The 1,102,815-nt window shown below is 42.6% G+C and overlaps 9 protein-coding genes and 1 long non-coding RNA gene across 15 annotated transcripts; 7 read left to right on the top strand and 3 right to left on the bottom strand.

Moving 5' to 3' along the window:
* Positions 1 to 64,175: 64,175 nt before the first annotated feature.
* MAPKAPK3 (MAPK activated protein kinase 3) lies at positions 64,176 to 134,410 on the bottom strand. Its single transcript, XM_053377464.1, has 11 exons — positions 134,175 to 134,410; positions 130,815 to 131,196; positions 83,907 to 84,046; positions 80,768 to 80,832; positions 79,535 to 79,614; positions 78,992 to 79,118; positions 78,256 to 78,331; positions 77,822 to 77,946; positions 74,947 to 75,032; positions 69,816 to 69,896; positions 64,176 to 66,590 (listed from the first exon to the last, which is right to left on the bottom strand). Exons 2-11 carry the CDS (start codon positions 131,037 to 131,039, stop codon positions 66,432 to 66,434), a joined length of 1,164 nt encoding a protein of 387 aa, XP_053233439.1. The 5' UTR covers positions 131,040 to 131,196; positions 134,175 to 134,410; the 3' UTR covers positions 64,176 to 66,431.
* On the top strand, positions 71,062 to 78,795 carry LOC128408170 (uncharacterized). Of its 2 annotated transcripts, XR_008328989.1 has the most exons (3): positions 71,062 to 71,425; positions 78,258 to 78,370; positions 78,568 to 78,795. It is a non-coding gene; the product is annotated as an uncharacterized LOC128408170 (long non-coding RNA). The 2 variants fall into 2 exon arrangements; XR_008328988.1 differs by lacking the exon at positions 78,568 to 78,795 and having other exon boundaries at positions 78,258 to 78,449.
* Positions 134,411 to 152,554: 18,144 nt separating the features above from the next.
* On the top strand, positions 152,555 to 161,718 carry CISH (cytokine inducible SH2 containing protein). The gene is made up of 3 exons (XM_053377454.1): positions 152,555 to 153,448; positions 159,804 to 160,030; positions 160,813 to 161,718. Exons 1-3 carry the CDS (start codon positions 153,402 to 153,404, stop codon positions 161,307 to 161,309), a joined length of 771 nt encoding a protein of 256 aa, XP_053233429.1. The 5' UTR covers positions 152,555 to 153,401; the 3' UTR covers positions 161,310 to 161,718.
* Positions 161,719 to 219,943: 58,225 nt separating this feature from the next.
* Positions 219,944 to 275,098, bottom strand: HEMK1 (HemK methyltransferase family member 1). 2 transcript variants are annotated; one of them, XR_008328987.1, is made up of 12 exons: positions 274,978 to 275,098; positions 272,680 to 273,156; positions 269,653 to 269,744; positions 261,737 to 261,830; positions 245,254 to 245,415; positions 244,669 to 244,733; positions 239,020 to 239,069; positions 236,697 to 236,802; positions 236,128 to 236,223; positions 229,979 to 230,092; positions 228,977 to 229,210; positions 219,944 to 223,879 (listed from the first exon to the last, which is right to left on the bottom strand). XR_008328987.1 is itself a non-coding variant. In XM_053377452.1 (11 exons), exons 2-11 carry the CDS (start codon positions 272,929 to 272,931, stop codon positions 229,156 to 229,158), a joined length of 1,086 nt encoding a protein of 361 aa, XP_053233427.1. In that variant the 5' UTR covers positions 272,932 to 273,156; positions 274,978 to 275,098; the 3' UTR covers positions 228,917 to 229,155. The 2 variants fall into 2 exon arrangements, 1 of the variants encoding a protein (XP_053233427.1); XM_053377452.1 differs by lacking the exon at positions 219,944 to 223,879 and having other exon boundaries at positions 228,917 to 229,210.
* Positions 275,099 to 277,408: 2,310 nt separating this feature from the next.
* Positions 277,409 to 285,317, top strand: C2H3orf18 (chromosome 2 C3orf18 homolog). Its single transcript, XM_053377453.1, has 5 exons — positions 277,409 to 277,540; positions 280,186 to 280,591; positions 281,395 to 281,420; positions 281,780 to 281,909; positions 284,092 to 285,317. Exons 2-5 carry the CDS (start codon positions 280,358 to 280,360, stop codon positions 284,161 to 284,163), a joined length of 462 nt encoding a protein of 153 aa, XP_053233428.1. The 5' UTR covers positions 277,409 to 277,540; positions 280,186 to 280,357; the 3' UTR covers positions 284,164 to 285,317.
* Positions 285,318 to 518,518: 233,201 nt separating this feature from the next.
* Positions 518,519 to 1,037,292, top strand: CACNA2D2 (calcium voltage-gated channel auxiliary subunit alpha2delta 2). 2 transcript variants are annotated; one of them, XM_053377414.1, is made up of 39 exons: positions 518,519 to 519,156; positions 557,693 to 557,774; positions 635,215 to 635,331; positions 805,321 to 805,380; positions 861,386 to 861,430; positions 893,271 to 893,409; positions 922,932 to 923,063; positions 924,058 to 924,115; positions 937,561 to 937,611; positions 937,890 to 937,989; positions 948,291 to 948,449; positions 950,246 to 950,353; positions 957,655 to 957,733; positions 969,825 to 969,874; positions 984,672 to 984,761; positions 985,248 to 985,319; positions 988,010 to 988,084; positions 988,486 to 988,560; positions 992,145 to 992,219; positions 992,879 to 992,950; positions 994,873 to 994,934; positions 998,417 to 998,493; positions 1,001,868 to 1,001,885; positions 1,010,077 to 1,010,137; positions 1,018,409 to 1,018,506; positions 1,020,547 to 1,020,637; positions 1,021,599 to 1,021,661; positions 1,023,493 to 1,023,596; positions 1,024,258 to 1,024,356; positions 1,024,885 to 1,024,979; positions 1,026,328 to 1,026,375; positions 1,026,894 to 1,026,965; positions 1,028,080 to 1,028,232; positions 1,028,865 to 1,028,917; positions 1,030,054 to 1,030,109; positions 1,030,777 to 1,030,900; positions 1,031,976 to 1,032,085; positions 1,035,013 to 1,035,101; positions 1,036,265 to 1,037,292. In XM_053377414.1, exons 1-39 carry the CDS (start codon positions 519,032 to 519,034, stop codon positions 1,036,391 to 1,036,393), a joined length of 3,366 nt encoding a protein of 1,121 aa, XP_053233389.1. In that variant the 5' UTR covers positions 518,519 to 519,031; the 3' UTR covers positions 1,036,394 to 1,037,292. The 2 variants fall into 2 exon arrangements, with proteins under 2 accessions (XP_053233389.1, XP_053233390.1); XM_053377415.1 differs by lacking the exon at positions 1,001,868 to 1,001,885.
* Positions 1,037,293 to 1,052,681: 15,389 nt separating this feature from the next.
* On the top strand, positions 1,052,682 to 1,059,163 carry TMEM115 (transmembrane protein 115). Its single transcript, XM_053377442.1, has 2 exons — positions 1,052,682 to 1,054,228; positions 1,058,814 to 1,059,163. Exons 1-2 carry the CDS (start codon positions 1,053,375 to 1,053,377, stop codon positions 1,059,019 to 1,059,021), a joined length of 1,062 nt encoding a protein of 353 aa, XP_053233417.1. The 5' UTR covers positions 1,052,682 to 1,053,374; the 3' UTR covers positions 1,059,022 to 1,059,163.
* A 7,062-nt stretch (positions 1,059,164 to 1,066,225) lies between these two features.
* LOC128408159 (transmembrane reductase CYB561D2) lies at positions 1,066,226 to 1,072,602 on the bottom strand. 3 transcript variants are annotated; one of them, XM_053377448.1, is made up of 5 exons: positions 1,072,241 to 1,072,602; positions 1,071,537 to 1,071,698; positions 1,069,567 to 1,069,779; positions 1,067,505 to 1,067,542; positions 1,066,226 to 1,066,907 (listed from the first exon to the last, which is right to left on the bottom strand). In XM_053377448.1, exons 3-5 carry the CDS (start codon positions 1,069,691 to 1,069,693, stop codon positions 1,066,404 to 1,066,406), a joined length of 669 nt encoding a protein of 222 aa, XP_053233423.1. In that variant the 5' UTR covers positions 1,069,694 to 1,069,779; positions 1,071,537 to 1,071,698; positions 1,072,241 to 1,072,602; the 3' UTR covers positions 1,066,226 to 1,066,403. The 3 variants fall into 3 exon arrangements, with proteins under 3 accessions (XP_053233423.1, XP_053233421.1, XP_053233422.1); XM_053377446.1 differs by lacking the exon at positions 1,071,537 to 1,071,698 and having other exon boundaries at positions 1,069,567 to 1,069,861; XM_053377447.1 differs by lacking the exon at positions 1,071,537 to 1,071,698.
* Positions 1,072,603 to 1,072,612: 10 nt separating this feature from the next.
* NPRL2 (NPR2 like, GATOR1 complex subunit) lies at positions 1,072,613 to 1,082,637 on the top strand. The gene is made up of 12 exons (XM_053377438.1): positions 1,072,613 to 1,072,732; positions 1,073,504 to 1,073,589; positions 1,073,867 to 1,073,958; positions 1,074,087 to 1,074,255; positions 1,075,086 to 1,075,194; positions 1,076,158 to 1,076,294; positions 1,077,813 to 1,077,910; positions 1,079,150 to 1,079,186; positions 1,079,492 to 1,079,585; positions 1,080,066 to 1,080,183; positions 1,080,932 to 1,081,074; positions 1,082,057 to 1,082,637. Exons 2-12 carry the CDS (start codon positions 1,073,512 to 1,073,514, stop codon positions 1,082,122 to 1,082,124), a joined length of 1,143 nt encoding a protein of 380 aa, XP_053233413.1. The 5' UTR covers positions 1,072,613 to 1,072,732; positions 1,073,504 to 1,073,511; the 3' UTR covers positions 1,082,125 to 1,082,637.
* A 1,023-nt stretch (positions 1,082,638 to 1,083,660) lies between these two features.
* Positions 1,083,661 to 1,100,959, top strand: ZMYND10 (zinc finger MYND-type containing 10). The gene is made up of 12 exons (XM_053377432.1): positions 1,083,661 to 1,084,038; positions 1,085,307 to 1,085,415; positions 1,086,978 to 1,087,094; positions 1,087,713 to 1,087,766; positions 1,088,599 to 1,088,751; positions 1,090,345 to 1,090,433; positions 1,091,103 to 1,091,203; positions 1,092,376 to 1,092,548; positions 1,094,080 to 1,094,205; positions 1,096,655 to 1,096,776; positions 1,098,232 to 1,098,357; positions 1,100,184 to 1,100,959. Exons 1-12 carry the CDS (start codon positions 1,083,941 to 1,083,943, stop codon positions 1,100,293 to 1,100,295), a joined length of 1,380 nt encoding a protein of 459 aa, XP_053233407.1. The 5' UTR covers positions 1,083,661 to 1,083,940; the 3' UTR covers positions 1,100,296 to 1,100,959.
* Positions 1,100,960 to 1,102,815: the final 1,856 nt, after the last annotated feature.

Here is a 1,102,815-nt window from a genome sequence, read left to right as displayed (position 1 = left end):
CTGGCCCTAAGAGGAATAAAAGGAAAAGGGTCTCTTCGACAGGGCGGGAAGGGGTGACACTACTTGCCTGAGGTGCTGTGGCAGCACAGGTGCCACTGGCATAGCCCGTGAAAACACCCTCTGTGTGTGATAGAGCAAAACTAACTCACCAACCAATGTCTAGAGAGAAACTGGGCGCTCACAGTGGACTGCCACTGAACAGAGTGCCATCGCAGCGCTTAGTGTCTGGCATAAGAGCATAGCTGCTGGCATAGCAATGAACAGAGTATGGTTTGGAATAGCAGCATCTGGAATATATGGACAGAACAACAGCAGGCGCAACAAGAAGAGTTCATAATACAGTGTGTGGAATGGGGCTTGGATGAAATGACAAGGTCAGATGTGAAAGAATGGCTAATCTAGAATAAAATTGTGGGAACTGATGAAGAATGCATGAGTACTATTAAGTGTAATGAAAGCATCTGGAGTGGAACTTCAGTGTGGTTGAGGGAATATGAGGAGCAATGATGGTTTGTAGAGTGACTCATAGGATTTTCTTTTTTTTTTTTTTTTAAATTTTTTTATTGCTTTTTTCCAGAATCTAAATCCATCATCAATAACACAACAAAAGCGGTTTTACAGAAAGAAAAAGAAATTAAACAAGAAAAAATTCATTTTTCGAAGTCTTTTTTTTTTTTTTCATCATCCACTGGACTTCCCCATCTCCTCCATCCCTGCATTCTTTATAATAAATATAAACAGCAAATTAATACCTTGTTTCCTGTGTTTTTGTATTTTCATCTAATTATTCACTCTGAAATTAAAACTTTTCTCAATCATTAACTTTGTTTCTATCAACTCCGAATTTCAATACTGAAGCATATTTACCTCAAACCTTAGCAAATTTTTAACATTCATATATCTTATAATGTTTTTGTAAATAGTCCTTAAATTTTTTCCAATCCTCTTCCGCAGCCTCTTCTCCCAGGTCTCGGATTCTGCCAGTCATTTCGGCTAGTTGCATATAGTCCATCAGTTGTGTGTGCCATTCTTCCAGTGTGGGTAGCTCCTGTGCCTTCCAGTATTTAGCTATGAGAATTCTTGCTGCAGTCGTTGCATATAGAAAGAAGGTTCTGTCTTTCTTAGGTATCCTCTGGCCCACAATGCCCAAGAGGAAGGCCTCTGGTTTCTTCTGAAAGGTATACTTAAATACCTTTTTCAACTCGTTATAAATCATTTCCCAGAAGGCCTTCACCCTCGGGCATGTCCACCAGAGGTGGTAAAAAGTTCCTTCAGCCTCCTTACATTTCCAACATTTATTATCAGACAAATGGTATATCTTTGCAAGTTTGACTGGGGTCATGTACCACCTGTACATCATTTTCATAATATTTTCCTTTAAGGCACTACATGCCGTAAATTTCATACCGGTGGTCCATAACCTTTCCCAGTCCTCAAACATAATGTTGTATCCAATATCTTGTGCCCATTTTATCATGGCTGATTTGACTGTCTCATCTTGAGTATTCCATTTAAGCAGCAAGTTGTACATTCTTGAAAGCACTTTCGTCTTAGGTTCAAGTAATTCTAGTTCTAATTTTGATTTTTCCACCTGGAAACCAATTTTTTTATCTTTTTTAAAGATCTCTAAAATTTGGGCATAGTGAAACCAGTCTCGCACCTTCCCTTTCAATTTTTCAAAGCTCTGCAACCTCCAAGTGTCACCCACTCTTTCTATTATTTCACAGTATTTTGCCCAGCCACCCCCCATATTAAGTATTTTTGTGGCTTTAGCCTCCATCGGTGATAACCACCTCGGAGTCTTGTTTTCAAATAAGTCCTTGTATTTAGTCCAGACAGAAAACAGAGATTTCCTTACAATATGGTTTTTAAACAACTTATGAGACTTTACCTTGTCGTACCACAAATATGCATGCCACCCAAAAGCATTGTTGAACCCTTCCAGATCTAGGACATCAGTGTTTTCTAGCAAAAACCAATCTTTCAGCCAGCAGAGGGATGCAGCTTCATAATACAACCTTAAGTCCGGCAGGGCAAAACCCCCTCTTTCCTTTGCATCTGTTAATATTTTAAATTTTATTCGGGGCTTTTTGCCCTGCCAGACAAACTTCATAATGTCCCTCTGCCACTTTCCAAAACATTCCACTCTGTCCACGATCTGTAGGGTCTGGAACAGAAACAGCATTTTTGGCAATACATTCATCTTTACTGCTACAATTCTTCCCAACAAGGAAAGTTTCAATCTTGACCAGATTTCTAGATCCTTTTTAATTTCAGACCAACATTTTTCATAATTATCTTTAAACAGATTCAAATTTTTCCCAGTCAAGTTGACCCCCAGGTATTTCACTTTATTAACAACGTTTAGTTCTGTTTCCTTCTGAAACCCATCTATTTCTAAAGGTGTCAAGTTTTTTGCCAAAACCTTAGTTTTTTGTTTGTTTAACTTGAATCCCGCCACCCGACCAAACTCAGAAATTAATTCCAATACTCTTTTTGTGCTGGACACCGGCTCCTGTAATGTCAAAACCAAGTCATCTGCAAAGGCCTTCAGTTTATATTGTTTTCCTCCGACCTGTATTCCTTCCACCTGCTGATCCTTCCTGATCAAATTTAGCAAAACCTCAAGGACAGAAATAAATAGCAAGGGTGATAGGGGGCACCCCTGTCGTGTTCCTTTTTCAATTTTAAACTCTTCTGTCACCACATTGTTTACTATCAATTTAGCCTTTTGTTCTGAATATATTGCATCTATGCCATTTTGGAACGCCCTTCCCACTCCCATCCCTTCCAAATTCTTCTTCATAAATTTCCAAGATATATTGTCAAAGGCCTTCTCCGCGTCTATAAATATCAAAACTGCTTTTGTATTCAAATTTGTCTGTAGAAGTTCCAGAACGTCAACAATGTTCCTAGTATTATCTGACAAATGCCTGCCAGGGAGAAAGCCTGCTTGGTCTTTATGAATAACTCCATTTAAGACTTTTTTCAATCTATTTGCCAAAATGTCAGCAAAAATCTTGTAATCCACGTTTAGGAGTGAGATGGGACGGTAGTTCTTAAGTTGAGTCTTTTCAGATTCCAATTTTGGTATCAAAGTGATGAATGCCTCTTTCCACGATTCTGGTGCCCCCTTCCCTTCCATAATTTGATTACATACCTCCATCAATGGCTGAGTCAGGTATTCCTTCAATATCTTATAGTATTTGGAGGTAAGTCCATCTGGGCCCGGGGATTTGCCTAGTTGCATGTTCTGAATGGCATTTTCGATTTCCTGTTGGGTTATTTTATAATTCAGGTCAGTTTGTTTGTCTTGTGTTAGTTTTTGTAGGCCATAGCTTTTTAAAAATTTATTTATTTCAGTCTCCACTTGGGGTCCTTGGGAAAACAATTTTTTAAAATATCTCTGGAAACACTTTCTAATTTCCTCTGGTTTCTGAATACATTCTCCTTCAACCTCTAGATTGGTAACAAAGTTCAGTTTTTGTCTCTTTTTCAGCTGCCATGATAGCAGCTTCCCACATTTATTTGCCGATTCAAATGATCTTTGTTTCATCTGTTTGATTTTCCATTCAACTTCTTGATTTATCAGTTTTGCATATTGTGCTTGATGGAATTTTATTTCTCTCAAAACTTCTTTTGATTTTGGATTTAGTCTCAACTTTTTCTCTCCGTCTTTTATCCTTTCCAAGATCTTGTCCTTTTTACCGTTCCAGAGTTTTTTCTTAATAGAATTCTGCTGTATCAGAAACCCTCTCATAACAGCTTTGCTTGCGTCCCAGATTGTTTTTTTTTCCACCGAAGTGTTCAAATTTAGTTCAAAGTAGTCTTTCATCGTCTTTTGGGCCTTCTTCACTATCTCCTGGTCTCTAAACAATGCATCATTCATTCTCCATCTGAAGGATCCAGCTGGTGTAAGTCTCAAGTCCATTTTCAAGGGGTTATGGTCGGAGCAAGTTTTAGGGCAGATCTCTACTTTTTTGGTCTTGGGTGCCAGTCCTCTAGATATCCAGATTTGGTCGATTCTTGTCCAGGATAGGTGGGCCTCAGAAAAGAATGTTCCCTCTCTACCTAGGGGGTTCTTTGTCCTCCAGATATCAATCAAGTCCATATTGTCTGTGAGTTCAAAAAAAGTCTTTGGTAGTCTGCCATCTTTAGTCACATTTTGATTTTGTGACTTATCCATGTGTGTGGAGACAACCCCATTCATATCTCCCATCAGAATGATGTTATTATAGTCCATATGGTCCAGCATTGTCTCATGCAGCTTCCCATAAAATTCAGATTTCCCCTCATTTGGTGCATAAATTCCAATTATCAAAAATTTTTCTCCTTGTGATTGTATTTCGATCGCCAAAATTCTTCCTTGTTCATCTTTGAACACAAATTTTGGTGCTAGGCTCTCCTTTGCATATATCACGACTCCCCTTTTCTTTTCTTTAGCTGATGAAATAAATTCTTGGCCTAGTCGCTTGTTTATTAGCACTCTTCTGTGGAGCCTAGTCACATGGGTTTCCTGGAGACAAATGACGTCTAGTTGTTCTTTCCTCAAAATGTGAAAAATCCTTTTCCTTTTTTCAGGGGAATTTGCCCCATGGATATTCCAACTAAAAAGCTGCAGAGACATCCTGGATCAGCTTGTTAGCCGATGGGGTTGTCTCCCTTCTCGTCTATGTCTGGAGGTGGATCTTTTGTACCAGGCATGGGGGGTGGCCAGGTACCTGCTGTCCCTTTTCGAAGGTCCTCCCCGTGATCGTTTAGGAATTTTTCTTGCTCTTCTGCTGTTCTGATTCTCACCTTCTTCCCTTTCAAATTAAAAGATAATCCTTGGGGGAATTCCCACCTGTAAGGGATTGTGTTGTTTCTTAATAATCTTGCCAGATCCTTGTATGTAGTTCTTAAGTCCAACAATTGTTTTGGTATGTCTCTGAAGATTTCTGCTGTCTTTCCCTGTATCACCAATGGGTTTTTAAAATGTAGGCCAAGTATGTTGTCTTTTTCTTGCTTGTATCTCAATATGATCAAGCAATCCCTTGGTTTATCTTTCTTGGCCACTCTTCCCAATCTAAAGCGGTGACGATTTTGAAGTCTTTCTCTTCTGCCAAACCCCAGAACTTGGATATTTCTGCAGTCAAAAAGCCAGCCAAATCTTCCTTTTCTAGTTCTGGAATATTTCTAATCCTAAGATTACTTTCCCGGTTTTTCAGCTCCGCCATAGACAGATAGGCCTGTTGTTCAGTGACCTGTCTACTCAGTGGTCTTACTTCCCCTCTTAATTCCTCAATCCTTTTTTTGTTTTGGTCTGCTTTCGTGTTTGCGTCCTCAGCTAATTTTCGGTTCTCTGATATAGTCTTTTCAAAATTTCCTATCGCCTGTGTGTTTTGAGCAACTTGGTCTGTCAACTTATTAATCGTTGCTGTAACCTGGTCAAATTTAGCCGCTTGTTCATCAGCTTTCTTATTTAATGCTGCCAGTTGATCCAATATTTCTTTAGAAATAGGGTCTAATCCTCCTGCAGCCATATCCTCCAAAACTGGCTGTTTAAATTGTCCTTCTTGCAGACCTGTCACAATTGGAACAGATGATCTACGTGGCTGCACAGGCAAAGTTGATTGCAATAGTTCAGTTTGTTTTGCTTTCTTGGCAGCCCTTGTTTTTCCTGCCACGCTCATTCCACAACTGTCTAGGTTTCAAGGTCAAATTGTAAATCCCATGGGAAAAGCAATCATCCAGGCAAAAAGATTTCCAAAACAACCAGCAGTTCTCAGAGGTTTATATTTCCACAATCCAGCAGGGGGAGCTCCCCAAAAGTTTCCACCATTTAATTCCCAAATATGGTAAAATCCAAAATAAGGGGGGGAAACCCTCTAAATTCACTTTAAACTGCAGATGATAAAGGTTCTTTGCGAAGGTGTGAACAACAGTTCCTTTTTTTGTAACTGCAAAGTAGCCCAATGTAACTTTATGTCTCTATACACAGTTGCCACAGTCTGATGTTACTTTGTATCCAGGCAGCCCGTGAGCTGGGGCTTATAACTTTATAATCCACAAAATATAGAGAGGTATAGCACAGTCTCACAATCAAATCCAAACTTGCAGGGTAAGTTCCAACTTCTTTTAAACTCCTTTCAACGCTTCCGCTTTAAAAAAACTTTGCTCAGTACTTTAAACAGGGACGGAAGACTGACTTCCTTTTTAGCGTCTCCCGCTTTCAGCCGAAATTCACCAATTTGATGTCCAAATAAAGCCTCAAATTTCTTACTCACGAGTTTGTTGTTTCCAATCAAATGTTCAAAGAAGAAAGGTCAGCGCTCATCAGCAGCAGCCGCGCGGCTTCGCTTCCGCGGAAAGAGCGATGGATTCACAGCACCGCTACCCCCTCCACGTTCCGGAGCCCCTTACGGGGTCCCTTCTGCGTATCCGAGGTCGCTCCTGGTGCCCGCCGAATCCCACGGCCACGGGCTCACTCTACCCGTGGTTTTCCTAAACGGGTCGTCGCTGTGCCGCAGCGCACGACCCTTTTCCGCGGAGCCCCTCTTCAACAACTGAAGAGGACCGCCATTGCTGTTTCGCGCCGCCTCCGGAAGTGACTCATAGGATTTTCAATGGTGCTGCCATGGTAAAGCTTATCTAGAAAACAATTATATTGGAGTTCTGAAATGGAATCCGAACAAAATAGCAGGGTATATATGGTGGACTAACATTTGAATGGTAATTTCCAGTGTGATATGATTGTTGAATGTCAGCGTTTGTAGAGTGGTGATGCCTATGAAATAATGGACATCTTTTTTGGAAGAATGACATCTGGGCTTATAAAAACATAATGAAATGTCAGGATCCAGAAGAGGGTGACAATAGAGTGGTAGGCTGTAGATTGGAAGAGCAGGGATATGACTGGATGTAGAATAAGGCAAATGATGACAGGATCTACAGTGGATTAATAAATTATAGTGTAGAAACAGTGTCATCAAGGGTGAAATTCTATGGCACCAAGTGGAATAATAATAGCATCTGTAATTGAAATTACAGGCATTCTGTAGTATCCTACCACACAAGAAGAATTGGGGTTCAGGATTCCTTAATCTGGGTTTTTAGATTATGGATTGTGTTTTTCTAATAATAAATGTGTGTTTTTTAAAAAAAAGTAGTGGCAACATGCTGATATATAATGACATGCCCTCATCTCCAGCTTTCTGATTCCAAAAACTTGCCAAATTGGTCTGCTGGAATATCTACACTGCCTGCCATCCAATCTACACACAGTTATTATGACTGTACATAAAGCTTGACTTTATGAGGAAAATATGCAGTTCTGTAAATCAATAGCCATAGTCATAAATAAAATAAAATATACAGTATTTAAACATCAAATAAACGGGGTCAGGAAGCCTTAATGCCTTGTCACCAAAATGTCTTTGTTCCTGTTACCGCTTCCTACCTTGCCAATACAGCTCTCTCATATAACACACATTATTTTTCAATCTCCATACATTGTGCACCATCTAACTAGAAATAAAACAAAAACAGGTGCAGTGGAAGAAGGAACACCTAGAATTTTCCATTGACACTCATAATATATTTTATAAATGCCTGGCACTGAACTGGCCCAGGCCCAGTCAGTAGTCTGTTCCACTAACAGTGGACCTTTAATAGAATAAAACAGCAATAGTATACTCCTACCCTTTTTTTCAGAGTACTCTAAATGTTGAAGGATGACATCCATTAAGCCTGAGCCTATGAATGCTTTCTTTATCAAAAGTAAGGCCTACTGAGTTCAGTGGAATTTACTCCCTTATAACAGTTCTTCAGATTGCAGCCTTAATCTTTTGGAAGCTGTGTCAAGCTCTAACAGTGATTTCTGAGTGCAGTGCCACCAGCACCAGAGTTATTTTCTCTGCAGATGTGTATGTTTCAGAAACATAAGGAGTGGCCTAGCAAAGGAGCTAGAGGACCTTTAACTGTGGTCATCAGTCAGACAAGATAAGGCTTGTTGTTTGCATTAATAACTGCACAAATGTGATTAAGGTGGCCAAGTCTGCTGATGATACTAAATTGTTTAGGCTCATTAAAACAAAGAGAGATTGTGAAGAGCTCCAAAAGCACATCTAAAAAATGAGTGAATAGGCAGTAGATAGAATGGCAAATTCAATTCATTGTTAACAAGTGTAAACAATGCATGTCAGGGCAAAAAAATCTGTTTCGCATATACACACATGGGATCTCAAAGGATGGTGATTGACCAGGTATGAGACCTTGGGATCATAATGGATAGCTTGATGACGATGTTGATCTAGTGTGTGGCAGCTGTGAAAAAAAAGTAAATTCCATGCTAAGGATCATTAGGAAAGGGACTGAAATAAAACTGTTGATATCATAATGCCATTATACACATCTATGGTGAGAGCATATTTGTAATACTGTGTACAATTCTGGTAATCTCACCTCAAAAAGAATATTGTAGAGTTGGAAAAGGTTCAGAAAAGAAGAACCAAAATGATCAAGGAGATAGAGCAACTCCCCTATGAGGAAAAGTTGCAGCATTTGGAACTTTGTAGAAAGAGGTGACGAGATAGAAGTTTATTTCATTATGTGTGCCATGGAGAAGATAGATAGAGAAAAGTTTATCTCCTTCTCATAACACTAGAACTTGTTGAAATGCTGCATGTTGAAAGATTCAGGGCAGGTAAAAGAAAGTACTTTTTTGCACAGCATAGAGTTAAACTATGGAACTCACTCCCACAGGAGGTAGTGGTGGCCACCAAACTGAATGACTTTAAAAGAAGAATAGACAAATGAATTGACGTTAAATCTATCACTGGCTGCTAGCCATGATGACTATGCTCTGCCTTCACAGTCAGAAGTGGTATGCTTCTGAACTAGTTGCTAGAAACAGCAGGAGGTGAGAGTGCTCTTGTGCTCAGCTCTTGCTTGTGGGTTTCCCACAGGTATCTGGTTGACCACTGTGAGAATAGGATGCTGGGTTCATTGGGGCAGGTGCCTGATCCAGCAAGGTTCTTCTTACGTTAGCTTTTGTGTGTGTTATCTATAATTTTTTAGAGCTTTCACATTATTACACTTGTTATGTGGTGTGGTGCCAGTGTGGTGTAGTGGTTAAGAGCGGTAGTCTCGTAATCTGGGGAACCGGGTTCGCGTCTCCGCTCCTCCACATGCAGCTGCTGGGTGACCTTGGGCTAGTCACACTTCTCTAAAGTCTCTCAGCCCCACTCACCTCACAGAGTGTTTTTTGTGGGGGAGGAAGGGAAAGGAGAATGTTAGCCGCTTTGAGACTCCTTCAGGTAGTGATAAAGCGGGATATCAAATCCAAACTCCTCCTCCTCTTCTTCTTCTTCTTCTTCTTCTTGCCTGCTCCTAAGCTCTAGTAAATGCAGTTCTTAAATTATGAGAGAAAGTGTATGGGACTCTTTAGTGAAATCCAAAAGGCCAGACCCCACTCCAACCCTGGCACCCCTGTATTTCAGCCACTGATTAGAGTCAAAGCTTTTGATGAATAATTGGTTTGGGTCTGATCCAAAGATCTTCTATCATTGATCAGTTGTTGAGAGGGGTTGTGTGGATCCATTCTTCTGTCCCTGATTATCAACACTTCCAGAGCTGAAAGTGCTGATAGTCAGTTCAGAGCAGCTCTCAAAGTTTGGCATAAAATCACCATCACCATTATCATCTAGTTGCTCTCATCATGGGTCAGATTTGCTGAGAATTTTTACTAGGTCAGCAGCAATATTTTTGGCCTCCTAGTGTGCCATCTTTTAACAGCAACAAAAAAAAAATAAAGTCTTGTATACCGAATGAGAATTATAAAGGATGCCAATATCAGAAAAATTGATGGAGATGGAAAAACATAACATGCTAGTGAAGCAAGGGGAAAGCATTGTTCCTGAGAATGGCTTTCATCCCACACAAAGGTAGGTGTGAAGATGGGCCTCCCATCTGTCCCTGACACAACATAAAGAGGAGTATGAAGTGGATCTCAAAGTTCAGGTAATGTTTATGTAGTTATTGAAATAACATTAAACTGCATAATCCAGATGTTGTGTTGGCCTGCTCAGAGGTTAAGTGTGGGCAGCAGGTCAGACAGTAAGACAAATCCTTGAAGCTCCCTGCTAGTTCTTCATGTGCAGACCAATACAGTCAAATAATAACAAACCCACAGCCATTCAGTACTGCTGATGGAAACAAGAAAATCAGAAAAACATGATTTTAGCCAATGCCTGCTGGTTTCAGACTAGCAACCAGCAGGGTTGTTTGTTTGTTTTGCACTGTAGCTTCTGAGCTAACTCATTGTGAATAAAAAAGATGCATGCAAAGTTTATTTAAGCAATGGGAATTTCAGCAGCAGAGTCCATATAGCTTTATTATATTTATAATTATGTAAATGTGCTTAGGATAGACTAAGGCACATAACTCTTTTTACTCACTCCAGATTTTACTCACTCTCACACCTTTGGGTGCAATCCAGGGTCTGAGGAAAGTTGGGCAAAGAAATAGGAGTCTGTCCTAAGTATAGAAATAACTAATAGTGGCTAGACACCATTATTCCCTGTGCTTTTTTACTGCTGCTGCTGTTCTCCTAGGTGACTTCAGCATCAACTGAATCACACTGGATGCTTGATAGATCAAAGTGACCTCCAACAAGGACTTGACATCTTCCTTCTCTTTATCCCTGCCAGGGTTGCTATTTGCAACCATGGTGTTAAATCTACATTTGTCAAGATACTCCAACTTGTTGAATAGAACTCCAATAACACCCAGAATAGTTATTGATCCTTGAGCTTACTCAAGAATACAAGGCTATTCATACATAGAGCATTACTCACGAACAGTGTTTTTGTCAATCTTGCTTACGATTTTCTTCCATTTGCAACTAATACCAAATATGAAATAAGCATGTTTGAATTCTATTACAAAACTTCTATTAAACAGTGTTATTTCTCAACTATGTCTGTACTTTCTGAAATATAAAAGCTTTTTTGCAGTATTACATTGGATACAGAGGGCAGAAATAGAATCATCTGGAGGCTGTTTTGCCCATCCCACCCATTAGGCACTCATTTGAGAGCTATTTTGTCCAGAGGCTGATGTGGGGAGGACAGAATCACCTGGAAAATACATTATTTCAAACATGTAAAATGCAAATAAGAATTGCAATGAGACTTTTTGCTACATTGATCATTAAGCAATATGAACCAGATGTGGGAAAATTTCTTTTTTAAAAAAAAATAATATTTATTAAGGTTTTACAAAAAACAAAGGTTTACAGAATAAAAAGAAAACATAAAAAAGAAAAAAATAGAAAAAATATCAAAAATACAAAAATACATAGAAAAGAAAAAAGAAAAAAGTACAAAATACAAAAAACAAATAGATAAGAAAAAATTAAAAACAAATCCATTTTTTGATATCTTTAGGCTCATTTGCTTGTTTCCTTGACCTCCTCACACCTCCCCTTTTTGTATTCCCATTTACATAATCAATTCAGCAAATCCTTACCCTCTTTCCTTTATCTTAACTCTATATCTTAACATATTATAGCTATATTTTTTCATCCATTATCAATCCATTTTTGCATATTCTTATTAACCTTGTTGCTAATGCCACTTAATTTCAATCCAGCTTCATTTTAACATTCATTAATTTTACAATATTTCTGCAAATAGTCTTTAAATTTCTTCCAATCTTCTTCCACCAACTCTTCTCCCTGGTCTCGGATTCTGCCAGTCATTTCCGCCAATTCCATATAGTCCATCACCTTCATCTGCCACTCTTCCAGGGTGGGTAAATCTTGTGTCTTCCAATACTTTGCAATAAGTATTCTTGCTGCTGTTGTTGCATACATAAAGAAAGTTCTATCCTTCTTTGTCACCAATTGGCCGACTATGCCCAGGAGAAAGGCCTCTGGTTTCTTCAGGAAGGTATATTTAAATACCTTTTTCATTTCATTATAGATCATCTCCCAGAAAGCCTTAATCTTTGGGCACGTCCACCAAAGGTGAAAGAATGTACATTCATTTTCTTTACATTTCCAACATTTATTATTGGGCAAATGATAAATTTTTGCAAGCTTGACTGGTGTCATGTACCACCTGTATATCATTTTCATAATATTCTCTCTTAAGGCATTACATGCCGTAAATTTCATACCAGTGGTCCACAACTGTTCCCAGTCAGCAAACATAATGTTATGTCCAACATCTTGTGCCCATTTAATCATAGCAGATTTAACCGTTTCATCCTGCGTGTTCCATTTTAACAGCAAGTTATACATTCTTGAAAGTATCTTAGTTTTGGGATCTAACAGTTCTATTTCCAATTTTGATTTTTCCACCTGGAAGCCAAATTTTTTGTCCAAATTATAGGCCTCTCTTATTTGATAATAATGAAGCCAGTCTCACACTTTATCTTTTAATTTCTCAAAACTCTGCAATTTCAATTTGTCTCCTTCTTGCTCCAAAATTTCCCAATATTTCGGCCACTTGGCCTCCATATTGAGCTTTTTCTGAGCCTTTGCTTCCATCGGTGATAGCCACCTTGGGGTTTTATTTTCAAGTAAGTCTTTATATCTTATCCAGACATTAAACAATGCTTTCCTGACAATATGGTTTTTAAATGCTTTATGTGCTTTAACCTTGTCGTACCACAAATATGCATGCCACAGATGTGGAAAAATTTCAATCCCCTAACTTTGGTATTCTGATACCAGTCGTTAACACCAATCATGAAAATGCTTAACCATGCACTTATTGATTTAACTGGGCTTGTGCATAAAAAGATGGGGTGTGTGTTATAATGTTGGCTTTTAAATTCTCCTTATTACAGAAAAGACCAATTATGCATCCTCTAATAAGTGTTTTATTTTAATGCTAATTCTAGTTTCATCTTTGACCCCTTTATACCAGATAACATATTAATAGATATAGATTAGATACTTTGTTATTTAGATTTAATTAAGTTGCATTTAATACTGTACCACAACAGTATATTCTCTAATTTATTGTATAAGGATTATACTCATTATATATCTACTTTTACTAAATTCTGTAACATTTTTTTTCCATTTTGAATACTGTAAAATTTGCTCAGTAGTTATTTTAGAAACCCAATTTAGATACATATACTATATCCCCCCCAGCATATATGTTCTGCATTTATATAATGAACAGAATGAAGGGTACAGAGCTCAATGAGGTTGCTGTGGAAACCTATTCTGAATCTTTGTGCTGTGCTATGTCCTATATCATTTGGATTTGAAATGCAGTCCAGTTTTGTAGATCTGCTGAAAAGTGCAAGATCCCATATTTGTGCAGAATTGACTTTAATTAATATGGTTCTACTGTAATCAACCAAAGTTTCTAGGACTCTGAATTTTTAAAAATATTTTGTTGCTATTACCAATTTTGAGCAAAGTAGTACTTATTTCTTAATTAAAGAAAGATTTGGATATTAATAACTTTCCGCCATTCTGTAAAGATACTTCACGCTCTGGCAAGCCTCTGGTATTTTGCTCATTCCTTCATTTCAGCTAACAAGGTTCAGAATTGACAAAGGAATATTTGTTTTGGTTTTCTCACTGCCCACTATTTGTTCTCATCAGCTGTTTTGTCCAAGCCTTCATGGAGTTCAGTCTTACCGTCAGCCTGATGAAGACACTCCATGTAGCACCATTGGTGCCCACATGCTTGAGGTGATAGGCAATTTTGTTTACCTGGACTCCTCCATAACCAGCAACCTCCCCACAACTCTGAGATGGACAAGCATATTGGCAAGGGAGCTATGGCTTGCCTCTCTGAAAGGGTATGGGATAATGTTATGCTAATGACGAATACCAAGATGAAGGTCAGGCTTGCGGCTGAGATGTGAGCAAGTTACACCTGCCAGGAGCAACACCTCAATGCCTTCCACATGCACAGCGTCAGGAAGATTTTGGGCATCACGTGGCAGGACAATGTCTCAAAGATGTGCTCTCCCAAGCCCACATCCCCAGCATGTTCACACTTTCTTAGTGATGTCTAAGCTTCCTTGGTCATGTCCACATAATGAAAGATGGCAGGATCCCAAAGATGTGCTCCATGAGGAGCTGGCTTCAGGCACCAGGCCTATTGGTGGACTGACTCTGCATTACAAAGATGTCTGCAAACATGACATGAAGCTTGGCAACATTAACCTCACTGTGTGGGAATCTCTTGCAGATGACCACAGTGCCTGGAGACTGTCAGTCAAGTTGTGTATCCACAGCAGTGACCAGAGGAGGAATGATTGCTGGGAGGATCGCAGAGAGAAGAAACACCCATGGTCCACCTGCGTCAGCACAACCAGACACCTTCATCTGCCCCAGCTGCAATGAAGCATGACTCTTCCGTATTGGTGTCTACAGCCACAGTAGGCACTGTAACTCTCCAACAGTTTTACCCAAAGGCACACACTTCCTGAGACAGACATATGCCAGTCAACTCTTTGTTCTTCTGAAAGGCTGCACTTCCTTAATATTTATTTAATTTAAAACAAGAATTTTGGGATTGATTTCAGATTTCTGAGAATACAAACAAACTTGAGTTCCAGAATGTCCTTTGCTTATAGTTCCAATACTACCTTCTACAACTTAAAATAGTGTGTATTGTAAAGATGCCACCACCAATGCAATTTCCATGTCTCAGAGGGCTGGGTCACATCAGTATCGGTGCCACTGAATTTATTCCACATTGATTTAGTAGTGTGCCACACATGTGAATCATAGCAGGGAATACAGAAAATAAATTTTATTTTCAGCACAAAATCAAGCAATCTCCAGGCACTGGTAGTGTGTAGTATGGGATTTTGTTATTTAGAGACATGGTGTTGAACTGTACTGTAAAGATGCAGCAGGTGTATTGAATTTTGCAGTGGATGCAAAGGTCACATAAAAATATTTTCTCATTTTTGTGCTGTCACTTGTGCCTCTCTCTTTCACATGTTAGTCACAGCAGTCTTGCTCCTAAATTAAATATTCCATGGTAGTTATTTTTAGATAAATTCTTCATTATCCTGGCTAGTGCCCTGAATGTAGAAGCAAAACCATTCTCTAAGACCCTAGACTACCAAAATAAAACTGTTAGCTGTATAAATAATTTGTGTACCAATTTCACCAGCTCTCACAGAAATTATAGAAAAGAAAAGCAGCATAGAGCTCTTTGCAATAATTATTTTCAGGGTAAAAAGATAAGCCACAAGGAGCTGTCCCTGGTGCTGGTGTGCACTAAGTTACTAGTGACTTCACCGAATATGTAACAAACCAATGCTGTGTATGTTAATTCTGCTACTTTGATGGAAATGGAACAAACAAACAAATAAGAGCAATGCATAACCTAATTGGGCAGAACCTTTAGGAAATTCTTATGTATTCCTGGGATCAGATATAGGCCTTCTGTGTTGCTACATACAAAATATTAATAAATGAGCAAAAACATATTTTCCTGCAATAGTGAAAAAACCATGTTATTGTTATTTGAAAAAGGCGTGTCTTTATATTATGTGAAATGTGGCTGATTTTTTTAAAAGAAGCTTACCATTATCTTGATACAATAATTGGCTCCTTCAAAATTTATTGATTGGCTTGATTGATCGAGAGCACTGATTTAAGCAGCATGTGGCCACCATTGGATCCAGTCTTCCTTTTTGAATCCTGCACATAGTGACTAATAGGAATTAAAATATATTTAAAGCATCCAAGGCCAAGATAAAGCCCATTCTGATTTCATGGAATATAATTAATGGCATCCAATTAACCCATCATACTTAGTCATGACTGACTTAAGTATTGATTTCTACTTTGATTAGGCCAGATGTGGAGGTTAAATGATTATGTCCATTTTAAAAATTTGTTAATATTGTATTTAGTGGATGATGAAGAAGATGAGGTGGGGTTGTTGTTGTTTTTACATATTTTCTAAAATTCAAAATTAAGGGTTGTCCTGTTCCTGCCAGAAGGTTTGCTTGCACAACAGAACTTCCACTGCCTCTCTCCTCTTTCCCCATTCATCCCTTGAGCCCCTTCCCTAAACATGCTTCAGAAGGTTGGAGAAACCCCCAGAACAGATTTGGGATGTGCCTGGGGGAGGAAAGGGAAGTTCCATTTCATCAGAGCAAATTCTTGTGTGAAAAACAAAACCCAAAACTTCCACTGCTGCAGTAGTTTGTATTTGAGTGAAATCTTTATTATCAAAGATATCTACAATTTGATTCAGATGCACCTATAGTAAATAACTACTCTATCAACAGAAGGAGATAGTATGTCACAACAGTGCAGCCTCAGCAGTAATTAGGCATCAAAACATTTAGATGACCCCTGAACTAAAAACTGGAAATTTGGTATAGACCTATAATCAGCTAATCTGTAGTCTTGAAATAAGAAAGTTCTGTAAGAATTAAAGACATTTCTGCTGTGGAACAGCAAGAATTCCCAAATATTCTGAATCACTTGATGATTCTATTGAGGGAAAACAACCCGGATTGAAAATGACTACTACAGAATAATACCGTAATTCTGCACTTTGAAGTTGAAACAGATGTTGTGAATGAATGTAACAATACCTCCTGCAGGGCCATTTTACACTTAGATCCCACTATCCGAACGCAATATGATCTCAGCAAATCATTAGGTGAGCATTTGCATTACAAGTCAACAATTTCCATTGAATCCTACAGGGAAATTTCTAATGCGTTCCTGACCACAGAGTTTTGACCACAAAATGATGAAAAAAACCAGGAAATCCTCAAACCTTGCAAAAGGCAAGCAAAGAAGGAAAGAATGCTCTCTTATTTGTCCAATCTCTCCCCCTTCCCCCTCCTCCTGCAATGGTTTCTGGCGAAACGGTTGCCACGGACCAGCAAAATGCAAAAAGGTAAGGCTTGTTTAAAGTTGCTTGTTTACAGTGCTACACACAGGTCCAGCTGTTTGGATATTTCGATCTGCAGAGTGTATGGATTGCTTGTGTTTAGATGGGTGAATTGTCCTATAATTTGGATAGTGGGACCCACGTATATGAATTTGTCTTACTCAGGGATGGCCCACTGAAGGACATTTTCAGTAGAGGTAATACTGGGTGAGAGTTCCTTTGGGATAGGCAAATAATTGGGATAATTGGGAGGATTGTAGAATAGATAGGAAAGAAGAAATGGGCACTAGAGCTTCTGGAGAGACCTAGAAACTAGTGATGAAAGAGACTGTCTAGATTGTGAATATTAGCTACAGTGCTGTAGGGTAATACTTCAGTCTTTCACTGGTCATTCAGTCCAGGTTCTCTGTCACAGGCTCTAGGAGTGTTTCAGGTTTTGCTGTACTGTTAAATCAATAAGAGTTTGGAGAATGAAAATGTAGCGGTTGTTACCCTAATTATGGTGGGATATATTTTAGTAATCCATCAATATAGTGGTGTGTAGAGAGGTCATAAAACAAAACTTGAAGTGGATTTTGGAGTTCTGCTCATGTGGAAATACCTGAGGGATCTAAAGTGAATCCAACGGTGTTTTGATAACACTGGAGGAACTTCACTAGTCTATGAGAAGCATACATCTCTTCCCTCCATTTGTTGGAGAGTCAGCTTTTGAAGATAACCTCTTACAGAGATAGCTTTCCCTGGTGCAAATGCAGGGTGCTGAGTCTTTCCCCCCACCCTGACACTGTTTTTCCCCCAGTTGGCCTCTGAGACTTGAAGTAATTTCTGGAAGGGGGGGAAATGGCTGGGAGAAACATGGGCAGGGGTTCAGCTCAGCACCTTCTGCCTCCCCATGCTGCCCCTCAACACATGCTCCCATTCACTGTATGTATAAGAATCTTGTACAGACTGTGGTCTGTTGTAGAGACTGTACCATAATGACTACCTCACCTCTCAGAACAGTTCCAGAAAGTATTTGAACATACCCATCACCCAGAACTTGCACACAGCCTTTGCTGATCCCTGTGCTGATGTCTACTTCCCCAGATGGCACATTTGGATAAGGGTCACCAGTGCGTCCACAGAAGCCTGTCCTCTTACTCACAGGGTCCCCCCACTACCTTTACTGAAATTAGGCTTGAAAGAAGCATTCTATTGTAGTAAGTAGAATGGGTTGTGTTTGGTTGTAGGATGTGTGTGGTGCCCACAACAGTTTATCGTGGTTGCAGATGTGCCTATGGGTCCAAAAAGATTTCCAACCCCAGGTCTAGGATGTTGAAAGAAATTCAAATAAGGAAAGAATGCATTCAATTTTTTGCATAGTAATTCAAGAGAGGGGAATTAGTTTGATAATTTTTGTGCACCTTTGTTTTACCTCTAGTGTTAAAACTTGACAGAAAGCTATAACACTGGAAGCTGACTTACAGAAGGTCAGACTATTTGGCCATCTAGCCCAGTACTGTCTACTCTAACTAGCAGTAGCTAGTTTATAGATTGGGTGAGGGTGGGGAACCATAGGTATGAAATAATTGAATTTAAGAACTTATTAATATATCATATGTAGTTATATCATGCCCTTCTGCCAGTTAGTGCAAGATAGTATACATAGTTCCACACATGAAATTTTGACCTTATAACAAGCTGTAAGGTAGGTTAGGCTGAAAGATAGTGACAGGCCCAAAGTAACCCAGAGTGCTTTTTGGCCAAATGGGGATTTTGGAGAAAGGAATAACTGGAGGGCACCAAACACAAAGGAAGAAAGGAGCAGACCTCCAGTTATACCCAAGTGAGTTTGACTGAGCCCAGATCATTTCAAATAGAACTCTTTGAAGGCCTTCTTAGACCCAGTTAGTTGTATTCTCCAAATTTTGTTGCACAAGAAACAGATGACAAGGCTAGATTTAAATCTAAATTCAAAGCTATATACACCATGTAGCCCCAGACTAATGGTAATTTCCAAAGCAATTGGTGATATTTTAAGTGGAATGTAACAAATTTCCACTGAGCTGTGCAAGCTTCCCAAGTGAGCCTAAGTAGTTCTTTGGATTCTGGCCAAAATTTCTAGTAATAATTCCCTGCACATTTATTAAAAACCTTTAAGTACAAATTAATTCCAGTGTCCAACACTTCTTGGGACACAAGAACAATGTTAAAGTCTTATGCAGAGTAGCTCTCTCCATATGCTTTCCTTGATTATTCACAACTGTCATTGATAGCTCTTTTAGCTATCGATTATTCCCAGTATGTGAAATGGAAGTCACACCTATCTAGCAGGATGGAATCCGAAACCAATATTCTGTCTCAGAGTGCAAGGTAACTTGAACTGAGCCATGGTGGTGGAAGTGGACAGTTCTATGTTTCTGAAACTGGTGGTAGAGCCAGGTTCAGGGAAACTCCTGTTGGCTTGGGCTGGTGGTACTACTTTGCCTACACTGCCTGCCTGTGTGCTTTCTTGCTTTCTTCTTGCTTAACCAGTGTCATATACAGTATATAAACATGTGGGGTCAGGGGGTAAATTTAAACAGTTGTAACAAAAGTGACAAACGTTTTGCATACTCTCTGCTCCAAATGAATCCAAATGAAAATGACCCTTAAATGCATATGCAGAAGTCCAGCTGCTTTCATCTGTGAATTATTTTTGCATAACTGTACATTAGATTGCAGCCTAGAAATACTATATAAATTGTTGATTACAACAAAAGGAACAAGAACAAAACCGAAAATAAACAGTTTTACACTTTTGACCCTTTCAATTTGTATTATATCTGAGAAACATCATGAAGAATTTAGAGAAACATGACATACCAGCACATATTTATTGCTTTGAAAGATTTTTTTGTTAATGTATGGGTTTTATTTCTGTCTAAAGTTGGTTTTCCCTGGAGCAAGGTCAATATGTCAATTTGCTGTGAGATTGCTTGACCTTATTAGCCTGAGTTCACTCATAACAGCTGTTCCTTGTTACCTTCTAGAGAATACCATCTACAATTACAGCCTTAAAGGAAAATGTAAGGATTGAAACTCATGTAGGGGCTGATTGGGAGCAGTTGCAAAGAGTATTTTAGTTAATAGGTCATCTTTTACTATCCTTAACCATATTTCAACCTGTCAAACTCTTAATTTCCTTCAGGAGAATCTGGTTGCCCTTAGGGAATAGTTTAGCATATGTGCCACTTGTCATATTTGCAGGTAATAGTGGCTGTGCACTTTTTCTGCAGTGAAGAAACAGGGTGCAGTTAATGGTTCCTTTGAAGATGGAGTGATTGGCCTTTGCAAAACTGAGACAGATAAACCTAAAGTAATGCCATTATTTGATTAAATCTGATCATTACTTATGGACTTAAATGACTTCTTTATATGGGAAGTTATCCTAAGGTAGCAGTTCCTTAATTTCTTTAGGTATAAAGGCCATTATAGCTAGTGGCTAGAGAATTCAACCTGAGGAACCCGAGTTCAAGTTCTGCCTCTGCTGTTGAAATTGGTGAAGATGAGCTGTAGCTCCGTGATAGAACATCTGCCTTGCCTGCAGAAGGTCCCAGCTTCAACACCAGACATCTCCAAGCAGGGCTAAGAGACACCCCCCTCTGAAACCCTGATGATCAGTGTAGACAGTTTCAAGCTAGATAGGCCAATGGTCTGACTTGGTATAAGGCAGCTTCTTATGGTCCAGTGTATGGTTTCGGGTCTATCACTATCTCACTGCCTCATTAGTTCTCCATCTATAAAATGGGAATAAAAGCCACCTACCTGAGAGTGAAATGTATTCAATTTTTTCATGGGAGAATAAAGTGAATTACAGGATAAAGCTAGCTGGAAGTAAGAACCTGGGCCCTTTATACATTAGGCAAAATGTCACCAAATGACATACATGGCAGAAATGGAAGCTGATGGCATTTTAAGACCATAGTGGCCTTCTGAGTACTAGAGTTCTGGCTTGACTGCTAAAATAGAGAAATGGTTGGTTTATTTTCTGGATGAAATGGGGACTTCCAAGTTAGCGCCATTGGCGAAATGGCGGAGTTCCTCCGATCGGAGGAACTGGCTCCGTGGAAACTGGGTCTACCCGCCACGGCGAAGGTGAGGACCCGCTAGAAATCCCAGGTGGAAGAAGCCTGGGAACGTGGGGTTCAGCAGAGCACCAGGAGCACCTCCCCTACTCGCGTGGGACCCCATTTTGGGGCTCCGGAGTGAATTAGGGTGATCGGCGCGGTGCTGCGAACTGACTGCTATTTTCACGGAGGGAAGCCGCATTGCCATTGCCGGAGAGCGCTGACTATTTCCTGTCGACAATTGGACTCTAAACAAGTACCCGTGAGTAGAAACGGAAAATTGGATCAAGAAATATCTTAATTTGACACCGAAGCAGGAAGGTTCAAAACAGGAAGTCCACCTTCTGCTTTCTGTAAATAGACTGAAGCAAAAATCTTGTAACCTAATAGCCTGGAAAGTCGCTTTACAAAGGTCGAAATTTCCTTCATTTACAACCATTAAAACCCCCTTGGAAGCAGGAGAAAAGGGGGGGGGGAATTAAACTGTTCAAGCCTGCCGGAGAGGGAGTAAAGGAAAATAAGTTTCCACCGTCTCAAACCTGGGAACAGGGTGTCAGAGACAGAAATTATCGGAGACGTCCATTGACTGTGAATGGAACATTTTGACAGATAGCAAGAAAAAAGAGAAACAAATTGATTCTAATGTTGCCTGTTGCATTCTAAAGAAACAAAAATTTGAAAATTGAAAGTAACTTTCTTTTGTTGGACATGATTTAAAAAGATGGACACAAATAGAAATTGTATCCTCTAGAGGGAGCTTGTCAAATTGTTGCTGCAGTTCACTTGGGGATTTCACAGCTGCGAGATTAACATCGTGGGACCAGACTGTGACCTTGAATAAAAATGTGCTTGGAAGAAGTCCTGGTGCTTGCTTTTTGCAAGACAAGTGCTTTGTTGGAGCAGTTGCATGAGAAGGTGGATTTGATTACTGTTGTAATCAGTGAATGTGAACAAATAGGGAATACTGACATAGAAATTATACAGGGACCAATCCAGGAAACTGGTTCGACCGGGCAAATGCAAGGGCAGATAATAATGGAGGAAGCTATGGTGCTACCTCAAGCAACACAAATGGAGAGACCCAAGGCCCTGCAGGAGCATAAGTCGCTGTTTTGGAAGAATGAACTTGAATTAGGCCAGAGGGAGTTTGGAGCTGAGGAGGCTCTCAACTTTGGAGAGATTTTGAAATATGCTGTTAAAGATCTTTTGGATTATATTGATGACTGTGGGGAGTGGGACTGTGGGGAATGGGCTGGTCTGATGTGGGGAGATGGACATGAGTATAGGTGGAAATTCCCCGGAGACCTACTCCTTAAGGAGAAAGGAAAGAAACTAAGAAAGAGACCAACAAAAGATAAGGAAAAGTGCAAGAATAAACAAGAAGAAAAAGATCTGCAGAAGGGGCATGGAAGAGACTTAAGAGCCTCGGATATCAGACTACCAGGCTGATGGACTAGATGGAATGGATAGTAAGGACTGACATAACCCGAGACCAGGAAGAAGGGACGTTGGATGAAAATTGGAAGAGTCTATAAAGAAAAATTTTTATTTTGGGAATTAGTGTAAAATTAATGAATATTAGGGAGAATGTTGGAATGAAATTGTCTGATTTTAGCAGAAATGATATAAGGATAAATAAGTATTAAGTTTTTAAGTCTTAAGGTATTTTATGGTATTTTATGGTAAGATAAGGTTAATGTATTTTATGGTAAGATAAGGTCAAATAAAGTAAGGTAAATAGAATAACAGAATATGGTGAAAGATGGATAGGATGTATAGAGTTAATTAATTGGTTATAAGCTAAAGTATAGAAAGGATTTGCTGAAACAATGACTGAATCAGGATACAAGAAGAGGGAGGTGTGAGGAAGTCAGGGAAATAGGCAGATGAAAGATAGGATATGGAATGACTGATTTGTTTTTAACTATTTTTATTTTTCTGTATTTTGTATCTTTTTGTCTTCTTTTTGTCTTCTTTTTTCTTTTTTCTTTTTCATATTTTTGTATTTCCTCTGAAATTTTAATAAATATTATTACAAAAACAAAATATATATTTTCTGAATGAAATGTCATCTATTCCTTTCCACTCACACAGCACTATGAGTTGTATTCATGGAAGGGCACTCCATATGAAATGCACTGAGCTCTTTCCCTTAACCCTCAGGTGGGTACATGGTTGTCAGGTTAAATGTAATCCACTTTGCCATCACCATGAAGGGATGTGTCCTAGAGGCCTGGAAAGAAGTGGAACCCCTGAATACGTCTATGTGAGGCCTGGAAAGGGCTTGCATTAGTGATAGTCATATTAATGGTAGCACCTAGCCACATTGCATACACCACAATATGTGTACAGTGGGGGGAAGTGGAAAGGAAAGTAAAGAATTGTACGCAAAGTTTGAAGCTGAATGAACAGAGATTTTAAAATGATTTTTGTGTGAGTGTAGATATATAAAATATGTATAATTAAGAGGCTGACAGCATTAGAGTGACATACTTTACTACTAAATTATGACTTTCATTTATGTTTGGGAAGGCATACATTGGATTGGTCTCTTAGAGATTTGTGTTTTATTTCTAAGGGAAACTTTCTGTGGCACAACTCTCCAGTCAAATATGCGGTGGGGAATTACTTAGTTAAACTCTTTCACTGTTGCTCACTTGCCAATATGTGTGTAGTGTGTGGTGTGTATGTGTGTGTGTGTGTGTGTGTGTGTGTGTGTGTGTGTGTTTCACCACTTTTTTGCCTCATAGGTCCCCAAAGCAGTAAGTGACAGATTATCGCATTTAGTGATGTTAAATTCTTGAGAATAATCTTTTGGAGAATATTCTTGAGAATATTCTCGATTAATGAGAATATTACAGAATTTTCATCTAAAATAGGAGAATATTCATTTTAATGCATTGAAAATGATATAATTAGTTAATATACATGTTTATTCATGGGTAAACTTGTTCAGATGGCAACCAAAAACTGCACAGATACTTTTATTCAATGGGACAATGCAGTGAATTCACATTCTTTGATTTTTTGCACCAAACTTGAAATTGAAAATTCAACGTGAATGATTCATGTTAATCTGTAAGCCTGCCACTAACCGTATATTTACCATCAACTTTGAATTCTAATTATGTTGTATATGCATGAAATGTAGCTTTTAAAGTAAAAGGAATATAAAAAAACCCTCAGGTCCGCTACATGAGTACGTTCTTTAATAAGCATATCTACATGGTACAGTATTTTCAGTGCAACACTAATAAAATCAATATAAAGTTTAAAATAAATGCTATTATTTCCAGAAAACACAAATAATCAGTAATGGCAAGTAACATAATATCAGAAATGCAAATTACTATCTGCTTAGACAAGTAAGGCAACACACAACATATTTATCGTTATCACTGATAAATTGTCACATGAAATAAATTTATTTTAAAAATAGGCGTTAAGGCCACTTCACATGCGGTTGGTTACACATAATTGTATAAAGCGTTAAAGCTACTTTCTGTAAAAAAATCACACTGTATGGCCAAGGGTATAGAATTGCTAAGAATAAGGTCACACCAAAATAGAAAAAAGACTATTAGATATAGCTGAAATACATATGAATTCAAATGTTCATCAAATTAAATGAATAGCATTTTTTAAACTAAAAAAAAAAGTTTTCTGTAGCTCACATTTCAGAACCGCCAATGGTGAATGACACAATGCCCAGTAATGTAACTGGATAAAAAAAATCATTATTCATTACTTACACTGGTTGACTTATTATTTACTAGATTTTTTTAAAATGTGGGTTGTAAAACTTGTTCTTACATTAGAATTTACAGTTTGTGGAGAATATTCTCCAGAGAATTTTCTAGCAGAGAATATTCTCACCTCACCTCACTTCACTAATTGCATTAAAGATATATGATAAAATACAGTAAGCCTGCAATTTACACAGGGGTTACATTCTGGGGATCATACTTAAAGACAAAATTGTGTATAGTCAACACACACACTGGGTGCAATAGCAGGTGGGTTTGCCAAAGTCTTTTTCCCCAAGATACCTCCTTTCCGCCCCCATTTTATTTTTATTTTATTTTATTTTATTGCGAAGCCTGTGAAGCTGAATGTGTACATTAAATGTATGTAATTTCGGGCTTACTGTACAATCAAGCAATCTTCAAACAAAAAGAAAACAAGCTACTCAATAGTGGCATACCTATACAGTGAACTGTCAAAAATTTGATGGTCATTGAAAAAATTAGCCCTACTTTTCAACCCAATCACCATATTTCACCTGAACCTACAACTCTGTAGTTTCTAGTCCCCTCTCTCATTGCATTAGGGAAACCAGCAGACTCACTCATGATTCAAGCCCGTATCTGACTGGGGTTCTTGTCCTAACCCAAATAAGCCATCACATAAAGACTGCTACTCCTAGAAGTTTCTGTGTTACAGGGCAGGGCTTAATGTTCCTGAGACCTCTAATATTTCTCAGAAACTCTCATATGCCTCTGGGCACAGCAAGCCTTTGCCCTGATCCATTTTATTTTATTTTATTGCACATATTTAACTTGAAAGCCAAAATAAATAAATAAATCAAGAATGTGAATGTGAAATTATTTATCTGCATTAGGTTGTGGCATAATACTATTTGACTGGTGTATTTAGCACACAACACAAAACAGGTAAAATACTGATTTGTAATTAGATAAAAATCAGGTTAGAGATAAAAATATCATGCTAATTGGTTTGCTGAATGGCGCATAGCAGGAGAGCCCTGTAGGATACCTAGAGCACTGTCTTCCTGTGGATTTGCTGCTTGACAGTGAGCAAGTCATTTATATGAAATATAGCACTTGGGATTCTGATACAAAATAGGGAGTAGAGATATAGAAAGCAATCAAGAATAGAAAGCAATCTGATCTTTACAGCAAATGTCAATATAAGAATTACTCTCCTTTTTGATTTTTTTTAAAAAAAGAATCCTCCACAAATAATAAACAATACTTTTTAAACTAAGAAACAATTGAACAATGCAGACACATGTTTTCAGTTATATATAGGCTGAAATCAAAAGACTAATAATTAAGTGCTCACTTGCCTCTAGCTACTTATTATTCTTTTTTTAAAAAAATAATAAAATAGATTTTTAATTTCAAGTAACGAAATACTTATGCAAGGAAAACAGAGCTTAGTGGTTGTATAGAAAAGAAAGAAAAATAGCGGCTGATAGTTGTAGTTTTAGACATTCCAAGATAGGCATTCAATTGAAAGTGCCTCTTCATAAGGTGCGATGAATTGGTGGAGGGTGAAAGCCATGTTCCAATTGTCTTAACAAAGTCATTAAAAGGATACCATGTTGTAGATGTGAGTTTACCACTGCAAATCAATATTCCTTTTGTGTAATGGTTAATTTTTCCATAAGCACAATGTCCCATACTTGTGAAATCTAGGCTTCAAAAAGATTTGCATTTAAAATTTCCGATTTTTTGGCAATCACTAATCTAATTGCAGTTAATAAATGAGGATGAGGTCTTTATTGGTTATGTCCTATCTGAAGAGTAAAATAAGATAGTATGGCTAATTTGGGGTCTGGTTGTGGTGAGTGTTCCATCATTTGATTAAGTGTTTGAAAACTTTTTCTGAAAAGGGTATAATTTGGGGGCAAAACTAGCAAATGTGTACTAGAGAGCCTGGTAAACTGCATTCCCACCAGCAAAGGTTGGATGTGTTATGATTAATTCTATGTAGTCTGGCTGGGCACTTGTACTAGCAAAATGCTATCTTTAAAGTATTCAGCACAAAATAAAGATTCTCTGAATTCTGAAAGGGGTTAACTTCAACATTCAAACTCCCAGCTCCCTTATCCCTCCCCCCCAACCGTCCCAATGGAATAGCCCACACCTGTGGTTGAGAACAGAATAGTCTGTATTTTTCTTCATGAGCCAAATGCTCATGAGCTAAGGTTAAATTGGGGAACATAAACATTAACCCCCACCCCCCAGAAGCAGAAAATGTTCTACATGATTATATTGCAAACAAAAATAATAGAATAACAGCCCGATTCCTGTCTGTTTTGGTTATAGAGCTCATTGTTCTTGGTTAAACTTAGTGTTGGTAATTTCAGCGGGACCTCAGGCAGAGAAGAAGCTATCTGTGTGTTGTTTTTGCTGTTGTTGGGGTTTTTTGCAGGTGTATTTTTCGCCTTATTTTTCTTCCCTTTTCTTTTGTTTGCTGCCAGTTTCCTTCTTCAAGTTCTGTCTCTTCCTCTCTCCCTTGCCTACTTATTTCAGATGTTTGCCTTCATTTGGTTTGCATCCCAGTTGATTTAATAATTTTTTAGCATTCAATTTTGTGGAGGCAGCTTTAGTTACTCCTTCATAAGTTATTAGGATTTTGAATGGGTAACCCCATTGGAAACGTATGCCTGCTTCACAGACTGCTGCTGTGTAATTTTAAGTTCACATCTGCGTTGCAGCTTTCCTATGCAGAGATCCTGGTAGATTGTATTTTCCATTATTATTTTTTCCAGTGGTCTGAACTTTTTAAATAAGTCATGTTTAATTATGAAGGAGCTAAAACTCACAGTTTATTTGCTTTGGTCAGAGTGCGTCCTGTTGATACGGCCTTCTTGTATAATGGCATCAGGAAGTATTTCCTTTATCCAGGACACAAAAGCTTCAGATAGGTTGGTGTCTCCAAAGCTCTCTGCAGCCTCTCAAGAGCATAGATTTTGGCAGCAGTCCCAACCTTGCACATCCTTGATCTGCAATCTGATGTCAGATTGAGCTTTGTAACAATTAGTCTTATGAGCAGTGGTTTTCATTTCTATATACCAGGTTCAAGGAACACACACAAAAGTATTGGGAAGAAGTTCCTACAAAATAAATCATTTCTGTAGACCTTAGCCTTGTGCTAAGTTAAGATATAAAAGATTAAAGAAAAGCAAGGGCACTAGAATTTTCTTCACATCTAGAGATGGATGCGCATGGCTGAGTATTTGAATGTTTTGACATCTAACCTCAACTGCATTAAAATGTCAAAATTGCTTTCTTTTTCATATGTTAAAACTATTTAAAATCGCACTGTTTTGCTGCTTTTGAATTTTAAATTGTGGTTGTGAACACATTGCAGGCAGATATTTCAGCATCGTAAGTACTGTATTAGCAGCTTTGACTTGCTGTGTCAGTTCTCTCCTAATGATGTGTATGTGGTGTAGTGATTAAAGAGTTGGAATAGGGCCTGGGAGACCAGGGTTCAAATCCCCACTCAGCCACAAAGCTCTCTGTGTGATGTTGGACCAGGGTGATGTTGCACCTAGGGGTAATAAAGCCTTATGAACTATATTTCAATCTGCCGCAGTTGGGGCAGATTTGTTTTTTTTTTTTTTTTTAAGAATGAGCCATAGTAAATAACAACTGTCCAATACTCAGTTTTGCAGTGCTAGGAGTCTGAATGCTTTGAAATATTGGGCAATCACCCAAACATTATTAATGTGCATCCTTGATTCATCCTCAGTGGGCTTGTGCATGAGCAGCACTTGATGGATTGCACCTATAATATACTGAACTCATGGAATAGTTGTATGGAACTGTTAAAATGGAAATGATATTTAACCAACTTGGTGAGGGTAAAAGAAGGAAGACAGCAATTCGATACGTCTGTCAGCTCTTAGTCTCTTTTCATTAGAAACTGAGAAAATATAGTATTTGACACTAATTAATTTATGTTTATATTTGTAAGGCTTATATACTTGTGAATTGTTGATAAAAATTTTTTGCTAGAAAAATAAAATATAATAGAAATATTAACTATGGAAAATATGTGCCAGATGAAGGAATAATTTTCCAGTTTAAAAATACCTTATAGATAAATGCAGGGATGGGAAACCTGTAGCCTTCTGGGTCTTGTTGAATTACAAACTCCCATCATCCTTTACTTGCCCGTTGAACTTAATTGGACCTCTGTATAGACACACACAGAATTGCTCTTTTGGAGGAGACAGAAGATTATCAAATCTGCCAGTTGCAGAGAAAGTGGATAAAAAGAAATCGTTATTTAGGGTTCAAAAAGTAATTCACACAATGCATAACTACTATATGGGATTCAGTTCAACAGACAAATAGAACAAGTTTTGATATTGCATACCATAGGAAAAAGTGCTTGTGTTAAACATGTATATTGTTGCCTGTACCATGCCTGGCACTATTCCGGGGTGCCAGCTGCCTATTTCAGTTCACACTAAAACAAAACCTAGCCCTGTGGCCTATTGAGCTCCTTCCTACAATATTACAGGAAACCTTCTGATGGAGACTTAAAATGTTTTGTAATATTTGAATTTATTTGCAAGTACACCAGTAGAACACAGGTGTAAACAAGCAGAATAACACTTCTACAACCGGCAGATCCACAGACCCTAATCAGATGACCAGAATGTGATATCTGCACTCCCAAAGGTGCCTTCCAGAGCTCAAAATGCACCCACCCACCCACTGTCTCATACCGCAGTTCCTTTTTGTGTCTCTGCTAAAAACCTCCCCATTGTTCACTTTATACAAAGATCTATCTTGCATCATCACTAGCTGGGAGAGGGGGAAGTATGAGTCACTTTCTCCAAAAGTATCTCACATTCCAGGGGAATCTCCATTTATTTTCTAGCCTATCTCCCCAGTAAAAAATATGGCTGAAACAATTTGGCCACAGACTACTGTATTAAGGAATACCTTGCCAAACAGTTTGCCTGACCAAAGGTATGGTCAGGCCAACATCCATAACAGTATGGCAGACCTGGAAATGCTGCAGACAAGATGATAAGGTGTCAGAACACCTTTTTTTTAACAAGAAAAGGAAAGGTTTTGGAAACTTTTAGTTTAAAAAAGTCTAAAGTTGCACACTTTATTCATTTACTTGGGACATAGCATAGAATTGTAGAGTTGGAAGGAATCCTAAGGATCATCTAGACCTAACCCCTGGGTGGACTTGAACCAAAGTTAACAGCCAAACACAGCAACCCATTATGCTGCCTGAAGTGCTTTCTAGCCCACTTTTCCTTAAAAATAATTCCAGAGTGGATTCATGGTATCTTTGACATTCCTTCACATGCAGAATATTCTGGCATTAAAAAACTGCACACAATAAAAACGTATAGGTCGCAGTTTGTCAGTGCAACCTGGTAGTAATAAAACAGACTTCTATTACTAGATATGATTATGCAGCAGGATCCTGTGTTATAGCCTCCTTCCTTTCTCTTTCCTTAATAGCTCTGGACAGAAGCCTCACTATAGTAGACACAACTAAACCTTGACAAATTACTCCCTTGAACTGCCAGCTACTCTGGATTCATCTTCACAGGCTGCAAGTGCACAGAGATTACTGAGCTGCTGCAGTACAAAAATGTGTTCCATTGGCCTTTTAGTGATCTAATTTAATCTGTCTGAAGCTTCAATAGAAATAAGGATAATCTTTGCAAATAGCCCAGAGACCCCAGAATACCCTACAGTGTTTGAAAACAAACCGTCTGTCATCTTCCCCTTGAAACTATAACTTTAGTGTTCCAGATTAGCACTCCTTTTAAAGCCTCACATGGCAATACTCTTTTTGCAGCACAGGTTTATTTCAGTTGCTGACACCTTATAAAAATGACTAAATGCACAGCAGAAGGACAATGTTTCATTCTGTTTCCACTTCCCTGTGAAAGCCAGAGGAATATTTTCTATCCCTTCTGTACGCTGTCCCTGTATACCATAGAGATGTCATACAGTCCACTCAAGGGCTTCTCAAATTGCATGTTCCTGTGTCAGAACAATGCTTGGTTTAGGTTCAAAAGCAGAAGCAGGAGGATTATTTCCTCCTCATAGCTGATAAAGCAGGGACAGAATATTTCAGTTGCTGCTAGAGTCTGGAATAGTGCAATCAGTTACTAGTCACAGCAAATTAAATCCAATATTTATTTATTTATACTTGAGTAATTTATTAGTTGCTGTTCAGTAGGGTTCTCAAAGCAGCATATAAAATGAAATAATAAGACAATTAAATAGAACACAATAAAATCGAAGTAACAAGCAGAATAAAATGCATGCATAAAACAACAAATACATTAAAAATAACAACTAAAAGGCTGGGCAAATAAATAGGTTTTCAAGAAAATGGAAACAAAAATAGTACCAGACAAGCACCCTGGGAAGTGAATTCCAGAGGTCACAACTGTGAAGACTTGTCTTCGGCCACTATCTACCTTACTTCAGAAAGCTGAAGCAGGGCTGCAAAAACTTATGCCAATATCTGAGCAGTTTCAGTGTGGGGAAAGGTGGCTCTTCAGATTCACTGGTCCCAAGCTATTTAGGGTTTTATAAACCATTTCTGCATTTTGAATTGTGCTTAGGAATGGACCAGAAGCCAGTGTAGCAATGTATTCTCCATAGATTATTTACCTTTTAATTAGTGTACTGCTATATTTTGCAATATTTTGCATTTCTGAACAGTCCTCTAGAAGAATCAAATGTGCTGCCCTTCAGATCTCCAGAGATAGATACCTGTACCCACAGAGAGGCTTCAGGGTCTCAAAACTCTCTCATCTCAAACTCCCAATTTCTTTTTTTCTCTCTGCTAAAAAATTAAAAATAAATCCAGAACAGGTTGGTCACCACCACCCCTGGTCCAGACAAACCACCAGCCTACAGCGCCTCCATCTTAACTGGACTAAGCTTCTATTTGCTGGCTGCTATCCAGTCCATTACTGATTGCAGACAATGATTCAGCACCTCCACAGATTCACCTCAATTTAATGAAAAAGAGAAACGAAGCTGTGCAATGACACCTCACTCCAGTTGACATAATTCATTGAATTCATGTAGATGTTAAATGCAAGGGGCACAAAATAGTCATGGCAGAAGGTTAAAGCATAATTGCTATGAAGCAGAGTAATAGTCTTACAGCACCACTCTCTGAAACAGATATCTAGGTAGGACAGCTCCAGATAGTCCAGAAGGATACCATGTTCGATAGTATCAAAGACCACTGAAAGAGTTAGGTGACTCAACAGCATTGCATTCCTTCAGCATAGATCAGCTGTTTCCATGCCAAGCCCCAGTCTGAAAGTGGATAGAAGTAGATGTCAGAGTAAACCAGTGTCATCCAAGGGGCTCTGAAGTTGTCCAGCCATGACCTTGCCCCCAAAGTGCATCTGGATGACTGGTAAGTAAGTTGCAAATCCAGAGTGTTCAATGTGGATTTCTTCAGAGTGGCTTGACAACTACCAATCTAAGTTGAGTCAGGATCACTACTACCCCATGTCACTTACACTTTGGAACTCCCTGCCTATTGATATCAAGCAGGTGCCTTCACTTTACTATTTTCGGCACCTGCTAAAAACATTCTAGTTTGGAAAAGCCTATGCAGATGTTTAGATAGGTGAGGCAATTTTAATCTGTTTTAGTATTTTAGCTTTTGTATATTTTAAAATCTTGTAATTTTTTTTAAATTGATTTTATTGTTTTATCTTTTGTAAACGCTTTTATATATTTTTTACAATCAAGCAGTGTATAAATTTTATGGAGTACATAATAAATAAATGTTAGGAGGCAACTGGTCAATTCATACAAGCCAAGACGGTCAAGGGTTGAGCATCAAAGAGGAAGGCTGTATTCCTCATACTTTATCAATGTCCACATGTTTCAATAGATGAAATTTACCTAGCAGTACTAGACCAGACAGTGCTCAGAACACATCAAGATAATCTGCAAAAGTGGTAGAGTCCATGATGCCTCAGCTACAGTAAATTTTATCCTCAATGTACTTGGCAATTGACTCATAATGGGATTCTGAGGGTTATGAATATCTTCCTGACAGCTGATAAAATTCTCAATTAATGCCCCCCCCATAAAAACAACCTTTTGGATGGCACTGGGTGAGAAGGGCCATAGCTCAGTGGGACAGCATTTGTTTTGCATGCAGAAGGTTCCAAAATCAATTCCTAGCAACTCCAAGTAAGACTGGGAATTGCCCTTGTCTGAAATCCTGGTGAGCCACTTCCTTTCAGTGTAGAAAATAGCTGAGCTAGATGGAGCTATGGTCTGGCTTGATATAAGGCAGCTTCCTATGATGTGATAGTAGTAGGGTAAAGATTGCTTCATCACTACCATTTTTGTCATGGAGTAGGTCCGAAGATGAACTCACATCTTTGTCCAGTTGTACTTACTTCAAGTTTTCCTCCTCTTACCAGTTTCCCAAGTTTCATTGCCTCATGCTCCCGAGTATACGAGGCAGCCAACTGGGTTTAGCCCAATGGGAGAATGAACTCTTAGGAGCAATAACATTCAGCAGAAAAGCCATCTCCATATGCCACAGAGCAGCAAAGTTTTCAACAGTAAACTTCCCAAGAGCTTTCACAAAACCTTCTTTTTTAAAACACTTAAAGAGAACCCTGATCCCTCCTTTCCTTTATGTCTGTTTTGATCTGTAGTGATCCATTCCTAATCTGCACATTTTCAACTAGTTTGCGCTCGGGTTGATATTGTCATTCTAAGTATGTTGTAGGATGCCTCGACTTTTATTTTAAAATGGAAGTGTGCAATATAAGTATTTTAACAGAAGATAATTATTGGCCCTCTATCCCTGAATACAGCAACTACAGCAAATTGAAACCTTACTGGAAAGTGCTCTGACTACTACAAAGGAGTAAAGAAAAACTCCCCCACCTCTGAATCACCATCCTTCTGCCCAACTGTAAATACTAAGTTAAGAGTGTGGCCTGCCACTTGACTTTGAGAAACCCCCATGTTTGACGTGGTGGTCATGAGGTCCCAAACCCTGATGAGGCAACCTGGCCAAGCATGTTGACGTTTCCCAGGATTACTTCAGTTTGTTTTGGAGGAAGCTAAAGAGGTATTGCACAAACGAAAACCTGCGTAAAGATCGTTGGACCTTTTATGTAAGTTCATTAAGCACAGTGGGTTTTCTGGTGATCATTTATTCTCACTGGTAAATCAAATATGACAACTGAGTATGGAGAAAAAGAATACATTTAAGAAATAAATCTTGGCAAAAATTTTACCCTGTATTCATTCTCTTCCATCTGTCAAAACTGTTTTAGTGCCTTTTCTCATTTCTTTGCTTTGATGATCTCTGCAAAACCTACAGTTCCATCAAGATCTACCTTTAATTCTTCTTCATGAATGCTGTTTGCCCTGCTTCCAAGGGATCTGTGGCTGCTACATCAAAGTATTATCCAACATGCTGTATTAGCAATCACATTCAAGTGGGTGAGCTGATGAATAATATAATAATAATGCATAGTGACATCATTGCTTAATGATGGCACAGCATCTCTTTGGAAAACAGTAAAATAACCATCAAATAGGATGATAAATGGAATATGAAACAAACAAAAAACAATTATGGTTTTGGTATGGTGGCAAACCTAAAGCAAAGTGTTGGGGACAATTTCTAAGATGGGATCTGATTAAATCCACGGGCATTGAGCAAGCTCTACCCAATCTCTTTTGTATTACTAACTGAACCAGGATGCCCAACAGAATTACGCATTTAATCCAACAGAAATACACAAAACATGCCTAAATTATAGAAATCCACTGAAGTGTCACCCTTAATTAAAGAAAGCTAATGTGAACAGAAGCATGAACCAACCTGTTTTGAAGAAAAAGGTAAAGGTAAAGGACCCCTGACAGTTAAGTCCAGTCGCGAGCAACTCTGGGGTTGCGGCGCTCATCTCGCTTTATTGGCCAAGGGAGCCGACGTTTGTCCACAAACAAGTACTCCCCTTTAAATTTTGTTCTGCACTTGCTAGTTGAATGCAAGATAGAACCAACCAAAAAGTGAAGAATACTAAACAAAATATAGACCAAAACCAGCCCCAGTGATCACTATATGGAAATCCTCAATTGAAAAGTTAATCAGTGTAACTTTTCCATTAGATATTGAAATTTGGTATTGATGTACATCAGAGATGGGCTTTCTTGGAAGGTTAGCACTGGGATGTTTTTGGAATCACACTGTTTATTCAAAAGTGTTTCTGTAATTATATTTGTTCCGTTACTACAGTCTGCAAACCTGAGATTTCACAGTGATTGAAATTTATCCATATTTGACCATTATGGGGATGCCATATAATAAATGCACAACTGACAGGAAGAGGGTAGGAAAGCACTTTAAAGCCCAGAACAGTGAGATCAATGTTCCTTAAGAGCAGGATTAGGTATTTAATGCAGCAGCATAAAAAGGCAAAATGGCATATTACTGAATCTGATTCTGAATATTTAATGGCAATTATTTCAGCTAATTCTTTTTATAGACCTGCATCTTTTTATGGTCCTGACTAATGAATAACATTTAGTTATTACTTACATTTGTTATCACCATTTAAAAAAACCAGTTATTGAGTTTTATAAGATACCCTCAGTGTTTGTTAAAATATTTATAGTTTTGTAATTTTAAACAGATTCCCAATATAGTTATTGAAAAACTGTATCTGATGCTCATTTATGAAAAATCAGAGAAATTGTTCATTAAATTACATTAATGGAAGAAAGTTTTTTTTAATGAACAAGAAACTAAAGCACACATACATATTAAATGACACTAGTATAATTAAGGCAATAAGTTTCTTTTTATTATAAAAGCTCATTGCAACCGTATAGAGAAAACCATAAATACATAGTGGGAGTTGGTATATACACAGGCAGTTTATCTATCACATTTAACTTCTGTGTTCCCTGCAAATGTGTAGCAGAATTGCAGGAATGCCAGTTTACGGGGTGGGGAATGTTTAAATTGGGATGCATGCACATCTGAAAAATGAAGAGGCCAGAAAGGAAGCAAACAAATCTCACATTGAATGTTGTTGTTGTTCATTGCACTTCTATACCGCATTATATTTTTAAGAAAAATTGTTTGGCACATGTTTAGATGGGTGCAAGCCTCAGTTGGTGGAATAGAATTTAATTAGGTCTCAGCTGTTGCAACTTAATCCTAAAAATGTAAGCTTGCTTTAAATTCTATTTCAAAGTGATGGAGTTGAGCCCTCCTCTTTGTGCTCAATTCCCTCCATGCTTAAACACTACCCTGCTGAACTGCACCCTTAGATTGCTTATAAAGTTGATAAACATCAGCACCAAGCTGCTGGGTTTTACTGATTCTTCGATGGGGGGCTGAAACACTTATTACGGAAAACATGCATTGTTTAATGTCTCACTGTGACAACTTTTTATTGTTACAGTTTATAATTTGAGAATGCAATTAGCAAGTGATAAACTGTCACTTTTACACTATGATCATAACTATTTAGGCTGGTGTACCTCCTTGTCACATCATCACAACGTTTGCTATGCTAACATAGAGCAATGACAGGTGGCACTGCACTCAAGGGCCACTTTATCCTCTTTGTTTATTTGCTGGCATAAAGACTCTCCTCCCTGCAAGAGAGGGGAGTGGTTGTGGCCGGGAGCCGGACTCCGCCTCAAGCAGGGGGCATTTGCCCCCTGCCTCCCACTCACCTGGCTGGCGCCCACGCCCTCGGCCAGGCACCCAACCAGGTGCCTTCAAGGGGCTGTGTACAGCAGCCTAAATTGCTGCGACGCCAGCCTCCAGCCCTCACTTTTGTCGTCCCGTCGCGAGTCATAACTATTTAGGCTGGTGTACGTCCTTGTCACATCATCACAACGTTTGCTATGCTAACATAGAGCAATGACAGGTGGCACTGCACTCAAGGGCCACTTTATCCTCTTTGTTTATTTGCTGGCATAACAAGTATTAATACTACACTGCTAGTCTCTCCCCCCAACCCCTCCACATACAGTACTAGATATGGCATCCCAACATTTTCCACAAAGAAAACAGACACATAGAATTCGTTCTGCTTCACATGGGTCTCCTTATCCCAATGACTCAACTGTCTCCATAGCTCGTTTACTTACTCTGTTGCATTTAAATAATGGTTTTATTGTTTGTCTTAATGTTTTAAGCAACATGCTCCTCATTTTTGCATCCCTAATTGTTCTCTTGTATTTTTCTTGTGTGTTCACTTTTGTTCTCATATGAGCAAGAGTTCTACTTTCTGAAGGAATCCTACTTCCCTCTGACAGTTTCCTTGATTCTTCTAATTATCCATGTTCAAATCCTATTGGACAAGATGGCACATTTCCTATTCAGTATACATTCTAGCTGAATTTTCATTACTGTGGCTTTGAATAACTCCCAAATGTTCAACAGAAATGTGACGCTCTTAATTTTTCCTTTCCTTTTTACCACTTATTATGTAGAACATGGGTAGGCAAACTACGGTCTGCGGGCCAGATCTGGCCGCATCGCCTTCTAAATCCGGCCTGTGGGCGGTCTGGGAATCAACATGTTTTTACATGAGTAGAATGTGCCCTTTTATTTAAAATGCATCTCTGGGTTATTTGTGGGGCCTGCCTGGTGTTTTTACATGAGTAGAATATGTGCTTTTATTTAAAATGCATCTCTGGGTTATTTGTGGGGCATAGGAATTCATTCATATATTTTTTCCCCAAAATATAGTCCGGCCCACCACATGGTCTGAGGGACAGTGGACCCAGCCTCCTGCTGAAAAGTTTGCTGACCCCTGGTGTAGAAGATGTGGTGTAACAAAATGACCACTAGAGTATTTGCATATACATATGGTAGTACCATTCACATGTGCAACAGCATAAGGAAAGATGGAAAGTCTAGACTCAACACATTATGCGGCAGGTCCCTGGCATAGTGGGTGGGAGCAGACTGGCTGCCTCATTTGTCACTGCTGCACAGCATCCCATGAGCACATCATTGGGCTTGGTTGGCTCCCTGGGGGATACACCTGCAGCACAGACAAGACGATAAACTCGCTCCTGTGGTCCACACCCGGGTTATACATTCAAGCCAGTCCATGGCTTTGACATTCAATTTATAAAAACCATTAAGTATTGGAAATGGGTAGAGGAATTAAGCAGCCTATGGGGAGTGTCCTGGCTCACTGTGCCTCTCTCATTTTATTATTACATTTACATCCCACCTTTCCTCCAAGGAGCTGAAGTTCTCTTCTCTCCATTTTATCCTCACAACAACTCTGTGAATTAGGTCAGCTAAGAGACTGTGACTGATCCCAGTGAACTTGATGCCTGAATGGGGAAAACGTAGTCTAATGCACTATACTGGTTCTCTTTCAGATCTTCATTTGGACCTGCTGCCATTTAGAATAATTAGTGCAGCTGAGTCAGCCCTTAAGAAGCCCACTGCCATGCTAAGGAATTTTTGGGAGAGTAGGAGTCAGGCCTCATATATTCTCCAAGATGTGCCCCCCATCTAATTGGCAGCGAAAAGTCCAAGCTGTGTGTGTACTTCAGCTCACACTGAGATTGGGCTAGCCAACAATATTGGACATGTAGCATATGAGCAAGGTTCTTTTTTGTTTTGCTTTGCCAAAAGATTTTCTTGTAAAATGCAGGTGTTTGTAATAAAACAAAGAGAGATAGGAAAATTAATTTAAAATGTGCATTTCTTCTTTTTTTTTCAGTTCACCCCTCTATGGATATGTCTTTTGAGTTTGTTTTTCCTTTACATAACTATTCCAAAAGGCTGGTTAAAGGACCATGAATCTTTCATTCCCCTTTTGGCTGCTGCTACTACACCTTTATCCTGTTGGTTTTCTAGATTCACAATGCAGCTTCATTTTTCAGAGGAATCTTAAACCCTTTTATCTCTGCTGGATAAGAGCTAATGATACCTAACTATTTTGGTTTCAACAGTGACTTAAACAGATTCAGATTATATTTGTACCTCTGCTTTTACTTTGATTAGGATTTTCCTAAAGAATGAAAACCATTCAGAGAAAAGAGGGAGATATTTAAGTCAATATATACGATGGGAACTATCATTTTTATTTGATCAATTTCTGTAGATAAGAGTTAAGAAGATTTTACACCTCAAATGTCTTTAAGGAAAATGAGAAACTAAAATAGTTCCTCATTTCACATATAGAGCAAGATTGGTTAACTGTGCTTGTTATACAATATTTATAACCTGTCCTTGCCCTGAAGAGGTCATAAAATTCTTAATATGATTTCCAGGTGGTCTCCCACCTCTCTCTTACTGCTTCTGGCTATTTAGGCATTGCAAATACCATCAGTATGCTGGGTATTTATTTAAAGGCATTTGTATATCACCCTATAACCAAGGTCTCATGGTTTTCTTAAAACAATATAAATGGCATCAGCTAAATTGTATCCTAAGGGACAGTCATTGACATTGCACACTTATTTCAGGTTAATTAACCTAGAATATTCACACAAGTCTTTTCCTCTCTCACACTAACTTAAATTTATCTCACTATTCCACAAACAAATATGCACTTAAAATGAGAAACATCTATCCTTCTGTCATACTGGTTATGCAGTATTAAGTATTTTAACTCCAGCAGAGTTATACATTTTAGTCCCAAGTAAGTATTTTCAAGAATCTGACAGATGAAATAGTCATATTGCCAGACTCACTTGCTAGTGAGAGATTATTCTCATCAACAATGATTCCTGCTTGCAGTTTAATTCAAAGTACTTTAGATATTGTTATGAGGGTCATTATATGGCAGTTATAGAATACTAATCTATCTTTCAATATTCTTTCCCAGCATTTGTATACTTAGGGGGCTGTTCTGAATGTGCTATATGGTTTTACCACTGATAGCCCTATTAATATGAGAAAACATGGTTAATAGACAAAAGCTACCAATCTGCATTTCACTATTTCCCAAGAGAACACAGACCTAAGAAGTACTTAATAGCATTATTAATGCTGCAGTGCTATGCACACTTACCTGGAAGTAAGTCCTGTTGAACTTGCTGAAATTTACTTCCAGTTAGACAGGTTTGCTCTGCACCTCTTTGGGCATATCCAGACAGCACTTAAGGAATACATCCCCCTGGACTTATTTCCTGACAACCCGTATAAGGCAAGCAAATGCACATGATTTGGTAGTGAACACAAACTGGATAGATTAGCAATAGGGAAAGGAAGAGAGAGGACATACAGCCTGATTCTGTGCATCTCAGGCATTTAACACCCACCCACTCCAAGAATCCTGGAAACTAATTTACCCCTTGCAGTGCTACAATCTCCAATCCAGCAAACTTAACAAACTACAGTTCCCAGGATTTTTTGGGAGAGGGAGCATAGGCATGCAATTGGGGCATGGCAGGTGTGCCCAGGCACAGCTTAGGGTTTTGTTGTTGTTTGATGTTGAAAAACAGGGATCATAGAGAGAAGGTGAGAGTGTGGAGTAGCAACCTGGTTCCTTCAGCTGTCACAACATGTGGAGAAGTGGTGGTGGGGGAGAGGCAAAGGTGGAAAGGAGGAGGATGGAAGCAGACAGAGAGAGATGCAGGCTGGAATGGATTTGCTCTGCAGCCTCTGCCTGTGTCTGTCTCTGGAAGCGATGTTTGCGTGATGGAGTCCCATGGAGGCAGTAAGGGTTCCCTGGGACATTCCCTGGGAAGAGGGATTGAGTGTTAAGCCACTCTGAGAATTTTATTTCCGTGAGGGGAATAAGGGTCTCCCAACAACTATCTGTACCCTTAATAAAATACAGTTCATAGGATTTCCAGTTTTGTGGCTTTCTTCAAAGAAAGGCTGGAGGTTGGTACGCCGAGGGAGCAGCAAGTCAGAAGTACTAGGTTTGAGCAATGGAGGCAATGCTAGGTTTAGGGACCTTATCCTGACAAGGGGATTCTGCCAGTTTGAGGTTTCCTCTTCTTTTCAAAAATATAAGCTTTAAACATGTTTAACGTACTTGGTAAATTGATTTATGCCTATAATGCATTTAATACAATTAGGCTAGAAAATTACATTTAGAAAAGAGAACATTAGAGTTATACATTACAAAAATGAAGACACAGTAAACACAATTAAAACCTCTTTAAAACATTACTCATCATTCTACAAAAAGCCTTAAAACAAACATGGAAGGCATTTGTGGATTCTGCTGGTAGCTCTGGTAGCATGGTGACCTGGCGGTTCTATAGGGGCCAAGAAACTGCATGGTGGAACTCAATTTGATTTACTGGTTTGAATTAAACAATTAATTTACTGGTTGTAGGCTTGTACTTCAGCAACAAAGAAAGATGAAGGGGGAGAGATCCTAAGAAAGATTATATGGATGATATTTTATCATTATTAATGAGAATGGGAGATGGTGGAAGAAGAGTGGGAAGCAAAAGAGTGAAGATCAGATATATTTGATTTCAGTTCTAATCCGTGGCTCTCACATCAGTTTTTCTGCTGAGGCAAACACTTTGATTTCCTCTTACGTATTATTTTCTATGGGCCTGTTAAACACTGAGCTTTTGTGAAGAACTTTGAAAGGAAGATGTTTTTCTAAAGTGCTCTATCAATATAAATGGGAGAATAATGCTCTACCTTCGCGGTCAGAGGCAGCAATGCTTCTGAATACCAGTTGCTCAAAACTACTGGAGGGGAGTGTGTTCTTGTACTCAGATCCTGCTTGCAGATTTCCCACAGGCATATATGGTTGGCCACTTTAAGAACAGGATGCTGGTTGAATGAGCCTGCTGCATCAGGCCAATGACCCATCTTAAATTCTCACGTACTTAAGAAAAGGAAAAGACTTAGTAACTGAACAGATTTGTGAGTTATGAAGCAATAAGAATAATAAACTGCCAGGGAGTTGTAATCCACATCTGGAGGGCACCATGTTGGCAACCCCTGCTCTAGTTGTTGGTGCAGCTATCACCAGAAGTGTGATTGATGCAGCATGGGCTCTAACTTTGCTGAGATGAGTTCACATAGTATTGATTTGTCTTATACAAAATCCTTCCACAGTTTTTAGTGGGTACAGTATACTTGCTGAACAAATTCCAGAATTTGATTAAGCCCTCTAAAAGCTCAATAAATAGTTCTGTTTAAAAAGTATTTTAAAAATTGCAGTCTTATGTTGTCTCAGGAAACAGTGCCTTGTGGGTGGTGGGGAGTCAAAGCGTTGGAGAGCGCTTGCTGTGGCTGTAGAGACTGACATGGGAGAGACATGTTTTGTTGCAGCAGGGGCAGGTGAAGGGGTCCAGTGTGCTGATGCAGGTGTACCATGACATTTCTTCATTCTGTGCTCCTCCCAGAAGTCATTCCCCCTATGGTTACTGCTGTGGATACATGACCTGACTGATTGTCTCCAAGCACTGCAGTCGTCTGCAAGGGATTCCCACACAGCGGGGTTAATGTTACCAGCCCTCATGTCATGTTTGCAGACGTCTTTGTAACATAGAGTTGGTCTACCAGCAGGCCTGGTGTCTGAAGTCAGCTCCCGGTGGAGCACATCCTTGAGATTCTGCCATTTCCATTCTGTGGGCACGACCAGGCTGGTGTAGACATCACTGAGGGAGGACTGCAAACATGCTGGGGCTGTGGGCATGGAAGAGCACATCTTTGTTTGAGACTCTGTCCTGCCATGTGATGCCCAAAATCTTCCTGATGCAGCACCTGTGGAAGGTGTTGAGGCATCACCCCTGGCAGGTGTAAGTTGCCCACAACTCACTTCCATACAAGCCTGGTGGACCTTCATCTTGGTATTCATCAAAAGTATTTTTAAAATTGCACTTCAGTATCCTAGAATTTCATTGATGTTACTACCAAACAAATTTTTATGTATAAAGATAGTGGCTTTGTTTCAGAGAAAAGAAAAGCAAGTATCAGTGTTTAGAATGTATCTAAACATTGTATCTAAACACTATAGTATCAGTGTTTATAAACCCTCAAGGGGGTTTATAATCATTATCTATAAACCATTAATTTTGGTTGAAAGCTCTCTGGATATGGTTGATGCTCAATAGGGCAGAACTGTACTATTTCTAATGAAGCACGTACAAACAAGTTTCAAGACACAGGAGGGAAAAGTTATTAGGTGTACATGAGCAAAACAGCACTTCCTTTCTTGAGTGAATTCATATTGAAGATTAATTATTGTGATTGTTTCAGAGATCCATGTTAACACACACGTAATGGTTTTTGACTACTTCAAATCTTTTGCATCATTAACTAAACATACCATTAGCAGAGGATTTACAGCTTGCCTTACAGAAAAAAGGAGTGTCAGCTTATTCATAAAAATTTATTGTGTGTTTTATTAGTATCACCTCTAAAAACAAATCTGTAACAAGTGCCTGACTTTAGTAACCTGAGAGGCTGCAGAGCCACTACATACTGTGAGCAGTTTGTTTCTGAACTGACCCAACTGTGATAAATGCTAACTTGACAGTAATTGGTGTTCTTTCCCCTTGTGCAATTGGATTGCAGTGTTGATACCAGAACAGATTCTTAAGTATGTTTATGCTGGATACTGACTTCATGTGCTTTTTAGGACCATGGTTCACAAAGAAACATTTAATCTTACTTTCATATCAACCTCAGAAGCAATGCTTTTCAAAGAAGTAAATTCATATTTTCAGGTTCAAATCATCTTGTGTCGATAATGGATGACATGGAACTTCTGTGCCCCCGGTTTAGATATAAACATTAGGGATTTGAGACACCTATCTCAAAATGGGAGGCAAATCTTCTAACCTTGCATTTCCTTTTCATATTTGAATTAAAATAGTAGCACTTTGAAAGTAAATTCTGCACACCTGCCTATTTGTGCCACGCTTCTGCCCCTGCACCCCAAAATCAGCTGCACTATTTCAGTTCCCTAAACCATTCCCCCTCTCTTTCCCTTGTTTCTGTAGGGGCACAGGAGCAACAGAGTTGGTGTTGGAAGATTCTAGTTACAGGTAGGTCTGCTGTAATCGAAACAGAATAAAAAAATTCCTTCCAGTAGCACCTTAGAGACCAACTAAGTTTGTTATTGGTATGAGTTTTCATGTGCATGCACACTTCGTCAGATTGTATCTGAAGAAGTGTGCATGCACACGAAAGCTCATTCCAGTAACAAACTTAGTTGGTCTCTAAGGTGCTACTGGAAGGAATTTTTTTATTTTGTTTCTGTGTTGGAAGAGGGAGGAAGGGGTTTTTATCCCCTCCTACAACTCTTTCCCCCTACAATCCATCATCCTAAGTGAAAGAACATGCTAAAAGTGTGTTTCAAATATGTGAAATTTTTCAGATTCATTTTTAGCGCATCAGGGTCTCACTCTCTGTGTGTGTATAAATATACAAAAAGACAGAAAGAGAGAGAGAGAACAGGTGGGCACTGACCATAGTATATTCTTCAGATCTATATCTGCCTGTTCAAGAAGCAGTTCAATCTGTTCTGAGTTGCTCTGTCTGATTCAACTAGTCTTTTGGTTCTGAGGCACCTTTGTTAAAAACAAAGCTCTGTTTCATATCATTCACTATTATGGGGAATCGAAAAGATGTGTTTTCTTTTTTGATCAATGTGGATGAAATTTGCAGGCATAAAGTGGATTAAGCTTGCCAACTCACAGAAAATACATCAAGGGATTTGGGAGCTCAATATGTTGACTTTTTTGGGGGGGGTCATCTCTAACTTTTTAAATCTTTATTTTGGGGAAGAAATGGAACTGAAATCCACAGCCATAGGCTCCTCTTCTGAGGGCAAGAACGCTACCAAGTTTCAGAAAGATAGCTGCAGTGACTTCCTGCCTCAAAGGCAGCCGTTACAGTTGTAGGCATGTAAAAAATGAATAATTTAACCTCATTATGTTTTGTGGGCTATTGGTCTGAAAATTGCTGATATGAGAGAGTTACTACTGGATAACTTGTTGGCATCCATCTGTCTCGAGAGACAATGGAATGCGCCTCAGGGTGTGTCAAACCACTGCATTAGGAGCACTAAAATGAGCTGCCTGGGGCATAAGACCCCACTCTTGGCAGCTGGAGACAGAGGAACACATCTGCTTTGTGCTGGACTCAAGGCTGTGAGCTTGGGGCTTCCCTGGAAACCTATGGAGAAGCAAAATTTGATGGTGTGTTAATGCTGTGAGTTCCCCCATCCTATGCTTAAGCTGTATATATGTGTAAACAAACCCATATATCCTAAAGACACCGCAGTATCCATTGACCTTCATTCCAAGGAAGCTGAACCCTGAGTAAGTGCAGGAACCCCTGGACTTCACCACTCAGAGGCTGGGGTTCTGCACAACAACATAGTTATTCATACACGTAGAGGTTCTTCATTGTTTGCTATCATAGCCACCGGGTTCTGCCCAACTTTTGGAGTTCCTGGTGTGTGTGTGTGTGATGTCACATGCTCGATACACATGTGATGTCACATGGCGGGAGGAGGCCATGAAGCCCACCGCAGCTGCAGGGAGGCCTAACGGGGCACATCACAGCTGCAGGGAGGCCCAGTTGAGCCCTCTGCAGTTGCAGAGAGGCCCAAGGGGTCCACTACAGCTGCAGAGAGGCCCAGCACAGGCACAATAATATTGAGGGGGGGCCAGCCCCCTCCTTAAAATTTTTGGGGAAGCCCTCAGCCCCTCACCCCGCCCCCCCGATGGTGCATCTGTTTACTATGTAAACTCATGGTACCACAATTACTCTGATGTTGGGCCTGTGTCTTCTGCTGTAAATATGTGAAGTATGAAGGGGCACCATGCATTTTCAAACACTCATAGACACAATAGACATGTTCCAGAGGTGTTTTGATATGCTTCTCTTTCATACATGTCAAACACTGGTGTGCCTGCTATGTCACACAAACTTGTCCTTAGTTTTATTTAGGGTTTCATCTTTTTCTCAGTTTTTCTCTGCTATCCAGCAGAAATGCACCTTGTACTTAAGTATTAGGAAGATGTAAGGAAATTACCTTTTGTTTACTGCTGTCTAGTGGGAAATGGAAGTGGAGATTTTCAGGAAGAGGAAACAAGCACCCATCCTTAACAGGAAAAAGATGGTCTTGTATTATTCATATACAAAGTCATAAACATGATGTACAGGGGTATGTAATATTTTTTTTCTTCTGTAGGGTTTGCTATTTGTTTTGTTTGAGCTTATTGGTGCTATCACAGTGTAATTACTAAGATCAGAGGTAGGCAACCTAAGGCTCGGGGGCAGGATGTGGCCCAATCGCCTTCTCAATCTGGCCCACAGACAGTCTGGGAATCAGTGTGTTTTTACATGAGTAGAATGTGTGCTTTTATTTAAAACGCATCTCTGGGTTATTTGTGGAGCATAGGAATTCGTTCATATTTCCCCCCCAAATATAGTCTGGCCCACCACATGGTCTGAGGGATGGTGGACCGGCCCACGGCTAAAAAAGGTTGCTGACCCCTGACTTAGATGGTTCCCAGACCGAACCAGAAGACATCATCAAAGAAAAGGCTGCTGAATTCCATAATAATCACCTCGAGGAAAATAAATATCTTTAGTTGCCATGGGCTGATTTCCTGCATACAGTTAGGCTGTTTCAGTCTCATTTAAGACAACTAAGGGAGCCCAACTAAATGTGACATTTGTCATGTAGTTTTCGCTTTCATGTTGGATTTTTCTTTAATAAGTAGCTGACACAGGAAAGCCCAAGCTGGACTGGACCTATGGCATGGTGGTAGGGGTTTAACCCTTTGTCCCCAGTTTAGTCCCAGTTGGAATTTGCCCCCCCCCCACATCTTCTGTTCACAATGAGATGAATGCTCCCAAGGGAAACGTCTCACTGGAACCAATGGGGTTTTTCCTCTCATAGCTATTAGCAGGTACTGGGGGTGATTCCAATTGGAACTGCAGTGGGGGCAGAGGATTAAAGCCCCCCCCCCAACTACACTTCAGTGTTGATTCAGCTCCCTGCACAAATTTTTTATATTATTTTAAAAATCAAATATGTGAGAGCAAATTGACAAATGGCATATTTACTTTACTCTTGAGCCCACATATTAACTGTGTGCAGGTTTGCCCCTTTAATGCTCGTTGGACTCTGCTGTCTGTTTAAGATGGATATTTGTGTCCTACACTCATTATTTCATTCATTATGTCAATTATCTGTTTAGTTTGAGGTTTTAATAACCTGATCTCTTTTACTTAGGCTTATTTTTCTGTTCCTAGAAATGCATTTAGATTAAAAAAATATTGCATTCACAAAAGCTCAGGGTTGGTAATGACCTTATAAAACAAGAACCAATTGACATTCACAAATATTGATTGTAAAACAAAGAGATTTGGAAGACTAAATATGTAAGTAAAGCCTATTACTTTTCTCAATAAAATAATCACCTGGTTATCTCTGGCAATTTAATGTTTGCCGAAATAAAAATAAAATAAAATTCTACATCTCCTCTGCAAGTTGATTTTTGGAACTGTCCTGAAAATATTACCTACCTAGTGAATTAAAATTCAATAAGTCTCTGTCAGGAGAATGAAAAGTAATTTAAAACCTGCTGGATTTGCATTTAGACTGACAGTTCAAATACACTTCTGGTAGAAATTGGTCATTATGTGATATTGTCTGATAACAGTGATGCATGTGGGAAATAGTTTGTCTTTGTTCACTACTCAGCGTCAGCCATCAACCCCATTAACACCTTTTTGGAAAGATGGTAAAAGATTTAATGGAGTACTGAGATTGTACTTTCTTCTTGGTTTTCCCCCTTCGTTATTTTGATGATTAACAATGCAATCCTGTGTCTGCCTGCTCAAGAGTAGACTCCACTGACTTAGATGGGACTTCCAGGAAAGTATATATAGGAATGCAGCCTAATTTATCAACATAGTCATCCTGAGCTAGTGCTTATTTGCTTGTGTGGCAGGAGCCAAAACCGATCTTCCGCACATTCAAACAATGTAGTGTTGAATAAAGATGAGTGGAGGAGGGAATTATTCTCCTTTTATGCAGATAATGTTGTGGTTACTCTGGTGGGTCCTTTATATTCTATGAGAAGGTTGTTTCAATTAATTGATGAAGTAGTGGTGCATCATATTGTTGGCACACAATCAGCACACATGGCCCTGTATGCATTTTGCATATACAGCCAGGACTCCTGGGGCCACAGACGACTGGTGGTGTTAATAAAGGCCTGTGCAAAAAGTAGGCATAGCAGAATGAAACACATATTTATGTAATTGCTTTGCCAGAGTCTGTGGTCAGTGTCTCTTGTAAATTGGGCTTTAGGTGTTACATTGTAGGTTTTGTGAGTGACAACAAAACATCTAGTTCTAAACATCTTATTTTCTAACTATATCAATTTTTGGACTGTACCCCTTGACCTCTTCTGTTATTGCTTTTACCAAACAGGAAATGACTGACTAGGGTGGAACCAACACACATATAAAAACGTTCTGGAAATGCTTTTTTAAAAAGCATTTTAAATTAATTTTCCATAAGGCTCACCATCACCATCTAGTGTCACATTGTATATTGTACTTAAAACACACTTAAAACATTTTATTTGCAGCTGTATAGCTGAGTCCCAGGTGCTATACAATACCAATTTTGTTATTGCCAGTTATTGCAACCATGACACTCTTTAAAAAACAACAAAAAACCAGCAGCTTCCTGTCTTTTCCACTACAGTGTTTGTAGGGCAGTACTAACAAATGCTCTGCTCCGTAAGCTTCTGGGATCCTGGATTATTATTTTTGCAGCATTTTATTTCAGATCTGACTTTGTGATTAGGATACATCCGTGGCTAATTTTAGAATCTGTCATTTGGTCTATTGATTTGAAAAGATATCATTGCATTATTCAGGCCCATACCTCTATAATGTCAAATTTTGATATGTCTGTTTATACTTCTGAATAACTTATGAATCAGCCCCAATGTTTTTCTGGCAGCATTTTGGATCACCGTTGTTTCCTGTAATTTTCCTGTTTGTTTACCATTTCTGCATTAATTTAATTCCTCCTTCTCTTTCTCTGGGCACTTCTGTTCTCCAAATACCCTCAAAATTGATGTGTATCCACAAGTCATTAATTTTGTTTTGTTTTGTCCAGTCAAAATAGCAAACACACTTGGGGGGGGGCACATGCTCAAATCTTAGAGGGTTTCATGCAAAATCACTGCAGAGGTAGAATGGCTTCTATGGATGCAACAGATAACCTCCTGCCTGTTCTCTCCTTTTGTGCCTCCCCTCAGGAAGGAGGAGAGGGAGGGGAACTTTAGTTGTGATTCCTGCACTGCTGGGAATTGGACTAGATGATCCTTGAGGTCCCTTCCAGCTCTACAATTCTATTATTCTTTTGTGCTCGCAGAAGTCATTCCACATGCACAATTTAGTTGGATACAACTGGTGGGTTTTTGTGATAATGCATGCCAGTATGGAGTACCATCACCTCTTTTGTTGTTGCCGACATCAGCCATTTTGCATTGTTCATTAAAAACCTCCCTATAATTGCATAGGCCACATACTGATCCCTTATTTTTGGCCACAGTCCTACAGAACAGGAAAGTATGCCTCCCCTCCGCCAAATAAATCTGTGTGTATCTGAATACACCACTGATTACACTGAGCTCCCAAGAACAGCTCTTACAGAAATCCTCCAGGTTGAATAGAGCCCTGATTTTGAAGTAAAAAAGCACAGAAACAAGAACACTCTGGTATCCAGGAATAGTCTACTCCTATGCCACGGGTCAGAGAGAATGAGAAAACATCACTTGTTGTCACTTACAGCTCCCAACTAAAACCAGTAAAATGTATCATCATTGAGCCTGGACAGTTACTCTTCCCTCTCACAGTATCATACAACTATAAAGAAATTTTTAATGAACACTACATTGCTTCCAGTATTCTAAATCACACAGGGAACTTCCACGAGTATGGGAGACTCCCTGTTTCAGGAGATTCCCCCCCAGCTCATGTTCTTGCTTACAAATAGCCGCAAACTAAAGCAACTACTCACCGGGTAGGGTTGCCATACTTTGAAGAGCAAAAAGGAGAACACATTTGCCGACTTCTACTCTTAACTATGGATCACTATGACAACTCTACCCATGATAAAGAGGACGTGCCCTGGAAAAAGAGGACATATGGGAACCCTACCATAGCAAGCCACATAACAGAGATTACATGGGGACCAGAACAGAGGCAGATTTAGGGCAACACAACCAGGGTGCAGGGGCCAAGGGGACACTTCCCACCACCTTCCCAAAGCCTAATTTCTGCTTGCCCAGCTTTGAGAAGGAGGTAGGAGGGCTCTAGGACCTTGCCAAACCTCACAGGTCCTTCCCAATGCCCTGCACTTCCCTTACCCGGCTTTGGGAAGGCAGCTTTGGGCTGGGGGGGCGTCCACCACCAGATGCCAACTTTGTCATCTTATCTACTTGGGCAAGAAGGACCCATCAGAGGACCCAGTGATGTCATCCATATTATGGGTTTATTCACCTGCTCACATATATGCCATTGTATGCCAGCAAAGCCCTTCTGAATTCTACATAGATTAAATAATTCAGTATCTGGGGGGGGGGGGGATAAATGAGCAGAAATCTAATATTAGAAATTAGACTATCCAGAAACCAGCAGGGGAACTTTTCAGCCTACCAGGCCTTGGCGAAACTGATCTTAAGGTTGCCATTCTTGAACAAAGGAACTTCAGAGGGAGACTGCAGTGGGAAACCGCTGAAGTGCATTTTTCTCAAGAAATTCAAATCTATGATCTGTGACTTGAATCCAGATTGCATATTTTTTTTATCATGCTCCATATGTTAGTATTGCCAGGATGTTTGTGTTGTCACCAGCTAGCTGCCACCGTAGTTCACTTTTACATAATTATCACTTCTGATCTTTTTGCATTTTGTTTTCCTCTGACCTCACTCTCCATCCATCTCCCCCTCAGCCATGTGTGTATGTAATGCCTGCCAATTTGGGATTATACTTCATGGATCTGATGAAGTGGCCTGTAGCCCACAAAAGCTTATACCATAATAAACTCTGTTGTTTTTACTGCAATAGACCAACAAAGCTAGCACTCTGGAAATCTAACCTCCTGCATTTACTGTTACGAGTAACAGTCACATGATGTGTGGATGTGATTGGAAGCAGAGAGGGGGGTTATTTTGGCAAAAACAATGCCTTCAATATGCCACCTCCAGCTTTTTGCATCTCATAATTATGCAGATGAGTCATTTCATTAATCCAGAAAGGAGAAAAAAGAAGTTAATAAAATCCCTATTTCACAGCATTCTGTCTTCAGTAAAGTTGTCTCCACTGCTAGTTCCCCTGCTATTTTTTAAAAAAATAAATCAACCATATGGAATTTGTCAACCACCACTACCTCAAATGAACTTCAATAACTGACTCAGAGGTCATAAGGTTCAACCTGTTGCCATTGCAGGAAGCCCACTACTACAGAACCCCTGAAAGGTGTCCAGCCTCTCCTTAAAAGCAGGGCTAGAGAGCCAGATGTTGTTGGACTCCAATTTCTGTCAGCCTTAGCCAGCATGACCAGTGGGCAGTGATGATGGGAGTTGTCATTCAACAGCATCTGGAGGGTCTCAGATCCCCTAGGCCTGCTTAAAAACTTCTAGCAAAGTCCACTAGGCAAAAGGTAACGTAAAGGACCCCTGGACGGTTAAGTCCAGTCAAAAAGACTGATCCATTGTCAAGCACCTTGCACCTCCCTAACATTTAGCCCAATACATTTTTCTTGTAATTAAAATCCATTGACTTGGCTTCTACTCTCTGGAGCAAAAGAAAATAAATTTGGGCCACCAGGTGACAGCACTTCAAATGTTTGAAGATGATCATCAAATTGCCAATATTCACTATTGCCAGTAATACACTAAGAAGGCAATGCAGATGAATTACACAAGGAGAAAGTACTAGGAGAGAAATCATCCTAATCAGGAGCACAATGCAACTATGGAACATCTTCCTACAGTAATAACTGCAGGACTGGAAATGATTGCAAAAGTCACCCTAGTTCTTTGCCCAGAAAGCTGATAACATTTAAAAATGGGACACTCACATGGGTCAATTCCTGGGTCTGAAATTATCTTCTCAGAATTGTTAAGTAAATTACCGTAATCGGCTTAGCAAACAGGAATGCATATGGGTTTACAAACTGAATAGTGACATAGATATGATTCCTAGGTTGTTTTTAGCACCTTTAGATGATGACTACTGTCATAATAAACATTTGTACAGTATAGCGCTTTCAATTATTCAAAGTTATTCACATGTAATCCTTGTAATCTTTACCAGAACCCTCATAATGCAGAATTAAGTCTGAAGCTCAGAGAGAGAGGGCAGCTTGTCTAAGGCCAACCAGTAAGTTCATGGCAGAGGTGAAATTTGAACTTCCTGATCCCAGCTCAGTCTCTTAGACTTCACCTTCCCATCCAGATGAAGTATATTGTACACATCTATCATTTCATATAAGAAAAAGACACAATCCCTCTGTGAGCCTGGTGCTGAAATGTGGTAATCAAACTACACAGTAAGTGGAACTGATGGAAAAGCATGGAAAATATTGCAGTAGTCTAAAACCAGCTGTAAGAGATTATAAGTAACGCAATGATATGTAAGGGAGCATTTCAGCTTTGGAATCTATTGATGTCCTTTTAAAAAAAGTAATGAGTTTCTTTGCTAAAAGTGTCTGAAAGAAAAATAAAAGATTAAGCACTAAAATATGTAAGAAGGGCTCACATTTTAAATGCTTTTAGCTTATAACTTAATTAAAAGATTTACTTGAAATTTCATTCTGCACTCAGAGAAAATGCTTTAAGCCTGGATGGCAGACAGACACTATACATAACAAGTGGTTTAATCCCTGCTTAAAGTGCAAATCTTGCCATTAGCTATCGAGCTGCTATAGCACTTCTAGAATGCATGCAGAGAGTTGACTAAAGCTACCATACTTCTCCAATTTTTAAATTTAAATTTTTATTTATACCCCGCCCTTCCTGGTTCAGAAAACTGAGTTCAGGGCAGCTAACAACAAATTTAAAACACTTAATTATAATACAGCATAGAAGCAGCATAAAATACAGTATAAAAGCATGACTAACAATAAAATTCAGAGTTCAAAAATCAATTTGGAGGAAATCCATCCAATAAACATTAGATAATCACCAGGGCTAGCTGGCTGAATTAGTCCTACTTAGGCCAGCAAGGAGGCCAAGGGAGAATTAGCTGTGGGGTCTCAGAGCGGGTAATCTTCATAAAAGGGGAGGGGGAGGGAAGAGAAGGGAAATAAAAGATCAGGCTGGATTCAGATTAAAGGCCAGGCGGAATAGCTATGTCTTACAGGCCCGGCAGAAGGAGGTTAAATCCTGAAGGGCCCTAGTTTCATGGGACAGAGCATTCCACCAGGTTGGAGCCATCACTGAACAGGCCCTGGCCCTGGCGGAGGATAGTCTGACTTCCTTAGGGCCTGGGACCTCTAAACTATGGTTATTCATGGACCTTAAGGTCCTCTGTGAGGCATACCAGGAGAGGCAGTCCCGTAAATACGAGGGCCCTAACCCTCAATGAAGTTGGGTTCAGTACAGCTTTAGCAGCAATGCAGTACCTGAACCCTGGTTATCAGGGCAGTTCTTGTAGAAGCCATCCTGTCCAACGTTTGAGAGTTTTGTATTGGCTCAATATCCCACCTTTCTATTAAAACTCTGATTACCATGGGTGACAAGGACCTCATTGGTTAATATTTATATGATAATATCAGGAGTACAAGAGTTCATGGTTAGTTCCAGCATCTCTTTTTCTAGAAAAATAGCACTGGATAAAATGATAAAACATACTTCAGACACCAAGGGATGAACATGCACATGTGACATACTCCACAGCCTTGGTTACTTCTAGCCAATTCTTTTTGCATTCTGTATCTGTCAATTACATTTGCCTAGTAACCAATCACAATGTACTGCTAGGAAAATCAACTCCTTTCCAAAATAAATTAAGCAACAAATGATTAAAAGCATGTGAAGACAAATATCATTTAGTCTACTGCAGCCTTTGTTCAATAGCAAATAGATGAATGAATCCATTTGTCATTCAGAGTGCTTCACATCCAGTGAAAATGATGATAATGGTGATGATTATACACTAATATTTTAAAGTGCTGAACAGATATTAAAGGATAAGGCCCACAGGCTCACAATCTACTAGACACAATATGAAAGGGAAAAAAGAAGGGGGAAGGAAGAGAAAAGTAAGCATTGGAGCAGCTGTTCGTTATCTAGCCAATGGATGGAGTCAGACTGGTCTTTACCATGCCATTACATTCTTTCTGAGTCTGTTTATACTTGTTTCATTTGTGTGCACAACAAGGTGAAAGGTATATAATTTATAAATATTTGTATAAATATTTCTGCGAGGTGTGGCTGCCCAGTGGTCTTGATCCCCTGACCAATGGATGGGTCTGTGGTGTACCTTACCATGTGGTTGGCTGTACTGCAAAGCACAGTGCTATCTTAATTTGCCCAGAGGCAAATTTGTGTCATGGGTTTGAGCCCCAGTACTCTTAAGAATGACCTCTCAGAAGGGAGAAGCAACTACGTGTCAGCTTTTGCTTTTGTGTGTGTCATTATTAGATTCTCTCTCGCTCTTTTCAATCACTTCTGAAAATATTCTGAAATCAGAATTTTTACATATTACAGGACACAGAAATTAAAATTAGAACAGACTGTAATAATAGCCTGTGCCCAGTTCCTGTTATATGTAATAAGGGTGAAACCTGAATGATGGAAATCAGGACACATTTATGGGAACCTTTTAAAACTAACTACAATTTTATCTCATAAGTGTGCATATCTACACTTGCTGAGGAATTCATTCGAAGTCACATTTTAACCTTGATAGGGTAAAAAAATAAAAATCAGCCCAGTGGCTTCTGTTATCCTGGCTTCATTCTGTCAGAGCCACCGTGCAGGCCAGAAGCACATTAGAAATCTGCCTCAGCACTGAGCAGCACATGTTTGCACAAGAGGCTGTTTAGCATGCCAAACAAAGCCTGTAATTCAGCTGCCTGGATGGAGTAACAGATTTTGCCACATTTCTTTTCCAACATGTTTAATCAAGTGTTGTGTGCAAATCAAATTTCTACGTAACCACAAGGCGGGGATTTTTTTTATCATATGGCTGTTTCAAATGCTTTCAGCAAGAGAGCTGCACAAGCAGGGGAAGTGGGGGTGGGTGGGTTAGTTGTGTTGTTACAGAGGATTTGCTTCATAATAGTCAATAGCAACTTGGTCCTCCAGGAATTTATTTGAATGTGGGAAGAAGAGTCCGAATCAATGAAATGTCATGCCGTGCCGTACTGCAACAGCTTCCTATGATTACCCTGACACTCCTGTCAGTTTAACACATATTTGTTCCACAATGTGAGAGGAGGCAGGTCTCCAGATGCCTCGTGACATGAAGGCATTTGCCTAGAGTGCACCAGCTCTGTGAGGTAGTTGTGTCCTCTTGAGAGGGAGCTTTAGGAATTGAGAGTGAGCAAGAATGACGAATTAATGACAGTGGGTCTCTGAAGAAGAGCCAGCTAAGGGTGCATGGAGGGGGGCAGGGAGCCAATGTATTATATAACAAGGGTATAGGTGCAGCTGTGACTATTTCAATCCAGAAATCAAAGTCCCTGACTCCTGTTTCCAATGTACATAAATATTTTAGGTCAGCCTTTCTCTCTCTCTTTCTGTCTTCTTAGAAACCTTCCTCTTTTTTTCTTTAAAAAAAACATGAGCCCTGAAAGAGAAAACAAGTGTAATTATTTCTGACGTACAGATCTTTATTTAGTAAAGTAATGCTTAGGGGCTTCATTCAAACTGGGATACATTTTAAATACACACACACACACACATCTCTCTGCCTGTATGCTGGTCTAAAAATTGGTGGTTTAATGTCTGATGCTTCCTCAGATGCAATGCAGCAAATGTGAAGATCTAATTAGGTAAAAGCATAGCAGGGTTAGATGAAATGGACCCAAGAGGATGATGAGAAACTAAGAGGAAAAATGAAAAATCCTAGTGAGAAAAATAAATTCATTTCCTTTTTATTGCACCAACCATTCCCCTATTATGGAATGGGGTCAAGATGCAGATTCATCATACACCTTCTTGCTCTGCTTTCAGTTGCCTCTTCTTCTACAGGAAAACTGTGGCGGTGAAAGAAATGGGTACTGTGCATGTCATAGGACATAAAATTTAGAGTGTTAACAGTGCTGATTTTCAATTCACCTTTTATTTTATTTTATTTTTTAGGTAAGTCATCATCTAACAGTCATAATCAAACAAGGCAACAAATGACCACCTAAAGATTGTTGCCAAATAAAAGGTTGTTTTTATCAAAATTAGAGTTACTATCAGATTTCACCTGAAGCAATACGGTTGAAGTGAATTTGGTCACACAAGGTATTCATCGGAATTTTCAGCAACACATTTTTTTTAATGAGATTAGTAATATTTCTCACATGTGTGTTCACGTACCTCACCTTAGAATTCCTGTTTGTTTTGAACTAGAATGATGAAGTCTTGCAGTGTATTTTCCCCTTCACAAATGTCCCCTTAGGACCAGTACATTAACATCTTAGCTTGAAAAAGTGAGCTTTCTTCAGCTTTATTTTCCCACCAACACATTCTGGTCTAATTTTAGCCTCAGAAGAAGCTTCTCTCCCAGGTCTACCCACCCCTTTTCACATTTAAATTATGTTCCAGGTTTTAAGAATGCAGGCATTTTGGTCGCTAAGCAATAAAGAGCAACACCCCCTCCAAGAACAGTCTCCCAAGCCTCCCAGAGGCATAAGAAAGGGAATTTCAGGAGAGCTGTTGTGAACTAAATACTCATTGCATTTAATTGCATGGACCTGAATAAAACTGATCAGCCAGAGAAACAACTGGGGAGCACTGATGACCTGTATTAAGATATATAAAGAGATGGCTTCCACATAGTTTGTGATGGTAATTATTTTAACAGAAATAACTTTTTAAAAATCTCATTAGTCTCAACATAGTGAAATTCAGCAGAAATCCATTTCACAGCCACTCAGGTTACAAGATAGCTTTTTGAGCTGCTATTGATTTTTATTTTTTTTCAACCTCTGATCCCCCTCTAATTTTCAGTCCTTGGACAAGTTCCAGAAGAGAAGAGTGAAAAGGAGATGCGTTGACTCCACCAAATACATTACTAAACATTAGGCATAGTTCAGCTGGACTTGGCTGCCAGCCTAGGAAGAGAAAGGCCCTGCTTGTTTTGCTATAATTTAATTTTTCATCCCACATGGGATCAATTAGGTGCAATTCTTGGCCCTTGGAGTGTTTTGCAGCCATTCACAATTGTACCTAAAGCTAGGGGATCCCTGAAAGAGAAAGTGAAGGTGTCCTTCTCCGACATCGCCAGTAATGTTTCAATGTGAGGTACCTCAGAAGGCAAATACGGCCAATGCAGCCTCCTTGTCATGCAGGGATTCCACATTTTGAGGGCGAAAGGCCTAGCCAGCTGCTTAAACTGGGTTTATGGCATCTTTGTACCAGGTGAGCAGTCAGATCAGATTAATATGCAAGACTGCAGCCTGGATGTTTTCTTCTGTTTGCCCCCTTTGCTATGCCTAGCCCAAATATTTTGTCACGAAAAGCTGCTTCTCTCGGTGGTTTTGGGCAACTGCTAGTCAATATTGCCATGGAATTCAAAGTGCTTGATAATCCCTTCTTCTTTTGCAACTACTTTACTTAAGGGCTGGAGACAGATCTAGGTAATAGCATCTGCTCCTTTTTATATTTAAAGTTACACAGGATAGAATTTCTGAAGGGGCAGAAAAGCGCTCTCTCTCTCTCTCTCTCTCACACACACACACACACACACACACACAGAAAAGCTTCCCCTTTTCAAAAGGTAACATATAGAGTTCAAATTTCCTTAAATGGGACTCTTAACCAATAAGGTGTAGGAACCGGAATTTAGTGTCAGTTGCAAAATTGGAACCAACCAAACTGGCCTTCCAGTGTGTCATCAGTGATTAAAAGGCTAATGATGCAGAACAGGATTGTCTATGTAGGTGATTTGCAGCAGAGCTACAAGGGTTTCCAACTCCCCATTGTTTAATAATAGCCATTTTAGGGTCTAAATCAGACAGTTAGAATCTCTGATCTGTAGTAACTCAGATGCAGATTTGTATTTGTGTCTGCAGGTCATCCCAGTGTAATGCTCATGGAGAAATGTAGGTAATTGGTTCCATTCCCTGCACGGCCATTTTGCAGCCAGCTTCAGCTGGCAGATCTCAGGCTTCTACTTGAATACAAAGTAAATATTGCATGCCTAAAGTTTGCCCACACCTCCCTCAAGATTACCATTAAGCCAAGGGTCAGCAAATGTTTTCAGCAGGGGGCCGGTCCACTGTCCCTCAGACCTTGTGGGGGGCCAGACAATAAGCCACCCCCCCACGACTCTCCTCTCCCTTCTCCACAGCACCGGATGAGCCCTGGTGGCTGCTTACCTGTGTCTTGCGAGTGGCAGGGGCTGGCGGCAGCAGGATGATGAACGGCACATGAAAGGCCTCCGGAGAGGGGCTGCTTAAAATGGCGGCCGCTCAAGCGCTGCTGCTGCTGGCACCAACAAAGTCAAGCCCCCTTCCTCCTCTAGGCAGGGCAGGGAGAAGCCAGGAGGAGGGAGGGAGGAGGAGGAGGCGGCGCCGTGTGAGGCAGAGGGAGAGGGAAATAATGTGCACGCTGGTGCTCCACGCAGCGATTCCCGGATTGTCTGCAGGCCGGATCCAGAAGGCAGTTGGACCTGATCCGGCCCGCGGACCTTAGTTTGCCGACCCATGCATTAAGGTATAACTTATATTTCCAGAAATAAGCATATTGTGATTTAAGGCACAGTGGATGTGAGATAGCTCTCAGGCAAGTCAGGCCACTGGTGTTTCCTATAAGGTGACTCATCTGCCTAGTCTCATGGAAATGTCAGGTCTATTTTGTTTTTTATTTAAAGATATCCAAGGTCTCACAGTGTAACCACAAGGGGGGTCTTTTCATCACAGCATATGGAACTTTGATAAAAGACTGTGCTCAGCTTACAAATGACAAGTTTCTTCCCAGATATATGAAAGTAGGTCTCACAAAGGCTAACATTATTATTGGTAAATCACTAATGGGCAAATTCTAAATAGGCTACCTACCCAGCCTCCATGAACTTGACACATTCCATAGATATGTTTCAATCAAAGGTCAGTTGTATCTCTAGATTTAAAAAGAAATGGAAAATTGTTCTGAAATGAGGACAGGATGTTAACCTAACAGAGAACAGGCAGGATGATCATCCTATTATTTCAGTCTCTGGGCAAATCAGGAGCTGCTCTTTAATTGGACAGCCGACCCTGGGGCAATAAGGAGTTAAGAGAAATCCAGTCCCAGGACTGCATGCTGTGCTTCCTCAATTAGGAAATGAAGCAGCAAGACAGCGGTTTATAATTAAAAGTAGGTTTGAAGTGTAGCATGTCAAGAGAAAGGTTTGTCACACTGTATTTTTCACAGAAGTGAGGTATGGAAAGAAAATTGGGGAAGTAAGGAACTGTGACCATGCTAGAGGCCTCACATAAGAGAGATTGGGGGGGGTTTGCAGAGCATCTTAGGAGGGGCATAAGCTGCCTCTAAGCAACAATTAAATAAGACAGTAGAAAGAGAGGCATGTAAGCAGTTGTACTTTTCTGCTGCTAAGAAAAATAAGGAATCCCAATGGAATGCCTTCATATTTTGATACTGAGTCATTGACCACAAAATTGCTCTTCAAATGTGGGAAATTTGAACCCGAAACAGATGACAAGGTAGACATACCTGGCGTTAACGTGCTAAGGGCCATGTACAAGGTGACACGATTCAGGGCATTTGGTGTAACTAAACTGGCAGTCTGAAGCAAGGGTGGCCAACGTGGGGTGCTCCAGCTGTTGCTGGACCACAACTCCTATCAACTTTCATCATTGTAGGCAAATGCTTTCCATTTAAAAGGTAGTGCCTTTCGTACCTTGGATAGAAGAATGTTCAAGGAAAGGGTAGACAAGACATGGCAGTTCCCAGTGTTCAGACACTAGAAATAATCCCACGTAGCCTATCTTTACAGAATCAAGATGAAAGGAACAAACCTCATTCAGTTAATTATGGTGTATGTTGCTGCTTACTCATTCCGAGATCCTTTACCACTTTCTTTAGTTGATATCCCCTGTGATCACCCAAGATGCATGCGCACACCCAGCAGTCTTAGCTTTCCCAAGCATTCTGTGCTTTGCACATCCAGTCCTTTCTAGGGTGGTTACATGCTGCTCTACTGTGTTAACAGTTAACTTTTGTCATAATATCTTCAAACCACGGTAGATTTAAATAGCAGTGAGATCTCTTGCTTTTGCTGCTGTTATTTTCAATTTACAATCTTTATTGTATTCAGTGAAGATTTCCCAATTCAAAGCAGGGGAACAGAGATCAGGGACTGCAGTCTTCTAGAGTGTCTTGAGTCCTGGGACTAGGATGAGCAGTTGGAGGAGTTGCCAGCTGACAACCCCAGGGAGGAGCCCAGTAGATGGGACAGGAGGTGTCCAGGCTTCAAGAGGATTCACTGTGGATTCACAGATGAGGAGTCAGGTAACGGGAAGGGTTCTAATAGTGTTTCACCCCAGCATTCTACCTCATCCCCTCTCACTTCAGCCAAGCACTCTGTGTCCCCAGTGCCCTCAGTTCTCTTGCCAGCCTCACCTCCAATCCTGGTGCCACCTCCAGCACTAACTGAGATTGTCCTAAGCCATTCTCTCATGAGTCTACTGCTCAGCCTGGTTCAAAGCTGATGCTGATGTCTCTTCCATTGCCTAGGTCACAGAGGCACCAGTGTAGCTGAGAGCATATAACAAATAACATATAATGGGACACAAGGTAGTGTGTTGCTTGTTGGATCAACTTCTTTTTATATATATATAATTTTTATTAAAGTTTTTCCATTATACAAATTCCAATATCAAACAGTTTTCACAAATTTCAACTTTTTGGACTTCCATCGGCTTCTCTGCCAATCATCCATATGTTCCCGTTTTTACACATTTTCTAATTTTGATATTGCATTTTAATATTACCTTTACTGTCCTCTTTCTGTTTAACAATACTCCTTTACCTTTCACAAAGCCTCTTTAAATCCCACTAGCGTTGTTTGTTCGTCACATATACTTTTCAGATATTCTACAAATTTCCCCCAGTCCTCGATGAACTTGTGGTCCCGTTGGTACCTAATCTTCCCAGTTAGTTTGTCCAATTCTGCATAGTCGATAAGTTTCATTCTCCATTCTTCAAGAGTCGGTAGTTCCTCCTGTTTCCATTTTGGGCCATTAATATTCTTGCTGCTGTTACTGCGTATTGAAAAAGTTTATTATCCCTTCTATTTATTTCTCTTCCTATTATTCCTAACAGAAAGGCTTCTGGTTTCTTTACAAATGTATATTTCAACATCTTCTTCAATTCATTATATATCATTTCCCAGAAACTCTTCACTTTCTTACACTCCCACCACATATGATAAAATGATCCTTCTTTTTCTTTACATTTCCAACACTTATTGCATGTTTTATACATTTTTGCTAGCTTAACTGGTGTAATATACCATCTATATACCATTTTCATAATGTTCTCCTTTAACGCAGTACATGCTGTAAATTTTATATTTTCATTCCATACTTTTTCCCAATCATCCAATTGTATATTGTACAATTGTATATTGTATATTGTATCCAATTGTATATTGTCTCTAATGGAGACAACCAGTGTGGAACTTTAGGTTCTAATATGTTTTTATACCTATCCCATATTTCTATTAACGATCTCCGGAAGATATGATTCTCAAAACCCTTATGACTTTTCTTCTTCTCCAACCATAAGTACGCGTGCCATCCAAATCTGTTATCAAATCTTCTAAATCTAACAATTTGTTGTTTTTTAATTTTATCCATGCCTTTAACCAACAGAGACAGGACGCTTCGTAATATAATTTCAAGTCTGGCAGGGCAAAGCCTCCTCTTTCCTTCGCATCTGTTAATAACTTGAATTGTATTCTTGGCTTTTTACCCTGCCAAATGTATCTTGAAATTACTCTTTGCCACTCTTTAAAAATCATAGTCCCTTTGATTATAGGAATCATTTGAAATAAGAATAACATCTTTGGAAGTACACTCATTTTAATTGTTGAGATTCTACCCCAAAAAGAGAGTTTCATCCTTCCCCATACCTCCAAATCTTTTTTGATTCCATTGTTGGATCAACTTCTTAGCTTACTCAGCCATGCATAGCACTTGTACCTTTGAACTCTACTTTGCCTATGCACTGAGCATTAAAGATTTTGGCAGAAATCAAACTTCATTCTCTAGTGAGACCTAGTACACAGAGGCCACATAATGATCTGATAGCAGAAACTAGGTCTTCCAAGAGCAAATCTTTGTCCACTATACAGAGAATTTCCCTTTTGTAATTAATTCCTCTAACACAGCTAATTTTAGCTTGAAGAAATATATGTCTCCTTCTTTCTCAAAGGAGGTAGTTGTACAATTTCTCTCAACTGTTTAATTTCTTCCTGTCCTTTAATAAAATTGTTGGGTGCTTCCTTAGATGTTCCCAGATGTCTCTGTATAGTGTATGACAGTTTCAACATGATTTGCATAGCATCAGTTCTGTAGTCTAATATCTACAGATGCAGCTTCTAACAAAAAAGATTAATGTCCTTCAGACTAAATTGCTCAGGCTTTTAGTTTTAATGCAGAGGGTGGCAGAATCTGATCCAGAAGAGTTCTAGTGTTTCTGTTGCATAAGGCATAGGCAGACTATTGCAATGACATCATGCAAATTATGGCACATATTGCTCAACCAGTGAATTCCAGAGATTTTCAGTAGAAAAGGATATTCATTTATCCTTATCATTTATTCATTTATTTGCAGAATTGCCTGAATGGCAACAACCATCAAAATCTCAGAATAAACGTGGAATTTGGGCGGCAGAGTGGCACAAACATGTATCTTTGCATGGGGAAAAAACACAGCTTAAAAGTAGGGAACAGGAGAAAGCAAGAAAAGAAGGAGTGAGTGACAGGCTTTGTATGGCCAGAGCTACTGTGGTGTAATGTAGTGCAGTGTTACATTAGGCTTTAGGGACCTGGTTTCAAATCCCTGCTCAGTCATCAACATCACCGGCTGACCATGGCATTACCTACCTGCAGGATTTGGTGAGGATAAAATGGGCTAACCACACATGGATTGCCCTGAGCTCCTTGGAACTGGGATGGCATACCAATGGGATAAATAAACAAGTCCCCTTACTACCCTGGTTTTACATTCTCTCTCTGATCCTTATGGCAATGTGTGAAGAGAGAGAGAAAAACAGAAATATAGGTAAATTAGACATTTCCCTTTCCAATCTGTCCTCACACCCCAGGCTTAAGGAAAACTGAATCAAAGCCCAAAACAATGCTGTAATTGTTTTGCTGCATCTGGATGCTTTGAGACGGACACGTTGGGCACTGCGGTAAAAACTGAACAGGACTTGTTCTCCCTCCTTCCCTAGGATGTCCAGCGTTTGTGCTGCTCAAGGGTAAAATCCTTTTTACTTTGTGGCAGGATTTATCCATTGGCGACTATGTCCCAGAGGACTGAAAAATTCTACCAGTAATCAGGATTGACCCAATAAACCCCCAACCCCATTGGGAACCTCTGAATACCAAATAAGAGGCATAAGTGATTCTGAATACAATTGCCTGGAAGCACAAGTAGGGAGACTGTTGTATTTGGGTCCTTTCAGGCTTCCCATGGCATCTGGTTGGCCACTGTGAGAATAGAATGTTGAACTAGATGGGCTTTTGGCCTGGTGTTTTCAGATCTTTTTTCTGTGTAGCTTAATAGTGTTTATACTGGCAGTGACTCTCCTGGGGTTTTCATATCTTACCTGGAGATATGGATTTGTTCCTTGAACATTCTGCATGCAAAATACCGGTACATCTTCTACCACTAAGCTATTGCCCTTCCACAAATCTTGGGAAATTTGTACCTTCACATTTATGGAGTCTGTCTGACATACAAACCAGTTAGAAAGTCATTCCTTTATGCCTTTTGGTTTGGGCTCATTCTTGTTCAGTTACTACTACTAACATGCTGCTTCTAAAGTTTAGTTAATTAGTAGATGGAAATAGCATTCTTATCTATATAGAAGTCCTACTGGGCAGAAACAATTCCTTCAGAATTCAAATTACATTTCTGTTCTCTTCTTAAATGCAGCTTCTTTTATGGCGTGGCAGAGATGAACGTTTACTTCCTATAGCTGAAGCTGGTGCAGGGCCCCAATAGAAATATAGATTAATCACAGTGAGGAAGCAGGGTCCACTTAAAAAAATGGTAAAGCACCATTTATTAACATATGCAAAATGTTAATATTTCACAAAGAGTCAAGAGTTCATAGGTTTATCCAGTGTGTCTTAACAGTTTAATGTCTACCTGTACATCAAAGAGAGGCACTGAGTGAGGAATAGAGAGGTTGTGCACTGCCAATTCACAAAGCCAGTAATCCTTGTAATTCTGGAATGAAATTATTACGCGGAGATCTACAAATATTGGCTTGCCTTGCCTTAGTAGCCACAAATCCCCTCCTCTGAAGTCTTCTAGCATGTGGAGAGGGCTTAGGGGAGATGATGGGTTTTATCTCATTTGTGCTGCAGTTTGCAGAAGGAACAGTAGGAGTCACCTGCCACTGTTTTTACCTTTCCCAAATTGCACTAGAAGCAGAAGAAAGCTTCTTCCTTGCGCCCATTGACAGAAGTAGAGGCCTTGAGGCAGAACGGGGATCTCCCTCCCCTGTGCGAAGGTTTGGAAAAGTTAACAGCAACATGTGGAAATCCTTGATATTTCTTACCCTCTCCAAACCACATAGCACATCTGAGAGCTCAAGCAAAGGGCTGGAAGTGGAGATAGATGGGCTTGCATTTGTAGGCATCTGCACCCTGTTTTTGGAAATAGCTGATGAATGATGGAATGGTTGAATAAGGATAGATGGCACGTGACCAGCATGTCATATGACCAGTCTATCATGAGATATTGTATGAGAAGATGAAGAATCTTCCTTGGTTTGAGACACTGAGGAGTGTTTGGTACAACTGCTGTTCCAGATGGATTTTGCTACCATCTTGTAATAAGTGTTTATTCGAATAACTTGAGTGCCCTTTTTTTTTTTACATTTCACCATGTCCACTCTAACCCAAAACATACTGAAAAAGAAAGTGGTTGATCATAAATTCATCAGTCAAGTAAACCTCATATATATGTTGAAAATTTGTGATAATGTGCATCTTGATGCAGTGATTATGAGTAGTTATTTGAATTTTGGAGCATTCTCACCAACTTTGTTAACTTTTACACTGCTTACAGGATGCTCGCAAGGTCTAACATGTGATTGCTATTAATTCAGTGCGTAGAATGGTAGAAGTTAGAAACCAGCACTCTACATTAAGTTCAAGCCCCACCTGTAACAATGGAACTGGAAGGCTTCGTTCTGGACTACATAGGATCCTCTTTGAACTGAAATCTTGTATGTTATTCATGCCAGTGTGTTCACTTTGGATTTCAACACTGCAGAAGTTTCAATAATGACTGCTGCAGTCTAATATTTGATCCTTAATTTTTTAAAAAATATCAGTCTTATTAAACACTGATTGAGAGAATTATGTACCCAGAACAATTGTAGCATACACACAAAATAAGAAAAGGGAACAGCTGAGTCATACAGATGTACAGTCCCCGAAGGAAGCCATGAACAGTTGCAGCTTCCCAGTGTACATGGCTCTAGCGAAATAGAAATGGATGTTTACCAACACCTATAAAACCCCCATGTTTCAGTGAAAGTGGAAACACAACTTAAGAAATTATTAATATGTAAACATTTTTCTCTTAAAGTCAAGAGCAATGCTTCCTTGCTCAGGTGGGCATTGTGCGAGTTGACAGCATGAACCCTAGAAGTAAAATAAAATACAGCAAAAGTGCCAAGACCAAGCAGGAATACACACATGGAAAGCTTACATGCCTAATTCCTTTCTGTGTGCTTCCTTACCAGACTCTTGAACTTTCTGTCCATGAGGCTTATGCCACAGGAGATGGCACAAATTTGTTTCTCTTAGAAATGCTAGACATAAATCCAGCCAAATTTAAGCAGGTTTATGTCCTATTGAATCCAACAGGAGAAAATTGAGCACAGGCTTAAATATATTTTTGGCTGAAATCAAGGGGACTTAAACATCCTTAATCTTGGCTGGATTGTGCTCATTGTGAATAAGTATGGAACCTGCACAGCCTCTAGTCGGTAGACTACACATCTTAAGCTTCCACTGGAATTCTAGGGTTTTCTGGAACTCTAGGGGGAAAACAAAACAATGCTAAAAACAAAACAAAAAAATCCCTTAGAAAAACCCACAGTGCTCGCATAAAAAGTTCCAGAACATTGCATTTTGGATGCCACAGTGCAGTTTCTCTGTAGGTCAACTCACTTAAAGCTTCAGTGATGTACACCCTTTGTTCTTGGTGTAAAAGCTGAGCTGAACCCATTTGAATTAATAGTTCTTTTTGATATTTATCTTCCGCTCTTCTCTTTATTGGTTGTTACATCCTGGAGATGCTGAAGAGGTGCCTCCTTGCTTTTGTTTCTTGCGCCTTTTGTTGAGGAGACGGTTGTTGGATGTTTTCAAATCTTTAATCTTTACCTGGTCGTAGTCCACCCTCATGGTTGCTAAAGCACTAGTCATCTCCTCCTAAAACACACATGAGGCAATAGTTAGGTCTTAAGAAGTGGAGGCCACTTTCCTACCATGTTCAGGTGAAAACAGAACCCTCTGGTCACAGATCTCCATTGACCTCCCCCAGCCAAGACTAAGAGTTGTGCCCTTTCCCATAAGAGAGCTCATTTTCTACCCAAGTGGACTGTGCAGCTAAATGACAAGGAACACATATGCAGAATTATACTGAACATTTCTGACAAAGAGATTAGAAGGACCAAGGTGAAATAAGTAACACAACACTACAGGAATCCTTATTGAAAGCACTATATTTTAACGCTAACAATATTTTAATACTTTAGAACAGTGTTTTCCAACTGGGGGCCATATGGCCCCCTGGGGGGCAGGATATGAAAAATGCATAAATGGGGGGGCCACAGCATGAGGCTAGGGGGCATAGAAGGGAGAAGTGAAGGGAAAAAATCATTTTTAAAAATCCTGATTGGCCAATCACAAGCAGGTAAGGGGGTGGCCCACCAGGGCCTAGTACTCCTTTTTCCACGTGCATTTTCTTGGAGCAGTCTTAGTTTGTTTCCGGCAGGAGGGGGCAATCGCTGAGGCTCCTGTTTTGACCAATAGAGCCCGCAATCCAGAACCCCTCAGGTCAGGTAAGCGTAGTGGTGGGATGGCAATGGATAGGGCTGGATGAGCAGGAGCTGCTTTGTTGCTACCACCAGTGCTGGGCCCGGTGGCAGCCTGGGCCTGACTCTGCAAGGTGCAGGGTGCAATCCACCCCAGCACCTAGTGGATCAGGGCCTTTGGATGTTGCCGAGGGGCACAAGGCCAGTTGGCAGCGTTGGCCCAGTTCTGCAAGGTGTGGGGTGAAATCCACCCCAATGCCTAGCCGAGTAGGGGCTTCTGGTGCTGCTGACTTGCATCTAGTAAATGACTAAGTGTCTACTCAGAAGAAAGGCAGACTGAGTTCAGGGCCTGTGTGGGGCCATATAGTGCTTTATTCAGGCAGGCAGGGCTCCTCCTGATGATGATCTTTTTGCACTGCATCAGTGAGGACCACTTGCTTTTTAAAATTCTCCCTGTGCGCCTTTGGCACTATATCTGAAGGTTTCCCACTCTCTGTCAAATAACTTGGGTCAAATAAATGTTGTTTACTTTTTATAATACATGGAAGATGGCTCTCCCTCAGGAGGTTCTGGACTCTCCTTCCTTGGAGGTTTCTAAGCAGAGGTTGGGTGGCCATCTGTCATGGATGCTTTAGCTGAGTTTGCTACGTTGCAGGGGGTTGCACTAGAAAGATAACCCTCAGGGTCCCTTCCAGCTCCATGATTCTATGTTTTCCTGCTTTAACAATATTTCATTATGCTCCTATCATTTTGTGTAATTGTATTTTGGATAAATTATTTAAAAATATATATGAATAAAACATGTTCTATTTGCAAACAAAACATTTAAATAGCTACCTTTCTACTGATTGGAGGGGGGAGCATGGGCATAGCCAGAATTTTTGTTGGGGGTGTTGTGGAAAATGCACAAGAAAAATAGAGGAGGTGTAAGTTTGGCCTTTCGAACTGCTAAGTTGACAGGAACAGGGACCGAACAACGGGAGCTCACCCCGTCGTGGGGATTCGAACCGCCAACCTTCTGATTGGCAAGTCCTAGGCTCTGTGGTTTAACCCACAGCGCCACCCGCGTCCCAAAGTGCAAGTAGATAAATAGGTACCGGTATGGCGGGAACGTAAACAGCGTTTCCGTGCGCTGCTCTGGTTCGCCAGAAGCAGCTTAGTCATGCTGGCCACATGCCCCGGAAGCTGTACGCCGGCTCCCTCGGCCAATAAAACGAGATGAGCGCGCAACCCCCGAGTCGGTCATTACTGGACGTAATGGTTAGGGGTCCCTTTACTTTAAGTTTGGCCTTACACAGCCAAACCTTCCTGTGAGTCCTTGCAGAACCACTCCTGCCCTTGAGGGTGGCCCAACTGGGGTTTGATTGCCCTGATTAGGAGCCCTCATTGCTATGAGTGGCGACCGTGGAGATAGCTAGCCCCACCTGGTTGAGACAGGTACAAATAGTGCAGGGCAATGTGGTCAGGAGGAGGAGGAGGATGGACCAAACACTGCTGGGGCTTCCCACAGTTTGATCTGGTGTTGTATGTGGGTGAAGGTCTGGTGAGGAAAATTGTTGCTTTGAAATTGTTCCTTTGGGGTTATTTCTTGATGGTAGAGGGTTTTATGTTGCTGTATAAGAAGGTTTAAGGAGGTTTATTACTGTGTAAGAAGGTTTAAGGAAGCTTACTGTTTGAGGTTTTGTTTTTGTTATTGTTTCTGGAGTTTGACCTATTCTGTTGAAATAAAAATATCTTTTCCCTCATATATTGAGTACCAAAGATCCTTTAAAAAAACCTGCAAAGTCAATTGGCAAAACAGGGGGGCAGGTTTTTGTTACTAGGGGCAGAATCTCAAATTTGTATTGATTTTTACTTATAGGGGCAGCTGCTCTCCTGGCCCCCCCCCCGCCCCCTGGCTACGCCCATGGGGGGCCACTGGAAGGAAGCAATGTCAGAAGGGTGGCTATGGTCGGAAAAGGGTTGGGAAACACTGTTTTAGAACATACTGTTTTGCTATGTGTAGGGCTGGAAAGTGTTTTGCCTCTGAGGGTCACATGCGGAAGTGGGTAGTCACTCAGAGGCTGAATGCCAATAAGCATGGTTAGGGCAAAAAGTGGCATGGCCTGGGTATGCATGTGCACACACTCAATGCCTCTCCCTATGGATCAGAAAAGAACAGACTTCTGTCCACCCCACAAGGGAGAGATGACGCTCTTGCTTGCCTGCCAAAGAGTTGTTTGGTAAGTTGGAGAACCACTGTGCTCCCCAAGACCAGCAAACAGCTATTGGCATGTTGGAAGGAGTGTGGTTTGCATGGAAGTTGCACAGAGAATTACTCTTTCTGTGCACCTTCCTCCCAATTACTGTGCAAAATCCAGTATCAAGAAGGTAGACTGGGCACCCATGTGGGGGAGATGGGTAGCATGAAACCCGCAGCTCATGGTTTACTGACATGTGTGCTAGAGTCTGCCCTTGATTGAATATAGACAACATCTTAATCAGTTATTTCTGTATAGTTGGGCAATCGTTATGAAAATGCTGGTAATGAGCTGGTAAAAGATGTTCAGAAAGAAAAGCAATCAAACTATCTCTGACTGGATTTGCGAATGCCCAGCCTACTAATATATGTGATCATTACCTTCACTTCATCCCAGTGATCTTTATCCTCTTGCAGAACCCGGGCAGTATGAAGAGGGGTAGGTGGCACCACCATGGATTGCTAAGGAAACCAAAGAAGCAGCTATTCAGAAGCGGTAATTCTGACAACAACACACTCACACATTACCACTCATCGTCCTTGCTGATGAAGTAATTACAAGTCTTGAGAAAATTGTATAAATATGTCTCCTAAGCAACAGGAGGGAGAGAGAAAAACGTACTTAGCTGCATTGCTAAGCACAGTTGCGTTTCCAATATGACTGAAATACAGTGGTGCCTCGGGTTACATACGCTTCAGGTTACAGACTCCACTAACCCAGAAATATTACCTCAGGTTAAGAACTTTGCTTCAGGATGAGAACAGAAATCATGTTCTGGTGGTGCTGCGGCAGCAGCAGGAGGCCCCATTAGCTAAAGTGGTGCTTCAGGTTAAGAACGGACCTCTGGAACGAATTAAGTACTTAACCCGAGGTACCACTGTATGTGTCATTTCCATAGGATTGCAGCTATGGAATAAGACTGAGAGGCAAACATACATTTGAAACCCCAGAGTGAAAAGCTGCCAGGGAAGAGTAAATCCGGAGCTGGAAAATAGCAAGAGGGTAAAGCGTGATATGCTCCCTCCATTCCTGTGATTCTAAAATTGCACTCCTCTCCAACTCAGTAATAGGGTTCTAATAAATGTATTTCTACATAATGTGAAAATGTGCTTCAGCACATAAGCATGGAGGTCATGACTTCCAGGCCCTCTTGCTTTCATATCAGCTTCTGCCAGTGATGGTCAATATTGCTGGACTACAACTCCCATCATTCTTGACACTTGGGTCATGCTGCCTGGGGCTGCCCCCTGGGCTTATGCAATATGGGCTAATTGCATGAAAGCAATTGTGCAGCAGGAAGGTCCTTACAGAGGAGAGCAGCTCCAGACAGCATAACCCAGCCAAGCCATGCACCATAGGAAAAGGTCCAGTATAAAAGAATGGCAAATTTAGGTATTTAGGTCAAAATGAAATAGAAACAGTCTAATAGTGAAAAGGAGTGCAGGTTGCCACACTTCAGGCACAAAGGAGATTTTCTTTTTCCTACACGTAACGTGCAACTCACACTTATTTAACATACACGCTCACAACTTTAAGCACATTGCTGAATAATATTTTTTAAAGAATGATGCAAAAATGGCATGCACGGTTGGGGGGGGGATAAGAAAATAGCAGGGGAGGGGAGAGCAGGAAAACCTCTTAAAAGCACACAAATGATCTGATTGGAGAGTTTGACCCCACCATGGAACACAGCCTCAAGATCATCCGTGGGATTACAGACACTCTGAGACTTTACAAGGAAATGTTTGATGAGCTCAAGAAACAGCTGCAGCTGCCAATCACAATTTTTCTGACAAAGAAACCATCACCATCAGCGGATGTGCACAGGCAACCTTCCTCTGGATCTTAACCACAGCCAAGAACGTCTTCTGGCTACCTGTCAATCCCCACCTCCCACCCCGGTCCTCATATCATTTTCAGCAAGTATCCAGTGAGGGAGAGAAGGAGGAAAACTAAGAGGAAGACTGAGGGCTGCATTTGCCCCGCACTGGTAAGTGCAGCTGTTTTTTAAAAATGGTATTTTCCTGCTTTTCTAGGGGGTGTTCTGGCTTTACGTGATTTTGCTTATACACACGATGGCCAGGAACCTATATTGTGAGTTATCTGTACTGCCTCTTTGTTTATTAGTATCACTGCCACAAAGTGCTTTCAAATCAGATTCTGCTGCCATGGATCCTACTCTGCAGCCAGAACACTGGGAACTGCAGCTTAATGTGGCTTCTGAGAACAGTATGTTCAGCAATCCCTAGCTCCTTTGCAGTTCCCAGGTTCCCTTAAGGGAAGGACTAGCTTTGACAGGTAAACCACTGGACATACTTCTGCAGTAAGTTGTACCCTTGGCATCCTGCTTATGGATTCTTCCAGGAAATCCACAAAGATGGCCCATTTTGACTCCATGTTTCTTCATGGAGGTACCTCATGAGAATCCTTCCACAAGCATAGACCCGGAGGGAAATGTTACATCCAGTGGCCCCTATACTGGAGATGTACCAACAAAGAGAACTGGCAATATATAAAGGTAATTAGTTAGGTAACACAAATGTGTCTAAATGAATGTGGTTGGGAATTATCAGCAAGAAACATGAGACAATCCCTTTTGTGTTTTATCCTGAGCCTTGCCAACTGTATGGAATGTTGGTCAAATCAGTATTCTACTTTCTTCCTAGGTTATTTAAATATAGAAAAAGAAACAAATGTTTCAGGGAGGACTGCAAAGATAAATTAGTGTTTATAAAGTGCTTGGAGAAAATAATGACAGATGGAGCGTATGCATGTACATTTATCGCCCCTGCAACTCCATTCGTTCTTTCCATTGCAAGATGGCTCCTAACAGCAGTGCCTGCTTAACTACTGTTGATTTGTTATCTGCCAAGGGAAAAGGGAAAGGAGAGAGACTAAAACTGCATTGGTGGGATGTTAAGAGTCCCTGCCAGGCTCTGTACCGCTGAGTGTTCCCTTTGCTTTTGCCGTTCCTTTCTATGTAAACTTTAACAAAAGGGCATGCTCTGCCACTTCTTTGATATTAAGTTCTGGAGGCAATCTAGCTCATCTGAGATTTGGAAGCACCAGGTCTCTGAGCTGAACAATATTTAGGGCTGAATTTTTTATTTTATTAGGTTGTGTGTAGGGAGAAGCTGACTTCCCCCAACAGCTTACCAGAATCTGTTAACCTCACTTGCAATGTGTTCAGCCTTGTGTTTTGCAGCCATAACACATGATTGTCATGCACAGAAGGTGGTGAATAATACACTTCAATATTGTTGCATTATATTTAACAGCCTCACCTGTGTTCTATATTGTGATGGCTTATAGTTATAAGCAATAAATCTGAATTGATTGAAGACCAACGGACGGATAATATTTTGGTTTAAGCGGAGCCCATCCCTTTATATGGATCTGGCTTTGTTCCCCAGAATGCTCCCTAACAAATCTACGTCCTCTTCCTGATAGCACCATTTCATCTATGCATGGAAACCCTTCAGCTCTGCCTATTGAGGTGGCCCTGAACATGGGATGAATAGCATTTCAGGTGAAGCTACCTTGGATGACCAGGATTTCAACTTCTTATTGTGCTCATTCACAACTTCACTTACTTATATACTCCTGGCTAATTTCCTCCAACTTCTACTTCAACCAATTAGTTTAGAAGAACATTTTTGCATGTACACTTAACTTGTCCACCTGCTTAACTATTTACCTTGACACATTGTCACTGAGGCTGAGATGATGCATCAACTGGGACTTTGCTTGTTCTCATAGAGATGGCATCTAGATGTCTATTTAACCACTCTCTCTATGTAGCACACAATCCCAGGAGCTTTCAAGGTATTTCTCTTTTCAACCACATTTTTGTTTAGATGTCAGCACATGGTAGAGTTGCTTCTCACTTACTTTAAACACCTCCTTTTCACTTTAGATTTGCATCAAGTATAGCATCCAATCTGTGACCCAATCAAGCTATTTACATTTATTACTGCTTCATTTTCCAGACCAGTTACAAATGACTTTTAGTAAGGCCAAAATCATTTGCATTTAATAAATTTTGGGATCTATGAATGAAGGCAAGTGCAGTGTAGGTTAATTAACTTTTCTGACTTTAGTATGGTCCTGCATGAAGTAAAAGCAGTCCGTAGAACAGCAGCACCGTGTTTGCCTTGAATTTGGGGCTGGGGGCAGGGTCATGAGAGGAATTACTTTAGTGTGGAGGTTTGCCTGGTCCACTAAGTGGCCAAATGACCAACAGCTGTTAGGAGGTTGCATGCTATTGCTTAGAGCAGCAGTTGCCAGTGTGGCACTGCGGGTGAAGTAGTGCCGTTGAGGTCTTCCCCTGGCACCCTCAAAACTCTTTTGGCACACCCAGTCACTGCGCCTTGGTCACGAGGATGGCTACTTTTTGTCCCCTGAAAAGCACATCAAATTTGAAGGAGGGAGAGTAATACTCTTCCCCACTTCCTCTTGTTTTCACTGCACAGATTAATAAGCTTTTCCCCAGAACCCTGAGAAAAGTGAAGTGTGTGTGCCTGCATGTGTGCTTCCTCTCTTTCTGCCCGTCTGTGGTGGAGATGGCTGATCTGGGGAATGAGAAGGATCAGAGCGGGTGGTGCCCACATCACTTACTCAAAAATCCAGATCTCCCCACAGGTCTAAAAATGTTAGCCACCCCCGACAACTGCATGCCAGCTGCTCTCTGGGGCAATACATGTATTATTTAGGGACATTTAATTTCTTTGTGTTCTTTCCCTTCCTTTTTATTTGTTTTTTATTTTTATATAGACACATATATAGAGGGATATAACCTTAATGGCAGAAGGGAATAGAAATCTAATAAAGAAAAAATAAATGCACAAAACTCCAGTGAGTCCTGCATAGCAATAGACAGAAAAGCTGCTCTGAAACTGCTCAGATTTGTAGCCTTAGCAGCGGCTTGTTTCTTGCTGGAGGCAAAGAATTCTATGACATGAGAGGCTGCCATGGCCTTTTAGTTAGCATCACCCATTAAAAGCAGCTTCTGGTGTTGTTTTCTTAGAGTGCTGCACATAAACCTCCACTATCGCCCCACTCAATAACCCCAACTTTTCCAGATCTGTGCCAAAGACCAAGAACGCCCTTAAAGCAGGAGGCTCTCTATTCATATCAATAGAGAGCAGTTCAGCACGACGGTGCCTTGAATGTCTAATAATAGTCCTCCATAAATCCTACACTGATGAGGTAACATGGCTTTTTTTATAAGTGAGGGAAGGAGGGCGTGTGCATGGTGCACTGAACAGAAAATGCTAGCCGGGAGCAGTTGGGATGGGGGTGTAGTGTCCTTGACTGCCACTGACAGGGAAATTTTACCCCACCCCCAAGAGTTCTCTCACACTGCAGAGTGGAAATTATATCCCTTTTATACAGGGCAGACTCCTGGTTAAATGAGTTATATTCCCTCTTACCACAGCAGGCAGCCTCGTGTCCAAATTAAAACAACAACACCAACACACACACACACACGAGTGTTCTTGCAGGACTTACATTAATCCAGGGGTGATTCATAAACTGAGAAATTGTCATCCTCTCTGTTGGGTCTGTCTTCAGCAGCAGACGAATTAGCTGCTTAACTGAAAAGCAAAAAGACAAACATCAATGACAAGATCCTACAAAATTCAAACTATTAAGAACCCTTGAACTCTTGTCACTTTTCCTCTGCTATCAAGTCAGAAGAAAGTCTGACACTTACAAATGACTGTATAAAACATGGGAAACTGCCTTATACCAAGTCCATCCATTTAGATTCTCCCATCCAGCTCCATATTGTCTACAATGACTGGCAGCAGCTCTCTGGAGCTTGAGACAGAGGGCATTCCCAGCCCTACCTGGAATCATCAGGGATCAAACCTGGGGCCTTCTGTATGCAAAGTGCATGCTCTACCACATATATACTATTTATTTAATGATAGGCCAGGTGAAGAAGTTACCCCTGCCTGCTCCAGCTGCCCACCATAAGGCCAACTACCAGTTACTCCATGGGAAGGATTCACAGAGAGTGTGATTGCCTGATCCTGTGCTGAGAGGAGCCTGGACTGGCTCCTCTGCAAAAAGCCATCTGTCACCAGCTGCCAGTGAGAAGGATCCTTATGACGTGCTAAATGTTGTAATTCCTTACAGTGTGTTTTTAAATTGCATTGATGTTACTTGGAAGGATTTGCATCCTGAAACATGGGATAGAAATAATTGCAATAAATATATAGCTGCAAAGAGAGAGCAAAAGAGATGAAAGGTGTGAAGCAGGAGAAAGAACAAAATTACAGAGTTAAACAGTTTCATAAGCTGAGCTGTAAAAAATACTCTTTGCTGCAAGTGTTTAGATCCACATTTGACTGCCCAAACCTAATCAGATTTATACAGAAGTTTCACCAAGTTAAAAAGAACTTGCTTCTATATAGGCATGGTTAGGAGTGCAGGAAAACATCTGTACCCTCTTATACAAAGTTTCTACAGTTTGTTTAGTCCCATGATATGTAGGCATTGGTCACATGTTCATCCTTGTGGAAATAAACGTGAAGAAGAAGCAGGCCCCGCCCCCTACACTTTCATCCAAACCTGTGAACACAGCCTGCCTGCACAACTGTTGTAAACACATAGGCTCCATTCACAGGTTCAGCTGGAGGTGCATGTGTGTGTACCCACAGATTCACTTTTCACATGGGGCCATGATCTTATGCTATGTCCAGAAAAAGGTTAGAATCCATGACATTTTTCGAGCCTGGAGAGCATGGAAGTCCGATTTTGACATAACAGATCAGCAGAATTTCAAATGCAAGAACGGCTTATGCTTCTAAATTTCTGCTAAACAAATAACGTGTGGAGTACCTGGGGCTTTTGAAATAATCCATGCTTTTGAAATAAACCCTTGGAGCATGTGGGTCTGACTTTGGATACCTCACATCTGCACCCCGACTAATGCGTACCTGAATCAGCCCTTCAATTCTGACTTAGGAACACTGGTAAAGTGAGATTCATTCCTAACAATGAATGTAGTGACCAACAACTTAGGTTTGAGGTTCTGATTGATCATGGGTGTCTCAGGGTGGCAGAAGGGGGAGGCATTTCCCACACATTTCCCCCCTCCCTCAACTCACTCTCTCATGTCCAAGATTACACAGGAGTCCTGTAAACCTCCTTCTGCTGGCCAAGCAGGACACAACATTTCCCTAGGACAGCTCAGAAAGGAGCTGGAGTTTCTAACAGGAAACAGGATTTGGGGTGTGTGCAGGATTTCTTGTGTTAGATGGATGACAGGGCTTTCTATTACTGCTAAACATAGTTGTGACAGTACAGTGTGACCTGCATCAAGGTAATTGCTGCAGCTTCTCTGTGAACTAAGGATAGCTCACCCGTTATGTACATCAGCTGCAACTATCAGATGCCTATGATTGTACCAACAAAGCCGGCCCGGAGGTGGCAAAATGACTCTACTGTGGTGCATCAGTAGGCTACTCACGATGCCATACACATGCTGCCTCATCCCTCTGCTACAAAATCTGCTTAGGGAGCATCATGCCTGCAAGCAGTAGGTGTTACTCAAGTTGTAGCACATGTCAAAAAGGCACTAGGGCAGCCAGTTCAATAGACAAGGAAAATACCACAGAAGTCACGATGATGCCCTGGAATAACACTTGTTACTGGGATCTCATTCCTGCCCACTTTTTTTTTGCTGGTGCAGCACTTTTTTTATCCCCACTCTAATGTAAGTGTTGGGTTTGAAGGAACGGTATTTGAGAAGCAGAGTTAATTTAATGGTATTTTGCGTTTCTGAAACTTCTTTACATCGTGTGTAAGAGGCAGGTGTTTACTTTTCTTAAACTCTGGGAGGTTTAACAAAACCTTTTAGGAAGCTACCATCTACAAGTTAGTTCATTGACACATCTAGTTCAGTACTATCTACAACAGGATTTCCCAAAGTGTGGCTCATGGACCCTTGGTGGTTCATAAGCATCATTTCGGTGGTCCGCAATAGCAACATTAGCATCTAGCACACAAATTACAATTGCTAGACAACAGGCAGAAGTGGTCCACCAAGATCCTCAGCAATCTTCAAGTGGTTCAGGGGTAAAAAAAAAGTTTGGGAACCACTGGTCTATAGTATGATCCACTGGCAGCAGCAGCTCCACAAAATTTCAGACTGGGGTCTCTCCCAGCCCTATGTGGAGTTGCCAGGGATTGAATCTGGGCCTTCTGCATGCATGCACGCAAGGTGGATGCTCTACCACTGAGCTACATTCCTTTTATTTTAGAGATCTCCAAGTAGCATATATGCTGGGCCAGTCTCACCACAGAATATTTAAAACGTTAAACACACACACCATTGATGCACAATACCAGAAAGTACACAGGGGAATCCATTTACCTTCATCGGATACTTCTGACCATTCAGGATTTGGAAATCCATACTGCCCCATCCGAATTCTTCTCTTCATTCCAGGAGAAATGGCCTGGCCAGTGTTGGAGTAGAAAGGAGGGAATCCACACAAGCTACAAAAGAGTGGGATGTAGAGAAGAAATTGTACTGTCTGGGAAATGACCACATCTCTGTCTCCTCCCTGACCTTCCCCACAACTTCAGCAGCCCAATGCACAGTCCCAGATGTCTGTCGATTCTTCTGATGGAATGAGTAATAGCCCAGTGACTAATTATCTGAGTGTGGCATAAAAGGAAACATCATTTTAAAACACCAATGATTGGGGATGGATGTAGTTTGGGATAGAAGGGAAGTGTTTATTCATACATGACATGTTAAGGGCTCAACTTCGTTAATCTATTTCTCCCCCACTTCACACTTACAGTATGTACATGATGACACCAAGAGACCACATATCGCAGGATTTGTCATACTTCTCAGGACCAAGGACTTCTGGGGCTGATTGGGATGGGGAAGAGAACCAAAAGAACTGTGAATGTCAGTTTCTCTTATTTTGATCACAAACTACAAATATTTGCATTTTTTTAATTAAAAAAGCTGTTACTGGTTGAAATAATACTTTTAAGTATTTGTACCTGAACCCCATGGGTGCTGGTGAAGCTTGACAAATATTTCATGGTATTTTACATCTTGTGCAAGTGTGTGTGTTCTGAACTGGTGTTCCCTGTGCTCAGGCTTTGGTCCCTGACTTCCTGAGCCATCAGTGCTCTCATCCTGTGCTGGAAAGAGTGAGCACTGTGCTTTGATGGTGCCATCTAAGATGCCCATCTGAGTCATCAGACACCTGGGTCAATTTCTGCTCACTAGGCCCTGCAAAGCCCTAGCCTCAGAGTATGTTCCTCAGCCTGATCAACTTGTTTCTTGGGTAAGGACACTGGCTGCCTAAGCTCCAGCCCGCTATCCTACCTTGCACCAGATCTGGCCCACTTGAACTGGCAAGCAAGATCCTAACCCTGGTTCTGGTACCTGACGGCCTGGAGCCTGACGGTTGCAGAGATCTGAGGTGGGGAGGGTTTTTTCCTAAAGCACAATCATGTTCTCCCCCTGGACTTAACAACTAAAGAGAAAAGTGGGGGGGAGGGGAACATGCAGACTCACCTACGTAATAGGGAGTATAACAGGGGGTCTGCAGCGCATTCTGCATCGTCGTCTCTTTGGCAAATCCAAAGTCTGTAAGCTTCAGTACTGCATCCTTTGCTTTAGATGTATAAAGCAGGTTTTCTGGCTGTGATGGTGTCAAGAGAGAAACATAAAATGAGGCTGAACAGGAGAGGTTTCTGGGGCGAAGTTCTATTCAACTGTAGGCTTTGTTCTGTTCCTCTAGGCTGATAGGTGGTGTAGTGCCCAGCATCAAGTTTGTATTTTATTATCAGTAGATTGCAATGTGGTGATGCAGATTTTAAATAAACACCAGGCCTTCTTCAATAAGTCTTTTAAAAATGCACTGAGCTTCTGGACAACTGTATACTTAGAAGATACCTGGGATCCTGACCAAGATGGTTCTTCTTCGCACAATTAAAAACTGGGACACACTAGTTCCTCTCAATGTAGTAACATGGCCTGTGTCAAGTCACCACTGTCCATTTTCTTGTTATGGTCTAGGCATTTCTCTTCTCTGCCAAGGCACTTTTCAAGCCTCACCTTGACATCTCTGTGGGCGATGTTCATCCCATGTAGATACTGAATGGCTGTTCCAATGTCTCTCATTATTTCAGAGGCCTCTAGAAATAAAAATTCATGAGAAAGGTCACATTAACATTCCCTCCATACTTCAGAGATATGCAGCTAGGCAATGCTTCTGACTAGCAACTAGCTTGTTTGTTTGCAGGGCTAGTGTCAAGACAGGGGAAAAACTAAAATTAGCCCCAACAGCTGTGTTTTGGGTTTTGCAAATGACTATGCCTCCACACATCTTAAACTCTCCTGCTCTGCAGCACCTTTCCTAGAAGGCAACATAAAAATGACCAGAAAGTCATGTATGGTGCATACATATAGTATACACTACTTGTTCCTATGGTATGACTAACCAATTCACACCTAAACTGATAGTAAGGTTCTGAATGCCCTTTGAGCCCTCAGACTTGAGCAGAGAGACGTAAAATGAAAAGCAGAAAGGATAAACACCTACCATCTACTACTCAGTGATCTAAATATCTCATTGCACTTTCTATGTTTGAACGTATAGTTTATAATCGTCAGTCTGCTTTGGATACCTGTTTGGACATATGGGGCATGATTCACCTAAAGCCTGTTGGCAGAAGCCGTGCAGGAGGACTTCTGCTTGTGCAATGGGGCTTCCTCTCTCAGAATTGGCTCTGGGAGATCAAATTGGCAGGTCCCCAACAATGCATAGGAGAGGGGGTGGGGAATCATTGTTCTATATGGGTAGCTGACATGCATATGAAGACAGAACGTTCAACACAGTGTGATGCTGAATTCTACCCATGGACTGCCTATATTAAATTATGTGTTTAAGTCAGGATCAGTGGAATATTCTCATTGTTACGGTTGACTGACAACATTTCCCCCCTGTTACCTGTTATATTTCCAATGATACTTTTAAAAAATTGTAAAAAAAGCTTTGGTGACATTTTAAGCCCCTTCACCTGTTTCCTCAAAGTTCCTGGGGAAGAAGAAGCTGCTGAGAGTTCCTGGGCAAAGCACAGTAGGGCCTCCCTTTCATGTGGCTGGCCTGGCTCCACACTATCATAGCCATTGCAGCTTGACAGAGGAGGGAGTTGTACACCTCCCCTCCAAATTATATGATCCAGACTAATTTGGGTTTTCTTTCTGACAAAAAGCCACTAGCCCCCCCCCCCCGATCTACAAGCTCTTTATACACACACATAGAGAAAAAACAATTTAATGCTGTACCTTTTTCTGTGAAAGCTTGGTCGCCTCGTTCCTGGATCCTGCTGAACAGCTCCCCTCCCTCCATGCTGTGAACAAAGTGCAAACACACAGAGGATTCATAATGCAAGCACAAAGGGGGTCCCATCTCAGTAGCTTGGTTTTTTTATAAATGAATACTGCTGTTTCCACTTCCTATCTGCTGTGTGCATTTCTAATATTAGCTTTATTATCCTTAAAAGGCGTCCAAGACATTGTTACTATGGCCTTATGGCATAGATGAAGGCCTCAGTAACTATTTTGTCTCACAGTTGCTCAAATGCCTAAAACAGCTCTGATATAAAGAAACTATGATTCTTGTTCTGTAGCTGTTGCTGATTGGATTCAAAGTGTCCTGCTTGCAGAGTTTTAGAGCTTTGGGGTGCTTTCTAGGACCATTCAGATACAGTGGTACCTCGGGTTAAGTACTTAATTCGTTCCGGAGGTCCGTTCTTAACCTGAAACTGTTCTTAACCTGAAGCACCACTTTAGCTAAATGGGCCTCCTACTGCTGCCACGCCGTTGCTGCACGATTTCTGTTCTCATCCTGAAGCAAAGTTCTTAACCTGAAGCACTATTTCTGGGTTAGCAGAGTCTGTAACAGAGTTACAGCGGAGTCTGTAACCTGAAGCGTATGTAACCTGAAGCATATGTAACCCGAGGTACCACTGTACTTGGAAAGCAAGGCTGCAAAAGTACATGGGAGGAAAGGCAGCAATCTTCCCTTTGCCTACTCCTCAGATACAGGCATAGCAATATCTCTGTAAACTTCAGTTCAGCCACTTGTTACATTATATTTCATATATACAGTGTTGTTGTTTTAAAAAAAATGTTTAGGGGTACTCTCATTTTCCTACTCATATTGAAATACTGCCCCTCAATGAGGCCAAACTTAGATTCACAAAATGTTTAGGCGTATGCATCCCCCCAGAAAAAAAGCACTGCATATATATTTCCTACCACATTGCTTCTTGACCAGGTTGCAATCTTGCACACAGGCTACTTTAATCACACTAACTTCAATAGGATTTAATCTACTTTAAAGCACACAGGATCACAGCTTAAATCCTATTGAAATTAATGGGCTTTAAGGTAGCCCGTGTGCAGAATGGAACCTACATATGAATGAGCAGGAAGAAAACAAACAAAAAAAGCACAAAAAAGCTTTAAAGCCTGTGGTTTTAATATAGAGGCAGGCTCTTCAGAGAAAGCTGAATCACTGCTCTTTGTTGACCCTACTGGAAATGAGCACATCAAACAGTACTGCAGGAAGGCAAAGAGTAATCCCTGTTGTTCTGATGCCATCAAAATTCTGAAAAGTATGAGAAAAACAACAGAGGCAGCAAAAGGAGGGGAAGATAACACACAAATGAAAGATAGAGTCAAAGCCAGCCCTATCAAAACTCTGCATAAGAAACCACTTAATGATAAAGAGGAAAAATGTGATCTGAGCAAACATTTTTTGGGCCAAGATATGAAATGGAACCCTTAGAACAAAGATATGGGAAGCTAGGCTTGCCTATATCTCCACTGATTTTGATGCAAGTCAGACAGTTTCCTATGTACCTACTCAGTGTTCAGCTTACAAATTTGGCTCTGAACAATATATTGCAGGGAGGGAGGGGGGTTTCAACACACCAGCACTGGCTCCACCCTCTGCATCTCCTCCAGGTTTTTGAGAGCTTGCCAAAACAGCAGTTCAACTACATTCATTTATTCACCATCTCAGATCATGTCTGCACAGGATCATCATGTCTTTACAGGAGCTTTCACAAACATAAAACCCCGAAAAGCCTGTCCTGGCAACACAAGGGGAATATCAACATTATTTATTCAGGAAGTTGGTTGGTGTGCTTCAAAACAGAGTTCTTTGTTAACAGCAGAATTTTTAGCCTCCTAGTATGTCTGGAGAAAGTTGGTCCAAACAAACAAGAGCCAGAGTGTGGCCTAGTGGTTGGGGTGTTGGTTTGATCCCCGTACACCAAGGTTCAATCTCCATATGGGACAGCTGCATATTCCTGCATTGTAAGGGGTTGGACTATATGATCCTCAGAGTCTCTTCCAATTCTATGATTCTAAGCTATCCTGTTTCCAGCACAGCTAAGACCTCAGCTTCTATTTTCTCTGACAATTTGTTGCCTCTCTCTGACCTATGGCAACAGGGCATTAGTGCCTCCTTCAAGCTTAACTCCTCTCCTCTCTCCTCTTGCAAGCCTGATTAACCACCCTGGAAATGTATGAACTGAATATGCAGTTCAACCAGATCAGACATCAACCACAGAGCAGAGAGAGCTATGCCCTTCAAATTCTGCCTTGTTGGGTTTTCTGGTTGGCCACTGTAGGAAACCAGATGCTGAACTAGACAGGCCTTTGGTCTGATCCTACAGGGATGTTCTTATATCTGCTTCCTACTACGTTAGGCAAGGTTGAGCTCAATGCAAACTTCTGAAAGGGAGTGGATTGCCACAAGGTGCTGCTATTGTTTCTTCAGGGCCAGAATGGACTCTGCTCTCACGCGAACATGTGCCGCACGGATCAAAGTCAATGCAGTGAATGGTTTGGACTGGACTAGCATTCTGTGTGTGGAACAATAGTCACTCACAGAGAATAATGAAAGAAAAGACAAACGAAGAATAGTGCACATTCTTGCCTTCCCCAAGGTTCTGTGTTGTTGTTTTTTAAAAAGATTTTGGGCCCCCCACCCCCCATAATTCCAGAAAACTCTGTAAAGCCACATTCCACTGGAGAACCATTTATGTCCATGTGGAGATGGCAGTATTGAATCAGTAGCTTATGTACTGCTAGTTTTGAGGAGTGAGGTTATTACCCCTCTACTACTATCCATACCAGGTCGCTCAACCATTGCTACCCTGTCTTTTCTTCTGGCAGATCAAGATAACTAGGTGACAGCAAAAACTGCAAAAATTTTAGCAGGGGCAATTAGAATAAGATCTATTATTTGATTAATTTTCTAGCATTCCTCAGCTTTAAAAAAAACCCCAAAAGAAAGCCTATTGGCTCACATGTTTATCAGTGGCTAAATTTTGTCAATTTTGTCATTTGTATTGATGTAAATCTCCAGAATGTATTTTGTATAGCTAACTATTTAGCTCTATCTTCATACCATTCCATGATGATCAGGATGCACCTCTTCCCATGATGTATGTTCTCATAAACATCCAGGATGTGGACGATGTGTGGACAGCCCGAAGCCCGCCAATGATGATCCACTTCCTGTCGTGCTTTTGGGCTATCATACAAGAGCTGTAAAGGGAAAAGAAACAGGAATAATGGTCACATTTGTCTTCCTGGACCACCATACTTAGAAGTCTGATGGACATGGAACTGAGCAAATATCTCACTGAGCTGGACAACTGCTAGAGGGGCAGCCACATATTTGTTCCCAGAACAAACACAGGGACCTGACTGTGAAGTTGCTCTGTGCCTGGGAAAAAGCAATTTCACAAAATAGCACCTACCCTGTTGGACTAGAGAAACCTTAAAGCTACTAGCTCTACGATATCAATCCTGACCCAAATATCAATTAGTTTCTAGGCCCAATTCAAAGTGCTGCTTTTGACCTATAAAGCCTTAAACAGCTCAGGACCACAATACCTCAAGGACTGCCTCTCCCCATATGAACCAACCTGTACCCTGCAATCATCATCTGAGACCCGTTTTTTTGTGCCTTCTCCATGAGAGATCTGGAGGGTGGCAACACGAGAACAGGCCTTTTCTGCGGTGGCTCCCTGCTTGCAGAATGCTCTCCCTAGGGAGGCTTGCCTGGTGTCTTGGTTGCAGATCTTTAGGCACCAGGCAAAAATTAGCCTAGGGCTTGGGCAAATTTAATCAATTAATTAAAAAGGAATTAGCCTAGGCCTTTGGCTAATTAAACAATCTATGGCCTTTTTAACTGTGTATGGGGGTATTATTTTTTGTTTTCTGTTTTTATATTGGGAACCACCCTGTGATCTTCGGATGGGCAGGCATAGAAATTTTAAGAACAACAATAAATGTTAACCAGAGAGACCACCTTGAGGACTCTCAGCCACCCTAACTCATCCCGGAAGGGCTGAATTTTGCTGACACCTCTCTGTAGTCAGGTGCCTATTGCATAGAGGCCAACAAGCTTGCCTGCAAAAGTAGATTAGTGCGGAGATGTGGAGCAGAGCTTTAACAATGGGCAGGAAAAGCAAAGGTTTTAATCTCTTCTTCCCCACTCAGGTAGGCACAAAATAACCCTTTCTCAGTATTGCACTCAGACTCTGAAATGTAAGCACTAGCAAGGAAGAATGGGGACAGAGGGAGGACTTCTTCCTGACAGCAGCAACACCTAGTTTGAATGGAGTTAGATGTTTCAGCTCTCCAGACAAAGTAAGGATGGTTTGCTTCTCTTTCTCTCCACTCCAGCCAGCACAGAAATGGGCTATTGCAAAAAGCACTTGGGGGCCTTCCAGCAACCAAGGATTGTTAAATACACAGTGACTGTATGAATATGCTTCCTGAATGTTAAACCAACCTCATGCATTCCAAGGGTCACTGACTGTGTTCTTATGCTTCAGTCCCTGCTATAAGCTGAAACAACTTTATTTTGAAGCATCCACTAACACTCCCCATTAGGGCAGAGATTTGCTTCAACCCTCACAATAGATTTATATCTAAGTATCTATCCCCAAAGATCACACTGGAAAATACTCCAAGCAGCACCGGCTTTTTTCCCCTAATGTGACTGTTTGGCTTTTCATGCCTCAAGATCTGGCCAGAGAAATCCAAACTCTGTGCAGAGAAAAGCAGGGTTCTGCAACATGTATGCAAATTAGACCAACATCTGGAAATGTTTATAACTGGTCATGGGGTGGAGCAAAGATATAAAGCACATGAAATTTGACCCCTTTGAAATACAAGATGTCTTATTCAGCCATCCCTCTGTGTTCTGAAATTTCACGATGCATTATCTCACACACTCTGCAGTCGCTGAGATGTTGCATTTTTTTAAAAAATGAAAGTTAAAGTTCTCATGACACAGACTCCTACATCCAATACTCCTGTTCATGTTTATTCTCCACTTGGGAGGTTTACTCAAGAGTAGGCCTATTGAAATTAATGGACTCTGAATAAAACTGAGTTCAATACCACTCCTGGAATTCTTATACCCCTAAAGTTTAGACACAACTGCTGAAGCAGAATCCTAGGGAGACATCATAACAGCTTATTTTCCTATACAGAGCTAATGCCCAGGTAAGGAAAGGGACACACATACACAGTCACCTATTCAGTTCTTGGCTTGCGCTTATTTTGCTATAAATACCTCTTATTGATTGTTGACATAAATAAGGCACATTCCTCTATTTAAGTAATATATTTATTTAACCTACTGTAAAACATACTGTTTTTGTTATCTGAGAGTAATGCAGTGTGTGGTGTGGCCATCTTACATGTTTTTCCTAGTACTGGGTAATGCTCCCTGTTGTTATTAGACAGCAACAGCATCCTATCATGGCTGGGTGGGTGTTTGTGTGCATAATCTTCACAATCAGAACCAGCTGGATGCACCTGACTTCCCATGGTAGCCATGAGGTGGTGTAGGGTGTGGAGGGAGGAAAGCAGCAATGACCATACTCTCTATCTTTTATGTGATTCTTCCCATGGCAGCCATTTTTTTGATCGGCACCCACAGCACTTTCTTTTTTTAAGATTTGTTTTTAATTTTATTGATTTGTTAGCAACAAGTACAAACACAACAACAACAAAAAGAATTTAAAAAGGAATGCAGCTATTAGACTTACATAATTTCCCAATCCTGACATAGAGCATACAAACCACACATGTACATAGCACCCACACAAGAAGTGCACACACCACAATAGAGGATGTGATAGGCACAGGGCATGCCCTGCTCTCTGCAAGTCTTCTTGTCTGTGATCTTCCTGGGGAGGTTTGCTTGGTTCCCATACTCTCCTCAGGCTTTTAAACCTTTAACTGCACCTGTTTTATTTGCTTTCCCTTGGAGGTTTCCATTTTTCATGTTTTTACCTGCAGTTCCCTTCTCGTAATTGTATTGTTTTTATTTTGTATTGGTTTTTTATTCTTTTTCTTAGCCCCACCAGGGAGCACTTGTATGCTGGGGGTGCAGGGTAAAAATACGGTTAAATAAAACAAATGAATGCCTGAAAAGAAAACAGGAACCTGCATAATTCCTTGGTCAGACTCGTGCAGTGCCAGGAGGCCTTGGTCCCTCACAAAGGGAGGTGACAACATCATCTGTTTGCTGCCTTTGTATCACGGTAAAGTGGACAGAGAGAAGGTAATAGCCACACAAACCAGGAGCTCTGCATGCTTAGTTATTGTGTTGCAAGCCTAGAAGGACTAGCACCAAGACTGATGACAACTGGGAGATGTTCCTCAGCTGCACTCCTCCAACCAAAAGCAGAGAGCAGCAGGTTGCCAGTGTTCTCTGTGGTACTAAGTAAGAAGGTCTTCTCTTTGTTACCTTGATGAACCTGCTTTTCCCAGAATTGTTCTGTGACCTACTCAGACCTCCACTTCTGCAATTCAGCCCTTTGTGTAGATTCCTGCCAAACTGCGACACTCAATTTCTCCAGTTGCCTTCTCACAATCTTGTCACCTATCTTGTGTCACTTCACCATCCCACTGTCATTGCCCTGAGTTCAGCAGGGACAAGGACACAGAGCTGGAAGCTACACTGACATGGACTTAGGAGCCATGTAATTGGGGGAGTGAGGTACTGAACTTGAAGCTGGCAAGCAGGAACTCACCAAACCAAACACAAGAGCATCCGGGCCTGTAGAATTGGAGCCATGGTCCTCACAGGCACATTCTCTGCAGCCTAAGGAACCAAGTGCCTCCTATAGTCTGTTGCTAGTCCAACAGCACAGGGAGGCACCAGGCAGCACACCGCAGAATGCAAGAGAAGTACCTGTATTCAGGGGAGAGAGCTGGTTGTTCTCTAATTCTCCCAAAGCAGGTATAGCCTGGTAGAGGGTAGAGAGTTCCAGACCTTCTCAGAGCAGGTTGCTCACTGCAGGCTCCTTCTTCAGATCAAAACAAGACACCTACCCATCATACTCTACCAACCAGATGTCAACAACTTTGCTGTGCATAGCTTTCCCCCATTCCCACTGAAAATAGGCTGAAATTATGGCTTCTCAGCAGTTATTAAAGGTAAAGGGACCCCTGACCATTAGGTCCAGTCGTGACCGACTCTGGGGTTGTGGTGCTCATCTCACTTTATTGGCCAAGGGAGCCGGCGTACAGCTTCCGGGTCATGTGGCCAGCATGACTAAGCCGCTTCTGGCGAACCAGAGCAGCGCACGGAAATGCCGCTTACCTTCCCGCTGGAGCGGTACCTATTTATCTACTTGCTCTTTGACGTGCTTTCGAACTGCTAGGTTGGCAGGAGTTATTACCTTGTAATAATATATGAAATGGATTTTTAAATTTTATGTCAATTTTAAAATATTTTAAGTTATTCAATTCATTAAGATTTATTTCTGTTTGATTAAATAGTTAAAGGATCCAATGGAGGGGGGTCATTCTGATGTAAACTTGTCAAATAAATGGCTTTTGCTCAACTGAGATCTTTCCTTCTGCTCCTCAGAAAGCTCTAGGATAACTCTGGGTAAAAGCTTAAGAAATCTAATTCCTGTGAGGAAAAGTGTTATTGACCTACTTCCTCCACAGGTTCCTCCTGACAATTCTTTCTCCTCTATATAAATAAGAACAATGACACTTTGATGATAACAATGATTACTGGCACAAGATTCTCAATGTCTCTTACATTTGTGAAAATGGTATCCAGCTTGTTGTTTACATTGCTACAAAACAATTGTTTTCTCCTTTAAGAACATAAGAAGAGCCTGCTGGATCAGGCCAGTGGCCCATCTAGTCCAGCATCCTGTTCTCACAGTGGCTGAACAGTTGCCTGTGGGAAACCAGCAAGCAGGATTTGAGCACAAGAGCAGTCTCGCCTCCTGTAGTTCCCAGCAACTGGCATTCAGAGGTACTTTCTTTTCCATCCTGAATCTTCTAATACTCATCTTTATTAAAAGTAAAGGTACCCCTGCCCGTACGGGCCAGTCTTGACAGACTCTAGGGTTGTGCACTCATCTCACTCTAGAGGCCGGGAGCCAGCGCCGTCCGCAGACACTTCCGGGTCATGTGGCCAGCGTGGCGATGCTGCTCCGGCGAACTGGCACCAGAGCAGCACACGGAAACGCCGTTTACCTTCCCGCTATAAAGCGGTACCTATTTATCTACTTGCACTTAAGGGTGCTTTCGAACTGCTAGGTGGGCAGGAGCTGGGACCGAATGACGGGAGCTCACCCCGCCGCGGGGATTCGAACCGCCGACCATGCGATCGGCAAGTCCTAGGCACTGAGGTTTTACCCACAGCGCCACCCGCGTCCCTTTCATCTTTATTGGATGTCCACAAATTCTAGTGTTATGAGGAAGGGATATACATAATCTTTCACTATCCACTTTCTCCACGCATCATTTTAGAAACCTCTATCATGTCACCTCTTACCCACCTTTTCTCTAAACTAAAAGGTCTCAAACGTGGCAACCTTTCTTCAGAGGGAAGCTGCTCCACAGAGAGCATTACCAAAATACGGGGCTTTGTCATTTTGAAACATTGACTCCTTTGCACTATTGCCTCTCTCATCTTCTGGCCACAAGCCCAGATTATTATTTTTTTTCAAGTGACAAGCATTGCCTGTTGCCAAGTGGCAGTGGCAGCTGCCTAAAGGAAAGAAGCCAAGCACACAGAAAACTCTTGAGATTCACCAGGAAATGCTTGATTTAATTTAAATCACCTTGTTATACTGAATTCATTACCAATAATACGCTGCATTTTTTTTTGTAAAATTGAAAAGCAGAAAATGCACCTCAGAACAGTACGTGAGACTCATCAGTTTGCCATGGGTAAAAATAAATAAATCCAAAACTACGCACAATGTACAGAGCCTAACAACAACTTTTTTTTTTGCATGATATGGGCCTCCATTTAAGGTTTGCTTATATAATCTGTGTTGCAACCCATTTAGATTTATACAATGAAGAAGGATGTACAATTACCAGGCATCTAATAGAATTAAGATGTATGAAGGAAAACCTCAGAATGACCAATACAAACTGTATTGCCACCATAATCCTGCAGATAGATGCCACTGCTTCAGCCTAAGACACTGAATGGGAACCCAGTGTGAAGAGACAAGGAAAACAGCCAATACTTTCAGAACTAATCAGTGCAAGCAAAACCACAGATCAGTCACATTAAGAAGGTAACCACTGTGAGCTACCTATCTTGGTATTGCTGGATCATGTAAACAAGCTCTTGAAATAAAATTCATCTCCTTTGATACATAAGAAGAAGAAGAAGAAGAAGAAGAAGAAGAAGAAGAAGAAGAAGAAGAAGAAGAAGAAGAGTTTTGATTTGAAATCCCGCTTTATCAGTACCCGAAGGAGTCTCAAAGCGGCTAACATTCTCCTTTCCCTTCCTCCCCCACAACAAACACTCTGTGAGGTGAGTGAGGCTGAGAGACTTCAAGAAGTGTGACTAGCCCAAGGTCACCCAGCAGCAGCATGTGGAGGAGCGGAAATGCAAACCCGGTTCACCAGATTACAAGTCTACTGCTCTTAACCGCTACACCACACTGGCTCTCTAGGACCTACCTATTTATTTTTTTTCATATTTGTGGCTAATTTCTATGGACTGAAACATTAATGGTAGCTGTCAATGCTTGGAGCGTTAGAAATAGGGTTTCCTGACCAATGAGTATGCAGATAAATAGAACCTGCAGATTCAGCTTTGTTCAAAAGCTTCCTCTGAGCATCTAACTTTTTGTCTAGCTATCCCCTTTCCTCTCACTGTCACATTCCAATGTGACCAAGAACAAGAGTTATGCAGGAATAGAACTACTTCTCAGTGGCCGGAGTCACCAGAGAGAGGAAACGGGATTCACCTCCCCTATAATGGTGTCCCTGAGAATACTGCTTTACTATGTCCTATACTTGAATGGGGGGAAAGAACATTCAGCACTGAGGGATTAACACTGTTGTAGGGAGAAAACCTGCTTGCAACAGGGGCACAACAGAGAACAGCAATCCTCTTCCCCTTTCTGAAGGAATGTCCAGGATTGCAGGGAAGGTGGCAAGAGGCCTGTTCAGGCATTTTTCTGAAAGCGCAGAGAGCAGAGTGGGATTGTGCCCATTAATGCTGCTGGCCCCTCTCCTGCCCCCTACCAGATTCCGGCGTCCCCATGAGAATTTGGGGGGTGGGGAGTCTGAACAGGTGGTCTATTACCTTTCCAAAGCCTCTTGCACCTCTAAAATGCAGCAGATTATTTCTGGGGGGTGTATTTTGTGAGAAGTTGCCCTAGGATTGCCCTCTTGTGAGGAGAAAGTCACATTTGAAACACACACAAACACACCCTTTATAACAATGCTATGATATCTGTACCAATGTACAAAATATTTCCTAAGATATCTACCCTGTCAAAGTGCAGCTGGGAGGAAATTGCTGTTTCTGTCATCACAGGATTTGGCTGTTTCTGCAGTATCTAGCGACAACAACAGAAGTTATTGGATTTAATGGCCACCTCCAACGAGAGAGCTTCGGGCGGTCTTGTTTGGCTTCACATTACTTAAGAACAGCAGCAGCATGTAAGTGGCTTGTATTCTCTGCACTCTTCGCCACAAGGCCTCTGCAAGCGCTGCGGCTTCGGGCTGAAGTAGGACAGTATGCCTTAATCTAAATTCTCCAGGTATACCAAATCTGAACTAGAGCAGATTAATGATGGATTTCAGTAATGCAGTTTGAGCTGCCCAGCAGTATCTGCCTGCCTTCCAGCAGGGGAGACACAGAAACACACCCACCCACCCGTACCTATATTTATACATTATATTACAGCAGCTTCACTGGTTCCTTATGTCTACCAAATGCAATTCAGTTTGTTAATGAACTGGAATCCAAATATTGTGTCTAGCAAATGCAATTCAGATTGTAAATGAACTGGGATCCAAATATTTGAAAGAGCCCTCCTCTATATCAGCCAACCTATACACAAATATCGACAGCGAAGGCTCTGCTTACTTTCCTGCCCAGTGAGCAATAGCGACACAAGACAGGGACTTCTCTGTGGTGGTACTCAATCTATAGAACTCCCGCTCCTCAGATATGTGGCTGGTGTCAACATTAACTTTTCAATGCAAACCAAAAATGTACCTCTTTACCAAGGCATTTGGTGATGACTGATGCATTAAGGTTAGCAATATTGTGGATTGTTTGCCTGCCAGTAGCCCAGTTTGCATGTAATGCTAAGTTAAACCATGGCTTAGCATGAATGTGCGGCTTCCCAAGAGAGGATTGTGGCTGCTTTGTTCTTCCTACACTGCAGCACTGCTGTGATCTAAGCCAAGGTTTGGTTTAGCATGTAGTCTGAACTAAGCTGCATTGTGTTTTGTATGATATTTTTTAATACTATTAAAAATCTGCAGTGTGAATCTTGTTTTAATATAGAGATTTCAGTTTCTAAGCTGTCTTGGGATCATTAGATAAAGGCTGGTTTAGAAACTAATTAATGTAATAACATATGTTAGGGGTGATGTAAATTGAGCAGTTAATGTGCATAACAACCGGCCATTGTGCACATTCATCAGGCTCATACAGAATGTGCACGTAATTTGCCCACAAAGTGAGAAAAAGTTGATTTTTATATGGAGCCCCACCACTTCTTCATGCTGCTCAGATGCTCAGCCCAGGGGTATGTTGGAAACTACGTAAGATAAAGCGGTAGCCAGAAGCAACCCAGAGGGTGCAGATTTCACATTTTTGAACCAGAGCTAAAAAAACAAGAACATGCTTCTTGCAGACTATGCATACTGACAAACAAAATGCAGTTGAGATATGCACATTCTCCAAAGCTTACTGGGGGTTATGCACACTGGCCAGAGAGTTTACAATACGCAGTTGAGATATATACATTCCCTAAGTCCTGCTGGAGGTTATGCGCAGTGATTGGAGAATGTTCAAAATCCAATTGATATATGACTATTCCCCCAACGCCTGTTGAATATTATGTATATTAGCCAGGAAATATGTGAAATTCCCTCTTCACTGATATACATGCACATTCTTCATGTGGCCTGGTGAATGTGCACAGTGGCTGGTTAATGCACATTAACAACTCAGTTAACATTACCTCTACCTCACACATATATAAAAATCCCACTCCTCCCTCTTGCTTACCTCCCTTTGCCAGAAGGGAAATTTTGAGGGCATTTCCTTCAATGGCAAAGTATCGAAGTAGCATGCTAAGCATCCATGTAACAACTCACCCACTCCAAAACAGCCAAGAATGAAACCAGGGGTTGCCTAGAAACCACAATGTACTACCTACAAGGAGCAGCTAGCATTGACTCCAAACCAGCCAGGAGTGTGCTGCTGCAGTCTTTGCACACACGCATTTGATCTAATAAGGAGATCAAGAGACACTCCTTCATCCTGCTATCTGTTCTGCACTGTCACAAGTAGCTAGTGTGGGTCTACAAGATTAATGAAGTTTGGGTCTTGATCTTTCATCTTCCCACTGTTCCCACAAACAAAGCTTTAAATACCACCTATTTTGATACGCATGCTGATTTTTCTGTTGTGCCCTTTAAACTCCAAGCTACCTCTGCAAAGCTGCAATTCCTTTGATGGCACAACCAATACACACTTGATGACAAAAACAAACTGTGTGCCACTGAAGAACAAAGAATACTTGGGATAAGCTGAACCAGTGGAGGAACTATAGCACCACCAACATGTTCCCATCAATAACTAAGCTGCATTATATTTTGCTTACTCTAGAAGGGCTTGATTGTGAACTGAGATTTGGTGACTTCAGCTGACCAAAAATTTAAGGAAAGAAGAAGAGCCTGTCGATTTATTCTCAAAGTGCTGCTATTCCCAACAGGGGATCCTGTTTAGTATTTCTGCTTGCTTTGAACATTATAAATCTTTTGACCTTGAAAATAGGATCATCTGCTGAGAAGCTCGGGTATCAGATATATGATATTTCAATCATTCTGTTCTCAGGACTATTCTCAAATGGACAACATGCAGTTACTGTATGTGAAAGATCTCATTTGCCTTGTACCTTCTCCCTGCAGATGTGGGAACATTCTGGGGCAGGATAGAGATTTAGGGAAACACATCAACATGGATTGGGAAGATATCTACAGATGTCAGATACTTTGTGCACATTTTCCCCTTCTAAAAAAACTTCTGATGATGGTTAATACACTCCTACGGAGATGAGTAATCAATTATAACATTTCAATAGAAACTGCAAGTAATCGTCCAGATCTAAACATATTTACCTGCAAGCGAATCTCACTGAGTTCAGATGGACTTCCTGTGCTTAGGGCCACAACCTTAAAAAATAATCATTAGCAATGCTGATGCATAAGGGAGGGGGGAATAATTCTAGTAGTGAAATTCATTAACTAATCACATGACATAAAGCAGATCAGGACAGACATGCAAGCTTTCAGGATTAAAGGATCACATCTTCAGGCAGGAAGTCAACTACAAGGTAATAAAAAAAAAGAAGAGAGTTCACATTATTCAAGTTCCCACCCAAACCAGGATGCTTAAAAGTCAACAATTATGAATAAAGTAGGCCTGGATGAAAGTTAAAATGCTTTTGCTCCCAGGTTCCCAAATGATTTTTAATGAGGGGATATTTGGACCTCATAATTTTTGCTGTGTGCTAATGGTAAAGGAGCTCACGCTCTGTTCCTGTTGTGGAGACATACTTTGTAGTAAAGCAATCATCTTAATCTGCAAAGAAATCAAAAGGGCTAAGAAGGGATTTAGCAAGGTTAGTAATGAAGCATTCCAACTACCCTTGCCCCTAAACCGCATGCCCTGTACTTTTGGGAAAGAGGGCTCTGCCTCCCAGGACAATGGTGACAACAACACCTTTAATAAACACTGTCTTTAGTTCACAGGAAGAGGGAGATTAAAACTAAATTCAAGGTGTTTCCTGACAGGCAACAGCAACATTAAGATGTATGCTCTCATAACATCCTAAAGCTGTTTATCACCTCTGTGCATAAATTGGAAAGCCTTCCCACTTACTATATTGTGTGGACACTTCCTTCGACCTCTAATAGGGTTAATCTCCTTAAAATATAAAAAGCAATTTTGCTATCTCAAGCCAGCAACAGGGCTCCCAGAGTAGACCCATTGAAATTAACTGGCCTAACTTATAATCATAGAATTGTAGAGTTGGAAGAGACCCCAAGGGTCATCTAGTCCAGGGGTCAGCAAACTTTTTCAGCAGGGGGCCGGTCCACTGTCCCTCAGAACTTGTGGGGGGCCGGACTATAAATTTTTTTTGGGGGGGAATGAATGAATTCCTATGCCCCACAAATAACCCAGAGATGCATTTTAAATAAAAGGACACATTCTACTCATGTAAAAATGCTCTGATTCCAAGACCATCCGCGGGCTGGATTTAGAAGGCGATTGGGCCGAATCCGGCCCCCGGGCCTTAGTTTGCCTACCCATGATCTAGTCCAACCCCCCACAATACAGGAATCTTAGCTAAAGCATCTATGTCAGATGGCCATCCTACCTCTGCTTAAAAACCTCAAAGGAAGCAGAGTTCACAACCTCCCAAGGGAGCCCATTCCACTGTTGAACAGCTCTTAATGTCAGAACGGTATTCCTGATAGTTAGTCAGAATCTCCTTTCTTGTAACTTGAAGCCATTTGTTCAAGTCCTACCCTTCAGAGCAGCAGAAAACCAGCTTGTTCTCTCTTCCATGTGACAGCCCTTGAGATATTGGAAGATGACTATCATATATCCTCTCAGTCTCCCCTTTTCCAGGCTAAACATACCCAACTACCTCAACCATTCCAGACCCTTGATCATCTTGGGTGCCCTCCTCTACACACGTTCCAGCTTGTCAACCTTCTTCTTAAATTGTGGTGTCCAGAATTAGACACAGTATTCCAGGTGTAGTCTGACCCAGACAGAATAGAGCAATATTATTACTTCCCTTGATCTGGGCACTTCTGTTGAGGCAGCCTAGAATAGCATTAGCTTTTTTTGCTGCTGCATCACTTTGTGTTAAGCTTGTGGCTCACTGTCATGTTAAGCTTGTGGTTCGCTAACACCCATAGATCCTTTTCACATGTAATGCTAGTAAGCCACTTAGTTGTACCCATTAATTTCAATGAGTTTACTTTGAGTAGATTCAATATTGGATGCAACCCCATTTTAACAGCTGAAACTGTTAACAAAATGATTGAATGCAATAATAAATTGCAACCGGACCAGCACCTTACTTACATAAATGCAAGCATCAAGGTAAAGCAACTTACATACTCTGAGTGGTAGGGACATATAAAACTGACCAAGCAGTTCCTGCCTTCAGTTGCCAGTATGAGAACCTTAATTGTCACTGTGACATGGAAGATTGAAAATCAGGCCTCTATAAATATTATTGCCAGAGACAGATGCCCTGACGCTCTGGTAAGGAGCTCACAGACACCTTCCCTCAACTCAGAAGAAGTCTCTTACACTGCACTTGATTTCTGCAGGCTGCAGAGCTCAGCATAAGAGGTTGAGCTCTGCATGTGCCAAAGGACTTGAGAAAAAATGTCAGGGGACGGGATGTGTGCATTGTACTGCACTGAGCTTCGGCAGGAGGAAGCCCAGTATGATGAGAGTATGGAGAGGGAACCAACCATTTGGCTGACTGGTATGTGTGAGGGTGGGTGGGGGAGACTTGCTATGGAGCCCTCTAGTGGGAGGGAGGGAAGGTTCAGCACAGTTGTTACTGAGCACCAGGGCAGAAAGCATCATGCTTGCAACAACAAGCAAAGCTGCAGGCTCCAGTGATATCTGATGATGGTTGCAAAAGGCTTTGGCATGTGGAGAGCAAATAAGCTGGCGAGGGATGCCCTCTCATGTTCCTGAGAGACCAGGAGGTCTTGAAAGACGAGGGAATAAGCAGGTGCAGCTTGGAGGTTGCTTTGAAAAGCTCTGTCCAGTTAACTGTTCCACTGCAGCTGAGGTTTGATTCTGGGGCTGCTTCCCACTGTGCAGCAGTGAACTAAATTCAGCATTAAAGAATGGAAAACTCATTCTTCGGTCTCAGTTCCTGTGGCACACACAGAGGGCTTTGTAGGAAGAAGGGCTGACCACTGAGTTGAACCAAGATTTGTGATTCCTGATCAAGTAACAGAGGGCTCCGCTCAATGGAGAAGGTCCCTTTGTTGTGGCCCAGAGTTTTTGACATGAGCTTTGTGGCACAGGAGCCACCACAAAGCATCCCCCTCCCATGAAAGTGAGATGGGGTCCTTGAAAGGAAAATAGGAAGTTATGTAACAAATGGCCGGGGGGGGGGCAGGGAGACTAATCTACTTCCAAGCTGAAGGAGCAGCATGGAAATGGACACATCAACCCAATGAGCGGCAGCTGTGAAAATAGAGAATTCCATGCTGGAAAACATTAGGACAGGGTCTGAAAATAAAACTGCCGATATCGTCATGCTTTTATACAAAGCTCTATGGTGCTATCACACTTGGAATACCGTTCATCACTCAGTCACTACATCTTATAAAGGAAATCATGGAACTGGAAAAGGTGCAGGAAATGGAAACCAAAATTATCAGGAAGCTGGAACAACTCTGCTGTGAGGAAAGGTCACAGTGTTTGGGGGCTTCTTAATTTAGGAAGGGGATGAGGGTTGCGCTTTGGTATAAACCACTGAGCCTAGGGCTTGCCAATTGGAAGGTTGGTGGTTTGAATCCCCACGATGGGGTGAGCTCCCATTGCTCAGTCCCAGCTCCTGCCAACCTAGCAGTCCGAAAGCATGTCAAAGTGCAAGTAGATAAATAGGTACCGCTCCGGTGGGACAGTAAATGGCATTTCCGTGCACTGCTCTGGTTTTGCCAGAAGCGGCTTAGTCATGCTGGCCACATGACCTGGAAAAACTGTCTGGGGACAAATGTCGGTTCCCTCGGCCAGTAAAGCAAGATGAGCGCCGCAACCCCAGAGTCGTTCACGACTGGACTTAACTGTCTGGGGTCCTTTACCTTTACCTTTTTTAATTTAGGAAAGATGCAAGTAAGCAGGGACATGATCCAGTGTCATAAAATGACACATGGTGTGAATAACATGTACGTTTTTCTCCCTCTCTCATAATATTAGTACCTGGGGTTACCCAGTGAATCTGAATGGTGGGAGCTTCGGAACAGACGAAATCAAGTACTTCTTCACACATTGCGTGGTTAAAGTTATGGAATTCATATCCATAAAATGCAGCAATGGTCAACAGCTCAAGACAGCTTCAAAAGGGGGCTGGACAAATTCATGGAGAAAAAGACAAACAATAGCTACTAGTCAAGATGGCTATGTGCTACCTCAGCCTTCTGCAACCTAGTGCCCTCCAAATGTTTTGGACTACAATTTCCCCTAGTTCCATCTAGTATGGTCAATGCTCGGGGATGATGGGAGTTGTAGTCTAAAACATCTGGAGGGCACCTAGTTGGGGGATGTTTCTGAATACCAGTTGCTGAGAGGAAAGCAGCAGGGGATGACTATTGCTCTTAAGTGCTGTTTGCTGGCTTCCTCCCAGATCATACTAGGAGAAGCAACATGGCAAACCAATTAAGTTTTTCAGTCTAATCTAGCAGGGCTCTTAATGTGCTAACGACAGAGAGCCATTTCAGAGGCTGGAGATGGGTGAGACAATACTGACTAAAGTAGAAATACAAGTTCAGCAGGGGAGTTTCCAACAAACTGCAAAGGGAAAACACAGGAGTAAGGAAAAGCCATCAATGAGAAGAATTCAGTAGGTTAGAAAAATACACGGGCACTGTGCTGACACAGTAGTTAAGAAAGCTGTGCAAAACATATTAGATATATATAAAGCACCATTTTGAAAACCCATTTATTTCCCTCTAAACTCTAGGCAAGATGTAAACGTTCTTGGACCCCATCTTAGATTCATAATTTTGTTTTCCAGGGAGACAGAATGAGTCGAAATTCTTCGGCTTTCGTAACAGAGGAGTTATGATACATTTTTGTAAATAATATTTTGCATGCCTTTGGGGCTAGCTGCAAAATCTATTTCCTTCTCAACTATTTGGGTATGAGACCAGATATTAATGAAAAAACTATTGGCAATATATTCCTGCTACTGCATTTTGTGTAACTTCAGAATGGGGGTGGGGTTGGTCTGCTTTTTCCAATTCTTCTGCATATGATCTACCCTCTCCTGTATCAAAGCTTCATTAGGTTTCTGGTCTAAGTGTGTGGGCAGGATTTGTTTATCATGCTTCTGAACAGACTTATTAAAATGAAATAAGAGATGCTTTATGAGACACTCACACAACACCGGAAATGCACAATCAAGCAATAAACAAGCAAGATGAAAACAAAAGCCATGAACTAGGCACGGGAGAGCATAAGGACATGATAGGATCTGCCTACGCATATGAAAGGCAATGATGGTGGATATTATGCATTATTACTATGTATTATTTTGGAGTATTCTATTCTAGGCACGTCACACACTTTATTTCATCAGCCTAGTTCAGCCTGTTCCTCTGTTTCCATCAGTATTTTAACATGTTAGGACAGAACTATTAGTATCAAGAGAACATATCGCAAATGGATCACACATTATTAATTTTTTTTGTCAGTAATGAGCCACCATCAAAATCAGGCTGAAACAGGAGAGTTTTTTAAATTCACCATTACTGGGGAAAGAGAAAGGTTAACACACCAAAAGTTCACCTTAAAGGCTGAGGAAATGAACACATGTAGATAACATGCAAAATTAGCACCAACTCAATTAAAGACCAAACTGAAATCAGCTGCAGTTTCCACACAGGTTGGAGCACACCCTTGAAGATGTCCATATGCCCTGTAATACTGCACCTGCTATAGGTAGTCTGTCATCTGTTTCCTAGGTGGTATTATCTGACAGTCTTTCTTCCCCATGGCCACATGCCATTTGGAGTAGACAGTTCAAAACATAAAATTGCTGGTATCACTACTAAAATTGGTGCCTCTCTCAGCTGCTAAAAATACCAAGACTGGGCCAAACTACAATGTACTACAATAACTTCTTATTCATATTCCATAGCTGTTGATGGACCAAATACTGTCGAGATTTCAAAATGAACTATTCTATCACCTCTGACATGTCCTTGGCTGGCTTCCCTCACATTCTTAGCTAACAGAAAGAAACTGAGAAATGATCTGAGTTCTACTAACTGCAAATGACATTTAGCGTTTACTGTAACTGATAGCACCTGAGAGCAAATAGCAGGAATCATTTAGGACAGGGGTCTGCAACCTTTAAGACAAAAAGAGCCACTTGGACCCGTTTCCGAAGGAAAAAAAACTGGGAGCCGCAAAACTCGTCATTATAAAAATAACTTTTTTGTCACTTTTTTATTATTTCTTTGTTTGACCCCTCAGAATTACTCCTCCTCATAGAAATAAACATTAAATTAACAAGTTACCTTTTTGTGTGTGTGTGTTCTTCACTCCCCTTCAAAACAGTGACCAGCGTACACGCCCCCTTTCAATGCAGTGACCAGCGTACATGCCCCGTACAATGTAGCGGGCGGGCGGGAAGGTGATGTCGGGACGGTGCGTGACTAACGCACGCACTGCCCCCATGCGACGTCACAGCCAGTACAGCGCCCGCCACAGTGGGGAGTGTCGGGGCGCACAATGCACCTCCTCCCCTCGCTAGTATCCGCCCCGGAGCCGCGGCAAACGTGTAAAAGAGCCACATGCGGCTCCGGAGCCGCGGGTTGCTGACCCCTGATTTAGGACAAGGTGGCTTTCTTTGGACTTCGCGGTTTTCCTTCATTAATTAGACTATAAAACTAAGGGTTTCTAGGTCCCATCGACATTAATGTGACTTAGTAGTGCACAACTTGTGTTAGATTATGACCAGTTAAACAGCATCCTAAAGAGAGTAGAGAAAATATAGATCCGCAACACACTGCATTGATCTCTTCAGCTGTTCAGGGATATATAAACACACACGCACACTCTCTTCTACAATCACTGCATGGACCACTTGGAATGTGAACATTTACAAAGAGTGCTGGCATCCCAAACAGGAAAGTGGCATAGTGATGCTTCAAAGCTGCTCAGATTTACTGAGATTAGAAATCCCAAGTAAAATATTTCAGAAGCTTTTCCTCTTTTCTCCAGAATGTGGCAACGACAAGCAGGGAAATATGGAAGATTGAAACTAGTCCATGAAAACACATTCTCTAAGAATGAAGAGTAGAAGTTAAAACAGAAGTAGCTGCCATTAAGAAAGTTGTTTCAAAGCAAGTAGTACAGAGTATCAGAAGCAGATTGTGTGATTACACAAGGAAAAGAGGATAGAAGAATTCAGGGAGAAGAAACCTATCAATGGCTACTAGCCATGATGGCTATGCTCTGTCTCCAAAGTTGGAGGCAGCAGTGCTTCCGAATACCAGTTAATGGAAACCACGGGAGGGGGAAATGCTCTTATGCTCTGGTTCTGCTCCCTGGTTTCCCACAAGCATCTGTATGGCCACTGTGAGAACAGGGTGCTGGATGCCATTGGCCTGATGATATAGCATGCTATTCTTATGTCTCCCTAGAACAAGGCATAAATACCTGAGCCTCCTTAAGTGTAACAGCAACAAAACGGGGGCTGAGCAGGTAGAGCTCTCCCTTCTGCCAAGGTTTGGAGTAGACAGACAGGAGAGAAAAATGAACAATCCAAGACATGTGGCCTCCTAAGAGGTACAATACAGAAGCCAAAGGTACTGCAAGCCAAAATAGAGGGTTGCCTTACGATTAACCTGAAAGATTAATAGAGGAGGTGGAAGCCTTTGATCCCTAGTTCCAGGAAGATCCCCTAAAGGAGTCCAGACCCACATCTGAAAGCGGGCTGGTGCACAGCAATGATCAAGAACAACATTCTCCTTAAAGGCTTTGTGCCTTTGGGGCCCGCTATACTTCAAAACTGTACACAGAAAAGAAAACAGCAGAACAGCTTTTCACATAATTCAATTAAAAAATACTGAATGGAGAATTATGTAACCCAAGATTCTTTTAATTTTCTTTTAAATTTTCTTCCAGTTACTTTTGACACATCCTATTCCCATCACATATAGGGGGGATCACCTCTCCCTTTTCGGCATTTCCAGCGTGTGATTGAATAATTTTAATTAATCTTCTGTATCTGGTCGGGAGTGATATATCTTGGAACATTTCCCCCTTATTCTCATATTTAAGGAGAACTTGTGTGGCTCTTGCAAAAACTTTCCCCAGATATCTAATTGTATGTCTTCTCTAATACTTTGAACTCGTTTTATCATGTAACCTTTCATTTGTTCTGGCTCTGTATCATACCTATTAAGCAGATGATATATTTCTGTCATCATGTGTTTCATAGTTCTCATATTAAGCTGTTCAAGATCTGCCATATCTCCTACTTGCTGATTTAATCTTAAATATCACTGTACACAAGCTTTAATCTGGAAATATGCAAACCAAGGGGGATTTCTTCCCAGTAATCAATTCTGTATTGCAGTGCAAGAAATCATGGCACTATGTCAGATCTTCAATCTTGAAAAGATGATTATTACTCTACAGCTGAAGAACAGGAGTTATGTCTCCTTTTATCTTATCCTGTATAGACTCCAAGGGAGAACAATCTGGGCTGTTGGTTTATAAAGCCCTGAACAGCTTGGGACCAGCCAACTTAAAGGACTGCCTTTCTCTATACATTCCTATCCATTCTTGGAGATCTGATGGAGATGCATTGCTAACTTCCTCTTATGACATCTGTCCAATGGCCACAAAGAATCAGATGTTTAGCACAACAGCACGTATATCATGGAATTTATTGCCTTTGTATATTAGGTAAGCATCCTCCGTGCTTAGTTTTATACACCAGCTGAAAACATTTTCATTTCCACAAGCTTATCTTGCCACGCAACCCAGTTTTATGTTCTTCTCATCTTTGCCTTTTTATATTTTCACTTTTGATTTTATAGAGCTGTTTATGTATAGCGTTTTGAGGAGATTTATTTTCTTGATTTAGCTGTATAGAAATTTATGTCTGTATGTATAAATATTGGTCCTATATTCCAGTATATCACAGTATATTCCAGGTGGGGTGACGACCATGTTACTCTTTGCTGCAAAAGCACCTTAAGAGCCTTGTAGAATCTTAAAACTAAAGACATCTCAAAGAATTACTAATTTATTATGGCACAAGCTTTTGTGGACTATAGGAATAAAAGTACAGTGGTACCTCGGTTTAAGAACAGTCAGGTTTAAGAACGATTTGGTTTACAAACTCTGCAAAACTGGAAATAGTGTCTTGGTTTAAGAACTTTACCTTGGTCTAAGAATGGAATCCGAACGGCGGAAGGGCACCGGCGGTGGCAGGCCTCATTAGGGAAAGTGTGCCTCAGTTTAAGAACAGGTTTGGTTTAAGAACAGACTTCTAGAACAGATTAAGTTTGTAAACCAAGGTGCCACTGTATGTTCTACAGGAAACAGGGATTAGGAAACTGGCCTGTATCACTCTACTTCAAGGGCAGTCAATGTGGTCCCCTCTAGATGTTGCTGAATTGCCACAGGGATGGCTAACCTCTGGAGGGCCACAAGTCAGCTGCCCCTAGATTACAACTCACATAATCCCTGACAACTGGATATGGTCAGCAACATCTGAAGAGCAACACATTGGTTACCTCTGCTTTTGAGATTAGACTCATCAACTGTCTATCCACCTATCCACCATTCTAAATACAGTAAGCCCACAGTTTTACTTACAAGACCACAACCTTTCATGAGTGGGGGTGGGGGGGCAATAAATAAATGGAGAGCCAGGGAAGCCCACCACTCTCTGCTCTCCATTTATTTATTCCCCCACCCCACCCATGTACCCAGCAGGCTTTTCTCACTTACCAGGCTTTAAGAAGGTAGTGGGAGGGTTCTGACAGCATCCCAGAGCCCTCGCATGGCCTTCCCAAAGCCCAGGAAGCATGGCACCTTCCTTGCCAGCCTCTGGGAAAGAGGTGTGAGGGCTCCTGGAGCGTCCCAAGGGCTGGTAAGGAAGGAGTCTCCTTGCCTATCTGGGCCTTGGAAGGTCACAGGAAGGCACTGGGAATCTCTAACACAGCCATTCCTCTGGAAAATATTTAAGGAACACTCTCATGGATCATTTTAGAGATTGTGATGGCCTATAGAACCAAGGTATTTCAAGGGAGGATATAAATGTGTTAAATGTCTCAACTTCTCGGACTTCCGGGTTAGCGCCATCGGCGAATGACGGAGTTCCTCCAACCGAAGGAACTGGCTCCGTGGAAACTGGGTCTTCCCGCCGCGGCGAAGGTGGGGACCCGCTAGAAATCCCAGGTGGAGGAAGCCTGGGAACGTGGGGTTCAGCAGGGCACCAGGAGCGCCTCCCCTACTCGCGGGGAACCCCATTTTGGGGCTCCGGAGCGAAGTGGGGTGAGCGGCGCGGTGCTGCAAACTGATTGCTACTTTCACGGAGGGAAGCTGCATAGCCATTGCCGGAGAGCACTGACTTTTTCCTGTGGACAATTGGACTCTAAACAAGTACCCGTGAGTAGAAACAGAAAATTGGATCAAGAAACACCCTAATTTGGCACCGAAGTGGGAAGGTTTAAAACAGGAAGTCTGCCTTCCGCTTTTTGTAAATAGACTGAAGCAAAAACCTTGTAAGCTAATAGCCTGGAAAGTCGTTTGTAAAGGTCGAAATTTCCTTCATTTATAACCACTAAAAACCCCTTGGAAGCAGGAGAAAAGGGGGGGGGGGATTTTGACTGTTCAAGCCTGCAGGAGAGGGAGTAAAAGAAAAATAAGTTTCCACCGTCTCAAACCTGGGAACAGGGTGTCAGAGACAGAAATTGTCGGAGACGTTCATTGACTGTGAATGGAACATTTTGACAGATAGCTAAAAAAGAGAAACAAACTGATTCCAATGTTGCCTTTTGCATCCTAAAGAAACAAAATATTTGAAAAATGAAAGTAACTTTCCTTTGTTGGATATGCTTTAAAAAGATGGACACAAATAGAAATTGTCTCCTCTAGAGGGAGCTTGTTAAATTGTTGCTGCAGTCTACTAGGGGACTTTACAGCTGCAAGATTAAGATCGTGGGACCAGTCTTCTGACCCTGAATAAAAATGTGTTGGGAGGAAGTCTTGGTGCTTGCTTTTTGTAAGACAAATGCTTTGCTGGAGCAGTTGCATGAGAAGATGGATGGGATGAATGAGAAGTTGGATTTGATGACTGTTGTAGTCAGTAAATGCGGACAAACAGGGAATACTGACACAGAAATCATACAGGGACCAACTCAGGAAACTGGTTCGACTGGGCAAGTGCAAGGGCAGATGAAAATGGAGGAGGTGGCGGTTGCACCTCAAGTAATACAAATGGAGAGATCCGAGGCCCTGCAGGAGCATAAGCCGCTGTTTTTGAAGATTGAATTTGGAGTGGGTCGGGGGAGCCTGGAGCTGAGGAGGCTCTTAACTTTGGAGGGACTTTGAAATATGCTGTTAATTATTTCTTGGATTACATTGATGACTGCGGGGAGTGGGACTGTGGGGAATGGGCTGGTCTGATGAGGGGAGATGGAGATAACTATCGGCTGGAATCCCCCAGAGACCTACTCCTCAATGAGAAAGGAAAGAAATTAAGAAAGAGACCAGCAAAAGACAAGGAAAAGTGCAAGTATAAACAAGAAGAAGATCTGCAGAAGGGGCATGGAAGAGATTTAAGAGCCTCAGACATAAGATTACCAGGTTGATGGACTAGATGGAATGGACAGTAAGGACTGACATAACCTGAGACCAGGAAGAAGGGACGTTGGATGAAAATTGGAAGAATGTCTATAAAGAAAAATTCTTATTTTGGGAATTAGTGTAAAATTAATGAATATTAGGGAAAATGTTGGAATGAAACTATCTGGCTTTAGTAGAAATGATATAAGGAGTTATGTATAAATAAGTATTAAGTTTTAAGTTTTAAGGTATTTTATGGTAAGATAAGGTTAAACAAATTAAGGCAAATTGAATAACAGAATATGGTGAAAGATGGAAAGGATTTGCTGAGTTAATTAATAGGTTAGACTGTTAAGATAAATTATTCAATAAAAATTGAGGAAGACGGAAAGAATTTGCTGAAACAACTAATTAAGCTAGAACACAAAAAGGGAGGTGTGAGGAGGTCAAGGAAATAAGCAAATGAAAGATAAAGATATGTAATATGGGATTTGTATTTTTCTTTTTTTGTTGTTGTGTTGTTGTATTGGTTTTTATGTATTTTTTCTTCTTTTTTTCCCTTCTCTTTTTTGTACTCTTGAAACTCTTAATAAATATCATTTAAAAAAATAAATAAATGTCTCAACTTCTCAGCCTGCTGAGCATTGCCCATAAAACAGCAAAGTCAGCAGCAAGGATTCAGGAATCCTCATTATCTATTTTCTCTGAGCACCCACCCACCCTGTCAAGAATTTTAAACCTACCATCTTTGTGACCTTGCTAAGATGTCTGTTTTCCTCCCCCATTCCATTCAAGGTTTTTCCATCTATGTGGAGGAGGGAAAAGACAAAAGCCATTTCCGCTTCTTCCAGGAGTCACAATTGATCCAATTTTCCAAGCATTAGTGGCAAGGCAATCTGCTTCCTTCCTCACTTCTATTGGATTACAGGGGTACTGAAGGACATGCACAACATGTGGGAGGAAAGCATCAAAGCTTTTGTACAGGTGGAACAGTCCTTGTTCTGCATGAGAGAAATCATACTATAACCAAGCATTTCCTTAACAGGTAAGATACTGGAGAAAATCTAGTTATGTGAGGGATATGCGTGCACAGGAGAAGCAGATGCTTGCTTAAATATTGACTGAGAAACATCTGATTGAAAGCCGTCACTAAAGTCAATGTTTGAGATCAGTGGATTTTTATTAGAATTCAGATATCTTCAGCCTTCATTTTAAAATAAACCCTGAACAATTCTAACCTTAACGGCTAAAGAGAAAAACTACATTTCTTATATTCCTACTATTCCTAACGAGAATACACACTTTTCACTGTAGTTGTTATTATGTAAAATATACATACAGTTATGAGTTTGAGGGTCTCAGACATACAACCCCACCCTCTAAACAGTACTTTTGCAGAAGATATCCCTAAACTTTAGGCTTCCAAATGCGCCGTTAGCACCCTTATGCTGTTCTCCATTTCAGCTAAAGTCCCAAAACATGGACATGAGCTTATCAGGAAAAAGATAATAGGCTAGCCAACTCCTGATGTGATTCAGCAAATGTATTCTTCCAAGTCTTGGAAAGCAAAGAGAACATAACATATTTGCTTTCATCATTTCTAAGCATTTCCTGCCACCGAAAGGCTGACTCATCAGTTTTTCCAGCATTAGGGGCCATCAGTAAAAGAGCTTTCAGTTACGCCAGGAGACTGGAATGCTCAACTGATGGAAGACTTATATTTCAGAAAAATGCTAGCACTTTCCATGCTAAAAATGAAATGCCACAGAAGCCAGAGAATCATATAGCCTTTAAGGAGAAAAAGCAACCCGGACGCTAATCATCCCCCGACATCCCACTGAGAATCGAATTGTGCCAATTTGATTCAAATGGTGTTAATTAAATAAAAATGAGAAGTAGCTGCAGGTCTCAGGCTCATGAGCTCAAAACCCATGTGAAATTTAGCACATCACAAAACTGATGCAACAATGCAAGGGTAGCCAACAGACGGCCATCCAGATGTTGTTGGATTACAAAGGTAAAGGTAAAGGGACCCCTGACCATTAGGTCCAGTCGTGGCCGACTCTGGGGTTGCGGTGCTCATCTCGCTTTATTGGCCGAGGGAGCCGGCGTACAGCTTCCGGGTCATGTGGCCAGCATGATTAAGCCACTTCTGGCAAACCAGAGCAGCACATGGAAACGCCGTTTACCTTCCCGCCGGAGTGGTACCTATTTATCTACTTGCACTTTGACGTGCTTTCAAACTGCTAGGTTGCCAGTTGTTGGATTACAACTGGCTGTTAATTATCTACCTGGCTAGGTTCAAGGTGCTGGTTTTGGTGGATAAAGCCCTATACAGCTTGGGACTAGAATACCTGAAACATCACCCCTCATATACCCAATCAATCACTGTGCTCTGCAGGTGAGGGCCTCCTGCAGTTACCATCTTATCAGGAAGTCCGTACCCTTTGAAATTCTCTCACTTTGAATATTAGACAGAGGCCATCTCTGTTATCTTTTGGGTGCTTACTGATGATGACCTTCCTCTTTCAACAAATCCTTTAAGTAGATATCTTCCCCAGTCACAAGTGTCCATAGTAATCAATAAATTGTGAAGTTTCCCACTGGTCGAATCCTGAAAGAGAATTACAGCTGCATGGCTCCTTTTGGGTAAATATGAGTTAACATGGCAATGTTTCATAACATGCTATCTGTATTCTCAGGTCACGGCAACCGCTTTAACAATATGTTTTTGAATCTGCAAACTTCCACAGCTACAGAGTGACATACCATGCCACCTTTCATCACTGTTCAGAACATGATGTGCTACAGAACTGGTAAACACATTTCCATGTTAACTTGTGCTTATACAAAGGAAGCTTGACCAAGGCATGCAGCTGCATTCTCTAGAGGGGTTCAGCTGCAATTTCAAGTGACAATAGCGATGGAGAAACGAAGTCCATGACATTATATTCTGTAACTGTGTAGAGAAGCGGTAGCCCATATGGTGCCCTCAAATTGTTGAGGACATCAACTATTACTTACTACTTAGCGACCCACATCCTACCGAAGTCACTGCTGGATTATGCTCATGCTACTTACCAAAGCTTACCAAAGAGTATGATAGTGTGAAATCAGTACTTGCCAGCACACTGCATAATAGAGACTAATTCTGAATAGCAGAAGCAAGATATGGCTACGCAGCCTGGGTTCCAGCATTCTACTGTTATCTGTGTGAAAATTTTTTTTTTATTCAAGTAAATATCAACAGCTGAATCTAAAAGGGACCAACTATAACCTTAGATGGAGGCAGTTTCTCTTCCAGCTCTGTGGAGGGTACAAGGTTGATATGCCTTCTCTCCAGCCTCTGCCTTTTATTGCCTTTTAAATTAAATTTATACTCCCTGTAGTGACTCTGCCCACCTACAGACTTCCATAGATATTAAGAACACACAGTGCCAATGTTAACAGTGCCATCATTATTACCTTTCTACCATCTCATCACTGCCAAACACACCTGGATTCAGGGTGTCTCTGAAACAAGCTTTGCTTTTTTGGAGTGGGGGAGGTACACATGCTATTATAGTTCTTTTGTATTTTTAATTAGATTTTGAACTCCAGTTTACCCACTGCCAGGAAACATCTCTAGTAACTCAGGAGTTGAAAGGCCAAAGCTATTTTAATTCCAAAATAAGAAAGAAACATAATCAACTCCTCAAAAATATCTTGAAAGAAGTCTGTCACAGAATAAAATGCATACTTTAAACCCCAGCTTTTTGTTAAATATTCCTCTGAAGTGGTAGAACTACAGAATTATTTTTCACTCTGCTCATTTTGTGGATTTGTATGGATTTATAGCAATTATTTTACAAACACACACACACTTTCCTTTATGTCTCTTGGTTTTGTTTAAAAACAACAACAAAACTCTGGTCATGCTTTCTGTTCAAAAGGCCACCCCATATCTTTGTTGTCTTACTGTTCTTTATACAAAATGGTTCCCATAATTGATGCTAAAATGTAAGTATAAGCATCCTTGGGCTGATTAGCTGCAATGAAAAATTGCATACAAACTCAACTAAGGCAGCAGTAGCATATGAAGCTAATTAAGTTAAGTTTTTTACCCTGACTTGTCTAACTATACAGTGATTCCTACCACTGAATACATCATTAAAAAAACAAAAAGCAACAACCTTGTTCTAAATTTTATAACAAATGCAAAATGTGGTTTCACCAATGGCTTCACCACAATCCTGTACGTGTTTATTCAGAAGTATGTCTCATTGAATTGAATGGGACTTCCTCCCTGTTAAACGTGTATCACAGCCCAAGTCTATGTATGTTAAAGATGTAAGAACATATGAACAGCCCAGTCACCATCTACTAGTCCAGCATCTTCTTCCTGGTGTGGCCAACCAAATGGAGTTAGGAGGGATGGTGGGAGTTGTAGTCCAACAACTCCTAGAAGGCTACAGGTTCCTCATCCCAAATGGTGGAGGTTCTAGGTAGAATTAAAGTTTTTTTAAAAATCAAATATAATTTAAAAATGCTGCTAGTTTTGCTAGTTTTGCCTGCCATAATTAATATTTGCAAGACTTATTTTATCTCATGCTGCAATATTGCTACTTATAGTCTTTATTTTCCAAACAGGTTTAAAGTTTAAGTTTATAATAAACTTAAGAGATATGATGAACTAGATTTCTGTGGCACAATTTTATAAGCATTAATAGATAAGTATTTTTTATGTTTATGATTATCTGTTTATGTCAGCGTTTCTTTAGGAAACTTGAAGTATATGCCCATAGTAGTATATGTATTGTGATCCAAATAACATAAGAAAACCAGCAAGGGAAAAAAGCTTGCTTCTCATCAAGATCAATTAGACACAAACTGAAAATAATCTGTTTTGATGACACTGATGTTTTCAGAAAATCCTGCCCAGAATTGCTAACTCTGAATACTAACTGCTGGAAACTGCAGGAAGGAAGAATGCTTGTGTGCTCAGGTCTTGCTTGACGATTTCCCACAGACATTTAGTTGGCCACTGTGACAATAGGAATGCTGGACTAGATGGGGCCATTGGCCCAATCCAGCAGGCTTATGGTATGCATACTTAGGGATAGACATTGAACTGGAAGTTGTGGCAACCTCTGAAAATGGTGGCCATATGTCTAGTTTCTCCTCCACCATCATGCCAAGCACAAGTAACCTCATGCGTGCATGCCCCCCCATCAATTAAAATGTGTAGTGCAGGTGGAAAAAGGGTACACAGTGATGCCACTACATGAGGTCAGTTGTGCTAAGTTATGCATTTAGTGTATGTTTGGCCCTTATTTCAGAATATGTTCCACTCCAAGTAGGGCTTCCTGCAAAATAAACACACATGGAGTTAAGCTGTTAACTTGCTTCCACTTCAATAAAGGAAGGTTCAGGATCTAAAATTAGGGCTTTTGTTTTCTTCCTCTATCTAGTATTTGACATGAAAGAAATCTGAACTCTCCAAAAGGTTGAAGAAAAATAGATTTTGGGAAAACAAGCAAATCAAGACAAGTACAAAAGGATGGTTCAGATGACTTGAAGCTGCTTCTTCCAAGCAATGATGTGTGGTGCTTACATGCAGTTATAAACATGGGGTGAAATACAATGTGAACTCTAATAACCTATGTTTAAAATACTGGAATGCTGTAGTACATTTGCTGTAACTATTATGTCAGTTTACATCAGCAGCACCATGTCTTGAGTTGTATTCACTTTCAAAGAATTATACTTTCTAGAACATCATTTTTTATTTTAAAAAGTCCAGTTATCCTACTCCTGTAGGATTGCTGATTCAAGACTTTTTCTACTTTATTAATCATGCATTTAATAAATTAAACAAATTTCTGTATAACCAAAAGCACATGTGCCTTTTTGAAAATGGTGGAATAAAGTCTATGTTAACATACAGCATTTTCTTTTTCAGTTTCCTATCACAGTTTGATGTTAGAGCCAAACAAAATATGCTTCTTTTCAATCTCCTCCCCATCCCCAGATTTACATTTGTCTGAACTGATTAATCAACCCAAGCATTGGTTGATTAATCTACTGATCCACTGAAGAGTTCATCCTTAAATCATTACTAAATATGGTTGTTCCACCAAATGTGCTTCAGCTTCTCATAATGTGGAAACAGAGATGGCCGAGGTGCTCTGACTTCCAGATATACTCCTCTACAACTGTTCCCCCCACGACAAAGGAACAGTCTGACATACAGGGCTGGCAATTCACAAAGACCGGGCACAGCATTGCACCGGAGCAAGCTTCAGGCTTATCTACCCTTTGTGGCCATACCTTAATTCTGGAATGAGAACCAGAGCCTAGGCAGATTTCAATTGGTCCTACTCACATTATATGTGTACACACACAGAGGACTAAATATAATCCTTTTCTTGGCCATAATAACCACTTCGATATTGATTTCAAAATGTTCATTTTCATTTTGGTCTGAATCTGTAGCAATACCCTCAGAGCATAATTTCCATTATTTTGCATTTGCCCCAAACAATTTTATTTCTCAGCACTAAAAATATCCCCCTCATTGAATGCATCCCTCATATTTCTATTCTCTCCCCCCCCCGCCCCACCCCACACGCTTTCAGCATTCTGTACAACAACTGCAGTGAACGCTTATAGATACCAGTCGGTTATCTGTATTGGAACTTGAAATTGTTTCCATGTGTGTGTATTTTTTAAAACTGTTGCTATATATGTAACTGTTCAAATTGCTTTTATATATGCAATGGTGTTACATAAATTTTGAGATTTTTGCAAAGATGCTTCCTAGGAAGTGTTTCATAAATAAAGAAACCTTTTAAAGAATGTATACTTTTCTCAAATGAATACATGTTGACAACATGTAATTCTAAGGCATAAAGTTGAGTATGAGCAAAAAAAAAGAGTATTGCTACTAAAATATATAAAAAATAGAATTAAGCTTTTAATCTTGTCACATATATAACCATACATACAGCATATAAATGATATTTCTAAAATGTCTTCATTGTGAACAGAACAATGCAAGGTACTGCCTAAACATCAAGCCCATGTGACCAACAATTAGAAAATGGATGCTGAAGACCAGACGCATTTCAACCCACCCATGGTCTTCCTGGGAGGTCAATAAATCATGAAACTGTCACCAGAAGTAAACAGTATGGCCGCTTAATATAGATAGGGTAAGCTAACCAAATCATATCCATAGCATTACTGTGCACATATGGTAAGCCTGGATATGTATAGGTTAATACAGAAAGTGGTATTTTTCTAAGGTATTCTCCAGGTTTCTGGTTCCCCAAAATCAACCATCCCCCTGGAGATGCCATAAGTTTTGAATACGGGTGGTGACCATTTTGCATGCATCAAATTGACACACGACCACCAACATGCAGGTCATTTTGGATCCAGAAGAGGGTGAAACAGGGGAAGAATGGGATGGGACAGGCTTATGTGCACTCCACTGACATGCATGAATGCCCAGAACGCAACCCTCGTACAGAGAGTTGTCTGTACTTGAAATGTCCTAATTAAAACACGCCACACTGAGTTTCTTAGGGGATGTGAAGAACAAGAGTTGCACATTTGCTTATAAGCCTTTAATCAATAAAATCAGTTTATAATACTGAACTTTTTTTCCATTGGTGACAAGTCAGTTATGCTTCTCAGATATTCAACACAAAATGTTTTTAATAGTAATAGGCATGTAGCTTCAGGAGCATCTGTCAAATTCTGAAGCATAGCTGTCTTTCAAGCTACTCCAAATCTTTTCCTTGCTCATCCCACTCCTTTCACACTCAGTAAGCCACTGAGCACCTTAGCAACAAGAAGAAGATAATACAGCATTGAGACTGGAGGAAATTTCCACTCCATATCAATCCATCATAATTGCAGCAGTTTCTAAATGAATTGACCTTCTCATCAATCCTTTTCTATCTGTCTTTTCTCAGGCTGCTTTTGGAAATCCTGTGGGATGACATTTTGTCACTTTCCAAATTTAGCAAGCCTCCACTGAAACCCAACCCAGTTAATCCTTCAGCAAGCTTACCTGGTACAATAAATTTCAGAAGTACAGGCAGCTAACAGTTTTGTCCCTTTGTGCTTCACTAATTATTTGTGTACTGTAAATAATTGGAGGGCTCTGACAGAATGTAAGGCGCCTGTCTGAAGTGATTAACCAATACGCAGATAAATCCAACTTCAGAAGCGGCTGCCTTTCCAGAATCTGAAGCTCTTACAGCTGTTTATATTACTATGAAAAACTAAAGGGGATTAATTTAATTGTGTGTACATCTGACAATGTTTTATGCGTCCGAAACAAATGATATAAAAAAGAGCAAACTGTTTCTCACAAGTTTAGAACTAGGATTGTTGAGTTGGGGGGGGAAACATAGCAGGAACTGTATGCAAGTAGCTTCTTCTGAAAGCTCAGATCAATTGCACAAAGTGCTCCAATATCAAGATTTTCAATTAACAAGAGCAATTAGTACTCTGCTGTGCCTGTCTTCAGAACAGATACTGGAACAGAAATGCACCAATACAGTCATACCTCAGGTTGAAGTAGCTTCAAGTTAAGTATTTTCGGGTTGCGCTCCACGGCGACCCGGAAGTAACAGAGCACCTTACTTCCGGGTTTCGTTGCTCGTGCATGCGCAGACGCTGAATATGACGTCACACGCATGTGCAAAACAGCGAAACGCGACCTGCGCACTCGTGTGTTATGTTTACTTCAGGATGCGAACGGGGCAGTTTGCATTCTGGCTTGCCTAATGCAAATTAATGCAAATTAAAAGCTTCATATTAAAATACAAACCAAATTTCTGCCACGTGCATAAATTCTATACACAGTGACCTGTGAGTAAGTACAACTGAACTCAATGGAACTTATGTCTCAGTATATATTTATATAGGGCTACACTATTAGACAGTTGTGATCTCTTGTGACAGATGCACAATCGCAGCCGGTCTTCCTGGTTATGAAAAGTAGGAACTCCGATATGGAAAGAGAAATAAAAATTCATTCCTGAGTAAGTCTCAATACCAGCATTATTACTGCACGCTTTGGCAAAAGCACAACATAACTCTTAATAGTTTCAAAATATCAAACCTGCAGAATTTAATATGCTTCCAGAGGTGCATATTTATTACCTCTCATAAAATAATCCTTGCTGTGTAAAAATTCATTGTATTTTCTCAACTTCCTGCAGGAGTGAACACTACAGGTTTCCTATAAATTAGGTTTGTAGCTTGACATGTATTTTAAGACTGAAATCTTTAAAAAGTCTCTTTAAGGGATTTGTCTGCACAGCAGTTTGTCCTGTATAACTGGGAGAGGTCAGGAAAAGATCACTTTGTTTTACCCTGCTGTGATACCCCTGTGACTTAATCAGAAATGAAGACAAAGTTCCTCATATGAATGACAATGAGGCCCTGCAAAGAGGGACAGAAATTACCGCATTTTTCGCTCTATAAGACGCACCAGACCACAAGACAAACCTAGTTTTTGGAGGAGGAAAACAAGAAAAAAAATATTCTGAATCTCAGAAGCCAGAACAGCAAGAGGGATTGCTGCGGTGAAAGCAGCAATCCCTCTTGCTGTTCTGGCTTCTGGGATAGCTGTGCAGCCTGCATTCGCTCCATAAGACGCACACACATTTCCCCTTACTTTTTAGGAAGGAAAAAGTGAGTCTTATAGAGCAAAAAATACGGTACTATACAGTATATGTGATGAAAGCCATTTAGTCTCTTTAAGAATATTTTAAATTATATTTGTTATATATTAAAATATTTTATGCTAAAAATTGTATCTGCACTGTTATTAACACATTAATTTCTTTAATTAAAAAAAAACCTCCTCAAGTTTTATTTCACAGGTTTATAACATTGGGTATGAAATTTGAACTTCCTTTCTTTTCAACAATACTCTTCATTCCTAGTACTCTTTATTCCGAATGTTTCCCCATTTTAGTAAGTTTCTTGAAACCTTATATTAACTTTACAAAAAATAAGAATCCAATTTTCAAAAATATTACTCAAAGTGGTTTATTGGGCCTTCTTCCTGACAATATGCATGGAACTGTAATGTAAATAGATGTAAAATAATACACTATATATCCACAACCAACGCACTATTGTTTCATTAGTGATCTTCAGAATACACCCACAAAAAGCACCAGTATAGATGGGCCCTTCTTCTGCCCCATTTTCTTCCAGATGTATGTGCTCAACAGGACAATCTTAACAATGTTCCCTCAAAAGTAAGTCCTATTGAATTCAGTGGGGATTACTCTCAGGTAAGTAGGGTTACAAATACAGCCTGTGCCCTTCCATATGTTGTTAGACTCCAACTCCCATGAGCCCTGCCCCCATGGCCAATGCTGGGGGTGATGAGATTTGCAGTACAAGAACATCAGGAGGACCTCAGTTCAGCTATATCTTCCCTTGCTCCCACAATAAACCATTTGCTAACAGACTCTGAACAGGACTGGATTGCTCAACAATACAGCTGCAATCAGAAACATAGCTTCTTGAAAACTGTCCCAGAAGAATACTTGTCATTTACTGCAGTTTAACCATTGTTAGGATTGTGCTTTGACTGAAGTCCTATACAATACATGTGAGAGTAAGTGCCCAATAAACCCACAGAATTGCAGAGTTGGAAGGTACCCCCAAAGGCCATCTAGTCCAACCCTTGAAACAAGAATCTCAACTAGTGTATCCATGGCAGGCCATCCAGCCTCTACTGAAAAACTTCCAAGGAAGTAGAGTCGACAACCTCTGGTCCACTGTTCAAATATCTGTTCTAGGACATTTCCTGGTATTTATGACAAGCTCACCATGAGTAGTTAGTTGCCCATGGGACTTAAATATTCACAGGACTGGGCTGAAATTTTAAATAATAAATTTATAATTCCCCCAATAATTCCTAAATATCACTGATACATCTATATTTAATATCCCAATTACAAATACAACAACTTTCCTAAAAGGCTATATGCTTTGATTTTGGGGAGTTTTCAAATATTACTTCAAGCTCTTTAACACCATTTATATTATCTCTGAGCCCTTCCTCCCGATGAATACCATCATAGTATTCTCTTTTGGACTGTAATTAATTGCTGTAGACTTAAATTGAACATGCTGTAAGCCTTCCCCATGGTTTACTGCCATCATTTATCTTGTGCACATATCTTCAGCGTTCCAAATACCGTCAACTTTATTTATCCCTCTATGCAAATTAAGAAATGTGGACATGTGAGCACGTGAGTCCTTCCACCCCTCTCTCCTTTTTAAAAACCAACAAAGGATTTAGAAAATGTTGATCAATTATAATCCATATAAGCTCGGGCTGCAATTCCTGGGGATGCTTTTCCTCTTATCCTGCATCTGCGCTCCTTGTGCCTGGGCACTGCCTTCAACTGCTGCTGCTTATTGTTCAGAATTCCCAAAGTGCAGCTAAACTTTCTTCTGTTGGAGGGGGCACAGGTGGTTGGGAGAAACAGCTTCCCCACGCCCCGCAAATCAAGAGGGGTTGCTCAATGTTCTTCTGATTGTCCCATCACCACAAGCATTTTGGCTTCTCAGGCAGAACGATCCCCCTTCCCTTTCCCTAGTGTGCTGTTCTGAGGGCTCTCTTGGTCCCTCCAGAGCCAACTTGGTGGGTAGCAGGGCAAGCACAAATCCTTCTGCTCATAGGTGAATTCTGCCCAAGGTTTTCCTGCATATTCTTCCCCTATAGCATACTTACTGGTAGTTAACTATCAGAAGGAGGTGTGCATTTGACATCATACCTATTTTGGCCCTCGGTGCCAAAGCACATGCTTCACATGCAGAAGGTCCCAGGTTCAATCCCTGGCAGCATCTCCAGCTAAAAGGAACAGGTAGCAGGTGATGGGAAGGACCTCCACTTGAGACTACGAATAACTGCTGCCAAGCACAGCAGACAATAGTGGGCTAGATGGACAGGTAGTCTGGCCTTGTATGTTCCTAAATCAGAAACTTATTCAGCTGACGTTATGAACAAGTTCATCTAGGTAATAAGGATGGTTTGCCAGGGCCCTTGGCAGTCCCCCATTGGCATTGACAGGTGGTGGTGGCAGCAACAGGAACTTGCCCAAGTGGCAGTGCTAGAAGTAGAGGAACGAGCACAGTTGCCCCAAGGCAGCAGCTCTCATCCAGCTCCCCTTACCTTGAGGCAGGTGGCACCAGCCCAACAGCAGTTCTTAAAAGGGTGGCAATCTTTTAAGGTGCCACAAAATGCTCTGTTGTTTGGATTATTGCCCGGTGAATTCATGGGTCAGGTAAACTTTGAACCAGGGACTCTCAGATTCACAGATCATTTTCCTGGTCACTACTCTAGTGTAAAGCAGCAAGGGGGGGGGGCGTGACCATAGCTGTTAACTTTCCCCTTTTCTTGCAAGGAATCCTATTCGGAATAAGGGAATTTCCCTTTAAAAAAGGGAAAAGTTGACAGCTATGCCAATCACTTTTGCGGTTATACTCTACACACTACAAAGAGTGCCAAGACAAACCCACTGGCTGCAGGTCAAGGCCTTTGAGCGTGCTCTGCTTTACACACAAACTCCCCATTTGGTCAGAAAGCAGGCCTGGCGAAGAGAATAGAGAGCTTCACCAGATCAAGCACCTCCCCAAGTGTCAAAGTGTGACTGTAACTAGATCTAAAAGGGAAAGGGGAGGAGGAACATTATAAAAAGGCTTTTGCTCATCAGACACAATAGGGCCCTTGTACTCTAATGTGGCTGCAATAGGGGTTTCTGCTGTAGAGACACAGCTGAGCCAGAGAAACCCATCCCCCCTTCTCCCTACCTTCAAGCAATGACATCTTTAGTGTTAACAGCTCTGTTGCTGTGGCAACCAGACTGCTTTTGACAAAGCCACATTGACTGAAAGCAACATGTGGGAAACTGGAATCGCTAAAGCCCTGTGAGAAATGGATTCTAAAAGAAAAATTAGAATTGAAATTTTGGGGGTGGTTAAAACACAAACACACAACAGCTCAGTCGGTAGAGCATGAGGCTCTTAATCTCAGAGCCATAGGTTCAAGCCCCAACATTGGGCAAAAGACTTCTGCACTGCAGGGGGTTGGACTAGATGGCCCTTGTGGTCCCTTCCAACTCTATGGTTCTTTGCAGCATGCATGAGAGGGGACCATCTGTGCACCATCCAGAAGATAGAATTAATCCTAGTAATATTTTGAACAAGTTCAGAACAGGCCCCACAGTGCCAGCACTAAGATGATCTCTTGCATCTTCTGGGTCTGTGTAGGTAGAATAGCACAAGTGTCTATCACTAGCTGTTTACTCCAAAATATCTTCTTGTGTCAGCTATGCCTGGGAAAAAAACAAAACCATCACCTGGGAACTGGTGAGCTGGAATCATAATTCCTCTTGCCAGTAATAGCCAACCCACTGTTTTCCAGTGTTTGAATGTGTCATTTGTTTCATTCATGCCATTCATAATTTCACCATAATATGGGTTAAGACTCATTGGGATGATACAAAAACATTATCTGGTCAGCTGGATTTTAATTCCAAAAGATTACTGGATGACCAATATTTAATATTCTTATTCCAAATATAAGAAATTACCTACAAGAATATGGTTAGCCACAGAGTGATTTGTTTTGAGCCACTTTCCTTTTCATATTATTTTGGTAAAGAGCAATGAATTCAGAGGTGCACAGCATCATAGCTGCAAAGAAAAGGCTTGACTCACAATTCACCAGCGAGCAAAAAAATAAATCAGGAGCCTTTTTTAGCTCCTCCAAGAGTAGTGTCCGTTCTTTTTTCGTATTTTAAACAGTACACACTAATGATCATCTTTATCCCTGGATAAATGTAAACCAAAGATTAAAAATGACTCAAATGTCAAGCCCTGCATTCTCTCTCATGAATATCTTGAAATATGGACTCAGAAGAAATCATATTTCTCGGGGGAAGCTTGAAACTATCAGGCAGAGTTTAAAGGTGATGACTATGAACTTGCTCCAGCTATCCTGGATTTGAATCAGCTCTCTGGAAGTTAGGAACCCCCACCCCTTCTATTTCTGAACTATAGATATATTCTGTGGATTAGTCAGACAATGAACAAGAGAGGCCCTCTTTAATTAGATATTCTTGCCTTGCTTCCATTCCAAGGTAACTAATTGTCTAAATTATAGCAGAGGTTTCATCTTGAATATGTAAGGTAGAAACTCATTGCAAGCCAACATCTTGGAAGTGACTGAGGTAGCAAGCATGTGCTATTTAAAATGCTCAAGTAATGCATATCCATTTAAACAAGGGCTGTTAATTCTGTATAATCAACAACTGCAGAGGGGAAATGTATCAGGTACGCCATATTTATGGAAAGGGATTCAGAGGAGATATGGCTAGCTCGCATAATACTATTCATTGTTGCTTTAAATGTAACACTTTCAAATTGGTTTGTGGGCATTCTGCCACAGCAGTTTTTAAAAACAAATATTACATATATATTTGCCACTTCTTGTTACCTTTCCCTAAGAATAATTTGTTTAACATCCCTGCGTGAGCTGCCACATTGTAAAGAGTCATATTATAGGAAGTGCAGAGCTAATTTGCATGCTGAACTACACTTCTTTCCCTCTGCATTTACAATATATTAAAATGCAAGAGAGTTATAGCTTAATCTCATTGAGAAAGCTTTGAATCATCTTAAACACTTAGGGTGTCTTGTATAAAATACCACCAGCCAGATAATTTGTGTGCTTCCATAGAGAAAGGCAGCACCCCAGGTTTCTACTGATTACAAAAAGGAAGGAGTTCTCATTATTTTCCAACTCATTAAAGAGGCCATCTACTCTATTCCATCTTCATTAGATGGAACACAGCTTGCAGTGGATCTAGAACCAGGAAATGTAGCCAGTAAGGGCTGGTTGAAACATCCCATCCCAACACATCACTGCCAGTGTTCCATGCATAATGCTTAAAATGATATTATCCGATATCCTATGTGTGAGGAGTGTCTGACCACAGGCATTTTACATCCCTGGCGGTGGTTACTTTGGTGTTCAAACAAAGCACATATACAGGCTCTTTCAATGGTGGAGAGCATTCTACCACACTGAGATAGTTCAGTTGGTAGACTCGTAATCTCAGAGTTGTGGGTTTGAGCCCCATGCTGCGCAAAAGATTCCTGCATTGCAGGGGATTGGACTAGATGGCCCTCATGGTTCCTTCAAACTCTATGATTCATAAAACTATAACCTGTGGCCATCCAATGACACTGAATGGTACAAAATTCAGGGCAGACAAAGGGAAGTAGCTTTTCAAACAGGACCTAATTGCTATGGAATTTGCTCCCATGGGAGGTAGTGACAACTACCAGTTTGGATGCCTTTTTATTTTTAAGCGGATTAGACAAATTCATGGAATATAAAGCCATCAATGGCTACTAGGCATGCTGCCACAGGCTTTCCACATGCATCTGGTTGGCCACTATGAAAACAGGATGCTGGACTAGATGTTCTTATGGTAGAGCTCTAACTGTAGTCACCCTCCTCATAGAAGTTTGGCTGGTGTCAGCATAAAATTTGCTTATTTTCCCAAGCATTGAAGCATTGGCAGTTTATGGAAGTATCCACAGCATTGCTGGTTCCCCAACCTTATTTGCGTATTTGTTTTAATTTCACTTCCCATGTATTACTATGATTTAATGCATAGAACATGGTGTTTTAATACGTTTGTAAACCACCCCGGGGCCAAGAAAGACGATGGACGGAATAAAATGCTCCTTTCAAAATGCCCCATTTGGCTTCTTTTCTACTGTTAAGTATAATCATAAACAATTACAGCAAAACAAACATCATCTAGGCAGACAAGGAATCTTCTGTTGCTTATTGCAACAGATACGCCAACATGAACTCCGTTTTCTGAGTGCAGGTTCTTATGTAGCTAAAAGGGCACCATCTACAAACAAGAGGGAGGAATGAGCACGTTCGGGGTATCCCCAAGGTTTGCAGAAGAACAGAAAGTCTTTATGGAAAACACACTAAAGGGGTGGGTTGAGGGAGAAGCAAAATGATCATGTTCTGTGGACATGAAATGCTGGGAATGGAATGGAAAACTCTGAACAAGGACATTCCACATTGCAACACTTTGTTGCAAGTTCCACTTGTAACTTGCCCAAAAGTTGGTTGCCAACACCCAGTTATCAGTGATGATAATTTCAGGATTCCAGCTTGTGCAAGTTACAGAGGAAGTATGATTCATTCAGGTTTCCTTTGCTGCTACTTGTCTATAATGTGTGGTGCTGCCTAAAGTCACCTTCTAAAAGTCATGTGGCCTGCTAGTTTGATAAGGGAAGTGGCAAAAGGGTGGAGGGTGTTCACTGGTGACTGGTTGCCACTGGGACTTATAGGCAAGCTGTTGCTACAGCTAGTGGAGCTATGGTCAATGATAGGCAGAGCCGACCAATCCTAGTTTTCTCCCCATCCTCTCCCCGCTGCATTCTAGAAAGGCAACACTGAGACTAAGAAGGAGGAAGCTAACAATTACTACCTCCCTTGGGTTTCTTGTAAGTAAGAAGGCAGGTAGGTGAGGCTGGACTTCCAGAAGACCAAAGTTAATGGGGCACTGACCAAATGGACCAACCTCCATAGGCCTGGTCTTTAACTTTCCCCACATACCATACCAAGAAAAACCACAAACATAAGGTGGTGGGGAGAATTAAAACACACCAGCTCCTGCAATTCTTCCCTGAATGAATTACCTTAGGTCTAACACATGAATGAATGATACACACCCAACACACACATAGTGTGGTGCGATAGTTCAACATCCTGTGACAGATCTTCAAATATGCTGAAGCTGTAGAAAGGTACCTTGATCTTCCTAAGGCTCCAGCTAAGCTGTAAATCTGGGTAAACTTGTTTCAGTTTGTTGGCAGATTGGAAAATAACATAATAAAGGGAACAGCCGCATGGCCTGTTTTACAAAGACACATTATGGTTTATACAGACTCTCCACCTCTCCCAATTCCTGCATTTCCACTTTGATGAGTTAGAATCAACTTGCTTGAACTCTCTTAAGCAATTCTTCTTTTCTTTTCTTTTTTACAAGGCAGCCAACATCATAACTTTAAACATTTAACAATGCAAAACAGTTAATCAGTTAACTTGGGGTTATACTGAATGCTAGTCCTGCTCACAGTCAACCCACTGAAATTAATGACCATGACCAACTTAAGTCCATTATTTTCAGTGTGTTTACTCTGAGTAGGACTAGCACCAGGCACAATCCTTCGACTCCAAACTATCTGGTTACTAATAGGATCAGATAGCTCCATTGGTTAGAGCGCGTTTCTGATACCAGCAAAGTTGCAGTTTCGATCTCCATATGGGACAGCTCCATATTCCTGTATTGCAGTGGGCTGCTCTAGATCAGCCTTTCTCAACCTGTGGGTCCCCAGATGTTGTTGAACTACAACTCCCATCACCCCTAGCTAGCAAGGCCAGAGCTCAGGGATGATGGGAGTTGTAGTCCAACAACATCTGGGAACCCACAGATTGAGAACCGCTGCTCTAGATGATCCTCAGGGTTCCTTCCAACTCTACAATTCTATGATTCTAAGGTAATTTAACCCTCACACCACCATCTGCAAGCACCCACAGCATCACCAGAATGTAGCATAATTAATAACATATCAAAGCAACAGGTTTAGGTGCTGCACCAAAATCATAATGAACTGACATAAGAAATAAACTTTAACAGAAATGTATGTTGTCAGCCTTTGTAAGATACATTTTTAAAATACACCTAGGCAACTCCCCTGGAAGCCTTGTAAAGACTGGGATTTACTACATTAATATCTTTATGGGAATTATCACCTAGCTGTAAGATACATGTTTAGCATAATGAGAAATGAGGAGTGTTTTGCAAATCATACATTATAGGAAACAAGCATTTCTTACACATATATTATTTCCTTGCAGCCAAACTCTAATGTGCATTTGTAGCCTTTAGTAGATTGCCTGAGATCTTGGACAGGGCATAGAAGAGTTCAGTCAATCAGGGTTAGTCACACTACACTTCCTCCGCCATTTAAACTGGATTTCACCATGTTCATACCCATATGAAAGCTGTGGGAAGTTTTGTACTGTTAAGCATTTGAAATGTTTCACTCTAGATTTGACTGTTATTCCTCTGGCAGGAGAGCCATGCGGATCAGTATCAGACCAGCTATAACAAAATTTCTTGTTCTACAACAAGTCATTAGCTCATGATATATTAGCTCCCTGAAAGTAAGAGTTTTGATCTCTCATAATCAAAGGAGACTTCAAATATTCCATGAAACTACTGTTGAATTCATTATCAAGGGGCTGACTTCACCTGTACTAATCATTATTAGTGCCAAAATATGACCTTTTTTAAAGAAATGCTTATCCATATTTTATTTCTTAGGTGTCTAACCATCAATTACATATTGAGCAAAGCTAAATAAAAACATATGAATATATTCTTCAAAGGAGCTATTTCAAGATCCGCAATATAGCTTCCTGCAATACATATTGCTGAGTCTCTAACCTCTGCAATATGCTACTTTCATGTGTCCTGGAGTAATAGTTTGGATTTCATTGATAATTAAAAAGAAGATTGCCTATTATGTGTATGATTCAGTTTAATGATTTGTTTTCTTTCCTGCAAATCAAATCCTTTAATGTTGCTTTAGGGAACCACTGACAGGGCTAAAAATGCAACTGTTTGCTTGGTCCCAACAAATAATGGCATTTGGAGCAATAGAAAGACCCACTGCCCCAGCTTGCTAAATCTGGTTAATATGTCCCTTTGATTATTTATATTATTTTATCAGAACCAATAAGGGGGACCCCCTGCACACCATGCAATGAAACACACCTTACTCTAATGCACCTCTGCCTTAATCATTAAATACTGTGAATTATAATTCAGTGTATTCCATATCTGATAGACATTGTATTTTCCAAATAAGGAGAGAGTGGGAAAAGAAGGAGATTTTATATGCACATGAAAGTGCTAACCACACAAAAGCAGCCTGCTCTGAGCTGTCACTGAGTCATGTTAAAGCAATTAACAGGAAGAGGCCACATAAGAAGCAGTATGAGCCCTTGGCCATCATGTTGGCCTGGATGGCATGAACTAGCCATGCTTATCCTTCTGTCCTTTTAATTCCATGCATTCCTTCCACTTGGAAATGCTGCCCTTAAGTAGTTTGGCTTTCGAGCAAGAAAACCAGTTTGGGTTTTCTAGACTAAGCCAGCAGTGTGTGTGGCATTTCATTCGAAGGGAAACAAAGTTGACAGCACTTCTAAGAAGTGCATAGATAATTGCTATGCCAAGCGGGGCAAATCAAACCACTTAACACTTTAGGAAAATAACCAAAGCCACGGTTAAAGCTCCTGCAATGTCTTTGGGGAAGCCACATTTTATATTCCCAGACTCAAATTATTAGTGAGCATTTTGAAGTGGTTCCTCTAACAGGAACTATACGAAACAACATGGACCTCTCAATCACAATGTCCAGTGGTTGAGTGACATGTGGCTCTGTGGTTGTGTGTTTCAGTCCATTAAAAACCTTTTGCATCAAGTACTTAAGTAAAAAAAAAATCTTTCTATTGAGTAGTCTGTCCAGATACAGACTGTTCTGATTTGGTTCCCACAGTGAAAGAAAGCTTTTTGGCAAAGAGAAGCCATCTGCCAAGTCCAGAAAAGCCTTGATGGGGAGAGTTTGGTGATGTCGGAAGCCTACTGTGAAACAGCATTCCCAGCAACAGAAACCACCTTGGATCTCAGAGCATCGGTTGTGTGTGCCCATGTATCTCTGCAAATAATGGATTTTCCCCACTCCTACTTTCTGAATACAAAGATGAAAACACAAAATGAAAGCATTTGTATTTTATTGTGTATTGGGTGTTCCTTCCTACTTATAATTATCTGGGATTGTTAAGATGAGCTCAAATGATAGCGCTGGGACTATTTTAAAGTTGTGATTTTTTAAAAAAGAAAATAATTGCATATATAATCCTTTCAAGAGAGTGTGAATAAGACATTGAGAAAGGCTACTTGCTCTCCCAGCAATGCCATTCTTCTTGGCTTCTCTTTTTAGTCATTAAACATTGAAATTTAGTAGGTCTAGACAAGTCTTTTTGTGACCCTGGCCAGAACCCAAGGTCAGCAAGGTCCCACATCTGCTAAGGTGTCACATCCCATCAGGGAGACCACCGACAACAGCCTGCTGCCCCTGTTTGTCCATCCACCTTTCACTCTGCCCCAGACAATAGTGGTGGTGAGAAAGTAGAACAGTAGATACCACACTGCCTGCTTGCTGGTCTCTGCCTGGCAGGCAAGCAAGCAGACAGAAGTTATGGTGAGAAAGAGGACCAGCAGCTGGTGCTAAGGGCAGTGAGGAGGCAGATTCACCAAGGAAGTGGGGGATGGGGTGTGTCTTATTTAGTTTAAAATATCTATCAAACACTCACATTATAAAGTATCAGACTAGTGCACAGAAAACCAAAGATAAGTGTAAAATATACACAAAAAGTTATAGTACAACACCAGAAGGTGGTCACTGGGCAATAATCTAATATTTCATTCAGAAAAGCTTTAGGTAAATAAAAAGGCCTGGAGCATGCATCTGAAAGAGTAGATGGTTAGAATGTGCCTCATCTTGGATGGTAATGAATTCCACATTTAAGGGGCTACAATACTCAAAGCTCTACCAGTGGTGGACTGCAAAATGAACAGTAGGAACTCTTGGTGCCACCAGAAAGTCCTCTACCATGGAACATAGTGGCTAGGGAGGGATGTAAGGGGAGAGGTGGCTTCTTAAGTAGCCTGGACCCAAGTTGTTCAGGGAGTTGAAAATAAGTAACAGCACCTTGAACCTGGCCTGGTAACCTATAGGCAGCCAGTGCAGCTGGTTTGATAAAGGTGTGATAGCATCCTTAAAACAACGTTTTGCACTAACTGCAGCTTCCAGACCAACTTCAAGGGCAGTCACACAGAAATTGCATTGGAGTCAAGCCTTGAGTAGACAAATGCATGGCCACTGTGGCCAGGTTATCACTGTCAAAGAACGGCTACAGCTGGGGTTCCAGCTGGAACCAATGGAGCCTTTAGCGACAGAGATGAAACCGATGAGTACCCCCACACTATGAACCTGTGTCTTCAAAGGGAGTGCAATACTGTCCAGACAAGGTGAGTGCCAAATTTCCCAGACCCAGGAACCACCCAGTAAGGTCTGCATCTTGCCAGGATTCTGCCTCAGTTTATTGGCCCTTATCCAGCCTGCCACCACATCCAGGCACCAGTTCAGGACTTATTCCCAATTCAATTGTTACAGAGAAATAGTGGTAAGTGTCAGCAGCATACTGAAGACATCATGCTCCAAATCTCCCAATGGCTTCATAGATGTTCAATAGCACTGGGAACAAAATAGTGCCCTGTGACATCTCACAACTTAACAGTCAGGGTGCTGACACACAGTCACTCACACTACTCTCTGCAACCAGCCCTACAGGTGAGAGAAGAACCACTGAAAAATGGTGCCTCCAACCCCCAACTCACAGAACTGATCCAGGAGAATACCATGGTCAACAGCATCTGAAGGGCCTTACAAAACCTGGAGTGAACCCTGAATTTCAGCATTCTGTATGCCAGAGGAAACAACTGCAATAAGGATATGGATTAACAGGATTGTCGTTTGCTCTCCCAACCCTGCTGCTAACTGTAGATATCAACATTGAGTTGGAGTTAGTGCCATGAAAGCACATTTCTCTTCCAATATTATTGTTGATACACAATTAGAATCAACATCAATATGTATAGACAAGGCTCCCAGGTGAGACAGAAATTGATCAGAAACAAGACCTTTGCTATGCCAAGGCACAGTTTTCAGAAATCACGAGCATCTTAAGTTTTGAATATGCAAACTGAATGACACTGACTAGAATACACATTTTGAAACAAATCTTATTTTAACATAACCACTGTTAAACACACCCAATTGACTTATTCCATGCTAAAGATGCTCTTAATGTCACTTGTGAAAAAATGTCCCCAAAATTCTAGTTTGTTTAATACAGAGAGGGATCTATAACAACCAGTTAGGAGAATGAATGAATATGTGAATGTTTATGGTTAACGGCAAATAAACTGAGGCCAAATAAGAGTATGGGCAATCAGCTTCTTGCTGTAATAAACATAAAGAAAGTAATTGATCAGCATTTCTCTGTGAAAAATAATGATACTATCACATTTTATATAATACAAAATATGGGAAGGAAGGAGAGGGAGAGAGGATTGCACTACAAATCACTGAAGGGTGCGTGGCAGAAGGAATGTGCTTTGCTTAATACTTAACACACTGAGTGCAGGGAATTGCTTTGTGTGTAGCATCCCATTGTGTAAAACTCTCCCCTCCAGTTGACAGTATGAAGTGGTACAGTTCAGGTACAGAGTTACCTCATCTGCTGTCTGAGAACCAGGCTTCTACCTCTCTGTAGAGATCCAGCTCAACAGTCTCTCAACACTGCAATCTTACTCTCAAGGTCCACTGAGCAACAGTATTTATTCCAAATAAGTTTATATGCTACATGGGATCGCAGCCTAGATGTTACAGTTGCATGCAGAGCCTTGCAAACAGAGCAGCATTTCTAATTATGAAATTGTGACTGAATGAGCTTGCAAAGAGCCCAAAAATAAATATAGGGCAGGGGTAATCAAGAACATCTTGATGCCCTCACACTGGCATATTCATTCAGGTGAAAATAATACTTGTGTCACCCATGCTTGTGTGTTCTTATGCATGTGCTTTCAGAAGAAAGCCCAACTGAGTTCAGCTTGACATGCTTCCTGGTGAAGGTGTCTAAATGGCAATGTTAGTGAACAGACTCACCTTATACATGTTTCCTCAAAAGCAAGACCCACTGTGTTCAAAAGGTCTTACTCCCAAGTATAAGATCGAATCCTTAAATTTGCTTCTTTGGGTACAAAAGGGCAGATTATGTACTACAGATGTCTATACCAATCTGCAGTAGTATTTGTCTGAAGAATGAGGAGCTTTAAAAACATCAAGAAAACACATATGAAAAGGTGCCTCAGCACGCATGGAGACTTGGTTAACATCTTTCTTTGCACATCAAGTCCAGCCTACAGCATAATCAGGTAACACAATATTGATGTGACATTCAATTGCATCAACATGCACACACAATGGGCTAAGCGCATATATAAAAAAAGCACATCCACACTACTACACTTGAGACAGATCTTAAGAGACTTACCCTACAAACCTATACATGTCTACCGAGAAAAATGTTTCATTTTTTCAGTGGTGCTTCCTTCCAGATAGGTGTGCAAAAAACCCAGCAGTTTCAGGCTGCAACCATATTCAAACCTACTAGGGAGTAAGCTGCATTAATCTCAAAGGTAATTCTGGGTAAGGATTGCACTGTGAATATATCCGCTACTTACTCTTGATTTAGCATAGACAAGGCAGTGCCAAGTATGATGGTGTCCTGGGCAAGATGCCCTCCAATGGCCCTTTGGTGGCCACCTGACCCAGGCTTACCAGAGGATGGATGGGGAGAAATGACAGAAGAGATGGCAGCCAGCAACAATGAGAGTAGCATAGATCCTACCACCTGACAATCCCTTAACCCAGTGCTGTAAAGAGAAGCACTAGGCAAGGCAACTCCAGATGGTACTGCCACTGGCACCATCTTCCTAACAGCCGACAGGCTTCTTTCCCACCACCTCATATCCTCCAAAACATTGCTCATGAAATATTGGGGACACCTGCAGAGGAGTGTGCAATTTCATGCCTCCTCTCCAGGCCTAGAAGAGTCTTATTTGATCAGGCCGATGTCCTACCTAGTCCAGCATTCAGTTCTCACAGCAGCCAACAAGATGGCAAGTGGAAGTCTACAAGCAAGACACGAGCACAACAGTACTCTGCCACTCATGAGCACTCTTCCACTCATGATCTGGTATTTAGAGGCATATTGCCTTGGATAAGGGAGAAAACATACAGCTATCATTACTAGGAGCCATCTAGGCAAACCAGTATATTCCACGGCAGTTATACTTCTTGTTTGCTTTCTTACATATATATGGCAACTTAGCCATATAATTTATTCAAGGTTATATTAGGCTAGAGTATATGCTACCCTCTGATTTCATTCTCAGCATCCTTAACTGCCCGGAAGGTTCTGGCCTAGCCTGTTAGTCATGACCTTGTTTTGTCACCAGTGTCAGTTCCATAAGTATAATAAGTGCACCATATAATTGGATGTTTACTCTTTCAATAATTAATGCAACTTAATTATTCTAATCATCTGTTGAAAACATTATTGGCAAATTAAAAAAACAAAAACAAAACTCTGTTAAACATTCCAACATTGCTCCCCCAAAAGTGCTTTAAAGTATAGCAGTGGATTAACACTCATCCCTGCAGTGGAAATTACCACAATATTAACTATGTATGAAATATATATAGTTATATATCTTGAAGCAGCATTTGTTACACTGCACCAATGAAAATGACTAAGTTCTAACAGAATAAAAACGTAACATGCCGTTAAATGAAACAGGGTGCTAATAGACAGGGGTCGTTGAGTCTCAGTACTATTGGTCTTGTTGTCAAATCCACATTAAAGTGTTGTTGGAAATGCATTTTTTGAGTTTCCATCTCAGATCTCTTGCACTGCTAAACTCAGTAACTCAGGCAATATTTTCCTGGTTCACCACAGTGTAGCATCATCAGCATTCAAATCACTATCTGACTCACTGGCCGGGGGGAGGGGGGAATAGAGAGAGAAGAGAAGGAAGCATATTTCAGCCCACGCAAAGGAGCAAAAGAATTTTACAATTAGTAATTTAAAAGACTAATTCAGGGACTACTTCAAAAGCCTTAAAGGTTTGGAACAACTAGGCCCTCAATAACATAAGGTTTCTATGCGATTTAGAGAATTTCTAATTCAAATTCTTCAGGAGCATCTAGACCGCCGCAGCAGAGAGCACAACACTTGTCTTTAGCCTCCAAATAAGGAGAAACAACAGCTTGTTGTCGTTGTTTAGTCATTTAGTCATGTCCGACTTTTCATGACCCCATGGACCAGAGCACGCCAGGCACTCTTGTCTGGAAACAACAGCTACTTACCTTTAAAGCACATTTCCTCCCTGTCGCCTTGTGAAAGCACTCCATTACTTTGCCATTAATGCCAAGGCCCAGCACCCGCTTAGAGATTTTGTAGTCATCTGTGACTGCATGTTTCTTTATTTCCCCCTTAACAGGGACAGCTCCAGCAGGCAAAGGTCTTGTGTTGCTTTTGCTGTCCTCCTGGCCCTCGGGTGGGGGTCCCTGCTGACTCTCGCCTTGTTCCATGGTAGGCAGAAGTAACAAATTCAGAAAAATAAGTGGCCAGCCCAGCCCAGTTCCGCCTCACATTCACCGTCTTCTGCAAGGTACCTCCATCAAGTAGGTCAAGACAAACATTTCAAGGAGCCTGGATCCATTTCCTAGGATTCCACTAAGGGATCACCTTAAAAAAAAAAAGTGAACAGGCATTTTTGTTGATTATAAAAAGCATGAGAACATTAGCCCTGCTATGTTAGATCAAAGTCCCACTTAGTCCAGCATCCTGTTTCTCAGAGCGGCCAGCCAGATGTTTATGGGAAGCCCTCAGGGAGGACATGAGTACAGCAATACTCTCTCACTGTTATTCTCCACCAGCTGGTATCCAGAAACAAGTTGCTTCCAATCAAGAGTGGCCAGGAGTAGAAAAGGATAGGGCTCTTGCACCTTTAATCATGGCTGTCAACTTTTCCCTTTTCTTGTGAGGAATCCTATTTGGAATAAGGGAATTTCCCTTTAAAAAAAAGGGAAAAACTGACAGCTATGCCTTTTATGGTTGTATAAAAGAGTGAATTTTAGTATGTGTGGCTTACTAGACATAGCTTCTGCTAAGCAAATAAACTGCACTAACTGTAACCCTGGTGTGGCTTACTAGGCGTACCTTCAACTTACCAAATAAACTGCAGTAACCCTGCCCTCTTTTTCACCTTATCACCCTACACTGATGTTGGCGGTTGTTTGTATCAGGACTAGTAACCATCAATAGGAGAACAATGGACAGTTTTCCACACCAGTTCCTCTCCAGGTTCTGTTAGTAGGCCATGTGGCTTATAGAAAGCAAGCAAAACAATTCACATAGTAACTTCATGGCATAACATGACTGCAGCAATCAGTTTGACCTGGAGCTCCAACGTTTTACAACGTTACAACATTTTGGCTACAACTATTCTGAAGGGATGCGGGTGGTGCTGCTGTGGGGTTGCGGCGCTCATCTCACTTTATTGGCCGAGGGAGCCAGCGTATAGCTTCCAGGTCATGTGGCCAGCATGACTAAGCCACTTCTGGCGAACCAGAGCAGCGCACGGAAACGCTGTTTACCTTCCCACCAGAGCAGTACCTATTTATCTACTTGCACTTTGATGTGCTTTCGAACTGCTAGGTTGGCAGGAGCAGGGACCGAGCAACAGGAGCTCACTCCATCGCGGGGATTTGAACCACCAATCTTCTGATCGGCAAGCCCTAGGCTCTGTGGTTTAACCCACAGCGCCACCCGCATCCTGGGCTAGACAACCCCAAAGCCACCCACTCTTTGACAACAAACGAGGCAGAAGGTTACCTTGTTTGTCTAAGTAAGCAAATGTGTAGGAGGCTTCAATAAGTTGCCAGGTTTAAAGCTGGGAAACTCTCCTCATCTCTTTTCAGAGGTGTGTACTGGAGAGTTTTCCCAAGTGCTGCTTTCCATTATCTCAGATCACACTGTTGGAAAAAGCTTCACTTGATTAATTTTTTTGTTTCTAGGCAGCTCCCATTTAAAGAAATGGAAACCCCTTCAAGGTCTAAACTGACAACACTCAACTTCACAGCTATACAGTAGGTGAATAATTCCAGTACAGGAACGGTAGGATGCCAAGCAGCTCACCTGTGCGTGAAGGAAGGTCAGGGAACAGTGCTGGCTCAACAAGGAGATGAGGGGAACCATCTGGATTAGTTAACACATTGAAAGAGTGGTGGGACAGGCAATAGCTTTCCTCGCCTATCCTCCTTTGAAGACAGAGCCAGAAAAGCTGTGCTAGGGAGGTAGCACGGATGACAGTAGCAGCACAGCATACACACATACGTGTCACATATCCAGAGGAGGGCAACATGTTTGGGATCTGACTGTTCATTCATCCGCATGTCTTGGCTGGGTAAGTTACTGGCAGCTGTTGAGACATCTATCTGCCTGCCCACCCCAGTATGCCAGCCACCTAGAGTGCCCACCCACCAGGAGGCAGCAGCAGAATAATGTGACGCCTTATCTGAATTGTTCCCCACATCGGATGTTCAGGCCAGCATTGCTCTTTGACCTGTCTCTACCCACAGATGAGCTACCTGGTATGGTACACCCCCTTTCCAGGGAGGCAGCGTTGAGGACTGCAACCCCAGTGGGTCACCTTGGGCCAGTCACAAGGGGGTTAAATGGGAAGAGGGAAAGCCATGTATGCTGCCATATGCTTCTTGAAGGAAAGGTGGGATACAAACGTCATAATTACACCTCAGTGGCCTTATCTACTGAGTTCATTCTGTACCTTGAAGCTACCTGAAGGAAGGCAGAAAGAAAAGTGGGGAGGGGGGAAGAGATTAAGGCTGCAAGCCTGACTCCACCTACCTGGGAGCAAGCACTTCTGATTAGTCATTGCTAGGACTGCAGCCTTAAATAGTAAAGTTTCCAGGACTAGATGATTAAAGTATATGAGGAGGAGTTATTTTAAAATTTTAGTATGAGTTTAGTATGGAATTGAGACTGTGTTCAAGATTCTGCTCCTTCCTTGGGGTTTCTAAGTCAAATCTCCAGTGTGCGTGTATGTAAATGGGGGCAAACAGTTTAGGCACCATGCAATGAACAGGTGGCCATTTTACATCCTTACTTTGAGCTGCTTATAAACATAATACCATTTACTATGTTGTTTATTTGTTCCTAGGGCGTTACATTTATTCGACACGAAACCCAAGGCAGTACACACGTGGTTCCCACACAGTCTTCCACCCGGGAAACGACCAGACCCAGCAAAGTTGTGTACTCCTCATGTGCCCGCAGACCATACAGGAGAAAAAACGCGGTGGTGGACAAGATTTCCCCAATTTTATTTCTCACAATATCCACACGAGGTTAGGTTAGGCTGAGAGGAGGCGGCCCGGTGGAGAAAGCGGGAGGGGACCATCTACTGGGAAGCCGCAGGTACAAATATGCCCTGGCCTGCCTGGCACTGCCAGGGAGAAAAGTAGTTCTCGAGGCAAAGAGTCCTCCAACTCACCGAAGTCGCAAAGCCCAAGGAAAGGAGGTTTCCTCAGGTGAGCGGCCAAGGTGGGGGCGGAGGAAGAGAGAACAAAAGCGTGGGAGCGGAGCCGTTGGAGAAGCGCAAGGCGAGAGATGCCGGTGGCGGGAGGGTGGGGGTGTTGTATTACCTGCGTTAAGCGCATGCTCCTCACAGGTGGTCGCTCTGTTGCTGCTCCATCAAACGAGCGGAACGGAAGGAGGGGCGGGGATGGGGGCCAGCAGCAGCGCAGCGCCTCGCCACCTCCGCGGCCCAGCCGAGGCTTTTCCTCGAGCCGCGTAGGGCAGACTTGGGCGGCCGCTCATGTGACTCCCCGGCCCAACCCGGTCCCGGCAGAGGCACCCGCCGGGGAGGAGGAAGGGAGGGGCATGCGGGAGTGGTGCGGAGCAGGGGGGGGGAGGAGAGCACGTGCTCCGGGACACCTGGCGGGGGCGGGCGGAGGGGACTCCTCTGGTGGTGGTGGCGGCGGCAGGTGGGCGGGAGGACGGAGCCCGGGCAGCGCGAGCCGAGGCAAGACCAATGTGGAAGGCAAGGAGCGGAGGAGAGCAACCTTCGCTCACTGCAAAAAGGGGCAGCCGAGGAAACGGCGGCTCGGCCGGGGCTCGCCAGCTTCGTGGAAGCGACTCCCTGAAGCAAAGAGCCAGGAGTTCCCCGTTGACCCAAATGGACGGTTCGGCGGGGGCGGGGGGCGCTGCGTTCAAAAGAAGGCGCGCGAAATGGGGCCGGTGCTGTTCCCACCCCTTCTTTTTCTTCCTTTAAGCACGTGTCTGAAAAGGGCTTGGCCTGGGAGAAAGCTCCCCTTTGCTCTTCACGCTGTCGTGGTGAATCGCGCTACTGTCTCCGGCGGCTTTGTTTCGCGGTGACGCTTCTTTTCCGTGGCGGAGTTTGCACTGAGAACAAAGAGCCTGGCGGGAGGGAGAGGGAGCAGCGGCACCCTCGAGAGCAAAGTCTGCAACTGCATCGCCACGCTCCGAGGGCTTATCTTTTTATTTGTTTTAAAGGGGACAACTGGAAAGCGGGGGGGGGGGGGGGGGGAGAGAAGGCAACCGCGAAGCGATTTCATGGGCCATGAGACTGCTCAGCGAAGAAGAAGCAGGGGGCGGGCTATTTACAACAACCCTCTTATTATTCTGTAGCTTTGGGTTCACGCAAACAACACGAATTGTCTACAGCGCGCTGCGCCGATGGTAGCAGAGCAGCACCTGCTGGCCGGAAGTGGGCACGGCCAGGAAGATGCCGGAAGGCAAGCAAGCAAGATGGTGACACTTGCACATTTCAAAGCTGTGTCGACTGTGTGTCTTTCTCTTCCGTTATTTTGGAAAGCGAAAAAAAGAGCGGTGTGCTCTGGACACAATAGTTGACATCCTACGGACGTCCAAGGTTGGCTTTCCTTAGCGCCCCCAGGGCTGGGGGTGGGCTGGGCTGGATGGTCATTTGGCCCCTGCTGCTTCAAACTCAAGGTAAAAAGGTAAAGGGACCCCTGACCATTAGGTCCAGTCGTGACCGACTCTGGGGTCATCTCGCTTTATTGGCCGAGGGAGCCGGTGTACAGCTTCCAGTTCATGTGGCCAGCATGACTAAGCCGCTTCTCGTGAACCAGAGCAGCGCACAGAAACGCCGTTTACTTTCCCGCCAGAGCGGTACCTATTTATCTACTTGCACTTTGACATGCTTTCGAATTGCTAGGTTGGAGGAGCAGGGACCGAGCAACGGGAGCTCACCCCGTGGCAGGGATTCGAACCACCGACCTTCTGATCGGCAAGTCTGTGGTTTAACCCACAGCGCCACCCGGGAGCCTCAAATCCAGACACTTGTTAATGTTTTGGCGTTTGACAAGTTTCTCAACTAGTTTTGATGTGCATGGAACTGAATTGTGAAAGACTCAGACAGGGGTGGCCTGGGCTAGTGCACTGCCTGTGGTGAAATGGGAAAGTGATACCTCACCCTGCAGCTGCCATCTCCCAACACCCCACCATAGAAGGAAGGAGAAGCAGAGGCAGTGTCTACTTCCAGGTTCCAGCAAGATCAAACTGGAAGCTGCTTCTCCCATGGAGGGGTGGCACTGCCACTTCTCACATCTCTGGGAGCAGGCGGGCGGTGAGGTGCCTGTGGTGGTGCCAGAGAGCATCTACAGCAGCACTGTGGGTGCCCCTCTGCCAGAGAAATGAGAAGAGATGGCAGCACTGACTTTTGGGTTCTGAGATGTTGCTGGAAGCTCCTTCTCTGGTGGTGGCCTTGATGGCATTGCTTCTCCAGCAATGCGGGGCGGGGGGGGCATCCACAGTGGTGCCAGAGAAGTGGTGGCAGCAGTGAGAGCTCCCCAAGACTCCCTGCCACTGCTGCTTCTCTGGTCACAGTGCCGATGAGTGAAGCATCCATGGGGAGCTGCCCCAGTGGGCTTTCGCTGCCTGAGGCAGCTGCCTCAGTGCACCTCATGGATTTGCTGGCCCTGCACTCAGAGTGGCAAAGTTAACAATATATATATTGTTGTTATTAACTAATAAAGGCTTTGTCTTAATATCAGCTGTGACATTCTCCCTCAATAATTCGTGCATTTGATAACTAAATTAATAACCACATTATGTCTCATCTTTTCAGCAGGCAAATATAGACATGATTCACCTTCATGTAAAGTCCAAACGTTGTAATTCTGAATGACCTGGTTATGTCCTATATTTTTTCACGATTTCAAACCTGCTCCCCTACCTCAGTTTCAAAATTTGGGATAAGCAGGTTTAGTGACTGGCCCAAGGCCACACAGAATGCATAATGGCAGATTAGGGCTAATAATCCTCAATCTCCCAGCTCCTGGTATATTTTCATTTTATCCACATTCTGGAAAGAAGGCATGGAAATGAATAAACTGGGAAGGAAATAAATCTTTTCACATAGGTCTGGAAGTGTAGGGAGCGTTTGTTAACAGTCCTGTGTGACAAGACTAACCAATTCAGGCTACAATTCCATACATCAGGGAACAATCCTTGTGGAATTCAGAGGGACTTGCTTCTGAGTTATTTATGGTTATTGTGGCATGAGCCCATGCTAGAAACTGTGACAGCAAGGACCCCTTAAGTATTAATGAAACTGCAATGTTAAAAGTTCCCACTACAGTCGTACCTCCGCTTACATATCCCTCTGGATACGTAAACTTCGGGGTGCGAACACAGCAAACCCGAAGTATTTTTCTGGGTTTCGCCGTGTGCACATGCGCAGAAGTGGTCCTCCAGTTGCAAATTCCTTGGGATGAGGTCAGACCTCTGGAATGGATCCCGTTCGCAACCAGAGGTACCACTGTATTTCTTTGTAAAGAAGAGGATGGGGAGAAAACCAGAACAGGTGGAGACCACACAATTTTTCTCCCAGCAGAAAAGCAGCTTTGACAGCAGGGACCACTTTTGAACCAAAGTGACACTTTTCAAATGCAAAACAACTTGTTCAAGCTCCTGTGACCTCATTGGCTACATCCCTGTGAACTAGCAGCCATACTGGGTCACCACAGGCTAGGGGCCTTAAAAGCTGCAAGTGGCCTGGGCCTCTGAGAAGGCCTGAGCACAACAGTTGGGTTGGGATCACTTGTCAAATTATGAGGTATGTTATTAACTCTCTGCTATGCTCAGTTGCTCTTTGCATTTGCAATACAGGATACAAATCTTGCTAAGCCCCAGCTTCTTTTGTATTGTGTTAGGGTAAAAAATGTTTGTATCCTTATACTGTTATTTAAAAGCAACACTTCATCCGTTTAACTGACTTTTGGACCGGCTTGGCATGCTACTTGGTTAATGGAAAGGGACGGACAGATTTGAGATATTTAACTGTGCTCTGTGAACCAGTTGATCGAACCAGTAACTGATCCTAAAAGCCACTGTTGCAGAATATCAATACATCCCCAGAGAGCCTTTCTGTGCCTCCCCCACCCCAGAAGAATCCTCTGCTTGTCTAGACCTGCTGGTAACCTCTGCCCTGGAACCAAGTTCCTCCCTAGATGCAGAAAAGGCCACTGGAGATTAATTGGAGTGTTGTTTTTCCTCTCTAACGAAGCCATTAACCAGTTAGTTATACTGATTAATCAAGACATGCTTTCAGTTTGAGGCAAAAATAATGTGCAGAAATTTGTTGGGGGGGGGGTTAAATGCTCAGTGGAGACATAAAAGTTACCGTTTCCACAGCAACTGTCCATCAGCGCTGATAAGATTTTTACATCGTAGTAAAATTTTCAGCTTCTAATGTTCAGCATGTTAACTTCACAAGGGAACAAATGATGCTACATTTTTATCAGAACAAGGAGGGCCAGCGAAGATGTTGTATGTAGTCTCATGCACATGACTGTGTGTTTATATTAGGGCATTTCCCCAGTACTCATAATTCCACTTCAATGGGGAGGAGATGAGAGGAAAAGCAAACTGTGTGTGACAGATGTTAATGTTGCTTAATGCATTAATGGGAGAGGCACTAAGACACTGATAATGAGAGCAGCATAAAACCCCATCGGGAATTCAATTAAATGCCTTGGGGATCAAACCGGATTTTGCATTCTGCACATCAGCAGCTATATGGGTTAGGACAGAAGTTACAAGTACTAATGAATCCTCTTTCCTTAAAATACAAGATGAGCACTCGCTTAGGTTACTAGAATCATTCTGTTAAAACTGAAAAAAAATTAAAACCCTGTACAGATGAAGGAAAGGTTGGTATGTCCAGGCTGTGAGAGGATCCCTATTATATCTGTAATCTTTGCACAAAAGGAAGAAAGTGAGATGTGGCTTTTTCTGTTGGAATACTCCAGCAGTAGGAGAAACTGAATGGTGGACTTATCTATTTCGAGGCAACTCTCGATACTAGAGCCTTCTCACATCATGAATATGAGGTGTTAATACTTAGGTCAGTGATTTACTTTGATCAATAATTCAAAATTATTATTAATAGCTTCATTTTTATACCGCTTTATATTTTTAAGAAAAAAATCTCATTGGTTTACAACACATTAAAACATCAAATAAAAAGATCCAGAATAAAACATTACTAAAGAAAATCAAATATAAAGTATACGTTGAAAGCAACATAATTAACAGAAAACTAACATATGATCTTAAAGATTTCAAAACATTACAAAGGATATAAACGACAGGATGCACATTTATCGCATGATGATGAGGAACCATTAGTGAGCACGGTTTGGGTTTGATTAACCAGCTACAAATCCACCTAACTAACCTCATCCAGCCCACATTTTACCAGTTTCTCCACATAAATATGGGGAACTTTGTAAAGAAAAGGAAAAAAACTGATTGAAATCAAGATACACTACTCCCACAGCATTCCCCTGATCTACCAAGCTTATTTGAATCAAAAAAAGAAACGAGATTCATCTGGCATGACTTGCTTTTGAGAAACCCATTCTGGGCCTTAGTAATCAGAGCATCCTTTTCTAAGTGCTCACACATCAACTTTAATTATCTATTCCATGACCTTTATTGGTATTGACATCAAGTTGACTGGTTAGTAGTTATCTGGGTCTTCTTTCCCCCCTTTTTGAAGATGGAGACAACATTTGCCAAGCTCCAGTCTGCAGGGACCTCACCTGTTCTTCAAGAATTCTCAAGGATTATAGACAGAGGCTCTGAGATTGCATCTGCAAACTTATTTAGTACCCTTGAGTGCAGCTCATCAGACCCTGGAGATTTGAATTCATTTAAAGTAGCTAGGTGTTCCCTTACCACCTCTTTTCCTATCTTTGGCTGCTGCTCCCTCCTTCCATCATATATTCTGTGATCACCAGGTTGGGCACTCCTTTCCTTTTGGGTGAAGACAGGCAAAGAAAGTGTTAAGCAGTTCTGCCTTCTGTCTGTCGCCCAATAGCATTTTTCTGCCTTCTCCATGCAGAGGACTTACTACTTGCTTGTTCTTCCTCTTGCTTCAAACATAGCCAAATAAACCTTATTATTATTTTTAACCTCTCTTGCAAGCCTGAGCTCATTCTGAGCTTTAGTCTGCCTGACCTGCAACTATTAGCTAATGACTAGTGTATTTAGGATATAAGGTTTTTATTTACACACATGTATATAAAGAGGGATGCGGGTGGCGCTGTGGGTAAAACCTCAGTGCCTAGGACTTGCCGATCGCATGGTTGGCGGTTCGAATCCCCGCGGCGGGGTGAGCTCCCGTCTTTCGGTCCCAGCTCCTGCTCACCTAGCAGTTCGAAAGCACCCCTAAGTACAAGTAGATAAATAGGTACCGCTTTATAGCGGGAAGGTAAACGGCGTTTCTATGTGCTGCGCTGGTGCTGGCTCGCCAGAGCAGCTTCGTCACGCTGGCCACGTGACCCGGAAGTGTCTCCGGACAGCGCTGGCCCCCGGCCTCTTAAGTGAGATGGGCGCACAACCCTAGAGTCGGACACGACTGGCCCGAACGGGCAGGGGTACCTTTACCTTTACCTATGTATATAAAACTCGATCATAGGATGCATGGGCTTACGGCATCAACATCTTTGAAGCTCAATCAGAGCAAATGGCAATCTGAAGAAAAACCAAATTGTCATTTGCTCCAATTGAGCTTTAAAGGGTGGGTTTTTGTGGGGAAAACTCAGACATGGAGCTTGGAAGCATGGACCTGTAACTGGAAAGAGCAGGCAAAAGGCAAGTACAGATAACCCCTAGTTAAACTATGGAATTCACTTCCACCAGATGTGATGGCAGCTAGCTTAGACAGCTTTAAAAGAGGATTAGACAAATTCATGGAGAACAAGGTTCTCAATTCCTAGTCAAGATAGCTGTATATTCCACAATCAGAAGAACCATGTCTCTGAATACCAGTTGCTGGAGAGCAATAGGAGTAAAGAGCAATTGAACTGGTGTCCTGCTTGTGGTCTTCCCGAAGGCACCTGGTTAGCCACTGTGAGGAACAAGATGTTGGACTAAATAAGTCTTTGTTCTGATCCAGCAGCACTCTTTTTATGTTAATATATTCATTTTAACATGGGATGAAGCCCAGATATTCCTGCTGTTGCTCTTGTACCAGAGAACTCACAGAAAAACCTTTGAGATAAATGTGAGATTGAAGTCAATTCTTCTCAGTAAAATATATTCCTCAGGTGAGCACAAAGTCCTTACAGCATATTGCAAGGGTAGTACATTTTTCTTATCTCTGTTAAGGTCAAAGATCCAGTTTCTAATACTTCACCTATTGCTACTGGCTTTTTATACTGGTGAATAATATTGTACATTTAGTATATAATATATAGGTGGTATACAAATGTAAATGAGTATTACCAGTTGCTTGTATAATTTTGGTCTGCTCATATGAAGTCCTGCCCCTTAAAACTGATGCTGTTAATTTTCTTTCTACTGCCATATTGAATTCAAACTTGCTTCTTATATGTCCCTTGCTGACTTCTTGCGGGGGGCAGTGGGGGGGGGAGTTCAATCTGCACATCAGGTTTTGACTGCAAGAGCATATAACAGGATCAGCTAACATGTGACTTACTAGATGTTGTTGGATTCTAGCCCCAATGATCAGGCAAGATGGGGCTGTAGTCCATTTAGTCCATTCCAGGATACATGGATGTTCTCAGTAGCCGAGTTGCAGACCTGCTTATTAAGCCCCCCCCCCAGCTCTGCAGGGGGGAACTGCTGCAAAATCTTACCAGAAAACGGATAAACAGTGCTAACTTTGGATTTCAACCAGGGGAAGTTTCTTTGGTGGTGTGGCCAACCTTCAGCCCTTCCCCTGCATCATAGGAGCCAATTCCTAGGGACCAAAGTCCCTTCACCTCCCCTCTAAAATATTTGAGGGGCAAAGTTGATAGGCATTGCCATTCAAATGGTGTGTATGTGCTACGTATTGTGATCGATTATGGGGGGTGGGGCTTACCTGGTTTCCCCAATATTTTATTCAAGTTGGCACCTCCATCCCCAATCCATCTATCCATTGTTTTCTTTTGTGCAGATGCTCTATTCTCTGAGCCAGTTAACATTTTACCATTTTCCTGCCCAGCTTGTTCTTGCAGCAACAAAAGTGCTAGGTCATAAATTCCTTTGAGTTAGCAATGAACCATTGCCACTTGGGAACAGAGAGAAGACTAGCCTGGTTCCTTCGGCTGTATTTGTTTGCACCTCATAGGAGTATTCCCCAAATAGTGCTGTGACCTCAAATCCAGATCTCAGATCTTCCTTTAGATATATATTTATTGTGATAAAAATCAAACCCTTTGTAATTTCCTTTGTGCTCATAGTGATTCAAAGAGCTAAGGATTCCTGGGAGACAGGGATGAAGGATATGTTGATGGGCCCGTAGGAGATGTGAGTGCCATAGGATCTTTTCACTCATTTGAATTATAGTTATTGATGTTCGCTTTTTATTTTTTTGAAGATTTGGAAAGTAGAAGTGCCCAGAAGGCGAAAGTTCCCTTTCTTCTTTAATCTTTCATGAGTCTGGAAATTAAATATTAATTTAAAGTTTATTTTGCTAAAGGCCCTTATTTGACAACTTCCAAACTTTAAATCAGTTCCTCTCAACTGTGTTAGTAGCTTATCACATTCTAGCTTTTGTAGCATAGTTCTTTGAGTCTTGATTTACAGGTAACCATGATATGTAATCTGTTTGTTTGAATGTCTGGCCCTAGCCCAGTAGCCCATGGGTTGTTCTCTGGCAGCAAACCACGTTTTGAAGTCTTGGTTTGCTGTTGGCTAATGATCAAAGGCTTGTGTGAACTTTTGTCTGAACCCAACAGCCTTGCGTATCATTGGTTTGTTTGGCCAGCCCACTCCAGACGCTTGCCAAGCTTCAAAGCCAGCTAGAAATTAAACCAAGCTTTGGTGGAACAAGCAGAAGACAGAATCAGGATTCAAAATGACCTTAACAGATCGGAGAACTGGTCCCATACTAACAAAATGAATTTCAGTAGGGACAATGTAAGGTTCTACACTTAGGCAGGAAGAACTAGCTGTACAAATATAAGATGGGGGAGGACACCTGGCTTGCTAGTAGTACATGTGAAAACGATCTAGGGGTCTTAGTGGACCACAAGCTTAACATGAGTCAACAGTGCAATGCAGCAACAGAAAAGCTAATGCTATTATAGGCTGCATCAACAGAGGTATATTACTTCAAGAGAAGTAATAGTACCACTGTATTCTGCCTTGCTTGGACCATACCTATAGTACTGTGTCCACTTCTGGGCACAACAATTTTAAAAGGATATTGCCAAGCTGGTATATGTGCAGAGGAGGGTAAACAAGATGATAAAGGGTCTAGAAACTAAGACTTATGAGGAATGGTTGAGGGATCTGGGTATGTTTAGCCAGGATAAGAGGAGACTGAGAGGCGATATGATAGCCACCTTCAAATATCTAAAGGGCCCTCATATGGAAGATGGAGCAAGCTTGCTTTCTCCTATTCTGGAGAAAACAGTTGTTTAGAATGCTGGACTCATTTGAACAGAAGCACACCTTCATGGGTGCCTGGCCTGTTGCAAAGTCTCTGCAGTTTCCACTTCCTCGTTTGTAAGGTGTGCAGCTTAAGGGGTGGAATGCCACTTCCTCACTTCATGTATGTGGCCTGGGGGTGGGCTGACTTGTATGCTGCTGCAGCAGTTGCCTTGCTTCTGTTGAGGCACGGAGTAGTGGATGGTTCATCACTTTGCTTCCTTGTTCAGGGAGTGCAGGGTGATGGATGGCTGTCAAGGGCTGGGCAGAGGAGGAGGAATGGTGGAGACCGCCTCCCCATCCTGACCCTTCCAGGGAGGAGGAAAGGGAAGACAGTATAGATTTACAACAGGGATTTGCGGGAGGTCACAGCTCAGAGGCAGATGAGGGTGAAAGTTGGGAAATAATGGGAGATGAGAAGCAGGCAGAGCCGGAGCAGCTGGTTGACACATTACCACTAGAAAGCATTCCAGATCCACCATCCCCCAGAACCCGGTGAGCCTTAAAAGTAGGAGAGCGAAGAGCTCAAAGACAGGGGGCACTTAGCGGCACCCATAGAGGAGGTGATGATGTTGACAAATGAGGAAGTGGAACAGCAAGGGGTGGATATTCATTCAGGAGAATGCCATTACCCAAGAGGCTGGGTTCTATAGCCACTCTCTGTAAAGTCTGAAATAAAGGAGGACTGTAATAAATTTTTGTCTTTATACTTTCCTGGGAGCCAGTGACAGCATCCTGACAATGACATGCACAATGCAGCAGCAGTCACCGACATACCTGAAGCCCTGTAACTATTGGAGAACCTCGGACTTAACCCTCCATCAGAATGGCAACCATCAGACCCACCGAACAACAACCAAGATGAAAATACAGCGAACGATTGAACAACAGTCAACAAGGGAAAGAAGAAACAACAGAAACAACATGACAATGCAAACCAAGACAGTCAAGTACCGCTCACAGAACAGTCCTCCCAAACACACAACACAAGATTATGAAACAACCTCACCTAAAGCCACACACCACAGATTGACATCCCTGCATCATCAACTACTGCCAAACAAAGCACCCAGAAACTACCTCAAAGCAATGGACTGGTGAACTCCCCTTTTTTATTTCCTCTCCTCCCCCTTGCTATCCACAGAGACCCCTCCCACACCAACACCAACCCAGATGACACTCACCATTGCCACCCCTCCCACCCCATGCCTCCATAGGCCAACCCAGATGACACTCCTCCATTCTCTCCAACTCCACCCACCCCAACAACCCATCCCCCCCAACCACACGCACCCCTCGCTCCAATAACTATACACAAAAAATAAACACACAAATAAAAATAGAGCCCACCACCGCCCCCAACCTCTCCGTCCTCTTCCTCACACATGAAAACAAAATACGCAGGTAAAAGAAGGAAAACAGAAAAAGATGAACTCATACTAACTAAAACAACACCTCAACCCCAATTAAACAACCAGCAAACAGGCTAAAATCTGACAAATAACTAATATAATGGTGGCCCCATAGCGTGCCCACACTCACATCCCTAACCTAATACCCCAGCAAATCAATAATGTTGTTAACAATACTGACATTGTTTATAAACTTTATACCCAACACAAGTGCCCTAAAGGCGCTTGGCACTGCCTCACTGATCCACCCCTATCACAAGCGAAAGGGAGGATAGCCTGTTCTCAAACAAGGCCATCCATGTCAGCTGAGACAGAGGACCAACCGGCTGGGAGCCAAATGGTCCAAGCTACCCCAAACAAACACCAATATAACTACCTATAGGCTACTCTCTATAACCTACCCCAATCTTCAGCCCATCCCTAACTTTAACCCCCCTACCCCCACCCACCACACTATATATCAGCACAACACACTAGGTTTGATAGACAATATAAGGTGAGAAACACAGGACAACCCAGACGGGTTGGCAGGGAATCACCCTGTCAAATAGACATACAAAATGGCTAGCTTAAAAGCAATTACACTAAATGTGAGGGGATTGATAAACCAAGACAACAAGATATTCACATCAATCCTTGCTAACTGCCTAAAAATCTTCCTATACAAACTAATCACCCCAGACCAGACAGGCTTTGTCCCTGGTCACAACATAACAGACCCCATTAGGAAACTACTGAATCTGAGAGAACACAGCAAAACAACCAAACTCCCTCTGATGATCATGTCCCTAGACATCCTTAAAGCCTTTGATTGCTTAGGATGGAAAGGAGTATTACCTAACATGAAATTTGGCCCCAACTTCCTACAAATCCTCAAAGAAATTTACTCCCAATCCTTGACAAAATGCAGAATTAACAATATGGACTCCAGTACCATAGCAACCCAAAGAGGCACAAAATAAGGATGCCCGCTGTCTCCCTTCCTATTAATCTTGGCCCTGGAACCCCCAGCAGTCCGACTCCAAGCAGCCCCAGATATCAAGGGTGTGGAAATAAAAGGTAAAACCTACAAACGAGGGCTCTTTACAGATGACCTGATGGTCACAACACCAGACCCCATAAGCACAGCAACCACCCTAACTAAAGAACTCAACACATTTGCAATGGCGTCAGGCCTACAAGTAAACTTTGCAAAAATCTGATGCTATGTGCTTCAACATCCCCCACCTCCCGCATACCCAAAAGGAATTCACCAACACCACAAAGATAAAACTGCTGCACCAAATTCAGGTACCTAGCGGTTCAAATAACCAGAAACCTCAACAAACTATACTTCCACAATTACAAGCCCCTGTGACGACAAATCAACAGAGGCTTGAGGAAACGGAACAACACTAACTTCACCCTTTCAGACAAAATAGCCATGATCAAAATGATCATCCTCCCAAAACTAACCTATTTATTCTAAACCCTCCCAATCAGGATTCCCTCAACCCAACTCCAGAAGTGGCAGATGGTATCAAATTGTATGGGAAACGCCCTTATTAGAAAAGCTAAGCAATATTAGTATATGTGCTGCCGAAATAAAAGAGGGCACCTTCAACCCAGTATGTCTCCCCTTTATCACATACCTGAAGGAGCATCTCCACCCCCATCATTCAGCCTGGACACTGAGATCCAGCACTAAGGCCTTCTGGCGGCTCCCTCACTGCGAGAAGTGAGGTTACAGGGAACCAGACAGAGGGCCTTCTCGGTAGTGGTGCCTGCCCTGTGGAAAGCCCTCCCTTCAGATGTAAAGGAAATAAGCAGCTATCTTATCTTTAAAAGACATCTGAAGGCAGCCCTGTTTAGGGAAGTTTTTAATATTTAATGCTGTATTGTTCTTAACACTCGACTGGAAGCCGCCCAGAATGGCTGGGGAAACTCAGCCAGATGGGTGGGCTATAAATAAATAAATTATTATTATTATTATTATTATTATTATTATTATTATTATTACATAGTTCAACAAGACAACAACAAGAACCCACTGACAGCATACAAACCAATATGGCTTACCTGATCCAACAAACCCTCCCCCCTCACAAATGCAAACAAACCCCACTGCAGTCAACCACAGACAACCAACCACACCCTCCTCCCAATACCAAGGAAATGTAACAGAAAGAGAACATACCCAGTTGACGCTGACACAAAACCACACACGTACTCTATACAAAAGAATATAAACTCACCACCTCACCTCTCGTCGCCCCCCTCTTCTTCCCCAACCTTATCCTATACTCAACACTAATGCCTCACAACAAATGTCACTGATTTGTAAGAAAGACTGTACAACCTGAAAAAAGAGACAAGGCACGTGCTTTTGTAAACCAATAAAATCTTTAATAAAAATAGTTTTTTAAAAAAATAGTTATTGTGGAGCTGGAAAATGTCATCCAAGAAGAGTCAACCAAAATGATCAAGGGGCTGGAACAACTCCCTTATGAGAACAGGTTATATAGCATATGGTGCTTTAGAGAAAAGGCAAGTAAGGGGTGAGGGGACACAATAAGAGATGTATAAAATCTGGTGCGTAGAAAGTGGGTAGATGATCATTATTCTCCCTCTCTCGTAATACTACAACCTGTGGTCATCCCATGAAGCTGAATGTTGAGAGATTCAGGGCAGACGAAAGAAAATACTTCACACAGTGCATAGTAAAACTATGGCATTTGCTCCCACAGAATGTAGTAATGGCCACCAACTTTGATAGCTTTACAAGGTAATTAGAAAAATTCATGGAGGGTATCAATGGCTACTAGTATTGACCCCTGCTGGGGATCACAAAAGGGGAAAGTGCTGTTGCACATGCATCTGACTGGCCACTATGAAAATAGAATACTGGATTAGATGAGACTTTGGTCTTAGCCAGTAGGGCTGTTCTTATAGTTATTTCTGGCTGGATGCCTGACATTCCTAGACATTCCATGCGCTTTGGTGCCTCAGAACAAAACAATCTTTAAATGTTGTACTTAACCTAGGGTTGAAGCGTGTTCATCGATCAAAGCCTGCTCCATCAGAATTAGTTGGATGTTCCCTATTGACATCAATAGATGCCCACTAAATATCCTGCACTACACACATAAGTACTGCAAATATAAATGAAAGTTGACCATGCCATATATATTATCCATATGCACTCACGTCCCAACTGATGTTCTAGTTCCCTATTACATATGTACTATTTGTTTTCACATTGAGATACTTTTACCAGCAGATGGTAGTATTGTAGTGTTGAAACCTAGAATGCAATGTGCAGGAATTATTTTTAGCTCTCTCTTTTTGGAACTTTCCAGTAATGTTGCTCCAAGATTTTCTCAGAATGTTTGTAATAGAGTTCTTTCTAAGTGTGTTTATCTGGTGAATCAACACGTCTTTCATTCACGACCTTGTATGCAATTGGATTGTTCACCGATCATCTATGATGTCAGCAGCAATATACCAGCAGACATTTAACCTGGAGGTAATTTGCAGAAATTAGAAGCCTGATGCATTAAACATACATGTGGTACAAACAATATGACTGCAAGTAATTCCTAGAAAATAGTTTTTGAGGTATGAACATAATAGATACTGGACTAAAAACTAGAATCATGAAAATATGACCAGACAATCCTTTTATTATGTCCGACAAATGCAAAAGCTTTCATACTTTCCTCCCACCAACAGGCAGAGAAATAACATGTATTTCTGAACCAATTAGAGAACTAGTCTGTAAAAGCTACCCAACTTGAGTATACACACATACTGCTGTCACAATTCACTCCCTTAAAAGGTTAATCAAAGCTACTGAGCTATTAACTATATTTTTAAAGAGAATGAGCATGAAACCTCACCATGTAGAGCTGGAAGTCATTTGTCAGATTCTGACTACTAGATTGCGCTTTGCTAACAAGTCTAGGAAGTTTGCAGACACCAACAGAAAGTGCCTCTCCTATACTTTTAGGTTCAAAATCAGCTGGAGTGATCATAGCATTTATGTGTCTATAATTTCAAAGAACTCCACTTTGAAATGGGAACAGTATGACTTTATGAAAGGTTAATTGGGGCTGCGGGAAACAACAGCCTTCACACAGCTTATTTCAAAATGTGATCTGGCTAACTGGCTGCTTTTCTTTCACTGAAACGAGACCTATTTGTGCGTGTGAAAGAACAGGCTAGCTACAAACTGGCTCCCACAGCAGCAAGACTCTGCTGCCTTACCTCCTGTGCTAAAGGTAAAGCCTGAAACCCTAAACCCTGAAACCTGATTACTTTGGGCCTGAGACCTCTTGAATCAGGAGCGTACTAGCACATACACACCCACCCTCTGTAAGGGTTTCTGCACACAGGTTATTATGCTGGTGCTGTTACATTATTGATATGTCTTGGAGTCAAGAAACTTGATCTCCCAAAGGCCTTTGGTGGTATCTTTCATGACCAACTTAGTGGGATGGGTAATGGAGGCACTGTATTATGGTGGTTCCACTCATAACTTCAGGGTTGTGTCCAGACAGTAGCACTGGATGAGTGTTCCTTGGCCCCCTGGCACTTCTGCTATGGGGTTCCACAGAGTGCTATTCTCCCTCAGTGCTATTTAATATTTTCAAAGCCATTGGGCGGGGTCATTAGGAGTTTTGGAGCAAGGTGTCATCAGTACACTGATGATACACAGCTCTACTTCTCCATAACATCGGAATCAGAGGCATTTCAGTTCTTTTGCTACCAATTCTAAAAGATCCAGGTAGCTATCAGCCTGGATATATAGCAGATAATTCCTTCCTATAGCAAAATCAGACTGAGGGCCAACAGGAATGTAAGTGGAAAGCACAGAGGAAATATATATATATATAATTTAATTTTCATAAGGTCAAGTGTATTGTCACTCTGTAGCAAGATTGTGCCTTGCTATACACACACACACACACACATTGTTGTTGTTGTTTAGTCATTTAGTCATGTCCGACTCTTCGTGACCCCGTGGACCAGAGCACGCCAGGCACTCCTGTCTTCCACTGCCTCCCGCAGTTTAGTCAGACTCATGTTTGTAGCTTCGAGAACACTGTCCGACCACACACACACACAGCCCATATTCAGGTGAACCTCATAGTATACAGAAATACAAAACCTTTTCTTTTCTTTCAAATAAAAGGCACTGTAGAATGAAGTCCATTGTGGAACAGACAAACAAACATGTTCAGTGGATTCCAGGAGCTATGGAGCATTGAGTGACAGAAAATAAAACCGACAGCAAGGGAATGAATTTGTCTGTTTGTAAGGCACAATCTTGCTACAGAGTGATGATACATTTGACCTTATGAAAATTAAATATGAAAGAGATGTTTTAAAAATATTCTTCTCTCAAGGAGGAAATTCCTCTCAGAATGGATTTCCAGATTTCTCAGAATGTGCAGGATCAATTCACATGGAAAAAGCAGCAATGTATTCCTGGGAACCTTGAAATGCAATCTGGCAGTGGTTGTTCCACATGTTGTCTGCAGCAGCATGCTGACCAACTCTGGTTATTTTCACTACTCCACTGCAAGCCACACACCAATGAAAACATGGACTTCAAGATGGGAGGGATTCAACTAGCAAGCCTTGCCAGCAGAAGCCAGCACAATGGCTTTTGCTAGTGCAGTGAGGCCTATCTCGCCTCAAGGCTCCAAACAGTTAACTCATCAGGCTAGCAGAAATGCCTGTGCTGATGGAGTGATCTGCCTAGTGCTATACAGTGGTACCTCGGGTTAAGAACTTAATTTGTTCTGGAAGTCCATTCTTAACCTGAAACTGTTCTTAACCTGAGGTACTACTTTAGCTAATGGGGCCTCCCACTGCTGCCGCACCGCTGCCTCGCAATTTCTGTTCTCATCCTGAAGTAAAATTCTAAACCTGAGGTACTATTTCTGGGTTAGCGGCGTCTGTAACCTGAAGCATCTGTAACCCAAGGTACCACTGTACTGAATTTCTTCCCCTACATCTGAAACTTGTGCTTTGACACTGGACTATGACCCTGCCCTTTAATAAAATGAGAAATCGTTGCTATATATGCACTCTTGAAAATACACCATTGTAGCCCAGTGTTGCCTGTTCTGAGTTGTAATGACTCCAGTCTATGGTCTCAGGAATGGGTGTTCTCCTGCTTTGCCACTGAGATCTTTTAAGTGGAAAGTCTAGGAATTCAATTTAAGGAAAGTCTAAGCTCCCTCTCAGCCAGGAGGGTTTGAAACCACAACCCCATAGACAACAAGCAAACAAGCGTGGCACAATTAGTCCAGTGAGTCATAGGTGGAATAGCCTCCACATTGTGGCATTTCATGCAGCCAGCACATGGCTGCTTATTCTTTGAATTGGGCCCGGGATGACATTCTCATTCAACTCTAATGAAAGCATGTGAAGAATCATGGCCTTTGGCCTTGACTCTCAAAGCAGCATCATGGTGCAAGTCTCATGGGCTGCCAGCAGAGTGCTTGTGGGGAAATAATAGACCTTGTGCTGCCTGGAACTAGGCAAGACAGTTTATTATTTTATGGGTGACTATACTATATACCCATCTAGATCTAAGACACGTGACTCACTCTCATTCAGAAGTGACAGGGTGGGATGCTCCCTGCTGAGTAGTTTGCTGTCAAGGGCACCTCAAGGTGTGATCTTCGGGGCTTATTACCACCTAGTTCTACGTGGAGCACCATACTGGATATTTAGGATGTCTTGAAAATAAGGATTTCAGGCTGTTAAATAAAATAAAATAAAATTTTAAAAAATCAGGTTATGGTTCGGAATGGATTAATAATAAAATTGTGAGTCGTCCCCCCCTTAAAAAAGGGTAAAGGACCCCTGACAGTTAGGTCCAGTCGCAAACGACTCTGGGGTTGTGGCGCTCATCTCGCTTTACCCCCCCTTAGGCATCTCAAACACACCCCACAATTATTGTTCTTTTTTGGGTGGCTTGTAACTATTTCAGGTATGACATTTGTTGTGGCCATGTTCGATTCACTCCCAAGCTTTATGAAATTGTACTTGAAAGGGGTGAAATCACATGAGAGTATTTTTTTTAGTGGGGTGAGAGTATTTTTTTTAGTGGGGTGTGTGATTCTGATCTACTCTTGAATTAAAAGAAGAGCGAAATTCCAGGAAGAGGACGTGCCTTATCTTTCAGCAGCAATGACTCCACTTTCTGCAGAGCGTTATAAAATTGCTGTCGTCCAACTATTATTTATTTCCCAATGCAGCGCCAGGAACAAACGTGGGGTGTAAAGCATAGGCTTTTTCAAAACTTCGGCGGAAGGAAACCTAATAAAAGAGGCAGCCGGCAGCTGCCCCACTACTCAAGGCAGGGAAACGTGCTGCTGCTCCTCCGCCCTGTCTGGGAGCCTCAAGAAAGAAGCGGCGGGCGCTTGGCCCCTCTTGCCAAATGGCTACTAGCAACGCCCGCCAGGCTTCCCGCTGCTGCTCCCCGCCTCTACCGCCCTTCCTTTTCTGCCTCCGCGTTGGCGTGCGGGTTTCTCCGCGTGTCTACTGGGATAGGATCATTACAGCATCCGACGTCATCCGCCCCTGATTGGCAGGGCTCCGAGGCCCGGCCCTGCCCTCCTTCGCTCTGATTGGCAGAAGGACGCGGTCCGGCCCCGCTTTCCTGGAAAGTTCTTGGAAATCTATCAAAGGTATTTCCTTGAACGCAGAGAGCGGCGGCAGGCAATGCTGGATAAGCCTGAAAACAACCAGCAACTTTTTCAGCCGGATCCCTTGAAAACCCCTCTCCCTTTCCAGCTGGGGGATATTTTGGTGATCTGTTGGGGGGATTATTTTAACTCCAGGAGAGCAAGCCTGACAGCAAGGTCTCTGCCACGGACGCATCTATTTATATATTTTTCTCCTTTTTTCTTGTTAACGTCGGCACAGTGATGTGAATACAATACAATTCCAGGAATCCACCACTTCCTGGAACAGATTAAAAGGGAGCAAACAAAAGATTACTTAGTAGTGGCTTCCCCCCTCCCAGAGCTTCAAGATTACTTCAAGAGGCAGCGTCCAGGCGAGCTGCAACTCTCTCTGCTCACTTCTTCCACGCGTTTAAGACAAGAGAGAGATTTATTTATTTATTGAGACGTATTTATTGATTTTTCTTTCCATTTGTTGCTGGTGATTTTATACGCCACCGGGAAGGAGATTTCTTTCCTTCTCTCATATTTTTTTCTTTTCCCCGTGTAATTTTTTTTAAAAACAATTCACCTCTGCAAGAGTTCAGTGGAAGACTGCTAAGGTTACGGACCTTTTCTTACTCGTAACTTGCTGAGCAAAGACTTTCTGGATACCTCAAACTGTCTGCTTTTCAGCGAGTGATCTCCAAGGTGCTTTTGAGAAGGCTTCTGGGTCTTCATCCATCCTTCTTTTTCCGAGTCACTTACTGGCCGATTGTGGTACCTCCTGTTTGGGAACAAAGACCGACCATAAAGAAGAAACCGAAAAGAGGGAGATCTTTCCCCCCAGTTCCCCGAAGACTTGATGCTCTTTCCTTGGTCCTGGAGTGACATGATCCTCTGTGTTCAAGGGTAAGATCCCTCAAAGACTTTGCAATTTTCTTATCCCACTTTAAAAAGTACTGAAAAGGTATTGTGGAACAAGTCCTCAAACCCCCTTTTCTTTAAATAAGGGATTTCAATTCAAATCAGTGTGTGTGTTTAAGTTACTTTATTTCAGTTGATTTATTTCAGTTGAAGGTCACCCTTTGTGCAGGTTCCCATTTTTAAAAAGGTAAACATGCAGCACATCAAGTTAACAAAATTCAATATGCTTTTAAAACAAGTGGAAAGAAGAGAGTTGCTGTTTCTATTGTGCGTGTTTGATTAAAGATGAACAGTGCAATCTTGTACATGTCCACTCAGAAAAAAAGTCCCACTGAGTTCAGTAGGCCTGACTTCTAGATAAGTGGGCATGCAATTGCAGCAAAGAGGCTTTATAATCTTACTTAAACTGAGGAGCGGTGTGTGGGGATCAACTGGAAGAGAATTCCAAACATACAGAAAATACTCTTGAACAGTTTGTTGTGAGTAGTGAAGGGCTACTGTTTTAACCATCTTCAGATAATTAAAAAAAACCCAACACCACTGCAAAAATATACATAGATTGCTGTAACTGATAATAGCTTATCTACCCAAGACTCTGTGTGTGTGATGTATACATGGCACGCTGGTCACGCAACTATCTACATGTTACTGCATTTGTGAAACTTAAGGACAGCACAATTTTTCAGTTTGACTAGATGTATCCCACTGTTCTTACTATCACACCAGAGAGTCCCAACTAGAACTCATACTCGTGCCGCCAGACTAACATTTACAGTTACTTCAGATATCAAGGGGTGGTACCTGTACACTAAGACTGCATGTTGTCTGACATTCCACACTCAAGCAATGTAAAATACTTACCTAGTTATATAGTCATTAAGAGCTATGCCATTTAAAACTATTCCAAAAGAGAATCTAGAAGTTTTTGCCCCTTTCCACTCTGGCAGAGGTGGGGGTTTCCACCTCCTCTATGTATTGCTGGCTAGACACCACAACGATTTTCCAGTTTCTTTGTTTTCATTGCTAATACTTTCTGTTCGTGTGATGAGTCTCAAAACACATCTGCTCTAATTTAGTCTTTGTCCTCATTCACACCATACATTTAAAGCACTACAAGACCACTTCAGTCATGGTTTCCCCCAAATAGTTCTGGGAGTTGTAGTTTGTTAAGGGTGCTTCTCCCCCCCCCCAAAAAAAACAATTCCCTGAGTGATTTTACAATCAATCCCTCTTCACAGGGAACTCTGGGATGGGATGGGAATAGGGGTCTCCTAACAACTCCCAGAATTCTTTGGAGAAAGCCATGACTGTTTAAAGCGGTATCATATTGCTTTAAGTGTAAAGCATTTAAAATGTAACACATTTTAAAATTGCTATAATGGTGTGAATCGTTCCTCTTCCTCTGTTGCTTTACAGTTCATTTGCTTCCTGTGCTGGCTTTTAACCTGGGGCTCTCTAGAATTTTGTGCAGGTTAGAAGCCACTTGTCTCCTGCTCACTTAAGCAGAATTCCGAAGGGAGAATAGAAAAGCACTCAATAAAGCACAGGGCTGGAGAATTTCCTGAATCTTCCTATCTTGCCATTTAACTTTGGTTTGCTGGGGAAGTAAGCAACTCCAGAACTTTCAGCTTTAGTTTTGGGGCTGCTAATTCATTTTTTATTCCCCAGAACTAATAATTCTTTGGAGAAGGTTTGCAACCTTTCTTTAAAACTGCCTTTCACATTTTCCTAAGTAGCTCAGCTTGAGAAGTATACTGGTTGTTGTGTTAATTTCTGATTAAACCGTTGTTGCTATTTTGATAGGTTCACCATTCCTTAATTTAGTACTAGCTAATAGACCACATGGCTCATATCTCTTTAATCCTAGAAAGACTGACATTCCTCCAAAGGGCCCAGGTGATAGACATGAGGTTTGTCCTCAGAACAAACCTGCAAAGTACATAGATCCATTGGGCTTCATGGATATAAGTAGAGATGTGAACCAGTCCAGAATGATCAACTACAGCACACTGGTTCTCAGTCTGTGTCCTTCCTCTGAGCAATCACACTTTGGTGATGTAGATGCTTTTCTGATACTCCCTAAAAGAGATACCTCTTTTTGCAGGGAGGGTACAATTTCATTTTTATTATTGTCCTGTCTGCCCTATGTTTATGCCCAGTCTGCTTCAGTTTATGTTCCTCTCAGATCATATTTAGAAAGCTACTACCTCATTTGGCATGAACATTTTTATCTTCTTATCTTCTTGCACACCTACTCAGAGATATTCCCCGGCTTACTACTCACACCAGCCTTTCTCGTATTCCCAGTTGCACTGGCAGAGGAAGGCGGGTGCGGTGCGCACCAGGTGTCAGCTGTGAGGGTGGGTGACATCGCTGTACCACACCCCCCCATGCTCATTGTGCGGGCGGCATGCTTCATGGGATGATGCTGCGGTGGCAGCTCTCACACGTCTTCATCATTCCTTCTTTGCTGCAAATGCCTTTCTGTCACACCCTAGAGCCCTTCACTTGGTTGAAGCACAAAATTTCACTCTTGTCTCCCTTTCCTACCCTAGTTAAGCAGCCAGGATGCATGGACTGCAAGGACTGTTTCTCTAAGGACACCAAATGCAGGGAAAGACCTAGCAAAAAATGGTATTAACATCACAGAGCACAGCATCACTCCCCCTGCTGCAAAAACAAAACAAAACAAGGGGCAGACTAGAATACTTTTAAAATGTTATTTTAAAGAAGGGATGTGTGTTGCAAACTCCACGAATAAGATTTAAAGGACTGGGATAAGGTTATTTATTTCTACAAACAATAGAGGTTTGGGTTCAGTTACAGAGGAGACCGTTTCCACCATGCCAGGCCCTTTGCCCTCTCTGCCTAGTATTTGTAATCCCAGCAAGCAGACCTATGGTTCAAAGAAGCCCATGCCAAGTATCCAGTTCAGAAAATAAGATGGGTTACAGGGCCTCATGCCCTCTTCTCCTTTTGGCCAAGAAACTCTGAGGCCTTTAGAGCCTGCCAGCTGGAGTGGCTGTTTTGTTAGCTACTATTTGGGGTTGGTGCGTAAGGCTAGCTCATTGTCCGTTTGCTTATATGAGTGGTAAACATCCATCTCTAGGAGGGTGAGAGGAAAGGACGACGACGTTACTTCTTGTGCAAGAAAGATGAAACCACGCAACAAAAGCAGAAGCTGATATTAGGATTTTCCTCTACCCTTACTATCAGAAGCATATATACGTCAGCTTATTAGGAACTGATTTGGCCATTCTGTTCCTATAATATATGGGACAGGGTTTCCTAAGAATCTCTGGATTTTGTTTTGTTTTTTAATCTTTTAAATTATTTATTATTTACATGTGAGCCATTAAAATATATGTAGCTCTACTGAGTTTCATAAGCAATGCAGAGCAATGCAGAAACAAAACCCAGACTGAGAGCTTACAGTCTAAAGTAGGCAAGGAAGAAGACAGAGGAATGGGTGGCAGAGACAAGGACTGCAAGGTATTTATGGGCAGAGATGCTTAAACTTGATTCCAGTTGGGAATGAGAATTAAAGGTTATGCCGAAGATTTAAATATTTAGATTCCTACGCATGCATCAGAATTCCCAGGGCTGCTCAACATTTTCCTCATGAACCAGATATTTCTGAAAACAGAAGGGCACTTTCATTTGTGAGCATGAACCCTCCCACCTCATTATCTCTAATTCTGTGGGACTCCACATCTCCCCTCCCACAGAAAAGTATTAAGAACAAAGCAGATTCAGGTAATTGTGACATTCAATGACATTTCTCTCTTCCCCGTATGGGTGGAAGCAAAAATGAGGGCATCACAACAGAGAAAAGATCAGTCCAAAGTGTACAGTATTCCCTATTACAGGTACCGTAATCTTTATGGACTGCCCATTATAGTAACATTCAGGTCCAGTGATGGACCTGAATCAACTGAATTTGGAACTGAGAACTCCTGTAATGAAGCCTTGCTGGTAATTACAGCTACTTCCTGCCTTTTCACTTTGTTAGTCATTTACTACCATGAAAATTACTGATACGTTCAGATTTGCCGGTTGCTATCACACCCACTTTGGAGAGTAAAGTGGTTACACAAGGTACAAAGAAACTAAGAGCCCGGGCCAACATCCGTAGGTGCTTTTGAAAGGCGGCATTAGAAAAGCTATGGAGTGGAACAGAATTGAGAAACTGAGTTGGCAAATGGTTCTTGGCCATGGTTTGCCTGAGAAGGACTTTGTCTCATTGTTATGGAGGAAAGGTGTGGCCCACTTCAAAACTTTAGCACTGTGAATTTCTAGCAATGTCTAAATTTAGCACACAAATCATATTTGTTACTGTACTGCCTGCCGCCTTGCAGTGGGTGTGTTCCAGATAAGGTTTTTGTGTTTTCGTGCATTTCCCCTTTTGGGGAGGTGCAAAAGCTTGCAGCTCAGAAAACAATTGCTTAGAAGAAGAAGAAGAAGAAGAAGATCTCGGCATTCACATCCCTTGTGGGTGATACATGCACTTTTCTCTGTGCTTTTTTTGTTGACTCATCTTTAGACTTCCATATTCAACTGGGTCAATTGAAGGGAGCCAAGCAGCAAGACCACCAGGCTATATGGAGGGGGAAAATACCGGTAACAACCAGCAGAATACAGTGGTACCTCGGGTTACATACGCTTCAGGTTACAGACTCCGCTAAGGCAGAAATAGTACCTCGGGTTAAGAACTTTGCTTCAGGATGAGAACAGAAATTGTGTGGCGGCAGCAGGAAGCCCCATTAGCTAAAGTGGTGCTTCAGGTTAAGAACAGTTTCAGGTTAAGAACAGACCTCTGGAACGAATTAAGTACTTAACCCGAGCTACCACTGTACCGATGGGATAGGATGGATATGTAACCTTATCCCTTGTTTTCATCAAGGTGTCGTTGACACTGCATGCAATGTCTGCCATGCGTCGGGGTGGGTTTTTTTAACCAAATAAGTGGCAGGCTGTACAACCAAAGCAGAAAGGCCTTTTGCAAATGGGACTCAAACACTTTGACTTTGCTGCCTGTGTGCCTCACCAGCACAGCTGGATTTAGGGCAATGCAGGCCATTGCCCTGCACAAGAATGCCAGGCAAAATCATTCTTCTTTAACCAGGCCTTTGGCCAATGCCCCTTTAAAATGTGTTGTGGAAGCGGCAGGGTGTGTGTGTGTTATTGGGTTGTCTTTGTTTTTGTTTTTATTACCCATTTCCTGGTTTTAATATTGTAAATTTATGCCCTGAGATCTATGGGTATAGGGCAGTATACTACTACTACTACTAATAATAATAATAATAATAATAATACACAGAGTGAGAGAGGGGAGGGCGCCCAATTTTGTCCTCACTCAGGGTGCCATATTACCAGAGTCCACCCCTGTTGCCAGTTCCACAGGTTTTCAGACAAGTTCACTTGGGGCTAATGAATGAGCATCCAGTTTGTATTTCGTGATGGGTGCAGTCTTGGTGGGTAGCTGGAAAAGAGTGGTGGGACATGGAACTGGCAGAGGAGGAGGAGAGGGGCCAGACAATAAGTGTAGCAAGAACAGATCCGACTGTAGGCTGCCTGTAAGCGTATATGCTATTCTTTGACTCTTTAGCTCTTAGAGACGTTGCGTAAGACGCGTGTACACCCAAAATCGCTTCAACACTTTCCCCTGCGTATGTGTTGGTAATTATTATTCAGGCACAGTAATGTTTGAGATGCAGTAGAAAATAGAGCACTATATTTGAAAAGCATAAGAGTGAATTTTAAAACTTATTCCAAATTTCTCTTTTAGTGCATTTGATTTTTAATGGGATATAGTCAGGGAATCAAGTGAAGTTCTGTATGCATCTACTCAGAAGTAAGTGGATTCAGTGAGACTTGTTCCCAGCTAAATGTTTATGGGTTGCAATCAAAGAGAAAGAAAAAGACTGGGTCTGTAGGACCGAAAAGCCACAGGCATGGAAAGAGTATTTGAGGCTGCAATCCTATATACAGTAATCTGGGAGCAGTTCCACCAAACTCAATAGGACTCTTTCTGAATAGACATGCATAGGATTGTGCTGTCAGTTATCTTCTGTCTGGGGACAAGGCTGCACGACCCCATTTATGTTTACTGAAAAGCATATCCCACTCACTTCAGTGGGTCTTAGTCCTTTGTGTGCTTATTATCACAGTTAAGTGGTGTGCATTTCTTCCCTTTCTTCTTCCTCTGTTTATCTGCTTGTGCAGTGTAAGAGGCTGTCACATAGTGGGTTAGTACAGTAGGAAGCAATGCATTGATGCAACCTGGTTGCCAGGCAAGGTTAAAAAACCCCAAAACTAATTCTAATGCCCTTCCTTTCAGATCCCATCCTTTGCTGGCAGAGGAGAAGATCAGAAGCCTATCGCTTGGGGGCCTTGCAGCGAATCTGTCAGAGCAAGTCATGCAGCCTCTGTCAGTCACACCTTTCCAAGAAGAGCCTGCCCCACCCTTTGTGGCGCCCACACCGGACAACAGCCCGCCTCAAGCACGAGACCCAGAAGAGGATCTGCTATGCATTGCCAAAACATTTTCATATCTGCAGGAATCTGGTAAGAGCCCTCGGAGACTTGGTAGTGGAGCGTGCCATGTGTGCTAGAGGTGCAAATAACAAGGAAGTGGAAGCATTCATGCGGTTGATGGGCAACAATGACTGTTGAAAGCTGCTTGCAGTGGAGATATGGATGACACACCATTGGGTGGCAATGGTGACAGTTCAGAAGGGCATTATGGGCCTTGAGAACTGGTTGGCTTTTCATTAGATCTCAGTGCAGCCAGGCAAATGGTGCCATGTTCTTCTGAAAAGCTGGCTTGGGGAGACTGGACCTGCAGCACTACACCATGAATCCCTGCTTAGCTCATTGGGACTTACCATGTGGGCTAGTGGGTAGAGGGTCCAGCTTGGGAAAATGGGATCTGGATTCAAATCCATATTCAGCCACAAGGCTGCCTTAGACTGTCAGCCTGGATAAGTGGGGAAATCCCATAGAAGCCACCGTGAATGTACTGCAGTGTGCAGTAGTAAACAAATACATCTCCTTTCCCTGTATTACTTTCCATTATGATTGTAGATCAGGTTTTCTAAACTTGGGTCTCCAGCTGGTTTTGGACTACAATTCCCATCATCCCTGACCACTGGTCCTGCTACCTAGGGATGATGGGAGTTGTTGTCCAAAAGCAGCTGAAAACCCAAGTTTGGGAAACCCTGTTGTAGATCCTGCACTGAGCAGGGGGTTGGAATAGAGGACCTCCAGGTCCCTTCCAACCCTATTATTCTTTGACTAGTTTGTACTTTTTCTTCTATGTGTTTCTTATCTCTCTGCCTCTCTTCTAGGCTGGTACTGGGGCTCTATCACAGCCAGCGAAGCCAAGCAGCAGCTCCAGAAGATGCCCGAGGGGACTTTCCTGGTACGGGACAGCACTCACCCCAGCTACTTGTTCACCCTCTCAGTCAAGACCAACCGAGGCCCCACCAACGTGCGCATCGAATATGCCGACAGCAAGTTCCGGCTAGACTCAAACTGCCTCTCCAAGCCTCGCATTCTGACCTTCCCGGATGTGGTCAGCCTGATCCAGCATTACGTTCTTTCCTGCACCGTGGAGAGCAAAACGGACGCACCTTACCCGCCTCCCATGCCTTTGCCTCCTATGCAGAAGGAGGTCTCGGCCGTGCACCTGAAACTCATCCAGCCTCTCAAGCGCAGGGACAGCCCTCCTAGCCTCCAGCACTTCTGCAGGCTACGGATCAACCGGTCGACTGCCGAGACAGACCAGTTGCCTCTACCAAAGAGAATGAATGACTATTTGAAACAGTACCCTTTCCAGCTTTGAGGGCGCTGCTGGTTTGCCTCAAGACAAACTATAGAAGCAATTTTTTAAAAAAAACAAAAAACTATATACATAAAATAAAAATTAAAAACCTGATGGGACAGTGATGGGGCTTTTTCCCACCGACATGGTGTGGTATTATTTTAAGTGGGCACAGTAAGTTAACGGCCAGCAGAAGAGATGGCGTCCATTATACCCTCCCCGTATTTTCTCCCCAGCTATCCTAATTCCATTCCTGTGCCAAGGAGGAGGTGCTGGAATTGTGGCCATTCCAGTGCCCAAACCTCAGAGCTTCTCTTTATTTTCTGACTTTGTCTTTGAGGAAAACACACTTGGCATGTGCACACTACTTGAATTTCAGAGTCACCATCACACCAGGAATGTCGAAACATTGTTACTGTCGTTATTTATATCCATGGTAGCTTTTATTCTTTTTCACTACTACTAAGTATAATATAGATTACTACTACTACTATTATTATTACTACGTTTGCTTCTTTTTCAAACAAACCTGTAGCTATCCATAGTAACCCTTGGGGGACTTTGAATATCGACCAGTTAAGTTGTCTTGCTGTAGCCTTCTCCTTAATCTATGATAGTGCATTCGTACCCAGATGCCATTGGAAGCCCATGAAAGGTTGACCCTAGTCAGCTGTCAACATCTAGACTTCAGGTCCCATCATCGTAGCACACAGAATCCTTCCTTCCCTCCCAAACAAGCCTATTGGGCTCAGACAATTGAGCGTATTTTTGACTCTATCTTCCCCTCTTGAAGAGGACACACCCATTCTGAAGTAGCCAATTATATACTAATGATTTGCTTTTTAAAAAAATAACACAGTGAAGGCTCCTGAGTACCCAATGCATGGAGCTGAAGCATTTGTCTTGGTGGGATGATCCCATCTTCAGTACTCAGACATAGCAAACTTCTATACATATATTTATATATTTATTCCCTCCTTCCTCCGGGGGAAGGAGCCCAGCAGAAAACAGGGTACCTTTCTTCCACCATCCCAATAACACCGCCAACCAGTTGGTTCTTAAGTTTTTATGTCACTGCTTTGTTTAGCACCACGTGGCTTCAGAAAGAGCTGGATTCTGTTGTTATTCACTACCTCATTGGCTAGGGGTAGCTTGACTTGTAGGTTGAAGCGGATAGTTGCTTTTTGAATAACATAATGAAATCAAAAAATTTAAAACTTTAATGTACCTTATTTTTTTGCTTCCCTAAAGTTTGCCTGTGGACACTAAATCCACTTTTATTTTGATCCTTGTATATGGGGAAGGGAGAGGGAGAAAGAAGCAATCAAGTGTTACCCCAGCTTCCATCTGGGGTACCATATCCAGGCAACTCTAGCACACTTTGTATTTCTTAAGGAGCTGGTGGTGCCCAAGACCCCAGAATTTGCTGTGCCTGGGCCAAGATAACAAGCTTGGCATTCATTCTGCCTTCCTCAGCCTTGTGACCTGATCACTGAGGGCAGAGGATTTGTACATTCAAACTAGAATGGTTGGTCTCCCATTATATATCTAAATCCTCAGGACAATGATGAATACACTTTCCCCATAAGCCTAGAGCTGAGCTGGAGACGAGAGATTTCTCCTATGTCAAGAGACTGAGATTCAGGTAGGGCTAAGGCCCCTTTGCATCAGAGATGGGGAACCTGGAGCCTTCCATGTATTGTTGAACCACAGTTCCCATAATCCTTGACTGTCGGGCCATTTCTGATGGGGCTGGTATCCAACAACACATTGGAGAGCCACAATTTCCCTATCCCCACCTTAAAACAGGCTTGACCAACCAAAAGCTTTCCAAAGGATTTTGGACTACATCCACCGTCAGTGAACAGCCATGCTGGCTGGGGCTGATGTATGCTGTGGTCCAAAATGGCTGAAGGGCACCATGTGGACAAGTTCTACAGAGTAATTTGAAAGATATATCAAACCTTCTGCTCCCATTGCCAATCCAACATGACCTGGGATATTTAGCTAATGTCTGTTTCTTTTTGTGTCCCTCTAACCCCTCTGCCTGGATTTCTTTTGTATTTCTGGTTTTATTTTGGATACTTTGATGACTGACAGAGAATGTGTGCCTGTGTGATGTCTGGTTTGTTGCTCACTGAGCTCTCCCCTGTTCACTGTGACAGAGTGAGCAAGGGCAAATGAATGAGAACAGAGAATATATTTAAAAACAACAACAAAATACAATAAATGATATTTTTAAATATAAACAAAACACTGCAATGTTTTCTTTCTTCAGTGTAGCCTGTTGCAGAAGCCTTTTAAGCATATTTCACTTTGCTCTACTAAAAGTATTGTAGTTACTTCAGGAAACTCACCTGCTAATAATGCAGTCCTAAATCCTGGCACCAGTGTGTCAGTTTTGGCAGTGCCCTCATATTGCTACAGTACAGGGATGGGGAACCAGTGACTGTCTAGGCTTGGCTGGACTGCAACTCCCATAATCCCTGACCATTGGCCATGCAGGCTGAGGCTGATGGGAGCTGGAGGGCCACAGGTTCCTCATCTCTGCTGTGTAATTGCCTATTGTGACATTGCAAGGTATTAGTCAAGGTGCCATAATGATTATAGTATAAACCTAAGGTCACTTTTCATTGAAGAAGGTTTTGCATCTGTCGTGTACAGGTTGGAAGCAGAGGAATGGTGGAACCAGCTGGGGAACCATCAAGGGAAGAAGGCTCAGAACCCAGGGAGTGGTGGCGGGATGACAGGGGTCAGAGGGAGAAGATGGAGAAGGCTGGGAAGAGGAGCTGAAGAAGTAACAGGGCTTGGTGAGGTGGGAGAGGCTGTGGCATAGAGAAGTCAAGAATCAAAGGCAGAAGCTGAAGCAGGTGTGTGGGAGGAGGGAGGCCAAGAGGCAGAAATGAATCAAGCTGGTGAAGAGTCACGAGTCTTGCCCCCTCCTGCTGCAACAAGCTCCCCTCCCACATTGTCTCCCAGAACGAGAAGAGGCATGAAAAGGAGAGAGGAGAAGTTAGCTATGTGAAGGCACAGTCTCTGATTGCTTGGGGAAAGCACTAAGGAGGCAGGGACTTTCAGTCTCGGCAACTGATTTTCATGCAGGAAGACCACCAGAAACGAACTGCTCTGCTCATTAGGCCTGACAATCAAGTCTGTAGAGATCATGTTTTTGCTAATAAAAAGTTAACTCCATCTTTGAATACTGTGAATACTGGCCTCCTGTGACAGCATCCCTACATCTACATAATTAGACCCTCTGCATGTTTAGAAGCTGAGGACAATTGACAACAGTCTCAGGCTCTTTGATGCAAAGAGATCTTATTTCTTTGGTGTTCCAATGGCACAGGGAGATCCAGTGCCTTAGTTAAATGGTGTAGAATTTACACATTTTCAGGGGCACTCTTGAGTCATATCAAAGGAAGTCATCTTGTTAGCACAAAGTCTTCTGCCTGTACAATGTGACTTCCTCTCCCTGTTCTTTTGCCTGAGAGACATTGCTGTAGCATCCAGGGGCTGCTGGAATCCTCATAGGGTGGGATTAGATGACAGACCCTCTGTCTCAGCACTGGTGGACTGGAGACCATGCATTGCCTGATGGTGGATCCTGCACAAGTAGATCCTGCTAACATGAAAAGCCACATCATCATAATAGCACAATTTCTTACAACAATACAACAGGACAACCCCCAAGAGTTTTATTACATCTTTACATTATTATAGTAGATCTTCAGAGCTAAAGCAGCCTGTCTGGTCCTGCCTCCCTAGCTGATCTCCTATAGGAATATACCCCACATACCTTTGTGGGCAAACATCCAGGGGCCACTTGATGGGTGTGGGTGGAGCCACAGGCAAAATAGATGGAGCAATAGATGTGATTCTTGCATTTGTGCAGTAGGCTATGCAGCAAACAGCCATGCAAAACCCAGACACACACCCACACCCAACTTCCAATCAGACAAGCAAGAGGGATAATCATAGTTCAAGGGTACATTTCAATCAGACAAAAGCATTCAATGAGGGCATAGAGAAGGCTAGTGTGACAGCGGAATGATCCCAGGAGTGTCCCAGAAGCTAACTAAAGATGACTGGAGAGTCACATTTTACATCTAGGCCAGGTGCAGGTGGTTCTTCCTGCTTAAGTATAGAACCTTACATATGTCCCTAGTGAAATTCATTCTGTTAGTTTTGCCCTAGTTTTCCATTCTGTTAGGGTCATCTTGGACCCCAATTCTACCTTCTGCAGCACTAGCTACCCCTCCCAATTTGGTGTTATCTGCAAATTTGATTAACATCCCCTCAATTCCTTAATCCAAGTTATTTATAAAGACATTGAACAACAATGGGCACAGGACAGTATCCCGCAGCAGTGGCGGAGGAATGGGGGGCAGTGGGGGCAGTCCGCCCCGGATGTCCTCCCTGAGGGGGGGTGACATCGCCATGCCTCCCCCCTGGGACGCTTGCCTCGGGCTGAACCTCCCTGTGACGCTTGCCATGGGTGGCACCCCCATGGGTGGCTAGCCCTGCCCCTGGGTGCACAGCATGTGCGCCGCTCCAGGTGTCGGAGTAGCTAGCTCCACCTCTGTCCTGCAGCACCCTACTTGTCACTTTCCCCCAGGATGACGAGGAACCATTAATGTCAGTCAACAAGCTGACCTAACTAACCCACATTTTACCAGCTTCTTTGCAAGAATATCATAGGGGACTTTGTCAAAAGCTTTTCTGAAATCAAGATACACTATGTCCACAGCATCCCCACGATCCACCAAGCTTGTAACTCTATCAAAAAAGGAAATGAATTTTGTCTGGCAGGACTTGCTTTTGAGAATCCCATCCTGGGTCTTAGTAATCACAGCATCCTTTTCTAGGTGCTCACAGATTGTTTAATTATTTGTCCTAGGACCTTTCCTGGCATTGATGTCAAGCTCCCCAGTCGGTAGTAAACTGGGTCTTCTTCCCCACCCTATTTAAAAATAGGGACATTTGCCTGTCTTCAGTCTGCAGGGACCTCACCTGTTTTCCAAGAATTTTCAACGACTGTAGACAGAGGCTCTGAGATTTCTTTAGTACCCTTGGGTGAAGCTCATAAATGCGGGTATCAGGACCACACCTTGCTGCATGCACAGTTTTTACTCCCTGCCTTTTAGCCTTGGCCATGTTCCATTGCTCTCCTTTGAAGGCAAAGGAGTGGGGAGAGACTGAAGTGTGCCAGTTGGCTACTAGTAAAGGAAGAAACTCCCTCAACAGCAATTTCTGGCTTAGAAGGCAGTGTGCTCATCATACTTTTTCATATGGTGAATAGAAATGCTGGCTTAAAGCCACAAGAGCCCTAGAAGGTTTGGCCAATATTATACTCCACACCAGAGGGGCCATGTTTGTGAGGGTGCTGAAGCGTTGATGGTAAGGTGAGTCAGGGAAAAGCACACTGGGTCCAGGAGACCTGGCTTTGAATTCTAGCTAAGACAAAGACCTGAAGCCTACATGTGACCTTGGACCAGCCTCGGTCTTGCAAACTAACTTATTTCATGGGGTTGTAGTAAGGATAAAATGGGATAATCCAAGCAGGCCACTGCCCTGAGCTCCTTGGAGGAAGAGAGGAATCCATGTAATAAACAGATGCCATACTCTCCTGGCTTCCAACATTTCACCAGGAAAAGCAAAGGCATTCTTGTGTGCACATAATACAAAGTCTCAGAATTGATGCTTTTGAATTATGGTGCTGGAGGAGACTCTTGAGAGTCCCATGGACTGCAAGAAGATCAAACCTCTCCATTCTGAAGGAAATCAGCCCTGAGTGCTCACTGGAAGGACAGATTGTGAAGCTGAGGCTCCAATACTTTGGCCACCTCATGAGAAGAGAGGACTCCCTGGAAAAGACCCTGATGTTGGGAAAGATGGAGGGCACAAGGAGAAGGGGACGACAGAAGATGAGATGGTTGGATAGTGTTTTCGAGGTTACCAGCATGAGTTTGACCAAACTGCTGGAGGCAGTGGAGGACAGAGGAGCCTGGCGTTCTCTGGTCCATGGGGTCACGAAGAGTTGGACACGACTAAACGACTAAACAACAACAACAAATCCCATTAGACTCAGTTGTGCTGTAAACATCCACACCAAAATAAGAATGATTCCAACTGACAATAGAACTTGACATTGCATCATTTCCCTCCAGCCTTTTCAATAAACATTAATAACAAACAGGGTGGTGCAGATTCTTACTCTTCAGCTGAAGGGCCTCATTAATTTTAATTTTCAAAGAAGTGCTATTAGGATCACAGCTTTAGCCACAATATGAATGTGGCCCCAGGGAAAACTGTATTGTGTTACATTGGTATAAATTTGGAGTAATTCAGAACAAAATTTGGGATCAAAACATGTAACCCACTCAGCTGCCCCACTTCTAAACATGTTACTGCAATGTAGCAGAAACTGCAAAAAAGAAGCTTTGTTCTAATTACAGTATAGGCCCCTATTTTTCTAGATGCCAAGGGCTTCACATGAACACATTGCCTTGCTTGCTGTCACAATAAGTTGTAGAGGTCAGGGATGTATCTCTCTCGCTGACTCCAACTTATTTTATCTTTAATGACCATTTCCCATTCCTGCATTTGGGAAGTTTTTCCAAAGCAGGCATGCTCTGGATCAAAGAACACCAATTTTCAGTAGAGACTGAATTCATTTGTACAGCTAAGTTATAAATCCCTGCAAACAGAGGTGTGAATGGCTATGCAAGCAGGCCTTTAATTATACCAGCATGAGATTCCCTGCTACAATATGCCTTTCACTGCGATAAGCCATTCATGTGATGTTTGCACAATGAAGCACACAAATTAGATTAGAGCAGCAGATTTTGCACAAGCAGTATATTGAATAAAGATTATAGGCATGTGGGGAGTGCATACAAAGCACAACTCAGGTTAGTTCATTGGGGGAGGAAGTAGGGGTAGAGGGGAGGCAGAGGTCATTGGGGGTGGTAGATGCAGCCCGACTGTCACTGTGCAATGTGTCTGAGTGGAGTCAGTTGATTTTCCTGCCAAATGGTAAAGGAGACTCACACCACTTTTCTTCACCTGATCAGAAACCTCTTGTACATGAACTCTAGAGTCTCATAGCTTGAGGTGACTGCTAAATATAACACAGAAATAAATAGTAAAAGAAATTGGCAGGCCCAATACAGATAACCAATCTACTGCAAAGCAATTACTTGCACTCTGCAGCATACCACTACTAGGGAATTGCCTCTTTTATCAGGCCTGAGCCACATCTGTCCATGTGCTCATCCACCACTACCACCAAATTCTAAAGTGTCTAAAACTATTAGGGCTCGCCCACACTTCTTCTTTTCCCTAGAAAGCACAGGTCTGAGTGGTTTTGCGTTTGCCTTGCCGCTTCCCCTTGGGAAATCCACTCTTTAGTGCTAAATCGGAGCAAACATCAATCCAGAGAAAACCCTACTGACGTTTGCTCCAATTCAGCGGTAAAGAGCAGGTTTTCCCAGAGGAAAGTGGCAGGGCAGGCGGAGCGCTTTAAAAAGTAATGATTCCCTGCCCTTAGGTTTACACTCTAAAATCAGCAAAAACCAGTGCCAGCAGAATGAGGCCATCTCAGCATCAGCATCAGCTGCATGTGGCCTGCCCTGCAGCCTAGTCAGCTGCCTTCAGGTGCACAAGAGAATGCTGCTGTCCTGTCTCCAGTACTGAAGAAAGACCAGTTGGCTCCTGAACATAGAACTGGGGGTGGGACACATGCCATCTTATCCTTTGCCTCAGGCAGCAAAGTGTATTGAGCCATTCCTGAACAATGCAATAAACTAAGAGGATTAAGAGACTAGGCGGGAGGGATGAGGAAACATGAGCTTATAGAAGACAATGCAGTGCAGAATACACAGGTGTTTTGTTTTTTGTTGAAATGTTGAAAAGAAGAAAGAGAGGAGGAAAGATGATAGATACCCTACTAAGTTCATATGCGCAGTGTCAAGGCTGGAGTCAGATGCAGGTCAGAAATCCTTACTGTGCAGTTCAGCCACCAACACACCAAGAAATCAAAGGGTTAACTTATCCTTATTTTGGTCTCATCTAGATTACATGCAACTCACATCCTTACTTCCCTCTGGGACATTCAGCACTCAGCTGACTAGTTACCACTTGCCATCAAAAGAAAGGATTGGCTTTTTTTATAAGTGGCTTAGAGGTTTCATTACAATAGATTCATCACACCCACTTGCACAGTTCGGGATTAATTTCTGGGTTCATCTGACCTGCTGGGTAAGGAATGCCATGTGGTGTTTATGTTACTGGTGGAAAACTTGCTGGAGAGTATCATGTGTCGGTTGACACTGACAGGGTAACCCTATGCATATTCTCTCAGAAGCAAGTCCCAACTAGTTTGAGAGGGTGAAGTGGACATTGAATTGGGCTGTGAAAGCCATTTCCCAATCCCCCACAGTTCTTGAGCCTTGTGGAGGAGGAGCTCATAACTACATAGGAAGAGGCTGTTGGATCAGGCCAACAGCCCATTTAGTCCAGCATCTTGTTCTCACAGTGGCCAACCTGTGTGAAGACAGATGTGTTATTTTTTAAATGGTGATTATAAAACTGAAAAAAATAGATCAAAGGATTATTCAACACAACTTTTTAAAATGTACACTGCTGGCTACAAATAACTCGGAGAAAATACGAAGTGTTAAGCCAAATCAAAGTCAATGGTGACTTGACTGACAGGAGTGCTCTGGACTTGCTCTTCCTCCTTCACTATTTTGGTCTTATTGTTCCTCGATCACTTGCTCTGGCCCAGATGGGCAAGCAAACAATGACTGTGGTGAGGTAGAGGAAGGGAAACAGCTGCAACTGCTGGCTTGCTTATTGGTTCTGGCAAGCGAGAAGGTGGCACAGCAGTGATGAGGCCAAGGAGCAGGAACATCTGCCAGCAATGGCAGTGGGAAGGTAGGCTCCCTGCAGGAGGAAAGGCCTATGGAGAATGTCTTGCCCAAGGGCCCCTCAAGACCTGGAGCTGGCACTGGCTTTTTTCCAACAGCAATTAAATTCCTCGCAGAGCTCCTTATTGATGCATTCAGTTTAACCCGTTTTTCCAGACCACCTTGCAATTCTTGCTGCTTGCCTTAATTAAACCGAGATCCCCGCGGCAAAGACTCTAATAGCAACAGAAAGTACTATTAAGTCATTCCTTGACTTAAGGAGATTATGCGGTTTCACCCAGGAGGCTTTCGTATTTGGTCCATTAATTTGTCACAGCTTCAGGCTTAGACTGAAGGTAATGTCTGCAGACGGTACGTTCCCCAACACCCGTCTCCATCTGACACGGAGGTCCTCCTGACTCTGAAGCTTCTGGGCCATCGCAAGAAGTTCAAACTCACCCCCATTCCCACCTGCTGTGGCAGATGTCGAAATATATCGACAATTATTTCAGCTGAGCACTGTTGCCAGAAAGCAAGCTATCCATTTTTTGCTCCGAAATACAAAATGTCTGTTAGCTTTCAGTACAAAATGGAAGGAAAGCGGTCTTTAAGGAAGAGACCTGTTGTGGCTGGGTAGCCTGCATCTGGTGTGGTGGGTGGGTGGGCCTCAGTCATAGTCCCACAAATTTACAGCGAAGATGGGAACAAGTTCAGCTGTGACCTGAAGCTTTAGTTAGTTCATTGTTCCAGAACCAGTGGCAATACCATGGTGGGGCAGCTGCGGACAGCCCACTGACACTTGAACGAGGCCTATTGCCTGGTCCCGAATTTACCAAATGGCTGCAGTGGTTTGGTAATTCACTTTAAAACAACCTTTTGATATCACCACAATGTCCCAGAATGATGCTGCACCAGGGTGTTAGGGGAGGGGTTGTGAAAAGAGTGGGTTGCTTGCAGGCACCTACTGCAGATCATAGTGATGCAGTGCTTCTGCAGACACTTACTGCAGATGTCGGTGTTTCAGGAGTTGGGACCTGCAGGATTTCACTTGGGGGTTGAAACTGCACCTGGAGCTGGCTTTGAATTGGACTATCAATTAAAACTTGAAGTTCTCCCTTCAGCTTTAAATGCACTGCACCCACAGTTATTTTGCACAATTAAAGAAGAACCAAACTACATGGCTGCTCTGTCAAATGTGATCTATGACAGCAGCTCCTCAGTCATCAAATGACTTTACTATACGAATGATAACCAATGAAAAATAAGCAAGTAAGGGGGAGAGAGGGAGAGAAATGCTCAGTTTCCCGCATTTGGTTCTTGTGTCAGAATTTTTCACCTCATTGTGATTTTATTTGGTAATAATTTCTAAAGCATTTACACTGAGGTGGGTTGGGGGGGAAATAGGTGTGGCTGGCATGGTGGTACAGAGCTGCCCTACAAACCACTTACCTGAAGGGTGAAGAGGGGCAGCGGGCAGGTGGAAAGATCAAGGCTGGGCATGGACACCTTTTTCAGCCTGAAGGCAACATTTAACACTATCAGCAATATTTATAAAGATCTTCTTATGGCTTTTCATTCTTATCTAACAACAGCCCAGTTCTCAAGGAGCCCTGTGGGTACAAGCCTGATTGCACTGAATTTCGTGCTCCTCCAGGTGGCCTTTTTCATCCCAATTTGCTTGCTCAAAACAGGGAGTTTATATGACAACAAGCATTCATCCTAATTTGCTTGCAGGATATTCCCAGTGCTGTTTTTCCAGAGAAAGAGGTGCTGGATCTTACCATGAATGTCTCCCTCGTTCTCTAATGATGGCAATGGCACCCACTTGAGAGGTGCAGGTTCCAGCTGAAAAAAAGGCCCTGCATCTTCCCATTAATTGTTTGTTCGCTGCATTTTCAATGACTTTCCCCATCACTTTCCTAACTGCAAAATTTGTGTTTCTTTTTCCAAAAGCAGATTTCCTGTGCTAGGGCAACAAAGCACTTTAATCCATTTTGAATGCACCAACTTCAGTTTCATAATATGTGCTTGAATCCCTTCTGCCAAATATGGACAGTCTGGAGGCATCCTCAGTCATCTGAGGATAGTTTGCACAACAATCCTCTAGCAATCATGAGAGAACCTGCTGCTATTGAACTCCTTTGTTAATCTTCGAAACTTTTGCAATCTAGATAAACTTCAAGACACCTCAAATCAGCATAAGTCTATAATCTGTCTATCTATATTTTGTTTCATTGTTGCATGGTTGCTTGTTGTCCTGATTGGTAGGTCATGATTGTGACACACTGTTTACAAAGTTTCAGCCTTCTTTAGCCCCTTTCTGCAGGCACATCTGGAGAACACAATGTGAAATGCCATGTCACACATTAAATTTTCTTTTTTTAAAAAAATAATTTTTATTAAATTTTCCATTTAACAATCCAATCATATCACATTAGTTATTCCAAATTATACCAATACATATCATTAAGTCCAAAATATTTTGCCAAATTTTAATTTTTTGTTGGGGGTTCCCATGCTTCGAGTTCAGTAAGGGTCCAATCATCTCACATTTCTGCTGCTTTTGGTGTTCACAAGTCCCATCTTCTGATCTTCTTGTTGTTATCGTTTTTCTTTTTAATAACCTCTGAGTTATTTCCACAGGCGAGTTAAAGCAAGCATTATTATGTTTCTGTGTGAACTTTATGAGGCTCTCTCTTTCTTTTCTTTTCAAAGCTGGTAAGTCTTTTGTTTGCAGTAAATCATCACACGCTGATCCAAAAGTCCTGCTCGGGCGGCAGGTGCCATTTTTGTCAGTTCCGATGAAATAAATTCTAAGCGTCTGCTCATTAATTTTCCCAGACCAGTTGCACCATAAATCAGTCTTTCCAGGGGAGATTTTGCCAAATCAAACTTACAATCCAAACATCAAAGCAGTGGCTCACCTCCCCCTTTGACTGTTAATCTCACAATATAGTCTGTCTCATAATGGCGGATCCCGATTAAGATCTGCGTCACAGGAGAGCCTTTCATTTTTCTTTCCAGATCTTCTGAAAAACAAAGCCTTTAGTTATTATTTTTATTTCCACACAGTTTATTTTCTAATCTCACTTGCTATCAGTCATGTGATGGTTCTTCTAGGGGAGGGGTTGTTAGGTAATATCGTAAAGAGAAGAAGAAGCTCCCCCCCCTTTCCGTTCCGTTTCAACATACCAACATAGTTGTTATTCTTTGATGTTATCTTCTGTGCAGTCCATTCCATCACTCTTAACTTCTCAGTGGCAGGCTTAATTAGCAGCTGATAAACCCTTTTCTTCGCTCAAAGCATGTGCAATTACTTTTATAGCGAATATTTTATCTTAAGTAATGCAACTAGAATCGCTCTCAGAAGCAGCGTCCAGGAGATCCAAAGCTCACTCAAGGCTTTTCCGTCCAGTGCCCTCACCCCCTCCTTCTTTCGAACTCAGGGGTGATTTATGGGCAACTACGGACGAGGCTGCATCTTCCCTTCCCCGGGAAGAATTTTGGGAGGCTGATTTACTCCCATATCAGCCTCTTAATTACCTCGTGTGAGCTGGAGAGATGGTATTGTCAGCCATCTTCCAAGGCGCCCCTAGCGGGCCCGTCACACATTAAATTTTCAGCGCGCGCGCGCGCACACACACACACACACAAAGTAAAATGGGAGTGCTGAAAACACATGGATCATATGGGATCTCTTATTACTGCTGTGATAGCTCAGCAGTCGATAGGGCACGAGACTCTTAATCTCAGGGTTGTGAGTTCGAGCCCCACATTGGGCAAAATATTCCTGCATTGTAGGAGGCTGGATTAGATGATCCTCATGGTCCCTTCCAACTCTACAGTGTTGGACTGGCTGCAGGTTCCTGGGTTTGCTCCCATGCAAGGTGTGAAGGGGATTTGAATTCATTTCTCAAAAGAAAGAGGGCAAGCAAGCAAGCAGGAAAGAAAGAAAGAAAGAAAGAAAGAAAGAAAGAAAGAAAGAAAGGCTAAGAAGTGAGTGGTAGCACAAGCACATTCATAAACAACTTCCGTGATTATTTTTTAGACCTTGATTTAAGCACCAGCCATGAAATCTGTTGTCACTTGGGAGCTTAGCTGTGCCAGGTCAGTAATGCCAACACTATTTTGTACTACCTGTTCCCACTGCAATTTGTCCATTAGTGCACAAGCCGTTCTCTCCTTTTTTTAACTGTGTGAGTAACTTCTTGTTAAATAAGCCACCTGCCCCCCCCTCCTACGCTATCTGCTGCAGTCATTCATAGGCACTATGTACTCAATAACTCGCAGAAGTTGTAGCCATTCCAGCTTGCTGGTATCTTCAATGGTGCTCTAGCTATTCATTAGTGTAGCTCGGAAGAAAACAGGGCCAGAGACTGTAGGCCTAAGACAGCCTTACGCAACAGCCTTTGACTTCCTGAGAAAAGGATGAGGTCTGCTTGCCAACCAGAAAGTTCATGTAAAACATGAGGAGGAGGAGGAGGAGGAGACAATGTGACTATTAAGTATTTTACAGGCTGTTGCAATCAGACCTGGAATCTTATTCAGAAAAGAGCAATCAAAATGATCAAGGGGATGGAGCATCTCCCCTGTGAGGAAAGTTATGACATTTGGGGCTTGTTAGTTTAAGAATTGGTGAGTGAAATTATGCATGACATGAAGGAAGTGGAGAGAGAGAGGGGGGGGGAATTACTGGATATCCAATGAAGCTGAATATTGGAAAATTTAAAAGAAAAGCACTTCTTCACACAGTGTGTAGCTAAACCAAGCATCCCCAACCTGTGGCCCTCCAGATGTTTTGGCCTACAACTCCCATGATCCCTAGCTAACAGGACCAGTGGTCAGGGATGATGGGAATTGTAGTCCAAAACATCTGGAGGGCCGAAGGTTGGGGGTGCCTGAGCTAAACTGAGGCATCTGATCAAGATTTGTATTTTAAAATGAGCTTAAAAATATATATATATTTGTAAATGTTTGTATCTCTCATGCCAGGCAGAAACCATACTCTGGCAGCTGTTTATCTTCTTGATCAAGGGCCCCCCTGATCTATAGCAGTGGCTCAGGGTTGTAAAAGGAAATTACAGGCTGGGAGCAAAAGGTCACACTGACCATACAAATTATAGAATAATCAAGTTGCAAAACACAATTAAGAGTTGGTAAATAGTAAGAATTATTGTGCCTCCCATTAGAGACGAGCCACATTTTCATAAGGTTAAAAGGGCAAATAAACAGCAACTGGACTAGGCAAAGCAACTCTCTGAAACTGCTTTGAATCTTTAGAATTTAGAATTTAGCTTAGCTTTTACTAAGTTCCCTTTCTTCTAAAAAAACTATATATGTTATGAAATATATTGGCTTAAATGTAATTATGCAAAGGATTTCGAAAGTTAGAAATGTTAGATTCTTATTTCATAGAATCATAAAGTTGGAAGAGACCACAAGGGCCATCGAGTCCAAACCCCTGCCGAGCAGGAAACACCATCAGAGCACTCCTGACATATGGTTGTCGAGCCTTTGCTTAAAGACCTCCAAAGAAGGAGATCTTTCATAGATGGTGTGTGAGGAGGTGAACCCAAAATATCTGTTTAAGATAAAAATTAGAACCATTAGCCATCTGTTTTGCAGGGAATAGGGCAAGAGGGGCCAAAGGTTATCTGGTAATTAAGGTGCCTGGTCGAGGTAAATGTAAGATATATGACTACTTATTTGCCAATTATAAATAGAAGAAAATATAGCTCTCTGTCTCCCATAAAAGGTAATAGGAAATAGGTGTATCTTTTATGATTGGTTCTAGCAAACAGCCAATAGGAATTTCAACCAGGCTGATTGGACAGAGGCAGCCAAAGGGAGGAGAAAGGGGGCTGGATTGAGGAAATATAAGTGCTGGCCATAATGGCAGGAGGGCAGGCCAGAGCTTGGTAACCATATACCACTGTGCCTCTTATTTATTTGTCTGACAAATAAATTATTATTTTAATTTCTCTATTGCTGCGTTGAATATTTCATTCCAGCTAAGCGTTAACCACAAGCAGGGTGCTACAAAACCATAGAATTTGTTCCCACAGGATGCAGTGGTGGCCACCAAAAGAGGATTACATACTGTTACACAGGTGGTGCGCCAGCCCCTCAACTTCTGCTGAGTGGTAGCAGAGTCCTTGGGGTTCCAGGTCCTCACCCTTGGGTCGTGTTGAGAATCAAGACACAGTGGAGGCTGTCGTAGCTTTAAGAAACAGAATCACAGAATGGTAGAATGGCAGAGACCAATCCCCTGCAATGCAGCCATTTCAATATGCAGTCTCCCATTCAATTTGAAACCATACTGGAACCTGCTTAGCTCTTCAGATGTGCTCACAGTTTTATTGCTGCACCGCTATTTGACATATTTAGACGGCTGGAGTTCAGCTCTTACAGAATGGTTATCTCAAGAGGGCCTTGTTCATGGGCGTAGCCAGGATTTTTGTTAGGGGCAGCAGGCCTTTTGTTGGGGGGGGGGACAGAAGCTCAGTTTGCCATGTATTTTTATTGATTTTTTATTGATTTTTTTGGGGGGGCAGCTGCCCCTCCCTACCCACCTGGCTACACCCATGGGCTTATTCCCCACAGCAGTGCAGTCAAAGGCATTTCTCCAAGCCAGCCTTCTGCCAGCCTGCCACAATCATTCTGGCCTTTGTTCCCCTTCTTCTTCCCAAGCAACTCCTCCTCATCCATCAATTATCCCAAGCCTTTTTTTAAAGAGGCGCATTTTCCCTCTGAGCACAGCCTGCCCCCTCCCCCTTGACAACCCCTGTCTGCCCAGGCCCAAGGATTCCTCTCTGATGTGGATCATCAACACCGTTTGTCATGTTAAGGCTTGGAAAGGAAGCTTAGCTTGTACTTTTCCACTGGCCTGGAATCTCCCCTTCAATTCTCCAAATATTAACTAGATTCTGACATTCATTAAATTCTTGGGTTTAGGGGGTCTTCCCTGCAAACCTACAACAATATATTCGTGAAAGGTAATGCTAACTATGGCTACTAGCCACGATGTCTATGCTCTGCCTCTTGTGTTCGGGTCCTGCTTATCATAGAACTGTAGAATTGGAGGGGACCTTAAGGGTCATCTAGTCCAACCCCCTGCAATGCAGGAATCTCAGCTAAAGCTTGCTGGTTTCCCATGGGCATCTGGTTAGCAACTGTGTGAACACAATGCAGGACTAGATAGATCCGGCAGTGCTATTTTTTTCGAGAAAAAGAGGTGCCAGAACTCACCATGAACGCCTCTCCTGTTCTCTTATAATGGCAATGGCACCCACCTGAGAGCGTCAGTGAGTTCTGGCTGAAGAAAAAAAAGCTCTGGCTGTTTCTATCTTCTTATGATTCTAATCTCCTCTGGCACATAAATAAATAAATGAACAGAGTGATATTTAACAACACCGAGAGATGAAACAAATCCGTGGTGTTATATAAAGGCAGCAGGAAGATCGACGTTATGCTGTTGTGTAACTAGCTTTTCCAAGAATACTATCTTAGTCAGACGTCAGTTAAGTGGAGGCAGGGTGGAATAGGACTTGCCTTTGTAATATTATGAAAAGGGAGTGGCTCATTAATAACAGAGCTGGCTTTCCATGAGAAGCCCATTAGCTACCAAAAGCAATCCATCTGTGCAAGCATTTTGAGCACTGCAAAATAGTGACAGCTATGGCTGGAGGAATTCCCACAACACTTCTCCACATTCGGTTATGGATTTCCAAACTGCTGTCTCTTGCAGTTTCCCCTTTGAGTGATGTGGGGCTGGCTTTACAAGCCCAAGCAAGGGGGGGGGGACCCTATTAGATTTTAGAACTACAGCAGCTCAGTTGCCACTGGAAGGAAAGGAATAGACTTCCTAACAGGATGAATAAATAGGGGGTGGGCTGGCTCAGAAACAGATTTGTCTAGAGCTTGAGGACATGCTTGTTGATTTTTGTTAAGCAATTTCTAACAGGAAACTCACCAAGCAAAGGCAGGAAATTGTTTTGTTCCATTGTAGTGGGGATTCCCCAATGGAACTTTTTTTTTTAAAAAAATGTTTTTATTATGTTTTCTGCAAAATTTTACAGACAAACCACACAAGAGAAACACTAACAACTTTATGAAAAAATAAAGGCAGAACAAAAAGCGAGTGCCTGCTATTTATATCCTGCTCTACAGGGGAAAGTTAGTTTGGAAAGCATGGACAAAATACATAATAAAATTAACAACAACAACAATAAAAGTTCAAGCTGGAAACCAACACATGAACGATCAGTTGGTACCCTGTACTGCCAAGGGTTCGTTTTTATTTTACTCATCTCAATAGTTCGTTACGTTATGTTAATTTATCTGCCATGGTCAAAAAACATACTTTCCTCAAATGGAACGTAAGAGATTATATGACGGGTGTTTGGAGAGTTTCCAGAAAATTGGGATGATGCCAGAGTCCTGAAACCCCACTGTGTTGTTTTCCTGGGAACAGAAAGTTGGATAGGACCATGGATGTTATCTTTTCTAACCTACTGCTCAGTGCAGGAGATCCAGAGCTAGAATATACCAAAAAATGAATAGTTACTCAGTCGCTACCTGAAGACCTCCAATGGCAGAGACAGCTTCCCCCTGAATTGCTGGTATGTTGAGCTGGACTCCTTGCATACCTTACACAGCAGTCTTCTGAATGTTCAGTCATGTAGCTACCACACCATCTGTGCTCTCCTACTGGATAACTACGGTAGTAGCTTTGCTGGGAGTCACTTGATGAGGAAAATGGAGATCAGAGCAGGGTTTAAGCCCTCCTCTAACACCCACTTAGCACAGTGCACCCCAATCATATTTAAGCCCACCATTTATGATTTCTTCATGGATCTTCCAGTGTCTCTTTTCGTGGCTTCCACAGTGCGAAGACCTGTGGAATTCCTGCCCCCCCCTTATATTGGTGTCACAGGCTCTGTGAAATAGCCGAAGACCCACAGGACAACAGCCCTTTGCCTCTTGCTCTTCAGTTTGTGCCGCAAATAAAAATAAAGCAAATCATTTGCTTGTGAGCTCTTAAATCTCTTTTAATAGTAGCCTTTCTGATTATCTGCCTTGCACAGATCACTGGCCATGTACTCTACTCTCATAAGCAGAGTAAAGTTGCAGTGGAAACCCCACATGAGCCTCTTCCATGAAGGGGTGGAGACCTCAACATGTAATATCTATCCATCAAAGTGATATTGTGATCTTACCTCAGTTCCGTCATCCTCATGTGAATATAACACTTGCATTGGCTGTAATTTGCTTTTGCAAGACAGCAGCTGATGATCATAGGAACAGATCCTTCCATTATATTTTTGTTTCCCAACCTTATCCCATACCTGAGGTAATACGCATCTGGGATAGCTGTGGAAGATGTGTACCATCTTTTATCCATCCCACCCAAGTAATTTCTAATCCAGCAGGCTGTATTCTACTAGGAAGGACAAGGAGCGCAGACCATTAGCTCCTGAAGCTGGCCTGAGAAGATGTTTATAGCATTTGTAGTCCATGTATTCAATAAATAAATAAATTTGGCTTCAACAGCATTACCCCAGGTCATTGTGAATTCAGTTACTCCTAATTTTCAGAGCTCCCACTGCCTTGGCATATGAATGGTTTCCACTCCATCTAATACTATTTTCTTATGGTTATAGCATCCCTCTGATACTTTCTGCCATTTTATGTGGCTTGTATTTCTCTTCAGTGTATTTTTACATTTGTTCAGAGTATAAGATCAGGGCCTTTTGTTATGGTATGGAATTCCCTCCCCACAGAGTTCCAGCTGTCCTTTACATGAATTGCTTCTGAGTTCTAATGTAGCACCCTGCTTGTGGTTAACGCTTAGCTGGAATGAAATATTCAATGCAGCAATAGAGAAATTAAAATAATAATTTATTTGTCAGACAAATAAATGAGAGACACAGTGGTATATGGTTACCAAAGCTCTGCCCTTTCAGCCCTGATGGCCAGCACTTATATTCCCTCAGCCCAGCCCCCTTGCTCCTCCTTTGGCTGCCTCTGTCCAATCAGCCTGGTTGAAATTCCTATTGGCTGTTTGCTAGAACCAATCATAAAAGATACACCCATTTCCTATTACCTTTTATGGGAGACAGAGAGCTATATTTTCTTCTATTTATAAATGGCAAATAAGTAGTCATATATCTTACATTTACCTCGACCAGGCACCTTAATTACCAGATAACCTTTGGCCCCTCTTGCCCTATTCCCTGCAAAACAGATGGCTAATGGTTCTAATTTTATCTTAAACAGAGATCTTGGGTTTACCTTCTCACACACCATCTATGAAAGATCTCCTTCTTTGGAGGTCTTTAAGCAAAGGCTTGACAACCATATGTCAGGAGTGCTCTGATGGTGTTTCCTGCTTGGCAGGGGTTTGGACTCGATGGCCCTTGTGGTCTCTTCCAACTTTATGATTCTATGATTCTATGAAATAAGAATCTAACATAAGAATCTAACATTTCTTACTTTCTAAATCCTTTGCATAATTACATTTAAGCCAATATATTTCATAACATATATAGCTTTTTAGAAGAAAGGGAACTTAGTAAAAGCTAAGCTAAATTCTAAGTTCTCTAAAGCTTCAAAGCAGTTTCAGAGAGCTGCTTTGCCTAGTCCAGCTGCTGTTTCTATTTGCCCTTTTAACCTTATGAAAATGTGGCTCAAGTTTCTAATGGGAGGCACAATAATTCTTACTATTTACCAACTCTTAATTGTGTTTTGCAACTTGATTATTCTGTATTTTGTATGGTCAGTGCGACCTTTTGCTCCTAGCCTGTAATTTCCTTTTACAACCCTGAGGCACTGCTATAGATCAGGGGGGCCCTTGATCAAGAAGATAAACAGCTGCCAGAGTATGGTTTCTGCCTGGCATGAGAGATACAAACATTTACAAATATATTTTTTTTAAGCTCATTTTAAAATACAAATCTTGATCAGATGCCTCACTAGCTCAAGACATAGCTGGTCTCTTGGGCCTATGGAATTGGTTGAAAGGTTTGTTTGTTTTTGACTGGCTGGAGGACTGCTTTAAATGTCTTGTTTTTGTTTTAATATTTGGCTTACGTTGCTGCTTTATGGCATTTCTACATTTTATATATTCTGTCCTGTACTACCCTAAGAACCTTTGAACGGAAGGGTGGAATATGAATTTACTAAATGATCATCATCATACAAAGTAGAGTGATTATATTCTCCATTGCTGGACCTGTGCCAGTACTCATGTCCATAGAATGGCTCCTTTCTGCTACACAAATCGGTGTGTTTGAAAAAATATGCCAAATGAAAAGCAAAGCTCTATTGGGATTCTGCTAATGCCATCTCTTCAGTGAAGTACAGGAGTGTTAGAAAGGTAATTCGCTGTGACATAGCTAGCAAACACTCAGTTGACAAAAGGAAAAACAGAATGAGTTTTCGTTTCCTGCATAGACTTATACCTTTCACAAGAACCAGGACTCTAATTCCCAGAGTCAATTATACTTTCATCATTCATGCTTTTCCAGGAATTCTAACCAGATTACCGAAGGAACCTAATTAAGCATGTTTTATTGCAACAATGCCTTTGTTACTTCTTGGGAGTTTGTTTTGTGAGCCAATACCCTGTAGCAGCACAGCTACAAAAGAGAAGGGGCTCTCCTGTTCTTGGCTTAGGTGCAGATGGGAAAGTCAAGCATAGTCGATAAAACATTGGTGCCCAATGGTGTAAATGTGCACACACCTGTATAACCTCCCACAGCAGAATGCAGCAACTATTCATCAAGTCACAGTATCTTTAGGAGAGCCAAAGAAGAAATTAATAGCAGAATAATAATATAGAATGCAATCCCTTGAAGGCACACCCATTCAATAAGCAAAAGCAAAAAAGCATGACTATACCTATTTCCCCTAAGGGAGTTAATTAAAAATATCCTAAAGCTTAGGTTATTAACACTTCATCTGAATGACATTTTTAATTACACCTGCAGTTACACGACAATGACCTGCCAGTAAGGACTCTGCTTCTTACTGAATAATAATTAGCCATTTCTAGAAAGTCTCTTATTTACATTACTCATAACCCTGCCTAATCTTGCCTAGTTGGATTGTGAGAAGGTTCACACCATGACCTTTCATGGCTGCAGGATGCACTGACTTGATTTTGGTCTTTTTTTCTAATATTCTGGGTTTGTCCAGACAAGCGACCTTGTCCCATGAGTGTGTATGTTGTGAATTTTGTAATCCAACCTTTGTATGTTTATTATCACATTTCTTATTTCGAGAATGGCATGCCTGAGGTTGTTACCCCACCACCATTCCTAATCAATGCTTGTTTTGCTGCATTTCCCAGAAATAAAGACAGATGACATATTGGCTAGGAAAAAGAGAAGCACGAGACATCTGTGCACTTGGTGACAAAGTAGTGATGCTGGCGAGACCCTGACATACTTCCCCCTCAAAATGGCAGCCAAAGTACACTTTCCTTCTGGAGTTAGAGTGGAAACACACTTCACTTTATCTCCTGAACGAGTTTACTTTCAAATTGTCAGAGAGCAAGGATCACTGAGAGGAACCCATTCCCATGTCACTGAGTCACTGATGTCGGTGTGCTTCCTCTAGTAACAACATCAAAAAGCAACAACACTAAAAGCAGTGGGGGAAAAACAACAAGAAAAGAGGTAGTGTAAAAATATTGGTAGTCTCATCCACAGTATACACAAGAATTCTGTTGCCACCTGCAAATCTGCCAGGCTTCAGGAAATCTGATCCCACCCACCCACGGCAGGCTGCCAGTAACAAATAGACAAGAAGATCTTACCAATGTATTTTTTTCAATATTCACAGAGAGAGGCTTAGAAATGCTGCCTCTTGGAGTAATGGTGTTGATCCGAGTAAGCTCTGCCCCCTTGCCTTCTCAATTGTCAGCAGCACCACCACCCTTACAGTAGCTGCTTAAGGCCATTTGCCTCTTAGCTCTCTGCTCTCCTACTTTCACTGCTCGCCAGGTTCTGGGAGAAGGGGGGTCTGGAATGGTTTCTAGTGATAACGTGTCAGCCAGCTGCTCTGGCTCTGCTTCTCCCCCCTCCTCTTCTCCCATTATCTCCCAGCTTTGCCCCTCTGAGCCGTGACCTTCTGCAAACCACTGTTGTAACTCTATACTGTCTTCCTCTTCTCCAGAAGGTTGAGGAGGAGTGGGAGGCGGTCTCCACCATTCCTCCTCAGTCTAGTCCCTGACAAAATCACAACACCACTCACTAAATGACACCCTGCATTATCCCTGCATAGAAATCACCAGTCAGCAGGAGGCAGTGACATGAATGCCAATATGACCATGCATTTCACACCCTCCCTCACACATTGTCCCGCCAGGAAGAAACCATGCCTCCCTAAATATACCATAACTAACACCCTAATCCCGTGGAAAGCCATATAATTAGATTTTAATTTGATCCTGACTTGCTTTTAGGAGGTAATTTAATTATTGTTTGATTTTATATCAGTGTTATATATTTGATGTTAGCTGCCCTGAGCCCGGTTTTGGCCGGGGAGGGCGGGATACAAATAAAAGTTGTTGTTGTTATTGTTATTGTTATCATTATCATCCAGGGATTAGGTGAGAAGCAACCTACACCTTCAGTGGCAAGTCCCCACCCTCTGACAGGAGTGCCAATCTTCTAGTAGCCTAACCTCCACCTTTGCCAGTGACTAGAAAGAGATAGACTCTGATCATCACAGTCAGCAAACAAGAGAGCCCAGTATCATAGAATCAGAGAATTGAAGAGTTGCCAGTGTAAGGGGTTTAATAGCTATCCTACTGTCAGCCAGCAAGTGTCACTTGAAGGTAGGACTGCACCATTCAAAACCATTGAAAGAAAGCTGTGACACAGAACCATTTCCTGTGAGAACTGTGCATAAGAATTGATAGTGTAAAAACCATGTTACCGCTGCAAATTGCAGCTTGTCCTAATGAACTTCCTGCCATGTCACCCGCAGTGATTCAGTGTAATGGCAATCAATTGCACTGTCTTTCCTGTGTAGAAATCCACCACAGATTATATGCTTAGTGTTTGAGCCTTCACTGTTGTTTTAACATGAAGTACCTTTGGTGTAAAATGTGCAGCATGTTATGTAGTAGCCCGCTTACTTTTGGATGAGTTGTTTATTGTATTGATTTTCCCTCATTACTCTGTTGCAGATTTCAGATTGTTCCAAGGAAGATAACAGGGTATCTATCTCAGCTCATAGGAAATGTCCTAGCATTCTGAGAAATACGTTCCTTTCTCCATAAACCAGGGAGGGGGACTCTGTACTGCTCTCTGAACTGCTGGAGAGCAAATGACAACTGAAAGCGCCTTAGTGGATATATTACCTTAATTGCTTTTCAGTTTTTATGCCATTTCCTGCTCTGAAGAAAAAGAGCATGTGACAGTTGCCTGAATGTGGGGAAATGGTTGTAAAATTAACAGAGGGAGACAATATCAAAAAACAACACTTGCTTGAAGAACCTTCATCATGAAACACCCAGGTTCTCTTCACGTATTACATTTGTTGAGCTGCCTTCCTAAGCTGCTTCAGTGTACAGCTGTGAGAGGAGTGCATGAAATGGCTCTCAGATCACTTTTTGCAGATGAGACTTAAATACATCTTGTTGAAAATCTGCCTCTAATTTAAAAGCAAAACAGTGGCCAAGATGTACATTCCCATTTCCTCTTCAAATTTCTTTCTTGCACCAACAGCACCACAAACACCACAACTGGAGGTTCAAAAGTGCTTCTCATTGTCATGCACGAAATTATTTTGATTATATATATATATATATATATATATATATATATATATATATATATATATACACACACACACACACACACACACACACAGTAGCTTTTATGTTGATCTTGTTCTGTGAACCGCCCTGAGACCTCTGGGTATAGGGTGGTATAGTTAGTTAGTTAGTTAGTTAGTTGGTTAGTTAGTTAGTTAGTAAATAAATAAATAAATAAATAAGGTTACACACACACCTATGATCCTGGGATAAAGACACATCAGTCCAACAACTCGAATGAAACACACAGGATGGATCAGCAGAGAACAAAAGCAAGGAGAACTTCAACTGTCTTTGATTTAGCAAAGCCAGACATTAATTTTGGTGGTGTACAAGGTAAAAAAAAGTCAACTAGAGTTTAATTGTACAGTATTACTTAGTGGTTGGAAGGGAAATAGCCCTTCCAATGCAAATTCCATATTCAAGGAGAGAAAAAGCATCTTCCTTTGGCTGTAGTTTCGGCCCTGAACAAGCTAGATTCAGAATTTATTTTGATGCCGTTTCTGAAATGTGTGAGTAGCATGCGGACATGTTCCCTTCCGCTTCAAAACCCACCTCACTCCTGAATTTATTAGGTGGATTTAAATATCTCTCAGGCCTACCCCACATGCCTTGTCCTCATTTGCAATGCAGTAATACTGATCAGTTTTGCCGTATTGATGTGAGGATCACTGAGATAATAATGTAAGGGGAACACAATGTAACTGTGGCTATTATTATTTCTTTTTGCAACAATTGTGGCCACTACTTGATTTTTTGAAGGGGAAAGTGTGTATCTGCATGTTCCAGCATGCTCAGAGCACTGTTGACTGCTTAGAGTCTGCCACCCTGGCTAACCTCTCAGGAAGCTATGATCAATAGCTGAAAACCTTTACCCATTAACCTGATATCCTCTTTCCAAAGTCCTGCACCCCTCGGGGGTTAAATCTTCCTTCTCCGTTTCCACAGTCTCTCAGAGTTTCAGAGCTAAATGAAGTAAGAACATACCCACACATACATCACCCCCGCCACTGCTTGGCCCTGGTTTTATAATTAAGCCAGCCAGACAACCAAAACAAAATAAACCATTCTGCCTCTTTTATCCCTCCCCTCCACTATAGGCTCTTAAAACTGCTTAAGGTCACTGTGACAGCTCTTTTGCATCTGCGTTCCATGGAATGGCAGAGAGGATTCCAGGAAGTTTCTCTTCAAGACCAGCAGCCACGATTCCTAGAACTGGAATTCACAGCTGCTGACTCCACAAAGCTCTTCCTAGAAAAACTGGCCTTTTAATTGCCTTAGGGAGGAGGCGGAGGGTGGGGTGGGGGAGCGGAGGAGAAAATAGACACGTCATGAGGGAATGGGAGGTCATTGGCTCCCAAATTGGAGGGGCCCCCTCCTTTTCCATCAAAACACAGTGGACATTCCTATATTATTTCCTTCTGTGTTTACTCCAGTCTCAGTAGAAATGTTTTTCATTGTATTCCCTAAAGCCTGAAGTCTCTCAAGGCATGTCTTGGCCCTCAACTCTCCACTGGAACTTTAACACAGCATTATGGCATGCTTTTCGACAGGGTTCCTGTGTCTTCAATAGCTGCAAAACAGGCAGACATTCAGGAGGTGAAGCTTTTCCCCCTGAATTACATTGATTGGACTTGAGACTTCCAAATGTTCTGGGCCCTTGAATTTTCTGAAACAGAAAATGAAACAGTAGTGACAGTGTGTGGTTTCTAAGCCTGTTTTTGAATTATGAGGCCCAGAATGGTCTGATATAAATCGTTCACTTATCAGTCACGCAGCGCCACAAGTGCTGTGTTTAATGCTCTGCTTAAATGTTTCCTGTGGAGGACAACAAATGGCTGATTCTGTGCGGCATAATCATAAGTTTGGCCTCAAATATAAAGGTTGCAAAAAGCTAATACTCCAATTCTAAACATATTTTCATTGATATGTGCAGTGGATTTTAGTGGAATTTACTTCCACGCAACTGACTTCAGGATCATGGTCTGAAACTGCTTTCACATATGGCACCGAAATGACATACCCTCCAATATTTCTGATGGAAATAGGGACGTCCCATTCCATAATGATAATTTAACCCTTCATACGTCACACATCTTACTGTGTTGCCCCAGCCACTCTGGGCCACTTCCAACATATATAAAAACATTATGAAGCATTAAACATTTTAAAAAAACTTTCCTGTACAGTGGCACCTTGGTTTACAAACTTAATCCGTTCCAGAAGTCCGTTCTTAAACCAAAACCGTTCTTAAACTGAGGTACGCTTTCCCTAATGAGGCCTCACGCTGCCAGTGCCCTTCCAATATTTGGATTCTGTTCTTAGATCGAGGTAAAGTTTGCAAACCGGGACACTACTTCTGGTTTTGCGGAGTTCATAAACTGAATAGTTCTTAAACAGGGCTGTTCTTAAACTGAGGTACCACTGTACAGGATTGCCTTCAGACAGCTCAGGGTCGCATAACTCCATACCCTCCAACATTTCTCCAATGAAAATAGGGACATCCTAAGGAAAAGTGGGACATTCCAGGATCAAATCAGAAACCGGGACAGTTTCTCTAAATCAGGATGTCCCTGGAAAATAGGGACACTTGTAGGGTCTGAAATTATGCTTGCTTACCTTGCGGGAGGCAGTGGAGGACAGAGGTGCCTGGCGTTCTCTGGTCCATGGGGTCACGAAGAGTCGGACACGACTAAACGACTAAACAACAACAAAACCTTGCACCTGCAGTTTGCATGTAAATTTCACACAGACTAGAATGTAGATTTTATTTTTTAAAAATTTCTCTTCAGTCTTATTCACTGTCATGTACATGTACAAATAATATAATGAAGTCTGAAAGGCATATTTAGCATTGTGTGTGAAAATCAGGGCTGTGGAAGCTCCACCCAACATTTGGAGATTTGGATTGGAACCTGACTATCTCAATTCAGACCCCAAATCTGAATCAATTTTGGAACCCAAAACAGCCACATTTTTTTTTGGATTTTAACAGAGGTGCATGGGATTCAGAGATGTGGCAGCCCCCTTAAGAGGGGATTAATCCTGACAAATTTCATGCAGGTGAATCCAGGGAGCTTTCTGTAAGTAATCTTTAAGCCACCCCCAAGCAACCTGTTTATTGAGAACTTCCGATTTTTTAGCACAAAATCATGCAACCTTGGCTGCTCATTGAGCACCCCCCTTTTTTTGCAGAGAGTGCATATTCCTGCCACTTTCCTTACTGCAAAAAAATCTGGGGATTTTTGCAGGGAAGTGTGTTTGTTGCACAAGAGCTCCAAATCCACTTTAATTGCGCAGCCTGAATTCACCGATATGCCACAGAATCCTAGAGATTAATCTGGAAGCTCCCAAGGTGAGGCAGTAGCAAAAGGTCTGGGAATCATTTAACAGAAGAGGGGAAAACAAATAATGATGATAAAACTCTTCAGCTCTCTTTATACAGAGGTTGGAATTTCATCAGTTGCCTGTGATATAGTGCCTTGTAAAAACTAGTATTCACTGAGAGGAAGTGCCTTGATCAGCGGACAGTAAACTCAGATAGCAGGCCTTGTCTAACCCTTTCATCTACCCATGCCAGTTTACACACATTCTTTTGCTTGCACACTTGGAGCAGCTGCGAGGATTAGCAACCTGAGAGTGTTCTGTCCTCAATCACTTTAGGGGAGGAGGGATTACAAACCGTCCTGGGAGGTACTGTGTCTTAAACTATGCACATGGAGCAAGTCTTCCACCCCAACCCCTCCCACCCACAAATGGAATCTAGATGAAAAAACGACACCATTCCAATCTCCAATGAGTGAAATCTTTGTTCTTTACAGTGAGTAAAGAGAAGGGTATCAGGGGCAGCTGAAACAAGAGTGGAGAAAGGGAGGGCATCACTGATGAGCCATAGCGACATTCTGTTTTTTGAAAAATTGGTGCATGGGTTTTATTCAGAGCTGAAGCTAACATTTACAGATTTTCAAAATTTGTCATTTTTTTTTTAAAAATTAAAAGTTAAATACTGTATGCAATTTTGGGACCTGGACTTTTTACAGTGCAGTCCTATCTATTTTTACTCAGAAGTGAGTCTCACTGGGTTCAGTAGGGATTACTCCTCCAAGTGGGTTTTCTTAGGATTTTTTTAGCCATAATATAAACATTTGCTTCCACAGCAGAATTTATAGTATTTTAAATCATGTGGAATCTCTTGGATTGGATTGTAAACGATATCAAACACTTGGTGAACATTCAACATAAACAATTACTGAGGAGACTGTCAGGGAGCAAATATACCGCATTTTTCGCTCTATAAGACGCACCAGACCACCAGACGCACCTAGTTTTGGAGGAGGAAAACAAGAAAAAAAATATTCTGAATCTCAAAAGCCAGAATAGCAAGAGGGATCGCTGTGCAGTGAAAGCAGCAATCCCTCTTGCTGTTCTGGCTTCTGGGATAGCTGTGCAGCCTGCATTCGCTCCATAAGACGCACACACATTTCCCCTTACTTTTTAGGAGGGAAAAAGTGAGTCTTATAGAGCAAAAAATACGGTACTTGACCTCTGGTTTTGCTCATGCATAAGGGCCTTTTGCCAAACTGATGCTACTGATGTGACAAGTCAGACCTGCTACAAAATGTCGCAGTGTAGAGGATTACAGGCATTCCTTGGGGAGGGGGTTGTCCCTCCTTTTTGCATACTTCTGCAAACTCAAGATTCCCCCAAGGCTGCTGAAACATCCCTCTTGTGTGAGGGTAGTGCCAGTTTGGATTTATAGGTATCAGCACTCAATTACTGAGAATATGAAATAGATGAAACTACTATAGGCTTGCCATATGTCAGGAAAATTCCTGCCATGTCCTGGTTTTCGGGTGTAAAAATGGTGTGTGGGGGGGAGCTCAACAATTTGGGTTCGTTCCCTTAAAAAGGTCAAGAATCTTGGTGGTTTCCTTAGAAAAGCTCAACAATTTTGGGGTCTTCCTAAAAAAAGGCTTTGCGGGTGTCAGGAACTTTACTTTTTGAAATATGGCAGCCCTGAGATAACCATGCACACATGCCATGCACATGTCTGTAGCACTATGTGATCTGGAATGAATCATTTGTGGCAATTATTGGGAGTGTTCCTTCCTTCTGGCGAGGGGTTGGACTCAATACTTTTTTTTGCTCCTTTCACACAATATGATTTATGAGCAGGCACCAGAATTTGATCTCTCATCTCTGGTTAGGTTTCGCTCTGCAGCCTCATTTTACACAGATGCCAGAGTCTGTAGGCAGTAAAGGATGCATAAAGCGCTACCCCATTTCCCCCGGTCAAGTTCGCAGTACAAAGTACAAGTATCAAGAAGAGTTGTCTTAACAACAGTTACCTCCCATGGCCATAAACACAGAGGGGCAGGTTGATGAAATTCCTAACTTTAGATCTAGGAGTTAAGGTTGCCTCATCCTACCACCACACCAGTCATTTTGGGAAGCTATAATCACTAGAAACTCAGTGAATCAACTTGGAAAAAATGCTGCTGGCTGCCAGAAGAGGAGAAAGCGAGGGATCTCATCCATGGCAGGCAAGGGAAAGGGATGTCCCACTACTTCAGAAAACCAGAAAAAGGGATGGGTCCCATGACTGGGCCTGTTTTGCAAAAGAAAAAAAGTCCCCCACTAACAAATGCTCTCACAAAACAAACACCCATTGTGGTGTACATTTCATTATCCAGATTACCTCAGTATTTACGAGATCTTCTGTGGCTGACATTCCGTTTCATCAGAAGGCGGAGCTTTTATTAAAGGAGATCTGGATATCTCCTAGTGTGAGTCAGTGCTGGATATAAGTGGGAGGCAAAAGGGGGCATAAGCACTGGGCTGTAGGTTGGGGGGGGCACAGCAAAATTACTGCAATGTGCTTTACGTGGGGCTACCTTTGAAGGTGACCTGGAAACTACAATTAATCCAGAATGCGGCAGCTAGACTGGTGACTGGGAGTGGCTGCTGAGACTATATAACACCGGTCCTGAAAGACCTACCGTACATTGGCTCCCGGTACATTTCCAAGCACAATTCAAAGTGTTAGTGCTGACCTTTAAAGCCTCAAACGGCCTTGGCCCAGTATGCCTGAAGGAGTGTCTCCACCCCCATCGTTCAGCCCGGACACTGAGGTCCAGTGCCAAGGGCCTTCTGGTGGTTCCCTCCCTGCAAGAAGTGAGGTTACAGGGAGCCTCCCTGTGGAATGCCCTCCCATCAGATGTCAAGGAAATAAACAACTATCTAACTTTTAGAAGACAGCCCTGTTTAGGGAAGTTTTAATGTTTGATGTTTTTAATATTCTGTTGGGAGCTGCCCAGAGTGGCTGGGAAAACCACTGGGGTATAAATATATTATTATTACTATTATTATTAGCCTGCTAAAAATTGCAATTATCACTTTATTTATTGGGCATCGCACAGGAGGAGGGGAGGTGAAAGAGAAAGGAGATGGATGTGTGGGAGCACTCAGATAAATTATCAGGAGCAGGACGGAAAGCAATAGAACGTGGCAATATTGAGGCAGGTGTTTGGAAGTGGCATGGTGGGAAAAGCAGTAGGCACAAACAAACTCCAGGTCTCATTGACTGGCTCCCTCTCTGTCTGTCTAAAGAATATGTCATAGGCCTGTTTCATGTTGTGGTTTTGCTGCCCTATTACCTTCTGAGAAAAACACTCGTTTACAACTTAAGGAAGTTCCAGTAAAGCAAACCATATTCTGGCCACCAAACATACCGGATGAAGACAATTTAAAGCAATAATGAATGTTTGAGTAAGAATAATAATTTTAAAAACATATTTCCTTTGGCACAAGTGTTGGCATTTCGAGGCCAGCAGTAAGAAGCTCAAAAATGCAGAACAATTTCTTTTTCATACGATTCAGGCCACAGGAGGAAAATCAAATTCCAATCATACATGCTATAAGGCATGTATGGAAATGGAACACGTGGCCTGGTACTATTGCTCATGTTTGCCCTGTAAGTACAGGTTGTTTTTTTTTAAATGGCAACTCTCTAGAATCATTTTTAAAAACTCTGTCAGTATTCTTTTTACACACTTGATTATGGGTATTTGCTTATCCAGAGGCTGAAAAGGAAAACAGCACTTACTGTGTCAAAAAACAGCTGGGGAGCAAATTCTGCTCTATTCTAACTGCTGAACTTGGCCAAGGAGCAAAGTTTGCCTGATTATGATTACTTACCCTTTTTGCCATTTGTGTACTGCCAAAGAGCCCACTCTTAGCATTATTGGGATAGGCAGAAATAAATAGCCTGAGATAGAAAGAGCTGGCCATAACAGGTTTTTAGAAAATCCTGTAATGCTATTAGCAAAAAGTTCCATTTAGGAGAGCTAAGTCTTGGAGCAACATTCCACAAGCCTGCCAAATTCAGCTTGAATGCTGGTAGGAACTTTTGGACCTATTTTAAGGTCAAAGTGACCCAGCACACATTACACAACTGGCATCTTTCAAGAAAATTTCTAGACACTTCCAAAGCATGTAAGACACAGAAAATCAAAACCATGGCATTACGCACTAGCTTAAGTAGGCCCTGGGGAACTGCTGCAATATGCCAATCCTCAGCTGAAACCGGTCATTACCTCCAACAGGCGTCAGGTGTTTTCTCTTGCTTTCATTTTACTCTCCCATGGGTCGTCAATTTTTGCTTAAAATGTATTGGCTCTTCTATTTTATACTCCTATTTAGCTCCCCTCCTCATGTGACAGAATCCTGTTAGTATCATAGAATTGTAGAGTTGGAAGGGACCCCAGGGGTCCTCTAGTCCAGCTCCTGCAATGTAGGAATCTCCACTAAAGCATCCATGACAGATGGCCATACAAGCTCTCCTAAAAAAAGCCCCACCCATTGAAGGTGAGTCCACCACCTTCCGAGGGAGTCTGTTCCACCGTCAAATAGCTCTGTTTAGTCAGAATTTTCTTTCTTGTAATTCGAATCCATTGGTTCGGGCCCTACCCTCCAGAATAGCTTGCTCCATCTTCCATAATGAGGGGCCTTTAGATATTTAAAGATAGCTATCTTATCTCCTCCCAGTCTTCGCCTCTTTTCCAGGCTAAATATACCCAACTCCCTCAATCATTCCTTAGAAGGCTTGGTTTCCAGACCTTTGATCATCTTGGTTGCCTTTTTCTGTGCATGTTTTGTCATGTCAATATCCTTCTTAAATTGTGGCGCCCAGAACTGGACACAGTACTCCAAGTGTGTTCTGAGCAAGGCAGAATAGAGTGGTACTATTACTTCTCTTGACTGGGGTACTATACTTCTGTTGATGCAGCCTAGAATAGCATTAGCTGTTTTGCTACTGTATCATGCTATGAACTCATGTTAAGCCTATGGTCTACTAAGACCCTTAGATCCTTTTCACATGTACTGCTGGCAAGCCAGATGTCCTCCCCCATATTATATTTGTACAACTGGTTCTTCCTGCCTACGTGTAGAACGTTACATTTGTCCCTAGTGAAATTCATCTTGTTAGCTTGCACCCAGTTCTCCAATCTGTGAAGGTCATCTTGAACCCTAATTCTGTCTTCTGCAGCATTAGTTATCCCTCCCAGTTTGGTGTCATCTACAAATTTGATGAGCATCCTCTCAATTCCTTCATCCAAGTCAACAACAACAAGTTGAACAACAAAGGGCCCAGGACATCCCACTAGTCACTTTTTCCCAGGATGACAAAGAACCATTAATGAGTACTGTTTGGGTTCAATCAGTCAACCAGCGACAAATCTACATAATAGCTCCTCATCCAGCCCACATTTTACCAGCTTCTCCACAAGAATATCATGGGGGACTTTGTCAAAGCCTTTTAGAAATCAAGATACATTATGTCCACAGCATCCCCCTGATCCATCAAGCTTGTAAAGCTATCAAAAGAAAGAAAGAAATGTGTTTCATCTTGCATGACTTGTTTTTCAGAAACCCATACCAGGTCTTAGTAATCACAGCATCCTTTTCTAAGGGTACATAGATCAACTGTTTAATTATCTGTTCTAGGATTGTTCCTAGTATCAATGTCAAGGTTGGTAGTTACTTGGGTCTTCTCTCCCCTCTTTTTGAAGTTGGGGACAATATTTGCCTGGCTCCAGTCTGCAGGAACCTCACCTGTTCGCCAAGAATTCTCAAAGATTATAGACAGAGGCTCTGAGATTACATCTGCATGATCTTTATTTAGTACCCTTGGTTGCTCGTCAGGTCCTGGAGATTTGAATTCATTTAAAGTACATAGGTGTTCCTTTACCACCTGTTTTCCTATTTTGGGCTGCAGCTCCCTCCTTGCATCATTTATTATGTTGGGCACTGCTTTCCTTTTGGGTGAAAACAGAGGCAAAGTAGGTGTTGAGCAGTTCTGCCTTCTGTCTGTCACGCAATAGCATTTCTCCCTCTTCTCCATGCAAAGGACCTACTACTTGCTTGTTTTTCCTCTTGCTTCAAACATAGCTGAAGAAACCTTTTAGTATTATTATTTTTAACCTCTCTTGCAGTCTGAGTTCAAGGCTGCCTGACTTTCTCCTTGCAACTGTTGGCTACTCATGCATACTCTTCTTTCTTGATTTTCCTTTTCTTCTCTGTCTTATATATTCCCTTTGTGAATCTCGGCTTATCTGTAAGCTAAGCATAAGGATGCAGGCACACTGGTTTCATTAGATGCCTTCCACTTTTCTTGTTAGAATTGTTTGCATTTGTGCCTTCAATATTTCACCTTTAAGAAACTCCCATCCACCTTGGACTCCCTTCTCTCTGGCCAAGGGATCTCACCCAGTAGTTCCTTAAGCTTTTTGAAATTAGCCTTCTTAAAGTCCAGAGTGCATGTTTGACTACACTCAGCTTTCCCTTGCCTCTGTATAATGAAACCCAAGAGCACTCAATCACTTCCTCCCAAGGTTCTCAGCACTTCCACTTCACTGATCAGAATTTAGGAATTTGTTGAACTTACATTTTTTGACAGTGTTTGAGTTCCAACAGATATGAAAAGCTTCATCAAGAGGAGATCAGGGACGTAGCATGCATGTACTCCTCAACAGTAACAAATATCACCTTTTGCCAACAACCACATTCCCATAATGCTGATCATTGCTGCTCCTTATTCTGAGATTGAAGTCATGAAATATCCATCACTTAATGAGCAGGTTAGATCAGCATTTGGTTGAATTTGTCAAGGTGGGCTTATAAAGTTCCTGGTCATCGTCATGTTAAGCTCAAGGCTGTTATTCATTAGATATGAGGTTCAAAAAGCTCCTGGTTATGGAAGAAGGTTAGCCTTCACTTGAACAACCCATGAAATCCCTTCCAAATCTGTTTTTAAGATTCTGGAAAAAATGCACCAGGCTGACTGCCAGGTACATACAAAGACATCCCACATGTCTGAGGTTCATTTGTATATTTATTTCTTTGGGGTACTTCTATACTGCTGTTCATCAACAAATGATAACAGAGCATTATGTTAGGCCTGCATAAAACCACAATTGCAGGCCCCAGCTTAGGTTGAAAAACTCATGCTATAAATGGCATAAACTGCAGTGCCATTATGCCATGTTGCCACTGACATAACAGAATAACTTTTTATTTTAATGGATCTGGATTGCTCTGTATGTGAGACATGCAATATTTATTAGGGCTTGCATTTCTCCTATATTGAGGAGATTAGCATTGAGATTAGCATGCATATATATATATATTGAGATTAGCATGCATATATATATATATATATATATATATATATATATATATACTAGAAAGCTTGGAACTGTTTAGCTGGTGCCCATTTAGAAATCCTATGGAGACCCTTTATATTGCAGGGATGAGTCTCCTGACAGCAGCTGTTTGCAAAGGCTGTACAGGAATGCCGCGCTCCAAGAAGTTTCTCAGCCAAAGCCCTTCTGCCATCAGCTTCCCTCAGAACAGTCCGTCCTTCTCCTTTTCGCTTGTGGCTCAAATCTTCCAGGAAACCTGGCAAGGCAAGAGCCAAACCACTCCTTGGACAGCTGTCCAATCAGACAGGACGGAGCAAGATTCTAAGAGGAACCTAAATCTCTGCAAAGAAATTGCCACTTGCTGCTTCTCAGGATTCAGCTTCGGTGTAGTGATAGCATTAACCTGCAGGATTGCAAGTAAAGTAAGGCCTGAGATAAGGAGGGGGGCACCTGTCAAATTTGGTTTCTCTGATTCTCATTTTTCCACTCTTATGTCCAGTTCTGTACATTTCCACATCAGGTTGTTTTTTTAAATACAGTGGTACCTCAGGTTAAGTACTTAATTCATTCCGGAGGTCTGTACTTAACCTGAAACTGTTCTTAACCTGAAGCACCACTTTAGCTAATGGGGCCTCCTGCTGCTGCGCCGCCAGAGCACGATTTCTGTTCTCAACCTGAAGCAAAGTTCTTAACCTGAAGAACTATTTCTGGGTTAGTGGAGTATGTAACCTGAGGTACCACTGTACTGTTACTACTATTACTACTATTTTATTTAATAGTCCTCATAAAATTCTTCAGCGTTTTAGTGTGCATCTCTCCTAATATATACATTTTTGAAGTGCTTTTTTTCTGAGGGTACTCAAGGGTACGCAGTACTGGCACCTGCCCCCCCCCCATTTTAAAAGTGTGACACTTACTGTAATAACTTCATGGTGAGTACCGGCACATTTTTTTCTTTAAAAAGCACTACATTTTTGTATGCAATTCTGCCTAATAGACACTTTTGCAAAGCAATTTTCCCTAATAAAATACATTTGTGTATGCTATTTTCATCAAAATGCATTTTTATGCACACTTTAATATATACATTTCTGTACACAGTAGTTTGCTGGGGAACTTCACCGAAAAGGTCAGAGAAGTGTGAATTTTAAAGGATGGCTGTGAATCAGGGGGAGAAGGAAATGTTTCAAACAGTGCTGTTGAGAAGCGCTTTAAGGTGGCTCCTGCCCTCGCCATCCCTATTTTGGCTGTGTGGAACTGCCTTAAATTTCTTCACAAAAGATCTGTTTGAAGCAGCTCTCATGTTTCTCCTACCCTCTTACAGGAGAAGTTTGACTCTAAGGCTGGGAGTTCCACGTCTCTGCTGTAAACATTTCCTCACAGAACAATTGCTCCAGCCCCTTGATCATTTTGGTTGTCCTTTTTCTGAAACTTTTCCAGCCCCATAAGATCTCTTTTGAGGTGAGGTGATCTGAATGATACGTAGTATTCCAGGTGTAGTTGCACCATAGATTTTCTAAGCAGCATTACTTATTTATTTCACAAAATTTTTTATACCGTTTGATTGTTAAAAAATACGTATCTCAAAGCAGGTTACAAAAAGGATAAAATGATGCAATGATCAGTAAAAACAGAAAACTTTCAAAAAATAATAAGTAAAACAATAATGATACGGACAGTTTTATTTCCAATCCATTTCCTAATGATCCCTAATATGGAATTCACAAACTGGGTGACATTTTCATTGGGCAGTCTCCTGGGACCAAGGTCAGACACCTCCAGTTCAGACTTCATGACCTTCTAGATGTTGCTGGACCACAACTCCATTGGCCATGTTGACTGGGGTTAATGGGAGTTGAAGGGCTACAATTTCCCCACCACTGCATTGTAAACCTTCCTCCTCCTCCCTGCTGTAATGTATTAAAACAGAAGCACTAGAAGATGCAGACATGCTCTAAGCATTGCTGCAAGTGTTTTGGGTAGAATGTATTATCAACTCCATGCTATTTTGGGACGTGAGGCAGATAATTTGTGAAGCAAATTCACAAAGCCTGCAGACACATCAGTGGATGCTTATGATGGGGATGTGAGAAACCTGGCAAGTTATTTAAACATATCTCTTGAGAACCTTGCGCCACACTATGTAAAGTGTGGGAGGCGGTGGGAAATCTAGGTGGTAGTCCAAACAGAAGTTTTTGAGTGACTTTCTAATGTCCTGAGCATCCAGATTATCACCCCAGTGGCCCTAATGCTCAACTGAGCTCCCAGGCTGGGGAAGAACACCTGCATCTCAAGATAGCTGTTATGACAGATATTGCTCAAAACGGTAGAAATCCCAGGGAGTGGAATGAGGGAGAAGAGAATAAACGCTCCGTTAATCATTTTATCAAAAACCAGCTGCTTCAATGCATCTTAGACTGGATGGTGAAGTTCCACAAAGGTATTTGGCTAGAATATTTTGCAAAATTGCTTCATTCTGTTGGGTTACTCTTACGCTGGTATAGTGTGCTAACAACAGCTTTAGCTGAGTGTGTTAGGGTTCATTCAAAATAGTAGGGAAGAGGGAGCATTTAGCCATGATAAGAACTAAGTGTGGGATCACTGTCGTGAAGGAATTTGACTACACCATTTTACACAGCTCCTTGTGGATTCAGACGAAAATGTCCTCCTCTTGGTTATATCAGAGAAATAGTTAGAACCCACAAAGAGCTATTATTTCTACTCCAAGGTAGGAGTAGAAATTGCTAAGAAGGGCATATGCTGAATACAAACTTTATTACTACTACTCTCTGTGTTTGTGGTCTCACTCAAGACAAACTGCAGGCCAAGTCATGTTACTTGATTTAAACCAGTCTAGAACCTTTAAGTCAAAAAGAGTATTCTTTTTGACAAAACATACAGAGAAAAAGACACGAATAAGTACATCACAGTTCTAAATTCTGTACTTGAGCTTCAAGACACAGAAAATTACTTTCTATGGGATTAGAGCTATAGGTTGGGGCAACCCAGCCACATGAATGGGGAATGAATGCATGAATAAATGGAAATAATAATCAGCACTGCCCCTAGTGATTTTCTACACCCCCCATACACTCCCAAAGAGAACCCTCTCGCTTGCCCAACTCAAAGAATACTTTGTGAGGTAGAACTTTAATTTGGGAATGTTAGCCAATGAAATATTGGAAGCCAGGCTTAGTGTCACATGCTATTTTAGGCCCAGGTAATGTGGTCTTTGTAGCTCTAGGAATTAATTAAATCACAGGAAAAGGAACAATTGCTTAATGGATAGCAATGATTGGTAAAGATGGCCATTTCTTAATTTATTTTATTTTATTTTTTAAAATATGCCTCTTGATTGCAATAAAACCTCAAAGTGGCTTACAAAAAGAATAAAACAGACTGTTTCTGGGAGTGTGAGTGATGGAGCCTTGCTCCCCTGAGGGAGCAGATACATCGTCTGGGGGATCCACAACTGCCATTGGAGGCCCAGGGAGTGCCTGTTGCCAGGTATGGTTGGTTTGCCAGCTATGGACATTCCTGGTCTGGAACAGCCTGGTAACAGCATTGCTCACTCTGGTAACCTCTCATCTTGATTACTATAATGTGTTCTATGTAGAGCTTACCTTGGAAGACAGTGCAGAAACTGCAACTCATGAAGAATGCCACTGCTAAAGTACGGACGGGTGTCTCTAGATATGGTCACAGAATCATAGAATTGTAAAACTGGAAGGGACCACGAGGGTCATCTATGTAGTACCTGTCTTCTGAGATCTGGACAGGCTGCTTATAGGCTCAATTTAAGATCATAGAATCATAGAATCATAGAGTTGGAAGAGACCACAAGGGCCATCGAGTCCAACCCCCTGCCAAGCAGGAAACACCATCAGAGCACTCCTGACATATGGTTGTCAAGCCTCTGCTTAAAGACCTCCAAAGAAGGAGACTCCACCACACTCCTTGGCAGCAAATTCCACTGTCGAACAGCTCTTACTGTCAGGAAGTTCTTCCTAATGTTTAGGTGGAATCTTCTTTCTTGTAGTTTGGATCCATTGCTCCGTGTCCGCTTCTCTGGAGCAGCAGAAAACAACCTTTCTCCCTCCTCTATGTGACATCCTTTTATATATTTGAACATGGCTATCATATCACCCCTTAACCTCCTTTTCTCCAGGCTAAACATGCCCAGCTCCCTTAGCCGTTCCTCATAAGGCATCGTTTCCAGGCCTTTGACCATTTTGGTTGCCCTCCTCTGGACACGTTCCAGTTTGTCAGTGTCCTTCTTGAACTGTGGCGCCCAGAACTGGACACAGTACTTCAGGTGAGGTCTGACCAGAGCAGAATACAGTGGCACTATTACTTCCCTTGATCTAGATGCTATACTCCTATTGATGCAGCCCAGAATTGCATTGGCTTTTTTAGCTGCTGTGTCACACTGTTGGCTCATGTCAAGTTTGTGGTCAACCAAGACTCCTAGATCCTTTTCACATGTACTGCTCTCAAGCCAGGTGTCACCCATCTTGTATTTGTGCCTCTCATTTTTTTTGCCCAAGTGCAATACTTTACATTTTCCCCTGTTAAAATTCATCTTGTTTGTTTTGGCCCAGTTCTCCAATCTGTCAAGGATGTAGATGTTATTACACAAAGCCTTGAATGACCTGGGATCTCTGCGTGACATGCTGTGTTATTTTACGGGTTGTGTTGGAAACTGCATTGTCACAGTGGTGAAAAGTGTCTACAGATTCTGGAAATAAGCAAAGAACTCAATGCTACTTACTTTTGCATACTGTTATAAGATTGTAAGTGGCACAAATGTGCAAAGCATTATTTAGATGCTTCAATAAACCAGCTCAGAATTGTGGTTTAGATCTTGCCAAGGTTCCAGTGACTGAGGGAGAGGCGGGCAAGTTGAAACCTGACCTTGGTAACACAAGCCAGAGAGAATAAAATAGAAATAAACACTATTATTCCTGGAAAGAAGCTCTCCTGCCCCCTTGCTAAAGCACACTGCCATCCAGATCAGATTAGTCTCAGATTCCTTTCTCTGCTCCACCTCTCATTGTCAGGGCACTGTTCCCAGACCTGGACAACAAAACTGCCATTTTATTCAGACTTCTTTTCTACAGATTTGTCAAGTGAGAGAAACATCTGCACATAGGGCACTCTCTTTTGCTGAGCCAAGTGTTTGGGACACAAGCCTGCTGATCTTCTTATTTAAAAGGATAAAACAATATTTGACCCTACTAAATCATCAGGCCATGTCACTTGCCTTGCCATGGGTTTCCACACTGTTTTACTCTGGTAGTATTTTAGCACATTAAGAGCAGCACACATACCACACTGTGCTTTTCAGCAGCTGTGCTTAACAAGCTTGGAGGTAACTGTAACGTAAACTTAGCTTTTGTTTTTGTTTCAAATCCTGATCCCAAAGTCTCAATAACCCTCTCAGAACACGCCACTTGTTTATGAACCTACGGTTGCCGTATAAATTCTCTTACATTTCCCTACTTACACAGAAATTCTGTGCCATTTCCCTACTTACTGCAAGAAAGCATGGGCATGTACACATGTAACCCCCTATCCCCATCAACACTTTCTGTCCTGTCCCAGGAGGATATTAAAATGTTCTGACAGCATAATTCAACGCAGAAGTAAGTTCCACAGACTTCAGTGGGTCTTACACCCAAGTAAGTAGGTCCAGGATTGCAACTTGAATCCTTTAACTCAATACATTATCCCAGGGGTCACCAACTTTTTTAGACCAGCAGGCACGCCTTGAATTTTGACAAAGTGCTGTGGGCACCACTCACAAAATGGCTGCCTTGGCTGCATGGCGTAACACAAAATGGCTACCATGGGGCATGGCATAACACAAAATGAGAGTGCGGTCCTTGTTGCTTCCTCCCCTCTACAGTGGTGCCTGCACTGTGGAACAGACCCAGCAGGCAGCTTCAGTAATGTGCTTCTTCCAGCAATTAAAAACACTTCTGTTTATCCCAGCATATGTGAATTGCTGATCACTGGATCATTTACTGTTTAATTGTGTTTACTGTACAGTTTCTTTTTGTGAGTGTACATTTTTATTTGCTTTAATGAAATTCATAATATTGTTTTAATTATGCTTTGTTACCCAGTGTAAAAGAAAGGAAAAAACCCAATAAATAAAACATTCAGTCAGCAGCCTGCTAATGAGATCCTTTTCAGTGGCCATGTGCTATCTGTCATCTCTCAAAACAATAGTTGACCCAAAACTTCTGGGTGGGCGGATGTGGGCTGATTCTTTCATTATAAGTCAAATGAGGTGACACAAAAAGGATTGTTTTGAAGGTGATTAGCTTTTCCTTTCAGGTTTAGAGGACAAGGCTGCCTGTTACCCCCCCCACCCCCCCGGTCTGTACTGAGCTTTGTGACAATATCCTTTTATTCTGCTGAGCCATAATGAAACAAGCATAGCAAGAAGGAAGTGAGTCAGGAACCCCGGTCTGCTTCAAGGGAAAGTGTGATTCAATGCTTGCGACATCGGCCTTGTTCCCCAACAGGATGCTGCAAAATGAAATGAAATTGTGTAATCCACAGAGACAACTCACTGTACACCCTAAATCTTCTGATCTTCCCATAGGAGGGGTGCTTCTGCTGAGTACTGTATGTTAGCTGATTTCTTAGAATGAAAACACCAAAAAACTCTGTGAGCGAACTGAGCCGAAGGCGCTGGTGCTGGGCTGCCTGCCCACACTGACAGCTGAGCTAGGAACCACAGGCGTATCAAATTTAAGAAGAGCTCAGCAATGATTTGGCAGAGAACTCCTGAGTCCTGTTTAGTCTATGCTTTCCTCCTCTGCAATGTGCCAGGGCTAAAGGTATCAGTAAAGGAGATGGACTGACTGGTGGTACTTATAGGCCACTTTTCCACAACAAGCTGGGCTCAGTGTGGCTTGCAGCAAACAAACAAAACCTTCAAAATAGGGAAAACTGGAAATACAGAATACAGTGGTATCTTGGTTTTCGAACATTTCCATTGACGAACGTTTTGGTTTTCAAACGCTGTAAACCATGAAGGAAATGCTTCGGTTTTCGAACACACCTCGGAAATCGAACATGAAACATGACTTCCGCTGAGCGCAAGATCCTGAGACCTAGCTGTTGGCTATTGAGTTTTCAGTTTTTGAACGTTTCATTGCTTGAACCATCTTCTGGAACAGATTACATTAGAAAACCGAGGTACCACTGTATACAAAATACATAATAGTAAATTTAAAATAGCAGGAACCAACAATTTAGCAAGAACAGAATAAATTCAATATGACAAAGAAAAAAACAATCTAGGTATTATAAATACACACAGAGAAAAAAGTTAAGCAACAAAACAGTTGGTACAGCTCTTTCTGTACTCCAAGGAGCCTGGCTTAAATGCTGCTGAGAGGCAAGGGGTAGAAGACATACAGCTGGCAGGATGACAGGGGAGGAGAAAGTGAGGCTGAAAGGTGGATAAGGCAGCTCCAGAAGACATGTAGTGAAAGCAAGGCAGCTCTATAATACAATGCAGGGGGAATGGTAGTATCTCAGCGGCCGAGTTTCTGCTTTGCATGCAGAAGGTCCCAGGTTTAATCCCCGGCATCTTCAGGTAGGGCTGGGAGAGACCCCAGTCTGAAACCTTGGAGAGCTGCTACCAGTCAGTGCATGCAATATTAAGCTAAATGGACCAGCAGTCTAATTCAGTATAAAGCAGCTTTCTATAATCTTATATTTCATTGGAATTTGTCAATCCATCATCTGACCTGGGTGTAACACTTTTCTTAGTGTTGTTTATTTAATGCCTTCCTCTGCATTGTTTCTGATATATACCAGCTACTTAGTAAAATAACTACCATTTTGGAATTACTGAGATGGAGCAAAAGGAAAACAAGGAGTCAGGTAGCACCTTAAAGAAAAAAATGAATTTGTGATTGCATCTGATGGAAGCAGAGTCTAGTCCACAAAAGCTTACGCCATTAAAAATGGTTATTGTTTAAGGTTCCACAAGGCTGTAGCTTTTGCTGCAACAGGGAGAAAAAACAGACATGGACACACCTCTTGAAATTGAGATGGAGAATGTTGCCGAAAGGGTAGGGAAGGAAAGAAAGATCAAGAGGAAGAATCATGGGACCTGAAAGAAGAAGGAAAATAGAGATGTGAAAGTGCATTAAAGGGTCAAAGGGTAAATGCAGCAGAGGCACTGTGGGTGCTTCAACCAGACTTTTAGCAGGCAAAGGAGGGGCAAGCGCTATCTTGAGGTTGCCCTTTCAAGCCATTGCCATTTTCTTTTCTTTTTTTAAAATATATTTATTGACTTTTCAAAAATTGTACAAAAAGAAAAAGTAAAAAATAACAAAAATACAAAAAATACAAAACTAAAACAATTTAAAAACACATAAAATTCCATCCACTTATTTTCTTTTAACTTACTTCCCAGACCTCCTCATACCTCCCCTTTTTTTATCCCAATTTAAATTATTAATTCAGCAAATCCTCACCATTAGTTTTCACTTAAGTTTCAACCGTTCTTTCTCCCCCCCCCTATTTATCTTATTCATTACAGCTGAAAACCACTTAATTTCTGACCAACATCATTCTAGCATTCACTAATTTTGTAATATTTCCCAAGATAATCCTTAAATTTCTTCCAGTCTTCTTCTGCCGTCTCTCTTCCCTGGTCTCAGATTCTGCCAGTCATTTCTGCCAATCCCATGTAGTCTATCACCTTCATCTGCCATTCTTCCAGAGTGGGTAGATCTTGTGTCTTCCAATACTTTGCGATGAGTATTCTTGCTGCTGTTGTTGCGTATATAAAAAATGTTCTATCCTTCTTTGGCACCAATTGGCCGACCATGCCCAGGAGAAAGGCCTCTGGTTTCTTCAGAAAGGTATACTTAAATACCTTTTTCAATTCATTATAGATCATTTCCCAGAAAGCCTTAATCCTTGGGCACGTCCACCAAAGGTGAAAGAATGTACCTTCATTTTCTTTACATTTCCAACATTTATTGTCAGGCATATGATAAATTTTTGCAAGCTTGACTGGGGTCATGTACCACCTGTATATCATTTTCATAATATTCTCTCTCAGGGCATTACATGCCGTAAATTTCATACCGGTGGTCCACAACTGTTCCCAGTCAGCAAACATAATGTTATGACCAATATCTTGTGCCCACTTAATCATAACTGATTTAACCGTTTCATCTTGCGTATTCCATTTCAACAGCAAGTTATACATCTTTGACAAAATCTTAGTTTTGGGTTCTAGCAATTCTGTTTCCAATTTTGATTTTTCCACCTGGAAGCCAATTTTTTTGTCCAAATTGTAAGCCTCTCTTATTTGATAATAATGAAGCCAGTCTTGCACTTTATCTTTTAATTTCTCAAAACTCTGCAATTTCAGTTTATCTCCTTCTTGTTCCAATATTTTCCAATATTTCGGCCATTTGGCCTCCATATTGAGCTTTTTCTGAGCCTTCACTTCCATTGGTGACAACCACCTTGGAGTTTTATTTTCCAATAGATCCCTGTATCTTATCCAGACATTAAACAAAGCTTTCCTGACAATATGGTTTTTAAATGCTTTATGTGCTTTAACCTTGTCGTACCACAAATATGCGTGCCACCCAAAAACATTGTTAAAACCTTCTAAATCCAAAATGTCTGTGTTCTCAAGAAGCAGCCAGTCCTTCAACCAGCAGAATGCTGCTGATTCATAGTAAAGTTTGAGGTCTGGCAGGGCAAATCCCCCCCTTTCCTTTGCATCAGTTAATATCTTAAATTTTATTCTGGGCTTCTTGCCCTGCCAGACAAATCTAGATATATCTTTCTGCCACTTCTTGAAACAGTCCATCTTGTCCACAACAAGCCATTGCCATTTTCTGTCCTGATATTTGTGTGCATGTATAATTCACCTTGACAAATACCAGATCAAGAAGACTTTATGAGGGTGCACTGCAATGGCATGCTTATTCCTAAGTAGACCCACCCAGTACAAAAGGTAGGGGAGTTTGGTTTTTCCTTAAAGCTGCTCTCCTTCTCCTCACCACCCCTACTGGGGATCTTTAGAGGGTAGCATTATTACTAAGCGTACAAATATCATTGAAAAGTATTGTCTTGGGCACAGAATTACTGAGAACCAGCAGCACCTTCAGCCAAACTTTGGATTCAGGCCCCTGTGATCAGCCATGAATTTTTGAGTTGCTTTGGGCTAATCACTCTCCTACCTTTTGAGCTTCAGGGTACCATGTGAAGAATTATAATGTGGTAAGTTTGGGTGGTTGGACGGGAGAGGATGAGTGGAGACTGTAAGGAATGCTGGGAAGTCCCTTAATGGTCTTGGCAAAGCTGCCAAGTACCTCTTTTGCTAGGGAGACTACAGGTAATATGTTTCTGTAGAAACTAGTTGTTAGAAAACCTTCCTGAAGTCTTCTAAAAGAGCAGAAGCAGAACTTTGCTTCTCCACCTCCATCTAGATGTAAAGGTAGACAGGGTTGCTGTGCCTTTAGTAGTTGTGTAGAAGGGGGTGGGATTTCATCAGTTGAAGCTCGTCCTGTGCCCTCTTTCACACCTGACCTGATTCCCTCCATCCTCAACTAAGGATGATGCAATCTATGTGTCTCTGTGTGAAGAGACACAATAGAATACTGAGGTTTTGGATAGACTGAGACACAAGAACCATCTTCAGGTGTTCAAAGCGAATGTATGAAGGGGCAAGGAGGAATCTGCAGGATGAGCCCCACCACCTTGATGATGCTATGCGTGCCAGACACATGTGATCATTGTTGGTCTGAAGGGAACCGTTTTCATCAGGTCAGCTAGGGTTCCTGTCCCCTTTTTGGAAACCCTGTATTTGAGTAAGGCAGCCCCCTTCAGCCTAACACCAATCCTGCATGAGCTGGGAAGCAGGTCTGGCATTTGAAACATTATGGGAGCAGGGCTTGCATCTTCATGTGTTCAAATGAAATTCCCGAAGAGAGCCAGAGACAGCCAAGCATTTGTAGGTACTGGCTTTCTGTATCTGGAGATCTGATGTGGAAGCAGTCGTCTCTGGCTGTCTGGTAGAGTGCTTAAGCTGTCTTTCCACCATATTTAACTTCTATATTTTTAAATAAATGCAAACATTGCAAAACTCCAATAAAACTCCACAGGCTTTCCAAACGAAGTGCTGCACCCCTGGAACTTCTCATCTTTTGGAGAAGCAGGGTGAAGCCATAATGGCTTGTTTTGCAGTGTTGTTGTTATGGCGAGCGACACTAAAACAATTTGTACAGAACAGTGCTGCTCCTGCATGGTAGATCCCCAAAGAGCAGGCAGGGCCTGCACTCTGCCCATTTTTCTGAAGAGCCACGGCTGCAACCCAACACAAGATTTGCATGTGTTTCTCTCGATGTCGAAAAATAAAGGGTGGGTGAACAGAAAAAGCAGATTGAAGCCAAACCCCAGTTTGGAATATAGCCACCCGCAAACATCCTAAGGAGTAAAGAGTGGGCTCACAGTGGAAAGAACTAATCACTCACTTTGAATACAATAGTATCACTCAACTGTCAAGAATGCAAATGTATTTTAATATGGTACTTTCCAGCTGCTTCTTCACACCTCCCACACAAAAGGAAACCCTTAGTTATGCATCACCCAAAGTGGTTCTGAGTGTCTGCCTAGGAAGTAATACTTTGTATAGGCCACACTGTAACTGCCACGTAACACAAGCAAACAGAATGGACTTTCCCTTCCCAGCAGTGCTGCTGGTTTGTGTGTTTGTGCTGCTGAAGGAAGGAGGGCTCTGCCCAATGTGTGGCAGTAGGGTTGATGGCAGAGGGAGAAAAAGAAGAGGCCTGCCAAGGAAACTTTGCAGTAGCAGGAGTGGATAACCCACGCCACCCTGGGGTCGGGACCCACTGAAAGCTAAGGAAGGAAATGGTAGAAGAGGTCATGAAAGACTTAGTTAAACTGTCTGCCCAAAGGAAATCCCACTACGCAGCAGGCCTGCACTGAACCGCCAACACAATCCTGACCACAGAGTATCATCAGCAGAAATAAAGTACACTACGGGGGAGGAGGAGGGAAATGAGATCACTGAAGAACAAAGAGTTTGTCGTTGACTCAAATACAAAAAGGCAAGTCATGTGTTGCAGCAGAAAGCCACCATCCATCTAGTAAGGTAGCAATGCCCCTTGCAGATTCTTAAATTTGATTCAGAGGAAAATATCTTTTGACCAGAGATATTGGACAGACTGAGCATAGCCGTTGATCAAAGATCACCAGTGTTGAAGCAATGATTCTTCAACATCAACTTTATTGGACTGGTCATGTTGTGTGGATGCCTGATGATCGTCTTCCAAAGCAACTACTCTATTCCAAACTTAAAAATGGAAAGCGTAATGCTGGTGGTCAACAAAAGAGGTTTAAAGCCTGTCTGAAGGCAAATCTAAAAAAATGTAGTATGAACACTGACAACTGGGGAACACTGGCCTGCGAGCGCTCCAGTTGGAGAGCAGCCTTTACCAAAGGTGTCATGGGCTTTGAAGACACTCAAAGGGACGCAAGGGAGAAACATGCTAAGAGGAAGGCATGCTTGGCAAATCCACACCATGATCAACTCCTGCCTGGAAACGAATGTCCCCACTGTGGAAGGATGTGTAGATCCAGAATTGGCCTCCACAGTCACTTAAGGACTCTTTGTTAAAACTGTGTTAATGGAAGACAATCTTACTCGGCTACGAGTGATCACCAAAGAAGAAGAGCCGTTGATCAAGGCCATCAGAATCAGCATCACAGACAGTATCATATCAGACTGCAGGCGAGGATTTGTTTGACTGAATGCTCTCCCGTGCAAAAATAATTCCCTGCACATAGAAAACTAGATGTGAAGAGGGAAAGAGTTTTAGCCCACCCTACTCTTGGACCTGCTGGTTTTAACAAACATTGTACCTTGACGTTTCATGACTGGCATGGTTACCTCACACAATTCTCCTTAGGGTGGATACGTTTGCACTGGCAAAAAAGAGAAAATGCATCACCAAAAAGGAAAGTAGAGGTTTGCACAAAACTGCACACATGCTATTTTGTATGTATAGATGCAAATTTAGAAATCATTACTTTAATATAAATAAATAAAGACATCTCACATTATATTGGGAGGAGCCTATTGGGACCAAGTGACCAATGTGTGGTAGGGATAGATGCGTCCATTTCAGTTCTCCCAATTTTTCATTTTCCCAATGTTAAATTCAGTTATCCACATTTCTTCGGCAATTTTTTTTAAAAAAAAATCCTTCTGAAAAATTGTCAGCAATTTGGTGCAAAATTCCCCCAATAATGCACATTTTTGTATGCAGCTTTCTCTAATGTACACATTTTTGCAAAGCAATTCATGCATTTTTAATGTACACTTTATTATATGCCCTTTTGCACACATTGCTTGCTGGAGAACTGCATTGCAAAATTCAGGGACATGTGAATTTCGAAGGATGGCTGCATTTCAGTTGGCGCATTGTTTCAGAAAGTGCAGATTTGGTAGGTTCACCTTTAAATGTGAACTTAACATCAAATTGCTTCCCCATCCCCAGGGCTTTTTTTCAGCTAGAACTCACCGGAACTCAATTCTGGCACTCCTAATTAAAATATTAGGAACCATGTTATACGTTAGGGTAAAGAGATTCTGACCCTCCCTCTAGTTATAAACCTACATTTAAAAAAAGACAAAGTAAGTATTTTATCCAATCATGCACACTGCAGGTAGGTTCTGAAGGGGTTATTCATATGAAGCTTTCAAGCTTAAGGAGTCGTTAGTACACTTTACACTAATTATAGAGAAAAATAAACACCATCTCATAAAGAGAAAGAAAGGATATAAGGTTTCTGAGAGGCCTGAAAATAGGCTGCGGAAAAATAGGCTTATTTGGTTTCTTTCTTTCTTTCGAACCAAAACACCCGAACTTTCTCAGTTCAGACTGACATAACCCAGAAAAACTGGGGAAAGGACAGTGGGAAGGGAGATGTCAGAGCCACTCATTTTTTCCTGCCCAACAACCCCTGGCTACAGAGAATGCCTGTTTCTCACTTTAAGTCCCACGGACTTCCAGGAAGGAGTTGTGAGCTAAGCTGAACTGCTATTCCCAGGAAGAACTGAGGGGGTGGCAGGGATAGAACATGACTATGTTCTTGGAAACCCCGGGGGGGGGGAACCTATCACAGAGCTGTACAAATTCCCTTTCCCCTCCCTAAACTAACTGGACTGAAACATCAAGCCTGCTCAATTTGACCAAATAAACACACACACATTTTGGAGCGGATAGTGGAGATAAGCCGATGAAATAAACAATGCTCTGGAAGCTTTATCCAGAGCCATGTCAGACCTACAGATCCATTGAGAAATACATTAAATGTATATAAATATATGTATTTTTTAGGAAACAGCTTGTGGTGGCTTTTTATTGGGCTCATCTGTTAAGTAAACCATGACTTAGGCTGCAATCCTAACCCCACTTCTGAGTAGACATGGTTAGGATTGCACTGTTGGTAATTAACTCTTGATTTTTTATATATATGTATGTATATATATATATATATATATATATATATATATATATATATATATGATTTTTTTTGGTGTCCAGCAACTTTTTGTCATTAAAAATATAAATTATTTTTTAAAAGTCTTTTTTTTTACCTTTAAATCAGAAACAAAAAGTCAGGAAGCCATGGATCATGATGTTTATTAACACACTTAACTACAAAAATATATAATCATAGGTCACTTTTCCAGTCTTAAATTCAGTTCTGCACATTTCCACATCAGTATGGTTTTAAAAAGGCCCCCCTGAAAATCTGCCAGTATTTTAAGGCAAATTTATCCCAATACACACATTTTATATGCATTTTTTTCTAATATAAACATTTTTCCTAAGCATATTTTACCTAATATAATGCATTTTATGTTCCGCCCCCAATACATTATATACACTCTTTTTTTTTTTTGCACACTTTAACTTAGTATATGCATTTTGTACAGATTACTTGGCTGGAGAAGTGTATTGCAAAATTCCAGGGAATGCAAATTTTGAAATGTGAACTGAACTGAATTTCTCCCCTTCCACATATATTTCGGAAAGTACAAAATAGTTTGTACTATTGTAGTTTGCTTGCCATGCATCTGGGCACCTCTTTAGTTATCATAACCAAATGATGGTTCCTGAAAGCAAGCAGCAGGTTTTTGTCTTTGCTTGGATACAAATCAGTAGCATTTTGAATCAAGATGGCGGACGAAACCTTTTAAATCTGTACAGTACTGTACAGGGGTACCTTTACCTTTACTGTTTTTTCATTTGTTTCTTAGAATTCCCAAAGCAATACTGGAGTCATTCTTTCAATGCTAGCTATTTTCCATTGTTCCAGTATTAAGTACATACTGATCTAGCACTGCTAGCACAGTGTTCTTCTGAGTGCACTATCTGATTTACTGTGAATGGGCCTAGCACAGAAAGCAATGCCAGATCAGAGACTGGGATCTTGCATGAGAAGATTTCTTTCTTTCTTCCTTCCTTCCTTTTTAAAAAGAAAAAAAAATGTTTTAAGTCCTTGTAGATTTACAGAGAAGTACAGGGAATAATAAAATAGCAAGTAAGCTCACGAATTCTTCTTGTTACATATTGAACCTACATGCATTTCAAAAGGGCCAAACAATGACCCAGCAAGAAAGATGAGCAAATGAGATTTTTTTTTACACACTAGGAACTCAAAATAAAAAAGGAATAATGAAAAACAAGGAACTACAAAAAGGAAAGGAAACCTGCTGCCATAAATTATCATGTAAGGGCTACTCTTTCTCCCTCTTCACTTTGCCCCAATTGATTTAGGTGTCCCAGGACATGAGAACAGAAATTCGGTAGAACGCACATAATTTAAAAAAGAATCATCAAATTTCAGTTTAGGGGATCCCTTGATTTGTGAGGAAATCTTATTTTGTATTAACACTTACCAGTCTTTATCCTCTGGTGTGGCCCCACCAGCAATGCAACAGGGGACAGTTCTATGCTGGAGGCCTTCAGCAATGTGTAATATTGGGGTGGGGTGGTAGGATAGACAGGCAGTGATCTTTAGCGTAAGTCTAAAGGTGAAATATACTCGGAGTCGAGAGTGGATTTCATGCTCTTTATTCAGCTCATAGTGGTGAGGAGGAATGGAAGTTCCCCCAGAATGTCTGCTTTATATACCGGTACATTATTTACACAATGGATCCCAAGTGATTGGCTAATTCTGGGATTCACCTGTAGGCCAATCCAGTTGCGGATTCCCTTCCACCTGGAGCTGGATTGGGTGGCTCCTGTGGACCAATCTGACTGCTGAATTCTGGATCCTATTGTTCTAGGACCAATCAGACTGCTGCATTCTGAATCCTATTGTTCTAGGGCCAATCAGACTGCTGCATTTTGGATCCTATTCGACTAAGTACATAACACAAGGCCCCATGGGTGCCCCTAAAATCAGCCGTGACCTGTTGGATGGCAAAGAGAAGTCTTGGGGTTTGGGAGGTGTAGTGGAGAGAGGGCCCAGTTCCCCCAGGACAGTCTGATCTGCAGAAGGGCTGAGAAGCAGATGGTGCCAGGGATGGTTAAAGGTTCTCACCTCATCTCTCTGCAGAGGCTGATGACAGCAGAACCAGCAGCTAATCTTCTGCAGATCACCGAAATGTCCTGAAATAGCTCAACCCCAAAAGTGACAACAACCAAGGCTATCAACCTCTGATTGGCCAGACCTTTTGGCTGGTGTAAATTGTCATTACTTCACTGACAGGACAAAGTGATAATAAATTTAACCAGCACAGATATCTGAGCCATTAACTTTAATTAGAACAGGCTGGCTAGGACTCAAGCCTGCATAAATATTCTTGCCATTCAAAAGCATAGGTTTGCATTGACACAGGTCTCTATATTTAATGTACAGTACTCTAAGTGAAGCAATCAAAATAGATCCCCAAATAGACATGCAACTCTGCAGTTAACGAAGGATATAGATGACTTTCTTAGAATTGCAGACAGAAAGATTTATGGGAAGAAGCCACAGAAGGGAAGGAAGCAAGTCACTGTGCTTACTTTTTTCAAGCCACACACATGAACCATGTCCCAAAAGTTTGGATGAAATACTGGAGAGCAATCAAAACAGAAAGCTTCAGAGATTATGGGTAATGCTGGAGGAATTAGTGACCACATAGATATTCGGGGAAACAACTGTACTTGGCAGAATTACCGTCAGTATGGAGGACGCTTATCTGTATCCAGAAGCCTGGGTCAGTAGCTCCCCCAATAGGTTTGCAAGATAATTGCAAAAGCTGGAAGTTCTCTAAATTTCCAAGATCTACCCTCACAGTTTTGTGACACTCTGGATGGCCTGATAAAGGCATTACGCTAATATGGATTTTGGAGATTTTCTTATGGGCCAACTGAGTTACATTTATATTTACATTCACAGTTCCATCCCAGTGTGTTGAACCAAAGGTGAACTCCTTGCTGCAGTGTCCATCCCGCACATGTAAAAGGCTAGGAGACCTGGCAGGCTGGTAAGTCTACACCTTTCTTAATAAAGCACTAGAATTGATCACTCTGTTGTCTTTGGCACCCCACTCTTTTTTTGGCATATCTGCACCCAGCCACTCCCATGAACCTTCCTCTTGGTCTATGGTTTAGAACACCCAGACAGTAGAATACAGAGTCTCTCTTAGCCTTCTTTGTAAAATTGCCATGTAGGTCACATCAAAGCTTAGATCCTCTAGAGCAGGGATGGGGGACATGTGGCCTTCCAGATGTTGCTGAGACTCCATCAGCCCCAGCCAGCATGGATAATGGTCAGGGATGATGTGAATTACAGTCTAACATCTGGAGCGCCACAGGTTCTCCATTCCTGCTCAGGACAAAGGCTAAAGTAAGGGTAGCCAAAGCGGTGTCTTTTACTTTTACTTACTAGATGTGCGTAGTACAGCCCCATCAACCCCAGCAAGCAAGGCCAATGCTCAGGGATAATACTAGTTGTAGTCCACAATATCAGGAGGAAACGACATGCTGTGAAGTCACTTGTTGTTGCACATCACCATCTGGTTGTGCCAGAAGAGGAACAGACAAGATAAGAGTTGCAGCTGCTGGCCAAACATGTATGAAACCGAACAATCACAATTAAGGGGCTGCAACCCTAACTCCTTGTTTTTGCTAACTGTATAGAGCTTCTCCATCTTTGGCTGCAGAGAATATAATCAATCTGATTTCGATGCTGCCCATCTGGTGATGTCCATGTGTAGAGTCGTCTCTTGTGTTGTTGGAAAAGCGTGTTTGTGATGACCAGCTTGTTCTCTTGACAGAACTCTATTAGCCTTTGCCCTGCTTCGTTTTGATCTCCAAGGCCAAACTTGCCAGTTGTTCCTTTTATCTCTTGACTCCCTACTTTAGCATTCCAATCCCCTATAATGAGAAGAACATCCTTCTTTGGTGTCACTTCTATAAGGTGTTGTAAGTCTTCATAGAATTGGTCTATTTCAGTTTCTTCAGCACCAGTAGTTGGTGCATAAACTTGGATTTCTGTGATGTTAAAAGGTCTGCCTTGGATTCGTATCGAGATCATTCTATCATTTTTGAGATTGCATCCCAGTACAGCTTTCGCCACTCTTTTGTTGACAATGAGGGCCACTCCATTTCTTTTACGGGTTTCTTGCCCACAGTAGTAGATATGGTGGTCATCTGAACTGAATTCACCCATTCCCGTCCATTTTAGTTCACTGATGCCCAGGATGTCAATATTTATTCTTGCCATCTCATTTTTGACCACCTCCAACTTACCCAGGTTCATCGTTCTTACATTTCAGGTTCCTATGCAATATTTTTCTTTACAGCATTGGACTTTCCTTTCGCTTCCAGGCATATCCGCAACTGAGCGTCCTTTCGGCTTTGGCCCAGCCGCTTCATCAGCTCTGTATCTACTTGTACTTGCCCTCCGCTCTTCCCCAGTAGCATGTTGGACGCCTTCCGACCTGAGGGGCTCATCTTCCAGCGTCATAACTTTTATATGCCTGTTGTCTTTGTCCATGGAGTTTTCTTGGCAGGGATACTGGAGTGGCTTGCCGGTTCCTCCTCCAGGTGGATCACGTTTGGTCAAAACTCTCCACTATGACCTGTTCATCTTGGGTGCCCTGCTCAGCATAGTTCATAGCTTCTCTGAGTTCTTCAAGCCCCTTCGCCACGGCAAGGCAGTGATCCATGAAGGGGTGGCAAAATTCAAGCTTAAACTGAAGAAAGTAGGAAAAACCACTGGGCCGGTAAGATACAATCTAAGTCAAATCCCTTATGAATACACAGTGGAAGTGAGGAACAGGTTTAAGGATTTAGATTTGGTGGACAGAGTGCCTGAAGAACTATGGATGGAGGCTCGTAACATTATACAGGAGGCAGCAACGAAAACCATCCCAATGAAAAGGAAATGCAAGAAAGCAAAGTGGCTGTCCAATGAGGCCTTACAAATAGCGGGGGAGAGAAGGCAAGCAAAATGCGAGGGAGATAGTGATAGATACAGGAAATTGAATGCAGATTTCCAAAGAATAGCAAGGAGAGACAAGAAGACCTTCTTAAACGAGCAATGCAAAGAAATAGAGGAAAGCAATAGAATGGGAAGAACCAGAGATCTGTTCAAGAAAATTGGAGATATGAAAGGAACATTTCGTACAAAGATTTCCATAATAAAGGACAAAAGTGGAAAGGACCTAACAGAAGCAGAAGACATCAAGAAGAGGTGGCAAGAATACACAGAGGAATTATACCAGAAAGAAATGGATGTCTCGTATACCCCAGGTAGTGTAGTTGCTGACCTTGAGCCAGACATCCTGGAGAGTGAAGTCAAATGGGCCTTAGAAAGCACTGCAAATAACAAGGCCAGTGGAAGTGATGGTATTCCAGCTGAACTATTTAAAATTTTAAAAGATGATGCTGTTAAGGTGCTACACTCAATATGCCAGCAAGTTTGGAAAACTCAGCAGTGGCCAGAAGATTGGAGAAGATCAGTCTACATCCCAGTCCCAAAGAAGGGCAGTGCCAAAGAGTGCTCCAACTACCGCACAATTGCACTCATTTCACACGCTAGCAAGGTTATGCTTAAAATTCTACAAGGAAGGCTCAAGCAGTATGTGGACCAAGAACTCCCAGAAGTGCAAGCTGGATTTAGAAGAGGCAGAGGAACCAGAGACCAAATTGCAAACATGCGCTGGATTATGGAGAAAGCTAGAGAGTTCCAGAAAGACATCTACTTCTGCTTCATTGACTATGCAAAAGCCTTTGACTGTGTCGACGACGGCAAACTATGGCAAGTTCTTAAAGAAATGGGAGTGCCTGATTACCTCATCTGTCTCCTAAGAAATCTCTATGTGGGGCAAGAAGCTACAGTTAGAACTGGTTATGGAACAACTGATTGGTTCAAAATTGGAAAAGGAGTACGACAAGGCTGTATATTGTCTCCCTGCTTATTTAACTTATATGCAGAATTCATCATGCGAAAGGCTGGGCTGGATGAATCCCTAGCCGGAATTAAGATTGCCGGAAGAAATATCAACAACCTCAGATATGCAGATGACACAACCTTGATGGCAGAAAGTGAGGAGGAATTAAAGAACCTTTTAATGAGGGTAAAAGAGGAGAGCGCAAAATATGGTCTGAAGCTCAACATCAAAAAAACGAAGATCATGGCCACTGGTCCCATCACCTTCTGGCAAATAGAAGGGGAAGAAATGGAGGCAGTGAGAGATTTTACTTTCTTGGGCTCCATGATCACTGCAGATGGTGACAGCAGTCACGAAATTAAAAGATGCCCGCTTCTTGGGAGAAGGGCAATGACAGGCCTAGACAGCATCTTGAGAAGTAAAGACATCACCTTGCCAACAAAGGTTCGTATAGTTAAAGCTATGGTTTTCCCAGTAGTGATGTATGGAAGTGAGAGCTGGACCATAAAGAAGGCTGATCGCCGAAGAATTGATGCTTTTGAATTCTGGTGCTGGAGGAGACTCTTGAGAGTCCCATGGACTGCAAGAAGATCAAACCTCTCCATTCTGAAGGAAATCAGCCCTGAGTGCTCACTGGAAGGACAGATTGTGAAGCTGAGGCTCCAGTACTTTGGCCACCTCATGAGAAGAGAAGACTCCCTGGAGAAGACCCTGATGTTGGGAAAGATGGAGGGCACAAGGAGAAGGGGACGACAGAGGATGAGATGGTTGGATAGTGTTTTCGAGGTTACCAGCATGAGTTTGACCAAACTGCGGGAGGTAGTGGAGGACAGAGGTGCCTGGCGTTCTCTGGTCCATGGGGTCACGAAGAGTTGGACACGACTAAACGACTAAACAACAACAACAACCCTAACTCCTAGCAGCACAAATGCTTTAATATTTCTGAGTCCTTAAATTAATCTGTTATTTCATGTGGATAGTGATGCATAGTTGCCTACCCTGGGGGCAAGACCAGAACCTGCCTGCAGCTGCTGCCTGGCGGATCTCCCATCTCCCTATACCTGCTGGACCTATGGCCTCTTTGGGGACTTCCAGACCAGGACCTGCCTGAAGTTGTGCAAGTAGGCCAGGGAGCAGACCCCTGGGTGGGCAGGCAGTATTGGAAACACCTGCTGCCCTAGCTAGGCATGCACTAGTTGCTGGGGCAGCTCTATAAAGCCTACCTGCCCTTTATTGTCCCTTTGGGGGCAGTACTTTGGAGTGTGTTAAGCACTGAGAAGAGATTAGTACTATACAACAAATCTTGGAAAGTGGTCCTACATGTTGTACCACTATCTTCTCTCTCTCTTTATTGTATGGAAATTTATGCATTTTACTAAAACAGCATGGCCAAATGTTCCTTTAAATTAAGGTGTGTAGGTACCTTAGCTTTCCATGAAGGATGAATCACATCATTTCCAGGGATTACTTCATTGCACATCCACCCTACTTAATGCCCTTGTGGGAGGTGTCTGGAATCTGACTGATATATCGCTTTTATTTCCTTTGATGCAAGGAAATGCTGGGGGAATGTTACCATGCAAAATGGCTTTTATTTAGTTCATTTCATATTTATATGGTCAGTTCCCAATGCTTCCTATGTTTCCCATCTTTGGGGGATACCTGAACGTAGCAGCTGTGAGAGATTGCACGTGTCCTGCATGTAGAAACCAGATCACCGAGAACTGATCCATACAGCTTGAGAGGAATTGTGGAATTAATAAAAAAAGTGAGAAGTACTGGTAAATGGAGGTCAAAACCAAGACCTCTTCAACCATAAGTTGAAAATGGCTGCAGGGCCATATCTTTTAGCTTGTCCCTTGACACATGGTTTTTGCTGGGATAGGGAACTTTAGGTTTGAGGGCCAAACAAGATACAGTACCAGCCTCTGTTTACCAAACTACCAGTCATGACACAATGCCAGTCACTTTCACTAACCAGAAGCTACCCAAAGCCTGTATACACGAAAACTTTCACTGCTCTCTTAAAACCATACAGCAGTGATGGGGGGAACTGTGGCCCTCCAGATGTTTCCAAACTACAGCTCCCATCATCCCTGATCACAGGCCCTGCTGACTGAGGATAATGGGAGTTGGAGTGCCACAGGTTCTCCATCTCTACCAAGAGGAAGTGCATCCAGCAGATTGATTTGGGGAGTACTTCTCAATATTCAGATCCAAGTAAATATTTGTGAGAGGATGATGACCAGCAGTTAATTCACTAAGGCTGTATTCATCTCATTGTAACTGCTTACAGCACAACCGCACATTAGCCATTTTCTCACAGCACATGGATTGAAAATGATTGTGTTAAGGTTTCATGCTACCCAGAGACATGCTGGGGCAAAGAAACATTCAAACTATTGCTGTTGCTAACTCTGAAGGTATGTTGCCTACACAGCAGGTTTCTAAGAAAAGGGTGGATGCTAACGCATCATTTGCAAAGTGCTATTTTACCCCGTGTTCCTACATGCTCTAGAAACCCATTTCTCCAGTTAAAGGAAGCCTTTACTCCTGGAAGTATAACGACACAGAAATGATTGCTGTGGGTTCCATCATATAGAGTAATTCCTTTAAAACTATGCTAGGAATAGAAGTTCCAAATAGGAACCCAAAGTTCACAGCAGTTAGGCTTGGGACTGGGAGCTTTTCGGAAATTTTCCCTCTTGCTGCTGCTTTCTCACTGATGCAGAGACAATAAAAGGAGTATTTATAATCCCTTCAGGCTGGCTTGTCTTTCACATGAAGCCCCTGTGACTTGTCCTTCCATGTTTTACAAAGGAGAAGAGAAACCAAAGAGAGGGAGGCACTGACTGCAATTTCAAGCTTTTCTATTAGGGATCAAGTTTAACTGGATCGCTGCCCATAACCTGTTCTCTAAAATGGTAAAGCAATTGCTTTAGCACACAGAAATACCTTGCATTCCCAACCTCCGCCCAGAAACATCTAGCCTGCTGGAGTAGTTTCTAGCAAGTATGAAGGTTATCAGAAAATAGGTATGTTAGGATAGAGCTGTTCCTTCTATTATTATCTTGGTCAAGGAACGGAGCAGGCATTTTAGCAGGTCATTTTCTCTGAGCATGGCTGAGGTTGGAAAGCCCACAACCAAACCCAGGGGGTGTTGTGGAGAACAGCAGCAACCATCTTGCTCCATTATGCAGATGGAGATGGGAAGAAGGCAGGCAGAGATGTACTGAAAGGGAGCCAGTCTCCCCTAAGACTGGTGGCAGCGGCAGGAGAGATAATAATAAAAAAGTAGCAGCTGTCATAGTCAAAGCTAACTGACAAAAGGATCCAGCTACCAACTGCACTGTCTTGCTGGATGTGTCTTGGGAGCAGAGCTTTGCTATGGCGGAAGGAACTGAGCGGAGAGCTTCTGTCTGAAGGAGGGACATCTGGCCCTCCAGATGTTGCCAACAATCATGGCCAATGGATAGGGGTGATGGGAGTTGTAGTTCAACATCTGGAGGGCCAAAGGTTCATCACACCAGCTCTAGATCTTCTACCATTTTATAGTATTTATGAATGGTGCTCTTCACAGTGCAGGTGGCATTCCTTCCGGATCTTACAATATTAATTACATATTGGACTGTTTTGACATCCCGCCATGTTCTGCGCCTTGAAAAATATTTCTGGAGCCCTTGAGAACAGATACGGCTGTACCTTTTCCATAAACAATTCAAGAAAAAAACCCAAGATTATTTGTTTAAAATATTTATATCCCATTGAAGCAAGTAACACCACTTCGTAAAACAGTACCTCAGTGAAATAAGAACGATGCTTAAAAATTGCAACATAGACGGCATCCGGCAGCAGCACCTCAGAGGCAAATCATCAAAAGTGTGCCATTATCCAGATGTCCGTGATATAATCTAGACCAGCCAGGTTAATTACATACCAGCCCCTGCACATCGTAGATGACATAAATGGTGGTGTGTGGCTTAGAGGCCTCTGCAGATGCTGTGCCTTTCCTGGGATGTGTCAACTTCTTCCCACCCCAGATCACTAGGTAGGGGAGGGAGTAGTCCAGAGGAAACGATCTGCACGCAAAAGGACACACAAGGTGATGGCAGATGTGGCAACTTCCAGCCACCTTAAAATGCCCATTGCACCTGGTCACGGTATGTGTGACTTGTGCCTAGGCTGTTGCCTATTTGTGGCTATAATTATGGAAAAAACAAACAAAATAAAACCCCCACCTACTGGTCCCACACACCCTCATTTCAAACATCAACTATCATACCTCCTCATTACAAAGAATAAGACAACAAACAAGGGTTAAAGGCTAAGCCAGCTCTCACCAAAACATTATTCATGGCTAGGGCTGCTGAAAAGTCGGTACCAGTGGAATTGATGTGCCAGCCCCACAGCCCAGGTACATGTATTGTCTGGTACTGACATGTACTGTATGTGCCATACAGCTCATCACTGGCTTCACCCAGCGAATCTGCTTCCTAATATTCCTATGCATTGATTCAAACTTTCCATACAGAGGATTTCCCTTTAATGAGAGCTGCCCCACATAGCACCCCTTCCACAAAAAAAGCAGATTATCCTGGGTGCTGGAACCTGGACCATTGTTTTTTTCTTTAGAATATGCTGTCCTTTTCTGCAGGGCCACAATCTTCCCCCAAACACCGACTGGCATAGATCCCCTGCTTCTTTCAGCCTTTGCGGGCTGAATTATATTTCCAAGCAGATTTGTTTCTATTCTCAGAAACGTTGGCTGTTGTGTAAACAGGGGTTGCTTAAGGTTGTAGAGAGAAAAAGGTTCTGTTGCTCAAGAGCTCTCACTCTTGCATCTGCATGGGAGATGGAAGCTTTGGCTGATTGATATTATACAGCCTTTTAAATGTGTTTGTGGAAGGGGGGCTATTGTTTTGTTGTTTTTAACTGTTTATTTGTCTGTTTTCTCTTGTATTTTTTTATCTTGTGAGATCTTTTGATGAAGGGCAGTGTATAAATTTATTAAAATAGATAAATAAATAAATAAAAATTTCCGTTATCTTGCATTCAACTGAAAGCCAGCGAGGAAGGGCTCCCAAAAGTCAAGATGAAAGCAACAGACATATTGCTACTGCTGGGGCAAACAGTTCTAGTTCCACAATTACGCATGTCTAAGAAACAAATAGAGAGGAGTCTGAGAAAGGCTGCATGCCTGTTCTGTACTTCTTGCAAGAATCCGCTCTCTCCAAAGCCCAGTGCTACTGGAGCCTAGCACAGTGGAGTATACTGCATACTGAATAACTGTTTAAGTTGCACATAGCAACTGCAACATTTGCAGAACACTCAGTCAGGCACTGGTGTGAACCAATCAGTCAACATGCTAACAGGCAGATCACTCTTTTCTGCCAATTACAAATATATCAGGCTATTTGGACGTATAGAACAATGGATGCCAACCTTTTTGGGCCCAGGGGCACATTTGGATTTTTGAGAGAATGTCACAAAATGGCTGCCATTAACTGGACATAAAACTGGGATTTCTGGTAGGCCTATATAACAAAGCATCAACTGATTGGTTGACCTGAGAGAGGAGGGTTCAGATCCACACTTAATCATGATGTTCATTGGGTGTTTTGGTGCCAGTCATCACCTCTCAGCCTAATGTACCCCACAGGATTGAATGTGAGGGTGTAATGGGGAGGGGCATAACCATTATGCCACCTTGAGCTGCTTGGAGGGCTATTATTATTATAAATACAAAGCAATACAATACTCAGCATCTCAGATTACGCAACATTTTCTAAGTTTAAATATCATGAGTTCTTCCTAGACTCCCACTTCTTTCTCTCACACACTGCTGGGCTGGGGCTTTCTCGGTTCCTCATTTATGCTTGGCTGCTGACCTTTTGCTCTCTTCAGTGATAGCTGCTGCCTTTCCTGATGCATCATCCAGTCCGTTTCACAGACATATGCTGCCACACGGCTGTGCACAGCTATGGGGAGGACGGAACGGGGAGAACATGGCACTCCTTTCCACAAATATTTTCTGTTTTTAATTATTCTGCTGCCAAAACACTTTCTGTTTAATTATTGATTTGCTAAACTAGCTTTTATTTAATGATGCTCTGTGGTGATGTGCTGTATCAGAGGAAATAACAAACAGAATATCTCATACCATAAAATGGTTTCGCCACAAGGTCAACACTGGCTTCGGGTAGAATGTGTGAGCGTGTGAGAGAACTGGGGTGAATATTGGGTGAACAAGTGGATCAGACGATAAAATAGGCTCTGAAAGCTTGACCAACATCCACCATCTACCCAATGTTGGTTGTAGTTGTTTGGGCTCTATTGACAAGAGACCATTGTAACTTAGTGATAAACACACACTTTGCATTCGTAAGGTCTTGGCTTCAGTTGGTCACTGGGCTACACCATCATAGTCTGCACCACATCACTGCCAGGATTCCCCTTTTGGAAACCTTTTCAACCTGAGGACCACATGTCTTTGTAGACAACCTTCCACAAACCATAGGGCAGTGGTAGGTGGGGCCAATGCCAAAGGGAAGTAAGGCCAAAGCCACATACAGACCCTATTCACACACCCTAATCTCTCTCTCCCCACTCTCTCTGTGACAGCTTGTAATGTGACGGCTGAAGCAAGGATTCCCCAAAACTAAAATTAATGTGTAGCAACATCTCTAGACAACAGGCTAGTATCAGACAATACCAGTCTATGTAACAGTTTTGAATAGTAAAGACTGATGCAATGCCTTAGAGACAGACATTGCAAGTAGACTACCACCAGCAGCTTCTGCCAACCTAGCAGTTTGAAAGCATACCAGTGCAAGTAGAAAAACAGGTACCGCTGTGGTGGGAAGGTAAATGGCGTTTCTGTGCACTCTGGCACTTGTCACAGTCCTCCATGCACCAGTAGTGGTTTAGTCATGCTGGCCACATGACCCGGAAAACTGTCTGTGGACAAACGCTGGCTCCCTCGGCTTGAAAGCAAGATGAGCGCCGTATATGGTAGCTGGCAGGACAGACATGGATTCAAATCCTTAGTTGACCATAAAGCCCACTGGATATTATCTGGTCACTTCCCAACTCTTAACCTAACTTACTTCACAGGATTGCTGCAAGAATGAAATTAGACACTTTTCCCTAAGGAAGGGGAAGAGAGCGATTTAAGGTAGAAATATAATTTTTGTAGACGTATTTTATCGTATGCAGCATAAAAAAAGCTAAAAGGCCCCTAAAGCCTGTGACATGACTGACAAGGTTTGTTGGTGCTTGTATTCCAACTGCAATGCATGCCTTGTTTGTGTTTGTTTATATGATTCATATAAGCAGGAGGTACCTCTGTTTTCGAGCGTCTCGGAAGCCAAACGTTTCAGTTTTCGAACACCGAAAACCTGGAAGTAATTGCTTCCATTTTCGAACGTGCCTCAGAAATCGAATGGCTTCTGCTGCATGTTTTTCAGTTTTTCCAGTTGAACTTGCAACCAGCCCTTTGTGCTTCTGTTTTCGAACAATTCAGAAGCCAAACGGTCTTCTGGAATGGATTACGTTCGAGAACCGAGGTACCACTATATCGGAAAAGGATGTAGACATTCTCAGTATTGTGTGTAGACATTCTCAGTATTGTGAGATGCAGTGACTTGCATTTTCCTGCTGTGGTCTTCTCACTGCTGTCAAGAGAGAGAGAAAATGCTTTAAAAAGTTGTGGCAAGAGGGCCACTCTAAATTCCCCTTTTGGTTTTATCTTAATGTCAAAAACAACACTGGAAGCCAACACAGGCTAAGAATATTTTGCTAAAGGTTGTGTTTTTAGCACTGGCAGGAACAAAATCTGAACAGCTGACAATGATTCATGCAGTAATTGTTAAAACTACATGTGGTTGTGTGGAGGGTTTCAGAATAAGTTTGAATCACAATTGCTCTTAGGGCAGTGGAAAAGTATTTGGTCCAAATAACAGGAGAAATCAGTCTGTCCTGGACAACTTTTTGTTATGGAGCAGCAAACAATAATTGTTGTTAAAAACAGTTACCTACAGTTTACCTGTCATATTGCATCAGGCCTACTTACCCATCACATGTAGCCTAAGGTAGGTAGTGAGAGTCATAACCCAACTCCCTGCTCTAAAAAAGGATAATCTAATACAAGTCAGTCAACAGTTTAGTGCACCATGATACTTGACAAAGAGCAAAACTATCAACCTCAATTAAAAAAACCCAAACTGAAGTCAAGGTATTTGCTGAAGCACATCCATTCACTTCTTTGGAGGAAGTGTCAATTTCACTTCTGGGAAAGAAACTTGCCTCACATAGAATGCAGAAGGATCAGAGAAATATTTCTTGGAAAATAAAACACAGATGTCTAGTTTGCTCCCCCCCCCTTGGAAAAACAAACAAATAGCAGACGATCTTATGATTCACTACTTATGGCCCATTATCGCAATCACCTCAGCACTGTATGGGAAGAAAGTCTGCCCAGGACTGCAGCAATTCACAGCCTATGGAAGATAGCTAAGCCCACCTGCAGGTCTGCTCACACTTAACCAGCTTTCATACATTGAATCGAGTCGAACACGTTGCCTCTCGACTACTTTAGCATATGGCAGCTAGATGAAAAAGCTTGCCCATGTTGGCTGCCAATCCATGCCAAGTAGATGATGCATACAGGCTTCAGATTTGGCATTCATCTTTGGAGTGGCAGGGGAAAAAAAAGCTTAATCCTGTGCATGGTGATATGTGCCCACAACTGGGTCTCTCCCATGATCACCAACTATGTGGTGAGGTGGCAAGGAGAAGAGGCCCTTATTCAACATGTGCAGTTCATGTTGGCTACTATTACTGATCTCGTTTGTTACACTGGCCATCTTCCAAGGAGCTCAAGGGAAAAGGCCCAGTATTATTCCCCTTTCACTCTCAGCAATTATGCGAGGTAGGTCAAGGTGACAAGAGGTGGACTTATTGGCTGAAGGAGGATTTGACTCTCCGGTCCAACCAAATGCTCTATCCACTCCACCAAATTGGTTGGCTATGCCTATCTGTGCCTGAAAGCTGTGCTCCCAAGACGACTTCACATATACAGAAATTTAAGACCTTTCTCTTACTCAGCCTGCAAACAGAGTTTGGTGATCCGTGTTGTGAGTCTCCACCATTTTTGGGGGAGATGGAAGGTAATGGCAAAGGCAATCACAAACATTGCACGGGCTTCAATCAGGTTGTGGTTTCAGTGTGGTGTAGTGGTTAAGAGTCTCGTAATCTGGTGAACCGGGTTCGATTCCCTGCTCCTCCACATGCAGCTGCTGGGTGACCTTGGGCTAGTCACACTTCTTTGAAGTCTCTCAGCCCCCCTCACCTCACAGAGTGTTTGTTGTGGGGGAGGAAGGGAAAGGAGAATGTTAACCGCTTTGAGACTCCTTAAAGGGAGTGAAAGGCGGGATATCAAATCCAAACTCTTCTTCTATTTCTAGTTTCATTTCATTTCAGAATGGATGGCTCTGTAACAGATCAGAGCAGCCCCGTCTCCACATCAGGGTCTTCCTGGAGAGGATCACCATGGGCCTGTAGTTGGAATTGCTGCGCCACCTCCTGGTACTCTGGCAAAGCCCATGTTATTTCCAGACACTTTTCCAGGAAAGCTGAAATTGTCAGATGCAGTGCGTTGTCCCCAAAGAAACCTAACCACCAGCAGCCTCAGGGGGAAAAACAAAACCCAGCCCTCTGCAAATTTCATTTAAGGAAAACACTCCCACCCCCTCCTTGCTGAGGCTCCAAGGAATTGAAAACATGTGCCAACTGACTAGGAATGAGTTCTATTAAATTATGATACAATTATGTAAAATGAGGAAAGCAGTAATATTACCTGCCCGCAGCTTTATGAAGCAATTAGAAACTCTCTAGTGAACTGGTTGTCAAATTGCAGACTTTCCATGGTGGAACCTCCCCTCTTGGGAGAAGTCTTTGGCCTGGGGTGTCACCGGCCCCTTGGAGCCTGCCACGTTAATATGTTCTCAGAGGCTTCCGAGATGAAGTGTTTTGCTAAACGTGTATTAGATGCTGTGGCACACACTGTGTCGAAGAAGGCATGCTTCCTCTACCAGGACACTTTGGCAAAGAAACTCATGCAAAAGAAAATGGCAATTTTCTCCCTTCGTGTCCTAAAGAAGAGGTCAGCACATGCCATGTGATCTTAAAGATCATTGGCTCAAAAACTGTAACACAAACTTTTATAAAAGGAGACAAAATGGGAAGGTAAGCATAGGCATATAGCAGCATGGACCAGTTGGACTTGGGTTCAATTTCCCTCTTAGCCTTAGGCCAGTTTCTTCTGCATTGTGCCCAACTGTAAATTAGGACTAAATGGTCATCGACCTCTGAAGACTGTTGCCAGGAAAGAATGAGATTAATAATCGCAATTCAGGTTGCTTTCTCAAAATGCTTAAGAAGTTAGGAACGCTGATATAATGCTGGGATAGCTCAGCCAGTACAGCAGGAGACTCTTAAATCACAGTGTTGTGGATTCAAGCCTTGCATTGGTCAAATAATTCCTGCATTGCAGGGGGTGGAGTAGATGACCCTCATGGTCCCTTCCAACTGTACAATCCTGTGCTGAGTCAGTCCAGCTGAGTACCATTTTGCACAACGTAGCCTAAAAGGCACACTGAAAAATACAGCAGTAACATGTTTAATGACTACATCAGAGTGTGAAATTATAAAGCTGATGGACAGAATAGTTAGCGTACCTCTCAACAATCCTACAGGAGCATGTCATGTTTAGTGTGTGCTCCCTAGTTGTGTAGCCTGAAAATCCTCTCTAAGAAACCTGAACAAGTGTGTGTGTGTGTGTGTGTGTGTGTGTGTGTGTATACCGTATTTTTTGCTCTATAAGACTCACTTTTTCCCTCCTAAATAGTAAGGGGAAATGTGTGCGCGTCTTATGGAGCGAATGCAGGCTGTGCAGCTATCACAGAAGCCAGAACAGCAAGAGGGATTGCTGCTTTCACTGCGCAGCAATCCCTCTTGCTGTTCTGGCTTCTGAGATTCAGAATATTTTTTTCCTTGTTTTCCTAGGGTTACAGCTAATAAGAGCCTGTCCTCAAGAATATTCACTGGAATGTTGCCTCTTAGTCCACTTCAGCCATTCTAATTGTGTGAATAAGATAGGTAAGGCGGCAGTATCTACCTGCTCTTTCAAAGAGCTTGTAAGATGACTGGAAAGGAATTTCTGTCTGTGCTCCAAGGCTGCAAAAAGACTCCAACTTACCCCATACAAAAGATGTAGGGAAACAGTAGAATTCCTGCTTGTATACACATGGAATCAACAGGTATCCTCTCCCTTACCAAACTTTAGCCCACAGTAGGGTGGTATAGCATAAGAGGCACTTAACCAGTCACATGACCATTAAATTGCACACTGGAGGGCAGTTTTTATGGATGCAAGGATGTAACCAGCATTTACTAAATCCAGAATAACCAGGATGATCTTATGACTGCCCTCCTTTAAGTTTCTGTCCAGATGTTTAGTCAAACCAGAGTAAACTGCAAAACCTAACTTTTGAGTAGAAGCCACAGGACATTTCTTTTTGTCCCATTTGTGCCTTCTGTTCGTATTCGGTCCGAAATCTTCTAGCTGGTTCCATTTAGGGAAGAAGCTTGACTATTGATACATGCACTTTTGTTCTTTCCTTCAGCAAATCCATCTCCTGTTTCTCCAGACATTCCTCCTGGATGAGTAATTTTCCCCTACCAAAAACCCTGGATAAACAAGTCTGGACTTGGATCTGAACTAGAGGCAGAGGTCTAAATTTGGTTCAAATTCACTGAGGTCAAAATCTCGTAAGTTAACATGCCAGCTCATTCTGGGCTGGGTCAGACATTTTCCTGCAAACCCAAATGTTCTGCCCTGGCATCTGCTGCCACATTCCAGTGGAACCTGGGGGCAAGCACACTTCTTGCATCACACACAGCATAATGTTTGCCTGCCAAGTAACTGCTTTGGTTGTCTTGCCCCGCATGGTTGGGCTTGCCCTGTACTTATATATTTCTGGTAGACTCCAGATTAAAAGATCAAGAGGAACAGGAGCAAGTTTTCACCCAGTCTTCATAAGCAACCTGTGTGCTTCACGCCCCAAAGATGCAGTGATGGGCCACCAACCTGGATGTCTTAAAATGAGATTTCCACAAATTCATGGAGGATAAGGAGGTTAGAAGGGTATGTTCTGCATCTGCTGTTGCAGGTAGTATGCCTCTGCACACTAGTTGCTGGGAATTCCAAGTGGGGAGCGTCTTGTTTCACTCACGTCCTGCTTGCAAGTTTCCCATAGGCATCAAGCTGGCCACCGTGAGAACAGGGGACTGGACTAGATGGGCCTTTGACTTGGTCCAGCAAGGCTCTTCTTACATTCATTGGAAGGTTCAATCAATTTAAGGTCTTCACATATGAAAACGTTCCCCCTTGACTTTTGTTAATGCAAAGTTGAACTCTATCATATTTTACCAATATAAACTTCTATTCGTTTTTGTGAGGCTTATGCTAGCACAGTGTGGGCTTTACTTTCAATGATCTGCTTAACCGTATTTGAATAGTGGCACTATTCCACCTGATGAAAACCACTTGCTGGCAAAAATCATGGCAGAAAGAAAGAGAGAGAAAATGCATCTAGGTTGGATGCAGAGCACACACCTGTCATGTGAGAACAGCAACAACCGTTTGAAAGTTTGACAGTTTAAAACTTTATTTACATAACATCTATCACACAACGGGGCCTGCTGATCACCTGAATGAAGTGTCCACCAGCATGGAGTGTTCTTACTGGCTGTTTGAGAATATACCGTCAGAGTTCACTGGTACAGGTTCCAAACTCCCATCCCTATTGCAGCACTGAGGTCTAACAGAAGGATTCTTTTCTGTGTTGACTAACACTAAAGGCAGCTGTGCTGGGATGACAGAACTCATTCAGTATCTTCTGTTGTTTTCTCCCCCATTTTTCTGGATATGCAGGAACCTTGGCCTATATAGGAAGACAACAAAACACAGCATTGACCCCCAAAGAGAGACCACAAGGGCTACAATGAAGAAGAAAATATCTCATGGGAAAACCTCTTTTCCCATGAATCCACTTCATCAGATACAGGAAGTGTTTAAAGCACATTCATGATATGCCTGAGTTATTTTGGCGGAGAGCTGGAGGTGACAAGTGGTGTTCACCTTCAGTTACTTAGGCATGATGCCCAAAATGCATTAGGACAGAAAGAGAATAGAGGTTTTTTTCATGTGATTAATGGAATTCCAAACTGTTATTTCTTTTTCGAAGGCCGTCCTGCCATGGCATGCATGCCATGGAAGGAGAAAAACATGTGGCTCAAACTTTTGTAGCAAAATACGCATCAGCTGGAGCAGGGCTCAGCAACCTTTTTCAGCTGTGGGCCGGTCCACTGTCCCTGAGACCATGTGGTGGGCCGGACTATATTTGGGGGGGGGGGTATAAACAAATTCCTATGCCCCACAAATAACCCAGAGATGCATTTTAAATAAAAGGACACATTCTACTCATGTAAAAACACACTGATTCCCGGACTGTCCACAGGCCGGACTGAGAAGGCGATTGGGCCGCATCCGACCCCTGGGCCTTAGATTGCCTACGCCTGAGCTGGAGCATCTTTCCACTGAGACTCACAGCATTCCAAGCAGGGGGCAACACTTGCCAGTGCTCATTACGCTTCTGTGAAACTACTCTAGTAGACAGTAGAACAAGAATGAATGTAAAACAGGCTCTTACTTTCCACAAAAGTCATTATGGGTGGCAGACACAAAGAGGAGCAAGTCGGGGTGACTGCACAGCCAGTTCTCCACCATCTCTGGGTGCCTGGGGTCAACTTCTAGAAACACACTCCTGAAAGCAGAGAAGCAAGAGAATGAGCCAACTTGATCAAAACTTCCTAATAGACAGGGCACTTCACATGATCAAATTGGCATGTTGAGAATGTGGGTTTAGTGGATCTGCACAGCGTTTTAAGCACACACTGAAGTGATTTGTGCAATTGCTCAAATACACTGAGCTTCCAAATGTTTTTGGCAGCTTTGAGGCTGCAAGTTGAGCATGGATTAAATTAAGCGCTGGGTGAATTGTGATGCAATCACATGCCCAGTTCAATTAGGTCATGATAGTTGGGAGCCTCAAGCTACCATACGGTGGTTCATGATGCAGGCTCTTCATCTGAATACTCACTTCTTATTTCTGCACTTCAGTTCCTAACCTGACAGAATATAATTCAATAGTGATTGAGAGAGAACGCTATGACTCCTTTAAACTGAAGCAATCAATGTGTTGAAGGAATGGTGGCGCAAGCAGTAGCAGATGGATTCTTTTGGTGGAGCAGGGGGTAAAAACCTGTTACTTGGGACCAGAAAATAGAATTCTATGAACCTAAGAACTGCTGATGCTGAATCTGACCAATGGTATATTAAATTCAACACACCATCTCCAAACAGGGGCCAAGAGCAAGCAAAGCAAGATTGAGAAAGACACTGTCTGCTTTTGCCCTAAGCACTCAAAACTATATTCAGCAGCTATGGCTGATATTCAGTACTTTTGGGTGGGTGTGTAACACTCCGTGCTAGCCTGAAGCACATTCTTTTTTCCACACAAAAAAGCACTGCCAATAGCCATTGGTGGACTTGCCTGACCTCCCCCAAGTTGGAGGCTATCAGAATCTCTGGTTGCAATTAATCCTCTACGGCAGGCACGTCCAACCTCAAGTTGCCTGTAATGTACCAACAAGTATCAAAAACTGGCAGTGATCTACCATCCTCCATAGTCATTTAAGTTTATTAAAGAAAGAAAAAAAGAAAGGATCTTTATTTCACAGATATAGTAGTTATGTTTGGATATCATTATGACAGATCCAAATAGTTACTCCCTGTCAACGGGATTCTCACACCTGATGGGGATCCCGATAGTGCCTCATGCCTCCCTCTGCCTCCACTCGCCCTCGTGCTGCTCAGGGTTGCATCGCTGTGGAGACTGGCTGCGGCAGCAGATCCTGCTGCATCTGAGGTTGCAGAGAAAGGCCCCACGATTGACCAGAGACAACCCGGCAGTCGACCCCAGGCTCACGATCGACGTGTTGTACATGGCTGCTCTACGGTATGCATATTGTGAAAAAGTATTTTCTTTCATCAGCCCTGAACCTACTGCCACTCATTGTCATGGAATCATCTGGGTTCTAGTATTATGAAAGAATCCTGGGGGCATCATTCATACATGCCTAACAATCATAATCCCCTCCTTATCTGCCAAATCAGTTATTTGTTCATGCTGAGCATTAAGCATTAATCTGTCCTTGAGTGCAACAAGGGCTAGAACACACAGTATTTTATCTGTGTTATATTGCATTTAATGCGTCCTTCTGCTGTTGTTAATTAGCAGTTGTGGTTGGGAAGGCATTCAGGATTGGGACCGCAGTGGAATGGAAGAGGGTTTTTTGTTTTTAAGAAACAAACAAACCAGGAGAGAATTTCTCCAAGAAAAAGCAAGCGCTTCGGGGAAATAATAGGATTTTCCTCAGGACAGTGAAAGGACAAAGCACTACAAACCTTTCCTCTTGCGCCAAGGGTCCAGATTCGCATTCCACCTCTGCTGTGGTTGCTGTTTAACAAGAACTAACCCAGATACATGAAATGCAGGGCTGAAGTTAACATATCATGTAGTTTGGTTCCCAGAGGACATTTTCTATTCAGAGATTCAGGATTCCACACCTGTCACCAGAACTAATTATTTTCTGCTACTGAACTAGGAATCTTACAATCTAAGTTTCTAGTGCACCCTGATAGACATCTTAATGACTATACCCAAACCCATCCCTAATGATTCTCAGCTTGAACACAGCCAATGGCAGTTTGGCAGGCTAAATAATAAACTGATGGAGAATGAGCCAAGCCTAGGCAGTGAGTTCTTTCAGAGCTTTCCCACACGGAACATTCCCTCTGAATCAACCAGGCCCAGTTACACACACAAAATGGGCATGTGTGACCTTCAAAATGTTTTTCCTTCAATTCCTCCTCCACCTTTTTTGAGGGGGGAGTTAATAAATAACTAAAATAAAGCAAAAACTCCACAGATTCTAGGAAACACTGGTTATGCTTTGAGGTTAACAATGAAAAATGATATTATAAACCCTGGAGTATGAGATGGCAAGATTTGCGCTCCAACTTTGCAGGAGGGATTTCAAGTTGCTTTTCTTTGGCTGTTAAATCATCAGTGCCTTTTTAAAACCCACAAGAATGTAGCAGTATTCGTGCTACCAGTTTTCACTTTCTCATGCTCCGGGAAAAACACTGCCATCCCAGCTCTCTGACTCCCCATCCCAAGAAACTGCTTGAAAATATTTAGCCACCTTCCAATTATTCATCTAAGCTTAACAAACTTTATTATTAAACAAAATAAAAATACTAAGTTCTAAAAGACTTTAAACACTTTTCTCTCTTTTTGGTTAGTGCTTTATTGAAGTCTGCTGGTTGAAGAATTCTCTATGCCCAAAGATGATCAACTTCTTCAATACAGTCACTGCCACCATTACATCACTGCTAACCCTCCCTTCGGTTAGAGTAAAAGGTAAAGGGACCCCCGACCATTAGGTCCAGTCGTGACCGACTCTGGGGTTGCGGCGCTCATCTCGCTTTACTGGCCGAGGGAGCCGGCGTACAGCTTCCGGGTCATGTGGCCAGCATGACTAAGCTGCTTCTGGCAAACCAGAGCAGCGCACAGAAATGCCATTTACCTTCCTGCCGGAGCGGTACCTATTTATCTACTTTCATTTTGACGTGCTTTTGAATTGCTAGGTTGGCAGGAGCAGGGACCAAGCAATGGGAGCTCACCCTGTCGCGGGGATTTGAACCGCTGACCTTCTGATAGGCAAGTTAACCCACAGCGCCACCCACATCCCTTCGGTTAGAGTACTCTGAGCTAATAAAGCAGCCTTTCCCTTAAGCTCGGACAGGGACAGCAGGGAAGGAGGTGCCAGAACAAAGTTGACTTTGATCAGGACAATGTAGTACCCAGTTTCCCCAAAGTACAGTATATTCATCAGGAACAGCAAACACATATTGGACACAGCATGCAAAAATTAAATTAATTTAAAATGCATAAAATAAAATGAAAACCCTTCCTAACACAACAATAAAGTGTTACATGACAATCCAATGAGACCTAGTTACTGTAATAGTGATGAGAAGGACGGTAGCTCAGAGCAACTGCTTTGAATTCAGATGACCCCAGCTTCAATCCCCAGAATTGACAATTTCAGCTGAAACCCCAGATAACTTTTGCCAGTCAGTGTAGAAAACACTGAGCTAGACGGATCAGCTGTCTGACTCAGCATAAGGCAGCTTTCTATGTATGTTCCTATTGTGTAAAATTGGTATTTAAATAGTTCCCAACTTCTTGTTTCAGTGCTATGTGGTCAAGGATTATTTCACCCTTTTTTGCTTTTGTACTGAGTTTTCCTCTCTCGGCACCATTCTTCATCTAGTGCTGGGACTGGAAGGCCAAGGCATGGCCCAGCTCAGAAGGGACATGACTCTCAGGAACCCTGCACTGAGAAGCACAGCCTAGGTGCTGTGCACCTGGGAGCTGCATGAGATTTCTAAGCTACCCCTCCACTTTCCAGCACTAAAGGGCAAGATAGCACAGGGAAGTGATGCAGAGGCCTCTGGGGTATTACTTCCTATAGTGCTGCGAAAGCAAAGGGCTGCCTGGCTGAGAAATGCTTCCTCACCCACCACTGCTGGTCCACGTGGCACTGCCTGACGACACTTTTGACCTGTAAGGTGCCAGGAGTTAAGTAAAGGAAGATTGGACCCTGCCACTAAGGGCTTTAGGCTAGTTAAGGGGGCACACACAGTTTCCGTCTCCCAGTAGGAAAACAGCCAGGGGAGCTGCCACTGCTGCCCACCTCCCAGCATTTGTCTGAGCCAAGTGCGTCACACTTACATAATGGTAGGGACAGCCCTGGCATTGCTGCTGTTTACCGCAGATCAGATCTCTACATGTATCGTTCAATTCGCTTCCACTGGTGGCTGTTCCACTAACCATCCTTTGTACAGTAGTACCTCAGGTTAAGAACTTAACTCGTTTCTGGAGGTCTGTTCTTAACCTGAAACTGTTCTTAACCTGAGGTACCACTTTAGCTAATGGGGCCTCCTGCTGCTGCCGCACGATTTCTGTTCTCATCCTGAAGCAAAGTTCTTAACCCGAGGTACTATTTCTGGGTTAGCGGAGTCTGTTGCCTGAAGCGTCTGCAACCTGAAGCATCTGTAACCCAAGGTACCACTGTAGTAGCTGTGCTCCACTGAAAGAGCACAGAGCTGACTGCCATACCCCAATTCTCCCTGATCTGGTACACTAAAAGTAACTGGAGGCACTGAGAGAACTCTCAGCCTCCAGAGAGGTGTCCAAGTTTTCCACAACCACTACCCAGAAATATTATCTGACATTTTCAATTATTTGTGATTTGTGGGGTTTTCTTCAAGTGTTTTGAAATCCACTGAAACATCGTAGTTGCGAAAGGAAGCTGTGGGTTGTTTCCTAGGATTGAGTTCAAACTGGACTTGTAATAATCTGGCTAATGAAGCAAACATTAAAGAGATCTTTCTCACACTTGTTTATTACACGTACTGTGGTTTCTCTCCTCCCAATCTATCTTAATGGAGATCTTTGCCAGCAAAGCTACGTTTTCTGGTGGATGGGTGTGTTCTTAAAACTACAGAGCCACAAACTGGAACATCTCAGCCACAGCAGGGTATTTTGAGATGCAGCTGGCTGCTGGCCTTTAAGTTCCCAAATGAACTTCCCCAAATCATCGCAATATAATATCTTAGGATCACTTCCCAAGTGCCACCTAATATAACTTCCTCAGCTCCAGTGATTCCTTCAACTATTTTTTCAATTATATTTTTGTAACTCCATCTCTCTCTCTCTCTCTCTCTCTCTCTTTCTCTCCATACCAGCTCAGGCGCCAAATAATAGATATAAGGTGCCGATATCTTTATGGTTTGTTGAAAATAACCAACGAATTAATGACACAGGTAGGATGGTTGAATGGTTAGGCAGGGGGCTGTAGACCCCCACATGGGGGTTTAATTCCTCCTTCTATTAGTAAAAGGGAGTCCCGTGGTGTTTCCACACCAAAATGCAAATTTGGAGGTGTACTTTACAGGTGCTGGGCTAGGGCTTGCATTGAGTGGGGGTGCCCCTGTTTCACCCCTGCTGGCCTCTACCACCCACTGTCTGTGGAGTGAATGCTGGGCCTAGCTCCCCCTCCCACCCGCCAAACATGTGAGCATGCCAAAGCCCTCCTGACAAGATCTGCACTGGTGGCAACAGAAGAAACCCCCTAAATGGCACTTTCTAGGTGCAGGGATGAGCCAGCCTAGCTGCTGTCATGGGATGACACCAGGCCTGATCTGGACCTGACTGCTGCTCCCGCTCCAGGCTGACATAGCAGTCTGTTTGCCTCCCCTCTCTTCTGCTCTGGTCACTGTGTGCAACAGGGCAGTGGATGTTGTACTTGTGCCATGCCATAAATGTTGTTGTTTTTTTTTAAATTGCTCTCTAACTTGGTGACTTTCAGACATACTAATGGTGGCTATATTGATTTTTAAGCAAAGGGAATAGGTAACAAGGGAGGATTTCTCACCTCAGTTGTGGAGTTTTTTCTCAATCCCCAATCTCTGAACCTGAGACAGAAAAGGAAGAGAACTGGGAATGACAGAAACTGCTCTCATTTCCACACTCCTGTCATTCTCTTCCTCCAAATTATTTTAGCAGTGGTGGCAGATGGTGTCCCTCAGGAAGTCTTTTTCCCGGTTCCCTGCAACAAAGCTCCCTTATTGTCGGAAAAGAAGCAGCCAGCATTAGCCAGAACTTACCTGCCATCCTTGAGGACGTATGAAGCCAATTTCAGAATCTGTTTTATTACACTCATCCCATCCTTTCCTCCATCCAGTGCACCAAGATCCTCATATCTAGAAACCAAAGACAAGGTCTAAAAATCAAAGCATTACCTAGCTTTACACACAGCAGCAAAACAAACAAGGCCGCCTGAAATATATGTTTGCTACTGACAGGCAGTGGCAGCTCTCCAAGGTTTCATTCAGGCAATATTTTTTCTGGCCCTACCTGGAGTTGTCAGGGATTGATTCTGGAACCTCCTGCATGCAAATTACATGTTCTATCACTCAGCTATGGCCCATTCTTTCAAGGGAAATGGAAAAGGTCATGACACCTCAGAACCATGTCAGGGAGATGGGGAAGGGGTCCAGCAGCTGCTACTATCTCTTCAAAATATGGCGAGAGCCCCTTTGAACTCAAAGATCTCCCCACATCATACCTAGACTGGCCTTTAGAATGCTAGCAGTCCTCACCAAAGAGCAAAAGAGACGGCGGGGGGGGGGGGGAAATGTAGTGAGGAACAAAGAGGGAAGAGGTTTCTGGCTACCTGAGGATTTCTGCCGCCAACTGAGTCATGTCTTCATGGAAAATGTATGGTGGATTACTGATTATAGTATCTATCAAACCCCAGGGCAGTAGGCATTCCCAAGAACCTACATTGAAGAATAAAAACAAATGTTAGGTTGACAGAAATGATAAATATCACCAAAATTAATGCTACTGAATATTTTTGATGCAACCAATGTATACATATTGTCAAAAGAACTGATATTATATACAATCTTAGCAACACAAATTGCAACTCAGTGGAAAACAGCCCAAAAACTTGCACTGGACGCTTGGTACTGCTCACTCTGGAAAATAGCTATAATGGAGAAAATCACATATAATTTGAGATTTCAGCAAGGACTAGAACTCCCAGACACTTTTTATATGGTTTGGCATTCCTTTATGACATATATAGCAGCACCATCATTTTCAAGACAAGCCTGGCAAATCTGGAACTAGAGTTGACAGTCCTAACTTGGGCTCTGTTGTTTTTAAATCCTGTGCAACTACTCATTCTATGTGCCTATTTTATAATTTTGTTTTTCACCATTTAATTTTTGCTTGCTCTTATAATTGTACATTATAGAACGAAATAAAAATCATAAAAAGCTTTACCAAAAAACAAAAGCAAAGCAAAACAAACTTTAGGTATAATAACAGGCTCAAAGGTAACTTGCGAAATTGTGTTTGTTTATCCCTCCCGACCTGCCAGAATAACTAGCAGGTTGGTCTGGATCACATGCATAATCCAGCCTTCATAAACCATGGTTCATAAATCAAGGGTGTCAAGCACTCCTTCCTCACTCCTCCCCTCCTCTGACAAAGAGAAGATGAAGGAGAAGTACTTGGTCCAGAGACTAAACAGAAGAAGAAGAAGAAGAGTTTGGATTTGATATCCCGCCTTTCACTCCCCTTCAGGAGTCTCAAAGCGGCTAACATTCTCCTTTCCCTTCCTCCCCCACAACAAACACTCTGTGAGGTGAGTGGGGCTGAGAGACTTCAGAGAAGTGTGACTAGCCCAAGGTCACCCAGCAGCTGCATGTGGAGGAGCGGAGACGCGAACCCGGTTCCCCAGATTACGAGACTACCGCTCTTAACCACTACACCACACTGGCTCTCAGCTTATAAGGCCTACACTGATCATCTAAATGACACCACGGTCCCCCCGCCCAATAAAAAAATAAATTAGAAAACCCTTCCAAACTTATAAACTGCAAAACAATGCTTAAGGGAACTGTATACTGTTAAAACAGTGGTGTGAAAAGCAGCAGTAGCGCTCTCCCAATAAGTGTGTCCTGCTTGTCAGGACTGGGCAAGATGGTGGCAAGTTTGGGGGAAGCTACAGGTTGGTGGAAGCCCTGCAGAGGCCTCTACCACCAACTTGGAACTCCCTGGCCTCACTGCCTTGCCCCTCTATTCCTGTCCACTGGGAGGGCACTGCTGCCTCTCTGCTCCCCGCATGGGCTGCTGCTGTACCTGGCCAGATTATAAAGAACAACATATGAAGCTGTGGCAATTTTGGAATAAAGAATACTTTATGGGAGCTATAGCAGCACAGGTTTCATAGCACTATATTGGGTGCTGAAACATGCCAATGGTTATATAATGGCAGCCTTATAACACAAAGTGTTTCCCAGCATCATGAATGCCAATGCCCTATAGTTCTCAAAAGCCAAATTCTGGTTATTTTTATGTCTATTCACATCCTGCCTTTTTCCCTGACAGGGACTCGTACCTGTTAAGTTTTAAAAATCTGGCAAAATGGCCGCTTCAGAATTTTGTGAAGACATTTAAAGTGACATATTTGAAAAAGGGACTTTTTCTTCAGGGGAGGAAAAAGGTTACTGAAGTGCAGCCAGGTTTGCTTACCTCAGCATTCAAATTGTTTACAAAAATCAGCAAGCCACTGCTTTGCAAGTACTGTGCTGCTATATAAGGCCTCAGCTCAACACATTTAACTCATTCTTCAACTGAAAATAATAATATACAGTACAGGGCTATTATTATTTTTTTACAAAAGCTCATGACACATTAAAAAAAAGCAATAAATCAATAAAATAACTGAAAACAGAGAGCACTAAAAGGAATGATAAGCAGAATACAAAATATGACGGAGGTAACTGGGCAAATTATTGATGCATTTTGGGTACCACATACTGATACAGTGTTGAATGTACAGAAATGGCGAAGGGCAACTGTGTTCTGCAGGTCACTTCTGACATGTGAGAATTAGCACTCCTGCATTTTAATACACAATGGCTCTTGTCTTTGACCTTCCCCTGGTACCAATTAACATGAGCAACTGCATATATGAAACTTACTTGAAGACACATCATGGTGAAGGATCTTTACCCTGTCCTGCAGATGTAACCTTTTAGAGAAGAGATCATACATGAGATACAGATCATCTTTTAATGTAACAATTGAAAATAGCATTAAAACCCATCACATCCAATCTAATGAAGAAAACCATTGCAACAATCAACAGCACAGTTTTTCAGTCTGAAAACTGTGAAGTAATTATTATGGTTCTGTTTGGCACAAGCTCAAAAGAAAAAGAGAGAGATGTTATTAGTGTAACCATCAATTATGCAAAACTTTGATTAAGCAAGGAATTTTGCACTCCTCACTGCAGTCCTCCTCTGTAGGAAGTCATTAGAAAACTAAAGACTATCAGTCTCCGTGGCTGGCAATTACCATATTTTTCACCCTGTATGACGCACTTTTTCCCCTCCAAAAATGAAGGGGGAATGTGTGTGCGTCCTATGGGGCGAATGCTGGCTTTCGCTGAAGCCTGGAGAGCGAGCCCCACAAGCTCGGGGGACAGCGGGGAGGTGGAACACCGCCATTCCGCTGTCCCCCGACCTGGTTTGGAGGCTGGCGGCGGGGAGAAGCCCGCTTCTCCCTGCCGCCAGCCCCGCAAGCTCGGGGAACAGCGGGGAGGCGCAGCGCGCCATCCCGCTGTCTCCCGACGTAGTTTGGAGGCTGGTGGCGGGCTTCCCCCGCCCCCAGCCCCGCAAGCTCCCAGAGCGACCGCGAAGCTGCGCGCAGCTTCGGGATCGCTCTGGGACCCGTTCTGGGGGCGGGGGAAGCTTGGGCTTCCCCTGCCCCCAGCCCCGCAAGCTCCCAGAGCGATCGCAAAGCTGTGCGCAGCTTCGGGATCACTCTGGGACCCGTTCTGGGGGAGGGGGAAGCTCGGGCTTTCCCCGCCCCCAGCCCCGTATGCTCCCAGAGCAGGCTTCGTGCAGCTCTCCGCAAGCTGTGGGAACCCGGAGCGACTTCGCGCTGGCCTCCAACGGCTTGCGGAGAGCTGCCTGTTCTGGGGGCTGGGGTTGGGGAAGCTCAGACTTCCCCCTCCCCAGCCCCGTGCCTGGGGGGGGGATAATTTTTTCCCTTTTATTTCCCCCCCCCAAAAAAATCTAGGTGCGTCCTATGGGCCGGTGCGTCCTATAGGGCGAAAAATACGGTACCTTCTTCCTCCCCATCTCCTTTCCAACATCATAATATACCGCTAAATCACCAAGTTTGGCTGGCAGTATATTATGATGTTAGAAAGCAGAAATCGCCACACCCTGGCTGCTGCTGTGATATGTTCAACACCACCGTGTGTCTGCAACATTGCTATAGTGGGGTTTGTATATTTTGTATATATTGTTTATAGTGGGGCATAGCAGCGGTTGTGGAGAAGGTGACCATGGGTTGAGTAAATGGCCTCACAGACCAAATTAGGACCCCTGCCAGGGAAATTTAGCCACAGAAATGTTTGCTATTGAAGATGGGCAAAACAGAAATGTGATTAAACAAAACGAAATTTTGCAGCTGTATGACATTCTGCAGAATAGTTATTACGTAAGTGGAAGCTGAGAGAACAGTTGCTTGACAAGTCCTTATGTGGGTAAGCAACAACAGTTGGTGGTGGAATTTTGGAACTGAAAGAAAGGGATGCCAAGTCCCATGGCTCTGGCCAAGTTTCTCAGCACAGGGATCATAAGCACATGGCAAATCCTGACTAGGAATAAAGGGGCCCCTAAAAAGAAAAGAAAACCCACCAGTCTGCAATCACATGCCTTTGGGAGATATGGGCGTGGGACTCATTAGCAGAGAATGGGTCTTACCCAAGATTTGCCCACAGGGGAGCACTAACATTATAACATGCCGCTTAAAAGGTGTAGCAAGCCCACAACTGGCTTAGATGGGAAGATAACGTGGCTTAATACGGTGGCCTTGTGGAAAACCGCTGCAGGGGGATAGGCCTTGACAGCCTCTCAAGATTAAAATGTAAAAATGAAAAGGTGAATTTGCAAAGCTCCATGTTTGCCTCCTACTCGCATCTCCTTATCAGATTCTCCAGCACTAGCAGATTGGGAGATAGTTCACCTGACATAACATCTAGAAGTCTGAAAATCCTGTGGCTGGTGCCTCTTTCACCAGCAGCCTGTAAGAAAAAAGCCACATGTGGGAAACAGGTGGCTTTGCTCTGCTACAGGCAGCTCATATCTACTCTGTGGGCTAATTTAGACCCACAAGATTCAGTGGTGGTGTTCATTTTCTCAGGGTTATTATCCCGAGACAACAAAATGTGTGTACAAACTAAGGACACGTGCTTTAGCTGCCTCAACTTATACTGCAGATCACCATTCCTCCCCAAAGGGAAAGCAGAGTAAACAGAGAACCAGGATGGGTGACTCTTTTTCAACTCATTTCTGGGTTGGCCTGATTTACCAGTTCAATGAACAAAAATGACTCAGAATCTGAAAACACCATTCCAAGACTATGCAAACAAATCTGTAGTCCTTTGGGACTCATTTACTCCACCAAATATTACTAATAGTCTTGATTAGCAAAACTATTTGCAGAGGGCATATCTTTTCTAGAAATAGAGGGATAATCTACAGTAGGATAAGGGAGTCCCTTCTGATAATTAACTCATCAACAGGCTGCAGTCATCTCTATTACTGCAAGTGCTCCTGGATGACACTGATTATTTGGATCCACTTCAGTCTTGGTTTAGGCCTGATTTCGGGACTGAATCAGTCTTAGTCACCCTGATGGATGACCTGTATCGGGAAGTGCAACCCTGTTACTCTTACTTGATCACTCAGCAGCTTTTGATATCATTGAATATGGTCTCTTCCTAGATCAACTGTCTGGGATGCAGTTTGGAGGCACTGGACTACAGCGGTTCTGTTCCTACCTGCCCGGTCACCTGTCTAATTGTCCTCTTCAAGCATGCAAGTAGGGAAGCGATGGAGCAGAACCCTCTACTTGCCCCGTCTGGGGCAGATGAGAGCCCAAAAACATCTGGAATGCCACTGGCTCCCTAGCACTGCTCTAGGAAATTGTGCAGACTGGGTCAGAGATAGAGGGCAAGTGAATAGATGGTGGTGAGGAGCTGACAGGCCCCCAAGACTTACAACTTGCACCAATAGCTGTGACATGCCTAGCTGGGCATATTCAATCTCAAGGATGAGAGAGAAAGCTGTCTCCATTACTGAAGCAGAGGGGCTGTGCTCTTCTCCAACCACTCACCCCTGATCTGATCCCTTGAATTTTCTTTTGTGAAGACTTGTAAATAATAGCCGAAGTGGGAAGGGGACCTTTTTAGAGGGCAAAAATGCTTGTGACTAGCTCAGCAATAATTGGAGCAGAATGCGGTGGCCTAAAAGAGGCCCAGCAGTCTAACTCAGAATATCGGAGATTCCACCTTCAAGCTGCACTTTTCATGATCTTAAACTAAACTAATGCAACTGTCTCCTGTTAGTTGGTTCAACTTTCCCCCAACTCTGCTGCCATTCTGAATGGATTCCTCTCCCCCCACCCCCACCAGCACAGCGGAAAAGTAGTCATGCTTGTTAATCAGAAATTCACAGGTATCAAAATACTCCTCCTGTGAGATAGCTCTACTGTGTTGCACCCATTGTTATCTACTGATATTACAACACCATCTCTGAATTACTGTGTAAACATCCCAAATGGGTCTGGGTGCTACAGGAAGGGGAATAAAGTAAAGTCTCTAGCTGTCAGAAGAGAACAAAGCCATAATTAAGAAAGGGTAACGCTTATGAAATGAAAGGAAGGCATATGTTTATTGTTCCTTTCTTCACTCTTCACTCTGCAGTAATTAATGTAACTTGATCATGATGATAGAGCGAGCCCATGTCTTATACTGTAAAGCTTGTTTATATTTAAAAACCTGGGTAAAATTAAACAATGTATTAATAAGAATAAGAATAAGAATTTGTATACTGCTCTTCATCTGAAGATCACATGGTGGTTCACAACATAAAAATACAAAATGAGAACACAAAATACATAATAAAACAAAAACAAACCAATAACCCACCTCCCACAATCAGATTTCTAGAATGTTAATCAGCCAAAGGCCTGGTTATAGAGAAATGTTTTTGCCTGGTGCCTAAAGATATGTAATGAAGGTACCAGGTGAGCCTCCCTGGGGAGAGCATTCAACAGAAGGGGAGCCACTGCAGAAAAGGCCTGGACCTCTCATGGAGAAGACACACAAAGAAGGACCTTAAGGACGCCTCTCCCTGTATAAACCATGACAGATTCTGCGTCCATCATCTGAGGCCCTTTTTCATGCGCTAATTTTCCCCTCTGCGGAGGGGGAAAGGTGCTGAAAGCCTAAATTTCAACAGAAAGTAATCTGACCGTGACAAGGGGCTGATGTCAATATCATTCACTTTCAGATCACCCTTTTTCTGCTCAGTTGAGAGAATAAGGTCCAGAGTGTGGCTTGCCTTATGTGTTGGTCTAATGACATGTCGGGACAGCTCCATGATAATCATGGCAGCAATGATGTCCTGAGCCAGTTGCCTTGGCACGAATGTTGAAGTCTTCCAAAACCAGCGGTCTTGGGAGTCCCCAACACCGCTTCCAAGACCAGTTCTGTCAGCTCAGGCAAGGAAACTCCTGGGCAAGGGTGGTAAACTAGCAAAATTTCTAATCTGTCCTGACTGCCCAATGCCAGGAACTCAATTCTAGTCCCCCCCAAACTGGACAGAGAGCCTGGAGAGAGAGACAGAGAGAGGGGGGATTTCTATAGATGACAGCAACTTGCCCTCCCTGTCCCTCAAGTCTGCCCTGATGCTTGAGTACCCAGGTGGGCACAGCTGGGTGGGACGAACTCCATCCTGCTCACCCACCCAGGTCTCAGTGATACAGACCAGATCAGCCTCCTCATCCATGATCAGACCATGGATGAGAGGGGTCTTACTCAGAGCACCCCGGACATTCATCAACAGGAGCCACAGAGCCAAGGGCTGACTGATAGGATAACCACAACCTGCCAGGTTGGAGGAGGGGCTGGCACATGGTACAGCCACTAACTGCCTGTGGCATTTGCCGTTTACCTGGCCTGCCCTCCTACCCTGAATCACTGTGATTGGGGTCGCCCCTGTTATTCCCAGCTCTTCTCTTCCTAGACATGTCTTACTCCCTTATTTTAAAAGCAACGAAACCACAAATTTAAAAGTCAAAAAGCAGTTAAAAACAATTTAAAACACTGTAAACAATTGGGGCAACACCAACAGCAACAAAATCCACTAAGCTATACCCCGACCCAAGAGTCTGTTCAGCTGCCTCTGCTTTTGTAGCTGGAGTCAGTCAGGGAGCAGGTTCTCACAGCCAAGATCTTAATCTTGTCTTATTTTTTAAAAAAATCTGATCGAGTTTCTCCAGCAATTATAGGTTGGTTGTATGATAGTTGTTTTAGTAATGCTTTCTAATATACAAGTGCAATAGCACTTGGAGAGTTACGGCAGAGTTGTTTACGCTGCATCCCACGATTTTAAATCCTGACCATTAAAAATGTTTGTTTATACAACCCAGATGCTTTGTTTAAACTGCCTGAAATTAGGAACAGAGCACCAGTAAACTGACCAAATGTCAGACACATTGGTAAAGAAATAGAAAATGTTGGCTATTAGTATATATAGGGAGCGTGCTCTTACCTTGCTGCATTTTCCCTGGCGAGATTCACAGCAGCTTGTGATTTATCTGTGGCAATGACTCTGCTCTAAGAAAGAAAGGGAACAAGCACAACAGAAGCAAACATGAAATAATTTCTTGGGCACAGCTGGTAAAAAAAAAGCCATTTGGAGCAACTGAGATGAGCAAGGCCAGTGTAATGCTTTGGAACCGAGCTCTTTCTAAGCCCCCTTCTGCACTATACATTCAAAGCAGTTTCATACTACTTTTATATGGCTTCTCCCAAAGAATCCTGGGAAGTGTAGTTTATTGGGCATGCTGAGAGCTGGTAGGAGATCCCCTGTTCCCCTCACAGAGCTACAATTCCAAGAGTTGCCTGCGAAGAGGGAATGATTGTTAAACCACCCTGGGAATTCCTGAGCCATGCCAGGTACGAGGCTACTGGTGCAAAAAATAAATAAATGAATATGATGTTTGTTCTTGACTTTTAGACCTCAGGTGGCAAACTTTTGGAAGCAGTGGCTCGTCTTTCCATCCCTTCTTTCCTAGTGAAGCAGGGCAGAGGCAGGTCTCTCAACATTATTGTCATAAATGAAAATTTCACTCACATGAGGCAGCTTCTTCAGGAGACTCAGAGCAATCGCCCCTGAGCCACAGCCAACCTCCAGGATCACAAGCCCACTGTTCTCTGGAGACAGCTGGGGATGCTTGCAGTTTGCTGAGGTCGATCGCTTCCTGCATTCTTCATCCACAATAAGGGAGACCAGTTCCTACCAGGTAAGAAGCAGGTTCTGTGATGAGTCCACAGAAGTCTGACCCTAATTTCTCAGTTTACTGTCTGAATGCAGAGCTTTCTGTATGATACTGTAGAATTAGCTGGTGTGTTGAGGCATGTGCTGAACACAATATATTATATATTATAAAGCTAAGTGCTGTAAAAAGGGTCCTCGTTTATTTCTTAAAAAAGGATGCCTAGGAACCCTTAATAACATTAGCACAATAGTTTTGTATGCAGTGAAAACCTGTACAAAACCCCTGCACCATGCAGAAACAAAGCCTGTAAGGACAACACAAATGCTCCGAAGTACAAAGGCAAAAAAATGATAGGGCTTGAATAATGTTGAGTTATTGTTAGTATTTTTGTTGTGTTCATTAATGCCTGTGTTAGCGTGGAATGGAGACTTTTCAGAAGGGCTGCTTACTTCACCTGAGTGGCTTTAGACCAAAAAGTTTTCCCCAGGAGAGACGCCTGTTTGCCTGTTACACCCGTGTATTTGCATACCTCCTCCTCTGGAAATTGAGCAACCAGAAAGTGGGTCATAATAGTACATCTGAGGCTACAGAAGCCTAGAAGGAATCCCATCTGTCTCTTCCAGTTTTCTCCCACGTGTTTGCAGCATGGCTGGTTGCTGTGGGAACTATTAGGATGTTGAAAACTGGTAATGAAATGTAGAAATTGGGGCAGAGGAGTCCTTCAGGGTTTGCTGCAAAACATTTACCCGTGGGGAGTGGGTGACTAGAGATATTCACACTGACATGGGGAAAAGGGAGGGATGATGCTCAGCATAGGACTCTTAGCCTGCAGGTTGCTCAATTCTATGAATGCTCTAGGACTACAGCTCCCATCAGCCCCATCTTGTCAAAAACATCTGGAGGGCACCAGGTTGGTGAAGGCCGTTCTAAGAGGCCCTCAATGCCTGAGGCCATGTTCATATGCATTCCAGAATTAAATTAATTTTCCTAATCTAAAAATGAGAATAATGGATTACAAAGCAAGGGGAGAGGTGGACAGATGACAGTATGCAACAAGAAACTCATCCTGGGCTACATTCTCACAAATGCAAAGCTGTAGTGATGAAAAGAAAAGGATTAGTATTTTTGGTGTAGGAGAGTTTCCACCTTTTTCCCCCTTCACAAGCAGCCTATGCTCACGCACAGAATATTCTTAGAGCTCCCACAAGAAGGCTGGAGATTACAGAGAAACTCAGGAAACACAGGTCTCTAGTACTCTCTACTTTCATTTGTTTTGCTCTCTCTTTTTCAACTAAGAGATGGGAATTGTGCTGCCGGCAGCGGTCATAAAAGGGGCACTTCCACGAATTTGCAGGTGAAGTTTGTACCCATACTTAGAAAGCTTTGTCAGCAAACGCACCCTTGAACGTGCTGGCTTTCTGGTACTTTGCAGCAATGTGTGTTGTACATACAAAGGCCTCAGCACTTCAGGAAAAATTTCAAGCACCAGGATGGAATGCTGAGACGTATAACATGAGCATACAATACAGGAGCTTATATTCATGGTGGTGTTTATATAACAGTTGCATAAGGAAGGGCCCTGCTTCCGCCCTTTTCCTTGTTAGCTTACCGCCTTAAGGATCAAAATTCCATATAAACAGAGGCAAATCCATGCAAACCTGGATCTGTGCCCAGTAAAAAAGGGGTGGGAGAAAAAGGAGCACAGGGGGAAAGAAGACTGCTAGATCTTCCACACTAGCCCTACCCATGTCTTAAACCTCCCATAGTTGGTCCTCCCAGAGGCTTTCCTCATCAGTTGGCTCTTTGGTTGGCTTATATGTGCTCAACATAGAGCCAGGCCTGCCATCACCAGGCCTAGTTTCATCCTTAACCAATGGACCAGTGAATGCCATTAATTCATGGGTATATAAGAGAGTGGGTTTAACTGGATTACCCTTTCAGTGTGTAGGGTATTTTGATTCACATTGCGCTGAATTTAGTGGGACTTCCAACTAGGTAAATGCAGACAGGACTCTAGAACTTGTGGACATCCAATGAAGCTGAACGTCGGAGGAATTCAGGACGTATCAAAGAAACTACTTCTTCGCATGGCACATTGTTAAACTATGGAACTCTCTCCCATAGGAGGCAGTGATGGCTTTGAAATTCAAATTAAGAATTTGTCAAGAATGTATAACTTGCTGTTGAAATGGAACACTCAGGATGAAACGGTGAAATCTGCTATGATTAAACGGGCACAAGATGTTGGACACAACATTATGATGGCTGACTGGGAACAGTTATGGACCACAGGTATGAAGTTTACGGCATGTAATTGAAAATGACTTACAGGTGGTATATGACACCAGTCAAGCTCGCAAAAATTTACCATTTGCCCGATAATAAATGTTGGAAATGTAATGAGACGGAGGGTACATTCTTTCACCTTTGGTGGACATGCCCAAGGATTAAGACATTCTGGGAGATGATTTATAATGAAATGAAAAAGGTATTTAAATACACCTTCCTGAAGAAACCAGAGGCCTTTCTCCTGGGCATGGTCGGCCAATTGGTGCCAAAGAAGGATAGAACTTTCTTTATGTATGCTACAACAGCAGCAAGCATACTTATCGCAAAGCATTGGAAGACACAAGATTTACCCACCCGGGAAGAATGGCAGATGAAGTTGATGGACTACATGGAACTGGCGGAAATGACTGGCAGAATCCGAGACCAGGGAGAAGAGTCGGTGGAAGAAGATTGGAAAAAATTTAAAGACTATTTACAGAAACACTGTAAAATTAACGAATGTTAGAAGGATGCTGGAATGAAGTTATATGGCTTTAGCAGAAATGTTATAAAGAATTAAGTAAAAATAGATTGTTAATGGGCCAAAGGGGAAAAAATAAGGTTAGATTGTGTTAAGATAAATTATAGGACAAAAACTGAGAAAGATGGAAAGGATTTGCTGAAATAGCTAACTGAACTAGAATACAAAAAAGGGAGGTGTGAGGAGGTTGTTGAAACGAGTAAATGAAAGATAAGATATGGGAATATTGGATGTGTTTTTAATTGTTTTTGTTTTTGTTCTGTTAAGATAAGTAGTGTTTTTCGTTTTTCATGTATTGTATTGTATTGCTTTGTTTAACTCTTTTTCTTCTTTTTGTAATCTTTAAACTCTTAATAAATATTATTTTTTTAAAAAAAGAAATTCATGGGGCACAAGGCTATCAATAGCTACCAGCCACAATGACTATGTCCTACCTTTGCTCTTAGAGCCAATGGGCCTCTGAATATCAGTTGCTGGTACACACACACCATCTTGAATTTGAACCACTACATCTATGCACCCTGGCATATTAGTAATTCTGAATTATAATTTCTTCTAGGAAAAGCTAAATCTTGCTGCATCATTATCTCAGAAACTGGTTACTCTCACTATCTCCATTAAAGGCTCCCCTCCCACATTTTTTTTTTTAAAAAGCAGACTGCATCGTATTTCTACTAGGGTGCAAATGGATCAATGTCAGAGATGCAGCATTTATCAAGAAATACTACTACTACAACAAATAAAACTATGCTGGTAATCCTAGGAGAACAAGGAGCTAGCGTAGGGCAAAATGTTCCAAGATTAGAAAAATTATGAGGTTAGAGGAATCAGTAGCACATTGGTCACAGTTTCTTCCATGTTGTCTGCAGCCTTTTCCACATGGCATGCTAAAACACTGAAGAGGCATCTGACCTAGTTTCATGTATATCCCACAGCAACTGGATAGATGAGTCATCAGCGTGGTGGTAACAGACTCGACCTATGGGAATATCACAATGCACGTAACTGCTTAAGAGCACTACCTACTAGTCATTCACTATGAGCACATCCCACATGCTAGACACCCTGCCAGTCTGAGTCACTGGCACAGGTTACGAAAAGCAGTTTGAGGATTTTAGTACCTCTTTCCTAGAACTGGAGGCTGAGCAAAAGCATTTCAAAATGAAACCTCCCTCCCTCCCTTCTGGCCTTGAAAACAGCAGCACCAGCTTTTTCAACAGCTTTGCTCTGGTATATATTGAACTATCATTGGGAAAGACATTGAGGGAAGGGCAGGGGAGAGAGAGAAACCAAAAAAAGAGGACTACTTGGTTTTCATTTGCTTTAAACGATGATCAAGAAAAACAACAGCATAAAATGCTGTAAGAGGAATGGGGCAGGATGCTGCTATAATAAAACAACAACAACAACAACTTCTTCTTCTTCTTCTTACAGTGGTACCTCAGGTTAAGTACATCAACAAATTTATCAACAAATTTAAAGTGCTGGTTTGGGCCTTCAAAGCCTTTAAGACTTAAAATTGCTTGTGACCAGCAGGGCCCTGTCTTCTTTCAGATAAACCTCCTTGGTTAAAACTATTCAGTATGTGGAACAATATGTAAGAAAAGCCCAGTGATCAATTTCCTTCCTCTAAAGAAGCCTTGGAAAGGACACCCTGAAGTGGAAAAGGCAGTTACTGTGAAAGAGAAAGGGGGTTGCTTAACACTTTTCCAACTGAAATCTAGATTCGCATAATCAGGAAACAATTTTTGTGATGTGCAAGGCAGGCCATCTGAATCAGAACAACTAGAATATGACAGCCCTATTTAAGGTGTGAATTTCTCTCCTTTTAAACTTCTCCCTGGCCTATTTGACTTGTGTGTGTGTGTGTGTGTGTGTGTGTGTGTGTGTGTGTGTAAAATCAATCATCATCTCCTCATTTCCATTTACTTCCCTGGCTGATTCAATTTGATTTCTTTAGTCTTTCCTACTCTTAGGTTAGACGGTTAACTCTTTCCCCTTATTTTACTGTCTCTTCCATCTAGTGCAAGGTTTCCACTTTTCTTCCCTTCTTTAGCCACAGATCTGTGTTTGTCTATTATTGTATTGTTAAGGGTTTAGTAGGCCATTACAATAGCAGGTGATGATTATGTTTTACTAGATATTTTGTTGATTATTGTGCTGATGCACAAAATATTTTACTGCCTTATACAAACATGTCTACAGTTTTAGTATTAAATTTTTAGTTGTGGTAAACATGTATGTGTGTGCACCACTGTGTAACCTGCTTTTAGTGGAACACTGGCATATGAATATTCAAAGTAGAATATAGGAACAATGCTGAAGGCAAGAGGGCTGGAGCAGACTCTCTTAGTTCCATGAACTTTGTGGGTGCCTTCACCAGAAGATACATTCCTGGAAGTACAAGTTTCTAATCTGGAAAACATTTCCCCAGAAAGTTAATTCTGGGAGTTTTGTAAGGGAAGATTACCTCACCTGAACATACAATCTTTGTGTCTCCAGATGTCGTGCCAACAACTTGCAAAGGCTTGACTGGGCCAGAAATTATTTAGAAACAACCCAGTAAAGCATTCTGAAATTTTTGCAAGTAGTATGTTGGCACTGTATGACAACATACAGTGGTAACTCGGGTTACATACGCTTCAGGTTACATACACTTCAGGTTACAGACTCTGCTAACCCAGAAATAGTACCTTGGGTTAAGAACTTTGCTTCAGGATGAGAACAGAAATCGTGCTCCGGCGGCGCGGCGGCAGTGGGAGCCCCCATTAGCTAAAGTGGTGCTTCAGGTTAAGAACAGTTTCAGGTTAAGAACGGACGTCCGGAACGAATTAAGTACTAAACCTGAGGTACCACTGTACACGAAAACATTATTTTCCCTGACTAAATTATTGACAAAGTGCAGTTCAATGAGATAATGCAAACTTATTTCATCATGCACCTTAACTCTGCTGCTCAGGGGGTCAATATAGCATGAGCTATATATGAGCTATATAGTATGGTTTCATTTCATTCCTCTGAAGGAATACTAAACAGTTTCTCCATATTCCAATTTGCTTCCCAGAAATACCAAGGCATTCCTCCTGTCCAGTTATTGGGGGGGGGGAGGGGAGGCAGCGGTCACACACAAAATCAATATCTCCTAGCTGTCTTATAGCTGGGTAAAAGGTACAGTGGTACCCTGCAAGACGAACGCCTCGGAAGACGAAAAACTCGCTAGACGAAGGAGTTTTTCGTTTTCTTAGCCGCTTCGCAAGACGCATTTCCCTATGGGCTTGCTTCGCAAAACGAAGCTTGCCCCGCAAGCTCCGGGGATAGCTGGGAAGCGCAGCGCGTCTTCCCCGCTGTCCCTGGACCTCTTTTGAAGCAAGGGGCGGTGGGGAGAAGATCGCTTCTCCCCGTTGCCAGCCCCGCAATTTCCGGGGACCCCTTTTCCCCGCAATTTCCCCGGACCCCTTTTGAACCAAGGGGCGGCAACGGGGAGAAGCGATCTTCTCCCCTCCGCCCCTTGCTTCAAAAGAGGGGACAGAGGGGAAGGCGCGCACGCCTTCCCCTCTGTCCCCGGAGATTGCGGGGCAGGCAACGGGGAGAAGCAATCTTCTCCCCGCTGCCCCTTGCTTTAAAACAGGTCCGGGGACAGAGGGGAAGGTGCGCGGCGCTTCCCCTCTGTCCCCGGACGGTCTCCATAGGAACGCATTGATTGATTTTCAATGTATTCCTATGGGAAACCATGCTTCGCAAGAAGAAAAACTCGCAAGAAGAAAAAACTTGCGGAACGAATTAATTTCGTCTTGCGAGGCACCACTGTAAGATGAAAAAAGGAAGTCTCTCGGTTCTCTAGGATGTAAAGGATGTTATGATGCAAAGCTAACATCCTAAACTCTTAAGACACCATTGTAAGAAACAAGAAGTGACAGAATAGCCATGCAATCTTTACTAAGAAAGAATAGTTGCATTAGGAAGGACCTTCACTGCTGTAAGAATTCCCCCATGAGAAAAGGCCACAACGTTTGGGACTTTTTAGCTCAGAAAGGTAGTTAAGGAGGAACATGAGAGATGCATAAAATCATGCATAGTGTGGTGAAAGGCATGTTACCTCCCTGCAAACTCCAGAAGTAAAATAGTTTGGCCAGAAAGCAATGTAATGTATTAGTTCCATAGTATGTAATGGTGCAGAACGGGACTGACACAGAAAAAGGACAGGTCCAAAACAGGACTACAGGAATGAAAACCGCTAACAGTTCCCAAGTCATAGCTATACACAAGTAGGAATGGTTGATGGGGAAGAGCCATGGAGCTGGCACCACTGCTTACTGGGATGGCAAGCGGCAGCAGCAAGGTTGGGGCAGTGTGGGCACATTGCCCAGTGGTGGCTAGTGCCCATTGGGAATGCCAGGGCAGAAATCAGGGAGGTTAAGGGTAGGTGGAGCCAGAACCAATGGAACAGAGAGGCAGAGCCTACGACAGACCATGCCAACTAATACTAGTTTGGATCTCTGATGAGTTATACAAAGGCAACCCTAGGACTAAATAGGAGGAAGCTGAGAGCCAGTGCCACCCCCTGGACTGGCTGTAAGAAAGCAGGTAGGTGGGGGCAATTGAGGTTGGCGGATCAGTTCCCTGTTTGCCCTAATGGACAAGCCTCCACGGCCACTGACAGAGCCAATTCAGTGCTACTGCTGGTGCCTGCTATTAATGGCGGAATACTGATCTCTGGAAGTGGATAGATTCAAGCCTTTTAAATTCATGGAGAAGTTATTCAGGGGGGAAAACCTATGATTTTCTTTCATGTGAGGAGAAGGCATTTGGGTTGTATCCAGCTAAAGTCGTACTCAGAGAAGACCCACTGAAATCAACAGACTTAAGGTACCCATATCTATTGAGTTTTAATGGGTTTCCTCTGAGTATTGCTTAGTGGGAGACCGCGTGCCGGGGCCCTTTTAAGTGCAACAGTGCTGCGCAAAGAAGTCCTTCATTTCATCTGCTCTAAATTTTCCAACATTCAGCTACATTAGATGATCCCAGGGTTCTAGTAGAGATATAAGAAAAGCCCTACTGGATCAGGCCAAAGGCCCTCAGCATCCTGTTCCCACAGCAGCCAGATGCTCCATGAGAGCTTGCAAGCCACACCCAAGTGTAACAGCATTCCCCACACTTGTGAATCTCTAGCCACTGGTACTGAGAGGTGTGGCCTGTGTCTGACCCTGAAGGCAGTGCCCCCATTAATTGATCATTTTGGTTGCCTTTTTCAAGTGAAAAAGCAGGGCAGTCTATCCCATATTAAGAACATAAGAAGAGTCCATCTGGACCAGGCTAATGGCCCATCTACTCCAGCACCTTGTTCTCACCAGCTGTCTATGTGACGCACACAAGTACAACCTGAGTGCAACCACGCTCTTCCCATTCTCAGCAACTGGCATTCAGAGGCGTATTGCCTGCAACAGCAGAGGTAGCACGTAACAGTTGTGGACAGCAGCCATGGATAGTTTTTGGCAGTGTGAACTAACACGCTGCTTCTTCAGATTAAACCGGGGTGGGTTTAAAACTATGGTTTAAACATGTGATGTGTGAACTAAGTCACTGTATGCCATCATAGTGCTCTGGTTCCAATGTCATCTCCAGCATAAACACTTGCTGACAGAAGAAGGCATTGCACCTCTTATCCTGGCAATCCCTACAGAAAATGTCCTTCAGTTTGCACACAAGATACAGGGCAAGGAAGAGCAGTTGTTGTTTTCTCCTGCTTCGGAAGGTAGGAACTGGACCAATGGATTCAAGTTACAAGAAAGGAGATTTGTGAAGGTAAGAGCTGTTTGACAGCTTAAAACATGACTGCCCTCTGGTGGCTTAACAAAAACCCGTAAACAGAAGACAGTTGGATAGCGTGTGCTGCAGAAAAGCCTAGAAATATAAACAGCAAAGCTTAATTTAGCTCATAGATTCAAATTGTATACACAAATCCTTTGAGGCAGCTGAGGAGTGACACCCTCTCCCCCAGCTTGGAAACTGTTTTGGATTGTTCCGGGGGTCTTGACCTTGCCCTGATGCCCAAGAAAAAGCAGCTGCTGTGGCAGAAAGTGCTTACCGTGCCAAGCCGCTTGACCAGATCCAAATCTAAACAACTAAGTCTGACTGACTTCTCCGACTGGATAACTCCTGAAACAGCACAAGAGGCTACTGAAGGACTAGGATCAAGGTCGGAAGAGCAAACGGAGGAGGGGGATAATCTCCATAGCGTGACAAACAGTCCCTAGATTGTTCAAATTCTCAGCAGTTAGACAGGGTCTGGGAAGATCCCCCCAAGCAGCCAAAAGGCCCTAGATCAAAAGGTTTAAAGAAAACAGACCTACAGGAAAGCTCTCAAAGTTCAAAGCAACCCAAGCAGCCCACACCTCCGCCCAAAAAACATCTCAAAAGCTACCTAAACTGCCTGAAGCAACAGAGGAGTTATTTACTGAAGAATTGCTAAGCTTGGTTGGAGAGCAAAGCCTACTCACTGGAAGGTCTCCGGCATTGATCTTCTGGAAGTTGGAGAGCATTGAGGATCGTGTGGCGAGGGGTCAGAAGGAGGAGAGCCTGGTGCGGTCCCCTGAGCCCCAGGGGAAGAATGCTGAGAATGCTCAACCAAGCAGGCTGGAGCCCTTCAATCCTTCAAGGAAGAGCACCCAAGAAGCTCAGATTAAATTCTGTCACCGGAATAAGACCAATGGCCCACATCACACTAGAATGTGTTTGCAGTTGGATCAGATAGTTTTGATCATCCGAAATAATGGGGAGAACAAAGGACGCTGGATTACCAGACCAAGAGTTTGCTCCTCCTTATCTGAACTACTGCGATTAAACATAGGTTCTTTGGACCTAAAAACAACAGAAAAATTGCCGAGCCATCCAAATGTAGTAAGACGGCTTCTCAAATTTCATAGCTATGCCATTCCCCTGCCGCTTCCTAAAATGTGTGACTTTTTAAGTAGATTTCACATTTCAATCAGAAGGGTGTTTGCAGACTTGGATGCTGTGCCTTTATTATCAGGCAGTCAAAAGCCTGCTAGTCGACTAACTCCTGAGCTAAGAATAACATCACTCTCAAGGTTAAACCTTCCCAGAAATCAGCCAGCCCCTCTGGCTGATTCTGCTATAGCTCCAGTTAATCCGGAGAGGCCTCAATTAGTGCCTCTGAAGAAATTGCTGCTCCAAAGGAATACTGAGGAAACAACAGTGATAATTAAAACACCAACTAACACTATTCCAGCAGAATTAGAGGATTTAACAAACCGTATCCAAGTCTTGCTGCGTGATTTCAACAAGACCAAGGCAAAACCCCTAGATCTGGCCAATGTGGGCTGCACGAATATGAACACAAAAAGGTCTGTTAGAGAGGATATAGATATGGATGACAAGCAAACTAGATTAGAAGTTACTCAGAAGCAAGGGGGATATTCTAAAAACAAACAAGAGATATCTCTCGGGATACTGGACGTCCTGGGCTCTGAGCCTCGACCGAACTCAGCTGAAGCCCAACTAGAAATTCCCCGGGAAGGAATCACAATGCCAAACTTGCTGAATTCAGTACATATCACTAATCAACTCACTCTCCCCCCAGTGTTCCAGGACTGCCCCAAAGTTCATCTACAGGAAATTGACATTTTAATACATCAATCCATGCCCCGCCCCATAAATGCTGGCTTGGTCACCAGAGGTCATTTTAACAGAGGAAATCCCTCCAGGAGAAACTACAAGGGAGTACAATTCTGACATTGCTCCAAGCTCTAGTGAACTTACCCCCCAAATTGACAACTCGAGTACGATCAGTTGCTAGTTCAAGAAGTGATGACACCAGGGTTCACGGACTAATAACCGCGGCCCCAGAGGTAGTGGAGGAAATACATCAGGAACCGTCTGGGGCTCCAAGCGATAGCCAACCTTTCGACATGCACCTAGATTGACTTTATGCCATGGCCGGGAACCCGGTGCAATATTCCTCTCTGAAGTTGTTATCGTGGAATGTGGCAGGATGCTTCTCTAAGCTGTGTCTCCCTGACTTTACAAAGTTAATAAGAGCACATGATATTTAGGGGAAAATATTATGATAAGCCAATGGGAACTCCTCCTATACGCAGATGATATGATTTTGCTCTCATGGACCAGAATTGGCTTAAAACGATTGCTAAACTCCTGTATTGACTATCTGTCCAGAATGAAATTGTGTATGAACTTTGATAAAAGCAAAATAATGGTTTTTGGGAATTCACGCAAGAGCTATAGTTGGGCATTTGGTGGGAAATCCATTCAGCAGGCATTCAAATTTAACTATCTGGGAATTACATTCTACCATAGGCTTCTATGGTCCTCATACCGTGTAACGGCGGTGAATGCCAGTAAGATGTCTATGCAGGCCATAATATGCTTCTTCAAAACAAGAGGTAATCCGCACATCCCCTCTGCCTTCAAGGTCTTCAACGCCAAAATTATAGCTCAACTGCTCTATGGAATTCCAGTCTGGCTGCCAGGGTTTACCCAGCTGGTAGAACGAGTGCAGGCAGCTTTCCTTTTTAAGATTTTTGCTGTCCCACATTGTGTATCCCATGCAGCCTTGTGTCTAGAGGGAGGTCAACACAAGGTAGAGACCATTGCCTAGGCGAGATTTCGTCTATGCTGGTTAAACATCTGCCTCACAACAGATAAAGATCCTCTCCTCAGTGAAGTTTTTTTAGACCCCTTTCCTTCCCCAGGGCTACAACGGTTTAACATAAAGGTACAGCAATTTGGGTTGTCAGTGGAACTTTTGTGAGCAATGTCCCCACCATCTGCCAAGGCTATAATAAAAACAAGGTTGTGGGACATTGAACGTCAGGAACTAACAGCAGCAGCAGAAAAAATATATTCCCCTCTTCACTTTCAACTTTCTTGGGCACATGAAATTAACCATAATTATCTTGAATTTTTGCTTAATCCTCAAGAAAGAAGGGCATTTTCGCTGGCCAGGTTTAATTCAAATCCATCAAACCCCCTTTGGGGAAGGTTCTCTGGAATGGTGGAAGGAGACAGAATTTGCCCATGTGAAGACCAGCAGGTGGAAACTCTTACACACATGGTCCTTAAATGTAAATTATATGCTGATCTCCGCCAGCAGTTCCTAGATCAACTCTGCATCCCCATATGGAAACCAGAGTTGGAGGTCATACATTTACTATTACTGGGGAGTGATCAGGAGCTCACCAAGTTAGTGGCTAAATATCTTTATCTGGTTTTTTATCATTGAAACACATTGCTGACGTCTGATCTCCCTGGAGACCTAGAGATGTAATGTTAGACTGCTTTGCCTCTTTTGACATTTGACAAATGTTTTGTGTCACTGGGGAGGTGATAATTCTGTGCTGATTTGCTATGGATGTTTGTATGTGATGCCAATAAAAGGTTTGATGATGGTATACATGTCTTCTCCCACAGAAAATTATTTCTGTGGTTTTTTTTTATTTACCCGGACCATGTGTTAAAAAATATTTGTAAAAAGAAAAGGATTCAACAATATAAGATTAGGCAAGCGAGACCTGCAACAAAATGTTGGAGTGTATTCTCCACCTAAAATCTAATCAGATGAAGGCTGTAATCCTGGGCACAGTCACTACAAAGCAAGTCCCTCTGAAATCAGTAGGACTGACTTCCTAGTAGCCATGTATAAAACTGCATGCTTATTTCCAAACTTCTTCAGATACCCAAAGCAAAACATAAGAAGAGCCCTGCTGGTTTACGTCAAAGGTCCATCTGGCCCAACATTCTGTACAGTCAACCAGACACCTATGGGAAGCCTACAATATTCTAATTCTCTCCCCCGCTCAAGTAAAACATTATTTACACACATGCACCTACCCACACATACAGAGGTAGATCTGTATTGTGGCAGGCACTGAACAAATGGGTTCGCCCCCTCCCCTTATATCAATTTATCAACAAAGATCATCGTAGGAAAGTTTGTGGCAAATGGCCAAGTATCACTCAAGTATTAATAAGAAAGTTTTCTAAGTATTTCATAGATGAAAACTCAGCTACCCAGGTAACAAAAATATGCTATACAGTGGTACCTCGGGTTACGGACGCTTCAGGTTACAGACTCCGCTAATCCAGAAATAGTACCTCGGGTTAAGAACCTTGCTTCAGGATGAGAACAGAAATCGTGCAACGGCAGCGGAAGGCCCCATTAGCTAAAGTGGTGCTTCAGGTTAAGAACAGTTTCAGGTTAAGAACGGACCTCCAGAACAAATTAAGTTCTTAACCCGAGGTACCACTGTATGATCCTTCTGGTAATCTGGACACTAGAAATGCAATTCTTTCATCAGCCAGAGTTCAAATGAAATTCCAGGGTAAGTACCTGCAAGAGAAATCCTGTTGTTTTCAAATGCTACATAATGACCTTGCAGCCCACGATCTTTGCTTAAAGAAATTGGTCAAGTACACAGCCTGAGCAACAGGTTTATATGTATAAATGAAATGCTGGCAATTACAGGAAGTCACACATACATATGGCATTATCTCACTGCTTGAACACTCACTCTCCCTCCACTCATATTCAAGTATCCATCTCCTAATTTGACCTTAAATCCATGTGGTTATTGTGCGAAAGATGTGGACATTCTTTCCACCAGACCTGTGCATCTAAAGCACCAACAAATGCATGAGAGCAAGCATTCGTAATAACAACAACAAAACAACAACATTTATTTTTAAATTTAAAGTGTTCAAAGTGTTTCTGATAAAGCCTCACAACGTTCCTGGAAGGTAGACTAAATTAGATATTGCTAGAGGGATGGAGGGCTGAGGCTACATGCAACTACAGCTGAGGCAAGATTTCAATTGAAGACTTCCCTGTTGATAGCTTGCACTATGTCTAGAAACAGCAGAATAGAAAACGATCCAAAAGCAGATGGAAGTGGATTTGCTCTGCCTTCCGAATTTAGATCTGTGTTATTGCTTTGGTGCTTGGCAACCTGCAAATATAGCAAAGTCCAAGAGTTCAAAAACTGATGGTTTGGTCAGCAACTAAGCATGCCGTGATCTCTTCCCTGGGTGATGAGAGGACAACACGGAAAATAAAGAGGTGACGAAACAACCAATTGTGCTGAGAGTAGAAGCAGCTCTACGATGGTTACACTGCTCTTTTTAAATTCTGAATCTCGCATGTAGTTATTTTGGAGGAAACACTTCCCTATTTATTTATTCTCTCCTCCACCACGATCATTTACGCAGCTGCTGTTTTTTGTTAGCAAGTTACACTCCCTCCCCAAGTCTCTCTAAAATTGGTAGCCCCAATTTCTGGCAAATTCCAGGTGTTCTTGTTAATCAGTGAAATATTCCTGGAAGGTCAACTGGCATCAGTCCCATACTGCTAGGTGGAAAGGAAGACCTTCAGCCATTCTACACAATCTGGTTCTAAAATGATGCCTTCAAACTGCAGTTCCTAAGTCCCAAGGGGCTTAATGTGAATTACTGGCAAGCAGATCAGATATATCCCCTTACAAACTGTGCAGCCAGTTGAGAAACACTGAAAACTCCACAGGTTCAGATCAGGCCAAACCAGTGTTTACGTGCTTTAGCAAAGAGAAGGATCAGGGAAGAAGTTCAAGGGCTTTGGGGCTTGAAAAGGAGGTCACATTACAAATACGTTGTTTTTGCTTTTTTTAAAAAGTACAGAGGTTAGCACTTAGTCAATGGTTCACATCAAACACAGCACTGAATTGCAAACTAGGCTGGCACGAGCAAACATCGATCATGCAAACATATGGGCAGAATAAGCAACACACTCTTGTGTTTACTATCAACACTTGCATCACACACAGCAGGCATTTGTTTAATGATTGCGGGGAACGATATTGCGTGAAGATAGTGACAACACAGCATGGAAAACAGCGATATCACCAGACAGACTTGTGTTGGGCCATCCACTATCTTGTAAGTTCCATTCGGCACAGAAGGATTTGGCACCCAAAATATTAACAGATACTTTGAAGCTGGGATTTCTTTGTTAGAATAGTAGATATCTATGCAAAGGATCCCAAAGTTAAAAGCAGTTCCTGCTTTTGTATGGGACATAGGCATTCATTTTGTCTAATTAATAAACTTCAACTTCCAGTCCTGAGGACACAGAACCTTGGAAACTTCAGTGAACTTTCCATAGGTTGAACTTCAGGTTTCTAGGTCTTGTGATTTTAAGCAACAGCAAAATGCAAAAGGAACAATCAGAAGAGAAAAAAGCACATTAGAAACCACTTGGATAGAGCAGAGGAGAATACAGAAGATAACTAAAGAGGAGCCAGAAAATTATGAGATGAAACCCCACCTTCTTGAATGGCTCACACCATATTTTGTGATCTCTGGGACCTTTGCTTCTGGAATATACTTTGCCTCATGGTTAGGCAAAACTGAGAAATAATTTGGACTTTAGAGGCATATGGTGCCTCTTTCATATACCCAAGTTTTTGTTCTTTAGTCTAACCTCTCTGTTTAAGCTCTACCCAACAATGTTGTTTTGTTTTTATATTGTTTCAGAGGTAGCTTATACCTCAAAAGAGCTATATACATTTTTGAAACAAAAAGCAGAATTTCACAATTGAACACTATTAGAAGAGCACCATCTTTACATATGTAAAGACCACCACATATGTAAAGATCATTGGAGTCCTGAAGGGTTGGAGGTTAACAGGGAAGGGACTCTGACTTTGCAATTCTTAATTAGGCTGTGCCAAGTTACTGCTGAAATTGTCCTGCCCTACTTTCTATTCTGCTCTTGGAGCAGAGGAATGTCAGTTTGGAAAAGGAGCGTGAAAATCAGGCCAAAATCACATGTGACGCTCAGTCACATACATTTCCAACCTTCCACCCCCTTCTAATTCTTTTTTTAAAAAATAATAATAAGCACAACCCAAAAATAACCGGAGTGGCTGCAATCTTGAGTGGAAGACCAGTGGGAGGGGAGGGGCTGCTTGTTTCACTCCAGTTAACACACAAGCTGCAGCCAAGGTCTGTTCTTGGTTTACAGCTCATGGTTTGTCTGGAGCAAGACAAACTATGAACCAGGGTTTGGACAATACTTTAAGCCAAACCATGTCTTAGCTCACAGCAGCCAAAGCAAAACTGGAGAAGCAAAGTGGTCATGATCTTGTCTCCAGCAGCCTGGACATTCATGGTCTGGCTTAACATTACACGTGAGCTGGGTCATTGCATACATACTTTGCCATTTTGTGTGTGTGTGTGTGTGTGTGTGTGTGTGTGTAAGTAAATCAACTACATATATTCTAAAGATTTTCTATCTGAGATTTGCTGCAACCGACCAAGGTAAAAATATGTACCTCATCAAAGACTGTGCTTATGATGGTGCTCACCTCTCCCACTGGCCAGGTAGCAAAGACCACCCATGAGAAAGGAGGGAGGGGAAGGACTGCTTAATATTGTGCTTCCTTCAAGTGGAGGTGGCCGTATGTGTGTAGCAATGCAGCACTCTGGAGAAGAGCTGAGGTTTGTCCCTTATGATGACTTGCCTCTGTCTCTGGTCGAGGAATGAAGACCGGAGGTTTCATCTTGAATGTCAGATCCTGGAAATCCCACTCACCCAGAACATATTGCACTGGCATCCTGGAACAGAGGACGTGAATTACACTGTGCACTTGGCCAAGAATCCAGTAGCTTACAGTAACTCATCATAATGCTCAAATATACCACCCTCTTCCAAAGCACAAACAACTGGACAGGCAGTACCTTCCCTAATGGGTGGAGTGGGAAGGAAAAAGAACATTCAGTCCTATGACAGAGAGATTTCAAATGTTCCCTAATGCGAAGTTTGAAGCACTGTACTACTGAAGCTAAAACTGATACCACTGGTTTTCCATGACAGACTATCTGCAACTCTGCAAGCTACTGACCAGGAGCCAGATGAGAATGTAAGAGCCCTCCCGGATTAGAGCAAACACCTATCTTTATCCAGCATTCTGTTTCCTACAGTGGTCAACTAGATGCCTGTGGAAAGCCTGCAAGCAGGACACAAGTGTGACAGCAGTGACCTCTTTGTGCTCCCCACATCTGGAATTCAGAAGTCTCATGCACTGGAAGTAACACAGCCATCATGACTATTAGCCACGAATAGCCTTGTTGTTGTTGTTGTTTAGTCGTGTCCGACTCTTCGTGACCCCATGGACCAGAGCACGCCAGGCACTTCTGTCTTCCACTGCCTCCCGCAGTTTGGTCAAACTCATGCTGGTAGCTTCGAAGACACTATCCAACCATCTCATCCTCTGTCGTCCCCTTCTCCTTGTGCCCTCCATCTTTCCCAACATCAGGGTCTTTTCCAGGGAGTCTTCTCTTCTCATGAGGTGGCCAAAGTATTGGAGCCTCAGCTTCACGATCTGTCCTTCCAGTGAGCACTCAGGGCTGATTTCCTTAAGAATGGATAGGTTTGATCTTCTTGCAGTCCATGGGACTCTCAAGAGTCTCCTCCAGCACCATAATTCAAAAGCATCAATTTTTCGGCGATCAGCCTTCTTTATGGTCCAGCTTTCGCTTCCATACATCACTACTGGGAAAACCATAGCTTTTACTATACGGACCTTTGTTGGCAAGGTTATCTCCCCTGAATTTGTCTAATCTCCTCTTGAAGCCATTCAAAGTTGGTGGCCAACACCACACCCGGTGGAAGCTAATTCCACAGTATTGTGCTGCATGAAGAAGCGTTTCCCTTTGTCTTTCCTGAATATCCCAACATTCGGCTTCACTGGATTATCTCGGGTTCTAGTATTGAGAGATGGCCTGTTTTTTCACACTGTGCATAATTTGGCACTTCTATCATGTCCCTTCTTGATATGTTCCCCACTGATCATGTCCCCACACAAAGCCCAAACTTTGCAGCCTTTCCTTACAGGGGAGTTGGTTCCATGCCTTTGAGCACTTTGGTTGCCCTTTCCTGCAGCTCAGGTTCAGTTCTCTCCTCTGACCATTCACTGAGCAATGAAAACATTCATAATTCTGGATAGAAAGTCCCTTAATAACCACTTCGAGCAAACTGACCCAACGAAGCATTCCTCTTTGCTACACTACCTTTTGTGGGTGCTGAATCCCCAGTTCCAAGCATCAGAAAAAGTCACCATCGGCATTTCACATGGTAGATTCCATCCGGCAAGAAGGAACTTATTCTAGATTCCTGTCTCTAAAGTCTGTCATTCCTGACAGTGCTCAGTACAGTGGTACCTCGGGTTAAGTACTTAATTCATTCCAGAGGTCTGTTCTTAACCTGAAACTGTTCTTAACCTGAAACACCACTTTAGCTAATGGGGCCTCCTGCTGCCACTGCGCCACCACCGCACGATTTCTGTTCTCATCCTGAAGCAAAGTTCTTAATCCGAGGTAATATTTCTAGCAGAGTCTGTAACCTGAAACACATGTAACCTGAAGCGTATGTAACCCGAGGTACCACTGTATAAAGCTAAAATATGGCAATCAGGCTCGTAAGACTACGGTAGGGATGGGAAATCTGTCTCCCACCATGCCCTCCTGGCCCCGTCACAACTCCCCACCATATCCCTCCTGCTAAGCTGCCCCTCCTATGCTAGTGACCAGCTGTGTGTTACTGCCCCTCCTTGTCGGCCACTCCTGGAAGCTGGAGTGCAACATCTAGAAGGGCAGTCTCCTTATCCCTGTACTATAGGAAGGCCAGGCAGCTGTCATGTTACCATAAGCTTCTTGGTCAGGTATTCTTGCCATCTCCTCGCAAAAAGCAAGCCATACATTCTACCCTGAGGAATCATAAACTAGCCAAGCTACTATTCTCACTCCCCACCCCTTTTATCTCTCAATATACACTCTTACTAGCGTCAAGATAAGGATCCAGCATGTTTAAGTTAGAATCCAATAAGGTTATATATTTTAGCTTCCAGGTATGTACAGATCCAAGAAATGTAGATAAGAAATATACTGGCATCTTTATTAAATAGGCAACACACTCTCTGGCAGTTAAATCATTCTTCATGGGCAAAAGGCATTGCGAATGCCCACTTATCTTAAAGGCATCCGCATTGCTTAACAGATCTGATGTGTACCTAAACTCAATCATGTGCATTTTTTTATTCTGTAATCTTTTCTTATAGGGAAAAAAGAAAAAGAAAAGCTTAGAAGGCTGCATTGTCTTTCAGCTTCTGAAGCTGAACCACTGAAAGAAATATCCATGCTACCCACTTCTCTCTCTCTCTCTCTCTCTCTCTCTCTCTCTCTCTCTCTCATTCTCTTGTAACATTAGATGGTCCAAGAACAACCAGGAACTGAAGCTTGGTGAGTTGGTTGCTTAGCTTGGCCTGCAACTACAGCTGCAACAATTATTGTTGGGGTTTGCATAGTTTATACTTTGAATACCTGAGTCTCCTTCATGATTTCTGAGCAACTAGAGAACAAAGACAGAGACAGGAACTGATGACTTATATGCATTTCCGCCTACAGCAACATAACCTTGAACTGTTTTTGGTTCCAAAGGCTCACAGCATCTTTGTATCTCAACATCTACTTTTTTAACTGCTTACTGAACTGGGAGCAAAGCTTGTGTTAACTTAACAATGGACTTTCCCATGTTGTCATTGTTGTCTTCTTTCCCAACTTTGCTGACAGGGTTGTTCTTTCTTTTGTAAGCCTCCACATATACAATTCACTTACATATTAAATGTGCTGTAAATGCAATCTTAACAACACTAAGTTTCATTAAACTCACTAATTAAGCATAAATAGAATTGGGCTGCATGTACTACTTTTGTGGGACTCTTAACTTTACATGCACTAATGATTGGGGCACAAGTGAGCACCTGAAATGCACCAAGAATAGCACTAGGAGCCAGAACTTCTGGGAGGCTGGAGAAAAAGATGTAACCTCACTGTCTTCTCCTGCACATCCATTTTGCAGCTGCAAGTCTCCTCTGCAGGAGTCAGCTGTGAACCATTTAGCTTTGTGAGAAGGCAGTGCCCTCTCTGACCTGTTGGTCAGGCTGCTCTCTGCAGCAACACCAGCAAAGTGCATTAACTTTATTTGTATATATTTACTTTTTGGTCACTTAATTTTGGTTCAGCTCTTGTTATATATTAAGTCTAGATTATTTCATTGTAGTAATGAATTAATCTTGTGCTTATTGCATTGCTGATTGTCTTATTTCAATTTTTTATGTCCTACAATACATTTTTCCAAATGTTATGTATCTTGATAATAAGTAAATATTTATTGTGAGCCCGTTTGGGAATAGTTGACTAAGGAAAAGCAGAATGCAAACAAACTAAAACCTAAGTACAGTATCTGGCTTTCATATCTTAATTTTGCCTTCATGGGAAGCAATCTGCTTACTATAATTAATAGCTGTGGCAACATGTACCTGGGCTAATAAATATTGATAGAGAGATCAAGGGTAAAGCTCTCCTCCATTTGTATATTTCCTTGGTAAGCAAATGCTTAATTCCCCTGAATGGGCAGAAAGACCAGGCTGTCTCTTCTCACTTTGACCCAAATCTAAATGGAAGGTATAAATACTCAAAAACTGTGATCTGCACATATCAGGAAGTATCCAGTGGCTATGCAAGAGGAAGATCCCAGATGCCTAAAGAGGCAGGTGATACTCAATTCAGATAACCATGCCACATCTGGTGGTAGCAAATGCCAGCAAAAATATGTGTTTGTGTTACAGCGGTTCAGAGTGTTTAACTGCAATTGAGGAGACACAGGTCAAATCCCCACCCAGCCATGAAGCTCAATGGGTGAGGTTGGGCCAGCAACTATCTCTGCCTAACCTACCACACAGGATTGTTCTGCCGATAAAATAGCAGGGAGAGCTATGTAAATGACCTGGAGCTCACTGAAGAAAATGTATGATACAAATGTAGTCAATAAATTACAATATCACTAGCTGCTTTGCATACATGGTTGGAAAAAACATTAATAGCTAGATGGCTAAAACACTCTAGCATGGAAAGGAATGCCTGAAGGGAAGCACAGGTTCAGAGTACGCTGTACCTGCTGTATCTCTCCCATGTTTCCAGAAGTGCCTTGCTATGGAACAGAAGCATAACTCATGGGTGGGGAACCTTTTCTGGGCAGAGGGCCACACTACTGCAGTGGAAAGCTGTCAGGGGCCACATTCCAGAAGTGGGAATAGTGAGCACAGTGGGCTAAATCCAATCACACATGATTAACACATGCACACAGTCCTATTTCCCATGAAGACAAGAGCGCTGAATTCTTAGTAACCCCACACAAGTTTCACCTTCCATTTTCTCCATAGGTTTCCTCCACCCCACTCCTCTGCAAAGATAATTGTAGGTTGTTGTGTTTTTTTAAGGAAGCTGAAGCTTTCCTCTGTCCTGAGTATTCAAAAAAGAACTCATTAATTCATACACAATGCAAATAATACCCAATGCACAGCTGAACAGCAAGTCTTGCCTTTCAGCTATAAAAAGCACCAAACTTAAAATATCTATTTCAAAAGAAAGCACCAAACTTCAGAATGCAATTGCACTCCAAAACTTGCACATCAGGTGGAAAATGCATCTGGTCTGGTACCCTGTCACTGTTTCTACCAGAAAGTAGACAAGAATAGCAGAGGAAAACAGCAAAGGAAATTACACAGACAGATTTCCTAAGCCCAACATGAAACAAACCATAATGGAGTAGACCCTGCTGGACTCAATGGGGCTTATATCTGAATAAGCAAACACACAGGTTTGCATTGAAAAGTTTCATGAACTGTGCAAATACAGCCTCTAGTGGTGGCCGGGTCAAAGCGCATATATTTCCATAACCAAAGATGAAGTGCAGCAGCTGAAAAATCAACTTCCAAACTGAGGCACACAATGTAAAAAGACACAGAGAGAAATGGAGAAGTTTGAGATCAAAAAGCTCTTCTTTTACCAATCTTCTACTGCACCTGAGGGAGGCTAGTTAAGGTCCCAGGGTAGGCTGTGTGGCATACATAGCTCACAACAAAGACAAAGGGCCTGGGAGGGTGGAGAAGACCTCAGGAGCAACAGCCAGGCAACCGCCCCCGATTACTGAAGTGGTTGCTTCTCTCTAACGGTGGTGAGTAACCTCCAAGCCACAAAGCCATTTCCCCCAAACCATTCCCACGCATCAACTGATGTCATTGGTGACATGAGCTGGTGGGCAAGAGGACAGAGCTAAATCCTGCACTGACTGTGCACACCTGCTTCCAGCAGGGAATAGATTTTCACAGCCAAAGCAGCAGGATTTAAACCCTACTCAAGAACTGATGAGCGGGGGTTAACTCCTGCTCAGTTTAAGCAGCCCAGCATTCCTGTTTGCACCTCTGATTTTCTGAGGCTCATAGTGTGTGAGCGCTCTGCAAAAGCGCTGCTCTTGCCTGGGGTGGGGGAAGGAGCCTTGTGTGATTTCATAGGTGGGTGGCTTTGCTCACCTGTCAAATGAGGCCCGCAAGTCTGATCCTGATAAGGATCTGACCTGCAGAGCCAAGAAGGTTCTCTACATGCTGTTCTAGACCTCATATAGGACATCAGGTGGTGGTGGTGGGGACAGGTAAAAATGTGACTGACCCAAAAGGGGTTTTCCAACCACTGCCAATCAACTGATTGGTGACACCTGCAAAGTGCTTTGTGAAGCACTATGTTCAAGTGTCAGAAATCAGCTGATCGTCAGGGCTCTGTACACAGCGCTGTGCAAAAAGAGGTCACTTGACATCACTGTGACATTGGATGATTGACATGTGGGCAAACCTGTCCAACATGGCCCACCAGGGTGGGTGGGGAGAGATAAAGATTCAGCCCACTTTAGAAGTCTATTGATTTCTAAGCTTTCAGCAGCTATTACTATAGCTGGCTCACCCATGAAACAAGGTGAAGCAACTGGCTCATGTGGCAGGTTTCACAGGGGCAGCAGATCACACTGTCAATCCTACTTCCTCACCTTTTGGACCTTCCCTCACCCCTTCTTCTCCGGCAGGGAGGGAGGCACCATTCTGGGGTCCACCTCAGGTGTCAAAACTTCTTGGGCCAGCCCTGGCTATTGCCCTTCATCTTCAAAACTTTTACTCAGTACCTTCAAGAGCTAGATGCTATTATTGTCTTAGTGGGGTTACAGTACAATAAGGGATGCAGGTGGCGCTGTGGTCTAAACCACTGAGCCTCTTGGGCTTGCCCATCAGAAGGTTGGCGGTTTGAATACCAGCGATGGGGTGAGCTCCCGTTGCTCATTCCCAGCTCCTGCCAACCTAGCAGTTCAAAAGCATGCCAGTGCAAGTAGACAAAAAGATACCGCTGCAGCAGGAAGGTAAACGGTGTTTCCGTGGGCTCTTGTTTCCGTCACAGTATCCTGTTGTGCCAGAAGCGGTTTAGTCATGCTGGCCACAGGACCTGGAAAGCTGTCTGCAGACAAACACCGGCTCCCTTGGCCTGAAAAGCGAGATGAGTGCCACAACCCCATAGTCGCCTTTGACTGGACTTAAACATCCAGGGGTCCTTTACATTTAGAGTACAATAAAACAGACCCCAGATTAAAAGAAGTCCAGTTTTCTGTCTGATTCTATATTGTGAAAAATATGGAATATTAACAGTGGGGCTACTTGTATTTCTCCTAGGTTTTAAAGCATAAACATATTAACACAGCAATAACAGCTTATTTGTTTCAACAGGAGGATTAATTAGTATGCAGATTGCTATAAAATCAGAACCAAAGAGACAGTGGGCAATTCGTTTCACTATCCAAGATAATGAGTTCCAATACTGTACTGTCATTTTCTTAACCTTAATTGTTCTAAACTCACAAATAATTTAAGAAATTGTGGCTTTAAAATGCATGCAAAATTGTCATTATGAGTGCTAAGAAATCTACAGAACTGATTCAGCCACCATAGATGAACACATTTCAGCGATCCAAGCCTTAAATATTCTCCATCTACCCTGGACAACTCTTTGCTGGAAATGCCTCATTTATTTAAATTATTTAAAGCCACTTAATTGTTGAATGGCATTATGTAAGCCTAGCAGCCCAGCTTGTTACTTGCACCTCTCTGCTGGCTCAGTTCTTGCAAAGGCCCTATGGATTTAAAAAGGGATTTGCTCATGATTTATTAAAGTGCTAAATGGGCAACTAAATGTTTGCTACTATACTGCAGAGTGGTAGCGATAGCTCAGCAGCTACTTCTAGCACTAGTACCTACTGGTTTGTCTTGCATTTTAATTTTATTACTAAGTTATATGTAAGGGTGCATATTTCTAAGCTAAACTGAGGTCAATTCCCAGTAAAAGAAATGAATTTAAACATATTCCTCCAACCTTGAAGACAGGACTTGACCCCTGTCTTCATTTTAAAACTACTTTAGCTGCCTGACATTCCATAGGCATCCTAATAGAACAGTGTTTTTTCTGCAAAGTCCTTGAGAAAGTGAAACAAATCAGCGTAAGTACCCACCTTTGTAGCCGTTTTGCACATAGCTGCTGGATCTGTTCTTGTTGCTTTGCGGAGAGGGGAGTAGAGATGCTGCTGGCATTCAAGCTCTGGAACTGAAAAGTTATTTACAGGCATTTAGACTAAATTCTGGTAGCCCACAAAACTGAACTCAGCACCCAGGAAGGTTAAATGCTTCTCTTGATGGTCAGCCCACCTACCCTCTCCATTGTACTGTGATAAGAGCTCTGCTGGGTGAGACCAAAGGTCTACCTAATACAGCATTCTGTTTCCCAATAAACAATTAGATCTGGAGTGGAGAACTTGTGGCTCTCCGGACGTTAAAGGTAAAGGGACCCCTGACCATTAGGTCCAGTAGCGAAAAACTCTGGGGTTGCGGCGCTCATCTCACTTTACTGGCTGAGGGAGCCAGCATGACTAAGCTGCTTCTGGTGAACCAGAGCAGCACATGGAAATGCTGTTTACCTTCCCGCCAGAGCGGTACCTACCGTATTTTTCCCTCTATTACACGCAGATTTTTTCTCCTAAAAAGTAAGGGGAAATGTCTGTGCGTGTTATCGAGCGAATGTGTGGTCCCTGGAGCTGACAAGCGCGAGTGAAGGCAAAAATCAGGCAAATATCAAATAGTCCAGAGAAGGGAGGAAAGGAGGAAGTTGCTGCTTTCCTGCATTCTGCCTCAGGGTCTTACTGCCCACCCGCTTCTGTTTCCTTACTGTGTTTGCTCAAACGGAACAAAGAGCAGAGAAAACCCCTCCCCTCCAGGCAAGCAGAGTGGAAAGCTCCTCTCCGTGCGTCTGGGACTCGAAGGCAACATGCAGGTTGGGGGGGGGGGGGAGAGAGAGAGAGCTGGCTGGCTTGTGGGGGGGGGGACTTTTGCCTTCCTTTCCTCCCTCCGGTAAAACCCCTCTCCTGCATTCTTAGCCAGCTGCTTCTCTGCACACCCCTCTCCTTGTCGCTTCTATGTTTTTCCTTCCCTCGCTACTTAAAACGTGGTTCCAATCACGGATCCACAAGGATCCTCAGGATCTTTGCATTGAGTCACCCCAAATTCACCATCAGATCACATAGCAATGATCTGATGCAAAAACAGGGCTGCAATGGTGCAAAAACATGGTTACAAAGCACGGATCCACATGGATCCTCAGGATCTTTGCATTGGGTCACCCCAAATTCACCATCAGATCACATAGCATGTCCATGGCTACAGCCTGCACCAAAAAAATCACGCACCCACTGTTGCCTGGGGCTGCAATGGTGCAAAAACGTGGTTACAAAGCACGGATCCACATGGATCCTCAGGATCTTTGCATTGGGTCACCCCAAATTCACCATCAGATCACACAGCATGTCCATGGCTACAGCCTGCACCAAAAAAATCATGCACCCACTGTTGCCTGGGGCTGCAATGGTGCAAAAACGTGGTTACAAAGCATGGATCCACATGGATCCTCAGGATCTTTGCATTGGGCTACCCCAAACTCACCGTCAAATCACATGTCTGTGGCCGCAGCATGAAGCACAAAAATGATACATCCACTGTTTCATTCAGAATTTTTTTTTCTTGTTTTCCTCCTCTAAAAACTATGTGCGTGTTATGGTCAGGTGCGTGTTATCGAGCGAAAAATACGGTATTTATCTACTTGCACTTTGAGGTGCTTTCGAACTGCTAGATTGGCAGGAGCAGGGACCAAGCAACGGGAGCTCACCCCGTTGCGAGGATTCCCTTCTGATTGGCAAGCCCTAGGCTCTGTGGTTTAGACCACAGCGCCACCCACATTGCTAGACTACAACTCCCACCTTCCCTGACCATTGGCCATGCTGGCTGGGCCTAAAGAGAGCTGAAATCCATCAACCTCTGGAAGGCCATAGAACCCACTAAACTTGATTAATCTGGAAAAACCAACAAGCAGGGAATGAAGGAAAAAGTCCCACAACCATTCACTGGCATACTGCCTCATGAACAAAGGTTCCTAATAGCTATTATGACCAAAAGCTGTTAATAGGCCCATTCTACATGATTTTGTCCCTTTTAAAGTAGCCTCGCATTTAACAACTGTAGCTATGCAGAGGAGCAATTGGGCTGTTTGTTCACAGATGGATTGTTTGTTCACAGAAGTGAACAAGGATGGTGGCTGAGGGGTGGAGTGTTGTGATTTCCCTCCACCATTCTGCCTTGCCATGCAGAAAGACCCTTCCACCAAGACTAGCACGGAAACCAAGCGGGCTGGCACAGAATGAACTAAATGCTCCATCCCTACTTTTTTAGTTCACTTAATGGAAGGCATGTTTATACACTAGACTGCTAAGAGGCTACTAGCGTGCATTTCCATGCTGACCACAGAAGATTTCCACCAATGAAATGCAGGCTACTAATCTCCTATTAAGCTAGAAAGGTTAGCTATTGTTTATTGGTTGCTTAATAGATTGATTAATTATTCATTCATTCCTTTCTCTCTCTTTTTTGCTGGCTAGTAACTGTGTGGGCTCATTTACCAGTCTTGTAAAAAGTCTTCTGAGCAGTCTCTCCCTTTCTGATGGCATAGCAGTAAAAAATCTAAGTCCCCTGCAGTACTTCAAACCAAAAATTATGGGCTTATGAAAATTGGGGCAAACTTAAATGTCAGACATTTTGACCAAATAACATGCTGCCAAACATCCACAGTGGTACAACTTATTTCCAGTTGTGGAACTGTTTAAGCAGTTATTTAGCCATTACAATCTATGGCAAACAGATATAAATAGCAATCCAGAAAAAGCATCAATGATGTAAACAGGATAAACTGTACTTGGATGCTACTGCAAACAGCCGATGTGCTTGGTGAACCTTGATCAGAGCAGAGCAAAGTTATTTAAAAGGAGGTCAAGGCTTAGCCTCTCTGTCTACAAGAAGCACTATTTACTTCATTGGAGAAGCTTGTGATATATTAGAGCGCAGAATTGCTGGCTAGTGAATCAGACATGAGGCAGATCTTCCAACATTCATTTTGGTGCTCTGCACAGACAACCACTATTTTACCCACATCACTTAACTGTTTTTGCTCCCAGGACATGAGAAACTATATATTCGGAAGATGCCTGTGCTTCGGGGATCTCATTCACTTCAAACACGCCTTGCCAGTAGTTGACCAAGTCAGCAGCTGTAACCACACCTGCCTTATAACAGAAATACTTTCTTAGCAGTCTGTGACAGGGATTTAGATTGGAGCCTTTGGCAGGACTCTTCCCAAGATGAGGGAACAAACTCAAAAGCTTCCTGTACAAAGAGCTAGTAAGAACTTTCATGGCTCCAGAAGGTTATGGTTTCCAAGAATGAGAACAGGCGCAACTTTTTATAGGCCACCAAAGTACACCACGAGTCTCTAACACCAGCAGTCTGGTTTCAGAAAATATATCAACACAGGACACTCCAGTCTCATCAGTGCTTATACAGCAGAATGTCAACAGGAGATTCCATGTGTCCTCTTGTCCTTGCAGAGCACACAGGTGACTCATTCATCCAGTAGTAACCTAGAGAAAAAGAGACAACCAAAGGAAATCATCTCAAATTCAGGATAAGCTCACTTACCATTTAGGCTGAAGTAATTTTTAAAGAGGTCATTACAGACACAGCATAAATGATGAACTCATATGACACATGAAAATGAAGAAGGCATAATGCATTTCACTTTCCATAATTGTGATTCTAACCACATTTGAATAAAATTAAGCAGTACTGAAACTGCCCAGATTTGCTTTTCACTAACACTCAAGCTACAGGCTAGTTCACATTCAGGAGGGTGCTAGTATGCTCATGTCCTGTTTGTGGGTTTCCAAAGCGCATCTTATTGACCACTGGGGGAACTGAATGCAAACTACAAGGGCTCTTGTTCAGGTGTTACATAATTCCTACACACCTTGTTTGTCACACATATACTATACACCAAGGGTACACAGACTATAAGCTTGTGGGATCTGGTTTTTTACTTGAACTCTGAGATATACCAACCGGAGCTTAGCACAAAAGACTCAGAATGAAAGAACTCTGAGCCCAGGAATTTGTTTTGAGTAGCAGAATGGAATGGAACTCACAATATACAACTATGTCCTCTGTGGCTTCTCAAATAATTCAGAGAGCTACCAGTAGGTCTGGATCTTTCTTCTGCTAATCCCAGCTATATACATGATGCAATAGTGATATTGTCAATTATGGCTTCCCAACACAGTTATGCAGAGTATGTTTCTTGTGTGTGATTGACTTGACTACATGTGGATTTCCTTTTAACAGTGCCTTCTGTGATCTGTGGCCTGGGGCATTCATCCTAAATGTTTACATAGGAGATTAGGCCCAATAAAATGAATCTAAGTGAGGTGTGGGTTCCACCATCCGCAGTGGTAGGACTGATATTTGGCCAGCTTTAGACTGATTAGACTATAAAATATATAAAAAAACACCTTTTTTAATTCATGCTTGACCAGTTCACAAATTGCCCACATAGGGAAAAAATTATAATGGACAGCTGATGCAGGCAACAAAGCATAGGAATATAGAATGGGAGGTGCGGACAAAAAGAGCCAAGGCTCCTCTATAATAAAGCATATAAAAGGTATCTGTGCTATTTTGCATTTTTAAAAATGTCTTCCTGTCATGATCCAAGCAGATCAGAATGTTATCCCTTTTCTCCAAATAATCAGGAAGTAGCCACAGACAATGGGAGTTGACAAAATAGTCTGAAATAGTTGAAAGTAGTATGATACAGCTGTTTCCTATAACACACACACACGACAGGAACTTGTACACATAGATGATAGTGGAATAAGCACAAATGCCTCTGGCAACAATCCCTGCCTCCATCATCCCATCACCTTCTTCTGTGAAGATACTATCCTCTGTGAGCAGTGTCACATACAGTCAACAGGAGAAATAGGAACTTCCTTTCCCATAGTATTCCAAGCCCAGTAGGGCGCTCCTACGCATGCCTGCATGAGTTTAACGGGATTTACTTCTAGGTTAGTGTGCAAACCTTATGCTGCAAACGACTGCAGTTTAAAATACATTATTCGTTGGGTGGAAGAAGGCGAAACCATTTTGAGCTAAACCTTCACACAGCCGTTTCCGCCGCCCGATCAATGCAGCTGAACAGCAGATAGATGAAGTCAGAGAGAAATTCTGAATAAAGCGCGGGAACGAAGCTTGGCTTAAGAACGGTTTCCTATTTAAAGACGGGGAGAAGGAGGGAGACCAATTCGCAGATCCTTCCTTCCAAGTGAGAAGCCTTTCGGAAGGCTTTTATGGACACGTACATTATAACAAAATGTGGCGACAATGAGATATTTTGTTCCTTTATTTACCTGCAAATTGACAAAGCACCAATGCAACTACCGCGCTTCTTTCCCAAGAGCAGGAGGCGAGACTCTTACGCAAATTACGAGACTGGCAAGCGACGCGCTTCCGGTTGGGGCCGCAAGCAACACGGCCTTACTCGCTAACAGCGACGGCGGCGCACAGTTCCGCCTGAAAGGGAAAGCCTCAAAGCGTCAATTTTCCGTAAAAGGCAGAGCGAACGAGGCAAGGGGGACCCCGCATGGAAGCCTTAGCCCATTGCAGCAGTTCCACAGAAGTGGCTGCGGCAGAAAACTGTGCACTAAAGAGAGAAATAGAATCTTCCTTGCAAGTTCACTTGGAAGGAAGTCCTGCAGTGTTCAGTGTTTCTTAGGATTTAAGCCTTAAATTTAGCACGGGGGCGGGTTGGGGTGGTGGGAGAGAAAGCCTGATTGTGTTCATGGGGCTTCTTTCCAAACAACTGCGTATAAGATAGCCCACAGGTGCTGTTCTGCTGTTGTCTCAGCATCTGTCTCTTTCTGGAGACAATGGAGGAGTGTGTCAGGGACTGGCTGGAGGAAGAGGAGTATGGGGAGGCATCCGCCAGGGAACCCCCAAGGGGAGCCCAGGAGGCGGAAGGCTCAGAGCCAGGAGATCAGTGGTGGGACACTGAGGAGAGGACAAAGGGAGAAGATTGGGAAGAAGTGCCGAATGCCAAAGGGGAAACAGGGTTTAGTGAGCAGGGAGAGCCTGTGCCAGAGAGTAGTTCACATTCAGCAGCTGAAGCAGAGGAGGGGAGTGAGGAGGCTGCTGAAGAATCCCAGGAATCTGTCCTGCTTCAACAAGCTCCCCTCCCCCATCTCCCAGAACAAGCAGAATAATGAGGAGGGAAGGACAGAGACCAGAGGTATGCACACGCAATTTGAGATTGCTGGGGAAGAGCCTTAGAGAGGCATGGAAGACAGGGACCTTCAGTCCTGGCAACTGCTCCATAGGGGCATAGTTTGCTGAGATCACTAGGTCGAGTTGTGTGTTTGTTTCCTTGAATAAAGAGATAATGGAGATCTGCTTCCTTTATTACTGACCTGTGTCTGACTCCAACCCTGATAGAGTGTGCCTTTGTGAGTGAAGTCAAACTGTTGTAAGGTTACAGCGCCTGCTGTGGCAGTAGAGACCAATACAGGAGATAGTTATATATATTGTAGCTGGGGCAGATGAAGGTGTCAGATTGTGCTGCTACAGATGCATCATGGTGTTTCTTCTCTCTGCGCTCCTCCCAGTGGTCATTCCCCTTTGGCCACTGCTGTGGATTCACAACCTGACTGTTTCCAGGTACTGCAGGGATTCCCAAATGGCAGGGTTGATGTTGCTAGCCTTCATGTCACATTTACATACATCTTTGTAATCCAGAGTTGGTCTGCCAGCAGGCCTGATGCCTGAAGCCAGCCCCCTGTAGGGGAACCTTTGGGATCCTGTCATCTTCCATTCTGTGGACATGACCAGCGTAGATATCTGCAAACACGCTGGGAATGTGGGATTGAGAGAGCACTTTTTCTTTGATATTCTGTCCTAAGTATATTTAATTTGGGAACTGTTAACTATTTCATAATACTACTAATAATAATCACATACTGGTTTTCATAAAAATATCTAGAAAAACAAATGCAGGTTAGTAGCATCACTTTGCTAACTGAACTGGGCCTCAAGCCACTTTCTTGTCACCCTCGTTGGGGTCTCAAAGGTAGAGGTTTGTCAATAAATAAATAACTGAAGTGGTTTTGATAATGGACTGCATGCATGCTGAGTGGAAGCGCAGATCCAGCAGGGGGGTTCAGACAACAATGAGTGCTGCGTTTTGGGTGGGGAGGAAGCCTCCCACTCCCAACATTTGATGTCTTGCAAGAGAAAACTGTAAGAATCATGAGATGGAGCCTCTGAGCATGGGCAGAGCACTCACCTCTCAAAGGCAGTTAAAACAACAGCAAATGTATTGTTGCACACATTAAAGAACCCGCCCGCCACGCCCCCCCCCCCAATTCCACACATAGGCGTTTTCTTCATTGCTTTATTGTTAGGGAATTCGAGGATGGGTTGGAAGGCGCGCAGGCGGTAAAATACAGTCCTGCTGAGTAGGCAGTCTGACTAGTCGAGGACCACTTTGCACCAGACGATGGATTTGCCCCGACCAAGGGCACAGCGATAAGGGGCAGCTGCCGAGAAGAAAAACCCTAGTAGAGTTTTCACCGGCTCAAGCGACTGCTCCCTCGCCCTGCCGGGCACGCGAGCTTCCTTCAGCCGACCGCGAGACGCGCCCGGATCCAGGCTTCTCGCCGTTCATCTCCAGGGCTCGCATTGCAGCCCATCTCTTCGCGGTGGCATCTCCTCGCTGTGAGTGACATTCCGGCCGGCCAATCCCGAGCCACAGCGCTGTCCTCTACTGGCCAATCCCAGGGAGAAGGGGAGATCAAAGCGGAGCATCAAGAGGGCCGGTGACAGGAGGGAGGGAGGAAGGGCTTCACCCAGCATCTCGGGAAAAACAATGGCAAGTAAGACCATGGCAGCAGCAGCAGCAGCTCCTGCTTTCCTGTGCAGGTAATCCGAATAGCAGCAAAGCCCCCGGAGCCACCCAGTCTCCCAGCAACCAGAGCGATGTGCTGAGGTCCCCAGCCTAGGCGGCCATTGCATGGGAAGCGGAGAGGGGGGCAAGAGTCTTCCACGTCCAGCACAAGCGCCCCTGGCTGGTCCTCATCTCTTTGCCCTCCTCGCCAGGGCCACTCTCACAAGTTGCAGACGGGGCTCCGCCAGAGTGTCAAAAGAAGGGGGCGGGGGGGCTAACGTCTCCCTCCCTCTTTGGCCTCCGCGATCCTGGGCTGGGCGGGGGGCTGCATTCCCAACCCAGGCAGGTCAGCGTCTCCGGGACTTGCAAGGGACCTGGGTCCTCCTTGCCCGGCGATCGCCTCCGTAAGTGCTGGTGTCATCACCATGGTTTTGTTTAGGCTGCTGCTAACGGGGCCCGGCACGGCCACGCGCGCCCGGCAGGGAGCGAGGAGGTCGGCGCTGATCTCTTAAGCAGGCCACGGAGATGGGTGGAGGCGGTCGGGAGGAGCGCCAGGCCAGCCAGCCACCCCAGGAAAAAAACCCCAAAATCATTCTCGGTTCCCTGACATCCATTATGTGTTGTACCTTTTCCTCGAAGGCTTCCTTTCGCTGTCCTGGTCTGTCACGTTGGGAATTGGGGAAGTGGGACGGGGAGCTGGATTTAGTTCAGAAGTGGCTGGGAACCGACTCATCCCTTGCAATAAGCAGAGCTCTGCCCGGACAAAGTTTCTCTTTGACTCTCTTTCTCTCTCTCTCAGTGCTTAAGCGCACTTCCATGCAAGGCCCCAGCCAAGCAGGCAATTCTTCTTGAGGTTCAACAGGGCCTTTGGGAATAGGGGTAAATAGCTCCCCACCCACCTCCACCCAAAAAAACCAGGCTGGTCTTGTATAACAATGATAACCAATCTTGGGAAATGAAAATCCATTTGCATGTTTGAGCCACACAGTTCTCACTGCAGAGCAATTAAATAAGTGAATGAAAAGTCGGGGTGGAGTTTGCTTTAGAAAATAGACTTCTATATAAAAAAGTGTCCCAATGTTCTTTCCTGGTTTCCTTCATTCTCATGAGCATGCTCCTCTCCTGGGAAAAGAAGGACACCTGAAGTGATGGGGAAAGAGTCCTAACCACATACGAACTATGATGGGTGAGGTTCAAAGTGGTTAGGGCTGCTTAGGGATGGGATGTTGTGGTCACTGTTGAAAGTTCTTTGAAAATGTCAGCTCTGATGACAACTCAGCTGTAGCAATATTAAGGCAAAAATAGTGTCTGGTTAAAAACAACAACCCTCAAGGGCAGTGGCGTAGTGTGGGTTGTCAGCACCCGGGGCAAGGCAAGTAATTTGCGCCCCTAACCCGTGGATTTGCGCCCCCTAACCCTAACCCCCAGATGTTGCGCCCGGTGCGGCCGGCCCCCCCTGCACCCCCCACGCTACACCACTGCTCAAGGGTTAAAATAAAACTGAGTCTGCTGCAATGCGCTGCACATTTACGAGAGAGTAAGTCCAACTGAACACAGTGGGACTGCTGAATAAACATGCATAGCACCTGAATGCTGGCATATATGTGCAGGGTGAGTTTCTAGTTTTCTCATTTAAAAGAAAAGCATGGTGTGGCAGGAGGAGGAAATGTAAAAAAGGGGGCAAGTGCATTCTAGGAGTTGGAAGAGAAGAAAGGTTTAATCATTAGGAACTTTTAGCAAAGGGAAAAAAGGCATTTCAATGGCATTTTTTTTAAAAAAATGTAGTAATAAATACTATGGAGTGCCCAGGGATAAAATATAACTGCAGTCTTATGCCCACTACCTCCTGTTGGGAGAAGATGCCATTGAACTCAGTGAGACTTGCATATGAGTAAAGATGCCTAGGGTTGTACAGTCATTCTCTTAAAATTCAAGAATTCATGCTCTTTCATTAAAACTAACTTAGCAACAAAAGGAAGTGCTTCACACAATGCATGCATGTAGTTTGTTTTTCGAACTTAACATCACAGGATATTGTTATAGTGAGAATATGTTTAAATGACTTGATTCAATTCAGGAGAACCGATCTGTTGTTAACTAAGTTTCATTGCCAAAAGTGCAGTAGTAAGGATTAATAACAGGCATGGGATATTGCTATTGAGTCTTGCCTTGAAGGCACCTCAAGTACTGTGCCCTTGTTGCTTGTCCACACTCAAGTCCACTCACATGATACTTCTGTAGGTCACCTGACTAGGCCATGTGAGATTCCAGAAGGTCAGCTGGCCACCTGGGGAGTTACTTGATACTCAGCTAAACTTATTTCTACTTTATTGACTCACATCTATGTTTATAGCACATGCCACCATCCAGAAGGCTTGAGCTGAGTAACTATAGTATAGCCTTCCTAACAAAACAGAATGTGCAAATTAAAAGAGGAATTCATTGAGACTAGCTTCTGGGGAGATGTGCCTAGGATTGCAGTGTTAGTGTTTTAAGGTGGTTAAGAGTTTGGTTCAGATTTCAGCTCAACCATGAATGAACTGGGCTGGTCTTAGGCAGCTCTCCCTCCTCAGCTCTTCATCTATAATATGGTCCTAAGAATACCAGTCTAATTTATAGGGTTGCTGTAAGGATCCCTTGGAAGGTAACGACTGATTTATCCTTTCCCCTTTATTGCTAGAGATTAGCCAATAGGACTTCAGAAGAGCAAGGGAAGAAAATGCAAGGAAAGAGCTTTCCCATCAGGCTTCTTGACTGAAGAGGCAAGGAAATGCACTTTGCAGCAGAAAAGTAAGAACTTGGTTGTTCAAGACGTCAACCAAGGAGAAGACAACCAAAAGCTCTGGCCCAAAATGAATTATAGCACATCCACTGCGAACACTTTGTACCACAGTGGCACTCGCACTTCCGAGCCAGACCATGGGATGACTGTGGACGGGGCTGGATCAGAAACTGCTACGCTGACCCCTGAAACCAGCAGCTTTAACAGCACCAAAATTCCAGATGTGGCTGGCAATGGTTCTGGCATGGGGACCATGCTGCTGTCCTTCGGCATCATCACTGTGATTGGGTTGGCTGTTGCTATGGTAAGACGGTGTCTACCATGTGGTTCCTACGGGAGGGCTGCAGATTGCTTAGTTCAGGAGCTCCACTATAATATTTCAAGTAGGGTACAAATATGCCTAAGACTGGGCCAGTCCTTGGGTGCCAGTCTACCTTGATCATATATCAGCTTAAATGGCATGGCTTTTCACCGAAGGACCCTGGGAATTATTTTCTCATTTGGGTGTTTAAAATCCTCTGTTGGAGATCCCAAGACGCCCCCTCTCTCCAAAAGCACAGAACTGCCATTTCCTAGGAAAAGGGAATAATTATTAAGTCTAGCTATAGGGTTGGCTTCAGAGAGGAAGTGCAAGCCAGTGCATGTCTACTCAGAAGTAAGTCATGTTGCGCTCAATGGGGCTTGCTCCAAGGTAAGCATGTGTATAGGGTTGCAGGCTAAGGTTGCAACCCCATTCATATTTTCCTGAGAATAAGGCCCGTTGAACACAGTGTGACTTAATTTTCAGTGCAACCCTTGGAAGTAAGCTGCAATCCAATATGGGCTTATTTGGGAGTGAGGTTTCCTTCTGATTATGCATGTCTAGGATTGCTCTCTTAGTTACTGAGTTACCTCTTACTGAGGTAAAGTAAACTGGGTTTCCAACTAGTTCTTCCTAGTATGCATGAGTGTACATGAATGCCCCAATCCTACACCTGCTTTCCTAGGAGTAAGCCCCATTGCACTCAATGTAATTTTGCACTCCAAAGAGTATACAGTACTTGTTTTTCCTAGGAATTGGTGTGAAAAGGTTTCTCCAGTACTTACAACAACTTTCTGCTTTTCTAGGTTTTATATATCAGGAAGAGAAAACGGTAAGTGCTCCTTGCTGTTGGTAAAGCAATGTTTAGAGACTGATTCTTTCTGTATTTGAAAATCTCCTGTAATTACCTCTGCACTTAGGCAGCAGATACTGAACCAAGCCAAAGATTGTACCATTAAAGCAATCTTATACATGCCTCCTCAGAAATAAGTCCCATTGAGTTCAATGAGATTATTCTCCCAAGTACATACGTATAGGATTTCAGCCTAAATGCAACTTTGGTGATGTGGTCCCTGCTCAGAGTACTTAAATTCTAAACGGTTGCTGAGCAAAAACTGGAACGTTGATGTTCCTGCGCAGTCCAATAACTTCACAGTGGTGGAATTTTCACTGTCTGTTTCCCCTCTGTAGACTAGAGAAGTTGCGACATCAGCTCATGCCCATGTACAACTTTGATCCTGCTGAAGAACAGGATGAGCTGGAACAAGAGCTGTTGGAGCATGGCAGAGATGCTGCTTCTTTGCAGGCTTCACAGAATAAGGTAACCCCCCCCCCGACCAAGGCATTGATAGTTTGGTATCTTAAAGGGATATTGTGATCATCTCTGCTTGCATGGCTCCAGGCTAGACCCACATCAGGTTAGAAGAAGATTTTCTGTGCTGCTTTTCCTTCTGAAGCCATGACTCTTTCCCCCCTTTTCAAAGTACATATATGGGATTGGAATTTGTGATCAATTTTAGTGCCAAAATTAAAAGGTTTCTGTAAGTGATTATGAAGGATTAGCTGAAGTTATTGCAACAATATGTGTGTGTGCGTGCGCACATACACACAACTTTCTGATTTCAATGGGAGCTGCTTTGAGTAAGTGCACAAAGGATCGCAACCTCTAATGCTAATAAAATGAACTGAGTGGAACCTGAACGCAGGAGACACCTGGAAGATTCATTTGTTCAGCTGAACTGTTTAGATGGTAGTTGTAATGGCCCTATAATCCTTGTCCTAAATGTGTGAAACTGCTTTTATACTGCAGACCAGTGGTTCACATAACCCAGTATTGCCTGCTCTTGACTGGCAGTGGCTCTCCAAGGCTTAAGATACAATTCTTCAGACATAAATTCTTTAAGTTTCTGGGATTGAACCTGGCATCTCATGCATGTAAAGCAGGGGTGACCAGGCCTGCAGGATCTCCTTTGGGGTGTGTGTGTGTGGTTTTGTTGTTTTTTTAAATTACTAGCACTGTGAGGTTCCCCAATGACAGTTGGGTGTAAAATAGTAACTCAGGCCGGCTGGAAGCTCAGCCCAGGAATTTGCGATCAGCACCAGAACCAAACTTGCAAGTTCTTTCACTCAAAAATACATGCCTGGTTCCCCTCCCGCCCCCCTGATAAAAAAAATACTTTGCAGCAACAAAATTTGTGGGAGTAAAGAGTTTTTGTTGTCGTTGTTGCTGATTCACCCTTGAGAATACTAAAACCTTGCTAATCTACTGCAAATAGCCAGCAATCATCCATTAGATCCTGACCTACCTTCTGTCTTCATTTAATGTAAAGCAAGTATTGAAGTCAATATGATACAGAGTGGAACCTATATTGGCTGCAACTCTCAGAGTTCTATAAAAATCATGTGTTAAAAAGTGATGAGGGAGAAACGCTTCACAAATGCTCAGAAGAAATCTTTACTATTGCTCTGCATGCTTCAAATTAAGCTTTTGCATAGAAACAAGTTCCAGAACTGAGCCATGGCTTCCGTAAAGAAGGAGAGGAAAGGAGAAGTGTTAGCTGATCTCACAATGTGTGTTTGTTTTCTCTTCACATTTTCTCTAAAAGCTTAGCCAGCGGGAACAGGAAGATCCGGTATGTTTCTGTGCAGGTGGCGGGAATGGAATAGAGTAGACCCTTCTCTTGTACCTGAACCTATCCTGTAATAGATCAGTAGAGAAATCCTGGTAGCTTTGAGAAAATTGGCTCGTGATCAGAGCGACAAGCTCATGCCAGCAAAAAACCTGTTCACATTCACATTGATAACTAAGGAGATTACGAGCTACTGGTTCAGTGTGATGAAATCAGTTCTGCAATATTATAATTAAAACAAACAAACAAACAAACAAACAAACAAACAAACAGCTTTTGAGGCAGTTTAGCGGGATTTTAAGCCAAAGTGGAACATCCTTAGAAATAGCAAATGGCTCTGGTAGGCTTGGAGCTGCCCCTGGCTATAGGGTGGTAGTGATTGGGTGCCACCAAGTTGGGGTTCTGAAAAGTCAGAGGAGGGTAAGGCTACCTCCTTACCCACCTGGCAGTGCCATCTCCTTGGGTCCCCTTCCTGACAACACTCCAGCGAGGCGGGTACTGCAGGGGCCTCTCCTAGTGTGATTTCCTCCCTATTCCAAGTCCAGGGCCATGACAGTAGCAGTTGCAACACCTGCATTCAATTTTTGCTTCATTTCTCCCTCCCTGCCCACCTGGTGTTTTTCTTCCCCTAACAATATTTGTTTTTGTGGACAACCACTTCCTGCCACCCAGGCCACCAGAGAGCAAGAGATTAGGTGTGTGTTCATTTTTACGATACATGGAATCTGGCTCACTATTACTTCTGTCATAGGATTGCCTATGAGGGCAACATTTTACAGGTCCCAGAGAAGCAAATGAGGGTAAAGTACACACAAACTCCTTCTTAAATCTGTTTCCATCACTGTCTCTTTCTGATTTCTTTTTTTGTTACAGACAAATCAAGGGGTGCTCCAGAGACCTAGTCGCCTTGTGTTCACAGATGTTGCAAACGCCATCAATGCATGAGCAGTGCTTCCTCAGTCCAAGAGGCAGGAGGGTGACACCAGCCAGCTAGCAACTTGCCACGGACAGGGACCATTGATTCCAGCTGGGGTAGAAGGTGCCAGGAACCAATGTGAAGCCTGTCGGGAATCTGTTGCCATCAAGAAGCTACTTCACTCAGAGCTTGATTGGTAATGTCAATACCGAGCTGTGTGTGCTGCAAAGTGCAAGGTTATTTGAGATAAATTGATAAGAACATGCATTGTGACAGGCTAGAGTTAGGAACGAGAGCATCAGTTTCTAAGGCCTTCCTCCATTGGGTTGTTGTCAGCGTATCCTAACATCAGAATCTTGCAGGTTAACCCAATCCACTCCATGCAATAGACTCCCATTCTCAGATATGTGGGTGCATCTTTCTGGCACTGGAAGCCTGGGCAGTTGTCTCTGTTATCTGGACTCAAGCCTATATTATGATGTGCACCTGGTTGTCCCATCTCATGTTTCATGCGCATAAGAGGCTGACCTTAAGCATGAGCACAAGGTCCAGAATTTTCCTTGCGACCTTCTATTAGATTTCTCCAGCCCAGGTACTCTAGCTAGCTCACCTTGAGGACCATTTGCAAGCTGATGCTGTAGGGTGTGGCTTCTAGAAGCTGGGGACTCTCCCATATCAGAAGGGCTACCTCTCATGAGCACTTAACTAAAGGGAGAGTCTTAGAAGTAGGAGCAGCAATATGTAACTCATGGATTTTGAGATGATTTATCCCATCCTACTTCAGCCAAAGACAGTAAGCCTTAGCTGAAGACCTTTGTGTGCACATGCATATTCTTGCATATACTTAATCAGATATGGGTTCATGTCCACACAGAACTGTTAAAAGCCTGATCTGTGTCTGCCACAGGATCTGCATTCAAGGTTCTTTTTGCATTCTTTTGAAAATATTCAAGAACATTACAAGAAAAGCAAAAGGCGCAGGACAGTTTTGTACATTAGGTTCTTGTTCTGACCTGGCTCTGTGTTCCATGCTGAAGATATTCCAAATTTTCTGATAGTTACTAAATCGAATAAATCCTACAATGCAGGCAAACCTCAGTACATGTAAGTTAACACAGTTTTATTTTACACTCCTGGTAGAGTGGGGAGGAGAATGTTGTTATTTATTTATATATATTAAGATAATTTCATAGAATCATAGAATCATAGAATCATAGAGTTGGAAGAGACCACAAGGGCCATCGAGTCCAACCCCCTGCCAAGCAGGAAACACCATCAGAGCACTCCTGACATATGGTTGTCAAGCCTCTGCTTAAAGACCTCCAAAGAAGGAGACTCCACCACACTCCTTGGCAGCAAATTCCACTGTCGAACAGCTCTTACTGTCAGGAAGTTCTTCCTAATGTTTAGGTGGAATCTTCTTTCTTGTAGTTTGGATCCATTGCTCCGTGTCCGCTTCTCTGGAGCAGCAGAAAACAACCTTTCTCCCTCCTCTATGTGACATCCTTTTATATATTTGAACATGGCTATCATATCACCCCTTAACCTCCTCTTCTCCAGGCTAAACATGCCCAGCTCCCTTAGCCGTTCCTCATAAGGCATCGTTTCCAGGCCTTTGACCATTTTGGTTGCCCTCCTCTGGACACGTTCCAGTTTGTCAATGTCCTTCTTGAACTGTGGTGCCCAGAACTGGACACAGTACTCCAGGTGAGGTCTGACCAGAGCAGAATACAGTGGCACTATTACTTCCCTTGATCTAGATGCGATACTCCTATTGATGCAGCCCAGAATTGCATTGGCTTTTTTAGCTGCCGCGTCACACTGTTGGCTCATGTCAAGTTTGTGGTCAACCAAGACTCCTAGATCCTTTTCACATGTAGTGCTCTCAAGCCAGGTGTCACCCATCTTGTATTTGTGCCTCTCATTTTTTTTGCCCAAGTGCAATACTTTACATTTCTCCCTGTTAAAATTCATCTTGTTTGTTTTGGCCCAGTTCTCTAATCTGTCAAGGTCGTTTTGAAGTGTGTTCCTGTCCTCTGGGGTGTTAGCCACCCCTCCCAGTTTGGTGTCATCTGCAAATTTGATCAGGATGCCCTTGAGTCCATCATCCAAGTCGTTGATAAAGATGTTGAATAAGACCGGGCCCAAGACAGAACCCTGTGGCACCCCACTAGTCACTCTTCTCCAGGATGAAGAGGAACCATTGATGAGCACCCTTTGGGTTCGGTCAGTCAGCCAGTTACAATCCACTGAGTGGTAGCATAGTCAAGACCGCATTTTACCAGCTTCTTTACAAGAATATCATGGGGCACCTTGTCAAATGCCTTGCTGAAATCAAGGTAGGCTACATCCACTGCGTTCCCTTCATCTACCAGGCTTGTAATTCTGTCAAAAAACGAGATCAGGTTAGTCCGACATGACTTATTTTTCAGAAATCCATGCTGACTATTGGTGATCACAGCATTCCTTTCCAGGTGCTCACAGACTGTTTGCTTAATGATCTGCTCCAGAATCTTCCCTGGTATTGATGTCAGACTGACTGGGCGGTAATTATTTGGGTCCTCTCTTTTCCCCTTTTTGAAAATAGGGACAACATTTGCCCTCCTCCAGTCTGCCGGGACTTCGCCTGTTCTCCAGGAATTCTCAAAGATGACTGCCAGTGGTTCTGAAATCACATCTGCCAGTTCTTTTAATACTCTTGGATGCAGTTCATCTGGCCCTGGAGACTTGAATACATCTAAACTAGCCAAGTATTCTTGTACTATCTCCTTAGTTATTCTGGGCTGTGTTTCCTCTGCTGAATCATTTGCTCCAAATTCTTCAGGTCGGGCATTGTTTTCTTTATCGGAGAAGACTGAGGCAAAGAAGGCATTGAGGAGTTCAGCCCTTTCTGTGTCCCCTGTTTGCATTTCACCATCTTCTCCTCTGAGTGACCCCACTGTTTCTTTGTTCTTCCTTTTGCTACGAACATACCCATAAAAGCCTTTTTTGTTGCTTTTAACCTCTCTAGCAAGCCTGAGTTCATTCTGTGCTTTAGCTTTTCTGACTTTGTGTCTACACGTGCTGGCTATTTGTTTGAATTCCTCTTTGGTGGTTTCCCCCCTTTTCCATTTTTTGTACACATCCTTTTTTAATCTTAACTCAGTTAAAAGTTCTTTAGATAGCCACCCTGGCTTCTTTAGGCACCTTCCATGTTTCCGTCTCATTGGTATTGCCTGAAGTTGTGCTTTTACTATCTCCCTCTTAACAAACTCCCAGCCATCATGAACTCCCTTTCCTTTTAGTATTACTGTCCATGGGATCTCACCCAGCACTTCCCTAAGTTTTATGAAGTCGGCTTTCTTAAAGTCGAGAAATTGAGTCCTAGTATGCTTGGCTGCTCCTTTCCGCTGTATAGTAAACTTCAGAAGAGCATGATCACTCGCGCCTAATGATCCTTCCACTTCTACCCCACTAACCAGGTCATCAACATTGGTTAGGACCAGATCTAAAATGGCTGTTCCTCTTGTAGCTTCTCCCACTTTCTGGACAATGAAGTTGTCTGCAAGGCCAGTGAGGAATCTGTTTGACCTTATGCTCTTGGCTGAGTTTGACATCCAACAAATATCCGGGTAATTGAAGTCCCCCATTACTACTATCTCCCTTCCTTTTGCATGCTTGGCCATCTGTTCCAGGAAGGCATCATCTATGTCCTCCGTTTGGCTTGGGGATCTATAGTAAACTCCCACAATGAGGTCACTGTTATTCTTCTCTCCCTTAATTTTGACCCAAATGCTCTCACTTTGGCTTTGAGGTTCTAAATCTTGGATCTCTTCACAGGTATACACATCCCTGACATATAACGCCACTCCTCCTCCTTTCTTGTCTGGTCTGTTTCTCTGAAATAGATTGTATCCCTCCATTCTTACATTCCAATCGTGGGACTTATCCCACCAGGTTTCAGTGATGCCTATTATGTCATATTTAGTTTGCTGTACCAAGAGCTCAAGCTCATCTTGTTTATTTCCCATACTTTGCGCATTAGTGTACAGACATTGAAGTCCATTAATCATTCCCCCGTGTCTCTTATTTAAGGATTTTTTCCTCCCACCACTAGGTCTGCGTGCTGTTTGCTCCATTCGGTCTATGACATTTGGATGATCATCTTCATCAATTGATAGACTCCTACCTTCAGGAGCACTGTCTCCCTCCCCCACATTAGTCAGTTTAAAGCCCTCCTGATGAGGTTTCTGAGATTTTTTGCAAAAACATTCCTACCAACCGTTGTGAGGTGCAGCCCATCGCTTGCCAGAAGTCCATCTTCAAGAAACTGCATTCCGTGATCTAAGAATCCAAACCGTTCCTGTTTACACCATTTGCGAAGCCAGTTGTTCACTTCCACTATTTTTCCCTCTCTCCCTGGGCCACGTCGTTCAACTGGGAGGACAGATGAGATGACAATTTGTGCATTCAATTGCTTCAATTTCCTGCCCAGAGCCTCGTAATCTCTTTTGATCTTCTGGAGGCTATTGCTTGCAGTGTCATTGGTTCCCACATGAACCAAGAGGAAGGGGTATTTGTCAGTGGGTTATATGATTCCTTGCAGGAATTTATATCCCAGCTTTCGACTAAAAATAGAATGCTCGAAGGGCTCAGGGTGCAGAATGCAGATTTTGTTTTGCCCCCCCCCCCCCTATTTTCAGCATAGGACCAAGGAAGAGAGGGGATTACCATTCCTCTGGAACAGCCTTTTCCAATCAGATGCCCTCCATATGTCTTGGACTACACCTCCCATCAGCCCCAGTCAGCCTGAGGGCTGATGGGAGTTGTAGTGTGAAACATCTGCAAAGCACCAGGCTGGCAAATGCTGATGTAGAACACAAGGGAACAATAGTGATGCTGATGTAAAGGGTCGTGTGCTGAGCAAAGAAGCCCCACACTGTCTCTGCTGGGAGCTCAGGTTCCTTATGAGTTAACAGGGATATTTTGGGACACTGAAATTTTCTTTTAGAATTGTGAATATGATAGTTTTGTTCTCCTCCCCAGTGGTGGCTTACATACTCAGGAATTTGCAGTAGCAGCCAGGTGCTGCGTTAGGTCAGTCTTTGTGGTCTGATGATGTCTATGCCTGTTTCTGAAATCCTCTTGATATTTACGTATTTATTAGATTCCTATCCTGTCTTTCCACCTCCACGTTCGAGGAGACAAACCAAACAGCCATTACACGAAACTGCTGTAACAAATCAGTCAAGAAGCATCGAAGTAAAGTACAATCAAAGGGACAGTGTTTCTTGATGGAAAATGGGAGAGCCTGGTTTGGACCCTCCTGCTGCTGGCAGCTGGTTGTGCCCTACAATGTCATTGGTGTACAAAGAGAAAAGCCGAAGCGTGGGCAGGTAAAAAGCCCTTCTGCTATCCACAATCACTGTGCAGTTCAGCATCATAGCTCCTTGTACTCCTCCAGATGTTTTTTACCACAACTCCATCAGCCCCAACCAGGATGACTAATGGTCAGGGAGGATGGGAGATGGAGTGAAGCATAGAAGGGCCACTGTGCAAGTATTGACATTTGTGGGCATCTGTGCACTTTAGCGCAGGTTCCGAAGCTAACCACAAACTACTTATTTATGTGTGTGCTGCTTATCAGGGCAAAGGAAAGTGTAGTGCAGTATAAGTAGGATTTCATATTGAAGTGTTTGTGGGGGATGAGAGTATCCTGGCTGTTATCTTCTGTGCTCCCAAGGGAGCTACAGCATCCGAAACGCACTTCTGTCACCTTCTTCGGTTTCCATTGGGAACAAAATGGGAAGCTGGGGGGGAAACGTTAGAGAAACCCTCATTCCAATCCTTTAACCTTCTAACCCCAGTTTCTCTTTCCTCCCTTGATAGAATTTTTTTGCTTGGCACACTTGTTTCATGCAAGAGGCAGGTTGTGATCATGTAAAGCTGGATCCATATGATAGATTTGAGATGCTCTGCTGTCATGCAGATGAGTAAGTGGCCTGACATATGCAGAGCGGTACTGTTGATGTGTTGTCACTGAATGTGCCCCCCACCCCTGGCCTGTGCATGCAAGTTTGCCACTCAGGTCTTTTCTAGACCTGTAAAACGTGTGTGTAGAGGTGTATAATGCATATGACTGGTGACGTGAGTATATAGTGTCAAACTCCATGAATTAGAACTTTGCAATCAGTGTTAAGTCTCCCTACTCCCTATGTATCTTCTTCACTTTTGGGGTGTATAATCACATTGGATCATGAAAACTTTCTCATTCAATGATCATTTCCCGAGGGCATTCACACAAACACCAGTAACATAATTCCCTCCGCCAGTCCTACTTGACACTCCTTTTGAAAGAAAGAAAGAAAGACTCTCAAAAGATTCCAAGGGCTCAGCTGAATCTACAGTTCACAGATAGCTTTCACTGTGACTTCAATTTCCATTGCAACCCAGATCTATAAGACAGCAACCCTGGCTGGCATTGATGGCATTCAATAAGGCTGTAGCTTATAAAGTGAAGTATCTTAAGGCATTGGAGGTTGGCAGTAAGGCCTCCAACACTGAATTATCAGGTGGTTCATTAGCAGGCAGCAGCTGCTACTCAGAAGTTGTGCACCACCCTTTGCCAACCATAAGTTTTGGACTACAATGCTCACCTACCCAGGACAGTATATCCCCAAAACATTTGGAGGGCACCTGGTTGGCAAAGGCTGCTCTATTCTTTGCAGTGCTGGGTTTCTTTTTCTCACTGACAGCATTGGCTCTTTAGCATTCTCATCACTGAAGCAAAAAAATAAAATAAAAAATGACTGGAAAATGAAATTTGTTTCCAAAGGCAACAATATGCTCCATGAAGTGCCATTAACTGAAATCCTTGCAATTCTCAGGCACTTGAAAACATAGAGGCTGAGTGATTAACTTACTGCATATTTGGTAGAAACGTGCACTTTGATCATAGGCTGTTTCTGAAGGGCATGCTATATATAGTATGAATGGTTCTGGAAAGGAAATGGGATATTATTACCAGTTCCTTTCTGCCCTGCATCTGGAAGGCTTTCAGTAATGTAGTGCTGATGGCTTCACTGAAAGGGCAGTGCAGGTATTTGTTAGGCTTGTGTACCATCGTATTCTTCGAATGCAATAGCCCTTTCTTACATGGTACTTGGAAGTCTCTGCGTAATGTAGGATAACCATTGCAATATGTTCCTGTATTTGAAACCTTATTAAAATATTTATGTGAAACCAAGCGTGTGTTTTACTTGCTCTGCTTGCTGATCCTGAAGAGTATTACTTGGTAAATGGCTGTCAATGTTTTGTCTGGTATGTGACTGCTTTCGGTAGTAAACTCATAGGGTGAAAAACAGTTGGTGTCCTTGCGCTTATGGGAGGACTTTTGATTCAGCAGAGATGTATGCTAATAGGAGGGGAGATAATTCTTGCTCTATTTGGGACCCACCAGGATGGGGTGGAAGGTGGCCCCCCAACCATCTGGAGGAAATTTTGAGGTGCACTAGTAGCAAGCATGTTTTTAGTCAAATTCAAAGTGCTGGCTATAAGGTCTACACCAGCAGATCTCCTAACCTGCCCCACTACTTAGATCAGCAAGGTTTGGGGAAACACAAGAGAGAGAGTCTTTTCTGTGGTGGCTCCATGGCTCTGGAACACCTGACCAGCTGCTCTCCAGAAGGCTACCTTACTTCAGACATTTTGAAAGGCCTTGGAGTCCTGCCTGTTTTATATGGCCTATTCATAATCAATGAATTTTGGGGGCTGGTATTTTTTATTTGAACTCCCAGACTTACAGAAAATATGTTTTGGATTTCGGCCTTTTATTGCTTTGGGAGAGAGTCTGTAGAAATGTTTATTCTGAGTTCTTAAGAATACAAGCTTGAAGAAGGCAGTCTATATACATAATTTAAAACAAACAACACCCAACAGGAAGCCTCAGCCAATCCCAGAGCCCTGCCATGTGTCCCTCTTTGATACTGTTTGCTACAGTCATGTTTTTACATTTTAAGGTGTACATCTAAAATTGTAAGGCTGCAAGTCACCTCTACATATTTCACAGGAACCATTGACTCTGTGCTGCCATAGTCATTCCTGTCTTTTGCATCCCATCTTCATCATACGTTGCCAATTCAAATAGTCAAAGCTCAGCTACTTTATGATGTGCAAATGTCCCACACTCCCACTGTGCTTATCACATCTTGTACGAAAGCACAAAGTCCAAGAGAATTAGGAACCAAAAGGTGGTGTTGGAGATACAGGCTTATTAACGGAGAAATCAAAGACCCCCGCCCCACTTCCCACCTCTAAAGGCATAATCTTCCCCCTCTTTTTTGCTCTATCAGTAGATCAGTATCAGCTGTCAAAAGCTCCCCAAAATTTTTTAGACCTCAGATGAAACAGATCCTAGCTTTTCTTCTGCATCATCTCAAGCAGTGATCTTCTGAATAAACATAAACTCAATTTTCTCAGCTGCTTCTGGCCTGCTGCATTTCAAAGACCTTATCTTCATAAGAAAGTCCAGGGATCTTTGAGGTCTATGCCCATCTGAAAATGCGGCACATCAATGAGGATAAGGCATTCAGGATTTTACAAACAGCAGTGTGTTAGGGCCATGCTGGCTGGGGATGATGTGAGTCCACAACATCTGAAGAGCAACAGCTTCTCCCACCCTGCTATAAAACTGTACAATAAACAAAAGCCTATGTATTTGGATTTCTGTTTCTTTAACCAAAGGGTGGGGAAATCTGTTGCCCACTGCATATTGTTGGACTACATTTCCACCATCCCTGATAATTGTCCTTGCTGACTGGGGCTGATGGGAGTTGGAGTCCAACATCTGGAGAGCTATAAGTTAGTGACCCAGATCACCTAGCTGGTTCAGTTGGGCTGAAGAATTGCAGTGCCCCTCTCTAGATGGCGCTGCAGCACAGAAAACAATACATTAGCTGTCTCCTGAGAGTTGCGCTGGTGCTGTAGGACCTAGGCAACCCAAGTCACTTTTTCGGATCCCCTTACAGTGTGATAAATATGTAAAAATGACCTGTTCTTACAGATCAAGGACTAATCCATTTCTTGAGGAGGAGTCTTCTTACAGCATGATGCACTATCCCAAAGCTACATTTGCTCACAGAAAGGTACACTAGCAGGTGCACTAGACTTGCATGGCAATCTTTGCAGTCCAAGCCATTTATGCTGAAAAGGTGAACAACAGCCCTTTATTGGACCAAAGGGATGAGAAGAACCCAAACCCAAGGGCAACTCCTGGGTTACTTTATTCCAGATCTTCTTTGAAAAGGGGCATGTTTACCTCTTGCTTCCCTCCACATGCAGACATAAACTATGTAAGGCCTTGCATTGACAATCATTTCTCTGGAATAACAGAAACAACTTTTTCCTTGTGGCTACTGTGATATTAACCTTGCTCCAACACCAGTAGCTTAATAACTGTTGGAAGTAAATGGAGATGGGTGAAATCTGTCTGAACTAGACTCAGAGAAGCTTGGATTAAAATCCTGGCTTCCCTCCCACTCCCCTGCCAATCATCCCAGCCTCCAAATCATCCTTCCCATCACTCACCAGTTCTCCATAACACTTACCTCCTCCTTTATTTACTGTACCTGGCCAGTGCGAGTGGTGGGAGGAGCAATGGTGGTATCTAAGAAGGACATAGGTCTGTCCCCACTGCCCCTTGCTGTATTACTAAGTTGAGTACGAGTAGGAAAGCTGTGGTGGTCCTTGGGATTTGTAGTTTTCCCAAGGCTACTTCCAGGTGGTGGCGGGTGGCCTCCCTCTTCTTCTTTCTCTGAACATCTCTACTAGCTAGGCAAGAAGAGGAAAGCTGAGGCTGATGGAGCAGGTGTTTGGTAGATGGGGAAAGGTGGCAAGTCAGCATTTCCCATGGGCAAAACCCAAAATTCTATAATAAAGCATCAAGCCTCTAAGAAGTGATTCTCTACTCAACTCAGGCCTACAGATTTAAGTTTATGTTCCTAGGACACAAACCCCAATGGACTTTTGAGTGATTGCACATAAGAACCTGCTGTTATTTGCCATTCAATTTTTTCTCATTTATTAAACTTATTAAATTTATTAAACACTTTGGGAGTGTGAGCATTCATCCTGACACAGTACAAAAAGGTTTTTAAAGAGCATAATGTTACTTTCATTCCAGGCAAACCCTGATGAGCTCTAATCAACCTCCTTCAGCCCAAATGTACCATTTTAAAAGTGAATATCTGAATCTTGTGAGAGATGGCCATTGGACTGGGCAAAAATTGATATCAACAGCATGGGGGAAGAACAAGCACTGGGATTTGCTTGACACAGTTGGCCCAGAGAAGGAATTTAATATATTAGAACAAAGAGTTGGAAGGTCAAGAGTTGGATGGCAAGAGCAGTTGGACAATATAAACCAATTCCCTGGAGGGGTGATGGGCTCTTCATCACTGGAGGTCTTCAAACAGAGGCCATCTGTTGGGGATGGTCTAGCTCTGGATTTCCCACATCAAACAATGAGTCCCCTTCCAACTCTATGATGGTAATATATTTTACTTTAGAGACACATCAACAAGCCGTCTGCTGCTGAACCACAGCTGGAGAGGTGTCCAACGATCTACTGGGTTCTGTACTTCTGTTGATCCTGTGACATCCTTTTCCAGATGTGCCTAAATAAAGCATGAGACAAAGAGTACATTAAAACCATAGCTTTCCCCATAAAACTTTCCTCCTTCAGGCAACCCTTTCAACATTGAAATGTCTGCTAAGGAGGGACTCCTGTGAATGACAGAAGATTCTGGAGCAGCAGTGCATGTTATTAGGAGCACAGCCAGCTCTGATGGAATATTGCCAATAGGGCTGTGGGGCATTGCCACACTTGAACCAAATGTGTATCCCAGCACAATGTAGTAGAGAGAAATCGGCAAAGGGACTAAAGGTCACCTTCCAGGGAAACTTTCCCACTCTTTCTGACCTCACTGCATAGGCTGCAACACCTGCACAGTTTGGCTGGCTAATCTCCGTTTATTTCAGTGGGGAAGTGAGCAGGGGATTACAGCTACAGCCCAAGGCAACACTCAGCATTGTCAGGCAACTGCTTTGGACCAAATGTCCTGAAGCTATTTGGCTGGTACTTGGCCCTCTGACCCATCCATGTTCAATGACAGGAAGGTATTGGTTGCCAGCCAGGAGCTGCAGTGCCTGCAATGGGGGGGGGGGGAGGGATGTGAGTGTTGAAAGGGCCCCTCGAGTTGGCCTTGACCACCTGGTTAAAAACAGATCTGTGCTGGATCGGTTGGGTTATATTGGGTGCTGGATCGGTTGGGTTATATATCTCACTTACAGACTATCAGCCTTTTGGCATACATCTCTCACCCATCTGGGTAGATGCTGGAGATATGTCCATTATAAAGTGCACCTTCCTAACCCCCCAAGAAAGCAGGTGCATTGCGAGCAAGCAACAGCACTGAGGTGCTCTTGCACAACAAACCTGTTTTCAACCCTCTACCCCCAACAGGATTTGTCTGTGGTAAGAAAAGTACTAATAGGAAAAGCACTGGCAGCTGCCACTTGATGGTGACACTGTATAAACCCTGTGCAAAACAATCAGGGCAAATGCTCAATAAATGGGCCCATCTGGCACGGGTCATCTTTTCCCAATGCACACTCTGTTGCTTCACCCTTTTGCATCTATGTTTTATCAAATGGCTCAGGACAGGAGGTGCCGCATGAATGCGGCTATCCTAAGCAGAAGGGGAAAGCGCAACCCGCTGCAGCCGTGGTTTGAAGTGGCACGAAGGAGCTGCCTACCATGCAAACCTGACGCAGAACTGGGCAGGAAGTGAGGCCATCACAAAGGAGTCTGTGGCTCTAGCTGACATCACCGTGCGCCTTAGAGGCGGGAAATGATACGACAGCAGAAGTCGGAGAGGAAATGGACTCAAACAAGTGAGGTTAAACACCCTGGCATTTATCAGGTGGCATCTACATCAACTTTCTTAGAAATCAAGGCAGTGCTTGTCAGTCACCAGCTTACTTCATATGTCACACGATTAAACAAACTTAACAGGCAGCAGGGTGACACCTCTTCTGTCTCTTCCTTTTAACTTCAAGCCTTAACAACTACAACAAAAATTGGTGAGTGGCTTCCTGCAATGCACTATGGTGCCTCCACCCCCGTTTATGCGAGGGCTGATTCTCATGTTATCTGCAGAAGCCCCACTTGAATGCCACAAACCTTCTGTGGCAGGGCACGATGTATTAGAACTTGGGTTGCTCCTCCCTTGAATGCTAGCTTTCTGAAATTCTTCCTCCTGGACAACAAGCTGCAAGAGAAATGTAAGCATCCGACATGAATGATAAAGCTATTGGCAGTTACTAGTCATGATGGCTCTTTCTGCCCCCATTATGCCGCTTAGTAACAGTTGCTGAGAATGACACATGGAGAGAGGGCTGTTGCACCCAGGTTCTGCTTCTGGCTTCCCATAGCAGCCCCAAGAGGCTGGACGAGGTCTGATCCGCTAGGGGCTCTTCTGATGGCCCTGTGACACTGATAGGGCTGTGACCCTGCTTGCTTTGCTTGCCAACCATCTCTACACATTGCCAAACCCTCACTCCTCCCCACTAAGCTCTTTGCTCACCAAACCCACCTACCCCCCTCGCCAAAACACCACTTTCCACACCATAGGTGCCAACTCCCTGAGACCCTGAGCATCTACAAAATTCCCCATGAATGGGCTGGGCAGCCACAAATTTTGGTACCAGGGTCATGCATGCTGCATGGCACCCATGGCCCCGGGCACCCACACTTTGGGGCCAAGTTGGCACTCCTGTTCTGCACCTCTTTGCTTACCTGTCCTGCCAACCCCTCCTATGTTGTGCTTTAAATGCACGGTGTGGACATGACCTAGGCTTAGGTATTACGGTAACAAACCTCTCCTTCTGCTTCAGATTCCACATTGTCTCCAGCAGTGTATCAGATATACAGTTGCAAAGCTATGTTGTGTGAGTCATGACGGAGCCTTTCCCCCTCTCTGTGTTGCTGGCAGTTTAACCACAGGCCAGCCTATGTCAGCAGGTGTCTTACTGCTAGTCACTGTGACGGTTCTGAATACTTAGCAAACAGCCTCCTCCTGTTTGTATTTTTAGTATGGGGTATTGTTTATGATTTTTAAAACTGCAAGTTGCCTTGACCATTCTGGAACGTGGGTAATAAGAGAGCTCTATGCACAGTTGATAGGAGCTAACTAATTTATTAAAATACTAGAAATGCGGGGGGGGGGGAGGGGAAAGGTGATACAATTTTAAACAGATTATTAGGTTCTGTTGTTGAGAAACATCTTCTATCTCTATAGATCAATTGTCACAAAGCCCGAAGTAAAAGGACTAACGCAATTAGGGCACCAACTGATGAAGAATCTTAGGGCAAGCCTGTTCATATTTACTTGGAAGCAAGTCCTACTATGTTCAGTGGAGCCTACTCCCAAATAAGTGTCTTTCGGACTGCAGCTGTCCTCTTGGTTGCTAAGGGGTGATGGTAAAAAATGGAATTTAAACCACATGTAGATCAACACTGGAGAACCTGTGCCTTTCCAGATGTACTGGACTCTCCTTCCTTGGAGGTTTTTAAGCAGAGGTTGGATGGCCATCTGTCATGGATGCTTTAGTTGAGATTCTTGCTTTGCAGGGGATTGGACTAGATGACCCCTGGGGTCCCTTCCAACTCTACAATTCTATGATTCTATGAACATCTGGAGGACAACATTTTCCATTAGGCTATTGGAATAGACTGGCTGTTGGTCCATCCATCAGTAGCACAGTGGCTTGCCTCAAGATTTCAGGCTCATTCTTTTCGCTGGTTGATACTAAAGTTTGTTCTCAATCTCTTGCATGCAAGCTGATCTCGCACATTTCATGGCATTATTGATGAGGAGCAATTTCAAATGTCCCAAATATGCTGTGTGAATGGATGTGCAAGCTTGTCCTCTCCCCAGAATTTGGTCACTCCCCAGATGTAACTTGATCCCAGGCTTATGTGATCAGTCTTTAGGAACATCAGGTGCCTCTTTTTTTTTTTTTAAAGGCACTTTTGATTCCATTTAACTTACCCATTTCCGTGGTCGACCCCTGGGCCTTTTTTCAACCGAGGTGTGTACCTGCAATAATGGAGAAACAAAAAGAACCTTCTGATTAGTCAACAGGTGGTCACAGAAGCAATGGAATGAGAAACTCTATATTTTTTCCTCAAAGTGCAGTGCCTAAACGACTCTCTCTCTCTCTCTCTCTCTCTCTCTCTCTCTCTCTCTCTCTCTGTGTGTGTGTGTGTGTGTGAGAGAGATTTCTTTGGAAAGGGGCCACAGTGAAAGATAAACAGTGATACATGATAGCATGAGCATTAAGAAGATGACTGGGAAACCACTGACAGAACAAAGAAATTGAGGAAGCTGCCATATATAGAGGCCTGCCACTGGTCTATCTAGTTCAGTATTATTGTCTATGCTGACTGGCAGCAGCTCTTGAGATTTTCCAATCAGAGGCTCCCTAGGCTCCCTTACATCCTTGGCAAGGAGCTGTATCACTGCCCCCTGCCCTTTGTGGCCTTGGCAAGCAATGTTGGCTGCCCTAAGCAGCAGAGGAGCAGCTCAGGGAGCGCACAGGCAGGCGTTCCAGCTCCTAGTCACTCCAAGCCAGAGTGGAGAGGTATGGTTTTTGTGTCCCTCTGTGCTTGCGCCCTTGGTGGGGCCAACCTGGCTAGCTCCTAGGTACACACCTGTTTCAGGGTCTTTGCCAGCCTTCCCTGGAAATTGAATCTATAACCCTCTATGTGCAAAGCAGATGCTCTACCCATGAGCTATGGGTCCTTCTCTAAGTAAGCTATTGGCAACAGAGAGGAAGGTGCTGAAGATGCTTAGGTCGATGCAGGTGGTGCAGTGCATTTTGCCTCAAGCACCAAAACGAGACATGTCGTCCCTAGCAGAGGCTAGCCTATGTTGGGTCTTTACTGAGCATTCATTCTGAATTCATCTTGGTTTGCTTGCACAGTGATTATGTGGCTTCCCCTTCATCATTCATTCATCCCACACTTTTCTGTGCATTTCCCTGTCACTTTCCTAACTGCAAACCCACACCTCTTTTAAAAAGTGGATTTGTTACACAATGGCAACTGAGCTCTTTAATGCAATTTAATCCACTAGGGGGCAGCTCATAAGAACCTGGCAGTGATTTATATTACAGTAGTGGAGAATTATGAAAAACAACTGGACAACAGCAGCTGCCCAAGGGAGACGATGTTGAGTTTGCAGCTGGTGAAATATATTTATGCAGAGGTGGTAGATAATTAAAGGAGGCTTCTAGGCTGCATGGAATTTGCATGTGAATTTAATCATTTCTAAAGCTATAGGAATGAGAGGATGCCAAATACTTAAAGATGGGCACATATTATATCACAATTAATGCAGCATTGCTGGTGAGGTTATTCTTCAATCTTTGGCAGGAATGCCCTTGGGTTTCATTATTCTGGTCCCAAGCATACCAAAAAATAACTAAAATAATTAAATCACCTGTTCAGGCTTCCTAGTAACTGTTATTATTGAATATGTAGATGGACAACATGAGAGCTTGTTGCTCTAAAGAGCTCCTGACTTGGATGTTAGCTGCAGCTGGGATTTCAATAGCTTAGCAATGGAAAACCTTGAAAAATCTGCACTTGGCTGTGTGGTATAAGAACCTATAGAATTTGGCTATTGGGGGGGGGGGAATCACACACAAATTGTGAGTTTCCAGGAGGTTGGAGGATCCAGAACATTTCTGTGCCATCTGGTGGAATTTTATTTCTTATGCTCGATAGTCGCCATCTACGTCCGCTCGGGAATTATCTATTTCTTGATTTATAATGGTGTGTTACCATTTCCTTTTCTTACAATTTATTGCTTATCAGCTTTTTATATGGTATGATGCAATGCCCAGCTAATAATGAGGTGCTAATAATGTCAATAAAATTTTGAAAATAATAATAATAATAATAATAAAGAAGGACACCTTCCTTCTCTCCCTTCTCGGGGGATATGGGTTGAGTGCCAATCAGCATGAAAGCTCTTTCTGTCACTGGTTCTTACCATCTGTCCACTCCCAGCACTCAGCTTTTTGCTTCCTTTTGGCCTTCCACGAGGTTTCTTTGGTGGCAATGGCCCAACAGGCTCCTGTTCGGATAGGGAAAGGGCATTTACTTGTACAGTGCAGAGCAAAGATCGTGTATTTCACACACATTAAAAGGGCAGCAGCAGCAGCAGCAGCACAAAACAAAAGCAACCAAAAATCGAACAGGAATTTTATTAACCCAGGCGCTTTTGAGCAACGAGCTCTTTATCAGGACAAACAGTAAGGAGCAGCTCATATCCACTGCAGTTTCTTAGATGGATAGCTGCAAAAGGAAGGACAGTCCTAACCTACAGTAAGTCTCATTGACTTCAGTGGGGCTTACTCCCCAGTTAAGTAGGGTTATGGTTGCAGCCTAAGTCACACTCAGAGTAGAAATCATTTAAGTTAGCTGAGTTAATTGATTGCAATAGGCCTACCCCAAGTACAAGGGTGCCAACTTGAGTAAAATATTGGGGGGGGGGTAGGTAAGCCCTGCCCCACACAATTGATCAAATATTTTATTGGGCCCCCTGAAGGGACATTGGCCCCTAGGAGTAGGCTTCTATGCTCAAGTATGACTTGGATGCAGCCCTTGCATTTCGTTTGTCAGAATTCAAATCGGGCCATGCCTTAATCCAAGACAAAATGTTAAGAGTTTTTATCATATAAGCTTAAATAAAATAAAATAGGTATGCAATTATGCAAGTGTTTTCATTCTGTGGGAAAATGATGAACGCCCTCCAATGAGAAGAGAGATCTTAACATTATTATTTTTTTTAAAAAAGGAAGTAGTGGATAAATAAAGCTAGTACAAACATCATTAAAGGAGAGGGAGAAAAGAATAGCTGTAAATGAACATGGAGTAAAGGTGAAACGAATATTTACAAAGATTAGAAATTTGGCAATTGTTCCACTTAAATCATGTATAATTTTGAATAAAGATATTTCAAAGTAAAATATTTTGCATATGCCTTTAAATATGTGACATTTGTAACTCATCATGCAAAACCCAAATGATTAAGAACTCTGGAGTGTTTCAGTTTTGGCAATCCAAAATCTCATAAGCAACCAACTGTCAGCTATTCATTACCATTTCATGTAATCCATACAATTCTATGAGATAAAAAGTGACATGCACAGTGACTATAAAACACAAGTACTCATTCTTCGCCAACCATTAAATACTGTCAACCTAAGCAGTCAATTGCAAGCCAAGTTCTTGCAGTTGTGAGGTGCTTTGGAAGCCTATTAAGAATTTGCCGGTGTGGACTGAGGGCAAATGATGTAGCCATGATACTGATGCTAAGCATCTTTGGATCTGGTTAGTGCCTGGATGGGAGATTTCAAGGGAAACTGCTGTATACTGCCTTAAGTTTCATGGATATAAAGCATGGTATAAATGTTCTAGATAAAGATCTTCCAATGAGAAAAACAACACCTCATCTATCACCAGTGCCGGATTTACGTATAAGCTAAACAAACTATAGCTTAGGGCCCCACTCTCTTGGGGGCCCCCAAAAAAATTAAAGTAAAAAAACACACACCTGGATGTACATTTCCAAAATATAAGATAAAAAACAAATAAAATAAAACCTACATACAGCAAATGGCTTTAAATACCTATTAGGTCCATAAATTGCCATATAGCATATATTCAACACAAAAAAAACAGTGACAATTTGTAGTTGACAAAGGACAGCTGGACATAGCTTAGGGCCTCATCAAACCTAAATCCAGCCCTATTTTGATATTCTATTGTGCTGTACAGCAATAGGGGGACACTGTGTATATCAGGGTCAGCAAGGTTTATCTTGCCTGGGCCAGATTGGTCCTGCGGAGATCCCTCCAAGGGCTGGATCACGTGCACTCCTGTGATTTTTGGCATCTACGTACGCAATTTTTGATGCCCTGGAAGCGAGTCCCTGTACCACGCTGTGGTGGCTTAGTGCAGCGCACAAGCAGGCGGCTCAGTTCAGGGGCGGCTCGTGGGCTGGTCAAACGACCTCCACGGGCCGCTTCTGGCCCATGGGCCTTAGGTTGCTGACCCCTGCTGTATATTCTAGGATGTTCTAAAAGTGCATGAGAGTTAGGTGAATTCTGCTCCATTTAGAGTATGAACTCTAGAGAATGCCCCAGAATCCTTTGCAACATGGAGCAGTTCCTTGGCAGGTATAGAAAGTGTTCCCTGGGGGGGGGGGGGAATGAAAACCACTACTATATACTAAGCGTAGCATTGCAGCAATGCTGTCAGATATTTAAAGACTACTATCCAAATGCTGCAGTCTATCAGCTCACAAATATCGAGAGAACATTTGAGTGACCAGGAAACTTCAAGAGAGTATTTGACATCAATATTTGCAAAAGAGAATTCTGAGGAGAATGTTGTGAGAACAACTTCATTTTCTTTCCAAGATGGGGCAAGAGCAGTGCAAATGTTATTGAGCATCACTGGTCAATTTCAGTTCCCTTTAAAAACAGGTGTATGGTGAGAAAAGAGATTTTCCAGGTCATACACGTCAGCAGATATGTCACCCTCCACCTAGAACTGAGTCATTCCATGTTGCACATCAAAATGTTTAGGGTCATTTTGGCAGTCCAGTATTATTCAGAAGTCAATCCCTAATTTTGTCTCACAGTGTTAACCCTCACAGTCTCCTCCCTCCTCAAAGTGTATCAGCAAGAAACCCAGGGATACCAGGGAGCTGGGATATAGTCCCACTCTTGCTGGTGGCACTGACAGGGTCTTGCAGACCTGGAGTTCCTGACTGGGAGTTGCTCTGACCAGCGACAAACAGCACCAAAAGTTGGTGGCACTACAGCTGCCATCCATATGTTAAACTGTACAAGTTTGCTCACAAAGCAATTGCCCTGCCAACTGAGATGCATTTAAGTGCATTTCAATCTGACTGCAAGTCAGGTTAAGATGCCACCCAGACTTCCCCAACCTGGTGCCCTCTAGATGCTTTCTACTACAACTTGCACCAACCCCAGTCAGCACAAAGTCCAATTCCTGGTTTCAAGAAGGAATGGGGGTTGGAGACATCTCCAGACCTTTTGGACTTCCCTTTCTAATCTTCAGCCAATCTCTCAAGGTAAGGAGACCTCCCTGGCTACATAAGATGTGCCCCTTCACATGCCTGTGAAGGTGGCCCCAGCTGTCTCAACCATACTCAGTATTAGCAGCTGATACTGAAGAAATGAATCACGCTCCTCTTTGAAGCTGTAAGATATTCTGCTAGATATGCCTTTCCCAGTTTAGCGAAGGTGAACAATCAGCCAGTCACTCACTTAACAGTAGACAGGTTAATTTCTTGCCTAGTAGAATGTCTTGCCTAGTAGAAAAAAGAGCCCTTGAACCCAAACATTAGAGCTTTCTGGACATGCTGAACTGTTTTGAGGTGGGTCACACCTAAGTTTAGTCATTCTAATAATACCACTTTCTTTATGTCTAAAAAACTGTCATCAGCTTCCTTCTTATAAATCTTAGCATGGTGAGAAGGCAAAGCGCCGGGGCTGAACACTTACTTGCGGCTGCTTCCTCGGCCGTCCCCTCTTTCGTTTGGGCAGCTCGGTCGGAACAGTGGACCCTGGTCCTGCCTGCTTCCCAGTGTTGCTCATAGCGGCACTTCAGCAGTCTCTGGAGATGATCAGCCAATGGTTTTTCCCACGCTGCAGCCTTTTAAAGGAACAGGAGTGAACAATCCCACTTCTACCCTGCTTGTTCTCAGCTGTACGCTGCAGAAGGAGGAATGCAGGCACATCTGACAGAGCACTCCCCTCGAGGCTTTTAATACCCCACCGGAAGAATCTTAGGACAAAGTATCATCATGTTCTCCCACCTTTTCCTTCCATCCTCAGCGAGTCCCAAAGTCTTTATGGAGGCCCTCAACAGCTCCTATCTGTGGGTTGTGTTAGCTCCAAAGGGCTCAGGATGTTCTCCTGCACGGCTCCCACAGAAGGCTCCACATAGCAACTTACCATAAATGATGGAGGAACCAACTGGAGGTAGCCAATTCAGTGGGGTTTATGCAGAAGAACTTTTCAGCTCTGTGCAACTCAGGCTAGTGGCCAAATATTCAACAAAAATAAGCTTCCTCCCCAAGGAAGATAGAGAAAAGCATCTGAAAGAGGAGGGTATACTAGGCAGGATCACCTGCAGCATTTTAACACTATTTCTTGTCCCTCCCTCTGTACCAAAGATTCATTAAGAGAATCATCTGAGCAGCATCAGGGCAAAGGTGACTTCCCAGTTTCTTTTAACAGGCAATCCACATGTGCATTTTAGATACAGACCCAGAAAGGTGATGAAGAAAGAGGAAGCTTACCTGTCAAGAACTTAGATAGCACAACTTGCTCTGGCCCCAGTACACTCAGACACCTAAGGAAGGGAGCGGGGAGTAGAGAAAGAGTGGTTCAGTGAGTCACCCTTTTCCTGCTCGGGGTGGGGAGGGGTGGGGAGGTGGATCGCTAGTTTTGAGAGCTACGTATGTTCATTTCAGGAGCCTCACTCTTCACAATGCCTGTCTGCAGTTCACTCCTGGTTAGTGATATGGAAAGCAGGTTGAGTGCTGCTGCCTATGTTCTAGTGATGGCAGTCTTGAGCTGTGGCAGCAAGTGAAACTTGAAAACGTTCACTTTTTAACTCAGCTAGACTCAGACAGGGAGGGAAACCCCACCAACCCAACCAGAAAGCACTGGTTCTCTCAGCTTCCCCATTTACTACAAATAAAACCAATTTCCTAAAGAGCGAGCAAGAGGGATCTGAACAGAGAGGACATAACGTTTTTACACAGCAGCAGCGAAAAGAGGGTGATTCCAAGCATTGTGACCTTGTTTCTCTAAAACTTCTTTCTCATATGAAGAAATGAAATGTACACTGGGTTTGAGATGAGGCAGAGTGGTTCTAGGTCTGCATGCAAAACTCTTTGGGGCTTTTGTCATACGTCAGCCTTCACAGTGACACACAGGCCTGGAAACTTACCCAGATTAGAATTAAGTAGGCACAGCTAGGGATTTAAACTAAGGTCAGGCCTGCAACATAGATGCCTGAGTTTCTAGTCGGCCACTGATGTGAGCAAGTAGAAGCACAAGAAATAGAGCACTTGCCTCTCCCCAAAGAGCACGTGAAGCTGTCTTATACTGAGTAAGACTAGTTAAACCTGCAGTCCTGTTTTCCTATCTCTCCAGGGACTCAATCAGAGGTCATTTGCTACAGGAGGCTTTCCACTGTAGAAGCCAGGAATTGAACCTGGGAACTTCTAATACAAAGCTTGTGCTCTTCCACTGAGCCATGAAAGGTCATTCCCTAAGAGAAAAGTCCTGCCTTTTAGTTTTTTGGATGGACCTGCTTACAAAGTGCAAGGACAACATCTGTTATCCTAGGTAAAGGTAGTCTTACTCAGTATAAGACAGCTTCACATGCTCTTTGGGGAGAAGCGAGTGCTCTCTTTCTTGTAAAGGGATCCCTGACCATTAGGTCCAGTTGTGACCGACTCTGGGGTTGCGGCGCTCATCTCGCTTTATTGGCCGAGGGAGCCGGCATACAGCTTCTGGGTCATGTGACCAGCATGACTAAGCCAATTCTGGCGAACCAGAGCAGCGCATGGAAATGCCGTTTACCTTCCCTCCGGAGTGGTACCTATTTATCTACTTGCTCTTTGACGTGCTTTCGAACTGCTAGGTTGGCAGGAGCAGGGGCCGAGCAACGGGAGCTCACCCTGTCGCGGGGATTCGAACTGCTGACATTCTGATCAGCAAGCCCAAGGCTCAGTGGTTTAACCCACAGCACCACCCACGTTATCCCAGCATGTACCAAATAGCTACACATCACTGCTAATATTTCACCCCTAAGTCTATTGATGATGTTTTACTCTGTTAAAGAGTGAGGCCGTAAGTAGACTTGCTTCCCCCTGAGAGAGGAAATAGATGCCCTGCTTAGGATCCGCTGGATCCAGATGCAGACAAAAAGAAAGAGTCAGTAAGTGTGTGTGAAACATATGAATTCTTCACCCCAAAGCAGAAAGATCTACCTTATAGATCTGGGGTTCTCGGCAACAGCTGGGGAGTGAGTCTGGTTTAAGCGTTAACAGCATATAAAAACCTACAGTGTTGAAAAAATAGTCTCACCCAGCAGGAGCTGAGGAGGGTGGGAAAGCCGCTCAAAGTCACACAGGCGGGAAGTCATCTATCTTTGTGAAATACAACAGTTAAGACACTTAGATGGGTCCTTCCAAACTCAGTGTGGTCTTTATTTCATTCCACATCCTCAGCAAAAACCAACAACCCTGTGGCCTGTGGTAGTAGGATTTCCAGTCTTTGCAGACTGTACTGGAAACAATGACGGCTTCCTGATTTCACTCACACCAAGTGATTTATGGCTGCACACCACATTTTGCAGAAGAGAATGTTTTCAAGTTATTACTCTCTGAACCTGTACAGATAAGGAATGCAAAGAGGACCTCTCCAGAACACAGAAAGCCAGGTGCAGAGGCTAGATTAGCTAGGCTAGATGAATATATGTATCTGGAGATGCTGGTAGACAGGGTGAACATGGAGCCAGAGGCAGCGCTACTCATGTACCCAGTTACCCCAGGTTCTCATGGGGTTAATATTCTCTCTCTCTTTCCACTCATATCGAGACTTATTTGGTCACTCAAATGAAATTAATCTTGTGATGTGAATCAGAATCCCTGTATCAGCACTCATCATATCACAAACATCTTTTCAAAATACAGTACACTAAGATTATTCTGGGAGATCCCAGATCAAGAACAGGGAACACACACACTATAATATGAATCCTTGCCTTGCTGAGGTCCCACGGCAAAGCTCACAAAACTCTTTGCAAAGAATGTATCATTGAGGGGCTCTAAGGGTATGGGAGCCCCCTTCTTTATTAAATAGACCTTCTGTTACATCCACATGACCAAATTAAACACCCTCTCACTTTCTGCAGACAGCTTTGGGGGACTGATTATGACTTGCAACAGCTCTGTTTCATGGAACACAGATTTCTTTTGAGCTTTAGACATTTTCTAGATTGCACGTTTGCCAGATTCAACTAACCAGTCCTGCTGGTGGAAGCCAACTGGCACAATGGGGAGTCTGCCCCTCTTCCCTAATTGCTCCCTCACCAATTGGCTCAGGGGGTCAGGAGAATCCCCAGAGCAGTATGCAAAGAGAGGAGAAGGGAGATTGTTCCATCGGGCTGTTCTCAAATGGCTGAATAGGTATAATACAGAATAGGGTTCCTGTCTCTGTTGACAGCTGTGTAGATAGAAAAAGGTTAGATATGTCAGGAGTGCTGAATTTCCCCTTTCTACATAACTTTTAAAGGGGCAGCAATCCTGACCTCCTTTGCATCCTATTCTTTCTTCTTCTGGGATGTGATGGGACATACCCCACAACTCCCTTGTCTTAAATGAGCTGGCAAAGGCACCATTTCCCTCTTGGGAAGCACCTGGTTGGGCATGCTGCCCTTTACGTCCCCCCAAATCCCTGCCTCTCATATGCTATACAGTGATACCTCAGGTTAAGTACTTAATTCGTTCTGGAGGTTCATTCTTAACCTGAAGCACCACTTTAGCTAATGGGGCCTCCTGCTGCTGCCGTGCCGCCGGAGCATGATTTCTGTTCTCATCCTGAAGCAAAGTTCTTAACCTGAGGTACTATTTCTGGGTTAGCGGAGTCTGTAACCTGAAGCGTATGTAACCTGAAGCGTATGTAACCCGAGGTACCACTGTAATGTTTTTGCTTATCTGTTCAGAATGTTTTGGGACAAACTGATCAGAGCAAAAAGTTGACAAGATATTTCTTTGCTATCTGCATTGCGTGGCAAGACCCCTCCCCTATGTGAAATAAAGATGTCAGACACAGAATTTTAGGTTAATGGGCATAAAAAGGCCACAACTTTATTGATTACAGAATTGGAAGGTATTGGCCTTAGGCATTGGCTCCTATCGACTACCCGGCATGGGGACCGGGAAGGGTTGTCCACAAACCGTGGGAGTCCTGTTGAAGTACGCCAACTAGGATCCCACGGGTGTCACCGCTCTGGGGCGTGCCGGGGGCCCTTACCTCCCTAGGTTTCGGACAAGGCCACGCCCCTCGGAGTCCTCTACCGGACTACCCATACTTTTGGGGAAGGTGATGGCGCTTCCTTCCCCCCTTCATTTGCATAACAATTGACCCCTGCCAATGCCTAACCGCCAATACCAAAATAAGTTGTGACGTTTGCTACGAGGTAGGCGAAAAAACCAAAAGGCCTGAAGTGAGCCAACTTGGAAAAATTCCTACCAGGCCCCTTGCGGCGACCAACCGAAGTCCATAGCAAGGTCAAAGCTAGCTAAACCTAAAGGGAGGGTGGGATGGGAAAACCGCTCGCTGAGCTGTAAAGGGGGCAAAGAGGGCGGTCCCCGGTCGCGCCAGGCCTTAAATAGGCTAGGCCACGCCTCCGCGGCCCGCCGATTGGTGGGCCGGGTTGCTGACGCGCCCGGGGATTCCCTAACCACACGGGGGCAAGGGCCAGCCCCCGCGCGAGATGTGGGAGGGACTTCTGCCTGCAACCCCCTCTCCTCCCGAGTCGGAAATGGCTTTTGCAACTATGAGAATGGGCACACCAAAAATTAAATGGTTACGTTCTAAGGTGCAGGAGTGGGGAAACTCTGGTGTTGGGACTCCAGTTCCCATCAGCCCTAGCCAGCACTGCCAATGATCATGTATGATGGGAGCCAGAGTCCAGCAACAGATGGAGGGTTAAAGGTCTCCCATCCTTCCTCTGTGGGTTTAAACTGTTTTGTGGCATCTGACTGAGAGCCCAGATGAATTTTCCAATTAAGTATTGAATGAGGTTTGCAGGAAAAGTTAATTCTATTGTAGAAAATGGAAATAAGGAATAAATTCCTGATAGCTGAAGAGATTCCAGATAGCTTGTGGCAGCAATTATGGTAGGCATATATGAAATCATCCTTGTGTATCAATTTGTTGGGGAATTACTATACATTGTTAACATGCTGGTTTGTAAGACGAAGGAGATGAAAGTAGAGCTGCCTTGGTGCTGGCTCTTCTTGTGGGTGACATAATCAAGAAAGTGGGAATCAGGTTTTCTAGATGAGAATTATTGCAAAACATTCCAAGACAGCAAGGATCTTTGCTCCATTACACCCTCAAAATATAATTTTTGGATGTTTTAATCAGTTAGGTATGAAACAGGAAACAGTTTCACTTAGTAACAGCAGCAATATGTTTAATTGCTCATTACTGGGGAAGAAAGAGGTGCCATCTATTCATGTGTGTGGAAATAAGTGGCGGCGCATGATTAGTTGTTTCAAGTTAACTCATTATGTTTGGTATAGAGAAAAATAAAGAAGATTAGAAATTGGCATTTGCTTAACAAGTTTTTTCTGTATTGGAGTAAAAATAGTGGTAATGTGGATAATGAAGATGAACTAAATGTACTGAATTGAATTATATTGAGGAAATAAGAGTTGAATATTTGCCAAACTGATATATTTATTACTGACACTGTATATTCATTATTTTGCATGCAATATACCATTTTCCCCAGTACATTTATTAAAGAAAAATGAAGGTTTGGGGATGGAAGATCTGATCCCTATCTTTAGGGTAAGATGGAATAGTTCACCTCCAAATGATGTGATTTTCAAATGGGAATTTGTTCTGTTGAGGTATGAGGAAAGGGAAAATTGGGGTATTGTTGTTTATTTTAAGCATTTTTCAACCCTAATTGTCAGTCAACCAACTTTACAGATGAAATCCACCAAATTAGAATAAATAATGAAATTCCAAGGAACTAAAATAACATGATGCTGGATTCTGTGGACATGACTAAGTCAGCACAGATGTTGCTGACACAAATAGGAGCCAACTCCTAGAGTCCAAGGCCCCTTCGGCCCTCGCAATAAAATATTTTGAAAGGGTACCCCCTCCCCAGTTAATAGGCATTGCCGTTCAAATGGTGTGCGTGTGCCACATCTTGTGTGGAAGAACACATCCATGAGTGAGACTCTATCCTGCTGTTTAATACCCAAATTCTTCCCCATGCAGCACATTGCGGCGTCACTCCTGATGGTTGTTAAGTTGCCCACAACTCACTTCCACAAAGCAGTGTGCTCAACACACAAGCCTGGTAGACTTTTATCATGAAACGTAGTGTAAAATTGACTTACAAAAATCTTAAATGCAAGAGTGACTCATGGAAGAAGAAAACAAAAGTAAAAGGCAAACAAAAATACTGATTTCTGATTTTTTTTTAATTTGGGATGAGGGGTGGATGGAATAGCCAACAAACATTATAGCAGTGAATGAAATACTCCAATTGTCCATGGGGTGGTGCCCTTCCATCACATATATTAGAGGGGTTTTCTGTCTCTGCACTTTCCACTCAATAGTGACAAATATAAACACAACCACGTCATCTTTACATTCCCCTGGTGAAAGCGGCTGCATTTTGCAATGGGGTTAATTTATTCCTAGGGTTCCTGTCTGGTTGAGTTTTAAAATGGCATAGCTTTTATTATTATTTTAATTATGTACAATCCACATCTGGGTGATGGTGGTCATTTGGTATATATTTAGTGAACGAGCACATACAAATGGGTAATAGTCTTCTTTTTTTATATGATGACCCTAGCTGAAATATTCACAGAATATCCTGAGCACAGATAATTGGCTGCTGGGGGATGGTTAGTATTCACAGGTATTTCTCATATCTTGACCACAGCATCCATTGACAAGATACATAGAACATGTGCTCTCTATAATATTGGACGTGCATCCTGAATGTTCCCCCTATCACAGGAGGGGGGAAGGCAGCAGGAGCAGAAGAAAGCTGATTCACAAAACCGCTCCCACACCTGTGTTCACCTGACTGTGTGTGAAGTGCAGGGGCTGCGGTGCGGAATCACACTGCAATTCAAAGGAAGGGTACATACCTTTTTGTAAGGGGATGCAATGTATGATGCAGAGCCAAACACCTCCTATGGTAACTCCTAGGACTACTGTCAGATCTAGTCCCTAGCCCTCAGAAACTGTCCAAATACTCAGTACCTTCAGACTGTTACCCATCATGCTTGGGCACTGCCAATGGTTAGAAGCAAATGCAGCATGTTCATCAGCCTTTTGATAGCAGTAGCCTAGGGGATTTCATTTCCAGCATCTTCCCTGGTTCTTCATCCTCCTGGGCAAATTGTTTGCACAGTAAAGGTTTGGCCTGAAGATGCAGTCTGACCCCACCTTCCTTGCTGGTCTACTCCTCAGTACTACCTTGATGGCCATGTGTGGGCCAATTTCACATGCACCCATTTGAAGGATGAGATAGGAGGAGACATTTGTGCATACCAGCCAATCAGGGACAGCGGTGCTTATTGAAGGTAGATAATCCCACTCCTAAGACTCAGCTACAGGGCCAGATTTAGGTTTGATGAGGCCCTAAGCTACTGAAGGTAATGGGGCCCTTTCTATGTCCAGCTGTCCTTTGTCAACAACAATTTGTCGCTGTGTTGAATATATGCTACATGGTAGTTTATGGCCCTAATAGGTATCTAAAGCCATTTGCACATAACAAAATATGTATTTTATCAAAGTAATTGTTGAACTGAAATGCAATTAAGAAGAAGTATATTAATAGTGAAATACAATTAAGAAGAAGTATATTTTTGGGGGGCCTCCAAGAGAGTGGCGCCCTAAGCTATAGCTTGTTTAGCTTGTACGTAAATCCAGCACTGCTCAGCTCTCAGTGCAGTGACAGCCCACCTGCCCACCTGACCTATTTCATGTCCTCTGTTCTGTCACGTAGCATGAGTTCGCTAATGGGTTCTATTTGGCCTTGCCATTAAATAAATTACAAGTGGCAGGTTCAGTGCAGGTCGGGGGAAAATACAGAAGCATCAGAGTGGTGAAAGGATATTTACACACTGTTTACTGACTTGGGGGGATTTGGGGGCAGGGAGCTAGTCCTCAAAGCTTATTGGCATGGGACTGATGACTGAGATGCAGGTGGCGCTGTGGTCTAAACCACAGAGCCTAGGGCTTGCCAATCAGAAGGTGGGTGGTTCAAATCCCCGCGATGGGGTGAGCTCCCGTTGCTCGGTCCCTGCTCCTGCCAACCTAGCAGTTTGAAAGCACGTCAAAGTGCCCGTAGATAAATAGATACCACCTGGGCGGGAAGGTAAACGGTGTTTCCGTGTGCTGCTCTGGTTCACCAGAAACGACTTATTCATGCTGGCCACGTGAACCGGAAGCTGTACGCCGGCTCCCTCGGCCAGTAAAGCAAGATGAGCGTCACAACCCCAGAGTTGTCTGCGACTGGACCTAATGGTCAGGGGTCCCTTTACCTTTACTGGCTTGGGGGGGATTTGAGGGCAGGGAGCTAGTCCTCAAAGCTTATTGGCATGGGACTGATGACAGTGGTGGACTTCGGGCTTCAGTAGTGCCCTGAGCAACACGAAAATTCTGTCACTCAGCTTCTGTTGTTCATCATTTTTGTGGCATCCCCTGTAATATCCTCTTGGCTTGGTGCCCAGTGCAGGTGAACCAGTCATGCTCCCCTAAATCTGCATCTGCTGCTGATGCTGGTGGGACACCCTCCCACCCCTTTAGGTGCTGTGATCCAGTGCTTGAAGCCAGGGTGGATTTGAGAAACAAGGAGAGATGGCCTAGCTCTCACCTTCATGATAAGTTGTCTGCTTTGACTAGTAGTTAAGCTGCAAATCAGACAAGCAATACAATGAAGTTGTGAATCCAATTCCACCTTCATTCCAAGGACAAGCCTTTCCTCACCTTTTGAATAGTCCACTGGTGTACAACCTGCTCCCTGTCTTCTGGATTAAGCCTTGGTCACACCTTCAGCCTCTTAGAGTTGACACCTTGCCCTGGAAAAGAAAATATATATACTCATTTACACAGGCTTGCGATGCCCCTGAGATGAGGAGACTTACTTGGCATGCTAGTATGGGATTTGCTGCAGCTGCAGGTGTTGATCTGGCTTGGCCCCAAGGTGCTTGGCACCAGCATCCTGTTCACGCAGGGTTTGTGGAGGAGGTTTTGCAGCCAATGGTGTGTGCTTAATCCCCAATGAAGGCTTCCAGCTGGGGCCCAGTGGAATGACAGTTCTAAGCAGTGCTGGGATATAATCCTTCTCCATGTCACTCCTTCTGCATACTAGTTTGCACAGAGTCCAGCAACAGAATGAAGATTTTATGCTTGCTGCATAAAAGCTGTGCGAACAAGTCTAGCACCTGCACAGATGGTGGATCTTGTAAATATAGCTTATTTGAAAACAGCTGCATTGGCCATCCATGTACAATTCAAGATGCTGGCTTTCACTTATAAAACCTTGCAGAGACTGGGGCCTGAATTCTATTTTTAAAATGTTGATCATGGGTTGTTGTTTTTTTTTGTGGGGACGGGTAACTTTCAATAACTCCTGAACCACCATAACAAACACTTTATTTTGAGCTGTACGTTTTAAAGAATAAAATAAAACTAGGGAAATCAGAGCCACAAACTGTCTTTGTGTATTCATAATACAGTGGTACCTTGGTTCTCAAGCGCCTTGGTACTCAAATGCCTTGGTTCCCAAACGCTGAAAACCCGGAAGTTAGTCTTCCGGTTTTCAAATGTTTTTCGGAAGCTGAACATCCGATGCTGTTGTGAGCTATTGTTTCTGGGGTGCCTGCACCAATCAGAGGTTGTGCCTTGGTTTTTGAACATTTCAGAAGTCAAACAGACTACTGGAACAGATTAAGTTTGGCGCTTTTGTTTTTGCTATTTATTTTGCATTTGTGTTTTTGAGGCTTAATTTGTTTTTGTGACTGTGTGGAACCCAGTTCAGCTACTGATTGATTGATTGTGTGACTGTGGAAATGGATAAAAGCCTCTCATCCAAACAATGACTACCATCAGTGCAGGTAAGAAAAAAATAATAATTTATTTTTTATCATCTACGATATTGTCTTATTTATTTTATAGTACAGTACATTGATTAATGCTTTCATTTTATGGATCAATGGTCTCGTTAGATAGTAAAATTCATGTTAAATTGCTGTTTTAGGGTTTTTTTAAAAAAAGTATGGAACGGATTAATCCATTTTGCATTACTTTCTATGGGAAAACACACCTTCGTTTTAGAATGCTTTGGTTTTGGAACAGACTTCTGGAATGGATTAAGTTTGAAAACCAAGGTACCACTGTACCTTGGCAAGTAGGATACTTTAGGCTGAAGCTTCCTTCAGGTGGGGTGAGGTTGACTGTGAAAAGGAGAGGAATATTTTTCCTTTTTTTAAAGTCGTGCAGTTAGCAGCAAGTTGACATGCAGACATTTACAAGGTGAAACTGCTCCTGGCACGGCAAATCAGCACTGGATTAAAGCTTTGCCTAGTAGATGTCCATCAAGTCACTGTTTAAGAAACAGGAGCAGGGCCATTAAAAATGTAAGGCGACCTTCTTCTATGCACCTTGGGATGCCAGAGATGCTGCAGAGCTGTTCTGAAGAGTATTTTGCCTCAGCATGTTCCAAGAGGACCCCTGGAGACAGAGCAGATCCCTCTGGAGATTGGCAGAACAACCCCATATTCGCTTTGCATGTGACTGGGAGTGGGGTGGAGAAGTGCCATCCAGGGCCAGATTAAGACATTTAGAGGCCCTCAGCTCTGGAAATAGGATGGTACCAGCCATACATAATGCAAAATAAAGATGACACTAAACCATAAAATAAAAAAAATATATTTTTTGAACTGACACCAAGCTTACATGTATGCTGAAAATACAAAAGCTTCTTTTGAAATTTTCTGATCGCAAAATTCTGGATAAGTTCATCAAACCGACTTGATGAAGCATTTCCGCTTCCATGAACAGGAGGGAAAGTGAATCAAGTCTGTCCTGACACATTGTTGTTCTCCGAGGATTATTACTTCTACTTCTACTTCTACTTCTACTTCTACTTCTACTTCTACTTCTACTTCTTCTTTTCAGCTCAGAAAAAAGAGGGCTGTGTGGAATATTTAGTAAGCATCAATGCTAGGAAAGTATGTAGTGTGGTCTCTGCATATGGACATACACATTTTATTCTGTCTTTCACAATTGTGTCATATAGCTCAATGTGACTGCATTTTTCTCTATTTCATTAGATTTTGGGCACATGTAACAGCAGAACTGCTATACTGCTCTACAGAGATTCCTGTTCAAGACAAGAGCGTATGAGTCAGCTAGCTTTTGAGGACCTTGTGCATATTGTTCATCAGATAAGTCTATATTGTTTAGAAAAGAATCTACTTGATACTTCTTCGTATGCTTCACCATATTATCCATACTTTAGCTTCAGGTGTGTCAAATATGGTGTAGTCAGTATACACATAATTTATCTCTGAGATTCAATGCTGTTTCTGGTGCGCTGCCATCATTTGCATTTTTTTCCTGATTCGCTTGTAGGACTGGGCTTCTTTGTAGTCAATATCAGGAAGATTGCTTTTTGATATGTCTTCAAATCTTTTGAGATCGTTCCTCAAAGTGTGCAAGTGCTCTGCTAATGACTGGCAGAGGTCTGCACATGTTTGCAAGTCCAATTCTTCTTCTCGGAGAGCTTGTCTTGTGCAATAAAAGCACTGCAGAATTTCAGTCCATGGGGTCAACATGAACACAAACTAGCTCTTGCATCTTGTTTGCAGTGCTTTCCACCTCTCATACAGTTTCTCCCTCTTGTAATTGATCTTCAGCTATACTATCTAATGCACCCGCAATCTTTGAGTAGGACTGCACTTGTTGCCATGTGCCTCCCAGAGAGAGATTTCAACCCTGAAGTAGAGTGTAAGGAAATTTAACAAACTCTTTATTTCCCCCATGGTGGCTTCTTCAGTGCTTTTCAAATGAAATCCTTTCACATCACATCTCTTTCTTCCATTGAAGTCAATAGGGAGGGTCTGGGTCTGGGGACAGCTGTGCTATCCACACTTCCTGTGTTGCCCATGCCCTGTGCATGACTCTGCCCCATTCCAGCCATTCTGTCATGTTGCTTGGCCAGTGGAACATCTACACTGGCATCAGCATGTTCTGACAGCATAGCTGTTTTGGTGGCAGAGTACCTGGTGTTGCACTCATGTGGCAGTGGTTTCACTGAATGCTATGGCACCTCAGCTAGGTCATCTAGAATACAGGACTGTGCCTTATGCCTTCTAGTTGCTGAAGGACAAAATACACTAGGGACTTACACTCTATAATTCATCAGATTATGCTAATACCTTGGAGGCCAAAGTCCGTGAATTGATGTTGTTGTTCATGCCTGCTAATAGTTTAGGGAGCTGCTGCATCTCTGCCAAAGAGAAGGGATCTGTGACTCTTCTTGGTTCTTGTTTGCTAGTGAAGCCAGTGGATGCATCTGGAATTCTGAATTGCCACAGTTAGCGCATTGACCTTGCCTGACAAGGTTCTACTATAATCTCCTGTCTGATGGGCATCAGCTGTACTGGATTGAATGGCTTTAGAGTAGGGGTCCTAAAACTTTTTAAACAGGGGGCCAGTTCACTGTCCCTCAGACACTGTTGGGGGCCAGACTATAGTTTGAAAAAATATATGAGTGAATTCCTATGCACACTGCACGTATTTTATTTGTGGTGCACAAAAAACAGGAAAAACAGTACAATATTTAAAATGAAGAACGATTTTGCCCCAAGCAAGCTTGCTTGCAAGGGGTGTGTTTGTGTTGCCCTCTGTCCTCTTCTTTATAATGTAATAAATGATTTAGTTGCCCCTTTCCAGTATATATTGAGGAATCCACTCTCAGGGAAATCTTTTCCTATACCCCAGGTATTCCCCCAGGTTGGATTTCTCCAACAACCCCACATAATCCCAAGGATCCCTCTGCATTTCTGGACTAGTGAGCTCTCCTTAAAAATAGAACATCGGCCAGGAGCATCGTGGCAAAGGAATGAATTTCACCAGAATGAGATCTGAGGGTCTCTTTTGACAAGCATTCCCTGCAGGGAGCCGGCACTCCTCGCATGACAGCGCGCACCACAGCTGCCCCATTTACCAAAGTGGCTGGGGAGGGGGCAGGCGCGACATCTGGCCTGCGCTTTAAGGAGAAAGGGATGAGGATGCACGATTGCTTAGGGCCAAACACTCAATCAACCCCTTACCTGCTCCTGTGAGATCAACGAGGCCTGCAAGAGGGGTGGGGAACTGTCTCTGCCCGGTTTCCCACCTTGGGATCATAGCATGGAAGGGGCGCCATGGAGGGATGAGCCTCTGGTCCTTCGCCTCCCCTGCTGGCAAAGTAGTGAGTGGGTGGGGGGTAGGATGTCTTCTCCCACCACCCTCCCACCACACCAGGCAAGGAGGAGCTCTCCTCTCCCCTCACCCCAACGCCTGTCTGCCCAGGAGATGGAGATCGGCATGGGAGGCACCAGGCAGGTTTGCTTCAGCGATGAATGGCTAGGTCACTGTTGGGATCCCTCCGCTTGGAGCTGCTCATTGGCGCAGTTAATGGGTCTTGGCATAGCTCGGTTGCAGCAGGCACGATGGATGGGCGCTGCTGCTCCCTCTTTTCCCTATGGGTGAAGCCATAAACGCTGTACTTCCTTTCGCCATAGACCTGTTAGACAGCGGCGGGTTCTGCAATTGCCGGGCGGGCCGGGTTCAGGACCCTGGTGGGCTGGATGTGGACTGTGGTCCATAGTTTGAGGACCCCTGCTTTAGAATAATGGACGAGAGAGGCACTAGGCAGATTCCCCCCTTTTCCTTGCAGTGGGCTGAGGAGGGGGAGGGAAAGAAAGGAAAAGATTGTGTTATGGAAGGATGAGCAGGAATCATGTTCTAAGGTCTGTGTCCTACAATGGGCTGGAAGGAGAATAACAGCACGCTGGTAAAAGAATGCATGGGTGAACTTTAGCAGTGCTGTGAAGGCTTTGTTTGCTCTGGGCTGACAATGGCTGCCACCGATGCTATCATAACAAGCAAGCCAAGGTTACTGTCTTAAAATAAATTGCCAAAGTTATTACTGCAACAACCGCAGTTAAATATAGAAGAGCCATAAAAAGTTGCAATTAAATAAAATTACCTTTAAACAGCTATTTCAGAGCTAGTCACATGAAGGCAGGATGAGAGACAGGCGTGCTGTTGTCTTCAACATAGATCTTCTCAGTGGGGAATTTCCACCAGATCCGTTGACAGCACTAGGCAACAAACATATTATTGTTTTTAAAATGCCATCCAGTTCTTGAGAACAAACACTCTTAGGGTGGCTAAGAATAGTACAAAAAACAAAAAACAAACCTGGTTCAAATGATAAGACGACCAAGGTTAAATTAAAACAGCAGAAGTTGTAAAACACAACTATGTTATCACCAAATTCAGTGAATATTTGAAAATGCCTTGCGGGTGGGAACTATTCACCAAGCACTAGAAAGACGTAAGTAGAAGCATCAGACCCTCCCTGGAGAAAGCATCCAATAAAGAGGGCACCTCTCACCAGTCACTAAATTTAAGAAGAGATGAAGCTCCTTGGCAGATTACTTGCTCTGCAGGTAGAAGGTCCTATTTTCAGCTCCTAGTATCTCCAGGTATGGCAAGGAAGACTTCTATCTGAAACCCTAGAGAACCACTACCAGTGAATTATAGACAACAATGAGCTAGATAGATCTGTATAAAACAGACCCCAATGATCCTAAGGAATGAAGTTTTCCATCTTCTGAAATCCACCAGAGTTCTAAGCTGCCAATGGAGCCTCTGCAAGGACTGCAGTCTCCCTGCTGCAGACGTTCTTCCTTCAGTGCACATAGAGAGGTGGGGTTGGGCACAGAGATGCAACAGAGAGGGCAGAGCCAGCCAGTGTAACCCCTCTCTTACCCCACACAATTTTGACGAGTGCCCAAACCAAACATTGCCAGCATACCCATAAGAAGACTTGTGGCAACATGCGCTGAATATAAGGTTCTTTTTATTAAATGCAACAGTCTGCAAGGTCTGCAACCATTCAAACCGATTAATCAAATCACAGCAGCCCAGGGAAGAGAGGTTAAGTGGTGAAGGATTAAGTGTCTCCCCTCTGCTGGGCCTCAGTCTGTGGCCATTCACCAAATGGTTGGAAGTAAATTCTCGCTCCTTGCTATGTGAACCTTGGGTATGTGAACCTGACATGCACACTGTGGCCTTGTTGTCTGAGGTCCACCAAGGTGCTCATGCAAAGCCTAAAGGGCACCCCCAAGCACCACCCAAGCCAAAGGCTGTGGGAGGGGATGGAGAAGGGTTCTTAACTCAACAGTGCCTTCTCGGTAGTGGCACCCACCCTGTGGAATGCCCTCCCATCAGATGTCAAGGAAATAAACAACTATCTGACTTTTAGAAGACACCTGAAGGCAGCCCTGTTTAGGGAAGTTTTTAATGTTTGATCTTTTACCGTGTTTTTAATATTCTGTTTTTAATATTCTGTTGTACAGAGAGGCTGGGGAAACCCAGCCAGATGGGCGGGGTATGTATGTATGTATGTATGTATGTATGTATGTATGTATGTATATATGTATGTATATATAAATATAACAGTGCCTCAGGTTTAACCAACTGGTTTGTCCAAATTACCTCACTTGCCTAGACTAAACCAGTTCAACACTAGGTATGTTATTCCAAAGCCAATTAGACAATGTGAAGTAGGAGAGAAAGAGGAGTCCTTTAAAAACCCCTGTAAAAGACAACTAGCAAAGCCCACATTATACAGGGAAGGAGGGCACTTCAAATGAAGAAAGAGGAAGAAGTTGAGACGGAACCAACTTAAGAAGCCAATCTACTGCCCAGTCGCCATTGGGAGCATGAGCCCCTGCACCTCCCAGTAACTCCTTCCCTGGGCAAAACCACACAAGGCTTCCCAATGGGTGCTGGGTGAGTGTGCTTGTGGCAAATTGTAAAGGCAATCGGGCACTGTGAGGTAGGCTTGCCACTCATTTTTAGGACAAGAATGCAGTCTTGTGAATGCGCCTCCCTGTGTTGCTAAAACACACAAAACAGTATGAAGGTACTTTTCACAAGACCTCTTTATCCTGCAAACACATAAGGGGGAAATTCACCTCTAGGTGGCTTTCTGACTAGGAACATGGTTGTGTGAATCAGTACATACTGACTTTTTTTTTTAAAGAAAAGAAAGCTCAGACATTTCTTCCCTCCTTGTGAGGGAGGCTCAGAGAGGAAAAATGTATAAAACTGCCCATTTTAGCACATTTCATAGCAGTGCTAATTACACAGTTTGAAAGCCTTTGCTCTGGCGCATTCCAAAGCCTAATTACAGCATGTGTGGAAAAGCACTTTTCATCAGAGTTGATTTTTGCCACCTTTAAATCTGGGACAAAACTCAACCTCTTGCCCACAGATTCCCGCGACTTCAGACAATCCCCCCTCGTATGCCCTTCATTCCATAATGACAGCTGTGTTAAACTTGCTGATATCGCCATTGTTAATGCTCCGTATATACGGATCTGACATCTCCTGCAGGGCCCAAGTCCTGCTGCTGGTTACCCCTCATTACAAAGCTGAATTCCCCTTTACCCTGTGCAGCCTGTTTTGTTATGAGATGTTCCGTGCCTGGGAAAGGGAGCTCAATCTTGAGGGGGTTTCATTTTTTATTCCCCCCCCATTGTCTCTTTATTAGACTGACCCCTTGTGAACTCAGCTGCTCTTGCTCTCCTGTGGTGCCAAGTGTAAAATTAATATTGACTTGAAAATCTGGGCACCACTTTCTGGATTTAGAGCTGCTGTTTGGAGTTAATAGGAATGCAACAGTGTTTCACACCCTCCGCCAGCTATTCAGTGACTTTAAATGCTTGCAGATCATTTATAACTGCAGTGATTAACTCTTAATAGGCTCCAGGGTTTTAGGATGCACAGGGGCTTCCCCCAGAGAGCTCTTTTCAGAGACTCTCAGGTTCAAGGTCAGGATCCTGTTGACGTTCCTTAAAGAGGTTCTGGCAGTTACTCTTGCCATCATTCCTTGGCAAGGCTCTGTGGAGATGCCTTTTGTGAAGCCTGCCAGGGGGGAAAAGAGAGGTATCAGGCAATCTTTGGGGATACTAGGGTCTGAGAAGCCCTAGTCACATCGAGCTACAATTTGGCTTTGCCACCTCCTTTGGGCCAGATTGTAAGAGGCCTTGCACTACCCAGAAAAGCTCTGCTGGATGGCATAGAAAGGATGCAATGGAGGCAGCAAAGTATGCCTCCTTTGATGCCCTCACTGCCACTAGGTAGGATCGACGATGAGCCCTCACCAGTGTTCAATTGCATTTGTCTGACATTTTCCTCCACTCATGTTTGAGCCATCTATTTCCTCACCCTAAACTCTGGAGTACACCAGGGAGCTAAGCAGGCCCCACGAAGCAGGCAAGGATGCTCAGGGAAGATCGTGTCAGTGGCCCAAGCCATTCAGATGTTCCAGAGATCAGCCAGGGCTTTGACAGGGCACCAGTCATATCAGCCAGAAAACGCCCCAGAGACTTCTGGAAATGCATTGGATAAAACAGCCTGTGAGGGTCCAACAAAAACCCTGAATTTAAAAACACACAAGTTAAAAACAATTTAAACCATTTTAATCAATTGGGGCAATAATAACAAAACCCGCTAACCAATACCCCAACCCAAGAGTCTGTTCGGCAGCTTCCGCTTTTGTAGCTGAGGTCAGTCAGGGCCCCACCCTCCCAGGCCAGGTGGAAAAGGCCTGCAAGGCAGGGAGCAGGTCCCCCGGACTCACAGCCAAGATGGACTTACGCCATAAGCTCTCATGGACTACGGTCCACCTTACCAGATGCATGAAGCGTTATCTTGACTTGCAGGTATGGATATACATAGCTGGGTGAGGGGGACTGCACAGTTTGAGGCCAGAGGGTTATCCTGACAGTTATTCTGATGCTGGTTCTTCGTAAATATTCATCAGTATTGCAAGCTGCACTCTTCAGCCTTTCAATGTGACATTCAAAGAGTACAAGGCAAGGGGACTGTTTTGTGAATAGTCAGCTTTAATCCCAACATGTGACCTGTCCCACACCCTAGGTCTTATTCTCATTTAGTAACCAACTTTTAATTAAATGACTATGTATCCTATATACTCAACATTACCCATCTTAAGTTCAAAACCATTAAATATATTTTAAATCCTTGTGAGACATTGCTGCTGGGATGACACGTGAGATTGGGTCAAGGGGTGTTGACTACCACATTAAGTGGTCATATCTTTTCTGGTTGGTATCTGATGAATACAATCAGCCTTAATTCATATTTCATGTAGATTTTTTTCTTCTTCTGTTAATTTAGATACAGCACGTCTGTATTTGCTGATAGTTTTCTAATTGTGGGGCTTAGAATCTTAATGAAGAATGGTCACTGATTGCTTCCATTTATCATGTTTTCCATCTAATCAGAAGTGTAAGGAGAGCATATTATTCAGGAGACTCTCTGTGGCAGAAACCAAGGTGGAACCCAATGTGAGATACTTAAAAGAATTTTATTGTATGTGAGAAGATGGGATTGATTCCTTAAAAGACCACTGAGGTGATTGGGGCTATTTCTTTCTCTTCATGATGCCTCTCCAGGTAAAATGCCTGAATATCACTTAAGCAGAACCTTAGCTTTGAAATTATTCTTCAGTTCCTAATGTGATCATTGAGAGACATTTCACAACTCTTCTTTTGTCATTGAAACCATCATTTATAAAGTGCCTACAATCTCCTAAGTGTTGTACTAAGGGATAACAACATAGGCTCAGCTAACAGGCTTATGGCGCAAAAGGAATAGAGGAAGAGGAAAAACAAGCAAGTACTGGTACTCATTGTTAAAATTGCATAAAGTCACAATTGTTGTTGCAAGCGGGACCCACAGCAACATGTTGCAGGGTGGTTGGATCCTGTTCAGGATGCCAGCCAGCCAACCATGCCTTCTTTCAGGCTACTCCATTCCATTCCACAGTCAAGTTAGCATCCCCTGGCCACTAAGCGCACAGTCTTCACCGGGTGTTTTGTGGTTATTTCCCCTAAAGCTTTTTTTTTTGCACTCCTTGTTTCTTGGTAGCCCCATTTTGGCTACACAGCCACCAGCTATTCTATGCTACCAGCTCTCTATTGATGCATTGCCTGTGCTCTCCATCTCACTCTGGAGCACCACGTTTGTGTTTACTGCTTGCTGATGGTGTGCAGCGTTCTAAAAAATTCAGTTTGTTTAATGGTAGCAGATTCACCAACAACTTGTAAGTGCAAGGTATCCAAAAAGCCTTAGCTATTTCAACTGAGCAAACAGCTGTGCCACATAAAGGGAATGGCTTCAAAGAGACAAAGGTACGATTTCCTGCCCCATTAGTCAATTTAACATTAATGATGTTGCAGAAATGACTATTTTAGTAAAGAGCATTGTCCAAGGGAAAGGTAGGAGTCTCGGTCTAACCTGCGAGCTTTCCTCGCTTTTGCACCCATGGAAGAATTCAGGCCTTTTTCGCAGCACTTTCACAAATGCAACAGGAAAATGGAGACAGCTGCATCAATAGGAGACTTCCAGGAACCAAACCTCAAACCACAAAAGCATATTAAAGAAATGAAGGAGGGATCAGGTAACCTGCTTTGTCAGAAGTCTTGATTTGAATTTGATGGGGTTGGCAGAGCTATTGGTGAAATTAGAACAAAGAGCCATGAGGTGGTTGAACATTTTCTATTTCCTTCCCTAGCTTTTCCTTCCTTGTGCATGTTATGTTGGCAATCTATTAACAGTCCAATGGTCACAGTTATATTCTGTGCATATCGCTCCCATGATGAGCAGAAAGCCAGCAGATCCTTTATGTCTCAAAGGCACATAAATCGGAAATCATTTCACTAGGGTTTAAATCTTCTGATTTATTTATTGCTTTCCCTCCTTGTCAATGAGTGATCACAAATTTAAATGTTGGAAATGAATTAATGGGTGCAAGTGTGCCATAAATATCTCACCTCCCTCAACCAGAGATGTGGCAACTTTATCTGTGGAACTGTCATACCAAGAGAGCCTAGATATATGAGTGTTTTATCTCCCAATAAAGGCCGTGCAAATGGTAGCCTCCTGTTATCTCTAAGCAGCCTGTTGACTCACTATTATTTATTTATAAAACATTTCCGATTGCCTTGCTACCCAATAGGAAATCAAGGTCACAATTCTTAATAAGAACACAATTAAGAAATGAATGAATAAATAAATAGATAATAAAAAATAAAAAATACAAAGCCAGTGGATTTTAGCAATAGCTACTGTGTTAACATATGAATCCTGGTTGTGATAAAAAAATCAGTCCTTTAAAAACATTAGGATATCTGTCTCCCTAGCCTCTCTAGACTCCATCTCTGGTTCCCCCCACCTTCATGTTTGTTCTGTTACTCAGATAATCCCTTATCTCAGGTGAGGGGAACCTTTTGCTCTCCAGATGTTGCTTAAATTCCTACCATCCCTGGTCATTGGCCATGCTTGCTAGGATTGATGGGAGTTCTAGTTCAGCAACATTTAGACAACCAAAAGTTCCCTGACCCCTGCCTTATCTCTACTGAATTCTGTGACAAATGCACATAAGGTTTTTACTCTCCAATGAATTCGCACCAGAGGTGGACCAGTTGTCAGTAGACCACATAGCATGGCTAGCTGGCTTCAGGAGGGGGCGGGGAATGCGTAGCAACTCCACCATGTGCCTCTGAATCCATAGAGAAGATCAGCAATGCGGGAGGACTGATGCAGACAAGCTCCAGTTCTGACTTTTATCTTTCGTCAGCTTGGGTGGACTTTATGATGTTCAACGATATGGGAAAAGGTCATGCAAACAATGCAGTTCTTGCAAGGGGACACCAACTGACAAGATGGAAGCACGACCTTCAGGCGTAATGTTGTCCAAGGAACTCATTTACACATGCAGCAAACAGTTGGTGGTTAACGTAGCCAGGTTCCCTTGTAGCCAGGGGTTGATGCAAACACATTTCAAGCCCTGGTTTCTACACTTGATTGCGACAGCAGTCCTGGATATGTTAACCATGCTTGCAGCACTGTGTATGTCAGGGGTTGGGGACCTTTTTCAGGCCAAGGACCGCCTTCCCTTGTGGGTCATCTTCTGGAGGTTGCATGTCAGTGTTGGGTTGGTGCCAGAGGCCAAAGTGGGTGGAGCAGCAAAGGCAACTATTGCTTTGTACAGTAGAGATCGATCCAGCTACACAAAAGTCAGCTTCAATATACTCCTCCCACCCACAGCACTTCATCGTCCATCTGCATAAGCAAGAGGCATTATAACACTGCAAGGACACATTTAAGCCAGGCAACAGCACTCAAGGAGAGATCAGAGCAGGGCTAGGGAAGGATGTAGAGTTGGGGAAGGAGCTGGGGCCTGAGAAGAGTCTCAAGGGCTGGATAGGGAGCTTGTGGGGGACACATTTTGCCTGCAGGTCTGAGGTTCCTTGTATCTGGCATGTTGTTGTTTTGTCGTTTAGTTGTGTCCGACTCTTCGTGACCCCATGGACCAGAGAACACCAGGCACTTCTGTCCTCCACTGCCTCCCGCAGTTTGGTCAGACTCATGCTGGAAGCTTCAAGAACACCATCCAACCATCTCATCCTCTGTCGTCCCCTTCTCCTTGTGCCCTCCATCTTTCCCAACATCAGGGTCTTTTCCAGGGAGTCTTCTCTTCTCATGAGGTGGCCAAAGTATTGGAGCCTCAGCTTCATGATCTGTCCTTCCAGTGAGCACTCAGGGGTGATTTCCTTCTGAATGGAGAGGTTTGATGTTCTTGCAGTCCATGGGACTCTCAAGAGTCTCCTCCAGCACCATAATTCAAAAGCATCAATTCTTCGGCGATCAGCCTTCTTTATGGTCCTTTATGTATCTGGCATACATAATGCTTAATCCCGGCTAAGATGAACAAGGGAATTTATACTGTGATGTGAGGGAGCATGCATTCCAGGGCTATTGCTCCTATGGTAAAAGAATATCAAACAGTACTGTTGGGTAACGGAGGATTAATATTTGGAGCCATCAGCATCCTAGTTCACCTGCTAGTTTGCAAACCATGGTTTGCAAGGAACAACAGCAATGCCTGCACTGGACTTTTAGTTTCTTTTCCATAACTCAAACCATGCTGGTAGCAAGTCTGAATCTCAGCAGCAATGTGGGGCTAACCTTGTTTCACTTTAGTTCTTCCCCATATTCATATTCTGCTTTCCATCGATAGTTAATGAATGTTTTTCTTTATTCCAGTGTATGCCAATTTAAAACTGCCTATTTGTGCAGCTAAGCTATACACACAAACAAATACAATCTGACTGGGAGGCAGGAAGCCTGGGTTTCAAACTAACCAAGCAGCACCCTAGATGACACCGGCTTTCAAGTAATTTGAGCTAAATTCTGAGCCTGTAGCTTTAAGACACTGTTGCACAATACTAATTTTCAATTTGTCGTAAATAAATTGAGCAACAATTTCCTCTCCAGCTCTCAGGCTGCATCGTGCTGTAACCAGGATTTGACAGGTTTCACGGAGTCACATAGCCCTCGGAATTTGCATCTTATTCCCTGAAAGATTCAAGCCTAACAAAAATAAATGCTAATGCAGGAGCCCATGTTTGGATTGGTGAAGCAGATAATCTAAGATTAATTTCATCTGACAATTAGAAAAAGCAACCGTACAATTCCAGTGTCAAACTCTGGTGCAGGGCTAGTAGCTCTGAGCTAAACCAGAGATGCAACTTAATGTCTGTGCCTCTATGAACATACGTGTTCCTTGGCACCTCCAAGCATCTGCCCAGGGGAGACCAGTTCCAGACAGAGGAGCAGGACCATGGACAGCTCAGGGTGATGAGCAGGAATTCCATGCTACAGTGCAGAGCAGTCAAGATAGGAAATTGCTCTGGATTTAACTGCAGTCTTAACTCAGCCTTCCCTGACCTGGCGTCCTCCAAATTAAAATCAGATTTGGCCAATTGCGGCAATAGTGGAGGTGGTAGGAGGAATCTGGGCTTCAACCAGGTCAGGCTGGGCCTCCTGGAGCCATCCCTAAGGGATTGTGAATAGGGGTGAATGCCTCAAGTTTCATGCTATGCACCTGCCACCATGACATATGGCCAGCAGTCTCTCTGCTTGGCTGGCCCTGCCACCTTCTGCTAACCAGTGAGGCTGTCCACCTCCACCCTCCAGTAAGGAAAACAGGGAGAGAGAAGGCAGAGGACCAGCAGCAAAAGCAAAATGAAAGCGGGGAGGAGAGAGGTCACATTCTGCTAAAGCACAGCAAAATTACAAGAGGGGAGGGGCTACCATCACAATCCTGTAGAACAGGGACAGTGGCAGAGGCAAGGAGGATTTTACATGTGTGCATTTAAAGCACACTTCCCTCCCAAAGAATCCTGGGAACTGTAGTTCACCCCTCACAGAGCTTTGATTCTGAGCAACCTGAACAAAATATAGTTCCCAGAATTCTTTTGGGCAGGGGAAATGTGCTTTAAATGTGTGGCATGTATGGAGTCACAAAGGTAAGGGGATGGTGGGGGGGCACACAGAGTGGTTTGCCCCAGGCCCCTTACTACTCTGATTGTGGATCAGGCACAGTTGAAGATCATGGCTTGGAAATATTGGAGGAAAGGATCTACATTTGTTCCTTCTCCCCCTGCAAAAAACAAACACCCCCCCCAAAAAAACCTGCTTTTAGAAGTGACCCACAAATGAAAAATTGATGTTGGAGCCTGATAGAGATACTTGTCCTTCCCATGTTTAACTTCAGTGTCACATTAGCTCAGCTCGCTGTCAAAACAAGTTCCGTTTTGCTGCTGTCAGCACAGTGGGTTTAACGTAGCTTAAGAAAAACATCTCACAGTATTCTTTATACTTCATACATCATCTCCAACAAGCCTGATAGCAGAAAACAAGCTGCTACTGTGCAGATCATTACTGGTGATCATGTACACAGGCAGGCCTGATGATGGAAGAATAATGCCTGATTTCTTAAGGTCCATTTTTACCTGCACAAATAAGCAATGAAAAACTGTTATTGGGTTGGGTGTAAGCAGCATATGTGAAATGTACAGAACTCACGTCTGTGGGGGGGGAATGAGCCCAGAATTTCAGTGTTGAGAAGAAAATTGCACCAGAAAAGCAGCTTTTGAACGTTGCCACTTCTCTGCTCAGCAGAATGGATTTCAGGCCATACACGTCAGCTTCCTATTGGACAGATTAGTGATGCACACAGTATCTTTCTCTGTAAGATTTTTATTTTGTAAAAAACAACAACACGCACACACTGTTTACATCAGTTCTGGAACTGAGATGTCACAAACAGTATGCTGAGAACTCCTGTAGAAGCAATCCCATTTTATGCTCAGATCCGGAGACTTAAGGGAGAGTGAGTGCAAGAGAGAGGGAGAGAGAATCAACATGGGTTCTGAATCATTTTTATAATGTAGGGACATCTCTATTGAAATAACAAAGAAAAATAAAACTTACTTTCATGCAAAGAATATTAATTGCATAACAGGACGTGGGTGGCGCTGTGGTTTAAACCACTGTGCTGCTTGGGCTTGCTGATTGGAAGGTCGGCGGTTCGAATCCCTGCGACGGGGTGAGCTCCTGTTGTTCAGTCCCAGCTCCTGCCATCCTAGCAGTTCAAAGCACGTAGTGCAAGTAGATAATTAGGTACTGCTCCGATGGGAAGGTAAATGGCATTTCCGTTTGCTGCTCTGGCTTTGCCAGAAGTGGCTTAGTCATGCTGGCCACATGACCCGGAAAAACTGTCTGTGGAGTGGACAAACGCCAGCTCCCTCTGCCTGTAAAGCGAGATGAGCCCCGCAACCCCAGAGTCGTTCGCAACTGGACTTAAATGTCAGGGGTCCCTTTACCTTTAATATACTGGCACTGCTGCAGGTGCCACGCAATACTCATTCCACATTTGTAAGAAATCAAACTTTCACTGTGGCAGCTCCCATGCTTTGGAACTCCCTGCTTATTGACACCAGCCAAATAAGTGCCTTCCCTGTAGTCCTAGGCTTTATTCCACCTGGTTCAAAGACCCAGTTTGGCACCCTCCCCATGTGCATTTGCATACACACGCAGCCTGGGAGCCTCAATGGCACCCCTCTGGAGGCTTCACCCAGGACATCCCAGCTAGCCAACCTCCCCACCCCCATAGCTGCAGCTCTGCTTTGACACACCTAAAGCAAGCTAGAGTGCAAAATCCAAGGACAGAATTCCATTTTGACGCTCAAGCGATGGGTGCCTATGAAAAAATCCAGCCCCTCTCCCTTTTAATACACAGCCATAGATCCTTCTGTTAGGCATGAGGGTATAAACTATAGTTCTGACATTACACTTTCATGAGCCAACGATGCTAAATGAATACTAAGTATTAGCTGTATGTGCAGTTCTAGAGTGTGTAAGCCATAGATTTTGAAAGTAATATAAGGAGCAGTCCCTGGATGGAACAAAAAGAGAAAGCCGTAGACTTAACACTGCACAGGTTATTATAAAGTAGAGGATTGCTAATAAACATGAATGATTTATCATATCAGCTCATCTCAATCAATTTGTATTTCCCTCTGAAACTTGGTGGTTAAATAGAGGCAATAAATCATTCCATTTGACTCTATTCTTCTGCTCTGATCAAGCCCCATTTCTATAAACTTTATTTCTTTCTGCAATCATTTGTGCCAGCGGAGTGCTTTGAGGACCTAGCAGTTAAGTTCATTTCAAAGGAATGGCCTTGTCCTAAATGATAGCTTGGATGAAAGGCCCTTGATTGCCCATTCCCCAGAACACCTTTGTTGGCTTCAGCTTTGACCATTAGATATAACGGCTGCAGACAATAGAATCTCAACTCAGGAGAATTGTCCAAGACCATGGTTCCACAATGCAGGAGAAAGGTCCGGGACCATAAAGAACTGTCCAAGACTGTAGGCAGGACAGCTATTTCCAGTAACCCATGCCTCCATCTTCTTATATCCATTTTCCAATCTTAATGGCACAGTGCAAAACAATTAGAAGATCTGGGTGGGAGAAATAACAAAACAACTTCTGGCAAGCTATCTAGGAAAGACATTTCAGCCGGGCCTTCTCAGAATTCTACCTTTTTGTTCTCCCCTGCCATTGGTTATTTCCAAACCTATCTCATAACTTCACCCGCATGGAAAACTGTATCTAGCCATTTGTTAGTGTTGAACAATTGATTGTACGGTTCTTGTCACTCTCAACCCCTCCTTATGCGTTATCTCCCGGAAAAAAGCTGCCACTGAAACTTAGGTGGCATTTTACACATTGTCAACCTGACAAGGGTGCGCACTAATCTATACAACCAGCCTCTAAAGAAATGCTAATTTATCCAGCGGAACAGACAAGGGCAACTCCATTCAGTTCTCACCTCTTAGCAGCACATACAACTATTTCTTAATGGATTTCCTGTGCTCACCTCTTGCCAAACATGCTCCTGTTCCGTCTAAGCAAAACACACGCAGCGGCTGCGGTGTTTTCCTCAGATACTCATCAGCAGGCATTTTCCCACCTTTATTTTAAACTGTTAAATCTATGCCTTGGTCTGTTTTGATCACTTCAGGAAGCATTTAAAAAGAGTTAGAAGGATGCTGAAGATGCTGCAGAGTGCAATTTACACCCACATATGTGGCCGCTCTCTGCAACACTCAGGTTTCATGGAGGGGTTTTAATGAAGGGCTAATTAAACACACACACACACACACACACACACACACACACACACACACACTGCTAGAACTAAAACATGTTCTGTAGCCCACAACTCTCTGTCTCTTCATGCACCCTCCTTAGTACGATATGCAGTTATCCATGTTCCTTCCCACTCCATTAGTAAGTCCCGCAGCCATCCCACTCCATTAGATCTTCACAAAGCACATAGTTAATCTGCAGAATCCACAGCTGATGTGATGATGGCCTCTAGCTTAGATGTGTTTACAATTCATGGAGGATGGGTGTGTCTATGGCTACCATTCATGATGGCTTCACTATATGCAATCTCCAGGTTCCATTCATCTCTGTACCAGTTGCTGGGGAGGGGCACCAAACTGGGGAGGGCTGTTGCTTTCACACCCTGGGTGGTGGAACGCCTCCCCTCTCAGCAACTTGGCAGCAGGGCAGGCATTCTGCAGAGCTTTGCCGCAGTGGAGCAGGGCAGTGGAACACGGGTGCCACCCCTTGCAGGGTGCCAGCTGAGGCAGTCAACTCACCCCACCTCATGGGCGTGCCAGCTCTGCTCCTGCTCCTTTATGCCTGCAGGCATTTCAGCTCTTCTGAAAAGCGCCTTTGCATGAAGAAGGTTGAATTTCTATCAAGCTTAGGTTGCCAGCCCACAAGTGGAAGTGGAGCCTCCATTTTTCTCTGCAGGAAGGCACTGTATGCGGCTGTATGCCTCTGAACCCATTCTGAACCTTAGTGGCCACAGTAAGTGAGGGAGGAAGACTGAAATGACACAGAGGTCCAGGACATGAGGTACAGCAGCAGCAGCCTTACTTGTTTTCTTGGTTTAAAGAATAGTATGATGAACTTCATCTCTGGGCAAAGACCTGACAACCCTACTTAAAGATGAAAAGGGTAGACTGAATATAATTTTTCCTGAAGCCAGCTTTTCTGCAGCTCATTTCCCAAGCACCTCAGATCAGATTTGTTTCACTGTTTGGATTTCTGAGGTTGTGTGTGTGTGAGAGAGAGACAATCTCTGGAGGCATCAGAGATGGCAAATGTTCTGCATTACTAAAACTAACAGTGTGATTAGATGTATTAACACAAGTTAAAAACCACCATACTTAACCAACCGTTTGGACGTTTCTCTAAATTTTGCTAAGAATCTCCCCTTTGCTGATACTGTAAAAGCTTGCCGTCTTCTCCCTCAAGCCTTTCCGCTATCCATTGTAGAATCGCTCCCATGCCTTCTTTGAATGAATGTCCTGATCAACACTGGCTGTGCTTCAGAATCTGTTGATCTTCTCACAAAACAAAAGTTCTAGAGCACCATGGCTTTCCTCTACTAACAAACTTCTCAATACAGTGGTACCTCGGGTTAAGAACTTAATTCGTTCTGGAGGTCCATTCTTAACCTGAAACCGTTCTTAACCTGAGGTACCACTTTAGCGAATGGGGCCTCCCGCTGCTGCCGTGCCGCCACCGCACGATTTCTGTTCTCATCCTGAAGCAAAGTTCTTAACCCGAGGTATTATTTCTGGGTTAGCGGAGTCTGTAACATGAAGCATATGTAACCTGAAGCGTCTGTAACCCGAGGTACCACTGTATTAGGATCAGGATTAGTTTCATCACCATATCAGTATGGTAGAGATTGCTTAAGTAGTTTGATAATGATGACCCTCAGCTCATTCTACATGAGGTAAAATCTTTTTTTTTATAATAATTTTTATTAAGGATTTTACATTACAAAAAACAAAAAGAAAAAACAACAAAAAAGAAAAAATATCCAACAAAAATTGTTAAAAACAATCAATCTTTCCATCTTCTTATTTTTCATTTACTTGTTTCTAGGACCTCCTCATACCACCCTTTTTTTGTATTCCAAGTTATTAATTCAACAATTTCTTTCCCTCTTTTTGCTACCCAGATCTCATTCTTAAATTATTACGCTCTTAGATTTTTACTTATATAAACCCATTTTTTCATATTCTTTTAGCCCATCACAGCTAGAAACCACTTAGTTCCAATCCAACATTATTCTAAAATTCCTTAATTTTACAATATCTCTGTAAATAATCTTTAAATTTTTTCCAATTTTCCTCCACTGACTCTTCTCCCTGGTCTCGAATCCTGCCGGTCATTTCCGCCAATTCCATATAGTCCATCACCTTAATCTGCCATTCTTCTAAAGTGGGTAAATCTTGTGTCTTCCAATATTTTGCCATAAGTATTCTTGCTGCTGTTGTGGCGTACATAAAAAGAGTTCTATCCTTCTTTAACACCGATTGGTCAACTATGCCCAGGAGAAAGGCCTCTGGTTTCTTCAGTAGGGTATATTTAAATACCTTTTTCAATTCATTATATATCATCTCCCAGAAAGCCTTAATCCTTGGGCACGTCCACCAAAGGTGAAAAAATGTGCCTTCATTTTCCTTACATTTCCAACATTTATTATCGGGCAAGTGATAGATTTTTGCAAGCTTGACTGGGGTCATGTACCACCTGTAAATCATTTTCATAATATTCTCTCTTAGGGCATTACATGCCGTGAAATTCATACCCGTTTTCCACAACTTTTCCCAGTCTGCAAACATGATATTATGTCCAACATCTTGTGCCCATTTTATCATAGCAGATTTAACCGTTTCATCCTGAGTATTCCATTTCAACAGCAAGTTATACATTCTTGACAAATTCTTTGTTTTAGGTTCTAACAATTCTGTTTCTAATTTTGATTTTTCTACCTGGAAGCCAATTTTCTTATCCAAATTGTATGCCTCCATTATCTGATAGTAATGGAGCCAATCTCGCACTTTATTCTTTAATTTCTCAAAACTCTGCAGTTTAAGTCTATCTCCATCTTGTTCTAAAATTTCCCAATATTTCGGCCATTTAGCCTCCATATTGAGCTTTTTCTGAGCTTTCGCTTCCATCTGTGACAGCCACCTTGGGGTTTTATTTTCCAATAAATCCTTGTATCTTATCCAAACATTAAACAATGCTTTCCTAACAATATGGTTTTTAAATGCTTTATGCGCTTTAATCTTATCATACCACAAGTATGCATGCCATCCAAATACATTGTTAAAACCTTCCAAATCCAAAATGTCTGTGTTTTCAAGAAGTAGCCAGTCCTTAAGCCAGCAGAAAGCTGCTGATTCATAATAAAGTTTAAAGTCTGGCAAGGCAAACCCACCTCTTTCCTTTGCATCTGTTAATATTTTAAATTTTATTCTAGGCTTCTTGCCCTGCCAGACAAATCTTGAAATATCTCTCTGCCACTTCTTGAAACAATCCATCTTGTCCACAATTTGCAATGTCTACATGAGGTAAAATCAGAAATGTGTCTTGGATTTTCTAAAAAAGAAAGAAAGAAAGAAAAGAAAACAGCAAGCTGATCTCATCCACTTGGTACTTCGATATGAGAAATAATGTCTTACAGCACAATTCTAGCTATGCATACAGTTCTACTTACTTCAGTGGGGCTTGCTCCCAGGTAAGTAGGTTTGGGATTGCAGCCTTGCTGTGGGAGCATACAATGGCTATCACTGTACATAAAGTCCCCTGACAAAGAAGGGAGATTTGTGCATGGAAATCAGCATGGGGTCAGTTTACTGGCTATGCACTAATTTACCCACTTCTCTATTTTTCAGCTACTTGAGACAGAACCTCTTTAAAAAAATAGCCCAATTACATAGCCATGTTCTGGATGCATAGGAACAAAATGTGAAAGTAGGGAGGACATGCCTCTTTTGTTTAATAACGTCCAGCTAAGGTGTGGGGAAGTGGGGAAGGGGTGGCCTTTAAAAAATACCCAAGAACCCTTCACCCTGGCCTCGTTCTACTTCCTTATCTCCTCCTCTTCCTCAGGAACATGGACTCTGAGCAGGCAACCTGGCAGGAGCCGCAGAAGGAAAGGGAGGTCCCTTGCCTCCACTATCAGTCTCTCTCTGTGACCCTGGAGGAACCGATTGCTGCAGTGGAGAGGCTGGAGGCAGCCGATAAGCCTTGGCAGGGCGATAGGCATCGGCTGCCTGGTTATCAAGGGAGAACAAATACCAAATAGATTTTGATTTGCTCGTTACAGCTTTTTCATTTATCCAAGGAAAAAGAAAAGATGGAAAGGGAGGTGGTGCGGGAGAGTTTTATCCTACACACACACACACACACACACACACACACACACAGGTTTGTGACGTCAGATCTCTTTGGTGATAGGCTCTTAGGGCGAGTGGTTATCCCACATGAAGGCTTTCAAGGAGGCTGCCGCCGCTGCCACCACCAATAAAGGTGTTTGTGGCAGGCAGCAGCTGCCCAGAGCTTTCATTCTAAAGCCAAAGCTGCTTGTGAGGAGGCTGTCAGTCCTCATGCCGAGGAGTGTGGCAGTGGGAAGGCAAGAGGCACGTTTGCCACCCAACACACCCTGTATGCTGCATCCAAGTTACATAGCAGGGTCGGTTAATGTGTGCCCCTCCCCCCGATTTGCTGAACTCCAGTTTCCCTGAAAGTTGGCTATGCTGACTGGAGACGAAGGGAGCTGGAGTACAACTGGAAGGCGCTAGGTCTCCCACTCCTGTTAGACATGGTGGAGTAGTGGGCAACTTGGTGGACTTTAGCTATGCCCGAAAACCAGATTCAAAGGCTGCTGAGCCATGAAGCTCATTGAGTGACTGTGAGTTAATCTCCATCTCATATCCTGGCCTACCTCCCAAGGTTGTTGCGAATATACTGTTGTTGTTGTTGTTGTTGTTGTTGTTTGGGATCTATCTGCCTTGCCCTAAGCTCCTTACGGGCCCTGAGCTCATTGCAGGAATGGTGGGGTAAAATGGAACTATGCATTAATGTAAGCAAATCAGAGCAAATAGATAGGATTCTAAGAATTGATTTGCTTTAGCTGAGATTTCTACATTGCAGGGGGTTGGACTAGATGACCCTTCCAACTCCACGATTCTATGATTATAACAGGAGGAACTTTGCCAACTTCCATTGAAAATACTGAAGCAGGCAGACAGTGGCTTCAAACTGCTATGGAAATCAGAACAATTCAGGGGGAGAAATACTATTAAGACAAAGCTATCTGTCACTGATTGCCTTTGGATACTAAATTCCGGAGGCCGCCGTCCCAGAAGACTGAGCTGTCCTTATCTGACACTTTTCTTAAAAGACTTGAACTCGCTTATTAATTTAGTGAAAGCGCTTTCATTTTGATGCATTGTCTGAGTTAATTGATTTGCTATCAATAACTTGCATTGATTAGGCCTCCAGATCTGGCAGCTGCTAAAGACCAAATGATGTGCATGCACACTCATGCTTGCTTTCAGAGCAGGAGTTCAAAAGACCAAAATAATTTAAAAACCAGAGGGCAACTTCAAAATGACTGCAAAAAGGTAGATGTCAATCTGTTCCCAGGTGAGGAGGATAAAAGAGCTATGCATAATTATCTCCGAATACAAATAGGTTGACCCAGCATTGTTAGATAAATTGAAAATTTATTTTGTTATTCCAACGTCACTTCACTTCTTTTACAAAACAAATCCTTCTGTTCCTAGGGTTACATACCAGAAATTTACATTCACACAATTTTTGGATTAAAGCACTCTGTCACCCTAGCTCAACAAATCCACTTAAAAAAATGACTCTTTGTAGTTAGGAAAATGATAGGCTGATGCATTGAGAAGCGTGGGATAAATGGGTGATTAATAGGAAGATACACATCCCATAAACAAATCAGAATGAATAGTCAGTGCCATGTAACCGCCCTACAATGAAATCAGAACAAATACTTTATAAAGTCCAGGCATTAGGCTGCATACACAACTTACATTTAAAGCACATGACTTCCTCCAAATGACAATGGGAACTGTAGTTTACCCCTCATAGAGCTGCAGTTCCCAGCAGCCTTAACAAACTACAGTTCCCAGGATTCTTTGGAGGGGCGCCATGTGCTTTCAATGCACCATGTCAGTGAGTAAGCAACATGTGCACTTTGCAGAAGCAAATCAGAACTAACGCTGAATAAATTGGTCATCTGGGAGAACCCTGCATCTTTAATAGCAGTCTGACAAGAAGATTTAGTGGGCACAGTTCAGTAAAAAAAAAAAGTGGTGGCAAAAGCTTCACCGGCTAAAATCCTACATCAGATTGCTGTTAAATGCACTGGAACAGAGCCACCATGGTAAGTGACACACACAGCTTTATCAAGCACTGATGATGTGAAGTGTTAACTGCGGTCGGTGGAAGGGCACAGCTCAGAAGTAGAGCACATGCTTTGCAGGCAAAAAGACCCAGGTTTAATCCCCAGCCCCAAACCCCTGAAAGCTGCTACAAGGGCTCATCCACACTTCCGCTTGTCCCACCGCTTTCCCCCAAGCAAACCCGCTCTTTACCACCAAATTGGAGCAAATGTCAATTTGGTTTCCTGCAGGGGGGTCAAACAGAAAACCACTCAGACCCATGTCTTCTAGGCAAAGTATGGACAAGTCCCAAGTCAACAGTAATGCTTAGCTAGATGAAGCAATGGCCTAAGGCAGTCTTGTATGTTTAAAAGGAGGGGGCTAAGGGCAGTTTCAAACATAGCTAGTGAAAAACCCTGCTGTGCAGTTGCGCTTCACTTATCATTGTGCATCCATGTCAACCTCAAGAACCAATGTCAACCAGTGCATCCATGTCAACCTCAAGACTCAAGATTGCCAGGTTTTCAACCAGAGATAGCACATGTCCCTTTAAACTAGGGGTGGAGAACCCTGTAGCTCTCCATGTATTTCTGAAGTACAACATCAGCTGTTCTTCACCACTGGCCATGCTGGCTGGAACTGATGGAATTTGCAGTTCCACAATATCTGGAAGGCCACAGGTTTAAAACTTTGTGGTCACAAGGAAGCAGCAGAATAGAGGTACCTCAACTTCATTTATTCTTTTGCATCTTTTTTACCTGTTGTTAGTCGCTCTGAGCCCGGCTTTGGCCAGGGAGGGCGGGATACAAATAGATTATTATTATTAGTTGGATAATAACAAGGAATAATACTGTCCCCCTGTCCTCTGCTGGGCTGCAACCTTCTCAGAGCAGTTTATAGCAACAAAAGATGTGTACAATAAAATGTAGGGAGGTTACCTTTCCTGACAGGGCTCCTGACAGCTCCATGACAAGAAGTAACTGACTGAGGGGATGGAGAGCAGGGCTCCACTAGCTCAGCTGCGAGACCAGTGCTATTTGGTTTCTCCTTTCCTTGGACCATTTCCATTCAGACAGGTCATTGTAAGAACTTTGCAACATTAGAATCTTCCCTCCTCATTCATTTTTCCTTTTATTTCCTTATTTCATTTCTTTAAGATCATAAGCTTGTGGGTGGGGACTGTCTAGCTGGTTACTGATGTTATGCAAGACCCCTTTGGCCTGAAATGTGGCGTAATAATGCATAACATAAATAATGAACTCAAATAGGTGCAACATTGAAATGCTGAGAACAGACTTCACACACCCCTACAGTGGTACCTCGGGATAAGAACTTAATTCATTCTGGAGGTCTGTTCTTAACCTGAAACTGTTCTTAACCTGCGATGCCACTTTAGCTAATGGGGCCTCCCGCTGCTGCTGCGCCTCCAGAGCACGATTTCTGTTCTCATCCTGAAGCAAAGTTCATAACCCGAGGTACTATTTCTGGGTTAGCGGAGTCTGTAACCTGAAGCGTCTGTAACCCGAGGTACCACTGTATTAGACACCTGGGGAAAAGGAAGGATATGCAATAGACAGGACTTATCTTAGATCTTGAAAATTGTGGATATGAAATGGTATTTTCTGTGTTCCACACCTTGCATAAGCCCTGCTGGCACAGACATTTAGCTGACCTTTGCAGGAGCATGTTCCTAGAGAGAGGACAAGCTAAGTGCGTGTTAAGTTCTTATTTAATATAAGACAAGCTGACTCATTTTGTATGCCCAGAACAACAGGCTGTTTATTGATGAACAGGCCAAACACACAACTATATAGGAAAATGAAAGTAGTCAGGCTGCAGCCATCATGGGCACTGTTTTATTTTTTATAAATAGTCCTCTCTTGTGAGGGTGAAAGGATTGCCATACAGATACTGGTGAAACTCCTTTAGGTTGAATAGTTAGGCTTTTCCTTTCCAGCTGACAATAGGCCCATTCTGCTTTATTTAGAGCTCATCCATACTTACCTTTCCTCCACTCTTTTCAGGCACAGTCTGCTCCATTTAAAGCTCCATGTCTAAAGTGCCCCTGTTTTGCTCCAGAGCTTTCTCCATGAAAACCTGCTCTTTAAAGCTCAATCGGAGCTAAGATCAATCTATGGAAAACCTGAATTAATGTTTGCTCCAATTCAGCTTTAAAAAGCAGGTTTTTGAGGGGAAAGCTTGGGCCACCCCCACAAAAGACTAAAACCCTGCTCAGACATGGAGCGTTTCAGCACGGACCTCTGTGGGGCAAAAGGTAAGTGTGGATAACCTCTTAGTGTCCTGGAGGCAGAACCAATAGACTCTTCTTTGGCTGGATATATTTTACAGGACAGAACAGGCCCCAGTCCACAGGATGAAGCGTCACAAAGGTCAAAGTGGACCAACAATTCTGTGGATCTGAGTTGCTTCTTAGATTCTTGGAAAGTCTCTCCAGGATTTCCTATAAGATGTTTTCTGTGTCCCTTTGGAATCTGCCTGGTGCCACCAAACTCCATGGGACAACCTGTTACACTGGCACAGCCCTTTGTGTGTATCAATTGCAGTGAATTTCTTGTAGTCCTCCTCAAGTTCCATCTTCTAGTAAGCCTGGGACATGTCCAGCTTGCAAAAATGTCCGCCTCCTCCAAGCACTGCTCAGTTTGTGGAATGGGCTAGTTGTCTTGTTCAGAAACTTGCTTGCTTGTGACTTTGTAGTCCTCACAGATGCAGACACTCTCATCAGGCTTAGCCACAGACACTAGGGGTGCTGAGCTGCCCATTCTGAAAACAGCACAGGGGAAATGATGCCTTCTCATTCCAATCTATCCAGTTTGATTCATTTCTCTCTCAGAACATAGGGCACCATTCTGGCTTTTCAGTATTTTGGCTGGCTGCCCTCCTAGATATAAATCCTGACCCTTATTCCTTTTGCTGTACCTAACCCTTCTTGAAATATTTTAGGTCCTTGTAGGTCTGACATTTTACATACCTCTACTTTCCAGATTTGGTCCCAGTCTAGTTTTTAGTTCCTTCGGCCATTTTTAGCCAAACAACTTTCTCCCTTTATGACTAACACCTACAAGATTTTATGCTGTCCTTTTTGTGTGACTGAAATAATCATTGATCCTTGGACTGGGGTACTTTCCTCAGTTTAAATCTTTAATTTCATTCTTGTCAGCCAATGGATTCAAGCCTCCTTTATATTGTTGGTAAGTCTCTTCATTGTCTACTTTAACAACAGCTCCTGTATCTATTTCCAGGCCTACTGGATGATTATTGGACTGTAGTTATTGTAGAAGGTTCTACTTTCCCCCTTGTTACACAGTAAACAGAGCTTACTGATCTACCTTCTTCCCACTCTCCTCAAGTAAATGGCAAGCATTTTGTTTTCTTGACTCCCTTGGCCCGACTCAGTTGTGCAGCCCTTTGCAATTTATTGCTACGTGCCCAGTTTTCCTGCATATATAGCACTGGGGACATTCTGAGTCTTTAAGCAGACAGTGACTGCATTCTTCCACAAATGACAACACCTCTCCAGACCTCTAAGTCTCTGTTGTGGGCTGTGCACTCGGTTTATAGACACATTTTGAATGTCTTTATTATCAAGATGCAAATCCTGCAGATTTCTCACTGCTTCTTCCACGGCTGTTGCAGCCTTTGCAGATTTGTTGCAGGTCAGCTCCCCATCAGCCAGTAATTGCTTTGGGATTTTAATATCACCAGCTCCACACACAAATCTAACTCTTCACATCTTCTCCAGAACATTTCCAAAAGAAAAGGGTCCAGTCAGCTTCTTGAGATCAGCTCTACTCTGTGCTATAGATTAGCCTTCTTTCCTTCTCCTACTATGGAATTCAAAATATTCTACAATTACCCTTGGCCTTGGAATATAGTGGTCAGACAAGATCTTTTGCAATTCTGCCAAACTTTTGTCCCTTGGCTGTTGTGGTTGCACCAAACTCCTTTAAAGGAAGTAAGTTCTACCGCCACAAGCACTGAGAAACATTGCCTTTTGCCACCCTCTGTGATTTCATTGGCAGGGAAATAGTGGTCTAGTCTTTCCGCTTATCGCTGCCATTTTTTAACAAGTTGTTCTCTCCTGTTAGTACTCTGAGAATACTCTCCTGTCACTATTTTTAGTTGCAGCACGGCAGGCAGAAATCCAATTAGTGTGGCCTCTCCCAGCAATGAAGTACAATCCAGGGGAAAGCTACTGTTGTTGAATTCTTCCTGTCACGCATCTGTTAAAAATGCAGGTCCATCAATCAGAAGAAGAAAAATCCTGCTAATCACCAAGTAGGGTTCCCGCTTTCTGAATTGCTCCTCTTCCTGTGCATTCTAACCGTAATGCTATAGGCAGAAATTTAGTTTCCAAACCTTGTCTTGGCAATGGAGAAAAGTCATTGGAAAACCTTTGCCTGCCAAATTTCTTCATGTCCAGCTGCTCTTAGAAGACCAGGTTCAAAGCCAGTAGAGAAGGTGTCAAATCTAAGGTTTGTATTGGGCTACTGATACACAGCAGGCAACAATTGATCAGTTGGCCTCCAGGCTGCCATCTTGCTGCTACAGATTGAATGACTGCTGTCCTGAAACTGTCCCACACCAGGAAAAAGCTGAAAACGAGCAAATGGGACTTTTTGAAATAGATCAAAGGAGACTGGAATACACTTTGACAATTGCATTTAGTATTGGCCACTATCAGAGGAAATGATCCAAATGTTTGTGTCACGTATTGGAGGGCTCCTAAGAACTTCCCCTTTCATCAGTGAATCCATCCATGAACTAAGGGGAAGTGTGTGTGTGTGTTTTAGGAAACTGTAAACTTGGGGCCGGATTCAACTAATGAGTCCTGCTAGCAGATGCCAGGACTTCTGCCACCTGCAGCAGGGCTTCCCCTCTCTCTTCCCGCCATGTACCCCAAATTTGCTCAGGGTGTGTGTGAAGCAGGGGAACTCCCAGGACAGTATGGGGGGGAGGGAGGAGCTTGCACTGGCAGAACGATATCCTTAGCACTATGTTGAATTCCTCCCACAGTGTAGGAGTAGCTGGAAGAAAGCTGCATGGGAAAATGTCTGGGGTGTTTGCCTCTCAACACAGTTATGGCCAGGAACAGGAGACCGGGCCAAAAAGGACTACTGATCTGACTCAGGAAGGTTGTTCCAATGTTAAGAGTCAAGCTGTCCCAGCTATTGTACATAATAACAAAAAGATACAAGTAAGATCCTATATCTATTCAGGGGATTTACTTCCAGCTGCAATAAGAAATTCAATAATGCTTCAAGGTCTCCAATGTCATAATGCGAAGAGAACATGAAACAACTGAAGACAGTGTCATATCATAAGCACTGCACAGATGCTTCATTTCCAAGCAATTATATACAGACATATATATTATTCTGCAGAATATATTCATTAACTCTAAGTTCGATTAGCTCAGATGTTCTTCCCATTAACAAAACTGCTAACAGTGAAAGACCTGTGAGTTAATACTAGCATAAGCCAACAACTTTTGTAGATTTAGCATCCTGCCAACATTCTAGATGCTAACTCCAATGCTTCCATTTCATTTCCACCATAGTCATTCACATGACAGTTTTATAAAATTATGTTCAAACCCCAAACCATGCTGTTTGGCAAGATTTAAGATATAACATGACACTGGCCGTATGTGGGCACAGCCATCCATGTTTTTGTTGTTGTTTAGTCATTTAGTCGTGTCCGACTCTTCGTGACCCCATGGACCAGAGCACGCCAGGCACTCCTGTCTTCCACTGCCTCCCGCAGTTTGGTCAAACTCATGCTGGTAGCTTCAAGAACAGCCATCCATATGCATGTCCAATTCTTGCTGTCATATTGCACACCTTATCCTTTAAGGTGGATCAAATCATAGGGATTTAGTGTACCTTCATATGCCCTGAATCTCAAATTATATCATATATCTACGTGGCAGGCATGTGCACACTTACCTGGAAGTAGGCTTCATCAGATGCACTGAGACTTACCTCTGAGTAAACAGGCACAGGATTGTGCTGTCGGTGGGATTCTGCATGCCTGCCCACCACCTAATCAGGCACTGACTGAGAGCAATTTTCTGCTGCAGGAGGTTTGCAGAATATAGATGCAATAAATAAATAGAATCAGACATACATAGCCTTGTCATTGTGACCCATGCATTGGCAACTTCAGGACTGAACTATTGTAGTGTGTTCTATGTGAGGCTGCCCTTAAGGCTGCCCTAGAATCCACAGCTAGTGCAGAATGCTATGTTGCTGAGTGGGCACATGCTGCACCATTCTTAGAAGTGGTTCAGCAGCTACCTGCATGCTACTGGGCCAGGCTTATGGCTTTAGTTCTGACTTACCTGAACATCTTGGGGCGAGGATTCCTGAGAGAGCACCTTTTCCCGTCTCAACCTGCCTGGTCATGTAAGATTATCTGATGAATTGGTATAAGATGGGATGTTATGTTTGGAAAACGTGCAAAAACAATGCCATAGATAGATAGATAGATAGATAGATAGATAGATAGCGGTACCTCAGGTTAAGAACTTAATTCGTTCTGGAGGTCCATTCTTAACCTGAAACTGTTCTTAACCTGAAGTACCACTTTAGCTAATGGGGCCTCCTACTGCTGCTGCGCCGCCGGAGCACAATTTCTGTTTTCATCCTGAAGCCAAGTTCTTAACCCGAGGTACTATTTCTGGGTTTAGCGGAGTCTGTAACCTGAACCATATGTAACCTGAAGCGTATGTAACCTGAGGTACCACTGGGTATACAGAGAGAGAGAGAGAGAGAGAGAGAGATTATTTGATGAATTACCTCTGGCCACTCTGCAACCTGTAGAAATTAATCTTGCAGCAACCAAGGGAAGGACCTTTTCAGCTGTGGCACCCTTTTTGGCACTTGATGAAAACTCATTTGTTTTTCTCAGGCCTTTCTAGGCCATGAATACCTGTCAGTTGTATTGATTCATTTTACGTCTGCTCTGGCCTGTTGGGTGCTGTTTTATTTTATTTTGCATTGTATTAAAAAAACAACAACGGTACACTGCCTTGTAATTCCAAATGAAAAGTGGTAGAGAAACATTTTAAATAAATCAATAAAAACATTTGCAGTTTTATACACTTTACCGTTGCCAGCCTTAAGCCATTGTTATCACCCTATGCTTCCTTGGCTACAGGCTTAAAAACAAAAATGAAAAACAATAGTGACATTTCCTTCTCTGAAAAGCAATTTGCTACAAAGAAGACCTGTAAAAAGGCCTGTGTTTCTGACAATGGAACATCTTGAGATTCTAGAATGTGTAAGGCTCCATCAACCTTATTAATAAGAGAGACATGTTTTCCTAAGACATGTTTCCCTCTCACACCAAAGGTCCAGGCAAATCATGAAGCATTGGGTTTTCTAACCCTAAAATGATGACGATGATGTTCCTGCTCTGCTCTGTATTTTCACTTTCCATACTTCCTGCTGCAGAGACATTGTTAAGAGCCTCCTGTGGCTCTGTGTGCACTGAAGCGCTTCAATGCGCTCGGCAGGGTGCTGTTGCATTGCTGTTGCAGCTGCGGTCCAAGAGGCTCAGAGAGCATAGGCAGACAGAGAGTGCCTTGGTGCAAATCAGTGATCAAGCTCCATTTGGAGAAAAGGGAAATAAAGTGCACATTGCATGCTACCTTACATTTCAATTACTGCTTTATCTCCTGATCGTTGTGCAATTAACTTGTGTCACCAAGCACTGCGGGTGTCAGGCATGCCCAGAATGAGAATTGGAGGTTATCTTTGCATGAGTGTCGCAGGAGGTCACCTCTCTTGTGCCGTGCTCTTCATATTTAATAAATATGACTCTGCTGGGATAATTCTTTCCTGCGTTCCCTTTTATTGACTGCGAGGGAGAAGTGTCTCTTTCTCTTGAAAAAGAAGAAGACCACCTGTCCTTGTTTTCACACTTTCCCCACACAGTGGAACATGGAAAGGTATGTCCGCATGAGGCATTTGCAGTGTAAGCCAATGTGTGCTTACTCAGAAGTAAGCCCAAGTAAATGTGCATCAGATTTCCCTGCAAAGTATGTAAGGACTGTAACATACATACAGTTGGCTGACTATGTGTCATATTTGGGACTTGACCTGATTGCCAGAAAGGGTAGACACCATTGATATATGTATTTTTAAATATTCATATTCAGTATGAAACGTCTTTCTTCCTCTTCAAGGGAAGGACTGTAACTTGCATTTAGAAAGTCCCAGCTTCAATATCTGGCAACTCCACATAGGGCTGTGAGAAAATCCTGTCTGATACCCTGGAGAGCCAATGTCAGTCATTGTGGACATCACCCAGCTAGATGAACCAATGGTCTGACGTAGTATAATGCACTTCCAATATTGAAAGGTACTCAGCTGGGAATTGATAGTGATGCTTGCTTCTCTTTGGTGACTCCTAGCCAACCATCTACTTCTTCGCAAAACTGTCTCGTGACTTATAGTGGAAAGTGGCCTATCAATATCTTAATAAATTAATCCATAAATGCCAACAAGTTGAAGCCATGTTACTTCATGGCAGCTCTGTGGCATTGTATCATTTGCCCCCATGCTAGTGGAATTATGATCCAGAGCCCTGCTGGATCAGGCTGACGGTCCAGCATTCTCTTCTGACAGTGACCAGCCAGATGGCACCAGAAGATTGCTAAAGAAATGTCAGGGCTGGTTCAGCTGCAGGTCAGCATGGAGACTCAGAGATGAGCAGTGAAGTTAATTCTTTATTCAAGGAAACAGAATGCAAACAGAGAAACCTATGGGCAAGACTTGTTCCCAGTTAAGCAGTTGTCAGAACTGATGATCTGTGCCCCCCATTTCCCTCTACGTCTCCTCCTTGGCCAGATGTTTTCCATCAGTCTTAAACTCCATCAGGGAGCCCCCTGTGCTCTTGGTTCTGCTTCATGCAAGGCCCTCCATGCCCTTGGAGACAAGGGACAAGAGGAGCTTAATACAGTGGGACCGGCCTGCTCCCATGAAGCGGCTGCAGCCTCTTCACCATCCTCCTCCTCAGCTGCCTGTCCTTCATCTGCAGTGCTTTCTGCCTTTGGTTCCTCTTTCTCACTCAAGCTTGTTGCTTGTTCAGCTTCCAACCATTCTGCCGTCCCTTATCCTCTGACCTGTCTTCCATGCCCCACCATGACTCCCTGGCTCAGATCCTTCTTCCTTTTATGCTGCCCATACAGGTTCTCCAGCTGGAGCCTCCCACCAACCCTCATCATCTAGCCAGTCCCTGACAAGGAACCCTTGAAAGAATGTTGAACCCGGAGCAGTTGCAGCAGATTCCACCCACCCTTCTGTGGTGTCACACTCTAGAACTCGCTTTCTACGTATTATCTAAATATTGGCAGTGCTGAAAGGAGGATTAGAGTCAAATACCATTCCCTGATATGTTGAAAAGGGAACTGACAATGCGATAAACCTAAAGTGACAGGCTGAGAACGTTCGTTCTTTTCTCTCCACAAGGGATACTAATTTTCTTCACAAATGGAAAGTGTCTGACTTTTGAAGGCTCCTGTAGTGTTGGAAATGCATTTGTTCTAAATTTTGTGCAGTTTAATTTGCTTTGCTGAGCTATCTGTGCATTAGCGCACAAGGCCAACAAACTGACCCTTTACCTCATAATTGCAGCGGCTCCAGATGCCGCCCAGGATAAATGCACAAACGTCTCTTGGCAACTCTGGCTTCACATGGCCCAGTCATGTGAAGAAGATGTCTAAAGCACAGTCCCCATCTTAAGGGAGCTACCGCTTGCATGTGTTAAAAGCTACCACAGAGAAAGTAAACATTCTGACAGCAGGCTTCAAAAGAAGTGCTATTACAGGATGTGCATACACAAACAGACACACACACACGTGTGAAGCTGCCTGTAGAGAAAAGCAGGCATTGTCTTTAAAACATCAATTTCAGTGACCTCCAATTGGTGGGACTCAATACTTTTCAGGTATTGCTGGGCTGCAGATGGGGAACACTGGGAGACAAGAGACTAAGAGGGGGCTGGAGTGTGTGCAACTCAAATGGAGTCCTAAACTAAGACTATGTTATCCAGTGATAACAGGATAGAGTTTGTGTTGCTCTCATAGCTGTATAGATGTGAACCTTTGGTTGGATGGGACTTGTTGATTCTTTCAGTACTATGGCATCATCAGCTTCACTTGCTGAAGTTTTTAGCTTCTGTACCGCATGTATAGAACTACAGGAATATTTCCCTCTGTTAACTCTGGGTGGCCATGCGTAAAAGAAGAAACGACTCCTGCACCTTTAATGGTTGTGTAGAAGAGAATATTTTGCCATGCATACCTTGTCAGAAGCCCTATCCCCTTTCACATCTGGTCACCCTATTTTGACTAGACATGTATGAACCCCGTGGGCTGCTAGGTTTAGAATAGCAGTTTAACATCCATCACCTCTGTCAACAGGAATCCCGGTGTCCAGATGTGGATCTAAAGGGTTTGGATACATAAGTGATCCTGTGGTACCCGAAATGCTAACTACCTTGGTTGTTATGAGGCAGAAGCTCGTATTGTCAGATGGAAGCAGAAGTTTCCCTCTTCTTATGGGCAGAAATTGGGAGCCTAGAACAGCCAGAAATCAGCCAGTGAAGTTTCCCCCATCATCCAGGTGCACCTTGGTACCTGGAAAAATCTTCACCTGCTAACTTCTTCCTGCTGTGTAGCTCCTAAGGGCACAGGGCATCTTCTCACAAAAAGAGGACAACCTTAGATAAAGGCTCTTGCTGATGGGAGGAGAGGGGGCTGTTTGTTTGTTAGTTTGTTTATTATTTTTCCTGGCCCGCAAATGTTCGGGAATCGAGTGCTTTGGTTGGATACCACATGCACCCACCTCACATTTAGTAAGCCAAAGTATATAATAAGAGCCGTGTAAAAGAATGTTTTGCTCTGTGTTTCTGAAACAAATACGGCACCACACTCCCCCTTGAAAGAGAAATCAGCAGATCAATGAAGTTCTCATTTGGCTGTCATGTGCAGCGGGTATGAAAGGGATTGGTCCTTACCATAACAGAGACAGGATGCTGAGATTGTGCTATCAGCTGCAGAATGGAGCATCTGACTGGCGTACTGTTTTATCCCTTCCAGAGAGATGACTGCAACAAATGAAGTGCTTTTGTTATATTTTTGTTCACAGGCAAGAAAACTGATGAGCCACCTGAAGCCAGACAGGAGGGGTTGGAATAGTTGGCAGGCAGCACATAGAGAGCAAAAGAGAGAGATTACCTACCCAACCCCTTGCTAGCATAAATGAACAGGAAACCCAGCATGAGATTCTTCCAGCATCTTATCTGGAATGGGTATTTAGTGACTTGCACGTGTGTGTGTGGAGGAATGTGTACACTTTTCCCCAGGTGCTGTGGCTGCTACTAGAGAAAGAAACAAAATCCTCAGTCTCAGACAATATCCTCCCAAGGCTTCTCAGTCAGGGGATTCAGAACTTGTCCCCCTGACTGATATGGCCATCTGCTCGTCTTCAGAAATCACACACATCAGATTTCATTATCAGGGAAGCTGGCTGGAGGTTTTAAAGAGACGGGGCTGGACTTTTTCCAACCAGGGAAAACATCCACATCTTTTGTGGAGGAATTTACCTAGAATATATCTGAATCCTTTCCACCAGAGGGTTGGGAGGGATTGGGTACAGTCAACCAAACATTTACGATGCTGTCTTCCTGTGTACAGTCATACCTCGGGTTACAGACGCTTCAGGTTGCACGTTTTCAGGTTATGGATGCACCGAAACCCGGAAGTACCGAACGGGTTACTTCTGGGTTTCCGTGCTCGCACATATGCAGAAGCACTAAATCACGCTTTGCACATGTACAGAAGAGCCAAATCGCAACCTGTGCGTGCGCAGACAGGGCGCTGCAGGTTGCGGACGCTGCAGGTTGCGGACGTGCCTCCCGCATGGATCACATTCGCAACCCGAGCATCCACTGTACTTAATAAGCTGAGACAGGCATAAACCTGACTGTCATTATCTCTCCATGAAAAGAAGACTCATCTCATCCCAAACTCCTTTCAATTCAAACACGTAACCCAGCAACCCAACCCAGTAGAAGTTACCTTGGCAAAAATTTTGGTGTAAGTCACATCTGCTTTGGCAAGCACTGCTCTGAACTGGGGAACTGTTTTATTATTTTAACTGATTTAAATGTCGTGCTTTTACATTATTTGTTTAATTGTATATTTTAATAAATGATGCTTTAAAGTTATTGTGTGTTTTAATTGTATCTTGACTTAATAGTTGTTAAATGCTTAGAAGCCATTTTGACATCTAACCAGTATGGAAAATTAATATGATGATGATGATGATGATGAAAGCAGCCTTACCTCTGTGTCCTAGTATATTTGATTTTGACCAATTACATTATTAACCCAAGCAGTTGTACACATTTAATATACGATATGGCTTAAACTTAATTTTGAAAGCAGCATGCATGGACCTGATGCATTTGCATATAAGTTCAGCCAGTTGTGAACACTGAAATTTCAGACTGAAATAATGATTGCATTTCTTTCTAAAAGGCTCCTAGTCCAGCATTTGGGACTAAGAATTTGGGAGTTACAGTCAGATTTTATAGGTTATAATCTAAAAGTAATGTATATGCCGAGGTTCATACATGAATAATAAGAGCTGAATGTGTGTCCCCAAAAAGGAAAGACCAGTTTCCTTTGTTAGCTTTGCAGGCCTCAAGGAGTCTGATTGAATGTCATTTCAGGACAGTAGCGCCTATTTCCCTGCCTGTACTTCAAGGAGAACCATCTGACATTTTCTTCTTCTATTACTGACTTACGGCATGATGCACGCTTCCTTAGCTGCTCAGGTAGCATGGGGATTTAGTGTGTGGTGCTGTTTCTCCTTTCTAATTACATTTTTCTAAGAGCTGTGACTGTGGTGAAGAACTTAGGAAATACACTCATCTTTCCATAATTGGAAGAATCATTACCAAGACACACACCGAGAACCTCCTGGTTCGTGAAAATTTGGGGAAACAGAGTGTTGTTCTTTGAGGGAAAAAGAAATAGCTTTGTTGTCCTGAAATAACCTGTAATAATTCTCCTCTGAGACAAAAGAAAAATAGAATAAATTACACAAGTAGACTTGAAGGAATTAGGGGTGCTCATGAAATTCTCCCCAACCAAATTTCTCCCTGGATTTTGGAGCTATAAATTGCCCGATCTTAGCAACATGCCATTTTTTATTTTCAGACTTCATTCAGATGGATGAACAGAGAAGCAGTGTGGAGCTCACATATTCCACCCCTCCTTACTATACAGGTAACCAACACGCACAAACCTACTGTACATTGATTAAAACACTGCAAAAAAGGAAGCTTTATACATTGGACAATAGCATCAAAAGTCTTTGTTCCATTGTGATTTAATAAATGCAGAGATGTGCACGTGTGCATCAGGAGCCTGTAAGGGGGCCGGTAGTGATAAGACTTGAAAAGTGTGGCAAGATGAGTATTGTTCCAATGCTGAAGTTAATTTTAGAAAATCTCCAAATTAAATCAGAGAGCAGGTAGAGCAGAACATGGAGAGCAATCCAACCACAGAACAATAACAAAACTGAACAGTAAGCATCCGCTCATCCCTAGAAGGAATCTATAAACTGAAGAGGCCAAGTAGAAACTGCAAGAAAATGTTGCTCTGTGAAGCTTGCCTTCACCCAATCTTTCCCACCCCCTACTCCACAACAGTCAGCCAGCATTCTGCAGGCATTGGACATACTCAATCCATAGTGGGCTGTCCCGCTACCACACACACTTGGGATGAATTCCTCTTAATTATTTTGTGCAAACCTTAAGAATTCCCCCCATGCCTTTTGATACCTCCCACTTGGTAATGATTGGTGAGGTATGGTTACATAAGCAACAGAGTTATGCTTGAACTTGGAAATAGAAGAAATGGTGGCTAGAAACCTCTGTACACAAAAGTATTGCATACACAAGCACAAGCACAAAAAGGAGCTTGTATTCATTGAATGAATGCATGGAATCTGCTTTTGGTGATTCCGTCATAAACTGCTCAAGAATTTGTTAGTGAATATCACAACTAGGTACATAGGGCTGATTGTGCGACTCTTTCTCACATGACCCATTTCCCCCTTGGGATCACACTATTCCTTAAAAAAAAATCCTATGATTAGCAAACGAGTACAGTATTGCACCCCCACCGCCAAACTGTAAAATAAATTAAAGGATCTCCCCTACTAGAAGACAAATCACCCACAAGGATTTTTGACACAGAAAATGAGCACAGAGAGGGATGGGGGAAAAAAGATTGTGTGATCAAGTTGCTTGTTTTTCCCACATGAAGAGGGCTCCATCTAAAAATGCCCCTTAAATTGTTCAGTAATTAGTTGGCCATTGTTTTCAATGAACTGATATCTCCAGATTACCCAGACTTCCATCAATTTCAGCAAAGAAAACTTAGACAAGCATTCTGCAAAGGGAAAAAATATATATAAATAGCTATGCCTTCTCTATTAGCAGAAAAATGTAAGTACAGTCTTGGATTTGCATTTTTAATATTATTTATGCTTTATACATAATATAATATACAGCCTATATTGTGTGTTAGGGGAGGGTAGAGCCTTAATATAATATACAGCCTATATTGTGTGCTAGAGGAGGGTAGAACCTTAATATAATATACAGCCTATATTGTGTGTTAGGGGAGGGTAGAACCTTAATATAATATACAGCCTATATTGTGTGTTAGGGGAGGGTAGTACCTTAGGTAGTTTGTCCACTTTTGGTCCCCACCCTGCACTCAGCACTCACCTGTGGCTCCTAGAAGCTATCAGCATGCAACAGTGGCCACACCCTGGGAAACAGTTGGACTGGCTAGCTAAACCAGGTGAGGGTAGCCAATGGGTCTCACACCCTCAGTGAGTTAGGGACTTCCCCAGCATGCAAAGACAGGCTCCAGTGGATTGAGTGGACAAGACCAATAGCGGACCCAATGGTCAAGAAGGTGATTATCGCACGTGCTGTAGAGGGAAATGAGGGGCAGATGGGGCATCTCAACTTGGGAAGTTGGCCATCTAGGAGACGGAAAACTCTAAACCTTCACTGCCTTGCAACTATCCTCGTTCATGAGAAAGGTTTGGGGAGTAAACGCTGGGGAAAATCTTTACCTGCTTCCTTGTGGGAGAAGAAAAGGCTAAGGAGTTAACCCTACATAACTCTGGACTGGAGTCCCTAAGACAGTTGGATGGTGTCTTGTACGTTGCCTCCCAGCAACTCCTGTAGCCAAGCTGATGTCAAATGCATTGCTTTCCTTTCCTTTGGACAACACCAGCAAGGCTGAGATGAGGGTCTTGTTATCTTACACCTCAGAGAGGAGGCACACTCTATTGTCTCTGAAGACTGATGGACAGCAACAATTGCACTATTCCTATGCAATCACTAATGATGTGAAACCGCAGCTAAGGCTCAGTTGCTCCACACCAGGCTTCCTCAACCTCAGCTCTCCAGATGTTTCTGGTCTACAACTCCCATGATTCCTAGCTAGCAGGACCAGTGGTCAGGGATGATGGAAGTTTTAGTCTCAAAACATCTGGAGGGCCGAGGTTGAGGAAGCCTGCTCTACACTGTTGTATGTGCATGAAGGGACTCTGGATCTGTGCTAAATTGGTGCAACTGCCCCAGCTATTAGTAAACTGTGTCAGTTCAGACTTATTATAGGGGAGGAAAGATGGACTGCGCAAGTTAATTGCGGTATTTCCATGTACAAATCATGTCAACGCTTGCTGGTGCAGATATACACAAAGAGCATTATTCACATATGCAGCAAGGAACCGGGCATGTTTTGAAAGGCACATAATTTCATTCTTCATCTTTGCCCGTGTCTCATAGTCTAGTTGGAGAGTGTTATGGAGGTGTGTTAAGGCAGGTGAGCAAGTTAATCACTTCAACCCTGCAGAAATGTAACTACCTAAATCAGTCTAATGGACAAGCTGCTCCCTGCAATCAATTTCCTAGGCTTCTCTTTGTACTGAACTAGACATACTAAGAAACCTTCTCTTTGATACATCTGTAATTTGACTTAATTGGAAGTTGACCATCGTGGAAGAACATGCCTCTGTAAAAAATATATCTCCGTTGTAGGCAAGACAAATCCATCAGCGAAGGATTCATTTAAGGTTAAATATAATCAGGAAAATCCACCTGTTTTTGAAGGCTTAACCAGAGTTTTACTTCTCCCCCTAAGGTCTGAGAGATCACACACAGACACAGACGTGAGCACACACATCAGCAAAACCAGCAATGCTGCAGGCAGTTCATTCTAAAAGTCATAGCATGGGCTCATCTTTACACTAACAAATCCCAGGCAGCAAGTCTGATATAATGACAGGATAGGATGACAACTTAAGAGGAACATGTGCGTGGGCAGGAATTAAACTTATTCCCAGACATACAGACTTGGCACTTAAGTCATATGAGAAGAAGTTGGTGAAACAGTATAAAATTATCTAATTGTATTAGGAAAAGAGAACAAGTTATCTAATTCTTGTGTTGTGCTGCCAGAGATCCAGATCAGAGCTTACGGTGTCAGAATTTGTCAGATGCTGAACAAGGTGGAAGAGAAACACAATTAGCTTGTGCCAAAAATAACAAAGTGAGGCAGATTTCTTCTTCTTCCTTTAATTCTTCTAATAAACAAGATTTCAACTTTTTCCAATCTGGGCATACATTGGTAGAAATATTCTAAAGAGAAATGGAAGCAGTCAGGGTCATTCAACACCTGCAAAAAGAAGAAAATGCAACTGAAATGGCCCTACCTTTTCCATTTATAGGAGCAATGATGGCTGTTACAGCCTACCTGGGATCCCAGGCTTTGCCTTTGACCACATACTTTCCCTTTGACAAGTTCAGTGTCTGCTGGTTCATTAAGGGAACTTACCAGGTTCTGTATTGATGATCTGGGAGGTTATCCCCCAGAGGATATAATAGATGACTCCACTTATTAGCCTGCAGTCACAAACCAGCCACCTACCTCTTTACTGCTGCTTTATTCCCTCTTCTGCACAATCCTAGTACCAAAGGATATGCACCCACGTACATCTATTGTCTAATTGCCTTGCCCTCTTCAGTGCCTTTGCAAGAAAGGCAGGCAGGGAGGCACTATGGGAGCTTGGATCAGTCCCTCTTTTCCACCCAGAACCTGAAGACACACTCTTTGGCATTCTAACAGAAAGCTTTTCCCAAGGAGTGAGGAGAACTACTGTGACCAATGATTGTACATTTTCCTTGTAGGATATACACTCAACACTTAATTTCTAAAATGAGGGATGCAGGGACACACAGCGACACCTTCTGCCTTGGAAACCCTTCCTCCTAGTCCCAGGTGTGTGGGGCCATTAGTAAAGATCATACTCTAGCATCTTCCTATATGGAGATATAGGCTGTGGGCCATTCTTCTGCCAGGGTGGATATTGATCATATGTTCTCCAACAGCACTTGGCGAGTTGGGTGAGAAAACTTTTCATCATCAGACGTGTCACTTTTGAATGTTGCTAATGTAATATAGCCAGCAAAAGGAAACCATTTCTAAATAATCCTGGCCTGTGTGTCTCCTTCATCCAACACATAAATGTGGGGAATTTGCATACCAACTATAGTCTGCAATCCCATACCTATTTATTTCTTTGAAGTATTTTTATACCACCCTTCCATTGTGCTCCCAGGATTCAGTGGGACTTACTTCTATGAAAACACATGCGCATTGCAATGTGCTGTTAGTGTCCTTTGTGAAAGCTATGCATCTCCCCTTGGATCCTACAACTGCTGAATATGGGCTGCATATTGTGCTGCAGCAACACCTGGTAAGGCAACTAGTAAGTAACCGGTTTCTGTACACTACAAAGATGAAAGCTATTTACTTCTAAGGAAATGCGTAAGTAGCAAATGCTTTGCTTTACAGACCATTCTCACTTAAACAAAATAAAATTCCTTTCCAGAAGTGTTTCTGGCAGGAGAAAATCTTTAAGGTGACAGGGCTGCATTATTATGTGTTAAACTTTTCATGAGAGTTTTATACCATTCAATGCTCTATGCAGTGTAATAATCTATGCCAAGATGTATTGGCTCTGGTATAAGTTATTTATGTTATCTCTATATGAAGTTGAGTGTGTATACATTTTTATGTTATCTTTTTCTTTGAACATGATTGATTGTTTACCCCCCTCTTCTCCCCTCTGTTTGTAGAATTAATGTAATTCAGTTTATGTTCATACATTGATAAAATTTGTTGCTAAGAGAGCACATTCCCTTGCTATATTGAGTGGTTTCCCTCCCAGAACCTAGACTAAAAAAAAATAAATCATTATTATTTAGTTTAGTCTGGATACGAGGAAATGGAGAGGAGATATGATAGCCCCCTTCAAATATCTAAAGGGTTGCCACATGGGTAGGACTCAAACCAATGACTTCAAGTTACAAGAAAGGAGATTCCAACTAAACATCAGGAAGACCTTTCTGATGGTAAGAGCTGTTTGACCGTGAAACAGACTCCCTTCTTCCTTGGAGGTTTATAAGCAGAGGTTGGATGGCCATCTGACATGGATACTTTAGCTGAGATTCTTGCATTGCAGGGGGTTGGACTAGATGACCCTCAGGGTTCCTTCCAACTCTATAATTCTCTATTATTTTTAAACTGTTGCCTCCAATGTCCCTTAGCACACAGACTGTTATTTTTATTTATTAAATTGATTAGTTGCTTTTTCTTGCAAAAGGCAACTCAAAGCGATTTACAAACAACCAAACAGCCTCAAAAAGAACTCCACATAGATACATTAAAATCAGTGCCTTGAGGCCTTACAAGAGACTAACATGCTCAAATGGTGATGACGATTTAAAGCAATATGTCCTAAGCAAGCATGGTAGCAAATTATACAAAAAAAAAAGAAAAAGGCAATGCTCTATTATTTTGGAAGTAATCACAGATAGTAATCGCAGATATTTGGCACAAGTTGCCAAAGTGCAATCACTTTTAGGTCTCCCTGGTTTAAATGAGAAAATGAACTCTCCTGCCTACATCAGTTGGAACTTACAATTGTTCTGTTTTAGAAGAACCCTGCCCACTCTTAGTTCTGGTCCATCCAGGTTCTGATGGTAGTAAGTCTAATAAGAAAGCAATGCACACAGCCAATAAAAGAAAACTAACCCTGCTTGCCAAGGGACATGTCTATACCCAGATTAATTTACCCGGTGTGAATACAAATGATAGAAAAATGCTACTGGGAAATAAATGCAGTTTTATCATTGCTCCTGGGCCAACAAGCTCTTTTTGTGTGTAATTGCTTTATGATGGCACTTGCAATCTAAAAAAAAAGCAACCCTAGAAGGCAATGGTCATTAGTGGAATACTACTGAAGGTCCAGACCAATAGGTCATGGGTAAATTGACAGTCATTCAAATTAGGAACCAAATAGCTCCACAAATGCTAGTATGTAAGGAAGGAAACACAAACCAAGAAGTAGAAAGAAGTCTAGAGAAGCCTTTTAATATATTGTTGCAAGAAGCACACAGGGCTAAGTAAAACCCCATGTTACATACTCCAGTTTCCCAGTAAATATGATTATTTTCTCTTCTGAACGTCACATAAAGAACTTTTGCCTCATTCCATGTTGATGGCCCTTGGAAAGTTTTTCTTACTAGGCTAGGCTAGCAGTAGCCTCGTGGTGATTTTAGTTTCACTCTTCCACCTGAAACATAAAGCACACACTTCTCTGAGCCATTCCTCACTGAACATGAACCTTATTCCTTTCAGTGTACAGCAGGCAAACACAGCAAAAAGAGTCTCGCTGTCTCTGGAGACATGAACTGGTAATGGAAGGTGAGAAGCTGACAATAGCACACTTGTTTCAGTGGTTCTCCAGGGAACCTACAGAGAAAGCAGCTGCCAGAGGGCACCATCACTATATGTTGGCAACAGAGGGAATGTCACCAACTTACTGAAAGGTCCCCTAACTTACAAGGATTCGGGTTAGCAGCAGGTCAGCTGTCCTGTTGAAGGGAGCTGTGACTGCAGAGGAGTTATGCAAGTTCCCACTTTGGATGTCACAGAAACCCAAGTCACTTGCCATTTCTGTCTCCCCTTGTTCGCTTCTGTGGCTCCCTTGGGATATGAACTTCCCTTGAACTGAGAACCACAAGCTTGTTCATTTGTTGTTGTTTGTTGCAGCAGCAGGCAAACAGGGCTACCTCCCTGGAAACATGTGTCAAGTGATGCACACATTGGGGCAAAACCTCTGAGCTTCATATATACACCAGTTGTCAGGCTTGAGGAATCCTCTCCCTCCCCCTCATGGCACCAAGAGGCAGGGAGGAACAAGAAAGTTCTTACGTGTGATTTATTCAGCCATCATGGTATGAGACAAAGAATTCTGGTCATTCCTCCATAATGGAGTTGCTCGCACTGAACTCCTCCCCCTTCCCCCTTTAGCAGCAACACTTGCTTCTACGGCATCTGTCCGTGGACCATTGTCTTTGTGCTCTTTCTTCTTGCACCCTTAACGAATGCCGCGTTTTGGGAGAAGGGTGTGTGTGTGTTGGTTATGTTGTCCAATGACGTGTCAGCTAGCTGCTCTGCCTCCCCTCCTCCTTCTCCTAACACTGCATAACTGTGCTGTTCTCCTGTCTCAGAGTTGCTATCTTCCTCAAAGCCCTGCTGTAATTCGATGCTACCTTTCTCCTCTCTGGAAGCTACAGGAGAAGGGGGGAGAGACCTCCACCATTCCTCCTCCTCTCCAGTCCAATCCTTGACACCATTGAGGACTGAGATGCTGGTGAGAGAGCTTGGGGGTCAATGGTGATTTGGTGCAGATATGGAACAAAGCCTTATCTCAGGTGCTTGACTGGAGAGAAGTGTGTGCGCAATTGTCTTCATATCCTTGAGGTTTCAGTGGCCAACCAGTGTGGATTTCGGATAGGTGTTTCTTTTCTTCAAAATCAGGAGGCTGATATTGTTCTACAAGAATTGGACCTTCACTCAAACAACTCAGCAGCAATTGTTGTTCCCACATGTCTCTGTAACATGGCATACCTGCCAAGTGTCCCGTTTGAAGCGGGACAGCCCTGCTTTCTTTCAAGGTGCCCTGGACTCTGCCTTCATTCCAGGGTGCCCGGATTTTGTGGGGTGGGCAAGGGCAAGAGCAAGAAGTGGTGGGACCGGTGGGTGGTTGAGGGTGTGAGGGAAGCAGCAGGGCAGGTGGGTGGGCAACGAGGATGACGGGATGGTGGGGAGTTGGTGGTCTCCTGCTTTGCCCTCCTGAAATGTTGGTAGATATGAGATGGATATTTGAGAATAATCTGTGTGGGTTTTACACGGTGACTTGCTTCTTGATGCCTAAGGGCCTAGGGCAGTTTTCAACCATTAAAACACAATATTAAGAAGCTTTAAACAACTTATAATCACAAAAATAAGGTGGCACCCCCCCAAAATATACATCTCAGCACTGTATATGGGTATGTCTATTCAAGCTGTCTGAACACTGATATGCCTTCACCAACCCTGAACATGATCTCTAACACATCTAGTTCAAAAGGTGGATAGCCAGTTCATCTCTGGGCTCAGCCTAATCCTGAGCTACTGGAGAAATGGTGATGTCTGGTTCAATTACAAGCAGGCCCTTTGCTGGGGTGGAGAGCAAATAGCTCTGCTATTTGCCTATGAAGCTCCCATTATAGTTGGTGCCAAAAGCTGACTAAAGTCAATGTACAGAAGGCTCTCTCGATGGAACAAGATGAGAACTTATTAAACTCCCTGTTTGCGGCTGTCAAATGTATTGTAATTAGGTGCAGGGAATCAGATAAATACATCATCCCAGACAAGCAGTTAAGATAGCACAATGAGGCAGAATGCTTTAATCTGCAACAGGAAAGGGTTACAGAGTGTTCCCTCAATAGGCTACAAGGTGTGAAATATGTGAGAGAAGAGGATTTCTGACAAATGGCAGCATGATGGCCTAACCTGGTTCAGGAAGGCTTGTTTAAACCTGTGATACAAATGATACAATTTGTTTAAACAAACCCAATATACATTTCATGAGATGATAGTGCTTAACACGTATTAGATGCCTTCTACAAAACTGTCTCAAGGTGACAGTGCTAAAACATGGAAAGAATTAAAAACACAACCAATAGACAATAGTTCCAGAAACCTAACAGTGTTTAAACCACACCACCATCCCCCATTATCTGGCCCTCAAAACGTTTCCCAGGCCACACTCTTCCCTGCGGTCCTACCCACCACTGCCATGTGACTTTCTAAACTTTGCCCATAAGTGAATGTGACCCTCAGTCTGAAAAAGATTCTCCCATCCCTGCATTCGAGTGTTGGACTAGGACTATGGAAATTGGTGTCAAAATCCCCACCCAGCTAAGAAGTTTACCGGGAGACACTGGACCAGCCACTGTCTCTCAACCTAAATCTACTTCAAAGGGTTGTTGTGGGGATAAAATAGGGAGGGGAAAACCATATATGCCAGCTTGCTCTCCTTGGAAGAATGGTGTGGTATAAATGTAAATAACAAATAAATACATTGCCCAGTGGTTCAAATCATATTCGCATACCCTTTAACTGCCTCAATTAAATCAGGACATCCTTGTTTTGGGGCTCCGTACTCTCTTATGGATGGGACGCGGGTGGCGCTGTGGGTAAAAGCCTCAGCGCCTAGGGCTTGCCGATCGAAAGGTCGGCGGTTCGAATCCCCGCGGCGGGGTGCGCTCCCGTTGCTCGGTCCCAGCGCCTGCCAACCTAGCAGTTCGAAAGCACCCCCAGGTGCAAGTAGATAAATAGGGACCGCTTACTGGCGGGAAGGTAAACGGTGTTTCCGTGTGCTGCGCTGGCTCGCCAGATGCAGCTTTGTCACGCTGGCCACGTGACTCGGAAGTGTCTCCGGACAGCGCTGGCCCCTGGCCTCTTAAGTGAGATGGGCGCACAACCCCAGAGTCTGTCAAGACTGGCCCGTACGGGCAGGGGTACCTTTACCTTTTTACTCTCTTATGGGTCACGTAAGTGTGGTCCAAAAGACACGCATCCCGGTTTAATAGTTCAAAAGCACATCAAAGTGCAAGTAGATAAATAGGTACCGCTCTGGCGGGAAGGTAAACAGCGTTTCCGTGCGCTGCTCTGGTTCGCCAGAAGCGGCTTAGTCATGCTGGCCATGTGACCCGGAAGCTGTCTGTGGACAAACGCTGGCTCCCTTGGACTATAGAACGAGATGAGTGAGCAACCCCAGAGTCGTCTGCGACTGGACCTAATGGTCAGGGTATCTTTACCTTTACCTTCTTATGGGTCACGTGACTCACCTGGAAGTGTGGTCCAAAAGTCATGCATCCTGGACATGTTGGAGAGTTTGTATTAATGGCTTGGTCCGCAATGTTCAAGGCTAAGTTGGAAGCTACATGCCAGCAGCTATATAAATTTTACATAAATGAACCCTGATTGTTTGTTTTTAAATCATGTGTCTAAGAGGAATATGCATCCTTCATAAAAGCTAGCCTTAAATACCCAATGATGAGAATGACAGGGTGGTAGAAGAATGCAGGTGTTTGCATGGCAGGGTGTTGGACTAGATGACACTTTGGATCCCTCCCAACTGTACAATACTTTGATTCTAGGAAGAGTCAAGGCGTCCAAATATATAATAAGGAAAGAAGCAAAGGAATTAGAGACAACATGAGAAGAGGAGGAGGAGGAGAGCGAGAGACATAGCTTACTGGGTGAGTTATTTCTCCCTTCATCAGAGAAATATCTGAAAAATTAAGAAGTATTTTTAGTGTGCTGTAAAATTACTCTGGCTTTGCTGGAAATAATGAAAACAAAATCCAGTGAAAAGATTTGTGTATCTGAATAAGCAGATCAATTTTATTTTATTTTTTTAAAAAACATTGTTGATACACTCTAGAATTAGCCACAAACCAAACCCGCAGAGCTCCTTTTCATGATCTATGGCATATACTCAAAAGCCAATGGAGCAAGAAATCCAGCAATGGGAAAAAGGCACTTTCTCTCCCCCTCTGCCCACCCTCTCTCTCACTCTCACACATGCATCAGGAATGCCTAAATCCATATTCATTTAGCATGGTAGCAAATCCCATCAGCAGGACACTGCAGTGGAGAAATGAGATGGTTGCATAGAAGCAATCAGGGCACAACTGAACAGCTCCCATGTGGCCCAAAGCAGGCAGGAAAACCTTCCCTGTGCTTGCCTTGAGGTCCCAGGAATCAGCATGGCTGTGACTGTACAACGGAATGAGGTGGCATCTATAATGTGGCTACTTGAGCAAGATCTTGAAGAAACCGGATGTTCCTTGTTCTTCCTTGCTCCTTTTAAATCTAGGTCGCACAGTTGCAAATGTAAACCAATCCTCAGGGAAGAAACGGCTATTGGTTGGCAGCAAGCCATGATGGACGGTGTACGTCCCACAATATTGTAAGTGGCATGCCTGTGAATATCATTTGCTGTGGAATATGAGTTTTGTATCTAAAAGAGGGGAGTTTGTAGCAGAAACAACTGCTGAACTGGTCAAGCCAGTTTCTTCGCTGAGCTAATGGCATAGCTGGGGTTGTAAGCATGCTCATCTGCTTTGCCATAGAGACAACTGGGTGATGATGCTTTCCAGAAGTGGGTAGGCTTCCAGCAATAACCCACCTGGCTTGAGGCAACATCATCTTGTAGGTAGGAGGACCATAGGCCACATTTGTGTGTGTATGTGTGGCTGGCTGTGGAAGCTGGGTACAGAGAGACTTTACTGTGCTGGAACCAAAGCTATGGTTTGCCCCCTCCTTCCAGAAACCTAAGGGGGAGGCAAGATTGGGTGGAGTGTTTCTGCTGTGAGACCTTCCATCTTGTGCTCAGGTTGCATATATATGTGTACAACGCTGCTGCTCCTGCTCACGTTGCTTGCCAATCCTCCCCAATCCTCCCCTTACAGCTCACCCAATCTGCACAGCTACTTTACTCCCCCCCATCCATCTCAGAAACCCCATTCCTTCACAGCTCCGTTAACCACCATTTCCCTCTCAGTTCCTTTACTCAAACTTCTGCTGTTGTTTTAAACCACGACTTTTGCCCTCTCACTTTTCCCCACTCTGACTTCATGCAAATCCAGAATTGTGATGAAAAACTACAGATCCATCAATGGAGGCTGTGTGATTGTCCTGCTCCACAGGCCCCAAGGCGGGCCTGTGCAAGTGGTTTGGTGCAGGAGATCCAAAGAAGGCTGTCCAAAATGCCAGAATGATCAATTCTAGTGCTTTAGTATAAGGAAGGTGGAAACTTACAAGACAATACTAGAGACCTTGCAATTACAGCTCAGGGCTGGATCTAGAAAAATCAAAGAAGATGTTTCAGTTAAAAGCGTTGTAAACTTTATATGAGAAATCAGGTTGGCAAAAACATATACAGCACTTTTTCTTTCCCAATGTAGCTGAGTCCCAGGATGGACAACTGAAACAGCAAGCATTTGTCATGAATGTCAACACCTGGGAAGGATTTTATATGTTACTTATACAAAAAACATCATACATCAGCTGGCCAATTAAGCCCACCTGACTATGAATACATGGGTGGAAGGCCTCCAAAGTACACTGATAACTCCTCTCCCATGGCCAATAGCCAAGTGTCCCAAGCCAACAGAAAAGCATAATATCAAAGCAAACCAATAAGCATATATCAAAGCAAGTGAATAAACATAAGTGAGCTCATTCTTGCAGCACATAATAATATCTTGACTACCAAGATGGTGTTTTCAGGCCTTCTGGGGCATTTTCAGTTTGGTTTTACACAATTAAATATATGTTTGACTGTCTGTCTGTCTGTCTATATCATCTATCATCTATCTATCTATCATCTATCTATCTATCTATCATCTATCTATCTATCTATCTATCTATCTATCTATCTATCATCTATCATCTATCTATCTATCATCTATCTATCTATCTATCTATCTATCTATCTATCTATCTATCTATCATCTATCTATCTATCTATCTATCATCTATCTATCTATCTATCTATCATCTATCTATCTATCATCTATCTATCTATCTATCTATCTATCTATCTATCTATCTATCATCTATCTATCTATCTATCATCTATCTATCATCTATCTATCTATCATCATCTATCTATCTATCTATCTATATCTATCTATCATCACCATATATCTTAAAGTCAGTCTCTATTGACTATTGCAAGGAAACTAAACCCTGGGTAAGTACTGGCACCTGTGAGTCTCCTGTTGCTTGGAGAATCGGTGGTGGTGGTGAGGGTGCACACAACAATATTTTTTTAACTGGAATGGGAAGTGGGTCTTGGCAGTGTCTGGTGTCCTCAGGTGCCATGTTGAAGACCCCTGGCCTAGACTCAGCGCTCTCTCTCTCTCTCTCTCTCTCTCTCTCTCTCTCTCTGGCAGTACTTTTTTTTCTTCTTAAAAAATGTTTAGGGGTACTCTCATTTTCCTACTCACATTGAAATACTGCCCCTCAATGAGGCCAAACTTATATTCACAATATGTTTAGGGTTATGTGTACCCCTGGGTCCCCCTAGAAAAAAGCACTGGGAGTCTCTCTTCAGATACATATTCTTAGATCACAACATCCTTAACTGGAGCTGGGTGGGGGTGAGAGGTTTGTCTTTTGCCCCTTTCAGGTATTTCCTAGTCATTCAGAAAACTAAAGGAAACTCTTTAACAATTAGTTCCCATGGAAACACATCACCCAGCTATTAACACTCATTTGTCAGGTCAGAGGTTCTGACCAGATATTGCCTCAGAGCAACACCAAATGGAGTCCTACTCACACAAGCCTGACAGGAATCCCGTATCAAGGCTTGGGAAATGGCTGCACAACTACAGGGCTGTGTAAGGTTAGCCACCAGGCTCTCCATACCTACAGAGCAGTTACCATTTCTAAAAAAATCAGTCCTTTGAGGGCCAACATACTTAGCACAGTCTGAGGTAATTATTCCACAGGAAAATATTAAACTCCTCAGTAAATGCATAAATATTAAAAGGGGACACTATTTTGTGTGCGTGAATGATGGTGTCATGCTTACAGATCTGGTTGTTCAAGTAGGCAAAGAGCAGCTGGGGGGACGGGATTAGCTTTAGAGAATTGCCATGAGGGGAGGGTTAATGTCGCCATCCGCATCCACTGTGCCTCTGCCCCTGTATAAATTGGGAGCCCTTTTACGGCTGCTTTTTGAGAGGAAAAAGGGAGCGCCTACAAAATGTCTAGTTTGCTCTTCCCCACACCATAGTTCTAAATCCCTCGCTGTAAATAATTTACTACAAGATCATTGCTCTGTGAAAGGGTTCTCTTGGGATATTAAAGCTTTTCGACAAAGGAATCTAAAGCAAGGTAAAGCAAGATAGACCGGCCACCCCCCTTATTTTGTCACCATTTCCTGATGAGACCCATAATGTGGACTTCTGAGGCAGAAGCAATTTGGAATGAACTGGAAGGGGGCCATGTGTCTTGTTAGAGCCTTCATGCATTCCAGCCAGCCGGTTTGTTTTGCTGCCATGGAAAATAGACACATCCATTTCCCCCCGAATGCTGGGAGCTGACCAAGGGAGACAGCGCACATTGCCGAGCACAGGTGTTGCTGGCAGGTGTCCTGCTTCTGCGGAAGCTGCAGTCTGGCTACGCTGCTGCTGCTGCTGCTACCTCCTTGCTGCACCTCCCATTCTCTCCTGCCCAGAAAGAAATACAAGCAGGGCTATTTACAAACAGCAAGCAGAGCAATGAACACATCAGGTAATTAAATGGCAGATCAACTCGACTCGACTCCTCCTGGGAAAGCAGCCCTTGGGAGAAGGAAGAATGAAGTAACAGGAGACAAAAACTAATGCAGCAGGAGCACAGCAGTGACAAAAACCCACAAAGCGAAGAGGAATAAGCTTTCGGCAAAAGCAGTGCCAACAGTTGCAGCCCACAGGAGGTGTGCCGTGTGCTCTGAGCTGCCAGTGCTGCAGGGCTGGCATAAGGAGGTTATGGAGGGAGGCCGCTGTATACTCCATGTAAGTGCAAGCACACACATTGCTGAATGTGAAGAGGGAACGGCAGGTGTTTGCATCACCGAAGATCAGCGGCACGTGCAGGAAGTCGCTGTTTATCTATCTATTTTTATTTATTAAATTTCCCTACTGCACTTCACCCAAGAACCACAGAGCAGTTTACAATATAAAAACACAAAGATACATAATGTAGTAACAAGCGAAAACAATACCCCACCCCCAATACTTCCCCAATAAATAAATAAAGCAAGTGTTAGAGCTTTCTTGGTCAATAGTGGTGACCTGTGGCACTAAACCCACAGACATACACTGCAACTGGATGCCTGCATGAGCAAAATGAAAATAGGCAAAGGGAAGGTGTCAGAGCCCTCTACCTTGAGGCCTAGTCAAGGCACCTCAAGAGCCCTTGCATGGAAGAAGCTAGCAAGACTTCTGCTACTTCTAGCATCTGCATCCTGCCTTCCAACTAATCAAAGGTAAAAACTTGGACAACATCTTTTGGGATGCCATCTTCCCATTTTTCCCCATGAGAGAGCAGTGGCCATTTAGGGTGCTGTGGTCTTGCGTGATTTCACGCTGATTTTCCTCTGGAAAGAGCACTGTTTTGGGGCACTAAGCAAAAGTGTGGCCCCTAAAAAGTGCTTTGTTCAGAGGGAAATCATGGTGCGAAATTGCGTTGGATAATGGCACCCAAAATGGCCACCGCCCTCTCATCAGAAAAAAATGAGATGTCCCAGTTTTTCCAGGACACTTGCATATCCCCCAACATTTCTCCAGTGAAAATAGGGACATCCTAAGGAAAAGCAGGGCATTCCGGGATCAAATCAGAAACTGGGACGGCTTCTCTAAATCAGGATGTCCCTGGAAAATAGGGACACTTGGAGGGTCTGCACTTGTGGGTGGGTTTCAGTCCTGCTTCCTGCAGCCACATCTCTGCCTAATCTACACGCAACATCACATATGACATCAGGTGTGGGGCAGTTGGGAATGGTTTCAGCAAAATGGCTTGGCAGGCCAAATGGGGAGGTTCTTTTTCACTGTAACCCTAGATTTTGAGCACAGCATGTCTCTAAAACCTGAGTATAAAGAATGCACCATTTAGTTGCACATAGGCCAGGCATCCCCAAACTAGGCCCTCCAGCTGTTTTGGGACTACAACTCCCATCATCCCTAGCTAACAGGACCAGTGGTTGGGATTGATGGGAATTGTAGTCCCAAAACAGCTGGAGGGCCAAGTTTGGGGGTGCCTGACATAGCTCTGAAGCACATTCAAAACACATTCTATCCCCTCAAAGGATTAAGGGCACTGTAGTTCACTCCTCCTAGAGTTAGAATTTCCAGCAACCCTTAACAAACTATAATGCCCAGACTTCTTTCAGGGGGGAAACGTGCTTTAAAGATATGGCATGCATGTGGTGTTTGACTCCTGTTGAAATTGAAGTCCTGGACTTGAACTTTGGAACTCCTGCGCTGCAGCTGCTTGCTCCTGCCCTCCCGAATGTGCTTTATGACTGATGCCTTGTAGTGGTACAGGCCATTGTCATTCTTCAGGCAGCTACTTGCAGCTGGCATCCTGAGCTCAAGAAATAACTTCTTGAAGGGAAAAGCATGAGCGACGCAGCTAAAGATAAAAATAGTGATCATTTCCCGAGATGAAACTTCATGTTAAACACTTAAAAAGCAATCAGAAGTCAGATTTCCCCCTTTCAATTATTGTGTTTATTCCATTCTAAAAAGTTCCAGCCTTGTGAAATGCATTTGTTGTCCCCGTCCCCCCACTGCAACAGCTCCCATCAATAACGGCTCACCTCCCTTCCCCATTCTCATACCCCCACCTTATTCCTGCTGGCTCATCCTCTGGGCTGGCCAGGGTGTAACTATTCTTCTGGTAGCAGGCAAGGAAAGAAGATGTTGTGATATGTCTCTAGAAGGGAACCCAAGAAGAGTTAATGAGGGAGCCCTGTGCTACCTGACTTGGCACAGAAGCACCTTTTCAGAGGAAGAAAGATAAAAGACGAACAAAGGCAGGAATTAATATTCTAGTACAAAATATGGCAGGTTCACAAGAGCAGCATTTAACACTTAATCAAAATGGCCCGACAATGCAAAAATTAGGTTTTCGAATGTCATTAGTGTTTTATAATAGGTTCAATTAATATCATTCCCATCCCTGTTTCATTCTTTGCTAATTGTTTTCACTCGGTTCCTTTCATTTTTTATGCTGTTGTCTTGTTGGTTTTAATATTTAATTATAATAGCCAAGGTCTCCCCCTCCCAACACATTGTAATTGGTCTAGGTTTTCAAAACTAGTCTTGTCATTCTTGTTTTCTTTCTTTCCATTGCAGAAAGTTACAGAGCAAAGCTTGGCTCCCATTTTGAGTGAAATCCAAGTCACTTCCAGGCTTCTAGGTTGTTTCCCCCAGTTATTTTTATTTATTTACTTATTATTTATTGAATTTATATACCGCCCTATACCCAGAGGTCTCAGGGCGGTTCACAGAACAAAATCCAAATATAAAATATATAATCAAAATAAAAACAACAACCCAATAACCCCACTCAGAGTAGACACATTGAAATTAATGGGCCTTAGTCTTGCCAGCTTTTGTATTTTTGTGGAAGGGGTTTAAGTTCATTCTGGAAATTTAGGGTGGTATTCAACTAAGTGTTAACTCAGAGAAGACCCATTGAAATTCAGGGACCTGACTTAGTTGTGTTCATTAATTTCAGTGGGTCTAAGTAGAATTTAGTTGAACAGCACCCAATGTGTGTGTAATTAAAGAGAACTCATGGAATAAAGCACTCTCTTGCCTTAGTACAACAAACCCTTTAAAAAAATCCCAGATATCTTGTGGTTAGAAAAATGATGAAGGAAATGCACTAAAAAGTGTGAAATGAATAATGGGAAGATGGATAACCACTGCTCAAGTGAATCAGGATAAATGCAGCACAAATACTCACTGTCATATAACCTTTCTGCAAACAGATCAGAATGAACACAGTAAAAACTGGACATAGTCCAACTTTCATGTGAGCTTTGTGCAAGCAAATGGTCAATAAATAGGCCATTTGGAGCAACCCTCAGTGCATGGGAGCCACACTGTCCATGTCCTTCCAGAAGCCAGCACTGTTGCCACATGGTGAAAGAGTTATGTTCATGGCACTGTCACCTGCACAACAGTGTGAAATGACAAGCTCTCCAACATCTCTTCTTGTGATAGAAAAAGGCCACTTTGTGCAACCTGAGCTTGTGTATTTGCATGCAACAAAGCCCATTCAACCCCCAGCAGAGCAATTCAGCATGGCTTGATTCAAAGCTACAGTGGCTGTGGTGTTGTTCAGGGCTGGGAGCATGGAGTCTCACTTTTGCTTCAGCAAGATGAACAGTTCAATTTCTGGGTTAACATGGAAAAGATTTGTGCAGGCAGAATGCATAGGGGAGATCTCCCCTCGCTTGTGGATATTTTTATTCCTCCACTCTGGGTTCTTGCTCTGTTGAAATGCCACATAATCCCTGAGCTGAAACACAGAAGGTAGACTTCAGACACATATTCTAAATTAGAAATATCCGGGACAAATCAGTTAACAGAGAGCTCGTCGAAGAATTGAGCACTAGAAGCTACTTTGGAGAGTTGTTGTGCTGCGGTTGCTCTGTATACACACTTTTTAAAAAAAGTGTTCCAGGCATAGGTCTGTGACTAACCCTCCTGTGGAAAATTTATTGCTCAAATCAAATTTTGGCCTGTGCTAGATGGACTTCCATTATCTGCTTTCTCCATGGGTTCACTCTAATCAAAGTTTCCAGGAACTTTTTTTGTATGGATGTTTTGCCTACAGTTTCAATGCATTATGGGCTTGCATTATGCAAACACCCATTTCCACATATGTATATTTCAATTGAAGTTGTTACAGACTATAACTGTTATAGTCTTAAATGAATTCAAAACACTAATGGAATAAAAACATACACAAAGTTAAATGGGCTTAGTCAAACATGCATCATCATGAGACAAGACAGAACCATAGGAGGTGTTTTGGCCATAGCTGTCAACTTTTCCCTTTTTAAAAGGGAAATTCCCTTATTCCAAATAGGATTCCTCACAAGAAAAGGGAAAAGTTGACAACTATGGTTTTGGCATCCTTTTTAAAATATCACAAAGAACAGTGCAACTCTTAAAAGTTCTTTCATTTTGCTCCATGAGAATTACAAACCTTGGTTAGCTTGCAGTCCCTATTGTTCTCCTTTATCAGACTACTTGCTACTGATGTGGTGTTATTAAGGCATCCCTTCACCAGGGGAGAAGAGGGGAGTGAGGACCTACATCAAGAACAAGGGGAGGAATAAATAGCAACATGGGGAATAGTGGGTGGAAGACAATCAGCAGTGCCTCCTATTCACCAAGAGGCTGCAGCAGAGGCAGCATGGAGGTGAGGTGGGCAGGGGCTACAGAGAGGTGACAGATCCAGCCTTCGGGGGCATGCTGCAATGCATTCCTTGGAGGCCAGATCTGCTGTCCCTGCAGATCCTGTCACCTGAGGTAGTTGCATCACCTGGGTGTTACAGCTGAGGTGACAGATCACCATCTCTTTCTTCCTTTCATTTCAGACCATGGCGATGCTTTTACTCACATCTTCTTTATAGCAGAACGTTGTGACCTATTTATTTGCACACACTGCCCATGGTTCATCACCATTCATAGATCTAAACTAGCGTGCCCAAGCAAAGGAACAGTCATAATTGTGATTCTGACAGCTTTGGGGTTTATTGGTATTCATCAGCATGTGGGTACAATTGGTAGAAGAGGCGGATTTAGGGGAGTGCACTGTGTGTGGGGTCTGGGGGCGCCACAACTATGATGTAGAATGGAAGGTGAGAGGCAGGGGGGTGCTGAATTTTGGCATCGCACAAAATAGCCCTAACAAAAACACCCTAGCCCTAAAAATTAGTCTGTCTGGTTCGTTTCTGAACCAACTACCAAGCATAGATGCTTTCAAACAGCTCCACTAGCAAATTGCTGCTGGTGAAATCTGTATGCTGCTTCTCTATAGAGAAGCTTTGGGTGTGTGTCCACCCCTTTCCTACCCTGGAGTCTCCCTGCCTTTACTCTCCCCCACCTACATCTCTCCTTATAGGCATTATTCACAAAGACCCAAGATAGCTCAGTAAATAACACAGAACAGCTCCCAAATCACACCTTCAGAGGCTAGGAACATGTTGATGTGCAGAACTCTACCTTGACAAATTGCCAGAGAGTGTGCTGCTTTGGCCCTGGGAGACTTCTCATTCAGGTTAATCTATTGCTGGCTCTGTTCTAGGAAAAACTTGCTTGGCTTTGTCAAAAGTTCATTAGAGCCTTAAATCAGGAGCAAAATGCTACTTTTTAATGATGGCTTGGCAAGACTCTGCTATACTGCTAGCAGGAAGGCCTTTGCCTGATGTTTTGTTATATTGACTGGAATGGATAGAGGTGTTTATGGAATTTAGCAAATGCCATGTTACTGTGGTCCATATTCCTATCACTGCCACCAACAGACAGGGAAGATTTTGTAGTAGAATGATCAGAATGGGGATTGTGCTGTAGAAATGTTCTATAAAGTCAACAGCCATTATGGGCAAAAGCGCATTGCTCCTTGCTCCATAAGCCACACAAATATAAACATAAGCTAAAACATCCCAGGAATCACAAGCTCTCCTCCTGGAGGCCTTCAAACGAAAAGCAAAATATTGTTGCAGTGCTGGCCTTTGATTCCCCACCCACCGAAAGCACAAGATCAGTGGATGCTTCCCACCTATACAAAGCACACCACCCATCAGAATTAGAGCCAATTTGAAAATCAGGACTCAGAGATGGAGACAGGGAAAATAAGGCTGCCTTTGGAATCCGCTGCCCACAGCCGACTGTTTATGTCACTTCGTGCTAAGACTGGCTCTGAGTTTTATTAAGGGATATCAGCTCACATGCCCATTTGGAGAAAAAAAATTGGCAAGTCAACCCCATGAATAGCTACAATGCACTGGAGGAGCTGCTGCCTCCTGATAAATAGTGATTGAAAGCTAAGGCAGGAAGCCACAGCCAGACCACCCAGGGTTGTGAACTTGTCAGATCCTATAAGTTAATTAGCATCAGATTCATGCTTTACATAGATGGGAAATTACAGTAGAAGACAGGTGCTGCAGGAAATAGGCACTTTCCCATTTTCAAGTGAGTAGTGACTGGATTCTTTCAAATGGCGTTTAAGCGAGATCCGATTCCAGGCGCTGTTTTATGCTAATGGGGCAGCGGCAGGGCTGGCCCACCCATGAGGCAAGGTGAGGTGACTGCTTCGGGCAGCAAGATATGCAGGGACATGAGACCCAGCATCCAAGGAATGCATTGCCTGCTGTTGCTGTGATGGCAGTGACAGTTGCAGCATGCCCCTTGCAGGCTGGGTCTGCCACCTCCTGAGCAGCTCCCCCATGCCACCTCCAGTCAGTGTGGCCTCTTGGCAAATAGAAGGCACTGCTGGTCTCCTCCCACCCCTAGGGAAAAAATGGTGGGGGCTGCCCTCTGGGGTCTCTTGGGGTCTGTACCCACCCAGCATGATTCAGAGAAGGGGAAAACTCCATTTTGTGGTTCACCTGATGAGTAGTATTTGGATTCTCATGCGTGGGGACTGGGAGAAGTGGGGTTGGAGATAGTCTTGGAAGAAAGGTACAGTGATCTGGGGAAAACTGTGTGTTATGTACTGAGCTTGGATCCTAGAACATTAGGCAGGTAAGATCCTAGAAGGCAGCAACCTGATTGGTCTGCAGGAGCCACCCAATCCGGCTCCAGGAGAAGTGAATCAGCAACCTGATTGGCCTGCAGGAACAGTCCAATCAGGCTCCAGGAGGGGGAGATGAATCAGCCAATCACATGACACCTATTGTGCTAATAGTGTATATATAGCCAGAGGTTTTTGGGGAAATCGCTCACTAACTGTTTACCATGAGCTGAAGTAAGGAGCATGAAATCAACACTCAACTCTGAGTATATTTCACTGTAACAGCCAGGAGATGAGCAACAGGTGGTGGAGGAGGAATGGATAGGTCAGGCTGGTGTGCAGTCAAGGGCTTCCATACCACACCACACCTCCTCCTCCTGCTTCCCCCACTTCTGCTGCTCCATTATCTCCCAGGACCAGAAGAGGACTCAAGAGGGAGGAGCAGAAGCAGGTTACACACAGGCGGAGTCTGCATTTGTTTGTGCACAGCTCAGGCGGGGGAGATACATAAGTCGAGGTTGAGGGCGGGTCCTCTCTGTTGCTGCAACTGCCTCATCAGGTGCGCAGCTAGGAGTAGCTGAGAGACCTAGTTCCAATGGACATGCCTTTCCCTAACTTGTAACTTGACAATAAAGAACTACTTCCTCACCTTGGACATTCCTTGCCTGACAGTGTCTTAAAATGCATGTTGTGCTTCCAGGCCATCATGGAGTGCTGTTTACTGGCTGCTATTGCGAAATGCATCTTAAAAAGCAGAGACATCACCTTGCCAACAAAGGTCCGTATAGTTAAAGCCATGGTGTTCCCAGTAGTGATGTATGGAAGTGAGAGCTGGACCATAAAGAAGGCTGATCGCCGAAGAATTGATGCTTTTGAATTATGGTGCTGGAGGAGACTCTTGAGAGTCCCATGGACTGCAAGAAGATCAAACGTATCAAGATGCAAGATTTACCCACTCTGGAAGAATGGCAGATGAAGATGATTGACTGCATGGGATTGGCAGAAATGACTGGCAGAATCCGTGACCAGGGAGAAGAGTCGGCGGAAGAAGATTGGAAGAAATTCAAGAACTATTTACAGAAATATTGTAAAATTAATGAATGTTGAATGATGTCGGATAGAAATTAAGGGGTTTTTTTAGCTGTAATGCTTTGAGATAAGGATTTGCTGAATAAATAATTTGAATTGGACTACAAGAAGGGGAGGTATGAGGAGGTCAGGGAAATATGTCATTGAAAACTAAGTATTGTGAACTATATGTGTTTTTAAACTTTTTTGCTTTTTGTTTGTATAAAAATTGGAAATTTTAATAAATATCTTTTAAAAAAAAGAAAGATCAAACATATCAATTCTTAAGGAAATCAGCCCTGAGTGCTCACTGGAAGGACAGATCCTGAAGCTGAGGCTCCAATACTTTGGCAACCTCATGAGAAGAGAAGACTCCCTGGAAAAGACCCTGATGTTGGGAAAGATGGAGGGCACAAGGAGAAGGGGACGACAGAGGATGAGATGGCTGGACAGTGTTCTTGAAGCTACAAACATGAGTCTGACCAAACTGCGGGAGGCAGTGGAAGACAGGAGTGCCTGGCGTGCCCTGGTCCATGGGGTCACGAAGAGTCGGACACGACTAAATGACTAAACAACAACAATTGTGAAATGGAGGTCAAGTTGTGGGGCAGGGTTTCATTCACAAAGTTTAAGTAGTGGAGTGCTGAACATGTAAAGAGCTGGTATCATTGGTGCATGCTACCAGAGGACTCTACACGGGTAAGAGATGCCTATTATATGCAGACTATGCTGTTCCAACCTCCTTGACCATAGTGCAGCAGTGGTAGCCTGGAAGATCAGCATACACCCCTACATGGGCTGTTGTTGGCTCTAGGCTGCATTCTAATTTAGCCATTGTGCAAAGCCTTCCTTCAAATTTCCACCCTGCTGTGTCAATTGGACACAATGTCTTGCCTTGACTACCTGCCTTAACCTATTAATGGCATCACCAGGAGTTTTTAAAACCTGCCTAGTTCAATTTAACCCAGGGACTCCTGAGGTTTTGTGATCCTATTCTAGCCTGGAAGAATTCCTTCTCTCTTTGGAGTGAAATGACCAAACATAATGTAAGAAACGAACACATTTTCCTCTTGCTATCTTGTGCTAGGGTGATGTAGGCTTGATGCAATTCAAGCTACCTAGTCAAACTAAGGCTAGAGGAGATAATAGTATAAAAGCAGAGCCAGATAAGGTAAATACAAATCACAGGCAAACAGAAGTGTCTTCTAAAATAATAATGCATTGCACTCTGGATAGGATTCTCAGAAGCACACAGTGATGCACTGATTGTATCCATTGAAGTCAATGGAAGACTTATTGATTAAATTTCAGTCAGAGGCTAAGTTGCCAGAGTGCTTCTGAAAAATCTTCATCTGTATACAAATAGCAGGGACAACTTAAAGGTTCAGTGTAGCGTTTCCAGTTTAATTCAATTTTTCTTCACAACCTTTCAAAATTTACCTTCTCCCTCCCTCCCTCCTCCCCCTCCTTCTTCCTGCCTCAACATGGCTGGCTTAAAGAGCCAGGGAGCAGGCCAGAGAGAAGGCTTCGTCTCTCTGGTCCACTCCAAAGCTACTTGCACAAGAGCGCTTCCCAGCTTCCAGTGTGGTTTCTCCCACCTCACTGCAGCTGGAAGGTGGAAGAGTCCCATCCACCCATGGCCACGCTAAGACACAATCTCTGCTTTCCATGATTCTGGAGGTAACAGCCATTACTATCTCTGTTATTAGAATTTATTAGTTGTTTGGCACATAAGAAGTCTCCAACAAGTGACTTACAAAATTTTAAAAGCATAGAGCAGGGGTGCCCAAACTTTTTTCAAAGAGGGCCAGATTTGATGAAGTGAACATGCGTGAGGGCCGACCAAAGTCCTTTTTTTAGGATTGATGTTGTTGAGCTTTTTTTATGATTTTACCCCAAAGTTGGTGAGCTTTTTTTGGGATTTTACCCCAGGAAATAAACTGCCACAGGGGCCGGATTAGGCCCCTGAAACGGACTTTGGACATGCCTGGCATAGAGCGTAACTGGGGAGCTGCTCAGAGTGGCTGGGGCAATGCAGCCAGATGGGCGGGGTATGAATAAAATAATAACAACAACAAATCAGAAAAAAGAACATTAAGGGTGGGGGAAATCATGGGTAGTTTTACAATCTCCCAGTTGATGCTTGGATGTTGCTGGTACAACATCTCCTTCTAACCAATCTTTCACACAATTAATGTTGCCTCTTGCTCACGTCCTCCCATGCAATAAATGGCACAGAATTTTACATTAAATTGTCGAGATTCCTCTGACTGTGGCAGAAAGAAAGCACAGCTGTTACAATTTGCTGAGAATTGCACGAGAAGCATGCACGAGAAGCATGCACTTCTGATTCACACAATATTTCCAATCCCGTCTCTATCCACAGCGAGCAGATCTGTGGCCTGGCCTTTAGCATCTGTCAAACACTTTCCCCTTTACATGAATGCAGTCATATAGGAGCCTGAGGACATGCGCACGCCAGAAATTCAGCATAGTTGTCACAAATGATTGTGAACTAACCGTTTCAAATGCAATGAAGAGATATCTGCAGTAGCGTGGAATTAAAATAGGCCATAACTTTTATTTAAAAAGCCATAGCTATATAAGGCTTATGACTTTAAAAACACTTGCAAATGCTGCAGTAGTTAAATTTGGCCAGTGATGGAGCATGGCCCAAATTCTCCCTGTGCCTCTGGGGCAAGGCTGGCACTTCCAGTGAAGCAATTTCCCTCAGGAAGCAGAACAGATTGTCTCCCTGTTCCTCTTGCCCCACTGCCAGCCCCCGTGTAGCTGTACTGCTGCCACAGCACTCTTGCCCTCACCACTAACACTACACCTTTGCTTCTGCATCGTTGTAGCAACGTGAGTGCAGCTGTGGGCGGGGGTGCAGTTGTGGTGCTGAAGCTGGCAGCAGTGCTGACATGACAGCAGAGGCAGCGAGGGGGTCCAGATCTGTGGGGGTGGTTGGGAGGCAGCGGTGAGGTGCGTGTGGCGACAGGGCATATTGCTTACAATGGCAAAACATCCAGGGCCACCCCTCCTCTGAGGCCTGGGCTTTCTGTTCCTCCAGCAACAATTCTCTGAGATGTCCCTGACTTTTTTTGCTTGAGGCAGGAGAACCAGCCACCCTACCATCTTTGCTCCCCACCTTGCAACCTCTGTAATCCATGGTTGTTCATCTAGAAGTGCTAAACGTTCCTAACTGCTCTCACAAGCTCTGGCTAGGAATGAATCGATCTGGGCTGAGTCAATTTCACATGTATGTATTCAGGTCCATGTCAATTTTATATGTGCTCATTTATAGGTCCACCCCATTTCCACATTATTCTGATGACTTAATTTTTTTTATATAAAAGCCCATACTTAAACCCATATTCTATCACAATATACTCTATAAATATATATATTATCCTTTACAATGCACACTTCTTTTTTTAAAAAATCATTTTGATATGTGAACTATGTTGCAAAATTTGGAAAATTCCGACGAATAACGTGGACCGAACAAAATTCTCCTTCATCCCTCTTTTTGAATGGCTTTTCTTTCACTCAGTGGAACTACCAAGTTGGGACAAGGGGAAAAAAATCAAGTGGGAATTCAAACAACTTGCCAGACCCCTGCCCTGGAGAAGGCCAAAAGCAGGTCTCACCCAGGGAAACAGCAAAACATGGAAAAAGTTATTCCTGGTTTTTCTGATGACCCAAGATGTTGGGGGCAAGAGATGCAAACCCAGTAGGAATGGTGTATGTGTGCAACACAGGACCCCAGCTGCAGATCCACTAGAACAGATTCAAGAATACAGTGGTACCTTGGGTTAAGTACTTAATTCATTCTGGAGGTCCATTCTTAACCTGAAACTGTTCTTAACCTGAAGCACCACTTTAGCTAAAGGGGCCTCCCACTGTCACTGCGCCGCCACCGCACAATTTCTGTTTTCATCCTGAAGCAAAGTTCTTAACCTGAGGTACTATTTCTGGGTTAGCGGAGTCTGTAACCTGAAGCGTATGTAACCCGAGGTACCACTGCATTTCCCTCCAAAAAAGGAGCAGCCATGTCTGATCTAACTGTGAGCGCTGCCTCCTCACACATCACAAATAATACCCACCCTGTCAGCTATGCAGCTCAGGTGAAAGGCCCTGTGTTTGGTCCTTTTTGACAGCAGAATATTTTCTGTGAACTGTATACTAAATAAAGGATATGTTGACCTAGTGAAGCATGGGACCTCGGGGAAAGAAGATTGAAAAATCAAACTAACAGAGATCCTTAATGAAGAGGGTTTGGTGACCTTGAAGGGATATTATCTTTTAATAGAGTAGAGCAGAAAGATATTTTTAGAGCTTTTTCAGCTTGAAAGAGAGGTCTCAAGTACGTGCGTCAGGTAATGAAACCACTACCTGCTCAACTTTTTGCCATTGCCACCACCTGTTTAATGGTCCTGTCTTGCGGTTGTGACTATGCTTCCAACTTCCGCTAGCCAAATCATTGGGAGAAGAAGGTGTTACCCTTACTCAGGTTTAGCTCCAGGCAGCATCATGTGACATAAGCATGAAGTCACATTAGAGCGAAGGTAATGGGTGAAAAATAGAGGAGATAATTTCAGTGCGTCCCCCGCCCCCCAAAAAATGTCTAGGGGTACTCTCATTTTGACTTAAGAAAACCACCATTTTATAGTTCAAATCGGGGGAAATAAATACTGTAAATGGACAAAATTACTTCCACATTGGCATGAGGTTGTGTGCACTAACATCTTCCTGATTCCACACATCCACATTCCACACTGCTTCACACATTAAACGCTCACTTCCGTCTGAGACTCAGGAAACACCGGGAAAGGAAATGAGGCCACCATCGGGGGTAGTAATGGAACTGACGATTCACCATGCTAGAAAACAAACTATTTTTTTTTTTTAGTTTCTTCTTCCGTTAGATTTACAAAATGTTTAGGGGTATGCGTACCCCTGTGTTCCCCCATTAAAAAACCACACACTGGATAAATATATACCTCGAAGCAGTCAGGATCACAATTAAACACCACTAGTAAATTTACACTTTACTGCTCACTGGAAGGACAGATCCTGAAGCTGAGGCTCCAATACTTTGGCCACTGCATGAGAAGAGAAGACTCCCTGGAAAAGACCCAGATGTTGGGAAAGATTGAGGGCATGAGGAGAAGGGGACGACAGAGGACAAGATGGTTGGACAGTGTTCTCGAAGCTACTAACATGAGTTGGACCAAGCTGGGGGAGGCAGTGGAAGACAGGAGTGCCTGGCGTGCTCTGGTCCATGGGATCACGATGAGTCAGACACAACTAAATGACTAAACAACAACAACAATAAGTGCATTTGTTCATGCCCCAACCCAATTATTAAAATACTCCTGAACTTTGCCACCTGTGAACAGTGTGTGCGTGAAGTTAAGCTGTGGGGATTTCAGGTCAGACCTATGTTGTATAACCTATTAAACTGTGCCCATCTTTAACAGACATCTAGTGGTTAACCTTTATCTACTTATCAGCCAGAGCTGCCATCATCAGCACTCACCACAGCCCTGGACTCACTGTGTAGCCACACAGCCAAACCATCATCTCTCAGCCTGCATCCTCCACCTGCAAAATGTAGATAATAATGGCATACAACACAAAGTTGCAAGATAAAATACTGCTACACATTTTATGCATTGTGGTGGTATAGAAATTTTAAAAAGCCGTCGTACGATTTACTGCCCATTATTCCCACATGGGCACTTAGAATCATGTGTTCCCAAGCAATTGTCAGACTATGTTATTATGATTTCCACCCCTCTCAGGCAAGCAGGGTGCTTTTTCTTTTTCTTTTAAACAAACCCTAAAAACACAGGCAGCTGCAGAAGAGAAAGGGTTAAGTTAGTCATTTTTGCTGCAGTCCCTGCCGGGCGGAGAAAAATGAATCACATTTCATTCTGCTCTCCGTCAGCCAAGATTGCTCTATAATTTTGTTTTTAGTCATTCGTGACTGAGACCTTCTCTGGGAAATTTAGTCACCCAGCATTTTTGCAGTTTGGCCCCAGTTGGTTTAAGTCTTGGGAGAAATGGCTTCATATTGCAGCAGCTGAGAGAGGAGCAGAAGGGAGAGCTGATGGATGTTGATGGCTCAATCTGCTGACATTTGCTATTGTTTCTCTATCCCACCTGGCCACCCAGGGTCATCCAATGCACTCCTTTATGACCTTCTGCAAAAGATTCCTGTCTTTAATGTCATAATAGCTTATGGCCTCAGACAGTCAAGTAGTTTAGGACCTCAGCTTGACCTGTTTTAGAAGCCATTATAAACTAATGTGAATAAAAACAACGCGTTTCCCCCAGTGCCCTCTTAACGCTTTGTAAAAATATTTATGAACACCCAGCAAAGAAAATAAAATCCCGACCACTTTTCTTGTCTATCATCACCACATCCAATGATCTGAAATCCTTTAATGTATGTATGTGCATGTGCGTCAGCCCTGGGGTGCGGGGACAGTCTCACATATCATATATTATTGTGGCCAATTAATTAGGCAAGAATTGGTCATTGCTGCCCAGATAGGCTATATTATTTACGTGTGTAAATGGTTTACAACTTTTTAAACAATTTAGTTTTTTGGAAGTGAAGTGTGTATGTGTGAATGCAAAGACAAGTGTTTGAGGATGTGCTACTGGCCCTGATCCTGTGCCTTACAGTGAACACCTTGTGGAGACAGGGAGGCTTCTCTCACCACTTGTCTCAATGACAGGCTGCTGGTTAAAGGCACAGGAACAAAGTCAGGGAAAAGCTAGCAATCAAGACCTGGAACCAGGGCCGGATTTAGGTGTGATGAGGCCCTAAGCTACTGAAGGTAATGGGGCCCTTTATATGTCCAGCTGCCCTTTGTCAACAAAAAATTGTCGCTGTTTTTTGTGTTGGATATATGCTATATAGTGGTACCTTGGGTTAAATACTTAATTCGTTCTGGAGGTCCATTCTTAACCTGAAACTGTTCTTAACCTGAAGCACCACTTTAGCTAATGGGGCCTCCTGCTGCTGCCGCACCGCTGGAGCACAATTTCTGTTCTCATCCTGAAGCAAAGTTCTTAACCTGAAGCACTATTTCTGGGTTAGCGGAGTCTGTAACCTGAAGTGTATGTAACCTGAAGCGTATGTAACCCAAGGTACCACTGTATGGCAATTTATGGACCTAATAGGTATCTAAAACCATTTGCACATGCATAATGTAGGCACCCTATATATAGAAATGAGCAAACCAGTGATATTTTAGGGAGCAGGCTAGCAGGCAGGGCCCATTACTTACATTATAGGAGCCTACACAACACAAAACACTGTTGCTGTATGTAGGTTTTATTTTATTTGTTTTTAATCTTATATTTTGGAAATGTACATCCAGTTTTTCCCCTTTAATTTTTTTGGGGGCCCCCAAGAGAGTGGGGTCCTAAGCTATGGCTTGTTTAGCTTATACGTAAATCCGGCACTGCCTGGAACGACTGGGCAAGGGAACAAAGGCAAGAGGACAGAGAGTGGCCATTTCCTTATTGGCTCCACTTGTTCCTGGCATGGAGAAATGAAGCAGGTAACACTCCCCACCCCAATTTAACTCTATACTTAAACCCCTGCTTAATTTCTGGATGTCAGGCTGTTATAAGGAGCACGGCAGGCTTCCCAAAATGTGGAAACAAGGACACTTCCTTCATTTTAAAATACATTTTATTAAAAAAATACATTCATATCTTACAGACAACTGCGACAAAAAAAGACTCATATAGCCACAGACCAGCAGAGGGGAAAAAAAGTCTGTTTACATGTCAGCAGAGATGATTCAGATGTCATATCAGCCAGGGGCCCCCAGGAAGGCAAAATAAAAAATTGCAAGGTAAGTAAGTACATCCACCTGTCCAAAATAATTTGTGGGCAATTCTTGTGTACCATTCCTAGTCTCCCAGCAGCACCCTTCCCTCTCCCTCCACTATTACGCCCAGCTAATAGGTCTCTTCCATCTGCTGTACACTGAACCAGGCAGGGGTCAGCTGTTGGGGAGGTTCCCCTCCTCAAGCAAACAGCAGATAGGTGGGATTTATTCTCTTTAAAAGACTATGTGCACAATGCTGTTGGATCAGAACCATTTTCTCTACAGCTGCCAACCGCCTCCTAAAGCAGGTGTCTTAGTAACCTAATCATAAGTTTCGTTTTATACAAACAACCACGAAGCATCATATTTACTAAAGAATAGCTGGAACTCAAACATATCCAGCAACATTTAGTATCTTGAAAGGCAATTATGCGGGGGATAGCAGAGATACGGCACACTGTCATTTTGTGTTTAGACAAGCAAGCAAGAATTAACGTAGTCACCGTCTGGGTCTGCCCACATGATTTAAAAGCAAAAAAGTGTACAGTACTATATAGCAGGAGGGGCAGGTGGGATAAATCGCAGCGCAGCATATTGCCATGTCTAATAGTTTAAACAAAAGGCAAACCAGACAAGCTGCTAAACACATCATTGGCAACCACGTTAATTGGAAAGGGTAAGTCCGTGGGCCCCTGATTTTGGGTGGGGCCACAGAGCAAGGAGAAGAGCTTTCCCTTTTCCTCCCCTGCTGCAGGCCTGACCAACACCATCCCCACATCTCCTACTAGGCCCATGCGGGTGCCACTGTGGTCTAAACTACTGAGCCTCTTGGGCTTGTCGATCAGAAGGTTGGTGGTTCGAATCCCCACAATGGGGTGAGCTCCCGTTGCTCAGTCCCAGCTCCTGCCAACCTAGCAGTTTGAAAGCATGCCAAAAAGTACAAGTAGATAAATAGGTACTGCTCTGGCAGGAAGGTAAACGTCATTTCTGTGTGCTCTGGTTTCTGTCACTGTGTCCCGTTGTGCCAGAAGAGGTTTGGTCATGCTGACCACATGACCCGGAAAGCTGTCTGTGGAAAAATGCTGGCTCCTTTGGCCTGAAAGGAGATGAACGCTGCGACATCATAGTTGCCTTTGATTGGCCTTAACCGTATGGGGGTCCTTTACTAGGCCCACACGGGAATCCTACATTAACTTTCCCTACATTAGCTTTCCCACACACCACAGTCCCAACAGAAATCTCCCCGGCCACCGCACATCGGCTGTGTGCAACTAATGCATGTGGGTGTGGCTTTTAAAAGGCACCCCAGTCCCTCCTTGGAAAGCAAAAAGAGCAGCAGTGGCTCCTGCAGGCTTCCTCTAGAATACACAGCCCTCATATGGAGGGATGCCATAGGATATGAACTCTTCTCAGGTGTTACTCAGGGGACGGGGGAAAGCAAGATGAAAAGGACCATGAGGCTGCTGGGGGCAGCATACATTCCAAAGCAGGAGTCTGCTCTAGGCGTAGAGGTTCCCAGCATGATTTAGAACGAAAACAGTGCAGGGGGTCTCCATGTTGTGGGATAGCTCAGTTGGTAGAGCACGAGACTCTTAATTTCAGGGTCGTGGGTTCGAGCTCCATGTTGGGCAAAAAGATCCCTGCATCACCGGGGGTTGGACTAGATGATTCCATGTGTTCTCTTCCAACTCTACAGTTCTATGACTATGTGGAGAGCAGCAGATGGGACAGCCCCTTGCACAGCATGTGAAGGCAGAAGGTCACCTTAGGTTCTCCAACATTTTTACGATGCTCTTCATCCCCTGGCATTTCCTGCCTGAGGCAGCCTCCTCACTTTGCCCAATGGTAGGGCCCGGTCACCATGCTTGCCCCTTTCGCATAACTAATCAGTGAAGAGGGCCGTGGCCAATGAGAATGCTGATGATGGCAATGTTGACTATGACGGCATTGATAAGGTTTGACAACCTTTCTTTACTGGGCCCTGCTCCTGTGCATTTCAAAGCCACACAAGGTGCTTTTTCGGGGCATGAAGTTCAGGGATGGGAGAACATAAGACATTTCAGACAGGGGTGTCTCCCAGTGCTGCCTGCAGATGCTGGGAACCAAACCTGAGATCTTCTGCATGCACAGCCAGATGCTCTGTCACTGGGCTGCAGTCCTTTTAAAGCTCCAGCTGTTTCTTTTCTGTGCCTCGGGCTGGTGATCAAGGCAGGGGGCCAGGCCAGTAAAAAAGTGGGGCTATCTTAGCTCATCATTGGAATTCTCCGATGTGTTTGTACGGACCCCCTCCGCCCCCACCCCTGCTTCCCAGTGGTTGCTCATATAATGATGCTCTCGGTGAGAGCAGCAAGCTCCAGTGATTTCGGTGGAGACGGCATGCTTCCTAGATTGGGCTGTTAAGTCAGCATTTCCAGGCAGTTAGTGACTGACTGACAGAGGCAAGAACCTGAGGCCATGATTGCCATTATAAACCTCAGAAATATATAAAAATTCAGAGGGGGGGGGAGGATAAAGGAAATTGCCTTTTTATGTGCTGGAGAATTTAAAGTTGAACGGCATGTTGCCATGGCTACAGTATTTGGTTTGCTGTGTTATTGCTTAAGACTGGGGTGGCGGGGGGGTGGGCACGGATCCTCCTCCCTCCAAAACTTTCTGAGTTTCGTGGAGCCTGTTTCAAGCTCTGTGAAGTTTGTAATGGGTGGTTCTTAGCATCCAGCTCAGTTTGCTGTGTAGACCAAGGAATCGCCCACATGGTGTAGGGCACCACACTGCCCCTGCCTCAAATCACTTTTTAAGATTGGGCCATTGTCCTGTTTGGCACCATGAGGCCATTGGGTGGGGAGACTGCCGAATTGTTCCATGCATTTCAGAGAGGGTGCCTTTTTCCTTAACCCCCTGCCTGATTCTTTTACATTTTCCTTCCTTACCCCCTGCAAAAAAAGGACTGATGTGTCTCATTGAGGAATCTGCTTCATCCCTGCTGTGGTCTCTGGCCTTTCTTTCACAGCCAGGGGTGGGAGGGGAGCTTGCCAAATCAGTGCTGGCCAGAGAACTTCTGCTACCTTGAAGTGAGACTAGATAAGCAGGCCCCCATATGGAGACCGAGCTGGGAGGGTGTTTTATCAGGGAGGAACACAAGCTCAACGGAGGCCTTGCAGTTTTACTTCAAAGGGGGTCAGGACAATAGACACCCCTGCGCTCCTGGAGACAGGGTGGGCAGGCAGGTTATTAACATCCCAAATAAAGAACAAGGAGCCTTTCTAACTTATGTCACTTGGCCAGTTGTGGAGACTGCATGACAGAGTGGAGAGGACAAGGGAGGATATCTGTGAAAACAACTAACTTGTCTCCCGCAACCACTCTGGAAACACAGAAACACAGCACACCTCCAACATTTTCTTTCAATAGGCAAATAATCACAAGTGTGCATCTACTAACTGTTTGCATCTGAATGGGAAAGGCCCTTAGGTAGATATGTGACCCTGCAAAGGACTCCCTTTGTGCCCACAGAGCACCCCCCCCCGAAATCAGTCTTGAAAAAAGCATTCATAACTTATTGAATATGTTCCACAGTGTGTGCTTGGTTGCCACGCAGGTGAGGTGCCCACAACAGTGTCTCCAGCTTGCAAATGTACCCACAGGCCCCAGAAGAACTGTTTTCAGCCCTTGGGTCACATTCCCTTGTGGAGGGGAGGGGATATGCAAGTGGCAGGCGGGGGCACAGCCAAAAGTAGGTGGAGACATGGCAAAAGTGGACAGGGCTGTGACAAACACACACACACACACACACACACATACACACACACACACACAGAGAGAGAGAGAGACCCACAAATAAACTCTTTTTCTCTCTCACACACCATTTTTCTCTCACACACACCATTCCTACCACATAGAACGATCGGGAGAGGGGTGGGCAGGACACTAGCCAACTTCCTTAGGAAATGTATGTAACCAAGTTACAACGTATGCTGTATTTTGAAAATCCGAAGGCAATATTTATTTTATTTATTTTTATACTACCCTTCAATCGTATTCCCATGGCAGTTTACCAAACAAACAAACAATTAAAATCCAAATTCAAACAAACGAGACGAAAAGGCCACAAAATCAGACGGACAGCATAAAACAGCCAGCAAGATTAAAACTGATTTTGAAAAGCTTGGAGAAACCACATTGTCATTTTCCCCCTGATGAGAGGCGAGAACTCTGCTTGTCTTGAGGAGACTCGGAACAGGTAAGAAGGGCAGAGAGATTGCTGGATGAGGCCTTCAGGAACATTATGGCTGTGCCCTGCTCCAAGGATGACAGCTCCCTGGCAGTCTGGGAGGATGAGTGTCTCAGGAAGGGAAGCATCACTTTGAGGCAGAGGGAAACATTCCCTTAGGAAAAGTCCTTTCTTTGTGGGGCAAACCGCTATCCTCTCATGCCGAGGACAACTTCTTTGAGGGGTGGAATGATCATGGCAGTGGGCGAGTCAGTCATTAAGAACACAGATTGTTGGGTGTATAGATAGAGAGTTGCCCATTGCTTAGATACTTTAGCCTGGTAGATGGTATTGGAGAGGAGTCATGGCACATGTTGGCACTGATGACATAGGGAAATGTTGTCAATTTGTCAGTTTTTATTTTGTCCATTAGGCCTAGAACTTAATCTGTTGCTACTACGGCCTGCCTTAGCTCCTCTGTATTTTTTATTCTAGTATTATTCTCATGCTTTTGTCGTTTTAATGATGTCTTATCGTTGTTTTACTCATTCTTTGTTGTTAGCAGTTCTGTGCTCCAGACTCCAGGAAGTACCCAATAAATAAATAAATGCACAAAATAAATGTCTCCCCCTAGCATTGTGTATGTATTCTTATCATTACATCACAGAGAGGGTCGTTGCTGCTTGTAATATGATGAAAACTCACTTTACTGGAATGAATGTATGTGGGGATCCTCAATGTGCTCCTGTGACCCAGAGTAAGAGCTCAGAGAGATTTTTCTTATCTATCCATCATCCTCTTTTATTCTTCAAGGAATATTTCCAGGTTCCCAGCCCTTATGCTAACATTTCTTTGAACAAAAATAAGGGATCTGCTTTAACAAATAAGAGATGCTTGGGAGTCTAGAAAGAATGATTTTCCCCATTCATCAAATCAAAACAGCCTGTATCGGGAAATATTGAATTTTTACTTAAGATGGATAGTGCAATTGAATTTCTTTTTATAAATGAGTTATATTTTGCTTACTCCTTCTGCATTTGTGTGAGAACATTGGAGCTTATGAACTGACACAGGGCTGTTCAAAGTCTTTAAATCTATCTGGGTTCAGCACTGAGACCACAAAGGATAGGTTCCACAACTTAATTTGCTAGAGGTACTCTAAAGTAATACACAGGGCTTATTTTCAGTTTAGATTCACCAAGACTCACTCCTGGAACCCATTTAAATACCCTGATCCCTATCATACATGAGCTGGGACTTTTGTGTTTTGCAAAGTGGACCTGAGCATGTACAGAATGCCTTACCCTCATCACTGGGTATCTACAGCCAGGGGTGGAGCAAGGTGGGGGCGGGCTGACCCGGGTGTCATTGCAAGGGGGGTGGTGACATTTGGCGTGTTGCCTGCACGTGACTCCCGGCTACCCCGATCCATCTGGGGAACGGCGGGAGCTGCACTGTTCCCCCCTTCTGCCTTTGTTTTTACAGCCCTGTGCTCGTGGTCTGGTGGAGGAGGCATGCAGGGAGAGGACGCGAAGGAGGTAGGCGAACGGAGGGTGGAGGGAACTCTGGACCCAAACCGTGGAAACTCTGGACTCCCAAAAAAAGCTCAACAAAAAGATTTCAATGTGTGTGTGGGGGGGTGACAAGAAATTTTCTGCACCGGGTACCACCTGACCTTGCTATGCCTCTGTCTACAGCTAATCTCTGGCATCTGGAATTAGTGTGTCAACATTAGTGTGTCACTTGGCTATCTAGACTCTGCTTAAATGCCTCGAGTGAAGGAATTTGTTTCCAAGGGCTTCAAATTCCAGTCATGATGGTGACTAGGGCTGGATCTACAATGACCTGCTTAATGTTATTAGACTGATATTAGATATATCATTCTAAAATGTCACAGGGCATACTTGTAAAATACAGTGGTACCTTGGTTTTAAGAACAGCTTAGTTTATGAATAACTTGGATTAAGAATGCTGCAAACCCAGAAGTAGGTGTTTTGGTTTGTGAACTTTGCCTTGGAATAAGAACATGTTCCACTTCCTGTTGAGTGTGTTCCATTTGTAAACTGAGTCCCCCGCTGCTATGGGAAAGCACGCCTTGATTTAAGAACGGACTTCCGGAACGGATTAAGTTTGTAAACCAAGGTAACACTGTAAAATGTTTCTTACCTTTGTTCTTTCTGTCAAAACAGCTATCTCCCTACTGCTGGTCGCCGGTTGCTCTGCGGCACCCTCTGGTGTCACATTTTTATAACACATTATGAACGTTTAAAGTAGAACATCATGTGTCTATAAGGTCTTCAAAACCATCCCTTATCCCTTACTTAACGTTTAAAACCATGACTGTAGATTTGCCCTAGGTCAGTTTGAGGTTCCCTATAGTCCTTTTATTTTAGCTTTAGCCCTGCCCACCCCTCAGAGGTACACGGCTCCTCTGCCTCCTTCACACATTCACGGTGAATGTCTGCAACAGGGAGTGCAGTGTGGAAGCTCCCCGAAAATGGGAGGTACCATCTTCAGTTTGCATGGGGAACCTCTATGAATACACAAAGCTCCCTCCATGTTGCCAAAATTCTCTGTGAGGGCAAAGGGGCTTGTGGACTACTTCTCTTCCCAGGGATGAACACAGCCCAGCTCTACCTGGGTTCCTCCTTCAGGTGATAATGCCTGAAGAGGTCTTGCATAGGACTGGGTTTTCAAGACATCTCACTTCCAGTGGTTCCATGTGATCATGGTGCAGTTTAACAAAACATGCAAATTCTATGTCAGCATTAGGTACAATTGGATTTCTATTTTACGTGAAACACCCACCAGTTCCTGTTTTGTCTCCTCTCCCTTCAAAGAGCTGAGAATGCTGAGTAAACAGGAGCTGAGCCTTTTCTTCTGAAAATGTGAGCTTTGGCTTAGTGCTAACATCTTTCCCCAAATGATCACCCTTAAATGAATCCTTTGACAGCGAGCTCCAATGCTTTGCAGAGATACATGCATATACATTTAGATGGTTAGGCACAAGCTCCTGAAAGTCAAATGAACAGCATTGCAAGCAGCATGTTGGTAAGTGCCTGGACTCAACCATGAAACCAAGTGAGTTTCAGCTCAAAAAAGCATTTCCTGTTTGCCAGGAGACTAAGCTAGAACCTATTTGCTCTGTCCAAGCAGCAGGTAAACCCAGCCTTTGGCCGCTAATCAAAAGCAAGCGCATTACTAGCTTCTAATCTAATCTATCCTACACAAGCCACGAATAATAGAATCACAGTGATGGGATGGGCCAATCTGTCAAGTTGGGTTTCTCTGAGTTTCTTATTATTCCAGTCTTAAGTTCAGTCTCTACGTTTCCTCAATTGGCAATTAAAAACAAAAAAATCCTCATGAAAATTCTTCAGAACTATAGTGCAAATTTGTCCTTTTAGTTTGCAATTTTGCCTACTATGCACATTTTTGCAAAGCAGGCTTCCCCTGATATAATGCTGTTTTGAATGTTTTTTCACTAATATATGCCTTTTATGCACACTTTACCCTAGAATGTGCATTTTTGTACTCATTACTTGGCTGAAGAATTGCATTTCAGAATACAAAGAAATGTAAATGTTAAGGAATGACTGTTTTGGTTTGGGTATTCTTTCAGAATGTGTGGATTAGGCAGGTTCACCTTCAAATATGAACTGAATCAAATTCTTCCCCCATCGCTAAAAGGGAATCTGTTCCAACCTCTGTCAATTTGGGAAATCTGCTCTTTCAATAACCCTTATAGCTGAGCTTTCCAAACTGTGCGTTGCAACACATTAGTGTGTCGGCTGCACTGTGTAGGTGTGTCACACAAACTCTCCCCACGTTCCTCCCGGGGCTGGAAAGGTTTCGTTTAACCTCTGGTTTGCTAGTAAAACTGAATTACTGTGTCACAAAATGATGCGTGTCCAAAAAGTGTGTCACCAACTTGAAAAGTTTGGAAATCTCTGCCTTATAATATCCAAAGTAAGTTGTTTTGGTTTGGGTATTCTTTCAGAATGTGTGGATTAGGCAGGTTCACCTTCAAATATGAACTGAATCAAATTCTTCCCCCATCGCTAAAAAGGAATCTGTTCCAACCTCTGTCAATTTGGGAAATCTGCTCTTTCAATAACCCTTATAGCTGAGCTTTCCAAACTGTGCGTTGCAACACATTAGTGTGTCGGCTGCACTGTGTAGGTGTGTCACACAAACTCTCCCCACGTTCCTCCCGGGGCTGGAAAGGTTTCGTTTAACCTCTGGTTTGCTAGTAAAACTTAATTACTGTGTCACAAAATGATGCGTGTCCAAAAAGTGTGTCACCAACTTGAAAAGTTTGGAAATCTCTGCCTTATAATATCCAAAGTAAGTGCAAGAAAAAGACTGGACAAGGAAAATCTAAATTATTCTTCCATGTTAGCAGAGTGTTACAATAATGGATGGACTGGGGAAGAAACAAACACACCAGTGCCCTAGTTATACTTTCTTAGGCAACCTCACCTGTGGTCACTCACTGTTTGATTGGCCCCCATGCAGCACATCCTCTCCAAAGAGCAAAAGTGGAACACAGCCCACTGCAAGGGCCCTTTTACACCAGCATGAATTTCCATCTTCATTAATTTTAATTTGCAGCTCACCTACAAAGTAAACATTTCTACTAGGGCTCCTACCTGGAGACCCAGGGAAGCTCCTCCTCCCAACTGTGTATAATGGGAGCAATTAATCACAGTGCAAGAATGGCCATGCATTCCCCAACAACGGCTGTGAGAGGAGATATGCAGCACCCACTCAAAACGGTCAAGATGCAGAGTCCAGAGAGGGACTAACACTCTGGAACATGTACACTTCTATTTTCTCACTTGGCAAAAATGTTTCCATCTAAAAATGCATTATCTATAGAGAAGGCAACCACTCGCCGCTGACTGCTGCTCATTCAAACTAATAATAATAATAATAATAATAATAATAATAATAATAATAATTTATTATTTATACCCTGCCCACCTGACTGGGTTTCCCCAACCATTCTGAGCAGCTCCCAACAGAAAAGGAAAAACACAATAAAACATTAAACATTAAAAAAACTTCCCTGAACAGGCCCTCTGCCTGGTTCCCTGTAACCTCACTTCTCACAGTGAGGGAACCGCCAGAAGGCCCTTGGAGCTGGAGCTCACAAACACACACATTCTTCAGTAAACAAATAGCCTTAAATTAAGTTATGACTTCATTATCTTTCAGCTAATATAGTCTTCAAAATAACTTTATGCCGTTATTGTGAGCTAATATTATATATCAGGAATGGGGGAAGCTATGGTCATCCAGTTGTTGTTGGACTCAAATTCCCATCAGCTCCAGCCAGAATGGCAATGGCCGTGGATGATGGGAGTTGTACTCTAGAAGACCACTACTTAGCCACCCTCATGTTGGGCCATGAAAAATGTTGGGTCCTGAAAAATGTTAAAGTACAACAGGTGTCTAGATGAGAAGGAAAGCTTATGAACCAATTAGTGTACTCCAGAATCACACAGGTGTTGGGTGAGCTAAGGTCATATCTATCTAGTCATCTAGATATACTATCTAGTCATATCCATAACTAAACATGGGCAGGATGTTAGCTTTAAACTGGATGAGCTTCCAAGTAGGGCGAGCCAATCCGGGTCTGGGTCACTCAGTTGCTACTCCTTCCCCAGGGGCAAACACCTTTCATGGAGTTGAGGAAGGCCTGGACCACTCCTTCTCTTCAGGGAGGTGACCCTAGTTGGCTGCTAAGGGCATCCATACTCCATAGCCTAAGGGGCACCCTCCTTCACCTCAGACACGCTTCTTAGTGCTCATCAAATGACATTTATTATTATTATATATTCTACTCCCACCAGAATAGTAAAAACATGATAGAACATCAAACATTTAAAAACTTCCCTAAACAGGGCTGCCTTCAGATGTATTCCTAAAGTCAGATACTTGTTTATTTCCTTGACATCTGAAGGGTGGGTGTTCCACAGGGAGGGAGCCACTACCGAGAAGGCCTTCTGCCTGGTTTTGATGTTTTCCTCAACATAACCTTGCCAGTTGTGACCAACCTAAATCTGTTTAAGGTGGCCACCTGGGCACTAATGGCTAGAGAGGGTGAATGAGGTTGGTTCGCCTTTAAATGCAAACTGAACTGAATTTCTACCTCAGCCCTCCCTTCAACTCAATATCTTGAGTTGAAAGGGAGGGTTGGAAATTTTCCCAGTCATAACAGCATTAGTCCCTCTGATATTTCAAAGAGTGGGGATGGGTTGTGGGGCTGTTCTAGGGTGGTTGTTGTTGTTTTGAAAGCAGGAAGCAAAACAACTGTGGGTAAGAGCATGATTTATCCAAGTGGAAGTCTTAGCAGCAAGCCTTCTCTTTTCCCACTCTGTCTTTTACTCACAGGACTTTCCTGTAGCATTTCCACTTTCCCCACTATTGCTCAGAAAGGTCAAAGTAAATTAGCAGAAGTGGGAGGTTAGGGATAGCAGAAGGAGGTCTCAGCTGGGTGCCAATTAGCAAGAAGTGCAATTGACTGTGTTCAGAATGTAGGAAAGAGTTTTGGCTTCATTTCCTAATCCTTAGGGTGAGAGAAAGCAGCAAGTGATTGGGTTCCTACCATTGTTCCGATTGAGGATCCATGCCTATCAGTAGCGTGGCAGGCAGAAGAGCAGGGAGCACTGCTCTCTCCCTAATGGGGAATTTTCGTGCATCAGTTTGTGTATCATATGGGCCACCTACAAAGAAGGAAATATAGATAGTGGTGATAATTTATATCCCTCCTTTCCTCCTAAAGGAGCCCAGAGTTGCATCTACAACATTTTTTTTAAAAAGCCTTCTAGAAAGTTACAATTTAGAACAGCTACAGTTAAAACATTCTAAAAACAGTCGAAAATGTTCTCTCATCCATCTCAAAGATACGTGGAGGATGTTTCTCCTCCGCACACCTGGCTGCTCAGTTGTTGGATCTGGTGCTGCTGCTATTGAACTCCAGATGGATTCATAATAAGATCCCATTCATACTTGACTTAAGCAGAAGTTGGCTGGCCATCCATCATGGATGCTTTAGCTGAGATTCCTGCATCACTGGGAGTTGGGCTAGATGACCCTTGGGATCCCTTCCAACTCTACAATTCTATGATTGTAGGTACGCTGTACAGATCTAACCTAAGCTAGAGGGCTGGGAAATCAGCCTTGGCTGCTCTGCTTTGATAGATGAAATTGCAATGGTTATCTGGAGAGGGACTATCAGCTGCTGAGAGAGTAGAGAGCACATTTGGAAAGAAGTGTGTGTTTGCTGTTTTCTTACCTGTAGTGTTTTGGTATCAATTCTAGTGCTTCTAAACCTGTACTCGCTGGAGCCCTCGCCTCATTCAGTTCACGGACAATGCAAGACAATTTAGCTATTGCAGCTTTGACAAAGCGATGCAGCCGATAAGAGAACTTCAAGGTTAAATCCACAATTTTCTAGATGAAGGAGAGCTGGAAGGCTTCTCTAGACAGCAAAGTGGGCAGAGTTCAGGTAAGGCATAGATGAAGGACTAAGCAGGTAAGGGGACTAAAGAGGACTTGTATATCCTCCTCACGAGGTGTTTTATTTATGGTCATTTTAGCACATTTTTCTTCTTCCAGGCCTGTTAAGATACCTGTGTTTTTAGTATTCTGAATTATTATTTACCTGCTTTTATTCTTTAGTATGCAGGAAGTCTCCCCCCACCCCTTTTGCTGGAAGTTTTCCTTTCAAGTGTATTTTATTCTGTGAACTGCCCAAAGAAAAATGCCATTGGTCACCCTCACATAAGTATAATAAGTAAGTATAACAACAATAACAACAGCAACAACAAATTGCACAGGAAGTTTGGTAACAGAGGCTTTATAAAATTCCTGCAGCGTTATGATATGATTGGTAGCACCTAATGAAATTCCTTCTTTAACCCAACTATTAAATACATGCTTGCCCTGCCCTCTATGGCATCAAGTCACTCTCTACAGACAGCTTTATCTTTCTCAGTGGGCCAAAGAGTGTTTTAAAATATGAAAGTTCTATGAATGTCCAAATGCCAATCATGAGATTCAACTTTGAAAATATATGGGCAACTTCCTTTGTTCCTGAGCAGTTAGCAACCCTGAGGTGCAGGCTAGCCTGCCTTTTCTAGAATCGAAATACATTTGGCAATGCATATGAAGAAGTAGCCTTGAAACAGGCACTTTGTACGGGCCACATGATTTCCTGCAATGATTTTGCAAAGTTTTTTGCAGATAAAGTCGCTCAGATTCGGGAAGAGGTAGACGCCACCGTGGGAGCAGGGCCGGGGCGGGAGAGTGCTAGAGTCCTGTCTAGTCAAATTGCGTGGGATCAATTCCAATCTGTTACCTCCGAGGATGTGGACAGGTTGCTTGGACGAGTGAAACCAACCACCTGCCTCCTTGATCCTTGCCCATCCTGGCTTATAAAAGCTAGCCGGGAAGGGCTGGGCGATGGGCTTCGTGGGGTGGTGAATGCTTCCCTCCGTGAGGGAGCCTTCCCAGACCCGCTGAAAGAGGCAGTTATTAAACCGCTTCTTAAAAAACCATCTTTAGATGCGGCCACGATGGCCAACTATCGCCCAGTCTCAAATCTTCCATTATTGGGCAAGGTGATTGAGCGAGTGGTTGCTGAACAACTCCAGGCACGCCTGGAAGAAGCGGACCATTTGGATCCCTTCCAGTCGGGATTCAGGCCTCATCACGGGAGTGAAACTGCCTTGGTCGCACTGGTTGTTGATCTCCGGCGGGCTAGGGACAAAGGTGAGAGCTGTTTACTAGTTCTGCTGGATCTCTCAGCGGCGTTTGATACCATTGACCATAACATCCTTCTGGACCGTCTTGAGGGGCTGGGAGCTGGGGGCACTGTCATACAGTGGTTCCGCTCCTTCCTCCTGGGCCGTGTTCAGAAAGTGGTGGTGGGGGATGAGTGTTCAGACCCCTGGGCTCTCACTTGTGGGGTGCCTCAGGGTTCTGTCCTCTCCCCCATGCTTTTCAACATCTACATGCAGCCGCTGGGAGAGATCATCAGGGGGTTTGGGCTGGGTGTTCATCAGTATGCGGATGATACCCAGCTCTACCTCTCTTTCAAATCAGAACCAGTGAAGGCGGTGACGGTCCTGTGTGAGTGTCTGGAGGCGGTTGGAGGATGGATGGTGGCTAACAGATTGAGATTGAATCCTGACAAGACAGAAGTACTGTTTCTGGGGGACAGGAGGCGGGCAGGTGTGGAGGATTCCCTGGTCCTGAATGGGGTAACTGTGCCCCTGAAGGACCAGGTGCGCAGCCTGGGAGTCATTTTGGACTCACAGCTGTCCATGGAGGCACAGGTTAAATCCGTGTCCAGGGCAGCTGTGTACCAGCTCCATCTGGTACGCAGGCTGAGACCCTATCTGCCTGCGGACTGCCTCGCCAGAGTGGTGCATGCTCTGGTTATCTCCCGCTTGGACTACTGCAATGCGCTCTACGTGGGGCTACCTTTGAAGGTGACCCGGAAACTACAACTAATCCAGAACGCAGCAGCCAGACTGGTGACTGGGAGCGGCCGCCGAGACCATATAACTTGAAAGACCTACATTGGCTCCCAGTACGTTTCCGAGCACAATTCAAAGTGTTGGTGCTGACCTTTAAAGCCCTAAACGGCCTCGGTCCAGTATACCTGTCAGGGGCTCAGGAGCAGAGGCACAGGGGAGAGAGGAAATGGAGAGCGAAGGGGAAGAATCCGAGGGCAGCGTAGGGGAGTATGACAGTGACCCGAGAGATTCCATGAGCTTCTCCAGCGAATCAGAAGATTCCCAGAAGGGGGCGCCGATGGTCAGGGCAAGGGGGGTCCCAGGGGGGACACACCAGAAACAAGGGGCCAGCGGGGACTCCCAAAGCAGCAGCGGGGGATCAGGACCAGCTTCCCCACCAGAGCGTAGTGGGGGGGAAGAGTCACATGTGTCAGGACCAGCGTCTCCTCCAGCAGGGAGAGAAGATGAGTCAGGGCTGACCACGCCTCCATCGGAGAGTGGGGGAACGGAGGGGAGGTCAGTTACAGCTAGCCTCCCCGAAGGGGGAAGCAGTGACAGCAGCAGTGAAACGGTCAGGAGGAAGGTTGCCGGCTGGGCGCGCGCGCCAAGTTCAAATATACAGGCGCGCGGGACAGCAGGAGACCCGGATTGGGAACCAGGTCCTAAAGCCCGCCGGAGGGAGGGGGAAGACTCAGGGGACTCAGCGTCAGAAGAGTCTAGGAAGGGCGAGACCCCGACGGACAGGCGGAACCAGAGGAGGAAAGAGCAAAGGAAGAGGTGGAGCAAGGCTAGAGTCTTAAACTGGTGTCTGGGGGGAGGAGATTCAGACGGAGCTTCAGCGGTCTAGAGTTTGAGACGTAGAGCTGCACGCTGCGGCTGTGAAAGTGAAACTGAACTTCAATAAAGACTTTCATACTTAACAACGAAACGCCGTTGGTCCTTTGTGAGCTGGGACCTCGGGCAGCTCTGACAATACCTGAAGGAGCGTCTCCGCCCCCATTGTTCTGCCCGGACACTGAGGTCCAGCACCGAGGGCCTTCTGGCGGTTCCCTCACTGCGAGAAGCCAAGCTACAGGGAACCAGGCAGAGTGGCACCCTCCCTGTGGAACGCCCTCCCACCAGATGTCAAAGAGAACAACAACTACCAGACTTTTAGAAGACATCTGAAGGCAGCCCTGTTTAGGGAAGCTTTTAATGTTTGATGTATCACAGTATTTTAATATTCTTTTGGAAGCCGCCCAGAGTGGCTGGGGAAGCCCAGCCAGATGGGCGGGATATAAATAATAAATTATTATTATTATTATTATTATTATTATTATTATTATTAGGGGAGGCGGGGTTTCCAAGCTGAATGCACACGCTGAGATGAATTAGTTTTTGTTGCTTTATTTGTGTCAAGATAAAATAAAACAAAATTCTGAGCAATCAGCTTGGGATATGCCTGCTTGCCTGACTCCAGGGTAAGTGTGTATGGCACTTAGATCATAGAGTTGGAAGGTACCCCAAGGGTTATCTAGTCCTACCCCCTGCAATGCAGGAATATGCAGCTGTCCCATACAGGGATTGGACCTGTAACCTTGGCATTATCAGCACCATGCTCTAATCGATTGAGCTTCAAAATTACTTTATCATCCAAATGCCACTGTGACCAAGAGTGTTTTCAGTTAGATAGCCTGGGCCAGTGACATGTAAATACAAACACAAATTAATGTGGGTGCACCCAGGATACACAATACCTCCCCAGAGGTATGACAAGAACAGATGCCTTTCAGTAGATTATAATTTACAAGTGCAGGAGATGAGTTTTATCATCCAGGCTTTTTTGGACATCATAAAGGAAGTCATAAACTTACCTTGTTCTTTCTTCCCTCACCCCCTTCTACTTTCTGGGCCAGGGCTGCTGCTTGGCAGCCCAGGAGAGCTGTAATGCTGTCACCCCTCAGTGACTGCGGCATGAGTAATTGTGTTCTCTGTTTGCCTAGTATTCTTCCACTGAGGAAGAGGCATGCAAACTCAAACAGAAGAAGAGAGATTGAGAGAAAGCAAAACAGATCCATCTCCGTGGCCTTTTTCAAAATCTTTCTGAGGAGAGAAGACCCACCTGGGTCATTTGGAAAGGGTTCCAGCTCAGACCCACAGATGCTCCAAGTGTCCCTGTTTTCCAGGGACAGTCCCAGATTTAGAGAGGCTGTCCCAGATTCTGATTTGTAGCTTTAAGATGAATAGAATCTAAAGAGCAAGTCCATCAGTTACCGTAGCTTCTTCAGATAAAGAAGGTTCAGTTCAATTGATGGGTGCTGTACATATATAGATGTTAGCTTGTCATAACGTATTTTTAATCTTTTGTTGGAAGCCGCCCAGAGTGGCTGGGGAAACCCAGCCAGATGGGTGGGGTATAAATAATAAATTATTATTTTTAAAATTATTATCTGCTTGAAATGACTACATTGAACCTGGAACTTCAGGTTGAGGACAACACATGGTACCAGGAGTAAAACACATTTGTGGGAAAGTACTACGGGATGTTAAAGGTGTTAATTAAAGTTGAAATGGGTGGAAGGGTTGATGGAAGAAGTATTTGGGACTTTCTCTTAATGGCGTGGTGTTGTGGTTAGAGTGTTGGACTAGGACCTGGGAGACCAGGGTTCAAAACCCCACTCAGTTGGGCAGTCACTCACTCTCAGCCTAATCTGCCACACAGGGTTGTCTTGCTGGGATTAAATCAAGCCCCACCCCCAAACAGCACCTTGAGCTCCTTAGAGAAAAGGTGGGATATAAATGCAGTAGAATAAATAAACAAATGTTTCTATGATTCACAAATGACACAAAAAGGCAGCTCTTTTATGCCACAGATGCTTGCCTCCTGTTTCCATGTCACCACTGCTGCCATCCCCATAGAGCAAAAATTAGTAGGACATGGTAGCTAAGGGAAGATGCCACTTTCTTGCCCATTCCCACCCCCCATTGCTTGTTTTTGTGTTGATATACATGTCCTAACAATAGAATTAGGAGACAGAAAGAAGCATGGTGTCTCCCTATGCCACCTTTGGTCCTCAGGATCCTCCCCAGGTCACACCCCCCAGCCATGCCTTCCCTGAAGGTTTTTACATAGCTAGAATGTGCCCTTGATCTCTTGTTTTCCTGGAAGAAAGATACTGTCACTTGTGCATGATTGGAATGCAAACAACTGTACCAAAGTGTCAGCATCGCCCTTGAGCCAGTGTCACCAACTGGACTCATCCACTCAGCCCCGACTGGGCTAGGCGAGCTGGGCAGCACTTCCAGAGACCACCTTCTTCACAGGAACAGGTCAAAGTGCTGTGGACTCACAGCTTAGAGTCTGAGACACATAGGTTGCCCTGCCCACTTTTTCATCTGGTCATGCCCACCTCTGGTATATGGTCCCTAGGGGGTTGCCCAAAAGGCAATGTATCCAGTGAGCTGGATAAGGTTCCTCACCCCTCCTCCACACAAATGCTTGCTAAATATGAGCTTGGTGGTCAGAGGAGAGTATGTTGGTTGTCACCTTGTTTTTGAGAAAATCACCTGTCATTTCCTTCTCCCTAACACATTGCTCATTTTAATGGGATCCCTTTGCTTACCTTCAGTGTGCCTGGTAATGTTGGCATAAGTCACTTTGAGCAGGCCAATTGTGCAAATAGAACACATGCCTATCAGTGCTTGAGCATGCAATAATACCCATATTCTCACTGCAGTCGAACCATAATTTTTCGGCCTTCTGCTGTTTCCGGTCTCCCTGCTGCCCTACTTCTTAATGTTGACAGATCTCAGCTGCCTACTCAGTAATGATTCCTAGCACAGCAGGGGCAGTTCTGTGAATGGACGAGGTCTCAAGTGGAATTCAAATTGAAATTTCACAAAACTAGAATTCCCAGAATTAGGGCTTCAATCTTAACTATGTCTATTCAGAAGTAAGATCCATTGTATTCAAATGGGTAAGTGGGATAGGATTGCAGCATTCATTAGATGAAGTAATTTTCAATTTGTAGGTTAGGCAGATGCATTGTGTAAACATTTCCTTCATTAGTGATAGGTTTTTTATTTTTAAAAAAGTTTCATTAGAAGACCAGTACTGTAGGCTGGTAGGTACCACACAAACCCCATAAATTAAATTATTATGCAGTGAAAGATTACTCACAAGGTATACTTTTGTTGGGATGCAAGGTGGGGTTAAACTATGCCTTCCTTAGCTGCTGTGGTCCCCGTGAAACTGCTCTTCCCCAGCCTAGTCAAAAATGAAAATACCCACTGGCATAGTTAACATAAGAACGTCAGAGTAGCCCTGCTAGACCAGAGCAAAGGCCCACCCAGGTTAGTCTCCAGTTCCCCACAGTGGCCCACCATATGCCTTTGAGAAGCCAACAAGTAAGGCATGAGCTTGATAACTGGCACCCCAAGGAATTCTGGAGACAGTAAACAATGATTCTGACTGCCAGTCATTGAGAGCCTTGTCCTCCGTGTATTTGGCTAATTCCCTTTTCAATAAGTTGGGGGCTGTTGCTACATCTAGTGGTGCTTCCTTTAGTCTGTCCAGTTATTTAAAATAAGTGCACAATTAGTCTTTTGAAACACTAGCTTGGAGGTAGAGTTTGTGTGCACTTGTTTGTACCCAACTGCCCACACTGATCTTTGCACATTTGCAGAGGACAGTATTAGTAGTTCCATGGAAGCTTTGAGAGTTTTAGCACTTTTCAATCGTTCATACTTTTCACCCCTTCTTCAAGTTGCCGACAGCTAAGGGGAACAGATTAACTTTAAGGACCTGTGAAAAGATACATAAATCACATAGGGAAACCTCTGGGCCCTATGACTAACTAGACATCAAAAATAAATCTTAGGAAAAGCTTCATGATGTTTTGTTGGTTTTATTTTTAATAGAAGCGAGAGAGGGGAAAATCCATTATCCATCAAACTTGGTGGCAAGAATCATGGCATGCAATCCTGCACACTGTTTGACTGGCGAAATCCCACTGCAGTCAATGTCAGTTAAGCAGTCGCACTGTTCATAGGACCTCAGACTTGCGCCAGTCAAACCCAAAGCATGCTTTGGGTATTGAAAACCCCCCACACTGTGTTAATGACATAAACTCATGACTGCTTGTTATGGACCTTTATGATATGCATAGTGCATTTTCTAGAGATTAAAAAGTACAGCTTGCTAGTGTTGCCCTTATGTGAAGAAAGTGAATGGCCTGTTGTTTAAAACAGGACTGGGCCAGCTTCAGATTTGACCGATCCATTTTGCTTTTTTACTAAAACCCCAAGATATACTAACCAGAGCCTGCTGCAAAATCTATATTGTTGTTGCCATTGCTGTTGCTGTTATTATAATAATATTTATATTTATACCCCACCTTTTGCCCTGATGGGACTCAAGGCAGAAAACAGAATAAAAGAACAGGGGGCCTCTGGTTGCATTCAGACCATGTATACAATTCCATTTACTCTGCTTCCATTACTCTTACTGCTGGTTTGAGAAGCAGTGTGCACATGTAGTTAGCCACAATGCAGATCTACTCTGTACCTATCCTGTTGTTTCTTATGGAATACTGCATTTTGATGCCTCCCCTCCCCCCAAAAAAACCCCCAGCTTTGATCTGAAGTGAGAAAAAGAATGACTTGTGTTTTAAGCTGGTGGAGTGTACACAGCCCAAGCCTCAGAATCAGAACTGAATGGCTCTCGCAGCCCTTTCACCCCAAGTCCACTAAGCTTTCTTCATTTTGGCAGCCTGATTTAGGTAGAAAGAATCATTTTGTTGCTCTTGTTAATCAGCTTGGTGATCTACTACAAATCACCCAGAGATCTGCCAGCAGACCCTGATCTACCTTCTGACCACCTCCGAGTTAAAATATATTTCTGATGCATTGTGAATAGGGCATCAGTATCCTTTTGCTATCAGTAGAGTACTTGAGCTTAAGTTTGACAAAGGCAATAGACCTGGGTCTCGGTTATACCACATGCACATTGCAGGTGGCAGCTCACATGATTACATGTTAACTCTTATATGCTCACCTCCCTCCTGAAGTAGTATAATCCAGTGACAACTAGACTATGGAAACCATCATGGGTCCTTTTGCCCCAGAACGCTGAAGATGCACTAGGGACTTTTTATTACACAGGGAGCATCTGCCAGTGGGAGATGGAAATATTCCAGAGAGCTTTGTGCCAAAAATGTCAGCACAGTTAACAGTGCCAGAGATGAGGGGTGCTGGATGAACCAGATGATCCCTACAGGGACCAAAGGTAAGAGTTGCCCTCCTGCAGCTAATGAGCTTTCCAAGGCTTTGTGCTTCCACTTCACTGCCCACTCGACATAGATAAAGAAGGAAGGTTAACGAAATTTACCTGCTGCCTTTGCCAAAGGAACAAGCAAACAAGGAGCCTAGCCCCGGAGTGAGAATGGAGTGAGGGAATTGGATGTCTGTGTCTAATTAATAAATTCCCCTCTGGTAGTTTTTAGATCACCTGAAGCTGATCAATACCTACTGGGGAGACTTCCAGCAAGACCCACTTTTAATTTATCACCCAATTTCATCTAACCAGCAGATCTAATTACATTGTTGGTTTATTGGTTTTGCCTTTTGTGTTTTCTCCCTGTCTTCCAGGTATGGGAATGGTATTGCAGTATCTAGCGGAGAAGCAAAGTTATCACAATGCCAAAAGGAAGTGCTTAGCCCAGGTGCTTTGGACGACTCATGTAGAATAACACACTGTTAGCCACAGTGCCTCTGAATCCTATAATTACTTGGTCCAGAATAATACACAGTTGATTTACTAATCAGGCACCATTTCCACCCAAAGCCCTCCAGCAGCCTGGAATGGTTGGCGGGCTGCTGCGTGCCCACAGTCTATCAGTGTTCACCAAATCACTGGTGCCCCAAAGCCAGCTGCTCTGGTCAGCATATGCTGGTTGCCCTGGAGCTCCCAGGAACTGATGAAATGGGCATTGATGCTGCAATCCTACACACACCTGTGAATAAGCCCTACTGAGCTCAGTGATGCCGACTTCTGAGCAGACCTGCAAAGGATTGCATTGTTCATAGGAAAAGCAATGTAAACGCCTGATTGAATGGCATCACCTTTGCATGTTAAAAAAAATTTCATGTTCAAAATAATGTTCCGGCAGTTCTCTCTCATGGAATTGCATTGCTCTGACTGGAACAGTATATAGTTGGCCAAGAAATGTCCACTCTTTTTGAACATGCTTGTTGTAAATTTTTACAATCCCACTCTCTGCCTGATGGCTGTCATAAGGACGTTTCCCCTTAGAAACAGTGGCAAAAACACTGCCTCATTTACAGGAGGCAAGCAGAATGAATAGCAGTGCGGCATCTATAGTACTCACTGTGTGACTATTAATTGTTACTGCCTGGTTGCTGCATTGATTGGGACTTTAGGAACACAGATAGAGAGATATTTGTAACAGAAGCTTTTAAGTGGCTAAGTGATGGACACTGCAATTTACAGCACGGCTCAATGTTGCCTTTCTTGTGCCGTAAAACAGCATCCCTTATCAGAAGGCCAGTATTGCCCCAAATGGTTATTACTTGAATGTTATGTGCTGTGCTTCCTTTCCTGGGGAAGTGGCAGTCAGTAAAATAAATAAGAAGTCACTGATATATAGGAAAGACCTCCAAATAATCCCTGACCCATCTCAGAATGGTGAGGAATATCTGAGATGCAGCTGGATGGATTCTGTCATGCCTTACTTGTTGGCTTCTCAAAGGCATATGGTGGGCCACTGTGGGGAACTGGAGACTAAACTGGGTGGGCCTTTGCTCTGGTCTAGCAGGGCTACTCTGACGTTCTTATGTTAACTATGCCAGTGGGTATCTGCCAAGGAGTGTTTACTGAAGAAATCCACCAGGGTTTTGGGCTCTTGAAAACTTATTGCAGACCCACATCCATATGGTTTGGGACTAGCTGAAAATGTCAGACTTTAGATGCCAACATCTACCTCAGCTTTCCTTCCTTCCCCCCCACCCAAAAACCCCACTGAAGACTGTTCTATTTCTTGGAACTCTGAGACAAGGCTTCTCGTACAGACTCCCTATTTCTCTGTGGATTCCAAGTATAAGAACTCTGTGTAGGGGCTGCCTTGTAAAAGATAAATTCACCAGAAGCACCCACTTTTGCTGCTCAGCTTGAAATATCCTAGAAACACTGGGTAGTAGGTCAACCGAGACCTCTCCAAAGTGACAGTGCACATCCACTCAGCCAGGACCTTCCAGATAAGAAGTGTATTCAATTGGTAAAAAGTATGGAGTGTGTTTCGTGTTTCTGAAATTCTAGTAGAAGCTGTAAGAACATAAGGATTGCCCTGCTGGGTGAGACGAAAGGCCCCTCTAGTCCAGCATTCTGTTCTCCTGGTCATTAACTTGGTGCCTCTGGGAAGCTCATGAGCAGATTATGAGCACAAGTGCACCCTCCTGCTTGTATTTCCCAGCAACTGATATTCAAAACTATGCTGCCTCAGATACTGGAGGTAGTATGTATTGCCATTAAGGCTAGTAGGTATTGCTACCAATAGCTCCAGCAGAAAACTCCATGCATTAATGCACCTTGGCATAGGATGTTGGTTATTTGTTTCCCACCCAGTGAATGACCCAGTAAACGTTGACCAACATACACAGCGAACAGCTGAGTTAGGTCTGTAGGATTTAGCCAAGCATTTGAATGAGCCCTCTATTTCCAGTTTGTCTGTTCTTTCTCCTTCCTGGTCATATGAAAACTTCCCTAATTCAAGTACTTACTCTATTTCTGCATGGACTATTTCTTTAGCCTTTGCCCCTACACTGGGCACCCTGTAAACAGCAGATGTGAGTCCATTCAGGCTAACAGGGCACTGCCCTACCAATCTCACTTTGCCCCAGCGAGTCCCCACCTCTTGCCTTCCTAGTTACCAGCCAAAGAGGTGGCAGTGCCCGTTGGCTTTCTCCTCCCTGGTTTCAGTTTTGCCCTGGGGGAACTTAGCTGGGAGGAGGATGGTGGCAAAACCAGAATTAGCTGGCTCTGGCTCCCCTTGCTGTAGGCCTCCCTGCCTTCCACCCTTCCGGCCCCAATGGACACCAGCCACCACAGCCTGCAAATAAATGTGTCTTCTTAAAACAACAGGCAAGAAAATAGCTGAGGATTCCCAGTTACCTGGACTGCGAAATGTTCCTTCAACGGGCTCCAGCCATTTTTGACCTACATCTTTAGCCACCCTCCTCTGTTCATGTCCTGATTACAGAGCCTCCCCCCCACTCCCCACCCCATAGTGTTGCTGTCGAGGTAAACGTTTGGAGGTACCAAAGGGCAGATCATAATACACCCAGGGAAAGAGAAGCATTGCAGAGGGGAAAAAAATAAGTGACCGTGAAAGAGGGACATGGTGCCAAATCACCAAGTGGGCTTGTGCACATCATCAACTGAAGAAGAAGCTTCTGTCATTAAATGTTCAAGCTGTGAATACAACCCAAAGGTGTTTAATAAAGCCATGTGGCTTACTGCCTGTATAATGACAGTGCTTGGCAATAATGCATGAAGGAAGGGGACAGAGTGCTGCTGCCCACTCGGAGGGAGAGAACAGGGACTTGACCTACATTGAATCCAGAAGGCTCCGTGTATTGAATTCCAGGTTCTGTTCAACCTGAATATTCAGTTAAATAGGAGAAGTCTAAATAGTGGGTGTGGGGGCGTTATGAACGGTATCCCCCCCACCAACTGCTTTCAAAACTGATTTCTGCCAGTTGCATGCTGTAATTTTATAGCATCTTCCTGCTGAAAATTCCCCAGTACAATTCAGGTGCATTTGATTAACTTCCCCCATTTCTCTCCATGTTTGGCACACATCCCTCTGTGCCTGTTTCGCAGATGGAAACTGGCACAACACAACGCAGGGGGTTGCAACTTGGGGGAGTGGGGAGAGAAATAATATTTTCATTCCACCTCACTAATATGAACGAACTCTTAGGCAGTGGGACACATCTGGATATTCTACTTAGTTGCACAATGAAGCCAAACAAAAGAGTTGTGTTCAATGTGCATACTGGTTACACATACAGATGATGATGATGATGATGATGATGATGATAGACTCAAGTCAAAAATATCTCATTTTTTATTTTGTATGCATGTATATTGCAGCCAGATTTAATTTTAATGGGGGGGGGGAATCAGCCAGGGGAATTGAGATTTACGAATAGTAAAGAGCTTCTTAAAGGTCATGTGGAAATCTAAGACAAAGCACACACACACAATGTTTATGTAAATATCTTACTTTGATCCATGATTCAAAGTTTGGAGAGGGGGATCACTGATGTGTAAATGGGGTTCTATGAGATAAGAGGTATCTTCATTTTCCTCAGTGGATGCCACCCCATTCTGCACACAAAGCAGTTCTCACTGATGAGAACAGGGAAGCTTCCACTCAAGCTGTGCTGGGGAGATTGTCAGGAGTGATAAAGGAAGAGTCAGAAAAAAATACATGGCAGTATTATAATGCATCTTTATAAACCGAGTATGTACATCTCAAATATTGGCTAGTGTTTTGATCAATGCATGCAAAAAATTGCACAGATGAATGAAAAAAAGGTCAAAGAGGAATATCAAGTGAATCAGAGATTGACTGAAAATATGAAGAAGAAGAAGAAGAAGACAGAGAGATCAGTATGGGGCTGGAGAAAATAAAATGCAGAAGGAAAACATTGTTTACCTTGCTTTATATCTTCTAGTAAGGGGCACCCAATGAGACCAGCAAACATCAGCCTCAGAAGAAAAATGCATTTTAATATAAGGCAGCTAGTATGGTTTCTCTCACTGGAAGAGAAAGTGGTTAGTTTCATGAAAGTTTCTTTTCTTTTCTGCCTTTAAAAAAGGATGGTAACATTAATAGAAGATAAGAATATTTGTAATTAGGGACACCTGAAATTTAGAACAGGGGTTGCTAACCCCTGCTCTAAATTTCAGCTCCATTTGCAAGCCGGAGAAACTGTTGTGGGAACCATGCTTGTGCCACAAACTGCATACGTGTGCCTTGCCAGCCACACATGCACATTCACCCCCACTCCAACATTTAGGCTTGAAAAGGGTGGGGACGGGACTCTCTAGGCACCAGGGTAGCCCTCTGTGGATGCATGTGTGCCGGGAGGCACTACACTGGCAGGCTATGGTTTCTAGCACCTGCTGCTAAAAAGAGCAGGATTACGGTCCTCTCTCACAACCCTGTGCTACATCACCATGGGTTGGAGGCTCCTAAGCCACTGTGGGCAGGGAATGGCTTCCACAAAGACAACAAAACTTCCCCTCCCTCTCCACTGCACCACAGGTCTCCTAGATATGCTCTTCGGAGTTCCCCAACCCTCCAGAGCAGATTTGAGGGTGGTGCAGAGGAGGGAAATTTCTGTCATACTTCTGATTATTTCATGCATGCGATAATTTAGTTGGATATAAATCTATTTCTAAAACACCTTGATCTAACCCAGGGCTCAGCAACCTTTTCCAGCCGTGGGCTGGTCCACTGTCCCTCAGACCATGTGGGGGGCCGGACTATATTTTGAAAAAAATATATGAATGAATTCCTATGCCCCACAAATACCCCAGAGATGCATTTTAAATAAAAGCACACATTCTACTCACGTAAAAACACCAGGCAGGTCCCACAAATACCCCAGAGATGCATTTTAAATAAAAGGACACATTCTATTCAAGTAAAAACATGCTGATTCCTAGACCGTCCGTGGGCCGGATTGAGAAGGCGATTGGGCCGCATCCAGCCCCCGGGCCTTAGGTTGCCTACCCCTGATCTAACCGTTGTCTAAGATCAGGGTACTAATGGACTGCTTTGACCAGATCTTGTAGGACTATTCTTTTAATACTCATGCAGCCTGGTCCTTTACTCAGAAACAAGCCCCTTGGTGTGGATAGGATTTTAGCCTTATTATTCATGGACAGTCCGACCCCACCTCATTGAAGTGTTTTTTGAACAGTGATGTCACCGGTGGCATAGATTCCCCCGAGGGTGGGAAATCTCTCTGATATGATTCCATACCATTCAGTTAGGAAAGAAAAAGAAAAACCAAGCAACAGTGGAATGAATATAGGGAGTGAGATGAACAGGGAATGAAATGGACTTAGATTCAGACCATATCCTTCAATGGGTCCCAAAGGCTGGGTATGCAAGTGTTTGTGCTTTTTTTCCAAGAGGGAATGAATAAGAGAGAACTCTCAAGTGGAAATGCAGTCAGTCAGCAATGAGCAATTTTCAGTTTGTCATGAAGGTATTCTGCTATGGATAGGCTGAGAAATCAGAATACTGCTACACACCACCTCAAGCTCTGAGCGGTGTGAGATTCCAGGGGGTCCAGTTTCCTTGGGATGGGGGACAGCAGAAACTGTGGTGTCTTTTTGATTTATGGTTTATTTACACATGTATACTACCAGAGCAACAACTTTGGTTATACTAACGACGGTACTGAGATGGTACTTAGGTGGCAACTAAGGCCATCATCTCACAAGCTTGCCTGGCTATTACAGCAATGGAGCCCTCCATTAGATTTTAACCCTTTCTGGATCCAGGACCCCAGGAATTAGAAGGAGCTTGGGCATCATGCAGACTAACACACCCACCCCAATTTGTTGGCTGCTTTCATGAGATGCAGCTGCCCTACACCTAGGTGGTTGGGTGAGGAGGTGGGTCCCTATCCATCTCTTCCTGTCCCTTGAAGCCCCAGAGGCTCCCTTCAACCCATTTCTCCATTTCTGCTCTCTAATATGCCGATGGTGTAGATTTTTTTTCCTAGCTGGAAGAGCAGCAGAAGGAGTGTCACCTGTGCCAATATGTTAACTATAGGCACAAATATTGTAAATGCCGTATCCTCCCTGCCCCCCACATGTGCTCCTCCTTTTTGTCCTGTATAATTGCATGCTATTCATGAAATGTTGGGGCGCACTCGATATGAGCTCAGCTTCTCACATATACATCCCAGATGAAGTGTGAAGGAAACAGCAAAAGGAAAGAGTATAACATTTGGTTGCTCTCATCTAATTGTCAGGTCTATTGATCCATTTGCTCTGCACTCAGGTAGCAGCTGCTCTATGTGGGCTTGAAATGACTCCTAAAACAGCTTGAGTCCTTCTACAGCTTGTGCAGAGTATCAGGCTCATACACATCTCCTTTGGGTCCAGCATTGGATAAGGCAGCTTATAAAAGAAAAAGGAATTTGAGGCTACAGTAGTGTGTTGGCCTGCAGAGACAATAAGAGAAGTACTGAGCCAAATCTTCTGCTACCTAGCTCCAAACCCTTCCTGCTCTCACCATTGCTGTGCCAGACGCCTCTCCTCACTCCTTTTACCTGTGGCAGAAGTAGTTCTGAGGAGTACTGGCTGCCTTCTGGGGAAAGAGAAGTACGGCACTGTGGTAGCTGTCCACCATCAGAGAACCATTAAAGGACAGCAGACCCCAGTTTTGAAGGCCTTGTAATCACTGCCTCCATTCATCATGCTTTAACCTTGTTTTGTTTTAGGTTGGGAATTCCAGAATGAAGACAGCATTTGGCCGAAGATTACGAGTGGATGCTGTAGTCACTGTGGCTCTCCCTCCACTTCTGGAAAGGTGGGTATTCGGGATAATCTAATAAACTCCCTTCTAGATAAATAGCTGTTTGGCTTGTATTAATGGTTAGTGTCTGCAAAATCACCAGTTGTGCACAGTGCCAGTGGGAGTAAGGTGGGGCGATGAATCCAAGAACCTAGTCATCAGAACTCTGATGATGGAGTCACCAAATAAAGTCCCCCCAGTTAGAGATATGCTATTAGAAAGTGGAGCTGTCACCTCGAGGGCAGAGCTGTATGTTACATAGACACACAAATATATATTTTTTCTAGGGAAAAGAACCTTTTGGAGGGGGGCGTTTCTACTGCGGTGGGTGGGAAGCAAGTGTTTAACTCATTCACAGAGAAGCAAAGGGAAGGCAGAGTCTCACAGCGGGCACTAAGCAATATTTATTCAGGGGGCAGTTCTGGGGAATGCATTTGATAAAGTTGATAACCAATTTAGGGTTCTGCCTTTTTCTTTCTTTCTTTTTCTTGCCCCCCTTTTCTTCACTTCTGTTGGTTTATCATGCCACCCCTCACATTTACCTCCAAGCCATTATTGGCTCACTACTTATTCACTCTAGTTTCCCCCGCACCAAATGCTGGTTTTCTATAGGAAAAGCATCCATTGGGCTTTGTGATGCACAAGCTAATGTGGCATTAAAAGGTAAAGGGACCCCTGACCGTTAGGTCCAGTCGTGGCCAACTCTGGGGTTGTGGTGCTCATCTCGCTTTACTGGTCGAGGGAGCCGGCGTACAGCTTCTGAGTCATGTGGCCAGCATGGCGAACCAGAGCAGCGCACGGAAATGCCGTTCCCCTTCCCACCGGAGTGGTACCTATTTATCTACTTGCACCTCGTGCTTTTGAACTGCTAGGTTGTTAGGAGCAGGGACCGAGCAATGGGAGCTCACCCCGTCGCGGGGATTCGAACCACCGACCTTCTGATTGGCAAGCCCTAGGCTCTGTGGTTTAACCTACAGCACCACCCGCATCCCTAATCCCGCATTAGTTAGGTCCTAAGAGCTGGAAGTTGCCATCTTGACTGGTAGAGAGGAAACAGGCTGTTGCAGGTGAGGGCCATTCAATCAAGTTTAGCTGCATGTTACATCATCTTGTGCTCGTATCTGAAAATAGCTAATGGTGTCTTGGTGCTTATTCATAAGTGATGGCATAGTAATTTACAGAATGAAGCCAGTATTCTACAATACTCAGATGTATTATCCCCCGGTTGGGAAAACTATAATCAGCAATTGAAAAACTTCAAAAGAAAAGCAGAATTCATAGCAGAATTTTATTTCTTAATAATAATAATAATAGTAATAGTAATAACATTGTAGGTATTACCTTTATATAAAATATCAGGATATTGTCCTTGAGGCCATATGATATTCACACTTAAAGCTGAAAAGTTACTAATAATTTCAAATAGTAGTGCATTTCACAGGAAGCTTGAACACTGTTATTCTTGCCTATTGGCGGGGGCGGGGCAGCTTGCTTCTATTCTTGTAATAGAAAAGTGTATGATAAAAAGGGAGTAAGTGGGGACTGGATAGGACAGAAATATTGTTAAGCACCTGAGTCCAATATGCCATATTCATGGAGCAAGGGGCAATCTTCCCAAGCCTGTCAATGAAGGCATTATCCTCTTCCTTGCAAAGCCAACTAGCCAATTGGAGCACATTTTCTTCTATCTTTGTCCTTCTAAAAATAAGAACATTAGAAATTTCCATTTCCCAATACAGATAATGTATAATTCTGCATAATTCACCACACGGACATATCAGAGTATGTACCCCATAACCACCTTTAGCTTAGCTCAGTTGGTTACAGCGTGGTGCCAAAGTTGCAGGTTCAATCCCCATAACAACCTGCATGTTCCTGCATTGCAGGACTAGATAACCCTCATGGTCCCTTCCAACACTTCCATTTTTTGATTCTATGAACCACATATTACTTTACCAGCACTACTTTTTTTTTATAATAATATTTATTAAAATTTCAGAGGAAATACAAAAATATGAAAAAGAAAAAAAGAAGAAAAATGAAGAAAAAGAAGACAAAAAGATACAAAATACAGAAAAATAAAAATCGTTAAAAACAAATCAGTCATTCCATATCCTATCTTTCATCTGCCTATTTCCCCGACTTCCTCACACCTCCCTCTTCTTGTATCCTGATTCAGTCATTGTTTCAGCAAATCCTTTCTATACTTTAGCTTATAACCAATTAATTAACTCTATATATCCTATCCATCTTTCACCATATTCTGTTATTCAATTTACCTTACTTTATTTAACCTTATCTTACAATAAAATACCTTGACCTTATCTTACCATAAAATACCATAAAATACCTTAAAACTTAAAAAACTTAATACTTATTTATCCTTATATCATTTCTGCTAAAGCCAGACAATTTCATTCCAACATTCTCCCTAATATTCATTAATTTTACACTAATTCCCAAAATAAAAAATTTTCTTTATAGACTCTTCCAATTTTCATCCAATTTTTCTTTCTGGTCTCGGGTTATGTCAGTCCTTACTATCCATTCCATCTAGTCCATCAACCTGGTAGTCTGATATCCGAGGCTCTTAAGTCTCTTCCATGCCCCTTCTGCAGATCTTTTTCTTCTTGTTTATTTTTGCGCTTTTCCTTGTCTATTGTTGGTCTCTTTCTTAGTTTCTTTCCTTTCTCCTTAGGGAGTAGGTCTCCGGGGAATTTCCACCCATACTCATGTCCATCTCCCCGCATCAGACCAGCCCATTCCCCACAGTCCCACTCCCCACAGTCATCAATATAATCCAAAAGATCTTTAACAGCATATTTCAAAATCTCTCCAAAGTTGAGAGCCTCCTCAGCTCCCAACTCCCTCTGGCCTAGTTCAAGTTCATTCTTCCAAAACAGCGACTTATGCTCCTGCAGGGCCTCGTGTCTCTCCATTTGTGTTGCTTGAGATAGCACCATAGCTTCTTTCATTATTGTCTGCCCTTGCATTTGCCCAGTCGAACCAGTTTCCTGAATTGGTCCCTGTATGATTTCTATGTCAATATTCCCTACTTGTCCACATTCACTGTTTACAACAGTCATCAAATCCAACTTCTCGTTCATCAAATCCACCTTCTCATGCAACTGCTCCAACAAAGCACTTGTCTTGCAAAAAGCAAGCACCAGGACTTCTTCCAAACACATTTTTATTCAAGGTCACAGTCTGGTCCCACGATGTTAATCTCGCAGCTGTGAAATCTCCAAGTGAACTGCAGCAACAATTTGACAAGCTCCCTCTAGAGGATACAATTTCTATTTGTGTCCATCTTTTTAAAATCATGTCCAACAAAAGAAAGTTACTTTCAATTTTCAAATATTTTGTTTCTTTAAAAAGCAACAGGCAACATTAGAATCAATTTGTTTCTCTTTTTTCTTACTATCTGTCAAAATATTCCATTCACAGTCAATGGACGTCTCCGATAATTTCTGTCTCTGACACCCCATTCACAGGTTTGAGACGGTGGAAACTTATTCTCCTTTACTCCCTCTCCAGCAGGCTTAAACAATTTAGTCCCCCCCCCCTTTTCTCCTGCTTCCAAGGGGGTTTTAATGGTTATAAATGAAGGAAATTTCGACCTTTGTAAAGCGACTTTCCAGGCTATTAGCTTACAAGATTTTTGCTTCAATCTATTTACAGAAAGTGGAAGGCGGACTTCCTGTTTTGAACCTTCCCGCTTCGGTGCCAGATTAAGATATTTCTTGATCCAATTTTCCGTTTCTACTCACGGGTACTTGTTTAGAGTCCAATTGTCGACAGGAAAAAGTCAGCGCTCTCCAGCAATGGCAATGTGGCTTCCCTCTGTGAAAATAGCAGTCCGTTCGCAGCACCGTGCCGATCACCCCACTTCACTCCAGAGTCCCAAAAAGGGGTCCCCCGCGAGTAGGGGAGGCGCTCCTGGTGCTCTGCCGAACCCCACGTTCCCAGGCTTCTTCCACCTGGGATTTCTAGCGGGTCCCCACCTTCGCCGTGGCGGGTAGACCCAGTTTCCACGGAGCCAGTTCCTCCGACCGGAGGAACTCCGCCATTTCGCCGATGGCGCCAACCCGGAAGTCACTTTACCAGCACTACTATGCAGTTTGCCCCCAACCCCTTGCCACCTTCCCAGTAAACCTTAGAGGCATGCTTTGCAGCTCATATAGCGCAAAGGCCAGATGGAGTCCATTAAAGTCATTACATGAAAAGTGAAATAATGCCCAGCTTTTGCTATATTCATTCATGTTGATTAAACATTATATTCTGTGAATTGTACTCCCACAAAAGTCACTGGGATTTTTCACAGAAGAAGCTAATTCCCATCACCGGTAAACTTCGCACAATGAACATATTGCGTATTATGGACATGGAATGATTATCTTATCATTCATACTGGGTAAAACAGTTGCTTGGTGGAATCATATTAATGTCAGACTTTTAAGAATGGGCTTGCACAATACTTTTCTTCCCGTCCCTAGGGACTATTTCTCCAATTTCTCGGTTGTAGTAGACCTAGTGAGAAACAGTGATTCAGAAGGGGGGGAAAGCAGGGAGAACACTGTGAAATTGACATGACATTTTGAGAAGAAACAGTTTAATGAAATTGACCCACTTTGTTTTACCAAATCGTATTACCAATTTGTCAATTTGGGGATAAATCCCTGTGAGCTCAATGGAGCTTCCTTCTGATTAGACATGCATTGGTAATTGATCCTCGCCCTCCTACCATTTTTTTAAATAAAAAAAATACAGCATGGGACACTTTGAAAACCTTTGGGTCTGTTTTCAAATAAGGTATACAGTAGTACCTCTGGATGCGAACGGGATCCGTTCCGGAGCCCCGTTCGCATCCTGAAGTGAACGCAACCCGCATCTGCGGGTCACAATTTGCTGCTTCCGCGCATGTGCGTGATGCCATTTTGAGCGCATGCGTGAGTGGCAAGACCCGGAAGTAACGTGCTCTGTTTTTGTAAGACAATATTTTGTAAGACAATATTTATAAAAGTAAGACATCCCAAAGTAAAAACAAAGTTTTTCTTAGTATTTCCGGTTTAAAAGTATGGTTGCATGGAATGACACACTGTGACTTCATATTTTTAACAAGCCTCCTTCAATCACTGCCCTTTCTTTGGAGGGGAATTTAACACAGCGCCTCTCATAGAAGATGAAATTCTGGGGGAAGAATCAACTGACTGAATAAAAGTGTGTGCTTTTTTTGTATATAGCCAACTGCTGTCTGCTATAATGGCAAGCCCAGTGGGTGACAAATGAGTCAACATTATTTTTTTAGTGGTGGCAGAAATTTTTAATTCCTCCAAATTCAAAAAGCACCTCAGAATGGAGCTCTCTCAGAAAAAACAACAAAATAGTGGCTGCTCCAATTCTCTTCCCTGCAATTTTTCCCCACTTCCTCCCCCTACGTATTCAAAGAGCCAAATTTGAGGTGGATGAAACAACAGAAAAATATTATTCATTTCATTTCTATAACACTTTATATTTTTAAGAAATAAAAACTCAAAATGGTTTGCAACACATTAAAAAAAAATACAGGGGTACCTTGGGTTAAGAACTTAATTCATTCTGGAGGTTCATTCTTAAACTGAAACTGTTCTTAACCTGGGGACTTCCGGTTAGTGCCAGCGCTTAATGGCGGATTTCTCCCGGAGCTCCGGGAGAGATCTGCTTCGTGGGTTCGGGTCCTGCAGCCACGGCGGAGCGAGGACCCTTAAAAATCACAGGCGCGTAGCCTGTGAACTGGAGACTCGGCGGGCACCTTTGCGCCCCCCCGACGTTGTGAAATAGCCTTTTTAAAGGCTACGGAACAGCGGAGGGTGTGTGGAGCGGTGCTGAGAGTCGCTTTCACCCAGCCTGCGAAGCGAAGCCGCGTCGCCATTAGCGGAGAGCGCTGATTTCTTCCGGTGAATTTGGATTAAAAAGAACAATTTTCCGTGAGTAGGATTGAACTTTAAAATATAATTGGACGTTAAAATTAAAGAAATTGGGCACCGAGACGGACAAGCACTAAAAAGGAAGTCTGCTTTCCGTTCTGTAGCAAGATCAAAGCGAAAGGCATTCAAGCTGTAACTTTTTGACAGGAGAGTTGTGCGAACTAAGAAATCCACCACCAAGCAAAGAACTCCCTCCCCCGAAGGCAGGAGGGGGGGGGAAGAAGACTTTAAAGTGCTTTCCTGCCTGCTTAAAAGAAATTGAACTGTTTACCGCTGCTCCTTTACCTGGGGGTCGGACTGCCGGAGAAAAGGAACCGGCTGAGGACTGTCGCTACAAGAAGGTTAAAAAGTAACTGTAATATTGACTTTGGCTACTCTCAACTTGAAATATTTTATTTTGTTGCACAGTAAAGTTATTTGCAGGACACTATTGATCTGGATCTTTTAAAAAGAAAAAAGAATAACTGAAAGGGACTAGGAGGGCTTTTGTTTGTTTTTTGGAAGGTGTGGGACCAACTTGAAGGCAAAGAATTGACTTTACGCCCTCTAGAGGACTTGTGAATAGTTTCAGCAACAAGTGGAGCTTAAAACTTGAGAATTTTTTTTTTCTGACAGCTTAAGAGTGTGGGAATGACCTTGAGTGAAAGACTTTGTTATGGCAGATGGTAAAGAGAAAGAGGACTCACAAGAAACAACCTTGAGATCTGGTAGACAATACAAAGTCGATCTTTCTATGCAAAGAAGGGCCTCTGTATCAGGAGCCTCTGGAACTGCAGCTGTCTCAAAGGCAAAAGTGAAAATAATGTCTTCAGAAGAAGCATTTGCTAAGGCATTGGGGAAAATAAATGACTCTTTGGAGGAACTAAAAAAGCAAGGCGCTGAAACAAATAAGAAAATTGAAGAAATCTCTGGGAAAATTGATTTAAATACAAAAAGTATAACTGACCTTGGGAACAAAGTGAACTCTAATGCAGAAGCAATTGGGAAACTACTGGAAGATTCATCTACAACACGAAAGATAGCTGAGGAAGCTAAAGAAATTGCAACTGCTGCCGAGGAAAAGTTTCCACCGGTGTACAGGAAACTAGATGAGTACGAGCTGGCACTCTCTATGCAGGATATGCAACGCAAGGAGAGGAACCTAAGGATCAGACTTGTGCCGGAAAAGGAAGGAGACAACTTGGTGGATTACTTGACAAAAGAATTCTCTGACTTTTGGAAGCAGGAGCTGGATAAGGAAGAATTTAAGATAGAGAGTGCATTTAGACTGGGAACAAGACAGAGGAAGAACAGACCCAGAGATTGCTTAATAACTTTAAGATCAAAGGAGGAGAGAGACAAAATACTGAACCTGCACTATCAAACAACCCTTCAAATTGAAGATTTTCACATTGAGATTTTTAAAGATATTCCCAAAAGTATTTTGGATGCAAGAGGTTTTTACAAGGACTTGGTGACACTGCTGAAAAGGAACTACATACCATTCAGGTGGGAGTTTCCCCAAGGCTTGTCTTTTAAATACAAGGGGAAGAAAAGAAGAATAAAGACAGTGAGTGATAAAGACAAGTTCTTAGGAGAACACGAAGAAGACCTACAGAAAGAGACGTTTCCAGGACAAGGGCATCCTTCAAGCAAGGGATCACTAGATACGGATACGGAACCACCGACAAAAGAGGAACAACAATTGGGAGCTGTAGGAGGAAAGAGTAAATAACCCCATCATGGCTCTGCAACTTTTAACCTGGAATTGTAACGGTTTAAATATTCCCAGAAAAAGAAAAAATATATTTCATGCTTTAAAGAAAGACCAATTGGACTTGATTTGTTTACAAGAGACTCATGTGACAAGAGCACATAGAAAATTATTAATAAATAAAAGATTGGGACAAGAATTTATATCTTCAGACAGAGTAAAAAAGAGAGGAGTGGTGATTTATGCAAAGGAAAATTTGCAACCGAAACAAATTTTTAAAGATGACCAAGGAAGATATTTGGCAATTGAAATTCAATCTCAAGGAGAAAAGTTTTTGATAGTGGGAATTTATGCACCAAATGAAGGGAAAGCTGAATTCTTTAAGAAGTTGCATGAGACTTTGATGGACTACATGGATTACAATTTAATTATGATGGGTGACATGAATGGAGTAGTTTCAACAAATATGGACAAAGCACAAAGACAGGTAGTTACAAAAGACGGAAGACTACCAAAAACATTCTTTGAAATGACTGACAATATGGACTTGATTGACATTTGGAGAACAAAACACCCATTAGAAAGAGAGGGAACCTTCTTTTCTGAAGCCAAAATGACATGGACACGGATTGACCAAATTTGGGTGACTAGCAGTATGGCGTCGAACATAAAGAAAGTGGAAATCTGCCCAAAAACCTTCTCCGACCATAACGCAGTAAAGATGGTGATGAAGCAAACAACAACTGGCTCCTTCAGATGGAGAATGAATGACACCTTATTTAGAGACGAGGAGATTTGTAAGAAGGCCCAAAAAACTTTGAAAGATTATTTTGAAATTAACTTAAGGACTAAAGTAGAAAAAAGAATAGTTTGGGACGCAAGTAAAGCCGTGATGAGAGGGTTTTTGATACAACAAAATACATTAAAGAAAAGAAAGCAAAATGAGAGGAAAGAGAAAATCTTGGAAAAGATAAAAGAAGGGGAAAGGAAACTAAGATTGAAGCCAAAATCGCAAGAGATTTTAAGAGAAATTAAATTATATCAAACACAATACATGGAACTGATGAATCAAGAAATAGAATGGAAAATTAAACAAATGAGACAAAAGACTTTTGAATCTGCAGATAAATGTGGCAAGTTATTGGCTTGGCAAATAAAGAAGAGACAAAAACTCAACACGGTAACAAACATAGAAGTGGAAGGAAAGAACATATGTAACCCAGCGGAAATTAGGAACTGTTTTCAGAGCTACTTTAGACAACTGTACACACAAGGGCCGCAGAAAGAAATGGATATACAACAATTCCTCGAGAAAAATGGGCTGAAAAAGATTTCGCAGGAAAGTAAGACAATTTTGAACCAGGAGATATCAGCACAAGAAATAGAAGATGCCATTCAAAGCATGACGTTGGGCAAATCTCCTGGACCGGATGGACTGACTTCCAAATATTACAAAGTTTTGAAGGAAGGGTTGATACAACCTTTGAAGGAAGTCTGCAACGAGATCATGGAGGGGAGGAGGGCACCCGATACGTGGAGGGAGGCCTACATCACACTTATACCAAAGACAGAGACTGAAAAGACTCAACTTAAGAACTACCGACCCATCTCGTTACTAAATGTGGATTACAAAATCTTTGCTGATATTTTAGCAAAGAGATTGAAAAGAGTTTTGATGGAGGAGATTCATGGGGACCAAGCGGGCTTTCTCCTGAAAAGGCATCTGTCAGATAACGTAAGGAATATAATTGACATTTTGGAGAAGTTGGAAGTGAACATAAACACTAAGGCTGTTTTGATATTTGTGGATGCCGAGAAAGCCTTTGACAATATATCTTGGAGTTTTATGTTGAAGAACCTCCGGGGGATGGGGGTAGGCCAAGGGTTTGAAAACGGTATAGGTGCAATATACTCTGAACAGAAAGCAAAATTAATTGTAAATAATGTGGTTACAGAAGAGTTCAAGATTGAAAAAGGGACACGTCAGGGGTGTCCTATCTCCCCACTACTTTTTATATCGGTCCTGGAGGTTTTGCTTAATATGATTAGGAGGGACCAGCTGGTTAAAGGGATTCAGGTCGGAGCTAAACAATATAAACTGAGAGCATTTGCAGATGACCTAGTACTTACATTACAAGAGCCAGAAGCTAGCACGAAAAGAGTTTTGGAAATAATTCAAGAGTTTGGTCAAATGGCAGGATTTAAATTGAATAAGTTAAAGACTAAGGTATTGGAGAAAAATTTAACACAGGTTGAAAAAGAAAGGTTTCAGAATGAGACGGGGTTGACTGTGGTTAAAAAAGTGAAATATTTGGGTATAAATATGACAGCTAAGAATGTGAACCTATTTAAAGATAATTATGAAAAAACTTGGACAGAAGTGAAAAAAGATTTGGAGATTTGGTCAAACTTGAAGCTTTCCTTGTTAGGTCGAATTGCAGTTATAAAAATGAATGTATTGCCAAGAATGTTGTTTTTGTTCCAAGCATTACAAATAATGGATAAAATGGACTGTTTCAAGAAGTGGCAAAAAGATATATCTAAATTTGTCTGGCAGGGCAAGAAGCCCAGAATTAAATTTAAGATATTAACGGATTCAAAGGAAAGAGGGGGGTTTGCCCTGCCAGACTTTAAATTGTACTATGAAGCGGCAGCTTTCTGCTGGCTAAAAGATTGGCTGCTTCTTGAAAATACAGACATTTTGGATTTGGAAGGTTTCAACAATATTTTTGGGTGGCATGCATATTTGTGGTATGACAAGGTTAAAGCACATAAAAGTTTTAAAAACCATATTGTCAGAAAAGCACTATTAAATGTCTGGGTCAGATATAAAGATTTGCTGGAAAACAAAACTCCAAGGTGGCTGTCGCCAATGGAAGCTAAGGCAGTTAAAAAGTTAAATATGGAGTCGAAGTGGCCAAGATATTGGGAAATTCTGGAAAAGGAAGGGGACAAACTGAGATTGCAGAGTTTTGAGAAATTAAAAGGGAAGGTGAGAGATTGGTTGCACTATCACCAAATAAATGAAGTGTTTAAATTGGACAGTAAAATTGGCTTCCAGGTGGAAAAATCAAAATTGGAGACTGAATTGTTAGAATCCAGTACTAAGAATTTGTCAAAAATGTACAATTTGCTGCTGAAATGGAATACACAAGATGAAATGGTTAAATCAACTATGATTAAATGGGCTCAGGACATTGGTCATAATATTTTGTTTGCTGATTGGGAAAAGTTGTGGACCACCGGGATGAAATTCACGGCATGTAATGCCTTAAGAGAAAACATTATGAAAATGATCTATAGGTGGTACATAACCCCAGTCAAGCTTGCAAAAATTTACCATTTGCCTGATAATAAATGTTGGAAATGTAAAGAAAAGGAAGGCACATTTTTTCACCTTTGGTGGACGTGCCCGAAGATTAAGGCATTCTGGGAAATGATCTATAATGAACTTAAAAAGGTATTTAAATATACCTTCCCTAAGAAACCAGAGGCCTTTCTCTTGGGTATTGTCGGCCAAGGGGTGTTAAAGACGGATATAACTTTCTTTATGTATGCTACAACAGCAGCTAGAATACTCATTGCAAAGTACTGGAAGACACAGGATTTACCCACACTGGAAGAATGGCAGATGAAGGTGATTGACTACATGGGCTTGGCAGAAATGACGAGCAGAATCCGAAACCAGGGAAGAGAAGCAGCGGAAGAAGAATGGAAAAAGTTCAAGGACTATCTAAAGAAATATTACAAAATTAATGAAAGTTAGAATGATGTTGGACTGGAAAGTAAATGGTTACTATTAGCAATGGTTAAAACAAGGAGAATAAGGAAGATTAGCTTAAATTTAAAGTAAAATAAGGGAAGATTTGCTGAGTAATTGATTAGAATCTGGAATACAGAAAAGGGAGGCATGAGGAAGTCGGGGAAGAAAGGTATAAGAAATTAAGATATGAAATGGTACTTGTTTTTTGTTTTGTTTCTGTTTTTGTTTGTTTATGTATTTGTTGTTTTTATGTTATGTTTGTGTGGTTATAAAAACTGTTTAATAAAAAATATTTATAAAAAAAAATAATGAAACTGTTCTTAACCTGAGGTACCACTTTAGCTAATGGGGCCTCCTGCTGCCATCATGCCGCCACCACAGGTACTATTTCTGGTACTATTTAACCTGAAGCGTCTGTAACCTGAAGCATATGTAACCCGAGGTACCACTGTATTAAAATTTAAGCAGGCAGCAATGCCTACAACCCACCCACCCACCCTTTGATCTGAAGAGTGAAAGTTTCCCAAAGTATTTTTTTAAAGCCCACAGAAATGTGGGCATGACAATTTTGCCATAAACCCACACTAGAGGTGGGGGGAGGGGTGCAGAAAGTATACCTGTCCTTAAAGTGAAACAGAAGTATGCAGAGTCCGGGGGAGTGCTAGCTAAGTTCTGACCAGTTAGAGCTAGAAAAGCTACTGACTACAGGAAAATCCTTTGTTTTACAGTGCTACCTCGGGTTACATACGCTTCAGGTTACAGACTCCGCTAACCCAGAAATAGTACTGGAGACGAGGCTTGTACCAAAGTCAAGAAGGAGAATCTCATGTCATGTTTAAGCTGTGTCAATCTTACACTTTTGCCACGATTTACAGAGACAAAGCCATGGTTTTCCCAGCAGTGATATATGGAAGTGAGAGCTGGACCATAAAGAAGGCTGATCGCCGAAGAATTGATCCTTTTGAATTATGGTGCTGGAGGAGACTCTTGAGAGTTCCATGGACTGCAAGAAGATCAAACCTATCCATTCTGAAGGAAATCAGCCCTGAGTGCTCACTGGAAGGACAGATCCTGAAGCTGAGGCTCCAATACTTTGGCCACCTCATGAGAAGAGAAGACTCCCTGGAAAAGACCCTGATGTTGGGAAAGATGGAGGGCACAAGAAGAAGGGGATGACAGAGGACAAGATGGTTGGATAGTGTTCTCGAAGCTACAAACATGAGTCTGACCAAACTGCGGGAGGCAGCGGAAGACAGGAGTGCCTGGCGTGCTCTGGTCCATGGGGTCACGAAGAGTCGGACACGACTAAACGACTAAACAACACAGAGACAAACCATATCATAAGTTCAGATTCACACACTTGTTCACAAAGTGTTTGCGAATCCCACTCCCAATAGCAGAACAGCATGAATCTGTTGAGCTGCAGGGATAGATGAGTGACTCTCTGCTCACCCCGCTATGCACATCATCTAATTCTGCAGCACAATTGCTGTAGAGCACTGATGGCCAAGGTTTGGGGCTATATGTAAGCTGCCCTGCTTCGCTGCCTTACTGATAGGCACTGGATCACCAAGTTGGCTATTTGTATAGAGATGATGATGATGATATATAATGTAATGTTCATTGCCAAAATTCTAACAGTGTCATGCTAGATCTAATGCTCAGCTTCTTGGCTGGAGTTTGACTGGTGTTATGATGAAGGATGATCTGACCCCTCTTGTACATGCACTGCTAACTTTGCATTTGGATTACTGCAGTGCACTTTAGAAAGGGTTGTCCATAAAGACCATCTGGAAGCTGCGGCTAAAGTGTGACATCCCAGTTGGCTGCGGGGAACTCATTACACCATTATGGATTATCGTCATCTGGGCATTATTTCAAGGTGAGCTTCCAGGCTGGTTCTTGTCCCCCCAGTCCTGCTAAATTACCCACTACAAAGAGACACCAGGATCTCTCCTTTTGCATATGAACCCTTTCCTCCCACCATCAACACACCAGTCTGTTAAGATCAATTTGTGAGACGCTCTTCCTTGTCCAGCCTATGGAAGATAGGCTATTGGCTAAAAGGAGTGGAGCTTTCTGAGTACTGGCACCCATCTTTGGCTGCTCCCTCCCTAAGAAGGCATGTGGGGCCTATTTTGCTGCTACTTTTTGATGTATGGGGAAGACCCGGGCATTTTTTTCAGCTGGAGCACACTGGAGTTCAGCTCCTGCACTTCTCAAGTGGGTGCTAAGAGAACAAGGGTGAGCTCTGGCATCTCTTTTTCTAGAAAAATAGCACTGACTAGAGGTGCTGCTATTGCACGACTGCCATAGATGTTGTCAGGGAACTGCCATCGGAACTAGAGGCGGAGGCAAGGCTCCACAGCGATGCTGGAGAAGGGCCCAGCAGGGAGAGAGGCAGCTCTTCGGCTGGGGAAGGAAATCAGCGTAACACCAGGGATAAAGGGGGGCCGATGGGGGAAGCGGAGAGGGGGCTCCAGGACTCCTCGCAGGAGACCAGCGAGGAGAGCACGGGTCCTCCGCTGCCCACACCCACCCTGCGCAGAAGACTTCCGCGCAGGGAGAGTAGGCGGCGACTTGGCGTCAAAGAACTTCTTTGCTGGAAGAGGTTCAAGAAACGCCCACTGACGGATTCTGCTAGTGACTGAAACAGCCACGAAGTGAAGGGCTGTCCAGACAGAAAAGGTTTAACCAGGCAACCTAGCCAGGAGTGGTGGCAACTTACGCACGAGCAACCCCTATAACCATTACAGATGTGTAGATGGCTTTTGTGACTGTCAAAGGCACCAATATTAAACAGTGCTCATGATGTGTGTGACACTCTCCTCTCCTATTTTCTCGCTCAGAACAATTCTGGAACTTCTTATGGGCACGTTTTGTAAATGTTTCCCAATCTCATGCTGTATTTTGATATTTATTTCATGATCATTTTGAGTTGTTTGGCATGGCCTTCCTTGAAAAAGTAGTGTATGTGTAAGCTATAGGGGTTCTCCTTTTTTTTTTAAAAGTGAAACCATGGGCTCCTGTCCACATGCCTGCAGGAATTCATGGTTTTATCACCATTTTCTACAAGGTTCTGACATTCAAGGGCAGGATTTATTATTGCTGTTCCTTATGACTGAAATTGACTAGCACAGAAGCTGCTTACTCTCCCATCTACTTAGTTTAATGACTCCCTTGGTTTATATAGATTCTAGGGAAAGTAGCTGCAATAAGGAATTAGGAAAGCAGAGTAGATAGGATTTCCTCTAGCAATGCCTGGCTCCCCTCACTATTAAGCTACTAGTCTACATAAAAGAGTATATGAAATGGAAATGCACTTCCCACTTTATGGTTTGTATGTAGCCTGAGTAAAGGCCACTGGAGCAGAGTCAGTAGCACAGCCTGTTCCTGCATACACACAATGGATAGCTCAGTGGGTAGAGCATGAGACTCTTAAATCTCATGGTCATGAGTTTGAACCCCACATTGGGCGGAAGATTCCTGCATTGCAGGGAGTTGGACTAGATGACCCTTGTTGTCCCTTCTATGATATGCATGGCGGCCATAACAGAGCGTAGGGTGCCACTTTAGCTGTGGTGGCACAAACCGCTGTTTGGTGCCACCACACCAGCAGATAAAGAGGGTGTTTAGGGCTAGGCTGTAAGCTGCATATGTAATGGGCAGAGTGGAGAACAACAACCCACACTTTTCTGGGTGCTTCTGAATACCCTCAAACCAGTTTAACAGAATGCAATATTGCATATCAGTGACCGGTTGCTTCTATTGCAGGATACCTCTAGGAGCACTATGAAAATCAACAAAACCAGAGAACATGGCTGGGTAGGAACCTTGAAAAATTCAATGCCATTCCTTTGAAAAGCTATTGCTAACGTCATTATACATAGCTATAGACTGCTGCTGCCTAAGGGGGGCATTGAATAACCATTGTGGACTGCTGCTGAGCTGAAGCTATGGTTGAGTCTCTGCAGTCTTGGAAGTAAAGTTAAGACAATCTTAGCCAAAACTGAAATTGTGCAGGAGTTTTCCCTGCTTCATTTGCATTTCCTGCATTTTGATTTTCTCTCTCACTTCCTCTCTCTCTTCCTGCCCCCAAAAGCAAAGTGGAGGGAAGCCTTAAACCTGGAACTTGTAGATTAAAAAGCAAAAAGGAAAAAAAGGGGGGGAGCCAAACTGAAGGCAAACCACCAATTCCTCATTTACTGCTGATGGTGAGTCAATCAAATCCTGCTTTCCCACTGTTTCCTGGCTTTCCCATCTGTGTGAATTCATGACCCGGTTTTTGATATGTTCCACGCTGTTACATTTTCCCCTCAGAGTTTAATTGTTTCTGTTTCACATTTGGGTGCTGAAAACTTGACAGAAGCTGCACAATTCCCTCCAGCTACAGCTCCTATTTATATTGCTGTAAACTATGTTTGCAGTGATATGATTAGTAATAAAGGGGAGAAAATTAAACAGGAATTAGCAGCTCTTTATATAGAATCTGGTTGCCTCCCAAGTTTTTCTTCCAGTATCATGGGAGACAAAAATGTTGGAGAAACCCCATTACACTATCCATCTCTTTCTCTTGTAAGGGCAGAGTCTAGTTGGCTTACAGAGGAGATATTAGGTTTTCATCCAGTAGCATGCCTGACATTGGCCAAAGGACTTTGCCAAGTCTTTACTCAGGCCAAAAACGTCAGGATGGAGCATTCTTCCTGTGCCACCACCATCCTAGTAAAAGTTGGGAAAACAGAAGGACATACTGTTTGCACCTTTACTCCATGAAATGTCCCTGCCTGTACGCATAAAATGAATCCACCTAGCCTTGTAAAATCTCTCCCCCACCCAGCTGCAGCTGTTCTCAAGGACACATTGAGGACCTTCGCAGAAAGATGCCCAGGGTCCTTTTCAGTGCATCTAGTAGTAAAAGGGAGCACAGAAACTGCTTGCCATGTTGAATTTGCCCTGCTGAATGTGGTAATTCATGTGCTTTAAGTGGGATACTACCAAATATATCTGACATCTAGGGCTATGTCCAGTGTTCCTTGCTGTATTGGGTTCATACGTGCATGGTTAATGCTTTGATAATATCCAATACATCCTTGGGAAACAAGGGGGAGATAGATGCAGGCCCCTCATTCTCCCCTCCACACCTCCAAGAAATCATTTATAGGTGCTTTCATACTCAATATTATGGGGGGAACATGTGGCCCTTTGGGTCTCTATTTGGCCCTCAGGAGTCTTCCCAGGCCACACCCTTCCTGAGTGACTGGAATGTGTCCTTGGACTGTGATATTATTGTAGAGTTGGAAGGGATCCCGAGAACCATCTAGTCCAACCCCCTGCAATGCAGGAATCTCAACTAGATCATCCATGACAGATTGTCATCCACCCTCTGCTTAAAAACCTACAAGGAAGGCGAGTCCACAACTTCTTGAGGGAGACCGTTCCACTGACAGTTCTTACTGTCAGAAAGGTTTTCTTGATGTTTAGTTGGAATCCCCTTTCTTTGAACTTGAAACCATAGTTTCGGGTCCTAGCCTCCAGAGCAGGAGAAAACAAGCTTGCCCCATCCTTCATGTGGCAGTACAAACCTCTGACTTTTGCATGGCTACAGTCTTCTGTAGAAAAGTAAGAGTCGCATCCATTGCTCCTCCCACTTTCACAGAATGGCCTCCAGAAGCAGCCCTCAGGCTGAAAAGGGGTTCCCTATTCCTGCCACAGAACCTCTGTTTAATAGTTGTGCATTAAGTTCACTGTACTGCATGGCAACATTGTAGAAACCATGACAGATATCCGATAGATGTGGTTGAGAAGGGTTCATCAATATGAGCTAGACAGAGCTAAATAGTGCAGGGGACTTGGCTCACACAGTCCCAAATGGGAATCCCATGAAGGCACACTGTTTCCCTACCTCATATGGTATGGCATTTGTCTTCAGTGGTGCTTAATTCCTGTGATTCTTCCACTCCTTTTTTTTAAAGACAGAAGGATAAAACATCTGATACAAATTCAAGAACTGATATAACCGAATCACGTGTCTAGTAGGGATGTTTGTGTTTTAGCTTGTTTGTGTTTCTGGTTCTCATCATCCTGGCCCTGCTCATACCAATACTTAGCCCACGTTTGCAGTATGGGTTCAGCCCCGTGAACTCAGCTCTGCTGTTGAGTTGAAAATGTTGAGTTCAAGCTCTCTAAAAGGTGACTGATGTTGACTTCCATGCAAATAGTTTGCCACCTGGACACACAAGTAAGCCACAGAAAAGAACGGCATGTGTTTTAACTTTATATATTGGATATTCTATAATATGTCCCCACCACAAAATAAATAGTCCTGCTTTGCCATTCCTCCCTCCCTTGATGTTATGCATTATTGTTTACATTTCCCCTCCAGTTCCTTTTGCCTCAACCAGCCACCACACCATTGGATCCTTTCTTTGCTTGCAAGGCACACACATATAAACAAACAACAGTACAGTGGTACCTCGGGTTACAAACACCTCGGGTTACAAACACTTCGGGTTACAGACTCTGCTAACCTGGAAGTAGTACCTCAGGTTAAGAACTTTACCTCAGGATGAAAACAGAAATTCCATGGCAACAGTGGAGGCCCCGTTAGCTAAAGTGGTACCTCAGGTTAAGAACAGTTTCAGGTTAAGAACGGACCTCCAGAACAAATTAAGTTCTTAACCCGAGGTACCACTGTACAGTTCTTCAACTTAGCCTTTTCTTTTTTGTGAGGAACACCAAAGGAACAACCCCACACACTGCTCCTGCAGTGCTCAGAGAGACAGACACTTAATCTTTTAACTGCTAAACAGGAATCTAAACAAAGGTCAATGACCTTTGTCAGCCAAATCTAATGTTAGTCACTCTAACATCAGGTCCAAAGTCCGTTTTGGGGGACCAATCCAGCCCGCTGGTAAAATCCTAAGAAAACCTCAACAACTTCAATCCTAAAAAAAGCTCAACAACTTTGGGGAAAAATATAATAAGAGCTCAACAGCTTCAACTTTGGTTGGCCCTTTGGTCGGCCCTCACAGCCCTTCACTTCATCAAATCTGGCCCTCTTTGAAAAAAGTTTGGACACCACTGCTCTAATTGTTAGTTTACCATGCTGCACTCAAAAAGAAAATAATAGTACAATAACAAACATTTGGCCACCTTCACATTTTATTTACAAATACAAAATATTTAATATTAGTAATAAAATGTTAAAAGTATGTAAGCATTTAATTATCCTTGACTTTTATTGAACAAACACCTGCTTCCTAAAAACAAAGTATATTCAATAAGTAAATGAATATTTTCTGAATATGATTTTGAACATTTAAACTAATACAAAACATTTCTTCTTCAGAAGATTAAAGAAGAAAAATAATGTGCATGGTTCTAAATGAAATAAATATATGATACCATGATCTTCAGCAGTAAAATATTGCTTATTTTTTCTCTCTTTCTGCTTTGGGCAATACATGCTGCTGATTGCTGACACATAAGGAGTGAAGAGAATGTGCATTTAAAAGGGGGAGTTTCTGTAACTTAAATTTGTTGTGTAATGCCAACGCAGACCACAGAGCACACAGACAGTTCAGATATACATTTAACCACATTGGACCAGACAGGGACCACAAACACCATGGCAATGGGTCAAGCAAAATTATGAGCTTAAGCCTGGAGATCAAGAACAGTGATAAGAATTTTAGGGTGAAATTTTATCAGAAGATTGGGATCAGAAACTGATAATGAGCTCTCACATGTAAAGATTGATTTCTGGCCATCAAAGCTCACCCTTCCACTCAGTTTTAATAAACTTCACCGTGATACCTGTAACCCCCAGTTTGATATCAATTATTCAGTTGGGGGGCACGCTGCGAAGTATGGGGTTTTCACTGCAAAATGCTGCAAAATGCTAGCAAATCTTTGGCACCAGTTTGGAGTGAATTGAATAATGTTGGGTTTCTGGGTGCTAACTACACTCCCTGGTTTGATGTATCAGTTACTCAGTTTGGGGGTTGCTATAAAACACTGCAAAATGAATGCAAAACTTTGGCACCAGTTGGAGGGGATCCCATATTTTGTGATTCGTAGTTAATGAAGTTTCAAAAGCTTCATTTTGAGTTAGGCAATACCTTAAAATTGACTTCACACACTTCTTATAGAAAGCACCTTGCAGTCAAGCTAGGAGATTTCAAAGGCATGTGTGGCTTTGAGGGAGATATATTTGAAACAGGCTCCACGACAGTATATTGACTATAAATGCAGAAGATTAAAGGGACTATGTCACAGGTCCCTCAAGACCCAGGGGGGAAAGGATGGCTCCTTAAGACTTTGAGGATGCAACAAAAAGATTCTGGTTGGTGTATTCCTGCTGGGACGTATCTCCTGTCTCAACCCTCACTCCCACCTTTAAACTCTTCAATGGCAAGAAATGTTTCTGTTTGTTTTCCTGGGTGAGCTGTGGAGAGGACACCTCATTCATGCCTCTCTCATTTCAGATGGTGGGATTGATGATCACACTCTAAAAGCAAGAGGTGAAAATAAGTTATTAGCAATATTATCCTGCTCCTTCTCCCCACTGGTGGAAGTTGCAAGGAGAAGATGCTGTGTCCAGACCCAGATGAGGGGTTCAATATCACATCTTATAAAAGTCCACCATCACAAAAGAAACTGAACCTACAGCTCCTGCCAGGGATTAATGTTCACCCGGGATCAATTAGCATGCAATGCCCTGTTGTTCCTTATCCCCAGCCAATAAGATATGCCAAATTGTTTTCCCATCTATGGATTGGAAAGTATTCAGCTGCCATTCTGCTTCTAATGCTGGGGTGGGAGTTTTTATCACTCTAATCAGTTTATTAAACATCATTGTCCACAATCCCTCTGCTAATAATTTGCACTGCAATGCTAATATGCTGCCAAGAGTTTTTCAGACTGGCTTCTGTTCCCAGAGGGAACAAAGTAAAGAAAACGAGTCCCCACATTCACTGCTCATCCCAGCAGGAAATCAACATTTTGTTATCACTCAGCCACTATCTTTTGTTCAATGCTCTTTGTGGGGGATACATTTTGCAGTCCCTGTGTGCATGCACACATATCCATGCTTGCATAGCTACCCATCACATGTGAACTGTGTTCAGCCCAACACTTTAGTTATTTAAAATCATTTACCAGAACCAATATTTCTATATGTCCAAAACACAGGCCATGTGGGTCACGCACAGGGCCCTCTTTCCCTGGGGGTACAAGGGGTTTGGGGCATCCGGGCGCTGAATTCTGGGGGACGCCAGGCACCCACCGCTGAAACCGCCTAAGCACTTAACTATCTACCTGTTATGAAATAATAAATAATTTTCATCAAGCTAGAAAAACAAAATTCATATATACATAGGTATTAATGAAATGTATATCTACTGTTTCACTAAAGGACTTTCAACTTTGTGCACTCTACAAAAGATGCACCACGCAAGCGGCGGTGCTTGTCATTCACAACGGCAGTGCTTGTCAGACTCAATGGTGCCATGCATGCAAAATTAACTCTTACAAAATATTATGTTATGTTATGTATTGTATTGAGCTGCTATGTGGCAGTGGGGTCAGCGGCACCTCTGACACAACTGATGTTTCTCCTAAGTAGGTTCCTAAACCATACAGTGGTGCCCCGCAAGATGAATGCCTCGCAAAACGAAAAACCGCAAGACGAAAGGGTTTTTCGGTTTTTGCGTCGCTTCGCAAGACGATTTTCCCTATGGGCTTGCTTCACAAGACGAAAACGTCTTGCGAGTTTGTTCGCTTTTTTCCTAAAGTCGCTTGAAGAGGTGCAGTTGCGACAGACCGTGCTTCGCAAGACGAAAAACATCGCAAGACAAAAAGACTCGCGGGACGAATTAATTTCGTCTTGCGAGGCACCACTGTACTTATAAGTTTAAGTGTGGTGGTGTTGTATACTTAAGTATAAGTGCATTGTAAATAAATGAGCAAATAAAACAGTTTGTTTCTTTTTCCTCCCTTCTTTTGTAAACAAGAGATAAGGCGTAAGCGTGGTGTCTGACATAAGCATAATAAAAGTTAATTTGGGGGCTAAACTAAATTTGGGGGCACTGGGCAGATCTTTGCACCCCAGTGGCGCATATGCTAATGACAGCCCTGGTCACACATATTTCATTTTTCCATGTAGTTCTTTCAATTGAGCTCTGCCTCAGTGTTTCTCATCCACATTAGTGGGTGGTGCTTGATAAGAGGCATTTGCACTGTGTGTTGTTGTCCTCCTGTCCCTGCTAGTATTTGCCCCCACCTTCCTGAACTCCAGAAGCCTGAGGTCAATTGTGGACATGTGCACTAGCACAAAACAAAGAGGTGAGCATTGTGCCTGGTTCTACTAGCATCTCACTGCCTCACCAACAGAAGCAGGGGGCATGGTGATAAATAGCACCCAGCAAAGCATCGCCACACGTGTTTAAAAAAACCACCCATCCACACAATGTGCTTCAGTATTTTCACAGTTGGGTATTATGCAATTTTATGTTGGATTTCCCTCCATTATCACATTATCCATGAATTGGGAAAATCTGGATTAAATCAGTGGAATTCTGGGCTGCCACTTGAATGAGGACCACATTTTGTGGGTGAAGTGAAAAACACGCACACCTGAGATGCATCAAGTCCACTCTGAACTGTCGTGTGTGTGCACGAGCATCATAGCTTTTTAAAAAAATTGATTTAAGAGCATTTAAATGCCACTTAATATTTCAAAAATCTGTAAGTGGTGTGCAGTCTAAAAAACCCAACATATTATTACACGATTAAAGCAGCAATAGACACATAACCTAAAGCCAGTAAAACAGCATCATAAAAACACATAAAAGTGCAATTCAGATGATTTTGTGCTTTTATACTGTATCTTTTTGTTGTGAACCATCCCGAGATCTGTGGATTAAGGGTGGTATACAAATTTAATAAATTAACAATTAAAATTAAAATATATAAAATTACACATTCTTTGCTGTATCAGTACATTTGGCAGCCATTTGTTTATTTATTATTAAGTGACTTAACACAAACTACCTCTAAGCAGCATAGAAATACATGATAATGTATATCAAATACAACAGGATTACACAGCCAGATGGGCAGGGTATAAATTGTTGTTGTTGTTAAAACATATTTTAAAAACCAAACAATCCACTGTGACCACAGCAAAAACCTTAGTAAGCTCAAAAACAACAACAATAAAATCCTCTAACCCAGTGACGTGCTTCATTATATTGTATTGAGCTACTAAACTAAACAATTATTTAAGAAACAGCAAAAGAAATTTCACCAGTAAAATGCCTGGGAGTAAAAACAAAACCCCAGCGACAACACCTTTTTGTCTGGTGACAGAAAGGTGTCAGTGTTGGCATTAGGTGAGCCTTCCTGGGGAAAGCACCCCACAAATGCAAGGTGTGGGGCATCACTGATAAGGCCATTTCTCTTGTTGTCATCTTCAGGACTACTGCCAGATAGGGCACTCAGAAGAGTTTCACCAGTGGTGACTGGTGTATGGTCTACATAGGCTCCTATGGGAAAATGTATTCCTCAAGGTATTTAGGTTCTAAGTTGTGTAAAGTTTATAGGTTTAGATCAGTATTGTAAATTGGACCACGATGTATATTCAAAGCCAGTGCAGCCAGGATGGAATTGGTGTAATATATTCGAGTCATGTGGTCCCGGTTAACTCTTGGCCCACTAAGTTCTACACCAGTTGCAATTTCCAGACCATCTTCGAATGCCCGTCATAGCATGATTTATTGTGATCTTGTATCTCTATCCTGTCTAAACATAGATTTTGGGGTGTTGTTATAGTCATATTGCTTAGCAGATAATGGAATACTTTATATTTGACCATATAGAAATGCACATGCCATAAAAGTGATACCGTTGCCAAGTGGCTTTGGAAGGTGTCGAGAGACAACAAAGTCCATATTTTTGAATAAACTTGGTCAAATAAAAACATCACCTCACAGCTTACATAACATCTTTTGTCAATTTGCTGTGTCAATCCTTCTTAACGTGCTGTTTCAGATTGATGCACATAATAACTTCAGTGAATAAAATGTCATATTTGATGATATTAACTAATTTGATGGATATCTGCTTTAAATAACACTTTTTACTGGAAGGATTATCTGATTCCCCCTGCCCCCCCCTTGGGCAACAGCCCAAGAGTGGACTTAGCTGTCGTGTCTTTTATGAATGGTTGGCAAAAATCCATTCCCAGTTTGCTCCTGTGATGTTTTAACTGGTTGATATTATCCTTTAAAAAATAAAAAAGGGGGGAACCTCATACTTAACAAATCTATGGGTAATATACATTGGGAGGGATTGGAAAATGTCTTAAGGGGATATGCTAAAAGTTCTAAGTGATGTAAAGGTCCTTTTCTTTAGTAAACAAAACAAAGACAAACGTTAAAACCTAATGTTCAAGTATGAAGTAGGACTGTTTAACTATACATCCAACAGTGGGTAATGTGTAGCAGCACTTAACAACTGATGTGACATTATCACATCTGACATTTTCTCACCCTCATGGGCAGCAGCCAGAAATATAGAGCAGGGCATGGAAATGCATGATGTGGTGATATTAGCGAATGCTAACCCACTAAATAAGGGATTGGGAAAGAGCACAACAATTGAAGCAGTAATCTCATGTCTATAGCAGTACCACCCTCACTATTCCAGCCCAGCCAAAGAACCTGCTAGGTGTATTACGTTCAACTCTGAGGGAAATAATGGCTAAAAATAGAAGCTCTCAAGCTGAGGGGGCTGGTGATGAGCTATCCATGGTCCTGAAACTGAGATCTGTGTAAAATCAAGAGAGTCTTGTGGCACTTTAAAGACTTTTGATATTATTATTATTATGGCACAAAAATGGCTGCTGATTTTATTATTATACCACTTGAAGCCAAATTAGACTTCTAGTCAATGGACTGGAATCCACAACAGCCGATGCCTCTAGTCCAGGTCATACTAAAACTACCTTCTGTTGGTTGTGCTGCAATTCTGCAATATGGGTGAGGCGTTAAACACTCCCAAATTGTTTCCTGCCAAAAGCTGCTTTAGATTTTGTTTTTAAACAGCTACTGTGGTAATGGATAGAACATCTAATCTGGTGATGACAATTGTCAGTTTGTGGTTTCTAAAGTGAAGATTGGTAGCAGTTACCTTATGAGATCAATGTGCTTTTATTAAAGAGGGTGCATCCTCATTGAAACACTGTTATGCCCGGGGTGTCTTTAACATGGAAGACCCCTCTGGAGCAGTTGCTGGAACTATGACAGGTTCCTACAACAGGAAAGCAGCTGCTCGTGGAGCACTTTTCGACCTCAGAATGGATGCGGCCATATGTCTTGACTGCCAGAATTCTAAAACAGGTGCTCTAAAAAGTGAGGCATCACTGTAATCAATCCTTGGTTGCAGCTCTATGATTGACAGTTTCACACCATCATTGTAATTGCACCACTGAGCCCATAACAAGGAGTTTATAACTTAATTCCCATCAATACATTCTAATCTGCCTGTATAGACCTTTGTAAAATGGAAGGAGGGATATTTTTAAACACCATCTTACCTGAGAAATCAATATTAGAGGTTTCTGTGGCTGATGAAAGGCCTTGACACCTACTCTGTGCTTGACCTTGGGTAACGTACTAATCTGCTTGGTGTTCTAGTGCCCTGTGTAACACCACAGAATGACACAAGCCTTAATTAATATTTATTTTTAAAGTGATCAAGCTCCTTACATGAAAGGCACCCCAAGAGTGTGAGTAATTATTAAAATAAATCAACCAGTCTGTTGCCAAGAAATTATTAAACTCTGAAGGCTGACGCATGAACAGGCTATGTCACCGACCCCTATTTCTGCGTTTATGTGCCAAACACCTGAGCACATCAGCTGCAGAAGTAAACATAATCAAAGGTTATTAGCGAGTAAGGACTAATCTCCTAAAAACACGCTCTCTGAAACATGTTCTCAGAAATGTCGGCTTCCTCATTATTATGCATAATGTCTGCAGCTCTTTTCAATGTGCAAAGTGCTTTACTGCTATTCTTTATTTTGTGAGTCATTACAGCCCAACTCAGTGCATATTTACTCAGATATAAGTTCCTCTGAGTTCAATGGGGCTCCTCCTAAGTAAACATATGTGCAATATAGCCTAGAATAAATAAACATTGCCGCTGTTATGAATGTCTTGCAAATCTTGGAGCACCACATGAAATACACCAAATACATGGATGAATATGATCACACCATTGATGGAGATAATTATGATGGTTTTTTAAAGGGGTGGTGGCCCTAACCATGTCTACTTGAAAGTAATTCCCATTGTTTTGAATGGACTCATTTCCAAGTTAAGACTTTGAGGTTTGCAGCCCAAATCAATATTCCTCGCTCTCAAAAGCAGAGAACTGCATACAGCTCTTACATGGCTTCATGTCACAAAATCAACAGCTTTAATACCTGTCTAATGCATTTACCATTCCTCCCCAGAACAGAAAAGTGTGGGGAAGCTGTGTGCACAATTCCAATTCTCCCCTTCTGGCCCAACAAGCTAGAAATAAATCTAATAGACTGTCTGGTTAACTGCCTTGCCTTGTTAACTGACATTATCTATTACATGAAAGTGTCTACCTGGAAAAAAACCATAAACTGGATTGGGAGTTGAGCACTCCATGGTCACATCATACCCTTGAGATGCTAACAGTAGGCTAGGTCCCCCAAGGTCACTTAGCCAGGGATGCCAAATCAGACAGGACAGAAGATGCACCAAGATCCAACCATGAGAAACGAGTCAAGACAGGGATTAGGAAAGCAAAGCTAAGTGAGGCCATGATAATGTGAGGCAAAGCAGAGGCGGGACAAGCCGTGTTCTCTTCCTTTAATGAAACATACAGCATCGTAGATATCTACTGTAGCTTCTATTCCCCTGGATTCGCTTCTGTGTTTCCCAGGCATGCTGCCGTGATCTATATCCTGGAGATAAAAATCCCCTCTCTTCTGGAAAAGCATTTAGACCTGTGTATGAGAAGTATTATTAACTTATTTATCATCAGGTTTAAACTGCCGCTCCTCACCTTCCAGCTCTACATAAACTCTCAGCTTCTTTAGGAAGAGCAATTTCATTTTTATTATAGCTTTCACATAAAAATGGCTTTAAAATGATATTTCCTGGGAAATTCTTCTGTACAACTCTGGTTGCTAGGTAAGCTGTGGGAATGAAGGTGCCTGGCTTTATTTCAAGCTTACTGGTTCATTGTTCGCTGCTCCTAATTCCTCAGTAGAGAACCAAGAGCTGCCCCCCTTTTTTCTGCATGATCCGGGGGCTTCTGTTTGTGTGAGTATTAACAAACATTTGTTTAGGTTATGTGATTTTGGATCGCCTGCTCATTGAAACCCTCTAGGCAGCTAGCTAACTTTAGAACCTGGATAATGGCTTTATGGGAGGGTGAGGGGGTGCTTGAAATGCCCACCTGCATGACTTAGTTGGGAAACATATATTGGCATTTCTCATTTCTCCCTTCCCACCCTGCCCACACTATTCCATGCTCTGCAACAGCTTCTACATTCCTGATCTCTCACAGATGGGGTGAAGAGGCTTTCTCAGCCCAAGCCTCACATGCCCTCATGGAGAGGTTCTCATCCAGAGGCCACACCCTTCAGTAAAGGGTGGAGCCAGAGGGGGAAGTGGAGGAGCAATGGATGTAAATATTACCTTTGTACAGCAGGCTACTTTATACACATTCTGTCACATCCCTCTGTATCCACAACCACCCAAAAGCTTGAGGGTACACCCACACCTTTTTTCCCCATTCTCCATCTAGGCATGCAAGAGGCATTGTCACAGGGGAAGGGCACATTCCAGTCAGCTGAAAGGGTGTGGTTTAGGGTTGGTGAGAGTACTGAGGGCTGGATAGAGGGACCTGGAGGGGTGCATTTGACCCTTGGGCCTAAGGTTCCCCATCACTCTCTCAGAGCACCAAGCAAACAGTTTGCCAGACCTTATAAAACGAAAGAGAGAGAAATGCTCTGAGCACATGCAGGTTCATGTTTTAAGCTCACTTAAATCATACAGCTACCGGGATACAGGAGGGTTTGTTTCTGCCACCCTGGTGCTCAGCATCAGGGGGCACCAGCCTTTTAGAATTTTGAGAATGTGCCATGGTCACTAGTCACAAAAATGGGTATGTAGCAAAGCACAAGGTGACATCTGAAAGAACAGAAAAAGAGACAGGATATCAAAATGGTATGGTCACGACCCTCCCCACAAGCCCCCCTTCAACGAGAAAGGGGACATTGTCAGCAACCCCTGCATTCACTCACAGAGAGAGGCTCCAGGCACCTCTCCTCTGTTCAGAACAGATGGGAAGATGGGTGTCCTATCCTGGCATCCAATGAAATTTGGGCATGTTTGAGGGCATGGGGGCTGTGAGAGGATGTTTACTGAGCCATTTTGTGGGCACTATAGGAGGTAGTGGCAGGCACACTGGTGCCTGTGGGCGCTATGTTGGTGACCCCGGCAAAATACATTTACTTGGGAAAATGCACCATTTTCTTGTGGAAGAGGGATATTTTAAAGTAAAAAAACAATAATAAATCAACCATCTGTAACCATGTGCTGGCCCAGGTGGCTGCTCCTGACTATAACAAGAAGAGGAAGAGGAAGAGGAAGAAGAAGAAGAAGAAGAAGGAGAAGAAGAAGAGGAGGAGGAGGAGGAAGCAGCAGCAGCAGCAGCAGCAGCAGCTGATCTGGGGCATGTTTATTTGGACTTTCATAATCTGCTGCTCCCTGAGTAGTCATTTTCAGGAGACATGTGGGAGGGGAATTTGCAAAACTCCCCTCGCTGCCCCCTTTCTTGCTGCTCGAGTGCAACTCTGGAGCCAGCCCTCTTCATGCCTGCAGCAGAAGACTCTCAGAGCTGTGCTTTGGGTTTCTGATCACAGCTCTGCCTTCTTGCACTGGGTAAATAGAAGATGATTAGTCATGTAGCGCCTATTGATTTAGTAGTCTTCATTTTAAAAATTATGTTTCCCAGTATTGTTCTTTTTTTTATACTATTACTCAAGCAAATTGTATCACAGTCAGCTAGAAATTGGTTAACTCCTTCTTGCCGTTGCTGCGCCGTGTATGCCGTGCTTATAGCTCAGTCTCGCCCTGATGGAATAGCAGCCATAAAGTGAAAACTGTTTTCTTTTTAATGTATGAAATAAAAAAAGAGCTGGAGGTAAAATTCTTATAGGACATATATTAGTTTAAGAAACCTGTGGCTCAGAGGCTTCAAAGCCTATACGTGCCGCTGGAACCCAAGGGAAGGCAGCAGGCCATAGTGCTCAGCCTTAGTGAGCTCCCCTGGAGTCAAAGAAAGCCCTTCTGTGGGAGAGTCTCCAGGAGTCACCTGGGTCTCTGAGCAATGAACTGTTGCCAACAGAGCTAAAGAAAATATCGCCCTTACATTTAAAATAATAATAATCCTATGAAAAATATGTCAGGGTTTTGTTTTGTTTTTAATGTAGGGTTGGAGCCAGACCATAGAAGCCAACTACTGGGACCGAGGCCCCTTTGCCCCCACCCCTGCCATAAAATATTTGAGGAAGCCAACCCCCTCCCCCCAAAAAGTTATTGAACATTGCCATTCAAATGGTGTGTGGGTGTGTGGTTGATTATTTGGGGCAGGGCTTACCTGCCCCCCATTCTCTTCAAGCTGGCACCCCTGAGCCAGACTTAGTCCTACATGGAACTTCAGTCTCATTTATTTCAATGGTTTTATTCTGAATAAAACCAATACGTGAGCTCTCTTTCAGCAACTGTGCTGCTCCTAGAAAACGTAAGGAGATGCACAGAACAGCAAAGGGTTTATCCAGACTTACCTTTTGCCCCACTCTTTCCAGGCACAGGTTCACATATTAAAGCTCTGTGTCCAAGCATGTTTCCCCTTAAAAAACCTACTCCTTAAAGCTGAATCAGAGCAAATGTCAGTTCTGGTTTTCTGCTCCGATTCAGCTTTAAAGAGTGGATTTTTTGTGGGGAAAGGTCTTGGTGTGGGGGGGGGAGGGGAAGGTGCTCGGATGTGGAGCTTTAAAGCAGGTCCAGCCTACTCACAGGGGTGTTTGTTTGCTTGCTCAGTCCTGAAGCACAGGACAACAACCAGGCAACTGACTGTGCCCACCTTGCTCTTCAGGAGGGGAGATCATGGGGCATGTCAAGTGTTGGGGTAACAGATGAGCTTATGCCAGGAATGCTAGAGCGCTGCTCTGAACATGTGAATTGTGTAAGCTGTAGCCTGATGTATCTTTGAGCCTTGTAGTGAATTTTGGAATAAAGCCTTCAACAACAATCACACTTTGAGCCTGATAGCTGCATCTTCAAGTGGGAGCCAGGACACTGTCAAGTTGTGAGTTAGCGAGAAACTTGATGGGAAGTAACTCTGAAAAGGGGTGGGCTATTTCCCTTTTCCCATCCACAAACCGCACTACCTCCTGAGCAACCTTCTAGCAGGGAGCACAGTTGAGGTTCTCCACCCATGCAATCAGCCCCACACGCATGGTGCTGAGACTTTAAGCATTGCTACAGTGGCTAATGACCCAACCGTTGGATGAAGCCAGCAAGAAATGGATCTTGCAACACTTTCCTAATGTCAGGAGGGATCCCCAGGAGAGGTGAAATCTATATACATGCTCTGCCAATAATTATTGGCAACAGTGCAGGACTGAGTAGATAAAAATCTGTGACTGATGCCTTAGAACATCTGACTCGGTGATCATAACAGTACTTCCTGATCTTTCAGTCTATAAAATATAAATCCACTAAATCAAGCAGATCCCCCCTTTCTCCCCAGAACTCAAGACAGGAAGCCAATCTCTAGTTCATTTGGCACAATTATTTGCTTGTTAGAAAAATTATCCTCAAAACACAAAGAATAATCAGGACACTGAAGTAACAAAATAAAAACACAGCAAATAAAATAATCGGTGGTTAAAAAAACGAATAGATCCTTTTGTTTCCCAGCAGCAGCACAGTAGCATCAGTTGTGCGCAGACACAAAAGCAGTCCTGTGTGAAGAGTTCATTTGAAGGCATATGCTGATGGTGCTACACCACTCGTACTAGGGAAGACATTCCAAAGTGCTGGTGCCAACACTGAAAAGGTCCTGCTCCTTGTCTCCACATGACACATTTCATTTAATAGGGGAACCCAAAGCAGGAGCTCAGCCATTGAAGGAAAGGATGGGAGAAAAAGGTAGTGGAAGTGAATAGGCATGTGGTGGGAAACTTTTGCCCCAGTGGGCCACATCCTAATCATCCCAACCCCAATGGGCTAACTTTGACACCTGATCACACCTGTGACACAAGGTGCAGGGCAGGTGGGTGGGGCTTCCCTGAAATCACCTTGCAGGCCAAATACAGAAGCCTGCTAGGCTTTATTTGGCCTGCAGGCCAGAGGTTCCCCACCCCCAGCCCTAGACAACAATCTGGCAGCAGCTTTAGGAGCCATGCCTTGCTGCTGAGCCTGGGAGCCTGGGTGCTACATTAGTTCCATCCTGTCTAAGATTCTGTAGCCCCCGATCATTTATTATTGGCTCTTTAGCCTCCAAATGCATTTGATGGCCTGCATCATTCCTGCATTTGGGGGAAATGGTAGTTTGCAAGCTGAGATCTAAGCCTGGTTGAAGGATATGTTCTCCCTTGTGGGAGAACTTGGTAGATTTAATCATTCTGGACAATGCACACTGAGGACTCAGTTCTTGAGGTCAAACCGACACCACAAAAATGACCCCATTCTGGTAGATCAGATCTCATAGTAGCATCCTTGAGTTGTTGCTTGTTTCTTCCTGTAAATACAGATGGTGCTTTATGGCCAAATCCTCTGAGCTTCTGTGCTGACAAATAAGAAGGCAGTCTTGGGCACCAGGACTGCTGTGCTGACAAAGTGCCACAGCTTGCAGCATTGCACTGCCATTGCAGGCCCTCTCAGTGTCCCTTGCTGGCACAAACGTTGAGGCTTGTGTTACCCCTCTGGCAGCAGCAAACCTTGCCAGGTGTGGCACAGTGACTGCCTGTAGTGCTGATACCAGGCACAGATGTGCGGGGGGGGGGGAATGGCAAAGTGAGCTGGGGATGAAGCACTTATGCTGAATCTTAAAACACCTCTCAGCAGTCACAGAGCTTGTATTACTGTATATCTTGCACAGAAGTGATGCAATTGAGTTAATTTGATTTAATGGGATTGCAACTTAAAAGGCAGCACAGTAGACTGAACTTGGGTTCAGTCTTGGGTGAAGCTGCTATCCAAACACATGCAAGTCTCTCTCCTTTTGCTCCATCACAGCTAAGGGCCTATGCAGGTTTTGGGTTGATGCCTGCCAATGGATCATCTTTGAGTGTCATGGCCAACACCATTTGCACAGCCCACCTCCTCGACATTATTTCCATTATTTGCTCAAGAAAAAGAGGATAGAAATCTTTTTCCTTGCCCCTCCCTCTTACCTTTACCAAAAGGGTTGCTCTGTTTGTTTTTTTAAAGCTTCTAACTTAACCAAGCGATTGTTTCCTCTATCTTCAGCATCAATTTTTTTCTCTTTCTTTTGACATTTTATTTTATTTTACATGCGGCCTCCAAAAGGGTATAATTTCACACAGTTAATACTATGCAATCAGAGACAATGGCAGGATTCCTGTGAGTTGAGCAATCCCTTCTCTTAATCATGATTCTCCTGTGCTGTGAAAGAATCAGTCCAAAGCTAAAACAGGAGAAGTCTACAAGGAAAAAGCATCTACTGTGTGGAAACTAAAGTGCCATTTGTAAAAGCCTGTGACAAATGGAGTCCTCTGTCTCACGAAAAGCATTGCACCCCCCACTCATTCTAGAAAGCTCACCTTGCATGCAAAGCACACAAAGTGTTTTCAGGTAGAAAAGATGGCTTTGAAATGTATGAGCTGAGGAGATACTTGCCACCATAGTGGCAGAGGGAAATGTCTGTGGTCCAATTGCTCAAGTCCAAGTCAAGCTCAGATCCCTCATTCACACAGTCACTTGTCACATAGCTCATTGCTTCACAAATCCTCATTCTGTGAGCAGTTACATTGGGGAGATTTCTGGGAATCATTTTAGAAAAATATGAATCACTGCCTCTTTTAAGAGGATGCACTCCAAAGTCAAATTACTCCAACCTCTTTCCACAGTATTCAAAGGGCAGACAGGGGAATGTTTGTAGCAGAGATCATAGTCATTGTGCGACATATCTTCTGTGGAATCTCACCAAGTGATTTCAAGGAAAAAACCTAGGAGGTATTGTTTTGTTCATAGCAGAAAGTGAGCAGGAGACACTGTATGGACACACACCTTCACATGTGACATTCAACAGGCCACATTTTAAACAATATGGATCACATTATTTCCCCTTACAAAAAAAGGCAGGGATTAGCTCAGTGTAGGAAAAATATAATGTATAAAGCACTCTGAAGATATAAGAAAGATTTTCAGGAATGCTCCCTTGTCATAAAAGCATAATGTGGGAAGTGTTCAGAGTCAGAACCCATACAGAACGCTGCTAGAAAATATTACACAAAGCCCTTTTCTATAGTGTTTAGATGTGTGAGTTTATATTATTCACCAACAGGTAACAATCAACAGGACTGGGAGATTCATTTATTCTGTTCTGTCTAGATTGTTTCTAGCGATGGGTTGGGCTTTCTTTAAAATAAAATAAAAACTTCAATATATAGCATTGTTATTCTGTGGCAGTGATTTAAATGTGACGGTCGTGCCAGTGACAGCTTAAATGGCTCCAGCCCCCAGCCTCCCCTTCCCATTCTCTCAGCCTGCAGTTAATCTCTGTAACGGATGGGAAGCTGACAAATTCTATTCGGAAACAATGGGAAGTCACAGAGTAGCTGGGGAGCCTTGTAATTTGGAGGAGTGGGAGGCTGGTAGATGTAGCTGGTTTAAGAAACAGAACCATTTCTCTTTCGCTGGGGCCAGGGTCAGCTTTCAGGAGAGGCAAAAGGGCAAAACATCAGAATTTCCTGCACTGTTCAGAAGCTGTCCGTTTCCGATGCCTTGAAGAAATAAGGAACTTGATCTGAATTCCCAAGGAGGTTGATTGCATGGCTGGTTGCCCAGTTGCACCTGTTTTTCAGATTAGAGGGAGACCTGAAGGCTGCTTTTCATCTCTTCCTTCTTGCTCTGCAGCAACAACCTTCAGAGAGCAGAGAGACATCCATTGCTGTCTGATCTCTTGCTCCCCATTCCCTAGCTTCCTACGGCAAAACATCTCCTATTGGTAAAACTGTACTTCAGACTTTAGCTCAGAACCCCCTCCTTTTTTATTTTATTTTTTACTGAAGGTTAGTCAGATATGTAGCTCTGTCTGTAGACCTGCAACAAGCCTTTCAGGACAGGGGCTTCTGGAGCAGAGAGGTAGCAAATGATGGGTGGCTAGTGGCACAAAGGACCAGGTTAAACACTGCAGAGCAATTCCATGCTGGATTGATGAAAAATTTACTATCAATCCTGCTATAAGACAGGCTGAGCAAAAACTGTCAATCAAACATCAGAGAAGCAGAATAAAGGCAAGGTGGGTTGGGGAAAAAATCAGGTGCATTATTGAAAAGATACAGAAGTGTACTGAAAGCTGGAAAAATGCAGGGCCCATCAGAAAATAAAGCTGCAAAGCATAGACCTCTTCCCCACCCTGCAGTGGAAAGGTCTAAATCACAAAGGAAGACAGAAAGAGCTGAAATATAATTCTGATTTATGATCTACAGAGATACCTTCCAATGCATGCCACTCACTTCAGAAAAACAGGACCATGCCTAATTGTGAGTGTGTGTGAGAGGAAGAGAAACAGAAAATATTATATCATCCTGCAGTTGGTTAATTGTATTGATCACAGAATTTTAGAGATGGAAGAGACCCAAACGGTCATTTTGTCCAATCCCATGCAATGCAGGAATCACTGCTAAAGTGATTCCTTACAGTGATTCCTTTACAGCTAAATGATGCCTTGATTGCTTCTGTCAGGAATAGATGAAGTAGTGGAAGTGACATAAGGCAATGTGGGCGGGTGTGGCACAATGGCAAAACACTGACTGACTGAATTCAGGAATTGCATGCTGGTTACCTAACCCAGAGAGCCATAGCATGTTGATGTATCCAATTCCCTTTGAGTTTTTCCTAAGCCCCTGAGATGCAGCCTGGGTCTATGACCAGCCACAGCAAGGGGTATAAGGTAATTTCATGGGCTATGACTGGCATAGGTTCAACAGCACATTGGGACACCTGTAGTATCCTCCTGCTCACACATGAAAGATTGCTGTCAGGCATAGGTCAGCAATAAAAAAAACCACAGTGTCAATGATGTTAGCTCTTTATTCAAAGAAATCAAAACAGTGCAGGCCTAGTAATCTCAGCAACTCTTCGCTGTCAGTCTTGCCCCAATGAGGCAGTTGCGAGGACTGAAGGTCCTCATCTTCCCACTGCTCTCTAAGGCTCCTCCTCTCCAGGGTCTTTCCCAAGCAGTCGCAAACTGCGTATGCACACAACCAATCTCTGATCTGGCCTTTTCATTTGTCTGTGTGTTCTGAGAGACTGGGGGAAGAGAGCTGGGTCGTGGCTGGTGGGGGAGACTACCTAGATTCTTCAGCAGCCTGTCTCAACTCTGCCTCTTGGCCAGCCTCTTTTCCAGCTTCCACTTCAGCCTTGGAGTCTGAACTGCTCTCTGCCACAGCTTCTTCCTGCTCACTAAACCCTCTTCTGCTTTTGACACTTCTTCCTCCCAGTCTGCTCCTTCTTCTCCCTCTGACAACTCATTGTCGTCACACCACCAATTCCCTGGCTCTGAACCTTCTTCCCCTGGGGGTTCCCTAACTGGTGCCTCCCACTGTTCCTCTGCATACAGCCAATCCAGGACGGTTGTGTTGTGTCCCTCATTTGTTATTTATCTAAGACCATAACATATACGAAAATGTTCTAAGAGGAATATATTCAACTGTTATGGAAAAGGTAATGTCCTAGGTTAGCATAATCAGTGGTTGTTCAGTGGTTGAAGAATGCCTTGGACAATGGTCAACAGTTGGTGCTTATTGTGGTAGGTGCCATCATAGGACCTTATCATCTTAGGACCTGAGTTTAGATCCTGACCATATTAGGTGTCCTTTCGTGAATTATCAATGATTGGCTTTTCCAGCAACAAACAAGGAAGTGTGGGCATCATTTCTTACTGTTGTAATCTTTAATTTTATTACATATTATGCAGCTACTGGAAGAAATACATTCTGTACTCAAACAGAGGTCTTACTATTAATTTAAAAAATACTAAATAAACATGGGCCTGATCTTTTTCCCATCTCCACTTCTATGTTAATTGTATGTGTATGTGCTTTTACAATTGCTGCTGTGGGTTTATTCTGCCCTTTAAACCTGGTTTCTTTAAGAGTGTGCGTGCACACACCCACACACACCATGAATCAGCTTTAGGAAGTTGACCAGTGTTCCAAGTCATTGGTTTGGCAGTTGGAAGGCAACATGTGACCATTGCTGCTTCCAGGTTGCAGAAAGAACTCTGCAAAGGGAATTCTGCCAAAGCACTTTCAGGGAGAGGCAAAACGAGTGAGTGATACTCCTGGCTGCTTATGTTTCAGATCACAATGTGCTTTATTAGGGAAGAGGAAGAAGTGTGATGTAAGCCGTGTGCTGGCTTTTGTGCACGCCACTGTGCATATGATCTCAACACCAGCTGCCAGCTCTCCGGATAAGAGAAAATAATGCAGTCCTGGAGAATCCAATGTGCACGAGAGCAGGCAGAGCACTTAATGCAGGGAAAGCAGCTGGCAAAGAGCCTTCGCTGTCAGCATGCAAGCACCATGGGAAGGCACCCAAAAAACTTCATCAGTGCACTCAAAATGTTACTCTGCCCCCGCTCTCTCTCTGTGTGTATGTGTCTGTGTGTGTATAAAATTTGGATGCACTAGACACAGGCATATCTAATTACAGTCACTTCAATAGTTTTCAACCATTTGTCCCATTTCCCCCCAGGGAAAACTGTAAAGAAAGCGAGGACTGTTTTTGTCCTGATTGTTTGGCTATGTTAGAAACTGCCAAGTCCTTCAAAACAGGAGAAGCATTTCAAAGGACTGATGAAAGAACAGGAAAATCCAAAACATCACATAGGAACACAGGAAGCTGCCTTCTACTGAGCTTGATCCATTGGCCCATCTAGACCAGCACTGTTCACAGTGTCTGGCAGTGGATCCCTGGGGATCCAGGCAGAGGAAATTCTCAGTCCTACTTGGAGATGCCGGGGATTGAACCTGGGATATTCTGCATGCAATGCAGATACTCAGCAATAGAGCTACAGCCCTTTCCTTCACTTAGCTCCCTCTCTAACAAAAACCACTTAGCTCTAATTGCAGCAGCAACAGCAGCAGCAGCAGCATCTCACGCTATTATGAGGCACAGAATACTTCCAAAAGATTCCAATGAATGGGGCACTAGTCTGTAACTTGGAAAATCTGGGCTCTTTCTCCCCTCCTGCCACTGATTTGCAGTGCCACCCAAGGTCATCTCAGTTTGCCTGACATGACAGGGATTAATCCTCTTGTTCCATTTGCTACTGGAAGGTGAGAAAGACCCTCCGGATAAGAGTGAAGATTATGGAAACTGATCCTACACAATATCAGGCATATCCTTACATCTGTGAAACTATTTGCTTCTTGATCCATCTTCTCATTTGGAGGCTAAGTTGGCTCAGCTACCAGCAGAATCAGGACTTGTTCTGACAAGCAAATCTCCTCACCGGAGCGTAGGAGTAGGCAAGATTTATTTATTAATTTTGCTGTTTCATGACTCCATTCATTTTCATTTTAAAGACTTCTTTGAGTTACTTATTGATTTGTTAAAATCACATTTGTTTTACTCTTGATTTGGTATAATCCCATTCATTTTGTTACATACATTTTGTTGGCACCCCCCCCCACTTTGTCTATTTATGGTAAAACTGTCTGCGGACAAACGTCGGCTCCCTCGGCCAGTAAAGCGAGATGAGCACCACAACCCCAGAGTCATCTGCGACTGGACTTAACTGTCAGGGGTCCTTTACCTTTACCTTTTTATGCCAGTGGCAGCAGAGTTGATCTGAGCAGCAGCCATGCTTGATGGCCACCATGTTCTTTTCTCACAATGCCTGGTAGACTGCACTACTCTGGGCGATTTGTGAGGGAACAGAGGCTTCCCACTGACACATCCACCATTTTTCTCTGAAATGACCCAATGACTAGACCATTCTAGAAAAATAAGATGCCAGAAAAATAAGAGCCACCAGCAGCCTGCTCTGAAATCAGCTTTGCTGCTGCCTTTGCTACACAAACAAGACAATGCATGATAAATGGATTGCCAAAACCAGTAACTACTCATAACCATTTGTTACCTATTGCATTTATTTTAAAAAAATGAAAAGTTGATCAAGTCAGATTGCTAGGAAGAACAAAAGAATACAGGAAACTGCTGTCAGACCATTGATCCATCTAGCTCAATACAGTCTACACAGATGGCAACAGCTCTCCAGGGTTTCAGATGGGAAGTTTCTTCCAGCCTTACCTGGAGATGCTGCAGATGGACCTGGGACCTTTTGCATGCAAGACAGATGCTGTGCTGCTGAGCTATGGCCGTTCCCCATTGAACATTGGTTCAATTTTCATTAGTCTCTAAACAAATGAACACCCTTACTAGGGAGGCTCAGTTAGTCCTATCATTTTTCTTATTTTGGAAACATTATTTTTCAGAGTTTCTTTTTCACGATTTTTATTACGAGGATTAAAGTTTAAAATGATTTGGCGTTTCTTTCTGTCCCCCAAACTTGTGTTTTAGAATATTTTTATTTTTTGCCTTATGCATTTGTATTGTACTGTAAACTGCTTTGGGCATCCATCAGGAGGAAATGACACCATCTACATTTTTAAGTGGCAAACTTAACTGAAAGCCTATACATGCTTACCTGTGAGTAAGCCCTGATTTACACAGTGGGACTAACTTCTGAGTAAATATGCATAGGATTATGTTGCACTTAATATACCAAGCAAGCCAGAAAATAAATAATAAACAAATAAAATATTTTAAAAGTAAGGTGTAAGGGGGAAAAAAGTTTTCCTTTTATTGAAATGAATGACACCAAAAGTACAAGCATAGCTCCAGAAAATGTCAGTGAAAGCTCAGGGATAATTAAACAACTGATATGATTTCAGAAAGGGAACTATGGGCATGCAGAAGGTTATCTATGTCATTTAATTAACCGGTGTACTGAAGAGGGATTCTTTGCCCTTATCTGTTGATCCCAGTTATATGATGTCTCTGTGTTGTCTTTTAAAGCTAGGTCTCCCGTCCCTCCCTCCGCCGAAACTGGATAAAGCTAAAAGAATGTTGACAAATCTGATCAGACTTTAAAAAGAAAACCATCCTTTAGGAATGGAAAAAAGTGGTGTAAGTCACTTTCCCGATCATTCCCCACGTCAGAGACAATGGAAGAAAAAGGCGGGCAGAAACGCAAGGAGTTCTTTAATGCACCTTCTGGGGCACCAATCAAACTCGACTTTTCTGCAAGCTTGTTTCCTTCCTCCCAGTTGTGTTATACACAACAGTGCCCATTTCAAAGTTACATTTTTTCCATGCAGTTTGACTCAGCCATTTGCACACAGTCAGATGCTGATGCAGAAGAGGGGAGAACACCATAAAAGGGCCGCTGAACAGATCCAGATAGTGATCTGGGAAACATGGCATTAGCGAAACCACATAGCCCTGATGAACTTGCAAGCCTGGTCCAGAGAAAAGCAGACAAAGGAGGGTATTTTCTTTACCCACACAGGAAATGTAACTCCTTGGATCGCCCTTTAAAAAGTTGCATCCTCCAGGTTAGAGCTTTAGGTATCTTCTGAATCTAAAATGGACTACCAGAGCATGTTCTCAGGAAGATTACCAGGGAAATATACGTATGAAGTTGCCTTGTAATTGATCACTGGTTCATCTGGTCCAGTATTACATATCCTTCAAAATTATAGCGACAGGGTAACAGGATTTGTAATAATACAGTCAAGAATGTATCCCTGTTTAATGGATCTGTGCCAGTATAATAAATGGTTGATTGTTTGATCCATGCAAGTGATATCAAACAAAAGGTGTTATGCTCCCAATTCTGACCAAACTAGTTCTGCAGACTGACAAAATTCCAACAGGGCTAGTGCTTGACTTCAGGGGGCACATTGTTGCCAATAGGCTTTCCTCTCCCAGCATACACACATCACTCCTCTATTGTGGCCAAGATTTCATAGATCTATTGACTGGGGGGTTGGGGGTAATTAAGGTGGTGGGTAGCCACTGTGGGTGGAGGCTGAGGTTGGCCCCCATTCCAAAATAGCACCACCCACCTGCCCACACAGCTATCTGAGAACTCAATGGGGAAGGTGATGAATAGTGACACAACCAGGTTGGGCCAGTGAAAGACCATTCTGATCCCCTGGGATTGTCAGCAGTGCCTGACCCAGCCAACCCCTGGTGATAGACCAGAATTCAGAGGTTGTACCTTTCTCCTGGGTCTAATTTTTCCAGTTATAAATGAAATAAGGCAGGAATCTACGGTGATGAAGATCAGGTGCCAGTCTCACCCACTATTTCATCCATCCAGGTATTTTAAAAATCACTCCAAGCCGTGCATATCCTGATTTTTATTTAAATAGAGGCTGCAAAATGACAATATAAATCATGAGAGCAATGAGTCTATATATAGCAGGCAAGGAAGTGCTAGGATAGAGAGGAAGAAAAGGAAGGAGATCGACAGATAGATGCAGAGGCACGGAAATGGTTCTTAGAACCATTTGACAGTGCTCCTCTGTCTTTGTCAAGAAAAATGGGAGAATGTCTGAATGCTTTGGCATAAAAAGGCGACTGCTTTAGCAAAAAGTGCTATCTATGTGTTCTCTCTTTAGTGCTCAGAATGCAACTTGGATCATTTAGCGCTTTCATGTACTGAACAGGAAGATTGCAGAAATCTGCACTGGCACTGAGAGCACAAGTTGGCTCTAGTTAAATTGAAGTAAGCCAGGAGAATGCAGGGAGAAGAAGTTTGAAGGTGACAGGTTAATTGGATGCAAACGTAGGGAGCTGGGCTGGATTCCTTCCCTTAACAGAAACAAAGAAGGAAAGGTTATTCAGCCAAAGGAAGTTTGTTAGTACAAGCTTTCTTCTCCAGTGCATCCTTAAAGGTGTCACAATCTAATGAGTATTAAAGAGATGGCCAAAGGGGGCCATGATGCCAATTTCATTTCCATATATTAGCTTAAGGAAGTTGCCCAGCCTCAGATCTGATGATCTATGGGGAATTTCTTGTAGATTACTGTGGCAGTTGCAGCATGGAGGTAAAAATAGAATGTTGAGCTATGTCTGAAAATGAGAATTCAGGGCCAGAACAGTTCAGCATAATTCAGGGCCAGAACATGGGGTAACTGGCCTATCTGTTAAATATAGAGTGGTCTCAGGCATAGGACTTTGTGGATTGTTAGTGCTCTGAACCAGCTGAGAGACTGAGCACAGTTCGTACAATTTATAGCAAGGATTCCCGAAATGATCTATGATAGTTCACATGGGCTAGCAGTTCTGTACAGGGCAGCACAGCTACCCCCAAGCAACAATGGCAACTCCCAAATTCCAAGTGCAGCAGGAAGTACTTCTTGTTGAATAGGAATTGCTCCTAAATCTTAGAATTCAGTCCCACAGTTACATCCCATTGGCCAAGGATAACAGGGCAGTTTATGGTATAAAATACACAGTACAATAATAAACATTGGCTACCACTGAGACAGACAACAGACGGAGGAACGAGAACACAAATGTACCTCCACAGGCACACATTTATTTTGGACTTCTCACAGTACATCCTATGAACCAGGCCTCAATCCTCCTCTGGGAAGGAGAAGACCCAAGCTAGTATTCCTCCTCCTCCTCCTCCTCCTCCTCCAGAGGCATATATCTGCAGTTTGACTGTTTGGTGTTGTCTACAATCTGACTGCTGGCAGAAACTGCTGGCAAAAATCATGCTAAAATTATGACAAGTAAGAGAAGTGGAAATGCAAATGGCTGTTCATCTGTATTCTGCAGTTTCTATGTGATGCTTCTCTTCTCTTCTCTTCTCTCTTCTCTTCTCTTCTCTTCTCTTCTCTTCTCTTCTCTTCTCTTCTCTTCTCTTCTCTCTTTCTTTCTCTTTTTTTACATAGTGAACTGGTCCTCTGCAATGACTGTGCTAAGTCTGTTGTGATGGAAAGACCCCAAAAAGCAATAAGTGATATGTAGTACCACCGTGAATGAAGACATCAAAAAGTGCTCCTTATAAAGTGCTCATAAATGTGTCAAGAGACACTAAACATGGATAAAGGCTGTAAGAAGAATGGGGAAATCAGTGACAAATCATAGCAGCTTTAGCAAAGATGTTTTCTCTCTTGCCTATGATACATGAAGCATGCCTGTTTTCAGCCAATGGGGGACATTTTCCATCCCTCTGCAGGACTATAGTTTTCAGGTGCAATGGGGCAGGAGGTGGGGCAGGCTTCAGGACCAGAGGCTGCTGTGAAATCTTGTGGAATACTTTGTACATGTCTGGCTGTGCATGAGTTATGTTCCAGGCTCACTGTGGCTGTCCATCTCTCCCATCACAACGTGTCCATGAAATATGGGTTGAAATGAATGGCAAGCAAAACATCTCTCAAACAGAGCATCAGGAGAAAGCAGACGCAGGAAGAGTGTGTGACAGGTTAATAAAAGTTAATTTGCTGCAGGAAGATATTTTCAGAAATAGAATGACTACAAGGCCCTGGCTCTGGTTGTATCCCCCACAATGCTTTGCCCCTGACAGAAGTGACAAAGTGTCAGATTCCATATTTTACATCAAAGTGACACCTTCCATGCAAAACACAGATGAGAATTAAAATGGAACTGACAATAGATCTGCATTTTGCTGTCATTAATCTTGGGGTGCCAAGTCTCATGTTGATGGGGTCTTTAGGAAACAGGCAAGCAAATGAGCTAGCTTTTGACCCTCTTTTCAAAAAAGAAAAAAAATCTAAAATAACTGTTGTTTCTATGCAGCAAAAATGTGTTAAATTCTATGTAACTGTGGCAAAGTGTACACCTCCATGCTATCAGATGGTATGAATTAAAACCATTAATTTCTATATAAATAAGTGTGTCTTTACCAAAAGTGTCTTCTTGTTTGGGTTTTAGTCCTGTTCTAAACATATTTGTTGTTCTTGTGTTTCTAACTGTTTTAATGTGTGAACTACCCTGAGAAAGTGTTTTAGAAGAAGATGATAAAATAATAATAATAATAATAATAATAATAATAATAATAATAATACTATAATTCATTGTATATGCAGGGTGGGGGAAATGAAACAGATGGGAAAAGGTAGCCTGAGTGACAGAGTAACGAAAGGATAGGACATAGGGATGGACAGAAATGCCTATTCTGTCATTTGTTCATTGCAAAGCAAGCTGGTTTCATTTTTGTGCCATTTCATTTCTGTCTAATAGTTTGGTAGCCGTCCCGCTGTTTGTTATGGTGGAACAATACATATTTATTGCCATCATTGTGTTGTGATCAATGTGTATTTTTAACAGGCAGTGGAATTATACATATTTATTTGCATGGTTTATTTCATTGAAGTCCCCCCCCTCCCTATGTCTATCACATTAGCTTCTCCATATTTTTCCTTGTGTGTTCTCTTTCAAAGTAATGAAGCAGCTAATGACCCACCAAGCAGCCATCTCCCTGTGGTGCATTAGTGGTTTCCCATGTATAAAAACCTTTAAAACGATCATGGTTTGTAATGCCTCCTTCCATCCCTGGCATGTGATCTTCACACAACAGTCCTGCAAGTTAGATCACAGGCATATGCCAAGTCCAGGAGAAGGGGCAAATCTTCTCAACCTTTGCAAGGCAATCCTGGGCAAACTTACTAGGAAGTAAGTCCAATTGAATTCAATGATGCCTACTCCCAAGAAAGTGTGCATATACCATCACACTGTTAGTTCAGCGATCATCTGCATATGCTTAAAACAAAGAGCCTATTTTTCAGATGAGAAACTGGAATGACATTTGCCAGGGTCTGACTCAGATAATGGGAACTGTGAAAGGTAAACTCCCAGAAACCATTTGAAAGCCAAACCGAAGCCTAGATAAAATGTATCCCTCCAGCACAAATATGGTTAATACACCATGAAGAGGAGAATTTATTCCACCAGAAATAAGCTAAACCCACTCTCAAGGTAAGAGAGGAGAATTTATTTTTATGTGAAAGGCTAAATCCCGCATCCCAGTCTTAAAGAGTGCTGCAGGGAAGCACAAACCAGTTTGCAAGTGCTGGGCAGAAAGATGACTAAGAGGCTCAGAAAAGTATTACAAAGGCTGACCAGCTACTAACTCCCTAACAACTAACTAGGTCCCACAACAAGCAGGAATCTGGTTAGTCTTCTTTCTCCCTGCTAATAAAGTCCAGGTTCAGTGGGACTTAAGCACATTTCTAACTTTGTTTGTACCATTTCACGACTGAGATATTCTTTGAGAGATGTTTTGCTTTCAAGATTTTGCAGGGCCCTTGTTATTACTCATTTCATACAGACAACAGAGACAAGCATTCAAACTCAGATCTGTCCGTGGTATGTAAAGTAAAAAAGTAAATGACCCCTGGATGGTTAAGTCCAGTCAGAGGCGACTATGGGGTGCAGCGCTCATCTTGCTTCAGACCTAGGAGCCCAGAGCCGGCATTTGTCCACAGACAGCTTTCCGGGTCATGTGGCCAGCATGACTAAACTGGCCATCATGACTAAACAGAAGTCAAAGTGCACAGAAATGCCGTTTACCTTCCCACCACAGCAGTACCTATTTATCTACTTGCACTGGTGTGCTTTCAAACTGCTAGGTTGGCAGAAGCTGGGACAAAGCAATGGGAGCTTACCACCACCACACTCCCTGTAATAAGCAGCCTCCATACCACTTAGTAGGATCATGCGAATGATCAGATCACCCCAGGATCATTTGCTTTGTGGCAATCTGGTAATGCTTATAAGTTCATAACATCCACCACATGATAAAAAATGTCCATATAGGATGTTAGAGCTTAGAGTGATTCTGGAAGGAGATTTAACAACTAGTACTACAGCAGAGCTGGAGAACATTACCTCCAAGTCCCAGGAGCTGTCTTCTCTTGGAGGTAAGTGGTCAGAGGGGTCATACTGCTGATGGTTCACAACCCATAACCACACACACATACATAGGGGGAATGGGGTGTCTCGGCAGCCACTCCCAGTCACCAGTCTATTTGCTGTGTATGTGATTTTGACTGAGAAAGTAGCCCATGGCTACTTTCAGTTAAAACCTTACATCTAACCTTAGCTGTTCACCTGTGAAGCAGCCCCGCCTATGGATCTTCTCACAGAGAACTTTCCCACGTTAGCAGCATATACATGGCAGGCAAATGTTATTCTCTCTGCAAGTGTCTTGGCACATCAAGACTTTGGGAGAAGGAAGGAAGGAGAATGCTTCTGCTGCCTGTACCGCTGGAGATAACATTTAGGTAGTGCTATATAGAAGAGGCCCATTAAGCTTTTATGACCTTGAGCAGGAACTGCAGCTTGGGTCCATCTCCTAAAGACTTTAATAAAGTGAAAAATTGTTTCAATACAAAATGTGATATTGGGACATTGTTCGTGAATATATTGAGCTTAAGTCAAATACTCTGCGTCCTCAAATCCAACTGATTAATAATTAGGAGCAGAAATTCTGTCTTTACTCTAATGTGTTTAGGAAAACTGATGGATTTAATTTTTTTATCAGCCTAAAGTAAGAAAATGTAATCTTTCTTAAAGTATCTAATACAACAATGCAGAATAATTAGTTTCTCTGGAAACAGGCATAATGGTACAGAATAATAAATCATGTTCCATTTTGTGTCGGTTCATCTGATGGAGAGGGCACAGGGCCTAATGCTGGTGAGAACAAGGGGCTGGAAATAAATTAAATTGGTGAAGGCTGTGCCCAGCTATACATTTTAAAGGGATTGTTCATTTTGATAGACGTGCATACCCTCCAACATTTCTCCAATGAAAATAGGGAAGTCCCATTCCATAATGATAATTTTAATATTTATACCCCACACATCTTACTGGGTTGCCCCAGCCACTCTGGAGAGCTTTTGAAATATATAAAAACACAATAAAACATTAAACATTTTTTAAAAAACTTCCCTATACAGGATTACCTTCAGAAGGCTCAGGGGTCGGATAATTCTATACCCTCCAACATTTCTCCAATGAAAATAGGGACAGCCTACCATACCCTCTGGGATGCGGGTAGTGCTGTGGGTTAAACCACAGAGCCTAGGACTTGCTGATCAGAAGGTCGGTGGTTCGAATCCCCGCGACGGGGTGAGCTCCCGTTGCTTAGGCCCTGCTCCTGCCAACCTAGCAGTTCGAAAGGATGTAAAAGTGCAAGTTGATAAATAGGTACCACTCTGGCGGGAAGGTAAATGGCGTTTCCGTGCGCTGCTCTGGTTCGCCAGAAGCGGCTTAGTCATGCTGGCCACATGACCCGGAAGCTGTCTGCGGACCAACGCCGGCTCCGTCGGCCTATAGAGCAAGATGAACGCGCAACCACAGAATCTGTCATGTCTGGACCTAATGGTCAGGGGTCCCTTTACCTTTACCTTTACCATACCCTCCAACATTTCTGCAATGAAAATAGGGACGTTCTAAGGAAAAGCAGAACATTCTGGGATCAAAGCAGAAACCAGGATGGCTTCTCTAAATCAAGGATGTCCCTGGAAAACAGGGACACTTGGAGGGTCTGGATACATGTGTTTCTGATCACCACATATTCCCAGTGGAGAATATACATGTGTGCATTCTTAACACAAGAATCCTGCTGGGTCAGATCAAAGGCCCATCTAGTCCCGCATTTGGTTTCTCACAACAGAGAAACCAATGCCTCTGGGAAGCCCATGAGCACGAGTATAAAAGCACTGCTGGTGTGCAGCGGGTTCTTAAAAACTGGTTTATGATTGGTATTGCAGATAGGTCCTGAGAGTGTGATTTTGCCCCGCTCCTATCAGTTCTTTAATTTCATCCTGTCACTTATTTCAGTACAAATCTGTAATCCCGTCGGGGAGGGAAGCAGCTGTGGGAGCAGACTTTGAGCAGCAAAATGGCTGGAAGGGAAAGGATTAAGTGATGCCTGCCTGCCTCTGCTCTTCCTCTGAAGATCACAGCCTCCTGTGGCTGCTTTTCATTACCAAAAAACCCCCCCTTCTGAATCTGGAATTTCATTATACAGATTTGCATGTAATGTGCAATATGGCATATACTCTTCAGTTGTTCATATACATTCAATACATGAAAATACCCCATCCCACCCCCACAAAAAAAAAACCCTGGACTGAAAGCCTAACTGCTGGGGGGGGGTAGAAGGGTATAATATTCATGGAGAATGCAGCTGGGGTAGAAGGGTGAATTTCCCCCTAGAAGCTGTAACCTCCAGGAATATCACCCACCTCACAATTAGGCTTCCAAAAAGCTAACCTTCAGTTTCTAACCCTCATTACTCAGTGGGTGGATGTGGAAGTGCGGGCGGTGTATTAATGGGTGTGAACTGTGTGTGTATGTATGCATATGCTCACGTGTATGTATGTATGTATCCCATGGACTGCAAGAAGATCAAACCTATCCATTCTGAAGGAAATCAGCCCTGAGTGCTCACTGGAAGGACAGATCCTGAAGCTGAGGCTCCAATTCTTTGGCCACCTCATGAGAAGAGAAGACTCCCTGGAAAAGACCCTGATGTTGGGAAAGATGGAGGGCACAAGGAGAAGGGGATGACAGAGGACGAGATGGTTGGATAGTGTTCTTGAAGCTACTAACGTGAGTTTGACCAAACTGCAGGAGGCAGTGGAAGACAGGAGTGCCTGGCACGCTCTGGTCCCTGGGGTCATGAAGAGTCAGATACGACTAAACAACCAAACAATGCATGTAAGCACATGTGTGGCCATATCCCCACTGCTGGCACGTGGCCCTCAGAGGACTGGCCAAGGGGGGATGGAAAAAATCCCCCAACCCAGATCTATACAGTGGCCTGCACTGCATCTATGAATGCACCTAGATGCTACAGTGAAGATACAGTATTGGGTGTTGTTGTAGTGGCAGTAAGGCATTGACTTGCAGTGATGTGAAAGCACCTCAGGAGGAATTGAGGGATTCAGTGAAGGTTACCACTTCATTTAAAAAGGTCTATCTAGAATATATCCTATGCTTATATTTTCCCTTACTTTCCATTCTGACCATTCCAAACACACTGAGGCAGACTCTTCAAAAGGGGGAAAGGAGAAGACAAAAGTTCAAATGATCTTTCAGTCTCTGCAAATAGGAGAGTGAAGGGAACATCTATTACAATAGGGCAAAGCAGTTACTTCACTGCTCCCCCGGTGCTGTTTACTGCATAAAGTGCCCTGCAGTGGTGAAGCAAGCAAGAGGGAAGTGCGGTCGCTCGGTTTTGAAGGGCATGGTTTGTGTGCAAAAGTTCCCAAGTTCCTGGAAATACTATGTGCAGCACAGGGACTGGGAACTTACAGGTCTTGCGATTTAGGCAGAGTTGCAGAAATATTTTTAAAAACTTCCTACACAATAGGAGTGTTAGAAGTCTGCTTTATTTTTTATTTTTTAAAAAAGGTTGAGGTTGTCACACACATTCATAACATCCCATAGTGTTATGCTTTAAGAAACCATCCGGCACCACGAAAGCTGCGTTAAAACTGCAAGAGTCAGCAGCTCTGCGGAATATTTAGTTTTTACATATTTCTGGTGGAACAGCAGGCGGGCTCTGGGTGGGGGTTTGCTCAGTGTTATCAGGTAACAGCACAGCTCCTTAGAGGGTAGTTACCATCTGCTCACACTTTGGTCTTTGACATCAAGACAATGATAGAGTTGGATCAGCAGGCCAGAGCTTAGAGAGGAGGGGAAAATGCCTTTCCTATGGTCCTTGTCAGAGGCGTATTACACAGCGCTGGTGACCTAAAATAAGGTCACATGGTGGCAGCTGAGCTGCTAGACTCAAACTCCCCCCCCCCCAGTTGATTTGACTCAATTCATATGGAAAGTCCTCAGGTCCACATAATTCTTGCTGACTTCTCTGGAGAATGAGTCAAGGTATGTTTATTTTTTGCAGGGTGATCGTAAATGGTAAGCATTTCTGTCTCTCTTTTTCCTCTCCCTCACCCCTCTCTCTTTCTATGGCAGGACAGCTTTAAGCACTCTCGTTCTCCCCAAATCATCAGGCCACTTCTGTGGAGCAACATTTTTACCTTTAAAAAAACCAACCAACCTAGGTTGCGCAAGTTCAAAAACATCAGGGCAGAGAAGTTTTACAGAGTACTGTACTCTTGCAATCATGCATGCATGCACCCCAGGACTGTAACATTTGCAGCAAGAATTATGTGCAAGGATAACAGCTAATCTGGCCTGCCATCACAGTAGTAGTGAGGAAATATCTTGGACATATGATGCAACGGGAGCAGGAAACCTGATTTTAAGAAATTGTATTAAATTAAAGTAATTTGGTTTGATTTGTAATAATTTGGAAAACAATATAAAAAACTTTTTAATCCTGTTGCATGGCAACAGCATTAAAATGTGCATCCAACTGCAGGTGGTGGTGTGTTCTGCTGCAACTTCTCTCCTGCCTCCCCAATTCATTTTCTGAACAGTAGCATCTTAGGAGAACTATACCATGCTTGTAATCTGAAATCATATCAGCTCAAACTCAGCTCCACTAAAGCTAAAGTATTAAAAGTATGAAAGTGCCCTCAGGTTAAAATAATTAGTGTGACATATAATGTTCCTTACTATGTTGTCCCATCAGGGTGCAGTCCCAAGATAATTCTAGCACTGGGCTTGTTTTCCATTTTAGTGGCTACCATCTCTTTGTGCATGCTCTTAGTTTGTCGAAATCAGTGTCACTGGAAAATAATCTCATGGCATATGTGAAAAGTCGCGCCTACGCAACGTTAAAGGCAAAATTATGCAGCAATGTGTCAAGCAGATCAAATCCATCGCTCTCACCCAATAGGTGTAGTTCATTAAAAAAAGAGGGGAAAAACTTGACATCTCTGTAGCAGCCAAGCAAAAATATAAATTACACTGGAAATTGTCAGGTTGATTTTACCAGCTATGCCAGGGCACGTCAATAAGACCAACAGAAGAAAAGATATGAGTAAAAGCCTTAATAAGAAGGCTAGAAGGAAGCTTTAACCAGATTAGTGAAAAATGACCATTGCTTTAATATTTGGACTGCATCCATATTTGTAACGTTAGCTGGACCAAAAGGCCATTCGGTTCAACTCCAGCCATTAAGCAGGACTGTGCATTTATTGGGTTCTTCCAGATCGGGCTACACAATTTAGATCACATCATGCAACAAAGCCAGTGCAGGGGTGTACCCCCCAAACCCCTGATAGCATTTCTTTTCTCAAATCAGTAATGTATATGAATACATAACACCAAAGAGAAATGTTGCTGTGAATACCATCATTGTTGGTTCTGCTTCCTGCATCTAATGCTTTCATTCCCAACAGTGTCGGTGTTCTGGGCACTTCTTGAGTACACTGCCAGTGTGTAACATGGTCTACTTTCAATATGGCCTTGTGTCTTAAAGATGGAAGCTGTTTAAAAATGGCCAATGTCAAGAGCCTTCATCACGTCACAAAGGTCAGGTGCAAGCAGGGCCGTCTTTACCCAGGGGTGCAAGGGGTGCAGGGCATCTGGGCGCTGAATTCTATGGGGCACCAGGCGCCCACCACTGAAGCTACCTAAGCTCTTAACTACCTGTTATGAAATAGTAAATAATTGTGATCAAGCTAGAAAAACAAAATACATATATACCTGGGTATTACCGAAATGTATACCTACTGTTTCACTAAAGGACTTTCGACTTTGTGCGCTCATTTACCAAAGACATGCCGTGCCAGCAGCAGTCCTTGTCATTCACAATGGCAGTGCTTGACTCAATAACGGCGCTTGTCATTCTCAACGGCATCCTGCATGCGAAATTAACTCTTACATCATAATAAAAGCTAGTTTGGGGGCTAAACTAATTTTGGGGGCTCTGGTCGGATCTTTGCACCCCAGAGGCACATATGCTAAAGACTGCACTGTGTGCGAGTCAAAAGTCTGGGACCTGTGACAGGTGAAGCAGCTCTCTCTGTCCTCAGTGCACCTGCCTTTTTCAATGCGATTGAGGTTCTTAACTTTCGTTACCCTTATTTCCTACATGCAGAATTTATCATGCGAAAGGCTGGGCTGGATGAATCCCAAGCTGGAATTAAGATCGCCGGAAGAAATATCAACAACCTCAGATATGCAGATGACACAACCTTGATGGCAGAAAGTGAGGAGGAATTAAAGAACCTTTTAATGAGGGTGAAAGAGGAGAGCGCAAAATATGGTCTGAAGCTCAACATCAAAAAAACAAAGATCATGGCCACTGGGCCCATCACCTCCTGGAAAATAGAAGGGGAAGAAAAGGAGGCAGTGAGAGATTTTACTTTCTTGGGCTCCATGACCACTGCAGATGGTGACAGCAGCCACGAAATTAAAAGACGCCTGCTTCTTGGGAGAAAAGCAATGACAAACCTAGAAAGCATATTAAAAAGCAGAGCCATCACCTTGTCAACAAAAGTCCATATAGTAAAAGCTATGGTTTTCCCAGTAGTGATGTATGGAAGTGAGAGCTGGACCATAAAGAAGGCTGATCGCCGAAGAATTGATGCTTTTGAATTATGGTGCTGGAGGAGACTCTTGAGGGTCCCATGGACTGCAAGAAGATCAAACCTATCCATTCTTAAGGAAATCAGCCCTGAGTGCTCACTGGAAGGACAGATCGTGAAGCTGAGGCTCCAATACTTTGGCCACCTCATGAGAAGAGAAGACTCCCTGGAAAAGACCCTGATGTTGGGAAAGATGGAGGGCCCAAGGAGAAGGGAACGACAGAGAACGAGATGGTTGGACAGTGTTCTGAAAGCTACCAGCATGAGTTTGACCAAACTGCGGGAGGCAGTGGAAGACAGGAGTGCCTGGCGTGCTCTGGTCCATGGGGTCACGAAGAGTCGGACACGACTAAATGACTAAAAAACAACAACACACTACTCATATCCTTTGAAGGCATGTTCTGAGGTTAAAGAACTTTGGGTTCGTTAGATTCTCACCCCACCTACATTTGGGCCAAAATAAACCAAAGATGTGTTTTAATTCACAGGATCCTTTATCTCTAAGGGCTCGTTCAGAGTGCCTTTTATGCCATATTTCTAGGCATAAGTCTGGGCTTTAAGCTCCGTGTCCAAGTGTCTTTGTGTGGGTTTTTTTATCCCAGCACTTTCCCCAGCAAACACCACATTTTACTGCTGAATCAGAGCAAACGGCAACCAGGTTTCCATTTGTGGAAGCCAGATGCAGCTCTTCTTTGGTACCTAAGCAAGTGCTAGATGGCCTTGTGTCAGAGATGTTGCAGCTGCAGCTTGCATTGCAGATCCTGCATTGAGCAGCCTCCTGGACTGGTTGACTTCAAGTGTCCTTTCTACACCAGATACAGTACTGCCTTTGTCATGGTATTAGAGGGAAAGTTTGAGTTTACCTCATTCTTTTTGTTGCTTCCTTCATCCCAGAAGTCTTTCCCCCTCACTCCAGCAAAACTCCCTCCGAAGCAATCTCAAAATCTTTTGATTTTGGGATTTCCTTCCTTCCTTCCTTCCTTCCTTCCTTCCTTCCTTCCTTCCTTCCTTCCTTCCTCTCTTAGAATTAAAATGCTTCAGTAACAATGGATCCAGTGGTTGACCTGGTTAGCTAGTAAAGTTGGCATTGCATTCATTTTTTCTTATGATGCTGAAATGAATGAAGATCAGAGGAAATATTATTCCTTGGACTTTTGAAAATTTAAACAGCCACATTGTTTAAGTGCTAGGCAGAGATTCTTTTTGAAGTTGGTGATTCCTTGCAAGATCACAACAATTCAGTTATAAACATGAAACTTTAATGCCCATTGAGCAGGACACTATCAGCTACTTCTCCACCTGGACTTCTCCTTTGGGACATCTAGAAAGATTTTTTATTTAAAGGCATGCACCTTAGCAATCCTTAGAAAGCTTTTGAGATGTTTTTCCTTGTTAGCACCACTAGTATTGTATTGTTGTCTATGTTATGCTCTCACATCATATCCTCCATTGTGTAAATATTCTGTTTGATTTTTTGAGAAGCAACGTTTGTGCTCATAAAAACTTGCTTTCAGGCTGCTTTTCAACATTTTTGTCAGTACCAAGACCCATTGTATCCACACAGAAAAGACAGTAAGGTGGTACTCCCTTCAAGAGAGATTTCATTTTGGCCTAGTTGGCTGAGTAACTTAGTTTTCTAGAAATACTGGTGGTAGGAATGTTTCCCCCCGAAAGGGGGGAAACATGATATATTGTTTTGGCCAGAATTATCAGTTAGCTTTCTTGTAACGCTGCTCCTCTTCTGTCATAGTCTTCACCTTGCTTCAATTGCTTCTTATCTTGTCTTTCTGATACACATTTTGTAATATATAACACATCTATAATAATAGAAGACACAGCAATTGTGGTTGTCACAGAGGTGGTAGTCATAGCAGAGTAATAATAGTAGTAGCTCCTTGCAGTAACAGTAAAAACTTTAAGCATCCATTTGCAAATTGCTCTTTGCAAGTTATATGCCAACTTTACAAACATTTATGGCAAAGGTGCTAATAATGTGACATTGTTATCTTTCCTTGGTAGTGGCACTTACTGCATGTAATAAACCAGTAAAACTCGTAGCATTTACAGCGCTCCAGATGTTTATGTGTATAATTTCAAACACTATTTCAAAAATAAGACCCTCATGCCTAAGTGAAAAAGTTCAGTGCCATTTTGCCTCTGCCTGGATGACATTAACTTTTTCTGTGCTGGTCTTAAATTGCTGTGCTGACAGATTTGTGCTGAACCCAGAGGAAAGTACCATTATGCACTTTCCCTACTGCTAAGAAGGAAGATGTATTTTGCCATAGCACCCAAGGGACAGGTTTTGTGCACATACGAATAAAGACAATACCCATAGAGGGATGTCATTCTGGGAAATGGGACAATGATTATGATGATGATGGACCTAGTTAAGGCAGTTTTCAGGCCTAACTAAGGCAGTTTTCAGGCAGTGATCGTTCAGTGGTATATAAAAAAAAGCTACCACCAGGCCCACAACCTGTTCAGGGTCACACTTAAGAACCTAAGACGAGACCTGCATGATATGCACAAAGGCCTATCCCATCCAGCATTCTTTCCCCACAGTGGCCAACCAGACGCTTATGGGAAGCCAACAAGCAGGACAAGGGGGGTAGTAGCCCTCTTCAGCTGTTTTCTGCCAGTAGTTGGCATTCAGAGGCATTCTGCTGTTATGGTATGTATCCAGAATACCTGAGAGGATTCTGAGAGTGAGTCCTTTGTAAGGCTTGCACTTAATTCAGAGAGAGCAGGGTGGAGCACCCAATCCTGTCGGATGGTTTGCAGCAATGCATCCTATGCTTTGCAGTGGTGCTGAAAGGAAAGCAGGTGTTTTCATCCCAATGTTTGCACGCGTGCCAAGCATCCTTGATGCCATCATGGCCCTGAGCCTGCTGCTTCAGCTGAAACTACGGGGGATTTTTGCCATCCCCTTAAATAAAAGGAGGGATGAATCAGGGCTGGCAAGAGACAACCTCCTTGGCATCAGCATTTCTCTCTTTCTGAAGCTGATAACAAGGAAACCCCAGGATGAGTCTTTGCGGCTAATGAGAACAGATGCTGGGCTTAACTCTCAATTAGAACTCTCACATCTTCTCCAAAGGCATGATCTCCTGCAGCTGGGAGGGGGAATCCTGACTTTTAGAAACATTTTCCACTGGCCTTTTCCACTTTGCAAACACTCTCCCTTGGATTGCTCAGATCCGTAAGAGCTGGGGCTTATTTCCAGCTCACCTATCAGCCACTGTAATGTATAATAATGGGGAAGCCATGTTCTGCATTTAACTTTCTGCCTTTGACTCTCTCCTGGATTGTAAATTCTCAGGGGCTTATCAGCATATCCCCAGGGTGTGCTCTACTTCTGTAGGCATAATGCAAGAGGAAGTGGAAGCATCATGCAAACGGAGGTATTGTCATCTAGAAAACTTTATTTCATTATATGCGCACAACTATTGGAGGTAAGCCAAAGGTGTGTAGTTTCACCTGCCACATTATTCTTTGGTGCCCTTAACATCCTCATTTATGTGTCTCTTTGGCAGGGGAGAATAAGATGAAGAATTAAGCTTGTGCTTCCTAGGGAATAAATCCCACTGAACTCAGTGGGTTCTATATATTTATTGGCAGATTTTATGAGCTACCCTCCAGCATAAACTCCTATGCACTGCACGGTGTACAGTTAAAAGTGTACACTGTACAGTTAAAACAATATGCTTGGTTATATTTCTTTTTTTAAAAAAGATATTTATTAAGATTTTACAAAATGAAAAAAGAAAAAAGAAAAATACAAAATAAAAATAGTTAAAAAACAATTCCATCTTTCCATCACTTATCTTTCATTTGCTTGTTTCCCGGACCTCCTTACACCTCCCTTTTTTGTATTCCAATTCAATTTAGTAGTTCAGCAAATCCTTTCCCTCTTTGTTTATCCTAGTCTTCAATCTTAACATATTGTAACTTTAAATTTTTACCTGTTAATAATCCATTTTTTCATATTCCTTATATCGTTATAGCTAAAAACCACAACTTTTTATCCAACATCATTCTAACATTCATTAATTTTACAATATTTCTGTAGATAGTCCTTAAATTTCTTCCAATCTTCTTCCACCAACTCTTCTCCCTGGTCTCAGATTCTGCCGGTCATTTCTGCCAGTTCCATATAGTCCATCACCTTCATCTGCCATTCTTCCAGGGTGGGTAGATCTTGTGTCTTCCAATACTTTGCAATAAGTATTCTTGCTGCTATTTCTATACCGCATTTAATTCAGATGAATCCCAAAGCAGCTTACAAACAATAAATAATATGATAGAACAAAACAGAACATCACAAATACAGCATAAATCAAATAAAATAATTAACAAATCATCAGTGAAATAATTCTATAATTGTTCACTTAACAATAAGCTAAACATCACAATTAAATGAAAAAATCATATTATATGATATGATATAAACACAGAAATAGCATCCATTCAATAAATCAGGCTTAGCCATAAAACAGCAAACAAAACTAAGATGCTGAAGTGCCTGGGCAAATTAGGAAGCCTGTTTGGCATCAAGAGACATCAGAATAGGCACCAAGCAACCCTGAGCACAGCAAGTGCAACATGTAACACCTGAGAAGACTCCTCCCTCTTGTCACCACCTGTACAACCACAGTTGGCAGTGGGACTCAGAGGAGGACCTCTGAGGATGCTTGTAAGGTTCAGGCAGGGTCATGTGATAGAAGGTGGTCCTTCAAGGAACTAAGCCATTAAGGGATTTACACTTTGAAGTATGACCAGAAACCAGAAGTCAGTGCAGTCATTTAAGAAGTGGTGAGATATACTATCTTCCAAATTAGGATACATTTTGGAAGATTTAAAAACAACAATTTTCATGGGTGATCTATTCTGGAGGATGCTCTTTCATGGAAATATCCACAAGAATCAGTCCAAAAGCTTAATTTCCCCCTTGTGGTTATCAACATTCCACTAAGTGTGTCCTGTTATTTCTGGGAAAATTGGGGTGATTCTTAATCCAGCTCTTGAGTGCACAAAATGAGGGAGCAGGAATTTGACTCACTGCCATTCAATAAATAGTAGTGTGGGGATGGGGGTGGGGATTTGATTCATTGCCATGACAACAGCAGTTGTATTGGTGGGGCATTATTGCTCCTTGTCATTGAATTACATAAAACTGAATGCTTCAGGGTTTCCTCAGGAAATTGCCTGGAGGAAGCTTTTTGAGGGAGATACCACTCTGTAAGCTCATCAGAGCAAGCCTTCCATTTATTATGCCCGGTATAATAAGGGCTTGATCTCGTTTGGAGTCCCTGAGCCCCCTGCTACAATAATAAATGAGTGACATAACTTTGGCTTGATGTCATTGCACAAGCTTTCCTCCCATCAACCCACCCACCCCCTCACCAATACCAGCATTTTACAAGTCCTAATTCCTTTCTCTTTATGATTGTTATTATTTATATTTCCCTGCTGGAGCTCCAAGCCATTGCAATGGAGCATTGGGTAATGACAGGATAATTGTTTGTTTTATTGATCATCACAAACCCGTCTGCATCTCCGTATGATTTATCATTTTCCCAACCTCTTACTCCTCCTCCTCTTACTTCCTTAGCTATGGGAGCAGCAGAGCAGAGCTAATCCCTACTGGCTACAAACGAGCCAATTAATGACATGGAGGGAGAGAAGTTTCAGAAAGAATGAGTCCTTGTGCTACTTCCTAATGATTCCTCATTGATTCTGCTGAGCCACAGCAACTGAGTACAAGTCACCAGGCAGAAATGGGAAGCTGTGAAGGAATTTGTGATTACTTTAAGTGAGCAAAAGCTCAATCTTAAAACACAATAGGATAGAGAAACCAAACACTACAAGTTTTTGGAGAGTGATCAAAGTACTCCTGTAACATAGTGGTAAAGAGAACAACCTGAGAGCCCCCCATAAGCCTTAGAACAATCCTATAATTTAGGCCATTATTATGAGATGCCAGCGAAGTTCTCCTGAGCCAGGCCTGGAAAAGAATTTAGGAGACTTTGCAGAAACCACTGTGCGATACAGCATCCCACATAAAGAGATAAGGGAAAGGGAGTGACCTTTCTATTTCCTCTCCTTTCCTGGTGCTCCAACATTACTGCTGGCCAGAGAGATGAAAGGAAGTGAGGTGTTTGGGGTGGCAGAGTGGGTTGGTCATAGGAATTTTTCCAGGTGTTGGACTGGCTTGGAAAATGTGTTGACGTCCAAATCTGCTCCCCTGCACTGCCCCAAAGAAGACATTCATGAGTTATAGAGACATACTCCCGCCCCAGACACACATTATGGAAGAAACTTTCATCCCCTGCTCTTACGCCATCCCAGCCTGTAAATGTGGCCTTTCCACCTTCCTTGAAGTCAAAGAACGAGTCTCCCACACTGTCTCATAGATACCAGTAGCTGCCAGACCAGACAAGGGCCCTTTAAAAAGTACAGCCAGCTCCTCCAAAGGGGTGGAGTCAGCTGCAAAACAGGCCTTGCCAGTCTTCAGATAACTTCCCTCTCCATTGTCTCAGCAGAGACTACAGCTAGCCCGGCTCTCTGGAGAGCTTTCCATGGTCCTGATTTCCATGGGTTCCCCAGGTAGGGAGAAATCTCCCATCTACCATTATCATAATTCCTGTTACAGTTTGCAGCGGGGAGGAGCCAAGTTTTAGAAGATGGTGCCTTAAGGCACCTTCTAGATTCATTGAGGTGAGATTCAGTGTGGGGCGTCTTGGCCACCATCAGGACCATAAATAAAAGAAGCTGTCTTATACTAAGTCAGACCATTAGTCAATGTAGCTCAGTGTTGTCTACCCTGGCTAGCATTTCAAACAGAGTTCTCTCCCAGCTCTATTGGAAGATGCTGAGGATTGAACCTGGGACTTTGGTATGCAAAATGTATACTGTCCTTTTACTACTGTCAGCTGTTAAGTTTCACAAATTGTTTCCATGTATTACAACTGCCTGATATGTTATCAAACTCCGCTGTGGAAGTCATTGCCATCAGTTGGTCCCAATCATGTGAGACACTATGTGTACTCCATGTTGTACACATACAGGTGTGTAATTAACACAGCTGGAATACTGGAGTTCCAAGAAGGACCTCGTGTAGAAATGTGTGAATAAATCTCTGAAAGAGTAAACTTTTAGAAAGGTGATCTATTCTATTCTATTCTAAATTTCAATATCACTCTTCATCTGAAGATCACAGGGTGCTTTACAATATGAATTGTAATATATGAATTTTGGTATATGAACCTACTTATCTGGGGATTCCACTTAACACAGTGGGGCTTACTTCTAAGGACATCACAGTTGGCCCTCTAGGAATAATTGCAGGGAGCAAAATGCTTCAGTCTCCTCCATATGCCTACTAATTCAGCAACTTCTAACTGGGGGACAGTATGATGTATTGAACCCTAAGATCTTCATCCCGCATAATGGGATTTTTCTATAATTTGATCCATAACAATGTTCCAGTTGTCTAACACTATAATAACAGTATTATTGTCTTAACACTTCTGGGATGTTCGCTGTACTAGAAAATATGATTAGCAATTTCCAAAATAAAGAGTGTGTTCCCACCACCTGCATTCTAACCATACCTAGAAGGCATCTTTTTCTATTGAAAATAACTTCCTGTCATCTAGTATATATCTGCACTCTGAATCACAATAAGATTGTAATCACTGAAATAGAAGGTTCTTATTATTAATACTGATGCTGTGTGTTTCTGGATTTGAAAGTAAACTTTGTTATCGACTCCAAGTTTCTTAATCTTATTTTTGTGATGCCATGTTTTGCTGTAGCAAATCCATCTGAGCATTCTTCAGCTTTAATTGACTAACCTTTTTATTTTGACTATGGCTTTCTTTGTCACACTCCCTTGTTTGTCCGCCTGCCTCTTTCCCTTCTTATATATTGAATCTACAGAGTCTCCATCCAAATCACAATCATTCTCCTTATACCTTCTAGTGTCTGTTGATGCTCAAATCTCTGCTCCCCGCCTTTTACCATTTTAACCCATTGCCAACGTGGTGCCCGCCAGATGATTTGGAATATATATATATATATTGTAACCGACCATAAGATCTTATAGTTAAGGGTGGCTTAGAAATCTATTATATTAATAATAATAATAATAATAATAATAATAATAATAATACAGTTCCTATCAGCCGCAGCCAGTACAACAGTGGAACTGACTGATGGGAACTGTATCCAGAAGGCACCAAGTTGGTAAAGACTGCTTTAAATAATAACATTTTGCAGAAGATCATATACTGCACAATTGTATAACAGAAATGAAACTATTACAGTAAGTCATTATAGCATCAAGGCATCCTATTGAGAAATGTTTTCGTACACACAAAACAAGTGAAGTGAAGAGAAAACTAGAATAAAATATATTGTTTGTATTATAGCAGCCTGTTACAAATGAAGTGGAAGTCAGCACGGTATGTTATTTTAGCCCAGTCTTAACTTGTCTTTCTGGGTGACTCATAGCAGTATGTAGGTGCTTTTCAGGTGCTGGCAGAACATTTGAAAAGTAAAGTATGCCGACATAAAGGCTAGACTAGTCGTGCCATGTATCACCATTTATCACTAACCATTTATTATCATTTATCACTCTCAGGTTTTAGCTGCTTGGAATAGGAACCACTTATTATTTGGCCAGTAAACTGACAAAACCACTAAAGCAATCATCTTTACCATTCTGTTTTCCGGGTGACCCTATGGAAGGGAAAGAGGATTTTCCTAGAACAACCTTCCTCATCTTGAAACCCTCCCAAACACTCCAGAGTTTTTGAGTGATGACCACTTCCATCAACTCTGACCATTGGGCTAGCTGAGTCTGATGGGGAAGACCATTTGAAGAGGCAGAGATTGTGTGGGTCAGGGTGAAAGCTTATGGAACCAGAGGCCTGGCAAAAACAAGTGTGTTCCGAGTTTGTAAGATTATGGATCTGCACGGTTTCTGAACTAGGACTAGCATGACTTGATCCTCTTATTTCTTTCCAACCTGGGCTTGTCAGTGGCCAGATAAAACACAGGTCTCTCCTCCAGGAGAAACTCATTCTTCCAAGACTTCCCTGTACTTCACACTACTAAAGGTTCCCAATAAATGCAAACAAGTATGTTATGAACAAACACTATGTTCATCTCTTGAGGATCATTCTAGAGAATATTGTACCATTGGTGTCACAATCTAGTCAATACAATTGAAACATCCTTTCAGTATGGAACTGAATGGGATATGTTAGATAGCTTAGCATTGGGTAGTTGTTTTAAAATACATGATTTCCCTAGAGGTAAATCCAAAATCCTTTCTGTACAGATTTCTGAGATCACAAGATGAATTTTGAATCCTAGATTTGCCTCTTGAAAACTATGCATGCTACTCTTGAGCTCCCAGCTTCTTTTCCAGCAATTTTATTCCATTTTCTCTTTAAAATTTGGACAAATTATCTTCTTTGGTTTGTTGGCAGTGAGTGCTTTGACAAATTAAATCCAGTGGGAAGATGGAAAAATGCCATGTTTGAATAGGGTTCCAAGAAGCTAGGGCCTCAAGATACAAAACCACAAGAAGTTTAGCAATTACATTTTGCAGCAATTACCTTGATTGTCTCTTGGAATCTTAGCCATAAATGTGCCATGAAAAAGTATAGCTTTTAAAATAATGATTCCCCCCCCTTTCTCTTCATCACTTTCATCATACCAGGGGATAGTATTTAACAGAATTTATATACCGCTTGATTATAAAAAGCTCTAAACAACAACAAAAAAAAAACTAAGATAAAATTATCAATTAACAACAATTAAAAACAGATAATTAAAAATATTTAAAAAGATAGTTAAAATCTGCAGTAAGCTAAACAGACATAAAAACACATGCCAACATCTTACATGACTGTATAGGCTACCTAAATGAAAATGTTTTTAGGTGCCAAAAAGTGTACAGCAAAGGCACCTGCCTGATAATCGATAGGCAGGAAGTTCCAAAATACTGGTTCTATGCTAAAAAAATCGTCTTCTTACAAGCATGGAATGAATATTATGTGCCACCTGTAACAGTGCCCGTGCCACAGATCAAAGGGTTGTGTTGGCATCCGTCTGTCTCAAGAGACAATGGAGGAGTGTGCCTTTTGGGTGAAGTCAATCCATTGGAGAATTACAGCACCTGCTGTTGCTGTAGAGACCAATGTGGGAGAGACATGTTTTATTGCAGCTGGGGCAGATGAAGGTGTCTGGTTGTGCTGGTGAAGAAGCACCATGGTGTTTCTTCTCTCTGTGCTCCTCCCAGCAGTAATTTCTCCTCTGGTCACTGCTGTGGATACATGGCCTGACTGTCTGTCTCCAGGCATTGCAGTCATCTGCAAGGGATTCCCTCGTGGCATTGATGTTGTCAGTCCTCATTGATGTTGCCAGCCTTCATGTCACATTTGCAGACATCTTTGTAACACAGAGTTGGTCTGCCACCGGACCTGGTGCCTGAAGCCATCTCCCTGTAAAGCACTTCCTTGGGGATCTTTCCATCTTCTATTTTCTAAATTTCTCTGTGTTTAATTTGTGGGTACAAGTTTTCTTATCTGAAAAAGTATTCAGCACTGTAAACATCTTAGTTTTTTTAAAAAGGCAGCATCCATATTTTCTAGTCCTCATGATTATGATAATTTTAAAAAAGCAAAACAGAAATGACTTCCCTTATTCCATAGCCCTTTCTCACCAACATCCTTGTTCCAAAGTCTAATTAAATCACAACAAATTAAGTAATGTTAAATATTGTTGTTGTTTAGTCGTTTAGTCGTGTCCGACTCTTCGTGACCCCATGGACCAGAGAACGCCAGGCACCTCTGTCCTCCACTGCCTCCCACAGTTTGGTCAAACTCATGTTGGTAACCTCGAAAACACTATCCAACCATCTCGTCCTCTGTCACCCCCTTCTCCTTGTGCCCTCCATCTTTCCCAACATCAGGGTCTTCTCCAGGGAGTCTTCTCTTCTCATGAGGTGGCCAAAGTACTGGAGCCTCAGCTTCACAATCTGTCCTTCCAGTGAGCACTCAGTTAAATATATACAGCTATAACTAATTTTCATATGCCTGTTGTCTTTGTCCATGGAGTTTTCTTGGCAGGGATACTGGAGTGGCTTACCGATTCCTGCTCCAGGTGGATCACGCTGAGTCAAAACTCTCTACTATGACCTATTCATCTTGGGTGGCCCTGCACGGCATAGCTCATAGCTTCTCTGAGTTATTCAAGCCCCTTAGCCATGACAAGGCAGCAATCCATAAAGACAGGCGTGCCTGGTGTGCTCTGGTCCATGGGGTCATGAAGAGTCAGACACGACTAAACAACAGCAACATAACTAATTTAAATAATTTTCTCACCACAAATTTTGTAGCGGTTTTGCTTAAGGCTCTCCAAACCATAACACTTTTAAACTGGGTAAACCAAAGCACGCTACTGCATCCTAGGGAAGACCTGCACTCTGTTCCAATGATCTACATATGCTGATTATTTTTTACAAGTGTTGAACACTTTGCAAGTCTCTACCAGGCAAAAGGACAAATTATCTCTTCTGCTAGCCCACTCATTGTTATGGCCCCTCACAGCTCCCATGTGGCAAATATTTCTCATCTAGAATCTGTTTCCTTCTCTGTGGCCAGGAGCAAAAAGAAAGACAGCAAATGCTTTGGACATCTTACAGCACTGACATATTTTGCTAAATCTGTCTGTTGACTCGACACACTGCTTCCCAGCAAATGAGCTGGTGCCATCAACCTGGAAGAGGCATTTGAACAAATGCTCTGGCTTTACAGAAAGCCCTTCCGCTCCATTCAGCCAGGCCACTTAGCACAGTGCTCAGGTCAGGGACAAGGATCTCGGAACTGTGTGAATTAAGCTCTGATGGTTTGTATGTAGCAGAATGGAAATTTCGGTTTCTTGAAGAGTTTTCATAATGCATCAGGGCACATCGGAGGCAAAGGAAACAGTCTGGCAGAATTGCATTAATTTTCATGAATCCGACGGCTTTGGAAAATCATGAAAACTGCAACATAATGAAAGCCTGGAAGGGAAAAACCTGCCCTCTTTCTCACTGCTGGAGAATCTGCATGTGGATTTCATCAAAGGAGAGCGCTGATGAGATTCAGCGCAGGGGGGGTGGGAATTAACCCATTGGAGCACAAGTCCGGGTGTAGAATTGACAGGGCACCAGCAGCTCCCATCCTCCTGTAGGGACAAAGAAATGCCTCAGAGAAGGTCTGGGCACCATCGCTGCAAACTCATTGTGTGACATGGCACAATGCTACCAGCAGAAATTAAGAGATGTGTTTCTTTCTTTCTGCTCTCCGAGGTGTTTGCCCAGGGCTATGCTTGGCCCTTAGCTCTAATGCCATGCATGGTGAAGGCAGTGCAATGGGGTGGGTTATAGTGGTTGCTGGAAAATCCTGTATACCCTTTTGTTTTAGCAAGGTTTTAGTTTGCTTCTCTGTTGCTAACATGTGAAATTGAAAAAAACCTCATTCAAATATCTCGCCATTCCTGGAATAGGGACATTATTTAGATTTGTGTATTTAACTCTCTCTGCATTGGAATATCAAGACAGCAAAGAACAGGATTAAAAGCCAAGTCAAAGCCACTCAAGTTCCTGAAAATATTTGCCTCTCAGTGTTAATTTTTTGGAGGTTCATGCCCAGCCTCAGTAACCAAGTTTCTTTCTGCGAGTTGGGGCCAGCTTATAAATAGGGGGTGGAGCCGACAATAGCCAGGCGGTCGGATCTGGAGATTCAACATCCCTACCCTCCCTTTGCTTAATGTTTCTTGTTTGCAGGTTAACTTTTTCTTCCTGTTTAGAGGGTGCTGCTATGGTCTTTGACCAGTTGCTGTTGAAGGACCGGGAAGAAATTTTCCGGCATTGGCAGGTTTTGTCACGACTTTGGCGGTTATGACCTTGGGTGGAATCCTTTAGTCTCTTCTTCCCTATATGGTGTGTGTGTGTGTGTGTGTGTGTGTGTGTGTGAAGTGGTGACTCACCCCCCTGTGGCGGTGATTCCATGGTCCTCCTCTTAAAGGGGTTATATATATGGGTGTCACTGGCCATACACTGAAAGGTCGTCAGTGAACTACCCTGCATGCGGGGATATGGGCTTGGCTGCCTGCCTGCTACACTTACATCTTGCAGAGCACCCCCATATCCCATTTACCCTGATAAGCCCCAGTCCTCCCCAGCTGGGGGGCTGGGAGGGATACACACCCAAGGCCTAAGGCAAGCTCTTCCTACACTCAGAAGTTTAATAAAGTTGTGGCCTAATTTTAATTCCATATAACATTGTCAGAGCCTTTATTCCTTCATTATGATCCCTGGGGGCTGTGGCTGTTGCTGCCTGGTCATGCAACAGAAACCCTGCATCACCTCTCTTATTTCTTCATTACATGGGGCTTTCTGAAGTATGCACAGCCTCTAGGCAATGTAGGGGACCCTACATTGAACCAAGGGACAGATACCCTAACATTGACATCAAGAATAGGTGAGGTGATGTAAGGTTTCTAAACACTTTACTGCAGTGATGGCCTTCTGGCATGGCATAGCGTGAACTAATTCATACCCCTTGTTTCACTCATTGTGATCTGCGGAAGTTACAGGCACTTCCCAAGGACATGATATTTCTATTTTTTAAAAGGCATGAGACGAATTGGTAAGCCCCAGATTAAACAGACGCGCCTTCTCTTGGTCAACAAATTTCAGATCAGATACAAAAGTCTTATAACATCTAGCTTGCAGAAGCATGCTGGGTGGATCTGCGTTTTTTGTGGAGGTGTCATGCTTTCTCTCACTGTACTTCTAGGGTTCATGCAAATGGGGAGGGTATGTTTCTTCCCCTGCCTAAAAATGTACATTCTCCTGGACAAAATTCAACATTTCTCCAAGCAGATATACTAATTTTCCCACAGCCTTTTGCATGAGCCTCAGAAGCGAGGAAGTCTGAGTCACATAGAGGTGCGAAGTCACACAACAGCCACAGGGCAGGGCAGGGCCTCTGTGCACCCAACACACTCTGCTACCACTTGTTCAGTCTGACCATAGGATCCTATAATAAGGCAGATTTTCCCCCCTTAAATAAACCCAAGCCTGAAACCTTTTTGAGGGTATTTTTATAGGGTGTACAAATGAGCATTGTTTTGTTACTGCTCTTGCTGACTGTGAAGCAGCCAGCAATTAACAGCCACTCTTCCGGGAGCTTTGCTGACATCATCACTGATGCCGAGAACAAACAAAGCTGGGAGTTGAGGATTTTATTGTTTTTTGTTTTGTTTCTTTGCAGGATAAAAGCACCATATACATGGAGTTTGTTGTTGTTAAATAAAAATAACCAAGCTAATTTCAGCTTCATTTAAAAGACATGGGGAATAATGATTGCTTACTGAAAAGAAAAGAACAAAATCAGTAAGTGGGGGAATCATTTTTCAGGCTTCTGGAATACTTTTTACGAACAATGGCACAATAAACTATATTTAAAAGTGCTACTCAGTTCCCTTTCAATTCATACTTTCATGTAATTGAAAAAAGCAACTTTTGGGTCAAAATCTTCTTCTCCCTCTGCCCTTTATTTATGAGGTGGTTGGTTGCATTGCTTTATCAGGCTATTTGGGTTTTTTAAGGCTAGTAATAAGAAGTAAGTTTCACTTAACTATTAAAAATGTTAAGGATGGAGATTTAAGTGCTCTCCCCAACTCCTTAAGGTGCCTATTTCATCAGTCAGAGCCATCACTTTCGACAAATTGAGACATTACAGAAGACATGGGTCTACATAGAAAACAGCATTCTCAGGCAGGCCTAGGTCTCCCCTCCCCCCCCCCCCGCCTTGATGGGACATCATAATGCTGTCAGTTTCACAGCAAGAAACAGAATCTTGGGCTACTTGGTCTGATCCAACAAGGCTCTTCCCTATTGTTCTCTTGGAAGGGCAGCAGCTGCTCATCAAAAATTTCAAACTGTGTGCATCACACATCCCATCCACAAACGTCTTTGTTGCTTTTTCCATAGGTGACAAAGCACCAACAAGGTCTCCTGCAGAAGTCCAATGAATTGTAATTTGCCCTGTGATCTTCAAATGAAGGGCAGTACAGAAATTAATCATTAATTAATTAATTAATTTCTATACGGCCCTTAATTAATTAATTAATTAATTAATTGGAATGAATGGGAGCTGAACACAAGCACTGTTCTGCATGATAGTTTCCCAGCAGATTCTGCCCACTGCTCATTGCATTCCTGGCAAAGTCATTAGAGAAGCTATCAAATGACCATCTCAGACAAAGTTGCTGTGGTTCCCGGAAAGAAAGTAGGTGATTTCAAAAAGATGTCCAACTAATATTCTGCTGTAGTTTTCCACAGAGTGACAGATTTTACAAGCATTTGGCCCAGTATGCACGATGCAATTTGGGTATTTTGCCTACCTAGTGAAACCTTCCCAGTTGGTTTACTGAGCGATTAAGCCTATTCCTCTGTGTTACCCAGAACCATTATGCAATGTTAAACAACTGTCACCACCTCGGAAACAGTTGCACGCTCCTAGATAGGACAGAAGAGTCTCATTATGGAAGCAAGATTAATCCTGCGAGCTAGGGGGCGTGTGGGGAACAGACATTCTCTGTCTCTTCTATGGAAGTAAAGAGAACAGGAATGCCACATAGCTGACGACACACTGCATTTGCATTTTGTTCAGTGCAGAGCCACGAAGGTTTCGATGCTAGCACAATCCAAAAATTCAGGTCCCTTTGTGGAAATGCATGTTGCTACTGTAACTTTGACACAAAGGACAGTACGTGTATATATGAATGTTGGAAAGACAAATTAGATTGCTTGGTTTTGCAAGTAAAGTTCCATGATGGGAAGCAGCAAGGGAGAACTGGGCTAAGAATTTGAGCCACTCATAGTTCTCCTGACCTTAGGCTTGGGACAAATGGTGACATTTTGGTAGAACAGAGTGGGTAGTGTCATATATAAACAAAATATATTTTGGGCTGTATGTGATCAGGCTTCAAGAGTGCCTATAAGATTGTTCTCACCTGATCTCCGCATGCAGACCAAGTACAATGCTGTAAATCACTATTAGCCAGGATGGCAATATATTGCCTCTTTTATAAGGAGCATTGAAAATCAGGTATGAGTCGGAGAGTGCTATTGAACTCAAATTCTGCTTGTTATGTTACCAAAGACATGTGATTAGTTGCTGTGAGGAGAGGATTCTGGAAGAGATGGAGTTTTGCTTGATCCAACAGACCTCTTCTTATATCTTTATGTATTTTTGTAGGCTCTCTATGCAACTTAGAACAGTTGTATATGCACACCTTGCAACAATCCCCAGTCCCACGCTTCAGATTATTCCTCCACTGCCCCTATATATTTGATCAATTTAGTATTCCTGGAACTGGTATTGAGGCTTCCTGCCTCCAATCGGAATGAATGCTCAATAAACATAATTGAATCTCTCCTGAAAACAAATCAGGATCAATGCTCAATAAACAGGTCATCTGGAAGCGCCCAAGTCTCCAAATGGCCACTTAATCCAGTCCTTCACCCAAGTCTCCCACCCTTTGGTTGTTTATGTATTTCTTGGCTCCATCACAAGGAGGCTACTTCATTTGTTTAACCATCTCACCTCAATGAACTTATCCCTCAAACTGCTACTCTGCTGTATCAAGCTCTTACAGACGTGCAGAACCTTGCAGAAAACTCCGCAAATCACACTAATGTTCTCTTAGCAGTATAGCTGCTGCTGCAGCTCCTCTGGATGGAACAGAGAATGTCTAAAACCAGCTACTCTTGGCTTTATCTCACATTTAATGAGAATCTAAATTGTAACTATTCCAAATTCTGAAGGTTCCCTGCTGATAGCAAAGGAGGGGTCTGTGATATCATCTCACCAGGGAAGATTAGCTGAGTGAGACAACCAGAAACTTTAATAGAAACTAAAAAACCTGCTGACCAGCAACACCTCCTTACCCCCTAAATATGACTGCAAGGCCAGCCTCTCTGGCTTTCCCCAACTTTTGTAAAGGAGGTGAAGTAGAAAGAACTTTCAGAAATCTGAACATACAGCAACACTGCGGTGGCTGTAATGTGTAGTCAAGATCTACTACTCCATCAAACCCTCTATTACAGTAAAGAAATGCTTCATATTTTAATTTTTGACCTGATTTTACACAAGCATGTCTTATTTTAGATGATTTCACAGAACACAATTAATGTCCTATTTTCAGAAACACGCCTCTTCCCAGGCACATTGCTCAACAGTGTCCTCCATTTTGGAAATGCTGATTTGATGGTCTTTTCCGCATAACTCTGACAACTACCACATGGGAACTGGACAGTAAATTTTCAGTTACCACCCAGAATCCAGACAATGGGATTTGCAAAGTCCACAGATGACACTATATTTGGAAATAGCACAGGACCCAAAGGTAGCTATTTGTCTAGGCAGCAAATCCCATGTGGAGAAGAAAGCAAATTGAACTGGAAAACCTTATTAAGCATTTTACCTGATTTTGATCTCATTTGCATCAAATAAATCCAGAAGCAACTGATACGAGCAAAGGAAAATCAAGCCCACTGGTGATATAGTACAGCATTAATGTAATTCCAGCAAGATTTACTCTTAAGCTGCGCCCTAATTATTAATAGCTTTAGGACACCTTAAAATTCTCCAAGATATGATTGACATATCCTATACTTGATGTGGCATCTTATATGTTCCTGTGAAATTCACTTGATCACACATTCATTTCTTGATCAGAAATGTCAAATGCTATGCCTTATATCTTGAGTGTATGCTGTCCTACTCCACTAAACTCCATTGCTGTTGAAATGGTGGTTAACTTTATGCCCCATCTGTTGCTCACCATGGCATAGCCTGGTGAATTTTTTTATGATCTCACAGTACTTCTTAAACAATACACGACAGAATCCCCAAGGTCTGCCCCTGACCCATATAATACATTTTTTTCTATGCATAATTGTTACAGTACTAGGAAAATATTTAGTCTCTTGGAAATCAGTACCAACCAACTCGTATTTAGTCAAGGATTACACTGTAGTTTAACAATGCTACATTTTTGTCTGGTATTAAAGCAACAAATCTTGATACTATTAATTACCATATTCATTTTTTCAGGATATTTAAGGAACAGGGATTAAAAACGCCAATGGATATGATGAACACAACCCATTATGTTCTGCATTTTCTTCCTGCACTGCCCCAACATTGCAATCAAATGCCCTATCCTGTTTTACAGTACCATAACCTGTACTAACTGCCAATTTCCATAAATCACACACATTATGAGAAAAGAACCAGCCCCTCAGACATATGGGGGGGGGGAATCTAATTTGGCTCACCATTTGATCAACCTATGTCAGTACTGTGTACCTGAGGTGAGAGAGTAGGTGATGAGAAAACTACAATTGGCTGATGGGAAACACTGGCATGACTGGTGGATACAGCCTTAAATAAGTCATCTGAATCCCTACCTCAACATCAACTGTGCATGTATATAGCATGGAGTTTAGTTTGACCCAACCATAAAGTCATTATGGGGCTTGAGGGGAAGGGCTGGGGCAACTGGCATTAAAATAGTCGTGGCTAGTTCCTCTTCCTTTCATCCCTTCCTCCCTTCCATGGATGAACGTAACAATATTTTATTATGTTTTCCTGCCCAATTTCTGGGGAAACATTATTTCTGTCACTGTGTTTCAGCAGGTGGTAACTTCTTGTTTCTGCTGGTCCCTTCTGGAATATGTTCAAGGAGCTACAGCTGCAGGATTTTCCAGAGTTCTTTTATTGAAACATTTAGAAAACCCTTTGGGAAGTGTGTATCTCTTGTACTTGCAGCAGGGGAAAAACCAGTCACTGATAGGTTCTGGAACAGAAATACCAGGGGCATTACATCAGATTTCAGTGGTAGGGTAGAAAGAGGGGGTTGGGAATCAATAGGGGAAAACAAGATTCACAACAATGCTCAGAAGCCTTCTCTTGGATATATTCAATACTAAGTTGCAAAAACAAAACCTCAGTATGTTTGGAGGGCATGCATTCTGCTTTCTTTTGTGTTTCATTATAAGTATAGATTCACATAAGGGACATAATTTCAGATAACAATGTATGTTCATTTTTCTTTTTAAAAAAATTGCAAAAAGAAAGAAAAGACAATAAAATAAAAAGAATAACAGCAGATATATACATAGACCCCTTTGTCCTAAAAGTAACTATTTATCTGATTCTTAAATCACGGCCAAGTAGACTCTCTTCTGTTTCCCCACTAATCAGACTGCCTCCTTTACCCTCCGTGTATTTTAATTAATAGAAGTTGCTGCCTGGGAGAAAGCTGTGTGGGGAAGGCCAAAGCTCAGTGGTAGAGCATCTACTCTGCGTGCAGAAGGTCCCAGATTCAGTCTCCAGGTAGCCTGGGAATGGCCCCTGCTTGAAACCCCGGAGATCTGCTGTGTATATGATACTGAGTTAAATGGTATGGCGTGACTTGGTATAGGGCAACTTCCCATGTTCCTTCTGTGTTCCTTAGCTCCCTCTCACCAAATAAATGACAGTTATCAATTACAAGTTGTTAAAAAAAACCATACTCATGACCTGCACTATCAGGTCAGTCTTGAGGGTTCTCTCCAGTATTTTGTCTGCAGTCATGGTCGGCAAGACCAGCATGATAGAATACATTCATGTGGAGTTATGAGTAACAGTCAGAACAGATCACCAGAATTCTGCCGTGTTCTTTATTCTGGCATTTGCTTCATAAGCATGAAAAAAATGACTTTTCTTTTCAATGCCCTGCTCTTGTCTCTTAAAGTAGGGACATTATTACTTATTTGCCTACCTACCAGCAAGGGTATGAGTTTTAATTTATCCCTGTTTGTAAAGTGCATACAGATCCTCAGGTGATGAAAATGATTGACATGTATATGACTCACGAATAATATTTATCCCAGCAGAACAGCTGTCAGGAAAAAGGTGAGGCTTGCTTTTTGCACTTTAGGAAAGTCAGTGTAATTACCAAACCTTGATCTATATTTTGAAGCCATGCATATCAAGCACACTCAAGCATTATTATATTTTTAGCTTTTCTTACATCAGTATCTTTTTTTAACTAATCGGCTTTGAATGAGTTAAATACAATAACCTGAAGTGATGGGTGGGGTTATGATGATGATGATGATGATGATGATGATGATGATGATGTAACATATAAGAGAGGGAGAAGGTGCTTGAACCGAGAGCAAGAATTTGCAGTCTGCATTATTCCAAAGAACTGTCAGGATTTTATGAGAAGAGCAATTTTGGAGCCTTGAGACTTTCACATAGATTTCCTTGTATGTATTCTGCTAGTGACAACTCCTAGTAACAACTGTGTCCAAGATAGGGCAGATTTCACTGACCGAAGCAGCCTGGATGGGCCAAAATGAAGCAGAAAACAGAATGTCTCTTCACCTGAGGAATATGGTTTCAAAAACATTTCAATATATACTAGTGATTCTGATATTGTTATCCCACAAAGTGGCCAGCTATTTTCTTATGTCAAATAGTCATCTACATACGTAACTTGTGGTCAATGTTTTGAATTGGTTTTTAAAAAAACTGTGTGTGTGTGAGAGAGGGGGGCATCCACATGGTTTCTGCTTAGAATGAATTCTGTAGTCCTAGACTCTTACAGGGGTAAGATTTATTTCTGGGATATTTTGGAGCGAACCAGCGATACAAAAAATGCTTAACAACAACAACAATCATACTTAAATATTTAATAACTGCAACTTAATAATGACAGAATAATATGTTGGGATACTGCCAGGGAGGCAAAGTCCATCATAGCCCCCAAGCCGGCTGCCGGCTGCCGGACGATCCATCGACCTCCCGTAGACAGGCAGTATCAGCAATTAGCGACACGAAGCCTCAGAAATAGATTGCCACATTCTTAGGCTGGTGCACACTCTATCAGCAAAATTCACACAGCGAAAGATGCACAGCAGGAGAGCATATTTACAAGTTTATTCAGCGTTGGTCAGAACAAAGAAAAAACATGACTGCCTGCTTTGGTATGCTCAGGCAACAAAAAAAACGAAAGCTAAGACACAACAGAAACATCCTGTGAAACAGGAAATACGCAGGCTCTGTGACTCACAGCCTGCTCCCTTTTAAGGTGGAACGGAAATATCCTAACATAATATGCTATAAGTAAAATTATATAACTCCGTAGTCACTCTTTCGTAAATCCCTTCTAAGTTCTCAAATGTTCATAACTCCAGCACTTCAGCTGTAATTTCTCTCCCTCCTTAACGTACTCTCCCGTTTGCCTGCTAATCAGTCACACTCAGCCACTCACTCATTGCCCAACTGGTCATGCCCTATATAAGGTTCACTACACATGTAGATCCCCTTCATGGATCACTGACTTGTCATGGCAAAGGGGCTTGAGTAACTCAGAGAAGCTATGAGCTATGCCATGCAGGGCCACCCAAGACGGACAGGTCATAGCTGAGAGTTTAGACTAAATGTGATCCACCTGGAGAAGGAACTGGCAAACCACTCCAGTATTTTGCCAAGAAAACTCCATGGACATAAAAAAAGGAGAAGCTTTGAGAAGAAAGTGAGAGTTTCCAAGGCATCCTCTGGTTCACGGGGTCACAGAGAGTCGAACACAACTAAGATGACTAAACAACAACAACATATGTAGATGTCATATGAAAGGTCAAGTATGAGGCTTTTGGAAAGATGCTGTGCTTCCCCAGGTTGTGAGAGCATTCTAACCTTCAATGAAAAATTGCAATGAAAGACATGGATGGGCATCGATTAGGCTGCAACAGCCTTCAGTTCATTTTCATGCCCATGAAGTTCAATTTACAGTGACACCTTGTTCACTCTTGAGTGATCTGCCATCTATCAGGATATTATCACAAGTGAACTTGGCAATGCAGATAGGGCAAAATTGAAACTATTTTACAAATATATGCATAAAATAATTGTCTCCAGAGGCAGAAGGGTAACATTGAAAGGAACACACAATGCCTTTTGCCAGGGCCATAGCTGGGGACAAGCAGGTGAATGTAGTCGGTGTGAACCCTTCTCCCCATGAACTTCAATGGTAGTTGAAATGGTAGCTATTTCAACTGAAGCGGCCACAACTTCTAAAATATATAGGATGCATGCTACAAGCTGCTGAAATGTGACTGCAAAAAGTCTAAGACTGCAAGCAATCTCAAGAACACCCTTTTTACCATGATGTGTGCAAATTTCAAAAGCAACTGTCAGTTTTGATGTGTGCATATATTCCTCATATGAAAGCACAAAGTTTCAGAAAATTCTATTGGGTACTAAGTATTAAACTAAGTTTTACTTGGCATAGACCAGGCATAGGCAAACTCTGTCCCTCAAGATATTTGGGACTACAATTCCCATCATCCCTGACCCCTGGTCCTCTTAGCTAGGGATGATGGAAATTGTAGTCCCAAACATCTGGAGGGCCGGAGTTTGCCTATGCCTGGCATAGACCTACTGAAATTAATAAACATGACTAAGTTAGGCCATTAATTTCAATAGGTCTACTCTGAGTAAAACACAGTTGGATACCACCCATTGATTTGAAGTTATATCTGCATGTTATATCCTAATGTAGTAAATGACATTTTTACATGTATTCTTCATGCATTTTCATAATTCTAGATAACATATATTATGTAAAAGAAGTGAAATAAGGAAAACAATACAGTTAAAAAGATAAGGAAGAAGTAAGAAGGAGCAATAAGGTGGTGGGAAGTCACTTGTGAAGAAGTATTGATTTATTTTGGTTTACATTCATGTATAAGTTAACATATTTTGAAGAAAGAATGGAAAATGTATATAATTAATCAATGTAAAACTCAATAAAAAATATTTTAAAAAGCTAGTTCAACTTTAACAAGTGCAACAGGTTTGACTTTTCCCATTACTTTTTTTGAGTTGAAACAAACAGTATCTTATTATGATTGTTTGACTGTTTTATTTTAAATGTACATGATTAAATATTTATTTCTGTTATTTAAAATATTTCTGTACCAGCTTTCTAGAAAACATATTCAACATACCAAAAACAGCATATATGATATAGATTGGTATGCAATCATAAATAAACCCTCATCTGTTTTTACTTTAAACTTATCTCTGTCCCCCCTGTCAATGCACTTCTTTGTTTTATTTTCTATTGGGTTTTATAAACAAGAATAATGTTACACAAACAAGTATACCAAGTTTTCTGATGTCATCTGTATATCACAAAAAATTAAACAACAACGACAACGGCGACAACAGAGAAACAGCATTGTGTGCTTTCATTGTGTGCTCAGGAATGAACCCATTATGTAGGCAGGTGAGATGTTCAGCACCATGGAGAGCTCAAAGTGACCCATTTGCTTCAGCAAGGGCTGGAGATGAACCATGTGTTTGTGAGTCTCTGCCTTCAGTCCACCTCTCTTCTACTCTGCCTCCTTTGTTGGACAATGGTTCTGCCTTGGAGATGCGTGACTCTCCTTCACTTCATGGCCTCCCATAGAATCTACGGCCTAGAATAGAATCTGGATAGAATAGAATCTGGATAGAATAGAATCTGGATAGATAGAATAGGATAGAATCTGGTGTGCTGCCTGCACCATTGTACTGGCAAGGTAGTGGAACCCTTTGCCACTTAATGATATCAACAAAATTAAGTGCCTGCTGTCTAGCACGGCTATTTCTGTTATGATCAACACAGCTAAGTTTTCTCTTAACGCTTCCCAGCACAGGAAAGCATGAGAGATTAACCATGTGACCTGGAATATGGGCATGTATGTTTTATGTATTATGTGTGTTTTATTATGCTGTTTTTATTATCATCACTTGGTTGCATACACCAAACAGACAAATAATATATACCTATGCATTATGAGTCAAACCAGGCTTCTCAGGGCAGGGCTTGTCTCAGGATCCTAGTGAGGAAGGGGCATTAGCCGGGGGAAATCAGTGTATAGAAAGGTGTGTTTTGCTATTCTCTCAGCTACCAATTCTGCCCTGCAAATGCCACCCTCCCCATCTGTTTTTAAAAGTTTCAAAGACAAGAAATAGCCAGCCATGGCAAAAACTGCCAAGAGGGCATTTTCAGGAGTGGATCAGTAGATGTGGGAAGAGTTAAGTGCACGCACACACATCCCGCAGTGTGTGTTCGCTGAGGGGAAGAAATACAAGAGAGAGGACAGTTTTCAGCTGATGCCCTCAGCCTTCATTGTCATCACAAACTGTCACAGCTTTGCCACCCTCTCCCTCAAGTCCTGACATCCTTGATGAATGACATGTCCAGTATGTGTCAGCCCTTCAGCTACTCTCTCTGCACTCGTTTCAAAGCCATTTAACACCACTTTAACTCATCATGTACATTAGGGACAAGCAAACAAGTGTACTGATACTGGCCCATTTCGTGTAACGATTCTTTGTCATGTGGATATGTTACTTTGATTTACAAAACAGTGAGGAACACTTGGGGAGAAAGAGCTACAGTGAGAGGACAGATCTGAAAAGAGTTTGTGAAACAGGTGGGGGGAATGTTTGGAAGGGGGTTCTGATAATTAAAATTATATGCAAATTATTTTTATGCTTTATGGTTAATCCTGTCCTAGTTACTTAGGGATAAAACCTGCACTTAATTCTTGAAGGAAGTCTTATTATGCGTTCATTTGTCTCTATTCACTATTAATTCCTCCATTTATTATTAATACACTATGCGTAAGTCATTTAAAAAAACTCAGTAAGGACTTTGGATTCCTCTTGATTTGCATGCAGCATAATTTGCATGCAGAATAATTTTTGTTAACATTTGAAATCTCAGGGGTTTCTCTAAAAAATTATTTTTCTCCTGATTTCAAACATACCTCTCAAAGGAAATCTGAATATAAAAAGATGGGGATTTGTATTCACAAGAGTTCTGACTCCCATGATTTTATCACACACTAAAACCCTGAAAATTATGAGACTCACTGGAATCATGAGAAATGTGCCCGGCAGCACTTCTTGTAATCACTATGACTGTGTAGGATAACAAGGAGAAATATGTTTCTTTACTACTTCTTTATATGGATCGACATGGGATATGATGAGCCACAAATATATTAGAAAAAGGTAATCATAATTTATTTATACAGTTCATAAATTTACTAAGCACAGTAAATATTGAGCATAGGAGCTTAGCCATTTTTTAGAAGGCAATGTCTTCCTTACAAGTTCACATTGGTCAACCATTTTTTCTGATAGAATGTCAGTGGTAAGTGATCTGCACAAATTTAGCAGATGAAACTTTCATCATTCCTTCCATCTCCATGCTAGGGAAAACATTCACCTGCTAACTTTCTCTGTGATACTAATGTCACAGGAATCCTGCTGGGCAAACCTACTGGCAAAGCATCTTGCTCTTGTATCGGTGCAAGTCCAATTTCTAGGAGTGCTGAGGAAGAGACATGACTAAGGCTTGATCTACAGATGCAGCAGAATGAGATGCTAGAAGAGCACTATTTCACATTGCAGTACAATGTGTGCTGTAACATTTCTGAATGCTCCTCCTTGTCAAAACTCCCTGCATTTAGAAAACAAGCATACCAGGCAGAGAGATTATGGCGTCATGGATTGGTTGGACACAGAAGAATGGTGGGAGGAACGAGCTGTGGAAGCACCAATGGAAGAAGGCGCAGAGTCATTGTGGGATAGCAATGAGTAGTCACAGGGAGAAGAGGGAGAGGACTGGGAAGAGGAGGTGTCGGAGGCTGAAGGGTAACAGGGCTCAGTGAGTAGGGAGCTTCTGTGGCAGAGAGAAGTCAAGAATCAGAGGCAAAAGCTGAAGTAGGTGAGTGAAGAGGTTAAGAAGCAGAGATGAGTCAGGCTGGTGAAGACCCACAGGTGTCTCCCCCCCCACCTGCTGTGCAAGCACTACCCCCGACTCCTAGAACCAGGAGAGGTATGAATCAGGCTGCACACATGTGCGGTCTCTGATTGCATGCAAGAAACCCTGGAGAGATATAGATGGCTGTAGGGAGGTGGGGACTTTTGGCAACTGATTTCCTGGAGCCTATTCCAGGAAGAACTTACAGGGCATAAGCTACTGTGCTCATTAGGCCTGACACTCAGCCAAATCTGGGAAGATTTAAATCCGCTAATAAAGAGTTAACTCCGTTTTTAAATTGTGTGATTTACTGACTGGCTTGCTCTTTGGCAGCTGGCCCAGAAAGGTTCTCTGTCAAGCTAGCTTTCTATTTCCGGGGACTATTTCAGGTATTTTGGAAAGTGTGGGACTGTACTTTATGTCACTTTTATGCTGTTTATTTATGTTTTATTATTTGCACACAGCCTTGGGATTTTTAAATGTTAAGATGACTTCAAAACCCAAACACTCTCACCAGCTGGGATTTGCAGAACAGTGAAACCGCTGCCACATCTGCAGCCTGTCACTCCTGGGGCTCACAGCAGAAGGTGGGCAGAAGGGCAGGGAACAGGACAATTGGGCCCAGTCCCTGAGCCAGCTCCAAGCTGGCACAGTGATTCAATCTGGCCTTGATGCTGTAAAGCAACAGCAGTGAGAGAGCCACTAAGGATCTAGCAATTGGGGGTTTTCTGCTAGACTCTGCCAGTAGAGAACACACCAGCAAGAAGAATCCATCAATACTAATTTAAACATACTGTACATATTAATATAGATAGTCCATATGTCCAAATGGATATCCAGATGAGATTGATGATCATAAGATATATGCTCAGATGTGGAAAGGACAGTAAGATCTTCAGACTATTGAGCAATGGATTGTGGGCATTTATCCTTGAGGCATAAGTCTCTTTGCAAACATAAGGGCTTATAGGATCCACTTTCATTGTCCATCTGTTAGTCCCCACATCACAGGAATATAATTTAAAGCACGAGAACATCCACAAATATAAAATCATGGGAAAAGCCATATAAAACTATGAAAGAAAGAAGGACAACAGCAGGAAGATTTAAAGAAGAAACTATTGGAAACTCAAGGCAGTAGAACCATAAGATGATTGGACCCCACTGAACTTGAAGCATGGGAAGCCCCAACAAAAATTTATAATTTGGCAAAATATTTGGACTTTATGATATGTATTTGTATAATTTGGAATATTTAATGTGATTTGATTGGATTGTTAAAATGGAAAACTGAATAAAAATTATTCTAAAAAAAGAAAAAAAGAAAAGCCATATAAAACGGTACAGTGGAAATATTTTTAATATTTGTAATAAATAAAATAAATGTAGAGGGACATTCAAAAAATGCGACTCCCTGCCTGCAGTGTAGCAGCAGGTGAAACAGACACCTCCTGTTTGTCACCCCATTCACAGGTGACAAGCGGTGCCCTCATTGTTCTGCCACCTCCTTAAGTTAGGTATTTAGATTCCCACCCAAGGCTCAGTCTACACATGCAGAAGAATGAAGTGACAGAAGCACAAAGTGGTGGATTGGACCACTTCAGACTGCAGGAGAGAGATAACATTTGATTCCACATGTAAAAAGATTCCTGCAAGTAAAAAGAATACATGGCACATTAAAGAGAAATGCTCTAACCTGTTGTGCTAGATTTCTGTTTTCGTGAAGTTTTTCATATAGGGAAGCAATCCAAAAAGTGGCATCCCACCTGCAATCTAAAGTAGTACAAACCATCCTATCGCCTCAGTGTTCTACCACCTCATTCGTGAGGTGTGACAAGGCCCAAATCGGCAAGCTTTTCAGAAAGTGTCTCCTATGGGCAAAATCAGCAGTTGTAAGAGCTGTGGTTCTGTGAACAGAAGCTGTTCAGCATGCAGCCTCAGCTGTAATAGCTGATTAATAGCAAGTCAAGTGATAGGATTTGGGAAGTCGCTGGAGTAATTAATAAGATAAGTGCAGGTTGCTTTGTGCCTCGCATTCATTGATAACAAAAGCTTTCTCCCTGCAGGCTCCCTGTGATAAATAAGGGAAATAATAATAATAATAGAGCAGGTTATAATGGCAGGTATGCAATGTTCATTTAATGGAAAGAGAGATCAGAAAGGTTGATTTGAGTGCGCTGTGCTGATGGCATCTGACTTTCTTGCCATATAAAACAAAGTGAAAAAACGGAGTCAGAGAGAGAAAATGGGAGAAGGGAAGGTTAGAAGATGAGGGAAAGGTTTTTATTGCCAGATATTATTTCTTAAGGCTTCTTCCAAGATTTTGTGTTAATGGATTTACTTTATAAAGGAGAGTTATGTGTGGGAAGGTGCTGTTGGAATTGGTTACCCATATAATTTTAAAATAATCAATTGATGAACATGATACAGCAGCAATCTAGGTTGTGGTTCGAGGACCCGACCCCCGCGAAGTGAAATGAAGACACAAGGACAAGTGATATAAGGTTGATGGGCTAGAAAAGGCCACAACTTTATTGATTACAGCAATGAAAAGGTATTGGCTTAGGCATTGGATCGAAACAAGTGGGTTTATTCACCAGTAGGTGGAGCCTGTTGATGCTAATCCAACTATAGGCTCACCCCTGCTGTCACCGAGGGTCGTGCCATGGCCTCCCGCCAAGCAGGCATCGGACAGAATACACGACCGCCAGATTCCTTTAACGGAATACCCCTAAAAATTGAAGGCATAGGCGATGGCCACACCTAGCACTTCGACACACAACACATTATTCCAATGCCTAACCGCCACCCGAGCCAAAGGCTCGCCGCCAATACCCAGATACTTTTGATGACACTAGCTAACTAAATGTCGTTCCCCAAATCCGATAGGTGGACACCGTCATTCCGGTATAAAGCTTGGTCGCCGATCCGGATACGGTCATGATAAATGACTTGGCCATACATAAAGCGCACTCAACGGGCTACCGCCCGGTTTACGAGTTTCCTGGTTCTTTCAATGGCCATACAGCTTTGCGCACCGCGCCAAACAGTTCTTTTCAGGAAGGAGGACCAGAACACTGTCGTTCTGGGACACAAGGCTGCAAATGCATTCAAGTCTCTTTTTATGCTCCACAACAAGTCCACACTCCTTCTGTTAGCAAGGTCATACTCCCCCAAATGAATCACAAGGATGTCGGGAGGGCCGAACTTGGCTACTTTCTCCCACAGCAATGGCATCAGCTCCTCCCAACGCATGCCTCTTCTCGAAAACCAGGAAACTCAAACACCATGTGGAAGGCCAAGATTGGATGCAAGACCGCAGCTCACCGCTTGTACGCGGGCCCAATGAACTATACTGTGGCCGCAAATCCACACGCTTCTTCTGAGCATAACTGGGGGTAAAAGACAGAAAGAAAAGGCGGGTAAGTAGGGTAAAGCGGCAGGTCGCATACTAGCGAATATAAGACTTATAAGCATTGGATTTCCACCGGCCCATCTCTTTGATCCTGTCCGCCGGTAACCCCAGGTGCGCAGCCGTGGTTGCGGCGCCAATTCTAAAGGAGTGCGCAGCGTACTCCTGGGAGGATAGACCACAAGCCTCAATAGCCTTGCGAAGCACTCTGGTGAATTGGTGCCTCAACAAGGGTGACCCATCTTCGTGGACCAGAAACGGACCCGGGCCGGGCGGTCTGAGGTAGAGGTACCTCCTAGTGTCCTTTACCGGGCATGGGCCCTGCTGTGCCGACGCCGTGAGCTTAACTAGGACACCCTTACCCGCCTGATCAGTCTTGGACTGACGTAGACGCACTGTCACGGTAGTTTCGGACAACTGCACGTCCTCGCACAGGAGGCCGCGTGCTGAACCTCGTGCACCAACTTCAAACACCACCTCACCAACTCTGAGCGCGCCAAAAAAAGGCGATAGCGTATGCTGCGGAAAAGAGACGTGCCTCGAACCTAGACCAGCAAATTGACCTGAGTTTTATGCGTATCTGAGATAACAACCCGTAAGAAATCGGCTTACGGCTCTCGGCCCTGGGAGGTTGCAACCTGCCCCAACCCTCAATGGCTCTACGGATCAAGAAGTCACTACACGGGTCATGAGCAAATGTAGCTTTTGAAAAGAAGCTGATGGCGGCTACGTGAATCTTTAAGGTTTAGGAGCACGTCCCAGATCATCGAGATGGGAAGGTACTGCAAGACATCGTCAGTGGTAGGAGGTACGTTATGTGAGAGCCCAGATAACCCAGACCTGAAACCAAGGAAATCACACCAGGCCTTCTTGTAGGACCTGAGAGTGGAAGGTGCCACGGACGCTAATACTCCCTGTATCACTTTGCGTCTCCAACGTTCCACAGGTACTCCGGAAAGGGTTCGGGCAACAGTTGTGCTCCAGGTGCAAGCGACCGGAAGCGAGGTATCTGAAATCAAGACAAGGCATCGGCTATGTCATTATTGGCTCCGGGTAAGAATTTGGCTGAAAATATTATGTTGTACTCAAGGCACCGGAGGACGAACGCCCGCAGAAGGGAGGAGACCCACTCAGACCGAGATGACTGCCTGGCTAGAATGTTCACCACCGCCAGGTTGTCGGTCCTGAAGCACACGCGGTGATCTCGAAACTCTTCCGTCCAGATGTGAACGGCCACCACTATTGGAAAGAACTCAAGAAAGGTGAGATCCCGCGTAACCTGCCCCAGCCCTCGATAGCTCTGCGGATCAGGAAGTCACTGCATGGATCGGAGGAGAACGTGGCCCTAGCGAAGAAGCTAATGGCAGCTAATGGCATGTATTTTAAGGTTTTAGGCGCACGTCCTGTCATTGAGGTGTGAAAGGTATTGCAGAATGTAGTCAGTGGTGGGCGGCACGTTAGGCGAAAGCCCAGATGTCCCAGACCTGAAGCCCAAGAAATCGCACCAGGCCCTCTTGTAAGACCTGAGAGTGGAGGGTGCGACAGACGCTAATACTCCCTTAATGACTTTGCGTCTCCAACGTTCCACAGGTGCTCCGGAAAGGGTTTGGGCAACAGCTGTGCTCCAGGTGCCAGCGACCGGAAGCGAGACATCGCAGAAGGGAGGAGACCCTTGCAGATCGGGATGACTGTCTCGCCAGTATGTTCACCACTGCCAGGTTGTCGGTTCTGAAGCACACCCGGCGATTTCGAAACTCCTCCGACCAGATATGCACGGCCACTACTATTGGAAAAAACTCGAGAAAAGTGAGATCCCGCGTGATGCCCTTGCCCTGCCACCCCGTTGGCCAACGTTGCGCGCCCCATCGGTCCCTGAAATACAAGCCAAAGCCCAGGGACCCTGCCGCATCTGAATGGACCTGAAAATCTGAGGACAAGTTAAGAACATCCTGCCATAGGGATACTCCATTGTAGTGTTCCAAAAATGTCACCCAAACCTCTAGGTCGGCCTTAACTGTCTTTGGAAGACGGAACCTGTGGTGTGGGTGCTTGAGACCCACTGAAAGCCTGGCTAGGCGGGGAAAACCACTCTACCAGCAAAATTGAAATGACCTAACAGGGATTGTATCTGTCTGAGGGTGATTTTTGTTAGTGCAAGGGTAGTATGAATTATTTCCTTAAGGGTGTCAATCTTCTCCTTAGGTAAGCGGGATGATTGGGCAACTGTGTCCAGCTCTATGCCCAAGTACGTGAGGCACACAGACTAACTGAATGTGGATGTTCATTATGCACTGTATCATAGTATAGTACAGTGATTATAAGAATATCTGCTTGAGTATACGTTTTCATCATGTGTAAAAATCATAAGGAATAAACAAATAGTTCTATATTGTGATCAAGTAACTCCTAGAACAAAATTGTACGTTTTAGCTTCAGAAAACCAGTTGCTTCTAGCCAACATCCTGTTGCCAATGTAGCTAAAATTTTAGCATTTTTGATTGTTAGTTGATAACAAGATTGTTAGAATGACAAGAGATTGGTGGGATACTCTCCTACAGATTTCCAAAACTGTTGTACAACAGACACAGCCAGGACATTCCAGAACAATTCTATCTGATACTGTAAATGTCAGGTTTCAGTTTCACTGTAGCTAGACAGAACTGCTACATATGCAACATGTTCTAGAAGATTCCCAAAGGTGAGCTCTTGGCCAAAGCATTATCCACTTCAGTGAAGTGTTATTTCTCACAAAACTAGCAATTTGTTTACTAACTATACATGTTCCCTAATATGGTTAAAGCATTGAAATTATGCGATTCCGACTGTTGGGCTTAAAGGCTTACTAGATTCTAGGACTAAGGACTAAATCAGTATTGTACTTCTTTGCAATTTTGTCCACAGCTGCCCTGCTCATTGGGAGAACAGGAAATGGATCTGGAACACTTCAAAGCAGTACCATTGCTCCCATGTGCACTGCAGCAAAAGGCTGCTGAACACGCCCCCTCCACGGCACCTGGTTGGGTGGCCATCGGGGGGGCGTGAGTGCCAGCCAGGAGAGCTGGAGGCAGGGGGCAACGCCCCCTGCTGGGCGGTGCTCGGGCTCCCGCCCACAACCACTCCCCTCTCTTTCAGGGAGGAGAGTCTATACTGGCCAGAGAGGTTTCTGAAAATATGTATCCAGCAAAGTAGTTAGAGGGGAAGGGCTATAGCTCAGGGGAGGAGCACTTGGCATGTAGAAGGTTTCAGGTTTGATCCCTGGCATTTCCAGGTAGGAGTGGGAGAGACTCTCCATCTGAAACCTTGGAGAGCCCCTTCCACTCAATGTAGACAATATGGAGCTAGATGGACCAATGGTCCAACTCAATAAAATGCAGCTTCCTATGTTCCTAGTTCTGTTCATTGAAAATATTCTTTTTGGCTGTGCAATGGAACATTCCCCCCCTTTCCTCTCTCTGAGTGCTCCTGTGTTTGCTCCAGAGAGTTGGGGGGGGGACCCAGAGAGATTTAGGGGACACACAGGGAGAGAAGGGAGAGGAGCTTCCATTGTGCAGGCAGAAGTCTTTGCACTAACACCCTATAATTCCAAATTAATATTGACTGGGTCCAGACATCATAATCTCATAAATCATGTCTTATTGGACTGGGAATGAACTTTCTAACAAGGTGGCTCACTCTTCTGTGTACACTGCCAGTATTAATGTCAATCTCCTGACTTGTTGCACCACAATTTCCAGGGACTTTTGAACTGAGGAAATGTGGTTTGAATGCTGCTTACAAGCCAGAATATCACAACAGATGTGATGGCCTAGTTTGGAGGAAACCCTTAAACCACAGCTTGCTAAGTTGGGTGTTTCCTGTGACATGGTTTTACCGGAAACTGTGGTTCCACAAGTCAGGATATTAATGCTGAAACTAAACATGTGCAGCGAGAAGGGAAAGGAAGAAGCAAGGCTGAGAGAGGAGAACACAGGCATAGGGCTCATTCCAAGTCTGATGAAAGAACTCAAATGGTCACCTCAGACTCAAATTTTGGGTATGCAAAAATAATTTAAAAATTGTGGAGTCTTCCCTTACATTTGAAGTGGGCTTTTAAGTAGTCCAACCCTACAAGGTTTGAAAATGTGTCAATTTGCAGGAACTGAAAGATAACAAATTTGGTGCTATATATATTCCTTTTTTGTTTTGATTACTTAGAGGCCTGTGATTAATTACCTTTGGTTATTCATATTGGCAACTGCATCTATTCCAGCTGCTGGCTCTCTAACAAGCCTTGAGATTTCATAGCTTGATGGTTAGAGAACCCCTGATCACAGAGAGCTTGGCACCATAATTGACAATTGTGACAGCACATCTAAAGCACTTGCAGCATCAATTCAGCAGTTTTGTCTTCTGGGTGGCTGTGTCGACATAAATGCTTTTAGAACACCTTCCTGAGAGGCCAAGCTGTGTGTACAATAGGCGGGAAGCTCTTGAGTCCCCCTGAATGGTTTGTAAAACAGTGAACAAATCTTGTCACTTAACAAAAAGTCTTTAAAAGAATGCAAGGCTTCAACCGAAGGACATCTGGAGTGTGGTGGCTCTACTGGTTGCAACAGGATGCAGTGCAGTCTACATTCTAACACAGTTAATGGCAAATCTGCTCTGGCTGATTCAGATTTTCTAAAAAGGCTTTTTGCTTCCTCCTGTGCAGAATCCCCACTTCATAATGCACTTCTGGCTGATATTGCCAGAGAGAAAGAGAGAAGCTCTTCCATTTGTTGGTGTTTGGTGTATATATATTGCAGTGAAGTGCAGTAATAAATAGTCTGGTCAGACTTCTGTTTAAAAGAATACAGTAAATACCGGTAAGCCCAAGGTTTATTACTCCTCCTGGTAAACAAAGCTGATCTGAGTATAAGTTTACATGCGGTCATCATGAGATTGAAAATTAGCACTGACCGACTTGGAGAAGGAGCAGGACAGACGAAAAAACCCCAAAAACAACGAGCTACAGGTAGTTACTGAAGGAGGAGTAACTTTCTGTCTATCACTCCTGACTGGTTCAGATAATCTTAACTACAGTGGTACCTCGGGTTAAGAACTTAATTCGTTCCGGAGGTCCATTCTTAACCTGAAACTGTTCTTAACTTGAGATACCACTTTAGCTAATGGGGACTCCCGCTGCCGCTGCACCACCACCACGCGATTTCTGTTCTTATCCTGAAGCAAAGTTCTTAACCCGAGGTACTATTTCTGGGTTAGCGGAGTCTGTAGTCTGGTACCACTGTAATCTTTCTTCATCTGTCTACTCAGGAGGGTCCTCCAGATCAGGCAGGAGGGTAACCACCAACCATAACCATTCCATCTCTCTCACCAGGAAATCAGTCCATCTGGGAGTCAGAGGCAAGTGGTGTTGGGCCAGAGAAGCAGAAGAGGGGTCTTGTTGGTGTGCCACCCATGTCATTGTCCAACAACCTATCTGAAAGATATAGCAGAGGCAGTCTCAAACATGACTTTGCAGAACCTGAACTTTGCAGTATACCCGCACAGTATACCAGAACTTTGCAGTATACTTGAAGCAACGTCTCCACCCCCATTGTTCAGCCCAGACACTGAAGTCCAGCTCCGAGGGCCTTCTGGCAGTTCCCTCATGGCAAGAAGTGAGGTTACAGGGAACCAGGCAGAGGGCCTTCTTGGTAGTGGCGCCAACCCTGTGGAATGCCCTCCCATCAGATGTCAAGGAAATAAACAACTACCTGACTTTTAGAAGACATCTGTAGGCAACCTTATTTAGGGAGGTTTTTGATGTTTTCTCATGTTTTTAATATTCTGTTGGGACCCTGCCAGAGTTGCCGAGGAGGTCCAGCCAGATGGGCGGGGTATAAATAATAAAATTATTATTATTATTAACCCCCAGGTGTTAGTTTTAGGACTGTGGGAGCAGCTCAAGGGCCACAGAACTTTGAAGCTCTTAAGCCTAGAGAAGCTCTATAGAAACAGTCTTAATGTGATTGGAGCTCCTTCTGTGTAGACATGTAATTTTAATTTCTTCAGAAGTGATAAGGCTATCGATGGCTGTTAGCCGTGAGGGTTATGCTCCACTTCCATGGTCAGAGGCAGCAATGCTTCTGAATACCAGTTCCTGGAAGCCACAGGAAGGAAGAGTGCTCTTGTGCTCCCACCTGCTTGCAGAATTCTCACTGGCATCTGGTTGACCTCTGAGGACATGATGCTGGACAAGATGAACCATAGGCTCTTCTTACGTTTTTAAAAATAAGTAAATAAATATTTGAAATATTAATTTCTATTTATTTTTTTACATTTATATCCCACCTTTCTTCTGTCATTGAACCCAATGAGTTATGCATGTGGTTTCTAGGCTCTCCATTCAGGGACTGACTGAGACAAGACCTGCTTAGCTTCAGCAAAGTGTGCCTCTACAACATACAGGGACGACTTTACTCAACAATTAACCAGGCAAATATTTCCCTGTGTGAATGAGGAATGATGATTGAGTTGTGACTCTGGATTTTGGCACACACAGAATAAGTGACCAAGTACAAAATGGAATTTTTAAAAGGGAGAGGGAGTAATATGATACAAATGGTGCTGTTTGACAGCTGCTCATTTACTGAGAATGTTTGATAACATTACAAGTGCTTTTAAAATAATCTCATTTATATGGAATATTTCTTACTAATTGAACCTGTCTCCTTTTTTATTAAATAGAAAGGGTCTCTCTCCCCCCGCCCCCCGAATTACATTTGACAGTTCAGGAGTTATTCCTCTTAGGAGCTATTTAACTGTTAGGCACAGGGCTTTTCATAAGGCAAATTCCTATTATCGTGCAGAAATATGGTACTGGGAAACTCAAAAAATTATTTGTCATGGTACTAGGCATTGCTTTGGACTGTTGCTTCTCCTTTTGAAATGGTCCCTCTTCAAAACTCCAAGGTTTGTTTAGCCTGCAGTGTTTTCATTTATTTCCCCAGCTTTCTCTGGAAGCAGAAAGTTGGAAAAATGAAAGTCTTTCAAGAACAATTGTTCTCTAAGCACTTAATGCTACTGTGACAGCACTCTATGTCACTGAAGATTTAACTTTGGAAATCTACATAAGTTAGGGGAATAAACCTTATTTCCAATTAGGAAGGGCTGGAGACAGATTAAATGGAGAATTTGGGAGCGAGGCCCGACAATGCACTTTTTTCCTTACTTATTTAAAGCATTTATTTACTTGAGGCATAATTAAGGCTCCCCAAACATAACAAGTGCTTAGACGGATGTCACTTCTCTGCTTATACGTGCCATCTTATGTAGAAAAATTCACATACATCTGTTTGCCCATATGAACAACCAACATAGATGCACTGCCAAATAGGGATTCCAGTGAGATGTATTCACAGCTTAATAGACATTGTGTGTACTCATAATTTGTGACACTGTATATACAGCACATAAATAATTTTCTGTAAGGAAGTGACACCTGTACAATAAATCATTCATGTGTAAATATCAGTATTAGAGGTGCCTACACTTACTACCATACAAAATAAGTAGATAGAATCAGGTGGCACTTGAATGTGCCAGCATATTTGCAACGTATCTGAGATATTCCACTCACTCAGTTCAGCAGTTGAAGACACTGAGAACCCTCCCCTCTCATCCTCTGCAGATTGACAACTTAAGTATATCAAGAGATGTATCCAAAGATGGCGAAGGTGGTTTCTTCGTGGTTTTTTGAACAGATTTTTTTATTTAAAAAAGAAAAGAAAAAAGGTTTGCATGGTAAGATTCCACACATAATTCTTATTTATAATAAGAATGATAATAACGGAATAAAAATCCTTATTTATCAGTTTACCTAACTGCCAGTCAAACAGTATAGATTGCTATTCTCTTAGGATACATTGATGAGTTGTCCAACATCTGGGTGATCCTGGATCACCTCACCTTTCCTGGCTCAGATTCACAGTCGACACATCTCAGGGATGTGTAGAGTGAAGCCTGGCCACACCATGGATCCTTGGGTAGATGATCTGGTCACTTTTGTGTCACCCATGTTTCCAGAAAGCTATGAGTTGTCAGGAGAAGACCTCTTCATTTTTTACATGCTTCTTAATCCTTCTATCCCATATCCTACCATGCCTCTGCCTGTTGTAGTCTATTCAAGTTGACCACAGACATGAAACCCAACACCCTAGGTATTTTCCTATACATTACACTGCAGGAGGTGGGGGACTACTACTTTCTGATTCAGGACAATATTTTAAACACATTTGACAAATCTAAATAGGGATGGAAAGGAGATATTTCTGCTCCCTGCCCCCGGTGTGGGTGTGGGTGTGTATGTGTGTGTGACTAACTAACTAACTAACTAACTAACCAGTCTTTCCCTGCAATGTCAATGGAGATGGCAAATGGGTGCCCCACTGAGTAGCAAGAGCTTAGAAAGGCCTCAGATTGGCTTGTCCACATAAGGCAAAGGCTGCCATCCATGCCCTGCCCTCAGTTACTTGCATCTCCACCCTCTTCAAAGCTCACCACCATCACTTGCAACATGGTGGAAGGAGAAGGGAACGATAGTCTTTCTCCAAAAATTAGGTCCCATTTTGTTCAGACTGTTTTGAAAGAAATTTTCATATATCAAAAGCAATCTCAAAACAGCAATCTAATTTGGTTTACATGGTGGTTATTTTGTACATTTAGCACTTTCTTATATTACTTTCTCGGATTTTATCTTTTGCATTCTGAGCCCCTGATCCTTTCAACTTTTTTGTATGTGGAATTCTTTTATGTATTCTGAAGATTAACTAGAGCATTTAATTTGCTGGAGCAATATCAAATGGGTTTTAAATAGGGGGAAGAGGCAAGTTGATCCCAACTTTGAGGAGGAAATGTTGGGCTCCTAAAATGGGATTCCAAGCAAAAAGGAAGAACAAGAAATGGAATGCTCCAATGGCATTCCATAAAGCAAAAAAAGTAGTGAGCATAGTTTTTGTAGCCTCTACATTTGTCCCAAATGCAGAGAGCCTTGCCACCATGTATGCAGGAACCTGGGTGCTATTGCACAGCATACTTATAAATGCATGAATCATAGAATGAGGTTTCGCAATGGGATTTCCCCCTCTCCTTCCCCCATCCTGTCCCCAAATCTGCTCTAGAGGGTAAGGGGAAACCCCGGAACATATTTGGAGAGGGCACAGGGAGAGGAGATGGGGAGCATGTTCTGTTGCACAATTGTAAATCCTTGCACCGATGAAACATTCTCCTTAGTACTAAGTTGAATACATCCCAATGGTATTTTTACTGCTTTCTCTGAAGAGCAGAAGGGAAAGTCCATTATAGTCATTTTTAGTAATTTGTTTTAACTGATTTTAATATTACCGTATATTGTTATATTGTAACCCACCCGGGGACCTTATTGTTAATGGTGTGTAAGACAACCAATTAGCAACAATAATAGTAAGTGTAATGCCCTCAACACAGCCCCTACCATTTCAACTCATCCTAGGTGACTGCACCCCAGCACTGCAAAGAGGAAAATAAAGATATTGCTAAAAATTGCAGGATGCAATCCCCAGCAATATTTGCTTAGGGCATTAGCATGAAAAGACTGTGGGTAGGAGGAGGAGGCAGGGAAACACCAGTTCCTTAACCCATAATAGATTTCTGATTGAGAAATCATTAAGTACGTTTGAGTAATGGGCTGAAAAATTGGAGGCCCTTTGGGTAAACAAAACTCTGTGGCACTTTTTTTATATTGAGTGTTAAATATAAGGAAAAATGCTTTGGCTTCGTTTAATTACAACTAGCAAATTTTTACCCTATGTAGAACTTTCTCCAGTTCAGTTTCTCTGTGCATTTCAGTAAATTTGTAATAATGCTTAGAGCAAAAGAATGCAACTCCAAGCATTCAAAGAAGAATCCCATATAGTCTGGTTTTAAATGGACATAAGTCATAAGATCTTTGCTAAACTACAGATGAAGCAGTTGAAATCCTCACCCTGCAGTGGTTTTAAAGCGGGGGTCTCCAATCTTCTTACGCATGGGGGGGCCATATTGGAGTGCTCCAAGCCTAAGGAGGGCTGCACCTTGAATAAAAAGGTGACTTAATGTTAATTTACACTTCCTACCCTGTGCACATGGCCAGATTTTGTTCCTGGGTGGCTACCTATGGTTTGCCTCTTAATTTAGGACCTGATATGTCAGGCCCTGCAACTGGAAACAGTGGCATGCTGGGGTTAACTCTTCCATTTCCTAATGCATTCCCAATGAACCATCACCCATTTGAAATTAGCAATCTTCTCCCCCTACCCCCAATATTTAGTAAAATTTGCTCCTCATCTGAGTAGTTATGCTGACTTTTTCTGGCCATGCTTAACGTTTTTGCTGAGGGAGCTGTGCTTGCCATTCTCCACACCCCAAAGCTCTGTAAATGCGATGACTGCAAATCACAAAGGGGTTTCATTCACCACTTCCTAAATTCCCAAGATGTGTGTTGCAGGTCTATAGGATGCCCCTTCACTTCTTTTGTGCCTCAAGGTGCTCATCCATTATGGTTCACTCTCTTCTTCTTCTTCTTCTTCTTCTTCTTCTTCTTCTTCTTCTTCTATCTCTCAACCCCTGCAGTTCCCAGCCTAACCTATCCAACAGGCACCACCCCTACTTTTGTTAACTGCCTTGCCTGCAACTGGAGGCTACAGAGTAGGGGGGGGGGACAACAACAAACAAACAAACAAACAACAAACGCAGATTAATGGGAGAAATTGCAACTTGGCCCAAGGCTAACGTTGCACTGCATCCAGGGTTGGTGGAGAAGTGCAAAATGAAATGTAAACTGTGCCAACAGGGAACAGGTGGGCATGAGGCTTATATAGCTCCATTTATCTCTCTCACATCTGTGTCTGGCTGTTGGTCCTGTGCATGGACCTTAGCCTCTGCACAATGCTGGATGCAATGTCACCACCTCCACCTGCTTCAAAGATGCATGGGAATAACGGAGCAATAATCTGTGAGCACAATGCAAAGGGATGACAATGTACATTGGTATACAATAAACAAATGGTATTTTGTTGAAGACACAGGCGTAGTTCCTCAGCTGCAGGCATACATATACTCTTGTTGATCCTTAACTGGTTGTTTGTCTCCAGAGAAGAGGGATTATAGCAGGCATAGGCAAACTCGGCCCTCCAGATGTTTTGGAACTACAACTCCCATCATCCCTAGCTAACAGGACCAGTAGTCAGGGATGATGGGAGTTGTAGTCCCAAAACATCTGGAGGGCTGAGTTTGCCTATGCCTGGATTATAGTTTTCGGGTGATATCCAGCTAAGATACTCAGAGGAGACCCACTAAAGTCCACTAATTTAATTAGATCTACTCTTAGTTGGGTAACAACTAAGGGCTTCCACTAGCTCAGCAGGGCTTCCCTTCCTCTCCTCCCTTGTGTGTCCCCTGAGCCCCCCCAATCTCCTCTAGAAGATCAGGAGAAGCCCCAGAACACCACTTGGGGGGAGAAAAGTAGAGATTGTACTGCCTGGCAAGCAGAAATGCTTGCACTGAAAGAACAATCAGAAGAATGCAGTGTTTAATTCCTCCCAACAATTTTAAAGATCCAGCTGGTGGCTACATGGAAGTAACTATCAAGTCTTCTTACCAAAACTGATTGCAGATGGCTCAGTTAAGCACAAGATCCCTTGTTTGATACTTTTGCACTTAAACCTCTGGCCATCCAACAACTAGTTACTTGCTAGAGCAACACTGGTTTTGGGAATTCATTCCTAGTTTTCAGTCCAGTATATTAAAAAAATATGCCGTCTTAGTTACTGAGCAGGCTTTGAAACAGCCAGTTCACTGCATTGCTATCATTTCTACACACACTCCTTGTTCATTTATGCAAGGGGTTTATACAGTTTGCTGTTAAAAAAAAAGTTGTTTCTCTTGTATGATGTCTCTGTTTTCTCATTCTCTTAATGGGCTCCTTGTGAAACTGATGTTTCAGCAACATTTCTGTTATTAGTTATGATGCTGGTAAGCGGAAGTCTCAGCAGTGGATGAAATTTAAATTGGGTTTGAAGAGTGCTCAGATAATTCAACATCTTATTTTTTACCCTGCAGTTTGGTTTGTGCAGCCTATGATCCAGTTATTCACTTTTAAACTATTAGGCTGATTTTGTTTAACACAGATCTTGTTTTGCCTGAATCGTGACTAAGGAGTAACATAAGGTCATTTATAGTCGCTAGTATGAAATTAGTTGTGCTTTATGAACTCCACTGAGGGTTATAAAGTCAGTTACACTGGGCCATGCTGCAGCAACACCCATTTTTAAAAAAATTATTCAGCAAAAGCAACCTCCTTTTTATGCATAAATATGTTTTGCTCTGCAGGAATTTGAAAAGAGAAGGAATCAGCTTCTCAAAAGATCCCTTAACCAAATGTTAAAGTCTTCAGGCATAACTTTAATTAGTAGGAGGATTTTCTGAAGTCCAGTATTCACTATATACCTAGACAAAGTAACATTTTCACTGGGCCTCAAATTATTAAAACCTTAAATACATGCTGTGCAATCCTATACTCAAAGGTAAGCCCCACTGTGTTGAGTGAGACTACTCCACTTGTTTATAGGACTGCAGTCTTAGGCCTGGATTAAACTAAGCAGCTGCACTAGTAGGAGCCCATGCAATGGGTCTTACTAGTACAACAGGGCCTCCCTGCCTCTCCTCAGCTGTGCCCCTCAGTCAGTGCTTGCAGGTGTGTGTGTGAAGAGAACCCCCAGAACAGCACATAGGGAAGATAGGGGAGGTTGTTCCATCTGGCAACCTGAAATGTTTGCGCTGATGGAACATTCATAACAATGCAATGTTGAATTCCTCCCTTAGTGTGAAATGTAGTTAATGCACGGTGGTATTCAACTACATTTTACTCAGTGTATATCCACTGAAATTAATGGACCTTAGTCGTGTTCATTAATTTCAGTGGGTCTACTCTGAGTAAAATGTAGTTGAATACCACCCACAGTGTTGGACTTCGGGCTTATCCACATTTCCTCTTCTTCCGCTGCTCCCACCCCCCAGAAAACTGCTCTTTAGTGCTCAGTTAGAGCAAACAGAAGTTTGGGGTTTCTCTGTATTGAAGTTTGTTCTGATTTAGCACTGAAGAGTGGGTTATCCCAGAGCAGGTCAAGTGGGAAACAGTCTGCACCCATGCTTTCTAGGCACGAGACATGCAACAGTGTGGATGAGCCCTTAGACTGGGAAATCTTCAGTTTGAGATTGGGGAGAACGTAAGTCTCTGCTGAACCATGAAACTCAAGGTAGGACATTGGGGGCAGTTGCTTTGCTTCAACCTAATCTACCACCTAGAGATTCTTTTTGGGTCTAGCCGACCAGACCTTTTTAGCCTTTATCCCGCAGGCTAATAATGACATCAGGTGGCTGATAATTGGGTAATCTTGCCAGCTAGTTAAAATTGGCTCACAAGGTGTGTGTAGAGGGGTCACCATCATGTTCCCTGCAGGGATCTAAGCAGGATTTAACGCCCAGTTCATTGACTGATGAGTGGGGGGTTAAATCTTACTGCTTTGGTTGTGCATGCCAGTTCCCTTTGGGGAACTGCAGGCTGCAACCATTGGAGAATTGATACCTGCTCTCTGTACCCATTATCTGAGGAAAACACCCACTCACAGGTGGGTGTGGTTTGGGTGAAAATGTCTTGCAGGCCAAATCAGATACCCCGGTGGGCCAAGATTTGGCATGCAGACTGGAGGTTCCCCACCCCAACTTTAGAATTATTGTAAAAATAAAATGGGATAGCACACCTGAATGCTGCCCTAAGTTTCTTAGAGAAAAGATGGAGTAATTAACATTATCATAAAAAGTCATAATGTTATTAATACCTTTCAAGTGTTCCCATTGTGATGGGATATTTATCCTGCAGCCACAGAAAAAGGCAGCAAGGTTTCCTTTGTTCCTCAGCTTTTCATAGAGCCTTTAAACTCCAGACCTGAAATGCTAATGTTCTTATCTCACTCTATCTAACAGGCAGAATGGCTGTCATTCAGATGGCCAAACAAGAGCATGGCAACAGCTTAAAACAAAATACAGTTGCTGGGTACTTAATATAAATTGTGTCCTACAAGCTGTACATCTCATGATGATGATGATGATGATGATGATGATAATAATAATAATAATAATAATAATAATAATAATAATAATAATAATTTTGTATCCCGCCCATCTGGCTGGGTTTCCCCAGCCACTCTGGGCGACTTCCAACAAAGATTTAAAATACATTATAATGTCACACATTAAAAACTTCCCTAAATAGGGCTGCCTTCAGATGTCTTCTAAATGTCGGGTAGTTGTTTATCTTTTTGACATCTGATGGGAGGGCGTTCCACAGGGCAGGTGCCACTACCGAGTTCTATATTGATGCTTTGGCTAATACAAGTTTTGCAGGCAACTTAGAATACCACCTGAGGCAGTGAGCTTCTCTGGAGTGGAAGAGGATGAGCAAAGCATGAACAGAGTGTGCTCCACTCTTAAGTACACTAAAGCCTCTAGCCTGGAGGCAGACTTCATCTATTTATGTATATAAAGACACCACATGCATTTCCTAAGTGAATATCTGCTCTGAAACCATCCAGTGAAGGAACTGATAAAACCAAATCTTGTACGGGTAATGAGGAAACGAGAGGTCCGTTTTCTACACTACAGTTTAATCTTAGTGCTCCTGCAAGTTACTTCGGTGAAAAATAAAATAAAATGGTTTATATCAGTGCCTATTCATACCAGACACAGATAGACTAAGGCATTTCCTGATTCTCAGTGTGGCCATGCATGTCTTGTAAGTAGATGGAGATATAAATGACTCCCCACTTGACAGTTTTCATCACGGGAATAACTTGCCAAAGTACAGTCCTGTGGATGAAAATTGCAATATGGTGGCATTCTCCATAGCTTTCTCTGCCCTGCCGAGAACTTGAATGCTGGTGGCAGGAGCCTCTGCTAACCTGTACTCATGGGAAGCAGGAGAAAGTAATGGGAGTTACTAGGGTCAAACCACTGAGAATGAGGCTAAAATTGGGTCCCTGATGGACTTGCATGAGACAAATGATTTAGCCTTTATACTCACAAAAGATATTCCAACCTATTAATAAGATGCATTTCATTTTAACTGGAAATTTTGTCCAATGGCCTAATTATGAGCTAATTTATACTTGAGAGAAAAGGGGGAGTTTTGATTTATACAGTTTTCATATGTGATTAAATCACCAGAGGAGGAAAGGACAATTTTCAGACCTTTCTTTCCTTTGTATTTTTTTGAAGCCAGTATTTTTTTCCTCCTAAGAAATTCTTCCCACCTTCACTCACTGCATTTTTTTCTAGTTAAAATGGACTGCTGTGTTTTTATTTATCTGCTTAAAATGCTGATATTTTTTGCTTGCAGGGTGGTGTCAAAATCCAGTATGAACTTTCTGAAGCACCTAATGATCCATTCTGTTATCCCCCAGGACAAATCTAGTTTCAGTGATTTCATGGGGAACTGATTCAGAAAATACCCTTTTTCTCTCTGGCAGTCTCCTAGGCCTTTGAATCATTTTGCTGCTTAGAGACTTCTTTTCTTCATAACAGTATGGTGGAGTAAATAGCTGGAGAATGTCAGAAAGACCTGAGGTGAGGGGGAAGAAAAAAACATATTCACTGTATGTAACCTATCAAATGGATGCAGTTTTTTTATTGCATTTCAATAAAAACACTCTATTTAGATGCTATCTTATTGTCAGACAGTTTTTAAAATTAGATTTTTTTTAGTTTACAGGCTTTATATCTTTCTGGCAATTTAATATTTTATTAATTTTCCTTGTACAGTGTATATTTACAGGCAAATCATGTAATCGTATGATCCAGCTGCCAATAAAGGTTGGGGCAACCCAGTCAGATGTGCTAGGTACAAGAAATTACCTATTATTATTATTATTATTATTATTATTATTATTATTATTATTAAACTATAGAGCCTTAGGAGCCTAGTAGCAAAATCCTAACCACATCTATGCAGAAGTAAGTCCTATCAGATTCAGTAGGATTTAATCCTAGGTAACGAGGGTTAAGAATGCAGTGTTATTCACTGCACTGGAGATGGTACATTGGCGTCAGGGTTTTACTAGTGTGAATAGTGACATATTCACATCTTGCCTTATCATATGTAATTTCAGGGTGGATGCTTTTATTCTCAGAACCTTTTCAGGTACTCTTCCTCAGATGTCCAGACTCAGGATATTGCAGAAACACCCACTTCTCTCCAGCAGCTTAAACTGCTTAAACATGGATGGCACTGTGGTCTAAACCGCTGAGCCTCTTGGACTTGCTGATCAGAAGGTTGGCAGTTCAAATTCCCATGACAGTGGTGAGCTCCCGTTGCTCTGTCTCAGCTCCTGCCAACCTAGCAGTTCAAAAGCACACCAGTGCAAGTAGATAGGTACCACTGTGGCGGGAAGGTAAACAGCATTTCTGTGCGCTCTGGTTTCCATCACGGTGTTCCCTTGTGCCAGAAGTGGTTTAGTCCTGCTGGCCACATGACCCTGAAAGCTGTCTGTGGACAAACACTGGCTCCCTCAGCCTGAAAGCGAGATGAGTGCCACAACCCCACAGTCGCCTTTGACTGGCCTTAACCATCCAAGGGTCCTTAATCTTTACCTTTTTACCTAAACTGCATTGACATCTGTATTACTGGCCCCACTCTCTTCACCAACAGGTAGATCCCCCGATGTGAACAGCAGAAGTTCCACCAATGGTGGAAGGAAGCTGAGGCAACAGCACCTAGGCATGGACACCACTTTCACTCCCTTGCTTGCTCTGTTGCAACTCCTGACAATGACTTATTACTGTCCCTGTGCATCTTCCATGACTCTTTCCAGGCAGCCCTCCAAGAGTTGCAAAAGCAAGATAATTTCTCATACCCAGCAAAATGCAGACCACAAATGAGACCTACAGCAGGGATATCAGCAGTGACTAGCATGCATCTAGCTATTATTGCTCTTGTTTTAGTGGAACCTTTGTAACTTGCTCAGTGGACAGTTATGCATTTATGAAGCCAACATCGCAACAGTGAGAATGCAGCAGTGGGGAACTGCCAATTTGTTGTTCATCTGTTCTGCTTTCCAAACCACCTCTATCACCAATGCTGTTCAGTAAAAGCTTTGGCATTGGCATCTGAGTCATTGCTTGACAATATGGGGAATATGGGGTAGGTAGCTGATGAGGACCCACCTTCTCTTCCATGCTAACTCCTCAGTTGTCTTCAGGCTTGATTCACCATTATCACCACAATGACAACAACCCAAGGCCTGCTTCTTCCCCACATGCTTCTTTTGTCCACCTGAGCAAGGGCTGAAAGTCAGTGCCTATCACTGGATAAGCTCTGGACAAGCACTAGGTATTGACAATCAAACAAATAACCAAGGGGAACTATGGTCACTAATCTTGTGGTAGCAAAATCCATAGGTTAACTATGGAGTATGCATAGAATCATAGAATCATAGAGTTGGAAGAGACCACAAGGGCTATCGAGTCCAACCCCCTGCCAAGCAGGAAACACCATCAGAGCACTCCTGACATATGGTTGTCAAGCCTCTGCTTAAAGACCTCCAAAGAAGGAGACTCCACCACACTCCTTGGCAGCAAATTCAAGTGTGGAACAGCTCTTACTGTCAGGAAGTTCTTCCTAATGTTTAGGTGGAATCTTCTTTCTTGTAGTTTGGATCCATTGCTCCGTGTCCGCTTCTCTGGAGCAGCAGAAAACAACCTTTCTCCCTCCTCTATGTGACATCCTTTTATATATTTGAACATGGCTATCATATCACTCCTTAACCTCCTCTTCTCCAGGCTAAACATGCCCAGCTCCCTTAGCCGTTCCTCATAAGGCATCGTTTCCAGGCCTTTGACCATTTTGGTTGATGGTGATGTATGCATATGAGCATACATCACCAGCTGAGCCTTTCAAGCTGAAGAATACTTGGATAAAGACGAGGAAGCTTCCAAAGTCACATTATGCATTAGCCATTATCATCTGTTTTCTCTTAATTACCTCCTGTTCTTATTTGTCTCACTTTAGTGGTATGTCAGCCACCATTTCCCATACTCTCACTCAGTAGCTGAACTTGCATAAGAGATTGCAGTAGGTATACTTGCAAGCGCTGGAAGCTATACAAAACCTTATTTTGAGGGCATTTCATCTTATGGCTGCAATTGGGTAGAACTGGGTTTTTTTAGTAGCTGATTTTTTATTTATTTTTTAAAGTACATATTATTATACATGCAAGTATTTTAGCTGCTTGTTTCTAATTGGTATCGCTCACCCTGAGCCTTTGGAAATAGGACAGGTTAAAAATCCAAATAAACACATAATTAAATCTTAGCCACAGGGGCAAATCCTGTTCTAAATCTAGGACACCTCAATAAAGTTACTCTATTGTTACATATAACAACTTAAAGCTCAGTCCTTGAGAGGCTGTTTTGGAAATAAGTCCCACTGAGTCTGCCAATGGGTGTACCAGGATAGGCATGCAGGTTCTGCACATGAGTGGGTGGCACACTTGGTACAATGCATGCGGTGTTATCACTTCCATGAACAGATCTGCCACAATGCAATGTTTAATCAATGAATTGATTAGATGAATTAATAAACATTGTTTAAATTTGCTAAAAAGGTGAGCTGATTAGAAATTCTTATTTTTAAAAATAAAAGTACTAATATTAATATTTATAAATACCGCAAGTGGTGTGCCTCTTCTTCAGAGTGACATTACAAAGGATGGGGTTATTATTATTGTATTACTTATTTATAGCCCACCTTTTTCCCTGACAGGGACTCAAAGCAGCTTACAGGTAAGAAGGGCTACCTCTTCTGAGATGATGCCTACCCTAAAGCATGCATGAATAATTTTAAAACATTAACAAAGGTCTCTTGCTTCAGAACCATACGCATATTTATGCATATTTAATTGCTAGATTAAAAAGGTAAGCTTACATTATTTATGAGCTAAGGGGTTGCCAGCCTTGGGCACCTGGACATAGTGGCAATTTGGAGAAAGTTTCATGGGCACCACACACACTCCACACACTGCAACCTGCGCTATGGGCGTCAACCGGCTGCTCCTTTCCAGCCTAATTTCAGGATAGGGAGAAGGGGATGGAGCAGACCCTGTCCCGTCCCCAGCTACTAGAGACGGCCTCCTTGGATTCATGTGTACCTGCAGGTCTCACACCAGAGACCTCTGGCTCAAGTTTTCTTTTGTTGTGTGACAACCTAATCCCATGCAGGAGTTTCTCCAAGCAACCAAGGGTAAAAAGGAACATTTGAATCGGCCCTTGATTTCTGATACGCTCTTAGCTCAGTAGTGCAACATGTGCTGGAGCCACCCTGCAGACCCTGGGGCCACACTGTCACTTGCCTGGACAGAGCTGGGGCAGGCTGGAATTGACACTGGGGCTGTATGGTTGCTGCACAGGCCCCACCATCACCACCACATGGCCATGACCTTGCCACTGCCCCATCCCTGTTCAGGTAAGCAGCAGCGATGCAAGTGTCAGAAGAGGGGCTCTGCAGCTCCACCTCACTGCAGGGGCCACTTCTGCCTTAGTTCTGCTCTTAGATAAGCCCAGATACACATGGATGGAGATACCTTTGTGACAATTACCAGTGCTCTGGTAACCTCTTGGTTAGATTGTTGTAATATAGATCAACCTTTAAAAATGGTCCAGAAACTGCAATTGTTCCAGCAAACTGCCTAATTTCTCTCTCAGGCAGTTCTGCCTTCCTTGGTGTTATGTACTGAGTTGAATAGGATCCAAATGCAGCAGTCTGATTGGTCCTAGAACAATAGGATTCAGAATGCAGCAGTCTGATTTGTCCTAGAACAATGCAGCAGTATGATTGTTCCGCAGGAGCCACCCAATCCAGCTCCAGGTGGAAGTGAATCCGCAACCTGATTGGCCTACAGGAGAATCCAGGAATTAGCCAATCACATGCGGCCCATTATGTAAATAATGTATATAAAGCATATATTTTGGGGAAACTTCCATTCCTCACCACCATGAGCTGAATAAAGAGCATGAAATCCACACTTGACTCCGAGTATATTTCACTTCGTTCCCTATCCTTCTCTAGAATGTTATGCCCCCCTTTCACTTATCCTGCACCACCCAAGAAGGATTCGCCAAACAGGCATTAACCAACCTCCGTAGAAGTGTTTTCAGTCTTCCACTCCACATACTCAATGGAAACCATGAAAGATGGATCTTCTGGAGAAACAGAAATAAATGCCAGTACTTCCTTAGCCCTGTGTAAGAAGAGCCTCAAGGTGTTTGTGTGTGTGTGTGTGTCAGTAACATGCCTCTATCCAATATAGTTTTTATGCTGGTAACGGATGTTTGCACTGATTGGCCATAAATTTACAAAGTTTGCATGTATAGCTGTCTGGGTAAAGATGATAGTATATGAAACCCTCTGATGCATTAATTCACATTTGCAGCCTGGGCAATGGATTCTGGCTGCGTGCAATGTCAGGGCTAATCTAGAAACAAGCAGGTGTAAACCAGCATGTTCCCTGTCATATATTCTAACTAATCCCTTCAGTCCTCCCTCCAACATATTTTTGATTACTTTCAAACAGTTCCTTTTCTGCAGATTGTCTGCTCCTAGACTGCCAAGTTCAAAATAAACAAAGTGTAACCCAGTTAGCAACATTGACAACCACAAGTGCAAAAGGCTGAATGATTAACTGGGGGGTGGGGCAGGGCAGGAGAGGAGGGTGACTGACGTAAGAAAATACTGAAATAAATATACAAGTGAAGTATGCAGCAAGATTTCTAAGAGAAACCTCCCAAATCTGGTGTAGTCTCAGCAAGCAGCAACAATAAATGTAGAAAGATTCTAATGCAGGCAAAAGTGCCTCTTAAACAATTTGTCCCTTGAGTTGGTGAGGCTCGTTTGACAGCAATAAACCAAGCCTTTGATGTCATTGACCCAGTCCTGTGGAACACCCCTCCAACAGAAATTCAGCGGGCACCTTCTGTGCCAACTTTTAAATGCCTGCTGAAAACTTTTCTATTCCGCCAGGTAGAAGGCAAGTAATGAAGAGCACATCCCCTACAGTGACCTGCTGATGTTTGTTTTTAATTATTTTGCTTTTAACATGTTTTAGATTTTATGGTTTTCCTTTATGGTTTTGATATTGGTAAGCTGCTATGATACACAGTATCATATAAACATTTTTATGAACAAACAAGCAAACAAACAACTAAGCCCCAGAGCTGGCTTCTCTGCTCTGTCTTACCTACACATTACCTCTGTATTACTCTGATGCAGAGCAATTGTTAGTAGTACACCCCATGGGCAAACTTTGTGCTGCTATTCTAGTGTTGTTTCGTGGCAAAATGTTCGACATGGTTTCATAAATAGTAATTTGGTTGCAATGTTTCACCAAGGACTGTTCTGCCTTTCCTTCATGTACAGTCGTACCTTGGTTGTCGAACGCCTTGGTACTCGTATGTTTTGGCTCCTGAATACCACAAACCCAGAAGCGATCGTTCTGGTTTGCAAACGTTCTTTGGAAGCCGAGTGTCCGATGGGGCTTCTGTGGTTTCTGATTGGCTGCAGAAGTTTCCTGCAGCCAATTGGAAGCTGTACCTTGGTTTCCGAATGTTTTGGAAGTCGAATGGACTTCTGGAACGGATTTCGTTCGACTTCCGAGGTACCACTGTATTTCTGAAAGTTACTTCAAAATGCAAGACATTGGCCTAGTTTTTTTAAATTAAATAAATAAGTAAAAGTATCTGGTAACAGTGGCATATGGTGAATCTGACCCATGGGAATGCCAGAGCAGACTTTGAACACTTTTGCATTCTGTCATCACTGTATTTTTATTCCCGAGGACAAGAAGCAGAGATTAATTGCCAAATCTTGTCCTTATTTACCTGGTAATATGTCACATTGTATTCAGTGGGTCAAAGTCACAGGTAAGAATGCAAATTTGGAAGTAAGCCCCATTGAATTCAATGGGATGCACACCAAATAAGTACTGTTTCTAACAATAAATAACTATGAAATGGTGCTCAATTTTATTCACACATAGATTAAGATGGTGAGGCCAACTGCTGGAATGGACAAATGTCCTTTAAAAAAGAACACTTGTGAGTCCATAGGACAACCTTTCTGCATATCAATGATTATGCTACTTTCCCCTCTGGTCATGGTTCAGTCTAAGTTAAGTGCTTAACTCTCATTTAAATTAATGGGTCTTTTTCAGATTGATCCCATGCATGTTTACTTGGCTGTTAAGTTCCACTGAGTTTAAAGGGATTTACTCTCAAGAAAGTGAACACTGGTTGCTAGCAAAAAACAACAACAAAAAATAAATAAATTTAAGAGCAAAATTCTATGTGCTGAAGCATGACTTGATCATGACCTTTGTGTTTGGAAGTCCTGTTTAGAATTCTCAGTTCGTCCTAATCATGGATAGGTTAGATGTGAAGTAATTAGAAACAGACTGCTGAAGAACAGTAGGAGAAGAGGCAATGAAATAGCAAATGAAATGCAAGGTTGATAAATTAAGGTGATGCATAACCAGAAAATAACACTAGTTGAGCCTATAAAGTGAATTAAAAACATTTCTGCTCAAGAAAATAGATATTGGAATCTTTTAAATAGCTCATTGGGGGAAGGGGAACAGCTCAGTATGTTGCAGCCTTCAAATGGATAAATACAATTGTAGGATTTATTAGGCAACAGGTAGAAAATAATGCAGACAATAGCATTTGTCCACAGTATTAGATCTTTGAGCAATTCTGCTCAGGCCATCCCAAATAAGATTACTAAATGTCCAGAGAAGAGCAGTAAAACGGAGCAGGACTATGGAATGTATTTCATGTACAGAACAAAAGGTTTATAAGGACAGTTTAGCTTAAGAAAAAGTCAGTCAAGAAAGGCTATGTCTATAGGATATAAAATCATGTCTGCATGATTATTTATCTGCCTTTCAGACTACAGTGGTACCTCGGGTTACATATGTTTCAGGTTACATACGCTTCAGGTTACAGACTCCGCTAACCCAGAAATAGTACCTTGGGTTAAGAACTTTGATTCAGGATGAGAACAGAAATCATGCTCCGGCGGCATGGTAGCAGCAGGAGGCCCCATTAGCTAAAGTGGTGCTTCAGGTTAAGAACAGTTTCAGGTTAAGAACAGACCTCCAGAATGAATTAAGTTCTTAACCCGAGGTACCACTGTACAGGAACGCAGGAAGCTTGTCCTACTCAGAGCACATCCTTTGAAATTCATGGACTAAAGTTAGCCATGATCATTAATTTAATGCATGGGTAGGCAAACTAAGGCCTAGGGGCCAGATCCAGCCCAATCACCTTCTAAATCCAGCCTGTGGACGGTCTGGGAATCAGCATATTTTTACATGAGTAGAATGTGTGCTTTTATTTAAAATGCATCTCTGGATTATTTGTGGGGCATAGGAATTTGTTCATTCCCCCCAAAAAAAAATATAGTCTGGCCCCCCACAAGATCTGAGGGACAGTGGACCGGCCCCCTGCTGAAAAAGTTTGCTGACCCCTGATTTAAGTGGTCCACTCCGACTAGGATTTACCATAGATTGGATTTAGTCCTTTGTCCACCTGGCCCAGTACTGTTCATTCTGACAGAAATTCTTGAGGGTCTTAGAGCTAGGACTTTTTGCATATAAAACATGATGCTTGTCAACATTTATTAAGCAGCCCAGGCTAAGGATTACAGAGCCATTGAAGGGATCAGCAGCCGCCTGAGAGAACTGTTGGGCAGCCCCACTGTCATCTTCCCTGAGGCTACTTTAGACCTGTGTGCCCTGAAGAAAGGCCGAAGCCAGGCCAGGGAACAATTACCATCAGCCCCTGAAGCAATTCTTGGTGGGCTGAGGCAACTGTTGAGGCAGCCCTACCCTCCAATTTCCCCAGGGCTGCTTGAGACCTGTATACCTTAGTCAGAAGACAAGGAGCTACCACCAGCTGCTCCTAAAATTGTCCAAATAATATTTTGTATGATTTGTGTTAATATTTCAAGTTGCAAATGGTCTTGGGTTCTTTGGCAGATGGTATATAAAAGCAATAAATAAATAGGCCCACAAGGCATCTAAACAGCTCTTATAAACATTTTTCCTTACATGAAATCCTTCTTCTGAATGAAGCCCACTGTGAGGCATAGAGAAGGGACTCAGCAGATCTTAGGCAACAGGCAGAGTGGTAAGGGAGGAGGTCATCACTAACACTTTGATATCTATTCCAGGGTTCATCTCTCTCCTGATCAGGGCCACCTCAGTTTTTTCTGGATTAAGTCTCAATTTATTAGCACACATCCAACCCTTTACAGCCTCCAAAGGCTGTAAGGCAGGCAAGGGCCCACAGCCCAGCTCCCGAGGTGGCCAGGTGGGGTTTGCTAGGTCTTTGAGGAGGTATGTGATTCCTCAGCTGGAGTAGGCTCAGAACAGGTGAGGGTCACATGCCTCATCAAGCTCAGATGCTACAGTCAGCATGGGTGGTATAAAAGGGAAGCATAGCTGTGTCTGATTAATTGCCCACATTGATGGACCTTGGTTTGAATGTTCTAGGACCTCTGCAGGGCAGTTCCTTGGGTTTGACTCTGGAGTGTGTTTCCTAACCTTTGGAATTTGGGCTTCAAATACATGCATTGACCCTGGACCGTGTTTCCTGGCTGTAGAACTTGGGACTTGACATACTGACTTGCAAGGAAGTAGGCAAAGGAGTTCAGGACAATATAATACTCAGGTACTCTAGACTACACAGGTTACAAAGAGAAAAGTCTTCCAAATAACTTTAAAGTACTTAAAAATACACATGAACACATACTGATATTAAAATTATTTGAAGCATTATAATGGCCCCCATATGCCGCACTATATTATGGAATGTGTTTCCAGTTTTAGTATATGAAGTGGTTGTTATCCCAGTGGTCTATGAAAATAAGACTGGCAAAGAAGGTAATGTGTTAGTTTAATTTGTTTGATTTCTAGCCTTGCTCCCACCTCAATGGCTTGGGTCAGGTAACAATTTAAAAGCAATGCATATAAAAGTATCTAATCATATAAATAACAAGCAACAAAGCCTGATTTAAAGTCCTAATGTATTCCAGGACACTCTTGAATCATGGCAACTATAGTTTTCATGCGCAGAGTGACTAGTATAAGATGTACATGCACAGAAGCATTAGGAGCTGCTGTGGAGCCTGCGTAGAGCAGTGGTAGTCAATGTACTGCTCTCCAGGGTATTTTGGACCACAGCTTCCTTCAGCTTCAGCAAGTGGTCAGCTTCTGTAGTGGTCAGAACAGGTGATTGTAGACTCCAGTAATAGAAGAACCCATGAGGAGAATTTGGGGTAGCTTACTTTGTTAGATACTTGGAACAAAGGGTTCTCCTGTTGTAGGGAGTACAAAAGTTTCAAAAAACTTCTACAAATGTTTGACATGATGACATCACATGGAGCCCAAATGATGAGTAGAAACAATACCTTTCACATTGTCTTCATACAAGCTACCTTCCACTGTGGAAGAAGCCTATGGTGTTTATATACTCAGTATACAATGCAGTGTGACAAGTGAAGCTCAGGATACTGCAAGATTTAACACTCTAAACAAAAGTTATGTTTAAGGCAGCCCAGCACAAAAGTATTTTGAAAATGCCACCCAATGCGATTTTTTTTGTCACTCATTTTGTTGACTCACACAAACAGCATTACCGTATTTTTCGCTCGATAACACGCACCTGACCATAACACGCACATAGTTTTTAGAGGAGGAAAACAAGAAAAAAAAATTCTGAATGAAACAGTGGATGTATCATTTTTGTGCTTCATGCTGCGGCCACAGACATGTGATTTGACGGTGAGTTTGGGGTAGCCCAATGCAAAGATCCTGAGGATCCATGTGGATCCATGCTTTGTAACCACGTTTTTGTACCATTGCAGCCCCAGGCAACAGTGGGTGCGTGATTTTTTTGGTGCAGGCTGTAGCCATGGACATGCTATGTGATCTGATGGTGAATTTGGGGTGACCCAATGCAAAGATCCTGAGGATCCATGTGGATCCGTGCTTTGTAACCACGTTTTTGCACCATTGCAGCCCCAGGCAACAGTGGGTGCGTGATTTTTTTGGTACAGGCTGTAGCCATGGACATGCTATGTGATCTGATGGTGAATTTGGGGTGACCCAATGCAAAGATCCTGAGGATCCATGTGGATCCGTGCTTTGTAACCATGTTTTTGCACCATTGCAGCCCTGTTTTTGCATCAGATCATTGCTATGTGATCTGATGGTGAATTTGGGGTGACTCAATGCAAAGATCCTGAGGATCCATGTGGATCCATGATTGGAACCACGTTTTAAGTAGGGAGGGAAGGAAAAACATAGAAGCGACAAGGAGAGGGGTGTGCAGAGAAGCAGCTGGCTAAGAATGCAGGAGAGGGGTTTTACCGGAGGGAGGAAAGGAAGGCAAAAGTCCCCCCCCCCACAAGCCAACCAGCTCTCTCTCCCCCCCCCCCCAACCTGCATGTTGCCTTCGAGTCCCAGACGCACGGAGAGGAATTAGAAGGAGGGACGCTCTGCTTTCCACTCTGCTTGCCTGGAGGGGAGGGGTTTTCTCTGCTCTTTGTTCCGTTTGAGCAAACACAGTAAGGAAACAGAAGTAGGTGGGCAGTAAGACCCTGAGGCAGAATGCAGGAAAGCAGCAGCTTCCTCCTTTCCTCCCTTCTCCGGACGATTTGATATTTGCCTGATTTTTGCCTTCACTCGTGCTTGTCAGCTCCAGGGACCACACATTCGCTCAATAACACGCACAGACATTTCCCCTTACTTTTTAGGAGAAAAAATCTGCGTGTAATAGAGGGAAAAATACGGTAATTTGTAGATAGAGCATTGTCATCCTTCTACTCTTTCAGCTGAGCTCCCGCAAAAAAAAAAGGAAAAGAAAATTAAGAAATTACACATATATTTCCAGAAGCAACACTTGACTCTGGCAATATGTAGGGCAGACTCTTGAGGCCGCACCATTTAAGGGGAGTCCCTTAGAGTACTGGGTTTGTTTGGTAGGCCACAGTGAAATGACTCTTATATCCTCCAACTATACCTATTAAATAGGTACATTGCTATTTTCCCCTCTCTCTATGGGATTAATTTGCACTGAGTCTTCTAAGTTACTTTTCGTGCTGGAAACACTAATGGTCCTGAAGAGTTTGTATTTGTCCAGTTTTAAATGTGTGCTAAATGGCTGTATATTCAGCTTGGGTAACCCCTTTTCTTGTTCCCTCCCATCTCTACCACAGAGTCCTAAAATTATGAATCCAGCAGAGAAAATCTCATCAAAGTAGCCAGTCTGTCGTGTTAATAAATGCAGCATTTCAGGACTAGAAAATCAGCAAGATATGTAGGATATATGTGCTTCTTACTGTGAAGCTATGTGTCTTTGCCCATTTACATTGTTTATTGGCTAAAATAACAAGGCTTTTAGATCAGTTGCAGCATTACACATGTGTAATTGGTGAAAATAACAAAGCTTTTAAATCAACGTTAGAGCCTGATCCTATGTATATCTATTTGGAAGTGAGGGAACTTCCATTTTGGGGTGGGATTCAATCACATACTGGCAAATTGACATCACACAATTATAGCTGGTTGGGTAGTCTTTCACAACAAACTCCCTTTGCCAAAAGATTGAACTTTTTGGGATGATGGGAAAATGCAGTGGAAAGTGGGGGATAATTCTTGCTTTGATGCAATGTCACCTAGTCTCGTAAAGATGAATGCACTATAAGCAGGTCTAGAAGCACCTTCAGTCACACATACTTCAATGTAAACTACTCTCAGGTAAGTATTCATAGGACTGCAGCTGAACAGCACAACTTGAAGCAGTCTTATTTGGAAGTAAATTCTACTGTGTTCAGTGGAACTTACTCTCCACAGTGTGTTTAGGATTGCAGTGACCTACAGTAGGGAATAAGCCCTATTGGGAGCTATTTAAGCAGAATCATGCATAGAACTGTTGTCCTACGTTGGGTACATTGAAAATCATGTACCACTAAATCAGCGGGATTATGCACTCTTTGTGCATAGTTGCTAGACTGTATGGAATAGAACGTTCACTGTGTTCCTTCTACCTGTTTGCCCACTAAAATCAACTCCTACCTTTCACAACATTCCCCCCATATTCCATTTTAAAATTCGGGGGGGGGGGGGGTCGCATTTGAGAATGGTATTTTTAACAAGGTACATCGGAAAATAGGCAAATTTGCAGTATATTTCAAAATACAAATTTGAGATGGTAGAAGAATACACTTCTCAAAGTTAAGATGTACATGCAACCTTTGGAGCATTATGTTGCCAGTTGCTGTGGAAGCAGGTAACCTGGTATTTTCTCACTAATGCATTATGAGGGGAGCTGCCAAAAGTACACCCAGGAACATATTTGAGATTGGTCACCATGAGGTCTGGAGGATTCTGTCTGTCCATGTTTGGTTAAAATTCAATTCGTAACCAGTTTCAAAAATTAAAACTAGCCAAACCAAACTCTAGGCTTCAGGAATCTCGTCGAATTCTAAATTTGGTGAGGGTTTTCCAAACTCAGTTTAATAGAAGGCACTCCTAAAATGGTATAGCTCCGACGAATTGCCGAGGTGTACCTTCTCAGGGATCGGCCTCAAATTATGTACAGTGGTACCTCGGGTTAAGAACTTAATTCGTTCTGGAGGTCTGTTCTTAATGTGAAACTTTTCTTAACCTGAAGCACCACTTTAGCTAGTGGGGCCTCCCGCTGCTGCCGCACCACTGCATCGCAATTTCTGTTCTCATCCTGAAGCAAAGTTCTTAACTTGAGGTACTATTTCTGGGTTAGTGGTGTCTGTAACCCGAGGTACCACTGTACAGAATTTCTCCTGCCCCCCCCAATTTAATTTCCTATAATAGCAGCCTAGAGGAACTCGCAGCTGATGAGTCTGTTTGATTGGCAGGTGTTAACTTTCATGGTCCAAAACAGTGGATGTACTCCTGGGGTAATAATAATAATAATAATAATAATAATAATAATAATAATAATAATAATAATTTATTTATACCGCGCCCTCCCCAGCCAAGACCGGGCTCAGGGCGGCTAACAACCAATAATTGTTGCGCTACCTGCGTTAGAGAGGTGGGGGAGAAGAGCTGGGCGCAGATTCAAGCGGAGTGACCTGCATTAAACTGCCTACACACCGAGAGAGTTTGCCAGGCTAGGGTAAATGGTACGCACCAGTTGTAGAAGAGGGAAGCGGTGGGGGCGGGGGACAGAAATCCGCTTCGCTAGCACTTGCGGGGTCAAGAGGAGCGCAAGTTTAACAGGACCCGGCCAATGTGGCTGCACCGACTGCCTCGCACGTGCCCTGGCGGCAAAGGCACGCGAGCGCGCCAGCCCCCCTGCTGCCACGAGCAGGCGAGGGCGAGTGCGTGACGCTTGGCGGGGGGCGCGCGCAGCAGCTCGGGCCGCCTGGGCCCAGCGAAAGGTCCAGAGGCTGAGAGGACGCTGGTTCGCCAGGCGCCGGCTGTCTCGGGAGCATGCGCCGTGGTGGCTGCCGAGGATGGAGAGCGTTCCGAAGCGAGGGGAGGGCGGCGGGAAGAGAGGGATGCGGAGAGGAGGGGGAGGAGGAGGAGGGATGCGAGGGGAGGAGGCTGGGCAGGTTGGCCGCCTATTTGAGGGAAAGTAGCAGTTTGTATTCGCTCAGTGTTTGCCACAACGGAGCCGAGCCCGCCGCGTGAGGGCCGGAGCGAGCAGCAGCAGCAGCAGCCACCGCCGCCGCCACCCGCCTGGCTGGCTGTGTAGGGAGCCCCAGCCGCGTTATCCCGACCCCCTCCTCTCTCGCCTCAGCCTCCCGAGAGCTGCCCCGCTCGTGGCATTTGAGTGTGGGGACGGAGGGCGGGAAGGAGGCTGCGGCCGCCACCACTTGCTTATAGCTGACTGACTGGACTCTTGCGCCTCTCTGGAGTAGCCGGAGGAGATCCAGCGGCGCCGGTCCCTCAGAGAAGCCCCTCGCAGGTTCCCAGCCCGAGCGGGGAGGGTGTCTTTGGCAGCCCAGCGCCACCGCCGCCGGGGAGAGGGTGAAGAGTTGGTGCCGCCGCTGAATTTTTAATGGAAAAATGGCGTTCTCCGCTCAGACCTGCGGCGCATCTTGCATCGTCCCGGCTCTGTGCAGCCAAATAATCCTGTGCCTCGTCCTCTCGGCTCCCGCCGCGGATGGCTACAGCTTTCCCCAGCAGTACACGTAAGTGAGAGCCCCTCGCCCATGTAGGCTGCCAGGGCAGGCAGGCAGGCAGGCACCTGGCAGTCGTAGCAGCAGCAGCAGCAGCCTCCGCCGCGGGCGAGTGCAGCCTCTGGCTGGCTGGCTGACGGGCGCTCGCCTCGCAACTTGATTCGGATTGCCTGCCGGGGGGGCGACTGCTTTGGCACTTGTCCCACTCCAAGTACCTGCAGCGATACTACTTCAGTTGTTCTTAGGGTTTTTTGTTTATTTATTTATTTATTAAAGAAATAGTGCAGCCGATCTGCATTGCCCAGGGCTACTCAGATGTCGAGGGGACGTTTGGGGGGGAGGGGGGGTCCCATTTTAGTTGGGGCGGATGGGAGAAGTTGGCCAGCGCGCAGGTTCTCTCTTCCCCCGACTCCCGCTCGCCCAGAGGCTTAGGCACATATCAAGCGCTGTTCCGGATCCTAGCCAACTACACCTTCCGAAGTGGTGGGGTGAAGTTGTGTGTGTACCATATCTCTATGTGTTCCAAAATGCCTGACCGAGATAACTCCTTTATCATTTTTTAAACAATACCTAAGAAACCCTTTCCTTAAGTGCTGAAGAAGCACTTAAGCAACTGTAAACAAGCAAAAGACCAACAGGACAATATATTAGCGTTAACACTTCGCTGGAGAACTGTTAATATGTGCAAAGTTTCGAAATATCACACGAAGTAGTGAGGAACATATTTAGTTGTGCTCCATTGTTTACACCTATATCTGTGTTTGAAATAGCTACGACTTCAGTACGAATGTTGGCAGCAGCAAATTTCTATTTTTAAACTCCTCTTTGCTGTGGCTTCATCAGTTTCTGCATTCTCTCCCCCCACCCTCCAACACTTCTTTATATAAAACTGTTGGCGTGAGGGTCCTAACATAATCTTCTTAGGAGTGGAATGAAGGTTGCTGAAGTTCTTAAGGTTTTTGGTTTCTAAGTGGGATTTTTTTTTTTTAAAAAAGAAAAATACATATTGAAATTTTAATTTGAGTCATGGAAGAAACAGATGTCTTTTATGGCTTACAGGTGCACCCACACAAACTCTCCAGCCCAGGTATATATAGCGGAGTTTTAAATGACTAATGTATTGATAGTTGCATTGCATGCAGCATCTATGGCTCTATTGTTGTTGTTGTTATGCCTGAACTGAGACAAATTGATTCCAGTCTGCTGAGACCAAAGATTGGAAAGCATCCTACTATGAGATTGGGAGGTGAGAGGCAACATATCAAATGTCTTTCAGTAGCAAATGGTTTGCCGCTGAGGAGATTGCCACATTCATTGAGAGCCTATTCTCCTAGACATTTCTGATCATGGTAGCTGCAGGAAATGCAGCATTTTGAGGCACAAAACATCACTGTTCTTGGGGCTTGGAAGTTGTCATTGTGTCCATTTGTCACCTGCTTCTTTCAGCGAAGAAATGTTTTCATGACACAAATCAATAATAATGGTCACATTGACCTTAACATCCCATTGGTATTTCGGGTACAATAGTTTAGATTGAATCCTTCAGAGGGCTTCAATTATAATAAATTGGTACAACTATGATAACATATTTTAGCAATATTACTTGGAAATATATTTTTAATGTGTGTGACCTGCTGAAGGACATACTTGGCATTGAATGCTTGCTTAAAGACCCATGTAAAGATGCAATGTGGGTTCTTTCCTTAGTGAAACACTTTTCAGTCCTTATTTTCAATCATTATGGCTTGCTACAATGGTTTGCAGCCCCTAATGGTGCCCTCCTCCCCTTTTAAGTTTCCTGTATTATTTCTTTGCCCACCACAACTCTCTCTCTCCCCCCCCTTCCTTCTCCTCTGGAGGTTCCATGTTACATTCCTTCTTTCCTTTGGAGCTGAGCCTCCACACACTACTGACCCCTGAGACTTAGCGGCAGGGCTCCCTTTCTGTCACTTTCCCTGCCAAACATGCATACAAATTCCACTGGGATATAAAGTTCAGAGAGGTTTCTGCCTGGAGTGAGGGAGACAAAACACTTGTTCATTGCTAAATGTTTAGGGTTTGAACTTGCAGCCTTCCTGTTTGAATGAGTAGTCCTTACTCATGCAAGGAGTCTCTTTAGAAATAACCAGTTTCCCTCTTTGTGTGAACGATCACTAAAACAGCCCAACCTCTCAATCATTCTGTGTCAGTGTTTTCCTAGAAAATGAATTCGGAACATAACACGGTTAATTAAAAATGAATTACTTTGTTGTACTTATACAAGTTGTAGTTCCTATTCAGATTTCTTTAACTTAATATAGTTTATAAATAACTTTCTCATACACAAGAAGTTAGAATTATTGCAAGATCTGTTCTCAACCTTTAGCATGAATTAATTATTGGGGAAATGGGCATTGTGGTTCCAGTACGCACGTACTTCACCTGGGAGTAAAACCAATTGAGCTCATCAGGACTCATTTCTGAATAGACATAAATAGAACTGAATGGCACAAGATGTGTTTCCTTATCTGCTCTCCTGTCAGTTGTAGAAGTCACTGACTGTCAGGTGTGCTATACAGTAATTCATTTTTGCCAAGTAAGAATACTCAAGTAATTTATAACTATTTTAGACAGGGGGGAGAGGGATTTATCCAGACTGTGCAGTATAACATGAGGCCACATACGTTTTGGGGGAGCTGTGTTAGCTGATATTACAAATCAATACAAATAAGCAGGTTTTAATTTGCCCATTTGGTGCTTGGATGTTCCTTAAAAACCTCTCTTCTTGTATCTACAAACCTCATTGTAATGACCCTTGAATTTTTTGTAAAAAAAAACTGTATTGATAAAACAGGTCAAATTTTGCAGAGATTCTTGGTCTTCTGAGTATAAGGTAATTTTTTGTTATTTTGTACATTGCTCTCTCTATGTTGGAGTTGACAATGAAGATTATGGGGTTAAGCCAAAGGCCTTGTGGAAAAGGTGGGTTTTGAAGAGAGGTTTGAAGGAATATTTGAGGGGATATTGTATCACAGCTGAGAATGATACTGAGCTTTTAAAATTAGAAACACTCTTAACTTTTAGAGATTGTTCCTGCTGAATTACTACCTCTCTCTCTTTCTCTCTCCACACGGATGTAATACATATATATATAAAATTATCAAGTATAAGGGCTTAGCCTTCATAACTATTTCTAGAGCTGCCTCCCATTACAGCAGGCTGTCTTGCCTGCAGCATGCAGAATGATTAGAGTATTTGCACTTGGATTGCTGCGACTCAGATATGATTTAAACATTCACAGTGGTTTTGCATATCAGTTCCTAGTTCTGTCCCCTAGTAAACCTCTGGTGTTTCATATTATCTCTCTCTTCCTGGGTAGCATGGTTTTAATCATCTTATGCTGAGCTAAGGAAGGCTTGGCTCAGCCTGTTGTCTAACGTAGAATTTCTCATCGAGATTTAAAAAGCAAAATCCGAGATTGGAACAGGCCCATTCACTTGGGCATGTTGGGTGGTATGCACTTGATTGACAAGTTGCTTTTGGTGACTGGGTATGCCTGTGTACACAGATGGGATTAAGGGCTTTGCTCTTTGATGCTGATTCTTCTTTTAAATACTTTTCAGCATTGGCTAACTGGTACTAAATAGAAGCAGGATCTTGTGGAGGCTGATGTGGAGTGAAAGAGGATCCTGTATAACAATTGATCACTTAAGAAGCTATTCTCATGTTTGAGTCCACATTTAACTTATACAAGACATTACTAGGAATTAAACTATGCGGGAGCAGAGCGGAGTAATCCAAATCCAAATTCCAAAGCTGCAGTTATGTTGGTCTGTTTCAATCAAAACAATATAGATTCCTGTTGCACCTTAAAGGCTGACAAATATATTCAGACATAAGCTTTCATGGGTTAGAGTCCACTTCACCAGAGACAGAAAATATAAATTGTTATCAGCATTGTAACCTTTAAACAAGTTGGTTATCTTTTGTATTTGAAATAAATTTTCCAAAGGCTGGAGAGCTATTTCTGATTAAGGAAATGAATATGCTTTGTACCTACCGCTTTCCATAAATGTGAGATCTTTATTAGTTTATCCTATTGTCTGGCAGTATGGCTTATTTGTTGCTTTGCTTGAATTCCCACCCGAGATATAGTTATTTATTCCTATGGGATGCATATTATTCATTTTTTTAAAAAATGGCAGTTAGAAACGTTGTGTGATGTTTTGTCTGATATTAGGCACCACACATTTGAAAACGGGTGATATAATATAAACATGTAAAACAAAGATCACTGTGAGATCAGGATGCTGGACTAGGGCTCTTCTCATGTTCATTGACTACCTTTAAGACCCACTGAGAAATGTCCAGTCTTGCTGCTTTCAGCAAACCAGATGGTTAAGGGTCAAGCATATATTGTATGTACTTGGTCTAACTTCTCCATGCACTCTGTCTACATCTTCAGGACCAGCAACCTGAAAGGGATCCATGAAAGCTTGGTGAGACAGCACAATAGCACCATCTGTCTCCAATCTTGCTTCAAAAGTAGAATCAAAGTCTGAACTGATGCAAGCGATTTTACCTGTGAAAACTTTCAAAACAGTCACAGTGGTTCATGAGTTGTTCCTTCACTTCCCTGACTTTACCAAGTTGTAGAAAGCCTTTTACCACTGGAGAGGCTCCACTAGATGACACTGAGCAGATGTAATGGTGTCAGAGAAGTGAGATTTGGTAGCTGTCACCACTGCCAAAGAATAGATGATGATGATGATGATGATGATGATGATGATTTATTTATATGCTGTCCATCTGACTGGGTCCATCTTGCCCCAGCCACTTTGGGCAGATCCCAACAAAATATTAAAAACACAATGAAACATCAAACATTAAAAACTTCAGTATACAGCACTGCCTTCAGATGTCTTCCAAAAGTTGTGTAGTTCTTTATCAATTTGACACCTGATGGGCAGGTGTTCGACAGGGCAGGTGCCACTACTGAGAAGACCCTCTGCCTGGTTTCTTGTAACTTCACTTCTCAAAGTGAGGGAACCATAAGAAGGCCCTTAGAGCTGGATCACGGTGTCTGCGAGACACTCCTTCAGGTATCCAGGGTTGAGGCAGTTTAGGGTTTTAAAGGTCAGCACAACACTTTGAATTGTGCTCAGAAATGTACTGGGAGTCAATGTAGATCCTTTAGGATTGGTGTTATATGGTCCCGGCGGCCACTCACAGCCACCAGTCTAACTGCCACATTCTGGATTAGTTGTAGTTTCCGAATCACCTTCAAAGGTAGCCCCATGTAGAACGCCTTGCAGTAGTCCAAGCAGGAGATAACTACAGCATGTAACACTCTGGTGAGACAGTGCACAGGCAGGTAGGGTCTCAGCCATCATTCCAGGTGGAGCTGGTAGACAGCCGTCCTGGACACAGAATTAACCTGTGCCTCCATGGACAGCTGTGCCCCCAAATGACCCCAAGGATGCACACGTGGTCCTTTGGTGGCACAGTTACCCCATTCAGGACCAGGGAGTCCCCCACACCTGCCTGCCCTCTGTCCCCTAGAATAGTACTTCTGTCTTGTTGGGATTCAACCTTAATCTGTTAACTACAATCCATCCTCCAACCTCCTCCAGACACTCACACAGGACATTCACCAGCCTCACTGGTTCCAAGTTAAACAATAGATAGAACTGGGTATCATCTGCATATTGATGAACACCCAGCTGAAACCCCCTGATGATTTCTCTCAGTGGCTTCATATAGATATTGAAAAGCATAGGGGATAGGATAGAGCCGTGAGGCATCCCACAAGTGAGCTCCCAGGGGTCCGAACACTCATCCCCCAACACCACTTTCTGGACACCCCCAGAAGGAGCGGAAGCACTGCATAACAGTGCCTCTAGGTCCCAACCCCCCAAATGGTCCTGAAGGATAAGATGGCAGATATTTATACTGCTCCTGGAACCTTGATGAGCACAGCTAGGATGGGTTAAATCCATCCTCTACCTAGGTTGGAATTCTCACCCAGGATTAAATCCTGGACTGTGGTGATGATACCATTCAACCATCTAGCATCAAGGAGCAGCACATTAAGGCTTAACAAATTACTTAGAAGTCTTCCAGGAACTGTAGATCTAGAGTAAGGATTGGACCTCAATAGTAGGCCTCTGTCTAAACCACATTCTATGTTTATGCAGATTTTCTTCCACAACAGAGTGTATGGAAAATGCAGCACCATGGTTAGCACCCCCTTTGTGAATGGTCTGCAGAGATCTATCTCAGAATTTGTGGAACACAGTATGTTCCTAGTCTATACTGAACACAGTTTGGGAGGACATTGTATTTAATAAAGGCATGTCCTCCCTGAAGCACTCTGAGACTCCTATGAGTATTATCTGTGAGAATCTTGGCTCTGCCTGAAGGAGCATTTTGTGGAAACCTGAAAGGTTGTAAACTCTTATCAACTGAAGTTGAAGATGGTCCACTAAAAGCTATTATCCTATCTGCTTGCTGAAAGGCTTGGCAGTCAGTTATGCAGCACAAACAGAAAGAAGATAGACAGGAAAAATGGTTGGCAATATTTTACCTTGTCATTAAATCTCCTTTCTTTTAACTTCCATCCAAGCTTGTTTTAGATGTGACTCGTTCGGAAAATTAAATCAATACAGAAATAACTGATGAATCAAATTACTGCCAAAATCTTAAATAGTTCTAATGATACTTTAGTTTCCCCTCATTTTAAATTATCCGCACAGTTCTTTGCTTAAAATGCTTCCTTCTCTGGCAGGTGAGAAGAGGAATGCAATTTTATTCATGGAGTTCAGAATGTATCAAAATGGCCGGCACCTGGAGCAAATAACCAAGAAAAGTTGGTTGGTTATCTATGGTGTGTTCTGCAGGAACACATTGAACCATGCATCCGCTCACCATCAATTAGCTCCTGCAGCCTGGCATCTTGGAAAATCAGCATAGGTTCTTCAATGAACACCAATCAATCAATCAATCAATCAATCAATCAATCAATCTTTGTCTCTTAGTTTAGGCTGTTAGGCTCATAAATATATTTGAAGGTGAACTTTGAAAGCAAAAAAGAAATAATTGAGTCTAATGGTGGTTTATATTTATGGATCTATTAGATTAATTAATAAATTAGATAAATAAATTAATTAGATAAATTGATATTTTTCAGTGTTCAATATTTTTGCACACAACTTGCATGAGTTGACAGCTAATGAAGCAATAAGATTTCCTCCCCTCCTGCAGCTCTCTGCAGCCCCCCCCCCCCAAATCAGCTCCAGGTATCTGGGAGATCCTTCAGAGCAGATTTTGGTAGGATGAGGGGAATGCAAGGCAGGAGGAGAGGAGAAGCATGTCCATTTCACTCACTTGGATAGCACTGGATGCAATCCCTGTTCAATACCAGTGTGTATTTTTTGTAATCTTTTTTGTAAACTTCTTGAAGGTTTTATGACAAACAAGCAATATAGAAATTGTTGTGAAATAAATAAATAATAAAATAGGATTGAAGAGGTATGCCAGGGTAGGCAGTGTAGGGTTGTGATAATAATTTTGAGAACTGGGATATAGTAGGGACTAAAAACATGAGTTGTGAGCCAAAAAGCTCCTGCTTTAGGTCCCACCTCAACCACAAATCTCTCACAGCTTCATCTTCAACTACTGTTCGCAGATAGAATAGTGGCCTGTCTTACAGGGCTGCTGGAGAGAACAAAAAAGCTTCATTTGCTGCTCATGCAGCCATGTATTCTGACTGTAAAGGTAAAGGGACCACTGACTGTTAGGTCCACTTTCGGATGACTCTGGGGTTGCAGCAGGGACTGAGCAACGGGAGCTCACCCCATCACAGGGATTCGAACTGCTGACCTTCTGATCGGCAAGCCCTAGGCTCTGTGGTTTAACCCACAGCGCCACCCACGTCCTATTCGGACTGTAGTGAGCCACAATAAAACAGACTGAAACATACAGTGGAAAGTAGTATGTAAATACATCCTCACATATTTAAAGCCAAATCACTCCACTACCTCAGAGGCTTTTCTCCTAAGATCTATGCCGAGCTGGAAATGATTAATGGAATATTCATTCTGATTTGATTTTTTTTCTGTTTCTTTTCAAATCTGGGAACTAGTCATGCAGTACACTACAAAGTTTTGCTTACTTGGTGTTCAGTATGTGCCTTCCATTGTTGATCATACTGCTCCATGTACTGGAAAATGTTCACCACAGTACCTTTAATAAAAACTCCTGGTGAACTGAGTCTTCTCATTCCCTTTCTGTGCTACAAGCACTTTGATAAGAAATGGCGGGTGAAGAAGAATGAACCTTGGTTCACAATGTTTTGTAATGAAATAAGGTCCAAAGAAACATTATGTTGAACGTCAAACCTTTGCAAAGGTGTGGGTGTGCGTGCACACACACACACAAGTTGTGATGATTTAAAAGCAGACCTTCACAATTTGTGGCCAGCCGAGCTGGACAACCCAATCTATTTTGGCCTGTCATTTGCTTGATAATCCTTCCCTGCCCCCAGGCACATACAGCTGAGCTGAGCTGAGCTTTGGATACCTTGATGGCAAGCTAGCCCTTCAATACAGCTCCTTGAGTGACCTTAAGAGTTTAAATGAAACTCAATGGAATCCCACATCAGGTGAGTAAAGAATCAGTTCTGTTGTGCCAAGTGGACACACAGTATTTCAGTGTCTTGAAGCCTTTGGAACTGGCTGTGGATTCACCCACATGAGTAGAAAGGAAAATGCTAAGTGGCACACATTGTATCTTAAGACTCTTCAGTGAAGAGAATTCAGACTTCAGATAAAGCAGAATGCCTGCCATCAAATCTTTGGATCTCCCATATATAGTAACAAATAAATACAGTTCACAACCCCCAAAATGAGTTGTCTGATACTTTTTAAGGCATTTCTGGATTTCAGACACAGCCATTATTAGTCTTTACATGCATTTTAAAATTTTTGGCATTGATACTGCTTTCACGAATGACTCCAGAACTCCCCCCCCATTTTCTTAGCAATATATATTATATCTCAAGAAAACACAGATACAACAATCAATGCTATAAGAAAGAGAGGAAGTTCAGGTATCCCGAGTGCTACCCCACCAACCCCATAGAAAGGAGAGCAATAGAATACTTCCTGCTGTTTTGAGAGTATGGGTCTTTTGTTTTCTAGAAGTTGAGTTCTTCTGCTTACCCATCTCCATATATTATGTATGGGGCACTGGCTAGTTATTCTGGGATGCTTGGATGAGAACCAAAGAAATGGACCTCAGGGCTGGGAACAACCAGGAACACAGTTTGCATATCTAGGCTCTCAAGTTGCTTTCCCAATGTGATACACTGTTGTAGATTCACAGGTGTTCATGTTATAGGGAAAATGAAAAATCCAAGTGTCTCCAGTCAGTCTAAATTGGGAGAAAACTATTCCATGACCTCAATATGTCTTTCACTGTGGAAAACATTTGTTGAACAATACTGCTTATCAAGAATGTTCTTTAATACCCACTCCATTCAATTCCAGTACCCCCAATGTGGTGTCTCAGTAGGGAAGTGAGGAAGTTTTGGGTAAAAGATTTATTTCCAGATACATACAGGCTGCTAGTGTGACCATCTGTCACTTGTACTATTTATCCAGTTTTAAAAGTATTTCACTTACTAATTAAGAGATCTGAAGGTGGCTCATGACCAATATCCTCTGCTGTGACTGAGGCATATTTAGAGTGGAGTAATGATGTGTGGACATGGGTGGCGCTGTGGGTTAAACCACAGAGCCTAGGACTTGCCGATCAGAAGGTTGGTGGTTCAAATCCCTGCGATGGGGTGAGCTCCCGTTGCTCGGTCCCTACTCCTGCCAACCTAGCAGTTCAAAAGCACGGCAAAGTGCAAGTAGATAAATAAGTACTGCTCTGGCGGGAAGGTAAACGGTGTTTCCATGCGCTGCTCTGGTTCGCCAGAAGCGGCTTAGTCATGCTGGTCACATGACCCGGAAGCTGTACGCCGGCTCCCTCGGCCAATAAAGCGAGATGTGCGACGCAACCCCAGAGTTGGTCACAACTGGACCTAATGGTCAGGGGTCCCTTTACCTTTACCTTTTTAATGATGTCATAATCAGCCTTTCCCAGCTGAGAACTACAAATTTGTTGTGCAGCAGGACAGGACAGGTTTGACTGATACCAAAATTTCATACACAGAGGCTTCTTTAGATCTGTGGCCTTCTCAAGCAAAGATAAATCCCTTCTCTAAGAAATCAGGAGAGTTTAAGTTTTTGTTTTTTGTTTTTAGTGTGTTCAAATATCACATGAGAAAAGGGTTCTTGCTCAGTGGTAGAGCATCTGATTTGCATGCAGAAGTTCACAGGTATGGTTTCTGACACAGCCAGGTACAGCTCAGAGAAAACCCTGTCTGAAATACTGGAGAGTTGCTGCTAGTCAGTCTAGACATTACTAAGCTAGGTGGACCAATGACCTGACTTAGTATAAGGCAGCTTCCTATGTTCCTATAAAATTACTCTTTAACTATGGACTTTAATTTTTCTTGGCCCAAGAACATCTCTAAGAAATGAAGTTAATAGGGCAACAGACTTTTTGTTCAGGGGTGGGCTTCTTTCCCTTCAGAATTGATTTTGGATGTGCAGTCTCTACCCCACCCCCTGCAAATCAAAGGAGAGGAAGTTTCTGAAACAAACTAAAGTTTGAAGCATGAAATAACTAAACCTGAATTAAATACAATTTGGATTAAATAAATTTAATCCAAAAAATGAAATAAAGAAAAAATTCTTCCCCAATGTTCATCATTAGTTGTTGTTGTTGTTGTTGTTGTTGTTGTTGTTGTTGTTGTTGTTGTACTATTGCATTGTTGCTCTGGAATGAACTCTGTAGTGTAGATGAATACAGCCCAAATACCATACTGACACATTGGAGCAAAATATCCTGAGTACATGCAGTCAACACTGCATTTATTATGCCGGAAGAAAAGATAAAATCATATGTGTTTGAACTGGGGGAGGGTGGCTGGTTCCATTCTCTGGAGAAGGGCTTCATCTCACTGCAAAGGTAAACCTAATGCAGCTGCTCACCATGTACAACAGCATAGGAAACCACATTTAATTATTGAAGGTATGGAAGCCAGTGAGTGTTGCAGGATTCTGAACCTGAAGCCAGTTAGATCTGGACTGTAGCTTCACTGAGTGCACCACCCCCACCCTCAACTGCAGGGCCAGATAAGACACAGTGCTGTACTCTTTGGAAAATACTTAACCAAATTCTGTTTTTAAGAATTTTGTGAGCTTGATTGCATTTTATAATGACAGTAAAATATATAGTGATGTTACAGGTTTAGAGGGTCAGTCAGGTGGTGCCCTGAGTCCCTTCCTGTTCTTGGGGCCCACTACCCAGTAAGGGTTAAAAGCTGAGTGGAGGATTCCATTGCTAACTAGGCCTTAGCTTGCCACTTAAGCACCATCCTTAGTACAACCAAAGAAGTTGCTCTCTGTGTAGGGTAAATGGGTGGGGCTTTCTCCTTCCCACCTGGCTGGTAGTTAGAAGAATAATAGTAGTAGTTGTATGTGAGCTAAGCAGAGAGGCAGACGAGAAGTTGGTGAGATAGTTTTGATTTGTGTGGAATCCAAGCTGTGACTAATGGAGAAGCAAGACCTGTTACTACTGTGAGCCCTTCCATCTTAGGCTCAGTGTAAATAAATCACACTCTGTGCTGACCCTCATTCCAAGGAACCTGAACCCTCGGTAAGTGCCTGGAACCCCTGGAATCTCTCACCGCTCAAAGATTGGGCTGGTGTGTAGCAGTATTATCTTTCTTACCAATGAATGTGAATGTGAAGCCTCAGGAGAGTCAACATGAACTCAACAGAAAGAAGTGTGTATCTGCCTACACATGAATGAGTGTGCAGTCTGTGAGGTATTGCTGTAGAAAATAATTTTTCTCCAGTCTCTCATGTTCTTAAATGAAAAAGTTCAGTGTTTGGTAAGTAATCATCAGGATGTTTTAGAAAGCTGATGTTGAATGTGACTCTTGTTTGTCTTGATCAATTTGTACTTAAGATGAGTAAAGCATTGTCTCTCTTTATAGCCAAAGACCACAGAAATCCCAGGGTCTTTTGCAAGGCACACCTTTAGTCTGTACCTATGACTTACACTTACAATCCTCATAAATCAACCCACAGACACATTATTTAAGCTTCAACAGCCATCACACATCTCCATCTATGAATGCTCTGTGACTGTCTTAAATTTCACAGTGTTCCCAGGAGGATTTTCGTGTTGGGCTTGTGTTAATTTCCTTCTATAAGGGGAAATATAATCCACTTTCTGTATGGAGGTCTTAACTTTGGTGTGTATGTGCATGGGATAGTAGATGGGTGAGTGGGTAGCCTTTATCTTGGAGGGATGACATCTCACAGGTATTCAAATATACTCCTCTATATACTGAGTACTTCTGAAGTTTCACTACTCCAATGCAGATTTAGGATTTATAGTTGTAAGAAAAGTGGGATTGCTGAATGTGAGCAGTGCCAAATCAGGGAGAGGATAGATCAGAATATGCAGAGATTGGGCTTCAGTGCTCTCAATAGTTTTTTGTGCCTCTTTCATTGAGTAAAAGAACTATAATTATGAAAAAGCGGTAAATGTAGTCATATTTCGCTTATTTGCATGACATATTCATATGGCTGTGTTCTATGCTTTTTGGAACAGAAGTTGAATCTTCTTTTGTGAGGGTGCATATAACCCACATGGAGTTCATCTGTGGTCCTCCTGCTTGCTTTTCTCATGTTGCATTGTTGAGGTAAAGTAGAACTGTAAATCATTTATAAAAGGGACAGAACGAAGTGTCTAGATTTCACCACTACTCTTTTACTTGGCTAAAAGGATTTATTCTTCTCTTTGCTCTGTGATATCTTGTATACAGTGCCATCTTTATGTGTTTCATTTCCTGTGGAAGGTGAGATACTATCTACTTTGAATTAGAATGCACCTGTGGGTGAGGGGTATGCTCTAAGGGTGTGTATCAGCTTCGTGTGGGAGCCAATAGCAAGGCCACCCAGAGCCATTTGGGGGTGTTCTCCCCTGTTGCATTAAATGTCAATGTCAAAAACACCCTCTGAGTCAGTTTAGCCCCAAAGCCACAGATAACTCGGGTCACTGATGCTCTGTTTTTAATTACAGAATTGCTGTGTTTTCTTCTATTCCTATGTTTCTTGAAATACATAGGTTCTGGAAGAAGTGAGACTGTTCAGAACGTTGCCTGCAAAGCAGTGAAGAGCTCTAGATATTAAGCACAGTAGTATATGATATGTAAAAAGTTAAAAGCTTCATTAAAAATATATATCCTATATTGCTCTTCTTTAATAAAGTTATAAAGAAAAGTTCATTCTCTTTACTCCTCCACCAAAAGGTCCTGGACCTATTTATCTGCAATTTCACATGCTTAATCAACTCCAGAGTAGTTTCCATGTCTCTAAATTCCATCCACTTTGGCCCAAAGTGGGAAATGCGGTAACACTTTTTATATTTTCCGCTATAGTGACAGGGTGGGTTAGGAGCCAAATTATAGACTGAAGCACAGGACAACTTAGAAACATCAGAAGTTTTAAAAGCACACAGATGCAAGATGAATTTGGGGGATGGTGTGGGGCATGCACACCCTAAGTATGTGTATAGCATCCATACGTACATGTTTTGGAGCGGAATCTTTGACTTAATACTCTCTACCAGTTTCTGGCAGTGCATGAACCTGATTATTTGCATTGAATTCATCTTTAAAAAATAAAATAAAAAGCCAGTTAACAAATCTGCTCTTTAGCAGCTTTTGGGAAAGTAAGCATATGGCCTTCTCACTGGAAAGTGGGTCTGCCATGTCATATGGGAATCACAGATGAGTGGAGGATGTGCCTGCAGCCAAGATGAGCATGTGAACAATTTAATCTACTTACTTCCATCTATAATTATATCCATCTTTTCACCAGCAGCCCTACCTTATGTTGTAGCATTGACTTTTTTTGTCTTATCTCCAGGTTTTGAGGGGCTCTTGGGCAGGGGTATCTCAGTAGGGTTGTCTCATGGAGTGGGCAATCTCCTTGGCACTGTCAGCTCTACATTGCCTTCTCCCTGCAGACCTGTACACTTAGAAGGCAGGTGAAAAAGCAGCAAAAGTTAGGAGGCGGGTCAGGGGGTTTAAGCAGTGGGGAACCTGTTGAAACGTGGGCCTTGGAAGGTGCTGTATGATGTCAACCCCGGACATTGTTCTTTTTTAGATGGAGTATAAACCCTGATCTTGACTGCTTAGTTTTAGAGCTTCTGTCCATGCCTTATTTTTCCCTTATGTTATAAAGGATTTTTGTCAGTACTTTGGTTTAGAGGTATATTGTTGCTTGGTGTCATGACCCATGAAAGCTACCTGCATTGTGTTAGTGATTTTATATAGTTGTCAACTGATTAAATACTTTTTCAGGAAAAATGCCTATGCAGGAATGGAATATTCCTGATTATAGTCAGAACACCAGAGCCAAGATACCCATCAATATTACGGAAGGCCCAGGCTTAAAACACGCATTGTTGATATTGACTTGAACTGAACTGAACTTTGGCACCTTTGTGGTGTAAACTCCTATGCATGTTTACTCAGGGTTGAATGTCCCACTGAGTTCATCACTCAAAGTGATAGTGATCCTATGCTTCCAAGTAAGGGTGCCCAGGATAATGATGGCTTTTGATGATGGAGGAAAAGCCGTGAATTTCACACTGCACTGTAACTACTAAATTTGACTAAGGGGAGTAGGAAAAGATCACCAAAAGTGGATGTTTGGAAATTCAGAAGTCCTGAAGAATTTTTGCTTGTGAGCAAAACAACTGACTGAACAGTTTATATATTTTAGCCTGTACAGCTCTAATTTTTAAGGTGCTTTGGTTGCCGCACTCTGAAGGTTGCAAGAGTTAGTAATCCAAATATAGAAAGTGCACAATTTACATGTTTAGTATTTGGAATAAAGCCAATATACCTTGCATATAGTTTCTTTATTTGTAGTTCCTTCCACTGCAATTCTTAACTGCTTGAAAAATTGCACTTAAAACAACAAATTTCCATAATGACAACCATTTCAGCATCTGCTGTTACCTTGAACCTGTACATATTCTAAAAGTGAGATTGTATGTAGTGTTTTAATCTGAACATGAAATGCAAAGCTTTAGTTTATGTTGCCGTTGTTACCATAATTATAATCCAGTGTTAGAAACTCAGATATGAAAGCTAGGATCTAAGTGGCACCTTAAACCTAGGTTATGGGTGCAGCAATGGAATGTCTAGGCACACTTTTTTATAAGAAGGATACAATGCTGAAAATGAATAAACTGCAGCTACAATATTATGTTCATTTTTCATATGGTCTAATGCTTCCCCTGCCCACCCCCCTAATATTCTTAAGAGGGTCTCTTCTCCAGTCTTCAGAGAATAGCTGGAAGTGGGGAGGCAGAAAAAGGTCCTCCTTTCCTTCCACTCTGCAGTTATAATCTGAAATCTTAGGCGCAGTACTGCGCCCAGAGCTCAAAAACTCCTCACACTAATGAAATTCCTTTTCATAAAATGTGCCTAGAACAATGGGAGTTCGAACACTGTCACAATCTAGTTAATGGAATTCTAAACTGAGAAAGTTTAGACATTTTCTGGATTGACTCCATATCATTCCAATTTGATTTCTTATTTGGGTCAAAACCCAGTCTGCTAAATATGAACCTCTGTTTCATCTTCATTGACTATCACCGGGAATCTAAAACCAACCTTTTCTTCTCTTTTCATGTAAGTGGATGAAATTTGCAGACAATTGAACCCCCTCCCCCCAGTGGATTAAGCCTACCAAATTTCAGGCAGATCCATCTGGAGTATACATGCAGTTTATTTATTTTTTAGAGAGAAAAAAATCTACCTTAAAGAAAATTCTGCCCAAATTAGATGCAACTTGCAGGCATGGCTGCCCCCTTTAAATGGATGAAGGCTGCCAAATTTCAGTGAGCTGATTTTTAACTGTTGGGGGGGAAACAATTGGAGAAGAAAAAGGCCACCCCAGTAGTCTAAGTCAGCCACCTGCACCCTGCTCTCACAGTCAAATGTGGGGAAGAATTATGACCTATGTGAAGAAGAAAAAATAATTCTTTTTTTTTTTTACTTGAGTATCTCTCCCCCAAATCGCCATGAGTGGAGTGACTTCAGAAAATGATTCACTGTGATTAAAAACTGGACATAGCCATCAAAATCCCCCCTCCCCTCAACACTCAACCTATGGGCCTTTTCCCAGTCAGTTTGGTTTTGTTTCTTAGAAAAGAAAGGAGCCAACTTTTTGGAAAAACTGAGATCACAGAGCAATGTGAAAGCTTGGGAGGTTCCCAGTGTGCCTCAAGATGCCTTGTTAGGTGCAATCAACTCTGGAACATGAGATCATGATTCAAATCACCCCAATTCACCATATTATTGGGGTACACACAGAGAGTCTCTACTAATCACCAAATTAAAATGGCCCATGGAGTTCAGCACAATCTCTTTCATTATGTAGCTAAGAAGATCGAGGCTACATATTGTGTTATTTAACATTCTGTAATATTAGGATCATGTAAATTAAATGAATTGTGCAACATAAGCTATTTACATTTGGCTGTTTGTACATTGTGTAAAATATGGCTAGCCCTACACACCCCTCAGGAAGTGTTTTTAAAGAAACACAGTTTATGCCAATGATGGTTGCATGGCAAGTCCCCTCCCCCCATGAGAAATGAAGACACTGGACACATTATTTAAGGTTAATGGGCATAAAAAGGCCACAACTTTATTGATTACAGAATGGAAATGTATTGGCCTTAGGCATTGGCTCCTATCGTCTATCCGGCATGGAGACCGGGAAGGGTTGTCCACAAGCCGTGGGAGTCCTGTTGAAGTACGCCAACTAGGATCCCACGGGTGTCACCGCTCGGGGGCGTGCCGGGGGCCCTTACCTCCCTAGATTTCGGACAAGGCAACGCCCCCCGGAGTCCTCTACCGGACTACCCTTTCCATTGGGGAAGGTGATGGCGCTTCCTTCCCCCCATTCATTTGCATAACAATTAACCCCTGCCAATGCCTAACCGCCAATACTGTGGAAGTTGTGACGTTTGCTACGAGGTAGGCGAAAAAACCAAAAGGCTTGAAGTGTGCCAACTTGGAAAAATTCCTACCAGGCCCCTTGCGGCGACCAACCGAAGTCCATAGCAAGGTCATAGCTAGCTAATCCTAAAGGGTGGGTGGGATGGGAGAACCGTTCGGCTGGGAAAGGGAAAAGAGGGCGGTCCCCGGGCGTGCCTGGCCTTAAATGGGCTAGGCCCCGCCTCCCCGGCCCGCTGATTGGCGGACGGGGTGAAAGGCACGCCCGGGGATTCCCTGTCCACGTGGGGGCAAGATCCCGCCCCCGCGTGTGTGGGTGGAGGGTTTAGCCCGCAACCCCCTCTCCTCCCAGGAGGAAATGGCTTTCTATTTCCTATCTGGTTATCCTTCTCTTTTTAAGAGGCTAGATGTGTTTATCTTAGCCTCGAAGGGAGCCAGAGTTTTCCTGGGGAAACTTGAGTCTCACAACTGTTATCCCCCATCAAATACTCACCTGGTTCTTAGCATGGATCCTATGATATTTTCTGAACATATCTGATTTGTGTGAGAATGTGTGACTGAGAGAGGAAGAGAGAGAGGCAGAAATTCCAGAGGCCATTAAGCTGGGTAATTTACATGCTTCTTGAGCCTGTGCCTAGGGAAATATATTTCACAGGTAATTTCAAATCTCTTGGCATGTGGAAGAAGTCATTATTCTAAATAGAAAGGGTTGATGATGTCATACGAACCATCATGAAAGGACCATAATCTGTTTTGTCTTCTCGAAAACAAAGAGAAACCTCAGAATATTATCTGAACAAGGTGTTTGGGCTCTCTAAAAAGAAAGGTTTGTTTGGTTTTATTAGTTTAAGAAAGTGTTAGCGCTAAAAATAGAAACAAATTATCCTTGTTTTGTCTGTGTATGCGTGTTTAATCTACTAGGATAGCAGATAGCAAAGAGCTATATTTTAAGAATCTGTCTTCAAAGAAAATCAGTTTGCTCCTAATAGATACATTGAACTTAGAGTCTTTAATAAATTTGCAGAACATATGGGGGTTCTGAGTTTTTTTTCTCAGATTATCACACGAATTAGCTGATACCTTTCCCTCACAGTTTTCCAAATTATGTAGCTTTAACTCTGCATTACCTGGCTCACAGTGTGATTGTATCATCAACTGAGACCCACTAGGAAAGGTTATCCCCACTCCCTCAACCAGCAGAGGCCAAAATATACCACCCACCCTCCAGTCCCAAATTCAAAGCTTCCCATAGCACAAATGACACAAGCTACATGAGTGTGGCTAATGGTTATTGTTCATCACAGTGCAGCATTGCCACCTCTCTCCTCGGCTGGGCAGCGCCACCCAAAGCTTCTGCTGAGGCAGCATTCTCATGGCCACCCCCTGCCCTAGAGTGCGTGACCCCGACACAAACCTTTGTGGGTGCCCAGCCCTGTCATGGGGAATGTTGTGGGGGGTGGAACAGCCATGGCCCCCTGTGCATGGGCCCCTCTGCAGAATTTCTTGCCTTTTCTCAACTCTCTGTCTGGATTCCACTGCCTGAATCATGGTTCTGGTTTTGGATCATCTCACTTTGCTCCTGATCCTGTAGTCTTTCACATTTAACATCCAGTTACTTTCATAATCATATATACATCTGATAGGTACAACATAGTCACTTTTCCCTTTCTCCTCTCCCTTTTCTGGTCCTTGATTGCAGCCAATTACTCACCCTAGCTGATGGAAGGAGGAGTCTGAATCACTGGCCTGGAGGGGGAGGAGTCTGAGTCACTGTTGGCTGCAAGGGAGGAGAGCAGGGGGAGCAGAACACGCTCTCTCCTTCCTCCAAAACCCCATTCTCATTTTACTTAAATGGCAGCATTGATCATTCAGCTTCTGGCACAATCAATTCCAGAACAGATAGTGCCAATATAAGCTAATGTTTTCAGACTGAAATGGTCTTTATAAAAGTGGGTTCGTGTTAACTTCCCAGTTTTAAGAAGTCATGATATTATTCAGAATCTGGTAAAGCTTTTATTTTATTTTTAGAAAAATGTGATGATCTGAAAGGGAGTGAAGTTCCGTAATTTAAGTCAAATCACGTATGCTTACGGTTCTAAATTCTGTGGCATTAAGAGCTTTCCCCCCCATGGGAGTGATTTATGAGTCAAGAAAACAGCAGTTCTGTACACGTAGCACATTGACCAGACTTCTTTTCTTTTCTTTATAATGCTCTTATGTGACTGTACAAACCAGGCCTTTTTTCTGTCTGCAGCCATTTCCCCATTGACTTCCCTGTGCTTGTAGCATTAATAAATGTACTGGGGAAGTACAACTAGAAAAGAGCTATAAGAGAGAGAAAGGGAGAAGCAAAGCAGTGGTGTGATGAAGAACAACAAAAAGCTCTTGGATCTTTTGGAAAACATGAATGTGGTATGAGGACTACCAGCTTCTCCAGAGGATTGAAGGGGCCCAATGTGACGTTGCATGCACAACTGTGCAAGGAGCCAGGGGGCAGAGCTGAACATCCTCTGAAAATTGAAGGGGCCTGGGCCCCTCCAAAAATACATTGGGGGGGAACTGCCTCAGCCCCTAGGAGTTATGCCTATGAGGACTACTATGATTAAAAACTAGTAGCTGTCAATTTTGAAAGACACCAGCAGTCATGTGGAGACTAGGTAGAAGGGGCAGTTGTTCAGTGAAGCAAATTTATGCATTCTGCATAATAGAAGAGAGACTGCAGATCTTCCTTTCCTTTCCTTTCTTGACATCTCACTACTTCTTGAGCTGCAGAGTAAGTTGGCAATGGGGAGGGGATGTGACACTGGCAGCAGCTAGTACTGCTGAATGACATATCCTCAGTACCTCAAGAGGAATCCATGGGTCTTCTGTTCAGCCTCTCATTCCTTTCCATGGGAACCTAGTGCCCTGTTTGTGGCCATCACTACCTCATGTGCAAATGAATTCCATATACTTTCCCAGATATCTGTCCCAAAACAGCTGGTAACATCCAAATAAGTATACATGTATCGCTTACTGAATCAGGAAATACTTGTGTACATCAGATGTGCATCCACACATGCATGTTGGGGTATTGATATTGTATATCCACATTGCATTGCTTGAATCCACTTTCTGGCACAATAAGTCACTTATAAATAGTTTTTCAAAAAGTGTGACTAGAGCAGATTGAAGCAGTCAGGTTTTTGAAAACAAATAGCTATGGCCATTATCCAAATTCTACTATCTCCACCACTCACAAAGAGGGGGAGGATGCAGCAGACAGGAAGCTAGGAGTGGAAATGTGGCTGGAGTTGGAGCAAAACTCTGGGAAAAGGAAGGATTTTCCTGCACTTGCCAATCCCCTTTTCTCCTAGATTGAGTTCATGCCTGTGGAGCATTTGGTGTGTGTGTGTGTGTGTGTGTGTGTGTGTGTGCGCGCGCATATGCATATATGCATGGGGGGGGGAGGCGGGTCTGTATGAGGGTGAGTGATAGTGGGGTGGACCAGTGGCCAATAAAAGGAAGAAATTTCCTTTTCTAGAAGTTCTTTTCCTTTCCAGTTTTCTTTCCCCAGCTGGTAGGGCTGCTTGGAGACTCCACAGCTTCATAAGTCCGAGGGATGGTTAGATTGTGGTAAGCATTTGTCACTGTGGCCATTTAGTACCTTCATCTTAAGCAATACTGAGATTGTGTGTGTGTGTGTGTGTGTGTGTGTGTGTGTGTGAGAGAGAGAGAGAGAGAGAGAGAGAGAGAGAGAGAGAGAGAGAATTTTGAAATAATTATATCAAACAGTACAGATTTGCAAATCGTACTCTACTTTTTTGGTCATGCTGGCTGGGGCTGATGGGTGTTACCCAACATCTGGAGGGGCACCACTTTTCAATAGATTATTCTCCCCCCCTCTATTTGCACAACAGAAGTGCGTGTCTCGCTTACATGTAGTGTTGAGTTAACAACTTATATCTAACTTATGCAGAAAGTCTGCTTTTTGTCTTCTGAAGTGTCTGTTGGCATTGATTGGATCCAAGGAAGACATGTCATGATTGCAAGGTAGTGATCAGCAGGGTTTTCTTTTTGTTTTTTTCATTATGAAAAAGAGCAAGGTCCCCTTTCCTTCCAAGAAGTGGGGATTCTCAAAGATAAAAATATATATGAAAGGGTGCACATTCTCAGATCATTTGGACCTACAAAAACCAAAACCATACAAGCATTGTTGGAGGTACAACAGGAAGCAACTTGGTTCATCTGTAAGTTTTCCTTAAGCATGTTTTGTAACCTCACATCATTTATGCAACTGTCTGTTGGTCTCATTTTTAGAGACTGTTTTAATGTAAGCAATTTTGCTAGAAGACCAACAAGAGATGCAGCTGGAATGATCCTTTAGCCTGTTCTTGCCAGCTTCAAATCAATTTACCCATGTTGGCCTGATGTCAAGAATGAGTAGTGAGCAGGTGCATCCTGGCAATCCACACAACATTTGGCTTAAGCTGTCTTTAGAGGTACTGTTTCTCATAGAGTTTGAATCAGTCTTATAGGTGGCTTTTACTACAAAGTATGTTTCCCCTCACATCTATGGCAACTGTGCAATATTCATGGTTTTGCGCCTGAGAAACTTTATAGTTTCATATTTAGAGCACTGGCTTCTCTTTTATGCATTCTCGTTCTATCTTATTCCCATTTTGATGGCTTTCCTTCATGTTATTCTGTACATATACCGTTGGCCCGAATATAAGCCACACCCAAATATAAGCCGCACCTTTAAAATTCAAAGGGGGAAAAGGGAAAAAAGACAATGCCCCAATATAAGCCACTCCCTTAAAATTCCACAGGCACTATTTTGAATAAACACTCACAAACTTTTTATTGATAACAACCAGTTAGACAAGTTAAGGATTCATACAACTTTGTAACATGCAGAGAATAGCTTTTATAGAGAAACCAGAGATTGGAACTGAGGGAAGTCAGGGGTGGGGTGGGGAGGGTGGGTTGTTGTATGGGAGGGAGGGGACGGGGGAAATTGGGGGGGAATTAAGGATGATATGTGTTTAAGATAATATGTTTTGTTTAAATTCCTAATAAAAATTTAATAAAATAAAATAAAATTCCACAGGCACTCACACCCATTCCGTTTTATTGTATGTCTGTTTCAGCAGCGATATCGTAAAAGTCAGTTTTTGTAAGGTTGCGAATTTAAGCCACACTTAAAGTTTTCACAGTCAGAATTTGGAAAAATAGTGAGACCTATATTCAGGTCAGTACGGTGCACACCTACCACAAACTCAACCTGATTAATGTATCTGATGCAATACACCTCAGTTCTTTATGCCACTGTAACAGTGCAATCCTAAGCAAAAGTTAGTCCCACTGGGTTCAATGGGAATTTCTCCTCAAATTAGCTTAAATCAGATAGTTTCCAAGGTGCCATAGCACTCTTTATTTTAGTGTTTGGTCTTCCCAAAAATGGGAGTGACCATTCTAACGTTGAGATTGTTGATCACCACACATAGCAAGCACTTATATTTCCATAGTGAATGGATTCTGGAAAAGAGCCATCTGTATCCACGAGATCCTCATCCTGTTATCTATGTACAACATCAGCATTCCTCTGTCACAAAAGGAGAAGAATCATGTCTCTCCATTGTTGGCTATTGTGGGAAGCAAGAAAATGGTTTAGATGGAAGAGTGTGCTATTCTTGTTTGGCATGCTCCATTTGGAAATAGGCACCAAATTATGTGGGCCCGCTTTGGCTAAAATCCACCCATATGGAGGACAGGCTGTTCTCTAAGCTGCCTGATCCTTGTAAGCCCTTTAAAAATCAGCATTCTGGGCTTCTGTGTATTTGGTTTTGTCCAGTTATTTGCCAGGTATGATGGGCTAAGCTTGGTTTCTGTTGTGCTCACAGTCCTACTTGGGGACAGGCCATTTTTGTTTGTTTGTTTGCATTTACTTTGAAGGTGAGAAACTTGCACAAGTTGAGGGCAAAGTAAACTGAAAATTTTAACAACCCACCCCCACCACCTTTTACCATGCTGGAGGATGATGAGGTGATAAACACTCATTTCTCTAAATGCTATCTTACATAATGCAGACATTCCATAGTCTTGACATAAATGGCAATGATCTAATAGCAAAATATTCAGCAAGTTGTTTTTCTCCCCCCCATTCTCTCTCTCCACAGTCACTTTCTGGAAAGTAGCAATCCTACAGTCTTCTCCTTGGAACAAAGTACCCTGTATGTAAAATGACAGGGTTCTGCATGCTTGGCTATCGAGAGAACTGAGTGAACATTGCTAAGTGCTTTATAATAACTATGATTATACCACCCTCTCTTAATGATGCTGTTCTTAGGAGCCAGAAACTTTTTTCAGGGAAGCAGTAGTGGGGAGAGCAGTTGGTAGATTAACAAAGGACACATCAAGCAGGTTGGCACTCAGTATCCCAGCAATATATGATATGTAAGCGGGGAAGGGGGAGAAGCAAACTAGCACAACACAGCCAGTGGATTAATGTAACTGGAAGCTTATACAACCCAGTCACTTAAAATGGCCAGAAGACTGCTAAAACCATATACTGAACCCATGCAAGAAGCCACTGCTTTGAAATTTGTACTTAAATGTCTTCTTTAGTTCTCTCTCGCTGCTAGCCTTTTTACGCACAGAATATCTTTCAGCCTTTGGAGGAGATTTGCATTTTGAAGTCTAAGTAACTACTTGAGATACTCCATGCCAAGTTAGCTGAAGTATGTCTACCTCCATGTGTCCTTGCACATGGCCAATTTTGTGCCTAAAAAGCGGAAGTTGGCAGGAGATATATTTCCCCCTCCGTATAAAAAGTGTTTGAAAGACTGCCACCATAGAGTGATGCTAGCCTGAAAACCACTTGGGTCCTGGCAAGATGGAGGCACTGTGGGTGAGTCGTTCCCATGTCGAGTAAACTGCTCAGCTGCCAACCCTAGGTGGAATTGTACTTTCCCTGAAGGAGCAGGCTCACAGTTTGGGTGTGCTTCTGGATCCAGCTTTGTCGCTGGAGGCTCAGGTAGTCTCACTGGCTGGAAGTGCTACTGAGTTGTTTCTTATGTGTTTGTGTGTGAAGCTTGTTTCTTGTGTAGTCACCAAGTTTAGAATTCTGTAGTAGAATTCCCTAGTTCTGCAATCAGCATCAGTTATGCTAATTTTTCAAAAGCTGCATAATATCATATCAATGAAATATCCTTCTTACTCTTTTGCCCATGTTATTCCAGATCCTTGAAATATTTTCCTAACTTTACAAAAGCTGGATCTGCAGTAATAAAGGCAAAGGAGGAAGAGATGTTTTTAGAGCACCAGTGCCTGGGACTGGCAGGGCTCTGACAGGTGTGTGACAGAGGCAGGGGAGCTGGAGGCTGACACAGGAAAGAGGGCCAGGTACTTATGTGGGTTTGGTGCTACCCACAAGGCAGGAGCCAGGGTGGAGGGAGCAGGAAAGATCCGAGCAGTCAGAGATGAAGGTGGGGAGCAGTCAGACAGGATGTGTCTGAAGTGGAGGAAGAGGCTGTTCGGGTGAGGAGCAGGTCAGTCAAATCCCCACTGTATCCTACTCAGCTGTCTCCTAGAACCAGCAGGGGCTTGAAGAGGGAAGCACAGGGTAGGTACAGGAGAAGTGTCAGGTTGCATGCATGTACTCCATCAGACAGGGGTACAAAAGCCCTGGGGGTGGGCATGGTCCTGCTGCTGCATCAACTCTGCCATGCACAAACCAGAAAAAGTTAAAGCCAGCTATGTAGATGCTGGAAGTGTGCTTGTGTGTTTGTATCTGGTATACTTTAGGAGTTGCTGTAAGGGTGTGCTTTTTTCAATAAATAATTAATTTTCAGTCATTTGCCTTCCTTGGCTGGGTGTGTTCAGAACAGCAAGGGACTGCTGGACAGGGGCTATCAGTATTGCAGAAGTCCCATTCTGTACACCAGAAACTCCTTCTGTGCCCAAGATCTATTTTGTATCTTTATCAAACTGACACCTAAACATTTGTATAGGTTTCACTGCACTTTAAAATGTAAGAATTAATTAATTAATTAAACATTAAACTTGACTCTGTTTGTTTGTTTGTTTGTTTGTTTGTTTGTTTGTTTGTTTTAATGAAAACCATCTCATGCTTTGGTAAGTTCTGTGCTGTGATATTCCATTTCCATCTTGCAACTATCCTTTCCCTCTTTTGCTCCTCAAGAAGAAACATAGACTCTCTTCTTCTTCTTCTTCTTCTTCTTCTTCTTCTTCTTCTTGGTATCACCTCCAGTTTATGTGCTGCATTCCCAGTTTTTCTCTCTGTTGACTGCATCATGCAAGCAGCCAGGTTGTCTTTTATAACAATTGCATCACCATGTAACTTTTTGTTGCCACAGTTACAGACATCATTATAGATGTGCAAAAGAGCTGACCAGCAGAATGATTAAGAAAGTAGTATCATCTGCCAGGCATTGCCATGACTTCTGAGCTTTTGCCAGCTCTTTCAGTGCCAGCTCTGTCTCTTGGCTAGCTCTGCAAGAAGCGGCTTCTGTGTTCCTATCTTGTCTGAGACAATAAATTCCCAGGCCCTATCTTAGTAGTAACTGGGCTGTTCTTCCGGATTACTTAGCTTTCTCATGCTGTTCCTTTCTGTGATGACCCTTCTGTTCCTCTTCCACCTCCCGAGAGAATTACAGATTATACACAGAACAAACAAACAGTCTAGTGCCTTAATAATTCAAACATCTTGCTGAGCTTCCATTAGATGTGCTATCCTAGAGCCCCCAGTCTTTCTTATCCTGAGAGTTCAGAGGAGATGGCATCTTTTCAACCACTCTGTCCTCATAAGAATACAAAATAATGCATAGGTGGAAGCTTTGAAATAAACTTCTGCCACTGACTCACATTGAGGCATGCAAAGGTTCTGAGTGAGTTGCCACTGAAATGGATAGAGAATTCTGTTCAGATAGTAAGTACTATACAGTTGTGCCCTCCTCACTTATTAGTTCAGATGGGCAGACTCACCTGGTCCTACTTATTTGTGGTCTATGCTTACTGAGTTCATTTCCCAGGAAACTTGGGAAAGCTTCATGGTTCATTATGTTGGTACATACACACTGATAGTGCTTCACCCATGCTCACAATCTCATTGCTTTTGTGGATTTATAGAACTGATGCATTGAATTTATAGCGTGGTATACAATGATAGACTTGCCTCACACTACACCTTGTGACTGGTTCCGGGTCTGTGTTATATGGGACAAAATTTAAGCAATTAAAAAAGGCCAAACCAACTTCAGCTTTGACCTTGTTGCCTAAACAGCATGATGATGCTGGGAAGGAACATTGAAGTGGATATCCCATTTGCTGAATTATAATGCAATAGTAGTGAATTGTGTGAATATTGAAAAAAGTTTTCCTTCATAGAAATGGGTTAAATAAAAAGCAAGGCTGCAACACTATGCAAACCTGCTGGGGAATAAGCCCCATTGAACACAGTGGGACTTTCCCTATAGGATTGGCCAACACATATCAGCTTAGTGAATTACTGTCTGCATGCATCTTTGCCCCAATCATACACAGCATGAGTCAGGGAGGAGGCACTGGAAACAGAAATGAATTAGAATGCCTTTTGCATCTTATTCTGCAACACTGAGTAAAATGGAATGTCATGGCAAATCTCCCATGGTGCATGTAGGGATGCTTGAAGAATTCAGTCTTTGAAAAAACTGATATGAACTGACCTTATTCTCACCTCACAGACTAATATGCAGATCAGAATGTAGTTACCTGCCAGCTTATACACTTCTGGAATGTTCTGAAGCAGTTCCTGACAGAAAAGCTGAGATAAAATATGTTTAAAAATGAATATTTTGAGAAAACACATGCCTATAAATCTTTTTTCCCCATATTTAAACAAGTATTTTCATGAATTAACGTGGAAATGGGACAGAACAAAGTTATCAATGCACACCTTAGAAAGTAGCATGGACACCAATTCACCCCCCCCTCCTAGTTGCATCCCATTATTGCTTTGCATCTTTGCAACCGGTTTAATTGCACATGTTCACTGTGATTACACTGTGAATTTGTTACTCCTTTGAGGGTGTGAGTGTACACTTTGCATTAGGATGGCAATAGTTGTGATCTAATAAAAAACCACAAACTCAGATGTGTGATATGATGCGCCTGCATGTGCTCAGCATACACATGAACAGTTAATGTGAAGTACAGTATGCTAGCGTGCAGAAGGTTGTTTAGCTTGGTTTTGGCCATTGAATGAAATAGAATCCTATGTCACAGCCAATGCTATTGGTCATTCAGTGCAGGTGTGATTGTTAGCTTGTTGTCTTTCAAGGTACCTGGGAGCCCTGGCTATTGGGTTTCTCTTTCTTTGCCTGGATATGTCACTATTAACAGAAGAAGCTGAGGATGGCAGACTTCTAAATATGTCTGACCCCAATTTCCTTGTTTTCATCCAGCTATAATTCCATAGATGATTCAAGCGATTAATGAGATGCCCTCCTTGGCACACACACACACACACACACACACACACACACACACACCACTTCTCTCTCTCCCTGTTCCCACTATTATGATTGGGTGGAAGAAGTGCACCTTCTTCAGTTCTCCCCCTTTTTGCTTAGATTCCAGGAACCACAGAAGCTGCTGAGCAAAAAGAGAGAGGCAATAATGAAGAATACCACGTGGAACTTCTTCAAATGCTGAATAAGCTGTTGCTGGCTTGCACATTAGGAATAAGAGTGTTCCCCGACATTAAGCCTGCATCGGAATACACTTTCTTTTGGCTGCATTTTACAAAACAGTACAGTATGTGCATAATAGAAGAAGTTGAGTTGCATGTGACGTGGGGAAGGGTTAACCCAGATTTTGGGCAGGACTGTTTGTTTAAAATATTGTTATACTGCCTTTAAAGACAAAAGTCCTCTCAATTTGACTTATGAATGACATATGTAGAGCAATGGTTGGCATCCATCTGTCTCAGCAGACAATGGAAGAAACACAGAACAAGAAGAGCATAATATACATTTAACTTAAGGTGGCAGCATAAATATCACAGACACAAATGTCTCTCCTAACCTGAGAATAGTAGTGTACATCCGTTCTTTATGCCCCCTTCACTTCGTTTCTCAGGTTAACTGCAGCATCAAGAAGTTCTCTTCCCTGCTGTAAACTACCTGCCAACTTCTGAGATGTTTGCCACTGCCTCATGGAGTCAGATTAGTGTCATCAGCTGGGTGACCCAACCTTTTATTTGCCTCACTGTGTACCATGAATCACTCAACCTTCTGAAGTGCCAGCCACAGCTCTCTAGACCAGGAGCAAAGTCTGGTTCAATTTTGGACTGTTTTCTGCTTGCTTTCATCTACTAACCATTATTCCCACTCCTTTTGAATTCATGGAGCATCATTTTAATGTTCTCTGAGAGTACTGCACCACCACACAGTTGCCCCTATTTCCCTTGATCTTGGAACTACCCGGGAGGGCCCAGAGCACAGCAGCAAACCACTAGAAAGCATTGCATAAGGTTTTCAGACTATTATGTGCTCTCTCTGCCATTTCACTTTTTTAAAAAAAATATTCCACATTCCTCTGCTTTTACATCTGTGTTTCACAGTTCCAGCAGCATTCTGAGTCTTCAAAATTGGACCTTTCAAACAGTAATTCTTTATCCTTTGCCAGATTGCAAACGGCATTTCTAAATTTTTAATAGAATTTGTAATCGTTGTTCCAGAAATGCTGTCTCTTCTTTCCCTTCAAAGTCCGCCAGTCATGTGGACTTCCTGCCAAGAGAGAGAGAGAGAGAGAAATTGGTAGTGAAAAAGAGTCATCAAGTGATGACTAGGGATGGGTGAATCTATCAGTTTCATTTTCTCTCGTTTTCTCACTTTCCCCAATCTTAACTTTTGTTCTCCATCTTTTCACATCAGTTTGTAATTTATTTATTTTTTGACACAAAGAAACCCCTAATGAAAAATTCATCAGCATTTTAGTGAGGCCAGCACCAGCAGCTGGAACTTCCTGGACACTGGAGAAGAGGATTCATTCTCACAACACTTTCCTTTTCTTGATGTCTGCCTTCTCTGGGGTAGAGGTGAGGAAGCCAGTTGAAAATCATCTAGCCTGCTGAGAAGACCTCTCTCCCTCCAGTTTTATTCATTTATGGCCTGCAAATTTTCATTCTGTCCAATGCTTGTGTATTTGTAATGTTGAATTTATTATTAAGCTCATTCTGAAAAGGTGGCATATACATTAACTTGACTAACTAAAAAAATGGAAAATCCAAACTGGAATATGGATACCTATATTCTTCCTCTGGACTGGGAGGCAGTGTGCCTCTACCATTGTGGAGTAACAACTGTGGGAGAGTGCTGTTGCCCTCATGTCCTGCCTGCGGGCTTTCTAGAGGCATCTGGTTGACCATAGTTGGAAATGGGATGCTGGACTAGACAAGACTTTGGCTTGGTCCAGGGGGCTATTCTTGTATTCTTAAATATCCACTGTATGGTAATACTGGACATTTTTTAAAAAAATATTTTTTATTAAGTTTCCATTTACCAAATTAAGCATATCATACTAATTAGTCCAAATTGTATCAATACACATAATAAAGTCAAAATAATAATAATACTGGACATTTTTTTTAATATGTACCTATTATATGGTATTTTTGGTCCTTCTTAGCAAAATCATCAGTTTTCCGGCTTGAAATTTGTTTTCCATGAACCCTCTCGCTTGCTTCCCTAAAATTGGCTCTCTATCAGAGTGCATTGCATATTCATGGTAAACAAATGTAAATGAAATCGTACATGGCTAAAGTTAGCTACAGAATGTGAAAGTGTATTCACCCAGCTTTGGGAGGCTGGACTTAATGTTGTTTTGCCTACCGTCATCTCATTGTTCTTAGAGAGACAACAGAAGTTCACAGCCAGTACCAGTGCTATTTTGCTTCCCCATTGAGAGGGGAAGCTTTCCCATTGAGAGGTCCATTGAGATGCTTTCCCATTGAGAGGTCCAGGTGAAATTGTGATTATGAGTGGGGCAGGGAGAAGGATGGGGAGGGTGCAAGCATGGGGCTGCATACTGGCATCACTGCTTGGGGACATCCTCTTTAGTCTCCAGTTGTCACCCAACCTGCCCTCCTTTTGATATAAGTACAGGATTTGCTGGTTGCCTTTACACGGATAAGTAGTAATTTTTGACTGAAATTTGCTGGATACCATAGAGTGAAGAACAGGGAGGTTATAGGCAGTAGGTGTTGGTGTTTAAAACAGCTGGTTGGTTATTTGGTCACTTGGCAGGAATCTGTGGGGAAAGGGAATGGGAATAGGAAAGAGGAATACGTGAGCATCCTGTGGCACTTTTCCAGGTGAATGGTGATTATCAAGACTTGCACAGGAGCCTTGGTGACTCATGGACAGGGTACGGACCACTGTTGTGGCTTTTAACACTCGCTCAGTGTGATGGGTCACCAAGGATATAATAATTAAGAAGTTTTCCTCACCTGAAGAGGTGTGGCATGGGAAAGGTGAGACATCTTCAGCAAGCAGAATGGCTCGCCTATAATATTGGGCTTTGTATTCTATTCCTGCACATGTTCAGTTCAAGCAGAGCCATTAGATTATTAAAATTTATCCCAACTAGTGGCTCTTTATTTCCCTCCTTCACTTTCAGACTGCATGGTAATTTAGGCTGCAGTCTTCATTCCACTTACCTATGAGTAAGCCATTTGAGTATTAGTTTAGGAAATCAAGGAGTATCAAAATCAAATCAAATGGCATAAGACTGTATTAAAATAGAAATGCCACTGGACAGATTAAAAAGAAGAAGAAGCCCTAGAAGATACTTGTTCACATTCTTCCTTTCTGTGGGAATGGGAAGGAGTATTAAGAGGAAAATGCATTAATGGAAATCTTCAACTGAAAGAAGGTAAAGATTCATGGAGGTAAATGTTCACCCCAGAGACGAATGGAGTCTGATGGATTCCAGAGAGCTTTGATGTTGTTTTGGGGGGGGGGTTTACCAACCGGCATGGCTGGTGCTCCTACCAAAGTCCTGGTCAATTGGTAGAATATGGAGATGGCCCTGGTGGTTGGCATGGTTACTCTTGAGCATTAGCTTCTGTTTAGTAGAGCTTTAGCATTTCCATGGGGTACATCTGAGCTGAGGATGAGGCAAGTTGAAAGATGATAGGGAATGAAGCCGACAAATCCAGCTCAACACAAGTAAGAGTTCATTACTGAGCTGACTCTGTGGTGGTGAAGGTGAAGAAGTACCAAACGGTGGTGGAGGAGGGCCATAGTTTCATACCATTGTTGTGTGTTTCCTAGAAGCATTTGATTGATAATTGTGGGAAGCAGGATGCTGGGCTAGATGGACATTATGGTAATGTACAGGGTTATGAGTCCTACGTGGGCCTCACATTATATTTGACTTTACAAGCTTGTTCGGTGGGCTTTCAAGACAAATTTGGTGGTAAATTTCCCCCAAAAGGTTGCAGATCTATTTAAATTTGGGGAAATGCTTCTATAATCTAGACACAGCTGAAGCTTTCTAACTGGTCTTTATGGTATTTGTCTAAAAGTTGCCAGCAAACCTTGGCACTAAATACACTATCAAAGGTTGTACCCATTGCTGCTGTTCCACGAGCTCAGATGACTTCCACTTGCACAACATAACTATCCCTCCCCCTCCCCCCTCCCCCATATACCTTCAGAATCTGCTCCAGAGAGCGGGAGGACCATCTGCATGGTTGGAACTCTGCATGCACAGCATTGCATGGAATCCCAAGAAAATTTTTAAAAAACCTTAAAACCACAAGACCTGCATCTGTGTCAATGGCCTGCTGTGGAAAGTGCCCCACTCTGGATAATTTTCTTCATATATTTGATACTTTGCAAAAATGGTAAGAAATTTCAAGGAATGGTGGTTTCTTCAGCCCTGTAAAACCACCTGAGGCATACTCCTAAAATGCCGTGATTGCCATGTATTATATTCTCTGTACAGATTTGTCATAGAGTGAAAACCACACGTACATAATGACATATCTGCTGCTTCTGTCCTTTTCCTCTTGACTATTCACTTTCCATAAAATGTAAAGTACATTAAATAGGTATAGAGTTAGGTGACAGGTCAGATAAGACTGAACAGAAATAATAACTAAAATAATAGTAATCTTGTCAGTGTGTTGCTACTGCTATGTAAAGTGATAATATCTGAATACGGGTCATGAGATTCACTGTTCTCTACATCATATGTCATTCAATATTTGCAGAAATGCCTCATGGTGCAGTAGTTAATAAACTACTCAAATTGATTACAGATTCCCCCCTCCCATCCACATATTCAAAACATGTTCCCATTTCACTTTTTTATAAGCCTTTCTTTTCTCATTTGCGTGTTCAGACCCAGAGACCTCCCCCCTAAATAAATTCACACTTGACTCAAATTTTAGTTTGGTTTTTGGCAGAATTTAGGCCACAGCTTTATTGATTACAGAAGGTGCTCTGGTTCGACTAGCTCCCTGAACCATTGCAGGGAGCGCTGACCCAGGACACCAGCATAGGTCAACCTAGGGTGAACAGAAAGTTCTATCCTTTTTTGACACCAACTGGCCGACCATGCCCAAGAGAAAGGCCTCTGGTTTCTTCAAGAAGGTATATTTAAATACCTTTTTCAATTCGTTATAGATCATTTCCCAGAAAGCCTTAATCTTAGGGCACGTCCACCAAAGGTGAAAGAATGTACCTTCATTTTCTTTGTGATGGTATTTAGTTTTTGCCTTTTTTTCAATTGCCAAGCCAGTAGTTTCCCACATTTATTCGCTGATTCAAATGTCTTCTGTCTCATTTGTTTAATATCAGTCTTGTATTGTCTACCGGACCTGGTAGTTTTTTCCTGTGCCAGCTCTATCTTCCCTTTCTCATTTGCCATAACACTCTCATGCAAAACCCAAGGTCAGTCTCACGCCTGGTAGATTTGTTTTGAAGAGGAATTTTCCAAGCTTGGTTACTTAGTGGCTTAGTTGTTGTTGCAACATAGTCTCCTCTAGGGGGACACACTTCCAACTTCACTTTGCAACTTTTAAAACAAATATGGTCCTTATAGGTCCCCGGTATCCCTTAAAAGCCACAATTTCAGTGTCCTTAAAAGTTACTTTATAGTCAAAAACAGTTCTAAAAACAGTGTATCTTTCACAGAGTTATATCAGGATTCTTTACCCGTAACGTGCTGACAGTTCTTCCCACTGATTGGCTTTCCCTGTCATAGGCAGTCCGTTCCCAGATTTTAGAGGCAGCAGATATATCTTTACTTCCCTCTTTTCTTGCAGGTAAATAATGCTCAAATTTCTCCACTCCACTCCTGCAAACAGGAGGGGAATCGCTTTTTTGGTGTTGGATTTTAAGCCTTTAGAAAACGTCTTTCAAAGTTACAGCTTTAAAGTCTCTTTGCTTTGATCTATTTACAAGCCGGAAAGGCAGACTTCCTGTTTGTACCTTTCCCGTTTCGGTGCCAAAATTACTGAAATTTTTCTCCAATTAATTTGCTTGATCCTACTCACGGGTAGTTGCTTTAGATTCCAATTGTCCAGAAAGAAATCAGCGCTCTCCGACCATGGCTATGCTGCTTCACTCCGCGAAGAAGGTAGACGACTCTCAACCCCGCGCCGCTCACCCCCGTTCCATTCCGTAGCCTTTAAAAAGGCTCCTTCGCAGCAGGGGGGGCGCAAATGGAGCCCGCCGAGTCTCCAAGTTCACAGGCTTCACCGCCTGTGATTTCTTTGGGTCCCCGCTTCGCCGCAGCGGCCAGACCCAGTCCCCGCGGAGCAGATTCCCTCCGGAGCGCAGAGGGAATCCGCCATTAGTCGCTGGCGCTGACCGGAAGTCAGTCTCCCCAGGGGCCTTCTTGGGCACCACACCCAAAGGGGAAAGGTGCAAATCCGGGTAAGGAGGGCACTCAAATTGTCCAGCCATCCTTCCCAACACTAATTCCTTCCTGATCTTTTTCCTGGCATATTATTATTATTATTAACAACAACAACAACAACAACAACAACAACAACAACAACAATAATAATAATAAATTTATTTATATCCTGCCCTCCCCAGCCAAGACCGGGCTCAGGGCGGCTAAACACCAGGTATAAAAACAATTGATTAAAATACAACTTAAAAACAAGGTTAAAATACAACATTAAAATGCAGCCTCATTTCAGTAGAAACTCAAATCAAAAACTTTTTGGGGATGAAAACATCATGTCTTCACCAAGGCCAACTATCCAGACTGGTCCTACATGGGCCAGAAAAAAGCCAGGGAAGTCCCCAAGTAGGAGTTCCATCACAGAAGGAGAAAGGAAAAAGGAAAGAGGGGAAGGGGATCAAGTTGATTCCAAGCCAAGGCCAGGCAGAACAGCTCTGTCTTACAGACCCTGGGGAAAGAAATCAGATCCTGCAGGGCATCTGAGGGACCATGAGGCTCATAAACAGTGGAAGACATGGAGGGGCCAGGCTGAGAATCAGGCTGCCTCCCAAATTGCTGGGCCAGCGACTCAAGTTCTGAATTGAACCTAGCCATGGCAGCAGGGTCTGGACCATAATTGCACTCAAGCGATACAGCGTAAGCTGAGGGACCGCAGGGGCCGGAGCTGAATGCAGTGACTGAGATGGACCTCTAATCACCCTCTTAGAAAGGAGAGCATGACTGGGATTCCTTTTAATAGGCATCTCAATCCCTTCCTTACTGGATGGGGGGCACAAAATCAACGTTCTCACAAAACCAATGGGACCCAGGCTGACTAAGATGGCGCTCCCACCAAAACTAGGCAGGGTTGAACTTCTCCTTGCAAAAGGAACCCAAATTGGCGGCCAGAATGAAAAGTAGGGGGTTTTCTGCCCTTAGGCAATACTCAATCAGCCTTTCCTCAAAAGGGGCATACAGAAATGAATTTTGCAATGGAGAGGGAACTCTCAATACAGCGAAACTACTCAAAGCACTGAACGAAAGTGCCCAGAGAGTGACAATTGCAAATTGCCCAAGTTGCGTTAGCTAAGAAACCCCAAATCTGCAAACGCCGCCAAATTACAGGGACACCAGCTGCTGCAAGGGGAGCCGAGTGGGCAGAGATCAACAGGAAGCAACAAGCTCCGCAACCGGGAGCGCTCAGGGGCTGAAGCCCCAGTGGGGCAAAGCCCCGCTAGAAAAGGGAAGGAGAAGGAAGGGGGGGAGAAGACAACTGAAAAGGGGGAAATTAACGAAAGGATTAACAAAAGGGAAAGAATAACGGAAAGAAATTACCAAGACAATCCGTCGAAGGTAAGTCTCACGGCTGCACAGAGGACACGCTGTTAGCTTGTTCTGAATGCACGAGCCGAAAGAGGAAGCTCTGGGTATATATAGGTCTCTCAATCCGTTTAGACTGAGCCCCATTGGTCAGATTGAACCCAACATCAAGGGACCTACCAATTGGGTGTTCTGGCTAACCAATCCAACCCACCCACAACACAGGAGGTCGGTCTCCAGGTCTCACCGCAACACATGCCCTCTTTTTGGGAGGACATGATTTCTCTTTGAAATATAATTTTGATGGGCATTTGTCTTGTTCCATGAAGCTGTCACAGAACACATCAGGATGGATTTTTAGGGACCCACCTATTGCTTAAGTTATGGCGAAGAAACTGCTAGATCTGCTGCTTACTCATGAATAGCCCAACCAATGATCAGCCAGGATGGGCTACATGTGAGTAAGGGTGAGGTTTATAAGAGGCTGCAAGCCTCAAGACTCCTCTTGATGGATTACAAGCCTCAGCGTGAGTAATAGAAAAGAGGGAGAAGGCTGTGGCTGCATCTACATCTTGCTGGAGGAGAAAGCAGGTGAGGAGTGATAATCCTGCCTAACTAATTCCACCCCACCATCATTAGGAATACCTCTCAGGTGTGTTCTGGAAACAGAGAAGTGAGTATAGTTTCCCCCCCTAAATAAAGCAAGGACTGGCTGTCCTAAACTCTGTGGGGCCTGGAATTTAAAATTAGCAAGGAGTGGACCTAGTAATATAGGTATCATTAAAAAAAACAAACCAAAAAAACTGAGTCAGCCTAATCCTCTGAAAAAGCTGCCTCTTTTGTGGTCTTCCATATAATTAGATACAATAAACTATCATGCATTGGGTAGTCTAGAAGTCATTTTCAAGGACAAAGGGATACTAGGAAAGGTGAACCAACGACCTGATCGGACATCACAATCTGTGTTCTTAGAAAGGCAAGAGGTAGACATATGTTGATATGTACATAGATTCTACAGGTAGATAAATCTCAGTGGAAATACCAGATGTTCAATCCTGCTACAGGCAGCCCAAAATCTGTTGCTGTCTACTGCAGTGCAATGGATTGTGAAGCCTTGTTTTCCTGCATCTCAAGGAAACTGTACACGGGTGCATTTTAACGCCCCCAAATCAGCATATTAAAAACAACATGCTTCTACTCTGTATATTTTAATTGTATGCCACACACAAACATAAACACCAGATCAGCTTTTTAAAATAGCCACCCCTCCCAACATTGTTACAAATGATTAAAGAAAACAAAAATCACTCTCAAGAAACATGGTCGCTGTCACCCTTGACAAATCTAAGATAAATTGCAACCTTTTATGGGAAGTCCCAGTGGACTAAACCTAAGTCTGAATTAATTATGTGCAACTATATATGGCATGTTGTGGTATCCACATTCACTAAGAACAGTACTCTTCTTAACGGCTCAGACTTCTCTAGAGGGATGTAGAAGAGATATCAAACACTTCTCCTTGCCCTTCAAGACTTTCTTCCTGTGTGGTATAGTTCTAGATCACTGCTAGCCAAACTGGACCATTTTTATAGCAATAAAAGGACTGAACACAGAATACTCAGGTCTGCAGAATGGGAAAGGGGAAGACATTTAATAAAGATTCTTTTATAAAAGGTGAAAGGTAAAGGTAAAGGACCCCTGGATGGTTGCGTCCAGTGAAAGGTAACAATGGGGTGTGGCGCTCATCTCACTTCAGGCCGAGGGAGCCGGTGTTTGTCCACAGACAGCTTTCCGGGTCATGTGGCCAGCATGACTAAACTGCTTCTGGCACAACGGAACATCGTTACAGAAGCCAGAGCGCACGGAAACACTGTTTACAGTCCTGCCACAGTGGTACTATTTATCTACATGCACTGGTGTGCTTTCAAATTGCTAGATTGGGAGAAGCTGGGACAGAGCAATGGGTGCTCACTCCGTTGTGGGGATTCAAACCTCCAACCTTCCCATCAGCAAGCCCAAGAGGCTCAGTGGTTCAGACCCAAAGATTCTTTAATAGGTCAAGGCCAACCAGCAACTTTTCTATTCCTGCCCTCTGTTTTCCTTCTCCCCTGCCCCACCACTGACACACAAACATTTAGTGATTAGGCTGCTCTCAATCATAGACTTGATAGACTCGCACAGTTGGCCTAACTTTTGGGTTCTTATGTCCAACCTCCCTCCCCCTGCCAATGGCTCAGCCGCCATCATCACTCTGCAAGCTCACAAGTTCCTGTCAGACAGTTTGAGGGTTTAAAATTTCTTTCTTATAATTCAGAAGCATATCATACCCTCCAACATTTCTCTGATGAAAATAGGGACGTCCTATTCCATAATGATAATTTTACTATTTATACCCCACACATCTTATTGGGTTGCCCCAGCACTCTGGGTAGCTTCCAACATATATAAAAAATATCATTAAACATTAAATATATATATAAAAAACTTCTCTATATAGGATTGCCTTTAGACAGCTCGGGGATTGCGTAACTCCATACTCTACAACCTTTCTCTAATGAAAATAGGGACATCCTAATGAAAAGCAGGACATTCCGGGATGAAATCAGAAACTGGGATGGCTTCTCTAAACCAGGGACATCCCTGGAAAATAGGGACACTTGGAGGGTCTGGCATATGTATTGTTGCACACATGGGCATCTTAATTTTTTTTGTGGCTCTGCTTGCTTCCGAACTGATAGGCCATCAGCCAACTTAGTTTGCTATTTGAAGGAAGGATATTGGGAGTGTTGGGCATAGAAGACAAGGTATTATTGTGAGGAGCTGGACCAGCTTCCCCCTCCTAATCTATGTTAAGTTTTTGTTACCAGAGAAGAAAGGCAGCTTGCAGCTTTTATGTTGACTTTATTTTTTGTTCTGTGTGTGTACATTTACAATTTTGGAAGCTGGTCATCTGATAAGCTTTATCATTCTAAGCTTATCATCCTTATCTTGGAGGTCAGGCATGCTTGGTATTCTGCCCACAGCTGGAATGTCAGGAGGCGAGTGTACAAGCTAAGCCCTGGGCACTGATTTGTAACCATCTCCCTTTTTGTACCTCTTTAAATGACTCAGTGTGCCCTCTTTCCCCCTGTCTTGTAGAATGCAGTATTGGGCCAGAAGACTGGAGCAAGAGATTGATGGCGTGATGAGGATATTTGGTGGTGTTGACCAGCTGAAACGGGTAAGTTTTGCCTCGTTCCTGCCTACTCTTTCCTTTCTTTGTGACAATATTTCTGGATAAAGCTGGTTACATCCAGAGAAATAATGGACATTCATTGTGTCTGGGTTCTCATGTTCATATAGCACCACAGTCTTGGGGTGATGCTGTGTTTGACTCACTCTTGCAACCAGGGCACACCTCACAGTGCTTGCTTTCAATCTGTAAGCTATTAAGAGACTTCAATCACATATGCCTGACACCATCATCACTGTTCTAATATATATAGTCACTGACAGCAGCCTCTTGCCCACTCCAACCTCACCCAGTGATTCACTTCAGATGTAATGGGGGAACATGGTATCCTGTTACATTATTGAACCTTTGGCTCCTTCTCCTCTCCTCTTTTACACTTGCAAGGAGAGTGAAAGTAAAAGCTTATGAATTTGTTATTATTATTTCTAATTTATTTTTATTTATCACCTGAGGATCACAGGAAGGGTTACAATATAAAAACACAAAGTACCTGTCAGGGGAGTGCCATTGAAAGGGGGGAGGGAGGCAGAAACGCATGAACTTTGGACTTCTGCACTGTATACATAGTTTGCACCCAATAAAACCAGTAAAAAGGCAGGTCGGAGTCCTGGCTGTTTACTTGTGAGCAACCATACGAATGCCTGACAGTACCTAACATATATAAACACAAAGGACATAACATAGTCATAAACTAAAACAATAATCTCTCTCTCCCCCACCCCCCATTTAAAAGGCCTGGTAGAAGAAGAATGTTTTTGCCTGCCACCTAAAGGTATGTAACGAAGGTGTCAGGTGAGCCTCCCTGGGGAGAGCATTCCACAAATGAGGAGCCACTGCAAAAAAGAAGTCTATTCTCCTGTTATCACCCTCTGAACCTCTCATGATCATAGGGTCTGGGTCATTCATAGGCAGAGGCAGCTCTTGGGGTAATTGCAGTATTTTAAACTTAACTGCCATCCCTCATGATGTCTGAACTTGGAGAATTATACTATGGTTTGTGAAAACAAGCCAGAATCTGAAACCATGATTGCCTCAGCTAAATGTTGAACTTGATATACTGACATTCAGCCAAGATGAGGGCCGCGTTTAGCAAATCTGACAGGGTGAGCGGCAGTGTTGTTTTCCTGTTCTTGGTCCTGATGCTCCGCTTAGAGAATTGCTAATACAAATAGAAGTTGAGACAAACAGAAATCTGAATACTAATAATAGCTCCTAAGCAAAGCCCTAATAGGAATCTCTTTCCTTGTGCATCTGAATGACGCTTAGCACAGTCAGAGCCATGATACCTGCTTGGGTTCTCTGGGGCTCTGTCCTTCCTTAATTTTGTGACTCAGTCTTCTGTGTCTTGGTGATTAAAAATAGAACTAAGCATGTCAGAGGAGATAAAAGTCTCAGACCTACAGATCTGTCACACACCATCATCTGCAAGTTCTAAATTCAGTTTTTGTTTCTCATAGCTTTTGTATGTGACACACACACACACACACACACACACACACACACGAGAGAGAGAGAGAGAGAGAGAGGGAGGGAGGGAGGGAGGGAGGGAGGGAGATGTACAGTCTGAGAGGCAGAGCTGCTTCTTTTCCCTTTTAATTCAGATCTAACTATAAGCAGTGACATGTTAGTAAATAAAAATTATAATACCTCCTTCATTATTATTTTTTAGATTTTGTTTCTTAATTTCTCCCTCTTTTCTGGGTGAGGATATGGACCTGCGCATTGGTTATTGACTGAAATCTCATAAATGCTTTGCCACACGAGCCATGAAATTTATTGTCAAGAATATAGTGTCAGAAAATGTAATGGTGCTGATATTTTCTCTGACAGCTGGCATATTAAAAACATTATTTTTAACACTTTCTTTGTTTCCAGAAACATGGGCTGTTGCTTACTACAACAGAGCTATTCCTGTTTTCAGGAATCATAAAAAGGCATTTTTTCTGTCAGTCTTATTGACCATCTATTTATTTTCACTTTCAACAAAGCAAGTGAGATTCTGATTATGTCAAGAAATATGGACCAGATGTAACTGGTTCTGAGAAAGGTATATCCAATTTCATAGGGAACATATCTGTTAAAGGCCTGTGAAGTATCTATACTGTGAAGGCTGCAATTCACTGACAAATGCCAGTGATCCTTGACCAATAGATTTTGAAATATCAAGATAAATGAAGCAAAACTCAACAGATATTGGCAAACTAGAGCATCAGTGAAGATGTACATAGGATTCTTACTAATAAGATTATGATAATTCTAACATTCCTTCTTTGTGTAATAAGGTGAGGTAGTTTGGATATGCATACACTATATTCAGTAACAAAGGATGCTTCAAATCATGTCTGCTTGGGAGACAGCCAGTGTTAGTTTTACACAGAGGTGATCCATTAAAATCAATTTCAATAGGTCTACTGTGAGTGTGACTTAGATGGGTATCAACCCACCCCTCCCCTCCCCTCATGTAGTAGCAGCATACACTTCCATGGGGAAGAGTTGCTCTCAGACTTTCAGTTTCACACAAAACTGTCAAATGGCAGAACAACCTCATACTCTAAGGGTATTGCTACTGTTTGCCTTGTTAAAATGGCTTAAAGGAAACCACCAGATCCCATGAACTCCAACGTAACGAAGAAGGGACCAAGCTGAATTGACATGAGGGATTGTTTACTCATCAAATTGTCCATATAACTTAGGGGTGTGCACAGAAAAAGAAATGGCTTTGGAGCCTGTTTCATGTAGGGGGCCATTTCACTTTGGATTAATTCAGACAACACCTCGTTTGCTTTGGTTTTGCTTCAGATTTCTGAAGGACTCCCCATTGATTATACTGGGGAAATAAATAATGGGTATAACTTTTCTATTTGTTGGCAGAATTAGCTAAAATTTGCAGGCATAAAAGCCTATTGTCAGAGGATGGAACAGTTGAATTCCAGACAAATAAAATACAGAGGAATTTGTGCAAGGAGCCTTTAAAGCTAAAGGCTTTTTTTAAAAAAATAATAAACCATGACAGGTATCCAAAATCTTTCGGGGCCCATGGACAAAATTTGGAATTTGTCAACGTGTTGTTGGTGCTACCACTGAATAGCAGTTGTAGTAGAATAGCCACTCAGATTGAGTAAATAAATAAATGAATCTGGATGTGGCTCTCTATTCTGTTCCCACTAATGCCATAGTCCAATAGGAAGTCTGCTCCTGCATGCTTCTGACCAACCAGAATGAAAAGGAGGTAGGACATGTGTTGGACATTGAAGAAGAAGAAGAGAAGAGTTTGGATTTGATATCCCGCCTTTCACTCCCCTTCAGGAGTCTCAAAGCGGCTAACATTCTCCTTTCCCTTACTCCCCCACAACAAACACTCTGTGAGGTGAGTGGGGCTGAGAGACTTCAAAGAAGTGTGACTGGCCCAAGGTCACCCAGCAGCTGCATGTGGAGGAGCGGAGACGCGAACCCGGTTCCCCAGATAACAAGACTACTGCTCTTAACCACTACACCACACTGGCTCTACTACACCACACTGGTGGGGATATTTACAGAATCAGCTGACCAACTAAAAAAACAATGAGGAATCGGAGATGTGAAGGAAGATCTTGTTGAAGTAGTGAAGGCACACTGCCTGGAGCGAAAGGAAAGTGAGTTAGTGATAAAGAGAGAGATAAGAAGGGTTCCATGTATTTGTGAGCTCAATTCAGTTTTTTTGTGAACCTGAATTTTTGGAGGGGCCTTAACACTTCAAAGTTATGCATGCTTATTCAGGAACAAGTCTCCTGAGTTCAATGTGGGAGAGAGCTGCTGCACTCAAGTCTTGTTTGCAGGTTTCTCAAAGGCATCTGGTTGGCTACTGTGAGAATAGGATGCTGGGCTTATCCAGCAGGTTTCTTCTTGTGCTCTTAAACCATTCCTGATTACTATAAGCCATTTTCTGGATTGAATGAGCATTTTGGTTTACTACCATTGAAAGATGTTCTGATATTGTCCTATGGTATCTTTGTTAGTCAGTTCTATATAGCTAGTTATTGAAACAATTTCAAGAAACATGTTCCTCATGAAAGTTGTAGAACACCTGGAGGCATTTGAGAAGATTCCAGATTTGTATAATGAGTTAAGAATCTAGAGGCTGACTTAGATGAAGAATCTTTTTGCAAAGTACTTCTGATAATATATCATAAATATTTGTAATATGGCACGACAATAAGGTTCAATATAGTGTTTTGCTGGTGGGTGTGTGCATGTATATCTAAATTTTATATGCAAATTTTAACAAAAGAAAGGGGGGAATTTATCAAATTAAAAATAGGACTAATACTAATAGCAACAAAAAAGCACCATCAATTCACATTACGGATATATTGCTAGTATTTCCTAAGCTCCTACATCTTGATGCAACTAAATCTTATAATACTGCCTCTTGAACTTGATAACACAAGAGGCACATTATATCATGTCATGTTAACCCTCTCCAATTGTGGCAACAATAATCAGTAGTTGTTGCAACCAACCATCTGCTGTTGTGGACTTCAGCATGCCTCTGATGCTAACAAATGTGTTGATGGAAAACTAAACATGTCTTACTAGTTACAAACAAAAATTATATGTTATGTATAAACCTTACCCCGTTTGGACCTTTTTTTATATAAAAAAGAAGATTCTGTGTGTCTTTAATTAGTACTGTAGAACAGCTCACAGTCATTAATTCCAATTATGTACAAACAGAGAATTGAGGCATAAAAGGACTGATCAAGTAGGGAGCTGATCAGTGAAGGAACAAGAAATTTAACCCATCCTACTAAACTCAAATTCCTATACGGCAGCCCCAGGGGCCATTCTTTACCTGCCTTTTCAAATCAATTGGAGTGTTTCTTAGCAGCCATTGAAACAGTAATTGAAAATGGAGTAATCAAAATGGGATGGAAAATGGCTCTTTTATTCTTTATTGCATCTTACCTTGCTTTTCACAGTCAGCCAAAGGATATGCTCAAGGGTTTAATATCAGACTAGGGATGGGATTGAATCCTTAAAAAGAGGTTTGGGAATACTAGATTTCTGATGTTTGCCTTCCTGCTCCTGGAGACAACTGGGATTGGATCTAGATTCCTCTGAAGTCCTATGATCCAACTGGATTATTGTCGTATTACACACACACACACACACACACACACACACCAGCCACACCACAAGTATGTGCCTTTAATGCCACCCATTTTACCCTAGTTTCCTCAGCTGGAAGTAGGGAGGGATGCCAAACACTGTAGGTCCAATCAACTCTGGACCCAATTAGATAGACAGATTTATTTTTCCAAGTGAGCTCTAGAGATTTGGAAAAATTATCCAGCTTTTCCTAATTATCTCCATAGTGGGCTTGGTTGTGTGTATCCACTGATCACTATGTAAGATCTCTATGTAATAATGACCATTCTATGTAAGTAAGAGTCTGCCAGAAGGTGGTTTACAGGGAGACATTAAGAAAAAAAGGAGTAGCAACTGCAAAGAGTTTCCTCTTTGTCCATGCCAACTGTTCAGTGTAATGTGTGTATCTGACAGTCCTCTGCTGAATTTAACTGACCTGATCTCTTGTCTTTATTTCCTCCACCCCCCTCCCTGTCATTTTCAATACTAGGGGCATAAACAATGCTGCTATTTGGCTTGGCCCCATGTCCTTATCATCCAATGATGGTATGCTGAGTAATGGACAGTATTGGCACATTCTCATACATTTTCAAGAGGAAAACACCCAGTCCATTAAAAGGTCCAGATGGCCTGAAAGCTTGTGCCATTGGTTGGGAGTGGTGCACAGCTTGTTGGCAGTGCTCAACAGCCGACTAGCCTGCAGCTGAGCAGCATTTGATCCTCCTCAACAGGTGTCACTGCGACTCAAAGAAAATTGCATGGAGAGGGCAGGAAAAAGCAGTCGCTAGCCAGGACTGCTCAAGCTCTTCCAAAGAGAGGCTCCCTTCTCTTCTTTTAAAAACAAGGTTTTTATGCTGTAGAGCCATGCACTTCTACCCTTTTCCAGGAGGCTTCTGTGGCAAACGCAAGAGATTGGACAGAGCTGGTTTGGAGTGCCTCTCTAACTGACTTGACATTTCATTTTTCTTAAGTGGCTTTTCACAAGCATTCACTGCATCAGTACTTTTATTCTCTATTGTGGTTTCTGTTCCTTGGCTAATTACCTCATGCTGACAGTCTGGCATGTCTACTTGCCATGTAGTTCTGCTCTTTATTAATTTTGTTGCCTATGAAAGTGAAGAAGGACTAAAAGCATTGGCCAGGGGTTCAGCAATCATGTGTATGCTTCCCTGCCACTGTCTTGACCTACAGCTCCATCTGCTGTTTTAATCTCAGATATCTTGCCAATGTGCTACAGTCTTGCCTACTTTCCCTTTGTTTAAGGGCACATCTGCACAATGCACATTTGGATGGATGAACAGGATGTGGTCAGAAACCACATTGGATTCCTGCAGGGTACATGGATCTGAACTTGGCCAGTGATCAACCACACCGCCTGTTTGGAAGATGGAAGAGAATTACAAGCCGGGCTGGCCAAAGTGATATTTTCTGCACAAGCCACTTAGCAATGTCAGCCCTGTGTTCTATGGAGTCATACAGAACCTGAAGTTTAGGGTGATTCTTGGCTTTTCAGTTTGGGGCTACAGTACTGACCTGATTCTGTCAGAATCTGTTCCTGTCAGAAGGGAGTGGGGGAAGGTAACCATAGACAGAAGCTAGCTAGAAGCAGAATCCCCTTGCTGGTTTTATAGGGGTCAGGCAATATTCTCTGATCTGATCTGGCCTATTGCGGTTGAGCAGCTTCTTTCCTGGTGTGATCATCCCAGCAGTTTCCTCCCTTTGCCAGAGCTGCATGCGGTACACATGCTGAATCTCCCTTGCCCACATACTTGGTGTTCTAAGTACACAGACTAATGTGGGCTCAAGCCCTGGCAAAACACGGTAATCTGCCATTTAAATCCACCTCGGTTTGTCTAACCACCCTCCCCTACATTCTTTGCATTCTCATCTTTCTGAACATTTCTCGAAGTGTAACTTTAAATTAGGGAGGTGAAACCTGTGGTAAAATGGGTGATGGATTCTGGACAGTTTACATTTTGTCACTGCATGAAGATTAAAACTTGGCTCGGCAGAGCTGAAAGTCAAGTGCATCAGCCCAATGTCACTAGAGCTCCTGTAAGGATATTGATAAAAAAAGAAGGAACATATTTTTTCACATGATAAAGCTGCTTTTGAAGCTGAAGACAGACACCCAGTTTTTCAGGGATGATAATTCAGGGTAATAACTGTGAGATTTGTGTAGCAGGAGACTTTATCTGGAGCCAGGCATTGCTTTACTTGTGACCCTGAATCTTGGAGCAAGAGATTCTAAGGGGTATTAAGAGCTGGTGAAAATTTTGCTCTTGCTATGTATACAGTGGAGCTTTGAATACGCTAGTGGAGGGGGTGCTGGGCGTTTGATTTATGCAGATTGAGTGACAGTCTTTGCCCTCGTCCTTTCTCTTGTGTGCTCTTATACAATCAGTGCTGCACCAAACACTGATCACACTCACTCCCAGCCACCTGACTGACTGAGCTACCTGCAAAAATAGCTCCCAAGTCTTCATAGATTTGAAAGAAACACTGCAATGTTGTCATGTGAACTCTTCCTGAGTCACCTCTGTTGACCAATTAATATAGGCGACAGAATTGCAGAGCAACTATTGTCCACAAGTGTACAGCGGGGTTGGGTGGGTTTGCTTGAATTTGACCTCATGGAAAACTGAACATGGAAAACTAACATGTCGGGGGGCACTAGGTCAGACCCACTTCCATAATATATTAGTTTTCTGTGTGCAGATTTGCCCCCCCCCCTGTAGAAACATTCAGACCTACAGTCAAGTTCCTACCTGTAGCAGAAAGTGGTATAGTATAGGAAAATAGGCTTTTCCATATGTTTTCATTGATTCTTTTATAGTGTTGATCTGAGTCTTCTGTTCAGAATTTTCCTGGTCCATTTTAATGGCACAGTTACAACATGTCACACACCTGCTTTAACTTAAGTGTTACCACGCGATACAAGAAGAAGATATAGGTTGATGTCACCTCAACATAAAGGTGACATGGTCCCAAAAAGGTGAACAGCAAATCCAGATCACTGTCGTGAAACTCTCCCTTCCCCATCCCAGCCCTGGAGTTGGAACTTAATCTTAGATTTTCTTCTCCTATATCAGGCAAGTCCTCCTAACCAACGGTGGGTAATCTGTTGTTGCTTCTGTAGGCTTGACATAATCTGTTTTGATAGGAGGGTGGTTTTGATGCCCGTATATGTGATCCAGCCCATTTCCCCCCCTGAATTTTTGTGTCCAGTCTGTTTCTGAGTGGAAGATCCTAATTGTTCCCTTTCTTTCAGTGGCTTGATTAGAAACATGGGGGGCTCTTGTTGTCCCACTCTACAAAAGAAGCTGTGGAGTACTCTCACCTTTTCCTCTTTGTCCTTTCCTTCCACTTGCCATCCATCCTAGGAAATGTCAGGAGAGCATATGCTCCAGAGTTTAGGTCGTTTGCATAATGAGGCTAATGTGTATGCATAATATATAAAGAATATCTGCATGGAGAGGTTTGCTGTGTGGTGTTTGTGTCCCTTATTAAATTCTTTCCAGTCAGGAATGCACATCCTGAGATATTGCATATGATATTTGCCAACAGAAAGGAACAACAGCGGTTTAGCAGCAAACATATCTGGATATGGTATAGCATTGGTTATTGTTAGTAGCACTAGCAGTATTAACAGATACATCTGTATCCAGACATTCTTCCAATGTGCTCAGTATGACATATGTGGGTTATCACATTTTTAAAAAAAATATCTTTACACTCTAGGATCTTGGCTAGGCTTTTAGAGATCAGTAACTAACTCATTATGACGCACTGAACTTCATGGCTGAGTGGGGTTTTTAACCCAGCTCCCATAGTCAACATCCTGCCCCTGGGACTTAGGGGTAAGGGCAGGTGGTAATGGTGGTGACAATAAACAGCAATAATAAAAAGCATTATTTTTTAAAAAATCCAGTTCAAGATAAATTTGTGACCTTGCCTCATTCATTTCCAATCCAGCTTTTCACCAGAAGCAAAAGGTTTATCCCACTTGCACTCTCACGTACACCTCCCCCACACTTTGCTATTTACTGAAGCTCATTTTAAACCAGCCAGAAATGAAAAGTGGTACTTCTGAAGCAGCTAGTCCACATCACTTCATGGTGAAGGCAACTCCGCAAACATGATGGCTCTTCTTGTGGCAAGATTCATATTGAGAGATGCATTTTTCCTGAATTTTGTTTTAACTCTTAAAAACAAAGCATAACTCCCACTTGTACTCCAATTCCATGAAGACCCAATGGATGCATACTGTATCATTAGCAAAGCTTGCCTCCTTAAAAACACAGATATATTATTATTTAATGGATATTTAATTGTCTTATTATTCTCTCCATATGGTTCTTTTCCTTTGAGCACAGCATGGGAGCTGATGTAGCTTGGGATGCAAATTCCTATGAGCAATATTGATAACTAAAAATGTAGCTTTATCACTGGCAAGAATCAGAATGAATAAGAATTTTAAAATTCTAGCACGGCTACAGTATCTGTATTTTCCTCCCCAATGCCAAAATTATACTTGGTAGGAAATTTGTCTTTATTCCCCTTGGTAGGTTTCCTCTTTTCCAGGTGTAAGGAACCTGTTCTCAAAATGGGAGATACTTACTCTTCTGTTCTCTCAGAAAATATAGGCTAGCTGCAGAGCTTTTTCCCCCCAGCAGAAACTTGCCAGAGCCCAGTTCTGACACCTCTCAGGTGGATGCCATTGCCATTATTAGAGAACAAGGGAGGCGTTCATTGTAAGTTCCGGCACCTACTTTTCTACAAAAATAAAACTGGCTAGCTGTTAGTTGACTTGAGCTGAAATATGTAGCAATTGATTTCTAATGGTATAGAGAGGAAATGCTGCCACTTTGACAGAAAGTGCAAAGGTTTATTAGGGCAACTGGCCATTCTCCACCTGCACTGATCACTAACTGTCTTAAGACTGCAGTCTTGCACTTGCTTAACATTGAGTACGGGCTTACCCACAATTACCTTTTGCTCCTCTCTTTCCAGACGAAGCTCCACACTTTAAAGCTCCATGTCTGAGCACTCTTTTTTTTTTTGCCCTGGAGCTTTCTCCTTTAAAACCCACTTTTTCAAGCTGAAACACAACAAAGGGCAATTTGGGCTTTCTACAGATTGCCTTTTGTTCCAATTGAGCTTTAAAGAGTGGGCTTTGCGGGCATAGCTCTGGAGCAAAAAAAGAAAAGGACACTTAGACACAGAGTTATATTTATTATATGCTTATTTGTTTATTTATTAGTATACCGCTCATCATCTGTAGATCTCAGGTCACTTCACAATATAAAAATACAGGACTAAAAGCACAAAATACATAATAAAAACAAGAACAAAAACAAACCAATAACCCCCCATTCCACAAATACATTTAAAGTGCAAACTGTGCCTGGAAAGCGCAGAGGGAAGGTAAGTGTGGAAAAGCCCTAACTCCAATTGGGCTGAATGGAGATTACTTCTGAGTAGCCATGGACATTGACTTTTTAGACAGTGATTTTTTAAGAGGACCTCCTTTTCATTTGAAAAGTAAATTAGGTGGCCATGGCAGATTAAGAAATAATGGGCCCAGGGAACAAAGTCCTCTGCTCTGCCAGACAGCAGCTACAGTGCTAGGGATAACATGGAGGCATCGACTGGAGGAGAAAGAGGAGCTTGATCTCTTGTCATCATCAGTTCTTACAGACTTTCTGCTAGGTAGGTCTAGTAAGGTCATTATAGATACTAGGGCAGCCTATGCCAAAGAAAACAGGAATCCTGCACTTTTAATTGTTGTGTAAAAGAGACAGTCTTGCAAATGTGCAAGATCTCATTTACATTTGGCCACTCAAATTTTAGCCAGGTCAGAGTGTGGGTCCATATATAGAGAAAAGACTCTGTGGATGTGTGGCAGAAGGCAAAAGGGTCCTCTAGCTTCCTGATTTTCTTAATGTCATACTAACATTTTTTTGGTAAGCGCACTTATCAGAGCTCAAGCTGTGTTTCAATTTCATATCCATTTTGAAATGTGGCTTCAAACAAGGCAGCAAATAACCTTATTACCATTATAAATCATTTGTACAGCGTTTGTAATTTGCAGTGTGCTTCACAGTTTCGTACCTTGTTCTTCTCCCCAAATTCCAGTAAGATAGAACTGTATCCTTCTGATTTGGGAGGGAGGGGGAGACATGGGAAGGCAACTTCCAAGTGGGGATTCCCTTATTGGATCCAAAATCACATGTGCAGAATGGATACAATTGTACACCCAGATAACCATTTTTGTTGTGCTGTACATTCATATACGAGGCATCTAATGTTGGGATAACGTGGTGTGGCTGAATGTGCTCCTCTCCATCCATGGTGCAATACAAATGAGTGTATACATCCCCAGTCACAGTCTTGGGTGGCACATGTTGCATAGCACTCAACTACGGTATATCTTGATTGGGGACTGTTGTGGTAGAAACATAAGAGGCATAACAGCCAAGAACATTCAGCTATCTATCGGTTCCCAAGACTCATTTGCCAATATTAATTTATGCAATCCAGTAGGAGCGGTGCATCCCGTTCCACTGCTTGATGCAAAGTCAGAAGTGCCACCTTGCTCTGCCATGCAACCCACCCTGTCACTCCCGCCTCCACTGGCACTGCTGTGTGCTGATTAACCTCATGAGATTTTGACAAGATCTCATGAGATCTTGCTAGAAATTGGCACTGAAGGCAGCAGGGCGCCCACAGGGAAACGACCTCATTGACTGCCTGAGGTAGCTGCTTTACATGAACCTCATGAGTGGACAGGCCTGCAGTGCAATCCAGACTACATAGTGCTACAAGGAGGGAGAGCAGTACCACCAAAGGGCCCGTTAGATTTCTAGATAAGCTGTGAATCTTGTTGAGACTAAGATATGGTAACATGCCCAACTCTGTCGAGTGTGTGTCCATTGCTGTGCTGGGATTTAAGCAAAGGCTTCTATGTCCACACTTATGCACATTGTATCATGTTGTTTGTTATCAGTTCCTTGGCAAATCTGGAAGCCATTGAAGTGCTAAATTTGAGTTGCTTGTGCTGTATTTGGTACAGTTGCAAGTTGAAAGAAAGTTATTTCCCCCCTCTTTATAGGTGGAGTGAAGCCTAGACATTAGGCAAGCATGTCTTTTAGGCAGCTACTTAACCACAAGCAAGTTAATGTGAACTTGTGAAAGCATACCTCTTGGTAACTAACAGCCAAAAAGAAATACCATTACAAAATATGACATTTGAATGTGAAAGAGTTGCATTGTGATTTTTATTTTATTTTTATGATTTCTGCAAGGCCACACAGAGGGAAGAAAATGTGGCTTCTGCTTGCTATGCAACAGCCCAGCACTCTTCTAAAGGCAGTCTTCTAAAAATGTGTATATAACCTACATGGCAATTTGAATCAATGCACGAGGCTATTGATATATTCTCTGCGTGTGGAGACATGTAACCTCTACCTCTAATACCATCATCACTAAAGTTAGTTTAATTTTGTTCCCTTCCATACCAGGTTAAAAGCTTCATCCTGATTATGTTTACTCAGAAGTTCATTCTATTGATTTCAATAGGATTTACTTCCTAAAGAAGTGTTTGTAGGATTGCAACCTTAATTATTTTGTGATCTCTTATCAGCTTAATGCAGGCTATTTTTTTAAAAAAATCAGAACACAGTTACAAGGCAAATAGAATATAAACCTATATGTAGGCAATCTTTGATAGCAGGGGTGGGGGTGAGGTGTGTTACTGAATTCTTGAAAAGATGGTTTGCAAACTGTAATTAGGGAAACTGTAATTAGGGAAACTCAGAAAACTATGAATGTCAAAGTGGAGACACATAATGGACTTTGAGGAAGCAAATTCTCCCCTCCATTCCTCACATGTTGCATGCTTTTCATTTGGAAGCAGATGAATGTTATTGCTAATCTTGATATGGGGAAAATGGTCGATGAATGTTATTTGTCTTGGTTTTGATGGTATTAGCCATGCAAATTAGTTCTTAACAGCAACATCTGTGAATGTGTGTGTGTGGAGGGAAATACTTTGAAAGATTCTGGCCTTGTTAGGTTATTCAGGTAGAGCAAGGAACGTTAGAGGCACTAAGTGAAGGGGAGCAATAGATGCTGATAGCTCTGTGTCACAGATATTGGGGGGGGATTACTTAAGTAATTAATTAGAGGCGCTATGAAGTCTTGATCTCTGTGGCAACAGTCACTGCAAATGACCCCCACCCCGGTTGGAGCATGTCCTTTGATGCATCCAACTGGGCAGTCTAGACAACTGTAAGGCAGACATGCCCTCAGTAAAGTGTGTTTGCACATCATTTAAAGGCACAAACAAGAGTCTTAGGTCTCCTTCCAAACTTGACATGATGGATATTGGGATCGCCCCAGTAGGCTCATTGACAGCAGGTATATCCTCTCCCCAAGTCTGAGCAGGATGTTCTACGGAAAGTAGATGTAGCTGATGATTTCAATGTCAGTGAACTGCTTTGGGTGCAAGATTCCCAACCTCTACACTCATGTTTCTTATAGGTTGTGGCAGTACTTTAATACATTTCTAGAAAATCTGAAAACGATACAAGGCCTGACTGGCTCAAGGCAACCAAGGAACAGATGGCAGGATATTAGGTTGTAGGAGTTTCAAGCTTGGGGTTGGAGTAAGAGGACTTCGAAGGTTCAGTCTAAAATGTAAATGTAAATAAATATGGGGAAAGTTATGCATATCTGGGGCTTTCCCCTTCAGTTTACCAATCTTCTAAATGGGAGAGAAGGGGTTTTCATGGCAGCAAGAAATGGTCTATGCTTGCAGAATGCAAGCTGATTATAAGGCTTATGAGCACCTGGAGTTGCATTTAGAGCCCAGTCAGTTAGATGGGCAGTGTGGGCGGAATTATGTCTCGTAATGTAGCAAAGGCATAACTCTAGGCACTGCAGAAGCATCTCATGTATTTAAAAGAGCTTTCATTCTGCAGCATCACAGTTGGTAAGCTAGATGAAAGATCAGGTAGTTTGTGCATGGTGTCCTCAGTTTGACATCATTTAATACAGATGGAATAACGGTGCCAACATTTACATGTAAATATTAGGATGTGTTGTACTGTATTGGCCTGAATATAAGCCTCACTTTCCCCCCAAATTCCGACCATGAAAAGTTAATGTGCGGCTTATATTCGCCACCTTACGGTATGCAGCCAGGAGCGCAGGGTAAACAGCACCAGGAGCGTGGCAAAGTGGCGCCCGCCCTGCTTGTAGTCCCCTATCCTCTCCCCCAAGGCCAAAGTGAGAGATTGAGGAAAGGGAAAGGCTGCTGGCAAACACAGTTCCCCCTCCCTCAGTATGCAGCCAGGAGCAGTGAGGAATGGAGTGGCTTATATTCGGGTATTTTTCTCTCTTTTTTTCTTTCCCCCCTCCAATTTTAAAGGTGTGGCTTTGGATGATAGCTGTAGCCAAGAACTAATGCATTCTTATTCTCCAGTGATAGTATAGTTATGGCAATTCAGCTAAAAAGCAGGTGGGGGAGGTGGAAGATGTACATGTTCTAAACCACTGGGGAGTGGTGATCTCTCTCCTCCAAAGAAATATTCTTAAGTTTCTGTGTCCTGCAGCAAACCACCTTTTTGGCTCAGTGAAAGATATAAAACTCTAGCTAAAAGGAGCAACTTGAAGTATAGATTAGAAGCTGTCTCCTTCTTTCTGTTTCTTGGGCTGCTACTATGTATTGTAACTCTTGCCACTAGGTCTTGCTAGGAGCAGAGCCCTTCCTATAGCCCTATGTGCCAGCATTGTTGAGGTTCCTGCTATTTTGCATTAGAGCACCGTGTCAAGAAAACCCAACTCCTGAGTTCAAGTGCTACCTATTTGTTCTTTTTTTATCAGATATTTACTTAGGAGGATTTCATTATGCTGAATCTACAAGCTGTGAATAAATTGGCATGCGGTAAATTTATTCCTTTTGAAAGAGAGACTTCCACCCTGGGTAGAACTATTTAATAAAAAAGGAACGTTTATACAAAAAGCAATTACTTTGTCAGTAATTTTTTATATATATTCTCATACCTGCTACTGTAGATACATTCTGTTTGTATTTCAATATGAGCTTTATCCAACTTGCTGCTGCACTGCTTACAAGCTGCAAGTTTGAATTTGTGATGTCAACCATGCAACTAACTTTTTAAAATGGATCGTGAAGTACATTCAGGTAGATTGGCTGACTCTAATCCTTTTGATGTGGACATTTATTGGCTACAGTGGACTGTTCTCTGGTAGATCCCAATGCTACCCTCAACACTCTCTCAGTTTAAAATTGGATTAGATTGGTGGTTCTCCAAGGGTGTGGTGTGCCACATTGGTGTGGCAGGAGAGGATGGCACCTGGGGTGGGAAGATTCAAGGACAAAGTATCAAAATAATTATATATACAACCAGAAACAGTATCCACACTTCCCTTCTTCTATAGTTCTCCACAACATATTGTTGTGAACAGGGATTTTCAACCCTGACAAATATAAAAGCTCAGAGAAGAGAAAGGCTTCTTTCTGTTGATGAGATGAGTGTATCAAATCAGACCTCTAATATAAATGGGATTACCCAGCAAAAGCGAGCACACACCTCTCATTGAGTTTTTATACGTACTTAAGGTACATACGTAAGAGGCTCATTTATAATTATATTTGGGGAATGATTCATGTTCTTATGTAGCTGCATTGTTTTATACTTTCTGACTGTCCTGTGATCTTATTATAAAGTAGTTGTGGTCGATGTTAGAAATCAAGAACTGCTAGTTTTTGTTTGTTTGTTTTCCAATGTATTTCTTATCAATAATATAATAAATTGGCGTGGTGCAAGCAAATTTTTATTGTGAAAGAGTGGCCCAGAGAAAAAAGTTTGAGAACCACTGGATTAGAGGATTGGCGGTTCAAAAAAGGGAGAGAAGTATGATAAACTGTGATGTGTGCATGCTATGGCTTGTTTGCAGGCTCAACATCTCCAGATAGAGGCACTATCAACTATACTCAGTTGTTAATATGATTCCTTGTATATCATGTAAAAACAAAAAACTGACCTGAATGCTGAGAAGCTCATATTCTTTCTCACATACATACACTCCTACCCATCCACTTACCTATCTGCAAACCCACTCACCCCAATTCGATTGGGAGGACACAGTTGCCTCATGAGGTAAAATAATGGTGACAGTGCATGAGTACTTTGTGAAGGTGAAAAGTGTTGGCACAATGTGAGTTCAAAAATGTGGAAAGAGCAAAAGTAGTTGTTGCAATACTGAGTCAGAAAGACTCTTCTGCCCACCATTTACTATATACAGTACTGGAATGCACATGCATACACAGTAGGGGGATTTGATTTTCACTGCCTGTGTGCTACTTTATTATTGAACAGCTGGCAACACAGAAGCCAATGCAACAACAGAAAGCTATCCATTATGAGAGGTTTTTGGTTTTTGTTTTTTTAAAAAAAATGTGGATGAGGACACGTTGTGTTTTTATTTATTTATTGATATTCATATCCTATCCTTTCTTCCAAAGGAGCCCAGAGCTGCAAAAACACGAGCGTTAAAACATCTAAAAACAACCCCAATACAGATGCAGACTTAATTACACAACATTGTAGTTATACAACAGTGTAGACTTAATTACATGACATTTCAGAAGAAGTCACAGTTGGATCTGTTTGTCTTATTTTTGTCATCTTGGCAAAGCTCTCCTGGAGTTTTAGGCGACCTCTCTGGGGTCCTGTAACAGATGCCATCCTTTTATTGCTAACTTGCTTACACTTCGCTTCTATTGTGTCTCCTACAGTTACTGTGCCTGCACTCCTTGTTATCAAGTGCATTTCTGTTTATCTCAGAGTAATTTATGGCACAGTATTTCTTCTCCTGCTCATTCTTTCCGCTGCAGAACTTCTGTATAATTGGTGTTCTTAATATAACAGAATTGGAAAGGATCCCAAGGGTAATCTAGCCCAGCCCCCTTCAAGGCAGGAATCACAGCTAAAGAGTCATCCAACTCTTGTTTAAAAACTGCCAGTGAAGGAGATTCCATCACCTTCCAATGTAATCCATTCAAGGGTGTACCTAGGGCTTGGCCAGGTTGGCCCCCTCCAAGGGTGCAGGCCCGGGAGGGGGGCACAAAATTGTGCCTCGCCACTCTGGTTCAGAGTGGCTAGGACCCTGCCTGCCCATGCACTCTCCTTGCCAAGGGCACAAGGGATGTGGAGGTGCTGGTACAGCTTCTTGCCAAGGGCTCAAGGGAGCCTAGGTACAGCTCTGACTCCATTCCACTGTTAAACAGCACACTGTCAGAAAGTTCTTCCTAATGTTTAGTCAGAGTCTTGTTTCTTGTTCCTTCTTCCATGTGGTAGGCTTTTAGATATTTGAACACAGCTAGCATATCACCTCTCAGTTTTCTCTTCTTCAGGATAAACATACCCAAGTCCCTCAACCATTCCTCAACAGTGTGATGCAGCAGCAGAAAAAAACTAATGCTATTCTAGGCTGCATCAACCTAGTCCTAGAGTGTCCAGATCAAGGGAAGTAACAGTATTGCTCTATTCTGCCTTGGTCAGACTACACCTGGAATACTGTGCCCATTTCTGGGCACCACTCAGTCATGTATCAAATGCAAACTCACATGAAAGATTCAGCCCCCCAAGGCATATTTTCACAAGTCCCCTGGACTCCACCATTTTTTTGCGGTGGCAGCAAAACAAAAATTAAACTAGACACAGTGTTAGGAGGTTTGAAACCCAGCACCTTCATGGAAATGCAAATTGTCTCCCTCCCCAATCACTGGGCTAGTCGTCTGATGACCAGAGAGGGGGCAAAAATCCCCTTCTCAGTTGATCTGCATATATTGACCGAGGAAGGGGCCAGGTCCTTGTGTGTGTGTGTGTGTGTGTGTGTGTGTGTGTGCATGTGAGATTGGGGTAGCCACACTCACTGTTGGAATGTGACCCCTGAAGGCTTGGCCTAGAGTGAACATGGCCCTAGAATCAAACAAAGGCTAGTCACCGCTGATATCAGACATATCGGTACCAGTGTAGAGCTTTCCTCTGGGTTGGCATTGCTGACATCAGAACCCCCCTTGTGCTTTGGGTATCTTATATGTTAATAGAATAGTGTGATTATAAGGAAGTGGCTGCCATGCAGAGGTTCACAAATGTGCTCATGCGAAGCCTTGGAGAGACTAAAAAAGGAATAGGACATGTCACTGCTTTTCGAACCTCTCTGAGGCATAGCATGACAGGGACAACTGCCCCCTCTACCATACTCTGGCTTCTGTAACAGTGTTCCATTGCACCAGAGGTGATTTAGTCATGCTGGCCACATGACCCAGAAAGCTGTCTGTGGACAAACACTGGCTCCCAGCTCCTCGACCTGAAACGAGATCAGCGCCACACCCCATAGTTGCCTTTGACTGGACTTAACCATCTAGGAGTACCTTACAGTCACTCAATCAGCATGATACATTAGTTAAGACCCCCAAACACCCCTGCTCACCGGAATGTAAACATTTTGGCTGGTTACCAAGCCGAATCAAAATTTGTAGACCTCTATAGCCATATATTTGAAGCCACCCATGAACCTTATTAAACGCTGCCAGGTTGTGTGCATGAGTGAGTGAGAGAGACTGCCAGCAGATGTGTGTGCTGAGAGTGTGTGACTGTTTTGTTGATTGCTCCTTTTGCTCTCAAGGAGATTAAGCTATTTTTAGACCCAACTATTGGTGTGAAGCCAGCAGAAACGTTACATCTTTTAGATTTATGAAAGTTGCTGGGCAGATCTCTAACACTTTCATGGAGCTGCATTTATTTGTGTTTCCCCAATCTTTCTTTAATTTATTTTTATCTGAGCACCAATTTGCATAGGAACCCCTCAGCACTGATAGAAACCCTGGTAGGGATGGGAGTTTGTCAGTAATCTAATTCATTTGACGTTTGGTGGTAATGCTGTGCTTTTTTCCCCTTAAAAAAGTAATTTATTTTCTAATTATTCCTTGTCTAGTACACCCGTGCATTGCTGAAGTGTCGCTATTTAAAATATTTATCTCTCTGCGCTGTGTGATCTGCTTGAAGGCCATAGCAGAGCAATGAAATAAAAGCACTCATTCCCAATGCAGGCACATTACTTTGACTTGTCTTGGGCTGTTTTGACGTCTCCCTGTAAATACATTTATTTTTCGTTAGGATGTTTTGGGGTTTGTGGGAAAGCCAGAACCATTATGCTATTTATACATTACACACAGAATGAAGGAAGATAAACAAGTGTAATGAACTCTTGCAGAAGCCATTCCTCTGCTTTTCCTACTTATCAAATGTAAGTGTTTCTCTGTGTGCTCCACCTCTCTCTTCTGTGCAGTTTCATTCTGTTTGGACTGCCATCAGCACATGTGTTATTTGTGATTCCAGTTCAGCTCTCTTCTGCTGGAAGATCTTGATGCCCTTTACAAACATTAATGAAGTTAACCTCGCAGCACTCACCCTCTGTGTTATCCTCAGTTACATAGCCTGGGAGAGTGGCTTGTTAAAGACAGCATGGTGACCTTGAATTGGAAACTAGTTTTCCTTCTTATCATGCTCTCAACACTTCCCTTGTTTTCCAGTTGCAGAAGGGCTGCCCTTTCCATAAAACAAGGTGACGTGGTCATGGGAAGCAGCCTAGAGGGACGGTACTGTTTCCCTCTGTCTGTCCTCCAAGAAATGTCATTCTGAAAAATAAAGAAGAGGGGTGTCATTTTGACTTCAGGTTTCAGAAGATCTAAGGCCAGCTTTGACAAGTCAGGCATTGGGTAGATTGGCATTACCGGAAGAACGTTCTGCAATATGAAGAGGCTGCAGGAAAGCTGCTATATGGTCTTCCATGTCCTTCTGCATGAATATCTCTTTAAGGACCTTGATGTGCTGAATCAGTATAAAATTATCATGTTTGGCACAACATTGTTTAGACCAAGGACAATTGGAGATGTTCCAATTTGGGAACTTCGCAGATGTTTGGAAGATAACAATTCCACTCTAGAGGAATATGAAAAGGAGGATAAAAATGTTTAATAAGTGTTTTCAATTTTTCTAAACTGGCAGATTCAATGATCTTTCTCTTTCCACCCATACTTTCTCCTTTTATTTGGGCCCTTACAAACTGATGCCTTCTCAATCTTTCTTTTTAAGCTCATTGAGTCTGAGAGTTTTAAAATAACTTCTCTTTTCTTCATCTTTGAACTGCTAATCTCCTGAGCTGAAGGATGCTGGGACAAAGAGGAGTCCTCAGAGTGGAACGTCATAAAATTAGCTTTTGCTGTATTAGTGTTTGCTCACTTATAGATTGATGACTAGCATTTTACTGCATTGACTGGCAGTACACCTTTCTTTTGGGCAGGAGATGCATGTGGTGGGCACCTCCCTGCCTGCTGCAGCCAGCTTGGCTACACTAGAAGGATGCAGACAGAAATGTTTGTTATCATTTGCAAGTGAAGTGATTTCATCAGTGCTTCTGATGTAGTGCAGTTTTATCAGAATTGCTAACATTCTCCATATTGCATTTGGATGCCAGCTATTTAAGTGCTTTCACTTGTGTAGAAAATTCATATTTGTGAATCATCTTATGTATTGAGTTCTTTCATGTAAGCCACAATGAGTGTATAAGTGCAAAGGGACTCTGCAGTTTGCAGCAAGTGCTGCAAACTGGGACTCAGATAAATGTTTGTGCTTGGAATTTTTTTTGCAATTATTAGTATTATTTTATTATATTTATATCCCATCTTTCCTCTAAGGAGATCAAGGCGGTTTACATAGTTCTCCTCCTCACCTTTTATCCTCACAGCAACCCTGTGAGATAGGTTAGGCAGAGAGTGAATGACTGGCCCAAGGTCACTCAAGGAGCTTCATGGGTAACTGGGGATTTGAACCCTACTCAGATAAATACTGTAACCCTTTTCTCTTGCCCTTACTTAGGTTCACTGATGTATTTGCAGATCAAAAGAGATCTAAGTTGTAAATAAGCACAATCTCGGTCATCAATGAACACAAATATACAATAAAGATTATTTTATTTATTTTGTCCTGTCTATGGCTATCTGCCCTCCCCAGTAGTCAAAGAGTTGTAGACAAGGAGTTTCCTCTTCTTTGTATAAGATAAGACAGTAAGTTTAACAAGTCACCTGCCAAAGAATGAAGCATAAGCTCTGCAATTTCTTCCAGATTTTGTCTTCTTTTGGAGTTGCTAGTAAGGGGACTTGGATGGCTATAATTATTTATTCATTATATTTGTATACCTCCCTTATAAATAGCTTCTCTCAGTGCTTCACAGAGAAATTAAAAGCTACGAAGATTTGCATAATAGAAACACTAATACCAGTTATAGAAGCCACAGAAACAAAATCCACCTAAAATAAGCATTGTAAACAGCAGCTGGAAACAATTTGAAACCAGTATAAAACCTGCAAGGAGATAGCTTGGTGCAAGAATCTAATGCACCAGACTGATGTATGCATTTCAATTAAAAGACCATAGTGTGAGCTTCAATATGCTCTGGGAAGCATATTCCATAAACGGGATGCCACAACTGAAACAGTGCCCACTTCATTAGGTGGGGCACCATGGTAAGGTGGGGGAACATGGTGAGGAACCTCAAGATGATGATCCAAGGCAAAACATAAATGTATGTATGGGAGAAAGTGATCCTTCCAGTATCTTGGTCACAATAATTTAGAGTTTTAAAGGTTAAAACCAACATTTTGAATTGGGCCAGGAATGGACTGGAAGCTAGCTCACCATAATATGATCATGTTTACCAGTCCCCAGCCTGGCCAGCTGACATTTCTGGACCATTGACAAAGGCAGCCTGACAAAGGTAGCTCAGTTGGTAGAAAGTGAGACTCTTAATCTCAGGGTTGTGGATTCGAGCTCCATGTTGGGCAACCCCCTGCATTGTAGTCCCCACCCTGTACTCCCATTTAACTGAGACAACCCAGCAGGGAACCATATTGTGAGCATCAGCCTGGACAAAGGTTTCACCAGGTGGTAGCCTCTCCCAGACATCTTGCACCCTTTGCCTGGGAATGTGAAGGGGGTGAAGCCTGCCACCACCTCACTGATGCTTTGCTTTGTCCCAGAGTGGAACAGCAGGTCTTTAATGAAGCTGGAGAACAGGATGCTAAGCTGCTTGCACTCCTCAGCCACTTCCTTGAATTCCCTCCCTGATTTCTTCTCATTCTACTTGCTGCTGTATTGACCCTGTTCCTTTCCTCTTTTCTCAAACAAATACCCCCTGCTAACTTTCTCTGTTTCACATCTTTAATCTATTTGTATCATCTGATTTTATTCTCCCCTGTTTTAATTTTGGTCTTGTCTTGCCAATTCTTTAAAAACAAAACAAAAAAACCATTCCCACAGCCCTCTTTTTCTCTTGTTAACCATCATCCCATCTCTTTGGTTCTTTTTCCTCTAAGATTCATTATCAAGCTCTAAAATATGTTCTCTGATAATTTTCTCCTTGATCCCTATCAGTCTGTTTTTTGTATCCCTATCTGGTTTTTTATCTGCTCATACGACTGAAACTTCTCTAATCCAGATCTCAAAAGATCTTCTCTGTGCTAAATCTCATTTGTTTCTTTTCTCCTATCTGTCTTTTGCTTCAGACACCATAGTGTCATGGATATTAATTGAAAATATAGGTTTAATTCACCTTTTCACTCTTGCCTGATACACCTTTCTACTAGTTAACTATGGCCACATACACCCTTGCTCTCCTAGCAACCTATTGCCCTAGCAACCTGCTTACCTATTTCACACTGTTGACATACAGTGGGATCAAAAGGAAGGAAAGAGTTTTAGATGAGATGGAATTCAGTAGAGGATGCTAGTTAAGAAGAAAAATTCATTTCAAGATGGGGAAAAAATAGTCATAAATCTGTTTTATAAATACCACACATCAAAGTGGAGGGTGCAAATTAGGGGTGTGCATTGGGTTTGGACAAATCCTAAGCTAAGGTAGAGTGTCTTGGATGGATACTTTGTTTGCTTGAGCTAAAGTGGAATCTGTGCGAAGCATCCCAAGTTAAAGAGGGATTTCTTTGTTGTTCCTCATTGACTCAAATGCAACAAAACAAAACAACACACTGAGGACACGTTTGTGAAAAGCAAAACTAATCTCTCCAAGCTTAGTACCATATAAAGAAAATGCCAGAATGGGAAGAGGGTCTGACTATTTTGACTGGCAGGTGTAGCTTGTCATAAGAGGGATTGATTTCACCAGGGCTATCCAATCTCAGTGCTTTGAGGGAGGAATGCTTATGACAATAAAAAGTCTTGTAATAAATGTGTCCCTTGCTGTTTTGCAAGGCTGACATGTGTTAAGAGTTCTGAACTGGTGCACTTGGAGGCATCCGTCCAATACATCCTTTCCGATTGTGTTACCAACTTCTTTTCATACCATTTTCTCCCCATTTATTTTATTTTGAGTCATTCGTTATCATTAGCAGTCACTGACACTGTTTCAGTCTGAGTTTGTTTTAGCAGTATACAGCATTATCCCCCTTTCTCTAGTTCTAAGTCTGGGACTTCTGTTTGTGAATGCTTACAAATTTTGTCAACTTCTTTCAAAAGGAAACAAAGTTAAAGCTGTTTTTGATTCCCCACAATGGATGAAAATCTAAGCCGAATCAGGCAGCCTCTGAAGTGCTTCAGATAAAATAGGGCTATCTTCTGAAGTTCTTTTTAAAGTACCAGTTCAGGTTCTGAACCAAATGTTATAGTCTGTGCACATCCGAAACTCAAACATTACCCCTAAGTTATGACTTGTTTTATTTTCAGCAACAAGTAATGTTGCTGAAAATTCTATGTAGGATTCTCTTTAGTTTTATCATTTCTACTTAAGTTTAATATAAATAATTTGTGAGTCCAGTAAGGGATCGGATGCTTTCAGTACCTCACCTGCAGTTTCTAGAAACTGTCATAATATTCTGAAATTAAGACTAGCTCCTTAAATGCATCTTTTTCTTTGCTAAACTCCTTGAAATTACTTCCTTGGGTAGTGTGTAATGCTTCTCATATTATGTATTATTCTGTTTGATTTTATGAAAGTGAAATAGTTGTCTCCTGAGTTCTTGATAGAAATTAGATGTCAAATAAAACCTTCTGCAAAAACTACAGGGAGTGATGTCTTTTCCTCATTTTCCAGCACCAGGGAAAATAAAAACACTCATACCTGCCACTTGGACTCTTTACACCCTTCCATTGGTGCATTTTTATGCCTGATAAATACTTGCTGCTTCATACTGTCTTGTTCTTACCTTACACTTCTTACCTTTGCCCCGCATTCTCGTCCTCTTTCTTGTCTTGTTTTATTTCGCTTGTAAGCCTGAGGTCGTAACCTGTGCCTTATTTTTCTTTTATGTAAAGTACCTAGCCTTTGTAAACAAGTTAAAAATAATTTTAATAGTATTAATACACTTATTAATACATTGTGGAACAAGATTCGTTCCATGAGTGAGTGGATCACCACTGTCAATACATGCAGTGGTATCCTAATTGTGGCAAGAAACACACATCTAACTACTGTACTGTGTTCATCACCATATGTGCTTCTTTTGCTATATGAAGATTATCTTAATAACATAAGAAGAACCATCCTGGATCAGTCCAAAGGTCCATCTAATTCAGCATCCTGATCTCATAATGTCCAACCCAAAATCAGATCCTGAGCAGAACAGCACTCTCCCCATCTGTGATACCCAGCAACTGGTATTGCCTCCGACTGGAAGTAGAGTACTATCCTATAAGAAAAAATGAATGAAGGTCTCTGCCATCAATACTAGCAATGTTCAGTTCTTTTCTGAATCTTCCACAATTATCTGAGGGAGATTTATCGACAGGAGTCTCAAGATGCTGGTGCTTCAGGTTTCTAGGCCGGGTCAGAAAAAGCTTACGCAAGTTTCGATATTTTGTTCTAAATTTGTTACACTGATTACTTATGGGATGGGGACTGAAAATTATTTGATTGGAGATGGCATTGTAATATAGGTGACATGGAGAGAGCTAGGATAGAACCATCCCAGCACCTAGACCTGGTATTTTCTGTGTCATGTGTTCAATTTTTCATTGTTAATGGTTTGTTTTCGTTTTTTGTTTTTGCAAATGAGACATGCAGTTTCAGTTTGACTTTGCCCTCTGTGGCATTTACAGCTTCTCTTTGTTCTGAGCTGCCTTCTACAGCTGCTCTTTCAATAGAATTACTCTTTGGCAAAAGAAGCGTGGCCTTCAAGAGGCCCTGTAATACCTGATCCAAATTGAAATGTTGAGTCTCGAAGAAATTGACCATACTCATACTGCTTTTGTGACAACATCATACCCAAGAGATGGGTTTAAACTTTGGTCTGCCAGGCACTGATTGCTAGTTGAAATAGACTCAACAAAAGATATGAATATTGATCCTCAGAAATTTCACCTTCTCCTGTTTTGCATCATTGTGGCACATGGACGGTTAGGGAGTTTTGCCATTGACTTCTGCCAAGTCTGGCAGAAAGAAGCCAGCATTTGTTCAACCTAGTGGGTACCCAACATAAGTCACTTGGCCTTTTCTGTGCTCTGGTCAGTTCTTTCTGTTGATGGTGCTGCTTTTTTCTTGTCTCTGGTGCTGCCACCTCCAGCTCAGTGCTGTTATTGCCTATGGCAATAAATGTGCTGATTTAAAACTGCATTTCTCCTTTAACTGGGCTTCTTCTTGCCTGTGTGCTCTGCCATTGCAAACCACAAACCGGCTTTTTAGTCCCAGATCACTCTTGGCTTTGACTTCGACTACCAATGTCTTGTCCATGAATTGTCTTCCGCAAAAGTCTCCAAGCTGTGTTGGAGATGCGTGACATTAAGACAACTAATTTCAGGAGGCACTTCCTACTAGGGATGCAATGTTTATCTAAATAGATTGATTAAAAACCATTTGATTGACTGAAAACTTCTTCCTGATTAATTAGGTGACAGACTTTTGTTTTGTTTTTAAAAGGAAAGTATTTTAGTATGACTGCACAGAGAATGCTATGATGTGGGTGTGCAGGAAATGCAGATATAATTAATTAATTAGTCTGTTGATTGAAACGTGTGATGAAGTAAGCTTTCTTTTAAACAGGTGACAGCTCTACTTCTTACAAACAGAATAAAAATGAGGCACCAGATAGCAAATACGTTATTCTCAGCTCCAGTTCATTTATGCTGTAGTTAATTGTGAGATGGTCGTAACTGACTAACAGGTGCTTGGTAACCCATGCAAGATTAGTACCTCTTTCTGCCTAGCTCTTCTTTTTCCATTCCACAGCATGGTGGCAATCATACCAATACCAAAGCAGACTGAAAATGAATTCTTTTCTCCTTCATAGCTGAACTATTGCACAGAGAAGAAGCTTGATAGACAAGGTTTATGCAGAGAGAAACAAGTTACTAAAGATTATTTGGAACACATTATCCATTTTTAGTTAGCTCAGCTGTGCCCCTCGGCAACCTTATTGTGGAATTTCCAGGATCTGCAAGCTTGTCCATTCCCCCCCTCAATAAAATAGTTTATCCTCTTATGATTCGTGATAGTTTGGGTTGTAAATCTGAAGAATGTTTAGGCTGAGAGTCTGGTCTGCCCAGACCAATATGGTGTACTATATCTTGAAATGTTTCCTCTTTGTAACCCACATAGCGAAATATTGAGAGACTTATTCCTATATAAAGTGAAAGGCTTATTCCTATAGAAAGTGTTTTTATTTTGAGTTAAAAACTCCTGTTGTTTTTTTAATTCCAGTTTGTTTTATCTTCCCTTTAAATTATTAAGTTTTTAACAACTTTTAACATGGAAACACAAATAAGGTGTCACTTTTTAAAAAGCACTTTGTTGTTGAGCAAATCTTCAGATACTGAGATTTTGACTAATGTGTAATGTGAAAAAATAGGTTACAGTGAAATACAGAACTATCACTTGTTGTTTGTCCTCTTTTAAGTTAATATCCTAATTGAAAAATGTATTTGTCCAACACAGTTCCACCAAATGCCCCTGGAATTTCAGATGCGCTAGCTGGGAACTAAACAACATTGAAACTCCAGTTTTGATAGAAATCTATTTTAGTGCTTTATACATTTGTTGTGTGTCAGTTGATTTTGTAAAGCTGTTTTGAATACTCAGAAGTAGAGTGGAAGTTAATAAAAACAAACAGGCTGTAGGAAATACCAGGAAATACTGGATTTGTATGTCATAGCCAAGTGTGCAGAATTGCAGAGCTGCAGGTGGCAGCCTTCTCTGTAAAGAACCATCATGCACTAGACTCTTTCCACCCAAGCTGGCCATTGGTTTTCCTTGAAAGGAAAGAATGCAAAACAAACTTCCTGTTGCAGTCAAGGGTGTGAAGGAGTAAAGAGGGAAGAGTTGCCTTCAACTCATCCAAGTCCTCCTGCATGCAGGTCCGCAGGCTCAAGCTGGGAGCTTCCGGCAAATCATTCTCACCCAGCTGCACCACCATCACCGCAGGCGTGCCTTCCGCAGACACCTTTGCCTGCACTGTTGGGAGAAGCTCCTCCCAACGCATTCCTCATCTAGATATCCAAGATACGCACATGTGGTTGGGGAGTCTGAGCCTGCATCTGAATCCAGACTTTGCCACCCTCATACTGGCCCAGTGGACAGCCTCATCAAGGGGCCTCTGCCCAACTGGTCCATTTTGGAATTTCAGGCAGCGGCAAGCTCCGCAACAGGGAGCGCTCTGGGGCAAAAGCCCCGTGGGCAAAGGCCCTTTAAATGAGCAGCGGGGAGCAGGAGCACTCAGGGACCGAAGGCCCCATGGGGTGAAAGCCCCCTTAAAGGAAAGGGAAGAGAAAGGAAGGGAAAGGACTAAAAATCAACAAAGGAGGGGAAAGGAAATTAATTTTAAAAATGGATTTGGGAAAGGAAGGAATAATGGAAATAAATCACCAGGATGATCCATCGAAGGTAAATCGCTCTCTCTCGGCTGCACAGAGGACACGCTGTTCCTGTTTCGAATGCATGCTCCAAAAGAGAAAGCACTGGGTCATGTGTATGAGTATATATAGGTCCCTCGATCTGTTTGGACTGCGCCCCATTGGTCAGATTGAACCAAACATCGAGGGACCTACCAATCGGGTGTTGTGGCTGACCAATCTTACCCACCCACAACACAGGGGATCAGTCTCCAGGTCTCACCGCAACACGTGCCCTCTTTTAGGGAGGACACAATTTGTCAACCTTAGCTGAGGCTTTCAGCGCATGGTACCCTCAAAAGGAGATGAAAGGCTGTTGAAGATGGGGCAAGGGGGAGGGTGTAAAGAGAAGTTGGTGGAGGAAACTATGAGCTGAAGGGGTCCCAGAAGGTTGGTAACAACCACTTCATTTGCAATTTTGACAAGGATGGGGGCCCCCAGCTACTATATGAACAAATTGCAGAGGTGAAACTAGTAAACCTTTACTAAAAGAGAAATACAACTACTTAATGGAAGTGGAAAGGCTCAAAAGCAGTGATTAAGAACTGGGGGAACTGGCTATTGTTGCATTGAGGGATAGATTATTTATTTTTTTGTTTTATTAAAGCTGCTAGTTGCAAGCCATTGCATCTACCATTTTGTTGAAATTGTTTTTTCGACCTGGCTGGAGAGAGGTTTAATCTTCTCTGTTGGCTGTAGGTATAGCAGACTGGCAGAGATCTCTCCCTGATCCAAGTCTCATGCCCAGTACCTCATTAAACCCAAATTGATGATGGCTTCCCTCCCCTCATCCCCCTTTTCTCTTTAAGTATTTATGAACCACCTTGGAGATGAAACCTGCTATTTAATGTGCCAATCTTTTCTAAAAAAGAAAATTGGTATAGAAACACATCATTTGACCACAGTAGCAGTCTTAATATACTGTAATATCAAGCTGTGCCTACCCTGCCCCCTGCGTACACTATTGCCCTTCCGCATTGCTTTTTTCCCATTGTAGTCTGGATGCAAAAGCTAACTGTGAGAAACAAATTTAATGAGAAACACATAAAAGGCCTGTGCAGGCATTTTATAAGATATGTCCCCCCCTCCTTCTTTAAACATAATTCACATCACTAGAATTCGCAGAGACTGAAGACCCCATTGTTCCAGGGAACAATAAATGAAAAGGAAATAATAATGAAGCATGCAAACAGATAAACCTAGCAGAGGATGGGAGTAGATGCAGAGAAAGAGAAAGACAGGGCCGTGGTCACACAATAGGTCATTAAAGTGACATGGAAATGTCACTTAGCTGTCCTGAGAACTGAGGGTAGTCCCCTCCTAACATATCCCGACAGCACAATAATTTCTCCTTGCGCAAGAGGACTTCCCTCTCCTTCCCCCTGCATGTTCCTCATGATCTACCACAATCTGCTCTGGCAGGTTGTGGGAAACCCCAAAACAGATTTAAGAAGTTGCTCTGGGCAAGGAGAGGAGGAGTACTGTTGTGCAAGTGGAAATCCTAGCACTGACAAGAGGCTTAGCACTGCATTGGATGCACCAATACAAAAGTCTCTTGAAATGTTTCAAGAAATACGATGGAGGCAACATGAGCTCCGGGAGCAGGCTGAGTTTTCTTGAAAATGTTTAGCCTCCCATGGGATGCCAAGGAAGATATAGGGGCTGCTAAAGACAGCATTGGTAGTGGAATAGTTATTTCTAAAATCATACACTTTGGGTTAAAAGTACAGTATGAAACTTGGCACAAATACACTACACTAAACTATTTTTTGGTAAGAATCCCAGTAAACAGCCTCTTGGATGGAGGGGCAGCAGCAGGAGAGTGACAAATATGTATTTCCATCTTTAAGTTTTATACCTGGAATCAGCAGTGACTCTCCTTTCAATTGTTGAGGAGTCATGCTCATTTTATGTGCATTCGAAGGCCTCCATGCTCACAGAAAGCCATATGGGAGCAGCTGCAGTATGTGTGTGTGAGAGAGAGAGAATAGCTTGACCACATACACAGAACTGACTGCATGGATCTTTCCAATCTAGTCATCATGCATCTTCCCAGTGGTTCATCTAAGCAGCCCTGGCCATGCGCCTGTGATATTATCTCTCTCTGCCTCTCTTTCTCACATACAGCTGCATGAGATAGCTGTTTGCCTGTGTGTGTGTGTGTGTGTGTGTGTGTGTGTGTGTGAGAGAGAGAGAGAGAGAGAGAGAGAGAGAGGCTCTTGGTTTAAGTTTGGTGATTTTTCAGAACAAGTGGGGAAGCATTATTGTATGGGGGCTAAGTTTTAAGTGAGCACAGTTAAGTGGGAATATATAAAGTATTTATTGCTTACAGAAGATAAGATGGGCATCTAAATGGACAATTTCCATGCTCTGGTCATGAGTGAATTTGTAAGCTCATTAACTCTTCTCTTAAACTGAAGGCTTTCGATTCTAGAATATAGATAGAATATGTCAAACATTACACGCCAGCTCCCGGGGAAACATCACCAATTGTTTCTGCATGCACATAAAGTATAGGGAAGGGATAAATAGATGGAAAATGCTATTTACTGTGCTTGTCTCTCATTTCCCAGTTAAATTTCCATGAAACAGCTTACTTATCCATTCACTTTTATGGAGCTCAGAAAACAATATGCCACAATCAGCAGCAAGGCAGTTGCTTGTATGCTCTATTTTGTTTTAAAATCACGAACTCTAAAGGGGTGTGTGTGTGCTCAGCATACTGCATATCAGACCTCTTACAGCAGGCTTAATTTGAAAAGCTAATTTGAAAATGCAAGGGATGCACATATAAATATAGAAACCAGCAAGGAGAATTTTCATTGCAGCCTCTAGTTTCACACTGCAGCAATAGGGGGGTATAGTGCCCTGAGTAGAGACATGTTTTAGAGAGCAGGCCTGGCACTTTATGAGCAAAGTTCTCACATGGCAGGTGAGGACTAGATGGAAAAGGAACTGGGAGTTGCAAGGTAGCACACATGACTGTGCAGTATATACGATGAAGTTATGTTGGAGCTTGAAGGGATTAAAGGTGTTTTGATGGTTATTCACATGAGTAAAGAGGAGAAAAAAAGATAGGGAATACTGCTGAAAGTAATATTTCTCACATCAGCTGTATAAAAGAAAGCAGTCAGAAATCAAGCCCTAGTTACAGGCTCTTGGGACTGTATAGCTTAATGGGTAGTATTTTCATTAAGTATTTTTACAGAGGAACACAGGAGCATCCAGAATTTAACCTTGTTTCCAGGCAGCCTTGATATGGTGATGTAGGAAGAGAGTAAGGCAGTTGGTGGTCTAGTGCATTTTTTAAAAAGAGCATTTCTTTTCTTGCTAGTGGACACGGTTCTATAGAACAGGGGCCTCTAATCAAGTGGGAAACTCAAGGGGTGTGTGGGAAGAAAGCAGGGAACATGAAAACCTCCTTACCTGACAAGAGGTCTGTAAGCCGTAAAGGCTTGGACTTTTTTTCCATTGTGGATCAATGAAAGGGAAGAGTAAGGATGTAGCTCGCTGTCTGTTGGCAATTGAAGTGTTGTAGGAGACCGGGATGTGTTGAACCTAGGGGAAGTTGTGGTGAGGGCTGGCTGGGTTCTTGGCAGAGGAGTGAAATGGCACTGAGGGGGTGTTCAAACTGGGCCAGAGAGGTTTCTAGAATGCATCTGCCTGTGACCAGTTTTCAGAGCCTGCTTCTTATTTTGGTGACTAAATGGAATCTGTCTCTCCGCCCCCTACCCCAGCTGAAATTGTTTTAGGCAATGGCATTCAGCTTTGTGAGCACATTCTAAACCATTTCTGAACAATAAGGTAAGTAGCGCTGGTGCCACTGGGTTAGGAGTGGGAGCAGTTTCAGAAATGCAAAGATGTAAACATGTAAACACCTCTGCCATAATACAATAGCATGAATGTAAGTTGTGGAGGGATTTTGGTTGCCTTTATTGGTTACTTTTCCAAAGCTTTTGGCTTGTACCTGCCTCTACTGCCAGAATACCTTTAAAACAACAACCCCACTCTTTGTTAACCCCTTCAGCTCCCAGTCAATGCCCAAGAACCACTATATGGCTCTATTAAGGCAGCTGCTAATCATTATAATTTTCTAGATGTGAGAGAGACTCCAGTAATAGGAGGAATGGCAAGATTTGAACTGTAGCATTTGTATTCTCTCTAGTTGCATCAGTACTATAAATGCAGGGGTGAGTAGAGTACAGTGGAGTCTGCTAATAGATCTCTAGGTGATTGCAGCAGGTTTCAACTCTGAATTGTCTAAGAACAGCAACAACAAAATGACACTATTCATCTAAGCTGCTGAACTGAAGAAAGCCAACTACTAATGGACTTTTGGGTGAAAGGACTGTGACTCCTGGTACTAAAAACAAATTCCTGAAGTCTTATTTGTCTTCTCATTGGCAGACCTGGGTACTATGGCACCCTGTGCGAAGCCAAAATTTGGAGCCCCCACTGCCAGGTCCTCACAGGCAGGTAAGGAGGTGCTCGTCTTTGTTAAGGAGGAGCAAGGGCTCTGGCAGGGTCCTAGAGCCCTCCCACCTCCTCCCCCAAAGTGGGAAAGTGCAAACCTGGCTTTGAGACGGAGGATTCTAGGACCCTCAGAGCCTCATGCCTCCTTCCAAGCACCTTGCTTACCAGATCTGCCTCTGCTCTTCTTTAGAATGCAATATTAGATGCCAGAGGTGCCAACATGATTAAACTATTGGGGGGGGCAGGTAAGCCCTGCCCCACATAATTGATCACATGATGTGGTGCATGCACACCACTTGAATGACAGTGCCTAACAACTTGGGAGGAGTTCAAAGACCCCTCAGCCCCTAGGAGTTGGCTCCATGTTAAATGCTGAGAGCATCAGATTGGGGAAGGCTGGTTTACATACTCAAGTTGATGACCTTCCATTAATTTTTGTTTGCCAGCCTTTCTTTCTTTCTTTCTTTCTTTCTTTCTTTCTTTCTTTCTTTCTTTCTTTCTTCTCCTCCCCTTCCTCTACCTTCATTCTGCTTACTGTTACTTTATTTCTGTCCCTTTCTTTGCTATAACTTTTTTTGTTAGCTATTGGGGAAAGTTGGGGGGGCGGGTTCGGATAGGTAAGATTGATGGTTGTTCTTGTTGTTGTTTTATTAGGCACATTTGGAATAAATTAAAAGTAATCACATTTGCCGATAAGGGACATATTGTTGACTTGGCTTTCCTTCTGCATGTGCCCTTGCCTCCTTTCTGTTCCACGCTTCACTGGCATTTATTTAGCTGTGCCCTCTCTTTTGCTACACTCTGGCACTGTGTTGTTTGCAAGGAACGGAGAAGGGTAGAGAGAATCAAGAGGGGGATGTTCTGTTGGACTTCATGCTGCAGAGCTGCCAGCTCCAATTTTGTCATCCCTGCTGTTTTCTGCGCCCCTAAGCCAGAGTTCAGCAAAGGGTATATTCAGAGACATTTACTGTAGATGCTGTCATGGAATGCAAAGGTAACAGTGGGCAAAGGGAAGCCTGGAAGGAGAGAGAAGGGTAAAATGCTCCTGGCTGAGGAGCACCCAGTGTGTAGGTCAGAGCTGGGGGCTGTGAATACTGTCATCACTTGTTTAAGTTTGCTTTTTAAAAAAATTCTATTAGTGTGTTTCTGTATGTATGTAGGTGCTCAACACAAGGGCTATCATAGCGTCCAACATAAGTTAAAAACTATTAGAAACAAAACAAAAAATATAACTACCATGCAAAAAATTAAAAACTGACAGATTAAAAACAATAATAGCACAAGTAGTCATATCCTACAGCAAACCAAATGCTTTCCTGATAATAGAAAGCCTTACAAAATACATGAGAGACCCTGAAGATATACCTCCACAGGAAGGGCGTTCCACAGGTAAGGAGAATTTATTGAGCTCTGGCTACTCTTGCACATACTTAAGAGGACTTTAAGTAGGTACTTTGAAGATGAGCTCAGAGGCCCAGAGGGAACATCAGTAATATAGGTTGGAATCATTCGGTGTTACCTATAATGCTGGAATTATTCATATGTGCAGTGCTTTTTTCTGGGGGTATTCAAGGTATGCATTACCAGCACCTTTTGTCCAGAAGGTGCTTAGATTACTGAGCCTAAGAAGACAATACTTGCTAATGAACTATGTTGACTAAGTATTCTGAAACCAATCCCACTTTTGGTAAAGAATGCAGAAGCATCTTTTACGAAGTGCTGAAATATTCAGTTCTACCAGATTCTTTCTTTCTTTCTCTTTCTTTCTTTCACACACACACACACTGGCAAAATGGAGCACAAATCTTAGAAACATCTAGTTACATTTAATAAAACATTTTGTCTCTGCTGTTTGTAGAATGGTTGGGCATCTAATATTTACTTTTTTTAGTGACAATTGAAGGAGCATTCCCTGCATTTTGAAAGTGAGTTTGTATACTGGGTTGTTCCTGGTAAGTAAAGTGGTGACCTCTCCATGTGTTTCAGAGGCTGTGCCAGAAGTCTTCCTTCTTTGTGATTTTCAGAATGCTCACAACACACACCTCCCAAAACGTGTAAGCTGAGAAGAGCTGCTGAATGAAAAGTTTACACACATTATACATGAGGAAATGGGATTGAGAAATTAAGAAGCATGAAATTAATAGCTCCTACACTCTACTGCAAAGTAAATGGTGTTGCAAAAACCTGCCTGGTTATTTAATTTAGTTGCATTTCCCTTTGCACATGTTAGTGCAATTATCAGATGAAAATTAACTAGCATGGGTGAGGACAATGGACAAGACTCTCACAACTTGCTGAATCACAATGTTTACTCTGGTCTAAAACTTTAAATTCTAAAATTCAAATGCGAGAAGTCTGGAAATCTGGACTACTGTGTTTAAACTAACACACAACACCTGAATTTCAGTTCCAAACTCCAGTAATAAAACCTCTAAGAGTGGTCTTTCATGGCTCCAGCCTTTTCCCCACAATCATTTATTTATCCCTCCCCTCCTTTGAATTTGGCATCATTGTTATTGTCCAATTCTCCAGAAACACTGATAAAGAGGATTGTGATTCAGCATCCATAGGCGTAACTGGGGTGGGGAGCAGGGAGGGGCAGCTGCACCCCCCTAAATCAAGTAAATCAATACAAAATTCTTAACTAACTCAGATTCTCTCCCCCCCCCCAGCATAAAGCCTGTCCCCTAACATAAATCCTGCTATGCCCATGCCAGCATCCAATCTTCTTTCCCTAGATTCAGCTGCTTAGGTTAAAAAGTAGGGAGACAAAGTGACACAATCAAGGTACATGGAAAATATTCTTAATTTTTATATAGGATGTGGTTTTGGCACCTTTGTTAAGGATAATTCATGATGGCTAAGCTCTCCTAGGCTCAAAATGAAAAGCACATTTCCCAGAGGCATTTTGTTCCTGGCGTGTGAGGCATCCAATGGGGAAGAGGCTTTATTCACTATCCTTTTGCTTGCCCCCCTCTGAGTAAATAGGTGGAGGACAGAGTTTGGAGGATTGTTGGTGGCTGAGGAGACAAAAAGTGGAAATGCATGTTGGGAGCGGGTATCAGGAGCAGGGTATCAGCAGTAAATGGTGTCAGTGAATTTAACTCTTTATTCAAGGAAGCAAGGTCTGCTCAGGAGGCCAGGCCTGGTGAGCATAGCAATTCGTTCTGATCTATCTTGCCTCTATGAGGCAGTTGTGGGGACTGAAGTTCCCTGCTTTCTCACCATAAAGTCTCCTCTTCATCCAGGTCCTTCCCAAGCAATCTGAGATCCCATCACAGTGTCTGTCTCTGGTTTTTGGTGTAGTGGTTAAGAGCAGTGGACTCGTAATCTGGTGAACCGGGTTCGCATCTCCGCTCCTCCACATGCAGCTGCTGGGTGACCTTGGGCTAGTCACACTTCTTTGAAGTCTCTCAGCCCCACTCACCTCACAGAGTGTTTGTTGTGGGGGAGGAAGGGAAAGGAGAATGTTAGCTGCTTTGAGATTCCTTAGGGTAGTCATAAAGCGGGATATCAAATCCAAACTCCTCCTCTTCTTCTTCTTCTTCTGGTTCTGGGAGACCAGTGGGGATGGGATCTGGTCTCAGCAGGAGGGGGAGACACCCTGGCTTCTTCACCAGCCTCTTGACCTCCCTCCTCTCCAGCCTTTGACTCTGGACTGCTCTCTGCTGCAAACTCTTTGTGTTCAGTAAATCCTGTTACCTCATCAGCTTCCAATACCTCCTCCTCCTCCTCCTCCTCCTCCCAGTCTTCTCCCTCTTACCACCCATCACCATCTCACCACCCCTCTCCTGGCTCTGAGCCTTCTTCCCTTGAAGAAGATTCCCCAGCTGGTTCCTCCAACCACTCTTCTGCAACCAGCCAGTCCATGACAGTGCATCACCAAAAAAAGATGGTACTTACTAGCACAGCATTTGCATATGCTAATTTCCATCTATTTATACAAATATAAAAATAATCACCAGAATTTAAAAAGACACACAATTCACCTCCCCATAGTGGGAAAGAATGTAGATTACCCCTAACAGTGGTACCGTTTCCAGCAACACTTAACCCTACTGTGCCCAGAATTTTGATGGTGTGTGTGTGTGTGTGTGGTCTGAATTTTCCTTAAAGTTATAGTGTGAATACAGCCTCTATAATACTAGGGCATTTACTGCATGTATTTTTTTAATTAAAAGAGAATCCACAATCACAGTATCAAGATGTTCCCTTAGGCAGCAAAGGCAAAGCACACAGCACTTTAGCTTCTCATCCGTGCTCAGCCTTTCAGTCACACACAAATAACTCCAGCAGTTATAATAAACTTATACAGCTGCAAATAAACTGCTTTAAATGTGTTTTAAGTGCAGTATACAATGTTGGCAATGGCAAGCCTTATGGAAAATTCAATGTATTTTTAAAAACACTTTTTAAAAAAAGCATTTTCAGAACGTTTTTTTATATGTGTGTAGATTCCATCTTGATTCTTTCGGCTGTAACTCAGGTTGCTTTCTGTTTTTTGCAGTTATCGCTGTAGTTCCCCATTCACTTTTGGAATGATTTGAAACCTCTTGCTTTAATGTTTCCTGGGTTTTCCCAGCTGCCAGGAGAGGAGTAAGCCAAACAGCCACTGCTGGTAATACTTGAGTAACTCAATTGCCAAGTGGTTATTTTTTTCAGTTGGGAGAGGAATGAAAATGTTAATTGAAATCAATTGCCAGCAATAGAGTAAAACAGAACAAAAACAGGATTACGGTAGCTCAAGGCTCAGCTGCCTAAAAAGCACTACAGAGAACGGAAAGTAGCACAAAGCTGGACTCATGGTGTGTTGGGGTTTTTTGCACAAAAATCTGCACCGTGAGTCCAACTTTGTGGTGATTTCTCTGTCTACTTGATATGAATCTCTCTCTCTCTCTCTCTCTCACACACACACACATACACACACACACTTCTCTCTTCAGTTGATTAGGAAAAAGAATGGTGGTAAGGGAAGTCATTCGTTTTAATGTTGAGGTCTTTGCTTGGATAGAACTATATCCAATATTGTTGTGAGTGTGTCTGTGTGCACATGCACACATGTTAAGGCTCTTATAAAGTTAGTCTGTTCCATCTCTTGGGGAAGATTATTGAAAAACCACTAACTTAGTTAATTTGAACTAGAAAAGACTGACAGAGGTGTAGTCATTTTGACTTGTCTTTTGCACTTGGAACCATTAGCCCACTCTTTTAAAATTACAAGAGGGAGAAAGAGAGGCGAATTGCAGTTTTGTATTCTGCAGGTTGGTAATTAATCAGCCATTTAGAAACAAAAGGACGTGCTGGCTTATAAACCAATTAGAGGGGAGCTGGTTTCTGGTGTAACTAATTTAGTGGGGTTGCTAGGAAGTTAAAGATCCGTTACAGAGGGAGCAGCTAGTCGCCGCAGGAATATGTCTATATTACAAGGATTTAAAAGAATGTATTGGACCTACTGGAGCATGAGGAACATCATTAGCAAGAAGTCCTACTTTGTAGATGAATGTTCTATAGTGAGATTTGCACATAATGCTAAGCCAGACCATTGCAAAGGGAGTGTCTGGGTACCCACTCACAAAGAAGAAACCTTGGCTATAGCTTGTGGATTGTTCTGGAGACAAATTATGACCCTATGTTCAGGCATTGTGTAGTAACAGCAGCAGGACCTGAGGAGACTGTGATTTGACACCCCCCCCCCCGTCAGTATGCACTCACTAGTTCACCAGAAGTCCACATTTTAGCTGGCTTGCCTTGACATTGTTGGATGTCAGATCTGGAGACATAATCCAGTTCTATGTCAGACTGATGGACACCTCGATCCTAAACACATTGGGAGTTGAAATCAATAGAACTTAATGTGTTTAGGGTCAGGGGGAAATACGAGATAAGGCTTCCACAATGTTTTTCAATTTTTTTCTTCCGTAGATGGTGTTTGGGAGCAAGAAGATAATCTGTGTCTGTTCAGGTGCAGCAGATGTCAATGTGCCAGGTGCTTTCTGAAGGAGTTGAATCAAGTTTATCTTGTGATCCTTGAGTCAGTGTATGTGAACATGAGGAGTTGGATACATTGGACTCCAAGTGGTTCCCCCCCCCCCGAAGCCTTTAAATCTTACCTGATGATAAACATGTTCCACTGAAGTTGGGTGAAACTTTTTTCTGAATAATGTGTTGATGGCTGACATACTAATAACATTTATAGCAAAACCTGATATGTGTCTACTCAGAAATAAGTATCATCTGGTGGTATTCAACTAAGCTTAACTTGGAGTAGACCCACTGAAATTAATGAACAAAACTAAGATGGGTCCAATAATTTAAATGGGTGCACTCGGAGTTATAATTAGTTGAATGCCACCCATTGATTTCAGTGGGTATAGCACTGCAGGCTTATTGTGTAAACGTAACATTGTGTGCTATGCGGAGGGCACTTTAAAGTGCTTAAGCTGAAATGTTAATCTGAGGTGAGTGTGTGTGTGTGTGTGTTGATGAAACATGTTGTCTCCTAAGAAAAGCCCCCTCAATCCTAGCAGTTCTCTCATTGTACCTATCCGCCAACCCGTCAAGTGGCAGTCACATCCATTTACCATGAAAGGCCTGCCCCTTTACCGTTCAGCTAAGACCAAATAATAAAAAGGCCTTTGCTTTCCAGTACAGCTGTACCCCATGTACAGTTCTACCTGGAGCTCAGCTGAAACAAGGATGTATGGGGGAGGGATACCTATCAATTCCTATCAGTAGAGAAGCAGTGTATAGGAAACAGTCAAAGCTTTATTGATCAGCATCCAGAATGGGCCCAAATTCCTGTTAGGAATACCATTACCATTATATAGTCCTTTGTCATTGAGGATTCATGTCTAGTCAAGTTGGGAGACAGAGGCAAAGTAATGAGTTCCATGTAGTTAGTTAGTTATCTGTTAGATTTTCACCCCTGCTCTCCTCAAGGAGCTCTCCATTTTATCCTTACAACAACCAGGTGAGGTAAGTTAGACTGAGAGTGAGTGAATGGCCCAGGGTCAGCCAGTGAGCTTCATGGCTGAGTGGGGATTTGAACCCATGTCTCCCAGGTCATAGTCTTAACACTCTAACCACACTGCCAATAGAATAGGAGTGTTGGTTTTGCTCTGCTACCAGGATTTTTTGTCCCAATGTGCATGACTGCACTGAATCACATTTACTATTTCAAAGCTTATTCATCCAATCCAGAGATATCATTTTGGAGCTCCTAGCACCTCCAGTTGGAGTGGAGTGCTGAGTGTTGGTGCTGGAGGCAGGGATACTTGTTAGTATTCTGGGCATAGAAATGTTAACAATGTGCACAAAGTTACATTTTTCATAGTATCCTATCAGCAAGATCACCCTTTGGAATACTTGAGACCAGATAGAAATAGTTCAACTCATCTGAGGGCTTATGCACACTTCTTTTTGTTCCACAGCTTTCCCCCAGGGAAAACCACTCTTTAGTGCTCAGTCAGAGCAAATGGCAATTTGGGTTTTCTCCAGTTTAGCACTAAAGAGCAGGTTTTCCCTGGGAAAGAAGCAGGCCTTGGGGGAAATCTATCAGACCCTTGTTTTCTAGGTACAGTACAAACAGCAGTGTGGACGAGCTCTGAGTTGGGGTGTTTTGTGATTAGGTGCTGAGTTTACTATGTTGATGGCATGTTGGTTGACCTAGGAGTGGCTTTTAAAAAAAATTCATGCGGTAGGCCTGAGGCTGGTGCAAAGATTCACTGTTGAAACCACAGGTATGGCCATGGATGGAAAAGGGTATAGTGTATGACACAAGTGTGCTGCTCTGTGGAATGTGTAGGACTCTGCCCTCTTTCAGCTGCTTGGTCAATGGATCTTCACCAGTGAAATGGCTTCAGTGTTGGGCTTTCTGCCAGGAGATCTGAGGAATCCCACTAGCATATCTGTTGTGCTAGTTGCGTATCTCATGTTCTGCCAGCACAGCAGGGCTTCCACCAAACCATAAAGCTACTCAGAAATATGAAGTATGAGCCTTTCTCCCTCACATGGAATTGATACAAGAGTGTGTTGTGTTTCATACAAAGTTCAAATATTTCCTGTTTTCCATCTTCACCAATTTTCACTACTGATTTATTTAATAGTCTTCTCATCTAGTTTGTAGGTGTTTAATTTAGCAAAGCATCAGAGTAAATTGCCAAACTAATTCAAGCACAGGTTGGGGTCACATGATAGTGAGCGGATTTTAAGCACATTCAAGCATTTTGCTGAATCCAATAACAGTTACTGTAGCAGGCAAATAGTGTAGGTTTTGTGGTGTGGCTAAAGACAGAGCTTGTTGAACTCTCCTCATTTGTACCTTGTATGCCAGACCTTCAGAGACAAAAGGCCAGTGAATTAACCTGCTGAGTGAAACATTCAAATTGAGTTTGAAGTTGTTAAGTGGAAAAGAAAATTTCCATGACAAGTGATTTCCCTGATCAGATGACAAGCTATAATGAAGCAGGGCAGTTTGGCTAAGAAGGTTTATGATGGCAGCTGTGTGCAAGGCAGTCTCGGTCTCCTTCAAGAAGGGGGGGGGGAATCAATAGAAATCTTTAGCTACTCAGACTGTATTAGATCTTGTTATACCTTTTAGCCGTCATAATATTTTCCACAAGTATTGCTATAGGTTCTTTATAGCCCATTATGGATTTGCAGTCTAATAAAAGCCATTGTCTTATTTCCTAGTAGGTTCCCCCCCCCCATAAAAGCAGTGCTAGTTGCAATTACTGGTGTAGGATTTTCTCACTAGACTGGGGCTTTGGCACCGATGTGCATATATTAATCAAGACTGCTTTATTTGAGGTATCATTTGTCCATCAGCCACACATGGCTACTCTGGTGTGCAATATGCATGTATGTATGATTTGTATGAGGGAGTTTCTGAGCCTCGCTGCTGAATTCTGCTCTGGTTTCAACTTCTGAACCATCTTACAGGGCAGGCCTACATATACAGCAGATTGCAAACAGTCCAATTTAGGAATTGTGTTTTTTAAATGTATAAAGGAGCCCTACCACTGCTCACCTCTGTCCATCAGTAGCTGTGAGTGTAAGATGTGGCCGTCCTTGAAAAGTTAAACAGGGACACAAACCTTTTCCCCAGTAACTTCCCCCCTGAGCACTCATGTTGTGGCCTCTGGCTTTGTCTGTTTATTTGTGCTTTCTGCTCCTCACAGAGAAGAATCTTCGTGCTCCCCCCCCTTCAGCATGCAGATCACTGAGTAGCTGCTTTCCACACTCATCTTCATGCCACAACAAGCAAAATCCAACACAGATGTAAACACTAATATGTTTAAAAGTGGACAATTATAATTAAAAACACAAAATGAATTTAATCAATTACAGCAAATTAAATTTGTAATTAACTACAAATAAAGTTTAAAATCAATTTTGAGGTACAGGTTAACTGAAGCATATGTATATAGTAATTGTGGGCCTCTATGGAGAAAGAATTTGAGAGAGCTGAGCTTTCAGAGAAATACTGTAGTTAGCGGAAGACTTGATTCCACATATCCCTTCATTAATAGGACAACATACTAAACCACTGTTAATGGATACCATTGAACCAGAGGAGTTTGCAGCTCTCCTGTCTATTTTTCTACTCTTTTTCTGCTCCATATTTTAAATGTACAAAGAAAGCCAGAGTCAACTCTCATTTTTCTTCCCCGTGCACCAAGCTCTGTCAGATTTCTTTTTGTGATGCTTTGAACTACAGACCATGTAACATTGTTCCTAATACACTGTGATCTTATCTTACTACCTGCTTAATGTGATTCCTTCTGCAGAAGGTGACAATGAATCATCTTGTCTGGACACTGTTCTGTCTGGGACAACCAGCAACTGACCTTCAGGGTGGCCAGATTTATCTCTTTCCCCAAGCAAGCATAGGGAGGTACTGACTAGCAGCTGCTTCAGCTTACTTCCCCACTTTCCAAATTTAAACAGTATTAGATTTATTCACTGCCCCTTAGTTTCAAAATGTACTTGGCTCTGCTGTGCTATGCATAGGTTTTCTCATAGGGAATAACCCAACCTAAGGAATATATTCCCTGACCAAGTAGTAGATGCCGAAAAATAAGGTCAGGGTGCTAAATGAACATTGTATATTACAACAAAATGTCAATGAAACATACGATTATTAACAAAAACCCTGTTCAGCCTCACAGTAATAAGATGCTAAAACTGTGTGTAATTACACAAAAATATATTCTAAATTACCTGACTATGCTGACTAAATATGTAATTCAAATAAATAACTACACTACAGCAATGAAATATAATGGTAGAGGGAGGAATTCAACATAGTGCTAAGGAGGTCACCCCATCCATACAAGCATATTTGCTTACCTGGTGGAACAATATCCCCTCTCCTTCCCTTGTGTGCTGTTCCAGGAGTTCTTAAAACAACAACCCAGACCCAATTTGGGGGCACAGGGCAAGGAGAGGGGAAGAGCCCTGTTGTGCTAGCAGAAGTCCTTGCACAGGCTTCCACTAGAAGGACTCGTTAGTTGAATGTAGCCAATGGTTGCCCAAAAGAATGTTATCCTACCTGCTATGTTGGTACTGCTCATTGCAGTATCAACCCTTGAATTTCTGCTTCCATTAATGGGATTCAAGGAAGACTAGGGAGCTATATCTTTCTCAAGGTTGGAGCCATCCTACTCCAGCAGACTCTCAAGCATCTAGTGGCGTCACATGCTCCCTCCCCTTTTCTCTGGTTTTTGGTTTTTTATTTTTCATGTTTAAGAAGGCGGCTGGTGTCCACAGGCAAGGGGCCTGCACATTCAGTTAGAACGCATGCCACACAGACTTTCTTCTTTTTACATAGAGAGGCTGACTAAATCATGTGACGGCAACAATGGCTGATGAGAGCAATGGCACATGGGAGCTGCTAGGTGTATGGGCAGTTTGGCTCTTTCCTTCTTGTCCTTTCTACATAGTTCACTCATCATTAAGAGAGGGCTTTGGAAGGGTCTAAACACAATTCCCCAGAGTAGATGTTAGGAGGAAGAGTCTGTATGGCACACATCCAATAAGGGGATTCTTTCGAGTGATGCTGTTTCATTATTGTGCGTGGATGCAATGGGGCAACATGTATATGTTATCTGAAGAGGAGTTTTTTAATTAAAAAAAAACATTCCTTTTGCAGGATATTTACAAAATCTATGCTGGTATAATTCTGCTTTTGCACATAAGCAACACTCACTTATACATTTTTCAGAGCAGACTAAAGTTGTTCTAATTAAGGAAAGAGCTGAATGTTACACACTGAAATGGATAAAAGACTTAGAGCCTAGTAAATTACAAAGTGAAAATAAATAAATCACCCAGTGTTCTCCTCCCTGCCATTCAACATACAGAAGTGATCTTGCACATTGGGTAGGTGAGGGGGGGGATACCAATTACTATGTATACATGTATCCAAGGGCAATGCATCTGCATTTACTAGGCATATTTCCATAGAAAATAGAGTGGCTGTGTTGTCAGTCAATGGTAACTTTTCTGAAAGGTGGTTTATTAATTCATTTGGAGTAGTCAATATTGTCTGATGAGAGAAAATAGGGTTCAAGTCACGCTCAGCTATAAAGCTCACTCATTCAATGACTGTGAGCAAATCTCTCTCTCATCTATTTGACCTGATGGTGGTAGTGTGAAGATGAGTTGGGATAACTGCATGTAACCTTCCTGAATTGCTTAGATGATGTAAATGTAATAAATAAATTTCAGGTGCTAAATGCTCATTCATCTTCAGTTGCTTTGGAACCAGAGATTTGTTTTCATACTGGCAGTTCTAAGAAAAAGCATCTGTCTAACTTAAAACCCCTCTTCTCCTTCTCCAGACATGGAGGCTATTAATACAGCTGCTGTGTTGCTGCCTCCTACCACCCCTTCAACACGACAGGAAAGGACAAGGGAGGAAGCAATATGAGGTCACTTTTGCCTCACAAATCAGAGACCATGTGGTGACGCTGTGCAGATTTAATGACAGTGATTAAAGTAGGCTGCAGTTGGGATCCTTTTGAGGCACAATGATGTGCAGCTGACGTTCACTGCTGAGGACGTGTTGGGTGTGCATTTGCTAAACTGGCCAGTGGTTTTTTAGCAAAGGCAAAAAAATTGTGTGAATGTGTATGTCACCTTCATGTAAGTCAAATGGTGTAAGGCAGAGAAACATTATCTCTGTTTTTACAATTCATACCAATACTACTAACATATTATGAAGCCCACCTATTCTAACAATCTGGTTTCTGGAATTCTGAGAGACAGCATCATAAGATATCAAAGGTTTTTGTGACTCTAGCTTTCATGTTCTTGCCTGGGAGTCAGAACATAAATACATTGGTCTGTAGTGTTTTCTTTAAGTAGATATATTTTTATTTAAGAACTTCAGTTCAAAAAGCCTAACTCAAAATTTTTCAGAGAATTCAATTGGCCTGTAATTTTGTGTTTGGTTTATGCGACGTTATTAGTAAAATTTTCCATAACAATTTAATCAATTAGAACAATACATTTCAATCTTAGGTTAGCCCCCTGTGTGTAGCAGCTTCTTGTCAAAACAGGTAGGATGTTATTGACTGATTTAATAAGTCTTGAATTAACACCTCATTTCAATGTCCTTAGAAGCGTGGCTTTTTCCGAGTTTTTCACCAATATGATTGCTTCTTGTCATCCATCTTGAAGATTATTTTACCTGCAAACCTTAATACTTTGAAATGGTTCCCTTTAGATGTCTTTGCTGCTGGAGGTTGTAAGGTTTGTTTTCTACTGCTGTTTCTGTTCACTTGATATGTACCACACAATTTAAGTTCACATGTATAATGCCTGCCAAACCATGAAGGATTAGGAGAACTGATTTGAATAAACTGCAATCTAACATCAAAGCTCTTTGTCTTGTATATGTGAGGTGTACTTTCCATATTATATTAGGTGAGGGGCTGTAGCTGAAGGGAAAAGGGTCTAGTTCAATGGTATTATACTCAAAATACATTATACTCAGAAATCCCCAGGTTCAATCTCCAGGTGGGGCTTACAATGAGCCCTGCCTGAAACACTGAAGAGCTACTGTCAGTCAGGCTCTGGCCTGGTTTGGGGCCCTGTGGCTGGGTCTAATACCTATGTGGATTCCATCAGAGGTGGATTTTGGGGAGCAGGACTTCTTTGGTCACACTGGGCATGGAGCCTTGGGAGCTTCACAACTATAATCTACAATGGAATGCAAGGGGTGGGGAGGGTGCTGAATTTTGGTGTTGCACAGGGTGCATTAAGCCACCTGTGTGAAGGACTTCTCCATTTCAGCATCTGTTGCCTCCAAGTCTACCATTTCACCCTCTCGTTCTCTGACGTCTCTGCTTCCTCTTTAATTCAACTTTCTATTTCATCTGTCTCTGGTCTGCCCTCATTCATCATTTCATCAATATCCGCTCTAATCACTTTTAATTGTTCATTGAAAAATTGCTGAAGGATGGCAACAGTCAATGGAATGTCCAACGATGTATTTTCCATATTGAATGCTCTTGATCTTTTAAACAATTCAGTATCCACCTTAAGATCTTCAATCTCCCGTCTCCACTTTAAGATCTTTACAGTGTTATGTCTTATCAGAACACATTTCTTTCCCACAAAGGCAATATGAAGTAGCAAAATTACTTTCAATTTTCAAGGCAGCATTTTGCTAGGAAAACAAAGAATAAAAAAGAAAGGAAATAAAAACACATAGCATTCAGAACTCCCTTAACCATTTAAATCTTTCTGGGTTCAAAAAGTTCACTCTTACCTCCAGAGTGAATATGATAGCCAAGATTCATGTTCCTCCCCTGAGTAGTCTGAGTAGATCTTACATTTCTGACCAGGCTCACAGTCAATACCCTAAGAACAGTGAATGCAGAGGTGAAATTAACCCTACCAGTCACAAAAAAAAATTCTTTTCTTTTTTGTAATATCTAATATTATAGGGTGTATAAAATCCTATGGTTTTATAGAAGGGTTCTGACTAACTGGCAATATCATGGAAATAAGAATCATGATAACTTTGACATCTTATGATGATGTCTCTCAGATTTCCAGAATCCAGATTTATTAGAAAAGGTTGCATTGTTTTTATAAAAGAATGTGGAAACCTGGAAAAAGAAAGTGAGGCCCATTTTTCATATGATCCAGATGTGGGCCTAATTTCACGTAAGCCTGCATTACAATGTGTAACTTTATTTCTGTTTATGCTTTTACTGCAAGAAGACTTCAAGGGAATGCAGCCTTAAAAGCAAAAAACAAAAATAAAAAAGGAGTGTAGTGGACCATTTCCACAAGCATTATAAGCAAAGCCTTCAATGTAGTATGACATTTTGAGTAGGAAACTGGCATGTTTTTCTAATCATATGAATGAGCAAAGTGGATGTAAGTCTACCTCATAAGATTCAGGTCACAAACCAGTGAAGTGCTCAGCTTTTCTCTTCCTCTTAGCTGCCACATGTTTGTTACTAGATAGAGAGTGCTGGCAAAGAGATTAAGGTGAAAAAGTTGTTGCTACTGCTAGTTGGGAAATGGGCTTTCTCTGTTCTGTTGAAATGTTTTTCCATGCTGTGTTGGAATACCTTTTTTTACAGAGTCACAATTTGTATGAACACTTTATGAATCTATGCTGTTGCTCACATGAGCTAGTATTTTTAATGTTTATTTACATGGCGTTTTTTCATGATACATGCTGCTAAAGATATTTTGAAAGCAAAGACTCTAGGATGAAAAATACCAGTGTGGGGATATATGCCCATGCTTTATGAATCCACATAAATTTGTACAGTAAACCTGCAATTTACTTGGGGGTTATGTTTTGGGGGTTATTCCTAAAGTTAATGAAAGGCAGGTCCCGTCAGTTCAACATCTCTCAGCTACTCCTAGGTGTGCACCTAGTTGCCACAACAGAGAGGCCCCACCCCCAACCTCAGCTTATGTTATCTCTCCTATCCAAGCTACGTGCAAGCAGGTGAGGACTCTGCCTATGTGTAACCTTCTACTCCTCCTACTTCAATCCTCTTCTGGTCCTGGGAGACAGCTGAGCAGGAAAGGTGTGGAAGCCCTTGACTCTATACCAGCCTGACCTATCTCTCTGTCCTCCCGCAGCTTCTCCTTCCCCTGCCTCTCACCTTCTGGCTATTACAGTTTCTCCCAGTTCACTGATCCTTTCTTCCAAGTTAGCCTCCGGCTTCCTTTCTCTCAGTGCCCACTCATAAGAATCCAGCCACCAATCTTCAGTGTCCAGCAAAACCCTGATGGTGAACAGTACTGAAGTACATATTCTGTCTATCAGGAATGGGGAAGAAGCTTCCTGGTGTAGCAAACAATTTTTATATAGCAAATTATGTTTCCTCTAAAGCAGAAGCAGGGAATATACAGCTTACACGTACAAGCTTGTGCATTTGAGTGAAGATTTGTTCAGTTGACTGATCAGATATTGTCAAATGGGAAAGTATTTTTAAAGCACTGCATTAGAACAACATTTAAAATATTATGGTTATCAACTGGGTTGATAATTACAAAAACAAATTAGTTAACTGTTACTGAAAATAAATAAATCAGCTTTAAAAAGATGAAATGAATTTATTATAGATTTTAGCAATGTTAGGTGGTCTGTTCAATGAAAATCTCTTCTCTTAGGCTGAACCTGGTGTTCCTGGATGAAAGCCAAACAGTTAACATTTTTATAAATTAAGTGTAGCTTTTAAAATTAATTAAAATATAATTACAGAAATAACAAAATATTTTATTTATTTAGAAAAATCTGTAAACCACTTAATATAAAAATTAGTCAGTATACATTAAACAACATAACACAATTTTAAAACACTAGTTCATTCAGCACAATTGTGCTGAATAGGAAGGAGGCCAATGCATCACCAGCATAATGACAATATTTGACTGTGGTCAAATAGCAGGAGGTCTAATCTAGCACTGGTTGGTCCATGGGCTATAATACCAAACCTAGATGAGCCACATTTAGAAGGATCTTCCTGTGGCCGGTACAGTCCATGCTACTGCTTTCAGGTGGGGAAATATTATTTCTAAATTGATCCTGTTTACTTAGTGATTGTGAACATAAGTAAAGTGTTTATTTCAAACCAACCTGGCATTTAACAACAGTGCTACCAGGCAGGCCATGGAAACTAATGGAAAGGCAATGAGGTGCTGCCACATGGTGAGAAAAACCAGAGAGGGGAATGGTGAGCAAACACCTGTGTGTACCACATCTCACAGTATGTTTTTCTGCCTGTATCTACTGTGATGGTGATAGCATCATTGGAACATGTTCCTATCAACTCAAACGTATCATTCGCTCACCTAACAACTTCACTGCTCAACATTACAATTCACCCAACAAATCAACAACTAGGACATACAAGCCTGCTTAGCACCCGCTCAGATCTCTGACCCAGCAATATCAAGACTTTTAAGATAAGTAGATATTTTTAAACGGAAATATAATCAGCCACAATCCACAGGATCTGCCTGCCAATAAAAGTTAAGTGAATATATTTATTGCAAACAAATCTGTTTCAAATCTTGTATGCACAACAAAATCCTCTTAGGTGAACATCTTTCTGATAAAAGATTAAAGCTGTTAAATGATTAAAATTGTTCTCTGCCAACTGGCAGAATGTGCAAATTTATGCCATGCTTTCTTACTTTGCTTTCCAGTTTGCCTTTTCACTCTTCTTCCCCAGTCATGAAGCCTTTCTTATGCATGATGGACAGAAATCATGGGTGTATTCTTGGTACAATGAACTCCTGACCCTCAGGGAATGGGTTAGTTCCCTTTAGGCCAAGATGGCTGACCAGGAAAAGTTGAGAGAGGCAGAGAGGTTGGTGGAAGAGGATGTTGGGGGCAAGATATTTGTATCCCTTTTCCAGGGTTTGGAGAATGAGTTATCCAGGAATGAGACTTTGATGTTCTAGTGGGTGGCCTGATGATGATATTGCCCCGGTACCTGTGAAAAAGGCAAATTCCATGTTAGGGATTGTTAGGAAATGTTAAGTTGTGGGTGAACATATAAAACGACACAGCGATTCTTCAAACAGCTCTTGTTTATTCAGAGGCCAGAACAGAACTGAACTGAAGGGCCCAGTCAGCCTGCTTATATAGAGCTCCAGTACAACATTACTGTAGCAACTTTCTAAAACTATCCAATCACTGAACATCACTTTAGAACCTTCATTTGCATAGCTATCTACAGTATCCCCCTGCTGGCCCAGGGTGAGAACTTCAGTACATAACAGGAAAAGTGATTCAAAATAAACCTGCCAATATCACGATCCTGTTATACATATCTGTGGTGAGACCATATTTGGAATACTATGTTTAGTTCTGGTCCCTATAGGTTTTTGGAAAAACACACACACACACACAACCAGAATTATCAAGGTTATGGGGCAACACTCCTTTGAGGAAAGATTACAACATTGGAGGCTTTCAGTTTAGAAAAAAAGCAAGCAAGGAGGGACATTGTAGAAGTGTATAAAAGTATGACACTCTATGGATAAAGTTTTTCTCCCTTATAATACAAGAACTTAGAGCTATCCAATGAATCTGAATTGAGGACAGACAAAAGGAGTACCTCACACAATGAGTCATTAAACGATGGAATTCGCAGTTTCAGGATGTAGTTATGTTTACCAACCTGGACATCTTCAAAAGGAGATTAGACACATTCTTGGACAATAAGGCTATATTGATAGTTACTAGTCACAAAGGCTGTATTACCTCCAGTACTGAGGGCAGTATGCTGAGAAAATGAGCGCAGGAGAGTGTGTGTGTGCTAATTTCCATTTTGTGAGTTATCTTGTTGGGATTAGATGAGTCAAAAATGGACCAAAAAAATGTTTTGACTTCTGAAAGTAATGTCTGTGTTAAGGTGTGTTTTTCTTTCTTTAATTGCATTCTTCACAGCTGTTAAATAATCAGAAAGCACTCGAAACACTTGCAAGTGACGAACTTGGAACTTTAGGAATGAAAACAGTATTTCCCCCCTCAATGAAATCTTTCAACATCTTGAAATCTGCATACTTCACAGTTTTCAAATACTGATCGTTTTTCAGCTGTTGAATGTTTGAAAATTGTTCATAAGTGAGAAAATATTGTGGGTACAAATATTTCATTCTTTGTTATATTCCTATTGGATAACTTTAAGGATAGAAAGTATATTTTTCCACATTCAACTGCTCCTCATTTTTGCTTCTTCCATGTTTATTAACCCACACACATCTATGATTGTTTTCTCTCCCCCCCCTTAACACGACTTTCTTTGTTGCAATGTGGGGAAAGCTACAGTTTTTGTTTGCGTGCCTGTAGTGTAGTGTCATCAATTCCCCTCTTGAAGAAGAGACCCAGGGTCAAATCGGACTTGATAGCTTCTTGTTTAGCATAACCCTGATTAGACAGTCAGAGGTTATAACTGACTCTGAGTCATTAGTAGCTGTCAGCATTGAAGCATTCAAGTGGAAGGACTACAAGTGGAAGGAGAAAAGGAGATGCAGTAAGAGCTAAAGGCTGCTACAGCAGGAGCAGCTTACTATTTATGAGGGAAGTAAGACTGACTGTGGCCCGTAAGATCCTGTCCCTCCACCTCCCGGCCTAGTTGATTAGATGTTATTGTCTCAGGGGTCCAATGGTGCATCATTTATGGCAGCTAGCTTTCTTCAGGATGTTTGAAAGTCCAGGTCAATACCGTCATCGTGCTAATGATAGGAGGCATACATCCTGTGCTGTGGGCGCAGGTAGCATGAATGGAGTGGTCCATTTATATACATTGTTTAATGGCTCCATTCAGATTTTCAACTGCCCCTCCCCAAACTCTCTAAATACATTTCCCTCCATCATTTAAAATACTTGTTCCTGCAAGGTAACATTCTCTCAAACCCAAGCTGTGGTAGATAGAGAATTCAGCATGTAAACAGGGGTTTCTTCAGCCAAAACTCAGTTCACAAGATAACATTTCTAGTCGATTACTTCTCGTTTCAGGGATTTTCACGGTATTTCATTTGTTTTGTGCAGAAACTCAGTTCTGGCAGCTCTCAGGTGGGCACCATTGCCATTCTAAGAGAATGAGGGAGGTGTTCATGGTGACTTCCAGCACCTCTTTTTCTATAAAAAATAGCACTGGGTATAAACTATAACAGCTCCAGGAGGGAGAGTCTAAATGTAAGGATTCTATCACTGGAAATTGTTGTGGGTTATATTTAGAATAAGAAATTGCACAAAAACCATCAATCTATCACTGGTGCCCATATAATACTGTTGATTTTAACATGCTCTCAAGGTGCTATGTGGCTATAATGTCATTTGTTGGACCAGAATTAACTGCCCTGAGTTAATTCTGCTCATTTTGGGCTGCTCAGGGCAAGGGCAAGAAACATGCCTTTGGTTTTTTTTAAAAAAACTAAGAGTGTTGGAAAGGCAAACTCCAGCAAAAAGTGTTGAGAGAGTGTTTCGGAGCTTCAAAACATCTGGGGTTAGAACCAGAGTAAGAAGAGATCTTGAGCTTGAGGGCAAGGGTGGAGAGAGAAGCAGTGGTGAACAGCATTTTGTTCAGTGTTGTCATAAATAACCATCTTCTCTTTGCTTCTGTGCCTTGTTTGCCATGGGGAATTTGTCAATCAACCCCCTTGCCACCTCCATGCAGGCTGCTGGTGGTTTATCTGAGCAGGATAAGCCAGTTGGCCTGATGGCTGCTGGCATATGCAGGCAGAGGGGGCTGTCTACTGGGGTGACATGGCCATGCCAGCAGCACCTCTAGGCACTGCTAATAAAGTTCACTGATTCCATGTTCCACTTGGCATAACATAGCTAATGAACTTAACAAGCTCAAGGGGCAATAAAACCCTCTCTGCTCTTGTTAGCAGGCACCATCTGGGAGCATGACAAAAGGGGAGGTGGGAACTGGCAGAGTCTGGAAGTTCAGTTTATGAAGAGAGAGGGAAGAATGGTGATGATCCCATAATGCTAAGTGAAAGTCTGGACTACATTGGAAATGGGAGAGTACTCATAGCACTGCAAAGTAGATATGGGCTGCAGACTTGTGGCAAGTGTGTATTGGTGATAGGAGATTCCTCTTGTGTGTTTATAAGGAGAAAATGGAAGTAGATTCAGGGGTGTCCTGGTTGCAATGCAGGCTACAGTTGTGCAGGCAGCAGAGCATGGATGAGGGGGAAGAAGGAAACCGAGGGAGCTGTTGCAATGCTGCAGTGCAGTTCTGAGCCCAGGGAGTGAGGAGCATTCAGAACACAAGACTAAGCCCTGCAGAACAGGTCTGATCTGACACTTGAATTACTGTCCTTCACTTGGAAATTGCATTCTCTTTAACTTCCTATTTCATTCCTTCTCTTCCCCCCTCCCTCTTCCTGGAAACCTTTGAAGCCTCTTTTCTTCACTCATGTGAAGCAGTAAAGCTGTTTCTTTCTAATTCAGGGGGAAGTGCTGGCATTCAGCTCCTGCTGGGAAGAAAATGCTGGAGACCAGCTTCTGCCAGCTCCTGATCTTTCTGTGCCCTGATTAGTGACTTGTGCTGCATCACATGAGGTGAGGACCCTCAGGGAGTAGGGAAAGCAAGCGCTCCTATCACAAAGCCCTCACCTTCAAGACACTACTAGCCTCTTTTACAAAAGCTAGCACAGCATTTGGCCTGCAGCGCCTCTTTGTGTCATCTCTTCGTAGCGACAGCCCCAAGTCTTGCTTGGAACTCGGTTTGCCCTCGTGGCAAATTGGCCAGGTTTAGTGGGTTGCTTCTGACTGCTAATGTCTCCTCTGTGTGTCATTAATTCTAAGGCACAGGTGGTTTAGGTATATATTCTTAAGAGAAGCCTGTGGGTTTGTAGAATATTTAGGAGTGGGTTATGGGCCCATGCAGGACCTACTTAATTTTGGTGGGTAACAAAATATTGAAGAATCTGTCGAGGCAAGTTCAAAGGCAGGTTTTAACACAGAATTAGTTTCAGAGCCTTTCAAGGGAATGTCTTCCCCATGTACATTGTAATTGTGCAGCTGTGTCCATCTCTAATAAAAACTTATTTCCAACATAGCTCTCCTTCCCTATTGGCTACAGATGGGGCATCATATAGGAGGTGTAGTTCTCATAATGCCCAACTACTCTGTATGCACCATACATGTGTGATTGCTCAGCAGTGCACACTCACTGTCCCACTTGAGATGGATGAGACCCTTTCCATGGCTCTCACTTATCCAGTAAGTAGCATAAAGCAGGAAATGCAGGGGAAGTCCTGTTCATGCTAGCATGCATGGTGGCTGTGTCAAGGTCCTGTGGGCCCTACCACACAACTCATTATGCTGCCAGGAGTATGCAGCAGGGCCAGTGAAAATCGTCTCTCCTTCTCCCTTTTCACTGGGAAGAATATATCTTGAGTGGAAGTACCCTATAGAGACTTACCCTCTAGAGCCTTGAACCTTCTCCCCCGGTCTGCTTATAGTTGTTAACTGAAAGCATGGATGACATTCTGTTGGATAAGAAGTAGGTGTTTCCTTCTACCTTTATATAGTCTGAGCAGATGACACTACCATCTTTGAGAAATCTTTCCCAGGGGCGTAGGAAGGGGGGCTATGGGGGAGGACTGCCCCGGGTGCCCTCACTAAGGGGGGTGACATTCGGTGTGCCGCCCACCCATGACTCCCAAACCTACCCCAAGCTATCAGGGTAAGTGGTGGGTGCTTTGCTGATGACATTCCCCCCTTCCACCTTCGTTTTGACAGCTTGGGGAAGGCTTGGGAGTTGCGGGCGGGTGGCGCGCTGAATGTTCACCATGGGTGGCTCCGCCCCCAGCTGCAGGGTGCGTGTGCCGCTCCAGCCACCCGAGTGGCTATCCCGCGCCACATACCCCTCAGGAGCACACCTGCCCTGGGCAGCACGGGCATATGCTCCACCTTTGATCTTTCCCCCTTTAACTTGTGAGGGATGAGGTTGTTTTGGCGGAGAAGGGGTTGTTTTGCTCCTTGTAATGCTAGTTCTAGATTAGGACAGTTCTAGAATCAACCACAGGGTCTTTCTTGCTTCTTGATGACTTAATCTACTCTGGGCGAGGCAGCTATTGCTGTTGTATGAGGGTAATACTTTAAATGCCAATATTAAGATCCCAAGGGTACTTATACGTCTGCCATACACAACTTCCCTGCTTACTCAGGTTCACCAAATTACAAATTTGAGCCCAATTTTCAAATGTTTCTGCCTTTTCCATGCAACTTTTGATTTTCCTTACCCCACCCATGAAGCCAGTATGCTATGGCAGATAGATTATTGGGAGGCTGGGATATCAGTGTCAAAACCAGTTTAGCCATATACCTATTCTTTCTCATCCCAATCTGCATTGCAGGGCTGTTGGTGAGGTTAATCTGGGATGGCCCCATGTATGCTGTCCTGAGTGGTTGGAGGAAAGGCAACAGCATAATGCAATGTGTGATAAATGAAACTTGCAAACCTTTGAACCCACCAACTTTTTCATTTAAACCTCTTGGCAATATTTTCCTGCTACAGAATCCATCAAAAGAACTGTGCTGATCCTCATAACTTCCTTCTCATCCTTTTGGGATTATGATTTTGCTGCCCTATAAACAGTAGTCTGTATTTGCCATGCTACACACCCATCTTGGGCCAGCAGTGGCAAATTATGCAGATTTCTCTCCTCCCTCCCCTCCCTCACCCTTTCAGTTTCCATTATCTGGTTTGGTAGAGGCTGTAATTTATTACAATTGGCAGCCTTGTAATTTTGGGCTCTCTTTTTTATTATTTAAAGCTTTCAGAGACAGCATCTTTGTGTATTCAGTGCATTTCACCATAGCGTCTCGGGTCTCCCCAACCTAGCTCTGCTCCCTTTTTTTGTGAGTTGCTCATACACTAGCGCAATTATTATTGTGCACTCAATAAAAATGCATTTAAAAAGTGATAACTGAAATGACATTTAACATGGAAAGCACTTAAGCATAATTATACTATATGCATTACATCATTTAGTGTCACAGTTATTAAAAAATATCTTAGCCGTTTTGTTGTTGGAGACTCTGGAGGGAATAGAAGGCATGTGTTTGGCATTTCAACATTTCAAGGAAAGTATTTTGCATTTCTACCTTTTTTGTCATTATAATTCCAACCTGCCTTTTTCCATTTCTAAGAGCTGCTCTGCTAGTAGCACTCCTGACTGTTTTTAGGGTGTGTGTGTTTTGTGGTATGTGTGTGTCTGTTTAATTTTAAAAAGCTTTATGGGAAGAAAGATGGGTTTGGGGTCAAAACTAACTTCTCCTTTTTACCTCCAGTGATCTTGCAGCACCATGTTTTTCTTCTGGGGAACTGTTGCCATGACTCAAGCTCTCTCTCTCTTTCTGCCTCACTCAGAGGAAATGCCAACACATGGGCAATAAGAACTTTGCCGTATCAAACCCAAGGCCCATATAGTCCAATATTTTCTCTATAGCAGTGCTCTGGAAGATGCCTCTAGAAACTTACAGGCAGGCCATAAAGGTAGTCATCCCCACTGATTTTTCCACAGGTATCTACTTCTTGGATATTTATGGAATTGTAGATTTGGAATCTGGAGGCAATCTAGTCCAACCCCCTGCCCAATGCAGGATCTGCAAAAAAATGATGCATCAACAGCATCCCTGACAGATGGCTCAGTGGCCAGTGGCCCCACTTTATGAACTCCACCAAAGAAGAGCCTGCCACTTCCTGAGTAGGGCTGCCATACGTCAGGACAGAGCCAAAATACAGCAGTCGGAAACAGTATCTGGGTGGAAATCACAGACATATGGCAACCCATGTCAGAAGTTAACAACTTTTGTGTCCAGATTTTCACTTTTTGAAATATAGCAGCTCTACGCCTGAGGCAATCCAAAACAGCTCCCACTGTTAGAAAAATTCTCCTAATGTTTATCCAGACTCTGCTTCCTTACAGTTTGCACTCATTGGCTCTAGTTGTGCCCTCTGGAGCAGGACTTAGTTTGCTCCATCACTGTTTCTGAACCTATTTAGCTATTCTGAGAAGAGGAGATTGCAGCCACACCCTCTTTTCCTTGCAGGTCAATGGGAGGGGACATAAATTGTTTAAAAGTAGGCAGTGGATTGCATGCAGCTTGAGGCAACAGGCTGCCCAACTCTGAATGAGAGAAACAAAGAATATGTTTGCCTATTTCCCAGATAATGTGCACATTGGCTGGAGAATGTGCAAAATGTCAAGATATGCACATTCCTGCTAGGCAAGGCCTGTTGGAGAGTTTGCATCTTGACTGGGAAATGTGCATAATTTGTGCTTCATTGGCAGATTATGTGCACATTTTCCATTAGGAATGTTCACAGTGGCAGTTGTTACGCACAATAGTTAGCTGCCCAGCTTACATCGCCCCTAACATATATACTATTACATTTCTGCTATGAGGCAGGAACTTTTGCTGGGGGGAAATGGAAGAAAAACAAAGATTGGGAAGAGTCAGGTGGATTCCATTCCAATCAAGTCAAACTCCCTGGCTCTTGGAGAGAACTGCTTTCCTCCACTATTCCATTTTAATTTTATTTCTTCAATGCAGCTTGCTCTTTGAGTTAATAAACACTTAATCACTTAAAAGGTTTCTGGGTCATTTAATTCAAAATGTTCAGAGGCATCTCAGGGCCTAGATACAAGCATGGCATGAGTTTGGGCATTTTTCTGTTTCCCTTCTCTTCCAATGCTCACATAACTAGAAACCATGCAGAGGCAATAATAGCAAACATAGCTAGGAAAGGCATCTCCTGCCTGGAGAGATTATTCTGTTTTTAAAGGGGGAGGGGGAGTGGTGAATTCATGTTAGATGGTTTTGTGCATCTTTGCAATAAGGATTCTAAAGAAAAGGGGGGAAGTATGTGTGGTGTGCTGCGGGGAAAGAGATTCTCTTTTTTCTGACGCAACTATAAAATTCTCATCAGCTTTATGATCAGTCTCTGCTGGGAATTATCTGGCATTATGTTGGCTTAGTTCATTAGTAAGGCTATAAAGACTGGAGGAGGAAAAAAATGGACATCTCTGTCAATAGCTTTTTTAATTGTGGAAGCTAAAGTCACTTTTATAATAGCAAGCACTGGGAGAAGAAGCCTGTAGACTAATTTTGCTTTGAATCTCTCACTGGAAATCATGTAACTTTGGGTCAGGGTCAAGGACTGAGATGCAATAAAATAATTGTCCAGTTTATGTCAGCAAAGGCCACGCTGAAGGGAAAAACTTGGAGGAATGGTAACTGTCCAAAGACCTCAGCCAAATTGTCCTAAAGCTGTAATATATTGCTAGTATCCAGCGGTAACCCAGTGATGGGGAGGAAAACAGGTAAAAAATAATAATAAATTTAATGCAAAGCATGGTGCTATTTCTTTCTTTACAGCTACAAACTAGAAGGAAGCAGATTTCATCTCCTCTAGTGCTTCTTAAGCATTTGAATTTCTGACGCTCCTCTCTACATTATTTCTTTTCAAATAATGCTCCCTCTGACGCTCCTCTCTACATTATTTCCTTTCAGCATTAACGATAACAGCAAAAAGCTCACAGTATGTACTCTTGCTTGGAATGCAGCTAATCTATGCATATCATGCTTTCGAGGAGATAGGAGTATAACACAGGAATTTGGCTGCATTATCTCTGCTTTGTTAAACTGCATTTCTGGACAGCACAAAACACTGAAGCACATTTTTAGTCCATCTGTCACCCCACCACCGCCAATTTTATTTTTGTAGGTTTCATCACCATAGCTCCTGGCCACCTTACCTTTCTCTAAAGTAGTCCAGGTTATCCATGTTGCCCTGTGGCATGTAAATGTCCTGTTAAATTTAAAGGATCAGAGTTTGTGGTGTGCAGTGAAACTGAGGGAGGGATTATCTGTTAATCACAGAACCACAGAACTGTAGAGTTGGAGGGACCCCAAGGGTAAGAGGATTTGTAACTGGCTGACTGACCGAACCCAAAGGGTGCTCATCAATGGTTCCTCTTCATCCTGGAGAAGAGTGACTAGTGGGGTGCCACAGGGTTCTGTCTTGGGCCCGGTCTTATTCAACATCTTTATCAACGACTTGGATGATGGACTCAAGGGCATCCTGATCAAATTTGCAGATGACACCAAACTGGGAGGGGTGGCTAACACCCCAGAGGACAGGATCACACTTCAAAACGACCTTGACAGATTGGAGAACTGGGCCAAAACAAACAAGATGAATTTTAACAGGGAAAAACGTAAAGTATTGCACTTGGGCAAAAAAAATGAGAGGCACAAATACAAGATGGGTGACACCTGGCTTGAGAGCAGTACATGTGAAAAGGATCTAGGAGTCTTGGTTGACCACAAACTTGACATGAGCCAACAGTGTGATGCGGCAGCTAAAAAAGCCAATGCAATTCTGGGCTGCATCAATAGGAGTATAGCATCTAGATCAAGGGAAGTAATAGTGCCACTGTATTCTGCTCTGGTCAGACCTCACCTGGAGTACTGTGTCCAGTTCTGGGCACCACAGTTCAAGAAGGACACTGACAAACTGGAACGTGTCCAGAGGAGGGCAACCAAAATGGTCAAAGGCCTGGAAACGATGCCTTATGAGGAACGGCTAAGGGAGCTGGGCATGTTTAGCCTGGAGAAGAGGAGGTTAAGGGGTGATATGATAGCCATGTTCAAATATATAAAAGGATGTCACATAGAGGAGGGAGAAAGGTTGTTTTCTGCTGCTCCAGAGAAGCGGACACGGAGCAATGGATCCAAAGTGCAGGAAAGAAGATTCCACCTAAACATTAGGAAGAACTTCCTGACAGTAAGAGCTGTTCGACAGTGGAATTTGCTGCCAAGGAGTGTGGTGGAGTCTCCTTCTTTGGAGGTCTTTAAGCAGAGGCTTGACAACCATATGTCAGGAGTGCTCTGATGGTGTTTCCTGCTTGGCAGGGGGTTGGACTCGATGGCCCTTGTGGTCTCTTCCAACTCTATGATTCTATGATTCTATGATTTTATGATTCTATGTAATCTAGTCTACCCCCTGCAATTCAGGATTCTCAACTAAAGCATTCATGATGGATGGCCATTCAACCTCTGCTTTAAAACCTCCAATGAAGCAGAGTCCACAACCTTTTGAGGGAGTCCGTTCCACAACTGAACAGCTCTTACTGTCAGAAAGTTTTTCCTGATGTTTAGTTGGAATCTCATTTGAATCAATACTGGTTCAAGTCTTACCCTCCACAATGACAGCCCTTGAGATATTTGAAGACTGGCAGAATCCGAGACCAGGGAGAAGAGTCGGTGGAAGAAGATTGGAAGAAATTTAAAGACTATCTGCAGAAATATTGTAAAATTAATGAATGTTAAAATGATGTTGGATTGAAATTAAGTGGCATTAGCAACAAGGCCAATAAGAATATGTAAAAATGGACTGATAATGGATGAAAATATATAGTTATAATATGTTAAGATATAGAGTTAAGATAAATGAAAGAGGGTAAGGATTTGCTGAACTGACTATGTGAACGGGAATACAAAAAAGGGAGGTGTGAAGAGGTCAAGGAAACAAGCAAACGAGCTTAAAGATATGAAAAAAATGGATTTTTTTTAACTTTTAACTTTTTCTACTTATTTCTTTTTTGTATTTTGTATTTTCTTTTTTTATGTATTTCTGTATTTTTTGTATTTTTTGTATTTTTTCTTGTTTTTTTTATTCTGTAAATTTCTGCTTTTTGTAAAACCCTAATAAATATCTTATAAAAAAAAGAGATATTTGAAGATGGCTATCAATTTCCTCTCCGTTCCCTCTTTTCCAGGCTAAACATACTCAACTCCCTCAACCACTCATCATAAGGCTTGACTCCCATACCCTTGATCCTCTTGGTTGCCCTCCTCTGCACATGTTCCAGCTTGTCAATATCCTTCTTAAATTGTGGCACCCAGAACTGGGCACAGTGTTCCAGATGCGGTCCAACTAAGGCAAAATAGAGTGGTACTATTATTTCCCTTGATCTGAATACTATACTACTGTTGATGGAGCCTAGAAAAGCATTAGCTATTTTTTGCTACTACACCACATTGTAGACTCATGTTAAGCTTGTGGTCTACTAAGACCCCCAGGTCCTTTTCACATGTACTGCTAGTAAGCCAGGTTTCCTCCATCTTATTTTTGTGCAGCTGTTTCTTCCTATCTAAGTGTAGAACCTAACATTTGTCCCTACTGAAATTCATTTTATTTGTATGGGCCCAGTAATCCAATCATCTTGAATCCTGATTCTGTCTTCAGTGGCATTGGCCACTCTGCCCAGTTTGATGTCATCTGCAAATTTGATGAGCATCCCCTTAATACCTTCATACAAGTTGTTTATAAAGACATTGAACCACAACAGGCTCAAGAAAGAACCCTGCAGCACCCCACTTGTCAGTTTTTTCCAGGATGATGAGGAACAATTAGTGAGCACCCTTCGGGTTCAGTCAGTAAACCAGCTACAAATCCACCTGATAGTTACCTTGTGCAGCTCACATTTTATCAGCTTCTCCTCAAGAATATCATGGGGGACTTTGTCAAAAGCCTTACTGAAATAAAGATATACTACGTCCACAGCATTCCCCTGATCCACCAAGCTTGTAACTATATCAAAAAAAGAAATGAGATTAATCAGATATGACTTGTTTTTGAGAAACCCAAGCTGGGTCTTAGTAATCACAGTATCCCTTTCTCAGTGTTTACAGACCAATTGTTGAATTATCTGTTCTAGGACCTTTCCTGGTATCAATGTCAAGCTCACCGGTCAGTAGTTACCAGGGTCTTCTTTTTCCTCTTTTTGAAGATGGAGACAATGTAATTATTCTCTTTCTCAATTGCATTCACCTGTAGTCTGATCTTTTACTGCTTTCACATTTCCTCAGTTTTTAACATTGATTTTAAGGAAATGTGGTTTTTAAAACCCTATTTGCACGTTGGTTTTTTAAAAACAAAAATAAAAACAAAAAATTATCCTCTATAAAGAACAAAGAACCATAGATTCATTTAAAATTGCCAGCCTTTACCAAATCCATTGCCCTCCATATGTTTGGACGACAACATATGTATGTCTGTGACTGTATATGTATACATGTATTTGCATCCTTCAGCCATTGTGTGGGGTGAGCTGACATAGGGATCTATTGTTCTCTGTACTTTTTCTTTCCTTTTCTTTTTGATAAAGTATTAAGCTAAGAGGGTCCATGTCACACATTTCTCATTCCCTTGGCAAAAAAGATAAAGGCAAGAAAGGATGAAATTGGAGACAAGCAACATGCTGTCAGAAAGGATTAATTTCTACCACTGATTAACTTCGTTCTAGAACTGTGGGAGAGTAATGCCAAAACATGGGTATGGGTTTTTTCCACATCTGCAACCTTAAGCAACATTACTCTCAATTGCTTTAGATTCTGTTCTATACAGTACTGGAGCAAGAAGCGCTAGATACATGTTTAATTGGATTAGGTCATTAAAGAAATCTGGTCCTGCTTAGAACACATGAGGGTATTTTATAATGCTTATTGTAACTTAAGTGCTTAGGCTTCATCCTTATAGCTCTAGAGATTTACACCAGAATATTAACAGCACATTTACAGAGAAATTATGGGCATGTTTGCTCAGAGGCAAGTCCTGCTACATACAAGGAAGCTTACTCCCAGGGATGTCTGCATGGGGCTGCATTGTCTTTTGACTTCTTTTTTGTGGGGTGAGGGGGATGGGACTCTAATGATAATGACACTTTAGGAAGGATAATCACTTTATGCTCATTTCCAAAATGAGGAAGTTGACCTATATAGAGGTCATGAGCTGGCAAAGAACAGTGTCAAGCTCAGAAATAATAATCCACAAATCCTGGCTTTCTGATACATGTGACCCTGGGCTGCTTTTGGAGTCTGGCAAAGCATAAGTGAAATAAGTGTAGCAATTTCAGCATCTTGTAGTGGTAATTCACTGGAAGACACAGGTGCAGAACCGAAATAGAATTTGTCATATGTCAGTGTTAAAAAAACCTTTGGCAGAGTTTTGAGGAACAGGGAAGCCCATTATTTACTACAGTAGCAGGAAGAACTGCAGGTCAGGGTTTATGCATATCGTCAGAGTTGTGGGAAACCCTAAGAAAGAAGTCTATGCTGCAATTAAAAACGAAGATAATTAATTTTCTCCCCTTTGAACTGTTTAAAAAGTTGATGGTGTTCATGGTGGATGCATTTAGAGCCTAGGTGAATTTGGTACCCATTCCATTACCACACCCATCATTCCCTTTTTTCCCCTCGGCACGATTCATGCAGATCATCAGAGCATCAACCAGTAATATGTGTCCATATTTCTATATGAAAGAACTTATAACATTTTACCTTTTTCTGCAGATCTTGCTCATTATTTTCGGGGGGTGGGTGGGGAACAACTGTGAGAATTACTAAAATGTCTTCATTAATAATCCATATGCAAGAGAACTTTCTCAGGCTCTTCAAAGTCTCGTTTCTTCATATGTGGTATAGCAATAAAACTGTTTGCTAGAACATTTGCTAAGCTCAACACATTTGCAAAGCTAAGCAGGGTCCAGTATGCTTTCAAAGTAGATGGGGGCTGCATGTTGAGATTGGACTAGATTACCCTTGGGGACCCTTCCAACTCTACAGTACAATTCTATTCTTTTGAGGCCTGGAACCTTCTTGACTCAACATCCTGAAACGATCGGGAAGCCCTTGTCCTGGGAATGGGGAATGAGGAAAACCTTCCCACTTCTTTCCAGAGCACTGGGTCTGTGTTGAGCTGTGGAGGCTGAGAGAAAAGATGTAGTTGGGAAGAGGTGTCCTCTGGCTATCCTAAGTTTTGCAAACTGTGGAGATCAAGACACTTGGAATATCAACAGTGTGAGAAAGATATGGCAGTTCTATGGCTTCCAAGCTATCTATGCTCATTCATTCATTCAAAAGCATGTCTAAACCATTTAATATATATATATATTTAAATGTCTTAAGAGGTGTGTAGTATGTACAATATAAAGACAATATCCATTAAAACAAAAATACAGCCTAAAATAAATAATATACAAACAAATAAAATAGATTCAGGGGGTTCTTTTATTTTATACCTATTTTTTATTTTTTAACATGTTTATAAATCACTTCCCATAAAACATCCCAAAGTGATCTATCTATCTATCTATCCATCTATCTATCTATCTATCTACCATTTTAAGCTCAGTAAAGACTGGGATAAAAATCTCTGCTAAACAAGTTTGCTGAATTGACTTCAGTAGAAGCTTGAAAAATAATAGTGACAGCACATGTCTTGATACATAATGGGAGGGAGTTTCAGGAGAAGGATTCTGTTTATGCCACATAGGCCCACTTTTATGTTTTTTAAACTAGCTAGGATGATCTCTCTCCAGACCCATCGTAATCCCATGTTCCAGTACTCTGTGGAAAGGAAAACAGACTTTTCCTGCATAATAGCCTTTTGTGCAATGAAAGCCTGATTGAGGTATGAACATGCTGATGGGAAATGTGATTTTCATGTTCCACTGTATATTCTTTTTTCTTTAGTTTGAAGGGTCTCTCTCTTAGTATGCTGTAGGAGCTGGAATGTGGCACTGCACTGGGAGGCTGTGCTTTAAGCAGCATGTACATTTAAATAGCACATCACTGAAGCAGCAAAGAGACCCTTTCACTGAATATTCTGGGGAGCCTGCTTGCAATTTGCCTCTGATGTAAAGTTACATCTTTTGTTGCATTAATATGTGCTCAGTGCTTGTGGATATGAGAAGTTAGGCACTTTTATATGGGGGCAGTAAGAGCAAAAAGACAAGTTCTAGTTCATATAATCAGAGGTGGGAAACTGTTTGGAATTTCTAAATGTCAGCATCAGGTGTTTTGAAGCCAGCACCAAATTTATATGTATTGAGCCTTCTCAGAATTAAAACATATCACATTCCTGGAGAGGTCATATCTCAGTGGTAGCATACATGCTTTGTATGCATGAGGTCCAAGGTTCATTCCTGGCTCTCTCCAGTTAAAGGATCTTACTAGGCTGGGAGGGAGCATGGGTGCCAATAGTGTTTTCTGGGCCCAGTTCAATATATGTGGTTTTGACCCCACTTGCAAAAAGATGACACAGATTTGCATTTTAAAAAACCAGCATAAGCTCTGTGTCATATGCAAATTTGTGTCATATTTTGCAGGTGGAGTAGAGATTCCAAGAAATAAATCAGTGGTCACACATGTAATAAAATATCGGACAGACAGAATGTGAAGAGGTAAACTTACCCATAATTTTATTTCCTTACTAGAAAAGACTTAACCAGTCGCATTTCTGCCTGACACACAGCTGTTAAAGGTGCAAGAACCCTGCTTTCCCCCAATGCCAACCATAAACCAAAGCCTTGGTAGCAACTGTGTACTCATTTAGCCTGTGAAACACAAATAGACTTGCTGCTACTGTACTGTCTGCCTTAATGACTGCCTTATCCTTAGCTCCTGCACACCAGGATACATACCCAAGCCTTTTTGCATAGTTTTCACATTTTGCATAGCCACCTGCACTTATTGTGTAGTAGTATTTGCAGGGTGAAACTTTGAGGGAGTACCTAATCTCAGACAAAACTATCATGGGAAAGTTACAGTCCCTCCTGTACCTGCCTCTCAGCAGCTCTGAGACCATGGTGAGCTGCAGAGTAAGAATGGTCAATGTTGGGCTAAAGACACCTGTGGGGTGACTCATTAAGGCAACTTCATGTTTAGGGACCGTAATAACTGCAGCACCTGAGACTTCTGAGCTCATTGCTGCCATGTAGTATGTTGTCATAACCTCTCAACTTGTAGTCAACTAAATCTTTTTGGGGGGGGAGGGAACCCTTCCTAGTCCTTACCATTCCAGCTTTGGAATCTCACATCCCCGTTGCATGTGATCTATTCCTTCATTTTAATGCCAAATCTGTCACAAATACCTCTTATAGCCGTGCTGCTGTACACACATTACACATAATTTTTGCAATCTAAGTAGACCTGTACTCTTTCTGGCTATTTCATGATCTACAGCACACAGGAAATGAAATTGCATTTGTAAATTCATGTACTTGCTTTCCACCCTGTGCCAAGTGCACAAAGTTCATTTCCTTCATAGATTTTTATTTGCTTTCAGGTAATTTTTACTTTGCAGCTTGGGTTACATTAGTGCTTTTTGTCACTTTATCAGATAACCCTTTGTAGTCAGCCACCAACCTCCAGAATAAAATGAGTGGATTAGGAAAATGGTACTTAACTAATAAATGTATAGTAGTCTCCAAAGCTCATTTGTTTTTTCAGTTTCATAACCCTCCTTTTTACAATGGTTTTGAAATGCATTATTCTGGAACACTGTTAAATGTGTGGAATTTAGTGGTGGCTTTGGGTTTTTAATTAAAGCTCCGATCAAAACTTAGTCTTGCACTGGCTAATTTGGAAGTGCTTCCAAACAAGATCTAGAAAGGAATACACCCACTCAATTTACTACTTGTGGCCTTGATTAAGTAGAACCTAAAGCAATGCTTCCTTGCTGGAGGGAGTGTGTTCTCTCATTTCCCCCCAGACTTGTGGAATGCATATCATAATTTCAGTGGGTGGCTCCTCTCCTTGAGCTGGGGTCAGTTGCTATGGTAACCTCTAGGCTAGATTGCTGCAACATGTTATATGTAGGGCTGTCTCTGAAGATGGTTCAGAAACTTCAGCTAGTGCTGAATTCAGCGGCCAGGTTGATCACCAGGGCAAGACAGTTTAAGCATACAACACTGATCCTGGCTAGACTTCACTGGCTGCCAGTTAGTTTACAGGCCCAATACACAGTGCTGGTTTTGACCTTTAAAGCCTTAAATGGCTCAGGACTACAATACCTCAAGGATTGCCTCTCCCCATATGAGCCTACCTGGATCCTGTGATCATCATCAGAGCCCTTCTTTGTGTGCCCCCTCCATGTAAGATCCGGCAGGTGGCAACATAAGAATGGGCTTTTTCTGCAGTGGCTCCCTGTTTGTGGAATGCTCTCCCTGGCACCTTCATTGTACACCTTTAGGTGTTTGTAGGAGGGTTATTGGTTTGTTTTCTTATTGTTTGTATTATGTATTTTGTGTTTTGATCTAATGTATTTTTATGCTGTAGAACACCCTGAGATCTTCAGATGACAGGTGGTATACAAATTTAAATATATAAATGCTTTCACAAAGCTCTCAAAGAGTATACATCTACTCATCAATATGACATTTTAAAAAAATGTGTTTGTCATTCTGATGTTATTTCACACTGAGGAAACTAGTAAATCTCGCAATTTGAACCAAAGAGTATAGACAAAAAAGCAAGGACTGCTTGGAGATAATGAGGAAATGACGAGAGCTGCTCACCAATGACAGTTGTGATGTGCCTGATATACTTTTAGGTGCAATAATAATATTACTAAGTGTACCATTTGTGGAATTTCCATCCACACACTTTTTATGAAGCACGATGAATTGCCTTTCAGACTGCTACAATTTACGGCACGTTGAATCTATGTCTGCACAGATATATATATATATATATATATATATATATATATATATATATACGCACACACAGACACATAATGAATAGTGCAAGCAATGCGGGATGAGATGCACACATTGTGTGTTCAATTTGTCACTGACCAACAGTTGAAAATCCACGCTAAAGGGATGAACAACACTAGCAGTATCATCAGTGACACAATGCTAATATTTATTGCACTAATTAAATTACTTCGTTTACTTACTCATTAAAAGGGAAGGCAAATGAAATAAGGTATCATAAAATCAACAAATTAACCCAGGCATAGCCAAACTTGGCCCTCCAGATGTTTTGGGACTACAATTCCCATCATCCCTGACCACTGGTCCTGTTAGCTAGGGATGATGGGAGTTGTAGTACCAAAACATCTGGAGGGCTGAGTTTGCCTATGCCTGCTATAATCCCTATTCTGAATCAGCAGCTTTTGATGTCATCAATCATAAGGTTCTTCTGGTTTTGACAATTCTTCTCCAAAAAGACTGATTCTAGATGGTGTTGTTGGGAGCAGGGGCAGAGGGCTATAGTTTGGCATCATGGTATTTGGACCCCATGGAATTAACATCGCATGGGTGGGCACTGCTTTATAACATCTACATGAAATTAATGAGCAAGGTCAGGATCTGGGTGTCACTGATATATAGATAGCACTCGGCACCTCTCTTTTATATGAAGAGACTGCAGAATTGCTAACAAACTGAAGCTCAGTTCTGACAAGATGGAAGTGCTGTTGATAGGTGGTTCATATTGTCAAGGTGGTGATGTTCAACCCATTCTGGATGTGGCTGTATTCCACCTAAAGATATTCTTAAAGTTTAGGAGATTGTGGCAGCTGGATAGAGCTTAGTGGTTGCCAGTGAAGGACAATGAAGGCAGGTGGATACTCATTGTTAATTTATGTCCTCTTGCTGATGCTGAAATGAAGTGATGCATGTGTTTATGAATATCTCAGAGCATCAGAGGAATGCACATGTTGGTTGGAGGCCAAAAACATAGCAAAGTCTCCCATGAGGATGCTTTGTTTACTATATAGATATATGATTTCTCAGCCCAGAAGAATAAAGTCTTCAAAGAAATAGATATGAAACAAAATGATCTAATTCTGTGAAAGGCGAAGAAACTTAAGCAACTTCTTTTTTATCACTAAAGCCAACATATATACAATGGGATCTGCAGCAAAACCTTCCACTTTAGAGTTCAGGATTTCAGCCAACCACTCATGCTGCCTTTAAAGATACTCCATTCCATTCCCCTCCCATGTGGTTTTCCATTTTTCCTCTTCCAACTATCAGTTGGCATTGTGTGGCCACTGAGCACTCTTAGTCCTCCTTTGGCTGGTTTTGAGTCCCTGTCCCCCAGAAGAAATGACAAGTCTTATTAACTTGCATCAGGCAGTTTTCTGGGCAAGTGTATGGAGGGGGAGAAAACAGTAAGAAGGTTTTATTATTATTATTTCTGCAAACATTGGAGTTGCCCAAGCATTCCAATAATTTCCGTCTTATGCATGGATGGTACCATTTTGGCTAAGGAGTAGCACTTGAAGAATTAGAATATATTTTGTTCTCTATAAAAAACCACACAAGTGTGTATATTGGTAATGGTATGGTTGGAAGATAGTTCATGTTTATCTCTACCTTTGTAAGCAACCATCCAGATTCATGAATGCGCGAGGCGTGTCAGGTTCATTATGAATGAATCAGTTACAGGATCCAAATCTTTACATCTCAACATTGTGTCCTTAATTCTCATCCTCCAGATTCCTCCTCTTGACGTGATAATTGACTCTTTCCCCTCATTTCTTCCACTCCCAGTATCATTGTTTCTTTACACAGAGCCTCAGTAACCAAACTACCTTCTTGTTGTTTGATTCTAAACATCATTTTTCACAGAATCTCTCTTCCTTGCCAACAGCATTGTTCTGTGCTGCCAGCTTACAATTAACCCTTCATCTGCTACTCCCTATTGTTCGTTTCTCAAATCCTGTCCTCTTTTCTCTCTTTTTAAAAAGTTATTTAGATTGCAAGGCCATGTGGCTGGAACATCACTGCCTCTCTTCTGGCTCTGGCACCTAGCCCACTGTTAGGGCTGAACAAAATGTTTAATAATTATTCAAACTAATTAGTTCAGGTATTGGTAGCTGTCGTTTTGATATGCACAGGCAGTGCTTGCTTGTCATAGGATTGTCATCTGGTGACATTTTAAATTGGCCTAGCTGCATCTTTTGTAATCTGGCTGGTGCTTTCAGGTCAGCCCTATGGTAAGAAGTGAGGAAATGCTCATTTGTATATATTCAGATACATATGTAAATGAGCGGTGGTCCTTTCCTCTCATCCCTCAGGATAGAAATGACAACTCTTATTAACTTGCTTCAGGCAGTTCTTTGGGCAGGAATATGGGGAGCTAGTAAAAGGTAAGAACATGGATTTGTATAGGAAAAAGCACAATTGCTTTAGGTAAGCTAAACTCCTAGCATCTTCTCTTTCTCCTGTTACTGCTTTATACAGTGTTGCATGATTTTTTGTTCATTGGGTTTCTTGTCCCTGAGGATCAGTTTAACTATACACTTCTTTCCACAACACTCTCCCTGTTTCTCTCTCATTTATTTATTTTGCAAAGAACTGCTAGAACAGTCTTTTTATTGTTCAGTAGGTAGGAGGAAAACTGCTTGCAAGGTGAGTGAAAAGAAAGCATTTTCTTTAATGTCAGCCTCCCCCCATCTTTTCTTTTAATCTCTCACGAGCATTCTAGCTCTCCAGGATCAGGTTTCTTATTTAAAGGATGTACCACTGCAGGATGCAGTGGCAGTAGGTTCATTCTCCAGGCCTGTTTACGTGGCAGTAGTTTGGTCCCTGAATCATGTGCATCCTGTCTAAAATGGGCTTATACTCCCCTCTGAGAGTGGAGAGCAACCAGCATCTTGGAGTGGCATGACTGAGGCTGCGGGAAGACTTGGAGTGCTGCTGCAGCTTGGACTGATGTCACGTGATGCAAGAAGGGGGGGATATGCATTTTCCGAGCAACACAGACTGCAGCAGCCTAAATCTGCCACCGTTTTGTCTCTTCTTCAGCATTTGTTCTCCAGAATGCATGTGTTTGCTTATTTCCCATTCCTGTTGTTGTTGCCCCCTTCCAAATAGCTACTTCTTTCCTAATTCCTCCCCACCTGCATATGTCTCAGTCTCCATCTCAGCTGTGCTGAATTCAAGGTAGTTTTACACCAAGCGCCCCCAGAGTTGGCCCTCCAGCTGTTTTGGGACTACAACTCCCATCATCCCTAGCTAACAGGACCAGTGGTCAGGGATGATGGGAATTGTAGTCCAAAACATCTGGAGGGCTGAGTTTGGGGGTGCCTGTTTTACACCTTCAACTTCCTAGTCTCTTGGGTACCCCCTTTGGGCAGCCTTGTGCATTACTTCTTTTCCACCACCATTCCATGCTTTACAACTAACTGCTTTTGCATCCCTAATATGTCAGAGTAAAAAACAAAAAAAACCCATATAGTTTGTCAGTTCTGTGTTAAAAAAACAACAACTCTCTGAGCATGTGACATTTTGCATTTTAAACTCACTTAATTTATAGCACTATCATGGCTGCAGGAATCAACGTGGTTTGCTTCTGCTGCCCTGGTGGTGAACATATTTACTTGGGAATAAGCACCATTTGCTGTATTAAAAATATAGTGCATTTTTATATTAAAAATAAAACAGTGAGCATCTGTGATCATTTATATGTCTGGCCAGTTGTCTCCCCACCCCCTGCCAAAAATATATATAATACATTTAAAAATAAGGTTTCTGCAGTGACCACTATCAGCCCCAATAGACACTGGCATATCCTTGCTGACCTTTTTGCCACTGTCCCCTTCATTTGCTGCTATTTGCTCATGGGGGAGATGCTGGCTGTGGCCCAGCCCTAGCTGCACCACTCCCCAATTTGCCACTACAGTGGTATGTGGCGATTTCCACATAACAGGCTACCAGCAGCAGAAACTGTTCCGGTATGCTGGCAATGAAGCCTGCTGTCACTCTTGCCACTTCCTGCTTCATTATCTCTGATGTTACACAGAACCTGACATCCTGTTAGCATAATATAGATGGCACTATGCTTGTGATCACACCTTGAGATACAAGTATCAGCTGATGAAATTTAAGAACACTATGGTTATGGGGCAACCATGAGATGGGAATCATGTTATTTCTGACATTGTCTCAAGTACTGAACACTGCTTGCATCTGGGAATAGTCTGGTGTGTGACCTCATTCACCCATTGCTAAGTTGATTCACTGGTAGTGAAATAGTAGGATAGAAGAATCTCCAAACTGGACCACCCAGATCCATCCAGTCCAGCATTCTGTTTCCAGCAGTGATCAGTTTCCAATAGTGATCTATTTTTAATAGTGTGTCTAGCAGCTGATATACCAGGGCAAGGGGTTGATGGCCTTCCCTGATAGTTGGCTCTCAGCATCTGGTAACCAGATACAGTACTTCTGAATATGGAGGATCCATTTAGCTATCCATTTGGCTAATAGCTGTTGATAGACCGATCATTTATTAACTTGTCTGATTATTCTAAAGACATGTAGGCTAATGGGCATCACTGCCTGTTGTGGCAGAGGTCTCCAGTGTCTGTAAGGAAGATAATTTCTGTCATGCAGAGATTTATTTTTTTTTAGAACAGTTGGAAGCATACAACGTTGGCAGCATAGTTTTGTTATGTTGTAACTGAGGCTACAATGGGCTAAGATTACATACTGAGGCAATCTTGACAAAGCCCATTGTTTCATGATGTGATATTTAATTTTTTTAAAAAATCTCACCCAGGCTTTCAGAAGATATAGTATTTCTATACTACTATGCATGTTAGCAACCATTATGGTGCAAGCATTGTTACAGTAAAACCTAATGCCAAAATGGCTTATTTAAAACCATGCTTCCAAGATGACGTTGTTGGACTACAACTCCCATCATCCCTGAGCCAGCCTGGATGAGGGTAGTAGGAGTTGTAGTTCAACAACATTTGGGGGCACAAGGTCAAAGAATACTGCTTTAAGGGATATTGTGTTCGCTGCAGGGGTCAAGCTTGAAATTCTCAAGACATGCAAACAAGGGTACATATTTTAATTAGAGTGAGTTGTGCTTTCTGGAGGAAATCCATTGATCACAAGGCATAATTAATAGCCAGGTTAGAGACCTCACCTGCATTAGATATGTCACTGGTTTGGGGGGGGTTTAATTAGGCATGCGTATACATGATTCATTATGCATATCGGTTACTGTAGGAAAATTCCTTTTTTTTTTTAATTAAATATTTATTAGCATTTTCAAGAAACAAACAAGGACAAAAAATAAACAGAACAAAAGAAAAATACAAAAATACATAACAAAATTAAACAACAAAAGAAAAATAGAAAAAACACATAAAGTTACTAATACTTATTGTTCCTAACCTTATTTCTCAGACCTCCTCACACCTCCCCTTCTTGTATTCCAATTTAAATTGTCAGTTCAGCAAGTCCTTAACTTATTTCTTTACCTTAACTTATACATTTATTCTAACATACCATTTTTTTAACTTTGCTTCTTTTTTCCATTTCCTCCATTTATTTTTAACAATCTTATTTTCAATTAATTTAAAAAAGAAGAAACCAATTTTACCTTATTAAAAAACACACATCAATACTTATACCTCATTAGTTGTTCTTAAACCTTTTTCCTAAAGTCGACCAAAATTTCCCTTCCACGATTTACCCAATTTCCTTACCACTAATTAAAAATAAAAAAAAGGAAAACAAATTATCCTTATGTGCCCTTTGGATTCCCAACCTCCACCCACCCTTTTCCCGGTTCCAGTCCCCGACCAATGTCCATCAGTCTTTATGTTATTTATTTAGCCTGGAGACCTCACATCTGAGGCCCTTTTATCTCTCTCAGTTCCTTTCTGCCGGTCTCTTTGATGGTCCTTAATGTTAAACCCCAAGTCTCGGAGGGGCTCCGGCCCAGCAGAATCCTTGTTGCTTCCAGCCAATCTTCCATACTTAAAAGCAAAGCCTATGGGGGGCTCCAACTCTTGTTTCAAATTTCTTACAGATCCAGATGTCCCCAAGGCTCCAGCTTTCACCTTCCGCAGATTTGTAATCCTCAGGTCTTCAGATCTCCTCCAAGGGAGATCTCTCCATTTTCCAGGCTCCCATTCAGACCAGGCTTTCCACATCCAATTTTTATTGTCCTTTTTTATCATCATGTCAGGCCTCATATTGTAACTTTCCTTTAACTCCTGCACATCTCCTGCTTCTCCTTCATTTTCTTCAAAAACAGCACCTTGCTCCATCATTTCTGCACTTTCAGTTTCATTTATTTGTTCAGTTAAGTAGGCTTCCTGTTTCAAGTCCTTATCAGGCTCAAAACTGTTGTTTACTGACCAGTGTAGTAGTGATACCTTTGTAGACATAACATTGTATTCATCTTTCAAGTTTCCCAAGAGAGCGAGTGTTCTGTCCAATTCTGCTTGGAATTTACGTACTTCAGTCATTTTTGTAATGTAGTATCCCTATTACCCCTCTAGGGGGATTTTAGTTCCTTAATGTTCCTTTCAGCTCAAAACCAAAAGTCCAATTATTTTGTATCAGCCCTCGTTGTTTTCAACAAAGTTGTACCAATTGAACCAGCAAAAACAGCAGAAACAATGTTCTCTTTTTCCAGCTGGCAACTAGCTGACTAGCAGCTCTCTTGACAGCTGTCAAAATCTTCCATGCAACAGACTTTCTCTTGGGGCGTTCCCGGGTCTCGGGGGGGTGAAATTCCAGTTCCCAAATTCTTTTTATCCTCCAGTAAATCCTTATAGTGTCAAAACCGTGAAATCAAGATCTTTTCACTAAAAAACAGGTTCTCTCAACCTTAGTTGCCCAGTCCTTTGCTTTAAATTGTTTACAAAGAGGGGGGGGTGACTTCCTTTTTAGCCCCTTCCCGCTCGTTCCAGATCCAAAATTAAAATTTTTTAACGTTCCAATCTCCGTATTACTCACGGGTTTATATTTTAGAGTCCAGTCGGTCTTGAAAGAAGTTGGCGCTCTCTGTCAATGGCTTGCGGCTTCACTCCGTAGGCGAGGGAGTACTCTCAGCACCACGCCTCACCCTGCCTCCGTTCCGGAGCCTTTAAAAAGGCTCCGTCGCGGATTGGGGGGGCGCAAATGGTGCCCGCCGAGTCTCTGTGTTCACAGGCATCCGCGCCTGTGATTTTAAGGGTCCCCGCTTCGCCGCAGCGGCCAGACCCAGACGCTACGGAGCCGATTCCCTCCGGAGCTCGGAGGGAATCCGCCATTAAACAATGGCGCCAACCCGGAAGTCGGAAAATTCCTAACTACAGCAGGAACTTCTAAATAAATGATACTGGGCTTAAGCATCACTTATACTTGGCTTTGGCTTCCTCCAATTACTTTCTCTAACACCACGCTCCTTGCTTAGAGTGAAACAAAAATAAACACATGGTCTTGGAGAGTTCCAGTTGAACTGGCCTTCTTGGTACCTCTAATACTCCTCCATTGAGAGAACTGTCCATTTATTCCTACTTTCTGCTTCATGCTCTTTAACCAGTTGTCTGTCCATTACAAGACCCTTGGTCTTATCCCTTGGCTGCTAAGTTTACTTAGGAGTCATTGGTGAGGGACTTTGTCAAAAGCTTATTGGAAGTCCCAAGTATACAGTATCTACCAGTTCCACTTTTCAGTAGTTAGAGGGGCATGTAATACTAAGGACAAGGATTAGGGATAAGCTCAGTGATAATAGTCACTGGCAACATAAGCATCATTTTCTCTGTATGAGCATCCATACTGCTGGCTGTTTAACAAGAGCAATCTGTTCTGCAATAATGAGCACACTCCACTATGTTATTATAATAGTTCAACGTGCCCTCTATAAAAAATGCATACAATATTTGGTTACTGTCACCTTACTGAAATGTTCCAGTAAACCCTACTGAATTAATAGACTTACCTGACCATTTAAGACAGACAGCATTAGGGCACAATGTCATAAAAGCACAACACACCCTCATCATTTTTCATGGGCAAGGCTAGCTACAACCAATGGGAGCAGATTTGCCATTTCATAATAGGAAAATACTGATGTCAGGATGCCCTCTGCATCTGAAGCTTTCTCCTTGAAGATTGCTCCATTTCTTTTGCTTCCCTAATTGCTACTGCTCAGCTGGAGCCAGTGTGCCTTCAAAACACATTATTTTGTTATGCTGTTGTTTACCCAAGGAATAATAGGGCATTGGAAGAGAAAGGAAGTAAGAGAGACTATGAGAATCAGTTATGTTCACTTCTGTTGTTTAACAGCTTCTGCAAAGTATTCCCCCACCTTGCATGCATGCACGCATACACACACACGTCTGGCATGCAGAAGGACTAAGGTTTGTTATTCAGACACATCAATTCACTTCCAGCTGCCTTTACATTATCAGGATGGAGCTTGCTGTTTGCTGAGCAGCCATTTCACACAGCAGGTCAAAGGCAGTTTCAAGAACTGTATGGAAGGGGCAACTAGCGATAAACAACATCTGAAAAAACAAAACATTGCCATGTTGGGTGTTCGTAGCCCTTCATAAGCAGCTTGGATTGCAAACTTCAAAAATCTATTTCTGTAATTGATTCTCAAAGCTTTCCTTTATTTTGATAGCAGTAGCCCTATTCACATGCTGAGCACACTTTGTAAAATAGATGCACAGTTGTGAAATGGGATTGCGCTCACCTGGTTTGTCTCTGCCTGATTGCCCCTAGGCAAGCTGACCTCTACAGATTGAATGTAATGTATCAGTGACGCATGTGTGTGTAGAGTGCAATGTGTATTGGCTACACATTTTATCCTAAACACACACACACACACACACACATTTTGCCAAGTAAAGATTGTAAGTTATCAGGTTTACTTTATTCACACTGAACTCCTGCACACATTTGTTTCACTTGCTATGGCCAAGGCATCGCAGTGAACTGGGTCTAAAAGTGAGGACAATCCTGCTGCCACACCATGTATTGATTCTATTATTTCCCAACCTTTCTGTTGGCCACTATTTACACCATTTGTATAAGTGGTATGTAGTGTGGATGTTGGTGAAGAGAAGCTTTAATTCTGAAGCTTAGTAATAACACTGTGAGAGGAGTCCGTTAGGTTGATGAATTAGTTGGTTGCTCTGGTGCAAAATGCCAATCTATCCCCATTGCTGAATTTGATCCAAACATATTTCACGTCACCATTAAATTATAACCCAAGGGGTATGACAGTTCTTGTGTTCTATGTAATCTATCTATCTATCTATCTATCTATCTATCTATCTATCTATCTATCATCTATCCATACAGACTAATGTTGCACTGTTTTGTATTTATTTACCTGAATATTTCCTTCCCTTCTTGCAGGCCTTTTATCATACCAACCTGTTTCCGTCTGTTTTAAGCTCTGCTTACTCTTCCTACCACCTTCAGCCATGTACCATCTGCTGCTAGTCTCCATCCCCACTAAATTATATGCACAGTGGGAGGGATGAGGGCAGTATGCTAGTTTTTACAAAGTGGGTTGGGCATACGTGGCATTTCATGAAGTGCTTTTCTGATTGAGGCTTGGGGGCAATCTGACTATCCCAAGAAAATGAGAAACTCTGTTTCAAAGGCTTCTGGCTGTGTGGCATGCTCAGTCTGTGACAGTGAAAGAATATTCAGAAAAGAGGGGGGAAAGTGGGAAATCTCACGGAGGTTAGCAAGCTGAACTGGGCATTCAGGCACAACCTCCTGTTTCAGAGAATTATTACTAGTCTCCTTTGCACCTTCAGTGCTACCCACCCCACCCCCTGCTGGTTGGTTGGTTATTTAAGGCTGCCTTAGCATTGGGATGCCAAATATCATTTCATTTGTCTTCTCTCCCACAGTAATTCATGATGGCTCCCACTGTAGTGGTCTGAACATCTGACAGCCATTCATTTCTTTACTTTTTTTGCCTTGTTTCTGGGACAGGGATATGGTGGATTTTTGTCTGTCTGTCTCTCTGTCTGTCTGTCTGTCTGTCTGTCTGTCTTTCTCTCTCTCTTAATCCATGGAAAGGCATGATATTTCTAACAGTATTTGCAGGTCTTGGGCATATGATTGCTATTTGTATGAACACTTCATAGTCTATAGTTCCTAAAATACATTTTCTTAAAGCTGGTGCGTATGTGTGTATATGCTGTTTCTCAAAATATCCATTTCTCTTCTCTTCCCCCCCTCCCCATCTTAATATCTTTAAACAGATCTACGATGAAAAAAAGAGCCTGTTTGATGTAAGAGAAAATGTCCCAGAGAAAATAGTGGAAAAGGTGGCAGAGGACATTGAGAGTCTGTTGGCCAAGAAAGTCCAGGCATTGAAGGTAAGGTGGCTTCTTGGAGCATTAGCCTTGATTGGTGTGTCTGGTGGAAGAGGGAGTGAGCAATATGGAACTGGTATGTATGACAACATTCCAATATTTGCATAGTCTCCAGCTGATGAATCCTTTATTCAGAATGATTCAAACAATGTTTGTGAGCCATAGAGTTGGGGAATTTTATGAAATTCCAAGGATAACTGCTATTCAGCCCAAGTGCCTTTTTTGTTCTTGGTATCTCTGTCATGCAAGGGGTTGCAATTAGAGATCATTTTTAACATGACTAATGAAACATTCTTCCCTGACATGTCTGAATCTCAGTTTCCTGCCTACCCTGAGTTCTTCAGAGAAGTGACCTTTTATTCTCCTTTGGGAGCTGTAATCCATTGTGCTCACATGCAAACAACTCATGGGGGTGAGGGGCAGAAAGTATTCTGAGTCCTTTGATAAGATGTACAGTTCATTCTCATCTTGGGGTTTGGGGTACATTTTCAGTCTAACTTTCCACTGTATCACTTCCTTCCTAAATGAAGGAATAAATGTTATATTACTGCTGAAGCAAGCAAGCAAGATTAAGCTATAATGATAGGTGAAGCTGACCCTTTATGTGATGATGGGCAGGTATCTGGCATTTCTACTTAACTTTTTCTGATTAGAAATCATCACATCGAGGACTTTTGGGTTTAGCAAAGGGCTTTTATATTTATGTGGTCCTATGCATTATCTGTTTCATTTCCTCTAACTGAAGCTTCTGCATATATAGTTTTCAACTTATAAGTATCATAAAGGTGGTTTGTTATCATCATCATTATTATTACAACTTCCATGCTGCTTTCCCACAAAATTCAAAGCAATTCAGAAAATAGAACAGCAAGCATAAAACAGTACATATCAGTTTACTTTTTAAATAAATGTTTCAATGGTGATAGCAAAACAGCAAATTTCAATAGGCCATGAAATAAAAAACTGTGAAGCCTCAGCAGCAAAAGTTTGTAGGTGGGAAAAAAACAATCAGTACTGCCAAAACAGATCAGCCAGATCCTCAAAAGCAGCAGCAGTAAGATAAAGTACCTACATATTAAGGTGCAATTATGCAAAAGTGTGGTCAGCACCAATAATCTCAGCAATGGAAGTTTTCAAAGCCCAGCAATAGCACATGCTGCTTCCTTCTCTCTCTCTCTCTCTCTCTCTCTCTCTCTCTCTCTCTCTCTCTCTCTCTCACACACACACACACACACACACACATATATATATATATATATTATACATATAAATATATATAGAGAAAGAGTATATATATCCAGGCAATATATATATATATATTTCAGTTGGTGTAATCTTTTCACACCATTCCCTCTTTCACACCTAACATTCTTAATCACAGCCTGTATTCTGTGCACAGCAGCTGAGTTGATTAGTATGAGTTAGCCAAGGTAGGCAAAGCTTAACTGACCAGACAGTGTAAGGATTAATGATGGTGACTACTGATATTGATACCAGTAGACTTAAGCCTTGTATTCCTGTCACCTCTTCTGTTCTTTATACCTAGTTTTTAGTTCACATGGATGTTTGAAAGGAGACAAATACATCATGTGTTCCTAATAATTACTACAGCTGCTACTAACATTTAGTGTCAACGGTATGCCTGGCACCATGCAAGACACAGTAGTGACACCATTCTCCAAGCCAAAATGGCCCATGTTACAACAATGACATGTGTCAAATGGATTTTGCCCTGGTAAGTTTCCATGCAACACTGTCCCACTGCAGAGAAAGAAAAATATTAAATTTCCAGTTACCAAGCATGGCGCTAGAAAAGCCTTTGCCAGCAACTAGTGTGAGGAGAAGACAAAGAATGGTCAAATATCTCTCCTCCTCCCACCTTCAGATCCACCCAAAGACTGCTAGGAACTTCTGATGCAAAAGCTACCATTCATAGAATCACAGAACTGTAGAATTGGAAGGGACCCCAAGTGCCCTGCAATGCAGGGATCTCAACTAAAGCATCCATGACGGATCACCATTATTTCTACAATGATTCTCTTGCCCCTAGAACTTAGGGGGGTCAGGAGATACTTTGGGGAAGCTGGAATTTACTCTAGCTTCTGATTTCTAGGCCAGGCTTACCACGTGTGAAGAGCAAACAGGCTTGTGCATCTTTAACCACTATAGAAGCGGAAATTTTAGTGAAGGTAGCTTGTCATGCAGCATGTGGAGAAAGCTGTACCAGCCAAAATTCTCTCTTCTACACAACTATTAACAGTACAGAAATCCTGTCCTCCTTTAGAATTGGGCACTACAGGGTTACCTTGGGTTAAGTACTTAATTCGTTCCGGAGGTCCGTTCTTAACCTGAAACTGTTCTTAACCTGAAGCACCACTTTAGCTAATGGGGCCTCCCGCTGCTGCCGCGCCACCGAAGCACGATTTCTGTTCTCATCCTGAAGCAAAGTGTAACCTGAAGCGTCTGTAACTCGAGGTACCACTGTATATATGTGAGTGAACTACCGTATTTTTCACTCTATAAGACGCACCAGACCACAAGACACACCTAGTTTTTGGAGGAGGAAAACAAGGGGGGAAAATATTCTGAATCTCAGAAACCAGAACAGCAAGAGGGATCGCTGCACAGTGAAAGCAGCGATCCCTCTTGGGAGGGGTGGCTAACACCCCAGAGGACAGGAACACACTTCAAAACGACCTTGACAGATTAGAGAACTGGGCCAAAACAAACAAGATGAATTTTAACAGGGAGAAATGTAAAGTATTGCACTTGGGCAAAAAAAATGAGAGGCACAAATACAAGATGGGTGACACCTGGCTTGAGAGCACTACATGTGAAAAGGATCTAGGAGTCTTGGTTGACCACAAACTTGACATGAGCCAACAGTGTGACGCGGCAGCTAAAAAAGCCAATGCAATTCTGGGCTGCATCAATAGGAGTATAGCATCTAGATCAAGGGAAGTAATAGTGCCACTGTATTCTGCTCTGGTCAGACCTCACCTGGAGTACTGTGTCCAGTTCTGGGCACCACAGTTCAAGAAGGACATTGACAAACTGGAACGTGTCCAGAGGAGGGCAACCAAAATGGTCAAAGGCCTGGAAACGATGCCTTATGAGGAACGGCTAAGGGAGCTGGGCATGTTTAGCCTGGAGAAGAGGAGGTTAAGGGGTGATATGATAGCCATGTTCAAATATATAAAAGGATGTCACATAGACGAGGGAGAAAGGTTGTTTTCTGCTGCTCCAGAGAAGCGGACACGGAGCAATGGATACAAACTACAAGAAAGAAGATTCCACCTAAACATTAGGAAGAACTTCCTGACAGTAAGAGCTGTTCGACAGTGGAATTTGCTGCCAAGGAGTGTGGTGGAGTCTCCTTCTTTGGAGGTCTTTAAGCAGAGGCTTGACAACCATATGTCAGGAGTGCTCTGATGGTGTTTCCTGCTTGGCAGGGGGTTGGACTCGATGGCCCTTGTGGTCTCTTCCAACTCTATGATTCTATGATTCTATGATTCTATGAAAGCAACAATCCCTCTTGCTGTTCTGGCTTCTGGGATAGCTGCACAGCCTGCATTCGCTCCATAAGACGCACACACATTTCCCCTTACTTTTTAGGAGGGGAAAAGTGAGTCTTATAGAGCAAAAAATACAGTATGTAGTTTGCAAAGCTTATCTTCCAAAATGGCCCCAAGGCTTTGAGAACATCCCAGTTCAGTTAGGAATACGTCAAGACAAAAACCTGCTTCACCTTGGGAGAGTCCCAAGACTCTTTGAATCTGCCCAACTTGGCTCAGAATTCATTTGAACTAAATGCACACCCCTAGTTGTTATAGCCATACTTTACTTCCAACACAGCAGCACAGCAAGTTGCTAAGGAATGCAACTGATTGGGTTTTTCTTAGATTTATAAATAGCAAGGATCAGGGTCTTGTTTCTATGGCACTGTCTCCCTCCCAAGCGAGAATATATCTTGACCTCACTCATTCTGCTTATTATATCCATGACTCATGAAAGTGGTAATTAAAAACATAAAGTTATATTCATTGAGTCAAGTTGGGATGATGAGCAGGAGTGAATGCAGGGCAAGTAGTTTTGGCAAAGGTCTTGGGACATCCGTCTGTTTCACCTCATCCAATGCAAGCATTCTTCGCTCTTTTCCATTGTTCTGGTGTAGGAACTGGAGGGCTATATTACTGTGGGGTGTGCTTCTGATAAGCAGTAGCAGCCAAAACAGGAGCTATACTCCAAATTTATTGAAGATTCAGTGCATTCAAGTCCAGAGTGCATCCGGATTAAAAGTATTTTAATGACTGGTTTTTCTATGTTTTAGCAGTACTTCTGCAAGCCACCTTGAGCCTAGTCAAGGAAAAAGGAAGGGTATAAATAAATTAATAGTAGTACGGTAAAATTAGCATACCATACCATAGCATAGCATAGCATAGCATAGCATAGCATAGCATAGCATAGTATAGATAAGCTGCATTCTTATAATTTTATTAATATTTGCTATCTTTCCCTCTCCAAAGTGTAGATTGCTTCTAGTTACACCTGAAAATGCTGGTGTAACAGTGCAATGTCTACTTACAAGTAAGCCCCTGATTCCTATAGGACTTACTCCAGTGCATTCAATGTGTTGCGTAAAAGTTGTGCAGAAGAATGTGGGATGGGCATTTGAAGTTCTGAATTAAATATGTGCTGATTTGAATATAATTCTCTCCCCCTTCCCCCATGTCTTGTTTGACAGCTGATGCTTATTAATTTTTCACGTAATGTGTTGGGCCGCAGACAATTTACTTTGCCTTATGAATTCTGCATATTCCATAGTTTACTGGAGGTTATGCCTTGAAGTGTACAATTTCTGTTCTGTGACCTGAATAAAGACTGCTGTCTAAGTTGATGTTTTTATCACCGGCTTCATCTTGTCCAGTAATATGAGACAGAGGAATTTGGGACTGCAGAGAGGGGCAATAACAAAAAGGCCCCAAGGTGTTTTGTGCTCTCTTCAAGATTCCCGCTCTGTCCTTAATCCAGTTTGGCAGCTGAGCAGAGTCACTCTGGCTTTATCTCTTTGATAGCAGAACCTCTGATACAAGTCCCTCTATAGTTGGAGCTCAGCTCTGAATTTGGATTCTCTTTCCCTCTTGCACTGTGGTTCAAGAGAAGGTGAAGTCTGATTCTCACATTTTCCCAATAACAAAATATCTAGGAAAATGTGATATCCCAGAAAGAAATGGGAGAAGAATCTTAAGCAACCAGTTAGTAATCCTTGTGCCTGTACTGACCAATCACGGGAAAGTTCTGAAATCATCAAAATTGGTAGTCTGTTTCTGCTTCCTGTATGCTTTGGGTGCAGTTGAAGAATGTTTGGGACATTGTTCAGTCCAGGAGTTCTTATGTGGTCAGCTCAGGATTCTCTTTGTGGCAAAAACAACCAAATTAAAGTGCATGAATTGTTACCCCATCAAAATGGATGTTGTAACTGGAGCACTCTGAGATGCAATTTCACACTTCAGCAAGAGGTAAATGTATTGTCTAAAAGCATCCTTGCTTTGTTTTTAAAATGCAGAAAATGTGTGATGTTATATTTGGAGTGCAGTTTTAGGAGGAAACTTGTTTTTACCTCATATTTACATTGACTGTGACTCTGAATAGCTTACTTAATCATGCTGTGCCTCAGCATTGTGTTGGCAGTAGTTATCTAGATTATGGTATGGAGAAGGATGAGTGCGAACAATAAAAAGCATCTATACCTTTACCTTCTGTTGGGGGGAGGATTGGAGTTTATGAGTATGTGTGTTCGTAAGGTGGAGAAGGGAGGGTGATATGTCTTGAACCTGTGCTTATTTCTGTGTTTCTAGTCTGCCAACACCAAATGCTCAAAGCTTGGCCAGTTTATGCAGTCATTAGTATCAAGTAGTGCAGTTTTTTATTTTTGTTTTTGGACTATACACAGACTGGGTGCAGAGAACTGCATGTATGGATGCTCTCCCTCAAAGAACCCTTCGCATAGAAAAATGATAGATATCCAACCTTCCTACCTGGTGTAGTTAGGAATGGATCTGTTAGTTTTGTTTTGCGTGGCCAAGTGGTGACAGCCCCAGCCACCAGGGATCATAAGGAAGGAATAAAGACTCTGACAATGTTATATGGAATTAAAATTAGGCCACAACTTTATTAAACTTCTGAATGTAGGAAGACCTTGGCTCAGGCCTTGGGCGTGTATCCCTCCCAGCCCCCCAGCTGGGGAGGACTGGGGCTTATCAGGGTAAATGGGATATGGGGGTGCTCTGCAAGATGTAAGTGTAGCAGGCAGCCAAGCCCATATCCCCACACACGGGGTAGTTCATGGATAACCTTTCAGTGTGTGGCCAGTGACACCCATATATATAAACCTTTTAAGAGGGGGACCCTGGAATCACTGCCGCATCCAACCTTCCTACCTGATGTAGTTAGGGATGGATCTGTTAGTTTTGCTTTATTTCAGTTTCTTATTTTTTCCCCAAACCGAATTTCTCAACCAGCAGAAATCTGCTGTCTCTTCAGTCTGTTTTAGTTCAGTTGGAAGTTTTCAATCTCAAGCTCAACTGTTGCTTCTCTTGTGCATTTAGTGTGGGCAGGTGCATCCTTTTAACAGCACTTATAATTCTATTATTTTCCTTACATGTATTAAGTGACGTCTTTCTCAGTCCTTCAACTCTCTGACAGGAAATTGTTTTTAATGCCATGAAAAAACTGACGTGTCACAGAATAGGACTTGTCTCGCTCTTAAGAGTGCCTTGTCGCCCTATCATGGTTAGCAGCTAAGAATAGGCTGGCTCATTACAGAGATCGTTGTGCTGCTGAATTGGGGGTGAAAGCCTGCTCCAAGCTGGTGTGGGTAGCTTGGTGTTGTACTTTTCAAATGTAATTTGCTGAGGTTTTGTTTTGCTTATATTCTGGAGGAGTAAGATAGAGAGGCTGTGCAGTAGAGGGGCTCTAAGCTACTCACCCAAAAGCTCAAAATGAACCCAACCTAGGTTCTTTGCACTGTGCCTTTGCACCTTTTAAGCTACATAGAGAAGCTGTACAAGAAGAAGAAATAATCTACAAGAGCCTGTGCAGTGGTTAGCGTGTCCAGCTAGGACGGGGAAGACCCAGATTCAAATCCTCACTCATCCATGAAGTTGATTAGGTGACTTTGGGCCAGTCATTCTGAGCTCTGCCTCACAGAACTGTTTTGCAAATTAAAGGTGTGAACCACGTTCACTGCCTTGAACTAAAATTCAGGTTATGGATAAAACAAATATGTTTTCTTTTTCAGTTGCTCCACACTTGAGGGCCAACTGGTTTTGCACATCATATAGAATGTGAGAGGCAGCAAAGTACAGCCAAATAGGTCAAACACAAATACAGTACAGATAACTGGAAGCACTGGAAGTGACTTTTTTCAAAATTACATAGGAGGCCAGTGGCAGGCTTAGGCGAAAACTCTAGCTTTCAGAATTACGCCATAGAATTTAGACCATGTATAAGATTCAGATGGAGTAGCAAAAAAAGTTTGTCTTCTCATCACATTTCTCCTGAAACTTAGGAGGCAGAGGTTCTATTGACACAATACACAGATGCAGTCTCTGGAAGCACATAAGCCTACCCAACAATAGAAATGGAAATTAGTCTCTTCTGCTGAGCACTTGTCTTAAAAACCCACACAGCCTAAATTGGAGAAAAACAACATTTAAAGGTATAATCTCCTTGTTTTGTTAATTAATAGTGACAATTCATCCCTTTTCCCACTTCTTCTTTAATTGCTGGTTGGTTGGGGTTTTTTGTTTTAATTATATTTTTAATTTACTCCTAATCAAATCCTGGCTTGTTGTCTCTGTCTCTGTGTTTATTTTGTTAGCGTATGTGTTCAAGTGTGTGTGGCTGCATACTTCCCTCTGTTTTCTCCAAATTGTTTTTCCCCCACCCTTCCCAACCTGGACCAGATCCAGTAATCCAATTTGAATCCAATCTCTGAGGTCTGGAATTCTAATTTACAGATTGCAGAGTGGGAGTTGAACAATGCAAACACCAAGACAGGAGTTTATTGTCTAATCTAATCAGGGGCAATCAGATGTTTGTAACAAGTCTATCAAAACTGCATTGGGCCCTTTCACTGAACAGTGTAACCAGTCCTTTAATAATACTAAAGTGATTTAGGGTTTCATGCACTTTCATACAGATTAGCATGTGTATTTTCCTTTCTTTTTCAGGGCAGGCTTGGCAAAAGCCCAGCCCACTATGCTCTTGGAATGTCATAAGCGGCTTCATGCTCTTCTTTCATCAGTACCACACCGACTTGCATTTATTCGGGCAAGGTTCAATGTCCTTCCATCGAACCAGCTGAGCCACAGATTTTCCAAGGGTTTGGTGTCTCCGCTATGCGTGTGTGACGGGGAAACTGTTGAATCTCTTTCACATATAATGTTCAACTGTCCCCTACATAGCATAGCCAGGACTAAATTCCTGGGTCCTGCTTTACTGCGCTTGGTTGGCAGGCCTGTTGAGTCACACGCCGCACTGCTTTTGCAGGATACAGATCCTTCTGTAACTCTGCAGGTGGCGAGATTCCTGAATGCGGTTATCTCACACTCAAAAACCACCAGAAAACAACAACATCAAAACTAATCGGACTGTTATGATGAGAGTGCATGTCGGATTTCGTCTTCAGTTTTCCTTTTTCTGTGATCCGTCCCTTGGAGCTCTCCTGGCCCCAAGCTGTCATTTGGCTCTGCTCAATGACCCACCCTTGCATCGTGGTGTTCACCTTCTGTTGTCGGATATATCGGTTTTTATGTCTCTGTGTTTTTATGTTTGTACATATTTTATGGGCTAATAGCCGTAAATAAATTAAAGTTAAAGTTAAAGTCTATCAAAACTGCATTGGGCCCTTTCACTGAACAGTGTAACCAGTCCTTTAATAATACTAAAGTGATTTAGGGTTTCATGCACTTTCATACAGATTAGCATGTGTATTTTCCTTTCTTTTTCAGGGCAGGCTTGGCAAAAGCCCAGCCCACTATGCTCTTGGAATGTCATAAGCGGCTTCATGCTCTGTGAGGGTTTATCAACATGCTTGGGGTTTGGGCATGATTCCTGCAGTGTGTGTGTATATGTGTAACAAAATAAAAAAAAATTTCTTCCAGTAGCACCTTAGAGACCAACTAAGTTTGTTATTGGTATGAGCTTTCATATCTGAAGAAGTATGCATGCACACGAAAGCTCATACCAATAACAAACTTAGTTGGTCTCTAAGGTGCTACTGGAAGAAAAAAAATTATTTTGTTTCGACTATGGCAGACCAACATGGCTACCTACCCATCTGTATATGTGTGTTATATTTATTTATTTTGTTAACAATTAGTAATTAAATTATTGTGTGGAATTCAACATAGTGCTACGGAGAGTGTTCTGTCAGAACAAATTCTTCGGCTTTTCCCATGGAATGATACTCACCCTCCTACCCTGTATGATATTCAGGGGGTTCTCCCAATCATTCAGAGTGGATTGGGGGAAGGTGTGGGGGTCACACAAGAGGGAGGGAAGGACGAAAGTTTGCTGCACTAGCAGAAGTCCTTGCACTGGCTTCTATCAGCAGAATGAGTTAGTCAAATCCAGCCCATTACATTTAAATTTATTCCTTCATACACAAAAAGAAGACGGTGTACAACAAAAGAGAAGTAAAATAAAATTACAATTTAGAATAGAATGGCATCCATTAGGTCAATGGCAAAATAAGCTTAAAAGAAAACATCTTGTTGTTTAGTGCCTTGGAAAGACCTCGGAAAATAGATTACTTTTCAGCAACTGCTTCCCAGCCACACTCCTTCCTTCCTTCCTTGGTGATTCAAAATGCTAGGTGGATGGGAAATTTCATTTCTCCAGCAGTCATAAATATAGGTGCCTTGCAACTGCTGCTCTGGATGTCTGGGCAAAGAGGGAGATAGGAGTTCAGATCCTCCACAACAGTTTCATAGTAATTGCACATTTTTGCACAGTAATCCAGAAAGGTAAACTGCTAAAAAAGTTCTATACTATCCGTCCCTTGGATCTCAGTTCTTCTTCTTACACTGTTAGGGCCCTTTTTTCTGGGTCAGTGCCCCATTTGCCCAAATGGACCAGCCCGCACAGTTCCCAGGCTCTCTTCTGTGCCCCACTTCCTATGCAACAGGATCCTCCATTGCTTCAGGATGGAGAGCAAATGCACAGGTATCAGGGAATCTTGCAGAACTATCAGGCTAAGCCAGGCTTCCTCAACCTCGGCCCTCCAGATGTTTTTGGCCTACAACTCCCATGATCCCTAGCTAGCAGGACCAGTGGTCAGGGATGATGAGAATTGTAGTCTCAAAACATCTGGAGGGCCGAGGTTGAGGAAGCCAGGGCTAAGCAGCTGGTTTGGTCCTTCTCCCAGTCTGTGCACACAATGTGCTCCTATTGCTGTCCCTGTCTCCATTGGGAAAAGGAGGTTCCAGCAGCAAGCAGTTCAACTAGGCTGGCGCTTCTTTTGGGTGCAGGCAACAACCAGGACTAGACTCCTTGCTGCTACTGTTCCTACTTGAAGGAAACTTCTGGTGCCAAGCAGAAGCATATAAAGTCTAGAGCAGCCTTTCTCAACCTTGGGTCCCCTAATGTTGTTGGACTACAGCTCCCATCATCCCTAGCTAGCGGGAGCAGTGGCCTGGGATGAGGGGAGTTGTAGTCCAACAACATCCTGGAAGCCAAGGTTGAGAAAGCATGTCTGGGATATCTGATTTTTATGTCTGACTCTGCAAGATTCTTAGACTATTAATGGGCCCCAAACATGCATGTAAACATGTATTTAAGAGGTTTACATGCTTGCTGAGCCTGGACTTCTGCAATTCTACCTCTCTGTACAGTCTTAGATTACTGTTTTCTAGGTCACTAAGGATGCATTTCAGTTTCAGCCCTGGAGAGAAGAGTTGAAGCCATTACCCTCCGAAGGAGACACCTGATAAATATTTGAAAGATATATTTTACTATGAGCCCTAAGATACTATGCAGTAAGGAAAGATGTTGCTGGGGAATAAATAAGTAAATATATAGTATCTAGAGTGTGTGTGTTCTGTTTTGCTATGGGCAACATTAAACTCGGTGCACCGTATCTATATATCTTTCAACAGTCTCTTTCTAGACCTAGGAGTCTGTTTAGGAGCTGGACTATCTATTAAGGAAATACTCTGCTCACTGCTTTTCCTAGTGAGTAGAATCGAGTGTGTGTTCATCAACAAAATCCTGCTTCCCTATATGGATTAAAGGCCTAATTTAGCAAATTAAATGTAGGTGACAGACTGGAGGTGGGCAAATATTATTCACATCTTCAAAAAGAGGGGAAAGGAGGACCCAGGTAACAACCAACTGATGAACTTGACATCAATACCAGAGAAGGTCCTATAACAGATAATTCAACAGTTGGTCTGTGAGCATTTAGAAAAGGATGCTGTCATTACTAAAGCCCAGCATGAGTTTCTCAGAAATAAGTCTTGCCAGACCAATCTGAGTTCTTCTTTTGATGGAATTACAAACCTGGTGGATCAGGGAAATGCTGTGGACATAGTGTATCTTGATTTAAGTAAGGCTTTTGATAAAGTCCCCCACAATATTCTCAAGAGGAAGCTGGTAAAATGTGAGTTGAACAAGGTAACTGTTAAATAATTTGTAGCTGGTTGACTGACTAAACCCAGAGGGTTCTGTCCTGGGCCCATTGTTGTTCAACGTCTTTATAAACAACTTGAATGAAGGAATTGAAGGGATGTGCATCAAATTTGCAGATGACATGAAACTGGGAGGGGTAGCTGATGTTGCAGAAGACAGAATCAAAATTCAAAATGTCTTAACAGATTGGAGAACTGGACCCAATCTAACAAAATGAATTTCAATAGGGACAAATGTAAAGTCCTGCACTTAGGCAAGAAGAACCAGATGCACCTGGCTTACCAGCAGTACATGTGAAAAGGATTTAGGGGTCTTGGTTGGCCACCAGGCTTAACATGAGTCAACAGTGTGATGCAGTAGCAAAAAAGGGAATGCTCTTCTAGGCTGCATCAACAGAAGAATAGTGCCCAGATCAAGGGAAGCAATAGTACAGCTCTATTCTGCCTTGGTCAGACCACACCTGGAATACTGTGCCCAGTTTTGGGTGTCACAATTTAAGAAGAATGTTGACAAGCTGGAACGTGTGCAGAGGAGGGCAACCAAGATGATCAAGGGTCTAGAAACCAAGCCTTATGAAGAATGGTTGCGGGAGCTGGGTATGTTTAGCCTGGAAAAGAGGAGACTGAGAGGAGATATGATAGCCATCTTCAAATATCTAAAGGACTGTCACATGGAAGATGGAGCAAGCTTGTTTTCTCCTGCTCAGGAAGGTAGAACTCAAACCAATGGCTGCAAGCTACAAGAAAGGAGATTTCAACTAAACATTTGGAAAAACTTTCTGACAGTAAGAGCTATTTGGCAAAGGAACAGACTCCCTCTGGAGGTGGTGGACTCTTCTTCCTTGGAGGTTTTTAAGCAGAGTTTGGATGGCCATCTGTTAGCCGAGATTCCTGCATTGCAGGGGGTCAGACTAGATGGGTCCCTTCCAACTCTAAGATTATGTGATTCTGTAATTCTAGGCACATATTGAGTCACTTCACACATAATACTAAACCAGGGATTCCACATTCTTGTGCCAAACCATGACAATGCTAATGTTCATGAGCTGGACTGAGCCCAAGAGATATTCGGCCCTGTTTTCTCCCTTCCCCTCTTCCCCAACAGCTGGGAAAATGACTTTGTCAGTGTTTATGACAGGTTGTCATGTCATTTGAATCAAGGACAGGTATTTATAACAAGAAGACAGGAGTGCCTGGCATGCTCTGGTCCATGGGGTCACGAAGAGTCGGACACTACTAAACGACTAAACAACAACAATTTATAACAAACTCTGATTTGTTTAAGAAAGCAACTTCAAAATCCATAGCTTAAGGTTTGCTTGTTTTGAAATTGACAATTTGTTAAAACCACAGTCAGTGTGGTGTAGTGGTTAAGAGCAGTGGACTTGTAATCTGGTGAACCGGGTTCGATTCCCTGCTCCTCCACATGCAGCTGCTGGGTGACCTTGGGCTAGTCACACTTCTCTGAAGTCTCTCATCCCCACTCACCTCACAGAGTGTTTGTTGTGGGGGAGGAAGGGAAAGGAGAATGTTAGCCGCTTTGAGACTCCTTAGGGTAGTGATAAAGCGGGATATCAAATCCAAACTCTTCTCACAGTCCCACATAACAAGCTGACATTCAAGGAAGCTGAAAGCAAATGTCAGTTTTACAGTGGGAAGAGAGGGAAAGGTGGAGTGTGTGCCTCTATCAGACTCATGCATGTAGCACAAACTAATGTTTAGCATGACACATTACTGTGACCATAGTTGCTCTTCTGTTTTGTCTTGAATTTCCCTAAATGAACAAGCTAGCTATTGCTAATGCCAGCAACTAACAACAGAAAACCTTCTCACTACTCGAGTGGCAGTCACACACGTACAGTGATACCTCAGGTTAAGAACTTAATTCGTTCTGGAGGTCCATTCTTAATCTGAAACTGTTCTTAACCTGAAGTACCACTTTAGCTAATGGGGCCTCCCACGCATCGCCACCACTCAATTTCTGTTCCTAACCTGAAGCAAAGTTCTTAACCCAAGGTACTATTTCTGGGTTAGCAGAGTCTGCAACCTGAAGCGTCTGTAACCTGAAGCGTCTGTAACCCGAGGTACCACTGTACTTTCCTATTATGGTTTTTTTTTAAAATGTTTTCTCCAGTATAATATGTTGGCTGCCCTGTTAGGAAGAGTTCATGAATGAGGAGACAGTGGTTCTGACCTGCTCTTGCTATTTCCATGTTTCTTTTGTGGTTTCCTCCTCTCAGAGTTCCAGTTTAGTTATTCTGCTCTATTTGTCCATCCATCCCATGCTTCCTTATTTGTTGCAAGGTGACCTCTGTGGTTCAGCACATTCCTGTGCTCCTAACGGATCTTGAATCTTGCTTTTGATACACATTGACAGCCATTGCAAAAGCAGTACATTTGCAATCACCCATTGTTGCTTAATTGCATATAGAAGTTTTGTGTTCCACAGGTCTCAATTAGTTGAAAGGTACATTAGAGCCGTTTTTTGTTTAAACTAGGGAACTTGTTTTCATTTATGGTAAATCTTTTTAATTGCTCTAACTATAAAAGCTCATACACTTTATTGAAATTGCTGTTCTTCCTTGATGCAGTTGCATGAAGAGCCCTTTGTAAGATATGGAGTTGCTAAGTTGTAGCTGTTTAAAAAACAATGATGATCAAGTTATCTCCCTGTTCTCAGCATGTAATGTCATCACCAACATTCATGAGCTCTCAACTCTGGGAGCTCAAATCAGGTAGAACATCTCTGAGGGAGGAGAAATTGTAAGGATCCTCACACCTAAGCAGGAGCAGATTTGGGGAGGGGGTGGGGCAAGAAGGGGGTGAGGTACCATCAGGCAAGCGGAAGTATCTGCACAAACGAATCACATTAGTAGAATACTGCCCTGTATATTTACCGTAACCTCTGGCACCTCAGCAGATACAACAAAATGAGAAATAGCAAGAAAAGTCCTATTATTCTTGGGGGAAAAGACGACTTATTATTGCCTACTTCCCATCATATCTGCTATCCCCATTATCTGCCACTGGGCCTTATGCTAGGCAGACAAAGAAGACCAATTTGAGTATGCATTTATCTTAATAAAGATACTATTTAATGACCAGTAAGCATACTTTTTCTTGCATATGATGCAATCTAAAATACATGAGCCTGAAACATGATTGCATTTACCCTATTCCCACAGAAGAGCTTTTCTTTCTTCCTTTAGCAGTTGATGTCCATTAAATCTTTTGAGTGATGCTGGAACAATGTATGGAATATCTCAGTTTAGTATCTCTTAAATCTTAATAATAATAAAAAGCCCAGAGCCGACAAGAATGTAAATTGCACATACAATTGTGATAAAAAGCTGCAGATAACATTAAAGAGATTGTATCAGTTTAATGCAAGTTTAGTGCCAAACTCTGTGATCCGTTCTTTAAAGAGCAATCCTTGTTAGCCGGCAGAAAGTATTTAAATTGCCTAAGCTTGCTCTACAAACCATCTGTAAATCCACAGCCCTTAGTTCAAAACACTCTTTGCTTCCTAGGGATTAGTGAAAAACCTGTCTGACTGTCATATATCACAATAATAACCTACTTTTTCTATTTATTTACTGGTTGCCTGTGTCTGTAGACCTTTGAGTGCCTAACAAAAAAACATACCATAATTTTCTGTGTATAACACGACCCCATGCATAATTTTGGGAGCCCAGAATTAAGAAATTTAAAAATTAAGAAAGTTGTTGAGCTTGTAAGTTCGCTGAGCTGTTGGGCAGTTTTTCGACGATCCCCCTGCTCTGGCTGACGGAACTGGTGCCGTAACTCACCGCATACTGGCACTCACAGCATACTCTTCCTAAGCCAGGAAGAGCAAGTAAGCAACCTCCTCACCAACATTCCCTGCTACCACCGCAGCTCCAGCCCTCACTTACTTACTGTATTAACCCATGTATAAGACGATGACCCCCAATTTATCACTAACATTTTTCAGAGGAAAATGTCATCTTACACATGGAAAAATACAGTAATTAAAAGCATAATTTTAACAGAGAGGCAGCACAGCCTAGTAAATTCCAAAATGCATGAGCAAAATTACTAAGAGTGTATCTGCCAACCTGTATTGAAGATACTGCCTATAAAGTAGATTAAACTGATGTGAGAAAGGCTCTTAGGTGAACATGCATATTATACAGTATTTATGTAACAAAACTTTTAATCCAACAAAATCTAAACAGGGGTGCCAGTGTCTTTGGATCTCAAGCTTTGGGGTGCTGATTCTGGTGAATCATTTTAAATCACTGTGGATCAAGAAGGTCAGACTCTCTGTAGCATCAGCAATAAGATGCCATTTTAAAGTTGATCAATATGTGCTGCAGGAGATCTGTGGTTGTATGTCGAAACTTGTGTTTTTAATAGGAAGTCACTGTGTGAGGTAAATGTAAAATGGACTGAAGGAGCAGTGATGTTGGAGGGGGCTAACCCTCCCCGCCATGTTGTGTGTTTTGCACTTATTGGTCCTTTGCAATATAAACATGGGTGTTCCTCAGAAGCCAATTGTCTCTGCAGCAGAGTTCATCATTCCTACGTTGGACCAGATCAATCAGCCGCAGCCTCCCAAACCATACCTTCTACCTAATCTCCCTTCTGTTCCCAGCTCTCCTCTACCTGTTCCTGGCTCTTATTTCCAGCCCTCCTCCTTCTGCCAATGACTGCACCTTTTCAACCAAATGAAGGTGATGATCACATTGCTCTCTTGTCCTTATCTCACTGTGCTGTCTGCTAGAAATATGAATTCCGAATCTCTTGTTTTTCATGATTTGGGGGGCTACTGAACTACAAATGCCAATGAATTTCTCCCCAGACCTGCCTCAAAATGAGACTTAAGTTTTACAAGCCCCAACCTTTCACTCCTATTGGGATCGAAATCTGAATCACAGAGGATTTACTTCAGTGATCCTGTCCTTCTTCTCCTTCATTGGCCAGACTGATGAGGCACAGTGGGTTATGATAGACTCCTTGATTTAGGAGGAACTAAAGCTATAACAGTCTTTTTCAGAGGGGGTAATGGAGGGAAGTTGGGGGGAAATTCCCTTTTACTCCTGCTGCTTCCACAGCTGCTTTATATTGCCAGTGACAAAGAATGGGGAAAGGTATATTTTGGGCATGGGCAGAGGTTGTGTATCACTTAATCCATGGTGATTACTCCTAACTAAATGTGTGCTCTATCTCTGTTGAAAGGTATTATGCTTGTGTTGGCACTGAATTACACTGATTTTTTTGCCTGTGGGGATTAAACTGTGTAAAAGTTGATTCACATAATGAATGATCCCCATGCATGTGTGAATTGGACCTTTAGAAATTGTGTGGGCACTGTTTATCCAACTTTTGCCTGGAAAAAACCACAATATAATTCAGTAAAATGTTGATAGAAGGGATGAACTTTATTCTCTCGTTGCTTTGTAAACTTACAGGGGTCTGGATGTGTATGTGTTTAATTCAAGAACAATGGAACATGTGAAAATTAGTAAGACCACTCAAGGTCATCTGTACCTTGAATTCTCCATTTAATTGTACCCCCCACAAACAAACAAACAAACAATACCTTCCCTCTGCCCTGAACATCTAAATTCAACCATAATAAACCCTTTCTAAGTGTGCTTTATTCCGTATATACCCAGCAATTGTAAAACCTGAACCATAACACTATTCCTGCTAATTGTATCACTTCAGATTTATTTCTTGGCAACATTATCACTAGCCTCAGGCACCACCACAATCATCAGGAAACACGGAATGAGTATAACTCCTTCGCTGTTTCCATTAAACCTGAGCTAAGCGTCTGGTCCTGTTTTGATGAGAGCCAAGACTGATGAGCCTTTGTGGCTTGCAGAATACTCCCTTCAGGGATTCTTGTTTCGATAAAGCTATGTACAGATGGAAGGATCATTAGCTGAATGTGTCTGGATTTGTGAGTGGAGGGGAAGAGATTCTTCTTGCGTTTCTGTCCTTTTAACTTGTTTGGTCAGTTCCTGGCCTCTCCTTTCGCATTTTCCTTCTGCAAATCCAGTTGTGCGCTTCACTCACTTGTGCACATGTCAGATGTTGCAAAGTAAGTAGTCTAGCTGGAAGTCTTGGGAGCTGATAAATGGAACTGCTTTAGCTCAAAGCCAGAGATGATGTTTCTACTGTGACGAGTTTGCCACTTTGCAGGAATATCATTAGTATTGACAGGCTGTGGAAGCTGCTAACTTAACTATTGAGCCTGAACTCAATATATATTCAGTGTAGGGATCATTTCAGGTTGAACTGGACTGAAGCAGAATGGCAAGTTGTGTGCATGTGTAATGAACAACCTTTTGTTCGTTTGATCCATTCCTGCCTTGGCAGTTGGTGTCCAACAAAGAGAAGCTACAATAGTGATTATCTCTGTTGTCTTCATCCCCCTTGAAGAGTGCATTGTACCTGGCAGCTTATAGGCTGCTGGAAGGAAGGAAGGAAGGAAGGAAGGAAGGAAGGAAGGTAGGAAGGAAGGAAGGAAGGAAGGAAGGAAGGAAGGAAGGAAGGAAGGAAAAGACACCATTGCCCCCCCTCCCCCAGAATTAAGAATAGCAATTCCCCTACTGTCTCTTCTTACTTGTTAGTAATCAGGCACATTTAGACTAGGGCGCCAACTCTAAGGGCCCCAGGTCCCTTCAGCCCCCCCCAATATTTGGGGGGCATCCCAATGAATCTGGTAATAATAAATGACTAAAAAAAGTGCAGAACACACTCAATGGCTCCGCAGCTGTACCACACTTTATTTTTTTGGGGGGAGGGAGTAAACTAAAGAAAATATTCACGTGTGAAATGGGAAGTTTTCTTTGTTCTGCTTTTGGAGCCAGCTACATTCCACGCTATTATACATTTGGAGCCAGCTACATTCCACGCTACATTCCACTATCTCTCTCTTCAACACATATCCCCCCACCCACACCACAGAGGAAAGAGGGAGAAGGCAGAGGGAGCAATGGGGAGAGAGGAAAAGCCTATGAAGAGTGTTTGTGCAGTGTGGGAGGGGGGGAGATCACAGTCTCTGCCACATGTACTTCCAGCAGCAAGATAAGCTCCCATTGACAGTTGCAGCTGCAGGGTCCTCTCATTTAAATCCCCCAAACTTGCAATTTAAACTACTTAAGACACACTGTAAGAGTCAAGAGAGGAGGGAGGGACATTGTCCAGAGCTTCACCATTTATTATCAAGTTTCTTTTCTGCTGCCCCTTCTTCCTCCCTGTGCCCCACCCTCCCTCCCATATCAGTGTCTACCTGCTCCCCCCAATATTTTCTTCAAGTTGGCACCCCTGCATCTAGATAATGTCAGACACACCCACACACACCCAGCGTGCAAAACACTAAAGTTAATCTGGTTTCAAATTCAGTATAGTACTAAATCATCATTTGTTGTTATCACAAGTGACTATGACCTGGAGGTATATAGGGACTCTAATGCCCTTTGGGGGTCCTTCAGATGCTGCATGACTGGTTCTCATTGGTTTTATCCATTTTTTAGTATAGAAGTATGAAGGTGCTGGTGATCAGGTGCTTATTGATTCTGTGGGACCTTCCCAACTGATCTATCTTAGGGTTGGCATTTTCCGGACTAGATACAGGATTTGGCCATCGGAAACAGTGTCTGGGTGAAAACCACTGAAATATCTGGGAAAATCCAGACGTATGGCAACCCATGTCAAACTTCCTTAAAAATAGCTCAAAAACTTCTTTTTTGAGATTTTGCAACAACTTTGGGCACAACTAAAACAAAGCTTAACAACTTTGCCCAACGAAAAGCTCAACAACTTATTTTGTGTCTGGATTTTTTCAAATATGGCAACCCTAATCCATCTTGTTCCCTGTTCCTCCTCTGAGCGCAGGTACGATTTGCTACCGGCAAACATCATGTTATGGATCACAAAAAATAGATTATAAATGCCCATTCGTCCATTAGCAAAGCAAGACATGTAGTTTAATAAACATAATCTACCGGGATGTGTTCATTATATTTATTTATATAAAAAAATATCTGCCCCACCTTTTTAGTGCCCACGTGCACTACTCAGGACGGCTTACAAAATTTAAAATCTCAATGCAATAAAAAGATATTAATATACAAAGAATAGAACAACACATAAAACACTCTTCATTTAAAAATTATTTAAAAGCCACAATGGCAGCAATCACAGGTGTGTTTTTTTAAAAACCCACCTGCTATTTGTTTTAGTAGTCAAAACCCTGCTGGAATGAAAATGCTTTTACTAGCCAGTGAAAAAAAAATTCGGAAAAGGCGGGCATCTGCACTTCACAGCACAAGGTATACCACAGTATTGGTGCAGCCACTGAGAAGCCTCAATTGCTTCTAGTCATCACTTGGGACTGACACATTATAAAATATTTAGCTAAGTCTAGTGACAAAAGGGTCTAACATTTTCACCAAGATATAGAGAGAATTGGGAACTGACCTATCGCTCAATAGTTCCTGCCAGAATCCATAAAAATAGCTGAGTTGCTTTTGATTTTACTATCTCTGGCTATTTATTTATTTTTTTAAACCCCTCTCGTATGACTGTGTAAAAAAAACCAACACAGACAGTGGGATGGACATGCCAAGAAGCTTGACTGATTGAAATGGGATCAATAAATTATATGCAGACGAAAAGGTACTTATGCTTAGGCAGTGTTGAATCTCCTTGTGATTTCAGCAACATACCAAGAGCAGAAATATGCTGATAATTATTTAAATTAGACTGAGATCCTTGAATTCTCTCCCCCTCCCCCAAGTAGCAGCATTTCAGTACTTGTCCAGATGAGTGGTAATTTTCTCAAATGGAAAGGTTTGTTAAACATGCCAGGCAGTGCTTTAGTAATATTTAGAACACCAATTAACTTTATTACAGTTTTCAACAAAAGATGCTTCAACAAGGGTGCTCAGGTCAGATCAGAAGGGCTGATTCACCTTTCCCCCATTCTCTTGGAGGTTTCAGGCTATAGTTACCTCCTTTTATCTCTATTCACTCTCCTCCTGACAATGCCAGGTTGGGCAGTGGTAAAGGCCTCAACATTGCCAGGGAGGGGCAAGGATGGTCTCTCACCTGCTACTGCTAAGAAGGAGGGTTAGGCATCACTGCGTGCTCATTTGCCTTCCCTCTTGTCTCTGCATGATTGGGAAAGGGGGTATTTAGTCAAGGAGGTGACACTACCTTGTCCCTCTGGATGGCAGATCGAACAATTAGAAAGAGGAGGTGCTGCCATAGGTAGTTGTAGTACACAGAAGGGATGGAACACAGAGGGACTCAAAAGAGGATATTTTGCCAGCCTCCCCACCCCTTTCCCCACTCCCCAAAAAAGAACCTGGAGCGACTCTTCTTGACTAAGGGGTCATCCTAAGCAGTGCTGAAGACACGATCTCTGTATCTCTGATCAACCAGTTTAATACTGCTTCTGTAGTCTTGCACAACTGCTTCATTTTTTGCCATAAGCTTGCCGTAATGAATTGGCTAACTCATTTAATATACTTTCCACTACAGTACTATGCTTCTACTTCCATCTACTTCCCTATCACTATAAAAAAGCCCACTTTGCCCCACCAACATCACTGGCACTCATCCCAAATATGTGTGAATAGGTGTATAAATGTAGCATGCTTATACACGTGAATACATGTGTTTGAGCATGTGTGTGTGTGAGAGAGGGGTTGTTTTCAAAAAGGGCAAATTCTCCCAACTCCATCTGGCTGCCATGTCTCTTTTGTGTGTATGTGTTAATTTGCCTGAATTCATGTGAACATTTGTATGCATTGATTTGTACGAGAGAGAGAGAGAGAGAGAGAGAGAGAGAGAGAGAGAGAGAGACAAACAGACAGACAGACAGAATATGCATGAAAGGAAGTGGGTGACTGAGGAAGCAGGAGGGAAATGGAGTTTTGGAGGTATTTCTGCACAGGAGGGACAAAAGTTCGCAGGTGTCAGGGTGCTGTCAGCAGCTCCCAGGAAAGTATAAAGACAAGGAAAAGTTTCTTACCATCCTTTTTTATTTCAATATTACAGAGAGGCTATAGAATCCAGCCTCTTGGATAATGGCATTGTCCCAAGTGAATCTCCACACCCATCTCCCCCACTTCCTCATTTGTGACTTCTATGGGTGCTGCTACATGCCCTCTGTCTTTGAGCTCTTTGCTCCTGCTTTCAAGGGTCGCTGGGTTCTGGGAGGGGGAGTCTGGAATGCTTTCTAAAGACACTGTGTCTGTCCCCCCTGCCCCCTGCTTCCTCCTCCTCTCCCATTATTTCCCAACTTTCCCCCTCATCTGCCCCTGAGCTGTGACCTCCCTCAAACCCCTGTTGTAAATCTAAATTGTCTTCCTCTTCTTCCTCCCTGAAAGGGTCAGGCTGGGGAGGGGCCTTTACCATTCCTCCTCTGCCCAGTCCCTGACATCAGGAAGGATTAAGGTATATAGCGGAAAGTTTTGCACAGGAGGGTCAAAGGTTCAGCCATAAGAATCTGGTGATTGAGGGAAAAATAAAACTTACCTAGGACTCTGCTCTCCTGATTGGATAACTATATAAAATATGCCTAACTATGCGTGTTTACCCCTGTTCATTTTTATTTGATTTTATGGGTAATTGCTCAAACTACAAAGTTAAGTTCCACCCCTCAATCTTTTTCTCAAAAAAAAATCTACCTTGCTGCCTTACTAAAACTACAGTGCTACCTCAGGTTAAGAACTTAATTCGTTCTGGAGGTCCGTTCTTAACCTGAAACTGTTCTTAACCTGAGGTGCCACTTTAGCTAATGGGGCCTCCCGCTGCCACAGCAGCGCAATTTCTGTTCTCATCCTGAAGCAAAGTTCTTAACCCGAGGTACTATTTCTGGGTTAGTGGAGTCTGTAACCTGAAGCGTATGTAACTTGAAGCATCTGTAACCTGAGGTACCAGTGTATAAGTAAAAGAGTGTTTGTTTTGAAAACAGTCTGGGACTTTATTTACCCCACACTTAAGTGCTATTTGCTCCACACCATTGCATTCTACCTAGCGTAGGGACTGCCTCCTTTCCTTCTCAAGGAGCAAACTACAGTCCATGCCATCACAGAGTTTTCCCCACATTGTGCAATATTGTTGTATGCCATATGCCTGCTACATATGGATGGCCCTGCATAGTTTGTCATAGTCCTGCCCTGACAGATGATTCCTGTCACTGGGTAGGAGAGGGTGGTGGAGACAAAAGATCACAGCTGCCCTTCCATATTATGCATCATGCACAAACGTTTAGTGATCGTGGTCTTGTAAACCAAAAACAAACCTTTAGTCCAGATGACTCTGTGCAGAAGTGATGCTGTGTTTTCTGTTTTTTGCATTGTGACAAATGGTTGCAAATATAAACATGGCTGCTGACATTGTTTCAAGGCATGAACATCTCTGATGCTATTGATTTCACATTGTGCAGTCCCATGGCTATTTATTGTGTCTGTCAGTTATTTGAAAGAAATATGAAATTTTCAGAATACGAAGCATAAAGCAAAAAACCAACAAAAACAATTGAGAGAAACACACAGCAGCTTATTGTGGATAAGGCTTGTGCTGCATTGTGGCAGCAGAGACTGTCGTATGCAAGCTATAGTGTGATTACAACTTGAACTTGTGATATATGGGCAGATTCTCATCATTCCATTCAGTCATTATTTCATGTAAAGTGTGCAAATTGGCCCTTTAATGGTCTGGGTTTCTAATATTCCATTTTTTAGGACAGGCATGATGGCATCCGAAGACTTTTATTTTGACCCCACTTCTGCCATGTAACTTCTTGATGGATGCTGAAAATGAGAGGAAAAGCAAAAGGACTGATTGAATGCATTATTGCAGAAGGCTGCTAGCTAATTTACTTAATCCTCAGCACTGAGGAAACTAAAGTGCCTTCTCTCATCATACTGCAGCTGCAATTTATATTGGAAGAGAAAGTGGGTGAGTGCACACGAGAGGAAGAGGCAGACTTGATTTTTGTGCAGCTTGATTCGCCACACATCCCGCCCCTCCAAAACTCACGTTCTCTCCCTTTGGGTTTATGCTTTAAAATGTTTTCTTCTTGCATGTGATTCTGTTCTTCCCACCGCAAATGAGACAGTATGTGCGCTGCAGGTTTATTTGTCACAACAGGAAAACTACAAGGAATAATAATAAAAAATGGCTCCTCCTATTACTAGGTAACATTTTACTTCAAGGGAAAATCTCCATAATGAAAAGCTGCAATATCTGCTCTCCTTCTTTTGGTATTCTTAACAGGATTAGCAGAATTAAAACCTGCACTTTAAAAGGGCCCCAAGATATTTGCAAGAAATGAATTGAAAACAACACTTTTTGTTGTTGTTGAAGAGCTGAAGTTATTCGTTCTTCTTGCAGAGTCTTACTGTGCAGACTGAAGATCCGCAATTTAAATGTTTGATGCATGGAAATATGGCATGCAGTTATTTCCAGCTGGAATATCCTGTGCAGTTCCATGTAAGCTGGCTTTCTCTACATTATTGAGTAATAATGCTTACTTTAATAGCACAGTGTTGCGGAACGGGACTGGCCCACTGCCATGGCATCTGTATCACCGAGTCTCCCCGTTGGAGGGAGATGTATCAGCCGTCTCCCTCCAACTAGAAAAGTTTGAATCTGGTCCACCTGCAAGATTGACCTATGGCAGGTGGGCTAAGGGGCGGGCTCACTCTGTAGGACAAACCTGACCAAGTCCCCTTGAGGACTTCAGATAGGTTCACTCCCTAGGGATAAAAACAGGCCCACCTTTCACCTGACACCGCAAACCATTGGTTTGCTTCCTCTACCTTTTTCATTGACCCTGTTGCACTCTCCTTCGTCTGCCTGCATGCACCCGTTCCTTTATACATGATCCAAGAGTGTTGATGCCCATGATTTGGACAGAAAATTCCCCATGGGAAAAGAATCTGGTGCTTTATTTTTCTGTGGAAATGTCTCTGTTCCATAAGTTTATTAATAGCAATCAATAGATACAGATATTAGACAAGCTTGGCAGTTTCAAAGTTTTTAGTGTTGCTTACATGTAAAATAAACATGCTAAATCAGATCACTCTCTGGGACATAAGAAAAGTTTATCTATGCAAATGACAGACATTTACATAGGAAAATTTCCCAATTCAACACCTCCATTAAACCCACATCACTGCTTAGTGCCTGAGAGTGTTCCATAAATTTCAGTCAGCACAAACTGATGGTGAGAACAGAATTATCATTTCTATACTATGAACTGAATTATTTAGGGGAAAGATAGATTGCAGTAGTTAAGTTCAGCACTAAAAGGTTCTTAAGTAGGTGTCAACAATACCTACTTTGCACATTCCTTTCCCTTATGCATTAATTGGTGTGGAGTTCATGTTTCTTGCACACAGTCTTTAAATGTGTTATTTTTCTTTTATCTTCTTGGACAGAACACCTAGCAACCTGTGCCAGCTTAATTAAGTTAGTCTGAGGCATCTCTCAGTGCATGAGAATGGGGAGATCTAGTGGAAAGCCTGGTATAGCTATTATTTGCTGGACTGAGCCCTCAGTGGAACAATTGGGCATTAGGTAGAATGCAGTGGAACTAAATGGGGCCGCAGGTAATGCCAAACAGTCATCAGCAATGCATTCAGAGCACTCTTACAAACACAGTATTTCTGAAAAGGGTGGCAGAATCCATCATGGGGAGTGCTGATGGGATTGCAACAACCTGTGGAGAATATTGACTGGGGAGGCAGTGACCTTGAAATGTTTCCTAGTAGGACAAAAGGAACTTCGGTGATGCCCTTCTACCACAAGCAAAATGACTGGGTATACAGCAATTATTTTCTTTTGTAGCACTGTGAAGACAGTGGTTGTGCTGACCAGGTCAAGGTGAGAAAATGGCTAAATGAATTCAATACATAAGAGCAGGCCTGTGCTGAACTTGTCGGAGCATCCAGGGCAGGAGTCTTATTAGAATTTAGTTACAAACTCAGACAAAAGAAGCAGTTGGTCCCTGCAGCCCCACCCCCACCCCCTGGCCAGCTTAGTCCTTTGAGGTCTGGGGCAAGTGTACCCAGCATTCACCACCCTCTGCCTGCTTAAGAGAGGTACATACCATATAAGTACTACATATCTTTTAAGTATTGACAGGTCAGATCCACTAGATAGCAGAGTTGCTAAGGAAGCTGATCTTGACAGCTGCCTTGTTTAAGCTTTCTCAGAAACTGCATTCAATTAAATGATGGGATTTTGTTGCATTCTGGATAAGGTTAGAGTCTTTATAGGCTAAAACAGCGGTGGGTTCAGTTGCAGTGGGCACAGAGCCTCAGAGGTGCTGCAGGAGGCACCACAACTATGATTTAAAATGGAGCACGAAAGGTGGGGGGTACTGAATTTTGGCGTTGCACAGGTGCCGCTGAAATTTGAGACTGTAAGATTCAGTCTCATGTCAGCATTGGTCAAGAATAGATTCACAAATGCATGACAAATTGTTATCTTGCCAGCCATGGCATCATCAGCATCATCACATTGATATGCTGCTTATTATAATATTTTATATTATGCCACAATGTAGTCTCCAGGCAGCCTTCAATCTAGCCACTCACCAGACTCAAACCTGCTCAGCAAGGTGAATGCATGATTTACCTTCAGACCATATCCTAAGTTTGTACCTCTATCTCTCCCCTTCTCCACCCTCTTTTTTACTTGCAGTGTCATGTGGGTTTCTGAAGAATAGTGCCAAAATGGAATGAATTGAGGGCAATACATTTTTTTAAAGTTGCTCTAATTGGTTTTTAGGCTTTCCCTCCGTGGCTCACTTTTATTTTCCATCTTTTCGCTCTGAAATTAAAGATAGTTTTGTGAGTGTGCATTTTATCCATTTTCTGCATTTAAAGATCTTGACCTAGCCGTTCCCTTTCCCTGGAAGAAAAAGTAATACATTGTGCCAATTAGTATAGGAAATTAGGTGTCTGTGAAGACATTTTCTCTCTGATTGCTTGCATTTAAGTCTGATTATGCTTAAATCAGCCAAACACCACAGAGTACTATGCATAGTTTAGTAATTTCTTGTCTGCAGCAGGCACTGACAGGAAGGGGCACCTTCCAAGTTTGATAAGAAAACCTGAAAGCATTTGTTGTTGTATGTAGAGGTTGAGGTATGTTGCACATTCTCTTGTGCAATCTAACACCTGAAGGGGGATCTATTAGATGCTTAATCGCTCAGCGCTTATTCATCAATGGGAAATAAATCAAGACTTCCAATACACTTAAAAGTTATTAAAATTAAAGAATACAAATTAAAAAATGATTCTAAACTGGAAATGTTAGAGTTAAAACAATCTTAATGATGCCATACCAGTGTTTCTCAAACTTGGGTCTCCAGCTGCTGTTGGACTACAACTCCCATCATCCCTGGCCACTGGTCCTGCTAGCTAGGGATGATGGGAGTTGTAGCCCAACAACAGCTGTGGACCCACGTTTGAGAAACACTGCACATTATCAAGTCACTTCAGCTAGTAAAATATTGTTATGTACTAGTGTAATAAACTCAGGAAAATGCAGAACCTATATATTACTGGGTTATATAAAACATTATATAATGGTTAGATTGTCAGACAAAGACCTGGGAGACCAGGGTTCAAATCCCAACTTGGCCATGAAGCTCACTGGGCCAATCAGAATCTTTCAATCTAACCTACTTCACAGGGTTGTTCTGGTATTTAAATGAGGAGGGGGAGAACCATGTAAACCACCTTGACTCAATTTGCATTTAAAGGCGAACCCACTTATTTCACACTTTCCAAAACAACATGCAGACCAGAACACAGCCATCCTTTGAAATTCACGCTTCTCTGAATTTTGCACTGCAATTATCCAGCCAAGAAAAGTTTGCAAAGTAGCAAGGCAAAGTGTACATAAAATGCATATATTGGTAAAAAATAATGAAAATGCATCGTATTAGGGGGAATTGGTTTGCAAAAATGGGTGCTTTAGGCAAAATTGCATAGACTAATGTGTAAATTAGGAGAAATGTGCACTAAAATACAGATGAATTTTCATGAGGACTTTTTAAAAAGTTGCAAATCAATGTTTAAATGTGGATAACTGAACTTAAGACTGAAACAATGAGAAACAGAGAAAAACTGAAAGTGACAGATCTGCTCAACTCTAGTTCAGTGTCTTTTAAGGGCAGAAATGCCTCTCTCTGCTGGCACTCTAGCAGAACAGGAAACAAAAATTCTTAGGCTAGTGAAGACAGTGCACCAATGTGAAGAGAATACATTACTCCTTGCAACTAGTAAGCACTGAGTGGCCTTCATGGGCCTTCTGTGGGCTGTTCTGTACTTCTTTTGTGCACATTTAACAGCGTAAAGGTGCTTGGAGAAGCTTTAAACTGTGGTACCTCTGCCATGTAGGGTGAAAATGCTCTTACAAATGGTAAAGGAGTGTTCCTGTGCTACACAAAGAGCCAAAATGGCTGGAAGTATGTACAACATGGAGTCCACATCCCGCCCATGAATGGCTGAGTGTAACTGTCAGGCACCTGAACTCTCTCTCCTTATTCAGATAGAACAAAGAGCTGGAGCCAGATAGACACTATAGTGGCTGTAGCACCATCACTCCTAAATGTCCTCCCAACTGAAGAGTTATCACTGCTTCATGGTATTTTCCAGAGCTGAGATGATAAAATGTCTAGAGCTCACAGAGCACAGAAGGCAGAAAACTCAGAAGACACACTTGACTACAAGTCTGGAATTCAGGTTCCATGGTCTTCATCATTTATACTTGATTAAAGTCCTTACCATGAGCCATAACTTCATTTGACCTGTGAGATTCTCAGATACTATAGTAGGCACAAAGCAGTATTGCTAGACTGCTGCTTTCTTAGCAGATACTCCAGGAGGCAGTTGCCTACTTAACAAATGGCTTCTTCGTTCAGATCAGCTTCCTTTGGAGGCTGAGTGAAAGATGAGACAATTAGTTGTGAATGTTTGCATTACTATCATATGTTCCAAGACAGAATTTAGCACTTTAAAAGGAAGATGGTATTTTGCAACTATACACACACGCACAAACTCATATTTCACCCACCCATTTATATCCAAGAAAGCAAGGAAGTGATTAACTTGTCTATGTTTGCCATCTCCCTCCCATGGTGCTGGGATTATTTCTAGCCAAACATGTACAATTGCACACTGATTTCGAGATCCCAAAGAGTTTCTAAGCCTCAAGGGAAAAGAAGAGGCTGAAGTGGCAACCACAGCTTCAAATTTTCTTCCTCTCTATGTTGCTGGCGGTGATTTAAAACTGTCAGCTTGATGCATTCATTCATTAATCTGTCCCCCCAAAATATGATATTTTTAAAGGAGGGGGAGGGAAAATATCACACTATGAAATACAGTGATAAGCTGTGAAAATCACCGCCTTATTGTTTTCCTTGTGAAAAGGCCTAACAGCCCTTTGATACCTCCTGTGTGAGTTTGAGTTATAGGCCTTTCAACCCCTTGAAAGAAAGGAGTATTGCCATCATTCTTCAACTAAGCAAGATTCCTTGTGTGTGTTCAAAAAGCAAAATGTATCCTGGAGTCAACAGCGGGCTACAGTTGTATAAACAACACTTTTACAACTCCCACTGAGCATTGCTTTCCTGTTCCTTTAATGATGGAAGGCAACACAGCACTCAGTGACAAATGCCCTCTGGTGGCCTTCTCCAAGTCCTGGTTTTTGGATTTCAGTTCTGTGCTCATTGGCCACACTGCTTAGGGCTGGGAACTGTAGTCCAAAACATCTGGAGGGCGCCATGTTGGGGAAAGAAATTGTACCATTGTAACAGACCATTCCCTGTGCTGCCAGAAAGTGGAGTAAGTATATTGCCAATGCATTAACCCTGCCATAGGTAGTTCATTTTTAATTAGCAAAACACTTGGATGCTATCGAGAACTAATCACCCTTACTGGCAGGGCTTTTCCCCCAGCCGGAACTCACTGGAACTCAGTTCTGGCACCTCTCAGGTGGGCACCATTGCCATTCTAAGAGAACAAGGGAGGCGTTCATGGTGAGTTCCAGAACCTCTTTTTCCAGAAAAATAGCACTGCTTACTGGTAACATTCTCTGGCTTGAATGACTTCATTTACTGACTCATTTTCCTCCCAAAGGAGCCCAGGGTGGCACACATCAAAACGTTAATACAGTTTAAAACAAAGCATACAAAATGTATTTTAAAACAACTAAAAACCAACTAAAAACATTTAGATAATCTTTAAAACATTTAAAAGTGATTGCATACCCTAATGTGGTGGAAATGGGTTACCACCACTGAAAAGGCCTTGTCATGGTTCAGTTCTAGTAGTATTTACTAATAAATTGGCAAAAAATTGGAAATGTTTACTAATGGTAGAAACTCTGTTACTGTTGGTGGTTGACATATGTTTTTAAATATAGCACAACATATAACATGTTGGAAGAACACACACACAAATGCACACGCACACAATGCACACAATGACGGAGAAGGGTCTAGCTCCTTTCTGCTGCCCATTTCCCCTGTGACATCACTACTGCAGTTTCCAGAATGCCTTTCCCCTTCGTGTTAAAGAAGGCCAATTCATGATGATAACTGCCATGTTGAAAATGTAGATTTAGATAGCAATCTAAACCCAAGATCTTCAATGATGAGTGACTTATGATCCAGTGGGTCTCTGACGTAGCTAGGCTATGTCAACTCCTTGATCCTGGCTGAGCCAGATATATACTGCCATAACTCCCTCAACCTGTCTTAGATGGGATTAAGCCAGCTGAGCTGGGGCTGGCAGAATTTACACCAGCATAAGCCCTAAAAAAATAGGTGTTCCAGGGGAGTGGTTGGGGCAGGACTGGGCAGGAGAACACTTAGGCTAGATCCTATGCTTAGCTCAGTCATGTGACCTGCAGTGGGTTGGAAATTATGCTGGTGAAAAGGGTGGTGTCAGTCAAACTCTATTTTAAATGTTTGTTTTTCCTTTTCCAGACTTCAGTTGGCTCAGTCAGCAGTGTCCCCACTTCTCAACAGAGTTTGTATCTGACATACTTTACACTGGCATAACTTAAGCTAACACAAATTATGCTGTCTTCTCATACTTAGCAGCTGGTATAGCAATTTGTCCAGTGCTATACCAGTTGCATTGGCTCCCGGTAGAGTACAGGATCAGGTTTAAGGTACTGGTTTTAACCTTTAAAGACCTATACGGCCTAGGACCCTCGTACCTATGGGACCGCCTCTCCTGGTATGCCCCATGGAGGACCTTATGGTCCGCAAATAGTAACATTTTGGAGGTCCTGGACCTCAAGGAAATTAGACTGGCTTCGACCAGGGCCAAGGCCTTTTCGGCTGTGGCCCCAGCCTGGTGGAATGCTCTGTCACAAGAGACCAGGGCCCTGCGGGATTTGACATCTTTCCGCAGGGCCTGCAAGATGAAGCTATTCCGCCAGACCTCTGGTCAGGGTCCAGTTTGACTTCCCCTCTCTCCAATTTGCATGAAAGTGGCCCCCCAAGCTTTCTCACAGACTTATATAAGATCAGTATAAACCAGGCTTCCTCAACCTCGGCCCTCCAGATGTTTTTGGCCTACAACTCCCATGATCCCTAGCTAGCAGAACCAGTGGTCAGGGATGGTGGGAATTGTAGTCTCAAAACATCTGGAATGCCGAGGCTGAGGAAGCCTGGTATAAACAGTTAGGCCTGGTGAGCATTTAAGATCCTCATTCCTACTTTGCGGTTTGCCATCTGATTGGATTTCGCTTTGATTCTGACTTGATTTTAAGATGTATTTTAATTGATTGCTTGATTTTATGGTAACGTGTCATATATTTGATGCTAGCCTCTCTGAGCCCGGTTTTGGCCGGGGAGGGCGGGGTATAAATAAAATATTATTATTATTATTATTATTATTATTATTATCATCATCATCATCATCATCATCATCATTATTAATGTTCCATAAGTAGATCATTGCCTTGGCTTGCATATCAACTTGTATTTACCGTGCCATTGATCAACATTCATTAACTGGGTTGCAAGTTGGGTACGCTGCACTGGAACACTTTAATTACCATTTCAAACCATAAAGAAATCTCTGTCAATTCAGCATGGTAATTCGGTTGTGCTGCTTCACTATCCTGCTGGCTTTGACCTGGGTGATTTTCACATTAGCTGGTGTTATATATAGGTTTTATTTCTCCCATGGTTCATGTTAAGATATGCCTTTGTTTTTATACTACTACCGCCTATGTGAATCTATGAGTCAAAACTTTGGATTATAGAATATTTCTAACTGAAAGTGCTAAGAAAACCTAATACCTATAAAACACTAATCCCATCATGTGTGGGTTTGTTTTGATTTAGTTCATTATGGGAACCCACGTTCTGCCACTGTAGCTCTATAGTACAAGGATGGCAGTGTTTTCACCACGAGCAATTTATCTTGCAAAGTAAGTGTCCTGAGGTTAAAAGCTTTGCTGAGGAGGTGTGTGCATTGTCATTTGTTTTGGAATAAATGAAATCCATGTGTAATTTTAGCATCAGCTACTGATTGTAAGACACAATCTCCCCCCCCCCTTACTCAAAGGATTCTTACAGATAGTCATTTTATATCTTGCCATAAATAGGCAAATTTGTTTGTGTTTTAAGGTTTGTGGAGATTTCTTAAATTAAAGACTAGGCCCACAATATATAATTGCAGATTGGAAACAGTGGGAATGCTTAATGGCTATAGCTATCATCTATTCAGTAATCATTTGATTATTCTGATATGACAATTCAAATTTTTCTACAACATTTGTCTGTGAAGAAATTTCTCTCTCTTTAGCTTCTACTAGCCCCAGTGATCATGCCTTAAAGCCTTAAAGATTCAAATTGCCTATCATTTCCCTGGGCACTGAAATATTACTTACTCATTTTTGTTATGTCTTTTAAAAGCCTCTGAAGAATCTTATTTACTCTGATTCAGTACATTGGCAGGGACTCTGATTGGCATGGACTCTGATGCAAACACAGTGGCGTAGCGTGGGTTGTCAGCACCCGGGGCAAGGCAAGTAATTTGCACCCCCTAACCCATGGATTTGCGCCCCCTAACCCATGGATTTGCACCCCCTAACCCCCAGATGTTGCACCCGGTGCGGCCGGCCCCCCCTGCACCCCCCATGCTACGCCACTGTGCAAACATGGAGCTTCCCAACCCACATAAATTTCTGTATTTAATTTCTGTGGCCAGGGAAGCTCTTTATATGCAAAAGGAGCTTCATCCTTTATTGTAGTAAGTGGGAAAACCCGCAGTGCTGTGTACACATGAACCTTTGGACTGGAATAAGATAGAGTATAAGGTAGCCAGCTTGAGTTGCTGTGTCTGTGAGACATAATTGTCCCTAATGTGGAAGGCTGATGCAGATGAAAGCTCCCACACTTTTATTTTGAAACAGGGACAGGGGAGTTTCAGGAAATATCTGGATGTCATAATATCCACTGGTGACTAATTCATAGTACAGACATGTTCCATTAATACTCTGACAGTGCTCTCATGTCACAATAAATCAAGGGTTACCATGATTGCAAAGATGAGCTCAAGTTTGCTTCTCCCCTAAGTGTAAGCAACAAACTATGAACCTGAGCTTAGGGCTATATGGTCGTGAATTGTTTTGCTCCGAACAAACTATAATGTTAAGTTTCCCTAGGGTTCTAATGCATTTGTGGTCTGTTGCTTCTGCTCATGTTAGGAGAGGAGAAGAGGAGGAACAATCTCTACATTCATGGGAAACTATTAACTATGATTTACCATAATGTGTGAACTGGGCCCCTAAGAGATAACAGACTGACTTGGGAATATAAACATTGTTCAGAGTTGGCATCCCTTAGAAGCACCACCAAATTGTATGTGGTAGATGGGCTGTGAGGCTTTATGACCGTGTAAGAGGCTGTTTGGTTTCCCAGATGTAGTCTTTCAAAGTGTTAAGAGTTTTCTCATTGCTGAAAAGGTTATGTACCAAATTAAAGTGAGCATAGTAGAACGAAACCTTGGGGACTTTTTTGTTTACTTGGGTCCATTAATTGAGTATGTCAGGGACCTTGGCCAATAAGCAGCACAACCCAAAAATGTACAGGAGAATATTGCATAAAGTCTGAAATTACAAGGCATATGTGTGTGCATGCACAAGTCTTGCAATTTCAGTCTCTGGCTTAGGTTTGTGGTTTATTTTAACTGTCAAATTTCTTAGCCTGGCCATGCTTTATTAATCATTGGTCCATCTTCCTTTATTTACACCCAGGTTTTATTATGTGTACTGTAGGGTTCATTTCCTGGTTCTTGTGCGTATAAACTCTAATTATTTTATTTTTGTTAATATCTACACACTATCTACAAAACCCATGAAAAGCAAATAATCAAATTCTTTACAAATTAAGACGTAACTGTATAATGTTGATACAGTGGAAGGAAAATAGCATCTCAGAAAATGTTCTATAGTATGGGAGTTAGAGCGGCAGTGCACATGTGTGGCACATGGTGATGACTTGCACAATGAAGCAGGCACCCCAGTGTGAAGAAAAGCTTCAGAGGATATCTGGTGGAATAACTCTAGATGCATCAAAGGTGGGATGCATTTGTTATACAAGGTGATGGTGGTGCGGAAATGTCTTGCATTTGAGTTGGCTCAAAGCGTTAGCAGAAGAAAAGAGAGCACCTGCACAATTGTTGTTTTTGTTTATCTTAAAGGCAGTCACATTTACAGTGATTATATCATAGGGACAGACTCCACATATAAAGAAGGCAGAAAGTTTCAGTAGCATCGTGACCCTACTTGCCCCTTTAGCACCCTCTGTAAACATGAGGAAAGGATGTTAGTCCTAGTGAAGGATGGAGATCAGAATGCTACAGGTGACAGGAGGAAACTGTCTGGGTTGCTGCTGACCTTCTAGATCAGCATTTTTCTGGATAATGAGGACCTTGGAGTAAATAATGACTATGCCGCCACTTCCACAGGAAGCAACTGAAATCTAACAGGCCAGACCATTTGAAAATTGTCAAAGTGTCTCAAGTATGTTTTCTCCCTTTTCATTTTGCAAACCTCTTTCATACTTCCTCTTCATAATAGCAATCTTGGGAGTGCTTGATTTCACTGCCCCTCTTTTTTTCCTTAGAATTTTCAAGCATATAAAAGGTTAATAGTTCAATTAGTAAAAGAGGAAAGCATTGTAAGAGGAATATGTTGGAAGAAAATACTGAAAACAGGCATAGAGGGGGCTTTCTACATTTATATTTTAAATTTATCTCCAAGAGTTCAGATCCCTCTCCATATAAATGGATTGGCTACAACAGCAATCCCTTGTGGACTTGACAAAACTTCTGGTTGCCCTATTTGATTGTAAGGTTGCAGGAGTTTTGACATGTACACTCTGGCTGCCAGAGCCAGGTCCCAGAATGTGATCTGATGGCATATGATACAGCTGCTTTGCAGAAGCTAAGCAGATCTGGTGCTGGTCAGTGCTTGTGGCAGACTGCCTGGGAGGTCCATGTACTGTATCTTGAGTTCCATGATGGAAGAAAGGTAGGATATAAAATCTATTTAAATTAATAAGACAAATGAATTACTCTTTGCACCATGATGTTAGCTTGTCAGAAGAGGGAGCTGTTGGCCTTGCTGTCTGCTGTGCTTAGCCACCGTTATTGCAGATGGCCAGGAGGCAATGCCGCAATTACTATCTCAGAAGGATCAGACTCAGCCTGAGGAACATGTCTTCTGGGATAAAGATCAAGCTATAATCAAACTGCTTTCATTCACTTCTTTGCCTACCTGTTTTCTTGCCTCTCACCTCTCTGATCATCGGCTTTTCGGCTCATCCGATTGACCTTTCTGCCTTGCCTCACCTTCCCCTGAGCAGCCTGATTCACTAGCCCTAGTCACATGATATATCTGTGTTCAGTGAATACATGGAGGGGGAAATGAGAACGTGTTCAGTTGCTCTGCCAGTACAAGCACACAGTATTGCAGATATTGTGCAGCATGAAGTATTGGTTACATAAAAGCTGACTCCTTTTTGAATAAAAATAGTCCAGACCCATAGGTATTATTCAAAGCTTTACTAACAGAGCTTCTTCAAAACAGGTACAAAAACATCAATGGTACATCCAGAAAGTTGTATAAAGCATATGCACATTTGGGCATAGGTTCTTCTTCTTAAATATATAAAATAATAACTCAGTCTCCCCCATAGCTTTCATTACCCTGCATCCATCTTAAGGGTTTGGAGCTCCTAGAGAGGCTCATTTTCACACCCTTCTCCCACTGTGTCCGGGAACAAAAGATAAAGGCAACTCATTTTCAAAATGAAGATTTGCAATTGAATACCCTCACATGATCTAAACACCATGTGAGTGCTAGCAGAGACTATCAACAGTTAATTATCAACTCAGTTAGAAGCTTTGAGAGCTTTTTCTTGCTTAGTATACTGCAGTGGAATTTTTCAATGTTAAAACCTTCCGCAATATACATATAGGCATTTTCTACTTCAGTGTGCAATTAAACAATTATACCGTATTTTTCGTCCCATAGGACGCGCCGTCCCATAGGACGCACCAATTTTTTTTGGGGGGGGGGGAAATAAAGGGAAAAAAATTTCCTTTATTTCCCCCCAAAAACCAGGTCGGGGAACACTGGGATGGTGGCGCTGCGCCTCCACGCTGTCCCCCGAGCTTGTGGGGCTGGCCGATGTCTGCCCGGCACGAGGGGCGCTCTGCTTCAGGGCGCCCCACGCCCGGGGCGGCAGGCTGCGGACACCTGCGTGAAGCACGGGGCGTCCTACGGAGGGCGCCCCGTGCTCCGCGCTGCCGGCTGCCACCCACAAGCCGTGCACGCCCGGGGGGAGTTCCCCCGGGCGCACAAGGCTTGCGGACACCTGCACGAAGCACAGGGCGTCCTACGGAGGGCGCCCCGTGCTCCGCGCTGCAGTCTGCCGCCCGCAAGCCTTGCGCGCCCGGGGGGAGATCTTCCGGGTGCGCAAGGCTTGCTGGCACCTGCGCAAAGCACGGGGCGTCCTCCGAAGGGCGCCCCGTGCTCCGCGCTGCAGGTTGCCGCCCGCAACCCTTGCGCGCCCGGGGGGAGATCTCCTGGGCGCGCAAGGCTTGCGGACACCTGCGTGAAGCACGGGGCGTCCTACGGAGGGCGCCCCATGCTCCGCACTGCCGGCTGCCGCCCACAAGCCGTGCACGCCCGGGGGGAGATCTCCTGGGCGCGCAAGGCTTGCGGACACCTGCATGAAGCACGGGGCATCCTCCGAAGGGCGCCCCGTGCTCCACGCTGCAGGCTGCCGCCCGCAAGCCTTGCGCGCCAGGGGGGAGATCTCCCGGGTGTGCAAGGCTTGCCGACACCTGCACGAAGCACGGGGCGTCCTCCGGAGGGCGCCCCATGCTCTGCGCTGCAGGCTCCCGCCTGCAAGCCTTGCACGCCTGGGGGAACTCCCCCCGGGCGTGCAAGGCTTGCGGATAGCTTCCTGGAGCCTGGAGAGCGAGAGGTGTCGGTGCGCACTGACGCCTCTCGCTCTCCAGGCTTCAACGAAAGCCTGCATTCGCCCCATAGGACGCACACACATTTCCCCTTCATTTTTGGAGGGGAAAAAGTGCGTCCTATAGGGCGAAAAATACGGTACTTAACACACTCTTTATTCAGACCTTCAGCTGAATGCATGGAGTCCAGGAGCAGGGACAAATGTGTGAATGCTCTTTCTTCATTTAACTTGTGAAAAGGTCTACTTGCAGGGGTGGTGGACATTTGACCCACAGAGCTTGCTAGACTAGCATCCCTGACTATTGACTATTGTGGCTGGAACTGATGAGAGCTGGAGTCCAGCAGCATGAAACGGGAGCTGCAGCTAATGTATCTGTCTTGGGACTCAATCTATGACACTCCCTTTTCAGAGACATTTAGTGGGGCCGATCAGTTTGAAGAGAAGTATGCGGAAGGGTGTGTCAAAGTATAGTAGTATATGCATGGAGCTGTGGACTGATATAATGGAAATGCAAATCAGAAATTGTTCTGAAAGCTGTGTGCGCCTTTGTCAAGAACATATGCTTTTTGTTTAAAGCATAGATTTTGAACAGCTTTTGATTTGTCTTTATTGAAAAACATATTAGCTAATTAAAATCTTAATCTCTGTTCTGACATGCAGAATATGCACTCCCTTTGTGGAGCATCTCAGCACATTGTTAATAATTAAACTAGTCTTACAAATCCTCACATGTGTTTAAATTCAAGCATACGACTGACTCCCTTGTTTTGCGGCATCCAGACTTCGGTTCATCTTTCAGAAATGAAACTTCAGAGAAACCCTTCTGAACCATTAAATATGCTATGCTGTTTTTATGAAAAGACATCAAATACACTTGGAGAGATGCTCAGTTATGAACACAAAAATGCCATTGTATCAGCGATTGCTGCAACACTCAAAACATTGTTAATGTTGTTCAAGCTTCTTCTAGTGAGTATTCTTGCATTCTAGGTCAATCTTTATTTGTATTTTTGCCTGACCATTTGTTCAGTGGGAAAGGGGTACATATTAAGAGCAAGGAACCACTGGCACCACAAAGCCTACCCATCCAGCCTGCTGTTGCCCAGTCTTTTCCTAAAGCCCTGCCCCTCTCCCTCATCCTTACTGGAAAAATGAAGGAAAGCAGTTCCATCCCTGAGGTGCTTGGATTGCCTTGAAGTGGCAATATTCAAAGAATCAGGCTGTTGCATCCTTTTTTGCATCTGTCATGCTTGTAAAACAGATAACTTGAAGAAAGGTCAATAGATTTTTCTGCCCAATGTTGGGAATTGGACTAGATGGCCTTTGAGATACCTTCTATCACCATAATACGGTTCTCTGTTATATTCTCTGTATCTTGTTATTTTAGTGTGTATGAAAGCCACACACTCACACTTAATGTGCTTGCCTTTTATTCTCCAGTGGGAAAGATGAAGTAAATCCCATATCCCCCTTTTATAGCCAGGGAAATAAAGGGCAGCAAGATTAAGAGAAAGATTTTTCAAAGGTTAAAAGGGCATGTATAGTCACATAGCTCCAGCAAATTTTCATGAAAATCAGATGCCCAAGGGCCCTTTGTAGTTTCAAAATATCTACCTCTGATTGAATTGAAAGGTCACACGTTAAGACTGTGGCAAAACAGAAATGAATCTAGGCATCCTAGAATGACCTCACACTATGTTTTAAAAGTACTTTAAAAGTGTAGCATTTAACTATTTAAAGCAGTGTTTATATGCTGAATGCTTTTGGAAGCTCTGCATGAGGCTATCTTACCATGCTCATTTAGAACAGTCCTGAGAGTTTTACTCCCTGCCATTAAAATAGGCGTAACAGAAGGAAAGAAGGAAAGAAAAAGAAGAACAACTAAAATAAGCAGGGTGATAGCTAAATCACAGATAGGAAATCTGTGGCTCAGGTGTTGTTCAACTACAGTTCTCATAGTTCCTCCACCTTCTGATGGTGGTTGGGAGTCCAGCAACATAGAATCATAGAATTGTATAGTTGGGAAGAACCCAAAGTGTCTTCTAGTCCTGCAGTGCAGGAATTTCAGATAAAGCATCCATGCTAAAGCATATGGAAGGCCACTTGATCTAAATCTCAAGGGAAAAAGCAAAATGATTGGGACTTTCGGGATGGGAAAACTACTTGGGCTTCACTCTTCTCTGACTTAAGTTTCCTTTCCCCAGTAAGCTAAGGTGCCCAGCAGCAGCTAATGCTAAGAAAATACAATTTGTTGAGGCAGTATGGTTTGCTTGAAATTCTTGTTTTGTTTTGTTACTGGGTATATAAAATAGAGAGTGGTTATCCCAGGACCACTGATGGTTGGATGGTGTTCTCGAAGCTACCAGCATGAGTTTGACCAAACTGCGGGAGGCAGTGGAAGACAGAAGTGCCTGGTGTGCTCTGGTCCATGGGGTCACGAAGAGTCAGACACGACTAAACGACTAAACAACAACAACAACATCCTAGGACCAGCTCTTGAGTTAGATGTCATTCCAAATACTTTAATAAAATGTTGTTGTTGTTGTTGTTGTATTTCTACTCTACCTTTCCTCCAGGGAGCTCAAGGCACACAGTTCTCTCCCCTCCATTTTGTCTTCCCAAAAACCTTCTGAGGTAGGTTAGGCTGAGAGACAGTGGCAGGCCCCAGGTCCATGGGACTTCATACAGATTCAAATAGTGATTTCCCAGTTCAATACTCTTAACCACTGAACTATGCTGTGTGTGTAGAAAACTTTGCACATGTGCACATACACACTTAGACATATCTGATTAGGTCCTTGTCAATGAGGCATCTAGAATTGGAGGTAGGAGTTAATGAAGCTATTTGTTTATATGAATAAATGAAGCAAGTAAGTGGATGTAATCAATGAGATGGGTTCAGTTAGTTAAATTTATTTCCTAAAAATCATTAACCATCACAAAACTACAATCAAGTTAAGAGATGCATTTGGTCCCTGGTACACTAAATCTCATTTTGTGTGATACATTTTAATCTCATCATTTGAGCTGCTAGAGCAAAGGCACTGTATATATTACATAGTTAACCCTATCAGATTCATTTTATTTTATTTATTATTTATTTATATCATGCTTTTTCCCTTGATGGCACTCAAGGTAGCTTCCAGATAAAACCAAGAATCACTAAAAACAAAAACAAAAAAATCATTAAAAACAATTAAACATTAATAGAATTGAAACGATATACATATTATTATTATATACTTTTTATAGGCTTTCTCAATACTGTTCAAAAAGGAAACAGAAGGATGTACCATATTTTTCCATGTATAATACTAGGGTTTTTTTCCTTTAAAATAATGTCAAAAATTATGGGGCATCCTATACACAGATAGTGACTCCCCCATTTTCTTAAATCTGAGTCCCCCAAAATAGGGGGTGTCTTATACAAGGGGGCGTTTTAAAGACAGAAAAATACGGTATTTCAAAAATTCCCCTCTTGGGGAATTATACAGGGAACATTGTGATACATATTGGGAGTCTGGGTAGTTCAGTCAGTAGAGTTTGAGACTCTTAATCTCCACGTTGTGGGTTCGAGCCCCACGTTGGGCAAGAGATTCCTGCATTGCAGGGGGTTGGACTAGATGACTCACATGGTCCCTTCCAACTCAACAATTATTTGATTCTATGATCTTCCAACAGCCTAAGCCTGTTGCTTAGGCTAGACGTCATAACTCAGTGGTAGAGAACATATTTTGGATGCATAACATCCCAGATTCAATCCCCGGAATCTCCAGTTAAAAGTTCAGGTAGTACAGTAGGTGATAGGAAACACAGCTGCCTGAAACCTTGGAGAGTGACTGACAGTCAGAGTAGTTGACAGTACTGGGCTAGTTGGACAAATAGTGTCACCTGGAATGAGACACCTTCCTCTGTCCCTGATTACTCCCACTAGCTGTCATGGATGCTTGAATGGCATAGCCCCATCCTGAAATCTTTTTTCACCCTTTTTTGGTCATACTACAATATAATGGACAATTAGGAGAGTGGGGCAGAATGTTAGGAACTGTCTTTTATAAATATAGATGACTGATATAGAGAAAATGTGCAAGGGAAAAGTTCATATAACATTCAAGTTCCAAACCGTATTCCTTGCCTGAAACTGACAGACTGTAGGCTTATGAAAAATGAAAAGATGAATCACTCCACAAAATGCTCAAATGATTATTTTATGACATTTATTGCTACAGAATGCTATGATGGCAACTAGCATAAATTGCTTTTTTAAACGTTGGCTAAACCACTCTTTTAGCTTCAGCTCTCTTGGTTTCCTTTGGTCCTGGTTGAGGAGCTCAGATTCTCCAGAAATTATTAAAGATTTAAGAACAGTATATGAATATTACCATCGTGTTTTGCTTTTGATCCCCTCCATCCTCACATAATCTGGATCACCATAGTCAAAGGATGTGAGCTAAATGGACCTTGGCTATGACCCAGCAACAATATTTATTAAAATCTTCAAGGAACCATAATACACTTGTTGGTGTAGTGTAGCATAGTGGTTAAAGTATTAGATTAGGAAAGAGTAGAGCCAAGTTCAAGTCCTTATACAGTCATGAAGTTCACTGGGTGACCTTGTGTTACTTCCTCCCTCAGCCTAACTTTTACAGTGTTGTTGCAAGGAGAAAATGGATGGAGGGGAGAACAGTGTATGCTATACAGTATTTCATTCCTTGCATGAAATATGGGATGTAATTGTAACAAGATGTAATAATAAACAGGAATTCTTTAGTGATTTCTCCTCTAAGTTTATTGAAGCATTGGCACTATAGCCTAATCTTTATTGAAGAAGTAAGCCTTTGTCCTGTCTGTACCACTTTGGACTGCATGTTGTGGGTAGGAACTCACATGACTGGCTGTTCCTTCACAGAAAAAGCAATGTCTTCATAGAGAAAACTAGCATATCAGGGAAATAGCTAGGCTAGAACTTTTTCTCCCAGTGTTTAGTTCTCTGTGTGAAGAAAATATTTTGTACGGAGGAGCATTCGGTTACGTTTGCTATCCAAGTATGAAACTAGCATGGAGTGGGGAAAACTAAAAATTAATTTTTGTTTGTCAAACTACTTTAAGGCATTTGTGTTACATCAGTCACAAAGCCAACATATTTATTGTGCCATGTGGAAGCTACCTTGTAGGCACAAGTACTATCTTTTTCCATTGCAAGTACTCACCAAATTCATTTTTTTAAAAAACTAAAAGGTTTTTGGTTTTTCTAATAGCTTACAGAAGTCATGGGGGGGAATACTCACTACTTCATGAGGTTGCAGACTTTTATTAGGTTTATATTGCTGCTGTTGGCTCATGTGTCTACAACAGGAGAGTACTCTGTTTCATCGGTAAACAAATTTGGGTATAAAACCAATGCTTGCTAAAGTGACAGGTTTACCCTTCTGAGGCACTTTCATTTTGCAAGTTTGAGTCCATGTGTCAGGTAGCTCCTTGGATTGTAACATGGATGAGTGTTCACAGCGATGTTCTCCTGGTGACATTTTTAATCTTTCATCTTTTCCAGTTAGTGCTTTCCCCCTGATCGCTTTGCCAGGCAGAGGATTGAGTTTTCCTCTTTTCTCTCTCATTTTATATGCGCTGCCACATGGCTTAACAATTTGCAGGGAGGTTGTGAATAATTTGTTCCCTTCACGTCAAACAGACTTTGTGTCACTCCACTGCAGTCAGCTTTGCAGAGGAAAACAGTCAAATGGACAGAATGGTTAGTGACACAGATTATATGCAAGAGCTATCTATCTCTCTGTACACCTCTCTTCCATGTATGTCTGTGTGTGTTTGTGTATCACACCCACACACAATCACTGTGTGTAAAGGCTCATTCAGTTTTTGTTCTCAAGATAGTATTCCTCAGGTGTCATTTTTGTTGGCAGTGGTCAGTGTACGCTATGTGTACACCTCCATTGAATCCTCATAATGATATTCTCTAACATTACCTGTGAAATCCCGTTTTGCAAATGTTCGTATAACTTTGGTGTTCCAGCACCTCAGTTAATGTTGATGGTATGGCTGTCATGCAATTTGCAGTGCTGAAAGTTTTATTTCCTGAAATCTTGAGACTTTATAATTGGTTTAATAAATGGATTGATTGATTAATTGATTGATTATTTAAGTAACTGTGTGCAGGATCCAAATGTGGGCTCAACACATTAATCATCAAAGTGACTGATTCTGAAGGTCAACTTTAAGTTTATTTATTTATTGCCTACCCTTCACCCTAAGGTCCCATGGCAGGTTACAACATTAAAAAGTAAAGGGATCCCTGACCATTAGGTCCAGTCATGACCGACTCTGGGGTTGCGGCGCTCATCTCGCTTTATTGGCCGAGGGAGCCGGCGTACAGCTTCCAGGTCATGTGGCCAGCATGACTAAGCCGCTTCTGGCAAAGCAGAGCAGCACACGGAAACGCCGTTTACCTTCCCGCTGGAGCGGTACCTATTTATCTACTTGCACTTTGACGTGCTTTCGAACTGCTAGGTTGGCAGGAGCAGGGATCAAGCAACGGGAGCTCACCCCGTCGTGGGGATTCGAACCGCCAACCTTCTGATTGGCAAGTCCTAGGCTCTGTGGTTTAACCCACAGTGATGAGCCACACATAGTAAATAATCACATGAGTGATTGACCTTTTCATGTGTTTTCACTATATGTTTTCAGATAGCAAAAGGAATGGTTTGCAATTGTTTAGGAAAACTACAAAATAGCCCCAATTTGCTGGATTTTATTGGCTTTGAATGGCATTGAGCTTCCTGAATTGCAATAGCATCCTTCTCTCTTTTCTTGTTGCAGCTTCTTTGTGGCACAATAGTTAAAGTGCAGTGAGTGTGTCTTGGGTATCAAATGTTGTTATTCCAGCCTGCTGAACAGACAATGTCAGTTGTTTGTTTCGCTGGGCTCCACGGGCTCCCTTGTTTGTATCAGCTCAGATTCTTTCATCTCACTCTTCCTTTCTCTTTTTGTGGGCAACCATTGTTTGAGGCTCCTTGTTGTCCTGATGAAGCCAGTCCCTTCTGATCAGCGCACTATTCATCTGGCACCCCCTGTGGAAACTATGAGGGTCCATGTAATTGCTTTCGATTGCCTTTTCTCTCCACCGGGCTGGCGAGTTGGTGTGATTTCCACTCCCCTCTCCAACACATCCCACCGCACTCATCTTCCCGTGTTGACTTGATTTCCAGTGAGCAGTGGAGCATCAGTCCATTAGGTTGTTTTCTTGCCTCTTGCCCCTCCTCTCTGCTTCTGCTGTTTATACTGTGGAAAGTTTATCTACTCTGGGTTTTTCCCTGAGTCCACAACTGCAAGGATAACTAGCATTGACAGGAAGGTCACTACACATAGAGAATGAAAGCAAGGAAACATGTCCATCCCTCCTATGTGCCTCCCCCCCCTACCTGCTCAGTATCTCTGTCCAATGTGATCTCATCAGGGCACCAGAGACAGCAATGAGCCCCCCCCTCAAGGCTGCTTCAGGCTGCTCCCAATTACATTTCCCCAAGGGGGGGTGGTCGTCTTGTTTCACATCAAGCACTCTTTAAAGATACTTTAAGGTCCTTTATTTATTTAGTCATTCATTTTGTTTTATTTATATGTGTCTCTTTGAGCGTATCATTTCTGGCAGATGTGATGGGTGTGTGTGAAATTTTAGGAACAGACTCTATGCCAATAATTGGGAAGAATTTTATTCTTTCCCCTCATCCTTCCTTCAGAGCCCAGTCCTGTTCCAGCAGCACCTGGCAGCCACAAATACATGAAATACGTGTGTGTGTGTGTGTGTGTGTGCGCGCGCGCGTGTGTGTGCGTGTTTTAAAAAGTGGGGATCTCTTTTCATATGGTGGACAGAAGGTGGACAGTTTTATTAACTGGTTTTGATCTATATGTTCGCTTGTTTTGGGAATTGGAGACATTCATTGCAGCTAATCCTTATAAACTGACAATCAATTGGCAATCCTTACCTCCACTCAGATGTTCTAATCCCCCAAAGCCTAGAAAGAGTTATACTATGCTCTCATACAGTGATACTATGAAGCAAACACTTAAATGTTTTGCTGCATTGAGGATTTGGCAGCATCAAGGCAGAGCACTCGAGCTGGGAGGGAGGTGGTTCCATAACAAGTAGTAGCAGTAGTTGTAGTGGTAACCAGTGCTTTCTTTCTGGGAGGATGGGGACGCAGGGTTACACATACCCCTAAACATTTTGTGAATCTTTGTACTTTTGTCCATTTACTGTATTTATTTTTCCCGATTTGCACTATAAAATGGCGATTTTCTTGAGTCACATTGAGAGTACCCCTAAACATTTTTTAAGAAAGAAAAAAAAGCATTGGTGGTAACCACAATCAAACCTGCAGACAGAATTTTCTGTATGTGGATAGGTGGAGTGATGCTGGCCCACTTGCAAAAGAAAACACAGATTGGCACAAATTTGCATGTTTTGTGTCATATTTTGCAGGTGGAGTGGAGGGTCCAAAAATGAAACAGTAGCCACAAACATTATAAAATGGTTGATAGACAGAATGCAAACACATGAAGCTTTCTCCATAACTGAATGTCCATGCTTGAAAGATCTGAATCTTGTTGAATGTCTGCCTTCCACACAGCTGTTAAAGGCACAATAACCCTGCTTTACCTTAGTGCCAACCTTAAACCAAAGCCTAGCCTATAATCCTTTACTCACTTACCTGAGAGTAAGCAGGTCCCATAAAAGACGCAGAGATTTACTTTTGAATAGGTGGGTTCCTAATGAGTGCCTGGTCTTTAGCTCCCGCCCAGCAAGAGCCATACCTAAAGCTCTTTGCAAAGTTTTCCCATTTTGCACTTCCCAATTGGGGATGGGATTATTTAACAACCACCCACAGTTATATTGCAGTAGTATTTGCAGACAATCGCAGCCAAAGCCACCACAGGAAGAATGCCAGAAAATAAGACAGACAGAAACTGGAAAAGTGCACTAAAGAAGAGGGGAAAACAGCAGCTCTTTAGGACCCTAGAGATTCCCATCACAGTGTCCAAACAACTCACTCATCAATCACAACTCTAACTTCACTCATTGGCTTGAAACACTGAATGGTGGGAGCAGCCAGGTTTGCTCATTTTGCATAAATTACTTCGAAGGGGACATGCACATTTCCTTTCATAGCTTTTTTCCCCCCTAGGAGGGCTATAGACCTACAAGGAAGGAAGGAAGGAAGGAAGGAAGGAAGGAAGGAAGGAAGGAAGGAAGGAAGGAAGGAAGATGAGAATCTGGGGGCGCTGCTGGTTCTAAGGCCCAGTAAATCAGTGCTTGCTGTACTTGTTGGTGGCCCTGACCACAATTGAACCCCAACTTTTGTTGCAGAGAGCATACAAGGGCTTAATAAATTTTATCCTGTTAGATGAGTTAAAAAGAAATATAGACAGTGGTCCAAGATCATCAAGTTCACTCTGCATAGACTGCTGACGTGTTTACACAATACCCTCAAGAAAAAAAGGTGGGTGGGCGGGTGGGTGACACTTAGAGCATAATTTGATTTAATTTTTGCATTGTAAGATAATGTGTTCTAGCTTTGCTTTACATTACTGTACAAAGAGTGAGCCCACACGGACATTTCCTCTATTTTTCCTAGTATAAACTCAGGAAGTGCATTGGGAGCTCCAGGTCAGACTTGTAGAACCCATCTGACTCCTGTCATCCTCTCTCCAGCACTAAGCTTTGGGCCAGGTGCCACATGTTATTGATGAACTTCTTTAGTGTAATGCATGGTCTGTGGATGAGGCAGTGTGCGTAAAACAGAGCAACATCCTCTTAGAAATGAGAAGTGAAGGGGAAGGAGGGAAAACCCTGCTGTATGTTCTGATCCATTCTGCTTCCTGATGGGCTGATCTGACTGGAGCTGTTCCTTGCCCTTTTGCAGTCTCGCTGCAAGAATTTATGAGCATTGCTCTCAACATATATATTCTTGCTCAGAATCTATATCTAATCTGAAAATAAATCACTATATATTTTATTAAACCACCAAGTGCTTTTCTTTTAGCAACAAAACAATTGAATTGGGGGATGGCTTGTTTTATTTTAACCTCCAATTGCTTAGCAACCCCCATTGCTGCCTTTGTAAAGACTCCCAGGAATCATGCAGCCTCAAGGAATGCTTCTGTTGTGAACTTGCCAACATAAGTTTATTAGGGTGGATAAACACAGTTGTTTGAAATATATAGATAGGCGAGATCCGAACATGTTTGCGTTGCTGTTGTGGGCAGCCATTGTGGCAGCTTTCCAGCCATGAGTTCAGCTGAGCTTCACCGTAAGTGCTAGAAGCTATTTACCCAATTCCTGTGCACTGCTACAGTCAGTTGTGTAACTCTACTATTTGTAGGCAGAAATGTAGCGCAGTCAGGCTGAAATTTGTAGTTTTCAATCCATCACATGTTGCTTGCTGGAGAGGAGAAATTATAGATGTAACAAATTCTCTAAGGCAGAGCTGTAGCCTTTTGTTCCAGTTTCATTGAGGGCAAATATTTCCAGCAGCTATCAGGATTTTGTACTTTGGAATGTGAAGTTCTCAGTAGTGGAAACAGGTAGATGACAAAGGCCAAAAGGTGAAGCTTTAGAATAATATTTTAATGTCCACTTCAGTACCCCAAAATGTCAGCTACAAACATGAAAAGCAGAAAGGAAGTAAATCTTGTCACAGTGAATGTTCAGGATGAAGTCGATCACTGGGGTCCCGGTTTCTATGTCTTATCAGCTGTATTAGGAATATGAAGATATTGCCTACTATGTACTATCTTTATATGTTAAATATATCTGGCATCACATGACCGAAGGAGGCAGGGTGGACCTTGATGAAGCTACAGTCTCATATCTATGAGAAATGTATGTCCATATGGTACAGGACCAAAATATTGTTATGCTTAAGCTTGCAGTGCTATGTTTTGTACATACTGTGGAAATGTAAATATAACAAATACTAGCTATGGGCAGGCATTCTGTTCTGTCTGTATATGAGAGCTAGTAATCTTGTTTTGTTTTGGTGGTGGGTGTTACTGATATACCCCTGAACCAACTCTGGCCAACACTTATCAGAGCTGTTCTGAAATAAGTGGAAAGGAGGGCTTTGTTTCTCCTCCTCATTTTCCAGCCTCTGGTTATTGTGTAAGCTCTCCTCAGGTATTACAGCAGGTCATATGGCTCTCTGCCCTGCATTTCTTGCTTGTTGTGAGAAAACTAATTTGAGGTCACGATGGAACTTGGTGATGCTGCCAAGCAACAAATAGCAGCAGACAGCAGCCCAGAGACCTGTCCGTCTCTGCTCTCAAAAGCGCTGAAATACCTATTGAACATCAGGGTTGCCACCTGTCCCTAGCCTCAAAGGACAGGAGAAATGTTAACAGCTCTTTCCCCTTGTCATGCAGTATGAGTCTGCAGAAATATCAATCTTAGGATCACTGCTGGTATTACTGTTTACTTGAGTGTGGCTGCTTTTGAAAAGATAGATAGATAGTTTATTACGGCCATAGGCCCATATTCAATACATCATACAGCAAAACAGGTATAACAAGATAAAATTAATAAATTAAATTACGTTTAAATCAAATACATCTCAAACCGTAAGTTTCTAAATTCCATTAAAATAAGAACAATATAGCACTTAAAATATCAAATTATCAGTATAAATCAATATTATTTAGGCAAAATCAATAATCATAGAGTAATCCATTTTTCCTTTTATAGGCTAATACTGTTATCAGAAATCTGGCAACAGAAAGGGATCTACTCGGATCAGAATCTTGCAATAAATGTATTAGCTGTGTTTCCAAGGAGTCACCTGAGATTTCCAATAATAAAGGGGACAAAAATCTGATCCGAGAAACTGAATGTAGTGAACAACAGAATAGTATATGTTGTAAAGATTCTATAGATCTATTATCACATACACACACCGCTGAGATCCGACCATTGGAAAATCTATTATTCAAGACATTGGAAGGAAAGGCGTTAAATCTTGCCTTAATAAAGGCATATCTGTGGGCCGCTACAGACAAAGAAGTCAAATAAGATGGTATCTGCTGTGAGGGCACTATGCCAAGATTTAATGGTGAGCAAGTGCCACTACCCAAAATGGTGTTTTGTTGTAGGTCAATCTCCTCAAGTTTTTGAGTGAGGGTTTATTTTTGCTGTGGCTAGGTCCAATTCCAATAATTCTGATGGAGACAATCCATAGGTCACTACTTTAGAATGGATCTCTTTTGCCCCTAGGATGGGAAAATTATCTCTCCAGAGGCATTGGATCAAATACAGATTCGAGAGCCTATGCCTTAAGGACAACCAGTAACAAAGGCTGCGCCTCCAAAGAGTATTTTCTAAAGATGTAATTTTTAATTCTAAGCGAATAGCTGCGTTACTAACGCACTGAGGAAGTTTTAGCAGTCGTCTTAGAAATTGATTTTGAATTACCTCCAAGGGCATCAAGTTTACTGCGGTCCCCCATAAAGGAACAGCATACAGTGGTGCCTCGCAAGACGAAATTAATTCGTTCCACAAGATTTTTCTTCTTGCGAGTTTTTCATCTTGCGAAGCACGGTTTCCCATAGGGATGCATTGAAAATCAATCAATGCGTTCCTATGGAAACCGCCTTCAGACCAGGTCCGGGGACAGTCTGCCCCCCGACCTCTTCTGAAGGCTGGGGGGGGGACAAGGGCTTTTCTTCCCACCGCCAGCCTTCAGAAGGCTGTTCTGAAGGCTGGCGGTGGGAAGAAAAGCCCTTCTCCCCACCTCCCGCCCCGCAAGCTCCAGGGACAGGAGGGCTTTGCTGCCGACCGCCAGCATTTTAAAAGCCCCCGGGACAGCGGAGACTTCTCCGCTGTCCCGGGGCAATTTTAAAATGCTGGCGGGCGGCAGCGAAGCCTTCGCTGCCGACCGCCAGCATTTTAAAAGCCCCCGGGACAGCGGAGACTTCTCCACTGTCCCGGGGTGATTTTAAAATGCTGGCGGGCGGCAGCGAAGCTTTCGCTGCCGACCCCCAGCATTTTAAAAGCCCCCTGGACAGCGGAGGTCTTCTGAAGGCAGGCGGTGGGCGAAAGTCTTTGCTCCCCCCCGCCTGCCTTCAAAAGCCGTCTGGGATAGCGGAGAAATGCGCTGCGCTTCTCCGCTATCCCGGGAAGGCAGGCAGGGGGGAGCAAAGACTTTCGCCCACCGCCTGCCTTCAGAAGACCTCCGCTGTCCAGGGGGCTTTTAAAATGCTGGGGGTCAGCATTTTAAAATGCTGTCCAGGACCTCTTCTGAAGGCCGGCGGGGGGCAAAAGTCTTTGCTCCTGACGGCCAGCATTTTAAAAGCGGTCCGGAATAGCGGGAAAGCGCAGCGCGCTTCCCTGCTATCCCGGACCGCTTTTAAAATGCTGGCGGTGCGGAGCAAAGCCTTTCAGCCCCCGCCGGCCTTCCTGGACCTCTTCTGAAGGCCGGAGGGGGGCAAAAGGCTTTGCTCCCCACCGCCAGCATTTAAAAGAGGTCCCCGGAGATTTCCCTATGGGCTTTCTTCTAGCGAAGCAAGCCCATAGGGAAATTCGTCTTGCGGAACGACTCAAAAACGGAAAACTCTTTCGTCTTGCGAGTTTTTCGTTTTGCGAGGCGTTCGTCTTGCGAGGCACCACTGTATGCCAATGTTGCAATTACTTTAGCTTTGAATACTTTCAAGGCAGATGGAACATGAAGAGCCCCGTCCGAAAAGAAAAGGCGCAAAAGCGCAAAGGACAGGGCCTTGGCCTTGTTTAAAATATGTGCAATATGCGCCTTCCAACCCAGATTATATTGGAGAAAAACTCCCAGGTATTGAAATTTATAGACCTGTTCAATAGGTTTTCCATCTAATTGCCACTTATAGGATTTCCGACTTTTTGAGAAAATTAGTACTTTTGATTTAGATTGATTTATAGTGAGAGAATTTGTTTTACAATATGAAACAAAGAATTTTAATGCTCTCCTGAGGCCAATTCTTGAGAAGGATAAAATCACAGCATCATCAGCATAGAGTAATAATGGGCAACGATAGTTTGCAAGACGGGGGGCATGGATGATTTCCTGAGATTCAGCCAATGGTATCCTCATGTCACTAATGAATAAATTGAAAAGAAAAGGAGCTAGGATACATCCTTGCCGGACTCCTCTGTTGATGGGCACAGAGTCTGTGAGATCGCCGGCTTGGGTTATTCTCACCCTAGCAGTCGACCCCTCCTGCAGCTGGATTATTAACCATAAAAGTCTTCTATCAATTCCCCATCGGGCCAACTTTTCCCAGAGTAACCTTCTGGGGATGCTGTCAAATGCAGCCTTAAGGTCGATAAAAGCCGCACAAAGTTGGCCTCGGTTTGAAGAGGAATATTTCTGGGCTAGATGGAGCAAGACTAAAACATGATCCGTAGTTGACTGGTTCGGTCTGAATCCTGCTTGCTCGGGGCCTATCAGTTTCTTTTCTTCAGCTCATTGGGTAAGTCTATTCAGCAGAAAACGTGCGTATATCTTTCCAACTATTGACAGTAAACTAATATTCCTATAATTCTCCGGATCGTCTGGGGAGCCTTTTTTATATATTGGAATTATAATAGCGTCCTTCCATATTTTTGGCACCCTTCCAGTTGCATTAATAGCATCGAAAGTAACAGCCAGGATTTTTGCCCACCAGTCGGAATGTAGTTTTATGGCTTCCACCGGAACCAAATCTGGCCCAGGGGCTTTGCTGATTTTAAGTTTAGAGATTAAATTCAAGATTTCATCGGGGTCAGTAGGAGGCCAGATGGGGAGATGATCAAATACATCATCAAGAGCGTTGGTATTGGAATCTGGTGACGCAAAATATTTCCTTAAAAAGGATTTCCAGACCAGGGCAGGAATTATTGTTAAGGGGTATCTCCTTGATCTTCTATTAACCAATTGCCAAAATTGCCGTGAGCTACATGAACTAGAGGTGACTATAAGCGCCTGCCAGCGATTTTGTTGCCACTCTTGCTTAGCCATTCTCTGGGCTTGCTTATATGCTGTTTTTGCTTGTTGGTAATTCCTAGGTAATACTAAAGCACCAGAAGATTTATATTCATTGTAAATGGCACAGAGATGTCGTCTAGCTTGTTTGCATTTTAAGTTAAACCAAGGGGCACCGGTCTTAAAAGGGGCCCGATTTACTTGGATGGCTGGTACTGTAAAAAAGGACATAAGATCTTCTGTAAGCAGAGAGAATGAATTAATAATTTGTTCATGCCCATACAGATCTAAATCTAAAACAACATGAGTTTAAATTATCTCTTGTTGGAAGAATTCCATGTATTTTTGGGCTTGAGTTACTGACCATTTTATTCCTCTCACTTGTTCTGCAGTATTTATTCCCATATATATGGGGTGTCTAGACTTGATAGACTGCCAGTCTAGGGAAAGCTTGGCACTCAAGGGGAGATGGTCGCTCATTTGGACGTTTTCTATTTTAAAATAAGAAAAAATTGGGAATAAATCTCCGGAAACAATAAAATAATCGAGAACACTATTTGTAAGTGTGCTCAAATGAGTAAACTCACCCGGAATATCCGGGGGACAATTTCCGTTTAAAATTATCAAATTCAAACGTAAAATCAGCTGATAAAGAAGGGTTCCCGCTTCGTTAACCCTATTATCTTTCGATTTTCTCTGTATATGGGGGGAGAAATCCAAGTTCTGGTGATCAGGTATGACCCACCATTTGGCCTTGCCTAGCGCTTCCCAGTTTGCAGCTGTACGAGCATTAAAATCACCTCCCATGACTGCTGAAATGTTTGGGAACTTAGTGTAACAGAAAGCTAGGTGTTCTTCAAGTGTTTCCCATTTGGAATGGAGGTCCACTACCTGCCCCCCAGGGGGGAAATAAACATTTGTTACCAGTAATTCAAATTTCCCTCCTGAAATCAATCCTGAAATCGCATAAGGAGAGGAAGATTTAACAAGTGTAAGTTTTGCTTGCAATTTGAGGGAAATTGCTATTACCAAACCTCCCCTAGGGCGTCCACCTTTAAGAGAGGGGCTAGCTGGAAGCAAAATGGTATCGTATCCATTTATGTCAATCACCTCCTCTTCCCAAGTTTCTTGTAGGAGAATTACTTGGAATAAATTAACAAATTTTAAGAAGTCTGGATCAGATTTCTTCCCCCTCCATCCCGCAATATTCCAGCATAAAAATGACATCGAGGAGTGGCTGGGTTGGTCGTTAGGCAGTCAGATCATGTGGGAATGGGATTCTACATTTGGGGGAGTTTCAGCTTCAAAAAAATCAGTAATTTTCCTTTGAGAAGGTGGCAATCGTGCTATACATCCCAACTGTTTAGATTTATTGGGGTGGTTTGGGTGTAAAGTCGTGCCACTCGTCTCGCTAAAGGCAGATGTTAGGCCTAAGATAGTCGACTTTTCAGAGCCAGATGGTAGAATTAGGGGGGTATTACTTAGAGAGAGCGAAATTAAGTCAACAGGTATCGTGCCACTAGTTGAGTGATCATTAATTGTTTGGATAGTTTTGTTAATACGACCTGTCGGGTCTTCAACCAGCTCACTCTTTGGGGCTAAAAGTAAAATGGAGTCGTCTCTCATTTGTTGGTCTGGTTCAGCTGGTTCTGTTACCGGTTCGATGGTATCTATGGATTTATTCAACTTGCACACGTTAGAAGAGAGTGGGTTAATAAAGTTACAAGTAAGTGGACCCATATGGGGCACTTTACATGGAGAGCCTAATTCAGATTCGTTAAGTTCCCTCATTTTGTCCCAGGCAGATGTTGTAGCCATATTTGCCTCAGAGATGGGATGCATGTTAGATGGGTCTGGTGATGGGGTTTCCGCCTCCAGAATATGGAAGAGTGGATTCATCTCCACAACAACCAGTTGGCTGGCAGGGGAGGGTGCCTTCCCAAACCACAGGTCCAGTTCTTGGTGGTATAAGCGTGGGACAGAATCTGAACCACAGTCTCTATCAAGCATATTTTGTTTAGGTAATCTCAGCTGTTCCTCCGTCACTTTTGTCAGGCAGAAGTAAAGGGTATCAATTTTATGAAGTATTTCTTTCTGAACTTCTTGCGGGAGAACGCTATAAGAGTGGAGTAAGTTATTATCAAAGCTATCAAGGTCGATTCCCTGATTCTCCGCATACCTGGGCCCAAGGGAGTCCAACCTTTGAGAGTCCTTGGCAACCAGACCAGTAGGATGTTTGGAGATGTCCTCCGCAGAGTTTATATCAATTAGAACGTGTTGGTCAATCTCATGTTGAGTTTTTGGCAAATTTACAATATGGGGGATAAGTGGAATTGGAGGTGCTTCATTTTTAAAGTACCTTGAGATTCTTATACCACTCGTCTCCAGATGTTCTCTACATTTGTACACTAGTTTTGCCAGTCTCCCCTCATAGAATGAGACCACCGCTCTGGCAAGGAATCCGTTGAAGTATAGATATTCCACTTGGGCCAAATCAGTAGGGTTATTAAGCATACCTGGCATATAGATCTTTAAAAGGTTCAATAGATGGGCTTTACGCTCTTCTTGTGACAGGAGTCCTGGGGGTTTAGGATAATTTGATAAAACGAGTTTGTTTTGGTACAGCACCAGATTCCAGTTTTTATTTGTTAGATTTGTCAGATTTCTCTTCTTAGAGGGATTGGATAGAATGTAAGACCATGGATCTTGGATCAAAATGTCTTGCTTGGAGTTAGGTGTTGAGGTAGGTGTTAAGGGTTCCAAGCAATCCATTGCAGCGTCAGGGCAAGGGTTTATAGAACGTTCTTGCTTAGAAGATTTCCTGGTTAGAAGTTTCTCAGTTTTCCCACTGGTCTCAGTTATTGGGATACTCTTGAGAAGGTTAAAGAGCTTTTTAAAATCCATTTTTTTGTAACGCACTGCCTTAAAATTTTTAACATTTCTGCTCTTTTTTACCCTTATGGGCCTCCTTTTCAAGGCAGTAGCCCTACAAGATCTCTTGGCCTTCCTTGGTGATCTGTTTTTGCAGGTGGTAGGAAGGAAGTTGTTGTTACTTTCCAATTCTACAGTCACCCCGCTGGGTTCCCTACAGAGAGTTTTGCAAGTGTCCATCATTATAGTGAGGATTTTTGTACAGGTGGCCAGATGAGATTTTATATTTTCAATATCCTTAGTTAAAAGCACAAGCCATTTGATAACTGATAAATCCTCATCCTCATTTGTCTCAAGTTGGAAGCAGGAGTCTCTTGATGTTTTAGGGTTTCCCGAAGACATCTCTGCAATTTGTTTTAACATTAGTTCTTCCACTTCTCAGACTTGGGGTGGTTCAGGAGAAGCTTGGGATTTAAGTCTCTGTTTTGGGAGTACTTCGGTGTCTGTACCAATTATGTTTGGATTTACTTTGGGCTTTATTGGCCCTTTGTTGTGGCATTCTTCTACACAATCCTCTCTCTGCACAGCCGGCCCTTCAGTGCAGGAGGGAGAAGTTTCAGTTTCCTGCTGATTCTCACTCGGCTTGACTTTACCCCTGTTCTTAAAGGGCTGAGTGCTTTCTGTTTGTGTTCCCTTTAGGGTAGCTCTTTTAGAGAGAGGTCTTAGATCACTCCGATAAAAGCCTGATGTTCTACAGCCACTCCTGGTCATCACCATTATTTATCTTGTAAAGGTCAAGTTGGTAAAAGTCTCACCTCGGTTCATTAGCTCCGTCGGGTGTTGCAGCAGGGTTCTCCGCGAGACTACTTCCAAGGTAGGCAAGTAATTGAGACCAATTTGCTGAGCTCCTTTGCCGTGGCGCTGGAGGCCGCGGCGGCGTCAGTGGCGCCTTTCTGGGCTGTGTCGCCCTCCTAGCTTAGTGGGAAAGCATCCGAGATAACAAGGAAGTAAAACCATGAAATGATAAAATAGGGCAGTAAAACAATAAAATAAAACAATAAAAGGACAATAAAAGTATAAAATGGTGAGAGCAGCTGCCTCACCCTGCCTCACAGATCGGTGGCCATCTTACTAAGAAAGTGAGTACAGGTGAGCCGATCTCATTTTGTCAGAGGGCTTACATTGGGAACTCTGAGATTCAGACCAACCAAGCCTTGTGATCATCCTGAGACTGTTTGTGTTCAGGCCTCGGAACTGGCTATAAGGGCACCTAACATTAGCCCCTGTGACAGGCAGACAATAATTAGGCCTTATGTATATCTTGGGACTCAGCTATACAGCTGCAAATAAAATAAAACATAAGCAAATAAGCAAATAAAACATTGTAAGTGTGTTTTAAGTGCAATGTACAATGTGACACTAGATGATAATGGTGAGCCTTATGGAAAATTCAAAGTATTTTTTAAAAATGCTTTTTAAAAAAGCATTTTCAGAATGGTTTTTATACATGTGTAGATTCCACCTTGGTTAGCAGAACAGGTCTTCCTGTTTGCTATAGTTACAGAGAGGGCTCTTATCTAATGTCTAGCTCCTCCTCACTTTTTTTTTGCACTCACCCTGGCCTGGATATCACTGATTTCAGACCTAGTCATTATTCTGCACTTAATTTAAGTCCAATTCCTGCACAATCACTATGATTAAAACATTCAAGCTCTTGCTGCAGCAGCAGAACACTTGCAAGTGTTCCTGTTTTCTTTCTTTATTCATCCAGTTTTCTCCCATGAGGAAATGAATTGGACTGCTTCAGCTGCTTTTGTAATGTGGGCCGAGCAGTGGTCTTTGTTAAGCAGTATACTGTCCAAAATATGCATGCTAATGAATTATTTCAGAGTAATGGTTAACCCTCCCCAGGTTCCTTCTCTTCTCTGTTCCCCTTGAAACGAAACCTCTAGAGCTTGAATATACACATCATGTAGTCTGCCCTCAATTAAACTGAATATGCCTGTTGGTGCTTCAATGTGTTACACTGGATATAAATGACCAGAAACCAGGCTGTGTTTAAATTAATAACTTCTATATGGCAATGTGCTGTCACTTATCTGCTAGAGGCAGTTACAGCACATTGCCAGGATCCCAGAGTTAACCATTCAGAGCTTCAGTGGAGGGAAATCTATTCTCCTTCTAAGTATGTAAATGTTTACTGAAAAGGAAGCCATTTGTAGTATGTCTTGGGTTTGTGTGATTGACATATTTTAACCTTATATGCTCATAACAGAGAATATAATTAAATATTAATGTAAGTGAGGGTTTTTTGGGGGGTGGGGCAGGTAATTCCAGGTGGGGCAGGAGGAACTTCAGGGAATGGAGCAGGAGGGGAAGGTGCATGTTAAACTTTAAATGACAATTATTAATATTGGAACCATATGCCTTTTGCTCTCCATATCCTCTGGTCACCCAGATGATTACTGCATTGCAATCATACAGAACAAATTATGCAAAACTGAGCCTATTTTTTAATTGAAGAAGTTGATGTTGGCTTTCTTTCTTTCTTTCTTTCTTTCTTTCTTTCTTTCTTTCTTTCTTTCTTTCTTTCTTGTTGTCCAGGACTATTGATACCCTTTGTTGTTGTTGTTTAGTCGTTTAGTCGTGTCCGACTCTTCGTGACCCCCTGGACCAGAGCACGCCAGGCACTTCTGTCCTCCCGCAGTTTGATCAAACTCATGCTGGTAGCTTCAAGAACACCATCCAACCATCTCATCCTCTGTCGTCCCCTTCTCCTTGTGCCCTCCATCTTTCCCAACATCAGGGTCTTTTCCAGGGAGTCTTCTCTTCTCATGAGGTGGCCAAAGTATTGGAGCCTCAGCTTCACGATCTGTCCTTCCAGTGAGCACTCAGGGCTGATTTCCTTAAGAATGGATACGTTTGATCTTCTTGCAGTCCATGGGACTCTCAAGATTGATACCCTTTAGTGCATTTATTTGACAGAAGTGATAAGGGCAGGTCTGTTCTATTTGCAGCTCAGTTGCAGGTTTGCTAGATAATCTTGGGCAAGGCACTCTGCATAGCTGTCTCTTGATGTGTCCTCCCTGTTAGACATCTTGCCTGCTCCTGTCTGTGATGTGTTATCATCTGGAAAGTATGGGGTAATCTCTAGTGAGAATGGTGACATTTAATATGTGGAGGCTTTTTTTAAAAAATGGGGGTTGCACTGATGGCCTTTCAAGCCATGCTAGCAATTATAATTCAATAAAATGCTTTGAGATCAGTTGCAGAAAAGTTTTAACTAAGAATTCTTTTTAGTTACAACAGTAATTCTAAACACAGAGACAAGTCTTTATATGATACCAGACTTCTCATACATATATATTTGAGACAGGATTTGCTTTTAAGTCAGGCTTGGTCAAAGCAGGTAACGATGATGCCTTGAAGCCAATGAGGTTTGTCCCTGAGGAGTGTAGGATTGATGTTGTGACTGCCCTTCGCTCACCGGAGGCCTAGCTACCAATCCTGCAAATGTCAAGGTTGTATAGTACCCTTTCTGACTCTTTTGGGTGGCCTTCCATACATCTCTTGAAAACTATCGAATGTCACTTGTCATTATTTGTTTTCTGCTTCCACAGGTCAGAAAAAAAGAAAAGAAAAAGTCTACACCACTCAAACGCAGCGAGTTTGCCCTTCATCACCCACCCTCCACCCTCCAGACACAAAGCTATTACATACTAGGAATTCACTCATACAGATGTTCTATACAGTTTCTTCAGTTAGGGCTACTATTTAGGATGGGCTTAATAGGGTTTGGTGTAACTGAAAATTCCATATCAAGTAATGCCTATATACTGAGAGATTCTGAGACTGTATGGGCTTAAAGTATAGTCCCAGGTCCTGTAGCACTCAATGTGGATTTCCTCCAAGATAAGTATGCTAGGAATTTGCTGCCATGTGAAGATGAGTTACTTAGAACTTATTTTTGATCCCACATGGGCAAGGAAAATCTATTTGGCGTGGTTTGGGGGAGTGGGTTGGGAAGAGCTTTCTGTATTAAACTTAGCTTCCTCCTGCTAAACATGTGTCTCAGCTGAGAAGTGTGTTTTTGCAAGGGGAAAACCAATTGGAATAAATGGGAAGTTTACTCCCATCGCTTGTAATAGACACGTCATATCTTCTAGTATCATCTTTTGGAGTGCCAATTGCCTGAAAGGTGCCTGTTGTAATGAAGCAAGGAGGGGTGATAATGGGATTGGGGAATAACTAGTAGTCTGTTTTCTGGGCCCCACAAATACCAGGACTTTGTCCTGATTGACCTTGTTTTTATTCTGCTTTTTGCTTCCTGTGCTTCTTCTGGTGGGTGACTTCACATTCTCTGTTTGGTTATGAAGTTTTTGATTCTTCTTACCAAAGGACCTTTGAGAAGGCCAGATGAAAAACTTCTAAGAGCTGGATGCAATTAGCAGAAGCAAATTGTAAACAGTTCTTTCATCCATCGCAGAATATAGGACAAAGATAGGTTTGCCTTTTGCCTAAGGGCACTGCAGCGGTACATTTTTCATTACTTGTTACTACAGTTCGTGTCTGGCAGGACACTATGTTATGTGAGGGATAAGAACCATTTCTATGACTTTTTAAAAAATAAACCTTATCTCTTTAAACCTAAGAGGCATCTTTCACTCCAAACTAGAGTCGTCTTTACTTGGAGAATGATGATATGTGGATGCTCACTAGTCATACTCATGAAGAAGAAAATCAGTAGCAGACAAGGTGATGCTCTCACTTCTTCTGGAGATAGTTGGATTCCAACCCCTTCACTATTTCATTGTTCCATTAACCAAACTCAGTGGTGTTTAAGTCCCTAACTTGGCCTAAGATCCTGGCTTGAGCTGAACAGACTGACTTATTTAAGTTATTTTCATGGTGTTCTTACTAAGTTGTAGAACTTGGATCATTTATGTTAGGTGTTGGTAAGCAGAAGGCTGCTTGGCCTGAAAATGAACTCAGCCAAAGGGAGCCCCAGTCTTCAAGCATTGATTCGGGGTTCAAAAAAAATGCCAGAAGGGCACTGATTCCCCCTGCCAGCTGGCATTGTCCTTGCATTCAAAGACATCTCATTGCAGCCTAGCTTGGATTGGGCAGCCTCTGAGCCCAGAATGGAGCAGCTGGCTGACTTTGAAGGTACAGCCTGTACCTTCAAAAGAAAGGTAGCCTATTCCAGTCTCGCCCATACAGGACCGACCTGCAGCCTAGGATGAACTGCCTTTGAATGAGGGATTGTGTGGGCTAGCAGTTCTGCCAGCTCATGTGATCCCCACCTTCGAAGGACTTCAGGGGGTAGGCTGCTCACCCTCATTCTGCACACAGAAACAGAGCAGCGATATTTGCTTTACACAGGCAGCTGTGCTTGGTTTCTCACGACACCCCTAAATGTACACATAATAGTACTTCATAGGAGGAGTTCATAGGATAATGTTGTCTCATGATGTATAGATATGGAGCAAGTTCCTTGCCCAAGGGCATCCACTGAAATAAAAGCTAAACCAGGAAGGATAATGTACTTTGTAGATTTTGGCCTAGATCCAAAGTGGAGATATGTGTGCTCAGGCGAGAACCATGTGCTTGCTATTTTCTTCGCAGCAACCCAGTTCCCAAAAGACAAACTGCTAAACAGTGAAAAGGGCTTGTCTCTTTATCATAGGTAACGGCTGTTACAAAAAATTGCAAGCAAATTCTGTCTACATGTGTCACTCACTGTGGTAAATATATTTGGATCTAACCTATTCAGCTCTCTCACTGCTGTCTAGCAATCATCTTTGACTGATTAACAAGAACCCAACATAAGGGGGTTGGGATTAAATGTAATGAAAAAGCAAAATAAATTATTATATATTGTTAAATTACACAATTTCTTGGTTATTTCCATATCTCCTGCACCTGCCATCTCCTGCACCTGCAATATCAGGTACCAGTCCACCCCTTATTTTTACTTTTACTTTTACTTAAAGGATAATATAACTCTAGCTATGAGTTTACTCCTATCTTACCTTTGTCGAGGAGAGTTTGCCAGGCTCGGATTGGATTTGTCAATAAGAGACTCCAGCCAAGATATAGAAGCAAAACAGCAGCCAGTAGGCCTGATCTGTATTGTTGCAACAAGACTTCATTCCAGAACTATAAGTTTCCCAAAGTTACCCATAACAACCCTGGAAAAAAACATCACACACTTGTCATAAACATGTCATAAATTGGGAGTGGTCTTTGGTAGAAACCTGAGCACCAGGCCTGCCCTGTCAATCAAATAACCTCTACATTCCTGTCTTTTAGGTGAAACAAAGGTAAGCATTTGCATTTTCCTGTTCTCCCAGCCAAGTTAAGCATACCACTTTGTCTTGACTGTGACCCCAATCCACTGAGGTTTGGTATGCATTGTTTTTGAAATGGTTTCCAGTCTGGCACTCAGGGGCAGGATGCCAAGAATTATCACCCAGGCAGTGTGGTCTCATGCTTCAGGGATTACGGCTGCGGCTACTCTGGGTTCAAGCCCCTCCCCTGGTAGCCATTTTCCCTCTGAGTAGAACAACATTAGAATGGTGTAAATCCGTTACAGGAGTTACAGAAATTTTCTACAAAAGGGTTTCACTACACTTTCCCTTATTCCCAGCAGGGCTTCTCTGCAAACTTAACTGAGCAGGGTTTGCAGAAGCTGACTTGGATGGCTGTAGTACCCGTGTTGCTCTTGTTAGGGGGCTCTGTTTTGTAACTCTCCAGGCACATCTTTTTCCGATTGGCTGGGATTGCAGTAGCTGTCAAAATAGAGGGTTCTGATTGGTCACTTGTTTGACAGTTACTTAAATGGTGGCTGTGGATTGGCTGGGTGGTTATGAACGGAGAAGCCAGAGTTTGGCATGGAAAGCGGTCTGCCCTTATCTATGGGCACGCTTTGGACATAAAAGGAAAGGGAACAGTGGGGCAGTACGATGGCATGAAGGGGTAGAGGCACACCAGCAGTGGGTGTGAATGGGACTATTGAGGCAGAGTGGTCCTGATTATCATAAGATTATCATTCTTTTCTTTATTTCCAGTAACACCTTGCTAATTAGAGCACCATGTTCCATATATAACATAATTCATTTACACTCTAACCTCTTTGGGACAGGCCTACTTTTCTGCTATATGTTAATATAGTCAGTTTTGTACTACATACAATTTTAATTCAGTGCTTAGGTAAATATAATAGGAACAGAGTTTCAGCTGAAATAATATTTTGGGGGAAATTTATCTGGTGGACTGAGTTCTGAGAGCATCAAAGAGAAACCAGGGTTCCCATTTTTCTGTATCTTGCAGAGAGCCCCAGTACTTTTGAAAGTTGTGAGATAGAAAGGCAACAGACACAGCTTTCCTTATCACTGTATCCCCAGGCTGGGACACTCTGGAAGGACACAGGAGCCCAGCAAAAACTACAAAAAGTGACAACCCAGTGACACCAGAAGAGCGACTTCCTACTTAGTCATGGAAGGATCTGTCAATTTAGATTGTTTCACTTTCCAATTTTTCCAGTCTCAAATTCAGTTCTTCACAATTCTTGCAATAGTTGTGTTTCTTTTTTAAAAAAATCATCGTGAAAATTCTTCAGCATTTTCATGTAAATTTCTCTTAACAAACACATATTTGTGTGTAGTTTTGACTAATTACACATTTTGGTGAGTCCCCTTCTTTGCATATCGCTGTAGGGCACCTTGTTGGAGCAGCGTAAATGGGCTTCCTGGTATCTGTAGGTGTCTGGAGTCAAAAGGTAGGTACCAGGAAGTATTTTTGAGAATTATTCATACACACCTTTTCTGTTTGCTTGTTCCCCATGAGCAATGGGTCTTTGGTTTTGGGACACTTTGTACAAGCAAAGTTCTTACTTGTGTTTCTAGAGGAATAACCACATTAGTCTTTCACAGCAAAGTCAAAAGAGAGCCTTGGGGCACCTTAAAGACCAATATATGCAAAGCACCGTGTTCAAGTAAGAAATATTCATTTTATAAAAGCATTGTTACTATATAATAATTATAAATATGTCCCCATTGCTTTTTATTATATATCTTTTCTTGTTCCGAAAATAGTATGAGGCAAGGTGGTTTTCTGCCGCTAACAGATTGTCAGTTATTGCTCCACTTCCTGTCCTTTCCCCTCACACATTAAACCTAATTTAATTATTTAAAGTATTTATAATTTCCCCTAACCTGAAGGCCTCAGGGCAGGTAACTACACAGTCCAAATGAAGAATGAAATAACAACATTTTAACAGTGTCAAAAAATATAGAATTCAGTTAGAAATAAAATTATTACCAGCAACAAAAATTCACATGCCCAGTACATCTCATCCTTCTCCCAAAAGATGAGCAAAGAAGTATGTCTTCACCTGCCTGTGAAATGACACCAGCGTCATAATGAGACATAGCTCCGTGGTGAGGTTGTTCAAAGGCACGGAGGCCCCCTCATAAAAGGGCCACCCATAGGCTCTCACCATTTACCTGGACAAATGATTATTAAGATCTCCCTCCTGCTCCGTGAGTGGCGCTGTGGGTTAAACCACGGAGCCTAGGACTTGCCAATCAGAAGGTCGGTGGTTCGAAACCCCGCGATGGGGTGAGCTCCCGTTGCTCGGTCCCTGCTCCTGCCAACCTAGCAGTTCGAAAGCATGTCAAAGTGCAAGTAGATAAATAGGTACCGCTCCGGCAGGAAGGTAAACGGCGTTTCCGTGTGCTGCTCTGGTTCGCCAGAAGCGGCTCAGTCATGCTGGCCACATGACCCGGAAGCTGTACGCCAGCTCCCTCGGCCAATAAAGCGAGATAAGGGCCGCAACCCCAGAGTCGGCTATGACTGGACCTAATGGTCAGGGGTCCCTTTACCTTTACCTGCTCCGCAATCTATGCTTGCTCTTTTGTTTTCTGCGTTCATTGCTTTTGGAACAACAAAATTAAGCCCATACTTCTGAGAGCAGGAAGTGTATATGCATATGAATTACATTAAGTTTTATTGTAACGCATGACAGGGAAAGGGTGGGCAAACAACCTGGTTGCAGCCACAGAAATGAAACAGAGGCGCTCTCATTATCAGCTCATCTTGTCACTGGTGGCAGACTCTGCATTTTTAACTAGAGTTTGCATAAAATGTATATACAAGGCACTCTCCAGATATGACACACGCTTCCCCAAAAAAATTCGTGTCCCAGCAGAGACTAATAAATTTCACATTGTTATTTTGAATTGGGTCAGCAGAAACTTCAAAATATTCTGCAGATCGTTTGATACAGGTTACTTAACAAGGGAGATAAACTAGCACTTGAACACAATTGTAGGAAGAAATGGATTTGCAAAGCCTGAGGCTGTCTCCAGCACGGTAGAATCCATTCTGATATGTGCTCTTCAAAGCTTTATATATTTTGCCAGCCTTAGCATTTTTAATCATTTCACTGGTTACACTATCAAAGCATTTTTTTAAAAAAATGAGCAAAATATTTGGAACATTTTATCACAACTATTTACCCTGTTCGTATTTTGCATTTTAAATTGAAGGTCCAAACTATCAGCATTTGTGTACTTTCAATGGTCTGTTATACAGTTCCCAAGAGGTTAAAATAAAATGCAGTTTTCCGTTGTTTTTCAATTTTAAGGTTTTGTTTTTTAAAATTTGCCTTGAAACCAAGAACTGAAAATTCCTGGCTCTGACTGCTGAGCATTCTCACAAGGATACATTAAAGAGTAGATAAGTCAAAGTGTTAATGGTGCCCAAAGGGAAACATGGCTAACTAGAAGAGACTTGTAGATAGCAACCCTTCAGTCTTTTTCTTTTTTTTTTAACCTAGTAGAATCCTTGCTCACAAAGAAACACCCTGTTCTGCTAACACATCACAAATTCAGCAAAAATGGATCTCTTATGGCATATCTCTGCAGTAATAATAATAATAATTTATTATTTGTACCCCGCCCATCAGGCTGGGTTTCCCAAGCCACTCTGGGCAGCAGCCAACAAAAGATTAAAAATACATTAAAGTGATACTTCCAACCCCTTATAGAACAAACCAGGTTGGATAATTTACCATTTTTTAATTTTTTTTATTTTCTGTATGACCGGCTACACTTCTCCCATACCTTCCAACATCCTGTTGATCAAAATCAAGCGTCTTTTGGTCCAGCACTAAAAAAAGTGTGTCTTTTGATCCAGCACTCAAAAAATGAGCGTCTTTTCATCTGGTTCTCTGGCACCAGCCTGCTGACTCACGCCAGAGTGCTGGACTAAAAAACGGGACAATCCAGGATTGAATCAGAGGCTGGATGGCTTCTGTGATTTTGGAATGTCTCACTAAAATTGGGCCTGTTGAGAGGCATGTACTCCCATGCTTTCTGCATTTTTGGTTCACAAAAGTGGACCCAAATGTTTTTCCACCAAGAAAATTCAACTTTACGTTGGGGGATGAGAGTGACAGGATGGTCCATAATTAACATTGCAACTTGACCTGGGGAACCACTGCTTTGTAGATGTGAGGGTGGGAATTTGGTGAGGGAAAGTATCCAGTTAAGTGATTGGCAGCGTGTTCAAGAAAGGTTTTTTCCCCAGACTTGTATACCATTTTCCATGGCTTTTAATAGTACAAAATGTGGTGCTGGCATTCAGCATAGACTGCTTGTTTTAAAGATTCTGTCAACAGCTCTTGGTGTTTAACAGTGGCGTAGCGTGGGTTGTCAGCACCCGGGGCAAGGCAAGTAATTTGTGCCCCCTAACCTGTGGATTTGCGCCCCCTAACCCTAACCCCCAGATGTTGCGGCCAGTGCGGCCGGGCCCCCCTGCACCCCCCACGCTACGCCACTGGTGTTTAATAATGTCTCACACTATGTGTGTCACCATTGTGTTTTACTTTAGAACAGGCCTGGGGAACCTTCAACCCTCCAGATGTTGTTGGACTACAACTCCCAAAATCTCTTGCCATTCACCATGCTTGTGGGGGGTTGATTGGAGTTGGAGTCCCCCAACATCTGGGGGGGGGTCCAAGTTCCCCCAGCCTTTAGAACAACCCAATGCCAACAATCTTGGCATTATTTCCATTTTAATTGTTTTTGTGTTTTCTTCTAAATTCTAACTGCCCTGGGAAAGCTATTGAGGGGAAGTACGCAAATAATGAATCTTGAGGATGGCGGCAGCTCTTGCCAGCATTGGGGTTGAAGTTGTCTGGTTATGACAGGGTAGATCAGGGTAGATAGGGGTGTGGCCCTCAAGCCCTTTTTGGCAGCCCTCAGAAAACATTTGATGCACCCCTGTTGAAGCCCTCACACTGCTTTCCCAAAACTGTGAGGGCTCTTCCTGCCTCCTCCCCAAAGCCTAAGTTGGCACTTTCCTAACTTTGCGAAGGAGCTTGCAGGCCTCTAGGGCCCTGCCACAGCCTCGTGCCTCCCTCCCAAAACTGGTTTGAGAAGGCAGCACGAGGGCTGGCAAGGCATCAGATCCCCCCCCCCCCCGCTCCATGCAACAAGGCAATGAGCTGCTTGCGGGTTCTGTGTTGAAGTATTCCTGCAGCCCACTTGCTATGGAAAGTTGGGCTGTCCTGGGGTAGATGATAACAGTGCTGAAATGGTTAAAAAAAATCATATTGCAGTGGATTACAGGCATCCGCAGAACTGAAGTGCATGCTGCTGCAGAGAAGAAAGCCAGACTGTGGGGTGCTTGAGTTTTATTTTTTTACTCAACTGTAAACTAACTGTTTACGGGCTGAGTAACAAATCACTCTCTCTGCTGAAATGGGTTTGCTATTCCCTGTACTTTTCAGTGCATAGAGGTTTCATTTATTAATATATGTAAAGCACTCTGGGATCCTTGGAGGGAAGCAGGAGAAGAACTGCATCTGAAAAACCTGCTGTGTGCATATGAAATCTGCACTGCGGACCAGAGAGCAGGATCTTGTGCCAAATATGTCTGAACAAATTCATTCCTATTTGAGTGCACATCATGGTTGCCTGCGAAACACGTGCTGCCCCCTTGAGGTCTCTCATTTCAGTGCACCCTTGGGAGCTTAAAAAAAAAAATCAAAAGGATAGATGCTTCTTAGACTTCTATTAGTAGGTGGGAAGCAGGGCCACCAAACAACTGCAAATTAGAATCCCCTATCGTGATCTTTTTAAAGTTGCTGGAAGAAGATTATATCTGAAATAGTTTTCTGCATGTAACCCAGTAGCAAGCTCCTTTTAGAGAATTCATACGTGTTCAGATTCACTTCTGATATTGGTTGTTAGGGTTGCCAGTTTGCCAGAGTTATATAGGCCCAGTCTGAATACTATTAGGCCAGGAGGAGGGAAACACTAGATTTTATTTTATTTTTATTTTGCAAATAATGAATGTGTAAGAAACAACAGGGCACACAATTGCAATTCTGGTGGTAGTAGAGCGAGTGCACATCTGTGTGCATCATAACATGGAATAAAAGTAAAGAGACCCCTGACTGTTAGGTCCAATCACGGACGACTCTGGCCGAGGGAGCCGGTGTACAGCTTACTGGCCGAGGGAGCTGGCGTACAGCTTCCGGGTCATGTGGCCAGCATGACTAAGCCGCTTCTGGCGAACCAGAGCAGCGCACGGAAATGCCATTTACCTTCCCTCCAGAGCAGTACCTATTTATCTACTTGCACTTTGACATGCTTTCGAACTGCTAGGTTGGTAGGAGCTGGGACCGAGCAACGGGAGCTCACCCCGTCACTGGGATTCAAACCACCGACCTTCTGATCGGCAAGCCCTAGGCTCTGTGGTTTAGACCACAGCGCACCCTTAATATGGAATATTCACACCTTAATAAGTGGTAAGATGGTCCTCTCCCCTAGAATATCATTATATATCCCCTGATATATAGTCAAAGGTGGCAGCAAAGCCCACTGGCATCAGAGGACCCTTAGTGTAAGAGAGTCCCCCCTTTTGTTTGTTTAGTTTGTTTTTGTTTTTATTGCATTTTTGAAAATTTTAGAGAGAGAGAAATAAATTAAAAATTACACCCAAAACTACAAAAAGAAAAGAAAAAGAGAGAAAAATAATAAAAGAAAAATTACAAGAGAGAGAGAGAGAATTAAAAAGATACACACAATTGTTCAAAGGATACAAGCCATAATTTGAATATTCTGTGCAAAAAGCTCCCAGAAAGAAATTACATTAATATTTCTTCTTTTCTTTATTTCCTTACAATCACTTTCTTTCTGTTCCACTAAACTTGTTTGAATCCTTGATATGTTAATTGACTTCCCTCTATCTCTTTGCGGCTTCAACACTTCTCATCAGCTATCAATAATCTGTATTCCTTTATTCAAATCAATTTTTTCCATTATATCTGTGAAATTAATCTAAGCACAACCAAGTATTATTTTTGGAACCATATTTAGTCAGATAGTTTTTGAAGCAAACCCATTCCTTTTTTACCTTGTCGCCTGAGTGGTTTCTTATTAGTTCTGTCATTTTGGCTAGTTCGAGGTACTCACACAACTTCAATTGCTACTCGTCTTTTGTTAGTATTAGCTCACTTTTCCAGTATTTTGCTATTAATATTCTAGCCGCTGTTGTTGTGTAAAGAAACACTCCCTTATATTCATTTGGGATGCTTATCGTTAAAATGCCTAATAGGAAAGCTTCAGGTTTCTTTTAAAATGTATATTTTTGCATTTTCTTTAGTTATTCATAAATCATGTCCCAATTTTTTTTGATTTGGGGACATGACCACCACATGTGGAATAAGGTTCCTTCATTTTGTCTACATCTCCAACACTTATTACTGTTATTTTTATTTATTTTGGCTAGTTTGCTTGGGGTCAGGTACCATCTGTAGATCATTTTCATAAAGTTTTCTTTTATCAGATAGCACACGGTGAATTTTAAATCTGTTTTTCATAGTTTTTTTCATTTTTCCATCTCGATTGGATAACCAAAATCATGTGCCCATTTCACCATCACTTCCTTCACCTCCTCGTCCTTAAGGTTCCAATCCAATAGTAATTTATATGTTTTTGATAATATCTTTTTATTATTTAATAAAAGTTATTTTTCCAAATCTGATATCTTTGTGTCAAATCCATTTATTTTTTTGTCTGACTTGAAAATTTCATTTAACTGGTGATATTGTAGCCAGTTCACGCCTACCTGCTTGAGTTCCTCGTATTTTTTAAATTTTCAATTGATTATTTTCTTCTTCTAATATTTCCTTATAAGTTGGCCAATTAATGTCCATGTTTTTCTTTTTCACTGCTGTTGCCTCTACCAGTGACAACCACTAAGGGTTTGGGGTTCCAGTAATTTTTTATTTCTTTCCCATACTGTGAATAAAGATTTCCTAATTGCGCAGTCAGGCAGAGACCCCCCCCAACCCCAGACGACACCTTAATGGAATAATGACTCAAGACAACATGCAATGGGATTAAAATTTGGCCACAACTTTATTAAAGCTTCAGATGTAGGGAGACCTTGGCTTAGGCATTGGACATTTATCCCCCCCAGTCCCCTGCCAGGGATTTGGGGAACATCAGGGTTATCCAGAATGTGTGGGGATTGGGCTGCCTCTGGAGAATGTCTGTTCAAGCAGAGAGCCCGCCCCCCATTTTGCCACCGTTGCAGTGGAGAGCAATGACAAACTATTGGCGTATGGCCAATGCTTCCCCTCAAAACAAGCCCTTTAAGGGGGAACCCTGGGATCGCCACCGCAGGGGTGGCATGGGTCACCGCTTCACACACACACACACACACCCCAATTTAGGGAAGATAGACTAAAGGATTCCGCCCAAGACCTGAAACTGCCAAAGTTGTGACGTTTTGCTACGGGGAAGGCAAAACCTGCCAATGCAGGAAAATTCCTTTCCTGCCCTTCAACAGTGACCATGATGTGGAGAAGAGTTTATCCTGCAAAAGAAGGCTTAACTGAGGGAGGGCAGGGTGGGAGAAGCTCTGAAGCCAACTGAGAACTCGCAGGTAAGTTCTGCCCACTATTGTGTCGGCAGGGCAGTCCCTCCCCTTACCTGCCCAACTCTTTCCTGGCAACGCCTCCCCAGCTGGGATTGGGTAACTGGCAGAGGTAGGCGGCTACCTTCAGGTGTCCAGCCTGCGGGGGGGGGGCGAATCCAGGCTGTACTGCCAGGAGCCTCATGGGATTGGGGAGGGCTGTGTGCAACCACGCAAAAGGCGCCCCCCATTTGATGTAGGGAGCGGTCATTATGTGATTGAGGAATCCTCTATGGACTTTAACTTTATGATATCCCAGATAACTGTGCCAGCCAAATCTGTTGTCCCAGCCTTCAATGTCTAATATAAGAGTCCTCCCCTTTTGGATTTTGCCTCTGCAGCCTTTAACATGTGCAGATATTACAGACTGAGGATGGGTTCATTTTCACAGACCTTAACTTAGTTTGAGGAAATAATCCAAGTCATTCAAAAGGGAGTTTGCAAAGTGGTTCTCCAGCTAGTTCCCTCGTCTGTCCCCAAAGTCAATTCACTATTTCATAGGTCCCAAGAGGTCAGCCTGCCTTCATATTTTCCAGATCCCTCATCTCCCAAGGAAAAAACCTGGCACACATTGGATGTCTATAGGGCAGGCGCACAAAAGCTTATACCCAGAACAAACTTAGTTGGTCTCTAAGGTACTACTGGACAATTTTTTAATTTTGAGTGACTAAGATGGTTGTAGTCACTGAATGTCAAAAGGTAACAAGAAGAAATATTCTTTGTAGCTTCTCTCTTCTTCTTCTTCTTCTTCTTCTTCTTCTTCTTCTTCTTCTTGCGTTTACATTACAGGTTCATATTTGCATCAGTAGCAAAAAAAAATCCCAATTTGCGGGTCAGATCCTTCTTTGTGTCCTTTGGCAATATTGAGAGTGGAATGGCAAATGTATTTTGAATGCAGTCCTGCATCTGAATTAACGTAGTTGTATTTGTGGGTGGAAAGTTGTGCGTGAGTCAGAGAGAGAGAGATACATCTGTACAAAATAATCCTATTATTTGCGTTTGCAATAACAATAGAATTATTGCAAGTATTGAAGGCTTTGTAGGTCATAAGCATTTTGTTTCATAATCTCATGAAGATGGTGATGATGATGACCTTTCCTTTGTCTGGGTTTTCATGTACCTGTGTCTCGTTCTTATTAAATGTCCTTGTGTTGAAATCTCTTACTAATCTAATCTCCACATGCGGCTGCTATATAATTATCTCATTTTGCAAAATATTGCATCTGTCATCTCCTCTTCCCTCCTCCCCCCTGCTTTCCCTAGAAAGGACGGTAGAGAGAGAAAGAAAAAGGGAAGCAGAGAGACTGCTGGGAGAAGGAGCAATAATTGCACTTAAGGAACAATTCGTACAATATCAATTTATGCTTCAGCACTGCCAATTGGGTCAGGTAGATTGCCAATTTCTTTATGCTGCACCAAGTTTTCAGCAGGGAACGACACAAAAAGGATCTCCTCGGGAACAGCATCTCAGGATCAGTGCTTTTTGTGCCCGTTATCATTGTGCTGAAATGAAAAGGAAGATGTCGGGGGTGGGGAAGGGTGTTCTTAGCTGAAAGTACGTTATTCGGTGGTTTGGTATAGGTCTCCAAATATTACAGATTATTATTAACAAAACGATGCCATTTTAATCATTTGTAATACTCAATGTGGTTTGTTGTTGTTTTTTGCTGTATAGTAGCAGAGAATGTGCTTCCTTATTTGTTGGAACACCAGGAAGGCATGCACAGCTATTCTGAATTATATCTTGGTGTTGGTGATATACAGTTATGCTTACGGCACTTCCCAAGAGGTGTTAAGGAGCATAGTGCTTACCCAGGCTTAGTTCCCTTCAGAAGGAGGTTGCTGGAGGTTATTGGTATTGCATTATATTGGTGTTTATTTACAAATACCCAGATTGAGCACTGGTAGAGGCCAAGCTGAAAAGAGTCAATTGACAGCGAAAGTTCTCTGCTTCCACATCATCTTCAGGAAGAAAGCCAGCACCCTAAGATACTTACAAAGCTCAAATTGAGCTCCCATCTCTTCCTCTGGGTCTTACTTCAACTGCAGTCTATTGTTCTTTTTGCATGCAAGATACCTTCATTACAAACTTCTTAGCTGGGGGCAGGAGAAATGCCAAAACAACTCTTACTTTCTATAGGAGCCTCAAGCTGTTTCCCAGTCATTCTGGACCATTTACTTGTGGCATCTTAAAGCACCCTATTGTAAACAACCCCAAATTTCAATATAACTATTTGCAGGTAGATAACAGAAAACGCTGTTTTCTGTTCAACTTGTGGCAACAGAGATAGAAGACGCCTGGAGATAAAATTGAAGCATTAAAAAAAAATCATATATTCCATTTACTACTATGAATTAAGGTTATGTTGGTCAAGGGCATTTTCTCATCATCTGTGGGGCTGCATTAGTGCAGTATGAATAAAGACTAGGGTTTAAAATGTAAGTACTACCTGACTATAGTCCACTCCTGATTTTTTACTACTTATTATGGGAGTAGCTTATTTCTGCATTATGTAAAAAATAGGAATTTTGAATCACACAGTCAAGCCACAGTTTAAACAACAACTTCTGTGAAGAAGAAGAAGAAGAAGAAGAAGAAGAAGAAGAAGAAGAAGAAGAAGAAGAAGAAGTTGTTGTTGTTAATGGTCATGACCTAGAAAAAGTTAGGTATCTTCAAACTCCATTCAAACCAATGAGATTTGAATTTGTGGCAGCCATGTTATCCTATTGATGGGCACATCCAACTAACCTTTTCTGGCCTGAGGCCAACATGTGAAAATGCTTTAATTTCTATCAAGAGACTGCTACTGGAGTAGAGGATTGGATCTCTTTTGCAAGTATTCACCCTTTTGAGATGTTTACACACACACACACACACACACACAATCCCCTGCCTTAAATATACAGTTTAAGCATAACCCATCTTCAAAACTGAAAATATTTTAAGCTGATCCTTGGTTTTATTTTATTTTTTAATAAATAAACTGGCTTTTAAAGAACTGTAACTCTTACCAGAGATCTACTTTCCATTACATGTGTTCATTGCTCCTGACTAGATTGTGCCTTTTGTCTTTGAACACATTCCGCTTCTGTGTTCTGGCATGATATGAAAATTTCATCTGTAGTGAGAAATGATAATCAGACAAAACATTCTTAGGCTCTGGAAGATGTCAGTTACATGCCAGGATATTTTCCCACTTATCTTTTAATTCTAAAGCATCTTTGTGTGACAGTTTATAAATTAAAAATGTTTCCTACATGACACTTAGCTTCTGTTTCCTGTGCATTTCATATAAAGAATTTTCATGTGTGGAATTCAAGATGAATTATGCAAAACCAGAATATCTGGTTTTATGTTCTCCTGAATACTTTTTTATACATTTTGTGTAGCTAAAATTAGGCACTGTATATGTGCATTAAAAATACAGAAATGTGTTCTTCACTACAGATGTCTGTCAACTCAAAAACACTGGTAGGAAATTATGCCAGTTTTAACACATTCACAAATAAATGTTTGGCTAAATCGGTATAGGCTGAATTTCAGCTCCAGATCTAATGGATGTTTCTTCATGAAGCCAAATAGCTATCCCACCATCACCAGATATCCTGGCTTCAAACCATTTTTGGCTTTATAAATAAGAAACAGCACCTTGAATTTCACCCAGGAACAAATGGAAATCAAGTACATTTTGTACAAGACTGGTGTAATATAGTCAACAAAGGGCACACCGGAAAGCAATTTGGCTGCTGCATTTTGCACTAGCTGCAGCTTCCAAGCACTCTTCAAGGGCAGCCCATCATAGAGTGCATTGCAGTAATCAAAATGGGAGGTGGTTAAGGATCAAATCATAGCAAAAACTGGACAAAGATGCTGCTGGCCACTGCAGTTACCTGACCTTTCAGGAACAATGTTGAGGCATGAAACAGCCCAAAGGTGCAAACCTGATCCTTCAGAGAGAGAGAGAGAACAGGCTGAACCCCAAAACCAGGAATAGCTTGTGTAGTGACCAACAGTACGACTGAGCCTCAGGTTGTTAGCCCACACCACTGCTACCAGACAACAGTTCAAGACTTCTACTCTCTCCTTGACATACAGTGTATGGAGGGCATAAACATGTGTGTGTGCGCCTGGGTATATATACACATGTATATGCCATTCAGGCTTGACAAGTTTTCTTCAAGAAACACTAAAACGTATTCAAAAATTTTTTTGCCATGCAATGTGTTTTTTTCTAAAGCTGTATTGAAATCTGCAAGTATGTTATCTGTGATGACTGCTGGGAATGATTAATGCAGGTCCATGTTTCCCATTTGAGAAAAATAAGATGGATTATATATTTACAGTAAATATAGCTGATTCTTTAGCAGTAATCTCAGTTTCTGTATGGCTAAGAGAATACTCTGGAAAAATTCACATTGGAAATGTGGTACTGTGTTGAGGGTGTACACATTTGATGTCTCATGAATATGGGGAGAACATCTGTTTGACTGATCTCTGTATCCTGTTTCTGTGCCCATTCCCTATTGCCTGCAGGGGTTTCTCAATGATACTTAATCTCTTTTTAAAGAACATATGGGCTGAGAAATGGAGCGTTTTGGCAGCTTTGCAATCTTTTTGTATAATCTGTTGCTGAGAAACAGAATTCTTCCCATTTTCCTTTTCCTGCAGCTTCTTCCAGTATCACCATTAAAAGGTTCTAAACTAGATGGAGAAGTTCCGTGTTCGCTAATACTCAGGATGAATTGCTTTTATTTGCCTATACAGTGGTACCTCAGGTTACAGACGCTTCAGGTTACAGACACTTCAGGTTACAGACTCCTCTAACCTAGAAATATTAACTCGGGTTAAGAACTTTGCTTCAGGATGAGAACAGAAATCGTGCAGCGGCAGCAGGAGGCCCCATTAACTAAAGTGGTGCTTCAGGTTAAGAACAGTTTCAGGTTAAGAACAGACCTCCGGAACGAATTAAGTTCTTAACCCGAGGTACCACTGTAACTGCTAAACAGCATGGCTAGTATGATTCTAGAATAGATAACACACATTATTCTTAGGTGCAAGAACTGCACAGCAAAGGTGTCTTGGAAGGAAGGACATCAGAAATGAATGTTTGGTGGAAATGGAGATGGAGCATTAGTATAGTTAAACAGGAGAGTATTGTGGTACTTCCAAAGGACTTTGCAGATCTCTTAACAAGAATTGTGCTATGATGGAGCAATGGCCAGGTACAACTTTTCAGGGTTCAGCCCTTCTCAAACCAGAAGTCTAGTCAGCTGAGGAGGAAGTGGAGCAGGTCCCTTTACCCCCAACAGATGGGTCATTCACATCCCTGTACCAAAACTAAAGGTAGTACACACCAACTGCCTAGTTTCCTGGGCAGGTCTCAAACTCCCCTTCCTCTCCTCCAGTGCCAGGGGAGCAGAGGAGATAGTGAGCCAGGCAGGAATTTCAGAGTCCCTGCTGAAGTGCCCAAATAACTATATGTGTATAGTTACACACAGTGCTTTTTTTTCCCCTTTAAAAATGTTTAGAGGTACTCTCATTTTGACTCAAGAAAATCACCATTTTATAGTTCAAATCGGAAAAAATAAATACAGTAAATGGACAAAAGTACAAATATTCACAAAAGGGGTATGCGTACCCCTGCGTCCCCCCAGGAAAAAAAAACACTGGTTACCCATAAAACCATATGTGTGCGAAGGAGAAAATGCATGGACAAAACCACTCATCTTAGGACCAGACAAATTTATGGATGATAAGGCTATCAGTGGCTACTAGCCATGATGGGTATGCTCTGCCTCCATGATCAGAGGCAGCAGTGCTTCTTGAATACCAGGGATCTGGTTGACCACTGTGAAAGCAGCATGCTGGACTCAATGGTCCATTGCCCTGAGCCAGCAGGCTGTTCCTATGTCCCACATTGCTGAAATAGCTGCTGTTTCCCAGCCTCTGTGCTTCTGAGTGCCAGTTGCTGGGAATCACAAGTGGGGGAAATGTTGTGCTCAGGTCCGGTTTGCATGTATCTAGGGTGGCCTGCTAGACTATATGGGTCACTGGCCTGGTCCAGCAATCTCTTCTTATATTCTCTAGCCTTCCTGAGCCAAGGAAATGGACATGCACTCATCTTTCCTATAAGAAATTCAGATGGCTTGTCCAACAAGAAAACCCAAATAAAAAACCCAAACACCTAACTTGTAAAGTAGAATTTTTGCTTGGTTCAAAATGAGCTTGAAATTATCTACTCTAGAGGGCAGAGAAATTCATGGGGTTGTTTTGTTGAATTCCTGCAGAGGCAGAAGAATGTCTCCAACAATTTCTTGGGAGTGGGGCATACCATTAGGAGTGGTGCTAGCACAGTCCCCTGCCTCCCAAGTGACAACAGCAACAACTATGTTGGCTACCTGTTCTCTGTATTGCATTCTCCACAATGCCCTGGAATTGGTGTCATTCCAGGGAATTGTTAGGAAAGAAATGGCAGCCAACCCCCCCCCCAAAAAAAGGTGGAAAATGGTTGGAAAAATTCTGCAAAGTCACCTTCTTGTTCTAAGAGGGTGAGAAAAAGAAAAATCTCCTCCTTACAAAAATACCTGCTGAGAAATTTCGGCTCTGCTCTAGGTATTGAAATCTGTGCATTGCTTTTGAGCACAATTGTTTTTCTTTTTCCCTGCTTTATCAGCTTTTTGTGTCTGTCAGCTACAAATATCCTTGCCAAGGGAAAATATTAATGGCCTTTTCAGCTTTGTCCTCTGGTCAGTGGTTCTGGTAGAACCGCCAGGGCTGAATTTGATTGAATATGGGACTTTGGGTAGTCAGGGATACAAGAACAAGTGCACTAATCTCAACTTCATTAGCAATTTAAACAAATTTGTGTGGCATAAAAGGGGGGAATAGAATAAACAACACACCCATCTGAAATCTCTAGGAGTGTGCAGTGTTTTGTGACTAATGTGAACATAATTACTGTCATGCTTTTAACAAAACTCTTTCATCTTGGAGACAGACACATTCCTTTGGCCATTAATCTCCACAATTGAAGGTAGCAGCTATTCAAAAGATACAGCCTTCACAGTTGAGTATCAATCCAAAGTGTGCATTAGGTGGAATGATGTGGAAAGGGCAAAGCAAACTTGCTGCATCAATTACCACAAGTTTGATACGCATTCTGCTCTTATTCCCACTTCTTGATGTAGGTTCTGAGAACTACACATTGTCCTATTGTCTAGCTAAGGAATCCTATAGAGATGCAGGTGGATATAGATAATCAGCCATTTGGCCAGAAGATTAAAACCTGAGAGCTGTAGGCAACTAACCTTTACTCACAGCAGACCCATTGAAATGAATGGATTAATGCATTTCCACTACACTGACATCCCTGCCACCTCATCCCAGGTGCTGTTGGGACGTGTTTGCAGGAGGTAAGGAAGTTAAGAGCTAAGCGGCGCTTGATAACTTCCTCCCCATTACCCAGCAAAAATTGTCTTGGTTTGTTTTGGCTGTTGCTGGCATTCACCTGTTGAGGGGGAAAAAAATGGGAAGGAAGAGGTGGTGGCAAAGATAGGAGCAGCTGGTTCCCATCAGACCGATTGGCCTATGGCCTTATAAAAGACACAGCACCAAGGTGTTGTGGGTTGCTGATGCTTGGCTGCCCTGGCTAGGGCAACACTGAAGTAGAAGACACCAAAGGGAATTTTCACTCTGAGTCACTCCTTCAGGGAGTAACAAGTTCACGGGCACAACCTTCTGTGATTTCTGAGAGAATAGGTGATTCCTGAGTTCAAGACAGGAGTGACAGTGGGGAACAGCTGCTGCACTTTGTTGACAGCCTGAATAAGCTGTTAGTAGAGGCCAAGTGTGGTGGAATGTGGTTGAGTAAGCATAGGAGAGGTTGGAGGAGTATGAGCATCCTGCTTCAAGTCAGGAAAGTATGATGTGGTCAAGAATACAGATCAGAAAAGAAGAAGGGGACAAAGGCTTCTGGCTGTCTCCTTTAATGATCCTATCTGGCAGGGAGCTGGTGACTAGACTGCTGATACCCCTAACTTGGTGGTGCTGTTGTTCAGTGACAGATTTGTGCATTATAAGACCACCCTTGTCTATGATTTGATTATTAAGGATGAGGCAGCTGGCCTGGTTTGTATATCTGAGACCTGGGTGGTTGATTCCACTCAGTTCTGCCCCCCCCCCACCTTGGCTACTCATTACAGCACCATCCAAGCCCAAAAGCAGGATCCAAGTACAACAGACTTTACTCACCTGCCACTCCTAGCAACTGGTATTGAAAGGCATAGTGCCTTCAACATTAAAGGTTTGATTTTCTTGAAATATATTGTCATAACTGACAGTATTTGTAATGAGGAGACCTGTCACTATATCTTTCTCTGATCTGCTCTTCTTACATACCAGTCTTTCTCCCCGGTACTAGCTGCTTAACTTGAGAATATACCCAGAAGTGGTGTCACACAGTGACCAAGAGATTGAGTTGTTAACCAGAAAACCCGCCACATTTTTTCAGTGGGCTGTGAGAGAACCTCAAGCAGCCACTAGGTCAAATAATTCTCTCTAGAATGCTGCTGCTGCTGCTGCTGTTGTGTGATAATTTTGGCTGATTGATCAGAGAAAGGGGAGACCAGGCCGTAGGTGGATGGCTGTAGGAATCTGGCATGCCTGCTCTCCCTCTGCAAGGCAGTGTCATTCATGGTGCCCAGAGCTAACTCTCAGATCAAAAGGATATCCCTTGCTCTGTTTTACTCTATTTTTGTTAAAATGACTTGATTTGACAAATGAAAAGGAAACCCATTGTAGAAGGAAATAGTCAAATATGCCTTCCTTTCTCCACTCCTCTCCTTAAGTAATGATAGACATACTGTTAGTTCAAGCTGTACTCTTCAGAGGTGTCCTGGGGCTCATTCCATGGACAGATACTGGAAGGTGTTTTCCTTTGCTGATGAAATGCTTCTGCTCACGCAGTCATAACAATTTTGACACTTTGGGCAAGGAGAGAAATTTTGCCCAGCATTGCCCATGGTTGGCAAAAATACAGTTGACAATATAAAGGAAGAGGAACAACTTTGCTTTGGTTCTAATGCTGGCACATATTTATTGTCTGCAAATGACAAATTTCCAATGTATCACTTGTCTGTCTGTTTTGTTTTCAAGTTTCTCAAGTTTTGAGATTCTCTCTCCCCTCTTGTAGCTTTGTAGAAACTGTAATCCTAATACAGATCTGAAGTAGTGCAGCAGACTTGGGCTCTTGTAATTTTGTAAATGTTCACATTTACCAGCAATTATTAAGATTTCAGGAAAGTAGTGTAAATGCCTGGAATATTTCTGTCATCAGACGATTAGTCATTTACCATTTCTGCAGTGAGGAATAGACAATTCCTCGCCCTTTCCCTTATTGTACACAATTTGTGAAGCTACAGAAATACGATGATCTACTGTAATGTTTTGGACTTCTAAGATATTCCACCGCCTCTTGTTGGAAATCAGATGGCTGTCTTCTCTCTCTTGTCTTAATATCTTTTCATTTTAATGAATCACTGAACCAGCTCATTAATCAGAGATCAATCAGTGGATTTTTAATTTGATTTACCTGTGGAAAATTGTGCAGTGGTGACTGTAGTATTGGAGACGATGTGTTGTATTCAACATAGCACTGAGCAGATGATTCCATCAGCACAGGGATTTCTTCTTGTGCAGCAGACTGATCTCTCACAAATCTGATTTGGGGGTTGCATGGGGCACATGTAGTGGGAGGCAGGGAAATTCCTGTTGCACTAGCACTCTTCCTAGTGTGCAACAGGACTCATTGCTTTGGGGTTTCTTTCTGCCCTTTCCAGGCAGCCATTTTAAAAAAAAAAAAAATAAAGTATTGGCACTCTTAATCTAACAGGTGCAGGGTGGTGGAGGGGAGACATTTAAAAGATCTTTCCATGGCTGCCAGATGAGAAGTTCTAATTTAAAACGTGGGAAATCAACAATATTTTCTAAAGGGCATTTTTTTAAAAGCACCCCTCCACCATTTTAAAGCCTCCATCACATCTCTAGAATGTTTAAAGAGATGTGTAGCCGGTGGCATTTCTTTTGCTCCCACTCTCTGCCTTTCTCTGCACCCAAACTGCCTTCTTTAGGAGAAGTTAGGTTGGTGACCACTGAAAGCCTTTTTCGGTCATGATGCTCTCTCTCTCTCTCTGGAACTTGCTTCATTAAGGTGTTTGCTCCCTTGTTGATTTTCAGGAAGCATGTCAGGGCATTTTTTCTCTTCATCTTCCCTAAACCATCTTCTACAGGGGTAGATTAGCACTGGTCACTGCTAATTCCTCACCCCAGCAATTCATGGTTGCTTTGCTGATCTTTTCCACATCTCCTGATGCTAATTCCTATGGGCAACCTGTGTTGCTTCTGAGGAAGGGCTGCATTTAGGTTTTTTTAAAGCTTCTCTGGTTTACAGTGCCATATGGGGCCACGTCATCAGTCAATTACAAATTCTTCCCCTATCTAAATTAAATGATTTGTTAATTTGGGTGAGTGATCGCTCCATGGCTGGGGAGCTTTGTCTGTGAACAGCTTGCATCCTTTCAGAGACGTATAGTGATTTGGTGCCACTGGATACTTTCCGGGGTTGTTTTCAATTTAGATGCGAATTGAATGAGGAGAAAAATGTTTCTCTTGGCAATTTGATAGGCACTTGCTTTTCTGACAGATGCTGGAGTTTATTATCCCACTGGGACAATGTTTTGTAGTTCAGAATTGCTAATTATTTCAAGAGCCCAGCTATGAATGAGGAGTGGGATGTGTCTGTTGCCAGATAGTGTTTCTGGTCTCATCTGTTTGTTTGTTTGTTTGTTTGTTTGTTTGTTTTCTCCGGTGCTTGCAGCACATGTAGTCTCTGCTTTCTTGTGTACATTGGGGACACACTGGCTAATTTATACTTGAGTGTTCAGCTCACTCTTTCCTTCTGCTTGGTGGGCGATTCCAGATCTGTGGATGGGAACTGTCTTGATGGTGAATTTTTATTTATTTAATTACAAATTCTCAAGGTTTTTTCTTGCTATTTGTAAGCTGGGTGGTCCACACCTTTGCATTGAAGCTATTTTTTAATTTCAGTTTACCATAACTTCGGTGGCTCTACATCTAAAATGGATAGCTAGGCACAGTGCACAAGCACAAGTTCCCTTCAATTTTCCTCAGTCTAATCCTTAAAGCTTTGCAAGGCCTCTTAAAATTCCTGGAACTTAGGCAGGTGGAGCTTAGGCTTGAGAGTAGTGGTTTGTCTGCTTGATTGTGTGATGTATAGAGGCATCATAGGATCCAAGCCACAAGGTCTAAATGCAAGTACAACTGAATCCCATTGTACCAGTGATGGGACCCGGCTCAAGCCCAGTATTGGCACAGCAATAGAAACGGGTGCTGCTGCGTCAGCATTCTCTTCCAACCTTATTCATGACTCACTTTCCCTCTGAATAAACATTTCCACTCTATAGTGTGATAACAGGCTATGACTGTGTTAGGTTTTTTTTTAGTTTTTTGCCAATCACTTATGCCTGGTATATACTGAAAGGGAACTTGGCAGTGCAATCACTGATATTGCTGAAGTCTGCCACTTCCACAGATTTAAAAAACCTGTCTCAGAAGTTTTGCTGATTTAGCGTGTTTGCTTCTATGTGTATTACACATCTTAATCATCATTAATTTACTTGTTGCCTTTTACACAATCATCTCAATATAATATACAATAAAAACAGCAAAAAAATTAAAAAGAGGCAAAAAAACCACAACAAGCAAGCAGATACATTTAAAACAGGCACAGGCAAACTTGGCCCTCCAGATGTTTTGGGACTACAACTCCCATCATCCCTAGCTAACAGGACCAGTGATCAGAGATTATGGGAATTGTAGTCCCAAAACATCTGGAGGGCCGAGTTTGCCTATGCCTGATTTAAAACAATGCAAAACGGACACTTGTGGCAAGGACCCATTTTTCCAACTGGGAAGGCCTGTCTGAACAAAGATGTCTTAAATTGGTTTCAGGAAAGTGCAGATAGTGGGCACCTGTCATATCACAACAGGAATGCTATTCCATGGAACAGAGGCTGCCACACAAAAAGCCTTGCTCCAAGTTACTGCTGGATCCAGGATTAAGTGAAAAAGCTGTGCACAAATTGTCTATCGAAATTATCCACCCTGTTTGTGGACTGAGAAATTGGTGGGACCAGTTAAACCCCCAGAGACAAGAGTAATTCTTCAACTGTTTCTTATAAGTGGGGTTCACCATTAGCTGTAGTAGAAGCCTACAGCTGGTTTGAGGTAGGAGTGGATCTACTCTGAAACTAATGAAGCTTAAGTTTCAGAGCTGCTAATCCTGGAGGAGCCCCAGAAGTGACTTTAGTCTACATTGCTTAAAAATGTTGGGTCTAGTAGGCCCAATTTGAGCCACATGATTGTTGCATATATTTCAACAATCCCGAAGACTGAGAGTCAGTAGCACAGATGTTGTAAACTTATGGTGATCTTGTGAAGGGCACTGTATGACAATTCAAGCTTCAGGACCCCAAGAATGTAGATCTGCCACTGGTTGGGGGAGTTTTGGTGGCTTCTACACAAATAATATTTAGAAGAACATTTAGAGAATATTCTGAAAAGTTGGCTCTTTTCTAGAGGAGTGAGAAAAAGAAAAATAGAAATTTCTTCAAGAAAAATAGAACTTGCCTTCTGAGAAATGTTGGCTCTATTTCACATGGCAGTTTCTTTGACCTTTGAGCTGCTGCATTAGGTTAGGCATCTGGGTTATGATAGGAACCTATATTTAGGAATTGTCATGTTTTCCCCTTTGAGCAGAGAAAATGCTGTGCCTCTGCATTTCTACATGCTCTACCTTTTCTATGATCCCCTAAGGCAAGGAGCTACAACAGTGCTCAAATTATGACAGCAGGGCTCCAATGCTGGACTGCATATGCCAACTCCTGGATGTGGTTGATGCTTGAAAGCAAAGTTTGTAACCACTCCTGACACGATGGGAGCCAATGCACTTACTTCTGTGGAATAAAATTAAGCATGCTGTGTGCACAATAAGAGAGTGAGTGCTGTGAACATCTTACAACAGAGTAAAAGCTACATAAATTTTCTAGCCTTTTTTTCCTGGAGCAGTGATTGAGCTCACCTGTATACATGTCTTGCTCTCCTTTTGCTTTTGGGTGAATAGCCATGCTAAGTCTGCTACAGCAAAAAAGAAAAGAAAAAAGAAGGGGGGAAAGCCAAACCAAACCAACCAACAATTTAAGAGTCCTCCTGCCCCTTAAAATTACAAATGTCATGGCATAAGCTTTTGTGAAGTCTGCTTCTGAAGTGGACTCCAGTCCACAGCAAAATAAATTAGCTTTTAAGATGCCATGGCCCCTTTTTTCTTTCCCTTAGTTCTTAATATATTTCTCTGCACAACAGGATTTGTGTAGGCACACATACACACATATTGTGCATGCAGCTACCTATGCACAAATTCCTGATTTGGTTTTTCAAGCCATAGCATAAAGTATTTGTTCATCAGGCTTCTCATCATCCATTCTGTATTTATTCCCCCCACTCTAGCCAGAAGCTGGATTTTTTAAAAAAAATGTTTGTGATGTCCAAAAGCTGACACAGTGCTGAACAACAAATAAATCCCTTTAACATATATTATTCCCTACCAATATACAAACCAAGGCAGGCCTGGACCTCTGGGCAAAGATGGCTCTTTGAATAAGTAGTTGGCAAATATCAAAGTAATGAATTCTGCATTCTTCTCTCTTCCAGGGAATACTGCTTTTAATCACTATTGTAACATGCAGTATTATTTTGTTACCAGTTCTATATGGAAGCTCAGAGAGGTTACTAAGAATTTTGAAAAGGACAGAATGATGTGAACAGATCTGGTGGGGTCTGGACTCCTTACTAGTGATGGGATAACCAATGCAGTTATTATTTGCAAATTGCTCACTGAGTTTTGAATGCAATGTTATAAACTGAGATGAAAGTGCTGTGTTCTTATAAGTTTTTAAAGATATCTTTGAACTTATACTTAACATTACCGTTGGGTTGTCCAGAGACATTTTATCCAATTTCCTCAAAATAGCTCCTCAAAATTTACTTCAGTTCAATTTCCTATAACAGGACACCCTGTATGTGGTATAAACTTGATCTTATTACATGTGTTGGTATATGCCTGTGCATGTACTTCACACATGACCTTCACACACTTATGAGAGGCAGGAACTTTTGCAAGAGAAACAATCAAGCACTCTTCCAATGTGTGTTTACCTAGTCTTTATTACCCTCAAGAAAATATGCTCACATAAGAGTGCTCAAAAGGAGGTTGTTTATTACAAGAAAGATAGGATACATTTATGAAATGTGCCATAAATATCATGGGCAGCATAAAGCATACATATAAAATCAATAGTTCCTAGCACATTCACACTCCTAATCTAAAGAAATGAAAGACTCTAATCTACAAGGAAACAAAGTGGGCGAGTGTAACATTTGTTATGAACTCTGAAAATAGAGAAAGGAGCAAAATTACATCTTTCTCAGCTCTCATTAGAGCAATTCTGCGCTTGGAGGAATGAAAGGTGATCAGGAACCAAGGTCTGGATTCAGGATTCCGGTAAGAGTTAATCTCTCATCTTTTAAAACCAACCAGCAACCTTTCCATGGTCTGAGGCACTAAATGTTGAGAGAGATGTGAAAGGGTGTGGAATTTGTTGGAGCCATGATGTGCTGCTTAATCCATGGAAAACCTCAATCTTAAAAGGGATTTTGGTTCTAATAGATCAGGGGTCAGTTTTTCAGCAGGGGGCCAGTCCACTGCCCCTCAGACCTTGTTGGGGGGCCAGACTATATGTTGCCATGATTATGACCCGCATTTTTGGCAAAAACCCTTATTAGGACCAACCCCAACGTTGCCCAAATGTGATTTTTTTGGGGGGGGTTTCTCTCATACACCCTCGCTGCTTCCTTTGCATTTTATGCATTGACAGTTATTATTTCTCTCGTAAGGTGGGGTGGAGGGTGGGGGGCTGAGGTAAGCGCAACATTCCTGTCAGCCCTGGAGAGCATTTGCGCATGTGTGAGTAAAGGGAAAAGCTGTTGGCCATGCTAAGTCAGGCCGGCACCACTCCAGCAAAAAGATTCTTTTCCCCACGTGAGGGAAGACGAGGCGGCGGCTATTTACCTTTCCTTGGCTCACACCATGTAGCTAATGAGCGGCCTCCCCAGCAAAGCTCAGAACTTCTTCAGAGTGCAGCCACCCAGGAGCTCTCTGCTTCCTCCAGTGGGGAGCACCACTGCACAGACACCGGCAGGCGTTGCTCCCGAGGCGCCTCCAAGCCCCTTTCACCACAACGGCCCTTCCTGAGGTCAGTCGCTGGCAGCTCCATGGTGGAAATCCAAACTGTGGCTCCTTTTCCCTCTTCCCCACCCCGGAAGAAAATATTGCTGCGTGCGACGGACGGAGAAGGGGCTTGTCTTGAGCAGCTGCCCACCTCACTTTTGACCCCCAAGCCTAGCTGAGTCGAAAAAACCATCACAGGCACGCACTATGCCGGCTGCCTGGATTCCTGGATTGTCCGCGGGCCAGATCTAGAAGGCAATCTGGCCTTAGTTTGCTAAACCATATCATAGATGCACATATAAAATGGTAGTGGGAATCACAGAGTGGTGATGTGAAACAGGAAAATAAAAATATTATTTTGAAGCTGGAGTTGGTGACTTTCCTCAAGATTGTCATGAATGTGAAATACCTGGTGTAAATTCCAGCATTTAAAGGAAACAAGGATTGCCTAATATGTCATAAATTATGTCTGTGACTGGTTGACACTTGTTTGTGTTTGGAGGAAATCTGTTCCCCGAGAGGCTGATAAATTACTGGTTTTGAAGCCTTTCCCAGTCACATTCCTGATTTGTCAGCAATTATCAATGCTCACCTCATTGCAGTTTCTGGTCTCGGGAACCCTGATCATTCATTCTATGTCACAAACAGGAGTAAGCGTCATGGAGGCTATTCCCATGATGCAACGCAAACAGGCTAATGTAGTGGCTCACTGATATAAACCAAATTAAGTCAAGTCAGGCATTCTCCCATTACATTGTTACACATACAAACTGTTTTCCATGACAGAAAACTGTGTCTCTAAGGCAGGCTTGCATTGTGGCAGCATTGTGTGCTTTTCTCCCTTAATCTGTGATGTTCTCTCTCATCCATTCTTAATGTCTGCTATATCTCATTTCCACTCACTTTGGCATGTCACTTCACACTGATTTCTCTCCCTGCATTCTCTTCTGCCCCTTTTCTTCCTCTTTCCTAGCTCTCCCACCTACATGTACTTCCCTTCACAGCTCTAATTTTAGAACAGATTTCACCAAGTTACTATGTGTGAGAGTAGGGAGCGAGAAGGTGTTACTCCAGTATTTTTTAAAGCATGCCTATTATGCTAGTTGTCTTAGCAGATACAATAATTGCACGGCCACACATGTCTGACAGATATCACACCAAAGGTTCCAGATTAAAATTGACAATTGGAAATATCTTCCAGCATTAGGCATGAATGAATAATGAATACAAGACTGCAGTCTTCTAGAATTACCAGTACTGGCAAATGCATATTTTTGTTTTTTACTAATTTTGGTTTCACCAGAATGGTCTTATTGCTACCAGAATAGGCAGCTTATTCTATATGTACTCTCTCTGTTTGTGTGTGTGTGTGTGTGTGTGTGTGTGTGTGTGTGTCTTTCTCTTTCACAAAATAACATGTTTTGAATATTGGAGTTTCTAAGTCCTGCACAGCAGGGGTGTTGAACATTCAGAATGGTGGTCTCCTTATGTATCCAGGTGTAAACCCTGGAGAGTACATAGTTGCATTTGAGTCCTGCCAGTTCCTGCGCACATTGGTTGATATTTTAATGAAGTGGGATTTGGTGTGGGCAAATTTCCGTTCAAATTTGAATAAATAGCAAGAAGGCTTTCCATTCCATTCTAGTGTCTGTAGCTTGTAATTTATGTTACAAGTCCTAATCCAATCCTGCTGACGTTTTAAAATGTTTGCAGTGCTCCTTCATATATGTTATAAAATTAATCTATTCATTTCTATTTTTTTATCTTCTTGGTGACTAATCTTCCCAGTCAATTTCGCCATTTCTGCATAATCCATCAGCTTCAGTATCCATTCTTCTTTCGATGCCATTCTTTCTTCCTTCCAACCCTGGGCATGTTTAGCTTACCTTTTGGTGGGCCTACAGAACAAGGACAAGGAGGGGAGAGTAAAGAATGCTAGGATAGTAGGATATCCTAAGTGGCTACAGGAGAGATATGGGGAAATGGGGAAATACATAATACAGAAGTCTTTGACCATATAATCATTTTGTGGTTCTCCTTACATCTCCCTAGGATAAAGCTTTACCGTGACATCCATTCCATTAAATAGGGCATGTTCAAAAGAGAAAATTGCTACTATTTCCCCCTTTTACTTTACTGCCATAAAAAATTGATCCCACATCACATCTTTATTTCAAAGAGTGCTACAAAAAAATTCTCATTTTGCAGTGACAGCTTTATAAAAAAAATTTTTAGAAAAAGAAACATGAAACATGTAAAAGGATCATTTAATAAACAGGTTTTCTTGCAAGATGGCCCCCTTTTGGGCAGAGGAGGAGAAAATCACAACATAAACTGTTTTAAATTGCTTTGTTTCCCTTTTGCACATTGGGCAGACAGGGGAAAGGGATTCGTTGGTTGTGACGGCAGTTGAGGAGCTCAGAGGAGGGTCCCTCTAATACTTAAGTTACTGAGTTCGTAAGGCAGTTCTTCATTAGAGTGCTGTAGGGGTAACTAGAGTACACAAAAAACAGAATTGCATATTGAACACTGCAAGAAGTGCAGGTTTAGTCAAATATATGACTCGGAGTCTGTATGGATGGTATATTTTAGCTGCAAGCCGCCTTGAGTCCCTGTCAGAGAAAAATGTGAGATATAAGTAGTAGGAATGATGCAACCTGGTGCCTCTTGATATTTTGGGTTATAATTCTCATCAGGCACAGAGGATGCCGGACTGAGGAAGCTTGATCTAGGAAGGGGATCTGGGTAGATCAGCATTCTTGAAGGCCCCCCCTCCACTGAGTAGCACTTGGATTTTTATTCCACACACAGATTCTGCCCCATTTCTTCACCTATTAAAGGTAAAGGTAAAGGGACCCCTGACCATTAGGTCCAGTCGTGGCCGACTCTGGGGTTGTGGCGCTCATCTTGCTTTATTGGCCGAGGGAGCCGGCGTACAGCTTCCGGGTCATGTGGCCAGCATGACTAAGCCGCTTCTGGCGAACCAGAGCAGTGCACGGAAACGTCGTTTACCTTCCCACCGGAGCGGTACCTATTTATCTACTTGCACTTTGACGTGCTTTCGAACTGCTAGGTTGGCAGGAGCTGGGACTGAGCAACGGGAGCTCACCCCGTCGCGGGGATTCGAACCACCAACCTTCCAATCGGCAAGTCCTAGGCTCTGTGGTTTAACCCACAGCGCCACCCATGTTCCCCTTCACCTATTAGGCCACAATGAATCTGGCTTTCTGTCCATATGGAAGACTGAAGATGGAAACCTTAACATGCTGAGCTGCCCAACCCATCTCACAAACTTCTGAAGAGCACAAGCTTTGCCTGCTCTTCTACATTCATTACAAAGCTGTCTTTTAACCTAGAAGTTTGATAGTGAAGCAATCAGAAAATATTTTTTTAGCATTCCATGCCCCTTCTCATCACATATAGACAAGAAATGGAGGGTTGATTGTGTGAGGCATGTGGGTGTTTTTTTAAAAAACGAATTATAGAAGGATGTGGAGCACTAGGCTGCAGCGGAGCAATGACAGACCTGTGGGTGCAAGAAAAACTGGGTTTTTAATAGGAATGTGAGGTGGAATGCATCATGGTACAATGTGGGATCTTGGGGGAACGCAGACCTGTAAAGGCAACAGAAGCATCTAATGGTGGAAACAGGTAGTATGGTGCGGAAAGAAATGTGGCTGTGGGCTGCCTGAATGCTATTGTACAAAGCAATGCCACAGAAATCTCATAATCATAGAATTGCAGAGTTGGAAGGGACCATGAGGGTCATCTATGGCAGCGCACTGCAATGCAGGAATCTTTTGCCCAATGTGGGGGCTCAAACCCACAACCCTGAGATTAAGAGTCTCATGCTCTACCAGCCGAACTATATGTGTAGATGCTAAGTAATATGAACAATCCTCTTCAAATAAGAAGTCCTTTAAATCAATAGAATTCCACACCAAGTGTCTGTAGCCCCAGGGCTGGCAAAGTGAGAGGAAGGGCTTCTGAGTAAGGCAGAGATCCTGGAAGACAGCAAGCTGAAAGGAGAGAAAGGGTGCAGAAGACAAGGCTGCTCCTTCTTCTCAACCACTTTTTTCCTGATTTCTTAGTGCACTATTGCTACAAGAATCATGCTGGCAGTGACTCACCAGGAAAGAGAACTTGGGGTCATGGTGGATAGTGCAATGAAAACGTCAGCACAGCATGTTGCAGCGTTGAAAAAGGCAAACTCCATACAAGGGACTATTTGGGAAAGGAACAAAAATAAAACTCCCAGTACTGTAATAAATCTGCAGCTGCATACAGTGCTGGTTGCCTCATCTCAAAAACGGAAAAAGGTGTAGGAAGGGCTGGCTGAAACGATTAAGGGGTTAAGCAACAGCATTTGTTTATCTATCAATTTGAGACATTTATACACCACTTAATTGTTTGCATTTCTTAGCTGTGTACATAAAAATAATCCACAGAAAATGGGACAAAAAAAATTATCGTATTTGGAGTCAACCAGCAAAATTGTTTGGCAGTAGTTCTAAAACAGACAAATTTCAGAGCAGACCAAAGAAATTACCACTCCATATATATATATATATATATATATATATATATATGTATCCCAGCTGTCAGTGTCAAGTGATCTCAGGGAGGATACAGCTGTAGAAATGCAGCGTAAACTCAAGTCAGTAAAAACTGAAACAAGAGATAACCAGTTCACTACATAAAGTGTTTCCCCTGTCCCTCTCACTCCAGTACAGGCCAGCCACTAGGTGACTCTCTCTCCAAAAGCCAGGAGGAAGGCGTTCAGCTAGCACTGAAAATCAAGCAGCTGTGCTTGGATGTGAGGGGTGGAAGGAGGATGTTCCGTAGCCAGGGTGCCTCTATAGCAAGTCCCAGAACAATGTGCTTTGATTGGTGGCCACCCTTCGTACAATATATATTTAACTTACGGAATTCATTACCAAGATATGTGGTGATGACCGCATGTCTTTTAAAAGTGATTAGATAAATTCATGGAGTATAGGTCAATCAGTGGCTTTTAAGCATGATGGCTAAAGGCTAAAGATTACACTTAACACCAGCGGTAGGGAAGGACAGTTGCCTTTGTGTGCTCCTTGAGGGCTTCACTGAGTCACTTATTTGGCCACCTTAAGGAACAGGATGCTGCAGTGGACAGACTTTCTATTTGATCCTGCAGTGCTCTTCTTTTTTTCACCCTTTTACACAAACGTACAGACACACTTATTTTAAATTTAATGACTGCAAATCAGTCATTGTGTTCTGTAGGTCCTTTTATGCTGGTATGGACACCTTTAATAGATTCCCATTTTTGTCAGAGCAGTTAATCCTCAAGAGATTTCTTGGGGGAAACCCTGCAGCAATGGTAACATTTTCTTAAATAAATAAATATGGACACATTTTAATGATTGATGCCTGCCTAGAATTCAAGCAAGCTTGAATATGGGAAGAACCATAGCACCAGAAACAGTCCAAAGTGTCATTTCTGATTAATTTTCTCATAAACCCTTTCACCGAGGTATGCAGCTGTCCTTCTTTGCCATGTTTCTGGAAAGAACAACAGTCCGAAGCACACAAATATGCCTTACTAATTTGTGATATATTTATGGTAACTGGAAAGATAGGGAGAGCTTATAGGGGTTATGGGCTCAGAACATCCCTCTAATGACCTTTACTTTATTCTTCTATACACTGCATGCAGGGACGGGTTAGTGGACAAGTAAAGGATGCTTAGGGTGGCATCTACAGGGGGAGGGGTTGCTGGGGGATTTTCGGCTTCCCATTTCCATCTCTATATGTCATGCAGGAAAAAGAAGAAAAGCTTTGGTCCAATGGAGTGATAAAGAGTGGGTGTCAGTTTGGCACTCTGCCAGCTTCATTTGTGGACTTTTGCCTCCATCCATTCTCTGCTTTGATTCTACACTAGCTTTTATTGTCTGGGAGCAAGAACCTACACCTTCTGGGAGCTCAGGAAGATTTGTGGGGAAAGGCTTTCACAGGAAAGAACTCTACATTCCATGTATATTGACAAGTTTTCATTTACTGTAATCCTGTTTTGTCCCACTCAGATATGCATTAGAATGCAGCATGCTGTGGCATTGTACATACTGCTGAAAATAGTCTCCTGTCTTATAGGTAGATGCTAAATCATTTGAGAAAAGAACTATGCATTTTTCTCTCTTTGTACAGTGCCTAGCATAATGGGCCCCTGGTGTGTGTTTAGTGCTATGGCATCTGGGATTCACATAATAGTTTGATTTAAAATCCCAAATGTAAATAGCCTATGCTTTAGTTAGTAAGCTGGGGTCATGTTTGTACCTTTTATGTGCTTTAGCTAAATTTGGATTAAAGCTAATTTGCATAATAGCAATTCCACAGTTGTGTACAGCAATACTGCACCCAAACAGAGACTGTGGCTGATAGCAGCCATATAGTCCATTTTCTTTATTATGGATTAATGCATCTGGTAGAAGAAACTGGGGTTAGTGCTGGCATAGCTAAATACACAGTTCCAACTTCTTTCCAGGCTGCTCCATCTCAGGAACTATTTACAATATGTGAATAATAATGTGTGGATCAGTGCCTGGAACCAGTGATGGGCTGGATGATAGCCAGTGAACTGAAGCTGAATCCCAGTAAGAACGAAGCCCTGTGGGTGAGCAGTTCCCAAGTTCAGAAAATTGGAAGATTGCCTGTTCTTGACAAGGTTGTCTTCTCCCTAAAGGTGCAGCTAAGTATCTTGGAACTACTCTTGGATCCATCAGTGTCAGTGAAGGCATAGGTGCTTTGGGTGGCCAAGAGTACTTTTTTCAAACTTTGGCTGCTGTGCCAACTACAGTTGCTCCTCTACAGATATAGCTTAGCCACAGTAGAATAGGCATTGGTGCGCTACACCAGACTGTTGCAATGCACTCTACATGGGACTCCCCTGGAGAAAGGTTTGGAATTTGCAGCTAGTGCAGAATGTTGCAGCCCAACTTTTGTCCGCAATAGCTCTTTGCAACGATTCATCAAGGTAGAAGTGTTTTAATTAATAAATTAAAATTTAAAAATCACTATTCTGTGCACTTGACCACAGGCCAGTCAGTTTGTATCCAAATGATAGTCCTTTAACACCAACCTTGCAGCCCTTTCTCTCCTTTTTTTAGGACAGCCCACACAGAAGAAGCACATGGTGAGTCTTCAGAACTGTCCTTGAAGCTGCCTGCTTGTGACAGGCTGACGGGGGTGGGGAGAGAGAGAGACTGCATATCAGATGACTTTCCTGTACTCTTGGAGGACTAATCCTCCATGACAGTTCCTGTGCTAGAGGTTTCATGACCTGGCATAGAAATTCAGTAGACTTGCCTTTTAAAGAGAAAGATTAAATCCAGTCTGAGGCATGCAGCTCTGCACCATATCAGAAGTAAAAGGAATGAGAGAAATTTCATAGAATGTAACCGCAGTATCATGATGCTGGAGGCAGTTGAGTTATACAAAGCTTGTTGAATATAGGTATGGCTTTCAGAAGCTCTAGAATATGCAGGCAGTACTTACTTCCACACCACAGGCCACAATATGGCCCTGTACATTATTCCTGGCAACATGGAATAAAAGAGCCTGATATGTCTTCATGAGCATGGGGGGTGTATTTTACACCTTACCTTAGGGTTGGACATACAAGAAAGAAATCATACCTATCAAAAGCATTTCACTAGGCATCCAGTGTCTGTTCTGTAAGAAGTAACCCATGCCCTCTTCTTCTGATTTCTTTCTTTGTGCGTAGAACTGCTTATTTGCAACAGCTCAATGCTTTGGCTTCAGAATAAGATGAATTCATTTACTAGAAGAACTTTGCCCTTATAAACAGGAATAAGAGATACCACAAACTTGGGGTTGTATAAAAAATATTTAGATCTTTATTCTATACCATCCCAAGGAGCAGGCAGTTATTAGGACTGCAACTTCAAGTAACTTATTAGGTTAATTGATCAAAGCACCATTTTAATTGACAAGAAATACACCTTCATTTAATTGGGAAACATACGTGGGTTTTTTTTAAAAAAAGTTAATTAGAGCTAGAACAGGAGTCCTCATTAGCAAGTATTTGCTCATTTGTTGAGCCACAGTAATAGTTTGAAATGAGAATATCTATAGAAAACATGAATATTAAGTCAGGAAATCTGTAAGCATATAAGCCAACTCCTAGGGTCCAAGGCCCCTTTGCCCCCCCAATAAAATATTAGAGGGGGCTGTCCCCCAAAGTTGATGGGCATTGCCATTCAAATGGTGTGTGTGCACCGCCAATATTTTATTCAAGTTGTTATCCCTGTCAGGAAAGGCTTTACGGTGGTACCTTGGTTTAAGAACAGTTTAGTTTATGAACAACTTGGATTAAGAACGTTGCAAACCCAGAAGTAGATGTTTTGGTTTGTGAACTTTGCCTTGGAATAAGAACATGTTCCGCTTCCTGTTGAGTGTGTTCCATTTGTAAATTGAGTCCCCCGCTGCTATGGGAAAGCACGCCTTGGTTTAAGAACACTTTGGTTTAAGAACGGACTTCCAGGATGGATTAGGTTCATAAACCAAGGTACCACTGTATTTACTGTCAGTCTTGGGGGAAACAGTGGGGACTTCTTAGAGCCAAGAGTTGGGATTTGACCAGTGATGAAGTAATATTTTTAAAGTCCAGGAGCTCAGCATGACAGCCACCATGCACACATCCCGAAAAGTCCATAGTCAGGCCCTGCAAGGAAAGCCTCAAAATGCATGCAGCTGTGTTGATCCTTATTTATATATTCAATGAAGCAACAGTAGATAGCATAACTGAAATTTTATTAATATCACTTACCAGAGGGAACTGGTAAAAGGTGGTGCAGTGGTTGGTATGTTGGAATTTGCATGGTGAGATCTGGTTCATATCGCTGATCAGCCTTGGAAGTTCGCCAGGTGGTTTTGGGTCAGTCACTGAGCCTAGCCCACCTAATGAAAGGGACCATGTGCCAGGGCAGGCCTTGCCTCCAACACCCCCAAATACTGCTCCAACAGATGGCATAATTGCTTTTACTGTGAAAAAAGTACTGGGCACAGCCAACAGTGAATGTCCTAGGAAGTAGTATGACTGGTGTTGAAGTGCCAAGGCTGTTACTAGTTCAGCTCAGCAAAGGAGCCAGAGGCTGGATGAACAAATATTTCTACAGGGGTATATGGACTGGGAAGCCTGCCGAAAAAGAAAGGAGCATTCAGTGGCAACAAGCATAGCAATATATAGCAGGGGGATTCTGAGGGAGGTATAACTCAGAGCCAGAAGGGGAAATTGTGGTTAAGGGAGAGAAGGGTTGAATCAACCCAAACCCAGACTTTGTAACTGTAGAACTACCTACAGTTGTGTTGGAACTCAGAGTACCTCATCTTGTCCTGCTTTTCTTTGATGTACTTTGATGTTGACCTGCTCCCAGCAATCCCAGATGTTGTCATACTACATCTAGAAACATCTTCTTATGTTACTCTTCCTTACATGTATTTTTCAGACATTTGTATGATAACAGAATAAGATATGGAACTTGGGTATATTTCTGCCTCTGAAAAAAAATTAACAAAAAAGTGCTTGACAGTTGGAAACTACTTTTTGAAAGAAGTATATCATTGTTTCTAAGTTTCAGTGATGCACATCTTAATATTTGGAGTGTCCCTAACAAATGGACCTCTGTGGGACTTCAATGTAGTGCATAATCATTGAAATGACCCCATTGGTGCCATGCTTTGCTCAATCAATGATGAGAACAAATAATGAAAACTGCTATAATACATTTACATTTTAGAAATCATAATCTTACTGAACACATATCTGGAACTATTGAAGCTTCTTTTCCTTTGTTATCAGTCTTCCAGTTCCATACCATTTCACGTCTTTTTGTAGAGTTTCAGGATCAGAGATCTCTAGTCATCTGAATTATATTATTTGACAGTGGCAGATGCTGATCAAAATGTAATTGGGGGGTATGTTAAACTCTTGATTTAGAAGTTGTGACCTGTGCTGAAATGTGATGTGTAACTGGGATTTGTAATAAGTAGGCAAGGAGGAGAAATTCAATTTAGTAAGCTTTTAAAGACAAAATAACAAATCTGCACTCTCCAAAGCAACATGTGAACTGAAATACAGCTATCTTTTGAAATTGATACTTTCCCCAAAAATTTTAATGCTGTTTTCCAACTAGTGTTGACAAAAAAATGCATATATTAAGGAGAAGTGTGCATAAAAATGAAGAAGGTAGGAGCCAAACTAATGACTTTAAATTACAAGAAATGAGATTCCAACTAAACATCAGGAAGAACTTTCTAAGAGTAAGTTCTGTTCAACAGTGGAACCGTCTCCCTCAGGAGGTTGTGGAGTCTCCTCCCTTGGAGTGTTTTAATTAGAGGTTGGATGGCCATCTGTCATGGATGCTTTAGCTGAGATTCCTGCATTGCTGGGTTGGACTAGATGACCCTCGGGGTCCCGTCCAACTTCTGTGATTCTTGTTTCTTGTCTTGAGGGTTTGTTTGTTTTCAATGGTAGAAAAACTGGATGGCATTCAACTACGTGTTACTCACAGTAGACTCATTGAAATTAATGACCAGGTTTATTAAATTCAGTGGCTTTGGTCTGAGTTAAAACTTTGTTGATTCCCACCCAAAGACTCATTGGTGCAGGCTAGGGCAGCAACTGATATGAAGAGGTGTGGCTGAGTGGTAGAAGGCATGCTTTGCACTGCTCTAGGTTCCATCATTGGCATCCAGGGGCGTAGCGTGGGTTGTCAGCACCCGGGGCAAGGCAAGTAATTTGTGCCCCCTAACCCATGGATTTGCACCCCCTAACCCGTGGATTTGCACCCCCTAACCCTAACCCCCAGATGTTGCGCCCGGTGCGGCCGGCCCCCCTGCACCCTACACGCTACGCCACTGCTGGCATCTGTAGAAATTTGTGTTTGCTGGTACCCTGGAGAGTTAATGCCAGTCTGTATAGACCAGCCTTCCACAACCTGGTGCCCTCCAGATGTTGTTGGACTACAGCTCTTATATTCCTAACACCCATAATCTAATTATCTACTCCATGGTACTTGTTAGTTCAGTTCCAATGTGTGTTTCAGAGAAATCCAGCAGAAGTGCTATATCTGTGCAGCAAAGTCTACATTCAAGACATCTAAAGGAAGGAAGGGGTGTTTGTTGCATGTTAGAAGAGAAATGGTGGGGGGAAGGTTGCCTTTCTGCATCTTGTGTTTGGTTCTATATGGCAAACAAGTCAGCAATGATCAAACATCCCATAAAGAAGAAAGTTGTTGGAAACATCTGCCTATAAGAATTCAGCTATAAAACAAAACAATGCAAGTACCTTCCTCCTGCATGTACCCCCACCTATCTTTTCTCCAGTAATGTATTTCTACTGGAGTTTTACAGGCTGCAATGCATTAAATCCGAGGAACATTTTCAAGCACGGCCAAAAATAAATAAATAAAATCCCCAGACCTATCCAAGGCAACAGTTTAATTCTATTTCCTTGGGTTTGACACTATATCAACTGACACCCGAGAATTCATGATATAAAGCCACAGAGGTAAAAAGGGAGAAATTGTGCTGTTTAGTACAACTCTCTACATTCTTGCCATCTCTATCTTTAGTTATCTCTAGATGCTGATGTTGAATACCTCTCTTTTTTTAAAAAAAGGAAAATAAAGCACAAGTCAGCCTCATGTGCTGCCTGTAAGTGTTCATAAAAATATACACTTACACTGACTTTGAAAGAGAGGAATTTACTCTCAGTGTTGTTTGCCATAGGGGCATGACCTTTAAAAAAAGCTCTGATGGTGAGTGTAGTGTTGTCCAGCTGCCTAAGAAAATCATCTCTTTATTCCCCAAAGTAAGATTCAAGGAGCTTCCCATGCAGGTTCAGACTGTGAAGATTGACAGCGAGAGAATAGAGGTTCCCTTTCCATGACCCACTGCTTGACAGTGAAGAATCCTCCTGTATGTATACAGACAGCAGGCATAGGATCCTTGGTTGGTTCTTTGTTGTCTCATAGGTCATGATCAGTTTTGAAACTTTTATAATAAAGAAGGCTATCCCTAATTATGGATCATGTTAATGTATTTTAATGCAAGCATATTCATTTTTATTCATTGCCTAATTTTTAAACTGCTATTATATTGACCTCTGTCTTGATAGCAAAAATCCTATCCAGTGTTGTTTAAAATTGTGCCGAATGGTGCAGAGTGAAAATGGTAGTGGATTTCTTTACCCTGATGAAAATTATTGAGAAACGTGCAATAGCATTTGGATTCTACCTTTAAATACCTTGCCTCTAGGAGTAGGGGAAATCCAAACCTTATATTTCATTGGCACTCCTGAACTTGGAGACCAATGTCCAGAGTATCTTATGGACAAAAATTGTGAAGAGTTTCAGAACACCAGCAAGGGAATTGTGCTGATTTTATTGGTGGCAGTCAGGCAGCTGGTAGGGATGAAGGGGTGTCTGCCACTGGCAAACAGAGTCATTTATGACAGCACTACAGTCTCATAAAGAGAAGAGACACAGTAGGTTCTATTAGCACATATCCAAAATCTCATTTTAGAGACTCAGAAGTCAATACCAGAACAAGCTAATGCCCTGTTTATTCAATTACCCTGAGTTTCCAACAGTGCCCAAAGCCAGATGCCAAGGAAATAAGTTTGAACTCTCACCATGTGTTGTTCTATACTGATTGGTTTTGAAAGGAAATTTCCCTTACCCTTCGAAGGCAACAAAGTAGGAACATGTATATGCCTGTGAATATGTCAGAGTTACCCACTGGATTACACTTTGTCTCCCTTTTCTTCCCATAAAGTTCAGCCAAACTCATATTGTCCAATTAGCATTTTACCTCTGTGCTCAGTGACAAATATATATGGCTCAAAGGAAGCAGGAAGTAGAGTAATTAATGGAGAAATTGTTTTAAACTGTCAGAGATATATGATGTGAAGATATTTTCATTGTAATTCCTCCTTGAAATAGAAAATGGATGACACACAATTAGAACATAAGAAGAACCTAGTGGATCAGGACAATGGCCCTGTAAGTAACCTGTAAGGCAGCGGTAGCTAATGCGGTTCCTTCTGGATGTTGTTGGACTCCCATCATTCCTGACCATTGGCCATGCTGGCTGGGCTGATAAGGTAAAGGTAAAGGTAAAGGTACCCCTGCCCGTTCGGGCCAGTCTTGCCAGACTCTAGGGTTGTGTGCTCATCTCACTCTATAGGCCAGGAGCCAGCGCTGTCCACAGACACTTCCGGGTCACATGGCCAGCGTGACGAGCTGCATCTGGCGAGCCAGCGCAGCACACGGAACGCCGTTTACCTTCCTGCTGGTAAGCGGTCCCTATTTATCTACTTGCACCCGGAGGTGCTTTCGAACTGCTAGGTTGGCAGGCGCTGGGACCGAACGACGGGAGTGCACCCCGCCGCGAGGATTCGAACCGCCGACCATGCGATCGGCAAGTCCTAGGCACTGAGGTTTTACCCACAGCGCCACCTGCGTCCCTAATAAGAGACGCGGGCTGATAAGAGTTAGAGTCTAATCATAACTGGAGGGCACCATGTTAGCTACCCTTACTCTAAGGCCACAAGAGTTAAGTTTTTGGTTGACTATAGTTAACTGCTCATCTGTAAAGATCTGCCAGGTGGACATTAGTTTAGAGCACATACTTTGCATGTTGAAGGTTTCAGGTTCAATAATCCTTGACTTCTCCCTTCCTGATCCCTTAAAAGGGCTGCTATCAGTCAAAGTAGGCTGTACTGGACCAATATGCACACACATGTAGTAAAGAGAATTTCCCACACACATCTGCATCCAATAAGTAGCAAAGTTTTCTTCACTATTTACAGATAACCAGCCTCACTTCTTATGTTCATTTTGAAACAGTACAGGAGTAGCTTTCTTGCAAAAGATCTACTGGGGAGTTACAAATGCAGTGGTACCTCGGGTTACAGATGCTTCAGGTTACAGACACTTCATTTTTTTTAATGAAATATTTATTAGGATTTTTCAAATTCAATACAAAAAAATTAAAAAGAACAAAAAATACAAAAAATACAAAAAATAAAAATAAAAAGGAAACATTTAAAATTTTTAGTTTCATATTTTCATTACCATATTTCCCAGACTTCCCCACACCTCCCCTTCTTGCATTCCAATTCAAGTTGTTTGTTCAACAAGTTCCTATCCCCAGTTTTTAATCTTTTTATATTTAATTCATTTTTCTTTAACTTATTTTAACTTATAAACATCAAAAATTTATACCTCAATACACAAATCTTTTTCCTAAAGTTGACCCTAATTCCATTCCACGAATTTCCTAATTTTCATATTGTTAACCAAACAACACACACACACAAAAATAAGACAGATCATGGTTATACACCCTTTGGATTCTCAAACCCCACCACCCCCTTTCCCGGTTTCGATCCCCAACAAATGTCCAGTCTTAATCTTCTATCAGCCTGGAGATCTCACGTCCGAGGCTCTTAATTCTCTCTCAGTCCCTCTCTGCCGGTTTTTTTGATAGTCCTTAATATTAAACTCCAAATTTCGGAGGAGCTCTGTCTCAACAAGATCCAATTTTCTTCCAGCCAGGCCTCCATACTTAAAAGCAAGGTCCAAAAGTCCAATTGTCACCAAGACTCCAGCTTCCACTTTAATCAGATTTGTAATCCATAAATCTTCTGGTCTCCACACAAAGGAATCTCTCCATTCCTCCTTCACCAATTTAAACCAGAATTTCATCATCCAGTACTTATTTTCCTTTGTGGTCATCCTGTCAGGCCTTTGGTTTGATTTTTTGTTTCCCTTTTTGAGTATGATATCCGGCCTCTGGCTCTCTTTTGTCCAGGTTACAGACACTTCAGGGTACAGACTCCACTAACCCAGAAATAGTACCTCGGGTTAAGAACTTTGCTTCAGGATGGGAACAGAAATCGTGCAGTGGCAGCAGCAGGATGCCCCATTAGCTAATGTTTAATAGGTTTTGTATTTTAAAATTCTGTTGGAAGCCGCCCAGAGTGGCTGGGGAAACCCAGCTAGATGGGCAGGGTATAAATAATAAATTATTATCATTATTATTATTACCTTAGGTTAAGAACAGTTTCAGGTTAAGAACGGACTTCCAGAACGAATTAAGTTCTTAACCCAAGGTACCACTGTACAGATAAAAAGGGGGCTACATACATACTGTAACATGATAACTATTTACTGTTTGGAAAATGTTCACTGGTATTCACCATCTGGGTCCTTTCGCTGAAGTTTCTGAGATTACAAGTGCCAAGGACCTCCACTCCAGCAGAAACTCCTGTCTTTCAGGAAAGCTTCTAGGAACAGGTTATTTCAAACTCTCTTAATGTAGTTTGACATGTTCTCTTGAGCTCTTTCCACTTTCTCACCTCACCACCCCTCACCATATTAAAAAGGTTGAATATAAGATTCAGCATTTTCAGATGCTATACAGAATTCCTTAAATACTGTTTCTTTACTGATCCACAGTTACTTTCTGTGTCCAGTCTCTCTGTAACCTTGTTTGAGTTTGTGACATTTCTTGGGAAGAGTACAGGCTCTTCCCACTCCCTCATGTCCCAATGCTGTCTAGATATGGAGGGCCTGCTCTTTATTTTGGCTGCCATATGTATGATATGTCTACTTATGCTCTACCAAGACTATTTTCTTGCACTTCCCCTGTTTCTGGTTACTTCTCTTTCAATGTGCAACAACACCTGTTTAGAAGAAGTGAGAATTTGAATCTGGAATATATCCTGGGTTCTTTCAGAGTATCCTTATCTTTCTGATTTAACCTGTACGTCCAGGAGGCTACTATGTAAGCCCATGTAAAAGGGAGTTTGAGTTGCCTGATCTTTATGACTGGGACTAAACCTATACTTAACTATCCCAACAAATTAGTAGCAGATTTGCTTATTGAATCTGACTGGGATACTGAGACACCACTCTGCCAGTTCCCAGTATGTGTCCACCCCACACCCGGAAGGGTCAACCTTTACCTGTTCAGCAGTTTTCCTGAGAAGCCCAAGGTAGTAATGTGGAATGAGACATACTCATTCTGAACAGAGCACATTGGATTATTTAAACCAGAAAATGCATGTTTATTAAGTAAAACACAGGGTTAACATTGTGACCCATTCAATAAACAGAATAATATACCTAAAACTTGTACATTTAGGATTGGAATATACTCTAACTGATATTACAGACAGGTACTTTCCTTTCTTACACATTGCAGAAGAGCCAACATATGAGTCAAATTTTAAAGTCTCTGTATATCTTCCTGGCAGAAGAACAGCTTAGACTTCAGAAACAGTGACTGACAGGATCCAGGTGGAAACTGGGGACCAGAGGCTAGGTAACCCCTTAGATCTTAAAGTTTAAAAGACTTGGTTCTTTATTTATAGGAACTTGCCTTTTGAAATTGACTCAGTACTAAGCCACAGGTCAGATTATTCAGTAGGGTGAAACAAAGGTCAACCCTGTTTGCAACATCTTGCCTCTCAGAGGCAAGATTACAGATCACATTTTGTTTGTATTTTCTGCAATTTAACTTCTCAAATCTCCAAGACAAAGATCAATAGGTTTGAGTTGTATTTACCCATAGCTACCTAAATGCCTGTGTTCCTCACAGTTGCTTCCCCTGTAGGCAGAGCAAATAGAGCAGTGACCTCATTACCCACCAACTTCCAGTCCCAAGTCTAAGCCACACACAAAGGGAGAGAGAGAGAGAGAGAGAGAGCTGGGGAGGGCAGTTTCGCCTCCAGTGGAGCCACTGACCAAAATCTACTTGCAGGCCAAATTAGGTCCACCTGTCAGAGGTTCCATACTGCTGCAATAGATATATCATTTTAAGGTGGTGTAAGGTGCCACATTGATTGGCTGTGATATTTAGTGGTTGTCCTAGAAAAGACCACCTACAATAGGCATTATATCATTGAACATCACACTTCAGTGCTTGCTACAGTGTGCTTTTGCAGCACATACTGAGGCCATTGTTATTCTGATAACACGGCAACTGATGAAGCAAAAGTGCGGGGCCACAGCAGACAGGTTCCCTGGTAGATGAATGCTCCCTCCTCCGCTGCATTCACCTGCCAGCATTATTATTGGTTGCTCTTCCTATTTTTAGGAGGCCAGGACTAGAAGCCTCTACCAGAAATGACAGAGTGCTTGGGGAAAACCTTATTCACAATCATTTGTTCATATGTTCTACTGTCACTATTTATGTCCTTCCCAATGCCTTTCTGAGGCACTTACTGCTGTAATATAATGTCAGCTACAATTTGGCCAAACACTTTGCATGAGCAGTTGATGGAATTTTAAACCTGTGCTTTGTGAGCTTGGTTCTGCAGAAGGATAAGCAAACAGAACTATTTGAAAATAATGTGACCTGCAAATGGCAAGGATTGAATTCCCCCTCCCTCTCACTCTGCATTGAGGGTAAAAGTACAGTATGTGACACTGGCAGTCAAGATGCCAAGGAACACAATTTGTTTCCCAACTATATAGCACATGTGTCAGCCAGAGTCTGGCACAGACATAGCTGCAGCATCAGCCTCCTCCCTCCCCTAACTTCATCCCTTGTTCCTTGGAGAAATCAATATCATTCACCCAAACAATAGCACAAGGCTCTAAGGAGATATTGATCTATAGCAGAGTTGGAGAGGGGAGTGTTTGTAACATAGAGATGCTCTTTTGTAAGTGAAAGATAATTACCAGATCATAGGAACACTTGCTGAATAGGACAACATTAAATGGACATCAAGGTGAAGGCCACCAGTGCCCGTGAATGAAGCACTGAAATAACACTTTTCTCCTGGGTCACTGCCTGAACAAAAGCCCCTCCTCCTCCTTCATCTCTGTCCTTGCCATTTTTAGCCTGTATGTCTGATAAGCTCTCTCCCCCCCCCCCCATCTAAATTTTGCATTGTTATATCCCTGTCTTTTTGCCTTCTGCTCTCCTATATTTTATCTCCTGCAGTTTGTAGAGCTGTTATACTCATAGATTTTTGCATCAGTAGAAATAAACTAGTTTAGAAACTGACCTAGCCCACCTAAGGCTCAGCACTTTTTACCAATAAGCATCCAATAAAGGAAAAGTTGTAGCGCACCATATTTTGAGAGGAGGACATCAATAACTCTTTGCATTACAAAGAGTCAGACTAGAGTAATCATTCTTTTAAATTGAGGTAACCTTCCTAGGGAGCCTCAACAAATGTTTATCCATTTCATTTTTCAAGGCAAACACAGAGCTTTTGTAGTGCCAAAGTATTTCCCAAAGTATCCTCCTTGTTTTCTTTGTGTGCTGTCTCTGTTCACTGTAATCTCTCCACCTTCCCAATATGCTGCTGCTTCAAACCGCCCCCTTTTTTTTTAACAAATGCTACTGCTTTTTGGGAACAGTCATCTCAATTTTCTTTATTTACTTAGATTGTCCGAAAAGAAGCATAGAACCAAATGACCTTCTAAAGCAGATTGGGGGGGGGGATATTCAATACATTTTAAAAACACAGTAAAGGCAACAAAGCAGAGCAATAGAAAAACTAAAAGCAGATGGAACACACAGTAAAACGAAAAAGTTATACAGTATTGCATGCTCGGGGCAGTGAGCCCACTGCCTGGTGTCTTGCATAACTGTATAAAGAAACACAGGACAATGCCCTTGGATCAAAACTTTATTGATTACAGATATAAATTAATTTGGCACAGGCATTGAGTGGTTTCTCACTCACTCAGTCTGCCTGCCTGCTGACTGCTGTCGGGGGGGGGGGTCAAATCTGGGATAGGATTGCCCTATGACATACATCAGTAAGGAGCAGCCCATCAGAATCACCAGCTTGGGGAGTGCTATGGCCCTCAGCCCCCATCTGGGCTTATGGCAAAAACATCTCCCCTAGGATCCCTTTAATAGGGCACCCCACTTTCCAGGAAGTGTAAGGCAAAGCCAGACAAACCCCTTTCCCTAAAATTACTGTGGATCCTACCCAATATCTTAAGCCACCAAAGTTGTGACAGTTACTATGAGGGAGGCAAAAATCTCCAGACCACCCTATTAGTCTGGATGCAAAATTCCTTTCTGGCCCCGAATATGGCAACTGCTAGTTCCATAGCAAAGTCTTAACCATACAATAATCCAAGAAAATTAGGGAAGGAGAGTGGGAGATCAAAAAGCTGATTGTAGTGCCAGGCTAGGAGATAGATCCCTTTTTATGCAGGGAGAGCAGGCCCAAGTGGAAACCAAGACAAGTTTTCCTGTTGGCTCTGCCCTTCCCATCAGCCTCCTAATACCTGCCTGTGATTGGCCAATATCACAGGCAGCCAAATTTGAATTCCCGGGGCCAGAAGGAGAGGAGAACATCTCCCAGGCAGTTGTTGGGAAAGCCAAAACAAGCCAAAACAAGCCGGTCAGGTGAACAGAATTTAGAAATCACATGTGCAATATGATGATGCCATGACACAATATAGCTAGTTGCATTTGCCTAAGTGACAGTATTACAAAGCTGCTTGAGAGTGAAGGCAGTACTTCCAGGATCAACTTTGTTCTCACTCTAGTGAATCCATTCAACCTGTTTTGGGTCAGTATCTGAAAAATTACTGTGATGACATTAACAACTTTTGCCACTGCCATAAGTCTTGCAAAAAGCACCTCCCCTTTGACTGAGTTCCAATCAAGGTAACGAAAAGTTGCTTGGGAAATTATGCTCTCCTTTGTAATCTCATTGATAAATGACTGGATTAGTAGAGAAGATTGATCTCCAGTCTTTCCCCTCTCCATATTAGTATAATGAAAAGTTTGTGGTCTGCTCTTTGATATGAGTACTGGTAGCTAATGAGTCACATCTTCATTTGTTGTAAGAGTTTAGCTTTCTCTGAGGTCACTTCTTCGTGAATTTCTTTGTTGACTTCTAATCGGAGAACATCATATACTGAAATAGCATTCCACAGAAAAGCTCGTGATGAAAGAGGAACAAACTAGCAGTTGGATTTTGGATAAATCTTTAGAAAACCGTGCTGTTGGGGGGACAGCCCTGCCTTTCCCCAAGTTCAGATAATCTGTTCAGCAGATTTTTGACAGCATATTGTCCTTGGCATTATTCAGAAATGGTGCCATCTTAAAGCCCTTTATTTAAGGAACATTTAAATCATCACAGGTATCATCTCCATGTAGCACCCCGCACTGGATATTGACTGCTCTGCAGTCTTGAATCTATGCAAAGAAGACTCCTGGGCATACCTTTGCAGAGTGAGGAGCACCTGGTCTTTGTCAAGAGCTTCAGATTAGCTACATGGCTGAATAACAACACATGTCCCAACAACTATCTGTGTCCCAATAAGAAGAGGTAATTATGGGAGTTCTGGAGTCATTCCCTTGCTTGCTAGTTTGTCCTTTTGATTACAGGTATAAATGAATTCCTTGTCAGTAGCAGTACTTATCACTCAGTCTGCTTTTTTTATTTAAAGATCCACTAACAAGGTTCGGCAAGTGTCATAATGTTAATCTTCAAATGGTTAACGTAGCATTTAAGTGCCGCCTCTAGTGCATTTATGTCAGCTCATTATTAATGACCTCTTGAGTTGCTCCTAAGTAGCTTCAGAGCAAGGAGAACATTCTCAGAATGAAATGTCTCCTAGCAAGACAATTCAGTATTTCTGGCCAACCTCCCAGTTGTATCATATCATGAAAGGGCGTTGTGGTGGCTTTGAGAGCTTACATGGGACATACAATGATATGGTTCACTATCAGTAGGCACAAATACAGAATCTTATGGTAGGAGCTTTCTCTCCTTCGCTACATTTTTCTGGTTATCCAGCTATCAAAGGAAGCTAGAGCTATCACTGTGCTAAGGGAGAAATTGCTAAGAAAATGTTATGCCTATTTATGCAGCTTATGCCTAGTACATTTAGGCTTAGAGATAACTGAATTACTATGCAATAAAACCTCATGGCTACTAGATCCAGGTTGATCATTGATTTTGCAACATATTAAAATTACATCTCTGTTTAAAAAAAGAGAATTAGTAAACTAAACATTTTTGTTGTCCAGATGTTGTTATGTTTTTGTAATACATAGACTACCTTCCTTAAAGGCCTGCTTCACAAGGTTTGTTCTTGGTTACACAGTTCATGGTTAGTCTGCAGAGAACTCAGCCACAGACCTGGGTTGATTATGCTAAGCCAAAACATACCTTAGCTCCAGAAGGACCCGGGGAGGAACAATGCTGCTGCGAGCTCCTCCTTGAGAGCCTGCAGGTTCAGGATTGGTTTGTGTACCGAGCAAACTAGGGCCATTGCCTAAGACCATTTATTAAAAGTTTTTCATGCAACTATCATGAAATATATCAAATATATGTGTCTCATGTTGGTTATAAATAATGTACATTTTGTAATGTCTGCTTTTCTTGATGAAATACATAGAGCAACAATCGAGAAAGAACTTGGCCTCTGCTTATGCAAATTTTTCTGAAAACAGCATCAGCTGAAACATGCCAAATCATCATCATAATAATAATAATAATAATAATAATAATAATAATAATATCTTTATTGTCATTGCCCCCTTCGGGGACAACGAAATTACTTGACTGCTCCATAAAAACACTAATTAAACAATACAGTATAGTACAGCAAGGAAGATTAGATGACTTTCAAAGGCCAGGCTTCCCATTCAGGGCCGAGATCGCTCTGGAGAAGAAGCTGTTCTTAAGACGGCTCGTTCTTGTCTTCATCATCCTGTATCTCCGTCCCGACGGCAGGAGCTCGAAGAGACAGTGACCAGGATGCAATGGATCTTTTACTATGTCCAGTGCCTTCCTATGGCACCTTGTGGCATAAATCTGCTCTAAGGTGGAGAGTGGGCAGCCAACAATGCTCTCTGCTGCCTTAACAACTCTGCACAACCCCATCCTGTCCTGAGTAGTACAGCTTCCGTACCACACACATAAGCCATAAGTGAGCACGCTCTCAATGGTACAGTGATAGAAGGCAAGCAGCAGTTTCTGTGGAAGATGGTTTTTCCTTAGAATTCTCAAAAAGTGCAGTCTCTGCTGCGCCTTCTTCACAAGCCCCCTTGTGTTGACACTCCAGGACAGATCCTCTTGTAATTCAATGCCCAAAAATCTGAACGTTGTTACCCTCTCCACACAGACCCCATCAATCAAAAGTGGCTGGACATTGCTCTTCTGTCTCCTGAAGTCCACCACAAGCTCCTTTGTCTTCCTTGTATTTATGAGCAAGTTGTTAGCTCTGCACCACTCTGTCAGCCGCTCCACCTCATCTCTATAATCCGTTTCACCCTCCCTTTCAGGGATGAGCCCAATCACGGTTGTGTCATCTGCAAATTTGACAACCCTATTACTAGGGTGAGTAGCGACACAATCGTACGTGTAGAGAATATAAAGGAGCGGACTGAGTACGCATCCCTGTGGTGTTCCTGTGTTAGTCTTAAGCATATTAGAGGTATAAGGGCCCAACCGAACCCTCTGGGGGCGGTCTGACAAAAAGTCCAATATCCACCCACAAAGTGATAACGGAAGCCCCAGATCTTCCAGTTTAGACATCAGACGTTGTGGTAGAATGGTATTAAATGCCAAGCTGAAATTTTAAAAAAGCAGTCTGGCATAACCCCCCCGCTGCTCCAAATCCATTCACAACTGGCGTGCAGGTGTTTCGTAAACATGAATCTGTGCAGAAAGTATCCGAAAAAGCAACCCAAAGGTTAGAAATCATCCTCCATTAGGAATAGGTATTATCATCTGTTTTTATTTCTTTCCCATCATAAACAGTAGGTATCTTCCATCATGACAATATGCTGCTTGTACTGCTAGATTTTGTTGATTTCAACCAGTACGTTTCCTTGATAACGAGCTTCCCAAGGATTTGGGTCAAGTCTTATTTTAGTCATAAGTTCTGGAGTTGCAGTTCTTTGTAACTCCTGGCACACTTCATAGCAATTTGTGATTTCCTCTAGCCTATGGCCAAATTCTTGAAAGGAAATGTAACTAGGGAGAAAGGAGGGAGCCTAAAGAATAAGTTATAATGTCTGTGTGTCACTGCCAAGTCCATATATGCATGCAGTTTCCAAAAGGCCTCTTGCACTGGCGTTAAGTGCCTGCCATCTCCAGGCAAGCGCTGGCTTCACAGCCCGATCAGCATGACATGAAAATAACAGCAAAAAAGAGAACAATGTATCTTAAATAGGCCATTACTGTTGTTGAATACAATCTTGACTTTTTTTATATTAAAAAAAACTCTTTTAAATATTGTCGCTGTGTTTCCAGCTGTTAAAATCAGCCATATTTAGTTATCATAATAACCAAATGCAGCGGTTGATTTGAGCAGCAGGGAGGTGGCCCCATTACTCAGAAGGGTTTTTAAATGATCACGTTTTCTTCATCACAGTGGTGTTTTGTTGCCTATTAAAAATCTCTTTATAGTCTTGGCACCTCTAGCCTGGATGACTGATGTGGCATCTTCCTATTGGCTCCAGGCCATTGGAGGTGCTTAGCAACGCTCAACTTCTACGCTGCTTGAACAAGATGCTAAAGAAAAATGCTTTACAGGCATCTTGTAAGGAACAAAATGGGGGGGTGAAAGGGGGGGGAGAGAGAGGCCCTGCCACCTCCCCAGAACTTCTGAAAGGAAGTTTAAAAATTATAAAAGAGTGGAAATTTGTTCAATTGCTTTTAACCTGGATTTTGTAACTGGGGGGAACCAGAAGTGAACAAGTGGGAAAGATGTGGGGTAGACAGAAAATGTGGGCAGAGAAAAAACAACAACAGGATGGAGGCCCAACTTAAATAAAATTGGCCAAATAGGTTAGAAGTAGCTAGGTATGAAACTCCTGGAATAAATGGATTCACAGTGTAGACTTTGTATGGATGGTGCCTCCATGGTTGCTCTAAATTGGATTTGGATCACTCTTGAATGTCTTTTGGCATCTAGTGTTTCAGGAATTGGCAGTTCATTTAGATACTATAATCTCTTATTTGTGTGTGCGTGCGTGCGTGCGTGCGTGCAAGTGTTTATATAACGTTTCTCCATAAAGTTCAAAACATTAAAATGACATATTAAAATTCCTACTGGTAGTAATCCAACTCTTGTGCAGCTATCAATAGGTGACTTTGAAACTACTGCTGGTAGTGTCAGGTATTGGGCTCTTGTGTAGTTGAGCCAAACCGGCTCCTGGGGCTCCAAGAGCATTGTTTAGTTGCAGTGCCACAACTCATTGACACCCTCCCACTTACACTCCTAGCTACTGGAACAGTCCTCTTCTCTCTGTACTTTTTTTTGTTTGCTTCTTTGTATTCTTGCCATTGTTTATGGCAACAGGCACGTTCTTTACCCATTCTTAACAGCCTAATTTAAATTGTTGGCTGTCTCAAATCAAGCCTTATGTGTTGATAACAACAACTGATTCTATTTCCAATGGCTGCTTCCTTTGTGCAAAAACTAGTCAGTTTTAGATATAACTTTATTCTGAATCTGCGATTCTAATTCCTGCTGGAGAGGAATGGCTTGACCTAATTTTTAAATCCAGTATTCTCTGCATTATTTACTGCTTTCAATTCAGCTTTCTCTGCCAGTATGGTGCTGGCAATAGTAGCAGCTGAAGAATCCTGGACAAAATAAAATGTCAGTTGAAGACATTTTGCAGCAATGTTTTCGTGTTTTCTTTTTTGCATTTCTTTTAGCATTTGGCATCATGCACAGACCTCACTCAAGCAGCTTTGCTACAGATTTACAGTCTCAAACTGGGACCTCCTTGCCTCTCACATAGAGATAGGGTACACAAAGGTGCCAGCTTGCACTCCAGTTAGTTCTTTGCATTCCAGTAAAATCTCCCTCTTAGCCTTAAAGGCTGGTTATTAAGGGGGGGGGGGAGATCAGTTTGCAACAGGATAGGAAGTTACATAATGGATCACTCCATAATGTATATCCGGGGATGGGGAGAGGGAGAAAGGGGCATACCCTACTCCCCCATTCCTGTAGTACTGGGAACAATAGAAATGACTGGGTGTAGGACAATTTTATTGATTCTGCCCACTTCCTATTCTAAGATAGAAATTTATTCAAGTGGGCAGTTAATAGCTCATCGATTTTTCATCATGTTTAACTTTTGAGCTTGCATTCATTTCCAGTGGAGCTTTGTCGTGTCATTTGGTATTTGCTGTTCCATTATCTCCAGTGGGCCTCTGGATAAGATCCCATTGTTTTCAATTAGCATTCTTGCCATTTGTAATAATAATAATAATAATAATAATAATAATAATAATAATAATAATAATAAATTTATTATTTATACCCTGCCCATCTGGCTGAGTTTCCCCAGCCACTCTGGGTGGCTTCCAATCAAGTGTTAAAAACAATACAGCATTAAATATTAAAAACTTCCCTAAACAGGGCTGCCTTCAGATGTCTTTTAAAGAGAAGATAGCTGCTTATTTCCTTCACATCTGAAGGGAGGGCATTCCACAGGGCAGGCGCCACTACCGAGAAGGCCCTCTGTCTGGTTCCCTGTAACCTCACTTCTCGCAATGAGGGAACCTCCAGAAGGCTCTCGGCGCAGGATCTCAGTGTCCGGGCTGAACGATGGGGGTGGAGATGCTCCTTCAGGTATACAGGACCGAGGCCGTTTAGGGCTTTAAAGGTCAGCACCAACACTTTGAATTGTGCTCGGAAACGTACTGGGAGCCAATGCAGATGTTAGAGGACCAGTGTTATATGGTCCCGGTGACCACTCCCAGTCACCAGTGTAGCTGCCGCATTCTGGATTAATTGCAGATTCCGGGTCACCTTCGAAGGTAGCCCCATGTAGAGCGCATTGCAGTAGTCCAAGTGGGAGATAACTAGATCATGCACCACTCTGGCAAGACAGTCCGCAGGAAGGTAGGGTCTCAGCCTGCGTACCAGGTGGAGCTGGTAGACAGCTGCCCTGGACACAGAATTGACCTGTGCCTCCATGGACAGCTGTGAGTCCAAAATGACTCCCAGGCTGTGCACCTGGTTCTTCAGGGGTACAGTTACCCCATTCAGGACCAGGGAGTCCTCCACCCCCGCCCACCCCCTGTACCCCGAAAACAGTACTTCTGTCTTGTCAGGATTCAACCTCAATCTGTTAGCCGCCATCCATTCTCCAACAGCCTCCAGGCACTCACACAGTACCTTCACCGCCTTCACTGGTTCTGATTTAAAAGAGAGGTAGAGCTGGGTGTCATCTGCATACTGATGAACATCCAGCCTAAACCCCCTGATGATCTCTCCCAGCAGCTTCATATAGATATTAAAAAGCATGGGGGAGAGGACGGAACCCTGAGGCACCCCACCCTCTGCTCTTGTGGTGCTCTGAACAATACATTTTGGAGGGGCAATTTGAGCTTACTGATATAATAATAATAATAATCTTTATTGCAGTCCAACGACCCATAACATGGATTCAGAATAAAATACAGATTCATACAGACAACCCCCCCAAGGAAGGGAGACCGAAGCGTTATTTATTTAGTCATGGGTATGTTGATCTTTGATTTGTATGACTACTGAAAGAAACTTTGCCACAGCCACTGTGATATCATTGGACTTGTCGTCCAGAAGATATCTGGTATAGTAGGCTTCAGATTGACCCGGCCGATTTGCTAATACTGGTTTAATCAATAGTTCCCTAGCTTGATCATATTGTCCGCAATGCAATAAAATATGCCTCATCCAGCCGACATCCTGAGAGCATACACAGATCCTATTTTGATAAGGGATGCCTCTCAGTCTTATTATATTTATAATATGGGGGTGCTAATACAGTTGTACCTTGATATTAGAACACCTTGTGAGTCGAACATTTGGCTCCCGAATGCCACAAACCCAGAAAATTTTTTTCCTTCCAGTAGCACCTTAAAGACCAACTAAGTTAGTTCTTGGTATGAGCTTTCGTGTGCATGCACACTTCTTCAGATACCAGCTTCTGTTTAGAGTAGAGAACGCTGATCAGATGTTTGAGCAGCTTCTTAGAGAAAGTGTTGCATAGTTTTCTTGCATATTCAGTGGGATACGTGGATTGTAGAGGGTTCTTAATTCTAAGACCCTTGGGTATAATGTCCAGGTTCTTGCATTTAGTAAGAAAGAAGATATCAGTCTGTACCTGTGCAAGTTTCTTGGTGAGGCTGATGGACTTCCATTTCATGCGGCTCAATGTGGTGCCTTCCATAGTTCCAGTTACAGATAGGTAGCTGTGTTGGTCTGCCATAGTCAAAACAAAAAAATTTTTTCCTTCCAGTAGCACCTTAAAGACCAACTAAGTTAGTTCTTGGTATGAGCTTTCGTGTGCATGCATGGTATCTGAAGAAGTGTGCATGCACATGAAAGCTCATACCAAGAACTAACTTAGTTGGTCTTTAAGGTGCTACTGGAAGGGAAAAAAATTTTTGTTTTGACTATGGCAGACCAACACGGCTACCTATCTGTAACAAACCCAGAAGTGAGTGTTCCAGTTTGCGAACTTTTTTGGGAAGCCAAACATCTGGCACAGCTTCTACGGCTTCTGATTGAGTGCAGGAAGCCAATCAGAAGCTGCGCCTTGGTTTTTGAACATTTTCAGAAGTCAAACGGACTTCCGGAACAGATTCCGTTCAAAAACCAAGGTACGACTGTACTAGCATAAATTGGAAGGATTATGAAAATAATGTGTGTCAACTACTTTCTGTGTGGCTAGGTTAAACACTTCCTAAACAGAACAGCTAGATAACTAAATGCTTACTCTGAAGTAAGTAACTGGGCTCAGTGAGTTTTTCCCTAGGTGTCATGGATTGCTGACCAATTATGATGCAGCCTGAGTCCGTATTAGCCTAAATCCACAGGCCTGATACATCAGTACATCAGATCTGTGACATTATGCTTCATATCATGCTCCCAACCTAGAAGTAGATAAATCTTTCCTGTGCACTGCCAATAAAATGCATTATGTATACAAATTAGCATGGAATTGTTGCATGCCACACTTTGGACAGAAATGGCCTATTTTATTCCTTCAGGAAGCTGTATTGGGTCTTATGATGCCAATTATCCCAAGTCAGAGCATCCTAGTTGTGAGGCTAAAGAGAAAAACTAAGCCTTGGCTGTAGCCAGCATCACAGGTCATTAGGGCTGGAGCCTCCTTCAGGAAGGTGGTTGTTTTAATGCAAGGATATTGACCTACCATGCAGCAGTAGCTTAAAACCATAAAATAAAGAACTCCACTGCAGGACTAGATGGCAAATGATTGGGAAGGAGCATCACAGGCCCTGGCAGCTGTGATATGCACATAGAAACTTGTAGGCCTGTTGTAGAAATCACAGTATAGGCTCCAACATGGCGTAGGTCTGATTTTGCATTTGGCATCAGTGGAGCCAAAACAGTTTGAAAACTCAATGGATAAAAAAAAAGAAAAAAAATACATCTACTTCATAGTTTGTGCTCTAGAGTTAAGTCTCCAGGCATGTCTCAGCCACCTCCATGGACCAAGGGGATCTGAAAATAGGCCTTTTCAAGGGTTTCACTATGTTAAATTCATGTCAGCTCCTGTAACCATATTAGTCCAAGCCCCCACTCTGCTGTAGTGTGCTCCCCAAAAGGTTACATTCAAAGAGTAGAGGATTGTGGGTAATTAGATGCAAATTGAGAAAGACAATATGCCCATATTGCAAGTGCTTGTGATGGGGGCTAGCTTTTAAAAAGTCAGCCTGATTGCCTCTCTGACAATTTGCATAGCATTAACCAGATATATTTTCTTTTTAAACTTGAACTTTTTTTCTTCCAGAGGTCACCTCAAACTAATTACATCCCCAATGCTGCTTCACAAAAGAGGCTCCATGGATGTGATTACAGGGTTTGAAGTGCAACCAGGAGATTTCCCAGTACTGAGGAGGGGAGGGGGTAAAAGGCCACTATCTCTGTGAACTCGGCTAGCTTTTAATGCATAAATTCAGGTACTTTAATTATAGGAGCCTTGCATGTGGTTTTGTTTGTGTAGGCTTTGGAATGTGGCACTTGTGATGAGTGCAACAACAACAACAAAGTTCGTGCCTCATTGAAAATAAACAAAAGAGTCCATCCACTAATCATACATTTGACTCATGCCAAATTCCAATTTCCAGCTGGGAGCAATTTTACACTGGAATTAATGTAGCCAGGTTGAAATGAATCGGTCATTATTGGATGTATGAGGATAATCCAACTTCTAACCAGTCTGGTGTTTTCTTCTCATGCTTGACTCCATCCACACACACACACACAATCCCTTCCTCAGTGTTCAACAAGGGAGCTTAAATTTTGCCGAAATGGTAGCTAGTATAATGGAAGAGGATTAATCCAGACCCGAGGCGTTTCTTACTGAATAATACCTGGAAATGCATACCTATGAGAAATCTTATTCTAAAATTCAAAATCCATAAGTAGACTAGGATCCCTGCCTTCTCTGCTTCAAATAGAGGTTGCATTCCAATCCTACATTTTTCAAATAATACTGGCTCCCATAGTTATTAGCATACAGCTGAAAAAAAATATTCTTGAGCTATAGAACTTCAACCACCTAACTCCACAACACATTTTTGCCTTGTTCCATGGATAAATTATATTTCAAAATACACTGTCTGGAAGCTGGCGTTTAAAAAGCATTTCAGTTAATATTGAAGAACCACAGCATGGTAGTGCCTTGCATAGGACCAAGCAAAATGTCGCAGTCATGAGCAAGCTTTGGAGTTCTCCAGAACCATTCCTCAGATTGTATGCTAGAAAAAAATATATACAGTGGTGCCTCAGGTTACATACGCTTCAGGTTACAGACTCCGCTAACCCAGAAATATTACCTCAGGTTAAGAACTTTGCTTCAGGATGGGAACAGAAATTGTGCGGCGGCGGCAGCAGGAGGCCCCATTAGCTAAAGTGGTGCTTCATGTTAAGAACAGTTTCAGGTTAAGAACGGACCTCCAGAACAAATTAAGTACTTAACCCGAGGTACCATTGTAGAGGGAAGAAAACGCAGGACATTACATCAAAGCCCAGTGTCTGCAGTTTCTAAAAGTCTTGAGATGAAGTGCATAAGGAGTTGTGCAGCCCTGATTACATTAGCCTCTGTAAGTAACTAGAATGGCAGTTCTCCTATTAGTAGTAGTAGTAGTATTTTAGTATTAGTATTATAAAGTGTTTAGCCATTATTGCTTCCTTGGCTTGTGACTATGGATAAAGTGTGGCCTTGGGTTTGCATGCTTCCCAGCCACTCTTCTCTGATGTGGTCATGAAAAGGCGATAAGAAGTTTTTGCTTCCATTTTTATCCTACCACAAACCTGGATAAACTATGGTTAATAATAATAATAATAATATTTATACCCCACCCGTCTGGCCGCCACCCCAGCCAGTCTGGATGGCTACAGTTTACTAAAACAAGCTAGTTTCAAGCCATACTTTATGTAGATGGACCTGTTTTGATAAAACATATAATGATTAAATATAGTGTAATGCTTGACTATGGCTAACTGAAAATGAAATCCAAAGCTTCCACTCTCTTCCTCAAGCCATGCCTGAGTATGAAAGGGATGGGAAGTTCATGAGCCCAAGGCTCATAAACATAAGAACAACAACAAGAGTGTTATTGCTTTGTCCAAACCTTCCCCTAGTCTCAACAGCTGTTGGTGTTTCTAGCCTGCTCCGCATAAGAATCTGTCATCTGGTCCTCAAGGAATGGAAGGAAAAGTTAGAAAATGCCAATGTCTATACATGGACATTTAGACATTCTACTACAGTGTTCCCCAACCTGGTGCCCTCAAGGATGGAAATGGCTGGTCTGCTAGTACAAATTATTCTTGCTCTGTGACCAAGTTAATTTATGTCTAGCAGCAATTTATCCCTGGAACTGGGTGCCTGGTTGGCTAGGGGTGCAGTTTATAATAACCTTAAAGGAGCAGCAATTTCTCCAAGTAGGCCAAAGTGATGTTTTAATCATGCTTAACACTCAGTAAAGATAAGCTGTAAAAATGTGAGGGGCACAGCAGGATATATCAGTGCTACTTTTGTAAGAACATAGAGACTTTCAGAAGTTAAAAGCCATATGCAGTTATCTGGCAACATCAGTGGTACTGATATTTTACTCATCTGATACTCTCATCATATCCACCTGTGGAAGTGCTTGCCAGAGGTGAGTATAAAATCAGCTGCCCTCATGGCTGACTTTTGAAAGCCATCTGCATAATGTGATGACCATTAACAATGCCTGTACTTATGCAGACCGTGTCTAGATATGAATAATCAAATCTCATGCTTCAATGCAAAAGCATCACTTGCTTCAGTTGGAAATGAATCTGCTATGTATGGCTTTGCAGTGTTGGTTAGGTATATTGTCATTATAATGGTTTTATTATTTTCCAATCCTTTCTCTGGAACATCAGCTACCATATTAGCCATTAGAGCCAGAGGAAACTTATAGACAGAGATGAACCAACAGTGTGATCTAAATTGACTGGAAACAAGATATTTGACTAGGTAGATGGTGGAAGTATCTGCTGGGGAGTTATCAAATCCCCATGATAAGGAACTAAGTAGTTATTTTTCAAAGACCCAGAAGAAATTACAGGACCGAGGTACAAAGAAGATGCATAATCTCAAACTAAAGTTTACATATTGGGGAAGAATTTTAATGTTAACACTCCATTTAGCAAACAGTAGGACCATATCACATTTGGGTGATTCAATAGGTTTGTGCAGCAACCACAGGATCTGCCTTGTATCTGTACCATTTGGAAGCAGCCTGATCTGTTTTGGATCCACTACATGGCATTCTGTTTTGATTCATTATGTGGGTCCAAATCTAATCTGTTAAATCTGAAGCTCTGTTTTCCTCTATGTACTATAATGGGGAATCTAAAGAATGGTCACAAGTCCTTTTCACATAAGTGGCTGAAATTTGCAGACAAATGACCTCCCATCATCTAGAGAGGGTTAGCATACCAAATACCAGGCAGATCTATCTAGGTATTTTCTTGCAAGGAATGTTTTAAAAGGTAAAAAGGAAAATGCTGACTTTTTATTTTATTCTGCAATTGGATGCAAACTTCAATGGTGATTTCCGTTGGTGGGGGTGACACCTGCCAAACTTCAGAAAGATAGACACACCAGTTCTCCTGCAAGGACAAACTTTACTATTTACAGGTTGGGAAATAGAGATTATGTTCTCTCTCCTATATTCTCTTGATGTTGTTGGGCAGGGTGGAAGTGGGCAGTGATTTTGAAACCTTGAGGCATGAAGGAGGTGCCCCTGGCTATAAAACCTACCAAAATTCATACAAATAGGTCAAGGGGCTATCGTGTTGAATAACATCTTGTGAGATCTTCGGATGAAGAGCAGTATATAAATTAAAATTTAAAAACTAAAAGAAACCTGAAAAAATCTCCCATCCTGGAAGTATCCTCCATAAAGACAAAAGTGAGAGGTTTTTAATTGCATCGTGAGAAAAAGACTGACTGAGAAAGAAGCAGGACACTCCCATAGTCTCAACTCCACTGCTTTCACACTGCTTTCACAATCAAACTTGATGTAAAACAACTTTGTTTACTTTAACATCAATCCCACATATCACTGGGATTGGAGTGAATTTGGGAAATAATTCACTGTAATGAAAAGCTAGACTGGCCATGAGAATGAAAGATAATCCCACCTCTCCACCCTCTTGCCCACCCTTTACATGCCCTCCCTCTCGAGCTCTGGACTAGTTCCCTATTTCCCATTTGTTTGTTTCTCAGAAAAGGGGAGGAAAAGGTTGCACATTTATCTTTTGGGGAAACTGAGGCAACAGAGATTATTAAATGGTTGGAGACACCTGGTACACCTTGACACAACTTGTCAGTGGTGCAATTCCACTTAGGAACATGATATCATGACCCTAATCACCCCCTGCTTGTCTCTATATTCGAGGAACACAAAGAGCTGATTCACCCCTGTTATTCAGCCACATTGGTTTAATAGGTGACTGTGACATTTTGTCTTCTTGAGTTTCTGAGGGGATTAAAATTGTAAAAAGTACAAGCTTTCTGGGTGTATGTCTTTCTTTCTTTCTCTGTTCTTACTCACTTTTTTTTCTCCTTTTCCAAAGATTGAGGATAATCAGAGCTAATCAGAAAATTATGAGCTGCCTGATTGCTGATTAGATTCCTAATGTTAATATAGTCAAGAAGCCTCTCTTAGTGTTGTATTTTAACAGAAGTGTAAAAATAATGTCTTGGAAGGTGAAAGAAAACTATGGTAGTAGGAGGAATACATTTGGCCTTGAAAAACAGGGTCAGAAGGAAGTACCAAATATCTCTGGGGTTGGAAGGAACAATGGCATTTGCACATGACTAGGCTATCAACCCCTGTGGGATAAGTGCTTACTGTTTATTAAGAGGCTGGTCTCTCACCAGAAAAAAATACTATAGAAATGAGTGGCTTCAGTGCCCTGAGAAAATAACTAAATGGAAGTGGTTGAGCAGCTCTTGGTGGACAGCATGCAATTCTTCCTTCCAGTTAAACCAGAAGTGGCTAAAATTGTGCCCCTCCAGATGATGTTAGAATACAACTCCATCATACATGACCATTGGTTATGCAGCTTGTGGGAGTTGGAGTCTAACAATGTCTGGAGGGCTGCAGATTCCCCAGCCATGAATAACTCAGCCACTCGGGAGAATTGCCCACTAACACTATCTCAGTCTTGTCTGGATTAAGCTTCAGTTCATTGGCCCTCATCCAGTTCATCATCTTGACCAGGCACCAGTTCAGCACATCCACCATCTCACCTGCATGAAAATGATGAAAATGAAGATGAAAGATGAAAATGAGAAATAATGTTATCAGCATACTGATGGTAGCACACCATATGACACCTCCCAGGGTTTAACATAAATATTAAAAAGCATGACAGACAAGACCAGTTCCCAGAGGCCCCCATAGCACAGAACCTACAGGGCCAAGCAATATTCTCCAAGCACCACCTTGTGGAGCTGGGTATCCAAGTTGGAGCAGAACCACTGTTATGTGGTATCCCCAGCTCAGCTAGTCAACCAGAAAGATGCCATGGTCTATGGTGTCAACAGGTGCTGAGGGAGCATAGGGTCATATTCCCCCATCTCTCTTCTGACACAGGTCATCATACAGGGCAAGTATGTTGGCATTAGTATGTGAAAATTAGCACTGATTGAGGTCCTGACTGGAAATCTGTAAGATTTTGTGTCAAAGAGAGAATGAACATAACGATTGGGTCCATTTTTCCTTTGAGAAAATCACAGAAGCTGTGCCTTTTAATTATATTATTTTTGAGTAGTAAGGAACTGTTACCTGGAAGGATAACCAACACTGGAATGGATCACAGGCAGTTTCACTAGATACTGTCTGTCTCTTAACACTGACACAGAGCTCAGCTCAAATGGGTGGGGTATTTTGCAAACTCCTTTTTGCAAAACTCCTTTCTAGTTATTTTTCCACACTCCTTGACGATACAGTTCAAGTGTTTGCAAGATGGGAGGAAAAATGGAGATATTGCTGTTGCCAAAGCTGCTGAACCTGCACTTCATCTCCTTAAACCTGTAATGCATAGTTTACTCTTTGGGTTTGGGGTGGAGGGCATACATCCAAAGTGTTCAAAATAATGCAGAGCGAAGGGGTGACATCTGCATCCAGGTGCTTCTTCCCATCTGCATTTTGCCCCAACTAGTCACATGTAACAGTGTGCCACTGCATCAGCCTTCCTGAGAGTTGAGGAGCCTCCCCTCATGCCTGTCGCCAGATGCAGGTGGGCAGCAGATTATTGTGGTCACTATCATGACCGATGCTGGTGGCCTGGAAACAAGCCCAAGCTGCAGTTGTTGCTTGGTGAGTCAGGGGATGTGTGGCTGCCTCAGCAAAAGGCCTCTCCAGTGGGTCAGATAAATGTGGACAGAGATGGTCGTGCTTGAAAATGGAGGAAGAGAAGAATGGAGGAAAGAAGAGATGGAGTCCTGCAGACTGGGGATAGGCAGGAAAGAGGTGTGAGGAAGCTGGAGAACACTGAGTAATTGGGGACAGATTGAAGACTAATGGGTGGGGAGTCTTGGCAGGCAACAATGGGTTGGATTGAGGAGAGGGAGCTCGGGAAGAAAGACTGGGGAAGAGCTGAAGCTAACCAGAGGGGGAAGGGCTGCTCAGAGGCTGTTACAGAGGCCATACTCCAAATATAAGTTCTACAGGGAAGAGATGGAAGGAGGAGGCTACAACATCTTCAGGGCCAGCAGAAGGAATCAGCCCTCCTTTCAGCCTGCAGCATGAGATGGGTCACAGGAGATGCTTCCACACCACCAGAGGCACATGTCAGACCTTTTGGCAAATCATATCCAGTATATCATGGCACCAACCTGTCCTGTCACTTGCCAGTGCCTTAAAACTAACAATATAAGATTCTACAGTGCTGTGTGCAAATCTTGACTGGCTAATAGCCAAAGGAGATAGCTCAGTGCTCCCATGCTAACCTCATGTAATTAAGATGCCTGTCCAGTGCCATATTTCAATGATCTTGAAGGGAAGCCCACCACCCCCGCCTCCCAGGCCACAGCAAAGTTAAAGACAAAAAGGGAAAGACATGTAGTGCAGTACTGGTGGGCAGTGAAACAGCCACCTCAGCATGGAAACTCAAAGAGCACCAGTTTGATTGCCTGAAGGATATCGACACCTCTATTCCTGCCCCATCTTTTAAGAGTGAGGACAATGGGAGAATTTAATTTGCCCTCAAAGACACCATCACATGGTTGATTCTGGTTGTCTGTATGGAGCTGATTGGCTGTTGCATGATCACTAATTGCCTTGGATCACACAGTGAAGAAAACCTTTAAATTGTGTATTTCACATAGCGGGGGTCGGGCCCTCGATCCACAAACCACAGTTGCCAATGAATGTGAAAAATATGTGGCTGAATGGAAACAGGGGTTGTAGGGTTTTTTTTAATGGGCCTTCCCCATTCTTCTTAACAGGCAAACCTCATGTTGAAAATCAAGTAACAATGTTTTTTTCAGCATGGCTCTACACCTTAACCTTCACTGGAAAGCTGAGCTGGCTGGTGCAATCTATTTGCCTTGTGAGTTGTTCTGCATTGGTTTCCCAGTGTCTGTGATTCTCCTCCTTAGAGAAATAAAACTGAACTCTATTAGTGAAGAAATCCTTTTTATGACTCATTCAGAACCATCACTTAAAATAGTGGCTTAAATCCCAGCTGCCCCGTCCAAAAACTTTTGCTGATACCAGCTATTTCTGCTGATGAGCATGGAGCTCTTTGAAGCTGAGTTGCAGCAACTTGATTTTAACAGCAGGCTTTAAATAGAAGGAAACAATAAGAATCAGCGGAAGATTTATCCAATGTTATTTATTTATTTATTCATTCATTCATTCATTCATTCATTCATTCACACATGCATTCATTTATTTCTAGGATTTCTATACAGCTGTTCCAGGGCAGTTTACAATAACTAGTAAAACTCAGTAAAAGACAATAGTAGTCAGTGCAGAAGGCAAAACAATCACAGCAGCAAAAGGAAATTACATCAGTGGGTAAAAGACATTTTGGAAAACTTATTTGGCACCTAAAATACAATGTGCAAGTGCCAGCCCAGTTTCCCTAGGGTTATAGTTCCACAAGTGAGACATCACAACCAAAGAAAGAAAGATTTCTATCCAGTGAGAGAGCTGGTGGAAGCACTGTGAAGAGCATCTCTGTGCAATAGTAGAGGCTGAGGCTGATGTAGAAAAACACCTGTATGCAGGTATCAAGGCATGTAGGGCTTTAAAGGCAAGCAGGGCACTCTGAATTGTGCTCAGAAACCGGAAGGAAGTTATTTTAAGCACTGGTAAACTATGTTCTCAATGACCAGTCCCAGTTAGCAATGTAGTAGCTGTATTTTGAACTAACTGGCATTTCTGGACAGTCAGAGGCAGTCCCATATACAACACATCACAGTAGTCTAATCATGGTGTTTAACAGTAGCTAGGCTACTAGGGAACACAGCTGGCACATTGGTCTTACCTGGTGAATGACATTCCATGCCACTGGAGCTCGAGTCTAGAACAAGGGTAGGGACCCTTTTCGCCTCTGGAACCCCATGGACAGACTTGAATGTATGGGTGAGACAAGCCACCTATCAATCGCATGACATCATTATGATAGGTTGGTTGTCTCACCCATCTGTCCAAGTTGGCCTGCTAAGTGCATGGTGAATTTAGGGCACTTGTGGAGGGGAGAAAGAAGCCTCATTTTATGAGCCTTGGCTACAAAAAGTCCCTCTCACAGCTGATGACCACAGGAAAATGGGGCTGCTTGCTGCACATGTCTGTTCTCAACTCTGTGGTCCTTTTTTCTCTTTTTTGTATGCTTTCCAGTGCTATGATATTGTGTTGTAGAAGCATCAGACGGAATTGTACATAGTATTCCAAAAATGGCTGCATTGTACATTCATAGGCTTTTACTGATTAATCAAGGCAGTTCATCAGTTATAGTTGCAAGGGAACATTTCCCTTTTGATTAATCAATTCAGCAGATGCAAAAAACAAAAACAAAAAACCAACCCTCACCTCCAGGACTCTGGAGTACAGAGCTGTGTTGCTTTCCTGAACCAAGTTCAGTAAAGTGAAACTTAAGGGAAACAAAGCAAAACTGTGGACCTTAACCTCCCCATCACCTTTTTTGCTACCTCCCTCCTTCCCTGTTGCCCTCATCTCACATTTCATTCCTTTCCCTTTATGTTGGTGTCATTTTCTTGATATAAAACAAAGAAAATATCAGACCACATTTTCTTCCTTAGCTAGTCAATAATGTGCTTTTTGGAGTGAAGCTATTGTGACTTTTCTTTGCAACAGTAAGGAAAATGGAAGCTAGATAGTGCTTGGCTGAAATAAACATTGATATGCTGAGCAGATGCATTTGAGAAAGTATGCACTAAGAGAACAGCATGCTTTGTGTCTGCTCCTGATATGTGGCATTCTAATGCACATTGGGCAAGATCTAAGGCATATTTTCCAGATAAATGGTGGCAGCTGAACCAGCAGGGGGAGCTTTCATTCAGAGACATGATATATCGAGTAGCCTGAGATATGCCAAACCAGAAACGGAAAGAGTTTGCCATTTCACTTTGTTTACAATTCATTTAATTAGCTGTTCCATGCAAACAGAAAAACTCTTGCAATTATTTTGAAAATGTCTCGGAATATTCCCCAACACAGCTTAAACAGATGTAAGATGTCAACAAGCTGACTGGAGCGGCAAAAAGTTTGTTTACTGTGGTTTTTACATCACACAGATCGGAACAAACATTTGCACCTCTTTCCCCATATAATTTGGCTTTAGGAATCAAGGCCCCATCTGCTGAAACCAAAGAACTGACAGCCAGCCTGTCTTTGGTTCAGAGCAGCTTCCTTTGAAGATGAGTGGAACTGTGTTCCTTTAAATCACACAGCGCTTGTAGGGAGGGTTTAGGTGCTGCTTGTTAAGACAAAGGAAGATTGCTGCACATGACACTTCCTGCTGCTTCTCCTCTTTAGCATTCCAGATTGCTGAGCAAACATTTGCCTCCTTTTACCGTCAGTGTACATATTTAGAGCTAGGGCAAAAGTTTCTCACTGAACTTGTTTGTGCATCTTTGAAGAGTATTCAGGTGGTCTAAAAGGCAAGGCATCTTCTTGGAGAGAGGGGGTGGAGAAAAAAACAACAATAAAATTGAAATAAACTCGGAGTAGAGAGTGGATTTCATGCTCTTTATTCAGCTCATAGTGGTGAGGTGGAATGGAAGTTCCCCCAGAATGTCTGACTTATATACATTGTTTACACAATGGGCCCGACATGATTGGCTAATTCCGGGATTCTCCTGTAGGCCAATCAGGTTGCGGATTCCCTTCCACCTGGAGCTGGATTGGGTGGCTCCTGTGGACCAATCAGACTGCTGCATTCTGAATCCTATTGTTCTAGGGCCAATCAGCCTGCTGCATTCTGAATCCTATTGTTCTAGGGCCAATCAGCCGGCTGCATTCTGAATCCTATTGTTCTAGGACCAATCAGACTGCTGCCTTTTGGATCCTATTCAACTCAGTACATAACAAAAATATAGGCAGCAGTGACGGGCTTTTCCTTTCCTTTATAAAGACTTGTTTTTTGTGTGTACTGATGCAACAGCAATACTCCTCTAAACAGCCCAGCAGCCACATCTTCCCCACAATGCTTCCTGGAGCAGCACTAATGCAACATAATTCTGGACCCATTGGTGGTGGACGGAAACATGACACCCAAGGACCATTGTTACAAAATTTGCCATATGCAGCTGGGGAACTGCGTTTGACTATGTAGGTTAGAAACTGTGTGCAAAGTGCCAAGCATAAATTGTTCTGAGTGGAGTTTTTCAAAAATTCAGCTGCACACATTGAGGTCTGGGACTTAAACAACCCTTCACAAAGTCAGTTTTCTCCACAAACTGCTCAGAGCACATGCTGAAGGTGCATTTGATACAAATCTAGCCATTGTTTGTTGTGTACACACTGAAGCAATCAAGGAGGCGACAGAGCACTGATGTATTTGTGTGCCTTATTTGTTCTAGAGGTTGAAAAAGCCAAGAGCTAAATGTGAAAATAAACAATTGATATGGGAAGTATGAAATTTACAGTTCATTAAGAGTCATACATCTTTTTTTTTTAGAAAAAAGCTATCACAAAGTTAATAGTTAATAGCTGAAAATGAGCAGGGACATTAAAGTGGAAAGACATGCAAGCATAATTGTGTTCCATTTCTAGTCCACTTCAGCAAAAAGCTCACAATAAAATGTCAATATATCCAGTTGTGGCTTAAATTGCACTTTTTAATTAGAGCATATAATGCTTCCCCTAAAATGGTCAGGCAGAGCAGTGGACCAAATTCAACACATCTACCCCAAAGTTAATGACTTCGAAATCTCATTGCTCTTAGTGAGGAAGATTCAAGCTGGTGCTTAGCTCTCCCATGGTTGTCAATGGGGCTTAAGTGTGCCCCACTTCAGCTCTAGAGGGCAGCAACAACAGCATTTGCCTAAGAGCAACAAATGCCCCACCACCCTAACAGGACTGCTATTTCCGCTTTACAATAAGGCAACAATGTGAGAGCTCTTAGTGTGCCTGCCCCGCATCTCCCAGGGTAAAGGTGGGAGATGTTGCCTGAGGGCTACCAAAATCTGGAGCATTGGTGCCCTTGAACATATTGCTGCACAGTCTGGATTATGCATGGGACTGCTGAGTTGGCAATATTACAGTGGAGCTTCACTTACTGAAGTCCTGCCAGTAGTTCCTTCAATTTGATCAGCAGCCTTGTGGAGCTAAGTGTTAAGTTGTGGGCGAACATATCAGACGACACAGCGATTCTTCAAACAGCTCTTCTTTATTCTGAGGCCAGAACTGAACTGAGCTGAAGGGCTCAGTCAGCCTGCTTATATAGAGCTCCAGTACCTTGTTACTGTAACAACTTTCTAAAACTATCCAATCACTGAACGTCACTTTAGATCCTTCATTTGCATACAAACTATCTAATCACTGAACGTCACTTTCGATCCTTCATTTGCATAACTATCTACAGTATCCCCCTGCTGGCCCAGGGTGAGAACTTCAGTACATAACACTAAGTATTTATCCTTAAATCGTGGAATCGAGTAACTCGTGGAACTTGTAGATCCATCCAGACCTCATCTAATGCTTGTGAACTTTGATGTTGTGAACCACCCTGAGAACTACAGATGAAGGGGTCGGGAGGGAAACTCGGAAATCTGCACCAAATACAAAGACTGATGAACTAGATGTATTTGCAATATCTTTAAAATTGGTTTCTAAGATTTTCAATGCATTTCCCAGTATCTTACTGAATTATAAATCTAATTTTTGTTAAAAGATGGCCTGGGTATTCTTGCATTAGTGGGTCATAAGAATAGCTACAGTATGATGGTACCACTTAGAAGTGAATGCATGTTTCCCAGTGACACTGCACCATGCCCCTTCCCCCTGCCAACTGTATGGAGCATAGAGATGAATACCCAATCCGAATGGCAGGTATTATATTCTGCTACACTAATGTTCTGATTAATGAGTTTTTCCCCATCCATTGTGTGCTTTCAGTTTGATTCATCCTGATGGCTATACTGTATAATAGAGTACGTACTGTAATTCTCCCCCGCCCCCCGCACACATTGTTATTGCTTAATAGCTTGGCATGATGTTATCGGTAATTTTTGACTAGCATCAATGAATTACATTTTGTTGTAATTCAATAAAAAGCATCCAGAAAGTAGGGTTTTAAAAAAAAAGTACCAGGTATTCCTTACTTGTCCATCACATCTATGGCTATTATTATTGCTGTTGTTGTTGTTCTTGTTATTATTATTACTTCAAAAAGTACTCTGAGAGGGTAGTCTCTATTCTGTCTGATGGAGACAGACAGAATAGAGTCTTTGGGGGTGGGGGGACTACTAAAAAAATTTCCTTTCAAATCTAGAAATAGCTTTTGAGAAACAGTGAACTGTTCACTTAATTTCAATTATCCAAAGGAGGAGTGGTGGCGAACTACTTTTAAGGATCAGAGGGCTGTTTTTGTATGCTGGGTGGCCATCTGATTTTGTCAGGATTTTGCAGAAAATCGCTATGGTGCTCTTAACATCTAAACTATTCCTTTCTGGACAAAGAAGTCATAATAAAGAGATGGAAATGGACAGTGATGGGACTGTTATGTGTGTCCTTAATGTTATTTTGCAACACGGCTGCATCGATACACCCACTGTATACCTCCACAATTTGTTCAGAAATTGATAGGTGTTCTGAGAAAGCCACAAGTCAAACTGTTTTCAAACTGGCAGCAGAACAATAGCTTACACGCAAAACTACTACGGAAACATAACTAAATAACTAAGGCATAACATTTGGCATAATGGGTGTGGCTTTCAGAATGATTTCTATGGAGGTATATGTGTAAAAATGTTTATGTCTAAATCCTCACAGTAATCAAATATGCTGCTCACATATATTTTTCCTCAGAAGTCCAATATCTTTGTATACCTACAGATTCCAAAAGCATTCTCATGGAAAGAGTGTCATGTGGGAGACAGGACTGTTGAGCCAGTACACTTTTTGGAAATATTTTGGCTTCCTGCAAAGGTTTCTCCTTTCCTCTCCTATTTGGACAGTGTTTGCACTTCTTTGTGAAACTAAAGTTGCAGGGGGACACTCCTCCGAACAAAGAGGTGACATTTCCCTATTTTGAGTCAACTGGTCTGACACTGCCTCTCGCTGAGGTGCACAGCCCAGTCTGAAAGAACATAGGTGGGGAATATGTGTAGCCTTGGCAGTGGGAAAGACCTCCCTTATCCTGATCTCAAGCAGTAGCAGATTGGACTATGGCTGTGAACAGGTACCGAAGATGTGCAAAAGAGTAGACACTAAGATCTTCCTGCCCCTCTTGTAACTTTCGCAATGAAAATTGAGCCATGTGAAGATTCAGTGTAAGCAAGAAACTGGCTTGTTGCGTCAGCTTCCAAGCTCATAATGTTGGATAGAATAGGGAAAGGTAGTCAGAAGGATTCTAATTGCAATCTGCAAGGAAATGTCTGACCCTCCTGCTTTCTTGCTTTACACCCCAGTGTTTGGTGTGGCTACTTGTAAGTACCTACAATATCTTATTGGGGCATTCCTAACATACACATTTTGCATGCAATTTCCCCATATAGAATAGATTTTTCTGTGTTATTTTTTGCAAATTACATGTGGTTTTGTGCAAATTTTGAAGGATAGCTGCATTTCGGCCCATGCATTGTTCTGGAAAGTGCTAATTAGACAGGCCTGCATTAAATGCAAGTGATACTTGATTTCTACCCCATCCTATACTCAGGACATTGGTGAACATGGTTATTGTGGTGCTTACAGTGCCTCCTGAAAGTTACACCCTGTGTGTGACAGCAGACAGACACAACCAGCATGCTGTGGGTAGAAGCCCAATGCATGTAGGGTTCTCAAGAATATTTCTTGCAGTTGCCTGCCACACATCACCTGATAGTGATGTAAGCTGCCCCCCCTCCTCAGCCTCTGAGGGAATATGATTATGTAATATATGTTTACGTGGTCACCATCCAATAGCCAAAGGGTCCTCTTGAGAAAACAGTTGGCTCGGAGCATGCCCAAGGGCAGTTGTTCTTGGGACATGTTCCAAGATGGAAGGCAGAGTAAGAGCTGTGTAATAGAAACCAAGATATAAAACCAGTTATTGTTCTTCCTGCTGGTGTAGCATACATTTATTCATTATTTGCTGGTTCCCCCTGTGTTCTTCAGCTACATTTCACTAGTTATGGGATGCACCCCAGCATTTATCTGCCACCTCCAAGTGATTAGTAGTGATTATTTAATCAGTATTTGGCTGGTAGGGGGAGAAAATCCCAACCTTCTTCAGGCACTGAGTATGCTGGAAGCAAACAAACAAAAATCGATGACTCAGATCCAGAGACTGCAGAAAGGTTTCCTGGGGAGGAGGGGAGCAGAACTTCTGCTTTCGAGAGGCAGAAGGTAGAAACCTAAATGAGTTTTCCCCTGGAACACATGTCCTGACCTTCTTTAAAAAATGAAATCTATTTTATTAATTTTTTCCTTTTATCAAGTTCACCAGTGAAACATTAAAGATATGACTGTCGAAAAGGTCAGAGAATGTGTAGTTGTAGAAATCTTGTTTCGGTTGATGGCGTTTCCCTGAGGGAAATTCTCTCTCTTTCTCTCATTCTCTCTCTCCCTCTCCCCCCTCCCTTTTAAAATAAAAAGTGTTCCAATTTGTTTGATTTTTTCCCCCATGTTAATGCTAACAACTGGATTTTGCTTTTAAGAACCAGGCAGAAAATGGGGGGGGGGGGAGAAATACCAGAGAAACTCTGTTTCTGTGGCAGTGGGTTCAGTTGTAAAACTCATTTTTCTTCGTGTAAGATGAGGGTACTATATTTACAAATCCAAAACATAGTAGGATTTAGGTTTGTTTGTTTTTTATTCACCTGAGCCCTTGAGTTATATACACTGTGCAGGATAGGATCGTGTTAAGTAAAGCCTGCTTGGAAAATTAATTGTTATATGGCGGAGAGAGAGGTCATAAATTTATGAGATTCCTGCTAGCAGAGCCTGGGGGAAGGGATTATGTTCCCTGTACAAATTTGCCCAGATTACAGTCATGTTTATCTTGTCCCCTTAAAACTCAGTGTGAAGCAAAACGTTTCAGCCTATCTTGGTCACCCTGACAAACAAAAGAGAACCCAAAAACTGATTGTCTTGTCTCTCTGTCTAAATGGATCAGGCGAGAAACAAAAGCCAGCCTCTACAAATCTAGTGTTTATGCTATTTGGGGGCTTATAAGAAGAAAGCAGGGGAACTAATCAGGAAAAGGAAGTTACTAAAATTTGCCTACCAAGGGATGAAACAAATAAACATGCTACAAAGCAATCTGGGACAGGGCCTATTACTCCAGAAATGTTCTACATATGTAACACAATGCAAATCCTTTAAAGGATTTCCCCCCAAGATTCTGATAAGTTTCCTTCTGCTGCATAGGACACATAAACAGCTGCATTTTTACATATCCTAGATTAAGAAAATAATAAGACAAATTCCTTTCCTCCTTCCATTTTGAGGGTGAGAGCACCACCTGACACCCTGCTTCTGGACCAAGACAGACCTAGAGTCAATGAAACTTTGTTTAAGGAATCTTTGTTTGCCTTGGAAATAAGTCCATGATGGGATTCCAATATGGAAGCCACACATTGTTGTGGAAAGGATGGAAGCCTATCTCCCTTGGCTTCTGAATATGGCACAATCAAATGTGCAAAAGAGAAGGAGGCAGCTCTGAATTCTCATTACAGGCTGCTTTATAATTTTTGAGCACTATGTCCGCAGAGTAGGAAATGTTCCTTAAATGAGAAGCACTGAATTCTCAGAGTAGAGGTATTATCTTTTTTAAAAAAGAAGAAGACAAAAATCAAGTCAAAAATTATCATGCATTCAAACTACCGGGCAACAATTACATGAGGGGAACATTAAGTATCTGTGATAGATGAAGAATTTGTAGTGAAAGCAAAGAGTCCACATTGCATATTCCATCTCTGTGTGAGCCCAGCCTTTTCCTGCTTGGGTCTTTTATGTTGTGAACTGCCCTGAGATCTACAGGTATAGGGTGATATACAAATAAAATTTTAAAAAAAATAAAATAAAAATTTGATGCACTGAACTAGATATACCACTATTAGGGAGGCTGGAGCAATCTACTGAAATTAGGATATCAAGCCAATTTCCTTCCATCGGTCCATGCAACCCCCATTACAGCACAAACTCTTCCTGTGAAAGCTTTTCATCTTAGTCCTCTACAATGAACATTGTTTTTTAATATGCACACATTACACACACACACAAATAATTATATCTTCATTGATGTATACAGGTGTCTTTCCCCTCCCCACCCCTTTTCTTTTGTTCCTGAAGTGTTTTATGTTGCCAAAAGCAGCTGATATACAATAAGACTGGGATCCTGTCAGTTTCACATGTTGAAATCCAGTTGAAAGTGTCTTCACTCCACAACTAGCTCCAATGGCTCACTCTGTTGTGATAGGTACCAGCTATTAAAAATGTGAATGCACATTCCGACACATTGTTTAAGTGTGTGAAACTGATCTGCCAGAAGCACAACACTGTTGACTTTCTAACTTAAAAAGTTCTTACTCCCATCATCATCCATGAAGCCACCAATGGATGTCAGCTATGGCCAAAAAGAAAAGTAAATGTAGATACAAGTCCAGGACAGATTTGTATTGTGTGTATTCGTAATAATGGACTTTCAGAAACAAAACTCATGATTTGCTTTAGAGTATTTTTGTGTACTTTTAACAAAGAAGTACAGCAATTGTCAGAAATCAAATAGGTCAAACTATATGTGCTTGACATATAGGGTGGCACTGTGGGTTAAACCACAGAGCCTAGGGCTTGCCGATCAGAAGGTTGGCGGTTCAAATCACCACAACGGGGTGAGCTCCTGTTGCTTGGTCCCTGCTCCTGCCCACCTAGCAGTTCGAAAGCACACAAAAAAATGCGAGTAGATTAATAGGTACCGCTACGGCGGGAAGGTAAATGGCATTCCTGTGCGCTGCTCTGGCTCGCCAGAAGCGGCTTAGTCATGCTGGCCACATGACCCGGAAGCTGTCTGCAGACAAACGCCGGCTCCCTCGGCCTATAGAGCGAGATGAGCGTGCAACCCCAGAGTCGTTCGCGGCTGGACCTAACAGTCAGGGGTACCTTTACCTTTATATGTCCTCCACACCTTGCAGCTCTTGGGAGGCTGTTCCTAGAAACAGGCTGCTCTGCACTTATTATGTCCAACATACTTTTCAGTCTCCCAAATGATGGGACATCTGTGCAACCTTCAGGGGACAGTTTCCCTGATCTCACTGCTGCTTTGTGTTGCTCTAAAATGCATAGATGCTGTATTGGCTCTGATAATGTTCTTTCCCCTGATATCTAATACCATATTGCACATGGTGCACTATAACATCAGTATGCAGTTTAGGATACCCATGGTAGTGGGTATAAGTTGGCATATGTGCGCATATTTATCTAGTATAGCAAGTACTGAAGGCAAGATGCTGCACAGGATGCAAGCACGTTCCCCATCTTTTTCTGGACAATTGGGCTTGGTGAATTTATTTATTTCTCACATTCCTCAACTGCTTCCCAACTATGTTTCCAAAGTGGTTATGCAACCGCAATCTATAGGAGTTTTGTTCCTGTGAACAGCAGATGCAACATTTGGCTCCTTAATCCTTTCACTTACTTGCCATCCGTTGTTTTGTTCCATCATACATTTTTTTAACTCCCACCCAACTCTTCTGGAGGTTACTTCAGGTTGTCTGCTTAAGGAGGTACAGTGATGGGAGATGTATAAAGCATCCCAGCTGGGTCCCCTAAATGGATTCTATAAAGAGCAATTAGACCAGGCCTGCTCTGCGGTGTGTATGTGGCACAGAAGCACAGGCAAAATTCTGTACTTACAGCTGCTCTGTGATTTGTAGAACTGAACCCCTACTGTTCCGCATTGAATTGTGGCTGAGTTTTGTTGCTGAATTTAGTGCAAAACCTCTCGAGGAGACAATAGATTCCCCCCCCCCCGATGTACTTTTGAAAAAATATATTCACCAACTTGGATGGGAGTATTTCAGCAAAATTCAGTCTGAAGCTTGCTTAGCGTTTGACTCTTTAGAGTTCTCTGTTTAGAGACAAACATATGCACTTCTGTGCATTTCATTTCCTCCTCAGTGGGACACTATCCATTGCACAGGTCCCATTGAAATGAAATGATCTACTGTACTTCAGCTCCCAGAGTTGTTGTCGGGGCAGCATGGCTGGTCACCCACTGAGGCCCATGCTGTAGTAGTGGCCTGACTCTAACCCCTGGGTCCCCCCTGGCCCTGCTGCCACTACCACTCTTCCTCCTTCTGAAACATTCAGGGACAGAATCAAGGAGCAGGAGCTGCTGCTTCTGCTCACCTCACCCTCCCCTTCTGGCAGTCATGAAGTCATGAGTCCAGGAGAAATGAGCAGGTGATTGGGCAAGGGTGACACATGTGAGGAGGAGTAGACCACTGAGAGCCACTTGAGGGAGGACCTTGTAACATTTGGAACCAACACTAATAGCTCCCACTCACTTTAAATAGGCACATGCAGGAGAACATCTGAAGGGGTTTGTGTCCACAGAGAGGTGCTTATGTGCAATCTCGTCTATCTAAGAGAGCAGTCCTAAGTATAGGAGGCCAGTGGAACATAAACTGGCTATTGCAAACTCTGTTCAGGAGTGGGGCTACTTCAGGTGAGCCAACCCAAGCCTGACAAAGGGAAAACTTACACCACCCTTTTTGCTGGCATAAGATCTGTTGAGTGGCAAGGTTAGATGCCTTAGCTGAACAAAGTTAGGATCCAGCATAAGCCTTGCCCTTTCCTGGTACCTCGCCACCACCCTCCCAGAACACCCATTTTTCAGGGCTTACGTTGGGATAAGATCCACTGGTCTTAGCTGAGCCAGTTGAGCTGAGGTGAAGGAACCATGCCAGCATATCTTCAGCTGAGCAGGGATGTAGGGTTTTTTCAGGCTGAGCACAGCTGAGCTGAGAAAGGGCCAGCTGAACTGGAGATCCAATAGATCCCAACTTGCTCTTTCTAGTGGAACTTGGGTTTGGATTGCTCCCCAATACATTTAGAAAACTTTGCCCTTTTTTCTTTTTTCTTTTTTTAGAAGAATGGTACACATTTGCTACATTAAAAAGAAAATCTTATAGCTTAATAGAGCATTTTGTTCAGGATAAAATTTCCTCCTGAAAATGATTAAGCCCCCACCCAATATAGTTATTTTCCCCTTTCAGATAGAAGTAAAAATGGTATATTGGGTGGGATTATTATTATGAAGTACTAAGAAAATGCCATCTGGGAAGAACTTGGTGGATTAGTTCTCCAACAGGTCATCGTATAAGAAAATGGAGAGGCATTTTTAGCATTTTGCAAGAAAGAGAATCCATATATGCTCTATGTGGGCTAGAATAATTTGCATATTGTTTATTGGAATTAGTTTATTAGGATTGGTTTTATTTTTACAGCAATAAAATAAAACACAGGTTTTTAGTGGGATTTTGGATTTGATCAGCCATAACTCTTAACTATTTGTCTTTTTTTAAAGATGCAAATGCTGCCCTTTAGAGTTACCACTCCAGGTCAGATGACACTGGCCAATTAGAACAGCTGAATCACAATTTTAAAGTTTTGGAAAAATAAAAAAGGATTTGCCCAGCACTTAAGTAATCTCAGAGTGGTCCCCAGGTGAGCATCCCTGGTGAGAGTATTATGAAGGCAGAGTACCACAACACAGAATGCCTCCTCACAAATAGCCATGTACCTAGTCTCTAGAAGTTGGGATACCACGATGGTCTGGTATCCTAGCCAGCCATAATTTTTGGCACCATCATTCTCCTCCTTCAAGTTGTTTGGCATGCATCTTGGGCTTGGACTTGGCATTAACATCATTTGAACAGGTTATGGAGAAGGTAAAAAACTAGAAATAAGACATCTTCTATAGGGATCTGTGTCATGTTGGGATTTATCTGTGCAGAAGGTTGGAAAAGCTGGTATTTAATTGATAGAAGCCTTTATTCAATCATTTGAGTTATCACATGATTAAAGAAATATTAGTTGATTAATTGATGGGTTTGGGGTGGTTGACATTTGCATATATATAGGCAAAAATATCATTTTGAAGCAAAAGACACGTGGTCTTGGTTATTAGATGATGCATATATGTATCATAAGGTCGCGGGTGGCGCTGTGGAAGGTCGCGGTTTGAATCCCCATGACGGGGTGAGCTCCCGTTGCTCGGTCCCAGCTCCTGCCCACGTAGCAGTTCGAAAGCACATCAAAGTGCATGTAGATAAATAGGCACTGCTCTGGCAGGAAGGTAAACGGCGTTTCCGTGCGCTGCTCTGGTTTCGCCGGCCAAATGACCCGGAAAACTGTCTGCAGACAAACGTCGGCTCCCTCAGGCAGTAAAGCGAGATGAGCGCCACAACCCCAGAGTAGTTCGCGACTAGACTTAACTGTCAGGGGTCCTTTACCTTTATATGTATCATAGAAAGCATCAAGAGACATTAACTCAAAAGGCATTTTTGTGGAAGAAGAGAAAATACTTCTTAAAATAATTTTAATATCTTCCTGATTCACTGAGGCATCTTGTTAGCAGGTTGAAATGCTTGCAATCATTAACCAATTAATTGATTAGATATTACAGCCTTAATAATGAGGGCATCAAGACTATTCACTTTTTTGCCTTCTAGGTTAATTGCTGGGTTGTGAAAGCCCATTGAGGTTTTGCATTTCATACATGATATTCATTGCAGGGCCCACACAAAACATTTTGCTGCCTGAGACAAAGGGCAAAATCGTTTCCATCCTCCCATTCCATGTACAGAAGCCGGCAATTGAATCTTACTTCAGCACTGGCAATGGGACAACACCAAGGTTGCAGGTTCGATCCCTGTATGGACCAGCTGCATATTCCTGCATTGCAGGGGGTTGGACTAGATGATCCTCAGGGTCCCTTCCAACTCTACAGTGCTATGCTATGCTATGATTCCACTAACTACATCAGAGGGAAGTGGTCTAGTTTAGGAGGTGCAGCAAAGGCACACACAAGCTTTGTCCCTCAGCAGAGGGCAATGGCTGATAGACTCTTGCCACAGCTGCCTACTGAGGTGATTGCGTAACTCTGGCTAATGGCAGGGCCAGCTCTGATCCATTGTTTAGTAAACTGATCATTTAGAGCTTTCAAAAACCAGCAGTGCTCTTAATATTTAAATACTTAGTGTAGAGGTCTTTTAAAAATATGGCAAAAGCTCACTTTTAGTACTATTCTTGTTTCTGTTGTGAAGCAAAAATCACCAACCCTTTGCTAGGCCATAAGAAAAATACATTTATAAAGAGGGCACAACACATAAGGCACTGTACAATCTAAGAAGGAGCTAAACCGTATGGGGCCTTATTTCATTCCCATAACAATGAAAAACCCCATAGTATCACTTATGAGCAAATAGATACTGATTCATTTGCTGTCTAATTTAGCTGACTGGCCTTATAGTGCTCTTCACCATGCTGTCTTCTATTGGAAGTAAATAGTCCTGTATCCTAATCTAACCTCAGTACTAATTGCTCAGTGGTACCCATGGTGATACGAGTCCACTCTGCCAATTGCCTAACTGTTATTTGCTAATACTTTCCTCTGCAGCCTCTTGGTAATAACAGGCTGTCATCTCAAATGATCATATTCAAAGTTCACACAAGATAAATGACAGTTGCCAGTGTAACCAAGAATTGCCAGTTTGAGATGCACATGCAAATTGGCAATTCATCCATGGAAATTCCAGCCTGGGAGATCAGTGACTAGGTAACCTGGTTTGACCTTCCAGGCACATGACATTAATTTTATTTAACTTATTTCACTCTGCTTATGAAAATTAACTTTTTTTAAAAAAAAGAATCCGTTTTTAAAAATATGTATTGTATTACTTTTGAAAAGGGGTGAAATGAATGGTTTCACATGGTACCATATCATAATCTAAAACAATGTATCAGTCTCTTAATAAGATCTACCCAGATGTATTCCTTGCTCTCTTGCCCAAAAGGCAGGCTCTGTGTATCACTTTTTAAAGAACTCTTCCCCTGAGTGCTAAGTAAAATTGATTTTTAAGTGAAACTATCTCTTATAATTGGAGACAAAATGCCTTGTGGTTATTGTAATGGATTTTGAACTGTGACAAGTCCTGCTTGATGATCACAACTAGAGCGCCACAGATTATTTTAATATGATTTAGTAAGTGTTGTTGGATTGAATGGTTTGAGTTTATCTGTGATTTTTCCCCCTTCTGACTAAGGAGATACGTCTGGAGAAATGGCCCAAAGTGCTGACTAGCTCAGTCTCTGTGCCTGCTTTCTCCGCATGCACCTTCTCCAGATGCTGACTGCTCTGCAAAGCCTAGCACTCCAGGTTCTTCCTGCCTTTCAGGTGAACTCTATTAACCTCTCTGAGAGGTGAAGTGTGCTTTCTCTTACCCCTTGATTCATGACATTTCAGAAGGCAATCTGATGTCAGGTGTCTTGCCAAGCAGGACAGCCTTCTCAGCAAGAGAAAAAACAGGCTTAGCAAATAACTACTGGTGCTTATGGCATCCTGTGAGTAAATTTAGAGTCCAGCTTTTGTGAGGATAGACAGTGAGTTTGGGACTTGATCACAGAGCTTGTATAGTGTACATCCCACCCCCAATCTGGATACATTTATTGACAGCCTATCCTAACTGAAGGCCTAAGGATGAGAAATAGCATTGCACAAATATAAGCACCAAACTCTCTTTTGGAGAGTACCCAGGCAATCATTAAACAATATAGAAAGATGGAGGGTGTGGCTTAGTATGGGGTTTGCAATCCTGCTACTGATTGTTTTCAATATTTTAAGACTGTCTGTAAAATACTTGCCTTTTTCCAGGCAGTCCTGCACTTGGGCCCCATACATGTTATTAGGATTTATTGCAGCTTTTTAAAGTACCCAGTTCTTCAAATAGAGCTCAAATAGAGCCAATAATTATTTATCCAAGAGCCACTTTAAAGGGGATAAGAAATGTGGAATTAAGGCATTTGGGGAACTTGGAGAATTATGGCCCTGGAGCCAGACCAATCCCTGACAGTTCACATTTCCTATGATTAGTAAGCTAGTGGCATGGTTTTGTCAGGGAGCACTAGATCAGGACATAGAAATGTTGGTTTGTGGGTCAGCATCCTTTGTTGAGTTGTAATAGTTTAGAAGCCAGGGTTACAATGGGCCAGTGGAAGTGTCACCCTCACTTAACAAGTTATGTTGCTGAAAATCTTTTAAGATATCAACGGAAGCAGCAGGCACTGCAGTTTATTGATGGCATCTCTCTCTCCTTCACACACTCTCACGGGTGTTTGGAAATCTGTGTCACACAGCAAAGAACTGAGATGAGCCACCAAGCTTCTTGTGAATTCCAATTATTCATTTTTTAAACAGAAGCAACCAAAGCCATTAAATACCTCATATAAGTATCTCTTAAGAAAGACTAGGCTGTGAGGAGTAATTTGAGGTGTTACAGAATACACCATGCATAATAGGTCATCAAAGCTAAAAATGAACAGTGGAATGATTATAGCTAGATTACAGTTTGCATTTCTTTCATAAGAATAGGTGACTGTCCTTGATGGAAGTCAGAGGACACCTCTGAATCTCTGCTACAACATTGAGTTATAGCTGGAGCAGAAATTAACTAATGGTTTCATGTTGGTGTTGCCCTGATCAAACTATTTTCATGGGGGGCACTTTAACAGAAATACTGTGCTAAGCAACATGCAGATGTACAGATACTCTTTTTGGCAGATTGGATGAATGTGTGACAGGTCCTTTTGAGGGAAAGCAATGAAAGCAATTGCCTCAGTCCTTAAACATGGAGCAGAACACACCACACTGGCAGCAGTGTTTCAGTGTTTGATATGATTGGTGCTGGAGGCATCAGCCCAACAAATAGTGGAAACAGATATTGGTACTTACTGGCTGCATTGCATTGCCGACACTACTGCACTGCAAGGGAAGGCCTCCTCCAGGCCAAGAGGCACCCTTGGAAGATGCAAGGAAGAGTTTGCTTTCTCTTGAAACTATCTGAACCTCTCGCGTAAGCCTACCTTACACTTGGAGAAATACCAATGAAGCATCTGAGAGTGGACCATTTTAGGTCTTGCGGGTGGTTTAACTGTGTTTAATTTTAAACTTGAACTGTAAGATTACATCAGTATTTACACCATAATCCCAAGTGCAATTGACACAGTCCAGCCGCTTGTAATTCCCAGTGAAGAAAGTGACCTGGTTCAAATGTCACACTAAACCAGAACATGGCTTATTGTGTATGAGAAGACATGAGGATCACTAGTGAAGATCACAGTCACTTGGCTCCTCACCTGGTCCTGCAGCTCTTGTGCTTTCCAAGCTCAGCTTAGCATTACGTGTAAACCTGGGCTTGTGATTTGTCTTGCTCGAGTCCAGACAAACCATGAGCTGTAACCAAGGTTTGTTCTTGGTTTGTCATTTATGGCCTGTATGGAGTGAAACAAACCATGAGCCCAGGTTTAGGTGTAACAAGAAGCCAAGCCATGGTTTAGCCCTGGGTTGAATGACAGCGACAGGACTGGGGGAGTAATGCAGTGGCTGTGATCTTCACTCACAAACCCACATGTTTACTTGTGGTTTGGTTTAGCTTCACATGCAAAGTGGGACAGTGATAGAGAGTTGAGCACACACATAATTCTCCTATTGAAATCAATGGAACTTAAGTTTGCATAATGTGCATAGGATTGAGTTGTCCTTTTGTAATATTCATGCTTTTCCCTCCAGTAACCCATGCATGAGCATAAGATATCTAGGTGCACTGACTCACATTCCGTGCTGTTGCTGCTAGGGCAATTCCTTAACAGAAATTACTGTTGCTTTAGAGAGGGTGAAAGGTTAAACAGGCTGCGGAGCAGAAATGCATTGTGCTTCAACAATAATCAGCTCTTCATGGCACCATCTGAAATTTTTGCAACAAGGCTTCGTGACAGAAGTGCCCCCTTAAACTTAAAACTCAGCAATGTGGAACACTTTCCATTTGAATGTGATCTTTCTATTTACTGAGGGAGAGCAGAGGTGAGCGCAACACTTTGCCAAAGGTAGAGTACTGACTGGTGCGTGTTCCCTTCCAAGCGCCTGCCTCCCAGAACAAGTGGGCTTTGAAGAAAAGAGTGTCTGGTGGTGCTTGTTAAGTTGCATAAGTTATAAAATCTCCCTGGCAGCCTATTTCCAAAAAAAAGAGCCGTTTGTGGAAAATTACCCAGAAATAGCAAGATGGGTAATGAAAACCTTTTTGCAGTGCTTGCCCGCCCATAACAAATGAAATGTGCCAGGAGTAGGTTTGAGCAACAATTGATGAAAGGAGGGAGGGTGGAGGCAGGAGACACACAGGGTGTGGCTGCTAGCATATAAATGGCAGCGCACAGGCACTGCTAGATCCCCGTTAGCAAAAGTAATAACTGTAATAAACAAAGGAGCAAGTATGGCCAGGAGGAGCAGGAAACTAGATTAGCACTTGCCAACAAGAGAAGCTGCCACTCAGCTGCTGAGCATGAATAAAGGGCTCCTCTGGACATCCCATTCTACTTCTGCTCAGTAGCAAAAGGAGAGCTATGGCCCAAGAGTTAGAAGCAGTGCTCTACGGTGCAAAGAGCATTTAAGTATTTTGTAATGAGAGCTCAAGTACAGCAGCAGCCACCCCTAAGCTTTTAGCTCACAGTCGGCTCCTGTGCAAACCTTTGGCTGGACTCTCATTAGAAGGCAGGCTTCCAGCCTTAAAGGCATGGGGAGCAGGATGGGGTGGAAGCTTAATGTTTTATTAGCACCATTGTTCTGCATGCTCTTTGCCATGGGTAAGCAAACTAAGGCCTGGGGCCAGATCCGGCCCAATCGCCTTCTCAATCCGGCCCGCGGGATGGTCCAGGAATCAGTATGTTTTTACATGAGTAGAATGTGTCCTTTTATTTAAAATGCATCTCAGTTATTTGTAGGGCATAGGAATTCATTCTTTTTTTTTATTCCAAAATATAGTCCAGCCTGCCACAAGGTGAGAGGGACAGTGGACCGGCCCCCTGCTGAAAAAGTTTGCTGACCCCTGCTCTTTGCCATTAGAATGTGGGGAGCCACCAAGTGCAAAGCAGGGCTGCTTGAGAGAGGGTAGCTCTTGCATTCTCCTGTTGTGTATCTTGATTGGGTGAGATGGCATGTCAACCTCTCTGCTCTTGTACACACACACACAGAGAGAGAGAGAGAGAGAGAGAGAAAGAGAGAGAGAGAGAGAGAGAGAGAGAGAGAGAGAGAGAGAGAGCGCACATACATACATTTATACATACTGCCCTAGACTCTTTGCAAGACTCCCTGTGTGCAACAGTGAGTCCTCTGAACATGAGCAAGGTGCCTTTTTCTTCCCCTCTGTTCTTTTCACCACCCCACAAGAGTCTCATTTATTTATTTTTTAACTATTATAACTACTATTTCTTATGTGTACTCCAATAAATTTGGCTAGGCATCCCTTCAATAATCTATGTGGCTAACTGGTGTACAGCCCAAGCCTGTGCAGGGAATGGAGGCATGTGAGTGGCCAGCAGTGTTGTGAATTGTAAGACATTAGCTTCTTGGTCTCATCCCAGTTCTTCTTCAGCTTATCTGCTTTTCAAAAATTCCCATTTGTATTGATTCAGACGGTTGGCTTTGTTGAGAATCTCCCTTCTCTGGTTTTGGAAAGTGGCAGAGGGACATTATGAAGTTTGTCTGGCAGGGCAAAAAGCCCCGAATAAAATTTAAAATATTAACAGATGCAAAGGAAAGAGGGGGTTTTGCCCTGCCGGACTTAAGGTTGTATTATGAAGCTGCATCCCTCTGCTGGCTGAAAGATTGGTTTTTGCTAGAAAACACTGATGTCCTAGATCTGGAAGGGTTCAACAATGCTTTTGGGTGGCATGCATATTTGTGGTACGACAAGGTAAAGTCTCATAAGTTGTTTAAAAACCATATTGTAAGGAAATCTCTGTTTTCTGTCTGGACTAAATACAAGGACTTATTTGAAAACAAGACTCCGAGGTGGTTATCACCGATGGAGGCTAAAGCCACAAAAATACTTAATATGGGGGGTGGCTGGGCAAAATACTGTGAAATAATAGAAAGAGTGGGTGACACTTGGAGGTTGCAGAGCTTTGAAAAATTGAAAGGGAAGGTGCGAGACTGGTTTCACTATGCCCAAATTTTAGAGATCTTTAAAAAAGATAAAAAAATTGGTTTCCAGGTGGAAAAATCAAAATTAGAACTAGAATTACTTGAACCTAAGACGAAAGTGCTTTCAAGAATGTACAACTTGCTGCTTAAATGGAATACTCAAGATGAGACAGTCAAATCAGCCATGATAAAATGGGCACAAGATATTGGATACAACATTATGTTTGAGGACTGGGAAAGGTTATGGACCACCGGTATGAAATTTACGGCATGTAGTGCCTTAAAGGAAAATATTATGAAAATGATGTACAGGTGGTACATGACCCCAGTCAAACTTGCAAAGATATACCATTTGTCTGATAATAAATGTTGGAAATGTAAGGAGGCTGAAGGAACTTTTTACCACCTCTGGTGGACATGCCCGAGGGTGAAGGCCTTCTGGGAAATGATTTATAACGAGTTGAAAAAGGTATTTAAGTATACCTTTCAGAAGAAACCAGAGGCCTTCCTCTTGGGCATTGTGGGCCAGAGGATACCTAAGAAAGACAGAACCTTCTTTCTATATGCAACGACTGCAGCAAGAATTCTCATAGCTAAATACTGGAAGGCACAGGAGCTACCCACACTGGAAGAATGGCACACACAACTGATGGACTATATGCAACTAGCCGAAATGACTGGCAGAATCCGAGACCTGGGAGAAGAGGCTGCGGAAGAGGATTGGAAAAAATTTAAGGACTATTTACAAAAACATTATAAGATATATGAATGTTAAAAATTTGCTAAGGTTTGAGGTAAATATGCTTCAGTATTGAAATTCGGAGTTGATAGAAACAAAGTTAATGATTGAGAAAAGTTTTAATTTCAGAGTGAATAATTAGATGAAAATACAAAAACACAGGAAACAAGGTATTAATTTGCTGTTTATATTTATTATAAAGAATGCAGGGATGGAGGAGATGGGGAAGTCCAGTGGATGATGAAAAAAAAAAAAAAAAGACTTCGAAAAATGAATTTTTTCTTGTTTAATTTCTTTTTCTTTCTGTAAAACCGCTTTTGTTGTGTTATTGATGATGGATTTAGATTCTGGAAAAAAGCAATAAAAAAATTTATAAAAAAAAAAAAAAGAGAGAGAATCTCCCTTCTCTGTTGGGCTGCTGCATTTATATCTAGCCCTGGCAGATTTCATACCTAAACATGGAGACATTATGGTTGACAGAAAATCTATTTCAGAAATGTCTGAAAGGCAGGAAGTTATTATTTATCTTCTCTGGGGTCTTGTGTTTCTGGACACCATGTGTTTCTTCACAGGAAGATACTAAATGTGGTTACATTAATACAGCCTCTTCAGCAACAGATGACCTCCAGTGACAAAGATTCACAACTCATCATAACACACACCCATTTTCAATATTATAGAAATACGCTGGATCCCACTGTTACCAAAGTAGAGTCCAGGGACAGAGTGCAAAGCTGTCAGCATTTGCAGTTTCAGGGAGAAAACCCAGGCAGGTGTGAATTGAGCATATGAAAATTCATTGGTGTGTGGATAGTCACTTGCTCCTTCATAAAATGGTGCCAGGTAGAAGGACAGCCAATATTGGAATTTGGCACTAAAATAGAGTTGCACTTTAAAAAAAGAAAAAGAATCCGGAGGAAGTCAAGCACCTTTGATTCCCATTTATTTCAACAGGGAGAGAGAAAATGCTTATATTTGGCCAGTGTAAACCTGTAAGTGGCAGTTCCCAAGATTAGCTTTTTCTTTCCACACCTGGAGACAATACAGGCTTCGCTTCATATATGTTTTATATGGGTATATATTTATATTTTGCTTCCTAAAATACTACCAAGTAGTTATGTCTTTATATATCTCACAGTTTACCCCCACTGCACGCTGCCATGCGTACAGCCTCCTTGCAGAACCAGGTGGCCAGCATTATACACGTTATAAATACCATATAATCAACTGATGAGAATCAACAGAGAAATGCGTATGGTACTGGGGAGGATAAGACAGCTATGAAGAACGCACTGTAGCAATCTGCATGCCTGAGCATTGTGAGAGGGGTGAAATGGGAACAATTTGAAATTGTGATGCTTGGATTTATCATACACAAGGCAACCTTTGAAAATCCATTTATGCTGAAGCGCTAACCGTACTCAGAAGTTACTACTTCATGCAGCAGGAGAAAGCATGGAAAAATGAGTTAGACCTTTGATTCTGTATCACAGATGCAAAGCACAGCACCTGAGACAAGCTCTTTGCCACCTGTACCTGTCTGCTGCTCTGTTCTCAAATACCTTCTCCTGTTTAAACTGGGGATCTGTATTCTCTATACTCTGTAGGGGATGAAAGTTAAGATACAGCGGTGAGAAAGGATTTTGTCGTTTCTGTTTCTTCTTTCTTTAGTTCCTTTCTTTATTCCTTGTAGATTAATTTGTTCTTTTAATTGTATTGTGAAAACTTCAAAAAAAAATAATCCTAAAGTAATAATGAGATAAAAATTGTATTTTGACCTGCTCCTTGTCCCTTTTAGATTTTCACCCATTTGCAGGGTTGGTCCAAGACTACTTAAGGACAGACCTGCACATCTCTGTCCCCCATTCCACATATGGAAGCCAAGCAGACTAGCCACTGAAATCTCACTTCAATGTGATGGGACAGCATTCTTCATCACACCTGAAGGCAACAGGCTAGTTTAGGGAGTGAAGGTCAGGTCAAATGGCACACATAGTGCTGTCCTCCAATTCCTTGCTGCTGCCTCCTGCCCTCTGTCATGTGCTGCTTTCCACTTGACTAGGATATTAGGTTGAAGAGACAGCTAGGTGGTTGCATGTTTTCTCTCCAGACACCCACGCACAACACACAGTTGTTACAGGAAGAACACCGAACAGCAGGGATGGGGATAAAACGGTGGTTCCAAATAAGTACTCTGGTGTTAGCACAGATATGTCCTGTATACAAGTAACGCACAAATAGGCAGCTTGTGGTCCCCTGTTGAAAGCTGAGCCCCACCCTGTGGAGTTTGGAGTTTACAGGGTTAAAACTCCTTGGTGTCCTGTATCTGGGGAGTGGCCTGATGCAGGGCCGTACGTCACAGACAAAGATGGACGTCACAGGCTTTGTCCGTCTTTGTCTGTGACGTACGGCCCTGCGTCTGCATTTGAATTGTTTTTAAGTGTTTTAATTGTTTTATTATTTGTGTGTTTGTTCTCTGAGGCTCCGTTTGGGAAGGGTGGGGAATAAATTTAATAATAATAGTGATTTCTTAATTTTGCTGCTGATACCTCAAATAAATGCTCCAAGTCTATCCCACATGCAACAGTGCTGGGCCAAAGAAAATAAAATGCTTTTTCCCAATTCTATGAGCAGGTCATCTAATCTTTTCCCATACGTTTTACATTTTCTCTTGCAATTGTCAGTCACACTCTTCTACTCCAGGAAGGGAACAACCAATGAAAATAGAAATATTTCCGTACTTATCTTAGGAAAAATGTGACCTCCAGATAAGCCTCACAAGCATGAAATGCACTGCTAGATCAAGACATCTTGCCTGACATTGGTATTTCCCCCTATGGGATAATATAAGGTCCATTCTGGAAGACAGATATTTTTAGAATACGGGAAATTTTTTGGGCAGATGTCATTCCTTATCCATGTTTAAAGTCAGGTACCCTGCAGATGCACACACACGGCCATCTGCGAAGCAACCGTTTCTATTCCAAGGGACAGAGCATTGCCTTCATGGAATGTCACAGCCATCACACACCCACTCCCTGTTCTATCTTATACATAGCAGCAGCATATTTATGGACTCAGATTCCAGGCTCCTTCAGTGCCAGCTATTATCTAATCAGGTAATAAAGGTTTCTTCAGATCTTCCAAACAGCCACACCCAGAGCATAAGCAAGAGGGTGTTTTGTTTGCAAGTCAGCTAAACACAAGAGAGCACTTTTTATTTTACTTTTCATTCGAAATAACCAATGCTATTTTTTCTATATATAAAAAAGAGGCACTGGAACTCACCATGAATACCTCCCTCGTTCTCTTAGAAGGCCATAGTGCTCACCTGAGTTCTGGCTGAAAGAAGCCCTGCAAATAACATATATGGGATCTAACCCCCATTTCACTAGTACTTTACAGAACAATCTCTATACATGTCACTTTACTCTCAGGAAAGTTCTGTGGGGCTTATTCCCGGGAATGTAGGTAAGAAATAGTCTTAATCTCACATTGTTGTTGCTGCTGCTGCTGCTGATAATAGAGTTATTATCTGTATTCTGTTTTGCAGCTCGATTACCACAGCAAAGCAACTCCCTTTTTTCATTTCATTTTTTATTCAGATGCTAAAAACAGGATACATTACCACTGTGCTTTCAGGTTGAGGCCCGGAAGATCACAGGCCTTTAATATCATAATATGCAGTGCTTTTGGGGTGCCAGTAGTCACAAATATCAGATTGAAGCCCAAGTAGCATGAAAAGACTTTCATGCATAGAACCACTCCACTGCTTCCATAAAGTGGCTCTGTCCAATTTTCAGTTATTCCCTCTTGCCCCACCCTGCCCCACATCCCCTTTCTTGCTGTTCTGGTGCTTTGGAGAGACTTTTAAGGGTCTCAGGGGTGCACAAGCTCCTTTTCATCTCTCACTCCTTGGGAGCCGAGCCAACATAAATATACAGCAAAGACATACAAATCCGGATCTAAAAATTTACATCTTCTTCTTAAACTCAGCTCCCGCCATGCAAAAGAGAGAGTTATTGACAAACAAGTTAGTGCCTTGAAAGAAAAATGTGGCAGTGTTTTGTGAAGCTGCCTCCTTGATCAATATTTAGCCATGGCTCAACCTGCTGTCTAGTGGATTTCAGATGAGGGCTGCATGCGTAATACGAGCCCTGGGATCAGCTGTCTCAGAGATTAGCACAGGACAAGATTGTTGGTTGCTTTACAGTGTTTACTGGTGATTTATGTTCCCTATGTGTACAGAAGGGGGTTGTCCCTCTTGTTTCTGATTGATATTATTTTTTTATTTTGTTGTACTTACTACTGTTCATTTTGGTTTTCTACGAGTATTTTCTTTTGGGTCAGGGGGCTGGAATGCCCATGCAGGACCCTGTCAGATGCAGAAATCAAGGGATTGTGCACTATCACTGTCCTTTTCTTATTCTGTGAAAATATCAGGACCAAACTGCCTTCCTTTTGCCCATGGTAAGGTATTGTCAGCAGCTGCTGCACCTGTATGTAGAGCCCTTGTGTACAGTATGTAGAGCCATTGGACTGCAAGTTACAGTTCATCAAGTGACTGACTCCACTCAGTCAGGCTGACTATTGGATCCTTCTGGGCAGGAAGAATATAAGGAACGTCTTGTTCTAGCAGGGCTTTGGTTGAGCAGCAAGGTCTTCCTGAGCTCTGGTTGCTATGCTTCAGTGCTGCCTCCTGGTTTGGCCTCTGGTCCTGACTTGCTCTTTGACTCTGCCTTTTAGTTAGCCTTTTGCTCCTGGCTAATATCATGTGCCCTAGCTCCTGACTTAACTCATCCTGCTGGTCATGATCAAGCCCTGACAAATATTTTGAGGCGATACCATTATTTCCTTAGCTGGTGGGGCTCCACCTATTTGGAATGCTGTGTGGAACATATTCAGACGAGCATTATCCTAAGAACCCATGACATCACTGATAAGTGATACCACTCAATTCTGTTATAAGAGCATCTTCTCTCTTACCTTCAGCTCCCTTGTTGTTTTCACGGTAAGCCAGATATTTCAGGACACAGACATCTAGCCTGAAGCCATATCTGTGCTGCTTTCTCTCAGTGCTTGAGGACATTTAAAATCATAAAAGTTATTGGGACCTTCAGAATGCAATTTGGCAAGGAGTGGTGGTTTTTCAGGAGAAGAATTCTGGGGGATTACCAGCCACCTTGGCAAGCCATCCCAGCCTCTCCAGAGAGGGTTTTATATATGGATTATGGGCCAGACTAGCAAATAATGCCAAAGGCATATTATTTGTTATAGTCCCTTCATAACACCTGGTAATGCCTTCTCTGGAGGGCCTCCTGCATTATACCAGAAGGGTTCATAATCCGTCCATAATGATCTCTTGTGTGAGATAGTTGCTGTTGTTTTATACTGGAAATCATCTTGGTTGTTTCATTGAAAGAGGGACTTGCCTCCTTGCCAAGAACACAATGCTTTATCTCATTTAAGCACAAATCAATTATCCAGCCACTTGTTTAATTAATTTTCTTACCAGCTACTTTCCCTGAAAAGGGAAGAGACAGAAGGCACCCCTGTCCCCTTGATCCTAGGAGGGATGAAGGTCACTTCAAAGTAATTGGGGTTAATATTTTATTTGTGGCCTTGCATTGCTGCTGTCATGGAACGTGTGATGTCTCAGATGGAAGATAATGGTCAGATCCATAAACATATGTGAATGTTTTAAAGGTCCACTGATTTAAATTGTACTTTGTAACTTTATGGCAGGAGCTCTGTCTCTAGAGGGACTGTCTTGCAGTTTGGTTTTCAGCTAGAAAAGAGAAATCTCTTTATTCATACCCAGTAGAAGGGGTGACACACACAGCCCAAGCTTTTACCATCAAAGATGCCTCTATATTAAAGTATTCACTTTTAAAAGTAACTTCTAATACAAAGTGATGAACTGTCCTCTTTGGCAGCCCAACTCTTTAGAACTACAGGACCCTAAAGAACAGCAGATAATGCCCACTGACACTGTAGTCCAATTCTTTAGAACTACAGGACCCTAAAGAACAGCAGATAATGCCCACTGACAATCTCCAATGTCAAACAAGCTTTTCCATCTCTTACAGATATTGCTATGTTCATTCACTTCACTAGTTTGTAATGGCAATACACACAGGTCCTGCTATGCAAACGTAATATGTTCCCGAGATATGGTTTGTAAGGTGAGTGTTTGCATGGTGAACTGACCATTTCAGTTATTTCCTATGGGGAAAATCCCAATGTGTTATCAACCAAGAAGAAATGATTTAAAAATTCATTTCCCTCCCTCCCCCCCCCATCTGAAAATGTTGTTCCTTAGAGCTGTTGTGTTATTTTCGCTGAGATTGCATTTGACTGTAGCAGCTGCTCAAGATCGGGGGGGGGATTTATTAGCTCAGGTTCATTGGGAGTGTGGTGCAGTGGTTAGAGTGTCAGACTAGGGCCTGGGACACCGGGGTTCAAATGCCCACTCAGCCCTGAAGCTCACTGGGTGGCCTTGAACCAGTCACTGCCTCTCAGCCTAACCTACCTCACAGGGTTTGTTGTGGGGATAAAACGAGGAGGGGGAGAACCATGGATGCCGCCTTGAGTTTCTTGGAGAAAAAGGTGGGATAGAAATGCAATGAATAACATTTAAAAATAAAAGATATTTGCTACTCTTCTGTGCAGAGAACTGCTCGTGAAGGAGCAGAACTCATGAAGAAGCAGGTCCTCCCACCGATCTGATTCTTTGCCTCTGAAAAATATCATGTATGCATGCTGACAATGATATATATATATATATATATATATATTGATATATATATATATTGATATATATATATATATATAAATAGACGGAGGGCCAGCTTAATACACTCTTATTTTTGATCAATGGAATAAAAATTAGCACACGGCATGTACAAGTGACGAAGGCACGCAGCCTATTATAATGTACACAAGTTGGGTTACTGCAGAGGAGAGTGGGAAGGGTTTTTCTACACCACTTGACAAGCATGAGTCCTATTATGACTAGCCAATTGCTGGCTTTCTTGTAACTCTCACTTTTGTCTAGAAAACCCTTGTACAGCCCAATGCTATACATAGATATTCATAAGTAAGCCCCATTGAGTTCAATAGGACTTTTTCCATGCAAGTGTTTCAACTTGTTCCTACTTAAGTGAACATATGATTGCAGCTTTATCCTTTTCAGCCACTGCTAAAAGAAAAGAAGGGAGGAGGCAGAGGCAGAACAAACAGGCAACTTGGCTTTCAGTGTTGCAGAACAGCATCCCATTAAGACGTATATTACTTTCCTTACCAAGTTTTCCCACAAGGGTGACCAAACTGAAATGTGCCTCTCACTTTCTCATAGCCCAGCTGAAATGTTTACCAGTCAGTGCTTGAACTCATCAGTGAAGCAAAGAAATGAGTGTCATGTAATCGCATATGGGCATTAGACTGTAGGGGCAGTTCCTCTTCAAGGGAAGGGTAGTTTGTATTGCAAATTGAAGCAGGGGCATGCAGAGAACTGTAACTGGCTTGATTTGGCATGCGTTTTGATAGGCAGTTAAGATACTGTTCCAGATGTATGAACTAGACTAACCAGGTAATCGACTATGTGTGGCATCTGGTTAGGTGGTGTGGAGACAATTGCAAAGCCTTTGCTACTGGATAGCATTTTGCAATAGGGGGCTTGACACTGTCGGCATCGCTTGGCAGCAGTGGAGTCAGGAATGGGTGATGATATCATCATCCCATGCTGGGCACTTCTGGCCATTGGGTATGAGTATGCCTGCACAGGGCTGCTTTGGCCTCTCAGCTGCCACTATACAACACATTCCTAAGACCATGAGATCCCCCTCCCTCTTGATTGCCACTTGGTGGTGGTGGTGGCGGCAGCCTCATTCTGCCCTCTGTCCCACCTCCCCAGCCACTACTTGCATGCTTCAATGGATTAAGGAACATTGAATGAGTTAATGTGTGAACTAAAGATAGCAGGAATACCATAACTCCACCTGATAAATAAATGCAACGTATGGCCCAAGGGGAGATAACTTACCTTTTGTAATATGTTATTGTTCATGTCCAACTCTGGTTTGTGGCAGGCCCTGTGCAGTGAAGGCCCACCATCTTGTCATGTAGGTGCACACAGACATTTCTCCTTTTATTCACTTCTCCTTTACTTCTCTGTTGTTTGTCTTAGTTCTAGAAACTTAGCTTCTTCCATTTGTCCTAGCCTGAGTTCTGAATCAGCACTGAGATTCTTTAATCCTGGACTTGGAACTCTGAATAGAAAGCTCAAACTGGATTTGCCCAAGTGATGAATGAAATCGAGAAGGTGTGAGAAGAATATTAAAGCAGACAAATAAAATATAGTAACCAGCTGCATGTCCCCCCACCCTCAATCAAGCCTGTCTAAGCTGGCTGCTGACTTTGAAGAACTGGCCACCCTCTGGTCTGTGATTGGCCTTTTCTGATCTGCTGGCTCATGTAAATTCATTGCTCTCAGTCTCTAAATCTCTCCTACTTAGCCTTCAGGGATGCTCTTGGTGAGGGGGGAGGTAGAATTCTGGAGGGAGGTCCTTTCTGACTTGGCAGATATTTCATTCTTTTGCTTTGCCTTCTTTAAAGCCTCTAATAGCCCCTTGGTTTTTCTTTGATCATTGCAATCAAGATATTTGCTACATGAAGTCTGGACATGACAGTTTGCCTGTATGTTGCCATGGAGATAATTAAAACACCACACACAAACCATCCAAGAGGCAGAAGGAGCAATGTGTGAGTCAGACTTACAAGGGAACAGTTGACTTCTCAAGAGCTGTTGTAAGAATGGAAAGAGCAGTGGTGGCCCATTTCAATCTCCACCTTCCTTTCCTCTAAGTGCTAGTGTGACATGTTCTCCAAGGCCAATTCCATATGTGTTTTTGAGCTTCTCTCATTCTGTGGGTCTACAGATGTGAAGGGCAGATATGCAGTTTTATAATATATACAGATATATAGATATGCAGGTTTATAAACTAACTGATAGCCATGCTAGAACGTGGATTTACAATTGCATTTCAAGCTTCCTGTATTCTTCTGTGTGACTTGGGAACATAGCTTTAGCCCTCCACCCACTATTTTCTCCTCCATAGAACAGAAAACTTTTAGAAATGTTTTTTTCCGTGTTTTAACTTATCCCCATAAAATTGTGGCTCTTTTTTCATTATTGAGAAGTGAAATGCAGCTCTTTTACTGAATTCCTCTCTTCCATGTCTGTGGGCATTTTTTATATGGCTGCGGTTTTTTACCACCATAGCCAAGAGCAGCTGGCTTCGGTGAAACTGAAACTTGACCATGTGGGACTCTTAATCTCAGGGTTGTGGGTTCAAGCCCCACGTTGGGCAAAAGATTCCTGCATTGCAGGAGGTTGGACTAGATGATCCTCATGATCCCTTCCAACACTACAACTCTATGATTCTATAACACAATAAGGGGACATTTTAGTCTATCTCACTAATGTCTCATGCCTGGTTCCCCAAACTTGGGTCTCCAACTGTTTTGAACTGCAACTCCCATCATCCCGAGCTAGCAGGACCAGTGGTCAGGGATGATGGGACTCGTAATCCAAAAACAGCCAGAGACCCAAGTTTGGGAAACATTGCATGAGCTTATTTTTTAGTTAACGTATTACTCCATGCACTAATACTGTGGGGATATACATGCCCTTCCATAGAAAAAGGCATGGTTAAATCAGCAGCGTTTCCTTACTCTAGCCTTCACCAACTGTACCAGGAAACAGAAGCTTGAGGTGGTGGTGGTTTAAAAGAAGGTGAGGTGGATACTGACATGGCTTTCCTACAATTTGCTAATTTCATTAGAGAGCAGTGACAGTGAAGGAAATTATAGTGTGGTCATACAGAAAGGGGGTATTGCTCACTGCCAGGTTGTCACCAATCACGTCACAAAGTAGCATGCGCTCCTCTGCAGCATGAGCAGTCAAACAGTACCTTCTCCCATGCTAGAAGGGGATATTGTGACAGTTAAAGTGGGGAAAGCATAACATGTGAATTGCGCTTAAGCCCATTAAATGAAGGTTAATGAGAAGCTTTCAACTTGCATTCACGTGTTATTTGGGGGAAATATGTGCTGATTGCTTTTTTATTTTTCCTGAGGAAACAAATGTTTGTTTTAAAAATAGTAAACCTAAGGATGGAGTATATAAAGCACTTATCCCCCTGAATTCAAACTCAAAGTGGCATACCACATTGACTATATACCGTATTTTTTCCTCTATAAGACTCACTTTTTCCCTCCTAAAAAGTAAGGGGAAATGTGTGTGCGTCTTATGGAGCGAGTGCTGGCTGCGCAACTATCCCAGAAGCCAGAACAGCAAGAGGGATTGCTGCTTTCACTGCACAGCGATCCCTCTTGCTGTTCTGGCTTCTGAGATTCAGAATATTTTTTTCCTTGTTTTCCTCCTCCAAAAACTAAGTGCGTCTTGTGGTCTGGTGCGTCCTATAGAGCGAAAAATACTGTATATGCAAATTTGAACCAGATCACCGCTTAATGCAGCATTTATTGCCAAAGATTGCATTTATTTCTTTAATGTATTTAGACCATGTCCTTGAATACTTATATTTCAAAGGAGCGTACAAAGAGCATGATAAAATAGGAAAACAGAATTAAAACAATGGCAAAAGGGCAAATGTAAAGTGGCATAAAAGCACTGGCTTCAGATATCAGCTGGCCTGCCTACATTTCCAATAACCAAAGCAATCTTCTTGATGAGAAGAGGATCTTTCTTCCATTGGCCTGTGCAGCCTGTAAATTGTTTAGTGGATTCAATGTGTTTGGGGGTGTGTTTTTTTCACACCAAGCTTAGGAAATGGTGGTATTTATCATGAATATCATGTGCCCGCAAATGTGTTGGCATCTGCATACAAATATTTTGTCAGTGTGTTTGCTTCCTCCTGGCACATGCTGGCTCTGTTTATATTCAGAGCCATATGGTTATTAGGGATGTATTTTTATGATGTGCCCAAAAGTAGGATAATGTTAACTTCCCAAGAGGAGAAAATCTGGATTCCCCTGCCTTGGGAATGAGATGTTATTGCAACAGGAAAGGAAAAGGCGTGTGTTTAGGGTAAATTCTTCCACTCCTCCAAAGAGGCTGCAGGTGATTTTCCTCTCCCCCTGAAAGTATGACAGTAAAGTATCGGTCTTGGCTGATCCATGCAGTGCATAGCATATCGTTGGTACTAGATAAGAACCTAGGAGGAACAGGTGAAGTAGATTCATGTACCTCTTGCAATACGCTTTGGGTGCTCCCAACTAGAACAGTCAAGTGATTAACTAGATTCCCATACACTCCCCAAAATTGGTATTTCTGTATTCCTTTAGAATTGAACTCTGCATATTACCTGTAGTGGAAATGTGGAAGAATTGTAATTGAGAAGGTGTAGGTGGGCTTGTGCAATTAACCCTTCATTTAATACTGACAGTAGAGCTTGCAGGAGCACTACTGTTCTTGGAAATGACTCATGGGAGCCGCAGGCCAGGTGCGGGTAGTAACAATCAAGCCAGGTGGAAATAGCTGGGCCATTTAGCCTCATCCCTGGAGCAGCTAAAAACCATAGGGCTTCAGCCAGGAAGGCCGGGGGAGCTTTGATGCCCCTATGTTGCTGTAGGTGCTGCAAAAACTGACCAGACTGAGATCCACTTTCCTGCTAACTATGGGGCTCCCTGCAGCTGGAAGGAGAGATTCAGGTGGCTGTCCGGTATTGTATGTTTTGTGGGCTTACTGTCTGTTTTTGTTTGTATCTTTATGAAGAGGGAGGGGTTGTTGGTTGTTTAGTTATTCTGCATGAAGGTTTGTGTTTATTTGTGCATCCTTGTGCAAAGCAGGAACTGTTATTTGAACCTGGGTGAGGTGTTGTGTATGTGTTTAAAGTTAGGTAAAGGAAAAGGGACCCCTGACCATTAGGTCCAGTCGTGGCCGACTCTGGGGTTGTGGCGCTCATCTCGCTTTATTGGCCGAGGGAGCCGGTGCACAGCTTCCGGGTCATGTGGCCAGGGTCATTCTGGCAAAACCAGAGCAGCGCATGGAAACACTGTTTACCTTCCCGCAGGAGCGGTACCTAGTTATCTACTTGCACTTTGACCTGCTTTTGAACTGCTAGGTTGGCAGGAGCAGGGACCAAGCAACGGGAGCTCACCCTATTGTGGGGATTCAAACCACCGACCTTCTGATCAGAAAGCCCTAGGCTCTGTGGTTTAGACCACAGTGCCACCCGCGTCCCTTGTTTAAAGTTAGTTTGCTCAATAAAATTCAGCCTTTCTCCCCCACTAGTGATCTGTCTTTGCTTCAAAGACCCTTTAACAAAGAACACTTTTGCCTTTGGCAAAAATTACCGAAGGTGTTTCTATTTAATTCTGCAGTCTCTTTTGTTCTGTCCTTATGCAGTCAGTTCCCTGCACCACACCTTTCTTCAGGACAGCTGCCCTGGAGCAGCGTTTTTCTTCCTCTTGTTCTTGCAGTCAACCTCCAGTTAAGGAAGCAGGGGGGCTGCTTTTCTTCTCTGCCATGTGTTTGGCTGGCTGGCTCCAGTACATCTTGCAGTCTGTGCACGCGGTGCACCTTGAAATGAACCGATTGATCTGCCACACTTTAAAAAGTAATGGTTTAATCATTGTTAGAGCTTAAAAGTAATCCTTTGGCCCTATTGATCATGATAAGATTATTCATGATGAATTCATTTGGCATTAGAATGGCTGTCCTCAAGCACCACCTGCAGTTCCCCTGTTCTTGTTTACCAACTGCTGCCTCCTAAGTGAAGGGGAGAGGAAAGAGTGGCAGCTCGGGAGCATAGCAGCTCAGATTGCTGGCAAAGCTGAACTGGGCCATCTCGTTCTAGTCCTATTGGGATTGGATTATTAAAAGCCCACCACCCATTACAACTACATTGGAAGGCTTTGCTAAAGAATTATGCTGTTAAGGCTAGACTATGATATTGCAAATGAATGGTATGGTAGAAGAGTAGATGAAATGTGCAATGTAACTGAGCATTTGAAAGGATCAGTGGAGGTGAGGGCTGGCTTTATAGCTGCTCTGAATTTAACCATGGACCGTGGGACACGGGTGGCGCTGTGGGTTAAACCACAGAGCCTAGGACTTGCCGATCAGAAGGTCGGCGGTTCGAATCCCCACGACGGGGTGAGCTCGTTGCTTAGTCCCTGCTCCTGCCAACCTAGCAGTTCGAAAGCACGTCAAAGTGCAAGTAGATAAATAGGTACCGCTCCGGCAAGAAGGTAAACGGTGTTTCCGTGCGCTGCTCTGGTTCGCCAGAAGCGGCTTAGTCATGCTGGCCACATGACCCGGAAGCTGTACGCCGGCTCCCTCGGCCAATAAAGCCAGATGAGCGCCGCAACCCCAGAGTCGGCCACGACTGGAGCTAATGGTCAGGGATCCCTTTACCTTTATCTTAATTCCTCAGTAAATGACCTGGGCATGCTCAACCTTGATATCCCAGCCACTCAAGAAGCCTTCCCTGGACCCAGAGATTTGTAATAACCACTATCCAGTCCCAAACAACCCCTTTCAAAGCTATTGTGGATATTGAGTTTGATGTCTTAATTATGAGAGCTATTCTATTCTTTCGCTTTAATAGCATGTTAAGATGTAGCCGGCGCTAAGATCAATGCAATGAAAGAAGGGCAGGATTAAAACTGAATGAATAAATAAACAAAACTCTATTCAAATCACTTCCTTCCTGCAGTCTTCTGTTCAGCCCCTTCCTCATTATTCCATAACAGAAGAGATTGGATCTCAAGCACTTAAACAGTAAAGAACCAGCCGGCTGCTCTTCCCTATTATCCATACTTAAAACTTATTTCCCCACCCCACTTTAACAGCTTAATGAGAAGTAAAAATGTAATGGTGAAGGGGTTGGGATCTGCATGTCTTGCATCTTTGACCAGAAATTACATGCCTGTTGAATATGTGCTTGTTACATAGCTTCCCATAGTCCTCACACATTTTTTCCTTCACCTGCTATTGTAACTTTAACCCAGGCGTACACATAGTCTTGGAATCTTAGTGAGGTTGACCAGGAGTGGCGCAATGGTAGGGTGAGCTGCAGCTGGAAGGAAGAGGTGTCAGAAATCAGGCCTGCTCCATGTGAATAGAGGATACCTTAGAATCCAAGCCTATGTATTTACATGCAATAAATTCCCCATATTAAAATATTCCATTTCATGATCTTTGTTCTGTTCATGAAAGGGAAGCAATAATGCATATTTACACATCTTCCATGAATGTAAGAGATGTACATGGCAGGACAATATGACAGATAACAAAGAATACAGCAACTGCATGTTAAATCACTGAGAGAGGTTGGAAGCTAGGGAAGGATAAGCGATGGGGAGAAAATTCAGGTTGTGGGAGAAAGTCTTTCAGTTGGTATTTTAATGTGAGCCAACCTAATTTGCACTTTCTAACCAATACACAAAGCAGAACACAGCTATCCTTTGAAATATGCGCTTCTCTGAATTGTGTGATAAAGTTCCTCAACCCAAAAACATGTGTGTGAAATGTTCAGGGAAGTTTTTAATGTGTGACATTTAAGTGTATTTTTGGTCTCTGTGGAAGTCGTCCAGAGTGGCTGGGGAAACCCAGCCAGATGGGTGGGGTACAAATAATAAATTATTATTATTAGGGGAAAGTATCTGCAAAAATACATATATTAGTGAAATTAAAGTAGAAAAAATGAATTATATTTGGGGAAATTGCTTGCAAATATTACATACAAAAATATGTTTTAAAAAGGAATGTGCTTGAAGATGCAAAGTAAATTGCAAGCTATAGAAATGTGGGAAACTGAATTTAAGTTTGAAAAAAATGCATAACTGAGAAAAATTAAAGTTGATAGATTTATCTGCCCCTAGTCCCTGTCCTTAACTGCTACAGATTATTACCAAGAAATAGCTCAGTTGGTAAAACATGAGACTCCTAATCTCAGTGTCATGAGTTTGTGGCCCACATTTGGTGAAACATTCCTGCATTGCAGGGAATTGAACTAGATGACCCTCGTAGTCCCTTCAAACTTTACAAGTCTGTGATCCAGTGACATTCAGTAGAATGTGAATATGCTGAAAACATGCCAAGCCATGAGCAGCTAATTCATGGCCCATGAGTTTCATTCATCCCCCAAAAGGTTTTTTTGTGGTCCCTCTCTCTCTTCCAAACTGTCATTTTTAAACGTGTGTGTGTGTGTTACAAAAAAAACCCTGAAGGTTTTCCTTAAACAATTTTTGAATTGACCACTTCATACTTAATAAGGAACTCCTGAAGGGTTAATCATGCTACCCTTGGCCTGGAAAAGTTTAGCCACACTTGTGCTAAGCTGAGAGAACATGGCTCTGTTGTGTTACTGCTCCATCCTGTCCTACTCCATTCTTATGTTCAATGACCCTGGATATGAAGATGAGAAAAGGATAAAAGAGGTAGTTTCTGGGGAGACAGTGTGCATGTGCCTTCTCAGTAGCATCACCTTCCTGCTGAGGATTCTGCAGCTGGAAGTTGCAGTCCCACCTCTGCAGGGAAATGAACTGCACTGGAGTCTGAGAAACACCTACCACTGTCTTCTCATGAACTGTCTCAGTTGAGCTGCTAGTTCAGGCTTCCTCAAACTCTGCCCTCCAGATGTTTTTGGCCTACAACTCCCATGATCCCTAGCAAGCGGACCAGTGGTCAGGGATGATGGGAATTGTAGTCTCAAAACATCCGGAGGGCCGAGGTTGAGGAAGCCTGTGCTAGTTCCTTGGGGACAAGGTGAAGGAGGGACATCCTCTACTATGGGAAAGAAGAGGCAGGTGGTAGCACTTGCAGGAATGAGGCAATCGGAGCTCCCCCTCTCCTCGATCATGCTTGCAAACATTTGAACATGGAAGCTCAAGTCGGTGGGAGGCTCATGTTCAAATACCTGTGACCTCCATTTCAAGTCCCCAGGCTGGTTATTTCCCAACATAACAACTCAATTCATTGCTTCATTCAGTCTGCTGAGAAAATCCCATGGTTTATGCACCACTATTTTTGAATGCGCTATATTTGAGGGGGTTTTCTATTGCACTAGAAAGGTGCCTACCCACTTCAAAGACCAACTGGTCACAAAATGTGGCCAGACAAAATGTAAGCAGCTTGTGAGCCAGATGTTCAGCCCAGCCCCCTGCAAATATAAAGTTCTGAAGTATAAGTTCTTTTAAAGCAGCAGGTACAATTTCATTGCAAATTAATTTGTTTCACACCATGGGAAATGTTAAGTGTCTTCTCAGCTATATCTCAAGGGAATGACTGGGAAAGCGCATCTGTTTATTTTTAGAGTTTACTCTAGTTAATCAAAAGAATGCTTAAATAATTTCTGAAATCATGTAGCTTTAGTTCTTGTCAGGAGTACCTGTAAGATTGAGAACAAGAGGCTGCTAACCAAGGCGAACCAAATTATTATTGTTTATAATAGTTTTTATTAAATTTCACATCTTAAAATAAACATTTTACATACTGTTAGGTATCCAATGACTTACCTCCTCCTCTTTCCATGGTTCATTTTATCTTTCATTCCTGCATATTTTGCCACAACCATTTAGTCAGTTTTCACTTTTACATCCCTCAAACATTAATTACACTGTTGAATTTATATTAATGCTGCCAGCGTTTTGAGCTGTGTACAATCATTTTCCATATGCCCAATAAATATTTTCCACTCTTCTTTGAATATATGTTCTTCTTGCTCTTGTATTATGTTAAACCTGCAAGCTCTGCATAGCCTAACATCCTAAGTTGCCAGTCCTCTTTGCCTGGGACCTCCCTCACTTTCCATTTGGGGGCTAACAAAACTCGGGCCACCATTGTTGCATGCAGAAATAAATTTTGCTAACACTGAGGTACTTCAGTCTGAATTATTCCCAACAAAAATGACTCCAGTCTTTTTGGGGAAGTTATCTTAAACATTATTTTTCAACTGATTATAGATCATTTCCCAAGGCGAACCAAATTAGCTATGTGTATTTCAGAATGAAAAGATTGAATTTACACAGCACCTGCAAGTTTCAGCAAAAGGTGTGGATTCTGAACACATGAGCAGGGATGAGTATACTAAGCTTCATGTCCATTGCCTTCTTCGTCTCCTCCATAAGTTGGTGGACAAACTTCTGAAGCATTGAGCCTTGTATACTTGAGGAGGCTCCCTGCATGCATTAAAATCCGGTCTACAACCATGTAACAGTGAAGGCCAAATGCTTTGGTCACTGCAGAAGTATACACACAAAAACTAGAAATCCAAAGCAGTTCCCAGTACTACCACCCCAAGAAACAACAATCCAGTGGCTGTAGAATGTGATGGAAAAGAAAAGAGGCAGGTTGGCGAGTGGAATGCCTACTTAGAAGTAATGTCTGGCTGAAACCCTGAACAGCAGCCCACTCTTAGGTTGTGATGATACACTGCAATGTTTTGTGTTGCAGGCCCCACTAGTACTCCTGTTTCACCAACAGTAGTTGGTGAGAAACTGTAACAGAAGTCCTGATCTTCTCTCTCTATAATTGCACAACAGAGCACACGATTCCTCTGTCTTGGAAAAATCTATAAGAAAAATACAAACACCTGCAGACACTAGAAATAGAACAACTAAAGCCTTTGCACACCTTTAATGCATACACGTTTGAGCCACAAATCAATAGTTAGATGCTTTTTTTTCCTATTAAACCGCTTGCTGTAGACAACATTATTTTCCCAGAAAGCGTAAGTACTTATTGTCCCCAAATTTGCTGTCAATTGATAATATATTAACTAATATTTTCCCAGCTTAACAGTAACTCTGGAAGAAAAAGATACTTTGGATACTAAAATAGCAAAATAAAACCATTAAACAACAAAAAAAACCTCTGTAACTCACATTTGAAGATGAAATATGCATTTCTTTTTCCTTGATAAGAATTAAGTGCACTTTATATGTAGGGAATGTGAGAGTTATAGCGTCCTTAGCTTATTTTTGCCCATTGAGCTATCCTGACTATTCAGCTCACACAAGAGTGCTAGGCTGAAGTATTATTTAATAAATCGGGAGTGTGGCGTGGCAAAAACAGCCTTCCAACAATGGATTAGTCTTAGAAGAATTATCTTTAAATGTGACATGATCAAGGATCCCCCCCCCCCATTCTCTAGCACCTCACCCCACCCCGGGCTTTTTAAAAAACAATAAAAAGCCTTGCTGCCACTTTCGGCAGAATCTTGGCTGCTCCAGCCTCATTGCTTGGACAAAGAATCCTGTGAAAATGCTACTACATCATGGAGTAGCATTGTTCCCAGGGTTACCTTAGGAACCCATCGTTCCCCATCGACTACCTAATATTTTAGGTAAGATTGAAATTCTTGAAATGTGACTGCCCCCAGTAGTCATTGAATTATTCCCTTCCCCTCCACCTGGGGTGAATGGCCCCACAAACGTGGGAAGGGCATATTTGTCACAGCTTTAATCAGGCTGACAGTGAGAAGTGGGCTTCTCTAGGAGAATAATTGCATGATGTAGGCATGGAAAGGATGGCTTGGGGTGAATTATGCCAGGAAACCAATTATGTGGGAAGAATGATGTTCATGGAGATTGGTGTGGGAGCTAAGGTGGCTGCTTGCCTATGATTAAGCCAATGTCTAGAGAGAGAGAGAGAAGGTGGTTTTGCCCCCTCCTAAATGGCTTGACTTATGCTCACTTACTTTATGGTACATATAACTCCAGAGGAGCCATTAAGAATTAAGCCAGATGCTGCCCTGGCTTTTGTCTCTTGGTCATGCCAGAGCATGACAAGATTGTTAATAACTTGAATTGGTGTCAATACAGATCAGTTCCCAAAGAGTCCTGAATTCAGTAGCACTGAACTCAACTGGCACCCATACTACTATTTATTGCCCCATTATTTGTTTATTTTGTTTAGTAATTGCTTAGAAAAAAAGACTTCAAAGTGGCTTACAACAGTAAAATCGGCAAATAATAAAAATGTAGAAACATAATCAAGAAAATTGAAAAGTAAAGCAAGTAAGAAAGAAAATACCGCAACATATCCAGTATTACAATGGTACCTCGGGTTACATACGCTTCAGGTTACAGACTCCGCTAATCCAGAAATAGTACCTCAGGTTAAGAACTTTGCTTCAGGATGAGAACAGAAATCGTGCTCCGGCGGCAGCAGGAGGCCCCATTAGCTAAGTGGTGCTTCAGGTTAAGAACAGTTTCAGGTTAAGAACGGACCTCCGGAACGAATTAAGTTCTTAACCCGAGGTACCACTGTACTTACAAGCACTCAGTACAGAAAAGTGTTTTTAAAAAACAACAAAACATGCTAAAAAATCACCATTTTCAGCTGACTGCAAACTATTTTGCTTATTAACACTATCAATTACTAATTCAACAGTAATTTTATAACTACCCTCATATCTAGTGTTAATTGTTAATTCATGGCAGTTATGATTACTTTTTTTGTTTGCCTTGCATGGCTCTGTTATTATATCTGAATAAAATTTCACTCATGGGAGGGAACCATAGGTGGCTTTCCTCTGTGGGGAAAAGTGTAAAAATGAACATTGCTATGTGCAGACTTTATTCACAAGCTGCTTAGTCCCAGGAACCTCTGTCCCTTTAAAAGATGGTGGTACATCTCTGCAGAGACAGCCAGTCGTGTCGGTTAATCATTTGACAATATAGACAGGTTGTCATTTCCCACCCCCATTAAAGGCGCCCTTGAAGGCGCAAGAAGCAGTCACTCTTCCTGACCCTATTTAGGTGTGGGTCTGATTAGTGCCTGCATGTGAGATCTCCTGGGAACCACATTATGTCACCTTGAATTACATGATGGGTGGGAGGGAAAACCAGAATATAAATATAATGAAATAAAATTTATCAGTAAGATGCATCTCCAAAATATTCCTTTTGGGTGGCACCGTGGATAATTTTGCTCATACATAGGATCTGACTGATCAGTTGGGAATCAGGAAATGGATTGTCTTATGTTACTATTGTGCAAGACCCTTTCTACAGTACGGCGCACCACTTTGCTGGTATTTGACAGATCACAATAAGGTTAGTAGGGCACATTTGGTTTTGTTGGTCACAAATTGTGTGGAGTCTGTGTAATAGGTGAGATATTAAAGTAAATAAATGAATACATTTTGTTTATGTTAGAATTGTGTGTGCTTTTTTTGTCATTGCTAGCAGTCAGGGTGCCTACTGTGTTCAAAGCCTGCAATAAATGTTGCCTTGATGGATTTCAGGGAGGCCTGATGCAGTAATGTGTTAAATAGGTTCCTTGAAAGGTGTTTATCTTAGTAGATTCACAGCTATTTTCCTGCTCATTGTCTGGATTAGCCATAGAGCTATGGATAAAGCACTGTGCAAGATGTTCATGCCATAATGTGTGTGTGTGTATGTGTGTGTGTGTGTGTGTGAGAGAGAGAGAGAGAGAGAGAGAGAGAGAGAGAGAGAGAGCGAGCGCAAGTTGTTCCCAGTTTTTGTAAGGTTTGCAGTGAAACACACTTGTGATTATACACCGTGCAGATTCCTGCCCTGAACTAAGGGCAGGGAACAGGATATTCATGAGAAATACAGTCCTTGTTATTCTTTAGTCCTATTTAAGAAAACCTTACAGTGGTACCTCTGGTTAAGAACTTAATTCGTTCCAGAGGTCTGTTCTTAACCTGAAACTGTTCTTAACCTGAGGTACCACTTTAGCTAATGGGGCCTCCCGCTGCCGCTGCACGATTTCTGTTCTCATCCTGAAGCAAAGTTCTTAACCTGAAGCACTATTTCTGGGTTAGCGGAGTCTGCAACCTGAAGCGTCTGTAACCTGAAGCGTCTGTAACCTCAGGTACCACTGAAATCAAATTAAACCATGCTCCTGTGTGGTATTGGTGAGAAATATGTGCTGATGCTAAAACCAGGCCCTGTAATTAGAAACTTGCTATGGAACTTAAATAAGGGATTGTTGGGTGGGTGAGGGGACACCAAAAGCAAAGAGCAGCTACTACTGCATCTCTTAAACCCTTCTTTATGCTGTGAAGAATTCAGCACATTGGAGAAACTGAAATGAATGATGTGTGTGCACGCATGTGCAATTTTAATACTGAATTGTAATAAGTGCTGGACAAAATAAAGATCTAACCCTACAGCCATCCACATTCCCTTCCACCCTTAGGCTGTACAAAATGGGCAATAAAGTAAGCAATGCTTTCATGTTCTTCTTCCCTAATCTACATCCTTGTGACAAATGGTTTTGCCCTCCTGATTGACACCTGAACCCTCCCCGGTCAAGGCTGGCTCCATAAGCACAGTTGCAATTATTCTCCTCACCTGGCAGCATTCCCTTTCCTGAACTGAAGCAAAGACTGACTAGTGCCAGAAGGGGGCTGTCATTTAGTTTGCTTTCTGTTTTTAATTTACTTGCTGGTGCAAAATTGATCCCCCTGGAAGTCTCTGGCCTCTGTATATTCACACCTATCGGCTTAATAAAAATAAGAAAGAAAACAAACCCCAACCACTGCTACTTCTCAGCAATTTCATTATACAAATCAATTCTCTGCACTTTAATTTCTTTATCCCCCACTTCCCAGCTTTTATTTTGTTGAGCTGTTGGGCACGGGATTGTGGGAAACTTTCCTATCTGCCATAGGCTGCCTCTGAAATGCTTCCATATACATTTGCATTCAGCTGAGCAACAGACGACAAAATGGCAGTACTTGGAGAGAATTAAAATAAATTGTCTGTGTTTGGGTGGCAAAGAAAGATTCTGATGCATTTCACACAGCTCTGTAAAGCTTTAGCACAACAAACTAGAGGCAGTGTGTGTTTTGCTGGACAGCAGAGAAGGAAAAGGCATTTTCTAGATGACACCAATTTAAATCATTCCATCCCTGCCCCATGATTTATAAATGCTTATGTATTTTTTCTTTTTAAAATCCCCTTTCTTGAAATGTTTTCCAGGATAGTCCTCCAGAAATAGCTGTGGTGCCATGGCTAGGAGAAAACTCCTATATGGAGCTGCAGGTGGTATACTCTGATGTAGAGCAACTTATCACCACTTAGGATCTCCCCACTCATGCCTACTGTGTCTTGCTGTAGGCGCTTGAGCTGCATTATAGCTGCAGCAGTTGAGAGCTGTACACCCCTGGTACTTGTAAGCAGGTTCAAGGACAAAGATATACCAACACCTTCCTTTAGACATAAGCTGATTTAAAATTATGGGCAGCATAACTGACATACAGGCCTGGTGCTCTCATCTTGCACCCTCAAGAAACAAAACCCTACAAAACCCTTAGTATTACACAGCCCCCACCCCACCCCACCTCTGCACAATAAGCCATTACCCCAAATTTTCATTTTAAAGAAAGACTTGCTTGCTTACATTTGTACAAATCTGTGGTATGAGGTAAAATATACTGGCACCCTTTCTCTTCTTTCAATGAAAAGCCAACCTATGCCTCATTTTAAGCGTGTTACTCTCCCCTGCTGCCCTAGAGAAAAAAATAATGCAGAGACCCATGGTACAAATCCCTTGTACTGCAATGAATCTTATACTATGTGCCAAAAAACTCAGAATGTTAGGACTTAGGCTTTGTACACTTGCAGTAACACCTTGAATTGAGCCCTGTAGCACACAGGCAGACAGCAATGTGCTTTTAGAATGGGTGGTATATGGTCACATTTCACTGTCTCCTTAACAGCTGGGCAGCATCATTCTGCACCCACTGCAGCTTCCAGATTGTCTTCAAGGGTAGCCCCAAACAGAGTACACTGGGATAGTTCAATCATTAGGTTATGGTACCATGGGTTACTGAAATCAGACTATCCCGCTCCTGGAAACAAGCAGTTCATACCACTAAGGCCACCTGAGACTCCACTGATGGCATTGGATAAAGGAGTATCTCGAAGCTTAGTTCCTCTCCGATCAGATGCACTTCCACCAATAATATATCGTGTTTCTTCCTTTGGAACACATACTAGAGAACCAAATGTTTGCAACTGTGGGAGGGGTAGGGAATATCATGGCAACAATTGAGCAGATGAAAGCACTTCTCATGTAACTCTCAAGAGCTTGGCAAAGGGCTGGGGAGAGTGGAAAAGCTGGAAGGGTGCTGTCCTGGAAGCAATCCCCATCTTTCTTGGAAGGCATCTCTCACACCCCAGAAACCTTTCAAAAAGAGTTTTTAAAGAGTAAGTGCTGATAATTTCCCCCCCATGAGCCTTAATTGAAGTAGCTGCTGTCAGGCACAAAACATCTTGCCCAGGCCTTGGATATTTGAATTTTCTGTTTGAAGGATAAATAAAACACATATCTTTGCCATGGCATTAGCTGCTTTGAAGCAAACCCAGGTTTTGTTTGTGTTTTCTTATCTGATTGCAATGGAACTGTTTTCATCACTAATTTTCAGCTGACTCCTGTATATTTTGGAAATAGGCATTAAATAAATAAAGCCATAGGAGAAGAGTGCTGCATCCCTGGGAGGAGAACCATTTATTGTCCCTAACCTCCTTGAAGAACTTTTGAGCCTCCTGCCCTTTTAAGCTCCTGATGGCCAAAGGGGCTGGGATGATGAGGCTTGGCGGACAGATGATGCACTGCTCTTGACAGTGCTGAAATCCTGCCCCATGGCTTCCTGCTAAGTAATGAGGCATGCTTCTGCAATCACTTCAACGGCAAACTCTACAAAATCACTTCGGGTTTTTCTTTCCTTCCCTCCCTCCCTTTTGCCCCCCTTTTAAATCTCATACATTTTAAGCAAAGAAGATGGCTCTTGCATCTGCATTTAACATCCTGCTTGATTAGATCTTGTCAGGCTGTCTTTAAATGCTATCTCAGCCTGGAGGTTCTTGCTGCAGCCTGTAATTAAAGGAAGAGCTTGTTCAGATATCTTACCTGATTCCTCAGCCCCTTCACAGCTTCACAGGAATGGCTGGCGCATTGCGACTGGTTGGATGCTATGCATACATACACTGGCTTTCCTCGGAGATTGAATTGGCAGTGTAAAAATAATCTGTCAAAGTGAAGGGAAAGTAAATAGGCCTCAGACAAAAATCACCACTCTGGTAAATCCTGTAACCACCAAATTAGAATGAGTGATCCTCTGTAGACAAAGACTTTTATTTTCACCAATAACTCAGCATGTTGGCTTGGTTCTAGCTACATGGGTGTCCTATAACTTCCTGCTAAGCAATGAAATCTGCTCAGCAATTGATAGCACTGTAAATTCTGCAAAAATCACTGTGAGCCTTCAGGCTGGCAAGACTGTTATTCCACCTCTGCAATAGACAGAAGCTCAGTTTGCAAGTAATACCAAACCATGGTTTAACATGATGTGCACTAGCTGGAATGAACCTGACTTTACTCTCTTGCTCCCAGGCAGCTGGGAGAAGGACTTCACCAGCACTGTCATGTCATACAAACTTGAGATAGTGGTATAAAACAAATTGTGATTAGTTAAACAAGCCAACTTCATTGCCCATGGTTTGAAGTTGGCTTGTTGCTTTTTAAAATATTAAACCATGACCCGTGGTTCATAGAACACAACAAGACAAGATAGTGTGAAAGCAGAACTAAACGCTGGTCAAGTAGCCTATGCTTAGATAACCTAAGCTGTGAAGTTTCTCTGGATACGTCTCTCCACTCCCCCAAAATCCTTTCTTTTTTAAAACCCTACCAGAAGAAGAATTCCACTTGGCAAAATTTTCTCCACCTACTGCCATTCCTTGCTTTCTGAAATGCAGCACAGTGTCCTAGAAGAGCATTAGGCTTAAAGCATAGTGGGGAATGCAGAACAGTGGCCAATACAGTTACTGCTTCTGCCATTTACAGAAGCAGCCAAAAAAACACAAAACCCTTGTGAGGGGGGCTGCTACTGCCAATACTAATGATGAGCCCACTCCCAAGAAACTTGTTGGAAAATTTCACCATCCCCCTGGTTAAAATTGGTTAAATGGTTCACCACCACCACCCATTTTCTTCGAAAATATTGTGGAGATTTTCAACAGCCCTATACAGCATACAGCTCTATTGTAGTGTTACATGTGAACACACCCATGGTACGTGTGGGTATATTCCACCACGCTTCATTATAAACTAAGGAGGTACAGGCCTTCCCTCTGATCATTGCTTGCAACTGGTGAGTGAGCCACATGCCGCTTGTCTTTGCTGCCACCAACCTCAAGTTGGCAGCCTGGCAGATCAGAGAACCTCCTGCCCCCCTACTTAGGCTGGAATACTGTTTGATGCTGCTGCTAAGAAACTGTCACATCAGCAGGTCACTTTGGAGACAAATGTGCACATCAGAATTAGACCAACAGGTATCAGCTCAATAATGTACCTCTTGGAAACAAAGAACATCTGGTATGGTTTAGCTTCTCCTCCTCTAGATGGTGCACATTAGCAGTACATTCCAGGGAATAATATTAGCCCTATTCTGCATTCCTTTTTTACTCATGAAAACAATGTGTGAGTATGGTTTGATACCTTGCTGGCTAGCCCCACTCATACCTTCACATGCCCACTTTCACTAGCTTATTCACTTAACCACCAAGTCCAGTATGTACAAAATGTGATTCCTATTTTGTCAGTTCCATAGTACATTCATTTCGAATTTCTTCATATCCACTTGTATTTTTCTATCTGACCTATTCCTTAGAAGAGTACCATGAAATAGTCTGGTAAGTGTCTAATGAGGATGTTTCGTCCCAATGGGCTTCATCAGCTGCGCATGGTTCGTTACTGTATATAACAGCTACATGGATCTTATTCATGATAGATTCTCAGTTGGGGCAAAACGGGAATATCCAGGAATCCTTGTCTTTGTCTACCTGTGCTAGCATCTACCAGTGCCAGTTTCTTATGTCTACCAACCTTATCATCCTCATTAGACACTTACAAGACTATTTCATGGTACTCTTCTAAGGAATACATCAGATAGAAAAATACAAGAGAAGATGAAGAAAATAGAAATGAATGTACTACGGGACTGACAAAATAGGAATTGCATTTTGTACATACTGGATTTGGTGGTTAACTGAATAAGCTACATTTTAATATGTTATGTCATGATGTTGATTTTGAAGTTATGAGAAGCTGTATCTAATTTTGAGAAGTAGTTTCTAGTAAATAATGTTACAATTGCTATTATACAGCCTATTACGTTTATGTGTTTTTTCAAGTTGATTTGTGTAATATAGGCATTCTGGTGGTTTTGATTTCTCTTTCACCAGCAGTTAGTGTCTGGCAGCTGAGCAGAGGTGTTTCTGCTTCCCTGATGGAGCAACCTCATGAGAACGTAAAAAGAGCTTGCTTGACCAGACCTATCTAATCCAGCATCTCATTCTCACCAATGCCTGTGAGAAGCATGCAAGCAGAACCTGGCTCCCATGCACAGTTCTGGGGCTTCCCCTGCCCAACCCCCTGGAAGGGAAATCAGGGGGGAGAGTGAAAGGAAAGCTTTGTAGTGCCAATAGGAGTCATTGTGCTACCTTCCAGTAACAGAATCGGCTACTTGAACCCAGCCCCGTGTGTGCGAATAAATGCCTGGATAGGATTACTGTTGTTAATGTATCTGTTGTGAACCACTTGAAGTATAGTATTTGCAGAAACCTGACTTGACTAATACTCTGTTTCTCCCAGGGAATGAAATGGTTTGCATTGACTTCTATAGGCAAGAACATATTTGAGATAGGAGCAAATTAGGGTCATTCCTAAACTACAGGCAGGTTGAATTATGCTATAGATTGTATCCCACCCCTCGCATTTTATCTTTTGTGAGTCACTCAGACCTTCTTGGTGGTGGGAAGCGATGCATGGATTCAATTAACTAACTAACCAAATTAACTTAAATGTGGGAAAATGAAGTTGCTTCCATTGCAGGCATTACTGAGGTGAAGGCAAATCCTAGATCCCATGAGCAGCTCCAGCATTAGGGACAAAGGATAGATTTTGCCCTAACTTCAACATCATCACAGATTGCAGCCCATTTTTCCCCACAAATGCCAATGGAAGCCAACCTCCCTTATGAAGGAAAGTAAATTCACCTCATAAAAGACTTTGAAGCACAAGGCTTCTCACAGGTTTGCTCCTTTAATTAAACAAGATCAGATTTGCATACAGAAGATGGTCATGGGAACCCATAAACCTTTAATTAATCTCTTTTCATAACAAGAACTGCTTTAGTAAGGGTGCTGAAAATGCTTTGTTACCTTGTAAGCCCCAGGAATGATGTAGCTGGTTCCATATGTGCTAGAACAGCGTTAAAATAACTCCTCTTTCATTATTGCAGTTCACATTACCTCTCTGTGGACTTACCCTCTCTCTTTTCCATTTTCAGAGACTGGCTGATGCGGCTGAGAAATTTCAGAAAGCCCATCGTTGGCAAGACAACATCAAGGTAAACCTCTTTTTTGTGGCCTCTAATCATATCAAGGATTGAACACACACGCACCACACCACACCACACCACACCACACACCCTGCCTGTCTCTTTGTCTGTCACACACAAACACATACACACTTACACTTCAGTGTTACATGTGCTGTCAAACCCCTCCTTGCAAGTGAACTTTTTTGAAACCCAGATGCAATGGGTGTTTGTTTGTGTGTCCAACATAAAATAAGCACAACTGATGTAAGTGCTTCTATAAATACATATGTCTGGTAAAAGAAAGACCTTCACATTCCAGCTGCTGCTCTGCAGTTCACAGGTCTTCTCTCACTATGTTTACAGCAGTGTTCGTATTACATTTCAGGCACTTCAGAGGTGGGTGTGGCTCTATCAATGTGCTTGCTCCTTTTGAAATTCATTGTAGGTCAATATAAATATGAAGTGACCAGATTAAAATAAATTCTTGAATACAATGAGGTCCTTAAAATAAATCTTTTCCCCTCTGTTTCTCATTCTCAGAATACTTCACAAAGCCATTGTGTCTTCATTCTCTCTATTTTCCACTTCCTTTTTCTTCCTCTGCCCCATCACTCCTTCTCCTTTCCAGCTCCTTGGTTTTCCAGAAAGCTCTGTATTTACAGGTGCCCTGCTATTTGCTTGTTAGTATCCCTGTGCTGGCCAGCCAAAATGAAAGTGAATTCAGTCATTTTGAGCTCACTTTTAGTATCGCCTCTATCTGCATGTGCAGGTAATAAGACGAGGCAGACAGCAGGAGATGGAGGTAAAACTAACAGTTAAAAGCTTTGTTTCTGAGTTGCTGTGGAGAGCTCTGTTATGAACGTGCCATCTTAATAGCGCAAGAGGCATGATGTGCTAAGAGGTGGCCCTACAGGCAAGGGTTTGCTCAGTCCAGTTGTGGGGGGCAGGGCGGTTGGGTTCTCGCATATAAGAATACAATGGCATTCACATTTTAATAATATTTGATGCAACTCATTCCAGTTGGAGTTTGTTCAGGAGGAGGTGAAGAGCAATCTAAGATGGTGACAAGCAAATGTTGCTGTTTTAATGATTGCATTTGACTTTGTAATTATGGTGGCGCTAAAGCTCAGCAAGAAATCGTGGCATTCTGCTCGGAAATGCATTTAAATTGTTACAGGAAGACAAAAGAGAGGGAAAACTCCCTTCCTTTCAGAGACAGCATTAGGGCAAATAAGTTTCTTAAAGAGCCAGTGTGGTGTAGTGGTTAAGAGCGGTAGACTCATAATCTGGTGACCCGGATTTGCGTCTCCGCTCCTCCACATGCAGCTGCTGGGTGACCTTGGGCCAGTCACACTTCTTTGAAGTCTCTCAGCCCCCCTCACCTCACAGAGTGTTTGTTGTGGGGGAGGAAGAGAAAGGAGAATGTTAGCCGCTTTGAGACTCCTTCGGGTAGTGATAAAGCGGGATATCAAATCCAAACTCCTCCTCCTCCTCCTCCTCCTCCTCCTCCTCCTCCTCCTCCTCTTCTTCTTCTTCTTCTGTCTCGTTTCATATTCTAGCTGATAGATGCTACAGGAGAGCAGTTCTCCGCTTCGGGGGGCATCAGACTGTCCCCACTAGACATCGTCTTCATTCTTCTTCTCTGCTTATAGCACAGTGTTATGCAGAATATGTAGGGTAATCTGGTGGGACAGGCGATGAGAGAGCCTTAAGGAGGTTAGGCTTGATAAAGCTTGGGATCCCTTTCCACTTTCTTTTTCAGCTTCCTCTCCTAATATAAATGAGCACCTTCGTCACCAGAATCAACATCCAAACCTGCTATCTGTGAAAGGATATAATGCTTTTCCTTTTGCTGTCTCTTAATAAAAGGAATCCATATTCTGATAAACTTATTTAGAAGAATGAGATGGTGGTTGTGGGGAGCAAAAAGCTCCCTGCAGTGAAGTTCACTAAAAACAACAACAACATTGAAATGCTGAGTCCCACCCCCTTGCCAAAACAATAGTTCTCCCACAGCAAAGGGCACGTTGCACAGCTTGCCATTCTGCTTGCTCCAGTGAGATAGATTATTTTTTATAGAGGTAACTTGACATTCCTTTTACTTCTTTAAAGGATCAAAGGGCAAGCACTCTGAGCACTGCTAAAGTCTGTGGTTATAACTTTACACCTGAGTGAGTTCGAGACCTGAGAGTCAACCAGAGCATCATTTGTGAAAAGACAAAGGGGTGAAACACACACTGAATGGCAATGTGCAACCCACTGAGACCTCTTGTGGCACAATGGAAATTTCTATTAAGGAAGGAGGAAGGAGGAAAGAAGAAGGCAAGGACATTAGGGCCTGTGGTGAATGGGGAAATATGGAGTGTACATATGTGGAAAACAGGGAAGTCAGGCAGGAATGGAACCTGGAAGGACCCCAAAGAAATTGTGAACATACTCATGATTCTGGGTATTCGTAGAACCCTGCACTGGGCTTTGAAGCCCAAACAATCAGCAGATAGTCAGGATTCTGAATAGCCTTGCAAAACCCCTCTTTGGCCCATCCATGACTTTACCTTCCCCTCACCTGATGTCATGTGTGATGTCAGGTGGAGGACAGGAAGGCGTGGCTTGACTAAAAATGGCCTGGCAGTCCAAAAGCAGAGGACTGGTGGACCTAATTAGGCCCACAAGCCAGAAATTCCCCATTCCTGCTATAGTGGCTGCCTTAACAAGTAAGCCTTGACTTCTCAATAAATCAGAAGCTAAAACCTATTTAGGGAAGGGAAGAGGTTCATTTTGTATGAGAAATATAAAGTGGTTGGTCATTCATGCACAGGATCCAAGGGCCTTTCCTGAAAAAAATGTGCTTCTGTCCTGCATTTTCCCAGCACTCAAAATAGTTCTTCCATTGCCCTTATAAGCACTGAGTGGAAGGTGGTTGCACCAGTGACATGGGCATGGTGAATCTTACACCACTGCACACTTTATCAACATAATCCTGCAACTTTAACATGTCTAGCAATAACAGCAGTTTGTGGTAGGCAAGGTTTGCTACCCATGTGTTTGACTTCTCTGCATTTTGTTTCATAAGCCTAGATTTATTCAGTGTTTTGCTGGCATGCCAAAGGCACAAATTGCTCTGCTTCACAAGTTATTTTCCCGTGTTGGGTAATTTTACTGTTAGTATGAATTATTGAAATATACAAAATGTCCATAACAAGTGCTGCTAAAGCAAACTGGCTTCCAGATTTTAGGCTTTGAAAAATTAGCTGGCTCTTTATAGGAATTGCTTCCCACCCATCACCTCTTCCTCTGCAATCTTTAATGGCATCTGTAGGGGAAGCAGCTTTTAAAAATAGATCCATGCCTCACAATGAGGAATACTTAAAATACCTGCTTCTTCTCATTCAATCAGACATGGGATAAGATGCCTGTGAAGAGTAGGTGTGAAATTCACTTTTTTTTTCTATTCAGGTATCGTTCAGATTTGTTATAACCCTAATGTAAGAGATTCTATGTCACTATTCAAAACTGAGTAGGTTTGATTTATTTAACTCTCACTAACTTTGGTGGCACTACTTCCAAAAGCTATGTTGAGAATGAGAAACCTCTGGCCCATGCACCTAACCAAGCCCAATCTTTGGTAAAATCTTATGTAAAATCTTTGGTTCATGCCAGAATATTCTCCCCAGTTTCTAAAATTAGGCATTGTGTGGAGAACATACATGGGAAGAACCCAGGGTCAACTTAGGAAACCTAAGGGTCATTAATTCAGGAAAGACAAAAGAATGTAGTACTTCACATGTTGCATAGTTAAACTATGGACTTTGATACTATAATATGCAATAATTACCACCTACTTGGATGGTAGGTGGTAAGGTTGGATCCTTAAAAGAGGATTTGACAAACCCATGAAGGATAAGGCTGTTGATGGCTGCAGCTTTTGGGTTCAGAGTCAATAGGCTTCTGAATGCCAGTTGCTGGAGAACATAATCAAGATAATGCTATTGTACTGATATCCTACTGGTGGGCTTCACATGAGCATCTGGTTGGCCACTTTGGAAAAAGAGTGCTAGACTAGGTAATCCTTTGGTATGATCCACCAGGGCTTTTCCTATGTTCTTAACTAACCCAGTGTTACAATAGACACCATAGTTTCTCCCTCCCTCTCCCCCTCTGCTGTATGTAGCAGTGTGCATACCACGGCAACTATAGCTGACTTACTAGGATATATTAGGAGCAAAGGTGGCCTTGAGCCTCTTCTGCCTGTAGCAAGAATAGAGCACGATTCTTTCCACTTGGGTTATGCTTTCATCACTCCAGCTTCCATTTCCTTAAACCAAAGCCCACAACCAAGTGGGTTTTATTGTTTCAGTTTACAAGAGAAATGCCCTCAGATGCCCGTTTTCTCCTTGGAAGGCAGAAAACATCTCCGGGCTTCAAGGTCGCCTCACTGACAACTCCAAATTGCTAGCTCTGAGCCTGATTCCCATAGGAGCATCTCCACTCCCATCAAGATATTATTAACATCACTGGAGCACAAGCACAGGGAGCCAGAGGGCAGCCTCTATGCTTTTCTGCATTTCAAAACAGCAAGACTAGCAGGCAATGGCTGACTCATGCAAGCAGACACAAAGTGAGCAGCTAAAGTTATTGTTCCAGGAAAGACAGATGAGCCCCCACAGCACTGAGGTTAGCATGCTCCACCTTGACCTGTCCCTTGATTTGGGTGCCTTGGAGCCTAGCCCCTCTTGACAACATCAGCATCAAAGAAGGGTTTTCAGCTTTGCAATTTGGCACTTGTAATGGGCACCTGTCTGGTAAAATCTTTGGAACAGCATAGCAAATAGATTTTAAATGTATCCGTATTCTCTCTTTATCCACTTGCCACCATGCTGAGTGGCTTAGATGCCAGCCTGCCCTTGCCTGGTGTTTTCTTTGATGTAGCGACCCGAAGGATGTTCCATATTAGTCAGCTACAAACTTCCATTTCTGTGGATTATAATCACTGCTGTATAGACTTTGGCTCTTCAGGGCAATGCAAACGCGGCACTTATGCAGAAGGAAAAAGTTGCCAGTCAAAATAATAATTATAAAACCGTACAGTACAAGAAACAAAAGCCTGAATGATTCTGAGATTTGTGTAAAGTTTAAATAGAATTTACAATTCCATATTCTTCGGAGTTCCACAAATATTTCAGCATGTAGCAGCACAAGTTCCTCCTCCTCAATTTCTCCAAGAGCTATTAAGGATTTTGCATGGCTTTTTAAACAGGAAGGGTAGATTCAAGGTATGGGATTTGCATCTTAATAGATTGGTACTAGAAATATGACATAAACTTGTAAACAGTCAAATTGATTAACAATTGCACCAGGCCTACCTAGAAAAGAAGATAGATAGATAAATCAGGAATGAACATTTCTATCAAATTGTAATCTAATCATTAGTCATATAATTGATTCAAGAGTCTTAATTAATATCTTGACATACACAAGGCAGGCTAGATTATCATACGGCTTTCGCATGAATGTGCAAATCTTCTGCTCAAAGCAGTCTCACTGCTATGAAGTTAGTTTATGTACCTGGCACAGGAATAATTTGAAAGATTTTGAGACCCCACTGTCTGTGTGCAGCAGAGTCTAATCAAAGTGTCACAGGCTACTGCTGCGGGGTTGGGGGCACACTTGCTGTGGGAGTGAACAAAAGCCGTCTTTGTGGGGTGACACCATGCTGGCTGTTGTTATCTGCCATTGGCAGGAACATAACCTTCCTCCTGGGCTGGTGACAGCAAGAAGCGCTGACCTTAGTGAACAATGCAAAGGCCTCTGTATGTGACTTACTCCCCCCCCAAAAAAAAAAAAGCCATAGATGTTTTCTTGCCTGTTGTTTGTGACCCATGGGGCATTGTGCCATCATGCAAACATTAGCAAATCATATTTCATCTCTGTTATCTCAGGCATTCAGAACCCCCAGTATAAAGAAGAGCTTAAAGACTCTACTCCTGCTCTCCTTCATCATCTCTGCTATGCCTGGTTAATTCATCTCCTGCACCACTTCCAATCTATTTTTCTCTCTTTCTCTCTCTCTCGCTTTTCCTTCCTTATTCTTCCTCAAAATTATTGGGAGCTTAGGAAATTTACAAGGAAATAGCACCTGACCCCTATAAGATACAGGAAAAAGAAAGTAAGGGAATCCACTTGTCTTTGAAAACGGGGGCCAAACAAGAGGCCAAGCAGTTGACCAAGGTTTGTTTGGAAGAGTGAGGGTAATTTCAATATCTTTGCAACCCTGATTTCCCACCTTTGCCCTGAGAGCTTGTGTACCCGCTCTTGGTGCATTTTGGAAGGTGATCGAGCTGAAAGCATCTTCCCCAGACTTAACCTCCATTTTCCCCATTTTATTTTATTTTTGTCTATAAATGGGGGAAGCTGCAGGTAAGTAGCTGCAGGTAAACAGAGACCGCTCTGCCTTTGAGCCTACTCTCCCCCTTTCTCACATTTCAGGGGCTTTGTGCTCCTTTTGTCCTTCTGTTTCAGTAAATCCTGGTGATGTTCTTTTGGCATCAATGGATTCACTGAGCCGAAGCCTATCACCGGCAAAGTAAATATGGGGTTAACTGCAATGCATGTGGCTCCTCTCCATTGTAGCAGACCTATGGGCAAAACAGAAAATAAAAGAGCGAAAGAAAATGAACAGGAAAGAGAGATTCTCGTGGATCTCTTTCTCTTCTCGAGGATCTCTTTCTCTTCTCTAACTGCACCATTGATTTCCTTAATCTTCCTTCTTCCCCAGCCCACTCTAAATACTCCTCATTCCAACTTAAAAAGAAAAAACCCTAAATGATTTTAAAATCCTCTTACTGCAGTTGCTGCCGCTGCAGCTGCTCTCTGCTGCCTGCACATCCTGTGGTCCCTTTGCTCCTCTGAGTGTGTCCTACGAGCTGCCTGCCCTGATTAGCAGGAGATGGTGCTGATTCTGCAGAATTACAGATAAGCAGCAGTGAAAGAAAATTTCCTCTGGTACCGGAAAGCAACATTTGGATGATGGCTACAAAATCCGTCCTCTGACTGTGCTCCCTGAGTCATTGTCGGGCAGGCTCATTTCACCATCAGTCCAGGAAAAGGGGTTTGCTCTTCTCTTCAGGCCATGCAGATCAATAAACAAGCATTTCATCGTTATCATCACCAGTTGCACCTGGAGAATCAACGGCTTTTGTGGTTGCTATAAACATTTATATCCAGCTCATTTAAAAATAAAAAATCAGGTTGTCTTACAACAAAAAATCATAAAGAATTAAACAATAAAATTGTAAAATAAATAAAAAACAAACAGCAACACCAGAACATTTAGCAGCATCTGGAAAGAGGGAGTGCAAAACTGCAAATAACAATCTTCAGTCATTAAACATCACTGAGCTCATAGTAAGAAATATTTACAATGTTATGTAAAAACTTGGACTCAGAATGAGCAGTGGGGAATGACTTTGTAGTGAGTTTTGTATTGCTGGGGCCACCACTGAGAACCTCCTGCTACAATGATGGAGTCTTAAGCAGTATCACCTTAAATGTAAAGGGAGGGACCCCTGACCATTAGGTCCCATCACGGACGACTCTGGGGTTGTGGCGCTCATCTCGCTTTACTGGCCGAGGGAGCCGGTGTACAGCTTCCGGGTCATGTGGCCAGCATGACTAAGCCGCTTCTGGCGAACCAGAGCAGCACATGGAAACAGCGTTTACCTTCCCACCAGAACAGTAGCTATTTACCTACTTGCACTTTGACCTGCTGTCGAACTGCTAGGTTGGCAGGAGCAGGGACCGAGCAACAGGAGCTCACCCCGTCGCAGGGATTCGAACTGCCGACCTTCTGATCGGCAACCCCTAGGCTCTGTGGTTTAGACCACAGCGCCACCCATGTCCATCTAGTAGGTCTCAAAAGGCTGAGGAGAAGGAGAGAAGAGAGGCAGTTACTGCCTCCTAAAAGTCTTTCCTCTATATTTCCTTCTCATACAGAACCCGAGCTCTCCTCCCTTTAGCTATCTTTGATCTTCCTTCCATTCCCTCTGTGCTCTGGACCATGCCAACCTCTCTTATCCATGCACTGTGCCAGGAGAGAAATGCCAGCTATGACTGGTGGAAAATGCCACAATTTTCCAGACTGTTACTTGCTGAGACATTGATCCTTTGGCATACTTTTCAACAGCAGCCCGTTTTCTGTTACATCTGCCTGTCAAATCTCTGTCCCTATTTTGCCTTTTGTACACTATTTAGAGTTGTGTGTTTTAAATATTTTTGAAAAATCACTATATATGCAGCAGACTGTATGCAGTTTCTTTCCATCCTTCTCCGCCGCCCCCCCCAAAAAAAACCCTAGCTGCCTATCTAAACAATAAATATTGCTGAATGCATTTGAGTTCCAGTGGGCCTTCTATAGCAAGGACAGACAGAGATCCATTGTAAGATCAAATATTCCATCAAGTTACTGGAGATTTTTTTTTTAAAAAAGCAAACTATTGCACTCTGTTTACTATCACAGCTGCTTCAGACGCTAATATGGGACAGGCTGTTAAAGAGTAAATGAGTGCAACATACAGCAGGGAGAAAAGAGCCTTCAGCAATAGTGGATATGTGTGACAGTGGAGTGCAGGCACTCAAGCAGGGAGCCCTTGATGTGAGATGTACACAAGAGTCCCTATTTTCATCTGTGCAATGTTGGGGAGTATAGTGCGAATCCTTTTTATTATCCTGTATTGACTTTTACTGGTTTCCCTCACATCCTTATCGGTGGTTCCCAATGCAAAGAACTGGGGTGTCCTGAATGCCTTGCATGCTATTAGGTACTTTCAGTGAAGTGCCTTTTTATTGTTTTTATTCTATTTTATTGCTATACGTTTCTATAAAGATGCAGAGCGCCGCTAATCTCCATTCCCTAGCTGAAGAACAGGGATGCGGGTTATCTTGAAGCATATCTGTATTGGTTCCTTTGCTGAACAGAGGGAGAGAATTAAAACATTCAATCCTTTCTTTGGGGCATGGCTGCAATTGTTTTTGTTCAAAGTCCTGAGAAAAGGAAGACGGCATTAGGGACAGCAGTCTTGTTACAAAAAGGAAACTGTCTAAATAGCTAAAACAAACTGTTATGCTCTCTGAGGATACATAATATTGGTTTTTTTAAAAAAACACAACCAGTCTTTGCTACAGTATCAGAACACCTCACCAATTTTAGTGTATACAGTGGTACCTAGGGTTAAGTACTTAAATCGTTCTGGAGGTCCATACTTAACCTGAAACTGTTCTTAACCTGAAGCACCACTTTAGCTAATGGGGCCTCCCACTGCTGCTGCGCCATCGGAGCACGATTTCTGTTCTCATCCTGAAGCAAAGGTCTTAACCTGAAGCACTATTTCTGGGTTAGCGGAGTCTGTAACCTGAAGCATATGTAACCTGAGGTACCACTGTAAATAGAAAGTATTAGAATTGAGCTTTCTAAACTCTTCATGTTGGTGACACACTTTTTTTACACATACATCATTTCGCAACACAGTAATTGTTAGTTTTACTAGCAAACCAGAGGTTAAACTAACCCCTTTCCAGCCCCGGGAGGAGCACGGGGAGTGTTCACATGACACACCGTGATGTCATGACACACAGTTTGGAAAGTTCTGTGTCAGAATGGCCCTGCACTCAAGAAGGACCCTGTTCTCTATAACCAAGGTATTGACAAACCCACAACACATTCCTATGCTTATCTTCATTTCATACATTTCCAAACTAGCGTTTGTAGGACTGGAACTGCAAGGACTTACTTTTCCCAGAATTGCATACAGAGCAGACAAGAGAGAACCAGTCAGAGTTTTTGGAACTGGAACTTATAACTCTAAAGCTGGGCATCTTTCTGTAAACCATAGCTGCATGCCAGCAGGGCATGTTGTATTAATAGTGAGCAAGTGGCAAGATGCTTCCTTTTTTTTTTTATAATATTTTTTTTTTTTATATAATATTTTTTATTACGTTTCTTTCCAAATTTTATACATTACAAACAAGGAGTTTACAAGAAACCATTTTTTTTTTTTTTTAACAAAAATCCCAAATTGGACTTCCCCACCCCTTCCGATTCTGCGTTCTTTATATTAACAATGTCAGCAATTTGTTACCTTATGTCATACCTTATTGTAACTTTTACATGTTATGTATCTATATTCAATGTATTATGTCAGAATTTTTATACCTTTAAAATAAACGTAACATGTTCAATTTCATATTATCTCCTTTTCTCTTTTATCACTTAGTTTACTATTTACTTAATCATAATTGCTAAAGCGTATCATTTTCAAATCATGCACCGTCTTAAGATTCATACAGTTTGTAATACTTTTGCAAGTAGTCTTTAAACTTTTTCCAGTCCACCTCAATTGTTTCTACATCCAAATCTCGGATTCTGCCGGTCAGTTCAGCTATCTCCATATAGTCCATCAACTGCGTCTGCCATTCCTCCAGCGTGGGTAAATCTTGTGTCTTCCAGTTCTTTGCGATGAGTATTCTTGCTGCTGTACTAGCATACATAAACAAAGTTCTGTCCTTCTTTAACACTTTCTGGTCTACCATGCCCAACAGGAAGGCCTCTGGTTTCTTGGGAAAGGTATACCTAAATACCTTTTTCAACTCATTGTAAATCATTTCCCAGAAAGCCTTAACCTTTGGGCATGTCCACCAGAGGTGAAAGAAAGTCCCCTCTGCTTCCTTACACTTCCAACATTTATTGTCAGACAGGTGATGTATCTTAGCTAACTTGACTGGGGTCATGTACCACCGGTATATCATTTTCATAATGTTTTCCTTCAAGGCCGTACTGGCCGTAAATTTCATTCCGGTGTTCCATAACCTTTCCCAGTCTTCAAACATAATGTTGTGTCCAACATCCTGTGCCCATTTAATCATAGCAGATTTAACTGTCTCATCCTGTAAATTCCACATAAGCAGCAAGTTATACATTCTAGATAACAGCTTTGTCTTTGGTTCTAACAATTCTGTCTCTAGTTTCGACTTTTCCACCTGGAAACCAACTTTTTTGTCCATTTTGAAAACCTCTTGAATTTGAGCATAATGTAGCCAGTCTCGCACCTTATTTTTTAGTTTGTCCTGGCTCTGCAACTTCCAATTGTCTCCAATTTTTTCAGTCAATTCCCAATATTTCGGCCAATAGGCCTCCATATTGGGTCTTTTTCGGGCCTTGGCCTCCACTGGTGATAGCCACCTCGGAGTTTTACTCTCTAGTAAGTCTTTATATTTCATCCAGACTGCAAAAATTGCTTTTCTGACAATGTGGCTTTTAAACAATTTATGTGCTTTAACCTTGTCGTACCATAGGTATGCGTGCCATCCAAAAGCATTATTAAAACCTTCCAGATCTAGGACATCGGTGTTTTCCAACAAAAACCAATCTTTCAACCAGCAGAAGGCTAAGGAGCATCCCCCATGGGCCTTATTTTCTCATTTGGACACATGCCTTCTCCCTTGGGCTGGTAACAGCTGTTCTCTTGCTGGTATGAGAAAAGGTTTGATTTTATGCCTCCGTTTTGATTTTATGCCTCCGTTCTTAAAGCTGTTTCTCAACGAGGAAGAACAGGAATGGCCTCTGCTCAGAATCAATGTAGTTCATAACACTGTCCTGAAAAACACACGTTTCCTGCTGTTTCTCTTGTTGGGTCATTATTCTTCTCCTTTTCCTTGCTAATGCCCCATTGATGTTATCATTTCCACCAACATTTTACCTTGGTACTTCTGGCCTTGGTAGCTTAGGCAGCATTTTAGATTTGTCATTTTGCAGCAGTCTCTCAAAACCAAGCTGCACCGAGTCCTGATGATATAGAAATGCAGAAGCGTTTGAGTCAAGGTGTTAGCACAGGCTTCCTCAACCTTGGCCCTCCAGATGTTTTTGGCCTACAACTCCCATAATCCCTAGCTAGCAGGACCAGTGGTCAGCGATGATGGGAATTGTAGTCTCAAAACATCTGGAGGGCCGAGGTTGAGGAAGCCTGTGTGCCCAGCTCTCCTCAGGAGGAAATAGATGTGTGCAGAAGTCCACAGATGCACTCACACACAGAGAAGGTGTTTAAAATCCTGCACACTTGAGGCACTCCAATGGCATCAGAAGGTCTGAGGGCAACCCCCAGGCTCCATCCCAGCATCAAGCTTGAGAGGAGGCTTGGGGCTTGCCCACGTCATGCTATGTTTCTGTGGCACTTGGGGTTTCTTTAACTGATAGGCTAGCCTGTGTTCTAGAGCTGTTCAAAGTGCCTAGGCAGAGCATTGTAGATAAAGTGGTACCTTGGGTTAAGAACTTGATTTGTTCTGGAGGTCTGTTCTTAACCTGAAACTGTTCTTAACCTGAAGCACCACTTTAGCTAATGGGGCCTCCCGCTGCTGCCACCGCCGCAAGATTTCTGTTCTTATCCTGAGGTAAAGTTCTTAACCCGAGGTACTACTTTCAGGTTAGTGGAGTCTGTAACCTGAAGCGTTTGTAACCCGAGGTAACAACGTTATAGCCCTTGTCTGAAGCTTGATGCTGTGAGAAATAGTAATACATATAAATACTGAGATCCTGGTCTTCTGTTCTTGCCTGCTCAGTTCTGCTCCTGGCCCCAGCCCCAGAGACAAATGTGACATTGCAGATCTGTATCCGGAATGCTCATTGTTTCAGTGCAGTGGCAGCACAAATCCTCTATTGTACAGGTGAGGCTTCCTGTGCTCCCAAATAAAGGGGGGTTCCTTGACAACATAAGATTCTGTGTCAATCCCCAGAATTGGAAGGTATGTTGGTGCATTCCTTCTCCCCCCTCCCCTTAAGAGGCACCTTAGATGTCAGTGCTGGATTTTCCTCTCAGATCTCCTTCAAGTAGATCAACCAGCGCTCAGCATTTGTTTCAATAGGACTACAGTCCTGTGCATATTGACTTGGGAGAGGCCTCCACTGAACTCAATAGGATTTCTGAGTAAACTCGCTTCGTAGATGGACTGTAAGATCCATGGGACTCACATGTGAGCAAGAATTACTATAGGTTAAGCTGAAGAGGTGCAGGTTTTATCAGGGCCACCAAGAAGTGGCTACAGAAGTACTGATGTACATGTCCCAGAGCCAGTTTTTATCTTTTATCTAGCCCGCCTTTAAAAACAATGTTATGAAGCAAAATGAACAGATACACTTTTGCAACTTCTGTGAGATGAACCAGCCTGACTACTTCTACCCTCTACCAGCAAATGAGGACATGAATTTGCAAATGGCACAAAGAATATGGAAACTTGATGGTGGTGGTGGTGATTATAATGATACTTTTACTATTTATATGCTGACCATCTGACTGGGTTGCCCCAGCCTCTCTGGGCAGCTCCCAACAAACTATTTAAAAAAAACGATAAAACCTCAAACATTAAAAACTTCCCCGTACGGGGCTGCCTTTAGAGGTCTTCTAAAAGACATGTAGTTTTTTTATCTATTTGGCATCTTATGGGACAATGTCCCACAGGGTAGGCGTGACTACCAAGAAAGCCCTCTGCCTGGTTCCCTGTAACTTCACTTCTCACAGTTAGGGAACTGCCAGAAGGCCCTCGGAGCTGGACCTCAGTGTCCGGGCTGAATAATGGGAATGGAGATGCTCCTTGAGGAATGTAAAGATGTGTCCTCTTTTGTGAGTGGGTTGGAGAGCCTAATCTGTGTCAGGGAACTGCCATCGGAGCCAAGAGTGGAGGTAAGGCTCCCCAACGATGCAGGAGAAGGGACCAGCAGGGAGAGAGAGAACACTTCCTTTGGGGAAGGAAATCAGCGTGACACCAGGAAGAAAGGGGAGCAGGGAAGGACTTTGGAGAGATGGCTCCAAGACTCTTCCACAGAGACCAGCGGGGAGAGCCCAGGACCTCCGCTGGCCACGCCCACTCTGCGCAGAAGACTTCCGCGCAGGGAGGCTAGGCGGAGACTTGGCGTCAAAGAGCTTTTATGTTGGAAGAAGTTCAGGAAGCGCCCACTGACGGATTCTGCCAGTGACTGACACAGCCACGGAGAAAGGGCTGTCCAGCCAGGGAAAGGTTTAGCCAGACAACGTTGCCTAGAGCAGCAGCCCCTTTACGCACAAGCAACCCCCAATTCCCTTTACAATCTGCATACTGTGTTCCAGGTCTCATAAAGTCCTGCTGGCATCCCTGGGCTTTATAGCTGATTTCTATTGTATTTCTCCTTTTCTGTGGAACAGGCACAAAGAAAGAGGAATATGTAATATCTTGACCAGCAGGCTAGAAACCGTTCCTTGCTCCATTGGTAGCCATAGCCTCATTCCACACAGACCACTAAGCATCACACAGATGGAAGGGGGTATTTGGTCACTGCCAGCATCAACCGTATCTGATTCAGTGTCTATGAGGGGCATAAAGAGGTTAATTACCTTCTTTAAAATGATTTTTCATGCCTGTGGGCCACTAGCTGCAAACTGTTCAGAAATCCTCTGGAAAATATTTTTAATGGTACCAATCGTACCAGTTAATCAGGATGCAGGTAATTAGGAACAAGCCACCCAAATCGGATATGCTCTGGCACCTCTCTGCAAAATGCAGAGCTGCTTTATCAGGATAGCCCAGAGCTGCTCACTTGCATACCTGGGTCGCTCTTCACAGAACACCCCATCCATTGAACCCAGCCCCCAAACTGGTGCAGCAGAATAATTTCTAGCTCAAGAAAGGAAAGACTGGCAGCTTCTTTATTATGAAACTGCAAAATACATAGGAGAGAGGAAAACTATGCGTAGCTATATAGATGATCTAAGCATTCATCACAATGTTTGCAATCACATATTCCTATATCACAGTCTACCGGGGGTGGAGGAAAATGTATTATTTAGGGTGAATATATTTTCGGAGAGATTTTAAGCTTCACATAATCTCATCTACCAACTCATGGAGTTGCTATCAATCTCATAATTTTACAGCTGAAGCATGTGCATATTTGCTCAGTCCCACTGTGTTCAATGGAACCTATTCCCTGGTAATTATGCTTAGGATGTCAATCTAAGTCAATTCTTAGCCCTACATAAATAAATCAAGAATCTCTGATAGCAGCATTACCTGCATGCCAAATATCCCCCGCTCCTTTTCGTCAGAACAGTTGTTGAGTAGCAGTTGTTGGGATAGCACTGCTTTACCTGGCCTCCTGTCATTGCTTCTATTGCTGTGGCGTGCCAAAAAGGGGGAGGCCAAATTGAGGACCGCCAGCATATTTGTACTGCGCTGGCCTCACCTTCCTCCTCTCCCCCCATGGCACACCACAGCAAATGCAGTGGCAGGAAGTCAGGTAAGCAGTGCCACACCTCCAACCACTGCTGCATTTGTCCCTGTGAAAATAGGGTGGGGGGGATATTCAGTGACTTTCAGGGGTGTGCAAATGTAAAAAATTCTTACTGTACCTTTATCTAACAAAATTTGTAGACTGTCTAACCATAGGGGGGGATCCTCTAAGTTGTTTATGAGGGTTTTTCTTTTTTTTTTCTTTTTTACACACACACACACACAGCTTCCAGCTATGGCAGCCCACCCATGTTCCTAAGACAGAATTTCCCTGCTTAGGATGCTGCAACATCACATAGCATCAATCCAAGAAAGGCATTGTTATGTGAGAAATGACACTGCCTTCCCAGGGACATTCCACACCAGCAACATGACCAGGCTGTTACTAGCAGCTAAGGCATCACTTTCACCATGCCCAGTTCATACCTACTCCCAAATTTACAAAATGCAGATGGGCTGAATAGTTCAGCTGAGCGCTAGTTCAAAGCATTAAAAGCGATAACAGGAAGCCTTGTTGGAAGAGACTCCGAACAACTTTTGTTTGTCCCATTTCATCTAAGTTGAGAAGCAGAAGTTCTTCCATTTTGCAGGCAGCTTCTCTTCACATGCCTAATTAAAGCTGAGCATAATTTAAATGTTTGAGATAAATAAATGCAGTTTTTGTATTTGGTTGTGTTTTTCTTTTAATATATTTTCTCTCTCTTTGGACAACATCTAAAAAGCAATACTGAATGTATTAATAAATTTAGTAAATGAGTACATATTTTAGCACTTACGTGTTAATAGCTGTGAAACTCAATGCATAACCTTGGGCCAGTCACAGTTTTTCAGCCTAACCTACCTCACAGGGTTGTGTGAAGATAAAATAGGAAGGAGGAAAACCATGCACACCACCTTGAGCAACTTGGAAGATATAGATGAGATATAAACGCAATAAACAAACAGGCCATTCCCTATTTTATTTTGCCCACAGCAAAACACTCCCACTCCCACTAATAGAGACCAGATTTCCTCATGTGTGTCGTCTTTAACATGTTTGCTGAATATAAGATATTTTTTCTGTTCCTAAGGTATAAAAATCCTATTCAAACCAACCTCAAGTCACCTTAATTCTAAGTGCAATTTGCAGGCCCAGTAGTGGCAATTCTGCATGCAAGTTCCTTGATCGTCAGCAATTTTATAAGAGGTGACTATGTCAGAATCCTTCTTATCTGAACCTATTTATGCCACAAGAGTTTATTTCTGAATAATTGTGTCCTCTATTTGTATTCTGAGTTCTGTTCACATTTAACCAACGTGCCCAGCAAATATTAACTCAGCACCTTGGAGAGCAACCATGTTTCTGCTTTTTCTCTGGACAGCTCTGGGTGGATATATCCAACCCTGTTCTTTTCCAGATGTCCCTTTGCATCATGCATCTTCCTTATTTATCGATTGTGTATTTACATTCCTCTCTCTTTCATTCTTCCTTTTGTTTTTTAACCAAGTGACTTGTTAATTTTGGCCATTTCTCTCTTTCCATCTCCCAGTATGTCATTTTATAACCTCAAGCTGGAATTTATGACAGATTGCGCCGAACGTGGTTATTTTTGTGTTTCCATCTGAATGCGCGACAGCAGATGCTGAGTGTTTGGAATGCATTAGTGCTAATGGCAGGACCATTAAACATTAGAGTCACTCACTGCAGATGGGTTGCTATGGAAGTTCAGGGGGAAATGAAACAAGAGCTGGAGTGAAAGCGACTGGTAGGCTGTTTCCAGCAATCATCGGCTGGGCAATCAGTCAGAACTGTGATCCCTACATGGAAAGTTTCTTGCTTTTTCTTTTTCTCACCCCCCCTTTGTTTCTCCCCTGTATTAACCATACACCAGCATATTCTGTTTTCAAGGTTCTGATTACAGCAACACCCTTTCAAGTGACCTTCAGTTGTCTACTTAGGAAAGGAAGACAGGCATTCCCTGCACTCTGGCTGTATTCTGTTCTAAATTCTAACCCACAGGCCTGTGTTTTATTTTTATTTTATTCTTCAAAATTTCTGCAGTTAAGAAGATAAGCTAAAAAATAAATAAAAAGCCAGCACATTTGGGTAGTTAAAAGACCATCTTCTGCAGTGCTGTAAAGGCCAGTTGCCTCTTTGAGGGTATACGTTATTGTGGAAAGGTAGGCAAGAGTAATTGACTTTCCCTTCACCTTGAATATGCATGCACTCTAGGCTGGAAGTCCAAAGGTTCCACAAGCAGCCCTGCATCTCCTCTGCCTCTCCTGCATAACATGTAAAAATACACAACATTGGAGGCAATGTCTCTGTGTGGCACAATATCCCCTGCTCCTGCTCCAGTCCTTCATCTGCAGCTTACAGGAGTGAGTAAACAGGCAACAGGATTGCTTCAAATCATGCATTTTGTGTTATTAGATGTTCCCAAGGAAAGGAGGAGAAGATGACCTGGAGCTGTCAGTGGCGGTGGCAGCAGCACACATTCTCTTTAATTCACATTCCAGCTTCAGTGGCCAGAAAACCGGGTCAAGTCTTTCACTACTAAAAAGCAACACATTTTAAAAATATTTCATCTCCTCCCCACAACCCTGTAAATTTCCTTGGATATGTTAAGCACAGAACAATTCCCCGCATAGGGGAACTCTAGCTTTCATCAATTTCAGGTACTTATTCTTTTTTGTTACTTCCTTTAAAAGGGTTGTTCCTATATAGTTCTGGCACTGTTAGCTAGATTATTTTTACTCATATACACAATTAGCATCACTGATGCTCATAGATGATGTGTTTTGTTTCTACAAACTAATTATGTAGCAGCAAAACAGTATGAAATGCTGCGGGGGGAGGTTAAGAGAGGCCAGGTCATCAGTAAAACTCTCCTCTCCTCTTGGATATTCCTGGACAGCTGGCAAATTAGATGTTTTTGATCTGGAATGAGTGCTACAGTGTTGTTCTCCAGATTTCAGCCATCCATTTACCACTTCTTTTAGATGAGAAACAGGAGCAAAATGTACCTATAAAAATTACAGAAGGTGGCTTTTTTGTTTGCAATTTTCTTTTATGTGCCCCTTGCAAATGAGGGAACACTGCAGAGCTGAAGAGCCATCTCTCTTTTTTTGGTAGTTTCCAGCCAACAGCTGCAGATCAAAAGTATCTGTTCAAAAGGCTATTCTGTGTGCTTCTTAGTACAACTAAACCTACTAAAATCAATGAGTGGGGGACAAATGTCTGTGCTGTATCCCCTCAAATGTATTCTGCACTTTGGGGGCAGAATACAGTTTTCTTTCACATGAGTGCAATTGCATGTAGATGTGTGACTAGGTTCCCAGTCTGCCAGTTCCAGGTTTGCATATGGGGCAGATTCACATGTATGTGAATGAGCTAGTGAATGAGACTCCTTTGGGGTTTGAGCCTGCAGGAAAGAGGGCTGAGCATCATCCTTGGTGGGAGACGGGGTGTCAAACATTATATGCATTTGCACCAGAGGGCGCTAAGACACAGGAACCGAACACAACTGATGCTGTGCCCTCTTTTTGAATGTTGTCTTAGCTGCCCAGTGTGGGGCAGCAGAGTTTTGAGTGCCTGAGAAAGGAGCCTACAGCTGGTCAACCAATTGCTAAGGTTCTTTCCAACCCTTAAATGATGTTGTGGTTCTGGATATTAGGTTGGACAACACGGGAAGACCATGGAATCAAAAAATCCACATTATCATATTTGCCATTCCCTTCATCTAAGACCTTATCCCTAAGGTCCATATGTTTCTGTCCTGCTGTGCTATGGATTATTATTTTTTTTAAAAAAAAGATTCTGCATTCATCCTTTGCTGAATTCTGTTTGATTGTTAGCACGTCTTTCCTTATCTTAAAAAAAACCCAACCAAAAACACCCCACAACATTTTACCTATTTACAGTCTTCATAGGCAGAAAGCAAATTTGAATCCACAAAATGAATGTATATTCAAGTTCAAGACATAATGGAAGGAGCTCAGTGCATGGTTCTCCGCTGCCACCATTACTTCATGAGTTATTGAGAGAAATCTGGCCTTTTTATTAGTTTTATTATTTGCAACTGCTGCTTGCAAATCTTGATAGCAGGGGCCATCTTCCAGGCTCTCCAAGACAGAAGGAAGAAGTGATGTCCTAGGAATCCAAAAGGGAGGCATGAAGATAGCAATTGCAGTTATTAGCTTAACATGTTTTTCTTTTGGCTTTGCTAGCCACTCTCTGTCTCACTCAGCCCAACAAAGAAGGTAGAAAATGGGGATGGAGCACTTAGCTGAGTGCTAGAAATCTTCATATGCCTTCAGTGGATACATTCTTCATTTCTCCAGATGCCACACTTCTCTGCTGAAAGTGGGTTGCCTATCATTATCAGCATTCTTTTTAGTAGCTTGGTTTGGTCATCCAAAACCCTTTGCTGAAGCTATTTGTCCCATTTAAAGAAATGCTTAGTGGTTGCAGAGAGAGCTGTTTCCCAATTTATGTGCACTTGGCAGGATTATATAAATTGCCTTTAAAAGTTGACTTCTTTATAACCCATTTTCTGCTTCATAAAATGTTTATTACTGTTGTTTCTCTCCTGCCTTTTTTCCACTGCCTTCTTCATTTTCAGCCTCCCATCTTTTCGCTCCTGCTGCCCTTTCAGTCTCTCTTGTCCCAGATCATACCCATGAAGAAATATATTGTGTGAGTGTCCTATTTGGAGTGAAACAATGCATTTTTGCAAGTTGCTCACTTCTCTGATATACTGATGAGCAGCATTCGCCTCCATGTTTGTTCTCCTCATTAAGCAAGGTGCTCATATAGAGGAAGTTTATACATAGTAAGAGCTCCATGGTAACACACACACAGCGGTATTTTGTGATATATGCATTGCCTCCAGAACTAGAATACTCCATTTGCTGAATTGTGTCATGATGCCTACCAGAAACTGACTGATTTCCCCAATAGAAATGGACATAACATCCCACAATACACAAGTTGGTTCCGTTAAGTATCATCTAGAGCAGGCATGGGCAAACTCGGCCCTCCAGATGTTTTGGGACTACAACTCCCATCATCCCTAGCTAACAGGACCAGTGGTCAGGGATGATGGGAATTGTTGTCTCAAAGCATCTGGAGGGCCGAGTTTGCCTATGCCTGCTCTAGACCACAACTTAACGTTCCAGTAGGTAATGGTTGGAAATATAAGTGGGAAGGGATTTCAGAGAATCAGAACAACACCGTTGTTTTGTGATTGCAAGTTGTTTTAAACTGTTTTTAACATTGCGTTTTTATTGTTGTAACCCACCCTGGAACCTTAGAGTGAAGGGCAGGTAATAAATTATAATTATAGAATCCAATCATTTATTCTGCTTATTCAGAAGAAAATCCCATTTCATTCAATGGGATTTACTCCCAAGTAAGGGTGTATAGGATCAGAGCTTCAATTCCACAAGCAATAGCTATCTAGTTTAGAGGAGGCAGAGAATGAGATGGATATTAAACCTGCAGTCTTGAGGTTTTTCATAGAATCGTAGAATCACAGAATTGTGGAGTTTGAAGGGATCACAAGGGTCATCTAGTCCAATCTCCTGCAATGCAGGAATCTCAACTAGATCATACATGACAGATGGTCATCCAATCTGTCCATAAAAACCTCCAAGGAAAGAGTGTTCACCACCTCTCAAAGGAGTCTGTTCCACTATCAAGCAGCTTTTAATGCCAGAATGTTATTCCTGATGTTTAATCTCCTTTCTTGTAACTTGTAGCCATTGGTTCAGATCCTAGTCCTCTGGAGCAGGAGAAAACAAGCTTGCTCCATCCTCCATGTGACAGGCCTTCCTTTAGATATTTGAAGATGTCTATAATTTCTCCTTTCAGTCTCCTCTTTTCCAAGATAAAGGCAAAGGTAAAGGTACCCCTGCCCGTACAGGCCAGTCGTGTCCGACTCTAGGGTTGTGCGCCCATCTCACTTAAGAGGCCGGGGGCCAGCGCTGTCCGGAGACACTTCTGGGTCACGTGGCCAGCGTGACGAAGCTCCTCTGGCGAGCCAGCACCAGCGCAGCACATGGAAACGCCGTTTACCTTCCCGCTATAAAGCGGTACCTATTTATCTACTTGCACTTAGGGGTGCTTTCGAACTGCTAGGTGGGCAGGAGCTGGGACCGAAAGACGGGAGCTCACCCCGCCACGGGGATTCGAACCGCCAACCATACGATTGGCAAGTCCTAGGCACTGAGGTTTTACCCACAGCACCACCCGCGTCCCTAGCTTTTCCAGGATAAACATACCTAATTCTCTCACCCATTCCTCGTAATATGGCTTGGCTTCCAGTCCCTTGATCATCTTGGTTGCCCTCCTCTGCACACATTCCAGCTTTTCAATGTCCTCCTTGAATTGTGGTGCCCATAACTGGACACAGTACTGCAGATGTGGCCTGACCAAAGCAGAATAGAGTGGAATTATTACTTCTCTTGATAGAGACACTATACTTCTTTTGATGCAGCCTAGAATAGCATTAGCCTTTTTTTGCTGCTGCACTACACTGCTGACTCATGTTAGGTTTTTGGCCTACTAAGACCCCCTCAATCCTTTTCACATGTACTACTGACAATCCAGGTAACCCCCATCATATATTTGTGCAGCTAGTTTTTCTCCAATGTGTCAAGGTCATATTGAATCCCGAATCTGTCTTCAGAGGCATTGGCTCCCCCTCTCAGTTTGGTGTCATTTGCAAATTTGATGAGCATCCCCTCTATACCTTCCTCCAAATTATTTATGAAGATGTTGAACAACAAAGGACCCAGGACAGAAGTCTGTGGCACCCCCACTTGTCCCTTTTTTCCAGGATGATGAGGAATCATTAGTGAGCATTCTTTGGGTTGGGTCAGCCAACAAGCTATAAATCCACCTAACAGTTGCCCTGTCCAACCCATATTTTACCAGCTTGTCTGCAAGGATATCATGGAGGAATTTGTCAAAAGCCTTTCTGAAATCAAGATATACTATATCCTCAGCATTCCCCTGATCCACCAAGCTTGTAACTCTATCAAAAAAAAAGAAATGAGATTTGTCTGGCATGACTTGCTTTTGAGAAACCTAGGCTGGCTCTTAGCTATTATAACATCCTTTTCTAAGTACTCACAGACTAATTGTTGAATTATCTGTTCTAGGACCTTTCCTGATATCAATGTCAAGCTGACTAGGGACAGCATTTGCCCACCTCCTGTCCTCAGGGACCTCACCTGTTCAGTTCACCACAGCACAGGAGGATGTGTGTTTGAAACATTTAAATTTGCACATTTACAAATTACATTGCCTATATTTGAGGGTTCTATGGGATGAAGCTCTGAAATACAGACCGCTTGCTTGGTCCTTGGAACTAAAAAGAAACAGTTGCATGTATGCTGGTGTACAGATCATAAAGATGAAGGGTACAGCAAGTTAAAATGTAAAACATTTTGATCAAATGCCACTTTATTGTCTTGTACATGTGTGATCGCTAAGCGTGCCTTTGCACCAAAAGAGGGAAGCAATAATATATTCCCGTATATGCCTTGTGAAAATCCAGAGTATTTCTCATTAAGCTATTTTAGATTAATATTGGATGTAAAACTGTATACAGCTTTGTGTATACAGTAGAACAGTACTTTAAATGTCTTATGTAACAGGTCAGTCTAATGGGTCTCTCAAGGACTTCACATTCTTTCTACTCACATTCGCTCTGCAAGGAGGAATCCCTTTCCCCTATAATGGAACACAGCAACTGTTAAACAATACATCACACAACAGTCCAGGAGATGAAGTGACAAATTGCATCTCATCCATCTGATACTGCTGGGAGAAATTAGGTTGGCACTATAATTAGACAAACTGGAATTTTACCAGGACAGTTATCAACAGAAGTACCTAGGGAATCTTACATAAATGATTGTGCATGGTCTTGACTAAAGCTACACCCAGACCTGAACTCCATTCTGAATGTGATTTTGTGAAAAGTGATAAAAAGGTTGAAGCTTTAACAGATCGAAAAGTTTGAACAGTCTCAGAAATGTCAGACTACTTTCTTTCAATAACAGTGGTGATTTAGGAAAAAGATATTTGAACATCCCTAAAGCAAAGACAGAGGGTTTTTTTCCCCCTTGAGTCTGACATGAAAATTGGCAGATCCCCTTAAACAGCTTCATTTCCTTGTAAGTGTTGAATGCAGAAGATGTCCTAGCTACCTGCTAACCCCCTGGGACTTTCAGACCTCATCATCCCTGAGGCCTGGTGGAAACTCAAAGCAATCATAGTTTTTCATGAGTGCTTCCATTTGGAAGTGGTGAATTGTTCCTTCTCTGACAAGAGGAGCTTGATATATTTCTAGCCATCTTTAGTCAGTCCTTATAAAGCTAGGGATCCTTGTTGTCAAGTTACTCTGCATTAAAAGCTGTGGCAGATATGGTGTTCTGTGAGGTATCTATCCCTCTCTTTCCCCATGGAATTTTCACTATATACTTGTATCACAACTTTTCAGAATTTGGGTTTGTGTATGCATTTTTCCACCTGTACCTTGGGTGCCTTGATTTTTAAACATCATTAAAACTAAAAATTTATATCAGAGGGCATAAAAATATAAAGCAGCAGAGATTGGATGGCCATCCGTCAGGGATTATTTAGCTGTGATTCTTGCATTGGAGGGGTTGCCTTGAGGCCCATTCCAACCCTACCGTTCTTTGTAGAGTGACATCAGCACGCCCCATAGCATGCACAAGTGATGTCTGCACGCAGCAGGGTGTGCACACATGGTGTGCTGATGTGGTGCTGCCCCAGCCCTGGCCTCCTCAATCATGGGGGCAAGGCAGCACGCTTGCCCTGAGCCATTTTGGGGGAGCATGGGGGCAGGAGGGAGGACTTGATAGGTGAATCCTGCCCATTGTAGTGTTACTTTTATTATCTCTCTCATTTTATTCATTTGGATGAAGTTTGTTGGAGAGTTTTGTAGGAGCAATTGTGGTGGTGTTCCTCAAACCATGGGGCAATGTACCACCACCATCTTGGGCTCAGCGAAAGATATTGGACGGGAGAGGCATGCAGGATTGCCATCATTGACCATCATTGACTGAACAATTGCAGTTTTCCTTAACTGAGTGACCGACTGGGGGCATCCCACCAGTTTCTTTAGACCCCACTCTGTATTGGTGGCCCCAGAGAGTAGAGTACATTTAGAACTGAATTCCACCTTGCAATGAATATTGAAGTTCAACTTCATGAATTACTAGAAGATAACATTTGTCCTATATGTTCTTCATCCTCAGCAGCATCTATATATCAGGTCAAATCATGGGTTCTACTGAGTGATTATGTTGTTGTTTTTTAACAACAATTAAATGTGTCTCCCAATTTGGTGCCCTCTGGAAATTGCTTGGCTCCAACTCCCGTCAGCCCCTAAAACAGCCAATAATGTTTACTTGAGGGTATCATCATTTTGCACAAGTGCAGTAAACAATTCCTGCTTTTACAGGCTGCTCGGCAGTGTATTCCAGCCCTCTTTCCTGTCTCTGGTACCCCAGACCTTCAAGATAACAAAGAATAGAAGTGTAGATAAACTCCACACATATGAGAACACTGATGATTAATTCATGCTGTGATCAGTGTGCATCCCTTCCCATCACTATATTAGCCAAAGGCTAATGCTAACAGGTTACCTAATAATTACGGTATTATTTTGGTGTTTTCTTTAGGGATATGGGTACAGTTCAGGTTTAGCAGAGATCTTCAAATGATGGTTCAGGGTCTGTTCTAGTTCTGAAGTGGTGTGGGGTTGGGAATAACATTTTTGGTTTAATTTTCAGTGTTGTCTTGGCCCAATATATACAGCAGCTGCAAAAGGTTGTCATTTTCATAAAATGCCTGGAAGATATGCACACCATATATATTGGGCGTATGTGGTATATACAATAATTTATGTATACACATGATGCCTATCATCTCGTTATTTTCAGAGCTGCATTACTGAAGTCTGTCCTTTGTGTTCAAAGCATGTTAAGAAGGGCAAATGCAGCTCAGCACCCCATTCCATTTTTTATTCTCCCTTAATTACGGAGCCCACTTATCGGCATAGAACAGAAAGATCGTCTCTTTAACCTTCTACTTGCCCTTGTGGAAGGTTTACCTAAAAAGCTAGAAAATAAAACCAAATGCTCTAATTTGCAATCATCTTGCCATTTCAAACCCAGTTTTCATTACAGCACAAAAAGTGCATTGAAGCTGTGTTTATAACTCCCTTTTAGATAACAAATCACATTTTCTTTTGGCTGGCGAGTGTGTAGAATTGATATTTTTTCTTCGGTTTAATAGGTTTGTGTGTTCAGGAATGATCTTCATCAACTGAGACTCTTTATTGTGTTTGATATAATGTCAGCTTTCATTATCCTGTGAGAGCGCACTGCAAATTTCTGTGTTAAAGCACCAACCTTGCTGTAGAACCATTCTGAAAGAAAGTAAAACAAGAAAAACCATTCAGCAGGAAAAAGCACACACACACGTCTTTGGAACCACTTTTAACAGAAAATGAAATACCATCAGGGAAGGGGCTTTTCTTTCTCCTTTTGATACAACAGAAAAATCTACTTTATAATGTTATTGGCATAATAATATGGTCTGGGAGGCTCCACATTTCTGGCCATAAGAACAGTTTTATGCAAAGGGCAAAATGAGATCTGCCTGTCTGTCTGCTATCTATAAAAGACCTGGTTCCTTTTAAAATTACTGTTTTATGGAGATTAATCTCTAAATATGATTATTTTCAAAAACTCGTCCACACCTACATATGCATTTCTCTCTCTGTCTCTCTCTGTTTCAATGACTCACCACTGGATGTGTGAACTTGATCATTTGAAAAACATTATTCTTTTCGTTGAATCTGAAAGTTCTGTCTGTAGTGTTTTATCTGTGATGCTCCAGTCACATGTTCATGTTGTCACTTGATAGTGCTTACAGTCATTCAGGGATGAACCTGCATCTGTGAACAAGATCTACTGTAAGTGGTGTGAGATGAACCCCACCATTCCCCACCCATCCAGCTTTTTCTGCTGTCTCTATGCTACATAGGACGTTTGTCACTTGGGAGTATAACGTTGCTTTTCTTTCTTCTGCCTTTTAAAAAAATCTTGTTTCTCATAAATTATTTGCATGCACTATTGAATTTTCAGAACAGTTGTTAGCAGTAGCAATCTTTGCTGCCTACACAACATAGGGCCTCAGTCTTCTGCAGGGAAGATTGCTGGCTTTCTTCTATAGCAGTGTGAACCCAGACAAATTGGGCTGACTTTGAATAGAACCCCTTGCTTTATTGGCAGACGGCTAAGACAATATGTGTTGCATAATATGGAGAAGAGAGCTCCATAAAGGGAATTACCCAGTTTTCATCTTAGCAAGTCTTAAGCTGATGCAGGTAGAGAAAGGCTCTATCAAAAGAAAAAGTAGACAGGAATGCAAGATCAGATAAAATGTCCTCTCCAAGGGAAGAAAAAGCCTGTTGATGGGTCACTTAAATATTTCTCCAGCTCTGTCAGAGAGGCAGAAAGAGAAAATTGCTTTTTGGGGGGTGGGGAGAGAGATGCCAAAGTGGATTATGCCAGCTGTTTCCACCTGTGTGCGGTAATACATTTTGCATTTCATGTTGTTGAATGCAGCAGAAAGGAAATATTAGGCATGAGTTTGTGGGAGAGGCAGGATGATTTTAGACCTCACTCATGCAGTGCTCAAATTTCCATTAGCCAAAGTACTGTGACATGTCAGGCAACAGACCAGCCTAGCTTTGAATGTTATCATATTCTGCTAGAAACAGATTCGTATTACATGGTATTGTGCATCTGCTGCATCTGCATATCTCTGACACTGAAATTTGGTCCTCCAGTGTTCAACCAGATACCCACCTTGACGAGGGGGGCTTCACCCTCACTGGCAATCACAACTCACACCCTGACTGATCCTTTTGCTAAAGGATCTACAAAAAAGGGAACCTTCACGTTGCCTACTTGACTATGAAGCAAGCCAAGCTCCTAGCCAAGCTGTCTGTGTTATCAGGACCTGGGCAGGTCCATCAGGATGCTAGGGAGGGGAATGAAATCTGCCTCCTGCCCCACCTTAACTTTCTGCACTTTAAACCCTTTCCCCCAGAGATGTCTCCAGTACCACATGAGCTGAACAAGGAAGACATTTCTTAAGTGCGAAGGGGAAGGGAGAGCAAAACAGGGGAGGGAGGAGTTTTTGCTCATCTGTCCCATTGTACTTCTTTTCAGAAAAGGAGTAGATTCCCCCATCCTCCTCCTATATGGGGCTGGCATGTGCATGAGTATATACCTCATGACATCTAGGCTGGCCCTTAGTAGCTCATCAAATTAGGTTTCAGTTCATGTTTCTGGGTAAGTCATCCAGCAACTAGCTTTAGCAGACTCTTAATGGAGCCTCACATCCTGTTTGACCTTCCCACACTTGTCTTGCTCCACTCCTGCTGATGCTACTTTTCTTGAATGCCCAACCTCCAAGTCTTACCTTCTCTGTTCTTGCTGCTTTGCCATTCAGCCTTTCATTTCCTCCTTACTATGCTCTCTGGTTTATCAGCCTAAAAGAACACCCCTTCATTCTGTCTGTCTCAACTAGTTTGGATGAATTCAGAACCCTGGGCTGAATTGGGGTCAGTGCAGAGAAATTTGAAGCAAAGCAGGTGGTCTCCAAGTTGTTTCAAACCAAATTGGGCAGCTCCCGAAACCTCAGGGATACTTCAGAGATTCAGACTGTCTGTAAGTCATTATATTTCACCAAGCTCTTCATATAAGTACAAGGAAGAATAGGGGAAGAAAAAAGTGGTGTCGTTTACTGACTGACAGCTCTAGCTGCCAACCAGGGAATAAGAGCATATTGAAAAGGTTGTAGAAGTAACTCAACTTATTCAGGTCTTGCAAACTGAGCAAAAAGAAAAACAAAACAGCAAACTATTTTTTATTCACTATACCTCTCTTACCCCTGTGCCTAACCATCTGAAATATTAAATGGTATGTACCTTTAGGAACCTCTACAGTGCATGATAGTTTTATAAAAAATTTCTTGAACCTAATGGGGTGTAAAAAAAATCCCTTTTTACATCTTCAGCTTTAAGATTCCCCCTTGCACAAACCTCTCTACCTGTCTAAAATCTGTCAGCCTTTACTCCCTCTCAAGAGGGTACTAGGCCTACAATATTCATCCAGTTCCCCAATAAATCAATAGGCACCTCCCTTTTAAAAATATATTTTTTAAAATTTACCTAACACAAAACCCCTGCACCTATAACTCTGAATTATGGTAAGTGTAATTTGGAAGGGACTGAAAATGTATTCCATTTCTATCAAAAAGTATCCTGATACCTCCATTATAAGTCAATGGGATTGCACTAAGCTTCAGATTTTCTGAGGCAAGGCTTTGGATCTGAGCCAAAATGGGTTATGAAACATTAAACATTACTGCATAGTTAGCTGATGGCAAATTTGGATTTGTTTCAGTGGTGGCCAGTATAACTTCTAGGAAAGATAGCCATTACTGTTCAAACTTGGCATTGTGCAGCCTGAGTAAACAGTTTAAAGTGAAAACATCAGAGGCAAACAAATATAATTCCTTAGATGTTCTCTATAAGTTTTCAAAGACTGAGAGCAAATCTATGAAATGCATCTTGTGAACTGCAACACATGAAGCAGATTATTAAACAGAATTGGAACTTCTGCAGCAAACAAATACAATTGAGAATAAATTGACTCTCTCAAGACATACATTTGAAGAGAGCATTATGAAGAGTAGTCAGTGGAGCTCAACCACACTCCTGAAGTCTCTGGCAAAACTGACAGAAACAATGACCTAAAGTCTGCATTCCTCAGCTGTGATGTACGAAATTTAACACAATGTGATAAAATAGGGCAGATAAACAACTAATATTTTAAAATGGAACTTCGAGAACTGAAAACTCTAATAACAGAAAGGGGACATTCAGCTGACTGGAAAAATTGTGCAGGTCCTAATGTTTGTAATCATTACAGAAGAAATTACATTCAGCATAGAAAAACTTTGCTTGCTTGCTGATCAGTAGACCTATGTAATGCGAAGCCACACACAAAAGTTAAATGTGTTTCCAAAGAAACTAGCACCATGGACAGCTCACAACTTGCACCCACAAGAGTTGGGAGCAAGCTGGTCATTTTGAATGATCAGTCTATCTAGGTTCCACCTAGAACTACCGTAGTCTCTTAAAAGTTGACCATCTGGTCTGAAGACAGGTGCTTCTCCTGCCTTCCATGTCCTCCAATCCAGGGCACTCCCTACACCACTGGACTGGTAAGGTGCTGTGGGAGGCATTCTGTTTGCTCAGATCCAGGGGAAGGTGTTGATGAGGGTCCTCCCTCTAACTCTTTGGGCCTTGGTGCTGTGACACCTGCTTTGTTGTGCTCCTGCCTGCAAGCCTCAGGTTCAGTGGTCCCTAATCACAAGCATCAGTTTCAGAGCCAGGAAGCCACCCTGGCTCCTTAGCTGGGCAGCACTGTAGCCTCTTACTCTGTGTCCAAGTCACTGCAGGACTCCAGGGTCATGACAGACAGTTGCTTTTTAGTATTCAATTTGCATGAAATGTTCTGAACCTATAAACAACCATACCATATATGGAGTTTTAAGTAACTTTTTTCTGAATTCTCTTAGGGGGGGAGTAATTGAGGTTGCAATCAGAAGCAGAAGAAGGACAAGTCAGAAGGGGATTGTTAAATCTTCCCAGCTGTTTCCCCACTCTCAAAATCACCCTTGTAAAAGACATCAGAACCTGTAATGTTCAGTTTGGTTTTGATATACTGAAATTTCAGGTTTCATAAGAGCTGGAAGCTTCAAAACAACAAAGAAGGTCCATGTGGCCCAGGGACTAAGGTTGAAAGACAGCTCACTTTATAACTTACACATCTTACACATGCCTCATTGTTGATATATCATAGGTAATTTTAAATTACCACTTTCCTCAGTGAAAGAAAAGGAATTGGGGTTACTTTTCTATCCTCTTTCAACCAATATGAAGTACATGTACACGGCATTCAGGTAATAAAAGCCATGTAGACTGAGAAGCATCCCTTAGGACAGCTTTGCTCCCTGTGTTGCCACAGCATCATTTGCTGCCTATGTGAAGTTCCTTAGGGACAGGGGTTTTTTTAGGTTCCCTGCTTCAAATTATACATTTTCCCGCTACTTTGAAACCAGTCTTTACATGACTGCCTAATTCTGTTAATATCATAGGGCACTTGACACAAGGATCAGATCCCTTGGTGCCACTTGCCACCATTCTTTTTACTTACTCTGCCTAGAATATATGAGTACTTCACCTCTCTGTGCAGCTGTCCCTCTGGAAATTGTGCACAGCAGATGTCAGTTTCTCCCATCAACTGATCAAACTAAAGACTGAGCATTTCAAGAGATTATTGTAATGCCCTCTGCACCCTTTCTTATGTCCAGACTTCAGTCCCATGGACCATTCATGGAGTTTTGACCTTTGCATATAATTCAAAGCTATCAAACAATTAAGAGTGTGTGTGTGTGTGTGTGTGTGTGTGTGTGTGTGTGTGTCATTTCCTAGCACTTGGGCAAAGACTTTGGAACAACCATTGATTTCCCAGGGGCCATGTGATAACTGCTTTCAGTCACTCCTGCCATGAGTCAGTGACTTTCTCACTGAAATGCTGTGTGACATGGCACGTTTATCAGCATTTGGGGGGCCAGTTGCCACTTTGTTTCACCCTCCCTTTTTTATTTTTAAAGCTTTTAATGCCTGAGGCAACACGAGAGTTACAGCTGTGCAAATAGCAGCCGCATTGTTTGCCCACGCAGTATATCACTATCAAACACATAATTTTGCAAAGCGTCTTGCATAGCGAATACGCTGCCATATGCTAAATTCTGCCCTGCTCCTTATTCAGTCCCAGGGGGGCATAACTATTATCTAGGAGGCAAACACCTCCGTATTTACCTTTTCACAATCAATTCCTGTGAAAGTAAAAAAAGGCCTGGTTGGGAGGAAGCCAGGTTATGCCTTGCAGGCATGCCAGAACCCATCAGATGTCTCTGCTGACTGAGGAATGGGGCAGGTGAGATCCTCAATGTACTGGATGTCCATCTTCATTTCAGTCCTGACATCCAGACATGAAAGTTAGCTCCATAGGCTGGTTAAGATTAAACAGACTGTTTTGCTGAATTGATACAAATTCAGGTCTGTGGGTTTATGTTAATCATGAAGCACATATTTGGATTTGAGAATGCTGTATTTAATTTCATTTTATCATTACTACCTCCACGTAAAACAGACCTGAGGAAATGTACAGCTTCATGTAAAAATTAATAATTTAAAAACAATGAAATAATATGGTCCCAGCTCATCTAAAATTCCTCATCAAATGGGGAATCTCATTGGAAAGAGTGGGACATCAGTCATGACTTTTACATTTCAGTGGAAGTTAGTCACAAATAACTTTAGCTCAACTGCATGTCTCAAGATATAAAATTTGCGCTGACCAAAACACAGACACATACAGCATGCAAAAATAAATACAATATCCTTGGAAGCACTAGAAACATTTTGGCGGAAGTGTGACAGATTTCAGATATATTAGATGCATCCTGTATCATCTCAGAGAGAAAAAGCAACATCTCAAAGATGGTTACGCATAGTCAGCTTGTTCATATGCATTATATACCATGCTTTTTGTAGGAAATCCTTGATAGCCTACTTGGATAAAACTACATTGGGATTCTGAGGAAAGCAAAACAAGTTAAGACTGGCAGTGTTTCTCGGTGAGTTTTTCCTTACTGTGTTTCACACAAAGTAAAATTCTATACAATTTTTATTTTGTCCACTTAATATTTGCAGCTATAGCCTTCCACCAAACAGCCCCAGGATAGGTTACAAAAATATCACAATAAAAATAAATACAATGTACAATTACAATCATAAACTAATACCACAAAAAAGAAAATCCTGTTTGGAAAAGCGAAGTGCCTTTCAAATAATCTGAAATCTCACATTTCCATGCCTTTAATATCTTTATATATGTAACAGTTTTACAGAGAGAGAGAGAGTTGGGGGGAATTAAAAAAAAAATCCAGAGTAAATTAATAGGTATTTTCAACCAAGTTTTACTCAGAGTAAATCCATTAAAATAATTGGCCTAACTTAGTCATGTTTATTCATTTCAGTGTCTGTTCTGAGTAAACCTCCAAACACACTGCCCAGGCTTGTGCCCCAGGGAGCTGCCCCACTTTGGTGCTGCTAACACAGTGGTTTGACTTCACTCCCAGAGGTGCACTCCTTTGTCCTGTGAGACAGACATTTGCCAAGAACAACTCTTGAGTAAAACTCAGTTGAACACTACCCACTGTGTCCATAACCCAAACTGCAAGAAAGAAGCGGACACGGAGCAATGGTTCCAAACTACAAGAAAGAAGATTCCACCTAAACATTAGGAAGAACTTCCTGACAGTAAGAGCTGTTCGACAGTGGAATTTGCTGCCAAGGAGTGTGGTGGAGTCTCCTTCTTTGGAGGTCTTTAAGCAGAGGCTTGGCAACCATATGTCAGGAGTGCTCTGATGGCGTTTCCTGCTTGGCAGGGGGTTAGACTCGATGGCCCTTGTGGTCTCTTCCAACTCTATGATTCTATGATTCTATGTACATGCATCCCAGAAAGTGATTCTAAAGCAATGGTTTAGGTGACTTAAGCAAGCAAGCCAAGCTACATGCTACCCTCATTATGTTTAGTTGCATGCCATTTTTTCCTTGGTAAACTCAAAGCAGCTTACAATAAACTAATAAGACATAATAAAATATTGCATCAATGTTCTTAAACAATAAACAAACAAGTGAAAACATATCAGCAAAATAGAAGAATAGAAATAACATTTTGAAAGACCATCAAAACATCACATATTAATAAAATTAGTATTAAATTACAACTGCCCGATCCACTAATTAGTGCAGAAATAAAAACACAATACAAATTAAGAGCAAAATAATATATATTGACTCATACTACATAATTACAACAATAAAATAGTATGAAGCAAAACATAATATTTTATTTCTAACCATTTCAAAAAGAATATGTGACTCTATAGTTAACATGCCAGACAGGAAGATTCTCCCTAAAGTCCACTAACCAGTCTGACATGGTCAAAAGTTCTTTCCAGTTCTGATATTTCCTCTCCACACAACCCCACACCCCACAATCCTGAGTGCAAGCTAAGCTTTCTTGGAAGGAACTTCGAAGGAGGGCAGGTAACTGCATCACCCAGCATTGTTCTTCTATTTGTAGCCTTGATACCCAAGAGAAGCAGGGCAGGTGGGGGGGGAACCAGCTATAGGTTTTCAAAGGACTGTGAAACTCTCTGCTGTCTCTTTATGACTTTGATGTCAGTATCCTTTGTAAAGGTGTAGAGAGTGATGGGAGTTACCAATTTGAGACTAAGACGGAACTGAGCTGTAGTAGCCAGAGCTTTGTTTACTCTGTTCTTTTTATCCAGGACAAGAGAACACAAAATTAAGACTCCCTCTGTAAGCCAATTAAACCTCCAGAGAGACTTTGTACAGACTGGGGCCATGCTGCTTGGGCGAATGAAACTCACAGCTGGGGATTATGAGACAGACCCAAATCAATACAACACAGCAGGAATTGGTGGAACTGTCCAGATCAGCTGCTAAAATGACTGATTAGCAGGATGACCCTTGCAGGACTTTGGGGGGAGGGACTTCCCTGAAGATATATTGACCCGAAGCAAAGGATTATCTCGTTTGATTGGCCTTTCAGAAGAACAGATAATAGAAAAATATGTGGATTCTAGATCCTGCCAGCAAAGAGAATGGTACAGTGGTACTTAAATGTACACAAGATCAGCACTGCAATAAATTCAGACTAGGTATCTGGGACAGCATCTTAATTCTAAACCACCTCTCCAAGGTGTTTAGAATGGTTCTCAGCATCTGAGCATCTTACAGACCTTAATGGATTTATCCCAACACAAAATTAACTTATGATAGCATTTCATCCCTTCCTCATTTTACATGAACTTGTACAATTAAGAACTGATTAATTCTTGACACACACCTGAGCCTTAGATCAATATGAAATTGGAGTCCAATATGTGGATGTTACTCCCATAGAATTTGCTAGTTTTGCTCTGATATCCAGCACGCACACACACACACACACACACACACACACACACACACACAAAATGCCCCTGTTTGTACACAAAGCTAAGCTAACCCAAACCATGGCTTGGTGTGAACAAGCAAATGCACAAGCTCCCAGACAAGTGATGGCAGATTCTGTGCTTCTCCCTGGCAATTTTGCTTTTGCATTGCACTGAGCTAAGGTGTGCTTTGCCTTAGTGTGTTGCCCAAACCCAAAATCATCGTTTAGCGCTCCCAGATAAGCCATGAGCAGTAAACCATAGGGAAACCTTTAGTTATAGCTTGTGGTTTGTTTGAAGAGAGCTAAACCCAAGTCCGGGTAACATGCTAAGCCAAACCATGGCTTAAAACAGTACAGTGTAGCAATAGAATAACTGGTAAGGAGAAAAGCAGCCAGGGACCTGCATGTTTGCTCCTTCAGCCATGTTTTGTCTTAGCATTATGTGAAGACCGGCTATAAAAGAGATTATTCAGATTATAACAATAAACTTGCCCCTACTGAGTGACACTTCACTAATTCCTCTGGATATCATTGCTTGGGGGGTTGTTGTTGTTTTTACCACTGTCTTTCTCTTCCCTTCATTTTGGGCTGCTTCATATCAGCAGATACTCTTTCCAGGAACATTTCCTAGGCAGCTGCTCACCACATGGTTCAGTCCAATTGCTTGAGAAGTCTCCTTCCCAGCACCGGATCCTGCCAGGTTCAGTCACAGCCTCTCTTCCACACAGTTCAGGCTGAAATAGGAGGCTCACCTGAGCAGAAAAGGGGGGTGAGCCATACTCCAGTTTCCAGGGAGATCTCTCATTTATTTTTAACTAATCACTTATTGGCACTTTAGGGTCTGTCGTGAAGGGCAGGGCAGAAATTGAAATGTAGAATCAGAGTTACTGTGGCTTGAGAGGCTCTCTCTGTGTGCGTGTCCGTGTGTGTGCGTGCGTGCGTGTGTGTGCGTGCGCGTGTGTGTGTGCATATCAAAGACACAGGAAATAAATAGGGAGGGAAGATGGCCTCGTCATTGCATACCACCCACAGTATCATTGCTACAGGCTGTGGCTAATGGCTTTTCCTCAAAAGGCTCTGAAACCATTCAGTGAATTTGCACGAACCAGGTGTAATTCAGAACCCTGTGGTAGGAATAGCAGACATGGGGGCCCTCCAGATTTGTTGGATTACAAATTCCATCATCCCTGACCATTTGCCATGCTGGCTGGGAATGATAGAAATTCAATTCCAAGGACGTAGCTTCTTAGTCCTCCATTGCTCTGGTCCACTGTAATGTGTATCAGACCAAACCAGCTACCTGTTGATAGAAAATACAACATGTGGTCTGTGAAAATACTAGCTGGTCCAAAGGTGGCTATTACCTTTCTTTCTCTTACAAGCCTTCATCCCCAGATAACAGGCTAAGCTTCTGTGATGACAACGAATGCTCATGAGAACATATTTTATATGACAAAGAAATTAAAAGCTCATGCGCTATTTATTTGACTTCCAGCTTTCAATGAACCCTCTACAGCTTCATAAGACAGTTTTGTGTAATGCTTATAAAGCCACCACACTTTAGTATCATCTCATTAAGAGTTAGCCCCATCTCTCATACTTTTTTTGGCCTTGCCTAGTATGACAGTAAATGTGAATAAGGGAGAAGGACTTGCCTGAGACTTTCATTTCACTCAGGAGGCCAATTAATCTGTTAGACTGCACGGAGTAATCCATCTCTTCTCATATCTACACCCCCTATAACATAGTAGGTCTCATTCTTAAATATCTTGCTGGCCCCATTTCCCTCTGTAAAGTGGATGTATCCACTTTCAATTTCTCACTACCGACACCCTGGAACCAGCAAGGGTCACAAAGCCCAACTGCTTCCGTTAGTTCTGCTGATGGTAGCAGCTGCTGCTTCCAGGATATCTTGGATGGCTGGCTGGTTGGCCGGCTGCAGTCAGTGGGCCCTGCGGGGCTGGCTGCAGCTCGTACTATCAAGCATCTCGGGCAGAGTGTGCGAGAGTGATTCCAACTATCAGATGGTTGCTTTACTGCATATTTAACCACAGTCCTCACACCTTTCTTGTCACAGTGGGAGCAATACACACACACCAACAGATGGACATTAATTGGATGGGTTTGCTTACGAACAGCTGAAATGGAAACAAAAAGGGAAAGCCGAGTGGAAGAAGATGATGAGGGGAGAAAAGTAGCAAGAAAATAGTAATGAGGCTGTGGTTATTTTTATTAACAATGTGAGTTTCCTGGTCTTAGAGGCTTCTAACACAGTTAGACGCTCCCTTTGTGCTCAACACACAAAGGTCAGCTATGGAAATCAGGGTGTTTGGGACAGGGCTTGCAAACATTTTATGTGCTCACTTTGAATGTCTGAAGATAACCGCATTGACTAGGGATTCTGGAGTCATTTCTCTTTTCCTGTATAGTATGGTTTAGAACACTTGCTTGAAATGTCTTCAGCCAAATCTTTGGCAGGTGTACCAGTTTACTTGTGCTCTCTTCAACTGCCCCCAGGGCTCACTTCCCTTTCAGCCCTCGGTCATAAGAGGAGGTGGAGTTAAATCTCTCTGAGCCTCCCCTCATCTCGTGTTCTCAGCTTGGCCCTCTCCTGTTTTCTCTGGTGCATCATGGCATTTCTTCTCTCTGTGATCCTCTGAGCCCTCATTCTTCAGAAGGCCTCAGAAGGCTTCAGTCTGCTGCTGGCAGTCGTTTTCCATGTGTGCCTTCCTAGTCAGTCCTGGCATTGTAAATTCTGCAAGGTTAGAATTTGGAGCACTGACTTTGACCCAACTACTGCACTTTCCTTGCCTTGACCCTGTTGCTGCTGTTGATATCATTTTGATTTCCTACCTGCCCTTCACTGTAAGGTCTCAGGGCACAATGCAGAAGTTCAAAAATACAATATTATGTAAATTTAGAAATTTACAGAATAGCATGGGGTGGATGGGTGGTGTCAAAGGTCAAGGTTTTGAGATGTGACCTGCAACCTGTAGTAACCTGGCCTGCCCTGGGGCTCTAAGTTGGAAGAAGACAGGAAAATCACCCTTCCTGGCGTGTAGGGGGCATTGATATACTTTGTGCCTCGTATATATGTGTGGAAAATAGACATGGGTTGATGTATGTGTCACCAGGGAGATATTTTAAGACAACAGATTTAACTTTATTCACTTTGACTACCTTCAAACTATAGCTAGAAACTAAGTAAAACACAAAAGATGCAGGGCCAGGTTCACATGGGACATGACAGAGCTGCAAGGTTTCATCAACACTTGAATTATATGTGTAATCTTATCTCAGGACCTCATATGTTCATTAAGCCTTCAGTAATTTATACATTTTGAATTTTTTTTGAAACCACATGCTTTTAAAACTGAATTAGAAAAGGCCATTTTTTCTTTAACATCGACATGTTCTTTCAAACTCTCAGTCAAAGAGACGTGTTGTGACTCAGAAACTAAAATCAAAATGAAGCATTTCAGTTTGGCATGTCAAAATGTTTTATTTTTTAAGTTTTAAAAATGAACATTTTAAGCTTTGGCAATTTATTTTTTTTAGTTTAATGTTGTTTCGCTCCTGCTGAATTTTTGATGCTATAACTCCCCCACCCCACCCCCTCTAAGCATTTAACTATGTCTGTGGACTACAGTGCTGATTATCACATGAAATGTAAAATCCATTTTTGAAAGCGCTGCGCCCAGACATCTTTATAGTGCATCAGTAGGTAGCAAATTCCAAGGATTCTTGGCAACTGAGCATAGCTGGGATTGTGCAGCAAGGGAACCATAGCCATTCCTGGACACCCTGTGCGGTGCTATGTCAGTAGATGGCGATTACTCTTGGAAGGGTGCAGCGGGCAGGAGGCATAGCCCAAGCTACCCTTGCTTTCTTTTAATTCGTTGCTCTTTTAAAAGGAAAAAGGGAGGGATTTCTATGGAAACCAAGTACTTAGCCAGAAAGTAGGAGGTAATGGATGTTCCCTGGTGGTTAGCATTATAGCTCTGAAATGGATTGCAGAAGAAAGGAAGGAATACAAACTCCTTCGGCTGCCTTTCCTCCTTCCCTTCGGTCTATTAATCTGCGCTCCCATCCCTTGTGCTGATGTTTATATGTATCTAGAGACGGGCTGGGGGGGGGGATAGAAAGAGAAATGTGTCAAAGGGCATCCCACTGCTGCCGGAGAGATAACAGGCGGGGAGTGTCACTGTCTGCCAGGTCCTCTGATAACCAGCTGCAAATGGATGGTAGTGATATTTAGCAGAGGAGAGCTCGGCTTTGCACCGCTGCTTGCTCTTCTCCCACCTCATTACTCTGCTATAGGCACAAGCGTGCAGTCACCTGCTGTCACTGGCACAGACGCCAAGGCACAGGGCTTGGCCACAGCGCTCACCACGCTGGCTGAACATGACATCACTGGAGCAAAGACAAAAGACTCTTGTTTTCTCACCTCTGTGCAAGTCACCTCTGTGAGACCTTCATTAACAGGGCAATGCTCACAATTCTTGCCAAGCAAGTACATACACACACACACCCTTCAACCAGGATAGATACTTATGGAGTGGACCAATTTACTATTAAACCTTTTCTCCTTTCTTCCTCAGTTGGATACTTTTTTCCCCCCTCTTACTAAAAATAGGATCTTATTCCTGAACTTATTATGGAAATCTCTTTCATTATGTACTTCTAATATTAGAGCAGCCATATTAGAGCTCTATGTAAGTCTTCTGTCATATCTCCTGGGGCTGAACGGTCCTCTACTTCCTAATTTTAAACACTGGGATTGTTCTGGAGAGAGTATGTTCAAATCAGACTTCTCTACAGGCTTTCAAGTTGTTTGATGGCCATTCTCTTTTTCCATGAAACTCTGCGGCTAGGGATAGAGATGATATTAGTTTGTAGTTAATGTGCATTTCCTGGCTTTGGGTGAGTCTGCCTTGTTTTCACAGGCTGCACTACCACTGTGGTAGTTTGCTAATATTCTCAGTGCTTGCAGAACCAGGAACCCAGAGTGCTGGTTTCAAATCAGGACTAAAATGTTATTAATCATATCACACTGGAGAAGCACAAAAATCTTCTTGTCATGTGGCTACTTCCCCCATCTGCAGCATTGGGGGTGGGGGAGGAAGGAGCGATATTTTGTACCGGTATCCATTGCATCCTGGCTTGTTACTATTTTAAAATTTATTTCATTATGTATTATTTTCTGAAATATACACTCTGCGTTGCGGAAACGGCAGGTCCTCCTCTCATGACTTTCTCCACAGCTTGCGCAGTTCCCTCCTTCTCGTCGAGGCAGCTGTGGTATGTGGGCTGCTTGAGTGCGCTGCTGTACTCGGTGCACCTCCTCCCTGTTGGATCCTGAGTTGTCGGTGAGGTCTTCGTGGTGGACCCTCGGTTGGGACGGCTGGCTCGGCCGTGCCTCTTGCGTCAACCTTTCTGCAGCTTCCGTTGCCAGGGCCTCCTCCAGAGCGACCTGGAACGTTAGGTTCTTCTTAGCGTAGAGGCGTCGTTGCAGCTTCTCATCCTTCAGGCCACCGACAAGGCGGTCACAAAGCATGTTCTCCAGCTCTGAGAAGTTGCAGAACTGGGCAGCTTGGCGGAGAGAGGTCACAAACCCAGTTATGGTTTCTCCAGGGGCTTGCCGCTTTGCGTAGAAGGCATTTCGACGAGCCACCACTGAGGGCTGTGGCGAAAAGTGCCCCTTCAGCTGTTCCATTATTGTTTTGTATGGAACAGTAGCGACGTCTTCAGGTGCAAAGAGAGCCCGGGCGATTTCAAACGTCTCCTCTCCGCAGACGCTGAAGAATATTGCCCTCTTCTTGGCGTCTTCTTCATCGGTGACCCCTTTGGCTTCTAGGAGGAAGGTGAAATGGGAGGCGTACGCTTCCCAGTCTCCAGATGCTGGGTTGAACGGCGAGAAGCTACTGTCAGTTGCCATTCTGAGTTCCTTGTGTCCCGGAGCTGAAGCCTGGATACACGGTGCAAGGCAGCGGTGCGGCAGGCGGCGGTGCTGCGGTGCTGTGTGTGGCAGTCAGGTCAGCGGGATCCCACCCTCGTCGCCAGTGAAATATACTCAGAGTCGCAAAGTGATTTCATGCTCTTTATTCAGCTCATAGTGGTGAGGAGGAATGAATCAATGTCCCCTCAAAGTATCTGCTTTATATACATTATTTACACAATGGGCTGCACATGATTGGCTAATTCCGGAATTCTACTGTAAGCCAATCAGGTTGTGGATTCACTTCTATCTGGAGCATGATTGGGTGGTTCCTGCCAACCAATCATACTGCTGTATTGTTCTAGGACCAATCAGACTGCTGCCTTTTGGATCCTATTGTTCTAGGACCAATCAGACTGCTGCAGTTTGGATCCTATTCAACTCAGTACATAACATTTTCCTTGTCTGTGTTTTACATAGGGCCTAAACTACATGTGACATTAATCACATCATTTGTCCTAGACTGTAGGATTTTTCTTGCATAAATAGCCAACGGCACCTTTTGAATCATGCAGATTTCAGGTTCAGAGGGCCCAATCTGCATTGGGTCCACCTTGGGAATTAAAAGTGCGAAGCCAAATTTGTTTTTAAAAACATATCCCCCACACCAGGGTCCTAATCTGGATTGGAGGGCCCATGCTGGCCGCCCCTGGAACAAAAATCTCACACTCACCAGATGATATAATTAATGTCATGTGGCCCTAAGAGTGTTTTGGTTTTGCCTCTTCCATTCAGTGTATTTGAATGGTTGTTTCCAGGAAAACATAACAGAGAAAAGTGGTCAGCAGTTTTATTGGGGGGAAATTGCAGTACACACTGCTTTCCTACCACCAACGCATCCACGATCAAAGATGGATCCAGAACCATCCCCCAAATTTGCTGTGCCTTGTGTTTAGCAACCCTCCACTTTTGCAATTTCAGGTAGCAAGAACATGGCAAAGCCCCTGAAGGTTGCATACAATTCAGAGATCAAAAATCATTTCCAGTCAAAAGGACCACAAGTAGCAGAGCTGGGAGCCAACCTCTACCTGAGACTAGAGAGATCAACTTCCAATCAGAGTATATTATAATTAGGCTGTGTAGACCAATGGTCTTGATGGAATAGGGCATGTTCACAGAAATTCAGTTTGCAACCCTGCTTTGTAGAGTCATTCAGTCAACTGAAATCACATTGGAAGCAGCAAGAGAGTGGTATTTTACACAGCCTGCTCTTGGATATTCTCAGCCTGCTTGGCATTGCTCATCTCTTTAATCTTCACTTCATTTTGTGGCTGCACTGCTACCGGCTTTATTCTGTGCCTCTGTAGGAGCTGGGTCCTCACATGTCAAAGCAGAATTTAGGGTTTTTGGAGGGAACGATGGAAGATAAAATGAACAACAAAGCACCTTCTGGATGACTGTTGTTAGTCACACTCACTTCTGATTAAAGATCATTAAACATGAAATTAGCTCGTTTGTGTTACGGGTCCCCTGGGGATTCTTTTAATTATGAAGTGCAGATGGCCGAGAACCTGAGGAAACTCAGCTTTGGAAAAAGCAGGCAAAGCTTTGTGCAGGGCTGGGGGAGGCATGGAAAAGGACTCGGGAATTGGAGAGAATATAAATTAATTTATTTTTACTTTCCTTGTTGTTTTAAACCCCTCAGCATTTCACAACAAATCACAGATAATTAATAAGTACACTTGCCTTAATGACTAGGATTTTTAAGTAGCAGAAATTGGAAGATGCCACATCAGTTTATTTCCACACACGCCCTTCTTCCCTTTAGGTTAAAAAAAAGAAAGAAAAATATCACCATTCTAATTTGAGTCTCATTGGCTGCCGAACAACCCAGACCCATTGCAGGGCTTCCTTTTCCCAGCCCCCATTTTTGTATTGGCTTGTCTATTGTACTGAATCAGCAGAGAAAACTCCCAGCCAACTGATTCTTATTCAAATAGGAAATACTCCATTTGAGGAAGCAGGTCTCCACCTGGCTTGGACCTACCAAGCATAATGGAAAAGTGACAGCAGCAGCGCTTTAAGGTCTCTTTTGTGTGAATGGCTGGGCTAATGTGAGGGCTACTTCTTTTGATGGCTGCCAGCACCTGGCAAGCCAGTTGTGAGGCATTACCATTCAGAGAAACGGTCTGTTGCTACACTACTCCTTGTGGCTGGTTCAGGAATAGGAACCTTCTCCATGTGACAGGTCACTCTAGGGCAGGGTTGGGGAACTGGACCCAGGTGGTGAGCCAGATCTTGATTTTCCCAGCTCCTTATAGGCCAGATTTGGGTGGGTGAAGCCAACCACTTGTAAATGACCCATGATCACTATTATGTCTGGTGACGAGCACTTTGAACCCCCAACAAAATCAGCTGATTGATGGGACTACAAAGCATCACGCAGGACTCTTTCAAAAGGGATTTGAAATTCTAACACTCAGCTGACCATTGGTGCTTCAAAAGCCAGATGCACATAACTGGTGAAGTTCTGACCAGCAGGACTTCATCACACCTGGCCCTCTGAAGCACTGTCAGCTGAATGGTGGCACTCCAGAAGCCCCCTTTTTACCTGCCCACAGTTGACATCATATATGGTGTCAGGTGACTGGCAAGTGGGTGTGGCTTGGCCAAGATGGGCTTGCGAGCCAAATTGACAGGCCTGGTGGAACTAATCAAGTCCCCTAGCTACAGGTTCCCCACCCCTTCTCTAGAGCATCCTTCCCCAACCTGGTTCCCTCCAGATGTTGTTGGGCTGCAACTCCCATCATTGATAACCTTGCATCATACTTGCTTGGGCTGATAGGAGTATGCTCTTGGTTACAGCTCAAAGTGAGGAGAGAGCTTAACCGTGAGTCCCAGTTTGGATGTCACAGTAACCCAACATTGACTCAGTTCAATGTAACACAAGAGCAAAAAAGGACTGGGGGGGGGGAGAATAGTGGCTCTTAGGGAGCTTACATGTTTGTGCAGACTTGCAAAGCCAATGTGTGGCTTAGCATGTCATGCGAACTAGGCTGATATATTAATTCATGCCAGGATATCAGTGGCAGTTCTGATATAGTAATATGGTTTTGTGAGAAGCAGGATTCCACCCACCCAATGTTTATATTCTGGCTTTTTAGTGTAAACTGCGCCACTCAGTGTGGTCAACAACACATAAAAATAAGGTTTTTATGATTTTTGTAAATGTTTTGAGCTGTTTAGTATTAACCTCATAAAACAAAAGGCTGAAGAAATAAAAAGGCAAAACCTTGGCGGCAAAAAAAAGATGATAAATGTGGCCAACTACACGTCACAGGGCAAGGTCTGGGTAAGTGGTGGGATGGCCCTGTCTTGTGCTCCCGTCCAACTGTGGCTCCACATTATGTAGGACACAGAGAAGGTGCTGTGTTAAAGAGTGAAAAACCAGATTCAACTAACCAGTCTTGCTAGCAAAAGCCTGCATTAGCCCTCTCATCCTACCATGTACCCCCTGAGCCTCCACAAATTGGGTGGTGGGGGTTAGGAGAACTTCCCAGAACAGTATGCAGGGGGAGGAGAGGGGCGATCATCCCATTAGGGAAGCAAAGATGCTTGTGTCAGTGGGGCAATCTCCCAACGCTACACTGAATTCCTCCCACAGTGCTATGTGCATGGCTCTCTGCCTTTCTGTATGCAGCGTTATGTGAGCAGTGTTGGGGGAGGGGGATGGATAATTTATTACTGAAGAGGCTCCTCTCTTTTTTTATTACTCACTGATGCTTGCAATGACTCCCCTGTGCCTCACTGGGTTCCTTTGCCTCTCAGTGTGGAGCTCCAGCATTCACTTGTGTAATTAGAAGCAGATGCCCCCACTTAGCAGCAAAGTTGCAGTTTGTCATTCTGCTCCATCATGATGACAGGTGAGCCCCCCACGCAGGCGAGTTGGTAATGTGCTGCAGGGAAGCTAAAAGTAGCACAGAGGCTCCTGAAGGTTCCACCTGCTGCAGTTTAAATAGGTACAAAAGATATCCTTTCATTTCCATTTATTAGCTGGGCTTCAGTTACCAGAGCTGTGGCCCCAGGGGCAAAAAAGGACCACGTGACACAGAGTTATGGGAGGTGAAAAGGGGTGATTTGATATAGCAGAAAGTGTGACTTCCCCATTAAGGTGGCATTGTGTCATGACAGCAAGGTTTCATCAAGCCCAGACTCTCAAAAATTTGCTTAGAGGTTTTAATCAGGAATGGAAGTCTCCATCCTACTATGTCATCAGACAGGAGAGTGGAAGATGTATAGTACCCAATGTGATTGCAGTGCTGCTGGTTTTCTTTCCATGTCAGAACCTTAGTCGTGTTTGCCCCCATGAAGAGAGCCTCACCTATGTTTTCATCATATATATATGTGTGTGTGTGTGTGTGTGTGTGTGTGTGTGTGTGTGTTGCTATAAATCCCACACCAGATTTTGGGAACCAGCTTCTCTTTATATTACCATTGCTTGTGCTTAACCTGGATTTACAAAGAGGTGATTTGACAGAACACTGTGCACAGTGCAGTCTAGATCTATTATCAAGGAGCTTAATAAGTTCTACATACTGTGTGTGCCAAAAGCTACAAGCATGGGATAGATTAAGGTCTTGCTCTGCATTGTATAATTTGAATGGTGTGATAGCACCAAAGCATAGAACACAATCTACCACAGTTTAATAGAACACTGTCAATTTCAAAAGGGAGTCAGGAAAGACTAGCGGAAGGATGTTATCTGCCAGTAGGTTAAATCCTCACAAACCAGGAAGACAACAACTTTAGAATCTTCCTGGGTAACTTTGCCTTTGCATTCTGCAGCAAATATTCTCATCTCATGTTACTTCCCAGACAATCTAATAAGTTTTGTTAATTTTGCTCTCATTTCCATAAGCTTTTGCCACTATCAGCTGTTACATCCTGACTGGCCCAAGACTGGTGATTTCCAGAAGTTTTAGACCACAATTCCCATCAGCCCCAGCCAACACAACCAATGGTCAGGGGTGATGGGTGTTGTAGTCTGGAGACATCTATAGAGCACCATTTTGCCTTCCCCTGGCTTAAAGACACATCCTAGGTGAAATATTAAGCTGACCTAAACTAGGCAATGCTTTAAAAAATTGCCTACAGGAAGTGATGCAGTCGGAATTCTAAAGGTTTCCTAGAATCATATGTGTCAAATATTCTAGGAACAGCCAATATACCAGTAGCAAAAGGTCTTAGTTTCTCCTGCTGCAAATTATTTAACTACTTCTGAGGCTTGGTTTCAGAATGTGCATGTATGAACATATATATTCTATACTGATACAGGTGCTGGGGGAGGATATCAGTTTAGAAATGAGAACCCAGTCAGTTGCAAAGTCTCCAGACATTTCTGCACAATGCAGTTACCTTCCACCCAGGTTCCTTTAGATCTGATCTCACAGCTTGACAACATTGCACAACTTTCAGTTGTTGAGGGATTAGCACATCACAAAGGCACAGAGGCAGTCAATAAAAGATTATCATGTACCATACAACCAAGAAATATTAAAGTCAAGCTGAGGATTAGGAGAGAGGAAGTGTTTGCACCATGTGAAAAGGGTCTTTGGCATGCCTTCTCCATGAACCACAGATGGGAAGGTTCACAGATGGAAACAAATTGGAAAACTGCAGGTTTTTAATGTACTGTGAGGGAAAACATAATGCCCAGAACTGGGTCACAAAATCAAGGCCATTTTGAAATTATGTGATTTGAATGGGAGAACGTTCTTAATATTTAAATGTCCAACCAAGAAAATAAAACATGTTGACAATGACACCTTTTCTTCACTCTAACTGCAGCACAAGCAACCTTCCCTCAATTTGAGAGTGCTGTCTCTCCCAGTTTCATATACATTCCTTAAAAATTATCTTCTGTTAGCTCTTATTATCGTGCACTTGTTGAGTGAGATTGAACTCACCCATTGATCACCACAGCATAGAAAAATTCCATCTGAAATGCCCCCAGACATATTTCTGCACATTAAATTAGTGGTAGGCTGACTTAAGTTTTACATTGTTTACTCTCCCCTGTCCCTTCTGGAATACCCCCAAGTCCATCAATGAGTCCTCAAAATCAACAAAGTAAGTGTTCATACTCAGGATCCCTTAACAGTAAAGACATATTAACTGTGTTAAGTGGTGCTTAGTATATACACTTGCTTAAGAACATTAAGGGACAGAGCAAGACACACCTAGGTCAACGTTCTTGGAATAATCCCATACAACAGTAATAATAATAATTTATTATTTGTACCCCGCCCATCTGGCTGGGTTTCCCCAGCCACTCTGGGCGGCTTCCATAGAAACCAAAAATACACTAAAATATCACAGATTAAAAACTTCCCTGAACAGGGCTGCCTTAAGATGTCTTCTGAATGTCAGGTAGTTATTTATCGCTTTGACATCTGATAGGAGGGCGTTCCACAGGGCGGGTGCCACTACCGAGAAGGCCCTCTGCCTGGTTCCCTGTAGCTTTGCTTCTCGCAATGAGGGAACCGCCAGAAGGCCCTCGGCGCTGGACCTCAGCGTCCGGGCAGAACGATGGGGGTGGAGACGCTCCTTCAGGTATACTGGGCTGAGGCCGTTTAGGGCTTTAAAGGTCAACACCAGCACTTTGAATTGTGCTTGGAAACGTACTGGGAGCCAATGTAGGTCTTTCAAGACCGGTGTTATGTGGTCTCGGCGGCCGCCCACAGTCACCAGTCTAGCTGCCGCATTCTGGATTAGTTGTAGTTTCCGAGTCACCTTCAAAGGTAGCCCCACGTAGAGCGCATTGCAGTAGTCCAAGCGGGAGATAACTAGAGCATGCACCACTCTGGCGAGACAGTCTGCGGGCAGGTAGGGTCTCAGCCTGCGTACCAGGTGGAGTTGGTAGACAGCTGCCCTGAACATTGGCCAATGGACTACTAATGTGTGAGGGGTCAGGTCTGTGCAGCGTGGAAGCATCTACTATCCAGTGCATTCCCTCCTCTACGCACCCACCCACCAGTGGTTTTGTAAATATTTTATATTGCAACCCATCATAAATGAATAAAGGGTAGGCACAGCCAGTGGGGGGAAAGGGGGGCAACCCAGAGAAGGTAGCACTAGACCTCTTCCACAGCAGAGGCAAAGAGTGGGATAGAGGGTACTGCTTGGTGAGGAACAAGATGGAGGGAAATCCAGAGGGTCTGAACCTGGAGGTAAAATAGTTTATGGAAAACAGCCATGAGGATATGAGGGAGCCCTGATGGCATGGTTTACTGGAGGAGATTCTCATTACTGGAGCTGCTGTGATGAATTTGGTTCCTAAAGTGAATTTTCTCTTTAATCCAGCCCTTCCCCGAGGATTTGAAACCAAAGTTGATCTGCCCACCCATGATTCCATTGGTAGGGATAGATTGACTCTTGCAGTTTGATTTTTTTCTATGCATTTACACCAAACCCTGCATTTAGAGATTAGGGATTGAGAGCATGGTGCAAAATCAGGCAAGTCTGTCCCCTCTGCCTCACCTCATTTAGAGATCTTGAATTTCTCCTCAACACATACCTGTAATTATCAGAACTCATATTAAAATGAAACTAGGTATGCTTCTAAACTTATTTTAAGCATCTATGTTTAGCCAGTGTTATCACTTGATTCATATCACCCTCACTGACAGCCATGTAAGCTGGGTAATTTTAGACTCCATGTTGTATTCAGTGTAGTGCTACGTAAATCCTTGTGTGAGTAGAGTGGCTTCTACTTGCACAAAAGGACTTCCCTCCCTCTCCTCCACTTATGTGCCCCTAAATTTGTTCCAGGGTTTCCCCTTATCCTCCAGAGCAAATTTAGGGACAGTGCAGGGGGAAGGAGAGAAGGAAAGTCTAATTGCACAAGCCAATGTTGTTCTGCTCGCACAAGGATTTAGTTGAATTTGGCTCTCTGGTTTTATTGGCAGAGGAGTGTTTAGATGCAGTGCTTCAAAATGTATTAAACCAGCATTGCAGTGTTTGGGGTTCCTCCTCATTCTAATGAATGGAGGTCTGCCCTATCATGAAGACACCATTCTGCAGTCCCCCATCAAGTCTCTTTCTTTGCTACTCTTGGATTTTGGTGCTGGCTCACTTCCCCCCTCTAGTCTCCATGTTTCTCAAGTCCCTGCTTTTCACCTCTCCCCTCTCTCCAAAAAGAATCTAATATCACCCACATAAAGTCCATCCTGCATTGATGAACAAGTCTGTTGTCTTCCATAAGAGAAATAATGCAAAAAGGAGAAACTTGTTTTCAAAAGTGAAGCAGCTTATATAAAAACCTATCTGGCCCCGCAAGGAAGCCCCATATTAGCTGACCACTTCTGAGCATCAGTTTCTATGTTCTGCTTTCTTTAGGGTTTATGTGCTTCCCTCCTCTTTTTTCCGTTCTTTGTATCCCTTATCCACATTGGTTGAAGGGGTCAGTTTGATCTAAATACCAATAATATCCTTTCCAAACTATAACTAGGCCAGGCTAAACTGGTGAATGCATTTATAAGTTGTCATGAGAGGCACATACATCTGAAAACATGGTAATCTCTGCTGAGGAGGGTGAATTTCATGCCAAATGTTAAATATAAGCTTATGCCTAGTCCTTTATATCCAGCTAGCAAACATCTTCCCATTGATGATTTTCTTGCTCTCTGCCTAAGTAATTGGCACAGATCTCCCTAAGCTGAAGCATTTTGTCAGCTTGAGTTTTAGCAGTCTGGGGAAGGAAGAGGAAATCGCTTTAGCTGAGCAGGTTTTGTCTCCATGATAACTCCAAAGAGGAGTTAGTCTCTCTCAGCTCATTGTGTAAGTTCCTCAGCATGACAGAACTGGTAATACTGACAAAATACAGAGTTCTATGTTGGAGAGTTTGTAGTTTAAGTCTTAAGTGTACAATAAAAGTTAAACTTGTGGTCAATAATGTAAATCAGCTAATATTTTTGTGAAGTTATAAGGGAGTTATGCTTAATGCCATGCTAGAATTGTGTGTGTGTTAAAGGGAATGTAAATTAAGTGGTTAATGCACATAACAGCCATTGTGCACATTCACCAGGTCTCATGCAGAATCTACACATAATTTTCCCATGAAGAGGGAATTGTGCACATTTCCCAGTCAATACATGTAAATCTCCAGCAGATTTTGAGATACATGTTTATATCAACTGAATTTTGTACATTCTGTAGGTAGTATACACAATCACCATCAAACCTTGGGCATATCTCATCTGAATTTTGTACATGCTGGTTGAGGTACTTCACATTCTTTCTTTCTCACCCAGCCCTTTTTTACCTGCTGGGCAACCCTTCATCAGCTGGCTAGCTCTCCCTTCTGCTGTAATTCCCATGAAGATTGACCAAATGCTTCTATTAAGCTTCTTCCTGAGCTTCATAGCATTTCCATCAGAATCAGGAGAGTGGAGTGGGGATTTAAAATTTCCCCCTCTCTGCAATTCTCTTTGTGCTATTTAACTGACTGATGAGCAACTGAAAGGAGGTTGAGCTGCGGGCGGGGGGGGGGGACAAATGATCCTGATCTGGAGCCCCCTTCCTTCTTCCTGATGCTTGGCTCATCATTGGGAGAGGATGTTGAGGGCCATATAAGATTAGGTAGGGGGCCAGATGCAACCCAAGGAGAGCGGATAGCACACTTCTGAAAAGGAAATGGGGAGGGGGAGGCAGGTTTATTGGAGGCTATGTATACTCACCGGAGAATGTGCATATTGCCCAGACAATGTACAAAATCCAGTCGAGATATATGCATTCCCCAAGTCCTGTTGAGGATTATGTGTATCGACCAGGAATTCTTTATTATTGTTTTTATTTATGACATTTGTTAGTTGCTTTATCTTGCCCAGGTCAACCCAAAGCAACTGACAAAGAACAAAAATGTGCATAGTTCATGAAGCTTGGTGAATGTGCACAATGCCAAGCGCTGTGAGGCACCACCTATCTCTGGCTAGAAATCCTTCCTCAAGGCAGTGGTGATCATGGTCCACTTGATTTACATTTCCTTTAACCATCCATTTTTAGTGCAGATGAACAGTCAAAGCAGAAAATTAGTAAACTTTATAGTGTAATTTAAAAAAAATAAAATAGCAATTAAAATATTATAACAAACAACTAACAAACCTTGATCATCTAAGCAGAAAGGCAAAAACCAGAGTCAAATCCTACCACATTTAGTGATGAAAAGCTTCTCTAAAAAGAAATGTCTTTATTGCTGTGAGCAGACTCTGGGGGAATCACTCAGCCAAACCACTCCGGCCATGTGGCAAAACACTGCATTAGGAGAGCAGCAAGAGACAGCATCCAGCGAAGATGGGAGCTGGACATGCTGCTTTCTTGCTAGCCCACCCAATGTGACTGACAAGCTGCAGCTGCAGTCAGTGCAACAGAAAGAGGCTGTAGAAAAGAAAACCAAGGCAGTCATCGAAGGGTTCTCAGTTGAATGCCATTGGGAGAAGTGGAGAACAGAAAGATGGGGTAGGGCAGTGCATGCAGGAGCAGGTTGGAAGGGAGGAACTGAGGCAAGAGGGAGAGGCATGAGAAGAAAGAGAGGAGGCAGGAGTGCTATCAGTAAAGTCACCCACTGCCTTGAAGAGAAGCTGGCAGAGTAACTTCAATGTGCTTGTGGGAGAGAGTGCTTTATGTGTGGTATCTGCACATATCTGTGTGTGGTGTAGGCAGGGGGAGTGTGGTATTTGTGTGTGCGTGCAGCAGCTTCGGTCACAACCGCTGATGGCATGTGAGTGTCCCAGGGTCAGCCCGCAGGCCAATAAACACCTATGAGCATCAAGCATATTTGCATGCTTCCACCAACCTTTTTATTTCCCTTAGGTGTGACTAGCCATGTGTATTTCAGTTGACTGAACATTTTTTGCATATGTTTTAATTTTATTCTCCTTTATGTAAAACGTATGTTTTTCCCCACTTAGATTTTTTTTTATTAAGCAATATGCATACTTGTTTAATAAACAAATAAGCAGGTTAGCCACCCCTCCTTTAAAGTATGCTGGAGAAATGAAGCCATCTCTCTCTCTCTCTCTTTGTAACAGCAATTCACAATGCCATCTTATTTTTTAATTTGCCTTTGACCAGCTTCACTTTGCCAAACTGGCCGCGCTATTTTAAAGATATCTTAGGCTGTTTGTAGATTTGTTTCACCCTCCTCTGGTGTCATTCTTCTAGTTACCATGTCATTTAAAGCAACACCCCTTTGAGAGTTTAACACTTCAGTCAGTGTGTGGCTTAGCAGCTTAGTTTAGAGCTAGAGTTGTGAACCGTGACATCTCTGATTCATGAACTGAACCAGTCGTCTTGGAGCTGTTCTCTCATAGCCCCCTTAGTAGTGACACAAAGCTCAGCCCACCAGGCACTAGGACTGTTCAGTTTTGATTCATTCAATGGGATTTGTTTAGGGCTCCCTGAGCAAACCTCATTAAATTAATGGGAGCTGTTGAGCATTAGGACTTGGTGGGTTGCATCCAGAAAGGGGTCTTTTACACATTCATTATTGATGCACAGTTATTTAGATCCTTCTGCTGCTATGACTGATAATAATACGGACACATGGGGCCATTCCTTGCAGCACTCCATCTGTTAACAGATACATCCTCTTGGAACAGAACAGCATCCAAGTAAACAAAAAGATGTACCCAGCTCCTTCTGCCTGCTTCCAGCTGTCTTCACATCTGCATTGATGTGTCCCTCACTATCAGCTGATTTGTAGAGCTCTTGATACTGATATCGTGGTGCATGGGCAAAGGGCAGAAACTAAATTGAGAAGCGCCTTCAAGTAGAGGAAGCACCTGTGCTGCACTTCTGAGAAAAGATGATTTCCCACCCACAGCAGGGATAATAACTGTCGTTCCACAAAAATGTTCATGGTCTTTGCAGGGGTGCAAATCTAAATGCACATTCAAACATGAATGGACTTCTTTTTTATGGAATATCCACTTGCATGTACACCTGAGCAGGGTTTCCATCAAAAGCAAAGCATTGCCAATGTTAGTGGTGTCACTCAGGTGTGTACTGAATACATATCAGAGTGCATTTACTGTCTGCACTGCATTGCCTTCAGTGAATGCACATCCAAGTGTGCAGTTCCACTTAAATCAATGCAGTGTGGATAAGCGATTTCTGTGCTTGGATGCCCACTTCAGTGGGCATTCCATTTATTATGGCTCTTGTTCTAAACAATACAACCTCCAGAGCCAATCTCACCCGCATAGTCCTTTCAGCTATGAGGAGATTATCTCCCTCACCTAGGCTCAAGGGGGCTCCTGCCCTCACCCTTCAAACTAAGAAAAGGCAATTCCCTTTGCAGCTTAAAATATTATTTTTGGGTGGCGGGAGGAATCTGGGTAACCCACTTCTGCTCCTCTTTTAGTTCGCAGGCAGAAGAGAAGCAAGTGGCACACTGCTTGCTTCCCCTCAGCCTAACCTATATTCAGAGCAGCGTGACAACAGCAGATACAGTAAGTGTGCCTCTTAGTCTGCACAGAGTCAGGCAGTTTGGGGCATGTGGCTTGTTTCTTTAAAAAGACATTTTTCCTGCATACCTTGGGGGTCCTCTAAGAATTCAAGAAACCCCTCCTGGTCTGGCCTGACTCCATAGCAAGTTCCATATGCAGGATACCCGCAGTAGTGAGAGTAATTTGAGAATACTGTTTGAGAATAGCATTCCAGAATTTCAGGTCCCTAGAAAGACGTTCTTCTGGTGAATGGCAGAACTGGTGATGTTGAGCTTGCTTCAGGGGGAGAATGTACTGCCATGACTTCTGCATCCCCACTCCCATTTTTTGCATGCAGAATGGAGAGTCCAACTGCCCTTTAATTATCCCTTTTGATGGAATGTGAACTTCTATTTTGACAGTATTACTGCTCTCTGAATTGCCTGTCCCTTTATGAATTTTATCAGCTGCTGCATGTCCTAGCACAGGAAGAAGAGGGATTGGAAGAGACCTTTCTATGTAAATAGTTTCTAAATACTGCAAATTAATGACATGCAGTTCTTCACTGGAATGATGAAATCACTCTCTAATTTTTCATTGCCTGTTTTGTGGTTTTGAGTAGAAGAGGTTATTAGCATCTCAGATCTCCACCATTAGCACACATTCCCCTCCAGCAAATGATAATGTATTTCTTGTTCCCATAGATTCAGAGACTTCAGAGTCGGGAGAGAGAGTATTATAAACCTCCAATGTGACCTTCCATAGAATAGCACAGATTTGGAAATGTTAACACTTGGATTCCTGTACCCATTCTTAGATTACTTGTAACTGAGCTAGTGTGACCTTCTAGTGAGGTATGCCATAGTTTGTTTCATGATGAAACATTGGATGAATGCAGATGCCTATTTATCAAGGGTGGAGGTAAAAGGTAAAGGAAAAGGACCCCTGGATAGTTAAGTCCAGTTAAAGGCTACTATGGGGTTGCAGCACTCATCTCGCTTTCAGGCCGAGAGAGCCGGCATTTGTCCACAGACAGCTTTCCAGGTCATGTGGCCAGCATGACTAAACCACTTCTGGTGCAACAGAACACTGTGACGGAAACCAGAGCACCCAAAAATGCTGTTACCTTCCTACCACAGCAGTACCTATTTATCTACTTGCACTGGCGTGCTTTTGAACTGCTAGGTAGGCAGGAGCTGGGACAGAGCAACAGGAGCTCACCCCATTGTGCAGATTCGAACTGCCAACCTTCTGATCGGCAAGCCCAAGAGGCTCAGTGGTTTCCTACATGTTTCAGCCCCATAGCTTTGAAGTTTGCCTGCTTCTTCTTTGCAAAGCAAATTAAGGGCAGACAACATGTCCATGATTCAATCTCTAGGTAGGGCTGAAAAAGACTCCTGTTTGAAACCTTAGAGAGCCAACCCTGTCTGGCTTATGAGTGATAAGGAAAATGTTGCTGGCTTTCTCAACTGATCAGAAGTCTAGGGAAACTGAGTTTCTCGGTCTAGGGAAACTGAGAAGTGGATTCTGCTGATCAGTTGGCAGGATGATGCAGAAAACTTCCTTATCAAATGATTGTACAGTGTACTAAGTTACCAACTAGTAAATGGTTTCTGTATTCTGGTACAGGAAACAGGCTCTACAGTCTACCCAATGTAAAAATATGGGGTGCTTGAGGAATTCTATCTTCATGGATCCCTAATCAAAATGTCATCCAATTAGATTAATGTGTTGATTGGAACATCACTATCAGTAGGATTTTGTGGTTCTCCAAATATTGTGATACAGTTTTCTGTCATTGAAATATATCAAGGCATGCATTTCAATACCGTTTTGAAGAAGAATATACATTTACATCTTAATTACGAAGAGTATTTTTAAAATAATTTTGACGATCAATGTGGAGACAACAAAATTGAATTATGGGCAAACAAGTGTGAGAGTGGAAGAGAAATAGATCCATTTCACCAGTGGCATAGTGGTGGGGGCAGGAGCGGCTGCCCCAGGTGCAAAATTGATAGGGGGTGCAAATTTTCAATAGCCAGTGCTGCCTCAATACAGCTGTGTGCTTCCATCACTGGGCTCTGTTGAAAATGGCTTCCCCGTGCAAACCAGGAAGTGACCTCTCTAGACAGCAGAACAACTCTTCTTTCCTTATCTCTGTGACTGCAATCTCCTCCGTGATGTGGATGCCGCTAGGCAGTTGAATGTGTGTGCCCTTACTCCCACCCACCCCTCTGCATGGCCCCAGGCGCTGGCAACCCTTGCTGTGCCTACTGCATTTCACCCCAGTAAAAATGCCCTAGTCTAAAGGAGAAAAGGAAAAAGAGTTATTGATATCATTGACATCAATGTGGTTCAAACTCAGAAAGGAATTTATTTTTAAAGTAATGATTTTTAAAATACCTGTAGAGTCGGACACGACTAAACAACAACAACAATTTTTAAAATAAGGAGTTACTTCTGCCATGGGGGGGGGGGGAATCAGGTCATGCCATCCCTTAGTTCCCAGGAATCCTTTCTGTATGCCAGCCTTAGCATTTGTCTGAGTGTTTGGGTTGATAATAATAATAATAATACCCAAACATTCTCGGCAAGATTCAGGTAGGTAGCCATGTTGGTTTGACGCAGTTGAAATATATAAAAATAAATAAAAATTGTCCAATAGCACCTTAGAGACCAACTAAGTTTGTTCTTGGTATAAGCTTTTGTGTGCATGCACACTTCTTCAGATACCTTCAGATATTCTCTGCAAGCTCTTTTGAGCCAAGGTAAACAGGACACCCAAAGACAGAGAATGTGGCCAACTTGCAGTGGCCCCTGTGGGGGCTGCTCTCCCATCATGGTTCTTTAACCCTTCAGTGGAATCCAAGCACAGAGTTAGCCCAGTGTGCCTCCCCAACATCATAAGTGCCCCAAAACATTTTGCAATGAACTTTGCCTTTAGCATGCTAGAACTCACCAGAAACCCCAGCCCCCAGGCAAGTCACAGTCTTGTTAAAATGAAATGCTGGCAAGCCTACTGATGACATTGAAAAACCTCTTTTCTGTGGCCTGAGACTGTGTACTGTACTAATCACAACTTTTCCCTTTTATTCTGTAGGAGGAGGATATTGAATACTATGACTCCAAGGCTGACACAGAATATGTAAGTGTCTTCCAGTTGTCCTTCACTTATATTTTATGCACTGAATGAGTTTCACATGTTATTTCCTTCAAGTTAGAATTCCACTGTCTACTTTGCCACCTTTGTTTAGAGCTCAGAGTAATTTGACTGGCTCCAAAGCACAGGATCTACACTTAAGGCAGTGAACAAAATGGGGTTTTGTTATAGAATTGCAAGTTCTAATATTTCCTCATTGGGTGGTAATAGAAAGAAGCAATAATGGTTAAATTCAGGAGAATTCAGAACTCCTTTTACTTATGACAAATATTTTCCAGCAAGGAGGCACTTAGAGAATAGAAGGTGGGATAAAGTTGTTTTTATTGATCTTGGGAACTGAATTGGGGGAGGGAATCACAGCAGGCATACATTTTTGTGTTTGCTTCATTTCATAAAAGATTTGGCAGCGTTATTTGACTATTTTAAACTCCTTTTTTCTCTTTAAATTGTGTTCATCTTAGACACATTCCCATGAAGCCTTGTGAAAAATACAATAACACATGTAAGGGAACATGTTTCAGTCAAATATAGGCATGGAATACCATAGTAAAATCTGCAGAGATGGGCAATGTAATTCTGCTCTGGGTATTGAAGCAAAATGAAGACTTCAGATCTTTCCACCTCTTTTCATAGAATCATAAAACTGTATAGTTTGACCCCAAAGGTCATCTGGTCCAACTCCCTGCAATGCAGGAATCTCAGCTAAAGCATTGATGACAGGTGGTCATCCAACCTCTGCTTAAAAACCTCCAAGGAAGGGGAGTCCACCACCTTTCAAGGGACTCTGTTCCACTGCTGAACAGCTCTTACTGTCAGAAAGTTGTTCCTGATGTTTAGTTGGAATCTCCTTTCTTGTGACTTGAAGCCATTGTTTTGAGTCATACCCTCAGGAGCAGGAGGAAACAATGTGACAGCCCTTTAGATATATGAAGATGGCTATCACATCTCCTCTCAGTCTCCTCTTATCCAGGCTAAACATACCCAGATCCTTCAACCATTCAGCATAAGGCTTGGTTTCCAGACTCTTAATCATCTTGTTTGCCTTCCTCTGAACACATTCCAGCTTGTCAATATCCTTCTTAAATTGTGGTGCCCAGAACTAGACACAGTATTCCAGGTGTGGTCTGACCAAGGCAGAATAAAGCAGTACTATTAATTCCCTTGACCTGGACACTATACTTCTGTTGATGCAGCCTAGAATAACATTATCTTTTTTTTTTGCTGCTGCTGCATTACACTGTTAACTCATGTTAAGCTTATAGTCTACTAAGACCTCTAGATCATTTTCACATGTACTACTGGCAAGCCACATGTCCCCCATCTTATATCTGTGTAGCTTATATTTGTGTGTAACATATCATTTTATTGCAAACATATAATGACAATAGTACCTTGCAGCAAACACTGAAATCACACAGGAGCTCTTAAATGAAGAAACAACACTTTCATCCAAATACATGAGACTTCTGATGAAAATGTGTGCTTTTCCTTTCAAATCCCTATTTCATAGTGAATTGTGGAACTTGAGAAAACCCACCCCCTTGCCAACTGAATGCTGGGGGGGGGTCTCTTTGAATGCTGCTTGAAACTCTAAACTGTAGAGTCTACGAGATTACATTTGATCTCATGAAATGATGACTACATTGCCAATCAAACATAATGAAACATATGGCTGATGCATATTGACTGATTATTCTGAAAGAAATATCTTTCTTTCCAGAAGAGAGATCTCTGTTTGTCAGACCCTTTCACATAGCATGGAGCAGGTCATATGTTGGCTCAGAAAAGCAAGGCCAAAGAGATCTACTGCAACCACATTTGAAAGCATACCTGTCCACCATTGTGATCTTCTGTAAGTTTAACTGGGAGTAAGTTCCCTGACAACAAGGGACGCGGGTGGCGCTGTGGGTTAAACCACAGAGCCTAGGGCTGGCTGATCAGAAGGTTGGCGGTTCGAATCCCCGCAACGGGGTGAGCTCCCATTGCTCGGTCCCTGCTCCTGCCAACCTAGCAGTTCGAAAGCACGTCAAAGTGCAAGTAGATAAATAGGTACCGCTCTGGCAGGAAGGTAGACGGCGTTTCTGTGCACTGCTCTGGTTCGCCAGAAGCACCTTAGTCATGCTGGCCACATGACCCAGAAGCTGTACACCGGCTCCCTCTGCCACTGAAGTGAGGTGAGCGCCGCAACCCCAGAGTCGACCACGACTGGACCTAATGGTCAGGGGTCCCTTTACCTTTACCTAAGTTCCCTGAAGTCAGTGGTGCTTCCGTCTAAGTAGATATACATAGGAAGATTTCCTTTACCTGAATGATACTTCCAGAAATCTGACAGGCAGTAGGTCTGCCCCTTGGACCTAGAGAAGGAGTGACAGTGGTTGGCTCCACTCTGTGCTTATTTTGTGACAGCCCATCAGACAAAGCCTGAAGGAGCCAGGTGCACTTTTGCTAGAGAAAGTCACTATGCTTCCTGGGAAAGTTTCTAAAATTAAAGCTGGCATCTGAAATTCAAATGAAGAGCAAACATCTAATTAGAGACAGAATCTAATTCTCTACCCTCCTCCTGGCACAGCCATCCTGTAATTCTGGCAATCAGCATGTTAAGTACAAACCAAAGAGCTTCAGTTCCCCAAGGAAATAGGCCTTTGCTAGTGACTGTGTGCAATGTGAATAGAGCTCTGTTCAAAACAACTCCCAGGCATTGGCCACTGGGCTTAACTCATCCCAGAAATGGCTGCATTTTATAGAGCTTTCTGGAGTGCTTTGGAGTCTTCCTGGGTGGCCTAAATGCTGAAGCAAGGTGTGCCCTTGGGCCCTCTCCTGTGGCCAAGAAAAGGAAGCACAGATATTAAGCTGCCTCAGCTTGCTGAGAGGACACAAAGCCTTTGGCGCCTGCTTTTGACAAAGCTGTTCTCCTTAAACTTCATAGCATTATAAATCAAAGACTGAGGGGTCCGGTGTAGTTGATGTTACATAGCCTTTAAAAAGTAGTAACACAGGACCACCACTGTACTAGATAAGTCAGTACCTGTTGGAATGGAGTAGATACCAGCTCTTGGCAGTAAGTGCCTGAAGAGCCATTTCTAATACCCTTTTCAAACCTAATTATATGAACGGTGGCCAGCTAAAACCCAAATGGGCAGCAAACAGAATATGAGAGAGAACAATCTGTGTTCTACATCAAAGTAACCCAATATCTGAGGCTATGGTTTTTGGCACTTGAGATGTATATTTTTAGGACCCACCTTATTTCTGTAATTTTCAGTTGTTTAAAACTGTATTTCATATTTCATTGTATTTGTTGTAACCTGCCCTGGAACCTTAGGGTGAAGGGCAGGTAATTAATTTATAATAATAAGCCAAAATATGGAGAAAGACCACAGGCCCAACCAAGAGCATTTCCCTATCACATTCAGATATGTGTATAATCATTCATACTTCTGAGCACAAGGTGGTAAATCTTTAACTCTGGCATGCCTGTTCCTTTGCTTTTGAGAATTTATGGTGCTGTAAAAAGCAGAAATGTAAGATTTCCTACAGACACATAGTGTACAGGTGATTAGTTTAATAATAGATGGATTTTTAAGGTCAACCAGGAGCACGCACATCATTTAGCTCAACTTCCTTAGGATGTCCCTATTTTCATTGGAGAAATGTTGGAGGGTATGGAATTATCTGACCCACCCCCCAAGCCATCTGAAGTCAGCCCTGTATAGGGTAGTTTTTTAATGCTTAATGTTTTATTATGTTTTTATATGTGTTGGAAGCTGCCCAGAATGGCTGGGGCAACCCAGACAGATGGGCAGGGTGGGTAAGTAAGTAAGTAAGTAAGTAAGTAAGTAAATAAATAAATAAATAAATAAATAAAAAGGAAGGACATCCTTATTTTCATTGGAGAAATGTTGGAGGGTATGATGCACCAGCACACTTCATAATTCCTCAGCAGTTAACTAACCATGCTGATAGTAATAACAGTGATCGGCTCACTGCTATCTGCTTTTGAGGCTGCCACATAATTCCATCCTCACAGCAAGCAGAAGGCCTCACATCCACATTTGATAGTGCTGAGAATGCTGGATCAGTACAATGCTGGTAGGGTTATATTGCATGAGGAAGCTGCAACATGAACATTATTTTTATTCAGGAAGCTTTGTGTTGAAGGTATAGAATACAAGCTTAGACTGCGTTGAAAGAAACCTTTGGGTGCACATAACAAGATCACATAGATTAGAAGCCCCCAACTAGGGCTGGGTAATATTTCATTGTAATTGTTGTAACCTGCCCTGGAACCTTATATATCATCCAAATCCAGTTTGAAGTCCATATCGTTATATCAGTTTCATAAATTTTAACCCGACAATATATTGCAAATCATGGGGTGGGTGGGTGGGTGGGTGTGCGTGCGTGTGTGTGTGTTATGTAAAAATCACAATGTGGGGAAAACTGTGAAGCCAGCCAATGCTTCTCTCGATTCCTGAAGCCTCTGTTAGCTCTGCTGGCTCAGCTCTCCCCTGCCTCCTGTGGGGGGCAGCAAATTACATGAGCAGGCGCCGGCAAAAATCACAATGCAGAAAAAACTGTGAAGCCAGCCAATGCCTCTACATAGCTCCATCCTTATTGCAAACATTGAGATATATCAATATATTGCAATGTTTAGCTGGTGATGTATTGTCATGTTGAAAACCAGGAATCACCCAGCCCTAGCCCCAACCTCATGAACCTAACTACTCTACTCCAGCAGACAATGCAGAATTAAGACAGGAGGCTTAAGAAAATGAGACTGACTTGGTACTTTCATCAGGGAACCATCACTGGCAGACCTATGGTGTCTATCAACTTCCACGGTCAGGTTTGGGTTTTTTCCTGCATAGCTCTCATGAATACTAGAGCATGAAATCTCTCAATGTTTAAAAATTAATCAACCTTCAGACAACCTGTGAACTCTGAAACTGTAAGAAGGTGGAAAGGGGATAGGAAATCAGTTTCCAGGACTATTAATATCTCAGAGCAGTATATTTCATGCTTCTTGGTGGTGGTGTCTGATATTATTACAGATTCAGATAGGTTTTGGTTGGTTTTTGTAAAATGATGGTCCTTCACCCATTGAAAACACATGTAGCGTTCTCTGCCTAAGCCTATTGCTTCACACTCAGCAATATTCCAGCTAATTTTCTTCCAACAAATAAAGAAAAGATGATGGTGAAAGTGATGATGAAATTAAAAAGATACCGAATTGTCTGCAGTAGAACTAAATAGAAAGAAACCACAGATCCTCCATTTTTGTTAACATTCATTTTAAAATTTAAATTGAGCATGATCTCCCTCAAATGAAGTTAGTTCAGACAGACAAAGCCTATTCAGTAAAACTGTGACTTTATTCAAGAAGCTTATGCCAGATATAAATGCAGAAAGAAATAGAAATGAGGTTCCTATTCACTGCACCTTTAGTTCGTCCCAATGTAATTCTGATTGTGGACCTCTAAAAAATAATAATTTAATTTTAAAAGGTAATGGGGATGCCAGATTGTGTGTAAATGGGAGCTCGAGATATACAATATTTGTAAAAAGAAAGAAAAGGGAGAGGAGAGGAGAGTTTAAAATTCCTCTTTACTCATTCTTCCAGCAGGAGAGGGTTTCAATGTTTATTCACAAAGAAGTGTTTAAATTAACTAACATTCGCTATAGGATGCCACTAGCAAAACGGGAGAAAATTACAGTTATTTTTGCAAGTCTTATTATTATGTTTATGGTTGGAAGACAATGTTTAAATCATAGAGGCCAAAATTCTCCAGCCAGATCCCCAGCTCTATTAAGTTGCCACTATTCTGCTGCTGTCACTAGAACTTTGTGGATTTCTACCGCACCATATGCAATAGCTTTCATTTTCTCTACCTGACTCTGGTGACTGATAAATTGTTGATTTCCTAGTTGTTGTTGTTGTTTAGTCGTTTAGTCGTGTCCGACTCTTCTTTTTTTAATTAAAAAAATAACAGGTGGGCTTTTTTTTCTTCCTGGGCTGATCCAGGATGCATGTGTGTGTGTGTGCTAAAACAATGTGCTCTATGGTATAAATGAGGGGAACCTTTGTATCTGCCATTCCAAAGGGTCTGATCCTTTAAATCACAGAATAGCCCGGTTCCATACTTTAGCGAAATATGAGTACGTTTGTATTTGATTCATTTCTCTGTCATTTTTTGTGGCCTCACTGTGCTGGTACAAATGGCCAACTGATGTGAGAAATTGCAGGCAAAAGCCTGAAAGCTTGACCCTTCATGCAGAAGCTGCTGAAGTTGAAAGTAATGGCTAGAGGCCTCTTTAATTCCACTGCATCCAAAGACGTTTCTCTATCTATTTTCCTTGCTATTTGAGACTATGGAGAAAAATTCCCTCCTAGGGAAGAGGGACCTTGCTAAAGTCAGATTGATCTTTGCAATCAAATAGGATCCGTATAATCTGGATTTCTTTCTCCTTCTTAACTGGCTAGCTGTTCTTGCTATCATCATCAGCATCATGGCGGGGGGGAGGGAATCTTACATGTCATGTAATACTTTTTTGATAGGCTTTTGTCTTTTAGACAAATCAGATACTGAAGCTGAAATCAGAAGTAGAGGACTGGTGCCGAGGAGAAAAGGGGGCTTTTAAACCCTTCTCCCTTGCATTGCTTTTTCTGCTGAAAATCATCCCCATAGGGAGAAAAGCCACCCACCCACCCCGCGCGCAAGAATAACAGCAGCTTGGGGTAGGGTGGGAAAACAACATTGGGGAAAGTGTTTTAAGAGCCCCTCTTCTTCCACAGCAGTATTCAGACTGCAGCCTTAGCCTCATCTTGGAAAGAGTCATGGAAGTACATGTCACGTAGTTTCCTAAAGGCTGCTGCAATCCTAAGCATATTTAAAGGTGAAGGTAAAGGGACCCCTGACATCCAGTCACAAACGACTCGGGGGTTGCAGCGCTTATCTCGCTTTACAGGCCGAGGGAGATGGCGTTTGTCCGCTCTGCAGACAGTTTTTCTGGGTCATGTGGCCAGCATGACTAAGCCGCTTCTGGCACAATGGAAAGCCAACACCAGAGCAGCGCACGGAAACGCCGTTTACCTTCCCGCCGGAGCAGTACCTATTAATCTACTTGCACTTTTTGGCGTGCTTTCGAACTGCTAGGTTGGCAGGAGCAGGGACCGAGCAACAGGAGCTCACCCCGTCACGGGGATTCGAACCACCAACCTTTTGATCGGCAAGCCCAAGGCTCAGTGGTATACACCACAGCGCCACCCGCGTATTTGCCTGGAAGTCAATACCACTAAACATGTTTAGGATTGGGCAGTCCAGGTATGGTACAAACAGTGGCGAAGCTGCATCCTCCGCTACCGGGGGCGGAGAGCAGGTGGGGGCATGGTATGCCGCCTGCAGGGGTGTTAGGTGCGTTTTGGGGGTATGATGCGCCGCCTGTGGCACGCGGAGGGCGCGGCGCATGTCCGGGGGGCGCAGCGATGGCACCCTACCAGAATAGTGGTGCTGGGGGAGGTCCGCTCCCTCCGCACTCCCGTTCCTCCACCAGTGGGTACAAATAGAATAACTTTCCACATATTACCATTGCAAAGGGCATGGGACAAGAGAAATTGCTGGAAAGTTGAGCAAATGGACGTTACTATATAGCTTCCCCTCACCCCCACCCCACCCCTGTTTTCGTTTCTTATAAAGGAAGTTGAAATTCAAGTCACAAGGAAAGTGATTGATGCATTGGAGGCAGCCACATCAATGGGTGTGTTAAGCAATGCAAATGGATGGGTTTCCATACAATCAGCAGGAGTTTGTGAACTGCACTGCTGAGGACTCCAGAGAATGGGAGGCACTGGAGCTGTCAATGCTTGCCTGAAAATGGAGTTCATAAATGTGATCAATTTCATGGCAGCCAGACGGTCTCCTTAGAATCATGAATTGATGCTGTCGGTGTAATTATTATAAATATCAGATATTTATACCAGGCCAGCAGGAAATATATAAAAAAGCACTTTACCAATAAATCATAATATTTCCGCCACTCTGCTTAATGGCATATCAAACACAGATAGAACAACATGCCAGGCAGGATATAAATAATGCTTCATACGTTTGGGAACCCTGTGAGTCACAGCTAGTCTTCTCACACACACAGGGGACATAAACAATCCCAGATCTGTTAATGGAGATCAAGGCACTATTTTGGAAAGAAAAATGAAGATCAGTACAGGGCCAGCTTTGCCATGAAGTGACTTGAAGCAGCCTGCTTCAGTAAGCAAATTCCCATGACTGTCCCTTTCTTGCTTCCAATTCTATCCTAGTGTATCGGTTGTGGTTGTTGTTGTTTAAAGTGAAGCCAAATTGAGATGAGGACTGGGCGGTTGTGGTTATTTCAGACAACACCAGCATGCCTCCACTCTCTTTTTGGTGAATTTCTGATGCGGTAAAAATGGCCACAATAGCACAAGAAGCTTATTCTCTCAAGCACCATTTCCCACTAAGAGTTATTACCTGAGTTATATTCTTGGGGGGAGGGGGGAAGGCTACCACTTTGCAGATAACTGGCCATGCTGAGAAACAAGACCTAGTTTTGATTTCAACAGCATCAGTTTTGTACTTCAAAAACAACTGCACACAGAGTGGACCCTTTTTCATCACCAAAAAAGACGACAAAAGAGGATACATGTTTGTGTATGTTAATGCATAGGTATAAATGCAAACCTAGAAATAACTGCAATGATTTAAATGGACATGCATTGCATCTCGACACAGTGTGGAAGACTGTGATCAAGTGATCTGCATGCTTTCTCAAGTCTACTATCAAGGTGCTCACTCTCGGTGGGAACCTTAAAAGCTGATGCACTCCCTTCTTATGGTTGTTTATCTTTAAACCATACTTACGACCAGATAGCTCAAGGCTGGAGACCCTATGGCCCTCCAGATGTTGTTGGAAACCCAGCTCTCATCACCCCTAGTATGGCAAATAGTAAGGGATAATGTGAGTTTTAGTGCAACATCTGGAGGACCACAGGGACACATTAGAGGACTGCTGATGAAGATATTGGCTGGTGGTGCAGCTCATAAGAGAAAAGGTGATCCTTCAAATGTCCTGGTCCCAGACCCTGAAAGGCTTTACGGTTAACACCAGCACTTTGAATCGTGCCTGATTAAAAGTCACTGCACTTTTAATAAGGGAGCCAAATGTTTCTGATAGGCACCATCATTCATGCTGCTTCCCCCTTTTTGCTGCAGCCTCCAGGTTGGTATGGTACATGATGCTCCAGGAGGGTGGTATGTTCAGATATGATGGAACAGAATGATTGGCATGGAGCTGTAGGTAGATTTGCATTAACAGGATATGGGCCATTCTCAGAAACTGTTAATAACTGACAACTTGGGGAGAGCATGCTGAAGTGTTCATCTGCATCTCACTGCATTCCATGCATGGGAGAGGATTGAGAGAAATGGCTGCATGCTCAGTGGTGGATTTGACAGGACTCTAAACAAAAGCAGCCATCACTTGCCAAGCGCTCTCTCCCAGTCTCTGCAAATCCATGAATAATTAGCTAATTATAGGAGAGTTATCCAGAGAAGGCAAGTGTGTTGATAGTAACACTGTGCTGAAAGTTCCAATTGGATTTTTTTATTCTTACTATTATTACTACTATTTTGCACATGGGTGGGTGGTTGTGGAGGACACAAAAGAAGGTGGGGAAATCCATAATCTTATGCAGGTAACAAATTCTGAGGGTGAGGGATATGCATTTGTAATACCCAGCAGCATATATATATATATATTCTTCCTCAACTGTGTTTGCCAATGTGGGAATGTGGTGGTGTCCAGGGTCCAAGTGTGCTGTCCAGGGTCAAATACACAGAGGCACTGGAAATCAAGTGTCATTGTAGTTTTGAAGCAAAAAAGGACAACAGAAATCTGCTTCCACAAAATTAAGGCTGTTGGGATCTGGCATGGCAGGAGTTAATTCTAAAATAGCATACCATTATTGCATGGAATTTGCAATAGATGTGATAAAGTGTTATTACCCTTTGGCAGCCTGATACAGCTAGCAATGCTGATTTTGTTGTGAGATTGATCGTGGGTGAGGCTTTTTTCCTTTATTGTTGTTTTTTTTAATCAAGCTACTGCTTGGAATCACAAAATGGTATTAGAATGTCAGTGTTCCTTTGCAAAATTATTTCCTGCCCTTTACGGTAGAAGGGAAAGCTTGACTGACTGACTCCATCACCTGAAACAGGGAGGCCAAAACAAAACAAACCCCACTTGTTGCTTTTCTTCTTAAATTCTTCTTACTGTAAACCAACCTGATTAAAATAAAAATCTGATGAGGTATAGGCTGAAGATGGTTTTCGTAGTGTTGTGTTTAATAATACTGTGGCTCTTCAACAGATGGAGGAAAACATGCTGAAAGCAAAGAACCACAGGCCATAAGCCAGCAAACATTCATTAAATGATAATAACAGTGGACCTGCTTAAATTAATGACTTTTTTTTAAAAGCAAGGTTTCCAGTCAAAATCTTATCCCACAAAGCTTACAAGTACCTTGCATGTGCAGTCACAGAGCCAGATGCAATCCTCAGGTCAAAACTAAAGCCTACCAAAAAAGACCACTTCTAAGAAGCTTTCTAACATTCAAGTCTGCCATCTCTCTTGTGCAGGGTTTGTTTGGGTTTTGTGTGTGTGTGTGTCTGTGTGTGTGTTTAAGATATTAAGGCTGAAAAGCAGGCGCTAGAGGGAGGGAGGGGGGAGCAAAGCTCCCAAAATGTCAACAGCAGATGAAGGGCATTGGAAAATTTAATCTCCCAACTTTCTCAACTAATGTGACATTTGGATTTCATTCTGATAAGCAATTGGTCTGAGATTCCCCCCCCCCCTTTTTTTCCCTCCTCTCCTCTGGCTGGTAATTTAAAAATAAATGGTCTAGAAAGATCTCTAAACAGTACCTTTGGCAAAGTGTGTGTTTTTCCCCTTAAAAAAAGAGAAGCAAACAAGCGAAAGAGACTGATTGTTATTTATAACCAGTGCAACTATAAAAGCAGAGATGCGGCAGTCTAATAGCAGCCTCTTGTTCATTTGTTTCTGCATATTGTTCCAACTACCTGAAATTCCAGTGCAGTACACACTTCTGAAACTAGGTGCAGCCTTCTCCAACCTGGTGCCCTCCAGATGTTTTGGATTTCAGCTCCCACTATCCCAGCCAGCACAGTTTATAGGAGTTGCCGTCCAAAACATCTGGATGGTGGTAGGTTGAGGAAGACTGTGTTGGAGGAAATGGAGGGGAGGCATTCCACAGAGTTTGTTTCTGCTAACATAACCCTCAACCAGTTGTCTTCAGTGCTGATACTTAAGGAGGCACCATTTTCTCTGATTTAATATCCCATGGAGATGAACTGGAGCACTCTTCGGCCCTTAGGCACAGAGCTGGCTCAGCCATGAGGCAGGTTGAGGCGGCTGCCTCAGGTGACAGAAGCCTCCAAGGTGGCAGCTCTGCAGAAGTGGCACTGGGATCAGCCAAAGTCACATGAGATCTTGCAGAATAAGCAAGACTCCCAGCAAAGTTGGACAAGATCTCACCCAAAATTGGTGCCAACGCCAATGCTGGTGCTGCGCTTGTGGCAGAAGCGGCAGGGTGAGTGGAGGAACTGCAGTGGCAGCAGCAGAAGGGCATGGTGGTACTTCCCGTTTCACCTCAAGTGGAGAAATGGGCTGCAACGCCCCTGATTAGCCACTGTGATTTCAGACCTGATGGCTGTAATTAGGACAATACAGGCCACAAACGTTGTTATTAGAATTGCAAACAGGGTGGCCATGTAGGCCTGTACAGTGTTGCTGAAGTGTACAACAGCACATAATCAGTTGCCCTGCATGCATGGATAGCATAGCAAGTTGATGGGCTAGACACAAGTTGATTTCATGTGCCTAAACCAGCATGAGCCTTAGCATTTCATCAGCTTTCTTACTAAAGGTTGATCAGGGCTCACCATATAAGAGTGCATGGACCAATCACCTCCCTACCCACCCACCCCATGTGTTTATGCACACATTAACTCTCGCCCACCGACACCTGTTTTTCTGTATCAATTTATCATCTTGTATAACTCAAAAACAACAAATGTGACAAATTAGATATTATATAAACAAACAAACACCCCTCCGCCCTGCCTTAAAATTGCTTGCATATGCCAAGGAACACAGAGGCAAGGAGGTATAGTGAGGGAGAGGTGAAGAGACCCAAAAATGAAGACCCAAATCCTTGGCAGACTGCAAACTGGTGCACACATTCCTGGGAGTAAGCGCCACTGGGCTCAATTGGGCTTTCTTCTGTGTAGACATGCATGCGGTCACACAGCCAGGCATTCAGTCCTCCTGGCACCCCATCCTTGCATCATGGGCAGCAACAGCAATAGGGTTTTGCTCTTAGAGCTAAGCTAACAGCCTTTAACACTTGCAGCAAAGGAAATCCCTGTTAATTATGCATTGTGGAAATAAGTACTTCCTTTCGTTTGACCTCCTGAATCTACCACCAGTCATTTTTATAGGGTAGTCTTATTTTATTCCATTTCTGATTCCCCTAGCAAAATATATTCTCTTGGCTGCATACATAATAAAAGCAACAAAATACAACTTAATAAAACCATAAATCCGTAGAAGTAACCCAGAAACAGATTAAATCCAGCTGTAAAATCCAACAGAGAGTGATGCAAATTAAAAACCCAGCAATGAATCCAATAAAGTTCAGTTAAGCTACAAAAGCTATTTAAAAAAAAGAAGAACCAGCCAAACTGTCGTTATTCTGCAGAGGTGGGAGATTATAATATCAATGATATTAAAGGATATTAAGAGATGTTTAAAAAATGTTTAAAAGACTGAGGGGGAAAGAAATCTTTTGACTGATAGTGAAAAGACATTAAAGTGGGTACCAGGCAAGCTTCTCTAGGGAGAGCATTCCACATATTGGGGGGGGGCCTTCTAAAAAGATATAATGAGAGAATGAGAAAAATGTATCTTTGTCCACTTCCTCCGTGCTGTGTAACGTGTGACTGAGCCCTCTGAGCAATCTTCAATTTACACATGGCAAATTTCAGCCTTGTTTCGTTTCTCACTTGGAATTCAGTTCCTCGTTACTAGCTTAAATTAATTCTTATAATAACATCAGTGCCTCTCTGTGGGGATTCCCATGGCAATACAGTTGTGATAGAAGAGACAGGTGATTTCTGTAAAGCCTGTTCTGATGTCAAAATCAAAGGCAGCGTCAAGACAAATTAGAACGCTTTTAGGATCAGGACTAATTCATTAGTGAAGAGGATGCTCATCACTTAGTAGAAATCTATACATGACAAAGACCGGGTGGTTTGCAAAGCATCAGAGAAATACAACTTTTCAGTGATGCTGCTGTCAAACATCTTACAACTGTACTGCCAGCAGCCTAATTAGGCTTGGTAGAATTGTGTGTGTGTGTGTGTGTGTATGCACGCGCGCACATGTGTGTGTTTAGTAATTCAGATGGATATTGTGGCTTCATGGTTTTCGAGAAGTATGCTTGGTTGCAAAGACATTAGAACAGCATTTTTTTAAAAAGGATACTGAGATTCAGAAACATAAAATTGCATTGCCAAATATCACCCTTATAAATCTCATATATCAAATATCTCATATATCAAAATATATACATTTCAGGGAGAAGGGCTATCAGACTATCACCATTCCCTCTATTTATTTTTTAAGAGAAAATTATTGTTGGACTCCAACTCCTATTAGCCCCAGCCTGCAAGGCTAATAGTTAGGGATGCTAGGAACTGTAGTCCAGCAACATCTGCAGGGTCACTGATTCCTGTCTGTGCAGTAAAGGCTGCTCTAGAAGTTGAGAAATGATACAGTGCAGGGCTTCCTGAGCTGTACTGCTATAGATGTTGGAGAGATAGTCCAAAACAGTCACTGTGGAGGAGAGCATAAACTGTCTTAGATCAATTGGGAATTTGAGTGGCTGTTTCCCTTTCCCTTGAAGTACCACGATTCCACTTGGAAACCAAGATTCTTGGTGCTTCAGCTGAGCTCCACCAGTGTTTTCCTTCAGCTTGTATGCGTAACTATATTCACATATGAATGGAGACAGCCAGATTGTACCAAGTCCTAAAGAATACAAATTAACCACTCACAAGTGAATGTTGCAACAGAATAATGATAAACGGGGGGGGGGGTGTCTGTAATTGCACACACTGGTTCCGGCACTTTGAAGTAGTGAATAAAAACGATAACGTTGGGTGGAAATTAATGAACATTTTCTTCTTAGAGCTGAAAGCAAGAGCAATGGCACATTCCTCCATGAAAGAGGCAGGATGATAAAAAGAAACAGTGGGAAAGGGGTGTCAGTGCATGGGTGCTAGAAGCAACACAGGCAGCTGGGGAGGCGACAGTAGTTAGATGGCTTATTGGTCTGTGGCAAAAATCAGTGCTCCTCAAACTTTTTTTCATGCACCACACAAAAATTACTTGGGGTCTCAGCAGGCTACTTAGTAAACTTTTTATGTTGTTGTTCTACAGGTCATACCTAATTCAAATACTTCATTATATGCCCAGTTTTCCCAAGCTAGTGTCCTTCAGATATTTTGATAAAGTTCAATAGATGTCACAACACATTTCCAATGTGAAAGATGTGCCTGTTTCTGTAGACTTTGGTGTGTTTTTTTGTGGGGGTTTTGTGTGTTTTTTTTGTTTCTTTATGTTTCTGTAAGCCTTGTACTATGAAGCTCACGGGCACTAGGCCAGGGCCAGGACCTGAATGGCCTGTTAGAGAAATCTGTCCCTGTTCTAAACTTTCTCAGTCTTCATCATCAGAAAAAATAAAGAGTAAGGCCAAATAAAGATACTCTCAACTGTTCCACAACCTGGTTGAAGGCACCCTGCTTTACTCGTGTTGTGTGTTTTTTTCAGAGGGTCCTGTTCATACAATTATAAATGTATGTTACCATTAAAATCGGGGGGGGGGAGAGAACTTAGCTCAAGGGGGACAGTGCACCCCACTCTGGCTACAGGGCTGGCTAGAGCTGATGGGAGTTGGAATCCAACAACATTTGGAGAACACCAGGCTCTTTATCACTGCTTTAAAGCAAAAAAAAAAAAAAAGGTATCTCCCTTTGTAAATAAAAATGCTGCCGGTACCGCATGTAAAAGTGCACCCAACAGAGTTATGCTCAACAAAACTGAACATACAGAAACAAATAAAATTGTGTCTTAAAATCAGACTACATTTAACAAATAATTACACATGGCTAAAACTGAATCATACCATAAGAAATATTGAATATCAAAGTGAATGAAAAGGTTGCAAGCTTCTAAGACGGCAATAGCATTATAGATGATCCAGTATTTTCAAATACATACTGCATTGCCTTTCCAGGACAATAATAAAATGTTGCAAGAAAAATAGTAAAACGTTCTAAAATATGCTATCCTTCCTGACTCTGGTAAAATGTAAATAGTAGTTTGCTTTTAAGGAGTTGCTCTTTTGTTAACCAATGATTTGCTTTTGAATCTTTAGTTTTTGAGTGTGTACTTTTGTTGAGTACTGCTCAGCTCCTTTCCTTTCTCTCTCTTTGGCTTGTTATCAACTCAAGCTGGAAATGACAGAATACAGTGGTGTAACCTCTGATATGGAGGACAGCAAATTACATAAACATAGGGGTTCCTTTGCCCATGAAATCTCAAGTTGTTCTCGTCTCTAAATATGCAATGCAATAATATAGAAAAGATGAGAATCTAGCTCTGTGTTATTACATTGTCAGATTTAGCTTACTGAGTTGCCCCTTAAGGGGAATTGCAGCTGTGTTGTATACTGGTAGAGGCTCCTGAAAACATAATTGGGCTCTGAATCTTTCCATGCCACTAGAGCTGCTCCATTAAGACCCTTGTATATGGTGCGTTTACACTGAGTACATCTGCTGGAATTAAAAAGTAAACATTGCATAGCCAACCTATTATTCTCCCTTACTGTGGAAAAAGCTATTGCTAGGCTTGTAGTGCTGGGAGAGCATTATTTCTACACTTTCTTGTGCATGCTATAATGCAAGAAGAGAGTTTTTCCCCCTCTCCTATTCATCCACCCGGAGCAAAAGTGACTAGTTGCTGAGTCCTAGTGGAATCTGAGGGTGATCATCTGAAGTGAAGTAAGAAAGCAGCCTTAAAAAGACAGCCAAGAGACCTAAACATAAACAAGATGAGTTCAAGTCCCCAAGAATGATTCTTTTGTGGCCCCATTGATGTTAAATGGAGCAGTGCTTGATGGATTGTGCCTGATAAATTTTATTGACTGAAGTCAGCCTAGAAGTGTTTAGGCTGTCAATCTGCACAAGGCCCCTTCTCAGACAAAGGTCTTAAGAACAAAAATAAAATAAGATGGGAGGGAGGGAGGCCTCTTAACGTATCTTGACTTGACTACAGATATCCAGCATTTTCTTTCCTTTAAAATGGTTTCATTTAAGGTTGAACCAATCAGCTTCCCCTCTTTAACAGTTTTCCAGCACTCCCTATATATTTTTTAACTTCAGTTCCTATCACACTTTCAGCAGCCTTCTCAAACAGCCAGATGTGATCAGCTACATAGTGTTGTGATGACATTTCCCTGTTCACAACCTGGTTCCTGATTAGCTGCAAACAGCCATGTGCCAAACCCAGGAAAAGGAAAGCGGCAGTGAGGTACAAAGTGGTATTAAAAAAGCAGTAGTCAAGGGAAGCAAGGAAGCAATGGACACACATTTCAGACCAGTGTTTTTCAGGAGAAATTTCCATGGTTATTGAAACTACAATAAAAAACAAACAAACAGAAAATACCCCAAAGTGCAAAATATCTGGCACTTCTCCCTAAATCTTAAATATGGGATCGTAGTCAATGCTAGTATTACTCAAAGGAGACCCATTGAAATTAATAGAGATGACTAATTTCGATCCATTAATCTTAATAGGACTAGCATTGGATACAAACCATGGTATAGAAATTGGTTTCTTCTTCAGTAAAGAATACAAAATTCTGGACAAACAATTCCTGCTCTCCTTTCATATTAATATCAGTCAGTGGAAAGACGACTTTCCCTCCTTCCTGAACAAGTAGGAAGAGATAGGCAAAAATATTCCTACCATATTTGTTCACTGTCTGTCTGCATACATACCATCATCCAAAGCACACATCCATGTACACACACACACACACACACACACAGAGAGAGAGAGAGAGAGAGAGAGAGAGAGAGAGAGAGAGAGCGCTTCCTGGGAACTGCAGTTTACCCTCGCAAAGTTGCAGTTTCCAACACAATTAACAAACTACAGTTCGCCGGATTCTTAGGAGATCAGGAAATGTGTTTTCAATGTCTGGTGTGTACACAGTCTCTGTATCACAATCTATTGGGAAGTTTCAGTCTTCTTCATGCTTCAAACTCATTGAAAGAGTACCTGCCAGTTAACAGAAAAGCTTGAAAAGGCCATAGAGCTGAAGCACATATGTGCCTGCCAAGCCAAGAATCCTCCCATAACTTGGCTGCAGACCACAAAACAGTGACTGAGAATCACTGACCTAGAGAATATTGAGTCCCTGACATCTAGGGTTTGTTAAGTTTGAGAGTCAATGATCTGATAGGACTTCACAAGCCGCCTGCTGCAGCATCTGCTTTGAGATCCTGCGCTGTTCAGAGCATTGACCCAAAGAGGCCCATCATTTTTCAGAATTACCAAAGAGATCAGTCCCTGTTATAACGGCCCCCCAACGAAAAAATATGTTGCAAGGGAAATTTGGTCTGTGTCTCCCTCATTGCAACAAGGAGTTGTGAGGAAGCATTTGCGCTGGAAAACAGCTTTTTCTGTCTGAGTGCGGGTGGACATTTATTCGTACATTTTATTATGTGCAGTTTAAAGAGAAATTAACGTTGATTGGTCCCCTCTCTCTGCAAATGATGCTAAAAATATACCAGTGATTATGCAAAGGAGTCTTCTGCCCTTGGCTGAAAACTTCTTGCTTCCCACCCCTAACATTTCGGACTCTGTTAGATGGAAAGGTCCTGAATAAAAACATCACTTCCTATAAATGAGTGCACATGTGTTTTGGTAAGAGCAAATCCTAAGTGTTCACAGCTCTAATGTGCCAATTCCAAACTCAGTCCAAAACAGATTGCAAGGATTTCATGTGTGCTTTCTATTCATGATTAAAACAACAAAGAGTCTTGTGGTACCTCAAAGACTTAACAAATTGTAGCACAATCTTCTGTGAGCTAGAGTGCACTTCATCATGCACGAAGTGTAATTCTCAGTTCTAGGTATGGAGCTGGGGGTTGGAAACTGTGAGGTCAGAGGGAAATGCAGAAAGCACAAATAGTGACAATTCAACAAAAGCTAGAACATAGGCAAAATAAATACAGTAACCATTTACAACAATAGCGATAGGTGATAAAACTGTCAACTTGGCAATTTTAAGTTAATTGATCTCTGTAATGGGAAAGGTAGCATTCACAATAATCATTTTGCTTTCCTTGATTTCACCCATTCACAACGTAAAGAACTAAGGGTTATTCATGTGGGATGTAAACACAGGAGCAGTCAATGACAACATTCCTAGAGTGTACATGTTAGAACATGGGGAGGGATGTCTGTCTAGCAAGCAGGTAAACTTCCTGGGGACGGACTTCCTCCGCATGTGACCAGAGGTGGGTGGGTGTGGCCTCACCTGTGCAGGTAATGACAAAAGCACAGGGCAGGCAGTCCCTCTCTCTCTCTGCCATTTTCCTTCCATGAGGAAACATCTAAGGATGCTCTCTTGGCTCCCAGCCAAGAGAGGAGATAAGGACTATCTTGCTACAAGATAGATTCTAAATGTATTTTACCTTTTTAAGCCTGTGTGCCTTCTGGGATCATATTGTGAACAGAACGTGAGTAAACTCTTTTATACTTTTATAAAGACTGTGTTGTGTCTTGTATTTTAAGAGGGAACAAAGGGGAAATTACCAGAGTAATTATTATAGAGGTTCTAGCGAACCTGTGCACACGTTACCGTTGCGAACTTAAAGGGGAATGTCTATAAACTCTGCTGATATTTTGGGAACTTGTTAGCACAAGTTGGATCAGGATATAATCTCACAATATATCCTCTCCTGCACCCCTGAACATTCCCACAATTCAGTGTTATTGGGCCAGGCTCTGGCCCATTTCTACTCTAAGCAAAATAACATGCAACTTCTTTATGAAATGACAATTTCAACAAGAGGCAGTGTGATCATTGCAAGGCATGTTACTAAGTTGAATCATTTTCAGCAGCACAGCCCTGGCAGTGTATTGGACAGACTCCAGTGGGTCACTCATCTTGTTGACTTACAGGAATGCCCAGTAACAGCTGAGAAGTGGTGCAGAGATAAGGAAGACAACAGCTTCAGAACTCATCTGTGCAGGTCATACGTGCAGACTAAAACTAGCTTTTTTTACTTTGTGGTGTAGTGGTTAAGAGCGGTAGACGCGTAATCTGGTGAAGTGGGTTCACGTCTCCGCTCCTCCACATGCAGCTGCTGGGTTACCTTGGGCTAGTCACACTTCTCTGAAGTCTCTCAGCCCCACTCACCTCACAGAGTGTTTGCTGTGAGGGAGGAAGGGAAAGGAGAATGTTAGCCACTTTGAGACTCCTTCGGGTAGTGATAAAATGGGATATCAAATCCAAACTCCTCCTCCTCTTCTTCCTGACCAATCTTCCCTGTTGGCAAGCTGGATTTTACAACTGGAGAAGAAGTGTCTGTGGACTCTTTGCAGCTAGAGTCTGTGGACTCTTTAGGAGTGCTGAGTGTAGATGAAGGGTAAAGATCTAGAGCAAAGAATGATATAAAATACTCTCTTTCATTTCAGGATTTGGGTAGCTGGGTCTTTTTTTCAGCTTCACAGAATGAGCAAATTTAAGAAGTTCCTTCCCCTCTCTTCAGAATGTTCGGCATTTTAAGCAATCTCTCATTTCACACTAAATTCCCATTCTTTTCTTTGTGGGAGAGAAGCAGAACCCTACATTTACTTGGAAATAATTTGATTTCAGTGGGAACTGCTTCCAAAAGAGTGTTACTGTATAATTGGAAGCTTAGACCAGAGAGGATTAATGGAGCCAGAATCACTGCTAAAACTCCATTAGTAGTTGGTGACAAAATCGCCAGGTACATATTTTGTTAGGGAGATTGCTCTTTGCTCTTGATTCAAACGGGGCCAAATATTCCCCCCACCTCAATTTTCTTTTTTCATTCTTTTTCTGTTTGGAATGGGATTTTGGGAGCTGTCTTTTACCAGGTCAGACCATCTGTCGCCCAACAAAACTGGGTGAGAATTTTTGGCAACTTTTCAGGGTGACTCGTGGTCAAGCGTTTTTATTTTCCTTTCTTTCTTTTTCTTAATAATAATAAAAAAGGCTTTCCAACACGGCAAGCAGCGACCTGGTGCCTCTAGCAGTCCTGATGCATTTCTGGGACAGAACACCCCTGGGAACGATGCTGTATCACCATACAATATCATTCCCAGGGGCATTCTTGGCCGGCCCCATGATGCCCAGTGGTGATAGTCACCTCCTGCTCAACCAATAATGTTCCTGGACACAGTGTTATGTCACAACTTGAAATGCTAGCAGGTCTTGAAGCTGTGCAGAGTCACTACATCTGTTTGGCGAAATGAGATGATCACTGCAGGGAACTAATGGCCAATTAAACAATTGATGGCCCTTTAAACTGTAGAGGGGCAATTTTTTTGTTTGTTGCTATGCTACATATTCTGTGTTTTTATATTGTAAGCTGTCCTGTAATCTTCGGATGAAGGGCAGTACAGTGGTACCTCAGGTACCATGCTTCAGGTTACATACGCTTCAGGTTACAGACTCCGCCAACCCAGAAATAGTACCTCAGGTTAAGAACTTTGCTTCAGGATGAGAACAGAAATCGGGCAGCGGCAGTGGGAGGCCCCATTAGTTAAAGTGGTGCTTCAGCTTAAGAACAGTTTCAGGTTAAGAACGGACCTCCGGAATGAATTAAGAATTAAGTACGTAATCAGAGGTACCACTGTAAAGAAATTTAATAAATAAAGAAGCTAATGTTAAAAAACAACAACAGATGAGCATAACATATGCTTAACGATTGAAACTTTAGTCTTTTCTTCTAAAGGTAATTTCACATATTATTCAACAGAAAAAACTGGTTTATCCTTGGCAGGGAGCCACAGCCAATCGGCTCTCTAAAAAGTTTGCCTCTATGGCATATGTATTTGCAAAGAGGTCTGAAAACCCAAAAGGACACAGGAGATTTTTGATCTGATATGCAAAAATTCTGAAATGGATTCCCTACCATCACCACTTCAGAGCAGGGAGTCAGTTTTTTAGGTTTTTGTTTTTTTGGCAGTAACACTGGAGGATGGGTATAATTAACCCTTTAATCCTGTGCCATTTTCCCGATCTAAATCACCCCCTTCTACCAAGCTGTTATTAGCTCTGCTGGGGATTGCGGGGGATATATGACACGATACAGACTCTTGGATGTTCCCCCATCAAAGCTAATAGCTGCATGGGGATGAGATGATTTTGACTGGGAAAACGGCAAGGCTGAGAAGGATTGATCTTCCATCCTAGTGCTGAGGCTCTGATGAAGGTTGAAGTACGTTGTGACTGCTTTTTATTTTTATTGAGCACCAATGAAAAATCTTCCACATTATATCTATTGTGGCCCTGATTTCCACCTTAAAAATGTAACATGTTAAGAAGTCGAGATGTACATAGTTCCAGCCCAGTGATGCTTTTAAGCAGGGATGCGCAAATCTGTCAACTTTGGTTTCTCTCTGTTTCTCATTTTTCCAGACTTAAGTTAAGTTCTCCCCATCAGTCAGTAATTATTTTTAGAAGAAGAAGAAAATCCTCATGGAAGTTCATCAACATTTTGGTGCAGATTTTTCCTAATATATACAATTGTGCATGCAATTTTGTCCATTATAATGCAGTTTTCTCCATTCTAATACAGTTTATCCATTTACACAAATATATGCATTTTTATGCATTTTTATGCACACATTATGCACATTACTCAGAGTAATGTGCACACATTATGCACATTACTCAGATAGAGTAACCCACATTTTCTGGGTTTCAGTTTGCTTATCGTTTTGGAAAGTGCAGATTAGACAAATTCCCCTTTAAATGTGAACTGAATGAAATTTCTCCCCCATCCATTCTTCAGAAACAGGGCCATGCAAGCTGCAGTCCACTGAACCACCTCTAATGCCTGATCTTGCCTTGCTTGTAGTCACAGCTGGCCTCAGATATGGCCACTGCCTATTATGGGGTGCAGAGTGGCAGCACTGAGTGTCTGTGCATTTTTCTCTGTAGCCCAGAAACAATGTACAGAAATACTTATCCTCTTTACCTCTCCCCACACTCTCCCTTTTACACACCTGCAGGATTAAATTGCTGCCTCTTATCTTTCTGCTCTCCTCCTCAACATCACTCCAATTATATCGTTAGGCTCTGTCATTTGAGACGAACTGCAGAGTGGGCGGTTTGCTCCCTTGCTTGTGTCTACAGTGGTGCGATGCCATAATTGGCACCTGTCAGGGGCAGGCATGACGTGGCAGGGAGGGCAGGGGCTGATTTTAGAAATGTAACGCTTTCACTCCTTCTGGTGTAAGTGGCAACCTCTTACCTAAGGAAATGTCATCTGCTATAAATAAGCTGCTTGCAAGTGTGGAGGTGCTTTAGCTGTGGATCCACACAGGTAGCAGGGGAGGGGTAGGTGTGCAGGATCATTTGGCCTGTTCCTGGAGGCTGCGTTGACCAAGGCTTCTTCTTTGGGTGTTACGCTAGATACTATTAGGAGCAGGACAGAAGAAAGAAGCTGTAGGCTTGCATGACTGGATTACCACCTCTTGGCTCCAATCTGTATTCTCACCAGTCCACTTCTGGTTCCCCTTATACATCCCTACCAGTGTTTCCATAGATTCAGGTCACCACTGTGTAGCTCTTTTGCACGTATGGAGCAAGGAGGAAACTGATGTGGAAATGTGAGAGAACTGTACTTGAAACTGGGGTGGGGGGATGAGAAACTGAGAGAAACCAAAGCTGACCTATTTGTCCATCCCTAGGTTTAGTGTTTTGGGACTATCCCTGATCAGGGATGCAAGAATCATTCATGTTTTTTCCAAATCATTTTGCAAACTGAATGCGCAAGTAAGGATGAATTCTTTATTATGAGCAACAAGAGGACCTACCTGACACAGAAATACTCTGCAGTCTAGAATAGCTAACCAATCGCAGAAGCTTGTGCAGGTGGCATTGTTCAGAGGAACATGTATTTAATGAATTCATACAATCCTATTTCAGCTCTTTTCACACACAAAAATAACCTTCTGTACTTTTACTATGCAGCTTTTATACTTAGTGTGTACCAGTTTCAAGGTCGTAAATTATCTTCCATTTCATTACATTCATTGATTCAAAAGGGAAGCTTTCAGTTTGAAACTGACTTTATACATAGTTTCATAAAGTATACCATTGTGTGTTTTATGGGAAACCAAGCCAGATGGGTGGGGTATAAATAATAAATTTATTATTATTATTATCATCATCATCATCATCATCATTAAATATAACTCGATTTTACTAGATTGGAAACTTTTAAAAACTCCCTACACCTTCCAGCTCATAAATGTCCTCTTGCTGATTACCACTGCACGATACAAATGCATTGCCCTAGAGCATGAGGTCCCTAATGAAGTCTCTGTTGCCAAAGAGTAATAGTGTATTTGATCCCCAAAGCAGTTAGTGCTTGTCCTTTCAGAAATGCTGAGCTGTGCCTTTAACAGCCCTGGACTTGTCTATATGAGAGTAGGGTTCTGTAGGGTCTTTTGCTCTGTGGAGCACCTTTGCTACACCTGCTGCTCAGTGGGAGTCCAGAGGATTCTATGTTACATCTCTAATATTGAGGGCAGCAGCCTTGCGTTGCTCCCCTGATTGCCCTTTGGCTAAGTCACTGCTGTATGCTAGGATGGAGGGAGAGATGAGGGAGAAAAGGTGGTCAGGTTGGCAAGGTGCAGATGCACTGGGAGAGCCTATCTGCTGCTCCTGCTGGCATGTTTTCTGTCAGGAGCTCGTCCTACACTTGAGTAGGACCCTTGTAGAGACACATGCCCGACTTGCATGTTCCCTCCCTCCTGGTCAATTGTTCGGGTGCTTCAAAAGCTTTCTTCTGCCCGAACATCACAGTGATTGATGCCAATAGACATCGGCACACTTAGGGATCTGCAGAGTCTTCGCAACTTGCATGGCAGACCTCAGCAACTCAGCAGTTTGGCTAATCTACTTTATTTACATATAAACACACACGGAGCACTGCAACATTGCTCCCTCTCTCTCTAGCATCAGACAGCAAAGAGAAAGAACAAAGGACAATAGTCCCACTTCACGGAACACAGTAACACCTGTCTCTGTCACTTCCCACTTTGTGGAGTCAAAACATATACCGTCATGTGATAGACAACAACTCCATGACTGCAACCACGGAGCAGGAATTCTAACATTTTCACCATGCCCACCTCACTGCCCCCTCACCCTTGCCAACCTGTTTTGCAGCTGCGACTCAGACAGAAGGAGGCTAGCTGAGGATGCAGCCCCAACACACCATCCACAACTCATTTTGCATACTTTTGTCCAAATCTTATCCCCCTTTACCACGGGGATAGTGCTGGTTCCGGCCACTGTAGTAAAGGAACATTTTGTTTGCTTCTGTCTGTCATGCTTCTGAGAGGCATCGTCATCAGAATGCAGAACAAGTATTACTGTATAGCCTTGGAGGTCTCTGAGCTTTCTGCTTCCTGCCCTGTTACGCAGCATCAGTCTGAGATGTCATCTGTCCAGCCGCCACAGAAGAGTAGATGGGCTTTATGCCAGATCAAACAAAGCGGTACTTCTCTTGAAGACCTGACCTGAGGCCTGCTTCTGTTGTCTCAAATGCATCTGATTGTTGCAGCTGCAATCAAAAAGAACCATCAGGTGTGAAATACGCTTGGAGAAGATTGAGAGCAGAAGCTGTATTATCTGGACTTTTCTTTCTAAAGCCCCTCTTGGCGTTTCTACTTGACTGCAAAGATTCAGTGGTTAGAATCAATGGGAAAACTTTTTTGAGATCAGATGAGCATTTTAGTTCATAGTAATTACTTGTGTGTCTTTTTCTTTCTTTTTTCCTTTATGGCACCTTTGGCTGGGTCTCTGGCAGTAGCCAACCTGTTGGGAGGCTAACTCTCAAACAGTTAGAATTCGCAGATCATATAGCACACTCCAGTTTTTCAAGAGCTGTTCCAGAACAGAAAAGAAACATCATACATACATCACAGAAGGGGTGTAACCTAAGACCACCCCTCAGATACATCATACCTATATCACAGAAAAGGCGGTCTTAAAACAGAAATTTGAATGTTGTTTTTCTCCTGTTGTTGTTTATCTCCTGTCTGGCAGGTTACTTGACTGGATTGCCTGGGTAGCCTGGCCAGTCTTTTGTAATGATAAATACTTAGTTCCTGGGCCATGTCACAGGCTCACACCCTATTCGAACACAGACATGCCCTTAAGACAGGATTTGTGAAGGAAAAGACAATGGGGAGGCTTTTCCATTTTGCTTTGACCTTGCAGAGAAAACATTTGGTCAGTTTGGGACAGTTTGGGAATCAAAATGGTTCCAGGTCAGTCTTCCTGTGCTGATCTATGTATGTGCTTGGTTGGTACACTTATGAACATTTAACATATATCTAAGACCTCAAAATTCCTATCACAGTATGGACTACTCCAGTCTGATTCAAATGGAGGAAATGTGGATTGGCAGCTAATGAATGCTCGAGTGTGGACAAGCCTGCAGTCTCATACAGCAGATTGCTATAAAGCAGAAGCTATGCACAGGGAAATGGATCATGCAATGAGTGCTTTCTTTTCTCACAGCAAAGGGTCAGAACTAAAGAAAGCTTAGCTCTTCTTACAATTTGACTGTTCTGCTCTGTGCCACAGAGTCCAGAATAACTTAATTTAACCTTTCTCTTTTTAACAAATTCTTTCATTCTGACACAAAGCATGAAAAAATAAGTTTGTTCTAACCTGCTGTTTGTGAGGATGGCATCCAGGAAGGAGGTCTCTGCTGGTAGCTACACAGTTATACTTCAGTGGGCTAAAATTAGCCTTTCCTCCAATGCTTTCAATGTCATTCCAGTTTGTGTCCAGAGCATCAGTAGAGAGATGATGACAGAATACAACAGAATATTAGCCTGGCTTTCTGCCAGCAAAGAAAGCTTGAACATCTTGTTGCTAAACAGTTATGATACAATATTTGCAAAAGTGTATAACACTTAACTAGGCACTGTGCATAGATAAAACAGGTCCTAGCCCTGACGTCTCAGAATCTAAATTAGGCTTGGACAATTTATGGCTTGCCAAACTGAAAGTGATCCATTGGCCACATATTGAGCTCCTGCAAGTTCCAGAGCTTTCTAATAAATAGTAGGGGAAGGGCTATAGCTTGGTGGTAGAACACATGTTTGGCATACAAAAGGTCCTCAGTTCAATCCCCAGCATCTCCAGGAAGAGTTGGTAAATAATCTAGTCATGAACCCTGGAGAGTCACTGCCAGATAGTGTAGACCAGGGGTCAGGAAACTTTTTCAGCAGGGGACCAGTCCGCTGTCCCTCAGACCTTGTGGGGGGGCGGACTATATTTTGAGAAAATAATGAACGAATTCCTATGCCCCACAAATAACCCAGAGATGCATTTTAAATAAAAGGACACATTCTACTCATGTAATAACACACTGATTCCTAGACCATCCGCGGGCTGCATTTAGAAGGCGATTGGGCTGGATCCGGCCCCCAGACCTTAGTTTGCCCATGGTGTAGAGTAGACAATACCAAACTGGAATGGTAATGTTTTCCTTCAAAATGTCGGAGATAATTTGTTTTTGTTAACTTTGCTGCGTTAAATGTGCGTTCTGTAGTTCACCTGCTTTGTAATGTATTATTCTGGGTTTTTTTAGTAAATGTTTTAGTTTCCTGTTAATGTTGCTATGAATGTATACTTTATATCAGACTTTCCTCCGTAATGTTTTTTTCTGCATTGCTTTATTTGATGTTTCAATGTGTAATAATAAAACACTTCAATATTTTCTCCCTTTAAAATATAAAGCGGTATAGAAATGAAATTAATAATAATAAATTCATAATCCACTCTTTCATAGACTATAACAAGGAGGCATTCAACATATAAAATGCAATAAAATCAATCTATAAATATATATTAAACACAATTAAAAACATTAGATACTAGTTGGTTTAAGAAAAAAATCATATAATTCAGGCCTGTCTAAGCAGCACAGCTTTCAGAAGATGCCTGAAAGTAGCAGGGATGGTTCCTGCCAAAGCTCTACAGGTAAGGAGCTCCACAGTGTAGGAGTAAAGCCTCTTCCTGTATGGTGCTTTAGCGCAGGGAAGATTACTCCTTGTAAGCCACTGGTTATGAACATAATATAGAATTGCAGTAAAGTTTCTAGCCCTGGTGACTGCAGATTCACACACATAACATGTGGTACTGAACTATAAAAGTATTGAAACTGAAGGGGGCAGATAAAATTCATCTGTATTTCATTTCTTGGGTCCTTGATCAAATCTTTTCAAGGCATATTCAGCAAGAGGGCAGATGCAAATGAGTGCTTGCAGATACTGTTAGGAATGGCATATGCAAAACGGAAATCTTCCCCCAAACAATTAATTGATATGCAATCATTGTCCCATTGTATTTCTCCAACCCAAATTTTGAAGCTATGAATTGGCATGCAGAAGCAGAAAACAAGCTTATATACAGGGACATTTTCCTCCCCATTAGTTATTTCAGTTGCTGTCTTTAAAGTCCTAGAGAAATGCTAGTCTTCTGCAAACAGTGTCTCCATTTTTTACTTGGCACAGAAGTACTCTTTTTCTAAGAAGGTTTTGGCTATTAATTGTTTAGAAAATATATCTAGCTTTCAGTGTCACAGATGAAGCTTTTTGTTACAAATTATCAGAGAGTTTCCATGTAAGTAGGTGTGGCACATGAGATGAGGCACTGCCGCAGCACTTGGCCTCACACGTGGCAGCTGCATGGGGAAGAGGGGACTGAAAGGAATGCATAGCAGATGCAAAATGAATAAAAGTAGCATGGGAGCTATACATATATACCATAACCCTGGATTTAAATAAGCGTTCACTTCCAATTTTAAGGAAGGCTGCAAACAATAGGAAAGAACCCCAGCAGGAATCAATGGTAGTGAAATGAGGCTGCTGAAGGAAATGCTATGCATAAATAAGAACAGCCAAAAGGACAAATTTTGGCAGTGTGTATCTGTAGTAAGGGAAATCAGCCAAGCACATTTCAAGAGTAGCTGCTAAAAAAAACCTTTATGTGCTCCCTTCCCAACCCAGAAAAAATATTCCCAAGGCAGATCAAAAAAACTGAACGTCTGCTAGGAAATGGCTAGAGCCATTAGGGTAAAAGCACATTAAAGAAAGTTATGGTCAGTGCAGCGAACCTCTGGTGCAGGAAATCTTTGCATCAATCTTCACTGCAGATGACATCAGGGAGATACCAGCAGCAAAAGAAATTGTCACAAATTGACATGTCAGAAGAGCAAATAAATGAAAGAGTAATATGTCACCAGGACCAGATGGCATTCATCTGAGAGTTCTGAAGGAACTCAAATATGAAATTGCAAAATAGCTAACTGCAATATGTAGCTTTCTTACTAAACTCAGCAACTGCATGAGAAGACTATGAGAGGAAGCTAAGATAACAACAGGCTTTTGAAAGGGATAGGCCTACAGGCCTATATAGTGGTACCTTGGGCTAAGTACTTAATTCGTTCCAGAGGTCCGTTCTTAACCTGAAACTGTTCTTAACCTGAAGCACCACTTTAGCTAATGGGGCCTCCTGCTGCTGCCGTGCCACCGGAGCACGATTTCTGTTCTCATCCTGAAGCAAAGTTCTTAACCCAAGGTACTATTTCTGGGTTAGCAGAGTCTGTAACCTGAAGCGTATGTAACCCGAGGTACCACTGTATACTATACCCAGATAAATGAGTAAAGTTTCTAATAAATGATAGGTGATGCAAACTCTTAAGTTAAATGCCATATGCTAGGGAGGAGGCATGCTTTTTGTAAATAGAAAGCATTCCTCTTAGAATTGTTTGAAGGTAACAATGAACATACAGCTAAACCTATTACAGTAAACACACATGCTCCTTCACCAGCAGCCCACAGCCATGACATGAGTGGAATGGGGCATAGAAGCCAAGGAAGAAATGAATGAAAGGGATAAATAGTTAAGAAAATCAATGCAGGATCAGTCCAAATGCCTATCTAGCCCAGCATCCTGGGTTGTATTCTTTTACTCAGAATAGACTCTGATGTTAATGGTCTTAACTAACTGAAACCCACTAATTTTAATGGGTATAATCTGTGTAACAGTTACTTAAATACCACCCCCTGCTGCCTATGGGAAGCAAGCAAGCAAGGGCAATAACTCTCTTCAGCTGTTGTTCCCAAGTGACTGGTGATCACAAGCGTGCCTCCCTTCATCCTGGAGATAGCCTGCAGCCATTGTGAGTAGTAGCCAGGTTCATTTTTATTGCATTTTTATTTCCCCCCCCCCCCCTACTTACAATACGAGGAGGGAAACATTGGATAGCAAGGTGGCATAATTGCTAGGGACAGAAATTTATTCAGGGTTAAAATTAATTTCACACCTACAGAAATTCCTGTAATATATTTTCTGAGTAAGAAAAGTCACAGTAGAAGGGCTTTCTTGCAAATGTCCACTGTGGGTAGTATGAGAACATCTAGACCAGTGTCTGATTTGGCCAAGTAGTCAGGCGGGAGTCCAAAAGTGTGCCTTAAATGTAGCAGCTTTCCTCTATTACCTATCCCCAGCCAGCATCTAGTATTCAGAAGTATGGTATACGGAACTTGGAGGTTCCATTTAGGTATCAAAGCTAATGGCTTTTGATAGAACTGTCCTTTACAATGCTTGAATTATTGGCGTAGGAGGAGGAGGAGGAGCCTCTTAATAGCATCTTAAAGCTCCATCTCTTGTTCCATAGAATCATAGCCAAACCATGGCTTTCCTCTAGCCCACTAAAAACATTGACTAGAATAAAGGTGAGGACCCTGTGACCTTCTTGACCCTGCCACAATGAACTATTAAGTTTTATTCTCTCTTTTTTTAACCCACCTCTGTGTCTAACACACCAAACATGTGTAACAAACAAACCGTTGCTTAGAAGAAAGCATCTTTCAGAGGGGAAGTGTTTGGATAAGAGGGGTTCTTAGCTCTCACTGCCAGTCACTTCCCCACTGCAGCTCCTCCCATGAGCCACTTCCCCCCATACCCTGTCCAAACAAGCTGAAGTTGGGAAAGGCTGGATTCGGAAGTGCCATGTCCTACACATCTTCTTCTTGCCTGCACTGGCTGATCAAGATTTCTCAGTTCTAATGCTCCAGGAAGAAAGCATGTTTGCTTCTCCAAACAGGTTAAATCTCCTCATACAAAGAACAAAAGAGCCCTCAGTTTGTTCGATTTGACTGCCAAAGCTGTGGCAATCTGTACAGGGAAGGGAGAAAGAAGCGGAGTGTGAAAGAGCCTGCGCATATTCCAGCCTCAGCAGCAGGGAGTTTGCCATCTCTCTCTACCATAATTAAATATTGTTTGCATTGCTTATTGACAAAGCACTAAGCTCCACTCAGTTTTAATTTGTTCTTTGATAGTCGCCTTTTGCTGCTAATTGATTTTCAAGGGGTTTTTGTCTGATTTAATACCTGCCATGCTACTGAAAACAGAGAGGCAAGGTTAAACAGAGCCAAGAAATGAGCCAGGAATCAGTGCATCTTCTCAACCAGTTTGCTTTACAAGCCACCTCAACCTGACGCACAAAGGCTGCATTTAAAAAAGATTTAGCAGCTCTTCCACTCCCAGCCCCTTCCAGGCACAGCTCCTGCTGCTCCTGCTGTTGCTATGGAGTTTACTTGAAGAGGGCTCAGAAGTATAAATGTCCTGGTTTCCCAGCAACACACACTCCAGGGAATGGGCCAGGACCATTGGCTGCAAGGGAAAAACTGCCAGCAGCGGTGTCCTGTGGTGATCAAGGCCGTGAGCTATAAGCTGAGTGTGTCCCATTCAGAACTGAACTAAAGAACCAGATTTCTGATGCTCAAGAGAAGACTGCACTAAAAATAATAGTTAGCTGTGGATCTCCCTGCACAGCTGCCATGTTCAAATGGAAGTTACTGAAAAGACTAGCATTTTCTTTTCAAACATGGAAGGCATCTATAACCAACCACGGGGGTGTCCAGAACTGTGGTAGGACCTATTTCAATACCACAAGCAGCAGCCAGTAATGTGTTGTGGCAGGTAGCTTATATATTGCTACCTCTGCTGAGCTGCTGTCAAGTGAGATGAAGCCCTTGCTCTTATGGGAAGTATAAGGTCAGCACTGAGCAAGCAGGTAGCTGCTGAATGGCTCATGCAGGCATGAGCCAATGATGTCAGCAGCCTATGTAGGGTGATGATGATGGTCAATCAACAGCTGTGTGCCCACAAAAAGCAGTCCGATCCGTCCTGTTCCTCCTAGATTACAAAGCAACTCCAGCAGATAAAATGGGGACTCTTCATATTGGTTGCCACTCAGCCGCAGATGCCACATACAATCTGCCGCACCAGCTTGCTGGCTGCTTCTGTATAAAACTGACCTGAACTTTGTCTCCTTTTTTTCCTCTCCAGGAAGATCCAGATGGAGAAGAGATTGAAAAAGAAAAGTCCAACTCCCTGAAACTGGAGTTCACAGAAGATGCCAACTTCAAAACGAAGGTTAACTACTCTTATGCAGCTGTGCAGATACCTACAGACATCTACAAAGGCTGTGAGTTGCCCCTTTTCACAGAACTCTTTGTTTTAAGTCTGGAGACAACCCCTATAGATCAGGAGTGAGGAACGCTTGGCCTGTGGGCGAAATGCAACTGGAGAGTTGGCCTTCTAGAGCCCCTTCCACCCACCAGTTGTTCAGCAGGAAGCAGCTGAGAGGGAAATGAGGTTCTGATGTTGGGCAAAGTGTGTATGATTGCAGCTCCTCTCTCTGCAAGAAGGGAGAAGTGCCTCAGCAGAGAGGCAGACTTTTTGCATATTTCCAGGAGCGCAAGCATCCATGCAATATGCAGTTGCACGCATGCAATTTTGGGGAAGCAATTGCAGTTTGGAGTTTGAGTCTTTGACTGACTGTAAGGCAGGGCTTGCAGTTCAGCTGTGCATTGGTGTTATTTGCAGTCTTCTGTTGGAATTACCAAGTTCTTTTTGCCTTTTGTATAGTCAGCAGAGACGAAGGCTGTTAGCTTTTCCTTTTCAAACTTTTTTCTAAGAGTCTGAGGAATTTGAATCATTTTTTCTCTTAAATTTACTTATTTTTTTAAAAAAGGTTTTGACTGTTTTTACTGATAAATTTAATATTTATTGTAAACAGCTCAGAGGTTTTGCTGCAACCAAGTGGTACATACATTTTATGAAATACATGAAATTAAGAGAAAATGAAAGGTGAGGCTAGAGTTACTGCAAATTAAATATATGCTTTTGTTTCCATGAAAAGTAACTGTTTGTGTGTCTATGTGAATGTGCATATTAAGGGTATGTGATTTTGTGTGCATCTCACCCCACCCCTTTTGGATCTGAGCCAGCCACTGCTGGAATGTGGCCCATGAAAGCTTTCCCCCAGGGCAATGCCGCCTGTAGACCCCCAAAAAGTTCCCCACCTCTACCATAGATTAACTATTAAAGCTTCATAATACACAATATAGTTGGGTTAATTTATCCTTGCACATAGATGCTAGATAAACTATAGCTGAGCTTAACCAGATCTGCCCTTCCCCAAACAATAGCCCAGCCTCCACTGAAAAATGAGCACACATCCACACACACAAAATCAAAGTATTTTTGCCTCGCTCTACACTAGAGTAATCTGGGATTGTTTCATTACTGCTGCCTTAGTATGGTAAGGTCAGGGGCGGACTTTGGTAATATGGTGCCATGAGCAAGGACAAAATTTGGGGCGCACACCCCAACTTTGAGTAGCTACTCATCTAAATACAGTGGGACCTTGGTTCTCAAACGTAATCCATTCCAGAAGTCTGTTCGATTGCTTCCAATTGGCGCAGGCACCTCGGAAACAATAGCTGACAGCCACATCAGACGTTTGGCTTCCGAAAAACGTTCAAAAACCGGAACACTTACTTCTGGGTTTTCGGCGTTTGGGAGACAAAATGTTTGAGTACTATGGCATTTGAGAACCAAGGTTCCATGGTATAGGTATTGTTGTTGTTGTTGTTATTTATTATGCACCTCCTTTGCTTGGTGCCCTGTGTGAGGGAACTGCCTAAACCTGGTGCAGGTATGGTGCCAGTTTGCTGTGTAGCTGCACTGCACCAAAACCACCTGTTGCTTTTTATTCTGCTGCTGTTGCCTGCATCGCTTTTGTGATGGGCTACATGCCCTTTGGCAAGCTCTGCAGCTTGATCCTCTCTGAGAGTTGGTATTGATCAGCCTCGCCTTTATAGTCGCACTCTCGTGGTGAGCCTTCCTTCCCGTGGACGTTACAGAGAACAGCTTTCGCCTGGGCAGTTGTTTTCCAAATAATGGTTTCTGGCTTTTGAAAAGTGCAATTGCCATTCTAATTAAGGTGGGGGCACGGGCAGTTTCTCTAGCACCATATTGAAGATCCCTCTCCTGCATGTCACAGCGCTGCACCTGATGGCTTGTCATGGTGCGCATGCCCATCAGGGTTGTTACGCTGCATCTGAGACTGCTTTGCCCTTGTCTCTGTCATTCCCTCTGGCTTTTGCTTCCTTTTTGCAGAAGAGAAGACGTCAAGTTCGTCTTTGCAAATGCTCAGTCACAGAACAGTTTGCTGTGTGCATAATTTGCACTACAGGCTATCAAATTTCTATTTGAAACACTTTATTTGCATTGCTTTTTTGCATTTCTTTCTGATTTTCTGCTGTTATAACACACCCACTCCCACTCCCTCCCCCCATGTAACTGTAAAGTAAGCGGCCTATCCCAGAATAGCCACAGCTTTTGAATCAGGGAAGCAGAAGAAAAGAAGGGTGAAGAATGACAACTCCCACCTGTAGGTAGAGATGAGGAAGAAATTAATTAGGCAGGTTACATGAAAATACAAACTGATTCTCACTTCCCAAACCAGTAAACAAAATGAAATATTTTCCATTCTTCAAAATTTGCACTTCTCCAACCAAAAAGTGGGCACAAAAATGCATTGAGAACATTGTGCAAAATTATAATAGGAATAATTTCTTACAAAGATGTGTGTGTAAGGCGAACTTGCATACAAAATTGTATATTTTAAGAAAAATGCAACAAGAATGCATACAGGTTTTCACATGAACTTTTAAAGAAAAAATCACAAATTGACGTGAAAATGGGGTGAGCTGAAAAAATGAAAAACCAAGAGAAGCTGAAATAGACAGATTCATTCATCCCTACCTGCATATGATTTCTGTAACATCCAACAAATAGGAGTCCAGTCCGAATGTATTTTTTAGAGGGATAAGTTGAAAGGAAGTGTTTTCATATGCACCTTTCTAAATTACAGTGGTACCTCAGGTTAAGTACTTAATTCGTTCTGGAGGTCCGTTCTTAACCTGAAACTGTTCTTAACCTGAAGCACCACTTTAACTAATGGGGCCTCCGGCTGCCGCTGCGCCACCGGAGCCCGATTTCTGTTCTCATCCTGAAGCAAAGTTCTTAACCCGAGGTACTATTTCTGGGTTAGTGGAGTCTGTAACCTGAAGCGTCTGTAAATGAAAGAGAGATTTGTTGATCATAACATAGGATCATATGGGATCGTAACATGGGATCATATGGGATCATAACATGGGATCATAACATTCCTGCACAATCCCGTGAGATTACAATATGCATCTAGTCTCGCCCATCATAAAGGTTTTTATTCTGGAAAACCTTCACTGTGTAAATGCTTCCAACAGATTTACGGTCTGGTGGGAAAAGGCCCTAGGTGTTTTCAAAAGCTCTTAGTGATGCTGCCTGTTTGCAGTCCAATTAGTGCTTTGTCCCTGCATGGCTCATCACTGGGTAGAAAACTCATTCTTTCTCACTAGCTCTGAAACAGCCACAGCAAAGCCTCGAATCTTCACCAGGAGCTCTGAGTTCTTTGTTACCCCCCTAAGGACTAGTCTCTCTGTTGCCACAGGAAGATGGGAGGGGAGAGCTGTTCTTAAGACTTGGCTTTACTCAGCTGAATTGTAGCTGAGGGCTCACGAAGGCTTTTTCTGCCTCTGCACTTGCTTCTGTTTGAGGGAGCTTTGCTGGCAGACAAAAGGAGGTCTCAGAGCATCCACTGAAACGCAATATAAAAGCCTAGCACTATGCTTAGATTTTTGAAAGCTACTTTAATTTACATTCTCCGTGGACAGCAACAAATGTGAATGAAAGCAGGGTAGGATCCAGACACTTTGACAAGTGGACACTTGCCTCCACAAGCCCATCTAAGAGGAGGGAAAGCACTGTGCCCAGATATGCGCACTCCTATGTATGGCAATGTGGAGTGGTGGTTCAAATGCAGAAGCTTCTTTTTCCGGGTGAAATCTGGAATGGAGAATATGCCATGCATTCATAGTGTTAAAAAATATAATAGAAAGATGCAACCTAATTCCAGGCCTCTTCAAAAAAAGGCCAATGTTTGTTTGAACCCATTCACAACAACGATCAAAGAGGAATGCAAGCAGCTCTCTTCCACAGATAAGATGTGAATCTGAGCTGGTCTGTGCTGTTGTTTATATACACTGGAAGTCCTACATTGAAAGAAATGCAACCCCTTTCCTCAGCCCTGCAGCTGACCTCTCCAGCAGCCACAGCATAGTTTGCATTGACTATATCTCTATGCTGCTGGTCCTTATATTCAGGCATAGAGCAGGTAAGTGGAACAAGGAGCAGTGTTTGCACAGACTATGAGCAGGGTGGAATTGTGCTCCCCTGCCATTTATGCTCTAAAGACTTTTTGTGCACAAATACTCCCTGAGCCCACATGGCCCCTCCTTATTCCAACCATTTTGTGGCCGTATATTGGGGAGAGCTCAGAGGGGCTCCCATGCCTTGTACATATAACACATACTAGAAAGTACAGCTCTCGGTCTCCCTTTAGTGGCCGCTCTGAATATCCACCTTGTTAAGTCTCTGGCACCTGCTTGCTTTGAGACTTTAATATGCTTTGAAAATTTCTCCATTAAGTCACTTAGGAATCTAATCAAAAGCGACATAGAAGCTTAACTTTTACTGCCTTTCAGCCAGACTGTGAGCTAGGAAAGGTGTGTTTTCGCTTGAAACGCTCGTTAATATCCTTGTGTAGAGAGACTAATTCCACCTAACTTAACAGCAAAATAGGAAGCATGGCGTTAACCTTAGAAAGCTGAGTCAAACTAGCTGCCTATCCTCACGGTATAGTGTGTGATAGCTCACTGGAATGTGAAAGTCTGTCTCCTGATGTAACATGCATGTTCTAAATGTTTTGATTGCTGCCACATTAAAGAATGCCGCTAATCCTTATGAATCTACCTCACCCACATTTGTGACTTTCCCCAGAATAGGAAACCACACACAATATCTCACTGGCTCTTTGGGTCACATTTTTTGGGGGTTTCAACAATGGTTGCCTCTGTGCCACCCAACATCTAGCTTGCATTGTTCCTTTGGCAGTGTATTCCAACATGCACTTATGTTGGCTCGTTAATGTGTGGAGAACGACATCAGTAGAATGATTTCACTGCACCGGCATCAGTGGATTAGAAATGGCAATTAGTTTTATTACCTACCTAGTCCAGGCCGAGCAGCTAATGAACCAAATCATGAGATGGGGGGAGGAGACCTTGGGGTGGGTGAGCAGGATGAAATATTCATGATTTCCAACCTCCTGCTTCTAATGCAGAACAAGCACTGGTGCCCTGCCAAAGCCACATAAATCAACACACAGTGCCATGAAACAAAATCAAATTGGAGATTAACTCACTCTAGGGTGTTATGCCCTGCTTAATAATAATAATAATAATATGATGGAGGAAAATAAGGGTGTGGGGTGGATTTTCTATGGGCAAAGCATCTCACTATATGGAAACAATGGTTTCAAAATGCTTTTAAAATAAATATTACTTCCACCACATGAAGTATGGGTAATCTTTGAAATGTGGTCTCCACTCCACTGCCAGACATTTCCTGCTGGTGACTTGAAAATGTTGCCTACTATGGGATGAATTTGCATGGAAAGGCAGCTGATATCTTATGGTCACCACAGGTGGTTTTTTTGGTGAATGTATTTGACTCAATGGGTATCTTGGGTAAAAACGTAGTAATAAGACGACCCCTCATCCCCAAGGGTGGCAAGGTATGTTTCATTTCTTATGGTCGAACCCAGAGACTGTTAATAAGGCTAGCTACCTCTAAGGCACCTGTATTGCTTTCTATTGCTTCTTCAGCATCATTAGTGTTTGCAGTTCCTCCCAAGTTGTTACTATCAGTGAATCACAGTATAAGTTATCTGCCGGTTTGCTAATGCAGTTGTTATCGCATCAGCTAGAATCACCCATGATTCCAACAAGCCTTTGTCACCTACCAAAGGTTTGTGTGCTGCTCTGATATATCACTTTAATTTTTCATTTCATACAATAATGCTGATATTATGCCAGGCTGAATTAATTTTGAGAAGATCTCCTGAGAATTATATCAGATGCTTCGTCAAGCTACCTAATTACCTTCATGTCTACCTTAATGTGAACCCATAGTATTCACATCCTGACTTTGCAGCGCCCTCTTGCTCCTCTGCTGGTTTAAACAATAATGTATTGTATAAAATGCTTTGTACAATAACCATTAGCCAGGTGGAACCTAAAAACTGTTAGGTTCCACTTGGCTAATGTTTTCTCCAATACTCAAAAAGAGAGAGAGAAAGAGAGAGATCAAATAAACAGGGTGATCATATGCTCCAGCTGGAGAAAAGTACCATCTTGAAGTGAATAAAAGGTAAAGGTGAAGGACCCTTGGACGGTTAAGTCCAGTCGAATTCGACTGTGGGGTGCAGTACTCATCACGCTTCAGGCTGAGGGAGCCGGCATTTGTCCACAGACAGCTTTCTGGGTCATGTGGCCAGCATGACTAAACCGCTTCTGGTGCACGGAACACCATGACAAATGCCAAAGCACACAGAAACACTGTTTACCTTCTCGCCACAGTGGTACCTGTTTATCTCCTCACACTGGTATGCTTTCGAATTGCTAGGTTCGAAGCTGGGACAAAGCAACAGGAGCTCTCCACCGTCAAGCAGATTCAAACCACTGACCTTACGATCAGCAAGCCCAAGAGGTTCGGTGGTTTAGGCCACAGCGCCATCCACATTACCTTTTACCTTGAAGTTAATATGCAGGAGTGGGACCTGCAGTTGCCAGTATGCTTCTGTTAGGGATAGGGCAAATATTCAGTTCATTTCACCCCAACCCCTACTTTTGCTTTTATGGATGAAAATGTAATGGCCAGCCTAGTATTGGTATTACTGTTCCGCTGTGTGCATCCTAAGATCAGGATGTACACTTTCAATCACTCAGTTTTAGGAGCAGTAAGAAAGCTTTTATGCTTCCTACTGACTGTCTGAGGTAGAATCTTCTGTATCTTGTAGACCTCACTTTGAGAACTTCCAACCAAAGTTTCCAAACCCTCATTGGTTATATGATTATTCCATACATTAGTTAAGAATGAAGTGCCCTAAACAAGTACTATTGTTGCTAGTGCTATGTGTGTTACTCTATTGTAATCCTCTCCTCAGCAGGGAACTGTCAGAGGAATAAGGCTATTACAAGAATCGATTGTTCATGCCCTGCTTTTCCATGTATATTAATTTTTCTGGGCCTCAAGATCCCATGAATACAGTTGTTGTTGTTGTTGTTAATAACATTTTCTTGTGCATATAACTTTACATAGTGTTTGATTAGTGCCCTAAAGCAGGAGTGTGGACCCTGAGAGGCATATAGCCTATTACATTGGGAAATCCTGGAATGAAAAATAAGGAAGTGAGCAAGGAAATTGGTAAGAAAATATAATTGAAGAAGGAAAGGAAGCATTACATTACCGGTATGTGTTATGGGGTGTTGTCTATTATTTTTGAATAATAATCCAGAACAATCATAATAATAATACATTATCACAATTTCAGGAAATGCCCTAGTCCTCTATTAAATGCACTAGCCCTATGCATAAGAGAACTGTAGACATCAGCCATCTCCTTTGTCAATGCACAATCAGCATCAGTCTGAAAGGGGGCCTATGGGTACAAAGATGTACACAAAGCTCACTCAATGGGGATGGGAACCTTGACTGCCAAGGGTTTGCATCCTCATAGGCCAGGCTTCCTCAACCTCGGCCCTCCAGATGTTTTTGGCCTACAACTCCCATGATCCCTAGCTAGCAGGACCAGTGGTCAGGGAAGATGGGAATTGTAGTCTCAAAAACATCTGGAGGGCTGAGTTTGAGGAACCCTGTCATATACTCATTGGGACCATTCAGACTGATGCCATTGATGTGACTGATGTGCATGTCAGTGTCTAAGGCTATCTACTTATTCATGAGAGCTCCTTCAATTCGAAACCCCTGTAGAGCTGATTGCTATGAGCTAACTGGGGTTTTGGCTTTTGCCACCCTGCGTTTTCTTCATTGGTTGGCCCAAAAAAGCAGCGCATCATAGTAACTTAGGGAACCTTCACGCAGTAAGTGAAGAAAGGAAGGTGCAAAACCCACTTCATCGGTAGAGGTTAAGATATAAACAACTACCAAGATGGATGGTGAAGGTTCTGCAGTGTGTGTACTGTGTTTATTTTTTCACCTGAAACCATCATAGATCACACCTACAGCAGGTATAAGCTAGAAGGCAAAGTAAGAGGTCTGAAGGTGTAGCTTTCCATACTTTGTCTCATGGGAGAATATAATGATTTTTTTGTACAGTATACAGGGCTTGCTACAGCAAGGACTAAAGAAGAAGAGGCTTGGAGCTGTGGCAGGGAACAAACTGCACAAAAGACAGCCATTAAATTTTCTGAGGGTGGGGGGAAGCATATAACTGATTCATTTGTCTATAATATAACCATATCCCATTTAGCACACTGCAAGCCATAAGCAGTCTCTAAACCAAGAGGTACTGCAACACAAGGCTACTTGGCTCAGAACAGGGTAATAATAATAATAATAATAATTAATAATAATAATAAATTTATTATTTGTACCCCACCCATCTGACTCAGTTGCCCTGGGTAGGCAGAGTGAGGTGGCCACCTTAGGCAGCAGGGCTTTGATATCATGAAAAGGCAGCAAATGGTTAGATATTGTTGTTAAGATTACCAGGGGGTTGGGGATTTTTTTGTTGCCATGGAGAGAGACAGTTGTGAGATTTTCTACTCCAAGTGCCAATATATTCTGGCTGGGCTTGGGTACTGTATAGAAAGAAAGAAAGAAAGAAAGAAAGAAAGAAAGAAAGAAAGAAAGGAGGTTGGTGGGCCAGTTCTGCCTGAAGCTTGTGTCCTCTTCCTTGGAAGCCTGTCTCTCTAAAATAAAAAATGGTGAGGTCTAGTTATTGTTACTCAGTGGATAAAACAAAAGCATTCTGAACATGCTTCCAAGAACACTCTTCTTTATGGCTGCTTCCATGTTTCAGAGCTAAGAGTTGGCAAGTTGTAGCTCAAAGAAGTGGAAGTGGTGGAAGTGATGGAAGTGGTGGTGAAGAGGAGATTCAAGAGCAATCAGTGGAGAACCATCATTTGACTGTCAGCTGATTTGGGGGTCCAAAGATGGATTGAGTTTTGGAGGCCAAGTGGCAACTGATGCAAGATGAACTATCATATGAAAAGACTTGGGTGTAGCTTGTTCCCAGCACTAACTTCCTTTTATAGTAGTTTGGAATTAGATTTGTAAGAAATCACAAGCAAGACTTACAGAAGTGACAAGTTTGTGTGACCTTTTAATTGGATAGATCCTCAGCAACTGCTCTTCAAAGTAGCTCCACTGGTTTCAGTAGAGCTATATCAACTGAAAATAGGCAGCGGCTGTGTTTCTGGCTTAGTTACCAGGCAAAAGGTACCAAATTCTCAAGGGGCAATGGAGAATAACAAGGTAACCTGTCACTTTCGTCACATCTGGCAAATGCACTTAAGAAGGGGGAGGAGTGGGCAATTTGCTGGTATTTTTAAAGTGAAAAATGTGTGGCCTGTAAGAAGCCTAGGCAATAACTATGATCTGCATTCCAGAGCAAGCAAATTAAGTGATCAGGTATCTTTCAGAAAAGAATGAGGCACAGCAGAAACGAAGGTTTTAAGGAAGCATTTACAGTACAGTGAGGTGGCTTGATGAGTAGGAGAAAATCCTACTAGTGATGACTTGCATGCATGAAAGAGCTCTCCCAAAACAAACACTATAGAGTGCTTATGTTATCAATTATCACACAACTTTTTTAAATGGAGGCTGTTCACATGCTGAACTATGAAGTATCAAGGAGGGAGAATCACTTAGGCAGTAGTAAGAGACAAAATAGACTTTAGCTGCAGCAACAAAATCAACATGTGGCAACTAAACTGCTTAGTAAACTAAACGACATAGCAAATCAGAAAGGAGGACTGGTTGCAAAAATGCAAAGAGTCAGATACAAATGTGTTCATTGCTAATTTCTCATCGCAGCCAAAAGTCTTTGTTATATGCTGAATCTACTTTACCTAGCATACTGTTGGGGTAACTAGCATGGGGGCTGGGGGGTGCATGTTGTGATGCCATTTTATCCCTCATGATTTTGGACATCTATATGAAGTTGCTGTGTGGGTTTCCTCTGGGAATGTGGAGTGACACACCATCAGCAGGCTGTTAGCATTTGGCTCTATTTTTCCTTGTTCTCTCAGTCTGGTGAAGCTGGGAGGAGCTGAACCAGTGCCTGGATGCTGTAGTGGGCTGGATGAGGGCTAATAAACTGAATCCTGACAAGACAGGGACACAGTGTGGAGATTATTCCTACATTATTCCTATTTTACCTGCTTTGGATGGGGCTATACCACCCCTGAAAGCTGATAGCACAGTCTAGGGCAGCCTTTCTCAACCTGTGGGTCCCCAGATGTTGTTGGACTACAACTCCCATCACCCCTAGCTAGCAAGGCCAGAGCTCAAGGATGATGGGAGTTGTAGTCCGACAACATCTGGGGACCCACAGGTTGAGAACTGCCGGTCTAGGGAATCTTAGGAGCCCAGGTGGCAGCTGTGATATGGAATGTCTTTCATCAGTTTTGTCTGACTCATCAGCTGCAGCCATTTCTGGACAGATGCTACAGCAGTGATGGACTCTCAAATTTCAGCAACACCCCATGTAACACTAAAATTTGGTGCCCCCTGCCTCTCACATTCTGTTCTACAGCATTGTTTTGGCACCCTCTGCAGCATGGCCCCCAGTGTAACCGCACTGGTCGTGTCACCCTAAAACTGCCTCTGGCCGTAGTCTATCACAGTGATCCAAGCTCTGATAACTTGGATGCTTTAGCTGTGAATCCTGCACTGCAGGGAGTTGGACTAAATGACCCTTTGGTCCCTTCCAGCTCTAAGCTTATATTAACTTCCCAGCTGGTTTGTGTTATACGTGGGGCTGCTTCTGAAAGCAACTTAGAAGCTTCAACTGGTACAGGAGATGGCCACTAAAAATTGACCAGTACAGCCAGGTACTGAATATGGATGTCATGCCAGTTTTTTTAAAAGCACACAATTCAGTGTGACTTTATGTCCTCAATAGCCTAGGTCCCACAAGCCTGAAGAAGAAGTGCTTCTGACAATATCAGTCTTCCTGTGTTCTGAGATCATCTGCAAGTCTCTTTTCTCTTTGTCAGAGGTGGTTTTCCCAGTAGTGGCTCACCAGTTGTGGAATGCCTTCCTTGAAGAGGCTTGCTTGGCACTTATGCATCAGTCTATTCAACACAAGACATTGCTCTTCATGTTGGCATTTTAACTTGTAATTTTAGCTCTTTTCTGGGCATTTTAGCTGTTTTAAAGTTCTTACCCTGCTGCTTTATTGCAGTATTCGTATTGCAGTACAAATGGTTGCATAGCGTCCTGAAATACTAAATAGGATGAAGGTCTCTGTGCATGTGTGTGTGTGTACAAACACTACACACACACACACACACACACACACACACACACACACACACACTGCACTGCAGTAAAAGAAAGGTAAACAGCTATAAAATGTGGAAAGACCACCTCAACACTTGCAAAATCACTCAAAGGCACCCAAGATAACATAATGATATTCAAAATCCACAACTTTAAAAGTCACAGTGCAATACAATGGATTTAATACATTAGAACTAAAGAGCTTCCAGTCAAAGCAGTACACATGAACAACAAAGTAGCTAAACCATTTGGGGATGATAGTTTTCAATCTGTCTCTTAAAACATGAGATTTAAAAATACTTGGGGTTTTTATGAAAATGCTAAGCTTGTGCTCTAGAGCAGTGTTCCCCAACCTTGGGCCTCCAGCTGTTTTTGGACTACAATTCCCATCATCCTTGACCACTGGTCTTGCTAGCGAGGGATGATGGGAGTTGTAGTCCAAAAACAGCTGGAGGCCCAAGGTTGGGGAACACTGCTCTAGAGGACAGCCTGCAAGCATGGAAGATGATGGGCAAAAATCTCAGCTCAGTGGGAATGGTGGTCCAGTGAGGCAAGGGGGGAATTGGGGACAGTGCCTGAGATGATCTCTACTGCCAAGACCAGGCCCTGTTTACCTATCGGACCAGCCCAAGAGAGATGAAGAAAGAGCTGCATGTCCCCGAGGGTCTTCGAATAACTGTGTTGAGGGGGAGAGCATCTTACTCCATCTAACTCCTCCTTTCCAGCTTCCCGAAACCCCGTGTTAAGTGATGGTGTCTTGTATGGGCTGCATAAACTTTTTGTGTTGTTCTTCCCCTCACGGTTTGATCTGGCAGAGGGTGGGGTGCACCTCCAGAGCTGTGTTAACTCATAGAGATAATTGAAAATAACTTTCAAAGAGAGCTCCACTTAAGAAGTTAACTACTTGCTCATGATCAATTCAGTATACATCCATAATGGCATTTAAAGCAGAGCATTAGGAGCAGCATAATTTACTTCTAATAGACTCATTATTTGTAAATGTATTTATTTTTAAGATAAAAATACCATTTTAAAAAAGCAAGTTGTGCAAAATGTTAATATCCTTGTGGGGAAGAGAGGAATTAATGAGAACAATGAATCTCTTGCCATTTCATCATTTGATTCATTAGCATTCAATTTCCTACCCCCAGAACCTGGCATTACTGCAGTCATCAGGGTTTCTTTTTGCAGGAGACCAGAGGAGATTGATTCCATTTTCTGCTTCACCCTCTTATGGGAACTGGCAACTGTGACCCGTAAAATAGCTGGTTTTGAAACTTGTTGAGTTGTGAGCTGCTTCTTTTGTAGCCTCTGACCACACAGTAAGGCCAGAACTGTTCAACCACTTGTCACTTCTCTACATTTCTGAAGGAGGGGGGTGCTGAATCAGAGGCTACAGATTATACTCTTTTCCATGCAGCCAAAGTCACCACAGCAGTAAATTTTAAGCTGCTACCACATGGTATCCACTCAAAGAATAATGCCATAGAAACTATTCATAGAAAAGATCTGAAGAACATGTGCCGTTGTTTTCAGCAAATGCCCATAATTGACATTTGGGGCAATTTAAAATCCATTTAAGCCACCTGTATATTAAGCTATTGCAATAAAGCTCCTGTGAAGCAGATTGAGAGTTTTCTTTAAGCGTTTTGCAAAAATATGCTTCAAAGAGAGTTGGGACACATTTCTCATTTTTTTTAAAAAAAGAAACCCAACACATGCCCCTTAACATTCAAGTGCTGTAAACCATAACTGTTTAGAAAATTGAAAAGTCCTTGGAACTAACCCCCTAGAAAGTTTCATTAAGATTGATCGTGTATTTTTTGAGATATTAAATGTTTTAGCCCCCATTATATTCCTGATGCAACCTTAATTATTCTGGTACTACTGTGCCTGAATAATAATGTGAAATTTATACATTTTGAAGGCAACACATATTGAATGATAGTCTTACGCAGAAGCAACCTACTTTTTCTTCTTCAGCAAGAACAGGAAAATACAGAATGCTGTTATGGTCCTTTATAGATAATTGCACAAGAAAATGTTATATATGAGAATGGTAATTGGAATATATTTAGCACTGTGGCAAATTGTTCCTCTCAGATGTTTTGGAGGCAAAGGAGGGGTTTTCAGAGGGGTACAAAAACTTCCTCCTTAAACTCCAAAAAGGTAGCTTTTAAGTGGAAGCAACTTGCTTCCCCCCCCCCATTCCCAGTATTCTTCTTTTCCTCTTTTTAACCCCAGCATTCTTCTTTCCCAAGTGGTCTGAGCCCATCAGGGAGCATGGAGAAAATTCAGTGACCTCACAACAGCATTATGCAGCTAATCAGATTGGGTTGCATAATCACGTTACTGAGGGCAAATGAAGTCAATTATGTTGCCCCTCACTCTCCATGGGTGAGGAAGGAACTATGTCCTAGTTGTCAAATACATCCATGCTGGACTGGGCTGGGCTATTGTGTGGTTGTTCCATTGCCCACATTTACCGTGCAGTACAACAAAACAAGGAGCATTGACATGGAAGTCTTGGCAATGGGGATGCCCTTCACAAACATTTATATGAGCTCTTGAACCCCTATGCCCCAAAAATTATGAAAGGAGCCCCCCTTGTTGGGCGAACAGAAGTGTTTTTCCCATGTTCCCCCAGCTCCATAATTTATGCAAGTTTCAGATGAGGTTTCATCCATGTTGAGATAGCTAGTTTGCTTCTACTGAACACCTGAAAGCTGCTGGTTTTCTAGCCCTTGGGAATTGGGTCACCGGCCAGACGACATTAAGTTTGTGTGGGCCGTATTCAGCATTTATCCACAAAGACATTCTAAGTAGTGGGGTTAAATGAGCCTGAAAATTGTGAGTATATTAGCCTGTGACAGAGCTCTTCCTCATTAAACTTCATCTTATTTGAAAAGGAAAGTGCTTTTCCGTCTACAGGCTGTAGCTGTCTTTTCAGCACCAAGGACAGCCCCTGCCTATTTACCGTATTTTTTGCACCATAACACTCACTTTTTTCCTCCTAGAAAGTAAGGGGAAATGTCTGTGCGTGTTATGGAGGGAATGCCTACGGGTGGCATGCCTACGGATTTTCCTCCTCTAAAAACTACGTGCGTGTTATGGCCGGGTGCGTGTTATAGAGCGAAAAATACGGTAATCTTCCTCTACCTTTTTCACCACAATTGCAAAGAAGGAATGCCCCTTCTTTTGTATTGTACTCTAACCTGTCCCGGAAAAGAGTTATGAAAGGTGCAACTAGGCAAGGATTTATTTATTTTTTTGCAAATATGCTAGGTTCTCCATAGTGCTGCACAGAATGTACTATAAAAGAATGTGGCATGAAGTATTAACTACATGCAGCCATATCAGTGATGCTATCTCTCATGCATGTCCAATCCCCCTGATGCTGCTGAATTAACACAAAGGAGAGAAGTGATACATGCAAGCTAACCACTTAGTTGGTGCTGGGAGAGGGGCAGGGAATGTGAGCCCACAACACAGACAGGAAGACAGGGCTATAAGATCTGGGGTAGCATAGTGGCTAAGAAACTGAGCTGCAACTCAAGAAGCACTCGGGTTTGAAATGGAACTTCAAATCAAGTTTGAATCTTGTCTCTGCCATGCACTCACTGGATGGCCTTTTGCAAGTCGCTCTCTCTCTCATCCTCAGTCCTTATCAACCCCATCCCCTCATTTGCAATATGGGGTATGCAAATACTGACATTGTCGAAGCTTGATAAAGATTTCAGCTACATTTTTTAACATGCGAACAGTTGAAAGTTATTACTTTTTGTGAAATAGAAGTGATGATTTGTAAGCAAATGCATTAAATATTTGATTGGCAGATAGAGACTTTGTAAATAAAGTTTCGGAATCTGTAGCAATGAAACACGAAAAATGCATTTCATATTGGCCATAGTAAACAAATATAATATGCTGTGCATATTATATTTTGATTTCACTTCTGTAAAGACAAGCTACCTTACACAGAGAATGGAGTTTTCAAAACTCTCATTGCTGTGTGTAAAGCAAAATATCCCTAATATCTATCCGTTGATTCGCCGTTATGGGTGGTAGGAAGCAGCAGTGGTTTTTGCAAGAGACACAAGCAGAGGTTGTAATGGGATTGAAATGAACAAACTGTTCCTCTTGACTTGCCAACCCAGAGCTTGTATGCCACATTCCTAGTCCTCCACCCTTGTCTGAGGATTTCAGCACTGAAGCAATCGAGGGGCACTATCGCGAGCTGGCATGCTAATTAAAACATTTAATAATACACCCTCCATAGTCACCCGTCACTACACACACAAATTGCATTTTATATGTTTTTTATTTACTGCGCCAGTTTTAATTAAATCTGTAATCACTTGCCAGGGAAGGGTGGGGAGAGGGCGTGGCCTGGACTCTTGTTCTCCTTGCCTGGCTGGAGGGGCTGGTTTGAGCCTTCCAGGTTAGGCCCACAATGGGGTCCCTTCCAAGGGAAAGAGCACAAGATGGATGGGGGGGAATCAAGTCCAAGTTGCGAAAACATTCAGAAAGAGGAAAACCTGGGATATGTCTGGATGAGAAAGGGGCTGCAAGAAACAAGGTTCTCGAGCGACATCTCAGGCTGGAGAGTTTATTATCTTGCTGTTCAGATGAGTTTTTAGTGATATTAGATTAGAGGCAGCCAATGATGATGACTGAGCATGATAGCTCTTAGCCTGAAGGATGACTTTGTTTAAAAGGAGTTTCCCAAGAGACAGATTGTAACATTTAAAGCGGGGAGGTTTCTTGGGGGGAGGGGAAGTGTAAAGAGTCGCGTAGCTGTGCTCCCAGCGCAACTGTGCAAGGCTATAGTATCTCCCCACACCGGCATTATCCCCACCCACCATTGTCTAGCTAAAGTGTGTCTGTGTGTTGCACGGTTAGCAACTTGCATGAGTTACGGGGAAAATGTACTGATCACACTCATTGGGCAATTAGAGCTAGATTTTTCACATGATTTTACTCTCCTTAGAAGGGACTTTCCTTTGGATTATTTTTTAAACGTTTTTTTTTTTGCACAGGTAGATTTGGGCTCTTCTGAAAGGTTGCCTCTATGCATTACTAACAGTACAATCCTGTACATGTCTATTCAGACATGAGCTCCACTGACTTCAATTTGCCTTACCCCAGGTTGGTTGTTCTTGTTTTTTACTGTGGCCTAAAAGTATGCTCAGCATCAAGTATGAATGCCAGAGTTGTTTGCTCCGCTATGCTGTCAGAATAGTATTAGTCACATAATGCTGGGTCGATAAGCCAAGAGTAAATGTCAATTCCTTATGTGTTTCTTCAGTTTTGGCGTTATAAATAGTCTGACATACTATAAAGCCATGTTGCTTTGATATCTGTCTGTAAACTGTTAATACATTTAATCTTTTCTCATGAAACCAGCCATTTTGTTTCATGAAAACTTACACAAAATAAGATAAACAGGAAATCATAGGCTGATAACATAGGGAAGGGTGTGTTTTTCTCTAAGAAACATCTACTGAGATAGTGACTCAATAAACTACTGATCAGAGGTGCATCTGTCAGCAGAAATACAATAGCCTCTTCCCACTGTAATACATTAATAGTTTTTTAAAGAAGAAAAAGATTCAGGAGCAGATCTGAAAGAAATGTGAACAGACTGTTTAAGTAAACTCTGTGTCAGTATGGGTTTCATCTCTGAGTCAATAAAAATATATGATGGTCATTAGGTAAAGAATAAAACAGTAAGTAAAGACATGATCGATCACATTTTTAAAGCTGTAGAAAAAGAGTGTGGTGTTCAATGCACTTCACTTAGGGTTGTCCATATTTTGCCACCCCAAACCAGGCAGTGTACCGTATTTTTCGCTCTATAACACGCACCCGACCATAACACGCACGTAGTTTTTAGAGGAGGAAAACAAGGAAAAAAATATTCTAAACGAAACAGTGGATGTATGAGTTTTGTGGTTCATGCTGTGGCCACAGACATGTGATCTGACAGTGAGTTTGGAGTAGCCCAATGCAAAAATCCTGAGGATCCATGTGGATCCATGCTTTGTAACCACGTTTTTGCACCACTGCGGCCCCAGGCAACAGTGGGTGCATGATTTTTTTGGTGCAAGATGTAGCCATGGACATGCTATGTGATCTGATGGTGAATTTGGGGTGACCCAGTGCAAAAATCCTGAGGATCCATGTGGATCCGTGCTTTGTAACCACGTTTTAAGTGGGGAGGGAAGGAAAAGCACTCAAGGGACAAGGAGCACGCGTGGGGTGTGTGGAGAAGGATGCTGCTAATAATGAAGAAGAGGGGTATAAGGGGAGAAGGCTCCTCTCCTCTCCCACTTTGCTCCTTTAAAGCAAGCAGGCTCTGCTTTTCTCCCTCCTCCCCGCTCATCCCCGGCTTAGCGAGCTGAAAAACTTTGCTGCTATGTAGCGAGCTGAGTGGGGAGGAGAGAGGGACAGAGAGCCTGCTTGCTTTAAAGGAACCAACCGGACAGGAGCCACTTACACTCTCCTCTCCCACTTTGCTCCTTTAAAGAAGCAGGCTCTCTGTCCCTCTCTCCTCCCCACTCAGCAGCTCTTCTCCTGCTTTGCTGTTTCAAAGCAAGCCACAGAGGACGGAAGGAAGGGGAACCATGGATCCTCTGCTCACGACTGCAGCAGATCCCCCCCCCCCGCCACCTGTAGGCATTCCCTCCATAACACGCACAGACATTTCCCCTTACTTTCTAGGAGGAAAAAAGTGAGTGTTATGGTGCAAAAAATACGGTATGTCTACAGATGTCCATTTGGAACTCCCACCTGTGTAGGCTTCCCCATTCATTGGGCAGAGCTGTCCGCTCCATGGAAATGACTGGGGAAATCCTTTGCAGGAGAGTTGAGCTTCACTGTGTATATCAGAAACCACACAGGAGGAACAAGATATTAATGTCTCAGGATTGTAACATGTGTTTTGCAGCTGAAACCTTTCAGCTTTGTCACATGGGAAGCCACATGGGAAGCAATTTCGCCATCATCACAGACTTTGCGGGGGAAAGTCTTCAATAAAATGGCGAACATTGCCTTTCTGAGCTGCTTTTCACATGAAGATAGTTTCCAAGGAGGTAACCAGTATGGTCCCCTCCAAATGCTACAACTCACATCAGCCCAACAAGCATAACCAAAGCCAGGGATGATGGAAGTTGTAGTCCAACAACACCTAGAGGGCACTGCATTGACAATCCCTGCTCTACAAGGCTGTTGTTGCATGTTCTTTAGTCCTGATCTTACTGGTTATACCACCTGGACCCTAAAACAGACAAAATCTATTGTTGTAGATTTGAGATGTTATTTGGCAAACGATGTTTGTTCATGTGCCTTCAATAAGGAATGTGTGCTTAGACTGTATATGCAGCCAAGGTGTTCCCTGCAATAAGCAGCTGTGTTAAGAAAATATATTGGCTCTGATCCAAAGCCACAGGTACATGGCCTACATTGCTTACTATGGCAGATATAAATCCCCAAATGTACAATAATAATCATCATCATTTATTATTTATACCCCGCCCATCTGGCTGCGTTTCCCCAGCCACTCTGGGCGGCTTCCAACAGAATATTAAAATACAATAATCTATTAAACAGTAAAAGCTTCCCTAAACAGGGCTGCCTTCAGATGTCTTCTAAAAGTCTGGTAGTTGTTTTTCTCTTTGACATCTGGTGGGAGGGTGTTCTGCAGGGGGGTGCCACTACTGAGAAGGCCCTCTGCCTGGTTCCCTGTAACTTGGCTTCTCGCAGGGAGGGAACCGCCAGAAGGCTCTCGGCACTGGACTTCAGTGTCCAGGCAAAACAATGGGGGTGGAGACGCTCCTTCAGGTATACTGGACCGGGGCCGTTTAGGGCTTTAAAGGTCAGCACCAACACTTTGAATTGTGCTCAGAAACGTACAAACCCCAATCATTAATACATCGATTTAACAGATTCAATTTAACACAGGTGGCCCTGCATTTCCTTCTTCATTATTATTTTCCTGTTGTGGATCTGATACAGAAGGCCCATGTGCCACCTTTTTCTCAAATCTCCCTATATGTCAGTTATGGCCATTCCTAGTGAAAGGTGAGCTGGTGGCTACTGCTGTCCATTATGTCCAGCCTTGAAGTGTTGTAATGTGCTCTCTGTGGGGCTACTGTTTAAAATAGGGAAGGCTAACCTATAGTATTCTTGATGCTGTTGTACTATAACTCCCATCAGCCCTGGCCATCTACCATGCTAGCTGGGGCTAATGGAAGTCAGAGTCCATCAACGTCTGGAAAGGGCTGCAGGTTCCCTGCCCCTGTTTTAAGAACTGCCAAGTCTCTAGTTTTGTGATGACATTCCATGCTATCGAAGCCAGTGAATTTGGGGGTCTATGTGTGTGAGTCAATATGCACAGCTGCCTTCCAGCACACTGCCGTCATGCATGCATGTGGGTAGGGACCGCCAGCATGATCACACAGGTCCATTAGAAAGCTGAAACAAGGCTGACACTATGTGTTGCTTCGCTGGAGAAAAGCCACAGTGGTTACTGCCCATTCTAACTGGATGCAATGAGAGAGAGGCTGCTGGAGATTTTGGAAAGATTAATATTTTGCTTTCCCTTCTCCACTCCATTGTATAAAATGATTGAAGGAAATCGATACATGAAGCATTTTTCTCAGCCTTGGTAATGCAGAATCTTATACCATGTAATGTTTCATTGATTGACTGCAAGGAGGCAGGAAAATCAAAAAAGGGGGAAAGAGAAGGTGTGCTAAGAAGGCAAAGGGCGAAGGAGCCTGGCGGAACGCCACACCTCTGCAGAGGCCTTTGAGCTTACCCAGTCGGGGATCTTAGGAAGTCCTCTTTCTATTAAGCATGCATTTGTTTTATTTATGGATCGCTTTCCATGAGGCATCCTGAAGCAATTCACAATATAATAAAGCACACATAAAAGCATTTGCATATATAAAAAACAGTTAAAGCATGTCTCACTCAAGAGGGGAAGCGCCTGTGTATTTTTCTCTAGGGACTGATTTGTACAAGCCACAAAGTGGACAAGAGCATTTACTGACGCAGGGTTCAAGCATGCCAAAAACTCACTTGGCCCCAAACTAGCTATGATACTAAACTTGTCATTAGCGAATCATGTCTTTGTGGCTTTTAAAGCCTTTTGAGTAGGTATTCAGAGAGGCTGTTTCATTGGAAATGGACCTTTCCCCCACTACCATAGCCCCGGTCACTCACATGCCCTGAGAAGCTGCTGTTAGCCCCAGAAGGAAAACTCCCGTTGACATCGTTTCTGTTGTTCACCAGCTCTTTAACATGTGGCATCCACACACAATAGTGGCCTCCTTCTTGGCATAAATCACTCACCTGCAAACATTGCAGATGAAGAGGATAACAGTACTCAGGGTTAGAAATGCTTTTGAATGAGATGCTGGGGCATATGAAACCTGAATGAATGAGTACTTTCTCTTGGCCCATACTTGCAGATAAATCAGCATTAGAAAGGAAGGATAAAGGGGGGGGGAGAATAAATGCTCTATGTGCATGTGTATTGCATGCCTGAACAAACTTGAATTAAATAGTTATTATTTTAAAATTTTACTATGCCAGTAGCAAGAAATGTGCCTATGGAGTTATTTAAATGGAAGAATTTCCTTTATTTATTTGTAGGAGTTTTGTAAAGTGCTTGACACTGTAAGGGCTGCGAACCTAACATTAACAGGTTTATCATCAAATCCTGCCTATGAGGCAAAACACTATAGTCATTAGGGGAAATGAGGCACAAAAGGCCACTAATATTTGAGGATGCAGCATGAGATATGTTAAGGCTCATTTCAGAAATTCTGAACACCTGCAGACGCTCTTAGATTTCAGCTGCTATTATGGATGCTCTGTAGGCCCAAAGCGAAATTCACCAGGGAATTGCACAGAACTCTTACAACTCCCAAACATTTAAAAGAGATTTTTACAGAACAAGTTCTCAACAGACTTTGTCTGAAGTGCCTCTTTAAAACAAAACAAGCCCCCTTAAATTTAAAGAACATTTTGCTGCACTAGTTTTCAAACAGAAATCAGGTGTGATTCATTTAGATGGGGAAATGATGTACCTGTCCCTTGTGCCCCCAAATCAGAAATTCATAGATTTTTCAGATGTACGGGTAGGTGCAAGATCAGTGGAATACTTGATCCTTCCTCTAAAGTTACTGATATGTGGCAACTGAAATTGCCTAACCTTTGATAGGCTGCAAAACCTATATGAATTTCTTATTAGGTCATTGGTCAATCCTCAGCATTCTGATCAGAGAATGCAGACTTCTGAGGTTCCTTCTTCTATACTACCAAGCAACTTGTGGGCACACATGCACACCAGTCCTTTGCCCTAGTTCACCTTTGCTCGAGCCCCTACCTCAGGGCTGGATTTAGGTTTGATGAGGCCCTAAGCTACTGAACATAATGGGGCCCTTTATATGTCCAGCTGTCCTTGTTAACAACAAATTGTTGCTGTTTTTTGTGTTGAATATATGCTGTATGGTAATTTATGTACCTAATAGGTATCTAAGGCCATTTGCCACTGTTGCTGTATGTAGGTTTTATTTTATTTGTTTTTTTATCTTAGATTTTGGAAATGTACATACATTTTTTTTCCTTTAATTTTTGGGGGGGCCCTAAGCTAGAGCTTGCTTAGCTTATACGTAAATCCGGCACTGCCCTACCTGCTCTCCCAATGCTTGCTTAGCTGTTTGGCTTCAGTAATTGTGTAGCTGAGAGTGATTCTGGACTCTAACTTGCACTTGGCTGTGACAGCCAGGTGTTTGATAGGCATTATGCTGCATTATGGGAGGGCCTTCTACAACTCATCAAATTTGGAGATTTGTATTCAAAAGTCCAAATAAGGAGGCATCAACCTTATCTTTGTTACTATTGTAAAATGTTTTCCGACAATGTGCAACAAAAACCCAAACCCTAAAGAGAGATCTGCAAACAGTATCACCAGGAACGTAGCCCTGATACTATCCTGATCATGAAAGCAAAAATGCCCAGCACATCAGGATTGTCAGAACTGTTGTGGTAATCAGAATAAAGTTATTTGAGTAAAGAAGCAGAATTCAGTAAAAGTATCTGAAGTGTGATTCATCTGTCTGTAATGATCCTTAGGGGTTTGATCAAAGGGTAGCAAGAATAATGAAGTTCAAGGGAGGAGAGGCTGCTGCAGGAAGAATTTCTGGAAGTGCTAAATATAGGCTGTTTCTCAAAAAAAAAAAAACCACACAAAAACAAAAAAAAACCATGATGCAATAGCATGTCCTTTTGCTAACCAGCTGTCAAAGAAACAATTTCACATGGGTTTTTCAGGGTTTTGAGAGAAGAATGACATGATGATGGTGGTGATGGTGATGTTGATGATTGGCTGCCCCCAATCCAAGGTTCTGTGTGTGCTCTGATGGAGGCTTCTGGTGTATGTGCAATGAAGATGCGCTTGCAGAGCTCCACCACCACTTTGAAGTAAGGGGAGGATCCGTTGTGCCAAGAGGCTAAGCCCTCCAAGTGTCAGATTTCAAAGAAGCCAGATAGAATTGATGCTATTCGCTACATGAGATGCTTTCAACCTCATGCACTCAAACTCCTGCAGCAAGCAAGCTGTGTGAAAGAATCGCATTGGGCAATTGTCACCCTCTCCATAAATCCATCCTCTTGACAGCACTGACATTTGAAAGTGACTGGCCCTAAGAGCATTTTCATTATTCACTGTGATACTGGCTGCTTTTGTTTGGAAGCTGCTTTATTGTTGATATGGTTTCACCAACAGCCTGTGAGGTCAGTATCTTTTGGAACAACTCTATGACACTATATTCTTCATTAATAGTTAGATTAGGAATCTGTAGCTCATATCACCAAAGGAATTATAAAGGTAAAGGTAAAGGTACCCCTGCCCGTATGGGCCAGTCTTGCCAGACTCTAGGGTTGTGCGCTCATCTCACTCTATAGGCCAGGAGCCAGCGCTGTCCGCAGACACTTCCGGGTCACGTGGCCAGCGTGACAAGCTGCATCTGGCGAGCCAGCGCAGCACACAGAACGCTGTTTACTTTCCCGCTGGTAAGCTGTCCCTATTTATCTACTTGCACCCGAAGGTGCTTTCGAACTGCTAGGTTGGCAGGCGCTGGGACCGAACGACGGGAGCGCACCCCGCTGCAGGGATTCGAACCGCCGACCATGCGGTCGGCAAGTCCTAGGCGCTGAGGTTTTACCCACAGCGCCACCCGGAATTATACTTGGGCGGATTTGCTCCTATCTCCTCAGGGTCCCCAAAGCCTTCTCTTCCTGTATGGGCTGTGTGTCCCACTCAGCGTCCAAGCTGGAAAAAAAATAGAATAATCTTGCTGGTGTTGCCTTGTTCTGAATCCAAATCATACAGGACAGTGTGCTTATTAATCAGCCAGCCAACAAACCAGTGGGTCTTTCTGCAGGTTACTCCGTGCTGAATCAGCCAAATTGCAGCTTTATCTTCAGTTTGGAAAACTGGGTATTTATTCATAGCAATATTTATATCTTGCTTTTCAGTCCTATACAGCACCCACAAAACGGCTCATTAAAAAAACTAATAATAGTAAAAGTAAAAGGAATTTAAAAGGAATAACTAATTCAGTAAAAAAACAGCATTATAAACTCTGGGAATCAGACAAAAATCAAAGGTACATCTAAATGGTTGGCATACAGATGTCTCAGGAGACAATTGAGCAGTGTACCTTTGGGGGTGAAATCAGACCATGGGAGAGTTACAGTGCCTCTATGGTGGCTGTAGAGACCGATAAGAGAGAGACATGTTTTGTTGCAGCAGGGGCAGATGAAGGTGTCTGGTTGTGCTACTGCAGATACACCATGGTGTTTCTTCTCTCTGCAGTCCTCCCAGCGGTCATTCCTCCTCTGGCTATTGCTATGGATACACAACCTGACTGTCTTCAGGCACTGCAGTCATCTGCAAGGAATTCCCACATGGGGGGATTGATGTTGCCAGCCTTCATGTCACATTTGCCAACATCTTTATAATGGGCCTGGTGACTGAAGCCAGCTCCCCGTAGAGAATTACTGTTTCAATTATTGTTTTGAAATTTGGGAGGGAAAAGGTTTTCTGGGAGGCATTTAGACACTGGAGGGAAATTTTCACCATAAATGGAAAAGATGTAGCCAATAGATTGTCTCTATGTGTGCCTGATACGCAAGCAAAAAACGTCTAATATCACTCATAGGTTCATGGCTCAAAACTATGTGCAGTTGTATAGCATCAGTCTAGCATCTGATGTGTCAACCAAGATTGTAGCTGTTGGATTAAAATGGGGGGATATGCAGTTCTGCATTTTTGAGCATTGTGGGGCCGGGGCGCAAGATAGCAGCAGTCGCTGCAGTGCTGCAGGCAGCGTCTCGTCAGATCTTCCGCATACCATGTGTTGGACAAGTAAGGGGTTTTTACGTTGACTGGAGGATGGTACGTGACGTTAAGAGAAGGAAGGCAAGTTATATAACTTGAGGCATGTAAGGAGTGGGGGAGAGATAGACGTATTGGTAGAAGACTCTTAGCTAGAAGGGGACAACCTTGTTTAATTTTGTCAAACCTTCCACACTTGCTCCTCTTGCATATTTAAAATTGACATGGAAAAATAAAGCAGTCCCACACTTGGGGGGGTGTATGTTTTTGTAACCCATTCAAGAACTGCTTTTCGCAATGAAGAATGGGCTAAAAATAGTTCAGATAACATAAAATTCTCTGAATCCCAAGTGATCAGTTACGACATAGTTTCTAATTGCTGCATTTTCATGTTTCAATTGAGATGTCATTTGTAAGAAACAAATTATGATCTCCCCTAATTTTTCAGTAAAGTTTTCCTGATTATATAGATATAAATTAACTACACATATAAACTACACATTAAAACACAGCCACATGTAGCACTAGCCTGAGGGACGCTTCTCTGCTTTGAAAGCATTCTCATCAAGGAGTGATTTGCAACTGCAAAGTCCTGGCCATGTGCAACATTTATCCTAAGACTCCTCATACCACTTTTCTCTAGCAGGATTCCAGGCTCAAGCTTGGGAGATAAACACAGCCTTGGAACCTTTAAGGGCATAAAAGAAAGGAGAGCAGGAGATTGCAAAACAGAACAAACTGAGAGTAGTCTAAAACTATTCTAGCAATAAATGTGAAAATACCAAATGGTCCTCAAGCTATCAGAACTCTCCACACATATCCCCCCCCCCCCCGTTCATAGCACTGCCTCACAATGGAATTGTAGAATGAAAATTAGCCATACTGCTTTGCACAAGGAAGGAGTCAGAAGGCAGGAGATGATAGACATGTTGTTAGCAGCTAGTTGTGGTCTAAACCACTGAACCTCTTGAGCTTGCCAGTTGGAAGGCCGGTGGTTCGAATCCGCACGAAGGGGTGAGCTCCCATTGCTCTGTCCCAGCTTCTCCCAACCTAGCAGTTTGAAAGCATGCCAGTGCAAGTAGATAAATAGGTACCGCTGTGGTGGGAAGGTAAATGGCATTTCCGTGCGCTCCAGTTTCTGTTACAGTGTTCCGTTGTGCCAGAAACGGCTTAGTCATGCTGGCCACATGATCCAGAAAGCTGTCTGTTGGACAAACAGCGGCTCCCTCGGCCTGAAGCGAGATGAGTGTCGCAACCCCATAGTTGCCTTTGACTGGACTTAACCGTCCAGGGATCCTTTACTTTTTTCTTTTTAACCAGTAAAAGATGGGCATGAAGCCGGTAGTTCACCTTTGAAGTGGAAGCTGAGCAGAGTGAGCTGAGCAACAACATTGGCAAGTTGTAACTAGCTACGTTTGATCTTGGCTTTACACTCTGATCCACCATGCTGGCAGTTGCTCTACATTTTGAAGTGTGCTGTCTTCTTTTCCATTGACCTCAGAAACAACAGCATGTTACTTAAGTAGTGGCTGCATTAGAAAACACCTGAAATAACCATTTAGCCTGCCTTTGCATACAAATAAAAATGATTAGTTTCCCACTCATCTCATTCCATTTCTCCAGCAGTGTGTTGTTTGTGGTTTTTGCCACTGTCTGTTTAGAAGGCAGTTCTTAAGCCATTGCTTAAAGCCCTCTTCAGAGCTGGACGGTGTGGCATGCTTGCCCATGTTCATGTGTCACCACACTACAGCTCTATAGATAAACTCTTTGACACTAGCTAGAGAAAGGAGTATCTCTTACGTTTTATTTTAACATTCTGGCATGGTTGTTAGCTTTATGAAATCCCTTCTGAGTCATCGTCCAAGCACTGAAGAGAGAAAGTCAAAGCCATTTCCCCTTCTTTAGGGAGTGTGATCTCAAAGGTGCATGCAAAGGGAATGCCTTTACAGCTCCAGAAATGCATGTGCATAATAATGGATACAGCGGCTGGACGTACATGAGTACATCTAGGAAATCAGGCCAGAGCTCACACCCAATAAACTCCAGTATTCCTCCACAGGAACTGCATCAGGAAGCAGGAAAGGAGTTATTTTACCTGTGCTTTGAACCTTTCCAAAAGTGTAGTTGGAAAAAAGAGCTTTAAGTGTGAACTGATGAAGTCATAGCATAAGTCTTGCATCTATCACCTTGACCATGACTCTTGTTGTTGTTTAGTCGTTTAGTCGTGTCCGACTCTTCGTGACCCCATGGACCAGAGCACGCCAGGCACTTCTGTCTTCCACTGCCTCCCGCAGTTTGGTCAGACTCATGTTTGTAGCTTCGAAGACACTATCCAACCATCTTGTCCTCTGTCGTCCCCTTCTCCTTGTGCCCTCCATCTTTCCCAACATCAGGGTCTTTTCCAGGGAGTCTTCTCTTCTCATGAGGTGGCCAAAGTATTGGAGCCTCAGCTTCACGATCTGTCCTTCCAGTGAGCACTCAGGGCTGATTTCCTTCAGAATGGATAGGTTTGATCTTCTTGCAGTCCATGGGACTCTCAAGAGTCTCCTCCAGCACCATAATTCAAAAGCATCAATTCTTCGGCGATCAGCCTTCTTTATGGTCCAGCTCTCACTTCCATACATCACTACTGGGAAAACCATAGCTTTTACTATACGGACCTTTGTTGGCAAGGTGATGTCTCTACTTTTTAAGATGCTGTCTAGGTTGGTCATTGCTTTCCTCCCAAGAAGCAGGCGTCTCTTAATTTTGTGGCTGCTGTCACCATCTGCAGTGATCGACCATGACTCTAGTGATTGCTAATGCATGCTGGGGTGCTTGTCTGTGATACTTTGAGCCCTTCTCAGAGCCTGCCTGTATGCCCCAATTTCTTGGCTGTGAAATGCCACAAACTCAGCTGCCCTCAGGTGTGTTTCCTGATTGTTCACAGAAAGCTCTGAAATCCTCTGCTGCAGAAGAATGTGTGATCTTCGAAGAATGAATATGAGAGGATGACTAGAATGATGATGATTGGTGGGGCTCACACCTCTTTTTCATCTTGCAAACCTGTGATCAAAAAACTGCTTCCCCCACCTCAGCTCTGACTGCAGCTCTCTAGGAAATTCTCCACTTGATTTTCTCCCCTTGAGTGCTGTTAATAGAGGCATGTTGGAGGGGAGAGAGGGTTTTTTAAAAAAATGAAAGAACGAACAGGCTGGCAGCGACAAGTAACCAAGTGCCTGTTCTTTTGCACATTCCTTAAATCCTGGCCCCAGCTGATTAATCACAGAGTCAGGCTGCTCTGAGCTTATCACTTTCCTTAATAGCTGAATAATTTAAAACCTCTGTTTGCTGGCGTCTTAATTGCTTTTGCATTAGACACGAGGGCCACCATGAATGCAGAATGGGACCAACCCCAGTAGGGTCTTTCTCCCCCCCCCCCACTTCATTCAATGTCTCTTTGGAACTGGCTTAGAGGGGAGAAACTGGGATGTGGTTCCTAAAGGGGATGCAGGCAATTTATTTCCCATCTGCTGTGGGTGGCCAGAGGGACAAATGCACTTCATGGTGCACTGACTCTTATTCTTCAGAAGGCTTTGATATTCTTCATGCCTGGAATATAATTTTCATCCAGTCAGGGGGAGGGTGGATGTTTTACTTGTGGATTTGTGGAGTGGCTTCACATGAGCAGGGTATGACAGTGTGCATATCTGCAAGGTGCTATGGGACAACCCAAAGCTATTCTTCAGTCTCAATAGTACAACTGAGTTCATATTCCTAATAACTGGCGCGAGTGGCACGAGGAGTTCACCGTTCTGTTTGCTTATCTGTGTGTATCACATGCTACAAAAGAAGGCAAAAAAAAAAAACAACCCCTGCCACTGATCTAATTGTGTAAACACTACTGGGACTGGGTTTGTCTCCATTTTTGAGGAAGAAATGACAAAATATTGTCAATTTAGTCTTATTCTAGTCCTATTTGGGGATTTTTCTGTGCTATTTATTGAATCTGATTGGACAGATAATGTCATGATTTACACCAGGGGTCAGCAAACTTTTTCAGCAGGGGGCCGGTCTGCTGTCCCTCAGACCTTGTGGGGGGCCAGGCTATATTTTGAAGGGGGGAGAATGAACGGATTCCTATGCCCCACAAATAACCCAGAGGTGCATTTTAAATAAAAGGACACATTCTACTCATGTAAAAACACACTGATTCGTGGACCATCCATGGGCTGGATTTAGAGGGTGATTGGCCTGGATCCGGCCCCCAGGCCTTAGTTTGCCTACCCGTGATTTATACCACCTGTGACGCATTAAAACCAACACCGAAGTATCAGCTAGTTCCCAGTACTACATATAAATACATTTGATGGTGTTTAGCGATGTAGACACATTCATAGGTGTTACTCATGAAGTTATTAACATGGCTGGTCTTCCTACTACTGCAGTTGTAGCACTGGTAGTAATGGCAAGGTGTGGTCATGAATACACTTGATGCAATTCCTGTGCAGCCGCTTCTTGTGAAAGGACTGTTGACAGTTAGCCCAACAATCAGGGATAATGAGCATTGTCAATCATAATTCTTCAACTGGAATTATCAACAACTCAGCAAATTATTACCATCTCAACAACTCCATCAATTGGGTTGTGTAGAAAGAAGTTCCGCACCTCTGTGGCCATATAGCTTTGTGGAAGCATCTTGTGTGTTTTTCTTTCTAAATTACAGAGAAGGGATACATCTGCCCTTTGGTGTCCAAATTCTAGGCACACTGATCTTGTTTTCTTTTTGTTTCTTGCAGCCACAGTAATCCTTAATGAACTCAACTGGACTGACGCCTTGGAGGATGTATTCGTTGAAAACCGAAAAGAAGATCCATCTCTGCTATGGCAAGTCTTTGGGAGTGCCACAGGCGTGACTCGCTTCTACCCAGGTTTGTGCCATTCTAAAGTGAAAGAGGAAGAAACCTACTGATCTGGGCCTGAGCAATGACACCACAATTATACATGTAATGTGTCTGGTGTAGTTGGAGTAGAGGAAGTGGGGGGGAACAGCTTTTCCCATTGTGTCTTTGTCCTTGAATATTAGTCCTGTTTGGATTTCATTATTGGGTTCAGTACTAACAGGAGCTGCTTAAGATGGAGTCTAGTGATAGCTACACATCCCTTCCTTTCCTGTCTTCCCATTCCATCCAGGATTTCACAATATGAGCCAATGGCTAGATGTGATTAGTGTGATTTGTGGACCACAATCCTCTGCCCCTACAACTGCATGTACCCCTCTCCTTAATAGCACCCATATGAATTCATACTCACTGGCCTGTAGTATTGTTTCTTGTTGCCAGATAACACCAGGGATGGACTTTGGTAATCTTTCATAATATGCAGGGGCAGAGGAAGGGGGGTGTGGGGGTCCTGAGAGAGACATGGTGGCTTGGGCACGTGCAGGCTCCGCACTGCCCAAATGGTCTGCCCGCTGCCTTCCCCCCCCCCAACTGTAGGGCGGCTGAGTGGGAAGAAGCAGACAGACTCCAGAGGCCCCCACAGTGCACCCCACCCCTATGGGAGGCTCACCCTGCCCCTGGGCATGCCGCCCCAGGCACCCAAGCAGTTTCCTCCGCCGCTGATAATATGGCACCCTGTGCAAGGCCAAATTTTGGCTCCCCTAAATGGATCTTCTTGATTATGGATCTTCTCAATTTTGTGTCCCCTCAGCTGGGTGCCCTATGCAGAGAAACCACCTGCACCAGCCTAAATTAGCCACTGATAACACTTTTTGCATAATCAGCTCTGTTGCCATTGACTTGTAGCAGGTGGGCTTCCACATGTACCCTTTGCTGCCTTCCTTCCCCACTGTTTGTATTTCCCTGTATAGGCATCAGCTGTGCTACTTCTAATGTTACTTCTAATTGTCTCTTCCAATTGAAGCCACTCCTTGGAGGATGCCCAATAAGATTGACCTGTATGATGTCCGACGAAGACCTTGGTAAGTGAAGCATAAAAGAGTTGCACTGAAGTAGGTGGATCCTGGGTTGCATACCACAGGAACAATAGTCTCAGAGTTGATAACAGGGGGCCTCTCATTAAAAATGTAGAGTTAAGCACACCTAAGCACATTCAACTAACTTTTACTCACCATAGTCCCATTAAAATTTATGATCATAACTAATTTAGGTCCATTAATTATAAAGGGTTTACTCTGAGTAAATCTTAGTTGACTACACCCAGGCATGTTTTTCAAATTACAGTTGCACCTGTTTTTCCACCTCTTACTCTGGTGCTAGCTGATCTTTAAGAGTGCTTCACTCTAGCAAACTATATTCAGTGTTAAGCCTTAACCAAAGTGGAACAGCTGAGCCACCATGACTCGTATCAGCAGAGCAGTGCACACACACACATGATACCTGCTGAATTGCATGGTCCAGGCTAGAATTCTCTCAGCCTGCTCACTTGGTCCAAGGGACCATCTATGGAAAAAGGTGGCAGTGTGTAGAACCAAATGATAAAAATGTTTTGGAAGGCCTGTAAACACCATCTTGGTAGTCAAGATAACCCTGAGACTAATTGTTCGTTGCTGCAAGAATGGCCGCACATGCTTTGATATATTGCTTTGATATATGCTGATTGGCTTTGGTGGTATATTTATCTGCGGGTTTGGGATGCATAGGCGAGGGGCGGCTTCGCATACTGGCTGACTGTCAGCTACTCCCTTTTCTGGGAGATGGATGGGAGTTGGAAAGGGCTATTGATGCCAGCTTTCATAGCTTGCTTTATGTATAAGTAATGCTTAAATGCTTTCCTGCGTGTGGGAAAGTCATGAGAACTGCTTGCTGCTTCGGCATCCATCCTGAGCCTATAAGGGCAGCAGGGCACTGCAGGTAAGTTTACACATTTCTTTAATAAAGCACTAGAACTGGCACTTTTGACATGTTTCTTTAGTATCCCTGCATCAGACTAGTTGCACAGGCATTCCTTTGGACCTGCAGATCAAGACAGTCAAGCAGCCATTCCTGGTAAAACCAAGAATCCCCACCCCACCCTCAGGTACCAGCTCTGGAGGAATGGCTCAGAAAGCTGACACTGATGCTCCCCAGCAAAGGCAGCCTTCTCCCTCTGCCTAATGGTAGGGCTGAATAGCATAGTATTCATCCATAGTTGTGATATTGGAATGCACAGCTTCTGGGAGAAGCAATAGACTCACAGTGGAGAGAAGGCTTTGTCATGGAAGGACATTTTCTTCTCACTGGGCAAAAACGTGTAAGCAGAGCTGAGGGGAAATGCTGTAAAGAACTGGAAATGCTGGAAGTGCTTGAAGGGAGGGAAGGCGGAAACACACAGCACCTCATGGCAGAGATGCAGATGAGGACTCTGATTTGTGAAATGCCAAAACAGCAAAGAACGGAGGGGGGAAAGCCACAAAAAAAAAAGTAATGCGCCCACCTTAAGCTAGTGCTGTTATTGCCTGTGCAATTACTGTGTTAAAGGTGATAGCCTGAGTGTTGCAGACAGCTATTTGAGGCCACGTAATTCCCCCAACCCACACATTCCATTTCCCGGCAACAACGTTAAGTGCTAGAAAAGTGCAACATCTTCCTCACCATAAAAGTGCCACCTGGAGTGAATGCATCTACATCCCCTTCAACAAGGGAGCATCAAGTGTGCATTTATTCGTTGTGCAAATAAACGAGCATCTGAACAGGCCTTTGGAGCAGCTGTCTCAGAAAAGGGCCAGACCCTATTGGCTCTGGGTGGCACCTGGGTGGCAGATTTTCCCATACTAGGTGGTTAAATGGTGGAGACCATATACGAGCACAGAACCTCAATCCTATGTGGCGGCCTTTAGAAGTGTGCTTGCAGGAGGTGGCACAGAGCCTCAGCCTTCTGCTTAGCAAAAGGCATTGCGGGTGGGGTGGGGATAACTCCTGAGTGCCTTCAAGTTTGTCTTCAACCTTTCTGCCCCTGTAAATTGTCTCAGCTACCAGAAACTAACAGAGCGTTCTGAGTAATGAAATGTAAATGAGCACAGTATGTTCAGCACTGCCACTACGAGGGTCTATTAAACTGGAGCGGGATTTACCCAGACCATGGGTGCATGGAGCCATCCAGCAGGCTCTCCCTTTCCCTCCCATCTCCGATATCTTCTCTGTGTTTCTGCTCCCTCCTTCCCTCAACTAGTCTGTATGAAATTCCAGGTCTGTGAGCAGCCAGCTCTGTCCAATTTTCATTTCACACATCGTTGCCATTGGAAAATGGATACAATAACACAGGCAGAGGCATCCAAGCTGCGGTTCTCATCAGCTTCCTCCCCCTCCCTCCCTTTGTATATCTTTGGAGAGGAGAGGCAGAGGGGGTTAGATAGATAGATTATAACCTTAGATACAGATAAATGGGGCAGGGCTCTTCCGCCCTCCCCACTGAAGTTGCAATTGTAAATTTAGCCCTTATTCACAGACAGCTTTAGGTAGGGCTCTCATCTTCTGTAAGGGGGAGGGAGGAGAGAGAGAAATGGAAAAGGAAAAACAAATAACTCTCAAGGAGCAGAGCCAGAAGGACAGGAAGATAAATGTGGCACATGGCGACAGACTACATTTAAGTGAAAGCTGCAAGCGTCAATTTAGCCACACACCAAGTTAAGCATGATTGAATCAGTTACGATTAGCCCAGGTAAAAGGCACTAGCTTGGCAGCACTAATTACGCCTGTGCAAGTGCAGGGTGCTTAGGATTTAATTTTCCTCCATTTATTTTGGAGCTCTTGTATATGAGCAGAACAGGTATGGCTTTGCTTCGTACAGAATATTCATGTGTGCGCACGCTCTTAACATACACGGGGGGGGGTGTGGAATAGAAATTACGGCGCCTTTGTTTTGTAGCATGCTACTTTTAGATTGTAGGTAAACATTGTTCTTATTTTACATTGATTTTGCCCGTGTCCTAGACGGGTCTTTCTCTCTCTTTTTCCCATGGGGTAAATGACATTCCTTTTGTTGCCGGCATTTTCTCCCACCCAAAAGGCTGCTCAAACAAGTTCAAACAAGTATTTACCAGCCACGCAGAGACAGTGGGGTGGGAATGGGGGATCTTGAGCAGGAAGCCCTGGCTGGGCAACAAAGAGAGAGAAAATATCTGAGTCGGAGGCAGTTTTCTTTTTTCCCTTTAGCCTTCATATACATAAACAGCAGCAGCTCCTTTCAAGTCTGTCCTTTAAACTTCAGGTCCCCGCTTATCGGGAGACAGACAAAGCACAGTCGCCACAGGGCTGCCTGCAGGATGGATAAGGCTCTCTCTGTGTGTGCAATGTGGGTCTGATCTTTTCCATTCTGCACATGCATTAATGCAACTGCATGGTGGTAGAGTTGAAAGCAGAGGCACCTGGCAGAGAGGTCTCAAGAAGGGACTTATTTTGGTTCTTCTGCACATCACCTATGAAGAAAATGTTTTCTTTTAGCAGGTGGATCTTTGCACCTGCCACTCAAAAGAGATGGATCTGAGTTTTTGAAACAGCTTAGCTTCATTCCATTTAAGCTCCAATGAAAGCTATGGAGAGGGCCTTCTTGGTTCTTGGTGCCTGCTCCCAGATTGTGGAACTCCTTCTCACAGGAGGCTAGGCTGCTCCCCCCCCCCCCCGGCTTTCCCTTTACCAGCAGGCAAATAACTTTCTGTAGACTGACCTTTGGCCTCTAACTGGTTGTTGTGGCAGGATATTTTACTGGTGGGGTTGTTGTTATTATTATTTTCCTCTTGCTATGCTTTTAAATGTTTTGGTGTTTTGATTCAGTGCTGTTTTAGAGATGGTAACTTATCGGTTTGCTTGTTTGTTTAACAAATATAACTAATTGGTGTGGGTTTTTAAAAATTGTATCTGCTTTTCATTCATGTTGCAAGCCTCCATGAGTCCTGCACTGGGATGTAAATAAATGAATAAGTCACCCAAGTTCTTGGACCTGTGGAAAATCTGTCCCAGCACTGCAGGCCTTGTCTAGCCATAAATATCTGTGGTCTTGAGCAGGAATCTCTCATAACCACTCTCCATAAGGAAATGTGGGCTAGGCCCTATTACAAGGATGGGAAACCCATGGCCTCCCCAGATGTTGCTAGACACCAACTCCCATCCACCCCAGCCAGCCAGCAAAGCCAGTGAGGATGTGAGTTGTAGTCCAACAACAGCTGGAGGGCCACAGGTTCTCTATTTGTGCCATATGGGGTAGGCTGTCACCTTCCACCTGTAGTTATATAATTTGTTGGAAGCCACCCAGAATGGCTGGGGCAGCCCAGTCATATGGGAGGCATATAAATTAGTAGTAGTAGTAGTAGTAGTAGTAGTATCTTGTGCCTGTGAACATGTAATTTGTCTGCATTTGTGTTTATATTTGCTTAGAAGACAAATGACCCCAGAAGATCTATAGGCAGCCACATGAATGGAGCACTTGGCATATGCCACACATTGTAAGGCACCAAACTAGATGCTTCCTCTTTTCTAAAAAGTGAAAACCGCTTTTAAAAAAACATTCCTTCTTTTAAGAGCACACTGAAGAAATTGCCTTTTCTGAGAAACTGCTGCCTAGGAGCCATAAATAAATACCTCCCCGGTTTACCTTTCACTGTGGTCTGTTTCATTTTATGTGCCGTTCTAACAGAAAGACATCTAATGCAGTTATTTGTGGAGCGGCAGCTTCCTGCAGATTTTGTTAAAGAACCTTGACAAAGATGGCATATTGCAGCCTCTGTTCTGAAGGCCTCCACTCTGGCACAGTGCAACACAGATATTTTAAGCCAAGGCTAGCTTTATCAACACCATCCTTGGAGGTGCCGCAAAACAGGTTCTAGGAGACAGCAGATCATTTTCTCTGCCACATCCTGTTGCTCAGCTTCTCTAGGGGAGGGGGTGTACATAGTTATTGGTTGAAGGAAAAAATAAGTACGGGGCTGAGGTGATTATTTGACTTTGAGACCAAGTAGAATATGGCTTGGTTCAGATTTATTGTGCAGCTGCAGGCTACTCTCATGGGATCTCTGGCAACCTCATCCTGTGTGGAAAATCAAGGAAGGGCTCTTAGGACCTCTTTTCTACTGAGCGTGTGAATGGGATGTGTGAATCATATTGTTGCATGAATGATGTGTGAATGGACCAAGAGTGTGTGAACAGTGGGGAGGGGGGAGTTGTGTAAATGGATTTGTCTTGAGTGGAGAGCGCATGTGAAATGATACATAAGTTTACAAATAATAGGCACCAGCAAAAACAGAAAACAATTATTCAACTGTTTATTTTCACTGTATATTCACTTGTCTTACAATCCCAGACATCAGCTGACCAAACGGGCAATTTTACTTTAAGCCATGCTGTGTCACCTCCTTGACAAATAGCGTTGAGTGCTTGCAGTGATTGGACTTCCTTTGTCAGAAAATTAATGACTCTGCCACTCTGGTTAATTGTTGATGAGTGTTCCACATTAATTATTAACTTTCCTCACGTTATTAGGGATAGAGCAGAGAGAAGACTGACAGGCCTTGCATTCCATTATGATACTAAGGCCTTCATTGAATCTCGGTGGACGGGGATTAGCTGGGCCATAAGAGCAAAAGGGACAGTGACAAACCAGCAGCAGACAGCTGCCACCCTGCCCCTAACCTCATTCTCAGCTCCTGTTTCAAGTGGTGTTAGTTATCATTAATAATCAGGTTTCTCTCCCTGCCTGCTGTCCTAACCTTCTTACCTTATATTCCTGCATTGCATGGGGTTGGACTAGATGATCCTCACGGACCCTTCCAACTCTAAAAATTCTACGATTCCATGATACACCACCAACCCCATAGGTTGGGCTCACTCTCATTCTCTGCAATCTCTGGCCAACCGTCAACACTCTCTACACATTCTGGTGCTAGCCTACTGTGTGACTTATTTAGAGTCTTAAGTGTTTTAAACAGAAATATTTCTAGTGCATTGTATGTTTTCACACCAGTGACGCTGGGATAACAGCAAGGAGAAGTCACACAACATCAGATTTATGGATTTGATAGAGTGCAAAATGATCTGGATCTGTCTCTAATTGAAATGGGATTGGCTCAGTCACATGAAACAGAATTAAGGTCTGATCTGATGTGGACAACCTTAATTCCTTTGCGCTGTTTTATGGAGGTTCTCTCCATAAATAAGACAGAAATAACTTCCTCTTCCCCTGAAGCATAATATACACACAGGGGAACATAATCCAGTTTTTCTGTTCCTGTTTAAACTACATTTATTTTTCATCTGGTTTTATCTTCCCCAGATACAACAGAAGAGCCAATTCTGCTAACTCCAGAATCAGCCTAATGTTACAGGGCAGGGCAGAGTTAAATTACGGCAGTACCAGAAACAGAGTTGGTCTCTCCAAGCCAGACTTGCTGTGCTGATATCCTAACTTCCATCTCTAATCTGGGCAGGAGGACATTTGGTGTCAGTGCTGTGTCTGTCCGTTGTAATAACTTGGGAACATCCTTTTATACAAAATTATAAACATAGCTTTGAACTCCTGGTTTCAGCTGTTGCCATCGTTCTTTTTCTTGCTTAAATTCAACAGGCAGGACAAATTATTTCTCCAGATCAAACATGTCCTAGAGCATTCGCATGATGAAGGAGTTGCTTGCTGCCACCCCCACCCCCCTTCATCTTCGTTAAGCAGTATGAGCCAGGCCTCCACGCAAACTGCCTGATCATGCAGAAGCCCTGCTAATGGAATTTCTCTCCCTCAGAAAAATGAAGGAAAGAAATCATGCAAAGGTTGTGCAGAGGTTTCCATGCAATCAGGCAGCTGCATGAAGGCCATACATTGTCTCAGGGGTGCTATTCTTCTACCGTGAAAGCAGCCCAGGTTACATACGTCCTTTGGGGCTACGTCAAAAACCTCGGGCAGCGTTTGCTTCTGTGATTCCAGATGAATTCCCACATGGTCTGTGGCTCTGCAGTCTGGTCCCAGAAGAGGACAAACACAGGGAAGGCATGGTGGGGAGGTCCGTTTCATATACCACTGTGCATGAAGAGAGTGCAATGTGTTTCTTTGCCGCACATGAAGCATAAAGCCCCGCATCACACCGAAAGAAAATATAATCACTCCCAATTAGATAACATTAGTAATTGGGATTAGCAATCAAAGGCTGTCCATTTGCAAGCAATTCCCAGTAATGCTGAGTAATTGACAGTAATTAAGCACTAATTAATTCATGCTGGGACTGATCCTGTTTGAGCCAGCCAGTGCCACCAAATCTCCCTCTAGCTTCTTTGAAGGAGGGATCAGGCTCTGTGTAGACATCGGAGGAAACATCAGCCAGTTATGTCTCAAGCTTTACTTATAATTTAACAGCGTAATGAATTTTTAACACAGCTAAGTGGAGTTTTCCTTACCCTAACCCTCCTCTAATGCACTATAATTAGATAAGAAGTAAATGAGGTAATTTTAATCTGTTTTAAGTATTTTAACTTTTGTATGTTTTAAGGGAGGGTTGTAAATTTTTCTTGATTTTACTGACTTTTTGTAAACCACTTTGAGGTTTTCTGCAGTCAAGCAGTATAGAAATGTTATGAAATTAATAAATGAACTATTGATGGTCAGTGCTCAGGCAACTGTAGTTCCTAGGAAATAAATAACACATAGAAATAGACAGCACTAAGCACTGCAAGGGTGGGTACCACCTGTCCCTCAAAACTACTCTTCTCCCTTGCTTGTAGCATTTCTGAATATTCATTTTTGAATATTCATGACACTGACATATTTTAGGAGGAATTCAACTAGTGAGTCTTATCAATGGAGGAAGCCCAGCAGAATGACTTCCACTTGCATGATGCTGCTTTCATCCCCCCCATCACCCCCCCCCAAACTGGCTAAGCATCAAGTCAGTAGAACCCCTGAAACAGTACTGGGGGCAAGGAGAGTGGGGACCATTCCATCTAGAAAGCTGAAATGCTTGTCCTGATGGAATGATCGCCTTAGCGTGACGTCAAAATCCTCCCTTGGACTTTCTGTGCACACATTGCTTTGTGCATGTTGTGTGCCATTTCTGGCTGGGTTTTTTCCTCCGTCTCCATGCATTTCTGCACTCTGATGGAGAGTGCTCTAATGGAAGGTAACTCAGCTTGGCAGGCAAGCAGTACTACTGTATGCTTCTCGGTCCATGAGCAACTTTCCAGAGGGTGTCTTCTGTCACGTAAAAATGAGGAAGCTGTAAAAAGAGGGATGAGCTGAGTGTAAGAGCGAACCAGAGAGTGTGAAAAAGAATACACATTCTTGGACTGTCAGTTACTTTTGAGCATCAAAAGGAAAAATGTGTCCCCTAGAGCCACCATTCCTGATTGTCACCCCACTCCACTGAATTTGCACACGTTCACCCCTTATTACCCTGAGGAAGTGGTTAAGCTGGGGAGCATGTTACAGGATTCAGCTGAAAGAAAATCTACCAGACAGGCTACAACGTGTGTGGAAACTGGAGCAGCCTTTTAAATGGAGCTCAGTAGAATGATGGTCCCACGTTGTTCTTTGGAGCAGAAATCAGGCCACATTGTTAGCATGTGGAAAAGATATATACTAATAACTTGGCTAACAGGTGGCCATGCTGCTGTATTCTCCTCATCCTGCTTCCTATTAATCTTCCCAATCCCATCCACCTTTATTGGTTCCTTAGGGCCTGCTCACGGTGTTCCATTATTATACTATACTATCACCCAGTCATGGCTCTAGTTTTGAGATGGCCCTCAGCAAAGTGCCTTCAGGTGGGTGCCCAGTCTGGTGGCAGCAGTGAGAGACATCCATTTTGGAAAAACCTGAGTGTGAGGTTATGCTGGAAAAACACAGTAAAATTGAATAGTGAGGGAGTGAGAATCAAGAACTATTTTCTGAGTAAGCTGGTTCCCCTATAGTTAATTTCCCTATAGTTAATTCCCCTATCGTTAAAAATAATAGTTAATTTTTATATTGTTCACGACATTTCACAACAGAACTGTTCACAATACATTGTCCTCACTACAGAAATACACACACGTGCACCATAAAACCCAGGTAAGTTCCTATATATAGATAAAGCCCAGAACATATGTGTGCATGTGTGCACAGTGCACCCATTCACACAACAGCTTTTTCCACATAGTTTGCCATCATAGATAGCTTAGGCAAGGGGTTCTCAACCTTTTTATGGGCCAGTGGACATGGATCTAAGAAACTAGATTGGGAACCACCCATTTCACAGTAGAAAAACTGTTGATGCTCAGAACCAACCCAAAAAATCAGGGCAAACACCTACAAACACACACACCAAAGAAACCCAACTAAAACACAGCAGGCAACACTTTGTCACCAACATTGAAAGACCATGTTGAGTGCCAAAGGGTTAATGCCATGGTACCCTCTGGGGACCCCAAGGTTAGACTGAGAAACGAATTACTGGTGCAAAGTGGGTCAGTGAGACTCTTGGTAGAATGAGGGGTTGAACTCAGGTCTCTCATGTTTGTATGTGTATTCATTTCCATATTTTCACATGACATAACAAAATGGAAAAAGGTCAAAACAAACAAGGAAAAACCATAACATATAGCCAGATTTAATGTACACTGTTTTAAAAATGGATGTTGTTTTAAAAGATTTTATTTGCTGTTTACAAAGGAAGGTGCTCTTTTCTCCTACCAATTGCTAAAAATATCCTAATCAGATTTGGCCTTTGAAACCATCAGGGGTTGGGGGAATAAAATCATAACATATACGCCTGTGTCAGCACAATCACCGCTACTAAAAAGGGATTGTGATTATGGAAGAGTTTTGCATTTAGAACTCGTTAAGCTGACACAGTGTTGAGTGGCAGTCAGGTCACTATCAGTGTCTTTGGAGAGCTGCGCCAAAAATACCCTCTCACTTTCATAGGCCCAGGTGCAGGCCACTAAAGGTGGATCAGGGAAAGCATTTTCTGTATTTTTCAGAGGGGGCAGGAGGAAACAATGAAATTTTCAGAAAGGTGAAGTGCTTCACTTGAAAAGTGACAGCAGAGGTTTCCCCTCTCCTTCCTTCCTTCCTTCCTTCCTTCCTTCCTTCCTTCCTTCCTTCCTTCCTTTTTTAACTTTTGCTTTTCTTTTTTGCTGTAGCAGAGTTTGCAGCCCTGTTTCCCACAATATTTCTCTGAATGGTGTTACGTCATGACCGAATGCCATTTTGGTATATTGTTTTGGGGAAGCGGATGCTTCCCCTTCAACACCACACCAGGAATGACACCACATTGCAACACAGGGGTTTATTTATGTAATTACTAATTTGAAACAGCTCTTCATTCATTGCCATAGCAGGTTACAATTTAAAACAAGTATGTCATGCAGTACTCAAGGACAGATAGTTTTGACCAGCCAGCTAAAATAAACATGGAGACCAGACCCTCCAAGTGACCCCGTTTTCCAGGGACTGTCCCTGATTAGATATTTTTCTGCCTCCAAAAAGTACATTCCCACCCCACCAACACCAGTTCACCTCTCACGACTCCCCTCAAAGTTCCACAGAGAAAAGCTTTTGAGGAATACTTTGGCTCAATCTCCACTGTCCCTTCTTCTCCTTTGCTTGCTTTATCTGTGTCTGTAATTATTAAAACATTGGTTATAACAATATCCACTTACATTAACCATATTGAATGCTCTGCCCTCATAGCTCATGCCCCGCCCTGCTCTAGAGGTTTGTGGTCAGAATACATTGCTTTTCCGTCTCTCTCTCTCTCTCTCTCTCTCTCTCTCTCTCTCTCTCTCTCTCTTTCTTTCTCTCTCTCTCTCTCTCTCTCCTCAAATTCTTGGGATAAAGCTTGGGGACCATTAATGAAATCCCCAAGGCTCACCTCTGATTCAGCCAAATCTTCTGCCTCATGTGCCTGTGGCTATATATGCTAGCAGGCTAAAATGTACAGAACTGCTTCTGAAGCACTGCTTCAGAACCAGTTGAATGGGCCTTGAATGGGCTTCTCTTCAGCCAGAAGAATGACCATAGAACAACACTCTTCTTCTAACTGGTGCCTTTTATTTAGAATGTAAGAAGACCCCTGCTGGATCCAGCCAATGGCCCAGCATCCTGTTCTCATGGTGGTCAACCTGCTGTCTATGGGAAACCCTCAGACAGAACGTGGACACAAGAACACTCTCCCCTCCTGTGGTTTCCAGCAACTGGTAGAACCATGCTGCCTCTGACAGTAAATGCAGACCATAGAAGCCTCTGATAACCTCATTCTCCTCTTTGCTTATTCCTATTTTAAAGGCATCCATGTTGGTGACTATCATGGTGCATTGTGGAGTGAATTCCATAGTTTAATTTTGCAATTCATGGAGGGGTACTTTGTGCTAGAACATGCCTGCATACTTTGTTCCCCACCAAGCTGACCATCTATGTACGGCAATGCACTGGAGACTGAGTAAACCTTCTGTTTTAGATGCTTGATTGTAGGTACAAAAGAGGGTGGGGGCTGCCATGCACCCAGCAGCCCATAATATATTGTTCATGGGCTGCATTTAGCTTGGCAGGTCACAAGTTGTGCAAGCCTGATTAGAATCAGTGCAGCATACTTCATTCTGATTTCAATTGTCAGGATGAAGTTCTGGAAGTACTAGGATGATGAACCCAGTATCCATTTCTGCATAATTTGCTCACATGCTGTATGCTGGTCTTAATAGGTGTGCCATGTTAAAGATTGGCCTTGTTGAAGCAAAATGCTTCTCCTCCCTTTCCCTTCATTTCTGCGAATTTCCTGAATGCAGACTGCAGGCTGCCAGGGCATTGAATGCAGGAGGTAACCATGGGAGTGGCTTATTGCATAAAAGGAGTGGGGAGAGGCAGGGACATGGGGGTAAAGATGGAAACAGGGCTGCAGATGGAGCTGCAGAATACAAAGAAAGATATGGTTTCAGGTAAGGGGTTGGGAAGGTGAAAAGCAAGCTTAGTAGTTGTATCGGGTAGTTAGGGGAAGTTTGAGGGATTTAATGTGGGGGGAATTGCAAGGGGGTTGGTAGGCAGAGAAAGCAGGTGTGCAGTCCCTAGTAAACCTATATTTCCTTTCTCTCTACTAACATTAGATGTACTTCAGTAGTGCATTTCCTTTTGTCATCTCTGAAGAATCTGAATGTTTCATGATGGAAAACAAAGCTTGTAGTTTAATAATCTTACAGGCGCTTTGTTGTACATTATGTATAACTTTGATTTCACAGTAATATTTTATAGATGTAGAGAACATGTCAATCTCTGACCACAAAAAAACCCCAGCAAGTACATTTATTGAATTAACTTCACAGGTATTATAGAAAATGTGTGTTTCGGAGTTATAGCTGATAGATTGTTATTAAAAGAAATATATGGATTTATCTGCCAAATGTTAACATAGCAATTAAATGATCAAATTATTTTTAGCATTATATGTGGGGGGAGGGTTTTCAAATGCCACAGGCTTTACCTGTGACTGAACTATACTCATGGTTATATAATAAGAAAAATATTCATTTATTAAGTATTTAAATGTTTACAAAATTGCTTAATAGCTAACACAGCAACAACATTGGGTGGATTTCTGCTTTATATCACTCTGTTCGTCCAAAGAGCAAAAGTAGTCTCAGTTTAACCTGCATGTCCAGATTTATTCCATAAAAGAAAACTAGATTTTGTAAGACTTTTCATCTCAAGACCAAGAAAAGCAGTAGTGGCTGGTGGGATGGAGCCAACCTTTCAGCTTCAGAACTGCTGAAGCCTACCTGGCTGAGCCTGGGGCAGGGCAGGTTATAAGAAGAGCCTTCTGGATGAGGCCAGTGGCCCATCTGGTCCAGCATCCTGTTTTCACAGTGGCCAACTCACAAACAGGACCTGAACACAAGAGCATTTTCTCTCTCTCTCTCTCTCTCCCTCTCCCTCTCCCCTCCCCCCCCCAGCCCTGGTTTCCAGAACCTGGTATTTAGTACCATTACAGCCTCTGGCCATGGAGACAGCGCATAGCTGTCACTGCTTCCACCAATCCACAGGGACCTCACCTGTTAAGATTAGGCAATTTATGGTTTGGGTGGCATCCTGCAAGGTGGCTAATCTAAAACAGAAGAATTTCTGATATCCTTGTGGTACACCAGACAGTGAAGATGGTCGGGGGAAGGCTAAGCCTAAACCACACAGGACCAGGGCCTGAAGCTGGTTTGGTGCTGTTTCTTTTCCTAGCAAGTTCTAGGCTAAGGCCACTTGTTCCTTTCATAGAGTTGTTCATGAGGCAGAAATTCTAGTGGTAAGTGTTGAATAATAAACGAAAGAACACTGGTAGCTAACTTGCCTTTAACCATATGCCAAAACTGGCCCCCTAGATGTGCTGCCTCAGCCTGCCAAATGGCGTGCCTGCCATTTTTGTGGTGTTCTGTGGGATCATCAAGGCTGTTGGATGCCTGGTTCTCACTTTATCTGTGTCTTTCCTTAATGCAGGTACATTCAAGGCGCCTCATCCCCAAAGGACATGGTGATCATCGTGGATGTGTGAGTGTCTTTCCTCAAAATCAGCCACTTTCAGTGGCATTTGTACCTCCTCAGTCCAAAGGCCACGATTTATCCTATAATTCTATGTCTTACTGTAAAGTCTGCTACACTTCAAAGACATGTGGGGGTCCGGGGATTGCCACTGTTCATGGGGCCCAGCTCAGAAACCAGGGAGGGGTTCTTCAAAATGGGAGGGCAGTGGGTTTTAATTTTTTAAAAATGTTTTCCCCTGTAGTCATAAAGTGGCGGCATGAGCTGTTTCTTCCTTTTATTGACAGGAGTGGCAGCGTTAGTGGCCTGACACTGAAACTGATGAAGACGTCAGTCCATGACATGCTCAACACTCTCTCAGATGACGACTATGTCAATGTGGCTTCAGTGAGTGTCTAATTTGTGGTTGGCAGAACAAGAGGCAGGTGGTGGAGGTAGAATGAAAGATGTAGGAAATGAAAGTGGTGAAGGCTTATGTGGCTTCATGGCACCTAATATCCCCGATGAATATCAGTGGTGATACACACACACATCCCTCTAGATTATATACCTCTAGGTTCCCAGTTGTTTCAGTTCCAGTCAGTGGTCTTTAGGATAAAGATGAAAAATTAGGAAGAGACAATTACTATTTTTGAAAGGAAAATGCATGTAAAATAAGAGCCTTTGCAGATCTGCATCCTGTGATCCAAGACTAGTTTTCATGATGTAGAATCTATTATATTTAAGAACAAAATTCTAGTCTGTACCCTCACTTAAGGATAGCTTAGAGCTGTAAAAATCAGATTCAGTACCTAAAACACTTACCTTGGGGACTTTGTTGTGTGCACACTCTATTAGTTATATCTCGTAGTATATATTGTTGTTTAGGAAAGAGATAAATCGAGTGGCACTAATTATATTGTAGCCTTTCTTTCTTGCTAACCAGCACACCATAATTGTTATGCAGATAGATCTGCGGTATAGACAAGTAACCTCAGTGCTCCTCTGTGCTATGAGACAGTGGATTGCTGAGCTACTAAATAACTGTAACGGAGATGAGAGCTGTGTGTACAAGTCTATAAGGTATCGTTACATGGTAATTTCTATGTACCATAGTTTAAGTGCCCTCTAATTGCAGTCTTATTTCCTCACTGCAAAAGAACCGAATGTGGCAGTAAAGATGCATGGGTCCGTTGTCGTTGTGAAGGTGCTACATGATAATCAGTGAGTAAGTTGCTTTGCCATTGCTACAGGACACCATTATGCCAAATAATTGGCATGGGGGTGTCATGACACATGTAACTGAGTGAGAGAGGCTGGCGTAGGTATCAACTCACTCTCTCCTTCTCTTCTTCTTACTTAGAAAGAGACAGAAGGGTCTACTTCTGCCACATCCTTGGCATGTTGTCCATGTGTCATCCATCTTCTTTAGTGATCAAGACTAGATTCAAAGTTGTCCAACACTTCTTGATATCCTTATGGCCACAAGGCGATATGCATATCTGTCCTGATGGCTGGAGGGTATTGCCCAGTGACATTCTAATTTGATTGCCAAATCTATTGAAAGATTGACTATGACTGCCTGGCCTGCAGACTTGCACTTTAGTATAGCCTTAGGGAATTATCAGGTAGACATTCTGTCCCAGATCTTTAACCCAGTGATTCAGAGAACTCAACTGCATTGCCATGTAAGGAAGACAGCTTTTGAGTTATTTTGGCCTGAGGAATGTTTGCTACCACATCATGTCGAGATAGTTGGTCCAATTAAATGTATAATCTGAACCTTTTTGTTATATTTTCCTTGCTTCCCTGATCTGATATAAACCAGAGCATAATATGAACCTAATCCAAGCATTCTTAAACATTTGATAGAACTAAAGCAAAAGTTCTACATAGAAATAATCTAATGCACAGAGTTATTATTATTATTATTATTATTATTATTATTATTATCATCATCATCATCATCGTCGTCGTCATCGTCGTCATCATCCTATAAATGGCTGAGAATCTACTGCTTTTCCTAGACAGAGTGTTTCATTAATTAATTTTCCTTTGTATTAATAATGAGCACTGTTTTGAATAATCTGAATATGCATGGTACTTGCTCAAGACTTTTTAAAGCCAGTTTCATCATAGGCAAGTGTGATGGTGCTGGGCAAGAGGCAGGTAAGAGTGGAATGACAGCCACTCAGGAGTGAAGAAAGTGTATCACCAGTAAGTGAACTGCATAATGAGCAAAGCTGTTCTCCAGGGTTTATATGGAGTTTTCAATCCATGTTCTTGCACTTACCAGCCTCCAGGAGTTAAACAACAGGTTCTCTAGGAAATGAGTTCTGAAAGCATCTCAAAACAAAATGCCACATCAGCCCTGTGAAAACAAGTGTGCTCTTTATTCTGCTGTATTTATTGCTTTGTATAATGGGAAAGAAGAGGGAAACACCCGTCAGAGGCGTTGGCCTCTGCCTCATGCAGCTCCTGCAGCCCAATTTACCATTTCTGTCACCTTTCCTTTTCCTGCACTCCCGACTGCTCTCTGCCTTTGATCGATTGCAAATGACAAAACACACCTGCAAGAAATAAATTCCATCCTTCCACTGCCATTTCCCCCATGCCAGCTTTGATGGACTATTCTGTTTGCATGAGGTGTTTATTGTGGGGGGCAGGTTGATGGTGAGGGGAAGGAAAGCTTTGGCAAAGAGGCATACAGCCACAGAAGACCAGTGAGCTTTGGAGAGCATGTTTCTCAGTGGGCCTGAGCTGTAGCAAGCTTAGACTAAACACAGGTAAGATTCTTGGGGGCTTTTAAGCATGCAAGATGATGCATGAAATAGGCATCATTAGCAGAGCTGGGCTCCTTTCAGAGTGATATATTTTTAGGTACAAGTAATGATATTGCAATATAGTCCTTCAGTATATTAGTATATTTAAGCAATCCAGAGTAGTCAGTGAACATGTGGGTTGTTGTGGGGGTTTTTTTTTTGCTGTACAGCTAATAAAGCATATTCTGTTCAGTGTCTTAAGGAATAGCACCAAAATTCACACTTCCTTCCATGGACTTAAATGGCTCAAGAAATCCACACAGGTTTCTATTCTCTCACCTTTGCCTCGCTAAGGCCCTTGATGGATACACTTGCCCATGGTATATACCAGGTTCAATGTTACAAGAAGAATCACTGTTGTGCATAGTGGATAGAGAATTGGTCTACACCGGCTGGGCTAAGCCATGAAGTAGAACCCTGAAGGATCAGACCAAAGGCCTATCGAGTCCAGAAGCCTGTTACCACAGTGGCCAACCAAATGCCTATGGCAAACCTACGAGCAGGACATAAACACAAAACCACTCTCTCCCCTTGTGATTCCCAAGGAATCTTGTGGTGAGTGCAGCCCCTTATGTGGCAGCCTCACTCTACCCAACCATATTTCCATCCCCCACATAAGACTGAGGCCATATGGTGAGGCGTTTACACACCCATAAGGTGGTCTGTTTCCATTATCCTTCCCATGGTTATTTTCAAGGCCAGGAAAATGGAGGCAAAGTTCAGTCTTCCCTTGGAGTCTGCTCTGCCGAAGTGGCATAGAGAGGTAATAGTATAATCAGCTGTCAAATTGCATCACATCAACTGCTCAAATGCTTCCAGAATAAAACCTCAAATCTCAGGGGGACAGATAGAAGGAACCCAAGGCCTGCTTGGGTTGAGTGAATAGTCTTGAGGCAGGCTGGGCAGAAGGCTCAGGGACAGTAAGCACAGAGAGGCTTGAGCATTATTCATAATGTGTCTTGGGGAGGATAGAAACATAGGAAAATGCCTTGTGTCCAAGTTAAGGCCACTGATCCACCCAGCTCAGCATTGTCTACATTGACTGTCAATGGCTCTCTAGGGCTTCAGATGGGAGTCTTTCCCAGCTCTGCCAGAAGATGCCAGGAACTGAACCTGTGACTTTTTGCATTCAAAGCACGTGCTCTGCCTCTGAAGTTTGCCATTTCTGAAGGTGTACACCTGATCTAGAAAAGAGGCATACCCCATCTTTCCGCCAAAAGTCTTCTAGACAGCTTGCATGGAAAACTAAAACAATTCAAGAACAAAATACAAACCAAGGCAAGCCTAGAATCAACAATAGAAATGGCATCAGCATTAATAATGGGTAAACATACCACAAATTGCCGAAGAGTATACAGAAGCTTATCTCTTATGTGGTTAAGCACCACAGTGCTGAAACTGGATATAAGCTTCTATCCTATCTTAGCGCTGTGAAATTTAGCACTAAGATTGGAGCTAAGCGATTGCATATCTTTGATCTTGGGCCTTAGTGCTTACTCAGAAGATAACCAGATCCCCATGGCATTATAGAACATCAGGTGACTGACAAGTGGTTGTGGTTTGCTCAAAATGGCCTCAGGACAAATTCAGGGACATGGTGGGCCTAATTAGACCCATTGGCCACAGAAGTTCCCTGCAACTGTTTTAAGAGTTTTAAAGCTTCCAGCTTTCCCAGCAGCTCCATTGATTGCATCACAAACTGAGCTCTGACTGTCATCATACTTCCTTCCCAGGTGCCCCCCCCATCAAATGCACCATGGGGAAGGAAGCATTTTGGCAGCCAGAATGCCACTCTTTTTGTTTCTCCAAAGCCACAGGTAGAGCCAGCAGCTTTAAACCATTAAATCATTCAAATAAAGAACATTTTGAGGATAATAATAATAATAATAATAATAATAATAATAATAATTTATTATTTATACCCCGCCCATCTGGCTGAGTTTCCCCAGCCACTCTGGGCGGCTCACAATCAAGTGTTAAAAACAGCACAGCGTTACATATTAAAAACTTTCCTGAACAGGGCTGCCTTAAGATGTCTTCTGAATGTCAGGTAGTTGTTTATCTCTTTGACATCTGATGGGAGGGCGTTCCACAGGGCGGGCGCCACTGCTGAGAAGGCCCTCTGTCTGGTTCCCTGTAGCCTCACTTCTCGCAATGAGGGAACCACCAGAAGGCCCTCAATGCTGGATCTCAGTGTCCAGGCTGAATGATGGGGGTGGAGACGCTCCTTCAGGTATACAGGACCGAGGATATCATATTCAGCAGCATGGTTAGTGGCCTGTTCCCCTCTCTTGTATTTTGATTCCCAACCACCCTTTGAAATTGTAGACCCTGATTCAGGATGGGTTAAAATACCTCTGAAACCAGGTTTTTTTTGGTGGGGGGGAGAGAGTCCATATCCCTAGTAATAATAATAAGAAGAGTTTGGATTTGATATCCCGCTTTATCGCTACCCGAAGGAGTCTCAAAGTGGCTAACATTCTCCTTTCCCTTCCTTCTCCACAACAAACACTCTGTGAGGTGAGTGGGGCTGAGAGACTTCAGAGAAGTGTGACTAGCCCAAGGTCACCCAGCAGCTGCATGTGGAGGAGCGGGGAAGCGCACCCGGCTCACCAGATTACGAGTCTACCGCTCTTAACCACTACACCACACTGGCTCTCCTGCTACTGCTATCCTTATCCATAATGCTGTGCTAGTGAGACCCTGTGGGGCTGCTGGGAGCCCTTCTCAAGGGGCACTCGCCACCAGTGAGGTAGCAAGTGGAATGGTTGATGCCTGCATGTCTCCCTTTCAAATGCTAAAGAAATAGCTGCTGTGTTGTAAAAATGCCTGGAACTCGCTCTCTCTTCCTGCAAGGTGTGAAGTCATCCTAGAATTCGATATAACCCACTACATTCTGCCCAACTAAAATAAAAAAGCTATTTTTAGAGAAATACAACACGTATTTGCTGCAAAGATCAGACAATGCCCCCCAAATGGCTTGTGAAGATCTTGCAATCTGGTTATGAATCAGTATTATCATTAATGCATTTGGCCAGTTAGATATCAAGATAGATGCCTGGGGGGGGAAATATTCTCTTCCTCACTCATAAGACCATTTTGTTAAACTGTTGGCAGCTGTTGTGTCGGGAAAGGTGGGCACATAACTCCTCTCTTCCTCACTTCTGCATGCCCGAGAGTGTCTAATATGAGCCATTGCTGGATTGCTGCCATCATTGTTATTGATTGGTTTATCTTGCACCAGGGACAGGGTGTGCTGGGCTTTAAACAGGCAGGTAAAATTGGCAATATTTAGATAAGGGGAAAAGGAGACAGAAGACAAGAGCAACAGACTGTGACATGGTGAGGGGCTTATCATCAATTCCAGGGCTCCTCCCTTTTAAATTGATTGTTAGGACTGTGTGGAGAACATATTCATTTGTTGGAAAAGTATCATAGAATAATAGAATTGTAGAGTTGGGAAGGATCCTGAGGGACCCTCAGGAAGGGGCCCTGACTAGAGTCCAACCCCCTGCAATGCAGGAATCTCCGCTAAAGCATCCATGACAGATGGCCATCCAACCTCTGCTTAAAAACTTCAAATGAAGGAGAGTCCATCACCACCTGAAACTATCCATTCCACTGTCAGAATCTACTTTCTTGTAACTTGAATCCATTGGAGAAAACGAGCTTGCTCCATCTTCCACCTGACAGCCCTTTAGATATTTGGAGGTGGCTATCATAATAGGCTCATACTGTACATTTCACTGTACAGGAGTCATTTGTTAAAAGTGCTCTGTCCTTCTCTGTGCTTAACTTTCAGGAAAAAGCTTTTAGTTGTGTAAGGCCTTGTTTTGTTTCTCTTTTGAGGCTAATTAATAAAGGAGTTGGATGGAATTCTGGAAGAAAGAGCAGGAGACCTTTGGGCATGTGCAGGTGGCAGAGTTGGAGGAATAGGTGCCAGAGGCAGTGACATATCCAGATGCACGGACAGAGAAATTTGGGTGGGATGGAGAGTCTGTGAAGGGCTTTTCAAACCACAGCCAAAGAGTTGAGAATGAATAGGTAGCCAGCGCAAGAATTGAAAGAGGGCTGTCACAAGAACTGAGAGCCGAGAAAGATGAATGACTGTGGCAGCTAAGGTGCAACAACAGAAGGCCGGGGAAAAGAAGGTTGCGGTTAATAGGGTGGGAGGTGATTAGAGCATGAACAGGTGTTTTAGCTGAGGGGGTGGAAAGGGAAGGTGTTCTGTGCATTGCAGTACAAGGGAAAGTGATGTAGCTTATCAACAAATTGAATTAACCAGAAATTGTATTGGACCTTCCTTGCCCACCTTGGCTTTCGAGTAGTAACAGTGTATAGGCTTGAACTGGCCCCATCTGTATTGGCAGTCTACTGGCTTTTGCAAATTCACCTGTTTACACAGGCATTTCCTTGATCTCTTGACCGGAGTTTCCCATTTTGATTGCTGTAATGCTTCAATGGGATTGCTTTATTGCATATTTTAAGCACAGATATTTCTATGTTGGCGATTTATTATTATGTATTTTAATCATGATGTGTTTTTAATCGTTCTGTATCCTAATAGTGTTGGGTGGTTGATTTTTATGTTTTGTAAACCATTTTTAAGCTATCATGACATTAAGCCAGAAGTAGGCAACCTAAGGCCCGAAGGCCCAATTGCCTTCTAAATCCAGCCCGAGGATGATCCGGGAATAGCGTGTTTTTGCATGAGTAGAATGTGTCCTTTTATTTAAAATGCATCTCTGGGTTATTTGTGGGGCATAGGAATTCGTTCATTCCCAATAATAATAATAATAATAATAATAATAATAATAATAATTTATTTATACCCCGCCCATCTGGCTGGGTTTCCCCAGCCACTCTGAGCAGCTTCCAACAAAATATTAAAATACAATATCTGTCAAACATTAAAAGCTTCCCTAAACAGGGCTGCCTTCAGATGTCTTCCAAAAGTCTGGTAGTTGTTTAATAACTGCCCCCCACAAGGTCTGAGGGACAGTGGACTGACCCCCTGCTGAAAAGGTTTGCTGACCCCTGCATTAAGCGGTTAACTAATTAATCAATAGTACAGGCAGCAGTGGCAACTACAGCAGCAAGCAGTTTTATATCCTACAATTGTCTATGCCTGGTTCTGCTCTAGAACACAGATGGGCAACCCAGCCCATGGTCGCCTTTAGGTTTGGCCCACCAAGCTCCAGGGAGCCCTGATTACTTTTCCCCACTGAACAGCCGAGCAGCCGTATGCTGAGCAGCAGGGGAAAGGCTGCTGTTCCTGCAGTGCTACACAGCAATGGGACCCTGGAACACTGGCTGCAGTGGGGGAGATTTTAAGCTCATGCAGTCAAGATCTCTGTCCCTCACAATGCTAATAGCAGCATAGGGGACAGTGTTATTTTACTAAGGGAGTACCTAACTTCCCTGCTCTCCCTCCCCACCCTGCCCTCCTCATACAGCGTGTGTGTGTGTGTGTTTAAGATTTGCTGGGAATGGATGGAGGGTGTGAGGGTGTGAGAAAGAGAGCAGGCCAAGTGTGGATGGATGAGTGGGTGCATGCATATGTGACTGTGAGTCCTTGATCAGCCTCCACATACAGCCCTTGGCCCAAAAAGGTTGCCCACTTGTGCACTAGATAGTGATCCCATAGGCTGAGAGTAAACTTTGTGTACTGCCTGCCTCAGATGAGTTTTTCAAGGGCAGAATGTCAAAGAACAGGTCAGCTCTGGAGCCAGTATTTGCTTTCTATAATGCTAGAATTAACGCCTGCTTGGAAACCATCCCCTTTGCCTTAGAAAGGGTTGTGGTTAGTGGTAAGGCAATTTTCGTCAACACAAAGGTATGTCTTCTTTACTGCTGCTTCATGTTACAGGGCAGGCGTCTATATAGCATTGCTGCTAAGCCCTGATCAGTTGTAGCCTTGGCCCAAATTAAGTCTGCTCACTGAAAAAAGTTCTGCAACTTTATTTCTCTGTGAGCCTAAAGAAAGTCATATTGGGAGGAAAATGAAGAGCTCTTGTCATTCTCTGCGTCACGTGCCTGCTGTCTGGCATGGAACATGCCTGTGCTAGGGCTCTGCTAATTAACGAGTCTAGCCTCGTTACTTTTGCTGGCTCACTGCCTCCTAAATGAATGTTCCATATTTCCAGCAAACTAAGCCATAAGCAAAAATGAATGCCTTCTCGCTTCACCCGCCTGGCCAAACTCTGAGTGGAAAGTCAGCCCTCTCCTAACAGGAGCTTAGCACAGGGCATGCTCTTAACTGGGCCTGTGACCTTGTGATAAGCCACCGAAATGTCCTGCAGAAAACACGCCTGGAGGTGTTCAGGTAATCACAGCTTTCTCTCTCAGCAAATTCATTCTGTTCTCAGTTGTGCATTGAGTGGTGGTTGGGGGTGTGTGTGTGTGTGTGTGTGTGTGTAAATCACATCATACCATTAATGCCAATGAATTCCTCCACAATCTAAACCTATAGAAAGGGGGGGGCAATGTGGCCCTCATTATAAGAAGACCCTGTCCTTCAGCAGAGGGGCTGAAAAGCATGTTTATGCCCATTGTTTATTTCCCTCTTCTCACACCTTTTTATCCAAACTCCTTGATTTGCTTTCTCGCCTTGTGCATTTGGGACAACGGACTGTGAATATTGCATTCATAGAGGGGGCGAGGGCATAGGAGGGCTGCCCAAAATATCTTCCATATATCCTTTGTTCTTTTGGAACCATAAGAAGGTTTGTGGTCATGCCAAGGCAACTTGTTCAGATTTCTACTTGACCATAACGCTTACTGGATAACCATCTCTCAGAGTAACAAACTTTACAGGTTTTTGAGAAGATAAAAGGATGGGGGTCACCAATCTTTGCCACGCTAAATTCTTGGAAGAAGTACAGGATAACTATTAGATAGTTGGAGGCTGTGTACACACCATACATTTAAAGCACACCCACGCATATCCAAAAATCATGGAAACTGTAGTTTACCCCTCACATAGCTTTGATTTCCTGCACCTTTAACAAACTACAGTTCCCAGGCTTCTTTGCGAGGAGCCATGTGCTTTGAATGTATGGTGTGTATTCAGGCAGAATCTTGGTTCCCTTTGAGTCTCTCGTTGTGGTCATATCTACGTTACAAACATATCCATTTTATATACTCTCTCATTTGCCTTTCCCCAAAGGGGGAATCCTGTGAACTGCAGCTGACAAGGCAAAGAGAAATTTCTGTTTGATGTGCCCAGCTGTCCTTCCTTCCCACAAAAAAGCTACAACTGCTAAGGTTATCTGCTTTAATTCTGCTTAAATCTGGAGTTTGGATATGTCCAGTGATGCAAAACTATGCGGCAGATCTTGGAGGAGCATAACCATTGGCCAGTCCCCAAAACAGGATGGCAAAAAATCAACACCAGTTGAGTTGCAGTTAAGCTACAGTTTCAAGGCACCTCCTCTCACAGTTTGATGTGCTAAATGCAGCTTATCATCACTCCCAAATGTTTCTGGGGGGGGCAGCTTTGAAGGAAGAGCAGACCTCTGCTTGCCACCGCTCAGACCCAAATCCAAAGTTAGCACATCTGCAATTGCCTTGTCACTAGGAAAAGTCCCAATGAACTGAGCTAGAATGTATGTGAGAAGGTAGCAAGTGTCTACTGACAGTAGCATCTCTCTCTCACTTGACCTTGCTTGCCTCCCAACTAACTTCCTCAGCTGTCCACGTAGGTTGCTGAGATTGCTAACAGAATAAAAGATAGCCTTGCATCTGTATTTCTGAAAATATCCATGGTTCCGTTGTTAACTAAACAAGACACGGCTTTAAGGGGAGGGGTGGATGCAGTTCACAACTTTTGCATTGCCTTCTCGCCTCCTTTAATGCACTGCACCTCTCTTACCTCTTGTCTTCCAGTTCAACCAAAATGCACAGCCGGTATCTTGCTTCAAGCATTTAGTCCAGGCAAATATTCGCAACAAGAAGGTCTTTAAAGAAAAGGTGGATTTAATGGAGGCCCAAGGAACCACGGACTACAAGGCCGGCTTTGAATATGCCTTTGAACAGTTGCAAAATGTAAGCACAGGGTGTGAACTCAGAGTGGGGCAGGGGAAGGACTACAAAGAGAGGAAATCTGGAATTCAAATAAGATGTGTGTGCAAGAGAATATGGGGCTGCGGAGGTGAGAAGCAAACTAGGCGTGATGTTGAAGGTGCATAAACAGGGCTAAGATCATTAGCGTCATGGGATCGGGAGGGGCTTCAGTTTCTCTAGAGGCCCTATCCAAATTGCTCCCCTGGCAGGTGCTTGGGGTGGAGGAAGACATCAGACATGCATTCACATCACTCCTCTAGTTTGGCCCTGAGGTGCATGAGTAGCAGAGACGCTTCCTAGGACTTTGTAGAGATGTGTCTCAGACTCGTACATACTATTGCAACATTACCTCATCACCCACCTTCCAAATTCTTCTTCACACATCATGAGAAATGGCCTTTATGGCTCATCCACTAATTCATGGCTCCTTTGTTCACACAGCGAGTGGGTGTCTGTCAGGCTAGGACCAGGGAGAGACCCAGATTCAAATCCCCACGCAGCTGCAAAGGTCACAGGGAATCCTTGTGCTAATTACTGACTGTCATCCTAACCTATACCTCTTTGGATAGTTGTGAGCATAAAATGGGAAGAAGAACCATGTATTTCTTAGAGGAAGAGCAGGGCAAAAAAAATGGGATAAATAACATTCTGAGGCATTGGCATAAGCAAAGAAAAAGAAACAGTTGTTTATGAGTCTAATTTGGAGTAGCGGATGCTGTTGGAATTGGAGGAAATTCCTCTGTAACCAACAATCCATCTCTGGAGATTGTTCTTACGGCATTGGATTCCCAATGACACAGCAGCTGCAGAGTGGTGAGCAGGGCTGGGAGCATCCATGTTATTCTCCCTGACATTGTAGTGGGGGGGGGTCTATGTGCCTTAAGAATAGAGCTATACTGGGACAGGGCATTGGCGTTGCCTGCTTCTCCCCAGATAAATGAAAAGCATCAGTGGCTGACACTTAAGTTTTAATGGCGGCAGCAGCTGCCTTTTCCATTTCATTAGAAAGGTAGCATGGCCTATCTGAGAGGGCTCGGCTCAGGCAGGCTACGGTGACGTTGGGCAAAATAAAGACGGATAGCCCTATTAATCGCTGAGCGGTAATAGCCACAACATAATTTCCGTCCAGACAACCCCTCCTTCTCCCTGTTCATCTGCACCACCTTCACCCCTGGAGAAGCAGCTAAAGAAAACAGATCCCTCACTGCCAGTTTCTTGGGCTGAAGACGTGGCTGGGAAAGGGCAGGAAACTGTAGTCCCAGCATTTACTCTGTGTACGCCTCTGTGTTTGCAAGCACATCTGTGTCTAGCATCTGCCATTCTCTTTTACAAGTAAAGAAGCACATGCTTGTGCATACACAAGCCTGTGTGTATCTGCTGCCACTAATTTACTTCAGATTTGAATCCTACTCTTCCCTTCACTAGCCCTGACATGCCTGTAAACCCAGTAACTGTGGGGATTTATCTACTGTAGAGATCGCTTTCATGTTTAAAGATTGTGAGAGGAGAACTGCATTTTTGCATATACACATACCTCATTCATTCATATTCTCTCTCTCACTCACACACTCATCAGCCATCCATCCAACCAGATCATTTCTCTGAAAAAAAATGCAATCACGATGCTGATGCTGCCCCTCTACGCTTTATTTTAAGCAAATATATGTATTAAACATACATATATACATATTTGGCATTCTCTTCCCACAATCCTTTCTAGGGCATTGCCTTTGGTTCTGAGTTGTGCACTCACTCAAATGTTTGCTTCCCATTTGCAGTCCAACATCACGAGAGCCAATTGCAATAAGATGATCATGATGTTCACTGACGGAGGAGAAGATCGAGTGCAAGATGTGTTTGAGAAGTACAACTGGCCTAACAAGACAGTGAGTGTTTAAACTGGAGGGGACCTAGTCTAATCTCAGTTGGAAGGGGGTTTCACAGAATTGTACTAATTCTGAATGCACAGCTTCTGGTGGATCTAAGCCATTTGGGGGAGGGGGAGATAAACAAAGACTACCCCAAAGACCTCATTGATTGGGTGGGGATATAAAGGATTAGGCAGTCCTTAAGGTATCCTGGATCCAAGTTGTTAAAAGCCTTGTAAGTTAAAACAAGAATCTTAAAATTGACCCAATAACATATGAGCAGCCAGTCCAAGCTTTTAATCACCAGTATTATGAGCAGGTAGTAGTCTGTCCCTATCAACAGTCTAGCCAGAGCATTTTGCATCAGCTGGAGCTTTCAGACCAGGCCCAATTGTAGCCCCACATAGAACACACTACAATAATCAAGTCCTGGGTTACCAGTGAATGAATCTATTGCTGTCCAGAAATAGCTGTAGTTGGCATAGCACCCATAGCTGAAAGACACTCCTGAACAAATGCTACATGAACCTCAAGGGACAGAAACAGATCCAGGATTATTCCCAAACTATGGACTTGCTCTTTCAGAGGGAGTGACTCCTGTCCAGAATAGGCAAATGGCCCATCTCTCAGACATGGGAAGCACCCACACACTGTGCCTTCCTTTCCCAGGGTCCAAACACAGTTTATTTGCCCTCCTCCAGTTCGCCACTGTGCCTAGACCATGGTCCAGATCACATTCTGCCTCTTCTGACTCATGTCCATGTTATGGACAGAAAAAGCTCTGTGTCATCAGTGTGCTGATGGCACTTTGCCCAAAACTCCTAATAACCACTTCGGAATGTTTCATGTAGATGTTGAACAGCACTGGTAACAGGATCATGCTCTGCAGAGCACCATAGCACAAGGATCATAGGACTGAGACAATCTCCCAGTGCTATTGTCTGGACATGCTCCTGCAGCTGGAGTGGAACCACTGTGAAACAGTGCTCCTAATACCATCCTACAGAGCTGGTCCCGGTGGATACCATTATCAATGGTCTCAAAAGATGTGGAACATAGAATCTTAGAATTGGAAGGGACCCAAGGGTCACCTGGTCCAACCGCCGGAAATGCAAGAATCTTAGCTAAAGCATCCATGACAGATGGCCATCCAACCTTTGCTTAAAAACCTCCAAGGAAGGAGAGTCCACCACCTTTCAAGGGAGCCTGTTCCACTGCTGAACCGCTCTTACTGTCATAGTCACATTCCCCCTGTCCTGCTCTTGATACAGGTCATCCAACAGGGTGACCAAGGCTGATTGAATCCCAAAACCATGCCTGAGGCAAAACTGAAATGGCTGCAGGAACTTCTGTAGCTGCTCTGCCACCACTCTCCACCATCTTGCCCAAGAAGGGGGAGATTGTCACTGGGCAGTAGTTGTTATAAACCACAGGGTCCAGGATGGATTTATTTAGGAATCTATGCACTACTGCCTGTTTAAAGACAGCAGGCACCACTCCATTGCATGTTTATCACAGCCTGGACCCACCTTGCCAATCCATTTTCCCCAAGTGGCTTTCACCAGCCAGGATAGACATGGGTAAAGAGAGCAAGAAGCAGGTCACATCATTGCAAAGGTCCTGTCTACATTATTGGGTCTCAAAAACTGAAGCAGATCCCATAAATTCTGTACTGGACAACCCCAACAGTATTCGCAAGAACTACTGCATTGAAAGTGCTATGGAGCTGAGCAAATGTATCCTTGAAATGCCACGAAAACTAGTCTGACTATGACAACAGGATTACGACCACCACTCCATATCAAGATCCTGCTCTTACCGTTACAAGAAAGACTAAGTCAAGTGTGATTGTCAAGGAGTGGCTGGATGAAGAGGAGCAGTGGGAAGCTCCAGCCGAAGAGCCCCCTGGAGAAGCAAGAGAGAAAGAAGGTTTACATCAAGAATTGTGGTGGTGGGACTCTGAAGACACATCAGAGGAGGAGGGAGGCTGCGAGGCAGAAGAAGCAACAGGTTTGAGGGAAAGAAAAGAGCTAGAGGCAGAAAGCAGAACACAGTGCAGACAGAGACAGGCTGAGACCTGAAAGAGAGGAGGAAGAGGAAGGGACAAAAGCTGCACCAGCTTCTCAGCAGCTGCCTGGTCCCACTGTAGTAAGCTCCACTTCCCCTTTGACTCCAAGGTCACACAGGGCTTTGCATGTAGCTGAACAGAAAGCTCAGAAAGCCCATGAGGGTACCCTCCCCACTGGAGTTTACACCAGTTTGAGAGACATCCAGAGGAGGAGGTTTAGGAGGAAGCATCAAGGGCCAAGAGCCAATCTTGGCAACATCACCACTGAGGAAAGCTGTGCCTCCATGCTCTCTGCTTGTATACTATTTTCTGGAATAAAAACCTGGGTTTACTTTGAGTCTCTGTGTCTCCGTTCTGACCTGCCAATGAGTCAGCCCTGAGAGTATGCCTCGCCCTGTGCGTTGGGGTGATAACTATCTGAATTAGTCCCATGGATGCCATGCAAACTCAAGCTAGCCCTGACGCAGCCTCAGCATGATGTTGATGCCACCCAAAACAATAATGTCCAACGTGACCCTGGAGACAACCTTGGTCAGGCAGGCCATTGGGCATCAGGGTGGGTGGTACACCAGCAATGTCCTGCAGTATGTGCAGTTTGACCTTGAGGCTCCACCATAGCATTTCTTCTGGCTACTCCCGGTTGCCTCAGTTCCAGCTTCTCTGTCAGGAGTTGCTCATGACAGGGGCAAGTAGCTTGGCAAGGCCAGGGATGCTGTTCACTTCAGAGTTTGCTTGCAATTGTTGTTCTACCCACCCCCACCCCCACGCCTAGCAATATACTATAAATATATCCCATTATTATCTTCAGTTATCAGACAAGAGCTAATTTTCAGGCTTCTCTCTTGTCCCAAGAGTGTTTTTCTGAGCTATAGGCTGCAGACCTGAGTTTTGACCCACTTAACAGTTGTGCACAAAGAGACCTCATTCTCTATGGATCTACAGTAGTGGTAGCAGTAGCCAACAATGTGCCTTCCAGATAATAGTTGGACTACAGCTCCCATCATCCCTGTTGCTTGGTCATGAAGGCTGGGGCCAATGGCAGCTGTAGGCCCATAATGCCCAGAGGGATCTGCAGCAAAGCTTGGAGAGGGGTCACATCTGTGGTTAGTGCCATTATTTTGTTTTTTCACTAGATGACACTAGGCTTTATTGTATCTGGATGGAGTCAGGGATTTTCTGTTTCTGTGTCTGTTCTCTTCTTGTTGAAGGGAGACAACTAAGGGAGACAGTTAAGTCTTCTAAGCCTTCCATCACGGCGTTGAACCTGTCTGCAGAGCAATGAGACCCTTCCCCACTGGAGCCCCTGATTTCCAAATTCTCCCCTCACACGCAATATGCACAGGCCTTAATCCAAATGTTTGTGTTTTTGAATCTCACAGGACACAAGTTTAAGCAAGCAGGTTCATCTAGGTAAAACCAGAATATAAAGTCAAGCATACAGTACTGTATAAGAAAATGAATGCAAAAATAGCACTCTGTCTTAACTAAAATTCTGACAGGGCTGTTAAATGCATTACAGTTTTCCAGCATGTAATGTCATAATGTGTGAAGCAGCTCTTAGCTAGAGATGGAAAACGCTGTTGATTCCGATTAAGGTAACTTGTTAGTTATGAAGTAAATTACCATGCCATTGTAGATAAGTGTTGCTGGCTCTCAATCAGTCAGAGAGCAAAACAAGCCACTCACTCGCAGCATCTGGCAAGCTAGATTCCCGAATGGTCTCACTCATGTTGCTGCCTACAAGGGACGGGGGGGGGGATGGGATCCACTCGCCTTTATGGGAAAGAAATTCCCAATTTCAAGTTTCAGGTATAGAAGGGTTTGTCATTGTTGTGTTGCCAATGCAAAAGCATTGTAAATTTGATTTCTACCTGGGAGCAGGAAAGGGAAAGAGATTTTTCTGCTGTCTGTTAGGAAAGAGCTACTTGTGAGTAGCTTCCCATACATATTCCATAGAAGTCTTTGTGGGGGATTTAATGGTGTGCTATTACAGACACTCCATCTGCACAAGAATAGCAGCTTGCCATATGGAACAATCCCCCTTCCCCTGTGCAATGTTCTGGGAGTCCCCCCAAGCCTACTTGGGGGGTGGGTGCAGAAGGAAAACCCCATTGTACAAGTGGAAGTCCTTGTGTCAGGCTTCTGCTGGCAGGGTTTGTTAGGTGAATTTGTCTTTCTCTGAAAGTTTAAGCTTTGCCTCTGACAGACCTTTATTACACAAAATGGCTGTATTGCAGCCAAAACATATACCAGACAGTACAGTAGTGTGCACTGTGCCTCCCTTATTCTGTGCTTCTTCGTTTGGCATGAATGTGCCATATGGAGGCTTGAACTATGCCAGGGAAGGGGGCAGGTGGAGTCATACTGTGCTTCTTCTTCACCTGCTCAAACTGTTATTAGCTTTTCCAGATAGAATCTGTGCATGAGCCAATGAGGGGTGGAAGACAGCACCAACCCGCCCAGATCTTTGCATATGGAACCTTATAAATGAGTCAAGACACAGCACCGAATAGCTGAGGAACCAGCTGTGTGACCTGGATCAGCTCAGTCACGGGAACAAGGGGAAGTGGCTAACTCATGCTTTATTGCAGGATTCCGCCTCATTTGATGTGAGCTATTTAGACAGTTGATCTTCCTGCCTGTCTGCTCCCGCACTGAGCCACTGCCCCTTTAATGGGGCGTCTAACACGCTGGCACTGTTTTTATTACCTGCACCGACCTTGAAGTGCCAAAAAAGGTGGACAGAACTTCCTTTGAAACTTTGCACAGGCTGTTGCTACAGGAAAAGGTGCATCTTTGTCAACACTCCTGAGTTTGGGAGATATTCCATCACATGGGTGGGTGGGTGTGTACACACACACACACACACACACACATATGCCTGCTGGGTGGAAGTACTCAAATGGCTTGGGCTTATTTTCTCCCTCCCTCCCTATATACAAGAGGGAAAGGAAATGGGTATGATCTCTAACATCTGCTGCTTTTAAACCGGATGAGAGATCTCAATAGTGAGAAATGGGATACTGTACTGAAACATCATCTTCCTCATCCAGCAGTTTGCAGAAGAGTAAAGATCAGTCAAATGCTACACCAAAGCAAAATCCAGTTTCTGGCTCATGAACGTCTTCCCTACTTTCACTAGTATTTCATAGCAATCCCGATGCTTTTCAGCAGCTGCACAGTTCCTTCGAAGCATCTACACCTTCTGATTCATGGCTTGCACACAGAAAATCACCTTTTCCATGTTTTTATTCTATTTCCAAACTCATTGTACCTGCATGCAGGCAACAAAGGAAAGAAATTGAGGGAGTGGGTGCTGCTTACAACAGTAGCAACTCTTACCAATAGTAGTGTGGGAGTCAAATTTATTCCCTCTTGACCCCATTTGATGGAGAGTCCAGTCCTCTAGTACTTGTGTGATAAGACCCTTCCCAGATAATCTATAAATAATATACACAAGTTTTCCTGTGGGCCTGTTGATTTAGGGGATAGAGGTCTCTCCACCCACATAACGGGTTCAGGAATGGCAGTCCGTTTAGCTTGCAACTCATCTCACAATGATAAATGTGTGCTTGGCTTGGACTCAGAAACCTCTGCTGAGCCCAAACTCTGCATAAGACTTAAGACTGGATACAACCATATTTAAAACCTAATTTAAAACCTAACAGATAGACCTAGATCCCAAACACATTTTGTTCAGGAACGTGGTTTTGTCAACTTGTTGCTTTTCAATCTGCTTACTTCATTTTGCTTGAAAACTTCATTGTGCCATTGGGAAATGAGTAGCTCCTGGCTAGTTAGTTCTGTGACATGCATCTGTGCAAAGGTGTTGCTGAATAGCAGCACAATGATGTCCAGCATAATCTAAGCACTTTATGTTAGTGATGCGAATTGTTAAGTGATAAACCTGAACTGGTAAGTGATGAACAGCCATATTCACTTGCACCAGGTACTTGATCTTAGGACCAATCCAGGTGGCCACTAGGTTGGTGGCAGCTGCTTGAAAATTCATGGGCAGTTGCCATGATACACAGGGTTCTGCTTCTGCCATACCACTGCAAGAAAGGGTTTAGAGTGGCACCTGCTTGCTTGTGGCGAAGGGTGGGCACATCACAGTATCTGGTACACACAGGTGATGGGAGCCAGCATGTGTTAGCATTTTTTCCACAACTGCCGCCCATCTAGTGGTTGTAGGAACAGACCCCCTAGTTAAGTACATCAAGGGCTTAACATTGTTGATGGGTTTTATAGTGTTGTGAGCCACCTTGGTCCTTCTGGAGAATTTGTATTTACAAATAAATAATTTCCATTTTACTATTTAACACGGTGTAAGCCGGACGCGGGTGGCACTGTGGGTTAAACCACAGAGCCTAGGGCTTGCCGATCAGAAGGTCGGTGGTTCAAATCCCCATGACGGGGTGAGCTCCCGTTGCTCGGTCCCTGCTCCTGCCAACCTAGCAGTTTGAAAGCACGTCAAAGTACAAGTAGATAAATAGGTACCCCTCTGGCGGGAGGTAAACGGCATTTCTGTGCGCTGCTCTGGTTCACCAGAAGCGGCTTAGTCATGCTGGCCACATGACCCGGAAGCTGTACGCCAGTTCCCTCGGCCAATAAAGCGAGATGAGCGCCGCAACCCCAGAGTCAGCCACGACTGGACCTAATGGTCAGGGGTCCCTTTACCTTTACCTTTAAGCTTTGGCTGTTTTGCTGGTTTTCTAGTTATCACTACAACAGGAGCAATGATCAAGAACTGTGCTTCCAAGCAGCAGGCTATAAATTACAGAGTACATGAAGCAACCCAGCTGCAGAGCATGTACTGCACCATTCAAGCATTTATCTTAGCACAGGGAAACTGGAAGGCATGGTAGCTGCTTGAACATTCCTTTTTTGTGTTTGCTTCCTCAGCTAGTTGGGTGCAGGCAGCTGCCACCATGTGCAAGATCAAACTTTTTGTCACACCTTAGAAAATGTATTTTTTAAAAAGTATATTTGGTGCAGGAGATGCATGGCCAGAGGGAGGGAGGTGCCATGCAGCTACCATGCAGCCAGTGGTCATACAGATAAGTCCCTAGCAAGTACTTACCTGTAGAATCTCTATCTGCCATTTTCCTTTACAGGTGCTTGCATTTCAGATGCAAAATGTGTGCATTTATGGGCTTGGGTGTTGGCAAACCCTCCACGGTTATTGAAGGATGCTACTAATCTTATTTTCTTTATTAAAAAGAAATCACTCTTTTTTTCCTTTTCACAGGTGCGAGTGTTCACCTTTTCTGTTGGACAGCATAACTATGACGTCACTCCTCTGCAGTGGATGGCGTGTGCTAACAAAGGTAGGGAGAGTGGCTGAAGTACAGAATTACCTCTTGTTAGCCTGTCAAGCAGAATGTGAGAGGGGAGAAACTATCCTCTGCTGTCAGAAGAGTGGAGGCGAAAGTTAGCTTTCTGTTTTCCAGAGTAGACCAGTGTAAGCAACTCGTTCCACTGAGCCAGTGATGCTCAGCTATTATTCATAGTTTAATTGGTTTAGTTTTACATAATCAGCATGATTAGTGTGATGAAGACAGTGAAGGCCAAGCAACATTTCTTATTCAAGAACCGGTAATCTCTGATGTGAACAATCTTGAGTCAGCCCACCCGGCATCCAGAATCAAGAAATGGTCTGGCACGTGTTCTAAGTATAGTTTTTAAAGGAATGTTGCATGTGGAACATGGTACTGATAACTGATGTTTGCATACCCTGTATCTTGCATAAATTGACCCTAATAGTTCCACATTCCAAGGCCCTTGTCTGAACTTACTTATTCCACTTCACCTTCAGTCACCTGTAGTTATGCATAGCCATTTGCATCAGAAAGTGGATGGAAATCCACATTCGGATTCACATCCAGGTGATATAATGCAGTGTTGATAGACAACATCTCCGTCCACCGTTCCTGATCCTAAAGTGAGGCCAACATCTCTCTCCAAGGGAGCATCACCTTGTCCGGATTGGGACAACCATTTTTATAGCCCCTATTTGTTTAACTTTATACTTACTTCAGCTGGATCTCCTGGTCTCTAAGCCATCAGATTAATCTAGTGAATAGTCTTCAGCTATTACATCAGACCTTGTTTCAGTCACCTCTCCTAATTGTACAAAAACTATTCAGGCACCCAGTACCTGAGAACACATCTTCGCAACATAGGTAGCAGGGGTTGTGAATTAAATCACTTTCATTCATAGCTTCTTAGATCTATAACCTGCCCTGTCCCATCATTCAGGACAACTTACATGCATTAATGAGACTTCCATCCTCACTGTCTGTTCTCCCTTTTCTCTCCTTCCAGAACACTTAACAGGGTTTTTTTCCTGATAACCCAAAAGCTGAATTTTAGGGGAACATTATAATGAAACTCTGGGGTATATTTTTGGTGGACATGTACTTATGTGCACAATCATCTTGTGTTTTCTAGTTCAAAAGAATCACTTCGTTGTCTAAATACTATTTTGATGGAGCCCCCCCCCAAAAAAAATCCACTCTAACATTAGTTTGTGAAAATAGATCATAGATGCTCTTGTCTTCACTCGCCATTCAGATACGCCTACGGAGAGCTTCTCTCCACTGGACTAACTCTTTCCATGGCTACCAAGAGCTCAGCCAAGAGAACCAGCTGCTGTCTGTCTGCTCACCTAAGGAAAACTTGAGACCAATATCTCAGCAGCAAAGTATATAAACAGTTTGGGCAAAGCACTTTGCTCTTTGGCAAAGAAAGGAAGCCTACGAGAAACAGGGAGGACGTTTCCGTAACAGCAAGCATTCTGTCACAGTATGTACTGCTTGGCTGAATATTCTGCACAGCTGCAGCACAGAGAAAACAAGAGCCTTCCCAGCACGCTGCCACTAATTATAGCTGCAGATAAATATAATATTTTTGTTTGTTTATATATTTTAGCATTTACAGGCCATATTTCTACTGAGAGGTGGTACCCGAAACAGTGTATGAAAGAGAGGTGGGGGAACCTCTGGCCCATGGGCTGGAGGCAGTCTTATGCGGACTTCCCCATCCAACTGCCCTTGTCCCCTCGTTGCCTCATGCACTTGTTTGCATTAGCCCTACCTAAGACTGGGATGTGGCCTCTAGAAGGGTAGCTACACGGGTGGCACTGTGGGTTAAACCACAGAGCCTAGGACTTGCAGATCAGAAGGTTGGCGGTTCAAATCCCCACGATGGGGTGAGCTCCCGTTGCTCGGTCCCAGCTCCTGCCCACCTAGCAGTTCGAAAGCACGTCAAAGTGCAAGTAGATAAATAGGTACCACTCCGGAGGGAAGGTAAACGGCGTTTCCATGCTACTCTGGTTCACCAGAAGCTTCTTAGTCCTGCTGGCCACATAACCCGGAAGCTGTACGCCGGCTCCCTCAGCCAATAAAGCCAGATGAGCACCGCAACCCCAGAGTCGGTCATGACTGGATCAAATGGTCAGGGGTCCCTTTACCTTTACCTTTTAAGACTGGGATGTGGCCTCTAGAAGGGTAGCTACAAGGGAATGCCTCCCTCAGGCTACAAAGGATTCCTCCCTTTGTTGTAAAACAGTCAAAATTTTGGACTCTAAGCCGCAAACATAAAGAAATCATTCATCAGCAGCAGCATCAAGAAACCAGACACGCAATAAGAATCAGGGAGCATCGCTTGATAAAATAATTCATAATCAGGGGGGAAACAGCAGCTGTTAAAAACATCCAGGTAATCCTGTGGGGAACATACCAAGTTTCCCCTTGCCTATGAAAGGTAAACAGGGTAAGGGTCAAATAAAGACCAAGTGTTCCATTGTGTAGGTGCCACAGCTCCATAGCTCCATTTCCTCACAGCTCTCATGCCTGAAAAGGAAGGGGGAATAGCAAGATGCGGATCTGGGTTGGAAGGGAAATGGCACATGTCCCATGGGCTAGAGGCTGGTTCGTCATCATGCATGAAGCATCTAGTGTTCTGCAGTTTACCTCTTGCATTTAAATTTGTACAGGACAATCATTTGCCATTTATACTTTTCCCTCAGGGAGAAAAATGGGATAAAGCACTGTGTGTGTGCATTCAAAACATTTTTTTGGCTACCTTTCTAAACAAATTCAAAAATCCACAGTAGGGCAACGCCTTTATTAGGCAAACCAAAATGTCACAAAGTAACATGCAAGCTTTTTGAGTTCTGCAGAACTCTTCGTCAAGCTAGATGGTGAACAAAGCAATGGAGGGAAGAGAGGAGCAAAAAAGTGTGCAGGGTTTGAGGTTGGAGCCATGCAGTCTGCATCAGGCCACAATTATAAAGCACAAAACTGAAAGATACAGTGTTGTTTAAACTTTTTAAAATTACAAAATTCAGAGATAAGCAACATCTTAAAATATAAAACAGCCAGCAAAAACAAATGATCAAAACCCCAACGAAGCAACAGTAAATCAAAAGATCAGCAGCATATTGAATAAAATAAGACCATGCCAGTTAAAAGCCATTTGGATCAGTGGTAATTTATTATACTGGATCTGTTTCTGCTTCTTTAAAAGTATGCAAGGTCATATGTTACACAGATGAAAGGTTCTATGTAACTTAAAAGCTTGCATGTTGTTATGCTAACAGATTAGGATATCACTTTCCATATTTTGTCTCTTATTCTGCAAGACCAGTATGGCAGCATCTGCCTATGCTTTACAAAGGCCTCCCTGTTGTTCCCTGCTGTCCACCCCTCCCATTCCCTGCCGTCTGAAGTTCCCTTTGTTCATCACATTCAGTCCCCTTTAATCTCCTTCACCTTCCTCTGTATCTGAAGCCTCCTGTCTCTGCCTCTCATTTATCCAAGATTGCCTCATCTGCCCTTTTGTTCAGCAGCTCTGGCTTTCCTTTCACACCTCCTGTATCTGTCAGCAGATGGTGGAGGCCTGTGAACCTTTGGGCTTGCAGTAATCCATCTTCCCATTGTCCTGTCCCATGAGAATACCTCTGGTCATTCATGCTCAAATTCCTATTTCTCTTCTTCTCTCCTTCGGTTCCTGGCCTTTTCAGCCTCACCTGAGTTGTGGTGACTTTCTATCAGCTGTACATGTAGTAGCTAATTCTCATTGGGGTTCGAATTATTTTTATTTATTTATTTTTTATTTACAACATGGTCCACAACAACTCATACATACAAACAAACCCACCACCATTGACAATTTAATTATCAAAATTAAACTCCTATCCCCTTACACACACAAAATAAAATAAAAATAAGAGACTTCCTTTATCCTGTAAATGGCCTCCTTATTTACTTCTTGTATACTGTTTCTTTTATATGTGATTATTACATTTTTTCCAAATTATGACTTTAAAAACCGCAAAGTCTCCTATAGAAATTAATCAAAACAAGTCCAGGTGTATATTTTGGGGCACTGTTTGGTAAAGTATTCTTCATTTTCCCCATTCTTTTTAGAATTCTTGTCTCAGTTGTCCCCTAATTGCCGCTATTAATCTGGCCAATTCAGTATAATCTGTTAATTTATCCTGCCATTCCTTTTTTGTTGGCACAAATTCTATTTTCCAATTTCTGGCAATTAAGGTCCTTGCCGCGCCTGTGGCATACAGGAATATTTTCCAATCCTCTTTTGCTATACCTGTGTCTGTTATTCCTAATAGGAAAGCTTCGGTATTTTTCACAAAGTTATATTTAAACTTTTTTAAAAAATCATCATATACTATATTCCAGATTTATTACTGTTATGTACTGAGTTGAATAGGGTCCAAAATGCAGCAGTCTGATTGGTCCTAGAACAATAGGATTCAGAATGCAGCAGCCTGATTGGTCCTAGAATAATAGGCTCCAGAATGCAGCAGTCTGATTGGTCCACAGGAGCCACCCAATCCAGCTCCAGGTAGAAGTGAATCCGCGACCTGATTGGCCTACAGGAGAATCCCAGAATTAGCCAATCACGTGAGGCCCATTGTGTAAATAATGTATATAAAGCAGACATTCTGGGGGAACTTCCATTCCTCCTCACCACTATGAGCTGAATAAAGAGCATGAAATCCACTCTTGATTCCAAGTATATTTCAATTACAATGCTTTTTCAGGATGCCTTCGTGTGTATGTATCAGGGCATCTTACTTAGCAGCCTTTATTGCACATCTTTGTATGCATGGAAGTGCTTTGGTTTCTTCTGCATCCCAGCACAGGAGCTTGCCAAGAGAGGCATCCCAGAGCTTTGATGCGTGCACTCATATCAGGCAGACATGTGGCTGTTGCCATTTTCTGACCACTTCCTTGCACATTTCCCCCACTCCCACATCATCACATCAAGTGAAATAATGTCAGCAGCAATTGTCATAATCTGTTTTCAGCGTTTTGTTGATCAGGCTTGAGGAGCTCTTCACCAGAGGCACAACTGTTTCCTGCCTCAACTGCTTAACTTGATTAATTAATTTGTACTAAGACAGAGCTTGCTAGGGTTTAGCCCCAGAAACTGTTGTCAGTGTCATGGCTCAACTCCAGGGCATTTGAAGAAATAATGAAGAATAAGGGGCCTTTGATGATGAATGCTTGTGCCAAAATAGATTTCTTAGTCTTTAAGGTGCTACAGGACTTTGTCACAGAGCAGCACAGAAATTATCTCCCTTGTGCTTGTGAGGGCCGCCTTTTCACCAAGTAAACAAACCCTTCTGCACCCAACTGGCATTAATCGGGAGGCCCTTGTAATCTGTTTTAACTGTTTTTAATATTGCCTAATGATGTAAGCCACACTGGGGCATCATGATGAAAGCCAGCAAGAAATCTAGCAAATAATAATCAGAGTGATTTCCTAGAAGACATCATTGCCAACACCTTCATCTTAGAAAGCAAGGTCATTTTGGACCAGTGGCCACATATTGAATTTTTAGAGAGTGCTGTAGGCACTAGTCACAAAAGGCCTGCTGTGCAGGCATGGCAAAATAAAAAAGTAAAGTAACAACCCCCTCAAGCAACCTTATACTTACAGTATGAAGTCAGCTATGTTCTGCTGACCCTGACTGTGGTGATCACACAATTTTGGCCACATACAAACCCAGTTATGTTGTTGATTTCTAATAACAACAGGGAGCATTCCTCAGTACCAGGAAAATATAGTCGGGGGCACCTGCCCAGAGGCGCCAGTTAAAGCCTTTGTGGGCACCAAGATGCCTTTGGGTGCTGAATTGATGACCTCTGAACTAGACATCACATATGCATATCATAAAACACCAGTGGGTTTTGTGTGGGTTTTTTAAAACAAAAAGCAGCCCCAGGCATCTATTTGGATTGAAGGCGTTGGGGCAGGAGCTGCCAGCCACATTTCTGCTCCAAATTGTTCCTCAGCCACATTCCACCCCACATTTCCTTGGAAATGCTACTTGTCTTCTCAAGATTTTGGTCTTCCGAGGCTGATTTCCATTTTTTACAGCCGCAAATTCTTCATTGTATATAATTGCATGTAGCATCTACTTTACCACTGCTAAAGGTAAAGGACCCCCAACAGTTAAGTCCAGTCGCGAACGACTCTGGGGTTGCGGTTCTCATCTCACTTTACTGGCCGAGGGAGCCGGCGTTTGTCCGCAGACAGTTTTTCCGGGTCATGTGGCCAGCATGACTAAGCCGCTTCTGGTGAAACCAGAGCAGTGCACAGAAACGCCGTTTACCTTCCCGCCGGAGCGGTACCTATTTATCTACTTGCACTTCGTGCTTTCGAACTGCTAGGTTGGCAGGAGCAGGGACCGAGCAACGGGAGCTCACCCCGTGGCAGGGATTCAAACCGCCAACCTTCCAATCGGCAAGCCCTAGGCTCAGTGGTTTGGACCACAGCAAAGGAATAGATTTTGGCAGCCATTTATGTTATCAAGGTCCTACTGTTGGCTTTGGTTTCCTTTCGTTATTTTCCTCCCTGACAACTATATGACTATCCCAACTGTGGCTTTCACTTGCCTCCCTGTATTTTCTCGGTGACCTTTCAGAAACCTATTTAGTGCCCTCCCCTATGGATGAAGGCTCTGTTCTCCCCTTTTCTCTCCCTGTGCCCTTTGTTCTGAGTGGCATGAGGAGGAGCTGAGCCTTTGCTTCTTGAGAGCTTTGTCATCTCCTGCTGCTAGTGCCCCCAGGCCTCTGGTTCTGACATCAAAGGCATTTTGAGAGCAATAGTGACATCACATGCAGGAAGGAGCTGCACTGAAAACAGCAGGTGCTCCTGAACCAGAAAGAAATGAGTTTAGGCAGATAAAGCAAGAGGGATGTCCAACTGTTTGTTACTGGCTACCACTTTAAGTTTACTTACCAACAAGAATAAAAAAGGGGCATATAATTTAAGAATATGAGGACAAGGGAGTCCACTCTCATTGTATTCCAGCAATTGAATAGGACGCAAAAATGATACAGTTAGCAAGAAGAAGCTGTAGGTCTAGGAGGAAAATTTGTATTGAGGGGAAATTCAATTCGTTAAAGCACCATAATATGAATCTGGCCTTCTTGATTGCCCCCAGTAGTAACTTTTTCAACCATTACAACTATGGCCTACTTCATATTATGTAATGCTTCAGTTACATTACCGAACAGGAGTAAGTTCCAGGAGCAGCTTTCTATGTGAGCAGTAAATATTGAGACTTTGGGAAGTTTTGCAATATCATTTAATTTACATTTATACACACTGGGCATGGTAGATTAGCATACCCCCCCAAAAAAATTTGGGAGAAAACTTTGGGGCACCCCACACCATCCCACTGACCCCATTGCTCGCCAGCTTGCCCCCTCCCTGCCGCCGACCCCTTGTAGGTTCCAAGCCTTTACCTAAGGATCTGTTTCTGTGGAATGAAGGATGGTGGAGCCTGTTGTGTCCTTACGATATATGCTTTATTTACAGAGCATTGACACCCCAGAAAGGTCTTGCTTCTCCCATAGCCACAGCTATGGGAATCAAACAGGAATCCAGCATAGCTCTGTCTCCCCCAGATGTCCAGCCTGCCGTTTCTCACTTCTAGCTCTAACACATAACTCCCAACTCTGGCCTTTGTCTTTCTAACTACCAGGGGGTTTTTTCCAGCCGGAAATCGCTTCTGGCACCTCTAAGGTGGGCACCATTGCCAATATAAGAGAACAATGGTGAGTTCCAGCATCTCTTTTTCTAGAAAAATAGCACTGCTAACTATCATTTTTCATCTGGCACAGAGCCACTTCCTTTGTTCCTTTAATGGCTCAAACTTAGAGGGCCTGGCTATTCCAGGAATTAAATCCATGCTGGATCCAGAAATTAGAAGGGGGCTCAGGTATACAATCTACCTCCCACAAACTCATAGCAATAATGTATTGCAGTGGTACCTTGAGTTACAAACGCCTCAGGTTACAAACGCTTCAGGTCACAAACTCTGATAACCTGGAAGAGTTACCTCGAGTTGAGAACTTTGCCCCAGGATGAGAACGGAAATTGTGTGCTGGCGGCGCAGCAGTAGCAAGAGGCCCCATTAGCGAAAGCACGTCTCTAGTTAAGAACAGTTTTAGGTAAAGAACGGACCTCCAGAACAAATTAAGTTCGTAACTAGAGGTACCACTGTAGATCCAAGAGAAGTACTAGCCTTTACTTGCATGCAGTGCAGCTTGAATGTTTGTATTACTATTTCCCCATATAGCCACTTAATTGCTGGGGTAGACAGCCTTAGAGCAGCATTTTTGTAGATCGAGTAGTACATTGGGGTCTGGGATGATAGATAGTCCTGTGCTACTTATAGCCAAATGCACATCTCAAGGATGTACTAACATATTTAAGCATTATTGTTCCTCCACTCTTCAGCCAAAAAAGTCTCCAGAGTGACTTATGGGTCAGTCTTTTTAAAAACCAAGGCAATCCCAGTCCTCAGGTTTACACAATGAAAGTAGAAAATACTGTATAAAACAACTTTTATTGGAAAAGTTCTGCCTAACAGCAACTATTTCCAAGAACATTAAACTTGAAAAGCAACAGAAACCAGACAAACTTTAACAAGAAACTAATGACCTTCTATGTGAATAAATAAAACAAAATAAATTACACATTCAAGTTTTGTGCAATGCCTTTGAGTACAAAGAGGGAAAATCATAGTTCTACAAGCTCATCATGTCAGTCAATATTTTATACAATTAAGTTTCTCAAGGATTATTAAAACATGTGAACAGAAAATGTGTGAGAGAAATGGCCATTGTATCTTATTCATTCTTCCATCATTTGGCACTTGTTTTCTGTCAGTACCTCTATTTCCCTGTCTACAGAAAATAATGGCACAGTGTCCTTCATTTATTGTGGATGAATTTACCATAAATGAGGGAAGTCGTAGAGAAATAGATAAAGATGTCATATACAGAGTTCATAGGGGGGCTGCTAAACAGATATGGTAACTAAATAGGCAGATGCTTCAGAGTGATGGGCAGCACTGTGGACAGCTAGGTTCACAGATGCTATAGATGGGCCAATAGTTGCACTGGGTAGAGTAGTCCACTAATGTGCTTGATGGACAGATGCCATAGACCAGTAGATAGAGCAACAGACATTTGCTGTAAAAGCCTCGGATGCTAAATGGACTGTAGTTATTATTATTATTATTGCTGCTGCTGCTCTCAAGTTGGCCTCGTGCTCTTTCCATCATGTGGCATTCCCCTTGGAAAGACGTGGAAGATTTTAGCTACAACCATCCCGGGCAGCAGCTGCAGAGCAAGCAATGCAGGTTCATCGCCCGCTATTTGATGTGCATTTTGTTTGTGTTTGCAAGAGGCATCAGGCTGCTGGCCAGCTCTTCCATGAGATCAGTTAACTCAGGGAGAAACAAGCTGGAGGTGTTTTTCCCCCTGCCTTAAAGGAAAATCTGCCTCTGCTGGGTAACTCTCCTTAGACGCTTTTTTCAAAGCTACAATGAAATGCAAGCTATATTTCTTTCTGCTGCTGTTGTGAACCTTTTACTGGCTTCAGAAATGCTGGAGTGACATTACTGAGGTTGCAACAACAAACCTAAAAGCAGGAATTGGACTTCTTCATCTCAGTGTTTGCTTGACCTGTACGTTCATGGTGGGCGCAAGCAGGCATTAGCTACGTGGTTGGGGACTGTAAAACAATTTGAACTATTGCAGGAGTAGCTGAAGCTGCTGTTTTCCAAGGGCTGTTTGCTTGTTGTTCACTCAGTATTTATAGGCTCTTTTGTAACAAAAAGTTATCAGGTCAGGGTATACTCTGGTTTCTCTTCAGATTGTAAAAAGCTATCAGGGCAACTTATGGAATAAAAACAAACATGTTAAAAACAACACGTTAAGGAGTATGATAATAAAATGTACAGAAAGGTCAATCCTCCGGGTACCATGAGTCCAAGCTATGAAGGGCCTTGAAGTGAAAAAGCAGCACTTTGAATTGGGCTCAGAAATGGAATGGGAACCAGTTAAGATGACAATGGCATATTTGTAAGCTCTGGCCCTAATTGTTCCCCTACGAAAAATTTCACCTCACGTCACTCTTCTGGGGACATTGTCGTGGGGGCCTGGTTGCCTTATCAAGCATATATACATTTTCCCTCAAGGGAAAAGATTCCCTGAAAGGAAGCTACATTGTAAGGTAATGTCCTTACCCAGAGCCATTTCATCTCACAATGCCTTTGGGAATCACTGTAAGTGGCACCAATTACAGTGGTACCTCAGTTTTCGAACGTAATCTGTTCTGGAAGACTGTTCGAGTTCTGAAATGTTCAAAAACCGAAAACTCAATAGCCGACAGCTAGGCCTCAGGATCTTCCACTCAGTGGAAGCCGTGTGGCATGTTCGACTTCCGAGGTGTGTTTGAAAACCAAAGCATCTACTTCTGGGTTTACGGCATTTGAAACCCAAAATGTTTGTCAACGTAGACGTTCAAAAACCGAGGTACCACTGTATTTCCTACAACGGGAAAATCTATTTTAAAAAGGGAACTGGGTCAAAGATAAAACTCTGCTACCAAAATCCCTTAAGCATGATTGGAAAGCCCTCTTTAGCCATAGATGTGGTGGAATCTTCTGAAAATCCCGATGTCTAATTTATCTACACATATTTTTTTTCCCCTAATTCCCATATCTCACCTTCATCTTATCAGCCAACTTTTTTTTGTTCTGCTAAGACCACGAACAATTCCTCCATATTATATGCATATGTACTCCAGATTTCCTAAAATAACCAGCACATAAACAGATACCTATTACGATGCAAATAACGATATAAAAATCATATGTATCATAATCATACAGTTGGAAGGGACCACGTGGGTCCTCTGATCCAACCGCTTGCAACGCAGGAATCTTTTTGCCCCGTGTGGGGCTCAAACCCACGACCTTGAGATGAAGAGACTCATGCTCTTACTGACTGTGCTATCTTGCTGTGGGTAAAATTATGCTGCAGAAATATAGTATAGCATGAAGCCTGACCCTTTTATATATATTATGCATATAATATACACTTCTTGCATATAATTTTGCATAAATGCAGTTGGTTTAAAAAACAACAACAACCCTGACAATGCATGAACAACTGAGACATAGGCAGGATCTCAATACAAGAGGTGTTCTGATGTGAACAAAGTTTGATCGGTTTGGAACCACCAAATTATGAGTATAGATTTGTTTAAAATGGGCTCATCCTCCATCCCTGCCTGTGTGCCAAGTATGTTTCCAGTCCCCTGTGACCTTTGTTCCTCCAACACTGTGACCCCCAGACACCTGAGAGACTCCTTTTGTCTTCAGTGCCTTAACCCATTCTCCCTCACTGCCCCAATGCCTGGAAATCCTGCGCAGAACACCCTCATGGTTTCATCTTATTTTCCTCGGATCCCAAAGGGATACTTACCTCAAGCTGAAGTGGAACCCAAGTGTGCATAATTGAATTTGCCCCCCACTCCTCCTTTGCTTATCTCAAATCCCATTTCTCTCTTTTGTTTGTTATCTGAACCTCTCCCCTCCACACCGCTGCTGAAAGTTAGATTTTGAGTTTCTCACAGCAGAAATCTATTTTTCTCGCTTTTGGGTATGAATGGTGTCTCATATATATATATATATATATATATATATATATATATATATATTCAATTCTTCACTTTCCACTTATTTGTGAAGGATAGGAATTACATCTCCACACCTTTTTCTGGTCCTTTAATATACACAATACATATCTCTTAGATCCAGTTGTAACAGCATGCAATGTGGCTTACCTGTGATGTGGCAAGCTCTGAGATCTGAAACAGGAGGCTGCTTTGGCCACAATCTAATCCATACTTTAGACTAATTAAAAACAATAAGATTATTCACAACTTGCTTGATTGTGGGGCTGGTGTGCTGAAATTGATGGGACACACAAGAGGGTTTGTTGATGAGTGAAGAGGTGCAATGCTAAAATGCACTTCTAAAGTTCTTTGTGTGTCATGCCTTTCTTGTCTCTTTTTTTAAAGGATATTATTTTGAAATTCCCTCCATTGGGGCCATCCGAATCAACACACAGGTAAGGAAACGAAACACAATTTGTCCAAACATATAATTTAAAGTACCTTTACTGGCATCTAACCTGATCTTTTGCCTAGCATAGGGCAAAAAATGTAATCCATATTATTCTTTCTGATTAGGTTGGGATGTATATTGTATGCCCATTTTTCAAGACTGCATTCACTACAGAGCCTGTAATGGCCAATAATAGCAGACTCAACTACCGTCTTGCTAAACATCTGCTCTATCTGTTAGGGAAAACCCAGTCTCTACTCCTTGGGTATTCTGAAGGAATTACAGAACATGAGGGGGATAAGAGCGGATGAGAGAAAATTGCGTGCCTTTTCAAATCTGGCTCTTGAGAAAAAGCGAAAAATGTTGCTTACAGCCTTGTACCTTCTCTTAGGAGACATTTTCATGTCCCTCTCGAAACGGCTCAACATTCCACTTAATGCAGTTCTGAGTTCAGCATCCAACAAAAACTCAAGTGCTGACATTGCACCCTCACATGTCCCTAGGAGCCGCCGCCAAGGGAGAGTGTCAGCCTAGTTATCAGTGTGCATTCTGCCAAATATGTGACTGGCTTTATTCTATCAAACCAGGGGGGGAAAGGATATACTGCCTTATAAAAATAAAGACATGTCTTTCAGCCAGTCAGAAAGCATTGGTCCATGTAGCAGCAGCCTTGAGGTCTTCGGGAGACGTCTTTCCTAGCTCTGCTACCAGGAATCTTTTAACTGGAGAGGCTGCAGAAGACTGAACCTGGGATTTTGTCCTTTCACACCATCTGTGCTCTCCAACTGAGCTGGAGCCTCTTCCAGTGCACTGCCCATGCTTCCAGATTAGCCTAATATCACCAAGTTAATAAAAGGACGAACAGCTGAACATAAATTCAAGTACAGTGGTACCTTGGGTTACATACGCTTTAGGTTACATACGCTTCAGGTTACAGACTCCACTAACCCAGATATAGTACCTTGGGTTAAGAACTTTGCTTCAGGATGAGAACAGAAATTGTGCAGCAGCAGCAGGAGGCCCCATTAGCTAAAGTGGTGCTTCAGGTTAAGAACAGTTTCAGGTTAAGAATGGACCTCCGGAACGAATTAAGTACTTAACCCAAGGTAACACTGTATTCACTACTAACCCGCAAGCCACTGTTATTCCAGCACTGGGTCCTCCGGGCTCACAAAGCCTTAGTCACTTACCCCACACTGCTCTGTGTTGGCACAGCCCCCTGTTATTTCGGTCTTAGAAACACAGCCTCCTCACACAAAGCTCTGCTAATATCATAACTTGAAAGGCCCCCTGCTGTCGCAGCACAGCCTCATCCATGGAGAAAATTCTCGCATCCTTGTTATATGGACTTGTATTTATGTGGCTAATTATTAAAACTTCGTGCTTGAATCAGCACGCAGAGGAGCAAGCCAAACTGCCCGATCTATCAAGCTATTAGAGTCGACATGCGGCGTGTGAGAGAGGGAGCTTGGGATGAGTTATTAGTGCCCTGGAAATGGGGTGACGAGGCAAAGCTAATAGCTTTCCATTCAAATGATGCCTAAATCTTCAGGCCAAAAGCCAAGGGGAAAATGGGGAGTAGGGTGGGGTGGAGAGAGGCAGAGACAGGAAGCGGGGGAAGATTGAGAAAAGGGAAATGCTATTCCTTTTTTTCTCAGCTTGACACTAGCTAACTGTAGGTAGACTGGATGCTTGGATATAGTAGCTCTAGAAGCTTTCAGCACTAAAAATCGTCGGCATATTAGCCCCACTGACAGACACTGTATGCTTCTTTTTGCAGCCATTAGATTCTTGGCAACGGATGCATGCAGCATTCTAATAAAAGTCAGTAAAAGCAGACAAATGAGAAAATAAATGTTAAGTTGTGACAGTCTCCTACCCCAGGAAGCAGGAATTTATTTATTTATTTAATTTGTGCCCCACCCTTTCTCCCAAACGAGCCCCGAGCAATAAACATATCTACATTTTTTTTGTGTAAATAAAAGGCATTCTAAAACAGTTTAAGAATTCTAAAAATAGTTGCAGTTAAAAACAGAACTGAAAGCAGAACACTTCCTTTCTACCTCCCCCATCGTAATGTAAGATATTTTTGCAGGAGTGAGGTGAATGGCACCCAGGGCATAATTTCTGCATGCTAAACCCAATCCAAACTAGGATTAGGGGTTGTGTAGAAAGCTAACTGAAATGCCACTATCCCTCAAAATTCTCACTTCCCTGCAGTTCTCCAGCCTCAAAATATATGCAAAAATTTGTATTTTATGGGAAGAATGGCTAAAATATATTTTTAGGGAAAATAACATACAAAAATACATTATATTAGAGGAAATTGCTTGCAAAAATACTTGTATTAGTCAAAATTAACTACAAATATGTGAATATTAGGATAAGTACACACTAAAATATGGAGGGAAATTGTGAGGTATTCTTTTTTTAATGACAAACTGAATTTAGGAATGGAAAAATGAGAAACTGCTAGAAAACAAAATGTACTTATTCATACATCCTGAACTGGCTTAGGACTAGGGTGCTCCTCTCTTTCATTTTTCCAAAGCAAGACCAAGGCATCAGGCTGCTCTGGTTTCAATTCAGTGAAGAGTGGGGGGGGGAAATTACCCTATAAATTAATAAGGAGCTCATTCTCTGAGTGTGGGTTCTTACGTAGCCAAAATAGAACCATCCACACATAAGAGGGAGAGATGTGATGAACAGACTTGGGGGAACCTCAGTGTTCACAAAGTACAAATATATTTAAAGAAAGAAAACTAAGGCCAGGCGGGGTGTGGTGGAAGACTCATAGCAGCCCACTGAAGACTGAGCATGTTCAGCAGGCATGGACTGCTGACTGCTGGTTTAGAATTTCAAATCCCTGATGTTCACTGGGAATTGTACCACTGTGAAGGGGAAACTGCAGTTCCCAAGATTCTGTTGGAGGGGAGGGAGAGTCCCCTAGCCTACCAACCAAGGCTGTAGCAAGGATTAAAGGACTGAGCTCATTGGAGAAAAATTTAGGTGCAGATTAAACAAATAAATCCAACAGAAAAATTGAGGAGGAGTGCTGGACTCTCCTCAATTTGTTCCCCAGGGGGCAGACCCAAGCAAGGGCCATTGGCTGGTTGAGCTCACCCCCGGGGGAATCCCCAGACCCAGGCTGGCCTGCCATAGGCCCATCTGCAGCCAGGCCTCCAGGCCTCCCCAGCTGACTGACCAGTCTCTGACCAGGCCCGTGGCCAGGCTGCAATGCCGCCTGACCATTTAAGGTAAACAGATTTAGATGCAGATGAAACAGATAAATCAGTATCGTAAAGTATTTAAAGGTTGCTTTTTTAAATGTGTGGTGGTGAGAAAACCTTTAGCAGAGATTGGCTGAGCTGCTGTAATGCTTAGGAAGGAGCAGTCAAAGCAGAAGGTACTTCCAAAGGGGGAAATGTCTGTGTCTCATGAAGCAGCAGATTAAGGGAAGGTGGGATTGGAAAATAAAGCAGAGGGGAAGTAATGGCTAAGACATAGTTGTCAACATTTCCCTTTTTTTAAGGGAAATTCCCTTATTCCAAATAGGATTCCTCGCAAGAAAAGGGAAAAGTTGACAGCTATGGGCTAAGAAAATCCAAGGAAAGAGGAGGAGGAGGATTCTGAGACAGGAAGGGTGGGCTGGTGGAAAGATGTGCATGACCAGGAACTTCAGCAGCAAGGAAAGCAGAAATTCACCTAGCCTGATTTGAAATACCCAACCATATCTTTGGCTGCAGGGCTCTAAAGTCCAAATCTAAAGTGTCAGAAAATGTAGATACTGCATATGAAGGACTCCAAAAGGGAATGAGGATGGGTGGTATGTTTTGTGGGCATCGTTCATTGTGTTTACTTTTGCTTCGAGCAACGTGAAAAGGGAGTGTGCGATTCAGGTTTCATAAGTGAGAGGTTAGTGGGCAGATAGTGTTGCCCTGTGATGGTGTGATAGTGTTTTGGTGCTTTCAAATTCTACGGCTGTTTTCACACTGAGCATTTACTGTGAAATAGCCTTGCTTTGTTTTCTCACTTTTTATGGAACAACTGCATGACATCATGAACAAAACACACTGCTCTTAATGGTTTTTTCAGAGCTAAGAAAATCCCAAGTATTTTAACTTCATGGAACAGCTCCATAATTTCCCCAGATGTAGAATAAATCAGGCAGCTATTCAGTAAATTTTGGGTCTGTATAGATTGCTCTTGCCATTTTCTTCTCTGTGGTTCATCTCTCCTTTCTAGAAATCAACTCTGTCTCGCTAAACCTTGCATTCCCTCCCCCCTGCCAAACAATGCTTTTATTTCACACAAACACACAATATGGTCCTTCTAAAAATTATCCCCAACATTTATGACTGGGGAAAGAAGGAAAGCCCACTTGGCTGCAGAATGCTTTTTGAATTCCAGAAGTCTGGAAGCAGAGTCTTTGCTATTCCTCTTGAAGCTCAGAGCAAAACAGCAATGCTTGGCCGCTGCTAAATCATCCGTGTCTGGAAGCATCATATGATTCCTGATGTGGATAGAGTATAAATGAAGAGGGAGCTGAGGAGCTGAAATCAAGACATGAGCATTGCTATGGAGAACAGAAAAGAAGGGAGTGGGGGGTCGGTCATCCTGGTCCAGTATGGGTCCTTCCAATGGACCAGTCTCTTCCTTTTCCTCTGCAATGATGCCTGAAGCTTATCTGAATCATTCAGATCTTCTTTCTCTTGTTGTTCTTTCACACTAATCACAGGCTTGAAAGCCCTATGCAAGCAGGCTTTGTCTATCTCATGCTTTTACCCAAGCCCACACTGGAGTTTGATGCTGAGGAGCCTCTGGCCTGGAAGCATCCTGCAAAGGTGCGCTTCTGCGCAGCTAAGCAGGATCCCGTGCAGCTTTGTAGTATCATATTTAGCATGTCCCCTCCCCATGCCCCCTTAGGGAACCATAAAGGTTAATAGCTCATTACTGAATATTTATTTCTAGTGACGTGAGTCAGGATTTTGACAGGAGCTTCCCCTCTGGGTTGCTGATTCATTTTTCACTCTGTATTGCGCAGAGAGCACAGAACAGTGTGTCAGTGCCATCTGGTGGGTTTCTCCCAACACTGTAGGAGCCCATTATCTCTCAAAAGTCCCTGATGTCACCTTGAGAATCTTACCTGACTATTTCTTTATATGTGACACGCAATCACATCTATCTTTCCCCCATGGGTTATTTGTGTCTGTGTGCGCATGATTGTTTTCCTTTGTATGGAGGCTGCGGATTTAAGCAAAAGGACAGCAAAGAGAGATGTTTCTTAACCCTTTCCCCTTTAGCTGTTTTTCCCAGTCAAAATCTCCCCACTGCCTCCCCCCCCCCCCACTTGCTGAGAGAAGCCAGCTGGAGGGAAGAGGGTTGTCTGCAATCCCTTCCACCCCCATGCCTGTTTCTTAGGTTAAAAACAGAAGGAAAATATACATTCCAGTGGGATCTCAGCCTTCAGTTCATGAAACACAGGAGCTCATTTTAAAAAGATCTTAGGTCTTCCTCTCCACCCTGTGGGTCCATAGGTAGTTGATGAGAGGGGCAGCTTAAGTGGTGTTGTTGTTGTTGCTGTTGTTAACATGATCCTAAACCTCCGCTGCCTTGTGGGATATCTTCAGGAGAAGAAAAGGCTAAGGAGTAAACCCTACACAAGTGGAGTCCCTACAACAGTAGGATGGCACCTTGTATGCTTCCTTCTGGCAACTCCTGCAACCAAGCTGGTGACAAACATATTGCTCTGCTTTCTTTTGGACCACATCAGTGAGGCCGAGAAGGGGAGCTCAGGACCTCCATGCACAAATTGTCGGCTCAGTCTGCTGAAGCCTATATTCACATGCTGGGGAAGTCCCTAACTCACTGAGGGTTTGAGACCCATTGGCTACCCTCACCTGGTTTAGCCAACCGGTCAAAGCCATTCCGAAGGTGTGGCTGCTGCCACAGGCTGACAGCTTCCAGGAACCATAGGGGAGAGCTGAGCAGAGGGTGGGGACCAAAGGTGGACAAGCTACCCCAGAACGAGCATGATGTGTGCAACAGTTTCACTTCACCCCTGGAGGCACACTCCATTGTCTCTCAAAAACAGACGGATGCCAGCAACAACAACAATATCCCTGACTGCAATGGCACATCATTGCGTGCTGTTGCTTGCAGAGCCATCTCCACTTCCACTCTCAATGCATGTGGCTGCAGTAGTGCATTCTGCCTTCTCAAAGCAGCTAGTGCCAGTTTAAAAAGAAAGAAGCAAAGGCAAACCAAAATCATGAAATTCAGTGGAAGTGGATTTCGAAGCAGACCATGTCCCAAACTGCATGCTAACCTGGGAGGTGTTGACCAGATGAGTCCACTTTGAGATTCAGGCCCACCAAATTCCACAAGCATCCCTGGCTGCCTCTGCTAAAAAGTGATGCTTTAAGTCAGTAGTTCCCAATTAGCTAAATAATGTGGACCCCCTGTTTTCCAAAAGCCAAGCCCTGGACCTTTGAAGATTTTAATATCTCTCTGGTATTTTTTGTTATGTGAATGGTGCCACAGTCTCCCCCCCCCCAGGTGGGTTATGTGGACCCGACCCCCGACCCCCGTTGCAATAGGTGGGTATCAAGTTTCTCTCTCTATATATAGCTAGTCCTGCTGTTCATAACAGCGTTGGGGAATAAATGGTGTCTGTTTTTATCTTGACAGATAGTAGTGGTGCAACAATCAATATGTTTGGAAGGCAGCTGTCAGTCTTGATATGGATTCTCGTACGGGTGGATACAGCGTGTCAGCTGTAAGCACCTGCATGGAGGTTTACGATCCCTTAAATGTCTGGGCAGCCATGCATCTTAGCATGTTATTTACGGTATATGAGTGCTCACCTATTATTAAAATCATAGAATTGGAAGGGACCTCAGGGGTCATCTAATCCAACCCCCTGCAATGCAGGGATCTTAAGTAAAGCAGCCATGACAGATGGACATCCAACCTCTGCTTGAAAACCTCCAAGGAAGGCGAGTCCACAACCTCCCAAGTGCCTTCAGTATTGGAAGCCCATTTTTTGAGAAGTCTAATTGCCAGGGAGGGGGCAGATTCTCATTAGAATTGTGTGCAGTTCTGACAAGAATCCTCCCTGCAGTGGGACAAGGGGGGAGGGCTTGTGCAGCGCCTAGGAGAGAGCCGGGGATGAGGAGAGGCAGATCAGCTGAATGGAAAGATCCTGCAGGACACCCATTCCTCCCTCGCTATCAGCATGTATGTAAATATGTTTGCTCCTCTATGAATACCAATATAGCCACGCAGATGAGTGTGCAAATTAAATGATAACGATGGTGTACATATGCCTGGACTTAGGCATGCATGCACACACAAAACATGGCTCTGTGTGTGTCCATTGCTGACTTCGGGTACTCATTTGTGCAGATGCCCCATCAGCATCACTCCTAAATCAGCTAAGTAAATGTCCTTTTCTCTCAGTTAAGCTTCAAATCACCAAGGCCATCGTACAGCTTTGAAACGCCGCCACCCTCACTTCTTTTCCTGGCTGCACACTGCTCTGTTTAAAGATGAAAGCATCTTTGGAAGGAGAAGAAAAAAGTGTGGGGAGCTGCAGGGCATAGCAGATAATTATGTGTACAGTTGGAGCTTGTTCTAATGAAGCCTTCATCCTGCGTAGAACATCTGCTGTCCCCCACAGAGAGCACCACCTAGAGACCTGTGAGAGACTGCGCATCAGGCCAACATGCGCACTCCCCCTTGGCTTGCTTCTAAAGCTCCGGTGGGAATTGCCAGCAAATTGACCAGCTGATTCCTCTTTGTGCTTTGTGGCATGCTGCCCTCTTTCATTCAGCAGCATCCTTAAGTACCTATTCATCTCTTTGTAGGGCCAGGCAGCCCGTTTGAAACCTCCTCCGACAAAATGTGGAGGAACGGAACCTGTGATTCTTCAAAACGAACCACAGTTAGAAATTCAGTGCCAAGCTCACCCCACCCCAAACACACACAGAGAGAGAGAGAGAGAGAGAGAGAGAGAGAGAGAGAGAGAGAGAGTTCTTAAAGTAAATGTAGATGGCAACATGCAGCAGGAAAAGTATGGTTTGGGTTTTTTATATTTTAAAAATCTGTATATGTAAGAAAATGGATGGCTACCAAAATACTTGTTTCCCCCAGCCCAAAGGCTTAAACTTTTTGCAAAGATGGTTTCAGCCAGTTGCAGATACATTACATCTCATTTGCACACCAACCTGAAAGCCTCTGTAAATCCAACCTTTAAGACATTACAGATTTAAAGAAAGGCAGGAGGGGTTTTAGATAGGAGTAGGGATCGGTGAATATGCCCTTTTTAGCTTCTCTCTGTTTCTCAATTTTTTCAGTTTTAAGTTCTGTTCTCCATATTTCTGCATATCATTTTGCAATAAAAAAAGTCATGAAAATTCACTTTCAGTGTGATTTTCTCCTATTGTACACATTTCATACTCAATTTTGCCTAGGGTGCACATTTTTGCGAAGCAATTTCCCCTAATGTAACATTGTGTATATGTTATTTCCACTAATATATACATTTATGTGCACGTTTTACACAAGTGAATGCATTTTTGTGCACATTGCTTGGCTGATGAACTGCATTGCAAAATTTGGAAATGTTCAAATTTCAAACAGCGCCTGTGTTTCGGTCCACATCTTGTTTCAGAAAGTGCAAGTTAGGTAAGTGGACATTTAAATGCAAACTGAATTGACTTTTCTTCACCATCCCTAGATAAATGTTATTTGCTGTTCAGGAGGGCTGCATTATAAACCCCGAAGTACAGTGGCTAACACTAAAATGAGTTTGTTTATGAAGAGAAACTAACCAGATGAACAAAGGGCCATAGGAAAGCATGGAGGTGGTCCTGCTCTGTTAACAATCTTATGAACATGCAGTCCATCCTGCTCATTCCATTTCCTACACAGGCAGAGCAATTCTAATCCTGCCCGGGGAGCAACCGGGCAGACATAAGTGGCAGCTTTATTGCTGCAACCAACCGCTGCCACTCATGCCAGGCAAGGCAGAAGGTGAGGACACACACACACACACATCCTGCTTCAGCTTCTTGCCCTCACCCCTGTGCCAGAATGCCCCTTTTAAAAGATTTCCACTGGCTACTGCCCACAGGAGAACTTCTGCAGGTAACACAAACCTTGGGTTCTCAAATTTCAGCAGTGCCCTGTGCAATGCCAAAATCCCCCCCCCCTTCTTGCACTCCAGTCTAAATCAAGATTTCAGCATCCCTAAAGCTTGGTTCCCAGTGCGACAGATCCAGTTGTGCTCCCCTAAATCTGCCTCTGTTCCCAGCCATCAGGTTGAAGCTCACTGCCAGCCTAACCCCCCACCCCCACCCGCCAACAATATCGGGGATTAATATTGCGCTGTCACTCTCATTTCATTGGCAACAAAATGCTAAGTTCATATGAGCTTCATTCGGATTCATACAAAGCTGCTGTAGTCATGTATTGCACAGTTAAGCCAATCTCAATGTGGTTTAAATGCTGTGCAGTGCAGTCCTGTGCACATCTGATAAAAAGTAAGCCCCACTGTATGCTCAACATGGCTTACAACAGGAACGTTGGTGCAAGACTGCAGCTTAGCATTCAACCTAGGAGCCCTGGAAATGGCAACTGCTTAAAGAACTAGGGATCTCTAATAATATTTTCACAGCACTCTTAGTAAAATAAATATTTCATAGTTTTCTGAGGTAAATGATGGTGGATATAAATAGTTGGATATCTGTCTACAACAGGCATGTCCAACTCCCGAGAGACTACGATCTACTCCCCCTTTTAAAAAAAAAACAACTGGCAGTGATCTACCCATTGGATTGACCAAAGCTGTTGAGCTTTTTTGGGAGAGGAATACCCAAAGTAGATCTCAATCGACCTGTTGGACATGCCTGGTCTACAATTATAATGCAGATATATATCCTTAATCATAGGTGTTTTCAATGCTTATTTTATTTAAAAACAAATGAGGTGCCAGTAATTATATCTTGATAAATGTCCTGTGGGTGCCAGCACAAAATGTCTGCCATGGGCAGGAAAATAAAAGAGGTGACAATACTTGGTATCAGTGAGTACTGAGTACTGTCACCGAAAAGCACTGGGTGTAGCCATTAACTGGTAATGCACAGATTATTCACTGATGAAAGAAAAGGCATCAGTGCTAATTTATATGAGCAGACAATCTGGCAGGAGCGATAAATAGTTTTACACAGCCTTAGAAAATATCTCTTGGCTACTGTCACCCAGCCAATTGTGACAATTTTATTGTACAATATTAGTTGCTTAATTCTTACCACCTTTAACACCTATTAGAGCGGATTCGCTCAAAGACATACCACAGCAGAAACAAACATTGATGGCATTTAATCATCCTGTCTCTCAGTGGAGCCTTATATTAGCAAGAAGCCATTTGTGTTTCTTTCATTGATGCACAAACGAGGCAACAAGTATGCCCATCAAATAATCACACTTAACTGGACTCTCAGCTGCCTTAAGTCTCTAGTCCAATTATGGGAGCCTATGATTAAACTGCCTGTCATCAAAAACGTCAGATTTCATCTGCCTGAGGTCTCCGAGAGAAGCAGATCAGGCAGAGTAATGGAGCCATTTATATCCCAGATCTGAAGCATTTGCTACAACATAGAAATTAGTGTAGTAAAGCCAGGCTGCCATGAAGCAGTGCCAGATGTTAAGTTATTGGCCTCATTTGTGCCTACGATTAAGTATGGTTTTTAAGAGCTGTATGCATCTACTTGTCCGTCTGGAATAACCAAAAATACAATATGTGCCTGGCTAACCACAGCCTCAGATGCACCACACAGGCACTTTATGCTGTTAAGTGTTAAAATAAACACCCCGACTGCATGCAGGGAGAGTTTGGAAAGTTATCTGTGTAAAACCAAAGACGAATTGTTATAACCACAGTGTTTAATTTTAAAAATGCCCCAAAAACTGGCTGACTAAAAGCATGAGTGTGGGATTAGTAAACTGGTCACATATAATTATTTATTTTTACTTATTTATTTAATACATTTATATCACACCTTTTCTCCAGTGAGCTCAAGGTAATGTACATGGTTCCTCATTTAATCCTCATAACAACCCAGTTGTGGTAGGTTAGGCTAACTCTATGTGTGAACCACCCTGAGCTCCTTGGAGGAAGGGGAAGATGTCAAAATGTAAATTAAGTAAATTTTGGAGCCCAGTATTGAACTAAGTTATGGACAGAGAAGACCCATTAGAATTAATGGACCTAAGTTAAGTCAGACCAGGACTATCATTGGATAAACCCCAGGTCTTCTGATGGCCTCAGAAACTAGGTTCAGCCCTTTACCTTCATAAATATCTCAGTTTACTAGCCGTTAGTAAGAATTTCCTGTCACATGGCCAGCCACAGTGGCCACATATGAAGGACTCTTTACGGCAGGGGTAGGGAACGTGTGGCCCTCCAAATGTTTGCTAGACTCCAACTTCCATCAGCCCCAATCAGTATGATGGGACTTGTAGTCCGGCAACATTCCCCACCCCACTTTATTATTTGCCTCTGATGAACAACAATCACAGGTGACCAACTGTGTTGCTGTGTTTACAGGAGCAAGAAAGGTAGGATGTTCGTTTTCCAAGAATAGCAATCAACCCACAGGTCAAGTGTGTGATCTTGAAAGTGTGACACGACTTTCCCTTGACTCCCCCTCTCCCCTCTCTTTTCTGTTTGTATCTCTGCTTTTGTTCCGCTTTCCCCTTCTGCTGCCTATATCTCTCCCTCCTGTCTGTGATGCTGTTTTCCCTTTACATCTCTCTCCCCCTGTATTAAATCATCCGGAAATAATACATTCCCCATGCGCTTCAGGGCTGAAGCTCTTGCCTGCCACAGCGCCACACTTCACCATGGCAACCTGCAGGGAGGGTTAATCGATTTGGGGAAAGGGCGTGTTTCCTTCATGCTGACAGCGAGGGCTGATTGGCACATACTGTCCCTTAACATGCTTACAGAAGACAAACAGGTGGCAGATACAGCTCTCAGCACAATGAACTGCTGTCACCATTCGTTCCCCCAGCCCTCCCCACTGCTTACATGGCATTCCTGTAGGGATAAAGGGAGCAGGACCCCATGCACATTGGTACAGGGCTCCCCTACATCTCGTTCATTTTCCCTTCTTCCCTCACCTTTGTGGTTTTCAACACTAAATGTGCTCAGTGGCTTAAATCTTCCTCCTCAAGCTGAAGAAGTTATGGAATGAAGCAAAAAAGAACTCTGTCATTACTTAGTTCTGCCCTTGCTGAAATCAGTCTAATATTGGAAATGGCAGAGTATTGAGATTCCTTCAAGTGTGTGTGTGTGTGTGTGTGTGTGTGTGTGTGTGTGTTTCCTGCATTTCTGTGTAGGAATTTAAACTGAAGCATCCATGTGTGTGTGTGTCCCTATGAGTACACTCACTAGAAAGTCACATGTGGCAGCTGCTTACCAGCATGTTGGGTGTGTACACCATGAAATTTGTGAATATGCGTTGTCACACATCACAGTCTATGAGCATGGATTGCACGCTAATTCCTGTGCACACATACCTTCACCGTCAAACACAGATGAATGAAATGCTTTTGCCACTGGAATTTTCCAATATTTGTCTATTCAGTGCTGCAAGTGAGAAGGAGCCAATTACTAGAGTCTCACACTTCCTGCCCCTGCCCCCCCCCCACAAACACAGAGTATTTCAAGGATGGGATAACATTTTTGACAAAGCATCTAGCAAATGTTTGCTGTCCTTCTGACATTTGTTGAAGCCCAATCTCACACAACAAGGGCCTCAGTTATTTTAGAAACTTTTGCTCTGTTGAAGTATCTTTTGTGAAACACACAAAAGAAAAGGGGGGGACAAAATAAATTCATACATACATGCATACATACATACATATATACATACATAATTTTATTTGCATGCCATCTTTACATTCTCAAGGCGGCTTACAACATAAAAAATACTTAATTGCAACATAACAAAAGTAGTCATAAATAATAAATAAAACATCAAAAAATGCACAACTAGACTGAACCATTTCCACATAAATAAGATCTAAATAAAGATACAAAATATAATAGAAAAAATAGCAACAGCTCCCCTCCCACCCAAAAAAGACCCCAGCTCAAGAGTCTGTTCAGCAACCTCAGCCTTTGTTGCTGGAGTCAGACAGGGCCCCCCAAGTAGAAAAAGGCCAGCAAGGCAGGGAGCAGGACTTCCAGGACTCACAGCCAAAACCTTACCTGTTGCTTTTGAAAGGTTACACATGTGTGCTGGTCAAAGCTGGATGTTGAAATTCAGCTTCTGCATGACACCAAGAAATTTATGACTTAAGAGTTATCTTTTATCTCCCTGAATCAGATATTAGTTCTTTGTAATGATGCTGCTTCCTTTTCTGCCTGTATAGTAGCATACTGTGTGCATATTAGTCTATAGCAGGGCATTCAAGTTGTGGTGCAATGTTCCCTCTAGTGGTGGAGATTGTCTACACAGAGATCCGTAATTAGAGAATGGAACTCATGAAGCTGAATACCACCTTCAAAGTGCCAGATGTCCCTGTTAAATACTCAGGAGATACTTGACCCACTCTCAAGTCAGCACTGCAGTGGAGATGATTGGGAATAGATTTGTATCAGGGACGTGTTATATCCACTCAAGGATTTGTTCTGGAGTAATGGTAGAAATAGTATTTTGCAGCTGACCTGCATTTTCTGAATAGAAGCCAGCCTCTACAATTAAAATCTCAGTTTTCATAACACACAGGGAACAGGTTTTCTCAGTCTCCTGGGAATATATAGAATCCAGCAGCTCTTGACAGAGTTCTGGGTTCAACTGAGAGTTCCATTGGGAAGCCGGTGTTTCCATTTGCATCTTTCATTATATCCACATACAAGATTACTTTCTCCAAGGTTTTTTCTCAGCCTACAGCTCTCATTTTTACTACTTAACCTAATACGTCTTTACAGACTGACCTTGTCCTGAAAGAGTTCTCTTCTTCTGGGCTTCTGTCTTTAGAGGGCTTAGCCTTGCCTGTCTGAGCAACATCTCAACTATGATTCTATAGCTTTCCAGTCAGGGCCGGATCAAGATATTTGGCTGCCTGAGGCAAAGGACAAGACGACCTCTCCCTCAATTCCTGGAAGCGGAATCTCAGGTCAACCGTGGCAGCATCCTCCACTGCTCCTGAGGGAAACACACTAGATGAGGCGGTGCATGGCAGGCCACGTGTCACTCACAGCTCTGTTCTTCAACAGCTTGCCACTGCTTCCTCATCACCACCACCAACCTGCATCAGCCACCTGAGATGGCAGCCTCGCTTTGCCAGCCCTGTTTCAGTCCAGTCTCATAACATCTATCTTAGGAAAGAGATCTATGTTCAGTTTTGGGATGAGGCAAGTATTAGATAGGAGGAAGCTCAAAATGCAAACTGCCCTTGAACAGGGCGGCTTAATTCAAGTTGGATCCATCTCTCTTCCAGCATAGCCTGACTCAAGTCAGGGCTCACATCCCACCTCCACCAGGCTCTACTCTGCACACGTGGCCTCTCCTAGTGGGATAGAATCCCTCCTCTGCCTGTAACCCTTTCCTCAAGTTAAGGGAGTTTTGTTGGTTTGTTTGGGGAGCAGGATGAGCAACTGAACTGAACATGACAAGCATCATTCTACTTCAGTCAAGAATAATGTTGCAGTATACATCTGTTACTGTATATCACATACTTCCACAAGTGAATTAATCTGCGTGCTTTTCTCCTTCTGTTCTCTGCAGGAATATCTGGATGTTCTAGGAAGACCCATGGTCTTGGCAGGGAACAAAGCAAAACAGGTTCAGTGGACCAATGTCTATCGGGATGCTTTGGTAAGTGAAATAACTTTATGAGTTCCCACAACTGGTCTTTTGCTTTTCATTTCTTTTCTCCTGTTTGTAAGTTCTACCCATCCACTGCAGTGTAATTTGTCCTACTTAATTTATTTTATGTCACATACCTCTTCAGTGTCCCAAGTCTGACATTCCCAAGTTGGTATCTTCTCCAGTTTCCTTCAGGAAACAGGCTCTGCGGATTCCACTGTACAGTGGTATACACAAGACATAATAATTTACACCTCCCAGCCTGGCCCGTCTCCGTGTTTCAAGGCCATTGGTTTGCACAATATAATTGACAGTGGGCAATGGAATAAAAATCAAAGCTCCCTGTGACTTGTTTCAAGTTTTTTTTGGGGGGGGTGGGGTTTAAAGAGAGATTTGATCATAGATCTCCTATGTCACACCTATTTGACCCTTAGGAGTATGGAGCTATTTAGATAACTGTGTTTATCATATTTTCTTGCTTTTGACATTTGATAGGGTCTGGGCTTGGTCATAACAGGCACTCTGCCAGTGTTCAACCTCACTGAAGATGGCAGCAGTGAAAGGAAGGTATGTTTTCTTCCTGCAATATCCCCCACCCTGATTTTGACCTACTGCTGATACTCTTCTTGCTCATATCCACAACAGTTAGCCTGCTGTGAAGTATGTGTTTGTGTGACAGAGAGAGACTCTAGCATCCAAACAAAGGTTTGTTTTGTTCTTTGCCTTCCATGTAGATGTCACTGATACCTTTGAACAAAAAATGGTAGTCAATTGTGGAGTCAATTCAAAATCAGTCAATCTGAATCAGCCAAGTATAGCATCTCCCTGCCAAATTTTATGACATTCAAAAGACGTAAACATGGGCTAAGATTATAAATGATGGAGGGGCAGTTGGCTGGGATTTTTCCAGAGCAAATGCAAGACAGTCAGCCCACCAGCTGACCACCTTCTTGTCCTGTGTTTATTGTTTATGTACATCAGCATCATGCCTTTATGACCAGGGCTGCGTGCCAAACCAATATAGTGTTTATTTATTAAAATTTGTTAACTGGGAAGGTACCTGAAGTTAGGAGTGGCATAAATTCCTCCTTCAAATGACAGGTGAGCAGTAAGCATTTTAAAACATACTAGTGTGCGTATAATCTACAATACTGCACAAAGTAGAACTTCACCCAGTTATTTCTGTATTCAGTACCGTGTACTGTGTCAAAGTCCTGGGGTGGATAGTGCCCTGTAAAATCACTGGTTTGGGTGCAGCTGTATCACTGGAGGAAAAGAAAAGCTGCATCTTCTATGGGTCAACCGGTAGGAATGCTGTGCTATTGTTTAGAGAGTGATGGGTCAGAAACAGACATGGACACTAACTACGTATGAGATACAGAAGTGTGAATAGTGTAGGAGCTCCCTATGCTGCAGCATTGCTAAAGCTAGGTAGGGCACCGACCTAGAGGAGAGATCACTGAAATCTCCTTTCTGCATTCCCAGAGAAGAGCAGTTGGTGATGGTGGTAGTAGTAACAGTAACAGGAGGAACAATAATAACAATCTGCTAATGTAATTGGCAGAGCCACAGAACCACCCTGATGCTTGCGTCGCTGTAGCTTCCCTGGGCAGGACTCGGGTGGCAGAAAGGAGAGGACTGCACAGGCATGCTGGGGGAGTCCAGCAGCAACAGCAGTCTTGGAAAGTCAGCTCCAACACACTACACTGTGTGTTGTGTGTGTGTTCCCCTGTTTGGAGAAGTTTTCAATGTTTAAGGCTGTATTGTGTTTTTAATATTCGACTGGGAGCTGCCCATAGTGGCTGGGAAAACACAGCCAGATGAGCGGAGTATAAATAAATTATTATTATTATTATTATTATTATTATTATTATTATGCCTATCAGCTTAAGTATTTCTGTTGGATTTTCTCACCCTGCAATGGCACCTGAATTCCAAAACAAACAAGCCCCACTAGACTGAGCACTAATGTCTCCCTTCTCCCCAGTGAGTAGAATCCCAGCATGTGTCAGCAGCCTGTCTCATTTGCCTTATGCTTCCCAATTCATGTTTGTTTAGATTTATTAGCAGTAATAGACCTGCCATGGCATTCTATAGCTGCTTTTTGTTAAACAGCCAACGATCTGTTTCTCAACTAGGTAAGCGACAAGGCCAAAGACCAAGCCATTTATTCTCCGGGGAGCCCAGTTACTGCCTCATAAAGCAGCATGGCAACTCCATTGCAGTCATTATCCCATGGCGTGCAGTGTAGCAGTTGGTATTGTGGCTTTTTGCAGGTGCAGGCATCGGTGTCTCTTTAAGAGGAGAATGTACTTGTCTTAAAGAAGCATGTGGTTAGGGTAGAAGAGCCTGATAAGGGACTGACACTGATTTCAGGGCCCTTGTCAGTCACTGGATTCTGTTTACTGTTGCAATTAGTTTGCTTTTAGCAGTTTACAGCTCCCTCATGGGCTGAACCACTGAGCTGCTGGGGGGAGCTTCAGTTCTCAGTGAGCTTCCATCCTCCAGCTGAAACCACCTGGGCGGGCCATTGGATGCTGCTGGACAGGAAAGAATATAAGATGGCTTCCAGCTCCAGTTGAGCTTTGCTCAGTTGAATGTGTCCCACATCCAGCCAGCCAGCCATCCTGTTTACCTAATACCATGAGAGAGAAACTGTAAGGGTAGGTCCAAATGACACCGTGATTTGTCTACATTGTAATGCTTGCACAGTACATAAGCTGAGTTAGTCTTGGAAATGCTCAAGCATTTTGTGGATCGCCATGCCATCATTTTACTTCATTTGGGAAGGCTGTGCAATCCAGATGCGTGCATGTGAAAATTAAAAGGAAATCATATTGATTTTCCCATGTAAAAAGGGGGCTGCTGAGTCTTCTTATCATACACTCCCTGTGGTTATTTTAAATATTAGTTTAAAAATGAGTATATGTGTTTGTGAAAGAGAGAGAGAGAGAGAGAGATATTATTGAGTCTAGGTGTATAAGTGGGATGTCAGAGAAAGGAGGTTCAAATGTGAAACATTTGGAATAGTGAAGTGTCATCCCACCATCCTCTTCAACCAGGGATCTCCCTCATCTTGCACAAGTATTACACTTTTCCCCTGTATGGCTTGGCTATGACAAGTTATCTCCTGTCCTTCTCTTTATATCAAGGACATGGGGGCAAATAAAAAACTACATCACTATTGGATGGCATCTACGTTGTCCACGACTTCAGTCTCTTGAATATAACTGCTTTTGCTGCTTGTGTTTTTTCAGAACCAGCTCATCCTCGGTGTTGTGGGGATTGACGTGACTCTGAACGACATCAAGAAGCTGACGCAGCGATACAATGTGCGTAAGGAATGGATGCCTTCCCTCAGAGTGGCATTCTTCCACCCGCCAGTCCCTGCAAAGTCTCAGCTGTGATAAAGAGCAAGCGGGGGGGGGGGAGAGGCATCTTTGGGAATTAGCATGAGGTTCACATTTGCACAGAATTCTCCTTATTGCTTCCTGCACTCCAGTTCCAAATCAGCCCCACCTATCTGATAGTCATTGCTTCTTCTGCAGTGAGAGAATTGGGGGGGGGACCCTGTTTAGAAGGTCTTAGGTGTCTGTTCTGTGCTTGGGTTGATTAATGGAGGAGGGACAGAGGTCTGTAGAGATTATCTGTAGCAGTGGCATGGGAACTTTGATGCAATTCTGCTCTTTCATCTTGAGCTGTAATTTGTTTCTCTTGTTGTCCTCCCATCCAGTTAGGGGCCAACGGCTATATATTTGCTATTGATCTGAATGGATATCTATTGCTACACCCAAATCTGAGACCTCAGGTAAGTGCAGTTTTCCCCTCCTTTGAATAACCATTGCCACCCACCACCACCAAAAGATAAGGTGACTTTCCATCCCATTTACCCCACAAAATGAAAGTGTGTCTGTTTGGCATCATCTGCTCTCTGCCACCGCTTTTCACCACACCATTCACTCAAAGAACATTTCCGTAGGTCATTGCCATGTTTTCCTTCAATGTAATAAGCAGTGACTTGGTGCAAAATTCTCTTGCTATTATGCAGAGGGTCAATATACCTGCCTACAGCTGGAATGTTGTCTAGCTGCGAACAAATGATTAGGTGGGAATATTAGTGATGACAGTTTGACACCAGATTGAAAGTAGTTCCAAACAGCTATCACAAACAAGTGAACTGTCCATATTCAGCCACAGATTTGCCACCAAAAAGCAAACATGTGCTTTCTCTCTGTTGATGGTGGTGGTTATTATTGACCAACAGTCAACTATTTGCCTAATTGTTTAAATCAATATGTTGAATTCAGCCTTTTGCACTTAGCCAGCTCCTGCCCTTTCTATTTCTATGGCCCTTCTTTTCCCTACACCTTTCGTGAAGTTTCTTCTCTTCCATCCATCTCTTTTGGTACCTGCTCTCATGATTCCTAGCTCTTAACATCCCTAGATCACTACCTTTCCAGCCTCCCTGCAGCACACACCATTTTTTCTATCCTCCCACCTAATGTGGATACTTTTCTGATCTTGAACTATATTCACAGTCATGGCATAGACTCATAAAGCCTTCCCCTAAAGTCTGAACTAAGAGCAGAAACATGCTGTGATGTCACAGAATGTTCACTAATATTTTAACTGCTGAGAGGTTTGACTAGCTATTTCCAATCAAAATGTGAAATTCAGCCATTCTCACCTCCACTTTTCTTAGCAACATAAAAGAATCCTTTTTGCTTTAGACCCTGCTAAAGGGATTTCCACATTATTCTGCCTCCATGTCTTTCTCCTCAGCCATCCTGGGTTTCTCTCCAGAGCTCATACCTGTGCACAGCTCTTCCTGTCTCCAGCACCTCTCTGCGGTTTTTTGTTTTTATTAACCTTTCACATATACATTTTGCACTACTTTCATTTCCATTTTATAGCACTTCCTCATCAGTAGCTTAGTGATACAGGTTGGACTGCAAAAAGCTGGATTGCCCATATGTGGCAAGGGTGGCAAGATGCCAAACAGGATGGGATTCTTGTGCCTTTAAAAGTTTTGTGGAATAGAATGTTTCACTTTTCTCACCCTTGCATGATGACTATTAAAGATTAAAGATAATTTTATTAGGCCCACTCATTTTAAAAGTATGTTTTCTTACAAATATTTTATTTTATGTAAACCACTTAGAGGTGTTTTTTTTTATTAAGCAACATATACCGTATTTTTTCATGTATAAGACTATATTTCCCCCCAAATTTTTTAAGTTTAAAATTGGCGGTCGTCTTATACACGGAATGTTTAAAATATTTATTTCTTAATTTTGGGCTCAAAAAATAGGAGTCATCTTATACATGGGGGCATCTTATACACGGAAAAATATGGTAAATCTTGTTAAATAAAATAAAATAAATAAAGACACAGCAGCACTATTCTCTTTTGCACTATGTCCTAAAAAATAAGGTTACTAGGAAGTCTGGGTAAGGACTGGGATCTGGGCCTCCCTGCATTATCTGCCGCACCAAGAAAGTCTCCAGTTAGCTGTGTAAGCAGGGAGCCCTTCTGTATCTGGTAGTTCATCAGAATTATAGGCTGATACAAGCAAGCCATTAAAGGGCAAACCGAATGTTTTTCAAAAAGTGGGAGATTAAGACTAGGAGAAAACCCCATTGAACTCAGTGGGATGTGGGCAAGGAAAATCAGAGAGTGATTAGACATGCAAAGGATTGTCCTGTAAGGGTGTGCCAACAGATGGAGCATTTCCATCTGCCAATTCTCTGAGGCTAAATGTAGACCATCAACAGATTTCTCTGTGGCTGCATGTCTCACTCCTACCAGCTGCCTCCATGCGTGCCAAACACTCTGACCCAAGAGCCGGTGAGTACCTTGGGTGACAGCCAATCCGTTAGCAGAGGGGGAGGATCTCATCATCTCCCTCAACAACAAATTGCCCAGACTGATGGAAGGCAGCAGCAATAAGAGATTTCATATCAGCCAGAGGCATGAGTTGGCCCTGCAGCGGCTCTTGTCTTCTCAGGAGAGGAGGATTATGGTCTGTGGTGTTCAGCAAACAGAGAATCAGTATATGATCTGCAGGACTCCCATTGTGCAGTGTGTGTAGATGGGTACAGTCCGCGTCTCGCAACTGTGACTTCTCTGCTTGTTCGTTCTTTGCTTGTATTTGCACAACCTATTTGTTTTAACATGGCGGATGAATGATGACTGGGGAAACTGGGCAGGGCTGGTCCTAGGTGCTTGGGAATTAAATTATTCTAGAGTTCAGCTAATTATTCACCACTCCAACGCTGGGAGCCATTTGCTGTACTTAATGCGGAGCAGGAAATGGTGTTCTTGTCAGCCACAGAGCGCTAATTGCCACCTCTCAGGGACGTGATATATGGACTTCCCTTCTACTCCTGGCAGGTGTAGACAGGAATTAGCTGGCCCCTTTTTTATGAAATATTACTTCCTTGGGATATTAAACACGCACACAAGAAGGAGTGAGTGAGGAGCCCCAGGCTAATTTATCTCAGGGGACGCTCTACATCTATCAGGGTGGGGCAAGGAAAACAGGCTTCCAGCTCAGATACCGTTCAGATAAATCTATCATTAAGAGGCCAGCCAGGAATTAGGGCACTGAGAAATGGCAGCGATCAGAGTGAGATATGTTTCATTGGCAGAAACTTCCAACTCAGTTCATCAGTGTTATTAATAGGCAAGTGATGTGGCAGAGACGGACAGAAAGAGCACCAATTTATTCACTTGCCTCAGTCTCACTCTGATCAATAGCCATTTAAATTGCTCAGCAGAGTAGCACCACCACCACCACCCAAGACTTGATGCATTTTCTGTGCTTGGCCTGAACTCAGTCAACTTTTGCACAAGTATCTCTCTTCAGGTAGAACCACCATTTCATCTTGGCACACTCAGCCCTAGATAAATTACCTTTTTGTTGAATTTCTATACTGCTCTTCATCCAAGGGTTGCAGGGTTGTTCACAATATAAAAACACAAAACTATATAGCATAGTAACAAACAAAAACAATACCCCCCCCCACACACAAGCAGTTTAAAAGACCATAGATAATTTAATTCGCCAAAGGCCTGGGAGGAGGAGTGTTTTTTCCTGATGCCTAAATATAGGTAATGAAGGCACCAGGTAAGCCTCCCTGGGGAGAGCATTCCACAAACTGAGCTACCTCAGAAAAAGGTCCACTCTCATATTGCCACCCTCCAGATTTCTCATGAGGGAGGCCCATGAAAAAGGGCCTCAGATTATGATTGCAGAGTCCAGGTTAGTTCATTAACTTTGTATGTCCTTGCTATCAATGGGGGAGGGGGGAGGGGAGGCGCTTGAGGATGAGAGAGACCTTTTTTTTGGTGAATTCTGTGCTTCTATTTTCTCAACTGCAAAATGTAAGGAGGGGGGAGAATTCCAGGAACCTGTGACCCTGGACTTCCTTGATGCTGAACTAGAGGACGAGAACAAAGAGGAGGTAAGTGAAACCTTGGAGGTGGGGTCTGTCCTGTTTTAGGAAGTTAAGTCCATTGTTTTGGAAAGTGTGAATTATGTGGGTTCACCTTTAAATGTGAACTGAATCGAAGGTTTACCCCATCCTTATCAAATATATTCATGTCTGTTTTGCCTCATACCATAGTAATCAGTGATCAAACAGGGCTTCTTGCCCCATGTACACATGATGTGTATATAGGGAGAGTGTGCAAGCTGCTACATGAAAGTGTTATCTGCATAGGAATTGCCACACATGAAACAGCCCTTAGAGGCCTGGCCATGTATCCCAGGTTACAATCCTGATGCATTTTCACAGAACTTGCATATGGGATCTGTTCCTTGGCCAATGAAAAATGGTGCCCTGTGTTTATGCCATAACTGAGAGATTGCACAGGAAGAAGGGTAGGGAGCATCTTGGGGTATAAATCCTATCTCCATCCTTGAGACTAGTATTCTGGACTTTCTCAGCATCCACTTGGAAAACATGGGTAGAGAACTCTCATTTTAATTACCTATCTTAGAATATTAAAACAGTTTTCTAGAGAGGTAAGAAAGATGTCCTATTGCTATGTGCAACTTCTGGCACTCAGCCATGTGCAATGCCTCCTTTCACATCCTCCCCCCCCCCGCCCCCCACTCCAGATCCGGAGAAGCATGATAGATGGATTTAAGGATCAGCGATACATCAAGACTCTGGTCAAGTCCCAAGATGAGGTAAAAACTTGTGGTGAACTTTCAGATTGTTTAGAAAACATAAGAGTGAATTGGTCAGTGTAACCAGGAGTTTTAAAAGACTGGATCAGTTTGCCTGGTCCTTAGTAGAGAAGGCATGCATGAGGGTTGGGAGTAAACATAAAAACCCTTGAAGTTGACTTATATTGCGTTAACCCATTAGCCCATGTAGACCACTCAACTAGTGGGCCACAGCCTGATCCACTGTAGGTTGCAACAGAATCACTGCAACCATTCAGATATATGGGGAAAGTTTAAGAAATGAGTCCCCAATTGCATGTTTGGGTTAAAAGTGGGTCCCAGGTCTGAAAAGGTTGAAGGTGGTTTTCTTCTCTGCCTGGTAATGGCTTTCCAAGTTCTATAGAAGAGGATTTACCATTCTCTTTAATGGCTAGCTTAAAGGCACAAAATGACAAAAAACAGCTGTCGTTCAGGACTTGATCTTGGGTGAGAAAACCAACCTGACTTGTATTTGCAAAACGTGAATGGAACAAGCTGGGAGATTATGACCTCCTTGGCTTTGTGCACCTTATTTTTGGTACAGTGCCAACCAAGTTTGGAAAGCTTGGAAAGGTGTTACTGGAGTCTATATACATTCCATCTTCCTCTCCAGGGTGGTGGTTAAGTTGGATCTGGCTCCTGAATGCTTATACCTGGTTTGGGTTAATCAGGACCTGTTACTGCTCAGCCGTTATGGAAGCCTTTTCCTTGCCTGAGATGATTGCAGTGATTTGGGGCATTTTGTCATTGTTCTGGAAGACTGCAGTATATAGACGAAGTCTGCCTTGTCAGATGCAGTTCAGGATTTCATGGCTGCCATGGCAGCCATGGCATTGCCCCAACATACCATTATCCCAACACTTGTGGTAAGCCATACTCTGGGCCTGGTGCTCTTGATTCAGCAGGATAGTGATCTGGATTTGGATAGGATTCTGTTGGCTCATTTGTCATGGTTAGACCAGTTCCTTATAAGATTTAGACTTTCACTGACTATGTATTTCCACAAGGATTGGGAATCTAGTAGGATGGCTCTCTCTCAGAGGTTGATGGATCCAGATGGATTCCTGAGACCACTGGGGCAGTTTCCAGTCTGCATTCCTGGAGCTTCTATATAGATTCTAATCACCCAATGGGATACAGAGATGAGAGTAGTAGTAAATTTAGAAGGGCAGGCACACATCATGACAGTCTCCATAGCCATCTCCCATAGCTGGAGTCTGCAGCTCTGCTGCCAAGTTGATTCACTGCAGGACTGCATGATTTGAAACCTCAAATGACACCTTGAAACAATAGTTTCTGCTTCAGCTTCTGGGGACTTTGTACTGAAAAAGAAATTGCTGCCCTTGTGGTACAATCAGCGTTGCTGGAAACAGTAGTGGAAGCCATCATTTTTCAGCATTGTTTGAGGCTTCAGTTTCATGCAATGTGGCAGTGAGCTAGCAGCACAGCTGCTGGCTTGCCAATTTACTAGTAGAGAGAGAGAGAGTTCAAAAGCTGTTCTGGATTATTACATCATCATTCTGGGTTTTGATATCGATCCAGAGTGGCACCATGTTCATGCAGTTTCCACAATTGCTCCTAGGCAGACTCTTACATTGACTTGAACCCAACCAGCTCCTTTGTTTTCTGAGTAGCCTAAGAGCTATGAAGCAATTGGGAAGACTTCTAGAATGCAGGTTTTGGAAGACTCACAGTCAATCTAAATGAAAGAACGTAAAGGACTGGTTACAATATTCTTTAATTTTTATTTTGAATTAATATTGGTGTTTTTACTATTTTGCTGTGTGATGCCCCAATAGTTTTATTAAAGCATGGAAAAAATAATAATAATAATAATAATAATAATAATAATAATAATAATAATAAATGCTCTCACTCTTATTTCTTCACCTTTGACCTTCCAGAGATACATAGATAAAGTCTACAGGACCTATACCTGGGCTCCTATCAAAAGCACAAACTACAGGTAAGGAGCTAACAAGAAGCAGCATGGAGTAATAGCTTCCCTCGTCCTATTCAGCTGAACCTCCACCATGAATGGTGATCCGAAAGAGTGCTTCAGAATCTCAAGAGAGCTATTTAGGAGGAAGTAGGAATCTCTGCCTCCAACAGTGGAGGTAGAATATAGCCATTGTGGCTAGTGGCTGATGTAGATCCAATGTATCTGGCTGGCATCTCTTCATCAGCACCAGGATGCTGCTCAGGATGGTGTCTAGACAGATACAGTTTATTGACTGACTGATTGATTGATTGATTGATTGATTGATTGCATTTATATTCCACCTTTCCTCCAAGGAGCTCAAGGTGGCATCCATCGTTCTCCTCCTTCCCCATTTTATCTTCACAACAAGCCTGAGCCAGTAATGATGGGTTGTTCCTTAGCTGTCCAATCCATGGCTGCAACACCTGTAATATCAAGAATCTTGATTTACATCTTAACTTTCATTATTCGCACCTAAAAATAGTAAGATTTGTAAAGAAATGATTTGCGGAAGGGGGGTACACTTTCTCAGCCTGTATGACACATACAGCTGTCACATTTTACAGCTTTACTATTCAACTAGGAAAAACAAAATGAATATAGTCAGCTTTTTTAAAATGTAAGGTCTGCTTTTTCTGTTCTTGCCATTTGATTGTGCTTCTCATAATCCTATGTGATGCTTACATTTGTGACAAAAACCCAGCAGTTGGCAATAATATCCGTTATTAAGCTGGTATAAAGTTTTAGGCAAAGGAGCTTTATTCAAAGTGGAGTCATAGTGGGGCAATGATATAATGACTTTCTGAATAATTTTGAAGAGTTACTCCCACATGTAAAAGGATCCATGAGGCTGGATGGATGGATAGATAAATAGATAACTAGGATTTAGTAGCAAATTGCCTTATAGTATTTTCCATACCCCTCATTTAATAATAAACTCTAGTGCTGGCAGAGTAGAATACAACACACGATTAGCAGAACCTATCCAAAACCAATGGGGTGTCAGACAATTGGGCAAAAATAACTATTCAATGACAGTAAGTGAATAATGGCAGTCCTGAGAAGAAGTACTGCAGAATCCTTATCTTGATGGATCCACTGAAAAGGTTTAAGCATCTTTGTTCTTGAGGAGCTGTGCATTGCACTGCCTTGTATGCACACCCATTGTTATAAGATGTGTGGAAATGCAATATGGGGAAAGGTAAAATGCAGCTATTTCTAATGCACAGTGCCCTTCTCAGTTAATAATAATGCATTTTAAAAGAAACATGCTTATTTTTGTGCATTTCAATTGTGACGAAAATTAGAGAACTGCCCTACTTTAATGGTAGCTCGAGGCATCGTTTTGAGTACTGAAGCCTGAAAGTGTTTGGTGAGGCTGCCACCTAGTGCACAGTTGTTTGTTTCAAATACGCATATTCCCCAGGGATTTCCTAGTGCAGTTGATGCTGACATTATAAAGTGCAATAACAACTTGGCCTATTTGAGACAGAAGAACCTGTCCAGCCCAGCTACATAAGCAAGTGTCCTTCAGGACTTCTTATCCTAGAGTTGCTCAAAGACTCCCACACTCCCTTCAGCCCCAGCCATCATGCCCAATGGGCAGCGATGATGAGTGCTTGTTACAGGTAGGTAGCAACTACCGTATTTTTCCCTCTATTACACGCAGATTTTTTCTCCTAAAAAGTAAGGGGAAATGTCTGTGTGTGTTATTGAGCGAATGTGTGGTCCCTGGAGCTGACAAGCGCGAGTGAAGGCAAAAATCAGGCAAATATCAAATCGTCCGGAGAAGGGAAGCCTTGAAAGGAGGAAGCTCTGCCTCAGGGTCTTACTGCCCACCTGCTTCTGTTTCCTTACTGTGTTTGCTCAAACGGAACAAAGAGCAGAGAAAACCCCTCCCCTCCAGGCAAGCAGAGTGGAAAGCAGAGCATCCTGCCTTCTAATTCCTCTCCGTGCGTCTGGGACTCGCAGGCAACATGCAGGTTGGGGGGGGGGAGAGAGAGAGAGAGCTGGCTGGCTTGTGGGGGGGGGGACTTTTGCCTTCCTTTCCTCCCTCCGGTAAAACCCCTCTCCTGCATTCTTAGCCAGCTGCCTCTCTGCACACCCCTTTCGGCGCTCCTTATCCTTTCTATGTTTTTCCTTCCCTCCCTACTTAAAACGTGGTTCCAATCACGGATCCACATGGATCCTCAGGATCTTTGCATTGAGTCACCCCAAATTCACCATCAGATCACATAGCAATGATCTGATGCAAAAACAGGGCTGCAATGGTGCAAAAACATGGTTACAAAGCACGGATCCACATGGATCCTCAGGATCTTTGCATTGGGTCACCCCAAATTCACCATCAGATCACATAGCAATGATCTGATGCAAAAACAGGGCTGCAATGGTGCAAAAACGTGGTTACAAAGCATGGATCCACATGGATCCTCAGGATCTTTGCATTGGGTCACCCCAAATTCACCATCAGATCACATAGCATGTCCATGGCTACAGCCTGCACCAAAAAAATCACGCACCCACTGTTGCCTGGGGCTGCAATGGTACAAAAACGTGGTTACAAAGCATGGATCCACATGGATCCTCAGGATCTTTGCATTGGGCTACCCCAAACTCACCGTCAAATCACATGTCTGTGGCCGCAGCATGAAGCACAAAAATGATACATCCACTGTTTCATTCAGAATTTTTTTTTCTTGTTTTCCTCCTCTAAAAACTATGTGCGTGTTATGGTCAGGTGCGTGTTATCGAGCGAAAAATACGGTAAGTTTGTTTTTGGTATGAGCCTTTGTGTGCATCTGAAGAAGAACTGCATGCACATGAACGTTCATGCCAATAACAAACTTAGTTGGTCTCTAAGGTGCTACTGGAAGGATTTTTTTAAATTTTGTTTCGATGATGAGTGTTCTCGTTCAAAAACACATGGAGGGCACCAGATTGGGGAAAGCTGCCCTGAAGAATAGATGTACAGAATTAGAAATGTGCCTTGTTTGTTGTGCATCTCCACATATTTTCTTAATAACTGTTGCTGGTCTCAGGGCGGGTTCTGTACCTGCTATGGCCGATGGACCCCATTACGAGGAAGTGCTTGTAAGCCCTGGCTCCTTGGAAACCCCAGACAGAAGTCGATGCCTGTTCTCATCTCCTCTAATCTGTGTTATTATCTCTTTGGCTCCACTGCACCCCCATGCCTCAGTTTGTGCCGCAAATAAAGGTCCAGATTATCCACCCCTTGAGAAGTTGATAGTTAAAATACACTATGCTCCATTCCTGACAGATCCAAAGGTCATCCTGTGTCAATAGCTCACTAAAGTACTATACTGGGTGGTCAATATATTACATCCCTGCTCTTGTTTTTGCCCATGTCTTCATCCATCAATTGCTAGCAACTGTACAAACCATTTTGTGCCTAACTATCACAGCAATTTCAGAAACACTCTTTTTCTCTCTCTCCCCTTTACCAGCCTTGGTTTGGTCTTGCCGCACTACAACACGTATTACATCCAAGCTATCCTCAACGACCAGATTCTCCAGGTGAAGTGTAAGTAGATACTTCCCGTTTGCTGTTGGCCTTTCGCGTGCTCTGTGACCCTGAACCCACCAGCTAGCCTAAGGATGGCTAATAAGAGAAAACAAAGCGCCAGAGTCACTTTTTACAACGTTTATCAAATGAAAAATAAGAGCAACCCTACACATAGAAGAAGAGGAGGTTTCGTTTCATTCCTGGAAGAATAACGCAGGCTTCCCGGGGATGTGAAGATTTCCTGTGACACTTTGCATAAAACAAACTAAAACCTTTAAAAAACATCCAGGGGAGATGAGGTTGAGTTGCTGCTTTAAATGCTTTTTATGTACCAGGTGATAACTCTGTAGCAGCCAGTTAATTTGAAAGCTGGGAAAGTTTGCATGTTTTGTTTTGTTTGTTTCAAGCCATTATTATTTTTATTTAAATTTTGGATTTATTTTTTCCTAACTAATTTACAATTAATCTGTGTACTTGTGTGTTAGCCTACCCTTGTGTGTGATCCTGGGCCCTACTCTCTCATCGCAGGGTGGGATGGACTTCCAAGGGCGTCTCTAACATCCTGCTCTGAGTGATTCTGGCTGTGTCTCTTTTTCTTCCTGTGTTTATCCCTCTGTCTCTGTAATCTCTCTCCTTTCTCATCTTTCTCTCTCTTTCTTTTCCTTTACCTTCTCTAAGTCCCATACTACACGCACGCACGCACACTGCATTACTTGTAGTTGCTCAAAATTTCATTCTTAAAGGAGTTCCTTACCACTTGAATAGCAGATTTTATGTCAAATAGTGCCAATATCTTCCAAAGTGCTTCACTTGATAACTCTGATCTGGTTATCAACATGTTAGCTTTTATTTAAATAAAGTGTAACCCATCTTCAAAAAAGACATTGAGGCTGTGATTCTGGGTGCACTTACCTAAGAATAAGTCCCATTGAACTCAGTGAGGTTTACTTCTGCATAGTATTGCACTGTAAAACATTTTTTTAAATCCATAGGTGGTTTTCAAATAAGTGTTACTCAGAGTAGAACCACTGAAATTGATGAACATGAGTAATCTAGGTCACTGGGTCTAGCAGAGTAAAACGTACTCCTATGTTGGCTGTATTTGTCTCTGAAGGAGATTCAACACAGGGATCATCCTAGATTCTGGACTTTACACTCATGTTAAACTCAAAACATGGACTGAAAGTTAATTCAACAATTCATGATAGTCTTCCTGAATAATGTTGTATATTCTTTTAATATACCCATGTCTTACTTTCCATCCACATAAAAAAGCTACCGTTTTAGAGGAAAATATCCTAGCAATCCTTTTTCCTCGTATGATAGATATTAAAACATAGAACATTTCTAAGTGATAGGTACTTTCAAATAAATAATTGCTCCCATATATTTTCTTTGGTGGTACAGTACCATGAGAGGACAGTACCAGCATGTATGAATCAAATAAGGTTCCCTGCATTTTCTAATCAGTCATTTTCTTCCTGCCTGCTCATGCCTCCATGAGTATACTATATGATCTCAGCAAGACAGCATCTCCCACAAACACCTAGAACAGAGGTGGTTCCTTGCAAGATCCTGCTCTGGCCACTGTGTTCTGGGTTTTATGTCCAGAAGTTACATCATCTCCTTCAGAGAAGGGCTGCTGTACACTGTGCAGTAAGAGCTCCAGAACTTGCATTCTAAATAGCACAGTGGTTGTTCAGTCCCTGAAATCCACTGTTGTCTGATTCAAGCTCAGTAATGAAACTGGAGAGAAAGGATCTGTCAATATCACAACCAGACCAGGATGGTGGCTCACAGAATTATTCTGCAGCATTGGTGCCCAGGGCTTAATGTGCAGCTTTATGCACTTTTATGTTTCCTTTCTCAACAGCACTGGTTAAGGCACAATCCCACCTCATCTACGGCAGCCTAGAGTAGGTACTCTAGGGAGTAGGCTCCCTTAGAAAGGTAGGACTCTGCTTTACACCAAGTTAGACCATTTGTCCATCTGACTCAGTACTGTTGACACTGGCTGGCAGTGGCTCTCTGCGGTCTTGGACAGTGGTGTTTCCCAGCCCTATCTGCAGGTGCCAGGGGTTAAACCTGGAGCCTTTCACTTCCAAGGCATGCACTCTACCATTGAGACACAGCCGCTCCCCTGAATGTTGCGTTGAGTTTAATATACAGATGCGGCGACATTTCCCACAATCGCTATCACCTTTGGTCCTTCCAGAACCACTGCTAGTGGCTACTCCTGCTGCACCACCTCGTTAGAAGGTCACCCACACCTTCTTATCAAGTTTTCCATTTCTTTTTAAAGTGGTCATATAGTTTCCCTCCATGTAGCATAATTTGAGGAGGAAGGGCGAGGCTCAGTCTTTTTGGTTGTGTTTGCAAAAGAAAATTAAGAAATAATAATAATAGCAAAAGGACCCCTGGATGGTTAAGTCCGGTCAAATTCGACTATGGGGTATGGCGCCCATCTCGCTTCAGGCGCCACCGTTTGTCCACAGACAGCTTTCTGGGTCATGTGGCCAGCATGATTAAACCTCTTCTGGCACAACAGAACACCGTGACAAGTGCCAGAGTGCACAGAAATGCCATTTACCTTCCTGCTGCAGTGGTACATTTTTATCTACTTGCACTGATGTGCTTTCGAACTGCTAGGTTGGCAGAAGCTGGGACCGAGCAACGGAAGCTCACCCCGTTGTGGAGATTCAAACCACCAACCTTACGATCAGCAAGTTCAAGAGGCTCAGTGGTTTAGATCACAGCACCATCAATAATAATAATAATAATAATAATAATAATAATAATAATAATAGCCAGACCTTCTCTCCACAAGTGGTCTGTTTCCAAGGTTCCTCCACCTGCAAGGTTCTCTTCCTGAAGACAGGTGCACCCACACACTTCACAAACAGACCCAGGCTCACCACACCCTTCGCCCTCTCTTTTGTCCCTTTGTTTCTTTTCCTTTTCCCTCTCTCTTTCTCTCTCTCTCTGTATGTATCCTTTGTTAATCTTGAATTTTGCATGGTCTGCTAACTCAGTAAGAACATTTCTATATCAAGACTGTTGCAAACTGTTTGCTACTGAATTTCATTTTTTCTGTTGGTTATATAATATATATCTATTTATCTAGTTATATCTATACATTTTTTATTATTTTATTACTGTGGCCTTTTTATTGGTACTTTTATTATTCTTTTTTTAATTTTTGGTTTCTTTTTCATGTCGTTTTTTGCAAGAGGTTTCCTTTCGGTATGATTATGATACACAATATTTTTATTCAAACAGCCATTGAATAAAATATTGTTTGTACCCCTTCCCCTTTCCACCCAACCCCCCTTTTTTGTTTTCTGTTTTTTGTTTGTTTTTTCTTGCTTTCTCTCTCTGATGGATTCACACAGTACCAAGCAAATTGAAGGGCAAGTATTTTCAGTCTTAGACCACTCCCCTTCCACCACCCCCTTCTCCTCACCCGTGTCCAGTACCCCCACCCGTCACTCCAAACCTTCACCGTTCCCCCTCACCACTTACCCGGCCTGCTTGCCCATTACCTTGCCCGTTTGCCACGCCTAACCTTGCAAACCACCACCAAACTGTTCCTCCCTGTCTCCTGCTCCTCCACTTCCTCCCCTCAAACTCGTTCACCCTTTTTTTGAAAGCAACATGTCTTGTTATGTTCATAATAGCTTCACCACTACTGATCTCCCCACTCCTTCCCTGTGCATTGCTCAGAGACTCAATCCGTTTAAGACGAGCCAACTTCATATGGAATTGTTATGTTTGAATTCAATAAGGTTTTTTGTAGCTAGTTTTAATATCCTGCTCTTCTTTCTCCCTGCAAAAATGCCTCCCTCACGCCCTTCCTTCCTTTCTCCTCTCCTGTCTCACGCCTACCCTACAAATCTTCTTCCCCTATCCTTGTCCCTGTGCTTTCCTTCCTCTTGAAGACAACTCAACCTGAATGGGACAGGGCTGTGCAGAGACCTTCAGACTGAGAAGTGTTTGGAAATGGAGTCCAATATCACTTCCGCAAGAAAATATTTAGGCTTATTGAGTACTGAAACAGCAGGGAAAGTAGAAATCTCAGGCAGGTCCACAGCGTGTGTAGGGATGGAGGAGGACTTCTTTTGGTCTGCATTTCCAAGCAAACAGACCTAATTCACACCTCCTGGATGGACACACAGATCAGGACATCAGAGTCCTTAGAATTTTGCAGGACAGGTCTCAACTATAAAAAAAAATGCACCAGAATGCATTAAAATAAATACTTTAGGATAAAATGCATTTAGAAATGTGTGACTTAAGATAAATAGGGATTTAAAAATGTATTTTGTGATCAAATACTATTTAAGAACATAGTTGAACACTCATTTAAATACCAAGTTTCATACAAACCTTTAAAAATTCACAGATTAATTCACAAATGGGCTGGGCTGGACTAATGAGTAAAGGAATGTGAAATTGTCGTGGGCACATAAATCGACTGATCTGTCCATACCCTAGCTACATGCAGATCAAAGTTGTTTCCCCAAAAGACATAGCCCTCGCAAGTTGCAGCCAGCGACAATACTTCATTAACAATAACTGTCCCTTAGCTTTCCATAGATAAAGGGTACAGCGTGAAGATAAATTACTAAATTTGATGTGGTAAATTTCTCACAAGGGTCTTGATTCAGCACCTTCAGAATCCAGTTGCAGTCTATCTGGCACCTTAGGCTAAAACTGTTTTGCATCCTGTTTTGCATTTTGGGGGTTATAGATAGAGCCTAGGTCTCCATCGATTTCTGTTTCCTCCTTCTCTTGTGGGTCAAGTCCTGAGAATTGCAGAGCAGTTGCACTTCACTTTGAACACAAAATAGGATCTGCTGGTCATCTCCCCCAATTATGAACATGAATATGTGTACATGGGACATTAAGAATACCAGGAGACCTTTCTGGGTCTTGGAAGCTTTCCACGATAAAATTCCAAGGTCACTGTCTTGTTAACCTACACTGAGGCAGACTCTTTAGAATGTGGATCCCACTGTTATCAGGGTTCTGTATTGCTAAATAATGTGCTCAGCAAAGATGGGGAACCTGTGGCCCTCCAGATGCTTTGGAACTACAACATCCATTTATCCCTGACCATGGGCTCCAGCAACATCTGGAGAGCACCATGTTCCCCATCCCTGGTGCAGAGGAAGGTGCAACCTCAGCATCCACTGCAGCATTTCATCCAGCTATGGCATGAGCAGCAGAAGAAAAAGAGTTATTAAAGACTGCTCCGTAGCAAAAGCAAAATATTGACAATGAGGAACAAAGGCATCCTAGAGCACTCCTTATGTTATGGTCTGAGGCTGTTTGCACATTATCAGTTTAAAATGCAGCAAGGTCTCTCTTTCCCCCTTTTTGCTACATTTCAATTTGCATTTGCATGTCAGTGCAGTTGGATGAATTTCCAGGTCACCCACTGCCTGTCCACATCAGTGGGCATGGATGTCTTCATATGGTTTACGTTTTCCCAATTGGATTGAAGCTGGTTTGGGAGAAAACACATCCAAATGCAGTGTTTCTGAAGAAACGGCAGGATAGATGTGGATCATGGCTAATGCCATGGGTACACAGCTTCATAAATCAGTGGTGGAAGTGCCCTGGGTGCAGAGTAAACAGAAGTGTGTACACAGCCCGGGTTACATGAAAGCCATGATTGGAACTCTGATTTTGGCAAGGGCAAAGCTGAAACAGGGACCAGCTATACTGTCAGTTATTCCCAGGGTTAAAGGTCCTTTAACATGGCCTGAGTTGGCAAAGTCTGTGCGGTGAAGAGTTTACCATTGACACAAAAGCAAAATGAATTGAATATGGAGAGCTATCTTCATGCATATGCTGCCCTCTGATCTTCTCAGTCATCCCTGTCACTACCCAAGGATACATGCATTCTTACAACCTGGACCAGTGGATCCAGAAACACAGAGATGTCCCAGTAAATAGAATTGGGGGGGGGAGGACGGGGTTAAGCATACTGACTATTTCATCCATTTATGTTTTATGCCTTAAGGTGCCTAGCAGTTGGGAAGGTGTGTGCAGATAGACATAAAATAAGTGTTTGCCATAAACACAGAGTGGAAGGAAGAGACACTGTTCATGTACGGGTAGCTGGCACATTGTGGCACCAAAGAGTTATCAGCAGGGACCTGACCTCAAGCACTAAGGTTCTGTCTGTCGTCATCAGCCCTGTTCTATCAGCATTGAGCTGCCTGTTCCCGGTGACCCTGTAATGGCAATGCTGATGGAATAATTACTTAGTGTTTTTGTATTCCTTTCCTCTTCCTCCTTTCATTGGCTTGTATCCAGACCCTGCCTTTTAGTCCTGTTCGAAAATAGCAGTCCAACCTATGGCTGTGCTGCCCTGACAAAGGGCCACGTATGTCTTGTAATGCATTGTGGGAGATATTGGTGGGGGAAGGAGAGGCGTTTTAGTGGTCTCACAATCAATGTCTTGATATGGATATGCTTGAACGGACAATTTGCTGCTAAGACAAATGCATAACTGCGGTAAGGTTGCTTGGACGGTGATTAAAAGTGAGTGGGTGTCCTTCAGAGGAAAGCCTGCAACAGCTATCCCTCATTTTGTTTCAGCCACAAGAGTGGGCTATGTAGTCAAACAAAAGTTGTTCAGATTGCTGAATGAAGAGCTAAAATACTATGATGCTACACGCTAGGGAGAATATACAAAAATGAGCAATAAATTTGACTGCCACTGTTCCTTCCATAGAACTAAGCAAAAATCCTATAAACTTCTTTAGGGTGATCGGTGTGCTTCATCTGTACCACCTTTTGTTAAAATGTTGCTGAATTCATAAGATCCCCGATTGCTCTAATCGTCAAAGCAGAGCATTATAAATCTCATTCACTTTCTTGGGGTCTCCAGTGGCGAACACTGTTGAAGTGCAGAATGCTAGGAGAAGAAAGTCAAAGGAATTCATATAGGAAATTGTTTTCCCTAGAGACATTAACATTCAGTTGTACAGATTTATTGGAGGCCGTCCTCTAAATATTCCTTCCCCACCCTCAACAATAAAAATAGCAAAATAGGGTTTGGGGGGGTTAGGTGGATTTTTATGTTAGAAATAATGCATATAATTTGCAGCACAGTTAAATAGTGCCCCCACGCTCTGTACAGCAGCACGTCAGGTGTGGTGAAGGACATAAGCAGACAGGCTCATATAGCATGAAGAGAAGTGTGCTAAACTGTGTCTTGGACCTCAGGCAGCTGCCCATAAGCACACAGTTGCATTGTATTGCTCTAGGCACATTGTCAGCCTCTTTGGCTGCCTGAATCCTTTTGCTGCTCCTTTAGGAAAGCTGTGCAACAGGATGGGGAACCTATGACCCTCCAGATAATATTGGATTATTGGCCATGCTAGTTGGGGCTAATAGAAGTTGGCATCCAGCAGCATCTGGAGGGTTCCCTATTCTTGCTGTCCAGGGCTATTCTGCTTTATATATATATATGGTTCAGATGCAGAAGAAGCAAAGGTATTAAGCTTTTAGTTGAACTGGCGAGCATTCAGCCCAGTGGACGCTTCAACAGCATTGATTGTGTGGACCATGGAGGACTCTTACTGGAGCACATTCCAGACTGGCAGAAGAAGAGCAAGAGTGAGAGACTTTAACAACTACCCACCTCCAGATTCCCATCCGGGGGGCTTCTCTCTCCACCACAGCCCTGTGAGTGACAGCAGAAGTGAGTCAGCTGGGGTAAGTGTCCAAACCCCTCCATTCCTGTGCTCTGCAAGGAAGAGCCAGCAGGCACCCCAGGATGCTCTGGTGAGGTGCATCTCCAGAAGGGACCATTCAGATCTGAGGGCTTTGCCAGAGGTAATACTCCCAACAGGTTACCGCTGAAAGAGTGATGTCAAAGGGGGTTGTCCCTTTAGGTCTTCACTTAGGGCTGCTCACTGAGCACAGTATGGCAGTTAGCATATTCATTGGGAATGCTTACATTTTCTCTGATTAAGATAGGCATTCGGCCTTTGTCTGGACTGAGCCCATCCAATGATGGCGGGTGATATTTTAGTCAATCACATGTACCACCAGAAGTTTACACAGTAAGAGTTGGTTATATTCCCTATTGGTAATATCATTAGTATCTTCCACTACGGTGAGAATAAGGTTCCATTGTTCCTTCGTGGTTACTCTGATTAATTCTGTAGCTCTCCAGCACTTTTTTTTTATCCTCACTTGGCATTATGCTATATCCCTTAGAAGGGTTTTTTTTAAGTTAAGCCATTAATTTAGATTAAATTCTGGTGTGCAGTTAATTCTGTGTCCTCTTATGAGCTGTCACTATCCTGCTGCCAAGTGTGGAGTGTTAATTAATTATTGCTAATTGCTACTACGCTGTGGAGATGGTGATTAGAGCTCAGATGTGCCTGGCAGAGGTAGATGTTTGTGGACCAGGGTTAGATATAGGGGAGCTGGGAGATCTGGGAGGAGAGCAGTGAGATCTGCTAGGTTTCCATTAGTTAGAAAAATTCAATAATTTGAGTGGTGTTTTGTTTTTGTTTTTTAGTTCTCTATTGAGGCCTTTACTTCCAGGGAGCTCAGTCAGCCTTCCAATAATCCTTCATTTGTTTCTTTTAAAATACCAGGTCAGGCCAAAATAATATAGATACCATCCAATATAGATACCAGCCAGTGTGGTGTAGTGGTTAAGAGCGACAGACTCGTAATCTGGGGAACCAGGTTCGCGTCTCCGCTCCTCCACATGCAGCTGCTGGGTGACCTTGGGCCAATCACACTTCTTTGAAGTCTCTCAGCCCCACTCACCTCACAGAGTGTTTGTTGTGGGGGAGGAAGGGAAAGGAGAATGTTAGCCGCTTTGAGACTCCTTTGGGTAGTGATAAAGCGGGATATCAAATCCAAACTCTTCTTCTTCTTCTTCATGCTAGAATAGGGGTGAATTGATAGGGCGTCCTGGTATTATGTAAGCTTGGTTTGATGAGGCAGTGGGTCCTATTGGTCCAAATTGCTTCTAGCTGGGTATTGGAGCAACGTAAGGTTGCTGGATGGGGAGCAATGTTTGCTGTGGTCCATAAGGATTCTATCTCCCTTTCCTGTATCGGTTGTGGCCCATCCCACTACATGCCTGTTGATTTCTCTCTGTCCATTTTGGCTGATGAAGTAATATTGGTTGAAATAATTGCATAAGGGTTTAATTCATCAAGGCAAGACGATGATAATATCATTGTTGGAAAAGCATCTCCCTTATATTGGGGAATTACAAATTAATCTCAGAGTTGTGATTCCTGGCAAAGAAGGTCTAGCAGACGGTAGAAAACCAGCTTGGCTTGGCTCATTTTGGTTGAAACTGGCTGTTTCAGACTGACTTCAGGATGTGTTGTGGATGGAAACTGACTCAGTTGCCTGGTAGATGACTCATACCAGGAGCAAGACAGGAAACAATGGCCCTGTTAATTCTCCTAGATCTCTCAGCAGCTGTTGAAAGCAATGGCCATGGTATCAGTCAGGACCATCTGCCAAGGGTTAAGTGGACGAACTAGTTTGCAGTGGTTTTGTTCCTACTTCATAGCATGGTTTCAGGGAGTGATTACTGCACTTCCCTATGGGAATTTTCCTACATGGTCCTGCAGGTTTATTTTCCTCTCCCATCCTTGTTAAGTTCTTCATGAAACTCCTGGTTGAGGTTGTTCTAGGAACAATAGACCGGGTGATCTATGAAGGATAGTTCAATTCAAAATGAGAATATGCTCTCCCTTAAGAAGCAGGCTATTGAGGAGGCCTGACCCATTTAGCAAGGCTTTATTTTATTTTATTTATTTTCTTTCTTTCTTTTTGCAATAGAAAGGCCAGGCATGATGCTTACTTATTTATTTTAAATATATATATATTTAGAAATCTCTATCTTGAAATTCCATCTTCTACACAACTATTAAAGGTGTATGATACCGCTCTTCTGTTGCATCTCACCACTGAAAATCATCCAGCCCAGTAGAAAAATAAAATACAATTTAACAAAATGGTATACAAGTTATTGCTTTCCTTGAAGACTGGTAAATTGGCTGTTTCTTCAGCAACTGTGCCATTCCAGCTGAGCACCCCTCGCAGCTGCTCTTTTCTGCAGTTTAGACACTTTGCTGAGAATATTTTTGAGTCTTTCCTTTTTCTCTCATCCCCACTCCAAACATTCCTAAGAAAAGCAAAACAATGCAAAATTTTCTCCAAATATTCACCACCATTCTTTTTTTCTTTTCTTTTTTGTAGTGGCTGCCATCTAAACACACACTGCCCCAGAATAACAGTTGGTCTGTGGCGTTGTAGAGAACGCAAATCGGTGGCAAGGTGGCCAACACATTTGTGGCTGCTTTCATTTCTAGCAGCATCAGAAAAAGAACTGGCTGGGAGGGGTGGAGAAACTGTACCTGCCACTGTGAATGGTGATCTCCATTCTAGAGAAATAAATGGAGGATTTCTCCTCTCACACTGGGAAAAATCAGTGAAATGATCCTTCCAATTTCTCTGTTCAGAAATAAGCTGGAGACTTTCAAGAGGCCCATCTGGGCACAGCTTTAACTTAATCTAGCATACGCCCTGTTTGCACATCTAGTTCTTTGTTTTAATAAAGCCATTTAAGCTGAATGCCTGTTAAGCAGATGAGAGAGAGTACTGGACATATCACAAACTGACAGGCAGGTAGAAAGACAACTTCAAGCAATCAGACAATAGAGCTGGAAATTCAGCACTGGAAGAGCACATATGCTGCTCTGTGCTTGCTATGGTTGCATCTGTTTGCTCCTATGAAATCTGGAGGATGTGTTCTATGGTTTGGACTAGGGAGGGATGGCTATTGCAGTGCTTTGAGACCACTGTCAGCTAGAAGGCAGCTGCTGCACTCTCGACAATGCATTGCATTTTACCTCTATCTGATGGGTAAGTCTTTGGTTGGACTGTCTTCATAAAGGACCCTGGTTTGGCCATGTTGATGCCTGAAAGATAATTTTTCTTACAAAATATTGTTTTGGTAATTCTCTTTCCGTATGAGCAGAGCATGTGGTTTATTTTTGTTGTTAATATCGTAATAAGAGAGAGATGTCCATATAACCTACCAAACATACATATATATATGTATATGTATAAATATGAGGATATATATGTGTGTATATGTGTATATGTAACTGTATAGCCCTAAACAATACATATACAATCTATCAAACATATTTAATTTCAATTATATGATTTTTAAATATATATATAAATATATATATATAGACAATAAAATATCAAAATCCTCCAAATGTTGGCACCATATTGGCTATAACTTTGTATGATGCTAGTTACCAAAGAATCTTCTCTCCTTTCTCTCTTGTTAAAACTAGTCAGTTGTTTTGCCTCTTTTGTTTATTCCTGTCTATTTTCTCTCTCTCTTTCTTTCTTTCTTTCTTTCTTTCTCTCTCTCTCTCTCTCTCTCTCTCTCTCTCTCTCTCTCCTTACTCCTCTCTTTCTCTTTCTCTTTTTCTCTTTTTCTACCTTCTGTCACATTCTGAGACTGAAGCCTTCTTCTTCCCTCATTTCAAACCCCTGCCGGATAACGTTACCTTTCTGTTGCAGATTTTGAATACCTGCTGCCAAACAGCTTTGAGTCCGAGGGACATGTATTCATTGCTCCAAGGTAGCTTTGCGTGTGAGCTTGCTGAGGTGTCCATTCAACCACTCTCCCCTCAACACTGATCCTGGGACTGACTCAGCCCCCTTTCCCATCCCCACCTCCCTCCCTGCCACACCTTTTAAATATTCTACTTCATCACTCCCACCCTTCTGAGCTGACACCTCCTCATTGTGCCAAAGTCTTGATCATTTTTCTTTCCTTCTTTTTTGTGTCTGTCGTCTGCCTGTGTGCCACTCTGAGACTACAGCTGCCACCTGCACCTTGTTGAGACGCCACTGTGGTTGGCAGCGCAGTGGTCCCACCTTCTGTTCACTCACCTACATAAGAAGAGTATATATGTATGCCTGCGTATGAGATATTATGTGCACATACATATATAGGTATAGTTTCTGAAAATACTCACAAAATAATAAGTCAGTCCTATTTGGATCATGTTGAGATCATGCCATCATGTTAGTTAAATCCGAAATACATTTTTATATATAATACACAGTGTTTGTCTAAGCCAAAAGCCCTCTTTGGAAGGCAGGAGTATCATGTGCAATGCCATCTAGATTTCCCACTCAATGATTTCAGCCAATATTTTCCACCCCAAAGAGTTGTTTGCTCCAAATATCCCATTATTTGATTTGGTTGACTAGGTGCACCTATCACACAGCATTTGTTTGACCCATGATTTATTGACCAAATGATTTTTAACACAAGATTGGCGTTTTGCCAGTTTTTTTCTAAGATAGAAATTATAGATCTGGGTCACTTTTGTTTATGTTGTTGGATTTCACAAATACCAAAATTTAAAAATACCTAATGATAAACAAACACCACAATAGCATGAATCACTCACTCACTGAGGCCATATTAATACAGTAGGAATGATAAAATATTCTACTGCTATATGTAAAAAAACCACAAAGCCACTTTCATAAGCCTGCCTTAGTCATGAAGTTCACTGAGTGACTTTGCGTTCTCTTTCAGCCTAACATACCTGACAGAGTTGTTCTGAGGGTAAAATTGGAAGGTTAAATAACGATGGCTGCTGCCATGAACTATCAAAGAAAGCCAAGATAGAAATGCCATAGGGAGACAGAGAAGGGGGTTTATTGGCAAAAGTCAGCCAAAATCCAATAAACTGATGTTACATTTGGCATCTGGGTAAAATGAAATGGTGAGATCCTATTAGTCCCTCCTATCTTTAATATGGTATTTTTAAAAATGGATGGGTTTGATAACCCTCCACAAATTCAGCTTTGTACAGAAAAGAATAATACTGAAGAGGGTGTGTTGATTTCTAACTTTTATTTATACAACTATTAGATTTACTATTCTAAGATGCTTCTCTTATACAAAGCATAATCAGTGAGAACATAATAGCATAAGAGGTGAACAGCTGTTGGACTCCAACTCCCATCAGCCCCTGCCAACATGGTCAGTGGTCAGGGTTGATGGGAGCTATAGTCTTAACAACTTCGGGGAACTCACAAGTTCCCCATCTCTGTGCTGTGAGCAGCAGTCCATCACTGGCATCCATACTATAAGTGAAGAGCTGTACATAGTCGGCATCCAAATCAGTGTTCAAAGTCACACTAATGTGAAATGTATACAGGAATCTAATGTTGTTGTTTTTTAGGAAATTTACAATTTTGTTAGACTTTTTCTATAAACCAGAACACTGCAAACAAATTCTTCGGAAAACGTTCGTTACACCACAACATCTAATCAGGTCTCTTGCTACATCGGAACAAACAGACTCCTGTTCTGTCAAGTCATAATACAGAAGGTCACATGATAGCACTTGAGTTTCAGCTGCACCATCTGTTAGCCCTTTAACACCAATAATACCAAACAGCATACTAATGAGACTGTATGATATCTCATCAATACTAATATGGCCAATAGTCCATGGTAATTTTCAGAAACCATATATCACTAATGATCTATTTGTGGGCGTGCAAGCACATATATCTGTACACATTTGTGTAGATATATTGGTGGATGCAGTGTTGTGTATTTCTAGGTCTTTGAGAAACAAAATTATGTGGACAGCCGAGATGATTTTATACTCACGTAGGAGGACTTGCAATATATTGATGGAAAGTCAGGAAATTAGCAGAGTAAAATAGCTTTGCCTCTCAGCTTCCTCTCCTAAAATGTGATTACAGACATTTACAGGTGAGGCCTGACTCTTATTCAATCTCTTCTTACAAGCATATTTTAAGTGCTATTTGCATTCATTTTCCAGAATCTGGCAGGTAGGAAGTATAAACGGTTAGCTTGAAGCATTTGAGTGCAAAAAAATGTGCCTGTTCAATACAAAGGCCTGTCCATAAAAACATATGGGGTGTATAAGTGGAGTGCACTGTATTGCTGTACATCTACTGCTGTTTTTCTCAGCCCTCATTAGCGAAATGCAGCAAGAATTTGGCTCAACTACAGTGTATTAGAATCATAGAATCATAGAATCATAGAGTTGGAAGAGACCACAAGGGCCATCGAGTCCAACCCCCTGCCAAGCAGGAAACACCATCAGAGCACTCCTGACATATGGTTGTCAAGCCTCTGCTTAAAGACCTCCAAAGAAGGAGACTCCACCACACTCCTTGGCAGCAAATTCCACTGTCGAACAGCTCTTACTGTCAGGAAGTTCTTCCTAATGTTTAGGTGGAATCTTCTTTCTTGTAGTTTGGATCCATTGCTCCGTGTCCGCTTCTCTGGAGCAGCAGAAAACAACCTTTCTCCCTCCTCTATGTGACATCCTTTTATATATTTGAACATGGCTATCATATCACCCCTTAACCTCCTCTTCTCCAGGCTAAACATGCCCAGCTCCCTTAGCCGTTCCTCATAAGGCATCGTTTCCAGGCCTTTGACCATTTTGGTTGCCCTCCTCTGGACACGTTCCAGTTTGTCAATGTCCTTCTTGAACTGTGGTGCCCAGAACTGGACACAGTACTCCAGGTGAGGTCTGACCAGAGCAGAATACAGTGGCACTATTACTTCCCTTGATCTAGATGTACAACTACAGTGTATTAATGAGATTAATTAATACAACAGTGTATTAATACAACTACAGTGTATTAATGAGATTGAAGTAAGTAACAGAAGCAACATGCACTGATGAAACTAGCACCTCCAGTGATTCACAATGTGAGTGCAACGCAACAGGTAATTGCCCAGTCACTATGATGGATATATAGCTTCCTTGGTTTGACCAGTTAATGACTTCAATTACACAACACCTGATACTTGTTGAGGAATTGATTGTGTGGTCTCCAGAACACTGAAGCACAATTACTTCAGGGTTTAGGCTTTCTGTGAAAGCCAAACTTAACAAGATATGCACACTGATTACCTCCTTGGGAGCAGTATGATACAGCAGGGAATAAAGTGGATTCGCTCTTGCTTTGTGAGTTAGAGGCTGTTCCATTTGCCCTGTCTATTCAGCATAGAATCATAGAATATTAGAGCTGGAAGAGACCCTAGGGTCATCTTGTCCAACCCCCACAATGCAGGAATCTCAGCTAAAACAGCCATAACAGGTAGCCATCCAACCTCTAATTAAAAACCTCCAAGGAAGGAGAGTCCGCCACCTCTCATAGAAGTCTGTTGCACTGCCAAGCAGCTCTTACTGTCAGTTCTTAACCTGAAGCACTATTTCTGGGTTAGCGGGGTCTGTAACCTGAAGCGTATGTAACCCGAGGTACCACTGTAACTGGACGTGCTGCCCAGTCCTGCCCCCACCTCCACCACCAGAAAAGTGGCACCAATTTCTGGGGAGATCTTCCAAGATTTAGGCACCACGTCAGCGCCAGTGCCGGAGGTGGCGGGGCAACCACAGATGCACTGCCTCAAGGGCTTCTGCCACTTCATGGTTGGGCCAAGCCTGTGTCTGTGTCATTTTTGTGACTAAATCCCTCCTGCAAAATAGTGGCAGTCTGGAGGTGACCTGGAAACATGGCCCTCACCCACTGGGTAAGCCTTCTTATTAGGTTTATTTTAAGACCTATTTAGCATTACATGAGTTAAGGTGAAGATGGCCTAACTGTTCCCATTGCCTTCTCTGTGTTGGACAAGAGAAGAGGGTCTACAGCAGAAAGTCAGCTGTCTTTGTGTAGGCTTCCCGGTATGGAACTTTTCCTCCAACGATTGGAGGGTGGCAGGGCCAGCAAGGGGGAGGCAAAAGGAAGAGCTGGGGTCAACTAGCATGTCCCCACTCTCCCCTCATTGCATGAGCCCCTTAATGCCTGAATATTCATTCAGCAGTTTTCGCAAAAGCCCCGTATGTAGGGGACTTTTCTCCCACTGTTGTCAGCTGTGAGAAACCCTTAAGGCCTCTGGAGCTACCATAAACTGTGATTGGCAAACTCAGTAACTTCTCTTTTTTTCTAGCATCAGAAAGTGCAATGGTGTGCTGTCATGAGCCCTCTAAATGAATGTCCGCCTTTACTTTTTACTCCTGAGAGGCAGTGAGGAATGAGGCCAGGCACATTCTCATCCTTAGCCACTAGCTACTGACAATGCAAAGCCAGCAAGTAAAAAATGTTCACAAGAACTTCGCAGCTGCAGCTCTTGGAAAGCTTCCAGAGACAGAAGTATACTGGCATAATGCCAAATACAAAGCTGTTATTTGCAGCAGGATCTGTGTAATAAATAATTCTCCGTCTTCTTTATACTTGCAGGCATGCAAACACACACTCTGGGGAGGCAATCCTGATAGACAACAACCCATTAGAAGTGTGGGGTCTGTAAGAGCACGAATTATCACCTGGGTAGGGTTGTTTTTAAGAGAGAGAGGATACAAGTCTGTACTGAAAATACATGCCCTTCTACAGTCTAGAGTTAGCCCCTATCAATCTATATGAAGGATGTGCTTTCCTATCCAAAGCATGGCTGCCCACCTTATTCTCTTTTTGCTGTGGGTGAAGAGTGATTCTCTGTTACTGTCCAGAGAACGCCTGTGCACTATGGAATATTGATTTGTTCCACAAATGAAACAGGTCCTCAGGGTTTTCTCTCGTGCATTCCTTCTCCACTCACTACTATCATGTCCCCCATTTCCTTGAAGTGTGAAGCTTCATGAGAGAAGCACCTTTCAAATTCAATAACATTCAAAAATGAAGCCGAATGGCACAGCAGAAATTTTGTCCAGGTGAGTATCGTTATTCCTCTCTTGCAAAAGGACGATAACAAAGGGAGTCCCGTGTGCAAAGTTACAGTTCAATTCATGCAAGAAACTGAGCCATCTTGCCTCAAAGCTCATTGCCTCCTAAGCACAGCCCTTCATACTCCAGTCACCAAGTGCTTAATCTGCCGCTTTCCCCCTTTGCATTATGGTCCTGCTCACTTTACCGGTGCTCCTGGGTGCACAGTTGAATCAGAAGGCATTTCCTATGTATTTGCATGTCTGTGTATACATCAACACATGGTGAATGCAATTTGGACAGTTGTTGCTGCTAGTCTGTCTGCCTACTGGATTACAGTGTGCTCCACTTATATTCTTCCTGCTTTGTTCAATAAGCCTGGGAAGGGATGAGGAGAAAGGACACTTTCTAAAGGAAACACAGAGTTCCCAGTCCCATGTCTGCCTCATGCAAGGTTGAGGTGCATATCTGCATATAAAAAGTAGTGGTGGGCTTGATCCTTCCCAACAACTACTCTCGCCTGCCTCCTAAGACCACTGAAAGGAGAGAGATTTGGCGACTGGGTAGGTGTGGTGGATAGAGGGAGCAGATGAAGGAGTAAACATCTCCTCTTCCTTTTGATTCTCTTTTCTAAATGCCCAGCGCTGGCATTATTATTAACTGCTAACACATGTTTGGGAAAACTTGGGTGTGCCGTGCTAACTTGTAGTTCTTTCCATCCTCAGTCCATTGCTCTTTAGGATTAGAGTCAGAAATAATTATTTGCAGAAAAGTATGCGGTGAAACAGATAAAGCCAATGTAGGAAGCAGTAAATGTACTGTAGGGAAAGCATACAAAGAAGGAACCTCAGAATGATTGTTCAAAATGAGCATAGCAAGTTGATTGGCTGGACTAGTCTCAATGAAACAGATTTAGGCCTGCATAAAGTGGCACATTATATAAGTGACTTGCGCTGTGTATACATCTTTCATTTGTAGACAGCCATGGCTCATCCTTGTATCTTTCTATTTTGTTTATTTGGGGATGCACTTGCTCCTTAGGGAGAACCTAACACAAGCGAGTTAAGGATAGGGATGGGAGATACTCAATTCAGTTCACATTTAAAGGCAAACCTACCTAATTTTGCAGTGCGGTTCTCCAGCCAAGTAATGTGTACAAAAAGATATGTATTAGAGAAAAAGTGTGTCCATAAATACATATATTAGTGAAAATATCACAAAATGCATTCTATTCTGGGAAACTGCTTTGCAAAAATGTAGGCAAAATTGCATACAAAAATGTATATGTATTAGAAATTTGCACTAAAATGCTGATAAATTTTCATTGGAACTTGGGGGGGGGGGATCTCAAACAGATGTGGAAATGTGGAGACCTGAACTCAAGATTTGAAAAATGAGAAACTGAAATTGACACATTCACCCATCTCTAGTCAGAGTTAGTTTCATTTAGGAGGCAGGAGTATTATTCTCAAAGACATAAAAAAGTCATGCTTCTTTGACTACAGTGTTGTATCATTCATAATGCCTGTATCCCAGAAACCTAAATTGCATTAGCTTGTAATGGAAGCCAGTGTGGTAGGAATACAATCAGACATCATTATCCAGTATTGTGGCTTCATAGGGAGCTATGTGCTTTACAGCCAGAGGGCTTCATCTTCCATCTAGACTCTTATGCAGCCCTTGACTTTAAAAAGGTTGCCCACCACTGCTCTAGAGAGACCTGCTACAACTGGAAATGCTACTAGAATTAATAGAGGCATTAGTTGTATCACCTTTGAATCCTAAGTTTCCCCCTGTGGGATCTCATTACATACATGAAGGAGTCATATTTATTTAGCTGTGTTTAAAAAGAGACCAAAGAAACCAGAGTTAAATGAAGCTGTGACCAAATGTAGATAAAATGATGGATAAGAAGAAAACCTATTGCTAGAATTGCACAGGTGAAACTGCAGTCCCCCATACCTGTTTTCCAAAGCTGTATATAAATCTATAACCATCCTGATTACCAAAGTTTCCATTTTTGTCAAACGGTACCTGTTTATAAACAGAAGCTTTTTTTTTCTAACGAGAGCAGTAAAGCTCTGTAAAGCTTCTGTAGAGGCCATATAGAAAATCAGAATAAAGGACAGTTCTGGAACTTCACAAAAATAGATGAGCTTGAAGGAAAGAAGGCCTTCTTTTGCCACAGTCTTTCTAAACCTAAAGGGGTTCAAGCAAGTATCATGGTTAATTAAGCTACCTTCCCTACAGCAACCTTCCCCAACCTGATACCCTCCAAAGGTTTTAGACTACAACTCCCAACAGCCCCAGCCAGCATGGAGGGCACCGGGTTGGGGAATTAAAGGAATTTAATTAAACAACTGAATTCTTAGAATTCAGCGCAATTGCTACACAAATCCAGAAGAGAAGCAGTCACAGTATTCATAGTGTTCTTCTTGTTTCAGATGGTGATGGTTGGCATCAGTCAATAACAGGAATGAGTGAATGCCACAGATTTTTATATGGTCATTAAATTCCCCAGACTGCCCACTATTCCTCCATAGATCAGCCCCACATTATTTAATAGTCTTCTAATATTCTTGAGAGGCACTATAATAGCAGTGTGGGAAACCCAAATACCACCTTTATTGAGCACAGTGCCATCTAATTTATCTGTAAGCCACCTGGGGGGAAAGGCAGGAGATAAATAATGATTACAATCTGTATCCACTTATGTTCCAAATTGAGCCCAAGTCATACAGAACAGCGTATGAGTATCTTCAATATGAAGATCTGTTTTTAAGGTATTTTGGGTTTTTACACATATCCTTTTCCACACTTACTTCCTCCTCCTCACATCCCCACATTTAGATGCATTTGTACAAATAGATTTCAAGTGCACACAAGTACTGATGTCTCACACAGCCTTGCTCATGGACAGGACAAATATCTTTACAGGAATCCCCCACCACTCCTATCTCAAACATGTGTGCAGACAGTATTGAAAGTGTTCTCTTAGGCACAACAGCAACATGACTGGGTAACAGCCTCACCTACGTTGCACAGAAAGTCATGATTATAGCAGTTCTGAGAGGAAGAAAACTGACAGTAACTTTTTCATCCTTCCAAACGACAAATCTTTTCATCATAATCCCAGAGAATATTGCAAAGACCTCAGCCAGTCGGATAACAACACTGAATTCCTGGAAAACTTTATCGCCCTCATGGAAAAGGTGACGCCTGACTCCAAGCAATGTAAGTACCCCCGGGGCATGCAGTGGAGACTCAGCCTTCTCTCAAGAAACACTCAGCACTGTTTGGGTGAGAGAACCAAGGAAAAACCCAGAAGCAAAAGCGTGCTTCTGCTTTAAAATATATACATTTAAATGTTGTTGTTGTTTTTTAAAAAATGGAGCATAGCTTATGTTTGCCAAAAAAATAAAAATTCTTTGGATCAAGAGTGGGGGGACATTTGGCCCTCCAGATGTTGCTGAACCACAACTCCCATCAGCCCTAGCAAGAATGGCCAATGTCCAGGGAACATGGGAGCAGTAATTCAGCAACACCTGGAGGGGCAAAGTTTTCCCACACCTGATTTAGATGGAGTGCACCCTATGAAGAAAGAATTGGGGTGGATTACTATTCTCTGGGGAAGGTTGTAGTATCAGTTCTCTGGTGTCAGGAAAGGAGGATGCAAATGATGAATGAAACCCCCAAGTTCACAATGAAATACTGGGCATATCCACTTGGAAGCAAACTCCATTGAATTCTATGGGGCTTATTCCCAGGAAAGGGTGTCTCGGATTGCAAGCACCGTCACTGAGTAATGCAGTTTGTCAAGCATAAATGTGACCATCAGCAGGTACTCTAGTTGTGATCTGGTTTGAACCAGGTCATATTCCATATAAGGCTGGTGCTCTCTGATTCCAATGTTAGTAGTACACATTTCACAAAAGTACCTCATGTATAAAACCGGTCTGTTCCTGAGACAAATCCCCAACCAAGGCAGACAAATCCATTTCCAGGGATAGCATAAAAACAGTGAGATTGCATTGCAAGAAAACAGCCTGCTATTAAACATCAGTTAAATTTTCTAGTGATAACGCAATTCAGCACTGAAAATAAGGTAAGAAGCCTATGGACTATCACTCCCCTCTGTGTATGAATTTTTTTTTTTTAAGTCTTTCACCTAAAGTATCCTTAGTTTGGAGACAACAACCTCTAGAAGTCCCCTTCCAATCCTGCCTATAATTGAAATGCCACATTTAAGCTTTTCTTTCTTTGCTGTACTCAGCGTGACTGAGAAATGGAAGCAGTCTCAAAGTCCATGCCCACATGGCAGAGAACTATGTGGCTTAGCTGGCAGACATCTGTGGCAACTGCATGAAACAAAAGAGGGCCAGGAAAGGTTCAGTGTCTTTTCCCATAGGGCAATGCACAGAGCAAACAACTGGGAAGGAATTGTGCCCCGCATAGTAGCAGTGCTAAGAGATGCTCTAGGATGGGGTGGAGGATGGGAAAACTGTTGCCCCACAGATGTTGTTGGACTTATCCCATCAGCCTCAGCAATGCTCAAGGGTTATGGGAGCTGTAATCAGAAGGGCCCGCAGGTTCTCCATCATACATGACCTAGACTCTCTGCCAGTGGTGCCCACCTCTATTAAGTCAAGTAAAAGGGGACATAGACCTACCATGTGGTGGCAGCAGTAATGTGGAGAATTATGCCAGAGGCTGCCTGTCCCACCAAGACAACTTAGGTAAGAGAGTTCTAACTTGAGAGACAGCAGAACTGGAGAAGCCAAGGTGCAACAGGTTACCAGCAGAGTTGGTAGGACTTCCAGGATTGAGAGGAGAGTCATTGACCACATTGCAAAACTAGCATAACACTAGAAAGTACTGGGATGCACTAGTAGAGCTGATCATGTACTCTAAGGTTTATTAATTTTGTGAACATATATAACTTAATATACATAGCCAACTAATCAAGTTATAAGGATCACACAGCAACCTCAGAAGCTTATCAGCTAAAGGCAACCTCTGCAGGGCATTCTAACCAGTGAGCATTGAAAGGGTCTGCTGCACACCTTGCAGTATCCTTGTTTTCCGATGCAGTTTAAGTTGCTGCTGAAACAAGTGAAAAGGCGGCTATGCAAGAAGAGAGGGAAAAGGCAAGCAAGAGTAGAAGGCAAAGAGGATTCTTCACCATCATACTTTAAAATGGAGTGGAACCCTCCTCAGGGGATATTCAATAAGCAAGACTCTGGATTGGAGACATTTCTCTCTTTCTCTTTCAAGGTGATAACTTCCTCCTTCACAACCTCATCCTGGACACAGGAATCACCCAACAGCTGGTGGAAAGAGTGTGGAAGGACCAAGACCTTAACACGTAAATACAATTTAATTTCATTGCTCTTTCAGACACTGGGAGCATTTTGGTGCCCCAACAAGAGTATTTTCCAACCGGGAAGAAAGTAGATATATTTTCACCCTGTTCACCTTGAAACACTCTTCTGAGAGGCTAGCAGGCCTATACAATTGGTCAGTTCTGGAGAAGGGATAAAAGGAAATCCAACTAATATATAACTCTACACGATACAGATACAGATACAGACCTAGTCATCTTAGATTTTTGAAAATAGGATTAGCTTTAAGAACAAGCTTAAAGTGGACTTAAGTCTTCCTACGTTAAAAGGGCTAGGTGAGGTTTTAAGTGGAAAAAGGCTCAGATGAAAGTTTCAGCTTTCCAGTCAGTATAAAACCAGTGAAAACTAGTCTAATTTATCAAGGCTAGAGGGTAAATTTAAAACCAGTTAAAGTTGAAGGCAAGTTAAAATTTTATCCAAGCTAAACTGCAAGTCACAACTTAAAATGCATGGTAACTTGACCATTTAGAGGTTCTTTCAGTTCAGTATAAAATCAGATAAAAGTTTTTCATTTTCAAAAGTTTGTCCACTCCCATTCCCAGGGGGCAATACTAACCTAAATGCACACCCCCCCTTTTATTATTTATTAATTTTCTATACCGCCCTTCATCTGGAGATCTCAGGGAGGTTCACAACATAAACATACAATATGATTGGTGCTTTTTTCTGGGAATACTCAAGGGTATGGACACTTTTTTTTCAAATATAACAACTTCATGGTGAGTACCGGCACCATATTTTCTTGTAAAAATGCACTGAAGATAATACATAATGAAAACAAAGGGCGGAAAACACAAACCATACCTACCACAGTTATAATGATCAACACATAGGCTAAAGGTGCAGGGCAAAGACAAATTGGTGAGAAGCAGAACTTTGGTATATTGCTTGAGGTTGTAACTTTCTATCTCTGCCTTTCTATAGGTATAGCCTCTTAGCTGTGTTTGTTGCCACAGATGGTGGTATCACCCGCGTCTTCCCTAACAAGTAAGTGACAAGTGTTGTATCATCTGTAGCTGAAGAGAATATGTTTAGCATTTAGTGGCCCCAATCTACCGTAATCTAGAGTTAGTAATGATTAAGGATACACTCCTAACCACATCTACTCAGAAGTCAGTCCTGTTGACTGAAGTGGAGCTTACTCCCAGGTAACTACAGTTACTTTGCAGCCCAAGTCCCAGTGAAACTAATGCAACAATTTAATTACTTCCTTAAGGGTGCAAATGTTCATGTATTGTCATATCTATATGAAACATGTTTTACGCATTTTTATCCATGTCAAGCTACATTGAAAAAAAACATATTTTATAAGTATTTTATGTACATTTTATTGCACTTCTTGTCCTCTTAAGCATTTCTAACATCCGAATTGATTTGATTTTGATCTGATTGATTATACAGTATTTCTATGTCATTTTTAATTCAACTGAATGCCAAGGCAGCCTTCAAACAATAATAGAACATCTCAAATACAGCATAAATCATACCAAATAATTAACAAATTTACAGTGAAACAGTTATAATCTACAAAACACTGTTAACAAATCAAGAAACTAAAAAATAAGCTAAACATCACAATTAAAGCAAAAGTCATAGGATTAACAAATCAATACAGCACTTATAATTCATAAAACACTATTAACAACATTAACAAAATAGCAACCAAAAGATGAACTAAGCACTGTGAAGTTCATGCACGCAGACACTCCACACCCTCTGTTCATCTTATTAAAATACACAAACGCATAATGCCCATGGCAGCAACTCGCTTCTGAAGGTTCCTTGGGCTGGAGGTGAAGCCACACAGGTGAAACCAGCCCCCCCCCAATGGCAAACAGAGTCTCTCTCCCCTCATAGTTCTTCCTCTGGAGGCTCCTTGGGCTGGAGGGTGGGACAAGGCAGATGGGAAAAGCCATAACTGTTGGCATTGTTAGGTTTCCAAAAATTACTGTTGAGGTAGACAGAATACTAATGGTACATTACTTTGGGCGTCCAGCAAATCCATTCCTTGATATGTTCTTTTAAGGTGTTGAATGACCTTCTTTTTAGCACAAGGAGCAAAAGGTAATGTCAAAGTGTAGCCACTAACAACTTTGCAGCCTGTGTCACTGAAGGACACTTCTGGTTAATAAGACCCTCACAACACTTTTCCTGACGACGAAATAGATTTGTATTCCCAACTACCTCCTTCAGGGGGAAATTATTAGTGGTAATTTACTGGGTTCAGGTGCCCTTGGTGCTCAAAGGAATACAGGCTGCCAACTATTAAGTTTTAATCAGCGCTGTGATTCTGTGACCCTTGTGGTTTTAGAGGTTCCTGAAAGCGTGTAATTATCTTTAAAGGCTGACAGTAGACAATGAATTGTGCCCGCGTAACTTGTGATTCACTAAACCAAATGCAGCTTGAAAGGGGCCTGGTAGAATTCCTGATCCTCTGTTTGCCTGGGGCTGCAAAAAGGGTGGGTTTGCCAAGCACTTGTCTCTGTGCAAAATGAAAACTGTAAATGGCTGGTAGTCTTAATAAAAGAACATTTATGGCTCAATACCATCCTATATTTCAGAGGTGAAATATATTATTTGTTTACATATGATGATCCATCTCTACAATTCTGTGTATATGTATGCATAATGAACATTTGGACTTTCTCAGCTATCACCTCCCTGTCTCTAAGACTGGTTGTGAAAGTATAAATGTTCATAGTACATATTATTGATGGGTTTACAAAAAAAGGCCAATATTTTATTTGCGGCTATATGGAAAATGAAATCTCTGCCAAAAGCTTGTGACATTCTGTGGGGCTGGTTGATTTCATTAAAGAGCTGCTGAAGACTGGGAAGAAGACCGGGAGCCCTTCAACGCCAGTTTCTATCGGAGAAGCCTGGATAACAAAGGCCACATCTTTAAGACCCCTTACAGGGATTGTAAGTATGCCCTACACAGTGCTCCAAGTGGGTGGGACTGGTTTGCCCTGCCCTCAGCTTCGATAGCCTTTATAAGCATGGAACTACAGGAATTGGCACCAGACATCTGGCTACAGGGTGTGAGGCAATAAAATCTGCTTAAAGGCTTACTACAAGGACAGTGATAGTAATATGTAGTATTTACATAGTCTTGATCAAGCCACGGTTCCTGAAGCTCTGTAATAAATGGCAGGCAAAGAACCCCAGCATGCCTCCAGGTCCGTAATTTATAGCTTCTGAGCTTAGGTTTCTTGCACCATAAGGGATCTGCCACTTTGCATTCACAAACTCCACTGAGGACAAGGGGTAATGTAATAAAGCGGTTCACTGCTTGCTGCATATGCTGTGGCTACCCTTTCATATTATATGCAGTGGGTAATTGCTTAAGCAGGAAAGTGTTCTCTTCATAGATTACTAATTAGAATGTTAATAAAATAAAAAAGTAAGGCACAACCTTTCATTTTGTCACCACAAGGAAGCAGGGAGGGGGCACTGGCAGGAAGGCAGCCCTGCATGGAACCATAAAGCATTGCCACCCAAGCCAGAGAGTGCTTTGCAGCAGTTATGCTGCCTGTGCCACCCACAGACTGGCAGGTCCTTTTTCTTCTTCTTCCCCCTATAGTCAACTACCGAGGGCTGGAACTGGAAAACAACACAGTTGGGATCCTTGTCAGCACAGCAGTTGAGCTCAACTTTGGTGAGAGGCACCTGAAACCAGCAGGTAAGAATGATGGGGCGTTTGCCTGTATCTTTGTCTGGAATGTCTCTCCTGTCTTCAGGCCTTCTGGTCTACATCAGTTGCAGCTGTGAAGCCTTCCGCAGCCTCTCTAGCAGTCTACATAAATACCAGCTCATTGTCTTCAGTCAGGCTGCAAAAACGCTTGGATTTCTTTGGGCTATTGGGCTCATGTGGCCTTTGTGTAATCCTTCATGCTTTCACGTTAGCAGCTAAGTAGTTTTTGTTTCTCAGTTCTGAATGAAGCTGGTTTTAGGAAAAATGCATCAAAATGCAGTATTTAATAAGAAACAACAGGACAGCTGAGTTAGATGCACACCATTCATTTAAAGCACATGACTTCCGCCAAATAATCCTGGGAACTGTAGCTCTGTGGGAGGTAAACTACAGTTCCTATTATCTTTAGGGGGAGCCATGGGCTTTAAATGTGTGATGTCTATGCAGCCCAGGTTTTTAGACAAAAAAAGATGACATTTTTCTAACCTGAATATCTCTTTTGTTTTCCCTTTCCAGTGGTTGGAGTGAAACTTGACCTGGAGGCATGGGCCGAAAAATTTAAAGTCCTTGCAAGTAACCGAACAGAAAGGGATCAGCTGGGGACACGAAGAGTAGGTGGTGAAAAATATCCTCCTGGAAAAGGATCTGGGATTTTGCATTTTGTAGATAACATGGTTGGAGCTGAGGAGCACTTGCAAGTCCACTCTGCATCCCCAGTGCTGTTCTAACACTGCAGCACAGCAGTCACCCTCACCACTGACATGCCAGCTTCCCTCTGGCAACAGTGAATGAACCCCAAGAGGCAGTGCTTTTTTTCTTTTAAAAAATGTTTAAGGGTACTCTCATTTTGACTCAAGAAAATCACCATTTTATAGTTCAAATCAGGAAAAATAAATACAGTTAATGGACAAAAGAACAAAGATTCACAAAATGTTTAGGGGTATGCATCCCCCCAGAAGAAAGCACTGCCCAGAGGTTATATATCTATATCTATATATATCTATATCTATATATCTATCTTACTGTTCCTGAAAGAGGTGGTTTATCATCCTACTTCATAACACTTCTTTGCCCCTCCAGTTCATTTTGAGGATCCTGCATGCTTAAAAAATTAAGATGCTAAAATTAGAGACACTTTAATATATCTGGGGAAGATATTCCATAAAGAAGGGCCCACCAATAAAACAAAGACATTTCTGGTAACTACCAGCCTAGTTCCTAAAAGGTGAGGCTCCCAAAACTGGGGTCTCAGAGAAAGCTAAAGAACAGCAAGGTTCGTATGAGAAACGGAGGTCTGTCAGATCTATTGACCTAAAGTCATTTAGAGCTTTGTAGGACAAAGACAAGACAGCAACTGAATTGTGCCTGAAAACAAGTGAAGACCACCAAGGTATAGTCCAAGCAGTGAATCCCGTTGCCAGTCCATGTTAGTGTTTTTTTCTGCTGCTGCTGCTTCTTGCTGGCACATTTCACTTCTATTCCTTAGAAAGATTTTCAAACCACTTTTAAGACGACTTTTTACTAGTTACATTTTCTCCCACTATGGATCTCCATGTGAACAATCCATGCGCTATTACTACTATTCTCAGCAGGAGTGGCTTCAATCCTGCAAAACTGGTCTGGCACCCTTCTTCCCCGCCCTCTTCCCCTGCCCTATCTTTAACCTTGGGTGGACAGAAGCAGATCTGTGAGAGTTGATTATTACACTCCATTTTACTCTGACTGGACAGTCATCATAATTCCCCACGTACAGCACACTGCAGCAATCTAAACATTATTAGAGTATAGATAAATATTGCCAAAGCTGTCTCTATTCTCATTTCCTCACAATTCCCTTCTGACTTTGGAACCTGTTCCTCTTGTGATTAGGAAGGGTGTGGATGTGTGATTTAAGTAAGTCAGTTTTGAGATGTGTTTAGAACTCTCTTGGTGTCATTGCCTTTCTTCTTTCATTTCCAGTGTGACCCCTCCACAGGCTGCGAGATGGACTGTGAGGCTAATTACAAGGTAAACATGGAGGAAACAGATGGAAAATAACTGGGCCTTTTTGCTGATTGTTAAATAGCGACTCTTGCTGCTTATTGTAGTGTATCCTTAGCTGCTTCCTAAACCAGAAAACTGTCAGAAATCCTGATGTGGGGTGAAGCAGTCGCCTTGGGCGGCATAAGCCAAAGAGTCAACACCCTCATGGGCACCACCTCCAGTGGATAAATAGTGCCATCAATGGCATCAGTTTGACAAGATCTTGCCTCAGGCAGCAAAACAGGGGGCACTGCCCTGTGCATGTGTGTGTGTGTGTGTATACATACACATACCAAGCTTTGTTTCCACCACCTTTATTCCCTTGCTCTTAGACTACCCTGATCCTTAAACACATGCGAGCACTATAAATGTTTATAGAATGACAAGGAATGCTCAGTTATGGTTGCCTTTGCTCATTATAGAGACAATCAGGCATGTAGACTAATGTCTAAACCAGAATTTAGAAGCCACTGCAAAACACAAAGTATTGTTCAATCTTTCAGGACCTCCTTTGTGTTCTCATCGATGATGGGGGTTTTCTGGTACTTTCCAACCAGGAGGATTACTGGTTCCAGGTAAGCTGTGCTTTTTCTATAGCAGGGGTAGAGAACCTCCAGTCCACAGGCCAAATTAGGCCCAACAAGGGGTAACAATTTAGCTCATCGTTTTCCCCAAATCACACCTACTTGTCCCACACCCACTGTCATATGCAACGTAAGGTGTGGGGCAGACAGAAATGCATATATGAACAATGTAGAGCTTGGCAAGCAAGGCTTGTTGTCAGCCCCAGCCCCTAGGTAAAGGACTGCTTGCTATCAAGCCCACTGAGATCAGCTGCACTACAGAAGTCCTTGCTGAGGGTACCATAGGGCAGCCAATCCCTGGGATTTGCTATAAGCACGGATCAGCTCATATTCCTTTGTCTCACTAGCTTGAATGCAAGTGGCTCAAACCAAACCCACAAAGGGGAGTAATTACTTTGGGTCATCTAACATCATTATGATATCAGACAATTTACCCATGAAGGACCCCAGTTGCCAACATGCATGTTCAGAAGCTTACTACATGTTTAGCAGAGTTTATACATTGCTCCCATTTCTATTGGGCTGGTAGCATTACTGCTAATGCTCACAAGTATTTTTGCAGCACCCAACCAATGCCTTACGCATTATCAAAATGCCAGCCAATACTTTTTTTACATTTAATCCAGATTTCAATGGCTAATAGCCACAATGGCTATGTTCTACCTCCATTTAAAACGAAAAAGAAAAGAAAGAAAACCAAATAGAAGTAGGCATTGTCCTTCCCAAGGAAAGCATAAATTTCCATTTTTCCCATTGTCAAGCATGGTGACTTGGTATAAACACATATACATATGGAGATACATGGTGGGAAAGACAGTGGAGGGTGAGGGAGGAATGATTTAAGAGGAAGGACAAAAATCCACACGGCTGAGATGCCTTCCATCAAGCTCCGCCCACTGGTATGGACAGCAATACTAACAAATATAGTGATGGGGGGGGGGGGAGATGCATGGAAGCTGAAGCACCAAACTTGCACACAGAAAAATCTGATCATTACCCATCTGCAATAAAAGGTCCCTGTCTGGAAGCACCCATGGCTGGAAAATGCATAATCAGCTTGATACAGCTTAAACAAATTATTTCATCCTTTTTTTCCCTTTTCCAGGTAGGGAAGTTCTTCAGTGAGGTCGACGCTCACTTGATGTCTGCTCTCTACAACAACTCGTTCTTCACACGGAAAGAATCCTATGACTTCCAGTCAGTCTGCGCTCCAGAACCTCCAAGCAATACGGGAGGCGCTCCGCGTGGGGTGTACGTGGTGAGTGGGAGCTCCCATGCCATGAAGGCTTACCTGAAGGTTTCAGCATTGTGCATACAAGTGGGGATTGGCTTTACAGGTGGAATTATGTAAACACAGTAACCAATTCATCACCATTTCTTCTCGTAAAGTCATTTCATTTTCTTCTATTCATGGGCCACGTAGTTCATGGGTCTGGTAGTTTACTAACCACAATGAGTCATTGAGATGTTTCCAAGCTCCTGATCTTTGTCTAGTACTAGTAAAATCAGTGCTAGGTATCTCAGAAATTGTATTATGAGGAAAGTGATGCCAGGCAAGCCCATCTAATCACAAATTTTGCATGTCTGGGTGTGCTCGCAGTGCTCATGAGTAGGGTTGCTCTGGCTCTTTGTGAACCTCATCTTCTCTGCATCATGAACCAATGGATACCTCTGTAGAATTATTTGTGTATTCTCTATCAATGGCAAAGCACCATTAGATGCAGATAAATGTGGTCAAAAGGTTGGGTTATTCAAAACATTACAGAATCCTGCCTCTGAGCTTCGTGTTTGATCCTTAGCGTGTGAAAAGCTGCTACAGCACATTGAGCTTGAGCTAACAGTGGTATTTTTCTGTTGACAACCACATTTCCCTTATCCCTTTATGTCCAGCCAACAATGGCAGATTTCCTGAACCTGGCCTGGTGGACTTCAGCGGCTGCATGGTAAGCCTTTCTTTTGCCCTTTACTGGATAAGCTCTTAGAGCAGGACAGGAATGTCACACATTGGGCCACTCTGCACTGCACATAATAGTGAGAGAACACACATCAAGAAGTACCTAAGGTTGTCAACATTTCAACAAGTTCTGCAAAGATCTAAGTCAAAGTCCATTTAGGTGGTCTGTAGAATGGTTGCAGAACTATTAAAAATATCTGTACTTTCCCACTGTACTTGATTTATTTTTCCCCATGACAGAAATTGATGCCATCTTAGCCTGAGCTGGATTATCGAACATAATTTTCATTATTTGACTTTTTACCTACCGGATAAAGGAGCCATTTTCAGCAGCTAGGGCCCATTATTTTGATTATATGGTGTAGATTTTCACCATGATGTTTTGTTTTTCTTCATGTTTACTCCAGGAGTGAAATGCTTGTGTTTCCCCCCAAAAAAAAATTCGTACCACCCTACCATGCTTGGGTAACATGGTTTTATCAGCTGTGTATGCATGGGTTTCATGAGATGCAATTCAGCTAACCTACACCTGTTGTTTTATTTGACATAGATAGGAAACTGTGTGCTTGTAAGGGTGTCATTGCTTGGAATTAACCATGGAAGGAAAGCTGTGTCTGCCTCTATACAGTACATAATGTAAATATCAATTTGTAGCTGTTAACAAAAAAGAAGCACCCTAAACAAAATTGCAACTATATGTCCAGCCCTGCCTCCGTCCACTTGCACCCCTCTTGTAAACTGACAAACATGACACCAAACTTCAGAGCTCGCATTCATCACATTAGAAAGGGAAGTCTTTTAAATTGCAATTATAAGCCTTGTTTTTTAATTAAAAGACTGAAAACCATTAAAAAGGCAACACTATAGTTATTAAAAGATGAGATAACTAGGCAGAAAAACAAGAAAGTTTACTACGTGATCCACCAAGACTTCCAACGATTTTTAAGTGGCCCACAAAAAAGTCTGAGAACTACTGATCTTGAGGTTCCTTGCTTCTTTCTACCCTTTTGGCCTGGAAAAGTGAGACTTCATATCTTTTTGGTCCCATAAGCCAAGGAACTTATTTGGGTTGGTGACTTGCATTTGTTTTCTTCACCTAATAGCTCTGCTGTTTTCTTCTATAAGGTCTCTGTTTCAGCAATTCTTGTATGGACTAACCTACAATAGCTGGTTTCAAACAGGTAAGCTCCCTACTGCATGCATCTGGAAGCAAGTTTTCCTCACATTTAAAAAGTTTTTGTGTAATTGGGGGGGGGGTTGCAACAGGTGTGTAGGTGTAAACATTACATGAATGCAAAAACTTGGGTCATGTGATATGGCTTAATTTCTAAATAAGAGGTATAGAGTTGATCTTCTCTGAAAACCATACTTGGGTCCTGTTACATGGGAGCTGTTTCCCTGTCCATAGATGTGCAGAGAATAATTGATTTATTTGTTTGTTTTTAGAAAGGAGGAGACAATGGCATTCTGCCCATGTGTAATGGCACACTTTTCTAAATAAGTGCTGTGCAATTCCGATAGTGATAAAAACAGCAAGGTCAAAAACTGTAGCCCTACCAAGTCAAAATGTCACCAGCCACCACTGTGCAGGTGCCATACCTATAATTTACACACAGGTTAAAAAACCCCTCCCCAGGTGCTGCTATTCCCATGGAAATTTGTGGGAACTGCATTTAGGATATTTTTTTTAATCCCCTGACATGTCTGCAAGCCCTATAATTAACATAATGTGTGGTTAAAGCCCTTAGACACAACATTAAAGGAGAACAGCTAATTTAGATGATTCAGGAAGGATAAATGTTTGCCACTTCCATTATTTCCAACTGTATGTATTGTGTGTCCGAACAGAGGATGTCGCAGCTGACAGCATGGAATCCAAGGAGACCAGCTGCATCATGAAGCAGACCCAATACTATTTTAGCACAGTTGACTACACCTACAACACCATCATTGACTGTGGAAATTGCTCCAGGTCAGTGGGAGATGTCCCTGCTATAAAGATTCATACTAGCTGATCAAAACTGTTGGTCCCTAGAAGGTGGTAATCCCTTCTGGCTCAGGTCTCTTTTAAAGTAGGGTTAAAAATTATCACCAGAATTAGTAGTATAGAAACTAGTGAAGGGCAGTGAGTGGTATTTGGCTAAGATACAAGAGATCCTGGTGGAGTTATGCAAATAGATTGCTTTCCAGGAACAGGCAATATTGGTCTGAATTGGGGGGTGGGTGTATCTACACTACAGTTATCTGGTTGCCCTAGGCAGACAGAATGAATACTAAACCAAACCAAACATTGTGTCAAATGCCTTATTTTAAAAGCAAAAGTAGATGCCACAGGAGGCTTGGGGGCAATCAGGAGCAGGACCATGACAGGCCAATGTGAGGAGTTTTTACCCTCATATACACACTAACCACCATTCTGATGAAAATCACCCCATTCCAAAACTGTTGTTTACATTGTGAGGGAAGCTCCGGCTGACAGCAACTGGAAATAGGAGCTGGGGTTGGGGGGCGTTCATCAGGACTGCAGTGGGGGAGGAAAAAGTTAAATCCTTTCCCTACAGTCTTGGTCTCTCCCCTGCCCTGTGGTGACTAATTGTTTAAATAAAATAAGCAGTCACATTAGGTGTGAGAACACATTTAAAATAAGCTGTATTTTGGACCTAAATGCATATGATGGATAATGCCTAGATAAGTAAAGAAGCAAGCATAATCATGACCAAAAGTAAATTGTGTATTGCTATATTATTAGTCATATTTCCCTTCCAAATACACAAGAGTGGGGCCTGATCCTTCTTCCACTGCCAGTTGCATGCATTTAGAAAGGTAAAAAGTGGCAAATTGCACACACATACAGCTCTTATCTGATGCAGTTTGCATATATTTTGTATTTGGGCATGTGTAGTTTTGCCATAAGGCCAAATGTAACTTTAACCTTTATTTTATGAGCTGAATTGTTGTAATAATCTGCAGTAAATAGAAATAGTACTAAATCAGCATGATAGCAGCACTTCCTCCTTTCCCCACGCCCTTTTCTTTTTCTTCCCTAGGCTATTCCATGCACAAAGGCTTGCTCGCACCAACCTTCTGTTTGTTGTAGCAGAAAAGCCAATATGCAGCCAGTGTGAGTCTACCAAGCTTCTCCAAGCGGAGATAAAGGGTATCCTTTGCTTCTCAGCTCTGCTGCATGATGCGGTATCAGGTTCAACATAATGGGCCCAACCACATTGGAACCCTTCCCTCCCCTTCTCCCCCCTGCCTCGGCATTGCAGTGTTGTTTTTGTTGAGAGTGGAATTGCTGCTCTGTTTCTACATGCCAATGAATACTGGACTGTATTCATTGCGCAATTCCATGGCCCATGGCAACATTTAGAGTGGGAGGTGCATGAAAAGTGGGTGGTGCTTTTCAGGTCACATGGGCTGTTCCAGGGCACACCTCCACCTCCCCATTATCAGTTGGCATGCACATATGAAAATACTTACCTGTGCTAAGTCTTAATGCAAGCGGTGGGGTGTGAAATCCCTTTGGGTGATAGGTAGTTGATAGTTCTTTTCCCCCGAATTGAGATACTTACACACCTTTGTACATGCATGTTTTGCTTCATAACCTTCCTTCCAGGAGAGCTAGAAACTTCTTTTTAAAACATGTGGCCCCTTTATAGGCATGGTTCCTGGTGCAATCTGTTTATCAAACTGGCTGAGCTCTGGCTGATCAGGACAGGGCAAGGTGGAGTCGAAAAACACTCTACAATGGTACCTCGGGTTACAGATGCTTCAGGTTACAGACACTTCAGGTTACAGACTCCACCAACCCAGAAATAGTACCTCAGGTTAAGAACTTTGCTTCAAGATGAGAACAGAAATGGCGCACCGACGGCGTGGTGGCAGCGGGAGGCCCATTAGCTAAAGTGGTACCTCAGGTTAAGAACAGTTTCAGTTAAGAACGGACCTCCAGAACGAATTAAGTTCTTAACCCGAGGTACCACTGTAATGTAAAAATTTAAAGCTTTATTAATCAGAATATAGCAGTTAGTGCTCTTAACCCTGCAATATGCTCAAATTATGAATAAAGTCACCTAACATGCGTTCATACTTACAAAAGCACAACCTGGGTGGCTGGTTTAAGTGTAATGTGTTGATGAAAGACCAGTGCCTCTGGGTGTCCGCATGCCTGCCTCAAGAGTCTGCTGTGGATCTCTGACTTGCTTTAGTTTTGGGGTGTTCTTATACCTCAAAGGTATCATTTTCACTACACTAGACTGTCGCATGGACAGAGAGGCCATAAAACCATAAACCATGCTGCCCCTGGCAGAACCAAAAGAAAAGTTATACTTCCTTCTTATGTGGCAAATAGGCCCTTGGCTCTCTCCAGGGTGGCTGATATTACATTGCACAGTGTTATATATTGCCTGTTAGCTAGGCCCAGACTTGCTTTGGCTGCTGTTATGTTATGGCGATTACTCACTCCAGTTGCTTCTCACTCCCACAGCACTCTCTTCCTTCCCTGTAACAGGAAATCACTCTCACACATTCACACTCTAGGTTCCATTGGATTTATGGCTTAATTATACTCAAATAGCAGAAAGACCAGAAAAAGTCACAATAGCTTTAGACCTACAAGCCAGGTTAGTTACATTAGAAACATTAAAGTAAGTAATTGGAAGTTCTCTCTTGCATAATACTAGAACCTGGGGCTACCCAACAAAGCAGAATGCTGGAGGATTCAGGACACACAAAATAAAGTATTTCTTCACACAGTTAAACAATTGAATTTTCCACTACAAGATGTTGTGATGGTCATCAATTTCAATGGCTTTAAAAGGAGACTAGACAAATTCATGGATAATATCAATGGCTATCAATTATTATGGCTGTATATTGTCTCCAGTATCAGATCTGGTCTGCCTCTGATAATCAATTGCTGGGGAACATGAGTGGGGAGATTTCTGCTGCACTCATGCCCTACTTGTGGGGTTCCCAAAGGCATCAGGTTAGCTACTCTGAGAATGGAATGCTGGACGAAATGTTCCTTTGGCCTGACACTGAGAGCCAGCGCCGAGGGCCTTCTGGCGGTTCCCTCATTGCGAGAAGTGAGGTTACAGGAGAGTGGCGCCTGCCCTGTGGAACGCCCTCCCTTCAGATATGAAGGAAATAAGCAGCTATCTTCTCTTTAAAAGACATCTGAAGGCAGCCCTGTTTAGGGAAGTTTTTAATATTTAATGCTGTATTGTTTTTAACACTTGATTGGAAACTACCCAGAGTGGCTGGGGAAACTCAGCCAGATGGGCGGGGTATAAATAATAAATTATTATTATTATTATTATTATTATTATTATTATTATTATTATTATTATTATTATTATTATTAGACTCTTCTAATGTACTGTCTACACATGGTTGCATATTTTCCTTCCACACCCTACCAGTAGGTAGGGATCCTTATGGGATTCTGTTCATGTGAATTTAATTTGAAAATGAGAGTTATCATGTATCTTTCTGATGAAGCATTTATAGACGTGTAACAAAAAGCAGTAGATACGAATAAGCTGTTGCCCTCTCCCTGTGAAAAATTTCATGACAGACATTGGCTACATCCACACTGCTGGTTTCTCCCATTACTGTAATGTTTTGTTTACTTGTAAATCCACACAATGCAGTCATGAACCCCCAGTGTTTCCATGATTGGTGCCTCTTGTGTCCATCCCCCACCCATGTTTTGCAATGGTTTTCCTGTTTCTTGCACTATAGCTCTGCAAATATTCTGTGCTTGTGCTTGTTGGGTGGAAACATGGCCAGATTATAATGGTGCAAATAGAGCAATTGCTGTGACACTCAGATATTATTTGATACTTTGAAGTTGGGTCACCAGACATCATTGGTCAACCCCCATCAGGCCCAAGGGGAAGGGGGAAGCTCAGGACCTGGCCACCCCTGTGAAAAGACCTTGGTCTGATCCAGCAGGGCAGTTCATATGGTTGCTAGTCTCCATAGTGAAGGCCTCCTTTCTTTGACCCCACTTCTCCCCTCTTCCCTATCACTACACGTGTATTTATTGCCTTGTGCTATATTTTCTTTGACACTGCAAAGCTCCACCGGGAGATCCCAATCAGTGTGAACTAGTAGACAAGCCACGGTATCGAAAAGGTCCCCACATCTGTTTTGACTACAATGCAACGGTAAGTAGGAGGACACAAGGAGTGCATGGATATATCTAAAGTGGCTTTGCTCTGCTAGGAGGATAGCCTGGAATTTGAGAAACCCAAGGCTGAAGCTGTAGGCTAGAGCTTTCCTTGTCAAACCATTCTACTGATATGAAGGGCCATATCAGGGCTGTATGTAGGGGAAGGCTATAGTTCAGTGGGAGAACACCTATTTACATGTAGAAGGTTTGAGGTTTGATACCTGGCATCTCCAAGTAGAGCTGGAGGAAATTCCTGTTTGAAATCCTGGAGAGCTACAGCCAGTCATGGTAGGCAATGCTGAGTCAGATGGACCAATGGTCTGACTTTGTATAAGGCAACTTCCTATGTCCCTAAGGGATTCAGTTAGAGTACTGCTCTCAATAGGAAGCTGGAGTACCAGGCCACTAGTCCATCTACTCATCCCCTAGCCTCCTAATTCAAATGGCATATTTACTGTGGGGTAACACTTTGTCCCAGTGTAGCAAGATGCACTGCAAAGGGTGGAGATCAGGAACAAGCAGCCCAAAATTATGGGGCAGAGGAGGCCAAGCATGGCGTGGCTTCAGTGGCCAGCTCCTTCTCCTCTGTTCACTTGCCACGGAGGGGAAGGAGGGCTGAAGCAGCCCCTCACCGGAGGAGCCACCAGACGTTGAAGCTACACTGCTGCTGCGTTTAGCTGTACTCCTCAGCTCCTCCCGGCGGGCTGATGTTGCATGTGCGATGATGGGACATTGTGCATGTGTGATGTGACACACGCAGTGTTGCCCCCCTCTAAATCACCTTCGCAAGATGGCACCTCTGGGAGGTTGCGTATCTCTTTAATAAGGCGCTCCTTTTCTAATGGCAAAACCACTCTATTTGGGAGGTGGCACTGTTTTTGCCAACTATTCCTTAGATCTGATCAGGAAGTCCTACTAATCTCACTGGGCTCTATCTTAAAAAAAAAGAGATAATTTTCCTTTCCCATGCTTATAGGAACTGTGAGAATATGTACAGTGTAATGGACCCAGGATGGGAGATTGAAGTGTCTACTGAATCATAAAGACTATTGTGGTTCATGTTGAACAGCTTTTGAAATCACATTGAAAAACATGCAGGGAAGTAACTTATATATGGAATGACCAAAATTATCTATCCTTTTTTTGTTGTTTCCATAGGAAGATACCTCAGACTGTGGAAGAGGGGCCTCCTTTAGACCTTCTTTGAGTATCTTGTTATCTCTGCAGTTCCTCCTCCTCTATTTGACTGCCAGTCGCCATCCGCTGCCCTTGGTGTCTTGCCTTTGAAACATCCATTTAGTCTAGCCCATTCATTTTTGCTTTGTGCACCATCTCCATTCCCTCCAGACTTGCCAGAAGAGGGCAGCTGCCTAGTCCCATCAACTCTGGTTACACCTTGGCACTCACTCATGAGGACCTTCTCTTTCGTCATTCAGAAGTCCAGAAGCTATTCTCATTGTTTTGTTTCTTGTTTCCTGTCATCCTCTCCTTGCCCTTCCAGTGTCTCTGCACAGCAGGTTGTGCAGGTTGAGCTCTGAGCAAGACTTTGGGAAGCACGAACCATTGCGACTTTCTCCACACAGTGAACATCCTTGAGCTTTGATTCATTGCTCCCCTTTCCACCCATTGAGCTGTGGCCAAATAACAAAGAACAGCGGCCTCGTAAGTTTTTTTTCCCCATTGAATCCATGGAATTCTGGGAAGACCTTTGCCAGTTTTCATCAGGATATGTCTTGACATTTTATTGTCTTAAAAGTATTTAATCAACAATGCTGACAAATTGCTATTCTGTTTGAAACAATTTACTTTCCCATCCCAATCATGCAAACAGCAGCAACGACAAAATTATTCAATAGAACAGGAAAAACAATGGTATATTCTTGCCAAATTGGTTCTGTAGTCTAGTTTAACTTTTCAGCCAATTTAAATGGCTTATTAAACTCAAAAGTAATCCTAGGATGTCACCATGGCATCTCCATCCCACCCAGCCCGCTCTGTGTTTTCAAAGGCCATCGCTGCTGAATCTTTCATTAGTTAGATCCCATCTCAAATCAATTTTTAAATTATTATTTTTAGCCTGAGGATTTTAATCTAGATCTTTTTACATCCAATTTCCAAGCATTTTATCCTGACAAATTATAGTATTTGTTGTCAGCAACAAAGACACAGAAGAGAAAAAAAAGAAATTGACTTGAATTTTATGGTCAGTATTATTTATTTAAACTAACTCACACCATACTGAGAGGACTTAGAGAGCAAGCAGGGGAGAAGGAAGTGTGTGAAGATCCTTAGGCATACTAGTAACCCATACATGGTTGAAGGTCACAGTGGCTCTCGCTGTCTTTAGCAAAATGAATAGCAAGACAGAGTATTTCTAGTGGGCAAGAAACAGCCAAAACCCAGCAGTCCCTGGCTTCATTTTTTTCCTTGCCGAGCCTGTTCCCTGCGTGGCCCATAAATGTTTAAGTCCATCAAGAAAACAAGATGATCTCTTCTGCTCCCCCAAATCACTGTGAAGACTTCATTTTGGGATTTTTGAAGCATTCTACCCTTGAGGTGGTCAAAGGGTGGAGCTGACCAAGATAAAGATGACCTTTTTCCCAGTTCACACTGTCCCTTTTCTTCTAAAGGAAATTGTCCACCATGATTGGCAGCAACAATTTGTGCCAAACCAAGAAGGTGATAGCTAAAGGTTTTCTTCCTGGACTTTGTGCAGAAACCTGACTGCACCTTTAGAGTCCCCTCTATCCATGAAGTAATGGAATCACAGTGGTGGGCAATGGGTCACAACTAGAGCTCTAAATGCAGATGTTTTGCAGACAGCTAATTGTCTCCAGTGTCCATGCAGAGAAAGGTGAAAGAACTCTGCATCGTAGTGAAGGTCATGATGACACCTGCCATTCACCTCCAACCCACAGATGACTTTGCAGGTACATATTTCATGGCTGGGAGGATTATTACTGAAAGCAGCCATATATACTGTTGGAGGTTTGAAAACAGGAGTAAAACTTGAATTCATCACCCAGTCTCCGCAAAAGCTGCTTGCTGTTGAGGGCAGGTTATCCGATTTTGTGCCTGTTATTTCTGCACATACAGTGATAAGCATACCTTGCCACTTAATGAAAACAGCAAGGCTTTTTCAGTCCCCAGAGAACTCAAAGATTTCTTTCTCTTCAGCCAAATATCCCCTCATGCATTGCCTCTGTACTCAGAGTAGCCAGCAAAGTGGGAAGGATCCTGTCTTGTTTCTGCTGTGTGTGATGTCAGAGCCACAATCACATATTGGGCAATATGAAGAGCAGCAGCACTATGCAACAGTGTAATGCAACTCCATCAGCAGGAAGTGGTTAAGTGCGCTGTCAATAACTCTGATGGCGTTTCCTTGCAGCACAATGTGATGTGATAGGAGGATGAAATGTCGTGCATATGTTGGTGCACCTCATTTTGACTTCACATGCTCATTTCCTCAACCAAAATTCTCTTTCCAGTTAATCCAAATCCTGGCATACAACCTATTGTGAGTAATTACAATGTTGTGAATTCCATTTGCCTTGTTAGAAGGAATTCTAGAAAGCAAGTAACGGTGGGACGGTTACTTGAACCTGTAAGTTTCTAGGCAAAGAAAGCTTGCTCAACAATGTGTGTGAATGGGAACTTTCTGTAACCCTGGTTTGGTGCTTCAGTACTAAGCCAAAATTTTAGAGAAAGTCTCTTGGAAAGAATGTAGCACGCCAAACTCCTATGCTGGTTACATCACAATTTATTGTGCAGATTCTGGTGGCCCCACTGTTAAGGTGTTTCATTGCAAGGCAAATGGCAGGAACCCCTTTAAAAACCTGATTCGTCTTGGGAGGTTTTGATTCGCCCAAACAGTCCCAAAGAACATGCTGCAATGCACTACAGGTGTATCTTAAGAGAAAGCTGAAAATGGATTTTTGTGCTCCTGGTCTGGTCTGGTTTGAATGGGGGTAAAAAAACAGGTCATTGCTGTCATATGCAAGGTACAATGTAAATACATGAAAGAGGTAACTTTGTTGTAGAAAAAAATCATTTGAGAGATCTGGAAGCAAACCTTTAGCACACACATTAAGGTGCATTTGCTTTCTTTTTAGTGATCCTTGTTCTTGAGATCAGAAATAGTTTCTTAACCTTTCAAAAACCAGCTCTGTCCCAAATCCACTGTCTACATTCCACCTCCCCCGTCCTGCACCAAATGCCCTATGTTCCAAATCACCAATACTGTCTGAAAGAACCTTTTCCTCCAAGTCTCCCACTGTTCTTCCCCAAGCTGACTTATATACACAATGATACCACTGGTGCTAAGGTTAATAGTTTTGCTTCATTGGCCTTGTGTAGATTTCTAGAGAAGCAAACTGGGAAGTTACAAATAGCTCCAACTCTACCAGACACACAGTAGAGAGAGACAGAACCATTACTCCTTGAGTAGACTTCCAGTAATAATCAAGTGTACTAGTTGTGGGTACAGTCCCAGTATCTTGCTAGTCTCTTCTGAGCAGAGACTGCCAAATTGTGCCAAATTGTGTGATTGTTTTTTGTGATGTGAGCAACTGTCTATGGTGTGCTTGGCTGAAATCCCCCAGGTTCATTCCCACTTTGGTCTGACTAAAAGCATAGTCTTCCCCGACGCCACTTTGTCTGTGACTCTGTTTGGCTAGTGCTCTGGAGCCACCATATGTTCATAGGGTGTACTTCATTAGTAGGAGAGATTCAGGGATGGAGAAAGCTGGAGCATAGATTGGGATATGGCAGTGCCTGTCAGCTGAATGAGAGATGGTTTCATAAAAAGGGCCTTGCCCCACTTTGGAGCACTTTAGACCACAGACAGTATGGCTACCACTTCTCGGTTGGCTGCTATCTCACAGTCACTCAATACCTGGTTTACTATCCACTGGGATCAAATCAAGGTCTTTGTGTTGGTGTTTGAACTGTGACTGATCCCCTTAGAGAGGTGGTTTTCAAACTTGTACACGGCTAACAGAGCCTCATTTCAAATTTTCTAGGCGTATTCCACCGTTCATTTATATCGGCAGCAGTGCTGGGAAGGTTAGCATTATGCCCAGAACAGCCAATAATGAAAATAAAGAAATAATAATAGCAACAGCTCAGTGTTTTGCATCCATAATTTGTACAGCTATAGCTTAAAATCACCATCATTCCTCCCCTGGTGTGAACCTGTTTCTGGCCACTTTGCTGCAAAAAAGGCATACATACCACTGATTGGACCACAAATTCAATTCTCAGGCCTGCCCCTCCCCCAGAAAGATATGTATCTTTCTGCAGTTAACCCCCCCCCCTTTTAAATTTAATGTAGGAACTGTGTTTTAAAGGTTGGAATGTTGACGTGATTTTGGAGCATCAGTGGTTCCAGCCAACCAGGGCTATGCACAGCTAGCTTCTGCTCCAACCATGTAGAGATAGTTTCCCTGAGCTCAACCCAGGTAAGAAAACAATATACCTGAACAAAGTACAGTAAGCAGGCAAGGGCAGATTTAGGGCAGTGTGAGCAGTGCGGCCGCACTGGACACACATCTCAGAAAGGTGCCTTCTCAAAGCCCAGTAAGCACTTGCCCAGCTTCAGGAAAGGCTCTGACAGGGTTCCGAGAGTCCTCCTGCCTCCTGCCTCCTTCCCAAAGCCAGGCAAGTGCTTACCATGCTTTGGGAAGGAGGTAGGAGGATTCCAGGACCCTGTCAAAGCCTCGCGCCTCCAGCCTTGCATAGGGACAGGGTGGCTTATTACCTTACACAGGTGGTTCAGCACTCAAATCCTATACATCTGTATGCACCCTAAGGTTTTTGAAAAAGCTGCTCTACTTCTCACATGTGGTTACAACTGGTAGCAAAGCTGTGAGACAGAAAGATGTGTAGGTGCTGCTGGGAGGTGAGCAGGAACAGTTGTGCTGGGTCAGAGCAAAGGACTGTATAGTTGAGCATCCTGTTTCTCATTGGCCAATCAGATGCCTTTGGGAAACCCCCAAGCACATCAATTCAGTAGCACTCTTCCACTGATGTCCCCCGGCGACCGGTATGCCGAGTCATCTTGCATCTAATACTGGAGGTAATACGGAAGAGTTTCTCGAGATCCATTCTAGCCATGAAGTGCTAGCAGTTGTTCAACATTGTCTCAATGCTGTAGTCTCCCAGTGACATAGTCTCCCAGTGACATGCAGTGGTTCTGATGATTGCTACCTAAACTTGTGGAACTCTTGCTTTCCTACTAGCTTAGATTTCAGTGAATCCTTGCTGGTGATGCTGGCATTTGTTCAGCTGAAACTGTGGTGCGTTAAGCCTCCAGTCTACCTTATGGAGATTAGCTTTGCCTGTTTCTGCATTTCCATGCAGCACATCTATCCTTGTTACAGCTTATAGACCTTCCCAGCACCTGGCTTTGGTCTCCCTGTCAGAGCGGAGTGAAGACTGCTGAACAGAGAATGTTGGAGATGGAAAGGAAGATGTCCAGTAGCCCAACACCAGACAGAGCACAGATTGCAACACAGCACATTTTCCACTTGAAGTACTTAACCTCATCACACCTGGGTACCAGGGCATTCAGCCTCTTGACTGACTGGTCAGGAGATCAGTACCAGATGTGATGGTGATGCTGCACTGCTCCCACACCATTCATTTCTATTTGTGGAAGCCATGTTAGATGTCACTGGGTCAGAGCTAAGGCAAAAGGGAACTGGGGTGGAAGACCCTCTTTCCTATCATACAGTCCAACAGCACCCCTCCCTCACATTTTTCACAATGGTTATATGAATGAAACAAAGGCCTTGTTTCTCTAGGTTTCAAAGCCAAAGCAGGCAAGTATTTGGATGGTGAACTTTTCCTAAGATGAGAAAATGTTGCCCTATTTTCAATGCAAGTGGATGATTCCTTTTTATTTTTAAGGTTGTTGTTTGTGCATGAGTTGATGGCATCCCAATATGTGCAAGTCTGAAGATGGGTAGAAGTTGTGCTGGTTTATTCCCCTGCCGCAGTAGTGATATTTGCCATTTTAAGAATGAGATCTCCTGGTGTTATGTATAAATGAGTGTACAAGACTGATCTACGCAACAACCAGCTCTTTCCAAATAGCTTAGAAATATAAATCAGGGCTGGGAAACCCATTCCCAGCACAACTCAGATTATCTGTAGGGTGTTCTAGAGTAACCCTAGGTCAGAACTATGCCCCACCAGTCAGAATCACCCATGGGTTGCCTGTAAGTCTGTCTCCATTTCAGCTTTGTCTGCTGACAGATGGGGATGGTACAAAGACAAATAGGTTGAGGGAAGCCAAGAGCATGATGGGGTTGCTTGCCTTTTATCTCCAATGTAGAAAAATGGATAACCTCGCAAATCATAGTAACCTATCTTATAATAGGAAAGGAATAGAAATAGCTTCCCAAGCTCTTAGAATGAAGCAATAGTTTATGGGAGCATAAAATTTGAGAGCCTAAAGGAATTTTACCATGAAGTACTATATCTGAAATCGGCACGGAAAGACACAGAGAAACAGCAAGGAGATTGTGTGTGTTATTGTGAACTTGGGTTGACCATCAAGGTGATTTTCTGAATCCTGGAGAGGACCTTGAAGGAGAATGAAGCTGTACAAGATGAGAGTCTGTAGGGAGCAATAGACTTGCCCAGTACAGGAAAGTCTGTAGAATGGAGAAGCCTGTAAAATCTTTTGAGATTGCTGGTCATTCCCAAAAAGGCATCCTCCTAGCAGATCTCAAAGGGCTGAGTGAAGGCTAGTTCAGGCTTCCCTATGTCCCAGTCTGTTCTCACATGTGACTAGCAGTACTGGTGAGACATAGCAATGATTCAACCCACCTCACATGCTTTGTCCATTTTAAAATCCATTTGAGCAAAACAATTTGTGGTAGGGTAGGTGGGTGGGAAAGGGAGGGGGGTCCATGAAAACCCTGAACATGGTCTTGGAAGTTTGACTCCAGAGCCAAGCGGGCAGGGAGGAGATTCACTAATAATGACAAGGTTGATTAAAGGTCATTTTGCTTGTAGCTTTTTCAGTGTGTGTTTGGTTATGTCTATGGGAACTGTGCTTTGACCAGATGGCTGGCTCTGTGTTACCAGGAGTGTGTGTAAATCTGTAGTCTAGTCGGGTGCTGCTCATTTGAGAAAAATGGAAAAAAAACAAATATACATAATTATAAATATATATATATTATATTATATTTTAAGTTAAAAAACAAAAGGGAAAAAAGCAAAACATGAAGTAGCTGTCCTTATAGCTGCTGGGATCCAATTCCTAACATTCTTCATCTGAAAGTTTTGTTCCCCCTACTAATTCAAAAAGGGTTGTTTTTTTTAATTATTATTTGAATCTCTTTTTTGTTGTACAGAAGAGTTGGAAAATTTTAAAAAAGACTAAAATCTTTGTAAAATATTGTGTGCGTGATTCCTTGTAAAATATTTTCAAATTGTTTATTACAGAGGATCAGTTATTAAATAATGTTCATATTTTCACTTCAAATGTGGTGGCTCTTTTACTGGTTTACATTTACAACGCATTAAGAATGGTTAGATAAGTAGGTACCTTTCTGGTCTTGTGTTCTGATGTTTACTGTTCCGAGTTTCTCACGTTGCAAATCCTAATGAGGAAAATAGAAAAATAGTAAGGATCAATAGAGTTGAGCTGAAAGTTCTATCTCAAACTGTGACGTAGCTTCAGAACTGGGTGAGGGCGGTAAGAGACTTGATTCCTAACCATACTGCTCTTTCCAGCCCTCTGTAAGCCTCTACTTTTGATCTGGGATAGACCATTTCAGAATTCTTGCTGGTTAAATGAGATATGGTAATTAATCCCACAGGGGGTTATTCACCCTACTTGGCACCAGCCAGTGGAACACAGAAGTGCCTTGCCACTAGAAAGCAGCTTCTTTTATAGAAGAGAAACTTACCCAAAGAGCTGGCGTTTAAGACACTTCCCACTTCCTCTCTAAGGAAGATCTTAGTGTGCCTTCTTAGTGAATGGATTCAGGATTATGGAAAAATGACCATTAATGGTGATGATGATATCAAGACAAAGAGAAGAACATAAGAGCCCCATGGATGAGGCCAGTGACCCATCAAGTCCAACACTCATTCTCAAACTGACCAGCCAGATGCCTATGGGCAGCTTATAAGCAAGACCAGAGCACAAAAGCACTATCCCTTCCTGCTGTTTTCCAGCACCTGGTATTCAGAAGCGTACAATGCATGTAGCACATAACCATTAAGAAAGAAGAAAAGTGAATACAGAAGCTGTGGGACTCAGGTTCTTTCTGACTCCGGCCCGACTTACAGGGATCCTAAGCCAGCTGGGCAACTGTATGTTGCTTCCTTCCCCCAACGATGACGACTGCTACTACTACTACTACACACACACCAGAAACAGGAGGAGGGGTAAGCAGGTGTCTGTGTTCCTTGGCCCTGGCCTCCTAACAGGCCCCTGACACTGGTCTAAGATTTAAAATATTAAAATGGTTGCCTAGAGCTTTCAAACATCCTGGAAATGCTTTTATTTGATGTACCTCCTAAAACACACACAAATTGCATTACTTTCTCAGAAGCTCTGCCATATGCTGGGAGGTAAATAGATAAAATCTACACCGATTGTTTGTTAGCAGGTCCTCCTGGAGTCACACAAAGCCTTGCCAAGCTTGGCTGGTCACATATACAGGCTGATCACTGGGGATCATACAAAGATATGACTTCAAAATATAAAGGGCCATAGCCAATGCTGCAGCTCCACTGGTACAATGGAGCTTCCATTCAAATTTTTTTTTGGGGGGGGAGGAATACAATCAGGATCAGATTTTGGAGTGTGAATTTGGAGGAGAGGAAATGGAAGTCCAATTGCACCAGCACATCTACACATGCAGAACATTAGATGCCATCCATAATAGCAAAGCCACTTAACACAGGTGGAGTCCAGAGAGATAAGTCCTGCTAACACTTTCCTGAGGATAACTGAATAAAAACAGTATAATTTGAGGAGAGGAGAAATTAAGAAGAAGAGTTTGGATTTGATATCCCGCCTTTCACTCCCTTTAAGGAGTCTCAAAGCAGCTAACATTCTCCTTTCCCTTCCTCCCCCACAACAAACACTCTGTGAGGTGAGTGGGGCTGAGAGACTTCAGAGAAGTGTGACTAGCTCAAGGTCACCCAGCAGCTGCATGTGGAGGAGCGGAGACGCGAACCTGGTTCACCAGATTACGAGACTACCGCTCTTAATCACTACACCACACTGGCTCTCAAATAAAGAGGTTTTGTCTTTCTTCAGGCCTTATTTATAGCAAATGACATTTAGCTAACTGTCAGAGCTGCCCGAGGTCCCAGCTCACAAAGGACCAACGCCGTTTCGTTGTTAAGTACGAAAGTCTTTATTGAAGATCAGTTTCACTTTCACAGCCACAGCGTGCAGCTCTACGTCTCAAACTCTAGACCGCTGAAGCTCCGTCTGAATCTCCTCCCCCCAGACACCAGTTTAAGACTCTAGCCTTGCTCCACCTCTTCCTTTGCTCTCTCCTCCTCTGGTTCCGCCTGTCCGTCGGGGTCTCGCCCTTCCTAGACTCTTCTGACGCTGAGTCCCCTGAGTCTTCCCCCTCCCTCCGGCGGGCTTTAGGACCTGGTTCCCAATCCGGGTTTCCTGCTGTCCCGCGCGCCTGTACATTTGAACTTGGCGCGCGCGCCCAGCCGGCAATCTTCCTCCTGACCGTTGTACTGCTGCTGTCACTGCTTCCCCCTTCGGGGAGGCTAGCTGGAACTGACCTCCCCTCCGTTCCCCCACTCTCCGATGGAGGCGTGGTCAGCCCTGACTCATCTTCTCTCCCCGCTGGAGGGGACGCTGGTCCTGACACATGTGACTCTTCCCCCCCACTACGCTCTGGTGGGGAAGCTGGTCCTGATCCCCCGCTGCTGCTTTGGGAGTCCCCGCTGGCCCCTTGTTTCTGGTGCGTCCCCCCTGGGACCCCCCTTGCCCTGACCATGGGCGCCCCCTTCTGGGAATCTTCTGATTCGCTGGAGAAACTCATGGAATCTCTCGGGTCACTGTCATACTCCCCTACGCTGCCCTCGGATTCTTCCCCTTCGCTCTCCATTTCCTCTCTCCCCTGTGCTTCTGCTCCTGAGCCCCTGACACTAACATACAGAGGCAAACTCCTTCAGAACTACACAGCCAATCAGGGAGTGTACTATCTCAGTGAGCATCATGCCACTCTGCCTGGCTGCTAAGCAACACTACCCGTTCCCATCTTGGTTAGGTGACTTCAACACTGACATAATTAAACCCTAAGTTAAAACTGAATGGTCCCTGCTGTTGCACTTCCAACAAGTATCATAAAATTGGACACTTTCAATAAACTGTTTCTTTAGAGGAGGTTAATTATTGCCACCAATCTCAAGAGAGGTTATTAGGTGAAGTGTTGTGTAAGTATTATCAGCTTTGCAGATATGCACACACAAAGAAATATTTACTAGCCTGGTTGTCAAGTGCTGTCTCACATCTATATTAGTCATTTATTGTAACACACTGATGTCCTGAAAGGTGGGGGAAGCTATCTTTCAGCAGGAAGAGGGGAAAATCAGTATGTCTTTGCTCACCTGAGTTTGGCAATCTTTATCATGTTTCTGTTAAAAATTCACAAAGGAAACTGACTCAGCTGTTTTATTAAAAACACCTTTGTCCCCATGCAATAAATAAGGTGTCTACAATTGAGTGCAAGAAAAGGATAAATGAGAATTCCTGAAGTCTAGGACCTATATTTATTTAATGGCAGACAAATCCAAAGAACCAATCTAGCTCCTGCAGAAGCCAGTGGGAAGATTCTCATGCCTTCAACCAGATACAGGGTAAGATCTAAATGAGAAGAGATGCAATCCTTGAGGTTTCAAAAGGGATAAAGGGAGCCCTTCAACCTGACAGTTACCTCATCAATAATACAGTGGTACCTCGGGTTACATACGCTTCAGGTTACATACGCTTCAGGTTACATACTCCGCTAACCCAGAAATAGTGCTTCAGGTTAAGAACTTTGCTTCAGGATGAGAACAGAAATCGTGCTCTGGCGGCGTGGCAGCAGCGGGAGGCCCCATTAGCTAAAGTGCTGCTTCGGGTTAAGAACAGTTTCAGGTTAAGTACGGACCTCCGGAACGAATTAAGTACTTAACCCGAGGTACCACTGTACTCAGAAACAGACTGTAGATCTGGGGTCAAGATAAATTCTATCAGGTGCCTCCACTTCTGGGCCTTTAGCCAGTGTTAGAAACTCAGATATATAAACTATAGGCCTGGGCAACGTATCAATACAGCTTCAGCCGGTGGTATATCACTGGTAAAACCACCACCGCTCCCGAGTCCCTCTGCTACCAGCACCGCTTTCAACATCTGACTGCTGGTAGCAGAGGGACTTGGGAGCAGCGGTAGTTTCACCCGTGATATATTGTCAGGGGAAACTGCTATCACTCTGCCCCTCATACCGCAGAGGGAGGAGCAAGCTGTATCGCTGGGCTGATGCAGCTTAGTCCTCCTTCAGCTTCTTTAAACTGCTCCCCCACCCAGTTGAGCCGTGGAAAGGAGCCCCAACGCTCCTCCCACTTGCCCACCAGCAAGGGGTGCACTGGGACTGGCTCAGCTGGGGACTGGGAGCCCTTCTGCACCCCAGCCAAGCCATGCAAACAAGCTGTGTTGTCCCAGCCCATGAGGCGCTGGGGTGAAACCGCCTCAGCTCCTGCAGTTTCACCGGCACCTCGAGGGCTAAGGCCAATGTAGCTTGTTTTATTCAACATTGCAGTATACTGCTAGACCACAATGTTTAGCTGGTGATACACCGCAATGTTAAAAAGCTGATATCGCCCAGCCCTAAAAAGCTAATCGCCAAATGGCACCTTAACCTTAGGTTATGGTTGCGACAATGGAATGTCTAGGCGCCTTTTTTCTGGTGGAATTTACTATTATTATTGTTCATTTCTATAATACTTTATATTTTAATGAATGAATCTCAAAGCAGTTTATTATGCATTAAAAATAAAATAAAACAATCCAGAAAAAAACAAATTCAAGCTTCAAGGAAAGTATTTCAGATCCTCTCTAAGTGACATTTTGCTTTCCCCAATCACAAACCTGGCATCCAGAGATCTCCATGTGGTTGCAATTGGACCCTTGCCTGTCGCAAAATACATCTGTCGCCTGGCTAGTTTGTAACAACTCTCTTTAGCTACCCACATTCTCTGTTTGCACAAAACAAATACAGTGGACGATCAGGTTGCGAACGTGATCCGTGCGGGAGGCATGTTCGCAACCCGCAACGCCGCGTCTGCACACGCAAGGGTTGCGATTCGGCGCTTCTGCGCATGCACAAAGCGCGATTTAGTGCTTCTGCACATGCGTGAGCACCGAAACCTGGAAGTAACCTGTTCTGGTACTTCCGGGTTCGACGTGGTGCACAACCCGAAAACACGCAACCTGAAGCGTCTGTAACCCGAGGTATGACTGTACATCATGAATACATAGAGATTGACGATGAAAAGAGAAAGAAACTGCATGGGAATAAAATGAGACAGAAAGTGAATTGACATTGTCAAAGACAGGCCTAGTTAAGAGATCAGAACAAACCACCACAGAATTCAGGTATAAGGAAGCCTGAGAATAACCTATGCACATTGACAGCTCTGTTGATTCATACTACATTGGGCCTTCTTACATAAGTCAAAGCATGCCCCAATTACATTTCAGCCTTGCGTGGTGCTTAATAATAATAATAATAATAATAATAATGGCATGACAACTTCTCTGCATATAATAGACAGGACAAACACAATGGAAATAATAGCTGTGCTGCTCTATACCTCCACTCCCTTTTTAAATATACACAGCTGTGTTCTTCTGAGGGTGTGCACAGCTTCCAAAGTGAAAAAACAAACTAGATTAACAGTATAATCCTGTGTATCTTTACTCAGAAGCAATTCCCACTGTGTTCAGTACAGGTTATGTCTAAACCAGGCATGTCCAAAGTCCGTTTCGGGGGCCTAATCCGGCCCACCAGTCGGTTTAATCCAGCCCCTGTGGCAGTTTATTTCCTGGGGTAAAATCCTAAAAAAAAAAAAAAAAAAAAAACCTCAACAACTTTGGTTGGCCCTTTGGTCAGTCCTCACAGCCCTTCACTTCATCAAATCTGGCCCTCTTTGAAAAAAGTTTGGACACCACTGGTCTAAGCAGACAAAACTTTTTTTAAAAAGCTGTTTACTGTTTTGGGTCACTCTGAGTCAAAAAGCAGTATGCAGATAAACAACAATATTATAGGCAAAATAATTAAAATAATAAGAAATAAAATTTTCTTTATATCCCGCCCTCCCCAGCCGAAGCCGGGCTCAGAGCGGCTAACAACAGTAAAGTAATACAGCATTCTAAAATCAATTCATTCTAAAATCAGTAGTTAATTATAATGGGATGACAGCAGCTTTGATGGTGTTTGCAAGAATGAAAGAAAAGGGGTATGTGTTTGATTTGTACTAGTGCAATAACTCTTCTACAGAAGACCACAAACCTACAGAAGACTATTCAGAAAAATATAATAAAACTTTGCAAAAGACCAAAATAATGCAGACATGTATTTGTGGAATGGTGTTTGCAGTGTAACTGATACTATTAGTGCTTTGGAATTTCAACTACCCTTCCTGATCCTGCCACACATACACACAAAACATACAGGTTTGAAAACTCTGTGTAATCAATGAAAAACGTACAAAACTGATCTCATCCAAAAACTCCTGGAGACAAGCTTGCTCAAACCATTACTAAGTCAACTGTTTGGGCACACATTACAAAGAAAGATGCATGTCCCATGTGCCTAGACATCTGTGTGCAACTCTGAAGTCTATTGCACTACACAAATAAAAATAAGAGACACGACATTCAATTGCCTACAATATTTTTGTAGATTCAAAGTATGTGGTCAAGAGAGCAGGGTGCCACTGAAACAAGTCCCAGATAAAAGATAATTGCAAAAATATTTTCTCATACCAGCTGTTGAGTATTTTGTTAATGCTAGTAACTGAAGTCTATAGAGAACTTGAGTGGAATTAATCCACAATCAAGTTTGCAACTAATAAGCATTCATAAGTAGGTCCATCGTTTCTTTCATTTCACTGGATCACAATTCCACTTTAAATTAGGACTGTATTGTGATGACTAAAACACTGAAGAGGTGCTAAATCAGAAGGATGTGGACTGCAGAGCTGTTTGCACACCACATAGACTAACAAAGTATCTAAGGGTGGTATCCAATGCTAGTCCTACTCAGAGTAGACCAATTCAAGTTAACAGACATGACTAATGCAGGTTTTTCACTTTTAATGGGTCTATTCTGAGTAGGGCTTCTTTGGATACAACCCTCACTAATATTACTTTATGATTACATGCTGAAGGAAACGCAAATTCGAAATGAGAAAAAAAAATATTGAATTCAAGGACACTGTGATAAAACCACATTTTGAAGTCTGCACACTTGTCAGCCACCGTCCCCCTTAACCACGCATGACACTTTACTGAGATAATGAAACAAGGTGTGTTGAACATTCGAAGAGTGCTATGCAAATGTTATGCATTATGACGTCAGCCCCAGTGCACACTTTAAACCTATACAACACTGGCTGCTGTAGGGTTTGTAAGAAAGTAAGCAGGAGGCTTTGTACTTTTGCGCCTATGCCTTTGCATTCTCTACCTAGAGAGCCTTCCATCTCTTCTTACAAGCAACTTTACTAGTTATCTCATAAAGGTGTTTACCTCACACATACTTTGGAAACAAAGTTCTACACTCCATTCTGCATTGTTGGCACACAAACCTTTTAGTAATTATTACATCCACCAGCGAATTCCTTCATGAGAAATAGAGGGTGGCATATTGGAATACAAAATAGCTTTATGAAACTTAAACAGAAACTACGTATTGCAAAACAGAAATGGGGTTCCTATGTTTACCTTATAACACTAATACAGGAGAAGGGAGAATCAGAGAGGGAGTTTCACCTTTTCTTCTGTAACCTAATGCTCCATTGCAACCCCCTCCCCCAAAAAATTTCTCCCTGTCAGCTTTGACATCACACATAAACTGAAGGGGAAGAGTTGCAGGGAGAATTTATAGTTGGGGGAAGGGTTAAGCAACCCTATCCTGTCCACCATTCCTTCCATTCCTATGTTTACTAGGTTAGCTTGTACTTCTGTCCTCAGTTACTTTGCTATAAATAAATGAGCTTTTTTAATTTAAAAAAATAAGTTGTCTAGTTATCCTGAATTGGTAACATTGTTCTAACTACTATGAATGATATGAAACGGAAAATTATAACAGCAAATGCTCCTGAAATTAAACACATACATTGCAGTCATTGTAAAGTGTATATTTTCCTGTTCATTTCTGTAGCAGAAACATGATCAACTGCTTAACTCTCCCACTTGTACAATGTCCAGTCCAATTCTATGCATGTCTACAGAAGCATATCTAAAGGAACGGAGCGTCTATAGGACAGCAGCCCTAAGTGTCTGAACTTGGCTGGATAGTGCCCCGTTTTTTTCAAAATTAAACTCTGAATGTAACAAAGTGCAGGCCGTAACTGTACTTGGCTGAGCCTTGCATAACCACCACAAATGGAAATGTCGCTATAAGGGGCATCTATTTAAAAAGGGGAATATCCCTATGGAAACTTCATCACACAGAGGATGTAACAGCAGAAAATCAATTCTAGGCCTCATTTTCCACACCATTCTGAATCCCTCTCAATTTTCTCATGACAAATAGAAAGGGTGTATCAGAGCTTTGAACTAACCATCTCTGAAGCCAGAACCTGTTTATAGCTTCATCCTCTGCAGGTTTACACTGAACTATGTCTTCGCGAGTTCAGTTCGGCTGACTCCCAAGTGTGCACAGCTTTACTTTTTCAGAAGCGCAGACGTGCTAAAGGCAGCATTCACCGGGAAAGCCTTGTAAATTCACAGCTGTAGATGTGCATTTAATATACAGTCCTGCAACCTTTGGCTTCGTTTCTCGTTCTCACCCTTTCCACGAAATGCATGCTGCCTTTTACTCGGCAGGGCGACGCCATTAAAGTGAACGGAATGGATTTCACGTGCGACTAAAAATGCTGAAGCGAGGGCTGCGCCCCTCCGCCAACCCCGCACCCAGGAGGGCGGGCTCCCTATTCCTGCAGGCACGTGCCAATGCTTTCGGTCAAAAAATTTTGCCAAGCACAAGTTACCGTGACGAGGCAAAGCAAACAGGAGGAGGAGACCCTGTGGTGACGCCGCCACTCCGTAGAGCGGCCAGACCAGCTTCCTCATCTGCTCGCCAACGACCATTGCGCTTTGGGCCGCAAGAGCCGCGCCCTGCCCGGCCGCGCTCTTTCCTCGCAGCCGGGACACCTCCTAAGCCCCCGCCTCCCAGGTGCCTCTTTGTCCCGCCCCTCCCGCACTCCCGCGATTCCCTGCGCGGATCCCGCATCCCGATGCATGCTGGGATTCGCAGTCCTCTCGCCGCGGGCAGCGCCCGCCGCGCGCGAGGGCCGAGCCTCCATTTCCCGGCGTGCCCCGCGCAGCTCATAGAACAGCCACGCGTGCGCAGCCGTGCTGTTTGTTTGCGTCTGAGCGGAGCCCTGCCGAGGAGCGGAGTGCTGGCCTGGAAGAGGGAAGTGGCGGCGAGAAGGCTCCTGGGAGTCGGCCTCAATCAGAGCGGCCGAGGCTCCGGCTTCCGGCGGCGAGCAGGCCGAAGCGAGGCCTTCCCTGAGCGGCCCTCGCCCCCGCCGGCGGGCTGAATGGGGCTTGCGAAGGGCTCGGCTGCGGGAGGGAGCGAGCTGCGCCTCCGCTTTGGCCGTCCCGTGAGCTCCGGAGCGAGCGCCTCTCTCGCTCCGCTCCGCTAAGGGGCCCGCCCTCGACTGGGCCGCGCGAGGGTGCTGCGAGGAGAGGGTGCAGCGGTCCCCGCTCGGAAGCAAAGGAAAGTGGGGCGCGGCGGCTGCCGGTGTTTCCCATTTGGGACGAGGCCGGATAAAAGGAGAACGCCTTTCCTTCCTCCTCCTCCATACAGAGCGGCCTGTGGCTTAATCAGCTGTCGCCTCCGTTTGGGCGATCCGTGGAAGGCGGCGATGGAATCGACCGCGAATCCGTGCTAAAGAAAAGAAGGGGTTTTCCGGGGCACCACCAACGCCTTAACGCCTCGCCCCTAAAGCGAAGACTCTTGGACCTCGGACCCTGACGCGTGGGGCAGGGCTTGTGGGTATAAAGATGAACAGATACCTCCCAGTAGCTCGGCAACACTTCTTGGCTGCTCTGGCCAGCACCAGTGTCGTGGTGAAGTCCATATGTGCCATCGTCATCTTGCTCTACTTTCTCTCCTTTGCTGTGGACACTGTGTATGGGCTCGGGGTGACGCCTGGGTTTCTCTTCCCACCCAACTTTTGGATTTGGACATTAGCAACCCACAGTGTGGTGGAAAAACACATCTGGGATGTAGGTGTGAGCCTGGCTACTATAGTGGTGGCAGGGAGGCTGCTGGAGCCACTATGGGGAGCCCTGGAGCTCTTGATCTTCTTTGCAGTGGTGAATGTATCAGTGGGGCTCTTGGGGGCCTTTGCTTATCTTCTCACCTATATGGCATCATTCAATCTGTCTTACCTGTTTACCGTTCGCATCTATGGCATGTTGGGCTTCCTTGGTGGGGTCTTGGTGGCTCTCAAACAGACCATGGGTGACAGTACTGTCTTGAAGGTACCTCAGGTGCGGATGAAGGTTGTTCCCATGCTTTTGCTCCTGATCCTGGCAGTTCTGAGATTGACCACCCTCATCGAAAGCAATGTCTTGGCCTCTTATGGTTTTGGAGTCCTCTCCAGTTGGATATATCTCCGTTTTTACCAGAGGCACAGCCGAGGACGTGGTGATATGTCAGACCACTTTGCATTTGCCACATTTTTCCCTGAGATCCTACAACCAGTGGTTGGCTTGCTAGCCAACCTTGTGCACAGCGTCTTGGTCAAAGTGAAAGTCTGTCGAAAAACAGTGAAACGTTATGATGTTGGTGCCCCTTCATCTATTACTATCAGCTTACCAGGAACAGATCCTCAGGATGCTGAACGGAGAAGGTAATATTCCTGCAATATAAAACTTTTTGGAGACTACTTATGTTCACTGTTGAACATTGGTGAGAAGGAAATGGAGGAAGTCATCTAATTCAATATTTTAAAAGTGTCTTCTATATTGCTGGTACTCCATTTGTGCCTATCGGGATCTTTAAAAAAAATCAAAATCTGGGGATTCAAGATTTTTTGAAGCTCAGTGTGCTTGTTCTGTCTTTGTATAGGAGTAGCCCAGTTGTAGTCAGCAGGCTGATGTACAGTGGTACATCACGTTACATACGCTTCAGGTTACATACGCTTCAGGTTACTGACTCCGCTAACCCAGAAATAGTACCTCAGGTTAAGAACTTTGCTTCAGGATGAGAACAGAAATCGTGCTCTGGCGGCGCGGCAGTGGCAGGAGGCCCCATTAGCTAAAGTGATGCTTCAGGTTAAGAACGGACCTCCGGAACGAATTAAGTACTTAACCCGTGGTACCACTGTATAACATCAAACAAAACAATCCAGAATAAAACAAATTCAAGCTTCAAGGAAAATATTTCAGGTCCTTCTCTAAGTGACATTTTGCTTTCCCCAATCACCAACCTGGCATCCAGAGATCTCCACGTGGTCGCAGTTGGACCCAAGCCAAGATGCACCTGTTGCCTGGCTAGTTTCTAACACTGTTTGTGGTGTATTTTCGGATTTTCTAAAATCTGCTACAGACAACCCCTGCATTTCCACAGCACCATGTTGTTTCTGCAGTATGTAAAAGGGAGACAAGTATGCAAGTACATGGGGGAAACTAAACATGGGGACCTCAAACTATCAACTCCCGTCTTCACGCTTCCCATCTGTTTGCATACATATCTGAAGTGACATGAAGGAATTGTACCAGACAAGTGTTCCCTGCAGGGACAGCCCAGCACGTACTGTTTGCTGAATCACTGGGTGCACAAGGACATCCTAAGTACAGTGGTACCTCGGGTTAAGTACTTAATTCATTCCGGAGGTCCGTTCTTAACCTGAAACTGTTCGTAACCTGAAGCATCATTTTAGCTAATGGGGGCTCCTGCTGCCGCTGCGCTGCCGGAAAATGATTTCTGTTCTCATCCTGAAGCAAAGTTCTTAACCTGAGGTACTATTTCTGGGTTAGCGGAGTCTGTAACCTGAAGTGTATGTAACCTGAAGCGTATGTTACCCGAGGTACCACTGTAATGTGTAGTAAACTCCTTTGAATTTCATTCTTTAGAATATAAAGCAGTATAGAAATTTAAGTGATAATAATAAATAAATAAATAAATAAATAAATAAATAAATAAATAAATAATTCAACTGGGAAAAGGAGCCTAGACATTCCATTGTGGTGTCCGTAACCTACATTTATATATCAGAAATTCTAACACTGACAGCAAATATACTAACGAGTTAAGACCCATGAAAAGAAGTTGCATTAATTTTTTCTTTCTGCACAGAATCCATACAAAAACATTTAATCCACCCAAATACTTGTTTTTTTAAAAAAAGCAAAAATCTTTAAAAAGTCAAGACTATTAATATTTAGTTGTTATAATAAGTATATTAATGAGTATTTAGATGCTCTTCTAGTAAACGTAGGTGTAATTAAGGAGTGTGAGAATAGCACTGCTGCTGAAATAAAAACAATAAAATTTACTCCTGTCAAACTGAAGAGCTTAGCAGTGCAGTTCTGAGTTTCTACATTTACCTAGGAGTAAGTCCCGCCATAGGATTGCAGCCAGCTTGTCCTTTGCCAGTGGTGCTGCGTATTGACACTTAAGGGTAAAGGTAAAGGTACCCCTGCCCGTACGGGCCAGTCGTGTCCGACTCTAGGGTTGTGCGCCCATCTCACTTAAGAGGCCGGGGGCCAGCGCTGTCCGGAGACACTTCCGGGTCACGTGACCAGTGTGACGAAGCTGCTCTGGCGAGCCAGCACCAGCGCAGCACACAGAAACGCCGTTTACCTTCCCGCTTTAAAGCGGTACCTATTTATCTACTTGCACTTAGGGGTGCTTTCGAACTGCTAGGTGGGGAGGACCTGGGACCAAAAGACGGGAGCTCACCCCGTCGCGGGGATTTGAACCGCCGACAATGCTATCGGCAAGTCCTAGGCACTGAGGTTTTACCCACAGCGCCACCCGCGTCCCAATTGACACTTAAAGCTTAGTTCAATTGTAGAGTAGTCATGTTTTTGTAGTCACACTAACTCCAAGAACGTTTCTTTGAAAAAGAAATTCTAAGATTTGTTTTTGGTTCATAAACAACCAAAAACTCTTCTTTACAAACTACCTTGTTAAACCCTGCCAGTGAGTATCCAACTTAAAATCTTATTGTGCTTTTCACAGATTACTGGCATAAATTTTTAAGAATGCAAAAGTGTATGTATACTTTTTCTTGCTTTAGTCCTGTTTGAAGATTGTAGTAATCTGGAAATTTAGTTGTCTAAAGCAAGTCAGCAATTTCAGTAATTGCCACACCTATATATGTCTCTTGCTTTTAACTTAGTTTCGCATTTCCAAATGAAAGAGCTGAAAGAATCTGATGATGAAAGTCATTATTGTGCACTTTACACCATCAAAATGCAGAACTCTGAATGTCTGGAGCAAATTGGATGATTAAGTTAAGTTGTCAGGCAGTTAATAGCACTGTGTAGATATAACTGTGCAGTGTGTTCCACTAATACAGCTTTCAGCAGTGTTCAGCTCTGAAGCATTTTTAACAAAGCTAGGTGTGATTTTTAACTGTATTGCCTAAAATATAGGTGTTAAAATCACCTAGTACAACATTGTGCTAATGCTTTGAGCCAAGTATTGTCCCAATTACATATGCAGAAGATCTATTGTGTCTGTTAAAGGCTTGCCAGCTTTCTTCAGCTTAGGAGAAGCTTATCCCACATGTCCCAGTGGCATGCTTGGAGCTCTGCTTGGCACAAAGGAAGCCTTGCTCGCACAGGAGCTCCAGGCAGAATGGATATGACAAATCCCTTACTATTTTCTTCTAGGAAGGCAAAGACTCCACATGTATTCACTTTGTGCTAGTAAAATATTCACCTCATGAATGGGAATATTCTGTAAGATAGGGACGCTCCAAATATTGTTGGCCTCAAACTCTCCATCAGCGCCCCCAGCCAGCATGGCCAGTGCTCAGGAATGATGGACACTGCAGGTCAGCAATCCCTGGAGGGCCCAAGGTTGGCCACCCCTGTTTTTTTAGGTGTTCAGCATGCATATTGGAACAATTGAATGATGACTATCTGATTATGATGAGCAATTTGGTGCAGATCTAAATAATTATTTGATTGTATCAAAGGCAGAAGTAGATAGGACCCAGCAACAGACTACCTCTTCTCTGAATATCAAGGTTATCTCTGAATATCAAGGTTAAGTGCTGGTACATCTGAGAACTTGTAGCTGTACATATACTGGTAGAATCCAGCTCCTGTCAGCCCCAAACAGCATGACTAATGGACAGGGGTGACAGAATTTAGAGGCCAGTGACATCTGGAGGTCACAGGTTCCCCATGCCGTTGAAGGTTATCAAAATAGCTGAATGTAGCCTTGACTGCTGTTTTTAGGTGAAAATGAGGAAATACAACATTTCTAAAATGGTTGTTGTTGGCATCCGTCTGTATCGAGAAACAATGGAATGGACCTCCAGGGGTGAAGTAAAACCACTGCGTTAGCAGAACCGAAGTGACCTCCCCAGGCCTCAAGCCTGGAAAGTGTGTATGGTGGTCCTGGGCTGCTCAGATAACAAGACCCCCCTCTTGGCCTCGCTGATGTGGTCCAAAATGAAGCAGAGCAATGTTTGGTACCAGCATGGCTGCAGGAGTTGCCAGAAAGAGGCATACGAGGAACCATCCAACAGTCTTAGGGACTTCCTCCAGATTTGTGTAGGGTTTACTCCTGAGTTTTTTCATCTCCTGGAGATAGCCCACAAGGCAGCAGAGGTTTAGAATCAGAGTTTTCCTTCTCATAGATGTTTTGCCTTCCCAGGTTGACAAGCCCCATCTGCCTATCACTTCCCTCTACAGCATGTGTAGAAACTGCCTTCTTGACCACTCATCTGCTCTATCCACTGGAGCCTGTCTCTGCATGCAAAGGAAGTCCCTAACTCACTAAGGGTTTGAGACACATCAGCTACCCTTATCTGGTTTAGCCAGCCAGTCAAAGTCATTTCCTGGTGTGTGGCCGCTGTCGCATGCTGACAGTTTCTAGGAGCCACAGGTGAGAGTTGAGTGCAGGATGGGGACCAAAGGTGGACCAGCTGCCCCAGAAGGAGCACGATGTGTGTGGCAGTTTGACTTCACCCCAGAGACACATTCCATTGTCTCTCATGACAGACAGGTGCCAACAACAACAAAATCCCTGATTGCAACGGCACATCATTGCATGCTGTTGCTCACAGAGTCCTTTCCACTTCCACTCTCAATGCACATGATTGGGGTTGTGCTTTCTATCCTTGGAGGGTTGGCCAAGGGTGTCTGTGGCCTTCCCAGCCTTAGAGGGTCTCTGAAAATACCCCCCTCTTGATATATGGCACTTAATATGCAAACTAACCTGCATTCACTATGGATCATTTTCTCATCCTGTAGACAACTGGCCCTGAAGGCACTGAATGAGCGGTTGAAGCGTGTAGAAGATCAGTCGTCGTGGCCCAGCATGGAGGATGAAGAAGAAGAAAACATCAAGGCTGATACTCCATTGCTACCCGAGAAGAGCCGGGACTCTGTCACTGCAGGGAAAGCAGGCAGCCAGGAGTCCAGCCTCATTACCTTTGAGGATGCCCCCTCTCAGTTGTGACCATGAGGCACCTGCCCTTCTCTTCTATGTGTCCCTGTATGCCAGAGCTGCTAATGATCCTTCACATGTCCTTCCTCACAGTGCTGCCTGTTCTGCAGGAAGCAAAACACTGTGCTTGCTGGCCCTGAGGGAGACCACACGTCCCTTCGCCACGCTTGGCTGGTGCCAAGTCCCAGGACTCATGGTGAAAACTGTTTGCACAGATCTGGGATTTGGGCTCAGAATTGGCAGGCCAGAGGGAGAGCTGCATCTCTTCAGCCCAATAAGGAGCGTTCATCTGAATAAAGCAACCTGCAAAATCTCCAACAAGTAGTTGCCATTGTGGCTATTATCACATGTATGTGTGTGCGTGTTTGGCTCCTTCTGGCTGGCAGTTCCAGTCAACCTGTGTGGGGCCCTGGCTTGCCCAGCCTGGCTCCTGTTTTTGAGCTATAACTGGTAGACCACTGTATAAGCCCACCAGGGCATCCCAGAGCAAGCTCAGCAAGCAACACAGCACTTTCCCCTCTTGATTTTATTTTACCTTGGCAGCATTGGTTGTCAAAACAACTCTGCAACTCCTCCTTTTCCTTTCAGAGTTGGCTTTGTTGTTGATTAAATGAGCAAGCACTTTAAACAAATGCTTTGCTGTATTAACCCTCCCTCCTTACAGATTTGGTAGCCCTGAGGAGCTCTGCCAAAACAATTTGCTGGGTTAGGCATTCGCAGAACCAGCAGCTTAAAGCCTTTTTAATAACAGCATAGCCACCCGGTCCACCTCTTGAATTCTTGACAGTGATGGCTTTAGGGATAAAGAGCAGGTTGCTACTAGTATGTGGACTACCTTGTGGAAAAGCATTATCTCAGATTTTCCATAAGACTCAGAGGGAATTAATTTCATTTCTGTTCTTTAGCCTTTGGTTGTTCTTCATTTTCCTTTTGCAGTGATTCAAATGACAAAGCTGCTTTGTCCTAGGTGGGTTGCCCATACATTCACAGGATGTTGGAATGAACTCCTTGCTACAGTAGAATATATGTTGCTGGTTCTGTTTTATTTTAAAAGGTGCTTTTTGTGGGACCCTTGACATTTCTTCTGATGCCTGCTTTTTCTCTTTGGTTAGATCATTATTAGCCTCTTCCTCTCCTCTGGGATGAGATGCTTTTTCTTCCCTTTCTTTTTTTTGTGGGTTGGCAAGGCCTAATGTTTTGCCTTGACACCCAACCCCAAAGTATCCAAAGGGTACACCTCACCCAGCTGGAGGACTGGGTGAGGGGACACTTAGCAGAACAGGAAGAGAGTGTGAGACAATGTTGTGATAATTTTTTTAAAGGACCACAAGGTTTTGTCAACCAGGTAATGAAACACAATTTCAGTATCAATAAACAGTTCTTTTGAAGAATGCTTCTTGATTGGCTTTGTAAACCTTCCTTTGTATATGACCATGTAAGCCTCCTAGTTGGAGACGTTTCCAAATGTTGGGGTCTTGTCTTCTTTTGTGGGCTCACTCAAGACAGCTTTACAGTTGAAGAACACAGACACAAGGCTGAAAAGGCTTTCAACCAATTTAGGGAAGTGATTAGCTTTACTGGCATAAAAGTCACTTCACTTCTGAAGGCTTGACTTTTGACATCTTTTCAGGTAACTTCTAAGTCTTATTATATTTCTGTCCTGCTTTTGTCTAGGATGTTGTTTTTTTCTCACCCCTTTTCACCCCTGCAGCATCCATGTAAGGTACCACTATGCAGTAATGAGTGGCCCAGGTTTGCCCAATGAGCTTCAAGAGACAGACTGGGGATTTCAGGCCTGATTTCTGCAAAACTCTTTAACTGAGTACTTAAACCTGCTCAGGAGGCACTTCTACTAAGAGCTGCTTCACACAATATGAATTTCCTTTACCAAAAGGAAATCTCACCTGGCAAGTTGCTGTGAAAGGCAGTTGCAGGGCATGGACTAAATGACCCTCAGAGTGGCTGGAGAAACCCAGCCAGATGGGCGGGGTATCAATAATAAATTATTATAATAATGGTCCCTTCCAACTCTACAATTTTATGATTCTACTGGGTGCTTTACAACACCACCCTGATAGTCCTAACTGTAAGCCTTGTATCATAAATGTTGGTCGTAACTTGCAAACAACCATGATTTGTAATTTCCAAATCGTGTGTCTCATCCTGGAACAAGGATACAATACCAGGGACCTGTGCCAACAGACAGCATTAACAGTAGCCACTGTTGCACGGAAGCTGATTGATAGCCAGCTACTGGAGACACAGCACTAACAAAGGTTCTAAGGAATCGCTACTTAAATTCATACCCTTGCATTCAGTATGTGGAAAGGTTTTATAGCCTGTGGTGGGTTGTTAATAAGAATTAGAATTCATATACCGCCCTATACCTGGAGATCTCGTTCCTGTTAGGGAGATGTTTTGTGAGTAAATAAGATTGGGTGGGGTTGTAGTACAGCAGAGGATAGTGAATGCAGCATCCTGGGATGTATGTGGAAGGTCGTCTGTGGACTCAGCTGAGCTTTCAGGAAAGGAATCCCATAGGGATAACCTGCAGTCCTTATATACTGGGTCTTCCTTACTTAGGAAGTAAAAGGCATTTTCCTTTTTTTTTTTTAAAGGGAGATAGCAGGCTGTCGAAAGCCAGTACAATCAAAGTAAACAATGTTGGGCTAGATGACCCAATAAGGCCAGTTGGATGCTTCAGTGATTTGTGCTAGCCAGGTGCCTTGGTGTAGTACTAAGTCATTCTTCTGAAGAGCATACTGGGCCCTTGCAAGTTAGGTAGAGCACTGGTCTAAAGGCCAAATGATTCATGTCAATCACAGATACACAGAGCTAGTTCCTGTAGGATCCTTCTTTATAGCTCTTTTTCTGATTTTCTCTGTTTAAAAGAAATATTGCTGGTGCAAAATATCCACCTATAAATTCTCACTATCAGGAGAGGTATACAATAGTTGGAAGTTTTCCTAAAACTGTTGCAACGGGAGTCAAATGTACCTCTTTTCTCTACAGCGTACAATCCTGCCTTGTAGGTGGAATTTAACTTTATACCCATTCATAATATTTGGTCCTATAGAAATTTATGAGAGACTTCTGAACTGCTGGTACTGCATCAGCTTTAGGTGTCACTGTTCTATCCATTATATACTTTTTGGCTGCCAAGACATGCTGTCTAAAATCACAGGAGGGAAGCACTAAGTCCACTAGGCCTTGTTAGTTTCATAACTAAATTCTGGGCTGCTGTGAAAGAATTTTTGGCACCAAGAGGTATTTTCAAGCTGCCCATTGACTCCTTGCAGTTTACTTCACCCCAGTAACAACTTTAGGAAGTTGAGGAACAGGGAGCTTTACTATTAGCACCGTATTAAAGGAGCAGCTGCAGAATCACTCTGGATTCAATTATGCTTTCAAATAGCAATTAGGCTCTACTTGTTGTTTTACTATCATCCTGGTGCACCCTGAAGGCATTGGATAATTTTGCCAACACCAGAGGCTTCCCATAACAGCTCTTTTCTACCCAGGGGCAGAAATAATTGTTAAATCTCTGCTATCCTTTACTGTTGTAGTGCCACCTATTGGTAATAATCAGTATGACAATTACTGGTAATGAACACATTCATAGAACCGTAAGAGTTGGAGGGAGTCTTGTAGGCCATCTAGGCCAATCCCTGCTCAGCATTGGAAATCCTGAGCTACAGCATCCAAAAGATGATTGCCCAGCCTTTGCCTGAAGACTTCCAATGAGGGAGAGCCCATCAACCTCAGCAACTGATTTCACTGTCATTAAAAGAGCTTTTCTAACATTCGGCTGCAATAAGCCCTCCCCCAACTTGCTTATTAGATCTAGTCCTGTCCTCTGGGATTGCAAGGAACAAGTATTTTCCCTTTTCTGTGTAACTGACCTTTGGGTATTTGAAAAGTGCTATCATTAAAGATGCCAGTTCTTCCATTCCTTCCTCATGAGACTGGCTTTCCACCCCACTAGCCATCTTTGGTGTATTCTTCTGAACCTGTTCCAATTTGCCTATGCAGCACCCAGAACTGTAGACAGTACTTTAGATGAGGTCTGACTAGGGCAGAATAAAATTGTTATTAACAGATGTGATGCCAGCAAGAAAAAGCAATGTTATCTGCAGATACCAGGTATCTCATGAACTCTGAGGATATCTCATCTTAGTGGATCAGAAGGGAGCAAAAACAAATAAAAAGGCAACATGCCAGAGCTACTACAGGTGTTCAAAAGCTTTATTTAATAGAGCACTCTTGATTACCTTTCTTTGATCAAGCTCAATGATGGGTACACCTGCCTGGCAGATATACTCATCACAAACAGTCCAGTGCAAACAACGATCTTCGTTGGTGCAGTTTCAGATTTGGCAGAACGCTTGATGTTTCAGTAACAGCAATATATATTTCAGCCAAATCAATCCATGTAACTGGTGAAAATGAAGCATTCCTGCTGACATAATGCCTGTCGCAGTTGACATTGAAAGGACTGGTATCGCAATAAAAGGTGTGGGGACCATGGGCTCCATAGAAAAGATAACCAGGTACTCTAGTCCATAAAAATGTAGCATTTTTACATAATACATTATGGCAAACTATATGTTGAAGCAAATGACGCTGCACGGGACATCTAAGGTACATACCACTGGAAGATGAAAACAATGGGACTTCAATTAGTCACATTCTTTCATAGGTTTCAAAGAGCTTTAGTCATGATTAACTTTATCTAGGTCGGGGCCAGTGTCTTATCTCCTTGCAACCATGGTGCTTCTTCCAATCCCATTAAGCAAGGGGCCTAGCTTTGCCCATTTTCTCATTCTTTGCTAAGGCAGTCATTCTCTCTTCTTCCCAGGCAGCAAAACAAAGACTCCTTTCCTTGATTTAGTCCCACAGCTGGTGGGAACCTTTGTATGCACTTTGGTTGAAGCCACTTAAACATGCTGCAAGCAAACCAAATCTGGAAGTCAGCTGTTCGCTAATGATAAAAAAGCAACTGGGTTTCATCCTTGCCTTGGAACTGCAAGAGATTAAGTACCATCAGCCCATCTAGAAGCTTTTCTGAGTGCCTCAACATTCCTGTGTAGAAAGCATTTCCACACAGAGATTGTATGTAGATCAACACAAGTGTTGATCACACGTTACATTTGTGCAGAAAATGTCATGTATCGGCAAACAGTGCCAAGTCTGAAAAAAGAAGAGCGCTTATCTGTATTTCAGTGCTCTGCTTCCATGTTCCTGTTCACAGGATCGTCTCTGTTAAATACTGTGACTCATGAGAAATCAAATGCTGGGAGTTTTGGTCTAAGAGCTACAAAAGAAGACAGCCATGCAGATACTATTCTAACCTCTGTGCTTGGATCAGTGGGTAACCTTTGGAAATCAGGGCTCCCTTTTGCTTACCTAGCCATAAAATGAAGCTACTATTCATCTACCATAACGCAAGAGTGAATGGAAATTCTGTACACCTAGAAGGGAAAGGACTGAGCAGGTTTCTTCTCCACCTTGAGAGGGCATAAATACATTTGCCGGGCTGTAAGCTTCCCTCTATCAGGAATAGTTTCAGGTAATAATGTGGTCTTGTGGTATACCAGTCCAGGTATAGGATAAAAGATTATGAGAACCTATACCACTAGGCCAGAAGTTCAAAGAGAAATTCCTAAGCTTACATAGTATTGTGCTTTTGTCCGTGAAGCTTTCCCATGAACAGTGCACGCGTCAACCTGAAAGGAGGAACCCAGAAGTTATCAGTGCAAAGAAGGGAACAGAGACTTGGTTATACCATTCTTGAAAGCCTTTCTCAAGTTCAGTGTACCATATGCTCATGTAACTTTTGCCTGCCTCACATCTTTCCATCAGGGAAGAGGAGGAGGAGAATCCATCACTGTGCTGCCCCTCTTCTTCCTGGTTCTCAGTGTTTGCCTGTTATTTTCTAGGCAGCAGTTGCTCTCAAAATGGCTGCTGTTATAGCAGCTGACCAAAGAAAAGGCCACAGTAACTACTGAGGGCCAGAGTGGCGACAGAAGGGAGGACACAGTAGCAATTTCTTCCTTTCCCCCAACTTCCACACAAACACAAGGCAAGCACAGACCCTACAATGCAGTCCAGAGTAGCAGGGGACTAAGCCACATTGAACTGAGTGGTGAAGACATGGAATGACAGGACTTCTAAGAGAGTAAAAAAAAAAAACACAGGAGAGAAGGTGGGGTAGTGAAGGAGTTGCAGCCCTCAGAATATTATAACAGTGGAAGGAAATGGCAAGTATCTCCTAACGTTTGTCTAGATCTAAGACAGGTTGTACAAAATGCTCTACATGTCAACCACCATCTCTTCACATCAAATTGTCTCTGGAAAACACCAATGGCTAATGGATCCACATCTGAGCCACTTCACTATTTCAGGAAGTGAAGTTACTCAGCCAGTCTAACACATATAGTTGATCAGGTTTGGTTTTTAAACTGTTTATGTAAATCCCCCTGAGAGCTTCAGCTACAAGGCTATGAACAGATAAAGCAGCAGTAATAATAATTTACACTTACATGCTAACATGCACTTTGAATCCTGCTGGGGAGAAAACCTGCTAGATAAGATAAGATAAGATAAGATAAGATAAGATAAATTTATTGTCATTGTCCATATATACACAGTATACACAACAGGGGTGATCTGGTGTTCTTGAGCATTAAAAAATGAGAAGTCTTAGGCCCTCTGTCCTCCCTTGCCACTTTCTGGTTGTAGAGTCTCCATACAAGACAGCTTTGTTTTTAAAGCACATAATATGTTTAGATCCTGCCTAGCTCAAATTACCTTGTCATTTCTAATACAGCTTAGAGCACTGCACAGTCAGGACAGATTTTTTTAGACAGAAACTCAGGCCGTTACAACTGTGTTAGAGAGAGATCAGCCCTTCCCTTATTCAGAGTGTTAAAAGGTTCAATCTGATACCGAAACCAGGACATCTGAACCCCAAACAGTTTACCAAGAGAAAGTATATTAAAACAGCTGAGGTGTGTGTGTCTGTATGCAAGAAGGACGTCAGCAGCTACCTGAATCAAGAACGACCTAAGCAATACTTGGTGTTCTTTCACAGGGAGGCACCAGCAGAGTGCAACTGGGCTACTTAGCACTGGCCATATTTCCAGAGGTATTTTGACAGAGAAGAGAAAATGCTACATGGACACTCTGGCACCAAAAGGAAGCTGGTTCAACAGGATGGGCATCTCCAGGATTTTAACAGGGAAAAGTCAGAAATTACATAAAATACCATATGATGCTATAGGCAAGTAAAAAGAGATTCTTCAGTCCCACTGCCTTGTAAGACCACCTGACTCCTTACTGACAATGCAGGAAGTCTTCAGAGATCCCACAAGCTGTCTGTTTCAGAATGGCTTTCAAGGCTGGATTCTTTTGCGATAGAGGTAGGCATTGCTCACTTGGTTCATGATAACCAGGCTGGTGAGGATAGGACACAGCATGGAAAGATACCAGGAGACTCCAGTTACAGATATGGTAAACCACAAGGAACACATACCCAGCATCAAACTGGCACAGCCAAGAATGTAACCGATCAGCCCTGATGTGGCATGATAAAGCTTGAGTTTGCTCAGTGTCCAGTTCTTCATCAGCTTGGGGTAGAGCAGAGCAAGGCCCCCCATGCACTGCATGGTAGCATACAGCACCGTCAGCAAGCCAGTCAAACCGTGCCAGGTGACAAAATGGTCTTTCCCCTTGCGGTACTTGTTATAGCTGATGATGGCCAAGCCCAACACTGCACAGGTGAGTGAGAGCAACTGTAAAGCCCAATGGAAGCGGACCTTGGCCTTCCGGGAGAAGGACTGGAGGAGGGAGCTCTCTGGAGAGAAAGTCAGCAGGGCTTCTGTCATCAGGAAAGAAAACTGGAGAGGCAAAAGAAGACAACACCACTATGGTTTGTTACATTACATTTAGCCAATGGTAAAATTGCACTCATTCCCAGCTTAACAACAACAACAAAAGCTTCCTTGCTTTCCCCCAGCATTTAACTTTGTGTAATAACTTGGGAATTCCTGCCAAATACTGGAGAAGAAATTGTTCTGTCATGGAAAGGCTTATCTCTTTTCTAAAGAAGGTGGTAATAATAATAATAATAATAATAATAATAATAATAATACCCGCCCATCTGGCTGGTACAAATTTTATAGTGATCCTCATCAGCAAAGGAGAAGATAAAAACTTTGTGAGCTGCACACAGAGAAGGAAGGGATAATTATCTCATATTTTAATCCTATCTACCAGTAGGGAATTCTGGATTCGAGTCCCACAACAGGCAGGAGCAGCTGCATCTCCTCTGCCTTTTCCAATTCCTTAGCACAGAATTTCTTACTCCACAACAAGCTGCCTCCAGCCCTTTCTCAGACTATTCGGTCCACTAAACAAAGCCCGATATAGATAAGGTAAGGTTATAATTAGTTATTTAGGAAGACGATTGTAAAGAATGCCTGTGGCTGGCTTACCGCAAGAGACATTAAGAAAGGATGCCAGGAGAACAAGCCTGGAAAGAAACAAAAGCAAGGTGAGTCCCTGTAGACGATCAGTTAGCATACAGCTGAAAATGTGCTACCTGCTATGGAAATAGGATACATCCATTTAAATCCTATAATTAATCCAATTGTGTGGAAATGCTAAGTGTACTAGAATCATTGTTGCTGGAGAGAAGCCATCACACATTTTTGTATACTGTGTACTTCAATTTGGATCCCTTTGTCATTCCTTCTCACGTGAGGTTGAGGGAGGAGCAAAACTTTCCCCAAAATAGACATAACAAAATGACTTCAAAATCCAAAGCGCTGAAAGAAATGCAGTACAGCACTCCAAACACATTGTGGAATTGCATATGAATTCGGGAAAGGTTGCCATTTACTTCGTAGTAGGAAAAAGATAAACAAGCATTGTGGTACCTTAAAGATGGAACAGATCTGCAGTGGGATAAAATTTGTGGCCACAAGTACATGAAACCTTATGCTACACTAAATTGTGGGTTGTAGGTGCAACAGGGATGTTTTTAGAATCTGGCACAACACAGATTATATCCCTCTAAAAAAAATTGAATATTTTGAGCAATGTGGTGTGTTGTTCTGATCTGCAGCCCAAAGGAGGGTCAGTGGAAGTGGTTTGGTGCAGATACCAAAAGAGAAAATCAAAGACACCAGAATGGCCAGTTCTAGTGCTTTATTAAAGAAAAGCATAAACTTACAACACAGCCTGCAAAGCCCCACTGCCATTACAGACATGGGGGGAACACCACAGCAGGAAGCAATCATGACTTGTCCACAAAGTGCTAATAAGTTAAGCATTACTTATACAAAAGACGGCATACTTTTGTTTGACCAGAACTTCTCATCAATCCATCTGAGGGCATAGCTGGAAACTATCTAAGGCAGGCTTCCTCAAACTTGGCCCTCCAGATGTTTTGAGACTACAATTCCCATCATCCCTGACCACTGGTCCTGCTAGCTAGGGATCATGGGAGTTGTAGGCCAAAAACAGCTGGAGGGCCGAGTTTGAGGAAGCCTGATCTAAGGCTTACAGATACTTCCCCTCTGTGGGCAAAGAGCCCAAAATCCCAGGCCCCACAGATAAGCATAGCATCAAAGCAATCCAATTAGTTTATAACAAAGCAAGTGCATATAGAGGTGAGCTCATTGTTGCAACAACTACCAATTAGTTTCAGGGTCATCTTGACTATCAAGATGGTGTTCGCAGTCTCACCTTTGGTTCAACACATGTGCTTTGCTGAGACTGCAAGCGGGAATGCAGTGCCCTATGCCAAAATACCTAAGGCATCACTGAAAATGGGCCTAGTGATCTTGTCTAAAGCTTTTGTTATGTTAAAGGATCATATTTCACTAGAAGACTCGTTTAACAGAGAGAGGCTCAAAGTTTATTCTCATAAAACATCTAGGACTGCAAAGTTAGTAACAGGAGATGTTGCAAAGGATTGGTTTACTGTGACAGAGCTCATGTGTTGCATTTTGTAATGGAAAAACAGAAATGCTACACTATTCGTCAGTAAAGTGCACTGGCCAAACTCTCTCCAGGCAATAATCAAAGACTGTAGTCACAGACATGTAAACTTCATGTGGATGGTCTTCCTAATTCACATAAGGTTTGGAAAAACACAATGAAGGGGATGAACATTAAAATGTGCATCAGGAGCATGCACAGGTTTCTTGCAGGACTGAGACACCATCCTATGTGTTATGTCAGGCAGAAGCTATTCCTATCAGTTTAGGCCCTGTAAAACAATTATATTTAAGAGCAGAAGCGCCCGAGAGCTTAGATGATTCAGAAGCCTATCATGTTGGCTATATGCAGAGTGAGGCCTAAACCACCTGAAATCAGCTCTACAAAGTGCTGGACTATAAGTCTTACTTTCAAATGACTAACATTCTTTACTCACACTCAAGACAGAATTTTGATTGAGTGTATATCTGTCCACGTCTTAGTTTTTAATCAAACCTATGCACAGGTATTGGAGCACATTTTACAATGCACCTATCATTGCATCCTACTTACTTGATCCAGGTCTAGCCACCACAGCTACGAAGATGGTAAATCCAAGCGAGGCAAGGTGCGCAGTAGCACCAAAGACAGCTCTGAGAGAGTGGTATATTCGCGATTCTGTTTCAATAGTCAGAGCCATGTCTTCTCCAGCACAGTTGACAGGATCTTGACCTTCCACCCTTCACCAGTTACCAGCTTCCTTTTTCTGTATGCAGCATGTATCAGCTTCCCCAGCACATGAGGAGGAAACTATAGAATGTTATTGTGCTGATGGGGAAAACATACTTCTCATACTTCTGTTAGTTATCTGAGAAAAAGACAGGCAAAGCTATTAACACCAAAAAATCTGTCATAAGATGGCACAAGGCCCAGCAATAACTTTCACTGGTGAATCTTAAGGGCAGACTAAAGAAAAATCCTGGCTAGCAAAAGAAGACTTTGTTCCCCACCATCTGCTTGATTTATTAGCAATAGCAATGGGATATTTCAGGAAGTCAGCTGAACTCTCCCCTTCATCATGCGCATTCTTTTTTCTCCCTCCCTCATTGTAACTGCAATACCTGTGACAGTGTGGTACTAAAGGGAAGCATTTGCCCATGCCACATTCTGCCTGGCATGTACACAAAATGTGCTGTCTTAGCACATCTTCTCGCCAGAATTAGTGCAGTAGAAAAAAAGTCTCCCACTCCCATGGTTGCAGCAGGGCAGACGCCTTTCACCAGGGAGAAACTAGGACACACTGACAAACTACAAAGCCAGTATAAAGCACTACAAGAGTTACACCACTCTTATTATTGGTTTGCTAAGAAAGCCTGTTGAGTCACAGACATATTTCATTTTATGACAGCAAGTATTGATGCTGCAGCTCCATGGAGTAATGCTATTGAAACGTGGAGGCATTTGGCAGGCTAAGGCATAACCACATTTTTCTTTACGTTCCTCGTGGAATTCCCAAATTAAGATTAGAGCTCTTGAACAAATCTTCAGCCACCAGCACCAACTGGAACACCTAACAGATTCTCCCTGGTTCATGCAAAGCCTAATATGTAAACTATAGTCCTATTCTGCTTCCTGGATTCTCATTGATCAATCCAATTTATTATTGATTAAACACACCAGAAACCTGTGGCCAACTGGTGAGGGGGGAGGTTCCAGGTTGTTGTTTTTTATGTGGCAATACAAGAGAACTCCAAACATCTTATGTACACATGGGTTGCACATTCATTTCTACCCAGCGCTGCTTTCTCTACATGAATTTTGTCCCAGGTGAAGCAACCCCGAGTGGAGAGCTGAAGCAAGGTCCAAGCCCTGTTAATCCCTTCTTTGCACCCTCTACAGATTCTTACTGGAATGAAATCATAGGGTTAACTAGGGCCATATGCATGGGGGGGGGGTTGCCCCAGTAAAGTCTCCAGAGTGGCACCACTGAGGCTCCCAGCCTGTGTGTGCAAATGCATGTGGCTGCCAAACTGGGTCTTTGACCCAGGTGAAATTAATAATAAATAATAATAATTTATTATTTATCATTTATACCCCGCCCATCTGGCTGGGTTTCCCCAGCCACTCTGGGCAGCTTCCAACAGAATATTAAAATACAATAGTCTATTAAACATTAAAAGCTTCCCTAAAGCCTAGTTTCACCCCTGAATTAACAAAGAAATGAGATTGACACTGAAATTAAACTCAAAGGGACCATAGCCAACTGAGAGATGCATTCACTTCTTTTCAAACACAGAATTATATTGTCAGTCAGAGTGAACACTTCCTTTTAAAAGAGTAAAAGAGAGAGAGAGTTCATTCAGTAGTTTCCAAAGTAGTATAAGTGTTCAAACCCAGGAAGCCATAAATAGTGAAATTACCACCTCTATGCTTGATCTTGTAACCGGGTGGCATTTGTGCTTATCCAGTTTAGTGTATTTTATTTAAGCAGTAATTAAACCACAGCAGACTTCAGGAGGAAAATACAGTATATTCACTCTCACCAGCATCCCTTCCTTTTAAACCTGCTGCCACAGATCAGCTGTCGTGTCACGACACTGATCCTGTTGTCTTAAGTATGAAAATATGGTAGAGTCGCCATTGCTCATTCATCTCCCCTCAGCAACCTGTTATTGCAGAGCCTGATCCGGATCTCTTTCTGTGCACTATGAATGGCAGAGCGAGATTTAGTGTGCTTCATGATTCTTCCCCACCCTATTCATTTGTGGAGGGAGGATACCCAGTCTGCCAAATTACAGGGGTGGGGGGAACACCCACAGACCCTTCAGACCCCCGTTTAATATACGGTATACTGTATAGCATATATGCTTATATACATATTTATATATTCGATAGTCATTGGGAGGACCCAATATTGCCTAATCCAGAAGCACATTCTCCTCGGATAAGGCACCCGCCCCTCCTCCTAACTCTTCGCAAAGCGAGATTTTGAGGAGCAGGAGATTTCTGGGTTCAGGTGCCGATTTGCCAAGATCGAAGATGCGGGTCACACAAAGGCATCCCCAGCAAGGCTTCAAGTCACAGGAACAGCCCCACCCACGACAGCTGTGCAAAAGGGGGCAGATCTCGACCCACGCTGCCGCCCACCTTCCCACTTGGGTTCGCATACACACCGAGTTCCTTAGTCCGAACACACACGCACACCCGTGTCCAACAGTAGATCCCGGGGAGCGCGGATTTCACCTACCTGCTCGCGGATGATCCTCATCGCAAGGGAGCAGGAACTCCGATAGAAGCAGAGGAAGCAAGCGCCACCTGCTGATTGGGCAAGGCCGAGACTGGCCTTCTAGGGCCCGCCTACCCTGACTGTCACCCTGCGCATCTGAGAGGCTGAGCCTCGCTGTCCATCACGGGCGAAGTTCTGTCAAATGAAGCCTTCAACCTGATAAGACACGTGACCACCTGGGCAAGTTCTCCTCGACGGCTCCTTTGTTTGGAATTCGTTTTATCGGGAGTCAAAGAAATCTGTGTGCACGCATCTCCGGGACAGCAGTCTCGCCACTAGGCCAGATAAAACGGTGATGGCACGCGCATGCGCCATAAGGTTAATCTCTCGCGCGCGCGTGCCCAGCTGTTTTGCGCCTGCGTTGAAAAGCCAAGCGTTCTCCCCGACTCCGGCCATACTCAGGACTATAGTGTGCGCATGCGTGCTCTTGCTGCGCTCCTCTGTCTGTCGCCGGTGAGTGCGCCTTTCCTTCAGTGCTCTTCTTCGTTCACTTGGGGAGGAGGGAGGGGGCGCTTGCAGGCTGTTTCGCCCGTTTGTGCTGCGTTCCCTGGGGAAATGTGTGTGCGAGTGTAGCTCTTACTTGTCTGCCCACTTAGCAATGAACCTGGAGTTTTCTACACAGGAACAATTTTTTCCAGTGTCTTTTGCCAGCCGGAAGTGTAACAATTTAGAAGGGAAACTGAGCTAAGGAGAGTGAGGGGTTCAAAGCTCAGGCTGAGCTGAGCCAGGGAAGCCCTCCTGAACTGAGGGGAGACGGAAAGGAGAGCTTAGCTGCAGCAGGAAATCACACTGCTTGTCACTGTTCCTTTATATGTGGGAAAGCTTGCATAAACTTAAACTCATGAACAGTGGCGTAGCGTGGGTTGTCAGCACCCGGGGCAAGGCAAGTAATTTGCGCCCCCTAACCCATGGATTTGCGCCCCCTAACACGTGGATTTGTGCCCCCTAACCCCCAGATGTTGCGCCCGGTGCGGCCGGGCCCCCCTGCACCCCCCACGCTACGCCACTGCTCATGAATAAAAGTCCTCAGAGACTTATAAGAGCTATATGATGGGATGTTGTACATAACTGAGGGAGGCATGGTTAACAGCTACAAGAAGTCGTGCCCTTCCTGTGATCTTTCTGGATTTGTGGAGTTCCCTCCCTATTACAAATAACAATTCTTAAAATTATGAGGTATTTACTTGGGAGTATCATCAGTTGTGTATACTTGATCTCTTGCAGTTATCACTATGGAAGTCAGCAGCAGAATTGAGTGTATCTTTTTCAGTGAATTCCACCCAACACTTGGGCCTAAGATAACATATCAGGTTAGTGGTACCAGGCATCATGGTATAAAGAAACTGGTCAGTATATAGTTATGGGACATTGAGAAAGCTGCCTTATGCTATGTTGGATTATTTGTCCATTGAGCTCAGTACTCTCTACTCTGAGTGGCAGCTATGCTCTGGGGTCTCTCTCTGCAGCATAGCTCTTCCTTGACAGTGAAAAACTGATTTATTAAAATATGTTTAGATGGGTTTCAAAGGAGTCCATAGATCTCATCTTGCGACTACTGATCTGCGGATTTAATTTCTGACCCTGCAGGTACCAGAGGATTTCATTTCCCGAGAACTCTTTGATACAGTTCAGGTCTATATCATCACCAAACCTGAACTGCAAAACAAGCTCATCACTGTGTAAGTAGAAAAAATCCACATGAGTCTTGTAGACCACCCTTCCCCTTTAATCATGCCCATCTGTGGCAAAGTAGCACAAAAATATTATATTCAATAACATTAAAATACATCCTCTCTCTTTCTAACAGTACAGCTATGGGGAAAAAGCTAATTGGTTGCCCAGTTTGCATTGAGCATAAGAAGTACAGCCGGAATGCCTTGCTCTTCAACCTTGGCTTCGTTTGTGATGCTAGAGCTAAGACTTGTGCACTGGAGCCTATAGTGAAGAAACTGGCAGGTTATCTTACCACTCTAGAGGTTAGATATGACACAAATATGCCATTCCACAAGAGGATGTGCAGATCACATATTTTAGCAACATGAAAGCTTAATTTAAAGTCTCCTCTGCTTTGTTTTATTGTTGTGTTTTCTTTCTTTGTTCTGCTGAATTGCGCCTGCTGAACTCTGAAATTGACCACCCAAACGTGCAACAGTGCTACTGTGATAGATGTGTGTGACTGTCACAGATACCTGTTGGATAGTACCTGTGACATCACTGATGACCTGGCAGAGCACTCTCCCTGTTCTTTCTTAGGGTACTGTGCAGCTGCTTTTGAAGAGTTTATATATCATCTTTAAGGTTGGTAAAGTGTGAATATTTACCTACTTTAGCATTTCTGAGAAGAAATGGTGCAATTATCTAATTCTTTGCAACAGTGTTCTGCCATGTTGATGTTCTTTTCTAATTTTTAAGAAAATATCAGTGATATATACTTTCTCCCTTCCCACCAGTCTCAAAAGCACACATCTCCTGTTTATTTGCCTATTTGCTTCAAGAAGCATATAGCCTTTTCTCCTGTTTCAGGGTTGCTGCTTCAGCAGCAGGAATATCTTCCTATCCACCTATCACACAACTGCTGCAGGATTGTTACCGATCCTGCAGTTGCACTAATGGTGAAGTTTCTCCCATTACTGTATAAAAAGGTGTGGGTGTGTTTGTTTACACACACATATATACATGCACATTCCCCATGAAAGGTTTTTATTTAGTATGGGATACTTTCAGCACACAATACTACCTCTGCTTCTCATGGTATATTTAAAGGTGCATTTTGGTTGGGGCTAATCATTGACTTTGTTCTTTCTAGCTTGAGAGTGGCTTCATTTCCACTGATGAGAGCAAACAGAAGTTGATACCCATCATGACCATCCTACTTGAGGAACTAAATGCCACTGGCAAATGCACTCTTCCTATAGGTAACTGTCAACCAAAAAGTAGCAGCAAATGCTCCTTTTCAAATTGCATGTTAAATTGCAAGCTTTCAAGTGATTCTTGAAGGAAATGCAGGGAAAGATGGAAGTGTGACACTTTCAGAGCAGGAGAGCACTTAGTGTTGTGTTGCTCTCTCTTTTTTCCTCCAGTTATTGAAAGATAGAAATAGTCCAGTTGCTGTAGAATGTGGTGTATTTCAGGAAAGGGTGGTATATGAATATTAAATCCTACATTGATGCCCTTGAGTTTAGTTTTTGTTAGCTTCAAGAGAATGGCACAAATGTCCATTGAAAGTTGGACTTTCAAGCAAGTTCTTCCTGTCATAGATGATTTATTTCTGATATTCAGACACCTTTATTTTCCTGTCAGCTGTTGTCTGGCTGTCATGACCAAGAGTGCAAAAAAAAGAGAAGTTGTTGGTTGTCATTGTTCAATTAATCTGGATTAGCTCATTGTGCTAATTTCATCAGGCTCCCCCTTCCTGTTTCAGGCATGCAACCCTGTCTGCTTCTAGGGACCCTTTTGTTTCCCCCATCTGATAACTTTGCAATTGGGAACCAAGCAACAAACTAAAGTTCAGATTTCAAAAGATTTAGATAAGATGTTTTGGTTTACATTTCTTAATCATTTATTTCATTAAATTTATATTCTGCCATCATCCCAAAAGAGCCCGGAGTGGCTCAGGAACATTGTTCTTATTTGTAAGCTCTTGGGATGGAACCACCCCAGTTGTGCTATATTTAAAAAAGTCACATCATCAAAGTACAGTGCAGAGATCCATGTGTTCCAATTGCAGCTGTCCTATCAACCAGTGTTAAGATTCAGCTGCCAGTTCAATGAACTTCTGTACATAGATTGGGGTGGGTGGAACCATTTTGTACTTTGCTTCAGGCAGCAAAACATCTTCAGAAGTGCCTAGCTCTGTCCTCTTTTGCTCCTTCATACAGATGAATCAAACACCATTCACCTGAAAGTGATTGAGCAACGCCCAGATCCCCCCATTGTGCAGGAATATGACGTTCCTGTCTTCACCCAAGATAAGGATGACTTCTTCAATTCCCAGTGGGATCTCACCACTCAGCAGGTTGGTACCCACAATTGTCTTGTTTAATACAATAGTGTGATGGTAGCAAAGGCATCTTCACAGTCCCCCACCCCCAGCTAATTAACCTTGCCTGGCCATAGAATTTTGTGAGAGAGGCTGGCCATTAAAGTCAATTGGCAAATTATCACAAGAAATATGTGATTTTTAGGCAGCCTGATCCTGTGCAAGTCTTCTGAGAAGAAATGTGTTTCTGTAAGGTGTGCCTGTTTTTCTTTCCCTTTAACATGTTACTCTTATACTTACTGATTCATTTTTCTCAATGAGCACTGAATGGTACACATGAGAAGATTATTCCCCAGAATTTACGGTAATAATGAGAGGAGCCTCCAGTATCAAACTTTGTAGAATCTGAAACACTAGTCACAGATGACTTCAAATACTGCTGAAGTGTACTTGTATAGTTGGGTTTGTGTTACTGCTACTTTAATAATTGCTTCCTTTTGTCATTTTGCCTGGAGGGTAGACAGGAACGCACTTCTCTCGTATAGTACACCTTAGGAAAAAGTCCTCTAAGGGGACGTGGGTGGCGTTGTGGTCTAAACCACTGAGCCTCTTGGGCTTGCCGATCAGAAGGTTGGTGGTTCAAATCCCCACGACGGGGTGAGCTTCCGTTGCTTGGTCCCTGCATGCCAAAAAGTGCAAGTAGATAAATAGGTACTGCTCTGGCGGGAAGGTAAACAGTGTTTCCATGTGCTGCTCAGGTTTTGGTGTTCCGTTGTACCAGAAGCGGCTTAGTTATGCTGGCCACATGACCCGGAAAAAGCTGTCTGCGGACAAACGCCAGCTCTCTCAGCCTGTAAAGCAAGATGAGTTTTGCAACCCCAGATTTGTCTGCGACTGGACTTAACTGTTGGGGTCCTTTATCTTTACCTTTGGTCAGTTTAAAGCAGCATTACCCCTATGGTTGATGCGCAGGGGGTGAATGAAGACCTAGGGGTCAAAAAGAAGTTTGAGGTATAGTGGGGAGGGGAATAATTAAGAATTCTTAAGATTCAGAAGTAAAGGGCATGTACAGAGTGCACCTCTCTTGCCAGGGAGGAATCTCTGTATTTAATCAGAGATTTGTTTTTTTATGATTCCTAGTAGTGGTGACTTAAGATTAATAAATGTTGATTATATATTGCTATTTCACTTACATTCCTAAGAATTTGGGTTGAGGTCAATGACAACTTTATAAGCTCATCAAACTCATAAGCTTGGTGTCAATAAAGTTTGGGAAATGCTGGTTTATAAAGGAAAAGGGGTAATGAGATGCAGGCAAACATTCTTAAATACTTAATGCTCACACATGTTTAATACTGTTACCTCACTGCTTTCCCTGGTTCTGACCTGGATACTGAAAGTGAAGATTTTTTGAGTTCAGATGTCACTTGAGCCTTCTACATTCATGTCAATTCTGAGATGATCTAGCCTTGTCTTCCTAGTTGTGTGAAAAGTGTGATTGTGCATGTACATCCATGCTTAGCCTTGCATTATATGCATATGCTCTCTTCCAAGATCTTGCCATACATTGATGGTTTTCGGCATGTTCAGAAAATCTCAGCTGAGGCAGACGTGGAGCTCAATTTGGTTCGAATTGCTGTCCAGAATCTCTTGTAAGTACCGGGTGCCAAAGGGAGAACAAGGCATTAGCTTGATTGCAAACCAGTTGGGATTTTTAGATTCAGTAGATTTCAGCCCTGTTGTTTTCCTGTCCTCCATTTCTTTTAGCTCTCTCTTTGCTCTATCACCTTTTACTTTGTTTGCAATTCAAGCACAATCATCTGAAGCAAAAAGGCAAACAAACAAACCCTGGATTCAGAGCTAAACTAGACAATAAATGTTTTACTCCAAACTTGAAGCGTGTTAGAGTGTGAGTGTGTGTGTGTACATGTAGGCATGAAGTGTAAAATGTGGAAATTTGGAGAATCCTGTGCCTGGTGTCAATTAACTTTAAATAATGAACTGATGTCCTTTAGGGTGCAGCATTTAGAGTCACACATATTTTGGAGTCTCACATACCGTATATTTTTCACACATGCAAGTCACTACTTGTGACTGCACTGTGGAAACTTATGCCTTTCCCACTCTTGTCTGTGATTGGGGAGGTTGGTCTTTCATGTCAAGAAGCATAGTGAATGCCAGCCAAGCAGAAATCTCAGCACCTGTCTTAGAAAGTACTGTATATACTCGAGTATAAGCCTACGTTTTCAGCACATTTTTTATGCTGAGAAAGTCCCCCTCGGCTTATACTCGAGTGAGGGTCCTTTCAGGCTGCTCCTTCCTCCTCCACCACCTTTGCCACTGTCAGTAACAAGCAGCCCAAAAGCAGCCCTTTCGGGCTGCTTGTTCTTTCTCTGCCGCTGCTGCATCCAGCCTCTGCCTCTCGGCAGCACCCTAGGTAGACAGGGGGACGAGAGGGGCTGGGGGGGAGAGAGAAGCCCCCTCTGCTGTGTGCACATGCACGTGCACACACACACACTGGCCCACCAGGAGGTTTGTGGTGTGGTGAACCGGCTTATACCTCGAGTCAATAAATTTTCCCAGTTTTTTGTGGTAAAATTAGGTGCCTCGGCTTATATTCGGGTCGGCTTATACTCAAGTATATACGGTAAGTGTTGTTTATTTTTAGGGTTACAGAAATTTTGCAAGATGCACTTAACACTATGTTAGCTAAAGCTAACACCTTTCTTTCATGTTAAGCGTCTACCCTGTCCTAATGTCTTCAGTATTACTATAGGATCGGTATGGAAATTATATCAAATATATTATTTGCACTACTATATACTTTTGCACTCTTTTGGTGCATGAAGTTTTAGTATGGGTTTATTTCTAATGGCTATCATGTTTTTCAGATACTATGGAGTAGTGACTCTAGTTTCCATACTTCAGGTGAGTTTAATGGGTAAGTGGCTCAACATGATTGAGTTTATTTTAAGCAATGGGATGTCTAGTTCATAAATGCGCATACAGTAGAACCTCTACTTACAACCGCCTTCACTCACAGACGTTCCAAGTTGTGACCACGGCAAACCCGGAAGTAACTGTCGGGTTTGCCACTGTTCACGCATGTGCAGAAGCGACAATTGCTGCCCGCGCCTACGCACAACAGCGCCTCTCCCAGTGACCCATTTCGCCATAAGGACGGGCATCCGGAATAATTTAAGTGTACTAAGATTTCTCACTTTCTTCCTCAGTACTCAAATGTATATTGTACCACACCTAAAGTCCAGGATCTGGTGGATGACAAATGTCTTCAAGATGAATGCCTCTCTTATGTCACAAAACCAGGTATGAAAGATGCATAAGGATTGCTGGTAGTTATCAGTCACAATCTTGTAGTTATCCTCATCCAGCAGCATCCCAGCTCTTTCTTCTGTTAATATACTTCTGGCACTTTAGCATAAAGATACACTTATTTGTACAACGAGGCCCCTTCCTGAGATGTTCTGCTATATAGATCTATTTAATTGTTAACACTGGCAGTTCAATGGACTACATTTGGCAGCATTTATGAATTTGCATCCGTCCTGGCTGGATATTTTGTGGGTTATTTGTAGCCCCTGTAGTTATTTGGCTTCACTTAGTACATTTCATATTTTCTGTTACGCTGTTTGTCATATATTGGTATATATTGATCAGTGTATTGATTGGTGTCCTCCAGTTGCAAATGATATTTGAAATACATTTAGCTGGGTGTATTTAATTAGGATATACTTCACTGTAATCACCAGGTGTTTCAATACATTTTCTTGTATAATTTTTGGATAGGTCACAAGCGAGCCAGTTTGAGAGACATTTTCCAGCTCTACTGTGGGCTGAGCCCTGGCACAACTGTACGAGACCTCATTTGCCGCTACACCCTACAGCTCCAGAGAGTGGATGAAAGGTTGGAGGGTGGCTTGTTTTATATTATTTTTACGCATGGGAATGACTCTTCAAGTCATACTACCTTGCTGTACCCTCCTTAGCTACTGTTTTCAGATGGCTAAAAGAAGAGACCATGATTTGGCTAAAATTGGAAAGAATCAGAGGGTAGGGCTCATGAAATACCTTAAATGCCCTCACCTTTTCCCCTATAATCGGAACATTGCTTACTCTGCCAATTACAAAAATACAAAAAGTAATGCTCAGTATAGCAAGTGACAGAATGAGCCACTTACTCATTCTCAGAGACTTTTCTAGGTCTCCTATAGAGATCATAGGGATTGTTCCTGAAAAGAACAAATATAATTTTTGCCATCCTAACAGGGAAGTTTTACATTCTTTAAATAGGGCTTAATACTTTTTCTGATATAAATATTGCATCTGCTCTGTTACTTTAATGCCTAAATAGCAAACAGGTTTGTTTGCCTATTAGACACAAATCCATGATTTCTGTTAAGAGTTTGAACTGTATCATCTGCATATTATTTTTTGCTTCATTTTTGATATATATCCCTTTAATATTTTTGTTAATTCTAATTTTGACCACAAGTAACTCCATTGTGAAAGAGCTGAGAGCACTCCTGTTTAGTCCCTAGAGAATTCATGTTTTGGACATCATGCCATTTACACAAACTTTGGCTATATAAAGAACTTTAATTTATGTAATAAATCTGTGTCCTTTCCTTGAATGTTTTAGTTCTCTCTTTCAGGAAGCTCGTCCAGTTTGGCCTGATGAAGGGCCTTATTCGACGGCTCCAGAAGTATCCTGTGAAAGTAGCCCGGGATGAAAGAAGTCATCCAGCCAGACTGTACACAGGTTGTCATAGCTATGATGAAATCTGCTGTAAAACAGGTAAGGAATTATCCGTCTACACTTATCCACCCAGCAGTGAAACTGCACATAGTTTACAGTCTACCAAGCAGCAAATCGGATAAAAAAACAACATAACATAGCAATGAAATAGGCAGTAGTAAAAGTGACTAAATCACCCAAGTGATAAAACTTGCACTGCAAAAGCCTGTTGAAATGCATGGCTTCACAACATGCCTAGAACTACCGTATTTTTCGCTCTATAACACGCACCCGACCATAACACGCACGTAGTTTTTAGAGGAGGAAAATCTGTAGGCATGCCACCCGTAGGCATTCCCTCCATAACACGCACAGACATTTCCCCTTACTTTTTAGGAGGAAAAAAGTGAGTGTTATGGTGCAAAAAATACGGTATTTATTTCCTTAGAGTATTTATATAGCCCTGAGAGGTTGTCAGTGCAGCTTAAAAGGGGTTCTCAGAATAAAATCACACTCAAATCTGGTACAGGAACAAAAATTTTTTAGCATGCATCTGGAAGAAGGATTATTCAGGCTCTCCTTGTTCTTCCCTGTGGTCGGACAAATGAGGGGTAGAACAACTGGAACAATGTCGCTTAACATGCCTCCAATTCAGATTTGGCACCACCATGAAAAGAGCAAGGTGCACCAAAGAGTGTACCAAAAGAATGAATTAGGGATACCCACAGTATATACGTATACACATATGAAATAGTAATGCCCCTAAATCTTGCACAATTACTATTCCTTATCAGGCTGCCATAGCTGTGTTGTAAATGAACTGGACTCTTCAGAGCCTCCCGCAGGCTATTACTGACAGGCTTGACTCCAAAATTCTTTTAGATTTTAGTTTTGGAGTGGGATCTGTCAGTGGCAGCTGAAAAAATCGTGACTGATAGGGGGTCCCATACCTTCAAAAGCACTTTCATATATCTGTCACCATGGAGTCCTATTAGTAGTACTTTATATCCTCATTCACTAGTATTTTGTGTTTCCTCCTTAGGGATGAGCTATCGGGAGCTGGATGAAAGGCTGGAGAATGACCCCAATATAATTGTTTGCTGGAAATGAGTCTCCAAAAAGGGGGGCGATTATTCATCATGTCCTGTTTACTACTGTGCTGCCTGGGACTGCTCATGATTTCTTCAGAAATCATTAAAAGCAACATAGCTCAAATTGTGTTGCATGATGCACCATTGGTGCCTGGAACAAGTGAGCTGGATGGACTTGGATTTCTTTGGATTGTTTAGCGAAGATACACGTTTTAGTGAAGGTCACATTTGTCTGGGCAAAACACACAGATGTATATCAAGAAGTTTCGGGAGTTCCATTTTCGTTTAAAAAATAATTAAACCAAGTTTTGCAATGCTATGAAGTTGAGCAGTGGGGCAGGTGACTGCTTAAACCTATTCCCAGCTACCCATGGCGTTATGGATGTGTGTTTACAAGGCTGAAATGCTGGTTGTTATTAATCTGGCAGTATTATCCTGTAGTAGCAAGAAATCACATAATTCCTTTCCTTGTGTAAAGCATTGAAGGAAAAAGTTCTGTAACATTGTACAATAAAACAGAAAGATAATTGCATTACCCATGTTCCTGTCCCAATTGCTTTGAGTCCTTCCTGTGTATTACTGGTAATGGGGAGGAACGATGGGCATCTTATAAAGCTAATGTGGAACCAAATCATGTTTCTGTGCAATTAAGAATTTAAGTGTAGAAGCAATAGATAGCGGACACAAAGATTTGACACTTGCAAAGAAATAGAAATGGTTTGGTTACTTGGGTGTCTCCAATTTAATATTTAATTACCTTTCTTATTAAATCATTTGCCACTTATGTATCCCAAACCTCTGGGTTTATTAGATGACATATATTTTGATATTGGAGCAGTGTATTCCTTTTACTGAATTCTCTTAACCCAACCGCCATGCCTCTAAGATGGTTGTGGGTAATGATTAATAAATTAGGCATTCTGTTAACCATCTCCCATATTTACCTTCCCTGATATTTAAGAAAGGAAAAAGGTTATGGATCTAAGTTATACTTTAAATAGAGCCTTGCTTTCAGTCTCGGTGCTGCTATTACTACTACTCACCTGCTATCTAGAAGTCCACGTGACGGATTAGGTTTAGCCTTCCCTCCCCAACTTAGGTTTGAGTGGAGAAGGGCAGATTCAGTTCTGGCACAATTTATAATGATCACACAGCAAGCGCCATGGCCAAGTGGGGATCTGAATGTGGTCTCCTTAGGCTAAGACCAATGCTGTCCAGTGTATAGTTTCTTCTAACCGGAGTAGGGAAGGGAACATGCAGCCCTCCAAATATTGTTGGACTCCTAACTCCCACAATCCCCAACCAACATGGCCAATAGTTAGGGGAAACTTCATAAAATCATAGAATTGTGGAGTTGGAAGGGACCCGGTGGTCATCTAGTCCAACCCCCTGCAATGCAGGAACCTCAACTAGATCAATTAAGTGTTTTAAATTTGTTGTTAGCCACCCTGAGCCCGGTTTTCTGAACTGGGAAAGGCGGGGTATAAATAAATTATCATCATCATCCATATAGAAATCTGTTGGGGTCATATCGAATCCCGATTCTACGGCACTGCATTCCCACGGCATGAGGGTTAGATGCCAGGTCTGTCTTTCTCCTTTGGCAATCACTCGTGGTCGACTAAGATGGTCTTCCATGAACGCGGTGGTCTTAACGGTATGTCCGCAAGTGACTGCGGAGGCCCATTCTGGATCCGTAGCAGGGATATGTCGGTGGGCCGCAGTGCCAAGTCCTTCCATTAGAGGTCGCTGGTGGTGTTGCTACTGCTGCAGCGGCAGCCCGCGCTCGTTTCCATGGTGACCGCGTGGGGCCTGGCGTCTCCCTCGAAGCCACGATGGAGGAGGCGCTTCCCACCGTCTTGCTGCCCGGCGAAACCGAAGCGTTGGTGGAGTCGCTAAGGAACTTCCAGCTGCGGGATATCGGAAACTACGGGTACGAGGAGGAGGCCGAGCTGGAGGGAAGGGGGTGTCCATGGGCGATAGGAAATAGCGCCTCGCTGGGGGAAGGAGCCTCAGAGTCGAGCAGGCCGAAGCAGGGAGGCTGAGCCCCTTTGCGGGGACGAGTGTCTGGATGGCAGGCAGGAATCTCACAGGCAAAGCCACCGCACTTCGCTTCACCTGTGGGATTTCTGCCTGCCCCATCTGTTTTTAAAAAGGTCTGGATCCCTTATCTCCTGTTATCCTGCCACAGGTGGGGAAATAATGGCACAGGCAGTGCCACATTTCCGTATAAGCTAAACAAGCTATAGCTTAGGGCCCCACTCTCTTGGCCCCCCCCCAAAAAAATGTAAAGGAAAAAAACCACTGGATGCACATTTCCAAAATGTGAGATAACAAACAAGTAAAATAAAACCTACATACAGCAACAGTGTTTTGTGTTGTGTAGGCTTCTGTGATGTAAGTCATGGGCCCCACCTAGTAGCCTGCTCCCTAAAATATCACTGGTTTGCTCATTTCTATTTTTAGGGTACCCACATTCTGCATAGACTGATTGCATGGCAATATGTGCAAATGGCTTCAGATACCTATTAGGTCCATAAATTACCATATAGCATATATTCAACACAAAAAACAGTGGCAATTTGTTGTTGACAAAGGACAGCTGGACATATAAAGGGCACCATTACCTTCAGTACCTTAGGGCCTCATCAAACCGAAATCCGGCCCTGGGCACAGGAGCCACGTGAGCAGCAAGAGATTATTTATCTCTATATTATTGCATTTGCATTTCACCTTTTCTCTCCAAGGAGCTCAAGGTGGCCTACATGGTTATCCCCCACCTCACTTTACCCCTCACAACAACCCTGCAAGGTAGGTTAGGCTGACAGAGAGGGTGAGGTTGCCCAGTGAGCTTCAAGGCTGAGTGGGGATTTGAACCCTCTTCTCCCAACACCGTAACCCCCCTGCCACACTGCCTATGTAGAACTGCCACTGCACCCTGAAGTGCCCTGAAGTTGGGATGGGGAGAAGAGGGGAGGCACATGCTATCCCATCAGCTGAAAACTGATGCAATGGAGTGAAAGGATAAGAGGCAGTTAATTCTTCTCAAGGACACTGGATGCTAACAGCATTTTCAAATTAGGGATGTCATCAGATCAGATACACTTGTGAAGTATAATCCAGTGCAATAAAATGTGAAAAGAGTGGCTGATAGCTAGAAATGGGGGACTGGTGCTAACTACTCTCACCCTACTCTCCTAGGTGGATAAGGCAACATGAGCACATTGAGAAGCTTAACATGCAGGCAATACTGAGTGCTTCTGCTGGCCATGAGCAACTCCTTACTGAGCTTCTGGTGAACAATGGCAAGGTATGATGCATTCAACTGTGGACCAATAAGAGAAGCATTGGTATCTGACAGAATCTATGTTCCCGTGAACAAAGTTGAACTGTGTTTTATTTGGTACTTGCGTAAGGTTGCTCAAAGAGCTACTCAAGTTTATACACTTATATCCCACATAAAGTAACTACTAGCCCCACCGTGGTCACAACCATAAATGATGATTATTATAGTTTCTCTCCAAATTTACTTGACAGGGTAGAAAAAATTACTTCTTCAGCACTCTTTGTGACTACATGATGGCGGTTATGGTATTAGGAGCTAACTCAAGCTGCATTTAATGATTTTGACTATGCATTTTGACTAAGGCCACAATCCTAAGTGAGATTTTTAACAAATTAATTATTGAATTTATATCCTGCCCTTCCTCCCAAAGGAGCCCAGGGAGGCAAACACATCAACAATTTTAAATGAAAAACATTCTAAACAACTAAAAATTCTTTTTAAAAAACCAATTACAGTTAAACTATCTAAGAGCAGTTACAGGTTTAAAATGCTCTAAGAGCTATTACAGTTAAAAGCATTAGTTCATTTGGTGATCTTATGGTTTCCTGGAATCAAATCATCAGCAAGCAAATGCCTGGGTAAATAGGAATGTTTTCAAATTATTCCTGAAAGTTAATAACAATAGAGAGAGACACATCACTAAGGGGGGCATTCTACAAATGGGGAAACCAATAATGGCAAGGTCCTGTCATGAGTCATTGACAACTGAGCAGACAACCAATTGTTGAGTCTGAGATGGGACTTAAAGGTAAAGGGACCCCTGACCATAAGTTCCAGTTGCAGACAACTCCGGCGTACAGCTTCTGGGTCATGTGACCAGCATGACTAAGCCACTTCTGGTGAACCAGAGCAGTGCACAGAAACACCTTTTACCTTCTCACCGGAGCAGTACCTCTTTATCTACTTGCACTTTGACGTGCTTTCGAACTGCTAGGTTGGCAGGAGCAGGGACAGAGCAGCAAGAGCTCACCCCATCACAGGGATTTGAACCACCAACCTTCTGATCAGCAAGCCCTAGGCTCTGTGGTTTAGACCACAGCGCCACCCATGTCCCTTGAGATGTGACTTAGTGCCAGGTAAATATGTTTTCAACAACGCTGTAAGGTTGGTTAGGCTGAGAGTGAATGACTGGCCCAAGATCACCCAGTGAGCTTCATGGCTGAGTGGGGATTTGAACTGTGGTCTGCCAGGTCCTAGTCCAACACTAATTATTCTTATTTATTAGATTTATATAGATTTATATATGTCAGGGCAGTTCTAACTGCTACACCACACTGGCTTTCAGTGTTCCATAAGAAAGACTGTGTGCACCTTCTTTCATAGTCACAGCTAATGGTTTTTTGTCTGCCCTGTGAACAGCAGTGTGTAAAGTGAGAGAATTTATTCTGCCTGCAGTTAGCTGTTTGAACATCAGAGAGACATATCACAAGCCCTGAAATTTTCTTGTTTGATTCAGGCGTTATAGACCTCATATTTAAGCTGGAAATATCTCACTCATTCCTGATTATTTGTTTTTTCCTGTTTAGATCCCAGTTCTGATTAAGGAATTAATCACTGTGGAGATCTGGAAGCATAAGGTATTCCCTATACTTTGCAGACTGGAGGATTTCAGACCAAAAAGCACATTTCCCATATACTTAGTGGTAAGTTTTAAAAGGGTTTTAGGTAGAATATTTCATAATACTATGCTACTTATACTGCACAATACCTGTAAGAAAGTATCACACAATGATGCTTCAGCTAGCTAAATTAGTCTGGCACATCCCAGAATTATCACTATTAGGAGATTATATGTACTGTTAATGTACAATAAATCTTAAGCTAAATTTCTGAGAAAGCTAAATATTTCGTTAAAGCTAGAGCTTCCAAAACATCAAAACAAATTGTACCTTTCAAGAGGGTAGCACCTCATTTTAGTACCTATTATCCTGAATACAGAAAATCAGTTTTTATTTCAGTATGTAATACCCTGTTCTGATCATAACAATCCTACAGGCCAAGGTTCAGTGTAATCAACTACAATTTCTAAAGATGGTTTCCCCACCACTACACACACACACACACACACACACACACACACACACTAAATATTGTAAATCTGAATCTGATATGTGACATTTGCTCCACTATGTTCTCACAGCACTAAGATGACACAAAAGTGGAATTCTATTTCTTACAACATATTCTTTTGTTTTTTGACATTACTAATGTCTCCAGTAAGCGGCATTTTGATATTTTATTTTTTTATTCTTCCACCTCAGCTACGTCATGAAGCTTCAATTATTAACCTGTTGGAGACAGTGTTTTTTCACAAGGTAGGAGCAAATTTACGAGCAAAGATTATGGACAAAAATATCATAATGATAATTTAGTTCACTGAGGATGAATCATGATAATTCACCAAGTGGAGACTTCTCAGTGTGGTAATATGGTCCAGGGGATAATTGTTGATCTGGGCTTTTTTATTCTTTCTTATTCCTCTACTACAGATTATTTTAGAGTGGAGTAGAATCACCTAGGGCTTCTGCATGAGCTACAAGTAACAATGTCATTGATTTGCCAATCTGTGTAAGATTTTATGTGACTTCACGTTGCAGGCCTGCTGCTCCCCAGATTGGCAGAAGTAAATTTCCACTGGCCTCTCTGGGGCCAGACATTACAACCTCTACCCCTACCAATCTGAAGTGCAGGCAAGTGCCCCTCAGAAACCAAATATTCGCCCCAGACTTTTTACTTCATCCCTGGTCAAGTATCTTTTCTTACCTGACCTATTGTGGAATATCCCTTTGACTCTCTTCTAGTACATTTCTTTTGCTAAACTGGTTGCAACAGTGTAATTCAGTCTTCTCTTACTTTTCACTAAACAACATTTTAGCTCCCAACAGAATAAACCAGATGGCTTCTTATCCTAGCTATTAGACATGCATGGTCAGGCAAGAAGGTATCTTGGATAAGGAAGAAACACATTTAATCCAGGTACTGGAAATTAGGCCTAACTCATTGACAGCTATGTTTTTTCAGAAACACACTGTAGAGAACTTATACACTAGAGTGTAACCAAAGCCACTTTTTAAGTGATGAGTTGCCTTCATTTGGAATATTGTTTCCATTCTTTCTGCAGAATTTAGCATTTCTATTATTGTGCAGGAAATCTGTGAATCAGCAGAGGATACCATTCTGGACTTGATAGATTACAGCCATAGGAAGCTGACCCTATTAGCAGCTCGAAGTGCCAGTGGGAAGATCCCAGTTGAACAAAAGCTTCAGTCAGAGGATCTTGCCAATCCTTCATCAATGCAGGTTGGTAAAAGTTGCAACCTCCCACTTCTAGATGCCTCTTTGGGTAAAAGAAAAACTTTTGGTGGGATTCACCTAACCAGCTCCATCAGCAGAAACCCTGTGAAAAGAATTCTGCTTGTGCAATGGGGTTTTCACCCCTCTCTTTTGCATACCTCTTGCCAGGTGGGGGCAGTTCAGAGAACCCCCAGAACAGCTCATGGGGGAGCAGGGATCATTCCATCTGGCAAGCTGGAATGCTTGCACAAACTGAAAGTTCATCATAAGGCAATGTGGAATTCCACCCTTTAATTCCCAAGATGGAAAATTCATGTGGTGCCTCCACACCATAAAATATTTAATTAAAAAACAGATCATTTGCTACCCTTTGATCTCACAAATGTCCTTTCTGAAGTGGCCTATCTCAGTTTGCATCATGGTAGGGCCAGGAAAAAAATAATGTCTGCAAAGCTCTGAAACATTCTGTGTTAGTTTCCATAACCACATCTGCTCTCTGCACTTATTCCCACTACTTTTTCAGAACCAAAAGGCCATAAATCACTGTTCTGAGTAATGAAGCTATTCTAAATAACGAGTTCCCCCTTTACTAGGCATGTGGTAACGTTCTAAGTGAAAATGAGTTTTATTTACTACTTGTCTAACAAGCTTTATTCATTGAAGGAATGCAGTTTGTTCTTGTTGAGTTTCAGCTAGCTTCCTCTATCTCCATGCTTCCATCATCATTGTTTTGTGACATGGTAGAGTCTGACCAGTTGTGTCTCACTGTCTAGCATTGTATTAAGCTTGGGAAGATAATGCAGAACACTCAAGAGTTTTACTTGCTGTGAGTTAATAGTGTCTCAGACACTAAGTAAAGGAATATGCAATCCTTCCACCAGCTTACCTTGTAGCTGTCATCTCCCTGCAAACCCTTCACCTTCTGATTTTGGACACAACTACTTCATAAACTGTCCAGTCCTGGTAAGGCTGTATTCACTGAAGAGTTGTAAGGAAGCAGAACCAGCTTGAGATTATGTAGCATAGGTAATAGCCACATTTCCAATGCAGTATCAAGAAGCCAGACCAGAGAAGAGGTGCAATTACTGGTAGATATAGGTTCTTTAGTACCCTGGACAGATCAGAGAGTGCAGGCAGCTTGTTCCCACAGGCTCCTAGCTCCCAACCCTTATCTCCCTCCCCTTGTGTTTAGCTACCCATCCTAGGCTCCACCTCAAGGGGTAGAAAGCTTTAAAGATGTAGTTTTCTAGCCTCAAACTTAACACTCCAACATTTCTCTCTTGATTCCTGTCTGGTGTATTGCCTGAATGAGGGAGCAGCTACTATGGAGCAGTGTTTCAGAAAGATTGGGGCCAGGGAATGTTATCTCTAGGAATTATGACGCAGGGAGCTAAGGTTCACTGCTGGGGCCTGGGTCCAGCACCTCTGCAACTTCACCTCTGGCCCAGGTACTGCTTGAGATGGTGCCATGACTAAGTGTCACTTGCTGAATATGGAGAGAACCTCAAAAGGTTCAGATTTCCCCACCAGCACCTGGCAGCATCACTATAGTGTTTGAGCCTTAGATATAGCTCTTTGTGTGAATTTTGCTGCTTCCAGGAACTAAAGAAACAAGCTGAGGAGATGGAGTTTGAGATCTCACTGAAAGCGCTTTCTGTGTTCCGTTTCATTACCGGTCTATTAGAGAGGTATGTTCAGTTTTCATGGAAGAACTGAGGTAAACACCTGGGAGAAGGGGTAAAGATTTTCTATATTCCCATGTCTGCTAGTTTCAGTTTTGGAAGGAGGCCACCTTTGCCCCATGGGTGCCCAGGGCTGTGGGTGCCATGCAGTGTGCATGACCCTGGCACCAAATTTTGTAGGTGCCCAGTCCCTTCATGGGGAATTTTATGGGTGCTCAGGCACCCAGGGCCCCAAAAAGTTGGTACCTATGAGTTAGTTCATAACTTGTAATATAATGAGAAGCTGAATTTTGATTTAAGTTGAATATTAACTTAAATTGCTATGAATATGTTCACTAAAGTCTTGATGACATCCTTATCTGAATAGGAGTAAACATTTATATATGTTCATTGCGTAGTGCTGTTAATTGCTTAAAGTATTACTCACTGAAGTGTTGGAGTATATTAGTTTTGCTATAATAAGTATGGTGATAGGATTTTAGCACTGCTTGCTGGTGTGTATTCTTCACTGCTGATTATTCATTGTAAGCATCCTAACATGACTACCAACTGAGGTCTTAATTTTTGTCACTTAAATTTTTCATATTAATTTTAGTTTTGTGAACCTTGACGAAAACACTTAGCTGCTCGATTGCATAAAACTGGCATCTTCAATATATCCTTATGTTTTGTCAGTTTGCCAGTGAGTGCTGCAACAAGAATTCTGAATACCCACAACTTTCCATGTCTCTTAGTAGAGTTGGTAGAGCATTCTCCATGGAGCTGCCGTGAAGAAGGTGTGTGTTATGGGCTAGGGATTGTTCCTATCAAAAAATTATCACATGACCTTGTTCCTTTGGATAATATCTCCTATAGCCTTGGGTATTAAGGGTTCCTCTTGGTTGGGTCCTCTGTTCTTTGTAAATTGAGACTAGAACATCAGGATAGACTAACACTCTTCTCCATAAAACTCAGGGTTCCCCCTTTTATAACTCTTCTGCCCAGTAAATGTATTTGTAGCTTATCATCCATTACTTCTGAGGCTATGTCTTCAACTAATTTTTGCATGATTCATCATTTTTTGTAATTAATATATGGTACAGGCTGCACCTCAACCCATGCTCTGTAACCAGTTGTGGAAATTCAAAACTATGCTTACCATAGCCCCTCTGTTTTAGTTTGTTTGTTTCCTTTTTATTTGAGCCTAGCTATCTCTTGTTGTCCCTTTCTGTTCCTGTACTGATTTTTCTACCTCTAAATATAAGCAGAACTGTGAAGGACAAACATGACAGTTCACAGGTGCCTACTCACCCTTGTGTATTTATGAGCAGGCACCTCAGTCTGTCATGCCAAGAAGTAGACTGTCATCTGAATATACAGCTAACCAGGCAGTAGGCTACAGTCATGATAGAAGAAAGCATGTATGTACAAGAGATGTATAAGAATACCACTAGGGCACTGATTTAGAAGAAATGCCATGGTGTACCTGAAGCAGCAAAACCAGATGCCTTCATCTGCCCCAGCTGCAACAAAACATGTCTCTCCTGCATCGGTCTCTGCAGCCATGGCAGGCTCTTGTAACTCTCCAGCAATTTGACTTTACTCTTGAAGGCTGACTCTTCCATTGTCTCCTGAGACAGACAGATGCAAACAATAGTTAAGGAAACATAATTCTGCAGCTTCAGTTCTGCAAAAGAGAACCCTAATAGAGAGGCTTCTTGCTATCCTAATAGGGTTGCAGGACCAGAAAAACAGCCTGCTCATTATGCCCCTGAAGGACTAAATCTAGGGATAAAGAAACAAACTGGACATAAGAAAGTGTGCAAATTATACATTTGCATAAGCAGCTTTTCATCCATCTTGGCCTGGAGATTTTTGCCTACTAGATTTATATTTATCATATTTAAATGTTACTTATGATTTTTAAAATGTGCTTTTCTTTATTATCACCATTTATCATTTTTCCCAGGGAAGCTGAAAAAGTATGAGAATGGTGCATGGTATGATGTGCCCTATGAAGACCATGTAAAGATGACTAAGTTGGATGGGCAAGTCTGGATTGCTCTCTATAACCTGCTCCTTAGCCCAGAATGTCAGCGCAAGTACAACTTCAATAATTTTAACAAAGGCCAGCTCCTGAAGGTAGAGGACTACAGAGGACACAGACTGCAAGTGCATGATTCTCATAATGTTTAGTCTGGCATATTTAGATATGCTATTCTAGCTTTAAACAATGTTGCAGGAACCAGGATTGAAAATTATTGATTTTTCATCAGCTAATCCATCACAACTGGGAGTAAAGTAGGGCCTGCAAGCCTTAATTGAGCTAACTGGCAAATTAATATTAGTTAATTTTAAATTAATTAGTCAACAGATGACAAATTTTATCTGTGGGACACTTATTTATTTTGGGAGTGGGATGTTTTGTTCTAAAGGAAACATTGAAAATGCCCTTTTCTTCTAACAGTATGTGGTAGCTTTTGTTTGATAAATTTAATTCCTTTATTAAAAATATTGAGAATTTGGTGACACACAAATTTTGTTACAACACTGCAAATTTTGCTACAACATAAACATTTGTTACAACAGTACAGAGGGATTCTGTATATGTGTACTTGGAATTAAATTCTATTTGATCCCATGGGACTTGGGAGTAAGTATGCATAGATTTGCCTTAAATTAGTTATTCAGCCATTTCCATATTTTCCAGAAAGCAGTCAACAACAAGTGCATTTCGGCCGCAAGACATTACTCATATAAATGAGCTTTGTGCTAATAAGGCACATTCTATGGCCTTTTACATGTGTTGGGGTGGGGATATTGCTTTGTTTTTGTTTTACTATGTATTTCGTGTTATCATTTTGGTTATTTTGTGAACTGCCCTGTGAACTTTGGATGAAGGGTGATATACAAATTTTATTATTAATAATAATAATATTCCATCACATTCCATCTGCTGCAACAGAGGATGCAGGGCCACTCCATCCATGCAGCTGAGAGACCAGCAACTTTTGATGCCTTCTTTCCTTGAACATTTCCACCCTGGCTGATCATTAGAAAAACTTGTAACTTAGTTTATTTCATCCTCCCACATATTTTCCTTCTTTTTAGTGATCTGTAAGTCACTCTCAGAGCCTTTTTAGGCAGAGTGGGTTTAAAAAAATCAAAGCCATTGAAGAGTAAGAAGATAAATTTCCTTAGGACACTGGTACTGCATTCTGTATAGAAATTATATTGGTATGGACTTTTAAAGTCCTAAACGGCCTCAGTCCTGTATACCTGAAGGAGTGTCTCCGCCCCCATCCTTCAGCCTAGACACTGAGATCTAGCTCCAAGGGCCTTCTGGTGGCTCCCTCACACCTGCTTAATATGGGAGCTGGAGGGCTACTTGTTCATATCTTTCTCTGCAGTAATTATAATAGTTGCAACTGATGGCCTCCTTGCTGTTCCAAGTGTAGCAAATTTCTGCCTCCTTGTATTGTTGCTTCTAGTTTTTTGTTGAGCAGTGGACATTGGGTAATTTGAAAAGCATTGTTTTACTTAACCAGCTCTGAGATCTGAGACAGATCTGAGAGACAAAGTACAGAGGTGTCAGTTGTTCATGCAGATCCTTTTACTCAGCATATGGCTTATTCTTAACGTTTTTTTAAATCTTATGATCATCTCTGTTTAGCTCCGTGCCTTCCTGACCGATGTCCTCATTGACCAATTCCCCAATCTTCTCGAGCTGCAAAGATTCCTGAGCCATCTTGCTGTGACAGACCCTGCTCCACCCAAGAAGGACCTCATACTAGAGCAGGTATATCCAAAACCGTCTCCTTCTAGCCAACTTTTTTATTCTTGCACTTCAATTTTCCTTCATTATCATTGGATTTTTGAAGGCATTTGCAGCTTTGATATTTCAGATTTATGCCCACAGCATATTTGAATGGAAAATATGCCACAATACTTGTAAATCATCGTGTATCTGTGGCAAGGAAGGTGTGGAAAACATTGTTTAATATGTGCTCTGTTGCTCTCTTCATAATTCTCCCAGAGATAGATTTATTAAAGGAATTATTCAGAGAGTTTCCTTTTTGAATAATAAGAAAAACTGTTATTTGTTGATGGATGGGGATAAATATACAACATATAAGGTTTCTGTGTTTGCCTTAGCAACCTACTTCTATACTGTTTGTATTTTCCTATTTTCGTGTTGATGGTTTCCAACAAATAAGTTTGACTGTAGAGTTTACCAATCCCAAAGTATGTTGCAGGTTGATTAGGTGAAATATACCAATTCAGTAAAATACAGGTTAAGCCCCAGGCATGGTCATATGGAACTCCTATGCTGAAAGGAGAAATACAAGAAAAACTATACTACTTAACTTTGTTTTATGTTAGCTGCATACAGTTCAGACAAGGTTTGCTGCACACAGGAGAACCCATCTATATACACAGCAGCAAAATAAAAAGTCATGTTTAGAGAACTCTGGAATTAGATGATTTGGCATTAGAGCTTATTCTAAGGATAACTTAAGAGCAATCAAATATCAAAGGCAGATATGAATTTAGGAACAGGATTGTTTTAACATCATCAGAATTACAGCATTTGAGCATAGAAATTCCTTAAGCAAGGATATTGATAGTCAGCAGGTAACATTCTAAATAGGCAAACATGTAGGAAATTAATCTAGGAGAAAGCCACAGAGAGCATGAAAGCATGTGAAGTTACTCCTCAAGAATATAAAGGTGTGCAATGGATCCCAGAAAAGCTGAATCCAGTGTGCTTGTGTCTAAATTATTAATTATTGAGCTGTTCTAGTCTACTGATTCTCAGGAACATAGGAAGCTACCTTAGTCACACCATTGGCCCATTTAGCTCAGTGCTGTCTACACTGATCGGCAGCAGCTCTTCAGGGTTTCAGGCAGAAAAGCTTTTCCAGCCCTATCCTGGAGATGCTGGGAGTTGAGCCTGTGACCTTCTGCATGCAAAGCAAATGCGCTACCAATGAGCTACAGCCATGCCCTTCTCTTAGTTTACATTGGTACCAGTAACTGAGAATTGGCATTCTGAGAGACTTTTGGTGGTGGCGGGGGTGGACGGGACTGCAGCTATGCTGTACACACCCTGGCAAGGCAAACTTCCCAATGAGCCATGAACTCACCCACTGTCTTTATGCCAAGCAATGATGAAGAGGCTTTTTTCCATCTCTGTCTCTCCACAGAGCAGTCTTTGACTCTCAGTCCCTGCACTGCTATTTTTACTCGATAGGGGCATCAACTCTTTTGAAACATCAGCTTTTCCTGTAGAGCTGAACTTCATCACACTTGCCCTTTGCCAGATTTTTCTCTCATATTTGAAAGCCCACGCCTGGGTGTTTCTTTTCAGGGAACTGACAGATTACAGAAAGTTCTATTTTAAGTAAGCTTTTAGCCATGTGGCAGATTTTTTGAAAACTACTACCGGTAGTTGCACATTCTAGGCTCATGCCTCAATATCCACCTTCAACTTATAGCATTTGGGGCCTCCTACTGAATCCTGGAGCGTTCTGGTATTGTATTTTCTGAAGACCTAAACACTACAAATTATATTATAAATATGTAATCGTCAGTGGGACAGACAGGGTTCACTTCCCTCCAAAATAATAACAACATCAGATACACACACAGAGAGTTTAATAGCTAAATGGAACAAGTCTGTTTTTTCCATCAATGCTTCTTTTCTAAGCAAGACGTCCCTCATTTCTAGTTCATGTAACCAACATGCAGGAAACTGATGGCTAGTTGTGCCCTAGCAGTAAAGCGGATTCTAGCATGGGGAAGCAAGGATTTGGGAGATAATCAAACAGAAATATTTTTTTATTAAAAAAACAAATAGGTAGAGGACAAGCAGGCCAGGAATTGCTCATGCTGTTAAGCTTAATTCAAATCTGTCTAGAAGAGGCTGCAATTTCTTAAAAGAATTATACTGAAATTTCTTCTATTTGGCGTTTGTCCACTGTTACATAAAACTGTTCAATATTCCTTCAGAAGTCTCCCCATTCAACTCTATTGTTAGACTTTCCCTTTAGTCAGTTAAACCTAGACAGAAATCCTGCTTTTTTCTTTTATATAAATAGATGCTTATCGCTTCCAAATGTGCTTGCACTCTACTGAGCTTCAGGAATTATTACTGCTCTCGAATCCCTTGCTTTAGATGGATTCACCTTTCTTTCTTTCTTTCTTTCTTTCTTTCTTTCTTTTTCTTTCTTTCGCTGTCGTAACAGGTTCCTGTAATATGGGAAAACATTGTCAGTAAGAACTCTGGAAAATGGCAAGCAATTGCCAAGCACCAGGTAAACAATATGTTTAGCCCTTCAGAGGAGGAACTGAAAAGCCAGGCTTGCAGGTAAAATTTTACTATGCTCAGATTCATACTATATCAAAGCTTATGTTATGGCAAGTCTTTGTTTCAGCCAGCTGGATGCACAGAATCTGAAAGCTCACAAGCTGAATAACAAACATTCAGCTTTCCCAATTCAATTAGGTTTAGGAACCCCTGGATGAAATTTGACTTCCTATAGTAAAATTAGAAGGTCTTTGATGTGTGAAATGTGAACTTATATTCATGTAACATAATGTCATGAAAAAAGCGTCCTTTAGTGTTCGGTTTGGAGTTGTTCAGAACTTAAAGGTAAAGGACCCCTGGACGCTTAAGTCCAGTCAAAGGCAACTATGGGGTGCGGCACTCATCTCGCTTTCAGGCCAAAGGAGCCAGAGTTTGTCCACAGACAGCTTTCCGGGTTATGCGGTCAGCATGACTAAACCGCTTCTGGTGCAATGGAACACCGTGACGGAAGCCAGAGCACACGGAAATGCCACTTACCTTCCTCCCACAGCGGTACCTCTTTATCTACTTGCACTGGTATGTTTTCGAACTGCTAGGTTGGCAGAAGCTAGGACAAAGCAATGGAAGCTCACCCCGTCGCTGTACTGATTCGAACTGCTGACCTTCTGATCGGCAAGCCCAAGAGGCTCAGTGGTTTAGACCGCAGTACCACCCGTGTCCCTGTTCAGAACTTACATCCACCTCAGGTGGGTATTCAGGCCTTTGGAGTTGCCAAGCAGGAATTTAAGCTGTGCATCATCCAAGGAAACCAAAGCAAAAACAGCTGGAGTTCAAACCTATAAAAGCCTCTTGCCTGTTAACAGGCCGTAGCAGATCATGTGAAACACTTCTGAGTCAGATTTGGGTTTTTGCCAAAGGGATTTGGCTCCCTGCCACATACTCGCCTTACAGGACCCAGGCACCACATCTAAGTACTGTTGCTCTAGGACTGTGTTATAGTTATCTTTTATATTGCCTTTTTCAGTTAGCAGTGTCCAAAGCACAAGAAAGCTTTCTTAGAATTAGGAAATGGGTCCACAAGTATGACCCATCAAAACTTTCCTAAATTTATTTCATTTCATTTCTGAACGTGTTTAAGTATTTCTAATTATCTCTAACTTGCTAGGGTCTGAATTCTAGTTCTGTCCTCCAGGTGTAAGGAAGTCTTTGGGAAAAGGCTTTTCCATTATGTGGTGATGTCATTGTGTGTCCAGCCTGCAGTTGTATGAAGTGTTTATAACACTGTTTTAAATCAAGATTGTGAATTTATGTATGTATGTATGTATGTTCTCATATTGCACTAAATTCAACTAGCTGTCAGCTACCTTACAATACCACTTGACATTCCGCTGAATGTGATATCAGTCTTGGATGTAAAGGCTCTATCCTGTAGCACATGACGAAGACTAAGTAACTGTTGGAATTATCTGTTGTTGCTTGAAGGACTTTTGAAGCCTGTTTTCTGTCTTAAATCAGATGGGCAAAAACATACAACCTGGATGTGATGGAAGCCCTGATCCCAGAGAAACCCAAGTGTGGGATGTGTGGCTCCGAGGCAGCAAAACGCTGCTCTCGTTGCCGGAATGAATGGTATTGCAAAAGGTAAGTACACCTAACATAAGACAGTTACTGTGCTATACTGAGCCCTTTTTTTGGGTAGCTCATATGTAGGCAAAAGCTTCAGAGATACCCCTCAGAGCAAAAGCCATTCATTTTAAAGCCTGTGTTTTGAATACTATAGGACACCTTACTGGCTTTTACCTAGACTACAATCTTGCTTTTCTGGCTCATTTGTTGTGAAATCTAGTAGTATTTACTAACATTACTGCAATCTGAGCTCTGCAACTTAGTGATTATACTGTTCCATATGAGTCTTTGCATTTTCCTTTGTAAGCATTTTCTTATGCAAAAAATACACAGTATTAATCAATCTTTAAATCATAGTTCCAAAATTAAATAAACTTTTTTCTTATAGCCTTGATTAATCTTATTAATAGGAACACTGACTATCTCAAACAATCTTTCTTTAGCAGACATTTGCTATTCTGAGGTATTTTACTACTCCTACTGAGTCCACAGTGCAGACTCTTAAACTTCCATTAGAAGAATATCCCTCCATTGCAGTTCTGTTTTCCTTACAGAAATATATGAAATTATATGAAATATATTTCAGATCCATGCTTCGACATTCCTCATTTTATATCCACTCTCTCTTATCTAATAGACCTTTAACAATAAGACAGTCATTAGATTAGGCATATCCTAAATGACATGAGCTAACCATTCCTCACATCTTATAGGGCTGATCAAACCTCTTGCAATATACCATAGCAACTCTCATGTGTATCATTCATGCCCATTATAAAGAGGAGTTGTGCAGACTGAGGCTGCCCTTTGCTTTCTTAACTGAGTCAGAAGATACATTTTTCTCGATGTCATATTTCAAGGTTACCTCTCATTGCTCTGACACTTAATTTCCAAACAAGGGTTAGTGGAAAACACAGCTCAGATAGAGGAAATTATTCTGTATGAATCTGCATTGGATTTCTCCCAGCCAGTTTTGTCCATAAAGCAAAATAGGGGAAGAATTATTAGTAATATTAAAACTTGAAATTTATATAGTGCTTTTTCCTAAGAACCCAAAGCACTTTTCATGATATTATCTAAGTTGTTTTTCCCAACAACCTTGTAAGCTATGGACAGTATTATTATTTACATATTGCATATGAAGATGAGAAGCTGAGCAATAGTAGCTTGTTTAAGGCTACCCAGAGAGTTTAAAGCTGATGAGAGATTTGAATCCAGGACTAATAAACTCATCATAGCCTGTATTTTTAGCCACAATGCTATACTTTCTTTAAAAATATAGAAATCAAAAATACACATTGTGCTGGCTATAGAAGGATATATAGGGGATAATAGAATTCCTGTTTATCCATATATGGGTAAGAAAGCACAAATCAGTGTCCCACTCTCAAATATGTGGGTAAAAATCACAAATTGGTGCCCCACTCCAAAGTGAACTTGTTTTACAGTATATAGTTTATACAACACCAATTCCAGTTTCCGCATCCAAATCACTGTTTAAAAATAGATTTTTAATCACTGCGTGATATAAACACTCGAGGCAAAATACTGTTTTAAGACATATACAGTACAACTTTTCTCAAGTTCATACTAGTATACCCATACAAACAAAATTAAAATAACAAAACACAATAATGAACATTTCAGTTTACTAAAATTCCACAAAGGAGATCATAGAAATCAAGAGGCAGTACCTCAAGTAGAATGGCAATCTGCTAAAGGTATCAGGGAGGCTTCAATCTTGCAGTTAACAAATTTATATATCCATATTCCATTCTGACTCCTGAGCTACCTATTATTTTTTTCTAAAATCCTTTCTTTTTTCACTCTCCCCTTTGCAGAGAGTGTCAGGTACAGCACTGGCAGAAGCACAAGAAAGCTTGCAACTTGATGGCTGATACCTTGAAGAAAATACAGGAAGATGTACAAGTGCAGACAACTCCTTCCAAGTAATTCTGATGGGTAGAGGAGTTTGCTCCAGTTCCTCCTTTGACAAACAGGCTAAATTTTAGAGTTTGAGATTAGAAAATACCCTCCTATTAACAGCATACACAGGAAGCCACTTAATGTCAGATTTAACAAACTTTCAAACAAATACAGCCTAGGCTAGAGGAATAAAATTCTCATACACTAGAAGAGATTGCACAAGAAAACACTGAGCCCACTGAGTCTCTATTGGTTTAGGTTCTCTCCCCTATGCCAATTTAATCTTAAAATACCATGGCTGCTTGTCTCCTGGACTGTGAATGTGATGCATGCATATTGGACTGTTCCTGTACTAGTGACAGAGAGCTAGAGTGACTCCCTAGGAATTTGGAAGGGCTGAATTTTAGTTGTGCTAGAATTGCTTCTTTACTTTGTCATTTAGAATTTTTAAGTCTATGGAATCGTTTTGCATACTGGCTTAGATGAAGAGCCTGCCCAGTCCCATGGCACTGAAATTAACCAGATTCCCTGGTACAGTTAACAGCAGAAATGATGAAGCTGACTCACAATTGTTTTCTTTCCATGAACCGATGCAGACACTGATACCTATATACCTGATCTGAGAATGAAAACCTGAGCCTATTTTTTTAAGCCTTTATGGAAAATCATCATTAAACCCAGAAGGCACTCATCTTTTCTGGATTGTTTTTCATATGCCATTCTATAATGTTGGACACTCTCCTTATCTGACTTCCCTATGCTGCTTTTCAGAGAGAAGTAAAACAATCTAAAGAGCATGAAATATCTTGTTCAAATTCAACCCATTTTTCAGCACTGTGGAGTGTATAGACACATTCACACACAGAGAGAGCATTCTTACAATTTACAAAGTTCCTCTTAGATCTCAGTAATTTAAATTTACTTTTGAAATTATAGCTATATCCTGAATACTTGAATCTCAGTCCAGAGACAGTTCATTCTACATCTTGTTCGAAACAACTAAATTTAATTGTTTTGCAAAATATACATTACATACAAACTGTAGCCCAAGGGCTGTTTTTGGATAAAAGCTGCTTCTGAAGGGGGTAATGAGAAGCAACAGATCAGAATGGGTGCTTGACTATATTACCCTGTTCAAAATTCCTGCCCCTGCTTGTAGCTTTCACCTCATGGGGTAGTGTTTGTAAGGACTACCGGTAAATTATACCATTTATATATAACATGTTGTTTGATCCCAATTTATGTCAATTGCTTTAATAGCTGCACTCTATAAGGACCAGGATCCCAGCATTTAGAAATATTTTGATGTCTCAAAATAGCATATGTGCCTTTTGTACTATGGGACGAAAAGAATGGAGAGGGTCAACAGGCAGTGTTACCAACTGTCCCATCTGGTTGCTTCAGAAGCATTGAGTGCTAAACCAAGGGAGGAGACAGGGAAAGGATGTGGTTAATTAAACAATTTCAGTTTTGCTGAGCTGCACGGTTTCAGAATTGAGAGCACAACACATTACATCTTTACTGAGAAAGTTGATTCTGTTATTTAATCCTTGTTTTGTTGTTAAAAATTAAACTAATGACTGCCATGTGAGAACATTTAGGAGTGTGATGCTATGTGTAATTGATACCCTCAGGCAAGAAGTCCCAAGAGAGTGAATGAAAGTCTTGTTTAAAAGTATCAAGGAAGTCTTGGCTTTGATATTTTCAATATTTAAAGTTATTCAGAGCTTGCCAAAGAATCCTATCAATACCCACCATCACTGTTGTCCTTTCCCCTTGGAAACTGATCCTTTTATCCATTTTGCTTATATTCACCAGGGGCTTCAGGGCTAAATTAGACATGAAGGAGTAGTTGTGCAAGTGTTTGTCCTTTATGCAAATAAAAAGGTGGCTGGGGCCTATTGTTACAGAAAAAAGAGCACAGAGTGTGGGCAGCAGAAACGGCCCCTACCATGTGTTACCTTGCTGCCCTCCACTGAATCATAGAATCATAGAGTTGGAAGAGACCACAAGGGCCATCGAGTCCAACCCCCTGCCAAGCAGGAAACACCATCAGAGCACTCCTGACATATGGTTGTCAAGCCTCTGCTTAAAGACCTCCAAAGAAGGAGACTCCTCCACACTCCTTGGCAGCAAATTCCACTGTTGAACAGCTCTTACTGTCAGGAAGTTCTTCCTAATGTTTAGGTGGAATCATCTTTCCTGCAGTTTGGATCCATTGCTCCGTGTCTGCTTCTCTGGAGCAGCAGAAAACAACCTTTCTCCCTCCTCTATGTGACATCCTTTTATATATTTGAACATGGCTATCATATCACCCCTTAACCTCCTCTTCTCCAGGCTAAACATGCCCAGCTCCCTTAGCCGTTCCTCATAAGGCATCGTTTCCAGGCCTTTGACCATTTTGGTTGCCCTCCTCTGGACACGTTCCAGTTTGTCAGTGTCCTTCTTGAACTGTGGCGCCCAGAACTGGACACAGTACTCCAGGTGAGGTCTGACCACTGCTTTAAACAGCTTTCCTTAATCCTGTTCTGATACCAGAGGTGAGTC

This window comes from Podarcis raffonei, chromosome 2 (genome assembly GCF_027172205.1).
Source record: "Podarcis raffonei isolate rPodRaf1 chromosome 2, rPodRaf1.pri, whole genome shotgun sequence".
NCBI lineage: Eukaryota > Metazoa > Chordata > Lepidosauria > Squamata > Lacertidae > Podarcis > Podarcis raffonei.
The sequence above is the reverse complement of the archived record's forward strand: the minus strand, read 5'-3'. Positions and strand labels throughout refer to the sequence as shown.

Coding starts and splice junctions, on each gene's coding strand:
- HEMK1 (XM_053377452.1), bottom strand. CDS start 272,931: ATGAAAGTTCTTACTAGCTCTTTGTACAGGAAGCTTTTGAGTTTGTTC. Junction 261,831..269,652: donor TGTGCAAAACGGCTACAAAG/GTGGGTACTTAC, acceptor CCTCTGTTCCAG/GATGCCAGTGCAATATGTTC. Junction 245,416..261,736: donor TTCCTCGACCAGAGACAGAG/GCAAGTCATCAT, acceptor CTTACCTGGTAG/GAACTGGTCTCCCTTATTGT.
- C2H3orf18 (XM_053377453.1), top strand. CDS start 280,358: ATGAATTATAGCACATCCACTGCGAACACTTTGTACCACAGTGGCACT. Junction 281,421..281,779: donor TATATCAGGAAGAGAAAACG/GTAAGTGCTCCT, acceptor TCCCCTCTGTAG/ACTAGAGAAGTTGCGACATC. Junction 281,910..284,091: donor TGCAGGCTTCACAGAATAAG/GTAACCCCCCCC, acceptor TTTTTGTTACAG/ACAAATCAAGGGGTGCTCCA.
- ZMYND10 (XM_053377432.1), top strand. CDS start 1,083,941: ATGGAGGAGGCGCTTCCCACCGTCTTGCTGCCCGGCGAAACCGAAGCG. Junction 1,088,752..1,090,344: donor CCAATCCTTCATCAATGCAG/GTTGGTAAAAGT, acceptor TGCTGCTTCCAG/GAACTAAAGAAACAAGCTGA. Junction 1,092,549..1,094,079: donor ACAAAGGCCAGCTCCTGAAG/GTAGAGGACTAC, acceptor ATCTCTGTTTAG/CTCCGTGCCTTCCTGACCGA.
- TMEM115 (XM_053377442.1), top strand. CDS start 1,053,375: ATGAACAGATACCTCCCAGTAGCTCGGCAACACTTCTTGGCTGCTCTG. Junction 1,054,229..1,058,813: donor CAGGATGCTGAACGGAGAAG/GTAATATTCCTG, acceptor CTCATCCTGTAG/ACAACTGGCCCTGAAGGCAC.
- CACNA2D2 (XM_053377414.1), top strand. CDS start 519,032: ATGGCGTTCTCCGCTCAGACCTGCGGCGCATCTTGCATCGTCCCGGCT. Junction 1,023,597..1,024,257: donor TAAGACCCCTTACAGGGATT/GTAAGTATGCCC, acceptor TTCCCCCTATAG/TCAACTACCGAGGGCTGGAA. Junction 1,026,376..1,026,893: donor ACTGTGAGGCTAATTACAAG/GTAAACATGGAG, acceptor TCAATCTTTCAG/GACCTCCTTTGTGTTCTCAT.
- MAPKAPK3 (XM_053377464.1), bottom strand. CDS start 131,039: ATGGAACAAGGCGAGAGTCAGCAGGGACCCCCACCCGAGGGCCAGGAG. Junction 78,332..78,991: donor TTATACTCCCTATTACGTAG/GTGAGTCTGCAT, acceptor CATCCCAATCAG/CCCCAGAAGTCCTTGGTCCT. Junction 69,897..74,946: donor TGAATCACCCCTGGATTAAT/GTAAGTCCTGCA, acceptor TGGTTTCCTTAG/CAATCCATGGTGGTGCCACC.
- NPRL2 (XM_053377438.1), top strand. CDS start 1,073,512: ATGGAAGTCAGCAGCAGAATTGAGTGTATCTTTTTCAGTGAATTCCAC. Junction 1,077,911..1,079,149: donor ATTGCTGTCCAGAATCTCTT/GTAAGTACCGGG, acceptor CATGTTTTTCAG/ATACTATGGAGTAGTGACTC. Junction 1,079,586..1,080,065: donor CTCTTATGTCACAAAACCAG/GTATGAAAGATG, acceptor ATTTTTGGATAG/GTCACAAGCGAGCCAGTTTG.
- CISH (XM_053377454.1), top strand. CDS start 153,402: ATGCTCTTTCCTTGGTCCTGGAGTGACATGATCCTCTGTGTTCAAGG. Junction 153,449..159,803: donor ATGATCCTCTGTGTTCAAGG/GTAAGATCCCTC, acceptor CCTTCCTTTCAG/ATCCCATCCTTTGCTGGCAG. Junction 160,031..160,812: donor TTCATATCTGCAGGAATCTG/GTAAGAGCCCTC, acceptor CCTCTCTTCTAG/GCTGGTACTGGGGCTCTATC.
- LOC128408159 (XM_053377448.1), bottom strand. CDS start 1,069,693: ATGGCTCTGACTATTGAAACAGAATCGCGAATATACCACTCTCTCAGA. Junction 1,067,543..1,069,566: donor GGTGGCTAGACCTGGATCAA/GTAAGTAGGATG, acceptor GTTTCTTTCCAG/GCTTGTTCTCCTGGCATCCT. Junction 1,066,908..1,067,504: donor CTTTCTTAATGTCTCTTGCG/GTAAGCCAGCCA, acceptor TTGCCTCTCCAG/TTTTCTTTCCTGATGACAGA.